Source organism: Thermobia domestica, chromosome 12 (assembly GCF_964235325.1).
Source record: "Thermobia domestica chromosome 12, izTheDome1.hap1.1, whole genome shotgun sequence".
In the NCBI taxonomy this organism is placed as follows: Eukaryota; Metazoa; Arthropoda; class Insecta; order Zygentoma; family Lepismatidae; genus Thermobia; species Thermobia domestica.
Genome location: NC_137465.1, coordinates 123,773,342 through 124,712,848, shown reverse-complemented (window position 1 = coordinate 124,712,848; position 939,507 = coordinate 123,773,342). Strand labels below are relative to the sequence as shown.

Genomic DNA, 939,507 nt, shown 5'->3' with positions numbered 1-939,507 from the left:
CAACAAGATTTCCATCTACAACATATTTTGTCAAAAGTGTTCTTAATAATGTCCATGACTGGGGTGTTTACCTTAAATATTGATGCTTTTTGCCATTTTTTTCAAACATAGGCCGTTTTCGCGAACTGAAGACCCAAAGTGTTTAGTTTTTTCGTTATTTTTGCATTGATTAGCACGCGAATTTGCTACTTTTGAGCACTATTGAGTTCAGATTCATCTTCACTTTCTGCTACAAGTAGCTCATCCGATATTTCTTCCTTTGACAAAGTACTCAGTATGGACGTAGGTATGAAATTCGACCAGTGAACAACGTGAAACTGTACATAAAAAGGCACAGTGTAACAAGCAATTTGATTTGCTTCTTCTTTCTGTTCTATAAACATTTAATTACTCATGTTCACTTCACTGCAAACCATGATAAACAATTTCCTTGATGTACCAATGAAGTTTTTTTTGTTTCCCAGAGTAAGGAAGAAGATTTCAAAACGTATAAGTGTCTATTTGACCCACAAAGTGTAAAAACGGGGTGTTTGTTAAATATCACGTAACACAGAAATATTTTACACAAAATTATTATCTCACATCAACAAGTATAAGCACAAATAATGATATGACAACTCAAGAGAGGAGTTGTAGAAAAGATGTATAAGGCACAGAAAAAATTAATTAATATACTCGCAGTGTCAACTTAACCCTGGAAGTGTATTTAAGGAATGGACTATAAATAGCCTCTGTCAGTCATTACTGCTATAGAAAACGAGTAGAATGTACTATTTGAGTAGTTGTTTTCCTATTGATTAGCACGCAAATACGCAATTTTTAGCCCTATTAATATTCGATACTCAAAGATCTGATATTTTCGTTCCACCCTACTATTCACCTACCGAATGTTTGGCCAATATATTGGTAAAATACTTTGTATAGGGTAATTTGGGGAAACAGATGTCCAGAGACATTTGCAAAAATCTCACTCTTCATTTTCTGTGTAAACGGGAATTTTGAGTCTACATTCGTTACACTAAATATTGACTCAATTTTGACACAATTCATTTGTGTGGGCTAGCGCCTATGAAAACTAGATACGCCAATATGTCACACTTTCTGTCATAAGAAACGAAACTTTTGCGTACACAAACGTTAGAAACTATGCACTAAAGATTTAGACCATTTTGCAGCCAATCGGTTTCAGCCAATTAGTTTTTGAATGACTTAAAATTATTTTGTGCAAAAACTATGCACAAATATTTAAAACTGATGTGGTGAATTTTGAAAGAGTTTCGAGGATGTCTAAACGGACATTTAATAAAACCTGGGCTTAATGGGTTTAATAAAACCTATATATAGTGTGGTCCAAAACCAAGTGCAAAAGATTCAACTTGTTCAAAATAATCATCCACAAGGCTTATGTTTTTCCTCGAGTCATAAGCTACTTACCTGCAAAATTTCAGTCCTATTGCTCAATATTTGCAGGTCGGTCGATTTTAAACCTTTTGGTTCTTGTAGTATTACCAATGATCTAATGCTAGATTTTTTTGGGGGGGTATACGCTGGACCGTTTTGAAAACATAGCATATGCCTACCTTCGTATATACTCGTTCATTCGTAAATTTAAGGTAAACATATGTTGCACTATAAAAATATTGGGTGGGCAATGGGTATTCACCCCGTTACATTCTTGTATACTACATTGTAGAAGTCAAGACTACAATGTAATTTAACACACTAGCTGTGCTAATAACCGGATAAATAACCGGAAGTTCGTAGCTTTCATTATGGTCATCAGATGGCGAGATAATCCTTTTCTTCCAAGAAGTTTGTGAATTATTAAAACAAATGGCTGTGGTGATAATGTAGCTGAAAGAGGCATAAGTCTAATCCAAACGTATAATGAAGCCCAGTGTTCGTAGTTTGAGGGAAACTTCCCATATCTAGGGAAAGTTCATAGGTAAATTTAGCAAAAAAAGAAAAAAGGGAATTTTTGGATAAAACGTGAAAAATCCAGGGAAATTGTCTAGACGACTGATTGACTAATATCAATGTTTAAATTTCTCTTTGTTCGTCATAAATAAACAAATACAATGACAATTGTTTGTGTGTGCTGAAAGTAGGATAATTTTCATTTATTGTTAACTGGATGGGGGTCACGGTGGCTCAGAGGTAAAGCGTTTACCTCTGGTGTATGGGGTCCCTAGTTAGATCCCCAGCGAAGTAAGATTGTGGTGTCCGTGGATTTTCTCGAGGTACTTCCATATCCCCCCACTTTCTCATTTTTCCATCATCATTCACTTCCTTTAATAATCGTCTCTCAACCTAAAGGCATAATCGTGGGAAGTTAAACCAAAAGTCTTCATTTCATTTCATTTTGTTGGTTTGGTGTATTTCGGTGTATACTTTTAAAAAATACATGAGAAAAAAACAAAAATATAGAAGCAACAAAGCAAATGAATAAAAAAATTGTTGTTCGTAGTTCCTTTAATATAGCTAAATTAATCTTAGTACATAACTTCTTCCATAGGTATTGGAAACTCAACAAACTAGGGAAAATTTGATAAGAAAAGGGAAAATTTTGTTTCATTGGAGGGAAATTTTCTTACAGAAACATACGAACACTGGTGAAGCCTTGAAAAAGACGAGGAACAGAAGCAGTTAGTTCTTCGATTGGTTGAAATCCTTTTTTTTTTTTTAAATGTTCCCGCTCCACTGAAGAAAGCGTTTTTGTAACTTGAGAATACAATATAGTGACATTTTATTCTGAAAGGTTTGACAAGAACTAACAAAAAAAAAAAAAAAAAAAAAAGCAAAAAGGAGCGACCTGTAAATATGAGTTAATTATACTGAAATTTCGTTAGTTATTTCTATACATCAGAAGGAATAAAATAAGCCTTGGTAAAATTTCAGACTTAAAATAATATATATAAACTCAAACTTAACAAAAAAAAATCACTTTCTTCTATCTACACAATCCAAACATAACAAAACTAGCAATATTAAGGGACTTTTTCACGTTTTGGTATGCCAAAACAATATATTAGATCATGAAAGTTAATATACTTTTTAAGTGTCTTATTTTTAGTGCTCATTATATTTAGGTGCTTAAATCGTGTTTGTGCTATGCTGTTTTTTTTTAAATTCATTTTTAAAGTAATTTCATTCTAGAAAATGCACTTTAATAGTAAACGTTAGTAAACATGAATGAAAGGAAAATCCTTATTGTGAGTTTCATGTTATGAAATACTGAAGACATATGAGACGTTCAGAGCACAAAAAAATCAACTCCAGTCACTTCAGTTGTAGGTAATGGAAACGTTAACAATGGTGTTTATATTATGGGAATTAATTACCATATCTGCACATGAATCATTTAAGCTCTGAAAGGAGCTTGAGATAGAGATCTTAAGGAAGAAATATTTCGAAAATGACCGAAGACGGACTGATTTCCATGTGCACTCAATTAAGCCATATCTTCGTTACATATATAAATGTAAATTTGGTTAATAGATACAACAAATTCTGTTAATCTTAATATCATAAATGTGAGTAGTTCTCTACTTAGCATTGAAACAAAACGTTTAATACCAATTTTTGATTAACCGAAGATTTTGTAACTGGAAATGACAATCATTTATATATATATATATATATATATATATATATATATATATATATATATATATATATATATATATACGCTAGCAGAAATGCCCGTTATTCGCAAGGAGAGAATAAGTTTGTGGTAAATATTTGAATTTTCCTTTACTTAGAATATTTATTTCTATTAAACTTTAATACAATGATACGGAAGGTATTCTACTTTGACATAAATATTAAAACATACTATCACCACAAAATTCGCCTTTAATGAAATCATTATTAAAAAAAAAAAAAAAAAGCAGTTTGAAGTGGATACTAACTGTACTCCAAAAGTCATTGAAAACGGGCCAGACGTTGTCCTGATTCCCATAACTATAAATTTGACACAAATTTCAGAAATTTTGACATTTTATTTTTCACTTCTCGTCCCCCAATTCTCTGCTGATGGAGATAAATTTGGACTTCAAATCCATTCTAAGCGTTACTATTCATTTCAGTGACCCCGGAAACTATGGATTGCACTCTAATGCCAGTCGTTTTGCAGTCTTTTGCTCCATGTCACTCCTTCCTAATGCCGCCGTTAGGATGTCTTAATCCCACAATATTTTTTCGAGAATGAAAGTCATATGTCTACCAAATTTGATTAAAATTGGGGCAGATGTTCCGGAATTACGCTGGAGTATAAGACATACCTTTAAATATATATATGTTCGAGCAACACTTTCGGCGCTTTCTTTGTAAATTCCCAATCTAGCTGACATGCTCGTTCATGCCTGGAAACATGCGATTAAATGTAATCGCGATTGTAACCGAATAGTTTGAAGAACCTAAGCTATGAATTCGACACAAATCTCGGTCATTTGAGACATTTTCTTTTTTACCTCCCTCTTAACTCCTTATGCCAATGGGACTAAATTTGTACTTTATCGGGATTGTAATTATTAATCTCATTGACATCAAGAAGTATGGATTCGACATTAATATCGGTCGTTTTCAATTATTATTAAGTGTCAACCAATTCCCCTCTTCCCAGAGGCGGTTACGGATAATGTAAAACAAATAGTATGGATTAAGAATCGTCAGGATTCTGTGCATAAATTTGTTAAAGAGAGAGAGGGAAGAAAGATAAAATCATACACATCAGCTCAGGAAATTTTACAAGACGAAACTCAAGGTTTCACAATTGCACTTGGATTCAAACCGGCCTACACATCGAGATGGTTGTTTGAGGATTTATGTTAATCGTGGTGGCAACAACTTTCTTGAAATGTCACTTCACAGACAGAAAACGATCAAGCGTGACTCTACCATTATAGCCTAATGAGGAAAGCACCTATAAGATTGGGAGTGCAATTGAAAAAGTACAAAAACATTTCTTGTAGGCAGTAATTGATTGTAGAAAATATTTCATTGGTGCTAATGGAAGTTAAATGTAGACTTAAATGGTATAGGAAGTGTCAGCATTCAATTTAGAGGCTTCAAAAACTGTGGATTCGATAATAATATTGGTCTTTTTTATTATTTGAAGACCAATCCCACCTCCTCCTTCAGAGGTACTAGTGGGAGCTGAACTTGGAATTAATGGCATCGGAAGCGTCGTTATTCCACTCAGCGACCCCAAAAACTATGGCCTTTATGTAACTATAGGTAGTTTTCTATCATTTTATGTTTAATTCTCTTTCCTCTACATAGTGTGCAAAGGGTGTTACTCTTACTGAAGGATGAATTTGAACTTAAAATCATTGAATCTGCCACTTACCAACTTAAAGACTGAAAGTAATGACACTAACATTGGACATTCTTTTTATAATTTTTATATCTGCCAATCCTAATTCCACCGTAAGAGTATTAAGGGTATCTTGTACTCACTGGGAGCTGAACTCGGGCTTTATTGGCATGAAGACTGCCATCAATAAGCTTAGCGACGCTGAAAACTATGATTCGACACTAATATTAGTCGTTGGCGACATTTTTACGTGTTACCATTTTTCCCTCCCCCTTCCGTTCTGTGATAATAAGGGATGAACTTGAACTTAAATAGGATAGGAAGTGTCACTATTTATCTAAGCGATACCGAAAACTACGTATTCAACATTAATATCGGTCGTTTTGGATCATTGTTATATTTCTTCCCCTTCCTTTCCCCTAGGAGTGCTAGGAGACTTACTCCAACTAAGAGCTTACTTTGAACTTAAAGGGCATCAAAACTTTCACCAATCAACTTAGTGAGCCCTGGAAGCTATGGATTCAATACTAATATCTATCATTTTCAATTATTTTTATACGTCACCACAGCAGTACTACTGGTGACTGAATTTGGATTTAAACAATATCGGAAGTATCACTGTTCATCTCAGTGACTCCGAAAACTCTTGATACCATTTAAATCAGATTAAAATCCAATTACCACATCAAAATCAAGATTAGCCTATATCTATATTTGGATGTATGTGTCTAAATGTATATTTCAAGGTAGCTCTAGAACTCTGCAGCAATTTTAACTAAATTTTGTAAACATACGATTTTTAATTTGAAAAATAACAAATACTGGAGCAGTAAGATAGCCCAAGAAGTGCCAGTTGGAAGGAGTGACATGTAAAAGTAAAAATGATTCAAAACGACAGATATTGGTGTGTAATCCGCAGTTTTCAGTGTCGATGAAATGAATAGAGATGTTCCACATGCCTTTAAATCCAAGCTCATCACTATTGGCAGAAGGTAGGGGCTGAAGTGAAAAATAAAATGTCAAAAATGACTGAAATTTGTGTCGAATGCATAGGTTTCGTGATCAGAAAAACGACTGGCCCGTTTGAAATAGCTTTTGGAAAATAGATAGTACACACTTTAAGCCGTTTGTAAATCATACCAATTTAATTAAAGGAGTATTCTGTGGAAGTAAGATTTTTCAATACTTATGCCAAAAGTATAGCATCTTCTGTATTTTTATTATTACAATTTCAATGAAATAAATATTCTGAGGGAGAAGGGGATACAAATATTTCTCCTGAACCTAATCTCCTTGTGCGAAGAACGGGTATTTCAGCTAGTCTATAATAAAGCAAGATTTTTAATGAAGTAATAGGTCCATTCCCCGTTGTATTATGAGATAATATTAACGTATGTAATACTTTAACCAATCTATATCTAGCATTCAACTTTTCTGTATTAAATAGAAATAATAAGAGCGGAGCCCCGGTGGCATCCAGATCCACTGTTATCTTAAAACCGTTCAATCAACGTAGTTACGTATGATAGTTCGATACATATTTTTCCTTGACACAACCTGGCATTTCGTTCACAACAATTGAAAAAGAAATTGAAGCAGCAGCTCCAAACTCATGTGGACTCGTATTGATCAGATGCTTTCCTTTCTGTATGTTTACTGCACGCCGTACAGTATATGCAAACATAGAAGAGGAAGATTTTTACCGAAAATTTAAGAGTGGTTACATATTTTTCTATTTCCAATGAAAGTTAAAATAATTCGACAAATAACCATGAATATTAGACTTTTTTTCCTTTTTCTTTTCTTTCCTTCTTTCTTTCTTTTTTATATTTTAAAAAATTGATAAACTGAGTTTTGTACTCCTTGATATGTTGAGTATTTAATTTGTGTGTCTGTTTCGTGGGGGTGTGCTACAGACAGCAGTTCAGTCTCCTTCTCCAACCTATAATTTCACTAACACAAAATGAAAAGCTTTTAGAGTGTAAAAGAATCATGACTGTGTACGTTTCAGGATCTCGAACAATAAGCACACAGGAGCATTGTTTGTAGTGATTAATGTACGACAAACTGAAGAAAGGGACAATTGTACCCCACATACACATTATATATATATTACAGTCGAAGTATTATTGCATGTGACGTTTGCTTGTATTGAGCTCTATTCAACCACAGAAAATTGCATTTAGGCCTGTACGATATGCAATTATATAGCCATTTACAGCTACAGAAGTAATAGGGGGAATAAATGATAATAGCGGAAAGCTTATAAAGAACTAACCCTGTGTTCGATTCTATTGGATGTCTTCCCCACCCCTTTTCGGAGAAATCCATTGTGTTTGCCGTTACCGTGGGCTTTGGGCCAACTGTGGACGAATGCCAAAGCACCTGTTGGCATCCTGCCATCCGACTGTTTGGGAAACATTTATTTTCAGATGATATTGGAAAACCCAATGGTCAGTCTGTCAAAAAGAAGTTCTCTTTGATATATCTCAAAAGGGAGAAATTAATGATTTTGTATCTGGTAGCTGAAATAAGTATTGAGATAAAATTTCTGTTCCAATATATATTTTAGGAATTAAATCAATCTGCTTAAATGTGTATCATAACTCGTTAATCAATGACATTTCTTGTATTGTTCTAACATCACTATTCGAAGACAATTTGGAAGAAATTACAGAGATTTTAATATTAATCCTTTGAAGTTTGTTTTAATCCTTTATTAACAGAGTCTGTAGCGATCTAAGATTTGTTTAAATAAAAAGTTTCGAATCAACACCATTCTGGCCGCTGTTAACAGACAGAACGTCTGAGATCCATTGCATTCAGCTTCTTTCAAATTATTCTTTATTAAATAGGTTGAAATTGAACTTTCTTAATTGTTTGAGGTAACTCTATTCTGTACTGAAATCTATCTGTATCATTTTTCATATAAATATATCTCCGATTCTAGGTTAAGACTAAGGTTCAATACTCTCTGTATTGTGCATCCAATGGCAACACATTTTACGTAACTTACCAACGAGTTAAACAATTTGATTCATGTTTGTTTTGAGTACGTTCAAACACTATGGTTTGGTTGATGTTCGATCGTTCATGAAGGATTTGATCATAATGATAAATTATAGCTTGTGTCAAATAAACCACGATTCATCCTAGGAATCAAACATTCTTAAACGAATTGTTTTCTTATGATTCAAATGTATTAATTGTGAATCAATAACTGGCAGAATAGGTAAGTGTTTCTTTGGCTGCTGAACAAGAAAAACACTGGCGAGTAAATGTGGTATAGTAGAATACAAACTAAACTTACTTTTCTTATTAGCATTAAAACTATGTAAAGTGGCACACGCTCAGACAGTCAGTAATTCAAATTGTGTTCCGTTACAAAGGGTTAGCCACTTATTGTTGTTATCAAAAGACAAGAAAATATTGATCAGCTCTTTCCTTGAATAATGTCTCGTTTAGATATTGACCTTCAAAAAGGAAAAAGTCGGTTTTGCTAGAGCGCAAACTATTAAAGCAATGTCAAACACTAATCTATCGCATTAGATCATAACATACTTACTAGAAATAAACACTTTTATTCATTTTGCCCGCATCCTAATTCCGGTACAGGGTAAGGTTTTCAATATTATTTAAGCGTGAGGTGAATAAGTTTGAGAGAGATGCGGGTGACAGTGAAGATGAGTAATGGTTAGTAAAAATACCTATCTTTGACACACACATACACACACTACAAATACTTAAAATGGAGGAAGAATAGGAAGAATAGGAAGTCATATAAACGCTAATATAGGCCACCTATGGTAAGTTTACCTCCGACGGTTGATCATGATTCAGAACGAGCAAATAATTATACTTACGCTCAAAATATAGATAGTATCCGAAATATTTCAAGTGATCGAAACTCTCCCGAGTAATTTATATAATCATAAGAGAAAGTAATATCATTTACACAAAGTAAAGCTCACAAGCAACGTACAGAATAAGGCAGGATCAGATCCGACTCAAATTTCGCCCAGAGGACATACAATAGAAAATAAGACAAAGTGCCAAATTAGAGCTGCCCCCGTCCAGAAACACCGGAGGTATGCTCCGCAATATAACGAATTACGCGACAATATGATATAAGGTAAACGTCGCAAAATACCCGTTTATGTCGAAAACGGAAGGGATGGGCAGCACGAGGATGACACCAAGATATTTGATATGCTATAACGCTGACTTGGCGGCCATCTTGAAAGCCACGATCTTGGATATAGCGTAAGGTATTTAAATGAGAAACGGGGTGTGTGATGTATCAATGTAAGGCATACTGCAAAAAGAAAACTAATGATGTAACCGCGAAAAACATATGTTTAATGGTATGGTCGGGACGAAGTGTAGAAAACTCGGGCAAAACAAACGTGTATTCGAAGGACAGGCCTACCTGAGATTGAAGCCCACTCCTGGACAACGTTTTGTACGTTTCTTGTTCAAATTTCTTGTTGTTTCGTGTGAACAAGTGACATTTCTGTCCACGTTTCTTTAAACAACACTATCTGAAACAAAGTGTGAACGGATGAGAAAGCCCAGCCATGTTCTATCTTACATTTTTTAAGAAATGTTTCTTTTCGTTTTAGCGGTTTGCTACACTGTTTCGCGAAGATCCCAAACAGTCACAATATCAGGGAAAGGCAACGTTCTGGATTGGCTCGATGAGTTCCATGAGTTATTGAAGTCTCCCACGCGAAGGCTAGCTTACCAAACAGTGAGACTAATCGACCATACCATTAAACATATGTTTTTCGCGGTTACATCATTAGTTTTCTTTTTGCATTATGCCTTACATTGATATATCACACATCCCGTTTCTCATTTAAATACCTTACGCTATATCCAAGATCGTGGCTTTCAAGATGGCCACAAAGTCAGTGTTATAGCATATCAAATATCTTGGTGTCATCCTCGTGCTGCCCATCCCTTCCGTTTTCGACATAAACAGGAATTTGCGACCTTTACCTTATATCATATTGTCACGTAGTGCGTTATATTGCGGAGCATATCTAGGGTGCTTCTGGATATCTAGGGCATATCTAGGGTGATCTGGACGAGAGCAGCTCTAATTTGGTATTTTGTCTTATTTTCTGCTATGTGTCCTCTGGGCGAAGTTTGACTCGGATCTGATTCTGCCTTGTTCTGTACGTTGCTTGTCAGAAGCTAGACCAATTTATATATGCGCGAATCAAAACAATGAGATATTTTCGTGAACTAAAAGTATATGAGTACTTTCATACAAATAAATAAATCAATTCGCGAAACACTCTACTATAGTTGCTGTCCTATCATCATTCAATTATATGCCGGGTGTATCAAAAGTACGGGGCCATAGACCAACCCCGGTATGAGTAAATACACGACAAATTGGAGAAAGAGGAAAGTTGTCTGAAATGTGTGGATTTCAATCTGAAACAGTGGAAGTTTTTAAAACACACCGTCTGTTTGTGCTTTATAGTGGTAAGGCGCCAGAAGTGAAAAAGTAATTTCTAGTTTGGTAGACTGCCCAAACGAAAGGTAAATCATGCAAAAATTACACGGTAAAGGCGCAAATTATTGTGTAAGGGAACCAGAACACCCCAAATTCGTTTGTCAACAATGTTGTACGATTTGCTACCACATTACACTTCTGGAGAACCCACGAAGAAATATCCTGCTGAACTGGCAAGATTGCTTTATTTTATTTAACGTAAAGCGCCACTTAACATAACATTGTAGCAGGTCGAGCCCAAACAGCTGGTACAATTGGAAAAATCCACCATTTTATTTTAAGAGACACTTATTCCCAACAACTCTCTTCTTTTTTCATTTTTCTCGTATCTATTCTCATAATGGAGTTACCCTATTGCCCGGAGTTTTGATACACCAGATACATTGTCCCACGTTTCTACTACGGGAAATAACAAATCGCTACTTGCCTTTGACGTTTTCTCTGTATATTGGCATTATTTTACAAAGATCCAAAAGCTTAAAGCATAATCTCTCTAAATCATTGAGAAAATGCTAATAGCTAAACAATTTAATGTTTAGAGGGCGCGGTGGTTCACTGCCCTCTCCGCTGGTCTAGTAGTAATAGTTGCTCGGCAGACATCGTGCTGTTCACCTCGTTGTATCGGTAGGTGTTCGAATGGAAGTAGTGACTGTGTTTACTTGTTTCAACTCAACCTTCATTGTCAAGTGGAGTATTTTCTACTACCTAGTAGTTAGTGTTCTATGTAGTCTTTTCATCATATTGTCTAGTGTGAAGTACAGGTTTACCTTCTAAGTGTATCATGTCTGTTATCCGAGCGAATACTTTAAGTTTGTCATTCCAAGATGTTGTGAACAAGCCTAATACATTAGTCTTGCATGAATGGACCTCAATACTTTTCGTCTGCTTCCTGATCAAGTTGTTAGTATTGAATTTGATTATAGTAGCCAACAGTTATATCTTAAGTTAATATCGCAAGTTCTTTGTGAACAAACTCTGTTTCGAGTGAATGGAAAGGTCAGTTATTCAGATGATCTTGGTACATATAACATTTTAATCGATTCTGTCAGTCCCAATATTATGACTGTCCGGTTGCATTTGGTACCCACCGAGTTGGAAGATCATCATATTTCCTGTGTGATATCCCAACACGGTAGAATTAAATCAATTGCAGACGAAATGTATTTACTGGACACATCTGTAAAGTAAGAACTGGGAGAAAGATAATAAGTATTTGCATTAAGCGCCCCATACCTTCTTATGTAACTATATGTGGTTTACGTTTGTGGTTAACGTATGAAGGTCAAGTTAAACCTGCGCCATTTGTCACTCAACGAATCATTTTCTGATGGAATGTACAAACCGCCGTATCTCTTCACCCATAACAGCTTCAGTATCTAGTGCCCCGCTCATGCCCGGCACTTTGAACAAAGAGGATACTCTATCGAACGTTCATTCGTTTACTAGTTTTCCCGTATTAAGTGAGAAACGTTCTCCAACTTTACAAGAGAACCTTCAGCCTCCAACTGCAACTTCTGAAACTACTTTTCCTAAGACACTCAATGAAACTAAACCTTGCTGTGTCTCCCAGTTCTACAGCTGCATCTCTCACCAGTTCCTCTGCTATCGCCTCATAGCAGACCCTTGCTTCCAATACATCGCAGAGTGATTCATCCAGTTCCACTACCATAGCGCTTATTACTTCGGATTTTCCACAACAGAGTATTACTGTTTAAGCATCTTCAGCATCGCAGATGGATACGCTACCTGAAATCGCGGTAAGTTCTCCACCGTTAGCGGGCATTGATGACTCCTACCAAGAAGTGAGAGATTTTTTCGATATAGATTCACCATCTACAGAAGCATCTCAGTTTGCATCACTACCCGAGAATAGGCGTTCCAAATGTCGATCTCAGTCTTCACCTCGTGATAAATCCAGTATAGCCAATAAACTTCAGAAAACTAAGAGTGCTTCCCTCGTAAACAACAATTGTGTGTCGGTTTCACAGGTCACGAGTACATCCACATCATAGTGAAACAAGTGCTAAGGCAAATGATAGTGCTGTCTCTCCAGACTAGTGATCATATCACCTCCCAGTATACAATGGGAATGTGTTCGAGTGTTTTCACCCGTCTTTCTCTTTTCAAGTGTATTATGTCATTTCCTTGTATCCTGCTTCTTTGGTGTCTTTTTATTTTTCTGTGGCTATTAAATATGTATGCCACGCGTATAGTCACTATTATTATCAACGGCATTTCTAGTCTTACCAAAAAAAAAGCGCTAGCCGATTACATCAACAAATCGTCTCTAGATATAATTTTTCTTCAAGAATCAATATTGACAATTTTTCCTATATTTTTAACCATTTGTAGTAAGTCAATCCTTCCAAAACTGGTTTTGAAACATCTATTATATATCACAAATATGTTTCAATAACCGTCTTCTCAAAATTTCCGTGAGGTCGTATTATCACATTCTTCTATGAAAACATACACTTTTGTAACTGGGAATAATAAACGTGTTGAGCGAAACTCCTTCTATCTCACCGATGTTCCAACGGAGTTACATTCTGGTGCCAGAGATTTGATCTGTATAGGAGACTACAACGCAGTGTTAGATCGTATAGACTCAAGTTTTGGTTACAATACTTCTTCTACATTGCGTACGTTAGTTCAAAACTTTAAATTAGTTGACGTATGGCACCATTATAAAAGTAACGCCCCAGGGCGCACTTTCTTTCGACGAAATTGATCCTAACGTTTGGATAGGATCTATGTCAGTACTATTTTAATTAATTTTGTGCGCTCCATAAACTTTCAACTTGTATGCTTCTCTGATGACTTTGCTGTGGTTTGCACCATTATTTTACCCATCCGTAAGTACTTAAAGTCATCCTTTCTTTGGTCACTCAATAACAGCATTTTAACTGACGAGGATCTTCAGATCTTCATTACCAATAGATAGAATTATTTAATGCACTTTAAATCTCACAAAGAAAGTTTGTTTTCATGGTGGTTACGTCACATTAAACCGTCTTTTCGGTCTATTTGTAAACAGCACAGCAAAGACAGTTCCTCTCTTCTTAAAGAGCAATATAATTATTACTATAACTTATTATGTGACTACTATAAAGAATTTGCTTAAGGAGCAGACGTACTCCCTCGTATTAAGGAAAATAAGACACTCCTACTCACTTTACATAGTACAAAGATCAAGGTTCTTTTCACGAGAGGCAAAACAACGATGCTTCAACATGAAATGCCCTCTTTATATACAGTTATCCGTGAAAGGCGAAGAGACAAACAAAACCTTATTTGCAATGTCACCTTTCCTAACGCTAAGGTTCACGGGCATGATCGCGTACTCTCAGCTCTGTACGATGCATACCAGAACCTATATTTCCCCGCTCCAACCCGATCCTCTGCCCCTTTCTTCAAGAGTCCGACAGCTACTTTCACCCTGGAGGCTCGTAACATCATCAATCCGCCCTTTAAAGAAAGAAAAGTCAACCAAACTATTTTTGCTTCGAAGTTAAATAAATCCGATGGTCTTACACTAGAATTTTACCTCCAATTTCACAGCATTCTTACACCTTCCCTCACAAAAATGTATAACGAACTCCAACTCACTCCCACGTGCATCTCTTTCTTTACCGTTGGTATTATGGCACTTGTATCTAAACATGCAGGTGCGCATGATTTTGATAATTTTAGACCGATTACCCACCTTCATGTTGACCAGAAAAGTTTATCTCGTTGCATTGCCTCTCGTTTAGAACCGTTACACCATGATCAGTATGACTTAAAACATACAAATCCTATGTTTCTAGCATTAAGTAATATGCGAGAAGGTATTCATTAATGTCAGAAAACTTGTTCCCCGCAGGTCGCTCTATTAGCTCTTGATTTCCATAAGGCACTTGAAAGCTTGTCAGATGGATATATGTTTAAAGTACTTGCAAAATATGGTTTTGGAGGCAGTTTTCTTAATTTGATTAGATTTCTTTATACTCAACGATATATAAGATTAAAAGTTAATGGTGCACTTACATATCCTATCAATGTACGTCGAAGTATTGAACAAAGTTTCCCCCTGTCTTCCATTCTATATAGCCTGGTTCCCGTTCCCTTTCTCTCCACATTGGAATAACACATTCAAGATATCCAGATTGGTGCAACAACCTTAAAATTCCAAGCATTTATAGACGATATACATTGTTTTATTAACAGTCCACAAGAACTGTCACGTGTTGAAATTCTCATATCGAACTATGAGTGCATTTCAGGTGCTATTCTCAATACAAAAAGGTTACGCCTGATGTGTATAAACCCGGCTGACCAATACGTATATTTGTCGGCGATTTCTTTTACTGATCGCATCGAAATCTTAGGCGTAACTTGGCAACGTCGCACAGTAGACACTATAGACTACAATTTTCATACCGCAACATGTACTTTGGTTGCACTCATTCACCAAAGTGAAGCCCGACATGTAAATCTTGTAGGCTAAGTCTACCTTTTAAATGTTTTTATTTTTAGTCGTCTTTGCTTTCTGACAATTGTTTTTCTTGCCGAAGAAATACTTCAGTATCATAAGAAAACACACAGGCAACAGCTGTAGCACAATCACTGCCTACGGGTAAGTCACGAGACTGCTTGTTTATTGAAACGTGATGGTGGCCTTGGTCTTAAAAACATTCAACCTCAGAGCTACTCGCTGCTGATACATCGCGTCTGCGAAACACTCTACTCCTCATTTTTCAGCAAGGATTTATGTTTACCATTACGTTATATTTAGTTACAAGCTCCCCTGCATATAGAACCTTGGATTTCCCTTGTGTCTCAAGGACGTATTTATTGATATCAGTTGCTCGCTTATCGCAAGGAGTCACCTTGAAGATCTTTCTGTAAGACAATTATATACTCGCTACCATGCCACCACACTTTCGGTTCCCCGTATTGTAGAATATTACCCAATGACAACCTGGAATAAAATCTGGGCAAACATTCATACTCCGGTATTGTCTCCTGCCATGCAATATCTTTAGTACAGTGTTGTTCACAATATATATCCTACTAATGGGAGACTTTATGAATTGGGTATCTGTAATATTTCTTTCTGTTCTAATTGTTACGTTCTTGATACTCTCCAACACCGACTCGAAAGTTGCTCACGAAACACAACTATATGGTTTCAGTATCAAAAAATTATTGCCCGTATCTCCAGAGCAACTCCTTCTAATATTCACTGTACGTCATTCATGCTGCTTCCGGATTAACAATTTTATGCTAGCAATAAACGTAACGCAATTTTAAGGATCACGTACCAAACTATCGATATTCTTTTGTGTAATGATTTTAATAGTAAAGCGACTTTGTACGTAAACCAACTCTTGTTCCATGCAAACTATAGCACTTTGAATTCGTAAACAAAAGTTTGCTACTTTTCTAGCAACGGTTTATTGATGTGTCTATTGTAATTTTTTTTATGCAATTGCCTGCTCACAGTACAATTTTGTTTGTTAATCCTTTCAGATGTAATTGGCTGGTAAGAGTACAATAAAGTATTTAAAAAAGAAGCTAGCACATCCGCCTTTGGTGTACGGGGTTCTGGGTTCGATTCCCGGTGGGAGAGCCTTTGGAATTTTAAGTTTACTGGATATGTATGAGTTCGTGTTCCTGTGGAATTTGATAAAGGTCGTAGGGGCCTCGTATATGAGGAAACTCGGGTTGCTCAGGAAACTGCGGTATGATCGGTTGATCTTTTTTTAAAAAATAGTGGGAGAACATTCACCTCTGATGCGTGGGGTCCCTGGGTAGAACCCAGCTTGAACCAAGTGGATTTTGTGGTCGACAAACACCGTGTTCTTGGGTTTTATCGGGGATTTCCCGTTTCATCTCACTTTATTCATTTCACCATTGCATTCATTTGTGGTTATCACAGTTTCCTTTAGTCTAGCCGGCATGACGTGGGACGTAAAACTCATAAATTTCATTTCATTGCAACTTAATGTTTGTCAATTGCGATGTTTGTTTAGTAATGACTTAATCATTGAAAATTCACGAAATCCACAGCAGAAATACAGAACAAAATTTTTAAATATGCTTATAATTCATTAAGTCATGTTTATGATGAAAGTAACTGACAATTGAGCGATAATAATTAAAGTTACTTCATCAGACAATACACAGTGGAATTATATAAGCGGCTCGAAGGAAGACAATGGTATGTCACATTTTCTAACTTTTGAGAACCTGGGGAAGAATATTTAGTATTCTCATGCCATGCAATGCAATGACACATACCAAACAAATTTCAGCTGCCATCTACAGGGAAATTTTGGAAACTAATCCACCTACATACTGTTCTGTGATCCGATCTCAACCCATTTCACCTAATAATTCAATGTTACCTGAAGTGCCGCTTATCATTGTCTTCTCCCGAGCCACTGATTTGAGTTTTATCAATCTTCAGCATAAACCTCTGAAAACACTGGTCTGGAAATTTTCAACTTTTTCTGTTGTTTTGAAATAAAATGATGTATCCGAATCGATTTTTTTCTGCAGATTGCGAAAATGACCTTCAAAGTTGTGTATCACGTCAGTTTTTTTCACAAATTACGAAAATGTCAAAATTGAAAAAAGACGAATTATTTAACCTGTAGACGCCTCCCAAGGAATTCATATCTTGACGTTGTCATCACTGGTGCCTCTTCTGATTGTTGCAGAGACATGAACGACCCCTTGTTCGAAAGCTAATAGAACAAATAATGCAACGAGCTATGTTTCGTACATCAAAGCTCCCATCGTAGAAGAAGAAGAAGAAGAAATTCGAAATATTTGTAAAAAATGTCATTTTTTTAATCTCCGGCCACGCTGGCAACATTGTTAGTTATTCCATGTTGGTAAAAAATATGATACGAGTTCCTTATATAGTCATACCAACCATATAGAAAAATGAAAGCCGTATCTACAATAGTAAGCGAGAAAAAAATCAAAGTGCAACCACCGTTTAGATTTTTTTTTTTTTTTGGTTCGTAAACATTCATGTTGTTACCCCTGGTTCCTCCTAATTGTCACAGAGACATGATCGACACCTTGTTGGAAAGGTAATAGAATAGGAAATCCAACGAGATATATTTGGTAATTCTGGATCCCATTCGTAGAAGAAAAGGAAGAAGAAAGTCAAAAGTTGTAAAATATGTATTTTTTTTTTCATTTCCGGCCACTCAGGCAACACTGTTAGCAATCTTACAGTGGTAAAAAATTCAAAAATACTTACCCAGCATGAACTTAATGATTTAGTTCGTGATCTTAATTTACCTAAAGACGCAGCACAATTGTTAGGATCACGACTTCATGAAAACAATTTATTGGGTCCGAATGCGAAATTCTCCGAGAGGCAAAATTAGTTCGCTAAATGGTTTGGTATATTGTCTAGAGATTCCTGCATGAAATTCTACATCAATTGCTATTCAGAAAAATGGAGTTTGTTCATAAATTCCAGCAAATTCAGCTTAAAAGGTGTTTTATTACACAACACTAACGTCCATCTGTCCATTCCAATAACACAGTGACTATGAAAGAGACATACGAAAGCCTTCAATTTCTGCTGGAAAAGGTGCACTACAAGCGCTATGAGTGGTGTGTGTGGGGGGATTTCAAAATTATTGGAATATTGCTAGACCAACAAGCAAGCTAAACAAAATATCCTTCCTTTTTGTGTGAGTGGGACTCTAGAGCAAGAACTGAACATTGGGTTCGAAAGCAGTGGCCATTCAGAAGTACTTTCATACCTGGCAAAAAGAACATTGTTTCACTTCCATTGGTAGATCCCTCTAAAATACTGTTGCCACCGTTATATATAAAACTAGGTTTAATGAAACAATTCGTGACAGCTTTAAGTAGAGATACTAAATGCTTTCAGTATCTTGCCAGTAAATTTCCATCTATCACGTCAGAAAAAAATCAAAGCTGGAATTTTCACAGGCCCACAAATCCGAAAATTGATGGTAGACAAAACATTTGAGGAAAGTATGAGTGAGATAGAATTACGAACATGGGCTGCGTTCAGAAATGTGGTACAAAGATTTTGGGGAACAAGAAGGCTGCAAATTACAGCGTTTTAATCGACGAGATGTTGGAATCTTTTAAACTGCTTGGCTGCGACATGAGCGTCAAAGTTAACTTTCTTCACGTTCATCTCCATTACTTTCCTGACAACTTGGTGATTTTACGGAAGAACATGGCGACGTTTAAATCAGGACATTAAAGTGATGGAAAAGAGATACCAAGGAAGGTGGGCTGTCCATATGATGGCTGACTATTGCTGCATGTTATAAAGAGACTGTACGGAAGAACACCAACGAAAACCCAAAAAGAGGAAATTTCAATGTTTTAAATTATGCATTTATGTTTATCTTCTTTTTTTCTCTTTCTTCTTACTGTTCTTCTATGACTATTAAACTATGGGTACAAAGCATACCTCGTTGTATTCCCTGTTTCATGAGCTTTCCAACCAAGATGTCATTCATATATCTGTGACAATTCGGATTGGGGGAGACGCCAGGGTGCCAATGTGAATGCATACAAACCAAATTATAAATTTTATACACGTGATTGCACTTCGTTTTGTTTCTCCCTTCCTACTGTAGCTACGGCTTTCATTTTCTATATAAATTCATTTTTTTTTTACAAATATTTCTAATTTCTTCTTCTTCTACAAATGAGAGCTCCGGGATACCAAACATACCTCGTTGGATTTCCTGCTCTATTACCTTTCCAACAAGGTGTTGATCATGTCTGTATGACAATTACGAGGCGCCAAGGGTAACAACTGAATGTTTACGAAGCAAAAAAATTTATAAACGGTGGTTGCACTTTGAATTTTTTCCTCGCTTACTATTGTACCTACGTCTTTCATTTTCCTATATGGTTGATATGACTATGTAAGGAACTCGTATGATTTTTTTTTGCCAACGTAGAATAGCTAACGATGTTGCCAGCGTGGCCGGAAATTTAAAAAAAAATGACATTTTTTTTATAAATATTTCGAAATGAAATCTTTAAGTTTTACGTCCCACGGTTATGCCGGTTAGGCTAAAGGAGACGGTGATAATGAGAGATGAGTGAAATGGTGGAATGAAGAAAGTGGGAGGAAACGGGAGAACCCCGAGAAAACCCACGAGCACGGTGTTTGTCCACCACTAAGTTCACTTGGCGGGGGCTGGGATCGAACCCGGGACCCCAAGCACCAGAGGTGAACGCTCTACCACTGAGCCACCGCGCCCCCTATATAAATATTTCGAATTTCTTCTTCTTCTTCTTCTACGAATGGGAACTCAGATGCACCAAACATAGCTCGTTGTATTACTTGTTCTATTAGAGTTCCAACAAGGGGTCGTTCATGTCTCTGCATGATTCGAAGAGGCACGAGGGATGACAACGTCAAGATATGTTTTCCCTAGCAGCCGTCTACAGGTTATTTTTCTTTAATTTTGACAATTTCATGATTTGTGAAAAGACCTGACGTGATACACAATTTTGAAGGTCATTTTCGTAATCTGCAGAAAAAATCGACTCCGATACACCTCTTCACTTGAAAACAACAAAACCTTGCATATCACTAATAGTCAAGGAAATGGCAGTACAGATTCAGCCAAACGTGACCTTTAGTTGTAAGTCCTCAAGTGTGTTATACTCCTACGAGTGACGTCCGTTACAAGTTGCGGCAAGTTACCTGCCAGCAACGGTAGAACACGTATGATGATGTCGATAGCTTTTTCCCTGTAATTAACTATTATATAGAATTGGATAACCAAAATTCTTTAAGATTTCCCACTTTCATCTCTGTACGAATCGAATATTATCTGAACAGAGTTTAACTCTAAAACTGTGTATAGACACATTTCTATTGGAAATTTCTTTGATATATTAACATCAATTCTTACTGAGATATTCATTTCTTTTTGTGACAGTTGTAGCCTTCTACCTTGTTGAATGGCCTTAGAGTCCTAAGGGTATGAGAGCAGGTGTTATTTTTCCAGTGGAAGATCATTGCATGCATAGCAGTGGTTTGAATCACACCTAAAATATTACATAGATTTCGTCCCAGTATGAATCTCAGCAGGTGACGAAACATGTAAATACAAATCCAGAAACCAATTAACATAGTTCTATGTTTTCAAACGTAACTAACATACCTAGTTGGAATGCTAAATTAATATCGTACTTATTATCAGGATGAATATATATCTATATCTACCTATATATATATATATATATATATATATATATATATATATATATATATATATATATATATGGACCTATACCGAAAAGTACATAGTTTCAGAGCTAGGGCCGTCCAAAATCGCAAAAAAGCTAAATTTCAATAGGCCCTATTTCTAATTCCAGAAACTGTGGATAGTGGTTCTTATCAGCGTTAAGGAAGCCACTCATACACAATCCAAAAGTGCATATTTTATCAATTGTCAATAGGTGTAGAGGGTATTCCCTACAGGGTGTAACTCTATATATGTTTCAATAGAGATTTCAGATATATCCTGATTTCAAGAAGGGTACAAAGTAGGCAGAAGGTAAACTTTGACAACAATGGACATCTAATGCTTCGGAAGAAGATGGAAGTGTTAGAAACAGACAGCTTAATGTTTCTTTGTATTTGAAATAACGTGTGATGACATGTATTTCCTCACGGTATATTTCCCCGAGTACAAGAGACCGTGCTGCTGAAAATCCTTAACACTTTAGACATCGCGCCAAAGGATTCCGTGTTCACTACTATCAAGGCTTATCTTTTGCCTGCTTTGGATCAATCATAAAGTGAGAGCATATCTCAAAATTCGGTTGATGGCATCTCTGGGAATTTCACCCTGAAGGGAATAATCTGTATACACATTGAACATTAATGAAATATAAATTTTTGGATTGTGTATGCGTGACTTCCTTTACACTGAGTAGGGCCACCATACACAGTCTCTCTAATGCGAAATAGGGTATCTTGAAATTTGGCTTTTCCGCGATTTTGGACGGCCCTTTCTCTGAAACTATGCACTTTTCGCCATAGGTCCATATGAAATTTTTCTCTTATTTTGATGTGAGGAATCACCTCTTACACTTTGTCGATATACAGTTCATTAACACTTTGTATATACATTTCATAGTAACAACTCTTTAAGAGACATTGAGACAAGAGAATTCAGTAATGAAATCTCTTGAAGCAATAGGTGTCTACAACTGTAAGATACAACGAGGAATTTTAGGCAGATTATTGTTTACTTTTTTTTATTGTATTTTATATTTATATTCTTAAACGAAAACAATCATTTTAAGTTCGCTTTATTCTCTCTCTCCGTCTCTCTTTATATATATAAAGTCAAACTCAATTCTTTGTGCTTTCACAAAAGAATACACAATAAGTACGTTAGCGTATATTATAAAACCTTGACTGAAAGGAAAGAGAAAATACTACGACTTGAAGCACAGAATTTTTGAGAGCCTATATGCTCTGAGAAACGTTTTGCTTTTGCCAATTTATTCGGCTGGAAATAACAAGTTTTTCTTTCCCGTTTAGAAGAATGAAAAGAAAAGCCTGAAGAAAGAAAACTGGTCGTAAAACCTACGAAAGAAAGGAAGTAACTGGAAGGCAAAGAGGAATTTTAGACAAAGGAAGAGTGGAGTGTGGTGCAATAAGAGAAGGAAAGCCGTATAGTGTAGTTCATAGAGGAAAAGAAGAAAAGATGGAATTTTAACATAATGCTACGTTTGTATAGGGAGAGAAATCAAAGAAAGCAACGTTCAGTTAAAAGGATTTTTTTGGTTTGAAATCAATAAGGAAATTTCTTACGTGTGTGGTTGTGAAAATAGAACTGCAACAAAGAAAACATCTTAGGATACAATTTTACCTCTGTAACTACAAATTAAAAACTGTGACTACATTTTAAGATTTACCACATTGAGGAAGTAGATTGAAACTAACTTCAATTCTCAGTTTGAGCGTACGAAAACATTATAGTCATAATTTCTGTATTTTCCAAATCTTTTTAAATTACGCTGAAATATTAGGAGAAACGTGATTCTTTACAATCTTCTGCTATAAGTATGGGTTATTTTGAATCAAGTGACAATGCCAGGGCTACTTTGTGATCCCCTACAGTAGGAATTAACATGACTGTTTTAGAAAACAACTGCTTAGTTATTATATTACTTACGGTAAGATTTATTTTATGTAGGTATAGGGTTTCCTTCATTGCTTACAAAATCTTATGAAAATCGACTAATTGCTTCAACTTGTCAGTCTCCAGTATTTAGTTTGCGTATCAAAAAAAAAAAAAAAAAAAAACTTTGCTAAACACAGTAAATAGAATTACACGAAAACGTATTTCTATAAATTAATGGAATATAAAGAAGGTTAAAATCACCGTTAGCCATACGATATTAACGGATTGACTCCACTAATGAAATCAGCCGAGATAAACACTCTAACTTACAACGTCAAAATTTCGTTTCCCCTCATGAATAAGCATGTGGAGTAACGGACGGAGGGACGTGCTAACATTACAATATTATAAGGCCCACTAGCGCGATATTAATAAGTGGGTATTTGCAAGCCTAAGTTCTAGATATAGTGTACAAATATGTGAGAAAGAATCAATATTTGAGCGGTTCAAGGAAAGATAATGATACACGCCATTTTCTAACTTTCGAGAAAACTGGTAAAGAAACTGTAACTTCCCATATAACCATGTAATACAATGCAATGATACATAGTGAACAGCTTTCCTTGCCTTATGCATATAATATTCTGAACTGAAATAAACTACCTATGTACTATTCTGTGGCTCGATTCCAACTAATTCCACCTACTAACTCATTTTAGCCAAAAGTGGAGCTTTCCATTGTCTTCCACCGAGCCTCTCATTTATGACATTACTACTGCACTTTTGACAACTAATAAGGTTAAGAGAGTTATTTCGATGTATATATATATATATATATATATATATATATATATATATAGAGAGAGAGAGAGAGAGAGAGTCATTCGGTAAAAAACGCACATACGGGTTAAATGCGCAGAACAAAATTTCTCAGTTTTCTTGCAACACTGATTAATATGGGATATACCGCGCGCAAGCCTTTGCAAGGCAAGAAGAGGTGCTGGAAGGAGCGCTAATTTTGGAGGTAAGTTGAACATAAAATATCACACATATCTTTTAATGTGATAATATTAAGACATTGTAGAAATGAATGTGTTTGAAAACAATGTGTAACTTTAGTGGATATATTCCCATTGAAGGAAGGTAGGTGAAGTGTTGAAAAATGAATGAAATGAAATCTTTGAGTTTTACGTCCCACGGTTATGCCGGTTAGGCTAAAGGAGACGGTGATGATGAGTAATGAATGAAATGGTGGAATGAAGAAAGTGGGAGGAAACGGGAGAATCCCTAGAAAACCCACGCACACGGTGTTTGTCCACCACAAAGTTCACTTGGCGGGGGCTGGGATCGAACCCGGGACCCCTAGCACCAGAGGTGAACGCTCTATCACTGAGCCACCGCGGCCCCTAGGTGAAGTGTTGAATACAACTCTTATGTCCCATATGGTTGAGAACAAAGCCTACTGCTCAGAGTTGCCACATGTATGAAAATTATATGTTATATGCAAAATGCTCATGTTGTTGTTGAGTTAGAAAGCACACATGTGCAAATTACCCCGAGTGAATGATCTGGCTAGTAAGGTGGGTGGTCAATGCACTAAAACCCTAGGTCCCTCAGAAAATCCATTGTTCTTCCAGCCTTGTGGACGGGACGATTGTCCTGCAAGAACAAGACACCTTGTGTCAACTTTCCCCGGCATTTTTCTTTAATAGCGTCCTTTACCTTAGCCAGCAGACTGTAGTAATACTCTGCAGTTATGGTTTGGCCCTTTGGAAGGTAGCCTGAGAGCAAAACACCATCCTTATCCCAGAATATTGAGGCAAGCATCTTCCCTGCGGACTTTTGTGCTTTGAATTTTTTGGGCCTTGGAGATCCTGAGTGGCGCCACCCGCATGACTGCTGTTTGGTTTCCGGATCAAAGTAATGCAACCACGTTTCATCCTGGGTAACAAGCCGATTCAAAAAATCGTCTTTGGAGTTCGCAAAATGTCGTAAAATCACCTGCGATGATCTCACACGTTCGCGTTTCTGATCCGCGTTCAAACATTTCGGAATCCATTTCGCAGAAAGCTTGCGCATGTCCAACTGATCATGGATTATTAACTCAACACGTTCTTTGGATATGTGCACTTTGTCAGCTATCTCCTGAAGCGAAATCCGTCTGTTGCTCAAAATCAGGTCATGAATCTGGTCCACTTTTTCCGGAGTTGATACTGACACTGGCCTGCCACACCTGTCACCATCTTCTGTTGAAAATTCACCATGCTTGAAGTTCGCACACCATTTCTTCACACTGGAGTATGAAGGCCACTGTACACCCAATGTGTCTAGCATGCAACCATAGATTTCCTTGGGCGATTTCTGTTGCAGGAAGAAAAAACTTCATTACACCTCGCAACACCTATTTGGTGAACTTGACATCTGGCTCCGCCATGGTTCATTCAATTACCTGTAAAAAAAAAACCGTCCATGGTAGAATCGCGAAATTTGGTACTTAAACATATAAAAGATCAACATTTCACATGACATCAATTACATCAGAGTAGTACATTCGGAACGGGGTCGGGCCGAGAACTTATCAGGCGACCCTCGTAGTAGTATATGTGAATTAAATAAACCTCCCTGCTAGTCTTGTGGTTACGATGTTCGCCTTTGTTGCATGTACCACAAGATAGACACCCAGTGCCTATCTTTGCTCATTGTAAATTTTAGGAAGTGGAGGGACGCCATAAATATTTTAGAAGTGGGGAAAGGCGTCTATCTGTGTTTCCCTCACTTTTAACCCTGATTAAAATTTGAAGGCATAAAGTTCTTTACAATCTACCTTACACTGTAGGTTAACATTTCATTCAGCCTCGGTGCTGAAGAAGAACGCTAAATTACATCAAACAAAGAAAATGAAAATTAAATAAAATAAGTATTCTACACTGTAAAAATTTTTATAGACAAATTTACAAAAAACGGTGGGAATCTGTTTGCCACTTCTCTTTGTAAATCATTTCACACCTATACAGTAAAATTACTAATATGAAATAGTGTAAAATTACATTTTTATCAACAAAAATATCATATTTTCTTATAAATTTACTGTAAATCTGTAAACATAACAGCAAATTTTGTAATTTAATCTAAGGAAATGTATATCATCTTACAAAATAAAGGGTAATTGATTTTACATTGATGTTTGGCAATTTAATTACAAAATTTTTTCAGTGTATGAGATGTTTAAAAAAAGTACAGTATTTACTTTTTATTTATCTATAATCCTTCTAATAAAGTAATATATTAGCAACTTTCAGATATTCACATAAATATACAGTTCAATTATTCTGCTTATAAGATTGCTCCTAAAAACATTTTAATCAATAGTAATATTCTTCACAATGCACCTGCTCAACAGACGACATAACTCTGGGTCAATCGTATCGACATACAGCATACAACCGAAATACTATTGTGCCATTTACCTTTTTATATCAAAACGGGACCGACACTATTACCTTAGCAACTACCTACGAAATGATTTTAATACTATTTATTCCCTTAATACTATATCCAGTAAAACCTACTTAAGGTTATCGGCCCCGTTATCATTAAAAGCTCTGTTAATACTTCATACACAAAACAATTGTCCCGGAAATATTGCTATAATAGTGCAAAATTGCACTTAAAACTATATGTGTCTTTTTCACTTATTTGCAACAAATTGAAGGTGAAAAATATACAAAGATGTAAAGGTGAAAAATATTTGATTATCCAAATAAAATCCTGTACTTACATAAACATTAGTCTACTTTTATTGCAACACTATTATTATGCAAATTGAATACGAAATTTTGACAAAGCGTTTTACATTAAGTTCGACAAAAAGAGAATATCAATTTCAAAGTAGTATAGATTTAAGTTAAAAGATTATGTGAAAGGATTCATACTCTACGAAAGTGAACCATTATCAAACAGAAGCACAGTGGAACGATGAATAGCTTAAAGCTCTTATGTGTCTATACTCTCACGTACAACGGTTTTTTCATCTTTACTTTAAAGCTAACACAAGTAGAAACCGTAAAATACCATTGTTGACTTACAACGCACTTTCCTTTCCAAGACGAAAGATCACTTTTTATATGTTATACCAAAATTGCCTTATAGTACTAAAGTGTTCTCTTCATATATGTTAGTATATAGTTTTCAATGTTACATTTCACAAATAAGTAATTATTTTGTATATAATGACAATTATTTATCTTCCTTCATTTGATTTTTGTTAAATCAATCACAAGTGTAGTTTATATAGCGCGCGATTAATGGAACACATCCAATTGCAACTAAACATGGTATATTGATAGATCGTCACAAGCTTAGTATGCATGTGAAATACTTATGATTTGCAGGACTTTTGCTCCCGACTTATGGATTATCAAAATTGGGGCTTAGACTTTGTCAATTTTTGCAAAAAGAAAAATCTCAATGACATTCATCTAATCTTGGCTTAAGTAAGGATACTGATAGAGCTTCACAACTTTGGTGTAAGCATTAAATATTGTGTTGTGTAGGCCTGTTGATTTCAAATTATAAACCATCAAGATTTACACTTAAGTAGATATTCGCCACAAAAAGATCCGTAATAGAGAAAGTTTACAACCTTCAATTCTTCATCAGTTATTATATAAATTTTATTATTATTGTAGTATTTTTACTGACGATAGGTGGTCTAAAAAGTATTTTAAAAATCTTTTCTGTACTTGAAGGAGTTAGTGTCCCAAATCTCAGGGTACAAAATCACAGCAGTTCAGGCCTAACATCGTTTGACAGCTAATAATTGAAACTAGATGTGCAAAAAAAAAAAAAAAAAAAAAGTGTTCGAATAATTATAATCAGACGCAAAGTATTGGCCCCTGGAGATAAGTGGACTTTCTATAAAACTGCGCAATATTTTACAAATTTATTTACATAAAGGTGGAAATGCTGTGCACGCCCGTAAAGAATTTTGCCGTGCTTGTGGGCATGATACGTCATTAAAAGCAACATCCAGAAGAATATGAAGTCGTTCACGTACTGGAAATGTCAACGCTCAAGATGTTTCTCGCAATGGGTGACCAAGCAGCAAAAATGGATGATATTCTGGAAAAAAGTGAAACAAGATCAGCGTATAGGCAGGGAATAACATTGCTAATGATCTAAATATCTATCAGCAAATACTGATAAACCATAGTCTCGATGCTGAAAGGGAATATTGAACTCAAAAACAATCACCTAAGTAAATTCTAGACTACTTTCACCACTGCATATACTTTTGTTTACAGAAAGAATTGCGTATTTTGAAATCAATATAGTGGTAACGATGGCAGGGATTAGTTTTTAAATAACTCAAATTGTATGTTTGAAGGTCTTATAGTTTTTTTACTATAAGATCTTTATATATATAAATTGAGTTCTTTGCAGATTGTTTTATTCGTTTCCTCGTTAAAAGTTTTGATTATATCCTTTGTTCCTTTTTCCAATTTGGTTCAGTCACAGGCCATTTATCTAATAAAAGAGCCATAACCAATTCTCGGATGTGCGATCTCGTGAACAACGTTGATAACTAAGTTTTTTTGAAGTTCTTATCTCTCCTCCACTTTCCAATCATCCATTCTTACATCATCAGTCACTTTTATTTATCACTCGTCTGCTTTTCCATATAGAGCAGCGTTTCCCAACCGGTGTGCCGCGGCACACTGGTGTGCCGTGAATAGGCCGCTGGTGTGCCGCGAGGAAATCGAAACAAATTATTAATTCTATAGCAGTCAAATTGCAAGACATAGGGAAAAATATCTATTTGTATTTAACATTAACATGAACCTCTTCTATGTATCTACAATTTTGAGTTTCACACTGTTACTTTTCTGTACATTTTTAATGTTGAAAATAGTATTTCTTATCATTGTTATGACCATTATTGCTTCTTTATTATTGCAGACTGTTTCCTAACTTGAAATTTTAAAATACATTCAGTCCTTCTGACAAAGCAAACATGCATAGAAATTACCTACATTTGTGTTTTAAAAGTGAAAGAGATTTGTTTGTTCATTCGTTATTTAGTGATCTTCCTTCTTAGTGAACGGTTGGATACAGTTTTCAAGAAAAAGTGTATTTTTAAAAGCCTTGGTCACATATCTCATTGCAGTTGTTTTCTATTTTTAAATTAGAATGAAAAAATAAGCATAATGATTTACCACGGGGGGAAATCAGTGATCGAGCTTTCATCTCTGTGGGAAGGAGATCAGTAATCAAAGAAAAAAAATTTCCACGGTATTTTATATTTACAAATAATAATAATAATAATATCTATATGGGTGTGCCGCGATAATTCAAGTTATACCTATAGTGTGCCGCAAGTTAAAAAAGGTTGGGAAACGCTGATATAGAGCATAACTTAATTTCATTTTGTTAACTATCTTATGGTTTTCCTGAACATTTAAACTCATCTGAAATGAACACTTTACGAAAAAAAACTAAATTATCTAGTACATCAACAAAACAACACGAAAAAACTTTGAAAAATGGCCCCTTATACAAACACTTGATATATAGAACAATATGATTACAATGCGTCATTTTAGAGTTACAAAGATGATTGAAGACAATATTGCATTTAGTAACTAGTGGATATGCAATGTGTACTAAATTGTAGTTCTTGATATGTCGTTTGTAGAAGTAGATGGATTTCTCCTAGGCTTCGAGACTAACCCTGCCGTCACGCCTGTACCTCATGCACTGGTATGTTAATAGAATATTGTTTCAAAATACATTCTTTATATATATATATATATATATATATATATATATATATATATATATATATATACACTCTGTAAAGAAAAAATAGCGACACCTCAATTCTCAAGGTACCTTACACAGAAAACCATAGTTGCAGCCGGGTAGAAGAGGAATAGAAGGAAATTATGAGTGTGATAATTCCTTTCCATTATCTGTGACACCTATGGTATACAATAGCGCTTGCTAATTATTTATGTATCAGTAATATTCCTTCCAGATGGCACCTGAGAGCGTCTCGTAAATTATTGGGGTGAAAATTCTGCATTGCATTTGTGATGTGTAAGCCCAGGTAATTAGCACTTTGTGATTATTCTATGCTTTGAAGAGACAATATTGTTGTTGTGCAGCGTTGTTTTTGTATGAAATTGTTGCTACATGTGAACTGAAAACAAGTATGATTGGTAAGAAATGTGACTTGTCGTCACGTGAACAAGACATACTTCTTGCTTTGCACAGCTAAGTTACATCTCTAAGGGAGATGGCTAGAATACTCAGAATTTACCATTCGACGGCAGAAAGAGTAATTCAGAAGCAAAAATAGTATAAGAAATCATCCCTTCGTCAACAATGTAATAGAAAACAGAAAGCATCACCCAGAGCTGATCGCCAAATAAAATCAATGGCAATGCAGAATAAAGGAATGGCTTCCCCAAAAATCGTTTTGATCTTGGAACTGCAGTCAGACGTACGACTGTATTGTCTTAACTGTATGAGGAGGATATTACGAAGAGAAAACCGCCTGGAAGTCGAAACTAACAAAAACACTGAAGACTTCAACACGTACGTTTGTGAGGCTATGTGCTACTTGGACTTATGATAACTGAAAGCATGTTGTTTTCTCCGTTGAAAAAGGTTTAGAATAGTTGGAAACGATAGTGGTGTGAAGTTGTGGATACGAATGAGCGACAAACTTGATACGGATTTTGTTTAAGAGATGCAAATATTCAGTTACTGAGTGATGGTATGGGCTTGCTTCACTGTCAAAGACGTCAGAACAATGGATATATGTAAAGAGTCATTTGATGTACAAAAATGTCTTCAAATTCTGGTACGTAAAATTCTTCAAACAGCTAAAGATAACTTTCCTGAAGAAGATATGGACTACTTCATTTTCCAGAACGTAAATGCTTCATGTCAATGAACGAAAATCGTTAATACGTGGTGCAAGAATATGACTATTCAAAGACACATGTGGCCTCCAAACTCACCTGACATTGATCCAATTCTAAAGTTTGGGTCGATATGAACAGAAGACTCAATAGACAACTATCTCGGATAGAATGGAACTCACGGAACACATAATCCGGGAGTGATTGCATGAAATCAAGGTTGCATTCTGCAATAGCCTTGTCACCAAAAGGACTCGACGATTCCCTTGCAAGTCCTAAAGCCCGTGGTCCACATGCGAAATCTAGTTTGATGTATTATACCTCTCAATGTTCGTACACAATATGTCTTACTCTTAAGAAATTACGTTTTTTGTTTTGTGCTATTATTGTTGATTTTCATACTTTTATGTATAATTCTTCCCACAGCCGGTTTTGCTGAAAACACACATAGCTACTAATATATGCATATACATTCATTATATGCATATAAAAAACCTGAAACGGCGGCGCAAGTAATAAGAATGAACTGCTCACTAAGAATATGCTTTGTGATATTATCAGTAATTCATGTAAAAACTCATATTGGTTATTGTATGTTGTGAAAACTATATCCGAGCGAGTGTCGCTATTTTTTCTTTACAGATTGTATATATATATATATATATATATATATATATATATATATATATATATATATATGGCGTGAGAAATTATTTCTTAAATTTTGTTAGTGTAGCTTCTGAATACCCTCTATATGATAAAGGGAATCAAATATTATTATGTGTGTTACATATCTTAAATGAACGAATTCCTCTGAGAAAAATCGTACATGATTCATTCTCTCCATTTTCTTCAAGGAAGATGTAGCAGAAATTTGAGACAAGACGGAGATTCTCGTGGGAAAAATCGAATATTATACGAGCACTGAATCTTCTTTGATTACTTTTTCATCCTATCTCTTGGGTAATTTCTTTTATAACAACTCGTTACATCCGGTTCGTCTAATACAGAGTGACGTAATCATAAAGTAGAAAAAATTGATATGATGGCGAGTGCAATCAAACCTTTTTTTGCTTTCACATATATAACGAGATGATTCGTTTGCGCCTAAGGGATCACTTACCTCATCATAGGATCAAAGGTGGAAAGAAATTATCTGTTGATGAACTTATAATTTAAAGAGCTTTGTTCTCAGTAATCAGTCCATCAAAATGTGTTCTAAGTTAATCTTAATTGACACTGGGTATAAAGAACAATTTCCTGTTTCCTCAATATGAATGACTGGAAGCATTAATTTATTTTGAAAACTTCAGTTGATATTATAATTCAACGATATGATCCCTAATACTCTATTAAAGAATAATAGATCCTATAAAATTCGAGAAGAGAGTGGCTAATTTTTGAAATAATTGTATATTCTTCAGCCAATATTTGTTTTGGGTGGGGAAAATAATAATAATATTTTTTCATGGTCCATAAACTGGAAACAAATAACCATACAAAACAGTCATCTTTAACTGGCCGACGAATGACGTAGAAGCACCGTTTTAAAGCCTAAGGTGAAACAAACATAATGAGGAAAGAACGGGATGAAATGGAGTATGAAAGCAAGTGTTCGCAGTATACAAGCCGTCATAGATCCACGAGTAGTGTACCAGTAAAACTATAGACTACGCTACAGTTGTTCTTATTTGCCTCTCACTACTGTCTTTTAATCAGCGTCACGTTTCTGCTAACTATTTTCCCTCTTTTTTCTAGAAAGGCCAGCAGCATATAGTGACGTCGCAGAGCGTTCACATCGAAATGTCTAATATTGACTAAAGTCACGTGATAGGCAAAGGAAGAAATATTATTGAGGTTCACCATAAGGAAGCGAAACATATGATACATTGAACACATGTTGTAACCTAGAAAATGAGCCTGATGTAGATATGTTTGTTTCAAATGATTGATGTAAATCTTAACTACGCCATTGTCTGTCCAAATGTCATATTAGATAAAATTATAGTTACCAAACGACGTTATTTTCTTACTATTATAAATCGCCTCACTTGTGTTTTAATTCTTTTTTTTTTCAAACAGTACACTGCAAGTTCCTGGTGGGCCCCTGCTGACTTACAGGGGTGCCATGAAACACTTGGAAAGATTCAGTAAAATGACAATTGTTTTGGTGAAATCCCTTAATTGTTTTCGTGCTCGACCATGATTTTACTCCTGAGAAGTAGGTATAGATAAAATGTTGATGTGGGACATAAAATAAGGGTAGTCATATTCAATTTAATTCCTCGATTTTAAAAAGATTACAGCGAGAATAACGCTTACCCATGCCACTAAATATGAAAATAAATAATCAACATAGTCTTCTCAAAATGTGTATTTACTTCTGGTTTATTTTTATAAACCGTTCCTAAATTTAAAATGTGTCTCTCGTTTGTTATGCATATGTATCTGAGGCAAGAATATGTTCTGAATTGGGGAACTACCGATGCAAAATCAGAGAACATTAAGGACGCTGTGGACTGAAAAAAGAGTACGAAGCACTGATTTAACACCAGAAAGAATGAGTCAACTCTGACGAAAAAGACAGTTATCCTTTCACATTAATCTATTATCAGTATAATATGTATGTATATAATCAATAATCAAAGGAATTTCCGTACAATCCTAGGTACCGTGTGTCATTTGCAAATATAAGAAAGAGTAATGGTTCTAACACTCATCCATGTGGTGCACCAATTATGGCATACAATTTTCTTTCTTCATTCAGACACTCTATCTAAACTTTGTAAACAATTGTTTTTAATATTTGCCCATCCTTGCTATGTAAAAAAGAAAACAGATCTGATCATCAACGTTGGACTGGTTTAAATTCTCTTGCGGATTCATTATAGAAACTATCACTTCGTTAGCAATGATAATAACAACCGGCACTTTTATTACTAGCTGATGGCGCTCTCAACAAAATAACTTAGCATTTCTGCAATATACTACTTTACAACTAGCTTAGATTTTCCCTTTCCGATTAACATATCATAGGATGAAATCATATCTAAGATCATTGGCATGAAATGCTTACTGTAGCCGTTCAGTAACAACTTTTGTCCTTACTTTCTGGGATGCCTACAAGCATTTAGTTTCAGATAGTATCTACAGCTCTGCTAGTACTATATGTAGGGGGAGGGTGTCTTCGTGCTAAGTGTTTATTTCTACTTCTGGTGCATGGGGACCTAGGTTTGATCCCCGGTCAAGTAAATGTATGATGGACAATAACATGTCTGTGGTTTTCTTAGGATGCTCCCGTTTTCTCTCACATTCTCTGTCACCAATGATTCCATCATCATTAACTACATAATCGTTGGATGTTAAACTGAAAAAAAATATGCTATTTGTGTCACTGATAGGAGCATATCCTGTTTCACTGTTAGAAAACAAATAACAATAGAACAATATTTACTTGACATTGTATTTTTTTAATGTATAATCTGTTCCACTAGAATAAAAATATAATTAATGATTATTGACAACGAACGAGATTCTTTTAACTGTCATATTTTTTTTCAGAACCTACGCTTGAGGATTTACTCTTAAGCATTTCATTATGTTCAGCTCGATCTGATCAATCAATTTATTTATGTCTTATCTTTGGACGATGTAAGACTCAAACAAACGACAAAGTTTAAGAGTTAATTATAATATTGCGTTATCCGCAGCTAGGCACAGAAGTTTAGGAAATCATAAATATGTTACAAGGGCCAATTCGTTAAGAATTCTAAGTAATTGCGCTACATCAGCAATTACTCATATCTTGTATACGTCGTAAGCATAATTCTCTTTGTATTCCTTCATTCTAGCTCCCTAGTATAATAATAATAATAATAATAATAATAATAATAATAATAATAATAATAATAATAATAATAATAATAATAATACATATTTCAGAAACATACAGGCTATTAATCTACCATACTATAAAGAATACAAGGCTAGTACTCTTATTGGATTCTTTTTAGTTTAACGTCACACGTATGTGCATTGAGGCTATCAGAAACGGTGATGATGAGATGGATGACATTGGTACGATAAATAAAGTGGGAAGAAATGGCAGAAACTCCGAGAAATCCTACGCATGCTGTATTAGTCCCCCACCAAGTTCACTCAGCACATGTTGCAACCGAATCAGGGGCCTTACAACAGAGGTAATCATTCCATTACTGAACCAATGCTGTCCCCATTATTGGATTCCTGAGATGCTGCCTATAATGAAATTCTATTATTAAAATACGTTGTAAGAGGTTAGGCGTTTTACTAGCGTAATAAAACAATCAATTTTCTTTATCAACCAGTAAGGTTTTCTTTTGTCACAATTTCTTTCGCCACATATCTTTAAAGTGTTTCTTTTGCCTTAACCTTGGCGGCTCTTAAATACTACTCTTATAAATTTTATGACTATAAATTTAAGTAATATTAAGTTAGATTAAGTGAGTACAATAGTCTTTAGTATTTAAATAATAATGTGCGAGAAATTTATTTTAATACCGTATATCATAGATGGACAAAGAACCGGATCTGACCTGCTCTTGAACCGGTTCAGGCACCAAGAACTCATGCTAAAGATAGGGACGTGTCCGCAGCGGTTTCACAGGTAGTGCTCTCAACGGGTCGGGTCGGGTCGGGTTGAAGACCGACGACTGACCCGACCCGACTCGACTGACCTGAAACGTGATCCGACCTCATTGACCTGACCCGACAACCCGACCCGAGCTGACCCGATTGACCCGACCCGACAACCCGACCCGATCCGTTTGAGAGCACTATGGTCACGACACTGGGTGAACGCCAAAATGCACTCCCATTGGGAATTAAACCCGGACCACGTGTACCGAAGTCTTACACGTTAACCACTAGCTAGATCAAGCGGTGGATTTGTATATGCATCTTAATGAATATTTGGCACTTTCGTGGTTTGGTTATTTCTTTTTATAACTGATACCAATGTCCGACGTGGGAGAAGTTTTTTTTCTTGCTTTAGTTCTATGTGACGAAATTTTTATTCAAGGTCAGTGTTCTCACCTGCTTGGACGGCAGGGGGTCTTCTCGGAAGGCAATAGCAAAAGTCTCTTGGCGGAGACAAAAGGAAATCGTTTAACTACAATGATAAGGGTTGAGGAAACAGGAGAACACCTGTGATTTTTTCCAAGCCTTCAACTTTCATTCCAAAATAGGTTCTTATGATTCCGAGACCCGTGCCACTTTGATTTTTCTTTCTTGGTAATTAAAACGTATTTTACAGTATATATAGTTGCACGTAAGAAGATACATAATATGAATTTTGTAATTTAAAATTTAAAAATACAGTATGATATTTGATTACAAAGTACTAATTTTATTTCGTCACTTTCAGCCCAACAAATGAAATTCAAACAATTCGCTCCCTGGATCTTGGCCATCAATACTGCGTCTTATTTTTTGTCTTGCAGTCAAGTCTTGGTCCTGCATTTCGTAGTTTTTGTGATCTTTCATGCTATACAAGAGCCAAGAATGCTCGCCTCATCGGTACAAATGAAGACCAAGTGTGATTTTGATTATGGTCTTTCATACTATACGGAAAGCAAGAAAATATGCTCATCGCTACTTGGTGATCACCAAAACAAGGCCAAGAGCAAGATTACTATGCAATTTGTCTTGCATATCCAATCTTTATCTTGTTCTTGTATCGATGTCCTTGGGCTTGGTGAAATAAAATGAAATATTCAGTTTAAGGTCCCTCGGTTCTTCACCGAGGCTAAGGGATACGGTAATTAACCATGAGAAATGAATGAAATGGTGGAATGAAGAAAGTGGGAGGAAACAGAGCCCCGAGAAAACCCACTACACGGCGTTTCTCCATCACAAAGCCTACTTAGCACAAGCTTGGATCGAACCATGGACACCATGCACCAGAGATGAACTCTCTACCAGTGAGCCACCGCAGCCCTGCTTGGGCTTGGTCATCCATATATAATCTTTCTTTTAGCCTTGCTTAACACGTTAGCTGCCATGTGGGTCCGATCGGACCTTCTGGAGTGATCTAAGAAAATGTTCTTGTAGGTCCGATCGGACCCACAATTTCTAATTCGTCGAATTGACGTTAGAGTACTTGTATTGTTAAATCCTGTCTCTACAGTTATTTAACTGTAGTGTTTTTATTACACATGTAGGTTTTGGTCTTTGATATTGATTATTAACGCCGCTAGGGGCGCTAAATACCAAGTAACAAGCATTGTTTCTTTTGTAGACCCGATCGGACCTATGTTTTGCTTTTTCAGTGACATGTTAAGAAGTTTAACAATGGATTCATTATTTATTCTAATTTATTTTCACAAGATGTCAGTGTCCCTGTCATTTGCTGAATTTTCAGAAAAGTCTAGATCACTACACTGCTATTAATAATGAGATCGAGTTCTGCGCATATTTCTTCGTTTTTCATTGCACAAAGATATTACTCATTAGCACTAAAAGCAAGATGAATATATCCACACTTCTCAGTTCTGGACATGTAGTAATAAACAAATAACTTTCTAACAGAGTTGCCATTCAACTGTAATTTACCCCCTTGCCCATAAACAAAATATGCACACGTAGGTCCGATCGGACCCCCAACTTTTATGCACGCGGATTCACTACCATGCCTTAGATTATGTTTCAATATTAATATTATGTTTTAAAAATATGAACAAAACAAGAATAATGTAAGTAAATACGCTTGGCACTCTTCCGGTGAACAACAAAATTCACCCTTGGCAGCTAACGTGTTAAACAACTTCTAGTTTTGTTCTAAATCCAGACTCCATATTGGCGTAGATATTAATATTACAGTCGATTGGTAAAATCAATCTTCCACATTTACAAATTAAAGTACACACAAGTACAAAAATAACCATTTACCATAAAACACTAGCTGCAAGTGTTCAAAATAGATTTATGGCTTCTATAAAATCAATTGAAAATTGCTATTTTTAATTAGGCAGCTAGTGAAAAACAGCAGCTTTCGACTCCAGCTTAGTTTAAGCTCAACCTAAACTCAGTTGACCAAAGTGAACTGACCCGACTGACCCGACCCGATAACCCGACCCGATAACCGACCCGACAACCCGACCCGAGCTGACCCGATTGACCCGACCCGACAACCCTACCCGAATAACCCGACCCGAGTTGATCCGATTGACCCGACCCGAATAACCCGACCCGACAACCCAACCCGAGCTAACCCGACTGACCCGACCCGAGCTGACCCGACTGACCAGACCCGACAACCCGACCTGAGTTGACCTGACCCGACCCGACCCGTAACCCGACCCGAGCTGACCTGACCCGACTCGGGTCGGGTCGAGTTACGGGTCGGATCGCGTCAACCCAACCCGTTTGAGAGCACTATTCACAGGGACCGGTTCATTTTCCATCCCAGAAATATACAGACTGTTCCATAATTCGTGTAATTTTCTACAGCACTGGAAGAAGATGAAGTTTTCACACTATTAATATAAAATTTGGCACTCTTATTAAAACACATCTGAATTTTTCGAATTTCTAAAAGAAATAGGGGAAAATTGCTGTGTAGCCTCCCTTTAGGGGGTGTAAACACAAAAGTACATTTTCCTTATGGGAGATTCAATGTTAAATTTTGGAAGCAGTTTTCTCCAATAATTATTCGTAAAGATTTTGGGGCAAATGAGTTGTATTTGCTACAAAATGCAAAAACACACATTCACAAAGCTAGTACCTAGGTAAAGCCGTCTCAAACACTATTTTGGGAAGGTCTCCATTTTTGGAAGGAAAGTGTAAAAAGGTAGTGGGTGGTTACCAAAATCCCAAAATTTATTTTCGGTGTGCCAGTAAGCGTAAGATTAATCACGAATGTCAGAGAATTGATGCTCCAATGTTCCTTACATGTAAGAGTGACTGATAATGGGGCTAAAGCCCCCTTTCAAAAATAAGAAAATTACCATAAATATCCTTAGTAGGGACATACGAGAAGAAGTTACTTTTTGTTAATTAATGTGAAATTTGGCGTCATTGTAGAAAGAGTATGTGTATTTGAAATCAGGAATGTTATTTTGGTAACCGCCTTAGGGAGGCACAGGGGGCGAAGCATTAGATGATGGGTCTTTATAAAAATTTAAAATTTTGTTCCGGAAATTCCAGTGAACATCCGATTTTTCACAAATGTCACAGAACTAATATTCTAATGGTCCTTGCATGGCCAGTGACTTATGCGGGTTATAGCCCCCTTTCAAAAATAAAAAACACCATAAATATCCCTAGTAGGGACATACGAGAAGAAGGTATTATTTGTCAATTAATGTGATGAAGCAAAATAGTATGTGTTTTTCATATTTGGAATGTTAGTTTTTTAACCACCGCCTGTGATATCTATAATATCTAATAAAATATATGTTAATGAAAATAAACAAACTGACCTTAGATATTTCTAAAAAAGAAAATGAATCCAAGAAAACTCAAACTCAACAATTAACTACTTCTTGCGGACTCCTTTTTGGGAAAATAATTTACAACCTATAATAAGACTGTTAGTGATTTTTCAAATGAAATATAAACAAGATGTTTCGGAAACAATCGTCCCCTATGAGTAAACTTTCTTTCTGAGTTTTTTTTTTTTGCTAGAAAAACGTCTTATACCATATTATCAGGTTGTTAATGGTATACTTATTTTTGAAGTACAAACAAAATAGACGTAGAGCCGTTTTTCAGAAAATTTCAAAATTTAATCTTCTTTCTTCAGTAAACTAATCTCATTTTGGGAGGTAAGTGGTAAACTCGAAAGACACTCTGGAGAATGTTATATCAACCGAAAATTTAAATTCGATCTAGATACGTTGTACTATACGGCCTTTAGGCATTGTATATACATTCATCGAGACAAATGGAAGGGTATATAAACAGACAGATATAAAAAGTAAATTTTTCCGCATGTAGAGTCATTAAGTATGTATTTTTTTTTAAAATCTCGAATTCGATAATCTTCATTATCACAATATTTTTTTCTTTCCGATCATCACTCGAAGGTAAAAATATACAGAAATAATATAGCTTATAAAAGAATATCGGATGGACTATGTTTTCTGCGCTTCTTTTATTTTCTTTTCTCATCTGACTTTCCATGTTACTAGAAAACGGTCGCCACCAAGTGTATGAAAAAACGTGGAAAATTTTTTTTAGATCCAAGTTCTTCGACTTCAGAAGTGTGTAACCATAAAGATTTATTTGGTCATATTGCACGGTACGATAAAATTTAAACCGTGACTCACTCTGCAAATGTATGGAATATATATATATATATATATATATATATATATATATAATAAGATTTTGATCTATAGTACTGTAATTAAACTTATCGTTACCCAGAACCAATTTGTAAACACAATGAAGAATATACATATCATAATTTGGTTGTAACACCATTATAAGGAATCTGAACATGAGATAGTCTACACATTATAGGAACATGGATCATAGATATGCACAACTGAATTTATATAAAAATTTTACGAATATGGTCTTTCACCATATTTGAAGCATCTGAAACTGGTTTGTTCCTGCTATATATAGGTTTGTTACCAACATGCTTCATGAGCTAATATACATTTTTAATTAGGGAGTGTCCATTTCATACAATTACACAATTTCAGGACAGCATATATATAGTCAACATTAAGAATGGATCAGCATTATCAAGAATCGAAACTTCAACAAAGTCAAAAACATATACTATGTAAATTCACAATACATAACATATATTAATTCAGTTCCTTGTAATGAAGGCATATATTACAACGGTACGTTGTATATTTGTACATTGTTATCACTTGTAAATTTTGGGCGTAAAATATTTTTATATATGTACTAAACTATGTTATTTGAAGAAGGAAAAGAAGTTAGTTAGATATAATATCGATAAAGAAGATACTCATATGTTGTTATAGTTTTTAAATAATAAGATTTTGGAACGTCGTTGTCAGGACAACCAGATATAAATAAATAAAATAATTACAACATAGCTTCGCTTTATTTAATGGCTCAATAACATAATTTTAAGAACCATTTTATATGGTGCCGAAACCCGGGAAGGAAGGAAAAGTTGATTTGTTTTATATGGTGCCGAAACACCGAGAGTGAGTAGTTGTATCGTTCGGTTTGAAGTAAAGTAGAAGCGAACAACATTGAGCCAATTACTAATTGTACCATTTTGAGAAGTGGCCGAATTATCTATAGAAACGTTATGAGTGATACAGATAGTGAAACGAGCGGTAACAAATGTTCATGTGAGACTGAAGTGTGATCCCAATGTAAAAAGTGATGTTAAATCCATATGTACCGGTAATGTAACCGAACCTAACTACAGAAGAAACATAAACCATAGCAGGAGAGACTACCGTGGATGTCATGTAAAGGTCAAATATAGATCGATTAGGAGGCACGATATTTCCCCTCCAGTGAAACGAAGGAGAACTGAACCTAGTGTTACCGGTAAGATAATCGAACCTAACCTTAGTAGTGACGGTAAATGTGATTGGGTGACTCAACCTAATCCTAGTGTAGTACGATTACGTTCACCTAAGAAGCATGTAAGCATTAGATCTAATTTTGTTCGATGGAGATTTCGTAGAAATCCCATAGATGACGAAAATTCTCAAAGTAAGAAACAAAGGACAGTAGATGTAAATAACGCGCAAGACTGTATTCGGGTTTATGACTTTCAATGCAACCTAAACAATTTCATTGAACATGTAACTTAACCTAATGTAGGGACGTCCGAAAGGATATATCAAATTGATTCTTAATATGGCCACATATGTCTTAATGTTATGTGTTTTCTTTGATATTTGTATTTCATAATATTCAGTCGTTTTCCTATGATAGCAGATAGTATCAAACACATTATTCGTGTTCCATGTTATTGAAATATATTTAGAAGCATCTTTGTAATGCTAGGATATATATTGAAGTTAATAATTTATGTTTTCTATAAAGAACTCGTATTTTAAACAATTCTTACTTTTTTGTTCTTGTTACGTTCGAATTATATGCTAATAATATAAATATATCCGATCATTTTACGTTCAAAAAACAACTATATGAATATCATATACATCTTTTTAAAATCTTCTTCATGATGCCTAAATAAATAATTATTAACTTGTAACAAGCATTTAATGGACCCGAAAAATGACTTAATAATCAAACAACTTGTAAATCAAATTTCGAATGTATCTTATCGTCGTTGAAACCTATAAATAAATGAAGATGATGATAAAGTTTAAAATAAATATGATAATAATATTATTATAAAGTTAAATATGAGATATAAGTATATTTATATAAATTGTAATTTTCAAGTATACGAGGTGCATTCGAAAACTCAAATGATTAATATGTAAAAGTAAACGATCCAGAGTGCTTTTTCTTTTTATTAAGTAAATGAATAAAAAGGAAAGTCGGTCGGGCGCCATAATATACAACGGTACGTTGTATATTTGTACATTGTTATCACTTGTAAATTTTGGCCGTAAAGTATTTTTATATATATACTAAACTATGTTATTTGAAGAAGAAAAAGAAGTTAGTTAGATATAATATCGATAAAGAAGATATTCATATGTTGTTATAGTTTTTAAATAATAAGATTTTGGAACTTCGTTGTCAGGACAACCAGATATAAATAAATGAAATAATTGCAACGTAGCTTCGCTTTATTTAATGGCTCAATAACATAATTTTAAGAACCGTTTTAATATATATCCTTATATATATATATATATATATATATATATATATATATATATATATATATATATATATATATATATATATATATATATTGATCCTTCACATTTCATTATTGACTGTAGTGTATCCGATTCGATACTCGGCAAAAACATCCACTAGCTAGTTCTACTCTATATGAAGTATAGACCATATTTAATGCTGGACATGGAAATATTCTTGTAGGCTATTTTATTTAAATATTTTATCATTGTCAAATTATACCAAACCAATTATCTGTTATTATCATTAAGGAAATTTCGAGACTAGAATTTTAGAATTTCTTTTATTTATTAAATTATCATTTCCATTTCGATTTGTTATTATGGTGGCATAACAGTCAAGAAAAATAAGGGGGCCAGAAGAATTTTTGTTTAGCTGGTCATTTTTATCATATATCTGCCACCGTATAAAATTATGAGTATGTTTAAAGATTTACAATTTAATCTACAATGTTACCAGTTTTAGCGTGTATCTCCTCTCCTGGTCTTCTTATTTAATTATTTCCTCTAACTTTCATCAAATCTATCAGTAATTCAAATTATATTAAAACTCATCAAATCTATCAGTAAATCAAATTATATTAAGTTTATATTCGGTTGATATCTATCTTTACTCATTTGTCCTTTTAACAAATTACAATTCAATTTAAATTATAAATTCATCTTTCTTCTTCTAATATATAATAAATATAAATTTAGCTTAAATATTAACTCTGGGTACAGACCGAAAAACATGTTAATCTATAACGAAACATAACAAATCAAATCTTCCTAACAAGCAAGCAAGAATACGAACAAGAATAATTGTGGGGCATAACAATTTCCCCCTCCTTCAAGAAAAAATATCCGCGAAATTTTTTAAAAATATTTTTTTTTAAAATTTTGGTTAAGTCGAATTTATAGTATATTTAATTCATTAATTTAATCTTCCTCTCAGGCGAACATTTGAAGAATTTTAAGTTTCGGAAATTATGAGTTCCAATCCAGTGATTGTCTGAAGTACATAACACTGCACAGTTACATAACACTTTAGTGACTAAATAAGGTTCTAAATAGCAACTCAAATATGTTGCCGACTCAGTTTTGAACGCAAGATGATTCATAGTTTGTCTTTTTCATTACTAAATCTCCAGGTTTCAGTACAATATCTTTATCACTCGTATCAGTCGTAATTGATTTCGGCAGAACAGGGTTTCATAACGTTATGACCCTGTCATGTATACCCAAGGAATGTAATTCCTCCGGTCAATTGTACGGATTCTTAAAACTATCAACGGATGAATGTCCAAGAAGGATTTCGGCAGGAATTTGTTGCGTCTTAGTATTTACAGAATTATTTAAAAGATCTTGTACCAACTTCAACACTTTACTCCAATTTCTTTGTTCTTCGGTACAATATAGTCTTATGATTCGGTTAAGATCCCGAAGTTTCCGTTTCATCATACCGTTTGCTCTAGGACTATACGGAGATGTTAGAAATGTTTAATTTTACGTTCCTGACAAAACTTTACCCACTGCGCAGAGGTAAACTGTGGTCCTTGATCGCTCACAATGGAAATTGGATAAGGGAATACATAAAAGTAGTAGTTTTCTAACGTTCGAATTATTTCCGAGGTGTTAGCTTTTCGTAGTGGATAAAAACAAACGAAGCGTGAATATTTATCGACAATGGATGTCATATATTGGAAACAACCACTGTTATTAAGTTGACCTTCTAAGTCCAAACAGATCTTATCGTGTACATAATTGGCGTTATCGTGTAAACAAGAATAATTGTGAAGCATAACAAATGGGTACATAAAAATTAGACTGCTATATATTTGACAAAAAATAAGGGAAGCACAGTATTGTACAATTTTCCCGAAGTAATGCGTTGCTAATTATGGCAACTTGCATAATTATAGTGCAGTATAACTATTTCCTTGTAAAGTAACACACTTCTTTCAAAACTTTGCAAAATTTGTGGGTACTTGTTCGACAGTAGCATAGATTGAATCTAAAACTCAATAATAACCATTTTCTTTCCTCTAGCAGCTGAAAAAGCAAAATTACTCACACAAACGTGCCTTGGGTCAACGATTCCCAAGTGGCAAAGTGCTTATCTGTTATGCTTGGGGTCATTAGTTTAACCCTTTCTCGCGCTAAATGAACTTTGTGCTGGTCAAATATCGTAAGTTTGAGTTTTCTCGGAGTTTCCCGTTTCCTCCCACTTTCTTAATTTATTATCACCATCAACCTTTCGTTTAGCCTCGGCGTATAATAATGGGATGTTCGACTAAAAGAAAAACACCATTTTGAAAACAACATATTTTCCCTGATTTCCCTGAGTTCTCAATCAAATTTTCACATGCTAGCTCCTAGACGTCTACACAGGTACACATTCACACAAAAAATAAATATAAATAAAAATAAAAATTCCCAACTACATTCTGAATTCATTCGTTTTGGCAGATATTTTACATCCTTCTTCACATGGTCTATTCTAAATCCACCAGTTTCTATCCATTACACTTACTATAATTACTGTCGCTTAATTATACTACTTACACTTTGTCTATTATGTCTTTGATGATTTACCAAGAGATTTCTGTAAACATTTCATCACTGAAAAAGTAAATATGTATTATCTGTTTTGCTTTTCCCTGCTTGTTTGCATCTCGTATTTTCTTAAAAGGATTAAAGTGAATTTAGAATAAAGCACCATTTACAAGTATCTAAATTGAATATTTTAAATTTTGTATTTCTTGTACAATTATTGTCTGGTGGAACAACGAAAATTTAGGGAGTCATGTTTCCCTAGTCCCTAATTGGCTGCGGATCTGTATTTCATCAACCATACTGTGTATTGCTATCTTGCTAGTGTCATAAGGAAATACTTGATAGGGTTATCATAATTGTAGCCTTGGTATCGAAAAAAGCTCGTCTTCCTGGGAAGCTATCTATGAAAATTGATATATTACTCAAAACACAATTTAGTTCATCTCAACTAGATGTATAGATTAGCATATGTTTCATCTTTGGATAGTTTTTACAGTAAACTTTAATAATAATATTGTACAATTTATATATCTACTCGTATATCTGTTAATTATGGACTTAAAAACTTTGTTGTTTTTCATTATGGAATTATTTGAATATTGTTCAAATCATACACTATATTCAAATAAATGCAATATGATTTCTACTTAGTTACTTTATTCATATTCAAAACAAAATACGAAACTATTTCATACCCTGCATAACCGAAGATCGAAATTTCTTGTCTTGTTTCTGCTGTACACATTTATTTTTGTGTAAACGTACAAAAGTTTTCAGTTGTATCACCATCTTAAAAAAGAAACAGAAACAGAAATTTGGCTTCGAGATACGAAGAGACCAACAGCTTACTTTAAATAGATCGTTCGTTCTTTGGCATTCATAGGAGCAGCCTCATTTTAAGAATCTGTTCTCATTTTCTAGCTTAGATGTTGTTGTCATAGATGGTCTCATTTCTATTCAAATTGTCCTGAAGGGTAGTGAGTTCACAAACTTACCAGACTTCGTTGCTGTATAATGTTCAAAAGAGGCTTTACCATGAAAGAATATCAGAAAACCCGAACATCAAACGTTCACGTTATGTGGTGACCAAGAAATGAAAACTGAGTGGGTACATACTATTCTACAGAAAATAGAAGATTAAGAATATATCCTATTTGGAACAAAAGGATGGAAGAACAATGTTATATAGAGAAACAGTAATATTTTCAAATTGTGAATAACACAAAACATTTTTTTTTTGTAACTCAATGTGTATCCCTCTATTTTCGAGAACAACTACAGTAACTTCAGAGACGTGTATTTAAATGAATAGAAAATATTCTATACCAGTCACTGGCATTAGGGGAAATGTACCCTAAATACAAAGCACACAGGAAAAGTAAACTTTCTTGAACTTTTGTAGTTGAATGGTTTCTGTCTGTGCCTTAATTTCGTAAAGTCCTGGGTATAAAAACTGATCACGAATGTACAGCTTTAACAATCAAAAATGATTGCCTTTTTAACTGGGCTTGAACTGGACAAAGGATACGTTCAGTGGGTCCAGTTAATGAATGTAGTGAGGTTCAGGCAGAATTATCACGGTTTGTTTCCCTAGAAAGTCTCTCACTAGTAGTGCTGCATGACTTGGTACATCGTTATGGTAAAATGCCCAGATGTTGCGATGTCCGAGCAAATGCTCGCTACTCTCTTCTTCAACTGTTTAAGTCTTCCACATGAAATAGAACGTTGATCATTCATCCTGCTTGTAGGAAATCCAGGATATTATGACCCTAATATGACATCATGCCTGAGTAATAGCGGGACCTTGCAATTCAGTTGTCTTGGAGGCTAGATAGTTTGAGGACAAGAACCCGTGGTTTAGTGGTCGATTTTGCATAAGAGTTTGACTGTCCACCACATTTAAGTCCCAGCTCTGCTTGGTGGCCCACCTGGATAAAAAGTTATGTCGTTCATAAACTCGGCTTGATAGTATGAGTATGTAAAATTATACTGAGAGAAATGCTTTAAAAAATTGGACAGTATGACATATTTGTCTTATCAGGACATCTTTGACTAAGCTCCCAACAAGATTAAATAACTAGTGCCAAAAGTGGATAGTCATTGGAGCTGACGCTTAAAATTAAAAGGAGAGGTTTGAACCGTTCTCATTCAGTAAAAAATAAATCTTTTTACATATTCAGTTTAGAAATTCTTCATAACTTCTGTTCACACAATCAATTTAACCTCAAATGATGTCAGCTAATTTGGTTCGACTATATGAAGAAAAACACACACTCCTAACACACACGAGAATCAGTAGTTGTCTAATTGTTAATTAACCATGAATATGCCCTACGTTGCGACAGCTTGGTGATGGTTTCCCTTCTGCGGCATCCAATCCCTTAATATAATCGATTTTTATCTCAAGAAGAACGTCGCCTTAACTTTTCCAATCAAGAAGTGCCTGGTTCAAGCACTTGAAATTGATATGGATGAATGAAATAGAAATAATTAAAGATAATATAAGTTACTACTGTTGAATTTTATGTAAGTTTAGTAATCTTTTGTTTCAATTAGTTGTATTTCAGTATAGCACCTGGCAACATTGAAAAGAAATAAGTAAGTGTGTGAAGGCGTCCATGGTGGTGTGCATTGTCACGGTTTCGGACTTGCGGGGGCACTGAATTACTTTTATGTATAATCGAAAAAGTAATTTAATCCTATTTAAAGTAATTACACTCCACGTTTTATACTAATGACTTGTGACTACCGACTTCTGCCTGAAACATAACTCATATTGTCTAAGGATGGATCAATGCAGGAAAAGAATTTGCGCTGAAATCTTTATAGAAACAGCTATTGAACAGTGTAGAGAATATTCATGTTTATTTTTACAATGGGAAAATATTTAAGTCAGCAATATACGTAAGTTCTATCTAATGCAAACATATGCATATCTTCACTTTAAATCCCCATGTCTATTTCAATGAAATATGTTTAATTGATCAATTGAACTTTAATTAATAAATAGATGATCAATTAAAGTGAATAATCGATGTTTACATTACCAACAGATATTGTATTGGATGCAATCATGAATCTTTCACGCTAGAATTCAGTATTTAGTCCTGTACTAATTAATCTCTTCATTTTGTTTTAATAATTACCATTCCTTTAATTTCAACTACCTTTTTCTCTCTTTATTCGGGGTGTTTCGTCCATCACATCTTTAACAAATACATTTCTATAATGTATTCGTCATAACTCTCTCGATAAGAAAAGTGTTCTAATAAGTTTATTTTTCACTTTCCGCAACATTGCGTTTCCCATACAAACAATATGAACACATTGACTTTAGTTTCCATTTGTTTTTACATAATCACATTTTAAGTTTAGTATTCTTTCTTATGTTTGCTATCAGATACTTAGGGAACAAAAGTAGTGATAATAGATGCAAAGAAGGTGTAAAATCTAAAATATCTCAGGCGAAGTTGTCATTCAAAAAACAAAAATCTTCTAACCTGAGACATCGACATAGATCTCAAGAAAAAGCTGATGAAAGCCTATTATGGGGTGTGGGTTTGTATTGATCTGAGGCACAGACTCTAAATAAATAGGGAAACAGAGAATGGACGTATTCAAAATGTGGTACTATTGAAGGATATTGGAAATTAAATGGATAAAAAAATCTCTCATGTGAAAGTGTTGAAATTGTAAGAGAAAAAAGTAGTTTACTAAAGACTATTCGAAAAGAAGACATAGAATGATAAGACATATTATAGAACAGAAGAATGACGCAAGTAGATGTAAATGGAATGAAAAGAGATAAAATAATTAGAGGAAGTCGAAGATTTAAATAAATAAACTAAACAATCCTAGAAGTACGGAAGAAAAAGTGAAAGTACAGGAAAATGAGAAGTCTGGTTCAGGTTAAGAAAGAATGGAAAACTGCGTCAAAGTATTCGAAAAATTCTTGACCTGAGAAGCAGCTGTCTGTCATAAAAGTATCTTTCCTTATTTATATTTCCTGTTCAATCCTTTCCAATTCACTGATATATTGATTTAAAAGAAACTACCCATTCTCCTTCATTTCCTTCCTCTTCCTTCTCTGCAAACATCATTTCTTTTATTAACCAATCTTCGCAGTTTCTTTTTTTCAAAATTGACTTCAGATTTCTTTACAGAAGATTGAGGTGAATTGTCAGTTTAAACATCTCTCGTATTACTTTCAAACAATATTTTCAAAGGTAGATCTATTTTGAAAATTAAAAAAAAATCTTTGACATGTTTACAAAACTTGATAAAGAAAAGCGTGTAGTTAAGACCATATTTAAATGAAGTAGATACGATACGCTTCAATAAAAGTACAGATTTTACAATTATTCCGCGTTATTTTGCGTTATAAGTATTCGCTTTATGCTTTTAATGACTAAGAAAGAAAATGAAATAAAATTTTTGGCATGATATCTCATGAACTTGTGTGTTGCTTATTGTGTTTCATGTATGAAGTAATAACCATTTTTGACCCAGCCATATCTCGGCTTCCCAGCCTTTTTCAGTCATTGGCCAAAGTAAGGAATATGATACTTACTTAAACCATTCTGCGTCCGTTGCTTTTAACGCGGGAATGCAGGCATCCTATGGGAACATGTGAGTAAACGAGTTTTCTGCAACTATAAGAGTGAGATCCTATTTCGTCGCCCGAATATTTGAATAAGAATGAGCCCCATTTCTGTCGTCATCATTACGACAAGAAGCCAGACGAGAATTTTCCCATCACATCATGTAGAGCCATTGCACCTCTATGGACACAACAGCTTTGTTAGATAACATTTTTTTGGTTGGCTTACGAAAGAAAATTTTTTTCTCCATCCTGTCTCCCAATATTCAAGAGGCAAGTATAGAGGAACTTTTTCTCATCTCGTTTATATGGATAAACCTTCCGCATCGTTTCATTTTACCAAATACGCTTCCTATATATTATCACCTTTAACAAGATCGTCATTTTATGCACTGCATAATCCTTTTCGTTTATCGTACACAATTTTCCAAAAGTCTTAAAAGCGAACAAGATTAGTATCATCAAGTGATCTGTCTCGTTATTTTGTAAATTTTCTTTTCAAAAAAATATAGATTGAGTTCGCATCTTCCTATTTTCCTTTTAAAATGCAAATTTTGTACTAAGCGTGTTTACTAGGTACATACAGCCTGAACCAAAAGAGAAAGAAGAAATAACTTGACAACAAAACGTTTATTGAAGAGACATTTTCGTTTGCTACGATTCTACGCTACTTGTCTGAGTGTATGCTCTGAAATCTACAATAAGACAGCATATAAGATTCCTAAAATCAGGACGTTTTATATTCACGAGATACTTTATTTAAATGGAAATACGTACATTGAACTTCCGAATTATTCTAAAGCCTTGGGAAAGCATATGCATATTAATAGTATGATAGTATGAGATACACTACATAAAATGTTTATACCTAACTTTTCTTTCTATAGATACCTTAATGTACTCTACAGTCTTATTTTCTTGGACCATGGCTAATAATTGCGTGCAGATTTATAATATGCCTTCAAATCGAATGTTTGTGTGAAAATAATGCTCCACCCTGTGTAAAATTGTTACAACAAGTAAATTTTGCGTCTATTCCGGTTCAGAATAAAGTGAAGCCGGTGTACCAGCCAAGTGATGCGTTTATAAGAAATAGGCGCGTTAGCGACGGCAGGTATATGGGTAAACGAAAATCTGCTTGTAACACTAGTATCTGCTTAAGATACCAACTGATGATGTTGTTGAATACTTCATACGTTTATACCATAGAAACGGTTTTACCAGTATTCACTTTTCGCTTTCACTAGGTACCAGACAATGATCACGAATCACACCTTTTAATGATGTACCTACACTGATTCAGTCCTTACACCTAAATTTACACATTATACTTACTATAACGGATATTGTAACTTAACTTACATTTGTTTCTTCATTCTTTTTCTAGTATAACATGTAGACTAAAAATGGAGCTACCTTTTCATTGCGTATCTACGTTGATGTATAAATTAAATGTTCGTCATGTATATAAATAAGTACACTTTAAATACGTATTACTTTTCCTTTGGGAATTAACACACTTTGCCTTAAATTTTCTTAAAAATTACCTCTATATTCTAAATATGCACCAGAAATTTAAATTTAAATCAAGAAATTATTAGGTGAAGCAAAATATTAAGGAAATAAATCGTAGGATTTCTAATTGAATGGAATTGGCTTACTGGTTCAAAATAATATCTGTGTTTGGTTTGACAATAGAAATTGTGGTAATTAATCTCGGGGCTCGTTAATCCTCAGTTAAAATTATATATTGGAATCTTCCAGGTACATGATCTTTTTCCTGTGTTTGTTGAATCAAGATGTCCTATTACTAGGTTTCCAGTTGAGGTTGTTTTCAGGTCAAAGTGTCGTGGAACAGTTTCTTTATATAATAACCCTTCAAGTTGTATATGAGAATTAAACACCATTCATAACTTAGACCTACACTGAATCAATAATAACATCAGCTATTGTATTAACGATGAGTGTCATCAGTAATAAGTATTCGTTTTCTCTTTATATCATACACAGTATTTCATTTTTCATTAGTCACTTACGTAATACATAAATTATTATCCATATTCTGATAAATATTTATTCTTATATTAGATTATTTATTCTATTATTTAACATATTAGCTATCATTTCTTCAACATTTATATAAATTGTTTAAAGGATATTCGTTTACATAAATTCATCCATTTATTTACCCAGTCTATCTGTCCGGGGGACGAAAGCTCTCAAAAATTAGTAATTACATTTCTGGACTTTCGGCATTTATGGTCGTATTAGCCTATCTCGTATGAGGAATGACGTCTTTCAGCGATCACACTATCCGAGGAAATGGAGAGGAGAAAGAATGGGGAAAGGAAGCAAGCGGTCTGGGACCTGCATGTTAGGTAGTATCCCGGTATTTGTCTGGTGTAAATGAGGAAACTCCAGGAAACCCTCACTCAGGATGGCTGCTCTGAAAAAGGTTTTATACTTTTTCGATCGAGTATCCACACCGGGACCGTTCATACGATCTCAAGATGGCTTAACAACAATGTTGGCCAGGATACAGAAAGTCAAAATTTAGGATTCGATTTCGTTGATGCAGGTGATCATTCACAGAGATTAGTAGAAATCAACCATTTCCAGGTTTAACATTGATCACTATAGAGCAATATCGGTAATTGATAGCAAGAAATGATTTCCTGTAATTGGTTAAGCATTCCAAGAAAAAATGCCTATTCTTTCATAACTCTTTAATATAAATGAAACTAATATAAATTTAGTATAAGTTTTCAATATTGATCCACATAGAGCAAACACAATAAGATGTATCGAAAAACGGCTTTCTGGGATTGGTTTTTGCGTTCTAAGTGAAAAAAATTAACCAATTTTAGTTTTGAAGTTCATTACTATAGACGATAAAACGGTAATAGATAGGGAGGAGTGTTATCATTCACTTAATTAAGTGTTCCAGGAATATATCTTATCTTCAGTCTAATCTCTGAACCTTAATTTTAAATGGTAGATACTTACAATTACTTTAGTATTATTTCTACCAGTAATTTAGGAATTTGAATGTAATAGAGGTAGAGAAAATACAGCGTGCTATTGCTACTAACTATCAATAATCCGTAATACATGCTTCAATTTCTACATTCATTTTTTTTCTGTTTTATTATACCTGAATTTAATTCTTTCCTACAACTCCATTTTCTCCCAATAACTAGTTACTTTCATCTGCGGATACTTATGTCTACCTTACCGCATATTGCTTCCTCCTAAAGTGGAATTACGTATTTTATTATAATTCCTTCCTTTCCTTCTTCTATAACACCATATTACTGTTATACATGTACTAGAGTTGTTCACAGTAGCGGAAAAGATATGAGTAAATGGATTCGATTTGACTTTGGTTCTGGAATAGAAACCGTCCCCCCCCCCCCAAGAAAAGTAATTTGGGAACAGAACCGAAAGCGATTTTGGAAAAGAAACAAATAAGTGAAGTGATAAGGAAATTATAGATAAATAAGAACTATGTTTTGTAACAAAGCTGCTGTTGGTAGTCCACTCGAGTTATCATTTCACGTTTCTAAATTTCACATTGCAGTTTATAATGACATGTAGATAATGATACTTGCAAATGTATTTTGGTTCTCTTCTCCAAACACACTAAATTATGATTGTCGATTCTGTGAACAAAATACCATCTTTCGAAACGTACTTCGGTTCTTTACCTGAAAGACATCTTATTTAATTTAATTTTGCTTCCGTTACCAATAACAAACCTAGCGTAAATCTGTTTTGTCTTCCCTGCCCAATGATTTCTGCTAATTTTTCTCTCTTCCACCTCTTACGTTTTATAATACGAAATTGTCGAAAAACTAGTAGGTATACGTCACTACAATTGTTCACCTCTGATGTTTCATTATCATAGTCATATAATGTTAAAGAGGATTGGAATGAATTAATTATTGATACACATAGAGCCAAAATCTGATTTCACCGAATTGATTCTTGGCACAAGATAGAATCAAATTCTGATTATAGTGATTTGGCTATTGGTACAGGATAAAATCAACGCTTGACCGGAGTGAGTTGACCATTGAAACATGATAGTCAAAACCTGATTGGAGTGGACATATCATTGAAACACAATAGAATCGAAACCTGACTAGAGTGGACTCATCATTGAAATAAGTTAGAATAAAGAGCTGATCGGAGTGGAATTGTCATTAACACAGGATAAAATTTAAACCTGATTGGTGTGATTTGAGCATCGAAGAAGTATAAAATCATCGTCTGAATGAAGTGGGTTAGCTTCGCCATGGGGTAGAAACCAATCCTGATTGATGTGAATTGGCCATTGACAGACGATAAAATCAAAGCCTGATTAAAGTGAATTTACCATTGATATATCATAAAATCAAAATCTCACTGGAATGGGTTGGATTAATACTTTTGCACAAGATAGAATCAAAGATTCATTGGGATGAATTGATCATTGACATGGAATAGAATCAAAATCTCACTGGAGCGTTTTGACCCTTGACACAGGACAGAGTCGAAGTCTGATTGAAGTGAATTGACTCTTGAAAAAGGATAGAATCAAAGAATGATCGGAGTGGTCATTAACACAGGATTGAATCAAAATTCTATTTGAGTGTGTTGATCATTGAAGTAGAGAAGAATCAAAAATAGAATAGTGTCTGATTTAGAGTTGATTGACAATTGACAAGGCATATTCAATTGTAGACTCTTGTTTCTGTGATGATAATATTTCGAATTCACCGAACATACTGTTAGTTAAAATTTCATGGAGACTACGTCATCGCAAGAAATCGATCTTGGTCCACGAACTAGACCAAAAGTGTCATTTATTCGTGTCTTGTTCAGTGTTGGCTATCTAATTATTTTCCTTACTTAACGTAGTGTGTATAAAATATTAACGTAATAACTATGTGTTGAAGGAAATTCTTGTAAAAGAAGATCCATGTTCTTGGAATTATGAAACCATCAATCTAATGTACAAAAAGTGTAAACTGTACGTTATTCCCCATTGTAATATAGTGTTCACGAGGCAAGAAGTTTAATGCAGTCTTTTTATCTTATCCACATTTTTTTGTGTCTGCAGAATACATTAGAACAGGGCAGAAAATGTTGAACTTTTTGTTGTTGTGTGGTAACATTTTATTTACCACAATGAACGGTGCCTGCATGTCAAGCATCTTGCTTGGTCGGCGGCTTTGTGTGTGCGTTGTCTACAAATTAGAGCTTCCAACGTTGTTAACGTTAAGAAAGGTACTGGCACACTGAGAGGTGTTTAAAGATAACGAGGAAAGCGAAAGATGGCGTTCACGTATTGAACAAAGAATTTCCTTTCAAGATTTAGTTTTCTTCATCCTCTTTCTTTTCTTTTCTCACACAGTACATCCAATTTCATTTCATTCAACCAAGGATACATTCTTGCATTCAACTAAATGCGACAAGAATTAAGAGAAGTCTTTCTTTTACAGCGAAACACCCTTCTTTTTAAAGCAGCTTTAAAGTTACCGAGAAATTCTATTGTAGTCATTGTTCTAACGGTTTACTCACAAAATTAACGTATTATTTACAAACTCCAACGTAATTGATCTTTTGCTATCTAATATAAATAAAATATAGAGTTTGTTTGTATGTCTGTCTCCCTATCTGTGTGCGGCCTCGGGATCAGACGAATAGACCAATAGTTATCTAATTTTGGTCACGGGTCCCTTGCTCCAGGCTCCAGACTAAGACGAAGCATTTTTTTTTAAAATTCAAACCAGGAAAGTCTCAGGGGGAAAGTTTACCGGGACATGTAGAAGTAGTAGAAAATAACAGATATTAGTATCAAATTCATAGTTTTCGCGGTCGCTGAGATCAATGGTGAAATTTCGATCGCATTAACTTCCAAATTAACCCTATTTGGCTCCGAGCCGGAGGTCACCGGAGGGGTACCGAGACATGTAAAAATAATCCAATATAACATATATTAGGGTCAAATCCATAGATTTCGCGATTGCTGAGATCAATGATGATATTCCCACATGCGTTGACTTCCAAATACAGCACCCATCGGCTGAAGGTCAGAGGCGTTGTTGTTGTTGTTGTTGTTGTTGTTGTTTTTTTAATCGAACCAGGGGATTTCAGAATGCGTTTACCGAGGTATGTAAAAATAGTAGAAAATGGCCGATATTTTTTTGCTTTAGTTGTTCAGTTTGTTTACATAGATATTTTATCTGACACATGCGAACAATGGGTATTTCAGCTAGTATAATAATACATGTTTAGGTCTATATATATTGTTTTGATTTACTTCCATTTCACTGCAAGAAGCATTTGCTGACACTTCGATAAGCACGAAATATGGAGAAGATGAGATCAAAGAATATATTAATCTTGTACATCTTCGAATCTAGATATGAACAACCATAAGAGGATTTAGATTGCTAGTGTCCTGTCCTTTTCTCCTGTCTCCTGTAGCTTTTCGTAATGTTCCTACCTATTCAAACCTTTGTTCATTACAAGATGTATCTGTTATATTTATATCTTTTAGCTACCGTATTATATTTTAGATTCTATTTGTTAATTTTATATGAAATAGTAATTTTATAGTATTGACATTCTTTCTGAGTATCCACCAGGTACACATGATTGTAATCACAGTAGTAAAATTTCATAATCTATATTACTTTATTATTATTATTATTATTATTATTATTATTATTATTATTATTATTATTATTATTATTATTATTATTATTATTATTATTATTTAGTATTAACACAAGAATTCAATGACATGCAGCAACTTTTAAACTGAATGTAATATTTCTTTGAGTTCAGAAAACGAATATCCCAAGTACTCAGTGTATTGACAGTACATACCTAGACACATCATACAAGCAATTGCAAATGAAAAAACGATGTGATGTGATATTTTTCTTTCGTGCGCCTCGTCTTGTTGACAAGTGGTTTTCCATGTAACAAGAGAGCAGCTTAAGATCGATGTCTTGCATCCATCTCTCAAACATGACAGAAAAATAAAGTAAAAGTATGACGTAACTTACAAGATAGGTTGGATCTCACAACTCATACATATATCAGTGACGTTATTTCAGATTTTTCCAGGGCGAAAGACGCTCCAGTGACATAAGAATTTTAAGTTTTTTGTTAGTATATTCTATAAAAAGGGGTTGCAGTTCTAAAATTCAGGGGAACAATTGTCCCTTGCCCTTCATAAATAACGCCCCAACATGTACGTGTAAACATCATAAAACGTAGATCTCTGGGACAGAGCTTTGGCTGCAAGTAATTGCATACTGTACAATACACTCATAAGCATAATTGATTTTCAAACTACTTAAATCATTTGGAGGAAGAAATGTATGTAATGGAAAAACAGACAGAATCTGTCGATTTAAATAACCTATCTAAACTAAAATTTGAACAGGTTCAACAAAAACACTTACCTAGGATAATTAGAAAGAGAGGTGAAAAGAAAACTAGTAGTCAGATAGATAAGATGAAAATTGTGTTAAAGGAACAAGTGTTAAAGTTTCTTTTGCTGAGAAAAAAAATTTACAAAAACTTTCTACCAAATCTTTGATGTATTTATTTATGTTTAACAGGTTTATTTCTTTATTTTTTCCATAATTCTACATCTAAATAGAAGTTGCATAAAACTTTTTCGATAATTTAAGTAAGCTCAAAATTCCATATTTAGTGGCTTATAACTCGGGAATCTAAATCTACATAGGAAAATATTTCACTTACATATTAACCATGGAAGATCTACCTTCATACCCAAAGGCGTAACCAGGAAGTAATTTCGGAAGAGTTCAAAGCATTTTCCGAAGTGCAAAATCAATATGAGGGTAAAGTGTATATAAAACTTTGTATAATTAACACTAAAATGTGCCAAATGTACAAAAAGGTCGTAATTTCGAGGGATCCCAACCCCTAGGATTTAACTTCTGCGTACGCCCCTGTCCAAATAAAATTTGGTCCAAATCTGATGAAATGTATATGTAGATTGTGCAAAATTAATGGATTATGATCGAACTATAGAAGAGTATGTAGGACGTTTAATTTCGGAAATATTCCTGCAGATGGTAAGGGATTCTTGCTTTGTATGGAAATGGTCAACTTTGCTTTCCAGTATACTCCAAAGTTAGAAAATGTTCGTACCATTATCCCTATTTCCAAGACGTAGTCGGATCGACCGCGAAACGCGACGGCTTGCAGTTAAAAATTTGCCAGGCCGAATCGACTAACGCGGCGGTATCGTTACGAAATTACACGAGTGCCGCAATTTTACCGCCAAGGCGGTAATAAGGCGACATCCGCCGTTTCTCCTCGTCTCAACCGCAGGTGCCGTCCTTAAACAGGCATGTTGTCTCCATTTAACCGCCAGTGCCGGCTTGAAACCTGTAGTACCGCCATTAGCGCATCACATGGGTTCTTCCTTGTCGCCCTTAATCCTCTACTCTCAATTTTGCCAACAACGTATGGCATTGGTATTTATAGTGTAAAAACTCTATACCAATACATGGTTAAAACACAAAATAACCGAAACTGCTAAGAACCGAAAGCGTAACGATGCCGGCAGTCATTTTTCCTTCACTTCGGCGGCTATCCGCCAAAATACGACAGCGTACCGATAATAGTTAGCTGCACTTTGCACACCGGGATGTTAGTCCGAGCACCGCCTATCTAGGCCTATATCTATCTACATACGTATATACCGGTACCGGTATATCTATATCTATGTCTATATCTATCTATTATATATATTCAGGTCAGTTCTTACATCAAGAGGACAATACTTTTAGATGGCTGTGAAGCATAGAAACTTTTCAATTTGCAACAATTGATATGGAAACTCCAAAGCAAATGCCGTAGGTTTAATTGGCAGAAAAGTATGATGACTTTCATTAGTTGGTCACTTAATGCCTTACTTTCTCCCAATAAAATACCTAGCTAGCTATATAAGCTTTTCGAGAAAGAGAATTAACTTCGAAACAAGTTGTATTAGTAGTTTTGAGAGACAATGCGCCATCGCTTTTCAAAGGCATCGTTAGTTACGAAATGTATAAAACTTTATGTATAAAAATGTATGTCTTGAAACTTCTTCAGAAGTTACCCCCACTTGTATTTGTATATTTACTTAATTGCGTTTCCAATCAGTTTATTTTTTATGCATGAATGATCATAGCACTGCGAGAGAAAATAGTAGAGATCTTGGTAGTTCATCGGGGATTGTTCAGAAAAATAGAAGTTTATTTTTCCAATAATTCCAGATTTCCAAAATTCCAGACTGCCGCCTTCACGTCTTCCTGTTTGTAGCTTGATGGCTGTAGCGTAAGTGAAGAAAAACATAGATTTCAAGAAAGGGCTATCTCTTTCTTTTCTTCGTTTTTGCAGTTTGATGACCATACCTAAGAGAATATAAAAGGAACTATCCTGTGTGATCTACGGAAATGAACTGCTCTTCATCCATAATTAATTGACTTGCGTTAAACCAGAATTCTGAAGTTTGGTAACATGATTGTGACTAAGAGCTGACACGAATTCTCGGTTATGGGTTAGTTAGACTCTTTAGTTCTGATTGTACAAGGTGTGAGCAAAAAGTGCGGTGAATGTAGTTGCACAACGCCATCTATCGACGTTTTATACATTTCAAATAAGTAAGCCCGGTAGTCTGAACCTTTGGAGTAGCTCAGTTTCGAATTTGAACGAGTTGTGACGGGTCATTTTTTTTTCCTAGAGGAGGAATATTGAAAACGTGTTAAGAGTTTCTGTCGAGCGTCATGATTTTGTTCTAAGCCGCAAAACACTGTCAAAGAAACTCTAAAAATGTTAAGATCAATGTATGGCGATGAATGTGTTATTCAAGACTATATACAAGTGGTATGAGGGAGTCAAAAGTGACAAGGAGTCCGTTGAAAACTGTCAACAATTGCGACGTCGTCCGACGTCAATAATAGATGAAAACTTGGAAAAAGCGGTATAAATTATTCGTTCAAACAGACGAATAACTATACGAGAGCTTTCTAAAGAACTAAGCATCTCGTACGGGTCTGTGAAAAGCATTTTAACCGCCGATTAAATGATCAATTGACTTCCTTCTTCATCACGAAAATGCACCGTGCCACGCGTTGCTTTCGATCAGCGAGCTTTTTAAGGAAAAAATATTCCTGTCTTTCAACATCCGCCTTACTCACCAGATTTGACAAAATGTGAATTCTTGCTCTTCCCAAATATAAAAACTATGCTTAAAGGAAAACGTTTTTACATCATTCCTGAAATTGAGGGTTCCACGACAGAGCAAGTGAATGCCCTTTCAAAAGAAGACTTCCAGAAATGCTTCCAGTCATGGATTCAACTTTAGGGCCACGACAGAGAAACTAAACGCCCTTTCAAAAGAAGCCTTCCAGAAATGCTTTCATTCATGGATTCAACTTTAGGGCAACGACAGAGCAAATGAACGCCCTTTCAAAAGAACCCTTCCGGAAATGCTTCCAGTCATGGATTCAACGTTGGGATAAGTGCATTAGTAACCAAGGACAGCACTTTGAAGGAGTTTAAATCAAATTCTATTTAAGCTTATTACTTTGTTTCAAATAACATTATCCACCGTATATTTTGATCACACCTCATAAGTTCCCAACGTACTATATTTATTTTACAGAAGTAATATCTGTGTTGGTTTCCTGAAATGAAGTTTAGCGTCCCGTTCAACACCAAGCCATTTCACATACAGTTTAAGTGGAATCCAAACTTCCGTAATGAGGTTCAAATTTTAAAGCATTAATAATCGAACCCAGAAACCTGTAAATGAAAGCTAACCACACTAACAATTAGACCAGTCTGGGTATCATCTGTGTATTAGAAAGATACTCCATGATTCTGATTTGTAAGAACTAGTAATATTTAACAATATTTCTATTCCACCTAATAACCTACTTGTCCAGTATATTTCTCTTAATGTAGTCGTATTCCATTAGAATTCATTATTTGCATAGCTATTGTTCAAACTTTATTAATCATGTTGAATATATTTTACAGGAGATTAATTAACTGACAAAGAAGTGCAAACTCTTGACTTGGTCACGAACGCCTTTTCCCCCACGAGATATATAACTTTAGCCTCGATTCCTGAATAAAGAGCATTCATTTTCCAACAAGTTATATTAAGTAGTTTCGCGTGAGAACGGCTCTTCGCTTCTCGAAGGCATCGTTAGTTACGAATTGTATAAATAATTCTCTTAAAACTTCTTTGAAAATTATTCCCTCTTGTATTTCTATATTTATTTAATTGCGTTTCCAACCAATTTATTGTTAACGTATGAATGATTTATTGAAGATTTATTCTCTCTCTTTATTTTTTTGCTAATTCTATAAAACAATGTTTTGAGTAGAGAGAAAAAAACAGAAGATGCTTTTGCAAGTGTGATTTATGCTCTCTCTAATTTTGGAGTAGAAATTCAAAGAAACACAATACTCTCCCTTGTAGGGATTAATTAAATGGGTCTTTATAGAAATCTAAGTACCTTTGCCTCAAAAGTGGAGATAAATAAATAAATAAAAGGTTAGAAAAGGATACTTTCCAATTATAATAGATACTATTTCTTTCGAGTATACTTATATTTAATAAGGAAACTAAAATACTTATCTAAACAACACAAGTTCACAGAAGGGGGGGGGGGGGCACGATGGCTTAATGGTAAAGTGCTTACCTCTGGTGCGTGGGTTTGTTAGTTCGATTCCCGGCCAAGTAAGTTTATGGAGGACAACATTTCCATGGATTTTCTCGGGGTACTCCTGTTTCCTTCCACTTTCTCATTCCACCAATTCTTCCATCATCATTTACTTTCCTTAATTATCGCCTCCCTTAATCCAAAACGGGAAAAATCGTGGTACGTTAAACTGAAAGATTTCATATCACAAGTTCAGAGATATTTTACGATCGGTTTGACACATGAGAACACTTACTTTAATTTTTATTTTTACAAGCAGCGGATCCTAAAACAGAAGTAGCAGAATATAAACTGCAGTTTTATATTGCAGTTTAACGTCTTTTTCAGTACGGCGGATATATCGTCAACAGCGTCACAAAGTGTCGTATCTCAAAAAAATCGAAAATTTAGATATTTTACTTAGTTGTTGTATACACTGACTTCTACAATTTCCCAAAACGACACATCTGTAATGTGCGTTGTTTTGACGGTGGTGATTACGTCACTGTGTCGTATCTTAAGATGAAGCATATAAACCATTTTCACAAACAGTCGTATCTTGAGTTACGACAGTTTGTGAGAACAGATCTTTCGCAACTGGACAGATTCACCTATATTCAAAGCAATTTGTTTATATATACAAAGTGGCCCAAAAGTAGGTATACAGTCCCGTACTGATAAACTCATTGCTTTTTATATCATTTGTTATTGTTATCCGTCAGATAGATTTAATTTCTTTATCATTTGCTCCTAATGTATTTTTACTTATATCTTAAGCTCGGAACAGCCGAAGCAAATAAACTTATAAGCTAGAATGTTATACTTGATCAATGTGGGGCTGTATACATATATATTTACACGGCATAGGGCGTCCTCAGGATGCGGATCGACGTGACATGACATTTTTGAGTTTTACGTCCGACGGTTATGCTGGTTAGGCTAAAGGAGACTGTGATTATGAGAAATGAATGAAATGATGGAATGAAGACAGTGGGAGTAAATGGGAGAACCCCGAGGAAACCCACGCACCGCTGTTTGTCCACCACAAAGTTCACTTGGCGGGAGCAGGGTTGGAACCCGCGACCCCATGGACCAGAGGTAAACGCTCTACCACTGAGCCACCGCGGCCCCAGGTTGCGGATCGAGGAGAAGGCTTTTAGATATAGAGGTTAGCTGCGAAGATACTGAATAAGCAGTCGCGGGCAGACAAGGAGTGGCCCTCCAGCTTGGGGGTTTAGGTGAGCCTAACAAACTCATACTGTAATAGAAAAAAAGGACAGTTTTTCAGAAACAATCACAGAAGCCTCGGACCAAGACTGATAACTTGGCACGCCATCAGCAAAAGAAAATGGACATGAGATTTGGAAGATGGAATATTAGAATTCTTTTTAGGGAGGCGCGTTAAAATCTGTAACGAATGAGTTAGAGAAATACAGGATGGACCTAGTAGGAGTTCAGGTTGGTTGCTATGATGGGGCATGCGGTGCAAACACGTAAGAACATCAGAGAAATTTCTCTCCGATTCTTTGAATCTAGGCATGGACAAAATGAGGGAGATTCAGTCCACAGTGCTATAAGCACATCTATTAAGCACTGTGGCAGTAATTTTGTACCATCGCAACTTAAACCGATTGTTAAACTGGCAAGGAAAAAGAACCCATATACCGTTCATTGTGTTGACAGAAGCGATGTATGAGACTAGATCACTGTCCAATGTGTGTATTCTGTCATTTAGACGTGACGAAAATGGAGATCCAATCAATTGGACGGAAATGCGTGAAGTGAAAGTGAACAAAGACTATCCAAGCTGCATTCAGTTTAAAACAAGTCATTTTGAGGATACTTACATAACAATTTCTCTGAAAAGAAAGCAGATTGAATCCACCAGATAGAAGTTCCTACTTTGCAGACTTGTCAAAAATTATCGCTCCAGAGAAGTACGAGGACTCGTTTTGACTGATTTATTGATTGATTTTTAACGTCCCTTTCAGCAGCGAGATTATATGAGACGTGGACCTACTAATTAACTTGGAATCCGAACCACATAAGCTCCCGCCGCGAATCGAACCCGAGTCTTCCACGCCTACGAGGACTCGTTATCATTGTGTCCGGGCCCAACTCCAATCATTTGAAACCCTGAACATGTTCAATTTTACAGAAACTTATCACATTAGCCATCCTTCTCAAGTGCAATATCAAAGCATGCAATTTGCAAATTACTTTGCAAGATTCTGGCAATGACAACATGATAGCATTATTTTATGTTATGGTTGGTATGCTCTTAATATTGTGTTTCTTGTGTGTTCTCAGGAATTTCGTTTTACCCTCAAGAATCTCAGAAAGCATTTGTTAAATTATTTTGTGTAATAAACACGAAGTTTTTCAATAAAAGTGCAATATATCTGGATTGTTCATCTATTAATGTAGTTCTCAGTATAAAAAATATGCGTCGTATCTTTCATACAAGAGAGGATTACCATCGTCACAAACTGTCGTATCTTTTTCCCGCCAAATTTTCCACAAGCTTTTACAGGCAAATTCCACAAAACTTTCTACACTGATTTCTTATGATTTAAGTTATAACTTGGTAAATTTTCTCTCCTTTCGGTAAAATAGATTTTGAGTTACGGCTGTTCAAAGTTGTGGGAAAACCATAAAATCGCTCTCCTGAAAAGTTTAGAAAACTGAGATACGAGAGTTTGTGACGCTGTCGACGATATAAGACGTGGACCTACAGTTTCATGAAGTCTATGTCATTGACAGGTATCCCATTTTCAGCCCTATTCTCATTTCTAATCATTTATTTTTAATATTGTGGAATTATTACAAATTTGATTTTGTTACAATTTTGATTTTTTTCACATACAAGAACGAAAGTATATTTTAGAATAGAACCTGAAGAAAAAGACAAATACTTTAGTGTTAGTATTTTCTTTTAGTTTGTGATCTCGTTATTCCCCCTATATGGATCTTAAGAGTTTAATTTTGTTTTAATACTTTTCATATTTCTTTTAGTTCATAATCTGTGGGTTGAATTTGGAGTTTTCAGCTGTGTTTTCCACCTGCAGTTTTCCTTTATTTAAAATTTCTTTAAAATTTAGGTTCTGTTTTGACTTCACATTTTACTATTCACTGGGAATAACATTAGGTTGTTCCCTGTATGTATGTATGCTTTGATTTTGTTTGGGAGAGGGATCACATACTCCCTTGCTTCATACACTCTTATAACGGAAAGACGATCTCAACTATCCAGGGCTTTTTCGAACTTCCACAGTTTTGAATGCAGTGGATGGTTTTGGTTTTTACGTGAACACACTTCACCTATTTCTCTTTGCTTAATTTTCTCCGTTATTTGGGGTTTCCAGAAATAACTTATTCTTGTCATATCCTGATATCCCAGTGGAATCCGTGTATATTTTAATACCCCAGAGGGTTTCAAAGTTGATTCTCCTTCTCAGAATTCATATTTAATATTTGAAGCTATTTGTATTTTATGTAACCAATTTTTGTATGGGCCATGTCTGGTCAGGAAGTGTATGCCTTACTATATAGGTTTCATATGGTCATTTCTAGGCGTTATTTTCAACGAACTTAAATGTTTGTTACTGAATTCTCTATCTGTGTGTGTGTGTCTGTCATTTGCGAATTTTTCAATTTTGATCCCCCCCCCCCCCATTCGATAGAGCATCAAAAACTATCTGAAAGAAATGATGGAATTTTTCGCGTCAGTTTTGTTTTTCCCGAGATATTGGCCTAAAAAGTTCCGATTTCGGGAGATTTAACTAGCTCTGTCTCGGGAACCGTAAGTCATACAGAGATAATATTGGTATTGATCAATACCTAAGAGGATGGTGAACATTTTAGTACCAAATAGTAACCGGTGGCCACTGGTTATATCTTTATTTTCAGTATATATATGGTGATAAAAAGTGACAGCACAATATAGTTAAGTCAATAGATCCCTTAATACGCAGGTTCCAAATATGTAAATTTATTATCTATTGAGCTTATCAAATAAATTTCATATAAATTTCGAAAATAAATAATCTTTTTAAGTTCGGTGTGGCAATGCTCTTCGAGCATTGTCAACTAGTTTATATCTCATACTAGCATATATTACTCGCTTCGCTGAGTTGAAATAAATAACTTAAATGCACAGTGATATTGCTCATTTTCGATCATTTTAATGTGTCACCCCTCCTCATCCCCCAAGCGTGGGGACTGAAAATGGATATAAACAGCATCAGAAGTGTCACTGTTCATCTCGGCGACCGCAAGAACTACAGATTCAACACTAACATTGGTCATTTTTAACCATTTATATATATACATATATATTTCCCCCTCCTCCATGTTGCGGGCCATGGCATCGGAAGTGTCACCGTTCATCTCAGCGACCCCAAAAAATGTGGATTCAGCACTAATATCGGTCATTTTCGGTGATTTTTAAATATCTCTTCCTCCCTCTCCCGCAAGTTGCGGGTTTGAATTTGGAACTAAACGGGATCGAAAGTATCAGGGTTCAACTAAGTGACCCAGAAAATTATAAATTCGACACTGATAGTAGCCATTTTTGATCATTTATATATATATATATATATATATATATATATATATATATATATATATATATATATATATATATATATATATATATATATATATATCCCTCTCCCAAGTGGAGAGGCTGATTTTGATTTAAACCGGAACGGAAATATCACTGTTCATCTGTTCATCTAATTGATCCCAAAAACTGTAGATTAGACACTAATATTGGTCATTTTTTATCATTATTATATATAGCTCCCCCTCCTCCGTGCTGCGGCACACGCCATCAGAATTGTCACTGTTAATATCAGCTACTCCTAAAACTATGGATTCGACACTAATATTAGTCATTTTCGATCATTTTTAAATGTTTATCCCCCTCCCCTACGTTGTACCTTCTCCCCCCCTAACTATCAGGGCTGAACTTGGATTGAAACAGCATCAGAAATGTTGCTGTTTCTCTCTTCGACCCCGAAAAATATTGATTCAACATTAATATCGGTTATTTTTGATCATTTTAAAAATTTTCTCTCCTCCCCCTTCCCTACGGTGTATTGTTAAAGTGAATAGCTTAAAGTATTTCCTGCTCCTAAACACATCTATGTTGGAAATTTGATTGAGATCGGTAGGATGGTTTAAGAGTGATGAGGTCACAAAACAGTCATTTTTATTTTATTTTTTTCTTCATATATCTCCCTCTCCCCTACGTTGACTCGTCAAAGTGAAACGATAAAAAACACCCTAGGCCCGATCCTCATATATGTTGAAAATTGGATCGAGATTGGTTAGGTGGTTCAAAAGTTATTAGGTTTTATTAGTCTTTATTTATACGTCCCCCTCTCCCCCCCTCTCCCAGGAGCTACCGTTAAAGTGAAATTACAAAAATGTTTCCAGATCCGAACCTCATGTATCTGGAAAATTTGATTGAGATCGGTCGGATAGTTCAAAAGTTATTAAGTTACAGTAATAGTCACTTTCAGTCTTATATAAATTGATTTTTATATATCTTCCCCTCCTTCTCTACCCCTTCTTTGCTCCGTCAAATTTAAATCATAAAAGCAATCCCAGGCCTGAACCTCATCTATGTTGAAAATTTGATCAAGATCGGTCTTGTGGTTCAGGGGTTATTAAGTTTTATTTATTTTTATACCCCTTCCCCTGCCGCAATCCCTCAGTTCTACCATCAAAGAGAATAACCCAGCCTCAAACCCAGGGTTGATATGTTTAAAACAAAATGTTTAAAACAAGTGTTTAAAACATGTTTAAAACGAGGGCTGTTGTTTTATTCAGTTTGTTTTAAACGTTTTAAACAAAATGTTTTAAACGTGTTTTTTTTCGATGGTGGTTGAACATGTTTAAAACAACTAAAATATCAGATTGAGTAAGTTAATTTAATTTTCTAACAAACAACCCATCCTCCGCAGGATTTGTGCATGGAGTAAATTACAAGCAGAGTTATATTCTTATTATAACAGCAATTACTGAACGAAATTCTACACATCAATGTGCGTATAACTAAACCAACAGAAATTCAAATGAAGTATTTCAAAATTTCTAATTTCCAAATTCAAAACTTGGGTATTTTTTGATCACTATCATTTCCATAATAATGAAGAGTTCTCACATCATAAGCTAGAAGAAATGCTCTGACAAATACAATACAACTCATAGAAAAGAGCAGTGACTAGCCTACAAAGAGCAAATGACATATTTTAACTAAACAGTTTTCAAGATACATCTCTATCTGCAACATGAGTAGCTAATAATGATTAATGTCTTCGGCATAACAACACAATTAACTCTAGACGCCCGCCAGGGATTTTAACAAAATGGTAGACTCTCACGTTCGGGGCTCTGGTGACCTCTCTAATTATCAGAGTCATGAGTTATACACCATTGGAAAGCTTATAGACCACAAATTCCAATGAGGTAATATTCGTGAAATTCCCGCCGTATTCGTAGAAAAAGAACGGACATAAAAAATCATTAAAAATATGAAAATATTGACTTTGCGGGGCCCTGGCAACCCTTGCAGCCACCCTACGCTGGCAAAATGATGAATATGTAGGCCACATACTTGTGACAATAATGTAAGAAATGGTAGTCATTGCTGCCATTGCGTAATGAATTCGTTTTATGTAGGAAATATTTTTAAATATATATTTTTAAATATATATATATATATATATATATATATATATATATATATATATATATATATATATATATATATATATATATATATATGGGCAGAAAACATTCATTGAATTAGACATTCTCTCCCCTCCCCCACTAGTACCACGTCCATATGCAAATCATTTTTGCTGCACACACCATGTATACGAACAAGAATTATGCTTCTAGACCACTTCAGTGAAATATATCTTGTGTTATATTGAACCATCCCGAAAATGAATGTAAATTAACCAAATTTGACCCCCTCTTCCTCTATAAACAAGTACATATACAGGTTACTATCATGTAGGGGACTATTTCATTGCTTCACATACCAATTTTTATGGATGTACCACAAAGGGGGGAGGAATACCCGCCAAAACCTGATGAAAAATTAAAAAACGAACTTCATCCTCCCTTTCTCGGCCGTACATACGTACCCCCTATATACATAAAATGCAACTGACGGAAAGCTTCATCCCTCAAAAATACTTTGGTACCAAATCATCTTTCTAGCTTAATTAAGAACTGAGCTATTGATGTTTGTTGTAAAAATAAATGTAATTTACGTCAAAAAACTCAAACTCCATACATTGGCTAACTTTGCCCCCTCCCTTCTCCCCCATATAAGCAAGAAGTACAAATACGCGTTATTACCATGTAGTGGTCTACTTCATTGCTTCACGTAACAATTTTTATGAATCTATCCCCCAATGGGGGAAATGGCCCCCAAAAAAACTGTTTAAAAAAAAAACACGATATTTACCCTCCTCCCATATACACAAAATGCACACCAGCAAAGCTGCATCTTTCAGGAATAAATTGGTACCAAAACCATCTTCCAGCCTTAATTTGAGGTTTAAGACTGAGCCATTGAGGTTTAAAGCCCTGACACAGCAGTTGCGTCAATGGGCGTTTCAAGATTAAGAATGCAGACGACCAGTAGAACGTAACACAAATAAACTAAACTACATATTCCGTGAACGGAGATCGGGAAAATCCCGATTTTTCTCCGGAATTGAACATTTGGGCGGATCGAGATTAGGAAGTTCCCGAAATTTGATCTAGGGGTTGAATATAGATGGCAAGCAATACATAAGAGTGTAAAAATGTAATATATGTGCGTATTTAGATTAATGTTTTAAACAAAATAAACATTTTAAACATGTTTTTTTTGTTTAAAACAAAGTACTTTGTTTTAAACGTTTAAAACGTTTTAAACAAAAAAACATGTTTTAAACATAAAAAACGTTCTTTTTGATTTTTTTAAAAAAAATCATGTTTTTTTTTCAACCCTGCTCAAACCTCATCCATGTTACAAATTTGATCGAGATCGGTCGGGCGGTTCAGGAGATTTAGAGTCACAAACATAGCAATTTTCAATTTTATATATATATAGATTAATTTTAAGTTATACACGTTTGTTCCTGTCTGGGTTCGTTGTTCATGCCAGAGTTTTAACGTTTGCTCTCCTATTGCTTCCTTAGTGTTTGTGTGTAATCTAATTATTTCATTTACTTTATCCAAGTCATTTTTAATCCAATAATTTACCGCCTGTTTTCTAATACTTATTGATAATGGTGGTGTCCTATTATCATCAATAGCGGGCCTAGAGACCTTGTATTATATGTTCCAGTGAACTTAATTAGGAAGCTTCATTGTGTTCTTTCCACTCTTATACGTAGAACCATACGTACGTATTTCGTATAATTCTCTGTCCACAGCTTCCATATTCCATTATAGCTTTTCAAGATTGTTCTGTAGTAAGTTTGTATTATGCTTAGTTGTAGTTGAAATTTCCTCTGCTCTACTGTTATAATGTGCATTATTTTTAGGCTTTTCCGCAGGTAGTTTTGATATGCATAATGTTCGTTTTTTCATCAAAAATTATTCCTAAATATTTTTGTTCGTGTTATTTTTTAATTGTTATTTTTTTATTTTTGTAATTGGGCATCTCTGCAAACTTCCATTGAATAATAATTATTTAATTTTTTCACCGCACATTTGTAATGTATTGTTATTGCACCAGATATTTAACCTTTTGATAATTATATTTCGTTTCTCTTCTATTATTTCCGTTGAAAATTATAGAAATGTCGTCTGCATAAGTCACTATTCCTGCTGTTTATACTAATCTATTTAATTCCTCTAGACGTAGTTGTAATATGATGTCTCTAAACAATTGGTCCAACTGACAAGGTACATTCACGAAGTGTCCCCTCGAGATTCATGTAAAACTGATTTAAATGCAAAGTTCTCCATGGCTCAATGTGTATTGTACTAATTTTAGCGGCCTATATGGGTAATTTACATATTTATGAGCCTTCATATACCCGGAATTCAATCATGCACTACTATAACGCTCGGTTACAAAATTGTTTTCATTTTCTTTAGATGTAACTGAACATGAATGTGGGCATATGCAAAACAAATTGGATCAAGTACTGCTTCTCTGGCACGTGTTATCCACACCGGCCGACATCTTGGATCCGCCATATTGGATTCACCTTCGGTTTTTCAAATGGGAATAGGTGAATGTGATCCATCAAATACATATAAAATTTTCTCGGAAATTCATTGGTGTAGTGAGCTTTACGGTAGCTTGTACCATTTGCGAGATATTACATATTAAACCCCTCTAGGGACTTCACGAATAGACATTGCAGAGTTATATCAGTTACGCTTACGTTTTTGATGTTGACAAATCAAAACAATTTCTAACTGGAAAAGTACTGTAGGTATAAACAAACTCTGTACATCATTGGTGTCATAATCTACATTTCTGTGAGTGATTGTTATTACTTCCATATTATACTATAACAAGGAAGTATTGTATTACGAACAAAATGCCTAATGTAAATCTAGATACTACCAGATTTTGGTAAAAAAAATCTACCATATCCTATTTACGTTTGTGTGTCTGTATGTATGTAAGTTCAGAAAACATTTCGTCAACCATAAATCGTAATAGATCACATATACATACGGGGCCCTGCATAATTTTTTAATCGTTGAATTCGTGAAGTGCCTCACATTTAACATGCAATATCTTGCAAATGGTAAGCTACCGTAAAACTCACTACACCAAAGAATTTCCGAGAAAATTTTGTATGAATTTGATGTATCTTATGCACCTATTCCCATTTGAAAAACCGAAAGTTGAATCCAATATGGCGGATCCAAGATGGCGGCTGGTGTGGATAACACGTGTCAAAGAAGCAGTACTTGATCCAATTTGTTTTGCATATGCCCACATTTATGTTCAGTTAAATCTAAAGAAACTAAAAGAAATTTTGTAACCAAGCGTTATAGTACTGTATGAATTCCGGATATATGAAGGGCCATAAATATGCAAATTACCCGTATGGGCCGCCGCTAAAATTAGTACAATACAGTTTGGGCTGCGGAGATCTTTGCATTTAAATGAATTTTAGATGAATCCCGAGGGGACACTTCGCGAATGTACCTTGTGAGCCTTGAGGACATTCTTTCGATGTTTGCTTCTTAATGTTTGTACCTGGTAGTAGTACAATTATATTTTTACAATATTCCCTAATTATATTATATAGACATTGAAATTGCTTCTAATCTCTTAGACTCCTAAATAATGGTGGTTACCGCAGGTTGTCGAAGGCAAGAGAAATATTCACAAACAGGACAGTGACGCACTTAAATTATCTTCTTTAAATTCTACTTCAATTATGCTCATGAATTTATTTAGTGTATCTTCCGAAAATTTACCCTTAGTAAAGCCGTATTGTAGTTCCCAGTTATCAATGTTAGGTTTCAGTTTATTTAGTCTTTTAACTATAATCTCAAAAATTTTACCTGGTGTATCTAGCAAGCATATAGGTCGGTAAGATTTTGGTTTTGTGGAACCTTTTCCTAGTCCTTCTGTATTGTTATTAATTCTGATTTTTTCCATTTTTGGGGAAGGTTTTCTAACATGAGTTTGCCATACAATTTTGTGAAATAGGTTATCCACTAACCATTTATTTTGGTAAATATTTCTGATTTAATGTGGTCAAATCCTGATGTGTTTTTGTTTCTTAGTGTTTTTAATATATTGCCGATTTCATCATTTGTGACTGACTCCAATACTATATCTGCATCAATTCGATTATATTTATTGTTGAGCTCTTCACTTATATTTTTGTTTTTATTATTATCCATCTTCATGTCATTATCTGGTAAGAGCGTGTTTACCTAGAGATTCATTGTTTCTTCAATTGCAGTCGTCATAGTCAAATCGTTTTTTTACTATTCCAACCGGCTTGTGACGCTTATGCCTTAACTGAAATATAAATGTTACAATCAACGTTCTAATATATTTGCCTTCCCGCACCCTGGATATGTTATCTACTTGACTACGCTAGAACAAATTCAAATTAATTTTAAAACACTGAACTGCTGAACAAAACTGTACTATTCATAAAAATAAATACTTTACATGTCACGTTTCGATCTTCTAACCAAGATCCTCATCAGACATACACTAAATCTGTATACAATGCAACCATACTAATATAATTGCCACAAAAACCTACCTGCTCCCTCATTGGTCGGAACAAATAGCCAATCAACGACGCCCGTTGAAGACAGCCTAAGCCGCTCATAGACGCCCAAATTTATGACATTCGACCAGTGAGAGAACATCTCAAAATAAGAAGAAAAACATCATGAAGCAGCATTAACATATAATTCCCTATGTTCGTCAATAAGCGTTTTCCATTGTTTATTAATACTCAAGCCTTTACTCCAGTTCATTATTTTTTATCATCTTTTTTTTTTCTATCCACAATGCCTCTTTCCATTTCTTAGGCAACATATTTTCTTTATATTGTATATTCTAAGACAATAACTTTCTCCCAGTCCACCTTATGTGCAGTGTGTGGCAAGTTGCGACGTATTGTTGGAACTATAAATTGTTGATGTTCGTTTGATCTAAACGGATCCAAAGGAAAGCAGTGAGCATCATACGATTACGAACTCCATTCACCGTGACAGCTCTTCCTTGTTCATCTTCAAAAAAAGTAAGGACCGATTAAGCCCTCACTTTAAACCCCACACCGAACTGTAACTCGTTGAGAATATAAAGGGTATGTATGTCTTTCTCGTGAATTACTCTTGGGTTCTCTGATCCCCATATTCGGCAATTATGCATGTTCCCAAAGCCGTTTAATTAGAAGTAAGCTTCACCTAAGAAAATGATATACTTTGTGTAACCATGGCTCTCTCGTTCCTTTTCCAGGATCAATTGAACAAATTGCAGTCGTTTTCCATGACTCGTTGGTTTAAGTTCCTGTGTTAAGTGAACTGTACGGGTGTAAGTTAATCTTTTGTTAAGAGTCTGTGCAAATCATTGTTAGTCGACACATGCTCATTTCTTGAGCACGATTTTCCCGGATTGATAGTAAGGGAATCCTACATAGCGACAACATTTGTCTCACTCCGGCCACTTCGAGGGCGTTAAGAACTTTTGATGTTTACTGTTGACCGATTTTTTCAAATACTTACGAACAAAGAATTCATTTAGGACATTGTTGTGTCCAAGAATAGTATGGAGTTCCCGAACCAAAACTTTCACCTTAACAATCACAGCGCTCGCTGTTCCGTATTGCATCTTTCCATGATGATAGTCCACAAACACTGACCTGGAAACAAACGCTTTGTATCAAAACTCTTATTTGTAGTCAAGGGCGCCCATGTTGTGGTTTCCAAGGGGGCAAGTATAAGGAATGTTTCAAATTTTGCTGTAACTAATGTAAAAATTCTATTGGGTTTTCGATATTCCCAAGTACAATTTCCTCTTAGGGGTCGGGCGCCCCCCTTGTCCTCCTGATGGGCGCCCTTGGTTGTAGTTCTTGCAAGTGCAATATGCATTTGAATTAGATTGCTAACCTCATGTTTCCATACGAGTATCGCTATGGTGAGCGAGTAAAACTTTCGATGATCAGTAGGAAGCAAAATTGCTATATAACTTCTATGTTTGTAAATCGCGATATAGTTGTTTTATTTATGTATTTGTAAATCTGATCTGGTCAAAAATGTATTTGTATTAACTGTCTGCACACATATCATGAGCAACAGGGTTCAGATTAAAATTGGTTTAGCCAATTACTAAATATACACTCATGGAAACAAATAGAACAAAGCGGAAACAAAATTGAACACCGTAGTCAATGTTCTGCATGGTAAAATTTATGCGTCCTTACAATTTGATTCACTAGGTCCCCGTAATGATTTTGCTACCCGAGGATATAATCTCTATTCAAATCACTTCAACTTCAACTATTCCAGGTACGTATAAGATACAGGGCTCACGTAAGCAGGGGATCCAACCCCTCTAAACTTTGTAACTCGACATGCATATGTATACGCTTTTTTAAAGTAAAATCATACTTGCTTAGAAGAGAAATGATTGATGTAGCAAAAAGATTTGATCTTAAACTTCATTCTTTTCTTAAATCTATGTCTACTAGATTATAAAATAAACATATTTTTTCTGACAAATAAAGGGTCCAAATGGATGAATCGAGTTACGGGATGAGACATAGTGCACCTGAAAGAGGATGTGAAAATATGTGTATGTGAAAAGTTATAGCGGCTGAGCGCCATACGAAACGGAGGGGAGGGGGTCAAAGTTGATGAGAGAAGGTCTATACTATGTTATTGAAATACATTAAATAAACTGTTGAATCGTGAAAACAGTGAAAGATGACAATGCAAACGGTGGTGGTTTCAGGCAAGATAATAATAAGCAGAGTAGATCACGAGCTTCCACCGCCATCTTGAAATCCGCCATTTCGAAATTTATGTATTTTGAAGTGGAAATGTAGTGATGTAATTTATCAATTAGGGCCAGCATGCTCTCAAAAAGCCAATTATGAACTTAAGTGATCGTTATCTGTACTTATTTGGAAGATTTAGGATCATTTTTATAATTATTTATTTATGAAAATCTAGGAGACTGATGCTCGTATGTTGAAGTTAGGATTATCACGAAAACACATGTAAGTTAAATATGTCCACAAGCCAAGAAAGCTAACAGTGACATTTGATACCCAAGGTGCATATTATTACATTATTGTTATCAAAGTCTACTGTTGGACATCCAATTCCACTGTTAGTTTTCTTGGCTTGTGTATATGTTTAACTTACATGCGTTTTCGTGATAATACGAACTTTCAACATACGGGAATCAGTCTACTAGATTTTCGTAAATAATTTTAAAGATTATCCTGAATATTCTAAATAAGTACAGATAACGATCACTAAAGTTCATAATTGACTTTTTGACAACATGTTGTCTCTGATAAATTACATGACTGCCTTTCCCTTTCAAAAAAATATCACAAATTTCAAAGTGACGGTGGAAGCTCGTGATCTACTATACTTATTTTTCTTTTTCCTGAAACTACCACCGTTTGCATTGTCATCTTTTACTATTTTCACGATTCAACAGTTTATTTAATGTATTTCAATAACGTAGCATAGCCCTTCTTCCACCAACTTTGACCCCTCCCCCTCCGTTTCTTATGGCGCTCAGACGCTATAACTTTGCACATATACATATTTGCACATAATCTATCAGGCGCACTATGTCTTATCTCGCAACTCGATTTATCCATTTGGACCCTTTACTTGTGACAATATAGTTGTGCAGTACTTAGCAATTACTTATTGCCTTTTCGGGTGGAGAATAATACTAGTTCAATGCTTCATGTCTTCCCAAAAGAAACGTTGGATCACTCCCAACAAAAATTTCTGTTTGCGTGCTGAGTAAGATAAACATAAACCACGAAGTGGGAGAAAATAGTATCCAATAATCTTAGAGATCTAATCTTACCATGAGTCTTCCAGGACACTGAGATAATTCTGAAATCAACAAAAGCAATCTTAAAGCAAAACTGGGTGGTCTATTCGTCTTTAGTCTTTTATCTTTGGTATCACAAAACACAGCCATGAAAATACGGTGGAGTGCCAATATTCTCTGTTATAATGTAGATTGAAGACATTCTGAAGCGGTGTTGAAACTAGTACAGGAAGCAGGTGTTAGAATACGCAGATATATTATTTTGTTCTTTATTGTTTATTAACAACTTGAAAGCAGAACATGTCTTTTCTCTCCCTCTTTCACACAAACACACACACACACACACACACACACACACACATATATATATATATATATATATATATATATATATATATATAGTGGCCATAAAGTCCGTTGCCACCCCTGTGTATCTGCGAATACAGTAGGGCTTACAACAGCAAAATGGACCTTCGTTTCCCAAGCTAGAGGCAACATGCACAGGAACAGTCTTCACACAATAACTCAACATTTTCTCGTTTTACAAACGTATTTACAATATTTACACACTACCTATATATATATCTTAATTCCTTAATTCCTTGGTTGAATAATATATCTGATAGGCATACTAACAGGAATATATTTTAAAAATATAGTTCGCATATATATACGCGAATTATATATATGCGAATTATATTTTTAAAATATATTGCTGTTAGTACATGCCTATCAGAATATATTATTCAACCAAGGAATTAAGGAATTAAGATATGTGTGTTCACATTTAGTTTTTGTTACATCGAACTCAGGTCTTTCGGGAGTACAATATCAAATTGATTCCAAGGAGAAACTTTTAACGTTCCAGCTGGATACCTTTTCTGTTAGCCAAGAATATGACGAAACTGTGAGAAATAAGCACAACGTTCCTTGTAGAAAATTATAAATGTTAAAGAGAGAATGCGTCTTCCCAGCTGGCAAAAGATAAAACGTGACTGGTGGAATGTTGGCTAAGGAAATGTGATTGAGTCCTAAATTCGAATCCGTGAAGGAGAAATAGCTGTCCTTTTAATATTCAAATACTCTTTCTCAACATCCATTTAATCGGACGAAGATTCATTTAACTTATTGCATTTATCCTACAACATAATACCTACATAAGTATCATAAATGAAACGAAACTCATATAAGCTTACAAACTTTTCCACTAAGTGTACACGATTATTCACAACGAGAAGTAGAAATCTGAAGAAGGAACAGTTATTATTATTAAAACCAACATCAATTTTACAGTGATTCCTAGCATCACAGCTGATTTAGGGCTCCAGAACATGACGCATCTTAAATGCTTGTTCTGTTACGCTTATATTCATTTACCAAAACTCCAATAGTTTTGTAGCAACGACATGAGTCACCCAATGCAGGTAAAAAACATCTCGTGAATTTCTTCCGCTGTTTCCTCTTCCATTGAATCACACCACGTATTTCAATTTTGTAAATTTTTCCCTTTTACTCGAACCAGTTCTATTTAAACAGTTGGGTAATTGATAAAGTGATTATACGAACACATTGAAGAGCATTCATTCATCAACAATTATAGATCCAGGGGGCGCGGTGGCTCAATGGGAGAGCGTTCACCTCCGGTGCTTGGGGTCCCTGGTTCGATCCCAGCTCGCGCCATGTGGCCTTTGTGGTGGACAAACACCGTGCTCGTGGGTTTTCTCGGGGTTCTCCCGTTTCCTCCCACTTTCTTCATTCCACCATTTCACTCATCTCTCATTATCACCGTCTCCTTTAGCCTAACCGGCATAAGCGTGGGACGTAAACTTAAAGATTTCATTTCATTTTTTTCAATTATAGATCCACAAAACATTACAAAATATACTCCAATAATAAATATGGTTTAAATGTTATATCACACCTTTCGTGGATCTCTTGTGACTCGGAAGGATTCTAATTACTTCTAGTTGAAATTAAGAAAAATGTCAGGACATAAATTTTGTATATAAATTTATAAAAGATACTAGAAAAAAATTGAGGAGACGATAAATCTTTTACGAAAATCGAGTCGAGACAAGACATCTACAAAAATTGCAAGATGAAACAAGAAAGAGAAAGATTTTCTTGTCTCTACTTCTGAGTAACATTAATTAAGATACAAAGTATTTACATATGAACCAAAGACATTTTTTTAGGACTTTATACTATCATAACGTCAGCAGTGGGAAGATTAAATATGAACCTGTGGTGGATAGCCGATATGACGTTTAAAACGGATGAATTACATTTTATAAAATTCACGTATGAGTTGGCAAATTTTAAACTTTTGGCCTCAATGTTGTATATTCACCAAAATAAAACATTGGGCATCAAAGTGATTCCACAACTGAATGTGCCGATAATCTATTATAATTATTATTTCTCATTGTTTGAAATATTTGACGAGATATCGCTATCAATGATCATAAAGTAATTTATTCATGTCGAGTGTGAAACTCACCTCATTATAAGTTCCGAAATTTAGTTTACCTCCAGGACCAGCAAATTGCAGGAATTAGAGCGGTAACACATACTTATCTGTAACTTTGCATACATACATTTAGAGTAAAATTTCAGATATAAATTAATTTAATATGTAATTGTGATACAAATATTATCTAGCAGATTAAAAAACAAATAACTGATCATGCGATATACAGTGTTCACTTCTCATAATGTAAATTGCACTTATTTATTTATTTATTTACTTATTCGAAGTTTGTTTGTAGGAAAGAGACGCAATAGCAAAAATGTTATGCATAAAGAAAGAAGAAAATATATGTCTGCTTGGTTGTCTTCAATATCCACTTGCTTCTCGCTGGTGACGTCACGCAAAACGAAGAGCGAAGCGTCTACTTGTGTAGACCAACATTTCTTTCTAGTAATCTTGTCTCAAACGACGAATGACATGAGATTACAGATTATTTATTCATACGAGGGAAACATTATGATTAAATATACCATCATTTATTACTATGCGAAACAAGTTATTTATGAAATAGTTCCTTGTATTTCAAGAAAAAAAATCAGTAAGTAAAAATCGAACAATTATCATTTCAATTTATTGCAAAGAAAATATGAGAATACTTTCCTATATAATTCAATTGGCTTAAATCAACAATAGCGCTGATATTAGTTTTAAAGTAAGTAATTGTAAGTGCAGCTTTGAACGAACAAAATATTTCAATGGCAACAGAACAACATGTTTAACAACAGTAAATAAACTATAGTACACTTTAGTATTTAATATAAATACAGTAATTCCAATAATATGTGATAGCAAATTAATATGTTTCGACATGTATTTCCAAGAACTGACCTCCTTTCCAAAGTCCAGGGGACGGGGATAACCGCTCCTCGTCTCCCCGTTACGGGTGACCATCGTTATTACTTTAATTAATAAAGAGATTTGGATAAATAATGGTTGTTTTATATTACGAATATTATGTGCACACATGCATAAAAATGTGTGTGTGTGTGTGTATGTATGTATGTGTGTGTGTGTGTATACATGTGCGACTGTACTTGTATATTGGTATTTTATCTCCTTGGAAAATAATTATGCTGCCGTCCTTGTTAGTCACTAGTAGGTAAGTTGAACTTCCAGCTATTTTGGAGAGTACAATGTACTGTACATGTTAAGTAATATTCAAGTTAAAATGATGCATTGTAACTGGGAACGGATTTCGAATAACGGAGAAGATGAACAGAAGCAGAGAATCAACAATCTCATCGTGCTCCGAGTAATGTTTTCTCTTTGCCCTATATAGTTGGCATTAATCACCGCCATTAGCCAACTACCATTTACCAATGAAACAATGATGAAGCCTCCGGTGCTTCTCACAGCATGTGTGGCTACTGATCATTTATCCTAATTGCCAGTCCAACAGAGCAGACTTGAGCATGGTGTTGATCTGAATAGACGAGCCGATTTCTAACTACTCTCTCTCATACATTATGCAAATCATTATCACTGGCGAAGTCTCAGAGTACAGACTACGTCTATCTGTCAGAATGGCTGAATTGCCTGTTTGTGAATTAGTACGAATGATCTGTAAATATGTGACTATCCATGTTAGTGATACTATATTACTAATGAATTGGTTAGAATTTTCCAAAATAAGGTCTCTTAAATGAATTAGAAATATTCTCGGTTTCTGTAACAATGTATTAAAATTATTGGTATGATAACGATTTCAATTTCATAAACCGCTAATTGAACCTTCTTCCTGGAAGAGTTAAATTTAAATTTAAGCGATATATATTTTAAAAAGTTGAGAAAATCAGAATTCTAGGAATATGTTCGATAGGTATTAATATTTTAATTAACACATACAGAAATTACGTAACGAAACAAAGAAATTAATATGTTATATACATTTTTAATCACTAGCCTGGATTATACCTAGTGTATACAATATGCTAGTTGCTCACCTCGAACTTTCGAACTGCTGTATATTCATGATTAAAATCATGTTTAATTAATAGCTTTAATTAGTTACATAAAAATAATTATTAATTTATTAGTTCGTCCGTCAACCAAAAAAAAAAGTCCATATTATTGGACGAACTTATTTTGAAAAGGGAAAATTTCTGTCTCCATTTTCCTTTTTTTTTTTTTTGGTAAAATTAATTTTTAACTTTATATATATAGGTTGTTTCAAAACAATACCGACAACGTTTGGGAGGCGATTCCTGACACCAAGATAAGACGAAAAGTATAGACCAACCTGGATGTACAACTGCTTCCTTTCGGAGTTATAGGCTGCCGAAAATATGAAAAAGTGAACTTTAAAGGTCCATAACTCCAAAACTATGAGATCTACCGTAGTCAGGTCAATACTTCACTTAGGAACTAGTATATGCCCTATCCAAATATCCATGTTTCAGAATCCTGTGGAACTTCTGCAACATTTTTTTATAAAGGTACTGGTGACTACTTCAAATTATATGACTATAACAAGACTGCTTCTATAAAAAAAAAAAAAAAATGTTGCCTGAGTACCTTAGGAATTTGAAACATGTCTTTTTGGATAGTGCACATATTAGTTCCTAAGTGAAGTCTTGACCCGACTACGGTAGGTTCCATAGTTTTGGAGCTATGGACCTTTAAATTTCATTTTTTCATGTTTTCGGCAGTCTGTAACTCCGAAAGGAAGCATTCGTCTTAGCTCTCCGAAAGGAAGCTAACCTCTTCGTCTTCATATATGATTTTTTTTTTTTTTTTGGTTTTGGTATCATCCATCAATTGTAGCTTCATTCGTCCCTCCCTCTGCTTCCTGCTACCATATCCCTTGGCACGTCTTTCATGATACAATTCCTTCTTAGCCATGTCAATACTAGATTTCTTCCTCTTCTTAACAATATCTAAAATTGTTCTTTTCTCTCCCACCATTTCTAACACTCTCATTCGTTTTCTGCTAAACCCAGCTAATTCTCTCCATTCTTCTCCACACAAACATTTCGAAATCTTAAAGTCGTTTCTCTTAATTTTTGCTAATGTCCATCTTTCTGAATCATACAGTACTATACTACATACAAAGTATTTTGTGTGTCTTTTTATCTCAACTCTTTATTCAATGTCCCACAAAATAGTATTTTCTTCCTTCTAAAGGGTTCTTTCGCCATTCCTATTCTTGCTTTTATTTGACATTCGTACCTCGTCTAGTCACCTCTTCTATTTTCTCCCCTCGTATTTCTATATTTGATAACGATTAGTTCGTTTCAATTACAATGACTTTTGTCTTTCTAACAGTTATTTTTATCCAATACTCTTCTCAGCCCTTCCTCAAGTGTTCTAACAGCTTATTGATTTTATTTTCAGATTCCACAACAAGTGCCATATCATCTGCAAACCGTATACACCTAGTCATTCTACCTCCTACTGAAATGCCGTCTTCATTTTGTAGTCTCTTTTCCCCTGTCTCTTCTAGATAGATATTTTAAAAAACGTTGGCAAAAGACAGCATTCCTGTCCAACTCCCTTTCCATTAAATCAAAAATCGATTTTTTTAAAATATGGTTAGAGCCGTGCATTTTTTGGAACTTATTAAATTGAAACAAGTCAGCTTTTAAGTTGTAATTAAAATGTCAAAATAGTTCTAAATCCGTTAATTCTCTGAACAGTTAACATCCAATGACAGAGGTAGTGACATCTATTATCGTGAATATTATATATATCTATTATCGTGTTTGTATTAGAAATTAACTTGATGCACAGATTGAAGCTTTTGTCATCTATTTTTAGGATTAGTATACAAAGTGCTGGTAAGTTCAAAATTTGAATATGCATCTATTATTTGATGCACTTAACACAGAATTGATAATGTAAGGTAGGTGCAGGTAAATACGCCATGTTAAAGATGTTGGATTGTTTATGGCCTTAATTTTCATGAAACACACATAACAAGACATGTGCGTTGCAGTGTAGCCTTTTCTGCGTGTAGAAAAATGTGGCAATGATGCTACTCAATTCTATTTTTCACCCAAGGAAAAAGAAAATAGTGTTACAAACTGGTGTATTTACCAACATGTGCAGATAATTACGCAAACTCCAGGATACTACTGGAAACATGTAATAAATTTGTAATAAATTTTGCAACTGCTTACATCGTCTGTATTATACGAACTCAAATATTACTACACAACATGGCTGAAGCAAAAAATATAATAACCAAAGTGCAAGATGAAAATAAAAAGATAAAATGCAAAAACGATAACCTCCAAAGTTGAAATGAAGTTCCAAACTGAAAAGTTTTAGTCCATTAGAAAATAAACAGTGTCACTGTACTATGACTTTAAAAGAACTACACCGATATTACATGGAACACGCGGGATAAATGAAGCATCTTTGTCTTCTGCAGTCAGTCCTGTACAAGCCCTGGCATTTTTCGCTGCACCATGCTTCGTATTGATTTAATTGCCATGAAATCACACATACTGAAATTACGACGGAAACAAAGACGGACACGACATAAGGCGTACATTGCTGTAAACAATCGGCAATGTTCAGAGTTACTACATTACTAATAACGTACTCTTACCTTTATTGAAATAACGTCCTTTCAAGAAACCATGCCGAACCAAGCAATACTACACGGCCTGATAGTCTCAGAGCTGTCTCTCGGAGTATTCCTCAAATCCGACTTGTCCAAGACCGTGGCACATATTGGAGGCGGATTCTAGCGGATTTCGTCTAAAACGTCCCAATACTGAACACGGCGTGGAGTATATACCTGCAGTTACCTTATATGCAAAAGTTATTTATTAGAATACTGTGATTCATGTGTTAGGTTTTGACTATTATGCTAATCCATTACACCGCTGAAGAATATACTTTAAGTTGAAACCAATAACGGGCAGAGGAAAATTCCTTCTTTTCTTTTGAATTTGTTTGTAGAAAGATTAATTTTCAACTACAGCAATTCAGACAATATTTACTAAAAATGTTCTAGTATTTGATGCAATGGTTAACATACTATTTCAACTGAGAGATAGGGAATGAATTTTAACGTCTATCCAGTGTTCAAAATATTAATTGTAGATCTTAATACTGGATTTTATTTTAGAAACAATAAGTAATTTTCAAATTAACGCAGACTTCACTGGCAGATTTTATTTTTGTATTTTACAACAAAATACTTTGGTTTGTGTAATATTTACCTGTACCTTGGGCAGAAAGTACTCATACATATGCACTATACTTAGTAGAATGTTCATTTCTTATTAACAAAAGAAGAATGTTTTTAATATATGTAAGTGATTATTATGGGATAGTTGTTGATATGGACATGTTTTATGGTTACCTAGTCAGTGAATTTGTGTACTTAACAGTTTTAAGAAAAGGATACTATAAATTATATCAAATAATAAACCAGTTTAACATCGTTTATAGACGTTGTCAGTTTTATTAAAAAGGTGAGATTAATGGTATTTAAAGATCGAAGTTAATACTTTTAATGTCAAAGAATTACTACCACTTCGGATTTTTATCTCAGCAAACGAACCAGGTTTACGACTATCTTTTTGATAAGTCGTTATAAAAATTTGGTTTGCCGGAACCCGGGACTTTGTAAATTCAGTTCCCGAAGAAGAGTAAGATTGAATTTACTTTTATACTACATTTAATGAATACGAACTTAACCATATTGCGAAGTGGTAAAGTAATCATAAGAAAAATGGTCAACGAAACAATGCAGCAGGAATCAAATACTAGTGACAGCGATGAGACTAGTGTAACACCAGGATTGACATCGGAAGATATCTTGTTAGCTTTACAGCGACAATTAATGCAGATGTCTACCGAGATAAACAAACAAAATGAAGAATTAAAGCAGACCATGGAACAGAAGTTCAACGAAGCTAACAAACAAAATGAAGAATTAAAGCAGACCATGGAACAGAAATTCAACGAATCTAACCAGACCATGGAACAGAAGTTCAACGAATCTAACAAGACCATGGAACAGAAGATAGAACTGAAGTTTGACGAAGCTAACAAGCAATATGAAGAATTAAGTAGACGGATAGAACGGATAGAACAGAAATCAGATGAAACGAAACAAACAATTGTCCAGGTGGTGAACGACATATCCTCACAGTTCGAGGAAAAGTTAAAAAAGATATCCGATGATTGTCAGGAAAAGCATGATCACCAAAATCAAGAAATCTGTGCTGTAAAAAAAGATTTAGAAGTAATAGAATCTTCCATTAAACAGCAAAAGATCCAGGTCAGCAACAACTCTAATAACATACGTGTAAATACACAGTTGTTAGCTACTATTCAGGAAGAGATTAGAACGTTACAGGCTAAAGACAACATTTACCGTAATAACTTGGGTAGTGACCGCTTTGAGTTGCCCCACTCACCAGAGATGAACTCGCCTTCGCCGGGGTCTGATGAAGATATTATACTAGAAGAAAGTTGTCCGAAAAGCACTGATGAGCGAAACATAGATGGTGTCACGACACAGCACGTCACGGATAGGAACTATCACTCAACAAGAACAAGGAATGAGAAAAAGAAGGTAAAATTAAGTGTTAAGATGAGTGAAATCCGAGCTATGAGCAAATTCAGTGGTAAGTGTAATGATAATGCTACTTCTTTCTTAGAGAAATTCCAAGACGAATGCAATATAATGTGTATCGAACGATCACAATATATGAAATTAATACCCCATGTATTACTCCCACCTTGTTCCTTATGGTTTAAAGCAATACGTGATCACATTAGTACATATGAGGAATTCAAAGCGGCATTGATCGCAAATTATGAAAATGACTTTTTGCTGGCAAATAGAGATGCCACCCTTAGAAATCAACACTTCAATCCTCGATTGCACAAATCTCTTGTAGAATTTGTTGTAAATGTCTACAACGAATTAAAGGTCGTTAATCCTTTGCAATCGGAATCGAGAATAATAGCATCGATTCGAAATTTGCTTCCATTTAAATTGCAACAGATCTTATTTTCCACACAGTGTATGAGTTTCAGCCATTTATTGATGCTTGTCCAATGCTACGAAACTCAATACCATGCCATGAATCCACAATCAGGAATAGGTAAAAATAAGAATAATTCAGATCATTTGGTGCCTGTTCGGAATTTAAATATCCGAAGTGTGAATACTACGGAACCTAACCTAAGCCGAGTATACTCTAGCAATCAAAATGACCCAAATAGACAAGGTTATGTAGAGAATCCGCCTAACCTAATTAATCGTAGCAATTCATATATTAGACCATATAGTCAAAATAGATTTAAAAATCGACGTAATGTATGGCGAAATTCCAGAAATGCGGCGAACTATGTGGATAGACGTAATTGGAGATCAAGAGATGGCACTTCATATCAAAATCAAAATCATGATGAAAGACATGTACAACATAATGTAGAACCTAATCATGATTGTGCGGTACAATGCACTTTATTAGATTCATATGCAAGTACGAATGTAACATGATTATCGTCAATGAAATTAGGTTAAACCCATATTAGTTATAGATTCTTGTGAATTTTCATTTTAAAGTTTATGTGTTAATATCAATAATGAAAACGATTCTTAAAAATACTTGAAATGCTTAAATAGAGTTTTAAGTAGACTGGAAAATTGATTTTCAAATGATTTTTATTCTTTCTTGTTCATGTGAAGAATCATAATTCGATTTATAATTAATTAAAAGCAAAGATTATTTATATTAGATTGATTTGTGTTGAAAACTTAATTGTCAAAGATTACGTTAAAAAGAAGCTCTATTCTATAAAACTAATTATTCAACGACTAACTTGAACGAGATTCTTCTTTATTATAACATCTTAGTGCTACTATGTATATCTTTAAATGCAACATCTAACTTGTTTGTTATTTAATGCGCCCGCAAAGATTAATATTATTTGTAACCCACGTTTGTCCTTTACATTTTTTGAAATCGCACCCTGCGACGACTAATTAAATAAGCGACGATATTTTAATAAGAAAATATATTAATAATATAATGGATAATAATGAAATAAATATAATTAATGTAATTAAAGATAAATAATGATGAAATGAAAGAATTGTTATGAATGTATTTATATATATATGTATATGTGAAATATAATGAATAGATATACAAGGTGCGATCAAAATATGATGGACATATGTGATGTAAACAACACTAATGTAAACGGACCAGTGGTTCTTGAAGATAAAAGCCAAGCCTACTCATGACTTTTATATTCAGTCCCTTTGTCGAGCGACATTTTATACAACAAAATACTTTGGTTTGTGTAATATTTACCTGTACCTTGGGCAGAAAGTACTCATACATATGCACTATACTTAGTAGAATGTTCATTTCTTATTAACAAAAGAAGAATGTTTTTAATATATGTAAGTGATTATTATGGGATAGTTGTTGATATGGACATATTTTATGGTTACCTAGTCAGTGAATTTGTGTACTTAACAGTTTTAAGAAAAGGATACTATAAATTATATCAAATAATAAACCAGTTTAACATCGTTTATAGACGTTGTCAGTTTTATTAAAAAGGTGAGATTAATGGTATTTAAAGATCGAAGTTAATACTTTTAATGTCAAAGAATTACTACCACTTCGGATTTTTATCTCAGCAAACGAACCAGGTTTACGACTATCTTTTTGATAAGTCGTTATAATTTATTTTTATTTTAATTTCTCCCTTCCAGATTTGACCAAACTCCCCCCCCCTCCGGAAATAAGATGTACTAAATTGCCATTACATGTCTCTTTTATACACGTAAAATCCATTTGAAAAATGTTCTGCTTCAGCCCCCACTTTTTGATTTTGACCTCCCAGCCCGAACAAAATTTTCTGAAAAGCCCTGGCTAAATTGTATATACTGCGGTGTTCTTGTGCAATAAATTGTTGTGTTGTTAGCAACATCAAAATTTACTATAAGTTTTAAAGTTCGTACCGCAGCATTAGATCCAAGAAAATTGTTTTCATTCAAGTGATATTTATGTGTACGTACAGTGAACTCTCGATTTCTGTGGAATTGGGTGACGCAGCAACTACGAATAATCCGTCAATGGGCAAACAAGGACACAAATCAACATGTATATGCTGTTGAATAATTCTTATTTATAATAGGGGTGTTCTCTACATACAACCGACTGAATAAACAGTAGTTTTCTACACTTACAAGTTTGTTAGTTTAATTTTACGTAAAGAATGATTAATTGTTCTTCTCTTTATTTTGACACAAAGATTTTTTTTAATATTTTCTTTTAATGCCGTAAATTTATCGTTGTAAGAAACAAGAAAAGAAAGAAAAATCGCAGCTAATCGTGATTGTATTATACATTATAAGTGCAACCTATGCAACCTTCCTGGCATCTAATGTTACGAGCTATCATGCGTATAAAACATACCCTCTCTTTCTCTTTCTCTCTCCCTATCTATCGTTCTCTATTTCATTTCCTCTCAGAGGAAGTAATATTTTCTTCAAAAACTTAACGTTTCTGGTTTCAAAACTTTTTATATCCTCTCATCTCAACCCACTTAACTGCATGCTAATGGAATTTGGTATAAATATAATCTAGGTTGTCTTCGAGTTTAAAGTCCCGTTCAGCAGCGAGGCTATATGAGACGTGGTCCTACTGATTAACGTGGAACTCGAACCACTTGAGCTCCTGCCGGGAATCGAACCCGGGTCCCCCGCGTCAAAGGTGCCTTCGCTAACTGCTTAGCCACGAAAGAGCTCCCAAATATAATCTAGGATATGCAACATTTTCTGGGTACGTTCAGCAAGGCTAAACAATGTATTTTCCTGGGAAATTTTCTGAATTTTCCAGGATTTATCCAAATTTATGATTGATAAAGCCTTGTATGTGGTATTCTTCGTAAGCCGTATTCATTCCAAAGCTAATGATGTACAGTCAGGCACAAAAGTTATCTTCGTTTGATTAAATTAGTTTCGTAAATAACTTCAAAATGGAAGGACAATTTGTGTATAGTTTTCAATAAATTAAAAAGAATGTAATTTTCTGTTTTTTCCAATCTAGGGGCTCGGTGAAAAATGTACATTCCGCCGTTATTTAAAAAATGAATTTTTACCAAACGGAAAGAACCTTTGTCCCTGACTGTAGAAACCATGAGAGTAAGTTTATTAAAGTGCGAATAGAAGCTTCCTAAAAGGTGTGCTTCTTTTACTTTTTATAACTTCCGTACTATTTCTTGGCTTAAAACATTTTTTAAAAAATTCTTTATACCCCTTACTCGTAATTCAATAATTTCGAAATATGTCTCAAGGCAAGATGTGTTATTCTCTGAGGTTCAATTCGTGAAGGTGCCTGTACTCAGCGGACCGCTAGTAGTATCTCAATAGCTCAAAAATACTTATATTTTTCCTGAATTCTGCATCTGCGAGGCATTTACATAGATTATACTATAACGATACATTATCTATAAAGATAATGATTGGAGTAGATAAATATAATGTAATAAGGTTGATTGGTTGGATTCGATCTTCAGACCTATTTTAACAGTTATATTATGTGAGATGTTGACCTATATTTTTAGATAGAAGTTTTCAAATTTTCAAGACATTCACAAAGGAGATTGAAATCTGAGCTCCGTGCACCAAGGGAATGTGTTCTACTCATAGGCACTAGACTAGCAGGACGGGCTAGGAAAACTAGGATAGCAGCGAAAACTTCTGAAATGACAGTGTAAAATTTTCTCAAATATCCATGATCTTGAAAGGATTATTATTATATTTATCATTACTATACTATTACTAGTAGTAGTACTTGTTCCTCAAGGCTTCGGCTCGCTGTACGTTCAAAAGTCAAAATCGTGATTAACCAAAAATTTTAATTGTTTACGTTTAACTTAATTTTTAAACTTTGGCATCCAGCTTGCTGTTACATAAATAATTAATACTCAAATCTAAATATGTGTTGAGTCTTTTAATGGTAGTACGTATGTTTCATTTGGATTATCGTTAAAGTTTGATAAATATTGCACTCTTCTAATGGTAAACGGAAACTACAGTCTATGGCTTATATACTATTGTAATGTTCTTACGAAATAGTTAGGGGAAGGCGTTGTACCTGTGAACACTTTTAGAGTCTTCGAAATTTTGGTGCTAATATTGAGCACTTTTCCCCAATTTTTGTCGTATATTTGAAGTGCCATCTATTTGCTATCAGATAGGATAATTTTTAAACGTGTTACATAATTATATTAGCTTTTGTAGAATATAACAAGAGCATATCCGTTTTGTTCACAGGTACCATTGAACAGATCCTCTTGTAACTTTGGACAAAGTGATAATTACAACGTTTCTGAGGCAAAATATAAAAAGAAGCCGTAAATATTAACAGTTATAAATTGCAATAAAAGGTTTAGCTACAAAAAGTTCCCCAGAATTGAAATTTTATTAATTAAATTAAAAATTAAAAAGAAGTTCTAACAAAAACTTGTGAACAATAAAGTTGAGCATATATGTACAACTCTTAACATTATGTTACTTAAAATTATAATTAATAACTTTATATACTAACCTAACCTATATAAAATATATCAATTGTTTTAACTACTTACATTGTGTAGCTTTAAACAGTATTATTGATCGTTCAAAGGTACACGATGCATTAATGTTGATAGGTACAGTACAAGAGGGTCACCATTACGAAATAAAGTTCTCCACTAGCTTAAATATTGAACAGAAGTTAAAACTAAAACTATTACTGTATTCACCAATGATTCTACCCCAAGTCTGGACAAATAAATATCACAAGTTGCGAAAACCGAAGAGCACAAAACTCAAAAGGTAACTACAAAAAATCTTCGTTTTGGGGGTGACAAAATTAAAAGGAACATTACTCGGCACAACATTCCGTAAACAACAGCCAAACGCGTTTGTAGTGCTTTTTTTTTTATTTAATCTTTCAAACGAATTTTAATCATTGCACCTAGATAGCTCTGAATTCGAGGAAAGCACAGGTGTTCAAAGGTACATTGTTTCAAAGGTACAACGCCTTCCCCAATTCAATTGTATTATGTTTCACATGGAACAAATGTGTTATTTCTGGATTTCATGTAAATGATTAAAACCGTACATTTAACACGACTCTTGTCTTAATAATAAACAGGAAAACACATGAATGTTTAGCATCATTGTCATGTACTGGAGAATTATCTACCCATCTCAACTTATTGATAATTTCATCTATAAATAAAACCTTTGCAATCTACAATTATCAAAACCTTTGAACACTTTTTTAATTAAGCTTGTATCTCTGCAAAATAAATAAGAATGGTTTGCTATTGTTGTAAGTTGGTACGTTTAAAAAGAAGAGACAACACTTATGAAATTTAATTTAAAACCTGTATTCTCTTAAAGAAAAGAATACTTCTTTTATTAGGTTCGTACGTGTATCGGAGAAAGAATACTTTTTTTGCTGTTTCCAAGAGAGAAACAGAGACAGACGAACGAAAAAAAAAAAAAGATTGCTGTACACATTCTGAAGAAACTAATATATTTCAAGTAACTTGACATTCCTACTGTATCTCTTGCCGTATCCATTTTTTCTTTCTTTTTTGGGCATATCAATTTCGTATATATTTCTTTCTCTTTACTGTGAAATGAATAATACCAAAGTTGAAAAGGATCTTTTTTTAAAAAAAAAAAAGTCAACTGTGCTCATTCTGTCTTTTTAAAAAAAGAGAAAAAGTACGTATGTTAACATTGCTGTAATCTCATTAAATAAGATGAAACAGATAAAGAAGACGACGAAGAAGAAGAAAGGGTTTTTCTTTTGTGTAGAATGAGAAATTGCGCTGCCAACATTAAAAGAAGAGAAATTTAAGTTGGCTTATAATACATTTTGTGAGATATGACTAAAAGAAGAAAGCTGCTTCATTTTCCTAACGGAGAACCCTAACTAGAAAAGCCAGGGAGGATATAAAAGCCGACAAAAGCCTTGCAATTCATTTACCGTATTTTATACTTCTTTTGTTAATATTTCTCCTCTATTTTTGATGATCCATAAAGCAATGTACACAATATTTCATCTGGAAAATGAAATACCTTACAAATGGTTGTTCATGGCTGTGAGTAATGCGTGGGGGTTTTCGTTCCTTTCTTTATAAGAAAGTTATCGTGAATACCCTATCCATGTCATATATATTCATCTTTCTATGATTTTATTATCACATTTGGTATCTTTGGGGTGTACGAGAGAAAGACATTTTGTTTTAAATACTATGTCATAACTATAAGTAATTCAAGTACAAAGTTTATACATTTCTGTGTATTTATGTGATATAAGACCATGTGATAACTCTTATTTCTTAATACTATTTCTACCATATATTTTGTTTTATCATCTTCAATAAATATCAATGCAACTTAGTGCCACAAGGAAAAGATAGTCAGATACTAGACACGTAACAGAATGAACACAAAACGATATTCTGAAGTGTTAATAAGCATTATATGTATACTAGAGTTCCTAAAACTCGGTACTCGAGAACCTGGCAATCCGGATAACGCGGCCATATCCTAGCACGGCAACAACGAAAAAACAGTATATTGTACATTTCTTTTTTTAAAAAGCTAGCTAGTTTTTCAGAAGTGGGCTACATAATTTTCATTATAGACAGGTTTGTCTCCATAAAGTATTTTCTTGAGGTCTATCTTATAAGGTAAATTACTGTACTGATAACAAACATATTTGACATAGTCATCCTAGCTATATATTATCAATAAAATAATTTTAAAAAGTGCTTTCGTTCCAGATTTATCAAATGAAATAACAGATGGACGTAAGTCAGCATATTGTTAAAATGATAACGAATTGGTTCCATTAAGGAACTGAAAACACATAAGCTCTCTAGTTATCTGTTGCAAGAAGCAGAATTCAAAAAATCGTTTTCGTCCAAGAGTTATTGCGAAGAGTAACAGATTCATGGAAGTCACCGTTACCCATTACGATCTTCATGAATTGTCTCCATTATCTAACTTATTCGTGATAATCATTCTATGAATATATATTACGAAAAAAGAATTCAAAAATTTTGCTTGTGCTCAATACTTATCATGAAGAGTAAGAGATATACGTACGTATGATGGATGTACTAACATTACAATTTTATAAATTCTGATAAAGATAGTAATGAGGATTACGTGAAACTTAAGACGTTAGTGGACTGAATCCATTAATGAACTCGGCCAGAATAATCACTCTAGCTATTTATTTATTTATTTATTGCAATTAGTGGACTGAATTCATTAATGAACTCGGCCAGAATAATCACTCTAGCTATTTATTTATTTATTTATTGCAATTAGTGGACTGAATCCATTAATGAACGCGGCCAGAATAATCGCTCTAGCTATTTATTTATTTATTTATTGCAATTAGTGGACTGAATCGATTAACGAACTCGGCCAGAATAATCGCTCTAGCTATTTATTTATTTATTTATTGCAATTAGTGGACTGAATTCATTAACGAACTCGGCCAGAATAATCGCTCTAGCTATTTATTTATTTATTTATTGCAATTAGTGGACTGAATCCATTAACGAACTCGGCCAGAATAATCGCTCTAGCTATTTATTTATTTATTTATTGCAATTAGTGGACTGAATCCATTAACGAACTCGGCCAGAATAATCGCTCTAGCTATTTATTTATTTATTTATTCCAATTAGTGGACTGAATCCATTAACGAACTCGGCCAGAATAATCGCTCTAGCTATTTATTTATTTATTTATTGCAATTAGTGGACTGAATCCATTAACGAACTCGGCCAGAATAATCGCTCTAGCTATTTATTTATTTATTTATTGCAATTAGTGGACTGAATCGATTAACGAACTCGGCCAGAATAATCGCTCTAGCTATTTATTTATTTATTTATTGCAATTAGTGGACTGAATCGATTAACGAACTCGGCCAGAATAATCGCTCTAGCTATTTATTTATTTATTTATTGCAATTAGTGGACTGAATCGATTAACGAACTCGGCCAGAATAATCACTCTAGCTATTTATTTATTTATTTATTGCAATTAGTGGACTGAATCGATTAACGAACTCGGCCAGAATAATCGCCTTAGCTATTTATTTATTTATTTATTTATTTATTTATTTATTTATTTATTTATTTATTTATTTATTTATTGCAAAAGCAGAATTCTATATTTTGCTTACATGTAGGGGATAGGGTATACAGGAAACCACTATTAAAGCTGCCCTTACTCGGTACTATGTTATCGGATTGACTTCACTAAAAGTCGATCAACATAATAGCTCTAGCTATTTATAGGAAAGAACAAAAATGGTAGTAAATAGTGACAAGCTGTTTTTTGCAATTTTGTTCAGGGTATCTAAAGAATATACGATCCCCAACTTGAACACTCTATCAAAACCAGAAGTTCTTGAAAGCTATGACTACTAGTACAGATGTCATTACTGATTTCCATAGAGACATTTCGTGCAATCAGTCAGCTTCCCAAAAGTAGATTCTATCTCCTTCCTTAACCATCCATTCAAACAGGAAGTGATTCAAATTAATGATTTCTGGTTCAAGTTTTATCACCATAGAACAAAAGTAGTAAGGTATAACGCGGGTAATGGCTTTCTGATATGGATTCAACGTCCGAGGAACAGGTTCTATCTTTGGACTTATTAACATATTGCAAACATTAGTTATACGTAGATGTACTACTTGAAGTATTGAATTGGCATAGTTTAGAAATCTCCTGTAGGATCACACTGTGATACGAATTTCGCTTGTTAAGTTTTACTCTCATTAAATTTATTAAATCTTATTGGCGTAAAGAAAATGTTTTCTTTGTGTTCTAACATAATAATAGCCATTCAGGCATTTCTTCCACTATGAGAGTGGTTTCCAACCTTTCTTGACGGACGACATACTTCACTAAACGCTCACAACATTGCAACACACTTACTTATTTTTTTTATTAATAATAGTGATGACACATATAATAATAATATAGTATCTAATTCTAAGTATAGAATAATATTTGATATCTTACTTTTGTATCAATTCTTTCTTCGTTTCTGTGAACTTTCTTCTTCTTCTTCTTCTTCTTATTATTATTATTATTATTATTATTATTATTATTATTATTATTATTATTATTATTATTATTATTATTATTATTATTATCAACGAAGACTGGATATATTAAGCAGAATAATCGCAGTAAGTTTAGTAGTTTATGGACTAACTTCGCTTATACAAATCGTAATTTAATTTATTGCGTTTACTTTCCAGTCATAATTAAGCTTATTTTTAGTAAAGTATATTGCAATTATTAATTATAAATTAATTTGATTACATGGTATTAAAACATTACTAACAGATTATAGATGGTGCGTATAGTTTATCCCTTTTTTTATTAAACATCCTAGTTTATTACAAAATTTAGCTCTATTCTTGCTTCGGAAATAAATTTCTGAAGTTCTGGCTGTACTCGTACAGGAAACGGTAACTCCGTGTTAGAAATATTTAATGATTTTAGTACTAATTGATCACTTCAAACGAATTTTTCAATATACATTACAATGACACTACAGTGCTGTAAGTTCACACAGGCACCAAAATCTTCCACTATATTCCACACAAAAGTCAAGTGGATGTCTAAGTCTGGAACATTTTTGACTACTTCAGCAAGAAAACACGTGACATGTGTGCCAGAAATTACCAAATACGTGCAAAATGATGAAGGGGAACATCCTCTAGTATGAATATAAGATCATTACTGTTGTTTTCAAGTGGAGATAGTAGGGAACACAAATTTTTGAAGTATGGTTAGGTAACGGTTGTTCCGAGTGGATATAGTAACCTGCATATGCTCTTGAAATATGGTTAAGTGACGATTGTTCCCAGTAAAAACAGTAGCTTACACATGCTCTTCAAGTATGGTTAGGTAAGGGTTGTTCCAAGTGGAGACAATGGACTACATGCGTTCTTAAAACATGATTAGATAACGGTTAGCCCAAGTGGAGATAATAGGGGGCATTTGTTCTTAAAACGTGATTAGATAACTGTTAGTCCAAGTGAAGATATTAAGCTACTCATACTTTGGAAGCAATAATCTCCATTTATTGTATCCAGAATAAGGTACTTTGGCTTTGTCATGACTTTGGAACAGTAGATTCTCATAGTTGTGGCATCAATTGAAACATTAGGTCCATAAACGCTGTATGTCTACACAACAAACATTCACAATTTGTAATGTTATGCGATTTGGACATGGTGACACAGTGTCAGACGTTGGTTTATTCAGGATCGCTGCAGAGGGATACAAATCGCTAAAAACATGAACAAAAATCATTTTACGAACTGTACGTTAAAAATTCAAATTCATTGTAGAAGTCATCTTCTATAGTCAATCTATTAGAATGAAATTACTGTTTTATACAATTATGTAATGGTTATTGTAGTTATGTGGGTGCCAAAGTAGCTCAACTTCTTGTTTAAATAAATTTGCTATTTGATAACTTCAGTTTGATTTTTTTGCCCCCGTAAACATGATGCACAAAAACGCATATATTATTTTTTATGTTTAGGTTACGGTGTGCTGTATACGACAAAATTACAATTAGTAGTCTTTATTACGTGTAATAATAATAATAATAATAATAAATATTGTAAAACTTTGTTCCATATAGGTTAAAGGTAGAGCATTAATAAAAGAGCGTCCGGAATCGACTCCCACTACCGGCATTTATTGTAAAAGTTTCACTATAAAAGTATTTTTACAAAATACTATACAAATAATCTCTAAGTTTGCAAGGTTAGTTACAGGTAGTCTTTGACCGTAAGGTCGCAGACAGGATCTCTACAGAAGCAGGCTAAGCAGAGTAGAGTAGGGATCCTATGCTCCGTGGCAAGCAGAAGGAAAGTCAACTGGCCAACAAAGCCCCGAGTTACGCTAAGCAGCTTAGGTTGGGATTCCCAGACAGAGCCCCGGAGCAGGCTAAGTCAGGAGATAGGATAGGCGTAGTCCCGAAGCAGACTAGAAGCCCTGGGGTTAGGCTACTCCTAATGTTCCGTGGCAAACAGTAGGAAGGAGGCTAGAAAAATGGTATCCAATTGCCTTTGTTCAGCCAATTTATAGAGGTCCTTGGGTGACGGTGGCGCTGCTGCTCCGTTGACATCGTCTGCTCCGTGGGAGGGGTCAGAAGCCCGTCGTCTGCAGGTGATAGTAGATCCACCGTGTGTGTGTAATTTTCTTGCTAAACCACGTGGTGGTGTTTGTAAACACTGGCGTGTAGAATTGTTTATACACAACACCATGTGGGATATTACAATATAATATTTACCGAAAGGGTTTCGCAATTGACATGACATATGTGTTGAGCAACCAACAGATGGGTGCAAAATATATAACAAATCTTCTTATTTTGAACAGTAGATTTTGGACAAAAGAAACACAAAAGGATTCATTATAATTATCCATCAGCTTTACGAAATAAAATCTGGAGAACATCTTTATGTGTTTCCACTTCAAAAGGTTCGCACGATAAACATTTTCGGACAAACAGTTGACCTGAAAACAAATAGATTACTTATGTGTGGCGTGTAAGAAACTTACCGTCGAGTACATTAACTTATTAAGAGCTGTCTTTTGTGCCGTGTTTGTGTCAATTAGATAAAAATGAATTTGGTTGTCTCACTGAAAACTTCATGACACAGTTAAAGGAAAAAGAGACTCTTGTGCAATTCTTGTGCAGAATTTGTTGAAAACTTCGAGTTCATACGAATTCTAATATGAAAGGTGCAGAAGGAAGAATCCAAAAAATTTTTCAGAGTAATACGTGGATGTATTCGCTAGTACTTTTATAATCTTAATCAAGAGTTTTCTAACAACCTTTCAGCACTTTTTTTAATGTGTTATTTTATATTCATAAATATTAACAAAATATATTATTTTTTCTTTCGAATATATGTGTCAACATTTATTAAAAATTCTTGTTATTCATTCAAATATTACTTACTGATACTTTCAACGTTTCCGTTTTGTTTAATTAAATTTTCATTTCATTGTGAAAGAACTAGACAGAAACACAATGGAACCGAGAAATATATCTATGATTACAATAATATATTATCCTGTATGTAATTCTATTAAAAATACAGGCTACAACTATACGTTTGTTTAAAAAAAAAAGAAACAAAAGAATGCATTATAATAAATCAAAAGACAAACCAACAAAAAACAGAAACCAAACAAAAAGAATATGAAATAATAAAAAAAGGACGAATAATAAAACATGCATATGGTAGATGTGTACGTTTCAGTAAAGTCATGAATATGTAAATTATTAGACTGATATATTATACAATACGGGGATATGGGCACTATACCCTTCACTAGAAACAAACAGATTCTTTAATATAAACCATGAAAAAGGAAAACAAAAATAAAATGAGTGAAGATACGCTCATAGACTAAAAAGTTTATTTTCAACTATTGTATTAACATAAAAATTTCTAATCTTTTATAGTTATGTCTCATCTCTTATTAAATCTCAAATTACATCAAGTCTAAGGGATTGTTTACTCTAACAAACCAAGAAAAAGAATGCAGGAGGTTGTTAAATTTATTTATTTATTAAAATAGAAATATCTCTTAAAGACTATAAATAATTGTACTAACGAGGATACAAACATCAACTCATTTAATTAATTATTCTTTACTTCTTTCATATTCAAATACAGCCATGTTTATTAGAGCCAAAATATAGTTAAAAAGAAACAAATTTTAATTAAACCTCCTCAGTTATACCCTGTAAGCCAAAGGAGGCGGATTTCCAGTAAAAGTGAATAACTACAAAACAATTTCTGTAATAAGAAATATGGAAGTGTACGGGAGAATTCCGAGGAAACCCACAGATATGTTTTCCACCATAAGTGCATTTGACCTGGTATCTAACTAGGGACTACTCGCACTAGAGGTGAATGCTCTACTAGCTCTTTTTTTAAAAAAATAAATTCGCCTTAACCTGGACCTTCTATGAACAAGGGAATCAGGTCCACTTATATATTTTATCTTTAATATTTCGGATATATTTTATCTTTGGATATATTTTATCTCTATTATTTCTATCTTAAGCTCGTTTTAGAGCTTAAAAACATTAATTTCCAGATACTATAGATAACTGTTGTAATGGTAGAAAACAGTATCATGTTTTTCATCTACTTAAGCACATCGTACAAACCTTGGCTTAACTTTGGTAATTGTACTTGAGTCCCTTGTACCAGGGAAATGTTTAGTCGCTGGCGAATGTCAACGACAGCATAAGGTGACAAGTCATATCAATTCCGCCAGAATCGCTGCGAAAAACTGTTGCGCACGCCGTTTTGCGGATACAATATGTCGTTGATATGATTGGTGGGCAATAGAGCATATTGTGTAAATTGGTCACTTTAACAGCAAATGTTAATAAAGTTACACCCATTGCACGTTTTGTTACCATTAAATGGAAATGAAGTTTTACCTTTTGTTACTCTCCCATTGTTCCTAAAGTTGTTCTCTTTGCACCGCTCTTCACCTTGTTTGCATTACATTTATTTCACATGTTTAACCTCTTGGACCTAAATAATCGCCTTATCCATACATTCAGGACCGTTTCCACTTTCCTATTAGGTATAGCGCCAAATTTTTCCCTGGTGGCGGAAAGTGGAACTAATATTTTCCAGTGTAACTCGCTTCTGCATGATCTCATTAGCTCATTTTCCAAATTTCAATGTAATACGTTGATTACAGTCAGCGCTGGACCGTCGTGAATAACGGCCCTTTAATTATAACCACCCTTTATTTTGCAGTTTGCAGTGAAATTATTTCTTCGGCTTATTTTTATCACATTCGTATTACTAAGTTTGAATTTTAATACTACATACCAAGCTGTTCTCTTTCGTTTTATCTATCGTTAAAAAATATATCCGCATAATGATAAAGCTAAAAAAAAGTTTTGCAATCTGAATTGTCATTTTCAAGTCTTGTATACACAGACAAACACACAAACACACAAGAAAAAAACATGTTTCTGTAAATAGTAGTGACGAAGTGGCGAAAACAATTCTGGAAAAGTGTACATATATATATCAAATATTTAAACTTTGATACCAGGTTTTCAAAAGAACAATACTAGTTATATAGTTTGCTTTCCTTCCGTACAAAGAGTGCGCTGCGAATACCACTTTTATAAATCTTTAACTTTTCGTATCAGTTATGGATCATTTTTAACTTTATGCTTCAAGTGCATTGTTGATCTCTGTTTTGAATCTAGACTTACTGTCAGATGGCAAACAGATGTACGAAAATGCAAGAAAATCACTGAACAGTAAGGGTACGAACATGTCGAAGAGAACTCGCGATCGAGGTCGAGGTTTAAGTCGCGGTCGCACCCTCGATACTGGCACAAACCCATGCATTCAAATGAGTAAGCGCATGCCGAAGATGCACGCTACATCGCGACCTAGAGGTCGACCGCGAGGGTGAGTTAGTGGTCGCGATGATAAACAACCGAGTTTGTTTTTACATTGATGTTCAGCGGAAGCATCGCTGTGGCTCGTGTTCTCGTTGGCTCTCCCTGAAGCGCTGCACGGAATAAAGTCTTCATTTGTTTAGAATTTCGTCTGCAGAGGATTGTGTGTGTCTATGCTCGAGAGTTTTTGCTGTACTATTATAGACTGGTTATGAAAGACATACTAATAGAACTGATGATGCATGTTCCAGCAATATGGAATAAGAAACATAAACAACATTATCATAGGCACGTTTTAAATAGAGAATGGAATAAAATAGCAACTTAAATGGGAATGTCAGAGAAGTTATTTATTTGAGAATTGTAGTGTAGTTTATTATTATATAACGCAGGGGCGGTCACAGGGAGGGGGCTTTCGGGCTGCAGTCCGTAAATTATAGAATTTTTAAAGAAAAAAGAAGCTACTATTAATCATATCTATGCTTAAAAACCAACCCCACCCACCCAATTCCGATATTAATGAAAAGAGTTTCCTCTAAATTCCTTATTGATATAAGATAAAGAAATACCTGTAAAGACATGCATATCCATAAGGGGAAATGTTGAATAATGGAATTGCAGTAACGAAATTGCATTTGCTTAAGTTAATACCCTCTCCACCTCGAAACCTGAAGACATACCTGATTTATTTATTTACCTAGTATTTATTTATTAAATTTTAATGGGAAACGATTTCTCGCGTGAGTGCTGAAAGAGGGCGTTTCTTCACAGAAAATTGAATAAAAGATGAAAGTCTTTGATTTAGAATATTGATAAAGATGAACAAGAGATGAGACTCAAATATTTTTGCGAAACAAGAGACGAGACTTTGGCATTTCTCATGTCTCGTCTCGCGTCAGTGCCTATTTTAAACATGAAATATGTCCAAAATGACCAAAAGTTGGCGTGATTCTTTTGTTCACTAAATGGACCAAGAAAAGGGAGTTTTGGATTTATGTCTGTTTCGATACACAATACGAGCATTGCTGAGTGCCTATTTCATTCTTTTGCTTCATTTAAGTTGTGAATTCTTAATGTTTGTGCTCGAGGTTGTATAGGCCTACTTGCTCACACAGGGATTGTCCCATAAGTTCGCGGAATTATGCTTTATGGTTGGCAATGCTGGCGGACGGGGCGAAGCTTCGGGCGGAGAAGTTTGTGGGGAATCTAAGCTTGGAAACATGACCGATATCAGTCGCCTTCGGCCAGTTGTTGAGGCAGAGTCACGCTTTGCACAGAGGTATCTAGTGCACTTTCGTCGAGCAAAAAATGGACGTTTTTGGAGCAGCGTTATGCAATCCCGATCTGGCACCAGCTGATTTCCTTTTGTTCCCAAGGATCAAAATAGTCCTGAAAGGAACTCGGCCTGGGACGCTGAAGGTGGTAAAAGCAGCCGCGACAACCTTACTGGAGGAGATTCCCTTTGACGACTTCTAGGGCACCTTCAATGATTGAGTAAAACGTTGGTAACGGTGCATCGAAGCAGGGGGCTGATACTTTGAAAAGTTCTGAAAATATAGTAACTGATGTAAAGAATTTGAAAACTGATATTGGATAAATTATTTCAAAAAGTCATTCCTTGAACTTTTGGGACAAACCCGGTAGAAAAGTGTAAAATGTTGGTGAAAATATTGTACTACTTACGAAATTTTATTGCTTATATTTGACATTCCTTATCTTCTAATTGTTTTAGAGGAAGGCATTTGTGCAAAGTTTGGTTATGCAACAGAATTTAGAGGGACGCACATATATATTTACAAGTAGGAATTAATCCGAGAGTGTTGTAGTAATGTTCAGTGTTGCCAGCCCTGTTATCCTTAAGAGTTGTACTGAAATCTGTGCATTGATTTTTGCTCATACAAGTAGTACTTGTGTGATATCGTTGACCCATTCAAACCGTTTATAATACCAAAATCCATTCTTTTTTTTTCGAATTTAACAAAATAAAATTTCCAGTTTCGGAAAATATAGTTTCTGGTATTTGGAATTCTTAGCCATCTGTAATACATGTGTTTGATAAAAAGGGGATCCCAATGGTTGGGAATTTAAAAAAGAGGATCCCAATTCCCAACCATTATTCGGGCTTTATCCAAGGTAAGCACACGCAACAAGTCGACTCCGGGACAACGATCACAGAAAGCACGTGAGCTAGCCTATTGGCCAATCACTATGGAATTCCAATAAATTTAAAAAAATGGTTAAAGAGAGAAGCAAAAAGAAAATCTGAAGCGAGAATCAAACTAGATTTTATGTGTGTGTGTATGTGTGTAATTTTCTTTTTCTTTTAATCGCATTGTTTATTCGTCTGCTAAATTCATTGGTTTCAGATTTTATTTTGAAAAGAAGATAGGCAATTTTAAGTTATCCTTGTAACGAAAATACCTGAAAGCAACGGAATTTTTTTATTACATTTTTTTAGAAGTGAAAACAAATAATCCGGCTTATGTTTGCAAAAGTGAAAGTAACAGGAAAAGTTCCCCTAATTTCAGTGGTAATTACAGAGGGAGAGGTAAAAAGCGGAAGCTTTAAGGCCAGAAGCAAAGGACACTTTGTGTATATGAAAGTTCACGCCAAGTACACACACACACACGTGTGAGTGTGTGTGTGTGTGTGTGTACTTGGCATGAACTTTCATTGTCTCTCAAACAGAGAAGCAATATTAATTAGAGCTACTGTACTTTTCATATAACTAATGACAAAATGCTTTATAGTGCTGACTTTTGTTTGTTTAGCCATTATTATCTTTCCCTCTCTCTTTTCTTAACTCCTCTGTCTTGTATCTACAAAGTACACACCGTCCTTTATCCCAATACAAAAAGACAAATTTAAAAAATAACGAACGAAGGAACACACAAAAGCAAAGAAAAGGGAGATAAGACATAAAAGTAGAACAGTAAAAGTGAAATGGGGGAAAGGTCTTAACTTCTAAGGGTAGAGACATTGCAACGTGTCCACTGAGGCAGGAACCGAGCTTAATTCCTCAGAACCTCAGACGAAAACAGGAAAAACATTTTAAAAAAAGTATAACAAAACAACGAAACAACAACGTAGAAATGGCAAAATGCGAAATGTCTAGGAACAGAAAGAAATTGAAAAGAAAGAAAAAAGTTGACATGCGGAAGAAGAAACTTTTTGTTTCGAGAAGAATAAAAGATAGAAAGATTTTTTCTTGTTTGAGTAGGATACGTGTCTGGCAACCGTTTCTACTGACTAAATAGCTTCAAAGTAAGATTTTGTTTATATAAAAAGAGCAATTGTGGAGACGTGAAGTGAAGTACATCGTACGACTTACAGGAGCGTGTTTCTTAACAGTTTGTCATAGGAGATTTATGGCTTGTCTCTAGATATTTTTTGAATGTATGTCAAAAGCAGTGTTTTTGGCAAAACTATATATATATATATACATACAAAATATTATAAAGTATCATTTATTGCTTAGAAAAGTTGTGCAACTCCGTTCACAGTATTCTTCACTTGTTCATTTATACACTCATGTTACTGAATATAAGCAAAAATCTTTAAATTTTACGTTTTACGATTATGCCAGCTAGTCTAAAAGAGACGGCGATGATGAGAAATGACTGAAATGGTGGAACGAAGAAAGTGAGAGGGAACGTGAAAATCTAGAGAAAACCCACGCACACGGTGTTTGTCCACCAGAAACTTCACTTGTACGAGCTGGGATCGATCCAAGGACTCCTTTCACCAGAGGTGAACGATCTACCACTGAGCTACCGCGACCTGTTACATAGGAAGCAGTGCTATAGTATTATAAAGGAAACAAGATTGAAACAAAAGAATGTAAGACCAAAAATGACACTTTTATACAGACAGAATAACTTACTTGAAAGTACTGTGAATAATGATGACAACTGACATTACAGGAAGATTGAAATGGTTCTTAAAAGTGTGTATAATAACAATGGACTGTGATCCATAGTCTGTAACAAAGTTGGAAATGAGTTGTTGTGATATAGAGTTTCACTGCTTCACCAGCGTTGTTGACATTTGCAGGATGGTCCTTCATGCGTTTGGATGTGCTGTAAGGTGTCTATCCATAGCAAGGGGGGCGTGGTGGCTCAGTGGTAGAGCGTTCACCTCTGGTGCTTGGGGTCACGGGTTCGATCCCAGCCCCCGCCAAGTGAAATTTGTGGTGGACAAATACCGTGCTCGTGGGTTTTTTCGGGGTTCTCCCGTTTCCTCCCACTTTATTCATTCCACCATTTCACTCATCTCTCATCATCACCGTCTCCTTTAGCCTAACCGGCATAAGCGTGGGACGTAAAACAAAGATTTCATTTCATTTCATTCTATCCATAGCAACTCAAACGTGCTTGATGGCTTTCCAGTCGGTGGAAGAGAAAGATCAGTCCATTTAATGAATATTTGCTTGTTCTAATAGATCCGCCACCTGCACCCTTCGATGTACCTCTAAAAAGCTATCTAAAGGAAAGAAGTACTATGTCGCAATAATGTTCATTGATGAGTGTACAGTGGTCCGTATTACTATACAACATCATGCCTTTATAAAAGAACACCAGGCAAACAAAATGATCACGTTTGATAATGTGCCTAGGTACATTGTGTGTTCACACCAGGCCCGTATCCAGGGGGTCTAGGGGGGCCGGCCCCCCCTAAAATTTTCACGGTAGGCATGCAAATGAACTATTATATGGTTGGGTCGGGCTCCCCTAACTTCAGCCGACCCCCCTTACATTTTTGGGCTGGCTACCGGCCTGGTTCACACCTCTCCTCAGTTAAGTGGATGTCCAGGATAACCACTGAAATTGGATCTGCCCTCATTAGGGAAGAGAACCTGACCACACACTTGCTCGGTAAAGTTCCGATGTTCTTTGGACCAATCCAAACGTTACTGTCGATGTCAGGGTGTCAACGAAATACAGCGTAATACAACGAAATACGTATAGGAAGGCGTCAGCGCTCTCAAAGTTTATATTTGTTTGGTTAATCATCTTAACATTTACAATTGTCTGTTGCGTTGTTTGTTGATATATTCTTCGAAGTTAGTATCATTGCTTATGGGTAAAGAATAAGAAATGTTAACTTTTTTAGGATTTCCACTTTTTGAGATAAAGTTTAGACTTTCTCTCAAACACCTACTACTTTATTACTTTTATCGTAGGATCATGGTTCATAAGTCGCTTTTTAAACGATAGATCATACTTTTCAACGGTACCACTCTCTTGTCCGTATTATACAGCAGAAACAAGAAAATAATAAAAAAAAATCGAGAAACTTTTCCCGAATTTTTTTGTGCCCCTATGGCTCAAGCCTCGGTTCACGTAGGGAACTGAACTTTTTTTTTATTAAAAAATAAGAATACCTAGTTATGTACATAATACGTGTGCAAAATTTCGTTCTTGTATCTTAAAAACTGAGGTCGGCAGAAATTTTTAAAAGTTGGGAAGTGACCCATTTCTCATAGATGTATATACATATAAATAAAGAAATATTTAAAAAAATGTACTGCGTCATTCCTATTTGACCTTTTGTCATGGTTCAAATACCATTTTTTTAAGTATAATAATCCGTTTTCAATGGTATTAGGCACATGTCCTTATCATACACTCGAACCGGAAAATTAGGGAAAAACCCGGAAGTATTTTTGAAAATCCAATCCAAGTATTTTGCCCCTCTGGCCTAGGACTAGGTATATGATTTTTTTATAAATGTACGTTGTTATTTATATAATGCGTGTGCAAAATTTCAATCTGGTATCTTCAAAACAAAGGGCGAAAAAATTGTTGAAAGTCTGAATTTAGGCTCTCTCTATATATACACTCCTATATATATATATATATATATATATATATATATATATATATATATATATAATAAAAGTTTGCTGCGTCATTACTATTTAGCCTCGAGTCATGGTTTAAACGTTATTTTCTTTGGTATAACAAGCCCTTTCCAACGGTACCACTCACATTTACGTATCATATACCTAAACTTGAAAAATCTGGATAAACCGGAAATTTTTCTAAAAAAACACCCCCTCGGAACACTTGCGTCCATCGTTCGCTGCCCCAATTTGATCTCGGAAAATTTTGAGAAATACCCGAAGGAAAATACAATCCGCGTGCAGAGTTCAAATCTGATATCGTAAAAGCTAAAGGCGTGAAACATTTTTGAAAATTGACTTAAGAAAAAATAAAAAAGTCACGACCCTCCGCTCCCACTTGGCGCCGCCAAGTTGACCAACCGCTTCCAAAACGCATCTTGGGTGTTCTTTAGTCCATCCGTAACTTGACTACTAAAACCTCTGGCTTGAATACCTGTTATAGAATCTAAATAAGCGGTCAAAGACGATACTTCGCCATGGTAATAAATTACCGAAACTTCTAAAAGGGTTAAACATAAAGGCTTAAAAGAAATCGAAAAAAAAATAGAAAATGACGACTGTGTTCCCAGACATGTTGAAGTTATTAAAAATTGAATGGCTTCCTGAAAATAATCACATTTAGGGAGGTTTTCTTAAAATTAACTGTAAACCATTAGAAATACATCACCATGGTGGTACATATTGGATTTTCTTATGGAGACATTTAATAAAAATAATTTCTAGAAGAAAATAAATATCTCTAAATCACTTTGAGACGATCGTACTTTCTCAAGCATTGAATACTTAAAATTATGCAGCCTTTGGCGTGGGAGACCCGACTTCGATTCCCGGCGGGGGTTCATGTGGTTCGGATTCCACGTTAATCAGTAGGTCTACGTCTCATATAGCCTCGCTGTTAAACTCAAAGTCAACGAAATACTTAAAATTATTCATTTTAGGTTGAAACACACATCTCACGACGTGTCTAGATGCTGACATCCTTACTTTTAAATAAATATCTAGATATCATTGCATCTAACAGAACCTCTGTTAATCAATATGTGATAAATTTGTCACCAATTTCTTCCAATTTAATGTCAGGAAAAATCTTGCATATCCTTGAAAATATCCTGTATAAATCAAGATATCAATCATTGAGTATCAGTTTTATGGATTTCCAGCTTACAGAGACATCAGCAAATCTTCGAGGAAAGAACATGGGAAGATAGTACTACGTACGTAATCAGTGATATTTGGTTTGCACAAAATGCTAGAATTTACACACACGGAGAGAAATGCCTAATCCAGTCGGCATGTAAATGGTGTTTTTACCAGGTTACGCGCGTCACCACATTAAGTAATGTTGTTTATCAGTAGTACGATCTACACCACCGTCTAGCGAAAATTTTGTATTGTGGGACCACCATTTCAAATCTAGAATTAACGGCATACCCATTCCGACGGTGGTAACTTACGTACATAATGTTGTTACTACCTTCCTATGAGTGTCTCCTCTTGGTTCTTTCTAAATCTGTGACTCCCTACCTTACGAGAGTAATAGTTTTTAACACGAAATCAATCATGTGAATAAAATTATCCAATCACAGCGAGTCTAGTTCGACGCCGAACTCTAGACTTGGCATGGTGTTCCCACCTGCTGTACTTTTATACATGAAATTACATTTCTTAAGGAGCGTACCCGCGTAAATACGATGTATCCACAAGGAAATCCTAGTCTTTTTTTCTCAGTGTAGGAACTTTCCAGCTACAGTGAATTCCAGTCTTAGACTCAGGATTTATCTTTAAGTGCAGACAGTTGTTGGACATTGGATTTTCTTAACTATACATATGAGTAATATCTCTAGAAAAAATATGGGGACACTGTGGTGATAAAGCGCTTATTTCTGGTGCGTGGGGTCCCTGGTTTGATTCCGGCCAAGTAAGATTGTGATGGACAACGTTGTGCTTGTGGGTTTTCTCGAGTAACCCGTTTTCTCCCACTTTCTTGTTCCACCAATTCTTCCATGTAACACACCATTTGTCCTTGGGTTGTAAATGTTATTTTCCAATAATGTGCGATGAAAGAAGACAGGAATGCGATATTTTAACTAATAAGCTTTGGTTTTGCGACTTACACGACGAAATATGTGTTTTAAATTAGCTATATGGGCTGTGTAATAGGAGGCGTCTTTGAGGTGATACTTCGGATATTTTTTCATCTCAACTGGCTACATCTTGGAACTAGGTGATTACTGTAACACACGAATGGAGCATCGAAGCAAGAATTTTGGCGAAAATAACAGGTCTTCAGGTATGTACTGTATAGTGAGGTCTATGAAATTATTTTCTTGCTATCTTTATGTATGAAAAAATTTTGTACGTTTTCATTTAGCAAGAAAGATATATTAGCTTAGTCTGTTAAAGCTTTTGAAAATCACGTTGGAAACCTAGGTCTGTTCCACAATAGGTTTACTAGTAACAAAATGTTTTTTTAACAGTGTTGCTAACCTTTCGAGTTATCTCCTTTCTATAATTGTTAATATTTCGTATGGCAGATGTTCGGTGAACTCTGGTTCTTATTTTTTCAATAGAGCATTTTCGAAAATACCTAGGTATATACAAGGTACATAATACACAAGGTACACATGCACAGGGTACAACGAAAGCGTCAGATAACAAACATCTACTTATATTCTCTATTTCAGAGATAACATCAACAAAGTTTAAGCATTCTCCTAACTCATTTTTCTGCGCTCGTGGCGACTTCATAAAATTACACAGCCATTTTACATTACAGTCATGTTCTAAGATATGTGAGGCTAGCAAGTCATATTTTGGAATATCTGTTAGTGATCTGGACAAACTATGGACCACTTATGTATTGCGTAAATACTTCAGAAGAACCTCGAATGATAACTATTAAATGTCTCTATTAAAATAATACCAAGCTTGTCTCCTATATTACTATATTCTTTGCATTCCTCAATGTGAGCTCCTTCGTGGGTAAGCGATTAGCGTATGAACCTTTGGTGTGGGAGACACGGATTCGATTCCCGGCGGGAGTTCATGTGGTTCATACATTTAACTAAGAGATATGTTTCCACAGTTGTCTAAGAGAAAGGTAAAGGCTACAGGTTTTACAGCCCCACAAGTGGACAAGGCTCTTCAGTTTAAATGTTTCCTCTGACACATACAGAAAGAGATACTTGGTAGAGCTGTGTCCCAGTAATTCAAAATTTCGTAGCACTCATAGGGCAGAGAATTATGTGATAAACAACCTTGTGAGGATCTATGGTAAAATGGGGTGGAGTATGTTCCTGAATCTTTATGTTCTTAACTCACATCTGGGAACATTTAAGGAGACATGGGGGCATACTCGAAGGAGCATGAGGAGCGAGATATTTATTTCGAACGTCGTTATCAGGTTCGATACAATGAAAATATGATGGGTAATGATGTCTAGTCTTCGATTCGTGGGAGTTATGTATGCGTCAATGTAGAAAACGAACACGCTTCTAATACTGACAGCTCAATAGGTGTCTTATTATAGATACTTCTCTTTTTCGAATCCTTGCTGAATAGACAAGAAATAAAATATTAAACAGATTTATAGGGAAAAGAAAATACCAGTATAGTTTTTAAAGATGCAATGCCGTCAGTCCAATGCCAGAACCCGAGCATTTTCACATTTTCATGCAGTTCCTATAGTTTTGCTGTTGTAGAACTTTGTATTGAACTAATTAACGTTTCCGGAATTGACTGTAACCAGAACGGCGTGCTCTTTTGCATACAAGGCTTTGGTATTTAGTTCTGTCGGTCCCATAATACTAAAGTGCACTTAGGTGAAAATATCAAATTTAGCACATTACCAGTTTTGGCATTGGACCGATGATTTATTTTTTAGTCCATTTGTACAATTGTTATCATGATGAAACTGACTGAATACGTATATATTGATTTGGGGTATAGCTACATGGGAGTTGTGTTCTTGTTCTGGTTAATATGGAAAAAATCGTAGAAGGTAGGCAGTAATATTTGGCTTAACAAGTTCAGTATGTGTTTTCCATACATTGTTCAATCATGTTCGATTTATGCCATGGTAATAACTACTAGGCTCTTCGAGGAAAGTTGCAGCATTGAAATAGTAAATTTCTTTTTAAAAAAGTGTGAAACTTAATTACTTTTATATTGATATAATAAAAAAAAAAGCATGGAATGTATTGCACAAAGAGTTATAATCGTGATATGCATATTGAAACATCTAGTAAGCAACCACACAATGAATCTATGGATGAACATTCTGTAGCAAAAGTTCGAGAAATCTTTAAGTTAAATTATAGGCTATTAGTTGAATTCTAATATTTAAGAAAACTAACTCTCATTTTTATACAATATTAGTGCTTAAATGTTTTCTGCTAAATCGTTATAACGAGGCACGGTAAGGTTTTATAGTACTTGTTTGAAACATTAAAATAGTTGTCTTCGAATACATCGATTTCCGAATATACTCCAAACATCCCTCTTGTATTCATGTATTAATTATTATATGGTGTTGATGGTATTAACTTTTGCACTAGCAGTAAGTATACAAGACGCGAATTTAGCCTGTATCAATTGATGTATAATAAGTGAAAATGTCGAATACATATTAAATATTGCAAGTCTATAAATGCATTGGCATTTATTCTAAGAGTTAATTGGATTAGTTCGTGACTAAATTCTCACTAAAACCCAGGAAAAGTATTACATCAGTTCATAGGACCAATCGGCGGTTTTCTCGTTGGAGGAGCTTCATTATGATATACTATGTGAAAGCATATATCAATAAGGTTACGGTTTCTTGTTTTACGTCCTTGTACAACACAGGAAATTGAAAGGCTTCTCCTACCATTAACGTTGCCTCGCAATTGGCATGTACGCATACCATCATGAGAGATAAATCTTCCCAACTTTGACCGTTACTCACCTTACCATCTTGCCACCAAGAGAGATAGACTAATAAGTGGTTTTGCTTAGTTATTTGGATGGTAAATTTGTATTTTAACGCCTCCACTATACACTAAGGATGTATGAAACGAAGACCTACAACTTAACGTGCGATTCAAAATCTTGAGCTCCCATCGGAAATTTAATTTTTGTCTCTCATTCTGAGTGTGCCTTTGATCACCAGATAGCGACAAGAAAGTTCTGTTCTTCCTCTGTGTTAAATTCCATATAAACACCGCGTTTTATCTAGTAACACACCGAAAAGTACTACTATAAAGCTTACATAGAATATTTTAATTATAGAGACTTTTGGCACGAAGCTTGTCAGCGAACCGGAACAAGGGAGAGGAGTGATGAGTTGCACACAGTGAAAGCGCTATGGTCAGTATTTGTGAGCTGTTGGTCAATTGTTTTCGCGCTGTTGTAGAAACGTCATGCTGTGCGACTGGATTCAGAGGTGCACGTACGAATGCTCACAGCTGTTCCAAAAATAATCTACGTACAAAACCTGAAACAGCTGTCATACTTTTAACAAGCAAAGCATGAGTTATTAGGAATAAAGTCACAAAATTAACCATTCGTTTTCAGACAACGGAATAATTACATTAAAAAATCACAACTAATTAAACTATGCTTAATAAAAAGATCTGCAATAAATACAACAGTATATTTATATTTATTATTTATTCAACTAAGGAAATAAAAACTTTTTTACATATTTTAGTATTATAAAATAGTTGTGGTTACTAAAACTAGAGCAAAAGTCATGAGCAAATATTTCTATCGTCATTCGACACAGTAAGACAGAAAAGGAAGATGTTATTTTGTTAAAAACAAGAAACAGTCTAAGAACAGACATAAATAAATCACAATGTTATTTGGTGGTTTGCAACTGGTTTACAAAGAATGTTGACACTATATTCTTAAATTGTCTAGTCTTCGAATGTACTATTATGTTTGCAATAAATTTATTAATTAATAACAATATCTGAAAATTGCGTTCCTCAAATGCTTTGAGAAAAATACTTTAATTTACGTTACACAAATAACAAACGCTTAACTGAAAGCCTTGGTTAAAAAAGTTGATAACCCACAAGAACCAAATTGTTGGATAAATGCAATTGAACAAGTATTTCAGTTAAAAATGCATTTTCTTAGTACAAGTGCGTTCTTCAATTTATTTTATATCTAAATTTTTTTTGTTTACTTTTGGGACACGATGTATAAATAAGCAAATGTAGACTAATAGTTAGAGATCTTGCATCGCAATCAGGAAGTTTGGAATTCAAATCCCACATTCTTTATGCTTATCTCCAAAATTCTATTTTGTATATGATTTCTTCGTTTCTCATTGCTGTTATTAAAGTGCATTCATAATGTAACCGAATTTCTAGAAAAACAACCAACTTCCTTAAAAATACTACCATAGTATGACAATATGAAAAAGGTCCTTCTCTAAGCTTCCTATTAGTTAAACCGGTTTTATGGAATTTGCATGTGAATAAGCCGCAACAAATGCATGTAGTGTGAAACAGTCGTACGAAACACGCGTAACGAAATAGATCAATATTCTAACATAACGTTTTGTTGCAAATTGGATAAATGTTTTAGGGAAACGTTGCAGATGGTGAGGACATTGATCTCGATGCAGCAATGTTAAGAATCCAGGTGTATCAATGGAACAGCCGTTCCAAATATGGACTGAAAATGTTGAGGATAATCCAAAGTCAAAATTCCTTGAGCGTCAAGAAATGAGGAAAATAAGGAGAAATGTTGTACTGGTGAGAACCGATAGACAAGGAATCATACAGCAACTGTCAAGTACGCGGCAGATAAACAAAAAAGGTATATGTAAATTTTAACCAAGAACCTGAAAATGAGAAAAATTTGTGCTTCTTTTGCAAAGTGCTTCGCATTTCTGACAGATCATCAAACAGCCAATAGGAAAGAGCACTGTGGGGATTTGGTAGCTAATGCACACGTTGAAGTAACTTCCTGAAGTAAATCGTGGTGGGATGAAAAATGGTGTTTAACAGTTTCTTATGACATTACGCTACATGTATTTTTTGCACGCTTACCCAGATACAAGTTGTATCAAAGAGATTAAAACACCCATTTTAATAGGAAAGTGTGGTAATGATCTTTCCAGTTTTGTTACATTATTGTAACATTTTTAAGGGAGTTAGTTATATTTGTAAATTTTGGTTAATTTAAGTGCACAGCTTATATTATACTTAATTGTTATATATGTCTATGTGAATTGGCATTGATTTCTTTTTTGAACCTTCATTAATAAACAAGTAAACAATTACTTCTAGATTATGCTTATCTCCAAAATTCTGTTTTGTATATGATTTCTGAGTTTATTGGAAATACAAATAATATACACAACTTATTTGCTTGTATTACGTAATGTTGTCCCCTAAATGTTATACAATCCTTGATTTCGGAAGACAAAATATCTTGTAAATGATATTTCGAATGTTGGTCAAGGTATTATATATAATTTTAAATTTTGTTAAGTAGATTTTTATTTTAACAAGTTTATCTTTCTCAAAATAATATGAGGATCAATTAATTTTTAAGTACATAAGACCACCCTTTAAAAAATAAACACTGCATAATCAGAAATGTAATCATAAAGTATGGCAATTATGTATAATAAAGTATTCCTAGTTATTCTTCAAATTATAATATTAAATAGTCTTATGTTAAAAATTGAATATGGTGCAGTAAGGCAGTGTATTATTTAAACAGGAATTAGTTAGTCAAAATTTGTGATATAACTGGTGTGTCAGATCAAACGTCCAGTAGTAATAAATCATTTACGATTGAGCTAAAAGAATGAAAATAACTAAGATCGGAAAATGTTAGCGAATTGTAAGTAGCATCCTACTTGTCCCTTATTATGTAGCCCCGAGAAACCATCGAATGACAAAGTAAGTAAATGGATTTTAAATGGCAAAGTAAGTAAATGGATTTACCATTGGAATTATTACGGAAAGCAAACAACTTTCGTAGGAAGAAAGTTTATATGTGAGGTACTTTTTACGAAGTCCAAATCATTTAACTATTAATTTCATGTAAACGGGCAAGAATTCGCAATTCAGTAGTGGCCCTTTTGTAAACGATGCCCAATAAAATCTGAAATTGAAATGTTCCATACTTTTATTTAGAAATAATTGTTTCAGTTAAAAGACGTATCCTTAGTAGTTTAATACAAGTGCAGTTTTAAATTCCTTTAACTGTATATCTAAAACGGATGATTAGTTTTAATACACCATGTATAATATAGACTAGTAGTTAGCGATCTTCCATCTCAATCAGGATGTCTCGAATTCAAATCTTCCTGATTACTATAATTAACTATTTTCAGCAATTTCAGTTGCACATATTCTAAACAGGCTCATCAATATAATAAATTAAAATAAATGCAGAACACAGTGTAATTTCACTTATTAGAATAAATAAAATGTTTAAGATGTATTCGTGATTTTGTTAAAAGTTCTGTATAAAATAGAAGGAGTCAAAAGAAATACGTGCATAAGTGGGACCTATCTGCGAAAGCGTACTGTATACTTGCCATGTGTCAATAGTTCTCCACAATTGTTTCATGTAAACTAAATGACTTGATAGATTATCCTGTTTCAAAGAGTGATTTCAAAATTATTGTTCAACTAAACACACGAAAGGAAGAAACTAATATAATGTTACCCATATTATGAGACATTTTTCTACAAGAGGTTCAGGGCGAAGAGTGTCCCAAACGATAAAAAGACATAAATAACATAATTAGTTTTATTATTTCTCTGCCTATGTGTGGAAAGTTGAAATGCAATATAATCTTGATAGAAAAAAGGATGGAATTTGTTCGAAAGTGTCACACTTTGTAACTCCTTTTGTTACGTGAAACGATCTGGAAAGGTTAAAAGCATAGTTTGCGATTAAAGTTTATGAAAAGGTGCAGGGTTGCTGAAAGCTGTAAGAGAATAACAAGACTGGACGTCATATTTTAAATTCTCTTTCCAATTACAGAATGTTAGTTTTAAACTTCATGAGGCAGAAACACTTCTGAGTTGTAATAGATGTTCTCTTGCTATTTTCGTTTCAGAGGTACTCTATGTCCCCTCTAGGTGAACTACAGCAGAAATTAGATTATTTCGTTATCTCGTATAGTTTACAAAATGAACCAATTACCGTGATAAACAATCTTCAATACAGGATTCACAACTTTCGAGTTTCCTACTGTGTAAATTAAATGCAAATATAGGCAGGTTGGGCTAAACTGTTAGTTTTCGGACTTTGGTACCATTTAGAAAATTCTTACTTTCTTTCAACTCCTTTGTCCTTCGTCGTATCCACAAGGTTATAGCACAATCACGAATACACCATATATAACATTTTTATCATAATTTGTTCAAAGTACTGATTCAAAAAAATAACCGTATTACAACTGAATTCGGCTCAAAGACGAGAATAAATGGAATTTTACTTTTAAAAATATGTACCATAAGAAGCATATTTGTAGTTAAATTGTAAGCATGGTAGCCTTTGGGGCGAGATTTCCAAGTTCGTTTCACAGTGGAAGTTCATAAGCTTTGGATCCCACGTTAACTGTAGGTATACGTCATGTTTAGTCTTATCACTGAAATAGAAATACTAATCGATAATCAACTACCAACCAATCGATTGATCTCTAATAAATAAATCCATAATATCTTATTTAATTTCCCAACGTTTCAAAAGCACTGGGTTAGTTTTGAACATTTATAAATTCCTGAAGGTCAAGAACTTTCTGAGTTTAGCTAATCAGCCGTCAGTCAGTAAAATGCCGTTAGCTTAATGGGTACATTCTATTTGAATTTCTATATCCAGGACTTCTAGACTGTCTTTCACTACATACTAACTCAAACATCTATGTATTTCTTTTAGTTTAACCTCCTATAGTTATTTTCTTTATGTGACAGGAGACTCATGGTAATTAAAAATGACTGAATCTGAAATTAAATGTTTGTATTCTCTATCTGGAATCGAGCCGCGAATCACGTGTATCAAACGCACGCGCGCTAATCAATATAACAGCGGCGAGGGCTCTATTTCTTCAATTGTCCCAAGATGAAAGATGAACAACGAAATAAACTTCCACCATAAGACGTACCGCTCATAAGAGATATGCGTTGAAAATTCCCATACTCGGAAGTAGTTATACGTTCCAAATATGTTCGAAACGAAATTAAATTCTTATTTTTGAATAAATATTTTAAAACCTGTTTTAACGTACATTAAACGGTTATTCATTCAAAAAGAAGATGAATAGTTTTGTTTCATTAATAAATAGTTGATTATAATTTAGATCATATTAATAAATTTGTTTTATTTTGCTTCACCGTATATGCTATATTAAAGTTAAGGACTAATTTTAGAACACAAAGAGTTGTTACATAAAAACACGTCAATAAATTGAATACTTAAATATGATATGACACAATATTCTGAGCCTTTGTTACAGAAGTATTTTTGTGAATAATAATATATTATCACATATTTAAAATTTGATAATGATTCATTTTGGTATAATTTTGTAATTCTTTTTTGCTATTAGGGATTTAAAATATCATGATTTAATCAGAATTTAAAATATCAATTTAATTTAAATTGATTCAAATGTTTAACTTGTGATTTTATACTATGAATAAGTGAGGTAATGTACAGTGTTCTAGCCGTAGTGATTTAAGATAATAACGCGTTATTAACATTGAATCAAGTCAATGTGAGAGTTAATGATAATAAATTCTACATGAAAATATGTTTCAAAAATAAAATACTGTGATTAGGGTAAAATTAAATGAGAAGGACATTATGGAGCAATTGTCTATCTTGTCACTGAATTTTAAAACGAAGATGATGGTAACGGAAGCTTTCTGAAGCTACATAATTTATTTATATATAGTTTTACATGTTATATAATTATAACAAACCTGAAGAAAGTCAAATTATAATATGAGTAATATTTAAAATGAAATATTGCATTGTTATTACACAAGTTATTTTTCCATAATATTTTATACAGAAATAGAAACGAATATTCACTTTAAAGTTATTACAAATTTTCATATAAATTAAAATCTGAATTTATATATATATATATATATATATATATATATATATATATATATATATATATATATATATATATAGCGTCATATACCAAAGTTTTCATAAATATGTCCAATACATTTTATACTTGATTACATATTAGGAATATAATCAAAATTATATATATACCTTATTACAGAAATGTTAAATAGTTGTTGTTACATTCACAGCGAGAAAGGCAGTTTAGATAACAATACACGTATAGATTAAAATTTACAGTATGGACAAACACAATAGATAAGCAAACATCTGTATAAAAGTAATCGTATTTACCTAGCTGCAACTATAGCTAAACTTTATCGTTTATGTATATACTTTTTTATACTTTAAGAATGGATAGATACAATTCATTCTAAGAAATACAGTTTTTAGCAAAAGTAACATAGTGTGTATTTTACAATTAATTCCTTGATTATCTATTGTTGTTTCAATGAAATTCTGTCTAGCTCACTGCCTGCACGGCATATTAAAAAGTATTATTGGAAAACTAGGTTTTCCACACTTGAATCCACATATAGAAAAAGCGGATAATGATGAATTTTCCAAAAGATCCCAATTATATTTTAACATTGACTGAGGTTTGTGAAAATTGTGGCAAAAGACAATCATAGAAAAGTATCAGTAAAGAATGTACACACCACACTAATTTAGTTTAACATTTTTATTAAAACGTTTTATATCTAAAGTTGTATCTGACAATAAACTACATCAGTAATCATATTACTAAGCCAATATAAATATTTCAACTGCTCACAATTAAATTCGATTATACTTAAATTTAGAAATGTACTTGTCTTCTAAAATAAATTATTCTTTGTAATTCCAGTTGCATTTAGAATGGCTGGGAAGGCCATTAGACTAGTAGATGTTGAAACGTAAAATAATAAAATTACCAATTTTAGTATCCAAATGTTAAACATCTTCTATTGGTATCGCTGGCGTAGGTAATGATAGTAGTAGACGAATAAATTATTTTAAAGAAAAATATATAGATCCAGTTGTACTTATGATTATTGCGAAGAATAATACGAATATGTTGTAATTTCAGTTGCACTTGTGGTTATCCAAAAGAATAAAAATCACATTTCTTGTAATTCCAGTTGCACTTACAGCGCTTAAAGATTGTTAATAGTTTAAGTACCATAGAAGTCCAACCGAAACAACGCTGCTGTCTTTAAGAATATTACAAGATTACTGAATTTCTTTTTATTTCTAGCATAATTAAGTAAAGTGCATTGCAATACTGTTTCTTAATATTTCAAAGTGAAATTTAGATGAACAAAATAATTACTTTGATAATTTGGCAGTGAAGCAAGAAATAAACATGAACGTTTGGACACTTCATAAAACCAACAGTGTCGTTTCGACTGAATATTCAACTTGTTATAAAAACAAACTCACTTGTTATGGTTCCAGTTGCACTTTCTAATATTGTGAAAAATGAAATGATTTGGAAATTCTGTTCCACATAGGGAAATATTTAAAAGAAACAAGTACTTTATAATTATTAAAAACAGGTAGTTCAAAATACACATTTAATTTGGATGAAACTTACATTTAAGAAGATATAATAAATTTAATACTAAAATAATAAATATGTAACTATTTAAAAATAATGTTAGCAAAGAATCGGAGAACATAATCATTAATACATTTCTACATGGAAAACACGAGGTTATATAAGTATATATCTAGTTTATTTAATAGAAAAATGACAGTGTCCGTGCTGAGTTCATATGTTAAATGTGTTAAAGAAGAAGTAAAGATTTTAAATCGTCTCTATGTTTTAAATACAAGTTGTTGGCTTTTAACAGTTACTTCATCTATGTTTAGGGTTAGTTTTTAGGTTTCAATATCAGAAAAAAACATAAAATCACAATGAAATATCATCCTTATCTTCATGAATCATCCTCTTCTTTAGTTCCAAATCACACACACACACATATATATATTTCTTCGTTTTATCAACATGTACAGAAAATTATTAATACAATATATCACTCGCAAATATATCTTTTATGTATGTACACATATTCTTATATATTTTTTAAACACTGCACTCCAAGATACAATAATGATTATCATAATAATCGTATCATAATCGTATGTCTTCACTGTTCGTTAAATATTTTTCTTTATTTTTTTACAAAATAAACACATGTACAACGTACATACATCCACTGGCACCTGTTAGATCAGTAAATGTACACATATTTGTATAATTGGTAAACTGTACACAGGACACATTCTTAACAAATAAAAACACTAGATGTTTTATCATTATCGTCCCATTTTTAGTAAAAAGTGTATCTAGGTCACCCCAGAGACTTGGTGCTATACGTATGTCTCTGTTCTAAAAGTGAAGCAGGTATTATCTTTCTTTATAAATCCAACACCTTTAGCAAATCGGTCACTTAATGAAATAAATTAGAAGGGAAGTTGTATAATAAAATTAATATTGATTAAAGGTATGAATATGCGCAAGAAGTTATTTTGTGCATTTATATATGGTTTAGGCCTATCAAAATATATTATTTTATTGTGTTGACTGTTTTAGATATTTTTCTTGCAATCTTAGATGATTTGTTAATATTATTTTATTGTAAAATTTAATTTTCTTTGCTACACTGATTTATTTTTGCGTGTATGTGTAGCTGGAAATACCACACTTCCATACATTACTATACATACGTATACAATATTGTATTACTATATCAATTTACAAATATTAATAAACAAATGTGTTTCAAATTATTATATTTAGCCTCCTCGTTCATTTTAACTACAAGGGATGTTCCCATTAAGAAGACTGATCACAGTGAAGAAAGTAGAAAATTTAGGTCAATATTCGTTGAAAATTAATTGACAATTAATACATAGAATTGAAATATTAAATATTTAAGGTATTTCTGTGTGTGTGTCAATCACTCTCCTGAACAGTTCGTGACTACATATGAAGTAAAAGTTGCATCATCTTTAAACATTCTCTGAATGTCTAACCTTGTATTATTGCAGAAACATTAATAGCAACTGATAGTAACGTTTTGCACTCATATATTATTTCATGATCATAAAATAAATTATTATGGTCTGATTTTGCTGTTCCTGAAATTAATTTTATAATTATGTTATAGAAATTTATATTTGATTCCAATTTGATTTTGAGAAGGTACTGTGGCTTAGTAGTAAAGCACTTACCTCTGGTGTGTCAGATCTTTGTGTCGATCCTCGTTCAATTAAGTTTGTGATGTAAATAATCGTGTCGGTGGTTTTTGTCGATATACCCCGTTTCCCTCATTCTAATTCCACCAAGTCTTCCATCACCATTCACTTGCCTTAATCATCCGTCTTCCTTAGCAGAAAGGGTATAATCTTGCAATGTTAAACTCAAAGATTTCATTTCATATCATTTGAACGTGATTTTGATAAATAACTAAAAATATTATAGAATAGTATAGAATGTGCTTTCAAATGCATAAATGTTTCAGCCATTGCTCATTTGACTTTGAATGTTTTACTGAAATAGTGAATTCAGCATATACTGAAACATGTTTGAAGGTCTGTCCACACGATCTGTTCAGAAGTACTTAATTACAATTTTTGTTCATTAAATAAATTATTCATTCTTCATTGTATTACTTATTACTTTTACAAATTATTGTAAAAATATTTAATTTTTTATTGGAAAACTATTGGAAAATGCCAGCGATATTCGAGTCTACAAATGCAAAACAATTTATGATATTTTTATGTTTCAAGATAGTTACATTGTAATTAAAAACATCTATGAACTTTCATGGTGTTTCTCAACGATTGGATCTTACGAATTTAACTCTGCAAGTAACTTATAAATCAACTAAAGCATTTATTTTTCTATTCCTTTTATTATGCATCGACCGAGGTAATTTTACATTTCAGTTCATAGCAGTGAATGGCATTGTGATGCTACAGAGTAACTCAACACATCATTACTTTGAAATCTTATAATACTTACGTATATGGCAAGTTTTGATGGAAACTAGTACAATACAATAATTATCTACTAACAATTTTAAGCCTAAATAATAAATGTTATTTTAATTGAGAAAATGTTGAGTCACAAGTACCCTTTACAGGAAAGTTGGAAGAACTGCATAAATTACAAGAAATGACTAGACAATCTCATGGAAACTAATAAGAATTATATTTACAGAGTGAGATTAAAGTAATGCACTTAGAAATTGACATACTGAATATAACTGCCAATAATCAGTAGTTCTTTACGAACGATTATAAGCTTCTTGTGCTCATTATTTTGTTTTCATAAAAATCTAGATGGCACTAAAATTGTTACCATTGATTTCAAATCTTGGTACAGTGTATAACAATTAGAATTTGGTAAGTAAAAGGAAATTTAAAGTAATGCAGAATTAAAAATACTGTTTGGAAAGGTAAATAAACATAAAGGAAAATAAAGTGTATAAATCCAGAACTTGTTTGTTATTTTGTGGATTTATAATAATAAAGTAATCAATATTCTCCCACCTGGACTTTAGTAGTTAAATGAACATTTAATACCAAAGAAATAAGTGAAATAGATGAAAAATAAAAACTTATATTTCTAAATTTGTAACTAATATCATAAGTTGAGTTCGGAAAACTGCAAATAACATAAAACTAAAGATGAAATCGTATTCGTTCCATTTTGCTTAGAGCAACTAAGCTGTTGAAAGTACTGTCAGTTCTCGTCCAAAAATACTGTCAGTTCTCGTCCATGAAGTTTATGAATTTCTGTTACTATTATTACTACAATCATACGTTAAGTCAGTGCGGCTCAACAGAAATTTTATTTTAAGATAACTATTTTAATATATTTAAACTTTTATAAAAAATAATTCTTGAGACACCATTAAATCGAATTCAGGCTTTTCTTTTTGTTTGGGAACGATAATCAACTATTTAGCGTCAGCAGTATCTAGACAAAATACAACAAATAACAATGATTTTCTTTTGAATGCCAGATACACTTGTCATTTTGTTTCGATCAAAGAAGGTTTTATATAAGTAGAGTATATGATTTGAATATTGAAAATATCTTCATAAAGCTGCCCTCCATTCTCAGGTTCAACAAAGTTGATTGGCTGATGAGTATTAAATATGATAAGTGGCTTTTTAAAAAAGATAAACTGAAGTAAAGAATGCATTTGTTTAGTTTAGTATTTTCATAGCTAGTATTGCTCATACGGACATTCAGTATGAATAGAGTTTTTAAATGGCCTTTATATCATTAAGTATTATATAGCATTAGTATATAGAAATCTAGACAAAATATAACGAAAATACAGTTTGAAGGTAGTTATATATTTCTAAGAGAAAGAGGAAAACATTTCATTTAGCTGGCAGATACAAAAGTAAATCGAGAAAGAATGGAATATTATCTACACGATATCTCTACTACACATATGAAATGTATGTATGTACTTCCACAACATGAAACCACATACAACGTATTCATAAGAATCATTAGGAGTACTTTGCATATACTTTGCGTAAGTCCCCTAATTGTAAAATTGAATAATGTATAACGTTTGTAATTTTATTTATGTCAAAACCTTCAAAATCGTACTTCTTTTCTTTTTTGCAAGAAAACAATGTACTTCTTCCTCAGAAGTAGTACTATCTATATATAAATATTTGAATATGTACATAAAATTAGCACCGTAGTTTCAGCTTTTTTTCTGGTATTTAGATAGAAATTATAAAGTGGTTCGACCAACACACAATCATATATGAATTTTTTCATATATGTAAATTATGAAGAGCATAGGAACAGGTGAAGTAAGCTAAGGGAATATCTTTAAAGGAGCAGGTCCGAAAATACACACTTTATTAATAAATTCACATTTGACAGGACATTATCCAGAATATTATACTGTACCTCTCAACTCACTGAGCCTCGTGATATCGATGCTGTTAATTAATTTGAAGCGTATGAGGAGTGTTCAGTATACACTTGTTAAATATAAAGATACATTTATAGGTGAATATTAAAGTGAGTATTACGGACCATACAGAAGAATTCCAGGTTATTTTCACATGACATTAGGATATCGTAATGACTGCTAAAGTTTAAAAAAAAAACGGCTGATAATTGTGAATTTTCTTTAGAGAGTAAATATTAAACATCAATTATATTTATTTTATAGCAATAGTGTGAAACACGAGTAAGTTATTTAATTGTAATATTTAGAAGAAAACGAAACTTAATTGTGTGTAGAATGTTATGATAGTTGATAAGGAACCAGCTCCTTCTATTCAAGTGACCGATGAGCTAAGAGTGATGGTTTATGTTACTTTAAAATTTTGGACGATTGCTCTGAGTTTTAAGAGTATTATGTCTCGAAAAAAGAAATGACATCTATTTTAGTTGATTTAGCGTTTGTTTATGTGTTATTTTCTTTTTATTTCCTTAATATTTTCTGGTGCCGTTTGTGTAAAATCTAATATCTTCGTTTTAGTCTAGCACTTATCAACTACGATGTTAATGTGGCGTATGTTTCAAATAAAACACGATCAATTGTCTTCTTGATGTTTCTCTTCTTAGAACAAGATGATGATAATGATTGCTAAAATTCTGTATCGGGTAGGAACTGTTGTTTCGCGACAGAAGACAGTTCCATGTCTATTGGTTTTGTATCATCATAGAGGGCAGGAGCTTCACATAAAATGGCAAATGTTCCAACGATGGACGCGATGGTAAAAATCCAAAGAAAAAGCCGATCAAGAACCATGGCTACAAAACCCCAATCTTGATCTTCCTATAAAAATGAAAAAATGAGGAAAAAGAGAAACAAGAGATTAGTTTTATACAGCAAGAAAGATATAACCCTCTTTTTAAAAAAAATACTAAATGTATCCTTTAAGAACTTACTTTTCTTTTCACCTGGCAGCCGGCATTTTGTAACCTGCAGACCAGAGCCCTTTCATTGGTCTAAAAACTTACTTAAATGGTGCACGTGATCTCAGGTCCGATTTCAGGTGAAGATGCATTCAGTAATTAATATTAAATCATCTTTTATAGTCTGCAAGGCATACCAATTGAAAACATGTGATATGACATATTGCTCTCATTTTACACCTCTTTAAGTGCGGGTCGCCATTCTGGCAATAATTTTATAATCAATATACGTTTAGTTAGTGGTGTATGTGTCAAGTAGTTTGATATAGTAGTTAAATTCCTGTGGATTCACATTCTTAAAGGTTTCAAAATAATTAGAGAAAGAAGAATCATTCAAACACACGAATTTGTCATTGGTTATTAGCTTATTAGCTCTTACCTGTCAGTGAATTACTATATAATACAATACAATTTTAGATTAAACAGTGAAAAGTCGTTTCTCAAAATCGTTATCTGTTTCTACCACAATACTTTCTAAATCCTGTGCATTTCAATTTACCCACCAGTCAATTATTGTTAAACATTATTATTTTTTAAATTACGCAGTGATAACTTAAGGTGTATCTCAAATACAACGTATTTACCTTTACACTACTTTCTAAGTTTTGTGTGCTTGGATATAACCGTCATCCAACTAATATGTCATATAATAGGCACAGTATTAAGCCATGACACTTGCTACTTTGATTCACAGCATTCTCAAATCCTATTCAACTTAATTATGCTCCACAATGCCTGTTTCGTCTAGTTTTAAAGTGTATGTTTTGTTTCTATGTCTATTTTTATTTATTTTATAAATATGTCAGGATATTCTCCAGAATGACTTATTTCATAAGCCAAAATTGAGAAGATAATATATTTTCGTTATCAAATACAAGCCACAATTGCCAAAATTCATTGTACGAAACACGATATCACAGATTGTGCCTACTTTAATATTATATTTGTTTTCACTATTTTACAAAACTATGAACAATTATTTATTAATTTTGTTTCATTACAATGTCTAAACAGGAGTAATAAATCATGAAATATCATTCATTAACAAGATTCGACCACTCCAATTACATTATTCCCTCCTTTGTAGTGTCTAACTTGGGATTCCAAAACGCCTAGAGCATGTCTCTGAATGTTACCTTTCAGAACTATACCACAAAAATTTTCTAATTATGACGACACGATTAAAAGCCAAGTAATGCGGAGAGAAGAAAGTGTAAACACTTTGTCCAGAAACTACGCAGAAAGTTTTTTCAAAGATGGGGGGGGGGGGAGCAAAATATAGACACAGAAACAATTGTCGCGAATACAAACACACATCTTGATGCAGAAAATATCAAATGTAAAACAATCATTTACAAAACTTATATATATTTATTAAATACTCTAGGAGTGAGGACGCAAATCTAATATGTTTCGATATATTTTGAAACCCCCTTTCGCCCTCCTCTGCGGGCGTCATATAAAATATTTTATATCGCCTCTCAGATATTTTTCTATATTTTCTCTTGTTATTTTAAATTCGGAAACAAATTAATTCCTATCCAAAGAGAGCTCATTCTTCAAAAATAAATCTGAACTGGTGTAAATCTATTCTGTGTGTGTGTTTAATATGTAATATTTTACATGACTTTTGCATAATTTAACGATTTGATAAATCTCATTCTGTAAAATATTTCAATAGCTATTTTAGAGAATCGTGCTTCAAGCCTTCGGTTTAAAAGTTTTTTTTTTTTTTTTTTTTTTTTTTTTTTTTTTTTTTTTTTTTTAGCGTTTGCAAAACTGTATCAATTTTGCACTGTGGAAAACAATACAGCATTTTCCAGAAATCCACATGTCTTTTTCATACTGATTGTAGAAACTTCTCCAGCAGCCCTTGTACTTACGTACTTTGGCAGTAGCGAGAGAATATAGGATAGGATTTGTAGTTTGAAGTGAGCCTTTAACTATTGCAGTATGTTTAATGCACTCTCACCAAAGATCAAACCCAGGACCTCGTGCATCAGAAACGTGCTCTCTAGCTGCTAGACTAGGATTAGAGCTCCAATTCTTAATGTTTCAGTACTAAATCACTGTAGCTATCTAACATTCTAGAAACACTCAATACTTCCATAAAACATTAAACACTATAAATTTCTAAGATTTTAATTTATAAAGTATTTTCAATTTTTCATTGGATACTGCAAAAGATGAAGGATAACATTTTAAGATTTTTTTAGCTCTTATAAAACTGTTACTTGTAAAATACCTCGGGTTTTCAAGGATATATTGTCATTGTTGACCAGTGTGCTATCAAAATTTACTACAAACTATCGAGTTGTCTAACATATATTGAGCCTTTAGAGGTTAAAATTGAGAAGCCATTTATTGTTTTTTGAAAACACCATTATGAAATCACGTATGCACCAATTTTTCGATGAGCTATTGCTATTTTACTGTCAACGTCAAAATTACGTCGCTATGTAACTTCCGTAATTTCTGAACAAAAAATTATGACATTATTTTCGCAGGCCTCTTTTGAAAGTAGTTTAATACGCTTTAGAGAGCTCTGCAGAGACAGAACCAAGCACTAATCTGACTGTGCGAGTTTCAGGTTGTACGGTGGATATATTAAAATCATTCCGCCAAGTTCTATCAATTTGTGATGGGTCGTTTGAGAGGTATGTGGTCTGGCGTTGTCAGTGTTGTATATGATACCCTTTCTGTTGATCAGTACCAACCTGTTCTTTTGAGTTGCTAGGTGTAGTCGGGCTATTTCTGGCTACAGTGCTGGCCTCAGTCTACCGTCCTGTCTGGCAGCAACAACTTGTGTTGCAGATTCCCACCACATTCAGTATATTACCTTCCTTGAATTAGTGGGGCTTTCCTCCCTCCGACTACAATTTTTTGCACATCGCTGTTATAGGTTATCGAGTTTTCGACATTCGTGATCAACAGCTTTAGAAATTGCTTGATTTCGTTACGTTTCAATAGAGATTCACAGATAAAAATTCGACCGAGCAAATCTACTTGAGTCAGATCATGCAGCACCCTAATGTCAAACTTTTTTGTAGGCAGCTGTCTCCAAATTATTTAACATTGGTGATGGATATTTAGTTCATTGACAATATAATGACATGTTACTTGGTGGTCTTGCTTGACGTTTGCGCCGAATACCATCGTTTTTCTGTAGTCAATCACCCATTACGAAAAGCATCTTAGACACCGACATTTCTAAACCGAAGGCCTTTGAACCATCTTTTGGCTTGTGATGTTGGTAACATATTTTCCCCATAAACATCACAAATTTCTTCACGCGGCTGAGTAGCATTTCAACCTCTATCAAAATGAATTTTCTTTCCTTAAATATAGTATCTGTCTATTGATTCATATGTGGGCAGTTGTCGAATTGGGCCGTTGTAAACCGGTATGGCACACAATACTAAATTAAACTGCCAAAAAGCATGCTGGGAGTAAAGAAAAAAGAACAATAAAATAAGCGCTGATCCGATCGCACAGTGAACTATACACTACTCAATCGTGAATCCTCGTAATATCTTCCACTTCTGTTAGAGTCGTATACGAGACTCATAAGTAAAAGAGATGCATTTACTGTTATGAAATAAAGTATATGATTGAATAATTGTTTACGAGATGACAAGAGAATACTTGATTTAACAATTATATGTATGTAAACATACCTGCAGTAACTCATTTCTAATTCAACGACTATGTATCGGATTCCATCGTAATATTCGTTTATCATTTAGCGTTATTTTTATTATAGTAAAATAGTAAACTCATAGTAAGATAGAGACATAGTAGACATAGTGACATAAATAGTAAAATAGTATAGTAAAATAGTGACAAGAGTACTGTTTTCTTCATTACCGTATTCTTGGATTATACCGAGATCAAGGCTTCTATTGAAAGATACGTATATTTATGCAACTTGTTTTTCAGTTTCCATAAAAAATTTAGAATGGTGCAAGAATTACAGAGCAAAAGCAGTAGTTAAATTTTAAACTCACTGCTCAATATCTGAGATAGCTTTTGGTATATTAACTAGCTTAAAACGTTTCTACATTGTTTGAGGTGACCAGGATCACCTTACTCTGAAAATTAAGGCCTACCGCTCACTGGCAACATTTTGTCGGGCAACTATCTTGTTGCTCTGGCTAAATGCATTGAGTCTTATGGGAGTCCGCTCACTGAGGCGACAGCGACAGAAAAGTTGCCGAGGTGTCGCCAAGCAGGGCGACAGCAGGGCAACAGCTCGGCGACGGAACAGTTGCGCAACATCTAAAAATGCATTGAGTCTTATGGGAGTCCGCTCACTGAGGCGACGGCGACAGAAAAGTTGCCGAGGTACCGCCAAGTAGAAAGATAAAAAATAAATGTTTTCTACAAGTATTTTCACGTAACAGTTCGTTCCGTGTGTAGCGCGTGAAAAGAAGTGTTCGCAATACAAACTAACACATTCTTTGATTAGTGACTAACATGTCTTTAATTAGTGATAAAGACTATGAAAAATTAATTGAGGAAATAGAGAAACCCCCAGCGTTAAAGAATAAATATATATAAATTAGAAATATATATAAAGAAGAAATTATTGAAGGAAGTGTGTTTTGCTGTTTTAAGAAACTAGAATGAGCTTTCCATCCAAGAAAAAACAACACAGATAGGTACACTCATGTCCAAAATTATTGTCTATAAATATGTTTTTTGTAGGAATATAATTTGATAACGAATTCGCCCGGTATTTCTTATAATGTTAGTGTGTGTATAATCAGCAAAGACATGTATGTGGAAAATTTCATGTCAAAAGAATAAGAACAATAAAACGAAAATAAATCTTTATTGTCCATTTAGCAACATTTTATTTTACTCATTCTAATTTTCTTATTTATAATTCTTTTCCTATGAAATTTACCATAAATATACATTTCCCGATTATACACATAGTATCAGTATTAAAAGTAACCTGCAAAATCATTATCAAATTATATTCTTACAAGAAGACAGTTATAGATATGCGACAATTATTTTGGACATGAGTGTACATTAATCGATAATGACATATCGCTATCATACTACACTCTACTACTTTCATTAATTTCCCACAACTAGAAAAATATAGATAAAATTATCATTATCAATTTTCCTTCCATTTCAAATATGAAAAAGAAAAAACTGTACAGTATAAAAGTAGCCGATTTTAAAACGTGAAGAATACACAGGAAGAACGAAGAAAACCAATTTTTATTTTATGGCTATACGTAGAACATCTAAGAGTACAGTGTTGTCGGATTCCCGCTTTTGTTAGTTTCGTTCTGTTAGTTATTTCCAGTCGTTTTATATTTTCATTATTCTTGTTATCTTTTGATTCGAATAATTGTTCCTGTTCGTATTAGCTTACATAATGCTGTTATTTCTGTCTCTCATTGACGCTCAGGGACGTCATTTAGGGGGGTAGGAGGGTGCAATTTCCCCCAAGAGTTTGAGAAATATATAGGCCTATATAAATACTCTAATCTATTGTCTATTAATATACTAGTACAAAACGTGAAAGTCTTATGTCGGTAGAGCTCTTGCCCCCTCAAGCGAAGTTTGAAATGACGCCCCTGTTGACGCTACCTTCCAAAATTTGATAGCATTGGCGTAATTAGGATAATTTGCTGGGGAACCATGACCCCTTACTTCTAAAAATTGCAAGAACATTTTAGAAGATCTTGTTATAATAATGTTATATATGTCGTTTGAGTCCATCCCCCGTCCTCATTGTTAATCTTTTCAAATTATTTAGTTCCGCATTGTTAGTTTCACTCATGACTTTTTTGAACTTAAAGATCTTTAACACGCTCGAAAACCTGTGCACGCTAATTCCGAGTGTGAATTGATTAAAAAAAAAAAACTCATGCAAATGGTAAAGGTGCCCACGATAGGGTACATGTCTAATAGACCTTTCGTACTAATTTGAGGACGCTCAATCCACCAAATTTTGAGATTATTTTTCTCGAGACCCCAGAGAGGGACATGCTAAGAAAATAGTTCTATTGGATTGAGCGTCTTGAAATTAGTAGAAAAGAAGCACTTTGAAATTTATCCAAGCAGGTCTTATTTCATTTATTTAAATTTATTTATTTAACCATTGGAATGGGCTATAGTTTTTTTAAATTCCCGAAACCAGCGATTATATGAACTGTTCCGGTTGCCGATTATGTAAATTGTGATATCAAATACTCGGCAACTTTTCTGTTGCCGTCGCCAGTGAGCGAGGGTATGGCAACAAAACTGTTTTGTCTCCGTGAAGTTGCTGACTGCAGGCGACAGCGACGAGATAGTTGCGCAACTGTTTTGTCGCCAGTGAGCGGTAGGCCTAAGAAAAAAATAAACTCCAATCGCATTGTTCTTTCTCCAATTCCAAAATTGGTCTTCGATCTCTTCCATTATAGGAAAACAAGCACTAAACAATTTTCTACAATGTAATAATACATATGCAGTATTCATAGATAATATTACAGTACATAGTTCACTAACCTTACCTATCATGATCTAAGATATTCTAGAGACCACCTTACCTATTAAACACATGCAGTACATATACGTGCAAAAATGTAATTACTTGGTTATTTTTTTATTATTTTCAACATAAATACATAATCAACTTAAAAGTTGCGTTTTCCTATTTAGAAATATAGTTTACTACGAAATAGTGTACATGTTCTCCTATAATGGAATCTTTCCTTTATGTTTTTATTTTTGCTACTTGTCAGGCCAATAAATTTAACATTAACTGTTAGCAATATGTGTAAATAGTAAGATATATATATGATCCTCAGCGCTATGTTCCCCACTCTCCCCATCCCATCGACTTACGTAAAGCAGTACGTTCTGTAAACATTTACGTAACTTCTATTTTACGTTGGGTTGAATTTATGAATTGCTTAAGGATATCTTCGTAAAAAAAATGCAATGTTTACAAGAAGTTTCTGTGTCATGTGTTTCACTGCTATGAAATAAGTCAACAATAAATACAATCTGCTATTAAGAGTTTATGACTTTTCATGTACCGTATATAAATAAAAGTCTATTCCAGCTGAATGGACTACCAACTGCATCAGATCGGCAAAGAAAGATATACTTCTTTATCCTCATAGAAGTAGTTTTTCTTGATTTCTGATTCTTGGATGTACATTACCTCATCTGTTTCACGCGCATTTTTACTGTTGCAGATTCTTCCCAAAAGTTGGATGTTTGTAATTTTATAGCATCCTACCTTTCAAACACTAAATAATAAATATATGATATTGTACGTTTTTGTTTAATATTTAATATATAGATTTAAAAATGTTGCTACTATGGATATATTAGATTGATGTTGCTAAAAGATATATTGGATTAGCAACACTGTGAAGCTTGTGTTACTGCGGAGTATGTCAAAGAATGTCTCTTCGTCAATACTTGGATATTATATATCATAATTTCATCGATTTTTGTCGATTAGTTTAAAAGTTACAAGGCTCTTTCAAGACAAATGGACCAATCAGTATATTATATAAACTGTATTATTTCAACTGTAGACTATAATGCAACATCATACAACAGTACTTTCTAGAATATAAACTATAGCTAAACTTGTGAGAAACATACGTATTAACATAATATTTGACACAAACTTGTAGCTCCCTCGTGTCTAAGCAGTTAGCATACACGCCTATGGCGTGAGAGACCATATTCCGCGGGATTCCCGACAGGAGCTCATGTGGTTCGAATCCCACGTTAAGTTGTATGTCCGTGTCTCATATAGCCTAGCTGCTGAAAGGAACGCTGAACTGAAAAACAACAACAAATAACATAGACCTATATCAGGGCGCAAAATATCCGGTCGCCAGGTCACCATTGGCGACTAGAAATTTAGTGCTAGCGACTAGTGTTCAGTAGAAATGGTTTTTGCCTAAACTCACAGGTCTGCGCAATTCCTGTTTTTAATTAAAATAATTAAAACTAAAATTGCTTTTTAAGTACCTGCAACCATATTTATATAGGGAAAAATGAATCTTGTCTTAGCAGAGTGGACCGAATATAAACTTTTGTTTTCCTCATTGACGTTGAATCAGACACTGAAAAAGAGTGAAAACTTCATTACAAGATTCCCAAATTTGCTTCCAATTGTCACATTTTGTGCAGTTTTACCTATGCTGCTTCATGTGAGAGAGACTTCAGCAGTCTCAACAGAGTTAAGACTGTCTACATGAATTCACTGAAGACTGACTCATTGGATGATTTGCTCACAATTTCCATCATTGAACCTTCACTTAAGGACTTTAATTCGAAAACTGCAATCGACAACTGGTACTTCAGTGCGCAGAGAGAGAGAGAGAGAGAGAGAGTTACACAAACGTGAAGTCTTCAGGTAAGATTTTTAACACGTATACGAATTGTCCAATTCAAAATTGATTATCTTGAATCTAATTGTCTGGTTTTCAAATTTTATGCCCAAATCTCTTTATTTGGCAAAACAAAGGCCAGGAGGAGGGTATCTCATAATTTGTACATGCGAGATACTGGCGACCATCATTTCTGAATTGGCGAGTGCGTCTGACTTTGAAATTTTGCGCACTGCCTATATTGTAATTTCAAGATTTATTATGTAACTACGAATTGACGTAAGTCGCGTATTACGTAAGACGGTGGGGAGATTACTGAATGCCTTTAAAAAATATATCAAATTTCGTCGATAGCTAAACAGTATGAGCTTTATTAGTATAACAAAGCTTATTATAATATATTTCAGCATGTCATGTGTGTACAAAATGAGTTTCATACTCTTACAAGTTTTCAATATTATCCTTTATCTTTTGCAGCAGTTTGAAAACGAAAATCTGAAAATACTTTATAAAGTTTCGACGTATAGCGTTTAATTAAAATTTTGCGTTGTTATCTCGCTATACTACTCATTCTATTAATTACTAGCGGGTCCGTAGCCAGAACACTAAAACAAGGGAGGTAAGCGAAATATATATTTCATCTCACATTCTTGACTGTTAATTTATTCAAAATATCTAAGCACACAACTGAAAGTTTTAAGGATGGCTAAATTTGCCACACAGGTGGGGTTCAACCACACTGAGCACCCACTAGCTACTGACATGATTTCTACATTCACTAACATATATTTATATTGTTTCTAATCTAAAATAAGCTCAAAACTCAAAGTTACTTACGGCGTCAAACTCGTCTTGCCTCCTCATATGATGCTGAATAAAGAGAACATTATGAATAGCTTTCTCTAGTTCGAAAGGATACTTCTTGCGTTCTCTGCTGAGAAAATCACTTCCGCTGTTTCCATCAAGCATCCCAGGACCTGGTAGTCCATTAAAACTAAACCCACTAAATCGATTCGCGGGGCCGCCATGAAGTCCATTGCAATCACGTATACCCTGATGAGGGTCCTGTCCACCATTACGTGAGGCTTTTAAATCTGCAATTAGCTGTTCGGGAACTCTCATCAGAAGTAACTTTGGAAGTGTTTCGATGAATATTTTTCTCACCCATGGGGCCATTTTATGAGTACTGGGTTTCCGATAATGGACGTTGAGAACTATAATTGTTATCACAACTGATAGTCCAACTAGAAGCATAGTGAATAACAGGTACTTTCCCAATAAGGGAAGTGCCAATGACGTTGAGGGTATAATTTCTGATATTAGCAAGAAAAACATAGTCTGCGATAGCAAGATGGAAATACACAATGCCACTTTCTCACCAGAGTCTGCTGGGAGGTAAAATACGAGAACGGAAAGGTAGGAGATGCCAACGCATGGAACAATGAGGTTAACGGTGTAGAATAAAGTTTTCCGTCGAAGAGTAATGTTGAAAAAGATATCTGCAAAAAGTAAACAAACAGTAAGAATATTGGAAAACATTATATTATTTATTAATGCTGCCAAGTAGAGTAAATAAATTCCACATTGAAAAATAAAACAGTAAATTTTCTCATACTAACAGTTATCTACAGACAATGCCGTAACTAATCTTTTTTGGTCCCCAGTTTAAGAGGGTATTTGTGAAGCCCCTCTATAGGCGAGATATTTTGAAGATGTAACAAGGGAAGCATTAAGCATGATAGACACTTCCTTATTATCAATATAACAACAAGCACTTTTGAATTGTTTTGTTTTATAGATATGGTACCCTGGGAGCAGTTGCACACCCAGAAAGTTTTTTGGGGGGGGAGTCCAGAATTTGGGCGGGAGTTCAATACTACAAGCCACTACGTCTTTGTATTGAACGGATATTACCCGATAAGTAATTGTAAAATACTTCCACCTATATTTTCAGGGAAAAATGATAGAACTAGATTATTTTTACACGAGAAAGAGTACAGATGAATTGTAAAATCAAGTGTAAATCTACATCAATGATTTCCTTGTTAAACACGTTTAGTTTTATTAAGGAAGTGTTTAGTATGTATGTTGAGTTAGAAAGTTTTGGAATGGATCCGGATTCGGTGGACCCCCTGTGGCTGTGCTCCTGCCAGGTTGGTTCTGTGACGCTTTTCTTCCTTGGAGCCCTTTTCTGCAGCAAAGGCTGACACTCTACCTCTAATAATGTGTAATACCATCAGAAAAAGGCAGCCTACTTGATCTTTCGTACATATTACACATGAACGTTTGATAATTCTCATGGTCGGTTTCGCCACTGTTTTTCTATTCTGCACACAAAGAACACCCTAAATTGGCAATCTGCACAATAATGTGTATTGTACAAAGCGGACTGTTTTAATGATTTTAATATGCACATAATTATTACATTTAGAACCTTACTTCTATTTTAACAACGTGGGAATGAAAATCAAAAGTTTGCTACTAATATAAAATTTTATAAAGTACAAATCTTATATATGCAAGATGAATAACAGGGTCACTTAAGTATTTATTCATAAGTAATATGAGCTTCGATTACAGGTGCGGAGACCCCTTTGTTCAGGGACCAGAGTGCTGCAGTGCTTGCACCGAGAATTGTTACGGCTCTGTCTACAGGCGTCTGTCTGTATACATACATAGATGCAATTGTAGTAAAGTTGCTAACTATGACACACATATGCAATCATGTACACTAGATTCGGCAAACTCAGCTATATGTAATCTTTCTGGTTTCCGATTAGATATTATACATGCAATTTATCATAATTTAAATAGACACCTTATAAAATATTAGAGCAACATACTTCGCTATTATTATAAGTCTGAGAAAATGGAATATTTTAACGTCCCACGATTCTGGTCTTTAGGCTAGAGGAGGCGGATTATTAATGAAAGTAAAAGTTTATGAATTCATTGGTACAATGAGATTGTGGAAGGAAACGGGAGAATCTTGAGAAAATCGAAATTGTTTATCACAAGCTAATATAACTGTAGATCAAATCAGGGTTTCTTCGCACCAGACGTGAGAGTTGTATCATATATACCGTACACTTTGCTCGTCACATTAGTTGATTTATTTAAATGAAATTGAGATAACGTTGCGGGCTGGATTGTTTTTGATTCTTTGGATTGGATTCTTTTGCTTTGAAATTTGAAAACAGTGATCGATACCTTTTTTTTAGGTAAAAGAATGGTATTTAAATTGACTTTTTACCATTGTTTAAAATTATATTTTCACTTTTGAAAATTTGTAGTAGAAAAGCATTTTATCAACAGTTATGAAATATTATATAAATTTCCTCTATAAATCTAATTATTCTTCTAGTATGATACGTAATCCTTAATTAACACTAAGATAATAAGTCTTACTGTATAACGAATTGAAACCAGTGTAATCAACGGAAAAGTTTGTACAAAATGTGCATAACAAGTGCAATCAAGTCCACTTTTGGTCATTTGGGACATATTGCATCTGTAAGATTCTATCTGAAGCTTCTCCAAGAAGTTGAAAGATTCATATCTAGATGTTGTAAATAATTGCTTTAATGTAAAAAAAGAAACCTCTTAACTTTCTATGTACTTAAGCGTGAAGTACACATTTTCTGTCCCTTTTTCTCACAAATTCTGTCCCTTTTACTTGATTACACTGTGTTCTGAATACCCCATGAGTTTTTCTTCCCGGTCAAGAAAGTTTATATCTTCGACATCGTATCCTTGAGTTCGATTGTTTCCCCTCACCTTGTCACTGCACCAATTACTTCATAATAAATAGCTTTCATTAATCATAGATAGCTTTCATTATCCTGAAGGACATACACGTGGGACATTTTTTCTCTTTATAACTCTACATTGCCAATAACGAGGTTTCCTGAGCTTTATATGCAAACTACAGTGCACAATGCCCTTACTTACCAAGGCCAAGATTTTTACTTTTAAAAACAAAAAAAATCTAATTTATAACTACAACAATTCTCACAAATACGTAAAAACATACAACATATAAGCTTCAGCACATGGCGTTACAATTGTCAGGTTCATAAATTTAAATAAGAAAGCATGGACACACTACTACTTTTATAATAAATACATCTAAACACATGTTCCTTTATGGAAATAGCGGTCCCAAATGAGTTAATATATACGTACGATATGGTGTCCTATCTACGTTTAACTAAAGTATTGAAGATACAAAGAAGCCTGACCTGGATAAAGTTCTTTGCAGCAGGGATAGGTTTTAGTATGCTGTTCTGCTGGAACACCCAAGATATCCCATTCTACGCTCGGATAATATTCCCTTAGGTCAATTCCTATTTCCACTTTGTTATTTTTCTCCTGTTGGTTGATATGCTTCAGATCGATCTGAAATGAAACAATAAAAAGATTCATTTGAAAGTCAGCCCCTCAAAAATGACCTCGACTCTCCCTAAGTGGTCTGGTTACGAGCTTGAAGTATATGTTTGTTTCAATGTGGTTTATCTGTTAAGTAAATGCCTATTTCAAGGACGTTCTTTATTTTGATAGCACAGTTTATAAATATGTTTTCGTAGTACCGATATTATGTAATATGTCGTATAGTAGCATACAAATGTTCGATGTCAGTTATGTCACATTTCTTAAGCATATTTTATATTCTCTTGTTCATGCCAGTTGTTTCTGCAGTATCAGTGCAATCAGCGATCTCACCTAGCCATGTACGCTCTCTCTTTTATCCTTGTATGAGAAATTGCGCAAAATATGGATTTTGCAGAACTGTTACTCACAATCTCGGTCAACAGTAATTTTAGGTATGATATTATGAACAAGCTACCCAACTATACACTGCGTAATTCTTAATAATACTGCTTCAATATTGGCTAGTTTATGCACTCCTGTTTAATGCTGTGCGAATTATCCTTACTGTATTTTATGATTCTTTAACCTAATTCAAAATTTACTAGATCATGCTTTGGCACTTTACATGTGATTCTAAAGCTTTCTTTATACTTATTTATTTTTATATTATGTATACGAAAATTCTTATGTGGCTGCCACCTATGCACAATGTTCTTTTTCTTATGTGTCGAGAACCCTGACTAGTTTTGTCCCGTGATTTCAGCTTCAGCTTTTCAGAGTTTATTCTTTATACTTTATTGTCTCTACAAGGAGTTGTTTACTTCCTACTAATTGGAATTTTTGGAAAATAGTGCAGCATAATTACCTAAAACTGATATTTATAAATAACAGATACAAGTACATTTTCAACATGATTTATGAATACAAATATTTTAAATCGTAATTACCTCAATTTAAAAGAAGGCAAGACACTATGAAATGTTATATGCGAATGATTTTTTATTGCACAAAACCTCTCACAAGTAAACCTTACGTTTGGGTGAATCGAGTTGCTGGCTGAGACACATATGAGAAAGTAGTACTAAATGTAGTCAGTATTTCAGTGAAGTTGTAGGTGCGAAGCTCCAGAGGTTTAGGAGATACAGCTACCAGAACATCACATGGAAGTACAGAATAGTCTTCATACAGTTGGAGGTAAAAACTCTGTAAGACCTCTTGTAACGACAAAAGGTGAATAACAAATATATGGGTACATATTAGGACTAGGGGGAAGTCATATAGTAAGGGTATACCTCACGGCGGCCATCTTGATATCCGCCATTTTGAATTAAGGTTAAGTTTTTAAAATAGGAATAGGGTCATGTGATACATGATTTAAGGCGCAAATTTAACCAGAAGAACAATAGTGACGTTAATTTTGATTTACGCTCAATTGGTAAAAGGTTACAGGGAAATTAAATATTGTTGCAGCATATGTATTAGTCCTTTACCCCATTTGTAAATTTTGTGTTAATGATAATAATTAAATAAAATGCAGTTGGATAAATATTAGGTCTATGGTAAGAGTTGCCTTGATGGCGGCCATGTTCAAATCCGCCATTTTGAATCAGACAAAAGTTTTAAACAAAACGCATAACAGTGACACCTTATTAATAGCAAATTTTACCATAAATCCAACGGTATAACCATTTTTGTTTTATCATTAACCAGCACAAAATTAAATGGGAATAGAGTAATGCAATAGATTACTTCGGGGTAGAAGTTAATCAAAAATACAATGGTGGCGTTACAATGTTAGTTGTTTGATGCTGTACTTGCACGCCATTTCGTTGTTTTTCTTATATCCTGTTCACATCTATTTCTCGCTCGCTATTTAAAACTTCTGTCTGATTCAAACTGGCGGATTTGAACATGGCCGCCATCAAGGCAACTCTTACCATAGACCTAATATTTATCCAACTGCATTTTATTTAATTATTATCATTAACACAAAATTTACAAGGTGGGGTAAAGGACTAATACATATGCTGCAACAATATTTAATTTCCCTGTAACTTTTTACCAATTGCGCGTAAATCAAAATTAACGTCACTATTGTTCTTCTGGTTAAATTTGCGCCTTAAATCATGTATCACATGACCCTATTCCTATTTTAAAAACTTAACTTTAATTCAAAATGGTGGATTTCAAGATGGCCGCCGTGAGGTATACCCTTACTATATGACTTCCCCCTAGTCCTAATATGTACCCATATATTTGTTATTCACCTATTATCGTTACAAGAGGTCTTACAGAACTTTTACTTCCAACTGTATGAAGACTATTCTGTACTTCCATGTGATGTTCTGGTAGCTGTATCTCCTAAACCCCTGGAGCTTCGCACCTACAACTTCACTGAAATACTGACCACATTTAGTACTACTTTCTCATATGTGTCTCAGTCAGCAACTCGATTCACCCAAACGTAAGGTTTACTTGTCAGTAAAATACACAAAGGAAGTTCGTTGGTTTAAACTTTCACGATGAGAGTTGAATATTTCTCTCTATGGTTTTCAGGAAACAGTGCTACGTATTTTTGGTCCTAAACAAACCATTGGCTTACGGTTTTTATTGACAGCCTCCTCGGGATCATACTGACCCTGGGTAGGCTGGCAATAAGGTCAGAGAAATGATCGTCAGTTTAAAACCAAAAGTACGTGACATATCACCTGTAAACTAAAGAGAAATATTGGTCACAAAGAAAATTCTTAGAAAGTATGAAAAATGGTTTTGCTTCCCAACTTGTACATTTTTTTTTATTTCTTAGACCGCACCTTAATATGTAATAAGAGAATATAAGATCCAGGACTTGGTTCAAAGCCGAAACAGTTTGGCGTCTTGACAAACATTGTTAGGACATTGAGATATAATACAGTATAAAAATCGGGAACTATTCTGGCAATAGCGATTTATCTTTAAACCATAAACGTAGTGTAATGACAAACGCTGCCAATTACACTTTCAGACCTATTCCAGTGATATAGTTTTGTCAGTGAACTGGAAGTAATAAAAAAAGTAAATACAGTAGTAATTTTTTTAAAAATTTAGCCAACACAACGTTTCGTGAACTGACAGGTTGTATCAACGAAGAAAATCTCTGGAGACTTGTTTCTTTCGAAGGCACCAAAGGAGTGATGAATCATTCTAACAGACATATTGATTTGAGTCTACAGAGTCAACATACATAGACACACACACACAAACACACACACACACACACACGTACAAATACTCCTTCCATTTTCCTCCAGAAATACAAACCAAAAAGATAACAATACTAAAAAAGTCAACATTTGTAGCTGCCCTTTTTTTTCAACATTTTTATTTTTTGCACTAGTACAAACAAAAGGGGGAGGGTGAAATCAGAAAGAACGAACGTAAACTTGAAGATATACTGGCATTGTGCCTTCTCGCCAATTCATATTTGGACCAATGCCAGAGGTTCTAAAAATAACTTTAACTCTCAACCCCAGGAAAGGATTAGCCAAATGAAGCTGTTGACGAGGTTTATTACATAGTACGTCACAATGAACTTTCAACAAGCAACTGCAAGAAAATGCATTGCTATTTTTGTGCCATTTGAAAGAAGTCTCGTTTGAATATTTCTCCATTTTTTATTACATAATTAGCTGAGATCGTTTGCATTGACTTCCAACTCAATCACCATGTCACGAAAAATATTTATCTGTAAACGTGAGCTGACTTCGGATAATGCTACTAAAATTTACTCATTTCAGACTTACGTGTGTTCTTAATGTGTTTGAACTCGTGCTTTTCGCGGACGCCAGAACAAGACAAAGGACCATTTCTATTCTTGCTCCCTTAATGTAATCTGTAAGTTTTTTGTCCCATGGTTATATCATCTAGGCTACGAGAGACGCATTGGTAGAATGGGAGGGGAAGATTAGTACGGGACGGGAGAACCTCAAGTAAACACATGGACACAATGTTGTCCACCACGAAGTTGCATGGCAGGAGATAAAAGTACGGACCCGTAGCATCAGAAATCAGCGCTCTGCACTGCTGTAAGCCGCGTGTTGCACGTTAAAATAATAATAATAATAATAATAATAATAATAATAATAATAATAATAATAATAATAATAATAATAATATGAAGAAGAAAAAGAAGAAGAAGAAGATTCAACTACCGTACATTTCTAGGTTCAAGACAAGATGTAAACTGCAATTTCGTGCCCAAAACTTTGAGTTCGTCTTTCTTTCCGCGACACTCACAATAAAGTTCTATACTGAACAGAATCAGAGTCACAAGCTTCCATTAAGGTCTAACTTCACTCTTTTTGTTGACTACGCTTTTTTCTTGAACGTTCAAAGATTTATTGGAACCTTCCAGTGGCTACAACTAATGGAGGTCTGTTGTAGTTTTATAGTAAGATTCGAAAATATACACAGTATGTGCTGTAGATTTATTTTTAATGTCTTGTTAAAAAAAAATGGGAGGCCATCTTGGATTCAAAGTTGTCCTCGATGTACAAATACCCGGTATATTTCATTGCAAGTGAATACTATTTTTTCTCTTGGTGTTACTTCACCTATGTATAGAACTTAAAGGATAACTCCTTTGTCTTAGCATTAGTGTTGCAAACTAATATAGTTTAAATTATGTAGTATGTTTGGTTCAGGTTTGTTTCTTGTATTGTTCTTACTACATTTTTCTTCAGAGGATATTGTACAATGAGATATGAAAAAAATGAATATCTCTTTGGCGAATTACATTTCTTATTTTAGGCATTGCAAAGGAAATAAAGCTTTGAAAGAAAACGAAAAAAAAATATAGTAGTAAACGAAGATAAGGCGCAATGTAGAGGAGTCGCTAAAATTAATTCTCTTTAACGAGGACGATTTACGAAACATCATCTACTAATTGAAGTCATGATTATTCTCCAATACAGTAAATTTCAATAAACTTTCTTGTTATCGTTAATTACTCCATATCGGACTCCCGAAGAAAACTCATCGAAACAACTTATTGACCGTGCAAATAGCGACTACTCTGTCATGACTCCGTTTTCTTTCATTCAGAAATAGGAAAGAAAGAGAAGAAAGTAGAAGGGTAAAAGAAGGAGGTAGGAAAAGAAGAAAGAAAAGAAATAGGGTATTTTAATGAGAAACAGATTACTGGATAATTCCGGAAATATAGTAAGAAGTCGAGAAAGTCCTCGAAAGATGAATCATTCTAAATGTTATTAACGACTAATCAATTTCGGAATGCTTCGGAATAGACACATGTTCCCTCATACCACCCAGACCTAGCTCCAGGCACCACGATCATGGGGTTGCCCAGACCTAGACTTGGAAATGAGAAAAGTGAAATTTAATTCTTTGTAATATTATTTCAACCGGTGATTGATAACCATCCAGCATCTGAACTTTGTCCTCTAGAATCGACCACACATATGAATTAGCCAAGAAAAAAAAATCAAACTTATAAACTCAATATAAATTTATGTGTCGTATCAATCGAAGTCTCAACTTCCTGAAAGGAAGATGTCGTATTTAGGCTCATCCTGCTATTTTTGCTTCACTCCTCGAGCCGATTTAAACCGTTAGTGACGGTCCTTCATGACCTAGGTTATTTACCTTAACACATATGTCAAAACATGACACATATATTACAGATGTTAATATGACAAATGATATCACACAAATTACTTAAATTAAATCTATCAGGCATTCACACGCTCACTCACTCAGGACAGTGTATATATGTTTAAAGGAAACCAACTAACTACAAAGATACAAATAGTTTATTACATTCATAGTGGAAAGAAGAAAAAATTAATTACAACGAAAATCTTAAAAGCACAAGTTCTTGGTTATATATTAATAGAGTACATAGTGTTATATTTTAGTAATTTTTTTTATATATCCAATCATCTTGACAAATAGAAAGAGGAAAAAAAATTATTTACATGTATCATATCTTAGGCATGCTAAAACAAATTATGATTTGCGACATACGCAAAAAAGACACTTATTTCACTTGAAAAAAAATTGACAAAGAGGAAAGAAAAGAGAAAAAAAACTTTTTGGTGTATCAGAACTTATATGAGTCTCTACCTCACATCGGGTAATAAAATATTAATGATTTTGAGCGTTCAAATCACAGATCACGCACTACTCATAGTGTCCAAAACATTTCGCTCCATTTGACTTAGTTTGTGGTCATTTATATATCTATATATATATCTAACTATCGGTTTACAAAAACCATTTATCGTCTATATTTGGTTTGTAACTCGTAACAGTTTATGTCTGCAATCGCACATTACGACGCTTTACCCATCTAGGGATTTTGAGAAAATAACTTTCACTGGAGGATGTTTCTCCTCTTAGACGATCCATTTCCAAACTTATTATTTGAATAGTTTTAAGTTATTTATTTAACACAGGGACACGTCATGAGACCTTTCTTCAGGATCACTTTCGTATATAATTCGGATATATAATTCGGATTTTTTAAAAACGATCTCCCGCAGGTGTACGGAGTATAAAGGTTCAAATTGAGGATAAAAAAAACTGGTCAAGTCACAGGATACATATGAAGGTGAGAAGGATTCAAGGTGCACTTTCCACAATGGTTTTAGGTTGGTAGTTCAGGGATAATATGCGTTATGATGTGAGTTACGTTTAGACCTGCCGTTACTTTCCAATACATGCCATTACATAATTACATAAGGTACCATTTACATTTATTCAAAAGAAAAGGAAAATTACTTAAGTGCACGGCGGTATTCTTAACAAAATCTACATTCTTACATTCGTCGGAGAACTTACTGGTAAACTATAGCAACCAACACACGTTTAGGGGGACAGACACGAGCGCTCTTACATATATTCATATAATACTTTTAATATCATACTTTTACTATAAAATCATATTCGTATACTAAGTACATATACATCTCGACGTATTCATTTCTTTCTCTATATATATATTTATTATAAATGCGCACACATTTAAATTAATCACCCCCAACAATAAAATTTTTACAAGGTTGCAAACATTGTCCAGAAACAAATGACTTCCGACATTACATATGAAAAAGAAAATTGATTTTTACTTGATACCGCGCATCTATAAATTTTTCACTTTTATATAATCAATTCGTGTTTAAATCATGAAGGGAAAAAAAACTTTGGAAGGCAGGCACGTAACACGGAGCATTTCTAAAGATATAACTAGATAACCTAAAATACAATTTCTGGGCCCAGGTTAACTACAAAGTAATCGAAAACCAACACAGAAAAGAAAGTGACCAATGGATTAAAAAAAAATTAAGAGGAACGACGGTGAAAGAACGTAATCGAAGTGTCGTCAAATACTAAGTCTTTGTTCATTTCAGCGATAGGGCAAAACGAGATGGAGGACTCAATCACTATCTACTCTATCCATGAATCGTGTCTTGCAACGTCTCAGCTGGTAATTTCAGATCAGAGTTGTATGTTAAATAAATCGTAAGCAACAAGTTCAAAATCGGGGGGGGGGGGGAAAGGTTGAAAATTTGAAAAAAAATCTCGAAGTAAGAAGGAAGAACGAGACAAGAGAGAGAAAGCGGCGCCAACGAAAGGAGAAAGATTAAAGTACTACTCACTACTCAGAAGAGTGATCGAATTTAAATATATAACAACTCATAGCCAAAAATATTCTTAACATGCCAAAAGGGGTGGTCTACTCAAATACGTAGACTCAAGGGGGCGCTCTGCTGCCAAGGATGCAAGTTCTGTGTCCATCAGATCCCAATCCCACAAGAGTTTGGTTGTAAGATTGAAATCCGAGCCCTGTATCCGGCCCAAACCAGCAGGATAAAAGGAGAGGGGGAAGGGATCAGGTAACTGCGTCCCTAATTTTGAAATCTCTAAGTAAGACAAAAAAAATATTCGACCCGTCAGAAGAACTAAGAAGGTTCTAGGACAGTAATGAAACTAGAGTAAAAGTAATAGCTAAGATATCCCTAACTAATGATTTGCCAAAATAATAATAAAAAATTAAATAAACTGAATTTTGGATCGGTGATTTCTATTGCCAAACTTCACCGATAGCTCCCCTTCGCAGAATGCGCTAAATTCTGAGGCATCGATTAATTTCCATCACTATCTAGTTTGGAAACTAAGAAAAGAAAACGAAAATATTCAAGGGGGGAGAGGTCGATGCCCGGGTACGGGATAATAAATTTCAATAATTAATTGTTTTGCTTCTGTACCCCTGTCCGAACCGTCGCCTCCATGAACATTGTAAGCTAGCCTGAGTAGGTAACGTGAAGAAAAAAAAATCTCACGGAGTGGTACATTCTATTTTTAAAACCGACCAGAAGATATGATTCACTACAGCCCTGTTGTATAACTACTATTGTCTTTTCATAATTTATTATTCAATATGTTTAGTCAACGATTATATGATGCTACCCATTCTATCAGATGGTATTACTATGGTTGATTATTATTATAACCCATAAAACTACAAAGTATTACCATAGTCCGACTATATATCGCCCTCCTGTCCGCGTGATATCATGGTGCAGGGGTCAGAACCTGAGATGTTTGTAGTTACACGTATCTATTCAATATCTATATATCAACACACGGCGAAGTATTCACTGGGCTACTATATATTTAACTATATGGGTGTCCTATATTCTATATTCATTTACTACAATATTCATATACTTTATATTCATATTCACATTAATATTCATATCATATTCATATCATCATTCTTTTCATTTGCCACGACGCTATATTCTACAAACACCCTGTTTCCTCTATCTACGCCCAGCCTATATACACATTTCATCATAACACTTTAAAATCTATAATCACTGCAAACATTTCCCATTCCGATCACCGCACGACAACCTCACTCGAACCCAAGACTCTTTCACCACACACACAATACTACGTAATACCTGGTAGCTTTATTAAGAACGAAGAAAAAAATCCTACGTATATTCACTGAAAATAGAATTATCTGCGATAATGTTTAATGTTTATAAAATTCTGCAGCAACAATGAACTTCTGCAGCCACTAAGAAAAATGAACATCTAATATAATTCCAAAGCGAAGAACTAGCATCATATCGCCCGACTTCTGTTAAAAATTTACGTATTGTTTATTTATTTAAATATTTCGATTTCTAGACTAGGCAGAATGTTGAAATTTTCAGAATATATTAATTTTGGGTCACTTGACCTAACTGTACATTCATATGGGCTGTGAATTATACCTTCTAGGTTTTATTTCGGAAAGAAAGGTCAATTTCATGAAAACTAAATCACTAAGCACCTCGACAGAAGAATGGCGGTTAGTACTGACTTTTGACACTAGGGCTAGCGACGATATAATCAACCCTTGAACAACTGAATGTGACCTTGTACACGGAATTATTATACTATATTACGTTCACTTTTGAATATTGTGTATGAGTTCACTTAATGACGGAATAATAAAAAAATTTATCACATAGTAAATACTACACTGTCCATATTTAATTATCTCACACACTCTTTCATCACTTAACTATCACAATTACTACTACTAGAACATGTTTCTACATTACGAACACATACATGCCACATTCATACTACACACTACATTAATACATGTTATACTAATAAATATACACAGAAAACATTCATATTTTACCATTTTAAATCGGCTCGAAAGGAAAAGGAAAGAAATGAACAGGGCCAACTGGCCCTTATATTTACTAAATCACATTCTTTACTCAACCTGTTTAATCAATGCCCTGAGGGGACATATCGAAGTATTAGCTAACAATAGGACCCCTGCCCTGAAGGGGCAGGAACCCGGAAACAAGCTAAATGTTCAACTCATCCCGCTGGAAGCCGTACTCCCAATTTGGGAGTCAGATAGGAGCCCTTACTGTAAATTTACACGTGCATTATTCTACCTATCTTAACTACAAAGAAATTAAATACCGCCATGTTACGAATGAATAAATACAAAAAGAAATCACATCCACTATATACACGAACACAAACGGTAGTGGGGCAGGTCTTACGTAACTAGAAAAGGAATAATTTTAAGGATAAAGTATTTTAAGGGGAAAACACCACTTTCCGAAACTATTTGTGGATCCCTAAGAATAACTCGCGAACTGATGCACTTCACAAACCTGTCCACTATTGACTATATCTGCTCAACATGGCGTTACTAAATTATGCTTCCTATTTTAGTTCTTCAGTCCGGTTTTTACTATGAAAGTCTAGCAAATTTATGGCTCCTTAGCTTCCTGCTTGGTAGTTATTCAACTATTATATTATTTTACCTTTTACTGCAGCTTTTCTAGCTCCTTTTTATCTTTCGGCGCTGGAAGATCTGAGACTGGCTGTTGTCAGTAAAATTTTCAGGCATGGAATGGAATAATTGCGCCCTAATATCATAGCGTGGGTTTATCAGCCAATCAAAACTAAGCATTTTGGCGGTGGGGCTTTGAAACGAATAAAATTTGGTAAAATCTGGATTAAACTAGATTTTAGAAGGACCTAGGTATCTAAAAGAGAGGTGAAGGGTGGTCCTGAAAATTCTGTCGAATTTTAGATTGGTTATTTGATCTGGAAAGTTCCGTCCAATAGTGGATCTATATTTTCGGATAGCACTGACACCGTAAGAATTGTAATAATCCATTTACACATCCATATACAAGACTTATAACTAATTTAAAATATAAATAAAGATATTGATTCCCAAAACTATAATCCGTAATGAATTTTTTACAGTTTTCCATGTTAATTTGAAATAGAATAACAAATAAAATTACGAATTATATGAACAGCCAGAAATTTTTTTTTGTTAAACATCAAGTACAGTCGGTGCAAAAAATTTCGGGCACCCTCCTATTAAGAACATAATCTCATTAGACTGTAATGGCACATTACAGCTTAATGTCTGTTTGCTTCTGTTTAAACCTTCTGTGCTTAATATCTATTTTTTTTAATTTATGGCGGGTTTGCACATATTGTTTAATGAAATTACATGCAAAAATGGTGGGACGTTGTGGCTTGAAAACACGTAAGCTCACTATGAATTTCAATTCATGATTCCTAAAAGAGTTATTGATTTCAAAAAATTTAAACGGACTGGTAGGTTTGTATGTATATTAAAAATAATACTCTGTTAGAATCCGAAACCATACCAGAATTTAAACTTTGAAGAGCTTAGGAAATTCAGCACTTAATTTGTAATTTTCTTTTCTACCACTTTACCACGGAAACAATGAGTCTGCTGATGAATTAAAATTACAAGTTTTAATTTCATATAAACTAAGGCTAATGATCTTGCTATTTCATAAAGCGATTTGTATGTGTAATTAATAACCATATAAATGTGACATTGTTCCTTTACGCATCTTCAAATATGCAAATCGGAAGCCAAGTATAATTGTGTTCAAATGAGCTAATGTAGGCCATTTATGATATGAGAAAATCTAAAAATTATATCCAAAGATATTCACTTACGATTAATTGTGAGCAATGGCCTTACGTTTTTTCATAATGTAATATCTGAATAGTAGCAGGTTAATATTACGACATATATTTTAGATACATGTAGTAAACATTAGCATGTAAGTTGTTCATTTTATAGAATTTTTGCAAAATAAAAGTCATCTATTTCCCAAAATTGTAAGATTGCTTGCAACCATTTTCTTTTATTCATAGCGAATAGTCTTAAAATAGTTATTATAATGGCTGTTTGAGTTGCGTTTTCTAGTTTTATTGCACATTCAAACAATTCCCAGTACATTCTCCATATTACCGTTACCAGTTCTCTGAATGAGTAACGTGCTAGTGTGTAGCATAAAGATTTTGGCAGCACACTCCCCCATTCTCTCCATGGCATTATTCTTTTATATAGCACTGGTGTGATAAAAAGAAAATATATAAGTATACATGAAAGCGTATCTTTATGTGAGGTAAGGGAATAGTAGAGACGATAACTGCAAAATGCCACCGTTGAACCTTAGGGACATCTCCATCGCGGTGAAGTCTTAATTGTTAGAGTCACCAGTTTAATCCTCGGAGTACAATTCGATATTCCAGTCAACTCTAACAGCAGCTGTAAACACCATGAAAACGACAAACCAGAGACAGGCGAAAGGATTTTCTCCACTTCCCACAGGAAACGTAACAGATATAGAGAAAAATCAATGGAAGGCACGAAATGTTAACAGGATTTCTACAGCATACACCAAATAGATAAACGATAAAATTCTCGTTCTTCATTCATTTATATATTCAGATGAATCATAATGAACAATGATAAGGGTCGTTGTCAATATCGTATTTGCTTAACATGATATTTAATTATTTGTCAAATACCGGTCAAACTAGAAATTATTGGTCAAATGTATCATTATGAATTAATGTTGATAAAGACATAGTTGAAATCATGAAGATAAAAAGAATTATCATGATAAACTTTCATAATTGAACAATAAAAAATTAAAATATAAAAAGGTTAATATATAGATATCTTTAAAAAAAACTTGAATATTTATTTCTGAAAGTTACAACCTTCTGATGTCTTCTTTTGTAATTGTTGTTCAAACCTGTAGTATTAATAATCAATTAAATATTGTCCAGTAATTTTATAAGGTTGTCATAATGGAAAGGTGAAATAGTGTTGCTATTATCCTTTGTTTATTTATTCTAAATTAGCGAATACTCATAATTATATCGTAAATACTTATCACTTCTATGACACTCCACTTTATTGTCAACATATCTCATTATACTTAGTCTAATATCAGATTACTCATTGTATCATGATAATTATATATCTCAGCATCTATTTTACACTGTCAACAGACCCATTATTCTTAACCTAATATCACATTATTAGATATATAAATATCGCATCAACTATTTTATTCTGTTAAGATCTCATTATTCGTAACCTAATATCATTGTACTCGATATATCATTATCTCATCATCTATTTTCTTCCTTCAACATTTCTCTTTGCTATTCATTCTTTGATAACCACCAATTGCAATTTGCTTACATTTCCTCTTTCATCTTGTACTATGTCGTAATGAGATAATTTCTTTTAAACTTTTGTCGGAGTATATCTATTTTCCTCTTTTTTAATTGTATACCCAGCACTTTTCTTTCTAACTTCGGCCAATCATTTATTTTTGTGGTTGCACTCAATTATTATTATTATTATTATTTTGAAATCATCATAACGTAATATTAACATATATCTTCCATATATCACAACAACTTCAGCAGCAATATTATTCGTAATTATTTGTTCAGTGACTCACAAAATATGTTTTTGTTTTGTTTTAATGCTTAATGATACATTCGTCATTTTTATTTAGGACTTTGATTTTATTTTATTTTATTAAAACAAGTGAGTTTCGATTCACAGTGTGAAACTAAAGTAAACTTCCGAATTAAGTGATTTCAATACGGAAATTGAAAGTACCATATTTATAACTTCTTGAAATAGAGGGAATAGATCAGAGGCATTATTTTGGGCGGGCAGAAGGTAGAAATTGCCTCCCCTGAGTTTGACAACTACATATTTTTAGTCAATTATAAAGTAATATATTAACAAAAACGTAAAAATTTTATTTGGATGAAGAATCGTGCTCCCATATAGCAAAATCTAAAGTAACGCTGCTGGACACGGTCAATGATAGAACCTGCTCCTCCGACGCTATATCCATGTCCAAAAGCGATTACTCGCTACTTCTTGCTATTTTTGCTTTACAGATATTAATACTGAAACCAGAAATGATAGCAGAAGTTTGTCACTTCCGGTTGCAATAAAGTAATAAAGTCAGGGATGAAACATATTCTTGTGGTACTGAATCCATATCAAAAAGCTGCTTCTTGCTGTATACTGTATATTCCTGAATCCAAGATGACTCCGAATCTGAAAGAACGCTCCACTTTTTTAAACAAAGGACTCCGAAAAAATAGATCTACAACAGTTATAGTGTATAGTTTCAAAACTTACTGTTAAATACAGCGAAAATCAAAACATTTATTGTCTCTTGGTCTTCCTCACTGGGAGAGTCTACTGAATTTGTGAACGTTCGAAGCTGTTATAGCAGTAGATGACGAAAAGAGTAAAAATTGGAGCTTAATGGAAACTTGTGGTTCTGATCACCGAAGAAAAATACCCCTATATAACACGGAAGCAAGACAACCCTACATGGTTGGGTACGCAATAATGGCAAATAAACTCATTCTGGATTCAGAAATACACTATCTTTCTTCTTCCTACTTTGGCGATCAGTGTTGAAACTGTAAATTATGATTTCCATCACTTCCGATTGGAAGAGACAAATAGAAGTAAAACTCATTCTTGGGACACTAAATCCATATTAAAAGGTTTTCTCGTTATCTCTTACTGTTCTTGCTCTGTCGAAACCAATAATAAAACTGGAAATAGTAATACATATCTTTCACTCCCGGTTTTAGTAGAAGGATAAAACTGGAAAAGGGATCTACTCTTGGGACACAGAACTGATGTTTAGAAAATAGTTTCTCGCTATCCTTTTTAAAATTTAACGTCACACGTTTATGCACCGACTAAGCGAAGGAGACTGTGATGATGAAATAGGTGATAATGATGGAATGACGAAAATAGAAGGAAAACATGAGAGACCCAAGAAAAGACCTCTCAAAGTGTTTGTTGACGGAAGGTGGGATCTAGGTTGGAACCCCAGAAGTGAACGCTTCAACATTGAGCCACTACGACCCGTTTCTTAGTATTTATGAATGTTCTATGACAGATAAAGTGGAAATTGGAAGTAGTTGATTTCTACCACTTCCTCTTTGAGTAGAGGGTTAGTGTGAGAGATGGAAACTATTGCTGAGACATTGAAGTGATCCCAAATAAGCGCTTCTCGCAAACTCTTACGTATTTTGCTCCGTGACGATCAACGTTGAATTTGAAAATAATAAATTTCTATCATTTCTCGTTAAAATAGTGGGTTAACAGAGCAGATGGACCCTATTGTTGGCACGTTGAATTGATTAAAACAGAAAACACTTGCTGCTATACCTAGTCGTTTTGCTTCTATGGAAATCAGAATTGAAACAGGATGTAGTTATAAATTTCTTCAACTTCCGGCTTCAGTAGGGATGCAGCTGAAGATGGTACCTTTCCTTTAAATGCTGATTCAACTCAACACACTAAAGAACGTTTGTCGTTATGCGTTATTGTATTTGTTCTATGGAGGTTTACATTGAAACTGTAGACATTTACTTTATACGACTTCTGGTTTGAATACATAGTTAATGAATGAGATTAAATTCATTCTTGGGGCACTGAATCGACTCCACAAAACCATTCTTCGGTATCTCTTACTGGTTTTAACATCTGTCAAAAGACAGTCAAAGAGACATAAATGGTTTATAGGACTTGTTTGTTTATGCATTGCATGTTTATGAATTCGAGTCCGAAGTCAATAACGGAGAACTCGCTGCATTTACTTCTCACATATCAAATGTTCACCAATAATGGTATCTAATACTTGTAACCTGATCTATTTTCTTCACTCCAACTTGTATATAAACTTTTCCGCTTACCATTGACTAGCAAGTGAGTCTTTAGCGCACACCATGGGACGTAAAACTCAAAGATTTCATTTCACTTTTTCTTTAGCGCACTGGTGCCGAGTTGGATTACTGGCAGGAAAGAATTGAAATTTGAACGCATTACGGTGATACGGATTCTAGTTTAAACAACAGTTTCATATCTTATATAACCTTGGAGCAAAAAAGGATCATAAACTCCAAACCACGTATCTACATCTAACTGGCATAATTACAATACGTTAATTAACCTGGTCTTTATAACATTTATTTTCAACCCATATTCTTCATATGTTATTCTATAATTTTTTCGCCGCAGCTCTAATTTTCGATTCAAATTTTTTATAGGCTATAAACGAAATACATGTAGGACTGACATTTTTATTTTCTATCAAATTACCATGCTCATTTTTTCCATATTTCTTTTAAATAAAAAAACGCATTACATTATAAAAACATTGGCATAATTTAGTGTATGTTAAATAGTAACGAAATGGGATAAATGCATGGGATTTGAACTTCATTCTAGCCTACGATACAATTTTGTACACTTCAGATTTATTAAATTAGAAGTAGTCTGTGTCAAAGTTAGCTACGCTTGAAGAGTGAGTTTATGCATGAAAACAGGGCAGAAAGACTATTTATGAAAAGTTTACAGAGTGCGTGCTTTTCGAGTTATGAGCCGTCGAAATATCGCAAAGGACACATTCTTAAGGATTTTTGTACATAAACTTTCTGGCTTATTGTCATGCACATGTTCATCCTTTAAACATTGTAAATGGTATTTTACATATAGTGTGGGTATGTTCACACATAACTTCAACAGAAATGAGCCGATTTTAATAATTCTGCTTTTGTTTGAAAGGATATACTTCCTTAACACACGGTAAAGAGTGTTATATGACCGTGACAAAATTTATATTGAACCAGCATGAAAGTAGGCTATACTCTTTGAAACCAGAAATGAATCATCAAAATCGGTACACCTATATTGAACTGTCAGCTGTTGAGAAGTTTTGTGGTCTAGCTCCGTAGACTATACTATGAAAGTTACCTAAAACCACCGCAAAAGCATACTCTTTCAAACAAAAATTAAATCAACAAAATTGATACACCTATCTTGAAATTATGCGTGATGATACACCCACTTATTGTATTAACACTATGAGTCGCTGAAGAGTTTAATGGTATAGCTCGAAAATACCATCGTTATTAGTGATGAGCAAATGCAAGACCAAGATCAAGACCCGGAGGTGTTGGTCTTCGTCTTGCACTGGAACCCTTGGTCTTGTCTTGGTCTTGGTCTTGTTTGCAAGAGTCTTCAAAATCTTGCTTTTAAAAAATCTTATGCTTTTCAAAGATAAAATTTACTCTGGATATAAGGGATAATAAATTCTATAATACGCCAATAGTAACAGAAATGCAATGTACTGTATGTTTCTAAATATAATATAGTTTACCTTCGTGAAGTATGACGATAGTGTACAATATAGACGATGACTTTTTTTTTCAATGAGTGCCCACTTATAAGACAAATAACAACGTTTCGTAATCTTTTTATATTTTTTAAGACATCCAATACCCCACTGGTTTCCAAACTGGGGAGGCTACTCCTGGAACGCATGAAAAAATCAAGACGGCTACTGAAATACCATGAATTGCAAAATTATTTTTAAACTCTAAAAGCATTAGATTTTTTTCTTTTCAACCACGATTAGCTAATCTTTGTATTGAATAAACTTCCAATTAAATATTGAGATTTTGTCTTACTGATTCCACTATGTACTCTATAGTGCAGAAACATGGGTGTTACCCAAAAGCGATGAAAAAGTTGGAGGCTTTCGAAACGTGGGCGTGGAGAGAAAAGGGAGAATTAGCTGGGTTGAACGGAAAACGAATGAGAAGGTGTTAGAAATAGTAGTAGTAGGGAAGAAAAAAATAATTTTAGATATAATTAAGTTGAAGAAGAGAAACTGGTTGGCATATTGGCTTTGGAGGAACTGTATTATGAGGGACGTGCTGGAGGGTATGATGGAAGGAAAGATAGAGGGGGTGAAGAAGACTGGTTGAAGGAAGATATTAAAACAGGTAATCGCTACGTCAAGACGAAGAAACTAGCTGAGAACCACCGTGCATCAAAGCTTCTCAGTTGCAGAAAGTGACCTGCCAATAATGACAGGATAGCTATGATGACGACGATGATGATGATATGTTTAGCAATATTGGTCAAAAAAGAGAGTCTTGGTCTCGCAGGTATGGACTTGGTCAGGGCCGTCGCGTTGGTTGTAAGCGCCCGGTGCGAGAATTTCCAGCCCCCTCCTCCCAGTGTGTTATGAAAAACCACCAGAGTTTATTCTGTACTCCTAGATTTATATATGGAATGTAAGATGAAAGAAGTTGATATTATGTCAATTTTTAAAGTGAATGGCTTTCGTAGTTAAAATATATAAGTTAATGAAAACGTGGTTTTGAATTATTGAAATCGAGTACCGTACTATTTTTGTTTATTTTGAACTTTATACACATCAACATAGTAATAGCATAGAATATACAAATAACGATATAAATATTATTATATCGTACAAAACCCAATGTGTGAGTGATAACAATAACTTTGTAATTTTCTGGCTTTTGCTAAAAAAATTTTAAAAAAATAAACTTTTCTTTCCTTGTGATTAACATATAAATTTATCATAGCGTTGTAATATTAAAGTGACTTTTTTGAGCATCGTTTGTAATTATTTGCATTTGCTTCAATTCAATCCTAAATTATAATTTATGTTCAAAATCAAAATGTACAGTTTGTTAATGTGTATTCTGCAAGACAATGCTAAGGATACGTTGTTCCAAAACATGTAATGTTAATGATAACATAAAAATACTAATAAATTATAATACAAGTTACCAAAATTAACTGCATAATGACATATACATACTTTATTCAAACGTTAAATGGCATTCTCCTGACTTTTCTATTATGGTCAATATCTCTTTGAAATATAACTTTCTAGCTTCGTCATTTTGAATAGCTACTTTGTCAAATGAATTAAGCCTTTTTCTGGGCCCTTGTTGAACGTAAATACGTCTTTATCAGCTTTGACTTACTAAAATGTCAATGGGATAGGCATTCTTACATAAATATAAAAATAGAAAATTATTTTTAAAAATAGATGTTTGTTGGACACGACAACGATTTATGTTGTTTACATTGTAAAAGTTGGCAGGGACTCAGCCAGGATTTCGATTCGGGGACACCGGGAAAGGTGTCTGGGAATACCCCTCCCCCCCCCCCCCGAGTACACAAGGTCCGGCAGTACCCTTCGAAACTTTTTGTAAAACTTAAGCCTTAAAATAGCATTGTAATGCCTTTTTAAAAACTATTTTCAGTTTAAACCAATATAGGATATCCTAAATTCGAATTTTATTAAGATTTCTTTTTCCATTTTAGTGGGGGTCCCTTCAGCTCCCTCAGTGGCTGCGTCACTGATAGTTAATGAACACAGTTGTTTATGAAGTTAGTACAGAATTAAAGGACTGAAGAGATATTTATTCTGTTATTGGAGCATTCCTTGCACTGAATAGGAATAAAGAAATGTTATTGAATTCTACTGAAGTTTCTTCAGTTTCTACCAAACAATCATACAGGTAAGAATTAAGTAGTAGCAGATCTTGGTCAGTTTTCCAAGATAAAAACTCTTCTCACATAGGGCTGGAGAGAGTTCCCGTTGAATAATCCTAAACGATATTTTACATTACCGTTAATTTTAGTTAGCCGTGGCCTGATCATTATTAAAATATCTGAATTAACATTATTTTAAAAAATAAAACATTTACTGACTTAATATGAATTCCTTGAATTTTATTGATTTGTCGTCCCGGCGCCCCCCTTGATCGCGGTGCGCGGGGCAATTGCCCCGGTCGCCCCGCCCACGTCACGTCCCTAGTCTTGGTCTTGATCTTAGTCTTGCATCGGGATTCCTGGTCTTGGTATTGGTCTTGCATGCAAGTCTCTTGCACAAACTGCAAGACCAAGTCTCTCGTTCTCATCACTAATTGTTAGATCCTCATGAAATTTACATGAAACCATCAATACCGTGCGTAGATTCACGTATTCTGTACACACTGAGAAACAATGGATGTGGCGTACATAAAATCGTACGTTACATTTGTAAATCCTGTAGTTTTTTGACCAAACGAATAACTGAAAACGCATGTTTTATAATACTTTCTGTATAAGTGTTCCATTTGTACGTACTCTTGGTATGAAACAATATAGGCGGTCAGGATCTCAATACAAATGGACGTATATAACATATAGCTGACGAAGGTAACATGTATATGTATGTAATATAAGGAAGACTGTTAGATATCAGACATCCCGCAACGGTATGATGTAACATCTAAGCGCAGTGCCTGTGTAGCATACGGATAACGTATGCTCCGTACTGATTTCTGTAGTGAGCAAGAAGATTCCGTATATTTGTACGATATACCGCTGTCCAGAGAACGGATTTTTCTCAGTGTAGTTCCGTAGACTGATTTATCTTCTTCCTCTCCTCAACCATAGGTTGGTGGACAACATGGAAATTTTAAAACTTTTCTCTTGAGAGAGCGGTTTTAAACTTTGATAAGGTATCTTCTTTGTAACTGCATCTAAATATTCTGTCCTTTGTCTTTCTCTCGCTGGTTTTATTTCTGCTTTTTCTCTATTAACGCGGTGATCCAGTCGGAGTGCCGAATAATATGGCTAAGCATGCTATTTCTTCTTTCTCTTATAATCTTCATGATCTGTCGTCCTTCATTAGCTTCATTAGTACGTCTTCATTCCTTTTCCTTTCGGTCCATGATAAGCACAGCATTTTGCGCGATCACACAATTCAAATGCCTCTAGGTTAGATCTTTCGGCTTTTCTCAATATCTACGTCTCTGAGCTATAAAGCGCTATGCTACGCTCCATATCAAAGTCTTAATAAATCGTTTTCAAGCATTCAACGACACACTTCTTGATGTTAGCAGTCCTCTTTTTCTATTGAACGCTTCTTTAGCTCGTGCTACTCTTGAACTTAGGCCTTATATTCACACATGTTTCGTAGAGCAACACATTTTAAAGGAAGTTAGTGCCCTAGCTATTGATTAGATTACAACTAAACTACTGGGTAAAGAAAAAGTGGAAAATATAACGAACTTCGAAAACTCACTTAAGAGCAGGAAAAAATTGAAAAGGAAACAATATTAAGCTATTTTAAGAAAACACTAAAATAGTAAAAATACTAAAATAGTAAAAACACGAAAGCAAAAAAAATATAGTAAAAACGCAATTAAACGCAGAAAATAATTTATTACTATTATGTATAAAAAAATTTGAAGATTGTGCCAAGCCCAATAAATTAATATCTCATACAATTACCATAAAAAATATTTTTATATAAGGTATTAATTTATTTGGCTTGACACATACTGTACTTCAAAATTGCTTATACGTAATAGTTATAAATTATTTTCTGCATTTAAGTGCTTCAATTATTTTTTAGTGCTTTGGTTATTTTCCGTTTTTTAGGGCTTTTTCTGGAGTCAGTTAACATTGCTTTTTAAATCAAGTTTTTATACTTATAATTCTGCATTTTAATCTCTTACTCACAAAGAACGAGAAAAAACGCCCACAAGTATCAATTTTTATTTTACAGTAAACTTTATGTTTGCTTGGCTCTTGACCAATATTTGAATGGGACTATTTTCAACAAACTATCTTCGATGTAGGAGCAAGAATCCTTATTATAAAGGAATGCGCTTATCTATCACTTACGCTCTTCATACTTCATAGTTAGGCTAGTATTACCTGACCAGGATATTAGTGCGGTTTTTCGTGGAGGGCGCTAGTGTAGTGTTTACATCAGTTTCTAGGTAAGCGCGGTGGGACAGGGGAACGGAGAGCGTCACTTTGCAGTGTATTCAACGATTTTCAAAAGTTGCAGTTTACATGTTATAAGTAGCCTAATCTGTTTCGCTTAATAAAGAACTCCATAAATTATATAGTTGTTATTGAATGCAGTAATGGTTATTCCTGCAGTAATGCAGATGTATTGTGGATAATGGCATATGCATGGAAATTAACAATTTAAGAACAAGATAGCATACAAGTGAGTTTCTACCGTGTATTAAGCAGATTATATAAAAAAAATTGATTACGTTTTATTTGATTTCATTATAAAACAGTAGAAACCTGTAAAACTCAGTAATAAGATGTAATGACTAAAATATTAATTATGGGTTGGTAGCTTAGATACTTGCGCAATATCTTGTAACTGTAAGTTTAAATCAAGTTAAGGCTCGCGATGCTTGTATTTGTTTTAATGTAGGTCTATCGATTGACAACTAAATTATTTTCTTGAGTTGTAGCCAAGAAAGAATTCCGATACGTTTCCACTCGAGAACTGTGGAAGTTCTCTCCGTTGGTCTATTGGCTAGCGCATGTGTCTTTGTTGTACGTGGTTCTGTAAGTACCCAACAATTAATTTTACAATGTTTCACTTTCATTAATCATCTGTCTCCTCTAGCATAAAGAGCATAATCATGGGACGTTAAACTAAAGAAATTTCATTTCATTGTTTCGATTAATGTAAACCCTTTGGGGGAAAAGGAAGTGAAGAAGAAATTTTCCTTAATTTTTTAAAGGGCTACGGGATTGGATAGCTTGTCTTTCGGGATTGCCTTGTAAAACCTGATTAAAATGTATCTTCCTTTTAGGATTATAATCGTAATCCAGTCTTTTGGTAAATGTGAAATAAAAGTATCGATAAAACATCAGCGTATGGGTAATGTAAGCATAAATATCATTGGTTCAATACACAATAAATTCACAACTTTTATTTATGAGTATAGAAATTCCCTTTGAACTCCCTCTGAATTTCTTTCAGACCCTAGGTCTCTTGTGACAAAGAATTAATTCTATTATCTGTTTTCATACACAATATAATTTTGAAACTTGGGAGCCTAGTGTTGTCTTTGTGTCTGTAATACGTAATCATTTGTCGATTGACTTCAGAAGACTGAGTTTAGCCCGTGAGCATAAGTTGCATATAGTTCAAACATATCAGATGTACGGTCTTGTTTAACAAATCCTGTGTGCACATATGAAAATCAAAGACAAAGGTAATCAATCGTCTTTAAACAGCTGTATTTTTATTTCAAGTGTAAGTACTAAAATGTGCTACGTAGATTTCCGGCCAATTGTTTCATATCCGGTATCTTTGAGCAATGAGATAGCAGTGAAAGACAAACTTCGTTCTTCTAACTTGATATTTTGAAAAACTTACGCAAGTGGTTTTGTTACTTAAATACATATCTATTCACTCTAATCAATTTCAAAAGTACCATTAACTTTATAATAACATAATGAATGTAAGAGTTATCCTGAAAATGTATTTTGTATTTCTTTCTTTAATATGAAATTCATTTTTTCTGAATTTCACGAGCTATAAGAAATCAATTGTCAGGCTCCCCACTTTAAATTTTAATCGCTCCCCTACCGCCTCAATGTAACATTGGGTTTATTTCTTTTATTTTTTTTTCAAAATATGGTAGAAATACTGAATTTTTAAATTACCAAACCATGCTAAATAATGACAGGTTAGATATCAGAGAAAGTTATCTTTATCTACCTTCTTAATTAGGGGCGGATCCAAATCTCCTTCGGAGGCGGTTAGATTATCAGTTTCTCTCTCACCAGTCTTTTGCAGCACATCCGAAAATGATCTCAATGCAAATTTGTTACTGAAGGTACAAGGTACTGTCAATCGATCGATCACATGGTCCAAATTGGTAGCAATTTCGAAGACGCCTTATCTCAAAACTGCACAATAGAATTTGCTTTAAACAATGAAAGCGCAGTTGCCAAAGTATAACTTTGATTCACAAAGATGAACTTCGAGGTTTCGTTAACAGATGAATTAGGAATTCCTTACACTCTAATGCCACTAAGTTCTCAGTGTTCCTTTGTACAACACTGAGGTTAGGTTATTCACAAGTTATTGCCAAATTAATATGGAGGGTGTATGTTTTTTTTTTTTTTTTTTTTTTTTTTTTTGCAGTCCCTTAAAATGTTCTGAAAATAACTTCCATAACTTTTGAAGTTGTGTTTGTCTTAACTTGAACATATGCGTGAAGAACAGGGCAAAAACAACTGTGATAGATTAATTACAAATGATCCGGTTAGAAACACTGTTGCTTGTATTTTAGTTCCAAAATCGGCCGCCCGCACTAGTTCGCTGGTGGACTAATAGTTGTCGTTAGTTGTGCTATTTCATACCAAAATGCCAGGAGATGCCTCTAGTGTGAGCCAACTTCCTAACGAGCCGAAGATTTGGAGGAGAACACTAGTTATCCTTCAATCGTAAGGGTGATTTCTAATTAATTTGGAGTTTCAACGCTATACGTTTGAGGATTAGATGAATCGCAATCGTATGGAGACATGTATTAATACAAAATTTTACGAAGTATTACTATGTCATTTCTGAGTACAAGTACCATATAATTCATTTATAAAACAATTCATAAATCATTCATAATTCATAAAACAATTTTTTTAACAGTGTGGTACAGGAAGGTTACAATAGAACTCCTCTAATCCATCACATTTGGTACTAGGGTATGGTCGGATTATCAGAAAATACGGATTTGCGGTAAAATAAACGAATCTCTGAACTCAAAATGATTGCGTATTGTTCTCTATAGTAAAAACAAACGAACAGTAAGCACTAAAACTGCGAAGTACAGTACAGAAAACACATACGACGAAAGAAACCGTACAACAGATGACGGTTCACTAGAAACAGCACTCACACAGAACAAATATGTGATAACAGCAAGTAAACAACAATGATGCGACACTAATAAACGACAATGGGCCGCATGAGTCACCGACGAGTCGGGCAAGTTCGCCTCGAGCATGGTCGGATCAAGCGGAGTGAAGGACCAGCCGAGGGCGGCCGAGAGGGGTTCTATTGTAGTTAAATAATTTGAATTAGGAACCTTTAAGAAGGACATTTGCAAGCAGAACAACTAACATTCCATGTAATGTTTCTCAGGTTTCATCTATTCGTTATCGTCAGGAAAATACATACTTGAATCTACTCCAACCAAATGTTCTTGTCTACCAAATTCGCATGAAACTTTTTTATGTTCATACGCTATAAATAAAGCAAAGAAGTTTAGATGTTGAACCTTATTTTTTTCTATTAAAACGTCCAAATTACCTTGATTTGCAAAGAAAACATCCAAGAAGCAATTTAACTGTATTTTGGTTTATGAAACTATTTTAAAACCAAAGTCGTAAGACTGAATAAAGTCTTACAATTAAAAAAAGAATAAGGAAAACAAAGAGTTCAGGCGATTTGTAGATTCTATGGTTCTAAATATAATTAAGTGCAAATATTCTTGATTTTTTTGCCCCCAATCTTCACATTGTTCCATTGTTATACAACAAATTTGAAGGAAATAGCTGAGAAAGTATTTTTTTTTTAAATATACAACATATTGGTATAAAGCAGCAGGCTGGTAGCTAGCCCAAAAATGTAGGAGGACCGGTATGAGTTAAGGGGGCAACTCCTTACAATATTATATCCAACAATATTATAGTTCATCGCCATGTTATAATTCATTTGCAAGCCTACCGTGAAAATTGTAGGGGGGCAGTAAAATTTAGGAGAGGCGGACGTCCCTAGACCCCCCCCCTGGATCTGTAAAGCAGTAGTAAAAAAGACTAGTCCGATAGGAATATAAATTAACAAAGAGTACTACGAATACATGGACAACATTATTCGTAGCCAGGTCAAGGAACCTTGAGACATGGATAAGATTAGGAAAATTTAAGGAAATAAATAAAAATGTCAAATGTGTTTAAAAGAAAATGGGACAGCAAAGCCCTTGCTCTTAGAATACGAAGAAACATCAGAACCAAGAAGATATAGATCTCTCAAGAAAATGCACATGCAAGAGAAAGAAAGTAGACTAAAACTATCATGGAGGTTAGGATTCAAAATAAACGGGAAAAAACTAAATGAAATAAATACTGTAGAAAGAACAAAAGACTTACTGGAATTTTGATGGAAGGTTAAAGAAAAACGAAAATAATAACTAAGATTACATATATACTACAATTTTGTGTTAAATGACATTTTCGATGAGAGATGAAGAAAAATACCTTGATAGTTGAAGTGTATAGAGCTAGCAGCCGCATAATTCGATAATAATTGAAAATTAAATTTATTCTTTACGCATTTAGCGGATTCCAATTACAGTTCATTAATAAAATTAAATTTATTAAAGACCCGGGCATTGAAAATTGCTATTTTATGTAAAACGTTTCTAAAACATTCACTTATTTTTATTTATTTATTTATTTATTTATTTATTTTTTTGAATGAAGGTATGAAAATGAGAGGTATGAAAATGAGAGGAGTGAAGAGACACACGCAAGCTGCTGTTTGTGCTGGAATATTAAAAATGAACGTAGACAAGGGTAGTAATAACATTTATGATATTGTAGAATAGAGGCTTAAGAGGTAAGAACTTAGCCGAACGAATTTAATCTTTTCCAAAGACTGACAACTTACCAGCGATTTCTCCCTATCCTATTGAAATATAAAATGCTTACAATTTGAAGGAATTTATTGGGATCATTTCTCCATCAACTATTTGTATCGCCAGGATATTTTTCTGTGCATACGTATCTACTTGTGTTGTGTATATAGAGTAGGTGCGGGTATAGTGGACCCGGGCAGCTAAAGTGGACACTGTTTTCCTCCGGAAGAAATAAGGACAGCGGGTTGGTAATACTGTCAGAAGGTGTCACTCTCTTTTCTAGTCATCTACGTAAAGTTTTAGTAAGGAGGACATTAAAGTCGAGTTAGGAGATATTATTATATGTGTGAAGAAAATTCTAACATTTGCCAAAGATATGTTTATTTACATTTTTCCTTATAATCCGAACATGCAGGATTATATAAACAACGTTGTATCACGAATGAAATATCGTTGTATGTTACATTAGCTTGGTGTAGCCTTAAAATGAATACCATGCAATTTATTCAAGAAACATGTAACATTACTGTTGGCGACTAAAGTGGATCCCAATATGGCGGCTAAACTGGAGTAGGGTCCACTTCGCCCGACCTTTTCAGTAGAGTGTTTTATTGTTTGTGTTACTTACTATTTATTGCACTAATAACGTAAAATTTATGAAGTTGTTATCAGTATATGCCTATTATACACGAAGGTGATGCATCATAGTAAAAATTTTAGCGATTATAGTGGTAAGTGGTACTAATCACTATAGTATCATAGTAAAAATTTAGCGAAGATAGTGGCGGTGAGAAGTGGGTGAGTGCGTACAGTGTTTTGAGTGGTGGCATGAAACATACACTGGATTAGATGTTGTTGAGTTTATGTTTGTGATTTGTGGAAAGACTAGATAACATATTGCTCAGCTGGGGATAGCTAAGTAGTGATCAAATAATATTGAATTGTTAATTGCTCTGATATAAAAGTAAGTAAAGAGCGCATAGTAAATTTTTATTTTATTTAATCTTATTATTCTATTTTTAATAGGCATACATATGTTTTTATGATAGCTAGTGATTTTCTGTGGTTATCATCAGGAAAGTGAAACAACATATGATCGTTTCGTAATAGTTGAAATTTCGAGGCAAAAGTGCACCCTAGAGTTCACTTTATCCGACCTTTTTGCAAAGGGGCAAAACTCGCCATTTTTATTTAACAAGGAATAACTGAAAATTTAAAACAACATAAGTGAAATTGTTCTGTGTACAAATAAAGAATTGTTTTCTTCTAATAGTATACAATACATTTGTATATTGACAAATTTCTGTTTAAAAATAAAAATGGGGGCCAAATAACCCTCACTATATGTATATGCGTGCGTGTATGGGGGTGTGTGGACGTCTGTTAGTGTACTTTTAACATGTTAATTAATAATAAGTAATCTTAAATTCAGAACTTTCATTCATTAAAATATTACGTAATTACTATAATTTCAAACATATAAGCTTAGTACAGTAGAGCGTCGATTATCCGAACGTCGGTCAACCGAACGACCGCTTAACCGAACTGTGTACTCGCTCGCACCTGTTACTCTCCCACCCTACCGTCCATCATCCCCCTCACTCCCAAACCAAGTTTCCCACTGTAGTCGCCGCACTGAGCCACCGCTGGCGGAACATTGCTTCTAATGGGGCCTTCATAAGGCGCTGCTGACCGGCCAAGCCGCCAGTCGCTGTGTTTCAACAATCAGCACACTTCTGTCGGTCTGTCAATAGTCAGCCTACTAAAGTTGCCTTTGTACGTTACTTTGTAATAGAGATGCAAAAAAGCCGGCTTTTTTGAATCAATGGTTTTTTGCACATAAAAAGCCGGCTTTTTTTGGGAAAAAACGATAATTTTTGGAAATTTTGGCTTTTTTCATTTTCATGATTTTTCTGTTTAAATAGCTTTCTTATAGTATACTCTAAAGTTAAATAAGATTCCATGACCTGAATGTCATATTTCGCTCTGGAATTCACCATCATGATGGATGGAGCACATGGTTTATGAATTAAAGTAAACATAAAGTACGTAGTATTTGAGGGCAATTTTAGAAGCTATTTAACTTTATTTTAACTTCTGAATTATCGACATTTTTAATTCCCTAGATCATTTCATTTTACTCATCCGTGTTTCACTTCTTAGAGCTTAGTACTCTAGCTTCTAGCACATAATTAAACTTATGTTTTTCAATATATCCATCAGAGCGCACGTTTTTCAATATGTCTGTCAGAGCGTACTTCCACATTTCCGTTATACTGTAACTGTGCAATGATTTAACAATAATCTTCCGGACACAACCTTGAATACCATTTGATAGAAATAATCAGTATCGGATTCAGAAAAATATTTGGGAGGGATTTTTTTCTGAATAATGTTTGTTTTTTTAAAAAAAATTCTAACTTTTATTTAAGAGGAGCTTAAGTTTATGAGTACGGGCATAACAAATATTTCATTTCGTTTGTATATTCAGCTATAATCTTCCAAATACAACCTTGAAGACCATTTTATACTGATAATCAGTGGCGGATTTAGAAAAGTATTTTGGGAGGGGCTTTTCTTATTAATGCTTAGTTTTTCTAAAAATACCTAATTTTTTATTTGAGGACAGCTTGAAGTTTATGAGTAAAGGCAAAACTAATATTTAGTTTGTTTTAGAAATTCCGTAATTTCGGGGAAGAGGCTTCAATCCGAAAGACATCCCCACCCTAAACCTCTTCGCAAACCCATCACTGCTGGTAATTAGTAATAACAAAGATTTTAAAACGATTAGAAAGTAAGTCAGCCAGGACTCACAGTACACGCACTATCTCTACATTCACAGATGAAATTAAGAAAAACTTTTGTCAAAATGGTCGAATGCGGAGTTGAATCCCGGACTACACGATAGAAGCGCGAAAGCTAACCACTCACTCATATTTGTTGTGCAGTTGTGCTTAACTTAAATGTATTATCTCTCTCTCTCTTTCTCTATGGCCACAAAAGCTCTCCATTGACTTCTGTCCTTATCCAATTCAATCCAATTTCTACTCTGTATTCCTATTTCTGCTAGATCCATCTTAATATTGTCCTCCCATCTGGGCCTACTAGGTTTTCCTAATGGACGTTTCCCGATTGGATTTCCAGTTAAAACTTTGAAAGCGTTCCTACTTTCTTTCATTCTGGCTGCATGACCTGCTCACCTGAGCTTCCTAGACTTGATGACTCTAACGATGTTTGGTAAACCGTATAAATTATTGGTAAACCGTATAAATTATGTAATTCCTCCTTATGAAGTTTCCGCCATTCCCCATTCCCGTTCCTCTTAGGTTCAAATATTCGTCTCAGAATTTTATTCTCAAATAATTTCAGTCTGCGTTCTTCCTTCAGCGTAAGCGACCATGTTTCACAACCATAAAGCATAACAGGCATGATTATCATTTTATATATTTTAAACTTTAAATTCTTTGACAGAATTCGCGGCGACAAAATATTTTGAACTCAATAATAAGAATTTCCTGATTTTAATCGACATTTAATTTCTTTGTGGGCATGATTTTGGTCTGGTAATACTGATCCAAGATATTTGAAAGTATCCACTGTGTCGAAAGTATTATTAGTAATTGATATTTTAAAGCATTCATTATTTGCCGTAACTTCCTTGTATTTAGATTTCTCTGCATTTACTCATGTCCCTGCAAGCGTTTAATAAGGCCTCTGCATTTCTTTCGATCGTTCTATCAGATTTACATCAGCATACACCATAACCTGGTGAATACCATTCAACTCTAGACCCTGGTTCCTATCTTTAATTTTTCTTATAGCGTACTCCGGAACAAAGCTGAATAATAACGACGAAAACGCATATCCTTGTTTCAGGCCAATCTCGACGTGGAAGCTCGCATTTTTCTACTCGGACTTTACTCTGGAATTAATTTAAACACTTAACAAATCTAGCTTTTTGGGTATTCCAAATTCTGTAAAAATGTTGTACAATGTTCCCCTCCTTACCGAGTTGTAAGCCTTTCTAAAATCAATAAACAGTTGATGTACTGGGTAATATATGCCCATTTCTTTTCGAGAATTTGTCGAATGGTAAATATCTGGTTCGACTAAATTCACACTGATAATCTCCAATAATTTCATCTGCGTATGGGGTCAATCTTATTAATAGAATGTTAAGAGAAATGCTTCGATAATTATTACAATCAATTTTGTCTTTCTTGTGAATTGGAACAGTGATTGATTCTTCCACTCTTTTTAAATGTATTCCATAGTTTTTCTTTTTTATATATATAAAAAAGTTTCGTAACTATATGTTGAATTTTCTTGTTAAAAATTCAGAAACCTTCAGCATTGGGTAAACCGTGATGGTGGTTATATATTCTACAGCCTAGGAAACCATACGCTCAGATGAACCGTTTATTACGTATATGATCCATGAACAGAAAATTCGATACTTTCCCGATTCTGAACAAGCTTAAGGAGCAGTCAGTGCATTACAGAATTTGGAGCTTTATCGATTTTGCAGATCCGAAGCACCTGATAGGTGGTAACATATTATTACGTATGTGATCAATCAGTGAAAAATTTGTTCGAAATATTGATACAATGTATATGAAAGTTAAAACTTAACTGAAAAATTTCAAGAATGTACAGAACCACCCGAAACGAAGCTCTTGATGTGCAGATTTCTCTCATGTTTTTCTTTATTTTGTTTCAAAAAGAGGATGTGTGATATTTTGAAGTAAACATACTATTTTGCTAGTTATTTGTGTATCATTTTTTAAAGTACTTATTGTATATAAGAGGTTAAAATATTATTACATATATTGGTTAATCCTTTCGAATTCATAATGTAAATATATTATGAATTTAAAAAAAAAATCTTTTTGAAATTCATGGTTTATTTTCGAGGTTTCATATTATCTGCATCAACCACTATTAAAATGAGTTTTGTTGTTGTTGTTGTAGAGAAGCGAAACAAAGTCTGCTTTATCAATTTAAAGCAAAATTTTCAAAAAAAGCCCAAAATTTCCCAAGCAAAAAAGCAAAGCAGAAAAATCCGAGTTTTTTCGAAAAAAGCCGGTTTTTTCCGAGCCCTTGCATCTCTACTTTGTAATACTTAAAGAGATGCCTGTTTTTATGAATAAATTTACTGTACAGTACTTCTTTTTGGCAAATAAACATGTACAGTTTGATTATCCGAACAAACCAGTTTTCCGAACACCCATGTCTCCCAATTACTTCGGATAATCGACGCTCTACTGTACCTCGTTCATAATGCCTCTACAATGACTTCTATCCTCGCCCAACGGAATCCAGTTTCTACTCTGCATTACTATTTTCGCGAGATCCATCTTAATATTGTCCTCCCATCTGGGCCTATGCCTTCCTAATGGACGTTTTCCAACCGTTTTCCTGTCAAAGCTCTAAAAGCGTTCCTACATCACCCATTCTTGCTATATGACATGTCCCTCTGAGCCTCTTAGATTTGATGACTAACAATTTTTGGTAAAGGGTATAAATTATGCAATTCTTTGTTATGAAGTTTCAACCATTGCCCATTCCCGTTCATTTTGGGTCTGAAAATTTGTCTCAGGATTTTATTCCCAAATACTTTCAGTCTGCATTCTTTCCTTAAGGTAAGTGACCATGTTTTGCAACCATAGGGAACAACAGGCATGATTATCGTTTTTATATATTTTAAGCTTCAAATTCCTCAACAGAATTCGCGATGACAGAAGATTTTAAACTGAATAATAACACGAATTCCCTGCTTTCAGTCAACATTTCATTTCTTCATAGATATGATTTTGATCCTAGATACTTAAAAGTATTCACTTTATCGAAAGTATTATTTGATACTTTGAAGCATCCATAATTTGCAGTATTACGATCCTAGCGAACTTCCACGTATTTAGTTTCTTCCTGTATTTACTTCTAAACCTGCAAGCGATTAATAAGGCCTCTGCATTTCTTTCTATTATTTTCCTATCATATCCTACCAGATTTGCATCATCAGCATACGCTTTAAACTGGTGAATACTATTTAGTTCTAGACCTTGGTTGTTATCTTTTATTTTCCTTATAGCATACTCCAGAATAAGGTTAAATAATAATGTTGACAACGCATGTCCTTGTTTCAAGCCATTCTCGATATTGAAGCTCGTGAAGAAGAAATTTCCTACTCGAACTTTACTCTGGGATTCATTTAAACATTTCGCCCTTCTACTGAATTGGAACAACGATTCATTCCTTCTACTCTTGTGGTAATTCCTCCTTATTCCAGATAAGGAAAATGAGTTTGTGTATCTTGTTCCAAACTTTTCCCCTCCAGCTAAAACTAACTCAGCCGGAGTTTCATCTATACCAGGAGATTTGTGTTTCTTTAATTTCTTTATAGCCATATCTACTTCTGTTCAGCTAGGCTTTGGAATATGTGGTTCTGCTGTGTGCATTGCGCTTTCCCCATGTACATTAGTTTATAGCTGCGTGTTAAGCAAATCGTCAAAGAAATGTTTCCATCTATTCAAGATGCCATCTGCATCAGTGAGAATTGTTCCGTCATCTCTCTTTAAATTATACGCGCGAGGTTGATATCCTTTCTTAAATTCGATGATGCTCTTCTACATGTCTCGATTTTGTTTACTATTATCTTCAAGTTCATTAATTTTAGCCTTTAAAAAATCGCGTTTCTTTGTTCTATAAATTTTGAAAATTTCTCATCTGATATCAACGAAATTTTGTGGTTATATCGCTCGAATTTTGTACCCAATGCAGTTTATACTAACTTTTTTCCTTCTTTGCTACTTTAATGCATTCCAGATCGAACCACGGTTTGTTACTACTTATTTCCGCGTGACCCATTTCTACTCTCGCTGAAATTTTACTGCTATCCCTAATTTGATCCCAAGTATCCCCAACACTAGTGCACTCCAAAACTTCTAAAACAGAATATATTCGAAATTTCAATCTGGTTTTCCCCTCTAGCATGGATCTCCTCTAATTTCTTTAAGTTAAGCCTCTTCGTTTTAGATGTTGAATATTTCCTTCATTCAAAGATAATCTCTCTCTTATTATCGCTGTTACCAGACAATGATCAGTGTCACAGTCAGGTCCTCTGAACGTTCGAACATCAATTTTGCTGGATTGTCTTTTTCCATCTACTAGAACGTGATCAATTTGATTGTGTGTTCTTCCATCTGACGAGGTCCATGTGTATTTATGAACATCGCGATGTGGGAATTTTGTACTCTTCAACTTAAGGTTTTTAGATGTTCCAAAGGTCAAGAATCTAACGCTTTTGTCATTACTTTCGTTATGCAGACTTTCTTTCCCTTTCGTATTGAAATCTAATAAAATTTTAATATGGTATCACGGGAGTTGGACAAATACCCGTTCTACTATTTATTCCTAAACACTGTCTTTTATGTCGTCATCCTTAACATTTGCTGGGTCATTCAGATTTAACCTTATGACGCCCAAGGATTCATTATCTTCATATATTTTCCCTGTTGGTTTCATATTCTTCTCCGCGACTTAGGACATCTCTTTTTAATATGTTTTCAATTCACTCATAACAATTTACTTGTTGTACGCTTTTGTACTTTGAAATTATAAGAACATTTAAGGTGCATTTCGCCAGCCCCCCCACCTTGAAGTTTCGAAAAAAAAACCTATGCCAATCGTTTGTGCTACGTTTGTGCCGGAATGTACCGCAAAAATTTTCGTTTGTACCACTTCCGGTACGAAGTTATAATAGTTTTAAAGTGGGGGGCTGGGGAAACGGCAGTCCCCCCACCTTGGAATTTCGAAACGAAACCTATGGCAATCGTTTGTGCTACGTTTGTGCCGGAATGTACCGCAAAAATTTTCGTTTGTACCACTTCCGGTACGAAGTTATAAGGGTTTCAAAGTGGGGGGCTGGGGAAAAGGGCAGCCCCCCCCACCTAGGAATTTCAAAACAAAACCTATGCCAATCGTTTGTGCTACGTTTGTGCCGGAATGTACCGCAAAAATTTTCGTTTGTACCACTTCCGGTACGAAGTTATAAGGGTTTTAAAGTGGGGGGCTGGAGAAACGGCAGCCTCCAAACTTGGAATTTCGAAACAAAACCTATGGCAATCGTTTGTGCTACGTTTGTGCTGGAATGTACCGCAAAAATTTTCGTTTGTACCACTTCCGGTACGAAGTTAAAAGGGTTTTAAAGTGGGGGAGCTGGAGAAACGGCAGCCTCCAAACTTGGAATTTCGAAACAAAACCTATGGCAATCGTTTGTGCTACGTCTGTGCCGGAATGTACCGCACAAATTTTCGTTTGTACCACTTCCGGTACGAAGTTATAAGGGTTTTAAAGTGGGGGGCTGGAGAAACGGCAGCCTCAAAACTTGGAATTTCGAAACAAAACCTATGGCAATCGTTTGTGCTACGTTTGTGCCGGAATGTACCGTAAACATTTTCGTTTGTACCACTTCCGGTACGAAGTTAAAAGGGTTTTAAAGTGGGGGGGCTGGAAAAACGGCAGCCTCAAAACTTGGAATTTCGAAACAAAAACTATGGCATTCGTTTGTGCTACGTTTGTGCCGAAATGTACCGCAAAAATGTTTGTCTGTACCACTTCCAGTACGAAGTTATAAGGGTTTCAAAGTAGGGTGGCTGGAGAAACGGAAGCCTCCAAACTTGGAATTTCGAAACAAAACCTATGCCGATTGTTTGTGCTACGTTTGTGCCGGAATGTACCGCAAAAATTTTCGTTTGTACCACTTCCGGTACGAAGTTATAAGGGTTTCAAAGTGGGAGGGCTAGAGAAACGGAAGCCTCCAACCTTGAAATTTCGATACAAAACCTATGGCAATCGTTTGTGCTACGTTTGTGCCGGAATGTACCTCAAAAATTTTCGTTTGTACCACTTCCGGTACGAAGTTATAAGGGTTTCAAAGTGGGAGGGCTAGAGAAACGGAAGCCTCCAACCTTGAAATTTCGAAACAAAACCTATGGCAATCGTTTGTGCTACGTTTGTGCCGGAATGTACCGCAAAAATTTTCGTTTGTACCACTTCCGGTACGAAGTTATAAGGGTTTCAAAGTGGGAGGGCTAGAGAAACGGAAGCCTCCAACCTTGAAATTTCGAAACAAAAACTATGCCAATCGTTTGTGCTACGTTTGTGCCGGAATGTACCGCAAACATTTTCGTTTGTACCACTTCCGGTACGAAGTTATAAGGGTTTCAAAGTGGGGGAGCTGGAGAAACGGCATCCTCCAAACTTGGAATTTCGAACCAAAAACTATGGCAATCGTTTGTGCTACGTTTGTGCCGGAATGTACCGCAAAAATGTCGTTTGTACCACTTCCGGTAGGAAGTTATAAGGGTTTTGAAGTAGGAGCTGAGGAAACGGCAGCCCCCCACCTAGGAATTTCAAAACAAAACCTATGCCAATCGTTTGTGCTACGTTTGTGTCGGAATATACCACAAAAATTTTTGTTTGTACCACTTCCGGTACGAAGTTATAAGTCATTTAAAGTGGGGGGGCTGGAGAGACGGCAGCCTCCAACCTTGGAATTTCGAAACAAAAACTATGCTAATCGTTTGTGCTACGTTTGTGCCGGAATGTACCGCAAAAATTTTCGTTTGTACCACTTCCGGTACGAAATTGTAAGGGTTTTGAAGTGGCGGGCTGGGGAAACGGCAGCCCCCCCACCTAGGAATTTCAAAGCAAAATTTATGTCAATCGTTTGTGCTAGGTATGTGCCTGAATGTACCGCAAAAATTTTCGTTTGTACTACTTCCGGTACGAAGTTATAAGGATTTAAAAGTGGGGACTAAGGAAACGGCAGCCCCCCACCTAAAAATTTCAAAACAAAACCTATGGCAGTCGTTTGTGCTACGTTTGTGCCGGAATGTACCGCAAAAATTTTCGTTTATACCACTTCCGGTACGAAGTTATGAGTTTTAAAGTGGGGGACTGGAGAAATGGCAGACTCGAACCTTGGAATTCCGAAACAAAACCTATGGCAATCGTTTGTGCTACGTTTGTGCCGGAATGTACCGCAAACATTTTCGTTTGTACCACTTCCGGCACGAAGTTTTAGGAGTTTTAATGTGGGGGCTGGGGAAACGGCTACCCCCAACCTTGGAATTTCGAAACAAAACCTATGCCAATCGTTTGTGCTACGTTTGTGCCGGAATGTACCGCAAAAATTTTCGTTTGTACCACTTCCGGCACGAAGTTATAAGGGTTTTAAATTGGGTGCCTGGAGAAACGGCAGCCTCCAAACTTGGAATTTCGAAACAAAATCTATGGCAATCGTTAGTGCTATATTTGTGCTGTAATGTACCGCAAAAATTTTCGTTTGTACAACTTCCGGTACGAAATTATAAGGGTTTTAAAGTGAGGGACTGGAGAAACGGAAACCCCCTAGCTTGGAATTTCGAAACAAAACCTATGCCAATCGTTTGTGCTACGTTTGTGCCGGAATATACCACAAAAATTTTTGTTTGTACCACTTCCGGTACGAAGTTATAAGTCATTTAAAGTGGAGGGGGGCTGGAGAGACGGCAGCCTCCAACCTTGGAATTTCGAAACAAAACCTATGCCAATCGTTTGTGCTAAGTTTGTGCCGGAATGTACCGCCAAAATTTACGTTTGTACCACTTCCGGTACGAAGTTATAATAGTTTTAAAGTGGGGGGCAAACTTCAGAAACATCAAATTTAATACTAATAGAGATAGAAACATTGAGTTAACGGGAATCGTTAGTGCACTTATAAGCACTAAGCACTAACGTTAGTGCTATGATATTTTGGGATTTATTCAAGATTTTTGGTGGGGGGGGGGCAACTTCAGAAATATCAAATTGTATACAAATAAAGGTAGAAACATAGTGTTAACAGCAATCATTAGTGCATCATTAGTGCACTTAAACGCACTAAGCACTAACGTTAGCGCTACTATATTTTGAGATTTATTCAAAAAATTTGGTGGGGTGGTCAACTTCAGAAATATCAAATTCTATACAAATAGGGATAGAAACATGGGGTTAATGGCAAACGTTAGTGCATCGTTAGTGCACTTAAACGTACTAAGCACTATCGTTGGTGCTACCATATTTTGGAATTCATTCAAGATTTTCGGTTGGATGGGCAACTTCAGTAACTTCAAATTCTATACAATTAGAGATAGGAACATAGAGTTAACGGCAATCGTTAATGCATCATTAGTGCACTTAAAATACTAAACACTGACGTTAGTGCTACAATATTTTGGGATTTATTCAAGATTTTAGATGGGGGCCAACTTCAGAAATATCAAATTCTATACAAATAGAGGTAGAAACATGCAGTTAAAGACAATCGTTATTGCATCGTTAGTGCACTTAAATGCACTAAGCATTAAGGTTAGCATTACCATATTTTGGGATTTATTCAAGATTTCTGGTGGGACCAACTTAAGAAATATCAAATTTCATACAAACATTTAGTGCTTTCTAGAAGCACTAACGATACACTAATGAATGGCATTAATTTTTTGTTAGTGCTTGAAGTTGACGCAAGTTCACCGTGCCCTCCAAAAAATATTGTACCTGTAGCACCTACACTAATGAAGTACTAACGTTAGGGGTTGGTGCACTAAGAACCACTAACAATTGCACTAGAAGATATCGTTAGTGCTTTTGAATATGGCGGAAATTTGATGCAATTAAAAATTCCCAATAAATGTCTTATTGGAGTTTAGTGACATGTAATTGTCCATAACTACACTAATATTGAAAGACAAACGAAACTGTTAGTGTTTTCTACAAGCACTAACGATGCACTAACGATGCACTAACGATTGCACTAGAATAGATCATTAGTACTCTTGAATTTGACGGAAATTTGATTTAATGAAAAATTTGCCTAAATTTTTTGTGAGTCTCGTGATATGTAATTGGCCATAACTACACTAATAGTGAAGCACTAACGAAATTGTTAGTGCTTTATAGAAGCACTAACGAATGGACTATTTTTTCCGTTAGTGCTTAAAGTGTCGGTGCGAAATTCACGCTGACTTCTCCATAGGTTTTTTACTTGTAACACCTACACTAATGAAGCACTAACGTTAGGTGTTTGTGCTCTAAGAAGCAATTACGATGCACTAACAATTGCACTAATAGAGGTAATTAGTGCTTTTGAATGAGATGGGAATTTGATACAATGAATAATTCCCCATGTGTTTCTTATGGGAGTTTTGAGACTTATAATTGGCCATTTCTACACTAATGGTGAAACACTAACGAAACTACTTGTGTCTTCTAGAAGTACTAACAATGCACTAACGTATAAAACTAATTTTTTCGTTAGTGCTTGTAGTGGGGGCTAAGTTCACGATAAATTCGAAAGTTTTCTTTCCTTGTAATATTAGTGCTTCCTAGTGCACCAACACCTAAGTTTCGTGCTTCATTAGTGTAGGTGCTACAAGTAAGAAACCTTTGCGGGCCAGCGTGAACTTAGTTCCCACTTCAAGCAGTAACGAAAAATAAGTCCATTCGTTAATGTATCGTTAGCGCTTCTGCAAAACACTCATAGTTCCGTTAATGCTTAACTATTGATGTAGATATGGCCAATTATATGCCACAAATATCCCATAAGAGATTCATGTGGAATTTTTCATTGCGTCAAATTTCCGCCAAAATCAAAAGCACTAATGACCTCTTCTACTGAAATCGTTAGTGTTTCTTAGTGCATTAACACCTAACGTTAGTTCTTCATTAATGTAGGTCCTACAAGTAAAAAAAACCTTTGGAAGCTATCATGAACTTGGCGCCCCACTTCAACCAATAACGAAAAAATTAGAGCTGTTTTCGTTAGTGCTTCACTATTAGTGTAGTTATGGCCAGTTACATCTCAGGAAACTCACATAAGAAATTTAAGGGGAGTTTTTCACTGTGTCAAATTTCTGCCAAATTAAAAAGCACTAATGATCATTTCCAGTACAATCCTTAGTGCATCGTTAGTGCTTCTTCGTGCACCAAACCCTAACGTTAGTGCTTAATTAGTGTAGGTGCTACAAGTAAAATATCTTTGGTGGTCAGCGTGAATTTGCGCCCTCTTCAAGCACTAACAAAGTAATTAGTGCATTCGTTACTGATTCCTGAAAATACTGACACTTTGTATGGAATTTGATATTTCTGAAGTTGCCCCCCACCAAAAATTTTGAATAAATTTCAAAATGTGGTAACACTAACGTTAGTGCTTAGTGCATTTAAGTGCACTAATCAAGCTCTAACGATTGCCGTTAACTCCATGTTTCTACCTCTATTTGTATAAAATTTGATATTTTTGAAGTTGGTCCCCCACCAAAGATCTTGAATAAATCCCAAAATATGGTAGCACTAATGTTAGTGCTTATTGCGTTTAAGTGCACTAACAATGCACTAACGATTACCGTCAACCCCATGTTTCTACCTCTATTTGTATAGAATTTGATATTTCTGAATTTGGCCCCCCCACTGAAAATCTTGAATAATCCCAAAATATGGTAGCACTTACGGTAGTGCTTAGTGTGTTTAAGTGCAATAACGATGCGCTAAGTTTAGTGAAAATCTGTCTGCATAAAGATAGGTGGGGGGCTAACTTCATATGAAGTAGGTCCCAAACCAAAATCTTCAATATCTCGTAAACGCTGATAGCACTAACGTTAGTTCTAAATGCACTAACGTGCACTAACGATGCATTAACGATGTGCAACGTTTGGTGTGATTTGGGAGAGGTGGGGGGCCAACTTCAGGCACGTAATTTTTTTGCGGTACATTCCGGTAAAAACGTACCACAAACGATTGACATAGTCTTATCTCGAAATTCCAAGATGGGGGGTTCTGGAAACAGCAGCCCCCTAGTTAAAACTGTCATACTTTTGTACTGGAAGTGATACATACAAAAATGTTTGCGATACATTCCGACACAAATGTTGTTAAACGATTTGCATAGGTCTCGTTTCGAAATTCCGAGGGGGCATCAAAACGGCAGCACCGTAGCTTGAAACTCTCGTATCTTCGTACCGGAAGTGGTACAGAAAAGAGTTTAGCGAAAAGTTCCTGTTCAAAAGTAGTGCAAAGAGTGGGCATAGGTTTCATTTCGAAATTACTGGGTGCGGGGCTGCCGTTACCACAGCCCCTCTTGAAAACTCATATAACTTCGTACCGGAAGTGAAACAAACGAAAATTTTTGCGGGTACATTCCGGCACAAACGTAGCACACTCGATTGGCATAGGTTTTGTTTCGAAATTCCAAGGTTGGAGGCTGCCGTTTCTCCAGCCACCCCAACTTTAAAACCCTTATAACTTCGTACCGGAAGTGGTACAAACGAAAATTTTTGCGGTACATTCCGGCACAAACGTAGCACAAACAATTGGCATAGGTTTTGTTTCGAAATTCCAAGGTAGGAGTTTCCGTTTCTCCAGCCACCCACTTTAAAACCCTTATAACTTCGTACCTAAAGTGGTACAAACGAAAATTTTTTCGGTACATTCCGGCACAAACGTAGCACAAACGATTGGCATAGGTTTTGTTTTGAAATTTTTAGGTGGGGGCTGCCGTTTCCCCAGCCCCCACTTTTAAACACTTTTAACTTCGTACCGGAAGTGGTACAAACGAAAATTTCTGCCTTACATTCAGGCACAAACCTAGCACAAACGATTGACATAAATTTTGCTTTGAAATTCCTAGGTGGGAGAGCTGCCGTTTCCCCAGCCCGCCACTTCAAAACCCTTACAAATTCGTACCGGAAGTGGTACAACCGAAAATTTTTGCGGTACATTCCGGCACAAACGTAGCACAAACAATTAGAATAGTTTTTGTTTCGAAATTCCAAGGTTGCAGGCTTCTGTTTCTGCAGACCCTCCACTTCAAAACCCTTATAACTTCGTACCGGAAGTGGTGCAAACCAAAATTTTTGCGGTACATTCCGGCACCAACGTAGCACAAACGATTGGCATAGGTTTTGTTTTGAAATTCCTAGGTGGGGGCTGCCGTTTCCCCAGCCCCCCACTTCAAAACCCTTACAACTGCGTACCGGAAGTGGTACAACCAAAAATTTTTGCGGTACATTCCGGCACAAACGTAGCACAAACGATTGCCATAGGTTTTGTTTCGAAATTCGAAGTTTGGAGGCTGCCGCTTCTCCAGCCCCCCCATTTTGAAACCTTATAACTTCATACCGGAAGTGGTTCAACCGAAAATTTTTGCGGTATATTCCGGCACAAACGTAGCACAAACAATTAGCATAGTTTTTGTTTCCAAATTCCAGGGTTGCAGGCTTCTGTTTCTGCAGCCCCTCCACTTCAAAACCCTTATAACTTCGTACCGGAAGTGGTACAAACGAAAATTTTTGCGGTACATTACGGCACGAACATAGCACAAACGATTGCCATAGGTTTTGTTTCGAAATTCCAAGGTTGGAGGCTGCCGTTTCTCCAGCCCCCCCACTTTGAAACCCTTATAACTTCGTACCGGAAGTGGTACAAACGAAAATTTTTGTCCGGCACAAACGATTGGCATAGTTTTTGTTTCGAAATTCCAAGTTTGGAGGCTACCGTTTCTCCAGCCCCCCCACTTTAAAACCTTATAACTTCATACCGGAAGTGGTACAAACGAAAATTTTTGCGGTACATTCCGGCACAAACCTAGCACAAACGATTGGCATAAATTTTGCTTTGAAATTCCTGGGTGGGGGGCTGCTGTTTCCCCAGCCCCCCACTTTAAAACCCTTATAACTTCGTACCGGAAGTGGTACAAACGAAAATGTTTACGGTACATTCCGGCACAAACGTAGCACAAACGATTGCCATAGGTTTTGTTTCGAAATTCCAAGTTTGGAGGCTGCCGTTTCTCCAGCCCCCCACTTTAAAACTCTTTTAACTTCGTACCGGAAGTGGTACAAACGAAAATTTTTGCGGTACATTCCGGCACAAACGTAGCACAAACGATTGGCATAGGTTTTGTTTCGAAATTCCAAGTTTGGAGGCTGCCGTTTCCCTAGTCCCCCACTTCAAAACCCTTATAACTTTGTACCGGAAGTGGTACAAACGAAAATTTTTGCGGTACATTCCGGCACAAACGTAGCACAAACGATTAGCATAGGTTTTGTTTTGAAATCCCTAGGTTGGAGGCTGCCGTTTCCCTAGCCCCCACTTCCTAACCCTTATAACTTCGTACCGGAAGTGGTACAAACGAAAATGTTTACGGTACATTCCGGCACAAACGTAGCACAAACGATTGCCATAGGTTTTGTTTCGAAATTCCAAGTTTGGAGGCTGCCGTTTCTCCAGCCCCCCACTTTAAAAACCTTATAACTTCGTACCGGAAGGGGTACAAACGAAAATTTTTGCGGTACAATGCGGCACAAACGTAGAACAAACGATTGGCATAGGTTTGGTTTTGAAATTTTTAGGTGGGGGGGCCTGCCGTTTCCCCAGCCTCCACTTTTGAACCCTTATAAGTTCGTACCGGAAGTGGTACAAACGAAAAGTTCTGCGGTACATTCAGGCACAAACCTATCAGAAACGATTGACATAAATTTTGCTTTGAAATTCCTAGGTGGGAGAGCTGCCGTTTCCCCATCCCGCCACTTCAAATCCTTACAAATTCGTACCGGAAGTGGTACAAACGAAAATTTTTGCGGTACATTCCGGCAAAACGTAGCACAAACAATTAAAATAGTTTTTGTTTCGAAATTCCAAGGTTGCAGGCATCTATTTCTGCAGCCTCTCCACTTCAAAACACTTATAACTTCGTATCGGAAGTGGAACAAACGAAAATTTTTGCGGTACATTCCGGCACAAACGTAGCACAAACGATTGGCATAGGTTTTGTTTTAAAATTCCTAGGTGGAGGCTGCCGTTTCCCCAGCCCCCCACTTCGAAACCCTTACAACTGCGTACCGCAAGTGGTACAAACAAATTTTTTTGCGGTACATTCCGGCACAAACGTAGCACAAACGATTGCCATAGGCTTTGTTTGGAAATTCGAAGTTTGGAGGCTGCCGCTTCTCCAGCCTCCCACTTTAAAACCCTTTTAACTTCGTACCGGAAGTGGTACAAACGAAAATTTTTGCGGTACATTCCGGCACAAACGTAGCACAAACGATTGCCATAGGTTTTGTTTCGAAATTCCAAGTTTGGAGGCTGCCGTTTCTCCAGCCTCCCACTTTAAAACCCTTTTAACTTCGTACCGGAAATGGTAAAAACGAAAATTTTTGCGGTACATTCCGGCACAAACGTAGCACAAACGATTGCCATAGGTTTTGTTTCAAATTTCCAAGTTTGGAGGCTGCCGTTTCTCCAGCCCTCCCCCCACTTTAAAACAGTTATAACTTCGTACCGGAAGTGGTACAAACGAAAATTTTTACGGTACATTCCAGCACAAACGTAGCACAAACGATTGGCATAGTTTTTGTTTCGAAATTCCAAGGTTGCAGGCTTCCATTTCTGCAGCCCTTCCACTTCAAAACCCTTATAATTTCGTACCGGAAGTGGTACAAACGAAAATTTTTGCGGTACATTCCGGCACAAACGTAGCACAAACGATTGCTATAGGTTTTGTTTTGAAATTCCTAGGTTGGAGGCTGCCGTTTCCCTAGCCTTCCACTTCAAAACCCTTATTACTTCGTACCGGAACTGGTACAGACAAAAATTTTTGCGGTACATTCCGGCACAAACGTAGCACAAACGATTGCCATAGGTTTTGTTTCGAAATTCCAAGTTTGGAGGCTGCCGTTCCTCCAGCCCCCACTTTAAAACCCTTATAACTTCGTACCGGAAGTGGTACAAACGAAAATTTTTGTCCGGCACAAACGTAGCACAAACGATTGCCATAGGTTTTGTTTCGAAATTCCAAGTTTGGAGGCTGCCGTTTCCCTAGCCCCCCACTTCAAAACCCTTATAACTTCGTACCGGAAGTGGTACAAACGAAATTTTTGCGGTACATTATGGCACAAACGTAGCACAAACGATTGGCATAGGTTTTGTTTCGAAATTCCAAGTTTGGAGGCTGCCGTTTCTCCAGCCCCCCCCACTTTAAAAACCCTTATAACTTCGTACCGGAAGTGGTACAAACGAAAATTTTTGCGGTACATTCCGACACAAACGTAGCACAAACGAATGCCATAGTTTTTGTTTCGTAATTCCAAGTTTTGAGGCTGCCGTTTCTACAGCCCCCCCACTTTAAAACCCTTATAAATTCGTACTGGAAGTGGTACAAACGAAAATGTTTACGGTACATTCCGGCACAAACGTAGCACAAACGATTGCCATAGGTTTTGTTTCGAAATTCCAAGTTTGGAGGCTGCCGTTTCTCCAGCCCCCCACTTTAAAACCCTTTTAACTTCGTACCGGAAGTGGTACAAACGATAATTTTTGCGGTACATTCCGGCACAAACGTAGCACAAACGATTGCCATAGGTTTTGTTTCGAAATTCCATGTTTGGAGGCTGCCGTTTCCCTAGCCCTCCACTTCAAAACCCTTATAAGTTCGTACCGGAAGTGGTACAAACGAAAATTTTTGCGGTACATTCCGGCACAAACGTAGCATAAACGATTGGCATAGGTTTGGTTTTGAAATTCCTAGGTTGGAGGCTGCCGTTTCCCTAGCCCCCCACTTCAAAACCCTTATAACTTCGTACCGGAAGTGTACAAACGAAAATGTTTACGGTACATTCCGGCACAAACGTAGCACAAACGATTGCCATAGGTTTTGTTTCGAAATTCCAAGTTTGGAGGCGGCCGTTTCTCCAGCTCCCCACATTAAAACCCTTTTAACTTCGTACCGGAAGTGGTACAAACGAAAATTTTTGCGGTACATTCCGGCACAAACGTAGCACAAACGATTGCCATAGGTTTTGTTTCGAAATTCCAAGTTTGGCGGCTGCCGTTGCTCCAGCCCCCCCCACTTTAAAACCCTTATAACTTCGTACCGGAAGTGGTACAAACGAAAATTTTTGCGGTACATTCCGGCACAAACGTAGCACAAACGAATGCCATAGTTTTTGTTTCGTAATTCCAAGTTTTGAGGCTGCCGTTTCCCTAGCCCCCCACTTCAAAACCCTTATAACTTCGTACCGGAAGTGGTACAAACGAAATTTTTGCGGTACATTATGGCACAAACGTAGCACAAACGATTGACATAGGTTTTGTTTCGAAATTCCAAGTTTGGAGGCTGCCGTTTCTCCAGCCCCCCCACTTTAAAAACCCTTATAACTTCGTACCGGAAGTGGTACAAACGAAAATTTTTGCGGTACATTCCGGCACAAACGTAGCACAAACGAATGCCATAGTTTTTGTTTCGTAATTCCAAGTTTTGAGGCTGCCGTTTCTACAGCCCCCCCACTTTAAAACCCTTATAAATTCGTACTGGAAGTGGTACAAACGAAAATTTTTGCGGTACATTCCGGCACAAACGTAGCACAAACGAATGCCATAGTTTTTGTTTCGTAATTCCAAGTTTGGAGGCTGCCGTTTCTCCAGCCCCCCACTTTAAAACCCTTTTAACTTCGTACCGGAAGTGGTACAAACGATAATTTTTGCGGTACATTCCGGCACAAACGTAGCACAAACGATTGCCATAGGTTTTGTTTCGAAATTCCATGTTTGGAGGCTGCCGTTTCCCTAGCCCTCCACTTCAAAACCCTTATAACTTCGTACCGGAAGTGGTACAAACGAAAATTTTTGCGGTACATTCCGGCACAAACGTAGCATAAACGATTGGCATAGGTTTGGTTTTGAAATTCCTAGGTTGGAGTCTGCCGTTCCCCAAGCCTTCCACTTCAAAACCCTTATAACTTCGTACCGGAAGTGGTACAGACAAAAATTTTTGCGGTACATTCCGGCACAAACGATTGCTATAGGTTTTGTTTCGAAATACCAAGTTTGGAGGCTGCCGTCTCTCCAGCCCCCCCACTTTAAAACCCTTATAACTTCGTACCGGAAGTGGTACAAACGAAAATTTTTGCGGTACATTCCGGCACAAACGTAGCACAAACGAATGCCATAGTTTTTGTTTCGTAATTCCAAGTTTTGAGGCTGCCGTTTCCCTAGCCCCCCACTTCAAAACCCTTATAACTTCGTACCGGAAGTGGTACAAACGAAATTTTTGCGGTACATTATGGCACAAACGTAGCACAAACGATTGGCATAGGTTTTGTTTCGAAATTCCAAGTTTGGAGGCTGCCGTTTCTCCAGCCCCCCCCACTTTAAAAACCCTTATAACTTCGTACCGGAAGTGGTACAAACGAAAATTTTTGCGGTACATTCCGGCACAAACGTAGCACAAACGAATGCCATAGTTTTTGCTTCGTAATTCCAAGTTTTGAGGCTGCCGTTTCTACAGCCCCCCCGCTTTAAAACCCTTATAAATTCGTACTGGAAGTGGTACAAACGAAAATTTTTGCGGTACATTCCGGCACAAACGTAGCACAAACGAATGCCATAGTTTTTGTTTCGAAATTCCAAGTTTGGAGGCTGCCGTTTCTCCAGCCCCCCACTTTAAAACCCTTTTAACTTCGTACCGGAAGTGGTACAAACGATAATTTTTGCGGTACATTCCGGCACAAACGTAGCACAAACGATTGCCATAGGTTTTGTTTCGATATTCCATGTTTGGAGGCTGCCGTTTCCCTAGCCTTCCACTTCAAAACCCTTATAACTTCGTACCGGAAGTGGTACAAACGAAAATTTTTGCGGTACATTCCGGCACAAACGTAGCATAAACGATTGGCATAGGTTTGGTTTTGAAATTCCTAGGTTGGAGGCTGCCGTTTCCCTAGCCCCCCACTTCAAAACCCTTATAACTTCGTACCGGAAGTGTACAAACGAAAATGTTTACGGTACATTCCGGCACAAACGTAGCACAAACGATTGCCATAGGTTTTGTTTCGAAATTCCAAGTTTGGAGGCGGCCGTTTCTACAGCTCCCCACTTTAAAACCCTTTTAACTTCGTACCGGAAGTGGTACAAACGAAAATTTTTGCGGTACATTCCGGCACAAACGTAGCACAAACGATTGCCATAGGTTTTGTTTCGAAATTCCAAGTTTGGTGGCTGCCGTTGCTCCAGCCCCCCCCCACTTTAAAACCCTTATAACTTCGTACCGGAAGTGGTACAAACGAAAATTTTTGCGGTACATTCCGGCACAAACGTAGCACAAACGATTGGCATAGTTTTTGTTTCGAAATTCCAAGGTTGCAGGCTTCCGTTTCTGCAGCCCCTCCACTTCAAAACCCTTATAACTTCGTACTGGAAGTGGTACAAACGAAAATTTTGCGATATATTACGGCACAAACGTAGCACAAACGATTGGCATAGCTTTTGTTTTGAAATTCCTAGGTTGGAGGCTGCCGTTCCCCAAGCCTTCCACTTCAAAACCCTTATAACTTCGTACCGGAAGTGTACAAACGAAAATGTTTACGGTACATTCCGGCACAAACGTAGCACAAACGATTGCCATAGGTTTTGTTTCGAAATTCCAAGTTTGGAGGCGGCCGTTTCTCCAGCTCCCCACATTAAAACCCTTTTAACTTCGTACCGGAAGTGGTACAAACGAAAATTTTTGCGGTACATTCCGGCACAAACGTAGCACAAACGATTGCCATAGGTTTTGTTTCGAAATTCCAAGTTTGGCGGCTGCCGTTGCTCCAGCCCCCCCCCCACTTTAAAACCCTTATAACTTCGTACCGGAAGTGGTACAAACGAAAATTTTTGCGGTACATTCCGGCACAAACGTAGCACAAACGAATGCCATAGTTTTTGTTTCGTAATTCCAAGTTTTGAGGCTGCCGTTTCCCTAGCCCCCCACTTCAAAACCCTTATAACTTCGTACCGGAAGTGGTACAAACGAAATTTTTGCGGTACATTATGGCACAAACGTAGCACAAACGATTGACATAGGTTTTGTTTCGAAATTCCAAGTTTGGAGGCTGCCGTTTCTCCAGCCCCCCCACTTTAAAAACCCTTATAACTTCGTACCGGAAGTGGTACAAACGAAAATTTTTGCGGTACATTCCGGCACAAACGTAGCATAAACGAATGCCATAGTTTTTGTTTCGTAATTCCAAGTTTTGAGGCTGCCGTTTCTACAGCCCCCCCACTTTAAAACCCTTATAAATTCGTACTGGAAGTGGTACAAACGAAAATATTTGCGGTACATTCCGGCACAAACGTAGCACAAACGAATGCCATAGTTTTTGTTTCGTAATTCCAAGTTTGGAGGCTGCCGTTTCTCCAGCCCCCCACTTTAAAACCCTTTTAACTTCGTACCGGAAGTGGTACAAACGATAATTTTTGCGGTACATTCCGGCACAAACGTAGCACAAACGATTGCCATAGGTTTTGTTTCGAAATTCCATGTTTCGAGGCTGCCGTTTCCCTAGCCCTCCACTTCAAAACCCTTATAACTTCGTACCGGAAGTGGTACAAACGAAAATTTTTGCGGTACATTCAGGCACAAACGTAGCATAAACGATTGGCATAGGTTTGGTTTTGAAATTCCTAGGTTGGAGTCTGCCGTTCCCCAAGCCTTCCACTTCAAAACCCTTATAACTTCGTACCGGAAGTGGTACAGACAAAAATTTTTGCGGTACATTCCGGCACAAACGATTGCTATAGGTTTTGTTTCGAAATACCAAGTTTGGAGGCTGCCGTCTCTCCAGCCCCCCCACTTTAAAACCCTTATAACTTCGTACCGGAAGTGGTACAAACGAAAATTTTTGCGGTACATTCCGGCACAAACGTAGCACAAACGAATGCCATAGTTTTTGTTTCGTAATTCCAAGTTTTGAGGCTGCCGTTTCCCTAGCCCCCCACTTCAAAACCCTTATAACTTCGTACCGGAAGTGGTACAAACGAAAATTTTGCGGTACATTATGGCACAAACGTAGCACAAACGATTGGCATAGGTTTTGTTTCGAAATTCCAAGTTTGGAGGCTGCCGTTTCTCCAGCCCCCCCCACTTTAAAAACCCTTATAACTTCGTACCGGAAGTGGTACAAACGAAAATTTTTGCGGTACATTCCGGCACAAACGTAGCACAAACGAATGCCATAGTTTTTGTTTCGTAATTCCAAGTTTTGAGGCTGCCGTTTCTACAGCCCCCCCACTTTAAAACCCTTATAAATTCATACTGGAAGTGGTACAAACGAAAATTTTTGCGGTACATTCCGGCACAAACGTAGCACAAACGAATGCCATAGTTTTTGTTTCGTAATTCCAAGTTTGGAGGCTGCCGTTTCTCCAGCCCCCCACTTTAAAACCCTTTTAACTTCGTACCGGAAGTGGTACAAACGATAATTTTTGCGGTACATTCCGGCACAAACGTAGCACAAACGATTGCCATAGGTTTTGTTTCGAAATTCCATGTTTGGAGGCTGCCGTTTCCCTAGCCTTCCACTTCAAAACCCTTATAACTTCGTACCGGAAGTGGTACAAACGAAAATTTTTGCGGTACATTCCGGCACAAACGTAGCATAAACGATTGGCATAGGTTTGGTTTTGAAATTCCTAGGTTGGAGGCTGCTGTTTCCCTAGCCCCCCACTTCAAAACCCTTATAACTTCGTACCGGAAGTGTACAAACGAAAATGTTTACGGTACATTCCGGCACAAACGTAGCACAAACGATTGCCATAGGTTTTGTTTCGAAATTCCAAGTTTGGAGGCGGCCGTTTCTACAGCTCCCCACTTTAAAACCCTTTTAACTTCGTACCGGAAGTGGTACAAACGAAAATTTTTGCGGTACATTCCGGCACAAACGTAGCACAAACGATTGCCATAGGTTTTGTTTCGAAATTCCAAGTTTGGTGGCTGCCGTTGCTCCAGCCCCCCCCACTTTAAAACCCTTATAACTTCGTACCGGAAGTGGTACAAACGAAAATTTTTGCGGTACATTCCGGCACAAACGTAGCACAAACGATTGGCATAGTTTTTGTTTCGAAATTCCAAGGTTGCAGGCTTCCGTTTCTGCAGCCCCTCCACTTCAAAACCCTTATAACTTCGTACCGGAAGTGGTACAAACGAAAATTTTGCGATATATTACGGCACAAACGTAGCACAAACGATTGGCATAGGTTTTGTTTTGAAATTCCTAGGTTGGAGGCTGCCGTTCCCCAAGCCTTCCACTTCAAAACCCTTATAACTTCGTACCGGAAGTGGTACAGACAAAAATTTTTGCGGTACATTCCGGCACAAACGATTGCTATAGGTTTTGTTTCGAAATACCAAGTTTGGAGGCTGCCGTCTCTCCAGCCCCCCCACTTTAAAACCCTTATAACTTCGTACCGGAAGTGGTACAAACGAAAATTTTTGCGGTACATTCGGCACAAACGTAGCACAAACGAATGCCATAGTTTTTGTTTCGTAATTCCAAGTTTTGAGGCTGCCGTTTCCCTAGCCCCCCACTTCAAAACCCTTATAACTTCGTACCGGAAGTGGTACAAACGAAATTTTTGCGGTACATTATGGCACAAACGTAGCACAAACGACTGGCATAGGTTTTGTTTCGAAATTCCAAGTTTGGAGGCTGCCGTTTCTCCAGCCCCCCCCCCACTTTAAAAACCCTTATAACTTCGTACCGGAAGTGGTACAAACGAAAATTTTTGCGGTACATTCCGGCACAAACGTAGCACAAACGAATGCCATAGTTTTTGTTTCGTAATTCCAAGTTTTGAGGCTGCCGTTTCTACAGCCCCCCCACTTTAAAACCCTTATAAATTCGTACTGGAAGTGGTACAAACGAAAATGTTTACGGTACATTCCGGCACAAACGTAGCACAAACGATTGCCATAGGTTTTGTTTCGAAATTCCAAGTTTGGAGGCTGCCGTTTCTCCAGCTCCCTCACTTTAAAACCCTTTTAACTTCGTACCGGAAGTGGTACAAACGATAATTTTTGCGGTACATTCCGGCACAAACGTAGCACAAACGATTGCCATAGGTTTTGTTTCGAAATTCCATGTTTGGAGGCTGCCGTTTCCCTAGCCCCCCACTTCAAAACCCTTATAACTTCGTACCGGAAGTGGTACAAACGAAAATTTTTGCGGTACATTCCGGCACAAACGTAGCATAAACGATTGGCATAGGTTTGGTTTTGAAATTCCTAGGTTGGAGGCTGCCGTTTCCCTAGCCCCCCACTTCAAAACCCTTATAACTTCGTACCGGAAGTGTACAAACGAAAATGTTTACGGTACATTCCGGCACAAACGTAGCACAAACGATTGCCATAGGTTTTGTTTCGAAATTCCAAGTTTGGAGGCGGCCGTTTCTCCAGCTCCCCACTTTAAAACCCTTTTAACTTCGTACCGGAAGTGGTACAAACGAAAATTTTTGCGGTACATTCCGGCACAAACGTAGCACAAACGATTGCCATAGGTTTTGTTTCGAAATTCCAAGTTTGGAGGTTGTCGCTTCTCCAGCCCCCCACTTTAAAACCCTTATAAGTTCGTACCGGAAGTGGTACAAACGAAAATTTTTGCGGTGCATTCCGGCACAAACTTAACACAAACGAATGCCATAGTTTTTGTTTCGAAATTCCAAGTTTTGAGGCTGCCGTTTCTTTAGCCCCCCCACTTTAAAACCCTTATAGCTTCGTACCGGAAGTGGTACAAACGAAAATGTTTACGGTACATTCCGGCACAAACGTAGCACAAACGATTGCCATAGGTTTTGTTTCGAAATTCCAAGTTTGGAGGCTGCCGTTTCTCCAGCCCCCCACTTTTAAACCCTTTTAACTTCGTACCGGAAGTGGTACAAACGAAAATTTTTGCGGTACATTCCGGCACGAACGTAGCACAAACGATTGCCATGGGTTTCGTTTCGAAATTTCAAGGTGGGGGGCTGCCGTTTCCCCAGCCCCCCCACTTTAAAACTATTTTAAGTTCGTACCGGAAGTGGTACAAACGAAAATTTTTGTGGTACATTCCGGCACAAACGTAGCACAAACGATTGGCATAGTTTTTTTTTCGAAACTCCAAGGTGGGGGGGCTGGCGAAATGCACCTGAACATTTAAGAACAGAAACGTATTAAGCTCACCTGAAATCCGTGCGGACCCCAGGGTTTCCCATCTCTCATATAGTGCAGATGGATAAATAAAGCTTGCTTATTGGTAGTTCCTAACAATGACAACCTAAATAAATGTAAATATTCATTCCTCTGAGTTGTACTGCTTTAAAAATTGTCCATGATCGCTGTCTTATTATTCTATTTCAATTGTATTACCTTCTTGTTGGATGTTATTATACAGATATTTTTGAAACAAATTATCTTTAACAAAAAGTGCACTCTATCTATGGTATTATGAGTAAATGATATTTTTTTGGCATCCTAAACTTGCCGGAGTATATTACTACGAAAATATATAGAAAGTGATGCATTTGAGGTCAAATTTACATTGCAAAAATTCTGTTGTTTAGTTGCAATGTCTCGTCGAGGACTGCCTGAAGAAAACATTCTGTGCATGTTAGAAGAAACTAATAGTGAGATAACTGAGGTTGAATCTGATACCTAATAGTCATTACAAGTACAAATTTTGAATTGTCTGGGAAAGGGAAAAGAGACCAAATTACCATTTGCTCCATTGAATGTGACGTAAACCTGCTTTTTGATTATGTACTTCCGCAGTGTCGTAGCGAAATTTCAGACTTGTCACCGCAGCACACAAGCTACACAAGCTACAGAACTTGCAGCATCAACTTGAAGAAAATGGAGTGTACAAAACAATCCCGAACACCAGACGTTGACAGAAAATGTCGTCAAGGAGTCTAGGGTCTTATAACCAGCGGAATTAACCATTCAGAATTAATGAAGTACCTTCAAAATTGTTCTAACTTCAGAGATAGCAATTCTAATTTTGCGGGAAACTGATGCTCGAATCTATGTTCAGAAAGTAAAAAAAAAAAACAAGTCAGAAAGTGATATACTAGAAGGAAGTGACAAAACTGAAATATATATATGCATTCATAGACTTCATTATTTTGGCTCTATTGCAAAAGTCAGCAGGAGCAACCTTGAGTGAACTGGGGTCAAGTGAAAATGGAAGTTCAATATTCCGAGCAACTATGTCGCTGAATCGTTTCAAATGTTTCCTTAGCTTTTCCTGATTTGATAACATTCAAACTCGTCAAGAGAAACTGAAAACAGACAAGATGTCAGCAATTCGTGAACTCTGAGAAATATTCCTTTTGAATTTCCAAGACTTGTTGAGACATGGAAATTTCTTGACTGTGGATGAGCAGCTGATACCTACACGTGCAAGATTTTTTGTTTGTTTGTTTGTTTGTTTGTTTTTACATTGCACGTATGCTCGAAAATACAGTATAAAAATTCCCTGAGTGTGTGATACTGAAGCTTAATATTCATTCAAAGAAGAAATATATGTTTGTCAGCGAGTAGGACATGAACGAGGCAACGTAAAAGACAAGATGAAGTGACTTGTAAATCCATAGTTAAATAAGAGAAGAACCATAACCATAGAGATCTATTTCACAATCACTGAGCTCACCGAAGAGTTGCTTCTTCAGAGAACAACAGTTGTTGATACAATGATAAAGTGCACAAAGGACATCCATAAGGAAATGGTTGAACGTCGCGAGCGATCAGAAAACACGTTCATATAAAAAGTGTAGTATATAGAATATTTCAGTGGAATGTATCTTAGTACACAAATGTTTCACTATATATATCAAGTGTGTTCTTTAACTGTAAATGAAATGAAATGAAATATTTAAGTTTTACGACCCACGGTTATGCCGGTTAGGCTAAAGGAGACGGTGATGATGAGAGATGAGTGAAATGGTGGAATGAAGAAAGTGGGAGGAAACGGGAGAACCCCCTTTTTCCACGAGCACGGTGTTTGTCCACCACAAAGTCCACACGGTGCAAGCTGGAATCGAACCAGGGACCCCCAAGCACCGGAGGTGAACGCTATACCACTGAGTCACCGCGCCTCCACCTGTTTCTTTAACTGTATTATAGCAAATAAAAATAAGTAACTGTATTTAACAATATAATAAAAATAAAACCTAATGAAAAAGTACATATTAACAATATTATTGATTGGGGTCCACACGAACCCCACATTGACATTAACGTAATCTATGAAAGGTTGGCCTCATAAGGTAAAAAAAATAATATCACACCACCAACCCTTAAGAGTAATAAAAGAAAGTCTATCATTAATAAATTCAACTCGTTTAGTTCCTGGTATTAAACGAATCGAAATTAAAATACTGTTTGTGTGATTAAATATGGAATTAAATTACGAAAGATTACAATTATAACTAGAAATTATGCTGTCACCTATTTCGAACATTTTAAAAGCATATAGTTTCTAATGTATTGAAATTACATTCCTTATCGATAGTATGAAACGTTGTAAATAGCTGTAAATTTTCATAACTGTTCTCCAATTGGATTTGTGTACAACTAAAAGTAGTTTGGGAAGTTTTAGTCCAAAAAAACCTCTTAAAAACAGTTCTTATTTGTAAAAGAATCGTTTTTGGATGTTGTAATGGTCTGTGCAAGCAGCTTGATAAAAATTCAGCATAGCATAACAACAAAAGATGCTCTTCTTTTATATTAAAAAAAAAAGAAGGAAGCTAAAGTTTGGTATGGTAAGTGTAGGGAACACCGAATTCTATTTCGCCCTGGGCGCCGAAATCTCTAGCTACGGCTCTGCTTACCTGCTATGTTTAGACTCTCGATGTTCCTTCCATCAATTTGTATTATCTGTCCATAACTAAGCGACTTTCCCCCCCCCCCCCAACCAATCAGTGGAACTGACTGCTTTTGTAGTATGGGACTCTGAACTTATTGCTTAACCATTTGCTGTAATTCAATTTTAAAAATCGCCATTATCATGTTGCGTGTTCTTGGTAATGATACGATGATGGATTTTTGTTGCCTTTCACCGGTTAGGAGTACTTTTTTTTTTTTTTTTTTTTTTGTTTACTGGTTTTCGCCGTTGTCCACTGCTATCGCAGAAACGTCTAAACCTTTCCTGCACCCCGGATCTTACTTGTAAGGACAGTTCTACAGGGCAAAGTATCTTTCTGTATACTTACTAATAAATAATGGAATTTACTATTCAGTTCTGTATTTGGAAGCGTACTATTAAATAACTAAACATACAAATTACTATTCGGTACGGAATCTGGAAGAATACTAATAAAATAAGTATTAAAAATATTGACTGTTTTATCTTAAATTATAACAATAAATAACTTTCAAGTAAGTACCCAGTGTTGTATCTGAAGGCATACTAATAAATAAAAAAAAATAAATTAAAAAACTTTTGTGTAAAGTTTGCATTTTGCTAAGTTAATTCCGGTGGGCAAAGCTGTCTCATATCTTTTTTCTCAAATTAGAATGTACATATTTGTGCTAAACTTTAAGTTAAGCGACAACATAAAATAATAGTTAAATGTTCAACGACTTCATAACTGCAAATTTAGGACTAAGAATGAAAGAGATTCCCCGGTGAGAAAACTCGCAGGACATCTCGTGTGTCACCTATGGGAACAGTCTTATTTAACCGCTGAGACCGCTTTTGCACCCAAGAAACTAATTAGCTTGTCCTACTCCATCTCAACAGGTATTTACCAAAACGCACAAGGAGAAAGGGTTCCCAAAATGAATAAAACTGGTCTTCATACACAAATCTGTAGTTTAAGCTTAATCTCTAAACACATAAAGAGATTTCGTGACTAGGCAGTTAATATCGTCGTCTTCCATGACAGAGTAATTCTACTCGACTAAATTGAGAGTATTATTATTATTATTATTATTATTATTATTATTATTATTATTATTATTGGACTTGTATTATGACACTGTGGCACAGTGGTAGAGTGCTCACATTTGACGCGCGGTGTCCCTGATTTGATCACAAGGCACGTGAGTTTTCGATGGACAAGACATAGCTCAAGGATGTTAAACTAAAGATTTGACTTAACCACAAGGAACTATTTTCTTAAATTTAGTTCATCCAGTTTAGATGTATAGTTCAGTTTTCCCTGGTTGGTGGTCCGTAGCTAAAAATTTGGGTGTCTCTCAATTGTGCTAAATCAGCATTTTATAAGTACCTTTGTTTCTAAACGAAAAGATGTTTAATTTTTCCATGACTTTTACATTCTGGTTTACACTGTTTGTCATACTTTTACATTGCCCCACTCTTTCTTCCCTTCGAGCATCTTCCACTCTCTCAACAATCGTGATGTTCTGACATCAGTTAGATGTTAAGTGGATTCTCATCAAATAATGTCGGGCTATATGCTTCAGGCAATCGATGGCAGATGAAAAGATGTTAATATTATAAAGGTAACTTCCAATGTTATGCATATATAATGCATTTTGTTGTTAGAGTGAGTGTTGAATCTTGATAGAAGCAAAAAAAAAAAAAAAAAAAAAAATGATGAATGTATGAGCAATATATGAGCAAATAGTAAACCACATTTTCGTTTAATGGAAATTTTATACTAATTTCAATCAATTAAAACACAAATTAACTGAATAAAGGATGATAAAATGCAGCCAATGGCTCAAAACTCTTCTGATACTATTTCTAGATCTTATTTATTACGGTGCTTTGTTACACTTTATAAGTTAGATCAACGTAAAGAAGACCCTCCCCTATGGAGGGTAGAACGGGTAGAACTGCATACTCCAATTCCTGGCAAATATTTACTTAATTTGACTATTTTTACACTACTCATTATAACATCGTACATTTCAGTTCTAATTCACTATTGTTAATCAACTGGCTATAAGTTTTCGGTGGTTAAATGGAAAAGTCCTTTGTTTCTTCCAGTGTTTAAAGAAAAATCATCATTTATGTATATCTGCATAATCTTTAGACATCTAGCTCCTTCAAAGCGTTTCATGTAATGCTTTTGTTTACAAAATTGTATTATATATGATGATGACCAATTGAAAAAATAACTAATAATAGATAGCAAAGAATTTACCCACCTGACTGCCATCGTATGTCCATGAACCGAACTTCATGAAGCAAGTCTGCTGATCGAAAGGGAAATATCGGACATCTATTTCACAGGAAGATTTAAAGATGGCTGGAGGCGTCCAAACTACTTTGCCCGTAAAATGGAGGACTGCTTTAGTCATTGTAGTTACTACGTATTCGCCGTCAGCACTGTAACAAGAAAGCAGAGGGCCAAATTAAGTACTTCTGTGACTAATGGAGACAAATGTAGTAAGAAATAAACTTATTTATAGATACAACAAGAAGACCCTCTCCTATGGAGGGTAGAACTGGTCTAAGATTCTTAGAGAAGCTGGAAACCTACTTAACATAATGATTTCCGCAGAAACAATTTTCTTATAATCCTTACAAAGTATTTCTAATCCCTAAATATCGTTGCACGGAAGAATTGCGTAGATTTCTGCAATTTACCTAAAAGAGTAATTAAAAAATGACATTATAGAACTACGGAATCCAGTATTCTACATGGTCCAATAGACTTTCTAGGAGTTTTTCAGTTATTAGTTCTGTAATCAAGGCAAGAGAGGAAATCTATTCTTCGGATAATGATTTATTATTTTTTAAAAAAAGTGATTTCTTGCTGCATTCGTACCGTTATTGCTCTATGAAAATACAATATTACAATTAGAACCGAGAGATGTATACAACATTCGGTTACAATATCGGGCTCAAAGTCATATTAAACCATTTCTTGGGACACTAAACTGTGAAGGTCATTTCCAAAACCTGCAAAATTTATTTTGAACAAAAATTGAGATAACACTTCTTTCAAGCTTTTCGCAGTTCCCGATATCTGAAACGAGATAAAATATGTGGGAGAACGTTTTCTTTCACTTTTTATTTTAAATCTCATTTCAGGTAGAGGGAAGAGTGAAGAACTTGAAACAAGTGACTATCTCAATTTTTGTTCAAACTGGATTTGGGAGAGAGAGGAAATTACCTTCACAATTCATATCGAATAAACCATTCTTTTTATTTATTACCATTTTTGCTCTGTGGGGATTAATTAATATTCCTACATTGCTACCATTTCCGGTTTCAACAGAGGCATTAGAGCCAAGATTGAGCCTATTTTTGGTATATTCTACTAAAATCATATCAGAGAAATAAAGCTTTTCATAATGTTTATTACCACTTTTGCTCTATAAGGATCAAAAACGAAACCGGTAATGATAAGTTTTAGCTACTTTTAGTTTTAGTATAGTGCCAGTATACAGTTGTTTAGCATTTTGTACTGTGAATCTTACCTCCCTTTTACCTTTTTCCTCTATTGCAATTCACATTGAAAAAAAAAAAAATAAGTGAAATACTTCAGTTTAACCTCACAATTATGCCCTTTAGGCTAAGGCAGACAGATGATTAAGGCAAGTGAAAGATGACGAAACAATTGGTGTAATGAGAATGTGGAAGGAAACGGAAGTACCCCGAGAAAATCCAATGGACCTGAAATTGTCTAACACAAACTTACTTGGCCGGGAGTTGAACCAAGGGACTCATGCAACAGAGGTAAGCGCTCTACCACTGAACCTCTGTAGCTTTGGGGACAATTTATGGTAATTAGTGGAATTGGGCATAGTGTAGTTATTTTTTTTTTTTTAATACCTTAATTTGGCCGTAATAAGCGTTTCCAACCAAAGCCGTAGATACATTTCTTTGTTGTATTAAGATCCTAAACATGTATGCGAAATTCGTAGCTTCTTTTATTCACAGTGTAGCCACTCTACAACCAATTCGACTATCTTAACTTGATTCCATCTCCGCAATTAGTCATTTACGACCAAATTCACAGATAAGCGTTAATTCTTGTATTGATGTTCTAAATATGTATTCAAAGTTTATGGGTTGCTTTATTCAATGTAGCCATCACATAACCAATTCTGGTAATTACCTTAAGTTGGTTCCATTTTTGTACTTAGGCTATGAGTTTCCGACCAAGTCACAGCTAAACTCTTTTCATGTATTGAGATCCTAACCACATACAAGGGCCCCCATTAGGGGGGAAAGGTGGGGCGCTCGCCCCCTTGAAGAAATTGCACTTCAGAATATCGAAAACTCAATTGAATTTTTAGAATAGTTACAGCAAAATTTGAAACTATAATTGAAATGTCGCTTATACTTGCTCCCCTTGAACTACAACATGGGCGCCCTTGACCACATATGTAAAGTTTATCGTTTTATTCCAAGAACAACCTGTATATTCATGAATGAACATTTCAACCAAACCACACTCACGAAAAAGGAAATTCATATCGTCAGTTTTTGGCAGTCAATTAAACAGAAGTTATGAGCCAAGAAACCGGTATAAAGAATATAATTTTACTGTTGGCAACACACAAAAGTTTAGCGATCGAATCATATCGAGATGTCGACAAGCCATATATAATAGATACATCACGGGTCAAAGTTGACAAATCTCACTAAGAGTTTTGAATATTTTATACCTAGTTAAGTGTTTTTTTTTAAGTAATTTGGTGTCCCACCATCTTCTTAGGCGTAAGAAAGGACGCTGACATTTTTGTTAAAATTCTGAGTGTCCTGTTTAATTCCGGACAGATGGCAATCCCAGCTGCTTAGTTCAATTTTCTGTTTAAGCATGTTAGCTCTCTCTAAAATAGGTATCTGTCATCGTGCTAAAATTATCAAAATAAAGATTTTTTGAGCAAATCAGTGAGATTATTTCAAGTCTCAATGAGGGTTAGAATAGACCCTATTGTCCTACAAGCCAAAGGTGGTTGTCTGTCTTAATTTAATTAACCTAACGAGGTCTTTAACGAACTTCTGGCAGTTTCTGAACAATCCAACGTACTATATTAAGAGGTTGAAGATTTCACATTTCAAGATCGAGTTTCAGGTATATTACAAATACCAAGAGAAGTTCGTTTGTCTAGTTTTTTCACAAGAATATTGAATTTGGGATATTTTGTCAGACTTTCTTGATTTTATGAACTTTGCGTAAGTTATCAGTAGAGTGAAATGTACATACCTTCTGACAAGTGTAATCTTATTATTGCGTGTACTATATGAGAAACTTCTGCGAATAGTCTTATGTAAAACTAAGTGTGTATTTGTATGTTGGAAGTCGAAAAAGTTGTCTTTAAAAAAGAAAAATCTACCTCTTTGACCTGGCTTCCTTTGTCGGTAAATTCATTTGTCTGTTTCCCATTCTCCTCGTTTCAGCGCATTTCTGCTTGCTTGCATATTCTCTTTCTCTCTCTGTTTCTCTGCGCCTGTCTTTTGCTTGGTATTCAGCCTCTCTTCTATTCCCTAGGTTCCAAGTTGAACCGCCAGTGTTATTAAATTTACACCGTGGTTGATTCACATCTTAATACGGCGGCGCCCAGACGTGTTGTTACTGACTGTCGCATCCTGGAATTCATGAGCACTTTCCTTAGCTCATATAAGAGGTTCCAGCAAAGCTACATTATATGTACCTTGTGTGCGTGAATATTCGTGTAAATATGTGTGTGCATTTGTGAGCCTGTGAATATATTATTATTACATAGCAAGGACATATATTAAGAAGTTCGTTAGTGAACAAAAAATACAGAGAGAGAGAATAGTTGCGTATTCCACTTTTTTAAATCTTTGGAGCACAGTTTAAATGCATTAAACAGGAACCACAAACAACCTCTGGTATTTTATTTGTGTATCCATGCAACTGTAACTACATTATGTAAAATATATAAATTTACATTTGCATTGTAAGGTGCGCAACACTCCAAGAAAACAAAGAAACAACTGAAAAGTGAAACTCTACGTATAATTTTGTTCTAACACCATGATTTTCAATTTATGTCATACTCATAACAGATAGAAAGGAACTGTGCAATCCATTAAAGTTATATAATTACAAAATTTTATAAATAAAGAAAGTCTTCATTTGAAATGAAAGTTTGCAATTTGCTTTGTCAACATTGGGATTAAGTACGTTCCAGTTTCAGTTATCTCCCTTACTTATATTTACAAAGGAAGTCCCGGCCTTAGAGCCCTGTGGACTACTTCACTAAATTTTTTTTTAATAAATTGTTTGAAACAATAATATGAACTAAGATAGCACGTGCCAAAATGGCCGAATTTGCCTGTTTTAAATATAATTGTTTATCACACTGTTAATGTAATGAGAAAGGATAAGAGGCGCAGGAACATGTTGAAAATGAAAAACGGTATATCGAAATTGTAACAAACAATAAAATTGTAAAAAGTAATGAATTGTAAATATTAAAAATTGAATAAAAATTGAGAGCAAGGCTCCCCAACACTTAGCGTTTACAGCGCCATCTCTTATCCCTGATTAACAGTTGTATCTAAATTCCTAAATATACTGAGGAATAAGCAATTTGATGTTCGTCGTATCTCAATTGTAGAGAATTAAAGTTCTCTCGAACTGTAGTAACTCAAGATACGACAGTTTGAAAGAAGAATTAAAGTAAGTTTCTATTGTTCACACAGAGTCGTATCTCAAACGACTTTCTATTTTGTGTGAGTGAGTGTTCACCTTAATGCGTAATTTGTTTAAATATGTTTTTTAAGCAAGCAGGAAATAATTATTTGTCTTCACAAGTGTTCCCTGTGATCAAGCTGGCTTGTAAAAAGCAGCCTTTTGAGGTAGTGGAACTACAGCATATTGATTTCGTCAACTTCAAGCAGTTCTCCGAAGAAATTATAATTCTACAAAGTCTAGAATCACAGGAAAGTAATCCTAAAGACTAAACAAGAAGAACATAATGGAAATAAGAGTTTTGAAGAGGTCAGCCACAACCAACGACACAACTAGGCTAGTTATCGCCGGGGCAAGAACTCTCCTTAGTCCCTTCCCCCTGACCAACCAAACCAAAACGCACCTCGACTACACGTGATATTGGCATCAGACAGTAATTCTGCTATTCTATTTTTTCTTTAAGTGGTAACGCGCTTAATTTCAAAATTGCAGTACATAATTTAATTTTAGTACAAAATAAAACACCAAATTAATATTTGATTGCCAAATAATCTGAGAGTAGTATGCTTGACATATTCTTATAGTCATATCGTAATAACAGAAAATCACAATGTTTTTGGAATTATATCGGGATATGCACATGTGTAGAATAAATTAACAGTCTGTTGCTTTAGAATAGAATATTTAATTATGACAAACAGTCAAGCTATTGTCTCGAGTATTATATTCGGACATTTGTACAAATCTCTTATATCGAAGTTAAATGAAACTACAAAAGCTGAAACTATAGTAAAATTTAACTTTGTGAGCTCTTTTGTCTGCAAAGGTTTTTATAATGTACTCAAAAGATAGCTTTCATGCTAACTTATGTTCTGTGGATATGATCTTAAAATTGATGGGTCGTTGTTGTCCTGTTAAGTTTTTGAGTTATTTTTTTTTTTATATTCTTCAGTTTGCTAAAACTTCTTCCCTTGCCTTATAGTGAAAATAAATATTTGCCCAGTTTTGCGCCCCTCAATGCGGCGCCTGTGGCATAAACCCTATTTGCCTCACCTCCTTAGTGACGTTACTACCGACAACTATTTTCTACAAAATTAGCCAAATACAATTCGACTACAAGGAACTCCAATTTAAGCGCCTGAAGAAGAACGTAAAATATTTTATGATCGAACTTAGTCTGCGAAAGCTGAAAGTCGCCAAAGACAAATACACAGACTTAATGTCTCTGTGCAACGGAATAACCCCTGTCATACGAATGTCTGAGCATCAGCAATTTTACTTGCACCTCGATCATTAAGACGGTTTCAAACGAAACCGTGTTTCTTTTTGTATTTTTGTTAACTTCAGCTCTGTCTTTTTTTCTCAATTAATTTATGAACACGGATCAATAAGTTTCAATATCGTATGGAGGTGCTATTGACTGTAGTCATTTAAGTTATACTCATGTTTACTTAAAAGAATACTATTATCCTCTAGTTTAATAACAATACTCTAGTTTATTAACAATAACTTATCTTTAATTTCATTATTGAGCAGCTGTCTTTAATTTTAGTTTTCTTTCATACAGCTTCACATACACTTAATAGTGTTAATTTGTAGTATTTATTCCATACTACATTGTTTCCTTTTTTGGTGAAAGGTCATAAGCCTTATGAGTTTGTTCTTTTACTATTAATTTCATAAACATGTTTAATTAATTAATGAAACAAATAAGACTTTTGATTCTATCGTTTGTGTACTATTTTGTATAACTTACTCATATCAAAGATGAATATAACAACTTAGATGTACACAAATGGACAAATTTACAGTTTTCCAACTTAAATTTGACATTATTCTTATATTCCAAGAACTATACACAGTGACGTTATCCATTCTTAAAACAAACTTTTTTTTTTTCAAACAGAAGTATCTCAAATAACATATATTTTGAACGTGTGGTATTGATGAATGTCCCTTTGGTTACAGTGTTTCAAAAATGGTTAATATTTGTTGGTAAACACGAGCGTAACAGGAAAGTAAAATAGGTGCAAAATTTCAAATCGCTCTCCTGAAAAATGAGAAAAACTGAGATACGACACTTTGCAAACAGAGGGACGATATTTTGTTTATCATTTTTAAATTAATGCTTTCAAAGTCTTATGGACCATTAGAATTAAACAATGAATATAGATTTTAATTCAGTCTCTGTGATGAATTTGCTTAATCCAAAATGTTCTATCCATTTCTACATTAAAATTGAAAGGAGTCAAACGGTATGAAGGGCACATTTTGGAAAATGTATATTGGCTTGTAAGTTTCAGTAGGAAATGAGTTGCGTTATTTTGCAAAGGAACTTTAACGTATTATACATATAAATATACAAAACATGTCAGTTCTTATCTTGCACTCTCTTCAATTGCTTTACAGACACGATCATTTAGAATTATTATTATTGGAGTGATGGTTGAAATTTATTGTCGTTTTGATATAAATCGCGCTTCAGCCTTCATTGTGTCCTGTTCAATGTTAATAGTCATGAAGAATTACCCAGATCTAGAAGGAATTGCTGAAACTACTTTCAATGGTAGTTTTATGTTGGGAGAAGTAACATGCTTGGGTTTGCCTTGTGTCATCGTTCTTAGCCCTAATAGTTGTAGTTTTGACCTGCTGAGCGTAAATTTTCTTTTTGTAGCCATTTTATATAATGTTGTTTCTAAGTCATACCGCTAACCCAGCTAATAATTCATTTATACCAGCATACTTGCTGTATGTATGGTAGCATACATATAGCAATTATGCCTACGTAAATAAGTCATGAGAGGGTGTGGCCATAGGTTCGATTCCTACGTGACAGAAGGAGGCAGTAAATGAGCTAATTCGCTATGCTCCCTTAGCTTGCTAGGTAAACATTTACTGTATGTCTTATATATTATATTTATGTACAGTTATAAACGCTTCTCCGAGAAAATAGCTTCTGTCACGGAAAAGTTAGATCACACCTGTTGTAATTATTCTCCGTAACAGTTTTAAAATTCGTTATTAAAATCTGAACTAGTAGATATTAGCAGGGTACTGGGAAGTGGTGTGAAAGCTAACATTTCAATCAGCTTTCATTACGTACTTCAATGTGATTAGAGAGACTGTTGTGAAACTTCCACAAGCTGGAATAATGGCAAATAATTTTCGAAAACAAAGCAGCTATAAAAGGAGTTAACGGTTGACAATTGATACAAAAAGCTATTAACAGATGTCTCTACCTGCGAGCTATAAAGATCTCTATCTGTTAACGTGAAAATAACGATGCTATCTACGGAAATACATACTGTTATATATCTAATGTCGTTCTAAAATCACGTAAACGCATTAAAATATGAAGTGTATAACTTCTGTATGCTGTAATATCTACAATTTCCTTGGAAAATATGGACGCAATTTTTCTTGAAATAGAAGGAGCGAACTGAATTTAATTGGCCCACCGTAAAATATAACTTTTGGTTTATACTTAATTAACGCTTCGTACCTTGTGTACCTATTTCATTTTGTTCTTGTGCTTGGGTAATCCTCCATCTTCCGGGAGCATAGCGAAACTTTCTCCTCTTCCTGAATGCAACATTTCACAGAAACCAATTAACGACTTTACTAGATATTGTCCCCAACGAATACCTTCATATCTTTAGGAAACACAACAACGAACGCCTTCTGAAATAAACCCAAGGAAAACTTGTTAGTGGAGTTTCTCAAGAGATTGTACGCTCAGGCGAAGTAAGGTAGAGAAGACCAAATAAAACAAGCTCTCAGAACAATGTAGAGTACGTAGAATGTGTTTTTGCCCCGTGCAATTTTATCAGGTAATTTAAGTGTCCCCGAGACTTTGCAAAACGCTGGTTGTTTTCTATTGTAAAAGGTTATGCGAGATTAACAAAATGAGTTATATTGCAGAGTTGCGTGAATCGGAGCTTTTTCATTCTAAATGGGAATTTGTAACTAAATCCCGCTAGGTCTTTAATTCAAGCTTTAAGTTTATGGAACTACGTAGTTTGGACAACCCATGTTCATACGAGATCACGAACTTCTACACATGTTTCCTTTTATTCTCTCTCTCTCTCTCTCTCTCTCTCTCTCTCCTTTTTTAAAAAGCAAATAATGATTGTCGAGTCTTCGCTTATTAGTGTTCTTCAGAAGTATGCCACTTAACTAAACTTACTTACTTGAATGGTAGTAGGATTGACTGTTCATTATGTAATCCCTGGCCAATGAAGTTTCTGGTGGACAACATCGTGCCCGTGGGATTTCTCGGGGTACTCTCGTCTTTCTCGTTCCACTAATTCTTCCATCATCATTCACTTGTTTAATCATCGTTTCCGTTAGCCTATAGAGCGTAATCGTGGGACGTTAAACTAAAAAATTTAATTTGATTACAGTATATATAGTTTGGTACATCAATATTATGCAGTCCCAGTCAGTGATAGGTCTCCCTATTGTTTTGACAGAGCTACTATGAGATTATTTTAGTGAAACAACTACATAATGTTATCTAAATAATTTGAATTGAAATAAGAATTGGTCTAATTTATTAATAATTAAAGGTAGTCGATAAATTCAGATAAGATCCTTCATGACTATGTAAAATTGTGGTGTAAGAGGCCCGGGTTTGATTCTATGTGAATCGGATCCCACGTTAATCCGTACGTTCACGCATCACATATTTAGTGTAGGAACTGAAAGGGACGCTAAATTCAAACCAACCTACCAATCAGTGACATTGTGAGCTCATATACAATATTATAAGACCGTTTAGAATACAAAGAACTAATGATCACGCCAGTAGTAAAAAGCGTCTATGCTTAGATAGACACTTTCTCTTTTTATATTAGTTTGAAGATGCTGAAGAAAAATAAAGCAATATTTAAATATATCCGTCCGTGGGATCACGAGAAAAATGGCTTCAAATTTGGGATATTTATTTATAATCGAAGTTTTAGATCACTTCTATAATAACCCCATGGACGTATATGTCTAAAAGAATAGTTCCGCTGGGTGCAAGCTGACACAGGGAAGTCATGTAATTGGACCTTTACCTGGAAAATGTTTCTAAATCCCAACAAATGTACTACAATCATTACTTCCTTAAACAAAAAAAAAAAATGGTTTTCGACAGAGTATCCCTACCAAACGAATTTCAACTGAAAAAAATCTCTTGTTTTTGATAAAAAAAAAAATATTCTTTGCGGATGATATCAGTTTGATCTTATCCAGAGCTATGAAACTATTTGGTCTACTCTTTAGATTTCCTGAAATACAAAGTCCTCCTGCCCTGATCTTTTATAAGGTTTTAATTTCTCCGAGCATTGAATACTGTTCACTGTATGAAACATGGCAATACTTAATAATCTATCTCGCATTGACTCTGTACTAAACTTCTTTCTAGGCATAGTTAGATTTAGAATTTCCGTGTTACGTAACTACTCGAAACATGAACTAATGACTTTAATGAAACTTATGTTCCTCTGACAAACGACGTCGCAGAGATGTTTTACTTTACCTGTATAAGACCATCAATGGCAAAATTGATTCTGAATTTTTACTATCGCAAATTAACTTTCGCGATCCTCCGCGAACCAGCGAAAATGGCATGTTTCTAGTACTTGTGGTTTTCTAGATCTCATTGTCGAAAGGATTGGTCACAAACATAGTAACTTTTCTTGACCACAAACGTACAAACCTAGCATTTTACTATATAAATAATACGTATATTTAATGTTTTTTCTGAAGGTAAGATATCCATCTGAACACAGCAGTGCGAAAGAAGCGAAGGAAAGAGTTACAATAATGATAATAAAAAATAAAGTAGATTATGCGCTTTGCAAGAAGTATGTATCTCGTAACCTCATTTCTGAAGTAATATTACTTGTTGTGATGTAGGGCCTCTTCTCAGCACCGAGGCCATATGAGGAGTGGAGCTACCATTTAAGTACAATGCGAACCATAATAATGCATTCTAACTTCAAGATAAGAATCGAACCTGATACTCCGTGCACCAAATTCGCGTGCTGGTCACTAGACGTGCGGGAGATATTGACGCAATAACGTAAGATAAAATATACGCTAGATTCTCTTTCTTTTAACATATAGAACAAATATATCTTATATGTTAAATCTTAATTTAAATGTGTTAGTGCTCTTTTGCATAAAAAAATGGTAAACACGTTGTTTCAGTTCATGTAATACCAGGTTCAATCTCCGATGGAAACACACAGCCTTAGTAAGACATATCCCCTATTCTATATTTTCGGAGTCAATTGAACCATGATAAGCAATGTTCACATTAAAAAATGAGTACTGTAGATAAAGTGTAAAGATTTTTGTGATACCTGCCATTATAACGACAACAACAGTACGGGAAATCAAAATTAACACACATACACATTACTATTTTGCAGTATCACATGGTGAATTTTGCCTACTTGTGTGAAGTAACTGTTTTCTTTGCCACCTAGAAGTTTAATGTGAATTCCACTTTCTCTAGAAATACTGTAAGTATATAGTTTACTTAGTTTTTCTTTTTTTTTTTTTTTTTTTTACATAAAATTGTAAGTTGTGACATTCAAACAATTTTGTCAGGGACATATCTCATTGTTCTGCTGTTAGTGCTATTTTTAGAGCAGCTCTAGGAGAGAACCATGCAGTTACGAAATTTCATCACTTTTCTTACATTGTTATATCTATGATACTTACTGCACTGTGAACATAATGGTGCTTACTGTTTACACGGAAAAGGAATAGAGTGACCAAATTATTACTTGGTTATACAGTTTTCAGTATTATTTAGCTAGTCATGAAATGAAAATAGCGTAATGCTATTTTTGACTGCTATATTTGACTGAACATACGGAGACCCACAAGACTCTCTTATGTCACCCCAGATATATGTTAGCTTAGACTGGAGTTCTGAATAACTCTGCAATACGGTTTAAGATACGTCTCTTTTATACACGTCCCAACTGATTTACTGTAGTTTGAAATTTATTTATGGTCACATGGGATAGAGTTAATCAACTCCAACGAAACACTAAACCCAGCATCTATATAGAAGAGCCTTGTTGTATTGAACTGTCACGGTCAATATCTCCTTTCGGCAAGTTCTTGAAGCCATTTGGGCTTTACGACAAAGAATCTCAGAAGTGAAAATAATACAGACAAAAGCTCGTATAAAGAAGAAACGTCACGCCTAGATTGACGAAACTTCCATTCAACAACGTCTGTCCCTTCCACAATTTTTTTTCATTTTCATTTGGAGGTACGGACGGTCGATAAAATCTACAGAGAAAGTTTGTTTAACAAAAGACAAACTCTGCCCTGAGAAGCCTTTCCTTCATTTTCTTCCTCAACGACCAGTAGTCTGTGTCAACACAACAATTTGACGAACGAATTGACTCGTCACTCGCAAGACCCAACAGAGCCTGTGTTTGTGTTTTGTGATTGTCACAGCAAGAATTATTTTAGCTGGTAGGACGTTTGCTCTCTAAAAGCTTAGAATTTTACAACAATGAGAGTTCAGCTGCTTCTGTAGGAAATTTCTCTCAAAGTTCCTAGACAAATATAACTCAAATACAATAATATAGATGCTTTGAACAATTTCTTCTTGTATGTGTTATAATGCTAAACTATGTACAATCTAAGGAGAGATGCACTCAGGATTTTTTTTTCTCGAGAAGGAGAGACCAATCTCAAAGACAGGCGCAAATGTACATACACTTTGATACGTCCGCGCACATAACACTTTATGTAAGTTAACAAGTATTTACGTACATTGCACAACACTATTAGAATAGTTAATATACGAGTGAGGATAGCAAACTAAGGTTACAATGCCGATATTCCTGGATTTTCCTCCGTTATAGAGGAATGAGAAGTGCCAACTTCATAATTTTAATACATAGAGTTGGCAACTGTACAGAGTTTCAGCCATCCGCTACCTACGGCGCTAGTTTTAGGTAAACACAAATGGCGACTCGTTTGGAAAACTGGTCTCGCGACGGAGTCTGCTCAGTTGTTCGATTTGTGTGGGCTGCTGAACATGTAACCGCTGCTGAAATTCACTGGTAGCTGGTAGAAGTTTACGGCCAGGACTTCTCACTGATTGCGTCATCTTCCTTCACGACAACGCGCGCCCGCATATAGCCCAGAAACAGTTTCGCTGGGACTTCATTGACCACCTTCTCCACAGTCCGAACCTCGCTCCAAGTGACTTTCACCTGTTCCCGCATTTCAAGGAGCACCTAGGAGTCCGTATCTTCGCTTCAGGCGAGAAGATGAAATACTTTGTGACGCTGTGGCTTTTTTCAAACTCATCCCTCGATGAAACAACCGAAATGCTTCAACCGATATGGGTAGGGTATGTCGAAAAAAATAACCTAATGTATGTACTATCTGTTTCGAAAATCATCGGAAAGGCTATTGCCAACTCCTTTCCCCATCCTGCAGATGGCTATGAATCTAATAATTCAAGCAACATATTCAGGACCAAATGTTCAATTCAAAATTCGTATACATAAAGTCGATACATTTTTATCATAGTTAGAAAAATATATTGCGCATTTTCCCTATTTAAAAAAGCAGTTATTAATAACACACAATGTCTAATTTCACAACTGTTGCTAGAAATAGTGATCCCTTTATCTGAACTAAATATGTTACCACCTGAACAACATATCGGGACTTTGAATTATCCGATTCCCACAATTGTTGTACTTGGATAACAATTTCCGTAATAACGTTCTCATAGATGATATTGCCTTATTAGACGTATGCATAGTTGCAACGTTTCTGATTAGACAGGATTTCAAAACATTATTAACACTACTAACAACCAACAGTAAACATTATGCATACCACAAGCATTGCTACTAAAAAACTATTCCTAGGTACTACTCACGATGTAGTTATTGTTTTTTTTTTTCTATAATCACTCCGCATTTTACTGTCCAAGCCTTAGACTCTATTAGCAGTAACCACTACGCGTTCAGGTAAATTTGCATTTTCCACCAACCAGTAAAGGATCCATATTTTTAATTACTTAATTTGTTTTCTGACTATGTAGGATGTATCGTTGGTAAACGGCGTTGTAAAAGATAATTTCGGAAATTAAATTAACTCACTAATAACATCTCACTATTTTTTTCACACAAGCCATTCAAAATAATCGAATAACACATACAAATAATAACTATAAAGTCTACAGACCGTGAGAAGAATTGACGTTAGAAGAATTTATTACATCTTCGTTGTTTTCACTTCATTCTCCCTCCCGATAGTCTAGTGATAATCTTGGTGTACGGGGTTCAGGATTCGATCTTCATTGAGAGAACCTTGAAATCTAAACGCATTACGGTGTTTCCGATTAAATCTTAAACTCCATTAGGCTCTCTGTCAAACGTCTCATTCAGCTTCGATGCTAAAAACGGCCGCTAAATTCCAAATAACCAAGAAATATTTCAATTCGAAATTATTGGCGTATATCATTTCCAGTTTCAAATGGTTATATCACCAGTCGCGGAACTAGATTTCTACAACAAAGAATTCTCATCGACGGTAGCTGTGAAACTAGCTTTTCATCCCTCTATCCGTACAAAAAAAAAAAAAAAAAAAAAAAAAAAACTTGCTTTGGATTCTCCAGCAATATTTTACTTTTAAGACATTGTTTATATTCTGTTATTAGACACAAATATTGAGGAAAAAATGGCCATTATATAATCATATTCAAATAGATGTCTCTTACATACAGAATTATTTAATTTTACACACTTTATTCAACTCAAAGAATTCAAATAATCCAAGAAGTAAAAAAAAAAGAAAAAAAAAAACATTTGATGTTGCCAAGCCTATTTCTTCAATTGAATTTTCTCAATCGACTCTGTAGATGAAATTAAATTTCTAGTTGCACGTCCCATACTAATGCTTTTTAGGTTAAAAGAGACAGATGAATTAATGGAAGTGAATTATGAAAAAATGGCAGAATGAGAATGCGGGAGGAAAAGGAAGGACATGGAAAAAACCCATAGATATCCCCCGCGTGGGTGGGGATTAAACCAAGGATTCTTCACACCAGAGATGAATCCTCTGCCACTAAACAACCGTGCTCCCTCCTCTCAATCGACTCAAATAATAATAATAATAATAATAATAATAATAATAATAATTATTATTATTATTATTATTATTATTATTATTATTATTATTATTATTATTATTATTATTATTATTATTATTATTATTATTATTATTATTATTATTATTATTCTACATAATCATTAACATACATAGTTAAAAGTATAACTTGAAACGGGCACAAAAACTAAATAATAATCAAAAACTCACCAGCTTCATTTATCGTATATTTATTTATTTACTTCTAAAATAGACTGGATAATATTTTCATGTGCTTGCGAATTTGATCAGAATATGTTAAATAAAAGAAAACGTGCTGACTTGAGCTGATTATGTCGCTAGTCTTGCAAGAGAGATTGATGAGAACAACAAGAAAATAGATTTGAGATATTATGCTAGACGTTCTTAAGAAAAATATCGTTTTACTTAAACGAACGATATTGATGAGCTATGATCAGAGGCACGAAAGAAGAAAGTCAGAGAAGAATAACATTATAGCAGAAAGTATTGTCTGCTGATTCAGACACAGATAATAAAATATTGTGCAACTAGTTACAACTATTGTGTCTAGTTATGGATTATAAGAAAGAATTACAACACCTCTAGTTTAAAACCTCTACCAAATAAATAACACGAACGCAACGTATTCGCTTTGGATTGTTTTTAAAACAATGAATAGATCATTTGATCATTAATTTTTAGCACCAAGACGTAAACCAACTGTTTAACGTATACTTTGTATCATGTGTATATCTGTCAAGAATCGAACCCTGGTATCCCATACCGAAGACGGGTTTGCAAACCATATACGCACGAGGAAGCTTCAAAGTACTCATGAAGTTCCGCAAGCCTACCGGGGATCTAATTTAATGATATCTCATGAGGGTTGTCCACCTTAAACCTACCCTAAATGACCTGAGAATTGTGTTGTCTGTTTCCAAAACCTCTGTTTTTACAAAACTTTCCTGAAATAAGTTTTTATATTAATCATCTCAATTTTTACCCCTGAAAATAAGCAAAATTAGTTTTGTAAAAATGTCAAATAATTACCTGAACACATGAAATGGGACAAATCGTCTGAGACGAAGGATTGGCCAATCAAAAAACATGAAAAAAGGCATTCCAAAGAAATGGACAACAGCCGTTTTGAAATTGGAAGACTGAATTGATTATAATTGGACTATTCAATTGATAATTATCCTCTACTTATTGGTATTTTATAATTAATTATTTCAATTATCAGGCAATACTTACATATTTATTTGTGGTTTCGTATGTTTGCTTTCAGTTACATTTCAGTGGTTAGACTTAAAATGAATTTCAAGAATTTCGTCAGGCTATGCCTTATTTTCTCTCCTCCCGCAGTTTAATCTACTGGCCGAAACAGAGTATCTTTTCCAATCACGGAAAATGTGTGATTACATCGTACGTAAGGGCAGGTGTTTAAAGGACTGTGTTTGGAAATATGCACATTGCTGGCGACTACTAAGACACATAGTTCTTTCCTCTTCCATAAAAGGTCTAATAGCGATAAAAAAAAGAGTCCAACATTCAGAAATTGTGCCCTTTCGTCTTTGATAACGAAACTATTATTTATTACAATTACAAACCTTACTGTTAATGTTCAAGTTATTCAATCAGTTTTCGAATAATATCTTTAAACAATATACTATAGACATAACTGGAAATCACTTTAAGTGCAAACTGCTCTGTATACATAATATGAGATTTACATACCTGTCTACCATGAAACATGCTATATGCAAATGCATGTCATGGTTGGCTGATATGACAGACGAATAAATAAACCATTTTGTAGTTTAAAACAAAAGATAGAAAAAGGAAGTGATATAGCTAGAGAAATTACATATTCATTAACTTAATTGAGCGACCACAAGTGGTAGCAGAATATTTTAAAATTCTATTGGGACTCTCGAAAACCAATAATCTGTTGGGATGTATGAGAATGTAATGTATATATGTATGTATGCATGCATTTATGTGGATCTTTCGCATGGAGCGTCAAATTGGATGGCATGGCGAGATTTATCATACCGTGAATAGTGGTTTTTGTGGTGGGCCAACAGTAATGGGATGATGAGAGAAGAACTGGGAGAGTTTCGGATTAGAAAGTGTCACATTCTGCACAGCAGACATCCACACAAATACTCCTTCAATACTTAATGGTCCATGGTTGACCAGAACCCATGCTCTCTGTCCGCTATGTTCATTGCTTTCGTTCGTTATAATACACAGTTAAACAGTGAAAATTGTTACGCTGTGGTTTTACATTGGGCGGAAACAATCCCTTGTGGGTTTTCAGGGTTCATTAGTATAATGATATCCACATAAGAAAACACATAATAAGCACTGCAATCCCATTTCATCGAGTGAATTAAGATTTACCTGGTATTTATTATTATTATTATTATTATTATTATTATTATTATTATTATTATTATTATTATTATTATTATTATTATTATTATTATTGTAGTTATGGACGTGAAGTATCTTGAAGAAGATGCTGAAATACGTTCCCAAGAAGAGTAGACATAGCAGGTATATATATAATATTCTGGAAATAAGTATTTATATAAAAGTAAATAGTGTGTCCTGCATTCTGGACAGATCGAGGTGGACCGACCACGGATGAAATGGCATTGAACCTGCACATTGTCTTGATTTTGATACTTAAAGCAGGTGATGTACTCTTGCAGGACACACATAAGGCTTAATAGAGGGAAACAGTAGGCTAGCCCATTGCCAATTTTGGCTTTACAATATAATTGGTCCTTTTGTCAAGCATTTGCCAACGTAACACCCACGAAAGAAGTAACATAGTGATTGGGAGAGCGAGATCAAAATTGTTGGATAAATGACAGCAACTTGTGGATTTGCAAACACAACGGTACTTTTAACTGCATTAAGAAAAGTACTTTTCAACTTTCTCTTTGTCGCTCCCAACTCCCAATGATGCGGAACATAGCCATTACCAATTAATTTGTGTAATGTTGAACGATCGTTCAGTCAATATAAAGCTCTGTTGCGTGATAACAGGAGAGATTTTGTGTTTGAAAATTTGAAACAAATTTTCGTTCCTTACTGTTACGGAGATCGACTGTTGAAATAGTGAAAAGTTTAATTGAGAATGTTTTGTTCTTCACGATATTTTTTACTAAGATGTTTTGAGTGTGTAATGTACGGGAAGGTTCTATAACGCTGGACGCCCATTAGATGTACAATGGCATAAACAAAGTTTTCGTAAAAAATCCTTCCCAAATTAGGTTAATTAAGATTAATTAGAGATTAGAGAGGTTAGGCTATGTTAGGGTAAGTTACTATCTGTTGTACAGGTAGGCAGGCCAGTGGTTTAGAATTATCCCGTAATGTACAGTTGAATGACCTTTGGATGATTTCTGAAAGTATAAATATGAAGCAAGACTTTGTGTGAAATGAAACGACCATTTAGTGCATAGAAACTCTTTTATACGCGATAACAAGATAAGTTTTCTGACTGAAAATTTGAAACTCATTCTGTTTCTTAATGTTGCGGAGATCATGCTGGAAAAGTAACAGGTAGTAAACATTGTAATTGAATAAATATTGTATTTACAACATCAAATGTAGAAAACGTAATAGAAAATGCTGGTATTTTCATTTTACATATTTTGCTCTTTTGGAAGGGTTTTATTACATATTATTGAGATTTTATGTACATATATATGTACATATTTTCATTGTTTTTAGTACATAATTATCCGGGCCCTAGTAATAACCTTCCTGAAAACACAAATCAGCGGGCAGTTTTGACAGTTATGTCAGACATGCTCGACAGAGTCTATTCTGAAGTTGGATTTCGTGTGGATATATGTCATGCTTTACCGTTTTCTTGTCACATTATAGTGTATTCTTGTAGTACTGCAATTTTTTGACAAGAATAAAGTATTTGAGTTGTAAACCAGTGTATCCTTCAACCATTCAAATGTCAATACTTTGCACACCTACCTCACGAAACCCCACCCTTCTTTCTCGGAGGTCTTTCTGTATTGAGAATTCATAACTCATTTCTATAATATAGCGTTCACCTCTGGTGCTTGGGGTCCCGGGTTCGATCCCAGCCCCCGCCAAGTGAACTTTGTGGTAGACACCCTGTGCGCAAACACCGTGTGCGTGGGTTTTCTCGGGGTTCTCCCGTTTCCTCCCACTTTCTTCATTCCACCGTTTCATTCATTACTCATCAGCACCGCCTCCTTTAGCCTAACCGGCATAATCGTGGGACGTAAAACTCAAAGATTTCATTCCATTTCTTCACAAGAAACTTAATTGATTACAATTCGCATCTGCACTATTAGAATTGCTTTAAATTCGAACATCGATTAGCGTCACATAATTAGCTGTTACTAAAGTTTTGGTAACGTAAATACTAATTTTCTTATTAAACTACTTACGGAAAAGCATTATCTCAACTACTTACGTAATATGTCCATGCCGATTATTTTAAGCGTCACTCAAATTTTGCGTTGTATTGATACAAAGCTTCTTAGAATGTGGCCCAAAATTTGAATTGAGTTATGTATTGACATTTCTTACTATGAATATTTATAATTACGAATAGGGTTCTCCATGCAAAAGACGAGATAAGAAATAAGATATTCTCGTCTCGTATATGTTGAAAATAAATATCCGAACGTATCAACCACGAAAAATTTTCAATTCGTTTTACTTTAAACATACTCCAAATTTTGACCTCTTAGTTGCACGTTTCACGTAAAAGGGTGCCATGTGAGATTGTTATATTTCTATCAAATAAGTTATATAAGTTATTGGTTTTAATTTTATAGAATATATATGGAGGTAAGAATGTCTCTAAGTATTAATCAAGGACAATTTTCAATTCGTTTTATTTCAATGATGTATCAAACTTGAGTCTGTGAATGACAACTATTCTGCTTCAAACTGAGGATCGAATCAATTAAGACCTACTAGGTAAGTAAAAAAAAAATATGAGTTATTATTTTATGGAATTTGGAAGGATGTAAGGATGACCGCAGGTATCAACTACGAAACATTTCCCATTCATTCTATTTTAAATATATTCTCAATTTTGACCTGCTATTGCGGCTAACATGTTTCGGAATTTTTATTAGCGTTGCTCTCTCTTCTAGCGGCGGTAAGTATCATTTGATCGTGTTATTTTTTATACGAGTAAATAATTTATAGGCAATAGTTTCCTCCATGCTTGAGTAGTATATGATTACCAATATATATTTCTCGCTTAACATTTTCGAACAACTTGTTTAACAATTTATTGCGAAAATGAATATCTTTTATTACACTTCTTTAATTAAAACTAGCTGAATCTGTGCTATTTACACAGCGCACATTTCTCATATGAGCGCGAACCTCTTTCCCACTTCTCACTATAGGGTAGAAGCCCCCTATGATGGTCACTATAATGTTGTTTGCTTGATAACATGCAGGATATTGCAACAATACTCACAAAAAGTTGTGTGTATAGTGACATACTTCAACTATACACAGCCACAAGAAACAAAAAAAGACACTTAGTATATAATAAGTTATTACAAAAAAACTGAAAGGATGCAAAGTATCCATCATTGAAACACACGCTCCATTGATGGCCACAGGGTGTGCTCCTAATATGGCCACATTAAGATCTCACTATTTTTCTTCTACTGATTGGACATCCTGATGTACATATTTGGATAAATGATATACAAGCTGGGCTACAAGTATTATATGTAAGGGCTAACTACTAAATAGGGTCTAACACAAGCTACTACTTAACTAAGATATTGGACATGGGCTAACTACAGAAGTAATACATCACTTATATAGGTTACCTACTCATCATTTATAATTACATCATTTATATAGGTTACCTACTCATCAAAGCAGTCACCACAAAAATATTTAGTTTTTGTTAATCGACCGTATGATTGAGCACAGGTTTCATGTACTCAAGTACTACAAAAAGTATATTGAATCCAGTTTTTACCATCTCCAGAGTCGTCATAATAATAACCGTTACACTGCCCACAAAACTCTTCTTTCCTTGCCTTAGATGATTCCCTAGTCATCACGCGAGTAGAAACTCAGCCTTAAACATGTCTGATGTATGGTTGGAAGTCTTAGTATTAGTGGGTCTATATTCCTGACGATGAAGAGATCTAGAGCACTTAGGTTTTGTAGCCGCGGCACCTGATTTTCATTCTTTTAGTTGTTGGATTTTGGACGGAGACAATGGATTGTAAATAGCATTACGATGTGGCCTCTTTCGGTTGGTAGGCTGTACTTGAGAGATTGGCGAAATATCTTCAAATGTCACTTGTCGTTGTTCATCAGGTTGTGTATGAATAGTCGTACAATTAATATCATTAGGCAAATTCACAGATCTGGGTGCCGGTGGTGAGCCAGATACAGTGGATGTACTGGATTGAGGAGAGCTGGTTTGATTGCATCGTTGACTGTCTTCACTGCATTCCTCTTGTTGTTGGTTTCCGAATGTTTTCATGTGAGTCTCCGTGTCCACAGAACCAGAATCTTCACTGAAAGCATATGCTTCTGGAGGAATCTTACCAGGATTGATTGGAAAAATCTTACATGCTTCGAAGCCTCTGACACCGTTAAATATAGTCGCTGCTTGCGACCAGGCTTCGAAGAACACAGCTGGGAAAGCTCTCTTAGTGAAAGCCTCTTAAGGATGGCGTCTTTTCCAAATGTTAGTTGCCTGGTTATAATAGTGTTTTAAAGATTTGAACACTGATCTATCGAGAGGCTGCAAATACTGGGTGGTATGAGGTGGAAGACATCGTAACTGAATGTTATTCCAGTTTCCACATTTTGAACATCCGATGTGTGACCATCCAAAATGAGTAATACGGGTCCTGGTTTACATCTTTCTCTAAAGAAGCGAAGCCAGTTTAAAAAGAGATCACTATTAGTATATCCAGACTCTGAATACAAAACCTGTGTGCCAGGAGGAAATCCGTTTTCATATTCAGGACGACGTTTTTTTTACCTTTGTAGCAATGAATTGTCCAGCTGCATTGGTACATGCTATAAGGGTTATATTCGCTCCGTGTTCAACACTTGTTACCGGCGAGATAGTCCTCTTGCCTCTTTCTGCTATTATCTTTACGAGTTTGTTATTCAGCGCTAGTCCACTTTCATCAACGTTATATATACGTTCAGGATCACAGTCAATAGTATCAGACGTAACATCAGTTTCAAGTTTTGCGAAAAAGTCTCCAACAACACTTTTCGTAAGACCTCTTGCACGAGCTAGAGACAAAGCCTCAGGTGTTCTTTTAGATAATGATGGGTTGCGCGAGAGAAACCCATCTAACTATTTTCTTCTAGCACAACGTTTGTCCTTGTTGAAATTGTGCTTCAGGTTATTTCTTTCTGCGAATTTCTTTCTGCTATAGACAAACATATAAATGTAGTTTTAATAGAATGTTGGGGTGAGTTTGTTCCAAACTTGGATAAGTAAGTGATTATACGAAATGAGAATATTTGTTCTTATAATTCCATATCCGAGTACGTCTCATTGTGGGTTCACAAGCACTCGGAGTTGCCAGGTCGCAATAAACTTTTGTCATTCAGATTAAAGCAAAGCGCCTGAAATGTCCATCAACCCGCTATAAGAAGCTCCTCTAATAGTTGCCTTTCACAAGGGTATCAACCTTAACGTCCAATGGCAACATTAAACTAATAGGATCAAAACTATGCCGGAAGTGTGGAATAGAAAAATAAAGACAAGTTTTTTGAAAAAGTAAATGAGAACCGGCAAAGCTATACAAAATTTAGAATCGACCAACCAAACGGCACGTTTCTGGCACTTGTGGGTTTTGAAATTTCACTGTCGAAAAATTGGCCACAAACATAGAAACTTTTCTTAACCACAAACACATAAACCTAGCATTTTAATATATACAGGGTGGCCCAAAAGTAGGTACACACCCCTGCATTAGTTTATGGGTTTATTTGCTTCGATAGTTCTGGCTTAAGTTATAAGTAAAAAAAAAAAGCGTTAAGAACAAATAATAAAGAAACTAGGTCTACCTGCTTGATAACAATAAAAATACAGTCAGTACGGGATTGTATACCTACTTTTGGGCCACAGATTATTAGATAGATTATTATGATATTACTGCACTACATTATACTTTTATTCTATTACTTACAAATATTGCTTGGTTTTATTTCGTTTTATCGAAGTGCTGTGTTATAATGTTATTTCTGTTAAAAAAAGTCTCACTTACCTATCGTTCTACTAACATCTTTGAAAACACGTCTACGCAAAAGTCATAATCACGTTGGAGATCGTGTGTAAAGTCACTGTGTTGTCTCTATTCGAACACGATGACAGCAGAATGAATACTTAGTTTTGAGCACTGGCAACACCCGTTTCCGGGTAGGTCCGCAACAGAACGAGACCAAGACAAAATTATCACCCGGACAAAGTGACGTTTTGGCGCTCTCCCCCTAGCCCTAGCCTATATTTTACATTTTATTACAGTGATTTTAATGGTTTAAACCGATTTTTCAAAAAAAAAAAAAAAAAAAAAAAAAAAAAAAAAAATTCTCAAATACACTATATAGGTATATTTAGTATTTGAAATTGATATGTACTAGGTATAAACAAAAACAATCGAACAGTATTCATAGAATACTACTAATGTTTACATGATTACCAGTCATTGTTATTTGTAACAACGGAAACATCTGCTGGGGGAGAAAGCATTTCAAAGGTAATCACTGATTCTTTCCGTAGTGCCGCTTCTAACCCCTTCCTATGTTGTTGCAGAGTGGTATATTCGATTTCATAAATAGTGTCGAAATGAATAATTTAGAAAGATGTGTACATAGTGAAACAATATCTTTTAGACACTACTTTCAACAAGGCCGACAGTTTGACGCGGCCGTGTTGTTTCTATGGAATCAAAATTAAGTGCTCTATATGCTGTTCCCCCTCAACTATCACTTTAAAAGAGTAACGTATATGAAATCTAATAATATTAATTGCGTGGGAGAAGTTCACAAAGAACATGACCCGCCATAAACAATACCAACTCCCATTCCACTTTTTCTTCTACATGCCATGTCTCCATTTGTCGATATAGCCCCCTAGTACTATGAAACTCGCTTCTTCCATGGTGGAATGAAAAAAAAATGATGTAATTGAGGCTACTTTACAACAATATAAACCAAAAACGTCAGTAGAAAACTTGTTATAAAATTTACTTTTTAAGGCTGTTTTGACACCCCCTGACTGTGACGCTCCGGGCAGTAGCCAGGATTGTCCTGCCCTTGATCCGCCCCTGGTCCACAACTTTCATTACTAATGTGTTGCAATATATGATAAGTCTGAAATCTCTATATTTGGATTCGCGACGCTAAAATGCAAGATTGCCGTGAAATTCTTGTGCGAGGGGAAAATTTTGCCCCCTTTGGGAAAATATAAAATGACTCTGTTGGTGATGAGTAACATAAAAGCTATAACGATGATATCTGTCAACTGTGTTTAAAATAGATTCGAATTTTCGTTGAAAATAAAAGAATAAAAATGATTTTTTTACGTGACCATTTCCAATACCTAAAAAAAAAGAAATCGCGTTTGGTTCACACGTACAAAAAAAATACAGAATATTTGATTTTCATTTACACGCCCACACTCCCTAACGACAGATGGGTAAAACCGCAATACGCACTTTCATGTGAAAACTCCAAAATGCTCATTGCATATTCATAAGACAGCTAAAGCCACAGAGCACATTTAAATAACTATTTTTTTAAATCCTGTTTAAAGAAGAGATGAACTTTCAAATTGTGTTAATGTTTTGATGCGAAGTGTGTGGAAACCCCGTAGACCATTGTAACCACGTCGTTGAGTTCACTTGTTCTAATTTGTTGATTGAAGCGATTTCTTTTGTGATTAAGTATGAGATCGAAACATTCATAATTTCTTTGAAAAAAAATTCTTATTATAAACGCACAACATCTCAGTTTTCACTCACGCTAATTCCTAATAATTCAGTCAAGCTAATAGTTGTCACTAACTGTGCTACCTCCTAATCTGACGTCAAGAGGTATCGCTGGCGTGTAAGCAATTTGTATTCACGATAAGCCAAAGTTTTAGGTGAAACAATTAGTATATTTAATATTCCAAATATCGCGCTAAGATTAGAATAAAATAATATAGTTATCTAAAGTCCACATTTTGTACGGGGGTGATTCAGAGAGTAATGTCTCCAAGTCCATTACTTGGCTACTAGTACTGCAAATATTCTGAACTGTTTCTCATCAATGCACTGATATTTAAGCTATAGAATGTCACTTGTTTCACCTTCCTTGTTTCACCTTCTCGTTCGAGAGTAATGAGCTGTCATTGAGTTTCTGACTGCTTAAGGTTGTGCGCCGAGCAACATTCATTACAGGCGACAAGTCGTCGATAAACCATTATGACCCAGAAACAAAATGTCAGTCGATGTAGTACCGCCACATGTTCTCTCTTCCGCCAAAATTAATCAAAATTGTCCCTTTTGCTGGTAAAGTGTTTTAGCTGTCAGTTGACATTTTGCCAGATCCTGCCTATAATCCAGATCTTGCGCACTGTGACTTTTGACTCTTCCCTAAACTTAAGAATTGCTTTAAGGGCCAACACTATAGTTGTGCCGGGGAGATGGAAGGAGCAGTTCGGCAATCATATTGCCAGGATTCACCACAATTCTTCGCCGACGGCATGGAAAACGTTATTTCACTTTGGCCAAGTTTGTTGCCCGTAACATGGACTATGTTGAAAAATAATGCTACCATTTATAGCTGACATTACAAGTTTTCTAGTGATACCTGTATCGGTCCAATTTGTCAAAAACAAATAATGGTATCACCTTAGAGGCATTACTTTCTGAATCACCTTCGTATTTTATTTATTTATTTATTTCATAAGGACAACACAACAGGCTTAATGCCTAGTTATAGTGTCGTATACATAATTATTAGCATACACTATTATACATACATTATATACATACACAAATATACGTCATCTAATTATACATAAGTTATTGCATGACAATTGTTTTGAACTTGTTTTCGGACATACTAAACACATCTACTACATGAAATCTAATCATTTCGTTATATGAAGCACACATTCTACACAGAGGAGACTTATGTAATATGTTAGTTCTGGCTTTTCTACGATACGTAGAATGTCCCAGTGTTTGCTGTTCTAGTTTTACCTGTTGGGACATGTAATAACACTTCTGTAACTAATTCTGGACAATCAATTTCATCTTTTAATAAGTTATGTAAGAACAACAAATCAAAAACACATCTCTTTTTCTAATGTTTGAAAATTAAAATTCGTTAGTAAGTCTTCATACGGGAAAATACTTTGTGTAGAAACCGGTTTTCTTGTATGCAAGCATTTTTAAGAATTTAAATTGTATATTTTCTATTGCATCAGTGTATTTAGTGATAGTTAGTGCCCAAACAGTACAACAGTATTCTAATTTTGACCTCACATACGAAAAATATTACCTTATAAATGTGGATTCTTTGTAGAAATTCTATAAATTAAACCTAGTTTCCTATACGCACTACTAGTTATAGCGTCAATATGTTTAACAAAGGTTAATTTGCTATCAAATATAACTCCTAGATCTTTGATAGTATTTGGGGTAGACAAGGAAATGCCACTTATTGTATACGTAAAGGTAATTGGATTTTCTTTCCTCGTGAAAGATACAGATTTACATTTGGATACATTCAGGACTAATTTATTCTTATCACACCACATTTGAACTCTCTGTAGATCCTGTTGAAGTTTCACGCAGTCATCAATTGAACTTACTTTCGAGTATAATTTGAGATAGTCGGCAAAAATGAGAACTTGAGAAGTTTTAATAAACAGAGGAATATCATTAATAACCAGAAGAAACAACAGGGGACCTAGATTAGATCATTGGGGGACTTCTGATAAAGTACAAATTTTTTCAGTAACAAATCCTTTATATGAAACATATTGTTTTCGGTTATGCAAGTATGATACAAAATACTCTATTGATTGTTTCGAAAAATTCAGAGAAACTACTTTTAGTAGTAAGACATCATGATCAACGACGTCAAATGCCTTGCTAAAATCAGTATAAACGACATCTACTTGACTGCCTTTATCTAATTCTGTTACTATAAAATTTGTTAAAATTGATACGTTTGTCGAAGTAGACCTATTACGTAAAAAGCCGTGTTGATAAGTTGAAAGAACAGGTTTTACATGATTTAAAATTCGCGCATATAATATACTTTCAAAAATTTTTGCAAAGGGCGACAGAATAGCGATTGGACTGAAATTTTCTATTTCTCTCTTGTTTCCAGATTTTGGTAATGGGCAGACTAAATTTCTCTCCACTTATCTGGGAAAGTGCTTGTTCATAATAGAAATATTAAATATAGTGCGAAGTGGGTATTTAAATATATCACTGCAACCTTTCACAACATAAGGGGGAATGTTATCATTACTACAAGATGTTTTTGGTTTCAACGCTCGTATAGCATTTTCTATTTCTTCGAGTTTTATTTCATGCGTAGTTTCATTATTGTGCGTACTTCTGGTGAAAGTAGTTCCTGGTTCCATTGTTACAGGTGACTATCAAGCAGATCTACCGTTCACCTTCAAAACTACAGTAATTCTGAAACTAAATATTAATAGTCTGTGATTTTGTGCTCTAGATCAGTAATGTTCAAACCTTTTTCCCGCGCACCCATAACAGTACTTCAGCATTCAAATAATTATCCCGGTTTATCAAATAATTATCTTTTTAATTCAAATTATTGATAATTATATCAACAAAAATTATAGAATTTCTTTCTTATTACTTAAATAATTACATTTTACAATAAAGAGAAGAATCATGTAATAAATATAATAGAAACGGATTACAGTTCGCATGGAATACATACTGTATGATGGATGGAAATTGATGGTAATACAAATTTTCACGGGCAAAAATGGTTTTCATTATCATTCATGGTATATATATATATATATATACAGGGTGACTGGTAATTCGATGCACTCCTTGCAAAGATATATTTTACTAGTACTTTGGAGCATTTTCACCTATACGAACCGGAGGTCGCAAATAAGTAGTTTCTGAGTAATTTCCACATGCGTGGTTTCTTTGAAATTTGCAGGCTAACGAGAGGTGTGCGAGAAAGCTTTACACTGAACCACTTCCTCATATCGTACAGCGCTGAAATTATGAGTGTGTAATCCTGTATACCGATATAGGTCATGTGGTAATGTACAGCTTATTACTCTGCACCGTTGCTATGTTATAGGTCCGAAAGTATAGGTGTAGTGGTCCAAAATCAATTACTGCACTTTAGAAAGCAGCGTGGCAACATCGCAGAATTACTTACCCCTCGCAAATGACTGCATGGTTGGGAAGAGGTGGAATCAGGATGGTGTGCAATCAAGGAAAAACGCGAATTATGACGGACTTCATACCCTGGGTCGTCTATTTGTGTGACCAACATTCGAGCAGTGAACGGTGCGTTCTTTTCCAGAAGGGGACATCTTTTGTCAGAATGCCGCGCTCTAGGATTACACAGAATCCTGTAGCTCAATCAGCAGCTAGGTATAGTATAGCCTTGTAATTGTGATACCATTTGCCTGGGTTGAACAAAGACTTCCTTTGGTGGTGGTAAGTCGGCACGCTGTCATTTCCTTGCAGAAGTACATAAAGAAAAAAGGAAATAGAATTGAGTACACCAAACAAAGGAAGCCAAAGTGATGATCATGCTTACTTGGGATCAACATGGGGTATTGCTGCTTGCTTTCCAAGCAAAGGATACCACAATTACCAAGATATGCTATGCCTCACTACTGATTGCGTTACAGGATTCTGTGAAATTCCTGATATGTTGACAAAAGAGGTCCGCCTCCTGGAAAACAACGCACCCGTTCACTGCTCGAATGTTGGTTAGATAGATACACGACCCTGGGTATGAAATTCATCATAGTTCGAGTTTTCTCTAGACCACACACTGTCTTAATTCCACCTCTTCACAACCATCCAGTCACTTCCGAGGGGCAAGTACTTCTGCGATGTTGCCACGCTGCTTTCTGACGTGCAGTAATGGATTTTGGACCACCAAAGGCGCCGATTTCTCTCTAAATTTAGGGGGCACATTCACATTCAGAAGGCATACACCCTCCATTCCAAAAGAAACCGAACTTTTGAAAACAAATAGTACCACTAGTGCCATCTGCTGTAATATTTTACCGGTAGATGGCGTAGTCCCTCATTGACAACTGGTATAAATGTCATGACATTTGGATCCACGGCAACAAAGTTATTGCGTTTCAACTGTCAGTGTGTTGTGTACATCGGTCGGAAAATGACTTTCAAACAACGAGCTGCAATTGAGTTTTGTGTTAAACTGGGTAAAACTTTTAGTGAAACGCACCAAATGCTACAAAATGCATATGGTGATGAGTGTCTATCCCGTACGCAAGTTTACGAGTGGTTCAGGAGATTCAAATCGGGTAGAGAGGAGACACTGGATGATGACGAAAGATCAGGCCGTCCCAGAATCGGATTATCGGAAGAAAACATCGAAAAATTGCGTGAATTCATCAAACATAACAAAAAATCGTCGGTGAAAGTTATTGAAATGCAATTAGGCATTCCTCAAACAACCGCATACCGCATTTTGACCGAAGTTTTGGGCCTTAAGAAGGTTAATTCGCGGTTTGTACCACACAAACTCACCGAAGACCAAAAAGTTGATCGAATTGCACATAGCAAAGACATCGTTAAAAGTGCTCGGCAGGATCGAAACTTCTTGAAATCGATTGTAACTGGTGACGAGACGTGGTGTTTTGAATATGAGCCCGAAACAAAGCGGCAAAGTGCTGAATGGAGAGCGCCGGATGAAGGAACACCCAAAAAAAGTCGCTTGGTGAAGTCAAAAGTTAAGGTGATGCTGATTTGTTTTTACGATTCAAAAGGAATTATCCACAAAGAATTTGTTCAGCCCGGCCAGACAGTCACTGGAGAGTTTTACTTGGGCGTCATGAAGCGTTTGCTGGCAAGAATTCGTCGTATTCGGCCCGAATATCGCGAAATCGGCAGTTGGACTCTTTTGGACGATAATGCACCATCACATCGTTCGCGACTTGTAACTGAATTTTTGGTCAAAAATTACATTATTCGGTTGCATCATTCGCCCTATTCACCAGATCTCGCTCCGTGCGATTTCTATCTGTTCCCGAAACTGCATTTGGCGATAAAAGGAAAGTGGCACGCATCGATTGATGCCATTGAGAAGGCGACGACCGCCGTCCTGAAGACCATTCCAATAAAGGACATGGAGAAGTCGTTTGACAACTTGTTGGAGCGTGCAAATATGTGTATCGATGCAGAAGGGGAATACATTGATTAATAAAAATGATTTGTTCCAAAATGTACATTGCTTTTTTTTTTAAATGTTCGGTTTCTTTTGGAATGGAGGGTGTATATGAGGATTTTAAAACAAATTGTATTCAAATTATGCCACATATTGTATATTCTTAAATACAATAATTAGACCCACATGAGATTTGGGGGGTCGGGCCCCCTCGGCCCCCTCAGGATCGGCGCCCTTGTGCACCACTACACTTTACTTCACGTTCGGACCTATAACAGCAACGATGCAGAATAATAAGCTGTACATTACCACATGACCTACATAGGTATGTAGAATTATACACGCAAAATTTCAGCGCTCTACAATATATGGAAGTAAGTCAGGGTAAAGATTACTCTCGCACCTCTAGTTAGCTATCAAATTTCAAAGAAATCACACATGTGCAAATTACTCAGAAACTTTTGATTTGCAATAGAGGTGAAAATGTTCCAAAGCACTTGTAAGATATCCCCTTGCAAGGAATACATCGAATTACCAGTCAACCTATATATATCCAGGCACAAAAGGAGTGCCCTTGACACACATATCAGAGTTTTTAAAGTGCATTTTTCATAATGTACACTTTAGAAATAATGACAAACAAAATGGCGTATTTGTCAGACTTCTGCTAACCGTTTCATTTCCGATTCAACACATCGCAATCAATACAGAAGCATTGTATGTAACCCTACTTTTCCTATGGGTTATTGCAGTGTATTGCAGATTTCGGTATTAGGTACTATTAGGACAGTCCATTAATTATGTAACGCTACAGAGCATGAGAAAGGTTTACAATTTGTTACGCTTTATGACATAAGGGATTCTTTTTAAAAATTTAACTGTCACAAACTTTCAATCATTTTCTGGCATCTCACTGAACGTAAAATTACCAAAGAAAAGGAAAAATTTCTGGTAATATTTAAGAAAAACTTGCGCTGAAGAAAAAACGGGAAAATGGACAGTGATTATAATCTGAGTATTAGAGATTCTAACATCTGAGTATAAGAGAAAAAAGAGGATGGGACGAAGATAACCAGCGACAGATTTAAAATAAATATTTTTGTAGGGTCTTTTCTTTAGGAATGCTTTGTGTTTAGAAATTTTTAATTTTAAGGGGAGGGGCTTGAAGGTTACGAGTAGGGTAACCCAAAAGCATAAAAAACATATTAGCAATTTAGACATACGGTTGGTACCTTGAACATGGTTGTGGTTGTCTAAGGGTCTAAAAGAAACTAATTTTAAAAGCATAATAAAGCATAATTTTAGAAAATAAAGCATAAAGCATAATTTAAAATATATAACACAATTCTTGGAAAATTCTGTTTAACTGGAAGTTCAACATAATGTATTAATATTTTTAAAACCTATATTTACAATGCAAAATCATTGAGAAGATAAACAATGCAACAATGAAAAGCTTATTTTTATTTCTGTAAATTTTTGTGTAATCCTTTGATGTCGAGAAAGGAAAAAAATGAATAGTACACAAGAACTCCACACTATATTGTTATGTGTACCTCTTTAACTTGAGCACTTTCTATACCTTTTGGTGACATCTTTTAGTTTTCTTTTCCTATCCTTAAATAAATCAAGATATTTAGATTATTTAATGCAGCGTTTCCCAACCGGTGTGCCGCGGCACACTGGTGTGCCGCGAATGTGCCGCTGGTGTGCCGCGAGGAAATCGAAACAAAATTATTAGACTAATTCTATTACAACCAAATTGCAAGACATTGAGTCTCACATTATATTTATGAGGAAAAATGTATATCTGTGTTTCACATTACTATGAATCTACAATTTTAAGTTTCATATTCTGTTAATATTCTGTACATTTTTATTGTTGCAGATTATTTCGTAACTTGAAATTTTGAAATATCATTCAATCCTTTCGACAAAACAAACATGGATACAAATGACCTAGATTTGTGTTTTAAAAGTACAAGAGATTTGTTTCTTTGTTCTTTAATGATCTTCCTTCTTAATGAAAGTTTGGGTACAGTTTTCGAAAAAGAAAGCGTATTTTTAAAAACCTGAGGGCTATACTTCATTGTAATTGTTTTCTATTTTTAAATTAGAATGAAAAATAAGCATAATGGTTTACCACGGAGGAAAACAAGCGATCCAGCTTTCTTCTCTGTGAAAAGAATATCAGTAATCACAGAAAAAAAATACCACGGTATTTTATATTTACAAATAATAATAATAATAGTAATAATAATAATAATAATAATAATAATAATAATAATAATAATAATAATAATAATAATAATAATATATGAGTGTGCCGCGAGAATTCAAGTTACACCTGTAGTGTGCCGCAAGTTGAGAAAGGTTGGGAAACGCTGATTTAATGTATAGTAAATGTTATACATTATATGCGAAAACAGTGATTGAAATTAACAATAAAGCATAATTTGGAAAAAAGTAAAGCATAATTAAACAAAAATAAGGCATAATGTAGGTTGCTCTATTTATGAGTAACATTTGATTCGTTTCCTATAGAAATCCTAAAATTTTGGAGGGAGTCAGTGCTTCCTCCCCGGCTTAAATCCGCCACTGAAGGTAACTGTGCAACAAATTGGGTAAAAAATGTTAAAAATAGCGCTTTGTACTTAATGGACAATTCCTTACTTTCATAGTAGTTTGTACCATCTATTAATTGCGTCAGAAAAAATGCGTGTACAAATATTAGTTACCGATATTTCCCATAACAGACACGAAATGTTTGATTGGCAGGAAATGTTAGGCCAGGATAAAACAGAAGAATTTTTAGGTGACTTGGAGTAATGTGGGAACAATTGTGCCAGCTACAAGAACTCTTGAATTTCGATTAGAGAATTTTTGTAAATTTTCACCCCTACATTTCCTTAAATAATTTTCCTTCCGTTGGCAACACTACAATGAACTTACACCAAAAATCTAACCACGTCGCGTCGGATCGTATCAATGGATCTGCTTACTTGAACTTGGAAATTTACAATTCAGATGTTTATGTTCTAATATAAATAAAATGAACAGTTTGTCTGTGTGTCTGGGTTTGTGCGACCTGGAGATCAGACGAGTGGACCGAGAGTAACTATATTTGAGTCACGGGTACCTTGGTTCAGGCCCTAGACCAAGACGAAGCATCTTTATCAAATTTCGAACCAGGGAAGACGTTTACCGAGACATGTAAAAATAGTAGAAAATGACTGATATTAGTGTCGAATTCATAGTTTTCACGGACGCTGAGGTCAATGATGAAACTCTGATGGCAATAACTTCCAAATTCACCCCATTCGGCTGCGAGCCGGCGATCGCCGGGGGAGGGGAAATGAGACATGTACACTGAGAAAAATCCGTTCTCCGGACAGCGGTATATTGTACAATTATACGGAATCCTCTTACTTACTACAGAAATCAGTATGGAGCATACAATATCCATATGATACATACCCACTGCCCTTAGATGTAACATCATGTCGTTGCAGGATGTCTGACATCTAACAGTTTTCCGTATATCACATGCATATTCTTATGTTACTTTCGTCAGCTATATGTTATATACATCCATTTGTATGTGAGACCGTCTATATTGTTTCATATGGAAAGTACGTACAGATGGAATACTTATACGGAAAGTATTATAAAACGTGTGCTGTACGTTAAATCCAAAAACTACAAGAATTACGCATATAATCTACCTTTTTAAGTACGCTACCTACAATTTTTTTCTCAGTGTAAAAATAATCCAAAATGGCCCGATGTTAATGTCAAATCCATAGTATTCGAGGTCGCTGAGATCAATGGTGACATTTCCATTAGCGACGACTTTCAAATTCATTGTATGCAGACCAGGGTTCACCTGTGGGGAGGGGAGGGGGTTACCGAGACATATAAAAATAATCCAAAATGACAAATATTAATGTGAAATACATAGTTTTCGCGGTCGCTGAGATGAATGGTGATACACCCACAGGCATTGACTTCCAAATACAGCCCCCATGCGAAGAATGGATATTTTAGCTAGTAAATAAATAAAATCAAAATCAAAATATCTCGAAGAAAATTCTACAACAGTATTAGCATTTAATAGAAAAAAATGTGAAGAACGATAAATCTTATTGACCTGAACAAAATGGTACGCATGATTCTGAAAGCTGATGCATAGTACTTGGGAAAATCGACAAAAATGAATTGTTTTGAGTCTACCCCCCCCCCCAAATAATAAATACTGTACGATAACTACAACACCAATAAAGACAAAAATGATGCTGAAGTATTAATTAATCAAGCTTTCCATCATGTTTGAAGAGATAATGCTTAAAATTGTAATTAACATTGATTTCTCTTTAACTAAAAATATTGTTCAAATATCAAGTACGTATTAAATCAAACGATAGATTACATTGACTTGAATATGACAAGATGCTTCAAAGCGAATTCTAATGTGTAGTTTCCGGGGGGAAAAATCGAAAAAGAAAATGAACTTTTATGATACTTAAAAGCTAGTTGTTTGTTGCTAAAGATTCTTTGCTGTCTTTACTAAAAGAAATTAAGTCATTACTTTGCTATAATATTTACTTTATAAGCTAAATACCCCGTTTATTAGGTGTTTATGTCTATTGTTACTTATGTTTTTGTAACGGCACGATACACACACTCTTTATGCTCACAGTGTAAAATACGATTGCCACATTTTTTTCACAGAGAGGAAAAGAAAGCCTTCATGATATTTTTAGGAACAAAAAAGGGAATACATATGATAGTCAGAATTTACATGTCTTTAACAATCAAATGTATAATTTCGCATAGTAATATATAATAATTTTAATCTCAAACCAGGCTGATTTTATTAAAAATAATTGCAATACAGGCACGGTGGCTGAGTGGTAGAGCGCTTACCACTGATACGTAGGATGCTTCGTTCGATCTCAGGCAAAGTAAGTTTGTGGTGGACAACATCATGTCCGTGAGTTTTTTTTAAAGGGTACTTCAGCTTTTTCATTCCACCAATTCTTTTATCATTATTCACTTGCTTTAATCATCGTCTCCTTTACCCTAAAAAAGATTAAAAATAATTGAAATATATACTAAAACACAAAGAAAGTATATTAAAATTCCTGGTTCGGGTCAACCGTTAAGCTCTACGTTTTCCTTTCGTATATCCTCGGTACTGGAAGGGACACTGTATATACCAACCAAGTATGTTAGACTAATTTTTGTCGTCTTTTAAGAACACTTTGCATCTTATAATAGTCCCACATTTTTTTTAACACGTTCCAAAAATCCTTGTGGATCATATCAAAAATCACTACCCACTTGGACTTCGACTTTTATAATTTCACAGTCGCTTCTGTTTCTAACATCAATGTATCACGATGGAGCGAAGCCATGATGTAATCGGGATTGTGTAAACAGACGAAGACTAAGATAATACAACCAAATTATTGTTAAACATAAAGAGGTAAAAACGCTACATGTTGCATTTTCATTCTAAATACTAAATTACATCGTTGGGTTGCGTTACCTTTGTATGAGAAATCAGTTCCTCTAACAAAGGAAAAAGAATTGTTTCGTATTAAAAACATTTTCAAACTCTCCAGGACTATAATTAATGTTATTTATTAAGTAAAGATGGAAGAATTCAGTTATGACGAAAATAGAAACATGTAACGGGCCAGGAAAACGTAAAACTCTTCGAAACGTAAAATTTGTTAACCCTAAGGTAACTATACTTTACTAAGAAATTGTATCACTTAAAGGGCAACAGTTGCCAAATCTCAGGTTGTGCTCTTCCAAGGAAGTGTTTTTTTTTTCAATAATTTGACTTTTCTTTTTCTGATAAGTAACTATTGTAAGAGCAAGATATACTGAGAGGTTTAATTTGAAGTATATTCGAACGAGCGAACGTGAAATTATATAAAAAATGAAAACTTCTTTCAATTTAGGACACATATTTCTGACATACCATCACTTTCGCTTTTACTTTGTTTGCTCTAGTTAGAATGTTTATAAAATATATTAAGAATTACTTTGACACCCATCTATCGGTTTTTGTACTGTCTACTCAGTTTTAACTATGTATTTCATATTTTCTTTTCTTGAGTGAACTAAAAGGTATTTGAACCAGTGATGTACCGTAAACTATAATTTTACGTCTATGCGATTGTCTACTGTAATCTATACGTAATCTACATTACACGTTTTCCCCTGTAGACTATGTAGACAACCACTATCAAATGTAAGGAACAATTTCGTTGCTCGTTTGTTCCTACTTCCTCATTCAGTTGTTTTGCTTCGGTGCAGCGAAAGATTAGGGAAACGACTAACATATAAAAAGTAGAGGGAATTATCTAATCTGTATGTTTACTCTGCTCTGCACAGACCACTTCCTTAGATTTTCCACTTCGAGCACTGCTTTTATAATGCAACTTACAAAACTCATTCTCACCTGTGGGCTTTCAGTCTTGAAGCTGCTGTATTTGCCAATTTTTTCTTGCATATTTTACAAAATGCATAATATTTTTCATTTTCCTTCATCAAGACGAAACTAAGTATTCGAAAGTTACTATTCGCTGGTCTAGGCATTTTATTTTGTACACAATTTCGCAAGGTAACGACAAAAGAAAGCTCCTTTATTGTGCACGACGCCATATTAAATTAGTGCTGTTGACATATTCTACATAGTCTACGTTGTTTACATTGTCTACGCATAGTTGGCACGTAAACGTAAACTATCGTTTTTTACGCGTAGACGCACATCTCTGATTTGAACAAGGAATAAAAGATATTTCATAAGAACAAAGTGTCTCTATATAACAAATAAAGGATTGCCAGACGTCCTGTATATACATGATTGTCTTTTATTTGCATTCTAGTTTTCTGTCCTATATGAATCTTGTTCAAAACGCACATTTATCCTGTACCGGCATTTCCTTGCTAATTGTTAGTACCGGTAATGTATTTGTGTACTACTGTTGGGGACAAATAGTTGCTGAGAAATGTAAAATTAGCAGGAAAAAATGCTAATTAAGACCGTTGTTAACACTGGCGCAAGTCCCGGGAAGGATAAGGGGGCAGGTCCCTTCCAATCTTTTAACTGAGGGGACTGTCCCCAAAATAATCCGATTTAAAATGTGTTTTTGGGAAGAAATGTTATGATTTGTTTCCGATTGCCAGACAATTCTGCTCTCCTAATCCTCCACAGCATTGTTTTTCAACTTCATAAATATTTTAAACACCGCTTAAAAAAAAAAAAAAGATTATGGGAAGGTCTTACCCGACCCCAATATTGAAAACAGATTTGCGCCGCTGGATGTTAAATATCAATTCGTTTTAGAAAGAGCCTTATGAACTCCATAAATATTGTAACGTCAGATGTGTAGATCAAAATTATAAGTTTTTCATAGATTTTAGAAACAAACGAGTGGTAATTTGTTTTTTTTATTTAAAGAAAACATCATATCTTACCTTTCTAACACGCAATGATTTTAGTTTTGATCTTGTACCATAATCACATAAAGTTATTATTATCTTATTTGTGATCGATCATATAAGAACTGTATTTAACCTTATAAACGACTTTATACACCTGATGAGGTTAAGTCAATCGGAAAGGTTCTGTTAGACTTAAGCATTATACTGGTAACGATGATTCATGAAGTTTTAAAAATAAGAAAATAAAACAAAAATAATCTATTCACACTGACACTGTGTTAGTTTTAAGGTCTATTCGACATTTGAAATGTCAACCTTTGGAAAAATATAGTGACCCTTCTTTATTGTCTATAAACCACTTTCCAATTCTTCCTGAACGATTTAAGTAATTTCACACAATATTCTACACGTCAGTTAATTTCAATGTGAAATCTCATTCCACGCATGTCATTATCAGTGCCTCATCATTATTGTTCAATAAACATCCATAAGCTTATGGTGGGTAAGCATTTAAATCCTTACTTTTCACCTACTCATTCCATGTTGGGTAAGGAACACCATTACAGTAAGATGATTTCCAAAGCTTTTATTTTTCAAACTCCACAATGTTCTTGAGATTCTCAATTTCATAATTCCTATTTCCAAAAGGACTTGGTTTTCTTCATGTAAATACGAGACATGATCGACTTCGCTCTACAAAGTACAAAACTGAAGTTATTACGCCATTATTCAAGAGCGATATAGAATATGGTTAATGCAATGGTTCATAAAAATAAATGATGCATCAGATTATACAAATGAAATGGTTTTGATTTCTTACAATATTTTGTAACCGTTTGCATTCTGTTTTACACAGACCTATATATATAATTTAACAAGATCTTATTTTCGTCCCAGGAACTCTCAAATATAAACATTCAGCAATGATATTCTGGACCGCAACCTAGGATAAAAGTTTAGAGAGACCATAAATATGATTGTATGGACACAGTCATTAAAAAATTTAAACCGTTCCACATCAATAATTACTAAAACGTTTATTTATGAAATATTAACAAAATTTAAATAGCAGTTTTCAAAAACCTTCGAAGAAACTTGCCACCAAGTTAAACTACTGCTTATTGATTTTTCGCTTGAAATGTATTGTATTGTAGGATTGTAGCTGTTTATTTATAAAATATAAGCAAAATTACTTGGAAACTCACTTCAAGAATGAACTACTCCTTTAAGATATTTTATGTAGAAACGATTCACACTACATTATGGGTTTTCTTTCTAAATGCAATGTAAACAAAACGACTGATATTTTGAGGAAACTGTCAGAAGAAAATTTAGATTTAGATTTTTGACTTCAGGGTTCCTTTCACCAGCAATGCTATATGAGACGTTGGCCTACAGATTAACGTGGGATCTGAACCACATGAGTTTCCGCCGGGAATCAACCACGGGTTTTCCACGTGAAAGGCCTCTAGGGAAACCCGTGTGCCTTTGGCATGGAAAACAGCCAATGAAGATCGAGACAGACTCTACTGGGCAACATCTCCAGCCGTAGCAATAATGCTGAGTGTTATTTATAGCTATTATAAAAATAAATTGTTTTACTATTATATTAAACATTATCATTATTATTATTATTATTATTATTATTATTATTATTATTAATAATAATAATAATAATAATAATAATAATAATAATAATAATAATAATTAAAATATCGAACAAATGTGTCGCAATGTCCTTAACATTTAGTAAATTGTGTTGTCAGACAAAAAAAGTTTAGAATCTCTGCTTTATCGAACAACTTTTTCATGTAAAAGTTACTTAATTTTTCCTTATTCTTTCATTGAAGTATTAAATTACACACTTTACAATATAAAAGCTTTGGCAAAACCTCCGAGACCCCATGATAAGTTGCCCTGTGGGGCAAGCAGAGCACTAACTTCAAAGGGTCGTCTGACATTGTCCTATCTACTGTAACTTTTGGTTTCAATCTTTTACCTCCAGTCTAGTGATGTATGACCATTAGACGTTTTATTTGGCTGTGCAGCAACTTACAATTAATGGTAACTATTAAGTAAACAGTGCTTTCACGAAACTTTTTGCTACAAAAGTAATTTGCTTTTCAATGTTCTCTTCAATGAAGTAAAATATTAAGTACTTTACTACTTAAAATTTTCGGAAGAACCTTCGTGGTACTCTGCGGGACAAGCAGAATATTCTACTTGATGCGCTCTTTCACATTTTCCTATCTCAATTCTTGTTTCGATCTTTTATCTGCAGCCTTTTTCAATTTATAAACACTGGACGTTTATCTGAAGTATCCAGTATTTATAAAGGATATTCTGTTTGCGTATATTGTTCTGCACATTTTTCATAAACTTAGATTAAATAGAAACTAGAAATGCGTGAAAAGGTGGTTGCAAAATTTGATACAACAGAAATTCAATGAAATCGAAAGATTAGACCTTTACAAATTATTAAAATTGCCAGCGCAAGATTTAGGCAGACAACGAAAGTGAGTTAAATGACATGGTGTAAATGCTCTTTTATTTCCAAAACAAATAGAGACAAAATGATGAATATGAATACATGTTCAACGTTTTGCAGCAAATATTAAAGAATTCTTGTAATATTCAAGAATTATATATGATTCTTCTTACAAACAGAGGGTACGATGTTAGGACTCGAGTTGCACAATAAGAGTATATATTCTTAAAGAGCATCAAGTAGTTAGTTAATTACCAAAGTATTAGCTGAAGTCCATCAATAGAGCAAAAGTGATGGGATTTCAAACGTAACTGCAAATTCCCCAACAATAAGCTCCCAAATCCGCCAAACATCAGATTCTTTGCTGCCAGGACAGTGAATATGCCGAAAGCGCAGCATGCGAAGTTTTATGACAAATGTTCAAGTTTTCTGTTACAGGATCCCAAACAACACAGAAACAACATACAATATCTCTTGCTAGACTCATGGATTCCGAAAAAAGATAAACGAGCTTTCCGACAAATTTGCTCCTGTGAATATTACATTCACGAAGAAACTAATCCCGGCTGGATGCTCAGAACTAGTGCAGCCCCTGGACGTGTACTTTTTCCGTCCTTACAAGAATTTTGTCAAGTTTGTCACTGACACAATCGTACTTTCCCAGGAAACGAACATCTGGCACCATAACAAGTTCTTGAATCTCCAATTGTTACATTGTATCAATTCTGTGTTCCGCTGTTCCGCAACATGGTTTGATTTGTTTTCTATTAAAGCGGGACACCTGGATATCGAACCGGAAGCATTCCAGACACCCGTTCAGTAATGCTTAGACTCTCTTACCACTGAATTGTGTTATCAATGGGAATCAATGGCCATTGTAAGATGTGCACTTTGCACAAACTACTTTTGTTTGGATCATTCGATCCTTTCTACTCTCCACATCAACTGTGTGGCTTGAACGTGTAATTTGAATCGCTATCTCACCTTCCCAAATACATAGGAGAAATGCTTTCCTTCTTGTGTTTGCCTAGACTCCCATATTACTTTTGAAGTTCTATCACTTTTGCCCTATGGGCGGACTTCAGCTAATAACTTGGTAATTAACTAAGTACTTGATGCAGTTTAAGTATATATAACTCTTATTGTGCAACTCGAGTCGTGATATCGTACCCTCTGTTCGTTAGTGTAGTGTTGTTTTTTGCGTTGATATTATCAAATACTGGAAAATATAGTTACAGCTTACAACGATTTTAAATCTTAAAGTCTCTAACCACAGTTTAACATTCAGAAACTTACTTCGAGTGTAGCAAGAATCCGTTTAGATTACATGCTTTTAAAGATATCAGGGTTATCTGAATCTCTGGCTTCAAAGCTTAGTAGCAAATACACTATCAGCAGCATAACAACAAACTCAAGTTTGTATAACTGTATTATATATCCAAACTGACTGATAAAAGTTTACATTTCACACCATAGTTGGATGAGTATAACTTTCACTATTTTTTCTTTCCTCCTCACGCTTCTGGATTATATAAAATGAGTTATAACTTCGTTCTTTTTGACATTTCGACAGCCTCTCTGCTAATTTAATACTCTATTCTTATCAACTGTTAGCACCAGCATCAGCACGTACTTTAACGTGGAAAAAGAAAGGAAAGGAATAATATTAGCTTGAAAGAATCCCATTAGCGATGAATAACAACGAAAAGAAACAAATAAAATAGAGAAAAATGATATACAACAACTGAAATTCAATAGCAACTTTGCATGGACATGCGCTTGAATATCGAAGTCCAATAATCGCTTGATATTAGTAGCGGAAGAATTCGGCCTTTCTTTTATTTCTGTTTCGTAAACGTTTAGCCTAATAATTTGCTCTGAGAATCTTAACTATTCAAAAATTACTATACTATAGATACTATTATTATTATTATTATTATTATTATTATTATTATTATTATTATTATTAATAATAATAATAATAATAATAATAATAATAATAACATTCCTTACCATATATACCGGGTACTCTAGAAATGGCACCCATGGACAACATAATGCTATTTACTAGGTTAAAATAAAGCGAAAATATTATATACTGGAATACCCTCCAGGGCCTCCTTCAGCCACTATAGGGAATTAAATGTTTCAGGATACGGCAACGTAGCATATTAACTTACAGTCATTAGCATTCCTCTACGAATCCATTAAAAGTTACAGTACATCGATTGTTAGACTAATAAGTGGTAATAGTGTCAACTTGTATCGACTTTAACTGCTATCTGGAAAGAATCCATGTACCTATTTGATGGATTTGTAGATCTACTCTATGGTTCTTGTTCGATTCCCGGCAGGAGCTCATGTGGTTCAGATTCCATGTTAAACTGTAGGTCCACGTCTCATATAGCCTCACTGCTGAAAAGGAAAGTTAAACTAAGCAATCAATCAAATCAATTTATGGTTCTTTATTTCCGACGTTGCCACATAGTGAAATTCATGTCTATAGACTAGAACTCGAAAGGTATAGAATAGTATTCTGTAGTTCGTGGGCGATATTTTAGAACACCCGATGTAAACAAGATAGTAAATTGTATTTCGTCAAAAATCATAATTACTTGAGATAACACAAAAATAATGTATATTATTAATGAAATTATTCGAATGAAAAATGTATGTAGCACAATTTGAGAGATTGCTGTACCATCCATTATCACACTGGTTCATCGACTTTTACTACATACAAACACCAATGCCATATTTAAAAATATCGGCTGGATAATGAAGTAGAGTTACTATTAAATATGTCGAATGCAAACGCCACTAAAATGATTTTGCTTCAATTGAGATAATAAACTCATACATTAGCTTCTTCCAGTAAAAAAATAATAATTAAATAAATAAATAAAAATCTGGGAGTGGCCGGCTTTGCTCCTTGAGGTCTTGGTTCCGTTTCTCCACACCACTAGTTACGTCTATGAGTAATAAGTTCGGAATGTTTGAGACATTATAGTGTATACAGTGGAAATAAAACGGACCGGTGTGTGTTTGAGAAATCCACACCTTAATTTACTCCTAAATTAAACTAAAAAAATCTACTTCACTTTACCGCTGAGTAATAAATATGGATGAACAGACAAAGTTTAGTTGGACTGTCTATGTCCTACTCATCGTTACCTTTTGTCATCACCTCTGGCTTTCCTAGACCGAGTTTACTGCATCTTAACGCATATAGTTACCCACTTGCCTTACAATATTAAAACTTCAATATACCACAACTGGGAATCGAATCAGAAATGATGCGAATGAAAACAGACAAGCTAGAAATTCGATTATACGTGAGCATTGTTATATGACACTTATAACGTATGTATAGTGGAATTAGTTACTAAACCAACTTTTGCATCAGCAATAAAAGGGCATTAGCAGCTCTTCCCGGACTGTTGGCGAGTCAAACGTTGCCACCAGTGCAATGAATTGGCTCCTTCTCATATACTGACCAGAAGGCTCAAGGGGAACTGATTTACTCTCCCTGTGAGTAATATCTCATATTTGTCTTGACCTTCCAGAGTAGGGATGTACGCAGGAATGTTTCCGAGGGGTCCAAAGCTTTTTGGCTGGTTCAAATGAGATTAGAATTAGGAATTAAACTTCTGGGCTTTCGGCATCTGTGGCCATATTAGTCCGTAACACATATGAGAGTTGACGTCCAACGGCGATCACACTGCTCGGGGAATTGTAGAGGAAGAAAAGAATGGGGAAGGATGCAGTCTGAACTATTATCCTAGGTATCATTCCGGCATTTTCCTGGATTGTGAATGAGCAAAATCCAGGATAAACCTCACTCAGGATGGACAGCCTGAAAAAAAAAACTGTTACACCTTTCCGATCGAGTATACCCACCGGGAATCGAACTCGAGACCGCTCGCACAAAAACCGAGAGCGTTAGCGATTACGCTACGAGGGGACCACATGGTTCAAATAGAATACGATAATAAATTATATTAAAATTTATCAAATCACCCATAAAATTAGATTAAATTTAAAGAAAAGTTGAGATTTCGGTAAAGGAGTCCAGACTCATAGGACCTACCCTTTGCATACGTTACTATTCGAGGGAAAAAAGTTATTTCTATTTGTGTGTAAACTTCTAAATTCAGTGTGTGTACGTGTATGTGATGTACTATTAAAGGTACGGTACTGATTTAATTATGGTGAAAAATGCTCTTTACTTCGCACTATTTGGTTGGACCCGAAGAAGTGTGCAACTTATCTTAAACAAGGGAAATATATTGAATATCTTTGTGCCCACTACAAGAAATATAACAGAGGCTAGTCTAACGCGTTCCTTCAGTTTCAATTGAAAAATGGTAAAATCAGTTTAACACTGATGTATGTTCAACAAAGGAATAAAAGGCGGATGAGAAATATGCATATAAACTTTCATCTCCTATGATGACACTGCGAAAGTATAGAAGGAAATGACTTTTTTTTTCTTTTTCTTTTTTTTTCTTTTTTTTTTTTTTTTACTTATTGGGTATATGCAGATATGTATATATAAATATATTTATGTGGACGTTCGTCATGTCTCAAGCAGGGTGTGGAAGAAGCCAGATAAGACGAAACGGAAGGCATTCACATGTGAAATCGTGATGTGTTGCCTGACGGTAGCAGTGACAGGGCGCCGTGATAAATTTCAGACATTTCAAGGCGGAGGAAAATTCAGCAGTTATAAGGACACACACACACACACACACACACTGAGAGGAACAAAGTCAAGTGAAGGAAAAGGGTGCCAAGACGTTCAAAAAGAGGAAATCCTTCGCTCACAACGAGACTATGTCCTGAATCCTTAAACAACGTTTCTATCGATAATTATGCAAATAATACGACTCGGGTCTTCGTAGAATTCATGAAAGGAGCACGTGATTGTAAGGCGAGCTCGTTATTTCGGAATATTTCCTGTCAAGATCTCACGCTTACTTCTTTAGTATCACTCATTATTGAAATTTCTTAAAAGTGTACCATTTCTAAGCAATTCAGAACAGATTTCTTTCATATTGTATAATGTGAAGTACATAGCTGATGCTGACTACTAAAAGGACACTTCAGTTATGTATCAAGGATTTTCAATATCACCTCCAATGTTATCGTCTTTGTCTGAATAATATTTTAAGCATTGAAATAACTTTTAGTTTCTCAGCAATCAGGTTTTAAGAAACGGTATTATTAAAATACTAAACAATAACTACGGGTCATATTTTGGTGTTTTAATGATTTATTGAGACAAATTCTTTAGTATTTCAAGAAGACGGGACAATATGAAAATGTATTTTAGGAAGAATATAGTATTTTTAATTGGACTAATATCACACATAATAGCTTCTATTTACAAGTTCTTTTTCTCTGCGTCAATTATTCTTCAGAATTTTCAGTCATAGTCAGGGCCGGATCCAGGATTTCTTGAAGGGGGTGCACCAATAACTACCACTACTTTGATTTAAATTTTTAAGTTTTTAAATACCTTTAGGCATCTGTGGTGTGAATGAGGAATTACTTTGTTCAGTGAATCCTTTCCCTTCAAACTTCAGAAAATGGACTTAAACTTAAACTTAAATTGCAAAACTAAGCTTTCTTTTAAGCCTCAAACGGATACATGTCAGCAGAAAGTTTCGGAAAATGTTGCTTTTTCACTGCTAGGTTCTCATTTTAGATAGTGTATACTTATAGTGAAGGGGGGTGCATGTGTTCCGGCGCACCTCCCTAAATCCGGCCCTGGTCATATTCTTATATCAAAGATTTTAAAAGTTTTCACTTCCTTTTCTTATTTACTCGATTATAAACACCCTTTGAACATAAACGTCCACTTAAAAAATGTGATAATTTGGGAATCCATTGATTATGAAGAACAAGTGACTTGTTCGAAATATATTTCCAGAAAGTGTCCGTTATCCATTTTGAAAAAAATACTATTTGACATTCATTCTATGGAACTGAAAATAAAACAATCAATAACAGGACTTTACTTTGTCAAAATTCCCAAATCGTTGTTAACTTTATAAAAATAGGCTAAAATGATTCGATCATCATCTCTATCACTTGTCTAAAATCGTATTATGCGATTATAAGCTCCCTTCAAATTGTTGGCTCTTCATTTTGAAAAAAAAAATTGAAGCGCTTATATTTAAATAAATATAGTATAGTCTGAAATGTTACAGTGTTGCGTGACCTGCAAGAGCATCGGTTAAAATATTGAATGCATAATCGAGGGCCTTCTCTCTTCTTCCGAATCTTACTCAATACTTAGAAAATAAGAAAATATTTTCTTCCTTATTTTCACATCTATTGATTTAAGTATACATTCTTACTTATTATTACTGTAATAATATGTTACTATTTTCTTACATAGTGAACGATTACTACCCAATACTATTTTAGAAGTTATGTCTAAACCAGTGGCGCAAATCCCGGAGGGATGAGGGGGACATGTGCCCCTCAATCTTGGAACTGGGGGGACTGTCCCCCTCCCCCTAATCCCATTTGTAAAGTGTTTTTTGGGGATAAGTGTAATGATTTGTGTCCAACTGCCACAAAAGAAAGTGAGATGAAATTGATTTCTCTTGGCTTTCCCATCTTACCTTAATCATATAATGGTTTGAAACTTCATTACATTGAATTTGTCAATAATTACTTTAGCCTATTTTCAACTATTTGTTTAATTCCTGTAATGCTATTGAGATCATAACTGATTTTCTTTCTTCATAGTTTTGGGGAAGTCATTATTTATATTATTAAAGAAAAAGAAGTTTCCTAAAATTTTAATGTGAATCATTATGGATGCTTAAGTAGAGCCATATCAATTATAAGTATGCTTGCATTCAGATTTAAGAATTTGCTCACAGCACTGATATGTACCAAATTTCACAGAAGTAAATCAACACGTTAAGCGGGTTTGCATATCAATGCTTCTAAGTATGAAAACATTTACGATCACTCCAACCCCAATCATTTCACAGATTCAACCTGTTGTATATAAGTTGTTATGATGTAAAATCTAATGTAGTTTATATGAAAAAGACTTTTATGCATTGCAAGACCGATAAAGCCCAAATATTCACCACAAACGTATAGTCGTATCGACATAAACAAACAAAAAGTTTGGAGCAGGAAACCACTTTACACAACAGTCTAAAGAAGCTCAGTGAAGACGTACGAACTGGTCGAGCGGTTTGGATCGATAGTCTATCGATCATAAGTTTATGTGTTCAAACCCTGTAGGAAGTATCCGTTTTCTTTTCTTAAAGTGTGTTCCTATTTTCATCAGAGGACTGAGAACATTTCTTTGAATACATCTTTGGAAACCACTTTTCTCTTAAATTCAATTAGAAGGGAACATTATATGAATTGCAAATGTAAAATACACAGCTGAAAACAAAACATTAAGTATGCTCAATATTTCATTATTAACCTTTGATTTGTAATGAAAAACTAATTATAAGAATTGATTATTTCAGAAGATTCTCCCCGGGTAGTGGTCAATATATGAATGAGAGAAAACTGATAGAACATTATTAGTCCACTTTGAGCACGATCGAAGATATGGCCACGAAGGGGAAATTTATATCGACAGGGTCTCAAATTCTCCCACAGGCCATGCCCTGAAATCATCACTGTTTGAAAGGTTTCCTTAACAAATACCTAGGTAGAATATTACATTTATTTCTCGCTCTACGCTTTGAAATTACAAAATCATAATTTTAAAGAGAATTATAATAGGATAAGCATAAAGATTTGTAGAACTAATGAAGTAAATATTATTGTGTAAGTTATCGATTTCTAATCGGATAGAATATTTGTTTTCATCGCACTTTAAAGTAAATCCTCTCTATATATAATTCTTACCGGAAAGCATGTTTAACTTCAAATACTTAACCCATATTTTTAATAATATATTTTATTGTAATATATTTACTATTCAATGTCATATACAGTTCATTTCCCAAAGCAAAACCTTCCAAATGTATAGTCGGCTAGTGAATATTATCAAATAAATTATTATTTAGTTTACGTAAATACTGCATCGCCTGCTTTGAAACTTCGTACTTTAACTAACAACAACAACAACAACAACAACAATAATAATAATAATAATAATAATAATAATAATAATAATAATAATAATAATAATAATAATAATAGCCATATCCTATAAGAATTTCAGGCTTACTCAGTAAATGAATTCAACGTGGTGTCTATTCGAAGTTCTATTTATTCGAATCCGATAGAAATACAAAGAGAAACTTCGAAAACAGGTAAAAGAAAAATGTTACTTTGGTGGGAGTGGAACTAACCTTCAAGAGTTTCTTACAATTTACAGACAAATGCCTTAGACACTTTGTTTCTTTTCTTTAAGTTAACTTATTCACCGAATGTATCTGAGTAACTTGTCTCTATTTTTACTCGGTTATACACGTTTTACAATCAATTCCTTTAAGCTTGAATGAGAGAAACACGAATTCAAAAACATCTAGGACAATTACAATTGCAAAGTTCACCCACTGGGAATCGAATCCGGGACCCCGTACACCAAAGGCACAAGTCCTAGCCACTATACCAGCAATAAGAGCGAATGCAATGTATTTTGGAGTGTCAGAAGTTTATACCTATTTCACCCTGATATATATGTCTACTGATTTTTTAATATTTACCATATTCGTTACTTTGTGGAATGGTGTATGTTATTGATATAGACTCTATTACTTATTTGTTCATAAATATTACATAAATTATCAGAATTATTCATGATCTTCCATAGAAATTCACTGATGCATGTGCAGTAGAAACAGAAGACTTCAGTTTACTGATATTAGTAGGAATGCAAATTTCTAACAGGCTGTCAGAATTCCTTAATGGAAGCAGTTTCCCTACCTGAGGACGCGCAGCTTCCTTCTGGTTAAGCATGAAGAGGGAGTAAGGATGCGAAAGCTACTGGCAGAAATGAATTGTGAAATAAGTAAATAAAGCACCACTTATAATGACTTTTTAAAATTTAGCTTGACAATTTTATAATGACCGCTTAAAAAAATAATACTGCACTAGCAGGGTATGCTAAACTCTTGCTGCAAATAAATATAAATACCTGAGATTATTATTATTATTATTATTATTATTATTATTATTATTATTATTATTATTATTATTGGTCTTCCACTTCTTGGTCGAGATGTGAAATATTCACCACCTTCTTTATACCACTAAATTAATTTCTTCCCTGTTTTCTTGTCACAGCCAATACCCCTCGCTATCTGAATGACATTTTGTCCCATAGTTACTCGACCTATGATTTCCACTCGCATAGTAACAGATAGTTCTCTACAGCCTTTAGAGGAAGGCATTTTGACAGCCTGTAGAAATTTGCATTGTGATTCATATAAGCAATGGCAGTAAAGTGGATCTTTCTGTTTCAACTGAGCATCATCAGCATCATTATATCAGAAGAATTCCATCATTACCAGCGGGTCACTTACCGCAGCTGAGAAGCTGTCATGCTTCACAATCTTGTTAACTTTTCCATCTTCACATAAGATTATTCTGTTTTGATATCATCAATAGCCCGATTCTGTTTATATATAGTCTAATTCGTTCCCTTCCTCTCGTTCCTGCCACCATATCCTCTAGCATCCCTCATCACACAGTTCCTTCTTAAACAATATCCCAACCAGTTTCTCTTCCTCTTCTTAATAATATTTTTCTCCTTCCATTTCTAACACCCTCTCATTCGTTTTCCTCTCGACCCAGCTATTTCTCTCCATTCTTCTCCACGCACATATTTCAAAAGTCTTCAATTGTTTCTCATCATTTTTGCGTAATGTCCATGTTTCTACCCTATAAATACAGTAAAATACAGTACACGAAGCATTTTATGAGTCTTTGTTTTTCAATTCTATTCAAGGTCAATTTTCAATTCTATTTCAATACAAAATAGTATTTTCTTCATCCTAAAGGCTTCTTTCGTCATTTCTATCCTTGATTTTATTTCACGTTCGCATGTCATATTATCACTAATAATACTACTCAGATATCGAAAACTAATAATTTGTTCTTTTCTCCCGTTCCTACTTCTATATTTCACACCGATCGCTTCGTTTCAGTCCCCATGGATTTTGTCTTTCTAACATTTATATTCATCCCATATTCTTCAGAAGCCTTTCTCAAGTTTTCTACATCTTACTAATTTTCTTTTTAGATTCTGCAACAACCATTAATCCCAAACCGTATACAACTCGTCATTTTATCTCCTACCGAAATTCCATTTTCATTAGGAAGACTCGTTTTCGCTATCTCTTCTAGATAGCTACTAAATAATGTCGGCGAAATACATAATCTCTGTTGAACTCACCTTCCAATTACACTGTCTGTCTACTGTGCATGCACCAGTCAATTTCCATTGAAGATCATGAATAATTCTGATAATTTATATAATATTTATGGACGAATACGTAATAGAATACACTTCAAAAGGCATTTCATTCACTCTTACCGCTGGTCTAGTGACTAGGACATGTGCCTTTGGTGTACGAGGTCCCGGGTTCGATTCCAGGTGGGTGAACTTTGAAATTTTAATTGTAATAGATGTTTTTGAATATGTGTTCCTGTCGTTCAAGCTTAAAGAAAATGATTGGGAAACGTGTATAACCGAGAAGAAAATAGAGACAAGTAACTCAGATACGTTCAGTGAATCAGTTAACTTAAAGTAAAAAAACAAAGTGTCTAAGGCATTTCTCTGTAAATTGTAAGAAACTCTTGAAGGTTAGTTCCACTCCCACCAAAGTAACATTTTTCTTTTACCTGTTTTCGAAGTTTCTCTTTGTATTTCTATCGGATTCGAATAAATAGAACTTCGAATAGACACCACGTTGAATTCATTTACTGAGTAAGCCTGAAATTCTTATAAGTTATGGCTATGATTTTTATTATTATTATTATTATTATTATTATTATTATTATTATTAGTAGTAGTAGTAGTAGTAGTAGTTAAAGTACGAAGTTTCAAAGCAGGCGATGCAGTATTTACGTAAACTAAATAATAACTTATTTGATAATATTCACTAGCCCACAATACATTTGCGAGGTTTTCCTTTGGGAAATAAAGTGTATACCACATTGAATAGTAAATATATTACAATAAAAATATATTATTAAAAATATTGATTAAGTAATTGGGGTTAAACATGCTTTCCGGTAAGAATTATATATACAGAGGATTTACTTTAAAGTGCGATGCAAACGAGTATTCTAGTTTTAATCCGATTAGAAGTCGATAACTTACACAATAATATTTACTTCATTAGTTCTATAAATCTTTATGCTTATCCTATTATAATTCTCTTTAAAATTATGATTTTGTAATTTCAAAACGTAGAGCGAGAAATAAATGTAATATTCTACCTAGGTATTTGTTAAGGAAACCTTTCAAACAGTGATGATTTCCCCTTCGTGGCCATATCTTCGATCGTGCTCAAAGTGGACTAATAATGTTCTATCAGTTTTCTCTCATTCATATATTGACCACTACCTGGGGAGAATCTTCTGAAATAATCAATTCTTATAATTAGTTTTTCCTTACAAATCAAAGGTTAATAATGAAATATTGAACACATTTAACGTTTTGTTTTCAGCTGTGGACTTTAGATTTGCAATTCATATAATGTTCTCTTCTAATCGAATTTGAGAGAAAAGTAGTTGCCAAAGATTTATTCAAAGAAATGTGCTCAGTCCTCTGATGAAAATAGGAACACACTTTTAAGGAAAAAACAAAACAAAACAAACAAAACAGGTGCTTCCTACAGGGTTTGAACACATAAACTTATGATTGATAGACTATTGACCCAAACCGCCCGACCAGTTTGTACATCTTCACTGAGCTTTTTTTAGACTGTTCTGTAAAGCGTTTTCCTGCTTCACACTTTTCTGTTTATCTCGATACGACTGTACGTTTGTGGTGAATATTTGGGCGTTACAGGTCTTGCAATGCATAAAAGTTTTTTTTCGTATACACTACATTCAATTTTACGTTGTAATAATTTATATACAACAGGTTGAATCTGTGAAATGATTGGGGTTGGAGTGATCGTAAATGTTTTCATAGCTAGAAAAATGATTGGGAAGCCTGGATATGCAAAACCGCTTAACGTTGGGATTTACTTCTGTGAAATTTGGTACAACTACTATAACGAAATACTTTAGTTTGTATAATATTAACCTGTACCTTGGGCAAAAAGTGTTCATAAATATGTAATATACTTAGTAGAATGTTTATTTCAAATCAACAGAAAAGAAGAATGTTTTTAAGATATGTAGGAGATTATTATGGGATAGTTGTGACTATGTACATGTTATGTGTTGACCTAGTCAAGTGAATTTATGTATTTTACAGTCTTAAAAAGAATATTAAGACATATAAAGCAATAAAGGTGAGACTAATAATCTTTGAATATCTGAGTTGATTTTTGCATAAAGAAAAGTAATTATCGCTTCGTAACTTATATTTTACAAGACGAACCAGGTTGACGACGCTTTTCTATTGAGTCGTTATAAAAATTTGGTTTACGGAACCCGGGACTTTTGAAAATTCAGTTTCCGAAGAAGGAAAGTAGGGCTGAATTTACTTGGATATTACCATTTATGAATACGAACTTAACCGTATTACGAAGCGGTAAGGTCACCAAAAGAAAAATGGATAGTGAAATAGTGCAACAGGAATCTAATACCAGTAATCCAGGTGAAATTAGTGCAACACCAAGTTTGTCATCTGGGGATCGACTTTTGTTAGCTGTGCAGCGACAAATTATGCAAATGACGACTGAGATAAAACAAACCATGGAACAGAAGCTCAATGAATCTAACACAAACATGGAACAGAAGTTCTATGAAGCTAACCAGACCATGGAACAGAAGATAGAACAGAAGTTCTATGAAGCTAACCAGACCATGGAACAGAAGATAGAATTGAAATTCAACGAAGCTAACAAGACCATGGAACAGAAGTTCTATGAAGCTAACCAGACCATGGAACAGAAGATAGAATTGAAATTCAACGAAGCTAGTAAGCAGTATGAAGAATTAAGTAAACGAATAGAACGGATAGAACTGAAATCAGACGATACGAAACAAACAATCGTCCATGTGATGAACGACATATCCTCGCAGTTTGAAGAGAAGTTAAAAAGGTTAGCCGATGAGTGTCAAGAAAAGCACGATCATCAAAATCATGAAATCTGTGCTGTAAAAAAGGATTTAACGTTAATAGAATCTTCCGTTAAACATCAAAAGATCCAGTTGGCTACTATGCAGGAAGAAATTAAAACGTTACAGGCTAGAAACACCATTTATCGCAATAATCTGGGCAGTGATCGCTTCGAGTTTCCCCAATCACCGAATATAAATACGCCTTCGCCGGAATCTGAGGAGGATATTATATTAGAAGAAAATTGTCCGAAGATCACTGATGAACGAAATATAAATGGTATCATGACACAGCACGCTACGGACCGGAACAAACACACCACAAGAACAAGGAGTGAGAAAAGAAAGGTAAAGTTAAGTGTCAAGATGAGCGAAATCAAAGCCATGAGTAAATTTAGTGGTAAGTGCAATGAAAATGCTAGTTCTTTCTTAGAGAAGTTCCAAGACGAATGCAGTATAATGTCTATCGACCGATCACAATACATGAAATTAATACCCCATGTATTACTCCCACCTTGTTCCTTATGGTTTAAGGCAATACGTGATCACATTAGTACATATGAGGAATTTAAAGCGGCATTGATCGCGAATTACGAAAATGACTTTTTGCTGGCAAACAGAGATGCCACTCTTAGAAATCAACATTTCAATCCTCGATTGCACAAATCTATTGTAGAGTTTGTTGTAAATGTCTATAATGAATTAAAGGTTGTTAATCCCTTGCAATCGGAATCAAGAATAATTGCATCGATTCGCAATTTGCTTCCATTTAAATTACAGCAGATCTTATTTTCCACACAGTGTATGAGTTTCAGTCATTTATTAATGCTTGTACAATGCTACGAAACTCAATACCATGCTATGAATCTAACACAATCAGGAATGGGTAAAAATAAGAATAATTCAGATCATTTGGTCCCTGTTCGGAATTTGAATATCCGAAGTGTGAATAATAATGAACCGAACCTAAGACGAGTATACTCTAGCAATCAAAATGAACAAAATAGACAAGGTTATGTAGGGAATCCGCCTAACCTAATCAATCGAAGTAGACACAAAAACAATAGAAATACATGTCGAAATCCTAGAGATGCTGCCAATCCTATGTATAGACAAAATCATTGTTCACGAGATGGTACTTCGTATCCAAATTCAAATCACAATGAAAGACATGTACAACCTAATGTAGAACCTAACCACGATTGTGCGGTACAATGCACTTTATTAGATTCATATGCCAGTGCGAATGTAACATGATTACCGTTAACGAAATTAGGTTAAACCCATGTTGGTTATAGATTCTTGTGAATTTTCGTTTTAAAGTTTGTGTTAATATTAATAATGAAAACGATTGTTATAAGTATTTGAAATGCTCAAATAAATAAGAATGAAAAATAACAATAATAATGAAAAATGTGTTTATTTAATAACAAAAGGGTGTCTTTTGTTTCTGTAAAATAAATTTATTTACTTCCATTTGATTATTCAAACGTAGGTTATGTTTAATTTTTATTCTTTCTTATTAATGTGAAGAATCATAATTCAATTTATAATTAGTTAAAGGCAAAGATTATTTATATCAGATTGATTTGTGTTTAATTATCAAAGATTATGTTAAGAATAAGATCCATTTTATAAAATCAATTATTCAATGACTACCTTGAGTGAAATTCTTTTTTTATTTTGGACATCTTAGTGCTACTATGTATACATTGCAATTGCAACATCTAACTTATTTGTTATACAATGCGCCCGAAAAGAACAAATATTATTTGTCACATCATCGTTTGTAATAATGATCGAAATTAATAATCTTGATAATTTGTGTTTCACCCTCATTAATTATATTTCTAAGCGACGATGTTTTTAATGATAAAGAATAAATAATAATGTAATAAAAGAGAAATATTAATGAAATCAAAGATTTATTATAAATGTATTTATGTAAATGATAATAACTAATATTTTATATATATATGAGGGTTAACCAAAAAGTAATGAAGATATATACGAGGTGTGATCAAAATATAAAAAACATATGTAATGTACGAACATTAATCTAACCAGACCAGTGGTTCTTGAATATAAAAGTCAAGCCTACTCATGACTTTTATATTCAGTCCCTTTATCGGGCGACATTTTCTATAACGAAATACTTTAGTTTGTATAATATTAACCTGTACCTTGGGCAAAAAGTGTTCATAAATATGTAATATACTTAGTAGAATGTTTATTTCAAATCAACAGAAAAGAAGAATGTTTTTAAGATATGTAGGAGATTATTATGGGATAGTTGTGACTATGTACATGTTATGTGTTGACCTAGTCAAGTGAATTTATGTATTTTACAGTCTTAAAAAGAATATTAAGACATATAAAGCAATAAAGGTGAGACTAATAATCTTTGAATATCTGAGTTGATTTTTGCATAAAGAAAAGTAATTATCGCTTCGTAACTTATATTTTACAAGACGAACCAGGTTGACGACGCTTTTCTATTGAGTCGTTATACTACTTCATTTACATCGCCTAATATACAATATACAACACTTTCTCCTCAGAAATCAGATTCATCTATCATAATATTAGTCTCACATTTCCCCCTGCGAAAATTGAGACTCAAATCTGCTCGTCTCCCAATGTTAAAGACAACTCTGCTCCTTTGATCCTCGACAGCATTGTTTTTCAACTGTATAAATGTTTTGAACATCGCTTAGATAAAAAGAAAGATTATGGGAACGGTCTCACCCGTCCCCCCAATTTTGGAGACAGATTTCCGCCGCTGGTCTAAACAAAACTTATACATCCTCTAAGCAGGTATATATTGCATTCATGAATTATCACTTAATAATTACACATATTCCGTTTCATTTACTGAATTAAAAAACAATTCACAATCATGTGAGGGGGTACGATCGTAAAAGAAATTGTGTAAAAGCTATATTTTCAAACTTTTTACCAAACAAACTTATCCCCTTCAAAATACTCTGCATTAAAACTAGTACATTTGTCCCACCGGTGCTTGCACTGATCGAAAGATTGTTTGTAGTCATCTTGAGAAATGGCTGACAGCTCCTACCTTATTTTTTTCTTGACTTCTTCAATGTTGACAAATCGATGTCCTTTCAAGCCTCTTTTCATTCGTGGAAATAAGAAAAAGTCGCTCGGACCCATGCTATTCTTAGAAAAAAGCTGGCGAGCAGAGATGGCTGTGTGTGCGGGTGCATTGTCGTGGTGGAAGAATCAGTCTCATATCTGCCATAAATCAGATCTTTTTTGACGAACACTGTAGCGCAGTCTTCTTAACACTTCTGAATAAAAGGTTTGATTGATGGTCTGACCTGGCGGAAATAATTCTGAATGCACTACGCCCTTGGCATCAAAAAAGCAAATCACCATTGTTTTGATGCTTTATTTGACTTGACGACAGTTTTTGGATGGGGTGGCGATGACGTCTTCCATTGGTTGACTGTTGCTTTGTTCCTTGGTCGTACCCATAGCACCATGTCTCATCACCAGTAATGATCTTTGACAGAAACTCTGGATCAGTTTCAAACTGTTGTTTCAATGCACTATGTGTTTCAACTCGACGTTCTTTTTGATTTATCAGCCAGAATTCGAGGAACAAACTTGACGGCAACGGTTTTCATGCCCAAATCTTCGGTTAAAATTCGCTGATCCGAGCTCCAAGATATCCCACTAATTTCTGACAGTTGATCAATTGTCTGTCGGCCGTCTGTGAGCACAAGTTCTCGAATTTTTTCAACATTTTTGTCATTCGGAAAGTTGTTGGACGTCCAGAACGAGGTATGTCCTCTATCGACATGTTGGTACGTTTAAAACAAGCAAACCACTCGTACGCTTGACTTTTAGCCACAGCGACCTCTTTGTACTTTATTTTTAACATTACAACAGTTTCAGCAGCATTTTACCAAACAGAAAACAAAATTTCACAGCTGGACGTTGTGCATTTAAACTTGCCACCAGAATAAAACGAAACAACAACACAGCAGCGCTAGCAAAACACTCACTGCAGATGAACACAACAAGCCAGGTCGACAACACAGGCGGCACTGAACTGCCAATGAGTTCGCCATACACGCCTAGCAGCATAAATGCGTACTACAAAAGTTCCGCCCACCACAATGACATTCCGATTTCTTTTGGGTACCCCCACGTATTAGCCCGGAACATTTTCAAAAAAAGTAAAACTTATGTATAGTAGTTTACTTATTACAGAAGGATTAAAAAACAGACTCAAAACATTTTAAAGAAAGCTCCATTTGACTTTGTGAAATTAATTCGAACACAGTTCTCTGTATCACAATGATTTCATATAGACCAAGTCGTTGCTGCGCTTTCAAAACTGACTATGTGTAAAATTCAGACTTTTGTGGGAGAGAGAAATGAATACATTGTTTGTTAGGGTTCAGAGAAAACAAGCAAATATGTGAAGCTGCTAATAATGCACGTGCATTATTATTACCAGTTAGGAGTAGGAATGAGTTTTCGGGGCTGTCGGCATTTCAGTTCATTTAGCCCGTCACGTATATGAGGGATGACGTCCCTCGGCGAGCACACTCTGATGAAAGGGAAGGAAGGAAGCAGCCTGAAACCATTATGTTAGTGCCAACCCGGCATTTGCCTGGTGTGAATGAGGGAAACCCAGAAAAAAACTCACTCAAGACGGCTGGCCAGAAAAAGCTGTTACACTCTTCGGACGGGTGACCCCACTGGAAATCGAACCCGGGAAAACTTGATTACTATTGCCAGTTTAACAAAATCGATTACATGTGTTAGAGAACACTTAGCGGAAAATGATAAGGACAGTTTGACCGCAGCACTACATTGCAATATCATGTAAGGTGTATGCAGTACACGAAATAGCGCCAATATCCGTTAAAATCGTATTTTGAACATAATCTGCACATAGCGACTTTTGAAAGCACAACGGCGGTATTTTCTTTTTGTGAAGTGCCACTTTCTCACCAGTCCTCATTTGCCTTCCTGGCGAGAGCTTATGTGATTCACATTCCACCATACGCTGTAATTCTACATGTCATATAATTACGTTTCTGAAAGGCACACTAAACGCTTATCCAAATCCGCCATTTGTTTACAAAAGATTAAAAAAAAAAAAAGACTCAAGTGCTGCTTAGTGCAGAAATTCGTAACTGCTATGAATTTGTCTAATGGTGGTTGTCAGGTTTTTGTAACCACTTCTGGACAATACGAAAAGATAGAAGGTGATTCAAGTATAAATGTGGTATTCTATATTATTAAGTAGGAGCTTCCTGGCATATGCTTAATGTTACTGGATGTAGTTGCAGTACTCATGCAACTATAGAAAATAAAAGAAAATTTCTGTTTATTTCAGCTTTCTTCTATGATTTTTTAAAAAATAATCATCAATTTTACCACTTCAAAACCACATTTAACACTTCAAAATCACATTTTATATTAGGTGGTCGCCCCACCAAATAGATTAATTATAGTCATTATCAATGTTTCAATATAAGAACTGAATAAAGATAAGGAAAAAATACACACACACTTATTAGTTTTAAAGGTATGTTATTACTGTAGTTTTCAAATCTCATTTGGCACGAGTTTCTAGTAGGTTTTCTCTGTTTGAGCAATCTACAATGAGAAAATTACAGCTCTGATTGCCTAACTTTATTTTCATCTTTTCACGTTCAGCAGTTTCCTTTCCTTCTGTGCTGCAGTCTGTTTATCTACTTAAGGAAAAATAAAAATAAAAAAGAAGAGAAAATGTTTTGTTGTTATTCTATTCCAAAACAGCCTTTTTTCCGCCCATTCTGTCTTCCTGAATGTTTCTTTATCTCGAGCCCAGGCTTCATTTAATGGACATCTATTGATACTGATCTTTAGGTGAGTGTAAACTATGTCTTTAGAGACTTTTTCCTCTTCCTGCCTCCGCTATATTTTACCGTCTCTTTCCTTTTTTGCTTTCTTTTTCATTTGTGTGTGTGTTATCCCGTTCTTCGTGAATTTCGCTCAATAACCGATATCCGAAAACCAATACACGCATTGAGTTAGCGGGCGGACCGACCATGGGGGTGAGATGGAGTAAAAAAGAGAAAATAGAGGCAATGTATAGGAAAGACAGCTTCTACTAGTACAAAAATACTACTGCTAGTAGTAATAGTAGAAGAAAGAAAAGAAGTAGTGATAGTAGATCGTGCTCCATTACTTAAATGAAGCTGACGCTGTGAGATAAGCCTCTGACTGGAATGATGACTTTTATAGAGCGCATTCAATCAAGTTTTAATCAGAACCCATGGCTGCATTAGCTTCGAACTAAATTTTAGGAGGATGGTCAATAAAAGAAGTGGTCGTCTACTTCAATCGAATTTCTCTGTCCTGGAAGAACAATATTTACACAATCTACAGATAAACAAGATGGATCACTTGAAAACTTAATTTTGCGCGGTTTCTGACTCTGGATCGTAAAATATATACTTATATGCATTGACAAAAGTACGATGGTACAGTAGACTACGCACTTTCCAGGCTAATGTAATAAAAGTGCAACTAAACACCAGATAAGCCGGAGTTCTATACAATTACTCGCTTGCTGCCCCATCCATATAATTAAAAATGAATTATACAAAAAAACCTGTTATTCATATTTTTGATCACATACTACAGATCGGTGCTGTTTAAATGTTTCTTACGTGCTGTACTGCATATGTTTGAAGCATATTATTATAGAAAAATTAAATTCAAGAATAAAATTATTGCACATTATTTTAAAGGTAATTTTATATAATCTAACTTAACTGTAGGAAACATACAATCATGTACACTGTATACATCCATACAATATTTTAAAAAAACATTAACGTAAAACACATTAACGTAACTCTCCACTGAACGCACCTACACATCTCCCTAGTCTTGAATCTGTTCTCAATTTCTTTATTGCAATAGTACGTCTTCGTGTCCCCGCACTTCGAATATTACCTAAGGAGGTAATTTTGCGATATCTTAATATCCAGACGGCAGGAGTACGCAGAAATAACTCTGATCTTAAGTTTCTTCATAAGATAGTTAATGGGAACCTAAAATCAGAAACCCTACTTTAACAACTACCTTTACGTGTTCCTTCCCCCCAAACCGGAATACCCACCTATTCCATCTTGCACGTCTTAGGCTGACAATTATACAGAGATCTCTTTTTCACCATAGAGTACAGAACTATTATAATAAGCACGAGCTACCCGGTGTTTGAAAGAGCAATAAAAAGGCATGCTGGCCAAATAATATTACTTGTGGACTATTTGTTAATATTATTGAAGTTACTGTTATTGTTATTTATTTTTATTGTTTTTCTCCTTTTTTTCTTTCCTGCTTTTTAACATTGTCCTGTGTAAAATGGCAAATTTATGCTGTGTCTTGGAATTTGTTCAATAAATAAATAAATAAACTTTTTAAAAGCTTTTTTAAAAAAAAGTTATTTAAACTAATTTTACTCTTGATAGATAAATTATTATAGGAATATGAAAAGCTAAGCATAATAAAAGTACAATCTTTAATATGTGTAAAATTCTTTAGTAGATGCCTGCTTTTCTAGGCAGAGTTGCGTTTTATGAGGCTATTTGTGAAGTAACTTAATTTATGAATTGTATTCTTTATAGAGTCGAGGTAGCATAGCCACTAAGCCTTCAATCAGATCGACTAGGCTCAGTTCCTGATGGATGTTGGATTATGTTCTTGTTCTACCTTCGCTTCAAATAAGGTTTAAGGAGATCACCTAGGCTTTGGCAAACGCTTACTTAAGTAAAACGTGGAGAGGAAAGGCGAACAACCGTGTCGTGTCTTACATTTACTTCGTCTATGTGCCCAGTTCATGGAAATTTGGAGCCTAGCTAATATACCGTCGGGACAGAAGGTATTTTTCTATATCTTTTTAAGATTTTGATTTACATCAGCGGTAATCCCGTTATTTCCTTTCGATCTCAATATCTCGATATCACTGTACTGAACATAAATCCATAAATTTTCTTATTACAGTTACGCAAAATAATGTAGAAAGAAACAGAGACGGAGTTAAGTTTAATGAGGCCGTAATCTTTTGAAGGTAATGGGCCCTTTGCATATCCAGTTGTGAAACCAGTCTATACAAAACGTAGGGACTCCATATACAGGAATGAGCAAACGAGTGATATTTTAGGAAACAGATTAGCAGAAGGGGGGCCATTATTTACATCATAAGAGCCTACACAGCACAAATTATTGTTGCTCTTTGTAGGTATTATTTTATTTTATTTTTAAAATTTTACAGTATATTTTGGAATCGTACATCCAGATCTCTTTTTCTTTAATTGTTTGGGGCCCTAAGCTATAGCTTGTTTAGCATGTACGTAAATCCGGTACTGGAAAGAAATATACATTATAAGTAGTACAGCTATTACGAGTAAGAACTCTGAGTACAGTATACGTTGAGCTCACTTGTAATCAGTGTTTCTTCCAGACATGTTTTGCCCCCGGAGCCCTGAGAGTGCTCCCCCTTCCCGGAGGAGGCCGAAATAATAGGTCTATAATATAATAGTAAATAGAATAGTACCAGCAGTGCCCCTCCGAATACCAAGTGTGTTTTCTGAAAGAAACATTGCTTGTAATTTGTTCAAATAAACATGTTTGATACTCTACCTAAACAGTTGGACCTATTAAAATGTAATTGGAACAAGTTTAGTATTGAAGAGTGTAGCAAGGTATAGGACTTTCTTAGATGTATCTGAATAAAGTTCATTTTATACTATTATTAAGAGGAAGATACGTCAATAACATACGGGTTAAAATGGCGGCAAAATAGAGGGGAACACAGTGACATTGCTCTCCACTGAACGACCATATGCAATGAAAATAACTTCTGCTACAGACAGAAGAAACCATAACTCATAGATGTAAACCGCTGGAGGACGTTTACAGCTATCTTATGAGTTTACTGCGACGTGTAACTTCTGACATCCTACAATCTATCTCATTTTCTTTCAATAGCAAATAATGAGATCTTGATAGTTACCGTTACCCGTCAAAGTGTTCATGATTGGTTGCTTTTTAATGGGACTGTCAAGAAGTTAACGGATGCATGACATTAACAAAACGAAAGAGATAATCGTTCTAGCTTTCTATTGCCAAGACAAGAATTCAAACATTTAACGTTTATTCAAGAATTATTGTCCGGAGTAACGGACGTACTAATATTACACTATTAAGACCCAAAAGCGTGATCCTAAAAGCTAAAACGATTTAGCACTTTGAACCCGACAGGAATTTACATGTTCTTCAATCCACAATTCGAATATTTTTCCATATATTTCCAGGAATTACTTTTACATAATAAAATGACGAATTCTATTTGGATACAATTGTTCCATTGTCTCCGCTAGACACTCAAGAACTTCTTATGCCCATAGTAATACTACCATTTCGGGGTCATGGTAAAGCCAGGTTTAAAGAGTTAAACATATATACGATTAATATTGTTATAAATCAACCTATCACAAATTTTATTCCATGATTTTTGATGTCTAGTCCGGAATTCAGTGTTCAGTTCTCGGTGAGAAAACCTTGAAATTTGAACGCATTGTGGTGGTTTCGATTACACCTTAAACTGTAGACCCGTGTCTCAGATATTCTTGGTGCTGAAAAGGTACGATAAACTATAATCCAATCAATAGTGTAACAAGTTTCATGTAGTTATACAAAAAACATAAAAATGACATTAAACTCAGACCAATGGTAGACTGTAGGAATAATATTTTTGAATTGTTAGAAGGAGAGATATAGAGAATAGCAGAAGACATAATTGAAGGACATGAAAGAAGACAAGTTAAAGAGACAGAAGATGTTAAGAGTATGTTGGAACAAATAGGATTGGGATAATAGTGTGTACCATAGACTAAAATGAAAGAAGTACTAAGCATAAGATCGAGATTAACTCTGGTATTTGCCGAAATTAAAATGAACAAGTGTGAACAAAATGCAAAAGAAAAGGAACAGAATCTTATAATGTTTTGTAGATATGCAGACGATTGTCTGGAAATATGGAAAGAGACTAGGAGGCAACATAGAAAGAAAACATATTAAGATGATTGAAGAGGAATAAAAAGGAATAGAGTTAGAAATGGAAGAAAAGAATAAGATAAATTTTATTGATATGATTATAGAGAAAGGCAGTGGAAAGTTCATGACAAGATTGTGCAGGAAAAAATGCTTTGAGAGGATATACTGTCATAATAGGGATGACAAATAGGATTTAGATTTCTGGGCTTTCGGCATCAATGGCCATTTAGCCCATCACGTATGAGAGATGATGTCCTCAGCGAGCACCCTATCTTTGGAAAGGGAAGGAAGAAAGCATTGGGGAAGGAAGGAAGCGGTCTGGAACCTATAAGTTATGTACTAGCTTGGCATTTGCCTGGTATGAATGAGGAAAGCCCAGGAAAACTTCATTCAGGATGGCTGGCCTGAAAAACCTTTTCACACTTTTTCGATCGAGTGTCTCCACCAGGAATCGAACTCAGGGTGACGTAGATATAGATACCGAAAGGTATTTCATAAGTAACATGAGAAGGATAGAAATCGTAGATGGTGAAAGTAAGAATACCTGAAATACTTGACAGATTGCTGATGGAAAATAGATACAGAAGAGAGGATTTAAGAAAAGAGAAAAGACACAGAAAAGAGGAAGAAGGAAGAAATTTGTCCGGAATTGAGAGTTTAGGTTAAAACAGAGTTTTTTACGATTTTACTGATTAAAGGAGGAGTCAAAATATATAGATAACCAGAAAAGAAGAATTTAGGCTTATTTAGAGAGAAGATCAAGAGGAACGGAAACGAGATATAGGCAGAAATGGAAGGAATATGTTGTGCAGAATGTAATTTGAAGTACAATATATAGGAAGAACAAAGAAAAGATTGGGAGAAAAATAAGGCAACACAGAGACAACAACAGATTAAGAAGAGAAAATAATGCGATACAAATGATGTCACATAAAGAGGACATTTGATAGATTGAGAAATAACAGAAGGTTTAGAGAGAGAAAAGTGAAATGTGATACGGAAGTGGAAAAAAAAATCAGTGGATTAAGAAACATGGCAAGGAGACTCATTTTTCATGAGTTGTGGAATGTAGTGGTGAACAAAATTGAACGGGGAGAGTTAAGAAGAAAGAACTAAGAAACGTTGAAAACATTGATAAATGTGCAGGTGTTCAGAATTCAAAATAAGTTTACAAATAATTGGGGAATGTATGTGACGAGCATCTAATTGAATATTTATGTTCGCTACAAAGTTGATGCAAAAGTAAAGAAAAAAAATGATTGGTTATGATTGTGTGAGCTTGATCTACTTTGACTTTCTGTTTATATTTAAGTTGTTATACTTGGATAAATCTTTCTAAGGTATGTGATAACGACTATGTTATATTTCCTAAGTTGTTACACAGGTGTTATCAATATAGATATTTGTTGCTTTGGGCAGTTTTGTTTTATTAATACGTGTTAAGAGGCTCTATCACTGCGAAATTAAAGTACCGCTAATTTTACAGTAATTACGTGATATCTTCAAATAGATAAAAGATACTTGAAAACTGGAACAAGACCTCCCTAGACAATGTTATTTTGCATGAGTTACCGTTATCCGAGTCACTTAGTAGCTATCCGTTTGCAGTTATTTAGAAACGCGAAAATAAATGCTGATTTTCTAAATGGTTGGAAATCGAAAGCAGATAAGTGAGTCGTGATAACGGTATCTCACGTAACATATTAATAATATTGTCTAGGGAGGTCTTGTTCCACTTTTCGATTATCTTTAATCTATTGGAAGATATCACACAATTACTGTAAAATTAGCGGTATTTTAACTTCGCAGTGATAGGGCCTCTTAAATATTTCCAAAGCAATAATGAACTCTAATTTTTACCTTTTTGTTACTTTCAACATTTTCTTGATATGCAACCACTTTTATTTCCTACCCATACAATGACTATTAACGAATATAAATTTAGTATTAATTAAAGAAAGAAAAATACATTTTGGAACGAAGCTCCTGTTTACTCAACTTAGGTGTTCGTTTATGAAGATACTCCTCCGAGAAACCTGAACCATTCTTAACTAAATTTGACTTGGTAGTTTGAGAGCGCACGCTGAGTGTCTTAAGGGGTTGCATGTCCCGAACGGACATACCATTGAGAAATAATAACCGAAAAACGGACTTGACCTTGGGAAAGCATTTGGCGCGCGAATTCTCATTGTAAATAATAGAAAATAGAATTTTCAGCATTAGAAATAAGGGAAAGCCCTTTCCAATTTTTTTTCTCCGAACACAATTTTTCAAAGTCATTACGCTTTCTGCTGATATGTTAAATTAAATTATTTGTATGTTGTGTTCGTTCATAGAAACATTTGATGCACTAAAAAAAATCTATGAATAAAATCAATAAAGGTCGACCACTTCGCTATAAATTTGCAATTAATGCCTACCTAGTTTATGTATAATAGAAAGTTTTTCGAGAATACGTCGCTAATTAGTCGTAAGTTAAAGCAACTTCAGGTGGCCCCCTTGTGGGACAGTCCATAAAAGCCCGAAGGAGTGTGTGGAGGTAAAGGCTCCACACTCTCCTGACTTCTGCATTTATGGTGATGATGTATTCAACACCACGCTCAAATCTAGTCCATTTACTTCCCCATGTTACACGTTGTTGAATGTGGGCTACAGAGGTGGCAGGAAGATGCCTTACCTTCAACACTACCGCGAATCTCCACACTTATGGTATAGTCAAATTATGTGTAACGCATTGTAAAGTATAATCAAGTGTCATTAATATTTTTTTAAAATCCAATGTAAATTTTGAGCTCACGGGAGCAAAAACTCTTATGGCTTTCTCTTTGGAGTTTTTTTAATATATATATATACACGTGTGTCTAGTTGAGGGAATTTGTTATTTTCCCAATGGCTGTAGTACACGCATTCAGAATGGTCTACTACTCTCCCCCAATATTGGACAAATTTATTATACTCGGGAGAAACTATATTTGCATTTAATGCCACAAAACGCGATTAATTTTGTACATTAATTTGGGTTCTGTTTTTATATTAGGCAATAAAATTTGTGTGTTAGACTAAAATATAATAACTTTAAATTTACACAATGAAAATGTAACAAATCATAACTTTTCTATATGTGTTTCGTTTCAAAAAAGTAAAGGGGGAAAATCCATCGAGAATACTTTCACAACTCTATATTTGGTAACCCTGTCTCATTTAAATAATGAACAGCCATCTTGCAAAACTTCCTGTCATTTATTCTTTATCTTGATGGTTGAATTAGCTCTAAAGCAGTTGCTTATTTCAACAGATTCCAAAGAGCGAAGCCCATTACGCGAAACACATCATAGTCGCCTCGCTTCGAACGAATTGTCTGGTCAAACAAACCATATAAAACACGCCGGTAGGGGGGAATGAGGCCTGTGATTGATCAGGCGCCATCTAAAGTAACAGCAGAGCATCAACTTGCGCACGTTGAAGATCAATCACATCTGTCACTATTCAAGCGTTAGACCAGAGCCGGAGGAAATAACTTTTGAATGGAAGATTCTGTCCGCGTTGACATTGATAAATGTAATGAACTAATATTACACAACTAGAATTGACGAACATATTGATGATATACAGACTAAGTTTCTTTTATTAATTCATTTTTATAGGCATGTTTTGGCTTCATCTCCTTTAATCACAATTTTTCTTTTCTTTTCACAACACCAGGCTTAGCACAATTTAATTACGGAGCAAAGTTATTATTTTAGAAAGTTAAGAAATAATATGAAAGTTGAAGTAATGTACTGATGGCAAGGCAGGGAGAAACAGTTGTCCACCTGAATGTGAGTAATACATTTATTTTAATCAATTGTGTACTAGTATACTATTACGAAAATGAAACTCGGACATTGTACCCCCTCCCTCATGGAAACCCTGAAATGGCGCAACTGGTAGGCCCACTGTTTAAGACAAGGAGCAAAACATAATTCCAGAAATTAGACAGAGATAAGTTTGAAATAGCATATTCAGAAGGTACTTGTATTATACAGTCATTCACGATTTCATGATATGTGGTTTTAACATTTGAGAGAAAAATATATATGTGACCGATTTCAGCATTCGCGGATGAAAATTTCATTTTTCAATGATCAGAATTAGCCCAAACCCATTCATTGTCATTCATACATAGGTACATATTTTATTTTTGTTAGGAAAATGAAAAGAAAACTGTTGCTTCTGATCTACTTACGATGTACTGTATTATTAATACATTGGGTGCACGAAGGCTAAATGGTAGAGCGCTTCCCTTTTGTGCATAGGCTCCCTTGTTCGATCACCGGTTAAGTAAGTTTGTGGTGGACAATATAGTGTCCGTGTCATGCTTCCTCCCACTTTCTCATTCCATCAATTCTTCCATCATCATTCACTTGCCTTAGTCATTATCTTCCTTAGCCGAAAAGTGCATAATCATGGGAAATTAAACTGAAATATTTCATTTGATTTTTACGTTATTAATGCGTAATTGCACTTTGACTTACCGTCTATCGATGCCGCCTTCGAGTCGCTATTAGCAAAATTCGTTGTGATTCAGCAATTGAAAAAATAGAAACTATATTAACAGTGATTTGAAGACTGCAATCAGACGATAGTGCTTTTAAGTGGGATAATAATTTGTGAGAAAGATTTGTGAAATGCGTCCCTAGGCGCATTTCAATAACTGAGTACTAGGGTGGGTCGAAAAAATCATTTTCTTTTTTTCGAAATGCTCCTATGGAAAAAAAAGTTGTGTATTGTAATAGGAAGGAAATTGACATAATGAAAATTTAGATCGGTTAACATCTTCCGTTCGCGCATCGCACTTAAAGTTTTTGAAAATTTTAAAAAATTGCCCTTTTTTGTAAATTTTAAAAATTACTTTGTGTTTGGGATTATTTGTGTGTTTAACAGTGTGTGTGCCTTTAGCTGGCAACAGTGTTCAAGTTGCTTAACGCTTTTCTATTGTTTTGTGGATAGTGTGAGTGTGGCAGCAAGAACATGCAGTTTGGTGGACCATATATCATGGTCGAAGATCATACAATATAGCACAAACAGTAAGCCATCGTATTACAAACATTTACAACTAAAGACCTTGTGAACATGTTTATTCTCGTGTATTATTTTTGTGTAATAATTAAATACAGCAAACTGAAGTTGTAATAATTAAATACAGTGAATTTATATTGGGTTGCATTCATGTGGTGTACGAATCAAGCCTTACAGTCCACTAGTATGAATATTGTTTTTAGCATTGTCATTGTACTTGAGTGAAGTTACAAATATATATATTCATATTGTACACTTTGAAATTTTAACATAAAGACGCTCTACCTTTTTTTAACCTTTTCTAAAGTATAAAGAACATAAATAAGTTAAATTCTGATCAATAATATTGCATTTTCCATTTGCTCAAGGTCTGAGAAAAACCTGAAATTTCACAATTTTCGGGAATTTTCACACTGAAACTCTAAACCAAAACTACCCAGAACTCACCACGTGAAGGTGATTGCACGTCGACTTCTACCCAACCAACCATCCAATTGTTGGGTGTGCTATTTACATTATATTTGCAACTATTTCCATTTTACAATATACTATGTAAAAATATTTTTCATACTGTAGAGTTTTTGACACTGCATATTTACTCTTTGTTTTTTTGTTTTTTTTTTATCTGCACACATTTAAAGTCTAATTTTCTTTGGAGAAATGAGGCATGACTGATTTAGACTTCAGCGTTGCTAGGATATAGCCATCTCTAGCTTCATGTCCACATACTTCATTCGAGGCCTCTGTCACATGTTTGACACACCTCTCCACAACCTGGATGTGATAAGGAAACTTCTGTATTTCTCTGATGGGTATAGTGTCCGACTTGATGAATAGTTTTGTATCATTTTCACTTAGATCGCGCAGAATTGGAGGAGGATACAACACAGAGGAATTCCAATTAATAATTTCTAAGTAATCGGAAGCCTGAAAATGTATCTTTGGTGGTACAAAATTTCGAACAGTGTTCCTTTCGAGATCAGTTTGTTTCACTTTTAAGATCCTTCTATAACCAAGCTTCCAAATATTTTCTCTGTCATCAACTAGCATTGCCAACAGAACATTCTCTGGTGTGCAAAGAACGCATTTCGTTTTATTACTGGGTCGACACTTTGAAGTAACTCGTCAGATAAATATCGTGTTGTCTGGGTTACTTCAAGGACATGTTTTGGTCTGTCAGTAAGGTGCGGTTCCTTTTATGATAAACCAGACAGGCATGCATGATTTCAAAATGAACCTAACTATTTCTTTTAAATTTCCAGATGGATCTGACGAGCTTACATGCAATCTAAGGACTAAGTTTGCTGCAGTTAGCTATCTGGAACGGGACAAAGGACCAGGATCTCATTTGTCAAATCTTCTGAACGATGTCCCGAAGTAATTGCTTTTGCAATGTCCAACAAATATTGTTGGTCTTTGCTCACCAAATTCCTGTCTATATCAGGAGCCGAACAAGCTATGGATTCAGAATCGAGTCCCGGGTTCGATCCAAGCCCCCGCCAAGTGAACTTTGTGGTGGACAAACACCGTGTGTGGGGGTTTTCTCGGGATTCTCCCATTTCCTCCCACTTTCTTCATTCCACCATTTTCATTCATTATTCATCACCGTCTCCTTTAGCCTAACCGGCATAACCGTGGGACGTAAAACTCAAAGATTTCATTTCATTTTTTTTCAGAATCGACCACAGGGAGTTTTTTCACAGCAAGACAGCTGCTGCTCTATTGGCCCAGTAAAATATTTAGGCCCTGTAGTTTAACTATCAATATGGCAAAAAGGAAGCTCATTAAAATGCAGGAGGCATATACTCTACTGTAGCGGGCGTCCTACATGATTTTCCAGTCAGTATATGACGCCGTTCTTCCATCCAGTGTTAGTTACAGTGCCATCACACCCTACTACTTCTAATTTTTCAATTGATAATGTTAGTTCAGACAAGCAAGAAAGTATGCTTTGAGTTATATCATTTGACGAACTCAAGAAAGGAGTTCATGTCCAATATAAATTTATCCAGGTTCGTGGAAAAGAGAATAGTGTTCTTCTTGCGCAATTTTATGAAATTGCTCCGCATTTAATTTTTCTTTGACAAAGTATCATCTTTTTGTCCATCAAATAAAAGACCCTAACGTTCCTCTGGAGGTCTGAATTTACTTTTCAAAGTGGTTCTAACACGACTCTGTTCTCTTCTTATTTTACACGTATCAACTATATAGGAAGAGTCTGTATCAGTTATCGTCCCAACATCTTGTAGAACACTTGACGCAATGACAGCTGTTGTCCGACCAGAGACCCCGAACCGATAATTGTATAGCACTGTTGATCTAACTTGAGTTCTCTTCTACCATCGGGGCTTTCCAGTCGATGTCCTTGGTTTGTATTCATCTTCAACAAACTCCAAGACCTCAGAGGCAGAACTATGTCTGTATTCATCAATTTCTGAGGACCCCCTTCCCCTTCAATTTAGGAACCTCTTCTCCACTCAGTGCTCGCTGAAGATTGCGAGTTTTTCGCTGGACTTTCAAATTTATCTTCTTTGTAACTGTTTTGTCAATAAATTCAATCCAGTATGATTCAATCTACGTATGATTCAATCCAGTTCAAATCAGCTTAATGAATGTCAAGTGAGTTCTGCTTCTTTTTTTCCTAGCAAAGCGAACGAAGAATTTCAGAATGAAAATAGAGAAATATTTGTAAATTTCTGTTTATCCTCAGAATGGAAAGTGTAAAGTTATTGATCAGAATTTAACTTATTTAGATTCTTTGAACCTTAAAAGACGTTAAAAAGGGCAGAGTGTCTTTATGATAAAAGTTTGAAGTAACTTCAAAATTTTACAAAAAAGAGCGATTTTTGAAATTTTCAAAAATTTATGTGCGATACGCGAACGAAAGAAGTTAACCGATTTTAATTTTCTTTATGTCGAATATCCCACCCTACTGAGTATCCGACTCGAAGATTTAAATGTCAGAAGGCTTGTTTAGCAAATTTAAAGTGCGGCAGTCACTACACAACCCACCCAGAGTAATAACACTGGTCAGCAAAATGAAACGTTTATTCGTTCCCACGAAAGAAAATGGGTGATTCCTATAGGTTTCTAGCTCTTGAGTTCGAATCCGTAACCCGTTTTTCTCCAGGACGTACCGGTTTCCAGGGAGGAGGGGGGTGTTTCAATATCTGCCCAAAGATGCTATTCTCCACCCATAATAATTTGCACGTTATAATTTAAATATCAATATAAATTATGCAGATAAAATTGCGTAAAAAGTTTAACGCGTGTCACTTAGTTTTCCTACTCCTCTTGTAATTACTATTCTACAGGGTGTCTCGCGTGTCACATTCAAACAGAAGTCTGCCAACATATTCACACTCCATTTACCACTGTAGCGTCTCTTCATAGTAGCTGTTTGCTGGTGAAACCTTTCCCCCGTGTTAGTCAGAGATCTCCACCAAGCTGTACATTTCAGGGAAGAAGTCCAGGTGGCAATGCAGGAAGTGTAACTTTAGGGACATGCCGTATTACATCCCATGTTACGAAATGAAGTAATTAACCTGCCCACAATGTCTTTGTAATCAGGTGACTTATGATTCCCCGAAAGTTACTGCACACTTCTCGAAAGGCCTCCAAGCTTCACTTTCCACTTCATTAAGCTTAGAAGAAAATGTAGTATTCTTAAAAACGTCTCTGATTTGAGGTTCCATAAAAATACATTCTTTCACCTTGGCCTCGCTGAGTCTTGGGAACAGTTTTCTGAGATGATTAAATGCTTCACCATCCCGGTTCAGGATCTTGACGAAGACCTTCATGAGCCCTAATTTGATATGAACGGGTGGTAAGAATATTTTCTCCGGATCCACAAGACGTTCATTAGCTACGCTCATCTCCCCTGGGACCAGTTGCTTCCTTGGCGGCCATTTTGTGATGGTGTACTGATCTTTGGCTCTGCTATCCCAATGACACAAAGCAGCAGTGCTTTGTGTAACCTCCTTGTAAACCAGTGAGGATGGCAATAACCTTAAGGTCAGCGCATACAGACTACTGGAACTGTTCATATTTTCTGCAATAGGTTTCGCATGTTCTCGTATGTTTCTTTCATATGTACAGCATGAGCAATAGGGATGGGTGGCTTTTCATTGCCATTGTGTAGTAACACTGTCTTGAGACTTATCCTAGAGAAATCTACGAATAGCTTCCAATCTTCAGTGTTGTAGTTCAACTTCAGTTGTCCCATAAGCGATAGAATGTCACTGCAATACACCAAATCACCATCCTTTGTAAAGTTAGGAACCAGGCTCACCTGTCGAAACTGAAATATTTGTTTCACGCGACAACGTGGTAGCGCCTTTCCTTCAACAATCTGTCTGTCGTCTAGACAAAAGGGAGCTGACGAATGATCGCAAGTTGATTACGAAACCTTTCTCCGTCAATAACGCCTAGGTTTTATTGTATGCAGGTGGAACGACAATAAATCTTTGCAACCCAAGGGGAGGGAGTACGTTTCCTGGGGATCGTGAGCTAGAGAAAAGAATGTTCCTGGGATATAGCCTAGTAACAGTTCTTGGATTAAGATAAAAATTCAGAATTATGTACTACAAACGCGGAAAACACATATTAAATACGAAAAATACGATTTTCCTGTCAATTATGAAAACAGCACCCCGCCAAAAAAAAAAAAAAAAACTTACGTCCTGGAACTTTCTCGATGCGATATTCGTAATCCACTTCTTGAAATCTATCCGGTACACCCTTTCACCCTCGTGGAAGGATTTTCATGCCGACCAGTGTAATAATACTAATATTAACCAGTATTCAAGTCAGAGTAAAAGTCCTTTAAGTCTATATTCTATTCAATCATTTTAGGTGAAGTTGAGTGGAATTTTAACGTTGTATTTGGAATAGACATTTGCCTTGAGGCAGGAGGAAATGCTGCTGTGTTGGTGTATAAATTCATTAAAATTTATAAAATAAATGTTGAAACAAAATAAGCTTATTTTTAAAAAAATATTTTCTATCGTGTTAATATGTTGTACGAGGGATTGTGAGGTGGCAAACAACTTTCTGCCTGCGGGCGGCAAAACTTTAAATCCATCCCTGTCCACAACATGAAAATTGTGGGGGAACATGCAACTGCAGACATTACAGCAGCAGCAACATATTTACGTACATTTTTGAAGTTAATTTCTGAAGATGAATACAAACCTGAACAAGTGTTAAAGTGGTTAAAACATTTTTGTTTGAGAAAAAAATGAGAAATAAAAGCATATCAAAATGTGAAATATCTGCATCGAGGTTTAAGGCGACAAATGACAGATATTATAGTTGTAGATTGTTCTAATGCATCAGAAGATTGTTCAATTAAGCCGTTTATTCTTACACGTAGTTAAGTCCTCGTGCTTTAAACTAATAGTAATAGAAACAAGAATCAAGAACGACTTACCAGTATTTCAGTTCTCGAACAACAGGGTCTGTATTACTACTGCCACTTTCAAGAATTGGTTTCGGAATTGTTTTGCTCTCGAACTTGAAATTTATTTTAAGGAAAATAATTTAGATTTCAATGCGGTTCTACCCAGAGAAAAATCCGTTCTCCGGACAGCGGTATATTGTACAAATATACGGTATCCTCTTGCTTACTATATAAATCAGTACGGAGCATACGTTGTCCGTATGCTACATACCCACTGCTCTTAGATGTTACATCATGTCGTTGCAGGATGTCTGACATCTAACACTTTTCCGTATATCACATGCATATACTTATGTGACCTTCGTCAGCTATATGTTATATACGTCCATTTGTATGTGAGATCCTGACCGCCTACATTGTTTCATACGGAAAGTACGTATAGATGGAACACTTATACAGAAAGTGTTATAAAACATGCGTTTTCAGTTATACGTCTGTTGTACGTTAAATCCAAAAACTAAAGGAATTATGCATGTAACCTATCTTTTTAAGTACGACACCTACATTTTTTTTCTCAGTGTAGTTTTGGACAATGCACCAGTTTACCTCCGTGATCTTATAGTGGATCATCCTATGATATAATTTAGTATTTTTTTTCCGCTAGCACTACGTCTTTTCTCCAACCCATGTACCAAGGAATAACTCGGGCCTTTAAACTCCATTGCACTAAAAAAAGGTTTTACAGTCATACATATCATAATGGACAGTAATTCGAACATGGACATTATGAGGTGGTGCAAAATTACATGACAAAATGTATTGTTTGCACAAAAGAGTGTCACTGTTTGTATACAATACAAACAGTGACTGAAACATTGTTAAAATTAATAATAAAATAAGACAAGACAGTTTTGAAAAGTTCCAATTAAATAACTCCAAGAGTTGTTTGAATCCAAGTGCATCCAAGTGCAACCAGCACAGCAAAGATAACATAAACTTTAATTAAGAACATATTCGATCGTTATTGTCGTGAAATTTAGTAAATATGGAACATGTCTCTTGTGATTCTACTTCCCATTCCCCGGCGTATTTACAAAACGTATTCCCGCGTATAATTTTTTGACTGTATTACAACTCGCAAACATGTCCGTACTGTGCATAGGAATAATAAGGTTCAATGAATATAAACCGGAAATTTGAATATTAAATAAATTGCTTCCTTCTAGGAGCGAAAATTTTATAAACGCTGAAACAGCCTTTCTTTCTTTTCGGTTAAGAGTTTATATACTCTATTTCTTATCTCTAACGTAAGCGAATTTGCTGTGCCGCAATTGGAACATCTGCAACCTTATGCTATATTCCAGCAGGATGAGGTACCTCCTCACAGGTCCCTAAATGGTCATCAATTTCTGGATGAAAAGTTTCCGGATAGGTGGATTGTACGAGAGAGTCCGATTCCGAGACCACCATGGTCACCTGACCTCACACCGCTAGACTTCTTCTTATGAGGTTTTGTAAAGGATCAAGTATACTGAATATAGATTGCAGACCTACAGAACTTGAAGGTACGTATTTGCAATGTATTTGAACATGTCATTGTGAAGTTCCTGGAGTGTATATGGAGAGAAATTGAATAGAAGGCATGCACACATTGAAGTGTATGAATGACGTGTATAAAAACTTTATGGGTTATTTTGTCACACATTGGAAATTGTTTGTTGTTATCTACAATATTTTAAAGTCTGAAGTTGTAAAGATAACTTATAAACCCACGGTAGATTTGGACACAGGTTCGGGGGAAGACAATAGTAAGCGCCATTTTCTAACTTTCGAGTAAACTAGAAGAGAAAGTTCAACATTCCTATGCAATGCAATGCAATGCAATAACACATACTAAACAAACATCCTCTGGTGTATACAGGTACACTTCCGAACTTTACCTACATACTATTCTGTGGTCCGATCCAAACCCATTCAACTTAACAACTTATATTTTCCGGAATGGCATTTATCATTGTGTTCCCTCGAGCCGCTCAAATAATAATGATGATCATTTTAACATATTTCATAATTATTTTCTGCTTCATGGTAGAGAAACATGTACAGGCACAATGTAAACACAATGACAAAAAGAAGTTCATATGAATAAGAATACTGAAAATTACTTGATTCAAACAGAAAACGAATGAGAAAATATCTGAAATAGTATGAAGAAACGTAAACAATTTATCACTATGTTTGTAACTCTAAATCTCCTGAACCACCCGACCGATCTCGATCAAATTTGTAACATGGATGAGGTTCGAGGCTGGGCTGGTTTTAGGCTATTCACTTTGATGGTAGAACTGAGAGGTGGAGGAAGGGGTATTAAAATAAATAAAACTTAATAACTCCTGAACCACAAGACCGATCTTAATCAAATTTTCAACATATATGAGGGTCGGGCCTTGGGTGTTTTTTATCGTTTCACTTTGACGAGTCAACCTAGGGGAGGGGGAGGGGGAGATATATGTTTCAAAAAATTAAAATTAAAATGACTGCCTTTGTGACTTCATCACTCTTGAACCACCCAACCGATCTCAATGAAATTTTCAACATACATGAGTTTAGGAACATGGATTACTTTAGTCTATTCACTTTGACGATGCAACGTAGCGGAGGGGGAGAGGAGAGAAATTTTAAAATGATCAAAAATGACTTATATTAGTGTTGAATCCGTAGTTTTTGGGGTCAATGAGAGAAACAATGACACTTCTGATGCTGTTTCAATCCAAATCCAGCTCTGATGGTTGGGGAGGGGGAGGGTACAACGTAAGGGAGGGGATAACCATTTAAAAAAGATCGGAATTGACTAATATTAATGTCAAAACCATAGTTTTAGAGGTATCTGAGATTAAAAGTGACAATTATGATGCCATGTGCCGCAGCACGGAGGAGGGGAGCTATATATAATAATAATCATCTAAAATGACTAATATTAGTGTCTAATCCATAGTTTTCGGGATCATTCAGATGAACAGTGACATTTCCGATCCGGTTTAAATCCAAAATCAGCCCCACCACTTGGGAGAGTTGATATATATATATACATATGTATATATATATAAATGATCGAAAATGGCCACTATCAGTGTCGAATTTATAGTTTTCTGGGTCGCTGAGATGAACGGTGATACTTTTGATGCCTTGGCCCTCAACATGGGGGAAGGGGAAATATATCTATATCTATATTTATATCTATATCTATATCTATATCTATATCTATCTATCTATCTATCTATCTATCTATATATATATATATATATATATATATATATATATATATATATATATATATATATATATATATATATATATATATATATATATATATATATATATACCAATCCAATCCTAGTGTCGAATCCATGGTTCTCGGGATCGCCGAGAAGATGAATGATCTTTCCGATGCTGTTTAAATCGATGGCATTAAAAACGAAAACAGCTTATCTCACGGGTGCTAAACACATGAGATACGGAGTTGTGCATTTCAATTTTCATTTCAACCCAGCGAAGCGGGTAATATATGCTAGTTTTTAGACATAATTATAGTGAAGAAGATACATTATTCGGAACAGTGGCTGAGAACAAATTGTATCAGGAGAGACTTGATAGCGAAGCTACGGTGGAAGGAAAAATGAGAGGAAAGCAAAAAAGTTTAGAATTGATGGACATTACAAGAGAAAAATTTTACGTATCAAGACAAAGAGGACAGGTCAAGACGGTGGTGTGTCGGAAGTTTTCAATTTGAGCCAAGTGGCTTATCAAGAATACCAGAAGAATATTTGCAATTATCAAGATGACTATGCATAACTATTGAGCCTCAACGCTGTAATTTAGTAACGAAAGAGTCACACCAAATATTTCAGTGATTCTCTGTAACTTTATTCAAAAATATTAGTCACAATTGTAGATTTTGGTATTATCTTATTAAAACCTTCATGATGATATGTATCTTTTTTGCACAAAATTTATTGAGTATGGAGAGAAAATCTCTTGTGCGTTAGGTACTTGTTCATGTATTAAGAGAGAGACTGAGTGAGAGAGAGAGAGAGAGAGAGAGGAAGAAAGTAAATATGGGCCTTTAATAAATATAGGTTCATTACACAGTACATCTCTTACACAAGTGCATCTATGTTCTACTGTACATATATGTAATTTACATCTGAAAGCACCGAAGTGTTTTGTGGTAAATTTCATCTGACACTGGAACGATGAGAGGGGAGTTAGGTTTCAAATGGGCAGAAAGAGAGGGCTAAGGGAAAGAGGAGAAAGGGGTAACATTACGAAGGTTGGCGCGTACGGAACAAAATTGTCTATGCCATTAACTGAACGTTTTTAGTACAGTAACAAATGGGTATCAGGTGTGGCAAAATTCATATGAGTATGTGGTTTCTAATGTAAACCACTGCGCTATCAAGTATGAAGTTACCGCAGCATTACTGAGATAGAAGAGGGGATATGAAAAGGCATGGATCGTTCATGAGGGACGGTGGGAGGGTGAAAATATTCACCCGAAAAGACGACATGGGTTAGTAGTGTGAGATAGGGAATAACTGTGTGTTCATGAAAATTTAGGAGAGAAAAAGTGAATTTTAAAAAAGAGAACCTAGCTGCCGCTCTTTGACCGCATAATTTTCAACATGTCAGAATTGCGGTTTTTAGGTGTTCACTAGGGCATGAACCGGTCACCATTTAACGTGATTTTATGTTCATGGTTTTTCTCGTCACTGCATCTTTCGATCTAATATAAAATGGATTCACGTAAGTACATATACCATTACATTCACCTCTCGCTTGCGTCCACATTTTGGCCTCAACGATATCCACAAAATATGTTCGTTTGAAATGTCTAAAAGAAAGAGAGTAATATGCTTTCGAAATACTAAATAATTGAAAGTTGTTTCTTTGGCGTAGGAAAGGTTTGAGCTAATTTGTGTGTTCCTTCATAAAAATGACATATCGACAAAATATATATATTATTTTTTAAAAAAAGCAAGGAAAGTAAGGAAGAAACACGAATTTCATATGGTGCTGAACAAGAAGTTAAAAGAAATACCCTACATGCTAATTACGATATGGTAGGGTTGTCATCTTTTCGAAGTAACAGGTAGGGACACTTCATGTAACTAATGGAGAAAGTGGGGTCAGAAATGTAAAATATTCTGCACTGGTCACTCAAACAATTGAAGAAAGAAAATTTGGAGAATTTCATTCAGAAGTATATATATATATATATATATATATATATATATATATATATATATATATATATATATATATATATATGTCTAGGGTAGGGTGGCCATACTTCAAATATGAGAATATGGAACGCTACTAATTACGAGAATCTTTGAAATTCTTAAAATGAAAAAGTGTTGTATACTAATTTACTTTTTTTTCCATTAGACAGAGTTGTTCAAGTATCACGTAATCAAATTTTTAGACATTTTAGTAGACTTCCTCCCTAATTAAGCAAACGTAAGCAGATGATATACCACTCCTCTTCGTAGGCAATTTTTTAATTTTTTTTTCAAGATCTGTTATGTTTCCTGAGAAATTAAGAAGGAAAAAGAAATCTCCGCAAATAATTCAGAAAATACGTTTTCCCTCTTCTCATAAGCTTCTATTTTTTTAAAAAAAATCCAACCATTTGCCTATTGCTGTCTGTTCAGTTTTATTAATTAAAACAATATATTTTTCTTCTTGAATGGTGAGCTACAAATTACCAAAACTATCGTTGAGGGATTACTAATTAAAATATTTCAGAATCAAGATTCAGATTTGAAAGAAAGTACTCAAGATAACAATACGATTGAGCACTAAAACCTCTTGTCCCTGGCCCGTGAAACGAATGCTGCGTTCAATGTCAGAGAAGTTAAATCGTGAACTTAATTAAATTCATATTTTATGTATTCAAGATTTTTTTTCAACTTTTGAATTGGCATACTTAGAAGTTGAAAAGAATAATTATGTACTTAATCCTGTCAAAAAAAGCAACTCTAATATTACCTTCCTTTCCTCTTGACTGAAATCCGGGACATCTAAGCGTCCTGAGTAATATTTTCGGGACGCCGGGACGCAGATCTCGATTAAGTGACAGTCACGTATTTTACCTGACGAATGACAACCCTAGTGTAGGGACGTACGCAAGAATTTTTTTCGATGGGTTTCAATTGAATATAAGGATACATTAGAGTAAAATTTGTTTCTTTGAAATGAAGTATTAGAGATACATGTCCCATGATTATTAACGATTATTAAAACAAGTGAATGATGATGGAAGAATTGGTGGAATGAGGAAGTGGAAGGAAACGGGAGTACCCCGAGGAAATCCAAGAGCACGATGTTGTTCACCACAAACTTACTTGGCCGAACCACTGACCACATGCACCAGACGTAAGCGTTTTACTACTGGGCACCCATGCCCCCAGAATAAAATTAGTAAAACTATCCAGAAAAGTATACTAAATTTAAAGGATTTTCGAAATTTCAGAGGACAGGACTACTGGACTCCCAGGACCCACCCCTTGTGTATGTGCCTGTATATGTCAGTTTCATATGGAGGCTGTAAAATCTGTAATTAAGGTTTGATTTCAATTATATTCATTCACAACTATTTGGTCTAGGAATTAATTCGTGCGGTTTTTAATAAAAATTGAAGCTTTATTTCAAAAACAAAGTAAATGAATACGTTAACAAAAATATTGTCCATCGCTAGCCACTACTTTCTCCCATCTTTCGGGCAATTTACGGATTCCGTGTCGAAAGAATTCCTCATCTTTTGACGCAATCTAATCAAAGTTCCATTTTTCGATATTTTCTGAAGAAGTGAACCGCTGTCCAATCAAATCGTTATTCATGCAATCGATCAAGTAGTAGTCAGACGGAGCAGTGTCTGGTGAATATCGCGGGTGGAGTAACACTTTCCATCCGACATTTTCCAAATAGGTTTTGACCGGTTTTGCGACATGTGGTCGAGCGTTATCATCTTGATAAATAAGTTTATTATGCCTGTTATTCCATTCTGGTCGTTTTCAGGCCAGAGCTTGCTTCAAACGCATTAATTGTTGTCGATAGCGGTGTCCATTAATAGTTTCACCAAGTTTCAGAAGTTCATAGTACACCACACGTTTCAAATCCCACCATATATACAGCATAACCTTTGCACAATGCATATCTCGTTTCGGTTGTGAAGGACCTGGTTCACCTTGCTTCACCCAGGCCTTTTTTCGTTTAGGATTCTCGTAATGAATCCACTTCTCATCACCAGTTACAATTCGATGCAAAAATCCCTTCCTTTTCTGTCTTTGAAGCAGCAATTCGCAAACGGTTTTTCTTCTTTCAACGTCTTTCTTTTCAATTCATGTGAAACCCAATAAGACATCTTTTGAATCATTCCTATGGCTTTGAGACGTTTGGAAACTGTTGTTTGCTCAACTCCAAATGCTTCTGCAAGTTCGTCCTGCGTTTGACACGAATCCTGATCAAGCAATGCTCTCAATTTTTCATCTTCAAGTTCTTTTGGCTGTCCAAATTGCTTTTGGTCTTCCAAGCTGAAATCACCACCTTTAAACCGTGCAAACCACTTCTGACACGTTCGCTCAGCTAGAGCATGGTCACCAAACACTTCCACTAAAATATGATGACTTGCGGTAGCACTTTTCTTCATGTTAAAGCAATGAAGAATAACTCCCCGCAAAAACACTTTATCAGGCACAAAATGCGCCATTTTCAGTTGAAGAAAAAATGTTGTTGTTTCCGCTTCAAGCAACTGACATATACTAAGCAAGATGCTCAATGACAGTAGTTTTCAACGCATGTTTGGATCAACGAAACTATGGGACAATAAGCTAGTTACGCCATCTTTTGTAAAACCGCACGAATTAATTCCTAGACCAAATAAAAGAGCCATAAATGTCAATAATAATAATAATAATAATAATAATAATAATAATAATAATAATAATAATAATAATAATAATAATAATAATAATAATAATAATAATAATAATAATATGAATAATATGAATAATAATAACCAACTTACCAATAAATAATCTTTTCTATTGTTCAGATGAAATAGGAAGTTCCGTTTGACATAAATGTGTTACCATGACTGAATAATGATAAATTTTATCATAAGAAATGTTTTTTTTTCTCTTTCTTTTCAATTGAACAATGGTTTCCTATCTGCGATCGAGAGAGATAGATGCTCCTTTGGTGTGCTATCCCTTCAAATTCTAGCCTATGGCATTGGAAATGCATTATGTCTAATGGAAGAATAAAATACGTAAGTCGGATATTAAAACCATAGATTACTTGTCATATTATACGACTTCATATTGCACAATGAATTTATGAGAAGATAAGAATAACTATTAGAACCTAGATAAAGTAATGGATCGTTAATTATAGTAATTTAATAAGACTAACTTAGTAATGTCCTATCTACTTTTAAATGATCATAAAACATGATTTTTGTAATCACAAAAAAATTATTCAATCTCCTAAACTCATACATTGTAACTTTTCTCTTTTCTCAAACTTGTGTATATATTCAGGTTTTGCCCATTCATAGTCAAACGCCTGAGGAGCACGCTTTCGATATACAAGATTCCGGACTTGATTCCCTGTGGGCGATGCTTGTTTTAGATTAAAAATCTAATACTGATTTTAAAAAAACTAATTTGAATTTAAGTAATAGATCTGGTCTAATTAAATGTCAGTGCTAAAAAAAATGCTAAACATTAACCAATCATTGAATAAATTCTGCTAAGGACAGTAAATAGGATCACACATCTGTGAATAAATCGAAAATGGATAGCGACCGTTACAGTCCCTGTTAACCATAAACATGTTATCGAATTTACTCAAGCAACGAACTCGGGTAATATATTTGCAATAATAATAATAATAATAATAATAATAATAATAATAATAATAATAATAATAATAATAATAATAATAATAATAATAATAATAATAATAATAATAAATCGATATCTTTCAAGAGCTACTCTGTGGAGTAACGGCCAGGCCGATTTACTAATATTACAATCTTGTCAGGTCTACTACCTACAATCTTGTCAGGTGAATAAATTGTCTTGCTTAAAATGTGCGTTAAGTCAATATATTCGGTTGATTCGACAATTATACCCAGCAAAGAAAATAAATTTTAAAAATGTATTTAAGCAATATGACAGAGAATACTTTTTAAAAGAATATGACAGAAAGAATAAGTATTATACCAATCAATATTCAGCATAAAACCAGAAGTGTAACAAGAAAATCTAAAACGGAGATGTACACTCATGTCCAAAATAATTGTCGCATGTCTATATTTATGTTGTTGTAGGAGTATAATTTGATAACGAATTCACCCGATATTTTTTATAATGTTATTATGTGTATAATCGGCAAAAATATGTATGTGGCAAATTTCAAGTGAAAATAGCAGTAAATAAGAACAATAAAACGAAAATAAAACTTTCTTGTCCACTTAGCAACATTTTGTTTTACTCGTTCTACTTTTCGTATTTATAATTCTTTTCCTATGAAATGTACCATAAATATATATTTCCCGATTATGCACACAGTATCAGCATTAAAAGTACCCTGCAAAATCATTTTCATTTTATATTTTTACAAGAAGACAGTTATAGATATGCGACAATCATTTTGGACATGAGTGTACATGACACTAATTAGCCCTTTTTGTCACATATGTCTCCGAGAAAGAAGATGTAAGTGCTGACCAAAGTGGATGCTTAGCTGAAAAAATAGCCAGGATAAAAGTACAATCCAAGAAATAAAAGACGAACAAGTGAGAAATAAGTTAATTTCCAAATTATAGATAAAAGTATTTAAATGTATAAGAAATAGACACGGGGATCGATAGTTTGTAGAAATTTAAACTTTAATTAGATCAATCTGCAGAGAGGATCGCTGGATATTGGAATTCGAATATAGCAATAAACACATGAATTGCCGAAGTATTATTGAAGAAAAGTTAAGAAAACGAGTGCTCTGCGTAAGCATAATACCACAAGGAAGGAAGAAAATATAGAAAAAGTACGGAAAGTTCAGTAAAGAATTAGAAAACAAAACGAAAATATCAGGATCAGGGTAGTTTTATAGATTTTTTATGGGCCACCAATAACATCGGAGGTCAGGTTAAAGAAAGAGAGAGAGAGAGGAAAATTGAAGTATTGATGTATATATATCTGTTATTGTTGGACAAAACGAACTTCGGGAACTTCCTAAAATGTATAGTGTTTGTGGACTGTATTATTTTTAACACAAGAGTTCGTTGCACAATATACTATTTATTATATTGTAAACACACAACTAAATACAATAATTGCTATGCATAAGCACCTACACACTATGCAGTCACACACACCACATTAACACTTATAAAGAACTATCCATTATCCAGTGTTGCCAAATACAAAACAAAAGAATAATGAAATGCGGCCGAACATACCGCCCACCTTGAAATATCATTTCAACACTACATATAATTCTACACATTCTACATATTATTCTTCATTAAATGGAAGAGGAGAAATTTTTACAATTGGTCGTTTGAAGACACCTTTGCTAGTTTTAATAGTAACAGTTCTAACAATATTATCTACACCAGGATGAACAGCAACTACTCTTGCTAAATTCCAATGTTGAGGAGATGTCTTATCTTCCTTCACTAATACTAAATCATTGACCTTGATATTAGCATGTTTACACCACCACTTTGGCCTTTGTTGCAGCCGAGACAAATATTCTGTTTGCCAACGGTTCCAAAAATGTTGGAATAATCTTTGAGTTAATTGCCAGCGTGACAAATGATTGATTTTTAATTCACACAAATTTGGTGATTCAGGTATTGCTACTAATGCATCGTGAATTAAAAAATGACCAGGGGTTAATACCTGATAGTCATTAGGATCAGAAGATAGAGCAGTTAATGGTCTAGAATTTAAACATGCTTCAATCTGACACAAAACTGTATACATTTCTTCAAATGCGTGCATGCGTGAATGCGTGCAATTTCTTGTATACAGTGTTACCAACTACACGTCTCAAGTGGTACTTGACAGACTTTACACCAGCTTCCCATATGCCTCCAAAGTGAGGTGAGGATGGTGGATTAAAATGCCAATTTATAGATTGCATACTGAGGTAATTACATACAGACTCTTTTGAATCACCATTCGTTACAAGTTTCAGTAAGGATTTTAATTCTCTGTTTGCACCTATGAACTTTGAACCACAATCACTGTAAATATCAGTAGGTTTTCCCCTTCTAGCTATAAAACGTTTCAAAGCTGCAATAAATGACTCTGTTGAAGCATCACTTACCAATTCTAAATGGATTGCTTTGACACTGAAACAAATAAAGAGTGCTACATAACCTTTGAACAATTTTGAATTTCGACTTTTCATATTTTTTAACATGAGTGGACCAGCATAATCTAAACCGCAATGCAAAAATGGACGAGTTGGTGTTACTCTACCAATAGGAAGTTGACCCATTAATTGAGAGGCTGTTACACCTGACTGTTTGTGACATGTTACACAACTTTTTACAATCTTCCTTACAAAGTCACGACCACCAATAATCCAAAACTTTTGTTGCAAAACAGATAAAAGTAAATGTGAACCTGCATGAAGATGCTTTATATGTTCAGATTTTACAAGAAGTTCTGTAATTCTAGCATGTTTTGGAAGTAAGATAGGATATTTGAAATCATATGTTACACTAGCATTTTGCAAGCGGCCTCCAACTCTCATGACATCATTTTCATCAAGAAATGGATTTAAACACAATAGTTTGCTATTATAAGGCAACGGCTTTTTCATACGTAAGTATTTTTTCTCAAGTGGATATTCAGATTCTTGAGCTTGTTTTATCCAATGCATTAATGCATTTGACAACTCTTTTGTAGTCAATGGTCCACTACATCTTAACTCCTGTTTACTTTTACTATTCCTAATAAATCTTTTACACCAAGCAGTAACACGAACTAACCTAGATAATGATGAAAATTTATCTACTATTGTACAGTCAACCTTAATGTGCATATTAACAGTTGAAGACTTTTGCTCACATTGAACAGAATCTAGATTTCTGCAATTAATATTTACAATAGGTAACTCTGATTCCATCAACCACTTTGGCCCATTCCACCATAGTGAATAAGACTCTAATTGTGACGGATTCAAACCACGAGAACTACAATCAGCTGGGTTGTCTTTGCTCGATGTGTGCGCCCATTTAATAAAAATTGATTGTTGGATCTCAGATACCCGGTTAGCCACAAATGTTTTCCATTTACTCGGACATGAAGAAAGCCATGCTAACACAATAGTAGAATCTGTGTAACAGACAACCTGTTCAAACTTGATTAACATTGCCTTAATGACCGTATTGATTAATCTACATAACAATACTGTAGCACACAATTCTAACCTAGGTATTGATATTTGCTTTATAGGGGCAACTTTGGTCTTTGCAGCAATTAGGTATACTTGCACATTTCCAGATGTATCTATACAACGTACATATGCTACTGCAGCATACGCCTTTTCACTGCAGCATACGCCTTTTCACTGAGAACCCAATTAGATTATATTTCACAATATTTTCAGAAGAAATACATCTTTTGATCTTAATCAGTCTCAAGAATGGCAATTCTTGACAATATGCTTCCCACGAGCGAGCAATATCATTTGGAAGTACGTCATCCCATTCAATTTTTAATTTCCATAATGATTGTAGCAACAATTTTGCAACAATGGATACTGGAGATAACCAACCAAGCGGATCATACAATTTTGCAATATCAGATAATAACATTCGTTTTGTCATTACTGACTTATAAGTGGGAACAACAATAGAAAATAAAAATGAATCACTTGATGGATTCCACTGTATACCTAAAGCTTTTACATTCTCATCTTCATTAAAACAAATTAACGACTGAGTTTCTCTTAAGTGAGAAGGTATACTATTTAGCACATTCATGTCGTTAGTAGACCATTTTCTTAATTCGAAACCACCTTTGTGTAATAATGCTGTTAATTCTGAGTACAATACCATTGCCTCATTACTATCAGCTGCACCTGAAACTAAATTATCAACAAAGAAATTATTCATGACTAATTCTGCAACTCTGGGATAACAATGACCTTCATCTACAGCTAACTGTTGCAAACACTTTACAGCGAGATATGGAGCCGAACTGGTTCCATAAGTAACAGTTAACAATCTAAAATCACTAATAGGTTGGTCAACTGTTTCTCTCCACACTATTCTCTGGTAATCAGAATCAGTTTGATCTACCTTAACTTGTCTGTACATTTTTGCTATATCAGCACACAATGCAATTGGATGAGTTCTGAACCTTAATATTAATGGGATAATATCATCTTGTAATTTTGAACCTACCATTAAGTTGTCATTGAGAGATATTCCATTGCTAGTTTTAGCACTACCATCAAATACAACCCGCAATTTAGTGGTAGAACTACTTTCATTTAAGACACAATGATGCGGCAGATAATAAGATTCAGATACAAGCTTATCAAGTTCTACATCAGGAATTCTTTCCATGTGACCTAAGTCTAAGTACTCCTTCATGAAATCACAATATTGTTTACATAAATCAGGATCTTTCTGTAACTTACGTTCCATCTGGCATAATCGCTTTACTGCTGTGTCCCGTGATACACCTAGAGGCTCAACATTTTCTTTAAAAGGCAATTTTACAATATATTTACCATCAACATCACGTTTGTAAGTTTCAGCAAAATACTGCTCACATTTTTGCTCTTCAACGGATAAATGTTGTACAGTTGGCAACTCCTCTACTTCCCAGAATCTTTGCAATGTTTTATTGAGATCAACAGAAACAAAATATGACTGAACACTTGATGTGTTATTCGTTAAGTTAATCTGACCACATAATACCCAACCTAACACCGTTTCATAGGCAGACGGAGCTCCATTCGTACCTACGTGTCTCCCACTGAGCAACAATAATGGGAAAACATCAGCACCTAACAACACATCAATAGGGCCGCTTTTATTAAACTGTGGATCTGCTAAGCTTACTTGTTTCACAATTTCCCAATTACCTATATTTTGAATAGTTACTCTGGGTAAGTTACTTGTGATTCTTGGGACTACTATTGCTTTAGTATGAATATTATTATTACTGTACAATGACTGAAAACACAAATCAACTATTGCATGAGAATTTCCAACGTTAGAACCAGTAACACCTGATATGCTCATGTTTATTTTCTCTTTGTTCATGCGTAATTTCTGGACGCAACGTTCAGTTACAAACGATAATTCACTGCCACAGTCGATAAGAGCACGAAACTGTATCAACTTATTTGCTTCATCTTTGATATTTATGACAGCGGTGGACAACAACACCTGAGGAATTAGTTTTTGATTTATAGAATGAGAACAATTTACTTGATCTACTTTATCCTTCTTTTCAAAATGCAATAAAGTATGATGTTTTTTGTTGCATGTGTGGCAACCCTGCTTCACACTACACTTATTCACGGAACAATTTAAGGTCAAACAATTGAAACAAAGCGAATTCTTTTTCACAAAACTATGCCTATCATTCACTGACATATTTATGAACTTTTGACACTTATATAGCTTGTGGTTATTTTTACACATGATACACGACACAATTGGACTTGAATGATGCACTAACGTGTTGCTTTTTTTTTGTTTGTTTTTAAAGCAGACGTGTCTGCCGGTGACCTTGCACTCACTGCAGCTAACGCTTTGGCACGTTGTAATATGAACTCTTTCAGCTGGTCGAAAGTTGGTTGTTCGTTTTTCTTCAATGAAAGCTCCCATTGTTTTCTGGTGTTCTTATCTAGCTTCTCACCCACATGGTAAATTAAAATCACATCCCAATGTTCCACTGGAAGGCCCAAGGATTTAAGTTCACACACACACACTGAACACTATTGTCAACCAATCTTCGTAACTCACCTGATGACTCATTCTTCACAGCTGGTTGAGTAATCAACTTGCTCAAAATATGATTTGCTAGCTCCCTCACGTCTTCATATCTTGATTTAAGTAACTCCCATGCTACTTTATAGTTATCATCAGATATGGAAATAGACTGCAACAATACAGCAGGTTCTCCTGATACAGCTGTCTTCAAATACTGCAACTTTTGAGCATTTCCTAACCGATTGTTATTATGAACAGCAGCAACAAATAAGTCACGAAACGATAGCCAATCTTGCACTCTACCACAAAATGTAGGGAGTTCTAAGTCTGGCAACTTCACATCTGTGCACTGTTTATTAGATGTATTTACCTGTTCAGTATTAGGTGACTGCATATTGTACAAAATTTCTAAGACAGAGTCCAACTTATTTTGCATTTCATTAAATTCTCCGTCATATGTTGCAAACTTACTTTCACCACCCACAGAAATGAACTTTGTAATGAGCTCTGTGCAATCGCCATGTAGTTGCGTAGCACGTTCAGTGTACAACTTAATACTGAAGTTAGGCTTGTCTTTATTCTCGTTCACTTTATGTATTAACCTTGTCACTTCACGTTTCAAGACAGTTTTCTTACCTATGAGTTCTTCCATTGTTATAATTCTGCACCACTTTGACAATGCACTACAAAATGAAGATACTGCGCCACAAGTTCGCAAACCATGCACATGCACAACTGGAACAAAATCCGGTCGGTAAGGACCACTTTAGTGTTCGTGGACTGTATTATTTTTAACACAAGAGTTCGTTGTACAATATACTATTTATTATATTGTAAACACACAACTAAATACAATAATTGCTATGCATAAGCACCTACACACTATGCAGTCACACACACCACATTAACACTTATAAAGAACTATCCATTATCCAGTGTTGCCAAATACAAAACAAAAGAATAATGAAATGCGGCCGAACATATAGCATATTGATATACATCATACGAGGGTGAATTGGAAAGTTCGTGACCTGACCTACAAAATTAGAAAGTATTTGGATAAGTTATGGTTTATTTTTTTTCACGTAATCTCCCTCTACCAATATACATTTACGCCACCGCTCCGGTAACGCTTCTATATCACTGGAAAAGATTCATCGAGCTCTGCAAAATATCCCAGTACAGCACTTTTCCCCTTTACATCTGAAGAATATCGCTGGCCCCCCAAAAACTTTTTCAAGTTTCAAAACAAGTGTAAGTCCGAGGGGGACCAGATCAGGCAAATAGGACGGGTGCGGCAACAGTTCGAACTCAGAATTTCTGTCAAGGATGGAAGGGACGTGTGAAAGCGTACATTGTCCAGAGGAAACAAAATTTCTGTTACTTCCACCGCCTTAGCGCCTTATAAACTCCTCGCCTGAAACAACAGAAAAACGAAATTTTACACAGTGATTACCAACGGATATAGCTATGCAACTAACGTAAAATAGTTGCTTTCTTCTTAGTCAGACTACGAACTTTCCAATCCACCCTCGTACGTTGTCAGTCTTGTAGAAGCCAATCACCCTTAAATTATTTATTTCATAGCCTCAGGGGTAACATTTTAAAGGAAATTTAACCGTTTACATCAGCTGTAGCTTTTAGTAAGCTACATAGTATTAGGTTTTTTGCCTCCAAAAAAATCTTTCTTTTCTTTCATTTTTAAAATATTCTTTTTGGAATTTATTTCTTTTTATTGACGGTGTACAGGACGTGGTTTGTTCATTGAAGTTAATTAGAATTCGAGAATGTGTAACAGCTGAGCAAGCATATTATTACGTTACATACGAACCTGCTTTTGGTCCTTCTCTTTTCTTTTCATCTATTTTTTGTAAAGATAATAAAAATTACAGATAATTTTTAAACAAAAGTTTAATTAAAAGTATCTTTAAATAAATCAATAATGCTCCAGCAGAAGCCACATATTACAACTAAACTAATATGTATTCAGGCTAATAAGCTACCGCAATTAGTATTGTTGCTAGTAACCGTTAATCGCATTATCACGCACGAGTTAAACCCACCACCATCAGAGATAATTGCAAAGCTCTGACGTTGTGAGGTGGTGGTTAAAAAGATCCGCCCATTTCCTCTCCTGTCATCGGAAACTTATTCAGTTAATAGAGAAATTTCCGGAATTCTTCACATGCCATTGCAATATTTAAAGGATTAATTTATTTATATTAAGCATTCTTGGCTAGAAAATTGTTTCAGTGTGACATTAAAAATGTTTTAAATTACAAGTGGTATATGCGTATAGAGCACATGAGTCACAGCTAGGAAAATACGGTAAAAGCAAAACTTGGTAACTAACAGTGTATTTTGCTTTTAAACAAATAAAAATTTCTTTCAACAAAGTAAAAACTTTAATTATGATTGACTTTGAATGGTATACTTTTTAGAGGCACAAAAGCATTTTTCTCGATTTTCTCGGAAACTATGAAAATTCACTCTAATGTATGTTATCTATTTCAGCTCCATGTGGTCTATAGACTCACTCATATTTGTTGAATATTTTAGTTAAACAGAATTACGATATTTAAGAGCTAATGAGGATTTTAAGCTATACCTTATTCGCCGTACTACGTCTTATTAGTACCACAATGAAACGTTTAATGAGGTTTGGCCATAATACGTGACATGAGTTTTGTACACCAGTAATTTTTAGGTTTACAATTTTTTAAAAGTGCAATTTTATTCCCATCTAAGATGGGCAGGCCGCAAAAGGTAAAGCCTTCTGTGGGGCCATCATCATTCATTTATTGGGAGATAGGTATCAGATCTATTGATACATTTATCTGGTTAGGCAGCAGAAGCAGAAGGTAAGCTGAGGATGGTATGCCATTTATATGGTGAAACGAAGTGCAGGTAACAGAACACAAGGGTATATTATATTAGCTGCTACGATTTTGTTAATCTTCTGCTCTGGGGTACTCAGAGCGGGCTTAGACACTTAGAAAATAAAAGAGTACATTCATGAAATTATGTGCAATGGATAAATGGATGGACACAAAATATACGACGGCAGGGGTTATAGTGAGTGGTGTCCTAATCATGTTCATAGATAGTAAGATGATGTAACGTGAATATGCATGAAGTGGAAGAGCTGGAGTCTTATCTTAGAATTCCTAGAGAATTGGATAAGCGTTTACTATGCGACGTTGAATGTAACGAGAGCGAAGACTGTATAGATGGGTAAGAGTGTTGGTACAGATATGCGATGGTAGATCTTTTGTGTTGGCGTACATGGTGGTAAGGAATAAGCAATGCGTATGACATGGCGTTCAAGGATTTATAGTTTATCCTAAAACTTCTGTGGAGAAGATAACCATGCGATATGTCCATGCGTAAGAGCAGAACGAACAAGAACTTTATATTATAAAGAATAGGTTCAGTGTTAAACCCCAGTTAGTGCCTTTCAAACTGCAGGTTTACTGCAACCTTTATTTTGATTGCTTTAATAGTTTCCAAGTTATTTACTTTAAACGTACATAATTACACGATAAGATTTTTTGAATATTCAAATTTTGATGCCCCGTAGCTCCTATATTTCCGGTCCATAGCACCTTAAATTTTGCTCATTTTCATTCCTCATGATGCTCTATCCGATGTGCTATGTGGCAATCAGATTTGAGCGACAACTTGTGGGACCTTCCCGTATGAGAATTCTGTTGAGTGTGTGTCTGTAGGTATTATACCTTGCGCGTTGTTTCCACACTAACGAAACACACAGTTTTGGTTTACGCATGTATGACTTTCTTGATATAACCGTTTGAAATAAGTTTATACATGATTTTGGACAGCTCTGAAACTACATACGTCTCCACACAAGTCCAATATGAACTTTTTTGTCTTATTTTGATGTGAGGAATCACTTCTTATAATTTATCGGTAGATTTACACAGAGTATGTTGGGAACTGATAAGAAATCAAAAGCAAGCAATGAGTGTAGGTTGCCAAAGTCCCTTAACATTGGTGTCAAAAGCAACCGCTACCCTGAAATTTGAACTGGTATCCAAGTAAAGAGGCACGTAAGGTTACAAGTAAAGCACTTCTTTCTAGCGCGAAGGGTCTCTAGTTAGATCTCAAGTCATGTAGGTTAATGGTGGACAACGCCGTGTTCTATATTCTAAATGACAAGGGAAAAAATTCTGTCACATTCTCAGTCTACCAATTTCTTCATGATCAATCATGACCATTAATTATTCGCATGTTAAATGGCATAAGTGTGAGGTATAAAATCTTAAATACGCGGCATCCAAATCGATGCTTTTCGTAAACCAATGAGTACGCAACATGTATTGTCAGACATTCGGTAAATTATTTCAGTGGATTAATATTGCAACATGTTGTCAAAGTTCTAATACAACTAAGAATATACATATATTATGCTGGACAAATCAAACTCCCACATCCAAGCATTTGCAACGTCGTTTAATCTGATTGGTCAACGTAAGAACAGTGTTCAAGGTCAAACGTCAATTGGACTTCCACCCACAAAACATTTTTATTTCATCTCAGGATGCTAGTTTCTGCAGAGCTAGAAAATACACGTAGATTTATCTAAGTGTAGTTGAAAGATTTTGTTTTCCAAAGTACTTAGGGCAACTATAAACAATTCTTGTGGTTATAGAAAGCACGAAAAAAGAAGCTTATTTTTGTTTCCTTCTTAGATAAAACACAAACCACCTAGAAAAAGTTTCTCTCTGGTGAAAAGTTGGAAGCTAGAATAGAATTCTCAAATAATACGGCTTTTCTTTCAAGTATCACTAATCAACGTAGCAAGAAAAGAAATTCTTAACTAAATTTTTACATTTGCGTTGCAAACTATGCAATTGTCATATCTATTTGTATAGGTGAGAAAATACTCAAAGGATTGGATTAACTATGGAAACAAAGAGAGTTCTGATATTACAATAAAAATGCAGTTACAAAATCTATAATGCTCTTTGTGTGATTTCACAAGAGCTTTCGCTGATGGTTCGTTGAACGTAATGTTGATAGCTACAGCAGCAGCGAGAGAATTTTTCGATTACTTTTCCTATCACTCTTCTGAAACGTTTAATGTATGTATGTGGAATATCATAGAAGTATCAACTCACTGGAAGAATGAAAAAAATAAACTGAGAGGTATTATTGCTACGAAAATGATAAGCATTGTTCACCATAATACAATGCCTAACACAACTGAAACTCGAGATGTAAGCAAAAATATTATTTTAAAATTGTTAACTTGGAAGTAGAAATTCGTAAGGCCTACAGAAGTTCCTCAGAAATATTTTCGCATATTCAAACTTTAGAGATAGAAAATAAAACTGTAAATATGTCATAAATAGAAAATAGTAATAACAGTAAATTAAAGAAAACTAACATGAATCCACAACTAAATAAAATCCTCAACTTTTAAACACATCTGTGCGTAGCAAAATACATATAACCTCCCATAAACAAGTTATCTTAATGTTCTTAAAGAAAAAAAGGAAGTTATACTACCACGTTATTCATATGTCAATCCTAAGCCTTAAAAAATTAAAAGAAAATCGCTATTATGAAAATAATTACTATCATAACAAAATTACAATATACTTCCTTATAATGTTCTGACCCAATTATTTTCGGGAAGTCCAGAAAGAAAAATGAGAAAAAAATCTTTTAGTTTAACATTCCACGATTATGCTCGTTAGGCTAAAGAAGATGGATGATTTGGCACATGAATGATGATAGAAAAATTGGTGGAATGAGAAAGTGGGAGTACCTCGAGGAAACCCATTGACAAGATGTTGTCCATCACAAACTTACTTGGCCGGGGATCGAACTAGGGATCCCACGTAGCAGAGGTAAGCGCTCTACCACTGAGCCACCGTGCCTCGGGAAGTACAGAAGGAAAAACATTTGCTCCACACTGCCAAAAGTGCACAAACTACTTTTAGACACTGTAGGACACCGACACTCTTTGAACACCTCCATATGATACATATTCAGCCCTTGTAGATACTGTGTTGTCCAAGCATGTCCCAGATGTATGTACAAAATGTGTAAAAAGTATGTCATTACTTTGTATTCGAACTGTTTGCCGAGAAGAAGCGTTTTAAATATGTCATACTAGATACTATTTTCGGAGAATTAACGCTTTTGGATATGCGAAGCACACTTTATAAACACATATTTGATATATTTTCCCCACAACATCTGCACTAAAAGTGTTTAAATGCCGTTTTACTTTTTAGAGTGCATGTGATGTCCGTATCGGCATTTTCATGCTTTAGATTCTGTGTTTTTCTATTACCTACCATTTACGAAATAGGAAAGTAGAAGTATTCCCCAACAGTTATGAAAGAAACAGTTCGAATCTGCCTAGGTAAGTACTCTACATTAATATTAAATCGCGGAATTTTCGTTTGCTTTCTAAACACCTTTCATTTGCTTCAGAAACTGTGCAAATACCGGTAAACAAAGGCTGAAAGATCCGTGTAATCTCCGAACTCTGGAACGTTTGGTAAAACTGTTGACATTATGCGGGTGTATAAGATAACATCATAATCAGAGTAACTTTCTGTATAGTGATCACACTTAAAACTCTCTGTAGTATATTCCCTGAAAGAGTCGTCTAAAACTCGAAACGATCATATTGTCTAAACAAACGACCATTTTGTGACATGCTCTTACCTGCAGAAGAAATAGTAAATAACTTCTTCAACCCAACCGCTCATACCGGCAAACAAACAGATATGTCATTAAAAAAAACATTGAACGGATACTTCTTTAAACGATCACTACCTTAAAAACGCAAAATGGTCACAACATCAAAAGAATTGGTTACTGCGTCTAGTTGCCATTCCTTTAAATGGTGAATTTGTTATTTAAAGAAATGGGGCGTCCAGAGAACAAAAGGAAATCAGGTCTAATTATCAAAGCTATCTAAAGAAGAGACATTGGAGTTTGTACGATTATGAGAGTTCTTTAGATAGTGATATTCAAGATGAAATATGTTCAAAATGATCAAAAGTGAACTTGACTTCCTTGTGCATTGAACATACCAAATAATAGCGAGGACTATCACAATGCAATAGCACTTATGGTTCACTGTACTCCTTGTCAAATATAAAAAGAATAAAGGTTAAATGTAAGTCTAAGAAATAATAGTTCAAACGGGAATTTAAATAATCTACTAAATATAACAGGATTCAATGTAATGAAAATGGAAATGGTTTGTGTAACGCTACTCATCTCATATATTACTATTTAATGAAATATTTTAAATTTGGTTAGTATTGTCATGTTATTCTTCATTCCTAAAACAAAATATTAATACGAAAAACGCTGAGATGATTAATAGCATATAATAATAAAGAAAAAGTACGTCGAAAATATTGATTACTTTACTATTCTAAAAAGCACCTTTGCACACTATAAAGTTACTCAAAGAAAATATGTACATATTAATCTTTGGGTTTTGCAATAATCTGTTTTATAATATGGTGTGCAGAACAATTAAACCACAAATCCGATGATACATTAAACAAAGGGAAGAAGCCCATGAACTTATCCAAACCACAGATCCCTAGTTCTCAGAAACCGTAATTTCTTTTATCATAAAATGTGTAATCTCATAAATTTATATAATGAGCATTTTTTTCAAAGACTAATGTTGTTCAGAAAAAACACGACTTCTCTTTTAAAGGCTTTTTAATAATATACGACGTATTAATAATGGTATTTGAAACAAACGTATGAAAAAGACATTTCTTGATATTTTTTAAAGGTGAATACACTTTTTAAAAGTAAGACTGTGATGAAGAATTCTGAACATGAAGACTTACATTCAATGTAGTATGCTGCCATGAAGCAGTCTATTACTTGTCTGCCATTAATGTTTTGATAAATATTTTCTTAATCTGAATATTTCGATAAACTTAAAGGCGAGAATTAGACCTATGATTCTAAAGAAAATCTACTATCTTTAATATACAGATTAATAGAATGCAATTAACCTGGGAACTATGGCGGTACAGGAGACGGGTTGGATTTCTGGTGGGAGCTCGTGCCGTTCGGACAACATGTTTACATGTAGGCCTAGTCTCATATGTAAGGTGTTTAACAAGGCGTTAAAATCCAAATCAACGAATCAACCAATTGCTCATTATGACATTGGATCACATTTAGGTTGATATAGTACAGCTTCTATTTGTCACAGGATTTAGACATTTTATTTATGAATCTTTTCCAGAGCGTAGTGGATCATTCTTCATACAGAGTGCAGCATTCATTTACATCAACGATGATTGAGGACGAAATCTGCACCGAGCATTCTGATCTAAAACCGATTATAGATGTTCAATAACGTCGAAGTCAAGAAATCTTGCGGGCCAGAGCAGATTCGTCAAACTATGCTTCAGCATGTCTAACTATTTGGAACGTTGAAACTGTGTTATTATTAGGAAATACTATTTATATCATAGGATGCACTTGCTCATCAAAATTGTTTGCGTAATCACTGGCAGTATTTTTTCTTTGATTATACTAATAGGTCCAATGAGGAAAGTGAAATTGGTGTTCACACTAGCGCAAAGACGTCATCATGTTTAACAGTAAGGAGCTGGGCCCCATAATATACGACTGTTGGTGTTCTTCGTACATGATCCTTGTATGCTGATGCAAACAAAAGGAAATGTAGCTTATCGGACAATTCAATACTACTTTCTTTCAACTATCAAGAGTCCGCGCTTTATATGACAAGCTCAATTTGTGTTCTGCTGCAGCTTTAGGGCATGGAGCAACAATAAATAAATGAATAAGTGCTTAGATACTTTTTCAAATGACTTTTGTTATTATTTAATATGTTCAAAATTATTCACAAGATTCTACCAGTTAAGAAAATATGTATATATTGCATCCTAACAATGTCTAATGGAAACTATTCTAAATGTTCGAAATGTACCTAACTTTTTGTGTCCAATGAGTACACAGGTACAAACAGCTTGTAAATGTGCAAGTGGTATTATGTAAAATGTGTTAACACTGTTTAAAAGTCTTAACTTTGAGCAAGGCAGTGATATTCTGTTACTGTATTATTCACAGGTTGTCACTGATTATTTGCTGTTCCTTATTCACATAGATATTTTCTCACTAATGTTGTTGCTGATCCTAATTCATATAGTATTGCCGAGCGAGAGTTAGCGAGTGAAGGAGGGTTAGAGCCCCGCAGGGCATGTTGTTTTCTGTCTTTCGTTCTTGGGAACTGTAACTGTACCTACGGGAACCGGTTCAGATGAATCGGTTATTGTCACTGCCTTGCCTAAAGTAAAGACTTGCCGTCATTTCTGCCTGTGTATTCATTGGACACATTTTGAACACTCGTAGCCCAGTTTCAATTAATCACTATTTTAGTAAATATTCTAGACATTTTTGTTCACTGACATAACACTTTAGAGTATTTTTGGACTCGTTGAACCATGACCAAACGTCGTTTCTAAATAACAGTCTCGAATAGTCCAAATCATGTTCAAACACTGATTTTTTCAGTGTGGTATTTTTTAGAGGCATCAAGAAAGTTCCAGTGCGGTTAGGTTCTGGTGTCAGTTCTACCGCTTTAACTCTGGAACAGTTTTAGCACTTTAACTGCGACAGTTGTACCACATTAGCTCCCCGACTGTTGTACCGTATTAACTGCTACAGTTATACCATCTATTGCGAGAATTTTACCACATTATCTCTGCGATTTGTGTCTCACATTAACTTTGCGATAGTTGTACCACATTATCTCCATGACAACTTCTTCAATTTTTGGCGATTCCTCTCTCCTAGGCTTTTTTTCTTTTTCACTATCCCTCTTCTGTGATGATATCTTACAATTCTGTCGTTATCTGGCACACTATTTCTCTTGATTTACGAAATACCTTTATCAGTCTCAAATAGTTTTGCTCCAACTAACATTAAATTTATAATTTCTCCGTTTGGAAACCAAAGTCTCCCATTTTGTATCACCAGCACCTGACCTATTACACTCAAGAATCCATACTTCACTACCTCGTACACTGCTCGACATCATCCAACACACCAGTAACATACACAAATGTGTGTTATGAACGTTACCATCTCACGAATGTTATACCTAATAGGGTTTCCATTGTTTTGACAATTGTCTGTATATCTTGATTATCCATGAACAAAAACGAAAACGATGGATCTAATGTTTAAAACATAAAAAGTAGATTATAATCATCTTATTTTATATGTATGTTTAAGCCATTCTAATGTGCCTACCTATTTCTCTTAAAACACTTCAACATATGGTGGCCTACGGTTGTTAGGATCTCAATCCATGGTAACAAGATCAATACTTCGTTGATTATTCTGTCACTAGTTTGTTCTTTACAGATGAACATGACTTGCCAAAATATTTATGGATGTAGTATTGGAGCCATTTATATAAACAACATACAGTATACCTGTATCTAATGTAGCTCGGCCCTATTAAAGTTTATTTACTTATCTAACACTTCATCATTAATTGAATGTTTCTCCTCTCTTCTTCGCGACTACGTATATTTAAGCACTCCCAGTCATTTTACATCAAATTTTAGGAGCCAAAAGAAACAGTGGGCTCTATGGACATTTCTAACATCTTGTTTTGTTAACACTATCGACTTTACTGTAAAAAAAAAAAAAAAAAAAAAATCCAGCTGAACCTACTGGAATTTGGGAACCGGCTTGTGTATAGCCCGCTCTCCCCAGTTCTTTGTCACCGGAACTGGAAGCGTCACTACTACTACTAGTGCTGCTGCTGCTGCTGCTGCTACTCCTCCTCCTACTACTACCACTACTACTACTTCTTCTTCTTCTTCTTATATCGAGAACAGAACCCAACCAACCCCTGCGGGGCTTCTAACCCGTTCCTACTACTACTACTATTATTGCTACTAACTACCACTACTATTGCTACTAACTACTACTACTACTACTACTGCTACTACTACTAATACTACTACTACTACTACTACTTATGCTAAAGCTTCCTTACCACAAGATTTACATCTTAAATCTTTATAACATGCGATTCCGATTTATTATGAACTAGAATGATTCGTTAAAAATCACTGGGGGGAGCGGGCTATACTCAATCCTGGGAAACTTTCTTAAAATATATGTCATAGACTTTGTGTTGTAAAGATATATTCAACTAATAAACAAACAAATAAACAAATGAAGCTTATTGTCTCCGTAGGATGACAAAGATTCTTATTCTATGGCGCACAATGGTAAAACTTCTGCCACTTTCGGTTTTAATAGACAGATTAGAGTGAAAATAGATTATGTATTTGGAACACTGAAATGATTACAGATACTCCATCCTTGCTATCTACAACGGTTTTCGTTCTATGGCGATCAATGTTAATGCTAAAAATGATTGATTTGTGCCGCTTCCAGTTTGAACAGAGTGTTAAGAGAGAACATAATACCTTTTCTTAGAACGCTAAAACGATTGCGAAAAGCCGCTTCTCATCCTTCGCCATCTATTATCGTTTCCGTTCTAACTCAAATCAAAATTGAAACCAGAAGTTGCAGTGTATTTCAATCACTTTGGGCATTTGCAGAGCGCTAAGGATGGAGAAAAAATGTACAATATTTTTGGACCCTTAATCGATTGCAGAAAACCGCATCTCTATATGTATTACCGTTTCACTCTACAGCGAACAGCATTAGAACCGGAAATGATAAATTTCTACACTTCCAATTTGAGTATCTGGTCTAAAAACAAACTCGATACATACTTTTGACCCTGTTTATTATGACCAGATTTGGTTATGATTAATTAGGCATTTCTTGAGATATTTTGTCATTCGGACGAGCGGACGGAAGGACATGGTAAATAGATGAAAGATTTTTGCTAAACCCAACTCCTTATATGTTTAATATAATAAGTGTTCAAGTTGGAAAAAGTAATTAGTAAAAGTGTTGAATTAATGACGAATTTAAAAACTTCTTGGACATATTGAGTCGCCATTTTGTTTTAAATAATATCAGTAAAAGAAATCAACATGCATTTCAACAACTAAACTTTGCGAAATAATAACTAAACTTTCTTACCATAGCACTTAGGACAAGGATGTTTATTTGTTATTTCGTTAATTGTTTTATTATCGTAACTTCCTTTTTTCTTTCCGTTTAGCTTGTAGATCACAAAAGTGAAACATAAACTCCAATCAATATAATCAACAAACTATTTAAGTATTCATCTTTGTACAAAAACTGTAGAGTGCAGACCCACTTTGAACTAACTTCGAAAGATTATTTATCTCGTACTATGCGTATGCAATTTAGTGACTATAAACTTCTGAAAAATTTCTTAAACATTCTTTTCTTATGCACGTGTTCTCGAATAAATTGCATATTGAAAGAACGCCGTTCCATTACATTCGAAGGGTTTCTCTACGTAAGCATTCCAGATCGATTTCCGCTTGAGAATTTGAAGTGCTAATATATTTATATCAGTTGCAGTCTCACGAAGGGTAAAAGATCAAACTTGATGCAGAGAATCCTTAGTAAATCATTCAGAAACTCCTGGCAACTTGCAAACAAAGTTTGTTTCGCAAAGTTTTTGCATAAATATTTAAAACGCGAAAGTGGATTAGCAGTTCGTCATCATGCTACATTTTTGAAGTTTTAAGATACGTATCGTTTTCGTTTGATTAATAATTTACTTATTAATATCAACAGATGTGCACTATTACACATATTCTATTTATCTTTTATAATATTGATTCAATATAAACTTTGAGAAATAATACTTCTAGGTATTAATCTTTTTAAAAAATGTGTAAGAATTTATTTATGCTTTACATAAAAATAGAACATCTAAATACTTTGTGTAAATATTACGGTTATAGTAACTGCAATACATTTTTCTTAATTTTGTAACACATATCCTAGTTTTATTTATGCATATAGTATTTAGGAGTTGATTAATATGGCCAACAAAATATTCATTAGCAAAGTAATCACTACCTTCGGCAATCTATACTGCATATAATAGAGGCTGAGGCTGAAACATAACACCGACGTAGAGGGTGTATAGTAGAGGGAAAGTGCAAAACCTTGCTGTACCTCTGCGCGGAGTTGAAAATAGTGAGATTGTACCATTCTGATCTGAATGAAAACCTTTCGCTAATGAAGAAAATTAGAATCTACGTAAATAAATGGAAGAAGTTGCTTCGGTATGAATGTTAAATCTTCGTGGCAAAGTGTGCAAGACTTTCAAAATGTCAAATAAGATCAATACTGAAGGCATACGTTTGGTAAAATTGTTAACGAGAAGAGTAGGAAGTCTGTAACTTATCAGCTGTACTATAGGACGGGAAGAATCCAGCTCGAGTGGTTGGTAGAGTCTTCTCTGCTTGTAGGTGGTTATGGAAACGTTTCACTAAGATGAGTCCTTGTGTCTTGCAAAGCTATAGAATGATCAGATTATGCAGCAGATCGGATCTTTGCGAGGTTTTAGAAAGAAAGTAATTATTGCAAATTTCTATTGGGTTGATAAATTGACCGTCGATAAAATTATGGTGTAAAATAAAAGAAGAAGAAACAGAAACGCTCGAGATGCACGAAGAAGCCGGTGATATGTAATATAATCCTCTTCTAGAGTAGTGTTGTATCGGTGTTAGAAAGCAGCAGTAGTAATGCCATCGGATGTGATGGAAGCAGTAACCTAGAGTGTAGTGTCAAGCTAGTAGTCGAAAGCAGACTAAAGTGATAGTTACATAAGAGAACAATCTTGAAAATATGATTATCTGAAGAGTGAGTGAACAGAATACAGAGTAAATATTTACTTCAGATCGTCAGCAAAGAAGTCGCCTTTTCTGCATTGGTTGTTGGTAGCTGGCCTTCAATTTCTACAGGGTACTATGGGGCTTGATTTTGAAAAGTGAGATGCTTAAATTGATTTCAGAATTTAGTTGGATTATTTCATGACGTAAGAGATTACAAGAGATTCACCAGTCAAGACATTTGCAGTCTATGATGGAGTCTTAATCTGACGTTGATATTGGATTTGTAGAAGAATAAAATGTTTGTCATATGTGTGTCACAATTCTGTTAAATATTCATGTCAGCGGTGAAGAAAAGCATGGGCGTGAGCTTGTAAATTAAGTCTGGATGATTGATGGACACATTTTGGCACTACATGATCTGTAGCTCGAGACAGTAAGTCAGTAGGAGTGGGTGAAAAATCCTCAAGAGATTCTACTGTGATTAGAGTAAAGACGGTATCTGGAAGATGTTCAATAATAAAATGTGCTGTTCTGGTCACAACGAGCTTTACAAAAACTATGCTTGGGCGCAGACGATTATGTAAACGTGTTGCCTTTCAAGGGTGGAGTAACATAGAGAAGTATTGGTGGATGGTCACTATCCACGAAAACCAAGAACGTCAATAGTAGTAAGAGGCAGCAGACTGTTAGGGATAATTGCAACGTCAGGACTAGTGCCACTTTCCGGACGTGTAGGATGTGGTAGCTGCAGGAACAAACTATGTGTGGTTTGAAGAAAATTTAGAAATCGGTGTTTTCGAGCTGCTGTGAGAGAATGCTAGTTGATGTCTGCTTCGGGTATATATGTTCGAAAGCTAAGGTTTAAGTAGGTCGAAAAGCGATAAGGAAATTGTTCGCTATATCATAGATGATACAGAAGGTTTGGTGGATATAGCTACACCACCTCGTATAATGTTTTGAGCTTAATTAGGATGGGTTAGATGGTAGCGTAGAAGAAAGAAATAGTCTAATCGTTGTAAAAGTTTTCACTGAGAAATATGCTACCTGCATAGAACTGCGTTGCCAATGTTTCTGAAGGAACTCCCAGTCCTTGGGTAACAAATAATATTAGAAAATAGCAGTCCTCCTCCTGTTCTTGGCTTCACATTTCAATGCAAAAGTACTTTAAAGAAAATACTGCTGGATTTTAATATATTTTCGACAGTTGGTGACGGTAAAAAGGAAGGTTGGTGGTTGCAGAAATACTGTTGAATGAATGAATGTCCTGTACTTATAAGTCTTTGAAATTGTTGACTTACTTCGTACTTCTACGTTATTTATTTCATTAGAAAGGATTGAACTTGAATATTAACAGACGCAACAGGATGAAGTGTTTGATTATGCAATACGTGAATTATGTAAGGTAGACAAGTTCTTTCTTTTTTGGTAGAATCTAAACGACTTGATAGAATTTTGTGAAGAAGGTAATACAAAGAACAGCGCTGACAATATGACTTATAAGTCAGCATTGTCAGTTTACGAGTACATGTGGGTGTGGAGTGTTTATGTCCATACAAATTCTCAAATTTCCTGATTGGAAAAGCACTTAAGAACATCCAGTAGAAATTCACATTGCTTTCTAAGCTCAGTACATGGTTTTTATTTCAATGTTACGCATTTCCTATCGGATGTTCTGTAACGTCATAGTTTGGTGCTCAAATTCGCAGTAAATCACGAGGAGAGGAGAACAAGGTAGGTAGTCTGGCGTTAAGAAGAAGCAAAGAGGATAAGCAAAAGAGCGTGGTCATGGTTTTGCAGGTAGAACACTCGTGGATTTCGTAACTATGAGTACCTTGCTAACAGGAACGTACGCAGGGTGTGGGTCCTTGAAGTCCGGACCTCCCCAAAAATTTCAACTTTTGTGTGAATTTAGACTAATTTTAGGGGCAATTTTAGGAATTTTAATTCAAAATACCCTCATATTGAGTTTGGAACCCCCCGAAAAAATCCCGCCTACATTTCTGCCTTCTAATATATGTTTATCTTATTCCCTTACCTCGTATTCTCTCCTATAAACTCCTGACTATCCTACCTAATGAGAGATAGGTCGAAGTTCTATAATTACTTATTTCCTGCCCTACTTATACCATTAAAACAAACCTTCTTATACCAAAACTCCCTGTTAGTCATATATTCTTACCTCACTGTCCTCGAAGTCAGTGGTCAGTAGAAAACAGTATTTTATTAATGTGGTAGGTACCATACTATACGTTTTAAGGACTTATTTAGGGGATTTAGGAATTAGATTTTTCCCGCATCTAAGGCCATTTAGTCCGTCACATATATGAGGGATGATGTCGCTCGACGAGCACACTATCCGATGAAAGGGAAGGAAGAAAGGATTGGGGAAAGAAGAAAGAGGCCTGGAATAATTATGGTAGGTACCATCCCGGCATTTGCCTGGTGTGAATAAGGGAAAAACAGAAAAAAACATCAATCAAGATGGCTGGCCTGAAAAAGCTGTTACACTTTTTCGACCGAGTGTTCCCACCGGAAATCGAGCCTCACGCACCAAATGCGGGAACATTTTAAGGACTTATTACAGAAAAAGTAAGTCCAAGAATAAATATATTGGACACATTTTAGGACAAATAATATAGTACAAATTAGCTGCAGAAACATAAAATGATGTATAGTCCTGTCCTGGACATTCATCTTGCTTTAAAAACCATATTCTAGCAACTATAAACCATATTCTAGCAACTATTTTGGCTCTAAATAAAGGACGCAATTGGTTAAGTAAACCTCACACTTATCTAATTTAATTCTGACTATGTGCAAGAGTACAGTGCTTCATAGAGGTGAGTAATCAGTCCTTTTTTTTACAAGTCTGTACACATTACAGTGTGGATACATACAAGTTTAAAATAATCAAATATTCTTTTTATTATTATAATCGCTGAATCCTAATTATTCTAACAAATTTAAAATAATCAAATATTCTTTTTATTATTATAATCGCTGAATCCTAATTATTCTAACTAACTGTTAATAGACAAATAAATGTGGCATCTTGCGTTGAAGATAACCTATATTTCTGTAACATCACTCGTCTAAAATTCTAAGTATGCAATTCTATTCATTTTTAAACTAATACTAATTCAGGCGGAATTAACGACAAATACGGTAATTCAGAATTGACAAAATGGCAATAAGTGAAACATTTACTAGTAGCATAGAAAATCAAAATTAATAGATCAGGTCTCGTGTAAAATCATAGAATATTATTTATAAAGTATCAACTATTACTTACTTGTTATAGAGAACAATGTCAGGCAACCATATGTGTTCGGATGGGACATACAACTCCGTCACTCCACCATATTCCGCAGGATCCCACTCGAATTTGTGATCTTGCCATTCCTATAAACATAAGAATGTGTTAGGAGAAAACTGGATACATGTTAATTTAATTGCTTATTTTATAAATGCGTACTGAAAGTATAATGTTTTATGTAAAATGTGTAAAATTTTATGAATACCAAAATATGAAGTATTTATCGAAAGGACAAAATTATAGCTTGACATCTAGACATGGAAGTTTGTTTCTAGATGTCACAGACAGCGTAAATAAACATTACAAGCATTAATTCCAAAATACCCCTTTCAATTAAAAATTTCGTTTTCGTATTTAAAGGTGAAATAACTAGTTGAGATGTGATAATATGTCTTTAACGCATATATCCATTATTGAAATATGTGAGAAACTCTAACGAAATTACTTGGTGTTTTTCAGGGAGAAAAGTATAATAATTTGACAATAGTTTGTGTATAGTATGATAGTGAAATAATTATGTTTATATCTGAATGTTCAGAAATTAGACATATTATAGACTTTAATTACACAATGCATGATACTTTTAGGTCTCCATGTATGAACCATACTTAATGTATCATAAAATTTAATTCTTGATACGTTGTTTATGGTAATAAAAAAAACTATACGAGATTTTGATAAGCTTGACAAACTCAGTCACGGGAGTCTAAGTTCCCTAGAGTTCCGAGAACATCTCACCAAAATTAGAGCCTCAATTCAGGAGCTTGAAAATATTTACCTCATCTGGATCTGTGATATTGAATTCGGAGAAATACATATTCTGATATACGTGTCTCTGAAAGCTCTTTTAATGACATTTTATTCTCTCATGCACATCATTTTGAAAGAAACAATTAATAATTGTTGAATTCGCACTTTCCTAGACTTTTCAGAGTAGAATTTCATGACTTCATACAAATAAATATGATGGCCATATTCTGTACACTAAAAAGCCCCACATAACAAATATTATGCGTTTATTCCGAAAAGTTCGGAGAAAAAGGTCCTTTTTCTTCTAATTTTCTGTCATGGTGTCCAACAATTTTCAAAAAATATTTTCATGTCCACTGCATACTGAATTCTTACTCCATCTTTTTGGAGTAAAAATTTCAGTATTTGTGCAAGTAAATGAAATAACAATATGATATGCAACACAATTCCTACATACCGGATTTAGTAGTTTTATATCCAATAGTTCAGAAGAAATATGTAGCTGTAGAATATTTTCCATCCCCATCTTTAAGAGTTAAAATTTCTAACATTCATCCAAGTGAATGTTGTCTAGGGAATTAATAAGTGGACTGAGGTCAGTCATCACAAACGCCGTAGACATTCAGAAAAAGACTGGGATGTCTAGTCAGTCAGTGTTGTGTTGCTATAAGTACACAATGCGTTGTTGAACAGGATTGGGTGAAATTGTACCATGGAGAACACACAATTGCAAGTGATTTTCCCTTATAAGTTTAAACGTTCTGCACATCTAACTACTAATAATATTAGCAGTGCATTTGGATCAAACGTGGTGAATGCCCACATCATACGAAGATAGTTTCTGATATGTTCTGCCTGTGACAACATCCGAAATAAGCTTCCGACTAGCAACATGTTCTTATAAACTTGTCGAGAACACCGTGGATAAATTGACAGCTGACAATCAGGATGGTAGTCTCGACGTGTAGAATTCTCTGAATGTACTGAATATCCAGAAAGTGCACAGGATTGTCACTTTTGATGAAAACTTATTTTTGCATGATTATAGTAAATGATCAAAATAGCGGTTGGATTGTGATCAATGTCCAGGACTGATACTTTTTCACTTCCAAAAAGTGTTGTTGCTAGTACAGTCCTCTATAGTGAAATTGATCCATTGCATTTTTCTCCATTGAGCTGAAACAGTCACTGGTAATCGTTACAGTGTTAAACTTCACGAAATGCATCTCAAACTTCTCTGCAAGAGTTCAGGGACGGTTAACAAACATGTTGTCATACGGTATAACACGAAAATGAACACCTACATTTTACTGCAAGGACGGTGCAATTTCTGCACGAGTTTCAGTGTGAAGTTCTTCCACACTCAAAATCTTCTTGGTAGAAAACATTTTTCATGACTAGGCGATGCAACTTGTGGTTGGGAACTTCTTTATATCGCAGACTATAGATTTACTTAACCCTGGAATCAAATCATTAGCTGAACATTGGAAAAATAGTGTGACTATAGCCGAAGATTAGTTTGTCCTACCAGGTATTGTCATTTTCATCTCTTTTGCCTTTAAAAGTAATACATATCCAATATTACCAATATCTTATTATAGCAAAAACTAGTGACGGAAGTCTTCTGAGAAAGAAACTGCCAGGGTACTTTGAGTATGTGTGCAATGTTCCTTCATTTTAGTCGTGTAACAGCTTAAGGATGTATTGATAGAATAATGTCATAACCTGTGGTTAGCATTAGTGTGTGAATTTTGCGACAAATCTTGTTGAAACCATAGACAAGGAAAATACAAATAATATGTAAAGTCTGCCAAAACTTGAAATGGCAGGGTGAGGGTAATGGGAGGTTATTAACACAGGAGAAAGACAACGTTCTACCGTTGGCAGCCATCCGTATAAGAATCCTCAAATACGAAAATAAGAGTTATACAATAGAAAAAGTGTTTTAGTGTTTCTTTTAAAATCATATTAAAGAAGAGTCTTACATTAACCAGTTTCAATGGTAGTGTATTAACGTAACTCAATATTTACTATTTTAAAGAATATTTTAGAATACAAAGGTTTGATTACAATTGTTCAAAAAAGTACAAATTCCAAATGTGAAAATTCATATTAAACGTACTAAAATAATTTAAATAATATATAAAAAATAAAATCCACTTGTCTGCTTGAAAGAAGACCCAGAACAATATTATTAAAGTCAGAAGACCAGAAAACTATTAAAACATAAAATTGTAATCAAGTGCGTAAGTCGGATCAAGTGTTAAAACAGGTAAGTAATTAATACTTTCCAATCAGAGTATATGCGTGTTTATTAAAATAAAAATACGGCGTAACAGTTTCAATAACTTAACGTCTGATGAAGAAAACGTTAAGTTATTGAAACTGTTACGCCTTATTTAAATTTTAATAAATAAGTCTACACTCTGGACAGGAAAGTATTATTTAAGTAGTAGTTTCAGAGTCAAGATGAATAAATAAACAGATAAGATTTAACAGTACCATGTTTTCTTTTTTCAGTGAGGCTTCATTTTTCGTCATTAAGTAAGTAATTGTATGTAGAAAAACACTCAACAATACTAATTGGTGATAGCCGTGATTGGTCAGTTTGATGTTGTCACCTTTCTTTGCTTTCTATTTTATAGTTTTTGCCTAAAGAGACTGCACTGAAGCGAAACTAACGTGAAGTCGCACGTGGTCAGTGTTTTTTGTTTAATTATTTTAAGAATAACGTGTATCAAAGAAGCCAAAAGAAGTTTAGAAAATTGCAAATATGTAATGACATTGAGAAAAAGATGTAAAAAAGGTGCTTGTATTGAAAAATCTAGCTAGGTACAAAATATAAAATTCACAGTTAAATATGTTTATTTCATGTTTTCATCGCAAAACAAGACAGTTTGGGCATCTTAATAGCAAACAAAGGACCCCGCACTTTTCTTATGGAAAGTGGCTTTCGGCTAATGTTGTTGAAACTTTGCTGGTTGATAGTTCTTAACATGTGGATCAAAAGTCTCAATGGGCACAAAGACCGAAATCCACTCCTTCCCCCCAAAAAACCGCCTCCAAGTAGCTGGGAGGGAAGAACTGATTTCAGCATGTAAAACAATTTGTTGTTTTAATCAACTCAACAAGGACCCCAAACAACCACATGTTAGACTATCAAACTACCCCACTTGATACCGCCCTTTGCCCCCCACATGTCCCCCCCGCGAATTACCTTACGGATGTTCCATATTACTGTAGTTTATAGTTGCGCGTATGTGTTGAAATACGTACAGTTTTGGTCTCACCGACGATATAATGGGTTTCACGTATCGCTGATTACGAATCTGAGGTGAGAGTTCTAGAATTCAAGATGGAGGATCAATATGGCGGATCAAAAACACGAAACTCCTGAATGTAGCCACAAATAGCGTTTTACTAGGGTATTTTGGGTCGTTGGTTACGAATCTGAGGTCAAAATTCTTGAATTCAAGATTGTAGATCCAATATGGTGGATAAAAACGTCGAAGCCACAAACCGTAGTAGACTAGAGTGTTTTTTAAATCGCTGTTTAAGTACGCAACATTCCTTGATACTTCAGCCACCACGTAGAATTATTCTGCACCCTTGCCCTTTACCAAAACCCACCACAGATATCTTAATGCTGAACGGTGTTAAAATAATTCATCAATTATCTGTTCATTATTTTCATCATTTCGGTTTGCCGCATCTAATGTGGTACTTAGCAATGACCCAAAATACCCTAGTAAAAAGCTATTTGTGGCTACATTCAGGAGTTTCGTGTTTTTGATCCGCCATATTGATCTTCCATCTTGAATTCTAGAACTCTCACCTCAGATTCGTAATCAGCGATACGTGAAACCCATTATATCGTCGGTGAGACCAAAACTGTACGTATTTCAACACATACGCGCAACTATAAACTACAGTAATATGGAACATCCGTAAGGTAATTCGCGGGGGGGATATGTGGGGGGCAAAGGGCGGTATCAAGTGGGGTAGTTTGATAGTCTAACATGTGGTTGTTTGGGGTCCTTGTTGAGTTGATTAAAACAACAAATTGTTTTACATGCTGAAATCAGTTCAATCCCCCCCCCCCCCAGCTACTTGGAGGCGGTTTTTTGGGGGGAAGGAGTGGATTTTTTTACTTTGTGCCCATTGAGACTTTTGATCCACATGTTAAGAACTATCAACCAGCGAAGTTTCAACAACATTAGCCGAAAGCCACTTTCCATAAGAAAAGTGCGGGGTCCTTTATTGCGCAGCATCTATAATTTCCAGTCTACTTATTGTGTACTTCTAGTCTTTTCCTTCGCAGCTGCTGTGACTCATAAGCAGCCGTCTTGCACTTTCCTTTGCTTGTTGCTTCAAGACACACAGAAACGACAGTGTCACTTCATCTCGACTTTACTCGAACTTGATTGTTATTTGCTCAGCGCATTCGAATTTCAATTGTGAATATGGAAAGAGGTACGTCTCTGTATTCTTTGTCTGTGGCAGAAACTCTCTGTAAAACTATGAGCGACTCGCCATTCTAAAACCTGTCAAGATGGTACTCCTCAAACAATTACAAAATAAATAATACAAAGTAGCCAGTGGCTAGGTCTTTCTCTGGAAGGGAAAATCAATTCATGGCATGATATGATATGACTTGAGGCGTTGTTAAGACGTGTAATGAGATTATTGCTATATGTGTTTGATAGCTGTATTGAACATGTATTTAGGTGTACGCAAAGCCTAATTTGGGTTTGATGTGGCCGTAAGCTAATGAAGGTAATGGAGCCTTTATATATCCAGCTGTCATCTGTTGATGACAAATTGTCTCTGTATTTTGTGTTAAATATATACTATATGACAATTTGTGGACCTAATAGATATCTAAAGTCACTTACACGTGACAGAATAACTATTTCATCAAAATAAATTGGTGATATTTTAGGGAGCAGCTAGCAGGAGGTGTCCTATTAATTACATTATAAGAGCCTACAGAAGACAAAACACTACTGCTGTTCTATTTTATTTCTTTTTATCTTATATTTTTTATATGCTCAACCAGTTTTTCCTTTAAATTTTTTGGGTCCCGTAAAAGAGTGCGGCACTAAGCTGTAGCTTGCTTAGCTTATACGTAAATCAGGCACTAGGTGTGCACTTATGGAATTTCTGTTGTGAGTGTTTCTTGGTGAGTAGACTAGGTTTTGATTGGCTAAGTATGTAGCTATTATGAAATACAAAGCAAAGTATTTAATTATGTTCTTTGTAGCTTTACAAGTTCTTGACTTACACTTACAACTATTAGTTCTATTGCTTGTTCGACTTCGCAGTGTTTCCCCTGTTAGTGGTTCTTCCGGATGAAAGATTCGTCAGCCGATTGATGGCCTCTTTGCTGAGAATAACAGCTAACATATTTGCTGAGAATGACTTGATTAATAGAAACTGTATACAGAGAAACTCCAATTACTCGGATTAATGAGTTCTGGAGGTAATCCAGGAATGCACAAATTCATATATTTGAGGAAATCATAAAAAAATATGTTCTAATATAACAAAAACAACTAAAACAGCTTTTGCTTAATAAAAGAGTAAACATAATAGATGCTTAAGATAAGGTTGCTTTTACTTAAAAAAAATAAAAGTACAGGAAATTCAAATTAAATACATTTTAAGGTTGGTTTAAATAGGAATTTGAAGTAAAATTATATATAATATATAATGAATACATATAGTTTCATTTCATGCTCATTAATATATTTTATTTTAAATGAAATTTTTATTTCCTGATGTCGATCCGGATATTCGGTGATAAGAATGACATGAGTTAGAATAATTAGTTATACTAGAGTGGATTATTCTGAATGTTCTTCTTATAAAAACTTTGGGTACTTGTGGACATTTGCTACTGTGTGTGCGATGACTATTAGTCTGTGCATGTGGCGCAGAAGAACTCATGAATTGGCTAGTAGCATTTATTGGAACATGAAATAATTCACTCTACTTCTTCTTCTTTCGTAAGCAAAGAAGATTAGGACGGTCACATTCAAAACAGTCCCAACAAGATAAGGCGCGATAGCTGTTCCTATATGTCTTTGCTCTGTCTTTTTCTTCTTCAGTATTGTGATTCGTTTCGGGACGAGTTCGTGTACCATTTCAGGATCCTTTGATAATAAGTTCACTCTGATCTGTCCCTTGGAAAACGTTTCCTTTTAACTTTCTTAATATCTTTTTTCCTTTTTTCTCTAATTTTAATCAAGTTACACCACAGTTTATGATTAAATTTTGATCTTGTCTCAATCAAAATACACAATATCGAAATTTTCACCAGTTATGTGATATAGGCTGGGTATATAACCAATTCTGGTATCAAACTTAACGTATAAAGCCTTCTTTAAGTGAATCTTTATATCCACCTCCACAGCTTCGATGTATATTTCTTCTTCTATTTGCTCATTAACGCTTCAATTTCGATTTATCTCTTCTCTATCAACTATTAATAATGACATTTTCTACATATATTTGTTAGAAGATTCGCTGAAGGACAATGATGTTACTAATTTAGATTTGCATGCTAAACGGTTACTACTTGTGCTAATAGATATGGCAACAAGAACTACTACAACCATTCTCACAGAATTTTCACACAATGTGAGTGCTATACTTTAACGATGTAAACATTTTCTTTTCTATCAGTGTGATGTACAGGTGGATGTCTCAAGTAAGCTACAATTGTCAATAAAGTGATTTTAAGAAAATGAATATCTATTACTTGCTTGATTCTATCTTCAATTCTGACAGTTTCATCACAATGAAATGCAATAGAGGGTATAAATAAATCTGAATGTAGTGGAGAGTAAACTATCTTTCAAACCTTTCAATTGCATTTTAAAGATTGCAATGCTCCTGACTTGAGAAAGGTTAGAAACTCTACAGCTTAATGATTAATGTATTCCATATCTCTAATAAATCATAAACAAATAGATCCAGCTTTTCTGCTTTATGACACCTATAAGAATGAATGATCAGTATTACGATACCTTGGCCAAAGCACAACTGTAGGGAGCTGTCTTTTCTTGTGATCATCTTCAGCTTCATGAGTCTATGACGTTTCACTGAGTTGAGTTGAGTTGATTTGAAGTTTAACGTCCCTTTCAGAAGTTAGGCTATATGAAACGGGACCTACTGATTAAGGTGGTATTCGCCGGGAATCGAACCCGGGACTCCCACGCCAAAGTTGTGTACGCTAACCGCTTAGCCACGAAAGAGCTCGACGTTCCACTGGGAATAAGCCGAGACTTATTGAATCTATGTGTGAATAGTATAAAAAAAGAAATAGAAAGAAACAAACTAACATTTAACGTATGCGAATCGTTCTAATCTATGCTAATTATGGATTACTAATCATCGTGGTGATAGTCACTCGGTGCGGAAATGCCTTGTTTACTTACTACGTACAATACATATACCAATAATAACAGGATGAGGCTGTGCCGAGTTATACCCCAAAAGCGCCGGAAAAAGGCAGAAAATGAAAAATTTATGCAGGTAACCTGATACCTACGGGAAGGGAACACGTGAGCAAGAACACGTCAGTACTGTCACACAAGCAATGTTGCCATCCCAACACAAACTTATAGTTCTTCAAACAGAACGTATACTATTTTATGGCATTAAAACAATTGGTATAAAATGTGAAAGAATATAAGCAAAAGATAGATTATTAGTGTTGCGAAATAAGGGAGATATGAGACTCTAAAGTTGAGAAATTATGGGGTCCGTACAGAGAAAAGAATAAATGTAAAAAAAACAGACAACAAGACTGCAGAAGGAACAAATGTACAATATGGAGTAAACTACAGCATACAAAGCACTCAGTGACTAACGGGCTTGATACAGAATTCACCCAAAAAAAGTCACATGCTAGAGTAACCGTAGAGAAAAGAAGAATTCGCATGCTACATAATGCGGAAATGTGAACAGCAAGTCTTCCTGTTGGGCAACAATTCCAATGTCGTTTGTGTGGAATCGATATCTCGACCTGATCCCGAGAGCTATAAATCGTTTTGGAGTTGCAACACTGCATAGAATTCTGTATGCCTTACCAACCATGTAAGCGACGTCGTAGCACCTATAAAAGAGTACAGCAAATCTATAGCACGAATCGTAAAAACTCTGACAAGAAGGCTCGTCAGAATCGATTCCTAAAGATTAATGATCTGTGATAGGTGTCAGTCGAGAGTATAGGAAACGTTAGCATGTGAGACAACTATGAAGGCAAAACACTGCATTCACGTTACCAGTAAATACAGGTACAAAATATTTTAACATAATACAACAATAAATACCGCAGAAAAGCCATAGATAGTATGGCAAAATACGTACATTTCTCGCCCTAGCCGCACACTTGAGCTGTGACAAGCCCGTTAGTCACTAGATGCTGTGTATGCTGTGGTTTACTAACTACTGTATATTTGTTCCTTCAGCAGTCTTGTTGTTGTACATTTTTTCGTTCCATTGTAAGGACTCATAACTTATCAATTTTGGAGCCTCACATCTCCCTTATTCGGCAAAAATTATAACCTGCCTTTTGTTCTTTTCTCTCACATTTATGCTAATTGTTTTAATGGCATAACATGATATACGTTCTATTTGAAAAACTAAATGTTTGTGTTGGGATGGCAACACTGCTTGCGTGACATTATTGCCGTGTTCTTGGTCACGTACCCCTCACTCGCTCACTACTTGGCATATGTATTATAGGGGAGACCAGGGCACGTTTTCTATAGGGGCACGTTTTCCAACTGGCTTTAGTTCTGAAAGGATCCAGTAGATCGCTCCTGCAGGAGAACTGGCTGAAGCAGCAGTGCTTGGCACCTCATCTACGCAAGTTTCAGTTGAGTAGCTGTGTTGACATACTCAGGAGATCTTGTGAAATCATTTTTTCGAAGGTGAGTAAAATATCAGTTCTGCAATAAAACTTAAAATAAATGTACTAGCGTTAAACGTACTGATTTAACATTGCATGAACTAAAGATGGTGTTCTTCCTTTACGTAATGGTGTGTTTGTTTTGCAAATAATATACACCATTACTCGTCAAGGTTATGTTGAAGTTCAAACATGGTGATGGGGCATGTCTACCAACAACATACTGGGCACGTATTCCCGTACTTTTCCGTTCTCAGTTAGTTTCTCTAATTATAGTAGAGCTATAACAAATGCATGTAGGGCCTACTGTGTAAACAAATCTCCGAAATAACAGTGTATGGCACAAAATATGTAGCACGCGTGTCAAGTTAGACCAACCACCAACACCAAAACGACCGGAACATATCTCAGAATTATGGGCTATTTATGGGCTAATTAGTTGCTCTAATCCCAATTTTTGGGCTCCTACTGTTTAGCGGGAAATCGGATTCAAAGTGGGCGAGTCCAGCTTGATAACAAGTTAGAACCCCCCATATGGTTAGAATGGTCCGATCGAAAAAATTCAAACGCCAGAATTATGGGCTATTTATGGGCTAATTAGTTGCTCTAATCCCAATTTTTGGGCTCCTACTGTTCAGCGGGAAATCGGATTCAAAGTGGGCGTGTCCAGCTTGATATCAAGCTAGAACCCTCCACATGGTTAGAATGGTCCGATCGAAAAAATTTAAACGCCAAAATTATGGGCTATTTATGGGCGAATTAGTTGCTCTAATCCCAATTTTTGGGCTCCTACTGTTTAGCGGGAAATCGGATTCAAATTGGGCGAGTCGAGCTTGATATCAAGCTAGAACCCCCAATATGGTTAGAATGGTCCCATCGAAAAAACTCAAACGCTGGAATAATGGGCTATTTATGGATTAATTAGTTGCTCTAATCCCAATTTTTGAGCTCCTATTGTTTAGTAGGAAATCGGATTTAAAATGGGCGAGTCTAACTTGATATCAAGCTAGAACCCCCCATATGGTTAGAATGGTCCGATCGAAAAAACTCAAACGCCAGAATTATGGGCTATTAATGGGCTAATTAGTTGTTTTAATCCCAGTTTTTGGGCTCCTACTGATTAGCGGGAAATTGGATTCAAAATGGGCGAGTCTAACTTGATATCAAGTTAGAACCTCCCATACGGTTACGGTTATAATGGTCCGATCGAAAAAATTCAAACGCCAGAATTATGAGCTATTTATCGGCTAATTAGTTGCTTTAATCCCAATTTTTGGGCTCCTACTGTTTAGCGGGAAATCGGATTCAAAATGGCGAGTCTAACTTGATATCAAGCCAGAACCCCCATGTAGTTAGGGTTAGAATGGTCCGATCGAAAAAATTCAAACGCCAGAATTATGTGCTATTTATGGGTTAAAGTGTTGCTGTTATTCTATTTCTTGGATCCTAATGTTTAGCGGGAATTCGGAAACAAAACAGGCGAGTCTAGCTTGACATCAAGCTAGAACCTCCGATTCGGTAACAATGGTCCGATCCAAAAAACTCAAACGCCGGAATTATGGGCTATTTTTGGGTTAATTGGTGCTCTAATTTCGAGTTTGGGGCTGCTACCGTTTAGCAGGAGTTCTTCATCAAATTGTAGGATTTGGCTTAACTTCTAGCTATAAAGATAGTGCTATAAATAATCAAATAATTAAAATGCCGGAATTATGGTTTATTTGTTTTCTAATTAGTTCCTCTGATGTCGATTTTAGTTCTTCTATCGTTCGCAAGAAATCTCATGCAAGATTGGTATTGATTTCTAGATAACGTGGGATGATAGTTGCAAAGTTGCAGTGAGAAAACGTCGATATCTATTAACTGAAAATTGATTTTTTTGCATTCTCCGCGAATGCAAATATATATCTCTACTAGTAAATTTATGGAATGTCTTTTCACGTTTATATTTTCAGTATGTTTGGAAGCAAGTAGTGTATATATAGAATTTATATGGTGAAATATCATATTGTTTTTTTAATATTTTTTTAGTTTATAGGAAATGCCTCTTCATCGTTGCTGGGACCCGCAATGGCACAGCGGTAGAATGCAGATAAAACCCAAGTACATGGTGTTTATCAACCACAAGGATCAATTGGCGCGAATCAGGGATCGAACCAGGAATCACACGCACAAGAGGTAAACGCTCTACCACTGTGCCACTGCGGGCCCCAGCAACGGCGAAGAGGCATTTCCTTAGAAAAAAATTGATTTAAAAAGTAATGATATTTCACTATATAAATTCTATATATACACTATTTACTTCAAAACATAATGAACATAAACACGTGAAAAAAGAATTCATGGATTTACTAGTAGAGATATAGATTTACATTTGCGGAGAGTGCAAATAAATCAATTTTCAGTTAATAAACATCGATGTTTTCTCATTGCAACTTTGAAAGTATCATCCCAAATTATCTAAAAATCAATACCAATCTTGCTTGAGATTTCTTGCTAACGATAGAAGAAAAAACTCGACATTAGAGTAACAATTTAGCAATACAAATAACCCATAATTCCGACGTTTTAATTCTTTTGATCGGAGTGTTATAGCCCTAGGTTTATAGCAAGAAGTTAAGCCAAATCTCACAATTTGATAAGGAATTCCTGCTAAAACGTAGCAGCCCCAAACTCGGAATTACAACATCAATTAGAACATGAATAGCCCATATTTCTGACATTTGATTTTCTTCGATTCGAGATGTCTAACCTTATGAAGAGTTTTTACTTGATGTCAAGCTAGACTCGCAGAATTTGATTCCGATTTCCCATTAAAAGGTAGGAGCCCAAAAATTGGGATTAGAGCAACTAATTAGCCCATACATAGCCCATAATTCTAGCGTTTGATTTTTTTGATCGGACCATTTTAACCGTATAGGGGGTTCTAGCTTGATATCAAGATGCACTGGACCATTTTGAATCCGATTTCCCACTAAAAAGTAGGAGCCCAAAAATTGGAATTAAAGCAACTAATTAGCCCATAAATAGCTCATAATTCTGGAACTTGAACGTTTCTAATCGGACCATTCTAACCGTAACCATATGAGGGATTCTAGCTTGATATCAAGTTAGACTCGCCCATTTTGAATCCGATTTCACGTTAAACAGTAGGAGCCCAAAATTGAGATTAGAGCAACTATTTAGCCCATAAATAGTTCATAATTCAGGCGTTTGAATTTTTTCGATCGGACGATTTTAACCGTATGGAGGGTTCTTGCTTGATATCAAACTGCACTCGCCCATTTTGAATCCGATTTCCCGACAAAACAGTAGGAGCCAAAAATTGTGATTAGAACAACTAATTAGCCCATAAATAGCCGATAATTCTGCCGTTTGAATTTTTTCGATTGGACCATTTTAACCGTATTGGGGATTCTAGCTTGATATCAAGTTGGACTCTCCCATTTTGAATCCGATTTCCCGATAAACAGTAGGAGCCCAAAAATTGGGATCAGAACAACTAATTAGCCCATAAACAGTCTTAATTCTGGCGTTTGAATTTTTTCGATCGGACCATTCTAACCGTAACCATATTGGGGGATCTAGCTTGATATCAATTTAGACTCGACCATTTTAAATTCGATTTCCCACTAAACAATAGGAGCTCAAAAATTGGGATTAGAGCAAATAAGTAGTCCATAAACAGACCATAATTCTGGAGTTTGAATTTTTTCGATCGGATCATTCTAACCGTAACCGAATGGGAGGTTCTAGTTTGATATCAAACTGGACTCGCCCACTTTGAATCCGATTTCCCGCTAAACAGTAGGAGCCCAAAAATTGGGATTAGAGAAACAAATTAGCCCATAAATAGCCCATAATTCTGGCGTTTGTATTTTTTCGATCGGACCATTCTAACCATATGGGGGGTTGTAGTTTGATATCAAGTTAGACTCGCCCACTTTGAATCCAATTTCCCGCTAAATATTAGGAGCCCAAAAATTGGGATTAGAGAAACTAATTAGCCCATAAATAGCCCATAATTCTGGTGTTTGATTTTTTTCGATCGGACCATTCTAACCATATGGGGGTTCTAGCTTGATATCAAGCTGGACTCGCCCACTTTGAATCCGATTTCCCGCTAAACAGTAGGAGCCCAAAAATTGGGATTAGAGCAACTAATTAGCCCATAAATAGCCCATAATTCTGAGATATGTTCTGGTCGTTTTGGTGTTGGTGGTTGGTCTGACTTGTAGCACTTGACCAGGCACGCAGCCAGGGGAGGGTTTTTTAAACATCTAAGTCTAATAAAATACTTTAATTTGAGTGATGAAGGTGATGAAGATTGTTTATGCATTTATTGCTTTGATCCTTTCTCCAACTCTCAGGCAAACGAAAAGTAGGTGAGGTGCACAAAATGCAACAACTGGGCACACAAAAACTGTACAAAGGGAGATGTATTTTTTTGCCTTCATTGTGATTCAGACAATAATGGCTTTTGTTAACTTGTTGATTAGGTCTTCCATAATCTCACTTCTGTATACTGTCCAAGGAATAAACAAAAGGTACATTTTCAGTAAAAGCAACGATTATTACTTGTGTTTTAGAATGTGAAGTAGTTGGAACACTTGCCCCTGTAAAGTTTTAGTAGGTTGGCCAACCTGCCCCGCATATAGGGTACATTTTCCAACGTCACATGATCACACTTAACCATTGATAGTGAAAATCAATATTCATTTGAAAAAAATACCTATTCCACTTCGTTGATAAAAGTATAAGGAATATAATGATAGAGTAAATCGGGGGGAAATGGACACCTTAAACAAAAAAAAAAAAGGTTATAACGCAAGTATTTATTAATTTATGAAAGGAAAAAAAGCAATAATATATAGCTTATACTTTTAACTTTCATCACTCATCGCGTGAATGAAAACATGACATTTAGCATTTAGTAATTCTGTTCTAAACGCAACTATTCTAAGACCCATATTACCCCAATTTGTAGGGGTAAAATGAGTAATTCATTGGACAATATGGGCACATTCTTTTCTGAGCATTAAATGCATCTCAAAGTACAGGATGGCGATATTTTCAATCTAAGTTATAAAACAAGAGCATGTATTGTATATGTGTTGCTTGCTCTAATGCGTATAACGAGCGAAACAAAGTAATAATAACATCTAATAAACAAGACTACTGCAAAACAATAGCTACTTGTTAGTAATATTTCTTTTTATGACAGAAAGAAAATATTTTTCAACTGGTCACTATTAAAAAAAATACCAAATATTTCCAAGTTTTATTACACACATTTGACACAAACAATTTTAACTTAATTCAGCTAAACTCCAACACATTCAGTGTGGTATCACTTGCGGCCACTCTGACAATATATCCACTTTTGACTTTCGTGGTCCTCATGAAACCAGTGGTCACAAACTTCTTTTCTGCGCTCTTTGATTTGTGGTTCTGTAGTTATAGAAATCCTTCTTTTATTCACCAAAGCAATGTGTTCTGTAGGTGTTAGTTCTTTAGCTTCTCGTCTTCGAGTTGGCATTCTTGGAGTTGAATTATTAATTGTGAGAACTGGTTCAAGTTCTCGTAGCTGTTTCCGCGGAGAATGTTTCTTTGGTGAAGCTGTCAGTTTTCACGAAGAATATTTCTTGGTGACGCTACAACATGGTTGTTTTTATTGAGCTGCTTCGCCTATGAGAGTCGGGTACAGAATAAGAACAAAAAGCTTAAGGTTCTTGTGGATTACTTCCCAAAGACGGCCGATTATCTACACTTATCAATATCACTACATGTTAGATTTGAATGATCAGATGGCAAAGAATTACGTTCAATTTCATGTTCGTAGTACGTTTTCTCTCGCATGAAAAGAGATAACCCGGAAGAGCTGATCGATTGAAAGGGAAGATCCCAGTACATCTAAAACCACTAATAGTAAGTGCAATTCTAGAGCATTCATTCCAACTTGCAGTAAATACGCACCGAATTCTAGTTTCGTTATATTTCGCCCTCTATGACGACGCACAAAGATACATTTCTAAAAAAAAAAAAAAAAAAAAAAAACCTTTAGGGGTTTGAAGAAGATACAATCAGCTGGTTGCATAGCGTGGATAGTGTGAGGAGGCAAATACATAAGTGAAAGTCCATTATTTTAACGAACATTAACATCTGTAAATTTGAATAATGAGCGTTAGTCATGTTCATCAACTATTAATAACGCTGGATTAAGAACTGGACAAAATCTTGAATAAACAGGAAAAATATATCTGCATTCACATATCCTGAGTTACACATTAAGAATCCAACTTGAAAAGGAAGATTGTCTTGAAATTCAATCCTAAGTATGCAAAATAACATTAGCCATAATAATGAGGTACTCTTAAAGCACAACTTACCTTAGAAATATCGATTACTTCTTGAAAAACAATATACAGCGGACAACATGTTAGCACTCACATAGACAACACTCCAACAATTTTGAACACTGCATGTACGGACATTTTCAGTGGCTGAGACTGGAGATAGAGGGTCAAAACCTTAAAGTTGCCCATTTTTCCCCGTGCTCATATTCCCCCGATTTACTATATCCTGTTTACCTTTGTTTCAGATAAAATACCACACATGCAATTAAAAAAAGTTGGCAAATGTGACCCGGTATCCCCTACGTAGCGGGTAAACAAGGCATTTCTGCACCGAGTGATTATCACTACGATGATTAGCAATCCAAAATTAGTCAAGGTATGAATTTCCATAAATATCTAGCTGTCACGGTTCGCATACGTCCTTTGTAAGACCAAAGTGTAAAGTGCATGTATGAAAGCACCATAAAATAGTTGTTTGAAACCACTGGCGACTCTGGCATGTAAATTTTGGGGGGGACATAAAAAAGCTATTTAAATGGTACTACCTAACCCAAGCTATGTATTTTCTTTGATTCCATTTGTTACTTTCACGGACCCCCTGAGAACTCCGAACTCTGGTATAATCGTTTCACAGCCTGAATATTATATTCCAAATACGGTCGTTAGTAAATAAATTAAATTAGAATAAAATATGGAATATTTCGTACTTCAAAATATTGGGGGGGACGCGTCCCCCTCGTCCCCCCCGCCAGAGACGCCCATGTTTGAAAAACCAACCTTTCAAAATGTTAAAACTGTATTAGCATTTTGACAATATTAACGGTTGTAAACAACCTACATACATCTTTAACAAAAATTAAAATACAAGAGTATAGAAAAAATAATAGAAAAGATAACTCATGGCTACAAGCATCTCTCCCTGTGGATCACGGAGGTCTAGGAATTCGTCGAGCCCTTGACTTGGCTACTCCATCTTTCCTTTCATCCGTGTATAGCTCTATGCCTTTGATCACTTCTCTTCTTCGTCAGGATATTCATCAGGATTCAGAAGCTGAGATAAATGATTGTATCTCCCAGTGGATATCGTGCGGCGGACAGGATCTACCTGATTTTGATAAGAGAAGTTTTCAAACTTCATGGGACGCTCCTCTTATAGACTCCAGATTATCTTCTATTCTTCAGCCCTCCACCAATCCTGAAGATAAGGCACGTCTTCTTGCTACTTCTTCCCCTGAAGCAGGTGCCTGGTTACAAGCTATCCCATCTTCATCCCTAGGGCTGCATCTTCCCGACGAAAGTTTTCGAGTCGCTTGTGCGTTACGTTCGGGAGCAGATGTCTGTGAACAACACCAGTGCCCTGCTTGCGGAAGTTTAGTGGATAAGAAAGGTATACATGGCCTATCATGTGTTCACAGTGCTGGCAGATACTCTCGACACTCCACTGTTAACGATCTCATTATGAGAGCCCTCATCTCCTCTGGAACGCCTTCCGTGAGAGAGCCAATAGGATGTAGTCGCTCTGATGGCAAGAGACCTGACGGAATGTCTTTGGTGCCTTGAAAACGAGGGAAGGCTTTAATATGGGATTTCACTTGTACTGATACCCTAGCCCCTTCTAATCTTCCTTCATCTTCCACAAAAGCTGGGACGGTTGCAACTCGCAGAGAATATGAAAAGAGACGAAAATATAACAACCTCTTCGACAAATACCACTTCGTCACCATAGCCATTGAAACTTGTGGGTCCTGGGGTCAGGAAGGTCTAAACTTCATTAAGGAAGTTGGACACCGCATAACTATTAACACAGAAGACACCCGAGCCTCATCCTATCTTATTCAAAGAATAACTATGGCTGTGCAAAGAGGGAACGTAGCCGCGATACTAGGAACTCTCCCTCCGGGAAAAGCTTTGGACGAAATTTTCCTTTTGTAATCAATCTCCTCTCACCAAACTCCTTGTGGCATTCACTTCGAAAGTTTTCAATTTTGGACAGAATATTTTATGTTACAGAAATAGCTACATTCCTCATCAAATAATAAGTATATTTGATTGTTAAATTTTAAATGTAAAATAACTAGGCAAAAATCGCTTTATTTGTGATTAACAATTTATAATATATGGAGCATGTGCAATTAAAATTGAAAGTTAATGAGATAAAAAAATTATGTATCTTGAAATAATCATTTAATTTGAAGTGATATTGTAAATCAAGCTGTTTCTAACTATATATGAATGGAGCAAAATATCAAACTATTAAAATATTATAGACGAAAAAATAAAAACATTAAATGCCCTCGCGATTTATTTCTAACAGTTTAGTTTCAGAAATATCTGAAAATAATATTTATTCTGCTCAGCAGAATAAAATCCTATGGAGATCTCGTAGTAAAGCGAAATTTCTGAATACTGAACTAGTATTAAAAGTTGTATAAAAGAGAGTGGGAACTGGGTATATTTACGTGCCATCTGTTTCTCTTAACCTAGAGAGATTCATTTAGTGAACAAATCCTTTCAGGATTAGCCAATGGCTATTTTACAGTACGTGTTTGGCGCAAAATTTAATCAAATCAAAGACTGTTAAATATTGTCTTAATTTTATATTCGGTTGTCACTTTCCAAATGTACATGTGTGCGTAATATATTTGAACAAAACCTTTATAAGTATAAACTAATTATTTGCTGAGCAAAACTATATATTTTCATTAAAATTCAACACGTGTTACAGTTTCGCCAACTAACTCTTTGGCTTCATGAGACACTATGTGATACAGGATAACTGTACAATCGTATATATATACAACAGCTAAGATATCTTTCTTCTGATTGGCTACTGGCAGCAGCAAATCCCTTTCAATTATACTTATTTGAAAATTTCTATCTTCTGTCTGATGAAGCCAAAGAGTTAGTTGGCGAAACTGTAACACGTGTTGAATTTTAATGAAAATATATAGTTTTGCGCAGCAAATAATTAGTTCATATTTAATTATAACTTTACAAGTAGTATTTTCAGCAGTGTTACGGTGAAGGTTTTATCTAAAGTTTCTGTTTAAAACAATGGTTCCCAACCTGAGGGACATGGAAAGCATACAAGATCAGCAGAAGATACTGAGATAAATAAACTACATTTCTAAATACAAATATTACGAATGTTGTCACAAAGAGGCAGTTAAATATAATGCAGTAGAAACACAAAAAAATTTTTGCAATAAGAACTATGGCTCCATTAAGAAGAATGGTGGTAAATAATACTGAACTACAATAGTATGCAGAAATTTTCCTGGAAATAAATATAAATCGGCGAGTATTATTATTACTACATCTATTATTATTATTATTATTATTGGTAGTAGTAGTAGTAATGTAAGATTTGAGCATTCAATACTGCATTTGAAATCGTAAAAGGGGCCAGACCAATATGCAACAAGGAAGGGGGCGGCGTGAAGTATGCATGGTACACGAAAGGGTTGAGTTGAGCTGATTTTAGTTTAGCGTCCCTTTCAGCAGCGAGGCTATACGAGACATGGACCTACTGATTAACATGGAATCCGAACCACATGAGTTCCCTTCGGGCGCACCTTGATTCCCATATTCAAATGTAGAATATTGTAAGTATAATTAGGCCAGTGTTCATTTAAACTGCTTGAGACTATTTGATATGGTATACTTCTTAAGAAAATGAAATGTAATAACAATTATTTTGAAAGTGATTATCAAGAATGTGCGCAAAATCATACAACATGCTCCAGTGACTCTGGCCCATTACATACAATAATGATGCAAACATAATTCAGAATCTGTTGATGTATGAACTCACATATCATTCTTTAAATCACCATCTCTAACAGCAGCATCTAAATATAAACGGGTATTTCTCTAGCCTTAGGCGAAATAAACCCAAGCCAAAACTACTCACAAGTCAAGTAAAACGGAGTAGTCAGTTGATGATCATCAAAAACTAAAGCATCCATAAAAGATAAGAAGAAGGATCCGAGATTTGAAACCTGACTTAGCATTATAGAGCACTGTTAGGTATTGGGAGATGTTAAAGATTTAATTTTTTTCGAGATTTATTTTTTTCACAAAATTGATCAGATTGCAAATAAAATTTAAACTTAAAAGAACAAGAGTACAAATAATAATATTGACGAATAGAGGAATCGAACTAAGTCACAGCACTCAGAAGGTAAAACGACGATAAAAATAAACATGATTTTTATTTTCGGTTTCAATTTCAAACAAGGATCGTTTATTTTCAGGCTATGGAACACACAATGCTTTGCTTAAAATCCATGTTTGTTATGATTTGTGAGAGCAAAGTCAAGTTTCTGCTATTAAACTTGATTAGCAATTTGTGCCTGTCCGTCACTCTGTTCCATGATAACTCTCTCAAGAAATGATCTGACTATAATAAAACTTATTTGACGATTACGAATTCCCTGACTTTTCCAGGGTTTTCAAGGTCACTATTTACAAATTTATAGACACATTTTTGCGACCAAGGTTTCCTCGTATACCAGCAAGTACAAACATGTATATGCTTATGTAAGTTCGTACTTAAAATTCCCTGAATTTTTCACTTTTTCTTTTCCTTTCCTTTCTCTGTTTCTTTTTTAAAGCTTTTTATGAAATCTCTTCGCTTATTCAGGACTTTTTTTTATGAGTAAACTGAACTCCATTAGATTGTCCAAATCGTTGGGAAACCTGACTTGGTATGTGCCTTCATCCTATTTGCAGAAATATCTATTCTTTAGGATTGAATTCTATCACGAACGAAGGCAAAAGCGGGATAATTCCCGCATATTGCAAGTTTAGAAATGCTGTGCATTACACCATTTTGAAAACGTAGTTAGACCTACGTTTATTAAGTTGTTAATTGTATAATTGTTTAATGTACATTAAATGATTATACGTTTTAATATATATATATATATATATATATATATATATATATATATATATATATATATATATATATATATGTGTGTGTGTGTGTGTGTCTGTGTGTATGACTTCGGTCAGACATTTTAATTTATTAAAAGTTTGATTTAGTGTTTAAGTTAGAACACCAGAACAAAGATTTAAAACTAGAACACCGTACCTAATTAGGTGCACTCGTGGACATCTATATTTTTTTAACTATATTAAACGAATGACACTGAAATTGGGTTCGAGGCTACGATTCAGGCACGAAAGGATTGTGTGGATTTAGTATTGAGTGATTTTAACAAATTTTGCATCTTATTTGGTCATTCAATCGTTTTATTTGCATCGTTTTATTTAATCCATCGTATTATGAACATATTAAATTCAATAATGAAGAATAATATACAGGGTGACACAATAAAAGTATCATGATTAATTTAAACGAAGATCATTTAACGCTATGATCCACAGTCAACAGTAATTGTCGGGTAAACCTTAGGACAGAAATGTTCCTTCTGTATACCATTTTTTTGGGGGGGAGGGTGGTATATACTGGCAAAGCAATTTCCTCTTTCGAAATTGGGCATAGAGGTTCCGGTATCTGCTTTCCAGACATACAAAAATTCTGAGATATGCAGCTTTACTATCTGGTGAGCTATCCAATAGAAATGTTTCTTCCTTGAAAGTTACTTTTTGGATTTCAAAATGCTTCATAGTACTAGGGTACCCTGTCACCTAGCTCTGTGGATATACATATCTAAATCAACTATTTTTCCATTCAGAAAATATTCCCAGAAAAAAAAACACCAGGAATAATCAACTTCTTATTTGGTTGTAATATTTTATTGCACGGAGGTAGTTTACTTACTTGAATTCGAAAGTACTAACAATAATTTCTTACCTTCGAAGTATGACGCATCAACTAAGTACGTAGGTTCATAGACAGAACAATAAGACAGGGGAGGATTTGTGCGAGATAATTTTTAGAGAGTTAATTTGACTTCAATACCAACAAACAACAGTCTTCGGTGCACAAGGTCTCAATGGTAGAGCCTTAATATTTGAACGCTTACGTTGATTCGGATTCCAACTTAAACTGTAGCAGCTGTAAACAGCTAATATAGCTTCGGTGCTGAAAAATGGAAGCTAAACTTCAACCAAACAACCGCAAGTTTCAAGGGTACAGCACCTCCTTGCTAAACCCCTAGCTACGGAACTGCAACTATAGCAAAATACAGGGTTAGCTTAAAAGAAACAGATACATTAATCGCTTCAGAAACCAAAATCTGTTTTTGTTGCAAAGAATCAATTAATACAGTTGTACTGCAAAAATAGATAAGCTTACGTTTGTTTTTGTTTGTTTTCGTGATATCGGAATAACCTGAGCATCCTTGGTTGCTGCAAGATAGAATTATCTTTCAATATGATTTAATTTGCAAAAAAAAAAAATATTACTACTATACAGCGACATTTTAAAACACGGTTTGATAAGCAACAACCCACCATGCAAGTAATCTATGATTAGTGCAAGACATGTTAGGAAATTGATTATCTGTGCCAGGTAAAAAATAATGAGAGACCATAGCCAAAAACAGTTACTCTGTTTTTGAGACTATGTGTCTCGTGATATTTTGAGTTCTGGGTTATAGAAGCAAGCCTAGCTGTGCAGGTAGTCGAGAAACTACTAGATATGGACCTTTTCCGGGAAAAGTATCTGAAGATCCCGACAAAATCTCGAAAATTTACTATTTAGGAAAGGAAAGATGGAAAATTTACTATTGTCACACCATGTACCAGTATCTTTCCAATCATAGTCTGATATATAAGAACTTTCTCATAAACAAGATTATCTTACTCAGTTGCAGGATATTTCTACGAAGGAATAATTTCATTTCAATTTGAGGTATTGAGGAAGTAGGGGACTTTGTGTGGCTTGCTTGGTTGAGAAACAACTTTGGGATTGGAATGGTGCCGGATTTAAAGTGAATATGAATTCCCATTAATGAATTTCTCGAAATAAAGGTCAGATTCTCTTATACGTACTACAAATATTTTTCATTAAAACATTTCCTGTAAAAAGAACAAAGAACAGACACTCTAGAAACTTAACGAAATTTGTTTCTAATATTTACTTGCCGAGAATTATTTTTAGACAATTACTAAAGGTACTAGTTTTATCTTAACAGTTCTTTAACATTTAGTTGATTTATTTTTTTTGTTTTACAGTGTGCGGCAAAACAAACAGTACTGAAATCATATCGCTGACATTTATTTATTTATTGTACAACATAATGAAACATAGGAAATGTCAAATGGATCTTAACAAATGTTACTCAACATATATATTGTAAATTTCAGAGGAATCTGTCTGCACGTCCGTTAAGTAGTACTTACGTGCTCTAACCAGACGTTCGTCGTGAGGATCTGGTCTTTCAGGTTCTGAAAATATACAAGTAAAGGAAGATCCGTTAGAATTATTTTTCTTTTCTGAACTAAACAAAGTATGTAGTACTAAATTTTCCTGTGTCCTAACCTAAAGTGCTTCTGACTAACGGTTTGGAACTATGTGTTACTTAGAAATAAAGGCTTATCAAAGCAAACACTTATTTTCATATGATATAACCAATCTATGGTACAGTTTCAGCAATTTGTTATTCCATTTATCAGACACATTCATTAGGTAATGTATCTGATGAAGGAAATGATATACTGCTAAATTAACTTCTTCGTGGATAAGCGGTTAGCGTACACGCCTTTGGCGTGGGAGACCCGAGTTCGATTCCTGGCCGGAGTTCATGTGGTTCGGATTCCACGTTAATCAGTAGGTCCCGTCTCATATAGCCTCACTGTTGGAAGGAACGTTAAACTCAGAAACAACTCAACGCAATAGAGTTTGCTTTGGTCACATTTTACTTCATTTAAGCTGAATTTATGTATAGATCTTAAAACCAACTATCACTTTATAAAACCACCTATTCACTTTTCTTAAAATATTCTTGTAATGATTCCTAAGGTCTATGGGCTAAAAGAAATCACCAGAACCAATTTAATTTCTAAATTTTCCATATTCTTTGCAGTCTTATTATTATCTGAGAGTTTAAAAAAAGAACGTGTGGAAAACGTTAATATTTTCACGGTTACGCCATTTTGACTAAGTAAAGCAACTACCAGGAACGTAACCGAATGATTGTTAAATTATAACTAAAGCGGTTAAGTAGAAGTCCCTATAGGAATTCTATTAGTCTTCATAAAACCCATAGTTTGTGATCAGAATTTCAATTCACAACCAAAATTAGTGGCATTTCATATTTAATCGCCCTACCATCGTACACATATTGCTGTTGGTTCCTTGGTTTATCCTTGTTTGCTATTTTACGTTGCGAGGTAACAATACGATAAATTACGTGACGATAAGGTTGGACCGAATATGTAAGAATTTATTATATGTATCAAATATGGTTCAAATTAAGATATAATGTCTGTCAAAACAGCTCCTCTTCTTAATAATAAAGTTTTTTCAGAGGCAACCTACGAAAATAATATCAACCATTGGTGTAGTAATTTCCAATGAAGTTTTAAGCCCAAATAAAATTGTGATAGCAATCATTAATAAAATTATAACTAAAGAAGGAAAATGCAGTGTTACATGATTTTCACCCAACTACGGTAAAACCTAAAATAGGATTTTGTCTCGAAGTGTATATAATGTTTTAATCCTTATACACGGTGTTAATGAACTATACCGACAAACTGTAAAAGGTGATTTCTCACATCAAAATAAGAGAAAAAGTTCATATGGACCTATGACGAAAAGTGCATAGTTTCAAACCTAGGGCTGCCCAAAATCGCAAAAAAGCTAAATTTCAATACGCTCTATTTCGAATTCCAGAAACTGTGGATGGTGATTCTTATCACCGTAAAGGAAGCTACTCATACACAATCTAAAAGTACATATTTCATCAATTGTCAATATTTGTAGAGGGCGTACCCTACAAGGTGTAATTCTCAGATATGCTCTCAATAAAGTTTTCAGATATACCCTATTTCAAGGAGGGTCCAAAGTAGGCAAGATGTAAGCCTTGACAACATTGGGCATCCAATGCTACGGAGGGAAGGCGGAAATGTTAGGAACTGACAGCCCCATGATTTTGCGTGTGTTACAACAAAATACTTTGGTTTGTGTAATATTTACCTGTACCTTGGGCAGAAAGTACTCATACATATGCACTATACTTAGTAGAATGTTCATTTCATATTAACAAAAGAAGAATGTTTTTAATATATGTAAGTGATTATTATGGGATAGTTGATGATATGGACATGTTTTATGGTTACCTAGTCAGTGAGTTTGTGTACTTAACAGTTTTAAGAAAAGGATATTATAAGTTATATCAAATAATAAACCAGTTTAACATCGTTTATAGACGTTGTCAGTTTTATTAAAAAGATGAGTTTAATGGTATTTAAATATCGAAGCTAATATTTTTATGCCAAAGAATTACTACCACTTCGGATTTTTATCTTAGCAAACGAACCAGGTTTACGACTATCTTTTTGATAAGTCGTTGTAAAAATTTGGTTTACCTCACCCGGGACTTTGTAAATTCAATTCCCGAAGAAGAGTAAGGCTGAATTTACTTTCATATTACAGTTAATGAATACGAACTTAACTATATTGCGAAGTGGTAAAGTAATCATAAGAAAAATGGACAACGAAACAATGCAGCAGGAATCAAATACTAGTGACAGCGATGAGACTAGTGTAACACCAGGATTGGCATCGGAAGATATCTTGTTAGCTTTACAGCGACAAATAATGCAGATGTCTACCGAGATAAAGCAGACCATGGAACAGAAGTTCAACGAAGCTCACAAACAAAATGAAGAATTAAAGCAGACCATGGAACAGAAATTCAACGAATCTAACAAGACCATGGAACATAAGATAGAACTGAAGTTTGACGAAGCTAACAAGCAATATGAAGAATTAAGTAGACGGATAGAACAGAAATCAGATGAAACGAAACAGACAATTGTCCAGGTGGTGAACGACATTTCCTCACAGTTCGAAGAAAAGTTAAAAAGGATATCCGATGATTGTCAAGAAAAGCACAATCAACAAAACCAAGAAATTAGTGCTGTAAAAAAAGATTTAGAAGTAATAGAATCTTCCATTAAACAGCAAAAGATCCAGGTCAGCAACAACTCTAATAACATACGTGTAAATACACAGTTGTTAGCTACTATTCAGGAAGAGATTAGAACGTTACAGGCTAAAGACAACATTTACCGTAATAACTTGGGTAGTGATCGCTTTGAGTTGCCCCACTCACCAGAGATGAACTCGCCTTCGCCCGGATCTGATGAGGATATTATCCTAGAAGAAAGTTGTCCGAAGAGTACTGATGAGCGAAACATAGATGGTGTGACGACACAGCACGTCACGGATAGGAACTATCACTCAACAAGAACAAGGAATGAGAGAAAGAAGGTAAAATTAAGTGTTAAAATGAGTGAAATTAGAGCTATGAGCAAATTCAGTGGTAAGTGTAATGAGAATGCTACTTCTTTCTTAGAGAAATTCCAAGACGAATGCAATATAATGTCTATCGATCGATCACAATATATGAAATTAATACCCCATGTATTACTCCCACCTTGTTCCTTATGGTTTAAAGCAATACGTGATCACATTAGTACCTATGAGGAATTCAAAGCGGCATTGATCGCAAACTATGAAAATGACTTTTTGCTGGCAAATAGAGATGCCACCCTTAGAAATCAACACTTCAATCCTCGATTGCACAAATCTCTTGTAGAGTTTGTTGTAAATGTCTACAACGAATTAAAGGTCGTTAATCCTTTGCAATCGGAATCGAGAATAATAGCATCGATTCGAAATTTGCTTCCATTTAAACTGCAACAGATCTTATTTTCCACACAGTGTATGAGTTTCAGCCAGTTATTGATGCTTGTCCAATGCTACGAAACTCAATACCATGCCATGAACCCACAATCAGGAATGGGTAAAAATAAGAATAATTCAGATCATTTGGTGCCTGTTCGGAATTTAAATATACGAAGTATGAATAATACAGAACCTAACCTAAGCCGAGTATACTCTAGCAATCAAAATGCGCACAATAGGCAAGGTTATGTAGAGAATCCGCTTAACCTAACTAATCATGGTAATTATGATGTCAAATCACTCAACAGCAGTAGATATAAAAATAATCGAAGTACTGGGCGAAATTCCAGAAATGCAGCGAACTACGTGGATAGACGTAATTGGAGATCAAGAGATGGGACTTCATACCAAAGTCAGAATCACGATGAAAGACATGTACAACACAATGTAGAACCTAATCATGATAGCGCAGTACAGTGTACTTTATTAGAACCGTATGCAAGTTCGAATGTAACCTGATTACCGTTACTGAAATTAGGTTAAATTCATGTTAGTTGTAGATTCTTGTAAATTTTCATTTTAAGTTTATGTGTTAATATCAATAATGAAAACGATTCTTAAAAATACTTGAAATGCTTAAATAGAGTTTTAGGTAGACTGGAAAATTAATTTTCAAATGATTTTTATTCTTTCTTGTTAATATGAGGAATTATAATTCGATTTATAATCAATTAAAAGCAAAGATTATTTATATTAGATTGATTTGTGTTGAAAACTTAATTGTCAAAGATTATGTTAAAAAGAAGCTCTATTCTATAAAATCAATTATCCATCGACTACCTTGAAAGAAATTCTTCTTTATTATAACATCTTAGTGCTACTATGTATACCTTTAAATGCAACATCCGACTTATTTGTTATTTAATGCGCCCGTAAAGATTAATATTATTTGTAACCCACGTTTGTCCTTTACATTTTTCGAAATCGCACCCGTCGACGATTAATTAAATAAGCGACGATATTTTAATAAGGAAATATATTAATAATATAGTGGATAATAATAAAATAAATATAATTAATGTAATTAAAGATAAATATTGATGAAATGAAAGAATTGTTACGAATGTATTTATATATATATGTATATGTGAAATATAATGAATAGATATACAAGGTGCGATCAAAATATGATGGACATATATAATATAAGAACACTAATGTAAACGGACCAGTGGTTCTTGAAGATAAAAGCCAAGCCGACTCATGACTTTTATATTCAGTCCCTTTGTCGAGCGACATTTTTATACAACAAAATACTTTGGTTTGTGTAATATTTACCTGTACCTTGGGCAGAAAGTACTCATACATATGCACTATACTTAGTAGAATGTTCATTTCATATTAACAAAAGAAGAATGTTTTTAATATATGTAAGTGATTATTATGGGATAGTTGATGATATGGACATGTTTTATGGTTACCTAGTCAGTGAGTTTGTGTACTTAACAGTTTTAAGAAAAGGATATTATAAGTTATATCAAATAATAAACCAGTTTAATATCGTTTATAGACGTTGTCAGTTTTATTAAAAAGGTGAGTTTAATGGTATTTAAATATCGAAGCTAATATTTTTATGCCAAAGAATTACTACCACTTCGGATTTTTATCTTAGCAAACGAACCAGGTTTACGACTATCTTTTTGATAAGTCGTTGTAGTGTGTGTGTTCGGAATAACGTGTAATGATATGTATTTCGTCTTGGTATATTTCACGTTTTCTTCACTTATAAGCGTGAAAGGAAACATCGTAGCATGCGTTATCCCGAGTACAAGAGACCATGCTGCTGACGATCCTTAACACTTCCGATATCTGGCCAAAGGATACTGTGTTCATTGCTATCAAGGCTTATTGTTTGCCTACATTGGACCAATCATAAAGTCAGAGCATATCTCAAAATTCGGTTCATGGCATGGCTGGAAATTTCACCCTGCACGGAATACTCTGTACATCCATTTACATTAATGAAATATGCATTTTTGTGTATGCCTTATTTCCTTTACGCTGATAAGGAACACCATCCACAGTCTCTCGAATTCAAAATAGAGCCTCTTGAAATTTGGCTTTCTTGCGATTTTGGACAGCCCTAGCTCTGAAACTATGCACTTTTCGCCATAGGTCCATATGAACTTTTTCTCTTATTTTGATGTGAGGAATCATCTCTTACAGTTTGTCGGTATTGTTCATTAACACGCTGTATAATCACAGCAGGATGGTACAATTTGACAACATACTTAATAGACTGTTTCTATTCGAGGTGCAGCATTAAATTTGTTACGAAATGGTCAATATGGTGGACGCCAATCATAATCTCAGAAAAGAAATAAGGACATCCATCTCCTCCATTATAGTCTCAGAGAAAATAATACGGCGGATGCTAAGTACAATATTTTGTACTATATATGGTGAAATTACAAACTAAACCAAATTGTTTTATTAGCATTCAAATTGTCAGGTCATAGTACCCAATCATGGCTTATCAAATGATCTAATTGTTACCTCTATTTAAAGGAGTAATTGTCATAACCACCAAAAGGCACACGGGCGACTGATCTGCTCTTCCCTTCAAAAATGTAACACACAGATCTTCATATTAGAACAAAGTGTGTTTTGTTTCCATGCAAATTATAGTACTTAAAACAGTTTATCCCTTGTGCTATTATATACAAGAATTATATAAAATGACTATGTCGTTATAGGATAGGACTGTGTTATCTATTTCCTTTTATATCCTTAGAATGATGCAGGGGCGGATCGAGGAGGGACTTCTGTGTGGGGACAGTGGGCTGTAATACTGCTACTTAGAGCTACTTTTAAGAGCTCCAAACTCTGGGGTGGGTTTTATTTATATATAAAATAAGAAAGTTTCCTCTTCTGGGGGGGGGCGATCGCTCTGATTCCGCCCCTGGAATGATGACAGTTCTGACATCATAACAAGGAAATTTTTTGTCAGAACTGCGAAGATATTGCAATGGGAAAAATCGATTGTGAAAGTACTTTACATGTATATCTTCATTGGCTCATTTCAATAAATGTAATTTGTATTAAATGTTCAATATCAAGATTCTGTTTCTAGCTTCCAAGCACCAAGATAATTGTTCATTTTCTAGTCGAAATTCGTCTGCATTATATACGGAATATTTAAAAAAAAAAAAAAAAAAGAACATGGCAAGGATTTTGGATCGCTTTACTTTGCAGGTATTTCATAATCCCTTCCCACAGCTTATATATATTTCATAATCCCTTCTCGGGTTCTCTCGTTCCCTGTCACCTTCTGCATTCAACCATTTTATTTATTTCTCATCATCACCATCTCCTTTAACCTTAATGCATAGTCGTGGGACGTTAAACTAAATGTTTAATTTCATTTTACATTTTTCTACTATTCTATAGGTCAAACCTTCTGTCTTCCGTCTTATTTTAGAATTATTTGTTTACCGAGAATCGGTTTATTATATACTATTTGTTCCCTGCAAGGTTTCAGCTTGCTGTACAGTATACGTTAAAATTGATCTTAAGGGGACATGCTACTAAATATTTTTCAAAAGCTAACAATTTTTCTTTTGCTAATTTTTCGTAAGTGAAAAGAGATAGTGAAATGTAATTTACCCCAAATAATAGATAACGTTATTCTACATCTGAAAATATGAATCGCAAGAATTTTCAGTGTTGCCATCCATAGAAATTATGTTATTATATATTACACAAGTTATTACAAAATGAATACAAAAATTATTTAAAAGTAGTTAACAAAGAACAGAGAGAACATGATAAGTCAACAATTACCGTTGAGTTCATTTTTCTAGTCGCTGCTTTAGCCTAGATTTTTGAGTAATTCAAATTCTGGTCACACTGTAATTTCTATGGATGACATCATTGAAAATGCTTTCGATTCATATTTTCGGATGTAGAACAACATTATTTATTATTGTGGTAAGTTACATTTCACTACCTCTTTTCACTTACGAAAAATGGGCAAAAGAAAAAAGTTAGGAGCTCCTTCGTGGCTAAGTGGTTAATGTACGTCCTTTGGCGTGGGAGGCAAGGGTTCGATTCCCGGCTGGAGCTCATGTGGTTCGGATTCCACTTTAATCAGTAGGTCCACGTAGTGTTGTAAATAGAAAAAAAACCGTTCGTATTTTTTCAGAAATGTACGTTTTTTTAGAAAAAAAACATTGCCTCTCGTTTTTTTCTAAATTTCGTTTTATTTTTCAAATAGTCATTTTTAATGCATCTTACGTCTATTTAAGTATTAAATATTTTTATGTAGGTATAATCACCGTAAAATGCAACATAAATTAAACGCTAGATACTGATACGCTACAAATATTTTACAATTTACATGACTGCCATACCTATTAACAATTCGGGTTTCAGCAGTTTTCATCAATATCAACTAAGAAATAAAAGTAGAAATGAAATTTTGTTTTTTCGTGAAAGCAGGCCTTTAATAAGTACGAAAATAATGTCACGAACAGTATAAAATTCAAATAACTAACTAAAGGTAAAAACTAATACTAATTTGCCTAATAGTATTTTTCTAAATGTCATATATAAATAATTTGTCGACTAGATAGATATATATGATATGCAGAGCCGGCTCGCATATTTGCGGATCCCAAACGTTTCAGCATATCCTCTGATCTGATTGGTCGATACAGATGCGATATCACAAGACATGATCTACATATAGCACACAGTAAACGCTAATTTTTGTCGGCTCTGGTAGCCGAGTGGTCTAGCGTAACATGCTCATAACGAAAATGTTTTTGGCGAGGGTTCGAATCCTGCCTACGGACAGTTTTTTTTTACTACTTTTAAAAATGTTTATAACACTTCTTTCGTTAAAATAAGATTAAAAATAATATTGAAAAAGTGATTTAACGATCATTGTTTTAAAATTTTCATTAAAATAAGTTTGCCCTTGTACTATATAGATCCATAGCAAATGTAGTAGTAGTAGTACGTTTGCCCTTGTACTATATAGATCTACAGCTAATGTAGTAGTAGTTGTAGTAGTAGTAGTAGGAACGGGTTAGAAGCCCCGCAGGGGTTGTTTGGATTATGTTCTCGACATCAAATTGGCAAGAATGGTGAAACGTTTGGGATCGGCAAAAATGCAGCCGGCTCTACCATAAATGCAACAAGTGCATTTGCGTGGAGCGGCAAGTCTGGATGATCCGGTAAAATCTGTCATAAGTATATCATTTAAATTAAATATTTCTTGTTGGAAACAGTTCATGATGATGGTAGTTACATTTACTAAGCTGACCTTCTATTTGAATACTACATTCATAAATTATGTTTAGATTGCATTAGTTTAAGGCCACATGGACAATGCTAAAGGAAATGGTCGAATAAATCCGAGCACAAATTGCTTGATTGTTGCCAAATGCAAGAATTCAATTCTCGAATAGTAGTGAATATCTGTTCCATTTAGTAAGTTATCACAGTTTTGATATGACAACTAGTCTTGTTTTTGTTAGAAACAATCATTGAAGATAGTTTTTTTTTTTTAATGTTAACAGATATTGAAGAGAAATCAAGAAATAAAGATAAAAGAACTAGTTGCACTGGAGGAATTGCAAACTGATACATTGAGATTGAAGCTCGATAGTGAATTCTATAAAAAGGATTACCATCTTTCCTCTGCAGGTGTGTTTGCTTTTTCTTTCACTAACGTAATAGATTAATATTTTTTTCTAAAAAAAGACACAACGGGATTGCATTTTTAGTAAGTATTTAAGCCTTTCTGAGTGCAACTGCACTTACCCTCATCTTTGTTGTTCATGCTGGAGTAGCATACTTAAAATCATGACTTTTAAGATTTGTTCTTTCTGGAGAAGGGGGGGGGACGGCGGCAAATTATGCCATTGCATGGGGCGACAAATTGACTAGGACCGGCCCTGATGACATGTGTATAAAAGACATGAATATAGGATGACACAATTTGAAGTAATGCAGGGTGTTTCAAAATTAATATTAGAGTTTTGAAACTTTGTAGTATCTATTACAATTAACTTACAATTATAAATATTATATCAAATGAAAGAGCAACTCAAACATTTTTGTACGCACGCATGTACATGCATTGTTTCTTCTGTCTGCCGTTAGAAAGGGCAAGCAGCAAAGACGTAGACTAGAGAGCAGAAAGTTTTTTGTTTCTTTAATAAAGACTGAATCTGTACAGTGCAACGGTCTGTGTGAAGAATACTAAGGAGACGCTTGCAACTACGTCCTTATCCTTTGCAGTTGCTACAGGTCTAAAGCCTACAGACTACGGTTTACGTGCCAATTTCGCAAGTGAAATATTGCTGCATAACAATGAAGATTTTCTGGATCGTGTCGTCTTCAGTGATAAATCGACATTTCACCTAAGAGCTAATGTGAACACTCATAATGTGTGTATCTGGCAGTCAGCAAATCCTCAGGAGATGGTACACTTGAAACGAGACTCCCCTAAATTGAATGTGTTTTGTGCCATATGGCGGAAAGTTTATGGGCCTTTCTCGCCTATCGACTAGATGTGTGCCGTGTGACAAATGAATCTCACATTGAACACTTGTAGCAAAGACTGTTTGAGGTGCTCTTTTACTTGATGTATTGCTTATAATTGTACGTAAAATGTAAAGTACTACGTACTTTAAGTACTACGAAGACTTAAAAACCCCAAAGTTCATTTTGAAACACCCTGCATTTCTCACCAACAGAGTTGGAACTAAGATGTAAAAAGGAGAGAAAATTTTCCTTATAAAGTTATTGTTTACAACAATGATATTATTATTAGTCGAGACTATAACTACAACAACAACACGAGTTAGTATTCAAATGTATACTCGGTGGCCCAGGTAGCCAAAGTGGCACACGCGAGTGTGTCATTTGTTTAATCCGCTCCTGTGTGGACACTAATTAAGATATCGGGATATTATTCTTGCAAAATATGGTTGGACTATAGTTTATCATATTAATTTCTTTTTCTTCTGGTGTCGAATTTCCTTCTCAAATTTCACCCCAGTCAAAAATTCGAGAATTTTCTAATTTCGAATTTCCTTTACTTCTTTTTTTCCTGTAGCTTCCTTCGTTGTAGAAAGACCTCCTTATACTTGCCAAGTAGATACCTCGGATGGATACCTAACTGTTCACACCAATTGGACGGGCCTGCACGCAGTGTAGCCAATAAGGGAAATTAAAATTTTCCTAAATTTGGGGAAAAATTAGAAATTTTTGTTTATAAATCCGTACCTATACGTCCGAGTGCAAGTCAACTTACGCCAATCGAACATTTGTCCTTACTTAACAAACGCAAGTACAGATCGTTACAATGGGGTAATTAGGGAACGCACGAAAAATTCGTATTTAGGTTCTAACCCTTAATTTTTCTAGTTTTTCCCTACTTTTCTGTTTACAGTAATATATTTTTGGTAATTATAAGTTTTGTTCCTTAAATATCATCATAATACTTGTAGGTGTACCAATGTTTAATTTAAGATAGTTTGCGTCTGTCTGGTAGCAGTGTTACCAGCTACAGAAAATTTTAATTCCAGATTTTAGGGGAAAATTTTGGAAAAATTATCTGTTTTGTCTCTATTATTTCCCTCTTGTTGGCTATATCGGAACAAACGTACCAGTATCTGGAAGTCTCGTCTTTGGTGTATACAACGCACTATAGAAAGTTTCAATAGGATAATTAGGGGAAGTACAGTTGAGGTTTACAGTGGACCTTGTTCTCTAATTGGAAAGATAACTGTGATTTTTTTAAGATAGAATGAGATATTTTTTATTGACATGCTTACTTTGTTAGATATCTTCACAAAACTTGTAGGATATATTAAAGGGATATCAAAGCTTATTTTAAGATAGTTTGTGTGTGTTTGATAGTAGTGTTGCTAGCTACAAAAAATTTTAATTCCAGATTTTAGGGGCAAATTTTGGATAAAATTCCCTTTTTTATTTCTATTATTTCCTTCTTGTTGGCTACATTCGAACAAACGTACCAGTCTAACAGCCTCATACTAAGCCTACACAGCGCACCATAAAAAGTTTCACTAGAATAATTAGGGAAAGTGCAGTTGAGGTTTATAATAAACCATGTTCTGTAAATGGTAAGAAAATGGTGAATTTCTGAGGTAGAATGAGATTTTTTTAAAATTTCATGCTTACTTTGTTATATATCGCCATGATACTTATAGGATATATTCTTGGAGTACTAAGGACTATTTTCAGATAGTTTTCGTTAGTCTGATGGCAGTGTTTCCAGCCAAAACAATTAATTCCCGCTTTTAGGTGAAAAATTCGGAAAATTTCCCTTTTTCCCTCTATTATTACCCTCTTACTGGCTACATTGAAACAAACGTACCACTACCTGAAAGCTTCCTCTTTGCCCTACAGAACGCAGCGTAAAAAGTTTCAATAGGATAATTAGAGAAGTGTAGCCCCGGCATATTTAATTTTTGCTTGTGAGGCGTAAAAAGTGTCAAAATTTCATGTGTATGGCAGAATTTTTTCTTTTGCTCTTTGGAAGGAAGCAAGCGACTTCAGGATTTCACTGTATCTTGTCAATACACCAAAGACTTTTTAAGGCGACTTGCACCCATATAGCAGCAGTGGTACTAGATACAAAAAATTTTGAAATTCGGTTAGGGAATTTTTAAAAAAAAATTCACCCCTACATTTCCCTGAATAATTTCTCATCCATTGGCAACACTGCAATGCAACTTACACCAAAATATAGCCACATCCATTTTCTAAAAAAAACAAGTCCTTAACCATATCAATCGAATGGATGGTTTTTGAGCAAAAAGTCACTAACTGGAAATGTAGGAAAACGCCAAAAATGACCTGGGGCCGAAATTAATAATCACACAATTTTGCTAGTATATAGGTGCAAAGAAACAAAAGATTTGTAAGTTACGAGGGCTTCGACTCAAGTTATGTTGATTAATTCAATAATCTGCGACGTAAATCAATAAATAATAGTTGCCAGAAAAGAAACAGACATTTGAAAAAAACATAAAAAAGAACGATGTTTTTTATTGAAAAAAAAACTTCACGAAAAAAAAACCGTTTTTTACACTAGGTCCACGTCTCATATAGTCTCGCTGCTCAAGGGGACATTAAACTCAAAATCAACTCAACTCAACAAATATGTATGTTCGAATCGCAAATGTGGTTATAGCCTTTGTCTTAATAATAAAAGAAAAAATACGTCCATGTTTAATATCGTTAAGTTAAAATAATGCAATTTAAGTTACACTTAAATAGTCAAGATATTGTTAGAACATAGCATCTGTTGACATCAGACAGGCAGGCAGTGTAGCTAGATAGATCTATTAGCCTGATTGCTAACTATTAAGGAATTAACGAAGAACATTTGTCTTTTATAATAAGAATTAGGGACCATTAAATTGCTCGTAAGACTGCACAAAAAAGTTATTACACATGCAAATCTGTCAAGTTATTAGCGAAATACAAAGTGGATTTCTGTAATAACATCCATTCCTCACTCTAAAATGATGCAGTTACACCGTGAAACTGCTCATATCTAAGTTATTTTAAATATGATGAATATTCAAACAAAATTTATCTATAGAATTACCACATATTTTAAAAGTTTTGCCACGCTAGGGTATCCTAGTATACATAGTCAAATGAATATTAAATATAATAAATTCTTTTATAGTACGTAAAATAAACCATCGACTGCACAAGGGCCAAATAAAATTCCTGTTATAACTGCGCGTAGTAACACAGAAAACTATTTTCCGTTATATAAATAATCAATCAATCACCCTTGTGCTGTAACGATAGAGGTTGGAATCTGGGGAACAATGCAATACTATCTTCATTTAGGTTGTTAAAACTGGATATTTGGGAGAGAAAATTAACGTCTATCAAATCCTGTTGGATGCAGTAAAATGGTGTTATTGCACGGTAAATACATACACATTGAACTGAGCTGAGACAAGAATATGAAGTTTATAACATGTGGTATTGTGTTATACAACCATATCACAACTCATAAAGTGTGATTGGTTTACAGTCTATGAGCATCGTGTATCAGCGGGAAGGGACAGGGACGACTCTGTGGTAATTGAATGTACTGTTTAATTAAAGAGGAGGAATTGATTAAGGAAACTGATATCATTTCAATGTTCTAATATATTAGTGAATAATTACGTAAATATTATGTTATTAAATATTTTTATCCGAAAAATTATGCGTTTGATGTACGTGTGTTTACCGAAACTCTGTTGATAATATAATACTGTTGTTTCTTGCTTATACGTTTCAGTGTTGGTACGGTACGTATCGTGTTTTGACCTACATATTTATCAATGATAAATTCCTCCTTCTGTCTCGATTACCCTACCAACTCAAATAGTAGGCTCAACACTTGGAAACGATATGCTATCTAACTGTCAACATTTGACTTACAAGAATTGAATAGGACTCCCAGGGGTAAAAGTGAGAGGGAACGCGGGGTTCCCGAAATTCCAAAAATCCTTGGCGTTCCTTCACTTCCTAAAAGTTACAATGGGCAAAGATAGGCATGGGGGACAACGTGACGTCATGCATTTCCCTTCCTTTTCAGATCCAATTTTACCCTAGAGAAAAGGATAAGGACAAGGGGAACAACGCTGCAAGAGCCAAGGCCATGATATATATACAGGGTGAACGGTAACTATTGGGACAAACTTCAGCAGGTGATTCCGAACACCTGTACGAGAAAAATGTCCTCGGAACATATGGGTGCTGATCAATAGTTTGGGAGATACAGGACACCGAAAGCGTGGGAATATTAATTTTAGAGCCCCATAGATCCACTATCCTGAATGACAGACCTTAGGCGGCAAGGTCACGTCAAAGAAACCGAACCTGCTCTATCCAAAAATATCTATGCTGAAATCGTGATATTCGTGTGCAAGGGATTCCCCAAAGGAAGTGGGGATTCCTTGGAAATTGTCTATCGAAATGTGAGTCAAAAGTTGCACGGTTTGGAGGTTATACGAACAGTAAGCAATGCTTTGTTGTGGGAAATGTCATATCGCCAGCATTGTCAATATGGTGCATGAGTGTACATTAGCTATGTGGGGTTGCATACCTGAAACATCAGGCAGAAGTTACGACAGGGATGAATGTTCTCTTGAGTTACCATGCATGAGAGGGAGAGTCGCTTGCAATGAATAGAAGTAGCACACTATGTAAACAACTGCAATATTATGTAAACAATTCATTATCACCGGAATCAGCTGCTGAAGTTTGTCCACATAGTGTACACACACACACACACACACACACACATATATATATATATATATATATATATATATATATATATATATATATATATATATATATATAATGAACAATTTGATATGGATCAAGAGTAGACACAATTAAATTACGAAATTCTTTGGGTATTCTACCCCCCAAAATAAACGTAAAAAGGCCAACCGCAACAGGCCATGTGATGCCCAAGTGCTGGGTAGAGTTATGTGCTTACACTTATTGGATTTTAGCTTCATACTTGCTGGAGGTAATATTGTCAACAATACGTTTCTGCAAAATTTACTTCCAGGTTTTCAAAGGTACTTAATTTTCAGAGGTTGAGTGGATCCCTGACCTGTATATCAGTAAAAGGAGTAAGTAATTTGCAATTCCACGAGGAAGCGATTTTGGATTGCCTAGTTGACAGATATCTCGGTAGGTTAATTTGTATCTATTCTATTCTATCGTTGTATATCTATTTTACCATATATAAAACGAGGAAAAATAATAATTAACTACAGAAATACAGGAAGTATAATCATAGTATACTAGAAGAAAACTCCTCTGATTCGTTAGTATGAAAATACTCTGCCAAATGAGTTTTACTTAGCAGGTTTTGCAGATAAGGTTATTGTCAGCTTTGTCCTAAGACTGGGGTTGTATTGTGTGTTTTCTTCATTTATTTTTTAACAGAGACTAAATGTTACATACTAATAATCCTACTTACGTATGATGTACAGTATTTTGAGTTCAAGTGTACAATACAATACCTACGTAGTCAACAATAATGAATTAAAGATTCTTCGATTTGTATTTGGTGAAAAGTATTTAAATTCGAGTAAAAGTTGATAAAGGATCTCACTGTAACTTTTGTAAACTTACGTACCTAAGAATATCGCGAAAGCACCAGGGAATGAAAGGTAGGACATTGTGAAGGAAACATGAACAGAGAAAAATAACTTAGGAAAACTTTAGGAGAAAAAGGGAAAATAGAAATCTAAAAAGCATGCAGTAAAGAAAATAAAAATATCTAGTGATTTTCAACGAACTTAAAAAGTTCGTTACTTAATTCTCTATAACTGTCTGTCTGTCTGTCTGTTATTTGCGATTTTTTTTCAATTTTGAGCCCTGCATTCGATAGAGCATCAAAAACTATCAGAGAAAGTTATTTCATTTTTCGCGTCACACTTACAGTTCTCGAGATATTAGCCAAAAATGGCCGATGTGCAGAGATTTAAGGAGCTATATCTCGGGAACCGTACGTCATAGAGAGATCATATTGGTGTTGATCAATATCTAAAAGGATGGTAAATATTTTGGTACCAACCAGTACTGGTGGCCACGGTGTAATTGGCCGTTGGTTTGGCCAATGGTCAGTTGGCCAGTGGCAACCAATTAATATTTCCCCCAAAATGTTTACCATTCTTTTAGATATTGATTAACACCAGTATCATCTGTCTATGACTTACCGTTCCCGTGATATTTGCCAAAAAGGTCAATTTCTAGATTTTTAAGGAACCATAGCTCGGGAACCATAAGTTGTAGAGAGATGATATTGATGTTGATAAATACGTAAGAGGATGGTAAATATTTTGGTACCAATTAGTAACCGGTGGCCACTGGTTTGGCAAATGGCCAGTGGCCGCCAATTATTATCGGTACCAAAATCTTTACCATCTTCTTAGGTATTGATTAACACAAATATCATCTCTCTTTGACTTAACGTTCTCGTGATATTTGCCAAAAAATGACCTATTTCTAGATATTTAAGGAGCCATAGCTCGGGAACCAACCCATCAGAATCATGCTGCCTACAGTCGGACAATTTCTCCATGTCGATCAGATGCCGCGGTCGGATTGCCGGCTCCGAACACCGACGTCTTTACGCTCGATTTCCGACCGCGACGAATAGTTGCCTTGTCGAGCAGTCGGCAAACCTCCAGAAATGAGCATTAAATGCGCCGGCGCCGCCGTCGGAAAGTTCCCTTGTCAAGCAGTCGGCAAACAGTCGTAAAGGCGCAGTAAATGCACTTCCTCGCCGTCGAAAAGAGGCCGGCAGAGGGTCGGAAAGAGGCCTTTCCGACTATTTTGCCGACTCTGACGGTCCGCAACAGTCGGCAAAGGGCATTTTATTTTACGAATTTCGACCGGCAAAAGATCGGCAACTTTGAACAAGTAAATCGTTTTGCCACCGAGGACGGGTGCCGGCTGCTTCCGGCGGCCCGCCATCGTCGATGGCGGCAATCCCTCTTTCCGACCACGACTTCCTGATGAGGCATAAATTGTAGTGAGATGATATTGATGTTGATCAATACCTAAGAGAATGGTAAATATTTTGGTATCCAATAGTACCCGGTGTACACTGTGCAACTGGCCACTGGTTTGGTCAATGGCCAGTGGCCGCCAATTAATATCGATACCAAGATGTTGGTGAATATTTTGATACCAAACAGTAACCAGTGGCCACTGATTAACTGTCTACTGGCCAATTGGCCACCATTCCCCAGGTATTGGCCAATAAAGTTCGAATTACTGGATATTTATGTAGCCATATTTCGAGAACTGTAAGTCATAGAGAGATAATATTTTGCTTATTTTTGCGAGAAAGAGAAGAAAGTGCGGACAGAAGATTGTAATGTACCATTAGAGTCAGGGTAATGAAATTTTTGTTTGGAGGGGCCCAATATTTTTTGAACGAACTGTATACTTTAGATTTTTTAATATATATTCTTCTGTCCATGTAGTATCTATATTCATTTGTTCCTTGCTCAAACCAAAATTAATGTTGAAGCTTTGAATAACCCAGTAGGAATTATATTTTGGGGAATAATATCTTTATTTATACATTATTTTAATGTAAACCCTGTATATGGGCATTTCAAATGGATGAGTATTGGAATTGTACACTTTAATGCTATACGAAAACATAGGCCCGCAATTGGATAGAAATTCTTGAAATTATCCACAAATCTGATATTTGGCAGAATAATTTAGCCCCCTTCGACCCTCTGAGATGCCCATATCCTCTCAAAATCCGGTTTTATCCAGTTTTAAGTATTTTCTATTCGCTTTATATTTTCCACCGCCAAAACTCTTTGTTCTGATTGGAACTATTTTAGGATTTTCGAGAAAAATGCAGTGGTATCAGGTAAAATTAGTTTCAGTTAGTAAATAAACTTTTTTGAAGCAGAAGGGAGCTCTGAACAGTAAACTTCTACAGTCAAAACAGACAGAAAATCGAAAATCAGAGATATGGAGTTCAACCCAAGCGACGCCATGTTCTTAAACGTAAATGGTGATGGACGGGAATAGCATCGAAGTGCTTTGATTTTAGTGTTGTGAATTCTCAAGATTTAAGAATCAGTAACTTAGCACTTTTAAAATATTTCCTTTCACCTTCCAAATTCAGTTAGATTACGATAGGCCCGTCCTAACATAGCTTTTGTCTGCATACGTAGTATATGTGATTTATTTTTTTGTACATTATTTCGAAAGGATTTGATGCTGTTTTTGAACGCTCTGTATATCAATTATATTTGAGGGTTACTTTTATATTCTATACTTTGACGCCAGTTTTATGTGTGCTTTCTAATGTGTAATTTCGACTTCAAGCTTCTTACAATAAACGAACTTTTTTTAAAATATAGTTTTTATCACCTTCTCCGAAAAATAGTTAAGAGGATCCTCTTTGTCTTTTCTTGTTGAGTATGTTTGCTGAGGATGTAGTAACCTTAGTCATGGCACCCGTGATCTCTTGATGATCTCTTCAAACCGTTAGTGTCTACTGTACGTATATATTAAAAACTACATAAAATACAAATAGAAACAACAACAATTTAAAATGATTTTTATAATATTACATCCTTTCTTTGTGCTAAAGAAAATGACGATTGATTAAAATGAATCTGAAATAATTGCTGGGATAAGAATACAGAAGAAAATAGAAGAATCTCCAGAAAACTTCACGGACACGATGCTTTGACGACAAACTTTCATGACCTGAGACGGAATCACTAGACTTTCACACTAATAGAAGTGAGCTTTCTTCCGTTGATCCACCGTGTTTCCACAACATTTATGAGTATGCACGATAACTTTTGTATGGCATGACTATAGTAGAAAGAAGTATTGATGTTATGGAAAATATTCTTGTTCAAACAACCATTTGTTTTTGTAATAAGTGAATATATACTATTTTTTTTTTTTTAAATCAAAGAAGTATGACCCAGATTTTATAATTACTCTTTTAGATTCCCTTCTTTTTGTTCTTTTTTCTTAAATGTTAATTTCTAAGTAAGATGTCAACTTTCTGGTTTCATTGGGTTGTTCACCAAGGTGTAGAAGGTAAAGGTGTTTTTTTTAAAAAAAAAAAAATCTTTCCAATGTCACGTGAGAAAGTGAGAGAGAGTAAAAGAGAAAATGAAAATTACGTCAGAGAGGGAGAAAGAGGCTTAATGCGGAGGGGGCGTCCAGAGAAGTCATTTGAATCCATTACAGTGTGATTAAAGAGAGAATGTGGAAGTCCGTATGGGCTGTTTCCACTCAACTAACCACCCATTGTCTGTTTCATAATGAGGACGGATGTGCCTACTAGCTCGCAGTTATATTTGAAACAAATTGTACAGTCTCCATCTATCTCGGCCTTCTTAATTAACAAGCTCGTTCACAATAGCTCAATTATATTAGGTCGTAGATAGGAGTACTGCATAAATCGTTTCCTACAGGGATTTTCTGTTTCTGTTAGCTAAATGTTAACAAAGGACCTCACAAATATATGCACTATACGTTATATACAAATATATGTGTCTGTGTATGCGTCTCTTTGGATCTTGAGTCAAAGTTCATTAGGTCATGACCTACTTTAATGAAACAAGAACTACTCAAATGTTACCTATGTTATTTGTGGCATGCTTAAAGGTAAATACTAAGTATAGAATACAGTGTATTTAGTGATTAAATTCAGGTGGTACCTGAGGTTATTGAGCACCCTCACTAATTCTCGTATAGGGTGCGCTGTGGTCCCCAAGTCACCATTAACATGTAAGTTAAAATTATAAGCATCCATTCTCAAATGTTTATATTTAAAATACCGGTACATATTTAGTACTAATATTTTTAACAGAGCCCACTACCGACGCTTGAGAGAAATTACACCTGGAAGAATTAACATTTTATCGTTATTAACCAAGGGAAGAACATCTACTAATGTACAGGCAGTGGCGTATTTACGATTTTGTTTCGGGGGGGACTTTGCTAACTTTCGGTGGGGCTTTGGCTGAAAATGTGAACATTCTGCAAGACATTTCATATACTTTACTATAGTAAGTAAGATTTTGGGGACCTCCCCTAAATACGCCACTGTGTACAAGGGTAAGTCAATAAGTATGTGTATTGTTCTAATCGTCTGTAGATTGAATGTACAGTAATCTGCCCTTGCAAGTCGATAAATTTCGCCATTGTTGTCGGTTGTAGCTGGTTTCAGCGTTATCATTTGAGTTTGCTTTGCGATGTTGAGAAGTAAACATGGCTGCATCGGTGTTTTTTGAGCTACAGGATAATTCCTGCAATCATCTTTTGTGGTCTAAAGGTATACCAAGAGTTGTAATCCATAGAATACTTTCAGCACAGTACGAGAGGAATATTTTACCAAAGCAAAGTTTTCATCAGTGGTTTCAAAAGTTCAAAAACGGTCTGCTCTTTCCTCGTCCTTCCTACGGTTGTTCGACCGCTTTTGAACTTTTCAGTACACTCCTAAACACATCGCCATGATTAAACATATTGTAATGAAAACTCTTCTTTGGATTTCAGCTCCTGGTACACCTTCAGACCAGAAAAACAGCCGGATTGCGAAACGCTGTTCTTCTGTAATACAAACAAACAGTGGTGTAGCCATGTTTATTTTGCAACAACCATGTGTGGAGTTAGGAATTGCCTGCCTGGGGGCAGACCTCTTGGTCGGTCGGTAGGTGGCCATATTATAGGTGGCATTTTCATTTTTTCAAAAAGTTGGGGACAATGTCCCCCTATGCCCCCCATAGCACCGACCATCGCTGAATCATGAAACAAAGATAATTTGCTATCTATCGGCTTGCCACAGCAGAAACTCGTACAGCAAATCTACAGATGGTTAGAAGAAGGATTCACGTGCCTACCTCGTCCTAATTTTTGTAAATAATAATTTAGGACATTAGTTAAATGTTATTCGCTTATTTGTTGCGATATATTGTTAAATTTTACCGATACGTAACTTTCGTCAAGAGCAGCCTTCTACAGCAGTAAATTCTTATGATGTTTTTATCTTGCAGGTATGACTGCTTTGTTTCGCATTTCAATTATGTATTTTGTCTACGGAGTGTGCCTAAGACTGCTGAACAATACTTCCGATGACAACGTTCATTTAAAATTTAATTCATGAAGGTTCCGGCATTTATTTGTTATTTAATATCAAGTATTAAAGTCAATTACTTAGGTTCGTCAAGGTAACATTTGATCCAGTTCTTACCACCACCACCAACCATATTAGAACTTAATCCATGAGTACTGTATAATTCGATCGTGCGCTTCACCGATTGGTCCTATAAATTGAGGGTTTTCTGCAAGAATACCTACTCTGATTTACGACTACATTACAGAATCCAGTAAATTCTTGAACTATTGTATACTGTGCTCATATTTTAGCTTAGTTTAGGATTATGGTTTATTTGTTGTTTAGTAATAAAAGTAACTGTCGTATACTACATGGAAACACTGCATTTTCTTCTATATAAATGTATGTATGTGGTTTTTGACAAACTTTCTGAAATCCGATGCAACTAGTCCAATAACTGTCGATTTCTATTTTATGAGGGGGGATTTTAAATCATCAAAATATTTTCAGTATACTTGAAAATTATACGAATATCTAATTAGATTATCTCAATTTTTATTTCGTATTGAAACTAGGATGATATCTATAAAGGTAACCAAGAAATATCTGTCGCTTTTTGTGGAGGTCTGTGTAAAATTAGCCGTCACACCGTGAGTTGAATAGGAATCTAGATAAGGCGTTGTTGGAGTGGGTATATCCAGCATACTATCTGGTTGTGGCAGTTCAGTTACATCTTGAACTTGCGTAACGACAGAGTGAACATGGGACCTTGACAGAGCGTCATAAGAGTGTATGCTGTACGAGTTCAAACTGAGGTCAAACGCCGCTGCAACCAGGCGGAAGATATGCAAGGCCTTTGGGAGGGTGTCGTGTCTACGCAAATACTGCAGCGATGCTTTAACAAGTTTAAGGACAGTAAAGAAACACTCGAAGACGCACCGCGTACCGGAAGACCAACATATGTACAAAATGAAGATCTTCAGGCAGCAATTGAGGCGAATAGTGGCCAGACATGTGAGTAACTGCGACTACAATTCAGTGTAAGTGCAGAAAGTATTCGGCAGCACCTCCATCAACTTAAGAAGCACTACAAGTTGGGTCGATGGGTTCCACATGATTTGACCAGAAGGCAACGCGAGCACACACCTGTGTTTCTTTGCTGTCTCGTCTGAGAAATGAGTTCATTTGTATTGTTGATGCAACTATACAAATGACGGCAGATTTGCCGAGTCTTTAGGCTGTAAACTGTTCAAGCTTCTATAGTAGTACTGAATTTATACTTGAAGATCTTTTCTCTGTAAAGTCATTGTTAGAGAAGTCTACATCTGTTCCCTCAATTGTTTCCATTCTAAATAAATTCCAAGCAAATTCATCTCTTTGAGTACAATTTTCCTTGATATGAAGAGAATATAATTCAGTGTAAGGTAAGATACCAAAATTATTCTACACTGAATTCATTTCAAAAAGTCATCCACACATAAACTTTGGTCACAATTGTACATTCTAGTATCCTCATACCGAGTAGATATGACCTGATAGCAGACCTCCAACCATACGATAATTTAAGCCTTAATGCTGTAATACAATAATGTCTTTGCGATGATAGATGGATATAAATAATGCATACTTTTAGCGGTTTTAGAATATGCAAATAAATTGTAGATGTGCATTAAATAATTTAGAACGAAATACTTTGGATAGATTATTAATTACCTGTACCGTGGGCAGAAAGTGCTCATACATAAGCAATATACTTAATAGAATGTTAATTTAATAATAACAAAAGAAGAATGTTTTTAATATATGTAAAAATATATATTATGGGATAGTGTTATGTAATTAGTTGCTATGTAGTTGTTGTTTATGGATACCTAATCATCATGTCTGTGTGCATGACAGTTTGAATGAAAATACATAAAAGTGTATCAACTAATAAACCATTTGATACCGTTCATTGACTTTATAATTCTTATAGAAAAGGTGAGAATAATAGTATATATAATTATTAAAGATATTTTTTACATGCAAACAATTGCTACCACTCGAGATTCATATATCAACGATCGAACCAGGTTGACGACTACCCTTGGTGAGTCGTTATAAAAATTTTGGTGCCTTCACACCGGGATTTGCTAAAAATTTTGGTTTACCTTACCCGGGACTTGCTGTAAATTCATAACCCGAAGCAAAGTAAGGGTGAATTTACTTTTGTAATAAAGTTAATGAATACAAATTTCACAAGACTGAGAAGTGGTAAAATAATTATAAGAAAAATAAACGGTGAGGCAATAGAAAATGAATCCAATGATGGTGATAACGGTGAACATAGTGTAGCACCAGGAATGACATTCGAAGAACGAATCTTGCTAACCTTACAGCGGCAAGAACAATGTCGAAAGGACGATTTTGAAGCCATGAAACAAAATTTGGTCGAATTGAAGCAGAAGATAGAACAGAAATCTGAAGACCCCAATAAGCAATACGAGGAGTTAAAGCAGACGATAGAGCATAAGTCCGAAGAATCTAACAAGCAATATGAGGAATTAAGTATACGAATGGAACAGAAGTCAGATGAAACGAAACAGTCAATTGTCCAGGCGATGAATGACATCACCTCGCAGTTCGAGGAAAAGTTAAAAAGAATATCCGAAGATTGTCAGGATAAGCACAACCACCAAATCCAAGAAATCAGTGTTGTAAAAAAGGATTTAGAGGTAATAGAATCTTCTGTTCAACAGCAAAAGATTCAGGTCATCAATAATTCTAACAACATACGTGCAAATACGCAATTGATAGCTACTCTACAGGAAGAAATTAGAACGCTACAGGTTAAGGACAACACATACCACAATAATATGGGTAGTGATCGCTTGGAGTTTCCCCACTCACCAGAGATGACTTCGCCTTCACCTGTGTCTGATGAGGATATTATTTTGGAAGAAATTCATCCGAAGAGGACAGATGGGCGGAAAAGGGATGGTGCAACGACACATCATGTCATGGATAGGAATTGTCACCCAATAAGTACACGGAATGATAAAAGGAAGGTAAAATTAAGTGTTAAGATGAGTGAAATACGGGCTATGAGTAAATTCAGTGGTAAATGTAATGAGAACGCTACTTCTTTCCTGGAAAAATTTCAGGACGAATGCAATATAATGTGTATAGATAGATCACAATATATGAAATTAATCCCTCATGTATTACTTCCACCATGTTCTTTATGGTTTAAAGCCGTACGTGATCACATCAATACTTATGAGGAATTCAAAGCAGCGCTAATTGCGAATTATGAAAATGACTTTTTGCTTGCAAATCGAGATGCCACCATTAGAAATCAACATTTCAATCCTCGTTTGCACAAATCTGTTGTTGAATTTGTTGTAAACACATACAACGAATTAAAAGTCGTTAATCCCTTGCAATCGGAATCTAGAATAATAGCATCGATTCGAAATTTGCTCCCATTTAAGTTACAACAGATCTTGTTTTCTACACAGTGTATGAGTTTCAACCATTTATTAATGCTTGTCCAATGCTATGAAACTCAATACCATGCTATGAATCAACAAGCAGGAGTAGGTAAAAATAAGAATAATTCAGATCATTTTGTACCTGTTCGAAATCTAAATATCAGAAGTGTGAATGATACGGAACACAACCTAAGCCGAGTAAATTCTAGCAATCAAAACGAGCAAAATAGGCAAAGTTATGTAGGGAATCAGCCTAACCTAATTAATCGTGGTAATCCTGATGTCAGATCACCCAACAGAAGTAGACTTAAAAATAATCGGAATATAGGGCGAAATTACAGGAATACAACAAGCTACATGGATAGACGTAATTGGAGGTCAAGAGATGGCACTTCGTATCAAAATCAGAATCACGATGAAATACATGTACAACATATTGTGGAACCTAATCATGATTGTGCAGTACAATGTACTTTATTAGAATCATATGCAAGTACGAATGTAAGCTGATTACCGTTAATGAAATTAGGTTAAACCCATATCAGTTATAGATTCTTGTGAACTTTTATTTTCAATTTTATGAGTTAATGTTGATAATGAAAACGACTCTTGGAACTGGCCACCTGGAATCTCTAACCAGGTAAAAAAAATAGGGTATCCGTAGCTGGCGGAGAAAAATAAGCAAGTCACTAGTATTTCCATCCCATTGGTTGAATCGCGAACTTCTAAATACGGTTGGATTACTTGCCTCCTTGAGGTTCAAGGAAACAACCGTCGAGTTGATTTTAAGCCTCCACGGAGGCTAACATACCTAACTGGTCTTACATATTGACGACTTTGCTATTCCTCTTGGTTTTACGGTTTTTTGGCATCATCTCATACTCGGGCTTAGCCCACCAGACGGTTTTCACTATGGCGGACAACGGCATCGATCAAGGCAAACGCACAATGAGCAAACACACTTTACCAAGTATCATCCCTGGTCCTCCTGGTTGCTCCACTAAGGTGGAAAAACGCAAGGTGCAATCTCAAACCACTTCTGGTCGTACCAGAAGCTCATCCCAAAGCTCTGTTACATCTGTGGCTTCCCGCTCTTCAATCCAGCAAAGTTATTCTAACCGCTTGCAATTTTCACCACCTGCAAAGAAAGCACACACTGCACCAGATAGAATGGAGAACACTACGGACATGGAAACAGATTCTACTGCGGCTCCAGCTTTACCTCGCTCTTCATCACCATCAATTTACTCGTTTCTGTTGACCAATTTTGATTCACGTTTCTCGACTGAGAAACAAGTTGCTATACAACTGCGCAAGTACCTTCCTCGTGCTTCACTCAAAGAAATAGTCAAGACTAGAAACGGCTTTATTTTCAAAACAGAAGATGCAAACTTGCTTAGCACTATAAAGAACAAAGTACCTATAGATACCTTCGGCAAAGATGCTAAACTTACTAACCTAAATGCATCCCAACGCAAGCAAATACCACCACCTCGCCGTCTTCCCCTCCTTTCCGTGGTGATTCGCGGTGTTGATCCTTCTTATAGCGATGACGAGATTCAGGAGGAACTTACCTACGAAGGACACACACTCCAGAAGGTTATGCGCATTAGAAACGCTGCAGGCCCCACGTACATTGTTCGCGTACTAACTCCTTCTCAAACCACCATTGATTCTCTTCTGACTAATGGGGCATACATTTATAACAGAAGACACAGAGTTGAACCTTCACGGTCACCAGCACCACTACCACTTCGATGCGAGAAATGTCAGACATATAATCAACATTCTACCGCAACATGCCCAAATACTACTGTTTGCGGCTACTGTTCTGGTGAACACTCCACTCGTACATGTCCAAATTTACAACAACCACCGAATTGTCACACTTGCCACGAACAACATCCGATATATAGTTACAAGTGCAAGGGTAAACCTGCCCCTACCGAGGCTCACCCTGAGTACGTGGCACCAATACGTACATATAACTATTCTGCAGACGTTCCACAATCACTGGACTCTCCTATAACAGTGTGCAATATGCTTGCTTTTCTAACACTCACTCTTCAAAATATCCAGCCATTTCATCGTTCGCATGTCTTAAAACAAATCACCCACGCAGCCAGAGAAATATTCCATGTTACATTTCATGCTACTTATTCTGGTCAAAATGTCTATTTTCATACAGCACCTTTGGAAACTACTGTCTAACCTAATCATCATGGATATAGTCTTTTTATTTCTCAATATTAGATCTATTTGGCAGAATAAATCTTTATTCGAAGCGCTGTTACTGGAGGAAAGAGCTACAGTGTTTATCCTTAACGAAACCTTTCTCACTCCCCCTATGACTTGTCACTTTTCTGGATATACACTAATTCGACAAGATAACACTCTTCCTAGGAGGCGTGCCAATGGAGGAACAGCCGTGGGATTTTCTCCACGTATCCCATCAAGACGACACTTTTGTAGGGTGCCAGATCTGTCTGAATATCTTATAATTACTTTATACTTCCGTAGTATAGCCATAACTGTTGCTACTGTTTATATCAGACCTGGAAAGCCGCTACCTACTGCATTCGTACAACACATTTCCGATAATTATAAGAGATTCATAATTATGGCCGATTTCAACATGCACAGCAGATCACAAAGAGACAGATCTACCTTTCAAACCTTTGTCACAACTCACACGACTGGTATCATTCATGATCTTCCAAAACCCACTAGGCCTGAATCACAAAGCACACCAGATATCGTTATTACTTCTGCTAATCTCGTTTCGCAAATCCATATTGATGTTCTCGATCCATTAGGAAGTGACCATGTTCCGATCAAACTGCTCCTCCGTACTCATCCTAGGTCTCCCTCTCCAGAATTTCAGAGAACTAGCGTCCGTTTTGACAAAGCCAACTGGGAACAATACCGAACATATCTATCGGCAGCAATAGAGCCATTAAAACCTCCTACATCAGAAGTCGAACTGTATCATGACATTCAGACCATCACAACTTCAATTCAAGAAGCAAGTTCACTTTACATACCAGTAACTACATCAACGCCTTATCGACCAACATTGCCACCAGAATATCTCACATTTGTCACTCGCTCTCGACAGTTTTATCGTGACTATCAACGTACAAAAAATCCAGAATCACTCCGTCATCACCGGCAACTTCAAGAATTACATATGTGCTTACAAGCTAAGGTGTTGGGTTAAAACCTGTAATTCACTCTCTGACGTCACTCACCCTAGCAAGTACTGGAAACGTTTTAATGCTCTTTGCGGAAAACATACTAAAACACCTTATCCATTATTAAATGGTGACTTACTATACAAACAGATTCCGCTAAAGCTGACGCTTTTGCTGATTTCCTCCAAGACATCTTCACACCACTCAGTTCCACATATTCATATAGACATCCAGCTGACACAGTCAATCCATCTTCTCCTTCATTACAACCTCATGCCCTTCATACTCTTCCGCAAAATGAACCTCTAACAGAGCAAATCACAGTTCAAGATATCAGTACAGTTGTACGCAACAAAAGGAATAGTGCACCTGGCTTCGATACAATAACCTATCGCCATATAAAAGAAAGTCCGCTTATATTGCTTACTCTGTTAGCCACGATTTTTACTTTCATTCTGCGAACTGGCTATTTTCCTGTCACCTGGAAAACTTCTAAGACGTTAATGTTTCCAAAACCAAAGAAACCTCCTGCCAACTTATCATCCTACCGCTCAATTCAATTAACGTCTACTTTTAGTAAAATCCTAGAACGTATTCTAGTAAGACGTCTGCATACATACATAGAAAAACGCCAGTTACTTCCCATACACCAAGCAGGATTTCGCCCAGGTTATTCGATCAACGATCAACTACTTCGTTTAACCACCATGGTTACACAACACTATAACTCGGTCAAACCATCATGTCTTGTATTATTTGACCTCGAGAAAGCATTTGACAGGGTATGGCACATTGCACTTATATACAAATTAACTCATCTTCGATTTCCTGTCCCTTATATCAGACTGATATACAACTTTTTAATCGGCCGTCTGTCATATGTTTCAATAAATAACTGCCTCTCACATCCTATTTTCCTTCACTGTGGAGTACCTCAAGGATCGGCTCTGTCGCCACTTCTCTATCTTCTCTATGTTGCCGATATGCCTCCACTTCCTGATAAAATTCACCTATTTCAATATGCCGACGACACTGCCTTTCTTGCCTTAGGATCTACTATTCAATCCATCAACACTGCTCTACAGTTAGCAATTAACAATTTTCTTCGCTGGTGCGATAAATGGCAGCTAACGATCAACGCCACAAAAACGCAGGCCCTTGTCTTCATTCCTCCGAAACGAACATCAAGAGTCAGAAGAAATCCTAACTGCCTTTCACTACAAGTAGACCAAACTCCCATCCAGACACGATCAATTGTAACTTACCTGGGGCTCACATTCGATAAACATCTCACTTGGAAACAACATCTTCAAACAGTCACAACTAAAGCATACAATAGACTCAACTTATTAAAAAGGCTCCCCGGAACGTCCTGGGGACTAAAAGCGAACACAATTCTGAACACATACAAGGCCTTTTTACGGCCTGTGCTGACTTACGGAAACGTTGCATGGATTGCGGCCACCCGCAAAATTTATGAAAAGTTATTAGTGTTAGAACGACATGCTTTCCGCATTGCATATCGAGTCAAACTGCCTAGTCCCACAGCAGACTTGTACGACCGAATTCAGTTTCCTACACTTCAGTTTCATCTTGAAACTTTACGTCTCACATACATATGCTCTCGTTATAACACCCAACACCCTTTACTTCTGAATACTATGCACCACTTAGCTCTCCATCCTTCTCCATCTCGATATTGCCCTACACCGCTATCGTTACTCTATACTCTCTACTGCTACACTCTACCTCCTGACGCCTTAGACCAGGAACTGCTCACAGACTATCAAGTTCATGACCATCTTCCACTCATATTTCCATCATTTTCACGCTGAATCCATCTGCTACTAACAGGACTCCCAATGTCTACTTTGAAGCCTAGAGCAGCCCTAGGCTAGAATATGACTTCATCTGTCGGACTAACACTTTTAGTGTAGTGATGTGATAGCACGCCTCGCCTCATCCTTCATGCTCATCATTCACAATCTATCTCTCTATGGTATGCCTTCTCACCAGGTACCCATTATTACTTTCATATATCTGTTCTTCCAGTTCTGTACAATTTTAAATTAACCGCAATTTCCTACCAAATGTTAAGGTTCGAAAAGATCCTTAAGACCTTAGCTATTACTATATTAAAGAACTTCTCTGAGACCACCAAAAATTCCCTTAAATCTGCCATTTAAACAACACTCTTCCCTAAGAGAGGGCGTAACCCTCTAAAAGGGTGCTAGTCACTAAGACTAGCTATAAACTAACAAACAACAACAACAACGACTCTTATGAATACTTGAAGTGCTTAAATATAGTTTTAGATAGACTGGAAAGTTAATTTTCAAATGAGTTTTTTTTTCTTGTTAATGTGAAGAATCATAATTCGATTCATAATTGATTAAAAACAAAGATTATTTATATTAGATTGACTTGTGTTGAAAACCTAACTGTCAAAGATTATGTTAAGTATAAAATTCATGCTATTAAGTTAATTATTCAACGACTATCTTGAAGGAGATTCTTCTATATTTTGGTGCCTTATTGATCCAATGTTTATTTTAAAATATCACCCAATATAATTATTATATAAAGCGCCCTGGATAATGGTAACTCATGTTCTAACTGTAATTGCTTCTTACGATTTTGACTTCGCACCCTTCAAGTATTAAATAAATAGGCGACGACGTTTTAATGATAAAATATAATAATAATGTAATGAATGATAATGAAATAAATATAATTAATGTAATAAAAAATAAGTATTAATGAAATGAAAGATTTGTTATAAATGTATATATATGTAATGAAGATACATACGAGGGGCGATCAAAATGTGATGAACATACGTAATGTAAGACCATTATTGTAAACGGACCAGTGGTTCTTGAAGATAAAAGCCAAGCTTGCTTATGACTTTTATATTCAGTCCAATTGTCGGGCGACATTTTATAGAACGAAATACTTTGGATAGATTATTAATTACCTGTACCGTGGGCAGAAAGTGCTCATACATAAGCAATATACTTAATAGAATGTTAATTTAATAATAACAAAAGAAGAATGTTTTTAATATATGTAAAAATATATATTATGAGATAGTGTTATGTAATTAGTTGCTATGTAGTTGTTGTTTATGGATACCTAATCATCATGTCTGTGTGCATGACAGTTTGAATGAAAATACATAAAAGTGTATCAACTAATAAACCATTTGATACCGTTCATTGACTTTATAATTCTTATAGAAAAGGTGAGAATAATAGTATATATAATTATTAAAGATATTTTTTACATGCAAACAATTGCTACCACTCGAGATTCATATATCAACGATCGAACCAGGTTGACGACTACCCTTGGTGAGTCGTTATAAATTATAACACAAATTCTGAGATTTTTAACAGTCATTCCCGCTAAAATAAATCAATAACGATTTGAGAATTGGCAAATGGCAATCCTGCATCCACTATTTAGATTCAATTACGTTTACGAGGAGTTGGAAATATTGTTGTTGAGAATAGTGTTAATAAGGATTTTAAAAATTGGTGAGAAGAGTTATGCCGATTTGAAGTTCGAAACTGAAAAATGAAATGAAATTTAATCTTCCAGCTTAGTGTTCCAGGATCATGCTCGTTTGGCTAAGGGAGGCGATGATTAGGGCAAGTGAATAATGATGGAATGATTGGTGGAATGGCAATGTGGCAGATTAGGGGAATACCCCGCGAAAACCCACGGACACCGATGTTAACCACCACAAACATAATTGGTAGGGGACCGAACCGCAGAATTACGCGCCAGAAGTAGTAAATACTCTACCACTGAGCTACCGTTTCGAAACTGAAGATTACTAGCTTATTATACCTATATTATAGCTATTATTAGTAGTAATGTGTTATACTTGTTTCTACAAATATCATGTGCATAACGAATCTACGTTAATTTTTTTATATTATACAGTAGTTTTAGAGACGAAAATCCATAATTTTGTTCTCTGAAATTGCCAACTATGGCTAATAGAGTTGTGTATTGATGAGCTTTAAAATCGAGAACATCTGAATTCGAATATGCTTTCTTGCCATCCTATCTGTGGTTATCTACGCATTTCCTTCGTGAACATCTCAGGAATGGTGTTTTGAAATGTAGATCACGCTCTACTTTCTCCGTCATTTTTTGTCAATTTGTCTTTGTTATTATTTCTATATATTGTTATGGGTTAAATTAGAATCGTACGCTCTACCCGGAAATTTCTTACATGAATAAAACAATTGATCTTTAAAAGTTAAAACAAAAAGGAAAAACTAAAAATAGGAAATATCTTCAAATGATTTAATATTCTTCATTTACAAATCTAATCTTCAAAGTAAAGAGCTACATAACACCATATAAAACACAAAGAAAATCCTTGGAAATGATAATTAATAGCTAAAAGCAAACAACAAACAAACCTTTATTCTCTTTTACGATTTTATAATTACATTTTCCTCATAAACATTTCGTTCTTTGTTTCAATTATTACTTTCAACCAATATCACAATAAAGTAAAAAAAAGTAAATTGGAAAAATTATGTTACTTTCAATTTTGTGTTTTGAAAAACAAAAAAAAGATTTTAATTATTATCATTCCACGTTGAATGAAGTTTTATATAACCAGACAACATTGAAAATTCCATTTGTACAACAAAATGGTCTCTAATATCAGTACCCATACTCACACACACATACACACGCATTTATATACATATACACATACATATATAGAGAGAGTTATGTATACATAGACTACGAACACTAACGGACATATGTTATTTGGAATGAATTTTAATGGAGCGGAGTGAGAAGCTGCCTTCAACAACATTTTGCACTCTTTCGTCTATAAAACGCAATTAGAGCAACAGGAAAACACAAATGAATTTTAATTAATCAACAAGGCACAGGACAGAAAGACTGTCCGTACATCCAGTTGTATAAAGTCCAGAGAAACGAGCAATTTTCACGTACAACCAAATTAAAAAGATAAAAAGAAGCTTCTTTATCAATTTTATAAAGGCTATCACTCTTCGTCTCGTCTCTCTTACTTTCTTCTGAAAGCACGTATTCATTGTTATTTTTAAAGCTCTTAAATACCACTGAATAAAGCCATGTAAACCATAATAATGGATAGAAAAGGTCTCTCGATGCAACAATGTGATAATTGATATACTTTTTTTAAAATTAAAAAACAATACGAAATTGGAGCTCATTAGTTTCTTCTCCAATTATTGGTATTTTTCAAAATATTGCTGGTCTGAAGTTGGCTATAAAAATATTATGACTAAACGAGGTTTCTATTGGGACAGATAGTATTCTATTTGTGATGGTTACACTGGCAAATTATAGCGATTGGGCTACTTTAGTTCCAGAGGTATGGGTATTAAAGCTTGTCAAAATGAATTTGATTTTTTTTAATGTTGGCATTATCTTCAGTGTTGCCTTTAATCTAGCTTAAATTCCTTTCGGTACTTAGCTAATGGGGATTTCAGGCTATTTTATCGCCACTAAACAGGCAATAAAAGTAGTGCTGCAAAAATACTTGAAACCCTTGTTCAACACGATTGGATATTTCTCCCGGGGAAATCTTCACAGCTTCAGAGGGAGGGTGAATTTCCCCCGGGCCATTCATTGAAATCATCACCAATTGTGACGTTTGGGTTAGTCTCGTAACAGAACTATAGCTATTCCAGTATTGAGAGGTAATGTGAAGTTTGATCCACTAGTGCTTCAGCTAGTCGCTCTTTCTTCGGGTCAGATAGTACTCCATTTTGGCTGGTTGCGCTAACACACAATACAGTAGGGTTTGTGCTATTATAGTTACGCATATATGGACTATCAAAGTTTGTGAAGGAGTGAATTTGGTACCTTTTGCGTTGAGAATATCTTCAGTATTTCGTTTAGTTTATCTGATATTTTTATAACAGGTAAAAATATGAATTATCCTAAAGTACCTGACTTATGAGAATAAAGTTTAGGATCATCCATTAAAACAACAATTTAAAATCCTATTGCACACATTTTAAAATTTATCGGTTTTTGCAAAGGTAATGCCAAATTTATATTATTGGCCATGAAGAAACATTGACTACGGAACTGCAACTGCCTGAATATCAACTAAGAATAGTTTTATTATATTTCGTAAAGAGATACGTGCCATTAATTAATTTCAATGTCCTACTTTTCTCCCGGCACACCATTTGAAAATAGCTAGTACAAGAATTTAGTTCGCGGTAAAAATAATAATAATAATAATAATAATAATAATAATAATAATAATAATAATAATAATAATAATAATAATAATAATAATAATAATAATAATAATAATAATAATAATGCTGTGTTAATTTAACTCAATGGTTTTCCTTTTACCCTAATTGTCTGACACGTGTTTGGTGCTACTTCAAATCCATTGTATTCCTGAGTAAACTGTTAAAATGTTAGTGGTTAAAGTGTTAAAAGGGTAGTGGTTAAAATGTTAAAATGGTAGCGGAGTGATTTAAGTGTTAAAATGATCAGGTCCTTAACTTAGGTTTTATGGGCTGAAAGATAGAAAACAATTGAATTGATGATTGAAGAATAGACCTGAGTACATTCTGTGTAGCTTTGAAACATTGAAGAAGAAATATTTAAATCCAGGACTGCAGGTCTTTCTTACGCTCAAAGTTATATTTACATCATGGTAAAATCTGCCTTCTTGTATACACAAAGTTGCGTATATCCCTAGAAAATCGAAAAAAAGTTCATAAACCAAGTTTCAAAAAAACATGATTCGCGTCCTTTCTGCAATTATCGATTGAAGTTTAAGTACATTAAACCGATGGCAGCATTTGTACTCATGTAAATTTTGTCAGAAAATTCCAACTCAAGACTATTTTCGTGAAAGATTGAAGAATATACTATAATACTTTGTTCGTTACTTATGACACTTGGTATAAATATCAAATATATCGCGTAGACGTTCCTCATACCACGTATTTGGAAAAAATCTACTACCAATATTTTAGATATTTACAGTATCCTTCAAGGCAATGTGCACGCTAGAAACTATATGCCCCATATCTGTCGGACACACAAACATTTGAAGAGGATCTGATCGCTGACGAATAATAATGTCACAAATATATAGCTTATATGTTAAAGAAGCACTGTGGCGTTATTCGCCACTCATTCACCTAGATATTTAACACCGGCTTAACACCGAGTCTGTTTTAACCAGAACTCTCGGTCTTTGTTGAAATAACACGCTAAAGAGATACTCATAATGAAATCACTGATCTGTGTTAAAACTAAGTTGTACTAAGACTTACCTTTTGCTGTGAAGTTATCAAATACTAATACTTGCTAAAATAGTTTGTATTACCTATATGTTTCACATGGTCAAAGAATGCATTTTACAAATCAATTCTGACGTCGTAAGATTACCTAACAACCAGGAGTGGAAGGAAAACCATCTTCTAAATCATTGACTGGTTTACTGAATGGTATTTTGTACTTACTACAGAAGTGCGTACAAAGAGTATAGTATAGTATAGTATAGTATTACTTTTTTCTCTGCCATTCTGAACATTAATTAAAATTTAAATGAATTCTACGTTCCATAGTTACATTTTGAAGTTTATAACCGGATTATGGAAGATTGGATGGCTGCTTGGATTAGAGTTTAGCCTGTCCTCTCTCATTTAATTCTAAGAAAAGGGATAAAACTTATTATCTTTTGTCTTCTTAAAATTTTTCGGACTAGTCTTCATAGCACAAGTAGAAAACCACCTTCAGACACAGTTACGCGTAGGTCTACCTATACCCTTGCAACGTGTGTGACGGGCATTCCTACATTCCTATTTATTCAATAATATTAAATACCAGTATGAAAACTAGGTAAACTATAAATAGCTCTGTTTTTATTATACTACTCCAAAACGTGTGCACCTTCAACAAGAGATCTAATCTGCTTCGTATACGTACTGTGGTCATATCTATAGACTCTTCCACGCTCTTCTACAGCAAGATTCCTTCCACCACACTTTTCCCTTCATTTAGCCAAGACAACACTACTTTCATTTATAATTTATTTTAGGTTTATCGCCCGTTTTAGAGACGTAAACTGTAGCTTAATGTAGGATCCAGAAGACATGAGCTCGTAGTGGGAATTGAATCTGGTTTCCTCCGCTAAGAGCGAGTACGCTAGATGAAGATTTTGCAGAATGAAGATAACGAGATACTTTCCAGAAAATTCACAGACGCATTGTCTACCTCAAACTCGTATGATCTGGTGTAAAATAGTAATTTTCACAACCAGAGATGAATGTTCTACCGCTGAGCTACATTGTTTTCATTTTCGTTGCCCACGATGAGCTGGAGAAATATTATAATCTTCCAAGAGTTAATCTGCCTGTGAACTTTCGTTTCTCAGATTCGACTGAACAATTTAAACCGGAATTGTCTTATAAGTGAATTATGACCCATTTTCATTGCATATTGTATTGATTGAGATCCGTAAACTGAAAAACCGAAACGATATCTGTCTATCAGAATGTTCTAGTATGATCTTTCAAATAACATAATGCTCTAATGTGAACCTTGAAATTGCATCCTGATACAGTTAAAATTCAAATTTTTATATTAGATGTAATGTTTTCATGTGATTAATCAAGTCTCTTGAAATAACGTTCTAATATATTGAATGAAATAACGTTATGATGTAGCCCTTGAAATGAAACAACATCCTGCCGCAATTCCTGATAAATACGTCATGAAGACCTGATATAATTACTGAAATAACATTGCCTCCTTACTCCGAAACGAGTTGATCAAATGGAACTTACAAGTACCCATATGACCATATAAATAGCCTATGCAGATCATGTGCAGAATTGTATTGAGTTCGCTCAAGTCAAAAAGACGAAACTAAAAAAAAAATGCCTCAAAAGTGTCTGATACGATTCTAGAAATAGTAATAGCTTAAATTTAGGAGAGAAGAGCAGGAGCTACAGGCGAAAGTAGTGCTGGTATAAAGATCATGTATCAAGTAACCATGCTTAGAGTTAAAGGCAAGACACAAAGAAACAGACATACAGTGACCCTAACCCAAATTCATAGTCAAGTCGGACAAAGTCCAACCAAACTAGGTCAATGTCACTAATCTGTTGATTTCAATTAATATACTTGTAATTATCCATTTTCTATCAATTTAGTGTCGAAATGTACCGTTATAATATTCAAGCCAATTTTTTTTTTAAAATAAGCTTTTTGTAAACAACAAAACTGTAAATTTCAAAATGCTTGAGCTATTGACCAACACCAGGCTGGGGTAGAAGGTTTGAAGTATACATCTTGCATCCCGTTCAGAGTACTCATGTTATCATGTAAGTAATCAAAAGTGATTATATTTTTTGCGACTCGAAACACAAAGAGAGAAGATACGTTTCCAGTTCATTACAATTATAATTAAACGACACAATGATACAATTTAGACATGTGTTCATTTTTTCATTCATTTTATTCAATTGAATTCAATTCCAACTAAAATGTTATTTACCGTAACAGCACTAGCGAGATGTTTGTCACTGTGTACGTAGTACAACAACATATTTATGTGAATTATAACATCATAAGTTTAGTTGCCAAGCTGACCAATAACGAATAATACTGGCGTAAATACACTCTGTAAAGAAAAAATAGCGACACCTCAATTCTCAAGGTAACTTACACAGAAAACCATAGTTGCAGCCGGCTAGAAGAGGAATAGAAGGAAATTATGAGTGTGATAATTCATTTCCATTATCTGAGACACATATAGTGTACAATGGCGCTTACTAATTATTTATGTATCAGTAATATTCTCTCCAGATGGCACCTGAGAGCGTCTCGAAAATTATTGGGGTGAGAATTCTCCATTGCATTTGTGATGTGTAAGCCCAGGTAATTAGCATTTTGTGATTGTTCTATGCTTTGTAATCGTTTGAACAGTGTCATGTGGCAATATTGTTGTTGTGCAGTGTTGTTTTTGTATGAAATTGTTGCTACATGTGAACTGTAAACAAGTATGATTGATAAGAAATGTGACTTGTCGTCACGTGAACAAGACATACTTCTTGCTTTGCACAGCTAAGTTACATCTCTAAGGGAGATGGCTGGAATACCCAGAATTTACCATTCGACGGCAGAAAGAGTAATTCACAAGCAAAAATAGTATAAGAAATCATCCCTTCGTCAACAATGTAATATAAAAAAGAAAGCATCACTCAGAGCTGATCGCCAAATAAATTCATTGACACTGCAGAATTAAGGAATGACTTCCCCAAAAATCGTTTTGATCTTGGATCTGCAGTCAGTCGTACGACTGTATTGTCTTAACTGTATGAGGAGGATATTACGAAGAAAAACTGCCTGGAAAGTCGAAACTAACAAAAACACTGAAGACTTCAACACGTACATTTGTGAGGCGATATGCTACTTGGACTTATGACAACTGGAAGCATGTTGTTTTCTCCGTTGGAAAAGGTTTAGAATAGTTGGAAACGATAGTAGTGTGAAGTTGTGGATACGAATGAGCGAGAAACTTGATACGGATTTTGTTTAAGAGATGCAAATATTCAGTTACTGAGTGATGGTATGGGCTTGCTTCACTGTCAAAGATGTCAGAACAATGGATATATGTGAAGAGTCATTTGATGTACAAAAATGTCTTCAAATTCTGGTACGTAAAATTCTTCAAACAGCTAAAGATAACTTTCCTGAAGAAGATATGGACTACTTCATTTTCCAGGACGTAAATGCTTCATGTCAATGAACGAAAATCGTTAATACGTGGTGCAAGAATATGACTATTCAAAGACTCATGTGGCCTCCAAACTCACCTGACATGAATCCAATTGTAAAGATTGGGTCGATATGAGCAGAAGACTCAATAGACAACTATCTCGGATAGAATGAAACTTACGGAACAGATAATCCGGGAGTGATTCCATGAAATCAAGATTGCATTTTGCAATAGCCTTGTCACCAAAAGGCCTCGACGATTCCCCTGCAAGTCCTAAAGCCCATGGTCCACATACGAAATCTAGTTTGATGTATTGTACATCTCAATGTTCGTACACAATATGTCTTACTCTTAAGAAGTTACATTTTTTTGTTTTGTGCTATAATTGTTGATTTTTCATACTTTTATGTATAATTCTTCCCACAGACGTTTTTGCTGAAACCACACATAGCTACTAATTTATGCACATAAATTCATTATATGCATATAAAAAACCAGAAACTGCGGCGCAACTATTAAGAATGAACTACTCATTAAGAATATGCATTGTGATATTATCAGTAATTCATGTAAAAACTCATATTGGTTAATGTATGTTGTGAAAACTATATCCGAGCGAGTGTCGCTATTTTTTCTTTATAGAGTGTATAGTCGGCATTGTGAAATGATACAATTGCAAGGGAGGACAGAGTTGAGAATCGGATAATTGCTTACTATACGCATACAATGATTTCATATTAATATACAATCCAAGAGGGAATGAATCTATATGAGAAAAGTACATGATAATGCCGGAACTTGAAATCATAAGAAAAACATGTGCCTCGTTTGGCCGCCTTATAAACACGTGTTCTTACATTTAAAACCAGGAAATTAAAGAAGAAAAATTGTTACAGAATTTGTTTGATTCACAACTTGTCTAGAATATTAAATGAAAGTATGATGAAAATTAACTTTCTAACGAATGAGTTCTTACTTCTAGAAATTAAGTTTATAAAATACGACTAAAGCGAAGCCTTCAGTACATAAATAGAGTAGAACCACTCTAATCCGTCACCTTTGGGACTGAGGGAATGTTCGGAACGCAAAATGTCGGATTATCAAAAAAATACAGAAAATATGGATTTACAGTAAAATAAACAATCTATGAGCTCAAAAACTACTGTATTATTTCCTACAGTAAAAACAAACGAACAGTAAGCACTAAAAATTGCACAGTACAGTACATAAAACACGCACAACGAAAGAAACGATACAAGAGATAACGGAGCACTAAATCAGATATGCGGTAACAGCAAGTAAACAACAATGCTGCGACGGCAGTAAACGACAATGGGCGTAGTGAGTCACCGACGAGTCGGGACAAATTCAGCTCGAGCACAGTCGGATCAATTGGAATGACGGACCAGCCGAGAGCGGACGAAGAGGTTCTACTGTAATAGTAATCAATACATTTTTAATGAAAAATTAAAATTGTGGGTAGCAGGGTTTGATAGTGACTAAAAGGAAAACCAATGCCTTCTCAATATCAAGTGTAAACGAATTGGGGTAAAAATGTAGATTTAAGACGAGCCACTATTAATCTTGTTCGTGGTGGACTAGCTCCATGAATACTAGGAACTCCATGAATGGACTAGCTCCTTGGGAATACGATCAAGAACTAGTGCTTCATTCGTGCTGTAAAATTTAAAATTTGTGCTTCATTAAGAACAAAAAAAATTCAACAACAATCGTGAGGGGTATCTTCTCACCAGCCCTCCACGAACTTAGATTGGATTCAAGCCTATGCCAATATTTAGTGCTCTATTTATGCTGATTTGTGCTGCATGTTTCAGAATTTGTGCTAAACTCAAAGCGAACAAAATAAGTAACGATGATTTGGAGGAAGAACGTTTTTTTTGTTTCATGCTAGGACTCATGATAGGACAGTCAGCAACAGACGCAATTTTTGCACTTAGAATGCTATTGGAAAAATACAGAGAATATCACAATGTCCTTCATATGTTTTTCAGCGACAAAGAGATAAGGTATGATAGAGTGCCACGGGATCTTGTTTGGTGGACACTTAAGAAAAAAAGTGTTCCGAACACAATTATCTGTATTATTGAAGATACGTATGATGAATGTATAATGTTAAATTAACAGTTACAGTTAAAGTGGCACTTCATAAATGGTCTGATCTAGTCGTACCCACTTTGTAAAATGTATTTTCGGGATATGTTTTTGTGGTTGGCAACATCATAACCGTAAGTTTCTTGGAAATCTTCCCACTTCTCCCACATCCACAAATTCTTTTATACTCATTCAATTTAATTAATCATTTTTCTTCTTTAGTCTAAAGAATATAACTAAAAATTATTTTTCTTTACGCATTACTTTGATTTACTGTTCGACATTGCTTCGTTCCTTAAGCAGTATTCAAACTGATTACCAGTGTGATAACTGAGTAATTAAATTACCTTGTATTAAAGTTAAATCTTAATCACTGGATACCTATATAGAAAATGTAACATAGCGTTATATTCTATTTCTGAACAGTTTAAGAAAACATTAGGTAGTGTTTGATGAAAAGTAATTAATCTTTGTATGCATTCATCCTATGAAAATGTTTTAAAATACTTTCCTTTCATAAATTTAATAGATGACTTTTAAAACCTTAGATAATAATCTAACTTTCGCCATAAAAAGCCTTATCATCTTTGTTTCATATTTATAGTTGCTGTTAGTGAAAATTGGTGTGGTATTGGATAAAACTGTGATCGATAAAAACATTTATCATCTATATTGTTTTAGTGTCAAGATAAAACAAAACATCTTTTGTTAACTAAGATTAATTAGACACAAAGATATGCTTATTACAACCTTGACTTACAATATATATATATATATATATATATATATATATATATATATATATATATATATATATATATGTAAACTTTTGACCAATAAATCAACAGCTAGTCAACATGGTATAAAAAAGCAGTTTATTTGAATGTGAAACTATCTCAATAATAGTATTTTTGGATGACATTATATTAATTCAGATTGGGCCTATTAACAGTTTAATTCAAGAAGCTTTCTCATACTTTGCTTTTTAATTGTACGAATGTTTAATGTAAGTATGATTTGCAGACTTTTAAGAGTTAATAAAACAATCCTATTTGGAGCAGGAAGTAGGCATAGAGCATCTATCACTGTCGTTAGTGAATATTTTTTTAAAAAGTGATGAACATGCTTAAAGTAGATGCATATACAATATACATAAATTTGGATGACGTTTTGATTTACCGTGTTACAAGGTATACTATTTATAAACAACGTGTTACAACACTACACTTCGTCTAAGTTCATATTTAATGTTCATCTGTACGTTTATTTTTTAATTTGCCTCGATGATGCTAACAAGTGACATTAACAACAAAAGCAATCGAAAATGAAGAGATCGAGATGTAGAGTTTGTTTCCGATTTATGATAACGAAAGTAAACACACTTTATTGAAATAAAAGGCTACCATCAATTGTAATGTTCTAAGTAATGACTGTGAATTTGGGCTGTCGCTTAGCAGCGGAATTTCTATTGCAGCAAGTTATAATATGTCAGGATTACTCCACTAGGCTAGCAGGCTTCATAGAGATTGTCCACGGCGGGAAGTCGTCTGGGTTCAAGGGTTCTTTACAACAAACAAAAGGACAATATTAAGAATGTTAACTTCACTCTTCATGATCACCAACAAAGGTTCTTAAAGACCAGCCTTCCACTTATGACCGGTGGTCCATGGTTCCAAACACCAACTGGAATGTTAATAAGAAACTTCATGAGTAATACCGTACAGTTATCCCTCGTAACATTGCGCAATTCTTGTGGCCATTAGCCTTTTGGTAAGTACAGACTCAATACAAAATGCAGTGATAGCAACCGAACGTTTTAAGGCAAGATCATCTTCTCCTTGTAGAACTTTGGCACAAATTACTGAATTACACAAAATGATCGCAGCCCAACAGACTACGATCTTATCCAAGATCCTCAGGCAAACCCACGGAGTGATCTAGAATTCTGGTCCTGTCTATTTCCATGTCGTTCACTGGCTTCAAAGAATACATTCATTGTCAAAGTGGGAAGTGACTTAACAGAAATGATGTTGTGAGGGGTGCATGAATTCCCGTTGCGCTCTCATATCCGCCAAAATTTGACGAGTGAATGCAAATGTATGCATTGACACTTTATTTTGATGCAGCTATACCTTATGGAAATCTACACCATTGAGATCTGGGACTTCTGTGCAAAATAGTGAGACCAAGACAATCGTCTGATAAAAGGCCGAGTTGTTGACTTTGACATTTTAGCTATGCGATAAATGTTAACTTCTCATTGAAACTGATGCTTCAATCGTCGTGAAACACTGGGCAAACTTTCCTAATACCATGGTTTGAATCTTTTCCTCACAAGAGTTTTATTATATCCTTTAGACTTGGTTGCAGTCACTCAGATAAACTTCATGCCTAATCTAAAATGATCACAAACAATAACTTTTTACCTACGAGATAGATTTATAATATCAGCAATACGCTGAAGCAATAAATTATCAACTCGATTTTTACGCCGGTAATTTAGATTTACATCTCGTTTAATAACTGAGCAGCTTGGGGAAATATAATGGTATATCACATTTTCTAGCTTTCGAGGTAACTGGGAAAGTAAGATTAACATTCCCACACAATTCAATGCAATGACACATAACAAACAAGTTTACTCTGCCATATGCAGGTACATTTCTGAAATTAAACTACCCACATACTATTCTATGGTTCAATCCCAACTCATTTCACCTAATAACTCAATTTCACCAGAAGTTGAGCTTACCATTAAGTTGTGTTCACCCTTTCCACTAAGGACTTCAGTTTTACTGCAATGGCTCGATGATTGGCTTTGGAACAGCGACAAAAGGTCTTCACTTGCTGAATCATCTTCGGCCGTTGGCTTCCCTCGTTTTTGCTCTCTAGAAGGAGTCCTAGATACAGTTTACCTTTACCTTTTTGGATGAACACCAATGACGTGCATATCTTGGCCTCTTGCATTGCTCCATTATCAGTGAATAGGAGTACTTTGAGTCGAAAAGTGCTATAATGCACCCTTATCAGTATGGTGGTATTTGCGGCTCCATTTTATGCACTAGGCACTTTGAGCACTTTTCAAAAGAATTTCCGAAGAATCTCAGTCACTGTTTCGGTTCGGTTCACTTCCGTCTATTTTTCATATACAAGTCAAATTCGCTAGTATAGATCGGAAGCTATCTCTTTACAGCTTCTAAATCCCCTATTCATCGAATTTAGCAAAAATGTGTATCATAAGTACACAATGAATTTAATTAACGCTTAGCCTCAACTTGACGTTCAATAATTTTTCTCCCTTCTATTGTCATCTAATTCGTGTTCTAAATATAAATTACTATTTCTTTTCGAAAATTTGACCCGAAATCCACACTTGACACGGGATATAGTTCCAAACTCGCAAACAAAAGTCTGTATAAGATAAAAACATTTTAAAAATATAGGAAAACAATATTAACCTACTCAATATTAACGACAACACTAAAAAGCAGATCAAGCTAGCTAGACACAGATTTGAAACTTTTTGTAGCTAATAGTAATGAATTATTTTTTTCTTTCAAGCGCTATATAATAATAATAATAATAATAATAATAATAATAATAATAATAATAATAATAATAATAATAATTATTATTATTATTATTATTATTATTATTATTATTATTATTATTATTATTATTATTATTATTATTATTATTATTATTATTTAAGATTCGACAATTCAACCTGTATCTGAAGTCACAGAAGTGGTTAGCCGAAATCCACGTATGACCCATGAGCATAAAGGATGTGGGAGCCGTGGAAGGACATTAAGTATTCAAGATTTATGAAAGGGATGCCAGGTAAAGAAGATTGGGAACCACTGCTGTAAAACTTATAGGTCTACAATACATGCGTGAATAATGATAAGCATCACTGTCGGTGAAATTTAGTTATTAGATGGACAAGTTTTGGAATGAAGCATAGAACAGTATGCAGGTAGTTTAAGTTTGACAGGTGGCAGGGAAAGTTATTTGGGATGTGCTGCTGCATTGAGTTGCATGAGAATGTTATTAAAGCTTTTCTCCTAGTTTACTCAAGAGTTAGAAAATAAGACATTCCGTTATGTTTCCCCGAGCCGCTCAAATATACTTAATTTTTTTACGTGTTTCGGAATTATACATGAGTTACACATATTGTTAACATTATCGACTGTTAAGGAATTTAATTGTCTACGTCCGATTGTAATCAGATCCCGATAAAATTTATATGAATTCTACCTGAAAGCATACTCACTGAAACTAAGAAAGACTAATTAAAATCGGTACATTTATGGTGAAGTTATGTATGAACATGCACACACCGAAGTCAGTCGTGATATTAAGTGTCTACCGTTGAGAAGTTTAAGAACTAGCTCAAAAGATTATCATACGATTCTAAAAAATGAATTTATATGAAACCATCGCAAAGGCATACTCGTTCATAGTGAAAGTATATCAACTAATTATAGTATTAAGTTTCATAGTCTAGCTGCAAAGATTCTCGTTAAATCCTCATGAACTTTCTATGGGACTACCGAGAAAACAGAATTTTTCAAAGAAAGAAAGGAATATTAAAATAAATATACATGGGTTGAAAGTTTGCTTATATTGAAATGTGTTAATTATGGTTTCTACGCTGCTCCCATTAACTTGTTTCATGGTCTAGCTCTAAAGATTCATTACATCCTGATAAAATTTACACAGAACTACCAGAAAGGAATGTAATTTCAAACCGAAATGGAATATTCAAAATTGATACATTTTTGTTGATGTTATAGGCGAACATATTCACAATATGTATATACGAGGAGCAGTCAGAAAATGCTCCCAGAATGTATTCATAGTTCTGGTATTTGTGATGCAAGCACAGAGAATCTTGTTCAATACAATCCTTAGGTTGCCTAATTCTGCATTTAATAAGTACGAACGCGCCTTAACAGACAGTGTACGAATAGCGTAGCTAAAAGAAGGGGTATGAAGTGCTCTGTGGATGCAATTTTACAGATCGAGCAACGTGCAAACATCAAATTCATGGGCCAATTATGAATATCTAATTTAGATACTTTGATAGCCTTAAAAACAGTCTAGCATCATCGGATGGTTGGCTCTTCCCAAAACTAAAAATGGGCTTTTGCTAACATAGAAGAGATCAAAACCAATGCGACTGTTGAACTTCGAAAGTTATCAAAAGTGGCCTTTCGTTGGTGTTTCTACCAATTTCAAGTGCAGTGGAACAAGTATACAAGTGTGTCTGTGTGTGTGTTCCGAAGATGGTAGGTAGATTGTGGAAATAAAGAGCTACAACAGAATTCAGGGAAATTTTTGACTACTTCTCATATAAATGGGGTTGGACAAAAAAATCTGAAACGTTTGCAAAAGTGTGAAAATCATACCTAGTATGGTGTGGGGCCTCCTTTTGCGTCCAAAATAGCTTGGATCCGACGTAGAACAAACGTATACAGCTCCTAAATCGTGGTGGGTGGAATTTTGTGTCATTGTTCCTCCAAAACATGCTCCAGTTACTTAAGGGATGCAGGTGGAGGGTAATGAGATCGAACACGTCTTTCTAACTCAAACCACAATGGCTCAATGATGTTCAGATCTGGTGATTGAGGAACCCAGGGGAGGTGTGATAGCTCCTGGTCATACTCCTCAAACCATGATTTCACCCCTTTTGCTGCGTACAGGGTGCCAAATCATCTTGGTAGATGCCATCACCATCAGGGAACAATATTTGTGCCATGGGTAGAACCTGGTTCCCCAAAATGCCCTCATACGCCTTAGCATTCATCATTCCATGCAGGGCTATGATGGAACCTTCAGAAAACCCGATATCACTGCCCATACTGTAACATAACCACCCCCATGCTTTACACTTGGGAGCAGACAGTCTGTACCATAGGCCTGCGACGGTGTTCTTCATACGTAAACACGACCGGTTGTTGGAAACAAGGTGAAGGTGGATTCATCGGACCACATTACGTGTTTCCACTGCTCATGAGTCCACGCCTTGTGGTCCTTGCACCACTGGATACGCCTCTTCGCATTTACTGCTGTGATCAGGGGTTTGGCTATAGCGGCCCTGCCATTAATTTTTATTTTATGAAGCTCCCGTCGCACTGTTTTCAATGAAACCGGGTTCTGTAGGCCGGAATTAAGTTCGGACGTAAATTTCATTGCAGTGGTCTTCTTTTTAGCTACTACAATCCGTTTAAATGCCCTCCTGTCCCTATCTGACAGGATTGTCTTTCGACCACTGTTGTGCTTTGTAGACGTCGTTTGCCCACGAATTGTGTATGCCCTCGTAACATTGGACATAGTGCCTTTCGATACCCCCACAATGTTCGCCACTGTTACCACTGAAGGTCCAACCAGACGGGCACCAACGATCATGCCTGTTTGGAAGTCTATCAAGTCGCCTATTTTACGGCACCACTTTCACACCACGACACTCACAGGTAAACTGGTTACTGCTGATGGAAAAGGAAGGTCCACATGTCCACATGACACATTAAAAAAAAAAACGATCGGCAACAGCAACATGTGTTGTACAGTGGAGGGGCCAAAATTACGTGTCCTGCATGAAATGTTTTTAGATTTTTTGTATATATATATATATATATATATATATATATATATATATATATATATATATATATATATATATATATATATATATATATTTGTGTGTGTGTGTGTGTGCCCATGCCATTTTTTGACAACTCGACCGTCATTGATTTACAACTTCTGTCCTTTATACAAACATGCATATCAAATAACATTGTATTGTAGTTTACTTAATTCAGTGTTCTAGTTTTCCCTTACAAATAGGAACAAACTGTATTTTTACGTACTATTCGAGTAATGAATGCAACATGACCACATTATCTTTAAAATAGCTAGAAATGAGGTATACATAGATTACTTTTGTTTATCTCGATGGTACTTTCTCCAAGATATAAGCGAATAAAATAAAAACGAATATTGTTGATTGGGAATTTTTAAATTTCTCTCTGATATTTCCCTGTTTTCAAGAGCATTCAAACTAAATTTATAGCGAAAGAAAAGGCCAATTAATTATAATTTAAATTGGATATAACTTGTATTTCTACTTTAATTAGGGTTTGAATTATGCGCGTCTCAGTAAAAGTTTACATTTTTTTTTCAGAATAAAAAACTCTCATAAAGGGTTTTAAATACTCTTTTTTTTTTTTTTTTGCCAAACTAATGGTGCTCAATTTGCGAATAAATTGCATCAGCACTTATTTGGACATGCTAAATACAATCTAACACGAACACTTATTTTTTCTGCCTCCACTCAAACGTATGCAATCAAAACCCAATTCCGAGAACCAATAATTCGGAAATCAAAACTCAGAATGAAAATGTTTTACATGCATACATTAAGCAAGTGAGGATTTGTTTCTATTCCAAAATTCGTCTTCTATACTCTGGAGTAATTATATAAGATCGCGTGCAATATAATTTATTCTTACGATATTTTAGAAGAAATATCAAATGTAGAATGGAAAGCTATTTAGGTATAATAATTACAGAACGACTGCAAGTGTAAGCGTATTATTTAAAATTTAAAGCTCCGAAGATCAAAGTTTAGAGAGGATTTTCTTAAAGTAAAGTGAATTGCATACGTTTCTATTTCTCGTCGTATCTGACGGGAAAGCTCAAATTCTTTTACTGTTTTCATTTTACCAAAAAGATGGGGATGATGATTATAATGGTGATGTCAATGCCAATGCTTCTGCTGTTCACGTTGTTGTTTCTTTCCTTCAGAGTTCTTTTCCGCAATATATATTCTTGTGTGTGAATTATTAATATGTCAAAAATGAAAAATAGTTAAATAATTGGGAAGGATTTTCTCGCTCAGTTTTCCATAGGCCGTTGTGAAGTAAACTCGGAAACTTATTTCTTTCTTCAACATTTTCTTAAGTTTCCGACAAAAGGAAGCTTCAGAAACCTAAACGTTATCGCAAAATATTTAGTTATTCTGTTTGTATTGTAGTATGATTGAATGCATTGCAGCCCACACAACGAACACAAGAACCGAGAAGGAATATAAACATCAAAGAAAGATTTAAATTGATTTGAGAATCATCTATTGGCCTTCACTTTATCTTATTGCTTCATTTTTATTTCCTTGTCAGAGCATCTACTTTGAATGCTTACGTTACACAATCAAAAAAAGAAAAGAAAACAACACATAAGGAAGGGAAACAAAGAGCGGAATGAAATTAGAAATTTCTGTTTTCTCTTGTTCGTAAACAGAAGAAACAGCAAAGCACATAGACAAGAGATAGCATAGATATGTATGTACGCATATATACAAGAATTTAAGAAAGAAACAAGTCAAAAGAAAAAACTAAATATACAAAAGTATTTGTTGTGGAGCACAAGTGAAGGAAAGAAAATATGAGAAACGTGAGAATGAAAACATCAATGGAAGCACAGAGTTTTAGTGTAAAGAAAATAGTAGAGAGTTCCAAAGATTAAAGTTTTCAGAGAAGTCTCTTAAAGTAACGAGAGTTTCATGTATTTCTCGTTGTGTCTGACGGAAAGCTCAAAATCCTTTACTGTTTTCCTTCTACCAAAAAGGATGATGATGATGTCGATGACGATCCTTCCTATGTTTGTGTGCTTTCCTTCAGTGCAGTATATATATATATATATATATATATATATATATATATATATATATATATATATATATATATATATATATATATATATATATATATATATGTGTGTGTGTGTGTGTGTGAATTCATGAAAACAGCAGAAGAGAAAGATGAAAGATTAAGACTTGTCGCTGAGTTTGAGCAAAGAGGAAGAAGAGGGTTCGTGTTGGGTGATCAACTTTTTCTGTATACAACGACGAAAAAGGAATAGATGAAAAAAAAAGAAGAATCAGAGAATCTAAAATGAGATTTCCTCTATATCAGCTTTCTCTCTTCCTAAGAAGAAAGAAAAAGAAGGAAAAGAGACAATCCTTTTCTTCTATTCTATTCTGTATCTCTCGTCTTCCTTTCTTTTCATTATTCTCTTTCGTCTCAGTCAGATTTTTCTTTTCTTTCCCGTGTGTCATTTTGCACTTCCTGCGTATTCATTTTCACTTTCATCTTCGTTCACCTTCATCTAAGTTTGTCATTTAAATTTTAAACTTTAGCGTCTGTATAGTTTGTTAGAACGACTTTAAACAAGGACCAGGTTACAATCTAGTGAAATTAAGATGAAACGTTTTAATTTTCTTTAATTCTTTCTTTCAATTAATGGTTTATCCCAATCTCAACACACAATAAATTTAATCAACACACAATATAATTAATTAATCTTAAAGTGTATCCATGTAGAAACGAAGTTTTGTTGAATATGTAGCATTCAAGCTTAGAAATAACAGAGTGCTGAAGACAAATTTCATAGAATTTCCTACTTTTTAAATAACTGATTCTCAACATATTTCTTAATCATGACTAACTATGTTCTGTGAACTCCTGACTTCTATTGACGTTTCACTGCGACTTCTGTGTGTATATATAACGGTAATTAAGTATCAACTGAGTAAATTACACCATTGTTACTATATAAGTACGGATGCATTAAAGAATGATTCATGAATTGAGACAGAATTCTATTTATGATTTTATACCCCAATACAACAAAAACTGAATAAAATTTTATCCAGCTTTTCTCAAAGTTGAGACCAAAGCTGCTCTTTCATATCCTAACCCAGCAAAATGGTTTTACACTTATTTCACAAATGATTTACTCAAATTTCTCAAAATTTGAATATTAATTTTTTAAAGCTGACTTGTTGGCACGCTTACCTTTGATCCATATTATTCCGAATTCGATTCCCACTGGGAACACATCATTGCTTTTGATGAATAAGCTACTTTCCGAGAAATTTAAAAACTATTCGAATCAAAAGACAACAAACTTCGGTCCACAAGTACGGAAATAACTGTTATGGGAGTTGATCTCCGACCCAGCGTAATGCTGGTCTGCATATGCATTTACAAGGTATAATGGCAGGGATTTTCCTCCCAAGGTTGAAACAATGAAACCGATTTCTGGCGTTTGAAACCTAGAACAGCAGATATGCTCATTTCATAAGAATAATCTCTCTGCTCTTTCTTATAAAGGGGTTTTACTGAAGTCTTCCCTAAGTGATTTTTTCCGAAGTATAAATCTGGGTTACTCATTTTGTCATACTAATAGTAGAATCACTGTGTGTATGGTTAGTTCTATTATGCTGATAGATGAATAGCAGGCTAAAATCGTGTCATGGAAGTAGTTAGGTTTGTATTCAAAATAAAGTTTTCAAAGGATTTGATAATGCTATAAAGGACTATTGATATGCTTCAATTCATTTTCTTTCCATGACAACAAATCCAGAAGGAGATAAATGCCAATTTTTTAGGGTTTTTACTAATAGAAAAAAAGTGAAAATGTTAAACCAATGAATTTCGTTTGTTCTGCAATGTCGTTCGAGCAAAGTAAGGTGACATTGCTTGTGCTTCTTCGTTACCAAACAACTTAAACGTGTTTTCTTAATGTGTGGATGCTCTTTATAGACTTTTATTTGAAACCACAAAAAGTTAAGGAGAAAATGATTCCATCTGTTGACAATTAAATATCCATCCCTTTTAGCGAACCCGCATCATACTGGATATCGCATTTACTACTTTTCCCAGCATTTGATTAATAACTTGGGAAAAATGGATTCAATATATTTTAACGAAATATTAGTTCGAGTTACTTTACTGGCTAAGATAGCATTGTAAGATATGTTGTTGGAAATCGTCACTAGTTGTGTTCAAACGACGCAATGTTCTGGAAGGTTCTAGTCAATATGTCCGAAACGAATTGCTTGAAAATATTCAATAATGTTTAATGAACAATATTTGACAATGCAAAGATGATTCGTTGCTTCTTTAAGTAAACTCAACTTTTTCAGTTCCCGACTAATAAATAATAATAGTGCATCAAAACTTATCGATACAACACCACCCCTTGCTTCATATGCAACCCAAATTACAGCAGTGTTGTGTGGGTTGCCACGGCAGTTAGTGCTGTTCTTAGATTGTTTAAGAGCTGATGAACACAACGGAACTGACCTAGAAACTAAACCGTGCTCATTATTAGACTAATCCCAATCAAAGTCACGTAGTCGGTTGGTATTTGTTTGACCACGTAACTGAAATGTATCTGCCCACAGAAAATAGATTCAATTTTAAAATCCATAGTAAACCACTTAATACACTTCCCAGTTTTTTCCTGAATATCAAGATCCAAACATCACAAAAAAAAAAAAAAAAAAAAAGGAAAGTGGTCTCACCATAATTAGGAGGAGGTAAAGTAGCAATAAATATCAACAGTTGTGTATTATGGCATTTTGAAGTATCGTCACCAATAAATGACCTTTCACTTCAGTTTTAGGGTTGACAGCTCTACAGATTTATGGTGCAAATGAAAAGCGAAGTAAATACAAATAACTATTGCATATATTCACCCAGATATTTTATTAAAAGACTAGCTTTTGAACATATTTTACTGTATATTTTTAGATATTTTGGCTTTCCGACCTGGTAACATTGCTCAAGTTGTTGGAATAGCCGAAGATAAGCAAATGCACTTTGTTTACATTAGGATCACTCTTTACAGTGAATTTTGTTCAATGTTAACGGTCCAGTTGGTTTGTCCATATCTTGGACTTATCGAGAGCAGCCACTAAAGGTGTTCAGTGCGATTCTTTGCATTCTATTGTTTTAAATATTTTTAGTGGGGTAAAATGGAACAAATTAACTTTGCGTTAGGCGCGTACGTTTGTGTTGCACAATTAGGATGTGGGTGACAGGTGTCACCCACCTATTAAAATGTAACTAGAATAAGTAAAATCATCTTTAAATATGACGAATCTTTTATTTATTTGATAAAATGTTAATTACTTGTTATAGTTTTGGTTATACATAGTGTTGCACTGAATATAGCGGATTTTTCTTCATGACTACTAGAGTGATTGCAAGCATGTTACACAAATGCCTTTCAGAAGTTCTCCACAAATCCATCCCTCAAATTTCAAGCACCACTTCCATGTAGTTTTCTCCCTTCCTTTTCCATAGGCATGGCAACATCCTCTGGAGCCTGAAGTCTTCAAGATCGAATATTCCCTTTTCCTCAACACCAAGTAATAGTCGGAGTTGTCCCATTTTTCTACTTTCAACTGGAACTTCGGGAGTAGAGTATCGGCATTGTATCTGAGGTTTAATCATTTCATAGGCGATGTTCTTCAAACAAACCTCCTTCGTAACAACTGAGGTGAATTGGTATTCAATTTCAGAATGAAAAGTGCATTAATTGCGCACATATTTAGATGTTTAAAAAACTATTACCATGGGACATCTTGTTCCGATTCAATATTGGGGTCACTTGCACTCACGTGATAAATTTCGTAATCACTTTCACCAGAACACATCTCCGACTCCTCATCCTCCTGAAGCCACTGCAAAACAATATTATTATCTTTTGTTTTCTCTGTCTTCCGGCGTTTTGATATTTTACTTGTTACGTATATAGGCGCGCGGTTGACAATTGCCACCTTAACACGCTGCTGCAGTGAGAATTTATTTCTTTCAAATTGTAGACGGGAAATAGAAGTCAAACATCAATAATTAACGTTCAGCTACTGAAAGGCGCGACTCCGAACTCCAACACACAGTGTTACGAATTTGAGGCAAAAATCAATGGTGGACACCTGTCACCTACGCACCTAATGTAGGAAAACTTAAAGCAATGGGATCTTTTCTTGAAGTTGAGGGTTAACGATTTTATGGAAGTTGTAATGATTTGTAATAATTGTGGATAATAATATAAACGTCAGTTAACCATTAAATAGCACCTAGTGATTTTAGTAGTAGACACCTTCATTTTACAATACCAAAAAGAAATCATATTTTTGTTTTTTGTTGTTCTTTCTTTTAACATTACATGTCATCAATAAACAAAGGGCATCGTCTCTTTTTTACCGTTTTTGAACTATGAGAATAAACAGTGAAACGGGAAATAGTACTAAATTTTGATCAGTTCCGGTTTTAGCAGATAAAGAAGAATGGAGGTAGACTATATTCTTTAGATACTGAATCCACACAAAAATGTTTTTCCTGTCTATTATCGTGTCTACTCTACGGTAATCAATGTTGAGACCGGAAATGATTAAATATAGGATTAATAGTTGTAAAAAACATATTCCCAGGATACTGAATCAGGTGCGCTGACATCAATAGTATTCCATTGCTCTATCATCCAGGGAATTTATGTGAGAGTACTCAAAACACACCCAAAACATAGAAAGCAGAAAAATAAAGAAAGAGAAAAGAAAAGAAGGAACAAGAAGAAAAGAAAAAGAAGGAAAATTCTAATATTTCACAACGTTTTCTTGAAACAATAGTATTGCTGGATATTTTCATACAGCGGTGAAAAGGGACATCGTGTATGGACATACTTTACCAGGGATGAAAACACGTTAACTTCAAGAATTGTGGGACTGAGGATTTTTTAAGTGAAGCCTTGAACGAGAGTTCCTTCGTACTATTTTTAGCTAAAAACTTTTTATGTTTCTAATATCACAAGTATTCCACGTCCAAAACGGCGTTTTAAGAACTTAAATTAGCAGTTAGATTTTTAAGAAGTCATACTATTATTCAAGAGTACATATGTTCTATTGTGTGAAAGGGAAGAAGTTCAATTTCCCTGAAAAAGTTCCATTTTCATTAAAAATACGTAGAACATGCATTTCCATTAGAGCCAATTTTGAAAGTTTTCCGAGAGAGGACTCTCGGACCTTGCCAAGGAGTGGTATTCCATACCCAAAGATCGTCCGGTCCTTAACCACCTTCATTGATTGCCAAAACCCGGTGCTCACTGAATTCATATCTTAGAAACGTTTTTTCTATGTTTTATTAATTTTGCTCTGATACCTGTAGAGTAGACATCAGAATGCTTCTTAGAAATGGTGAAAAAAGAACAATTTTAAATAATACTAAGATGAGGAAGAGATACTGGTTGGGACATTGGCTAAGAAGGAACTGTATCATGAGGGACGTGCTAGAGGGAGGGGGAGAAGGAGACTACAATTAATGGACGATATGAAAACAGAGAAATCGTACGTGAAAATGGGGAAGTTGGCGGGAAACAGTGGAGAATGAATTTTCTCGGTGCAACGAGTGACCTGTCAATAATGACAGAATACCTATAATGATGATGATGACCTGTAGACAGATATACAGACGGACGGACGTGGAGATACACAGACGGATGTACAGATAGAGTGGAGATAACCGTTCTATACGATTTCCATTACTCATGCATAGCATAGTTTAAAGGTCATTAAAAGAGTAAAGTTCTCGAATATGGTTTGAACATTAACTATATTTTCACGATATACTGAATAATTTCGGTTGCCTCATTTCCGAGAAATATTCATTTCTTTGATGTAATAAATATTTTCCCCGTTTTTCTACTGATGGAAAAGTTTTACAGAATATTGCCCATTTTTGTGTGAGATAGAAGAATCAATAACAGCATGTGGTAACCGTTAAAACTGCGAAATGCCAAATATTTTTGTGAGGGAAATATATATATATATATATAGAGAGAGAGAGAAATGTTGCATCGCTATAAAGAGAAATTCAAAGGAAAAAACTGTAATTTAACTAACATTTTATTAACAAGTGAAGATCTACGCACAGTACAATATAGAAAGTTACGACCGGAATGCAGTTAAGACGCATGCCTGCATAGATATATTTATACGTAAGTACATGTATGTGCAGGAGGAGAACTGTAAGTGCATATTAAATCACAAGTTATAGGAAGATGAAAATTTCATTATGCAGCGCCTAAATATACTGTTACGAGCCAGATTATTGTTATTTATGTAATATTAAGGTTTCCGGTATAAACTGTGCGAGTTTCTCGCCTTTTGCGATCTTATTTCCGTTCTGAAAGATTATAATAAAGGAAACCAAGATGAGTACATTTTACTGGTAAATAACTTAATCCCGTTGCATAAGAAGAGCGAGGCAGAGGTGAGGGTGAGGGAAGTTTGAAGAGAGAATGAGAAAGGCGTGTTCCGGATATAAAGTCTTAACAACAGCGTAGCTTACAACAGTAACAGAACGAACAGCATAAAAGAATAACTGCGTCAATCCTAGTAATCTGATTATGCTTTTGACGAAGGCTAAAATCCTCTGTGGAGCCATTGCTAGTAATTCATACTTATACCTTTCAAGAGAAGGAGAGAGAGAGAGAAAAGATTTTACAGCATACTGTCTGGTGATACGTACACATCTATATTTATATGATGGCGAAATGCGAGATTTATGGGCTATGTTACGACAGTGATTATCCTATAGAAGATACGAACTAGTTATAAATGAGATTTTCCCAACACTCCAAGAATTAGAACCACCATATTTTTTCTGCTTTTAAAATTAGATACAATACTAGTTTTATTAATTTTAGAATATTTATGATGGGTTAGATCGAGAGTTCTAGCTAAATTAGCCTATGTGTCGAGATAATATCCGATTACTATGAATATAGAAATAAGCGGAGAGAGTTTCTTCTTATCATAATAACATGTATCTGTTTCAAACTATGTCGTACTTAATGTGATAACATAAAACACTTTTATTCTCGATTTTATTTCTTCATCAATAACAATAAAAATCAATATATAGTACAGTTCAACCAATTTGGATCAATCTTGGTATAGTAGTGGACTTTGATCCGCTATGCAAGTTTGTGAAATAGTGCAGACCTTTTATTTCTAAGTTATACCTAAATTAAACATAGAATAAGTATATATCTATATCTACATCTATGTGTGTGTCTCTGAGTGTATGTGTATAAACATTTTATTAGTCTAAATATAATTCACGAAATAAAATTTCTAAAACCTCAGGGAAAGAAACAACTAGAAATTTTTTTCACTTCTTACTGATGTGTCTTACCGCTAATGGGGCGTTTACACTTAGTCGATTTGCGTTCGATTCAGTTGAATTGACGTCACTTTCAACTTAATCGACCGTGTAAACGGGACTTCAATTTAATCGCTTGTTGATCGAAGGCGACTAATCGACTGGCAACTGAATTGAAAGACGTTCTATTTTCTTCTGCTATAACACCGCAAATTGTACCAATTACTGCTTGCTTGGACATCTTTAAAATTGCCAGTCGATTTCGAATCGATCAGAGGAGAGCGAGTCGACAAGCAGCATTCAATTTCGGTTGAAACAATTGAACACATCCATCGATCTGATTCGGCCTAGTTGCTTCGATTTAGTCGCAAATGCAACGAGTCGATTTAGCCGTGCGACTAAATCGACCAAGTGTAAACGCCCCATAACAAGTGCTAAAATTAAAATATATTACGGATGTCATTTAAGCATCTTGTTAATGATGTGTTAGCTAGTAATATGTTTCTCGATCACAGAAAATATATTCCTATATCTTCATTATAGGTACATGCTAGAATTATTTAATGTTTAACATATTTTCCATGTACAATTCACCAATTTTGTTTTAAATGGTTATTGGTGTATTTTTCTGTGAAAAGTCAACTTAGCCTAACTTTCATGACATACAACTGATAAACCAAAGGTCCGTACTTCGTCTTACTAGTGTTAAACTGGCGAAGTATAATTTTGTGAGATCTAAGGTGGATTCTGAGGGAAGAACGCATTGAAGTTTTTCAAATATTTTTGAAGAAATGAAGAATCGTTAGATTTTCACTTCATGAAATTTTAAAGACAATATTTATTACCAATAAATTTTAAGGCTAAACAACAATGTAGGAATAAGTGGAGTATGTATTTTTGAATCGGAAAATATTCATCACTTTTAATAAACTTAAATTTTAAATAATACAATGGGATATTTGTACTCTACGAACTCTATATATGTTCTCTGCGCTTTACACACCCACACACACACACAGAAAGAGAGTTGAATTGAGTTGAATTTGAGTTTAATGTCCCTTTCAACACCGAGGCTATATGAGACGGGACCAACTGATTAACGTGGAATCCGAACTACATGAGCTCCCGTCGGGAATCGAAGCCAGTTCTCCCATGTCAAAGGCACGTATGCTAACCGCTTAGCAACGAAGGAGCTCGCAGAGGGTGAGAGAGAGAGAAACACTATGTAACTTTTTACTTCCCAACTTGAAATATTAGGAAATTTTCTGGTTCCGGAAAGCTAATTGGAAAATTATAATTTGTTGCTGACTAACTTTCCTCTACAGAAATTGAATTTTGTAGCTCAATGTGCAGTTAAATATAGTGGAAAATTTGCCATCTAACATCACTATACATAATATCCAAATCTGTCCGGCTTATGAAAAGTTTTTTTTTTTTTCAGTTGTTTCTACATCGTAATACAAATTCCGATCCGATCTATGAAAATTCCTTTCACTTGTTTTTACAGATCAATGAAACTTTCCGTTTCACAAAAAGTTATTTTACTTTTTGCTTCAAAATGATGAAAATATTCCGACTCATAAAGAAATTTTGAATTTTTACATAGAAGTCAGAAAATATGTCGATTCATGAAAAATTCTTTAACTTGTTTCTACATAGTACTGCAAATTGTCTGAGCCATGAAAATGTTCAGATTCTTTAAGCGATCTTTCACTTTTTGCCATTTCTATACATGAATTCAATCAATTTTATGATTACTGAAGAATTGTTACTTGATTACTGATATTTTTAGAACAGAATTTTTTCCGGAAAAATACAACGGAAAAATTTCCACCTCATATCACTATTCATCACTAAGGTTATATGAGACGTGGATCTACAATTTTAACTAAGAATACGAACGTGTAAAAGTGGATCTACAATTTTTCTTGCTTAAGTCATAGTGTCGAATATCTCAACGCTGATCACTGCTAGGATCAATCCTTCAATAACACCATTATGTTAAATATACTTGACAAACAATAATTGTGTCAGTACTAACTTCTGTCCGTTCGTCGCTGTCATCAATTCGAAAAATTATTAGCGTTTGGCGGAACATTTTTTTAAACTAAAGGAAAAGACATTTACCAATTAATAGATAACATCGAATTAAACAATATGCCATGGGTAAGTACATCCTCACGTATAGCTTTCAAGAAAAGAGATTAAAAAAATAGTTTCTTTTGTAAATCTATAAATGGATATGTAACGATAACCACGGCACTTATTAGAGAAATTGATATTGCGGTACACAATCATAAAGAATTTTCTTACGCCACTAGTAACACGACATTACATGGTATGGTTATTGAGATACTATTAACTCTCAAACTTTACTTTTTTAATAGTAATATTATCCAAAGAATATATCCAAGCTCTCCATTGACTTCTTCCCTTAGTCAACTGGATCCAGTTTCTTATTTGTAGAACTACTTCTGTGAGATTCATCTTTATATTGTTCTCCCATCTACACGTAAGTTTTTCTATTGGCCTTTTTCCCACTGAATTTCCAGTTAAACTTTTAAAAGCGTTCCTACTTTCTACCATTCTGCTAACAGGACCTGACCACCTGAGCCTCCTAGACTAAATGATCCTAACAATGTTTGGTAAACAGTATAAATTATGCATTTCTTCGTTATGAAGTTTCCGCCATCCCTCATTCCCGTTCCTCTTGGGTCCGCATATTTGTCTCAGGATCTTATTCTCGAACACTTTCAGACTACTTTCTTCCCTCAGAGTAAGTGGTCATATTTTGCAACCACACAGAACAATAGCCATGGTTACCGTTATATATATATATATATATATATATATAAGCTTCAAATTCCTCGACATAATTCGCGTGGACAAAAGATTTTGAACTGAATAATAACAAGCATTCCCCGACATTTATTTATCACGGAAGTTTTCAATTGAAGAACTGAATTACAGAGTAGCCCAAGACCACCAGAGTACTTTTTTTGTTTTTAGGAGAAAGAAAAGATTATATTTAGCATGCTATTCTGTTTGGCTAAAATTATTTTGTTTGTTTTTAGAAAACGTTTTGATTTGGACTTACGTATTATGCAAATGAATAGCCCTTAAAAGAAAGATTCTAACATAAAAAACAAAACAGAAACGCATAATACGAAGAAAAAGCGTTCACTTGGGATGTTTTGCAATTCATGTCTTCAATTTCATTTTCCAATTTTTTGGATTTCAATAGAAGTTAGGATCGTTTTAGAATACTTACAGAAAAGCTTTCAAATTGGGTGAAGATAATACACAGAAAGATTTGAACTACTATTGGCGCGATGTATTCGAATTAACACTTGCACATATTCTCGTCATTTGCCTGGAAATTTAATACTATTATACGTATTTATGTATTATGAATAATAATAATAAATCATTTATGTATGCATGATTTATAAATTACAAAATAAGATAAATTAGAGAAAATGCAAATTTCTTGATTGACTTTCTGAAGTCGCCTCCGGAGATGAAATCTCGAGATAACGAATAGACTATCCTCTTTTTTATCATCCGAATAAATCTCCGTCGAATGGCTTGTTTTAGTGAGTGTAAGAGAGAGAGAGAGTGAAATCTCTGTTGCTTGCAGTTCTTTTACCCCGAAATCTCAGAGATGCATAATGAAAGGAAATTTTGAAGGGCTCATTTTACGTATATAGCACCCCAAAGCTTAAATTTCCATACATTTAAATTAGAAAATTAGGAACGAAGATTTCCCTTTCTCTCTAGGCATTCACTGACAGGTCTTCCTCGGAAAAGAAAGAAAAAAAGGCTTCTCAGAGATTTTCCTCATATAACAAGGTGTTCTCTTCAGTCTACATATTTTATACACGCGTTCGTCATTTTGTGTTCTTATGAGCTTTATAGTATTTTTTTTTTGGTTATTTTGTAGTTACAATAACTAGCGTGTTACGTTTAAGTCTCTATGTTTATTATGCTAGGCTTTTATGCATTATGTACATTCACATTTGATTAAAGCAAATATGTTTTCATTTTTTAATGTTCAGATTATATTTTGTAATAGATCGTGAGCTGAATAGAGATGATGTCACTTTTTTCTTTTCTAAAGTAACGAATAAATAATTATGTCACTTGTAAACAAATGGTGGCGCAAGTTGCCGCAAGTTCGAACCCTGGTCACACTACAACACAAAATTGTCGAAAAATTATATTGCAAATTGGAATGAATTAAACCAATTCTACTTGAGAAATGGCATTATAAACACAAAAAGAAAAGATTCAGTTTACTGTCGTGTTAAATATAAAATTAAAATACCATACCATCTTAAATTTCACAAAATTTCTAACTTAGATGTTAATGAATTGAATATACTAGAGCTTTACAGACTATTGATAATATTGAATTTATTACAGTGAATACAATTGAATCGTTGAGTTCGAAAACCGGTCATCTCCATCGAAGCTAATTTGAGAGGGAAAACAAACAAAACTAAACTAGTCAATATGCATCTAACAGATAGGACTACTTTCATTTTTGGACTTTAGAAAAATGTAAGTTCTTCGGTCCGAGAATGAAAACAGCCTTATATATCAGATGCATATTGACTGATTTGGTTATAATTATTAGTAGTACACAAATATCATTACTCGATGGAAACTTAATTAGATTGGTGCGAATGAAATTTCCGCACACGTTGTTTCATTTCCAAAGGTTATAAAATGAAAACTACAGTACCTCCTAATTAATTAAAATAGTCATTATCTGCAAGAACATGCCTTTACTGTTGTTCAGCCAACTAGTGGATTCCGAGGGAAAATAGTTTGACGTCTGCTGTCAATCGCATGTAGCACCGCCCGGTAATCAGGGATGGTATTCTTTCTCAGAAAGTGCTAGAAATGCTGGGAGAGATGGTAGTCAGTGGGAGAAATATGGCAGGAATACGGTGGGTAAGAATGGGTTTCATATTCCAGCTCATTGAGAGCTTGAGCGACAGCATTTTCATGCAACATGAGGATATCATATCTGTTGACCATTGCTGGATACTTGCGAACAAATTTGTGTTCCATTTAATGGATTTCGGCACTCAAACGTTTTGTATTGATGGCTTTGCCTTGCCATAGAAACACATAGTGGATCACTCCCACCATAGATGACCATACCAGCTACAATAAAGTGAAGAGGAGGTTTAGGAAACCGTCCTGAGGACTGGTCACGACCCCTCCATTTTTCTGTCCGTTTACAAACGACACTGCAGATTCACTTTTTATTTGAGGTGGCAACCCGATGTAGAAACATTCTACTGTTATTCTTTATATTCAGACACCTTCACACATCCAGACGGCAATTATTATTGCCGTGTGTCAACTTATGTGGAACTCTTAAGTCCAAATTTTTCACCTTACCCGTTGACACCGAACAACATTCGTATGGTATATTCCTTATTCATGTGCAATGGCATGAACATTTTCTTGAGGATTTGCGTACATAATGCTTCTGAGAAGCTCATCCGAACATGATGTTGGTTAGTGTCCATGGGTTCATTTTGCAATGCTGTATCAGTGGATTGAAATTTGACAAAGCAACGGCATGTGCTACGTTCATTTAACATTCATGATCCAGATGCATGGTTAAAATAATTTTGCAGCTTGCATAAAGATAAATCATTCGTAATTGTACGTTGTTCACAGCGACTTAACTCAGATTTTTTCTAGGGGGGCAAACATTAATACGCGTATTTGGGCCCCCTAGAATAATTTTCCCTAATTCTTGGGCCCCCTCTTTCCATCTTTCTCTTACTCTTTATAAGCCCCCGGAGCCTTTGAGCACTTCCGCACGGCAAGGTATTTGAGGTCGTTAGTTACGTCCCTGGGACCGTTGCATACATGACAAATTAATTAGGGAAAAATATTGACAAATCTCAAAGCAATACGAATATTATTTCTAGGGCTCCTAATATATATCGAAATGGGCCCACGATTCATTTTTGTGTTATTTACCTTTTGTGTGCTGTCTTCTTTATGTAATGTAGTGAACCTGTTTGATGCTTCATTTATGATTTCGTGTTCGTATCGTATATGGAGTAAGAAAATTTTGTCTTGAAATGAGCCCCCCCTCGAACAGCGGAAGCTTCCCTGGGGGAGAGTAGTTGCCCCCTGCTCCCCACAAGTTACGGCCCTGGTTGTACATGGTGCACTTTTGTACAACCCTATTCAATAGCTACCACTTAACTGAATGGGTAGTCAAGCCTGTTTGCTAAAATGTATTTTGTTTGTGAACTTGGACACGTGGTCTTAGCCCATTCCTGTGTTGCGTTGGTGATGAGTTTTCCACCAAACGTCAAAGTTGATATTTCATTCGCACCAGTGTAATGCACCTGTCCTTAGGGGAAAAGATCACTCCCTCATTAAGTTAAGAACATGATATGTATCTACGTATAGAGGTTAAGAGAAACTTCTTGAAGTTTGTAAAATATTTGGGTATAAAAGACGAATGGCTGCTTTGAAAAATGTGTTCGCGAAGTTTCTCCTTTATTGTTAGTCAAATCGAAACCCATCTTCTACGAAAGTACTAATGCCTTCAATTTCGTGTAGGAGACAAAGCTAAAGTTCCACTTTTGGAGTACTTGCATGATTCTCTTGACAACTTTCCAAGACAGTCTACAATCTCTTGAAACCATGAGTGTCAATGTTGTCTATTTTACTCCGATTCTTTAACGGATAAAGGAATCTTCTTTTACCTGTTTTCGTGATTTTCTATTGTACAATATTTCCTGGAAAATATTTATCACTAAATCAAGTATTAGTTTACGTGAGGTTTATCTTTCACACAATCTTATTTACCTGAAATCAGACTTTAAACTACCCAATACTGCCATAAATTCTATCTCATATACAAGATCGTATCTACAAAAGCAATAAAGCTAAAGAAATGAACGTTTTAACCAAACTAAAATAATATAAAAGAAACAACTAATGGTATTCAAGTTGACCTCCCTTATTCTTAATACAAAATCACAAACGGTCAGCCATATGTTCAGGTATTACGCAGTATTTGAGGAGGAAATTGGTTCACAGTTTAGATATGGTATCATTTATTAGATTGTATATTGAGGTGACGTTTAATATAGATTATCCTCTCCAATTCATGTCACAGGGAGTTGCACCCGGATAATGTGCACAATTGATGAACTTGTGTACATTATCCGTGAGCAATTCTTGTATGTGTGCGTTTATTAAATCTTGTGTCCGGAAGCAGAGCAGAGTTGGAAACCAAATGTGTATTTTTTATATAGAATATTCTTAAGGAGTTTCAATGCCTAACACATCTTACTTACACATCTTTGCCAACCTTTATGCCTTGTTCACAAAAATGACGACATTTAATACCACCATAATTTACATCTCACCATACCATAAATGAAGCCTCGTGATGGCATCTTTGAATTTTAACAGTTAAATTTTAACTTTAAATTTTAATTTTTAACAGTTTAACAGTAAACTTTAAATTTTAACAGTTTAACAGTCTAATATTTCTCTTGTCGAAGCATCAAAACTCAAGTTGACTTTGAGTAATATTTTTCTCTGTATACCATGATTTTTCTTTTGCACACGAGTTCCAGAGATTCTGGTATTGTTCCCTTTATAGCCTGTGGAAATACTCCTTGCGTTGTATACCAGATTGCCTTATTGTTAGTTCTTTAAGAGCTTAAATATCGTTGGTATACCAAGCCCAATCTAATTTACGTAAATAATTGTTGTTTTATTTTCTTATCGAACTCAGTCTATTTTATTTATTTGCTATTGAATCTTTGGCACCTGTAAAGTGAACTTGAATACGTGTGCCTATGCACAGAATAATATGCATTACAACATCTAAAGTTATTTGGAGTAATTACTTTGTATACATATGGTATTTGATTCAGAATCTATGTAGCACTAGGTATGACTGTCCATAATAGAAGTATTACGCAAAGATTAAAGCATGCTCATTGCCTTTAAATTTAGTTCTATTTTTTCATTTTATTCCACTAGAATTTATTTTAGTATAATCCTATTTTGTAAAACCACTGTTCTCGAAACTTTTCTTAAGTCCTTATCCAAATCCTGTAATCAACTCTTCTCCTAACATCATAAGCCTCAAAATACTAGGTCTACATGTTTTCTAAGAACATTTTATAAAACTTTACATTTCAATAGAAAACGTTTGCAAAAGGCTACGCACGAACGTTGGCTTCAAATAAGTAAAAAAATATTATTTGTGAAAGACAATATTTCGTAATGTTTCCATGAAAGATGAAACATAAAGATCTCGTATCATCACTAAACTAGTTTGTCATGTATTGAAAATTTCAGAGCTTTTAATTACTATGAGAGTGCATAAAATTAAATCGTTGAGTTCGAAAACCGGTAATCTCCATCGAACCTAAGTTGCGAGGAGTGACAAGCAAAACTAAATTAGACAATATGCATCTGACATATAAGGATGTTTTCATTTTTGAACCGTAGAACTGACATTTGTCTACTTTCTAAAAATGAAAATAACCCTATATGTCAGATACATATTGATTAATTTAGTTTTGTTTGTCACTTCTCTCAAATTAGCTTCGATGGAGATTGCCGGTTTTCGTACTCAATGATTCAATTTAAGTTGCAAAATCAGACTCTAACAGGTAGAAAAGTAATGTAATAAAAATAGTTTTGGCATATTGATTTTCCCCAATGTCAACTATGGCAATTAGTTATTTTTTGAATTTATGTCACAGGTGCCCACAGATTGGTCTGAAGCCCAGGTTGCTCCCAAAGAGAATTTTTGGAAGATATAAATTTTCGTTCAAAATTGCAGAATCGAACTTTACCCATTTAATGTGCTCTTAATAACGCTAACTGTAAAGACGAAAGTAGCATGTGCAACATTTAAAAATTATGAATTGCCATGGTTGAATTGGGTTTAACTGAGACCCTAAGCTATTGAACGTAATGGGGTCCTTTACATGTCAATTTATGTATGAAAAATAGACCGCGCTCCTGTCCTCAACTGTATGATATGTACACGTTGCCATTCAACCAATCCATGCAGACATGCTATATAAGAAATGTACAAACTAATGATATTTTGGGCCAGCAGGAAGGGCCCAATTACGTACATCATAGGAGCTTACAAAACACAAAACACTGTTGTTGTAAGACAAGATAGGTTTTATTTTAATAGCCATTATCTTATATTTTCAAATTGTACATCCAGTTTTCTTTCCTTTTAATTTTTTGGGGCTTAGAGAGAGAGGGAGGAACCCTACTTATAGCTTGTTTACTTTATACACAAACCTGTCACTGGTCATAGCCACGACGTTATTCATGCACAGATCACAGGGATCTGGGTCCACGGCGGTATATTTCCAAGGGCTGCATATTAAAAAATCGAGATTGAAGTATCGAATACCATGCAAAAAAAGTAAAGCTTCTGGAAATTTGCGGTCCTACAGACACGTTATAATATTTTGTCTTTTGTCAATTTGTTTATGTTGTTTTTATTTACACAAAAGTGAACATGATCAGATAAGAAAGAGAGGAGAGAATTATCTTAAGCCCAATGGCGCATAATACCAACATATAGACCTGGACATACAAAGAATGAATTCTTTTTTAATTGAAAGGGTAAAATTGTGGCTGGAGGTTAAGAATAATTTTGTTTTAAAAGAGGTAGTACAGGTTGCCACTAGGTTGAATTTGCTTAATAAAAACGTGCCACTTTTGGGAGGCAGAATGTTAAAAGTTTGAGAAAAATACGTCCAAGACATAGAATTTTTTTTTTTACTAAACTTATTGTACTAATTTCTTTGCAATACAAAGTTCCTTACAATACATCGTCTTTTGCCAACAACTTAGCTTTAAAACAGAAATATTGCTTCAGGATATTTTTCTTTGGAAACCAGTAATAATTTGCTCCAAGCTACAACGAACATCAAAATTAGAATAACATTTTTTTTTAATATTTCTAGATGAATAACCACTTTGCTGATGATTTTCACCATTTCATTCTTACGAAAATGGTTTTCAAATATCATGTTTTATCAATATTTACTTCGGAATATATATACATCACATAAATTTGTATTTATGTTCAATATTTCTAGCTTCTTTCCAAAGCTCTGTGTGTATTTGTTCGCTTCTGTGTGTTTTCTTTCCTTATTTTTCGTTCCCATTTCAACCATTTGCTTGCAACACACTTTGTGAACGTGGACAAAAACAAACCGATACAAGCAAGTTCAAATATGGCATTGGAGTGTAACAATGTCACCTGAACCCCTCATGCCTGGCCTCGACGTCAGTTGTGCTTGACTGTTCGCAAGCGAGAGACACGGGCAGTGACAAACATCGCCCTTCCAACTGTGCGGTTTCGCATACCTTGTTGACGAAACGATTTTTTTAACGAAAAAAAGAGAAAGATAAAAAAAAGTAACACAAAAAGCTGTCTACCGAGGACATGAGATATTTTGGTTACCATCAGTGAGAAATACGCGGTATGCTTTTAGTCTAACATTTCATTTTAAACTCTAGTTCACGTAGTTCTGTTATTTTTGACGCTAGATGTCTCATAGTTGCTTCCTTTATAAATTATCCCTGTCATTCAAATTTCCCAAAACGTCAATGAAAAACTGCAATGAATGTATATAGTTGTTTTCCAGAATACGATAGTAATATTGATTTATGGAGAGCAAAAGCGTTGCTACGTGCGGAACTACCGAGAATACAAAAAAGGCTGCAGCAGACACAACAGTACATGCGCCATAATTGACAAAGTCTGGAGTTGGAAAATGAATTCTAAATATAGAAGTGAAATGTTAAATTTTTTATGTACTTTTTCACAATACGAGTATTGCTGCAGATGTGTTTTGTTTCTCTGTCTCTGCTTTTCTTAGAAACAAACATAAGGTATTGTTTTAACTTCCCATTAATAAATTATTGACTTCCTAACTATGCTATGTATAAGTACGGTATCGAAAATTTTATAGAGAGGCTGTATCCATCTGTCATTCGATAAGTATCAGAGCAGACTCTGAAATATAGTCACAAAGTCACGCGACTTATTAATGAATTCGAAGTATCTTTTAAAAGAAGCTAATAGTTATGGACAGTTATTCCTGTTTACATTCCCCCATCACTTATAAAATGGGATAGCACCAAATATATGCCCCATTTCAATACATTCAGTTCAAGTGCAACCTTGCTCTTAGTTTCTCCTCTACATTTTTGTATTCCCCTCCATCACAGCAGAATATACATCTTAGGTTAGTTAATAAGACATAGGATTGAAACACTCTCATATTGTGCTCTATTGCTTGTCTACTTAATCCGCGAACTCATATAGCCCAGAATTTAACTTTGTTTTTCTCCGTGATTAATCACCTTACACTGATGACCATTATTGCCTTTTTTCTTACTCTTTTTCTTACACATTTCGTCTGATTCTGTTCATTTCTCCGTAAATTTTGTATTTCGGGGTCGCCATTTGTGGCAGTTAACCCCATTCGTACGTCCCATCTGCTCTCTAATCTCTCTACTAAAGGAAGGAGGGGAGAAATCTTCCAATTGGATTTCAATAATAATTCCCATAGAAAAAAAGAGCGGTAGGAAATAGCGGAAAATTTCTCTTTATTATAAGTTCAGCAGCCCAAGAGTAAGTTACTTCTATTACAACCAGTGTTTCTTTCAGAAACAATGTTCCGGGGCGGGAGGCACACTTAGAATTCGAAGACACTGCTGGTGCTATTCTATTTTTATTATTGTTATATTAAATAAGTATTTTTGGGTCTCCTCCGGGGGGCACTCTCAGAGCTCCGGGGGGACAGTGCTCCCCCAAAAGAACGGTCTTGAAGAAACACTGATTACAACTTCCATTACTTATCCCTCTATTACAACTGGAAGTCATAGATTTGCCAGTTCTAGTTTTAATATCGAATATGCATTGTTTGAATGTCTACCATAATGCAGTGGTTCTCAATCTAACCCCTATCACGATCCCCATTTTATCACATCCGCTTGCCAGCGATGACCCCCTTATAATTTTTTGTTTTGTAATAAGCTTCTGTGGGAGTTTTAATACACTTATTGCAGAGATCTCAAGATATTCATCTAGTTCTATAATAATACAATCCATTTCTTGTATATAGTGTATATAGTAACTTCCCTACAAGCGAATGGATTAAAACCAATTTTGGTCAGTTTATTCATATTACAAATATCGAATTCGATCCGTCATTCTGTTTTAAAATGTAGGCCGTTTGAAAATTTAGAAACTTCATAACTGTCTTAATTTTGGGTCATATGATAAAAAATAAAGTGATTTCTAATTTTGATTAAGAAAACTTGGGCAGTTGTTAAAAAAGTTATTGAGTATTTTAAATGATCTGATATTATACGTCACAAAGATTGAAGAGGACATCGCCGCACTAGTGAAATCACACAATGCTCAAATATCTTAGTAGCTTTCAGTTTTAATTGTACTTTAATACTGAGGTTTTGTCGCATTTGCATTTTTCTGGTATTTCAATATGCAATTCTCGTTAGTTTTATATCATACCTCTTTCATTCAAATTGATTTCAAAATAGCTCTACATTTGTTAAAAATGTTTAGTAGACCTATTTTTGTTGTTCTTAACAGTGTGTATAAAAATAAAAATATACCTATCAAAATAAAATTGAAAATAATATTTAAAAATATTTTCCGGTATTACATTCAAATTATATTTATCTTTTCGGCTTACCATCGCGACCACTAGAGGGGTCGCGAACCCTAGGTTGAGAAACCTTGCGTAGTGAAGTGTTGAAACTAGGTTACTCACTGAAATGAAACTGACTTGTTACACATTATATACATGCTTTTACTGGAAGTTTTTTTTTAACGTTACTAATAGAGTGACCGTTATTTCAACATATGCTGTTCTAGAAAACAGATTCAATAAGTTTGTTAGAATGTCGTAAATCGATTTTCTATTGCTTGCCCTGTGAGGATTGAATTCAAATCAGTGGCAAAATTATGATTCCAAGTCATCTACATCAATACAGTACTGTATTTTCTTTCAGATCCTGTTTCTATAATATTTTTATATACCTCAAATAGTATCTAATAATAATTTTTGTGAAATAAAATATCTTTATATATGGGTAAGTGGGACCTAATAACAATTTGTATGAAATAAAATATTTTTTTGGAAACAGGTTAGATTCCCATTAATCTCCAATGAAGATCATAAATTGACTTGGAATGATTTACTTAGATTTATTTACTTAGTTTACTGAATAAATTGTAGCAGATATTTTGGACTTGCTATTACAAGTAGTGTCTGCATAGACTGTATCTAAGAAAACTGTGCGTGACAATATACTCTAGATTCAAATCATTTTAAAAATATACATGTAGACTATAGTTTCATGAATAAATAATTTCTTCCTGCAAAATGAAATCTCTCACTTATTACTGGCAACAAAGGTAAAAAATTTCGTGGGTGAAGAAGAGAAGTAGCTTGAAAATGTAATTCTGAGTTATGGCCACCACCCAACCTTATCAAGTTAAAAACTACATGGCTACATTTCTTATATTAACGGAGACATCAACTTTCTGAAACTTGTGTACCTTGAATAGGGTGATATAAAGTTAAACGATACATTTTAAGTCGATCTCCAGTATAATTAACAAAAATCAACATACAACACTTAATCACTTTATCGACGATTTTAGCACTATAAAACTTCATTTTATCACATAATAATTCACTCCCAAGCATATTATCTTGTCCAGCTAGATGTGATATATACGAGGGTCGTTCAGAAATTAACCTTCGTTGGCTTAAAAAAAGAAATACCAAAGTAAATAATAAGAACTTATATATATATATATATATATATATATATATATATATATATATATATATATATATATATATATATATATATGTTCTCAATTTTTCAACGTGGTTTCCATAAACATTCCAGCACTTATCATATCTCTGTACTAGCTTTGGAATTCCATCAGCATAAAAATCTCTCACCTGTGCCTTGAACGAGCCTGTGATTGCATCTTTCAACTCCTCATCATTACCAAAGCGCTAAGACACCAGCCACTTATTTGTATGCATGGACATGTGTGGAAATTCGTCGGAAAAATCCGAGATTGTGAAACATCCATTTTCACGAACTTTTCCATCAATTTTCTGAACTAGTTCATCAGTGACCACTCATGGCCTGTCACTTCTCCCTTCGTCATGAATGCTGGCTCGTCCACTTTTAAATGAACGATCCCATTCACGAACACCTCCTTCACTCATCACACTTGGTCCATAAACGGCACTAACTTTCCGATGAATAGCTGCTGCCGAATATTGTTTTGCCGTAAAAAAGAAAGTAGTACAACAGCTTGCACTTTGCGGAGTTTTCTATTGCAGCACACATTTTGAAACGCTTCAAAAACGCAACTAGTGATCAGACAACCTTCACTCTATCACGGCTGGATGCAGACTGATCTACTGCGCACGTCTGTGCAGTGCCCCCGCAATGACCGCACAATGACCAATCGGAGATTACTTTCCGAACGCGCCTTATATATTTAGACATTATTTTAATTGGTCGGAAATTAAAATTCAAGAGTTAGTGACCATTTTAGGCTCTATCTCATTAACCGTACTGTGTACTGTCTGCCGTCTTGTTAATATCACTGAGTTTTCATTTCTTTCTTTAGCCCTTGCCTTTCACACTTGTCTTGGCATAAGAATTTTAGATTCATCATATTGACGTAAACAACACAAAAGCTAGCTTGGAATATTAGAAACTAAGATTTTCTGTAAATGATGCTCAGTCAATCTTCAAAAATCCGTTTACTTCAAACAGACCAATTGCGTTATAAATGAATACGGAAATGTTCTTATACATATTAGCTATACGTACACAAAACATTTATTAAATTGTTGCAGAGTACAGAGGTTCTAGTTTAAAGTCGTATTTATTTTTACCTTAAACTGTACAGTGAGAAAAGTACTTTATACTGGTTAGTGTTAACAGGTTTAATTTAGTATGATCACTAGTATTAGAATCGACAGTGCAAGAACAGGTAGGTCACCGCGGGCAACCTCTCGCGATTTGGTGATCTACCGGTTGCCCACCCTGCAATAATAGATCTCACTCATTTCTTTGCTAGTCACTGCAGCTCTCTCCAATAAAAAAAGAAAACAATTATATATTTTAAAGATACAGTTAATATTATTATGATGTAGATAATTTGTGTCCAGATGATAGTCCAGTTTGTTTCTTGGTTTGAAAAACAAAACTGTGAGATATTCTTGCTGCAATTTCAGCTGAATAACATCTCGTTGAATATATATATATATATATATATATATATATATATATATATATATATATATATATATATATATATATATATATATACACAACTTTAAATCTTCCAAGGATTTCGTTGCTGCGAAGAATTCTTGTCAGATTCGGAACCTGTATAAGGGGATTTTTTCCCTTCCAGAATGAAAGAAAAAGACCGGTTCGTGTTTCGTCTTTTGTCGAAAAAGTTTTAGAAAAAAATCTAGAGAGCCAAAATTGGATTTCTCCCACTGGTGGTATCAGTATTCTCCTATCTTCTTGCTTTCACTTACGTCCAAATTCTTGTCACATATCACATTCCTAACTCACACACCATGTCTACAATACGCTACGGATTCAAATGTTGCTGCTGGAGATTGGCCATTATACAAACCGGTTTCCAGTTTCCGTCGTAGATGAATTTTCAAAGCAAGGGGAAAAAAATACTTGTTCCCAAAAGATCAATCATTCCCTTCAATGCAATTTTGTTTTGAATTTGTGAAACGATTGAAGATATTGTACTTACTGAAATTTAAAGTATTTTTGTGTGTCAGATAGCTTATCATGGTTGTTCTTGATCTCAGAATGCATTCACTTAGCACAAGAAATGAATAATTAAAAGTCGTAAGTTGCCTCTTTGAAGCCTAAAAAAAAGATAGTACACATGCAATGGACACTGAAATTTTCTCTTGATGTTTTATCATGCATTAAAATATTTCAGAGTAGTTGATTACAGAAAGAATCTCGCTTTTGCTTGTGCGTTGCTTCTAACTAGTCGAAATTTGCTATTGAATATTGGTCTGTTATTTTTGAGTTTAAAACAATGAGAAACATTCATGACGACGTTATTAATAAAAGAAAGAATAAAAAAAGTATCAGAACCTAAGATTTCTCTGAAAAGCAAACTCTTTGTCTATAAAAAATATTCTAATATACTCGAATATCTTAGGAAGGCAGCAGTGGATCTGTGCTATAGCGTTCATCTTTGATTTATGGGGTCCTCGATTCGATCCCAGCTCGCGCCAAGTGAGCTTTGTGGTGGACAAACAACGAGTGCGTGAGTCTTCTCGGGGTTCGCACGTTTCCTCCCACTTTTTCTTTCTTTATTCCACCATTTCATTCATTTCTCATCAGCACCGTCTGCTTTAGCCTAACTGGCACAGCGTGGAACGTAAAACTTAAAAGAGTTCATTTCATTAATTTTTTTCTAATATCTAAGGACAAAGTTATACTATACTAATTCGCAATATTATAGAACCAAGTATCTGAGTATCTAACATATTATTACTGAGTAATAAAATCAATGCGTTGAATTTACTAAACCACTTAAATATGTAACTAGTGTTACTTTCTTAGCTGCACAGTACAATCAGTGCCTATGAACATATATACTTAATTTTTGCTGCTCTTTTAAAAGCTATAATGTAAGCTACAAGTATTAAATAAAAGGACACGAAACGAAGGCTGTTGAGATAGTAAATTTATTTAGTACCTTAACATAAAGGGGCATTGTTTGAAGCTTGATTTAATAAATTAATGAACGTCTCGATATTTGTCACCAGCTGACCGTATGTAGCGAAATTTTATTCATATTTAAGAAAATAAAATCGGAGATTTGATAGTAGAGTGCTAATTTCTTGTATGCAAGTTCGTAATATTAATAGATTAGATAAAAATGCATTCAGGGAGGAGCTCGAGGAAATTTACTCCGGAGAAAACATTTTCCGAAACTAAATTAATATAAATTCTCTACTGAATTCAATACCAGCACACAAACTTTAGATGATAATAGAAAACCATGTAAGTGCTATTAACAATAATTACTATAACAGTAGAAACATTGTGCCCAAGCGTCACAAAATAGAAAATACTATTGCTTAGAAATACAACCTAACATATAACGAAGTGAAGCTATGTATGAAAATCTAACTAAGGCATAAACTATTTTTTTAAAAATGAAATAAATGAAACAACTTCAAGGTGACATTTACATTGTTTTCTGTAGCGAGTCTTCAATTAACTTTATGAGCTTTCTGGGAATTCTGCAGTATTTTTATCGAATTATTTTACATATTTAAAATATTATTTTACTGTCATTTTTTAGTCAATAGTATATACTCCTAAGTCCAAGAAACGTATACAACGGGTATAATTGATAGAGTGTGGTACTTAATGGTCGTAAAATGAACACTATTCATTATTTAGACATTAATATCGAGTACTTGCTGCTTATACAACCCAAATATTTATGGAATTGTGGTTGGATAGGTCGTTCTCTTGACTTTTTAGCAGACAAGTTTGAGAATTGGGACTAACAAGAAAAGCATTCTAGTTACAGGGCGAACTACTTTCCTAACATTAATCTTTAGAAAAAATTAAAAAACCTTAATCATAGGAAAATGTCCCTATGGTTTTAGACATATTTCCGTTTTATTTTTCATTTTCTCCTTTTCCCCTACCGAATATTTTTCTCTGTTTCAGTGCTTTTAAATGTTAGTTTTTAAATGTTAGTCAATAACGTAGTAAACTGAATAACTTCACAAAAATCTCCTTTTTTTAGTTGTGCTTTATAAAAGAACTGCTTTTAAAAGTTTTCTTCTGTAAATTTAGTTTTTATTTTTATTTTTACGATTATTAGACATTCTTGTCTTATATCATCGGTCGAAATTAAAAATCGAGTTCCGTGAAACGTACATTCCAAACGTTTTTCCGTAATGAGCTAAAGCGAATAGTTTCATGTGAATATAATGTGAAGAAATTAGTGTAACAGTTAATATAATCGTATATATAAAGCAGAGTACCTTGTATATTGATATTAACTTAAAACTACAGCTATAGATCCCAGACCTCCAACTAACAACCTGTTTTACCGGCCGCAATTAAAATTCTGATATTCTAATAATTCAGAATTGTAGTATATACGTTTTTCTATTAATAATTTTCAGAATTTTGCCAATTTCAATTTAAAAAGAAAAACCTTCAGACGTATTTCACATCCAGAGGATTTGTTTATTGCTTTAAATGTAAAATATTTTACTTCAAATTATTAACGTTTTAATTAAATTCAGCTTAAGAAGTAGTCGTTTAAACAACGCGCATTTTATTTTGGTCATATATCAATTAACCACACAAGTAAATTAAATTTCCAACGTTTTTGTAAAAGAATGTATGAAGTCTCTCCAGGAACTCGGTGAGTTGTTTGATTAATAAAACTAGTATTGGAATCTTTACTCTCTCCCTTATTAGCAAGGAATTTTAAGTACAAAATTTGGCTTCCATTGGCTGGAAGAACACTGATGGAAGGCAACAGTAAATATCTGTCTGCACTAGAGGTACTACATAAAAGTCTAGGTGGTACGGTGTCTCAGTGGTGTGTAGGGTCACTGCTTCGATCATCCGTCAAGTAATTTTGTGATGGACAACATTGTATCAGTTTGTTTTCTCAAGGTGTTTCCGTTTCCTCCGACTTCCTCATTGACCATTTGTTCCATCATCACAATGAGAAAAATAACATATGTGGCATATCTAAAACGTAGGTTACGAGTGTACGTCTTGCAGTTTTTGGACTTAACGTGCCGCAAACGTATAACTAAAAAGCATATTGTATACGTATTTCCCGTATAAGTGTTCGCAATAAACGTGCTTTCTGCACGAACGAAGGAACTGTATATACGTAGTCAGTAAATCACATACAGATAGACGCATGTAACATATAGCTGACGTATATAATATATGTATACGTATATAATATACAGAAGATGTCCTGCAACGTCATGATGTAGCATCTGAGGGCATTGCGTATTTAGCATATGGATAATGTATGCTGAGTACTTATTTCTGTAGTAAACATAAAGATTTCATGTATATGTACAATATACGGATTTTTCTCATTGCATTCACTTGTCTTAATCATCATGTCCCTAAGCACCCAGGATATTAACGTGAGGCGTTAAACTGAAATATTTTATTTCAGTTCAAATAAAACTCTGGAAACACTTCTTAAACCTCCGCATCTTACAAATAATGTAAATACTGTTGCCTACGCATATACGACATAATAATAATGCATTTGAAATATCTTAATTATTTTTATAGTATAAAACGGTAAGCTAGAGCATAAAGTATAAGAAATTTTGCACTGCTACCAGATTTACTTGTCTGTACAAATTTTCAGAGCACTAATTTGTATGAAATTTCGTAAAATATAAGTTGCAAGATTTGACATTAAGAATCAAACAGATAAGTAACCTAACAAAAACATTTTCGAAATTACAAACAAGAGATGGTTGACAATCACAATTCATGACTCAAATTCATTTACTTGCGTTAGCTTTATCTCTGTACATTGTACCAAATTCATAAAGTACGGAAGCTACAATTTACATGGAATCGTTACAAGACTTAAGTTAGCGAATGCATCAAAGACCGTGAAATATCAATTCACACAGGACAATGCCTTTCTCACCCGGGGTACAATCTAAATTCGGTATTATGATATAAACAAAGCACATACTCTTTATTTTTCACTTCATGGATCGATATTTCTTTGGGATTATTGGTCAAATATTTCTATTATTATTATTTACATTTTGTTGATTGAAGCCTACGAAGATGACCGCTTTATTGAAATTCTATTTCTAAATGAGTAAGATTCCTGGTGAAACAGACATTTGTATGAAGTTAATATAACATAATAGATATAAAGAATTCAGATGCCATCTATAATTTAACTAGTTTTCTAATTCAAGATGAATTGAAGAATCTTCAAAGATAAACCAAGATTTTAACACTGCTCAGCTATTAAAAATGCAACAATTCTCGTTGCTATTAAACAAGAAATTTCAATTTGCCGCTCACTATTCTCGAAGATTTTTCTCCATTCAATCACGGAATACGTTTCGGTTCAATGTAAGCCCTAAGCATGGCAAGTGAATGGCAGAGTATGGCGTAGTAAGGACAATCTTAGACTTACTTCCTCTATATCCCCTTCAAATGTTCCGGTTTTCCTCTAAAACACAAGTTAATACCATTCGTCTGATGTTTTAAAAGTTTTCATTTTAATAGTTATCGATACTCAGATCATAAGAATAATTAGTATACCCTCTGTCAATCACTTTGATGAGTATTGACTTATTAATTAGCCTCATTCCACGTCACTTTTTTTGAAATCATTCATTTCTGTTACTTTTCGACACACTTCTTTGCTCAGAAAAATAAACACACTGCTGAACAAGACTGCACTTATTTAATATAAAAACAAATTTACACGTGACGTTTCGATCTTCTAGCCAAGATCCTCATCAGACGTACGTGAGTGTACGTCTGATGAGGATCTTGGCTAGAAGATCGAAACGTCACGTGTAAATTTGTTTTTATATTAAATAAGTGCAGTCTTGTTCAGCAGTGTGTTTATTTTTCTGATTTCATTCGCAAGACGTTGACTATGTTTGTGTGTCACTTCTTTGCTCTTTCCAAATTTTAAGTATCTCGCAGTAAGTCTCCTTTTCGACTTTTTCTCGCAACAAATTTCTCTTTTACCTTTAGCAGGAATATTTTACATCACATATCTGATAAATGCAATATATTGACAAAACTGTCACACAAATTTTTGTTACATAAAAGGAAATACCTGTACTTAAAGGAACTTTTTGCGCTAAATTCGAATATGCACTCGGTTTTTCTCCATCACGTACGATTTTCCCGTAACAGAGGGATTTTCGGGAAAATCCCTAAAAAATTTCCCTTTTCGTTTATTTTACACCCCAAGATCTTGTCCCCTTGCATATACTAACATAGAAATTATACCTAAGTATACTTTGATTCATATTTAACAAACCCTCCAAGTTTCGTAATAATCGCTTTATTCTTTCTAGAGAAATAAATATGTTTGTATGTATACTGTGTGTACTGTTTATTGCACCTTATAGTAATGCTTTCAGATCTCTTAAGTTGAGGTAAAACGTTTTGCTTTATTACCACAAACACATATATAAAATATAATACAATATAATTTACAAGTGTGACAATTTACAATAAACAATAAATACAAATGTACCAAAAGGTCATGAAAAGACAATCAAAACTATCACAATATATGAAACTTCCATTGGGTTACAAAAACGTACACTACTTCCTTCTTTTGTAAGAAATGTTGCATTCTCTAACAAGACCCCAACAATAGTCCCTCATCATTGAAGGATCCCATCGTCCCTGGTACCTTTTCTCCATTGCCATTATATCTTGGTGGAATCTTTTCCCCTATTCGTCGCTGAGAGCACCTAGGTTAGAAGAAAGAAGCTGAGGTGGGAGTGCAAAAAGTGGATTTTTAAAGACATCCTACAACCCAACTCTTTGTATTTCTGTATCATGTCCTGTACGATTTCTGTGTAATTCTCAGCTTTGTTATTGCCCAGAAAGTTGCGCACAACACACTTAAATGCTGTCCAGGCAGCTAGCTCAGCACTGTTTAACTTGCTGTCAAAGCTATCATCAAGCATTAATTTCCTAATTTGGGGACCAATAAACACTCCCGCTGAAATCTTAGCATCACTCAGGTTAGGGAACTTATCTCGCAAATACTTGAAACCTTCACCAGATGTGTCCATGGCTTTGACAAAGTTTTTCATAAGTCCTAACTTGATATGAAGTGGCGGTAGTAATATCTTATTAGGATCTACCAAAGGAGCGTATTTGACGTTGCATTCTCCAGGTACGTAATTCACTGTAGGTTCCCATTCCTTCACTTCATAATGTTTGTCATCAGCTCGGCTATCCCATAAACATAAAAAACATTGGTACTTCGTGTAACCACACTGCAGTCCTAATAAAATACCAACTACCTTGAGATCACAACATATTTGCCAACAATGGTCCTTGTAATTTATAAGATTTAGCAAAGTTGACATGTTGTCATAGGGTTCCTTAATCTTCACTGAGTGCGCAAGTGGTATAGAAGGTTTTTTATTTCCATTATGTAAAAGGACAGCTTTAAGGCTGACCTTTGACGCGTCGATAAATAACCTCCATTCTTCTGGAACGTAAGGAATTCCTAGCTCCGCCATCAACCCATTTATATCCGTACATACGCACACATTATCTTGCATTGAGAAATAGCTTGAAAATTGAACATGCCTTTTCCTGTACACTGATATGTTCGTTTCTGCATCCAATAAGTTCCACTGCTGGAGCCTTGATCCCAGAAGTTCCGCCTCTTGTTTTGTCAGGTGCAAATCACGGACTAGGTCATTAAGTTCACATTGCCGGATGAAATGTGGCTCGCGAACACAGTCAGGGATGAACGTTGGATCCTTGGATGTACATGTTGATGTCGATGGTTCATCAAGGTCACGATCATCATCAGAGTCTTTTGGCCATATCTCTTCCCAGTTGGTAGGGGGCTCGGGAAGTGGAAGTTCTTTTGCATTCTGTTACATTTGATAACAAATATTGATAACCATTTCATGAACAAAACGAAAAAACTTGGAGAATTGTATATATATATATATTAAGATATACATATACTGTACGTTTTAAAAAAATATACGTTGGAAGTACATTCTATTTTTATACACGTTTCTAATTTACAGAGAGCAATGCAAGTGTGTTGTTGACTATTGTAAATATTCATTTTTATGTCTGTGTTTGTAGTAATAAAGCAAATCGTTTTTACCCCAACTCAGGAGATCTGAAAGCATTACTATCAGGTGCAATAAACAGCGCACACAGTATACATACAAATATATTTATTTCTCTAGAAAGAACAAAGCGATTTTACGAAACTTTTAGGGTTTATTAAATATAAATCAACGTATACTTAGGTATAATTTCTATGTTACTATATGTAAGGGGACAGGAGCTAGGGGAATAAAATATCTGAAAAAGGGAAATTTTTGAGGGAATTTCCCGAAAATCCCTCTGTTACGGGAAAACTGTACGTGATGGAGAGAAACCGAGTGCATATTCGAATTCAGCGCAAAAAGTTCCTTTAAGATCAGGTGATTTTTCTCATGTAACAAACAAAAAGTTTAAATTTGTTAACTAGTGTTATTAACGTAGTAAGTTGTTACGTTGTGTTTTCATCTAAAAAAAATGTAAGCTGCTACGTACTGTTTTGTTTCAAAATAGAAATGAAAGAAATGAAGGTTGTCGATTATTCAAACAGGTTGATTGACTTCTGTGTAGGTTCTTTCTTTTCAGCGAGGCTGTGTAGAATAATTTCTACAGTCGAAAGTGGATTCTGAATCATTATGATAGTGTATCTGATGCTCTCCAATGACACTTTTAAATGTTTTGGAAAAATAGCAGAGAGAGAGCGGGGCGCGTCGTCCTCCCACTTCCAAAAAAGTGTTTATGGCGTCTCTCCAGTTCCTAAAAGATTACAATGGGCAAAGATAGGCACTGGGGACGGCGTGGCGCCATGCGTCTCCTTACCTTTTCGAACCCACTTTTACCCATGGAGAATAGTAGGCCTATACAATTGCAACTTTTAGATAATTCCATTCTCTGACATTCTCATACGTTTAAGTTCAATTCTGTAAAGTTCTTCAGTCTTATATGGTATCTTAAATCTTCCTTTTTTTTTGTGCTTTTTTTCTCTTCAAAGTGCTTGATATTATAGAACTCTCATATTTCTATAATCGTCTCATATTTCCCCTTAAAATTAGAATTATAGTGTAAATCTAATAATAATAGTAGTAGTGTTGTTTTAAGTGTCAGATATCGAGAAATTTTGATTGAAAATTTGCTTCTGATATGCGTTTTTTCTAAAATTCGTTCCTTCTGAATGTCTTACTTAAGTCTCAGTAATACATTTATCATCATATTGTTCGACTTTACAAGATGTCTCACTATAAATAATACTAATACTACTACTACTACTACTACTACTACTACTACTACTACTAATAATAATAATAATAATAATAATAATAATAATAATAATAAACTAGTTGATCATGTTTCCGTTTTCTTTGTCTTAATATAGAAATTGGAGAAGAGAAATTTGTTTAGAAACCCATAACTGTAGGTATGCGTAAGTTAAGATCCGAAAAGTTTAAGCAAAACGAGAAGTTTAAGGAAAATCAGAAATATGTAAAAGATTTATTAATTATTATTAGTAGTAGTAGCTTGCCTTTTACAGGTTCATGAAAATAGTTATGGAAAAACTTTATCCCTTGTGTTTTGTCTGAAATACTTGTATTAGGGCTACTATAAAGACTCATTTGTTTTCAAAGTATTACACGTACAACCATAAGAGATATATGAAAATAACTCATCAAGGTTGTATTGTGTATTCCAGGTGGCACCAGGATTTATGTAAACTGGTGGCAACACGAGTTTAATGCCTGTCCAAAATGGAGGTAAAGCAAGCGAAGAGTGTTTGTGTGTTAGAATATGCTAACATATGTCGTCTGACAAATGGGTGCATGCAGAACATTTGTAGAGATACGTAAAAAACTGAAGAACGCTACAATATAGTGAAACTGGACGAAAAAGAACTAGAAACTGTGAAACTGGTTATGGAGAAATCTCGGTTGGACGAATAAGTGTGTAAACATTAGCAATGCATGAACAATAAGAATGAAATTTTAAAGAAGAAACGAAACGGAATAGAATATTATATAATAAGATGTTACTATATTATTTATGTAACTCAACAAATGGTAGCCAGTAAAGCAAGATAGGAGAAAGAGAAGTTTGTAACTGTTTTGTTTAAAGCATGTGCAATACTGTACAAAAGCGAATAGAAGTGTTATCATTACGAACTAGCACAGTAAAATGGTTAGAGTAGTCCTTGCACACTCTCAGGTCTCGACACCTTTAATGTTCTACGCAGTTTCAACGGCAAACCAAGACCGGTGTAGACCTACCTAAGACACACACACACACAATGAAACACATATTTGAAATTCACGAATAGTTGATCAGAAAAGCGTGAAGTAAATATATATCTTGAGAGGACAAACACAAATAAGATTCATTATATACTTTAACAAACAGTGGTCAAAATGTCGAACCAAAAGTCGGTTCTACGTTGAGTTTAGACTAATACTTAACCTACTTTTTATCAGCAAGAGTATGGTAGAAGTCTAAACCGACGTACTCTAAGTATCACTTCGCAGTGTTAATCTACGTCAGGCAGCGCCGCACAGTTTAGGAAATCCTGTGCTAGAGGATATTGACATGTGAGTATGGGGAAGAATAAAGAAACTTAGCTGTGTCAAATGGAAAACCAGAGAGTAAATACAGGACGAATACAAGGTAAGGGAAGGGCAAAATTGTATGTGATTGTTTGAGCAGTAATTGTAATGTGATGTGGTAGGAAGTGCAGAGGAATGAATGAGAAAGTATGGAAATGATTGCAGTTAATCGACAGTATTCGGACGCATGACTTCTACATCAGGATGAAAAGTTTAAGATTACCGTTGTACATAAAAGCTTCTTAAATAGCAGTAATTGAGTAGCCAGATAATTGTGAGGATTATGATGACAAAAAACAGAAAATCTGACCTCAGAACGAAGAGATTAATGACAGATCTCATGAATTACAGATGGGGAGTTTTCCTCAAATTTCAATCCAACGCAACTTCCTTTGTATTCAAACTAATTTTCCTCCACCCTCAAGCAAGATTGACACTCTCGGCCTCAATCGACTTCCTGACATTCACGCTCACTTGTCGTCACTCTAAACTAATATTGATACCTTCAAGCTCACTCACCCTTATCCCAATACAAAGGCTGTACTAAAACAACTGTTTGTGGCTCGTATTTCTAAACAACAATACGAGGTGACCAAACAGCGATGTAGACATGTGGTTCAACTCGCTGTGCCGATAATAATGCACCGAACGTGTTTTGTTCAATAGTCCACACTCAGTAGCCGTGTAAAAATAAGATGTGTTGATTTTTTCACTCCAGATTTTTTTTGGGTTGTAATCATGGATGCAAAAACGAAGCAACAATGAGTTAGATATTGTGTTCATGTCTAGGCCTCGGCGACTATGGAGGAGATGGATGTCACCTATAATTAAAATATTAAAGTAAAAGGACAATATATTGTTGGAGCAAAGAGTTTGTTGAAGGTCACGCTAATCTGTTACTGTTTTCTTTCCCTTTCTTTTCTTTTTTTCTTTCTTTTTTCTTTTCTTTTTTTGTAGCGGAAAAAAATCACAGTTCTTCCCCAACTGTCGTACAGCCCAGACGTCGCCCCATGCGACTTCTGGCTCTTGCTGACGTTAAAAAAAGAAGAAGAAGAATTGTGTGGTCGCCAATTTGCTACGAATGCTGAGGTCAAGGTGCCTGTGCATTGTTTCTTGAAAAGCGTATCTGAGAAAGAATTTAAGAAAATCGTGCTTACCAAAGGACAAACAAGGATACCAGTTAACACTGCAGCTTTTACTTCAAGAAGAAGCTGAAGTATCATAATATTTAAAACGATGGCGGAAAAGCGAATAATCGTTGTAAAACTGCTCGTCAAATAAGTATGTGTGATAATACTGATAAAATTTAAGTAATACCGAGAATTCTTGATTTATCCTAACATAAACAATCTCATAGATACGGTATCTCTATTGTTAGGGAATGAACCAAACTACACTCCTACATCATTGTCAGGTCGCCTTGTTGTAATGTTTCGTAAATACGAGCCTCACTGGCAGTCTTTGTATCATTCATACCTTCACCACCAAATTATGCATTCATTCTCATTACCATGTGCCGAAATGAGGGTGAGTGAGGACAAGATCGGTCCTCATGAGGGCGAAGCCAGTGAATGAGCCCATCTCTGCTATGAATGGAAACTTCTGAAATCAAGGCCAGTGACTTACTAGTAACTATAAAATGTTCGCTGGTAATGATTCTTTGATATTTTTTTCATGTTTGTTCCCCCTTTCTTTTATTTTTACCGCTATTTTTCCCTTGACCATAACTTTTGTGTGTATGTATAGGCACGTATATAGATAACTATAGATTCTTCCCTATTGAGATGCAAATAGTTTTATATATGTATATAGCTCCCCTGAGTGTCATATGAACAGGTCCTGTGTTTTATGGTCCCGTTTGGTCAACTCGCCAAATGCCATGATACACACATGGATGCTTTTCCTTGTCTCCCCCAGGCTCCAGAAAAATAAACATACAAAGCAAACAACAAAGAAGAAAAGCCTGATTCTAGTGGGAAAAATTGACATTTTCCTCTGTACTGGCTAGGTTATTGTGCGTTTCAGAGCAAGTTCTTTTTTCCATTCCTCGCACGTGCTGTTAAAACTATGTAAAACATACGGTCCCAATGAATCTGGCCATAGAAAACAAAATTGCTTTCCAAGATTTCACCGAGCGTTTTCAATTTTCTATTTTTCTAGATTAGCTGCGGTGGATTAGATTTCTGGGCTTTCGCATTTATGGCCATATTAGCCTGTCACATATATGAGGGATGAAGTCCTGCGGCGATCACATTGACCGGAAAATTGGAGAGGAAGAAACGAAAAATGAAAAAAAAAATCTTTAGTTTTACGTCCCACGATTATGCCGGTTAGGCTAAAGGTGATGATGAGTGATGAATGAAATGATGGAATGAAGAAAGTGGGAGGAAACGGGAGAACCCTGAGAAAACCGACGCACACGGTATTTGTCCACCACAAAGTTCACTTGGCGGGGGCTGGGATCGAACCCGGGACCCCAAGCACCAGAGGTGAACGCTCTACCACTGAGCCACCGAGGAATTTTTAGTCCGGGCCCGGCCAGTGAATTCATAATGTGAATCCCAACCCGAGTCTGAAATATATTTTAGCCTTTAGGCCCGAAACCGGCCGAGCTCATGTCATAGTCAAATAAGTTTGAAATAAGCCCGAATTACAAAAGCTTATTAACGCAAATTGTATTTTTATTTACAACAATTAGAGGTTTAATTTTAGAGTTTAAAAGCTTACATGATTCATTAGAGAATAACGAAATAAAAATTATCGCTTACACTTACTAACTACGCACATATATGAATCTGTAAAGAAAATAGATATTTATATAAATTCCGTCTTCCTTAGCCTCTGTTCATAATCGTAGGACATTAAACTAAATATTTCATTTCAATTCATTTATATGAACTCTCATGAATGGAAACATGAATACTCCAGATATTTAAAACAAAATAATGTGTACAAATTCTTATGCAAATGGATGTGTACTGAACTCACTCAGATAGTCCTGAAAGCAGTCATTGTCGACTGCAGTGAAAAAAAAAAATGGAATCCATTCTCTGGCTCATCAAACTTTCACTCACAAATAAGCTAAGCAGTGACGACGCCAGAGGAAGGCAAGGGGGGCAAGCCATCCCTGGTGGGTACTCCTGACCCCCTGACTGCCCCCAGACTGCCACAATCTTTAAACATTTAAGATATGGTATTTTATACGTCAGTATCATAGCCAATCTCATTGTCAGATTGTATTATTCATGCATTTACTATGCGGGATTACTGCTCAAAATTTCTTTGAGCGCCTGGGTATGCAGGTATATGCATATTTCTGTTTTCTAATTTAGCGCTTTTTCCGGTAAATTTTAGTTATAGTTCTTCCTCATGAATTATAATTTCCAACGGTGAGAAACGGGCAACATTCTTTTTGGAGAATTGATATTAGATTCGATTCAACAAAAAACAGCCGATTCCCGGCGGGAGCTCATGTGGTTCGGATTCCAAGTTAATCAGTAGGTCAATGTCTCATATAGTCTCGCAGTGCTTTCTTTGAGCTAGCGAATGGCAATGATAGAGGTGGTAGATTTGTTTTCTTCGCATAGACTGAACCTCCATTAGAAATTAAAGAAAGTTAAAATTATTAATTATATTATATACATTAAATAACTTGGGCGTATTTATCAAGATTTGGAGATTTCCGTTACACATTTTGTTTTATTTAAAGGTTCTGTTTTTTCCCTCCTGAAACATTATTCATTCAGTGTTAATACAATGGGCTTTTATAACAGCTTAATTTGTGTGTACCAGAGGTTAACTTTCGGAGATGAAAAGTGTTGTGATTTCCTTACTGCAAATAATAATAACAATAACAATAATAATAATAATAATAATAATAATAATAATAATAATAATAATAATAATAATAATAATAATAATAATAATAATAATAATAATAATAATAATAATACATGTATAAGATATAAGGTTAAACTGATTAGCTCCCAATGAAATGTATTGTCAGAGTGCCGGTTTTTAGTTAGTAATTGGTATGTACTAGTGATCCGTTTTGCTTCAAAGCATTGACGTGACGTTTACCATATTGAGCAAAAATGTACGAGGAGCTCCTGAATGCCAACACTATCTGGTGAGTACGGATGACCATCCACCTTTCCTCTGACCAAATCGGATAGTATTGACTTTACTGATTACACGAGAAATGTAATTCCAGAGTGTGTTTAATTATTTTAAATGAAAAGTAAAATTACCAAATTGCATGTCCCTAATCTTAAGACACTTTTTAGACACTAAGAACACTTTTAGATATTGTTAAGAAGAGGAAGAGAAACTGGTTGGTTGCCTAAGAAGAAATTGTATCATGAAGGACGTCATAGAGTTTATGGTGGCGGGAAAGAGAGGCAGAGGGCGAAGGAGACTACAATTAAGGGATGATATAAAAACAGAAAGATCATACGTGAAGACGAAGAGGTTAGCGGAGGACCGTGGAGCCTGGAAGCTTCTCAGCTGCTGCAAGTGACCTACCAGTAAGGGCAGAATAATGCCTATGATGATAATGAATCTTAAGACGTTACGAGATATGGATGTTCAAATGTAAAGATTCTATCTTAAGCAGTTTAACCTAGGCGTTAATCAGTTAACCAGTAGTTCTTGTTTCATGTATAGAAATTAACCGCGCTCATACCACAGTGATTATTCCCAACTTTGTTCACATATGCTTTCCACTGTGATCTCACGTCAGTTCAACATTACTTAGGACTTGGTACTGAAAACTCTTACACCTCTATCTTATTATATTCATTCCATTTTATGTTCAATTGTAAAATTGTATTCTTGCATCACATATTTTCAATAAGTAATTTCGTAATTTATCCTTTGTTGTGTCGTTTCAAGGTAAGGAAAAACATCCAAATTTGCCATTTAATTTTAAACTTAAGAAACAACCCTTTAGGAAGAAAAAATGAATTCTTTATACTAATAGTACAAACCTCGAGATTCTAAAACAGAAAAAAGACATTCAGAAAAACAATAGAAAGTAGTTATTATTTTCAATATAAGAACAGCTAGTTTCTCCCCTCTCTTCTGCGTCATGTTTTAAGCAATTGCACAGTGATAGGCTGTCCACCCCATTACTTCAAAACTGGGATGTTTTAAAGGAGGGATATCATTTCGTATAATGATTTTGTCTCTCGAGGGATATCAAATTCAGTCTTTGACAAGAAAAGATTTGCTCCTGAAATAATGATTAGGAGGAAGAAATGTGAATACTTTCTTGTGGTAAAACACTGAAAACTCTGTATGTGTGGGTATTCTCGGGGTACTCCCGTTTCCCTCGCTTTCCTCATTCCACAGTTATCATCTTTACATATGACCCTTGTTTAGCGTCAGTGCATAATTGTGGAACGTTAAACAAATATAAAAAAGTGAATACTTTTAATGTCTATTAATGAAGTTTATTCAATAAGAAATATTGCACTTGATAAATCGACGGCAACGCAACAATGTAAGGGAAATTAAATCATGAATAGGATTGTGAAGGTGTATAAAACTTTCTTATATCGACTTATAAGGATTAAATTTACTTTTTTTTTACCAATTTTATCTCCCTCAAGAGTCGCCACTCGCAGACAGTAACAAAGAAGATATATATATATATATATATATATATATATATATATATATATATATATATATATATATATATATATATATATTTGGTCTAGGAATTAATTCGTGCGGTTGGTACGCACACATTGAAGCTGTAGTACAAACACAAAATACATAAATACCTTAAGAAAAATATTGTCCATCGCTAGCCACCACTTTCGCCCATCTGTCAGGCAATGTACGGATTCCGTGGCGAAAGAAGTCCTCATCCTTGGAAGCGATCCAGTCAGAGACCCATGTTTCGATATCTTCTGAAGAAGTAAACCGCTGTCCAATCAAATCGTTGTTCATGCAATCGGACAAGTAGTAGTCCGAAGGAGCAACGTCTGGTGAATACGGCGGGTGGGGTAAAACTTCCCATCCGACATTTTCTAAATAGGTTTTGACCGGTTTTGCGACATGTGGGCGAGCGTTATCATGTTGAACAATAAGTTTATCATGTCTGTTCTCCCATTCTGGTCGTGTTCTGGCCAGAGCTTGCTTCAAACGCATTAATTGTCGTCGATAACGTTCTCCATTCATAGTTTCACCCGGTTGCAGCAGCTCATAGTACACCACACCTTTCATATCCCACCATATGCACAGCATAACCTTTGCACAGTGAATATCTCGTTTTGGTTGTGATGGACCTGGTTCACCTGGTTTCACCCAGGCCTTTTTTCGTTTAGGGTTCTCGTAATGGATCCACTTCTCATCACCCGTAATAATTCGATGCAGAAACCCCTTTCTGCTCTGTCGTTGAAGCAGCAATTCGCAAATGGTTTTTCGTCTTTCAACGTTTCTGTCTTTCAATTCATGTGGAACCCAATGTGACATCTTTTGAATCATTCCCATGGCTTTCAAGCGTTTGGAGACTGTTGTTTGATCAACGCCTAATGCTGCTGCAAGTTGTTCCTGCGTTTGACACGAATCCTGCTCGAGCAATGCTGTCAATTCTTCGTCTTGAAATTTTTTTGGCTGTCCAGCTCGCTCTTGGTCTGCCAAGCCGAAATCACCACTTCTAAACCGTGCAAACCACTTCTGACACGTTCGCTCAGCTAGAGCATGGTCACCATACACTTCCACCAAAATACGATGACTTTCAGTAGCACTTTTCTGCATGTTAAAGTAATGCAGCAGGACACCCCGCAAAAACACTTTATCAGGCACAAATTGCGCCATGTTCACTTAACTACAAACTGGTGTTGTTGTCGCTTTAATCCACTGCCCTATACTACGAACGATACGCGATGACAAGGGTTTGCAACACATGTGTGGATACACGGAACTGTGGGACGCTCCGTTCGTTGCGCCATCTCTTGTCCACCCGCACGAATTAATTCCTAGACCAAATATATATATATATATATATACATATATATACACCCTCTATTCCAAAAGAAACCGAACGTAAAAAAAAAAAAAAAGCAATGTACATTTTGAAACAAATCATTTTTATTAATCAATGTATTCCCCTTCTGCATCGATACACATATTTGCACGCTCCAACAAGTTGTCAAACGACTTCTCCATGTCCTTTATTGGAATGGTCTTTAGGACGGCGGTCGTCGCCTTCTCAATGGCATCAATCGATGCGTGCCACTTTCCTTTCATCGCCAAATGCAGTTTCGGGAACAGATAGAAATCGCACGGAGCGAGATCTGGTGAATAGGGCGGATGATGCAACCGAATAATGTGATTTTTGACCAAAAATTCAGTTACAAGTCGCGAACGATGTGATGGTGCATTATCGTCCAAAAGAGTCCAACTGCCGATTTCGCGATATTCGGGCCGAATACGACAAATTCTTGCCAGCAAACGCTTCATGACGCCCAAGTAAAACTCTCCAGTGACTGTCTGGCCGGGCTGAACAAATTCTTTGTGGATAATTCCTTTTGAATCTTAAAAACAAATCAGCATCACCTTAACTTTTGACTTCACCAAGCGACTTTTTTTGGGTGTTCCTTCATCCGGCGCTCGCCATTCAGCACTTTGCCGCTTTGTTTCGGGCTCATATTCAAAACACCACGTCTCGTCACCAGTTACAATCGATTTCAAGAAGTTTCGATCCTGCCGAGCACTTTTAACGATGTCTTTGCAATGCGCAATTCGATCAACTTTTTGGTCTTCGGTGAGTTTGTGTGGTACAAACCGCGAAATAACCTTCGTAAGGCCCAAAACTTCGGTCAAAATGCGGTATGCGGTTGTTTGAGGAATGCCTAATTCCATTTCAATAACTTTCACCGACGATTTTTTGTTATGTTTGATGAATTCACGCACTTTTTCGATGTTTTCTTCCGATAATCCGGTTCTGGGACGGCCTGATCTTTCGTCATCATCCAGCGTCTCTCTACCCGATTTGAATCGCCTGAACCACTCGTAAACTTGCGTACGGGATAGACACTCATCACCATATGCATTTTGTAGCATTTGGTGCGTTTCACTAAAAGTTTTACCCAGTTTAACACAAAACTCAATTGCAGCTCGTTGTTTGAAACTCATTTTCCGACCGATGTACACAACACACTGACAGTTGAAACGCAATAACTTTGTTGCCGTGCATCCAAATGTCATGACATTTATACCAGTTGTCAATGAGGGACTACGCCATCTACCGGTAAAATATTACAACAGATGGCACTAGTGGTACTATTTGTTTTCAAAAGTTCGGTTTCTTTTAGAATGGAGGGTGTATATATATATATATATATATATATATATATATATATATATATATGTGTGTGTGTGTGTGTGTGTGATTATACAGAGCTTTTAATTGTAAAGACATTGAAAAACGATTAAGTCCAGAAGAACACAGTAAGATGAACATATATGTACAAATATTTCGTATATATATATATATATATATATATATATATATATATATATATATATATATATATATATATATATATATATATATATATATATATAAATGAAAATCAGTATCTGACTTAACTCCTAAAGCATCCGATAGATCTCATAGATATAGGCTCGGGCAGGACACAATTTTATTTTTATCATTTCACTTTGATGCTGCTACTTAGAGAAGGGATATATATATATATATATATATATATATATATAGGGTTGGCCATAAGTCCCTTACCACCCCTTGTAAAATCCGTGTTCATGCAAAATAGTGAACAACAACCATGTAGTAACATAGTAGGCCGAGAGGGAAGTCGGATTGTGGTGGTGACCAAGATGGCGGCCATCTTGAATTCATGTCAAGATTTTAAAATGGAAACATGGACATGCGGCACATCATTTTAGGCTAGAATTTAAAGACAAACACAATGGTGAAATCGGTTTGTTGATATGTTAAGGTGTTCAAAAGTTACAGGCATTTCAAATTGCTAATTTTACCGTACTGTCTCTGTTGTTGCAGGTGAATAATTATGCCGCTAAAGAGCAGAGAGGAAGGAGTTGATCAGAGCATGGGGAGGAAGGAGTGCAAGAGCTGTAGCAGCTGAACTAAATGCCGGGCACCCAGATCAAAATCCTGTGTCCCATGTTAGTGTCGCCCAACGCGGTAGAACTTATGGACCGTGAAGCGAAGAAGCTAACAAGTGCATTTCCACCTCTGCTAGAGATTTGAACTGGCGCCCTCTAAGGTAATTGCCTAAGGAATGGAACAGCTGATAATCGGATGATGCAATGTCCGGGTGATATGGTGGATGCAATACTGTCTCGCATCCAAGGCGTAGAATGGTGTCCCAGGTTATCCTAGACACGTGGGGCTTAAAGTTGTTCTGTAACAGGAGGACACATTTGCGATTCTGAAGTACTGTCTCCAGAGTTTTGAGTTTTTCTTGTACATGGCTGAACTGCTGACAGTACACGGTTTCATTGATGCTCTAACCTGCTGGTAGCAGTTCCCGATGCACAATGCCGTGAGCAGTAAACCAAACACACAGGAGGACCTTCTTCTGGTGCAGTGCTGGTTTCGGCTGTTTTGAAACCGGCTCATGGAATGCTAACCAATGAGGACGGCGCCGTGGAGTTTCGTACAGCACATACTTCTCATTGTATGTTAACACTATGTTAAGAAAGGATTCCTTCCTCAGACGAGACAGTAAAGCAACACAAGTGACTGCTCACGTTGCCTTCTGGACCGGTGTCAAATCATGTTGGACCCATCGATCAAACTTGTAGTGCTTCCGAACTTGATGGAGCTGTTGCCGAATGGTTTCTCCACTCACACTGAATTGTAATCCCAGTTCCTCATATGTCTGGTCACTACTCGCCTCAATTGCTGCCTGAAGATGTTCATTTTTACATGTGTTGGTCTTCCGCAACGCGGTACGTCTTGGAGTGTTTCGTCACAGTTCTTAAACTTGTTAGACCACCCCTGCACTGTCTGCGTAGTCACGAGACCCTCAACAAAGTCTTGACATATCTTTCGCTCCGCTGCAGCGGCGTTTAACCCCAGTTTCAACTCGTATAGTATACACGCCCTTACGACGCTCTGTGGAGGTCCCATGTTCACTCTGTTAACGCAAGTTCGCAGTGTAACTGAACAGGCACAACCAGGTAGTATGTTGGATATACCCACACCAACAACTGGCCTTCACCTTATCTCCATTCGCATTGAACTCACGGTGTGAAGGCCAATTGAACACAGACCTCCACAAAAATCAGCAGAATTTTCTTGATTACCTTTATAAATAACAAAGAATTGGTCATTAAACCTTTCCCACTGGTTCATTGGTTACTGCGTGCGGGTTTAATGTACGTGGTCGTGAGTTTGATTTCCAGTGGGAGAGCATTAAATAATTTGAACATATTACAATAGTATGAATTTCCACCTTAAATTGTAGGTACATATGTTACATGACCTTGGTACTGAAAAGACGCGCTAAGCTTAAATAAACAAACCAGTGGGTTCTTAAACATGAAAAAAATATATACGGCTAGGACACATTGACGATAGGAGACTCAAAGATAATGGAATGTAGTGGACCGTTTTCCACTTTCAGTATAGGCATGGTATGATGAACAAAATTATTTCAATTCATAGTCAAAGTGCGCAAAAATTGCTCATTACGTACTTTTCCTTTAAAAGAACTGACAACTCTTCCACTTAACAATAAAAAGTTTCAATTTCTCATCAAAACGCAAATCTAATTCATTTATTTAGGAATCTCAATTGAATGAAATTAGAGCATGAATAATATAGTTGAAATGAGATCAATTCTCTCCTCTGAATCCAAGCCAAAAATGTATTTACTTTTAGAAAACAAAATATGCAGTTATAGATCTGTTAAATGATGAATTGCAAATGGTTATCGCCCTGGGACACATTCTGAGATAATTGCATTACGTTCTGATTCACATTGAGGGAACCTGCGCTCCAGGCACTTATAATAATATTGGGAACTATTTCAGAAATATATATATATATTCTCTTTTTTTCTCTGAATGAATTTCTTGTACAAATTTAAGCAGAAATGTGGATGAAGTATCCTATTTAAACTCTATTATTTTGAATAGAAATAATCGTGTTTGTGATATGGAGAATTTACTGTACTAATCCATCATTTTATGGTTACAAAATTCTTCCTTCTTTAGCACATGAAATATTGATGGAAAAGTAAATGAAATGGAATATCTAATTTAACGTCTCAGAATTACGCTCTTTATGCCAGAAGGAAAGGGAGACAATGATTAAGGTAATTGAATTATGATGAAAGATTTGGTGGAATGAGTATGTGGGAGGAAACGAGAGTACCCTGAGAAAGCCCATGTTTTTCACCACAAACTTACTTGGCTGGGGATCGAACAAGAGGCCCCCATGTACCAGAGGTAAGCGCTCTATACAACTGAGCCACTGTGTCCCCATTATGCCAAAAGAAGACGGATGATTATGAAAGTGAACTACTATAAAGAAGACATAAAATGGGAATGTGGGAGAAGAAAACAGAAGAAACCCAATAAAACTCACGGACCGATGTTCAAATTAATTTAAATTTCTAATTTTAAGTCCCACGCATATGCTTTGTAAGTTAAATGACACGGACGATTAATTAAAGTGAATGATTATGAAATGGTTTGTAAAATGGGAAAGTGGGAGGAAACGGTGGAACTCTGAGAAAACAAATGAACGTGATGTTGTTTAGCACATGGCATGGGATCGAACTAGGGATCTCTTGCAGTTGAACTGAGTGCTCTAACACTGAGAAACATGATTATTAAACAATGTTACTAACCACTTGTGAAAACTATTAAGTCATGTGCTTTGTCCGTAGTGCACAATACGTTAGAATTTGAAATACCAACCTTAGTGTTATTATAATTTTAAATTACGCTTTGGTTCTGGAAGTCTTTTAGAACGGCCGTCCTTTTGTCTATCCATAGGTATCAGATCAAATACCGGTAAGAGATATTGATAAACAGTTTTTTAGAGTCGATTAATCATTCCGAAGATATTTTTCATCTTCTCCATTAACCTTCTGTTCAAACTTACAATGATAGAAGTCAATCAATCGTTTTCGGTCAAACATTGATCGCGATTGAACAAACAGTGTAATAGGTAGCGACAAGTGCTTTTTTCTTTAAACTGATTCAGAATATTAAAGAAAATATATCTTCTTCATTTGTATCTGTCTACTGAAACCAGAAGTAGTAGTAATTTACTATTTGCTGCTAATGTTGATCTCCACAGAGCAAAAATTGTACGGTATTTTCGGAAAAGATGCAGCTTACACTTACATTTTTTTCTAATTTTATTGGTTTTCATTCGTCTTTAAGTCAATAAATAGTGACGTTCAGTGGGTATAGAACCAAGATAAGAGGTTAGAACCTATAACCTCTCTGGTTGCGCCGTCATACTCTCATTCAACAATATTTTCTACTAAGAAAAAAAAGATTCTAAAATATCTAAAACTGTGTTCTGAGAAGGGTTAATTTTCAAATTTTCTTTAAAATCGCAGCTAACCTGAGACTTTACGCATCCCAAACCCCACTGTTTTGGACTGTAAATTAGAGCACAACCACTAATCTTCAATCTGAGTACTCCTGCGGATACCCTATGAAAATTTACAATATATTGATAGTTATGTACTCCTTTGGCTGAAATTTCAGGATTCATTAAATAATAGAACAACGCTCACGAAGTGTAAATGACAAAGAGTAGATTATTCCTATTAGTCGAGTGAAGACGAGTATTAAAAACGAATTTTTCTACAACAGAAAAAAAATCATATTACGGTACCTTATGTTTTGGAGAGAAATCGGGACTTTTAAGTCTCGGATAATTTCTGGGAGGTGCAAATTATGTAAATCCTGGGAGTTTAGACGCTCTTATCATGAATCATTTGACTCAAATGGTGTACAATTAACTAGTGGAGCAAGTTACCTTATTCCCAATAAGAGAAAATGTTATTCTCTTCGAAAAAAATAATTTATTACTGTTAATACCAACTGAGATGTATTTTAAATTCGGAAATCAAGAATGGGCTGTGCTGCCAATTATTTCCCGAATAACCCACTAAATCATACTACAAAAAAAGTAGAAATTGGCTTGATTCACCACTTGTAAAATTAAATTATTATGTAAGGTAAACCTTATTGGTATATATTCCTTCATCATATGCAACTATAACAGCATACTTAACATTACGAAATGAGTGTAATATTGTCACAATAGCATAAAAACTATTATTGTGCTGTCTATTCGTCACTACCAGAATGGTAGTGCAAATTTATTACTAGAATGAGAAAAAATGAAGAAAATTCACTACCATTAGTAAATGAAAGTTAACGAATTAACCAGTGGCGCATCCACGGCGGTCCACCGGGTCCAGACCCCTCCCCCCAAAAAACTTCCAAACTCAACATACATTTGTACACTTTTTCAATAAAACCATACTTATTTAACAGATGAATGGTTGAAGTAGTATGAAAATTTGGTCTTACACTTCATCTGTACTATTTCACTTATAAAAACAATTTAGTTTTATCATTAATTTTCAACAATATATACGGAAGTATTTTACAATAATTTATGTCTTTCGGATGCGGAATAATACCCGTTTAATACTACATTTACGTAGTGGGTTGTACTACTGGACCCACCCTCTCAAAGCTTGGACTACGTCCAACAAAAATTTCGGTGTGCGCGCCTGAAAACAACTATACAAAAAATTATGAACATTTGTTTGTTTGAAATCGTCTGGCTAAAAATTTGATACAAGAAAAGTTTGATAAAAGAACTACTAAATTAAAAGTCCATATGAAACGAGGAACAAACTGTTAGGTAAAGTAATACACAACTTTTTATCGATTTTTAGCAATAATACATCAAGAATCCTGTCAATGATATTATCGGAAACAAACTTTGTTCCTCAAATCTTATGAGAGAGAAACTAACCTGAAGCGAAACAGAATATACAAGGTGTGACTGAAAGTATTATTATTATTGATGATGATGATGATGCAAATAATTTCGTCACTTCCACTCTCAAACCAAAGAACAAGTTTAGAAGTCAATTTTCGGTTGTAAACAATACTTCTGCTGGTAAGTATCGGCCTATATGTGTTTCATCTTAATCGAATTCCACACTAAGCTGCGTATAACTATCGGAAATCTTGTAGAACGGCTATAACAATTGACAGGTATCACAGCAAAAACGGTGAAATATATCTAAAGGTGATCACTTGTAATCGGTTCAGCACACCAAGTATAGGTTCCAGCTTCCCCCTTTATCCTAATTTCAAACCAGGTATTATTCAAATTAGTTATTTCCGGATTCAACATTTATCGCCATAAGACAAAGTAACAGGTGGCGACAAGCCGTTTTCTATCGCAGAACATGCTCTATGACAAAATATGTATTTTTGTCTTAAGATTCTTACTTTCAGAATTGTGCTTATGCTAACACTGAAAATCTTAAGTGATATAAATCTACAAATTTCTCAGAATTTCTTCTCCTTAATAAAATATGTAATTCATTCATGCTAAGAGAGAGGGATGCAAAACCTGCTATTTTGAACTAAGCACAGAGAATAAGAGTATTATATATCTTTCTATTATCTTTACTTTTTTTAAAACAAAAAAGCAGGGAAAAGAAATTCTAATATCTGCTTATCCTTATCTTAAGGTTTTCTAGAACCGCGATCCTTTTATATCTCTTCCCGCATGAAAAATCCTATTATATTAGTCTTCCTTTCTTGGAATCTTAGAAGAACCGTGTTGATTATCTCGTATCTCTCTTGAAATCTTGATGAAGTTTCATGCAACTTAATTTTTGAAGAACAGAAATTCATTGTTTCGTTTGTTATTCTTTATGTACTTTGATTTAATTCTTTTTCTTTTAAACCAACAACAATTTCCGATATATTTACTTTACCAGAAAGTATGCTCCTACAGAATGATATTATGAAATTCCTAATAATTCATTAAAAACATATCGATTTGGCAATTAAAATGCGTAGACGCTCATCCAGAGATTTTTGTTGGGAAGAAGCCCAATACTACAAAGCACTACATCTATGTAGCATTGAGCGGGTATTATTCTGCACTCGGAAAGACAATAAGTAACTGTAAAATATATATACAGGAGAAAGCGTACAGATGAAGTGTAAGATCAGATTTTAATGCTACATCAATCATTTCCCTGTTCAAAAAAATATAGTTTTATTGAGAAAGTGTTCAAATTTATGTTGAGGTAGGAAGTGTTTTTTTTGGGGGGTAGGACCATTGGGTGAGCATGTATGTATAAAAAATCATATAGAACGACTATATTCGTTCGTACGTTCATTAGCCCGTCTGTATATATATATATATATATATATATATATATATATATATATATATATATATATTTTTGAACGGATTCCTACAGTTTCAAGATGATGAGTAGGCATCATTTTCTTCCATGATCCATATTGAAATCTGAACTGGTAGAAATCAGCAATTTCCAATTTCAACGTTGATCTTAATAACAGCAGAGACGGTACGCTAATATATACCTATATACAGGGTATCTCAAAAGTCCCCTGATATAGGAAAACTATTATCAGAATTAGAGCAAAATGTAAGAGCAGAAACCATCTCCAAATATGATGTTTTAATCTAAAGTGAAGGAATTGTTTCAAATTGGACGAGCCGTTCAGGCTGTACACTCCTTATGCACCTAATGATAAATGGAAGTGCAATGTTGCCATTTACCTGGATCCACAACATAAGTGAATGAGGTTATTGTCTTTTACTCTAACGTGTCGATGGCCAGCCTCCATTTCAAATATGCCCCGATTCACCATACTCTTACTTAGCCTTAAAAGACAGTAACTTCATTCAGTTACGTTGTGGGTCAGGTAAATGATAACGTTATATTTTCATTTAACATTGGGCACATAAAGAATGTACAGCCCAAATGGCTCATCCGATTAAAAAAAAATCCTTCACTTTAGATTGAAAACATCTTATTTGGAGACAGTTTTCCCTCTTACATTTTGTTGTAACTCTGATAAGTACAGAGTTATCCTATGTCAAGGGACTTTTGAGACACCCTGTATACAGATTGTTTCAAAACAACACCAACAACGTTTGGGAGATGATTCCTGACACCAAGATAACACAAAAGTAAAGTCCAACCTGGGTGCACAAATGCTTTCTTACGGAGTTATAGATCGACGAAAACATGAGCAAATGAACTTTAAAGGTCTATATAGCTCCAATACCATGGGACCTACTGTAGTCGGGCCGAGACTTCACTTAGGAACTAATAAGTGCACAATTCAAAAATACATGTTTCAGAATTCTAAGGAACCCACGCAACAATTTTTATGGGGGAAATTTGGCTACGGGCATATAATCCGTACTACCCACTAACTACTTCTATAAATATTGTTGCGGAAGTATCACAGGATTCTGAAACTTGGATATTTGGATAGTACACATACTATTTCTAAGTAAAGTCTTGATTCTTGATTCTTGGTGTTGTTTTGACACCTTCTGTCTTATCTTGGTGTCAGGTATCACCTCCCAAACGTTGTCAGTGTTGCTTCGAAACACTCTGTGTATATATACGTAGAGAGCAATGGAGTTTCTCGGATTACATTCAAATCAATAGTTTCCATCATCACACTAATCTGTATACTAAATGCAGAAATTATGATAAAAATTCACTACCACTTCCGGCTAGGCAGTATCTCCATAAGTCGAAAAATATAGCAGATACTGAGAAATGATTTTCTGGCATGGTTTGCGCGCCCCCAGAAAAAAGAATAGTTTCGATCCTTATCTGCCTACTCATACCGAAAATCAAGAAATGATAGGATTTCTGGTTTCGATTATAATCACCGAGCTGGAAAAGCAGTACGTAATAGATAGAGAAAGGCAAAGTATATATCAAAAAAATTTCACTATGTGGCAAGTCGTAGATTAATTTGGAATAATCAGCATTGTTGAATGAATCCATCGAGCAGTTGCATCTATTGTTACTCTAATAAGTTGTGCTACTGTTAATCCCTGTCACCAACCCCAGGCTCATTTTATTAAATTAAAAAAAAAAATAATTGAAAAACATTAATCTAAACTTTATTAACCGAACTTCGTATATATATATAAAAAAAACAATTTCAAAGCTTCTTTCACCAGTTTAGTATGTTAGGCATTTGCATTAGTAAGCCTAGCTTCGATTCTACGGCCATATTATTGTTCAAAAAACAAAAACGCTGATCGCGTACCAGCAATATGCTTGGTAACTGTCTCTTTATATCTAACTTTCAAAACAATCACCCTTCACCTACGCACTGTTATAACTAAGAGCTAATTAAACAATAATTCTGGTTCCGATGCTAGGAGTAAAAATCGAAATTTTCCCAGCTAACCATATACAAAATATAATCAACTAAAAAAATTCCTCAGTTGTGTGCACAAATGTTTAAACGCAAAACCCATAACGGCCGTCGCTCGAAAAAGCACCCACGAAGACGCGTGGGGTGCCTTGTTCTAAACTAAACATACATTATTCTTTTATAAGTGCTCCGCTCTACGGATTGAGCTTTCACAAGTTCAATTGTCATTTTGTATAACTAAAAGCAAACTTTTCAGTTCAGTGTCAATGATTGTACAATACTCGTATGCGCTTCGGTGTTATTTGTATTAGCATATTTTTAAATAACAGTGCAAACAAAAGTTTTTCGAAGTCAAACAAAAGTACAGCAACATTTCAGTACAAAAAAAAAAAATCAAAATCGTTGGTTACAAAGCCTAATAATATACTCTTAATACTATCCAGGCTGCAATACAAAAACCTTTCTGTAAACCCTTACATTCAATTGAAATTTAACACAAAAACCACGACGTTCCTAAAGAAATTAACCGGTCAAAAAATTATCATAAGTAAATAAAAATTTATTGACCGCGTTGCCACCTCAATGACATAAAAACCACCGTAAATATATAAAATAAACATTTATTTGTCTTTTTCTAATCCATCAATGTTATTTAATATAATATAAATTATGCTAAGCGTCATTACATTCTTTACACACGTTAGCTAAGCTTTGCAATTTGCTCCTCAAGTTGATTTTAATTTATTATTATACGTGCCTGTCTGTCCTCCCAGTTTCGAATATGACAAAAATGTAGAAATTTAAAAAAATCGTTCTTCGCCTGACAGAGCTGGAATAAATACGCAAAAAAGGCGTAAACTCTGTGGCAAAAAAAAAAAAAAAAATGTTATGGTCATATTAGCAAAATTCAAATCACGACGGAAACCACGGTTTTATATCTATGGGCTTTAGTTGCTATCTGAAAAGAATTTATATGACTATTCTGATATATTGGTAGAGATACTGTATGATTGTTTATTTGCGACGTTGCCACATAGTGCAGTTTTGCGTCTTCAGACGAGGACTCGAAACGTATACAATTATATATATATATATATATTCCGCCATATTTTGGCTTGTAGAATTGTGCTCTGTCGTCCGTGGGCACTATTTATAGAACATCCGATATAAATGTGTATTCAATGCCTCAACAATAGGTTCACTCTACGACTTAATTCATGTGTTGGAACTGAAAGTATAGCAGTTCCAGTTCAGCTATCAGTTCAGCAGTTCCAGTACAGATACAGCATATCAGTTACCACTCCCAATTCTAATATTGATCTTCATAAAGCAGAAGCGGTTAGATATAGCAGGAAATATAGGTATAGGTTGAATGGAGTTTCGCACCATGAAACATAATTCCCTTTTGTTTTTAGAATAAAATCCTCTTCTAAGCATAATCCTTGTACTGAGAATTGAGTTCATGTTTATAGCAGATATTTACTCAGAACAATCAATACCACCATCTGCTAAAATATGTACTATTCCTCCACGAAAACCTTTGTAAATCAGGGAGGAGGAGCGAGAATAAATTGAACAACAATAGCTTAGTCTCTGTTGACAAGCGCGATTCTGTGTGGTAATATATTAGGTACGATGTCAAGTCAATTATACACGAGTTCTTGGTTTAACTGTTGTTTAATGACACGTATCCTTGCCTAGCACTGCATAAGAGTCTGCTTATGTGCAAATATAATTGTCAATACTAATAAGTACAATAACATATTTAATTTGAATTCTGCAGCTTTACAGCTTACAAGATTTATGGGACACCAAACGACTTTAGATAGGTGCTGTGTGGTCAGCACATCAACTCGTATCGCTGATTTTTTCGACTTTCTGGACAGCAGTTTTTTTTACCTCTATATTGAGAATAATATACTGCAAAAAATGATGGTCTTAAAGCGACTCAATTTATCTACCACTGTTAAGGTATTATTTTAACACCAATACCATCGTTTCCCTAGGTTATTACAAATAACTAATAACTGACAATGAGAGTGTGTATTAGTTCTTCCTGAATCTAACAGGTGATAGATATATCCTTTTAGCTACAGCAAATAGCAGGCACATCAGATTCATCATAACGAAAAAAGGGCATTTTCAGATAAAACACGACTTAATGGGATTTAGTATAACAGTAGTGTAAAAATGATCGATCTGGCTCTTATTAGGCCATATTAGGCCAATCCAGGTCCAGCCTGATCCGAAGTATTCGATAGTCCAGTGTCGGACGATAAGTCATGACCCACGTACCATCCGACTATGGAAAATCGAACGCCCCGAAAACTCGTTCTCTTTTATGATCCCGTTTTAGGGGTGTATTCATTCCCTTTTATGGCCACTTTCTTGAAACCCTATTTTAACATATCAGAAATTACACAGAGACTACAAACGCATATTTTAGCAGCACTCCTATGTAACCCAGCAAAGACTACTATAATAATGAGGGTTATTTCCTTCTCTTTTATGGTCACTTTTTCCAACCATATTTTCACATAGCAGAAATTACCTAATACAATGAACACATAATCCAATCAGAAATCAAACAGAGACTACGAACGTAGCAGAGCTAATAAAGACTATGATCACATTTTCCAACCCCTATGTAAGATAGCAGAAATTACATAAGTGTAATAGTACGGAAATAACGGGTTCATGCCAGCAATAGCAGATTTGGTTTTGCAATGAAGTACGGGATGAAAGCCGTACTTGTACCTTACTCATGCTCACTGTGAGCATCTAACACACCAATGTGTTCTCCACCAATAAGGTTGACTGGAATAAATCAAACACAATTTAAATTTAAGAGACATGAGCGACTAATAAAGCATGGGGATGAAAGTAGAGCTGGGGATGAAAGTATAAGTTTAAGATGTGTAAGATATAAAACGTTAAGTTGTCCTGTTTGTGAGTAATAAGACAAGGCTTATCCTCACTACAGAATGAGGTTCGACATGAGCTGCGACTCTCTCTCCTCCTCTGTCTGACTGGATCTGACCAAGATTTTTCAAAATGACAAGTTTGTATTGCTTTCGAGTGCAAGTAGTTGTTGCCCTCACTTCGTGGTATTTTCCTAATGAAAATCCAAATTCAGCTCGATGACGGCACAAAGTGGGTTTAGTGCAAGTGCACTAACGACGGCTTCTTACAAGTTGGTCATCGACTGGCAGGACGCTGTCCTCGACGCTGGGACAATGTCGCAGAGAACCAAGAGTATTGAACCTGATGACATAAAGTAAATACAGGACCACTTAACTTAGCAGAAATAAATAGCAAGAAATCAAGACGGAATGTAAACAGAAAAGTAATGAGAAAGTACAAGAAACTAAAGGCAAAGGAAGAAGTTGCTGACGCTCTAAGTTTATTGTTTTCTAAAGAATTTTACAATCATGCATCAACTGATGCTTGAGACTACAATTTTTATGAAGAATAATGTCTTTCTGATGATGACGAGATTCTGCACAATGTCCTATGGGGAGACGATGTCCTCGGTAAGGGTAATAACCGTAGGTGTCCCAGGAAGCTGGTCTTGAGATCGATCCTCTCTCTCTGGCAATCAAAGGTATCCAAGTAACCCAGCTTATCTGGATATGCAACATTCCAGAGCTCCACAAAAATGTGTCCTGAGGCGAGCATCCGTCAGGAAGTTCCCGATGACACATTTGACTAATTTGAAAAAAATCTTGATGGGAAAAAATATCTTGGTGGTCCATTGGCATCCAACCCAGGATCTCAATTCAAAAGTAACAAATAGTCCTTCAAGTCGTGCAACAGATGGCAGACACTGCTTACTGGATCAAAGAGACAGATCATCCGGCAACAGGAGACAACAAAGCCATCAGCTGTCAGTCATCTTTTACTTGTGTGATTAGTGGAAGTATGGATAAATCTTAACTTGGAAAGAAATGAAAAACCGTAAGTACGTATAAAAATTACTAAAATTAATAATGTAATGATAATGATGAGTATTTTCATATACTTTTATCTTAATCAAAGAAACTAAATATTTGACTATCAAAAAATTGAACTACGCATACTACACTTGGTAAAAAGAGACAAACAAACAAAAATTTAAGAATTACAACTAAAGGGGAATATTGGAGAATCTTTGAAGCATTTATAAAGATGCAGTCATTTGCCCTCTGCATCTCTTCTGGATGGGTTGTTAAGCTGCTTGGATTGTGCGGGAACAGGTCACAACTCCCATAGCCAAAACCCCCACACTCAAGAAATGTCAAAACGCCCACACAAATTGTCATAACCCACACACAAATGGACAAATCTCCCAAATACACGAACGGTCATAACCCCCACAGCCAAAACTCCCACACTCAAGGAATGTCAAAACGCCCACACAATCGATAACTCCCACACAAACGGACAAATCTCCCAAATGCACGAACTGTCATAACTCCCACAGCCAAAACTCCCACACTGGTAATCAGTCATTACCTCCAACGGTCATAGCTCCCACACAAATGGACAAAACCCCTACACATAGCAACGGTCACAATCTCCACATAAATGAACAAAACCCCCACACAAATGGACAAAACTCCCACATGCAGAAATTGTCACAACTGCCACAAAAATGGACAAAACCCCCACACAATCGGACAAATCTCTCACACTCTGAAATGATCCTGGTTGCATGTCTTGCCCTTGTACTTTTTAATAACATTTTTTATTCCACTTAAAATGATGTTGCAACTATTTTTCTTGCACTGTTTTCTAATGACAGAAACACTAAAGTGGGCGTCATAAAGAGCCGCAACAAAGACGTGCAATCACAATCATTTCAGAGTGTGGGGGATTTTTCCGATTGTGTGGGTTTTTTTGTCCATTTGTGTGGCAGTTGTGACAATTTCTGCATGTGGGGATTTTGACCATTTGTGTGGGAGTTTTGTCCATTTATGTGGGGATTATGACCGTTGTTATGTGTGGCTGTTTTGTCCATTTGTGTGGGAGTTATGACCGATTGTGTGGGCGTTTTGACATTTCTTGAGTGGGAGTTTTGGCTGTGGGGGTTTTGACCGTTCATGTGTTTGAGAGATTTGTCCATTTGTGTGGGAGTTATGACCGATCGTATGGGCGTTTTGACATTTCTTGAGTGTGGGGGTTTTCGCTGTGGGGGTTTTGTCCTAGACCCATCCGCGCAACCTACGCGCGGATATGGCCATTCCTACTCATTATAAGTACTTCAAACTAAAGGGATTCGGGGAGTAATAAAACTGAATTAGAAAAAAAATTGAATGAAAACCTAGTAACTTCCTCTAAAACTGAAATTTAATAGCATGTACTTAATCCTCCCTAACACGAAACAATAGGTACCGAGTTACCTAAGAACTCAAAAGTGGCATACAGGTTTCTAATCCTACCTGGAAATCGCCAAAACAACAATAACAACAATAAAACCAAGTAGTAACATGCTAAACAATTCGATAACTATATTTTTTACTTCTTTCAAAAGTTACCACACAAATGTATGCATATATAAAAGGTTGTACTCGTAGAGAATCATTCAAAAATATCTAACTCAAAATTAAGAAAAAACTACTCCTTTGCTTCAAAATCTAGTGAAGGAAATTAACTTTATGTAGGTGTCTTAAAAAAATAACAATAAGTAATGATAATATAGAAAATTTTGACAATATCAGAACAATCGAGGTCACAAGAGATTACTACTACACATGACCTTTTCTTTTTAAATAATCAACTGACTAAATAATAAATTTAAAGAAAACAGTTAATATGAGGACTTTCCTTGGACAAATTGACACAATTAAAAGCTCCCAGAGCTGTATACGTTTATACTTACTTCAAAATATCACTTCACTTACAAGTATTCATATATATCGTCTGTCTTGGTACCTTAAAATATCTTCAATTATCTTATGCTTTCCTCTAAAGCAAAACAAAACAAGGAGCGGCAAACTTAACGGGCCCAAAAGCTTAAACAGTACTCCTACTGGCATTAGCTACCCTACTGCTATAACTATCTCCCGAGACAAAGGCATCTCTCTAGCCTGTCCCTACAAAAAATAATAAACACAAATGCACATCCACTATGATAAAACATACTGAAGGAGTTATCCTTAGAAAAAACTTAATAAGATCAAAAATAAAAAGGCTTACTTAATTCAAAAAAAAAGTTAGGTCATGCTTATACAATTTAGATAAATATTAAAATATAGCGACTATTGTTTGAATCATGCTTCATAGATTTAAAAATAAAAGTAAGGCAATTTCGCTTCCTTACGGCCCATAAGAAACAATCTGGAAAATCAAAAACATACAAAGACATCTTTGATTTTCCTTATAGCGTATTCCAGGACATAGTTGAATAATAATGGCGACAACGCATCTCCTTGTTTTCAGGCCATTCTCGATGTGAAATCTCGTGGATAAGTATTTCAATACCCAAGCTTTACTTTGGGATTCATTTAAACATACCTTAATTAATCTAATTAGATTTTTCGGTATTCCAAATTCTGTAAAAACGTTGTAAAATGTTTCTCTCCTAACCGAGTCGTAAGCCTTTCTAAAGTCAATCAATAGTTGATGTACAGGGGTATTGCATTCCCACTTCTTTTCGAGTATTTGGCGAATGACAAATATTTGGTCGATAGTTGATCGTTTTCGCACTGATAATTCCCCAACAATTTCATCTGCGTATGCTGTCAATCTTGCTAATAGAATGTTTGAAAGGATTTTATAGGATGTTGACAGAAGAGAAATTCCTTGATAATTATTACAGTCCGTTTTGTCGCCTTTCTTGTGAATTGGAACAACGGTTGATTCTTTCCACTCTTGTGGCAATTCTTCCTTGTTCCAGATAAGAAGCATGAGTTTGTGTATCTTGTTCCACAATTTTTCGCCTCCAGCTAAAATTAATTCAGCCGGAATTTCGGCTACACCCGGAGGTTTGTGTTTCATTAATTCCTATATAGCGATTTCTACTTCTATTTGGTTGGGTTCTGTAATATACGGTTTGCGGTGAGTATCTCCTTTTCTCCACGCACATTAGTTTTTGCTGCGTGTTAAGCAAATCGCAATTTCCATCTATTTAAAATGTTATCTGTATCAGTTAGAACTGTTCCGTCAGCTTTCTTTAATATAAGCACCAGGTTGATAGCCTTTCTTAAATTCGTTGACTCCTTTATACATGTCCCGAATTTTTTTATTTTTACTATTGTCTTCAATTTTCCTTAATTTTAGCTTTCAAAAAATCGCGTTTCTTTGTTCTAAGTGTTTTGGAAGTTTCCCGCCTGATGTCTACGAAAGTTTGTGTAGTTATTTCATTTGGATTTTGTAGCCAACGTTATTTTTCTTGTTTTCTCTTCACTACTAGTTTAATGCATTCCTGGTCGAATCATAGTTTGTTCCTGCGTATTTCCGCGTGACCCAATTTTTCTTTTGAGAGAGGGTGCTTCGTAAGCAAAGAAAAACATTCAATTGCTGGAATTTTTTTCACTATAATCTTAACGTTACATCTGTTAACTAAAGAGTATATGACATGCGTCAGATTTCTATAACGATTCCTGTAACGCTGTTTAGATTATCATCATTTTGCTCAAATAAGAGTATTGTTGCGTCATACATAATTGATGTTCTTTCTTCTTAGTTTTGGGGAAGTCATTATTTATATTATAAAACAATTTTAACGTGGATCTTTGTGGATGTTTAATTAGAAACATACCAATTATAAATATGCATATATCCATATTTCTGAAATGTGTTCACGGCAGTGGTTTGTTATACTGATATGTACTACTACTTCGTCTACATCGCCTAACATATAATATACTCTACAACAGGGTCATCTCAGAAATCAGATTATTCTACCGTAATATGCGTTTCATCTACCCTCCCTAGAATAAGCCTCAAATCTGCCCACCACCCAATGTTGAAGACAACCAATGACGTATTTAGGATTTTGTTTCGAGGGGCTATGCCCAATACAGGGAAGGAAATGGGAAATTGCCCACCTGAGTTTGAGAATTAATTATATTTTAATTTATGCATAAATTGGTTATAATGACAAGAATTGCAAACCGATAAATGCTATATGATATGATACAAAACTTTAGGAGTGAATCTAACCCTTTATTCTATTCATACAAGAAAAAGGAAGCATCCTCTTGGCCTAACTAATTTTCCGGACTAATTATTCCTCCATTTTGATTTTCTTTAATTCAAATATTTCCTTTTCTAAAAAAAAAAAAACTAAACGATATAATTTTTCCTTTGTTATAATAACTAAAGTCCCGTCATGTTGATATTCGCGCAAGTTGGTGTGGAACACCAGTATCGCTTATCAACTCCTCTTAGTTTTGGTGTTACTGATGACGGCCGACTTGAATCAGAACTGACAACGGTCGGTAAAGTATGATCAGCGAAACGAAAGAAAGTAACATGAAGAAAAAGAAACAGAAAAGTAGAAAGGACGAAAGAAAGAACAAAAGGACGTAGTTCTTACATGGAATGAAATTTGACAAATACAGGGTTATTTCTGAACAAAGAACATAAGAAAATGGAAAGTCAATGACATTCTTAGAAATGGTAGAAGGATTATTGTTGTACAGTACCTGGAATGCGAAAAACTAACATTTTGGGGGGGGAGTTTGAGCCCGATACCCTCCTAAATACGCCACTGAAGACAATTCTGCTCCCCTGATCCTCCACAGCATTGTTTTTCAACTTCATCGCTTGTATTTTGAGCATCGCTTTTATATATATCGTATTAGCAGAACATTCGATTTTCAGGGAGGGATATGTCATGGACCTTGGAGAGAATGAACACTTCTTTGGCATGAAAACATTATTTCATAAGTTGCTTCAAGAGTGAGGTCATGTCTAGAAAAAAATACATAGTATAGATATTGTTGTTATTGCTTATAAGATTTTGCAGAATATCAGTATCAGATGTATTTTAATAAAGATGACACCGAAGAAAGGAAGTTAGCAGAAATGATCGACGGCGATTGTAAGCACTTTAGATATGTAACATGTATTTGCGGCATGTCATTTGGAGTAAAATTGACGGTACAATCTTTCTTGATGATCTACGGAAAAATCATGGTACCGCACATTGTACTCGGTAGATTGTGAAGTTCTAGAGAATTCTGAATAGTAAATTGCTGATACCGCTTACATGATGAAATCTAGATACTAAGTGCTACCACTATTTCCAAGGTACACTGTTAGACAGAAAACGGTTAATATTGAAACACATAGCCTGTTGTTGGGATTTGTGCGAACAGAGTATATGCAAATTAATAGTTAGATTCGATTTTTGGGGAGAATTTTGAAATTTTTAGTGTATTAGGATGTTTCATCAGTAATGTTTTTTTTTAAAGTTTCAGCTACATAACGAGACACACTGTGCCTTACTTCCATTTGATATTGAGAACCTCTGTGCGAAGTATGAACTGGATTAAGTATGATTTAGAACACTCCAAAAAGTTTGCTTTAGTTGATCTTTGAGATTATTGCATATATTTCATGGAATATATGGCGTGAGAGAGAGAGAGTGAGAAGATTTGTAACGTTCTGGAGCCTAGAAAGGTTGACCTTTCTTCTTCGTCCTCATCGGATATAGAAGACGCTACTGATCCTCAATATGTGGCTCCGAGTCAAGCAAAGAGGAGAAAATAGACATGAAAATTCTAAACATAAACATTTGACCTCACAAATAACTTAGTACTAGTCCGCTTTAATATATCGGACCGAAAGGGGATGGCAACTATTAGAACTGTGGATAAATCGACAGGTCTAAGCGTTGAAGGAAAGACTCTCTCTACGAATTTAATTCGACTCCACCGAAGGAAAAACAGGGAAGAAGTAGGAAAGAGGGCCTTGTCTGTAATAGTTGATGCTGCCAGACCTCAGCTGTTCTACTTCCACTTCAATGGGATATAAAGAGGCTGCCACACATTAATCCTCACCATTTCAGCAATCTTCAGAGGATTGCTTTGGTAGTAACTGCAAACGGTATAGAGTTCTGGTTGGTGTGCCGTAAATCTCTAACGGCACAGCTATAGTTCAAGATAAAGCCTGCTGTTCGGCAATCCTAGAATGTGGCTTGCAGGATCAGATTAAGGGACATGCGGGTTCTCCGACCAAACAGCATTGAATACCAGTCTTTAGCAGGGACCTTGGATCAAGATTTAGCAAATGTTGGGTAAGGTGCTCCTCTGAATGACCTGCCTGCATTACATTTTGGAAGCCATTCTGTCTGTCTTCAAGTACGAATATGGTCCCTCGGCAGGACCGAAGATCTCCCTGTTTGCTCGGTTCAAGCAGGAATGGCATTGACCACGACTATTGGACCTCTTGCACTCAATGATTCTGATCTGGGGGAAAGATTATCGGAATCAGGGTACCTACCTGACCTGAAATACAAACATTGAGTTTCCTGAAAAATGCAATTGAATTTCCTGCACATCCGCGTGGCAATTACAAAGAATTTCTGGTTCTTTTTTATACCTTTTTGAGTGAACATCCTGAAGGAGGATTTTGCACTAAAACTCCTGGTGTTTTCCATTATACCAGTTTTATGGCAAAGGCTAAGATATTCCTAATCGTGAAACATCTGAATCTAACTGCAAATGAACTTAAGGCAGATACAAACGTCAGATTCTTTGTCAGTCTTTTGTACTGTTTATACTGGCATGAAGCACCAATCGCTGTTCACGCTCCTAAAAAAGATTTGGACTTCATATATTCTTTAAAACATCTGTGGTATCTCTCGGATGAGTTAGTGGAACATGTCTTTCTTGATGAACGAATCTCTTACCAGGACAAAAGAAAGATGGTGGGTAAATTGGAAACGCCAAAAGGGAAAGGATCAGAAGATTGGTGAGGAAGAACTTATCTCTGACAGCCTTCCACGACTGCATCACCAATAAAACGAGAAGGATTTTCGATGCGATACTTCCAAATGGCCAAGAGAAGTCTCTTACCGTTTTCTCGATAGACCCGTCTCCATAGGATTATGATGCTACATATCAGGAATTAAACAAAGCTCTCAAGGTCATGGCAATTTTCAATGACACTGCTGAGCATGTGATCGCTCTTGCTACTAATTTTAACGATTGCCTAACGAAGGATGAGTCTGAGAAACAGGATCTTGTAAAGTTGGTTCTAAAACATCGTAGCGATATGTCATCTGTTCAGAAGTCTTTGTTTGTTTAAGGCAAAATGTTACAAGTGCGGCATATTCAATCTTAGACGCTACTTGCATTGCAGATTCATTTAATATAGGTTTTTGCATTTCTACTTTTTTACTGACAAACATTTCTCTTAAAAGTGGGAAAAACGAATGGGTGCACCCAGACCACGTATGAAATTGTACTCACGTGGTGATTCGTTCCGTATCAAAGTGTTGTATATCTGCATATAAGCTGTTTCAAAAGTACTTTGAAGATATGAAAATGTTTTAGGGGGGACCCCTAAATTTTGGACTAGGAAGACAACATTTCGTAAGTGAACACTTTACAGTAAGTTGTACAAATTGAAGATGTACCTTAATTAGAATAAACCATTTTGGAAAATTGAACCACTCTAGTGTGTATCTCTATAATAACCAAAGTGGAGTTAGGTGCATTACTTTATTGTATTGAGTGATAGTTGCTTTTTCTGTGCAACTTTGTACAACTTTTTCCCTATAATTTTCTACAGTACAGATGTTAATTCAGTTACATTGAACAAAATCAATAATGCAACTGTACTGTGTATGAATAACACATCGCCGTGAGGCAGCCACGAGGTAAGCAACAATATATAATTAATCACGTAGTAGATTAGTATGTGGAAAGGTGGGGCGAAATTGTCAAAATCAATCCTATATTCTACCAGATCAGAATGAAATTCCAGTATTGTAGGACAGGACTTGAGCTACGTTGAACTGTACCAAGACAAGGCACTCAGCTACGCTGTGCAAACATCAGTAGAATTCTATCGCCGTATAGAACAGGAAACTAGAATTTCCACAACTTCCTTCTCGAACATCTGTGTCAAGATTCCAGATGCCAGGGCAATGGACTATCGTGCTTCGGAACTCCTCAAGCCGTACTTGTCCCATCGTCGAGTCCGCACCGACTAAGGCCTGTATAAAGCTTGTAAAGAGAAGTGGTATGCAATACAAATGATGCAGCTGCAACGCAATCTCCAACAATGGAAACTTTGATGCCTGTCAACAGTCATAGAAATTGCCTGCAATCGGAAACAAGTGGTAGTAGAAACGTTGCGTTTATTAGGTAAAAACTACATTTAAGTTCGGCTGAATATAACTGAATCAACCTCTGTACTTTTCGAGAGCCATGGCTTCTTAGATTTGGTAATCTTTCTTGTAATTTTCTAGCGAATTTACTTTTCTTCTCTCCGATCTGTCAGCTTTTTCAATTCCAATGTTTTGTCTCCCTACTCTCCCTCTAGATACATGCTTTAGTAGATATCCAATTTAACTAACACAATATTATAATATATCATAATATCAGCTCCAGGGACTAATTTTACATCGTAAATGCTATTTTGAAATATATATCGTTCACGAGTAATATGTAATTTATGTGGTACCATGTTCATCGATTCGAAATTTCTATGTATTAGTTAAATCAATGTTACCTATCATCGGTTCTTTTATTTACAAAAGTTGATTAAAGATTCATATTCGCGTGTTTTTCTAAACCATAATGATCTTCTATATTGTCTTCCTGTTACCTCCAGTCCTACCCTACTAAAGGATTAAAATATTTCAGTATAACTACTCATTTTCCTCTACCTATGATTTATTCTATTTTCTCTTAGTTTTGATCTATTTTTTCTATAAGATATAAAGTACTTGTGTTAATTTTCTATCAACACTATATCCTTCTTCTCTCCATTTAGTTTTTCCACTATTACCTTCCTCTATACAAATTAAGCTTTCATATTTTTCCCTTTCAATCTTTTACACAGAATTAGTCATACACCATTACAACCACTTTTCTCATCATCTGAGTAAAGTATCCTATATACATCTCTTCACAATGCTACATTCGTTTAATTTTGCTACTATTATTGTTCTTAAGTGGAGTTTGTGGTGGGCAAACACTGTGTGCGTGGGTTTTCTCGGGGTTGTCCCGTTTCCTGCCACTTGATTCATTCCATCATTGCATTAATTTCTTATCATTACCGTCTCCTTTAGAGTAGCCAGTATAATCGTGGGACGTAGACATGAAAGATATCATTTCATTTCTAACACTTCTTGCTAGTGTTTTATCCTTTAACAGTCTTATTGTTTAATAATTCTTTTATCTATTAGTCTCGTTTAGAGCATACCTTTCCCGACAAACAGAATGGAGGAATTTAACAAAATCTTTAAAATATATTGCTATACATTGCTTTTGATGTTGATGGGACACATTTTAAATAAAACATTCTAGACTGTAATAACCAATCTACTACAAACTGTGTTTTATACAGAGTTCGGATAAAAATGTTTTAGCACTATATTACATTTTAAACATCATGGCTTTTTGGTAATTATATTCCTGAGATCTGTATCTCATCGAAACCACAATGCAGTGCTACACATCAGCCGGAATGGTAGATATTTCCTTGTCTATCTCATCTTTGAGTTTATCAACTGTTTGAAATTTTTCAGAATATACTCTTTCCTTCCAGTTAGTTTGCAGTTATTAGATCCCGTTATCTTAATGGCCAATGGATGTCACTGAATCTCGAAAATAAAATTCCTATGTATTGTTTGCGAAGAGTTGTGATATGCAGTTGTGCGGTATAACAGGAGGCGCAAGTCTGTTGCATCAACACGCGTGACAGAAAAAGGTTGTTATTACTCAGCAATAAAAAGTGTGTTGAGTATGTAGCTGTAGCGGTTAGCGATAATTGTAATCTCAGAACCATATTCATTTTCAAACAAATATCGACGGTTATACACGCATGATTCATGACACATCATACGATTATTTAAAAAAAGACTATTTACTTACGTGCAGACTGAGAGGGATTTTCTACCAAAAAAAAAAAAACTATATTCCTGCTTGTTAACGAATCCAGACAAGGTAAAATGAGCCTTACTTGATGTGATCAGGTGGTGAATAAATATCCTCGTTGTACTTCTCAAAGAGTGTATCACAAAACTCTTTCTACTAAATCTACCTGCCTGGAGGAATTACCGAGGTACGGTCTTATCGGATACGGTTGCAGGTCTTGTGCCGGAATCCTGAGAATACTGCTACGAGAAGTATTAACTTCTTGGGAAAATCGACTTGTGAACTTGTAGTTTGACTATATTCCACGACGATTGCAACACGTTAAGGAATAGTTTAGCGTGTTTCCAAAATGCTCTCTGAATCACTTTTTTTTTTTTTTTTTTTTTTTTTTTTTTTTGCTGTGATGATCAAGCGAATTATGTGTACTGGTTAAGTATCTGGGACCACAGATTTGTAAAATTTACAGGAGATGTGTGCAATATTGTTTTAATAGATCAATGTACAAGTATAAAAATATATGGGTACCTTACCACTAACATGTGTTATCATGTACAGGAAAAGTAGTAAGAATCTGTTCTTTACCATCTTATACGCTATGGAATCTATGATGCAGTATTGTAGTCTCTATAAGTGGTGTGTTAGGTCAATGGGGGACCATATAAGTATCCAAAGGCAGTTCTACACGTAAGGCATGTGGTTCAATACCATACGTAGTTTTTACCCTCTGGTTGACATGCATTCTCTCTACGGACCCAATCTCGCGTTACAGAAAGGGCCACCTGCTTCATCCCTGCACTGATTCAGTTCACTTCTACCTACTGGTTTCTGAACAGTAGGTTTTATGATAAGTGTTACCACGCTGTATTAGTAACCATAACGGTTAAGCTCTCCCAAAATAGTCTAAGTCTACAACGAGTTAGGTAACTTTCTCTAGGAAACCGTGTTTCTATATCTTAAGAGTACATTTTCCCAAGAAAGATCTAAATATAACATAACATAACGTAGTATGCTACTAGATTCTTAATCTGTACCGAAGTATGTTTCTAGAACGTACGCAATTTCACTTTTGAGCTCCAAGATATCATGAAGGACTACATATCTGCAACAAATTACATCCCACGTAGTGAATTTCAGGTGGGAAAGATTTTTCATATTCATGTAAATTAGGGTTGCCATATTTCAAAAATTAAAATCCGGAACGCTACTAAATTAAGATAGACTTGTTCAAGTATTACGTAATCATATTTTTAGTCACTTTAGTATAGACCTTCTCCTCCCTAATTAAGCAAACGTAAACAGATGATTTACCCTCCCCTGGTAAGCGATTTTTTTAAAAATATCTCAGAATCCGTTATGTTTCATAACTTTCAGAGTATGTTTTAGGTCATTCAAGGTATGATGTTTCCTTTTACACCTTTTGTCTTTTCGTGTTGTACTTTTTTTTTTTTTTTTTAGAAAACGGCTAATTCATTGGCAATATATTCTAGCTGCGTATGTTTTTTTTTAAAAAAAAAACTTCTTTAGTTGAATTTTTACTTTAGTTCTGTTATTTTTTTTCTTGAATGGTCAGCGGAAAATTACGAAAAACATCAGTCAGGGATTATTGATTAAAATATTTCAGAGCAAGATGCAGATTGAAACAGAGTACTGAAGATTGAGCCGTAAAACATTTTGTCCTCAATGTCAAAGTAGTTAAATCGTGAACTTAATTAAATCCATGTTTTATATATTTTTTTTCAACTTTTGAATTGCCATACTATAAGTTGAAGAGAATAATTATATACCTAATCCTATGAAGAAAGCAAACTATAATATTTTCTTACTTTCTTCTTCTCTGAAATCCGAGACATTTAAGCATTCCGAGAAATATTTTCGGGACCCCGGGACGCAGATCTCGATTCCGTGACGGTTCCAGATTTCCCGGAACGAATAGCAACTCTAATGCCCTAATGTAAATTAAAAATGAAATGTGTCTCATCAATTTAGATCACGCTGTGTATATATATAGTCTGCTTCTGAAATACCAGCAAATATGCCAACATTTGGATCGCAATATTTTATGACAAAAAACACTGTAATAATTTTGAAACCCAGGTAATTTGATGCTTTAAAATATTATTAAATTAATTAATTTTTGTTTGTAAATATACTTCATAAAATGTAGATATTTCGAACCCAACCATAAATATAATATTTCTAGAATTGCTCTAGAATATTTCTGAGCTAGGCGGAAAAGTCTCCGATTACCTCGTTATGTAATTAATAGCACATTGTGAATTGGAGATGGCCTACATTATAATTATTTTTATCTTTGTAATAATTTACAAACAGTCATATAATTTGCTCATACGGCTATATGGTAAAATCTAAATATAGATTATTTCCTTAGAAAATTTCCTTAGTATTGAACATAAATGAAGTGTTGTATTTCAATACAGCACAAACTATTATCTCTGCAATGTTTACATAAGATTATTACTCATATTTACTTAGCGTGAACTACCTGGGATGGAAATATTGCAATGCACAAACTATATTTAATTTCTTGTTGAATAATGTTCCCGTTAACCGTACACTTGCGTATGTTGAATTAAATTATCATACAAAGTGCCATGTAGAGGGTGTACCTCGTTAAGTTCTAGTAATGTGTACACAATGTCGATGTCCCACCCAGCATATAGTCTTGATCTTTCCCCTTTGGATTACTACCTGTTTCGGTCCATAGTGCAGTTTCTAAAAACACGATGTTAACAATACATATACAACTTCGCAATTGTAAGCATTGAGTAGGAATTAATAAAAAGCTTATAACAAACCGGAAATTACTTCAGGGTCGCAGGTGATGTGATAAAAGTAGATCGCGGTATGAAATATGTTGACAGAGCCTATTACAATCAATACTAAAATAATACACAAAATGAGAAACATGAAACTCTACCTATATTACCCATTTTCTACATCACAATTAAGAAATTTATCATTTCTAGACGGCAGGTAAACTACATCGTCTTGGTTTAAGATTACTTATACAATTTTATTCCTTTAGTATATTCACACTACTTGACTCTATTTTTATCTAATCTGTTGTTTTAAATATATAAATGTTGAAGCTATGTGGTTGAATTTGAGCAAAATATAGAAAACAATACTCTAATATATTCCAACCAACCATGATCTCACGGTAATAACCATTAATTCATGTCTTGTAAATAGTAGAAGTTTTAATTCAATTTCCTTTCCCTTTCTGGTTCCTCATTCACCAATTTTCAAACTAGTTCTTACGGCCGTATTTGCTTGTTGTGCTCTTACAAGGGAGGGTAAAGAAGTTGCTCCTATGAGATCCGAACAAGACAATTGTATTTGCATTTGATATGTTATAACTAGACAAATCCCAAAGTTATATGTGCCACCGGGCAGGATATCGTGACTTACAACATATTTTGTAATGTAAAAGCTACAAAAAAAAAAAAAAATACCTGGAAGAACAGTTTGAACCTAGTCATTTGTTTGGAAACGGTTGGGTAAATGGAAAACCCGGCGAACACATATCCCATCATTTTCAAGGATAAACGTTTTGGGGTAAAGAAGTTTGCTTCAGGTCCCAGACGGGCTCCAACTCAAAATTTTCAAATGGCATAGGTGGTTAAGTAGCATGTCGTTTGAAAGCTGTTGTAAAATGAAAGACAATGGAGCAAGTCTCGACTCTCTACGACAATCTTGTGCAAAACGGCGGCGGGTTAAAATGTAAAGAAAAACTTAATTGAAAAGTCCTTGGCCACCCCTATAAATCGGAAACAGTGAGACAAATGTGAAAACAGGAAAGGAAGTGTGGCATTATTTTCAAAGTACAATGATGTAAGTAAAAACATCTTGCCACATGGCCACCACAGAGTCCCAGGTGGGGTCAAACTAAAAAGTTTCAAGTGTAAAGGAGGGTTAAGTAGCACATCGTTTGAAAGTTGTAGTTAAGTGGCCGCTTAAAACCTATATCGAAATAATATGCATACCAAACTGCTGAAGCTAGGAAAACCAAATTTGGCATGAATCTTGATCAGTAGGTGACGAACAAATGTTAGAAAATGTGTCATCTTGAGTTCAAGAGGTCGAAGTATGTATCGAACGCATGTCCAGCTCAAAACACTGGTGTTGAAACAGCGAAATGTGGTATTAACATTTATGGTTAATAGCAAATATCCACAAAATATCAAAGAGTATCATCTGTAATCCAATATGGCTGCCAGCGTGAAAAATGAATTTGTATATAAATACGCTATTTTTGGAATATTGTGACAAACCAACAAAATTTCCGCAGCTTGATAAACTGAAATGATTTACACGTGGTTTGGTACTGCTCGCCAATCTTGTAAATAAATGTTTTTGTATATTTGGTATTGCTTGAATTATTGCGATCAAACAAACGAATGACATACAAATGTAACCATTACGAATACGTTACAATAGAGCCCCCAACTTGACGTGTGCAGCAAGTCCTTTAAGTATGAACTACGTATGAAAAAATTAAAAAATACCCAAAGATATTCATCTTTTGTTTAGCACTGTGAACAGGAAGTCAGAGATGTGTGTTCATCGCATATTCGTTATATTCACGTAAATGATATCGAGAGAACCGTGACGAGCGTGCATTAGGAACAAAACACATATATGTTGTTACGGAATGAAATAATAGTCGAAGTGAAGCGAAATTCAATTGTTCTTTAATCCTCCTATTTTTTTCTAAATACATAATAGAGAAAAGTAGAGATTTAGATTTGTACTCTTATGAATGACATAGGCTTAAAGCGGCCATCTTGGATTCAAAGTGGCCATAGATTATCAATTAAGTGGCGATAATACGATAAGTGTTGAAACAGAAAATGGTTAATTTGAACGAATTCCGGTTTGAATAGAAGATTAATGGAGGGAATAGAACCTTATTCTTGGAACAGTAAATCGATTGCAGAAAACAGCAACTAGATGCTTTTTACTGTTTTTGGTTTCTGAAAAATCAGCATTTAAACCAAACGTAGTAGTAAAATTTAACCACTTCTTACTTTTGATAGAATGTTTCGGCTTTAACATTCTTTTGAGGCACTAAATCGATTGCAGAAAACCGCTTGTCCTTATCGTTTACCATTCCCGCTCTATTGCTATAAGTACTGAAACCGGCAATGGCTAAATTGAACCACTTCCGGTTTGAATAGAGTCTTTATGGGTATGATAGAACCTATTCATGGAACGCTGAATCGATTGCAAACGATCGTATTGCAATATATCCAACTGTTGTCGCTCTAATACTTGTCGACAGATAAGTGGACACTCATCTATAGAATAGTTTGCAAGTTTAAAAACATGTATTCTTCAAGGCTGATTTTATGAATGAAACCTTTTTCTGGCTTTTGAATTGCTTCCCCAATCCTTACGTTCAGGCTATTGTATTGCTATATTGAAATTAATATAATGGGGAGCGCTCAGGACAATTGCATTCACACAAGAGGGCGTTAGACTGGAAAAGGTTGAAAACCATTGGTGTAAAGTAGCAGACGGACATTAAAGAAACCATTACACATGAAGATAATTTTTTACGGATTTTCTCCATTAACAAACTTGGTAGATATAATGGGACAATGTTTAGCAGAAGGGGTTCAGTAATTTTTTTCTAAAAAGTGTTTTAATTCGGTAGTTTCTGTTCATATTTGGTTAGTTTAGGTTAGTTCAGGTTAGATTAGGTTAGTTTCGGTTAGGTTAAGTTAGTTTATGTTAGATTTTATTAGTGTAGAAGTTCAGCATAATTTTCGAAAAAAAATTAAGGAATTTCTCTTATTTCTATTAATAAGAGGTTAGTTTAGGTTAGCTCAGGGTAATTTAAGTTAGTTTAGTTTAGGTTAGTGATGAGCGCAAGAGTCTTTGTTTTGCAGTTTTTGCAAGAGTCTTGCATGCAAGACCAAGACCAAGTTCAAGACCAAGACCACGAATCCCAATGTAAGACCAAGACCAAGACTCTTGCGCAAGAGTCTTGCACAAGTACCGGTCAGTGGTAGAGCGTTCGCCCCTGGTGCTGGAGTCCCTGGTTCTATCCCAGTTTGAACCATTTGAGCTTTTTTGGTGGATAGATACCATGTGCGTAGGTTTTCTCGGGATTTTCACGTTTCCTCCACTTTCTTCATTCCACCATTTCATTCGTTTCTCATCCATAACCATCTCCCTTAGCCTCGACGTATAATTGTGGCATGTAAAACTAGATATTACAACATTTCAAAACATATTGGTGGTTTCCTTCTCACAAAACTAAAGAGAAATGAAGTATGGAACATCGGTAATTCCGTACACCATAGGTGCCGGCTACATGGATATGGCCTTGGCTCCTTGGCCTTCTAGCATCCGTTAGAAATTTTTAATGTGAGCTCAAAAATTAATATCGAAATAACAATTTCATGATATTGACAAAAACTTAGTGTATGTGACCGCAAGTTTGATTTCATGGGCGGGTGCTTGTCCGTTGAATAATTGTGTATCAATATAAGTTTTAGCCTTTTCAGGTATATGGCACCCGAGGATTGAGCGATATAACATTATACAACAATAAATAATCCATATTCAGAAGTAAGAGTGATTTTGTAGCGATATTTCAAATAACTTCGAGTTTGATATTGTATTTTTGTATTTCTAATATAGGTAAAAACTATTTGTATAAATTGAGTTTCCACAAAAGGCATGGGCAGTTGAGTCGTTTTCAATTTTCACTCATTCTAAAATATTAAGAGGTTTGATTATAATCGTTATTATTTTGATTTTTCTCTCTCTTTTTTGGCCAATATTGCTAACATATCATCATCATCATAGCTGGTCTGTCATTATTGGCAGATGACTTGTTGCAACTCAGAAGCTTCAATATACGGTGGTCCTCGCGGTAATAGCAATTTTCTGTTTTAATATTTTCCTTCAACTACAATCTCCTTTGCCCCTCCTTCTCTTTCCTTCCACCATACCCTATAGGACGTCCCACATAATAAAGTTTCTCCTTAGCCAATGTCCCAACCAGTTTCTTTACATCCTCTTAATTACATCTAATTTTTTTCTTTTTCCCCTACTGCTACTAACACCTTGTCATTCGTTTTCCGTTCAACACAGCTAATTCTCTCTTTTTTCCGAAAGCGTCCAATATATTTTTCATTGCTTTTGCGTAATGTCCATGTTTGTGTTCCATAGAGTGCTTACTGCAATCAGTAAAACAAAATCACAATATTTAAATGGAAGATCGTTCAATATAAAGATTAACTAATTTCGGTTGGAAATAAAAAAAAAAAAATAACTGACACCTTTAGTGTGTAAAAATAATTTAGCAATTCATGATATTTCAGTAATCTGTACCGTCTTGATTTTCTTCATGCGTCTCAGGGGTAGTCTCCCCAATGTTTGGGAACCAGGGGAGTAACGGATCTGTTAAAAGATATAAAAATATATTTCGAAACGTTGTAATTTATCTTATTAGTGAAGCGCGGGCATCCATTGAAAAAGATTATCGCCTATGTTGTACACTTTCATCATACTTAAACGAAGGTAAACCATCAGTGGTCGAAGTGATACGGTATGCGATGGTATGCCATACCACCTCCGGTTTTTCAGTAATGAACACATACCGTCTCTGGTTTTTCAGTGATCAAGACAATATTTAAATAGCAAGTATGTTGAGTCAAAATCATAATAAAATATACTGCCTCTGCTTTTTTCCACTTCGAACACTGTATACTATATTACATTTAGAAACATACATTCTATTTCCGTTACTATTGGAGTATTGTAGAATTTATCCAGAGTAAAATTTACCCAAGAAAAGCATAAGATTTTGCTAAAAGCAAGACTTGCAAGACTCTTGCAGCAAGATCAAGACCAAGACAAAGACTGAGTGTGCAAGACCAAGACCAAGACCAAGGGTTCCAGTGCAAGACCAAGACCAAGACTGGATGTGCAAGACCAAGACCGCCCGAGTTTTGGTCTTGGTCTTGCGTTTGCTCATCACTAGTTTAGGTTAGGTTAAATTTGGTTAGGTTTGTTAAGCCTAAGTACTTGCATTTTCAATTTCTTCCGTAAATTTTTCATTTTTACGTACTTCTGAACCCCGTCTGCTAAACATTTATCATTTTATGGATAAAAGCCTTTTTTCTGGCTTTTGAATTGCTTCTCCGAATCCTTACATTCAGGCTTTTGTATTGAAATTATTGTGATGGGAAACGTTCAGGACAATTGCATTAACAAAAGAGGTCGTTAGAGAGAAAAAAAAGATGAGAACTACTGGTGTAGAGTAGCAGACGGACATTGAAGAAACCGTTACAAATGAAGATAAATGCTAACGGATTTTCCCCATTAACGAACTTAGTAGATATAGTTGATCTAGCTATTTATTACAGAAGACAGAACTGATAAATTTTCTTTCGTTCAAGAGGTATCGTGTGAAGTAACGGGCATATTCTATATGGGGGCAGTAGCGTGACTCTCATGAATCAATGAGAAAGCAATTTTTACAACACAAATCAATGATTTCTTTTATATCAGTCATATGAAAAGCTGAGAATTCTTATCTCAATGTAAAAGTTTAAAAATATTAATTTAAATAATATCTCATATAATTAGAATACTATACTGATTTTATATTTAAAGTGAAGCCTTGAAAAGCAGACAATAAAGACAGTTTGCGTTAGGAAATGTTCAGACTCATAGCGCCTGCAACAGGGGCAAGATCAGAACATCAAAATTTCCCTTTTTCAGTCCAAATGTTCCACAATGCAAATAATTATTTTTATCAGTAATGTGAATGCTCTCCTCGCTTGCTTACAATGACTATGCCCCATACATCAGTATAGACCGTCTTTTAACAGTAGGGTCTAAATGAAAACCTGGTATTACTGCACCACATAGGAAAATGACACCTGAAACGCAAAGGGTTAATTTTAAATGAAGTTCAATTCTTGGAAATAAATATAAAAAATATACTATTTTCCTCTCATTTATTATAGTACCTTACATATTTCTATTACATACTATAATACGATAATTTAGTTACTGTAGTTAATAAATATGTGCATATGTACAATATTACGTGCACGCATGCACGAAGTATGTGCTTATTCACGATTGTGCTGACGTGCCGATCTCTTGCCCCTGCTTTGAACCGATTTTCTGCCCCTACTTCAAAAAAATCTTCCAGGCATCCATGTTCATAACTTATTATCTTTATCTCATTTTTTTTTTGCAAGAAAATAAAAGCAAAAGCTTTAATTAAAACAACAGTTTTTGTTCGCTAATTATAAGCAGTAATTATTTCTGTCCTATATTACATCTCTATATACCTACTACAATGAAGGAAGCCAAAAATGCAAATAATTCCAGGGGATTAGAATTTATAGCAGCATCCTGAAATCGCTCCAGTGGAAATACAGTATTAACTATAATAATAATAATAATAATAATAATAATGTGTTTTTCTCCTTTCTTTCTTTTCTGCGGTATGTATTTCCTTTTTCATTTCTGCTCAATAAAATTGCGCGGCTTTATGCAGAAACAGACAACCAACCACAAATATTGGAAGATCGGAATTGAAACACATTCGAGAGAAAAATTCAATTTTATTGGTACAGAATTGGACAAATCAATTTATATTATACATATTATTCAGAAGTTAAATAGGAGCGTAAAATCAAAAAAAAAAAAAAATGATATAATTTTAATTGAATCCAGATTGCAGTTCCATGTTTTGTGCAAAATTAGTTTTCTTTTCTTTTTTTTTTTAAAGAAATAGTGATAGATGAATTTCCATGTAATAGCGAAGACAAAATGGTGTTATTGTGATATTTTCCCTACTTTCAGGATTGAACATATAGGATTTGAAAGTTTCACTTTTTTTCCATTTCACTATGGATAATGTAAAACCCCTAACTGCGCACTTAATCCACTTTGGTTGAGAATTGTATGGTAAACCAGACGATAGGACTGAAGAATCTGAAGAAAAAGTAGATTAATTATCATAGTAGTTTTTTTAGTGATGATGTAAGTATGTCGAAATTAAAATCTGGGAATAGTAATGCCATGACGACTAATACCGTATCAATATTTATAAGACAAGTGACCAAGTAACCAAGTAACATAGCAGAAAAGTGTATAGCGACAGTCACTCTTATTTGAAACCTTCCGTTATCTAATCCATCGAGATCATCCTTTCCATTCCCCTGTTCCACCAAGTCAACATAAAAGAGATAGTAGATAAATGGAACGAAAGGAAGCATATGCAGGAGGTCATTCTTCTCGTCATGTGAAATCGCTTTCGGGGTTGTATACTATACAGCGAGGAGGAAATGATTTTAGCAAAGTTAGGAGGCCGACAGTGAGACACTTACTGATCATTAGAGCAACCCAAAAGCATAAAAAGCATAACAGAAATTTACACATATGGTTCCTACCTTCAACATGGTTGTGGTTGTCTAAGAATCCGGAAGAAACTAATTTTAAAAGCATAATTTTAGAAAATAAAGCAGAAAGCATAATTTAAAATATATAGCACAATTCTTGGGAAATTCTGTTTAACTGCAAATTTAACGTACTGTTTTAATAGCTTTTAAAACCAATATTGCAAAATCATTGAGAACATAACAATGCAACAATGAAAAGCTTATTTTTATTTCTGTAAACTTTCCGGTGGAATTCTTTGATGTGCAGAAAAGGAAAAAAAGGGAAAAGAAAAGAAAACTTTCCGCCAACTATGAATAGTACAGAAGAACACACTGTATTATGTGTACCTCTTGAACTTGAACACTTTCTGTACTTCTTGATGGCATATTTTACTTTCCCTTTCTGTATATATGCACCACTAAGACGCATACAAGTGATAAAAAACTGACTCAAGTAAAGCATATCTCTTTACAGTGCATTAAGTAGAAAGTTTATTAAAGATGAAAGAAAATATTAATAGATCAAGATATTAGAATATGTAATGTATAGTAAATATTATACGTTATACAGGATTAATGTAAAACAACGATTGAAATTAACAATAAAGCATAATAAAGCATAATTTGGAAAAAATAAAGCATATTTAAGCAAAACATAAAGCATAATGTGGTTTGCTCTACTCTTCATCAACTCTACATACCAGTATGGGACCTGGTGTTCTGTGTGTAGCAGTGATTTTTGATGACTTCAGGTTTGGATCTTTCTCATTTTAATTTACTAATCTTCAGCCATTTCACTTTGTCGTTGATTGCATTCACCTTTTTGCTGCTTCTAATATTTTTTCCAATTCGTTGTAGAAATAAAGTATTGTGATTTCGTTTTTGTTACTTCGAAGGGATTTATCCTTGGTCTCGATTTTGTGATTATGTTTACCCATTCTGAAGAATGAAAGACCATCAACATGAAGCTTGCCCGTCTCTCGAAGTATTCGAAGTAGAGATGCAAAAAAGCCGGCTTTTTTGAATCGATGGTGTTTTTCACATAAAAAGCCGGCTTTTTTGAAAAAAAAAAACCGAGAATTTTGGAAATTTTGGCTTTTTTCATTTTCATGATTTTTCTATCCAAATAGCTTTCTTATAGTATATTCTATAGTTAGATAAGATTTCCACGACCTGAATGCCATATTTAGCTCTGTAATTCACCATCAAGATGGATGGAGCACATATTTTACGAATTAAAGCTAACATGAAGAATGTAGTATTTGAGGGCAATTTTACAGGTTATTTAACTTTATTTTAACTTTTGAGTTATCGACATTTTTTTCCTTCTCTAGATCATTTTAGGTTGTCATCCGTGTTTCATTTCTAAGAGCTTAGTACTCCAGCTTCTAGCACGAAAGTTAAACTTACGTTTTTCTATATATCCGTCAAAGCATACGTTTTTCAATATGTCCGTCAAACCGTATTTCCACATTTCTGTTATACTGTAGTTGTGCAATGATTTAGCAATAATTTTCCAGATACAACCTTGAATACCAATTTATACAAATAATCAATAGCGGATTTAGAAAAGTACTTTGGGAGGAGTTTCTCTGATTGTTTCGTTTTCTAAAAAGTCCTAATTTTATTTGGGAGGTGCTTGAAGTTTATGAGTACAGGCATAACTAATATTTCGTTTCGTTTATATGTTTAGCAATAATCTTCCGGATACAACCTTGAAGATCATTTTATACTCAGAATCAGTGGCGAATTTAAAAAAAGTGTTTTGGGAGGGGTTTTCTTACTACTAATGTTTAGTTTTTCTAAATATTCGTAATTTTTATTTGACGGGAGCTTAAAGTTTATGAGTAAAGGCATAACTAATAGATATTTCGTTCGTTTTAGACATTCCACAACTTTGGAGAACAGGCTTCAGTCCGAAAGACCGATCCTCTAACCTTCGCAAAACCGTCACTGCTGGTAATTAGTAATAATAACGATTTAAAAACAATAAGAAAGGAAGTCGGCCAACTCCTACACTCCTAGTCGGCCAGTACACGCACTATTTCTACATTCTCAGATGGAATGAAGGAAGGCTTTGTCAGAATGGTCGAATGCTGGGTTGAATCCAGGACTTCCCGATAGAAGCGCAAAAGCCAACCACTCAGTCACGTTTGTTGTGCAGTTGTATTTAGCTTAACTTAAATATATTCCGTAGCCTTTTTTTTTTGTTCCGTAATGATATGTTGAATCCCTCTTGTTAAAAATTCAGAAAACTTGAGGACTGGGTAAACCGTGATGGTGGTCAAGGGCGCCCATGTTGTGGTTTCCAAGGAGGGGAAGTATAAGCGACGTTTCAAAAATAGTTTCAAATTTTGCTGTAACTAATGTAAAAATCCTATTGAATTTTCAATATTCTGAAGTACATTTTCCTCTAGGGGGGGCAAGCGCCCCCTTAACCCCCCTGATTGGTGCCCTTGATGGTGGTTATAAAAAACTTGACTGTAGAATTTCAAGAATATACAGAACCATGTGCAGACTTTAATTGTATCATACAAATCTAAGTATTTCTCTTATGTTTTATTTTAATTTTATTTTGTTTCAAAAAGAGGTTATGGAATATTTTGAAGTAAAAATACTACATACAATTTTGCTAGTTATTTGTGTATTTTTTGAAAGAAGTTTTTACTCTTAGGGTTGGCTCGTTTACACCAGCTGTTTTTTTTTTAAAAAAAATAACTGGTTTAAACTAAAAAAAATAAAAGAACAAAAATGCGAATCGTGTGAACTTCATAGTGACGTTTCACATGTCAAACCATCTGCATTAGTCTTATTTCCTTTTCACCTTTTAATCAAGGTGTCCCATGTTCAATTCTCGGTCGAACCACAACACTTCTTTCATGTGTAAACTAAGTACTCTTTCGGATGTCACTTTAAGCGAAAGTCTTCTCCTTGATAATCTCGGTATTACGTAAGGATGTTAAGCCTAAACATACAAAACGAAACCAAATTATATATTTCTGCATGCCTGTTGTTTTATAAAGAAGCGAAGGTTGCTTAAATATATTGATTAAAATTGGTAAAATTTATCGATTGCCTACTTAGCTTCCAACATTAGCTTGGATTGGACTTTCAATGATACCTACATACTAAATTTGTAATTTAATACCTCAGTTTTAGAAAAATAAACACACTGCTGAACAAGACTGCACTTATTTAATATAAAAACACATTTACACGTGACGTTTCGATCTTCTATCCAAGATCCTCATCAGACGTACACTCACGTCTGATGAGGATCTTGGATAGAAGATCGAAACGTCAGGTGTAAATGTGTTTTTATATTAAATAAGTGCAGTCTTGTTCAGCAGTGTGTTTATTTTTCTGATTTTATTCGCAAGACGTTGACTATGATTGTGTGTCACTCAGTTTTAGCGTACTGATTATAATACGTTGACCTTTAAATTTTACATGCAAATTAAATTTTACAGGATTTTCCCGTTATTGTTTTACATTTAAAAGAATGACGGGATTTTCCCGATGGCTAGGGCGGGAGTTTTTCAATTTAAGAAATTTACTGACCGGACTTCTTTAAGCTTATGGGACCTCTTCCAGCATAACTCCGTTGTTGAATAATAACACCAAGGCGAAACAAACTTATTTCTGTGAATATGTAATACAAATACATAAAGCAAAATATCTAAATCAAAAAACCTGGTTTAAACCCCAAAAAAAGCCTGGTTTAAACTGCCCCCCCAAAACGGGTTTTTGGCATTTTCAGAAACAACCATGGTTCTTGCCAACTCTGCTTACTTTTGTATATAGGAGGTTAAAATGTGTTTATTATATACATTGGTTAATCCTTTGGAATTCATAATGTAAAAATGTTGAAGTAAAATTGTTTAAAATATCTTTTCGAAATTCATGGTTTACTTTCAAGGTTTTATATTATTATCGGCATCAACCACTAATTAAATGACTTTCTGTGTTATAGAGAAGCGAAACAAAGTCTGCTTTATCGATTTAAAGCAGAATTTTGAAAAAAGCCCAAAATTTCCCAAGCAAAAAAGCAAAGCAGAAAAAACCGAGTTTTTTTCCAAAAAAGCCGTTTTTTTCGAGCCCTTGCATCTCTAATTCGAAGTCTTTACCATTTTAGAAGTAGCTGTGGCCACTGATAAAAGACTTGTTTTGAATAATGTCCATTTCCGAATCTGTTTTACGCATCAGGTAATTCCAAATCGGAATGAGTTTGGAGGACTTGTTTTGAATAATGTCCATTTCCAAATCTGTTTTTTTCGCGTCAGGTAACTCCAAATCGGAATGAGTTTGAATATTTAATTTCGGCCACTACAGGTATCAGACTAGGTGATGACTTTTCACATTATTCTGAAAAATTTTTAAGACGCAGTAGTAGTATTTGTGCAGTTAATACCAAGCACTGATGCTACGCTTTTACGATGAAAAATACCTCCTACCCCAACTACAATGAATTAAACCTTACTCACAATCAACCAAAGTGAACTAAATGACAACATTGTTAAAAATACTTTTATTTTAGAACTAAGTATGTTCTGTTTATATTTCACAACGTAAGAGTTATTATGACAACCTTTCAAAAGGATATATCTCACACAACACATACACTGCCTATTTCTTAAGTCATCATATAGTTACTTTATGGTGGATAAAAAAGATAAATTATTTTATGTACAATAGTACAAAGCTGAATCAATACTAATATAGTCCTATGAAAGTTAGAAATTGTCGAAAGCATACCGGATTCTCTACTTGGCCGATATTCCTCATCACTTGTCATAGTCTATGATTCTGATTATACATCTAACTCAGGCTCATGGACAGAACACTAAAACAGGGAGAGGTGAGTTCATTTTAGAGAGTTCTAACCGGAGTAATGTATTCATCGTTGCAATTCGTAAATCGTTCTTCTATATAGCCTACTGAATTATATGATTATTAAGTATTGTTTGCACGTACGTCCAGTCCTGCATGTATATATCTATTATAGGACTTCTGGCTAGTATACTACAAAATGTGTGCATTTTTCTAATATATATGATATACTAAAATATACTAAGATAAATAAGATATACTCAATAAGTTCGTATACTGTGATATGTTGTGAAATTTTGTAACCGCAGACACATTTTCCTGTTCGAGACAGGATCAAAGAATTCTGACATTAACGTAGCCGAAACTGTCTCATTACGTATAAGTTAATTGTAAAAAAATAGCTTTTTCTGCTTTAAAAGAATGAAATAAGTACTTTGATAAAAATGCAACATATTATTCACATCGATGTTCATGTAGCCTTGTATAAAAATAAATCACAGATTTGGATTGAATTGACTCTAGATGTGGTACAAATTTTATGCACTAAGGTAAGATCTCACATACTATAATACGTAATATATCTGTATTAAAAACTTTAGAATGTAGTTTATAGTGCTATATGTGTGCTTGTCGCAAAGAAAAAATATGCTTTAATAATTGTAGTTTATTTGTTGCATTGTGTGTACATGTGTATCAAAGTGTATGTAATATTCGCGACTGTGCTTGTGTGTCGGCCTTTCTCCCCGTTGAAATCGCTCTTTTGCCCCATTTGCAACCAATTTTGTGCCCCTCTTTGGAGAAAAATCCTGTGGGCGAACTTTGCGTCACTTTATATGTTTAGTTTGGCATACAATTAATACGCGTAACTCAACTGCTACCACGCTTAAACTCTGAAATCGGTGAACATATAATTAGTTCATCCACGTTTCTGACATCTGAATTAGTATTAAACTTTTCAAATTTTTCAAATAAGCTCCGTACTTTCACAATTCCGTTCAAATATGATTTACAACTGACTGTACATAACCTTTTGTGGCATATAACGTCAATTAGATAAGAATTCGTTTAGTTTTATACAAGCAATACGAAAATAAATTAGGAAAATTCAGACATTAATTTACTTAAATTTTATCATCAATTACGGAAAATATAAAACCTCAAAAAGTTTGTTTTTGTGGTGAAAGATGACGTTGTTTTTCCCTTATCTCTCAGTATAACTTAACCCTTTTAAATTGTGATTTTTTTGAGGTATTTTGTAGACTTTCACTCAATCATCTATTGCGTCAAGACTATTTATCGTAGTATTATGGTTCATATGAGGTTTTGTTTCTAGTAAAACAGTGTTCCCAACTGCGTCCGTAAAATTTCCCTAAAGTGTACCAAATGCGGGAAATTTCTGCTCAAAGTGGGAAAAAGGGATTTTCTTTATCGCTGATATCTTCCCTTTGGTATAGGATGCGATCATGCGAATGCTATTAAAAAACCTTTGCTTTATGGTGAAGAGAATGAGATCCAAAGAGTGGCCCTGGAATGAATAGTTTTGATGCTACAGCCGATTTAAATATTTCCCCTTAATAATACCTTTTTAGTGAATTTCTATACTATCATCATCATCATCAAGACTGTTCATTGTGGGAACATGAATTATACCTCGTTTTCTTTGCCATGGACCAGTATTTCAAACGGTACTACTCGCATGTCTCTAGCATGTACTATAGTGGAGAAAATTCGGGAAAAGAGGAAATTTTGTCAAAAAATCCCTTTTCCCCTGATTTTGAGCCCCTCTGGCCAGACCCTGTGTCAACCCACAGAGCCCCAAAAATTCAAACATACTACATACTATGCGTAATAACTGTACTAAGTTTCAATGTTATATCTTGAAAAATAAGAGAGGAAAAATATTGTTCCATGTGCAAACAGTATCAGCTTTTCCCTATGTGAGCAATGGATAACCCATTTTTATATAAAAATTTCCTGACTCATGCCTAATTTTTGTAGAGACATGATTAATACACCGTTTTGTTTGGCCAATACCAGTCTTTTAAACGGTATCACTCGCATGTCTCTAGCATGTACCATAGTGGAGAAAATTTGCGAAACTAGGAACAAGGGATTTTTAAACAAAAATTTCCCTTTTTTGGAAATTTTCTCCATTATGGTACATGCTGGAGACATGCAAGTGATTCCGTTTGAAAGACTGGTTCATGCCAAAGAAAACGAGGTACGTATCATGACTTTAGAATAAATAGTGATAATGCTGTAGATACTTTACTAAAGTAATTGACTAAAATGTGTAAAAAATGAAAAAATAAAGAAATCGAGATTTTTTTGACACACGTCTGTTGACTCTAGCAACATGAGTCATACTTTCTTTTCTTTAGCGTAAGATATCCTTTCAAATGGTACCACTTAAATTTCGCTATCTGTACTGTGGAGAGAAAAATGGGGAAAAGGGAATGTTTTTCTTATAAAATCCCCTTTTTTCCATTTTGGACGAGATGTTCCCGCTTTTGGTACACGATGGGGAAATTTGAGTGGTACATTTCGAACGCCTGTCTTATAATGAAATCAACGAGGTACAAACCATGATTCTAGGGTAAATAGTAATGTGTCAGGGCTTTTTTGAAAAAAAACTTTTCAAATATAGCCTTTTTAAAACCCATCGTCCATTTTTGTGACGTCACAGCCCCCAGACAGAGCACGTGAGGCTGCAAAGTGCCCATAAAATATATTCTATGATGCTTCCGTATTTGAATGAATGCAAAGGACCCGGTCAAAAAGCTTTACTAGAGACTTATAAAGCAAATTCCGAAGGTTGACGCCATCATAATTTAAAAGGGTTAATTTGTACAAAGAATTGGTACTGAATTAAAATGTTCGGTTAGTGTCTGACTGGAGGCAATGTTGTAAGCAAAAATTGATTTTCTGATTTTCTTGACGTATTGCTTCGTTTATTGTTCAGTTAAATTAATTTTTGTAGTGGAAATCAATGGTTCCTTTGAGCCTAGGTCGCTGAAATTTTGATGTTTATCACACCACCAAATAGGGAAGTACGCAATAATTTATTTTTTTGAGGTCCGAAAGACTGTTAAAGGACCAAATTCAATATGAGTATACGTTATTTTAAAATTTATTCCTTCTCCAAAACTTTTCGTAAGAACTTTATTTTTATGTTCCAATCTCTCGTTTCATAACTATTTCCCTTTGTACCCTCATTTCAAATACTTTCAATCACTTCCATCACACTTTTGATATAGAAAAGTGTTTGATACTAACAGTAAAATACTTGAACTTTAAAACAACATATGATAAGCTAATTGGAAATCAAAATGGGGTCACTGTTGCTCCTATTTGCTTCATAGTAAAAATCAAATGAACTCTTTCAGTTTAACGTCCCACATTTATGTTTTTTAGGCCCAGAAGACGATGACTAAGGCAAGTGGATGATGATGGAAGAATTGGTGAAATGAGACTACTGGAGGAAACAGGAGCACCCCGAGAAAACTCGCGGACACAATGTTGTTCACCAGAGACTTTCATGACCGGGAATCGAACCAGGGACCCAACACCCCAAAGGTAAGCTCTCTACCACTTAGCTACTGTGCCTCCTTGCTACTCTGTGTTCTTAACTAAGTGTAAAGTGGGATACCATTTGCATGCTTGGTATATTATCGGGTATTCTTAGAGTTATTTTAATACAAGAAGCAGGAACATACGCAGGGAGTAGGTACTGGGGATCCAGACTCCCCGAAATTTCGATTTTTCTGCAACTTTAGTCTAATTTAGGTGTGATTTTAAAAATTTTAATGACTCGTCCTCATATTGAAACTGCCCCCCTAAAAGTCATTGAACCTATTCGAAATAAATTCCTATTACTTCCTTGATAGGGAGTTTCGAATAGAAAAACTCAATTTAATTACAGTACATCTTTTACATAAATGACGATAGAACCTTAAGGTATGTTTTAAACTACACAGTAAAACTCAAGTTCCCCTTAGCCCCAGTTGGAAGATGCTTTACCACATGGTTATGGGTAGGTGTCTCCGGATGCAGGTAGCTAACTGGTTTGCTCGCTTGTACAGTACCTACTATGATGTTTTTATTTTCTGGGCGTTATGAAAGACGCCACCTATGGACTTCCCCTTCCAGAAGTAGAGTACTCCTGTCTTAATTTCTACTTCCCATTTCGTATCCGATAACTCAAATTCAATATCATAATAATTGTATCAGCTATCATAAATGTTTCTCTTGTATGTAAACTGTAACGCAAAAACAGACATTTATGAGCTATTTGCACATATTCATATAACACAGGCAAGAACCGCAACAGGTAACTGGGGAAAAGTTATCTCATGTGATGGGTTCAAGAAAATGGAAATTAGACTTATTTTCCGTTACCAACTACACATCCAAGAATTTAAAAGTAATGTAATAAACCGAGTTTGCAATGGTGACGATCACATATGAAGGTGGTTTCAGCTGTTTAGATGACGACATACTAGATATCACAAACTGATAGACGTGTGTGTTTTATGTGTTTGTGTCCATATGTATATGGAAAGTGTTAGATGACAAATATACTGCAGGAATGTGATATAACCTTTAAGCAGGAAAAAGGAAAACCTTAAAGGTTTATGTAGCATATGTACAATGTATGCTATATGTGTATTTACGTAGTATACATAGTATTTTACTGTTATACGAGGAAGAATAAAATTAAAACCGTAAAGTGCCATTTTTTCTTCTAGGCGTTTGGAAATTTGTAGACACACTTATTGACGTCTTTCCGAGCTGGTAGTCAGAAGCAGTGCCGGTATATAAGGTTGGAGCTAAGTAACAACTAATTCAATATGGCAGTACTACTACACATTTGCACCAAGGAGGAACACTGTGAAGTTATTCGATTTTTATGGACTGAAGGTGTAAAATCAGTTGATATTCGTAGGAGAATAAAGAGAAAGTATGGAGACTTTTGTCTGACACAGCAGCACGTCTACGAGTGGTGTAAGAAATTCATAGAAGGTACGAATTTGTTGACTGATTCTCCGTGTTCGGATCAGGTTCATCGGATTGCGACAGAGGAGTCCATAGCCGCAGCAGATAGGCATATCCAAGAAAAGCTGCGTGTCACCCTAGCTGAAATATCTTCCTTACTGAATATGACCTTCGGTTCAATACAACACATAATGGATTACAAACTCTTCTTCAGAGAAGTGTCCATCAGGTGGGTTCCTTGAGAGCTAATGCAGGAACTGAAAGATCATTGGATTGGCACACATTAAGAGCTGCTGAGGCATTATGAAGAGGAGAGTGTGGATTTTCTAGCTCACATGCTTACCGCGGTTGAAAGTTGGGAGGAGACGAAACGTGTAACTAAAGAATGGCGACGTTCGTCTTCGCTGAGACCGAAAGAAATTTCGCAGGAATGTCACGTTGACTTCATTCTGGGATAAAAGTGATCCTTTTTTTCGAACACCACATACCTCTTTGTCCCACAGTGACAAGTCCCACTTTCTCAAGAACCGTTTGAAGTCAGTAATAGCCACAATGCAAAGGGGATTGCTACGTGCAGATGTTTCACTTCAATGTCATTACACCCTTTTTCATTCTACGCTTCGAATGCCTCCCACATAATACATATTCGACAGATTTGGTACTATCAAATATCCACATCTTTGTTCTTTTAAAGGAACAGCATGGCGGGCAGAAGTTCACGTATGATGAAGACGTCCAATCAGTGGTACACGAGTGGCTACAACCAAAAGATTTTTTTCTTACGTTGTATAAAAGCACGTAAATACATTGAACTAGGAGGGGACTTGTGCAAGCAAGCAGTCTCCCTGTAATAAAATAGAGAGAAGAAAAATTAATTGCTGTTTTCATTTGATCCATCCTCATAATTTCTTTTCAATATGCCCGTGTGTTTCCTCGGGCTTCTCTAGTATACTTCCACATTCTAATTTACCAATTATTCTTTAAAAATTCATTTTAATTAATCTTCCGTTCCTTTTAGCATAAAGAGCGTAAACCAGGATCGTTAAAAGAAAGATTTCTTTTCATTTTTCAATATTGATTTACGCCGCAGAGTCAACTCCCAATATTTTCTTTTACCAATCACAATCAAATATAGGAGCATGGATTCTATTAGCAACACGCATTAATCGCAGGCTACACAAAAGAACACATGGTAATCAACAATCAGTTAACATTAATACGTCTGCAAATGTAGTATGGACGTTCAGTTTAATACAAGATCATTTTTTCTAATATTGTTAAGGCAATAGGTATGACACAAGATAAATTTGCCAAAATACTAAAACATCTTTCGTTTGACCATTTCTATTCTTGCTTATTACACATAATAATAGCTTCTTCTCTACAGGATATCACGTCTTGTCTTTAGTATCGGATTTACTAATCCCAGCATTTAGCTCTTTAATGAAGCGAACTCTCTCCCCCATTGAACTGGATTCTATTTCCCCTCACTCAAACACACACAGATAGATCTACCTCACATAACGCTTTCCGACTGGGTGATGCCTGCTGTTCCTGGCTCTTCTATTAAAACACAGGGAACGAGATAGAGAGAAAGGGCAGAAATTCAGATTTCCTGAATCTCAATTACAACCGTTAATAGTCTTTCTAGTTAAAACGGGGAACTCCAATCAAATTTCGCTACAGGAATGGAAGATCCCATCATTGTATGTGTGTGGGATGTTGGAGAAGCGGTGGTTTGATATTAGGAAAAGTTTTTTTTTTCTTTTTAAAGTGTCATGATTGACCTGATAGATAGTTCCCCAGTAGTGCCTCTTTCTCTCCTATTAACTTCAAGTAATTTTCATCATTTTGAAATCTTCTTTTGATTTAGATTTCGTTGTAATAATATAAATTTAATACTTCTGAAACGGTTGTAGAAGGGTAAAACATTTCTACTTATATCAGATGTATAACCATCCATCTTTGCTTTTGCCTGAGTAACTATTCAGTTCATATTAAAGTCGAAGCACAAAGAAAAAAGGTGGCTACTCTATCTATCCTATGTATTCTAAATGGCAAAATCGTATTTCTGCCCCAAAATAAAAATAAGTGTGATTATGACTCAGGGGTGGATTCAGGGGAGGGGGGCGATCGCCCCCAAAGAAGAAACTTTTTTATTTTATATATAAATAAAACCCATCTCCGAGTTTGGAGCTCTTAAAAGTACATCTAAGTAGCAGTATTACAAATCACTACCACTGTTATGACTCGAACATTGTTGCTCAGTGTCAGGTCGTACAGTAAGAATAAGATTAAAAATAAAAATAATATGAACAGTTAGAAAACCGTCAGTATTTATAGGTCTCATTGTAACTATGATAACACTTAGGTCACGTAGATCTTTCTATTTAAGTTCTGTGAAAGTAGAATATCCCTTTCGGGTAGTTATCTATCTCTAAATGTGGTTTTCTTATAAACATCTTGGTAAAGTATAAATTCTTATGACTATAAGAGATTACAATATTGGAAATTATTTTTTTTTTTATAAGTTTACCTACATTTTTCAATAAAAATAAAATAACATTACAATAATACGGTATTCCAGAACTTACCACTGCTCACCAAATTGACTGTTATCTAAATGTCTGTTCAGTACTCACCTAAAAGGAAAAAAGACAAAGATAGTAGGCATTAGAGAACAAAATTGTTTTTCATGATATCAAAAGTACTTTCAATTTAATATTCTTAATACAATTAGTATACTAATAGTAAAACAATAAATAAGGATGTTGGTTTCATTTGCCTTAATTTCATGAGAAAACAGTTAAATGTTGTATTTTCTGGCCTGATTAGAGGATCTGTAAGTGAAATTTATACACACTTTCAGATTCTGCTTCAGAAAACTTGTAGTCACAATTTTACATTCGCTGGATTTTGAGATCTTTTTCGAGGCTGCCCCAAATTGGTTTTCTTAAAGTCGAGGTCGATGGGGAAAGGCGTTAGCATGGTGGAAAGACTACAAGGTGGTTGCATGCGCGTGTCACCTAGAGCGCTGTCGTGGCTGTGACGTCATCTGGTTTGCAAGAGACAACGGGAAAAGGCGCTGCTTTTAGTGACAAGTGGAAATTCTTTGTTATTTTGTTCAGTTAAATGATATCGAGAATGCCTAACTGTGCAGTGTACGGCTGTAGTAATTATTACAGAAAAATTAAGGGAACTAATATAAAATACTTTAGATTTCCTCAAGAAGAGAGGGAATGTCTCCAGAAATGGATTTTAGCTTGCAGGTGACAGGGCAAAATAAACCTAAAATATGGTAGAAATAAGTTTTACATAAAAGTAATAAATAAATAAATACAATGTTAAATAAAATTATAAAAAAGCGATTTCATTATGTAGTTTCTTTTTAGTATTAATAGTATATAGGGCTACAGTAACTTGTGTTGATTCTGCATACAAAAATCCAATAGTACGATTTAAAAAGACGAACTTTGAGGCAAGACCCGGATTCGAAATCATGAGGGAGGGGAACCGACAGAGGTGATCATTTCTATCATCATTTCCTTCTACATAAGATATTGAGACAAAATTTTCCTCACAGAGGCAGGCATGTAACTCGAGAAAAGAGGCACGATGATCTAGGAGGCTTACCTCTCTCGAGTTACGCAAGTGGAGAGCATTGAACGCGTTAAAGTAGTTCAGGTCCCATTTCATTCTGGAGGTCTGCATTCCCTGCAGCCTCAGTGCTAAAATGGGACGTTGCACTTCAAATTAACTAATGAATGGAAGGTTCGTAATAACGATTAACGGTTACAAAGATATATAACAATGTATTAGATCAAGAGAATAAGTATCCACCTACCATGTCAGGGCGACATTGTCGAGACATTTTTACACTCAGATTTTGAAATTTTTGTTCATTTTAATCTTAACTTTGGATAATTACATATACATATTTAGGGGGCCCCTCCAGAATTACAAAATTAAGAATGACTGCAGTAAATTTTAAAATATGGTAGATTCTCAACCAATCAACGAAGCACGGTGGCTCAGTGGCAGAAGGCTCACCTCTGGTGCAAAGGATACTGGTCCGCTTCTGGGTCAAGTGAGTTTGTGGTGGACAACATCGTGTCCGTGAGTTTCTCGGGGTACTCCCGCATTCTCATTCCACCAAATTCCACATAATCATTCATTTACATTTATCTTGTGTCTTCTTTAGTTCACTGGACAGAAAAGAGAAAACTTATCAAGAAAATTAAGAAAATTATGTAAGTTTATGGTTTATATGTATTCTAGTATAGCTGTAACACCCCTACGTCGTCTTCACCTACGCCTAGTACTTTGTTTCTTGCTTGAAATAGTGAAGTTGCAATTTTTTTGTTTGAGGTGCTTTGTATATACATATTTATTTCTATATATTTTTAGAACACAATAGTATATGTAACGTTTTATTTCGTAGGCGTTAGGATATTAAAACGTACATTTTAGGAAAGTTGATGTTCCAAAGCGTAGAACTATTGAGATCAGAACGTCCTTCATTCAAAAAGTTTCTAAGTGACTGTTCCTAAACCCTTTATTTATTCAATCCTTTTCTTCTGATAGATTCATTTAATTGCAACAGTCTCGCTGGGGAATTCAGGGAATAAAGTAGAAAGAAACAGCTGTTCAGTATTCCGTATGCCGTGTTTAACCTTTTACCGAGCTTGGTGTGACAATGTATAGCTAGTAACAAAAGTGTTATAAAAACAGGTGGAGAAAATCTTCGGTGATTAACCAAACATGTTACTCAGAAACCAACACATCATATGGAAGGTTAGTATTTTAAATTAACTTTTTGTCATGTCAGAAGCGTTAGGAATAATTATTTTGTTGAGAACTGCAACAGAAAAAACTGAATTGTTGACATGGGATTCTGTTATTTCCCATTGATTAGAGACTAACATACTTATGGGACTACACCGTAATTAATAGTTTGATACACAATTATTTTTCTATAAATTTAAAAAAAAATCCAAGAACTTTCAAGACACGTCCTCTGTTTCTAGAAGTGAAAATTCGTTAAATGAAGTAAAAAAAATGGTTAGTGATACGGCTTCGTTTATTAGTGTTGAAGGTTCTTTTATTAAAGACAGATAAATCGGCAGAGCAACTCTTTAATACTGAATGCAAGAAAAAATTAATAATTACATTTATTTAATCAGAATACACATATAGGTCTGTAGGTGATGCCTAACACACGTGGTCGAACATTCGTTTTCCAGAAGAGAACAATATTTCTAGACTCTACAGTGCATCTCTGAGGTAATTGTGAAGATGCTTGGATTTAAAGGTACTGAATTTGGATCTAGAATTGTGGAATAAGTAACGATGAAGATCGTATGCAGACTACACATCACCGAACTCAAACTTGTCTCCAAGACCACGCCACTTCATGTATTGTAACGCCAAGCAGCAGCAGAATTTTAGATTCCAGAACGTCCAGTATAAGTAAAGTCTCACGTTTTTTATTGCTATGTTATTATCTTGTTGATTGTATTAATCTCAATTTAGGGGGGACAGAATTGACCCCCCCCCCCTTTGAGCCGAAAGTGACAAACCTGACACAAACAACGTCCAGCTGTCAAAATGAGAAATAATAACTTTTAAAATTCTATTAAAAATCAACCAATCAACTTCATGTGACGCCACCAATAGCATACCTACGTAACTCATTAATTATACCACTAATCTATATTCAACATTCATTCCGAAATTTAGTAATGCATTGTTTCCTCTCTAGTTGGCAAACCAATTGATCTCTTTCCCTTACTCTATCTCTTTCTGTGTGTATGAGGGTATTTATATACGTACGTCCTTGAACCTTGAAAAGGGCTCGCTGCATGATTAAAAGAGTAGCGCGGCGTGTCTAGAAAAGGCGAAAGGCTGAGCCTCGCTAGACGCAGATAGACGAACGAATAACGGCGATATGGCCCCGAGCCAATTTCACTCTTCTCGATTAGGCGTGGCGAGTCAGAAAGGGCTGTAATTCACTCTCAAAACAGCTCAGCTTCCTATAACGTTCCTGACGTAGTTAATCGATAAACCAAGTCGTTAATTAAGCTAACATATTGCCTGCAAACGCTTCAACAAGAGAGCGTCTATTCACGGCAGGTGTCATGTTGGGCGATTTACACAAGATTTCTATGCTTTTTTAATCTTTTGTTCATTCTCAGCAGAATGAAAGGAAAAACGAGCTCATGGTTTTTTAAAATAAAGGGAATAAAATATCTACTTTAAACTCTGTTTTTAAACTGCGAACTAACTCCATTTCTTTACCATTTTTTTTTAAATAAAAGTTGTAGATTTCATATAAGATTAAAAAGTAAAACACATGTGGGTGGTTTTCAAGACAGCCGGAAACTTTGTGATGTTAAAGTGTATGTAAACTTTTGTATTCAGCACGTTACTAACTCAATATTTTAAAACTGCTACCATGTTTAGGTTATGTTTAGAGAAGCTACATTTTGACTTTCAACCATTATTTCCTTTTCGGACTATATCATTATTTCTCATATCATTTATCTAGTATTTATTTTTAATACACTGGTGCGCAAAATTGAAGAACGAAAGATAACATTTTAGATTTTGTTACAAGCAGCAGTTGAGATCTTACAAAAACATATTGAGAAAATCGATTACAGTATGATCAATAGTCCATGCTGAAGAACATGTGATGAACATGACAGGGCTCTAATGGAAAAGTGACACAACTTGCGGATAAATGACATATTTTTTTCTCGAAGGAGTGAGGGCTACGTTGTTTTTACACAGAACTCTCCTATTTTTAAGGACTATTTTCAACATCATTTGTCAATAATGTTCGTTTTTGAGTTGTGCCTCTTTGTTAAAGCAAAGATGTGTAAACATCCAATTTTCATCAGGAGTGCCAATCCTGAGCAAAAGCGTGAGTGAAATCCCGCAAATATACCAGTATCATCATGACCATCATAGGTATTCTGCCCTGACAGGTCACTTCTGTCAGGCCGCACTGAGAAGTACCCATGCTTTATAGTCTTCCGTTGACCCCTTCGTCTTCACGTACAATTTTTCTGTTTTGATATCGTCCATAATTATAGTAGCGTTTGTCCTCTCCCTCTCTTTCCTGCCACCATACCCTCTTACAAGTCCCTCATGATAAGTTCCTTATAACCAATGTTCCAACCAGTTTCTGTTCCTCTTCTCAACAATATCTAATGTTCTTCTTTTCTCCCAATCATTTCTAACACTGTCTCATTGGTTTTCTGCTCAACCCAGCTAATTCTCTCCATTCTTCTCTACACTCACATCTCGAAAGCTCTCAGTCATTTTCTAAAATCAATTTTGCGTAATGTTCATGCGTCTGTCCCATACAGTGCAATAGTCTACATGAATAATTTTAGCAATCTTTTTCTCAACTCTTTATTCAAGGTCCCACAAAAGAGCATTCTCTTCCTCCTAAAGGCTTCTTTCGCCATTCCTATCGTTGCTTGTTTTCATGTTCACACTTCATACCATTGTCATAGGTATTCTACCACACCGTAGTCCATCCAAATTTACAATACTCCCAAATTTACCATTCTTCGTTTAAAATCATCATTTTCAACCGAAGTTACCATTTTGTTCCCAATACCACCATTCTGTTCCCCAAATGTACCTTTATACTCAGTTAATGGTAAAAATTCAATTAAAAATTATGTCTCCCAATTATTCTCATCGGTGCAACTTACTCTGTAAAACTCACCAGTATGCACCTCTGAAGTTTACGTATACTCTCAAAGTAGTAGTTGATGAAAGTTACCGAAGAAAAAAACAATATCACTGCAGCTGTTCAGTTGCTTTACTAGTATGTCTCATAGAGTAATGGCGCGTAGACGATGTCGAGATGATTTCACGAAAGGATGATTGGAATGTGTCGAACAAATCTGTAGTATAACAAGTGTAGCACAAGAGATTGGTGTCAATCATAAAATAGTATAGATTGCATAGGAAAGCTTCGGAAAGATAGGTATAACCATTCAATAGACCCACGAGGGTTGTTCATACGTACGCGCAAACACTTATGTGTAGACATACGAAACTTCACGTCAAATGGTAACTGCCACACATTCTTATAAACCAAAAAAGACTTGTACTATGCAGCAAGTAACATTGTGCACCAGATGGATAGGAACAAAGAATCTTCAATAATGCAGAGTGCACATTGAGAAATTGTCCTCTCAAAGGTATTTTCGATGTATTCATTATCATCAATTATTGATTGCACAGTTTACATGATGTATATGATATAAACGGCTGTAGATATTATGTGTGTTTTCTTCGCCCTTTTTTCATAATCCCCAGTACTTGGGATTAAAATCAGTCAAGACCAAGCGATGAAATTCGCTCCGAATGTCGTATTGATACTCCAATAACATTCCAGATATCTTTCGTAAAAGTATTAGATTTTCATGGAATATTGCCTATAACTTTTGAAGGTTCACACATATTCGCACTACTTGAATTTGAAATCAATGAGAACGAGAGAACAAAACTCTACTACCCCATTCAAAGCTTGGAAAAATAATCCTATGAATACTTTCGAAAATATTATTTGATTTTAACACAATATCATGAATGTGTTTATTTAAGTATTTACATAACCCACATTCCTGCAATTGAAATTCATCAAATATGAGACTCACTTAACCCTCTCACCACCCGCAGTCTTAAATGTAAGTTAATATTAGTTATAACTTTATAACGTAACCTTAAGTTATAACTTTCATTTAAAAAAATACAATATCATCGAATGTGATCTATTTTTCCCTAATAATTGCCAATAGTCTCAATTACTTCCAGTTGAAACTGGCTAATAATGAGAGAGGGTGTTTCCTTCAATTTTATGGAACCTATTTTCCTCAATACTTACTAAATACAGTCAGATGTTTATACAAACCTATGTGTATGTTATTAGAGATTAGAGACTAACTTCTATATTTTGGGGTTGAAATTAGTGAGAGGGAGGATCGCTCGCTTCCACAACGTTACTAGTTTAGTGACGCTATAAATAGCTTCAGCGATATTGAAACTTTAATATAACTTTATTTTCAACAGCTTGTAACTTATGCAACTACAATACATATACATTACATGGAATGCATGATAGGCGCACAGCTATGTATAGATTAACGTTCCTACATGTAAGAATTATACGTATATTGCATGTTTCTTACTTTCCAAAACAAACATAATTCTATTTTATTTGGAGTCTGTGGAACATTCTGGTACCACAAAGTACTTTATAGGCTGTGGTTGGATAGCAAACACAATTTCATTGCATCGATTTCTACTTAAATTGACGTAAAGCCAAATGATAAAAAGAAGGTACAGAAACTATGACCCAATAACAGAAGCAATAGAAAGATCATTATGTTGTGTGCTTACGTATGGACATTTTTGTATAATTCAGTTGTCTATTGAACGTAAATCACATTTAATCAACTATTTGGAGAATTTAACTACCACAACCGACGAGGAAAGAGACATGATTTATTATTTTATACTTTATTGATAGAATTAAATACGTATTAGCAATGGAAAAAAGGAAAAAATATATATATCTGATTCAGTTTCATATTACGTTTCGTTATGACGAAATAATTTCATGTAAAAAATGAATTTAAAATTAATGTACGTGCAAACATGTTTTCTGCTAGGAATTGGAGAATGTGTGTGTGTCTTGGCTACAGTGTGTGAGAGAAATTCATGACCTAGCACCCTAAGAAAACCCTTACCAGAAAATACAACGTGTTTCCCCCATGATTTTTTTTACATGTAAATAGGAAATACGGTGAGGCTACAATTATCCGGACTAATGAAATTTGAGGAGGTATGCAGAAATATGTATAATTGAGGCACTCATAAAAGAGGTAATGTTGTGAAATAAGAAGTTCTCTAAAATCAATTTCATGTAGTAAAAATGTAGGTCTAATTTTTATACAAGCGAATTATTTGGATTTTCTTTAATTAATAGAGATTGGATTGAGAAATGTGGTTCTGAAATCAGTGAAATATCTTTTTATTTAATTAATTATTAGCTCTTATTTTGATTGTCAAAGTTACGGCACTATGCTTTCTCTTACACTTAACCACTTAATACAATCATTAGAGGGTAGCAATAAGGCAACATACATGTATGCACAATACACAAGAAAATCTAAAGAAAAAATACAACGAGATAAATCTTCAAAATAGAAAAGAAAATACATAGGGACGTACTGATTACTGGTAATCTGCCTTAAGAAAATAGTTTAGTTTATTTTTAAATAGAGAAATATTTGATGAGATTTTTGATTATATCATGTATAGAATTCCAAAGATGTATAGTGCTTACCGTAAAAGATTCCATGTAAAAAATGCTTTATGCTAGAATTTCTAAAGTTAAACGCTTAGTGGAGCGCATCTGTATGGAATGAGAGGTTTCTAAGAATTTCAATTGGTGAAACAAATAATCAGGTTGACCAACCTTCAGAACAACGCAATTATGAACGAAACGTTTCCAGATTAAGCCACTGTAATTGTTTTCAATAAAGAGTCACATACATGATCATATACCTTCGAGTAAAATATGAATCATATACATTCTTTCTAACAGAGAAGAAAATTCTTCCATTAAATCCTGGTATACAGTACCGTAATAGTACAAATAAGATAATACTAGTGAGTGAACTAGTATAATATTTATGTATTGAAGACTCAGTTCTTTTAAATCTCTGTAAATTGTAAGACTGAATAAGCCTTTCTGCATATTTTTCTTATATGCTTTGATCAGATAAGGTTTATGTTAACAAATATTCCCAAATTGTAAACCGTCTAACAGAATGGAGTTATATACTATCTAAAGCTAAAGTTGGTGCTAACGCTTCGTCAGTGTTACTTAGTACCAGGTATTGATCTCGATCTTATAGTAATTGATTTCCTCTTGTTTGGACTTATTTTCCAGCTAATTTCTCTGCATCATTGTAGGATGTTATTTAGATTGTCGTTTAATATTTTTATTCATTCGTACAATTTCGCCGGAGAAGAAGCATTGTACATCGTCATCACATAATTTTAAGTGGTACTTTGCAAGTTTTATTTGATTTGTGACGTCATTAATATATATGGGCAAGAAGGAGTCCCAAAACGCTTTCTTGTGATACACCACTTGTTATTCTTAACCAATGAAATTGCTCGTTTGGACTGACAATGTACTGTATCCTTCTTAATAAGTATGACTTCATGCACCGCACTGAAAAATGATAGTAGTACGATATATTAATGTTCGTAACACTATATCATGATCAGTTGATTGCAATGCTTTAATGAAACCTAGGAATAAAAAAATAGTAACATTTTGCTTATCCATCTCCTCCCTTATTTCATCCGTTACTTTTTACTAATAATGCCGTTGTGTTATATTGAGCGAAATCTGCTTTGAAGACTGTTTAGGAAAAAGTGAGAAATGTATAATTTCAGTTATTAACATTTAATATGTACGGAAGAATTCTTTTAGTCATATTTATTGGAATATCATCTACTCCAGTAGCATTCGACTTTATTTTATTAATTACTGCGGCTACTTCTGTTGTTCTTATTTATTTATTTATTTATTTATTTATTTATTTATGCCTTCAACAGAGTAAAGAACTCTAATTAAAGAAGGCTCACAAATACTGCTTATACAAATTACGGCAGAGCAATTGAAAAAAAGCAATCGCATACTCCTTGCTTTGAGAAATATAGTATATATTAAATTGTGCACAGTGGCGGATCTAATGTAAAAACTGGGGTGCAGCCGGATATCGAACGATGGTAGGTGTATTAGGACTTTACTATGAACTTTAAAGAATATATAAATAAGAGCTGAAATTAGTTTTGTCACTCAAAAGCTAGAGAAGGCTAGGCCCGCCGGCCCCGAGCTAGATCCGCCGCTGATGGGCAATTTGTTTCTTGTTTACTAATCATTAGCACAATTAAATGACTCGTTAAGCTCATTGAGAGAAATATTGAAGTGTACGATAGGTCTGTTTACTAAATGATCAATTTCAGACGATTTCAAATTCCACCGTAATTTATTACATTGTGATTTACCCCAACAGGTCTTTAGCAAACCCAAATTTGCTTTTCTAATAGCCTGAGTAAGGCGATGTTATAATTTCTTATGTATGATATCTCAAATACCCCATTCATGTTGTTAATACCTTTCTTTTTCTCGTGTTTGTAATGTCCAAAAGCTTGATGTCTTTTAGCTATTAAATTTATAATGTTTGTGTTGGAGTAATCCATGGACTTGGCGATCTAGTTACACGCGTTCAAGGGAGCAGGTTTCGTGTACGAAACAATCACGAATTCATTGAGTTTCGTAAGCACGTGTATTAAGATTAAGAGTACATTACCACGGTATTAAAGCTACATCCGAGAACAGTGCATCATTAGCCACATTTTTTGTTTCTCCTCAATATCATTTTTGGACTATATTTGGGTACTTTTATAGAATATATTAAGTGAATTAAATCGTGTCGACACAAACTGGAGCCGCAAGCTAATCGAAATTTACAAATTCTATTGAGTTTTATGTTACTATCAAATCTAATAAAGTTGAAGATGCATATCTCTGAGTGAACAAAGATTTTAAATTCATTGATATCACAGTTCCTTTGAATTTTGGAGAGTCAACTTTTAATGACAGTAAATCTTTGACTAAATTATCCAAAAAAATTGTTTGTTCATAATTTTAGGATTAAACTTAAAATCACTCTTTTAAAATTCTCTACAAGTGTTCTGTGTGTGCGATAAGCTGGTGTTTTGGGTGAGTGATATTAGTATTGGTTGATTATTTGTACTATCAGAATAATATGTTCGGTGGGCACTGAATATTTAGTTCGTGTTTGATCTAATATTCTGCCCCGAATATGCCAGTTGCGTCCCATCTCTACAATTTCTACAATTTATAACCTTTCATATCAACAATAGAAACCGCAAACGATGGTTTCAATCACGTTTTAGAAACAAGAATCGACTGGAGATTCAGGGAAAGGAAAATAGCTTGAAACTCAAAAGCATTGGTAACAAGGGACTGTGCATACAGACGAGCATAGAAATCCTTCTTATTCCACTTCAATGTTGACAAGTCATCAGAATTATGCATAAGAATATAAGTATCTTAAGTATATTATTTGCCTATAAATAGCACACCATTATTTTCTTCTCAATACATGTATATGTATAACTATACTTAGCACAATATAACAAATATGTACATACACACACTAGCTTACATACATGTTTTCTGTTATTATGAAAATGCTTATATGCATTCTTACTAGCACATATTTTAAAGGAATCAAACGCACTTACATGCAAATTAAGAGATAAATAGAAAGAAAAAAAAAACTAAATAATATGAGAAGCAATACGTTTACACAAAAAGCTAGAGGGTAATTATTTCACTTCCATTTTGCATTAAGTCACAATCAGAGGCAGAGAGAATTCTGCTTGTTAGTTGTTACAGGCCGTCTTCGCTGTTGCTGTCTCTTAGATGTAAAATATTCTGTAATAATTATCTTAGTTCTTTTTAGCTTCTTCTTTGTAGGCAAATTTGATGCTGCTGATAATAAGAACTAAATTTTATGATGATCGGCTGATATCCCTGCTGTACTATCTTTGACATGGAATTACAAGGCAAATGTGTTCTGTCGAGACTATTGAGTGGGATCAACACTTAAAGTAAGCTTTTGATTGGAAACATTCAGAACCTTGATTGTGGCATTCATACCCAATTCATACAGCAATAGGCAGTTTCGCCTATTGAATTGGTGCAAATCATCAATGTTCTTTTCTTACGCAGTCATCAACTCTTGTAATAAACCTACATCATTTTGAAGATCTTAAATTTGTCTCTTTAATTGTGGAAGTTTACTCTTCACATCACTTGAAACTTTACCTGATATCGACTTCCACGTTTCCATAGCATCTTGCACCGTTTTAACTTCTAGGATATCTGAAAGTCTGGCTTCCATTCGCTTCACGGAAGCCTTCAAAGAGTCACGTTATTCTTCAAGTTTATTGCAGCTGACATATTGCTTTTCAGCGTTGGAATAAGTTACACGAAGGCGATGTTCTTTGAAACATAGTTAATTTCGTTGTTAACGAAATTACAAGCTCTTGAAATTATGCAAGTAGCAAACTGTCTTTAATGGATACTCACGGAGAGAATGAAAACAGCACGAGAGTGTGTTTTTACCAGATTACTTAAGTATTATTTGCCAGCCTTCTATCGTACTACTACTGCACAGCCACCATCTTGACTTCAGAATTAGTGGCCCTGCGTAGCGTAGTCGCTAACGCTCTAGCCTTCGGTGTGAGCGGTCCCGGGTTCGATTCCTGGTGAGGGCACTTGATCGAACAAGTTTGAAAGGCTTTTTCAGGCCAGCCATCCAGAATGTGGTTTTCCTGGATTTTCCACATTAACACCAGGCAAATTACGTTGTTATACTTAACATGTAGGTCCCAGGCCGCTTTCTTCCTTCCTCAATCCTTTCTTCCTTAGCTTTCCAGTATAGTGTGCTCGCCGAGTGACCTCATAGATGCCGAAAGCCCAGACATCTAAATTCTAAATCCTAATTCCTTTACTTCTGAATTACCCAAATACAGACTTTAAAAATTGCAATAATTTCACGCAGATGTAAATTGGATTATATCTATATCTATATCTATCTATCTATCTATCTATCTATCTATCTATCTATCTATCTATCTATCTATCTATCTATATATCTATCTATCTATATATATATATATATATATATATATATATATATATATATATATATATATATAACGATGGAATGCAGAGTTCACATTTCAATATTTTTCTTTTCTTTTTCTCTTTTTGGAAAATGCATTTTTTTATTTCCTGATATCAATTCCGATGAATTAATGTTTGGATAGTTGGAGTTGAAGTTATATTTTTTTAAATATTTCAGAACTAACCTAAAAATTAAATAAGTATTATTTATGTTTAAAATAAGATACGCTCATTGCCTAATGGTCTCTCTATTGCTCTGTTGCTTACTAGAAATTGCAGAATATATAAATAAAAGTAATTCAATATTTCTGAAAGAACAAAACAGCTGATTTAAAGATAGAACTATATTATGAAAGTCAATGATACAGCACTTACTTCTGGTGTATGAGGTCCCGGATTCGATTTCCAGTTAAGTCCGTGAGTTTTCTCGCAGTATTCCCATTTCATACTATATTCTTGTTCTACTTCTTCCATTATCATTCACATAAATTAATGATCTGTCTCAATTACCATAAAAGGTATAATCGTGGGAACTTTTAAACCGAAAAATTCCACTTCATTTCATTTCAACAATGCTACCTTGAACCAAATAACTAGGAGATACTGATAGTTTTATTTGCATTGTAAGACATTACAATGGTAAACGTTTTATTTACTTTGCTTTCAATATATTGTTGTTACAACGAGTTATAACATAACTTTAAAGTTTTATTATAGAAAAATATTTTCAATTAAGTTATTAGCAAAATGTCAATAATAAGTTATATTTTACGGTATATCACTTATTGAATTTGAGCGTCCATTGAAAAAGGTAGTTCAATAACTTAAGTATAGACCTTTTATACTTGTAAATAGTAAAAAAAGATACTAATATTTACCTATTAAAAATGTAATTTTAATGTATTATTTCACTTAATTTTTAAATTCAAAGTGCTCTGAAATGCCAAATTCAAGTGTTGATTAAAAATGAATCTGGAGGGGTCCTTGATCTCCGTTGTGAGTTGTGCTATCACTCTGTCTTACATACACACTATTTGCTTCTTAAGTTGGTACTGTTCATATCCATATCCTTTAATTTGTGCACTTTTTTGCACAATGATCAGTCGCACAAATTAAGAGTTCTTGCATATTTCCTTTCATCACTTGAATTTGTATCCTTTCGAGTAATCCTAACAGATGGCAACTTTACACGTCTTGTTCAAATCATCCTTTGTCAGTAACACATCAATTGCTGAATAACTATTCTATCATTTGTCAATAACAAATTAGAAAGATAAAAATAAGTTTTTGTAACTACATAATTAAAAATTCAAAGTAGACAATAGTTTAAAGACATAAAACAAGAACATTCGATTAATTCTCAATTCTGTAATCAATATAACTGCAACTCACGGAGCAAAGCCAAATTAATTTTTTAACTCTTTGCTCTTACCACATGTTGTCGGAAAGTTTAACTTCAATTCATTTTAAAGTTCTATAACATAATCCTTCAAGGGAAGAGGCCGCAACAAAGTAACTATAGGCTAGGGGTAATACAAATATGTCGACCTCCAATATAAAACAAATTAAGAACCACAAAATTTAGGCAAAGTAACGGATAAAATTTCATGTTTTAAATGTCTCCTAAAATTACAAAATAGCAAGAAGCCAATAGAAAGCTTTCAAGGGTCCCATTCGTTGAGAGTCCCCTTCCTTTTCTTCTATTCCTGTGTACCCAATTGTTAGATTATGGGCCAGTGCCGTGCTGTGGGGGAAGGCAGCGGGTGACGGCTCGGGAAGCAAGAGAGGCGCAAAATTCGGAAGGAAAAAAGAAAAGAAGGAGAGAAAAAGGAAAATTAATTGTAATACTTTAAATCAACAGTAGTATTTTTCAGTCTAATATTTAATTTGATCAGGATCAGATTAATACTTTTTGCGTCCCTACACACTTGCTAAAAGTGCCCCACTCGTATATAAAATGGAAAGGAAATGTAATAAAATGTGTTCAAAATTAAGGAAAAGAAGGATTTATTTTTGAAAATTTTATTAAGCTTCTCGGCAACCACGGTGGCGCTTCGCGGCCTGTCTGTCCACCTCACTCATATGTACGGGGGCGCCGTCGTACACTCTCGCCCCGGGCGCTGATTTTCCATGGCACGGCACTGTTATGGGCATTAAAACATCGAAGAGATCTGAGTAGATTAGTAAACGATCAACGATCGGCACATAGGCCATATTTTTATATTAAACCGATTTGTTTCCATTTTTGGCACTTAGCACGGATTTTACATTAAGTCTTTATATATATGGTGGTGGACCGTTTATCTTGGTACTCTGTTGTAAGAGTTCTTGAGATTGGCAAAGTAAGATGATGACATGCCTGTATTGGCCACGTTATTGTTTGGGTAACCTTCACATGGTCATCCATTGTCCCGGTAGTGGTCTGTAGAGCATCATGAATGCTCTTCGCTGTCGGCAGCTCATTGCAGATCTCAGACACCCGTTCATATCGGCTATATTTCCAGGCTGTAATAGTATCTCTCAGCAGGATAACGTTTTTTTGTCATAACATTATCGTTTCGCTGGGGTGGTTCGAAGGAAGACAGTGGCGAACTTCAATTGCTGCAATGGACCTCAAACTCACACAATCTTTACTTAATTTAAAACCTTTGAGATATCATTGAACGTCAGATCGGAGCTCACCTACCCCCTCGACAGAATTTACAGGAATCAAGTGACTTGTGTGTACAGATGCGGTGCGTCATGGCCCGGCCAACCAAGGTCTTAATACTTCTATATCAAACTATATTGCTACTGTGAGCCAAAGATCGGTATACCAGATATTAGATAGGTGATCACAATGTTCAGGCTAGATAGTGCATATTGTGCGCGATCTGACATTCACCATGGCAAGGCGGTATACCTTGACAAGATTAATACATGCATGAAATACTATGCCATGGTGCTTTCTGTTTCCTGAGTTTTGATTCATCAAATATAGCTGAAATGAATGGGTTGATAGATTTAATCAAATTTCTTTTTTTTTAAAAAAAAAAAAACCTTAATTACATTTTCTAACAAAAATACCGATAAGAAACACCCTAAAAGTTAATGTAAGCCATATAGGAAAGCAAATGTTTAGACACTTGATAGCGATGCTGTAAATGCTACTGTCACTATAATAAAGATTTCCTTCACAAATCTACGAAGGATGATTTTTCCGCCATAAGGAAACTACAAATAACCAGAATTTTTCATTTCCAGAGTGAAATCTTTCTGTAGATTTTTTCCTCAGATCTTGTATCAAGACTTGTTTCTTTTCTACTATCCATATCTTGTCGTCTACAAGTTTGTAATAAATAACGCGTTTCTTTTAATGGCTTCTTCATATACACAAGTTTCAATATAAGTTGCAGATAAAATTATATATTTAAATAGAATATTCTCGCTGATAGTAAACTATTAACGTTAAAGTCAGATTTAATTCAAGTTTATAATGATATTTAAGGAGGCAAAATATCCAAAGGTAAGACACACACCAATCGATATCTCACTGAGTAGGGTAAAATGATATGCATCAATGTCAAAGTACATGCACAGTTTTTAAGGAAATTGAGAATTAAAAAAAAATTGTAAACCTAGAATTTGATGCTGAGTAAAAACCACGCCACCTTTTAACGTGAAAATGGTACTAAAAGTATACATTTATTAAGCCCTTTGTAATTACATTAGCAAGATGACAGTATACGACATGGTTCAAAAGAATGATTAGCACTAAAAACTTTAATTTGTAATTAACAAAAATATTATCCAAAGATAAAGCATACATCACTAAATAGACTACATTGAACTTAAAAAAAGACATGATTAATGGTCCAGTCTGATGCGTAGTTTCCGAGAAAATTGCCAAAAAAGCACTTTTATTTCACAAAAAAAGTATGTCCTTTGTCCCCAAAAATAATTGGTAATTCTGCTAGAACAGATCGTTTATATATTTATGACATTAACGTCCCACGCTTGTGCCATTTATGCTAAGGAAGAAGGATGTTTAAGGCAAATTAATGATGATGCAAGGATTGGGGGAATGAGTTTGTGAGAGAAAACGAAAGTACCCGGAGAAAACCCACGAACACGATGTTGTCCACCACAAACTTATGTGGGCGGGGATTGAACCAGAGACTCCAAGCACCAGAAATAAGCGTTCTACCATTGAGCCACAGTGCCCCCTTTATATATTTATGGACTATACGGAATTTGTTCAAAATGCGAAGTCAATTTTGAACATTCTATCCTATCATCTGCTACCAACGGCACACGTTTCTGGGAGTAACGCAAATACTTCTTACTAACAAACTTACTACATGTAAAAGTTACTTCGTCAATATGTTTAACTTAAGTACCTAGATGATGCTGATAATAATAATAATAATAATAATAATAATAATAATAATAATAATAATAATAATAATAATAATAATAATAATAATAATAATAATAAACACTTGGTGTAACAGCCATTTTGTGTCCTGAGTCACTCCATCTATTAGAGATCGGCTGAACTATTTCCAGTGTAGCGACAACGCTGCATCACCCTGTCTTTAATTGGCGTATCAGCTCTCTACACCGAGTGGCTGTCATGTCTTCTATTCATGTGAGTCCCCAGTTTGGTACATGCCGCTAGGTAGACGCCTAAAATTGGGAAGCACCGGTCAGGAATTGAACGCGAGACCACAAAGACGTGAGTACAACGCTCTAACTACTAGACTCACAATAATAATAATAATAATAATAATAATAATAATAATAATAATAATAATAAGGGTGTAAAAGTTTGCAATTTCATTAAAGAGGCGTTTTACTGTACTTTTATCATTAGTACCACGTTACTGTATTTTATTCTTATTATGGTAACAAAGCAAACAAAATATTGGCTTAAATCCCACAAAATGTTTCCTTATAGACTTTACCAGAAACGCACGTGGCGTTTTTTTTTTTTTTAGCGGGAAACGACAAAAATGTGTAATACTTTCAGCTAATTTTAAGGAAAATATTAATAGAACAAGAACTATTTGAAACATTTGCTATTTAGTATTTCCAGGAGTTATTTTTAAAATTCCTCTCGTGCTGTATTGTTTATAAGGTTTCGTATTATTATATACCTACCCTGCATATCTACAAAAAAGTTTCAAACTATTTTCATTTTGCATTTTAGTAACACAGACTTGAGTTATACATATTTTACAGCTTTTTATTTTCGCCCCGTTTCCATACCAGGAAATTGAATAATATAGCTCTTGTTGATTTACACAAACAAACACGTACATGCACGTCACGAATATACATATATACATACATATATACATACATACATATATACTATGTGATCAAAAGTTTCCGGACACCTGGCTGAAAATGACTTACAAGTTCGTGGCGCCCTCCATTGGTACTGCTGGAATTCAATATGGTGTTGGCCCACCCTCAGTCTTGATGACAGCTTCCACTCTCGCAGGCATACTTTCAATCAACGTATGGGAAAAAAGCCCCCCCCCCACTTTAGAAAATTGAAATAATGACTAGGTCATTCGTTTGTACTACGTTTGTACCGTTTGTACCGAAGATATTTTCGTTTGTACCATTTTCCTTATAGGGTTACTTGAGAGGTCAACTGGGGGCTATCTTCGCGCCAAGATAGCCCCCCGCCCAAAATATCATCCCCTGTTCTTCGAAAACTATCAGAGTACAAACAAAACTTTTTTCGGTACAAACGGTACAAACGATTTGCTTTCGAATGATGTATTCCAATTTTTTGTGCTGTGATACGGGGGGGCTATCTTGGCGCCAAGATAGCCCCCCAAATGTCATCCCCTGTTTCTCGAAAACTATCAGGGTACAAACAAAACTTTTTTTTGGTACAAACGGTACAAACGATTTCCTTTCGAATGGTGTATTATAACTTTTTCTGCTGTGATAGGGGGGTCTATCTTGGCGTCAAGATAGCCCCCCAGTCGACCTCTCAAGTAACCCTATAAGGAAAATGGTACAAACGAAAATATTTTCGGTACAAACGGTACAAACGGTACAAACGTAGTACAAACGAATGACCTAGTCATTGTTTCAATTTTCTAAAGTGGGGGGGCTATCTTGCCATACGTTTTCAATCAGGTGCTGGAAGGTTCCTTGGGGAATAGCAGCCCATTCTTCATGGAGTGTTGACTGAGGAGAGGTATCGATGTAGGTCGGTGAGGCCTGGCACGAAGTTGACGTTCCAAAACATCCCAAAGGTGTTCTATGGGATGCAAGTCAGGCAAGGACTCTGTGCAGGCCAGCCCATTACAGGGATGTTATGGTCGTGTAACCACTCCGCCACAAGCCGTGCAGTATGCACAGGTGCTCGATCGTGTTGAAATATGCAATCGCCATCCCGAATTGCTCTTCAACAGTAGAAAGCAAGAAGGTGCTTAAAACCTCAATGTAGGCCTGCGCTGTGAGCGTGCCACGCAAAACAACAAGGGATGCAAGCCCCCTCCAAGAAAAACACAACCACACCATAACACCACCACCTCCAAATTTGACTGTTGGCACTACAACACGCTGACAGATGACGTTCACCGGGCATTCGCCATACCCACACCCTGCCATCGGATCGCCATATTGTGTATCGTGATTCGTCACTCCTAACAACGTTTTTCCATTGTTCAATCGTCTAATGTTTACGCTCCTTATACCAAGCGAGGCGTCGTTTGGCATTTACCTCCGTGATGTGTGGCTTATGAGCAGCCACTCGACCATGAAATTCAAGTTTTCTCACGACACGCCTAACTGTTATAGTACTTGGAGTGGATCCTGATGCAGTTTGGAATTTCTGTGTAATGGTCTGGATAGATGTCTGCCTATTACACTTTACGACCCTCTTCAACTGTCGGCGGTTTCTGTCAGTCAACAGACGACGTCGGCCTATACGGTTTTGTGCTGTACGTGTCCCTTCACGTTTCCACTTCACTATCACATCAGACACATTGAACCTAGTTATGTTTAGGAGTGCGGAAATCTCGCGCACAGACTTCTGACACAAGTGACACCCAATCACCTGACCACGTTCGAAGTCCGTGAGTTCCGCGGAGCGCCCCATTCTGCTTTCTCACGATGTCTAATGACTACTGAGGTCGCTGATAATGAGTACCTGGCAATAGGTAGCAGCACATGCAACTAATATGAAAAACCTATGTTTTTGGGGGTGTCCGGATACTTTTGATCACATAGTATATATATCTATATCTATATCTATATCTATATCTATATATATATATATATATATATATATATATATATATATATATATATATATATATATATATATATATAGTGTCACACCTACCTTTGCGAACTCAAATATTTCGAAATGGCAAAAAATGTGACAAATCTAGTTACGCAAGAATGTATCTAGGTCTAGGGCCCATAGAATTCTGTAAACAACAAGTGCCCCCAGGGATCCTACCATAGGGCCCCAGAGGCCAACTTGAAAATTTCAAGTGGAAACCTCCTATTTTTGTTGTAGATTCTGATTCTGCGATAAAAACTAAGCAACTTTTCCTTGAAACATTTTTTTCGTTATCCTACTAGATGGCGTTGTAATCTCAAAAAAATTGATATTATCGTACGTACGTCTCCAAAATTTTGGACCTAAAATATTTCCGAAATGACAAAAATGTGACAAATCAATTTACGCATTTATATAATACTAGCAGCGTTCACCCCGCTTCGCTGTGGTCACCCCGGAACGCAATAAACTTTGTTACTTAGATAATTTTTACTTTTTCGCTTTCAAGTGATATGATAAAAACCATAGAAGATTGCAGTAAATCTTAACATTATATCGCCTGTCATTTATGTTAACCCGCCCCGCTTCGCTGCGGTCATCCCGGTGCTGGCATATTGTAAAAGTGTCTGTAAAAATAAGCAAATCAATTAAAAAATTTTAAACAGAAGATTCAAGCTATTTTCCGCTGTATATCGCCTGTCATTTATGTTAACCCGCCGAGTGACACGGTCATGCGGGTTGCATATAAATACGTTTATTTTTACCTATGATGAACTAATAACAAAGGATTTGTACGTTATGGACACTTGAATGGTCAATTATCTCAAGACACTGGTAATTAAAAATTAAAGTGATATGATAAAAACCATCTAGGGTCCAAATCCTAATAACCCCCCAAAAATGAAAGAAATTGGTTCAGCCGTATTAGCGTGATGAGCGGACAAAGGATTTTGTACGTTCTCTTTTATATATATAGATTCGTGTTTTTGCGATTATAGCGCCTTCTATTATAATATTGAAAAAGTACTTCACGTAAAAGTTGCTTAGTTTTTGTCGCAGAATTAGAATCAGCAATAAAAATAGGGGATTTCCACTTGAAATTTACAAGTTAGCTCCTGGGGCCCTATGATGGGACCCCTGAGGGGCACTTGTTGTTTACAGAATTGTATAGGCCCCTGGCATGGGTACATTTTTGTGTAACTAGATTTGTCACATTTTCTGTCATTTCGGAAATATTTCAGGTCCCAAAGTTAGGTGTGACACCTTATGCGTATATATATATATATATGTTTGTGTGTGTGTAAATTCTTGATCATGGACCTTTCTCTCCCGCGACTAAAGTAGGAGATTCAATGATCTCTAGAGCTCATTCGTGGCTAAGCGGTTAGCGTATGCGCCTTAGGCGTGGAAGACCCGGGTTCGATTCCCGGCGGGAGCTCATGTGGTTCGGATTCCACGTTAATAAGTAGGTCCACTTCTCATATAGCCTCCCTGCTGAACGGGACGTTATACTCAAAATCAACTCAACTCAATGATCTCTATTTCAAGACAGAAACAAAAGATTAAAATACGACTCATTATTCTTCGACTCAAGAAACACTTTAAAAAAAGTAATGAAATCTTAATTTGTTTTGAACAAGGATGTATATGGCATAGTAGAAATTGGAAAAAAGATTATAAAAAATCACATCAGTTATTTAGTTTTGTAACTTCCTAGATATACTTTATGCCCTTTAGATCAAAGGAAACGGATGATTAATGAAAATGAGCGATTCTGAACGAATTGGTGGAATTAGAATTCAATAGGAAACGGGAGAACCTCGTGAAAATCCATAGAAAGGCCCACATACAATACAGTCTTGCGTAACCTGAGATCAAACCAGAGGTTCCTTGCTCCGTAGGTTAGGTAATTTTAAAAAATTATTTCTTCTGTCATATTTTAAGCGCACTTGTACTACAGCGTCAGACAGCTTTGCAAATTTTAAAAGCTAACATTCCAAATGTTTACACACTTTAATTTACGTAACGTATTAAATTAATACAATACAAAACTACGGAAAAGCCGCTCACTATTGCCTGTGACTTTCGGATAAATATACGCTTGACCCCAATATTTCACATTGAAGAATAATAGAGAATCTTCTGTATTTTTTTTATGTGATAACCATGATCTACAGAGATTTAATGTTTATTTTGAGTAACACTTATTATTTATTATAGTTTCATAGTGCTGAATAACGAAGAAAGTAATTTACATTTGGGCATAGAAAAAATCTTAGATAAGATTAAATTAACTTCTTACTTATGATAAAATTTGAAAGATTGTCGCTATCTCTTGTTTTCTTTCTTAATCTAACCAATCAAGCAGCTTTTCGCAAAGATTTAAAATATATATTTCAATGATTATTTTTCAGAAAGAAGTAATTTAACTTCTTGTCTATATATTTCTATTGCCAATATTGCTCAAAACTAACCTACGAAAGATGTGATCGAATCTTCTTAAGTTTTCATCCTTATTTTTCTTATAATAACTGATTGGTAAGTTAAAATAGATTTTATCCTCCTTTTCATCGCCGAGGCTATATGGGTCATAGTTGTACAATTTAAAGTAGAATCCGAACTACCGTAATACGTTCATATTTCAAAGTTTCGCCCATCAGGATTCGAAGCTGAAACTCCATGCACCAAAGGAGGCATGCTAACTACAGGTCGGCAGGTAAAAGAGGGGCTGATAATGATCATCCTACTCAACTATTTTTCCTTGCACTTTGAATTTACTTTTCTAACCTAATTTCATGACTAAATACTAATCCTATATTAATTGCATTTTGAGAATTAGTCGATGTTGTGTGTTTTCACATTTACTGTGTTACCTTTTGTTGGGCAATGTTTTAAATCTTATTTATCAAAATCCATAAGCTAGGCAATCTTCTTATTTCTCCGCAATAAATATTGTAAATTACTGTCTACATAACTATTTATGGTCCTTCCGTCGCTTATTGAAATTCGAGTTGCGTTGAGGGGGGTGCGGTGGCTCAGTGGTAGAGCGTTCACCTCCGGTGCTTGGGGTCCCTGGTTCGATCCCAGCTCGCGCCGTGTGGACTTTGTGGTGGACAAACACCGTGCTCGTGGGTTTTCTCGGGGTTCTCCCGTTTCCTCCCACTTTCTTCATTCCACCATTTCACTCATCTCTCATAATCACCGTCTCCTTTAGCCTAACTGGCATAACCGTGGGACGTAAAACTTAAAGATTTCATTTAATTTTTTCGAGTTGAGTTGAGTTGATTTTGAGTTTAACGTCCCTTTTCAGCAACGAGGCTATATGAGACGTGGACCTACTGATTAACGTGGACTCCGAACCACATCAGCTCCCTCCGGGAATCGAACTCGGGTCTCCCACAACAAAGGCGCGTACGCTAACCGCTTAGCTACGAAGGAGCTCTTATTAAAATTCGAATATACTTTACAAAATGCTAGAAAAGTTTATGTGGTAGAGAAAATTCTACAATATTATTGACTTTTATGTAAAATAAAGAAAAATAGTGTCCAAAAATGAGACATATACATATGCTTGGGCTAAATGGGTAAGTTTAAGTCTTCATGCGCAGTTTTCGAGAAAATCTTAGGAAATTATTTTCTCCTACACCTAAAAGTTGAAACTGTACGATAACCAGGCTACCTCTTGACAAGAAACTAATACCAAAGTACCTACTATTTTTTTTTTCATTATGAGACAATCAGGCTGACGGTCGGCCTATACAGTACGGTTAATAAGACGAAGCTAAAAATAATAATCAACTTTAATTTTGACACGGTGGCTGAGTGGTAATGTGCTTACTTCTGAGTGCATGGAGTCCAAGTAAGTGCTTACCTTTGATGGCGAAGTAAGTTTGTGTTGGACAATATTGTATTCGTGGATTTTCTCGAGGGGATACTTTCGTTTCATTCCATCAATACTCCTCATCATTCAGTTGCTTTAATTATCCGTTTTCCTTATCCTAACACACTTTAATTTTTCTTTAACTGTACTATTCTTCGAAGATGAGACATGCATCTGTAGATAGATTATATACAAAATAACATGCTTCAGAGTAAATTTTCATGCTTACGTTTCGAGAAAAAACTAATTCTTATGTTGTTGAAAACTTTGTATCGTTTAATATCTGATAGAGTTAATAATTTTTATTCTGCAGCAAGAAGTTATGTATTTGTTCATCTTCTGTATATGAAAAATATATTCTGCTAAATAGTTAATTGCATCTAATGTTGTTTGGTGTCTGCTTACAGTGACACACACAGTCCTCACAGTGGCCACTTAATAATAATAGTAACGGAAATATTACTTGTCATAATCATTTTCTTGCTTATAGTTTGTTCATTAAACCCTTTTTAACGTACTAAAGGTACTGCCTCCACGAATTTCTATCTATCATGTAAGTTCTACTGTTAATTCTAGTTTTATTACTCTATTCGGGAAGACATACCTGTCACGCAATGTGTACGAAGTTACTTCAGCTTAATTTCCAGAGGATTCACTTTAAATATTATTTATGTGTTGACATAGGCAACTGGATAGTTTCGTACTTTAGGGACAAATAAATCATCATACTGATCATATATAGCGGTGGTTCTAAAAAATACTCGTTAACGCAAATAGTTAAAAAAGGGACAATTAGGGAACAATGGACTATTAGAGGACGTTTGAGATTTCATGACTTCTTAAAAATTTTCTTATTATTAAAGGAAAGCAAGTATCCATTTTACAAATTATCAAAAGTTACAAATATTATTATTATTATTAATAATAATAATAATAATAATAATAATAATAATAATAATAATAATAATAATAATAATAATTATAAGTGTTATATTAATAGGTATTTAGATTCCGTTAAAAGAACCAATCAAAAAATGCTCGGTGGTTCCTTTCTTTTGGTAAGTAAGGTTGGGAAATCTATTTTTAAAAGAATGGGGAAAATGTAATTGGGGGAGAGAGGATGTAAGAAAATAAATGGTTAATATAAGACAAATGAGAGAAACAAAACTTCCTTTCACCTATCTGTTATATATATATATATATATATAAAAGGCTGATTTTAAAAATTAAAGCCTTTTTCTGGTTCTTAGACTCCTTCATCCAAGTTTTACGTTTGACCGTGTGGAGTGGATTAAGACGATGGGGGCGCTCACGATAGTCATATTCACCCAAGCGAGCACTAGGCTCGAAAAGGTTGAAAACCACTTGTATATAGCTCGAATAAGGCTAATTCTACATTCATAGTACACATTTCTTTCTTGTTCGGTCGTTTATTTCCTTAATACAAATTGGACCAGACCCACTATAATTGAACTTGTTTAATCTGACATTTGCATAAAATAGTATGGAAGACCTCGGCACGAGAAAGAACTAATGTGCATTGTACTTTAAATTTTAAAAAATAAACTCAAAGGAAAATTATTCAAGTCAATTGTGACCACTAGCATCAGCTTGTAATCTAGCAGCCTTGGAGTTGAAATAATGTGGTGAGAAACGGCTGCACTGTAATGATTGATCTTTCATGATAGACTGTGTATCCGTCAACTGTACTGTGTTCAAGACCTGGTCTTGGCTTGAAGGCCACGTTAATAGTAAATAATATCCATCATAACTTTGATGCTGCATATTTAGGAGAAACTGAAACTAATCAGCTCAATGGTATTTCAATCGCACTAAATACTTTATTTTACAACCCTCGTTGCTAGATTTTACCAAAATATTAATGTTCCTCTATAACGAAAACTATACTATAGACGGAAAATTCTTGGAAATCATGTTTAAATGTTTCAAATTCATACTTGTCAATAACTCTGCTGGAAAAAATATAGAAGAATGATGAGTTCTATGACAGGTCAATGTATCTTTAATCCCCATACCTGTGTATATAGCATGCACATGCTTCATTAAGGTTTTGTGGCTGAGGAGTGAGCTTTTCATCCTGCTTCGGTTCTCGGTGGAAGAGCACCCAAAATCTTCTTCTGTAAATATAAATGGGTTCAGTGGCTGTGTACTACATGCCTTGAAACCTGACACAACTTTCCCAACAGCGACAGTAGAATAACCATTATTGAACAAAACTGCAAAATCATCGGGGCTGATGACTTGCAAACCTTTCGATGTGATGAAAGAAACACAAACAGATATTTCTCCTGTACTCTTATTTAATGATGCAATGTACGTCACATCCAGTGGTTGTAGCTTTGTGAACATTGAGGAGGAATTGAAAGGGGTCAATGGAAAAAGGACCTATTCCACAATTTTGTGATTTGGAGAGAAATGCAGTTTTAATGTAGAAAAAATATATGTAACATACGTATTGTAGTTTGTAGGAATGGATACAGAACACTATTGCATATACCACAATGCATTTAGTCCACGGAGTAACAGTAGGTGACACTAGCTTACACTTCAGCCACAAAACTTGTTTCATGAAGGAGTGGGATTGATCCTTCTTCCACTAACCCCTTCAATTGAAACCATTATTATCCCCTTTCTTTTACAAAAGTTGTCCAATTCAAGAATGATATGACTGTAGTGATCATCTTAGGAACTTCCGGACTAAGTTTGGCATGGTTCTTGAAGTGTTCCAATCAAATGATGAAGAGTTGTCCCATCCATTTTTCGAACAGTGGTATATTGCACCAGTGGGTCCGTCGTTTTCCTCAAATACGCTGGCGGGAGGAAATTAAGATTGGAGAACGCTAATACAACACACAACAGTGATATCCTTATTTCGTTCTCAGCTTGTTACTGACCCTATACATTCTTGTGTTTTATGTCCAATAACACAAGCAGGTTCGTGCACTATTCTCATGCCAGTCTCATTCAATTATAAATTTTTCTCAGGGAAACTCCGCACTTGGTAATTACTTTCCTTAAGTTGTCGAAAAAGCAGATCACTTTTACTTTTTAAAATTCTTTATTTAATCTTATTAACACTTAGTGCTTCAGGTTTTCTTACAGGAAGGAAACTTTATAACCAACCTCTTCCAGCCATTCGGTTCAAGTTTTGCTTAATGTGGCTTATTTCAGCGAACTCAAATGCTGATCGGTGAAGACCATTTGGAGTTACACCGTAAAACATTTGCCAATAATTTTAGTTCATCTACAATTGACTTTTCCTCGTCCTTTCTGAATAATGAATGTTGACCCAAAGAAGCCAGTCATTTCCGTTTGTTTGTTTGTTTGTTTTTACATCTCTTATACAATATCCTGTAAGAAATTCTTGTAGTTTCAGGAATAATAAAAACTGATGTTCCCTCCATTATGTTTTATAGTGCACATTCCAGGTCCTTTTGCATCCATCACGCTTTCATAGTAATCTTTCTGTAGTGCATTTTTCTTTTGAAAAATACCCCTTCTATATCAAAAGAAAAAAGAAAATGATAAAAATTGCAACTTGACGAATCCCGATTACGAGTAGGAAAGTCCGATCAATTGACCGCCATTGTCCCAAACATTAAGTAGAAGATGTTACCCTTTTTATAAATCTAGAAACAAATAAGAAGCAGTTTTATAATCTAGTCTAATCTACTTTAATCTAGTTTAACCTAACAGTGATATAATATAAACATAAAATTAATCTGAGATTATAATACAGAATATGGTAAACGGTATTAAGGCGACTATTCTGTGCGAACTTCTCTCCACAAAACGATTCGGTAAAATATGATCCGTGCATTGCGTAAAAGATTCTTTTACCTCGTTTTTCGTGCGTTGTGTTCGACTCGGAGATAAATAAAATAAAACAGCGAAGAGTAAGAAGGAAGCGACACAAGTGTCATCTGGCGGTGACGTCGAGTGGCAGAGAGCCTGCCTCAATGCGGACTCTTGAGAAGCACCAACCACTCTTCGCTTCTCTTTTCAGCTCGACCAATGCAATTCAATTCACGTCCACTAGGGGATTCGAAATTGGCCCTTTTGTTAACAAAGGATCAATCCGGCCTTCGACGGAACTCGTTTATATATATATATATATATATATATATATATATATATATATATATATATATATATATATTCTCCTTTTGTTATTCCTAGCTTAAATTTTTCAATTAAGATTTCCTCTGAGATTTCACAATTGGATTTCGTTTCTAATTTAATTTTTTAAAAAATTCCAGAATGTTTTTCTTATATATGATTGTAAGCTACTAATCCTAGAGCACACGTTCCTTTGCTAATTCGAAAAGATGGACTAATGTAAGTAGTACTTTTTGATGTAAAAAAAAAAACTGCAATTTTTAGTAAGACAATGCATTCTATAGTCTATGAAGAGATTCTGTGAAATGACAAATACAATAAATATTTATTTGTGCTTTGTTCCGAGAATTCTTGCTCGGGAGAGTCTTTTCAGATTTTGCTTCCAGGGATTGGCAAGATTCTCTCCTTTCGCCCTTAAAGACATATTTGGTTGTGTTGTAAGATTTATAAACTACGAAGGGAAAGGGAGACTAATGATTTATCGAATCAAGTTCTGGTACAGCTTGTCTTTTAAAACAAAAATTTCTTTTTGAAACTTAGATGTGAAATTCATTAAACACAAATGATCATGAAAAATAAAAAATGATCATAAAAGGATAATTCTCTTTAATCTGTCTATAGCCGGTTGGTTGCAAATAGAGAGATGCCAAAGGTTATGAAATCAACACTTTTTAAGTAAGGGGCGGGATGATAGAAGATACAATAAAAAAATCCACGCTATTTGATACAGAAACGTGGCTATTTCACCTGATGCTTTGTATTTTGTTTACGAACTTGTCAAATAATAATGAATTTTAGTTGTTTTCTGTGTATTTCCACACTACTAGTTCACCGTTAATTGCAAAGAAAACACTTGTTAATTGTACGTGAATTGTAGTAATTAATTTTCAAAATTGCAAGATCCATTCAATAAATAACTGGAAAAGTTGCGTAAAAATAGAAAGTTTGTGCTTCTTTGTTATTTTTTGCCGGTGTCCTAGAACTATTATCAGATGGGCCTATCATATCTGCCTCCCTAATAGGATGCTGGCAATCAGTAAAACAAGATGGCGGCATCCTTTCAGGTTTACATCAACGTGGAACAGCTGAGTGTCATTAGAGTTCTGTTAGCTGAATGGTTGATTTGATCAATATGGTCAATATGGTGGGCTGATCCAACACTAATGATCATCTTTGCTGCAATATCATTCACCGCAATACGTCTGTTCTCCCATATCAACTAATCGACTCTCGTAATGTTGTTTTCCGAGACTGAACAGACAGAGCGTCCTAGGCGTGGCGAATCTTCAACACTTGTTACACACTTAATTTGAATTTATCTGTCCACTCGTACATTTGGGTTCGACTAAAATAACTTTCAGCAGATTGCACTGCCATCAAACGATAAATTTCCATTGGTTTCAACCCTTCAGCTGACAGAGACCTAGTGACACTCCGCTGCTCCACGTTGGTGAAAACCTGCAAGGGTACAGCTATTTTATTTCACTGATTCCCAGCATCCTGCTTGCGAGGCAGAAGTACCAGGCCCATATGATAGTAGTTCTAGGACTCCACTAAAATGCAACAAGAAACCATAAACTTTATCGAAGTTCTGTATTTTTTATACAATTTTCACAGGCACTTATTGATGGGCCTTGTATAATAATAGTTTCACTTAATTCATCTCCGAGTAACTTATTAGTGGGAAGGTGATTTTATTCTAAAAATACTTAGTAGGAAGGAATTCCTTCCCAATTCCTCAGTAATTCTCACTCTGATAAATATTTGCTATATCCAAAATTCCAAATAATCGATTTTTAGGACTTCCTAGCGCAGCAGTATTCTATTTCTTAACATAGTGTTGTTCTCAAACTCTTACTCTGTTGTCTCTTAAATGAAGCTTCCTTAATTTATTTCATATCATATGACCATTTTTATAACTTTCTCTTGCCAGCGACCTCCATTAAGTAATTTCTGGTTTCTAAGAAGCTTTTTGATTTGTTACGTACTGCTTTCAGTTGTACGTGTTATAGCCTTCATTTTGAATCGTATGATATTTTAGCAAGCAGCGTTAGTTTTACTTGTATTCTTGTTGGGTTTCAATATGTAGTTTTTCATCAGTTTCGTTTCTTTTTTATTCCAGAATTTTTCTAAACGATTCTTTATAGCTTAAATTTTGTTTAATATGTTTTGCTGTCTTTGACGATAAGTGTGAACAATAAATGCTATCGAAATGAGAAATTAAAATAAATTTATTCTTTTAAAATATAATTCTTTTCTTAATAGACAGACCCTAATTACGTTTATCTTTTTAACCTTCGTTGGCGACCTACAAGACTTCCTCTGACTGTAGTTCAGGAGTCGCGGCCCCTAGATTGAAAAACCCAGTTTATAGATGGATCAACTAATACATTTGAATGACACATTGGAGATTTACATCAGATGTCCACATTTGTGGACACAAAAGAGTGTATGTCTGATGAGGATCTTGACTAGAAGATCGAAACGTCACGTGTAATAAATGTGTTTTTATTAAGTAAGTGCAGTCTTGTTCAGCTGTGTTTTTATTTTACAAAAGGTTTTAATTTTTAGCGAAGATATTTACCTATATGAGTTCTCTGCGCATGCATTCGAAAAGTAACAGATGAACTCGACAAGACGTGATTTAAAAAATAAATCCAAGTAGTTGCGAGAAAACTACCGAATTAGATCATGAACATTGCAAGCTTCCCTCCATATTCAGCTGAAGCTAGCCACAATAATGTTCAAATACACGGAAAATAATATAATTTTGTAAAATGCAGTTTTTTTCCATTACTAAAGGGAGATACTTTTAAAACCACTTTGATGTTTCCGTATTAAAATTTGCGATAAAATAGTGTGGATCCTCCTGATCCACAAGGACAGGATCGAGATTTCGTATATGCGTTAAAGGAGGGAGGGATTTTGACTTTTAGTCTAAAAAATTCGGAGGTGTAGAATTGACCAGAACTCTGTGTATCACACACAAGTTCTTCTATACCAGGCTACATACAGGTTTGTTGCTTAGCCAGAATCAGTCTGCACAGCCGTAAATAGATGGGAACCATGTGTGTTATACATTGGCACGAGCATAATCCAGAAAATGTATTTGATAAATAATATGTGCCTGTATACCGGCGTTACAGAGTTCAGAAACTGTGCACATCAGTGTTGAATTCAGACATATTCACCCGGGGGTGAATGTGAACTCCTCGGGGGGAGGATTGTTTTTCTGTATTTTTGCAAGATAGCAGCATATTTAACAATTCCATTCACATGCACATCTTACCTAATATTGAGACTAATTGTTGATAAATATTCAATGTGAGATTATAGTTTTTAAAAAATGTTTAATTTTATCTAAAACATTGAAAAAAAGACCGGCAAAAATATTTTAGACTAAACTTTAACTGCTATTTACAGTAGCTATTTTTGTTATTATTTCCTATATTCAGTAGTCACTGTTTGTTACTAATGTAGAAGTTTTTAAAAAGATTTAAGTTAACTCAAATATTTTTTGACTTAAAACAAATATACATAGGAATATCTTTACAAAAAATGATCATTCTTTCTCACACTTCTGATTCTAAATCAAGCATATTAGCCTTGGTTTCTTCACTGCATACACATCAATAGTTCAGTTTACGAACTCTTCAGTAGGATTAGTGCCGTGTGTTGTGGAAAATAAGCGCTTGGGGCGAGAGTATACGACTGCACTCCCGTACATATGAGTGAGGTCGACAGATAAGCCGCGAAAGGTAAGAAAATTTTAAAAAGTAAACCCTGCTTTTCCTTGATTTTGAGCACTTTTTTTACTTTTTATCTTTCATTTTATATATGTGCACATGCCCACTTGTGCAAATGTTTCACGCCTCTCTTTTTCTTTCCTTCTTTTTTATTTCTCTTCCGAATTTTGCGTCCCTTACTTCGGCGCCCAGTGTCGTCACCCCGCTTGTCCCTCCCCTATGGCACGGCACTGAGCAGGATCTTCATCACCTTCAATAGCAATCTTTCACTTATATACTTATATTGATAAATTCTATATAAATCCCTAACCCAGGAGGAATAACTCTTCCTCCCTGATTCATCTAAATAACGCCCTCTGAATCTCACCCTTTAACTGACTTATTTTTAAATAAAGAAAGGAGTCTTGACTTTAAGAATCGTAAAACACATTTACATCTGTTACTTCCGATGCAAGAAATGGGATTTAGGTGCTCTATTTCAAATAATGCAAGAACTGTACATTTTCAAGAACTGAAGTCGGCTGACATCAGAGATTATATGGAATGATCGAAAGATCTTCCCTATCTTTCCTTTCCTATCTCAATCTATGCTAGTGCTACCTACTAATATATAATATAGAGTGAGAGTATAGTACCTACTAAAATACAAACCTTTCTTCAACAGTGAACAATTTCATGTTCTGCCAAACTCGGTCATAACGTTAAGAAATACAGGTTTCATTGACTATTTTGATATTCTATCTTAGATGTTACATGTTTAATATTTATATAGAATGGGTCTGCGTCATTTATATGTATATTGAGAGATCGGATTTCGTCTGCACGTGCACGGAAAGAAAAGCAAATAATTGGGTGAAGAAATTTCTACATTTTGTGACTGAAATTTTGGGAGTTTCTCCGGGGGGAAATGAATTTTCTTCTGGGGGGAGATTCCCCCCGGGCTACCCCCTGAATTCATCCCTGGTGCACATCAACACGGATTTTATAGGATTGCAGTACCCTTGCAGCAGCAGGACAGCGCCAGATAAGACGACTGTAGCCGATATACGGCTTTTCCTTCTAAAGTGCGCTCAAATTTTCCCTTCGTGTGATTACTATTCTTTCTAAATTTAAAAGAGATAGAAGGTTACAAAAATACATTAAACATTATTATATTTTCCCAAATTTAAGGATTGTTAGAAAAGTTCAATTCTACTATAGAAGGTTCAATTCAGTGTTATTGCGTATCTCCTACTCAGGCCTGTGCTGGCCCACCGGGATGTTTCCCAGTGCGTCCTGCTAAACATTACATTATAAATAAAGGTACAAGATTTTTTTATAATAAATTCTTACAGTTGTTATTGGTAAAGAACCCGTGATAAGTATCTACAGTGCGCCTTTACATAAGGCGCCCTTGCGAAACCACATCAAAGATAAACGGTTTTATTCATTCTTCTGTATAACACAGTACTGTACTATAAATACATATTGTTACTGTTGATAAAGAACCTGTGAAAGGTACAGTGCGCCGTGCGAAACATTACATTATAGATAAGTAGTTTTACTTGTTCTTCTGTATTCAGTTCTGTATCATCATCATCATAGGTACTCTGCCCTTCCTGGCAGGTCACATGCAGCAGCTGAGAAGCTTCCATGCTCCACGGTCCTCCGCTAACTTCTTCATCTTCGCGTATGATCTTATTGTTTTTATATCATCCATTAAATGTAGTCTCCTTCGCCCCCTCCCTCTCTTTCTCGCCACCATATCCTCTAGGAAGTCCCTCATGATACAATTTCTTCTTAGGCAATGTCCAAACCAGTTTCTCTTCCTCTTCTTAACAATATCTAAAAGCGTTCTTTTCCCTTACCATTTCTAACACCGACTCATTCGTTTTCCATATCATCCATTAAATGTAGTCTCCTTCGCCCCCTCCCTCTCTTTCTCGCCACCATACCCTCTAGGAAGTCCCTCATGATACAATTTCTTCTTAGGCAATGTCCAAACCAATTTCTCTTCCTCTTCTTAACAATATCTAAAAGCGTTCTTTTCCCTTACCATTTCTAACACTGACTCATTCGTTTTCCGCTTGATCCAACTAATTTTTTCCATTCTTCTCCACACCCACATTTCAAATGCTTTCAGTCATTTTTCACCACTTTTACGTAATGTCCACGTTTCCGCCCCATACAGTACAACACTCCAAACGAAGCATTTTATGAGTCTTTTTCTCAACCCTCTATTCAAGGTCCCGCAAAACATTTTTCTTCCTCCTAAAGGCTTCTTTCGCCATTCCTATCCTTGCTTTTATTTCACGTTAGCACTTCATGTCATTACTAAGAATACTATCTAGATACCGAAAACTATTCACTTGTTCTATTTGCTCCCTTCCCGCTTTTATTTTTTGACACAAACCTCTTCATTCCAATCACCAGTTTTGTATAGTAAATTCATACAGTGGCTGTTAGTAAAGAACTTGTAAAGGGCGTCCTTATAAAAGGCGGCCTGCGAAATATCACATTATACATTTTTTTAAAATTCTCTTCTGTACACCAGTTTTGTATTATACATTCATACAGTTGCTATTGACAGAGAACAGGTGAAGAGTTCAATCACTTTTTTTTTTTTTTAAAAAATATATGTATAAAGCCAGTAAAGCAAATAACATATAGGTCTATTTGATAAGATAATATAGTTTTTCGTGCTACTACTCATTTATTGCCTAAAACACCTTTCATAAGCTAATCGCAGTCGATATAGCGCAGTTTAAACAGTTCAAGTTTATTTTAAAGCTCTTTATTGACAAATTTGATTGTTCCTGTGTGTTTTAGAGCAGCGTTCGAATAAGCAGTACCTGTTGTATTTCTACAATATAGTTATATTGATTTGTATATATTTAGCTTCATTTTGTTTGACAAAAAATACAAGAACTAAAATGTGTTTCTCTAGCAAAGCCGTTTTCACAGTTTAGCTATTTACGTTACTAAACAAATTTGGTGGTTTAATACATAAAATGCCGTCCATATATACAGGGTGTAACTTAATTAATATAACAAACGTCGGGAGGTGATTCCTGTCTCCGAGATAAATCGAAAACTATAGACCAACCTGGGTGTAAAACTGGCTCCTTTAAGCGCCTTGATTACCCGATAATTTGTCGGAAAAAAGTAAAAACAGTCATAACTCAAGAACAAAACGTCTGATCGAAGTTGGTAAAAGAGAATGTCCATTATTTTTAGTCGTAGATTCCATTAGTGTACAACCAGATATAGTGCAGTAGCGGCACAAGGGTGACTTCCAAAGAAACTGGAGTATTCCTTCGAGTGTTTTATCGAACATTGAATGAGGGAAATGAACAACACTCAAGTATAAGATTTCAACAATCGAAAATAATATTACATCATTCAAGTTTGAAGAACTCTTAGAATCAGAAAGAAAGAGAGATACACATGTGTGATTGATCTTTTAGGCTAGCGGTGATAAATGAACGGCTTCCTTTCCAAATTACGAGTCTGTGAGAATGTAAAAACTAACTTTGATCCAGATTAGGTTTAAAACGACTGTGCACAGGACAGTCAGGCGGCATGTAAGGATACATAACATGTAGTATCCAAAAATGCAAAGATCATATGTGATGAACGAGTGTACAAGGGACTCTCCACATGACAACATAAATTCCCAAATATTACGTGAATACATATTCAGCAAAAGTAAGTCACATTAAAGGGTTTCCTCCTCGTAATGTGTAATTCCGTGGAATATGATACTTCTGTGCACACAAGCAACGAAAATGGACGAAACACGAAATGTTATACGCGTCACATACCGATATAAAGAAATGCGCTCGGACAGCATACTTGATTCATCCGTTAGTTGAATCTTCTTCCAGGGATACTTTCGGAGGGCTTTTCTCCTCCCTTGGAGATGGCAAACTGCCCTTTACCTCTGAGCTACGAAACATTACATTGCTATTGTGAATATACAAAACTAGCGTCCTAGTGTAGCCCACTTACATTTTGATTTTGTCACTGCTGGAGACATTTTCTATACGAAAGCTTGTTGGAATTACATCCCAAAAAATGGGGGAGAATCTTTTTTCGACGTTCTAATGTACCTTGGACCTGGATCGAATACCTACACGGAGAAAGAGAATGTGGTACTTTTGCGTACATGTAGCAGCACGTACATAGCTCTTTTACTAAGGGTATGATGCTTTAATCTCACGCTACGGAACTATCGTTCCTTGTTTGCCAATTGCGAGTGGCTCGCAGAAGGCTGTCTTGCAGTTTTGTTGTGGAATGGTGTCAATTAGCATGGCTGTGCTGAAGTAGGCATCTACGTAACATGAGAGTGGTATAATAGGACAGGAAGTGTTGCGTTTAACGGTAGAGGGTTGTGTCCAAGTATTCACGGTTATGTAGGTCGTGTAAAAGTGTAGACGTTGGTGTTTAAGTGAAATTGATTGTGTTAATCTGCACATGCCTGCGCAATGGCAGAATACCCTGTTCAGATATGGCTGTATGCCCTGGCAAATATGCACCTCATTTATGGAGTGGTAAGGGATAATGGCCCAGAAGCGAGGCGTTTATATCGTGTCCATCGACCTCAAAGGAGAGTGGATTTCCCTGGATTTTTTCCACGCCTCCATATTCGCCTTCGAGAAATAGGGTCTCTTCAATTTTCCCTATGTGAAATCCGAGGAAATTGCCCCATCTGGACAGTTGAATTTGAAGATAAGCCTACAGGGAATGATCAGAGACCGTCCTGAAACTAGCAGTACACATGTGTAGGGCGTAAAAATCCATATGCAACTCTAGTGAACGATCAGCAGCAGAGATTTAGTGTGAGCGTGCGGTAAGGTGTGGTGGATAATTTTATGGTAGGACCTTATTTATTACCAGTGCACCTGTGTCGCAGTACGTATCTTTTATTTTTACGTAATGTTCTCGCAAAATTGTTAGAACATGTGCCCATGAACATAAGATAGCAGATGTGATCCTAGCATGACAGTGCACCTGCACCTTTTGAAAGGAATATGAAGAACTAACTAAATGATACATTAGGTACATTCTACATCCCAATGCTCGACATTGATCAATGAGTGTCTTAACTTGGTGATCAAATGCTTCACTTCGGTTATGCACAAGAAATCCCATTACCATCTTATGAAAAGTCTCCCAAGCGTTTCTTTCAAACTCCGTCATTTTTTGTTTAAGTGTAGCACTATTAAGCATGACACGAATCTGAGCCCCTGTGAAAATCCAGCCAGAACTTTTGCCTCTGATAAAGCTGGAAACATTTGTTTCATACATTGTAGGGTAGGGGAGTTGCGATCCAGAGCTTTCACAATTTTTTTTTACCAATCCCAGCTTAATATATAATGTTGGCATGAGAATCCTCTCCCTAGGCACTAATGCTTTATTTATCACATTATGTGTTCCTGGAATATGCTCTGTTGGTTTGATCATAATGCTGGTTAGTTGCCCGACTGTCCCAGGACACAGAAAGCAGGAATATTTAGTATAACCACTTTGCAACCCAAGAAGAAAACCAATAATTTTGAAATCCAAACACACGTCCCATTCATGTTCCTCATATTTAATTTCCTCCAACATCAGCTTCACACTTGAATAACTTTCCTTCATGTGGATATAATATGCAACATGGATTGAAGGATAGGCCTACTGTTTTCCGTTGTGCAAAATAACAGCCTTCAGACTAGTACTCGAACTGTCCACGAATAGTTGCCATTGCTTTGATTCATATTGAAAGCCAATTGCCCTAAAAGACCACCGTTATCTGTACAGCAGCACAATGAATCCCCAATAGCAAAATAAACGGAGAAACGTTGCTGTCTGCTTCTGTACTCAGATAGTTTGCAGGAAGGAAGTAGAAAGTTCCACTCTTTGAGTCATAATGCTAGCAATTTGGACTTATTTTTCGGTAATTGTAGATCTCTAATAAGATCACCTATTTAGGTAGTTCTTTTTGGTTCAGTAAATGAGGATTCTCACTATCTTCCAAAACGAACAAACTATCTAAACTGTCGGAATGAGCTGCTTCTTCACTGAAAACCGTTTGGGGCGGAGGTTAGGGAATAGGGAGTTCTTCGCTACGCGGAACAGGTACTCGGGAGGATGGTATGTTTGAGTATTGTACCTGACGTCTGTTCTTGTCTTTCTTGTAGTGCGTCAAGTCGATCATGCAAAAATAACCATCATCATGATGGTTGGTAGGTTCTCTCCACACTTGCAGAATGGCAAACGGCATGCTTATCCTATTCCTACGCAACCAATGTTCCAACGTCGACCTGCAATCACCACAAGACGCATGTGGAGCCCATAGTTTGTCAAGATCCCCAACCGCCATTCCGAAAAATTTTGTTCCAGGCACAATCTTATGCTTCACCTGTTTCGGACCAATATAGTATCCACACACATAACAAAAAGAATCCGCACGTAACTAGCACTTCCGTCCCGACGACATGTTACTCAAATACATTAAATACACACTGACATTTAACTACACGCACGTACACTGAGATATAAAATAAATGTGGAAAATGAAAGCAGCACTTTGCGATCAGTTCATTACTACCAGAATTGGCTACAGCTTAATTATTTCTTAGACTATTTAATCAGTTTACAATTCTGCTATGAATCTTTCGAATCTATATTCTCTATTTGCTACTCAAACAATTATCTTTAATAACTAATGCGCTACTACCTAGCGAGTATCGAAATCTCTGCATAAACCAGTATAGGTAGAAAAATAAAACATGCTTATATCACTGAAAATATTGACACTACATGAAAATAAGTGCCGGATTCGTGTTCAGGGGGTCAAAATACATAAAAATTCATCAAGAAATAATAATAATAAGACTAGTGTATACCAATATAAATTTTATAGTCTGCTACTCAAAGTGGACGTTATACTTTAATAATGATAATTTTAGATGATCTTCTGAGAGAATTTCAATACATCTGGGATGAAAAGTAGTACACCGGGAATCTACATTGAGAGCATGATATATGGCCTAGGAGGAGGGATTGCTGGCTTCGATAAGAAATTCCTCGAGACCACCGTTTGAAATCATCTTTGCGCTTAAGTCAATTTAATTCAATTGAAGGTCCTACTATCTAGGGGCCTTTAAAACAAGCAAGCAAAATTCCTTTCAAAAGTGTAGGAATCATTAAAAATATCTTTGCCCTTCTTTAGCTATAAGACTTCGAAGACTTAAGAAACAAACAAAACTATTGCAAAAATGATCTGTCATTAAACCCAAATAAAATTCGATTTCATCCTAAATGTTAAAGGAACAATAAAAGAACTAAACATCCATTACTCAGTATTGCCTCCGGAATCCGAATGCCTCAGAGCTGGAATAACTTTGAACCGGAACGAAATATTCAAGTCTATTTTGTTCTGGAATCGGAACGCTTTTGAATGCTGACACTATAACCACTAAAAAAGGGTTTACTTCATGGAATGTTATTCGTAAGGTAAGTGTTGGTTTTTAATTTATTATTTCATTAATGTAAAATTTATTCAATTATTAATATTTCGTTAAAACTTTACCTTAAAATTCTATGTTTACTGGTAAAATTGTTGTGTAAATTGTATTCGTATGACTTAATCCAGTTTGAATTATTATGAATGACTCATAAGAAACTTGTATATGAACCCTCTAGTAAGTGTCAAAATAGGGTATGAAATGATAGAGAAGAGTGCTACTGGAAGGAAGTTCGATAGGGATGCTATATTTTTTAATATCTATCTTGAAGACATAGTGAAAAAGAACCTATATAATGAAGATGGCATTTCGGTAGGAGGTATAATGATTATGTTTATACGGTTTGTAGATATGGCGCTTGTTACGGAATCTGAAAAGAAAACTAATAAGATGGTAGTTAACTTGAGGAGGCGCTGTGAAGGATATGGGTTTAAAATGCCATGCTGATTGAAACGAAGCAGTCGGAGTCAAATAGAGAAGTAGGAGGGGAGAAAATAAAACAGGTGACTAGTTTTCTATATCTTTATAGTAGGTCTATTATTAGCGATGATACTAAGTGCGAACGTGAAATAAAAACAAGGATAGGAATGGCGAATGAAGCCCTTAGGAAGAAGAGTCTATTTTGTGAGACCTTTAATAAAGAGTTGAGAAAGAGACTGATAAAGATACTTCGTGTAGAGTGTTGTATTGAATGGGTCAGAAATATTGACATTACGCAAAAGAAATTAAAAACGACTGCAAGCTTTTGAAATGTGGCTGAGGAAAAGAATGGAAAGAATTAGCTGGGTCGAGCGGAAGACGAATGAGGGGGGTGTTGAAACTGGTGGGGAAGAAACGATATAGAGTAAGCGGGGGTGAAATGTCCAGTGGGGGAAAATGCCCATCCCCCAAAAAACAAGGAAGGGGATATGAAGTGGCAACAGTGATACGATTGTGTGAAGGCGCAATACTATAGAAGATGAAGGTGACACCAAACTACATCATGTAAAGAAATTGAAGGCGTACAGGCTTATTTAAATGTGGTAAATACATAATTTTTACATGGAATGTTTTTTGAACGTTTCAGATTTATGGAGAAAGAATGATTATATTGGAGCATTGGAAATCCAATGTATGTGCGTTGCACAAAGTTGGTGTTCTGATGCAATAACGGTCTGCCGCCATGCCATGCAATGTTGGGAGTTTAATGAACTGAAGCTATTGTGTTTGACATCGGGGTGATCTGCCCACTTTGTGTCGGGGTGAATGGCCCGTGGGCGTTTCACCCCACGGACACACTTGCCATTCCAGTAATACTGAAATGCTTGATTATGCTGCAGCCAATGACATAATTTTTTTATGTCTTCCAAGTCAGACAACCCATTATCTGCAACCAACGGACCGTTCATTTTCTTAACTTCTCAAAATGTATTTTTATGCAGCATGTTGATATTGAATCAAAGCAAATTCTGATCACAAACCCATACGCTTGCATTTTGGAGAACTAAGTAATCAAGCATGGTCGAAAGCATCGACAGTAGGAAACCGAGCTGCTGGATTCCGTGCCTGTACAATATTCCCTTTCAATACTGATATAATTCCAGAACACGTTTCGGGAAGAGTGTCGCTTTAATTCCAGTAGTTCTAGTTCCAACATGTCAGGTCCAGGCTTACCTTCCCCCTTAACGTCTTATGTTAATTCCACTTTCACCAACTGGTCACGTTCAGGCCTACCTTCTCCCATAACGTCAAATGTGCCATCCACTCCCAGTGTGGAGCGTGATGCCGTAGTAGACCTAGAATCCCCAGAAGCAAATGGAGCTCAACATGTCAATAGAAACAATACAGTGATTTGAAGACATTACATCGGTACTTTTGTACCAACTTCTACTTCCAAGCGAAGGCTACGAGCGACGATTTTGACTGGACATGAGTTTCGCTCTCGACAGAGATCAGCAACATCTAGTACAGCAGCTCCCATTCCTCCTAAGAAGAGGAAGAACGTAGGCGATTGAAATAAGTTGGAAAAGTCAAAACAAACTATGCATTCTACTAAATTATTCGGAAAAAGTGTAAGTGTTTCACGCGAAAATCAGTACAACCGTACAGACTCATCTGATACAGATGAAGATAACTATTGCGGAATCTGTGATAGACATTATTATAAACGTACTGGACCTATGTCTACATGTGTATGGATCAAGTGAATTCGTTGTCAAATGTGGCTCCATTAAATATGTACACGGTTTCCAAATGTGTATCCTAATGACACTCACTGTCTCAGAAAAGTAGAAACATGTAAATTCTGTTCATTTCCTTTACTGAATGTCATTTTCTTGTTTTATCATATTTTTCTTTAGAGTTAGCGTAGTACTCCTGTAAGACTGCTTTATGTTATTAATATTGTGTTGTGCAAAACTTATATTTTACTTAGATATATCTCGACACTTATATTTCACAATTAGAATAGAGCTAAACAAGCTTTTCCATATCGAATTTTCAATTAATATGTATTTTTCTATTCTGCACTTTCAAAGCTCAGGAAGTATATCCGTAACTATATGCTTTAAAGATAGATTTTTGTAACTTGTACCGTAATACACGGTAATATAATTTCTTGTAGTAGCTGCGAATATACTGAATAAGCAGTCGCGGACAGCCGACTAGGAGTGGTCCTCCAGCTTGGTGGTTTGGGTAACACTAACGACCTAATCCTGTAAAAAAAAAATCACTTGTTCAGTAATGTTCACAAAGCCTCGGATAACTTGGCACGACCTCAGCAAAAGAAAATGAACATGAGATTTGGAACATGGAATATTAGAAGTCTTTATAGGGCAGGCGCGTTAAAATCCGTAATGAGTGAGTCAGAGAAATACAGGATGGACCTAGTAGGAGTTCAGGAAGTTAGGCGAGAAGGAAATATTATCTGTGAATTCCGGAAATTTTATGTTCTTTTACGGGGAAGGAAATAACAATTACCAGTTAGGAACAGGGTTTTTCGTTCACAAACGAATATTACCAGCAATTAAACGGGTTGAATTTGTTACTGACAGGCTTTCTTTTATTACTCTTAAGGGACGGTAGTGTGATATTATTGTTTTAAATGTACATGCCCCAACTGAAGATAAGGGTGACGATATAAAAGACAGTTTTTACGAAGAAGTGGAACGGATATTTGACCAACTCCCGTGATACCATATGAAAGTTCTATTAGGGGATTTCAATGCGAAGATAGGACGAGAGGATATTTTCAAACCGATTATAGGGAACGAAAGTCCGCATAAGGCAAGTAATGACAACGGTGTTAGACTCGTGAACTTTGCAACATCCAAAAACCTAATCGTGAAGAGTACAAAATTCCCACATCGCGACGTTCATAAGTACACTTAGACATCACCAGACGGAAAAACACATAATCAAATTGATCACGTTTTATTAAATAGAAGAAGGCAATCTAGCATAATTGATGTCCGGTCGTTTAGAGGGGTTGATTGTTACACTGATCATTACCTGGTAGCAGCGATAATACGAGAGAGATTATCGTTAAATAAAGGTAATATTTATTGCCCGATAACGGAGAGATTCAATTTAAAGAAATTAGAAGAGAGCCAGGTAAGAGAGGAATACCAGATTGAAGTTTCGAATATATTCTAGGCTTGAGAAGATTCGGAGTGCACTAGTGTTGAGGATACCTGGATTGAAATTAGAGATAGCATTAAAGGTTTAGCAAAAGAAAAATTGGGACACGCGGAAATACGTAGGAACAAACCATGGTTCGACCAGGAATGCATAAAACCAGCAGAGAAGAGAAAACAGGCAAAATTAAGCTGGCTACAAAATCCGAATGAAATAACTACACAAAATTTTGCAGATATCAGGCGGGAAACTTCCAAAACTTTTAAAACAAAAAACGCGATACTTTGAAAGCCAAAATTAAGGAAATTGAAAATAATAGTAAAAATAAAACATCCGGGACATGTATAAGGGGATCAGCGAATTTAAGAAAGGCTATCAACCTCTTGCTTATATATTAAAGAAATCTGACGGTACAGTTCTTACTGATACGGATAGCATCTTAAATAGATGGAAAGATTTCTTTGACGATTTGCTTAACACGCAACCAAAAACTAGTGTGCGTGGAGAAAAGGAGATACACACCGTAGAACTGTATATTCCAGAACCCAACCGAATAGAAACAGAAACCGCTATAAAGAAATTAAAGAAACACAAATCTCCGGGTGTAGATGAAATTTCGGCTGAGTTAATTTTAGCTGGTGGCGAACAATTGTGGAACGAGATAAACAAACTCATTCTCCTTATCTGGAACACGGAAGAATTGCTACAAGAGTGGAAAGAATCAATCATTGTTCTAATTCACAAGAAAGGCGACAAAACTGACTGTAATAATTATCGAGGCATTTCTCTTCTGTCAACATCCTATAAAATCCTTTCAAATATTCTATTAACAAGATTGACTCCATACGCGGATGAAATTATTGGAGATTATCAGTGCGGATTTAGACGAAATCGATCAACTGTCGACCAAATATTTACCATTCGCCAAATACTCGAAAAAAAGTGGGAATACAATACCCCGCTACTTCAACTATTTATTAATTCTAGAAAGGCGTACTACTCGGTTAAGAGAGAAACATTATACAACGTTCTTTCAGAACTTGGGATACCGAAAAAGCTAATTAGATTAACTAAGATAGGCTATGTTTAAATGAATCCCAAAGTAAAGTCCGGGTAAGAAACTCTTTGTCCACGAACTTTCACGTCGAAAATGGCCTGAAACAAGGAGATGCTTTGTCGCCATTATTATTTAACTTTGTTCTGTAAAATCAATGATAGCAACCAGGGCCCAGAGTTGAACGGCATTAACCAGGTTATGGCATATGCTGATGTAAATTTAATAGGGGATGATAGGAGAACAATAGAAAGAAATGCAGATATATTCTTAAAAGCTTGCAGGGACATGGGTTTAGAAGTAAATGCAGAGAAAACTAAATACATGGAAGTACGTCGGAACCGTAATACAGCAAATTCTGGATGCGTTAAAATATTAAATAATACTTTTGATAAAGTGGATAGATTCTAATATCTAGGATCAATATTAACAGACGAAAATCATATTCAAGAAGAAATTAAATGTCGACTAAAAGCAGGGAATTCGTGTTACTATTCGGTTCAAAATCTCTTGTCGTCGCGAATTCTGTCGAGGAATTTGAAGCTTAAAATATACAAAACGAATATCATACCTGTTGTTCTGTATGGTTGCGAAACATGGTCGCTTACTCTGAGGGAAGAATATAGACTGAAAGTATTTGAGAACAAGATCCTGAGACGAATATTCGGACCCAAGAGGAACGGGAATGGGGAATGGCGGAAACTTCATAACGAGGAACTACGTAAGTTATATGGTTTACTCAATATTGTTAGGGTCGTCAAGTCTAGGAGGCTTAGGTGGGCGGGTCATGTAGCTAGAATGGAAGAAAGTAGAAACGCTTTCAAAGTCTTGACTGGAAGACCAATCGGAAAACGACCATTAGGAAGACCTAGGCGCAGATGGGAGGACAGTATTAAGATGGATCTCACAGAGATTGGAATACAAAGTAGAAACTGGATGCATTTAGGTAAGGATAGAAGTCAGTGGAGAGCTTTTGTGAACGCGACATTGAAGCTCCGGGTTCCATAGGCAATGGAGTTAGTTAGTTAGTTAGTGAGAACACCTATGTAAGTGATTTTCAAATGCTATGAATTTTCGCCTTATATAGTTTGGTGTTAGGTGGGTGGGCATATTACCCCGCGTATGTGGGCGTTTTACCCGGACGGGGTACGATGCCCATTTTGGTCTTACTTTTCAAACATCAGTTTATCTTCTTCAGCATCAAACATTACATAATGTCGCCTCCAGGTAGAAATACCGAAGGATGTGTCTTCCATTTCGTATAGTTTGTTTTCCTGTGCATTTCGATCCATAGTCGCAAATAAATAAAATATTTAAAAAATGGGCGTTTTACCCCCGCTTACTCTATTTTAAATACTATTTAAGGTAGGAAGAGAAACTGATTGGGATGTTGGCTAAAAAGAAACTATATAATGAGGGACTTGCTAGAGTGCACGTTCGCAGCAAAGTGACGGAGAGGAGAAGAAAGCTACATTGATGGAGGATATCAAAACAGAAAATTGTAGGTGAAGACGAAGAGTTTAAAGGAAGGCCCTGGAACATGGAAGCTTCTCAGTTGTGCGAATTAATATGTTAATAATATCAGAATACCTATAATGATGATGATAAAGATATTATTTTCAAGTGAAGAAATTGTCTCGGAACTAGAATGAGGTCCTTGAATTCTTGCTTGAAGTTAAGGGGAAAAATTAGTTTGAAGCGTTAACAGTTTATCTTTATCTACTGTTGAGAATTCCCTCAAGAACTACTACTGTGATATCTTTGTCTTCATTTCTTTGAGCAGTGCAGTTATTAATAATAGCAGGATATGTCTAATTTTTCTTTCAGTTTTTGAACCAGTGACAATCTAAGAGAACGCAAAGAAGACGAGCACCCCGTCCCCGGATGCATATGCGTCCCCCAGACATGTATTGTAATGTGGTTCAGAGGTAGAGCTCTTACAGCGTAGCTCAAAGTTCTACCTGTGAATGAATGGTAGAGCGCTTACCTCTGGTGCGTGGGCTCCCTGGTTCGACCCGCGGCTAAGCAAGTTTGTGGTGGACAATATCGTGTCCGTGAGTTTTCTCGGGGTACACCCGTTTCCTTCCACTTTCTCATTCCACCAATTCTCTCATAATCATTCACATTCTTAATCCTTGTCTTCCTTAGCGTAAAGGACATAATTGTGACACAATATATTTCATTTCATTTTTATTTTCATTTCAACATATTGTCTCAGTTTTCACAAACGGACAAATATCCCATTTCTCATGTATCACAAACTGACGAATGTGAAGGTATTTTTATTTCGATAAGAAAGCCGAATTTGCATTACTTACGACTTGCTGAAAATAATATTCGAGGAAAACTTAACGAAAGCTTCATACGTTATCAGAACAAATTACAAGTTTTCACAATATAAACATGACACGAAACTCAACATGATAAATTTTGAAAGTTCTCCTGTTCTTGAAAACATTGACGAAATGTAATATTTTATATTGGCCTTGGTGAGCGGCGATTTCTTTCATACAATATGGAAAAAGAACTTTTATTTATTGATCAGCCTTGCATTTTAATGTTCTCGATAATAAAATGTTTTGTTAATATATTGGAAATATATAATAATGTAGGTTCATTTAATACAGTAGAGATGGCAGAGAAGTTAATGGCACTATTGGCGACACATACCTACATAAACAATGTATTAAGGTAGAATAAAATTTGAGTACCGGATACAATGCATAAAATTGATTCACATTGCAGCATGCGTTTTCCCGAGTTCGAGAGACCGTGCTGCTGACAGTCATTAACACTTCCGACATCCCGTCAAAGGATTCCGTGTTCACTGCTGTCAAAGTTTATCGTTTGTCTACTTTGGACCAATCATAAAGTCAGAGCATATCTCAAAATTCGGTTGATGACATGTCTAGGAATTTCACCCTGCAGGGAATACTCTGTACGCCCATTGAACATTCATGCGATAAGAATTTTTGTATTGCGTATATGTGACTTCCTTTACGCTGATAAGTACCACCATCCACAGTTTCTCGAATTCGAAACAGGGCATCTTGACATTTGTTTTTTTTTCGTGATTTTGGACACCCCTAGCTCTGATACTATGCACTTTTCGCCATAGGTCCATAGGAACTTTTTCTCTTATTTTGATGTGAGGAATCACCTCTTACAGTTTGTCGGTATAGTTCATTAAAACCCTGTGTATTTGGTACAGATATAGTTTAGTTATTATCTACAATCATTCTAATTTTGTTCATAGATGCAGGACAAAAATAATGTTTAATGAATTATGTGTGCTTGTACCTATTTTGATTAGTCGCTCTGGGGAAGAACAACTGGTTACTACAAACTTTGAACGTATAGTAAGAAGTACAGAAGATACGGAGTTAGGAACTAATTGTAAAGGATAAGGAAAGAAGAAGATACTTTCGGAGACGGGAAAAATATTTTTAAATAATAGATCAGTGACTAAAGACTAAACTGATTTGAGATCTGATGCAAGAAGGGCATATCCATAGCAGCTGCTCCTGTTGTAGGTTTTATTGTATAATTCAAACTATATTATCTCAAAAAAAGTTTTTGAAATGTTTGAGCAGTATTCGAGTAAAAGTAACGCTTTTCAGCGCAAGACAATATTGATGCATTTCTCAAAAATTCAAATAATAAACTTAGAATAAGAATACAGTTGAGATTTATGGTTGATAGAGCGCTGCAAGTATAGGGGTTGATTAAATGAAATCTGTTTATAACGACCACTAAATGTGTATTACTATGAAAAACACCAGTTTGTAATGAGCTTAATGCATGTCTTGCATATTTTATATGTCGTTATAGCCCACAGTCCATATTTTTATATAATCTAGATTACTGTTTTATCAAAATCCATCTGAACACTTCATTTCGATATTACCCTTTTTTATTGTAGTACGTAATAAGCTAAACATTTACACGCTTTTAAATATTGTACATGTAGTTTTCACAAGATGGATTCTCTATATATAATATATGTTTTCCGTTGCTATGACGATTTACAAAACATGTCATATCACAACAGAACATCAATCATAATAATAGAAAAGAAATTACATCTCTTTATATTTTCTTCTTCTTCCTTTTGAACAGCTTATCCATATTTTAAAAGTGCATTTTGCCCGTAAATACAAGTTATTATATTAAAATTACACAATACCGTTTCATGTTGCAAGAATAAGATTTCAACAATGGCATTTACTATCCCAAACCCGTTCTAGTTGGATCAACGAGCAGCCATCCAGTTTCTAAGTGCGGAGGAATGTAAACCGGCTAAGGTGTTCCGTGAAGGATGAATAGGAGATGCTTGCGTATCGGAGATGACTGTAGTGGATTAGGCGCAATTCGAACGGCAAACAGGCGATCTTCCTCATCCTAGTCGGGCTCATTTTGCTGTCACAATTCTCAAACAACCGTGTTGCGGTGAATAAGTGTGTTCACAATAATAGACGTGTGAGTATTGAAGAGATAGCGAAGGAACTGAATATCAGTTATAGAACAGCACAAGCAATAGTCCAGGACCTGAGATGCTGCATAGTATGTGCACAGTAGATTAAACAAGAACTTACCTAGATATAAAAGCAAGAGCATATCCTGTAGACGCGTCTCTCCAATATTTGATGCGTTACCATACAATAAGAAGATAACTTTCATTTCCGCATTGAAGTAGCATTTTGAATCGAGTATGCAGTGGAAGTACCCATTGTCACCATGTCAAAAGAAGTTCAAGTCCCAGGTGGTCAGCTGGAAAATCAATGGTGTCCGTGTTGTTTACTGCAGAGCAAAATTACTGCTCAGTTTGAAGCCTCCAAGAAAGACTCTCAATGCCACACGCTACTGTGTTATATTGATTCATCTTTGGGAGGCTATCAAACACAAACGATTTGGAATACTAACATCATGTGTTATTATGTTACACGACAACGATCATTCTCGTAATACCAAATAAAGCAGGACTTGTTTCGCAGTTCAGTAAGAAAGTCGTCACCCGCCGTACATCCTAAATTTACCACATACCATATTATTATGTTCAATACACTGAACAAAGTGCTAAAGGATCGTCGGTTCCACACTGATGCTGCAATTCAAGATGCACTCATTGAGTGGGTCACCCAACAACCAACTGATTTCTAACTAGACAGAATCCGTCGGTTAGGAGTTCAGTGGGATAAATGGACTTCTCAACTATGAATACCATAACACAGTCATCATGTATGCATGTTTCTTCTGTAGACGTTTTGTAACAGTACACCTTCTAATAGTGGATATATAGGCTACGAATGGGTTTCTTTGATCCCCCCTATAGAGGCAATTACCTATGGCAGGAGCTTCTATATTTTATTGACATGAAAAAGATTTTCGGTTTTAGTTGTTCCAGTCACTAGATAACCCCAGTATTTTTCTATAATATAGATAGGTTAAAGTTTTAGTAGTGTATCTTCAATTAGCAACACTTGACTCAAGTTTATTTTATCCCTTGTTGAGAAGTGTCAGAAAGGTGGTGAAAAAAATCATAATGAGTAGTTGAGAAATTTCAAAACCTGCAAAGTGTAACTTGGTGCACTCAATGAATTCAAGTAATTTTCACCAACGCAGAAGAAGTGTAGGTATAAAATGTTAGGAATTTGATTTTATTCATTCAATGAAAATCAAATTACCATGCATTGTTGTCTTTATTTTATTACAAGTATTGCCTTAAGAATGTGATAATTTTGCTTTTAAGTTCATAAATGGAAAGAAATATACGTGACTATTAAAATGTACTTTATGTGTTACAGTATATCTTACGCTGGGTTAAGTTTAAAACTTGGTGGTTCGTTTCTAGCAAAATTTTGGAAATTTCTTAGGAAGAAATGAATAATTTGGTTGTTTCTGTGCTTGATAATGTACAAGGAGAGCGAAAGTTATGTTTATTTTCTTTTATAAACGGTTCCAAACATGAAACTGTTTGGCAAGCGGAAGGAACTACTTGACGCAAGGTTACTTCATAGTAGGATTATGGAAACGTACCATTTATTTGTGAACATGGTTCGCGATAATCAGAAAAATCTATTAAAAGTAAGTAAAAGTCATGGCTTAATAAATCTAAAAATAGATTATAGAAAATGCGTTAAGCAAATAACTGTAAAGAAACGTGGACAAAGTTATACTTGTCAATTTAACGATAACATAACCAATATGGTGGCAAGGTTCTAGAACACAGGTTCCCCTTCCCATTTAGTTGTAATAAAAACAGAAAACAACGTGCCCTGCGTTGCTCTAACCCGCTTTTACTCCCTGACGCTCTTTATTTGAATTGAATATTAAACTTTAGTACACAAAGGAACAATTAAACCTTCGTTGATCAGTAATTGGTCCTTTTTTTTGCAAGTGACTAGTAACTTAACATCACATCAATTTTAACGAATCTGAACTTAAACCAATGAATATAAATATAGAAAAAGAAGTATTTTCCTGACTATTAATACTGAAGTAATACTCGAAAATAGAGAACGCTCGCGAATGTGAACATGCTTCTGACATCGAAACTTCTTTTCCAGAGACATCCTATTGCCACTTAACACATTACACTGAATTCAACAAAAACACACGTGTCATCTCGTGAGAATTTTTGGAAGTTTGCAGCCATTAGAAAATAATTCTGATTCATCCAGTATTCTAAATAAGGAAAAAGATAAGATCAATTAAGGTAACAATATATACTTTTCTAATCTATCTAATATAAATAAAATAAAGAGTTTGTGTGTTTGTCTGTCTGTCTGTCTGACTGTGTGCGGCCTTGGGACCAGACCAGTGGACCGAGAGTTACCAAATTTTGGACGGGGGTACCTTGGCCCAGGCCCCAGATCAAGATGAAACCCTTTTTCCAAATTTCGAATCAGGGGTCTCAGGGAGGGGTTCGTTTACCGAAACCGGCTTGGGAACCAGACAAATTGACCGAGAGTTACCAAATTTTAGTGACGAATACCTTGGTCCAGGCTCCAGACCAGAGTTAAACGTTTTTGTCGAAATTCGTGCCAGGGGGGTATCAGGTGGGCTTTTACCGGGACATGTAAAAGTAGTAAAAAATGAACGATATTAGTGTCAAATTCGTAGTTTTCGATGTCGCTAAATCAATGGTGACACTTCCATTAGCAATGACTTGCAAATTCAGCTACAATTGTATGCGGGTCGGGGGTCGACGGGAGGGGGGTACCAAGACACTAACAAATAGCCCAAAATGACCAATGTTAGTATCAAATCCATAGTTTTCGCGGTCCCTGAGATTAATGGTGATACTCCCACAGGTGTTGACTTCCAAATTCAGCCCCTCCCCCTTGCGAAGCATGGGCATATTCAACTAGTGCATAATAAAAAGTACTCATTCATAACAAATCCTTCATTTCGTTTGTATACAAAATCAAACTCGGAGCTGCTAATTAGTCAATAACTGTCATTAAAAGCATAGTGTTAATGTGGTTCTTACAGTTCTTATGCTTCTTTATTTTTACAAGCACATGCCCCAAGTATAATATACCTTTCAGCTTCATTGCTAATTCCTTTAAGTAATAGACAAGAAAAGTAAGACAACAGCAATTTTATTTTACAATCTATTAGCCATTTATTGCTTTAAATCACCTTTGAAATTTCGACAGAGTTTAGTTTTCATCTCCTGATGATAGTTAACTTCGGTCAAATATGTTTGTCCTAATTTGTTTCAAACTTTCACAATCCTTCAATGCACTAAATGAAATACAGTAGTTTGCAATCGCGCAACACAATTCTCTACACAGTAGGGTAATGATAGGACTTATGCTACAAGACATCTTCCGAGAAATGCTTCCGTATCGAACACAGCTCAGATTCACTAGTATTCACAGAATATTTTAGGAAACACTACAAACTTATCAAGGATGTAATGAAAGGTATACGGGAGTATAAGGCGTACTCACTGAACATTTTTATAGTTCAGCGTATCTTTAATTTAATTCAGAGATATAATGGAGGTATAAGAATGGGTATGCGTTTTATTATTGAAAACGGTCGAATGTATATTTATCAAACATTCTAGCAGTATGGAACTGAAATTTATGAAAAATGATATAATAAATACTAGCAAATACGTTTATAAGTCAATCTGTGTACCACCGCACAATACATTTTACTTTTCCCATTTTGATATACATTGAGAAAATTCTCAGCCTATCAAGTACTATATCTGAACTAAAGTAACTACGCAAAAAGTGTGTTCAGAAGTTATAAGTGAACGCACGTTACTGCAAATAACAATAGTCGTCTTTCTCTATTGCACATATGTTAAAGAAAAATGTTGAAATTGGAAAATCATTTCCAAAATTTCCTTCAAGTTTTCACAAGATCCTACCATTGTAGTAATGTTACAAAGTACAGTATGATTTCATGAACTAGTCGCTTTTCTTATAAATATTCATTTATGTAAGCAGGAAAGGCGTACCCAAAGAAAAATTGGAGATTATACATATGAAATAGAGATTTGAAAATAAGTTGAAACGCAATTTTATTTTTGAGACTGTGGAGAATAGTTCTACACCTCCCATACCTTTCAGTATGACCTCAGAAAGCCTAATAAACATTAGTTTATTTCTGTTGTAAGAAATTGAAACAAAAAGAAATGCAGATAACGTATTAAGAGAATGAAGTGTATGCTAGTTTATTCTTTTATTTTCAATTGCAAAAGATTATTCTTGTAAGCATCACATTATTGGAAGTTAATCAACAACAGCTATCAACACTGCAAGTCCAAATTTTCTTTTTAGCGTTAGGAGATGCGCAGTTATTCCACTTCGCTGCTCTCGCTTAGCCTTCTGTACTCAACACAGAGAAGACAACCACGCTCGCAAGACTGTGACCGTGATGTAATGATGGAATGCATATACGCAAGGGGAAAGTCTAAAGAAACGACATGATAGTATAATACCATGAATATTGTTAAATATCTTAAGGAACAATAAACCATATTTGGTAATTCACGTGCTCTTGTAAATTGCATAAGGCGACACCACTGCATCTACACAAAGATTCACATAAAAAGAAGAATGGAAAACAATGGCTGTGTTTCCCACACAACAAGGTTGAAAGAATGCGCAAAATAGATTTGCTGTAATAGTGAAATAATGTGAAATAATGTGAATAGTGAAATAATGTAAATAATGTAAAAATTACGATTTTGAAGTGTTTCGATAAAATCCGCGATCAAAGGATCAAAGGAAACTGAATTAAAGGAAGATGTAGCCATCATAATTATGTGATTTTCAAACATGATAGCATAATATGAGAAGAGAAAGCTTTTGAAAATTGTGAGGAGTAAAGTTTCCATACTGAATTTAGTAATACAGATAAAAACACTTGTTCAAAAATTAATTCTCTATCCTTTCTTTAAATCAAACATTGACATTCATTTCTCATTTCATCTTTCGGGCGATATTTGTGTGAAGATGACTGAACTCCTTTTCCAATCCTTCACTTTTCCCAAAAGTTATCTTTCCAAAATACGTATATTTAATCCTTTTGCAGTAATCGATCACTTCATATAAAATATATTATCTAAGTTTATATTGGATTCCCTATTTTATTATTTAGTATTTATATCTGCCTGCCAGAAATTATTCACTGTAAATACGTTGTCTCTTTTGCGGTACTAACGAGAGAAGATAGGATAAAATGTCTTGAATAAAATTAGACTCGAAACGAGAATACTCTTTAGAGCTTCAAATTCTGACTTGGTCTGTAAATCACGGGGTAACATAATTATATACGTAGGTCAAAAATAGAGCTATATTTATTGTGCTATTGTACAATTACATTAAGTAAACCAAAAGGCACATCCTGAAAGCATCCTATAGGATAGTAATTGAGATTTCCTTCTGACTAGAGGTCATTGAACCATCGTGTAGAACTAGTCTTGAATATAATACATACCAAAAGTTTGAGAAAAACATTTCTTAGTTACGGAGATACAAAGCTTCAAATAATGCATAAATGCGTTGCTTACGTCATCGCAAGAGAAACAAACTATGTGGTGTGACGTTATATATCGGTTACCCTCTCTGAGCTTCAGGAAATGCTTTTATATTGCAATTTCTTACTGTAAACTACAAATAAATTTGGTGGAGTAGTGAAAGAAAAATGACAAAATAAGTCAAATACTTCCTGTATATAAAAATAGTATGTTAATAAGACATATTTTCCTAGTTTGAAATACACTAAAAATAATCTGTGATGTTTCATCATTATAAACATTATTTATACAGTAAATATTTATCACGAGTAATATTTTATTAAATCTCAAACATTAGAACTTGTGTTTCTTACACCAATTCAAATTTTAAATATCATGCGCAGATTGGGATTATATAAGGTATCATATAGCTACAAATATAGCTTTTCTGTATTTTGGGTGACTCCGCGTAGCATAGTCGCTAACGCTCTTGCCTTCGGTGCGAGCGGTCCCGGGTTCGATTCTCGGTGGGGGCATTGGTTGAAAAAGTGTAAAAACGCTTTTTCAGGCCAGTCACCCTGAATGAGGTTTTCCTGGGTTTTCCTCATTCACACCTAACTTATAGGTCCCAGGCCGCTTCCTTCCTTCTCCATTCCTTTCTTCCTTCCCTTTCCCCGCTCGCCGAGGGATGTCATCCTTCAAACGTGACGGGCTAAATGGCCATAGATGCAGAAAGCTCACAAATCTAAATCCCTTCCTGTATTTTGGAAACTTGTCTCCCAGTGCTTTGGAAGTTTCTATTCTATTGGCGCCTACACATATCTACCACTCTTAATTCTAGACTGCGCGGGAGTCCGTACCGAGACGCGATTATTCTACTCATGTTTAGAATTGACTTATATCAAATTAACCAGATATGGAGCATGACACATAGATCTCCAATTTTGACTTATCTCATTTTGGCTAATTTCTGACTTATACTGTGTCTCTCACGCAGTCTAGAATTGTGCACATTGAAAATTTCTCGCCATACATATTATAAATGTAGTGAATTTCCATGCTATTATACAGCGGCTCTAAATATAATAATTGCTTTCTGCATCAGAAAACTCTTAATGCCTTCTTAAAAAAATCATATCCCACTACATCTTTTACATGGTTTCTAACATTTACTGACATATTAACAATTGGTCACCATATATCATCACTATAACTATTCTTATCTGAATGCTATCAGACTTGCATTACGTAGCGTCTTTAGTGTTTAACTACATTTCCACAAGGAAAATGTTTTCGTGGTCCCGAAGAAAGCTATATAACAAACAAAGACAGAAAGATAGTTAAACTGCAGAAAGAGTATCATGAACAAGAACAGTGCCCGACATTTTTTCTTCTGACCTATGGACCAGTTCTGAACATTGGGCACCATAATAATATAAATCCTATGTGATATATGCATCTACACAGTTGTTAAGATATTAAGAATCGATTGTGGGGAAAATACTGTACACTCCTAACCATGTTTAAGGTGACTCTAAACTTCACACACGACTAGTAAAACTGGAAAACTGTTAATATACTATAAAATATAATTATGACATTAGAAAAATGTTAGGAAACACTCAGGGCCGTCGCGTGAGTTACAAGCGCCCGGGGCGACATTTCGCAGGCGCCCCTCAGTGTGTTATGAATGGAAAACAACTAGAATTTATTCTGTACTCCTTGATTTAAATATGGAATGTAAAGTGAATGGAAGACGATTATTTAAAAAAAGTAGGTGTTTGTTGGACACGACAACGATTTGTGCTGTTGACATTGTAATGATTGACAAGGATGTATCCAGGATTTCGATTCGGGGATACCAGGAAAGGGGGTCTGGGATACCCCCCGAGTACACGAGGTCCGGTAGTTTACTTCTAAACTTTTTGTAAAAAATTGAGCCTCAAAATTGCATTGTAATGCCTTTTTAAAAACTGTTTTCAATTTAAACCAATATAGGATAGCTTAAATTTGAATGTTATTAAGATTTTTTTTCTATTTTAGTGTGGAGGAACCGTTGAGTCCCCTCCATGGCTACGTCCCTGATAGTTAATAAACACAGTTATTGTATCAGGTTAGTACAGAATTGAAGGACTGGAAAGATATTTATTCTGTTATTGATTGGAAATTACGTGCGAAGTTGAATTTGTGATCATGAACAGATTATTATCAAGTGGTGTCAAAATAAACAGATAATTATAGTATTCTAGTTATTGTGGCATTACTTGAGCATTTCTTGGACGGAATATTAATATAGAAATGTTATTGAATTGTACTGAAGTTTCTTCAGTTTGTACGGTAAGTAGTAGCAGATCTCGGTTAGATTCCCAAAATAAAAAACTCTTCTCACAGAGGGCTGGAGAGAGTTCCTGTTGAGTAATCCTAGATAGACAATGTTGTACATTATCAGTAACTTTATTTAGCCATGAATTTTCTTGATTTGTCATCACGCCGCCCTCCCAGTCGCGGCGCCCGGGGCAATCGTCCCGGTCGCCCCGCCCACGCGACGGCCCTGGAAACACTAATGGTTTCATGAGTCCCTTTAACTTCAGCTGTAGAAAATATATCGTAGTGCAATATTACAAACTGTAAATTATTGCAAGAGAGTGCAGAAAAGTTTGTGAAAAAAAAAAAATAGTCTTCGAATAATTGAGTAGGCTAGAATCAAAGTTCAACGTTTCAAAGAAATAGCGAATTGAGATATCAGTGGATTCTGATAGTATTAAATGCGTATTTTTATATATGAAATCAGTTTGTCCCCAAGTACACAAATTCCGCTTCAAAATCGAGCGCAACTTTGGTGGTGAGTGTCAAAAGTCACATGTTTCACGGAATCATGAGAACTTTTGTTTTGAATTCATGTCAGCTAATAAGACGGCTTCATTGTCGGCGCGCAGTTCCTATGTTTCTTGTTTGTACGTAACAGTGGGTGTTGTTGAATTTAGTTTATGTTATTTTGTTGCTATTGTGAAAACGGGAGAGTGACTAAATGACACCTATGTACGTGTAAGTTATTTATGACGTGATAGTCTGTGAGTGATAAAGATGTGGGTGTATCATGGGAGTAGCTGTTTTAGCTATTAGTCCTGGTTGATGTGTAAGAAAGCGGAAAATATTTTTTTCTTTCTGGATGTGGAAGAAAAGCGAACACAGTGTTAAGGTATATTAGGTCAAATTCTTATTAAACGTGAGGTAAGTGCTATCTTTCATTTGTATTGAAATGATTTTATAGGTAGAGAAAAAATAACGGTCCGGGCGAGTCTTTTCCCCTTCACCAATTTATTATAAAATTTTCTAAATACATTGTCTTTCATTTACAAAGATAAACAGTGTCTTTTCGGTGTTTTGCACGGTGCCCCTTCTCTCAAAGCAGTCTCCAAGGCACCTGAAAAGTTTTTGTAAGTCTTGAAGAAAAACCCCCTGAGCCCAAGGCAGCTTCGTGAAGTTTTGTTGTAGTGAGGATTCCTAGTACAATGCAACCTCGGGTTAAGGAAAGGTGTATTCCTAGTCCAATGAGATCTCGGAGCAGGTGTTGGTTAGTTGATCAGTGGTCCTCCTCACGTTGTGCTTTTATAGAAGGCTTCTTGGTGGTTCGTTCCTCCTCAGGCTCCGTCGTCTGGTTTCGTGTCTTCCGTGTTAACTTCTCGTCTGCTTCATTGTTTGTAATCAATAACACGTGTTGTATTGACATGTGCTTCTGTTACGATGTGAGGATCCATACAGTATGGATTTCTACCTCACGTATCAGTTGACTAGGATTGGGTAGTCTCTGTCAAAAATGAAGCAGAAGAAAATCATGCTTTTTGACTATGATTCATTGTCTACAAGAATATTTTCTCTGTTTCATAGGTACCAACCCACATCTCTGTCCCAATACCGGAAGTGCAACAACAAGGAAGGGACTTTCGAATGTAGAACACTAACTGTGAGCGACATCAGAAACTTTCATGCTCTATTGCATAAGAAGCCTGAGAAAATGTACCAGGATTACTTTATTCTGAAACATGTTGAAATATGCAATGTCCGTCAGTACCGAACTAGGAAGGAGAAACTTGATGTGACTGCGAATGATGCATTGCTGAGAGTGACAAAGTACTGCGTGAAGAACATGCATAAAGAGAGAATATCTGTATGTATAGAATCTTTCATAGTATTCTGGGAGCTTTCCATTTAGAGATAAAAGAATCACCAAAGAATTTTATGTTACATCTTTTATTGCCGAAAATACAGGAAGGTTCAAACAAATGGCTATCTACTACCCCTAAAGAGAGTGTGTCTTGAACTTCGTAAAGAAGTTACCATGTGTATAATATTATTGTTGTGGAAAAGTAAAATGGTTTTACATCCCAAGCCATAGTGTTGTTCTTGTCAATCAGAAAACTGATCTGTTAATCTGGCTTTTTTTCAGTGACACATTCAACTCGCGGTACAACATTAGCATCACGTCGCTGTCCAGAGATGTTTATTCTACGTTTTTCTATTTGGAAGAACGATTGAAACACGAGAAAGACGCCTGTTTTACTGTTTCCAAAGGAGCATGCATTTATTGTAAACATGATACAGCCACAGATATACGTATATATAGCTATTTGAACCAGGTGCACGATTTGGGGAAGGGTAGAGACAATAGCCTCCCCAATGAGTTCTTTTTCGGGGAATATAGGTCTATCGTATTTATCGGACTATAAGAAGAGTTTTTTTTTTTAAAAAAAAAAAATCCTTATTCCGAACGTTAAAATATGCCATGATAGTCAATGTTGTTTTGATTGTTTGTTAAATTTAAATAGTTGGTTTTGCTGTCATTGTCACTGTAAAAATGCATATACCGTGAACTACTGTATCTGCTTTTATTTATTTTAAAGTATGTTACTGATATTTAATCTATTATTATCATAACGTAGCCAACCGATAATCTGCATACGTTTACACTAGGGAATGTGAACTACACTGCAAAAAGTACAGAAACTATGTTTGAGACACAGTAGGAAACTGTACACATTACCAACACTCTTTGAAACCTCCAGATGAGACATATTTATCCCTTGTAGATACTGTCTTGTCCAAGTATGTTCCAGATGTATGTACAAAATGTTCAAAATGTATGTCATCACTTTGTATTTGAACTGTTTGCCTAGAAGAAATGTTTTAAATAAGTTATACTAGATACTGTTTTCGGAGAATGAACGCTTTTGTACACACTTTATAAACACACATTTAATATATTTCCTCCCTCAACATCTATACTAAAAGTGTTTAAATGTTGTTTCATTTTTTTACAGTGTATTGTGGTGAAAATTAAGCAGTGGTGGATTTAGCCCAAGGCCAAATGGCTTAGGACCCCCAGTTTTTTGAGTGACAAAAGTAATTTACGTCATTATTGATATATTTTTGAAAGTTTACAGTAAACTCATGACATACCTATGATAGTGTGGGTTATGTTTTCCCTCAGTGTTTACCCTCTAGATCCACCTCTGATATTAAGATCAGTTTTATCGCAAAATAAAATAATTTTGATTATTCCTAATTTGTTAGAAGTTAGAAGTTTACAAGAATCCTCTTCAGAACAGGAGGTTGCCTTGTAAATACGATATCATTTAGAACTAGAGTGAAATACTAGTGAAAATCGTAAAACTCTTCTTATAAGGGGGAAATATTTTTGTCCCTCCTCCTCAAGCAAACTCTGAAATGTTGCAGCTGATCTTTTAAAGACTGTAGTGGAAACATGCTTCTTAATTTGCAGTAAAAGTCCTGCTAGTAATGTACTGTATAAACAAGTTAGTATTGTGTCACATTACAAAATAAGGGTAGAGTTTCTAGCTATGAAAATTCAATATAGAAATCGAATTGTACTTCTGTAACTTTCGATTGTGATAGAAGGATAATCCGCGAGTCTGAATCTTTGCATCGGATGCTGAATCCACCTGAAAATCAGTTTCTCCCGATCTCTTATAATTATTACTATGTAGGAATTAATATTTAAACCGGAAGTTATAACTAGATCTTACTACGTTTGGCTTTAATAGAAGAATAAAACTTATTTGTATGAGCTGAACTTAATTCTTGGGATTCAGATTCGTTAACATAAGCTCTTTGCAGCTTCATATTACCATTTTCACGTTGTTGGAATCAACCTTAGAACCGGAAGCATTATTTAATATCTACCACTTATGAGTACAATAAGGGAATGAAGTTGGAAAAGGAACGCCGTTTTACGGTGCTGTATTCCTTACAAAAACTGCTTTCTGTTATTGTCTTCCACTACAGCGGTCAAACCATAGAAACCTGAAACCATAGAATTCAAGTCAAGTACCCCTTTATTTTATGCCCGTTCATAGGGTAAAGAAATACCGAAGATACCTCGCGATCGAAGTCGAGGTTTCAGCCGCGGTCACCACCCCGATAATGGCACAAACATATGGATTCAAATTTGTAAGAGCATGCCGGAGATGTACGCTACATCGCGACCTAGAGGTCGACAGCAATGGTGAATTAGTAGTCGGGATGATAAATGCCTAACAATGTCACTTTCCAATAATAATAATAATAATAATAATAATAATAATAATAATAATAATAATAATAATAATAATAATAATAATAATAATAATAATAATAATAAAATAGCATAATTACAATACCAAGTAGTAAAAATATATTCAAATGCAGAAAAATAATTCCCACGTTGGAATTCGAACCCGGGATTAGTTCCATGCTTTACCAAGCTTTTCTTTTTAATTTGCCCTAATCCTGTTATTGTTCGCCAGTAGCACTTCATGTCCTTTCGACTTATTCCAAACACGACAGGGACACAAATACAGAGTATTTCGAGGACACTTAAAATACCGACCTTGCTCTTCAGAGTGATTCGAACCCCTAACGGGTTTTACCTTAGAATCATCATTAATTTGCCATGAATTTCTCGTACAAAGATAAGAAAATAAACTAGTAGTTACGGAAGATACAAACAGAACTTTCTATTTCTACACGTGTTGATACAATTCAAAGAATACGAAAATAATATCTACTGTCTTTTCTTCTTTTGAAATTGGAAGTTTGTGTAAGGTAGAATAGTTATGTAAATCAAAACCATCGTTAAAAACGATGAGGTAGTCTCAACTTGAAGAACGGTTCCTGATATTTTCCTCATTGACGAAGGTCTATATAACTTGTTTTTGAGTTACAAAAGGAAATATAAAGTAAGTTATTGTGACACTTACATAAGGAACTTTTCCTTATACGAACATTAGTATTTTGTGTATTGTCTTACATGTAACGATTTTAACTAGTTACAAGATTGAGTAGAAGCTGAAGTGACGCGATAGATAAGTTGTTAGAGCATTGAACTCTTATTCGGCGGATTCGAGTTCAAATCATGGCCAGATTCTAATTTTTCAAATGTTTTAATTTCAATTTTAATATACTCAACTCAGTGTGACAAGCAAGATCGCCTCCCCCCAAAAAAAAGATGTTGGAATGAGGAGAATTGGCGAAGTTCCGTCAATGGAAACATAGATTTAGAAACTTATTTCTAGCAGTTGTTCTAGATTTGATATTTTCAGCTACTTTGCAGCATCTTCTGATTCATGCATGATCAGTGTTTTTTATTTCTTTGAATATGCAGTATATAATGAAATAATACATTACATACACAACAATATTGAAATTAATATATGTTTTTCTTTGGAAATCAAACTCTGAACCATAAGGATTCATCTCAGAATGGAGAAATGTTTCGTGCGTCATCTACTCACAATTTTACTTGCATAAAGACCTGATCAGTGCTACCTATTGGAGTAAGTGCCGAGAATAGCTACTTGTAGTTTGAGTTGTAGTACAGTAGGACCCCAAGTAATGGAATTAAGGGGGAAAATACTTTTACTGGTGACTGTACACGAGATATCGCTTATGTTAAGCAGCTCTCTGTAATATTACCTTTTTTAAACCAACACACTTCTAAAATCTGTCTTGGTTTAATATTCTATATTTTATTGACAATATTTGGACAAGCGATTTTCTGTCGTCGACACTTTTATTATTGTACCATGCAACTGGTGAAAATCCCTCGACCTAAGTCCTGCAAGGACTAAAACCGCATATACTCAGAGCCCGTGAAGCTGGCAAAAAGAAACTCGAAATCTAAACTCCTCATTGAAATTATGCTGACACGGTTTCCTACATTGTTCAAATTTTCCGTTTTGATGAATAAGCGGAGCTTTTTCTACTCCTTTTTACTAAAATTAAAACACTATTGTCAATTGTGATTGCATGAAAACGAGTAATAGTGTAAAATGAATTTTGAAACATAGTTGGTACCTACCTTAAGCTGAGTACTTTACCATATCACTTTGATTAAAGAACGAATTCTAAGTGGGTGAGGATTCAAAGTTCATGAGAAGAATAGAGTACCTTATAAGGGAACATCTTATATTGAGAGTAGCATTGTCCAATCAAACAATGCGTAATCGATAGAGGAATGAAGAAAAGTGAGAAATCCAAAGTTTTACGGGCCGACACCCAGAAACACAGGAGATACAGAGGAAAGAAGGATCTAGAATTATATGAAGATAGCAATGCAAAAGATAAACTGGCACAGGAAGAACTTCAAAATGGTTAAAATAATCGAAAAGACATTTAAACAACATTATAGTAAGGAAACACTGTACCCACAAACATGTTCAATAATATATGTAATGCAGTGTTGCCAACTGAGCACAAAATGAAGTTTCGTTAAATGGCACGGAACACAAATTATAACATGTAAAAAATCTAATTATAAGTAGAACCATACCTGTTAAGTATTGATGTAGAGTGTTGCCAACGTTTGAGGATAGGCGTATATGAATTCCTATATGAATCTTGGATATAGAGGAGTACATTTAGTACACAATTCGAACTAGTTAAAACCTAAATATGAAACCAGAAACCAGAATATAATCAGTGAAGTACGAAAATAAGGGACGAAACTCAGTGTCGAAGCAGCTTTGAGCGGAAAATCAAAATAGTATCAAACACAACACACAAAACTTCATATAGGAATGTATATAAGCCTATGTTCAACCGTTGGCAACACTGTACATCACGATACTGTACATCCCGACTTCAGTTGAAAAGCAGTCCGGACTAGGACCATAAGGATAGTACTCTCTGGATTAAACCTGGACGTCTAGTAGCCTTAAGCATTATGGAAAGGGATTCAACATATTTGCCAACGTTGAGTACCTCAGGAGCTCCTAAAGTCAGAAAGAAGGAAATCCGTATAGAAGCTCCTCATTAAAAATTAAAAGGCACGTACGATAGCTGTTTGCGAAAATTACGCTTTTGTTTGGTGAAAGGTGGGCAAGGAGGTAATTACTATATTTTTGTCTATATTTTCAAGAAATAAGTATGATCTTGTTTGTGATCTTATTAGAAGGGAAAAAATGGTAATGAAATTGACGTTGTTTGCTACATCAAACGGGAAAATGGCTATTAACCGTTTGGAATGAGAAAAGATAGTATCTGCCACGAACTGGGATTATGTATATATACTATGTCCGTTGAATTAAAATTAATATCTTGTTTAAAGCCAGGTGCTAAACATTTATGCCAATATTACTGTCTTACTACTACGCCTAAATAAACTCTTCGTTATAAGTAATAAGACGAAGTGATTTCGAAAATTCAAGTTTTAAGGGAAATAGTGTCAAATTCTTTGATATCACAAAATGGCGAAAGTGATTGGATCGTTTATTTTATTTTAAGTTTAACGTCCTCTGATTATGCACCTATGCTAAGGAAGACGGTGATGAGATGAGTGATAATGGAGGAATTACAAACCTGAGAGAAAACAAGAGAACCCGGAGAAAGCTCACGCATGCGTTGTTAGATTAAACGTTTTGAAATGAATCTTTGAAGATAGTAAACATTTGAGTTGGACTCAGATTTTATCATGAAAGTATTATTGAAATATACATTTAAAGGGGGAAAGAGATTTATTGATACTTTCAGCAAAGAATGGCAATGTTAGCAGTTAAAAATTACTCTTTGAGCACAGTTAGTATTTACTTCGAGCAGAATTTCTACAATTTCATTTCGATTCAAGTTCTTATCCTAAGGGGACGAAAGAGGTTTGTAATATACCCAATAAATATTTTGCATAAATTTATTCTTGTCGTGGGGAAAATTGTAATATTAGTCAGTAAATATTTATGATGGGGAACTTTCCAGTGTTTTGGCAAAAGAAAAAAAAAATGGCTTAACATTCTACTTCGATGCCCTTTTAATCTAAAGGAAACGGGCAATCAACTGAAGTGAATAATTAAATTTTTAAAATTTTATACTCTCCCATCGGAATTGATACTACGCCCACAAAAGCTACTTTTATGTTGTTTTTAATGAAGTAGACTTTATTAGCTATTAGATCAACAAGTAAAACTTGTCGAAAAAAACTTGAACGTACAGGATTTATAAAACGTTCTGTACTGCCCATATTGAGATAGTTTGTAAATCTAAAAACCAAACATGATTTCTTAGCGTGCCATTAGTTTTAATCTACGTAATATAACCATTTTGTATATCTGGAGTCATGTTTGCTATCGCTGCTAATTGTTTAGAATTTTTCATTCTACTAAACATTTTAAGAATCGTTTCAATGTATTTTAATGGCCAGTCTTGTTCATGTCTTATTCTTACTGTAATGGTTAAGTAATTTACAAAAATTGCAACTACAAAGCCGAATTGTAGCTAAAGGTGCCCATCAGGGAGTCAAGGTGGGGCGCTAACACCCTAAGAGGAAATTGTACTTGGGAATATTGAAAACCCAATAGAATTTTTACATTAGTTACAGCAAAATTTGAAACTATATTTGAAACGTCGCTTATACTTGCCCCCCTTGGAAACCACAACTTGGGCGCCCTTGATTGTAGATGGGCTGAAAAGATTGAAGGTTCACGGAATCACGCGAACAACCGAATGATTTTAAGTTTAGACAAATATTCTTATATTTACAGCTTAACAATTGCTTGACAGGTGGCAGTCCGACTTATTATAGTATTAAGAAACAAGTTTCTGTGGAAATCTAGCCTTTGTGTAATTCTTTGGTAACAAGCTTTGCTCATTTAATACTGTTCTCTAAGTACTAATTAATCCATTTTTCAAAATTGGCATACGAATCTTTATTGCTGAGTTATTAACAGTAACTTGTAAAACGTGATGAATAGTCATATTTTCTTATGCTACAGTAAGCGCTTGATGCGTTGGTTCGGAGAGTAGTTAGTTGTTCCTACGAAAATTATGTCTTTAAATTATGCAGAACGTGGCATAACTTGAGAATTGCTCCTTGTTTCAAAAATGAAATGGAATGAAATCTTAGAATTTTACGTCCCACGATTATGCTGGCTAGGCTAAAAGGAGACGGTGATGACGAGAAATGAATAAAATGGTGGAATGAAGAAAATGGGAGGAAACGGGAGAACCCCGAGGAAACCCACGCACACGGTGTTTGTCCACCACAAAGTTCTACAAAAAAACAGTAAAAACATTAAACGTACACTTTTACTATACGTATCCATAGTATAAGTTGTAGTAGAGATAGGAGTGGTAGTAGTAGTAGGAACGGGTTAGAAGCCCCGCAGCGGTTGGTTGAGTTCTGTTCTCGACATAAAATAGGCATGCTGCTGAATCATCGAAACCTCCGCGTTTTGGAAATATTACCCACTTCCACATATCTTTTCTTGTATTAAACATAACTTTACTGCCAAACTTACACACCTAAACATCACATAAGAACTCCAAATCATTTCTTACCTCATTCCTCCTATAAATCTTCCTAATTTTTATACAAAACGGAGAGACAATTCTAAACTTAACCCCAGAATGTATATGATAATGATGGTTTCAGGAGGATATCTGGGGTAAAATCCTTCAGAGGAATTACAAAGTTATCTCTATCTGGGGCGTTCCTTTTATCAGGCTCAACCTGTGTTACCAGGAATTTTCTATTACTACTTTCACTCCCAATTCAATGTCCTCTCCGGGGAAATGTGAAAACACCCGTGATATATTTACACATTGGGTCTACTACATAACACAACATCAGGAAAATTCACATAACGTCACGCTGATATAACTTCGTGAATGTGCTTTTTTCTCCTTATCTTTAGTTGAGAAAATTTATGAATTAACACCAATGTCAATTTAGGTACGAAAATGTCTCTTAGTTTATAGTATTTCTAACTATAATAGATTTTCTCTTTTTTCGGTAAGAAAATAATAAATATTTGTGGATATTAAAACTGTAGTTTATTGTCATCGTATTGTCAAACTGTGCATGAACCAATAAGATAACAAAGAGTGGGTGGAGAAGGTTTGCGAAAAAAGGTCAAAAGGTTCCTCTCCCCCATCTCCTACAGACCATCGAAATCGAAACAAGAAAAGCCAGAATTTTCAAAACGAAATGAAATATTGATGTGATAACTCAAGGCTCCATAAATAACGCGTGACGTTCTCCGATTTGACCATGATTAATGGAGTCTGAGGTCGGGAGTTGAAGCGGATTCCACCTCGCCTGTCGAGGTTTCACTGTGACACTTATCGCTGTTTGCTTTGGGTTTGTTCTCTTGTGAAATTATACGATGTCCGAGAGGGGGTATTTAACCTCACTTGTCTCCAGCGTTTAATATCGGGAATTGTCGTTGAAATTCATTTCACCTCACCTGCAAGGAGCCATAAGAGCGAGATTTCTTCTCCGATTTTCATGTTCATAATTGATTCATAAAATAAATACATTGCGAAAAGCTTATACTTAACCGGTGAGGTTAACAAACAACTAATAATAAATCTTAAGATTTACTCTATGAATTTAACACTTTAATTTTACGTTTTCAAATTGCTATAAAAATACAAGAGATTTTCTACAATACATTTTTCAGTATTCACAGGTACCTGTAATATAAAATAACCAGTATATAATAACCTTCCGAAAACTGTAGTATCTCAATGGTAGAGCGCTCACCACTGGTATGTGAGGTCGTTGATTCGATCCCAGCTCCACCAAGTGGGCTTTACGATTGACAAACACCGTGTGCCTGGCTTTTCTTGGGTTTCTTCCGTTTCCTTCTACCTTCGTTATTCCACCATTATGAACCATCTTATAATCCACGTCTCCCTTAGGCACGGAGCATAAACGTAAGTGTTACACTAAAAAATATTAACCTTCCGACTTACGTAAGAAACACTTTCTATAATAATAAATATAATATTTAAGTTGAATTAGTAAATTTCTTACGCGTATAAAAATATTATTATATCAGTTATGATATAATTGCCCTAGAATATTGTTAGTAATTTCCAGTAATCGGAATTGCTATAATCTGTTAATTGGCTGTAATCGAAACAATCAAAACAATTAAACCAAACTACCCTAGGTCCAGACAACATTCCGTTAGGTATAGAATGAAAGCATGCCGGAATGAACTAGCTACTAGTTTGGCAAATAAATTTAATACTTCACTTCGTGCTGGTATATTCTCTTCAATATGGAAGTAAATGTACGCTGTTTCGGTACATAAATCAGTCGAAAAAGAAAATATCAGTAATAAGAGGTTATATTTATTTCAGGATTTTATTCTCAAATGTTTTCAGTCTGATTCCTTCCCTCAGAGTTAGACCATATTGTGCAACCATACAGCATAACAGGCATGATTATCATTGTAGCAATGTCTAGTCTGATATAAACTGTAATTTCATGAAAAATATATAATTAATTATATGAATGAAATATTTGACATTCAGCTATACTGCAATTTTCCACATGTATTACGTAACTGTGAACTGACGTAACTGTAAATTGAGTATTATGAGTGTTGCGGGCTTATTGTATTCAACAATCTGCCCACTGTTGAGCAAATTGTTAACGAAACGTATGACGTCAGAATAAACGTAGCAATAAGATGTTTAACAACCAGAGCCGTAGCTAGAGATTTTGGGACCCATGGCGAAGTAGAATTCGGCGCCCCTACACTCACCTTACTAAGCTTATTTTATCTTTTTTCTTTTTTTACAAAAAAGAGAAGCGGCTTCTGTTGTTATAGTAGTAGTAATGGGACCAGTTGACTTCATTTTTCCGCCCCCTGGAGCGTGGCACACGCAGCCCGCCAACATACAAAGTTTGGATTAAGAATCGTAGTGAAGCTTGAAAATGATGGGAATATTATTTTACCAGCAAGATCGCGAAACAAAAATTTTCAAACTAAACATTTCGAAAAAAAATTCAAATAAAATTTTTCAAATAAACTTTTGAAAGAAAATAATTCAAGGTCCACCTCTTAGGTCATTCACCTGTGCGCCCTGGCGCCAGAATCCGGGGGCGACAAAAAACGATCAGGAGGAACCCTTACTACTGTTATTCTACCCTGAATGTTTATCAAGCTGCTTCAGCAGACTATTGCAGCAGCTAAAAGCGATAATCATGTATTCTTTTACAAATAAGAGCTGGTTTCAAGAGACTTACTTTGGACGTTTTTTAAACTTAACAAAACTAACTGTGGATGTGTACAAATCCACTTAGATAACGGTTATTAAAATTTACAACTATTTACAACGTTTCATACTATCGATAGGAAATTAAATTTATATATATTAGATTGTCTATGTGTTAAAATGTTCAAAATGGGTGACAGTATTAATTCCCAGTAATAATTGTATACTTGTGTAATTTTATCCTGTATTTGACACACAAATAGCATTTTAATTTCGATTATTTTACTGTAAAAATATTTTGTGAAATGTGAGGAAATTCAGAATTAGCCTTGTTTGCGAATATCTGAAATCCTTCATTCTCACCGTCGTGATTAATCTGATTGTGTAGAAAAGCGTGATTATCTAAACAAAGTCATCACCATCAAAACGCCAAACGCGTATTCAGATTTTGATCATTTCTGATTTTGAAAATGTTCCAGCATACAATATAAGTCGTTACTCGACCATTTGTATATCATATTGTCCTTAAGAAATCATACATAATAACTTTTTAAGGTAATAAGTGAAAACTTGTTGTGACTCTTATAGAAACGTTTGGGTTGCGAGCAAGAAAATTTAAAAAAAAAATCTATTTCTTTACACACCGACAACAATACTGATTTAATAGGATGCCAATACGTTTTTGGGGCGATACGTCGTTTACTTGTTTCCAATACTTTTTCTTTCTTCTTGCTTGTTTGGAGCCCTCTAGCTATCAGCAGCCGACACGACCGCCCTGCTCGACCCCTACCTACGGCTCTGTTAAAAACGAGTCACTTCTTAAAATACTGGTTATTTTACATTATGATAATTTATTGTTGCTAAAAATTAACCAAAATTTTTGCGGACATTTTGAAATGAGCGTAATTAGGCAAATTACAAATTTCTACGAATTACACTTAATAATGTTTTAACTATTGATTTGTAAAATGACATCTTTGAGTTTTACGTCCTACGGTTATGCCGCTTAGGCTAAAGGAGTAGATGATAATGAGTAATGAATGAAAATGGTGGAATGAAGAAAGTGGGAGGAAACGGGAGAACCCCGAGGAAACCCACGCATACGGTGTTTGTCCACCACAAAGTTCACTTGGCGAGGGCTGGGATCGAACCCGGGACCCGAAGCACTAGAAGTGAACGCTCTACCACTGAGCCACCGCGGCCCCCTATTAATTTGTACTTTGTAAGAATAATTAAAAGATAAATCCAGTATCATAGTCAGTAAGTCACTATTAAGCGGCCCGGGCTTGAACTAGAGATTATTTTTTTGTTCCAATGTTGCAGAAGTTTACATACCATAAGGTATGTGGGAAAACCAGGAGAACAATGACCTTATCGCATCCCAGCCCTTGGTCTTCTTATAGCATGTCTCAACTTCCGCGATCAATTTTTAAGGTAAATAAATACCAGAGCATGTATCTTTAGGGAAGTACCTGTAGTATAAGTTCGTGGTACGGATAACATTGCAAACGGGAATTGCCAGATGAGGGCAGTAATCACTTTCGTCATCTATTCCTTCCTGTATAAATAAACTTCCACAGCTCATACTTTACAAAAGAAAGTACTCCTTTTATAATATAAGAGCAATATTTGTTCAAATATTCGAAGAGTTTAATTTTATTGAATATTTAAATTATAAAATTCATATAGAATTCTGGGAATGATACGGAAATGAATGACACTAAGTGGTTCCTTCATAATTGAGATTAAATTATAATTTTAGACGCTTACATATTGAATATGGTAGATGGAAAAGCAGTATTTCCCAATCCCTGCGACCGAACGAATCAGCCACTCTGTTCGCAAGATTATGCATGCAATAGACTACTTCGAAGAATCATCAAAGGAATATCGCGGCTGCAGAGATACTATAACTTTCACATTGCTTGAAACGAATGGCTGGGAACACTAATGACTTCACTAAGAGAATATGGAAGTTCCACGCTATCTCTTTCGTATTAGTAGTGATTTAATTTTCAACCCACGTATTTTCGGTATTTTATTTTTCGAATCTGTGTCTTGACAGTGCTTGACGTTAGAACTCACAGGTTGTAGGAAATATAGGAATAAGGAATGAATAAGAAAAAGTTAAGAGTATTGGTGAAATTCATATTTGACGAGATTTTTATATACAGAGTGGCCCATAATTATGTATATTATGTTACAAAGACTGCTGTAAAGGAACTATCAATATAACTTTAACATGAAATTGTAAATATACATATTAGTCTTATACATTTTCTTACAAGAACTTTAATCTCTGTTCTCCATTCCATGTTCCATCAATGCACCATCTAAATTGATACATATTTGGAGTCGAAGATAAATGTTATCACAAGTAGCATAACTGAACTCATACTTGTATCCTGTGGAACTCTTCTGTGATAGCTTTCCATAATTCGGTCAATTTGCTTATGTGATATTGATACACTTTTCTCTTAAAAATACCTCATAAGGAAGAACCAGGTGGCATTCGATCGATCTGGTCACTCCACAAATCCACGTTGATTGATTCTGCGGTTCAGAAATGTTTCGTTCAACTCCACAATCCTACCTGGCATACACTAACGGTTATAAGTTCAGTGACCGTTATCCTCATTCTCAGGCTACGCAGTTTTGCCATATCGAAACTTTTCGTTCAGAATTACAAATGCTACAGTCAGCCAAACATAATTGTGGACCACCCTGTATATAAGTGATTTAAAACAAATTTAAGAAAAACATAAGATAAAACTTAGACACTGTTATTCAATAGTAAGTAATATATTCGCAATATGCACATTCAGCTGGACAAATGAGAGTCAAAAGTGTTAGTGAGAATTGATTTCAGATGTATTACTTATTTTAATGTATTGACTTGATTTATATGCTAAAACATTTTCCTTCCACAATGTATTTTGAACACTATTTACTTGCTGTATGCACTAATCAACTTAATATAAAAGGTGAACTTCATTTGCAGAACCTAGGAGCTTGTTTGGAAATCCAGAACATCATTTTCCTCATGGCTACACTCCTGTATGTGATGTTGTATTATGTTTTTAACGAAATGTTAGTCCACAATCCTACTTGCTTTCACTATTACCTAGATATTTACTAGTCGTACTAGTCGTACTATGATATAAAGAGTATATCCTTTACTATTATGATCATATTTGACATGTGTCAGTATGTGTCACGGTTCAATAATTATATACTTACAATTTATGTGTTATTATAAAACGTAAATGCTTCCTTAATATTTGAAGTTTAAAACGTGAGTTAGTATTAACTTCATTCGCAGCGTCTATGGCCTGTAGCAACAATCTTAGTGGCTCGGCAACTTTCCTAAAAGTTTGTTTTGATGTGGAACAGAATAAAGGAACTTTAGCTTAATATTGTAAAGCACACAAAAGTTCTCAAGAAATGTGCGTATTTGTGTGTGACATGAAGTAAAAAAGAAAAGAAGACGTCAGAAGCTTCTGTTGTTGGCATATTTATTTTTATTATTTCCGTTCTCTTCGAAGAAGTTGAAAAGAAATCTCGTGGAAGGTAGCGGCGAGTGGCGCAAACAGTAACGTAAGTTTTTAGTGTGGGATACAGGATTCCACCGACTGCTTGACATGTTAAAATATTTTTATCTATTGTACAAAGTACTGCATCCTGATACCTAAAACGGAACCCTTTTTAAATAATGGCAAAAGGATATATACATTGTAAGATTTCGCCCTATTATTAGTTGCAACAGTGGATTCATTGAAGTTTGGGACTTTCCAGCAAGACAGGGGAGTCTAATTTCAAACATGTGGAAGTATCACTTGTACACCACGTGAAGAAATTTGGTTTGTATGCGTGAAATTGTTCAACTATGTTGATACTAGAAATTGTAGTCGATTTACCACTTCCGGTTTTACACAGAGAGAAAACTATCTGACGTACATAAAAAACGTAGGTTACATGGTTAAATCTTGTAGTATTTGGATTTAAAGTAAGATTATAGGTAACAAAATGCAGCAAATGTATAACTGGAAACGTATGATTTATAACAATATCCGTATAAGTGTTTCATCCATAGGTCCTTTCCGTATGAAACAAAGATTAGCGGTCAGGATCTCACATACAGATGGACTATACAACATATAGCTGACGTAAGTAACATATGTATACGTATGTAATATATGGAAGACAGTTAGATGTTGGACATCATGCAGCGGCATAAAGTAACATCTAAGAGGGGAAAAATGTAGTACGTATGTACCATATGGAGAACATATGCTCCGTACCGATTTGCGTAGCAAACTTACGGATTCTGTACATTTGTAGAACATATCGCTGTCCGGAGAACGGATTTTTCTCAGTGTAGTAAAGAGATTAGAGTGGAAATAGAATACTTTCCTTGCAAGCTGATTTGATTGCAGGAAACCATTTCTCGCTCTCTTTTACTATTTTTATTCCATTACGATCAACGTTGAAACAGAAAGTGGTTGATTGCTGACACTTTCGAGTTGAATAAAGGGTTAAAAGAGAGATGGTATCTATTCTTAGAATGTTAAATCAATTCTCTAAAGACCACTTCTCGCTGTCATCGTTTTTGAACTATGAACTTTGAACTATGTAAAGCAGTATTGAAACCTAAAACGGTTCTGCATTTCTATCACTACACATCTTCAAAGAGAATTTGAAACAGACAAATCATCAAACGTAAAAGACTTTCAAACGATCAATTGGCAACTTAAAAAATGTCCAAACATGAAAACATTTCTTAAAATACTTAAAAGCGTTGAAGTGTTGCAGTACTAAAGTATTGTACTTGTAAAGTGATATTGAAATTGTAAACTGTGATTTTCCGTAAATAGATACATACATATTTTTTATAGATATTGTTGCAGTAAGACGAAACTGGATAAAGAAGTTCAGGGAGTGGTGCACGGAAGGGAATTTTACCCGGAACATTTCTGCAATCATGGTCAACCTGAGTTACTAGTATTTTCACCTCTATTTATGTAAAACCTCAGGAGAAAATGTTCTGAAATTACCTTTAACTATAATACCACAGCTGTAATACTTGTACGACTTGCCATATATATATATATATATATATATATATATATATATATATATATATATATATATATATATATATATCGTTGTTTCTGTTAATACTGAAAATTGTAGTATTCGAAACATGTCGAAAATATTCAACATTGTTCATAATAAGTCTTCATAATAATAAGTTTTTCACAATAAGTCAATATGCTTCAGAATATGGTTAAAATAAATCAATGATACACTGACAGCAATCAACAAAAATAGTCTTACTCTGGTGTTTACAAGTGCTCTGAATCAACTCTATCTTTAGAAGTTTATTCAGACTTTCCCAGAGATTATAATGATCTTCTTTTAATAACACAATGTAACAAATTGCAAGGTCACAAACACTTTTTTCAAAAATGTGAACGTTCTTTTTGTATTTCGAAAATGATACTCAAAATATCATATCATTAACAGTTTTAGCACAAATCGCTTAAATTTGCAATTGATGACAATGCAATGTAATGATATTATAATATATACGAAAACACCACATGAAGCTCAGAAGCGGCGCATCGCTTTCAACTGTTCAACAGTTGCGCCCCTAGCGGTACATTGGAAATGGCACTTCCTGTTCATCACTGTGTTATTGAAGGAATTAAGCACGTGTTAGTGTTAGTGTACAATGTCTATCAGAGGTTGTGTAAACTCTCCTAACAGTTTTTGTTATGTTTGTGGTGAACTTGTTTTAAAAAAAAAACAAAGAAACAATGCTGATTTCGTTAAAAAGGTCTACCATGCCTATTTCGGAGTGAAACTAGGCAACATAAACAAACCATGTTCTCCACAGGTCATGTGTGTAGAAGACTTACGACGGTGGGCGTTAGGAAAGAAGTTATTATGACTTGGCATCCCTATGGCGGGAGCAACAGAATCATACCGACGACTGCTACTTTTGCTCTTGTAAGGTTACTGGTTTCAACAAGAACAAAAAGACTATTGAGTATCCGAACAACATTCGCTCAGCGATTCGTCCTGTTCCACATGGCGCGGATGTACTCATACCATACCCTCCGCAGACATTAGATACGGAAGACAGTGGTGACATGGATACCGTGCAGGAAAGGGATGATACTGTGTTTGAAGTAGGCATAGATGAGGGCCTTATTATGTTCACTCAGTCAGACCTAAATTATTTAGTCCGTGATCTGGGACTGACAAATGACAAAGTAGAGCTCCTAGGGTCAAAACTGCTTGAAAAACATTTGTTAGCACCTGGTAAGCCCGTTACATTTTACAAACAAAGGGACTTGATTATCCCACAATATTTTGTTCAAAAGGACTTGTTAGTATGCTGCAGTGGTCTACAGGGTTTGATGGGTCAATTGAACATTCCGTACGCGCCAGGTGACTAAAGACTGTTAATTAATGCATGCAAAAGAAGCCTGAAGTCAGTTTTGCTGCACAATGGGAATATGTATGCCTCAATACCTGTCGGCCATTCTGTGCACCTGAAGGAAATGCGAAGATAACAACATCAATGTGCTTCTTACTACCATACATTATGAAGATCGCAATTGGATGATGTGTGGTGATTTGAAAGTGTTTGGTATGTTTCTAGGACAACAATCAGGTTATACCAACTTCTCTTGTTTCATCTGTGAATGGGACAGTCGGGTTCGTGACAAGCATTGGAAGCAAAAACAGCGGCCCGGAAGATTGAAATTGGTTCTTCCAGAGGACAGAAATAGCAAGTGTGACCCTCTAGTGAAAAGAGACAGAATACTCTTGTCACCTCTGCACATCAAATTAGGCATAATGAAGCAGGTTGTCAAGGCATTACCTAAGTGAGACAATTGTTTCAAATATCTATATAACAAGTTCCCCAATCTGTCAGATGCTAAGTTGACAAAAGTTGTGTTTACTGGACCTGATATTCGCAAACTAATGCTAGATGTGCTAGATGAAGGTTTCCTTCATTCAATTAATGCCGTGGAGCGAAAAGCCTGAACTGCCTTTAAGTGTGTGATTCAAAACTTCCTGGGAAACAATTGTAGCCCAATTATATCGACAGAGTTGAGAACATGCTGACTAAATTCAAAATGATGGGATGCTCAATAAATTTGAAATTACATTTGTTACATTCTCATCTTGAATTTTCTTTCCAAATCTGGGTGCTGTAAGTGAGAAACAGGGTGAAAGATTCCATCAAGATATCAAGGAATGAAACGATGATACTAGGACACTTGAAATGTTCAGATGATGGGCGACTAGCTCTGGATGCTTCCCGTGAGCACCTACAAATGCCGCATAAGAGGAAAAGCAAGGGATACGCCATAACCACTAAGAAAGCATGGAATTAATGAGCTTAATGTATGTTTTGTATACCTATATGCATCTGTTCAGTGTGTGCATATTTCATTATTTTGTTATTTTAAACTTATATTCTACTTTAGTATGATTCGTGTTCCATATATATATATATATATATATGCAATACTTCAATATGTGTTATCAATATTCGCAAAGTGTATGATTTGTGCAAAAACAGTGGATGATAGGATGTTTCGAGTGTCACTTCCGAATTCAGGAGGTCGAAATGCATAAAAAACATCTAATTTTGCGAAAAAAGTTTTTCCACTGCTGCACTGTGTAATTCTTTAACTTAACTTTTATCATCGCAACAAGTAATAAATAATGGAGTTGTCAACTTTTGTCAAAAAATAATGTCGAATGTCCAAATCATATTATGTGCATATAAACAAATTATGAAAATCCTGTTCATGAAACATGTTTACAATAGCAATGTAACGCAAGATAGAGCAATATCCTGTAATGCATGGGATGGGTATATTGAGATAGACACTATTACCCACATTAAGTGTTTTCGCAACAATTGAAATTGGTAATTCTTATTTAAAATGGATTCAGACCTGCTTCGTAGGTTGAATAAACTACCTGATTTGGCGTAACCGATTTGTTGTTTTCACCATCGTAAGGTTAAGTTATGAAAAAAATTTGAAGAGTTCATACAAAACAATTTTGTTTTCGCTACATTACTTAGTATACGCATAGGCTCTTTCATGCACAGGCGCAGACTACGTGGGTGCTTTCGTACTGAAGGACTCATTGGATTTTTCCATTGGTATTAATTTCGAAATTACACATTCACGTCACGCAGTAATCTAATGTCTGCTTAATTACATAATACAATTTTAAAACTACGATAGCAACCAATCAAGTAATCTTTTTTTCAATTCTTTGCATTTTGTGATAATAATAATAATAATAATAATAATAATAATAATAATAATAATAATAATAATAATAATAATAATAATAATAATAATAATAAAATTATGTGAAGAGGGACAACAATATAACAAAAACCATTTAGCAGCTCCTGGCACACACCGATATCAAGTCAAGCTACAAACACCAGCGAACTCCAGTACTTGAAAACGATAAATACAACCGCCACTGGAATCGAGAAAACAGAACGGATGTAACGACACATGCAAACAGATCAGTCAACACTATCATCAACAAAACGGATCAAAAAGTAACTCTCATACATATAGCAGTGCCATTGTTTCACATGTGTACAACAGGGCCGCGGTGGCTCAGTGGTAGAGCGTTCACCTCTGGTTTCTGGGGCCCTTGGTCCAATCCCGACACCAGGGAACTTTATGGTCAAGTGAACTTTATGGTGAACAAACACCTTCTGCGTGGGTTTTCTTGAGGTTCTTCCGTTTCCTCCCAGTTTCTTCATTACACCATTTCATTCATTATTTCATCATCACCGTCTCCTGTAGCCTAACTCAAAGATTTCATTTTCATTTTCACATGTGTACAACATTTAGCAAGAAAATTAGTAAATATAAAGATCTGGTAGAGGAAGCCAAAAAGGTATAGGAAAGTCTAAAAATTACAGTAAGACCCATTATTATCTTATCTACGTCTTTTCTTCCCTAAAAGTACAGTAAAGCAACTAGAACAGATAAACGCAAAATATGTCTCTAACAAATCTTCAAAAATGTGTAATTCTAGACACCTGTCATATGGTGAGGAAGTTCTTTCGTGAAGAGTTCTTACAATAATCTACACTTGCTAGATATGGTCCTCACATTATTAAGTTGAAACTGATTTAAACCAAGATACAGAAGTGATAATAGTAAACAACATTCAGAAACTATTATAATCTTGAAGACTTATTTCCTTAAATAAGTTAAAAGTTTGGTGCCGTTATTTTATGTTTTGGAAATGTAAACACATTAACATAAATTGAATTTATATAAAGTACAAGAAAGTTGAATTATTTTCAATTTTCGTTCATATTATTCTCAAGTATTTTAGATAGTTGATTGTAATCATTATTATTTGATATATTGCTCTTTTCCCTTTGGACAATATTGCTAAATAATTCCCCCACCTCTCCGTCCCGTTTGAAATAGAGAAATAAAATCTTAAGCTTTGTTCAACACAAAGTTTAGGTAACGTTTAGATAATAATAATAATAATAATAATAATAATAATAATAATAATAATAATAATAATAATAATAATAATAATAATAATAATAATAATAATATTCTGACAGTTTTGCAGTTTAAACAAAGAATTATAGTTCACTTTATTTTTTCGCATCCTCTGCTTCTTTGATGGTTTACCACACCTCTGAGCGGGGAGAACTCCAGTTGGGGAACTACATCTTTACCGAGTGAAGTATTGCAAGCATTTTTGATAGACATACGCTTGACTATTTTTACAATTATAGGATATATGTATTCCCAACTACACTCAATCATTTATAAATTTAAGACGAATATACGATAGACTATGAAAAACAATATGTGGGTACACCGTATACTCCCGTATATACCAATTACGTCGTTTTAGAAAAAAAATTGAACATGGGACCTTGTGATTTATGTTATAAGTACCGAAGTGTATGTATCCACTGAAAAAGAAGATAAAAGTCGGTATATGCTTTGAAAAGCGTATTTGTTGTATTACATGTATGAACAATACAGATATTGTGATTGTATAGTATTAGTAACAACTTTTAAGTAATTTTCAGTCTTGAAATACAAACTTTGTAAATGTGTGATTAGATAACTTGTATGTTGAGTTGACCGTTTATATCTTACTAGCAGCTGAAATATCTAGCGTTGCTCGGGTAAAATATAAGAAGTTGTAGCACTTTAATGCAGCAGTTCACATACCTAGTTTAATAAGTTAGGGCAATTTTCGAGAAAAATCACAAAAAAACTTATAGAAAGTATCCCTTCCGAAAATGCTGAGACACATTTCGTATTGATATAATAAAGACTTCATATACTGAGATTCCCTTCATTAGCGTGAGTAGCTCCTAAGATACTTTATTTTGGCATAATTTAGGACCATTTTCTTCAGCCTTCTGATACTTGTGAACAATTATAAGTAGCCTAAAGTTTTTTTCTTTACAGTTACCTAGAAAGATGTCAAGTTAATTGTGTGGATCTAAATAAAGGGCAAATAAATATTCAGATTTATATTGTATGTCTAAAGAGAAGATTACGAAATTCTTATTAAGGATGACTCTATAGCACTTCACATGTAGAAACAGAAATCATTTCTTTCCCATTCTCTCCTTTGTCTGCTTAAGCGCGCGCGCCCGTGTGTGTGCATGTTTCTTTATTTGTATCTCCAATTCATAATTATCTCCGTGAAACAAAATTTCGGAATTTTTCTAACCAGAGCTTGTTTTCTTTTAAGATTACCAATAATCAGCTCTCCTTTAGGTTAAAATCGGTCAAAGATTTAGAGACAAACTGATTTCTAATTTTCTTAAAAAATGTTTCAGATAAACTTCTATCGTTCCGATTGCTCATAAAATATAGCATGTATTTTGTTGAAGGTTAACAACCTTTCAATTGTTTCACCTTAAAACATAAACACAATACTAGTTGTTCATCACATTTCAATACACTATATCAAAAACGATGAATTTAGGAAGGTTTAAAAACAAAAAGAAGCTTGGCATTTTTCTTTTGTAGTCTCTTTTCTTTCTTATAATTTTTGATTATCGATCAAGATTGTTTTACTTCCGTTCCGCTGACTAACCTTTTCCTTCCCCAGTCTTTTCTGTTACTTTTCGTTTCTTCTTTCAACCAGCTCCGGTTTCGCTATCAATTGGTCCCGGTTTTTCTTTTTCCAAAAAAAAAAAAAAAAAACTTTTTCTTCCTCATTTCCTTTCTGTCGGAAATATCCGGAATATTTCGGTTATCTTCGGCGGCACGCTTTCTCTCTCTCTTTTTATGTTAACGCTAAGAAGTAGAGAGAAGAGGAGCACAAAGAAAGTAAAAAAAGAACAGGGATAGAGTTGGGAAAGGGTGTGGCTCAGCAGAGTATGAGGAGAGAATAGAGGGCGCACCCTTCCTTAGTGAAGCGGTACGGCGCGACGGTCGATATTTCCAGCACACGACGTCGAGGTATTTTGTTGTGTTCTTACTGCGAGCTTGCATTCGGCGTTCCTATCTCTCTCTTTCTCCTTCCCTTTACTTTTTCATTCTTTGGGGGCCCTCATTTTTATTTTCTTTTATTTTTAAACATTTATACTCCACGGATATGTGTGTTGTTATAGAGAAAAGGATACGAGAGGATATTTTCTCTACTACAAGAAAGGAAAAGTTAAGGAGACAGAAAAAATGTTAAAAGGAAAGCTCTAGCACACACACACAAAGTATATATATATACACGAATTTCTATAAATATAAATTGTGAAGAGAAAATAGGGTTTTCTTCGTGCTGAAGGTACTTCAGGAAAGACCAATCATTTAAAAAAATAATCAAAAATCAAAATAAACGAATGTTCAGAAGGCATGTATGTTATATGGCCGAAAGACCCGGCGTACCCGTGAATATAGAGAAGTGATGCAGTAAAAACTTTTTTTCTGAAAAATTTTAAACACTATATTTCCCTCTTAGAATTCACATTTAAATCAGTGTATGATGATAAACAAACGAAGGTCGAGCCAAGTGCAAACTATTTGCAAAAGTTGGTTTCAAACAGTGTAAGGATTCGTGAAACATTCTAATTTGGACATAAATTTTACACACCATCCCCTCTGGAAATTACTCCTTTCCCATGTTTAGAAGTGGAATTTTTGGAAACGCAGATTCAAGTGTCACCTTTAGCTTGAAGAGTTCCTGACATACTGGTTCTTCGAAGAAAAAGTCTTTAGGATACATTCTGGACTTTAATGAAAGTGACATGATAAAATCTCGACCCGAGCCACCGTTAGTTACGTTGGCTCAACAAACAAGCAACTTTAAAATGTAAACATGTTATTCTTATCCTATATAAGAATAATAAAAATATCTCGATAGTTATAATCAGTGGTTCTCAGTCTTCTTTATTTGATGTCCACTTCGTAGACCCTGCATACTTCACATCCCCCTCCTTCTCACGATAAAGACAAAATGTCAAATATGTAACCAGTGGTGTATTTAGAATTTTGTTTTGGGGGTATGTACACAACAAGGGAAAGCAGGAGGGTAAGTGTCTACCTGAGTTTGAGAATTAAATATATTTTAATCGATTGTATATTAATATACTAGGGAAAAAACGTGAAACTCATATGTCGGTGGAGGATCTTACCTCTCACTCCATCAGGAAATTCTGAAATGACGCTCCTGCGAACACACATTGAATATTTGTAATCACATTTGAACTTAACTGATTTCAAATTAGAAAAGAAATGGAAATATTCGTTTTTAAGCTAGGTGCGTTTTTACCTGAAAGAAAACGTTGAGACAAGTTGAAGCAAACATATACTGATTGCCGTTTTAATTGCGAGAATTGCAGACTGGTGAATCTTATGTAATACGATACACACAAAAACTTAGCAGTAAATCTAACCTTTTATTCTATTTATAGAAGGAAAAGAAGCATCATTTTGGCCTACTTAATTTTCCGGGCTACTTGATTTTCTTTCATTCAAACATTTACCTTTCTTTATAACTAAACAATATAAATATTTGTTTGCTATAATAACTGAAGTCCCGTTATCTTGATATCCGTGCAAATTGGTGTTGAACACAAATATCGCTTATTAGCTCTCCTTAGGTCAGTTTTAGTAATGACGGCCGACTTAAATCACAACTAACAATGGTCGAAAGTATGATAGGAGAAACGAAAGTAAGTAAGTTACAAAGAAATAGAAATAGAAGAGTAGAATGGACGAAAGAAAGGAAAAAAGGAATATAGTTCTTACATGGAATATAATTTGACAAATACAGTACCGGTATTTTTTCTGACCAAAGAGCTCAAGAAAATGGAAAGTCAATGAAATTCTTAGAAATTGTAACAAGGGTTATTGTTGTATGTGGAATGCGAAAAACTAACAAATCTATTTCGGTAGTAGTGGGCTTGAGCCTAATAGACCCCTAAATACGCCACTGTGTGTAGCATCTGTAAACTTTACCTAAAGTTAAATTATAAATGTTCATTATTCGTAAGTTGTGCTTTGTTTACAATATCATACCTAGTAGTTTGTACTTGTATCTATCGGTAGCTTAAACCACCATATTTCCTCGTCACCTTCCTCCTTTCTCGGCTGGAAACCACTGATGTACTACGATCGACTGAAGATAAACAGAGTAGGAGGTATAGCTTTTTCGGTATGATAAAGGAAAGTTTGTCACTATTATATATTGTATTAATGGAATAAAGACACTTCCACATTGGAGGATCTAGTAGAATGGAAACTTTTACAATAGGGGAAAATAATAAAACAATCATGCAAGAGGTAATATAAGTAGTAATGAAAATCTTATTTATTAGTCATTTGTATCTACCACTGGCACACAATTCGTGTATTTGGGGCGTTCAGAGCACGAGGGACTCAAGTCCAGTTACGAAAAAAATGAAAATGAAATCTTTGAGATCTAGGAGTAATCCCGCTTGATTAATAAGGGAGACGATGATTAATAAAGTAAGTGAATGATGATGAAACAATTTATGGAATAAGAATGTGGGAAGAAACGGGAGTACCCCAAGAAGACACAATGTTGTCCACCACAAATATACTTGGCCGGAGATCGCACCAGAGTCCAGTTACTAGAGTTATGAACAGTGTTTCTTTCAGAATAATATGTTCCGGGGGACACATATAGTATTCGGAGAAGCATATATTATATTCACACGTTACTATTATATTAAAGACTTATTATTTTGGTCTTCTCCTTGAGGCACTCTTATAGCTCCGTGGAACAGTGGCTCCCAAAATAATGTCTGGAAGAAACACTGGTGCTTTCCAGAAATGCTTTCAGTCATGGATACAATGTTGGGATAAGAGCATTGCTAGCCAAGAACAGTACTTTGAAGGAGATTAAATCAAATTCCATGTAAACTTATTACTTTGTTTCTATTAAAATTATTCACCATATTATTTTTGATCATAGTTATTGTTATGCACTTGCTTATTGCTGAAATATAGCATCAATTAAATAGTATGTCAAAACTCACCAAACGTGAGTGACAAACGCAATAATATTTCTATCAGTTGTGTACCAGTAACTAATAAAAGCGTATTTTTCAATATCGCACGAATGTCATTATCTTATGTTTTGTAGAAACTCCCGGTTAATCTTAGTTTTGAACAATTTTGTGGGAGAATAGATCATGTAAATCCAGGATGTCCGGAAACTCTAGATTTGATTCACATTGCCTAGATGTAAGAATTGAATTTTGCAATATAGACCTACAGTATTATAATTAGATTTTTTTGTGTCCTCTCTTTGATCGACATCTTACAAATTCATCATAATTCAACTTTCTCTCAACTAGTGTCGTAACCAGAGAACACGGAAATAGATTGTTAAATCTACAAAAAGAATTATCATATTATTTACAATATACTACACATAATTGCCTATTTTTCGTAACTCCATAAATTCAAATCACCTTTCAACTAAATTGTAGCTTCGTGTATTGTTTATTTCTTCTTATTACTTGTCTTAGGTATCCGAGAGCAGATTCCATTTACCATGTTGTCGTTTCATACAGTGTAAATTCGAGAAATTTTATTGCGTTCGTTTTGCAATGTTCTCCCTAAATAAATTTTGGTTAATATAAAATCTTCCTCAATGTTCCCAATATTACGATAACGTTAAACTTTGAAGAAGGGACCTTGGGGCAGAAATTCTCGGATTCAGCATTGAAACCAGGCATACTACTTAAAAGGAACACTACTATCATAATGCGTATTCGAGATAGGCAAAAGCTTATAATTACAAACTCTACTGTAGTTTATTTCTTTTTAATCCTATTGTTATTCTAGTAACCCCTTGGTTCTTGGGGTCAGGGATCTAACGCACAGTATTTGTCAAATTTCACTTTAAACTGTAAGCAGACACGTAGCCATGCTTTCGTGAAGGGGGAGGGGTCCGTGACATGAAATACTGTGGTCATCACATCAGGGGTTCGATCATTCTAAACTATTCTACTGGAACATATATTGGTTCTTTTAGCCAGGATTTCGTAACGAGGGGGGAGGGAGGCATGACATGAAATTCCGAAGGCCAAGGAGCTCGATCAATCTAAACTACTTTACTATCAACACATATTTATTTGTTAGGACAATAAAATGAGGATATGTTGGTAAGTATTTTAATGAAGAAATCTAAATTAGAAGAAATTTCGAGAAAGATACAGTAATAAAAAAAAAACATATTGAAAAAGATTTTAAAATACAATGTTTACGTCCTTCTTCTGTTTATTCAAATGTAATAATTTTCCTTTCATTATGACCTCAACTATTATAAAAACTACTGTCGGCTGCAAATGATAGGTTAAAGGAGCAGTACAAAATTATTCTTGAAATAACGTGTTTGATACTGGAAGGATGCGATGACGAAAAATTATGATAAAAAATGCCCACGCTGTAACACAACAGCACTATGCTTTCGGAAGCTTAAAATCTCCCTGACTAGTAGCAGAAATTCTGAGAATTCCGTAACTTTTCTAAAAATTTCAAATTCCCTGACTCTTCCAGGATATCTCGCTCACCTTGCCACTAATACAGATCTCCTCATAAGAAAGAGTAACCAAAAGCTTCGTGTAGTTTTTTTTTTTAATTTTTAAGACTGATCGTTCTTCTTATATCATTTTGTTTCATCCTTCCTTATTTTTTTCATTTCTGGTCTCGACGGGGGGATCCAGACCCCTCGGACTCCCCCTTTGCTACGTGCCTGCTGTAGGTATCGTCTTATATATATTCGTTGCTGATATATGATGTAAATACAAATAAATCATTTGTTTTATTTCTTCCAATGTACTTCATCTGTTCTGACTTGAAGGGTAATTTCCAAAAAGGGACGAAAATAGTATCATAACATCATAGTGAAAAATATTGCAATTTAAGTATTATATTCTTTCTTTTACATTGTTGAAAACGTTTACTGGAGGAAAGTAACGGCAAGATTTTACTTTGACTCAGACCGTGACTTCAATCGGTTCTTTTAGGTTTAGTCATTGCCTGGAATAGTTTGTGCCTCAATCACTTATTGGAACTGTTTATGCCTTTGGTGGTGTCACATGGTACATAGTCCACTTTTCACTCACAATTTTATTGATTTAAAAATGTGATTTAATTACGTTACGAAACATAGCTGAGCGAATGTCAGCGAGCGAAGGGGGTTATAAGCCGTGCAGGGCTCGTTTTATTCCACTTTTACCCCATGATAATACTACGTGACATTAAGTCATGATCGAGTGAAGCAATTTCAATATGATTCATAAACTGCGCCGGGAATCGGGCCAGATGAATCGCTTAGTCACTGTCCGAGTCAAAGTAAAAACTTTCCGAAATAACTAGTCAATATGATAAAATATACTAGAAACAATTTATTTTGTGTTGACCGAAGGAACAGATTTTACGTCATCTTCTTACAGTTTTAACTGTTTCCCAGGAGATGACTACAACTGCTTCACCATTTGCAGGAAAGGTAGCTTCATCATCTGTATGATTCAGCAGAAATCTTGGAGGTTCTCGCAACGAAGAACAATCAACTTGCCTGCTATTAAGGATCTGTTGCTTCGCTATGCTTTTTCACGAATCCCATTGCGTTTAATATAAATAAGTTGCTCCCATTGCTGTTAATATATATTAGAGTGAATGTGTTATCCGCTAGAAAGTGTTTTACTTCTGTCTTGGGCTGAACCGCAGGCGATATCATACAAAGCAAGGATGTTAATCTTCAGTTATACTTTGAACAAATTTCCATAATAAATTATGCTTTAATAATTATTTGTATACTGGCGGTAAACGTGATAAAATAAAGAAATCGCCACTGATTTAAACCTTGAATATTCACAACAATTCAACTATTTTGGGTACATATTTTCAAACTCAACAAATATTTTGGTCAGATTTGAAAACATTAAGAATGTCGTGAACAGAAATATTTGAATACTACTAACTTTTACAACCGTCATAACACTAAAATTGAATGAATTCTAGCTTCATTTGTATTTAAACTCCTTTCTGTTAGAAGAAATGTATTAGCATATGTAATGCTATACGACAATACAAGGTAAAAGTTTTGAAACCAAATTATTTTGATGTCGTTGTTAAAATAAGATATTACGGAACATAAAGAATATGGAATACAGTAGTTATTAAAATAGAAAAAGATAAGGTAGTCGTTTTTCCCACCTTAGGCGGGACATCTCAGCTACTCAGACTGCTGTCCCACTGTTAAATAAATTATTCGCGGGACGCACTAATGTTCCACTTCGAACCTATAGATGTTTAACATATCTGAAATCTGTATGCATTTATGCTGAGTTAAATTGATATGATTCAATCGCAACAGTTATAAACCTAATGAGAGGGACCTATATTTGGTAGATTTGCCTTTCATTTCTCCTATATAATACTGGTGTTCTGCGGAGAAGTATTAGATTTTTTTGTACATTTGTAAACAATGACTTGAGCATAATGATTTGATCACAAAAAGCCTACTATTCTGTGCTTACAATGTATTCATAAGCTGTGATAGTGATATAAGAAGAGAAAAGAATATATATATATATATATATATATATATATATATATATATATATATATTGTAAAATCGAAATCTTCGATTGACGAAGCACTTCTAGAGTTTGGTTGTGAAGCCCAAATTTTCTATAACGTAATGCGAACGGCCGCCGGCTGTATTCATTTTAATGTTGAAACAGTTACGGTGTAAATATTTTTCCACGTTCACATGTGCATTATTCGTATTGAAGAATTGAAGGAAGTTTGCAACTTGGCAATGGTTGAGTGTGATTGGGAGAAAATTGCTATCACTTACTCAACTGTAGTAAGAGTCCTGAAAATCTTTCTTGCATCGAAATCCTACTTTTGTCACAACAGAAACGTGTACAGTAATACAAGGTTTCCTCACAAATCCATACTCTGAGCTTTGGCTACCCTTGTGCACAATCTTCTGTCAATGTTTATGCTACTGCAAATTGAGGAAAGAAGTATTTCAGAATTTGAAGTGTCGTCTGCAATTCATGACCAGCTATAGAAGTGAATGGGAAGGAGAAATATCTCTGTTCTTAGCCAAGCAATCCGGATTCGTCAGCCAGTGCATTAGCAAGTCTCGTCAAAAAGATAGATGTGATTAATATTATCACCAACTTGTACGAAAACTGTGTTAAATATTTTATTGGAAAGAGGGAGAAAGTTTCAATATTTGAGCACTTTCAGATTAGTGACATTAAAAGAACATAACCTTGGAAAATTGTTTAAGTCATCAGTCTATCGGATCAAAGCTTCTAAACCTAGAAATCAACTCCAACGTCTGTTTGAAGTAAACAGTATGTAGGTTTCCACTTGTTGACAAAGTCTCAGATTGGATTCCGAGAGAATAAAGATTCACATACGATTGATTCAACGATTAAGTGTTTTTTCCATTTACAAATGAACTTTATTTCATGTACTGAAATACATGAAGTAGTTGAATTTATTCTCTGTCTTCCCGAGATCAATGCATTTACTGAGAGAATCTTCTCACCCATGAATATTATATGGGCAAGCAAGAAAACACAGCTCAGCATTCAAACATTGAAAGCAATGATTATTTTGATATGTAATTTCAAGAATCAAACACAGAGAACCAATTTCGACACCCATGCAGCATTTAGATTTACTGAGAGAAATACATTAGGATTAGGAGTATTCGTGGTCAATTGTGGGTCCAGTTACTGTTCTGTAGTTGTAAGATAAGACAATATTGAATACAGAGCAGATTTTGCAAGAGTAGAAAAAAATATAAAAATGTTTCAATAATTCATAGTAGTCCACATAAGCAATTGCATTTATTATTTAATAATTTAGATTTTAATATGTAAAGATTAAGATTTGCTAGAGATACTGATACTGATTTGAACACGCAAACCTGACGTTAAGGGAACCGTTCAGCTGTGGTTTGCGAAAAACATAGTCATGTTAAGTAATATACTTATCAACCCTTTTTTCCTAGAGATCAACTTTATATTAATTGTCTTTGTAGTCTCAAGTTTGGTTATATAAAATACAAGAATGTTGTTGAACATATTTGCGTAATTGTTATTGTACGTTGTACATATGACAATAATTACTCAAATGAACTGATTCAGAAAGTTCATGTCACGTGGGGCCTTTATGACACCTTAGCGTTGAAATGAGATATCAGTATTTATGGTCCCTGGATTAACGCATCTCCCGCCAAGTGGAGATTGTGGTGGACAAACACCATGTAGGTCCGTTTTCTCGGAGTTCTCTCGTTTTCTCGCCACATGTGCATTTGTAAGGAACAACTTCCCAACTGCAAGAAAACACAAATATATATTTAATGGATAATTGCATCCTCACTCGGTAGGCAACCAAATCCACACTGTATATAAGTGGTTTGCATAACAAACAGTTAATTTAAGAAATTCACAAATTCAATTTGTGTTCTGGTGCAGATTTTCAGTACTGCCTTCGAGAGCGAAGTACATTTCTTTTAGTTTAATTTTTCGCGGTTATGCTCTTTAGGTTAACAGAGGAGGACGATTAATGAAAGTCAATCTTATGAAATTATTTTTTGTGATCTTCTACTAAAGATCGAACGTGGGACAACGAACACCAAAGGAACACGTGCTAACCACTAGATCATCAGGGTAGTAATACAGCTCGGAGTCAGATTAGCCGAAATGTTGCATGCGTACTACTAACGTTGTATGTGTATTCCGTACTAAATTATCTTCCCCGTATATTTATTTCCAGTCAGAAAGAAAATTTAGATGGTAAAGGAAAATGTAATATCCACACAGAACTAGATTTGTCACTATACAAATTGGTTCTGGCTAAGCTACTAACCTGTATGTAATTTGGTGCAGAAACGCTTGTGTGTGATACAGAATCCTGCTAAATTTCGTCTCTCAGGAATTTCTAGACTGAAAATAAGTTTTTCTTCTGTTAGTGTATGTATCGTTGGAATTTCATATAACTTAAGCCGAATATTTAGATGTGGTGTGAATATATTAATTACAATAGAAAAATTTGATGATGGTGGCTCAATGGTAAAACTCTTACATGTGGTTATAAAGGGGTCCGTGGTTCGAACCAAGTCCGTGTTGAGTAAGTAGTGTGTTTTTCGGAGTTCTTGTGTACATACTCATGCCACCAACTCTTTTCATAATACTCACTTTCATTATTCATCTGTTTTCTTCAGGATACAGAGATTCAAAATTGGAAATATAATTTAAATATTTCATTTTTTATTTACAATTAAGCATTTTGTACAACTTGCAAATGTTTAAAATAATTTTCTATATTACTAAGTTTATAAAAAGATGTTTTAACTTTCTTATCCTACATTTCTGTAACAAACAAATTGAATTTATTCTAGTGAAAATTGACCTTAAAAACACGGTTTTCATACGCGGAATTCTTATAGAGCCAATTAATCACCTGATGCAAGGTATTTCTGAGCATATTTGCACTCCTCACTCGTTAGCGTTTTGTTGTATTATAATAGATTTTGACTTTTTACACATTTTAAGGTGACACTAGAATTACATGTTCTATGAATTAGGGATGAAATGGTAATACATCTATGACATTTGCTGAAATTTATATACGTGCCAGTTAACGAGTATGTTAATTTAGCTGCTAGTACGATCAAGTTAAAATTACTCTCTCATATCGTACTACGGCATAATAAAACAAAACAAAAAAAAATACAACATTTATGCAATCTTTGGACAGCGCATGTCTGGAAATGCTCTCTGCACGACCTTCATTCTAGAAGAAACGGAACAGCAGTCAAAAAAAAAAAAAAAGAGAGAAATGGCAATGTGCCATGGAAAACTAGGTTATGAAATTCGTATAGAGGATAAAAGTAAACCAGAAATAATAGAACAATATTCGCTTTTTGTCATGCATAATGTGATTTTGTGCAGAATTAATTCCACATACTGAAGAACACATTCAAATATTGTAAGTATATATATATATATGTATGCGTGTTTCCGTGAGCATGGTAAAATATTGAGAGGGCGATAGCTTTTATCAAAAGAAGCAAAAAAAAAAAAAAAAAAGACTTAAGTCAAATATCTCTTCCGTTATGAGCTGGACGGTTTCAGAAATGCAGAAAAACGAACATCGGAGGGAATATCATTGCCGTAAATTTGAAGTTGTAGCCTATTCAACCAAAAATGCACCCTTCAGAAACATTTAATTGTATCGCAATGGATTTCCTCTGACGTTCTTAGGAATTGTTGGATATTTTATCAAGAGAAATGAGTGCAAATGAGCATATATGGATCGAGTAGCTACAAGAAGAAATAATGTGGTTGTAGTGTGGTGTGATACAACACTATTTCAAATACTTTTAAAACAGGGTGTTTCATAATTCCTATTACGGCGCTTGGGAGTTGAAAGTAGACAGGAAAGCAAGCCAAAAAGTTTATTACACCAAACTGGAAAGCTGCGTCTTTTCCGAGTTTGAGCGCGGAAAAACGCAGAAAATTGAACCTTGAACCTTAATAGCGCAAAGAATAATAGTGTTAGACGAAGTGGTATAGTGAATTTGAGAGGAAACCACACTTGTGTTGTCAGGAAATATCAAGTTCAAGAGAATGAAGAAAGTAAATATAGAATTTTAAAAATTAAGTCAAGATCTCATAGATAATTGTGGTGCAAATTTTAATAAAATCTTGCGTAAGTTCCCGAGCATCTTTCGAAACTACAAGTATGGTTTCCTCTGAAGTTCACCATATCGCTTCTCCTAACACTATTAGTCTTTGCGCTGTTAATGCTCAAAGTTAAATTTTCTGCACTTTCCCACGCACATATCTCGGAAAGGACTCTGCTTTCGACTTCGACCTAATAAACATTTTTGCTTGTTTCGTGTCTACTTTCAACCACCAATCATTGAAATAGAAATTATGAAACACCCTATATAGTTGAGGACTTACATAAGGTCATGTATGATTGCATACCTTCAAGAATAATAGTGTAAAAATTTCAACAAATATGTAGGTACAAATCTGCGAGAAATAAGAATGCATTCGCCTACTCCCGTGAAAGCAAACGGCAAAATACACCTTGAATCAAGAAAAGGGTGAAAATGTACGACATGGTATCGCTACGGTCAGTAGTAAACGTAAATGATCGAGAATTACAATTATACATATATCACCGTGTATCTATATTTATTTATACATATTTCTGGAGACCATCGGCATATATGACCTTAAACTTTAATGCGGGAGATAACGTCCCTCAGCGATCACACTATTCGTGGAAGAGGGAAGGAAGCAGCGTGAAACTTGTATGTTAGGCACCATTCCAGCGTTTTCCTGACGTGATTGAGGAAAATCAAGAAGAAAACTTACTCAGGATAGCTGACCTGAAAAAAAACTGTTAAATCTTTACGGCCAAATGCTCTTATCGAGAATCGAACCTGGGACCGCTCGCACCAAAGATTAGACCGTTAGCGACTACGTTACGCAGAGCTAGGCCTCTTTCGTTTAAATAAAGGTTCAACTATATTCTAACAACAATAAACAGTTATGTACGTAGTACAGTATTTTGAACATATTTCATTAAAAAGTTTCTTCTTAGAATTGAGTACACAGTACATATTTGAAGCATAACATTTGAAGGGTTGGATTTTGTAATGAATCTGAAATTTACTGGTTGTATCTAATTGTTTTAATCGATTAAAGAAAAATGTTATACAAGCAAATGATGATAGTGTACTGTGTTACTCAACCAGTTTAGGTTGAAAATTAAGCAAATGACAGCTGAAACACACTTTTTGGAAGGAGAGAGGACAGCATAATGGCTTAGTACCAGGGTCCGATATGTGGTGTGTGTGGAACGATTGTTCGATCCTAACCACGTAAGTATTTATGGTGAAGAAATACCATTTTTCTAGAAGTTCCGTTTTCATCGCTTTGTTCATTCAAAACACATTACAATGTTTTTCAGAACCTAAAAATCACTACGCCCCGACGATATATGCCAGGTTATCTATCATAAAGTAAGTATCGCTGTTCAGTGAACTCTGGAGACCTAACCACTTAACAGGATGCAACCAAACTTCATAGGAGTATATTTGGAAACATACAGAAGATATTGGAGTAGAAAAGATAGTTCCAATTTCCGCCACCAGAGGTAATTGTGGCACTGTACAATGCCAAGTAAGTGCAGCGTGGGAGCAAAATGACACTGGTAATGCTATGAAAGACTGTAATGACCTCTTCTATGGGTCTCGTGGCAGTGATTACTAATGCTATTAATACCCCGAGGTCAATGGCGGATTTCTGGAGGCTTTTGGGCTGAAGTGTCCTTTAAATTCCTGGATAGCTTACAACAATTAAGTTAAATGTTAGTCTGTCCTATGCTCACAAACTGCAAGCATCCCTCACAATCTCAGGAAAGGATTAGCTTCAAATCTCGCCTCCAGAGGATATTGTAGAGCATTGCAAGACCAATTTACGAATGGGGTACGAAGAGAGTAAAAACCATGGTGGTGACGTTGCCAGCAAGAGCCATGTTAGTGAAACTTTACTATGTGTTGAACAATAGTGCTGGTGTGCGATTTGGGAATATCGCCGACGAAATGGATTAGGTCGTGGTTCCATTACACCGGAATTCCAGTAGTGGAAAATGCTATGTATCAAATGTCACATCATAACAGCAGATTCACAATATTAGAGCAAACATTAACTATATTTGGGCTACCTATTGAGGCCAGCTAGCAGCGGCGCAAATTTCTTTATAGCTTTACGGGGACAAGTTCACGTACGTGTGTACTACTGGAATATATCCAAGCAAATATATCAAGAGTCTAGGTGCTTGGGTCTCGTAATCTCCTCAGGATAACTGTCTTTGGCGGCAATATTTCATTGACAGGCCAGTCGTTCAGTTGACTTACAGAAGATTTTTGAATGTTTTCGCCATTAGTTGAAAAATAACTTAAGAAATTAGCAAATTATATGTACAAGCTTACACATAGTATATATATATATATATATATATATATATATATATATATATATATATATATATATATATATATATATATATATCACAGACTTAACCCAAATCATTGTCACAAAGCTTACTTAGAATGAGACTCTGGGTATAGAATGTAGAGTTTGTAATGAATTTTTGACGTTGAGGACAGTACATTCTAAATAGAAAACAGCCAGGTTCAAATGGGTCCGCATTTTGATATTTTAGACACACACAAGAAGCATAAAGCAATTTAGACGACTGCGATATCTCAAGCAATTCCGAAGACAAAAACATTAACATGTTATACGGACTTCAAGTTGATGTCTTATGTATGGTAATTTGTAAAGAGTACTATGTATGGATAAAATAAAATGTGTTTTTGTAGTGATCCTTAAAACGAAATACACCTTGGTGTAATAGAACCACTTGACCTACTTTCGTGTTATAGTACTTTTATTCCTTTAGTATATACCTAACATTACAATAAAGAACACATACGGTATATACATCTCTGAAAACGATTCCTGAGGGACAACTTTTCAACAGCCATTATGCCGTGTCTTCTTCAAAGTTGCTTCTTGTGAAACATTATGTGTGTGTGTGTGTGGGGGGGGATGAGAAACAAAGTCTGGAACTAAAGGAATGAAATGGCACACACTTGCTTACATTTTCCCTTGTCGTTCTAACGTGATGTTCAGAAACTGCATTTTAAAATTATTTCCGCACTGTTCACATGCAATGTATTGTACCACATGTTACTTTCTTTCCTTTTGTTGCGGGATATGTTATATTTATGCCGTTCACGGTTGAAACACCTTCAATACATACATATTTTACGCTTCAGCAAACATTTTCGCCATATCAACTCTTTTGTTTCTACCCTATTTTTTGTGCTTTATTGGAATTCATTTGTATATGACAAATGCAACATAGTCAATTTCAACATGTACCTAATAAATATATCTGTTCGATTCCAAATTAATATTTCTATAAATAGTGTCTAGAATACAAAGTAGGTAAAACTAAAACGGAAATTATATATACGGTTTTGTTGTTATTTTGAATTGACAAAATACTCGAAATAGTTTTAAAATTTCGGTTCAGGCAGGGGTGCACACAAAATTTCGTCAAGGGGTTCAAGAACTCAATTTAATTTCCTTTTAGGACAAATGCGATTTTTCTATATACATATCTTAATATTTAAAGTGCTTATTTACCAATAATATCTTGTCGAAGAGGGGTTTATAACCCGGCATGCAATTTGGTTGAGGGAAAATAGGTTCTGAGTTGAAGAGGTCAAGAATTGTAAAGCGCTCACTTCTTATGTAAGCGGTCCTTGGTTCAAACTCAGTTATTGTAAGTTTGTGGTGGACAACATCATTTATGTGGGGCATTCTAGCGGTTCTCCTGTTTCCTCATCCTTAAGTATTGAAGAGAAGAAACGATCCCATTGAGCCTCGATGCAAAGGAATGACATTAAATTCCAATAGATTAAGGGGCATCGGTGGTCCAATGGTAGAACGTTTACCTCTGGTGCATTGGATATTGAGTTCGATCCCAGCTCGCGCCAAGTAAACTTTGTGGTGGACAAACCCGGGTGCACGGATTTTCTCGGGGTCCTCCAGTTTCATTCTACTTTCTTTATTCCACCATTTCGATCATTTCCCATCATCACCGTTTCCTTTAGCCTAGCCGGCATAACAGTGGGACGTAAAATTTAGAAGTTTTTTTCCAATAGATTAAGTATCGTCTGAAAAGTGGATCTCATAAAGAAAGCTAAAACCAAAATATGAAGTATATGATAACAATAACACTAAGAATATGAAGTAAAGAGGAACAAAGAAAACCTAAGAAAAAATTAGCTTTTTGTAGTTGACCACTAAACTTCTCTGGAATATCATATAATTGAAGAAAAAGAGGGAAAGTGAAGACAATAACTTGGCAAACAGAAAGATGATTATATTTTTAATTAAGAGAATTCTTAATCTTTGTCTAAGATGCGATGCGATTATCGTCTCCTTTTTGTGTTTTCTTTTCTCATTTATTTCATCTTAAAGAAAAAGAAGAAACAAATTAAATTCTAAATAATTGAATGTTCCTTTCTTCCGTAGCTCATGAGCTCTGGAAACTTTAGAGAAAACAATTAAATTGAAATATATAACCTCATTTCTTCTGCTATAGGGAAAAAATAAAATAGAACAGCAGCAAGGAAAGAAGAGGAGCTGTATTTACACAACCGAGTGTTCCATTGTTTCAAGAATTTTGTAATAGCTGCAGACATACATAATAAATGGTTATCGTTCTCATGGAAAGACCATTGCATTATTTTCTATTCAAGTGAACTAAATACTCTGCAGTAGTTTACATTTTGTTCTACGGTTTAAAACAAAAGTTAAAAGAAAAAGCAAACATAAAAGAAAACACAATAAGTTTGTTACGATGAATATAATAGCATTATAAATAGCATATTACTCATATTTACTCATATGAATAGCATATTAAGGAAAGAAAGCAATACGTAAAACTTAATAAAAGAAATAAAATTTCATTTTACAAAGTAATGAATAGTAAGTACCCACAATGTGTGTTAATCAACATATCTAGTTAGTTCAAGGTTTACATTCTTTTAAGCACCAAGGGTATATTAAACATAAACCTACAGTTTAAGCTAGGAATTCGAACCATTGTAATGCGTTCAAAAGTTAAGGTTCTCGAATCCGGGACCGCTGCACTTAAAGCACACTCGCTAGCCAGTAGGCTAGCGCTTAGGGAATGGGCTTAATACTATTTGTACCTTAGAGGTTTAAGGTCGGTTATCACATTTATAAAATTTAAGTTTCCACGAGACTGATATAAGAACATCCAACTTTCTATCCCCCGCTATCTACTTAACTATGAGGTCTTGTCTTCTCCACAAATATTAAAAATGCTTTAGAGAAAAGTGTTATGTTCGTTGTAGTTTCAGTGTTCATTTTTTTAGGACACCAGTGAAAGAATGAATGTTTGGTCAGGAACTAACTACACGCGCCTCGCACGTTCACTGCGCCGTAGGTTGTGAACCGCTTAGTCCCTCATCTCCGGAATCTTTCCAAATTTCTGCCTCACTGTCGCTTGATAACGATTTATCGATGTTAATTTCCACTTCTTCATCATCAGTGAGAACAGCATCAAACCATCATCATCCACAACAAACTTAATATCAGACCCGTCAAAGACCCAGAAGTTAAAGGAAAAAATGTTGCAGGAGTTTTTCGAACCGACCTATGCTTAAAAAACAAGAAATCACTTACAAGCAACCCTAAAATATGCTACAAAACGTCTGTCCTTTGTATCCCTTGCTTTAAACTTTTTTATGCGGAATTGACTTGAAGGACAAAAGATAAAATCTCGATCAACTAACGATGTACTCTTTGCAGATGTGCATATTTTATATTATGCTCAAACTGCATGTAATTTATAATTTTTGAGTAAAAAAGTGCTTTTCTGCCACAACTTTGACTATAAACGTTTTTAAAGAATGAATTACCATTTCTGAAGTTTAGGAAAACTAATTTAGTCCTTTTACGATAAAATATAGTACATGTGATAGATTTTGGCATATTTAGTATCGGCTAAATCATGAAGATACAAGTAAAGGAGATCCCAAAATGGTACATTTGAATCAATTATAAAAATTTTTTGTAACGAATACGTTACTTCAACTATACAGACATTATGCCACACATTTCGTTGCTTTGCAAATTTCGCAGCTTTGCTTGTAAGAATGCCATGATTCCTAAATTAACCCTGCGCTAATCGTGTACATTTGTGTTACACAATTAGGCGCGTGGTTGACAGGTGTCACCCACCTATTAAAATATATCTAGAATAAGTAAAATCATATTTAAATGACGATTCCTTCATATGTTTGACAAAAAGTTAATTACATGTTATAGTTTTGGTTGCACACAGTCTTCTACGGAATACAACTGACTTTTCTTTTTTTCATGACTACTAGGCTGATTACAAGCATGTTATAGAAATGTCTTTGAGATGTTATCCACACATCCATCTCTTACATTTCAAGCACTACTTCTTTGCAGTTTATTCTCTTCCTCTTCCACATGCATACAAACTTCATCTGGGGCCTGATGGCTTTTCAAGATCGACTGTTGACTCTTCCTCAACACCAAGTAAGAATCGAAGTCGGCCTCTTTTTAATTTCAACTGGAACTTGGGGAACAGAGAATCGGCGTTCTATCTGAGATTTGGTCATTTTCTAGTCGATATACAGTATTTTAAAAAAATCCTTCGTGACAATTAACGTGAAATGGTATCAAATTACAGGATTTAAAAGTGCATTAATTGCACATATAGTTAGAAGATTAAAAATTATCACCATGGGCCATCTTGTTCCGTTTCAGTACTTGAACTCATGTGATCAATTTCATAATCAATGCCGTCAGAACACACCTCTGACTCCTTCTCTTCCTCCTCAGGCCATTGCAGAACAACATTTTTATCTTTTGTCGTCTCTGTCTCCCGGCGTTTTGACATTTTACTTGTTACGTACATAGGCGCGCGGTTGACAATTGTCACCCAAACACGGTGCTGCAGAGAGAATTTATTTCTTACAAACTGTATACGGGGAAGAGAAGTGTATTACTGCCGCCACATCAAACACTAACAATTAACGTTCAGCTACTGAAAGGCTCATGTCTGAAAACCAACACACAGTGTTGCCAGTGGGTGACACTTGTCACCCACGCGCCTAATCTAGGGTTAAACATTTAAATGTAATTCATTTTATGATATTGGTAACATCTTTAACTTAAGCATCTTTAAAATATTGTCTGATTTATTAATTATGTGGTAGTAGCTTAAAGTTGTAATCTAATTTGCGTTATTTAACTTGGAAGTTACCAAGTACTGAGCATTTTACTGTGAAGATTTCAAAACTAGAATTATTGATGGGTTGATGCAGTATATATACAGTTTCTCTCTCTCTCTCTCTCTCCATATATATATATATATATATATATATATATATATATATATGAGAAAACAAAAATTATTCTTGTACTTACATGTAGGTGGTATTTAGATTTTGTGTCAACTGTCTTGTACATTTAAACCTTTATGTAATATGTTTCATCTCCTCTTACATAAGTACTCACCTGAAATAGAAAAATGAACATTAGACATCACTATATAACAAAGTACTAGTAACAAATAGAAACTTTAATTTCACAGTACAGTAATCAAGGGAAATTAGTAGCACACTATTTTTGCTCTACTAGCATATGTGCTAGAATGCGCTGCAATTGGAAAGATCACTCAACACACACACACCCACACATACACACATATATACATGGCTTGTTCGAAAAATGTATAATCTTATTTATTTATTTTTTTGTGTAAATAAATGAAGTTAGGGAGGCATGGATTGATGCACTATGTTGTTGATCCTAATGCACCTTCTTCTTTTTTTCAGCCTGCAGAAGCAGCAAATTGTTGGTACAGCGCAAATAAATGGAGTCCGTTAAAAGGGCACTCCAACATTTGATGCCTTTCCCTACCACTTACTTGTGTGAGCAGACCTTTTCTGCTTATTGTAGTGTTAGAACCTTAAAGCGAAATCGTCTTAATGTGGAATCGGACCTAAGATTGGTGGTGACAAAACTTATTCCAGATTAAAAAGCAATTGTAAAAAACACAAAGTATTTCATCCCTCACATTAGTGACCCCACATTCGAAAACACTGTTTATCAACTGGATTTCTTTAAAAAAATGGTTTTCAGTCTTGGAGGTTACTGTACTTTTAATTCAAATTTCGTCCACTAGGAAACAATCATGTATCTTTAGAATAAATTATTTATTGCATTATTTTTCTCGATCTTTTCCTTGTCAATGTTAATTCTAATTAGTATATTTTTAATACCATGAGAAATTTCAGATGGCATTGCAAGGGAATCCGCAGATCACTTTCCGAATGATCAGGGGGTCGGCGTTATTAGAAAGTTTGAGAACCAGTGATCTAAAATATTGAAATCATGAGAAAGAAAGACATCATAAGGTGGTGTAGGGTGGGCAGCTGGGAACCCTTAACTGCTTATTCGTACTTTAAAAACAAATATAATATAATATTTGGACAGATAATGACTGAAATGAATTATATATACGAGATGAAGAGAAAAGAAGGATTAGTTATTTCTGCAATCAAATAAACGAATTTTATATCTTAGTTTGTTTTCTAAACTCAGAGAAGGTTATAAATAAACGCACAGCTTACGTATAGTTATCAACAAGAACTTTACTTTGAATTACTTTTACGATATGTATTATATTAAAAGTGTCTTCCTCTTCTATCTGTATCAGTTACAAATTTCACGAAAACAGATTCTGAAATACAAAAGCATTTCAGTAATTATAAGTATTGAATTACAATAATTATAATCAATGATTTTATTTTTGAAATAATTGATTTTATTTTGAAATATTTTCGAAATAATAAATAATAGCAATTCACTGAACTACTGTGATAAACGAAGTATATCATAAAATCATTGAAACCTAATCTGAGACAATATTAAATTATGTCTTTTCTTGCATTACACTATATAATCTTTGGCAAACCAAGTAGTAAACATTACAAATCTACGCATTTTTAACTTCCTTGCTAATAAAGGAGTTATCAAAGTTTAATTTAGCTAAACAGATTTTCTGTAACTGGATAAGACCAAAATTAGTCCGTTACATGCTCATTAAGTTACATAATTCGTTTAAGATTTTTTCGAACAATACGCAGAACAAATTCCTACACTACACTTCAAGGACATTTTAAAGATGTCAAACTTCGTTTATTCTGTTAAAATAAGTTACTGACCGGAAATCACTTTATAGCATCAGCTGATGTGAATGAACAATTATATATACAGGGTGTTTCAAAACAACATGGACAACGTTTGGGAGCTGATACTTCACACCAAGATAAGACAAAAAGTATAGACCAACCTGGGTGCACAAATTCTTCCCTTCGGAGTTACAGCCTGCCAAAAATATGAGAAAAAGGTCCATGGTAAAACATGGATATTTAGGTAGAGCGCATACTAGTTCCTGTGTAATTCGTTAAACCGCTTGGGATAGGTCCTATAGTTTCTAAAGCAGGGTGTTTTGAAACATGATTTTTCGAATTTTCGGCGTTTCATATATATAACTATTTAAATCTTGTCATTTGGAATCTTTTCTCACTCACTATACAGGGTAAACGGTAACTACGTGGACAAACTTAGACGGGTGATAGTACATCTAAAAAGAAGCAAAAAGGTCCTAGTGAACATGCGGGAAATTCCGTCCCGTTTAGAAGTGACAGAGTGTCAAAAGTGTGGGAACATGAATTTCAGAGGCTAATAACTTAAGAACAATACATCGTAGAGAGTGCGGTTAAAAACGTCACTTAGAAAATCATACCTACTCTATTGACAAATGAATGTTTGAAAACGCAGCTACATGTGCGCACGGGATTAACAACTTGTGACACTTTTTTCCTTTACAGCATGTCTGGGAATCCCTCCGTTCCTTTGGGAATCCTGTGCGCATGCATAGCTGCGTTTTCAAATATGCATTTGTCAATAGAGTAGGTACGATTTTTTAAGTGACATTTTTAACCGCACTTTCCACGATATATTGTTTTTAAGTTGTTGGCCTCTGAAGTTCATGTTCCCTCGGTTTCGACACTCTGCCACTCCTAAACGGGATGGAATTTCCCCCATATTCACTAGGACTTTTTTGCTCCTTTTTAGATGTACTATTCTCCATTCAATTTTGTCCACGTAATTACCGTTCAACCTGTATAATTCAAGGTTGTTTTACAATGTTGTTAAACTTCCAACTCCGATCTTTTTATACAAAAAGTATTGTCTGCCACTAGGTAATCAGTAAATGTTCATAAACCAATTTAATTTTAAAAAATGAATTTAAGTCCTTTCTGCAGTAACCGATACATTTTTACAATGACACAAAATTCGGAATATTCATTTGAGGAAATTTATTAATTCCACACGTTGGTTGACCCTATCTCTGCAGTCCTGGATTTGAACTAGGCACCTTATCCAACTTTTATTCAACATGTTTTTCCAGTTTTATCTGGGATAGAACTTAAAGAATGTTCCATAAAAGTTTAAAAGAGTGATTCGTGTAGGGATGCAACTTGAGTATCCGGATGCTTAATTGTTTCAACAATTATCGAAAAATCTATAGAAATGGAACTAACATCTTGATGCTTGAAAAGAGTATTCCGGTTTCTTAAAGGATAGGAAAAATACTGTATACGTTGTAATGGATGTTCAACACACTGAAACCTACCAATTCAGGGTGTTAAGACCATTAAAATGATTCTAAACTTCAAATATATGTATATATATATATATATATATATATATATATATATATATATATATATATATATATATATATATATATATATATATATATGCGAATATCCTTAGAATATGTTCCAACTTTTATGGATTTTGATATGCACATTCGAATCTTTAACATGAAATAGTGTCACGTGTGCAACATATAAGGGAGTTTATTTCTATAGAGTAATATATCCGCAACTAATATTGAAACTGGAAGTAGTTCTAGATTTCTATCATTTCTGATTATAGTAGATACAATATTAAATTTTAGATCTAATATATACTTTGGACGCTTAATTGATCGTGGGAAACTGCTTTTCTCTATCTATTATCGTTCTCACCCTATACGAGCAATATTGAGAGTAAAAGTGGTCGATTTCTTGCACTTTCGATTCGAATATTAGGTTGAAAGAGAAATGGTATATATTCTTAGAATGCTAAGTCGATTTTTTTTAAAAAAAACGACTTCTTTTTATCTTTTTTTTTCGTTTTTGCTTTAGATAGATCAACCTTGAAAGCAGAAGTTAAAACAAATTTCTACCACTTCCGTTTTTAGTATAGAATTAAAGATAGAAATGAAATGTAATTTTGGGGATGTTTATAGGATTGCAAGAAACCCCTTCTGGGTATCTATTGCCGCTTTTACTCTATGGTGGTTAGCTTAAAAACTAGAAATGGTTGGTTTAAGCTATTTTCAGTTTGAATATCTTCTCCGTCAGCAAACTAATTTCCTAACTTTTGACTTAGTTCTTCTACTTCCTGACCAAAATTAATGGTGATTCATCAAGTGGTTCTTGAGATAATCTCCTGGAAGGATGTTTACACCAACAGACACGGAAAGTACGGGTATATAAAGAGATTGTGTAAACCAAGTTCCTTAACTAGCAGGCCCGCAGCTATGACTATCATTTTGGAAGCAACTAAATGAATAGTACTCACAAGAAATGTAGTATGTTATTCGAATACCGTCATAAATCAATTGAACAAAGTATACTCTATACTTCGGCAGGGGCGGATCCAGGACGGATTCTGGGGGAGCGGTGGGTAGTAATACTGCTACTTAGAGCTACTTTTAAGAGCTCCAAACTATGGGATGGGTTTTATTTTTATATAAAATAAGAAAGTTCCCTCTTCTGGAGAGCAATCGCCCTGATCTTCTCCCTGGATCCGCTCGTGATTTTCCAGATGTTGACATAAGTTTGGTCACTGGCAATAATTGTTTTAAAAAGCAGTGACGTTTTATTAGAAGAAGAAATAGTACATTAGACTCCGTGCAGCCATGTTTATATTGTGTTTCAAGCATACAACAAATACCTTTTATTTCATCTCTCTTGATGATGTCTGATGTTGACATATTGCTTTCAGGAGCAAATTTACAGTCTGTCTGCTGCCAGAAGGATCAGTTTATATTATTTTCTTTGCTTTCTGGCACAGCAAAGAAGAAAAGAAAACCATGAAATAATAGAAGAACAAGCAAGTAATACAGAAATGAAAGAAATAACGAACTACCAATGCTGTAAAGCAGATAAAAAGTGGTAAGGAGTTATTGCGTTTTAAAGAAATGCTAATTAGAAAGACAAAGAATGATAACAAGGAAAGAAGCTGACAGTGGTAAAAACAGGGTATGTTCCTGTCATACTACTCACTGGTTAAATTAACCGTCCATTCTTTTCTTGCTATTCCCCGCTTAACCAGTCTTTCAAAATTTAAACTACAGGCTACTTTTTATAAAATGCATTATAGGTACAAGCAGAGTATTTTAAAAGAACTATGTACAAAGTAACACATCACACCAAAGACATCTAATGCTGCCAGAAAACGTTAATTGTGTTCTTACATTCTAATATTGTTCAATGAAGTGTAATTAAACGCTGAGCCATTTTTCCATTGTCTGAAGAGAGCCTTCACTACTCTCTCGGCGAACAGTGTCTATTAGATTACATATGAGAAGCTCAATTCGATTAAACAAACTTTGCCTTCCGCACGGTATTGCCACAAAAGAAAGAGAAAAAGACGAGTTTTCAAATGCCTCAGCACTTCGGAAACTAGAGAGAATGTTCAAGGGTCAATGTGATAGGTACGTGTGAGTGAGAGGGTTGCTTGAAAGGGAAAAGGCAGAGAGAAGAATCCTAGAATTTGTAGAGGCTGCCTGGTGTTCTGGGTCGATATCGGATACTTCTCTCTAGCCCTGCTGGGGGGTAACGACACAGCAGTTTGGCAAGAGGAAAATCTCCCGCGCTTTTTAACCAATCAATGAATGAGCGCATTGATGGGTGGATATTCGCCAAGGACGCAGAAATTCAACAAACAAAAAATTTAAATTCAAATTGGTTTCATTTTATGGTTTTGAGAGAGATAGGGAAACAGATCATCATTTAAGTGCAACATTCTACAGAGAATTAGAGATCAATCATTTTTTTATTTAAATATTTACAACAGTGCTTTTTCAGCATTTTTTTCTCTTACTGCTTTTCTTCCTGTGTTCAAACAGAAAAATGTTTTTGTGCACGAAAGAACAGGAAGTTTACGTATTTCAAGAGCATAACAGAGTATTGAACTTCAAAGCAAATTAGTACGCTAATAGTTAGCGCAAATACTTAATTTAGAGGGATTTCAAAAGATTTAGAAGTTCAGAAAAGTGAAAAAGCTCTCACTTCTGTGCTTTAATCTGCTGTACAACGCTCGTTATATCTACATCTTACAATTTCTAAAGAAAGAAAATAAGAAAATAAGGCATGAACACCAACTTTAGATATGTTTAATTATGTTCTAGAAAACTCGATGTTTTCTTATATTATTAATAGTTTTATCCTGGTCAATAATAATTTACAAACATTCTGAAACGTAACTAACCTTCAACGGTGCATAAATCTGTAATTAGACTAGAAATATTGTCTTTGTTCTCTAAACTTTCTATGAAAAATAAATGTCTTTAATGCTACGTTTTCTTTGACAGTACTCTGAGCGAAAAATATTACTCATTTAGAAAGAAAATCCTTTTGGACAATGAAATGTAGTACAAAAATAAACATTTTTTCCCACTCATTTATTCATACCTAACTACCAAGATAATGTGGCATGCTATACACGTAATATGAAAGTCTTAAGCGACAGAAACATGGGTACACGTAACTTTCTTTGTTACATTTCTTTTTTTTTAATCATTCTCCCGCTACAGCAGACAGACAAGGAACAAGGTACAGACTCCACGTAACGAGAATATTTCCGCTGTCTCTAGCGTGTCATCACGAATGAACGTAGTAGGCTGCCCTAATATTGACAAAGCAAACAGGAGAAGGCTAACCGTGGGCAAAGTGGTTGAGTGGTTAGGAAATAAGAAAAATATATAGATAAAGAAGTCACAGCACACAAAGAAAGATTAAACCAAGTAAGAAACGAGTGAAGGGAAGAAACAATTTCTTATCGGAATCATATTTCAAACTTTCAATTTGCTTCTTGTGTTGGCCATTTTCTTCTCTCAATAAAATTATTATTGATTACATATTCCTTATTATTTTGTCACTTCACATGGGTTTACCAAAACTCAATTAGAAACAAAAGTAGTTTTAGTTTTTTATATACTCTGTTATACAACTAGTATATAATACAGGTAGAATAACAACTTATCGATCACTCTATTTAGCTAATTTAGTTCATACTCGGACAAAGCCTTCCACTTCGTGTCACTAAGAGAATGTTGAAACTGAACTATTAGGAAGTGATTTCTCTGATACTGGAACCAAATTAATATGATATGTTCTCTGTAACATCGTATGTTGTTTCTTAGAGATGATTATTCCTGCTGAAAAATCCAGATTTGTGAAGGCATATGTGTAATTATCAATTTGTTGTAAGTAGCTATGGCGTCATACATCTAGAGAGGTCGAATCATCCATAAGAAAGTATACATACCAATGTGTTACCACCGTCGTCCTACACTTTGGACGTATAACATTGTGGATATATGGGACCGTGTGCTTTTTGATACCACCGAAATTTATATTGCTGGACATAAAAAGTTCAATTGCAAGAACAAAATGTAGAAGATTAAAAGGTGGCAAAGAAATAGTGTAAGCTACAAGAGTGAAATAATTATAGTCACTGTTCTTGCGGTGTGTGACAACGCTTCGAGAGGTAACAGCAATCACAGACTTAGCAGTATAGGTTTACCGTTGACGTCCAGAACAGTTCCGACTGACAAGCTATTGAGAAGATGAAGCCTAGGATATTCTTCTGGGATGAGCCAACGCATGTATCTGCGACATGTTGTCGAAATGCATTAATTGTAGCTGAGCAATACCCCTGATGTTCGAAGCATTGTGAAATTGTAGACGAGACATTCTTAATCGTAAGAAGATCAGTTTGATGTCCAGCAAACCAAGGAGTACAATATCCTGTCTATCCAGGAAGTGTAAGACTAATCATGGTACATAAGACTATGATTTACCATGTTGATATTTGGTGCAGGATCTGAAGTAAATAGATCTCATCAAGGTTTAACATTTCATCGATGAACCTTTGCCATTTCTATGGTAAAGTCTGGCATATAATGGATACAGCGATTTAGAATGGAACCATCGAATAGCTCGTTGTCACGATAAGACCAACATGGATGTGATAATCATGACCCTGTAGGTGGAAAAAGATTCCTCGAGGAAAGGATATCATACCATTTCTTTCTGCATGTATGACGTTCGCGGCGCCAATCCTGATGAATTGAATTTTGCAGTCAAAGTTAGCCGGTACAACGCACACTATGTGAATATGCTCCGACGCTACAGGCGAAGTGGAACTGTTCGTGGTGACACTATTGCTGGTGAACAGTCCTGAATTCGTGTGAACTAGTGATGGGAATATGATTAATTAATTGGTCTTAGCCTTCAGTATAAGAAATATATTATCCTTCTTCTCGATATGACATGTCATTGGAATCTGGCAAGTCCCTTTCTATTACCTTCCTGGAACCATTCATTTGAATTAATGTGTCTGCGTTCCATCCAACAGGGCAACCACGTTGAGGATCGATAACCTGCATGAGCGTTATCACAGTTCTTTTTCAATCAAAGAAGAAAACTTACTGGAATTGTTGCTGTATTCAACAATAGAAATGGATATGTTATCAAGGTACACACTAATGCCATACCGACACCACGACCGTATCTGCCATCAGTTGCTCTTTTCAGTACACGTATCTGGCACAGTTGGTGTGTCACTAAGCTGCACTGTCAGTATTGTCATTTCATTCTGTAAATAGAATAAATTTGACTATTCGTTTTTGGTGTTTCATATTTTACGCTCCGTAGAGCTGTGTATCCATAGTACGATATAAATCTGAATTCACCAGGACATAGACCTTCTTATATTGATCATTATAAGTAGAATGCTCTTAGGCAATCTTAGATTATGTTTCTTGTATCTGGCAGTTAACAAAGGAGCTCTGGTAAACCACTTTATCCGTGTCGAAACTCAACGAATAGTTTGCTTGTTTGCATATTACTCAAGAGTGCCTACTATATAATAAGTTGTCTGTTACACGATCACTTTATCTGCACAAATAACTTACATATTCTCTTTACCCTTACTGTAGATATATTCATTGACGCGCCGACAATTGACATTGTCGAAACTACATTACATTTTCTCAAATTTCATTACATACAGACCACTGTCGTTGTAATTAATATACATTACGAAAATGTTCGCGTTTGCTGATTAAATCCGTCAAGAGTATATCACATTCTGCTCTAAAGACTTATCCAATATTTTGGACTTTCATGGCAGTACCATCTGAGAAGTTGCAATAAATTGTACGGTTTTTAGTAAACATGATAAATTCATTACAGAATAAAATCTTTATAATGTTTTAACGAGTTCATAGGTGGATTTTAATGGTAAAGATAGCTGGAAAAGCAATTCTGGAAATATAATCTCATGTAAAGAGGTCGATCTTTCTAGAAAAAAGAAAACTTTATGTTTTCAATAAGAAAAATCTGCACGATCGTACATCGATAGCTGCAATATGCACATATACACTACACCAATGTCTAAGTGATTTACAAGACGTTACGCAGTTCAGATTCTATCTTAAAAGTTTACGTTGCACATAGCTACTTATTATAAAAGAGATAGTAATATTCCTAAATTTCTTACAAGAAACGGAAACAATAATTTTTACATAAGAAATACATGACGATGAGTAAAACTACTCATTTGACTTAGAATATGCACTCCCTTTGTTTTTAAATGTTTAGCATTCTTGCCTTTGGTTTTGAAACCCATAGTTCGATTTTTGGTAGAAACTCATATTGAAGTTTATAACCACGTGTATTGGGTAGAAAGACATGAATAATTTTCTGTTTGCTTCGAAGGATTGGGGAATATAAGAGCAGTAAATGACAGTTTATATACTGTCCATTATGTACATAGTCAGTATTCGTATATACATAGTCCATAGCGTTGATTGTATTATTATATATGATTTTTGAACGGGTTATCGTGGTTTAAAGTCACAATGGAAACGACAGAAACATTGTCACTGAAAGTAATTCGATCCAGAATCAGAAGAACTAGTGCTGAAATTACGTACAAAAAACGACACTATAGTTGTATAATTTTAACATTCTTTTTAACATTCTTCAACGTTTATTTTTGCATATGACAATTAAAGTAATATCTATTTGAGTAGTTTAATGTTTGATCGCATGTTAAATACCGATTTTTACACATTGAAGCTGAAACGACTTATAGGACCTAACATGTACCAAATTTCATTACATTCAACTATTCGTGTTTTGTTTTCTTTAAACACTTACGGAAATGTAGGAATTTATACGTAAAAGCAGTACATCTGACAACATTGGCATGCATCTGATGTCAGTTGTAAACAACGAAATTTGTTCGCAATCTTGGTATCTACACAAATATTTTAGACGCATAACAGCAACATATGTGCGATATCTTCAATCTGGTTAAGAGTTAAGGTGATATCAGTAATTCCCTGTATTATAAAAAAAATGGCGAAATCTTCTTTGGTGGCCAGTTTTTAAACACCCAGTAACTTTTGTTAACTCTCAAAGGAATCTTGGAAAAGTGTCGCTTGAGGAAGCATTGAGGGCCACATAATCGTCGTTCTGAGCCTGCAATAATGATACGCAATGATCCATTGAAGGCACCAAATTGCATGAGTAACACGAAGAGGCAACGAGAGTTTCCCCAGGGATGAAGAGAGAGAGAGAGAGAGAGGAAATACTAGAAGCTGTAAGTGATGGGAAGGAACGAGAAGGGTTGTAGATGCGTGGAAGGGATGTATATAGGGGTCGTAAATCAACTAGTCGATACCAAATGATCCGGCTCTTGCAAACCATACTGGCAAACCACGTTGAATGCTTTTCTTCCTGTACAACTGACAAAGGCAAAAGGGAATAGAAGAAATGGAATCTGCTGGATAGTTTATTACCGCTAAAACTGACGTGAATGAAAGCAGATGCTTCAGCTGAATAACTTTTATCTTTCCTTTCTTTTATATTTCTCCTGTGAATCCTTGAACCAAACCTATATCCAGAAACTTCTCTTGTTATTATGCTTTATGTTAAAGAGAATGCGTTTCCATGTTGCTGTTCATCATTTAGAAAAGGAATTATTATTCGAAACGCCTTAAGGTTAGAAATTTAGTGCTTGGATTTATACTTTAAAATAATTAAAGACGCACTTCAGCATTTTGTGTTATTTTCCCCATAACGGGAAAAGAAAGATGTAAATAAAATGGATTTATTATAATAAGATACCTATATTTCGAAGTCCCTTAAGTTCCACAAAATTCGTTTAAAAAACTTAATATGCCTAGATTTATTGTTCAAAGCATTTCTGTAATAGTGTAAAGGGAGGCGAATGATTAATGTAAAGAATAATGCCGTAAACGTATTCTTGCGTGTGAAGAAGGAAGTAATGACTGAAATATGAAATGTGAGGCCGTATTCTGAGCAAATTCGGGGGTCTGAGGGAGAAGTTTCCAGCCAGCCGAAGATTAGTATCTATGTATTAAATAAGTCCTGACTGAGAGATTGAAATGCCAAGGCCAACCGCTTAAGCTAGAAACTTAAACTTTTATTAAGACATGGGATTTGTGACCCGAGGTACCACTAACAGATTTTTTGGGGGAGAAATTCGACGAGGAAGGTAAAAATCGGGATGGCAATTATTATAGTAAAATATCCATATCTCCGAATTTCTGAAGGGTAGAAACATGAAACTTAGTATATGGACTTACCGTTTAAAATAATTAGATGCGTGTTCCAGAGTTTTATTGGTATTTCATTGGCATTTAGACGTTTTTATTTAAAATAATTAAAGATCTGTTTAAGCGTTTTCCGATATTTCCCCTCCAAGAAACGAAAAAAAAAAAGGCGAGAAGATGAAGGAATGGGAGTTACAATTGTTGGAATCAGACGGTCATATCTGCAAATCTGTAAGTACATGGAAATTGGTATTTATGTTTTTAATTTAAAATAATTAAAGACATGTCTCAGTTTTATGACGTGTCTCTTAGAAGGGAAGAGAAGAAAGTGGGTATTGCAGTTGCTAAAATAAGATGGTCATATCTCGAAATGTCCTAAGATTAGATACATTTTAGGAATATGCCATTTGGTACATAAACACATTGTTCAAAACAAGTGGCATATGATACAGTGTTTCTGAAAATTCAGCTTTCAACAAAGGAAGAAGATCAATTTATATTTGTTTCTCAATACATAAAAATGATTTCAAGGTTATTACTCTTACCACCACGGGAAAACGGGTGAACCACTTCAAATGAACTTTTGAACACAGCATTAGGGCTAACATGGATATTTATAATTTCATTTTGACTGTAATGTGTATTCTGAGGGGAAAGGGTTTAACATTTTCTCAAATAATAATGGCATAAACGTATTCTTGCTGTGAGAAGAACGGAAGCAAGGCGTTTGGCCGCAGGCTGAACAAACCTGAGATCTGGGGCAAAGTTCCCAATTACTAGGCTAACTATTTTGGTCTAGGAATTAATTCGTGCGGGTGGACAAGAGATGGCGCAACGAACGGAGCGTCCCACAGTTCCGTGTATTCACACATGTGTTGCAAACCCCTGTCATGGCGTATCGTTCGTAGTATAGGGCAGTGGATTAAAGCGTCAACAACACCAGTTTGTAGTTAAGTGAACATGGCGCAATTTGTGCCTGATAAAGTGTTTTTGCGGGGTGTCCTGCTGCATTACTTTAACATGCAGAAAAGTGCGACTGAAAGTCATCGTATTTTGGTGGAAGTGTATGGTGACCATGCTCTAGCTGAGCGAACGTGTCAGAAGTGGTTTGCACGGTTTAGAAGTGGTGATTTCGGCTTGGCAGACCAAGAGCGAGCTGGACAGCCAAAAAAATTTCAAGACGAAGAATTGACAGCATTGCTCGAGCAGGATTCGTGTCAAACGCAGGAACAACTTGCAGCAGCATTAGGCGTTGATCAAACAACAGTCTCCAAACGCTTGAAAGCCATGGGAATGATTCAAAAGATGTCACATTGGGTTCCACATGAATTGAAAGACAGAGACGTTGAAAGACGAAAAAACCATTTGCGAATTGCTGCTTCAACGACAGAGCAGAAAGGGGTTTCTGCATCGAATTATTACGGGTGATGAGAAATGGATCCATTACGAGAACCCTAAACGAAAAAAGGCCTGGGTGAAACCAGGTGAACCAGGTCCATCACAACCAAAACTAGATATTCACTGTGCAAAGGTTATGCTGTGCATATGGTGGGATATGAAAGGTGTGGTGTACTATGAGCTGCTGCAACCGGGTGAAACTATGAATGGAGAACGTTATCGACGACAATTAATGCGTTTGAAGCAAGCTCTGGCCAGAACACGATCAGAATGGGAGAACAGACATGATAAACTTATTGTTCAACATGATAACGCTCGCCCACATGTCGCAAAACCGGTCAAAACCTATTTAGAAAATGTCAGATGGGAAGTTTTACCCCACCCGCCGTATTCACCAGACGTTGCTCCTTCGGACTACTACTTGTTCGATTGCGTGAACAACGATTTGATTGGACAGCGGTTTACTTCTTCAGAAGATATCGAAACATGGGTCTCTGACTGGATCGCTTCCAAGGATGAGGACTTCTTTCGCCACGGAATCCGTACATTGCCTGACAGATGGGCGAAAGTGGTGGCTAGCGATGGACAATATTTTTCTTAAGGTATTTATGTATTTTGTGTTTGTACTACAGCTTCAATGTGTGCGTACCAACCGCACGAATTAATTCCTAGACCAAATATAAAGAGAACATTTGTACAGGATATCATCTTTCTAGTCGAAAGGTTTAAGAAACTTTGTGACCCCTCCAAAAAAAACTTTAATTTCTCTTTGTATCCTTTTAGTTGTCGAATTTAATAAAATTTCGTCTTTTCCATAGTCTACATTCTAAGGAGGACATTTGTACAAAATTTCATAGATGTTTGAGTTTCAGACATATAATAAAAAGAGAGACTTTCACTTTCCATTCCCAATTCAGAAGTCACAGATTTTCAAAAATTCCTCTCTCTTGCACTGCCTACGGTTAAATAATTTTAAGTTACTTTCAAATTTCAAGTTTCCAAATGTTTCTGTGATCTGTCACTGGTAGGAGTATATTGAACGTCTTTTATCCCTACTCAGGTATCACACTTCTCAAAATTTCATCTTATTTAGAGTCTTGGGTTCATGAAGGATTATACTTGTTTGGTTGAAAAGCTTACTCAAAGTTCTTAGTCACAAAACTAAAGTTCTAAAAGTCAATACTAAATATGTTTTTCCTGTTGTCTTCTCTCATGATACGTAAACTCTGTATACAGATACAGATGCAAAAATCTGATGAAAAGTGATTAAACATGTTTAACCTTAATCTCCATTCTCTTAGGGAACGAATTTCAAATGCTCAAAATGATCTTAAAAATTGTGAATTGCGAGGGAAATGTCAAGTCTGTCGTTTCCCCTCTTAGGGGTTTAATAACACAAAACTATTTTCCCATACTCAGGCTAGGGATTAAGGGAAATATTTGTAGAAGACTTTAATTTCTACGTGCAACAGTTTTGAAGCCCTGATAAACGGACACAAAAGATTAATCTTTCCTTTACCTATGTAGGGATCTAGTTTCACAGAATGATTTTTTTTTATCTACGGCCCAGTGGTCATGAAAACTATTCGTATATAACTAGAATTTCCTACACAAGTTTCGGAAATGCGATTAAAGGCAGGAAACTATTAAAGCTACCCTTTAAGGTCGAATTTCGCCAAATCCTATTTAAAATACAGTATAGTGTACATGAAAAGTAGTAGCTCAAAATTGTAAGGTGACACGCTCAATAGTTTCTGAGTTCTTGTAAACAATGAGAAAAATCAAAGATTTTCCATATTTTCTCTTTATAAACAGAACTTCTTAAATTTCCGTATTATCCACAGCTTAGTATTCAAGTAAAAATTCAAGTGCAAAATTTCCGAAACTTTTGGAAATCTGGTGAACGCCGAACAGCAATTCAAGCTATCTTTATCATCTTTAGCATCGAATTTCACAAGACACAAAACATTACTCGTGATAATTTTAAGTCAATGTTTTGGAACATCGAAAACTAACATTTTAATTTTGAAACATCATAATTCAAGAAAAACTGGCTACTACGGCAAACCATAAGGGAGTGTGAGGCTTAGATGCTAGGGACCAAGAGTAACATTATTCAAGAGAAGAACAAGTCTATGAGAAAATATTACTAGATTAGTCGAATCGTAAACTGTGTCTTAGTCTCGCCGACCTGAGTATCTTATCTTTGGTCTTTATATGGCTTCTAAAGGCAAATTAGAGCATTATCGAAATTAAAAGGAAGCCGATTCTCCGTCATGAAACCCGAAAAAAAAAAATGGAATTGGGAATCGAAATTCTGATTATTCGTCCATCACCTATTGAAGGTCAGAATTGGTTACCTAGAACTTACCACATGTTCTAATGAGAAAAAAATCACCCAATCCAATGTCGATCCAGCCCTGGATCAGGGTGCTTAGGCCCCCAGTTTTTTGAGCGATATATACGGGGAGAGACTATTAAATATTTTTGAAAAACTAATAATTCTTCTTTTGCCCGTTTTTCGTAAGTGGAAAGAGATAATAAAATACAACTTACCACAATAATAGATAATGTTATTCTACACCCGAAAATACGAATCGGAAGAATTTTCAGTGTTGCCATGCATAGAAATTACAGTGTGACCAGAATTTGAATTACTCAAAAATCTAGGTAAAGGTAGCGACTAGAAAAATGAACTCAACGGTAATTGATGACTTATCATGCTGTTTATCTTCCTTCCTTACTACTTTTTAAATAATATTTTTTACTTATTTTATAAATCTTACATAAATTATTACAACATAATTAAGTTGTTACAAAATAAATAGAAGCACAGTACTTAAAAAGTAATAAACAACAAAGATAGATATCATGATAAGTCATCAATTACCGTTGAGTTCGTTTTCTAGTCGTTGCCTTTGCCTAGATTTTTGAGTAATTCAAATTCTGGTCACTCTGTAATTTCTATGGATGGCAACACTGAAAATTCTTCCGATTCGTATTTTCGGGTGTAGAATAACATTATCTATCATTGTGGCAAGTTACATTTTATTATCTCTTTCCACTTACGAAAAACGGGCAAAAGAAAAAATATTAGTTTTTCAAAAATATTTAGTAGTCTGCAGCCTTAAGATATTATTTACATATTTTTGAAAGTTTATAGTAAGCGTTGCCTTTTATTCTTTATTGGAATTTTTTTGAAAAATTAGACATAGTTTCAGTTACAGTTTTTCTATTAAGCAATGTGTAAAACAATACTTTGGGTCCACAATGTCAAAGTCCAACCTAGTCATAATATCCATCAAGAGACAGGTAAATTGGAAACTTCGGCAGGAGTCACGAAAAATTGTAAACTCTGGGTCATAGTCTGGGTTCAGGCTGCGCCCCCTCCCCAGTTGTTACATTGTAGATCCGCCACTCACCCAAGCTTCGGTCTGCTGTAACCCCATAGTTTGGAACGTGCTTAATTTAAAGTTCGGATTGTTCACATTTAACTTTGATTTATTTATTTTGAGTTTGCCTACTATGCTTTTTATTAATACAATTAATCAAGAACTTCCATATACACAATAATCCCGCAGGTAGTGATATCTATTAGCATCAATCAGTCACGTGAAGGCGTCATGGCATCTATTAGTGACATGTATTAGCATGACTGTTTACTGTTAGGAATTCGTAATTGTGAGACGTGAGGCAACTTACATAAGAAATTCCCATTCGCCCCTTGTCTTTCTGCAACCAACATCACATGTTTCTTGAGCAGTGATGTATAACATTTTAGGATAGTGCGACATACAAATTGACACGTTTCCCTTTTATAATTATGGTTGTTACGTCTACTAGTTTTCTTTTAATTACTTTTCATTATTTTAGCTAAATTTACATGAATATTATTCTTTCAGAATTTTACATCAAATTGCAAAATAGTGACCTTCAAAATCACTCAATTAACAGTTACAAATTATACACAAACTAGCCAAGTAGTCAAAGAATTAAGCTTATATAAAGAAATTTAAATAAGTCATAAAGCTTGGATAGAACTCTCTCTCTCTCTTATATATATATATATATATATATATATATATATATATATATATATATATATATATATATATATATATATATATGTGTGTGTGTGTGTGTGTAAGTACAATTTCATTCACTTCTGTCTACATTACTGTTTCTGAATATTATTTCTTTCCCGCTTGGAGAAGATCTTAGAGTTTCTTTCTCAGGAGAGAAAATTCGGTCTCTCTCGACTGCTTCTTCCTCCGAGGAGCTCAGATAATAATTAAGGAGTCGTAGCACGTATTCTTGCCCCAAGAAACATAGGCACCCTTTTCTTTTGCCCTGAAGCCACGAGGGAAAGGAAGAAGCATGGGGGAGAAGAAGTCTCAGGGCCGCAAAAGATGTGAATGCCAAAAGCGAGATCAAGGCAAAGGAGAAATAACAGAAGCCCCGGAAGTTTCCAAGAAGGAAGGATGCCATTCCTCTAAGGAATTTCCCTAAAAAGAAATGACCGGGTAAGGAAGAAAAGAAGCACGGGGAACCTTACAATGGACGAAAGATCATGCTTGATAATGGAATGAAATCACAAAAGAACATATCTTTTAAAGGTACATGTATGGCTATTAAAAATGAAAGAAAAAAATGAAATCTTACTGATACTACGAAACATAGATTAAGATGTTGGACCAAAAACAATTGAAAAACGGTAGAATAGAATATTCTAAGTAGTATTATAAGAAATTAAAAATTGATATCGTTAAGAATTCCTCAAGGCATAGCAAGCAGTGATATTAAAAAAACGAATATCCAAAATTATATTTCACTGTACAAAGCCTTTCTGGTAGTTTAGTGGCGAGCGCGTCTTCCTTTGGGACATGAGGTTCTGATCGGACATCATTATTCGAACGCATTTCATTCGTTTGGATTTCTTCTTAAATTGTAGGTTGAAGTCTCATATAGCCTCAGCGCTGAGATGGAGCGCTAAATCAATCAAGCAGCCAATCAGAATGAAATAAAGTTGCTACGAAAGAGATTAGGGTGTAACATTTAAAGAAATAGAGATGTTATAGCATATATAATTCAAATCGTCTTATAATAAAGAAAAAATGAGAAATTATAAAAACCAGTTGAGAATGCTCCAAGAGCTTGCCCGAACGAACTTAAAAAGAGTGGAGAGGTGGAGCGGGAAGGATAGGGACTGTCATTGTTCCTAGATGTAAAAGTAAATCTTTTTATCCGCAACTTCTTGACTTTCTCGCAAAAATTAGCAAAAAATACATTTCTCTATGACTTACAGTTCTCGAAATATGGCTACATAAATATCTAGAAATTCGAATTGTTTTTGGCCAATATCTGGGGAACGTGGCCAGTTGGCCAGTACACAGTTAATCAGTAGCCACCGGTTGCTGTTTGGTACCAAAATGTTCACCATCTTCTTAGGCATTGATCAACACCAATATAATCTCTCTACAACTTATGATTCCCGAGCCATGGCTCCTTTAATATCTAGAAATTGGCCATTTTTTGGCCAATATCTCGGAAACGGTAAAAAGTGATGGGAAAAATTTAATCACTTTCTCTGATAGTTTTTCATGCTCTATCGAATGCAGGGTTCAAAATTAAAAAAGTCGCAAACAACAGACAGACACACAAAATAGATACTTCACAAACGAACGTTTTAAGTTCGTTGAAAAACGTCTATAAAACAATCTGTCTAAATACTAGGTATATAAAACTGAAAGTGACTATGTTTGTGACTTAAGACCTCTTTAATCATCCGGTGGATCTCTATCAAATTTTCAACATGGATGAGGTTCGAGCCTAGGATGGTTTTCTATCTTTCACTTTGATGGTGTAACTTAGGGCAGCGGGGAGATATATAAAAGTGATCGAAAATGACCGATATTTGTATCGAAACCATAAGTTTCGAGGTCGCTGGGATGAACATTGACACTCCCGATGTCTTTTAAATTCAAATTCAGGTCTGCAGCTTGGGGGTTGGGGAGATATGGAAAGATGACCGATATCAGAGAGCACTTCAGTAGTGCACTTCAGTAATAGTAAAAAGTGACTGACTAACGAAACATGTTACTAATTTTTCTGATTTAACCCATCGACGCAGCTAATTGACACTAGTTAGTAATAGCAAAGGATACATTCTGAAACTTAGAGAGTACTACGAAATATAGTGGTAAGTATACATATTATTTTTTTTTTTTGTACAGATGGAAAGTACGTTACGACATTCGTATTATAGATGTTTCCACAGGAATTCAGTCTCACGCCGAACATTTTGATAACTTACTTTGCCATCATTTTGAATATTTCAACAAATGGCAGATAGGTTTTGAACACACTCAAATTCCCGTGAAAACTTTTATATCGTGACATTATGCATGCACTGACTAATATCAATAGAATCTCTTTTTAAAAAGTTAAAAAAAAAACATATTTCATATAAAGACCCCAATTTTTATCATACTCTCTTGCCAGGGACCCTCATAAGTCCTTTTCGATGTGAAAGAACCTTTTAAATTATTGCTGCGTATCGTTTATGAACCTTTGTGAAATCACGCCAGGCTTAGGTTTTGCTCCAGCCTTCATATGGAATTGTATTTAAATATGCAACTTTTGTTTTTATTTATGATTGTCGTTCCGATATGTTAGACACCGATAAGTTAGACACCTCATAAACTAAACTGAAAGACGTATCGTCCTATCACGTTTAGAAAAAGAGTGACCACGGAAGGGTTAAATCTTAAAATTAAACAAACATATGAAGATTATGGCAAAAGTGCTACCAATAACTTCAGTAAATTATTTAATCACGTTCGAGGTGCAAAAAATATGCAAAATGAGTAAGTTAAATCATAAATAAATGATCTTTCGCTTAAGGGCACAATGTTTTACAAATAGGACAACCTACATACTGCCCAATTATAAACAAAGTTTCAAGTGACTGACATGGTAGTATATGAAAACATCAAAACATTTTATACCAACCTCACATCATTATTTCGGCTACATGACTTTGAAGTCAGTGGGTAGATAACAATCACTTCTGTTCTTACACACTTGGGAATTAACTTTTGTAATTTCATCAGTATCTGCTAGTGGGGCTGCTGTTGTTCCTATTTAAATGATTCATGTAATAATCCGCGACAGATTTGGTTTGGAAATGAGTTTTTGTCTCATTGTGATTCCGACTGAAAACGAGGATTGGATTACCAAATATCACTGTTTATACAAAAGCTTTCCCCTCTCTAATAACAATCGTTGAAACCGTATATGAGCCAAAAACTAAGAGACAGAGAGAGAGAGAAAGAGATGAGATAATTTTCTTCCCTTTTTTAAATATGAAAAATGAATGAGTGAATTTCTGGAAAGAAATATCTTTATTCTATTTTAGGGGTGAAGAATAGAGAAATAATCTAACAATCTTCTGTTCAACAAGAGATAAATTTCAATATGATGTAACGCTTTATTTACGTGTATTTACGATGTACGGCTTTATTTACGAGTATGCGTCTTAATTTTACAATATACTCAGTCTACAATGGCCATATTTGAGTTACAGAATTATATCTCTCCAAACTTTGACATAAGGCACGGAATAAATGAACGATGCTATAGTCAAGGTCATGTCGAAAACCATGGCTGAATTTATAAGGGATAAAGTTGCGAAGTGCGTCATTAGGATATTGAGATTCAGAAAACTAGCATTTCGTACAAGAAGGTATAAGTTATGTAAGAATATCAGATTTTAGTAAATGAAATGTCCAACTAGAGTGTATTAAAGTTCTGAGAAGTTCAGTAAATTTAAACGAAGTTATTTCTTTTTCTTGCTAGAACTGAAAAATAAAAAAGTATAGGCCATTTTTGCTCTTCAATTCCTTAAGCTTAATCAATTTTTACCAAAATTATCAATGAAATGTTTTCATGTAAAATGCAATACAAAATACGGCTTTTTCCTCAACATAAACCCGAAGAAAAACTCACCGACGAAAGTAAATGGCCTCTTGTGTATTTTTCAATAAGAAATAATGTATGTCATATATTAGGGATTTTAATGAAATGCTTGTTTTGAAATACCAAGAAAACAATAATTTTGTGAAAACTATTAGAAAAATACCTTCACATTCAAAACAAACTTCAATTTGTGGATATTTTTGCAACAAGTGATTTACCCAATAATACAGAATTGTGAATGAAATGGTTATTTAAAAAATATGTTTTTAAAACATCACCTGAATCGTTTATTTAAGAAAATAGTAGTCACCCTGAGGAGCAAACTATCTCTCTAGATTCTTCCGCCCAAAATGGCACAACACCCTATAGGGTTATTTATGAAGTATTAATGTGTATAAAATAAATACTAAGTCATTAGAGCCGTTTTTGAGAAAAACCTATAAAGAATAAACTTTCCTAGAGAATCATACAAAGAAAATTTAAATTTAAACTTTAGAGTGGCTTCGATTAAACAGTATGGCATTTAGGCGAGTGTACCTAACTTGGACGAAACGATGATCAGATATTCAAAAATAACTTTTGCTGTACGTCCGGACCATGAAACGTGTAAATCTGTTGAAATGTTGAATTCGATTATTTTTTTAACGATTACCATACTTTCTTCTCTGTTATCACCGCTCGAAAGCAAAAAGACTGATGAAAACATGCGTTTCGAGTGTGGCATTGTATGAATTTAAGTCATGTGCTCTAGAGAAGAGGGAAAAAGGGGGAACGTAAATCTATAGAACGGAAATGTGACACTAGAGAAAAAATGCTGAAAATTAAATGAATCGATAAATCATCAAATGAAAGAATGTTTCTGGAGATGGTAGAACAAAGGAGTATTCTGAAGACTATTTCGTAAGGATGATTGGGCACACTATGGGAGATGGAATCACAGTATGGAGGATGAGTGGTCACATTATGAGAGATGGAGTCGCAGGGTGGAGGATGATTCGGCACACTATGAGAGATGATTTTGAGTTTGACGTCCCGTTCAGCAGTGAGGCTATATGAGACGTGGACCTACTGATTAACGTGGAATCCGAATCACATAAGCTCACGCTGGGAATCGAACCCTGGACTCCCACTGCAAAGGCGCGAACTCTAACCGCTTAGCCACAAAGGAACTCACTATGAGAGATAGAGTCTCAGCATCGAGGATGATTGAGCACACTATGATAGATGGAGTCACAGTGCAGAGGGAACGGTAGAATGACAAATACTTAGAGAAATACAAAGCTTAAATATCTCGAAGAAATAATGCAAGACGGAGGGAAGAAAAAGTACAATGAAATGAATAGTCTTGCTAAGTATAGGCAGGAGTGAAAAGCTGCATCAAATCAATTGAAATATTGCGAAATATCGAAAAGTATACGAGCTTTCGGAGGGCGGGGAGAAGTAGGAGAATATAGATTGGCTCATCAGGATGAGAGCAAACATCTCTGACATGGCTTGTATTAATGCATTTCCTTATTGAATAATACTCGTACTCATACGTTGATAAGGCAACTCTTTTCTCTCCAATTCCTCCCATGAAAGATAATTCAAATATCAATGTTTCAAACTTAATATAGAAAGGTACCGAAAGCGTGATTACGTTTCTTCTGGGAAGATACAATAACTCGAAGCGTGGTCAGTTGAAAAATGCAAAATGTTCATGGTCCTTCCTCAAAGTATCTCACATTGTCACGACACGCTTATGCTCTCTAATAAAGGCGAGAATTTTGTGCAAACTTTTTGCATATTTTATGCAGATTTTCAATATGCAACTTACATTTACTGAGAAAGTTTTATGACATGCTTGTTAACCCAATGCAAGATTATAGATCTCCCCTATCATAAATATGTGGCAATTTTCCACTTTACTTCACTCCACAGTTTGTCACAACATCTTGTACATGAACCTCTCTCTCTTTCTCTTGGCAGTACTTTGGAAGTGATAATAAGAGGGATTCTATCTAGGCCAAAAAAGTCCATATAAAATCTTATTCTCAACGGTTCGAAAGCTACTTGTTGTGAACTCGTATATTTGACCTTGTGTTGTTTATTACTCACCATGTAGCAGTGTTTCTTCCAGACCTGATTTTCGGGGGCCACTGGCCTCCCGGAGTTCTGAGAGTGCCCCCGGAGAAGACCAAAATATTACGTCTGTAATATAATAATAAATAGAATAGTCCTAGCAGTGCCCTCCGGAACGCTAAGTTTGCCCCCGGAACATTATTTCTGAAAGAAACACTGTCATGTAGTTATTCTACAGAGATAAAACAAAGCGCATTTGAGAGGGAAGTTTTAGAATTAATGTAGCCATCCAATTCCCTTGCATAAGCTTAACTTTACCAAATTTCCCTTAATAACTTCCCTTTCAAAGAAAACGCTGCCACATGTTGCATACCTTTAGAAAGGTTATTCCGTTACGTTTCAAGTGTGCTGTGTCTAAACTCTGTAGATGTTTTCAATATCTACTTTGGTCAGATTTATTTTCGTTTAATTTTTCATAGTGTCGTATATATTCTGTATTTTTGTTTAGTTTAATTGTTAGTACCATTACTTCGTTCCCATGATTTCGAATTAGGTTATCGGTAAATGTTCACAATTTTCTCTTTCAAGTAAGCATCGTAAGGCGTATTGGGAGCAACTTGACTTAAGATGCACTGAACTCTTGTAGAATGCCAGAAATAAGAAAATGGTAACCAATTCGCTCAAGAAACATCAACCGAATGAAAGCTGAATAAGAGGCCGTTGCTCTTCCTAGGCGGTAATGACAAAAGTAGGCTACTCTGTATAGGAGAGTATTCCATCATAACATTTTGAAGTAAAATTAGCGTTAAACTGTGAACGTACATAACGATCATACATATGTTTTTCTCTGACTTACAGAACTGGATCACTTACAGATAAATGGAACATACGTTTTCATCATGCGGCATATGGACATGAAATTCCTTTTGATCTATAATGCAAAAACTCATTGAATTTGACAGGAAAGAAGGTTTACGAAATAAAACATTCATTTCACTCTCTCTCTCTCTTTAGCTGTTAGAAAAAAAGTTTTATTTTTTCAAAAAATATCATTCTTTCGTTCAAATAGACGCGTCCCGTTTTTGTCTACACATACACTATGTATAAGAGCAAAAACAACTGACGTACTACTTTCGAAGTAGTGGCGGATGGGTCTACCAACTATCCCAATGGGATAGTCTTTCAGTTTCTTTTCTTTTCTTTCGTTTTTATTCACAGGAGGAAAACAATATCTAGGGAGTTCTTTTTTTTCTCTCTCCTCTTTTGAAAGCTACGACCCATCGATCAAGTTTGAGTTGAGCTGCATCCAAAAACACTTAAACTATTGACTTTCGCATTCTTTCTTTCACGCCATCACTCCGCTTCCCCTCTATCTTCCCGTTTTCCCTCCCCCTATCCTTGTTCTCTGACAAAGCAGCCTAGTTTATCCTTTACCGCTCCCCCAGAACCTAAGAACCCTTTGCTTTCCCATAGCCGCAACAATAAAAAACTTAAGAAAGTATGAGATGATATCCTTCCCTTCCTTTTACAATAACTGCATTATCAACTTTTCATTGGAGGGCCATTTACTAAGATGGATAATGGGGTTTGTAATATTCAGGATGTAGAAGATTCATTAAACACATTTATATAGCTTCGTCGTCATAACAACACGATGGGGAAATATTGATGGGGAAATATTGAACATAAATTAATGCATTTATTTGGTTTGATGAAAAGAGTAATTTAAATTTAACTTCGTTATTGAACCAAATTTAATTACGTGATGAATGTGTTAATAAAGTAATTAAAAATGCATTACTAAACTACAGTAGCAGTGAATTTATTCATTTTCTTATTACTGTAAAACCTATAAATATTTGACCATTTCACTAAATTGGAAGAATTGTACAAATTTGTTATTTACAGTGGTGACACACGAATTGGCTATGGCAGGCATGCACGCAGAAATTTATTTCGGGGGATTGTTCAAAGCATTTCGGACGGGCCCAAATTCAATATGAGAATAAATTATATTGAAATTTGTAAAATATCCCCTAAATTGGGTTAAATGTACAGAAAAATAGGAATGTCGGGGGTTTCGGATGCCAAGAACCCACCTGTTGCGAATTTCCCTTGGCTCGGATGATGGAAATTTCATTGGAGGTATTGCACAAAATCCCACATCTCCAGGAGCGATATCTCAGTTCATGATACTGCGTATTACCTCCCTACTGGTCAAGTGGCTAGGGCGTGTGCCTTATTGTGCACAGGTTCCGGGTTCGATTCCCAGTGTGTATCAGCTATGAAATTTGAATTCGTTATCGTCGTTTGGATTCTACCTTAAACTATAGGTCCATGACGACCATCGCTACTTATAAGGGACACTATAAACACCAACTAATGAACCAATCTATTCAAGATCAATTTGGTCTACAAGCATTTTCACAATACTAATTTTCACCCCTGTGTATTGAAAGTCCCCTCCCTGTGGAAAAAATCTGTCAACTGCTATGTAACTGTGCAACTTTACAGTTCTTTTTGCATCTCAACTCATGGAACTTCCAATATCTCAACCCCATGTTCCTTATGACTTTGTCCTTAATAAAGAATAATTCCGGAAGCTGATTACAAAATTAAGTAAAGGTGACGTTAAGGGGACAGATTACTAAATATTTCTCAAAATGAAACAATTTTTCTTTTCTCCGTTTTTCTTAAGTGAAAAGAGATAATTAAATGTAACTTACACAATTATAGATAATATTATTCTACACCCGACAATACGAATCGGAAGAGTTTTCAGTTTTGCCATGCATAGAAATTACAGTGTGACCAGAATTTGAATTACCCAAAAATCTAGGGTAAGGCAGCGACTAGAAAAATGAACTCAACAATAATGGATTACTTATCATACTGTTTTTGTTCCTTGTTAACTTCTTTTTAAATAATAATTTTATTTATTTTGTAATAACTTACATAATGTAATAAATTACATTTAATAAGTTATGCCGACTTGCAACTTACAGCAATAAGTTGACAACATCCTTGTCAATCATTTATTACAATTTTTTTTTTACAGTGTTTTGTATGTCACAATATGTAGGAATACTACTTTCATACGTAATCTAAGTTAAAAGGGCTGAACTAATATATACCATTGCCTTACTTATATTTTTTCTTATAGGCGTGGGAGAACCGGGCTCGATTCCCAGCGCGAGCTCATGTGGTTCTTATCCCACATTGAGGTGTAGGCCTACGCGTCATATAGCTTCTCTGTATGAAAGGAACGTTAAAATCAGATCAATCACTCAACCTTTCTTTGTTATACTATGCCTTCCCACTTATTGTGTGGCTAGCGCACGCGTTTCGGTGCACATGGTCCCGAGTTCGATTCTCAATGGGAGAATCTTGAACTTTAAACGTACTACTGTAGCTTTGATTTTACCTTTAACTATAAGTCTATGTCTCATACAACTCCGGTGCTGAAAAAGGGTGATAGGAGTAAACTACGTATTTATTTATCTATCTAATAAACTAACTTGCAAATTTGGTAATAAATTTGCATACTAATTAGCTAACTTATTTAACTACCTTGCCAGTACCTAATAAACAAACTTAGCACATAATGGAGATAAACTTAGCAAATAGCAGACTTCTAAATGCAAGGGAAGTTCAATTAGTTTTGCAGAGATTGTTATAGTATTGTTATTAGTTGCAATATGATGATGAAATTTTAGATGAACATACTTTGATCCCTTGGCTACAATACAATGTCACTGAGTGAGTCTCCATCTGCTGTAATGCTTCTCGTCCAACGTTCTTTTCTTTCCTTGAATGCACTTTGGTAAAATGCAGGTGGCTGACTTTTACAAGAAATGAAGGCCTTCTCATTGTTTAATGCTTTTCCTCGCAGGTTTACCTTCAAACGACGAAACTGAAAGAAAGCCGCAGGAAGCAAGTCCGAACTATAGGGAGATTGAGAGACGACTTTCCATCTAATTTTCATGATTTTCTGCTGTGTCATTATGCCTGTATGAGGATAGGCATAGCCACGACGACCTTACCTTGCAGCTACACTTTCTTGGTCTCCAGAGCATATGATACCTTATCCAGTGACAAACAAAAACACTCCTTGTTTATTGTGGAGCTATGTTCTAAAACGTCTATGAAAATGACACCTCACTCATCCCAGGAAAAGGAGGTCATAATTTTCTGCCTGATTTGCAAAGTCTAGGTCTTTTAAATAGCTGTAAAGAAAAAACGTTGGAAACTAGCGAAGTCCAATATGTGATTCCCATAAATCGAAACTAGCTTCCTCTGGATCGATGTGGCTGATTCGTCACCAGTTTTGAACAGGACTTCCATTACCGACCGTTGTCGGGTAATAATGTTTACTTCAATGTCCATTGTGTTTACCTATGAACAATAGGAAACAACAATCATTACCATTTTGAAGCCAAAGCAACAAACCATTTTCGCTAAAGTTCGTCATCATATTGCAACTAATAAAAATATTTTAGCCATCTGTGCAAAATTTATTGAACGTTTTGTATTATTTAAAAAAAAAAAACTAAAAACGCGATTCAATATATGCTTTTCAAGGACATTGGAGTACAACCAGACGAGTCTAGCGCAGTCAAAAGGAAGAACTTGGAGTTTTGTGGATGAAATCCATAAGAAACTTCTCTCCGCCAACGTGTGGCCTCTGGCTATTTTCCCATTTCGTATCTATTCCTCTTCTCTACTTCCTACTCACTACACACAAGAGAAGTTGTGCGACTAAGAGTACACGCCGTCTCCTTCGAATTCCCTCCTCCACATTTTTTTTTTATAAACTCCGCGGTGAAGAATCAATAGCATCTCTCATCTTATCCCAGGATACGCAAGATCATCTCCAACATCCACATCTTCTTATGCTGCAAAGGAAAATATTCACAGCCCCGGCTGGCTTGCAAGATCATTTCGGTTGCTTTCAAGAGAGATAGTGAAAGACATAGAGGAAGGAAGAATAATAAAAAAAGAAGCAAAAAGAACAAAATGATAGAGTGCAAGAATTTAAGAGACTTTCTATTATAGTTCCCTTCTTTTCTTCCAGTGAGAGATAGTGTATGTGTATGGTGCATGATACCACGTTCTATACTAGATGCAGAGGAAGCGGGATAGGAACTCGAGCCATAAAACGATCCTTCATACTTCCCGCCGGGCAGACGTTACATTTTTTATAGTTTTTTTCCTCTTGCTCTTTTCCCCCTTATTCTTAATTCCTAACTATTCTACTACTTTCGTTTTCTGCATCGTGCAATATATATATACCCTGTATGTCCAATGTTCACATCTCTATCATTTCTAGAGTTATTCGGTTACTTACTTTTACTATTACGTTCTTTTACAATTTTGAAATATAGCCTACGCCAAAATTGTAAAAGAAGTAATCAAGTTATAAAAGTGAGTATTGCATAATTTATATTTCCTTTAATTGTCTAGTACAGTGCTTCCAACCCTTTCCTTATGGCAACATTCTATTAATACTCACAGTTTTACACGACATTCTTTCGCTGTTTTTCTCCATATATTACACACTCCGGTGCAGTACATCGCTTACGCAGTCTCACTTTTGTCTTTTTACAGCATTAAGAACATGCACATCTACTGTTTGGCTCAAATCTTCCGACATTCAGGCATGCCTTCTCTTTTGCTAGTGTTGTGTCGATCATGAACGATTCTATCATTATGAACGAATCATGGAGTGAATCAAATGAATTATGATTCTTTCCACAAATGAATCGATTCTTCTAATGAATCATTTGTACTTTTCGCTGAATTGCTTGCAGTGATCGAAATGAATTGTGAATCACAAACTGCCAGCTTGTGTGAGAGAGTTGGTAGGGATGATTCTGCAAATGCGTTTGCAGTTGATGGACAGTGAAAAAAGAAAGAAAACCATACGCGCGCGTTTTTCTACCTGAGTAATAGGGTTGCTTCCTGCAAAGAAAGGACGCCGCATTCTTAGAAACAGATTACTTCCCAAATAAACTTTCTTGTTGCTTGCTTCTCGACGTGACGTACTGGCAGTGTTGCCCAATTAGACGTAATAAGTTTTGTAGTTAATATCAGCATACTCTTGATGAGCATTTATCCATTTTATTATGAAACTGTACGTACATTGGATTAGACTATTATCATCATTTTTAACTGCACTAGCCAAAAAGGTCATTTTTAATGCTTCATAATCAACTCCAAGTACTATATTATGTTCAATCTAAATGCAGTATTTACACAGAAAAGTGCACTGTAAAATATTTGTACTGTACATAATGGCTTTTATTAATGTATATATAGAAAGACGAATGTAGATTCTTTCTGGGAAGATAATATATTGCATCTTTTAGTAGAAACACTTATCCACATGAAACAATGCTTAGTGGAAAGAGCGTCGATCTGCCCCAACCCCCCCTAAAAAATGCTCATGTGGGGACCCATGTATTTTTATGAACATACAATATTTGGAATAATTTGAAATCGTCTTAAAATCCTTTAGACCCTTGTATGCAACCAAACACAATTGAATGCCCCCCCCCAAAGTTTCAGTGAAATCGGCGCCCTTGCTTAGTGGTCCCTAATTTTTGCTTTACTACTATCGAAATAGTCGTAAATATACAAGTGGTTTTCTGAGCTTCCATGTAAACAAGAGGATGTGGGAGACCCGGGATCGATTCCCGGCAAAAGCTCATGCGGTTCGGATTCCTTGTTAATCAGTAGGTCCAGGTCTCATATAGCCTCGCTGCTGAATGGGACATTAAATTCAAAATCAACTAAACTTAAATTTAACTAACTTATGGTTTTCTCTTCGGAATATAGACGAACATTGATGATTTCAGAGGTAGCTGGGGAGAAATTTCCCCAGAGTTAAGAAGTTCCCCTAGGGGCATTTTTCATATTGGGTTCAATTGGGGTTACCAGTATTTTCGCAAATATATGTCTATTTCTTGCTTATTAAAGTAGTTGTGGTTCAATTGTAAAGCGTTCACCGGTGGCGGATGGGATTCCTGGTTTTCTCCTATTTGAACCAAATGGGCTTAATGGTAGACAAACACCATATGTGTGAGTTTTCCTGGGTTCTCCCGTTTTCGCACACTTCATTCATTTCACTATTTCATTCATTTTCATAATCATCGGTTCCTTTAGTCTACACGATGATAATAAGCATGGAACGTTAAGCTTTTAATATTTGCATTTCATTCCGCGTTTATTCAGAGTCTCCCCGAGAGAAACCTTTTAAAATGATCACAATAATATTAAGTATATGTTAATGCGTCAACTCCCTTTCTTCTCTTGTTCAGAGGAATTCAGAAAGATCATTATTTTCTGCCAGTCAAGAATAGAATAGAACATATTTTAGAATATAATAGAATAAAATAGAAATCTCGTAGTTTAACATCCCATGATTGTGTCTTAATAGGCAAAGGGATACGAATGATTAGGATACGAATGATGATGGAAGAATGGGTGGAATGAGAGTGTGGGAGGAAACGGGAGTACCCGACAAAACACATGGACATCATGATGTACACTACAAACTTAGTTAATAGTAGATCAAACCAGGGACTCCACGCACCCCTAGAATAGAATAGAAATTATTGCGATATAACAGTTTACTTTAATTAATCATCCAGCTCTTCTTTCCCCTGCAGGGTATTATTCTAAGACTTACAACACAAAAGAAATCAATTAACACGATGTGTACTTTACAAAGTGTATATGACTTGGAAAAATAATACTCACAAGAAATGATCTTAACACTACAGGCCCATTGTATAATGCTTTCTGTATTTAAAACGAAAAGCATGGATGTCGCCTATACATTACACTTAACAAGGAGCGGACCAAGGGCCGGACAACCCGGGCAACTGCTCGGGGCACCAAAACGAGCCTCAACAAGTAAATTTTATAACGTGTTTTCCACTGATTTTTTGGTTTATATTCTTATAAAGTAGCGTCAATTACATGATCTTCCATTTCACCATGGAAGAAGACAGTTTCATAGTACTAGAGGGGCTGTGTCGACAAATGGAGATTTGAGCATTTGGCATGTAGAAGAAAGAGTGGACTTATATCATGTATTTGAGTATTCATTTTTCTTTTAGAAAATGGGTTTAAAATATTAAAATCACTGTAATAAAATGTATAATATAGGCTAGAACTAGGGAAGGGGACCCCAAAAAGTTCCTTTGCCCAGGTGAAGAATTTGCCTTGGTCCGCCCCTCCATTTAGAGCTCTATATTTTTCTCCATATTAATATGTACGACGATAAGAAGTTGAAAATGAATCGTTATAACTGCTCGTATCTCGTGAAAATCTTATGGAGTATATTTCAACAAAGTACATCCTCGAAAACTGAAATTGACAGAAAAAACGTGGAGATTGCAACAGTTTTGGTCTTTGCCTCAAGCCCTAAATATGGAAACAGGGTGTAAAAATCACAACAATGGGAGTAGAGCAACCGGATATTATTGAAACTTCATAATAGTACTGAAGCTTACGAGTTCCCGAGCCACTCCACTCCAACGCAAAGCTGGCCGTGTCATATGGCAAAGATGATATACGAGGTTGTACTTCCTCGCAAGGAATTTATTAAGTTGCGCAGAAAAGAAGTGCAGTAGTCCAAGCGATTCATATGATCGAGTAATTCCCACTCAATTCATATGATCGAATAGTTCATTTGCGCAAAATAGATGCGCGGAAACCTAACGGATTCAATGAGTGAATCATTCCCAACCCAACCAATTCACTTGCGCGAAGGGAATGCGCAGACGACAAATTCATATGAACGAATTAAATGATCGAGTCATTTTAGTGAATCAGAGTAAATGAATCATTTTGCCCATCACTATCTTTGGCTATATCAATGAAACATACCCGAGTTTCTACACACTGTTAATACTCGACACTTGATAGAAATATTATTTTCACTCAAAAATATCCTTGTTAGTAGAATGTTTATGTATGTGTGTAGGATAAAAGAAAATCGTTTCTAAAAACTTAGAAGAGAGAAATATAATTCTACGTACAGTGGTTCATTATTTTATTATAAAATTACTTCTTTATACGCAAGTCAACCTAAAGCAGCGTTTATTCTTTTATCTTCTCAGTTTGAAGCAAATACTTTGCTCTCCCATCTGTGCTTTACAGAAGAAACACTATAGTTATACTTGTACTGTATACGAAAGGAAATGAAATTCGATAACGTCATTGGTTTTCGCCAATCGTCAAGAGGTTTGAGCTGGACAGTAGTGGTATTATTGAATGTTACTCGCACAATATTGCAGAAATGCATATGTGCAATCATGCAATCAATGAGATGAACGAAAATAAGGAGGTTTACTATTATTTTATCACAAGTTCTTCATTCATTTTATATTCTGAATTTACAACGAACCTTTTCTTGATACCCAAGTTGGAAAGGTCTGATCTAGTAGATGATTGATGAATTAGAATTACCGTGTGCCACCTATAGTACAAAGTAAGGGAGCACCCATGCGGGATATTCACCGGGACCGGACCCTTTCCCCGCAAGAAAACTTTGTAACTCAAATAACATGTGCATAGCACAACATAATAGACAATTATACTTATTTAACAGAGATATGATTTATGTACCGTATATATATTTGATTTTACACCTCATCTGTACTCTTTCTATTCTTATAAAAAATTCTAGTTCTATATTTTTTTCTGAGACTATAGATGGCAGAAATTAGAAATTACCGTACTTATGGTCTTTTCGCCTGCATAATAATACATAAAGTTCCATTTTACATATAACTATTAGAGCATCCTAAAAGAAAATTAAAAGATCTAGAAAAAACTAGAAAAAGAAACACTTAGACCTCTCCCAACAAAACAGAAATCTGGGTGCTCGCCAAGGGCGCCTATTTCTCTGTAAATTTGGGGGGGGGGCATTCAGATGTAGAAGATATATATATGAGGATTTTAAGACAAATTGCGTTAAAATTATGCCAAATATTGTATATTCATAAATACAATAGGCGGGCCCACATGAGCTTTGGGGAGGGGCCGGGATCCCCCCAGGATCAGCCCCCTTGTGCTCGACCGTACAGCACTAGCTGAAATTATGTATGTCACGCTTAGTTCTGCAATATGTATAAACTGTTCAGGTTCAAGTTACATTTCGAATATTTTATGAATTATAAAATATACTTATATTTTAATTGTATTAATCAATAATTCAGTTCTTACTTGTAGTTTATCTACTTTAATATACATATTAGAATAAAATTGAACGTTATATTTTTTAAAAAATATATTTATTTATTTATTTATTGTCGAAGTAACGTAATGCATTTTTAAGCAATTACTTATCTCTTGCGTACCGCTAGATTGATGATCGCAATGGTTATTTTCGAAGTTTCTGATAATTTTCATTTTTCTAATTTACTAGCTTTTATCAGAGGAGTAATTTAGGGAGAACAGGGCGCAATAACCCTGTCTGAAGTTTAGAAACACATGCTTTTTAATAAATTGTATAGATATACTAACAAAAAAGTAAAGCACTTATGTCAGTGGACAATCTTTGTCCACTCCTGGCAAAATTTGAAGTGACGCAATAGCTTTTCATCTATATTACATTGTGATGTTTCAACATCATCTCCGGTTTAATTGTATATACCCGTCCCAGCGTGAAACTACCTTCTTAAAGCAAATCTGAAAGAAAATTTCTGGGTGACTTCTATCCCCCTATTTACAGTACGTACGTTTTACATCATTCAAGTTCTAATAAAAAGTTACATACATAATGAGATTTTTTTTTTCAATTTGGGAAACCGGTAATAATCACAGAGATATTTTTTTCAGTGAATCGACAGCATTGAAAATCCTAGATTATCTTTTCCTTAATCAAGTTCAAAAGTTGAACGAATTATTTTTACCCAACTGAAACTTGTGAAAGTGAAACACGAGGAACGGGACAATGACAATTGGTAAAGTCAATTTTTAACCCTTTACGCTGAATTTTATAGGGAAAATAAGGTTGTTATATCTATGATCATTCGATCTACTTTTCACCTGATTTGTAAGTAATTTTACTCAACACCACTTACAATTATATTTACACTAGTTACAAACATGTATTAATAATCCCATGCAAGCAATTTATCATCATTCCTTTACAATGTACGTGTGTGCTGGAATTTCGAGTGATTTTAAATGCTTTTTAGTGCTTTTTAATCCCCTTTAGTAGTTTTAAAACCGTTTTAGTGGTACTTTGTCAGAATTATCTTCTTGATCTGGTGGGAAATTTGCAAATTTATTAGGAACGCTAGTAATTCCTGTACTATTGGGTTGATACGATTAAAATGTCCAACTGATGTGTGTTGCTTTGAAAGGCCAAAATAAGTGTCTTTTGCTGTGCTGCAGCCCAAGACTCTCTCCACGACGATAGAAGTCTAAACTCGGTGATGGGAAGAAGCTGGCAAACTGTACCTGGTCCTTCAGAAAAGTTCTGTCCTGCCAGGGAAAGATAAGAGGTATCGGAAGAGAGTAGTCTGTGAAAGATATGTCAGCAGTGTATGGTGAATAAGAAAGAGGTTGCATGGAAATGCGACAACGTCCTTTGATCAACACATGTGTGCATACAACATGAGAGATGGATGTTTACTGACCATTGCTGGATGATTTGAGGACAACTTAGGGGCTTATTTCATAATGTTCACTACAATAACAATCTACAGTGAGATTTTCGTCTTCAGGGAGAAAGGCATGACGTATCATCTTCCCATACCTACAAATAACGATAATGAGGTGTATACGGGAATATACGGCGTAAGTCCAAGTAATGATGTTCTATTCTTACGTATACTTATCTTTTATGGAAGAACAAGAGTATACGAGGATAGATACACTATATTTTTGAAAGCAGTTTAGTGTATACCAACCAAAACTCTTAGCACTACCATACAGCTAACAACACATTTAGCGGGTAAAGGGCTGGTTTTAGATACAATTCCGAACAATCACATATTTCCTGGTGTTTATGATTGTCGATAATTTTCATCAAAAGTGACAATTCGATTCAGAAAACCTTCATGATTATTCTTGTATAATCAGCGAACTGAGAAAATTTTCTTTAAAAAAGATCCACAAGAATTGCAATAGGAGAGTTATACTATTCTATACAGGGTGTTTTAAAACAACACAGACAACTTTTGGGAGTTGAGCTCTTACAAGATAAAACAAAAGATATGGCCAACCTAGGTGCACAAATGCTTCCCTTCGGAGTTACAGGCTGCCCAAAACATGAAAAATGAACTATTAAAGGTCCATAGCTCCATAGTGGGATCAATTCTTCACTTAGGAACTATTGATAACACGTGTGCTATCCAAAAATACATATTTCAGAATTCTAAGGTACTCACACAACAATTTTGAAACAGGGAGTTTGGCTACGGGCATATAATTTGAAGTACTCACCAACTACCTCTATAAAAATAGTTGCGGAAGTACTATAGGATTCTGATACTTCGATATTTTGATAGGGCACATACTAGTTCGTAAGTGAAGTCCTGACCCGACTATGGTGGATCCTATAATTTTGTACCTATGGATCTATCATTTTTTCATGTTTTCGGCAGCCTATAACACCGAAAGGACGCATTTGTACACCCAGGTTGGCCTATACTTTTATCTTATCTTGGTGTCAAGAATTAGCTCCCAAACGTCTGTGTTGTTTTGAAACATCCTGTATAAGAGTGTGTACTAGGGAAAGTGAAAAATATGTCTGATAGGCTTAGTTTTTTTTTATATTTGCAAAACATTTCTTTATTTAATTATCCTGATCGTATTTTAATTGTAATGCAGTCACCAAGGAACCTAGAATGTTCTATTTTAATGTCTGACATAAGGCACAGTGTTTCTCGACAGTCGATGGAGGACAGGCTTACTTGTCTCCATACACCATGACATTCAATTTTGAGATATACGCTATAAAACATCTAAATTTAGTAATAAGTTGAGTGGGTTATACTTGATAAAGAGACACAACAAATAGTGAATTCAAATAGCCTACATAATTCATTGTGTCCTTTTTCCATTTCCCTCTATTCAGAATTTCTATTTCTGTGGATCCAACAGCGCGGAATGATACCCACGGAACGTGAAAAGATAAAGAAGGTGAGCAATTTAATAGACAGCAGAGGTCGCTACTGAAGTCGAACAACAATGCGACTGTTGACCAGGACTCTCGACGCCAGACATCTCCGACGAACCATGAATGACGTATTGTGTTTCGGCAGCTGGCAAAAGCGGATTCCCATTCCAACGCTGAAGTCGTATTTCACTCGTTTTTTTCTCTATCTTTATTATGTTTTTTTCTCTGTGGTAGAATAATAGAAAACACGTTCTCATCTAAAGACAAAGCATGAGGGAGAGAGAGAGAATCCATGTACCATACATGATACCAATCGATTAATTTCCACAGCGAATAAACACGTAAACCATTTTGCTGACAGAACTCCCAACAATAATTCATTTAATTTCTTTCAATAATAATTCATAACAGGTGGCGCTGCATTTGTAGATAAAGACAAGAGTTATAACAGAAGAACAAAGGAACATGCTAAAAATGTATACAGAAAAGCAATTAGTTTTATTTATGAAAACTTTAGGAAATTAATTTATATCTGAATTAATTATGTGGTTTCTCCAGTTGTACATTAACAAATAAATTTGAAATACAAAGTAAATCGTTGTCCTTAGTAGAAAGTAAGTTTCCCAGATGGTCGAAAAAGGTATTGAACTCTGGAGACCGAAAAGTGGGAATACATTCATTACAGTTTGACAATAATATTCTGTTCGATGACTTGCCAATTTAGTTTGGGAACACCATAGTCATGTTGGTATAGAACTTTGTGGTTTCTAAACAAAAAAAAATATAACACGTTGTCAGGAGCGTCATTTCAGATTTTGCTTGGGGGAGGCAAGACCCCTTGATATAAGTAAAATTTCGCGTTTTTCACTGATTTACTACTATTCTATTGATAAAATCTATATACACCTCAAACTCAGGGGGGCAACTGCCCCTCCCTGCCCCCCTAAATGACGCCCCTGCACGTTGTTTGTACAGGTCTATTTTGAAAATATAATCATATTTCTAGACATTTTTTGTATAAGTTTTAAAAACATTTATGTATATTGATTTGAATATTAGTAAATATTAGCGGAATGTTCTAATTGGAATGCTGCTTAATATTTCAGCCATGATAATTGAGAGTTGTAGACTATATACAGCCAAAATGACTATTAGATATTGCGTAAAATAGATATTTAGGGAACACTGTTTCTGAGGATACGGAGTATTCTTAAGTTTAGTGAGTTACTCACGCCGTTTGAATACTGAGAAAAGAAGAGTGAAAAAATAAACTTCTATACAGTATCCATAAACCTAGTAAAATTTCCAAAATTTCCCTAAAAATCCGAAAGCTTCCTTGTTCGGCAACGTTTTACATTTTGTCCTATCTTCCGATTTCATTAATTGTGTCTCATGTCTCTCGTATTAATATAAATGGTAGTAAAATGTTATATACACTGACCAGTCTAACATTATGACCTCCCGCTACTTTCTGAACGAAATTGTCAGCAGACGTTACAGCGATAACGTTTTATGTAGCATTAGCAATCCGTGCCTATTTACCGAAAGGGATCAGAGGCGAATCATGTGAGCAGTATAATGTATAAAGAAAAGAAAGATATATAGAGAGTTTCTGAGATATTATTTGTGTAATCGGTAACTAAAATAAGAGTTGTTGTTACTATAGCAACAACGTAAATAAATGTACATGTACGTAGATATAGATATTTTAAGCAGTATAGATATTTTGTTGGGTGTGCAGAAAAAGTTAATTATGTACATTTCTCATGGTCAGATATTAAAAACCAGTTAAGAAAGTGTTAAACGCGTTGAATCGTTTTGAAGATTAACTTAAGTACGAACCAGGCCCTTACAAAAATTGGTGCCGAAACCCGGGATTTATATAAGTGTCGTTTCGAGGGTTAGTAAAAACGGCAAGCTTTCAACGCGACCTTAATATTACTATATTGCGAAGTGGAAAAGTAATTCAGCGAAATATGGCCACGAGTATGGAAAGTAATAATATGATTGGTGAACAGAGTGTATATCCTGAATTGACTCAGAGTAACAATTTGGCTGACATCCTAAAAGACTTGGCCCAACAGATAAGAAATCAGTCCGAGCAAATTCAAGAAAAATTGGACCAGAAATTAACTCAGTTAAACAATGACTTTGACGAAAAATAGGGAAATTGAACCAATGCAATGAAGACAGATGGGAGCATGTGCAGCATCAGTTAAATCAGATGAACCTACATGTGGTGGAAAAACTTGAGAAGTATGAAGAGAAAATAGAAAAAGTTGTACAAAAGAGCACCGAAATGCAAGAATCCATGGATGTTTTAGAATCAAGAATTAACGCCCATGAAAACCATATTAAAGTACTGCGAGATGAAGTTAATTTCATCAAGGAAAGGTGTATTCCCGGTACTTCATTCCAGGATACCGAAGGCACGAATCATCCTATAGCCACAAGTTGGGTACCTGATCATCCTCCAAGAACAACATTGGAATTTGATGGATCATCGAGTGGTGCAGAGAGTAGTGACCGAGAAGAACGAATGAGGCAAACATCCAAGCGCAAACACATCTCCAGTAGAGGTATGAAGACATCCACAGGTAAACAGTTGCGGTTTAGCGAAGTAAAGTCGCTCACAAAGTTTAGTGGCGTGCCAGAAGATATACCCGCTAGGGCATTTCTTGAAAAATTTCAGGATGAATGTGAGCTAATGGGTGTAAATGAGTCTCAATTCTTAAAAATATTACCTCATATCTTGTTGCCACCTTGCTTAACATGGTTTAAGGCTATTAGAGGTAGTCTTCATTCGTATTCAGATTTTAAGAATGCTCTTTTATCAAATTATGAAAACGATTTTATGGTAGCGAATAGAGATGCTGTTTTGAGAACGAACCATTACAATCCGAAGTTACACCGGAGTATTATTGAATTTATAGTACCGACATATCATGAGCTAAGATCATTAAATCCGAACCATCCGGAATCCCGAATTATAGCTTCAATTAGGATTTTATTGCCATTTAGACTACAACAGTTGTTAATGTCGGCACAGTGCATAAAGTTCAACCATTTAATTATGCTCATTCAGAGTTATGAGAGCCAGTTTGCAATTCAGAATAACAATAAGATGCAGGATAGAGATCAGGGTAATTATGTACGTAATCAGACGCAATATGCTTCTGTTCGTAATGTAGATATACAACCTGAAAATGATTCTAATGTTCGTAGTTTCAATAATAGAATGAGTAGTTATAATGGTACCGGAAATCAAACGCAACCTAACTATAGAAATGGAGCTAGGAATTTTAGAAGTAACAACAGGAATTACAGTAGGAGTAATAGTTATCGCCGATCTGCAATCAATTTGCAGATGGCAGGAATTTTGTAAACAGGAATCAAAATATGGTATCATCCTATGAAAGACAAGCACGTACACAAGATTGTGCTATACAATGTTCCTTAAATGAACCCTTCGAACGTATAACTTGAACCGACAAAAAGGCGTCCGATGGATTTGTATTAATTTGACCTTTGCTTACGTCTATGGTTAATATGTTCTTCAGTTGATTTATTATTAAAATGTACGTTGAAAACATATGTAATTATGAAATATTTTGATTATGGGTAAAACTCGTTATTTACGGAATATTAACGAAGTTAATTTATGGCAGTTAACTGAAAATATTATTAATTTGTTCCTTATAGTTTTGTTGCAATTTCCTTTTATAGCACTAACTGAAGAAATGATAATTTGTGTTTCATGTCTTTTACGAAGTTATCTCATAATTACTTATATGAATATTATAAATATCTAAAAATAAAAGATCATAATTTTAATGTAAACTTATGGAGGTAATGACAGACTTATATAAGATAGATTGCACCTTATTATATGGAAAGAGTAAGAATAATGAATATCGAATCTCTTAATTTTTCAAAGTTTATTAATGTATTAAATGATGACCATCAATGCGTTTATATGTTCCAACTTTGTTGACTTCTGATCTTATCAATATTTAATATTATGAAGATATTTGTTTGTAAATAGTGTTGTTTGTATACGAAGGAATAGTTAATTTTGTACCCTAGAAGGAAACTACTAGTTAGGTTTAATTCTTGAATAGTCTTATTTATGATAATTGTAATTCGTCGTTATTAATACTGAGATATATTGACAAATATAAGAATGTGTAATGTTATAATATATTATATATAAATGGAAAAGTAGAATATGTCTTGTGATATTATATATATGAGGGCTATTCAAAAGGTAAATGTTTCATGGTATTTAACCCAGGGTTCTTTCCTTCATAGTAAAACTATTCTGGATGTCCCGTTCGAGGCGACATCTACAACGATAACGTTGTATGTAGCATTAGCAATCTGTGCCTATTTACAGAAAGGGATCAGAGGCGAATCATGTGAGTAGTATAATGTATAAAGAAAAGAAAGATATATAGAGAGATTCTGAGATATTATTTGTGTAATCGGTAACTAAAATAAGAGTTGTTGTTACTATAGCAACAATGTAAATAAATGTACATGTACGTAGACATCTTGACGAGAAAATAAGTGTGTGTATAAAGGTCTAGATATTTTGTTGGGTGTGCAGAAAAAGTTAATTATGTACATTTCTCATGGTCAAATATTAAAAACCAGTTAAGAAAGTGTTAAACGCGTTGAATCATTTTGAAGATTAACTTAAGTACGAACCAGGCCCTTACAACGTAAGAGGTACAACGCACAGCAGAATCGCTTGCCGGATGCTGAAAGAGGCCTCCCTAGATCAGAGCATGTTGCTTGTGCGCATCGGCGCAAATCTGTGTTCAACATTGGGGGACGGGTAAGACCGTTCACATATTTTTTTTTATTTTAAGCGATTTTCAAAATATTTATATAGTTGAAAAACAATACTGTGGAAGTTCAGGGTAGAAGAGTTGTTTTCAACATTGGGAGGTAAGCAGATTTGACGCTTATTCTGGGGGGGGGGGAGGAATGTGACTCATATTACTTTAGATGAATCTGATTTCTGAGGTAAAGCTGTTGTATATTATTACTTCAGGCGATGTAGATGTTATAGTGGTACTGTAAAGTATTGTTCTCCCCCAAAAGCACATTTCAAATCGGATTATTGGGGGAGAACAATATTTTCAAGATTCTGGCATGTCCACCTCATCCCCCCCGGGATTTGCGCCACTGCTTGTACGTATAGAATGGAGAAGGTCGGCGATATATCAAAGTTTGATAGGGACCAAGTTCTGATAGTAAGTTGGCTGGGAACAAGCATCTTGGAAAGAGCCCAACTTCCCAAGTGTTCTCAACATACATTTGTACACTTTCTCAATAAAACTGTAGTTGCTTAACAAGGAAATGATTGATGTAGCATGAAAATTTGATCTAACATTTCATCCGTAGTCTTTCTCTTATTTTTTAAAAAAAAAACTATCTAGTTTTATCATTTCTGTCTGAAAATATAAATGGAATTATTTTACAATTACTTATCGTTTATTCGTTTGCAGAATAAAATTCGTTCAATACTACATAGACATAGTGGCTGGTAGTAAAGGAAACCTTAAGCTTGGACCCTTTCTATCAAAAATTTCTGGGTACGCACCTGAGTTATGGATAACTTTAAGTTTTCTTTTAACTATAATATTGTCGAGAGATAAGAAACGAGCCAATTGTTAGATCACATTGACCTGAACAAAATTACTTGCTCATGGTAAACTCTCGTGTGCAGTTTCTGTTTAAGTCAAGAAAAATAAATTTTTGTGGTGTTAAAAAGAAAGTTGTTCGTTGCCAGCACTTGATGCACTAGAAAGTTTTTATTCTATTGCAATACTTTATTTATTTAATTATTAGTGTACTGTATATCAGACACATACACTAGGAAGTGGCAGTTTATGTCTGTTGTTATTTCATTTCTGCCAATAGTTTCACATATAGTGCCAGGAACATATTCACGGTATGGATCCTATTGGTACAGTCCCTCCGAAATCACTACTTTTCAGTAACTTTAGTCTAATTTTAGGAATAATGTTTACATTTTTTTGTACAATTTATCCCTATATCAAATTTGGACTCCCTAGAAAAGTTTTGTACTTTGGCATGTAATTTTCTTTACTTTTTTTTCTTAACTTTGAAACTTTGTAACCAGATAATTTTGGATAAGGATATGTTTGTTAATTAACCTTTTTATCAATTTAAATGCTTCATGTTATTTACCGAGCGGGGTGGAAATTAACCCTCACACATAAATAGCCGTTTTTGATAAAAATGCTTAATTATTATAATATATAAATGTTATAATGGAACTTTTTTTAATTTTTTATTTATTTTTTTCTTTTAAGACTTTTATTTCTTAAAAATAAACTCAAAAAGCAAATATGGAACTTTTATTGTTGCATAGTTAGTGTTCCTACATGTAAAATAATGTAATATATTCGTATATTTTCTCACAAATACCGTATAGTTTGAATTTTGTGTAAAATGAAGCATGTTAACATTTCTCTGCAAACAAACATGATTCCAATATTGTTACAAAATTACTTCCCTACAGTGTGCGAATTAGATAATCTATATTGGGGGAGGGGATAAAATTAGGCTAACAGGACGTAAAGTATGAAGGTAGAATAATTCAAATGAGACAATAATGCCTTATTCCCCCACACAAATATGACATCTGTAGCAAATAAGAGATTTATTAATTCAATAAGTCTAGACAATAACTATGTACGTCAAGGTGACCAGACGTCCCGTTTTATCCGGGACAGTCCCTTTTTTTCCAACCGTTGTCCCGTTTTTTTTCGGATTCTCGAACGGGATGCCTAAATGTTCCGTTTTTAAGTAAAAATGACCTAGGTGTCCCGTAATTATTATTCAAAATATAAGTTGTCAATGCAAATTCTACCCTCTTCCGTACCAACACTCGTTGCCAAGGTTCAGCCGTGTCTAGAACTTCTGAATTTTCAAATGAGAATTGAGTGTTCGTGGTTCAAGTGGGAATTGAGTGGGAATTCTGAGTATTCAACTAGTTAAAAGAATTGTTGGGTACAACTTGCATCGGAAACCATTATTTGTTGTGTGGTACACGTAAAGTTAGAAACTGTGTGTTATCACTCTTACTTGTGTATTTTGTAAATTGAGAACATTGCTGAGTCCCAAAATGCAATCTGAAAGTCAGATACCCTCTCCCAAATAGCCGATTCGTATGCGTCCCGTTTTTGCAAGTGAAAATTCTGGTCACCTTGATGTACGTATATATTGTTTGACATACACACACCACACCTGACTTTTCTGAACCGTTTAGATGTTGTACTCACTCTTGTGTCCACTCTTGTAGCTCTCTATGGTTTATTTACTTAATAATTCGGCCCGAGCGATAACCATGATACGAGAAATTAATTGTTGCTGGTCCCAATTCCTGGCATCAAGGTCAAATCCAAGGCTAAATATTAAAAAAAATCTCTATTCAAATTTCGAGCTTGCGCTTCTACTCCCTGCAAAACTGCTCTCTTAAGTTTTTTTTTAAATATATCGATTCCTTGATGGAGCTCAGGAAGTCAACACTTACAATTACTTTATGTTAGGTTACAGATGAGTTGATTCACTATGTGCTACGTTATTCAAATAAATGATAAAAATTACATTGAAGGTTTCCAGACAACATTATTGACGTTGAAAGCAAACACCACAGCGAAAAGAAAGATGGAAAAATGAAAGGTTAACTTTAAAAAGCCCGCTCCAGTTGAAGTACTTATACAGAGACGGACAATGACACGGAGAACCAGTCGTACTAGCAAATGCTGAAACAAATCTTCAATTATGCGCTTACGCACCTTCACTAACATGTATGCTCACTAGGGGCGCATCCCCAGCGAGTACGTTAACATATAGCCACGAGAGAACATATATCTCAGATTTTGAGTTTCAAAAGTTCATTTCCGTAAACTGTAAAAGGCAGTGACTACTATGCTAATTACCATAAATTAAACACAACTTTTGAGTTGCATACACGCAAACTACTATGGAATGAGAACCATGCGCAAACAAAAAACATACTGGAAAATAAAATACGACAAAAATAAAAACGGGATGATAATCGATACAAATGTAGAGGATGAATATGACTTGTCCGACCTTCGCCAACTATGGTGGAATAAGTTATTTGTTTACTTCTTCTTGGCTAACCGCTAAGAGCATTCATAAATCCATATGTGACCTTGTTTTGCGCAATTAGTATATTCAAATTCACGAACAACAACGAACTGAAGGGTATGAGGATACGGTTGCAAGTAAACAACCGTAGTCATCATAATATAGTTCAACTAAACAAAATGGTGGGGAAATTAGAAATAACCAAAAGTGAATAGTTTACATGCTCATTTCGAAATACAGCTAGAACATTAAACTTACAAGAAGCGACAATAATAGGTAAAGTTTGGCGTTATACTAAGCATAATTGGGGAGTGGTGGTGGAACGAGCATCCCCGGTGGGGATACTTCAGCTGACCTCTTTGCGGGGGAACAAAATGTTATTGAGGGGGAAAATCCCCTTCATCCCCACGGTAATTCGCACTCTGCTTGCCTATTATATACTCAACTACAGAAATATGTAATATTATTCTTATAATTACAAAATAAGTCTTTTGCGTACACTCCCTGCATCGAGGACACTTTGCATTTTCCTTGGTTCAGTTCAACAGTAATATTTCCTTTATGACTTCGTTTTTGCTTTTCATCCTTTCCTCTTGCTCCAACAATATATTTTTTTTTTGCTAGCCCCGCCCAAAGAGTCATGCCCTTTATGAGGAGATGAAGAATAAGGAAATCTCTGGAGAGGAGTATGACAGATGGGATAAGTTAGGTTTAATTTATTTATTATATCTTTATTGTATTTCAAAATCATAACAACATTAACGGGGAAGCATCAATTTTCAGCTCTGGTATTGACTGGAAGAGCTGCAGGACATCATGGCCTTTAACCATAATCATACTATTAATTAATGATGAGATGAGGATGAAGTGCAGAAGACGTCACAACACAAGGTATTCGGTTAGTTCGACTAATGCTGATTATCTTCTAATCTAGGGCTATTCTGGATCGTGATGAAGACAATGAGAGGCCTGTTGAGACAGTAGGACTACTATGCATTAGATGGGAAAATGTAAGGTGAATCGAGATGAGTGATGAAATCGGCAACGAGAGGAAGATCGATGCTGTCAGATGGCAGTGAGTAATGATACTGTGAGAAAAGCAAAGACAACTGTGTATGGCGAAGGAGTTCTGGTTTCGGGAAGGTGGCGTCGGCGTGCATGATGTCAAAAAGTAAGGGGTGGTGGTTCTGGAAGCGTTGCGAAATAGAGCGTAAGAGGAAAGTTTCAAGGTGGTATAGAATATGTGGAAACGGAGTACGGTCATACAGATCTCGAGAAGGGCTGGGAAGACGGATATGAAAGGCAAGTTGGAGTGCGTAGCGTTCTAGAATTTGGAGACGTTTATAGAAAGAAGAGGGAGTATTGATCCAAGCTTTAAAGCCGTAGGTAATGACTGATCGGAGGAAAGATTTCTACAAATTAAAAGAGTGACAGCAGAAAGACCCCAGGTAGTGCCTGTAAGGCGGCGAAGAAGATTAAGGCGTGAGTAAGCCTTGGCACAGATGTACTTGAGGTATGGAGTCCATTTAAGATGTTGGTCGAAAGTAATGCCTAAATAAGTGACTGTTTTGCTGATGGTGACAGGAGTATGGGATATACGGAGATGGAGATTGGTAAGATTGCGATGAACACGGGAGCGCTTTCCAGGCAGTAAGAAGACAATGGCTTGCGTTTTCGTGGCATTGATGGTAAGACGCCATTTTTGACACCAATAAAGAAAGGAATCTATGGCAGGTTGGAGAGAATAATTAATGCTTTGAATCGTATTTCCTGTGGCTAAAAAGGCAGTGTCGTCGGCATATTGAAAGAGGGTAACAATTGGGGGAAGTATGGGAAAGTTGCGACATATAGAAGGTAGAGTAGAGGAGATAGGGCTGACCCTTGGGAGACTCCGGAATGAAGGAAGATAGGGTAGGAAAGTTGATTATTAATTGATATATAGCTAAGTCTACAGGAGAGAAATTGATAGATGAGGCGAATATAACAGTGGAGCAGGTGAAAGGAGAAAAGTTTATAGAGGAGGCCAAGATGCTAGAGTTAATCGAAAGTTTTCTCGAGGTCAAATAAGATGAGGCAGGAAGGTTTGCATGTGTTAAACTGATTAGTGATGGAAGTAGTAAGGCGGAGGAGTTGATTGGAGACGCTAAAGGAAGGACGAAAACCTGCTTGATGGAGGTAGTAAATTATACGCTGAAAGGTGTGTGTGAAGGCGAGTGACGAGGATACGTTCGAGAATCTTGCTAAACACAAGGGTGAGTTGGATAGGGCGGTATGAAGAGACAGATTGTTGGGGTTTGCCAGGTTTGAGAAACATTAAGGTAGTAAAAGTTTTCCAAGGTTGAGGATAGAAGTCAGTGCGAAGAATGAAAGTAAAAATGGTGGAGAGAAGGTAAAGCAATACATAGGGACCTTCCTTGATGTGGCGGTAGGTGATTTTGTCTATGCCAGGAGCAGTGTTCTTCTTTAGGGAGATGGTATGCTGGATATCAGAAACAGTGATAGGAGCTGTAAGTGGATTGTGGAGAGGTAATGGATGATCGGTTTGAGGTTGAAGGTCGGGTGACGAAAGATCGAAAGTATCAGTGGGATGTCGACGAAATACTGGATCTGGTGCAGGACTGAATATATCCTGGAAGTATGTGGCAAAACGGTTGGCTTTAGCAGTATCATCGGGAAGAGGAAGTGCACTATCTAAAAGTGGATAGGTAGTACGTGGGGATTTGCCGGTAAGTTGATGGAATCGCTTCCAGTATTTGGTGGGGTAGGAGTTGTCAGAGAGAAAATTGCAAGTTTTGATCCAATTTTAGCGTTTGTAAGCTACTAGATAATTATGGACAGTACGTTGGTATTGACGATGGAGCCTAAGGGATTCGGGATTGCCAGTACGGGTGAAATCACGATAGAGTTGTCTAGAACGATTGCTTAAAGGAATGTATTGAGGCGGAAGGGGAGGTTTGTGTGGATGAAAGGTAGACTGACGTATGTATTTCGTAGATGCAAGATGAATGGTGTCGGTGATAGTGTCAAGAGTTTTATAAAGTTCACTTTTGGTAGTCGTGGACGGAACAGTTTCAAGAGCTGTATCAATGTGAGAGCGGTAACTAATCCAATCGGGCTTGTCGAAACGAGGGGTGGTGCGAGCGGGAAGAGATCGATAATTGACAGGAGAGCGTTGCAGGAGCAGCGACAGTTTAATGGGAACATCATCGCTTCCCAGCGGATCTAGGACCGGGTTCGTGCAACGGTGAGAGAGATTGGATGATGTTATCACCACGTCAGGTGTGGTATTACTGACGGGGCGAGTTGGTTTCGAAAGAGTATGAATAAACCCAGTAATATGAGTGGTAAATAAGTTCTAAAATCCTGCTGTTGTTGGGCTGAGCGGCTATGAAGTTGATATCGGCCATAATGATGAAAGTGCGGAAATTTACAGAGATGAAGTGAAAAAGTTGTGCGGAATGGGATGGGAAGGGCGAACATAGAGAGTAGCGACAGTGACAGATATATGTCTAAAATATAGAGTGAGAATTAGATGCTCCGGGAGATTGGGAGCAGCAGAAATATGTTGTCGGAAAAGAATGCTGGGAGGAAAGCCATTGGCAACCCCGCCATTTGCACGGCGTGCTGGGAGTGTATCATCATGGCGAACTATCTGATAGCCAGAGATGCGGGGATGGAGACTTGGAGTCAGATAAGCTTCGTTGAGGAGAAACGTACTAACATGTTCTTCTCTGAGCAGTTGCTCAAAAAGAGGTTAGTGTTGGCACAAGAAACGAATATTCAAAAATAGGAAGTTCAATTCCATGATGAACGCAATGATAAAATTGAGTTTCTGACGGGGACACGTAAAATGGTTACACTGCTGTCTGGAGCACATCCGAGTGAAAATATACAGTTGGACCAGAATAGGTTGCTTGAAGATCAACGTTAAGGATGGCTTTGTCTGTTTGTTGAACCTGTTGTAAGATGTGATGTCGAAGGAAAGGGTGAATATTGTGAAGAGTAACAGTAATAAAGGTTGGAATTGACTAATAGTGATTGGTTGATACACAGATGATGGCGGAGGAACAGTAGTATCTTGAGGACGCAGAGGAACAACGAGTTCTGGCTTGAACGGTTCGGCTCTGGGTCTGACTTTGCATTTGTAGCTGTATGTTGGATGTTCATGAGAACCACAGGTACTACAAAGTGGAGGTTGCTGAAGATTCGTGCAGGTTTTGGTTTTATGAGGTCCGGAGCAGAAACCACACTTGGGTGTGTTCGGGCAATGAGAAGTATGGTGCGAGTTATATGTTTGACAGGTTTCGCATCTGACAGGGAGGGGTGCCGGAGATTTAGAAGGTTCAACCCTGTGTCGTTTTCGATAAATACAGGCTCCGTGCGAGAGAAGATTGCCAATAGTTGTTGAGGAGTTTGTAAGCACCCGGACCATGTAAGTGTTTCCAGAAGCGTTTTTGATGCGGATGCACTTAAGAATAGAGTGCCCGTCGAGTTTCAGTTTCTCTGCAATCTCGTCATCTGTGTAGTCAGGTGGAACTCTTCTAATGACAACAGAGAGTGCTGGTGAACGTCGAGGTGGTGGTTGTTTGGTGCGAGAAGGAGCCAGCTTAGAAAAATTTCCGTTTCTGCCAAAGACCTTATAGGAATGGGTGTTAAGAAGTGAAGAAGCCAGATTCGAATCAGGAGATTTAATGATGATACCCTTACGGGTCGAGACGATTTGGGTGATATGTGAACGAGGAACGTATTTGGTGAGACGAAGGTAAAGCTGCTTAAGATCTTGATATTTTGAGTCGTAATTTGTAAGTAAGAATGAAGTAGTTGCTGAAGCATGTAGATTACTGGCTGAAGGTCGATTTTGCGAACTAGGTAGAGCTGGAATGTCTGTATCCATGTTGAAACGACCAGAAGTAGTTAAAGAAGATGATTCACTGATTGTGTGATGACGTTTAGCTCGTGGTGAATGCGACTGGGGGTCCTCCTTAGAATGAGGTGATCGTGAACGTTCAGGTCTTTGTTTAGTAAGACGTTCCTTTCTTTTATCCACCTTAGTGGATACAACAGAAGTGCCGGGATGAGCAGAGGTTCGTCCTGTAGAAGACATAACGAGTGACAGTGCAAACACAAAGACGATACAACGAATATGGGTATCAAGTAGTAGGTTGAAGACCACCTATTTGGATAGTGGTCTAGGTGAGGAAATGCTCCAGTCTAAACGTGTCGCAACGAGCTACCCTTGGCTGAGATAAGTCTCAGAGCTGTTGCTCAGCGAATATCTGACGAGCAAGTCCCAGGATCGAGGACAGAAGTACAAAAAACAGCCGTGCTGTCGTTGAGTGAAGTAACGTTCGTGTAATACCTAACACTCATTTACCTTATAAATAGAGCACAAGACAAGGAAAAAAGTTATAAGCGCTATACCATCATTTATCACCGCACTTCTATATTTCTGCATGATAATTGCACAATAGGAACAATAAACTTTGAAAAGCGATCTGAAATGAGCTACCACCTAGTGGTCGTTGAGGAAAACAATGCATATGTAAAAAGTAACATGATTTACCAAGCAAGGTGAACTTGCCTAATAACGTAAATATTTAGAAGACAATTCATTTAGTACAATATTTTTACAGTTAAAATATTTCATACAAATAAATAATTAAAATCGCTGAATCTCATCCTTGTAGAAATGTTTTTCACAACAGTAACAACAAAATAATTAGCACTGAGCTGTTTTTGCAGGCTACTTGGCAAAAAGAAGATTAAATATGTTCCAATTTGTAAAATGAGCCCAATGCATGTTCATTTGCGGGAGGTCTCTTGCAGATTGATTTGACTAATAGGTCTTCAATCAATACTTGTTTAGATTTTCTTTAATAGACCCCCCCCTATTAATTTTTGTACAATAAAATAGTTCTTATATTTTAGTTGGAAATTAACTTTTTTTGACAAAAATACCCAATAGTTACATCATTAAATTACTATCCATTACTATCCAATATATGTATCAGTAGCGTCATTTCAGATTTGGCTTGGCGGGCCAAGATCCCTTGATATATGTAAAATTTCGCGTTTTTCACTGACTTACTACTATTCTATTGATACAATCTATGTAAATTTCAAACTCATGGGGAAGCAAATGCCCCTCCCTGCTCCCCTAAATGACGCCCCCGATATGTATATACAGTATATCATTTCTTAAAAGACGTAACAACGTTGTTACTGTTAATGTACACGTGAAAGTCACGAAATGATAAAATCGTAAATGTTCCAAGATTAGATTATATTTGAAGGTGTTAGCTTTCTCTCTCTTTCTTATTTTGTTTATTTATTTATTTATTGTTAAATAAAAGACCATACAAAAAATGTTCCGGCACATTGCTTTTAATCAAAAACTGTAGCAATTTAATGGACATTAGAAAAGAAAACCTTTATTACTAGTATTTCTTTATACTAAATATATGTGTTCTATATGATTGCTGATTTCTAATGTCACCTACGTCAAAGGCTTCTAATAGTACACGCGTAAATGTAACAGCACTAGAACTTCTTATTACGTGTACTGTAACTAAAAAGTCAATGTACCTAGCTACAATTAAATCATTCTACCGAGTAACGCTCTGTTATACATCTCAGTGAATTCGAGGAAAGTTCCTGGACTATCTACCACTGTTTCGCTCGGAGATCATTCTCCTAGCTCACTAGAATCATCACGTAGGCAATGCAGAAACGAGCCTTTCAGTATATATCAATTATGTTCCGTAAAATACCTGATTCCATTGGTAACTGAGAACATCCCAGAGTGTGCCATACAATGTTATTCGGTAGAATGCTCCAATTGAGAGTTAAATATGCATTCAGTCTCAAAGTATTCCTTTTTTATTTGTATTTTGTAAGAATGAACAATTTACTTGGAAATGGTATAAATTTTCTATTTTCTCTTTAAAAATATGATTCTTAGTTCATTTAGATTTCCATTTCATTTATAAGTAGTGTGAGGTTGGTAACACTTTATGTGTAGTAAATACGAATAACCCTTTTTCAATCTGTTCTTTTCAAGTAATGGAACTCAGATTTGTTAAATCATAGTAGGCTTATTTAAAACATATATAAACAGCTAGTTGTTTTTTTTTAAAAAAGAGTTGAGTTCATCTTAGTTTAGTGGCCCTTTCAGTAGCTTGACTATATGAGACATGGATCTACTGATTAAAGTGGAATAATACCAGGACAGTCAAAAAGCTCCGGAACCCGGAATGTTTTTGTAGTTATGGCATTTGTGATGCAATCACAATGACTCTTGTACAGTCTACAACGAGATTGTATATCTAATCTATAAATTGCTTCCATTTTCTTGTAGTTAATTTGGGCAACGGTGCTTAAAAGTGCACGATTTGTTGATAAGAAGAAGAAGAAGAAGAAATGTAGAATATGTTGTTGATTTTCAGATAATGTGAGTTTTTAAAAAGAAGATAGCTATTTTGCTTGGTTGCTATGACAGAAGAATAATAATTTTCATGAAAGTTTTTAGAATAAAAAGTTAATGGTGTTCTGCATTTGATGTGTCTAATTCTCAATGTATGTAATCAGTAGTTTTTACAAGTACAGGTAAAGTTAAGGTGTTTAGCCGTGTTGACTTATATTGCAATTCGGACTGTGGGCATATATAACGAAATATAAAAGAAAAACGTCATATATTTATCCTTATAATTTAGATGGTGGTTTACCGACCAGGAGTACCTTGAGATTAGTTTGAAGTTTAGTAAAGCAGTCTCATCATAACGTTCAACACGGAATATACTTTACTCAAAAGCAAGAAAAGAATTTATAGAAACATTAAAATGAATGTTTCTGGGAGTGAAAATATGAATGAGGAAGGTGGTGATGTAGAGTTACCAGGTACCAACTCATCGACAAATGTAGCTGACCTTATAAAACAGTTAGGCCAATCGTGGTCGCAGCAAATGCAACAAATGGACACTAAATTTGAACAAAAGTTTCAGCAAATAGATAATAAATTTGAACAAGTTACACAGGGCATGACTCAGCTAATGGATAACAAATTAGAGCAGTTAACAAATCGTGCACTTTTAAGCACCGTTGTCCAAAATAGCTACAAAAAAATGGAAGTAATTTATAGATTAGATATACAATCTCGTTGTAAGTCTTTAGGTTGTCTACTTATACATTTGACAAGTGTAAACAGGTCATAACAAGCAGTACGAGTAGTGTAGGTGAACGGAGGAGTGTGTAGTGATCATTCGCTGCAAATTGACAAATCGAACAAAGCACAAACATCAAGTTCATGTCCGAATTGGGAAAATCTAACTTAAAGACTTCGATAGCCTTAAAATAGTTTACGCTGATAATGCTTTAAAGAAAAATTGGCCTCACAAAGGTACCCATTTTGCCGCCGTAGAAGACGATCAAAACCATCGTAGTCGGCTGAACTTTGGAAGGCACCAAAAGGTAGGGTTGACCATAATTTTTTGATCCAAAGTACGGACAAGCCTTAAAAATGACCCATCAAAGATACGGTGTCCAAACTCAGAACGAATATTTTGAAATTTCTTACCTAAATATCACCTTTTTAGGTTATCACATAATTGTTTACATTACCTAAATATCACCTTTTTAGGTTATCACATAATTGTTTACATGGTAATAGTATACATGAGAACGTCGTGATCTGCGTTTCTTCTGTGTTCTATTACCACTTCTACATGAAATACCATAAATTTTCTACGTAGTGCAACAGTAAGAAGTATTCATGTGCACAAGACATGCGATATGCGTTAAATTCCCCCCCCCCCCTTATACACACAGTCATAGATAAAGTACAAGGGTACTACACATGCAGATATGAAGTACAGGTACGTTCTGTTTTATTTTCGTATCAGTCGATAAGTAAATCAAAGTCGCTTTGTTACCCCCTTGGTAAGTTCGTAGATACTCAATGAATAATCCCTGAAAGTATGAGCGTCCAGCTCCTTCGGGAACTGACGCGGCTTTACGTATACTATATCCCTGTACTACTTAAAATACGATTGGAAACTAACATGTTTTATATATTTTTTTCTTTAACACAAATATAATAAATCATGTCATTAAATTACTTATATTAAGTGTAATGAAAAGAACCCTGGAATGAAATAATGACATTTTTTATAAACATAACCTAGTTTATTAATGGTAACTAAAATATGTTATATGATGGAAACACAATTCTTTTCATCCAAGATTTTAGCGATTCCCGACTCGGAAATGTTCATGCAGCTCCAAAAAATGTCAAATACGGACATTTTCTTATTTAATGCTTTGTACGATACGGACATGAACACGGATCCAAAAATACAAACAGTCCGTGCAAAATAGGTATATATATATATATATATATATATATATATATATATATATATATATATATATATATATATATATATATGTGTGTGTGTGTGTGTGTATATATATATATATATATAAGGTATGTTGCAAAATGATACGAACGATCCAAATATGTGACATAACTTTAGTAAACGCATGTTAAGGATGGAATACATGATATGTGAAGATGCACAAGGAGGATATGTATACAGACCATGGATAGTTCACTCACTTCCACGGCTAACCAAATTGAAAACAAAAAATAACCAAAACAATACGATAATAAATGTTGCAAAATGATACGAACGGAATACAAAAGCCAGTTCTAATAGCCAATAAATGAGCCGTTTCGTAACACCAACTTGAACACTCGATCAAACACTCTGTCTACGAGCGTTTTCAGCAGAGTCACATCAATTTGATTCCATGCAGCGATGATGGCATCCTGCAACTCACGAACATTCTTGTACTGTGTACCGTTGGCGTACACTGAGCGACACAATATTCCCCATAGATTTTCCATCGGGTTTATATCTGGGGAATTGGAAGGACAATCACACCTTTGTCCCGAAACCATATCCCTTGTAGTTCTAGCAACGTGGATAGTGGCATTGTCCTGTTGGAAAATCCATTCGGGATCGGCAATTCGCGCCGCAAATGGCGACAAATTGTCTGCAAGTGTTGTTTGGTACGTGGTTGATGTCATACGAGATGTAGGAAATGCGAGGTTTGTTGTACCATAATAACCAAAGCCTCCCCACAACATTACCGACTGCCCTCCTTGCTGTCGCTTAGAGAACATCTGTTCCTCCTTCCGCAAATCGTGCCAATAGTATCGCCAGCCATCGGGACAATCCAAATTAAATTTCTTTTCATCACTGAAGATGACACGACGCCAGTGCTGCTTCCAGGTCACATGTGTCTTGGCCCAATTCACCCGTCGCTCCTTGTGCTGCGCGGTGAGTCGTGGCTGTCGCTTGCACTTCTTATATCGGAGATAATTACAGCGTTTCACAGCTCTTGATAAGGTAGATTTATGTACACGAATATTAGGGTCTCGTGCCAACTGTGTAAGGGATATTCCACCACAACTTAGCTTTCGAACAACCTGTCGTTCCTGTTGTGGCGTTAGTTTACGCGGCCTACCTGATGATTTCTTTACTCCATACCGCATCCCAAGTTTAAGAAAATTGTTCACAACACAAGCACTCCGCCCAATTCGACGTGCAATTTCAATAACAGATACACCTTCTTCTTTATACGCCACTATTTGCCCCTTTTCGCACTCAGATAATACTTTGCCACGGTCCATTATGCTTCTCTTACTCGCCACCTCACCCAGACGTCCTCGCTGTAGTACACTACCTTACACTTCTATCACTAGTCTGTTATACATCTCGCCTTCTCGTCCAGACCCCTCTATGATCGTAACAGCGACCTAGCTATGTGTTGTTACGCTGAACATGTCTGCGTTCGTATCATTTTGCAACACTTCTCTTGGGCTGTTTTTTAATTTTCGTTTCGCCATGTCGTCTATATGCATCTATTTCTACAATACCTGTTATCGCGTAACGTAAATACGACACTGTGTCATTCACCCTCACTTCCATTTTCCCTTTCCTTTCCGATCACATAATATGACGATATCTTGTATCGTTCGTATCATTTTGCAACGCACCTTATATGTATGTATATGGCAACCCTACTAAAGGGGACTTTCATCTGTATTACTCGCAATGCCAGGAGCAGTTGTGCAAGTGTATGTGACCCAAATCTCCAATTCCCTCAAAACCACACCTGAATATGTTTTACAAAGCTATTTATTTTTCTTTTCTTTTCCTTGCCTTCTTCTTTTTTTTAACAAATGTTTAAAAGACATAGCATCACTTTTCGGGAAAAGGGAAAAGTGATTTCAAATTGCCCACAAAGCCGAATTTAAGTGTGTTTTGTCTCTTAAAAGGTTCTCTAATACAAGAATGGGAACATCATACACAGTATGAATGGAGTGTAGTAAAAATGTGCTTCTTTTAAAAAATCCTCAGCTAAAACGTAAACTTTCTCATTTCCTTCAATGCTTCTAAAGAACTATGTAAACTTGCATATTTAGCCGTGTTAGTAACAAAGTAAGGTTAGATTCTTCAAAATATTCAATCGTGGACCTCTTAAACTTACTCTGCACCTTTACTTTTAATATAATTGCAGAATCGCTTTCCAAATGACTGTATGCTAATATTGTTAGGCAAACGGATACATGCTCCCAACAATAAATACAATAATCTCCATTTCACTAATTTTATGCAATCCGAACTTCGCTGGAGCATTCTAAGGATATATCATAGGCGTAACTAGAGAGGGGAGACAGGGGTGTCAGAGGAGGGAGACAGGCGCACCTAGAACACTGTTGACCTGTCCTAGAATATCCTTGGACTGTTGGTAAAGTGTTTTACAATTCTCATAAATAAGACACCACGTTCCACTGCCCGTTGTTGCATAGAAGTAAATATGCCTATTTCAACGTTAAAATCCTTTCTGACCTGAATTTTGTTCTGGAAATAAAGATTTTGTTTTTATTTCAATGGATTTATGTTAAGTGCGCGCGAACTAGCGATCGTGGCGAAACCGTATACAGCTCCCATCCGTTGGCAAAAGCTAAAATTACGACGAACGAGACAATTTGGAATCATTCGGCACGATATATATGCTATGTAAACAAAATTTGTGATTCCAATTGGAATCATACGGTCACAAAGGATAAATCAAATGAAGTAAATTTATGAACCATATTCGTCAGATCAGATACAAGTTCATTCATCAGCATTGTTATTAATTTTTTTTTAAAAATAGTGTAGCCTACATTTGAAATTTATCTACGTACTTTTATATTTTTAGCTTGAGAGGTCTGGGACGAAATACGAAATGAGCGAAAAGTTCAAAAATTATACAATTTGCATACTAGATGGTAATTCGATAGTGTCCATTATTTGGTACAATTGAAGCATGCTTATGAAAGATGTATGTCATATTTTCATTAAATTAAAGTAGAATAAACATATGGTTCTGTTTCTTCATAAGGAACATAAAATACTGGTTAATACTGCAACACAATGCTGTTTGTTATGTAAAACCTAGGTTTGGGATTGAAAGCATTACAGAGATATAGTCCACACACCATACAGTTTTATAAATTATTCACGTCATTTGGTGATTCAATCATTACCTATATATAATGAGCAGTTACCTTCTCAATTTTTACTATTTGACTAGGTGATTCCATCTCATAGAGTATAGGATTATGTGCCAGACAGGTTCGCAGGAATTTATTTCGGGCGGTGTAAATTCAATACAAGGAAAAATTATACTGACATTTGTAAAATCTCCCCTAAAATTAGATTATATTTACAGAAAAGTTAGGATTTCGAAGGAATCTGGATCCACCCCTTGCGTACATTTCAATTACTGGCTATTTTATTTTTTATTTTACACTTTTACCAGTAGCCTAAATTCGCCTCATACACCATTTTCTTTAGAATGAAATCTATATAAGCCTAATAGTGAAAATGAAAGTGATCTTATGGATAAAAAAAATACGGGAAAACGGCCGAACCTTTTCAAGTGAATTTTTAGATATTGTCAATAACCTCGAATTGAGTTTTATGGTGTCACTTTGATTAAAATCCATATTCTAAGGAGTGGGTGACCATAATTGTGTCTTACGTGCCCGTAAAATTAGAAAATGAAACTTTGTTTATAAATTCTATACGAAAAATAAACGAACTCAGGTTTTAGAGCTTTTGAAAATTTCCTTTTTAAGGAGAGAGGAGGGAATTATTTTATAATTTCTTTCTTCATTGCATGTTGCATGTTCATTGCGTTCTTCCTTCTTCATTGCAATCTACATTGCATTTTGTTTGTGATCGTATATCAGGAAAACAGTTGAACAATTAGAAATCCATTTTGGAATGTAGTTAATACTAGCGGAGCAAATTTGTCTTCAACAGTGCAGGGAGGAGGACGGGGAAGACCGTTCCCATAATTTTTTTTAAGCGATGTTCAAAATATTTATAAAGTTGAAAAACAATGCTATGGAGGCTCAGTGGGAGCAGTTGTCTTCAACATTGGGAGGCAGGCAGGTTTGAGGCTTATTGTGGGGGAACATCAATTTCATCAGTATACTTTCCTTTGCGGCAATCGGTCACAAATCATAACATTTCTTACTCCCCCCCAAATACATTTCAAATAGGATTATTAGGATACAGTCCCCACCCCCATTAATTTGCGTCAGTGGTTAGTACCTACCTCGACCCAGGTTTATATCATATTACTTTAATTAAAGGTCGTATCCTAAGGGAAGATATGTTCAAATTTTATCCCTAAAATAGAATTTTTTATGAGCATCAAAATTGATCAGAGGGTTCAAATATTTTCCACAAAGCCATTTCCACGTGCAATAAACGGGCATTTCTGCTTAGTATGTCCATAAATAACAATTACGCTACCCAGGCGCGCACCCAGAATTTTTTTGTTGGGAGGGGTATAAAGTTTGGCGGGGTTCAAAATAATACAAGACACTAAGCTTAAATAGTATCGAACAGGTGTTATTCTACAGCCGAAAAAATAAGTAATTTTTAAGTACTGATACTTATATTCTCACGAAAAATAATAAAATTAGATTGCTTTTTACCATAAGAGAAATAGTACAGATGATAAGAACCTCAAATCTTCTGTCTACGTGAGTCATTTTACCTCTACTGTTGTACACAGTATTTTTTAGTAACACACTAACAATGATAACAGACAGCTACTCTTTTACATTAACTAATGATATTGTTCTACTGATATGCGGAATGTCAACATAGTACAGTAAATCAAGAATAACCTACAGTGCAAAACACATTTATTCTCTACCGGGTGTAATCATTGAAATATTATAGTACCAACATACACGTCCTAATCTCCCAACCACTGAAGACATAAATTGCAAACTCATGAACGGTCTATATAGAGCTACGTCAGAACTCTAGAATAAAATTTTTAGGAGTAATATTTGCTTCGAAGCTTGACTACAAACTACAGTTCAAACCATTAAATAACAAGTGACAGTGTCATAGTGTATATCACATGAAGAAGCTTTGTTTGGATTTTGTTGAATCAAACTCTTTAACAAGCTAAATTTGACGAAGTCTAAGCTTAAATAAAGCATTTTACTTTATATTAAATGTAGTATACTTTAAATTGAATGCATATTTGAAAATAGAGATATTAAAGTATTTAGATTTGTCGAATAGAAGATAATTTAGTATAATTTTACCATTGGACTCCACGGACATCTTACAAGGGAGGATCACCTCCACTTTTTGGGGTAAAAAAACAAAAACAAAAAAACTTTGCACTAGAGTCCCCAGCAGGGTCCCACACGGGGTCCAACTCAAAAGTTTCAAATGGCAAGGGGGGGTTAAGTAGCACATCTTTTGGAAGCTGTTGTGAAATGGAAGAAAATGGAGCAAGTCTCGACTCTCTACAACAACCTTGTGCAAAATGACGGCTTGTCAAAGTGTAAACACAAACTTAATTGAAATGTATATGGCCACCTTGAATTCAAGAAGGCCGCTTAAATCCTATGTCAATCATAACAGTACAAATCTAAATCTATTTTTCTCTATTGTGTATTTAGAAACAATGGGAAGAATAAAGAACAATTGAATTTCGATTCATTTCAACTAATACTTCATTCCGTAATAACCCAATATATTTCGTTCCTAATGCACATTCTTCACGGGTCTCTCGATATCATTTACTTGAATATAACGAATATGTGATCAAAACACAACTCTGACTTCCTATTCATACTGCTAAACAAAAGTTGAATACCTTCGGGACATTTCTAATTTTATCAAACGTAGTTCATACACAAAGGACTTCCTACATTAATCAGGTTTGGGGCTCTATTGTAACGTATTCGTGATGATTACATTTGTATGCCATTCCTTGGTTTAATCACAATAAATAAAGCAAAATCAAATATATAGAAACGTTCATTTACAAGATTGGCGAGCAGTACCAAACCGCGTGTAAATCATTTCACTACATCGAGCTGCGTCAAACTTTGTTGGTTTGGTCACAATATTCCAAGAAATATACAAACTAATTTTTCACGCTGGCAGCCATATTGGATTACAGATGATACGTCTGTGATATTTTGTGGATATCTACCCTTGGCCATAAGTGTAAATACTACATTTCGCTTCTCCAACTCCAGTGGTTTGAGCTGGACATGCGTTTGATACATAGTGCGGCATTTTGATCTCAAGATGTCGCGTTTTTTGAACATTTCGTATCTTTTCGTCACCTACTGATCAACATTCATGCCAAATTTGGTTTTCCTAGCTTCAACAGTTTGGTATGCCTATCTTTGCGACATAGGTTTTAAGCGGCCATCTTGGATTCAAGGTGGCCATAGACTTCTCAACTAAGCTTTTGTTCACATTTTTCCCAGCCGCTATTTTACGCAGGGTTGTCGTAGAGAATGGAGACTTGCTCTAATTTCTTTCATTTAACAACAGCTTTTAAAGGATGTGCTACGTAACCCTCTTGCCATTTGAAACTTTTGGGTTGAGTTGAGTTGATTTTAACTTTAACGTCCCTTTCAGCAGGGAGGCTATATGAGACGGGACCCACTTATTAACGTGGCATCCGTACTACATTTGCTAACCCGGGTTTTCCACGCCAAAGGCGCGTACGCTAACCGCTTAGCTACAATGCAGCCCTTGAATCTTTTGAGTTGGACCCCAGCTGGATCCTTATTGGGACCCTGGGATAAGACATTTTAACTTAAATCTTTGTACTGTGAAAAATAATTCCACACTTCCTTTCCTGTTTTCATGTTTGTCCCACCATTTCCGATTTATAGGATGATCTCGGACTTTTCAATTAAGTTTTCCTTTATATTTTGACCCGCTGCCAGTTTGCATAGGATTGTCGTAGGGAGTTGAGATTTACTGCATTTTCTTTCATTTCACAACAGCTTTCAAAAGATGTGCAATTTAACCCCATTTGAAACTTTGAGTTGGATCTCGTCTGTGACCCTGGGGCAAACCTTTTTACCACAAAAAGTATGCCCTTGATAATGATTGGATACGCGTTCGTCGAGATTTCGATCTAGCCAACCGTTTCCGAACAAACGAATCGGTTCCAATTATTCTGCCAGCAAATAGCTTTCACAGTACAAAATATGTTCTAACTCACGATATCCCGTCCGGTGGTACGTATAATTTTGGGATTCGTCTAGTTATAACATATCAAATGCAAACACGATTGTCATTCGCATCACAGCGGAGCCACTTCGTGACCCTCCCTTATCAGTATTTTCATCCTGAGCATTATACTAACCCTTTAATTTAAACATGACTGAGGGTAATCTATCACGCAAGGATGATATACGTAATTACTCCTATGTGAACCGATTTTTGATTAACCATATTTTGAGATCAACTGAATGGATGATCTCTATCAATAAAGTCAAATCCTATAGTCGAATGCATGTAATCATTTTCCATACGTATTACTCAACATTTTGAAAGATTGTGAGCTCCACATAAGATATAGTGACGAAAAGAAGCCGTAAAAACATTCATTCTTTTGTGTACAATGGATGTGGTCTAAATCAAAGAAATATTAGGAACATGTATCACGAATATTAGGTAACTTTATAACGAACGTAATCGAATATGACGGTCACACCGATCACTATTATCTTTCAATTTTGTTTTTCCAGTGCCCTTTATTTATGAATTTGTAATTCGATGAAAGCATAAAAACCTAAGCTATTTCGATTCTCAATACTTTGTAGCAATTCATACCATCACATATTGTAGTTTTATTCCATATTTGTTTCCATTTCAAGTAAAGTTATGGAAGAAAAATAAAATACATATATAAAACACAACACAAAGATTTAATAAAATATATGAATAATAAAATAAATACAAAAAAATTACCTAGAATTATAACTAACTCTATGGCCTATGGAATCCGGGGGTTCAATGACACTCAGAAAAGCTCTCCATTGACCTCTATCCTTAACCAACTGAATCCAGTTTCTACTTTATATTTCTATTTCTTTGAGATCAGCCGTGCTAAGGTCTTCCTAATGACCGTTTTCCGATTGGTCTTCCAGTTAAGACTTTCAAAGCGTTTCTACTTTCTTCCATCCTAGCTACATGAAATGCCTAGCTAAGCCTCCTAGATTTTATGATCCTAACAATGTTTGGTAAATTTTATAAATTATGTAGTTCCTCGTTATGAAGTTTCCACCATTTCCCATTCCTGTTTCCCTTGGGTCCGAATATTCTTCTCAGGATCATGTTCTCAAATACTTTCAGTCTATGTTCTTCCTTCAGAGTAAGCGACTATGTTTCGAAACCATACAAACCAACAGGCATGATTATCGTTTTATATATATTAAGCTTCAAATTCCTCGACAGAATCCGCGACGACAAGTTATCCAGATGTTGAACCGAATAATAACAAGAAATCTCTGCTTTCAGTCGATGTTTAATTTATACGTGAATATGATTTTCGTCTGTTAATATTGATCCTAGATATTTGAAAGTATCCACTTTATGAAAAGTATTATTTAATATTTTAAAGCATAAATAACACTAGTTAACAAAGGTTTTGTTACATAAAAGGAAATACCTGTTCTTAAAGGAACTTTTTGCGCTGAATTCGAATATGCACTCGGTTTTTCTCCATCACGTACGATTTTCCCGTAACAGAGGGATTTTCGGGAAAATTCCTAAAAATTTCCCTTTTCGTTTATTTTACACCCCAAGATCTTGTCCCCTTTCATATACTAACATAGAAATTATACCTAAGTATACTTTGATTCATATTTAACAAACCCTCCAAGTTTCGTAATAATCGCTTTATTCTTTCTAGAGAAATAAATATGTTTGTATGTATACTGTGTGTACTGTTTATTGCACCTTATAGTAATGCTTTCAGATCTCTTAAGTTGAGGTAAAACGTTTTGCTTTATTACCACAAACACATATATAAAATATAATACAATATAATTTTCAAGTGTGACAATTTACAATAAACAATAATACAAATGTACCAAAAGGTCATGAAAATACAATCAAAACTATCACAATATATGAAACTTCCATTGGGTTACAAAAACGTACACTACTTCCTTCTTTTGTAAGAAATGTTGCATTCTCTAACAAGACCCCAACAATAGTCCCCCATCATTGAAGGATCCCATCGTCCCTGGTACCTTTTCTCCATTGCCATTATATCTTGGTGGAATCTTTCCCCCTGTTCGTCGCTGAGACCACCTAGGTTAGCAGGAAAGAAGCTGAGGTGGGAGTGCAAAACGTAGATTTTTAAAGACATCCTACAACCCAACTCTTTGTATTTCTGTATCATGTCCTGTACGATTTCTGTGTAACTCTCAGCTTTGTTATTGCCCAGAAAGTTGCGCACAACACACTTAAATGCTGTCCAGACAGCTAGCTCAGCACTGTTTAACTTGCTGTCAAAGCTATCATCAAGCATTAATTTCCTAATTTGGGGACCAATAAACACTCCCGCTGAAATCTTAGCATCACTCAGGTTAGGGAACTTATCTCGCAAATACTTGAAACCTTCACCAGATGTGTCCATGGCTTTGACAAAGTTTTTCATAAGTCCTAACTTGATATGAAGTGGCGGTAGTAATATCTTATTAGGACCTACCAAAGGAGCGTATTTGACGTTGCATTCTCCAGGTACGTAATTCACTCTAGGTTCCCATTTCTTCACTTCATAATGTTTGTCATCAGCTCGGCTATCCCATAAACATAAAAAACATTGGTACTTCGTATAACCGCACTGCAGTCCTAATAAAATACCAACTACCTTGAGATCACAACATATTTGCCAACAATGGTCCTTGTAATTTATAAGATTTAGCAAAGTTGACATGGTGTCATAGGATTCCTTAATCTTCACTGAGTGCGCAAGTGGTATAGAAGGTTTTTTATTTCCATTATGTAAAAGGACAGCTTTAAGGCTGACCTTTGACGCGTCGATAAATAACCTCCATTCTTCTGGAACGTAAGGAATTCCTAGCTCCGCCATCAACCCATTTATATCCGTACATGCGCACACATTATCTTGCATTGAGAAATAGCTTGAAAATTGAACATGCCTTTTCCTGTACACTGATATGTTCTTTTCTGCATCCAATAAGTTCCACTGCTGGAGCCTTGATCCCAGAAGTTCCGCCACTTGTTTTGTCAGGTGCAAATCACGGACTAGGTCATTAAGTTCACATTGCCGGATGAAATGTGGCTCGCGAACACAGTCAGGGATGAACGTTGGATCCTTGGATGTACATGTTGATGTCGATAGTTCATCAAGGTCATGATCATCATCAGAGTCTTTTGGCCATATCTCTTCCCAGTTGGTAGGGGGCTCGGGAAGTGGAAGTTCTTTTGCATTCTGTTACATTTGATAACAAATATTGATAACCATTTCATGAACAAAACGAAAAAACTTGGAGAATTGTATATATATGTATTAAGATATACATATACTGTACGTTTAAAAAAAATATACGTTGGAAGTACATTCTATTTTTATACACGTTTCTAATTTACAGAGAGCAATACAAGTGTGTTGTTGACTATTGTAAATATTCATTTTTATGTCTGTGTTTGTAGTAATAAAGCAAATCGTTTTTACCCCAACTCAGGAGATCTGAAAGCATTACTATCAGGTGCAATAAACAGTGCACACAGTATACATACAAATATATTTATTTCTCTAGAAAGAACAAAGCGATTTTTACGAAACTTGGAGGGTTTATTAAATATAGGGTGTTTAATAAGTAATGGTCATAAATTAAACTGTAGATAGTACACGCCAAAACTAGCAAAAAAGTCTTAGTAAACATGTGTCCGCAAACGCTTCGTAACGGAGATAGGGGCTGTCGAAAGTGTGGGAAAATGAAGTTTAGAAACGAATATCTCAAAAAGTATGAATCGGACAGAGCGCGGTCCAATGAATGACTATCGAAGTCAGACCTGCACTATACAGAAATGCATGGTTGATAACTCTGCAATTCGCGCGCAAGGGATTCCCCAAAGAAACGGAGGAATTCCCGGAAAATTGTCCAAGGAAAGGGGGATCGAGATGAACATCGAGGGCGATTCTATCCACCAGTAATTCATAAGTCGTGGTACCAGGTCGAAAGCTTGAAAAGATACAAAATGGCGGCCAATGTTTACGTGCCGTGTGTGGTTGCATAACCAGCAGGAAATGATAGAGGCAATCGAAGTGTGATTGCTGATCTGGTTGCTGTCTCGTAGGGAAAGTATCGCGATATAACCTAGCGGCCTCTACCGCATTCCCGTATGCTTTCCCATACATAAAGTGCATATCAGCATACTCAATATTACTGTACATTGTATCAATGGCAAGGTAAGCAATAATTTAGCAACATACTAATAGCACTAATTAACACTGCACAATAGTATCCCCGTGGCTTTGCAACACTACTTAAACTATTGCACTGTTCCCCGCAATACGGTGAAGTAAGTACATCCACAACACTGTAAAGGCACGCGCATTTGACACATCTTCAACACACAGAACTACTACATTCACTGTAGGCGAGAAAGACAAGTGAAGACAACGAACCTCTACACTCTGAATCATTCTCCCAAGCGACTACTCCGGTACGACGAAAGCATATAGACCTGTAGCAGAACCCTTCTGGCAACATAATAAACAAATGTGGAAAGTCAAGCGTGTTTCTAATTCACGTCTGTAATCGAATCAATGTAGTGTTCTTCCATTCCATATTTTCTGGCTTACCAGCTGATTGACAAGAACTGCGTGCAGTTTTTTTCTTTACGTATGCGTACAGGGGATGAACCAAATAATGAGCAACCTACCGGCGCTCGATTGATTGAGTTATTGTTGTTTTAAACGAGCTTAGGAGCTTTGAAGGACGGGACCTACGATTTGGAAAATCTGGGATCAGAACCACTGCATTCAGTGGGCACTTCAGCGGATTTAGACCCTCAACATCATGCACCCAAGGTGAGCTCAACGTCTGTTGCAACCCCGATTCAGTATTTCCAGCTGGCTTCCATGTTCTACCAGTGTTCCTTTCGGCCATTCCATTCATTTTCGCGCATCGCTTGTTTTGCCTTGGTATTGGTACAGTAAAGGACTACTCTGTATATGTGCATTCGTCTTAGGAATGTGCTCTGAAGTAGTTCACAACATGCACCACCACCTTTCTTCGATTGCCTCTCTCATTTCCTGCTGGCTATGCAACCACACACGGCACGTAAACATTGGCCGCCATTTTGTATCTTTTCGAGCTTTCGACCTAGTACCACGACTTATGAATTACTGGTGGATAGAATCGCCCTCGATGTTCATCTCGAGCCCCCTTTCCTTGGACAATTTTCCGGGAATCCCTCCGTTTCTTTGGGGAATCCCTTGCGCGCGCATTGCAGAGTTATCAACCATGCATTTCTGTATAGCGCAGGTCTGACTTCGATAGTCATTCACTGGACCGCCCTCTGTCCAATTCATACTTTTTGAGATATTCGTCTCTAAACTTCATTTTTCCACACTTCCGACAGCCCCTATCTCCGTTACGAAGCGTTTGCGGACACATGTTTACTAAGACTTTTATGTTAGTTTTGGCGTGTACTATCTACAGTTTAATTTATGACCATTACTTATTAAACACCCTGTATAAATCAAGGTATACTTAGGTATAATTTCTATGTTACTATATGTAAGGGGACAGGAGCTAGTGGAATAAAATATCTGAAAAAGGGAAATTTTCGAGGGAATTTCCCGAAAATCCCTCTGTTACGGGAAAACTGTACGTGATGGAGAGAAACCGAGTACATATTCGAATTCAGCGCAAAAAATTCCCTTAAGATCAGGTGATTTTTCTCATGTAACAAACAAAAAGTTTAAATTTGTTAACTAGTGTCCTGGCGCACTTACATGTATTTAGTTTTCTCTGCATTTACTTCTAAAAACCCATGTCCCTGCATGCGTTTAATAAGACCACCGCATTTCTTTCTATTGTTCCCCTATCATCCCCTATTAAATATACATCATCAGCATACGCCATAACCTGATGAACACCATCCAGAGCATGTAACTCTAGAGCCTAGTTGCTATCTTTGATTTTCCTTATGGCGTATTCCAAGATAAAGTTGAATAATAATGGCAACAATGCATCTCCTTGTTTCAGGCCATTCTCGACGTGGAAGCTCTGGATAAAAATGTTCCTACCTGGATTTTACTTTGGGATTCACTTAAACATATCTTAATTAATCTAATTAGCTTTCTCGCTATTCTGAATTCTGTAAGAATGTTGTACAATGTTTCTCTCCTAATCGAGTCGTAAGCTTTTCTAAAATCAACAAATAGTTGATGTACTGGGATATTGTATTCCCGCTTCTTTTCAAGCATTTGGCAAATAGTAAATATTTGGTCGATAGTTGATCGATTTTGTGTAAAACGCAGTGATAATCTCCAATAATTTCATCCGTGTCAAATATTGCTACAAGAATGTTTGAAAAGATTTTATAGGATGTTAGAAGAAAAATGCCTTGATAATTATTACAGCCAGTTTTGTCGCCTTTCTTGTGAATTGGAACAATGATAGTTTATTTCCACTCTTATGGCAATTTTTCCTTGTTCCAGGTAAGGAGAATAAGTTTGTGTATCTTGTTGCATAGTTTTTCGCCTCCAGCTAAAATTACGTGACCAGCCTCCAGCTAAAATTACGAGCTCAGCCTTCAGCTAAAATTACGAGCACGTAACTCAGCTGGAGTTTCGTCTACACCCGGAGATTTGTGTTTCTTTAATTTCTTTATAGCGACTTCTACTTCTATTCTTTTAAGTACTAGAATATACAGTTCTGCGGTGTATAGACCTATCTCCTTTTCTCCACGCACATTAGTTTTTGACGTGTTACGCAAATCGTCAAAGAAATCTTTCCACCTATTTAAGATGCTATCTGTATCAGTGAGAACTGTTCCTTCAGCTTTCTTTAATATATTAGTACGAGATTGATAGCCTTTCTTAAATCCGTTGATCCCTTTATATATTTTTTACTTTTACTATTATCTTCACGTTCCTTACTTTTGACTTTCAAAGTATCGCGTTTTTTGTTCTAAAAGTTTTGGAAGTTTCCAGCCTGATGTCTACGAAATTTTGTGTAGTTATTTCATTCGGATTTTGTTAGTCAACTTAATTTTGCCTGTTTTCTCTTCTCTGTTAGTTTAATGTATTCCTGCCCGAACCCATGGTTTGCTCCTACGTATTTCCGCGTGTCTCTAGTTTTCTTTTGCTGAAATTTTAATGCTGTCTCTAATTTCAATCAAAGCATCCTCAACACTAGTGCACTCCAAATCTTCTAAAGCCGAGAATCTATTCGAAACTTCAATCTGGTATTCCTCTCTTACCTGTTCTCGTCTAATTTCTTTAAATTAAATCTCTCTGTTTTCAGACATTGAGACGTTTACCTAGAAATATACATTCATTAAATATTTTAAATATATTGGTGAGGGGTCCCTGTTTTGATTCCAGGCTGTATGAGTTTGTAGAGAATAACGTCTCCTTCGTAGGTTTTTTAATGCACAATTTTCCCCCACTATTATAATTCTACTAATTCTTTAATAATCATGTACTTTGCCCACAGGACATAGCCTTCATCCATCCGTTTGTTTTAGGTTACAGGGCACAATCATGAGTCGTAAGAGTATATTTTATTGTTATACGTTGAAAACTCATATTACATATACAGTAGAGCGTCGATTATCCGAACGTCGGTCAACCAAACGACCGCTTAACCGAACTATGTACTCGCTCGCACCTGTTACTCTTCCACCCTACCGTCCATCATCCACCTCACTCCCAAACCAAGTTTCCCACAGTAGTCGCCGCACTGAACCACCTCTGGCGGAACATTGCTTCTAATGGGGCCTTCATAAGGCGCTGCTGACCGGCCAAGCCGCCAGTCGCTGTGTTTCAACAATCAGCACACTTCTGTCGTTTTGGCACTGGCTGTAGAAGTACAGTACAGTACAGTTTGATTATCCGAACAAACCAGTTTTCCGAACACCCATGTCCCCCAATTACTTCGGATAATCGACGCTCTTACTGTATACCTAATAAAAATTCTGAATTGCATTGCATCTAAGTTCAATTGGCATTGTAAATTTGTCGACCGTATGCTGTGTTCATTGCATTATCTAACGTTTTTTGTCTTTAAATTTATCGTTTGTTCTTTTCGCAGTGAGCGCACTATAATTACGCACAGAGACTAACTGTAAGAGAGACAGTGAGGATGAAATAGAGGATAATGTGGAATGAGAAATGTAGAAGAAAACGAAAGAACTTCAAGACAACCTATGTACAGGGATCGAACCAGAGATTCCTTGAGACAGAGGGTCTGATAACCACAGAGCCACCTAGTCATATCCCCTATAATTTTATCTGTTTCTTATTCATTATGTAAATGACATTGTTTCTGATGCTATCTAGCAGATAAATTAATCTCTCAATTACGGAAGAGACTGTGTAACCGTATGTGGAAACTGAAGGTAAATATTAGGAATGGTTCATACAAATCTTTTTATTATTTATTTATTTTTGTTAAAAAGCGAAGTATTAGCAGTTGCGTCGCCTTGTGCAGTTCGCAAGAGCATGTGAACCACCAAATATTGTATGCTGTTTGTTGCTCCCTAAGATGTTTAATAATATTTAGAATTGTCGTTTAGTTCATACTTTTCGCTTGCTTTACCCCTTGCGTAAATGCATTCCATCACCACATCACGTTCACAACATAGCTGCGAGCGTGATAGACTGCTCTGTGTGTAGTAGAGAAGGGAAACGCGGGCAGCTGAGGGGAGGAACTGCGGTCTCCTGACGTTCAAATGAAGATTTGCACGAGCAGTGTTGACAGCTATTGTTGACTAATTTATAGTAATGTGACGCTTTAAACAGAATCAAAATATGAACTATAATCAGTTATCAACATTCATTTTTATCTCAATGTCCTGTAATGAAAATACCCTAATGGAAAAAATATAATTACTGCTTTCCGAGGTCGTACCAAGAGGAATGGGAGATTTAGAACCCTTCACCAGAGATTCTTAAGTTAACGCAGAACAAAATTAAATTTTAATTTATTTTCAAGACTTTTTTTTAAATACGCATAATCTCAGATTTTTCTTTAGGCTATGGTTTTCCAGCCCAAATAAACTAAATGTTTGTAAGAAAAGCAAATAGCTTATCAAAACATACTGTACTTGGTAACATTGCTACAATGGTAAAATCTTACCTTCTGTATTGTGAGAACCTGAAGGAAATTTTGGAACAGATTTTTTTTGCAACATTCATCTTAAACACATGCAACATAGTATCACAGATAACGTGATAATTAATGACGGATACAGACGGAAAAAGTGATAATTAATGTTGTTAAAAGATAGCTAAAATATTTCATCCATATCTGTTGATTACCTCAGTAGCACAGTGGAAAAAAGTATGATATTTACCAATTCTCTCTTAACCTATACGCAAAGAGATCGGGGTTAAGGAGTTACTTATAAGTAGACACAATAACTACACAGTAATTGCCCTAGGCCATCTCATTTTATTATGATAATTACAATACCTTGTGGATGAATCCCTCACAGGGCTATTCCAATCCAAATACATCTGTTAATAAGTACATGGGTCAAATCCACAGTGATCTAATAATATTCGTGAGTTAGAGAACCCAAATATATTGTGAGATCTGCTTGAACAATAATTGACACATTGAAATACCTATACGAATAATTGAAGGAATAATTGAAAAGGTAATCGATCCGGGTTTATCATAACCTACGGTTATGAGAATTCAATTGATATGTGCTGTGTTGCCATAATCATATGTAAGAGTGTGATAGAAAATCATGTAATATGCAACTTACATTTTCAGATCCATCGATGTCACTCAGGAACGACTACAATGTACTCGCGTTTCTGCAGTGGTCAATACAATTGTACAGCGGTGGACACTTCTAAATGGTACACCTTAGCCGTAAATCTCCATATGGCTGTACCATTTAGAAGTGTCCACCGCTGTACCACTTGCCCGCTGCTGTCCGACTTAATAAAGCGAGTCGAGACGAGACGAGATCCGATCGAGCGAACACTGCTTTCACATTTTCCACAAACATAAATTTTTTGTTATATAATTGTTTTTGTTTTCTGGTGTCTTTCTTCAAGTATGTAACTATACTTATTTATGTTACTTGGTTTTTCCAAGGTGACATTATTATACACTAAAATAATATTGCAGTCTGATTTTCGAAATTATAAAAATTTCGATCAAGTCCGTAATAACAGAATAGACAAGTATTGGTACGTACGTTCATCTGTAACATTATTAAGAAAACTTGGAAAGGTATTTTCTTTAGAGGGGGGCGGAACTTACTTAGGAAATCGTACTTTATGCGCAGAAACATTATTCTCTCATTGTACCATATTTCAAAGTGGCAAAAGTAAAAACGTGTTATGTGTTGGTATACTGATTGATTTATAAATGTGTTTGCTAGAATTTATTATTTCTTTTCCATAATTTTCAACAACTATGTACTGCTAGAATTTTTGGTAGATACTTTCTCAATACTAGTGAATCTAAGGCCTGTTTGATGCGGAAGCATTTTTTTTTTTTTTTTAAGATTTCTGGTAACAAAAAGCTTATCATTATCCTATTTTGTAGAGGATTCTGTTGAGTGATTCTGTTGCAAACTACTGTATATCTTTTAGTGCACTGACGGATTATGAAAATTTAGAGAGAAATTAGAACATAATCGATCAAAGGTAACTATCATCTAACTGCCGAAATGTCAAATTGATTGAAAGCAATAAATGGCTGATAAATTATGAAATGAAAATATGGTTGTTTTGCTTTTCTCGTGTCTCATATAAAGGGAATTAGCAGTGGATTTGAATTGTGTAATATATTTGGGACATCTGATTGAAAAAGTAAAGAATTATGAGAACTGTAATAAACACAAAAAAATTATACTGAATTTAAATCCATTTAATCCCACTGTTCCCAAATGGGAATAATTTATTTTTATCAATTTTTGTCTGTGGATTGTTTGTTGGGGATTTATTTCGTTTTTTACAATAAGGACCTGCTACCAGTCCATCTGCTACTACCAAAATCCTCATAATATATTAAATGAAGTCAGAATCAATAAGTTTGGAAGGAATTACGAAATTATGAAACAAAAATAATTTGGGATTAAATGGGTAACTGGTGTGAGTACTTGGGGTCGCACCTACAGGACAATCTACTGGGTTCGGATTCTCCTTCAAAACTTCTTAGCTCGACATTCGCTTGTACACTTTCATAATAAAACTAATGATTGCTTAGTAGAGAAATGACTGATAGAGCCTAAAGATTTGATGTTATATTTCATCTGTACTCTTTCTTTACTTTAAAAAATCTAATTCTATATTTTTCTTAGAACATAGATGGCAGAAATTAACAATTAGATATCATTTCTCAGCCGTAGAATTACATCGGAGCTCCTCCGTGGCTAAGCGGTTAGCGTACGCGCCTTTGGCGTGGGAGTCCCGGGTTCGATTCCCGGCGGGAGCTCATGTGGTTCGGATTCCACGTTAATCAGTAGGTCCATGTCTCATATAGCCTCGCTGCTGAACGGGACGTTAAACTCAAAATCAACTCAACTCAAGAATTACATCGGATCCATCGTACATAGATGTAATGTCTTACAGTATTGGAGCCCCCAAACCTTGGACTCATGCAACAATATTTTCTGAGTGCTCACCTGGTAAATGCATCAAATATTCTATAACGATTCGTTCGCATGATCATTTCTATTAAGACTCATAATGATTTTGTAGGAAAAGAAGTCACATTCGCTCACTTCTCATTGATTGCATAAGATTTTGGGGTATTTGAATATGCTGAATGTCTCCGTTAGGAGTCCGAAGATTCTAGTAGCTTTAGTCTTTCCCGTGGTTCGGTTGACATCATGAAGTGTCGTGTCATCCTCATTTGTATAGTGACTAGTGTATGTCTTTGATGGATTGGCTCCGAGTTCAATTCTAGGTGGTAGAGCATCAAACATATTACAGTAATCTCGTTTTAAAACTGTAAATTTCGTCTTATATAGACTAACTTATAGCAGGGGACGTCATGATAAACAGTCATGAAGTATCTTGATACAACAATACAAAAGTACATGGACAAAGCGTTCGTAATTAAAGTTGACTCTGGAACTATCATAATAATTTGATACATTCCATGTTTCGTGTATATTGTTAACATTTCACAGAAGAGCATACATAGCAATTGAAATATACGAGATAGCAGACGTTTGCAGTCTGATGGAGATTCCATTTAGTACGTTGTGAAATTGATGGTGAGTGTGTAGAAAGAGAATGTCATACAACAAAATTCGTGAAAATCATAGTAAATAATCCTACGCTGACTTCAGAAACTGAAAGTTGTTTTTAACCATATTAAAGAATATAAAAGCATTTAAAGGAGTATCATAGCTGAAAATAGTCTCAGCGCAGTAGTTATAGTACCAACAGAGAAAATATTGATAAAAATAAACTTCAGAAGAATTATTGACAAATTGATTGCCCAGAAAAACATCAGAAATGATATATATCCTTACTTTCATTGATTTTTGTAGTTTTTTATTTAGAATACTGGAATTACTCTAGAATACATTTTTCTAACGACTGTGAACTACCTAAAAATTATGTCACGAGACGCCACTAAGTATTGGTCTATTCATATAATAAAAATATTGAAAAAATTCGATGAACAATGTACGCAATAGATCATAATACACTAGTGTTGAGACAAACTAAGTTCTCTTAGTAGATAAACCACGAACAATTGGTTGTCGTGGTTTCTCGCTATAAGATAGTAGTTAGAAATATAACTTGAGGAATCGTTTTGTGTTTTGGAACACACAAGAACCTCATCCTTTATGATCATTCAACAACGATTTGGAGCAGAATGTCAGAACACAAGTTTTGTTTTCGACAGTATACCCTATGAAGCAGTAGTATGTGAAATTCAGTAGTAAGGTTTTCGTGCACAGTTCTTTGGCAGGAACACCCAGGACCAAGAGACGAAAGTATGGAATTATGTTGTAGAAACTTACCAGTACAGTTTTCTCAAGCCCACTACACATCTAGAGCCTTAACTACTCGCAATCAGTGTGGCGAATTCTCGGTAGAAAGACCAAATAAAAATGCATACTCTATAGAATTCAGCAGCATCAAGATCCCTGCAAAGGATGAGCCAGTTTAATATCACAAACCACACACTGACTATTCACAGCATCGAGAGACATATTTATTAGTATCGTTTCATAGTTGTAACTGGGTATGGTATTGGGAGTCATATAAAAGCTATATATGGAGTGTTGAAATCCGGATAATTCAAACTTCTGGACTATTTATGCACAAAACCGTGATTCCCAATATGTCTGTCGCAACACTGGTGTATCACGAAAAAGAATGAAGTATTAGATAATTAGTTAAAATCACTTTTTGGACAGACAGTACCAGCAGCAATCATACTCGGTATTACAAATAGTAACTATTTCATAGAAGCTTACAAGCCTTATGTAATTTATAGAATCATTAGTGAAAATCTAGTAAGTGTATGTGGTGGGCGTTGAGTAGAGCATATCATCAATTGGAAAAGATTGAGTTCCACTGACAAAGTATACAATTAAAAAAATATTGTTGCTACTAATATTGAAATTGCCGTGAAATGCAAAAGAAACTCTGCCTTATGTTTTGATATTATTACATACAACCTTGGAGATCCTTAGAATGGGGCAAGCATGGACATTACTCCTTCCTGCATTTTCAAAGGGAGTACAGTTACATACTATAGGCTTAGTATTTAATATACTTATATTAAATACTAGGCACAGTTAATGAAGGTATACGATGTATGTAAATAATTGTTTTTCATGAAGTTTACGCGCGTGTGTATCCGCGTCCGTGCTGTGTATCTGTCTTCCCATTCCAACGCTTAAGAAATGGTGTGTGCTTTTCTGCATACATCAGTATCAAAGAAGCAACATACTATCCTCTTAGACTCTGGTGTATACAACGTTATGTACACTCATATCCAAAATGATTGTCGCTTATCTATAACTGTCTTGTTGTAAGAATATAATTTGATAGTGATTTTGCAAGGTACTTTTAATACTGATACTATGCTTATAATCGGGAAATGTATATTTGTGCTAAATGTCATAGGAAAGGAATTATAAATATGAAAATTAGAATGACTAAAGCAAAGTGTTACTACATGGTCAAGAAAGTTTATTGTTCTTATTTACTGCTCCTTTGACATGGAATTTTCCACATACATGTCTTTGCCGATTATACACATAATAACATTATAAGAAAAAACAGGCGAATTCGTTATTGAATTATATTCCTAGAACAACATATTTATAGACATGAGACAAACATTTTGGACATGAGTGTACAAAAGGGATATTAGTTCCGAATGAAAAACGAGTCCCGAATAAAGATACAGTATATCAAAGTGAATTGATATTGACCAAAAACTCAGTGTTGAGCGTTCGAAACTTAAACACGGGAGACTCGGGTAGGATTTTCCATGGGAGCTCATTTGGTTCAGATCCGATGCTAATCTTTGAGACCATGTCGTGACTTGTGGCTTACGCAACATAGTCTTCCTAAAACAAGATCCCAGCTCGTGAGTTCTAGTCGCAAACATTGAAATAACTAGAACTTTTTGCTAAGAGGAGATGGGTAATTCTAAACTTGCAAGAATTTTTCAAATTAAATGTTTATTCTTTGTTCCATTAGATTCTAAGCCCTATAATTGCCTTTGGACTATGCTTGGAGACTTATTAGTAGTCGTGTCTTCCACTATTCATCTCTTGAAATTCTTTTTTAAAGAACTTATGTTTACCAAAAATTTCCTTTAGTATATATTTACTCTGTTTATTGGTACGTCCGTTCTTCCGGGAGACAAGGTTTCAAGAACTACTTGATAGATCTACATTAATTTTTGGCCAGGGTGTACAAGGTCAGTAGTTAGGAATCGAGCTCTTTCATGGAGGTGATCCATAAAGTTGATTACAAGATAGGGACTATGAAAAATTAATTCCTCATGCATCTCTATGGGAGTAATTATGGATTTCATCCTTGATTGATAGGCCACTCGCAGTCCAATTGAGATTAATTGGATAAAATGAAACTCTCGACAGATATACAGATTTAAATATTTTTAAAATTATTTTCGCATGTTTATTCATCTTACGAAAATTTTTGAATGTAGAATGGAGGATGAGTAAAATGCATAAATCCAAACTTCAAGTTTCAAGTTGAGTACACTGTGACAAACCAAACTCATTTACGTGGTGCACATTGTGAGAAACCAAACTCCCTTTCGTGGTGTACATTCTTACACTTTTACTTGTTTCTTTCCTTTAGTTAATTGTTTCTCATATGCAGAGTGGGTTACCCTTTAGGATTGACCCCGTTAATTAATTGATTCTATTATTTTCATTCAGTTTTCATTTATTTTCAACTATGTCATGTAACAGATAACACTGAATATTTATAAAATCAGGAAATTTGCTTAAAATTATGCACATTTCCTATGTTCTACTAGTACAAAGTAATTACTTCAAAGTAATTACTTCTATTGTACCTCAATTTCAAAAAACAAATTTTACTATCACAGTGTTAGGGACAATTTACTCTTACATTTCGGAACAACACTGCGTGCATAGCACGTTGTAAATTTAAGTTCAAATATTAAAATTCGATTAGTTAAGTCACATACCGTTCAATATTTTCATACTATCTCTTTTCACAGGACTGACTACGAAATATTTGGTAAAACAAGGAAGTACAATTCGTATAAAAATCTTAGAAATCTGTCAGTTTAACGTCCTACATGATTGTGCTCTTTAAGCTAAGAGAAACGATGTTTAAAGCAAGTGAATGATAATGGAAGAATTGATGGAAGGATAAGGTGGGAGGAAACATGACTTCCCTCAGAAAGCCATGAACACGATGTTGAACACCATAAACTTACTTGCCCTGGGATCGAAACAGCGACCCCACTAACCAGAGATAAGCACTTTATTACAAAGCCACCGTGCCTCCTTATGAAAATCTTACTGTTAGATAATCTTATTATACACTCTGGATATATGTCAGATTAAGCTTCCCACTGTCTACTGAAAATATATCGAGTATCAGTTTCGCTGTAACAAAGTGCTCCTCAACTTTAAGCACAGACACATATGAAAATGTTCGTTTTATGTTTGTTGTTCCCAGCCACATTTTATGTGTCGCATAGCGGAAGAAGTTCTGTCTAACAGCTGAGTTTACAGGCAGTCCTATAACAACTTCAACTCTTCAAGTACCTTATATATGTGGTATTCCTTCTTGTTCTTTCTTAGGTTCCCTAACTGTTCTCCATACTCTCATTTAAAAAATATTCTTAACTAGTAGTACTATTGTAATTTTAATCCAAAAAGATGTAAATATCCCCCCCACAATTTACCATTCTTTCCCTCTCCCAAAGAAAATAGTAAAAGGGACAGGAGAGGCAGGGGTTACTTGTAAACTAAACAAAATTACTTGCTTTGTTGTCTATTATCATCATCATAGGTATTCTGTCAGTATTGCAAGTCACTTGCAGCAGCTAAGAAGCTTCCGTGCTCCACGGTCTTGTGTTAACGACTTCGTTTTCACGTACCATTTTTGTGTTTTAATATCGTCCATTAATTGTAGTCACCTTCGCCCCTCTGTCTTTTTCCTGCCACCATACCCTCTAGCACTTCCGTTATGATACAGATCCTTCTTATCCAACATCCCAACCGGTTTATCTTGCTCTTCTAAATAGTATCGAAAAATGTTCTTTTCTCCTCCACCGTTTCTAAGACCTCATTCTTTTTCCTCTCGACCCAGCTAATTCTCTCTATTCTTCTCCACACCTAAATTTCCAAAACTTCCAGTCGTTTTTCATCCTTGTTTCGTAACATCCATGTTTCTGACCGATACAGAACAATACTCCACACGAAGCATTTTATGAACCTTTTTCTCAACTCTTTATTCAAGGTCCCCCAACTTAGTATTTCCTTTCTTTTAAAGGCTACTTTCGCAATTCCTATCCTTGCATTGATTGAACGTTCGCACTTCACATCATCACTAATAATACTACCCAAGTATCGAAAAGTAGTCACCTGTTCTATTTTCTCCTCTCCTGCTTTTATATTTGATACCTATACCGCTTCCTTCCAATCATCATGGCTTTTACCTTTCTAACATTTATTTTCATCGTATATTCTTCACATCTATTCCTCAAGATGTCTAGCATCTTATTGATTTTCTCTTCAGATTCTGCCACAAGAATCATATCTTTGTAGACTGGATATTATTCAATTTCGAAACTTTTTTCCATTCTTGAAAGTATCATTATGTTTGTGCCATTCTCAATGAAAAAATGTGTCCCCCCAAAGTATTTTATGGGCGCAAACTGCGCCACAAAACCCAATGTGGGCATCTCTGGTTCTCACTGTATTCTAGACGCTAGGGGGTTAACTACCTGATCCCAACTATTACGACTATGGGTGCACATATGGCATAAGTGTTTCTAATAGTTTAGTTATTCATTTCAGCAAGATACTCATTTGATGTAATCTCCTGTAACATATACTAATATTCAGACATACAGAGCTTTAGTAACAAAAGGCTCTGTCTTGTCGTCAGGATAGATGTTTCACTTTAATCGGAGAATAATTTTCCATTATTTGTGTTTTCGTTATCTTCATTGTAAATTCAAGTTTTAAATATCTCACCAACTTCAACCTCTTATAATCCGTTACTGACCACTTCGTTCATTATAATTTTTTAAAAAATATTATACAGCATATTCTAATGTGAACAAAACATACTGAAAAACTATATTGAACAAGGTATTTGTTAATACTGAACATGCTTTCCGTGTTTATGTTACACTTTTTTTCTTTAACAGGAAGTTGATGACCCGCAGCACATTTAATGTGCCATGTATATGGCGCAAGAAGATTAACATTCTGCAGCTGGAAGTAAGCACATGTGACCTGCGCTGCAGTTCAGGAATTTTATAAGGTACCCAAAGTTATGATTTTGAACTGCATGGTGTCGGGTTATACATTTTGAGTGTATTCTCTATTTTCTCGCGGCTTAATGTCTTCATTTATTCAAGCAACGTGAGCCTCGTAACTGCAGGTAGACGAGCTTTTATATCGTGCTATATTCTCACAGAATAAGCAAGAAAATTAACATGACTAGTGGAAACCACATTTTTTCCTCTTTGCCTTGGAGATGTCACTCTTAATAATTTTTCAAATCTGTTAGAAATATTCTCAAAAACCTAATCGTGAAGAGTACAAAATTCCCACATCGCGACGTTCATAAATACACTTGGACATCACCAGACGGAAAAACACATAATCAAATAGATCACGTTTTAGTAGATAGAAGAAGACAATCTAGCATAATTGACGTCCGGTCTTTTAGAGGGGCTGATTGTGACACTGATCACTACCTGGTAGCAGCGATAATACGGGAGAGATTATCGTTGAATAAAGGTAATACTCAATGTCCGAAAACGGAGAGATTTAATTTAAAGAAATTAGAAGAGAGCCAGGTAAGAGAGGAATACCAGATTGAAGTTTCGAATAGATTCGCGGTTTTAGAAGACTCGGAGTGCACTAGTGTTGAGGATACTTGGATTGAAATTAGAGATAGCATTAAAAGTTCAGCAATAGAAAAACTGGGACACGCGGAAATACGTAGGAACAAACCATGGTTCGACCAAGAATGCATTAAACTAGTAGAGAAGAGAAAACAGGCAAAATTACGGTGGCTACAAAATCCGAATGAAATAACTACACAAAATTTCGCAGATATCAGGCGGGAAACTTCCAAAACTTTTAGAACAAAGAAACGGGATTTTTTGAAAGCTAAAATTAAGGAACTTGAAGATAATAGTAAAAATAAAAATATTCGGGACATGTATAAGGGGATCAGCGAATTTAAGAAAGGCTATCAACCTCGTGCTTATATATTAAAGAAATCTGACGGAACAGTTCTCACTGATACGGATAGCCTCTTAAATAGATGGAAAGATTTCTTTGACGATTTGCTGAACACGCAGCCAAAAACTAATGTGCGTGGAGAAAAGGAGATACACACCGCAGAACCCTATATTCCAGAACCCAATCGAATAGAAGTGGAAGCCGCTATAAAGAAATTAAAGAAACACAAATCTCCGGGTGTAGATGAAATTCCGGCTGAGTTAATTTTAGCTGGAGGCGAAAAATTGTGGAACAAGATACACAAACTCATTCTCCTTATCTGGAACAAGGAAGAATTGCCACAAGAGTGGAAAGAGTCAATCATTGTTCCAATTCACAAGAAAGGCGACAAAACTGACTGTAATAATTATCGAGGCATTTCTCTTCTGTCAACATCCTATAAAATCCTTTCAAATATTCTGTTAGCAAGATTGACCCCATACGCAGATGAAATTATTGGAGATTATCAGTGCGGATTTAGACGAAATCGATCAACTATCGACCAAATATTTACCATTCGCCAAATACTCGAAAAGAAGTGGGAATACAATACCCCGGTACATCAACTATTTATTGATTTTAGAAAGGCTTACGACTCGGTTAGGAGGGAAACATTATACAACGTTCTTACAGAGCTTGGAATACCGAGAAAGCTAATTAGATTAATTAAGATATGTTTAAGTGAATCCCAAAGTAAAGTCCGGGTAGGAAAATTTTTGTCCACGAGCTTCCACGTCGAAAATGGCCTGAAACAAGGAGATGCGTTGTCTCCATTATTATTTAACTTTGTGCTGGAATACGCGATAAGGAAAATCAAAGATAGCAACCAGGGCCTAGAGTTGAACGGCATTCACCAGGTTATGGCATATGCTGATGATGTAAATTTAATAGGGGATGATAGGAGAACAGTAGAAATAAATGCAGAGATATTATTAAACGCTTGCAGGGACATGGGTTTAGCAGTAAATGCAGAGAAAACTAAATACATGGAAGTGCGCCGGGACCGTAATTCGGCAAATTGTGGAGGCGTTAAAATATTAAATAATACTTTTGATAAAGTGGATACTTTCAAATATTTAGGATCAATATTAACAGACGAAAATCATATTCACGAAGAAATTAAATGTCGACTAAAAGCAGGGAATTCGTGTTATTATTCGGTTCAAAATCTCTTGTCGTCGCGAATTCTGTCGAGGAATTTGAAGCTTAAAATATATAAAACGATAATCATGCCTGTTGTTCTGTATGGTTGCGAAACATGGTCGCTTACTCTGAGGGAAGAACATAGACTGAAAGTATTTGAGAACAGGATCCTGAGAAGAATATTCGGACCCAAGAGGAACGAGAATGGGGAATGGCGGAAGCTTCATAACGAGGAACTACATAGTTTATACGGTTTACCCAACATTGTTAGGGTCGTCAAGTCTAGGAGGCTTAGGTGGGCAGGTCATGTAGCTAGAATGGAAGAAAGTAGAAACGCTTTCAAAGTCTTGACTGGTAGACCCATAGGAAAACGACCATTAGGAAGACCTAGGCGCAGATGGGAGGATAATATTAAGATGGATCTCGCAGAGATAGGAATACAAAGTAGAAACTGGATCCAATTAGCTAAGGATAGAAGTCAGTGGAGAGCTTTTGTGAACGCGGCACTGAACCTCCGGGTTCCATAGGCCATAGAGTTAGTTAGTTAGTTAGTTAGAAATATTCTACATAGCGCGCTACTATAATCACTACTGGATAGGAATATTTTATAAATAAATATGTGTTTTAAATATAATTTAAAATTAGCTATGGTAGGAGTGCAGATGTTGTGATTCAATATGAAAACGTTATTGGATGCGCATAATATATGGTTGCATTCATCTTGAAAACTTGAATTCTTTGCAGTCAGCTCAGGGAATATTGATTTATCATAAAGACTGTTTCGTTTAGGTTCGGATTTTTGACACTAATATATCAAAAAAAAAAAAAAAAAAAAAAAACATAAAGGGAAATTTTGTAAAAATTGGCAGCATGTAAGAGATTGTTCATACATTTATTTCATCGATGCCAATAAATTCCTCTATCGGCGGGCAGTAAAGCAATGAGTCTTTTACAAACGTGAAATCAGTGCTGTCAAATTTTGTTGTTATAAAATGCATGCTAATATGCAAATGGTTTTTATACAGTGACTAATAATCACCATGGAACTTATTAACAACCCTAGTATAAAACAAATACATATACTAAACAAGAAGCAACCATCTTCAAAACGTTCCAAACGAAATTATTGGAGAATAAAGTTTGTGTTATTTAGTTTCGTTACGTCCGTCCCATCGAAGATTACGACACAAATGCATGATGCAAATACTAGTTTCTACCAAGAAAAGGTACTTGTTTTCGACATTTTCAATTCTCTCTCTCTCTCTTAATTACCTATTCATAAACAGTTCGATTAAGATACATCTGAATTCACTCATGTATTGAAGAAAGTGAGTGGCATACAGTAGCTTCACTTTTCATATTTTATAAATTTCTAAACCTTTGTGCAGCGTGGGAAATTCAAGAGCAAAATGGGAATTTCTGCCTCTCGAAATGGAATTTTCTAACATTTCAGGTTGGCATCACTGGTTTAGGTTCATAATATATACGAGGCGCCTAGTATCAAAATCCGCCAAATCTGTTTTTTTTCTAACCAATATTGAGTTATATGTTTGATCTAAAGGAATTCCGTAGAGACAGTATTTTGTTTCTTAAAAGCTTAGTATACCATACTGAAAAGTTAGTTCAAATATGGAACTTTGTACGTATATATATGGAGATTCATTGCATGTTTTGCAAAATTACTGGAAACTAAGCTAAATGGATGTGGCTGATTTTGATACTAGGAGCCTTATATATATATATATATATATATATATATATATATATATATATATATATATATATATATATATATATATATATATATATATATATATAATTGCCTCGTACATATCATTAGACTTGAAGTGTAGTCACTTCGAACATGTCAGGATTACAAACACTCTTGGGCTTATGTATGAAATCGCTGTGAGACATACATGATAGAAGTTATTCAATTTGTCTTTAGGAATTGAATCAATTGCAGTCGCTTCCCGATTACCGGATCTGGATTGCAGACACACTTAGGTTTAGGGATGAAAACGCTATCAAACATACATATTGCATTCGACTTGAAAATTTGAGTGCATTAAAATCATTTCTGGATTACAATGTCCGTATTACAGGCACACTTGGTATAACTTAGATTATTGCTTTTAAATTTTATCTTTTTATCTTTATTTTGCAATTTGATTATTCTATTTTTTGCTTCAGCCATTATTCTATTTTTGTGTAGTAATATTTGAGTTCGTATAATACAGACAATGTAAGAAGTTGCTAGATTTATTACAGGTTTCTAGTAGTATCCTAGAGTTGGCGTAATTACCTGCACGTGTTGGTAAATACGCCACTTTGTAACACTTTTCTCTTTTACCTTAGGTACAAAATGAAAGTGAGTTTCATCATTGTCACATTTTTTCTACACGCGAAAAAGGCTACTCTGCAATGCACATGTCTTGTTCTTTGTGTTTCATGAAAATTAAGGCCTTAGAAAATTCAACACCCTTAATATGGCGTATTTACCTACACCTAATTTGTAAATAGATATATTCATAAATCGTGGTTGTATTGAGTGTTTGATCGTATATGAGATTGAGTGTTTGAAGTTTACCTTGATGATATCATGCGTATTTAATTGTTCTACTGAAGAAGACAAAGTTCGGAGAATGATTCTGCCTGTTCATTATATTGTAATACAATCGAACGTGTTATTTCCCCTTGGAAAAAAAATGTTGATCAATTTTCTTATTAACAAACAAAAGTAATGATATTAAGTATGAACGTGAAATATAGCAACGATAGAAATGGCGAAAGAAACATCTACAAGGAAGAAAATACTATTTTGTGGGACCTTGATTAAAGAGTTGAGAAAAAGACTGATAAAATGCTTCGTGTGAGGTATTGTAGTGTCACGGACATTTGCAAAAATGATGAAAGACGACTGGAAGGGTTTTTCAAAATGTGGGTGTGGAGAAGAATGGAGATAATTTGCTTGGTCGAGCGGAAAATAAATGAGAGGATGTTAGAAATGATGGGAGACAAAAGAACAATTTTAGGTATTATTAAGAAGAGGAAGGAAATCTGGTTGAAACACTGGCTAAGCAGGTACTACATCATGAGGAACGTAATAGAAGTTATGATGGCAGGAAAGAGGGAGAGTGGCGAAGGAGACTACAATCAATGGACGATATCTCCAACAGAAAAATCGTAAGTGAAAACGAACAGGTTAGCGGAATACCGTGGAGCATAGAAGATTCTCAGTTGCAGCAAGTGACCTGTCAATACTGGCAGAATAACCTCTGATGATGATAATAATGCTCAAGAAACAAATAGATGATAACTTCGTGGCCTGTCCTCCAAGTTTTAATGAATTTCCTAAGCTACAGTGTTTGGTAAACATTGTATGTACGAGTAAAGTTTTATCCGAATTTAGCAAGCTTTTACAACCATAATTTTAAATGGGAATTAAAATGATTTGTTTCTTTATGTGTCTCTATATATTTAGTTATATCACGATTGAGCCTAGAGATGATATCATTATTTTCAGACTTGATAAAATGAGTTTGTGAAAACAAAACAATTAAATTCGTTTGACATTAAGCTCCAAATATCATTTTCAGAAGACCACGAATAAATTTTCTCTTCCTTTTGGTAACTACATTATCACTGAGTTGATTCAAAAAGAAAGCAGTGCTGAAACATGTGTATTTATACAAATATGTTTAGGTTTTAGAAACAACAAGTTCGTTTGCGAAGAGCAAAACAGGCTCACTCAAGAAGCATGGTACTGACACTGAGTTAGCTTGGCAACGCCAACATAGTACTGGTTTGTTCTCGCCTTAATGTAAAGGAACAATCAGAATTAGCACGATGTTTTGAGGATTCTCTTCAAACATCTACCTACAAGCTCCCACCGAGAATTTAATTCGTGTCTCCTACTCAGAAAGCGGATACTTCCAGTTTAGAAGATCAACTATAGTTTTCTAAGGTCATTTACATCATTTATTGCCTTCATTGAATGAACCGATTTAAATTGTCTATGAACAGAAGGGTATAGTAACATGAGACATCAATTCATATATAAAACTAGAGAAGAAAATGTAGAAGAGATAAAACACTGACTTACGGAACACGAGGGAATAGAAATAGAAAATTTTAAAGATTCCAAATTAAAAGTAAGCATTGTTTCTTACAATCTGTAAACTAGTTTTATATTCTTGACTTGTCTGAGTGTTCTGCCCAAAGGCAAGTGCTATCTTCTTTCCTGGGACTACAAAGTTAGTACAGTAAGAATAGTGTAAGCATTTTTATTCTGTGATCCGACAGGACATAAGTAATGAAAAAGTTAATAGCAACTCCACGTAATTTTATGCGTTTACAAGGTTTAACAAGAAGTTTCTACATAAATAAGCATAAACATACAATGCAATATACATAAATTTAAATGACGTTTTGCGCAGAATGCAATTTAAGTTACAGAAATTCCCTATGTGTGCAACAATGGGTGATGCTTTACGAAATGAAACACAATTCAGCTCCGAATGTTCATTTCATTTCTATCCAGTTTAGCTTCCTTTGAGGTTCGAGGTTGAATATTTAATCAACCCCCTAATTGTGCAGTACCTTTCTCTGTCCATTCTCTTTATGCAGGTGTTCAGGATTACGTAGATAGAGCTTCGAAGGTTTCAAACGTGTAATGAAACTTGTTGTCAATTTCTGAAATTCAAATTCATGTCTTAAAATTTCTGTTTTTCTTTCATAAATCTTTGTACTGAGTACATTTTAGAAAAAAAGTCGTGCAATTTATTTACATCGGATATAGAATGAGAAAAAGGTGTGACATAACACCGACAAAAGCCAGTAAGTGACTGTGGCTAAACCAATGCTGAAATTGCGCGGATTATGAAAGTGCATAAAAACACAACAGGTAAGCAGTTGGGTAAGATATGGGAAGCGGAGCGCATGAAAAATAGAAGAATTAGCAGATGTGGTTGAAAAGTGAAATCTTCTCCTATGCAGACAAGTGCATTGTGGTTGTTTAGTCTTGTAGACAGATTCCTATCATCACAAGAACTTGCAACCAGTTGGCGGGAAATATCCGGTGTGAATGTTGGTTCACATACAGTGAGAACCAAGTTGAAATTCATGGGTTTGCATTCACACAGGGCTGAAAAGAAGCCATTTCTTACAAAAAGCAACGTTCAATTCGTGTGGAATGGACCAAGGCTCACAGCAATTGGATTAGTGAACAATGGCGCAAAGGAATGTTCAGTGATTATACAAAAGTCAACATTTCTGTAAATGATCCACGTGCCAGGGTGTTTCGCATGTCTGATGAAGCACTTAATCCTGCTTGTACCTTTGAATCTCGAAGTACTCTACAAGTGTAATGGTTTGGGGATGTTTATCTTCTAGTTGGGTCGATAGGACCCATATTTGTGAAGGTGTTGTTAATACACGAATATACAAAATGATTATTCAGACAAAAGTGATACCTTCGGAAAGAAAATTATCCAACAGTGACCTTTATTGTTCAAGGCGAATCTGTCCCTTGCCACCGTGCCAAACTAATAAAGGATAATATTCTGTCCCTACTTCATTTTACGTCACTTCCCTAGCCCGGTAATTTACCGGACGTAAAACCTATTTCAAAATTATGGCGTGATTTGAAGGTTATAGTTCGTGCAATGACATCTACAACAAGAAATCAGTTAATTGATATAATAACCATTGCATTAAAGTTGAGACACTGCAAAACATAGTGAACTCCATGTACAAAAGGGTGAAATCTAGTTAGCAAGTATCCAATTAAGTGTTAGCTCCAGTCAAAGTCATTTTTGTACATACCTAAATTTAAGTTCACTTAACAGTGGCTGTGACATTTAGTTATGTATCATCCATTGGTGCAGATATAGGTAAATTCTATAACTTAATTTGCATTCAGCATTATATTTTTTCTTTAAATTAATGTATATTTCATTGTATTATTATGCTTATTTATGTTGAAACTTCTTATTAAACCTTGTAATACATGAAATTACATGGAAACTCTGGTAATTCCATTATTTATATAAAACCGGGAATTAAAAAGTAGATTCAAAGTAAATTCGCATACATTGCTCATAAATGAAAGAGTTGAAAATAAAGACCATTCAAACATGATGGAATTCAGACATTTACTTTCTTGTAATCAACTTTTCAAGGAAAGCATAATTTAAATAAAACGACTGAAAAATGATTCGCAATTAACATCAATAATGTTACGTTTCTTAAGCGGGTACTTTGAACTTTTGAAAACTTAAACAGGCTTTATAAATGTATGCCTTCTCTCTAGAAAGCCACACACAGACATCTGAAGTTTTTGTAAGACCATTAGTAGATAAACCTACAAAGATCGAAGAGAAATTAAATAAAACTGATTCAACTTTTAACTAAAATGTTCTAGGAGTGAGGCCAGTTGATTAACGGATGCTGTCAAATGTGGGATGAACGTCAGGGAATATTTCTTTTAATAATACTAAATCTAGATTTAGATAGTAATACTTGAAATTACTGTTGTACAACATTCAATTTCACGAATTTTGAACATAACAAGTTGAAACATATAAATAAGCTTCAAGTATTCTTTCTCTATCATATGTATAGAAAATAAGATTTTTAATGATATTAAATGCTATACAAGGGACATATTTTTATTCTGATTTCAACAATTTCAATTGAATTTTATATGGTACACCAACATGAACATTCTTGACTTAAAAAAAGATTATAGTAAAGCATAGACGGCTTGTGATTGAATGTGTGCGGAACTACAGGATGCACATTTACAACAAGAATAGGATTGGAGAATTTATATTTAATTGTGGTTATGGTTTAAACTGACTGCTGTTGTAATGTAATGTTGTTAATCACATAATTTCGTTTAACACTGTACTGTAAGTGTTTGATAAGCATCACTTGACTCATAACATTGGTGACAAATTATTATGTAACAAAAAAGAACACTGTATATAAAACATGTTTCAGAAAATTCGTGGATGTTCACTTAAAAGAAACTATTTCTGCACTGACATGCACAAACGGGGGATGGATGTGTTTTGTTTAATACCGGTACCCTCCACGTTGAACAAGTCATTATGAAAAAATGGCAATTAATATATTAAGACATATATACAAAAATTCTGAAACGATACAAACTTGAGAGCTTCAAACCCTCTATTCTTGTGCAATTCTGTGTACGCCATTGCATGTCTGTACTTTTTGTTTTTACTTTAAGTATATTTACGCGTTTCAATAGTAAATATTGTTTTCTCAGTTGTAAATCAAAATAAGAATACCTCTTTTAATATCTTCATCAATGCATTCACCTTGATAAGGGACCTACGCTCAAAGAGCAATTGAATACGAAATACATGACTAGAAGTGTGTAGGACTTCTTTTTCTTGACAGTTGCATAGCATAGAGTCTACAAGATACCGGGAGCGTTGGGAAGACATACTGATCCTTGATCGTTGCACAATCTCCTATAATCCACGAAGATTGAATGAAGCGGAGTCCAAACACTCACAATCTCTTTGATAGCATACTAGATGTGTTCCATGGGATTGATAGCGAGGCTGTCGAGGTACCAACCAATCACCTTTATGTGTGTGAAGTTCGCATCTAAGCAATCACCCACAAACCGGAAGCGATTGTCCAAAGGATTGTCTTGCTATAGGTACAGGATAATAGAGGTAAACAAGGGATTGAATGTGATTCTGACAGCCATGATTCTCATTCGTTCTCCGATGAGGAACATAGTCAAATGGCCCAAAGGTCCCTTTTTGCCCCACGTGAGCAGTGTGCATAGGAGGATATCACTACCAACGGCCTGAACTGTACTTGCTGGCAAAGAGAAATTCATTGCCCCATGTGGTGACCTTACCTGAACATCGGTGTGTAACAGCTTGCACCTCGACTCATCTGTTCCTTTTTCGAGCATTTCTAAGGGTTTGAGCATAAAATGGCAATGTTCTTTTGTCCATGTCAGTGGTTGTGCTTTGTAACGGATGTCGAGCAGAGGTATTGTTATGGGACGCTTGCTTCTTCATCCTATGGCGAGGATATGCTTATGGATAATATAGATGTTCAGAAGTCGTTGTTGTCCTGCATGGAATGGACGAGTGATTTGCTGTACTGTGGCTGGTCTATCCCCTCTCACCATTTGAGTTAGCAGGCTATAATCCGTCGATCAACGCATCGCACACCACGGCAGTTCACTCTGGTGACGGTATTTTTTGTAGCATCCACGTTTAAACGTCACATGTTGGTTAAGATGGTCTTTGGAAAGCTAATCCCTGCACGACTTCAGATACGAAGTGACCCATACTTCTGGCCCCGACAATCTGCACGGAACCAAATATGCTGAAGTTCAATGTCTTCCTCATCTTGTAGTCCTGTAGCCAACTCTCTTACAAGGTCTGAGATCCTTGCTGTTACATTTAACATTCTTTTATTACATTCGCTGGGCGGAGCATAAAGTCTTCTTTTATGAAAACGACAGCTATCTCTAATTTAATTGCTCATGAGTGTATACATTATTACTGTAGTTAGGATTTTATTTCACTATAAATCTGCAGAAAATGAAGAATGAAAAATAATCTCGTACGCGATCAATGAAATCCTGATCTTGATGAATTTCGGTATGGTTGTAGAATTGTACATGATTACTATGTTTATTAAATATTGTGATCTGCATTCCTTTGACCCCGAGTTATTGATCATGAAAGTTGGGTGATCAGTGAAATATAGAAATTGAAAGAAAACGCGGAATTTCGTTAATCAAAATATAATTTACGGTGGAAAGTAATGAATTGGCATATTTCTTCTATTTTAAACTTGGATACTTTGATAGTATGTAAATCTTGTAAACCTGAAGGCTTTGGTGGGAAGTAGTTTCATTATTAGGTTCAAAGAGGCATTGCAAATATGTATATATGAAGTGACGTGGCGCGCACTAACAAAATTTAAGTGTAATATAATGTAAGATTACCTATGTAACTGTTAACGAAAAGCAATGTACAGTAATCCAGAAAAGTAATTTAAAATACTGTAGGCCCTAATTAGTGTAGGACACAAAAAAGGCTGAAAAGAGTGCCACAACTGGAAACCGGAACAAGATGTAAATTGGCGGCATACTAGCACAAGAAGCTTGAAACGGAGAATGTTTCAGCAGCTGGGACTTTAATTTCAGGATTTACTTTTGGGTGGGGAAGCAAGATTCTCCAATATAGAAGTATGTAAAATTTCAAGGCTTTTATTGTATATTATTAAAATATTTATTAAAATGTACCTATATATTATAATTTCGGAGAAAGAGGAAGACGAGATGACGCCACTGGACTATCCCAGTCAAATCGGAACGTATAATGACCCCACAAATGTCATTTTACATGTATGAAAATTACTTACATTGTTTAGAACTTCGTTGAATTGTATACTCAAAACAATGCTTTAGTATAATAAATGTTTTCTCGTTTGTGTTATAACAACTTGCTATTCTAATAGAATTTAGTATAAATAATTAATAAAATGGCGCTAGTGGGCCTTATAAAATTGTAATGTTAGTACTACGTATGTCTGTTTCTCTTTACGATACTCTTGAACGAAAGCTTCTTCTTCTTCTAAACTTTTTTACAGTTAGAAGAGGCCGACTCTTCCGACAGTTGTCCTACATCTGCTTTTATCTTTTGTCATATCCACTGTGACACAACACCGCACGATATCGTTAATCACACAATCTCTACCTCTTCTTTGGTTGGCCTCGCGCTCGTTTCCCATTCAGTTCTGTAGCAGGGACTTGGTGAGATATGTATTTCGAAGGTCTTTTTCTTACATACTTAGTTCATCGAAATCTACTTTCTTTCAGTCTCTCCAATGCTGATCTGGCCTTTTTATTCTTCGGGTAATTTTTTTCTAATGTTGTCTTTTCTCGCCACGCTTCATTTCCACTGCAGTATCTTCATTTCGGCAACATGCAACTTCTGTTCCTCATTCTTCTTCATCGTACAATATCCCACTCCATGTAATATGAAACTTTTCACTCCTGTTTTATAAGAAGGCGTATTGATACCCTACGGTCACAAAATACTCCTGCCGATTCTCTCCATATTGTTCAACCGCTACTAATTCTGTAATTTATATCTTCTTCAAATCCTCTGTTTTCCTATAATATTAATCTCAATACATCCACTACAACCTCTTTCTCGTTCAGTCGTATTCTTGTATTTTTATTACAGTTTCACTGAATGGGGAATGTAAATATTATGTCTTGGTTGTATTCATTCTAAGCCTTTTGCTCTCTAATCCTCTTCTCCAAGCATCTACTTTCTTTTGCAGTATTACTTTGGTCTCACTGACCAAAACAATGTTGTCCGCAAATAGCATATCCAAGTTGCTAACTCTTGGATATATTTGGTAAACTTCCCCATCACAACTGCAAATAGGTATGAGCTAAGACTAGATCCCTGATGAAACCCTACTTTAACTGTGAACTCTTCTGTTATTCCACATGTTCCTTACTCATGTCCTACATCCATCATACATATCTTGAATTATACAGATGTGTGTTCTGAACAAACTTCTTCAGTGCTTGCGAAATAAGATCTCGCGGACATTACATCATACTCTTTCTGTAGATCGATGAAAACTATGTGGAGATCCTTCTGGTGTTCTTGGCACTAATCCATTAGCATAGTAAGCGTAAGTATTGTATTTGTTGTTAACCGTCTTGGCATGAAACTCAATTGATCCTCTGTTATTTCATTCTTTTCCTTTAATTTTGCTTCAATCACTCTCTCGCAGGCCTACATGGTTCATAAGATTTATTCCCGTGTAGTTCCACATTATTGCATATCTTCTTTGTTCTTAGAGACTCTGATAGGGTAAAAGCTTCTCCATTTTGATTCCATAATCCAATTAAAATGTTGAGCAAAGCACTCCCTCCCTTTAGCTAAACTTTTCTATGTTTCGATTGGGATATTGTCTGGTCCTGGGACTTCACCATTTTTCAACCTTTTAATGACATTTTCTATCTCTAACATCACACGGAGTGAACAAGTCCCTGACTCATGAGTAGACTCTCACAACTTTCTCTCTGGTTTTCCTCATTGAGAAGATTTTGGAAATACTCCTTTCGCCGTTTCTTATCTTCTTCTCACTAGTCAGGACTATGTTATTTTCTTCCTTGTTGCAACGCACATACGAAATATTTTTCTTTTACCTGTCTTTTACTTTCGATAATTTGTAAAATAACTTTCCCTTCTTACTTCCAGGTTGTTGTACAACTCATCGTAAGCCTTGTGTTTTGCCTGTATTTTGTAAACTGCCTTCTTGGCTCTTTCTTTGTTTTCTTGTATTTCTTGAGGTCTTATTGATTACCTGAGTTTTGTAATTTTCTGTATCGTTCCTTTTTCTCCTTTAGAGTTGCTTGAACTACTTTTCTTTGCCATCTAGTTTTTCCTCAATGAGATCTCGTTCCATTGATTTTTCTACAACTTTTGTTGCTGTTTCTCTGAGTCCTATTGATATTCTGGTCCACTTCTCCGAACTAGTTTCCACCACTTCGTTCGAACCGAGACATCTTCCTCAAACCTTTCCCTCGATCTGGATATCGGCTACTACGAGGCGATATTGATCGTTTGACTCTCACCTGGTATATCAATATCAGTACACAGTCCTTTGTATCACATAGATTCTTCTCCCCCATAAGATGAAGTTGATCTGAGATCTTGAAGTACCACTCTTATAGGTAATATGGTATTCTTCTTTCTTCTTACTTTCTTATTTTTGTTTTACAAACCATATCCTCCATGTATAGTTTCATATTCTGATCTTGATCGTCCTACCTGCTCATTTTGATTTTTTGCTAAGATTCTCATGTAACGAACAATTTTGCAAAGTATTATCAAGCTCCATCCAAAATTCTTGCCTTGTCTCTTCATCAGGTACAGCTTTAGGGCGTGGGCACTGATTGTGTTCAATTTTTTTTTCGATTTCCTAGCACGAGCTTGACTATCATAATCCTATTGATTACTTTCTTCATGTAAAACAAGGCGAATTCTTAAATTCTGTTTCTTTAATAGAAAGCTAGAGTTATACAGAACTCTATAATTCAGTTTTCATTATTTCTTTAGATCTTTTTAATAAATTATTGTGTTGGCTAACTCTTAACTGTGAAAATCTGGATGCTCTGTTTCCCTGTGTGCATGATCTCTATAATGCATTGGACTGCTTTCGGTATAAGGCAGGAATGTATTTTTTATCTAGTGATTACAACTACCTCTATCTTCTTGTTCTTGCAATATTACATATGCTGAACTAATACTGTCGCCCTTTAGTCTAAATATTTAAGTTTCCTTGTTAAAAGTATAGATAATAGTATTTACTTCAAGTACTCCATAAGTCTGAGAAATTTAGTAAAAACGTCAGTAGATTTCTCCTATTACCTTTCTTGTAATAAAATCAAAATCAAACATAGTAGTAGAGAGCAAAACTACTATATTAAAAAATGAAATGAAATCTTTGAGTTTTACGTCCCACGCTTATGCCGGTTAGGCTAAAGGAGACGGTGATGATGAGTAATGAATGAAATGGTGGAATGAAGAAAGTGGGAGGAAACGGGAGAACCCCGAGAAAACGCACGCACAAGGTGTTTTGTCCACCACAAAGTTCAATTGGCGGGAGCAGGGCTTGAACCCGGGACCCGAAGCACCAGAGGTGAACGCTCTACCACTGAGCCACCGCGGCCCCAACTACTATATTACATACAATGAAATATGACAGTATGAGTATTTATGACAGTACTGAATGTTGTTTCTATTTGTAGTTGCTGGTATTAATATCTATTGTATGCGTTGATTAAAAGTTTTGTTAAACATTTTGTTGTTGATTATGAAATCACATGTGGGAATACTTTATAAGAAGATAGTATTGGAAAATCTCACTTGGCGTATTACATTAATTAGTGTAATAAAATAAGCAATATGTTCTGAATGCAGTACATTTCATTTTAGCTCGCAAAAGAAAGCACTGAGTACCATATGTTATAACACGTGAAGAAGCTGACAAACACTAATATAACACAATATATTCACTGGTTGCGTGAAACTAACAAACTACCGTACTAAGTTTCATACAGTGCAACTAAGAGGTAAATTTTTCTATGAAACAGCAGTGAATTGTTCTTGATTAGTTGTCTGCGTAAGAAAATTCACCTACTAAGCGGATGTTAAACCGCGGCTGTGGATCAAGTTAGATCTCGCAAGTCATAAGAACGTTTAGTTCTTTCCAAAATTAGTGCTTGGGTGAGATGTAAGTTTCTTTGCAAAAATTATACTTACGTAAAATCATTCAAAATCTTTACATTCAATTTTCATATTGTAATATTGACTTTCTGAAAGCCACAAATAATAAAATAAACGTTTGACAATGCCATACATGAATACGAAAGTATTGTTCTTAAATGCTTAAGTTTATTATGTTACTAAATAGTAATTTACAGAAATTACAAGAGAAGAATTGCATGATAGAATTTTTTGTATAGAAAATCTTCATAATGCAGAAAATACACAGAGGTATGAATGAGCTAAAACTGTGCTTAGTTGAAAACGACACACAACTTCAACTAAGCGGTATGGGATAAAATGATAAATGATGAATCTTGTGGTGTAGTAAGATAGAAGATAACACCATTACGAAGTTTCAAATGAAAGTAGTTCTTTAGACGAGAACCTGAGGAACCGAAATATGAAAAAAGGAAAGAAACACATGAATATAACTTCACGACAAAGAGAAGATTATGAGTAAAGTCGTATGAATTCTAATATAAATTTCACAAAATCTAAACTCTTACACATATTAATATATACAGGTTGCATTTTTTTTTATCTTCGGTCATATTTGGAGATTCTAGATTATTAGTGCATTTAAGAAATTAAGATATTCAGTTAAAATTATTAAGCTTGTAGTCACGAATTTTTTTTGCCTTAATAAAGCTTAATAAATGTAAGCCTAAGTTTAAAATAGAAAAGGGCTGTGACAATATATTCATACCAAAATATTTATAAAGTAGAAGTAGTACTTTTAAGTACTATACCTAACCTAAGACTAAAGTACTGGTAGTGATGTGAGGTGGAAAATTTTCCGCGATTCAGCTATATTTTTCAAAATTTTCCGTTCTAAAAAAATCAGTAATCAAGTAACAGTTCCTCAGTAATCATAAAATTGATCGTTGTATAGAAATGTTAAAAAATGAAAAATCGTGTAAAGAATTTGAAAATTTTCATGACAATTTTCAGTACTATGTAGGAACAAGTGAAACAATTTTTCATGAATCGAAATATTTTCTGTTTTCTATGGAGAAAATGAAGAACTTTATATGAGTCTGTAAATTTTCATAATTTTGAAGGAAAAAGTAAAACAATTTTGTGTAAATCGGAAAGTTTTATTGCTCTGTAGAAACAAGTGAAAGGAATTTTCATAGATCGGAAAATTTTCATTACGATGTAGAAACAAGTGATAAAAATTTTCGTAAGTCGGACAATTTTGGATATTATGTATAGTGATGTTAGGTGGAAAATTTTGCAGTATATTTAACTGCACATTGAGTTACAAAATTGAATTTCTGCAGAGGAAAGTTAGACAGCAACAAATTATAATTTTCCAATTAGCTTTCGGAAACCGGAAAACTTTCTAATATTTCAAGTTGGAAAGTGAAAATTTACTTAGTGTTTCTCTCTCTCTCTCTCTCTCTCTCTCTCTCTCTCTATCTATCTATCTATCTATCTATCTATCTATCTATCTATCTATCTATCTATCTATCTATCTCCCCATCTCTCTCTCTCTCTCTCTCTCTGTGTGTGTGTGTGTGTGAATGTATGTGAAAAGTGCAGAGAACGTTCGTTAAGTACAAATATCCCATTCTATTATTTAAAATTTAAATTTATTAAAAGTGATTAATATTTTCCGATTCATAAATATTAATCTCCTACATCTTTGTTTAGCCTTAAATTTATTGGTAATAAATATTGTCTTAAAAAGTTTCATGAAATGAAAATCTAACGATTCTTCATTTCTTCAAAAGTGTTTCAAAAGCTTTAATGAGTTCTTCCCTCAGAATCCACTTGATCTCACAAAATTATATTTTGTCAGTTTAATACTCGTAAGATGAAGTTTTCTCATAGCTTTACTACTTTTCTAGATTTACATACTGGAAGATTTATAAATAAGTAGAGATAATATAAAGTGCCTACTGTAAATGTTTGACTACCCAAAATTCGAGTTTAAGTAACTCATGAAAACAAATACTGAACATTTTTTTTAAGGAAATAAACATTTATTTACTCATATATTCATTCAGAAGAGAAAGTGAAATATAACTAATAAGGGAACTGATTTGTGTAGTTGTTCTTCCAACAAAATAATAAAAGAAACGTAGAAAGCTGCCCTAGTAGTGCTGCGTTTTAAAAGCAACAAGTGATTTCATTTTAGTTTACAAATTAAAAAAAAAAACATAATTTTTTCTTATATATATGTACTTGTTCTATCGAATTGTTATTATTTCTAATACAATTTTATACATAATAATGGTGGTTTCAAAATACAAATATCTGCTTTTAGCTCTTGATTATACAAAAATCCAATATTCAAATTATGATTTACGAGTGTTAAATGCAATAAAACCAAATCATTTCTTCTTATTTTCTGTTACCAAAATAATCTTTATAAGGAACTTTTATGTAGTTAATTCATTACAAAGGCAGGTCTATATGTGAAGAAATAGTGGAAGTTTTGGAAATAATGGGTAAATTCCTAAAGGTTTCTTTTCGATTTCTTGTTCTATTCTAAATATTGGATGGGATATTTGTTCTCTATGAACTCGATGTATGCTTTATGCATTTTACAACAACCACACACATGCATACACACAGAAAGAAAGAAAGAAAGAAAGAAAGAGAGAGAGAGAGAGAGAGAGAAAGAAACACTATGTAAATTTTTACTTCAACTTGAAATATTAGAAAATTTTCTGGTTCCTGAATGCTAATTGGAAAATTACAATTTGTTGCTGTCTAACTGTCCTCTACAGGAATTGAATTTTGTAGCTCAATATGCAGCTAAACATAGTGGAAAATTTTGTACCTAACATCACTATACATAATATCCAAAATTGTCCGACTTACGAAAAGTTTTTCTACTTGTTCCTACATCGTAATGAAAATTTTCCGATCTATGAAAATTCCTTTCACTTGTTTCTACAGAGCAATAAAACTTTCCGATTCACACAAGGTTGTTTTATTTTTTCCTTCAAAATGATAAAAAGTTCTTAATTTTTTTCATAGAAGAGAGAAAATATTTCGATTCATGAAAAATTGTTTCACTTGTCCCTACATAATACTGAAAATTGTTTGAGCCATGAAAATTTTCAGATTCTTTAAACGTTCTTTCACTTTCTAACATTTATATACATGAATTCAATCAATTTTATGATTACTAAGGAATTGTTACTTGATCATTGATATTATTTAGAACAAAAATTTTCCGGAAAAATATAGAAGAAACTTTTCCACCTCACATCACGGCTAAACAACGATATAGGAATAAGTGGAGTATGTACTTATGAATCGGAAAATTTTCCGTTTCAAAATTTTCCGGAAAATTTTCATCACTGGTCACAGGCCCTGCAGGCAACAAATGACTATAATTAACCATATAGTTAGCTGTATGTTAGATCTACTAGGTAAGGTACTGTACGTACTAAAGGTGTTAAATACGACTTCACTACGACCTTTCCTGCAAATTTTATTCTAATTTGCTTTAAACCAAATTATCTTGAATGTTTTGCTTAAAATGTACAATCTTTATCACGTGACATAATCTGGTTACTAGTTGTTTGATTTCTGATGTAATCAGTTATTGACAAGAGTCGGATTTGTTTTCCTCAAAATTGAAGGAAAGAAAAATATTTATTTAAACTAAAATTCTTTAATAGTTACCTTTAATTAAAACTAGCAATGTGTCTCCTGATAGCGATAAAAATGACTTTCATTGATTTTAGCAATACTAGTACATGTAAGAGAAGGTAAGCGTCATGAAAAAAGGGGACAGAGGAACGATATTGAGAACGTGACATGCCAATAGGTTGTAAAGGGGGATATATGATGTAATTTTTAGATATCTGTTGTTGTAGATAAGAGAATTATTTTGAATATTATTCAACAAAAATAATGTAAATATTTTATTGAAGTGTATTTATTTGAATTTCGTTAATTGAATAGATCGTTGAGGACAGTCCACCCTATAGTACACACTGGACTTATTTAAGCTTAAGGGGTTAACTTTTGACCTCAAGGTATTGTTTAAAATGTTTCTTATATGTATTTTCCAATAATTTTGTTCCAGAAAAAACTTATTTCCGAAAATTTGACAAACTTCAAATCTCAAGTTTGACTGAGGCAATAACTTAGGAATCAAATCTCTGTTGTAGTTACGGGTCTGTGTCACAAGTGTATGACATTTTAGCGATCTATGGGGCGAAGGTGATAGAGAAACTTTAGAAAGGACAGACATTTATGTGACATAATTGATACATTTCTCACTTGACATATCAAAATTAATTCAAAAGTAGGTAAACATGAAAAGGGTGAAAGAGAAGATATCATTCTTTTTAGCTGAGTATCGATGACTAATAAGAAAGGTACTTTTTAAATAATATGACAAATAATATGACTTTGTGTGCTGTAGAAAACTGAGATATTTGGAGTTTTGTACAATATTGGGGCAGACAGAATGTACGAAATCAGGACTGTCCCAACAGAACCGGGGCATCTGGGAACCGTATGCAGGTAATAAATTGATTACTAATTGTATCTGATACGCAAAACAAAATATGTCTCATGTAAAATCTGGAGCAAAAATATAATATGAAATTAGGCAAGTCTAGCGCAATATAAGGAAAAATCTATTGGGAAATAAAGACCTATTTCTGTCTGAACTTCAAAACAAAATTAGTCAATTACTAAAAGCAATAAAATAACAACACATATTTGTCTGTTCGTGTGAGAATGGACCTATAGAATTATCTGGTCTCTTGTTATTTGATAATTTCCTACTTTACATATATAAACATAAAATATACTGAGAAATTGTGCATAATTGCTATATAGAAAAGGGATGACAAAATCAGTACTTTAGAACAGGCATTTTATGACATGAATCTATTGCACTCGTTAGGAAATAACCATCTCTTCCTTTTAGGTGCACGCTCAGAAATGTTATTGGGAGGGGTCCAACACTACAAGACACTATATCCATATAGTATTGAACCATGTTATTTTGCATCCAAAAAAAAGATAGTTAATTGTTAAGTTCTGCCACCTACATTATCAGAAAAATGGTAGAACTAGATTGTTTTATAAGAAAAGAAAGAGTACGAAATAAGTGTAAAATCAGATCTTTATGCTACACCGATCATTTCTCTGCTTAACAAGACTAATTTTGCAAACGAAGTGAACAAACATGTAGCTTCTTAAGGAATTTAGGGGAGGGGGTCTCCGGACTCGGTAGCCCCCAGAGTGGGTACACACCTGCTTCCTACTTCATTTTTATGTCCCTTGTTTGCATTTAACTAACAAGTGCAAAAAATGAGAAGGAAATGAAATTTACTGAGCATTTCTCGAAACATGGTAATCCACTCTTGAATACGACTACTTATTACCCTTCCTTTCCAAGATTAACTTTGGAGGTGATGGGTTAGAGCAGTTTCGTTTAGAGGAGAAATACTATATGGGAACGTATTCAAATCATTGGAACCAAGGATTCGATCCAGAGGAAAGAATCCTTGATTGGAATTAGTTGAAAGGAATTGATTCCAGAAAAGGAACCAAACTGCCCATCACTATCACTTTCACTTTCATTGGTTGCGTGCACTTCGAAAATATTTTTGTTGGCCACAAATAACGTGTATATTAGCACATAAAAGCTTGTTTCTTGTCAATTTTTCTCGACAAATATGCATAATATACCATTAAGCATGACATTTGGTTCAGTTCACTTTAATTTATCGATTGGTATGTGTATCATATGATCTTTGGGCATTTTGCAGCATTTTCACTAATACTGCACACCATACTTAAAGTTATTATAGGAAGCTTACTTTATAATTTCTCGTAAACTAAGGTACAGGAACACAAGACAATCTCCGTTATTTGTTTCTGTCTTACAATCTGTACGCGTAATTTAAATTGTATTCATCCTTTATAAATGTTGTACCGTTAGCGACGTCAACAAATCACAAAGAAAATGTCATAAAAATAGCTTGTGTCCTATTTTTGCAATGCTGAGAATGACGATAAGCGTAACCAATGTGTTATTTTTAAAGGGTTTTTGTTAACCAAAACTTCCTTATATATAAAAATATATACCCTGTCGTATGTTCGTCCGTCCGGGAGAAAAATCTCAAGATCTAATTGATGGATCACTACCAAATTTAATCAGAATCTAAAAGGTCAAATGTTAGAAATTGAGTTTGTTGGTAGAAGAGACATTAAACTGGAAGCAGTATATAAATCAACCATTTCATTTTATTGTCGATCACTATAGAGCAAAAACGGAAATACAGTCTCTAACCAGCTGAGAATGCTCCAAGAGCATTGCTAGAACGAACTTATAAAGAATGGAGAGATGGAGAGTGGAAAGAATAACTGCCATTGTTCCTACATGTAAAAGTACGACGGTCATTCGGAAAGTAAAGAACGTTTTTGTATAAACACTTTAATAACTGATATAAAAAGGCGAAATTTGTGTTACATACTATGTGATACTTAAGTTACTTTTCGACATAGTCGCCGTGTAAATTTAAACACTTGTCATAGCGTGGTACAAGTTTTTCTATGCCTTCGGCATACACAGTTGCCGCCAAACTGTTGAACCAATCACTAACAGCTTCCTTAAGTTCATCATCACTGCCGTAGTGGCTTCCACCCAAAAAGTCTTTCAACTTTGGGAATTCGTGCAGCCCATCAATAGTGAATCGCCTATCCTCTTGAATTTTCCGCTCAATTCTTCCTTTGAGTTCGTCAGTCACAACAGAAGGCCGGCCCGAGCGTTCCTCATCGTGCACATTCGTTAGTCCGTCATTAAACATAATGCACCACTTACGAACTGATGCTTCATTCATTACATTTCCATACACCTCAGTGATTTGTCTATAAATTTCTATCGGACGCACTATTCTTGCATTCAAAAATCTTACCACACTACGAACCTCACACTTGGCGGAATCAGTAATTGTATCGCACATTTTACAGTCGCACAGCGAAGCAATAACGGACCGTAGTGGATCGCAGCTGTGCCAGACTGAGGCTAAAGCATGCCCAGGTCAATAACCCAGCGGCAGCGGGGGTGGGGGAACACGCGCACGCGCTAGCGCAAAACGTTCTTTACTTTCCGAATGACCCTCGTAAATCTTTATATTCGCACCAGGTTCTGTTTCTCGCAAAAATTCGCAAAATATCATCTCTCTATGACTTATAGTTCCTGAGACATGGCTCCTTAAATCTTCCAAAATTCAAAATTTTTGACCAATATCTGGGAGCGGTGGTCAGTTGGTCAGTAGCAAGTTGATCAGTGGCTACCTGTTACTACTTGGTACTAAAATGTTTACCATCCTCTTTGGTACTGCTCATCAACAATATGATCTCTCTATGACTTACGGTTCCCGAAACATGGCTCCTTAAATCTATCGAAAATGGAACTATTTTTTGGCCAATATCACGGAAACGGTAAGTCATAGAGAGATAATATTGGTATTAATCAATACCTAAGAGGATTGTAAACATTTTGGTATCAATATTAATTGGTGACCACTGGCAAACTGGCAACTGGCCAAACCAGTGGCCTGTTGAACAGTGGCCACCGGTTACTATTTGGTATCAAAACATTTACAATCCTCTTAGGTATTGATCAATACTAATATCATCTTTCTATAACTTATGGCTCCCGAGATATTGTTCCTTAAATTTCTGGAAATTGGCCAATATTTCAGGAACGGCAACAGTGACGCGAAAAACTCCATCACTTTCTCAGATAGCTTTTGATGCTCTATCAAATGGACGGCTCAAAATTAAAAACAAAATCGCATATAACAGACAGATGGACAGACAGACACACACACAGACATATAGAATTCAGTAACAAACTTTTTAAGTTCGTTGAAAGTAGAAATAATCGCATCAGTATTCTCTCTAAGAGTATTTTACTTCCATTCGATCTGTATATATTCCTACTAGCGACATATACTAGTGTTCCATTTATTGTTTAATGTTTTCCAAGTAACTAGAGATAGTATTGGATTGTTTGTTAAGTTTTTGTGAGCTTCTAAGCAAAAGTAACGGATGTGTTTACATTGAATTACTGTAAAGAAGAAAGGTATAAAAATTTTCTAGAAGAAAATATTGACCAGTGATGATTGTCAACATATACAGGTCATTTCATTTAAGATGGCCAAATTTTATGCGCTCATCCGCTCACGACAATCCCTTCCACACAAAGGGTTGTGCTCAATGTGGTGGGCTATCGCTCTGCAACCCAATTTCCACATGGCAAACTTTCCAGAGCCTCGCTATGGTGGTAGAACGCCTTCTCGCGAGGCCTTGTTTCAGAAAGCCAAAAACGCAGAAATCCATCGGCGACGCATCTGGTGACTTCATAGATATGGACGAGAAGGTTAGAACAGACACACCAATCTCCGTGGCCGTACGCCGAAAATACGCGACAGAACTGTGAGCAGCGTGACTGGATGCTTTGTCCATGTGGATTCACAGCTTCCGGGTATCCCTGCCATACAACTGTGGGATGTACGTTGTGTATAAGGGTTCCGTGATATTCGTTTGAAAGTAGGCTGCATTCACCTTGGCCTTCGAATCCACACGAGGCATTGGCAACTTTCCTCGGGAGCAGAAAACTGCCATCACCATGAAACCTTTCGAAAACTTCTCGCTACATTCATGGACAAACTCGCCGCGGGCCTTCTTATCATATGGTGAATAAAAATTGGCCCTGGGCTTATTGGTGTCATTAAAGTAGATCCAGATTCATTCAGAGTGACAACGCACTGCCAGTTGTCCCCTGAGAGGTACTGTTCATACAACTTTCTTGCGTTCATGAACCTCTCTTCAAAGTGCCTTGATGATAACTTATGCCTCATCGTCTTATGACGTTTTTCTGTCCCAGATTTTCCTTTAAGATACGACACACTGTGCTCTATGATATCCTGCATGAGGTGGTAAGGTTGATTTGGGTGGGTGGGTTCTCCTTCACAACTGATGCTCTGTTGTTTCTCACAAAGCGTGTGCCCTTTCTGGACGTGTCCGTTTCCTTTTCACTCACGACTTGATCATGCTATTTAGGGCCGGTGCTTTTACAGCGCTGGCTTAGCCTTGCTACTGTACGACTATTGATATTGATGCGCCTTGCCGCACACATTTTCACAATTATTGATGCACTGAATAGTGCATCGGGAAGTGCATATATGCACCCTTCCCAATAAGGTGTCACTTTAACAGACATAATAGCTGTTCACCGCAACAACTTCCATACAGCGTTGTACGTGACTCACTGCTGAATTCACGGGCCCACCCTTCTGGTTTCTTCTCCTACACTGTGCTCGTCACCAGCTCTGTAAAATTTGTCAACTTAAGTGAATTGACCTTCTGTATTTAATAATGTTCGCGGATACTTTTATACCATTTTTGTGTACTTAATATTTTATGCTACCCATTCTGCAACTACTGCAATTCATCTTGGCATCCTGCGAACATGTACTTGACATAAGTGGTTGTCAATGCCAAGGTACCAAGTGTTCACAATCCATTATATCAACTATGGTCTGATATCGGAATTCCTTTCCCTAATTTACTGTTCAATATATACCACTCAATCTCTACAAGGTTGAGATCTAGTGAATTAGGACCCTACCTCACTCTCTCAGTATTTCTTCTGTGAACAAGCTATTAACACTAAATATGCATTTAAGATAAACACTAAACTAGCATCATATCTTTAATATTTTCCCTTTAACTCTTGCATTATACTTGAAAATGAAAGTTTAGTGTGTGGTGTGTACATCGTAAAACGTAAGCAAGAGACTTGCAAATGTTCTTTATAGAATAGTTACATAAACATATGATTACATTCAACATATCACTAGTTTAGTTTGAACAATAATCATTTGCATCTAAGCATAACAAAATTATCCATGGCTTTGGATTGATTATTTTAACAAAAGAAACACTGACCAAAGCTTAAAACCCACTTTATTTTAAATTATAATTTGTAACGGTTTCGGATATCTAACATATCCTTCTTAAGGCACTATCGACAATAAATGAAAATACAGACATACGTATATGACTATATATATATGTCTGTATTTTCATTTATTGTCAATAGTGTCTGAAGAAGGATATGTTAGATATCCGAAACCGTTACAAATTATAATTTAAAATAAAGTGGGTTTTAAGCTTTGGTCAGTGTTTCTTTTGTTAAACTAAGCATAACAGTAAAACTTGCAATTTAACATGAATTAGCATTTTCACAGCTATTGTGAGAGAAACACTATATAAGTTCTTTTAATGGCATTAGTTTCTAACAAATGAAGGGACGATTCTGAAAGCAAAGACACTATAAACACTGAAAAGTCTTTCTTTACCAACTTTTAATGTCACTCCGAACAATCTACAGAAATTATTCCAAGTACGCATCACAGGTTGGCCTCCTGCATGAACTACAAAACTTACTTCATTTTTCTGTGTTTACTTCTGCGGTGAAAGGCACACGGTTGTTTTCTTTCAACGCTAAGGGTTCTTTTAGTAAAGTAAACTGTGATACCAAGGAAGTTGCAGGCTGAGAAGCGAAAGTTTTGTGGATATTGTGCGATTTCAAATCGTCTCCTAAATAGAAGTTTGATCATGGATAGTGTGATAGTCTTCAGTAATTCCTTTCTTTTCATGTTTGGATATTCAGCTTAAATAAAATATTGGACCATGACATTAATATCACTCTGGTGTAGTATTCCAAGCAAAAGACGTATCGCTAGTTTTTGGACTCGCATTGCATGTATGGCAATTTGGTCAAACCCATCAGCACCATTTTGATCTGATTATATGTAGGACAAAATGACTTGTGGTTTTCCTGTTTCTCTATCAATATCTGCGATCTAATACATTGTAGTTAGCAAGAGGAAGGTCTTTCTATACTTCGGTGAATAAGAAACCAACATTTTTGTGGTATCGTACACAGGCATGCTCTTTGCTTCTTTCGAGGCCGAAATGATGGCGAAATATCAGATTTGTTGGGTCAAAGTGTGCCAACTATAGTTTGTCTATATCTTTCCAATAAATAAGGCATAAGAAGAAAATCAGTTGTCAACACTAAGGGTTTTGATTAGTATTGTGTATTGGCTTACTTAGAATTCATACATAATATGAAGGCGCTGGTTTCATATTCTCTAGGGTGAAGCTTCTCACGTATAGAATGGCATTGAACATATAAAATGTTTTTGCATTATTCAACAAATCGATCTTTAAACCATATTTGTCTGTGTTTGATTTCATGTACACTTTGAAACTACAACAATCTTTGAAGCCTAATAGCTGTTTATCAATTGTATATACAATGTTCAAAGGGAGTAACAACATATCGCAGTTTGCTATAAATTTGTTTCAACTGTCCAAAATCTTTCTCTAGGTCCTAGTTGTTGAAGTTCCCAACAAACTAACTTCCACTAACGAACTTACATTGTATTCATAAGAAACGTGTCTGATTTCGTACTCATTCATGATTACAAGTGTAAGTTTTTATCAAAATAAACACCTACAATGAACAAGCTATATACTGTTCAAGTTGTTGTAGAAAACAAAAATCATTCACTAAAGGCAGAATGGAATCTCACGGACCTCAAACCAACTTTCAATGATTACACAACAAATATAAACAAATTAGTGCCACAGTACGTGCTAAGAAATTACTAGTGCTGCCAGCTGAATACACAAGGAACTAAAACTTACTTATTGAAAAATTGTATAAACAAAAACCTTTTCATGTGGATATGTGTCAGACTCCAAGGTACAGGTGCAGGGTTAAATTGACGAGACCAATGACATGACGCATTGTCATTTAAAAGAAAAGAATGCCCTGTGAAGTAGTTCTAAGTAGCAGGAATAAACTCTCTGCTCGTATCTATATAGGGCCTATGTTTTAGTATTCATTGAACCATTACAAGTTATATTTCTGTCTACACCCTGCGAAGTAAAACATTCTTGTCACATATCATTTTCTGATAACTTTTAAATATCGCGAACACATTGATCGTTCAGTTTCTCACAATTTCTCATCCACTATTTCACATCTCTCATTTTCGAAAAGAACATTTTTTCTCGTCCGAGAAAATCACATGATTCTAATCTTCCTCTCTCTAGGAGCCATAGAATTGTGCAAATTCACGTCTTGATGTCTTATACTGTATTTTTATCCTGAGTATGGGGTTCTTAACAGGGGTTTCCTCTTAATTTAAATAGATTTCAATCTTGAGAACACTGGTTGCATAATTTAATGCAACACCTAACTCATTCTATACATTCATCATAGCCAATTGATGTAATTTAACAGCCTATGCTGGGAAGCTAAGGTTTCAATAATTCGATTACTGCTTGGTGATGTCTTCTTTTTCTCCCACAGGCGATCTCGTAATGAACCTTCTTCCATACGTACATTTCTTGTTTTCTGATTATTCTGGACAGTGAACATTGGTTCAAATGTTCTCACTTAACGATTTCTGTTTGAGAAATACCTTCTTTATGAAAGGTAATAATGAGTTCCTTTTTCCGGGGAGATGAATGGCCCATATCATTTATGTCCTGTACGAGAAAATATAAAGATTAAGCACTCAGAGAATGACTGAAAATATAAGTTAGCAAGGTTCTTTTATTCTTGAGTGATTGCTAATATACAAAGGCTGAAGAAATACAAAATACTTCACAAGAAAAGTACCCAATGTCTTGTTACAATAACAATTCTCACGTTAGGAGAGCCATTTGTCGGCACAAAGAAGTATAGAAAAACTAGCAGAACTACTGATATGTGAAGAGTCACGAGTAACTGTTTATGATAACCAATATGCAATTTTATTAAAGAATGCGATTATTAGTTTACAGGCTGTATATAGTGAAAAGTACTTCCCAGCAATCTATTACAAGTCCCAAAAATACATTTCATTTAAATGCCAAACTCTTTATTAAACCGGAAGTAGTAGAAATCCACTAAACTTTTGGTTTCAATATTCTTCTATGTAGAACCAGTAAAGAGATAGCCAGAAGCTCTTTACTGGAATGAATTTAGTAATAATTCTAAGAATAGGTATCTTGTTTCTTAACCCTCTTCAAAGAGAAAGTGGTATAAATCAATCACTCCCGGTTTTAACGTTGATCGCCATAGAATAAAATCAGTAATAGATTGCGATAAGCGGTTTTCTGTAATCAATGAAGCTCCCCAAGAGTATATGTCCAGTCTAATCAATCTATTGAAGTCGGAAGGGGGAGAATTTCAACTATTTCCTATTTTAACGTAGGCCGTTATAGAATAGAATGGTGACACATACTTAAAGGCGACGTTTTGCAATCAATTACGACTCCAAATAATATATTGCATCCCTACTCTAATCTCTGTATTGAAACCGGAAGTGGTAAAAATCATCAGCCACTTCAGGTTTTAACAGGGGTTACTGTACAATACAAACCGTAATAGATAACAAGAAATGGGATCTGCACTATATTTAGAGTCCATCACTACTCCAATCTCTCTACTAAAACCGCAAGTTGTAGAAATCTATTATCACTTCTGGTTTCAATATTAATTGATTAAAAATAGCATCATAGAAACCAAACTTCTTCACTTGGTGTAAACGTGGCACTGCTACATTTTTTTATTTTGAAAGTGAAAATGTCAGCTGTACATTTATATATTTATACAGGGGTGTGAATAAAAAATCTAAAACGTTTGCAAAAGTGTAAAAATCATACATAGTATGGTGTGGGGCCTCCTTTTGCGTCCAAAATAGCTTGGATCCGACGTGGAATGGACGTATACAGCTCCTGAATCGTGGTGTGTGGAATTTTGTACCAATTTTTGTTCCTCCAAAACATGCATCAGTTCCTGAAGGGATGCTGGTGGAGGGTAATGAGACACGCCTTTCTAACTCAGACCACAATTGCTCAATGATGTTCAGATCTGGTGATTGTGGGACCCAGGAGAGGTGTGATAGCTCCTGGTCATGCTCCTCAAAACATGATTTCACCGTTTTGCAGCGTGAGAGGTTGCCAAATCATCTTGGTAGACGCCATCACCATCAGGGAACAATATTTGGGCCATGGGTAGAATCTAGTCCCCCAAAATGGCCTCATACGCCTTAGCATTCATCATTCCATGCAGAGCTATGATGCGACCTGCAGAAAACCACGATATCACTGCCCATACTGTAACAGACCCAGCCCCATGCTTTACAGTTGGGAGCAGACAGTCTGTATCATAGGCCTGCGACGGTGTTCTCCATACGTAAACACGAGCGGTTGTTGGAAACAAGGTGAAGGTCAATTCATCGGACCACTTTTCGTGTTTCCACTGGTCATGAGTTCACGCCTTGTGGTCCTTGCACCACTGGATATGCCTCTTCGCATTTACTGCTGTGACCAGGGGTTTGGCGATAGCGCCCCTGCCATGAATTTTCATTTTATGGAGTTTTCGTTCCACTGTTTTCGATGAAACCGGGTTCTGTAGACCGGAATTGAGTTCAGACGTAATTTTCCTTCCAATGGTCTTATTTTTAGCTGCTACAATCGGTTTCAATGCCCTCCGATCTCTATCTGACAGGATTGTCTTTCGACCATTGTTGTGCTTTGCAGACGTCGTTTGTCCATGAATTGTGTTTGCCCTCGGGACATTGGACAGTGTCCCCCACAATGTTCTCCACTGTTGCCACTGAAGCTCCAACCAGACGGGCACCAACAATCATTCCTCTTTGGAAGTCTGTCAGGTCACCCATTTTACTGCACCACTTTCACACCACGACACTCACAGGTGAACTGGTTACTGCTCACAGAAGAGGAAGGTCCACATGACACATTGGAAACAAGAAACGATCGGCAACCACAACACGTGTTGTACAGTGGAGGGCCAAACTTACGTGTCCTGTATAAAGTGTTTTTAGATTTTTTGTCTACCTCCCTGTATTTTAAAATCTTCAACTTGAACAGAAAAAAAGATTAGAGTATAATTACTTGTAATACGTAAATAAACAATGTTCTTGAAATACTGAAGTACTGAACACTCGATATTCTAATCCATTTACAATGATGTACTTTTGGTTTTTGTAATACCATATAAGAATGATAAAAGTGACCTTTGATGTTTATGGTTAGGAAGTTAAAATATGATATATATACGAGCATACCTATGTTGCTTTCGTATCTGAAAACTTGATACATCTACAAAATAACAATTTTATTAATTGTGTTGTATTTCACGTTTTATTTATAAAGTAAATATGAGTATAAAAAATTTTTGAGACACCCGTAACATCTCACTATAGTGACTACTGTAATAAAAATTGTAAACCACATCTCTAACTTCGTCGCTTGACAACCATCGAATTTACTTACAACTTAGACAGAGTTATGGTTGAGGAATATAGACCGATTCGACTATAACGATAAGCCAGAAAGTTTGAAAGAAATGCTGTATTTTCTATTGAATAATAGATCATGTCATACACTAGACTTACTGTACGTATTGGCTATAATATGCACATTACGGTTAGAAGTATATATGGCTACCCACAAGGTGAGTCAAGAGGAAAGAAATTTGCTCTCTTATGGATTTTGGAAGGGGGTTTTTGTACCTCGAAATATATGTAAAAACAAATTATCTAGCTTACTCACACGCTATATTTATATGAAATATTACAGTAGAAATATAGAAGTACAAGGGAAGAAAATAGAACCGATGACTATCATCCGATATCTGGGTAGTATCATTAGTACTGATATGACTAATAATGAAATGTTAACATAAAACAAAATGAAGGATAGGAATGGAGGAAGAAGAATTTAGAAGAAAGGGAAGTTTCTTTTGTGGGGCCTTGAATAAAGAGTTTAGAAGACTCATAAAATGCTTCGTGTGAAGTATTGTGCTTTATGGGGAAGAACCATGGACATTCCGCAAAAGTGATGGAAACAGAGTTGAGGCCTTCAAAATATGGGTATGGAGGCGAATGAAAAGAAATAGCTGAATGGAAAGGAAAACGAATTAGAAGATGTTAATAATAGGGGGAGAGAATAGAGCAACTTTAGATATAAGTTTAATTAGGAAACGAAATTGGTTGGGAGTAGCCTCAGAAGAAACTGTATTGTAAAGGATTCCAGATGGTGTGGTGGCAGTAAATAAAGGGAAGGAGCAAAGCATTGATGGACGGTGTTGAAACAGAAAAATCGTATGTGAAGATGTAGAGGTTAGCTGTACACCGTGGTACATGGGAGCTTCTCAGTTATGACAAGTGATTTGCCAGTAATGACAGATCAGCCATGTTAATGACGTTGATGATCCTATATTACATGAATATATTTACTGTAGTTAACAAAATTGTGCTATGTGCAAGCTGAGGTATTATATGCGCATTAGGGCGGTCCTTTTACAACATTGTAATTTTTTTCGTGACACCCCTTCATTTGGTGCCACTTATCAAAATACTATCCTGTGCAAAATTTCATTCCAATCGAATGAGGATAAATGGTGCCGCAAAGGGCCTAAAGTTTTTGTTCATTTATTGGGAGCTTTTGAATTATCCAATAGATGGCAGCACCTATGACGATAAAATAACAAGCACTTATAAGCTACATTTTGAAACTCTTTCTTGTGATTTTCAAGAAACAGTAGTAAGTGAAAATGAATCACAAGTAGTACTACAACTAGTAAGTGAAAGTGAATCAGGCTCTTATTCCAGTGAAAATGAATCACAGAGGAGTAAATTCTTCAAGGAATATATGGCTTTCGCCATCCATCTGGCATGATGATAAGCTTCTGGGAAACGTAATAATATTCTTTTGACCGGAACTCCCGCGAGAAAAATACCATGTTCAATAAGTTCAAGGCAGACTTCTCTGGGTGTTATTCTAGATCTTCTGTATAGCAATCTGAAGAACGTTATTGGCAGTGTCGTGTAGTTTTTTCTTGAATGCGTTCATCTTGTATACCGGGCTTGAATTTACTATTGTCAATATCACTCTAATCTTGTTGAAAATGATTGAAAATAGAAATATTTCCGGAACGATCGTTGATCTTTGACTCGAAAACAACTTTTAAAACGAGTTCATAAATGTGATGCCTGCATAACAAATGTAAAATATTTATCCCAAATATTGTTCCAACAAGATGGAGACGCGTTTTATTCGTCGTTTTTGCGGAGGTTGTGTCATAGCAAAGAGCTTGAACTTGATCAATAAGACCACATTTTTCCAGAGTATAATGCACAGCAATCACTTGATGTTCTCCTGTGGCAGATGGTAATTTCGGAAGTGTTAGTAATCGTTCATTCTCATTGAAATTAACAATAACCGGTAGTCTGTCAACGGAGCACTGTCTTTGTTAATGCAGGAAGCATCTTTTCATCTCAGTGCACGGTAACAGCATTTATTTTTTCAATTTAACCCCAAAAGAACTTCTTGCAAGTTGCAGATTCTAACTGACACAAATGTTGACGACAAAGGCGTATAGATGATCTGTTTGTAACCAATGCATCTATATCCTGATTCAATACTTCGGCAACAGTAGTTAAAACATTTACCACATTTCTGTCACTAACTTTGCATTTATCCAAAACTGCAAGTTTCGATCTCTCTTTCTCCAGTAGGACAATGTCAGCTCCAACCATGCATCCAGTTCGTTCTTTTTTTCCTCTAACTAAGAAGTCCCATTTTATCTTCCTCGCACCACGGCGTAATTTTTTTTACTTTCCTAAGGTCGTAAAATTTATGCATTTGATGGTAACTTGGAACCCACAATTTGGCAATTCTCATTTTTGAAAAGTTAAATCTTATCGGTGCGTCTAGTTTCCATTGGTGTAAGATATTCGCTTTTATTTCATTGACCCTTGTGGTTGAATAAGCTTTATACCAAAAAAACATATTAAATGTGTCATTTATTCAATCAAAATAATTTATTTTTGTAGCACATTTTAAGTTACTAGTTTTACTTGAAAATCACAAGAAAGAGTTTCACAATGCCGCTTAAAAGTGCATATTATTATATCCTTATAGGCTCTGTCATCTATTGGATAATTCAAAAGCTCCCAATAAATGAACAAAAACTTTAGGCTCTAAGCGGCACCATTTATCCTCATTTGATTGAAATGAAATTTTGCACAGGATAGTATTTCGACAAGTGGAACCAAATGAAGGGGTGTCCCGAAAAAAAAATTACAATTTTGTAAAATAAGGACCACCCTAATGCACATGTGCAATAAAAACGAGACTGCATTTACATAAAATATCCTACAGGCATCCTACATGTGTCTTATTTAGAAATATTTGTATGTGTTCTGACATTTTGAGAAGACAAAACACAAAATGACACAATCTGCTGTTTAATATTGTATCCTTTCGCATATGCAATACGTAAGAAAGTAAACAATACGTTGATGCAAAAACTATCAATGTAATTATTAACAACGAAAGAAGTGCGTTTTAGTGCCATTACATTCGCATTAGAGGCATAAGGAATTTTAAATGAATACTACCCCTGACAATTTATCCTCAAGCTTAATTGTTTTTCAATTTCATGTATTCAGTGTATATCAATTGGTATAAATATTTTCTTTGCACAATATTACAGTTACAATTGAAAATTAAGAGATATATATACTTTTGTTATATGTTAATAGTAGTTGTGTTCTGTCTTTAGCTCGGATCATAATGGAATGCTTCATGAAAGTCCGTTTCAGTATCGGTTTTACCTTTGTAAGTATTGTGATTATTGTAAAGCATTTTTTTTTAAGTTTACAAAAAAAAAAGTTTTATGCGGTGAATTTTCGTTTAAACTACGTATGAATATTTACACCCACTCATATCACATTTTATTTTAGCTCAATGAAATATATCTTTTGGTATGTCTCAGCTTTCAACATATTATTCGTTAAACACTAATCAATAGAGTAAGGATTTTATTGAACTATAAATTTGTAGAAAATGGATAATAAGAAATGCATTTATGCACTACCTAAAATGTCTTAAAAATATATTTAAAATTCTCTAAAAAGATTAAGTTGGGAGTGTAAATAAGAGCGGCTATTACATTCTTCATAATACTGTGTTTTTGTTTTCAGGAATATAAAGAAATGTAATTCGGTAATTTTCTCCTACAGCATGAGTCAAGTAGGGAATTAGAAGTGTATTTTTACTACTGGCTAGTTTATTCAAAAGAATGATAGTGCAGATAAACATTTCACACAAATCTTCGAAGAGCACAGATGAATTTGCTGGAGCCGACAATGTGTTTAACTTGCTTATCCGCTTGCTTAACTTGGACTCCCTATTACATTCAGGTGCAGCCAGTCTGACTGTTTCAACGGAAACATGGATCATTTTTTTTGCAAATTCATCACACGTTAGACTACTGTTCTCCTCGATGGCTGTTCCAGAGCCTCGTCATCCAATACATGTGGTCGTCCTCTGCGAACTTCATCTGAAAGGCTCACATCTCCAGAACGGAATTTTTGGAACCAATGCCTGGCTGTGTGTACGTTTACGGGATTCTCCCCAAATACCTTGCATATGCGGTAGCTGACAGGCTCACTTTGAAGTCATACAGCAAAATACAAACAAACATGCTGCTTCGATACCTTCAACTCTTTTCGACACTAGAAGAGTCATGACTACTGCATGTCTGCAACATGCCATTATTACTGAAACTCGATAGTCAGACTAACTCCCAATCGCTTCGCAAGCATATGATTAATAAGGACTTTTCTTAATACTTTGTAAAAGAACAAATTCCTTGGGCTTGTATCAGAAAAAGAAAAATCGTTTAAATAAAAACACCGAAACACACATCTACAGCAGCACCGTTATTTAAGATTTTATTTGTGGAAGAGGTGGAGGGAAAGATCCTGAGATGAAAGTAATTTTAATGTTTTTTATTGGTTTATTATCATCCTATTGAATAAAATTGTATTTTAATCTTAAACTGAAGGGAAGCAATCACCCTTCCCCCAATGAACTAAAGTACTAGACCCACACAAAAAACGTTTTCTTCATTAATAATGGTTTATGTCATATTATGGATTTGAATGAAACAATTTAATCACGTTACACTTTGCGAAACTACGGTAGACATCTAAACTAAATAAATCAATATTACAAACACTAATGGTAGAGATATCACTTCCGGTTGCAACAGAGAGATACGAGCATAGACGAAACCTAATAATAAGTTATAAATTTTTCTAAAAACTAAATTTTAAAATCTTTTATAAATTAAATCTATATATTGAACAAAAGTCTCGCTTCTAATAACGTTTTTACTTTCAGGGGATTAGAAATGAAACCGGAAGTTTTAGTAGGCGTCTGTAGCTTTCGGTTTTCCTACAACGAGAAGGGTAGAGATAAAACCTACTCTTGAGACACAGTAAAGAACTATGTGGGCCAGCTGTGGCCGCGAGCCATATATGGAACATTATCTTTTTCATCTATAAATTAGAGTATGGATAGACAGTCTACGAACAGAACACTTTACTATCTTAATAGATAGAAAATAAAGTGACTCTGTTCTATGTGATTGTTTGTTTTCTAACAGAATTCAGCAAGCTTAGTTGCCATTTACTATCTTCTTTCCCTTCTTTTAAAGGAAAGAAAATCATAGCTAAGGCATTATAAAGTGAAAGGTGATAATCGACTACAATTAAATGAAATAACGTGTAATTTACTTTTGGCTGACCATTCGCCATCTATCATCTTCATTAAGTAGCTCAACCATTGATCTTAAACAGCATACAACACTCTTACATTTTAAATGGTTCTCACTCTGAAATGTGTATCAAGGTCAGTGGGAAGACTGTTCACTCTTAACTAATTAACGCGATCGAATTAAGAGAGAGGTAAAGAGTAAAACCTTGGTACGTTTCTGATTAAATTTGGAGGGAACCTAAATGGAGTTAAACCATTTATTTTCTATTTTTAGCAACAAACACTCATTTCATTAAGAAGGCAAGAACATTAATCAGTAAGACGTTTCGTGGAATTGAAGTCCACTCTAAAATATTTAAGACGAAAGCAACTCTTGTCTAGGATAGCATTCCGTACGTAATTGTTCTCTGAAAGAAGATTAGGTGTTTAGTAGTAATCAAACAATAGCAGACTAAAAACAAAAGTCGCTGATAAAGTTATAATTCATGAAGATAACAATAAAACACTCCTGCAAACTATAAACGTTAATCAAGAATCTTCATTTTACTCTATAATTTTTCCACGTCATTCCACATATCAATTACAACATTTTTATCTCGGCAACAAGCAATTCTTTTCCTTTCTCTTCTTCGAAGTCCAATAGTCTCCTCAGTATAATATGGCAAGTCTTACAGAGTTTTGAAAACTTTTCCTTTAAGGTGTATTGGTACAATACAGTCACACGAAATTCTGCCATTTCTCTCCAATTTCACTATCCGCTGCTTATTTTACAATTTACACCTTCTTTTCCTGCATTATCCTGATATTGATTCCAAATATATAAATTTCTTCAACATTACCACATTTTCTTTGTTTAGTCGTATGTTTTATGTTGTATTATAATTTCGCGGAATGGGCAATGCAAATATTCTTTTTTGGTTAAACTAGTTCTAAGCTCTTTATGCTCTAATCCTCCTCTCCAAGTACCTAATTTATCTTATCTTGATCTTCCTCACCAGCACGAGGTCACCCGCAAATATCATATTCTAAGATGCTAAGTCTTTGATATCCTTTGTAAGCTTGTTCATTATAACTACAAAGAGGTATGGGCTAAGACTACATGCCTGATCAAGTCCCACATTAACTGTAAACCCTTCTGTTATTCAATATACGATACTCACTCCTGTCCTACATCCATTATACATACCTTGAATTATATAGATGTATGTGATCAGAAGACACTTCGTCTTCTGTGCACACCAAATAAGATCCCGGGGCACTCTACGCTTTCTCTAATTTGATGAACACAGTATGAAGATATTTCGGTATTCTCTGTACTTTTCTATTAGTAGCCTCAGTTCAAATATTGCATCCGTTGTCGAACTATCTGTCATAAAACGAAAATAGATTTTCTGTTATTTCCGTCTCTTCTCTCAATCTTAGTTTCATCACTCTTACAGAGCTTCATTGCAAAGATCATAAGTTTCCCCCCCTACAATTGCCACAATCTTGTACGCTTCCTTTGTTTTTAAAAACAGGAACAACATAACTGCCTCTTCATTCTTTTGAAATATTATCTCTTTCCAAAATCATACTAAAACGTATAGCAAATCACTACACTCCTTCTTCGCCTAAACTTTCCCATGCTTCTACAGGGACATTATCCAGTACTGGGTCATTACCACTTTTAATTTTCTCACGGCATTTTCTTCCTCTTGGTCAATATCCCATGTATGGAATATGAACAACAGTGGCGTATTTAGGGGGGGCTTCCGGGCTTAAGCCCCCCCGAAATCTTACTTACTATAGTAAAGTATATGAAATATCTTGCAGAATTTTCCCATTTTCAGGCAAAGCCCCTCCCGAAAGTTAGCAAAGCCCTCCCCGAAACAAAATCGTAAATACGCCGCTGATGAACAACTTCCGTTAAATAACCGCTACTTATGATGATGTTAGCGGATTGTCTCGGTTAACCATCTTGATGAAGATAATCGCTCTAGTTGTCTATTACAAAACACAGAAATCAATTGTTCGCTTTCGTTCAAGATATGTCATGTGAAGTAACAGACGAATATGTTAGCATTTTAATCTCATAAGGTCCACCAACGATATCCAAATGAAAAATGAAATGAAATCTAAGCTTTATGTCCCACGCTCTTTACGTGTCTGTTAGCCTAAAGGAGACGGTGATGATGAGAGATGAATGAAACGGTGGAATGAAGAAAGTGGGAGGAAACGGGAGAACCCCAGGAAAACCCACGAGCACTGTGTTTGTCCACCACAAAGTCCATACGGCGCGAGCTGGGATCTAAACAGGGACTCCAAGCACCGGAGGTGAACGCTCTACCACTGAGCCACCGCCCCCTCCAGCGTTATCCAAATAAGCGAAATCAATCATTGGTTAATTGATCTGATTTCTGATTCGTTTTAGATAGTACAAGACGAAACATACTACTTAAATTGGCATCAGAGCCAATAATATGGTTCCGAGGGAAATACTCCCACCGGGAATCTAATCTGGTATTACACGTACAGAAAACAGGCGCGTTTGTCACATGGTCATAAAGATGTGGAAAATCAATAGTTGATGAACTCTTAAAATATAAATAATGTACTTTCAAAGCATATTAACAGCCTTTTGTTGAATTTCGCAGGTCAGTAATACATAATGGATCCAACCTGGAAATCAGGGGCAGAAAGTGAATCAAAGTGGTTTCTTAGTAGTAGTACTGATTTCTTAGTTTCAAATTAGCTATTTGAAGCATCCCACTTTTTAACACTGTATCACACATTCCAGTGAATTCAGGAAAACGGAGGAAACTTGTAATATGTTCCTAGACTACAGTATTGTTCCACACTGAAAAAACAGTTTGCTAACGTATAGTAGTGTTATCACTTGAGCAATGGAGAAATAAGATTTTCAGTATTTGTCAGTCGTGTTCCGTACAGCATTTGATTACACTGGCAACTTATATTCAAAAATGTGCCATAGAGTATTATTCGGAGGAATGCTTCAATTTTATAGAATCTTCTCTTCACCCACGCTAAGAAGTTACTTGAATTCTTTCCGTCGTTTTATGGTTCTGCCATATACAGATACAGCAATGTCAAATAAAAGCTGTTGGTTGTTATTGGAACAGCTAGAAACTAAGCCTTCTTTGTACCCTAAAAGTATCTGGAAGGCATTCGTATACTTGCTTCCATTTCATTGTTTCATTAGTAATTCTGCCTAAGTATCAAGGACTGGTCAATTTGTAATATCTTTTCTTCTACGTTTTAAGTTTATGTAGTTTTCGTTCTTTTCGTTGTTTTGCTTTTCCATTCAGTGTTCTTGACAGTTATTATCTTATACCTTTCGTTTCAGATTCCACAATATATGTTACAACAACTGAAAAGAGTATATACATGTACAAGGAAAATGGCGGCGGAACGTTAGACTTGTGTGGATCGTGCTCCCAGGAAAATCACCGTATTTTATAGAAAGCAGAACGAGATTTTCATGTAAACTTACAACTCTTTGTGTGATAGTGTGTGGGTGCTGTGCTTCCGAATTCTTGAGTTCTAAATATTCTAAGTGAGGACATTTGTCTTGATAAATATATATCGAAAGCATGGCTCCACAGAAGAAAGTCAGCAGCCCATCTTGTCTCCCGGAGAAGCCCTCTCACGGCGAACTGGCAAAACAAATTTGTGCGGAGGTAAAATCAGTGATACAATCCCCCGAAGTGATGAAAATCATGGTGGACAATATCATTGAAACTGTGACAAGTCTTGTAGTGCAACGTATTGAAGACCTTTTGAAATTCAATACAGAAGTGGTGCATGACTTTGAAGAGAAACTGAAGAAAAAGGAAGATACTATCAACGATCTTTCTGCAGAAATTTCCAATCTTCACGAGAGAGTAGTTCATCTAGAACAATATTCACGAAGGAATAGTGTACGCATTTTTGGTGTACCACACAAGGCAGATGAAGATACTACAGAATCAGTGATCTCACTGTTCAAAGAAAAAATGGGTGTGGAAGTTACACCAAATGAAGTATGTCGCAGCCATCGTGTTGGTCCCCATGCCTCAGGCAAACTTAGACCTATCATAGTTAAATTCACCAATTATCAGACCAGGGCCAAGGTGTTTGCAAATAAGAACAAACTTAAAGGAACGAAAATAACAATTCGTGAAGACCTGTGTTCTCAGCGCTTGCAGCTCTACAAAGCAGCATCAGCTCGGTTTGGCTTCAAGAACACTTGGACTTACGATGTCAAATTGTAGTGAAACATGGAAATATTAAGCATTATATTAGTAGCTTTGCTCAGATGGACAACATATAAGTGCAACCTTGGTAGCACGTTTCTGTGAATAATTATGAACACTTTCTTGCAATATGTTTCTATTCAACTTATTTTTTTATTTGTTGCTAGTTTCGTGAATTATTTTTATAGTTCAGTGTATTTAACGTATCTATCAATAACTATTTCAATTTGTATTTGTACTCCACTTTATATTGCAAAGCTAGGGTTTTCTAAGTTACATATATTTTTCTTGTGCAGTGCCTACAACATTCTCCTAATGAGTCGGATATCTTGTGTGTGTAGTTGTGTTGTTTATGTATCCAGTGTCGGCAGGAGACGTGTTGTTCTCTGTGTGTGTGTTCATGCTATTATTGTGCTGTTATATCGGTGTTTCGTCTTGTTTTTGTTTTTGATGAATATTCTGGTAAATAGAACTACCGATTATCTTGTACGTATGTATAGAGAAGGGATTCTTGTAAACATTTCAAGTATATTACTTTACATTGCATCTGATTATCTTCTCAGGATAGGACAATGAATGACACATTCGCAGACTTAAATATGGCAACCTTGATTTCTAACTGTTTCAGTGGGCTTGACACTTCCACCCTCATAGAAAGTGACAATGACCTTCCTCCCTCCCCTTTGGAAACTACCTCCCATGACCAGAAACCAGATTTTGCCGAAGGGAACTTCAACGCTATTCATTTCAACGCGCAAAGCCTTCTTTCAAATTTCGCGGAAATTGAAAGCATTGTATCCTCTTTTAAACATGTGCATGCAGTACTCATTTCTGAGTCTTGGCTACAGGATTCCCTCTCAAACAACCTCGTTCATTTATCAGGTTTCCATCTTTTTACAAACAATAGAAAGGGTAAACGCGGCGGGGGTGTGGCAATATACTTACGAGACAACTTCCAGGTCAAACTTCTGTCTCAGTCAGCTGGTGTATATAACAGTAGTTCAGAATATATTATACTCGAAGTCACTGTAGGTCACCAGACATTGCTTTTGAGTGTTGTGTATCGTCCCCCCCGTACATCCTTCATAAACTTTGTGGACGATATTGCAAAACATTTACCCAATTATCAGCATTCCATAATAATGGTTGATACAAATTGGGATCTTTTAACAACGAAAGACGAAGTCTTGCAATATCGGGATACGATCTCGGGCCTTAACCTTGCTATCTGTCCTCTTGGTCCAACCCATCACATAAGGAACTCAGAATCATGGATAGATGTGATACTGGTATCCAAGGAAGAACATGTAATTAGCCACGGTCAAATCCACACACCGGGCATCTCGTACCATGATATGCTATATATATCCTACAAACTTCGAGTTCCGCAATATAAAACTAAATTCACATCATACAGAGACTTTAGGCACATGAATGAAGTAGACCTGAACATCGACGCTGCCTGCTTGCCGTGGCACTCAATAAACTGCCTCCCCACAGTTGACGAGCAGGTAAATACTCTAAATTCTTTAATAATAAATTTGTATGATAGACACGCCCCTATAGTTAAGAAACGTGTTTCGCGACCACCATCACCATGGTTAACCGATGAATTACGTTCGTTAATGGCGCGGAGAGATAAAGCTTATAGAGCATACAGGAAACATGTTAAAAATAGTGATCCTTCCAGTGATAGCACAATAAATTCCAATACAAAATTCGAAAACTATAGGATATTAAGAAACCGTTGCACTCAAGAAGTAAGGAAGGCAAAACGGCGCTTTGCGTATGAAATACTTGAATTCGAAAATAATGGAGCAGTTCTTTGGAAACGACTAAAAGTATTAGGTATTGGGAGAAACATAGCCAAGAACGCAGTTAACTATACGCCAGATGAATTGAACACTTTTTTCTGTCAAAGCCATATGATACCAGCCTCCATGAAACTGCAAACAATGAATAATATTGTAGCTTCGGAAATTAACTCTCTGTTCTCGTTTTCTCACGTACAGCCTGCACATGTATTAAAAGCGATCCAAAGAATTAAATCTAAAGCCACTGGTACAGATGATATTTCAATAACCATGATCAGGAAAATCCTACCGCATGTACTTAATCCTATCACTGACATTTTTAATTACTCTCTTGCCACAGGTACTTTTCCCACAGTATGGAAACTCGTTAAGGTCCGCCCACTTCCAAAAAAGAACAACGCTGATAATATTGCAGACTATCGTCCTATCAGTGTCCTTCCCGTGCTCTCAAAAGTTTTTGAATATATTGTAAATGAGCAAATTCGGGAATATTTAACAACAAATAATTTACTGGATACATTTCAATCTGGTTTTCGAAGTAATCATAGCAATGCACTGCACTAGTAAACGTAACGGAGGATATAAGATGGGCTATTGATAACAGAAAACTGACGCTCCTTACTCTACTTGACTATAGTAAGGCATTTCAAACGATTGATTTTGACATATTACTTCAGAAATTATCATTATTGTTTAATTTTTCTGAACCAGTGGTTAAATGGTTACATTCTTACCTTCACGAACGTAAACAAAGAGTAGTGATCAATCAGGATCACATATCGACATGGCATTGTATCAACAGTGGAGTGCCGCAGGGTAGCGTACTAGGTCCCCTTCTCTTTGCCCTTTACATTAATGATCTCCCTAAAATTCTCACATATTGTAAATACCATATTTATGCTGATGATTTTCAGTTATATGCTTCTTTTCCCCAACAAGATATTAATAATGCGATTGAGAAAATAAATACCGAGTTAAACAAAATCAGTGACTGGTCTACGGCTCATGGGTTAAAATTAAATGCAACAAAATCGCAGTGCATCTTAATTGGCTCCCCAAGAATTCTTTCTGCTATTAATATCTATCAGCTCCCAAATATAAAATTGTCCAATACTGCTATTCCATTCTCTACAACTGTCAAAAATTTGGGAGTCATACTAAATCAACATCTCTCCTGGTCAGATCAAATAAATGGAGTTTGTAAGAGAGCATTTGGTGCCCTGCATACGTTAAATCGACTAAGAAATTTCTTACCAATATCTCTGAAGATCAAACTTGTCAAGGTACTGGTGTTCCCACATCTTGACTATTGCGACTCAGTCTATTCTGATCTAACAGAAAATCAATCAAAGCGCTTGCAAAGAGTCCAAAATGCCTGCATTAGATTTATTTTCAATATAACTTACAGGGAACATCTCACATCTTTTCATAAAAAACTGTCATGGCTGACGTTAGCTGGAAGAATAAATTTAGATAATCTTACACTATTGTACAAAATACTGACTACGTCAGAACCATCGTATCTAGCCCATAGATTTTTATATTTATCTGACTTTCATACCAGAAGCACAAGATCACAAGATAATTTCTTGCTCTCCATTCCCAGTCACAATTCTGATTCATACTCAAAATCCTTCACAGTAAGTACTACACGCCTCTGGAACAGTTTACCTCAATTAATACACAACGTTTCCACAGTTGCCAAATTTAAAAAATCTGTAAATTCCCTTCTCTTAAGTAAAGATAAGGATACTGGTAGCACATGAGGCATCTTCGTTTTACCAGATTATTAATAACCCACATATGAACACACAACCAATAGGTAACCTATGTTAATTTGTACAGCTTATATATTCATACTTCTTTTACCGCAATAGGCAATATGCAATTTAGGTTTTCTCCATGTTATTTTTGTTTCCTCTATTGTATATTATTTTCAATTTTTGTTTTTGAAGTGTTTAACCATTTTTTTACTTTAAGTAGTATATTCTTTTTTATGTGGTTCAGTACTTTCCTTATTGTAATTATTAATATTTTCTATATACTGATGCTTTTTTTAAAAAAAAAATACATAATGTATGCACGTGGTTAAGTGCTCGGAGAAGGCTGCAGAGCCTTAACTTCGCCACGTAAAAGAAGTCATAAATAAATAAATAAATAAATAAATAAACTCATCACATAAACACGAGATTTATCAGTGAATACGAGTTCGATATGGGATAGATAGTCAACACGTTGCTTACGTACATTTTGTTGCTCTCTAACTTAATCTGAGCTCATGACTTTGTGTCTCAAATGGCTCCCAAAGTACTTCACGATTCTGTTATAAAAATTAAACGGCTACAAGTCACCGAGAATCAAAAATGGTACTACGCGTTACTCCATCTGCTATGAATAAGTGGGTTAACACTCTATAGATTTGTTTGATTACTGATATTAAATTCTATTTGGGTTAACGGCTGTATTGCAGGACCAATTTTAGAAAATTTAACTGGTCAATTTTAGAATTTATTTAAGATTGTGAGGACGAATGAGTAAAAGTCAAATAAGGAGAATAGTAAAAGTTAAGAAAGTGCTTGTATTTCTTGGTTGTTTTTGATGTCGTAAGCGGTATTGTATCTGGAGGCGAATGAATTATTTCGCGAAGAGGTACATTTGTTTTACTATAGATTCATAGATTATAAAATGTACAGAAAAATTAGGGCAAGTCTTTAATTTGCCCATTTCATGTCGAGAACAGAACCCAACCAACCCCTGCGGGGCTTCTAACCCGTTCCTACTACTACTATTACTACTAGTACTCCTACTATTACTTATACTATATAGTATGGGAGTTCTAGTACTCGAGGTAGAAATAATTGGTATAAAGATGACTTTGATCTCATTTGATGCAGAATGCATCCAAGAGTAACACATTAAAAGCCCACCGCTACCCAAGTTGGGATAATGTATACAGGGTGGTCCAAAGTTGCTAAAATTACCATGTAAAGTACATAAAAGAATATGGTATCGAATATCTTTATGTAGTAAAAATATAACTCACATGAGGACCTTAATTCTTTCAAAGTGGAAGGCTGTACAGTTTTACACAAGTACATAATCTTTTCGTTTCTTTGAAGTTTAATTCATACAGGGTGACACAAAAAAGCATGACATTGTTCTTTGAATGAAAAGAAACATGTCTATTGAAACGGACAACGCGAAAACATTTTATTATCTCAAAGTGAAAAAATAACGATGGTTTCTGTTAACAGTTATTAAAACATCGAACGCTGCTACTTCGACGTTATCATGTCCAATTAATGACTGCTTTCAAAGAGGATTTTGCAATATGTATCTGCTTTAAATATTGAAGCCCAACCTTCACAAAAGTTGCAAATATATTTCTGTCTTTTTATGCTATACTGTGAATTAACGTGTCGTATGAAAAGGCTACCTGGTGGAAGATACAGAGTCTAGTTCACAGGAGGACCTACATCTGATATGTTGCAGTCCGGATACTAACAAAAATGGTGGGGTTCAGAATGTGGAATCAAAAAGACTTCAGACATTGTTAACATTTAGCAAACTACGAAAATGTTATGGTACTCGGGAAGAAATACGTACCACGGCATGGATATAGTAGAAATGGCAACTCCTGTAATACCTAACACACTCTATTAAGTGACTATCTAAGAGACTTAATCCAGGCATTCAAAATTTTCAAGTACCCCTTACCGCTTATGAATAAGATAATATCCATGCTTTATCTTCAGACGGCTGAAACCAATTCTTAAAGAAGTCGGTAATTATGTTGTCACCTGACTTAAACTGTGATATGGTATGGGATATAAGTTGGAATTTTCACGCCTATCACAACCTAAGACACAGTTGGTATTGTTACATGCCTAGTCTGTGCATTGGGTCATTAGTTGAAACATCTGAAATGCATTTCTTGCTTGACCTCATTCCAGCCATGAAACTTGTATATACTCCACTCTTGAATATATCTGAAACTTAGCTACTGAGCTCAGTGTTGAAATTCCATGTATTAGTTTCGATTAACCATTGCGGAAATAGTCTTGAAAAAATTAACATTGCCTTTTGTTTAGGTGGATTCACATACTTTATGACCTTCATCGGTACCATTGGTACAAATATGGATGATTCTGGACTTCAAGAAGCATTTCATGAGAACTACACCCAGCATCGGTGATTCATGTGTTAAGCCGTAAAGCATATAAAAGGGCATTTTCAGTTCATTTCCTAACTGAAGCTGCTTTTATGAACTTATTGTTAAAAAGAATAATTTCTCACAAAAACTCATGAGTTCAAAAAGGATTCGGCGCTTTTAATACCAAATATAAAGTTAATACTAACAGTACCAAAATGTGACTGGAACAGTTATGACTGAAAGTGGTAGGAATGAGCACGCTGAGATTCTGCCCTTGAACAGTAAACAGACCCATCTATCTCAGATGAAGACCTGAACAATCTAAAAGATTTGTGCAAGCAACTAGAATCTTATGAATGTACTCCAAACGCTGCCAGTGAATGTGCCGCACTCCTCAAACAACAAAATGAACTACATAGAGAGATGGAACACCTATCTTCAATATCGCGAACAGCAAAACTGTGGATTCAGTACCTTGGGTATATAAAAATAGTGAAGATATTCATTCAGAACTGAAAATTGGAGTCATCACCTCGCATCTGTCGAAAATATGTTGAACCTCTTTGCAGCTGCTGCCCACAATCAATACACTAAATGTGCATGTCTGTATATGCAAATAATGAGAGAGCTACATGAAATGCATCCATGGCTTCACGAAGAATTTGAAAAAAAACATCCTTCACACAGTTCGATGCTCGAATCGAATGCGGGGTGACCTCTGAACAGGTGTAGTCATTGAACAATGCATAATGGATGTTCTCAAAGAGCAGGACGGATTTACCAAGGGTCGTGAATGACAGAAAATATTCGTCTTTTATGGATTTACAGTTTGCATAAGTGTGCATCTGTACACGATGCAATGTACTTATTTTCTGGGCTAAGCTCCAAAATATCGGAACAGCATATTGAAATGGAGCATAATTACCGGTATTAGTGCTACAGATGACTCAGAGGTAAATTGTGAAGACGCTGAACTAATAGAATTTCGCACTCATCAGCAACTGGATAGCATTGACAGATGTGACTTTCAAGAATAAGAATCAAGCGAAGAGATTGACACAGAACGTAAACCGAATTAAAGTATTTATGCGGAAACCAGACAAAGGAAAACTTGTCAGAGTGATTACAAAGGATGTCACACGGTGTCTCATCCGCAGGTAAGATTACGCTCGTTCTGGAGGGTAGAGCAGTACATTATCAAATTCATTGGACTAAGGAAAGTTCAGAGACACGAGTAGATGATATTGTCAATCAACACCACTCACTCGTAGTGTCGAGGTCAAGACATATATATTTTCCATTATATTTGATGGATATGATACTCCAAGTACGAAGACGAAACGTACTTAAAGAATCATGAGGAAAGACGTAAATTCTATATTTATGCATCAGATATGTTTTTTGACTACTCCAGACATCGGCATCAGTCAGGAAACATTTTTATGCAATACTACAAAGAAAAACTTATCGCTCGTCTTTCTCAGACACTTATATTATACGATTATGATTTTGCCCAGTCCATTGGAGATGAATTGCCTAATTGTCAAAACGGCTCTGAAATATGTCGCCTCAGGTAACTTTGATATTGTCATTGTGGTTGTTGGTGATACATATATCTAGATTATGCTAGTATGCTAGTATGCTGTGATATCTTCGTTCAGAAAAAGATGAAACCAAGAGCAGTGATCTTACAGATGTAAGTGTCCGTGAAATATGTAGTAATTTAACATCGGATACGTCATCACATCTATTAATATTTCATGGCATCATTTATTTGTGCCTTTTCGTGTTGGAAAACCATATAACAAATTCCGAAGTTCACAGAAGGCAAGATATCAAAGTAACTCACTCCTAACTTCTCCAGAAAACATTGCAGGTGTTGCTGGAATCGGCACGTCATCACTGTCGATTCTTTACAGTGGAAACCCCGACACATTTTCAAACTTCGGTCCTTGAGTTACAGCGGGTTATAGCTGGAACAAATAACCTAAGTATTCAGGAAAGTCTGCTTCATGCAGAGAATGCTGTATATTTCCATATTTTACGAACATATCTGCAAATAGTGCGTTGAAAACCATTTACCTACAAAGCCCTCAATCCATCTAAGTGTGGTTGGATGCTTGCCAACAGCACGTATACCCCGATTCAAATCGATCTGACAACTGAGAAACAGATTCTCCTGAAAGTGATAAACTGTAAATGGAAATCTTCATCTAGGAACCTGTACAGCAGAAACATCTGCTCATGTCGGAAGCATGGACTGAAGTGTGTATCATCATGTGCTCACTGTCAAAGTGGATTATGTTGCAATGCTGATATTCTCGATTTGTGTGACAGTGACGATGAAGATTCGAAATGTAAATGTGCACATTACTTTCAGTATGTTATTAGATTTATTTGAAATAAACGTTGTGCCCAATTTCAGTTGCAATTCACACAGCCTACTTACTTACGAAGGATAAAATATTAGTTTCTTGTTATTATTTTAGTTGTACCTTATTTAATTCGTATGGTAGTAGCTCTCACGTATAATTGTACATTGAGAAGCGTCCATTTCCTTCACACTGCAAAATATTCAAACATGATACTTCATTTTCAGAAATTATGATGTTCAGAATCGTTTTAAATCTTCAGCAGAATGTGTTTTGCTACTTCTCTGCTTGTATTACGTGAATAAACAATGACGTTTCGCAACACCCTGTATATGCGCATAGACATCTGACTTAAAATTATCCAGTCTTCTACTTTGAATGGATTAAAGTCCTTATGTGAGTCATATTTTTGGTACATAAAGTTGTTCTATACAATATTATTTTATGCACTTTACATGGTAATTTCAGCACGTTTGAACCACCCTGTATACATTATCCCAACTTCGATTGCGATGGGCTTTTAATGTGTTAATCTTGGATGCATTCTGCATAAAATGGGACCAAAATGAGCTTTATACCAATTACTTCTAGGTCGACCCTATTTTTCAAATGGTGCGCCTACACTAATGGATCCATATAGTAAAACTGCACGCCTAACAACGTAATTTAACGGAACGTAATGTAATCCAACCAAATATAACCGAATGCAGTATATTTTGGTACTTTTTTCGGTTTTCTAATTTTGTCCGGTGATATGGCAATAATGCCATCTGTTTTAATATAACTATCTTGCATTACAGTGATACGCTATAATAATGCACAATAACGTTCTTAGTGAGTAGCCTCAAAAGTTTGAGCTTGTGTACTTTGAGTTCTTATATAGGTACAACATCAAAGATATGGAGAACGGAACTTACTACTTTGCCGAGATTATGAAGGACGGGCTTACTAGGCTATTTACGTAGTTTTTGTACTTTACCTTCTTATGCAGTATCAAGGTTATGAAGGACAGAACTTATTATTAACGTAAGTTCTGAACTAATACCGGCCATTGACGAGTGCACAGATCATCGTACAAAAAATGAAATGAAATCTTTGAGTTTTACGTCCCACGGTTATGTCGGTTAGGCTAAAGGAGACGGTGATGATGAGTAATGAATGAAATGGTGGAATGAAGAAAGTGGGAGGAAACGGGAGAACCCCGAGGAAACCTACGCACATGGTGTTTGTCCACCACAAAGTTCACTTAGCTGGGACTGGGATCGAAGCCAGAACCCCAAACACCTGAGTTGAACGCTCTACCACTGAGTCACCGCGGCCCGGATCATCATACAGTATCATGTCCCACATTATAAGTTGTCCCCCATCATACTGTCTTGCCGCCATGATAATAATGAAATCATAAAGTTTATGTACGTGTCACGATTATGAGGTGTGGGCTAAAGGAGACAGATGGGTAATGAAAGTGTGAATGATCTGAAATAATGGTGGAATGAGAATGTGGAATAAAACAAAAAGGACCTCTATAAAACACGTCATGATATTGTAAACCACAAATTACATAACTGAGATGATTCCTTGAACCAAAGGTAAGCTCTCTATCGTTAGGTTGCCGCGCTCCTTCGTTCAAGAGACTACTGGATTACAGGAACATATCTATCTCGACCGCCACAAATTTGGTATAGTACATTGCTATAAGCTGTAAGATGATGAATGTCTGTAATTTTACGCGGTACACATCAAAAGTACGTACCGTTTGGTTCTAATGTAATTTTTTGTCATTTCAGGAAAGCAAATACAGCGTTGTAGGCCTCCATTCTTTGCCCCTAAGCAGCGCAGGTTTTGTTTACTAGGAAGCAGCAGTTATCACAGTGCCTGAACGAGTAAGACGTCTGATACTTCCTGGAGACATGGAATTTTTGGTTGAAAGCAACGACCAATTGTGAAATTTTTCACTACTGCTCGACATTGTGCAGCTAATATTCATCGCCAATTGGAAGGTGTGTGTGGTGATAGTGCCTTTGCATAAAACACTGTTAGGAAGTGGGTGCGTATCTGCGGCCCGCCCATCGTCTGATGGGAATGAAAGACTTGTGAAAAAAAAAACGAATGTGAAAGATTAGCAGAAGTCTGGACGTCCCAAAACAGCATCAACTAACGCTAACATTCCCGCTATTGAAAATTGAATCATCGAAGATAGGTATATCAGTATACAGGATATTAGTGATACACCGAGGATAACAATGAAAACAGTAGGACAAATAACTACAAAAAAATTGGTTCTAAGAAAAGTTCTTTCTCGCTGCGTGCGACGAATGCTTAATGAGGATCAGAAAGAGGCAAGCATTCGATTGAGTGTTGAAAATTTGACACGCCTCAGAAGAGAAGGAAACATTTTTTTAAATTGTTGTGACAATGGATAAATCACAGATTCTATTATTCAACCCACAAACAAAAGGGTAGTTGATGTAGGGGAAACACATAAAGTATCACCCCAAAAATTTCGTCAAGTGACATCCGATGAGAAGGTCCTTCTCCTTTCCCCTATCTTCTAAGATTTCCAGGGAGTGATATTGTCCTACCCTGTTCCGAAGATCATACAATTATGGACGAGTATTTTCTTACACTCTTGAATACAAAATTTTTGCCAAAATTGACTTTGCAAATGGTTATTTCATCCTGCACATAGACAATGCACGGCCATACAGTGCTAATATTATGACCTCAATCTTGGCTGACCATTGTATTGATCTTCTATCATGCCCATCCCATCCTGCCAATTTATCACCAAGTGACTTTTGGTTGTTCCAAAAAATCAATGATTCTCTTCAGGTAGATCTTCTCAGGGAAGACATATTTTCAGCATCTGAAACGTATTCCCCACATGCTACACAAAATACACGGAGAGATGGCAGCTGTTTATCAATAAAAAGGGAAAGTTTGTTGAGAAATTGACTCAGGTTAGTTCCTTGTATTCCCTTGTTCTTGGGAATTAGAACGAAACGGCACATACTTTCGGTATGCACCTCGTACCATCTTGGATACAGAATTCAAAATTTTAGTACATACGCACGAGCTCATATATGTTTTTTTTTTGTAAAGAATTGGCTGATGTATATTGTTTTGATACACACGAAATACAATACAGGCCTAATGGAAAATATAGCAAAATTTACCAGAAAGTTTCAAGATAATTGATAGAGTGTGCTTCATCTTAGACGACACCCTCCTGAACTGGCTTAACTCTGTATTTATTAAATCATACTCATACTATTCATATTCTTATTCTTATTCTTATTCTTATTCTTATTCTTATTCTTATTCTTATTATTATTAACCAGTTTTGTTCTTAACAGAATAACAGTTCTTACATAATAGTTATTTAGTGTCTGTATAGTACCCTATTTAATGCAATGTCTTTTTATTTCAACATTTAAAATATTAAATAATTACGAATGTAATTTACTTTTGTCAGTAGTTTGCGCCCCCTTTCGCACACCAAGAATGGGAGTCACTATATTAAATGTATCTTGTTTTTCTTCTTACATTGTTATGAATACAGTAACAACTCTATCCTTTTGTGTAACGGTCATGGTTAAAACATGTTGACATCCTAAATAAAACGTAGATATTAATTTCGTTTTATTCCTATATTAGGGCTATATATATATCAAGACAATATACAAACAAGCAGATCTTATATAATAATAATAATAATAATAATAATAATAATAATAATAATAATAATAATAATAATAATAAAACAATAATAAATGCGCTAAAAGGAGTGCGAAAGTTTCGCTGGAAATACATTATTATTATTATTATTATTATTGAACATTTCCGAATTGATTGATGTATTTAAAATCGCAAAAATGGTCAGGCAAACGAGCAGCAAGGACGAGGAAGGAAGGGTGTGAAGTATCCACAGTTCACCGTTCAGTTGATTAGCTTTGTTGTAAACACAGAAAGTTACTGTATTGTAAACATTAATCAGTTCGTTTAGAATTTAACGTTCCAAGATTATACACCGGCTTTAAGGGAGACGGTGAAAATTATATTGAATAAAATGACATCAAGGAAATGAGGGGAAATGAGGGGGAGATTGAGTGATCCCGCATATACAGAGATTTTCCCTACAAAACCCAGTTGGTACGAGCTAGGACTGAACCAGGGACCATAATTCAGCAGGTGCTTTATTGAATGCTTTCGTTGTGTCTAAATAACTAAAACTTTTCAGATGTTTACATAATATGTACGTATATCTTCAGTAGTTAATATTATGTAGTAAAGGTGTATTTTTCTAAATTACACTGTGAATAAGCTAATAACTTGCATTGAGTTTTTATTACAATTTAAAATATGAAGATGTAATAATTTTGCCTGTTTAAAACAGTATACTAGATAAATATAAATAAAATATGTGTAGTTATTATAATATAACACTAGATGTAAATAAACATAATAAAATCTAGTACACACCAAGTTACGTCTTGAAAGTTAAATAGCATAAAAAATTATTACACATATATTTTAAAATTAGTTAGACGTGTTACCAAGTGAACAATTGTGAAAGGCATTTTATGAAATAACTACTAAGAAATTCATTTGAATATAAAACTTCCAAAACTAGTTGTTTCTTATGTTAATTTAAAAATGCATATACTGCTAACGTATTGAATACTGTGTGATTCTTTATGCCGGATTTGCTCATTTGGAAGTTTATCTAATGATGTTTAGTAGACGTCTTGTGATACCTAAATTTCAACAGATTAGAAAATACGTAAATAATAATAAATTCTTCTTCCCAAATTTTTCTGTAAGTGACATCTTTAATCATCTTTTATAAACTAAGCCACTGTTTATCAATCTCCAAAATACATTATGTTAATTATACCACTTAAATATCCAACATTACAGGAACACTGAAAACAAAATGAAATAAAAAAAATCTATTGAGTTACGTATTATATTAGTCTTGATCATAAGGATATATTAAATTATGAATGCAAATATTTGAGCAAAGTTAATACAACATATCTGGTAAAATACGAAATATCCAATATTTGGCAACTGAAAACACTCCACATTCTTACGGGGAAAAGTGAAAGAGAAAATGAGAACAAAAATAATAGATATTTTACTTCACAAATCGAACGTATGTATTACTTGTATTATTCTATTGAAGAAAATAGGTAATTAAGTTATCGTGTTAAATCGTATTACTAAAAAAATTGTGATTACTTTAAAAGATCTGATTTCTTCCAAGAATTACATCTCAATAAGTCAAGATAATTTAGGTGTAGTTACGTACGTAAGATTAACGTTATTACGATATTCTGCCCATATAGGTTTTAACTAGAGAACAAAATTGTTTAATACCACATTTTTTACTTAAAATAACATGTGATCATTAAATTTATTATTATTATTATTTTGATTTAAAATAATTCAAAAGTCAATTCAAATATTAAAATAATAATAATAATAATAATAATAATAATAATAATAATAATAATAATAATAATAATAATAATAATAATCTATCAAATAAATATGTGCATTTCTTTTTAATTATATCCTTAGGTTTATTAAAATAATGAATAAATCTAAACAACAGTACTCACCAAATCGATCAGCTGGGAAAGGCGAAGTCCTAACTTTACCAGCACTGTATCATTATTTTGAAACACTGGCCTAATAAGTCTGTTATAGTTACTGAGCAAGTCGTCATACAGTCTTTTGGCGTCAGGATTACCTTCACAGGCACCCAAAAGAGAGGCCAAGAGTAGCGTAAGGATCCATAGGGATATCCTTTGAGGGAAAAGTGAAGGGAACGTGGACTGGTGTGAAGAGGAGGCTGCCGCTGATGCACAACAATTTTGGGACGAAAATATATGCGGCAAATACCGTGAAATGGGTTCGAACCAGCGACTTCTCCTTCTCCTATCTAAATCGCATCGACGACACGTTTCCGTCACTGCAACCGATCTGTCGAAGGAATGCATGATTGTCTTTTTCTTGTCGTCCAGCAGAGGGTCTGGTTTGAGCCCCGATTGCCTGTCGCTATTATATTTTGTTTCTTGCTCCATAGAGTATGCTTTATGTCAGCCGTGGCACTCGTGAGTAGATGGTATACTGATGCACGGAAACACACATTCACTAGATAACACACTACTAGCAGCACAGGCCAGGATCATCGGTTGATCTTGCGATTCCGATTCATCTAATGACGATCCTTCGTCCATGGCAGGAGAAATAACTGTTACTACTACGAGTTAAAACTAAAAATTATTTTTCGTTCGTGTTTTGTTTTCTCTTTTCCTTTCTCTCCTTCTGTTCTATGTTCAGCGCCCCCACGCGTCAATACTTTCGTCCTCGTTTCCTGAGCAAAGAAGAGACTAGTTCTATCTCGCGCCGAACCGAATGAAAACAGGGGCTTTGTCCTGTCCGTTGCAGCATGCAGGAACACACACACATAGCACAGAGGCCGCTCGGGGGCCCTGCCCAGCTCCGGACTCCTGCCTCAATGTACCACGTGATACAGCCCGGGATATCCGACCGTCATCTGTTGCCAGATCGGAGGGGGAAGTGATTCCAGTGCGCATCCTTATGCACAAGCTTTCGCCGACATCTATGAATTTATCTCCCCGTGTGTTTTACTCTTAAGCTTACCATCACGCGAGAGAGGGAAATTAAGAGAACAGAAGGGATAATATGAAAGTAATAAGGCATCTTTTAGTTACTGAATGAACAAGCAAAGTAGCTTATTTCATATTTATGGTCAGGAAATAATTCCTATCTTAAGTAAATTTCAAAATCTTCACTTAAATATGAATCTAAGATCTTGAGATGATACGAAAAAAGCGTTATCCCAACACAGGGTCTGTTTGATACTGAATTCTAAATCGAATTTTATATTATCGTTTAAAAATTTATTTCAACAAAACTATTGGTAAGAAAATACCAAATAGAGATATATGAGAATCATGAGATTATTGTGTTGTAATTACTTAAATGGTTCATTAGGCCCTATATTTGTTATATTTAATTGTATTCTTATATTCATTAGAGAGTTTGGCTTATCAATCAAAAGTTATTTACACATTTTCTCTCTTTGCCAGTATGTCCCGGAGAAGAAATTCCCAAGATCTGTTTTATAGCACACTATTAATTTTGAGAAGGGTTAGAAGGTCCAATGTTATTAATTAAGATCGTTGATGAAGGCGATCCATTCACGGGATATAGTAGAAATGAAATACTGTATTTTCGTTTTTAAGGTTGATTACTAGAGAGAAAACACCGTAATGGCTAGCGTCAAGTGGTTTCTACCAATCGCTAAGCCGTCTTAAAAAAAAAAAAAAACATTCCATTTATATACCTGCGTATTTAATTCTGTACTGAAACCAAAAGTAATAGAAACCCAGCACAATTTTCGGTTTCAGTATTGGTATACAGAGCTAAAATGATGAGAGACAACGAGGAGCTTATGTATTTATATTTTTGGAAGGTTCTAAGAATATGTAACATCTTTTCTCTCTCTCAACTCTCTACGCAAATCGGAAGTAGCAGAAATCAAACACTTCAATTTCTAACGTTGATCGCTACAGAGCAGGTATTTTCACGCTTGTCTAATTGGCATACCATCGTAATTAATATCACCGTAAGCATCACCCAAAAAGACCAGTGGAACGCGTGGAGAACCCTTACTGTAGCGTGAAACCGGTAATAGATAGCGAGAAGCTGTTTCCTTTAATTAATTAAGCATGCAAAGAATATTTTCGATTCGCACCCTAGTATATATGACTAAAATTGGAAATGGTAGAAACGTCACGTACGCGTCCAGTTCCAATATAATTGAGAAAATATCACGTCATTCAAACCAAACCTCTTCACGTGGTGTACACGAGATACCACTACGTATTTTAATTTATGGATAAACTTCAATCTCTCGAATACTTTAAATGTAGGCTCTTCGTCAATGAACGATAAACGTTTAACTTTGCTGTTGGAACCGAAGCTCAAACTGATAGCATTATTAATATGCAGCATTCGGAATTCACAATAAAATCTAGTACGACATGGTGTACTTTGGGCTTAGTATTCAAAGATCTTTGAAATACAAAAATATTTTTAATGTATTTATTCTCTGTATTATATTTGTTTACACGCTTTCAGTGTAAGAGACCCGGGTTCGATTTCTGCTGGGAGCTTACGGGATTCGGATCTCACATTAAGCTATAGGTGTACGTCTCATATAGACTTAAAGGGACGCTAAATTCCAAACTAACCAAGCAAATCTGTAATATATTAAGATTTACTAATATATTTAGATTTATTTAGATTGTTCTTCCTACAGGAAGATTAGATATATGGAATATTTGAAAGTATACTTTGATCTCCTCTTCCTCCTTAAGATGTTTATTTGAATCTAAATGATGTCATTAAAATTCAGCTCTAACCTAGTGGTATAGATGTGCGATAGGGGTGTTCGATAAGGCTTAGGACCTATCGAATTTCGGGTGTGAAAATGTATCAAGTTGTCACCGGTTACTCGAAAGCATTCGAATATTTGACATGGAAATTTCGGGTATTATCAAAATTTCGAGTATTATCGAAATTTCGGGTATTATCAAAATTTCGAGTGTTATCGAATTTTCGGGATTATCGAAATTTCGAATAGTATCGAAGTTTCGTGTATTATCGATAATTCAGATATTATCGAAAGTTCAAATATTATCGAACTTTATGATATTCAAAAGTTCGAATATTATTGAAGTTTCGGGTATTTGATAGTTTTAATGTTATCAAAATTTTAGGTAATTTTGAAAATTTGATTATTACAGAAATTTCGTGTATATTTGAAACCTCAAATATTAACAAACTTTCTGGTATTCTCGAAACTTTAGCGTGTTATCGAAATTTCGAGCATTATCAAAACTTTCAATATTAATGAGATTTCGGTTATTGTAGAACCATTACGAAATAACATTAATCGAGTATTCAAATTTTTCGAACGTCACCAAATTTTGTTAATCATTATTTGTTTCTTGAAGTAGTTTTAGACCCGCCCGTTATGCGCGAAGCTAGTGGGCTCCCCCAAAATCTACATTCGAGTCAAGCATCCCTAGCTTTGGAGTGCAGCAAGCTAACCCGCTTTGCTAGCAAGATCGACATGAAATGTTAAGTGCCGGCAACAATGCTGAAATTAATAATATGTCAGACAATTTGACAGAGTTAGAATTTATCAATGTTGCCCCCAGTAGAGAGAGTGGATGCTAAATGTTAACATGGCTTTCGAAAAAATTGGGTAATTCATATACAAATCTTATAGCCGTCGAACCGTTCACTTTGACTCATTTTTTTATATTCTTTTTAGATCGCCCTATAAGAAGGGAGGGGGTATGTGTGTATATGTTTGTGTGTGTGTGCCATGTAAGAGGCACCAGATAGAGAGATGCGCTTTTACACACTCTAACATTGCAAGTTAGTGCCACAGAAAACAAAACCGGTACGGTAAAACTTCAGTTGCACCATTTCATTTCAAAATGGTGACCAAAAGAAAATGGAGGCAACGGGAAAATGATTAAATATAATCGCGCTAATATTCTGAGCTGGTGAACCGAATAGAGTGATTATTTTCACGATTACTGATCTTACTCACCTACAGGTTACAGGCTTATAACTTCATGGGACGCAGGCTTCGGCGAGTGCCAAAAGGAATGTTCGAAAACGGCAAAAGTGAGGGTTCTTCTGCGACCTTCTTATCAGGGGGGACAATGAGCCTGATTACTGCGGTACGTGGTCATAGGCATTTGAAGAAGGAGGCAAACAAGAAAATTTTGGCTATAGAAAGGCGCGCTAAAAACAGAAAGGCAGCCTCAAGTCCCGATTTCTAATCGTTACGTATTACTGTAGTACGCATCATAGGCATTTGAAAATGGCAGCAAAGAAGAAACTGAAAGGCAAGATGATAGTGGCAAAAAACGAAAATGCGAATACTGACGGAAGGGCTGGTCTAACTTGTTTTTCACTCACATGTAGCAAGCATTTGATAGAAAGAGATCTTTAGTAATGAAATGAAATTTAGTTTTCTGTTACCATCGCAATATTCACATTTTTTGATTGTAGTTAATGTTTGATTCGGTTGTATAACTTTAAACTATTCTATAACATAGCTATCAATAATTTGGTGTAAAATCTACCTGCTTCACATAACCTACATAATAAGGTTGTCCACATGAGTTCACCAAGAAGAAAGAAACAAAGCTGAAATATACTAATGAAAGGTATTAAACATCAGATGCAAAAATGCTAGTAAAGGGTTATAGTAGTATATATAGTATTAATAATAAGGAAACAATAATATTTATAATAGCCTTAATATCACGAATACCCTTAAAATAGGAACAAATACTCGGATTCAAGAGAGTTCCCCTCACCATAAGACAACCAAAAACAATAGGTGTATGATGAAAGGAAAGAGAAACATTTTAAAGTAAGTTCCATGAAAATCGTACAGTCTGTTCGAAAATTATCGCCGGACGTCACATACAAACAGGCAAACAGCGCGATCTATAGGGAGCTTCTAATCCAAAATTCTCAATGTTTGTTTCAATGATACTCGCAGTTTAGATATTATACGAAATTTCGACAATATCAAATACTTCAAGGGCTTCTAGTACGGGATAATACATTTTCAAAACCGAAGTTAGATAAGTCTTCAGTCTTATTAAACTTCCTTACCTCTAACTATATCAGAAGCTGTCTCTATCCAGAACTTTAAATTCTCGAAACCAGATGCTAAATTTTTCTTTTTTTGCCTGCCCACTTGTTGGCACAGCCGGTAAAGTGACAGTTTGTAAACTAATGGTTTCTTGGATTTCAATCATTTTGGGGTGATGCATGTTTTCTCTCCCTTTCTCTCTTTTTCCTTTCCTGACCTACTTAAGCCTGGTACATAAACATTGGTCTTAAAGACATGTGGGAAGAAACTCTTCTTTCATTTCATTTCAAGAGAGGCAAACACCCTGCATATTCAGGGATGCAAATAACCACTCCCCCAGTTCATCGGTGCGGGCGAGTATTTAATATCATACCGAAGGTAAGTAAATGATTTCTGTTGTGAGATGTGGACTAGTAGCTTACGGTATTTCTTGGGCGAGTAAAATTTCGTTGCTTATTTTCCTGATGTAGTACATATTATGAACACTTATAATAACCTCGGTTGCATTGTTTCTTCCGAACACTCCGATAATCTCGAACTTTTCAAAATATTCAAACGACTCTATACATTGCGATCATATTGAGGTCTTTCAGTATTTGTTGCTTTCAAACAATTCGATTCTTACGAACAGTTCGAGTGTCTCAAACTTGTCGAATGTTTCTAACATTTCGAATGTGTAGAATACTTCGAGTGCTTCGAACTTTTCAAGAGTCTCGAACATTTCGAAATTCTCAAACAATTCGAGAATCTCGAATATCTCGAGTGTCTCGCACATTTCAAGTTTCGAACAATTCGAGTTCTCGAAAGTTCGATAATTCGATAAAAAATAAAATTCTTTATCGACGAAATTTTATCGAATTTTTATTGATTACTCGATTATTGGAACAGCCCTAATGAGTGCTAATATATTCGAAAAATCATTTCAAACCGTGAACATGTATGCTATTCTTTATGAAAAGATTGAAACTCTTTGTCTCTCCTAGGATACGCATTTTAACCAAAGTCAAATAATAAAAAGAAAACAGTTCAACGTAATACTTTGTTCGAAAATTCATTTTTAACAGATCAACCTTCTTCTTATCTTTATCTTTTTATGAGTTCAAAACGGAAAACTAAGATATCTTTATTATTGCAAATGTCTTTACTTCTTCTTTCGAAAAGTAATATTTTAAAAACGATGGGATAATTAGTTTCAAAGAGGTGATTATACTTTTTCTTGTGCCTAGCTTAAAGGGCTCGTAAGATATTCTATTTTTCACATAAAAATTGAACCTTCTTTATCCATAAGACACACATTTTAATGCAAATGATATAATAAAAGCCTTACTCAAGCCAAATGCTATGTTAAAATTAACAGTTCATCACAACAGTTCAAAACGTTTTAGCATAATGGTATAATAGACAATCCCCGATTTCATTTATTTATTAACGTATTTATATACAGAATGAACTAAAAGTAGGTCGACAATAAATGGGATGGGTTTTATGTTAGTATTATACTATAGCAATAATGTTCATTATAACTAGGGCGTTTCTGTTATATTGGATTAAATTTTATAACTAAAATTATTTAATTTAAATATTTTTTTCTTTTCAGATAGTTTAGAGAATGAATAACTGGAAATAACGTAAATACTGATAGAAGACAAAGGATTGAAAAAATGTTGGCACCTTTAAAATGCTGAAACCATTAGGCTGGCCGCACATTGGGAGAGTAAATGGATAGAAGCGTGTGTTTCGCTTCTTTTTTAGCTCCATTGAGATTTGTCGGAAACTAGATCTCCATGCATTGAAATAAGTCGGCTACATACTGAGCGAGCTCATGGTCCAGTTCACTTGTCAACGCCGCGCCGCGACGTCGATGCATGAACAGTCCAAGACATCATATTTAAAACATAAACTCACTATGAAATTTAAAGTGATGTAGTAATATTGTACTTCAGTTGGGACCAAAAATGCCAAGGATTTGAAACTATCGCGCACACTGAGGAAGAAAAGGAATAAATTGATCAATCCTAACCAGATTTACTCGTCCTTGCTCCTCCTCGCTTGGTTCCTCAGTGTGCGGGTTGTAGTAGAAGACAATGGGTTGAAACATTTTGCTCTCTAGTCCCAAAGAGACAAACCGTTTACTGCATTGGTGACAAATTTGATACCACTGGTTTAATCCTCAATGCCCTCAAAAATGGTCGGTCCAAAACAGTTTGCAGAGAGGAGCATTTCTAATAAGCAAATTGTTGAAGGAGCATTTCTACTCGTCTCTCTCCTTCTTCCTGAAAATAAGTTCACAGGAAGAGCATCGACAGAATTGAGCATTTCACAGGCGTCTCTTTTGCGAAGCCTAAAATATTTTGGATTGAAGCCCTCCCCGCTGGTCTAGAAGCTAGAGCGTGTATGCTTTAGATGGACGTGGTTCCGGGTTCAATCCCCTCTTGGAGAGCACACCTAATCATTCGTTCATTGAGCCTCAAAAGGCATAACCGTGAGACGTTGAACTAAAAAATAAATTTCATTTCTTGTTGAGTTAAAAGTTTATCGTCTACAGCAAATTTGTGGTTCATTGGTGAATGGAACAGGCAGGCCAACTTAATTTAATAAGGTAATGCTGAACACAATTTCACAGAATCCATTAATTATAGATTATATTATGTGAATAAATGAAGCTTCTGTTAAATGATCCGATAATATATAGTAGAAACATGCATTTAACTTTAGAGCAACAAGGAAACTAGCCTGGTGTCACTGCTTGGAGTGGTATTTGAAGTTTTGGTGTTTATGAACCATTTTTCTTTCTTTTTTTTCTTTTTTTTTATGGAATAGTTACAAGTGATAAATATATCGAAATTATAATGAGAAAAGGTGTTTCACCATTACAAAAACTGCTGATTCACACGATCTTTATTTCCAACGGGATTGGATACTTTCACATTATTTGAGAGCCTTCCAGTTGTCCAATCGTGAAAGACATATTTCTAAGATGTGTAAATTGTGATGAATAGGATTTTGAGCACCTGCGTTTATCAATTTTTATTGCCTTTGTACTGCATTGGTGTATCTAACAAAATTTAATTCAATTTAATTCAAAATTTAATTCAATAACAAAATTCAATAATAATAATAATAATAATAATAATAATAATAATAATAATAATAATAATAATAATAATAATAATAATAATAAATTGAATTGTATTAGTAAATATAGCCCAATTATATATATATTTCAAAATATATGTTATAATTTACTGTTCAACTAAATTTGGTTCACCCTGTATATTAACATTATTTCAGAGAGACCAACTGTCGAGTGTTAAGTGAGACTTCTATTATGTTGGTGGAGAACCTTGCACTTTCAAGGAAAATAAAGCATTATTTCAAAAAAAAAAAAAAGAAGAAAAGGAAACTAATTATATTTAGCGATAGATCGTTTAAATACCAAGAATCATACTCAGTAGAAACCCCACTTTGTACGATGCATACTTAATAGTATCATACAGACTAAAAACTCCTGGATTTATAATTAGCTAAGAGCTATGGCCAATCGGATAGCTCTGTAGTCAGGACTACATGAGCAGCACATAAGTTCATATTGTTATTACTTTTGATTTTCTATTCCCGAGCTTGCTGTCTCTCAGTTCGTAATGAATTGAAATGGAATTACTATTTTAGTGTCCCATGATTATGACCTTCATATTAAAGGAGACGAAATGATGAATGAATATGAATGACTTTGAAAGAATTGGTGGAAGAAAGCGGGAGAAAATCCACTAGCAAAATGTTGTTCGCTAAATTCCTATGCTTTTGGATTGAGTCATAGACCCTTACAAGAGAGGTGGATTCCCTACCAGTGAGCTACGGTGCCACTTCTCTCAGTCAGACTAGGTCTCTAATTATCTCATAACACTTGGTCATTAAAATTTTTAGACCCTTAGTAATCTAATCCGGAGAGAGGAATAGATGCAAATAAGTCGATTACTTGCCGGAAGGACAGTTCTGAGAAACACTTGTTAACATATATACACTTTCAATATAATCAAGTGAGACTTTTGTGTTAATCAAAGAGTTTTAAACTTACTTCATCTTCCTGCTTGCAATATGCTTGGCGAGTCTTATCACGAACTCAAATCGATTTGTTCTCGTTCTTTCTGCTTTTAGGATATTAGATTTGATTCGTTCTTGTCTCTCTTGGGCGTAGAACCGAGGGAGATAACAGATTGGAATCTTGGAGATTTAAGAAAATCATTTCTTCAGTCACTCTCGAGAATTGATAAAGACTAAGTAAATTGAACAACCTTTGAGATACAAACCTTTGACTTTTACATTTGTATTATTAACACTAGACCAATGGCCTTCAACGTGGGAGCACATGAAGAGAGATTAAAGGGGCACAAGCTACAGACAGAAATACACAGGAAAAGTATAACAGTACTTCTAATGACAATGTACCGTTCAGCTTTAGCAAAATTCACAGACACTATATGTTTACTACGCTTAAACACTGATCTCTTTCTACATTATCCGTAACTCCTAGCTTTAAGCTTTGTTAGCAACAGTATTTCCTTTTCTACTGTGGAATGGTTGTCAGTGTTGTTGGAAGTCTTGATATATATATATAAAACCGGCATTTAAATAATTGAAACGTTCCACCGAATAAAGCTGCATGACACATTTTGTAATGTTAAGTCACAATAAATCAAACTATAGTTGACATATACTGAAGGATTCATTTCTCTATTCCCCACATGATATCTCTAATGTGCTAATTTACTGGTCACTGAGCAGAACAATGCTGTAGGCCACAAATATACCACAGGCATTCTCCGTTTCCCTAATTTATTGAAGTATGCAATACGACTTGAAACACTTCAATTTATAACTGATATACAAGAGGATAATTGTTCAATTACTCTGTATTTTATAGTTAATTATCTTACAATATAAGTACTGTATTAGGAACTTTGTTGCAAAGATGTGTTAAGCCCAACCGGCCATCGCCTCAAAGCACGCCTGATATAATTACTTCTACAAACATACAGGCAGTGATTATTTACCAATTAAACTTACCATCAACCGTTCACATCCTAAAGCCTCAAACCAAGAACAATTAACATGAAAATCTCTCAACTATAACAAAGCAAACTGGACCCGATATCGCAATTTTTTTTAACTTCAAAACTTTCTAATATTCCCGAAGCTGTATCAGAAGGCATCATGTATAACTCTCTTAATCTCCGAACCAGTACGATCAACCAGGTCTCCAATACATGCGTACATCCAGTTCGAACCCTTATAGTCCGAAATTACCGCCGCACTACCTTTCGCTCATATGTAGATCTTGTCAGTTCTACCGGGACTACGAGCGTGCGGGAAATTGAGAGTCATTAGTTCACCACCGATACATGTAACGCATCGTCACCAATTATATCACCACATATAAACATCGGCAGTGGGTTAAAACTTGCGATACATTAACTGATACTTCTCATCCGACGCAGTACTGGAAGAGATTCATTCAACTCAGTGGCAAAGGTAATATCACAACATATCAATTTCTTCCTTATAATCAACCGCTTCCAACACATACTGACAAGGCAAATGCTTTCGCCAATTACCTGTATCATACTTTCACACTGCCTCTAGCACATCCTTATCCCCATCGACATCCTGTCGATCGAATTGATTTCCATTCTTCACACCTCCAGCCTGGACTCTACCACACCTTGAGTAACAATCAAGAACTCACATCGCCGATTACAGTTGATAACATTATAAATGTAACAAAACGAAAACGAAATAGTGCACCTGGCATGTAAAATGTCTCTAACAGGCATATTAAAGAGGGCCCTTATTGTGTTCTTCATTTTCTGGCTCTACTCTTCACATTCATACTTCGCAGAGGTTTCTTCCCTCTCACGTGGAAAATGTCCAAAACTTTAATGTTTCCGAAACCGAACAAACCTACCAAACTTGTATCTTCCTACCGCCCTATTCAGTTAACCAGTACACTCTGCAAAATCTTCGAACGAATCTTAATTCATTGCCTCCATCCTTACTGCTTACTGCACCTTTTACCTCTCTATCAAGCCAGCTTTCGCCCTCATTTCAGTATAAATGCCCATCTACTTCGCCTTGTCCACCATATTTACAACCAATTTCATTCCACGAAACCTTCTTGTCTGGTTCTCTTCGACTTAGGGAAAGCCTTTGACACTGTATGGCACCACGATCTGGTTTACAAACTTATGAAATATAATCTGCCTCTTATCTAAATACGACTCATATTCAATTTTATCACCGGACGCATAGTCTACATCTCCAATAACGGCGCATTATCTCATCCAGTCTTTCTTTATTCAGGCGTACCACAAGGATCTGCTTTATCTCCGTTCCTTTACCTTCTGTATGTGCAGATATTCCACCTCTTCCAGCAACTGTCTATCCTTTTCAACACTGCATTTCTGGCACTAGGCAAAAACATACAACATATCAACAAACATCTTCAGTAAGCTATTGATTTATTCACATCCTGGTGTTCCAAATGGCGACTTAAGATCAACGCTGATAAAACTCAAGCAATTATTTTTGTGTCTCCTTGTAAACGTATTAGGCTTCACCGCAATCCCAGGCTGCTAAATGTTCATGTTCAAGCTTCTAACACAGCCAAATATCTAGGGCTTCTCTTGGACAAGCATCTCACCTGGAGATCTTATTTAAAATCTATTTTATCCAAAGTCTATAATCGAATTAACTTGCTCCTTCGCTTGACTGGCACCAATGGAGTCTTAAGCCTCTGCAGTTCTCACCACATATAAGGTCTTTCTCCGACCAGTACTGACTTACGGATTCACATCTGGATACCTGCAGCACCCTGCTTTTATATATATAAAAATCTATAAATCTTAGAACGTCATGCCTTCAAAATTGCTTACCGTATCCTTACTTAGTCCCACTGCCAATCATAATAGTCGTATTACTTTTCCCACACTTCTTTCACATATAGAACATCTTCGCCTGGAATATATCATTCACCGCCTGACAATGAACCACCCCCTACTCATGGACGCAGTATATACTGCAGTCGACTTCGTCACCCTCCCACCATTACACCCTGTCTCTGCTTTTTACTCTCTATCGCTACACTGTTGCTCCGGATCATCCTGACATTCCTCTTCTCTGCATGTTATCTCGATAGTCATTCACATTTCGTCTTTCCATCACACCATCTACAGTAATCCTACTTTACTAACAGGCACCAACTGTCTTACATCAATGTCCCTTGTTGCCCCGGGCCGAGAAGATTACTTCACTTGTTATTCTAACATTACTCATGTGTTGTGATGTATATTGCACTTATTCATTCCTTCATACCTCATATTCATTTCATCATTACCTTGTGCTTATGTTAATGATCACAAGGGCATAAAATCCAGTGAATTAATATGCTCCTAAATAAATAAATAACGAATAAATATCACTTATCCCAACAACAGTACCAGATATTCCATCTTCCTCATCACCTCTTCCAGAGTCGAGGGCGTAACTCTTGGGTGGGGCAGCATAAAAGCGGTTAGCAAAAAAAAAAAAAAAAAAAAAAAAAAAAGATGTGTTAAAAAGTTGAGTGCACCCCACTCTCATCTCCTTCTCATCACCCATTCTAATGATTTTGGCTAAAGTCCATAATGTCTGCTATGGTACTTCTATGCTATTGTATGATTTATGGTCAATAAAGTTTATATGAGTTATCATATCACTTTAGATAATCCGTGTTGCCTTCTTCCTACATTACTATTCCTCCACCTCCCGAGAAAACGGCGTAATCCTTGTAAGGGGCTAGCATACCTTCAGTATGCTACCATTCTAAGAAAAAAATCGTGAAATTAAGTATAATTGACGACAAAATAAGTATTGAATTTGGTTCCATAACAAAAAAAGAAAATATTGCAATACAGCGATATGAAGAGATCTTACTAGAAATTAGTGGGAATTGTGAGAAAATGGTTATTATTACTACATTCAGTAACAAAAAAATTTTAAAATCTCGAAGGTATGGTCCGATGCAAAGACGGATTTAGGATTGATGGGTCCTTAAGCTATTGAAGATAATGGGGCCCTTTATGTGTCGAGATCAACATAGGTATCCTATATACACAAATGAAGAAACTAGTATTGTTTTAGGAAGCACACTAGCAGAAGGGGCAGCCTACAGAATGAAACACTGTTGCTATATGTAATTTTTTTATTGTATTCATTGTTTCTCTTATACTTTAGAAATGTATACTAGTTTTCCCTTTAGTTTTTCGGGGCCCCAAGAGAGTGGGCCCTAAGCTATAGCTTGTTTAGCTTATACGTAAATCCGGCACTTGTCCGATGTAGATGTAAATTCGTACACTTACATACCATCGGCGAATGTATAAATGAGTTGCAATGATCTGTAATGGATAGTACGACCACCAGAGTGCACAGCTGATACATGGTTTATATAAATAGCTGATCGACACATGGAAATCGGAAATTCCTTGTTTCGTTATGTTGTCATATAAGCTTCGATTTTGTCTAATTAGCTGTTGTGTTTACTTTTGGAAGTATCATAAAGGAGACTTAATAAGTACTACTATTCTAAGAATAACTCTCAAGAAATTATTTTAAATAGTTGCTTTAGAAATGTAGCATATTCACTACCTATAAAACTTTCAGTTCATGGATATTTGCAACGACAATATACTTTGAGTTTAAGAGAAAATAATATTAATTGCTAGACGGAATTAAAGATTATCATTCCACTGTCAAATGAAGATTATGAATATTACTTAATAACGTCTACATCACAATGTGAGGAATTTGCAAACGAACAGAGCGCTTCAATGGCTCAATGCATGGATGTTTCTTTCTGATGTATAAAAACACTCATTCGGTGCACGATTGCGCGTGAATACTTAGTGTGTAAACACCTTAGAGAAGGTTTTCCTTGTGGGTCTCCAGTTTTTACCTTATTATTTTTCATTTCGAAATATGTACTATCACTCAAATTCTTTTATTTCTCATTGTCTTAAAGGTACAAAAATGGGAAGTTTAAACTTATATACTTATTTTCATTTCATTTCGCAAAAGACTCAAAGAAATAGTCAAATTATCCTGTGTTCATGCTTTCACAAAGAATAGAATTTTTTATACAATTTTCATTATTTTTGTCTGCTCAAATATTCAAGCAATGACGTTATCATTACGTGTTTTCCCTATCTTTGGTACTTGTGTCGAATTTGAGTAAAAGTGTTATCGAAGACAAGGAATCTTAGTGAATGTCAGTATTCAGAAACAAGTTTAATAACACGATTAGAAGACAATATGTAGGAAAAAAGAGTTAGATCGTTATGAAGAATTAGTTTATAATATACACTCGTCATCTTTTAAATTATATATATATATATATATATATATATATATATATATATATATATATATATATATATATATATATATATATATAAGTTTAAATTCCTAATTTTATTACTATTGAGCAGTGAAATCACACGATGAAACAATTGGAAAGAAGATGACTACAGGAAAGCTCTCATATATAGGGTGGTTGTTCACTACAGTACTCATTTAGCATAGAATGAATATTTTTACATCCCACACAAACATTGAGACAGAGTAGTGCCTTGTTCCGTATTATTGCTTGTTCGTTGGAATTTATTTCAATTCATATTTACTTTAGGCAACGTTTAATAGCTGCTTAAACTTTTGGAATAATTCCCTTACTCAGCCATTGGATGACATAGAAACATGGATTTCTAGATAAAACAGATTAGATGTCTATGATGGAATATTTTGGGTCAGAGTTACGTCTTATATTTTTGGATATGTTTAGCTAGGAAAGTTCAGTTCTAAATGTTTCTCAGCTTATTAAAGTAAGTGATATTCGAATTAAGTATTATTACTAACACCTTTGGTTCTTTCGTTCAGAAATTTCACCGCTTCAGTTTTTCTTTATATATGAAATTGAAAGTGATTATGCTTGTAACGTAATATCTCTTGAATCACCCAACTGATCTCGACCAAATTTTCAACCTAGATGAGGTTTGGGTCTGGGATGCTTTTTATCATTTCAATTTTACGGCGCAACTTAGGGGAGATATTTATAAATGATCAACATGACTGATATCAGTGTCGAATTCATAGTTTTTGGGGTCGCTGAGATGAACAGAGACACATTCGATGCCTTTTAAATCCAAATTCAGCCCCGAAACTTTGAGGAGGGGGAATATATACAAATGATCGAAAACGACCGATATTCGTGACGAATCCATAGTTTTTGGAGTCGCTGAGATGAACAGTGACAGTTCCGATGTCATTTAAATAAAAATCCAGCCCTTTATGTTCAAAATGAAACGTATTCTCTCTGTACGAAGAACGGGCACCCTGCTAGTTACATATGTATAACGATTATAGTCGTTATAGTCAGTGGAGGAATCATCCTGAGAACTGTAATGTAGACAACCAACATTACATTGTTGGATACGGGTTGCATACCATGCAGGTTTCAAATGATAGTTTTGTAAGATTGTATAAAAATGATTTGTTTAAATGTATCTCTCAAGTGGCAACATTTATTTCAGAAATAAAAATAAATGCGTTCAATCTTGTAATGCTTAGTCACTATAGAACACGTTTTACTAAAAATAAAATCACGCATTATAACAATCTCGTTTGAAAAGAAAAATAATGATCGAACTAATTCACGGCCTTTCTTGATGTGGCTCAAACAGTTTTGGACAAATTTTAAAAGAGCGTTCTCAATATGGTAAGTTGAATTTTTTGCCACTAATAACATGAATATGAGTAACTGTAACAAATTTTCAAGTAAAATATCTAAATTATTTTGACTATCGATGTGAGAAGTCGGGCAATTCTACCTAAAATAATTTTCGAAAAGTCATGATAAATAGTTGTAGTCGATGTTTCTTAATATATAACCAAGTATAGTTAGTTTATTGTAAATCTCTGTACTTTATAACTATTGTCAAAGCGAAAATTTACTCATTCAACGTGAGATAAATTTTGAGAATATGTTCTAATACGTATAAAATATTTTATTAGCTATTTTACAGGGACAATCATAACAACCTCGAGCCTAAACCATCTACACTATACCAATACACATTAGTTTTATTAACCGAAAGAATATTCTAAATATAACTAGTAATGTGTAAACAGCTGTTTTTCAGTCATTGTACTCAATGACATAATTCATGATAAACATTTGCTTAGAAACCGCAATACGAGAACCATTTTAGCACTCAAAATTTGAACAGTATATCTCACTTAGTTTTCAAGTGAAATTTACTTACCAATAAATGTCAAAGTTTATACATATAACCTTCACTTGTGTAGCTCAAAAGTAGTAAATAAAAGGTACGGGCCACCATACCAAAGTCTATTTCTCTAAATTCTTAAACTAAATTATGTTAAGCTGCAGTTATTACTGAAACATTTCTTTATGAAATACGGACAAAATTATGTTTTTGGAAAACGTCAATCGAAGTAAATTTTGATCCACAATAACCTATCGCTTCCGAACTATTTCATGATAAATGACGATATATATAGTGGGATTATTAATGACATTTGTTTGTGATGTATTCAAAAGCGCATGAGTATACACTGTTTGAGAAAATGCTGTTAAAAAGCCAGTTACACCTTGTGGATATTTTTGCAAGAAGTCATTTACTCAAATTATAGGATTACTAATACGTGTAAAATACAAACAAAAATTTTCCTGAGACTTGTTTTGAGAAAATCATTAAAAATACACTAGACCACCGCTAATCCGGTCTTCAGTAGTCCGGCCTCTCAGTAATCCGACGCACATCCAACCAAAAACACGTCACAATGAATTACCATGCACATGCGCAACAATGATGTTAAACAATGCTTTATATACTGTACATATTCGAAATTGCAGTATTCTTTACAGTTCGAAATCATGTCTTCTAAAAGAAAACACGTTACGCTAGACCTCAAGCAGAAACTCGAAATTTTAGATAAGTTAAATCGAGGTACTTCGCAGAAAGCCATTGCTGCTGAGTTCAATGTTGGACGAGCAACTATTTATGATATCAAAAAGAAAGATGTTATTCGACAGTACTCAACACAATTGGATAGTGAGGTGGGAAAACGGAAGGTTATATGAAAGAATAAGAATGAAGAACTGGATGTAGCTGTTTATAGATGGTTCATACAACAATGCAGTAAAGGAATTTCAGTTAGTGGCCCAATTGTAAAGGAAGAAGCAGCTGCACTTAACAAACAACTTGGAGGTATTAACTTGTTTGCAGCAAGCGAGGGTTGGGTATCAAACTCGAAGAAAGAACATGGCCTTCGGCAGGTTACAGTCACCAGGGAATGTTGCTCAGCTAACGATACGGATGCTGATGAGTTTGTAAGAAAGATACGGAATATAATAGAGGAAGACGATTTAACTGCTGATGGCTTGTGTAATGCTGATGAAACAGGGCTCTTTTACAAGATGTTTCCTTCAAAAACATTAGCTGCCAACAACGAGAAGGAAGCCTGTGGTTACAAGCAACAGAAATAGTGCGTAACATTAATGGCGTGTTGTAATGCAAATGAGCGTCATAAACTACGGCTTATGGTGGTTGGAGAAACCCAACATCCACGTTGTTTACAACACACTGACATAAATCCTCTACCAGTGCAGTATTGCGCTCAGAAGATAGCTTGGATGGACAGACAAATGTTCTCTCGGTGGTTTCACGAAACATTTGTACCAGCAGTGAGAAAAGAGCTAAAGAAGAAAAAGCTGCCACTGAAAGCTATCCTTGTTATTGACAATGCTCCCAGTTATCCTTCAGATGTTTCTCTAACGTCCGATGGTATACAAACACTCTTTCTCCCATCCAATGTGACAGCTCTGACCCAGCCAATGGACCAGGGAATTTTAGAAACAATTAAACGTCATTATCAACATTCACTTCTCGTCTAATTGCTGAACGAAAGTGAAAACGACTCTATCGAGACTATGCTGAAGGCGTGGAAAGTAATTAACATACGTGATGTTGTTTTCCAAGCAGACCAAGCATGGAATAAAGTGGAGAGCGCTACCAAAATGAAGAGCTGGAGATAATTGTGGCCATCCATTGATGCAGAGTTGGATCCAGCAGTGAGTGACAACGATGAGCCAGTCAATTCGGAATTATCAATTACTTTGTACACTGTCATGTTCCACAGTCTTCCAGGAGGAGAAATTGATAACCAAGATGTTACTCAGTGGCTGAGTGAGGAAAACTGTGAGACGGGCCAATCTTTAAGAGATGAAGAAATAATCAAAAGCGTACAAGAAAGATGTAATGATGAAAGTGATAAAGAAGAGAACACAGGAGGAGAGAGCATGAAGATTTCTTACACTGATGGTGCTGAAGCTGCAGAGGTCTTTCTGGAGTACATTATGCAACAACCAGATATATGCATTACCGATGTAATGCTTGTAAAGCGGTTGCGTGATAAAGCATGACACCGTCGCGTATCATCATTGCGACAGTAAAAATTAGGGACATATTTCATAGTAAGTGATACTGCTCAAGGACTAAGTTTTCTTTGAAAGTTAATGTATATTTGGATTTAATAAAGTATATCCTCTATGTTTTAAAATTATATCCTTCGATTTAATACACTACAGTACACTATATACCCTATGTTTTCCAAATAAATAAAAAAACAAGATAAATAAATGTAAATCAAATAAATGTCAGACACTCAATAATCCAGCACTCATATGTGCCAGGAATTTCCGGATTAGCGAGAGTCTAGTGTATATCCATCTTAACAGTAAGCCCTCTCTTGTGGATTTATTCATGAAGAGTTAACTCGTATTGTAAAATTGCTAAAGTAACACTAATGTTAAGAAATATGAACAAAATGACCTTAGTTATTTTTGAGAAAATCGCTAAGTAACCTATCCCATGTCATACCCGCAACCAGAAGGGGTCTAGGCGGGTATGGCCCCTCCTAAACTTTTCGTGGCCCCTCCAGACCTCAATACAACATGCTATTATTAAGACAAGAAACAATTTGTAGGAGAATTTTTAATGACTTGCCCCCCCAAACCTCTGAGGCTGGTTGAGGGCCTGTCCCTTGTGGCTTTTTGAGTTATCCTATGTTATCAAGTTATTATTGAAATATTTATTTATAAACTATGAAGGAAGTCTCGTGTGAAGGTTTTCAGAAATATTCAAAATACTAACTTTGAACAACAAGCAACACCTTGTGGAGCTTTAAGCCAAAAACTAGTTACTCCATAGCGTAGTGTTATATATAGTTAATAAAATATATATATTAATGAAATAAGAACAAAATTTGTCGAGTCATTTTAAAAAAAATATCAAATTTTGATTTTCAACCTTCAGTAAACTACTCTTATTTTAGAGGATAGGAAGCAAACTTATATAAACACCCATACAAAATTTTATAAGAATCATAAGTTTAAAATTTGGTTTCTATACGTTGAATAATATGGCTTCTATTCCAGTGAACATGAATGAGTCATTACGAAAGGAGAAACAGATATTCAAAAATCCATTTTTCGGCATGCGCACAAACATGAGACGTTCAAATCCATTGAAATGAAATCAAATCAAATCTTTGAGTTTTACGTCCCACGCTTATGGCGGTTAGGCTAAAGGAGACGGTGATGATGAGAGATGAGTGAAATGGTGGAATGAAGAAAGTGGGAGCAAACGGGAGAACCCCGAAAACACCCACGAGCACGGTGTTTGTCCGCCACAAAGTCCACACGGCGCGAGCTGGGATCGAACCAGGGACCCCAAGCACCGGGAGTGAACGCTCTGCCACTGATATATGTATATAAAATCCGAATTTTGGAAGGTTCACGTGCCGTTTTTTGTAAATATACACTATCTAAAATAAGAAGCTAACAGTGAAAATATCAACACTTTCCGTAACTTTCTGCCGTCATGTTTCCGTTTGGGGCTTAAAAGAAAGAGTAGTTTTGCAAAAGCAATAGTTTGTCGATTTTCTGAAGGTTGAAGGAAAAGTATTCACCAAGCAAAGCAATATAACATTTGTCAAGTAAGAAAGAAAACAGAAGCCGGAAGGAGAGAAGAACAATTTTTCCTGCATAACACTTGCGACCCTCTTTAAAATACTCCCTCCCCTCCGTTCTATGTATCAGCGTTGTCAAGTGTAAAGAATATGTCACTTTGAAGAGTTTCAATGAGACTGGTTATTTTGTTAGTTATGGTGCACCTCCCTCAGAAAATCTTGGATCCGACCCTACATGTACAGGGTGTTAATGAACTATTACGACAAACTGTAAGAGGTGATTCCTTACGTCAAAATAAGAGAAAAAGTTCATAGGGACCTATGAAGAAAAGTGCATAGTTTAAGAGCTAGGGCTGTCCAAAATCGCGAAAAAGCCAAATTTCAAGATGTCCTATTTCGAATTCGAGAAACTGTGGATGGTGGTCCCTATCAGCAGGAAGTCATGCATACGCAATTGAAAAATACATATTTCATTAATGTTCAATGGGTGTGCAGAGTATTACCTACAGGATGAAATTCCCAGACATGCCATCAACCGAATTTTGAGATATGCTCTGACTTTATGATTGATCTAAAATAGGCAAACGATAAGCCCTGATAGTAGTGAACACGGAATACTTTGATGCGATGTCGGAAGTGTTAAGGATAGTCTCCTGGTCTCCCGTACTTGGGAAAACGCATGCTGCAATGTTTTCTTTCACGCTTATAAATGAAGAAAACGTGAAATATACAGTGACGAAATACATCGTATCACACGCTATTCCGAACACGAAACAAACATGAAGCTGCCGGTTCCTAGCACATGCGACTTCCCTCCAGAGCGTTAGATATCCATTGTTGTCAAGGCTTACCTTCTGCCACTTTGGACCCTCCTTGAAATTAGAGTATATCTGAAGACTCTGTTGAGAGTATATCTGAGAATTACACCCTGTAGGGAATACCCTGTATACCTATTGAAAATTGACGAAATATGCAATTTTGGATTGTGTATGCGTGGTTTCCTTTACGCTGATAAGAACCATCATCCACAGTTTCTAGAATTCAAAATAGGGCCTGTCGAAATTTGGCTTTTTCTCGATTTTGGACAGCTCTAGCTCTGAAACTATTCACTTTTCTCCATAGGTTTACATAAACATTTTCTCTTATTTTGATGTGAGGAACCAGGTCTTACAGTTTATCAGTATAGTTCATTAACACCCTATATATATATATATATATATATATATATATATATATATATATCAGAATCGAACGTGTTAGTACTGTTACAATTTTACAATAAATGGTAATGAATATTGAAGAAATTCGTCATATTTACATCAAATATTTATACATCTTTTTTGTTTGCGGTTTAACCTCACTTTTGATCTGAAGCCCATATGGTAAATATGACCTACAGAATTGTAGGATTTTAACTTCATGCAACTTCACCTAGAACGGAGCCCGCGTCTCCTGCATATAAGTCACAATTATATTAATGATATTAATTTCTTGAAATTTACAGCAATGTTACATAATGACATTTAGTAAGTATGGGTTTGGAAGTCATAACGTAGAATTTTTGATTAATTTCACAGTCTGTACAATTTAAGAGAATATGTTCTATCTTCTCTGAAATACTTTGAATGTACTTTGTACTTCACTTTGTAAGTTTAAACAAAAACTCTTATAAACACCAATATATACGAAATATGTTTGTCTTTAGGATTAGAAGTTAAGTTTCTGGGCTTTCGGCATCTATGATCACGTCATCCCGTCACATCTTGAGGGATGACATTCGTCGGCGAACACACTATCCGGGAAAAAGGAGGAAAGAAAGGATTGGGAAAGGAAGGAAGCGACCTGCATGTTAGGTACCATCCCGGCATTTGCCTCGTGTGAATGAGAAAAACCCAGGAAAACCTCATTCAAGGTGGCTGGCCTCAGAATGCTTTTTTAATACTTTTCGACCGAGTGCCCTCACAAGGAATCGAACCCGTGGCCGTTCGCACCAAAAGCAAGAGCGTTAGCGACTACCCTGCTTGGCGTTATGAGTTAAGCTGGAGATGGTATACTTTACATTTTTTTAATTTTCACAGTAAGTTGAAACGCATACACTTGATATAGCACATATTTTTAAAGTATTGTAAATAAACAAAACGATAAACTACAGGATTCGGTATAGTGGATATGAAGCTGAAGGACTAGGCCAAGGTAAAGCCACACTATTTCTATAATTATAGACAAGGGAAAAGAGTTTCATACAATCAATTCAAAGACATGATAAAAAATATGTTTAAATAGAATACAGAAAATACTTTAACTGAGGGATGAAAATCTTTTAGAAACAAGCGAACATAGTAGAATTTAACAGGGAAACATAGTAGAATTTAACTTAATAGTATTTGAGTGTATGAAAGTAAGAATAGTCTAACTTAGAATATTGAGATAGAATGATGATTGTGAACTTCAGTATACACTTTGATCCATCTTCTATGAATATAGAATGTACACACGGAAAAGAAAGTATTTGACAGTTGATAAATTTTCTTTTGCCAATAACTCGGGAACAAATTTATTAATTTGAATCTTTTCGTTGTTATTCATAGGATAGTCATAATTTGATAACTTGCCAAAATCGTTACTGTAATAGGTTAATTTATTGTTGACTTATTAAGAAAAGGATTTTGTCAACTGAAGAATAGTTTCTTTCGAGACTAGACCACAAGTTCAAAAAAGTCACAGAAGGCGGCTTTTTGTTGGCAATTAACTTTAGTATCTTAACTCATGTAAGAAGTGATGCAACGGGATTAGCATCAGTTGAAGACGGTGAGTGTTGTTGTCGTGGTTGTGGCTGATAATTTTGTCAGTAAACCTCTATTGTGTGGTCTTAAGAAGCATATCAAATTTGTATCAAATTGAGATTAATATATAAAGTCAGTGTATGCTTTATTGCAAGTTGATTAAAACTTTGAAACACGTGTTTCACGCAACTTCATTATCATCTTAAACACCATCACTACCAACAGCGCTGATTATGTTAGCGTTTTGTCCAAAATTAGAATGTAAGATCGTCTTCCGATTTCCTTTAAGTCATACTGCTTCTTACATTATTTAGTACTTCTTCACGCTCCATTTACTTAAGATCTAGAAGCGTGTAGTAAAGAATCGGTAATACAATGTATCGTCTACATATAAATGTTCTATTTTAATCTGACAAGTTAAAACTGTTCTCTTCCCTATGTCAAAACGAAGTGCTTAGAGTACTGAACTAAATGTGCACTAATCTATCCGGGGTCAACATAGAAAGCTTGGACTTGCATTATTTCACTATACTACATTATTGACGTAGCATAATGTTGTTATACGTGCCGAAAAAGTGCACACTTTTATGACACGTATAATTTGGTATTTTTTCATTATGTATGTGTTTTGGTCTGCAACTACTGGATATAAGACATACATGTTTACATTTTTTAAAAAATAGTTGAAAGCAAACCATAAGAATCTTAAGAAGTAAGAATAAGGAATCAATATAATACATTTACAGCATTAACATCATAACGATGTGATGAAATGATCTTAGGGTTACTTACCTATACTATATAAAAAAGTTTTAATATAAATATGTGTTAAAGATTTACTAAGTTTTTCAGAATTAGTTATTCCAAGGAATACGAAAGCCGATATTGATTATAGTTGAATCCTATAAGATTACGATAAACATCCTATAAGATTATAAGTCAAGAGTAGGATAAATGGGTAAAGATAGCTACATTTTAACTTCTTAATGTAGCATTTCGCGATTGAATGATATCACAAGCAGTATTGGCTGCCTCTAAAACTAAAAACAATTAACGGAATATTATAATTTAATGGTAATAACATGATAAATAAGGTAAATAAGTGTTAACTTCAGGACAAATACTATAGAAACTCTAAAAGTAATGTTTATTTAAAAAAAAAATACAAAGAAATAATTATTTTCAATAACATATGCAACGTGTTAAATCGTGCATATTTAACTATTTTTCGACATAATTGTCATTTTGGTCGAATTTGTTTTGTAGGCTCTATGGCTGTTTTGGTATACCTATCTCACATAAGTTCGCCACCATTTCTTTGAGGAAGCGTTGAACTTTATCATTCATCTCATTGTCATTGCTGAAGAGCGTTTCTGCCAAATGTTTGTGCAATTTAGGAAACAGGTATTAGTCTCTAGTTTGCTGAGCCCTTGTGACTGTCTCTTCAAAAATTGACAGTCTCCTGCTCGTTTCTACGAACAGCTACAAACTCGCTATACCATTTGCAACCTTTGTTTTGACATTGATCCACTTTACGTCAATTGGCGATGGATTTCTATTGATTTAACATCTTTTGTGCTCAGAAACTGAACAACTGAAAGAACTTTGCACTTTGCAGCAGTACCAAGTATAAGTTCCAATACAAACGGCAATCAATCCAAGACTGTGCCCACACTTGTTTGGAAGTGTGGAGAACAACCAACACAACAGTGTTGCCAACAGTCGTTGAACAGTTTCCCTGCTTCTTCAGCACTTTAGAAACCTTACTTTTGAAATTATCCTAAAGCACCTAACAAAAGCAGAGCAGAAAATCTAAGCGACTAAGGTTAACCAGAAACTCATAAAGCCTGATATCGGAACAGAGATGATCAAAGCTAAGTATCCTACCATTAAGGTACTATGAATCCTTTAAACCTGGATCTACTTAATTTTATTCAAAGAATTTCTCCTAAAACAGAATAACAAGGAAAAGATACAGAATTTACAAGTATATCTTATTAAAGATCAAAACCAACAATTATTTACAATCATTATTATAGTAAATTTACAAAACATCTCAGAGTTTATACAATACGCTCCTAGACTTATTTTTCATTTTATCTAACAAGAATAATATATTAAGCGTTATTTATCATTCATTTGTGTAGAAAATTGCTTAATGAATTTAAATTTGCATAGCAATTTATAATAAATTTTGCATCACACTTTCTGCAGGAAAGAAAATAATAGTGATAATAAAGTAATTATTAAGTTATGACTATTTATTATTATTATTATTATTATTATTATTATTATTATTATTATTATTATTATTATTATTATTATTATTATTATTATTGTTGTTGTTATTATTATTATTATTATTATTATTATTAGAGTATAAAATTGGGAAACTTTGATAACATATTTTCTAAGATTAAGATGAAATAAATAATAATAGCAAAAACAAAGAACTAACAATAATATTAGAAACTCTTTAATAAGGCAATTTGTTTTATGTATGATACTAAAATACGCACATTTGAAATATCTATTGGCAGGCAGAAAATAGTTTTTGATTGTAGATCAAAGAATCTGAGTATGATCGTTTCCCTACCAATGATGTTTCATACTATTTCTCTGAGTAAGTGAAGATAGAGTAACATTTATATTGGGCTTGGACTATTTCTACTACTGCAGATATAATCATTTCCTAATGGAAATATTGCAACTGTATGCAACACTTAAATAAAACTAACAATAAGTTTATTTTCGTTATAGAGATCATTCTCAATAGGGGAAATATACCTGGAAACTTTTCACTGATGAGGTTTGGAAATATTTATTTCATTTCCTTCATTTTCTTTTCCATTGTTTTTTTTTCGAAATGAAATGTAAAATGTCAAAATATGTTCAATTCGTAGTATGAATTAGTGAAACACCTGAAGGAAACCGAGCAAAAAACTAATATTTGTTTTTTCCATAGGTTTTTGATCCTCCATTAACGATATTTTTATCTTAAGCAGTGCTTCTCAATCTAATTCCTATCACGACCCCCATTTTCTCACATCCTCTTGCCAGCAACTTCCCTTATAATTTCTGGTTTGTAATAAGCTTCTGTGAGATTTTTGAAATACCTATTGCGGAGATCTCACAATATTCATCTATTTCTATAATAGAGTCCATTTCTTGTATACAATAGATACAGTAACTTCCCCAAAAGCGAATGGATTAATCATAAATTCTATCAGTTCATTTATATTACACAAATCGAATCTGATCTGCCATACTGTTTCAAAATGGAAGCCGTTTAAAAATTTTAAAACTTCATAACTCCCTTAATTTTCAGTCCTATGATAAAAAAAAAAGTGATTTCTAATTTTATATAAAAGAACTTGGACAGTTGTTAATAAGTTATTGAGTATTTTAAATGACATGATAATGTGCGTCAGGAAGATTGAAACGGATATTGCCACACTAATAAAAGCACTATCATACTTAGATATCACATTAGCTTTCAATTTTAATTGTATTTCAATATGCAGGTTTTGTTGCATTTCTATTTTTCTGGTATTTCAATATGCAATTCTAATTAGTTCCATATCGTTCCTCTTTTATTTAAATTTATTTTTAAGCAACTTTGCATCTGCATTTTAGTAGACTTAATTTTTGTTTTTTGTTCTTAAAAATAAAAATATGACTATCAGAACAAAATTCAAAGTCATATTTAAAAATATTTTCCGGTATTAGATTCTAATTAGATGTATCTCTTCCGCTTATTTTCTCGCCACCATGATACCCTCTCGCGATCCCCAGGTTGAGAAACCCTTATCTAAATCATATACGTGAAACCAATATTTTTGCAGTTTTCAAGAGCGAGAGCAGAAATGGCAGTTTCTTAAAGTGCCAATTAAGAGTATTGCAAGTTTTATATGTGCTCTCAACACTATGTGCTGGCTGTAAACAACTTTAAACAACAACCATAAAAGAAACTTTATTAACTATCGTCAACGATTGCTAAGAAACGAAACTTAGTAAAGTTAGCAACATTTTTAAACAAGAGGAGTCACAACATTACAAAAAATGTGTTTATTAAAGTATTAATTATTACTGATTGACTGTTGCCTCTACCTTTTACGACGCTCGGCTTTTGAAAGGTTTCTCGCTTGGAAGCATGCTTTTGCTATATTTTTTACCACTCTCTAAAACGTCTGGGTTTTAAGAGTCTCTTTGCTTGGTTGCCTATTTCTTGAAAATACTTTACTAATTTTTAAAGTGTTTGGTATTTGAGTTTTATCTTCCTCTCTAGAATGCTCGGTTTTTAAGAGGTGCTTGTATACACTCTTTGACCACAAAGAGCCTTAAACCCTCTTATCCTAGGACGCTTGGGTCTTAGGTTTCTACAAATTTGCCAACAAATCATTAAATGTCTAAGAAGAACTTAATATTTGAACTGTAATTATTTATTAGTGTACATAAAAATACATAATAAAAGGTGATTGACAAAGTTTTTTTTAAAAAAATCCGTAAATCATTTTCTGCTTTACTCTAAAGACAAACTTCTACATCGTAAAAACTTATGCGTCCATACAACAAATATTTCATTATGATTTTCTACGGAACGCTATTTAACTCAACACAACCTTGCATGAAGTAAAATACTATTTTAATTGTTCTATATATTGTCCAAATCTTCATTACTGGTGCCGCGGTGGCTCAGTGGTACAGCGTTCACCTCTGGTGTTTGGGATCCCGGGTTCAAACCCTACTTACGCCAAGTGAACTTTCTGGTAGATAACACAGTGTGCGTGGTTTTTCTCGGAGTTCTCCCGTTTCCTCCCACTTTATCCGTTCCACCATTTCATTCATCTCTCATCATCACCGTCTCCTTTAGCCTAACCGGCATACCCGTGAGACGTAAAACTCAAAAATTTCATTTTCATTTCGTCGACACCTGAATTCCGGACTGCATATTTGAAATAAATTTTATAATTCAGTCACAAATGAAAACAATCGTTGAATTACCTCTGATTACTACCTATTAAGATTTGTTTTCTTTAATTAGTTGGAGTGTAACATTTTTTCTCAACGGCGAGGATATGGGAAATGGGTCCACCTGTTTCAAAATAGGATTCGAGTAAACTATTCCAGTTTTCGTTTTCAGGCAAGTTCCCTTGCCACGAATAGAATCCGTTATATTACTGGAAAAGATTCTTCAAATTGAAACTTGAGAAGTATGTCTATTTTCTTACTCATATTGTATAGTCAACAGCAAAAGTAACTTCCTCCTGATTGCTATAGCTCCATTAGGTTGGGTCAAGTACTTTTGCTGCCTGGACATATGCAATCCAATTTACACCTAACATTTCAACCAGCAGATGATAGTTGAATTGTAACAATAAACAAACGTTTACACAAAGTTCCCGAGCTTTCAGTTACCATTTTACGTTATACCATAAGTCACTGGTTCTTATAACTATAATTGAGCCACATAAGATTACACAACTATTCTTTTTATTCCACTATTTAGATCTTTAATGGTGAGACACTTCAAACATTCTAACTTACATTATTATCAGATGGCTTCCAGTATCACTTAGTTTGTTTATATTTTGTTGCTACGATGACGATCAACCCGTCGTACTTAGTTACGCAAAAACATTCAATTATATACATTAGAGATATGTATAATATTAATTCAAAAATGATTATATTATATGCGTCTTCTTCTTTTTCTACTAAAATTGTCTGGCTTGTGCATATTTAGAAATCTAATATTGCCCAAAATTACAATAGAAAAAATTACAAGAAAAGAGAATTATCGTTTATAATTTGGCTCGCGAATTGACGGACTTTTCTTTTATTTGATTAACAATTTAAAAAAAAAAAGAATCATGGACCATTATTTTACACAACTATTATTTGCAATTTTTAGATGCCCGTCCTATATACAAATTGCATTTCATATCACAATTCATACACATTATATTTATTTTTACATCAATACTAATATTATATTTATATCAACTTCATAATTAACTATATTCTTATATATTATATCGTCGATTATAGGGCACGTCAGAAGTACGGTCTCCATATCTTACTCTAAGTCCGTTTTAGCCATAAAGACGTTTAGTAACTAAATCAAAATTATTCGATCAAAATTGAGAAGAAGGTTAACAAAGGTGTATGTTATGAGACTGGAATAACTCGTAAGATATTACATTTGTTTTATTCTTTTAACTTCCAATGTACTGTTCATTTGCTACAGCTTCAATATTATGCACAAAATCTCATTGTTTTAAACAAGAAATAACCATAACATAAATAAATTAAAGAAATACAAAAGGAAAGTGTAAACATTGATAATATTAAGAACAAAATACAACACTAAATCATACATTTACACGAATAGAGAAATTATCGCATTAAGTATGAATTTATAGATTAAAGTGTTACAAATTAAAATTCAACATGACAAGCTCAATAAACCATTCGTTATACGTCATCTACATTAATTTTAGTTAGAATCTCAGATGGAACGAAAGTCTTAATTAATTCCATCCACCGATTTCTAGTATATTTTGAAGGACGCCATAGTTTAATTTCATCAATATTACGTAGTCCTAGAATTTCTCCTGTTTTTACATCCATTAACTCAAAAACTTTAGGATTAATTTGCTTTACCCACAAATAAGGTCCAGCAAATAGATCACAAAATTTATAAATTCTTTTCAAAGAAGTGTTACTTTGTGGGTGGTTTTCTGAAAACTAAATCGTTAGGGCTAACTTTGGTTTTACGCACTTGTCGCTCTTCTATTTTCTGATTTCGAGTCTTGAATTTATGCATCCTACGAAAATGCACCTTACTCACTAGATGTGAATAATTTACTTCATTATTTTCACTAAGTTGAACGTCAAAATGATGTTCAATCGGTTTTATAAAATCATTTCCATTATGTATGCTAGCTGGGGCTACACCCAATGTATCAGATACAGAATAATTTAAAAAGTACGTGATTTCTGTAACGAACCTAACCCAATCCGATTAGCAACTTTTCATTTAGTTCATTAATAACTAAAATAGGAAGGATTTCATAATCCTGTATAGTAACTATAATCTGTGTTTTACCCATCACTTTTTTCCTTGTGTTTTCCGGTATAATCAACTAATATCAAATTATCCACGTTTAGCAATCGAGGGTTCGAATAATCTTTCGTAAGTTCACGCCAAAATGAATAAGATAGGAGGGACACTGTATCCCCTGTATCTATTAAAGCTTGAAGAGGTACTCCATTAATTTTAATAAGCATTCGCGCAGTACTAAATGTTTTCAGGAAAACAAAATCATCTTCAGAAATATCTACCTCCTCATTTCATCGTCCAACATCCAAACACAGTTAGCAATAGGAATATATTGATAAATAACATTCGTATCTAGAGTTTTAAGATTAGTTTCATAATCAACAGAAGATTCTACTACATTCGTCGCTGACGTGGTTTTGATCCCCTCCACGTCAACCGGATCTAGTTTAAATTACGATCGTCCACGCATTCTATTATATCACACTGTATTTCGTAATCTTGTGTTCTTTCTTGTCTACCGTATGATGGTACCATATTTTGATTTGTGTTTATGAAATTCCTTCCATCTATGAATCGACTTCGTGCAAAAGCCCCACAATTATAATTTCTGTTGTTATTTCTAAAGCTCCTGTAATTATTTCTACTATTAGATTCGGTTTGGTTACCGGTAGAATTTTGCCCATTCGTTCTACTATTAAAACAATGGTTACTATTTCCTCGTGGATTTGAAATATCTTCATGTTGGATATATAAGTTACGAATAGAAGCATAATTGACATGATTACGAGTATAATTACTCTGCCCTCTGTTATTGTTTTGCATTAAGGACTGACTTTCAAAGTTCTGAACTATCATTATAAGATGATTGAAATTTATACACTGAGCTGACATCGACATTTGCTGTAACTTGAATGGCAAGAGTATACGAATTGAAGCTATTATTCGAGCCTCAGGATGAAAAAACGGATTAATTGATTTCAGTTCATTGTAGGTAGATACTACAAAATCAGTGATACTTTTATGAACCTTAGTACTATAATACCTAGTACGGATTAGAGCGTCTCTATTAGCTAAAATGAAATCATTCTCATAATTAGATAAAAGTGCATCCTTAAAATCAGAACATTTACGTAATTTATTTCGAATGGCTTTGAACCAGGTTAGACAAGGAGGCAGCAATGCATGCGGCAGGATTTTTAAAAACTATGATTCATCAACCCCCATTAACCCACACTCGTCTTCGAATTTTTCTAAAAATGTACTTGCAGGTATATCCTCAGATATCCTACTAAATTTTGTAAGGGATCTGATTTCACTAAACCGCAGAGGTTTACCTGGGCCAGTAGATTTCAAATTCCGGCATCCCATACGTACAGCCTTTCGATACCGAGATGTACGGTGAGCTCTTCCTTCCTTATCGGCGCTGCCTTCGCTGTAGCCAGAGGATTCGGTATCTTTCACTGCCGATCTTGCCGTAAACTGCAACTGTTCCACACTATTAGATGGAAGACCATTCCTGTGATCGGTGTTCCATTCTGCAATAATGGGGAAACACTTTTCCTTAAGGGTGTTAACTTCCTCCTGCAACATCCTAATTTGGTTCGAATGTTCATTAACAACATCTGCCATGACTTCCACTGAATCCTGCACTTCTGTGAATCTATAGAGTATCTGTTCTACTTTTCGATACCTCAGTTCAAATTTCGCGCTGATTTGCTGGTTCATTGATTCCAACTTATTGTCAATTTGCTGAGATAACTGTAGTTTCATTAGCTCCCATTTTTTGTCACTTTGTCGCGATAATTGCTCTAACTTGTCGTTTTGCTGGTCCAATTGTTCCAATTTGCTGTCGATTCGCTGTGACATTTCATGGTTACTCTGGTGCATTAGCTATAATTGTTGTTGCATTTGATTTAAAACATCAGCTATATTCTCAGGAGTTTTCGTCACAGTTTCCCTCTCTTTGTTCCCAATAATTTCATTCATTAGAGCACTCATTTTAATGTTTCTATATATTTTAGTTCCACTTCGTAATAAAGTTTAATATGCGTCGGGCTCAATTGTGAGATTGATTTACTGTACTTCTAATCAATATCATACTTCCTGGCGTTCCGGCACCATTTATGATATAACAATAAACAAACGTTTACACAAAGTTCCCGAGCTTTCAGTTACCATTTTACGTTATACCATAAGTCACTGGTTCTTATAACTATAAATGAGTCACATAAGATTACACAATTTTTATTCCACTATTTGGATCTTTAATGGTGAGATACTTCAAACATTCAAACTTACATTATTATAAGATGGCTTTCAGTACCACTTAGTTCGTTTATATTTTGTTGCTACGACGAAGATGAACCCGTCGTCCTTAGTTACACAAAAACATTCAATTATATACATTAAATATATATAATATTATTTCAAAGATGATTATATTATTTACGTCTTCTTCTTCTACTACTAAAATTGTCTGGCTTGTGCATATTTAAAAATCTAATATTGCCCAAAATTACAAAGAAAAAATTACAAGATAAGAGAATTATCGTTGTAGTTGGTAAGCCGAAAGAGCATTGACATGCTTATGCTGGGAATTTGATACACGAAAAAAATTCCACTTTAAAATGAAACACTAATGTATGGAGTATGTTATCCAATGAGTGCTACATAATTTGCTATGTGCATAATGTTAAACTGAACATAGCATACTGAGGAAGGCTATATATATATATATATATATAACACATAATTACTAACAGTTTCAACATAATAACTGTACCTTCATCAGACTTCCACTCCTCTCAAAGTCTGATGAAGGAACAGTTATTATGTTGAAACTGTTACTTGGTTGTGTTTTATATATTTTATCATATAGCCTTTCTCAATGTATTGATGTGTTTAGTTTGACAACATGAAAACAAAGCTTAATAGAATAGTTGTTGTGCAGAATGTTATTTTACTACATTCTGTATGTGAGAAGAAATAAAAATACTGATCATATATGAGTTAAAAATGGTTGAAATTTACTTAAAATGTCAAATCTGGAATGATTGAAAAAAGTCTGTAAATCTTTGTCTTCATTCATGGGCTTGCATCAATTCCCGGTCAATCGAACATCTATTTCAGTCTTTATAGAAGAAGATCTTGCATATCCCACAGAGTATGGATTGAAATTTAACCATATTAAGAAATTGGGATCTACTGAGATTCGAGTCCAGGTTGTCTACGGAGATTCGAGTCCAGGTTGCCTTGGCGAGCTCATGTGGTTCGGATCCCACGTTAAGCTGTAAGTCCATGTCTCATATAGCCTCACTCCTGAAAGGAACGCTAAGCTAAAAATCTAATCATCTTAACAGGTAACGGTTACATATGTTTGACCATTAATTCATACGATAACTCTTGAACAAACGCGCATTTTTTAATTCTGTTTCTTTTCTTTTTACGCAGTGGCTGTAGAACTTACAGATCTCCCTGTTATTTGGCAGCATTTGATATCTACATATCTACTGAACGAAATTGAAACATCTAGTGGCTGATCCTTTTCGCTGTTTAAGAGAGTTTATGTATTTATTTAATTATTGTCCATGTAAACTAATATGCTTTTAAGTAATAGATTGTGTCTATTGTTGTCTGTGCTCTTGTAACAGAAACATATACTATAACAGTAAAAACGGTGACATCTAACTGGGACAAATCTTTAAACAACACTAAGTTTAATGGCAAAACATTTGATTAGTTAGGGGTCTCTTTTCAGCACCGAGAAACATACAGCTATTTTACCAAGTCTTGTTTTGATATTGTCAACCAAAACCCAACAACACACTGAGCAATGTTATGTGATAAAAATGTATACAAATACAAGCACGTAACAGTTTCAACACACTAACTGTGTCTTCATCAGACTTCCATTCCTTCTGGCTTCTGGGATTTGGTCAACCTTTGGCGAAAAAGATTAAGAGGATGACTGAAACAGTGTTAAAACGACAAGAAATTAGGAGAGTAAAGTGTTTAAGATAATAGAAGAAATGGGAAAATAAAATGGAAGATTAGGACAGTAAGAAGATAAAAAGAGGATTAGAGGCATTGTGGGAGAATGGACATTGTATAATCAGAGACAGGATTGTAAAAATGAAGAAGGACTCGATATAGGATCTTATTTGAGTCCAGCACTTTCGAATATAGTAATGAATCGACGGAACATGAATGCAATTGAAAGAGGAGTAGAAAGACTTGCGGTAAATGACTGTTTAGAAATATGGGAAGGAACGAAAAGGCAGCTGGATAAATTCTTAGGAAGACGAAGACAAATACATTAGACTAGAGAATTAGACAGAGATAGACCAGTAGATGAACTATCTATATATCAAAATAAAGAAGTCGGTAGGAGAATTCATTACATTTTGGTACCAGAAAGAGTATGCAGCGGGAGAGTATTGCCACAAAATAAGTGATATGGTGAAGGTACGAAGAGTAAATTCATAAAATGCATGGATGAAATATAGGAAGCCTAACACAGATGAAGAACATAGGAAACAAAATGTAGAGAAGTTGTATTCTCAACTAAGGCGAAATGAATACAATGAAGAGAATAGGATAAGAAAAAACAAATCAAGAGAGGAAGAGAAAAACAAAAATTGTTTAGTATAGAGAGCTTAGGCAGAGAAACAGAGAGGATAAAGAAGACACTCCGGAAAGAAGGAATTAGAACATTCAGTAAAATAGGAAACGAATAATTGAAGTATTCAGAAAAGCCAAGAAAAAAGCAGTAGTGGAAAGAGGTCAAAGCGGGGTTATATACAGTATGGGATGCGCGGAGTGCAAAAAATGTACACAGTAGAAACAAAAAGAATATGGAAGAAAGAATAAAGAACCACAAGAGTGATATAATATTAAAAAAATACAACGCAATATATAAGAATCAGAAATAGAGAAACCACAGGATAGTGTGGGAAGGAGCAGAGGTCATAGAAGCAGAGACCAGGGCTTGGGTAATAAAATGAAAAGAAGCCAGGGAAATCATGAAGCAAGAGACAAGGTGATGAACAGAAATGGAGGATTTGCGATAAATAAAGAATAAGAAAGGATTTTACTCAAAGTAGAAGAAAGGAAAAGGGAAAAATAAAGAGAAGAGTAAATGAATATGGGAACATAAACAAGGATAATTAAAGGGTAAAAATGTATCCAGGGAAAAGGTATATTTTTAATTGGACAAGTATACAGCTAAACAGGAGAAAGTGGAAAAACATGTTACATTTAAAGAAGTGGCGGAGCTTAACTAAAAGTTAACCTCCTTAAGCTAAATATGGGTGACCAACTCTCAAGCAGCCAGAAGGAGTTGAAGTCTGATGAAGATATGTTTGGTGTGTTGAAACTGTTAAGTGTTTGGGTTTTTTATATATTGTTATTACATAGCCTGGCTTAGTGTGTTGTTGTTTTCATGAGAACATACAGTTTAATGAAGAATCCGAACTACTGTAATATGCTCCATTTTTTATGACTCTCATACCGAAAATGAATCCCGAGACCGTACGCAAAACACACAAGATCAACGAGGGTGATCATTTGACAATATTGCTTATCAGATACAATTTCTTTAAATTTCATTTTATTCTAGAGCTGCAGATGACGCACATCGTGAAATATAAAATAAAAAACCTAGTATTGATTTAAATGAGCCAAGCATATTTAAAAATAAGAGTAAAAGCAAACAAGGGACATAAAATCCAAATTCTATCGTTCCATAATCGTCATTGTTTGATTCCTCCACACATGTTCTTTTTTCTTTGTTTATTGCTCTCTGCGATAAGAGTTAAAACAGAACATCATTCATTATTTTTTCTTATCGAATGCAATTGGAGAACGGTTTATTGTACCATCGAAAGTGAAATTTTGAACAATCCCGCAGAGACATCACTGAAAATATAGCTTCAATGTAATCACCTGTTAGAATCGTTGAACATAATATATATTGCTCATAACGGTTTGTTTGTCCCTTTTGTAACAACTCCTTCGGTGTCTATCTCTGCTAAATGTTCAGCAATATATTTTAACTGTTTTTGTGCCAGTCAATATGTAAAAAAAATGATTTTGTAGGTGGAAGGGTTAACGAGGGGGTATCTGAGTTGATGGTGTCCAGCTGTGTTGCTTATAAATCAATCAAATCATGAAGAGAGGATTCGTTGGGGTGGGTAATTGCTCGCACGAAAGAAGAAAGTTCCAATCAAACAACACACAAATATAAAATCTCGGTTTCACAGTTCATTTGTTTGTTGTATACATTATGAAACTTCTGTTAAGAAAAGAATTCACTTAATTTGTGTTTTCCCAAGCTACTCTGAACCAAGCGTTTGATTGTTAAATAACAGTACATACGCTATAATAATTAAAATTATATAAACGATTGCAATTTGCATATTCTTGTAAGTTTTTATTATCCAGGCAATCTCTTTAAAAGGGTTATATTGATTGATTGATTTTAGTGCTGTACAATAAACAGTCATAGAGGGTGTCCGGAATGGGACTGACGGTTTTTAAAAGTGTATATTTTAATATGATCTGAGATACAGAAGAAAAAAGCATTCGTATAGAAGGAAAACTCAAAAAGTTTTGTTCAGCAAATTTTCATACTTGAACAACTACCGGTGACATCGCTAGTATCGCCGATAATGGGATCAGCAGTCTAAAAGGCGCAATATGTATGGTGGTTTGCAGAGACAAAAAGTATTGTTCAAGTTCAACGAAACTTTCGACGTGTTTACCACAAAGATCCTCCATCACGCAAGAGGATCCAAGCGTGTAAGGATAAATTTTTATCAAGAGGGAGTGTAGTGAAACAACATAGCGGTGGTAAATCGCGTATAAGAAGAAAATGTAGAAGCAATAAGCGAGTGTTTCTCACGTAGCTCGAGAAAGTCAATTCGCACAGAGAGCAGGCAATTGCCAATTCCAAAGTCAACAGTGCACAATGTGGTACACAAACGCTTACGTTTGCGCGCGTATAAGGTGCAATTGTTTCAAGAAATTAAGCCCGATGATAAACCACAGAGAGCAGCATTTGCTACTGAAATTCTGGACAGGATTGATTATGACTATAATTTCCTATTGAACATTGTTTTCTCTGATGAGGGAACTTTTCACTTCTCTGGCTGTGTTAACAGACATAATGTTAGGATATGGGGATTTGAGAACCCGCATGCGTACATAGAACATTCTAGAGACAGTCCCAAATTGAATGTTTGGTGTGCTTTTACACATAATGCTTGTTATAGGAAACTTCTCTTTCATAGAGGAAACCATAACAGGAAATGTGTTCTTAGACATGCTTCAACACTTTGCTGTTCCCCACGTTACAATATCTGCAACCTCAAGTGGTATTCCAACTGGATGGTGCCCCACCACTTTGGAGCCTAAAAGTGAGGGGGTACCTTGATACATAATTTCGTGCCCCTTTGGATAGGCTGTGATGGGACAATTAGAGCTTTGATGGGCCAATGTTACCCACTGGAGTTCTTCCTGTGGGGGTATGTGAAAGACCTTGTGTATTCTGGTGAAAAGGTGTGTAACCTTGATGAACTGAAGAACCGTATTAGGAATGCGATTGCTTCAGTAACACCTTAGATGTTACAGAATACGTGGAGAGTGATTGAGTTCAGGCTAGATATTGTAAGAGTTACAAATGTAGCTCATGTGGATACACTGAGTTAGAATGACTTGTAAGACCAAATACACTTTCTGAGTTCTCCTTTAAAATAAACGTTTTTTTTTTCTTTCGTATCTCTGACCATATTAAAACTATGCATTTCAAAAAACCGTCAGTCCCATTCCGGACACCCTGTAGTATATGTATCATACAAGGTACCACATTATAAGAAACTTTCATCTATGTGAATGACACCTTGAAATTCATGTGCAATCATGTCAGTAAAATGTAAAATGACTATGTAATACTAACACATATGCTGATAACAATTTTCTTGCCAATCTAAGTCATTCCCTGTGTAGTGCAGAGGCAATTGTAAGTATAGCAAACTCCGTGGGATTTTGAATGAAGCAATTATATGATTGGTGGTGATGAATAGGTAAGGAGATGTAAAATCGTGTACTACCGGGTGTTTTGTCTCAAAGTGTAGTCGAGCCGGTTTATGACATCATACTTTTAAGATGGCCGCTGGCGCTGATATCGATGTCTTTTTAGCGCTATACAGGCTAAAGTTCTCAACCGATTTCCATGGAAGGTATCTCAATTTATTTCTTATGGCTGCCGCATGTGCCTTTTGCATATATATATATCATATTTAAACTAAGTAGTTTCACTACTTCAAACATTCAGAAAACTATCAAACCTGGAGTAAAATTAGATCGTTTTTTGAACTACAATGGACATACTGACTAAATTAGCGAATGGGTTTTGATAAGTGTCTCATTTTCCTACATGGCCGTTATTTATACATACTGCATAGATATTTACCAAATAGATAATTTTATTTACTGACAAAGTTATAAAAATTCGGCAAAATTGATATAAAATTGAGTTGTTTTTGAAGTCAAATGTAGAAAATAAAAATGGTGTGAGGTATGAAATGTTAACAAATCATTATGCCGATAAATACGTTAAATTAAACAAACGTTTCCGATTATAGGGTATTAATTTTTGTATTGTAGTGGACTAATTTCTTATAACTGTTAAAAAAAAAGATATGCATCCTAATTAAACAAAAATGAAAATTAGTAAATATGATGGATTGTAAAAGCAAAACAAATAGTAAAATATTTCAAATAAACAAACAAACCCTTTTTATTATTATATAATTGTTTAGAAGAAATCCAGTTTTAGAAATTTGACTTATGAGTCTTCAACTGAGTCCGACAGTTTCAGTTGCATTTGATCGTCATTTTCACCGTTGTCACAATGCTTGTCCTCTGCTCCACATTTGCATAGTTCTGTTAAGTGATTGAGCACAATTTTGCAATTAACACAATTGACAGTATTACGTCCTTTAAAACAACTGCAATGTACAAATTTTAAAATAATTTCTGGAGGGCATGTTATATGACAAGTGATCGGAAAATCCTGATTTCCAAACTTTTCCTATGAAAACGTGAATGATCAGGAAGATCGTAGTGTGGAAGATTAGCTCGTTACGACTCCATGACTTGGTAGTGAGTTGTTATGATGTGTTGGTATAAAACTGGCTTTGTTGACGGCAAATTTTCACTTTGAACGTCTTTATTGGTAAAAAGCCACCACCGAAGCTTACCAATGTCTGAAAATGGTTTTCCTCAAATCCACGCTACAAATGAACCTATCCATTTTTCATCTTCAGATGTAAAACTTTCTGGGCAGCATAATCTATCAAATACTTATAGATATTTTCTTCAGAAGATTCAAAAACGTTCTAGAAATATTATTTTTGTCTGTTCTTGAGGCAACCTACTGTGTCACAACCAGGAAAAGCATTAAGTCTTAATAATGTCTTAATTTTCTTATAAGACATTATTATAAACTTATAAGACTTGCTTATAACTTGAAAAATACAAGTAAGTTTTCTTGATCTGTATTAGCTCCAGTTCCGATCGCAAACACATTGTCTGGTGGAAGCAACTGAAACCACCACAATAACAGAATAAACACATATCTATTGAATAGTTGTGGAGGGTAGAAGCACGGGCCGATACATGTAAACCGAGTATAATAATTTTTGTATCAGCTTCCTCGTGACATTTCTAACCGGAGACTTTACCTCGTTCCTACAAGTAACAACTAAAGTTGGGTTTTCAACAAGACGAGATGCCCTTTCATTCTTTAGGAATAGGTTCAGCTCTAAGACAAGAAACCAGAGCAATAAAAGTACTTAGAGATGTGATAAACAGCACTTGACGAAAACTAACTTTAACAGTGTTTTCTCCTATACTATCTTGAACATCGACAGAAGTTAAAGAAATGTTGGGTATCACGGATGAAAACAGATCAAAAGACCATCATCTTGTAGCATGCAAAGCGTGTCGGCAATAGAAAGAATCCTCAGACAATTTACCACTCTTCTTTGAGAATGGCAAATCCCGTACTTTTGAAGAGAAGAACAAAGCTAGAGTTTCCATAATTTATCCAGAACGACTCAATAAGAATGTCTGAAAAAATACTTTAAATGTACGTTTGCAAACAAAAAGGGATTGAATCAGATAAATGTAGTCCATGGGCATCAATAAAAAAAACAAAACTGCATTATGTAGTAAAGTCCACAAAGTTTTATTGACGAAATTGTCGGATAGAGTATTGCAGTCAAAGGCAGACTGTTAGTAATTGTTTCGAGCAGTCAATCCTACACCGATCTGTAGCAATGTCTCAGTGATTACGAGTTTTTAGCTGTTCCCCGATCAATCTTTAATTTAGACGAATCAGTGATTTTATCGTCCAACAAGAGTAATTGATGAAAATTCTTGAACACCTTATATTACCAATCTCTGACAATACAAATCAACAAGCTTCATCTACATACAATGAACCTGCAATTCACTGAAAACAAACCACTCCCATAAAACACTCTGTAAGTCATTGATAGCATACCAGAGGTACGTCGAATATTCATTGAAGAACCTAATGAGAAAAAAGGGTTAGTTAAACAATGAGTGTTCAATATAAAACCTTGAGATCTTTACTCTATCATCACAGGGCTAAGGATGAGTTGACAGCTTAGTTCGACCATAAAGTATTATTGCATGCACAAAAACTAAAGCAACATTTAGTTGTTAGTTGGAGGAACGAGGTAAAGTCTTCGAATAAAAATGATATTACACAAGTTGGAAGTAGTCACGAGGAAGCTGATGCAAAAATTATTTAACATCGTTTACATGTATCAGCCCCGACGTGTTTTTGTCTGTTATTGTAGTGGTTGCAATTGCTCCCACAAGACATTGTGTTTCTGACTGAAACTGGAGCTAATAGGAGGTCAAAAGAACTTAACCGTATTTTCTCTTGCATAAATCCCAATAAGTTAAGACATTATTAGGACTTAATTCTCTGTCTGAGTGTGACACAGCAGATTCCTTCAAGAACAGAGAAAAATAATCTCTCTGGAAAGTTTTTGAAAATTCTGAAGAAAATGTACCATAAGCATGTGATAAAATAGGCTGTCCAGAAAGTTTTACATCTGAAGATGAAACGTTGATAGAAAGGTTCATTTGTCGCGTGTGTTTATAAGGTAAACAATTTCCAATTTTCAAAAAGTAATATCCAGTGGTGGCTGTTTACAAAAAAAAAAAAAAAAAAAAAAAAAAAAAAAAAAAAAAAAAAAAAAGTTCAAAGTTAAAATTTGCCATCAACACAGCCAGGTTTACACCAATACATCTTAAGAACTCACTAGAAAGTCACGGAACGGCAACGGACTAATCTTTCACATTAGGATCTCGCTGATTATCCACGTTTTCATAGGAAAAGATTGGAAATCAGTATTTTCCGATCATGAGTCATGTAACATGCCCTCCAGAAATTATTTTAAAATTTGTATATTGCAGTTGTTTTAAAGGACGTAATACTGTCAATTGTGTTAATTGCAAAATTGTGCTCAATCACTTAACAGAACTATGCAAATGTGGAGCAGAGGAAGAACATTGTGACAACGGTGAAAATGACGATCAAATGCAACTGAAACTGTCGGACTCAGTTGAAAACTCATAAGTCAAATTTCTAATACTAGATTCCTTTCTAAACAATTATATATAATAATAAAAAGGGTTTGTTTGTTTATTTGAAGTATTTTACTATTTGTTTAGCTTTTACAATCCATCATATTTACTAATTTTCATTTTTGTTTAATTAGGAATGCATATCTTCATTGTAGTCCACTACAATACGAAAATTAATACCCTATAATCGGAAACTTTTGTTTAATGTAACGTATTTATCGGCATAATGATTTGTTAACATTTCATATCTCACACCGTTTTTATTTTCAATATTTGACTGCAAAAACGACTCAATTTTAAATCAATTTTGCCGAATGTTTATAACTTTGTCAGTCAATAAAATTATCTACTGGGCAAATATCAATGCAATATGTTTAAATAACAGCCATGGAGGAAAATGAGATACTTATTAAAGCCATTCGTTAGTTTAGTCTGTATACCCATTGAAGTTGGAAACGGTGATCTAATTTTACCCGTTTTGATAGTTTTCTGAATTTTTGAAGTAGTGAAACTATTTATTTTTAAAATATATATGCAAAAGGTACATGCGGGAGAGAGAGGAAATAGATTGTGAGATCTCACATGAAAATCGGTTGAGAACTTTAGCCTGTATAGCGCTAAAAGAACATCGATGTCAGCGTTAACGTCCATCTTATAAGTATGACGCCATAAATCGTCTCGGCCGCACTTTGAGACAAAACACCCGGTAGTACACGATTCTATACCTCATTACCTATCCATCGCCATCAATCATGTAATTGCTTCATTCAAAATCTCACGGAGTTACATATGCCCCCCAACTATGTGCACGGTTTAGCATATTCTAGTACACACACTATAATTCAGACACTTCGAAAGCATTACTTATTATTGTTGTCTTTGAGGTGATTCAATGTTTCTTAATTGTTTGCATATACATTACCATTTAAAGTGGTCCAGAGATTTAAAAAAGGTAACAAAATGATACGTATGTTGAACACGGAGCCCATAAACCGTTGCTTAATGTTTTTTGATTGATTAATTCCTAAAAGAGTCTCGTAACAGACACTTTCAGTATACTGCATATTTACCAATTCTGTTTAAAAAATGCATACGTCCTCTTCCAAGGAAAGAATTGTGTACATTTTGTACAAAGATTTCAAAGTAGACTTTAGAAATGATAATTTATACCAAAACATATTGGATTCACAATACATGTATTTGAGAGTGCAAACTAAACTCGAACTATTTGGTATGTGGAGTGGGATTTTGTAAATTACGAAGATTCTTTGTGGATCTCCTGTTCTGAGTGTTATGTGCTAGCTAAAAAAAAGCAAGATTCTCTAGTCATGTAGTAATATATGAATGGGTCTGTTAGTGCTGACTTCGTATACATTTTCTTGAATGACTATTACTACTGCACATGTAAAATGGATTTTGTACTGATTATTATCATATTGGCTTAGTGCAATTTTTCCATCAACTTCTGTGTAGCACATTTTGCTGCAACATATTTACAGGAAATATGTCTGCAATCACGTTCCATGTTCGTTTAATGGAACTGATATGGAAGCACACCTTCACAAAGGTAATCCTTTTTTGATGGGCTTCCAAACTGAACACCAAGCAAAAAGAAGACAATAACAGAGTGGCTAGATAAAAGGAAACGGGGTCTATCTTCTAATACAAAGAACATTCCTCAATAAACAGATGATTCAAAGAGAACTACTAACTAACTAACGGATTCTATGGCCTATCGAACCCTGAGGTTCAATGCCGCGTGCACGAAAGCTCACCATTGACTTATATCTTAAACAACTAATTAGATCCAGTTTCTACTTTGTATTCCTATTGTATATCTGTGAGTTGTCCTCCCATCTGCTCCTAGGTCTTTCTAATGGTAGTGTTCTGATTGGATTCCCAGTTAAAACTTTGAAAGCGTTCCTGCTTCCTTCCATTCTCGCTACATGAGTACCCACCTGAGCCTAATAGACTTTATGAACCTAACAATGTTTGGTAAACGATATAAATTATGTAGTTCCTCGTTATGAAGTTTTCCATTCACCATTCACAAATATTCGTCTTTGGACCTTCTTCTCAAAAAATGTCATTCTACGTTCTTCCCTCAGAATAAGGGACTATATTTCGCAACCATACAGCACAACAGGCATGATTATCATTTTATATATTTTAAGCTTCAAATTTCTCGACAGAATTCGCGACAACAAAAGGTTTTGAACTGAATAATAACACGAATTCTGGCTTTCAAGATCACAGATCACAAGTTCTTTCTTTCAACTAGCTCCCCAATTGTCCTCAGAATGCTGAATGGATACCGTAATACCATCTGGCGAGTACGAACGATCAAACATCTTTCCTCTGAGCAGAGCCGGAAATTCTTGACTTCGCTGACCTCACGAGAAACGATATTTCAGTGGAGTTGTGACGTTCGCGTTTTTAGGTCTACCTACTGGAAGGAAGTATTGTATTAAAAATCAAAATAGGAAACAGATTTAAAAATTATTTTAAAATGATAAACTGTGAGGCAATACAGTGTTTTTCCTCTCATGTCTTCTATGTATTCTGATCCTCATGAAGAATATTCTGAAGTTTCCACAAAAATACTTTAGATTTTCGAAAACTGTTCAATAGAGCCTCCTGTCAGAAAATATAATTTTTTGACAACCGTTCAATATAACAATAGCAATGAAATGAAATGAAATGAAATGAAATATTCGTGTTTACGTCCCACTATTATGCCTCTTAAGCTAAGGGAGACGATGATTAAAACAAGTGAGTGATGTGTGAAGAATTGGTGGAATGAGATAGTGGGAGGAAACGGGAGTATTCCGAGAAAACTCACGGACGCGATGTTGTCCATCACAAATTTACTTCGCCTGAGATCGAACCAGAAACCGAGGTAAGCGAAGAGAAGCCCCAACAATAGCAACGATTAACATTTATATCTTGCTAGCAGCTTGAGTTGAGCCAGGAATGTTAATTCTTCTAATTTTAGTGTTCTATTTGACATTCAAATTCACCAAGATACGCTTATTTACTTTTATTTTTAATATTTTGTTCTGTAGTGCTATTGTTTTACATTACTAAATTATTACATTACGCGTCTCCCACTGATTTGATTTTTCTAGTACAATATCATATTGTTACTTTAAAAAAAGCTATTTTTAAGTATGTAAACATCTGCATAATCTACTGTAAAGCCTGGGGCACAGTGGCTCAGTTGTACAGCTCTTACTCTGCTGTGTGGGGTCCAGGCCTGTATCCAGGGGGTCTAGGGGGACGCCCCCTAAATTTTACTGGCCGCCTCTAAACTTTTGACAGTAAGCTTTTAAATAAACTATAATATGGTAATGAAGTATAATATTTTTTGATCGGGGCCCCGTAAATTTCACCGGGCACCTCCTCCATTTTTCGGGCTGGCTACGGGCCTGGTCGGGTCCCTGATTTGATCCCCAGCTAAGTAAGTTCGTGGTGGACAACATCGTGTCCCTTAGATTTTTCGGGGACCTCCTTCCTCTCATATTCTCATTCCACCAAACTCTTCCAACATAATTCACTTGCCTTACTCATCCGTCTCTCTCACTCTAAAGGACATAAGCATGGGACGTTAAACACAGGCGTGGATTCAGGGGATTCGATCGCGGGCGATCGACCCCCCTCCCAGAAGATTAAACTTTCTTATTTTATATATAAATAAAACCCATCCCAGAGTTTGGAGCTGTTAAAAGTAGCTCTAAGTAGCAGTATTACAACGATACTTGTATTTTAACATCTTTATTATATCTTTATTTGTATTTCTGGGCAAATTGTACTTTTAGATAATGCACAAGCTGTTCAAAAAAGGAAGAAGAAGAATATGAAAAAAGATATAGATGTAATTTCTTTTTGTTTTGTTATGCGATTATATTTTGTTATAATAGTGATTCAACGATGTGAGTTTAGTTGTTATAGCAACGGAATATAAATAATGCATTAAAAAAGGATCCATCTCGTGAAACTTACATGTACAAATTTTTAAAGAGTGTACTTGTTTTGTACTACAATAAAAGGTAATATCTTGATGCAATGTGTAAAATGGATTTTGATATATCAGTAGCCTTAGTTATATCTAAATGTACAAACTGAGGATCTTTGAGTTTACGTTATAGTATTACAACCCACTGTCCCCCTCAGATGTCCGTCCTGGATCCACCCCTGGTTAAACAGAATGATTTCATTTCATTTGTGCTGCAGAACCACCTTAATCTTGCATAAGAAAGTGTGTAGCTAATACGAAATGATGTATTTATCCGGATAAAACTGTTCTCAATGTGTGATTTCCTACTACATTATTGTCACCGGTTACTCAGCAATAACATATATTCAGTATACTATTTCACAATGATTCACAATTATTTTGTGTAAATACTAGCTCTCAATGCTTTAAATGTTGAAATTTTTCATTTTCCTTGATGTCTAAGAAATTGTCGAAGTCAAATGGTAACCAGTTAGAAAATTTCCAAACAGACTTCTGCTGAAGAAGAAGAAGCACAAAATAAATCATGAAATTCATATTTTAAAAACAAAATGCAGAAGTTGTAAGACAAAGATAGATTATAAATTGATTTTAAAAAAAATCACCGATTGAAATTTCAAACAGTTGAAAGAGCATTGAAAAGATAACATGGCTATCGTAACAACTGATGAGTTCTTCTTCCGTTTATCTGTAGTTAACGAACTCCTTAGCAACATGATTATTTTGAACTTTTCCTTTCTTTCTTTACTTTGTTCTAACAGTTGGGTTTGGTTTGGACTAAAGTGATTTTTAGAGGTATACAAAAGTTTTCGGCATCAGCCAAAGGCCCTTTTTGTTTTCTAAAACGAACAATGCATTAAATTATAGTATAGAAACTGACTGTTTGAAAGAGCAAACTGCGAGCTGTGTTCAGTATGCATTGTAACTACTACTCAGCGTTGGTAGGGGAAAAGCTAAAGATGTCTGTACATATTCCGTAAACTTTTGTGTGAAAAGTCGGTGTTTTTATTTAAGTTTCTCAAGAAGTATCTGTAATAATTCTTCTACCTACTTCAGCTTTCTGCTAATTCTTCAATATGATGTCCAAACGAAGCAAATGAAGTAATTCATTTTTTGCAGTAGTAGAAGGCATCACATCAAAAAATCGAATTGTCTTTCCTCCAAGGAAGAAAATTATTTCATTATCCACAACAAGGAACCTTAGAAAGTATTGAGAATGACTCACTAGTAACAAAACAATCGAGAAGATGGAATAGGAAAGCAAGAAGTGAATACTGTCTTGAAAGTTTTGCATGTACCAACCGATCCTTCAAACAAAAATATATTGAAATGAAAAAAAAAAGAGAGGAAAAGATTTTCCGTTGTTTCTTTTCAATCCGTTTTTTATTTAAGCAACGAGCCAATTGAAACATTAGTATGTGTATTAAATTATGTACTTATGAATAATAATAATAAATCTGTAGATGATTCCAGAAATTCTTATTTTTCGTATGGCTATGAAAAATCTGTAAATGTACAGTTAAATTTGTATGCCTGACAACGCTGCTCCTATCCGGCGATGCGATGTTGCCAAAGTGCAGCTTTCAAGGAAGTGGCGCGTTAAAAATTCACGTGCGAGATTACGATTTCGAAATGTGTACTAATTGTAGTGTCTAAAACAGAATTCTGCCAAATATTTCTAATATAAAAGATTAATTTATACTTCCTCAACCTGGAAATACAGTCTGAATGTTTATTCACATTGGTGGAAGAAATAACAAGAACAGAGGAGATCCATAAGCATGATTTATTCAGCTAAGCACAGTGCTGACCTCTAACGGAAGTACAAGCAACAAGCCACCACGCTCTATCGTGGGTACTGCCTCAGTTGCCTTCGAACGCTGTGTCTGGCAAATCAACTGAGTGAGTCTTCCATATCACAAAAATGGATGCTTGAAATATTTATTCCTTTTTTCACATCAACTGTGGGTAAGTGTTTTATTTAAACATTATGTGACTAATAACAAGAATAACAGAAATTTTGGAAAATGTTTTCTCTAAGAAGGACAGAGAGCTTGAAAATATTTTTGCCGTTCTTTAGGTCTCTGAAACTGTTAATCATACAACCTAGTGTTGTTACCAGTTCCGAAGTAGACCAAATATCCTAAATAAGAAACAAATCAGCGTCCCGAAGAGCGATGCCTTATATGGGTGGGCTGCCAAATTACTCAAAACACCAAATAAGCTTCTGACATTAGTAAATTTAGGTCCAAGACGTGTATCTATGCCCATTGAAATGTCAATCAGGTTCTATCACTGAATTTTTTCGTGTTAGCAGCAGCGAAATTTCCGCTAATGATGAAATTCTTCGGGGTTGTATCCGCTTACTGGTTCATAACTTTTGTTCACATAACCCAAAACAAAATAACGCTGCGTGTTTTCTGTTTCGTATGTTTTTTGTTTGAATTTTCATTCCACTTGTCATACATAAATATATGTATTCCTATTATTTTCAATAAGTTGTTCTCCATGTACAAATTGCTGTATGAGAAACGGTTATCTGCACATGTTCGACGAGAATGTCCCATTTTAGGCTTAGCTAAAGGTGACAGGAGGTGAGGCTAATATAATCTTGAAATTTTGTATAATTTCTTTGTGCACTAGGTTCCATGTAAGAAGAGTGTTCTCTCGTAGTCTAAGGGGGCTATTGTTAGTGTAATTAGCTTCGCGGCGGGAGCCTCAGGTTTGATTTCCGGTAGGGGGATCATGCAGTTCCACTTCCACGTTAAGCAGCAAGTTCCTGTCTCATATATTCTCAATGCTGAAAAGGATGTTAAACTTCAAATCCATACAAGAAGAGATGTTGCAATTCAACACCTACTGAGGAAAAGAAGGGTTTAAAAGAACTGTAATTTGTTCATTAGTTCTCCGAAACGATTAGACATACAAATTTGAAATGTTGTACAATAATTTTCTTGTACCGTAGGCCTCATATAGAACTGGGCTTTCTAAATGAGGTACTTAAGGAGGGAAAAGGTTTGAGAATCTTTTACTGTTCTTCAGGTCTCAAAACTTATTAAGCGTAATACATTAAAGGTTTGTATAAATATTTCCTAAGTATAGTATTATACAAATAATAATAACTGTCTACTCATTTTGTGAGATACAACTCCTAAAGCAGGAAGAGGGAGTGAGAATTTATGTAACACCAGTGACATTGAACTTGCATCTACAACTATTGTAAAGCCATAGCCCTCTATATATATATCTTGCAAACATTTTCAATAACACTCTTCCCACGAGAAGATCAAGCATATATCACAACCTAATAACAGAACCAAATATCTGATTTGATGTTAAAACAATTATTGGTGATACATAAAAAATGATACCTGAATATGAAACTAGAATTAGGCAAACAAAAAAGTACTTGTGGGAACACTACGTGACAGGAAGGAAAGAAAAGGCCACATGAAATCAAAAGTATATTTAATCGTTACGTTAATGTGAAATGCTGTAAATAAATTGTTACTTTTTTTCAATATTTGTATTAAAATGTTCGCGGAAAAGTTGCATATTTCGTAAATAAATTGTTACTTTTTTTCAATATTTGTATTAAAATGTTCGCGGAAAAGTTGCATATTTCGTTTGCAGGCAGCAAAATGCAATTTATCTATGTCATTACTTCATGGAAGCTTATTTAAATAAAGATAAGGCTACTTATAAATAATGGATAAAATGCTGTTATGTCTAAACAGAATCTTACAGAGACCTGAAAGTATAAATAATGAATAAAAATGCTGTTTCGCTTCAACAGGATCTTACAGATGTTTAATTGAAACTGTCAACAATTGACATTATGAGACATTAATGAAATGTGAAAACGTAAAAAAAGTAAGAATGATTCTACTCAAACTATTCCAACATTAACCGTTATAATATTTCTCAACATTTCAATCGTTATAACTTGTAACGTACTCTGTACCGATTTTCAAGGAAAAGCCCTTAGGACTGAAAGTCTGAAATAAATTCAGGATAAAAAAGTGTTGAAAGATATAAGGTTTACACTTCTATGTTTTACTAACAAGTAACACTTCCGAAGTTAACACTCCGATTTTGATAAAATTTGGGAGGTAGATATTACAAAAATAATCGAATACGCGTTTCTTTTAATTTCTGCGGTTTTAGGGGGCGAAAATTTCAAAAGTTGACACCCGAAAGGCAAGAACAACTAAACCAAAGTGAATGAAATTGTGCACAGATATTGCAGACGTAAAATGAGGGAATACGGGTTTCGTATTTACACAACTTTTTAATATCTATGCCTAACTCACTCAATAAAACTATTTATTTTTGGTTGTCCTGACAACGACATTCCAAAATCCTATTATTTAAAAACATTTGAATATCTTTTTTATAGACATTATATCTAACTTATTTCTTTTTCTTTCTCGGGGGGGCGCGGTGGTTCACTGGTAGAGCGTTCGCCTCCGGTGCTTGGGGTCCCTAGTTCGATCCCGTGGACTTTGTGGACTTTGTGGTGGACAAACACCGTGCTCGTGGGTTTTCTCGGGGTTCTCCCGTTTCCTCCCACTTTCTTCCTTTCACCATTTCACTCATTTCTCATTATCACCGTCTCCTTTAGCCTAACCGGCATAAGCATGGGACGTTAAACTTAAAGATTTCATTTCATTTTTTTCTTTTTCTTTCTCTTTTTCTAATAGTATAATCAGCCTAGTACATATTTAAAATATCTTACGGCCCAAAATTACAAATTAATAATCGTTACAAGTAAAAAAAATATACAACATACCGTTGTACAGGTAAATGCCGGGATGGTACCTAGCTTACAGGTCCTCTGCTACTTCCTTTCCCAATCCTTTCTGCCTTCCTTTTCCTCGAATAATGGGATCGCCGACGGAGCTCATCCTTCATACATGACGGGCTAATACGGCCACAGACGCTGAAAGCCTAGAAATATAAATCCAGATTATAATCCTAATCAAATCGCTTAAGTAAAGGTTACGACAATCAACATTAGAGTAACACAGAGATTGACATATTTTCTTTTATAATTAGGACTAATACAATCTTTCTTTTGCTAAGCTTTGCTGAAGTATTGCCATACCCGTACCCAGAACTTTTCATAGAGTTGTGCTGAAAGCTAAAATGAAATGAAATCTTTCAGATTAACTTCTCACGATTATATCCCTTACGCTAAGGAAGACGGTGCTTAAAGCAAGTGAATAATATGGAAAAATTTGCGGAATGACAATGTGGGAGGTATCAGAAGTACCCCGAGAAAATCCACGGACACGGTGTTTGTCTACCAGAAACCTACTTAACCGCGGATAGAACCACAAACCTCAATGACCAGAGGTAAGCGCTCTGCCATGAGGCACCGTACCCTCTTGCCTCCAAAGGTAAATAAAGTGCATCTATCTATAAGATTCTCACATACTCATTTAATTAGGTGTATCAAAAATAAGACAAAATGTTCTTTCGATTAATTGAAGAAATACAGATAACAAAGCGTTCAAACGCATGAAAAAATGAAGAAAAAGTAATTGAATCGTTTTGTTAGAGTGTTCAGGGACACACTCCGTAGTCACATTTATAACCCAGAACGTTTTAATAGAATCACCGTAATGGCTCTTATAAAATCGTAATGTAACTACGCAAGTACGTATGTACACTCATATCCAAAATTATTGTTGCATGACTTCAAATATGTTGTTCTAGGAATATAATTTAATAACGAATTCGCCCGGTATTTCCTATAAGGTTAGTATGTGTATAATCGGCAAATTAGTATGTGGCAAATTTCATGTCAAAAGAGCAGTAAATAAGAACAATAAAACGAAAATAAAACTTTATTTTCATTTAGCAACATTTTGTTTTACTCGTTCTGACTTTCGTATTTATAATTCTTTTGCTATAATATTTACCATAAATATACATTTTCCGATAATACATATAGTATTAAAAGTGCCCTGCAAAATCATTATCAAATTATATTCTTACAAGAAGACTGTTATAGATATGCGACAATCATTTCGGACATGAGTGTACATTATTCCACACAATAGCTCTTGAACGGAGGGGAGTTTTTTTTTAATTCTGATTTTCGCAATGGATAACTGGAGCAGTTATCTCGGACGACTTCCTTAGTGGAGCCAATCCGTTATCATTTTCACTAGTAACGGTGACTTCAACGGTGGATATCCATATCCCAATCATTCATAAATGTGGGGTAACGAAAGCTTACTGGTAGAGTGCACTCCTCTAACGCTAGGAACTCCAGATTTGATTCCAAGCCAAGTGAGTTTGAGGTGAACAACATCATGCTCCTAGGTTTTCACGGAGTACTTTCGTTTTCTCTCATAATATTGTTCCCTAATTATTTCATCGTCATTCCTCTTCATTACTTATCCGTCTCCTTTATCCCTCAGGGTATGAACGAGGGTCGTAATTCTAGAAATTTCATTCCATTTCTTGGTAATTCCCTTCATAAATTTACGTTTTCTCATGATGCTAATATGCAATCCTCTAAACCTTTAAGAGTTATAGGTTGTATAAATATCTAGGCAAAAATATTAAGATATTTCTAATCTTTATTGTAAATGTAAGTGAATTCCTTCATAAATGTATGTTTCATGTGATCTCCTTTAGTTTCCTTAGCAGATTTTATTCTTTTCTTCTGATTTTAACATAATGTAGACAACTAATAAATTAGTATTCCCTGTTTCTGTCTACCACCCATTTAGCCGGGTTAGAGTGCTTCAAAACCAACAAGTAATAACAGTAAAAAAAAAAAAAGTCTCTCCTTTTCTCCTCTTGTTAATGCTGATTAGTACTTGTGCCATCATTGCGTTCAATTACACAAAAATAATGAAAAGGTAATGAACGCTTTCAAAATGTGGGTGTGGAGAAGAATCGAGATAGTTAGCTGGGTCGAACGGAAAACGAATGAGCAGATGTTAGAAATTGTGAGGAAGAAAGGTGCACTTTTAGACACTGTTAAAAGTGGAAAAGAAACAGGTTGGGACATTGGAGAAAAAGGACCTGTATCATGAGAAATGTGCTAGAGGTATGGTGGCAGGAAAGAGAGGGGCGAAGGAGATTATAATTGACGGACAGTATCAAAAACAGAAATATCGTTCGTGAAGAAGAAGAGGTTAGCGGATGATTGTGAATCATGGAAGCTTCTCAATAGCGTGAAGTGACCTGCCAAAAATGGCAGAATACATATAATGATGATGATGAAGAAGATGAAACACATACCAAGCGATAAAACTTTTTTAGATAAAAAGGATATGAGTAAGTTTAAATTTTGATGAGTAGTTTTCAAGCAAAATGAGAAAAACTATTTTTTTCAACTTAAAGAAGATACTGCTCGATATCCACGTGATCTACTGATATTGACTGAAACTGATCCTCAAATATACGCTAAGGGATGGATCACATATTACGTAATGTGGCAAAGTAGGCAGACGGTTCGGCCTTGCTTTACAAAATGTGACAAGTGAAGAGGAGGGGTTTACGTCTTAGTTAGAAAACACATATTTTTTGGCTGTAATTTTCATTTTCATTCACAGGTTTATATGTAATCTTTTCAACAAATAATTCTATTAACTTTCTTTCTTTTTTTATAAATGAATAAATAAAGATTTCTATTGTTTTGGGAAAATTGCGAACATAGTATATAATCCATATAAATCGAATCATGTTGAAGGGATTTGAAGAAGTTCTAGACACCAGCATGAATAGTTACGAACCGTGCGTGTATTACAATACAATAAAATTCCGTTTTGTGGCTATCGCAGCAATGCATTTACGGCACACGCTTTTTGTGTTAGTAACCCTGCCATAAATACGTTCCATAAATAATACGATAGTACTGATTTTGGGCCCGAGTGTCCAATGTCCCCGTAAACTTAGTTCGGACAGGCAAATGTCACGTATTTTAATTCTGTCCCATTTTTTCTATCAATTTATCAATATCAGCTTATTCGAACAGTGAAAAATTAAAAAATCTAACGCTGGCTGGGAATCCTGAAATTAATGAATAAACAATAAGCTCTAACATGTGACATCTTCGAGCAAGTTACCACACCACCCTCTCCGATTTGATAGCGAGCAAGACAATAGGCTCGCAGTGCTGAGTTGCAGTTGCCCCTTAGTAGTCAAGGGGATCTCTAATCTTTGATAAAGTGCACGAGCTGAGCTATTGTTGATAATACAAGCGACATTCTAATTTTCTATCAACAAGAATGCCGGAACTGAAAGCACGGTTTCTTCCAATATGAAGAAGTACCCAATTCTGAAGGCAACTAAGTTGAACTATGAAGTTGCTACAAAATCTATAATGCTACTTTTCCCATTGTAGCTGGTGGAAACTCGGACTCTCGGGAATACTAAGAAAAACAAGTAAACATAAGTTGGCTTCGAGTGCTTCTATATCTACAAGCACACAGAAGATGAGTGACTTTTACTCCAGCCAGACATTAAATAAGATGAAAAGATTATAAATAATCATTTCGAGAGCCTAGGGGCATAGAATTGCGTTTCGGTCTAGGGCTTATAAATATAAATCCGGCCCTGACAATTACACACGACGCAAAGAGAAACATCAGCTATTTTCATCAGATTAAACTGACGAAAATAATTTTGGCAAAAATAGCTATATAAATAAATATTGCGCGAAGAATAGTGAACGCGAAAAGAACATTGAAAGTAAGTTGTATACCTGATTTAAATAAAACGAGATTATTTGCATATTGTTTTCACATAAGCATTTTTATAAGACGTCATCCTGAGATTTTAAGGTGATTCTTTTGTAGTTGGATTGCAAATATCTTCGCTAATTAATTAGGGAACGAAGAGAGAAAAAGAAACTTTCGCTTATTATACTATTGTTCAAAACCAGAGCTACAGTCCATTGCATTGTGTTGCAAAGTTGGAAGAAGGAGATCCAAAGTGTCCCATATTCTCATGAAAACAAAATTATGGCAGGCTTAGTGTTAGTTGTTAGTGATACTAACCACCGCTTGAAAATGCCCTCGCGTTCCCACTCGTGTTGCTTTTTCTAAGAATATTATTTAAAACTTCTGATTTGAATCATTACCCACTCTATTCTTCTGAGAAATTTCGCATACGAAACAGAAGAGATTTTTTTTTTTTTTTTGAGAAATAATATTTTTCACGACCTAAGGATACACGATTCGCAGAATGAAATAGGATGCTAAAAACTTATTTTTAAAATTTTTAATTTGGAATATATCTAAAAAAAATCCAGTTTATTTCAATCTGGCACTGCTTTGGGATAAGAAGAAGTTGAAATGGATTAAACGAAAGTCCAAAGTCCAAAGAAAATACTCGAAAGCTTGTTCACAAACGAGATGTCTGTGCTCTTTCACGTGTACAGCCACTTCGAATCTGTGGTCAACGAGGAAGAGAACTTCTTTACATCGTCGACACTTCCGAACTTCAAATGTAGGAAGCATCTTGGATCCTGGAAAAAGTGTTGATATCAGTTCTTTAGATCCTGTTCCACCTCCATCTTCTGGCAGTATATTCTCCTTGCCAATCATCAGTGACCTAAAATGATGGGTGAGATCTCCTTATGGAAACGACAGTATGCAATTTCGAAGAACTAAGACTGTTTAATTAAAACAACCTTACGGGGTTAAAGTATTATTACATTACTACCACTTTCTAATACTTTGATTTGTTGGTGAGAAAACGCTACGAATATATTCAAATATATTCAGAATGCAAGTATTTTGTAGTAAGTTCTACAATTAGAGATAGGTTTTTTAAATAGCCCCCGAAATAACGTTTCCAAGCTCTACATAAATCCAAAAATTGGGAAATGAAACTTATAACGTTCTTGTTGGGACATATTTCCATAGCGAATTAGCCCGAGTTACAAATTTTACTTTCCAATTTTCAGATTTCAATAGAATTTGACATTATTTCAGATTTCTGTTCTTTTTCTGGTTGAATGAAGTAATAAATTATCATAATTTGGCTCCAGTTTTCTGCATTTGTGTTTCTAGAAATGCTAAGTGTCTGTTCTCGGTGAGCCCTTTTCTTTCAACTTTTTGAAAATTGATTTAAACTATCGATTTGGCGAAACTTCCCTTTGCTTTAAGCCCATTGTCGGAATTTGTTGCTATTTTCACTGGGAGCTTCTCACTTTAGGTAGTGTATATTTACAACGAAAGTGGGTCTGATGCACGTGCACCTTTGAACCCCTTAATTACGGCCCTGCTTATAAGTATTCATTAGTTTTCAATGACAGTAACTCAACAACCCAATTTTAATGTCCCTGCGCCACTAGTATTCTCTATGACCTGCTAAAGTTGAAATTTTTGTAAGTTTTATCTTTACTTAAATGAAGTACGTATATTTCTGTGAAATTTCATTTTTTGTTTAGAAAAAATATCACACTGCATGTGTTTAAATTACTGTTTCTGACTCAAATATGATGTTTACATGAAGAATATTATAACCTTGTAATCGTCTTCACAAGTTAATGGCAATATGTGGTTCTATCCTTGTCCCTTACTCCCCAACCTTGAAGAGGTCAATTTGCAGTTTTTGGATTACTTCACTTTAATTGCAGCTTATGTTTTTTCATTTTTCTAAACTTCAAGTTTGAATGTATTCAAGACATTTCGTGTAAGTTTTTTTAATCATTTTAAGAAGCGACGTAACAATACGTAATTTTTCACTTTCGCCCTTAAATTTTCTCCATGGATGACGAAATTTCGAGTCTTCGGACTCTATCTACACCACAAAACCTACATTTGTATCTAATTTAAAATTTGCGTGTGTATAGGACGTACTAGATTTTCAGTCGCTATCTCAAGTGATGACAAATTGTAGATTTGCCTTTAGTCCCTAAGTTACCTTCATGGTGAGGGAATTCGAGTTCTTGGATTTCTATTTATTCATTTATACGTACTTTAAAGCCTACACTTGTGCCAAATTTCAACGTTCAATGTTTACAAGGAAATACTCTATAGCAATGGTTCTTAAACTTTCCAATAACGCGGATCCTCTGTTCAGTCGGAAAGTGATCTGCAGACCCCCTATGCAACACTATTTGAAATTTCACATATTATTAAAAATATGTACAAGATGGCGTCAGGCTCGAAGTCGATGCAAAGTGGTGCTCTTATTGTTTACCTGTTTTTCGTGGTTGTGTGTAGTGTTTATGTGCGTGCTCTACTGTCTTCATGTAGTATAGGTGCTGTGACTTTCCCAAGTGAAGCATTGCCAATGAAACATGGACTGAAGTGTAGTGGAAGATCATTTCATTTTATTGCTGCTGCCTTCATACCAAGAGGACCGCCATGCGCTCTCTCTGGTACTGCTAACAGTGACGGAGGAACTACAAGTGATTTTGTGCCAAGGTATGAGTCGAAAGCAAAAAAACAGTGCCTCATTCTTGTTTGCTTTCTCCTCCTTTGTGGTGATATTCACGTAAACCCTGGCCCACCCTGTCCATATTACACCAGTGCTTTCAATATATATTATCAAAATGTTCGTAGCATTAAAAACAAATTACTTGAGTGCTCATTGAACCTAGGTGAGATAAGGGAACTGGATTGTTTCGCAGTGACCGAATCGTGGCTGAATGAATCAGTGAACGACAGTGAAATTAGCTTTTCTAATAATTTCACCATTTATCGTAAAGACCGCATAACTCGTGGAGGTGGAGTGATGATTTGTGTAAATAATAAGTGGAAGAGCAAGAGAAGACTGGATCTCGAACGGGATTGTGAACTTATTTGGGTGGAAGTATTTATTCCAAAGCGTCGTTCTGTGTTTATTGGATGCTTCTATAGACCGCACAAGAACACCCCCAAGCACATCTTAGAAGCTTGCCATGACTCACTGTTGCATGCGTTGTCACACGGTGACGTCATCCTATTGGGTGATTTCAACCTTTCCATCACGTGGCAGGACAGCAAGCATGGCGTCGCTAAAGATGGAAACGACAGTTATTTCATGGACAATTTTATTCATGGACTTGGTCTAGGTCAACATAATATGCATAATACCCGCAATAATAGCAATCTTGACTATATTCTCTCTAACTTAGAACCTCGTTGTGTTGTCCCATGCAGAAATCTTTTTCCCTCGGATCACGATTCCTTGGATGTTTCTTTCGATTTCCTCCCCTCCCCTACTACAAACCAGCCCCTCAAAAGTAGGTCACAACTTGTTTGGAAGAAAGCCCCCTGGGGTGACATCTGCCGGGCTATTGAACTGTTTCCTTGGTGTTTGTTAGAGGTAGGAAGTGTTGACGACGCTGTGGACTTATTTACATCTGTTGTCCACTCAGCCATAAAGGACTTTGTGCCGGTGAAAGCATCAAAATCGAACAGGTTTCCGGTCTGGTACGACAATGAACTTCGTGAACTTCTTAAAAACAAAAAGCTTGCCTGGACTCTATGGAAATCACATCCGAGTGACTGCACATACAAAAACTTTGCTAGAATTAGAAGTCTTGCCAAGAAGGTACAGCGGCGTAAATATTTTGAATACATGGACTCAATTGGTGATTTTACTGTTAGTAACCCTAAAGTCTTTTGGTCTGTAATTAAATCTAGAACAAAATCTCCGGGCATACCGGCAACAGTTCAAGATGAAAATACTGAAGCGAGTGATGATCAAAGACCAGACCTCTTCAATAACTACTTCTGCAAAACATTTACTTCCCTTCCCTCTACGACCCATCTCCCCCCTCTCCACCCCATCTGTTCGGACACCTTATCCATTCTCTCTACCACCCCGGGCGAAGTTCTGGCTCTCTTGCTATCGTTATCTCCACATAGATCACTTGGACCTGATAAAATTAGTCCTCTCTTTCTCAACAAAACTGCTTTAGTTATTGCGGTTCCTCTATCTATCTTATTCAATAGATGCTTCAAGGAAGGGTATTATCCCACCAGTTGGAAACTAGCTCACGTGACCCCAATATATAAATCAGAACTTAAAGATCATGTATCCTCCTATAGGCCAATATCTCTTCTTTCTGTAATATCAATTATCTGTGAAAAAATAATCAAAGACAGGCTACTTAAATTCACCTCACCTTACATCCATAGTTCTCAGCACGGCTTTCTACCGAAAAGCTCAAGTCTCTCAAACTTAAGTACTCTTCTTTCCTGTGCAGTCAAATGTATGAATAACAATACTCAATTAGATGTTATCTACTTTGATCTCTCGAAGGCCTTTGATTCTGTCAGTCACATTCATCTTCTTCATAAACTCTCCAATAGATTTAATGTACATGGCAAATTTCTCTCTCTAATCACAAGCTACTTGAAGGACCGTAAACAGAGAGTTGTTCTTTCAGGGGCGACTTCTACCCCCCAACCCGTGATCTCAGGGGTGCCTCAGGGGAGTGTACTTGGGCCTCTGCTGTTTGTCCTGTATATGGATGATCTCTACACGCACTTATCAGCTCAACCTAGTGGCCTTCTCCTTTTTGCTGACGATTGTAAGTTATACAGAGAAATATCGTGTCTCCATGACACAATTGCTCTACAGGAAGACATAAATTACCTTACAGGCTGGTGTGAAATGTGGCACTTGAAACTCAACAGTAAGAAATGTGACAGTATTACTATTACTTTGAAAAAGTCTCCTGTTCCCTCCACATACCACATCAACGATTCCCCTATCACACATTCTGCTAGTCATAACGATCTTGGTGTCATCTTTGATTCAAAACTCACCTTCTCTGACCACATCTCCTCAATACTAAAGAATTCAATGCGCATGTTGGGACTTCTTTATCGATTCACCGAACTACGCACTGTTTCTTCATTAGCAACTTTTTATAAGACTTTAATAGCGCCCAAGATTGAATACTGCTCTCCCATATGGGCCATGGCAGCACCTACACATCTCTCCAGACTTGATTCTGTTCTCAATTTCTTCATCGCTATAGTCCGTTTTCGTGTTCCTGCACTTCGAATATTATCTAAGAAGGAGCTCTTGCGACATCTTAATATTCAGACTCCTGAAGTACGCAGAATTATCTCTGACCTGAAATATCTACAGAAAATAGTTAATGGAAGCTTAAGATCGGAAATATTACTTCAGGAACTATCCTTACGTGTCCCTTCCCGCATCACCCGGAATACCCACCTATTCCATCTTTCCCGTCCTAGGTTGGCTGTTATACAGAGGTCTCTTTTTTATAGAATACCAAACTGTTATAATCAAGTAACAACTGATGTGGACATTTTTTCGAGCTACCCAGTGTTTGAAAGAGCAATTAAACGAGCTTTGACGGAATAGTTTTACTTTTACACTCTTTTTTTTCTATGTTGTTGTTATTGTTGTCTTGTTTTTTTTCTTTCTTTTGTTAGCATGTCCCTGTGTAAAATGGCAAAGTTATGCTGTATCTGGGAATTTGTTCAATAAATAAATAAAATAAATAAATATACTAATTAGAATTACCATTGACAAGAAAAAGATCAAGAAAAATAATGCAATAAGTAATTTATTCTAAACATACATGATTGTTTCCTGATGAACGAAATTTCAATTGAAAATGCAGTAACTTTCAAGATAGAAAATCAATGTCTTTTTTTTTCTAAGGTAATCAACTTGATAAACAGTGTTCTCAAATATGGGGTCACTAATATGAGGAATGAAATTCTTTGTGTTTTTACATAATTGTATGGAAATATGGAATAAGTTTTGTTACCATCAACCGTCAGTGCGATTCCAAATTAAGGTGATTTCGCTTTAAGGTTTTAATACTGCACCGAGCAGAAAAGGTCTGCTCACATAAGTGGTAGAGAAAGGCATCAAATGTGGCAATTTCTTTTTAGATAACTCAGACACTCAAAATGCACACACAACCAAAAACTACAAAGTTCATTTTCTTTGAAAACATTTTTCCATGAAGTATCACAGGGTAGTTCCAATAGCTGATCTTGTTTTGTGTTAGAGAGATTGATGCCTTGTATGTCATATATTTCTACATTAGTGAAAGGATTATCTATCCAACCATTACCAGGTCGTGAACAGGGAAATATTCTCCAAAACTTGCAGCTAATGCTTTCAAGTGTCCTACAAGTGTTTTGTACATTTCAGCAGAGAGTTTTCCACCTCAACAATCAATGAAATCTTTGAGCACTGGAAATGATGAATAGTTATTGTTTCGTACTCGTACTGCCCACAACTTGAGTGTCTTAATCTTAAAAATACTTCTTCCATAACAGCTATGTTTTAAATTTTATTACAACACTTACCAATTTTTAGGTGTCGCAGACTCCCTGGCTAGGTCCCACGAGCCCCACTTTGAGAACCACCGCTCTATAGGATTCAAACCAACTTGTCATAAGTGACGAAAACACAATAAATTTTGCTCTCTCCCCGAAATTTTTATCCTTGAAAGGGGAAATTTCCAATTTTAGGATTTTTGTCTTTGTTTGTGTCACATTCGCATAATAATCAGGCACATATGCTTAACAGTGTTTCCAGATACTATTTGTAATTTCCCATAGGAATAAATGAGCTAGAAAAAAGAAAGAAAAACAAAGATAGTAGGTACTCAACGCTGTTGAAAGGGTGTTTCTGGAAACCAGTTTTTACACAGAATTGAAGGGTTAAAGGAACCGTTTGTACGAAGTTGCGAAAACTTTGTAACTGAAAATACTTTCACAGACTTGGTGAAACGTAGAGAAAACTTATTTCGTAAAACACTATCTTATTTACCATTTAAGATTTAAGCTAAACTCTTTTTTTATCATTTTCTACAAAAAAATTTAAAGCTGGTAAACGTAAGAGTTTCGGAGATCTGCTGATAAGTAAAATCAACGAGTGAGAACATTTATTCTTTTATGAAGCTCTCAAGTATAGCACTTACAGAATTACTATGGATAGTTAGAATGTATGTTACGATTATAGCTCTTCAGTTTGGTTAACTGTTACATAGTTGTAACGTGATAATGGTTATCTTCTACTTGCACATTGCTACATGTATGTGCTCAACCAGTAATAAACATGTTTTTACGAAAGAAAGCCTGTAAATGAAAAGTTACATTAAATAGACATAAACAATCACATATTCTAGCGTTTAACGTGAAAACAATGCTCAACGATGAGACACGAATTGATAGATCTCACTGAACAAAACAAAATGATATCCATCAGTGTTAAACTTCATGCGTAGTTTTCGAGAAACTTCAGAAAAATAAATTATTTTATAACGCTACAAATTGATGTTGAAGGATAATCACACCACATATTAACCTGAAACTGATAGTGAAGTATATAAGTATAATTCAGTACTAGCTGAACCTGCGCTATCTACTCAGCGCATCGTTCTGTTATGACCAAGAATATACTTCCCACTGTGCATGTCTCCTTACTCACACAAGTAAAGGATAGGAGACTTACAAAATGAAAATGAATTGCTAGGTATAGGTGTTAGAGTGAGTTTCTAGCAAATTTGTAGAAGTAACAAGATATCAAGTGGAAACGTATTTTTTAAAATAAATCCATATTCGTCTGAGTACGCCTCACTGCGTCTCTTGAGGCCTTTGAAGTTGTCAGCATACAATAGGTTTTGCCATTCAGATTTAACCAAAGCATCTGCAATGTCCGTCAACCCTCCATACGTAACTTCTCTACTGGTTGCCTAACAACGCAGTTTCAGCCTGCAACAATGTTAATCTTATGGGCTCAAAATGGCCCCCAAAATGTTCAATAGAACAATAACGACACGGTTTCTGAAACTTTTTGGATGAGAACTGGACAACTACACAAAATTTGGAATCGACCAGTGAAAACGGGACGTTTCTAGCATTTTAATACATTGGTCATTAGTACACTAGCGAGCACAGTACACAAAATTGTGGTTAATTCTTGAACTTTAAATTTTGGTTTATCTGTAATATGACCCAAAGATGAAAAGTATATGTCTCGATAGATCAAATCAAGTTCAACAAAATGACATCTTTGGTTCACCTCAACCATAGGTTGGTGGGCAACATGGAAATTTTAAAACTTTTCTCTCGCTTGGGAGAGCTGTTTTATACTTTGATAAGGCCTCTTCTTCGTAACTGCACCTAGATATTCTATCCTTGGTCTTCCTCTTCCTGGTTTTCCTTCTGCCTTTCCCTCTATTAGCACAGTGATCCAACCGGAGTGTCGAATAAGATGGCCAAGCATGCTGTTTCTTTTTTTCCTATTATCTTCATGATCTGTGGTTCTTCAGTAGCTTTCTTTAGTACGTCTTCATCCTTTTCCTTTCGGTCCATGATATGCGCAGCACATTTCAAATGCTTCCAGCTTGGATATTTCAGCTTTTCTCAATGTCCACGTCTCTGATCCGTAAAGCGCCACACTCCACACTAGTGTCTTAATAAATCGTTTACGAACGTCCAGCTACACATTTCTTGATATTAGTAGTCATCTTTTTCTATTGAATGCTTGTTTAGCCTGTGCTATTTTGGAAATTACGTCTTTTTCACTTCTTCCGTCCGAGGATAATAGACTTCCTAAATAGGGAAACGTCTTAACGTCTTCGATTTTCTCTCCATCTAGAGATACGTTTGCCCCTTCCTGCCCTGCTCTTGTGCACTTTATCTCTTTCGTTTTCTCCTTATTTATCTTCATTTTGCATGTTTTTTCCAGTTGCTCGTACAACTTTGAAAATGTTTTTGCATGTCCTCATCGTTCTCAGCTATCAATGCTATGTCATCAGCAAACCTTATTTTGCTGAAAACCTGACCATTTACTTTTACGCCTCTTCTATATAGATGTTGAACAAGAGAGGTGAAAGTTCACATCCTTGCCTCACTCCTTTACTTATTCTTGCTTCCTTCTGATCTCTTCCTATAACAGCTGTCTGGTTCCTATAAAGTTGGTATATTATTCTTCTGTCTTTGTAATCTACTCTCAGCTTCTTCAGCGCTCTGAACATGACATTCCAATATACGTTGTCAAAAGTTTCTCTATATCTACAAATGCTATCACAATTCTGATTTGCTGTTCCATGATCAACCGTAGACTCAGTATTGCTTCCCTTGTTCCTCTTTTTCTCTTGAATCCAAACTGGTCCTCCGATAACCATTCTTCGATCTTCCCCTCTATTCGTTGTGCGATAATTTTACACAGTATTTTGATGCATGGGAAAGCAAACTTAACGTTCTGTGTTCTTCGCATTTCCGTGCGCCTTTCCTCTTCGGGATAGGTACCAACATGCATTTCTCGAAGTTTCTTGGTATTTTTCCCGAGACGTACATTTCATTAATAAGATTAAATAGTTTCTTCTTTGTTTCTATTCCAAGATTCTTAATCACTTCCGTTGGTATTTGATCTATTCCTGGGGCTTTACTATTTTGAATTTTCTCCAAAGCATTATCAAATTCGCATTGTAAAATTGATGATCCTAATTCAGTTTCATCGACGCCTTCTTCCTTCTCTATCTCTTCTTTGTTCACTCTGTCTCCTTTGTAGAGTTCTTCAATGTATTCCTTCCATCTTCTTGTTATCTGCTCCTCTTTTATTTGCGTTGTTCCGTTCTTGTCTATGATCATGTCTGTGCATTTCTTTTTCTCACCGAACTGTTTTCTAACCTTTCTATATGCCGTTTCGGTGTTGCCTTTGAGTACATTTTCCTCAATTTCTTTGCATAAATTATTTATTCAGTTTTCTCTGGCCTTCTTTACTTCTCTGTTGATGTGATTTCTGCATCTTATGTATTCCTCTTCTTTGTTTGTTATCTTGAACTGTCTTCTTTCCTCCATCATTTTCAATATTTCTGCTGTTATCCAGGGTTTATATTGGGTTCTCGTTTCTCTTCCCATTTGCTCCTCGGCAGCTTTTGTAATCCCTCCTTTCATGGCTTCCCATTTCGAGTCGATGTCATAACCTGCTGGAGCTACCGTAGACGTCTCTTTATCTGTCGCATTTGCAAATTCCTTTTCATGTTTTCATCTCTTCTTAGCTTGATTGTGTTCCATCTTTTGTTTGGTGCTACCACTCGTTTCTTTTTAGTCGGAGTTCGCTCTTCATCAAAACTAAATTGTGGTCTGAGTCAAAGTCTGCTCCTGGGTAACTCTTACTGTTCATCACTTGATTTCTAAATGTTTGTCGGACCAGTATATAGTGTATTTGATATATTTCTTTGTCTACTGGTCTTGTCCATGTGTATCTTCTTCTTAGTGGTTGTTCGAAGAGAGTGTTTGTTACAGTCATATTATGGCTTTTCAAGAACTCGATTAATCGTGTACCTCTCGCATTCCTTTCTCCTAGGCCGAAATTTCCAGGTAAAGCTCACAGATGACGAGAAGAACCCTAGCAGAAGTAGTGTGACGTAGGTATGGGCTCGCCCACTTTTTGCGCGGGGGTTTCAAATGTTACCACGGAAAAACACACAGATAACTACCCGGAGTAGCAGACGACATCTAAGTATAGACCACACCTTAAAAACCGAAAATGGACTTGACCGTGTCGTTGACCTTTCCCCGCTATCCCTGTTTTAGGGTTATTCTCGTCATCTGTGAGCTGTACAGTCTCATCTTTGCCTTCGCCTATTACTGACATACCTGGGAATAAATTCTTATGCGAACTTCTTGAGAAGATCATCAAACATGAATTTCTATGGCTCTACAAACTATGCCAATTGTGCACAATAATAATTGAAGACTATAGGGAGAAAAGGCGTAAGTCAGTTTTTTATGATTTTACACAATTGCCCTGTTTTTCACTGACATACCTACTTCTTCCCATGTAGACAAAGTCTTTAGCGTTAAATTTCCTAGTGACTAACCCTCTTCTTACTATGGGATTTAGTCCATGCAAACTACACATTTCAGGCTACGTTATTCTGCTGTTAACTCATTTTCGACCATTTCTTGACATACCTCCTTTTTTCCTCTGTAGTATTCAATTGGTAGTTTTATTTTGCTGAAACAGATTTGTCTATTTATTTATTTATATAGCGTATAAGTAACAATATATAGTCTCCTATTAACAGCAGACTCTGTGTATATATTATAGTTCCTCTTTACCTAGCAGTGACGCGAATACTCATAAAGTGACCATCCATAAAAAAAAAAAATCACAGGAAAGGTATTTCAGTTCATTTTAAATATTAACAATTATTACGCAGAACAAGTAAACGTAATGTCTTCGATTAAAAGAAACTAAGTTATGACTTTTCTTTAAGTATAGGAAATCCACTGCAATTGATTTTTCAACAACCAAAGGTTTAATATGTTTCGTGTAAGTCGTGAATAGCTCACCTGAAAAACAAAGTATTAAGCTAAAGGCTGAGACCTATAGTCAGAAACAATTAAACTTTCTGATGGTTTAACACTATGCTTTAAACTATTTAAAGTTGAGCCCTATATATGAATTTTCTACTTTATGTGTTTATTTTATTTTAACTTTTCTAAATCATATTGAAAGATGTTGATCAACATTTTAATTTAATTACAGGTTTCACTTCGAAATTAAAAAGTATTTTCCAGAGTTTGGTACAAGTTACCATCATACCTTAATCGAGAAAAGAAAAGAAAGGTAATGTATGTTCTGTTATTTTTTTCTACAAATAATTATTTCTAGTTTAATTGAATTAGTAGTTTAGAAAAGGTCATAAGTCAGAAAATGACGATTTTGCTTTAGTCCAACATTTTATTTATATATTCATTTATTTTTTGTAGCACCAATTGCTCACAAGTTGGTAATTTCGTACAACGACAAGAACACTTTATCAAACAGAAATCAATCACTTCATATCTATCAGAATTTGCAAAAATTAAACAGTTCTATTCGATGTTCTGGTAACTTTACTTCTCTGACTCATGACCTTTTGAAAATTAATGATTCAATTCGAAAGACATTATTTTCTTCATGAAATAAATTCTAAATTGTTACTATCGTTTAACGAAAAAGGAGTCAAAAAGATGAGTCGTATACCATTAGTTAGACCTCACTGATTAGAAACAAAATGAATTTTTTAAGTTTTACGTCCCACGGGTATGCCGGCTAGACTAAAATGACGATGATGAGAAATGAATGAAATGGTGGAATGAAGAAAGTGAGAGGATAACCCTTGAAAACCCACACCCACGGTGTTTGTCCACCATAAAATTCACTTGGCAAGAGTTGGGATCGAACCAAGGAACCAATGCACCAAAGGTAAATGCTCTACCACTGAGCCACACCACCCCTCGCACTTATTAGAATAGGGTGACATGCACCAGTGTGAAAACAGTTTTCCAGGGATTTTTTTAAACAATTATCTTAGAAACTAAAAATAGATGCTGAACTAGATCCACACCACCTGTTAACGTAAGACTATACTGACAATACCTTTATGAAGCTTTTCATTGTTACCCTAGCAAGACTACATTGTGTTGTATGGTTAATGAGAAATAATCCACATTTGTGATCAATACATTAGCATCTTTTCAAATTATTATATCGAACATTAGCATATATCAATGGATTACATTTATGAAAGTGGTGTGCTTAATTGTTAATTCTGATGGATTTTTTCCAAGAAAGTAGACAATAACGAATTTTTTGTGGCGCTACAAATTAAATCGTACATTGCCAATAATAATCGATGGTTCTACTCGAACAGATCGTGTATACATTTATATATTGCATACTAGACTATACTCTTTCTCTCTTTCCATATATGTATACAATTGTGTATTTTAAATTTATAATGTAAAAACTACATGAGGAATCGTGATAATATTGCTACGTATAAACACACATCATTACTGGTTCAAGTTTTTAGGCAGATTGATAAGAAATTGAAGATTTTGGGGCAAAAACTCGTCAAGTCCAAAAAGTTAAAGTGTAAAAGAGATTGTTTCACAAGGGTTTCTCGACATCAGATTTTCTTCAAACTTGGCACATTACACCAAAAATAAATCAACACGTATTTTTTTGTTTCTTTCGGAAAATAGATTAAGGGGGCAAGATTAAAGAAACAAAACTCTGCCGAAGAAAAAAATGACTTTAAACTAAGAAATACGGGGTTTGTCGTTTTTGAAATATAAGGTTCTAGGGGGCAATGGCTCCCTTCGAAATAACAAAGTACTCCGCACAATCCTTACGGAAATTGGATTTCGGTGGAATTGCTTGAACCGTGATATGTTGTAGATATGGTGTTCTTAAGAAAAAGTTTCAATAGGCACAACCACAAATCACTGGCCGTTTGGTCACTACAGGGTTACTTTTTTTGAGAACAGCCGAAGATAACGACATTCTGGATGTAGGTAAAATTGACTAGAACCGTGATATGTTGTAGGTATTTTGATACTGAGAAAAAGTCTCAATGGACGCAAGTACCAATCAGTGATCATTTGCCAACTACGGGGCCATATTTTTAAATACACCAGAAGGTAAGGATACTCTGGAATTTTGGTAGAATAGTATGAAACCCTGAAATGTAGTATCCCATAATCCGGAAAAGGGATGGGAAGAGTAGCGGCCAACATCATTTAAGTATAGACAACATTCAGATGTTCATCTTGCGAGACAAGGGGAAATCCTGGAAAGCTCTAGATGATTTTTCTCAGGATCACGGCATCTAAAACATATCACGGTTTTAAGCAATTCCATCGAAATCCAGAATAACATTACCTCCTGTTTCCAAAAAAGTGACTCTATAGTAGCCAAACAGTCAGTGATTGGTGGTTCTGCCTATTGAGACTTTTTCTCAGGATCACAACATCTATATCATATAACAGTTTCATTCATTTCCATCTGAATCCAGAATATCACTATCTTCGGTTGCTTTCAAAAAAGTAGCCCTGTAGCTGCCAAACGATTAGTGATTGGTGGTTATGCCCATTAAGACGTTTTCTCAGTATCACAATATCTATAACATATCACGGTTCTAGATATTTTTACCGAAATCCAGAATGCCGTTATCATCGGCTGTTTTTTCTTTTTAAAAAGTAACCCTGTAGTGGCCAAACGGTCAGTGATTTGTGATTGTGCCTCTTGAAACTTTTTCTTAAGAACATAATATCTACAACATATCACTGTTCAAGCAATTCCACCAAAATCCAATTTCCGTAAGGATTGTGCGGAGTCCTTTGTTATTTCGAAGGTAACCATTGCCCCCTAGAACCCTTTTTCGCAGAAACGACAAACCCCGTATTTCCTAGTTTGAAGTCATCTTTGCATCGGCAGAGTTTCGTTTCTTTAATGTTGCTCTTTTAATCAATCGGACCCTTTTATGAAAATGGGTCCCTTGCCCCTTAACCTATTTTCCGAAAGAAAAAAAATATAAAAAATACATTTCGATTTATTTTCGGTCTAGTATAGAATATATGTGCCAAGTTTGAACAAAATTGGATGACGAGAAACCTTTGTGAAGCTATCTCCTTTACACTTTCACTTTTTGGACTTGACGGGTTTCTACCCCAAAGTTTTCAATTGTACTATTGTGGCTTAATTAGGTTACTTAGAATTGTTGAACGTTATATAAGATTCTGACAAGTCACTCTCGTATTTTAAATAATTGTAATGTTTTTACGTATGAGAGGATTTTATGAAACAAGTGCATATGCACAGTTTTTGTAAAATTTTCAGAAAATTTAACATCCCACAATTATGCACCGAGGCTAAGGGGGCAGTAATGATGATAATGAATAAAATGGTGGAATGAGTAAAGTGAGAGGTTAATGAAATTTACGCATACAGTGTTTGTCCACCACAAAGCCCACTTGAATTTGAGATTTAGTTTGATGTCATGTTACAGCTCCATATGAGCTCCAGTATTTCTTTCAACAAATTAACACTTCCGCCACTGGCGTTTGCAGATTTTTTTTTTTCTGAACGTAGTTGATAATGTAGACTATCGTTGCTTCCACTTCGACCAAATTGCGTGGTTTTGTCTTGTAGACATCCTCCTTAGTAGAACTTGACACAAACAAAATCACAAGGCATTGACTCTGGGTCGCGAGCCATTATTTACGTGCACCACATCTCTCAAACTAACGACCTTAGAACTTAACATGCAGCCATTCCCGAACCTCGATATCGTAAATTGTAAGTGCACCATCGTGCATAAGAAAAGCTATGAATGTTCCAGTGTGAAATAATGGTCCACATACGAGTTCTGAGCATACACAGATTTATATTAATTATGTTTTACATAAAGTAAGAACCATCAACTGTTGATGACATCAAATCACTTTACCTTCGGATATTCCTGTGTTTCTTCAACGCTCATGTTCGAATTATTACGAGACAACAAATGATTGTCAGGTATATTCACAAACCCATCTCTTTTGTACTCGAACAGAAGATCTCTAGAACTCTTATCGAGCTATTATTCTGGTCCGCTCTTTGATGTTTAACATAGGCAGATTTTCCATTCAAATTCCAAGGAAACAGTACTTAACTATAACTCAAATACGGTTCTTTTTTAAATAAACTACTGTAATAAGAATCCCTTTATAAAGAAAGAAGTTACAGCAATCAAAAAATAGATAGTGATTTACCAGGTACGCTATATCGTTCCTACTATTATATAAATCACAATGTGCATTTATTGTTACCATTAAGTGTTTCTGAATTTCGTATACGGTCGTCCGCTTAAAAAGCCTTTAGTACAAACTGGGTATTTAACTTACACACAGAGCTATTTAGGAACAACCCAGGAAGGAGGGTTCACTGGGTTCGAAATCCCACAAAGTCCCTAACTCAACATACATTTGAGCACTTTTTCAATAAAACTATAGGGGGCCGCGGTGGCTCAGTGGTAGAGCGTTCACCTCTGGTGCTTGGGGTCCCGGGTTCGATCCCAGCCCCCGCCAAGTGAACTTTGTGGTGGACAAACACCGTGTGCGTGGGTTTTCTCGGGGTTCTCCCGTTTCCTCCCACTTTCTTCATTCCACCATTTCATTCATTTCTCATTATCACCGTCTCCTTTAGCCTAACCGGCATAACCGTGGGACGTAAAACTCAAAGATTTCATTTCATTTTTTTCAATAAAACTATACTTGTTTAGCACAGAAATAATTGATATAACTTCATAAATATTCCATTTTACACTTAATCTGTATGCTTTCTCTTACAAAATCAATCTAGTTCTATATTTGTTTCTGAATATATACTGTAGGTGGAAGTATTTTACAATTACTTATTTTTTCGGGTTCAGAATAATACCCGTTCAACACTACATGTATAGCTCGCGACAAAACATAGCCATTTTTTTTTCCTCGAAGGTCAAGATTTAAGGGTTTACTTGTCCCTACCATAAATCCTTCATTGTAACTAGATTCCGGCGTTGCCGCTCTAACTCAGGTAGAACTGTATAAAGCTCTCAGTATGGCTAACCCCATTACGGTTATCATAGTAGCCCGAGCCCGTGCAGGCCTCTAAATACATTACCCCACAGAAATGAGTGCCATAAGTCCAGACCTTCTAAAGGCTGTTGCGCCAGGAATTTAGTTATCATTATTATTATTGCTAATAATAATATGTAATATTAGTAATAGGCTTAATAAAGATTCTGCCTGTTTATCTGCTCTGCTTGTAAGTATATTATTTCTAACTTTAAGATATAGTTATACAGGTCAATATATAATTGATCAGTTTCTTTCTAATGTGATTCGTCACGTATATAAAAACTGAACAAACTACAAATTAGGATACTATACACAGGAAATTAATAATGATAGCTTTATTACTTAGATATTAACCTGCATACATTAATACATATGAGGATTTAGGTACTTAATAGAATGCTTTTTAATCATTTCTTTTTTTAAAAAAGAAAGTTTTAAATTGTCATTATAGAGAGATGGCCTGTCGAATAATAATAATAATAATAATAATAATAATAATAATAATAATAATAATAATAATAATAATAATAATAATAATAATAATAATAATAATAATAATAATAATAATAATGTTTTCCCACGACATTGAACAAAGTTATCATGTCTTGCAAAATATTTTTGATGAAGACAAAGATCATGTTGTCATCGAGATAGACCAAAAGTCCTCAGAAACTGAGGAAAACGAAAACAAGGACATGTTTTGAACTCTTGAAGTGTTAAGTTCCAATTGTTTATTTTATCTATTTATGTGAGAATTTTCAAAATAATGTTTAATCACGTCTGATATAGTGCTTTATGTGAGATTGATTCTAAGTTGCATGAAGGGCATAAACAAATAATAATAATAATAATAATAATAATAATAATAATAATAATAATAATAATAATAATAATAATAATAATAATAATAATAATAATAATAATAATAAAAGACTAACATTAGTGCATCACGCTAACTCCTAATAGTAAATCACGTTAATGCTCATTGCAGTAATATAATGCAATAATTTAGATTTGAGCATTTATATTTATGTATCCACAAGTTCGTCGGTCGGCTACCTAAAAAAAAAGTAAGAAAAAAGAAAAAAGTGAATGCAAACAATTAGAGCTCTTAAGTATTGACTTTAACCTATAATTAGTGCTTGAACTTTTCGGGTAAACTGTACCCGCCCGATACCCATTGCATTTGGTTTACTCGATCCTTAGACCTGATAAACCCGTTTGACCCGTGTTTGGCCTGTTTGGACTGTTTGAACCAATAGACTCGTTATGAGTTCGTACATGATAATTAGAACAATTTGTGTTATGATAATAAAGGGAAACAACACATCATTTACAATAATGACAGACTAAGCTTGTTTTCATAAAAACGGGATTATCAGGCCAACCCTATTCATACGGTTCAATCGGGCAAACCCGATTCATACGGGTAAAAATACAATATCGGTCCAACATGCGGTCCAGTTTCTATTCTATTTTCTGAGCATTACCACAAATACACAGTAGCCCGAAATGGCTCGGACGTAAAAACTATCATATTATTATTATTATTATTATTATTATTATTATTATTATTATTATTATTATTATTATTATATTAATAGAAGAGAAAATTACTTGTTGAATGACCTGTACGTATTTTATCCCTATTTTAAATGGTTATTCTGGTTTTATGTATCTGCTTATTGGTTTGCAACACACAGAAAGAATAGTTCGAGACTTCATTGTTTACCCTGGCGACAGGGAGAGCGGCTAAGCTTTTGTAATACCGACAACATCCAACTGGTTGACAAACCGCACGTGGCCGTTAACAACCATATGACAGTTTTACTGCTGATAAGAAAACTTGGTTTAGCTTTGAAAACCACTATACGTAGTGACTTGTAGTATTGGACTTCCCCTCCCCCAAAGCATAGACCCCTTCCAACAAAATTTTCCGGGTGCGCGCCTGAAAGAATCATAACGAACTAGGCTTCAATCACTGAAGTCAATATGTTTGATTTGTATGCTCCGCAAAGCTCACATGACTAATCACGGAGTTGGTCGCTACAATGATATTACTATAGCATAGAATTGTATATCTGTAATGTATAGTAATTCCCTAGAGAAGTGGAGTTGAAAACATGTAGTACACGCTTTTTGTGCCGAGATTCGGATTCAATTCCCGCTGAGAGCTCATGTGGTTTGGATTCCACATAACTCTGCTGACCCACGTCTCATACAGCCTCACTGCTGAACGGAGCCACTAATCAAACAATTAATGTTACATCGGAGCAAGGAAGCCCATAAAATTTCTGTCACGAATACTCACAACTTAATGGATACTACGTGTAAAACTTCAATTATTTACGCACCTTTCATAACTACACTTTCTTATGACTATATGGCTAAATTACGCACCCACAGTGAGAGAAACCTGAGCTAAATTCACGATTTGAGCTCCTTTTGTTCATTAGGCTGTAAGTCCACGTCTCACATAGCATCGCTGCTGAATAGCAAGCTAACTATTCATCATCAACTAACTAATGTTGGACGGGAACAGGGCACTTAGAAGATTTTTCCAAGAAGACAGAGGCAGAGGTGCACAAAAGACCGGCAGAGTCACGAATACACTCACACTTTAATACAGCTATTCCCAACCGGTGTATCGCGAAATTTTAAAATTTAAAAGCCATAAATCATTTAATAATAGTTAGTTAAAATCAATTTATAACAGACTATATAAGTCAACGTCTCCAGTGTCAACACCAATGTTCAGTACTATAATACTTAGAGTCACTACTTTATATAAACTTACAGGATTACAATATTATAATTTATATGATTATTAATACAAAAGCAAACAAATATATCGCGACATTGTAAGCTTTCAGTAAACTGTGTCGTCACTCATAAAAAGTTGGGAACTACTGCTTTAATGGATTCCTGCATATAATATCTCATATAAAACGTCAATTATTTACGCAGATCGCATAACTACACTTATTCCTGGCTAGATGATAAATGTAGACACCCTCGGTGCGGGAAACCCGGTTCAATTCCAGGTAGGAGTTCATATGTTTCAGATTTTCAGTTAAGCTCATATACCCTGGGTCCTGAAAAAATATAATCCTATTCAACTATCAACTATTTTTTAACTACAGTAAACACAGTAATTATGCTAAGCCTAAAATGCTATATTACATGCTAATTGTGGTAATAAGAAAAATCTAATTTGTACCTCGATGAACGGAACCCCCTTTAAAATTCCAGAGGGATGCTGATGTTCTCCCTTGCCCTAAACTCTACGAACGGCTATGAAGCGTAGTAAAGAATGAAAAGGAGAATGTAGGGAATTTCATTGCTTCTTGGAAAATTCCCTCTGTCAACCCCTGAAATCATCACTTCCGTCTAGCCTCCTCCTTCAACATAACCTCTTCACTTCCTATTTGTTCTTGAAAAAGACAGAAAGAGAGAAAGAAATTACTATATAAAACTTTCATCGATTGGTAGCAATGCTGCACCTCATATATGGAATTCTTCCATAATGATGGTTCGTGGAAATTATATCTGGATGAAGTAGTAAAATAAAATGTCTTCATTTTGATTGCTGAATTGATATCGTTTGTTATCTTAGAAATTTCCGAAAATCAAAGACGACAGGCACATTAACCGTAGCGTATAATATCAATATAAAAATTTAAAAACTAATATAGTTAACGTTTTTGGTCTTTGTGAAAGCATATAACTTATGTCAGTCATAATAGCGTTAACTGTATATATCTATATTACTATGTGAGACTGTAAGAATGCATAATGTTCAAATGTTTGATCGTATGAATCTTTATTTTGCAAATATTTACATGTACTATTTACAAAGTAATCAAAAATATCACTTTATTAATCACTATATCACTATATCATAATTCACTTTATTAATTACTTTTTCTTTTCTTCAAATCGATTCTCGCCGAGAGCTCATGTGGATCTTGTCCGAAGTTAAGCTGTAGATACACGTATCATATAGCCTCTGTACTGAACGAGACGCTAAACTTCTATCTAATCATAATCTAATTTTGAATTTTTCGATCTTCCATATAGAGCCTCTGATTTTAATAAGTATCTTTTTCAATTAGCTCTCTATTCACTCACTGCACGTTCTTCTCTTTTCTCTCATCGTTGATCACTCCTCTTCACTTCTTACATCTTTCTCTTGTTTGTTTTATCTTGGTTTTTGTTATCACTTATTTTTCTTTATACCTATGTTTTGTTCCTTCTTATAGCAAATCATCTCCGTCGTGTTTCTTCTGTTTCTCCCAGATTTGCTACTTTATTGTGCTTCTTGTTGTAGGCAATATAATTGCTGGTATGACCACAGTGTTCCACACTTTTTTCTTTAGCGAAACTGGGGTTCTCTTATCGTAAAGAATTCCTGTTATATACTTTCAGTTTTCCCATCCAGTTTGTATACTACTATTGACTCCCCAAACTATGTACTTTCAGCTTCGTCTAATATTTGGGATGATCAGTATTCTTAATAGTTAACTTTCAGAAACAGACTACTTGCATTAGTTTCTTTTAGATCATAGTAGAAACGCACCTTTCTCTGCTTTCTCTTAATATTGTTTCCTCCAGGGTTCTAGACTACTGTTTCAATTTTATGTTCTAATTCATGCTGCAGTAGTTAGTAACGCATGGAGCTCATCCCAGGGGTTTTCTCCTCTTGGCCTTGTGATATTACACTAAAATCATTACATTAAATAAAAATGAAATTAAAGACATGCAACCCCATTTTTAAGTTTACTGTTCAGTAAGTCCAATACTGTTTACAACGGTTGTTCAAATACCTCTATAAAATTCTTGTATTAATCACTTGTATTTTCGCAGAACATTCCTCGTAAGTTTCGGCGTCTTGGAACTTGATTTTGTTGAAGTGTATGAACAACATTAACACAATTCTCTGCCCTACCGGGTGTTTGCCGAAGGTGGAGCCCGTTGTTGTTTTACTTAAAAATTACATAAAAACTACACCGCAATAAACAGTCAAACTTCTTTACCTCATTATATACTCTGGATTTGGATAAAACTAAAATGAGGCGCCTAATACCAAAGCCGCCAAATCAATTTTTTTACCGAATTTGATTTATATATATATATATATATATATATATATATATATCGCTTCTTATACGTTTGATCTAAAGGAAGTCCATGGAAACATAATTTTGTTTAAAAGCTTGATATTAACTATCTAACTCTATGGCCTATGGAACCCGAAGGTTCAATGCCGCGTTTACAAAAGCTCTCCACTGACTTCTATGCTTAGCCAACTGGATCCAGTTTCTACTTTGAATTCCTATTTCTGCGAGATTCATCTTAATATTGTCGTCCCATCTGCGTCTAGGTCTTCCTAATGGTCATTTTCCGATTGGTCTTCGAGTGAAGAATTTGAAACTGTTTGTGCTTTCTTCAAAGCTAGCTACATAACCGGCCCATCTAAGCCTCCTAGACTTGATGACCCTAACGATGTTTGGTAAACCATATAAATTATGTAATTTCTCGTTATGAAGTTTCCACCATTCCCGATTCCCATGTCTCTTGTTTCCGAATATTTGTCTCAGGATCTTGTTCTCAAATACTTTAGTTTCAGTTCTACCCTCAGAGGAAGCGACTATGTTTCGCAACCATACAGAACAACAGCCAACGCAATTTTGCCTGATTTCCCTTCTCTGCTATTTTTATGCATTTCTGGTCGAATCATGGTTTGTTCCTACGCATTTCCGCGTGTCCCAGTTTTTCTTTTGCTGAAATATTAGTGCTATCTATAATTTCAATCCAAGCATCCTCAGCACTAATGCACTCCGAATCTTCTAAAGCCGAGATAATCTATTCGGAACTTCAATTTGATATTCCTCTCTTACGTGTCTCTCTTCTAATTTCTTTAAATTAAATCTCTCCATTTTCAGACGTTGAATATATCCTTTATTCAACGATAATCTCTCTCTTATTATCGCTGCTATTAGGTAGTGATAAATGGGACAATCACTCTATTTAAACGACCAGACATTATTATGCTAGATTGTCTTCTTTTATGTACTAAAACTGGATCAATTTAATTATGTGTTTTTCGTCTGGTGAGTTCCAAGTGTATTTATGAACGTCGCGATGTGGAAATTTTGTACTCTTCATGATAAGGTTTTTGGATGTTGCAAAGTTTACGAGACTAACACCGTTGTCATTACTTTCCTTATGCAGACTTTCTTTCCCTATAATCTATTTGAAAATATCCTCTCGCCCTACCTTCGGATTAAAATCCCCTAATAGAATTTTCATATCGTATCGCGGGAGTTGGTCAAATATCCGTTTCACTTCTTAAAAACTCTCTTTTATATCGTCTTCCTTATCTTCTGTTAGTGCATGTACATTTAAAACAATAATATCACACAACCGACCCGTAAGAGTAATAAAAGAAAGTCTATCAGTATCAAATTCAACCAACTTAATTGCTGATATTATTCGTTTGTGAAGGAAAATCCCTGTTTCTAATCGGTGAATTTTATTTTTTTCCCCGTAAAAGAACGTAAAATTTCCAGAATTCACAGAAATTTCCAAATTCCGAAAAGCTTAATATTTCATACTAAAAAAAACTAGTTCAAATATGGGACTTTGTACGCGTGGGTGTGGAGCTTCATTGCACGTTTTGTGAGACTACTCAAAACTAAGCGTAATGGAAGTGGTGGTTTTTGATACTAGGTACCTCAATTCTTCTATATTTCGATTGAATCATGATCACAAATAAACGATCAAATTGTTTTGTTGCCATAATGAAGCCAGTAGTATGACATCTACAGTTTAAAGTACGATCTAAATCACTGAGATGGATTCCATGTTGATGCACTTGGAATCGAACATAAAACCTCTTTTCCAAAAGAGAGTGTGCCAACCACTAGACCAGTGAGGAAGATATTTTAAAGGCTCTGAGGAGAGAAGTAGGCAATGCACACTTAGAAACTAAGCAATTAAATATTTTGTATTACATATTGGTTCTACTATTGAAATCAACGGTTAGATACAGGGATTCGCACGGGACAAGATTTATGGCTGTCTCGACTCGAAAATGTGCTGTAAAAGTGATGTCTCTACTCGAAAAATATATATTTTTCTATTGGAAAAGCCGTGCCTAGACTCGAATTTTGTCAGGAAAATCCTGTCTCGAAATCGTCTCGTGCGTATCCCTAGTTAGATATTGACTATTTCATCTCATTGTGCGTATTTTTAGAATGAGTTGAAGTTATCATACAGTAATATTTATATTTTTCAAAATTCTCCTCGTGAGAGAGTTCTTCGTAGTCTTTTTTGTGTCAATGAAAATTGATTCAGAAAATTTCTTTTACATGCTGCTTTAAGAATATACTGTATTATTTTGACTTGTGCAAGATTATAGTTAGTTACGCCTAAATGCTTGAAATGATCTCATATTTTGATCCGTTCATAATATGTTCATTGAATCTGGTTTAAATATTCCATTTTGACGCAATCATATGAATATTGTTCGTGTAATATCGCACGGAAACTAGCCCTTACGTTTCAGAGTAGAACAACGAGAACTTAAAGAAGTCCATAATTTCAAGTATCTGGGAAGTATTTAGACGAGAAACGCTGACTGTACCAAAGAGATCATTTCAAGCTGCAGCCAAAAAAGCATTCTACAAGAAAAGATCACTCTTAACTAGCAGACTTAATAGTGGATTTAAGAAGAAGTTGGTAAAATGCTACATATGGAGTATTGGATTGTATGGTTTAGAGGCTTGAACATTATGGAAGTTAGAGAAGAAATATTTAGAGAGCTTTGAAATGTGGTGTTGAGGGGAAATGGAGAAGATAAAATGGACAGGGAGAGCAACAAACGAAGTTGTATTAAAACGTATAGGAGAGAAGAAGACATTTCTAGCCAACACTCTTCGTAGGAGAGCCAATTGGATTGGACACATCTTGAGAAGAAATTATTTTCTTCATATCACCATAGAAGGAAAGATGGGAAGAAAGTGAGGAGTAGGAAGAAGAAGAACACAGCTGATCGATGATTTGAAAAATAGAACAAAATATTGGGACTTAAAAAAGAAGGTGAGGATCGAAACACGTAGATGAAACAGTTCCAAGCCTGAATTTCGTTATTTTAAAAAAGAGAAACTCATTGGTCCCAGGACCCACCGAAAGGCAGAATACTTAAAATAATAATTATTATAATAATATCTCTGGGGACCTTTGACAAGAATTTTTGATGTATAAAATAATCCTCATTAGTGAGTATGCTGATGTATCTTTTACTAAATCTTAGTATTTTCTACGTATATGAATGATAAAGGCACTTCCCTATTTTCGTTACAAAGCTTTCCCGTAAGAGGTGTGGTAACACATTCTTTTCACTGCATTAATTCGAACACGTAATATTTTATTTATTTGTGACTTGTTTTACGTGGCGAAGTTAAGGTTCTGCAGCCTTCTCACGATCTCTGTCAGAGGTTATTGAGTACACTGCTTCGAGATGGAAGTATTGAAATTGTTTACGATGTTATTTCCTGTTTTGCACTCTTCGTACTCTCTATGAAATGTGTTCTTACTCACAGTGTTCAGAAGTTCAAAGGTGGTTTCCATTTCCGAAGAGCAAATGCGTCTACTTATCTAAAGTCGTCCTTACAGTAGTTTAATAGAAAAAAATTTTGAAAGAAAATAGAGGGAAAGAAATTGTGCACAACGAATAAAAGATAACTCTTAGTACTGTTTATTAATAATTTTCACAAGTAATACTGTATGTGTGTAAAGAGTGTATGTTTTGCTGTTAATGATACAATATGCTATAGAATATAGTGTATTTTGCTACATACATAATATATCAGTATTGAAAAATTTGTTCCAGTAAACTAAAAATTGTGAACAATTATTGACAACGAAGATACATTTTTAGTACTATATTCATTTTTGGGAGGAGATACACAAATCAAAAGTGGTATCCATAATTCATTTCTGGTTTTAATCTCCATCATTATAGATAGGGCAAAATCGGTAATAGATTGAAGAGATTGTTTGTAATCGATTAAACGCCCAAAGAATATATTTTATCTCAATCCCAACTCTCTTCTAAAACTCAAGTGTTAGAAATACACTATAGTTTAGGGTTTCAATATTTACCTACATAGTGAAAAAGAATAAGAGAGCAAAAACAGTTCTTTTCCAAATCAGAAGTGATTGCGTAGGAGACCCTGGTTCAATCTCCGGTAAACAATAAACTCCAAAAGTAAAATTCTCACTGACAATTACTAGTTACTTCTGATATACTTGGAAGGCGATGTCTTTGGTATTAAATTAACATACAGGTACCACATTTTATTTATGTATTGGTACCAAGGTTTCAGGACGTAAGTACCAATACGTTGTTGCCAAAATTAAGAATAAAGGATTAGAGGCGGCAGTGAAGATCCCGTGTGACGGATTAATGGCGGCACTAATGTTTCAAAGGAGGTGAAACGGTGGATGCCGTCTTATTACCGCCAAGGCGCTAAAATTGCGGCATTCATGAACTTTCGTAACGGTACCGCCACGTCGGACCGCCAAATTTTTGGCGGCAATCCACCGCGGTTGGCGGTCGATCCGACTACATTTTAGGTACATTTCGCCAGCCCCTCCACCTTGGAATTACGAAACAAAACCTATGCCAATACTTTTACTACGTTTGTACTGGAATGTACCGCAAAAAGTTTAGTTTTACCACGTCCTGTACAAAGGTAAAATAATTGCGTTTCCGCAGCTCCCTACCTTGGAATTTCGAGATAAAACGTATGTCAACCGTTTGTACTAAATTTGTACCGGAATGTACAGAACAATTTTTGTTTGTGCCACTTCCTATACAAAAATAAAAAGAGTTTTGAAATAGGGGACTGCCGTTTCCATAGCCCCCATACCATTGGATTTCGAGATAAAAGGTATCTCAATCGTTTGTTCTACGTTTGTACCGGCATGTACGGCAAAATATTTCGTTTATATCACTTCCAGTACAAAGATATAAGTTTTAAAGCGGGAGCTGCCGTTTCCACAGCCCCGACCTTGGAATGTCAAGATAAAACGTATGCCAATCGTTTGTTCTACATTTGTACCGGGTGGGGTGCAGTCTTCTCACCTTGGAATTTCGAAACAAAACCTATGCCAATCGTTTGTACTACGTTTGTATCCGAAGTTTCCGCAAAAATTTTCGTTTGTACCAATTTCGGTACAAAGATATAAGAGCTTTAAAGTGGGTGGCTGTCGAAACGGCACCCCCCTTGGAGTTTCGAAATAAAACGTATGCCAATCGTTTTACCATGTCTGTACCGGAATATACCGAAACAATTTTGTTTATACCACTTCAGGTACAAAGATAAAAGAGTTTTAAATTTGGGATCTGCCGTTTCCACAACCCACTACTTTAAAACTTTTATATCTTTGTACCGGAATTGGTACAAGCGAACATTATTGCAGTATATTCCGGTACAAACGTAGTAAAAACGATTTATTTACATTTTATTTCAAAATTCAAAGGTGAGGGCTGCCATTTCCACAACCTCCACTTTATAACCTTTTTATATTTGTACCGGAAGTTCTATAAACGAAAACTTTTGGGGTACATTCCCGTACAAACGTAGTACAAACGATTGGCCTAGGTTTTGTTTCGAAATTCGAAGGTGAGGGGCTGCCCCCATTTTAGATCTCATATCTTTGTACCGGAAGTTGAACAAACCAAAAAATTTTGCGGTGCATTCCGATCCAAACGTAGAGCAAACGATTTACAAACTTCTTTATTTCGAAATTCAATGGTGGGGATGCTGTGGAAACGACAGCCTCCCAGTTTAAAGACTCTTATATATTTGTACATTTTTTTCGAAACTCCAAGGTTGAGGCTGCCGTTTCCACAGCCCTCCACTTTAAAACTTCTATATCTTTTTAACGGAAGTGATAGAAATGAAACTTTTTGTGGTACGTTTCGGTACAAACGATTGAGATACTTTTCATTTCGAAATTGCAAGGTTGGGGGGGGGGGGGGTGCGCGTATTGTATCTCTACATTTTGCACATGAGGGTGCGACATTTTGGCGGCAGCAGACATGTTACCAATAAGCGGGCCGCCGGCGAAAAGGTGTAAAGTTGTTGGCGGGCCGGTCTCGATACTGGCCCGAGGCCCACTGTTTGGCCGCTCTTGGCCACTGGTGGTCCGCCAGTGAATTGTCAATGGGAAAATAGTGACAAATATTATATAAATAATATATATATAAAGTTAGTGGGTGAACAATAAGAGAGTGATAAAGTAAATTAGAATAATTTCAGATATCGTTCACACTTGTGGTCATGGTTATTCCAAATTATACTTTATCGGATTCAGAGTTAATCAGTAGGTCCTGTCTCATATAGCCTTGCTGCTGAAATGGGCGTTAAACTCAAAATCAACTCAATTCAATCCAAAAGTAGAATAACTCAAGCACTGTTTTAATGATGATCACCATAGAACAAAAATTATAACAGATGAAGAGAATCGGTTTCCTGTAATTAAGTAATCATTTCAAGAATATATTCCATAATCACACTAATCTTTCTATTAAAACCGGAAGTGGCAGAAAACCAATCACTACCGGTGTTAACAGTGATAATTATAGAGTGAAAACAGTAATAGACAGCATGATAAACAGTTCTATGCGATCGATGAAGCGGCTCAAGAATACGTTCACTCTCAGTCTTTAACTGTGTTTTAAAACCAAAAGTGATAAAAAAATCCACTTTAATTGCTTGTTTCAATATGTTTCTGCATAGAGCAAGAACTATAAGAAATGGCGAGAAGCGGCGTTTTGGAATCAATTTAAGATTCTAATTCCTTGTTAACTCCCTATTCAATTAGAAGTGGAATAAATAAACCATATCCGGTTTAAGGTTGATCGGTATAGAAGAAAAATCGTAATAGATAGCAATAAGCAGTTTTCTGTAACCAATTAAACGCCCAAAGAATATATATCATCTCGATTTTTAGCTCTGTACTGACAACGGAAGTGGAATAAATATATGTACTACCATATCCAGTTTCAATATTAGTTGAGAAAATATCACGCTATTCGAAAGAAACTCCAGAAGGGCACAGGGGCTCAGTGTTAGAGCGCCTAGCTCTGGTGCGTGGGGTTCTTGATTGGACCACGACCAAGGACGTTTGTAGTAGACAACATCCTTCTCGTGGGTTTTCTTGCGGCACTTCCTATTTCTACTACTTTCTCATTTTACCAATTCTTCCATCATCATTCACTTCCTTTAGTCATCGTCTTCCTTAGCCTAAGAAGCATACTTGTCACACGTTAAACTCAAAGATTCCAATTTCATTACATTATCGAAAAAAAAAAAAAAAAAAACTTCTTCATGTGCTGTGAATTGACACTGTTACTTGTTTTAATATTCTCTTATTATTTTGGTTCATATTTTGCATTAAACATATTTCTTCCTGCCTTTCTTTACTTTTACTTTTACTAGGGATGATACCATGCCGGGACCAGTACCTGGAGAAAACCTACGTATCGTTTGAAAGCTCTTGCCATGAGAAGTACGAAACAGTTTTCAAATCACTGGTGGTTTCTGCAGAATTGCTTTCTATACGGTGCATTACAATGAAGCTCTCATGACCAGATGTATGCATGACTCATCCAACTCTTTCTTTCTATATGAGTTTTTAACCTACGCCGTTCGTTGTTGCGTGGTCAACAGTCATGTTTCATGACATATATTTATCCGCAAGTTCATATTATTAGACAATAGAAAAAACAACCAAGCTAATATACTGCTATATGAAAAACTTCCATTTTGAAAATGTTAGCAATATTGACAGACTAGGGTGCTTAGGGAATGGTACCAACCACAGTATATTTGCTGATGTGTCGAATGATCTTTATGCCAAGTTATGTCTCTATGTATGCAATGGTCAGGCAACCTTTCGAGAAAATATATTTTAGAATGGTTGGAAACATTGACAATATGGGTGATTGTGGGTTCACATTAACATACTACAAACTTAGTATGGGTCACAGTCTAATTATGTCCGCCAATGCTGTAGATTTCACGCGAAAATCTTGAATGTTCGCATTGGTTGGCAACACTGCCAAACTGGGATGCTTGGGAGACAGGGACACTCACGCTATGTTTGCATTGTCCAATGCTACTTCTGTCGTATTTGTTCTATATTTTGTTCAATGGCACGTACGTCATTTGCAACATTATGATGTTTACGCTTGGTTGGCAACAATGACAACCTAGAATGGTTGTAAGACGGTATCACTCAACATCTTTCTGCTATAATGTCGTGTGATGTTTCTGCCAAACTTGGTGTATAAATGCTTCATCGTACGGAATTTGTTTTAGAATTTCTCATTTTTATAATTGGTTGGTAACAGTGACAAACTGGGGTACTTGGGAGAGGAATACGTCCATAGTATATTTTCTTCAATGACGAATGATGTTTATGCCACGTTTCATGGATATACTGATCAAATGGGTACATCTGGTGCAAAGTGATATTATCAAACCCTTGCTCGAGTGACGTTCTAGCCAGGGGCTGCTAAATATGCGATTCGAACTGGCATTGGTCGCTGGAAGTGTGACGTCACGCGGAAGAAAGGAAATCGCGTCTTCTGCTTTTAGCATAATACTTTTTGTATACTCCGAGCATATTCTAATTTCATTTGATTGTTGAAACTACATAAAGACAAAAATATTACTAATTCTAACACTACAAATACGCAGGGTAAATTGCTATATAAATTTATATTAATGTTATCATCCACTCGTTGTTTTATGAATATTGATAGGAAATGTTAGTGATAATTATAATTGCAGCCCTCAGAAGTCACAGAATCCGGAACGCATTGATTGTTTTCCTTGCACTGTGTTTCTTCATTCTTTGGGCTTTATTTTTTTAGGTTGAGATTGCTCAAATAAATGTTCTTGTTTTTACGTGTTTCTTCTATATTTTGGGTTTAGTTCGCGGAAAATGTGCCGAACAAAATTCGTAAGCTCGAGTGCAAGGAGGCTAATAACTGCAAGTCTCAATAAAGGATCTGAGCCAGAACCTGACTAAGCACGAGCCTGAATGAAGGATGTGAGCCCAAGCAAAAATAAGTACAAGCCTTACTAACGCCAATGAGCTCGAGTCCCACTGAGTGTTGAAGTCTGAGCCCAGAAAGCGCTTGCCCGAAAGAGATCAGACAGCACGAGCTCCAGGGAAACTAGTTCGTGCAAACCTCATTGAAAGATATGAGCCCGGGGCCAAATAAGCACGAGCTTCAACGAGAAAAATGAACACGAGCACACTAAAGGTAATGAACCCAAGCCCACATTCAGTAGCGTACCCAGGAATTTATTTCGGGGGGTCCAAACTAAATATGAAGGTATTTTATATTACAATTCCTAAAATTGCCCCTAAAATTAGGCTAAATTTTAAAAAAGTCGAAATTTCGGACCGGACCCCCAGGACCCCCTGCGTACGTCCCTGCCCACATTAGTGAAAACTGCGCTGGTATCAGAGAGCTCGAGTTATATTGATGGTACTGAGATCGAGCCCAGCTGACGGAAGTGAGCCAACACAAGTGAGCACGAGTCCAATCCAGATTAGTGTGCCCGAATCCAAGCAAGTGCGTGTCCGAAGGAGACTAGAGAACGCGAGTTCCAAGGAGCCGATTGAGTTCGAACCTCAATAAAGAATGTGAGTCCTAGCCCAAGAAAGCTCAAGCCTCAACGAAAATAAATAGCGCGAGCCCCACTGAAAATATTGAACCCGAGCCCGCATTAATACACACTTCTGTCAGTGAGTTTGAGCCCTATTGATGAGTGAGCTCGAGCCCAGTTGACGGAAGATAACACGCGCGAGTGAGCAAGAGTCTAAGTAAGGTTAGTGACCCCGAACCTAACTAATCGTGCGCTCGCTCGAAATAGATTAGGGTGCGCGATCTTCAAGGAGCCTAGTGATAGTGAGCCTCACTCGTAGATGTGAGACCGAGATCGAGTAAACGCGAGCCTCATTATAGGATATGAGAACAAGCTTGAGTAAGAGCGAGCCTTAATGAGAATAGTGAACGCTTTCCCCACTGAAAGTAATAAACTCATTGCAAGCCCCACTGACGTCATTGAGCACGAGGTCATTAATGGTAGTGACCCTTATTCTAGTTCAGATTAGTAAGTCCGAGCTTTATTGAGTGTAGTGAGCCCAAACCCAATAAACGTGTACCCCAATGAAGTCGGTTAGGCTAAATGAGACGGTAATTATGAGAAATGAATGAAATGGTGGAATGAAGAAAGTGGGAATAATTAGGAGAACCCCGAGAAACCCACGAGCACAGTGTTTGTCTACCACAAAGTCCATACGACGCGAGCTGGGATCGAACCAGAGACCCCAAGCACCGGAGGTGAACGCTCTACCACTGAGCCACGGCGCCTCCACCAAGAATGAAATTAGTGAGCACGACTCCCAGCAGTCTAGTAAGTGTGATCAGGGCCGGATTTAGGGGGTGCACCGGTGCACGTGCACCACTTCGTTGTAAATATACGTGAAAATAGCAACAGTTTCTGAAACTTTCTGCCACTATTTTTCAGTTTGGGGCTTAAGAGAAAGCAGAGCTTTGCAAAAGCAATACATTAAGGCGATTTTCTGAAGGTTGAAGGAAAAGGATTCACCAAGTAAAAACAATATAACATTTGTCAAGTAGGACAAAAAACATGCGACCTTCTTTAAAATACCCCCCCCCCACCGTTCTATGTATAGCATTGTCAAGGGTAAAGAATATTGTCACATGTCACTTTGAAGAGTTTCAGTGTGATTGGTTAGTTTGGTAATTATTGGTGCGCCCCCGCTCAGAAAATCCTGAATCCCACCCTGAGTGTGATCCTTATTGGAGGATGAGTCCTAGCCCAAGTGAGCACGAGCCTCAACGGAAATAAGAACGCCCCATTGAAGGTAACGAACACGAATCCATAAGCTGCACATGTAACCATTTTAAACGTTAAAGTGAATATTTAAATAAGAATAGACGCAATAAACACTACATGTTGGCATACGGAAAACCTACTTTTGAGCGAGCATTACTGGAAGAAAAGAGAGTAGCCAACTAGGTTTGTCTCGATTATGTTTTTGGCTTCACCGAGTTATGGGGAAAAAATGGGCAAATCCTCTTTTCTAACATTTTTAATCGTCCTACAGGATCTGCATCCATGGCTCTAGTTATTTAAATTTCTACAAGTTCTTCAACTTTATATGTTTGAAAAATAAATTATTTTCTCTTAACCTTTTGCTTCTGTTTGTTCTTAACAATTCCATGTCAATTCGATATATGCAGAGAAGAAATTGCATGAGGGCGGAACTTTTTTTTTTTTACAGGTAGCTTATGAAGTTCGTGTTGTAAGTCTGCCTCATAATCTTTCGGTAAAAAATAAATAGAATAAATATTAGCATTGTTACATCGATGCTGTCTGCGCGTTTACACCGAGAAACTCACTGTCGTTGTACCAACAACATTTTAGGAAAGGTGCGCTATGTTATACATGGAGTCTTCCTTTCTCAATTCGGACATTGAGCAACAACAAAGTTATTTTTATTCATTTTTGTCTCAATAATTACCCATTCTTTATAAATTTCACGCATCGACACCGTTTACTGTATTCCCTACAATATGTTTGTTTCGTGCTCTCTTCCACGTGACGTCAGGTCGCGCAAGAATTCTGGGTAATTTTTTCTCTCGATAGCAGAAAATGTGCTACCTGTAATACTCTATATACATTGCGTTCTAGCAATGTGTCAGAAAGGAACATGATGGGCTCAGGTGCTTACTCGTGATGTCTAGTAACATTCATTTTCATTCTATTGAATATGCCATACATAGGGTCACAAACACCAAGAAACCAGCCCCTTATAGGGTAAAGTTGCTGGTTTGCCTGTGATTTGAAAACTGTTTCGTACTTCTCATGGCAAGAGCTTTCAGACAATATACCGGTATAGGTTTTCCTCAGGTACTTGGTCCCGGTATGGTATCATCCCTAGTTAGACATATACAAGGGCCCCCATCAGTGGGGGCAAGGTGGGGCAATCGCCCTCACTCCTAGAGAAAATTGTATTTCGGAATACCGAAAACCCAATAGAATTTTTAGAATAGTTACAGCAAAATTTGAAACTATATTTGAAATGTCGCTTTTTCTTGCCCCCTTGGAAACCACAACGTGGGCGTCCTTGGACATATACTAAATAATATTGACGAGAATTAACAATTCCGCCAGACGCGTTGTACTTACCGTTTTCTGCATCATTTCCTCATGTTCTATAATGCTACCAAGGTAAGAATCTATTTTTAAAAAGTAGAATTATTTATGTATAGGTTGTTATTTTACGTTGTAGAATATTCATAGAACTAAATATAAGCTTGACTGTTTGTTACCTTAGTACTTCTACAATATTATCAGCGTTTAACAGAAAACAATTTGTCAAAAGATGAGACTATTATGCTACTTGATAAATATGATTGATCTGAAAAATTATAAGCTTTTCTGTGAAACCTCATGTGTAGTTTCCGAGAAAATCGAAAGAAACATTTATTTTTATGAAAAAAAAAGAATAACCTTGCTACATCTATAGGTGAAACTGATACTGAAGTATACCATCAACGGAATTTTTCATGATAAGTCACAAGACAGCAGTACTGCATACTATGTTGAATGAGACATAGCTCAAAATTATTATTTAGTTTTAACTTTATTTATTTATTTTTGGATTTGATGTTGAGTTTAGCTTGTCGTTCAGCAGCGAGGCTATATGAGGCGTAGACCTACTGATTAACATTGTTCTCGCCGAGAATAGAACGTGGGTCTCTCACGAAAAAGGCGTGTACGCTAACCGCTTAGCGATGAGGAGCTCTTTATTTATTTCCTTTAACCAATAACATTGTGTAAAGATATTACATTTATAACGACTCACTAAGAGTAGTCGTCAACCTGGTTCGATAAAGTAAGATGTATAAATCTTGAGTGGTAGTACTCATTGACAAGTAAAAATATCTTTAATAATTATATACCATTATTCTCACCTTTTCTATTAGAATGATAACGTCGATGAACGTTGCTAAAATGGTTTATTAGTTGATATACTTTATAATATATTTTCCTTCAAACTGTCAAGCACACAAACTTGCTGACTAGGTATCCATAAACATTTACATAGCAACAACTATCCCATAATAATAATTTTACATATCTTAAAAAACATTCTTCTTTTGTTATTATTAAATTAACATTCTATAAAGTATAGTGCACATGTATGAGCACTTTCTGCCCAAGGTACAGGTAATTATTAATCTATCCAAAGTATTTTGTTATATAAAAATGTCGCCCGACAAATGGACTGAATATAAAAGTCATGAGTGAGCTTGGCTTTTATGTTCAAGAACCACTGGTCCGTTTACAATACTGTTCTTACATTGCATATGTCCATCACATTTTGATCGCACCTCATATATATCTTCATTACATTTCATATATATATATATATATATATATATATATATATATATATATATATATATATATATATTATAACAAATATTACACTTCATCAATACTTATTTTTAATTACATTCATTATATTATTATTATATTTTCTTATTAAAAATATCGTCGCTCATTTATTTAATCGTTGAAGGGTGCGAATTCAAAAATCGTAAGGGACAAACATGAGTTACAAATAGTCAGGGCGCATTATATGATAATCATTTTAGGTGATATTTTAAAATAATCATTAGATTAATAAGGCATCACAACATAGAAGAATCTCATTCAAGATAGTTGTCGAATATTTAGTTTTATAGAATAGATCTTCTTCTTAACATAATCTTTGACAGTTAAGTTTTTTTTACACAAATCAATCTAATATAAATAACCTTTGCTTTTAATCATTTATGAATCGAATTATAATTCTTACATATATTAAAAACATTTGAGAATTATCATTGATTAATGAGAATTAAAGAGAATTAAATTGAATAAAAATAAAATAAATGTTCATGAAAATCTATAACTGATATGAATTTAACTTAATTTCATTAACGGTAATCAGGTTACATTCATACTTGCATATGAATTTAATAAAGTACATTGTACTGCACAATCATTATTATGTCCCGTATTATTGTTCTGTACAGGAATTACTTCAATACCTGGATCCGGATGTGAAGTGCCATCTCTTGATCTCCAATTATGTCTATCCGCGTAGTTTCCTGTATTCCTAGAATTTCGCCATACCTTCGGTCTATTTTTAAACCTATTTTGATTATATGGTCTAACATATGAATTGCTACGATTAATTAGGTTAGGCGGATTCCCTACATAACTTTGTCTATTTTGCTCGTTTTGACTGCTAGAATTTACTCGGCTTAGGTTATGTTCCGTATTGTTCACACTTCGGATATTCAAATTCCGAACAGGCACAAAATGATCTGAATTATTCTTATTTTTACCCATTCCTGCTTGTTGATTCATAGCATGGTATTGAGTTTCATAGCATTGGACAAGCATTAATAAATGATTGAAACTCATACACTGTGTGGAAAATAAGATCTGTTGTAACTTAAATGGAAGCAAATTTCGAATTGATGCTATTATTCTCGATTCCGATTGCAATGGATTAACGACCTTTAATTCGTTGTATGTATTTACAACAAACTCTACAACAGATTTATGCAATCGAAGATTGAAGTGTTGATTTCTAATAGTGGCATCTCTATTTGCCAGCAAAAAGTCATTTTCATAATTCGCGATCAATGCCGCTTTGAATTCATCATATGTGCTGATGTGATCACGTACTGCTTTAAACCATAATGAACAAGGTGGGAGTAATACATGAGGGATTAATTTCATATATTGTGATCTATCTATACACATTATATTGCATTCGTCCTGGAATTTCTCTAAGAAAGAAGTAGCATTCTCGTTACACTTACCACTGAATTTGCTCATAGCTCGAATTTCACTCATCTTAACACTTAATTTTACCTTCCTTTTATCATTCCGTGTATTTATTGGGTGATAGTTCCTATCCATGACGTGATGCGTCGCTACACCATCTATGTTTCGCCCATCTGTACTCTTCGGATGTATTTCTTCCAATATAATATCCTCATCAGACACCGGCGAAGGCGAGTTCATCTCATCTCTTTCTCCATTGTTTCAGTGTCCATTCTTCTTATAATTATTCTACCACTTCTCAATATGGTGAAATTTGTATTCATTAACTTTATGACGATAGTAAATTCAACCTTACTCTGCTTCGGGATATGAATTTACAGCAAATCCCGGGTGAGGTAAACCAAAATTTTTATAACGACTTACCAAGGGTAGTCGTCAACCTGGTTCGATAAATAAGATGTATAAATCTTGAGTGGTAGTAGTCATTGACAAGTAAAAATATCTTTAATAATTATATACCATTATTCTCACCTTTTCTATTAGAATGATAACGTCGATGAACGTTGCTAAAATGGTTTATTAGTTGATATACTTTATAATATATTTTCCTTCAAACTGTCAAGCACACAAACTTGCTGACTAGGTATCCATAAACATTTACATAGCAACAACTATCCCATAATAATAATTTTACATATCTTAAAAACATTCTTCTTTTGTTATTATTAAATTAACATTCTATTAAGTATAGTGCACATGTATGAGCACTTTCTGCCCAAGGTACAGGTAATTATTAATCTATCCAAAGTATTTTGTTATACATTTCAACTGATTGATGGAGTGAAGTTGAACAAAAATTACATGGTTGAGAGTAAATTATCATATTTAGCTTTCGAGAAAATAATAAAAGTGATTTATTGTGGCTTAAACAGTATGCCGGTACTTGCCAATCTGAAGGGATGACTCAGTGTTAAAGGGCTTACCTCTGGTGTGTGGGGTCGCTGGTTCAACCCCGGGACCAAGCAAGTTTGTAGACTTTATGTTTTATGCGGATACTCCTACATCCTCATTCCACAGATTCCTCCATCATTACTTGTCTTAATTAATCATTCGTCTCCCTTAACCTCAAGATGATAATCATCGGGGAACTAAAACAGAAATTTTTCATTTTCATTTCATTTTTGCCGATCTTATTCAGTTGTAAGTTTTTATTCTGCTGGAAAAGTTCTTTGATGTATGTATTTATTTATGTACTGTTTACGAAATATGTTCAATGTTAAACTTTTTTCACAAAGTCACCTCATACTTTTTTTAAAAAAAAAAGTTTTGTAACTTGAAAATTGTGAAGTAAATAAAAAATGTAGAAAGTAAACAACATAGTGTATACAAACCTTTTTATATGAAGTAATTATTGTTTTCAAGACATTTCGTAAAGTGTATAAATTTGGTAGCAAAGCAATTATGACGCCAAAGCTGCACCGTCGAATTTCTGGTTTGTAAGAAGAGGTTTGGAAACGATTACCGGTATTAGCTTACTCAATGGAGTTTTTTTTTTTTTTGTAGATATTATCTGGCTAACATTTTACCGTGTTTACTCGCGTAATAGTCGAACTTTTTGTACCATTTTTCTAATGCGAAAATCCAACGCTGACTATTACACGAGGAATGCTGCATTTCAATTATCGTTACGATCAAAACAGCCAGGATGCAATTTTTCAAATCAAAACCAGATATTTGAACCCTCGTGGCAGTGTGATGGAATGCCAGAGCAGACGAGGTGATTGTAAACAGGTGCCATACTGGAATAGTCATACTTGTGGGGGGGGGGAGGCACAAAATGTAGGGTAGTGGTAGGTTGCCTGATGTCTGTTTGACAGATGGGTCACGATGTTACGTGTCAGTAAACAGGAAACGTTCTTTTGCTAGGACTTGGGCAAGATAAGCAATTTCAAAGAAAGTCTTGTTCACAAAAATCCCGTTGACTGCGACTTTTATGCGGAGAATTCTTTGGTGAATGTTTTTTCTTCTACTTAAGGTGCGACTATTATGCGAGAAGCAACTATTACTCGAGTAAACACGGTACATGTTTTAATGTTTATCGTTATCTTTAAATTATCCACCCATATTCTAAAAAAAAAAATTAAAAAATAGAAGTGAACTTTGCCAACACCTTTAAAGTACCAACTTTTATTGATTGTTGCTTGGTTTCTCTTAACAGCGACATCCATAATCCTAACAGTGACACATAATTCTACTAGTGGTGCAAAGTACTATCTGTATTTTTAGTTTTGAAAAATAAGTGTGAAATCCGGATATAAATGATTGTTAGAATCTTACAGTAAATGTCTTATATTGTAGAACCGGAGTGTAGATAACAAGGCCCTTGCTATTGACTTGTGGCTGGTGGTTGCACTAATGTCCTAGAGGGACAACAGAAGAGATAAGTTGTTTCTTTTCTCACTATATTCTCACTGATGAGAGCTTTCTTCATATTATAATCAAGTAGGCTATCAAATATTCTTCAACTTGGCATAAATGATCATCTAATTATGAATCAAAAATGGAAAATACATACTCTCTCTCATATTTATTTTGTTATTTCTATGTGTTTATGTACAGAGGAAAGATATGGAAAAGTTAATACTTTGAATCCTACCCTCATTTATGACAAACATCACCTAGTCCACAACACTTTTTCAGAAAACGGTCCAGAAAACGTCACTTAGTCCATTTTCTTTAAAACATAAGTCCTAATCTTTTACTTACTAAAGGTACATAATAATATTTTTCTTCAACTTAATAAAACATTTCAAAAAATAGTTTTTGAATTTCAAAGTTTTGTTGGAAGTAATTTCTTTGTTTTTTTAAAAAATTAATATCTGTCAAACTAATAATATAAAAAGATAAAAAATTTCCAAAATCATACCCTTACATTTTATTATTTATTTGCGAGGTTAAAAATAAACGTATAAATAATATAAAGCTCAAATACATATTTAAACTGTTATCCATTCAACATTCTACAAAGAAAAATTGATAATAAATTTGAATATATGAACAACCTACTCACTAACAATTTGTATGCGCTACATATCATTTGGATATTTGATATGTGTTGCAGGGAAAAATTGAAAATAAGTAACCAAAGTCATAAAACAAGTTGCTGGCAATATCATATTTTTATTTAGAGTTTTAAAGTCAGGGACGTAACCATGCATTTTTAGACACTTAAGCTTCGAAGGGATCGAAGTATATTTACATCATAGGAGTGCAATGTGTATGCTGAGAAAAAAAAAACAGGGAAGGGAGTGAGATAAATGGAATGAAGTAAAAACAAGTGTTAACAGATTTCGATTAGTCATGAATCGATTAGAGTTCAGTATCTGCAAAATGATCGATTATGTCTTGATTATTTGTAGCCACAATCAACACAGGTTTCTGCCCTCTCACTGTTGTCTCTGAATGGATAACTAAGAATCCGAGCATCAACCTGTGACGTGACTGAGCAATCAGTTGAAAATAACTGTATCTAGATGTTGGTAACGGGGACTGTTCAAAAGAAGAAAACAATATCCAAAGAAGTGGAAGAACAGGGGAAAATATTTAACGTATATGTATACATTAATTTTAACATTCACACATATACAGTAAGCCTACATTACATCTTCAGAATTTGTACAACCCTCTATTATCCACTTTTCGCTAGAAGCAAACGCTATATGTATACTCTTATCAGAATTTCCGTATGCTTTGAAAGGCGGGATATTATTGGCTATTTATTGGTAATTTAAGATGCATTACCATTCTGGTAATGATGTTTACATGTATAACTTAATATCTATCCTAATAATGTGTCTGTTTATTGCTAGAATTAGATGACGCAAAGACTGGTTCACTATTAGGATATACATCAATTCAGCACTTCTAATAACAGTTATACTATACATTCTTCGACTACTGCAAACATATGTATCTTCCATTGAACAACCAACTCATATCAGTATCATTCTTTTGATATTATACCCAGGGGTAAAAGTGTGGGGCAACGCGGGGGGACGTCGTTCGCTCACTTCCAGAAAATATCTGTGGCGTCCCCCAACTTTCTAAAACAAAATACAATGGGCAAAAATAGGCACGAGGGACGGCGTGACGTCATGCGTCCCCCTACCTTTTCAGATCAACTTTTACCCCTGATTATACCTATTCATGAAACCTTTACTCCCAAACCTTAATTATCCCAACAAATGAAATGAACTATCAGGTCTTGAACTTGATGAGAACGATCGAATCTGCGCAGTTTGTTCTTCGGTCTCAACAAATGAGGTACCGAATGAGCTGAAAACGTGATGATTTCCATGTTCTAATAAACTTGTGTGCCAATACTTAAAACTTGCAGTAACCTTCAGAATCTAAGACGGATAAAGTATGAAAAATCTACGAAAAATTAGAAGAAATCATAGACAAATAGAAAAGGGGCACATATAATTGCATTAAAAGGTTTCAACCTGTTGCAGAAGGAAAATAAGGTAGCACAGTAAGTATATATAGTTTAGAGAGAGAAGAATGTTAGAAGGGTTGAATTAATACGTTTTCTGTAAAGGAAATGTACTAGTGAGGGGACGGGTAGGCTATCTAGAAATCTATAAAAAATGGACAATCATGGCTCTAAACGGAAGTCTTAGAAGTATTTTAAAGACACTAAAATTTCTTCCTCGGCAGAGATGTTTTTTATTGACACATGTTATTTAATAATTTCTAAACCGGGAGGAAATTAGTATTAGGAATTCGGATATTTAAAAGCACGTAGAAAGAAGATAAAATAAAAAAATAACTTGCTCTAGAGATAGAAAACACGTAAGTAAATTTGAAATTAATATAACAAGGATCATCTAATGAGTAGTGAAAGCACCTCATCGCGTGCAACAATCATCACGAAAAAAATAAAAAAAAAAAACATAGCATATTGGTGTCGGAGCAAGGTCGAGAAGCTGTTACTTGCTGAAGAAACTTTGAAGGAACTCGGAGAAAGGAGAATGTGAAAACAGGAAAATACCGAGGAAGGACACACGATAAGAAGGAAGCTCAACTCTGAATTATCAAACAGAACCAGCAAAGCTAGGAAAAAAATATTTTATAAGTAAAAACTGAAGAGGGAGACTATGGTAGTAGTAGTGAACTAAATGAAGGAAATGTAAAAAGTAGCGATTTTTTTTTAAAAAAAGCACATTACAAAGTTGCTGAGTTTTCTAACACCAATGGAAATGTTAAAAAAGGAAGATAAATAGGTCTATGGCAGTATTAGTTAATGTTAGTATTAATTTAATTAATACTATAAGTAGTAGGATGTAACATTAGGAGGTAATAATTGTAACAATACATAGCAATAGCTGCATTGTATTTCACGGCTGTATAGATATTTTTTTCAGGAACAAATTTGCAATCTATTTTTACGAATTGCATCCCCTTTATCTCTGGCTGTCCCTGCGCCCCTTATTGCCAGTAATTAGAACCGAGATTTGTAGTAGTCTTGTTTCTCCCTACCACATAATAGTTGCCTACATGCCGTTCAATTATTAAATGAAGTAATTCTTCTTTGGCAACACTATGATTGACAACGTTGCCTTTTCAATTACCAATGGGCTGACTACCAGGGTAGAGCCAAAACTACTAGTCCGATTTGAAAAAATAAAAACTTTAGATTGAAAAACATATTATTTCCAGCAACTTTTCTCTCTTTACATTTTCTCGTCTCTGCCCTCATAACAGTTTGCCTATGGCAAAAAAAAAAAAAAAAAAAAAAACACTTTTCATCCTGTGTATACTGTTCATTGATTTGATAAAGGTCTTTGACTGAGTGAACGAGGGCATTTAGGTGAAAGTGCTAAAGAAGGTTCGATGAGGTACTTGATAGAGAAGTTCGACTTTGACCAACTATTCAGTATCTATTTCGAGGAAGTATCAGGAACAGTGCGTTAGGAAGAAAGTATTTTAGTGGACAATACAAAGGGATTAAATGTATTCTCAACGATTATTAATAGAATGTTAGGGAATTTGATGGAATGTTGTTCAGAGTGTGGAATGAAACAAATGTTACAAAGAGGAAAGCCATAATGATTGACCATGGGACAAAAGTGTGAAAAGTTAGGTGGGTAAAGTACGACAGGTGAGTAATTCTAACTACCTAAGTTGGACTCCTAGTGAAAATCTTAAATGTGAATAAGAAATAAAAGAACAGAGAGAAATGCAGAAGAAAGCTTCAGAAAGAAAAAAATATAGTTTATGAACAAAAATCAACAAGAAGGTACTAAGGAGACTTTTCAAGTGCTTCATATAGAGTATTGTTCTGTGTAAACGACAGAGCAGATATGATTTACGATAAAAGCATTTGAAATGTGGGTTTAGATAAGACAGAGAAAATTAACTAGGCGGATAGTGCTAAAAGTCAATGAGGACAAATTAGTGCAACTTGAGAAGGGAGAAGAATTATTGAATATCGTTACAGAAAAAGACAAAAGACTGGTAACGATATTTGTATTATTTGAGAACAAATTGTATTACTTGAGAAAAAATGTATTATTTGAGATGTATTAAAGGGCATTGTAAAAAATTGACGATGGAGAGGGAGCAGAGGATTGCACATGATACAGGGTCTAGAATTTACGGATACAGGGTTTAGAATTTTAAAAACAGACGGACTTCATTTGGGTCTAGAATTTCTAACTGAAGTCCGATTTTCATGCGGTTTGTGGCAAATGATCAAGGAAGAATGGGAGATTTATGAGACTATGTTTACTTGTTTAAATTCATCTGGAGTAATACCGATCACGCCTCAAGGGAAACTACAAATATTCGCCAGTGTACCCTACAATTGGAGTGAGGCTTTGGATTTTTGAAGCCAAATTGCATAATACAAATTAAATGCTAGTGAAAATACAAATTAAGTGTTAGTGGTAACACCCATAAATCACATGTTGAATAACCATAGCCGGTTTCTTGCGACAAACAACGGAGATTTCTTTTGGGCGACCTAAGGAGTTGATAACTGACATCTTCCACAACATCAGCCTGCGGGGTAGGATGCTTCCCTGTTTCACTCAGAAGTGATCCTGTTTCTTCCAATTTATTCACTAGTGGCCATATTATGTTCCTGTCTGACGCCGAACGTGACGCAAATTTGTTTCTAAAGCCCTCTTTTAACGATAATATCATATTGCTCCAAAGAATACACTATTCTCACTGTGTCCTGATCATACTCACAGTAGCACAGAACTGTACAGCACAATTCCCAATACAACGACCCAGTTTCCTGTTTCTTATTGACCTTGGCGAGGTTGCCATCTAACGAAGAAAACTCAAATCTCCACACCGTATTATTAAACAAAACAGTTCTTACTGAAAGCGGAGAGGTTAGCGCAGAGGTTGGAAACTCTTAAATTTTGACAAGTGACAAGTACTTAAGATTAAATGATTACGACTTATAAGAAAATAATAGTACAGTGCCGGCTCTTGAAAGAAATTATATCAGTAAATAGTAGGTTTTATCACTAACAAGCTAAGAAAAAAACATCTTATGTACTCCTTGTATAAAGCTTTCTGACGGAGTATGAAATTAAATTCCCCTGGCTTTTAGCGACAGGTTTTAAACTTTAACTGACATGATTCTCCTGAAGAGCTGCAACTATGATTGTGAATCCCTCTATAAGAGAAATTTGGGTAAATGCTACTAAATAAATGTCGATATTATACTTTATATAAATGAGTTTCTAGCAGACAATTCTGTAACAAGAAAAATCATTAACCTAGGTATATATATATATATATATATATATATATATATATATATATATATATATATATATATATATTTATATCTATATCTATATCTATATCTATCTATCTATCTATCTATGCATCTATATAGATAGATAGATAGATAGATATAGAGATAGATATAGATATCTGTGTGTGTGTGTGTAGGGTCGGATCCAGGATTTTCTGAGGGGGTGGGCCAATAACTACCAGTACATTTGAATTGAATTTGATTTTTAAATGCCTTTCTGCATCTGTGGTGTGAATGAGGAAATGGCCTGAATCCTTTTCTTTCAAATTTTAGAAAATTGACTTAAACTATAGATTTTGCAAAACTTCCTTTTGTTTTAATTCCAAACGGAAACATGACAGCAGAAATGTTCGGAAAGTGTTGATATTTTCACTTTTACCTTTTCACTTTAGATAGTGTATATTTACAACTTAGGGGGTTGCACGTGCACCTTTGCACCACCTAAATCCGGCCCTATATATATATATATATATATATATATATATATTGATGAGAGAAATTCAAATATTTTGAGTTGAAAGCCGATGCAATAAACGTGTGTCACTGGCTGAAATGTGGGCCATATGATCAACTAGAATCTTTCATTGTTTCTTATCACATTAACGTTAAGTGCAGAAAGAGAGACAGATAATATTAAAAATAGCATTCTTCTCTGTTTTCTTTAGTTACACTGTACTATGAAACACAGATGAAATTAGCTAAGAGATGCCAAAAAGTACTAAACTAAATTCTTTGGTGCTACAGCCCATGAAGGGCACTGTTCAGCTAAGCGAGGCGTGGTATCTTTCTTGTTTCTTTTTCTCTGGACCGAAGTGTTTTACCTCTTAATTCACCAATTGGCTCATGACGCTGGACCAAAACCAGAGAATTTTAGGGCTCTTCACTAGAAACAGTATCAGCGAAAATGCACACTGATACTGCTTGCGCTAAAATTCGGCTAAGCAGGAATTCAGTATTTCATTTTTATATGCAATATTCAATTTCGTTTTCATGATCTCTATTCGCATCCAAAGATGATGCATATTAACGTATATGTCAACGAGAAAGAGTTCAGAAAGATGAAAAATATACTATTATTAATTTGCTAAAATCTTATGTAGAGTTAATAGAGCTCATGAAAAGTGTTTTATTTATTTATATATTTATTTATTTTTATTTATTTACTTTTTATATACGACGTAACATCACAGTCTGAAATAGATCATACTACATTAAACAGAATCCAGTTTCAATGTTGCTATACTAAGAAACTGGGGCTTGAGTCGAGTCAGTCTCCCTTGCTTACACTACTGATAATAGATCAAATAAGAAATGTTAAAGTGCATCAAAAATGTCAATTTGCTACGTTAAAAAAAATCTTAGTTCCACATGTAGGAAAATTAATTTAATATTTGTTTTCCTTCAAGCGCTACACACTTTCCTCTCAGAATACTGTTATTATAACAAATTATAAAATTGACCTACTTTGATACTTATTGCCTGAATATGAACAATATATTGTACCGAGCTTTCTTCTATTAAATACTTAAAGACAGTCCGTTCAATAATTTCTTGGACTTACTCGAAATAATATACTTAACAGTGTCAGAATTGTAATTGTTATCGCTTCAACTTTTTTCACATACAGTATATCCATTTCCTCGTCACACTTTCGGAACTGGTCGTAAAGGCTAACAAACTCCCTACGGAAGTCGTTAATTGGAATGCTGCTCAACATCGCCGTCATATTCGCTTGAATCGATGTAGCATCCTCAAAACGCTCCCAGTTGAGGACGGCTTTAAGCTTAAGGGACCAAATAAGGTGAATATTGGATATGTTGAAGGAGTGTAAGCTTTCTTTTACCAAACATTGACACACGACATAATGCGTCGGCTCACACCAGTTTTCTTATAGCTCAGCTTTTGTCTAAATGAAGGGACACAGTCCATGGACACACGCAATATTCGCCTAATTGGCCCCATTGGTCTTCATGCTCTTCCCTTAAACTTGAATATATCCTCAAAGAGGAACGTTTTGAGAATGCTGCTTCGGATTCAAGCGAATATAACGGTTGCATTGAACAGTATTCCAGTGAACGACTTTCCTAGGGCGTTCTATAGTCTCTACGAAGGGCCTCGAGGACGAAATAGTCCGGAAACTTATTGAACAGACTGTGTAGTTTATATTTCCATGATTACAACATTATATTACTCTTATTATACCTATATGTGTCATTGTTAGAAGTACATATATCACTATTACAATAATGTAAAGAAGCAAAAGTTACAAACTTCTAGTCAACAGTATAATTTTTACATATGAAATATATATTGGGTAAATGAATAATCTACTGCTGCAGAATAAAAGCTATCATTTTTATTGGTAGGAAAAAATAGTCTTTAGCATCATAAAAGTAAAACTTCATTTTTCGAAAACTAAGCATGAGAATTTACCCTCAAATAGCTATCTAGTTTACTTCTGGTTGTTGAGGTCTATCGATTGACTATTTTATAGCTTAATTAAAAGCAAAAGTTTAATAGTTATCCGTAAGTTTGAACTATATCTTATTAACCATACAATTGTTCTAGCATTATAATATTGTTAGTGCTAGTACAGCGAGAAGCTTAATAAGTGCATACTTCAGTATCAGTTTCATTTTAATAAGTGCATACTTCCAAATCAGTTTCATCTCAATAAGTGCATACTTCAGCATCAGTTTCATTTTAATTAGCACATAATTCAATATCAGTTTCACCGTAATAAGTGCATACTTCTGTATCAGTTTCATCTCAATGAGTGCATACTTCAGTATTAGTTTCATTTTATTAAGTACATACTTCAGTATTAGTTTCATCTTAATAAGTGCATACTCCAGGATCAGTTTTATCTTAATAAGGCACACTTCAGTATCAGTTTCATCTTAATAAATGCATACTCCAGGATCAGTTTTATCTTAGTAAAGCACACTTCAGTATCAGTTTCATCTTAATAAGTACATACTTCAGTATCAGTTTCATCTTAATGCGTGCATACTTCAGTATCAGTTTCATCTTAATACGTGCATACTTCAGTATCAGTTTCATCTTAATACATGCATACTTCAGTATCAGTTTATTCTTAATAAGTATATACTTCAGTATCAGTTTTATCTTAATAAGTGCATACTTCAGGATCAGTTTTATCTTAATAAGTGCATACTTCAGTATCAGTTTTATCTCAATAAGTGCATACTTCAGCATCAGTTTCGTTTTAATTAGCACATAATTCAATATCAGTTTCACCGTAATAAGTGCATACTTCTGTATCAGTTTCATCTCAATGAGTACATACTCCAGTATCAGTTTCATCTTAATGCGTGCATACTTCAGTATCAGTTTCATCTTAATGCGTGCATACTTCAGTATCAGTTTTATCTTAATAAGTGCATACTTCAGGATCAGTTTTATCTTAATAAGGCACACTTCAGTATCAGTTTCATCTTAATAAATGCATACTCCAGGATCAGTTTTATCTTAATAAGGCACACTTCAGTATCAGTTTCATCTTAATAAGTACATACTTCAGTATCAGTTTCATCTTAATGCGTGCATACTTCAGTATCAGTTTCATCTTAATGCGTGCATACTTCAGTATCAGTTTTATCTTAATAAGTACATACTCCAGGATCAGTTTTATCTTAATAAGGCACACTTCAGTATCTGTTTCATCTTAATAAATGCATACTCCAGGATCAGTTTTATCTTAATAAGGCACACTTCAGTAACTGTTTCATCTTAATAAATGCATACTCCAGGATCAGTTTTATCTTAATAAGGCACACTTCAGTATCAGTTTCATCTTAATAAGTACATACTTCAGTATCAGTTTCATCTTAATGCGTGCATACTTCAGTATCAGTTTCATCTTAATAAGTACATACTTCAGTATCAGTTTCATCTTAATAAATGCATACTCCAGGATCAGTTTTATCTTAATAAGCCACACTTCAGTATCAGTTTCATCTTAATAAGTACATACTTCAGTATCAGTTTCATCTTAATGCGTGCATACTTCAGTATCAGTTTCATCTTAATAAGTACATACTTCAGTATCAGTTTTATCTTAATAAGTACATACTCCAGGATCAGTTTTATCTTAATAAGGCACACTTCAGTATCAGTTTCATCTTAATAAATGCATACTCCAGGATCAGTTTTATCTTAATAAGGCACACTTCAGTATCAGTTTCATCTTAATAAATGCATACTCCAGGATCAGTTTTATCTTAATAAGGCACACTTTAGTATCAGTTTCATCTTAATAGTGCATATTTCAGTATCAGTTTCATTTCAATAAGTACATACTTCAGTATCTGTTAGATTTAATAAGTGCATATTCCAGCATCAGTTTCATCTTAATAAGTGCCATGGTTATCATGAAGTAATAATTTTTTATGTTCACAAAATAAATTTACTCAATTTTCTTCAAAATTACGCATGAGGATTTGCACTAGCTCATAACATTTTGTACTGCTCAACGAGCTTAATTAATTGATGCATGTATGATGTATGATTTATGTTTACACATCTTTTATCATTAGGATCTAATAATTTGTAGAATTCACTCAGAATTTATATTTATTTCATTTTTAGGATACCAGTTACAGAAAAGACGCCTGAAGCCGAACTACATTAGCTAGTGCTTCACAATGGAAGATCTTCCAGATCTAGTACTTGAGAAGATATTCTCCCATTTGGAATGCAAAGATCTTGTTAGCGCACGTAATGTGAGCCAACGTTGGCAAAATCTTGTTGACCAGCCAAAATTCTGGAGAGATTCCATATTCGTTTGTGATGATACCATCACAAAGAAAAGAGCAATTGAAATCGTAAGTCAGACACCACTCCTGGAAGGATTAGTCCTTGATATTGAACGAGGAGTAGATGATATATTAAATGTTGTTGTTAAAAATTGCACAAATCTTCGATCACTTGTACTGAAAAGGGCCAATTACATGTCAATTAACATTTTTGAAAAGCTAGGTCAAAATTGTGAAAACATTGAATACCTCGAGCTTCCTAAATTAATATGCTTTCTTGCTTCTTTTTCACTTCACGACGGGAGCCTAGTATTTGAGCTTAACGATCCATGCGCTGTAATATGTAAGTTCAAAAACTTACGAAAACTAGATATCTCTCAAATGACAGATTATCATGGAATGATTTCGATCAAGAGAATCATAGATAGCTGCATCCATCTTGAAGAGCTATTAATAGAAAATCTTCAGTTAGTTTCAAATCTTGATTTGAAATATCTGATTGAAGCAAAGAGAGATTCATTATTGAGCTTGTCTCTATGCGGGCGAAATCTAAATGATCAGACTCTAATGCGTTTGGCAGAGTTAGAGAAGTTACAGCATTTTAAACTTCGCTTGTGTCCAGAATTATGTGCTGAAAGTTTACAAGGCATTAAGCAAATGAATTTACTGTCATTGTCACTAACAGAACCTTTTGATGTGGATATTGAAGAAATGGTTGACATTTTCAATCAGCCTACTATGGCTAACTTGAGGTCTTTAGATCTTTCACGTTGCTACGGTGTAAATGACAATGTTGCCCTTTCCATTTCTTTCACTTGCCATCAATTGGAAAGATTGAACATAACTGAATGTGAAGTTACACAATACGGTTTGGCATACCTCATAAAGGGATGCAGAAAATTGAAGTATCTAAATATTGTTGGAATTGAGTTGAGAAATCTTTATTGCTTGGATCTCATGCTGGCTTACTTGAAAGATCTCGAACTTTTGGAGATCGAGGACACATTAGAACTTCGTTATATGGCTCAAGAAATTAATAAGCTTATGCCTCAGCTGAAGATAAAGTTGGTTACACTACCAACACCACAGTTTCATCATTTTGGCCTACCAACACCACAGTTTCATAATTGTTTGTATAATGTTAGTATCTAACTGATAGAGTGACTTAACTCCCAATTAAGATGGAGTGTATATATAAAAAAAATTCAATCAATGCTATTTCCCTACAAACTTCTAAGTATAGGGTTTAATAATATTTAATCTGGTATTATTCATATCTAATAATTGCAGGATAATTTATAGTTTATTCTGAAGTGCAGTTACGAGGGAAAAGTATAAACCTAGTGATACTGCTTTCATTTGCGATTGAGTCAGTTTGATCACAATCACACTGGTTATTGAATTGAAATGTACTGCTGAATAATGGTGTCTCGTGTCACACTATGATGGGCAAATATAAAGCTATACCACATACATATAAAACGTGGTTCTTATTTTTCAAGTGCGAGTAAAAAATGTGTTGTTATAATATATGTGCTTAGTTTACAATACTAATTTGGGCAAATTAGATATTGTAAAATATATATAAGAATATATGTAATTATTTGTATCTCCGTAGTATATCAACATATATGAATTGTCTGTTTCGTTTACACTGTAGAGGTTATCTAATGTATTACGTATTCAATCATCTTTTTGAAATTTTGATCCAAATAAAAAATATCAAGTATAGTTATAGTTTTAAAAGATCTTATCAACTTGATATTTTCAAAAGTTTCCTTCTCACAACCGTGAAGTGCTACTTTAATACTTAAATTTATGTTATAGATCTGATGCCATTTTCATTATAAAAAAAACAACCTAATATAAAGTACAGAGCTTTCGTACAAAGCAGATTTGTAGGAAATCTTTGTTAATATACGGGTAAATAATTAATCATGAATCTTGTATTAACACTTGAACTGTAGTGATATTGTATTTTATTCAGCAGTTTTGTATTGAAATCTACTGATTTGTATTGATTAGGCTTTGTATTGAAATTTTCTTGAAGAATTTTTGTAAGTTTTAAGTTTGAAAATTATCGTATATTTATTTTTTGAATATATTCTAGGTTAAAATAAAAGAACATTCTAAGCAAGATTCAATCTAGTTTCTCTTTGTCAACCAAAGAATATTGAAAACTGTACTGAGTAATATATTTAAAAAATAGCTTTACGATAATCAACGCTTGTTTTTTTTCTCAAATATGTACCATTGCTGTTTATTCAACTATTATGTTTAATTACTTTATTCTTATATGTACAGAGTTCAATGCAATATACTGATATTTTGAGTGGAAATGTATTAGCTTATTTTTTTTTAATTATAAAAATACCAGGAATGTTTTGTAAGTAGTATGCGCTATACTATTACGGCTTATGAAAGAACAATATATGCCATCTGTTACTTTACAGTGTTAATTTTCGATATTTTGTAATAGCTAGATAAATAAATATTGTATTCCAGTATCATTAAAGTGTTTCGTTTGACATGAACTATAGTAAAATATCAAACTATGCGTCCTGAACACTTATACGGATCGTAGTAAATGTATGACTTCAAGTTGTAATATAAGAATATGAATTGATGCGAAGCTTATTCTTCCAACACTTATGGCATCTCAAAAAGCCATTTTGTTGCTATCCCTTTACCGTTTTTGCTGCATCATTATTAATATTCAAAGTAGAATTGGTAGTAGGTGACCATTACTTCTGGTTGCATCTATAGGAATGAAGTCAAGGTGTAACAATTTTTTCATAGGTTGAACAGGTTGCAGAGAACTACTTCTGAGTATCTGTTTTCGTTTTGTCTTCTGGAAATTCAGAGTAAAGTCGAAAATAGTGGTAAAATATTAGCATTTCAGGTCTTGGTAGGGAGATAGGGAAGATTATATCTTTTGTGGAGAAGCTGAATAAATAATAATAAAAAAAAAACTTGTTGCTAGTTACCGTTTTTGCTCTATGAAAATCAATATTGGAACCGAAAGTAGTAGTAAATGTATACCATTTCCAACTTCAGTAGAGAAATGCTGCTCTTCAGATGCGAAATCAACTTTAAAAAAAATAAAGGATATAGTATACAACAGTTCCTCATCATTTCCCGAGGACTCACGAAGTTCAGTCTTTTACGGATTATTCATTGAGGATCTAGGAACTTGAAAATGTGGTAACAAAGCGACTTTCATTTACTTATCGACTGAAACTTGTACATGACATACCACCATTTATGTACGTGGTGCAAGAGTTAGAACTATCCTCGAGTTCGGTGCACTTTATGTGCGCCTCTGTAGTGCCCTTGTACTTTATATTTCACTATGTGTGTGTGTGTGGGGGGGGGGACTTGAACGCATGTCTCGTGCTCGTGGATAGTTCTTACTGTTGCATTACGTACAAACGTGATGGTATTTCATGTAGAAGTTGTAATAGCACACATAAGAAACGCAGATCACGGTGTACTCATACTGCATATTCCAGTGTGAGTACATCCTGATCTGGGTTTCTTATGTGTTCTATTACCACTTGTACATGACATATCACCATTTCTGTACGTGGTGCAAGAGGAAGAACTATCCTCGAGTACGGAACACGATGAGGAACTGTTCTATACTATTACCAAAATAAATTAAAAAATAACGCTTTTTGCTCAATATTATCGTATTTTTTTTCTATAAGAACCAACGTTGAAACTGGAAATTGTTAATTTCTGCCACTTCTAATTTGAATGGGTTCACGAAGAAACGCCAACATATACTTCGGGAGCTAAACCGATTCCAGAAGACCAATTCTCGTTTCCTGGTATCGTTTGTTTCTATATGGCGATCAACGTTGAAACAGGAAATGGTTAATTTCTACTACATCCGGTTAGACTAGAAGGTTAACTGTATAGATGGAATCTACTTCCGGAATTGATTAAGAAAAAACGATTTTCGCTATCTCTTACCACTTCACCTCTAACGGAGATACGAGTAAATATTTAATCCAGAAACATGAATAAGTTTTCTACAACTTCAAGTTCTTGCGCAAAGACGTAAGTGAAGATATTATGTTGTATTGAGACTTTGAATGAATTCAGAAAAGGGGGAAAAAAACTACTTGCTATGGTCTAACGTTTTCATTTTCTGGTAATCAATGTTGAAACCGGAAATGGTTAATTTATACTATTTCCGGTTTGAATAGAGGGTTAAGTTATGTAATGAAACTTATTCTTGAGACTCTTAATATATTCTATGAACCCAATTCTTGACACTTCTCACTCTTTCCATTTAGATAGTTGTTAAGAGACAAACAGACAGACACAACTGTTCTATAGTACTTACGATATATATGCGTAGTATAGTTTGGAAATCGAAAAAATTAACTGCATATGATTCTCAAAGACATACCTTATAGCGCCATAAAAATTTGTATTTCTGAATTTTCTCGAAAACTGCTATTGATAATTTTCCCTGAAAAATGTTATTTTGTTAAAGTTGATGTAATCTATCGATTGATATCTGTCTTGTATTTGGATATCATTATAAATAAGCAAAAATTAAGACTTCAATGTTAATTTGTTATGCTAAATACTATCATCTTGCTAATTTCAAAATTATACCGTACTAGCACATATTACCCGCTTCGCTGAGTTGAAATAAATAATTTAAATTCACATCTTTGTATGCTGTATGGCTGCATTTGGATCTATGCTGCATCGTAAGTATAAATGTTCATCTTACTGACCCCCAAAATTATGGATTCAACATAGATATTGCTCATTTTCAATCATTATAATATATGTCACCCCTCCTCATTCCCCAAGAGTCGCTGGATGGATTTAAACAGCATCAGAAGTGTCTCTGTTCATCTCGGCGATCGCAAGAACTATAGATTCAACACAAATATCGGTCATTTTTGACCATTTATATATATATATATATATATATATATATATATATATATATATATATATATATATATATATATATATATATATATATATAATTCTCCTTCCCCATGTTGCGGGCCATGACATCGGAAGTGTCATCATTCATCTCAGCGATCCCCAAAAATGTGGATTCAGCACTAATATCAGTCATTTTCGATCATTTTAAAATATTTCTTCCTCCCACTCCCCCAAGTTGAGGGTTTGAATTTGGATTTAAACGTGATCGAAAGTATCACTGTTCATCTAAGGGACCCAGAAAACTATAAATTCGACACTGATAGTGGCCATTTTCGATCTTTTTATATATATATATCTTTCTCCCCCTCCCCCAAGTGATTTTGGATCTAAACCGGATCTGAAATGTCACTGTTCATCTGAATGATCCCGTAAACTATGGATTATACACTAATATTGGTCGTTTTCGATCATTATTATATATAGCTCCCCCTCCCCCTCCTTCGGGCTGCAGCACACACCATCAGAAGTTTCACTGTTAATCTCAGTTACTCTCAAAACTATGGATTCGACACCAATATTGGTTATTTTCGATCATTTTTAAATGTTTATCCCCCTCCCCTACGTTGTACCATCCACTATCAGGGCTGAATTTGGATTGAAACAGCATCAGAAGTGTCACTGTTTTTCTCATCAACCACGAAAACTATGGATTCAACACTACTATCGGTCTTTTTTGATCTTTTTTAAATTTCTCTCCCCTTCCCCCTGCCCTTTGCATCGTCAAAGTGAATAGCCTAAAGTAATCCCTGCCCCTAATCTCATGTATGTTGAAAATTTCATTGAGATCGGTCGGGTGGTTCAAGAGTGATGAAGTCACAAAGACAGTCATTTTTATTTTTTTTTACATACATCTCCCCCTCCCCCTCCCCTACGTTGGATCGTCAAAGTGAAACGATAAAAAAACGCCCAAGACCCGATACTCATATATGTTGAAAATTTGATCAAGATCGGTCTAGTGGTTCAGGAGTTATTAAGTTTTATTTATTTTATTTTAACCCCATCCCGCCCCTCAGTTCTCCCATCAAAATGAATAACCTAAAACCAGCCCAGCCTCGAACTTCAAGCATGTTACAAATTTGATCGAGATCAGTCGGGCGGTTCAGGAGATTTAGAGACAAAAACATGCTGATTTTCAATTTTATATATATATATATATATATATATATATATATATATATATATATATATATATATATATATATATATATATATATTGACTTCAGAATTCTTTTTTTTTTTCATGACGGATTTGAGATACTTACGCATCCCGTGTATATTAGTTGAGTAGCGCTATATCTGGTATTTGAACTAGCAATTATAAACTGATTACCTCTGGATGACGGCTACATCATGCAGAATGGAATAGCGAAGCGGAATTCGGAATCTTTGTGAACTGTAAATTACGAATCGCTATATGAAATCATGTGGGCAATGTTAAAAAAAAATCATTGTGTTATAATTTCTTCAAAATCGCCTTGAGTATATTATCGAAAGTGACTAGAAGCTTTTGCATCTATGATATGGAGATACGTAATATTTCTATACAGTTAGTGAAATTATATTCTGAAAGAGTGTATGAGGATTCTATTAAGATTGTCTGGTCTTATGTCGATCCGAGTATACATACACTATCTGATCAAAAGTATCCGGACACCTGGCTGAAAATGACTTACAAGTTCGTAGCGCCCTCCATCGGTACTGCTGGCATTCAATATGGTGTTGGCCCACCCTTAGGCTTGATAACAGCTTCCACTCTCGCAGGCAAACTTTCAATCAGGTGCTGGAAAGTTTCTTTTGGAATGGCAGTCCATACTTCACAGAGTGCTGAACTGAGGAGAGGTATCGATGTAGCTAGGTGAGGCCTGGCACGAAATCGGCGTTCCAAAACATCCCAAAGGTGTTCTATAGTATTCATGTCAGGACTCTGTGCAGGCCAGTCCATTACACGGATGTTATGGTCGTGTAACCACTCCGCCACAGGCCGTGCAGTATGAACAGGTGCTCGATCGTCTTGAAAGATGCAATCGCCATTCCCGAATTGCTCTTCAACAGTGGGAAGCAAGAAGGTGCTTAAAACATAATCTTAGGCCTGCGCTGTGAGAGTGCCACGCAAAACAACAAGGTGTACAAGCCCCCTCCAATAAAAACACGACCACACCATAACACCACCACCTCCGAATTTTACTGTTGGCACTACACACGCTGACAGATGACGTTGACCGGGCATTTTCCATACCCACACCCCGCCATCGGATCGCCACATTGTGTACCGTGATTTGTCACTCCACACAACGTTTCCCCACTGTTCAATCGTCCAATGTTTACGCTCCGTACACCAAGCGAGGCATCGTTTGGCATTTACCTGCGTGATGTGTAGCTTATGAGCAGCCCTCGACCATGGAACCCAAGTTTTCTCATATCACGCCTAACTGTCATAGTACTTGGAGGGGATCCTGATGCAGTTTGGAATTCCTGTGTGATGGTCTGGATAGATGTCTGCCTATTACACTTTACGACCCTCTTCAACTGTCGGTGATTTCTGTCAGTCAACAGACGACGTCGGCCTGTACGCTTTAGTGCTGTACGTGTCCCTTCACTTTTCCACTTCACTATCACATCAGACACATTGGACCTAGTTATGTTTAGGAGTGCGGAAATCTCGCGCACAGACTTCTGACACAAGTGACACCCAATCACCTGACCACGTTCGAAGTCCGTGAGCTCCGCGGGGCGCCCGATTCTGCTTTCTCACGATGAGGTCGCTGATAATGAGTAGCTGGCAGTAGGTGGCAGCACAATGCACCTAATATAAAAAACGTATGTTTTTGGAGATGTCCGGATACTTTTGATCACATAGAATAGTGCATCTTGATCCATTTCAATTGCCAGAAGGTGAGTTATGATTTTGATTATTTGTAATGTATTTAAGCTGAAAGAATTAAATCAAAGGTTCAAATATAGGTAAAAGTGGAAGAGGTAAAGATAAAATATACGGGCCGCATGATCGGCTGACCGTTGATCTTGTTAGCTGTTAAAGGGATTCTTATGAAATCCGAGTTCAATGTTTGTATTTGGAGACTAAATTCGTTTGTTATATTTCACAATATTATTCTCTGCGCAAATTTAGAATATTACTCTATACTATTGAAAGGATTTCCCCATTTATGAGTATTAATATTATTATAATATTTAATATTAAAATGTTCGTCTGTAAATTCCCCTTATTTGGGGTAAAATCTGTCCTAACATATTTAAATTAGCTAGCGGTCCGCGACGGAGCTCGAGTTTTTACGGCAATAGCACGTTACAAAATTTAAACAAAACATAATTAATGTTTATTTCAGTATGAATTTCATCTTAATAAAATGGGGTTGTTATTGTACAGTCCCAATTTGTAGGTTTTTACTAAAATTATTTTCTTTATTTCAATGTTCTCTTAAACTACTCATGAGTATTTATAGTTACCTACGTCAGTTCGTTCAGCTCTACTAATGACACAGTAAAATTAAATAGAAATAAGGATTCTAAACTATATAAAGGAAATATAAAAAATCGCATAGCGCACCTACTTTCACGAAAGAAGAGATGGTTTTCTTAAAGTTTAAAACGTTAATTCGTATATATATATAATGATGCCATTGAAAATGTAAATTCGAAATTGTTAGTGATTCAATTCAGAATCAACCAGGAATTTTAACAATCGAATTCAGAATGAATATGGAAGAATAGGATGCAAAGTATACCTCTGACTATACTGTGAAGAACTATGTACAGTACCTAAGTAAACTGATCAAAATATCTTTTTTGGAGACATTAACCATATCGCTGTCGAGGAAATTGAACCCAGAGGGAAGCAAGGATTATAGAACTAGTAAATAGATAAGTCGCATATATCATACAGTAAAAATAACCAACTTTGAACATATTTACATAGGATATGTAATAAAATGAAATCTCAGTTTAACGTCCCACGATTATGCTCTTTAGCTAAAGGGAGACGAATGGTTAAGGCAAATGAACGATGACAGAACAATTGGTGAAATGACAATAAGGAAGGAAACGAAAGTGTCCTGAGAAAAACCCACGGACACGATGTTATCCACCACGAACTTACTTGAGCGGGGATCGAACCAGAAACCCAACACACTAGAGATACGTACACTAACACTGAGCCACCTTGTTAACCTATTATTAAAGACTTTTTCGATAACAAAATGTGTGACATGTAGTATTGACGCTTAAGAACTTCTGGATGACATAACATTTATTTTTAAATCCTAAAGCACACGACAATCTATAACAAGCCGACGATGCCGAGAGGTTACTCAGAATATGTGGTAAGCTACTATTTTTTTAAAATTCCAACCTTATTTAAGTCCAAGATTAATACGGCATACAAAACTGAGAAAGAATTCGTAATGTAAAGGAAACTGTCTCAAGCCCTATTTCACAATGCAATCACCCGACCTACAGAACAATCAAATGCCAGAAGGAATCCATGTGAAATGAGAAACTTCAATTTAATCAAATATATTCTGACATAACAATATTCAAAATGAAATGCATTATTCAAAAATTAAAAGACGAAAGCAAAAACTAATAATATTTTTAATTGACATTAGCCAATTATAATTTTGAGTATTCTTTTTATTGCAATAAATTACAAACTTTAATTTTCTAAGAAAATACTTTTAAAGGGAGATGTGTACGCTACAAAGGTGGATACACGTGAAGAACTTGCCGCTCGCACCACTGACGCTGTTGCCGGCATTAAAGACCGCCGAGATGATGTTCGATGTGCAACACAACACACCCTCCAAAGCGTTGACAAGTGCATTGAGATGAGTGGAAGACTTTTTGAACCCTCTTAGAGGATGGATTAGTCATCTGTCCATCTCCATTATAATTTCTGTCCACCACAGCGCTTACACATTTTGGTAGTAATATTCACATTTATCTTCATAATCATTCATTAATGTGTGCAGTCTTCAACCCGTTCCAGTTCCGTAATGATAGAAATTCGGACACATGTTCATAGGACTTAGAATCATCTCACAAATTATGTGACATTCTTTTTGAATCACCCTGTATATGAAAATAAAGACTCTCAATAGTAGTTGAATAGAAACTACAACAAAAATATCTGCTTCACTGAAAAGCAAATCCAATGATATATGATCATGCGAAATCGAATAATCAACCGCACATCCGTTGTTTTTCACACATTAATTGTGAGTCCATTTGATATAGGTTGCAGTAGCCTATACCAAATCTGGCGTCACTATCATTAATTACTTAAAAGTGCCTTTATCTCCGAAAGTAGGCTCTTCGTAGAAAAGTGCAAAATAAACTCTTATTTCTTGTCGATATAAGGAACACGTTGACTGAGTTTGATTGTTAATGATCCTACTGTAGCCAATCTGGCGTTATTATCACTTAATTACCTAAAAGTATCTGTATATTCAAAAGTAAATATTTCTGTCAAGTGCAAAATAAACTTTTATATCTCGATGTAAGGAACACGTTAACTGAAATTGTTTGCTTGTTGTTAGTTGCATTGTAGTCAATCTGGCTTCATTATCACTAAATTGTCAAAAAGTGCCTTAATCTTCGAAACTAGACACTTCTCAGCACAGAACAAATTAAATTTTTGTCTTATTTTGATGTGAGCAAATATTTGCTTTCTTTGTCAGTTTCCTCGAGGAACATGTTGTATATAGGTTGTAGTTTTTCTGAAAATATGTGAAAAATTTGACCGCCCTTAACTAAATAATCATAAGTCCGTACAACATACTATTCCACACGCTTTTATATTAGGTGAAGTTATACTACTATCACAAGTTTCATCCCGATCGCATGAGCTCGCTGTATGGATTTTACTTTTTGAACATATAACCCAAACTTTGAGTGCCTATAACTCGAGAAGTGTAAGCCTCCACAATACAATATTCCTACCATCATGTAAGAGGTCAAGATCTAACATAATGACAAATTTCTTCCCGATTAGATCACTTATCTATATATGGGTTTCTGATTTCGAAAATATGATACAAAATTCGACTGTCCGTAATCTAGAATCGTAAGCCTACACAGCATAGTACTTCACGCGACTTTATGAAGTTAAACCACTATGCCAAGATTGATTCAGATCAGGTAAGTTCGGCGTATGAATTTTTGTTTTGGAAAATATGACACAATATTCGACCGCCCATAACTGAAGAACAGCAAGCCAGAAAAACATAATTTTTCACAAGAGTTAAGTTCTACTACTATATATCAACTTTTGTCGAAATTGGGTGAGTTCTACTGAACTCACACAACATATAGTGACCTTGATTTTTCAGGGAAGAGTCAAATGAAGGACAAAAAAGAATGGTTCTCTTGAAAATTCAAGAATTTCTCCGGGAAATCAACTTCTTGCGTGCTGCAATTCAGCACAAACAATTGATGTGGCACAACTGTTGTAACACGCAAATGACATTAACTATCCGATACCTGATAAAATGAATAGGTTAAACGCCGTAATCAAGTTACTTATAAAGAGTAATTTAAAGAGAAGATAGAACTCTTCACGATGGCGAAGAGCTGAAGCAACAATCTGAAATTATTTAAAACAAACTGAAATTAAATTGCTAATTAATGAAAAACTTAATAATTATCGCTATTAAATCAGAGTATTTTTTTCGGATGATTTAGTCAAATTATATGTTACTCCTGTTACTTTCCTTCTATGTATACAAAATTTTATCCACTATTAATAATTTTAATGTATTATTCGTCATTTCTAAAGAAATGCATTAAATTTTAATAAGTTATAAAATTCAGAAAGTTATACCGAAATCTTGAATTTCACCATATCCATTTCAATAAGGTGATCCACAGTTTCTTCAGACTGAAGGGCCATTAACGAAATTATAATGGAGATACTTCTATCACGAGGCTAGTTAGTCATATTCAAATTCTGAGAGTTCACCCAGCCTCCTTAGGCAAACGAAAACAAACGAATTAGACTGTATGACGAAACAAATATTTCAAGTATGTTTCAAAACTACTACCCAACGTTGACAGAACTATGAATAAAAGGAAAAACATTGATTAGTAGGAGTACAGCGTCCTTTTCCACCACCGAGGCTATATGTACCGTGTCCTGCGAAAGCGAACTAAACGCCACTTTCATATTTTTAAGAAAATTACGTGTCCAGCATTAATGTAGCCGTAATCAAAAATGAAACTATGTTTCTTTTTTTGGAAAGGTGTTGGTTTTCCTCTCTTTTCGATTGTGCAAAACGTTCTAATCAGGGGCATATTCATGGACCGACTTCTGGGGGGCGGTGGGTTGTCATACTGCTAGTCTACTTTTAAGGGCTCCAAACTTTGGGATGGGCTTTATTTATATATATAAAATAAGAAAGTTTCCTCTTCTGGGGAGGAGATCGCCCCGATCGCCCCCTGGATCCGCCCCTGGTTCTAATGCTTATCAGGAACCAATCGTCGCATTTACGTGGATTTTCAAAGTTTGGAGCTTAGTTCATTTTTGCATAACACGGTACATATGAGACGTGAACATATAGTTTAAAGTAAAATCCGAACCACCAAACTGCGTTCCAATTTCAAGATTCTCGCAAGGGAAGTCAAACTTAGTGTCCCTAATACAGTCAGCGACAAAAGTTCTTTCTGTTTGATGAAATTAGTTTCGTAAATAACTTCAGAAAGGAAGGATAACTTGAGGGCAGTTTTTAATAATTAAAAAAATGTAATTGTCTATACGTTTCAGCCCTACCACTATTGTACGTTCCAGCTATATCACCGTTATTCCCAAAATGAATTTTACCAAACGGAAAAAACTCCTGTCGCTGACTGTACCATACGCACATGCGCTAGCTAATACACTAGCGCAAAAAGCAACGAAAAGATAAACATAACACGCATTTAATTACTCGCTGAATAATTTTTCTTATATGTTATGACTAAATGTTAACTAATAAATTAATAGCAATCAAAACCTACATATAATAATAATAATAATAATAATAATAATAATAATAATAATAATAATAATAATAATAATAATAATAACAATAATAATATAAGAATGAATAAAATAACACTTTGAATTTTAAATTGCATAATAATCAGTTTTTCATATACGAATAGGCGCACAGTCAGGGGCGGATCCAGGGGAGCGATCGGGCGATGGCCCCCCCTAGAAGAGGAAACTTTATTTTATATATAAAATAAAATTCATCCTAGAGTTGAAGCTCTTAAAAGTAGCTCTAAGTACCAGCATTTACAACCCCTCCTACCAGAATTCCATCCTGAATTAGCCCCTGCACATAATTACAACAGTTCGTAGCAGTTATCATTCTCATATAAGGCACTATTGTAAAAGTTACTATTCCCACTCGACGAAATAATTTTCTGTGACAACTATCGTGAAAATAACTCTAGTACAGCCACTGCAAATAGAAGATAGTAAATGCTTAAAAAAAGAGAGCAGAGGAGGGAGACAAAGTGTTTATTGGATTTCCAAGTCAGCAGATAAATATGTATATCTTCGTTAGCTCTCTCTATATCGTCGATGTTTTTTAGCGATTGTACGTTTAATTAATTACTTGTCGTGATCGTTATGTAGATATCATGCAAAAGAAAAAATAAGAGGTTAAAAAAACTTGTTGCGAACGAACACTGCTGATTATAATTTTGAACGTTTACTTCTTACAAGGACGTGAGCTAATTTAGAGCAGTTGCAGAAATTCAATTAAGTTGGGTTTTTGTTCGCCTACTGAAGAACATTACTGGAATGGCTTCCATCGTCAGTGCAGGGCTGGGATTACGAACTCTCCGAAAGAGAGATTGACATTCGAATCAAATAAGTTACAATAAGGCATTGTTGTTTTCTTCTTTTTCTAAAAGAAATAAATAGAAAATTGAAAGCTTAAGGAGAGCAGGGTTGCCACTAAAACTTTACAGTGGTATCCTAATCTACAGAGGAAATCAAACAAATGAGACAATGCTATTGAGAATTCAGTTCGTATACAGCTTGTTCTATCAGAACATCTTTTAAGATACAGTGGTTTCCGTTACAAATCTTACTACAATCTCCTGTTGCTCTCTAAATTCTTATCTCGTAACCTATTTGGCGGATTTTGAAATGAAATAAAATTAACTCTGTTCTTTTACGTCAGACTTTTATGTCCTATAGAACAAAGGGAGAAGAGTGATTAAAATAAATGAATAGTTCTGGGGAAAAAATAGTGGATAAGAATGTGGTAAGAAACGCTCCTTGCTATAAATGACAGCTGAATCACATAAACATTTTCGGGGAAAATAAAGCGTAAAGAGAAGTCTTCTAATTGTAAATAACAATTTCTCAGGAGAGAAAGAACATGCATTATCCATAAGAAATAAAAAGGCAACCAATTCCGTGCTTAAACACAATGCGAAATAAGAAAATATTGCCAAAATAACACTTCAATAGCAGAGCAGTAAAATATTGCAAAAATTACTCACACGCATGTAAAGAACAATTAGTAATGAATAGATGAGGTAATAACAAACCAGATTTATGATAATAACGAGTTCTACCATAGAGACGCCATTGTCCAGTACCACCATAGAGACGCCATTGTGTACTAACAATGTCAATTATCTTAAGAATCTTGTATACTCATCAAATTGGACGATCAACGCGATTTTTTTTCCGTTATCAGATTTCCTAAACAGCAGTGTCATAATACCTTTCACAAAATTCAACAAGTAATAAAATTTTATTTCATTAAGAGTCTTCATCCCGGCGAAATTAAAATACCGCTAATTTTACAGTAATTATGTAATATCTTCAAATAGATAAAAGATAATCGAAATGTGGAACAAGAGCGCCCTAGACAATATTATTTTACATGAGAAACCGTTATCACGACTCACTTATCTGCTTTCGATTTCGAGCCATTTTGAAAATCGGCATTTATTTTCGCGTTCCTAAACAGCTGAAAACGGAAAGCCACTAGGTGACTTGTGATAACGGTACCTCACGCAAAATAATATTGTCTAGAGCGCTCTTGTCTTATATTTCAATTATCTTTTATCTATTTTGAAGATATCACATAATTACTGTAAAATTAGAGATATTTTAATTTCGCCGGGATGAAGACTCTTAAGTACTTTTCTGTCAGTAATATTCTGAAATTGTCAACATCTGCAACGAAACTATTATGAAGACAGTATAGGTGTAGCTATTTGGGACGTTAGCTCCTACCAGATTTTTCTTAAATTTGCCCAAAAAATATTAATAAGCTAGATAACGAACGTACCAAAGAAATGTCTCCTCCATCCAAATCATCGCACTGATTGAGTTCAAGAGAATTACCATAAATCTGGTATTATGGATGGAATTTATTGAGGAGGTAAATGATAATAAATGCATAAGTTTCAGATTAGTGGCAATGAATTCGATCGCTATTTAGCAGCATGCAGTGAATATCTCCGAGAAGTTGATGTAGAGTAATTCGAAAGGGCTGTGTGTTGTAGTGGCATATACTGGTTTGATGGCTCAGGCTACCGCTATCATTTATAATACCTGTACATTATTATTATTATTATTATTATTATTATTATTATTATTATTATTATTATTATTATTATTATTATTATTATTATTATTATTATTATTGCGTTGGCATTTAGTTTTCATATTATTATACAATCATTAAGACAAGAGATATTCCTTACAACATATGTTCCTTTTATCAAGTAAATAAACATTATTAGCTTTTCACTCGAAAGACTTTTATTATCTTATTAGCTATTACAGAAAAATGGTCGTATATTTCTATCTTCATTTGCTGCATGAAGTGTCAATGCATTTTGCATTGGATAGGTTGTAACCCTACTAACTAGAGTAAGTAGATGTTGTGTTAGTAATAAAGAACACTGAAATAGGTGATTAGCCAATGAAGGAGCCTCAGTCTGTGGAGCCTTCGCAACATAACGCAAATAATGAAAAAAAATATGTATAACAGCTATGCCGACTATCGTAAAATACTGTAAAATACAAAATTTCCGTTGCGTTGACGCAAACTAGGCTCTAGGTGTCAGTGAACTCCCCGAGTTCTCCAAAATGCACTGTCATCCCTCGTATAACTTCCATTTAACCGTCCGCTCACGCCCAAGAAACCGATTTCTCTAGAGGAAACTGGTGTTACCTGACAGCCCGTTCGTACGCTTTGGGAGAAATTGGAGGCGTGGAGCGAGAGAAATGCGATTCTAATAACTACGATTCTTGCTGGAGTAATTAGAAAAGAGGTTTCATGTCATGTTGATCTCTTAAGAAGTGAAACAGACTGCGTGCAAAGAAACTAATTGATATTTTTAAATTCTTAAAGTTCTCAAACTTGTATCATTCAAAGAAGATTGTAATGCCCCGCTATTTCATACCTGCGCCGCATTACATTACAGTATATTTTGGAAGGTGGCGATTTGTATTACGATCTGTATCCGGTGATTTACATCTAAACAAAGATACATTTTTTGAGTCGAAATTAAAAAAAAAAGTTTATGAATTTAAAAATTTAAAAATTATGAATTAATCCAGCGAATTGTTTTTAGAAATTTAATGTGAAGGAGTTTGGAAAGTGCTAAGCTTTTGTGATAAATGTTAATTAACCTTCTAAATAAGTGTTCAGGGTTTGTTTACGGAAAGGCATAAACAAAAATATGATGGATTACTGAAGCTATTAATTAGCTCAAGGGATTTCATCCCTTCTCGAAATTTCTAAACACCATCAAGTCTAAACATCCAATATGAAATATAAATATTTGTAAAATAACATGTCTCATCAAAATTGTCTGTGGTGCATGCTGCATGAATATAATAAGTAGACTTGATAACATGTGTTTGTAGCTGCTATTAACGGTATTAAAGTTTCTACTATTAACGGTAAGCTCAGTAAATGTATCAATTGTATTAAAACAAGAAAAAGAATTAAAGTTAAAACTGGAGGTACTGCGGTATAAATAGATATATATAAGTGAAAGTATAGAAAAAGATAATTATTATGAAACTTGCTTATAAATGCACATACATATTTATAGAAGATGATAAAGTTAAACTTCAATATTTTATGTACGTGAGCGTAAGAATGTTGGGTTATACCAATCAATATTTGAAATAGAAATAAAAAATTAATGAATTTTATTGCAAGATATACTCAAGCAAGAAACGAGCTTCATATACTTAGTAAATAAAGATTAAACGAGCTACAAATGTAACTAGATGTAATCGAAAGAGAGCTAACTTAACCTATATAATAATTCAGTACATGTAAGCACACGCACAACCACAAAATTACTTGACAAATTTTAGTTGTATGGAATTATTATTCATAATGTGATTATTACTGCATTTACTTTCGTTTCCACAATATACATTTCAACGATATAATGTGTACAAAATCATTATAAAGCTCTTAGAATTTAAATTTGGTTAACGTTGTATGATTTTGGTGTCAACTAGTTCATTTTGGTTACGTTCTGGAACATTTAGTAAATCCATTTGCCACAGAGTTGTTAATTTTAGATTCCCTGTACGTACCATTCATCTCTACCACGGACCTATTTTCTTTTCTCGAATAAAGGAAGGGAACATCGGCGACTCCGTTACTGGGCCACAGGCACAGATATTCGAATGAGAGAATGGGACATTTTCTAGCAAAGGATTCTGCGCCTATATTTTCTTATGCTAGCACCTGACTCATTGCATGTCAAACACTGTTTTGTGTTGTCTGTCATGCTGAGGCATTAAAGGATCTTGAAAGAACATCATTAAAGTCGTCAACAGCAAAATAAAACTGAAACAGCTAATGGCGTCTGGGCATGGAGGGCGTCAGTGAGAGCAAGTGTATAACATTTTTGGCGTCCCAAATCCAGGATATGGTTGTTATGGAGACCAGATTTTGTTAACCTTAATTGGTGTAATATGACAGTTACAATCTAGGTATTGATGTTATGAAGCGTACGGGATAATTTTTAATATTTTCATATGTTTATTTCTAGAAACGTGTCTGTAAAGAATCAAATAGTTAGTTATTTTCAAATTACTCAAGGTTCTTATTTGAAATTCTGGGTATAATATATTTGAAGTTGTTATACGATGGTGTTAGAAGACGAGAAAAGGAAGCCCTCTGAGCTAACAAGTAATAAATAAATAAAAATAGGCACTGAACAGTGTACAGGATAAGTTATTAAGCGAATATTGCAGAGACAGTGTTCGTGAGGTGGACACTATGCAAAGGTTATTATTTAAGTATGGCAGAAAGAATGTTGGTGAAATAAAAGGTGATAATTCGGTGAAAATAAATAACGATAGTAAATGTAGCCATACAATTAAGGAAAATGAAGAAGGAAAAATGAAAGATGTCAGTGAAAGGGAGAGAAGATAAAGGAAAGAAAAGTAAAAAAATAATACAAAAGATATAGAGAAAAAAGAGAAGAAAATAGTGAAAGATAGTACTAAAGATGTAAAGAGAAAAGAAAAGAACATAATACAAGATAAAACAAGATATAAAGGAAAAGAATAAATCAAACAATATTCAAAGTAATATAAAAGATAAGGAGAAGAGAAAACATAAAAGCTAGGACAAAGAAGAAGAAATTAAAATAGTTGAAAGTGAACACAAAGATAACGGTGAGAATGAATCAAAGGAGAAAGAAAAGCGGAAGCATAAAGAAAAAGACCATAGGCAATTATCAGAAATGATTCCGCAAAATGGAAGAGAGAATCAAAGAAAATTGACAAGAGTGATAGTGAGAAGAAAATTAAGAGAAAAGAAGGAGTTCGAATTATCCCTGAAAAAGAAAATACTAAGGCAAAAAAGAAAAGACACTCACATGACGACTCGAAAGAAAAACCTAAAAGCAATTAAAAAGAGAATTCGAGAAAAGAAACAAAGAAAACTAGAAGCGATACAGAAGATATAAAGGCTAAAAAGGAAAGGAAGAAAACGGTAAGCGATGCTGAAAATCAGAAGAAAGAAAGAAAGAAATCGAAATGTGATATTGAGGATGAAAAGAATAGAGAGAAGAAAGAAAATTGAAATATAGATACCAACAGTAAGAGAATAAAACCCAAACTTAAAGATAAAATTGAAGAGGAGGAAAGGTAAATAAAGAAGTCGAAAAGCTATATTGAGGGTGAAAAGAAGAAGAGCGAGAAGAAAGAAGGTAGCAATGTAGAAGCTAAAAACAAAAAAAAACTAATTCTGATATTGAATATGAGAAAAGGAAGAAAGTAGCGGTAGAAAAGTACAACGAAGACAGAGACGAAATATGAAACGTAAGATGGGGAAAAGCGAGAAGATAAAAAAATTAAACCGCAGAGATTTTGAGGACAAACAGAAATAAAGAGAAAAGAAAAGTTTAGAGATTAATAAGAAAAGAGAGTATCAATTGGAAGAAAATGCAGAACAGATGAAAAAATCTAGAAAAGAGAAACAAATGAAAGTCCACAATAGAAAACATGATGAAGAAATCCAAATCGTTGTTATTCGGGAAGAAAAAATTGAAGGTTATGAGGCAATAGAGAAAGGTGTCGAAGAGATTGATTTTGATGAGATGATCCTGAATGAGATTTTACGGCTGGCGTTTAAATATAATATTCAATTTCAGAAAGGATTGAAAAAGGACATGTGCTTTATTTTTTCTGAATTTTCATCCAACTTGTATAACAAGATGGACAAAGTGAAAGGCTCGAAGAACAGTGAAGTTAACATCAGAAAAATAGATGAAAAAGAGAAACACCAAGATAATTTTACAGACAATGAATACACTGAAAAGCCAAATATTTTAAATGAAGAACAAATCGAAAATGAAACGATGATCGTAAATGAGGATAGAAGTAATACCCCCTGTCAGGAAGATAGAGTAAATAAACATGAAAGAGAAGATGAATTACGAGAATGAAGTACTCTTACAGGAGAAATGTGAATTTCAGAAAAAGATTGAATATTATACTGAAGAAAAAGGAAAATATAAAATTGGAAAGGATGACGATGTTAATTACAACGAATCGGAGGAAGAAAGAGAAGCACGGTATCGATCTAAGAAAGAAAATGTGCTGAAGAAAAGTAATTATTGGCAACTTAAAGGGAAGGAAAATAAAATATCTGTAAAAGTCAATCAAGGAAGGGGAAATGAAATATGTACAAGAATAAAAACTCAAATTAGGAAGAAAGAAAAAAAGCAGCCTTCAGTGTTGACAGCTGGAAAAGAAAAAAATAGGAAAACTCTCCAACGGCAGAAGTGGAAAGAAAAAGATCTAAACCGAGAAGTGAAAGACATAATGAAAGAAGAAAGAAAGAAAATATTAAATTAGGGCGAAAGGAAAAAGTAGAACTCCAAAAAAGGAAATGGAGGAGAAAAAAGATGGAATCAAGAATTGAAAGACAAATGAAAATAAAGAAGAAAAGGATTTACTTAGGTAGAAGAAAAGTAAGAAGGAAGAAATCAAGAGCAGCTTGGAAACATGAAAGACATAAAAGGAAGAAAGATTTTGAAGGCAAAAGAGTACATAGAAAGAGGAAAAAACAGAATAGGTAGTAATGAATCATGGCGTTCGATGGGACAACAAGCATTTGTATTTGACCTAGGTGGATGAATAAACAAGAAACATCAGGTGATATAAGTTAATTTTGTGCGTTCGTTAACTTTCATTCGAGTTAGTTGTCGTTTGTTACGATTTTCTGTTACTTTATAAATTTATTATTTCTATGAAGTTATTGCTGAAGAGTGAATAATCCAACTGATAGAATAATTAAATTTCAAATGGTATTAGTCAAAGGATGGATAATTTATTTAATGGTTAAATATGAAACAAAAATGATAAAACGGTGTGAAGGAAGTCACATTAAAATTTTTATCAAGTGATTAAATTTTTGTTCAGACCAAGGAGAGACTGTAATGCCTCGTTACTTCATACCTTCAGTTTCTGCTATTAACGGTAAGCTCAGTAAATGCATCAATTGTATTAAAACAAGAAAAAGAATTAAAGTTGAAAATGGAGGTACTGCGGTATAAATAGATATATATAAATAAAAGTATAAAAAGAGATAATTATTATGAAAGTTGCTTATAAATGCACATATATATTTATAGAAGATGATAAAATTAAACTTCAGTATTTGATGTACGTGACCGGAAGAACGTTGGGTTATACCAATCAATATTTGAAATAGAAATAAAAATAAATGAATTATTGCAAGATATACTCTAGCAAGAAACGAGCTTCATATACTTAGTAAATAAAGATAAAACGAGCTACAAATGTAACTAGATGTAATCGAAAGAAAGCTAACTTAACCTATATAATAATCCTAGTACATGTAAGCACACACACAACCACAAAATTACTTGACAAATTTTAATTGTATGGAATTATTATTCATAATGTGATTATTACTGCATTTACTTTCGTTTCCACAATATACATTTCAACGATATAATGTGTACAAAATCATTATAAAGCTCTTAGAATTTAAATTTGGTTAACGTTGTATGATTTTGGTGTCAACTAGTTCATTTTGGTTACGTTCTGGAACATTTAGTAAAACCATTTGCCACAGCGTTGTGAATTTTAGGTTCCCTGTACGTACCATTCATCTCTACCACGGACCTATTTTGTTTTCTCGGATAAAGAAAGGGAACATCGGCGACTCCGTAACTGGGCCACAGACTCAGATCTTCGAGTGAGAGAATGGAACATTTTCTCGCAAAGGATTCTGCGCCTATATTTTCTTATGCTAGCACCTGACTCATTGCATGTCAAACACTGTTTTCTGTTGTGTCATGCTGAGGCAATAAAGGATCCTGAAACAACATCTTTAAAGTCGTCAACAGCAAAATAAAACTGATACAGCTAATGGCGTCTTGGCATGGAGGGCTTTAGTGAGAGCAAGTGCATAACAAGATACTAAAGTATAAAATTGTCAATATAAATTAGTTTATATTATAAGTTTATGTTGTAATATTCTAGGGCTACGATAGGTAGGCCCGTTAACCCACACAATACGCCACTGGTATGTTGAAATTTTAGAAAGGAAGATATTTTGGAGGAGGAAGTATGTAGTGGTTCTGGACGAACCATAGACGTATCTTTCAGAATGTGATAAAAGAGAACAATCTTCTATCGTCAGTGTGATCCCAGAGGTCGCTCAAATTTGTTATGTTAATGTGTGGAAAGTGTTCTTCACGACTTTGTGATTGTTTAGTTCTTGCTGAGCGAAAACCGTAGCAAACTTAGGATGCACAAAAGGACAAAAAGGCTATTCAGCTAATACAGCTAATTATCAGACAAAAGTTTTGGAGCCACTATATTGCCATGATATTCCATACTTATATGGAGTGACATAAATTGCGTTTTCATTCATCCAGACGAGTTAACCACTCATATAGTGAAGTCAACGGTGATGTACATTATGTCCAAAATTATTGTCGCATGTCTATAAATATATTGTTCTGTTAATATAATTTGAACACGAATTCACCCGGTATTTCTTATAATGTTATTGCGTGTATAGTCGACAAAGATATGTATGCGGCAAATTTCATGTCAAAAGAGCAATAAATAAGAACAATAAAACAAAAATAAAATTTTCTTGTCCATTTAGCAACATTTTATTTTACTCATTATAATTTTCGTATTTATAATTCTTTACCTATGAAATTTACCACAAATATACATTTTCCGTTTATACACATAGCATCATTATTAAAAGTACCCTACAAAATCATTATCAAATTATATTCTTACAAGAAGACAGTTATAGATATGCGACAATAATTTTGAACATGAGTGTACACGGAGCGGAGGCATGAGAAGCGGAACTTATAGCTATCACTTTCATTACCATTTCTATGAAATCCTTCTATGCATTCCAATGTTTTTGTGTGATTAGGTATATAAATTTATGTATTTATAATCGGTATGGCCGAACCTAATCGACGGTGACCTGTAATAACCTGTAATAATCTACGATAACATTTGTTCCTAATACTTCTTCAGACAAGCTGAGACAATAGTAGCCCATATTTTAATATGCGAGTATCTAAGCTGTTTAGTTTTTGGGCAATTCATATAAAATTGCATTGAGGGGGCGCGGTGGCTCAGTGGTAGAGCGTTCACCTCCGGTGCTTGGGGTCCCTGGTTCGATCCCAGCTCGCGCCGTGTGGACTTTGTGGTGGACAAACACCGTGCTCGTGGGTTTTCTCGGTGTTCTCCCGTTTCCTCCCACTTTCTTCATTCCACCATTTCACTCATCTCTCATTATCACCGTTTCCTTTAGTCTAACCGACATAAGCGTGGGACGTTAAACTTATAGATTTCATTTCAAAATGGCATTGTTCGATCGTGTAGTGACCTTTGTAAAAAAAATTGCTTTCACTGATCCTATGATCAAAGGTTATGAGAACATGTCACTATCATCATTATTTCGCCATTAGCGGCAATTCATTAAGAGCAAATTGAAAATACTTAGTGGGTTTGGATTTTCGACTAATATCTTGAATGAACGTATTAATGTCTTTTAAATTATATCAATTATAATGTTTTCCTCTCCTCTAATTTATGTTAGATCTTCCTCTTATTACATTCCTCGTACATTTTCTTCTGGAAACAATTCCTATCCAGTTTCTTACCCCACCCCTTAAAACACAGTCAAGTATTGTAGTTCTTTGTACTTGTAAATATATACTGTAACAAATGAAATACATGATTATGCAAATGAACCAAACACAAACTTTGATTTGGATGAAACTTTAAATCACGTTTCATACAGTACGTCCATTATTTCGAATTGATATATTTGGTAAGAAACTTATTGAAAGGACGAAAAGCTATAATACTACTGTGCTCCTTTCTCTCTACACTTCTACGACACTATATACAAGAAAATTAGATTACACTTTTTGTTAATAATAAACAAATTTATAAGGTTTCCATCATCAGCAATTCTTTCCTTCTTTTCATTTTTCCTTGCTTTTGTGTCCCTTTCATTGCAGGAAATGGCGATGTCAGCGAGAAGAGTGATGGGAAGTTGCAAGTCACGGAAATGAAACATCCTACAGTTCCAATCCTTTACCATAAGATTAAGTATCAAAACGTTTCCCTCACACACCATGCAGAAAGCACTTAGCATTGTTTTAAGTATCAAAAACGAACTATAACGCTAAACTACTGATGCTAGCATCTGGAACTTCCTCCTTTTCTTCTTCTTTTCTTCAATGGAAAATTTCATCATCTTATACTTTATTAATATGACTATATTTCAAATGGGTTCAATGTTCGACATCATCTAGCTGGCAAGCGTAAAGGGTCGTTACAGGAAATTATGGTGTCTCTTTAAAACAAAATGTGCGAATGATAACTAATATAGCAAGCTTGCTCAAATAATATGACAAATTCTGTATAGGCTACCACATGTTCCGTATTGAACGTGACAATCTAGATCTGAAACCTCTTGGCCTCGTTACCGCCAGGTTACAATTTCTTCCTGTTTCCAGTTAAGCCAATTTTTCTAGCTTTTTCTTATATGCCCAATACTTACTGCACTTTTGATATTATTACATATTTTTACACTAACAGCTACATATTCGATCTTAATTTATAGTACACTTGAATATTGGTAGAGCACGCCATGTCGCGGCATACAGTTTATAACCATTGTGTAACCATTGGATTCAATATGTGTGTTGCCTTAGAACGGTTTTGTAAATCTGTCCTTCCGGCTGTCGATAGAAATCAGAGTGAAAACGGTAAGGAATATCGAGATGCGTTTTCTCGTTTATGCAATCGATTCATCGTTCCAACGATAGGTTCTATCTCTTCTATGAATTCTCTACTCAAACCGAAAGTGATTCAGATTAGTCATTTCCGATTTCAACGTTTATCGCCATAATAGAAAAATGGTAAAAGATAGTGAGCAGTATTTTTTGCAAAGAATTTAGTAACAGCAATGATTATTCCTCACACTCTACTGAAACCGGAAATGGTTCAAATTTAATATTACTTCCGGTTCCAATGCTGATTTGCACAGAGCAGAAATGGCACGAGAAATCGAAATGCGATTTTGTGCAATCAATTCAAAGTTCCAAGAATAGATTCCATCTTCTCATTAAACTTCTGTCGAAACAATAAGTGGTTTGAATTAACCATTTCCACTGTCAACTTTTATCGGTGTAAAATGGAATCGGTAACAGATAACAAGAAACGATCTTTTGCAAATGATCCAGAGTGTATCGTGACTATGGCGAACATTCTATTAAAACCGGAAGTGGTGGTTATTTACTACTACTGCTACTTCCGGTTACAATACTGATTTCCATAGAACAAAAACTGATTTCCAGAGATACCGATATACATTTTTTTGTAATTGGCCCAACATCTCAAGAATAGGTTTGCATTCTCCTCTTTTTCTCTATTCAAATCGGTAGTGTTTCAATTTAGCCATTTCCGTTTCCAACATTTATCGCCACAGAACAAATGTACCACCACTTCTAGCTTCAATATTGATTTCCGTAGAGCAAACACGATAAGTAATATAGAGATGAAGTCTTTAGCAATTAATTCAGCTTCCCAAAGATACTGTATTCAATCCCCTCCATTAACCATAGTTTCACACCAGAAGAAGTTTAAATTAATGATTTCCGGTTTCAATCTTTATCGCAATAAAGTCGAAAATAGTAAATCTTAAAGAGTAAGGGCTTTGTTATAGGGATTCAGAGTTCGAGAAATAGGTTCTATCTTTGATCTTATTAATATATTGCAACAAATACGTAGTTACAGGTGTATTACATCAAATTTGAGTATTGAAGTCCTTTGATTTGGAAATCTAGCGTAATTTCACACTATGAAACAAAAACCACTTGTTTTTTTAGTATCATACCTGACAATAGTTTGTTATAATACCTGTGTAGTAGTTTAATGCATTAAGTGGAGAGGAAAGAAGGAGGCTAGGTTAAATTTTTTAACATTTTTCTTAGATTAGCGATTAAATTGGCTAGCAAATGTTAGCTGGGAATTCACCAGTATCTTTTAATAGGTATCATTCCTGAATTTTTATTCAATCGAAATGAACAAATGGAATATCTTTTAAAACTGAATATATATGCCTACTATATTTGGAAGGCAGTTGCTACGTGAAGACTCATGGTTAGTGAGAGCTATTAGCCTAATTATTTTATCAATATCAACGAAGTATAAACAAAGTATTAACTAAATATACTAACAAATTATAAAAGGACATTCTTCATATAAATTTGTTTTTCAAAAAAAAAAATCTGGTGCATGCCGGAAAATTGCCGTTTCGGAGATAGGGACATCCAACATTTCATAACCTGAAATCACATCATATATACACCGGGATGCTGGCAGTCCCTAATATTTCAGATTTTCTACCGTAAGATTATGTGTTCACTGCTGTCAAAGTTTACTTTTTGCCTACGTTGAGCACACCTTTTTGTTCGAGCATATCTGTGAATTCTTGTGGAGAATAACTTGCGTACCTAATGCACATTGCTTAAATATACAATTCTGGATGACGTACATGTGAATTCCTTTGCGCCGATATGGATACCAACTCCGTGGATCCTCGTGTTCGAAATAATGCGCGTTTCAGTGGATGTTTTGTATGTTTCCGTTTGGCCCTAGCCCTAAAATTATAAACTTTTTCTCACAGGTCCATACGAAATTTTTTTCTTAATTTGACAGGATGAATTACAGTTCGTCGGTAGAGTTCATTAACACCCTGTATAATCAGCAACTATCGTAAGAGGGATTACTAAGTTACATTATATATTACAAAAATATTGGCAACATACTTTTCTTTGAATTTAAAATAGTAATATTCCCGCTACTGTTAGAAACTCGAGACATAGATGAAACGAATGGTAAAAAAATCATACAATAGGCATTAGCGTGGAAAGGAAGAAAAAGCTTAGCTCTTTTCAGAAACAAAATTGCGGAACATTTTACGATTTTGATGAGGACAATGCATTACTGTGGAGTCTCTTCAGTGGGAATATATTGCTTTCGAGACAGCACAAACCTTTCTAGCTACAAACAATCAAAATCACCAACTTCAGGCGGCAGGGGAGGATTGTTGATAACATCGCTGTGTCAGATGCCGGTTGCAAAATACTCTAGAGACACAGGACGATGTTCTCTGCACTCAAAATGAGAGTTCAGGAGTTTACTAAAGGAAGGGGAAGAGGAGAAAAAAGGAAATGCAGAACGAGATTCCAGGTCGGTGAGAGAATATGCGTCAATCGCCGTTGAAAACTTCCAACGACCAAGGGAAAACGAACGAAGTTTAAAAGTCTTTCTTTCGTGATGTTTCTAATCTCAGTGCTTCCAACTTACATGTTGGACTTAATACTACTCATGATTTATTTTCAAATTAATTAAAATTTCTTCCGGCATTATTAACTTTACTTCGTTCATTTGGTTTTACTATTAAACTATTAACAGTGTCACGTGTACATGAAAGAGTTTGGTCAGTAAGGCATGGCATTATCTCAATTAATACAAAAACTGGAAGTGGTAATAGATTTCTACCACATTCAGTTTTAGTAGAGAGCAATATTTTTCCAGGCATGTTTTTGTTGAGGCACTGCCTCCTTGAGCTCTGAGAGTGCACTCCCGGAGGAGACCAAAATAGTACGTCTGTAATATAATAATAAATAGAACAGTACCAGCAGTGCCAGCCTGGAATACTAACAAGGGAACCTTCCGAAAATGATAGTTGCAGTGAAAGATATGGCCAATGCCAATTGAAAGACCTGTAACAGAGATGAGCATTCCCAAAAAATTAGCTGCCCATAGCAATAGGTTCAAGAAATATAAGGGGTGGAAGTTCGGGAAACAGCAAGGTTGGACAAAGGGGAAAAGTGCAAATTCCGCAAAAAAAGGGGGGCACGGCAAAATACAATGCTGACAAGTGATGTATAGAAAGGGACTTGCCACAATAGGGAACAAATGGAGGCCACCAGTAGGGTTAACAGTGTTGCCAAATGCAATGAAAAGTACATGTTTTGCAAAGAGCACTATATGTAGTGAGTGTCATGTAGAACATAAGATATGACGTGTATAATCAGTGGTACAATCTAACAAAAGAGAATAGAAAAAACAGAAGTACGAAAAATACGGAAAAGACGAAGTTGGCTATAATGCGCCACATTTGATCACGAGCTGTGCATATTAGAATGAACAAAACAAGAAGCACCAACTATGCAGGAAACCGACGTACCTAGAGTCGAAAAGAAAAACGAGTTCCAAAGTTGTCAGCACTGGCCATGGAAATCCAGACAAGTCTAATATAGTTAGGCCACTCGCTTCACAAAAAGAAAATTCCGGCAAGAGGCATAAGCCTTCGCATCATTTGTACATGCTCGTCCACATTGCAGGTGCAATTGTTCGATGTGACAATGGTCCAAACATAAGATACATGCGGGGAGATTTGCTGTGGGGAAAATAACCTCTGGTTTTTAGTAAAACACTAGGTATTTGCCCCCGAGGTATTTTTGCGAAAACCCGGGGGTTTTCAGTGAAGAGATTTGCTCATTATCAACCGTGGGGTAAAATACCCAGGGTTTTTCTTGAAATCCACCGACTTGCCTTACATGTGACTGAAAAGTATTATTTTCCCTGTCTGTCTAATCGAATAAAACCCAGCGAATGTTTCTTGCTTTCCTATGAGCACGGTCATATCTTTCTTCTGCAGCGTTTTTTAGGATTTGGAATAGGCGTTAACATGTAGCTTGTACAAGCATAACCACTGTCAGCTATTAATAATCCAGGAAGGTTTCTTTCTTCGGCTTTTCGGTTTCTTTCTTCGGATTTTCATATTAGAATCACAAATTAGTTGTGTATTGATACTATGTACCCCTTTCCTGTTTCTGTACAACTCTGCAGTTGGACCAGAGGGTGACAGAATTGGAATATGCGTACAATCAATTGTTCCAAATGCACCAGGGAATTGTGAGTCCTCATAGAACTTCAGTTTCACTGCAGGCACTTCTGTTCCTGCAGGCATTTTTATGAACTGATGCCTTCTTCTAGCTATAATTCCAACTACACTGTGAAATATTTTTCCTGCAGTTGTGCGTTGCACATTTACCAAATCACCACCCACTCGTTGAAAAGTGCTGTGCGGAGAATGCGTAATGTAATCAATACCTGTAAATCTGCAGAGCAGTCATGCTTACGTACTGGTTTGTGTAGATCTTCTTCAATCAAATTTATGAATGCTCGGAAAGTTTCTTTGGTATAGCTAAACCGATCTCCAAATTCTTCATTACTGTAGACTGCCAAAGGATCTACTCTGCCACGTATTGTATAATTTCTTTGGTGTGGCTGGTTTAGTGATGGGTAAATTCCCTGGAAGATTCCCCAAAATGGGAATTTTCCGGGAATTTATGTACAATCAAAGAAAATTGCATTCTATTATTATATTATGATTTCAAAGATAAATTCGTTTTTATATCATAGTATGTTATTACTGTTGTCCCCAGAGGAGTCTTTAAAATGTATATTCAGAACGATGTTATGTTATTTTATTAATATTCTATTATACTTAGAGAGTACGCATAAATGGACATTTATTTACAATAGCATCCTATGAATGTAAATATGTTTCAAAAATGGTATAGTAAGTCCACATATTTTTAAACCGCTAAACAGTTTAAATTTACATGTAACTGGCTTTTCTAAACTTGACTCTACTACTGATATTATAAACATATTAAATTTTTAAATGTTATAAACAATTTTGGCATTTGCGCAATAATATGTATGTTCACAACCCCATTTGCGAGATACTTTCTTATCTTTGTAATTTTGCATGTAACATTGTCACACACGACCTTTTATACCTGCCCATTTCTCGAAATTTCATTCGTTAAATCACATGTAAGAGATGTCCAAGTAACTCTTAAGAAATTCGAATCAGAGAGTGGAGACAGATCGACGTCTATTACTAGCGGTGGTTCAGGGTTTATTAATAGTAGTTCATCTCTATTTCTACATAATTCTAAATTACTTTAAAAAATGGTTCCTTTTCATCATTTCTAAATTAGTACTTTGCTAATTTTGGCTGTTGTTTAGCATCGGGGGCCAGCTTTTGCACCTACTTTTTTGCGATATTCTATTCTGATGCGGTTGTTTTATGGTTTCATACGTTAAATTACGTTACCAACATTAAATTCAGACAGCATTGCAGAGCGAGCGTTAGCGAGTGAAGGCGGGTTAGAGTCCCGCATGGCACATTGTTTTCTATCTTCGTAACCAACAATTTACTTTCTTTTCTCACATAAATCACTTCCACTTACCTTTACGGTTTGTACAAACCTTCTACTGCATTAAAAAAATGTGTTCGATACTTTCTTGACTACTTGAACACGACTATCAACTCATTTCTTCCGTAAATCAACCTACTTTTTGCTAGTTTTGGCCCCCCAATTCTAAACAATTACCATACCTTTTAGTGCAAATGGAAATGGAACTTTAAAAAAACATATTATTAGTTATATAAAGTACAGTCAAAGAATTTTAAATTTTTTAACCTCCAAATTCTTTAAAACCTAGTATAAATCATAATATATTAAAATAAAGTAATTAAAAATATGGTTATTATAATTTGGAAGAGAAAGTAAACAATTGGAAATAAATTCCTTCCCGGGAATTTATAGGTCAGGGAAAAAACCCGGGAATATTCCCATTTTTTAAATTCCTTCCCACCGGGAATATTCCCACTGCCCATCACTAGGCTGGTTCTCAATAACATCACCCACGTAATCGATGTGGTCTATTTCGTCCATGTTGATTACAGGAAATTATTCCGTCTGAAAAAACACTCCTACCAGTAGGATAAATTTCCCCCAGTAAAGTGCTAGGTTTTAAACCTTGGTTTTTTTCACTGTAGACCAAATATCTTCATTTTTAAAAACCCAGAGATATTTAACTCTTCAGACAAAAAACCACTGGTGTTTTGCTGGTGTTTTTACCAAAACCAAGGGGGCAAAAACCTCGGGTTTTCTTGACACACACAAGCCAAATCTCTCCAACTTTAAAAACCTAAATGAGAAAACCCAGGGGATTTGAAAACCACTAAGCAAATCTCCCCGCCCTTAGAGTGAGCACAGCGGAATACTGCCAATCCGTCATACATGGTACAATGATCGCCTGTGAATGTCTCGAAAAAGTACTCTAGAGGTGTCGGAACCTTTGGTGGTTTTTCTATCACATATCCACACCAGTAGAAAGAAAACATAATCAAAGGCTTGATCTGCTGTGTGTTGCTGTCTGCAGTACTATCACCGCCTATATGATGTATCCAGAGTGTCCCACCTAACTCTGCGACTGAAATAGTTTCAAAGCGAAAAACGTGTGACACATCCAGTTGTGCAGGAATGTACCCATGTCAGCGGGCGAGAAACTTCTGTGAGACGCAAGTGCCCCCAAGTCCCCCATCATAGGGTCCCAGGGGCCAACTTCAAACTTTCAAATAGCACCATCGGTCGAGTTATATTTCTTTCGATAAATCATGGAATATGCAACAACGCATATCAGAAATATTTACTATATGGGATTTCAAAATGGCCGCCAAAAGTATCTGCTCGGTGACAAGAACAACGTGCATTTTTGGCGACCATTTTGAAGCCCGTGCTTCATATGTCAAATGTTTCTTATAGGCGGTGTTGTATCTATCCAGAGAAATATCATCCTGGTCCCTGTTCTCATTTGAAATGTTACGGTTGTCCCCTCGAGCCTTTTGATGGGGACCCTGGGGACTTGCTTCTTACAAAGTTTTCTTGGCCTTCGACATGAGTACATTCCTGTGCAATTGGATTTGCAAAATCTCTTTTCGCTTCGCAGCAATTTGAGATCACAATGTTCGATGCCATGTTAAAACACAACATATATTTGTGGCGGCTATTTTGAAAAACATGCTTCATATAGCAATTGTTTCCTATATGTGTTGTTGCACATTCCATGATCTATCGAGAGAGGTACCACTTGGTCCCTGTTGCCAATTGAAAGTTTGAAGTTGGCTCCTGGTTCCCTATGATGGGGATCCTGGGGGCACTTGCTTTTCAGACTTTTATCATCCCCTGACATTGGTACATTCCTGCACAACTGGATCCGTCACATTTTTGTTCGTTTCTCAAATCTTTCAGGTTACAAAGTTTGGTGGGACACCCTGTATATTCCCACATTCGACCCAACCATGTCATAATGTTTATTCTGTTATAGGTTGTTGGCTCAACCCAACCATTTCATGTTCCCCGACCTGGCATTGCCTCAATCACTCTAGCATTGATGCATTCCGAGTGATGCCTGTTACCGGAATTTTATTTTTGTGAAGCGAGTGGCCTAACTATATTAGACTTGTCTGGATTTTCATGGCCAGTGCTGACAACTTTGGAACTCGTTTTTCTTTTCGACTCTAGGTACGTCGGTTTTCTGCATAGTCGGTGCTTCTTGTTTTGTTCATTCTAATATGCACAGCTCGTGATTAAATGTGGCGCATTATGGCAAACTTCGTCTTTTCCGTATTTTTCGTACTTCTGTTTTTTTCTATTTTCTTTTGTTAGATTGTACCACTGATTATACACGCCATATCTTATGTTCTACATGACACTGAATATTGCATTCAATTCATATAGTGCTCTTTGCAAAACAAGTACTTTTATTGCAGTTGGCAACACTGTTAACCCTACTGGTGGCCTCCATTTGTTCCCTATTGTGGCAAGTCTCTTTCTATACATCACTTGCCAGCATTGTATTTTGCCGTGCCTCCCCTTTTTTGCGGAATTTGCACTTTTGCCCCTTGTCCAACCTCGCTGTTGCCCGAACTTCCACCCCTTATATTTCTTGAACCTATTGCTATGGGCAGCTAATTTTTTGGGAATGCTTATCTCTGTTACAGCTCTTTCAATTGGCATTGGACATATCTTTCACTGCAACTATCATTTTCGGAAGGTTCCCTTGTAAGTGTGCCGTCCAGGGATATTTTTTCTGATAGAACGACTGGTAGAGAGATTAGAGTAGAAGTGGAGTATATTCTTAGAATGTTTAATTGATTGCAAAAATCGTCTCTCATTACATCTTACTGTTTCATTATATAGCAATTTACGCTATCGCCCTCGCCTTCACTGTAAAAGTTCCCGGGTTCGATTCCCGGTGGGGGCACTCAGTCGAAAAAGTGCGAAAAGCTTTTTCAGCTCAGCCATCGTGAATGAGGCTTTCCTGGGTTTTCCTCATTCACTCCAGGCAAATGCCGGGGTGGTACCTAACATGTAGTTCGCTTCCGTCCTTTCCCCATTGTTTCTTCCTTCCGTTTCCCCTGATAGTGTGCTTGCAGATTGATGTCATCCCTCAAAACTTGACGGGCTAACATGGCCATATATGCCGAAAGCCCAGAAATCTAAATCCCTATATAGCAATTAACGTTAAAACTGAAGATGGTTTATGTCTTCACTTGCGGTTTGAATACAGGGTTAAGAGCAGTGGTACATCAATCTATTCTTAGAACGATAAATCCATTAAAAATCTCACAATTTCTTATCTGCCGGTAAGTTTAAATTTTGTGTTGTGTTCTGGCTTACAAATGGTGAGGAACTCAATGTTTCTAACAACGACAACAAATATGAGTTTACGTGTAGGTAAAGAAGGACGTTTGGTAAAGAGCTACTTTGCTCATGACTGAGTAATTATAATGGAGTCGGATTATGATAAGTCTGAAGTAAGTGTAGGATTCTATGATAAGTATCGCTGCCCAACGTGTAACATAAAGAAGAAGAGATGGTAATTTTGATTGGAGACTAACGGAGGTAGGTGGATACATTGTATATGGTACGATAATTAAAATTTGGACTATTTTGTGCGTTTAACTCTTTGTGTTCCAGGTGTCATTTTGCTATGTGCGTGCTGTAATACTAGGTTTCCATTTACTGTTGAAAGACTGTCTAGTAGAGACTTGTACTGGCCGAATTTTTCGGCCCGAGCCCAATTCAACCCGAACGTACCTAGGCCCGGCCCAGCCCGGGTCCGAAAAGTTTTGGAGATTTTCGGCCCGATCCCGGCCCGGCCCGATAAGTTTTTTTTAAAATTCTTGGCCCAAGCCCGGCCCGGGCCCGATAAATTTTAAAAGTTTTTGGCCCGACCCCGGTCCAAAATATTTTTTTAAAAAAATTAGCTCTAGCCCCAATCTTTCTCAAACTTTAGTACTAAATTTGACCTGACCTCAAAAACATATTCTAAACTCTGGTTCACAACCTGACGCTTGCCTTCCGAATGGTACCATTGCCTCCTAGAACTTTGCCTATCATCGAGAGAACAAAAACTCCATTCCCTGTAACAATCTAACTTAATTGATTTTTAGCATAAAGTAAAGATGGCAATATTGTTTAGCGACAGGCAAAACATTCCCACCCCTTCCTTTTATATTTTGAGTTTAGTGAAGGTCAAGGTCAGACTCAATTATCGCATAATGCCTGCAATCCTCTATAGTGAAAGTGGAGCCGCTAAGCAACACAAACTGTAAATAGCTATTGCATTCTTTGTAACATTTTTCACGGGCACATTTCTTCAACGTTTGGCTTTATTTCAATTATCGTTTAACGAAAGTCAGTAATTATTAAAGAATTGCAATTGATCGGCCCCAGCCCGGCCCGACCTGAAGAGAAATCAGTGTCGGCCAGCCCAAGCCCGGCCCGGCCCAAAGAGATAACAGAGTCGGCCGGCCCGTGCAGATCTCTACTGTCTAGATCGTTATATAAGACATAGTTATTGTATACGCGCGAGGAGAGTATTCACACTACTGACTTAAAGAAAATATTTGCATTGTGGAATTTGGACTGAAAAATGGAAATTTTGATGTTCTGAAGGGTGTTTATGCTGCTTCAGGTTGGTAATATTGACCTGAGATCAAAGACAGTTTTTTATTCTTTTTTTCCGATTTCGAAATACGATCTCGAAGTTAGCACCTGTTTATCGTCGAAACAAACACATGTATGTCGTAATTGAATTCTCCCTTAAGCCTATCATCTACTGAGAAAATAAAACATTTTTTCTCTCAGGAAGGTGCTGTAACCTGAGGAAAAATAGTAGAACTAACTCGTCCCTTTTATCCACTAAAAAATCATTTCAAGGAGTAATACGACTTTTAATAAAGTATGCGTTTTCATAACATCCCCATGGATGCCACTAGAATGCAAGAAGTTAATCCATGGATAAAAGAACTTGAAGGATGGTTTAATGAGGGAAATACTGTTTATTAAATTTTTCAATGAACTAAAGCATTATGACATCTTTAATTGGCCTCACCATAAGAAAAATGTACAACTAGTTAATGGTCTCCAAATATATATCTAGGTATTTAAAGTTCTGCAAAACCAGGCTTGTAAAAAGGTTCTGTCCTTATAGTAGTAGGAGTCTAATTGATATATATATATATACGTGTACAGGAGGTGGACAAAAACAGGCGCTCCACTGTACAACACGTGTTGGAGTTGCTGATCGTTCTTTGGTTTCAATGTGTCATGTGAACCTTCCTCTTCCGTCAGTAGTAACCAGTTCACCTCTGACATGAGTATCATGGTGTGGAAGTGGTGCGGTAAAATGGGTGACCTGACAGACTTCCAAAGAGACATGATCGTTGGTGCCCGACTGGTTGGAGCTTCAGTGGCAACAGTAGCGAACATTGTGGGGTATAGAAAGGCACTCTTTCCAATGTCACAAGGACATACACAATTCGGGGTAAACGACGTGTGCAAAGCACAACAGTGGTCGAAAGTCAATCCTGTCAGATAGGGACCGGAGGGCATTAAAACGGATTGTAGCAGCTTAAAAGAAGACCACTGCAATGCAAATTACATATGAATTTAATTCCGGCCTACAGAACCCGGTTTCACGCTACACTGACAGATTTTATTTTATTTATTTATTGTCCTTCAACAGAGAATAGAATCTCCAATTACAGAAGGTACAGAATATAGATAGTTCATATAATATAATATTATACATAATAGTGAATATAATGATACGGACAAAATTTCTGTAGATATCTGACAAAGACAATAATAACTATCGTAAGAGTATAAACCGTTAAACGTGAAGAGTATTACAAGAAACCATTAACAGTCAGATAATTAGTATACACATGTATATGGAAATACATGTATTCACATTCTAATACAATATATTTTTCAACTTCTTTGTATACAGAGACAGAGGTAATGCTATATCTAGATCTTTGTTTAATACTGATATGCTATTAAACCTACTGCACATTCTATATAATGGTGAGCCTTTATACATTTCAGTTCTTGGAACATCTACAGTCAACAGATGTCGCTTACGTAGATAGCCTGGTCTAGCATTGAGTCCAATTTTTTGTAAGAAATTACTATTGTCAACATAAGAATTTATAATTTTATAGAGAAACAATTGTTGAAAAAACTCACGTCTGTTACTCAAACTGACATAGTTAAACTTATCTAGAAGGGTTTTATACGATATTTTGTTTCTTATAGCGGAAGCTCCCATTGTTTTAAAATAGAGATACCTTAGGAATTTCTTTTGAATACTTTCTATTTTATCCTGAAGAGATTTATAATATGGAGCCCAAACAACGCATGTATATTCTAGTTTGGTCCGAACCAAGCTATTATACACCATAGAAATAGCTACAACATCATTTAAATTTCTGGTGTTCCGTATAATGAAACCAAGCTGTCTATAGGCATAAAGAACCACTTCAGTGATATGGTTATCAAATGATAAATTGCGTGTAATTTTTACCCCTAAATCTTTACATGTGGTAATTTCTTCCATGTTTTCACCATTAAGAGTATATGAATAACAATTAAAACGCTCTTTCGCTCTTGACATTATCATAAATGCACATTTTTTAATATTAAGGTTAAGTTTATTTTCTACACTCCATTTATATATTAAATCAAGATCTTCTTGCAGTTCTATTGTATCTGTAATACACCTTACTTCTTTATATAATTTTACATCGTCTGCATACATAAGGTATTTGGAATGTTTTATTGAGAACTGTAAGTCATTAATATACAATAGAAAAAATAATGGACCCAGATTTGATCCTTGAGGTACTCCCGAGGTAGCTACGTATTCTAATGATTTCGATTGTTTGTATTGAACAAAATATTTCCTTCTAGATAAGTATGATTTAATTAAATTTAAAAAAGGTTGAGTTAATCCATATGATGATAATTTATTTAAAAGTATGCTATGATTTATTTTGTCAAAGGCTTTACTAAAATCCAAGTAAATCGTGTGTGTACTAGATTTATTTGAGAATGAACTGTGTATATCTTGAACGAAATTAATTAAATTTGTAGTTGTTGATCGACCAGGGTAAAATCCATGTTGATTGACATCTATAAAGCATTTTACATGATTAAAAATTCTGCTATATAGGATATGTTCCAAAACCTTCGCCGGAGCGCAAATTACAGCAACTGGCCTGTAATTTTCAATATTGCACGTATCACCCGACTTGAATATTGGACAAATTCGTGTTATTTTCCAGTCTTCAGGAAATACTTGAGTCCTTATTATAAGATTAAAGATTGCACATAGCGGTCGCATTAAGATATTTGAACATGCTTTTAGTAAATATGGAGGTATTCCATCTGGACCACATGAGCGTTTTGGTTTCAGTTTTCTTACAGCACTTTTATACTCGACATCAGTAATTAAGCCTAATGATAACGAGTTCGGTGACAAAGGTAGAATATTTTCGTGATGTGTATCTTGTACAGAGCTATCTGTGTATACAGACTGAAAATATCTAGCAAATCCTTCCGCTATATCACTTGTAGTTTCAAGAGGAACATCTTGAAACTTCATTGAATAGTTCATTACATTACGATTTACTTTTTTATTATTTAAGAAGTTCCAAAAAGATTTTGGATCAGATTTTATATTATTTTCTATTTCTCGTAAATAATTTGAGTATGCTTTACTAATCATAGTTTTTACTTTTTTCCTTGTTTGCCTAAATAATTCCTTATATTCTTCCGCTATCGCAATATGTTTCCGATAGTAATCTTTTAATTTTAGCATCTTAATGATTTCTTTAGTAAACCAACATGGGTATCTTCTACTTGTTCTTTTTCGTATTTTCGGAACCGTACTAGAGAAAACCTCATTAATTTTATTATAAAATATGCTAATAGCTAGTTCTACACAATCTGCATTGTACAAGGCAGACCAATTCGTATCAAGCAACATTCTATACAATTGAAGAAAGTCTGCTCTCCGAAAATTGTTATAATAAATAGTTTCGTTCTGAACCCTACTAACATTACTTTTTGTACTTATTAATATTCTTAGAGCAGGATGTTGCTTGTCCTCAGGTACCATCGGCATTAATTCTCTAGTTACTACAGTATTCAAAATATTAGTTAAAACTAAATCAAGCGTTTTGTTATTGCTATTCTTAATGTCATTCAAGGTGAATAGATTGTATAGGTTCATAAAATTTAACAAATTTTTGTAGGGGCTACCTCCGGTTTGTAAGTCATATTTGGAATCACTAATTAAAGGTAAATTAAAATCACCAATAACTAGTATATTATGATATTGAAAATCCAGATGTGACTCAAACATGTTATAAAAAGACATATACTTATCAATAGAAGAAGCAGGTGTAAAGTATACAGTCACAATATAAAATGATACACTATGTACAACTACTTTTACAACTAAAGATTCTGTTTCGCTTTTTAAGTCAATCAGTTTGGAATCGTACTTATCCCTTATTGCAATCAACACCCCACCACCACGTTTATTTCCATTTCTATCACATCGATATACCTTGTAATTATCATCAAATAATTCATTATTATAAAGGTTACTATGCAACCAACTTTCGGTAATAACAATTACATCAAAATTATTACTTAATGTATTTAAATAAAATTCCTGACACTTTGTATTTAAACCCCTAACATTTTGATAGTAAATGGTTAAATTACCAATCCTTACAGTATCCATTAGGTTGTAACTAGGTTGTTAACATCCTCGAGTGTTCTTAAAGCATACACGAACGTATCTTCCTTTTTCTTTCTCAGTTTTATATTCCCTGAATAATCAACCCATAAGTAAGCATAGTTATTTTCGCGTTGCTTCTTTCTAGCTTGACCAAAGATACGTCTTCTGTATGATGTGAGAGAGTGATTAACATAAATCATCTGATTGTAAGTATAACCCAAATGTACTGTGTTTAAATTTCTTTTTACTTTCCTTTGTTTTATGAACATTTCTTTATCAGTACGCCTTACAAATTTTACAATAATACCACCACCAGTGCCAGAGGATGAATCAGGTAATCTGTGGCAAGCATCGATCATTTCATCTGTAACAGTCATATCTAATGCTCGCCCCACAGACTTTACAATATCTAATACATTTTCATTAATTTGTTTGTTAATACCATAAATTTCTAATGTATTTCGTCTGTTATATTGATCTACCTCATCAATTCGCAGTTCAATGTCCGTGATTTTTTTCTTTAATGTCACATTTTCCTGTTTTAATTGTTCTACCGTCGCTAAACAAGTTTGTATTGTTTCCGCCTGTTTCCTGATTAAATCGGCGTTTTCATCTAACTTTTTGTGTGCCAGTTCTAACGAGTTTCCAAGTTCCCGTTCAGTTTCAATGTTCGATCTCTTTAGATCTGACACTTCCTGTTTTAGCTCTTGTAACAACTTAAACACATCAGAAAGAGTTGGCAATTCTGTCTCTGGTAAAGAAGCTGATTCTAAATGCAAGCTACGTCTTCTTGTCTTATCACACGACTTGCAGCGCCAGGGTTGTTTCACTGATTTCATGAATTCTAAATCCGTCTCTTCTAATTTAGCACATTTGAGATGACATAACTTCAAACAGTCCGAGCACTGTAACTTAGAAGCTGTTTCTTGTCTCACAATAGTCTTATTACATTCGATGCAGGAACTCATCGTGATTCGATGTATCGAAACCAACAGAACGCAATAGTCTGTGCCCAACTTGCAGATTAATGTGGGTTGGCAATACTGTTTGTTTACATTACAGCCTAACACACAGCAAGGAAAATTGACGAATAAGGCCTTTTATATATGATTTATCGCAGTTATACATATAGAACAATTATCTACAGTACTTACTGTGTTTAATACATTCACCAAAACCCACTTAGATGATTATATTTTCACATTACACGGTAACTTGTCGGAGGCACAAAAACAGCGTTCACTAGTCACACATCACTGTTGCCATATATCATCTATCACAGTGCGACAGGAACTTCATAAAATAAAAATTCATGACAGGGCCGATATCGCCAAACCCCTGGTCACAACAGTAAATACGAAGAGGCGTATCCAGTGGTGCAAGGACCACAAGGCACTCATGAGCAGTGGAAACACGTAATGTGGTCCGATAAATCGACCTTCACCTATTTCCAACAGCCGACCGTGTTTACGTATGGAGAAGATCGTCGAAGGCCTATGATACAGACTGTCTTCTTCCAACTGTAAAGCATGGGGGTGGTTCTGTTACAGTATGGGCAGTGATATCGTGGTCTTCCGTAGGTCCCACCATAGCCCTGCATGAAATGCTAAGGCGTATGAGGCCATTTGGGGGACCAGGTTCTACCCATGACCTATATATTGTTCCCTGATGGTGATGGCATCTAGCAAGATGATTTGGCATCCTATCACGCTGCAAAAACAGTGAGGTCATGGTTTGAGGAGCATGAACAGGAGCTATCACACCTCCGCTGGGTCCCACAATCACCAGATCGGAACATCATTGAGCCATTGTGGTCTGAGTGATAAAGGCGTGTTCGGTCTCATTACCCTTCACCAGCATCCCTTAAGGATCTGGAGCATGTTTTGGAGGAACAACGATACAAAAGCCCATGCACCACGATTCAGGAGCTGTATACGTCCATTCCACGTCGGATCCAAGTTGTTTTGGATGCAAAAGGAGACCCCACACCATTTTCACATTTTTGCAAACGTTTTAGATTTTTTTTTGTCCTGCCCCTGTATTTCAAATAGCCCTTCCTCTTGATGTTTGAATATGTTTTCGAGATGTGAGAGTTTTATCTAGTAGTGCATTAGCAATAGTTTTGCTGTAACTACTTTCTTTTGAACTGTATATGTTTTTCCTATATGTTTTACCGATAAACGTCTTCGATTGTAAAGAGAAATGAATATGATTAAATGCGTTTTATAGGAATTTACTTGTATTTTGCACTTCGTGCACCATGAAAGAATTACTGTGAATTGTTTCTTAGTCTTGCCAGACTGGGGCTCAGTGGAGGCACAGTGGCTCAGTGGTAGAGCTCTTACCCAAGCCCTTAGCTAGCCCAAAATTGTAGGGAGATGACCAGTAGGGTGGGCCGAAAAATTTTTTTTCAGATATTCAGGATTGAGTAGTTATCAAAAGTTGTGCATTGGTACGAAATGAAGCCATGTCAAATATGTTGATTTTAAAACAATATTTAACTGGGCCCCCGTGGCTCTAAAGTTCCCAATTTTTTGTTCAAATAAAATGGTTTTAGGTAATAAGAACATTTTACCAGACAATACTATTAATACATAAAATATGAAATACATGGTTTCAATATACGCAAATAGCTATTAAGAGCTTAACTAACTTTCATAAATACCATATTAACACACGAAAAACCTTTGTGTTGAGCCTTCTCAGAACTCTCAAACTTTAAGAGAATATCATTTTTTCGCATCTGGATGCAAAATACATAACACTGGCTTTCCGAAGACAGCGCTTACATTGCTGAATTCAAATAAACTAGAAACAATATGGCTGCAAGCCTCTCTTCCTGTATTGTCTTGACTTCGAATTAAGCATATGATTTTGAATTACAACTCAAAATGCAAAACGATCATTAACCCCATTAAGAAATGAGATATACCCCATTAAGAGCCAAATTAAAGAAATTTAAGAACGGTGCTCAGAAGTTATGTGATATTTTCTCTTGCAAATGCTGCGATAGATTAACCTGTAAGTGTGGTAAATCAAATTATATACCGCTTTTGGAGTGGGAGCTCATATTAGATCAGAGAAATTCGAGACAGATGACGAGTTGCAATGTAGATGAAGCAGAACCCCATAGGCTCAAAAGAAAGCATGACACATAGATCGATTATGATGCTACGGTACCAATTACAAGAGGGTTACAATCGTTAGCCTCAGTCCCGTACTTGGAACATACATTAAGCGCTTCCACCCCGAATTCAGACGATGAAGAGTTCGCATGGAGCAATCGTTTAGAGAATAAAATCTAAAGTAAACCTAAATAAACAATAGTGAGCCCTAAACAAATGAGTACCGCAAAAGATTTAACAGGTATATCGAATAGGTCGGCTGCTAAAATTGTATCCGCTGTTTTAGAAGATATGAATTTACTGAACAAAACTAAGACAAGGTAGTAGATAAAAACAAAATCCGTACGAAACTAGCAAAAAGAAAAAGAAAAAGAAAAAAGAAACCGTTTACAGTGTAGTAAAGCTACTAATTTTAAGGGTCTCTATTTTGATGGCCGAAAATACCAAACTATAGTTCTAATTGACAATTGCAATAGGCAAAGCACTGAAGAATATATCTAAAGGTAGTAACAGAAACTTCTTCAGGAGTATGCGGTAGTGCTGCACGAGACGGTTATATTCGACGGAAACATAGCATTATACAACTTTTGCACGGTACTCAAACTTAATTTTCTGAAAACAAATATTTCAATAATATTTTCACTACTCACAACCATATTTTTTCAGCATTTACGTTCTTTTGGGCTCCCGGGGCCCGGGTAAATATCTTTTTATCCGGCTCTGTTTTGGTAAGGAAACATGACATTATAAATTTTGCACGGTACTCAAACTTTCTAAAAAATATATATATTTCAATAATATTTTCACTATTCAGAACTATTTTTTTCAAAATTAACGTTCTTTGGGGCCCCCGGGGCCCGGTTAAATATCTTTTAATCCGGCTCTGTTTTGCTGAGGAAACATAATATAACATTATACAACTTTTGCACGGTACTGAAACTTAATTTGCACGGTCTAAAAATATATTTTAATAATATTTTCTTTGCTGGCTTTTTTTTTAAATTACCGCTCTTTCGGGCCCCCGGGGCCCGGTTAAATATCTTTTAATTCGGCTCTATTTTAGTGAAGAAACATAATATTATACATTTTTTGCATGGTACTCAAACGTAACTTTCTAAAAAATATTTCAATATTTTCACTACTCGCAACTATTTTTTTTTCAAAATTAACGTTCTTTGGGGCCCACGGGGCCCGGTTAAATATCTTTTAATCCGGCTCTGTTTTGCTGAGGAAACATAATATAACATTATACAACTTTTGCACGGTACTGAAACTTAACTTTCTAAAAATATTTTTTAATAATATTTTCATTGCTGGCTACTTTTTTTCAAAATTAGCGTTCTTTCGGGCCCCCGGGGCCCTAGTCCAGGCAATTTACAGTTGGACCTGGGCAAAACTGCAATAGAAGCTTTTTAAACAGTTTTTGATTCAGGAATCATTACTGAATAACATATTCAAAATCCGACAAAATCGGACCACGGGAACACCTCTAAAAACGGTTTTCAAAATGGCGGACTATGGTTAAAGAATCTTGCGTCTATCTTGCAATTAACTTCTGTATCTCGGGTTCATCTCATCCAATTTTCACGGTTTTGTTGATGATGACGTCTGAAGAGTATTCCTACAGTTTAACGTGGGATTTGAACCACATGACCCCACCGGGAATCGAACCCGGGACCTCTTCACCACAAGGTGACGAGCGTAACCGCTCATCCATCGGGGACATTATATAACTACATAAGGTTTTCTAAATCATAAGGGGAAAAATTATAACCCTCCCCAAAATAGTATAAATTTATTCCAAATGTTCTAATATACAGGGTGGCCCAAAAGTAGGTATACAGTTCCGTACTTATTTCCTCCTGTATTTCATACCATTTCTTATTGTTATCACCTAGCTTCTTTATTATTTGTTCTTAATGTATTTTTACTTACACCTTAAGCCCGGAACAGCCGAAGCAAATAAACCCATAAGCTAGAATGTTATACTTGATCAATGCAGGGGTGTATACCTACGTTTGGGCCACCCTGTATTTCTAAATAATGTTTAATTTGTGTATGTTAGTTGCCTGTTTTCTTAATTTGTTTTTATTATTAATTTTTGTTTTTACGGCTTTAATATTTTAAAAAGCAACTATTTATAATTTGCTTTTTTTCTGTTTTGTTTTTAGATTAAATTACACATTTAAAAATGGAGATGTCTGAATATTGTGTGATATGTAAGGAAAAATTAGACAGTAAGTAAGAGGTAGTTAAAATTAAACAGAAAGGAGCAGATGGCATAAATGAAGCAAGCCACAGGCGTGGAAGTGATGTTGTTGCTGTTCCTGGTATTAGTGTCCGTTTCATGTCGGAGACGATTTACAGATTCAAAGGATATTGGTGTCAAGAAACGGCAGACTAGTGATGAAACAAAACCAAGAAAAAGTGCACGTTTAAATGAATACCCAATTCGTAGTGCAACTCATTGTTTGTTTTGCGATACATTTGTGGACTTTTCTTCGAAGCATAAACCGTCATCAGAGCATGTAAAAGTACGTACGTCAGAATTTGTTGAAAGTGTTTAAAAAAATGCTGTGAAAATCGTTGTGATGAATGGTCATTTAAGGTACGAGAACGTTTAGAGTACTATCTTGGCAACCTTCATGCAGCGGACTGCGTCTATCACAACACTTGTAGTGTCAATTTTCGAACTGGTAGGAACATTCCCCATGAATACTCTTCCCCCAATAAGTACATAAAGAAAGGTCGGCCAAGTAATGAAGAACAGTACCTTGCATTCCTTCAGACCTGTTCGTACTTGGAAAATAATGATGAAGAACAACTGCTGATGGGAGACCTGATTTCAAAAATGGAAGAATATCTTGAAGGGAGTCGAAGCTGTGCCTATGATCGGAGACATATGAAGTGGAAACTTTTGGAGTATTATGGAGAAAAAATTATTATTTCTGGGTGAAGTGGAAAGGCAGATGTAGTCACTTTACTTGATACAGCCACTGAAATTCTTCAAAATTATCACCAAAAGTCAAAAGAATGTGATATTGAATTACAGAAGATATACTTAATAGAAGCAGCAGCCAAACTAATCAGAAGTGAGGTGAAATCACTCAACGTTTGTAATGTGGATGTGTACCCATCTCCAAGTGACCTTACTGAAGAAAGTACTTTGCAATACGTTCCTAAGAGTTTGAAATTACTGTTGTCAAAACTATTTGTGGGAAAGGATCCCTCTATAAAAATTTGTTCAATTGGTAAGAGCATTATGCAAGGTATACGTCCTAGAATATTACTATGTCCATTGCAGATTGGTTTAGCTATCCAGCTGCATCACAACTTTAGATCAAGGTACCTTGTTGATTTGCTTCACAGTCTTGGTTATTGTTCATCATATTCCGAAGTAATTAGATTTGAAAGAAATGCTGCAGTATCAGGTAGCCATATCTCGTTAAATACTGCTAACAACACTGCAGTTCCTCTAGCAGCTGATAATGTTGACCACAATGTTTGTACTTTGGATGGAAAGAAAACCTTTCATGGGATGGGTATGATTGCAGATACAACCCCAAAGAACAAGATCCATCCAATTATTCAACGCTCTAAGATTGCTGAAAGTGACATTAAGAATGTTGCAGCAGTTGATATTGTGGAATACAGACATTCAAGAAGCATGCTGAGGGAGATTTCATTCAGCAAACTCCCAATATTGCCCATTGCCTCTATAAGTAGGTTGCCGAAAGATCAGGTCCAAGTTGGTCAGGAGCTATGCAAACAATTCATTCTGGAACAAAGGTTTCACATCCTGGTGTGGCATCAATCACATTTCTTCCTATCATTGATATGGCAGCTAGTGACATGACATGTATACTCTCAACATTGCAATACCTGAACAAGTTAGCACATGATCAACATATCCCGTGTATCATTACTTTTGATCAGCCTTTATTTTGGAAAGCTTCCCAAATTATCCACGACCAACAAGATCTCCAAGATATTGTTTTAATGATGGGAACATTTCATACTCTGATCAACCTTTTGGGTTCAATTGGCACTTTGATGAATGGTTCAGGATTATCTGAAGTACTTCAAGAAATCTATGGATCAAACGCTGTGCTGCATATGATGTCTGGAAAAGCTGTTTCTCGAGCAATGCGAGCGCATATGATAGTAGATGTAGCTCTTTGTACCTTATTGGTTTCAGATGTTTTCCCTCGCAATGAAGATGGATCTCCTCATCATCTAGTTAAAGAAGCTTGTATCTTACTTGATAACGTCATAAATGGCAAACAACATGTTGAGGACGTGGAGCTATCTGGGACATTATCTCAAATCAGTACTGCTTTGAAGGAGAAGAAAACTCACCTTCAATCTTTTTCAAGAACAAGTAAACTTTGGCTAAAGTATATGCAAATGATCAACGTTGCACGTAACTTAATAATAGCAGATAGGACTGGCTCATGGGACTTACATTTGCAATCTGAGATGGAGATTCTCCCAATAGTTGCAGCAGCTGGACATCACAATTACCTCAAGTCATTATATTTATATTTACAGAAAATGTTCAGTTTGGAATCTGAAAATCCAGTTGTTCACAAAATGTTCCAGGAAGGCAAGTTTGTGATAAGAAGAAGTGATAGGGTATGGGCCGGATTAGGTTCAGATTAGGTGATAGAGCAAGTATTAATGCGTTCTCTGAAAAGTAGAGGAGGTCTGACAAGAGGAAGTGGATTTACAGAGATTCAAAGAGCTACATGGCTACTTTCTATGCCTGTGTCTTCTACTTATAACTTAAGCAATGCAGGAATACACTAAAAGTTTGTTGGAAAGCAGTGAACAACACAAAGAAATGAGGGAAAGTAGACAAACTAGGGACAGTAATGATATTAAACAAGTTGTTCACCGACTAGAATCAATATCCCCATTCAATTCTGGCCCAGATCTTCCTAACATTGTCAGAAATGTAATAGCTGATCCTGGAGTAAATGTTGATGAACTGCATTCCATTGGTATAGACATCGTTCAAAAAATGATGGGCAATGATGTATTCAAATATTCTGGGAAAAGATCCGACAAAGCGAAAACTCTAGGATCTGATGCTGCTGTTGTGAGTCGAATTAATGATGATATACAAATAGATGCAGCACTTCTCTTTCAGAGAATGATGACTGTTGCTGCTGGTGGGGATATGAATCTTGAAGATGTGATGTGTTATGAACTTTGTTCTTATCCTCCTGCGTTATTTGAATCTCAGAGTGTGATGAGGAAAGCTGACAAGTCTCAGTTAGGTCATGCGATACTAAAATACACAAAAAAAGTACACATGGAAGAACCTGAAGACATTCAGTTTACAAACCAGTATGTATTGGACGGCGGATCTCTCCTACATCGGCTTTCATGGCCTAGCAATGAAACATATGACAACATTGCAGCTTCTTATGCAGATTTCACCCTGAAGACATATGGGAAAGCTATAATTGTTTTCGATGGTTATAGTGATTCTCCAACTATCAAGGATATGACTCACAGAAGACGCTGCACCAAGACCAGTAAGGATATTAATTTCAATCCTTATATGAAGTTTGTTGGCAAGAAAGAACTATTCTTAGGTAATGCAAAGAACAAACAGGCAATAATTTACCTAATAACTAAAAAGTTACAGGATCGCGGATGTACTGTGCACAATGCAATTGGAGATGCTGATGTAGATATAGTTCGTGCTGCAGTCTCATCATTTGAAAAAGCAAATACAACAGTCATCGGGGAAGATACTGACTTGCTTATTCTGCTTCTGTATCATGTAAATAACACAGATTTCAAGTTATACTATCGCAGTGATATAAGACGGGGACAATATCCCAATCCTGTGTATGATATTCTCCTCATTAAATCATTATTGGGTCGTGATATATGCGAATTCCTGGTATTTCTGCATGCTTTCACAGGCTGTGACACAACGTCCCGAATTTTTTCAATTGGAAAGTCCTCAGCATTTAACAAGCTGCTCAAGAATAGTGACCTCCGTTCAGTTGCAAATGTATTTTGTTCTGACTCTTGTCAACAGTCTGAAATTGAGGCTGCTGGTAGAAAAGCAATGCTTCTGTTATATGACTGCAATTCACTGGAATACACAAATGTATTACGCCATCGAATGTTACTTGAAAAGGTAATTGCAGCTACATCATTTGTTACACCCTAAGGTTTACCACCTACTGATTAGTCTACAAAGTACCATAGCTTTCGTACATACTTTCAAATAAGAATCTGGAAATCTACAGAAGGGGAAATGATGGCTGAAGAGTGGGGTTGGTATATAAAGGATAATTCCTACCATCCCATACTTTGTGATATGCCACCAGCTCCAGAGCATCTACTTAACATGATACGGTGTTCTTGTACGAGTAGATGCGCAACTTTTCCATGTGGATGCAGACGTAAAGGATTGCCATGTTCAGCTGCTTGTGGAGACTGCCAAGTCACTGGTTGTGATAATATTCAAACTCGTGCTGATAATGAATATTTCAGTGATGAGTATGATTCACATTAAAGTGTTTGTATTTTACGAACTTCAATTTTTTAACGCAAACATACATAATTTGAAGTAATTTTATTTAATTTAAAAGTTGATATGTGAACTCTGTTAATCATTGTTACCTGAAACAGTTGCTGTAGAATACTGTTGATATATGTAGTTTTATTTTAAATACTATTGGGTACAAACGAAAGCTGGATTAAGTTTAAAAGTTTTACTTTATGCATACAAAAGGATAAGCACAAACGAGCTATGCTATTTTTAAATGAATTACATTATTAGCATTCTCACACATATAAAACACAGTGAAGTGGCAATAATATTTTAATTTATTGAGCTTTATCAAATGATTAAATAAATAAATAAAAAATACGTTGATTGTAAAATAATAGTTTTTTACACGAAACGGTGTAAGATAGGAGAAAAGTGTTGTTATTAAAAACTTTATATGTAGCTCTTATTTAAAAAATGTTTCATGTAAATTCGATTGCAGATACCCGAGATACAGACAATTGTTTAAGGTGTAAATGTAAGAAATTATGATTTTTAAAATTAAATGTCGTTTTTCACAAGAAACTATACGAGATAGGACATCAGTGCTCCTAATAAAAAATATAGTACGTAAAATGATCTTTGATTTAAAAAAACAATCGTCAAAATCGGATGACAGGAAACCGAGATACAGAAAAAAATTGCAAGATAGACGCAAGATTTTTAAATCATGGTCCGCCATTTTGAAAACTGTTTTTGGGAGTGTTCCCGTGGTCCGATTTTGTCGGATTTTGAATATGTTATTCAGTAATGATTCCTGAATAAAAAAACTGTTTTAAAAGCTTCTATTTGCAATTTTGCCCAGGTTAAGGGTATAATTGCTCTAGATTTCCTGGACTACCCATTTAAATATCTTTTTATCCGGCTCTATTTTGGTGAAGAAACATAACGTAATATTATGCAACTTTTGCATGGTACTCAAACTTAACTTTCTAAAAAATATATTTTAATAATATTTTACATTGCTGGCTATTTTTTTTCAAAATTAACGTTCTTTGGGGCCCCCGGGGCCCGGTTAAATATCTTTTAATCCGGCTCTGTTTTGGTAAGGAAACATAATATAACATTATACAACTTTTGCACGGTACTCAATCTTAATTTTCTAAAAAAAAAAATTTGCTCCCACAAAGTGAATTTTGTGATGGTCAAACACAGTGTGCGTGAGTTTTCTCGGGGTTCTCCCGTTTCCTCCCACTTTCTTCATTTCACCATTTCATTCATTTCTCATCATCACCGTCTACTTTAGGCTAGTTAGCATAATCGTGGGACGTAAAACTCACTAATTTCATTGAATTTCATTTTCAGATGCCCTACAGTTGGTGATGAGATTGGTTTGCAAGGGACGAATAGGATCTTAGGTCACTCATTTCTATTGAGGTTAGAGAGACAATTTAGTTGTCATGAGATTGTTTTCAAGTCATGAATGCTTAGGTAAATCACACACTTAGAAGAACACACTTTATCACGCTTTAAAACTGTTATCATGATTATATATTAATGTTAACATATGAGCTAATTATCATTTTAGTTCTTTTGTTTTGTTTTATTTTTATAATTTAACATTCTGTTTTTATTTATTTTATTATTTTTTTGTATTTTAGAATTTTTATGAAGTATATTTATTGATTATAAATATGAGGTGAAGATGAATGATTATGATGGATGATGGTGAGTTGGTGAGAATGTTCACGGTTTTATTAATTGCGATTCCTTTGAATTATAATTTTAGGCGGTATCTACTTCCGGGAAGACTCTCGACTCTATTTGCTACGAATTGCTACCGACCCCATTTACGTTCTGCTGCCATCACCTTGAAGTATGCACAGAAGTCGTTTATGTTTTTTACATGAGTTAATGGTGTATAGTCCGAGATGGTACACTTGCGGGTTAATTACTTGCTTTGTCAAAGCATATAATCTTTGAGGTTATTTTCAGGATTTGTGTTTCTACTGGGTCTATTTTATTCTGATTTCGGTAATGTCTCATAAATTACTGAAAGGGTAAATTGCAACTTATTCTCAACACCAGCTTTGTAATATACCATTACAGTCTAATGTGATGATGTTTTTAATAGGAGGGTGACCGAAATTTTTTGCACCGACTGTATTTGACGTTTAACAAAAAATTTCTGGCTGTTCATATAATTCGTAATTTTGTTTGTTATTTTATTTCAAATTAACATGGAAAACTGTAAAATTTCATTAGGAATTATAGTTGTGGGAATCGATATCTTTATTTATATATTAAATTAGTTATAAGTCTTGTATATGGATATGTAAATGGATTATTACAAGTCTTACGGTGTCAGTGCTATCTGAAAATATAGGTCCACCATTGGACGGAAATTTTCGAATAAATAACCAATCTAAAATTCGGTAGAATTTTCTGGACCACCCTTCACCTCCTTTTTAGATATCTATGTCCTTCTGATATCTAGTTCAATCTAGATTTTACCAAAATCTATTCGTTTCAAAGCCCCACCGCCAAAAATGCTTTGTTTTGATTGGAGGATTCACCCACGCTATGATGTTAGAGCGCGATTATTCCCGTTCCCTGCCGAGAATTTTGCCGAAGACAGCAGACCCAGATCTTCCCAGCTCCGAAAAAGGTAGAAATTAGCGAGAAAAGCTGCATTAACAAGGTAAATCTAGTTTGATAATTGAATAAAGACCATCCAGGAAGCTACGGAGCCATAATTTACTAAATTTCATAGTAAAAACCCGGACTGAAGAACTGAAATAGGAAGTGTAATTCAGTGACGCCATGTTTTGCAGATATAATTAGTGATGGACAGGTTCTACCATGTGAAGTGCATCAGTTTGTTAGTTGTTTTTAAAAATCCATAAACAGTTTCGGAAGAGTAGTGTTTTCTCCCTTAAAATATTTCTATCCTGAAAATTATTCCTTTTAGAGTTACGTAAGGCCTGAACCACTGCCGTTTGTGTTCGTGTATGTAGTGAATGTGATTTCTTTTTGTACTTATCTAGTAGTAACATGGCGGTATTTAATTTCGTTGTAGTTAGGATAGTGATCATAATGCACGTGTAAAGTTTCAAGAGGGCTCCTAAATACGACATCTTTCTTCCAGGAAGTTGAAACCCTTATTGATGCGATACATAAATTTATATTGAGTTTATAACTTTGATTTTTTTTTTTTTTTTTTTTGGCTAATTCATATGTGTGGTCGATCCTAGAGATATTGGATGGTTATCAATCATCGTTTGGAGTAACTTTACAAAGAATAATTTCGATTTTCTCCTTTCCTGGTCTAGGTCTGGGCAACCCCATAAACGTGGTACCTGGAGCTAGGTCAGGGTGGTATGGAGGAACATGTGTCTATTCCGAAGCATCCTAAAATTGATTAGTCGTTAATAACGCTTAAAATGATTCATCTTTCAACGACTTTCCCGACTTCTTACTATATTCCCGGAATTATCCAGTAATCTATTTCTTATTAAAATACTCTATTTGTTTTCTTTCTTTTTCCTCCCTTCTCCTACCTCCTTCTTTTACCCTTCTACTTCTTTCTTTTCTTTTCTATTTCTGAATGAAAGAAAACGGAGTCATGACTGAGAGTAGTCGCTATTGGCACGGTCAATAAGTTGTTTCGATGAGTTTCTTCGGAAGTCCGATATGGGATAATTAACCATGAGATGAGTATGCATGAAGGGACGAACAATAACAAGAAAGTTTATTGAATTTTACTTTATTGGAAAATAATCATGATTTCAATTAGTAGGTGATGTTTCGTAATCGCCCTCGTTACAAGTTAATTTTAGCGACTCCTCTACACTACATGCAGTTCTTCTTCGTTAACTACTAACAGTAGTTTTTTTTTGTTTTAGTAATTGTTTTGTTTGGTTTTTTTTCTTTCTCGTTTCCTTTCAGCTTTGTATTCTATACAGTTTCTGGAGATATTTATTTTTGCAACATACCCATAAACAGGCGCGGAATATGCATTCTGTGCTCTTGTATATAAGTAACTAGCAGCGTTCACCCCGCTTCGCTGCGGTCACCCCGGAACGCAATAAACTTTGTTACTTAGATAATTTTTACTTTTTCGCTTTCAAGTGATATGATAAAAACCATAGAAGATTGCAGTAAATGTTAACATTATATCGCCTGTCATTTATGTTAACCCGCCCCGCTTCGCTGCGGTCACCCCGGAACGCAATAAACTTTGTTACTTAGATAATTTTTACTTTTTCGCTTTCAAGTGATTGCAGTAAATGTTAACATTATAGCGCCTGTCATTTATGTTAACCCGCCGAGTGACACGGTCATGCGGGTTGCATATAAATACGTTTATTTTTACCTATGATGAATAACTAACAAAGGATTTGTACGTTATGGACACTTGAATGGTCAATTATCTCAAGACACTGGTAATTAAAAATTAAAGTGATATGATAAAAACCATCTAGGGTCCAAATCCTAATAACCCCCCAAAAATAAAAGAAATTGGTTCAGCCGTATTAGCGTGATGAGGGAACAAAGGATTTTGTATGTTCTCTTTTATATATAAGATTTTCATTTGAGTGTTTTATAAAATTAAAGATCCGATTAGAGATATAAAATAATTTAGGATTAAATATAAATAATATTATTTTAAATAAAAAGATCATCATTATTCCAAATATAAAAATTAATTATAGAGAAAAGAATGAAGGCAACAGTAAGAATATAAGGAAATTCTATTTAATTGTGTCTTCATAAATAGAAAATGTACCCCCTTATCCCAATTACAATTAATATTCTAACCGTCTCGATTTCTGCTTACACACACGCATGCATATATGCACAAGACTCGAAAAATTCCGGGCGCGAAGTCACCATGGTAACTGGAAATACGGGTCTGGCACCTAGCAAGAAATTCTGAGCCTGTATATGAAGTTGAATTTATATATATACGTACGTACTGTGTGTATAAAGTGGTATGTCATTCTTCATCTGGTACACATATTGGCCAGTGAAAAAATGAAATCTTTAAGTTTTACGTCCCACGATTATGCCAGCTAGGCTAAAGGAGATGGTGATGATGAGAAAAGAGCGAAATGGTGGAATGAAGAAAGTAGGAGGAAACGGGACAATAGTGGTGAAAGCTAATGCACGCGTCCCCTATGTTCAGTTTCCTTTAGTTGTACGATATTGAAATATCGATAAAATTACCTAACAGATAGAAAGGACAACTAAATTAAAATTGGTTTCTCTACAGCCCATAAATAGTTACTGCCAAACATATGGCGCTTGTTTAATTGGATGATGCATTGTCAGCGTGTTGTGACTTAAACTTTTATTTGTGCTTTATAAAACGGAATTAGGTATATACACCGTGTATTTATTCAAGCTGCTCCACAATTGTCTCATGATGCTGTTTTAACCCTGCAATACGCGCGCGGATTTTTGCGACGTGGATAGTCGCGCGGGCTACCACTGTAGCCCATTTGTTTTTATTTTATTATGTTGCCTAGGTTTGTTAACATTTCTGTCTTTCTTGTAGATAATTATTTTTATAAACTGTTTTAAGGGTTTTATACACAATTTGAGAAATATGTTTATTTTGAAAGCTATGTATATAGAAAAAAGACCAACACCATTCATTTTTTCAAAAGTGATACAGTAAGACTGTAAAAGTTATTTGTATTTATCAATAAATGGACCAATCTGGCGCATTTTAAACTTTCCTTCATCTTAAAGATGTGTGTTAGAATTCTTTAAAAATTAAGTATAATTTTTCAAAAAATTTACAAATATTACAAATAAATGTATTATCCATAAAACATATACCTTTTCAGCATAACGAGTTTCTGGTATCAAAGTTTGATTACGATTTTGCATAATTTTACATGTGCTATTTACACTCATATATTTTTCTTTCTATGTTTCCATATTCATGTCTTTCTAAGCATGTTCTGAACACAAGTGGTGAGTGGTCAATGCACACTTTCCTTCAAGCATTGACCACTCATCAAAAGCATCAAAATGTCAATAAGGGCACGTACAATCTCGTCTGTAAGTTTTGCATCACGGTTAAGTACAAATCTCAATTTAACTGTCAATGTAAATATTGGTAAAATCAACCTTAAGTCTCAAAATGTTTACATCCAAAAGCACTTCTAGATATTCAAGCTCCGACAAGGCAGACCTACCCCCACCTTTATGTCCTGGAAAACGAAACACAATATTATGAGCACGAGCGCAAATATTACGAGTAGGAGTGACTTTTTTCCATTTGAGATTGTCTTTTACTACATAATAATTTACTACAGGACTGTCTTTACTACTATTATCAACAGATATCAGTGATTCCTGCCCCCCGGAATTATCAGTCACATTTTCTGAATTTTCACAATTTCTGTGTCCGAAAAGTGCATTTTTGCGGTCTCAAAATGTTAACTATCACCATCTAGAAACAATTCCTCATCAGAATTGGTATTTTGCAAACTCATTGACCATATGATCAACACTCAAACTATAATAAAACATTTCGACGTTTTGGAACATCCGTGACATCAATAGGCGCGCGGGCTACAGATGTAGCCCATGAAACTTTCAAGCAGAATAACAATGAGCTCCTTTCGATTTTACGTTTGTCCACACACTAAACACGCAGAATGATAGTAGATAGAAAGGTACACAGACACCCTTTGAGTTATCATCTCGAATTACTTTGCGGCAAGGAAAATAAAAACGCTGGGCTACAATAGTAGCCCGCGCGCGTGTTGGAGGGTTAATAGCTCAATATTTTAATGTCCCCACCGGGCAGTAAGGAACCATATACACTAAAAGTGTGCGCGGTGATAATTAGGGTAAGAAAATATTTGTATTAACAAATCTTAATTTCAGTTTTACTTAGAATTGTTTTGGATTTTCATTCGAACTAAAATAGAAGAATTTTAAATCGAACGAGCACGATCTGAAAACATTGGGGAGTATAGCGGTCAAGTTGAATTTCAAAATTGTTCTTGACCAATTTTTTTTTTCGAAAATGTATATATCAGTAGCATTGTAGCCAAATGTTTCTGTTTTTCATTGATTTCTTGTCATAATATATAAAAGCCGTTAAGAAAGCAGTTTGAAAAGTCAGTTTCGGTTTATAAGGAATCTTGTCTACAACAGTATGGAGCACAACAAAGAAAAGGAATTTGTGATGCAAAACGCCTCTTGTACATTAACATTTACTGTAGTTATTATTGTTCATTTAGTTTACAAAACATTTCTTGTCTGAATGATGCGCAATTGACCAAAATGCCTGCAAACGGTTTACTTATAATCTAAAACGGTCTAATCATCCAACAACCTTCTGAAACTTGCCGATAGACGTCATCTGCATCGACTCTCACTTCTCGTTAAGACTTTGCACTTTCAACAACCCTCCTACTTATTTCAACGATTGCAAAGATTAAATGCTCATTACGATCACGATACAAGATCAGGTGTAAATAAACTCCTTTCACTTCCCCTAAACTCCTAGAAATATTACTCAAAATCGTTCTTCGCATCCACTATCCGTGCATGGAATGATCTTCCACCCAGCAATCTCAATCAGTCTATTCAAGAAGATGGTTGAGGAGACCATCCATAAATGTCTCGAGATTTACTGATATCAAACAAAAATGCTGCTTACATAGCATTATATATACAGTATATACACGCGTCATCCAATTAAGATGGACCACTTGGTGTTCCTAGTGCTTAAATAGTGTGGCGTTACCAGGTAGTGTCGACTGTTTACTGATGCCAGGTTATAAGGGAACTATTCATGGAATTCTGCTTGGATACTTACTAGAGAAATTAGTTTTCGATCCTTACCGCAATTCCGCTTCTCGAACTAGAATCTAGGAATTTTCTTATTATGACTACTACAGTAAAGTACAAATTTGGCAACAACGCATTATGACGTTCTGCGCAAGTTTCGTCTCAAAATACATTTCCTTACATGTAAATTAATATTTAAACAAAATATGAAACATAACACGAAAAACGGTAAAAAAATATATCTATTTTGTAATAAGATCGTTACTTTAAAATACTTTACACATACAAATAAACATTTCGCAAAACTGAGCACTTCTAGTAAGATCTTACAGCAAGTGTCATCTTGTGTGCTCATTGTAAAACGAATCAAATATTTTCTTTTATTTGTAACATTTTTCGATATCAGAAGACATAACCAAATAAATCAATGTCTTGTGCTGTAGCAGAAACATGACTCTATCTTATAGTACCATACTTATAGTGCCCTGGAAAAAAAGGGAAAGCTCTAGTTTGGCACAGATACTTATGCTCCCTCCAATCTTGCACATTCATCATCACGCGCAGGTCTCGTAGCTGCTCGTAAGGAGACCGACAAGAGGAATAAATATATTAATCTCATTGATAAATATTGGTTTGTTTCAATTGCCATCGTGTCAAGTGGTACTTGGGGTCAAGAAGGAGCTAATTTTATTAAGGAAATCGGCCATCGTATTTCACTTATATCGGGAGATAAATGATTTAAATCTTTCCTTATCCCCCTTGCTATCAGCACCCGGGCAGCCGCCCCGCTCCCCCTTCCCCCTGGCTACGGCTCTGTTCATCATATATCTGAGGCGAGAAAATCACCAAGGAAAGTTATTTTTAATCCACTTTTCTTCCTACCGCTCTGGACCCTTTGTCTTAACGCAGAGATCTGAAAAAAATCTGAAGAATACTAAGGCGTACGCTGAATGTGTGTGCAAAATTTCAGTCTTCTATGTACAAAATTAAGCCCGCCAAAAATAATAAAAATAGGCCTAGCGAAAATTAAAGATGTGAAGTCATAACTTTTGTGTGCGGACGCGAAGAGGCGTGAAACCATACATTACATGATCTACAGTGCCTCCATGCGTGCAAAAATACAAGAAACCTAAAAAGCTTTGTTAGCACTTTTTATATCGAACAATGATGATACTATCCTGTCGTAGTTAAAAATACGAAATATCTTTTTAAAAAGCTAAGCGTATAACAGTTATATACTTAAATCAGGGCACAAAATTTCAAACTCTGATGCACTCGCCAATCCGAAAATGATGGTCGCCATTGTCTCTCACGTACAAATTATGAGAGCCCCCCCTCCTCAAGGCCTTTGGTTTCACAAAAAAAGATATTACATCACGGCATAAAATTTCCAAACCAAACAATCAGATTCAGGATAATCAATTTTGAATTGGACAGTTCATATACATGTTAAAAAATATCTTACCTTAAGACTTCACGTTTGTGTAACGCTCTGTCTCTGCGCTGAAGTACCAGCTGACTATTGCAGTTTGAGGATCAAAGTCCTTAAGTGAAGGACCATTGACGGAAATTGTTAGCGAATCATTCAGTGTGTTAGACTTCAATGAATTCCTGTAGCCAGTGATATCTCTGTTGGGACTGCTGAAGCAGTAAGTACTCACAGATAAAACTGCACAAAATGTGACGATTGGAAGGAAATGAGGGAATCTAGTGATGAAGTTTTCGATTGAGGGTGTGAAAGAAGAGGCGAATTTCCTTATAAGGTTACTTGAGAGGTCAACTGGGGTGCTATCCCCCTGTATCACAGCACAAAAAATTGAAATACACCATTCGAAAGCAAATCGTTTGTACCATTTGTACAGAAAAAAGTTTTGTTTGTACCCTGATAGTTTTCGAGATGACATTTGAAGGGGCTAGCTTGGCGACAAGATATCCCCCGTATCACAGCACAAAATACACTTTTCTCTAATTTCCTACCTTACCCACCCCAACGCTATCACTAGTGGGGGGAAAGAATTAGTGAAAAACTGTAAATTAAACGTTTATTTAGAAACAAGACACGATAATGTTATATCAAATTAATAAGAACTAAAAAGAATAAAGTGTGTACAAATTCAGAAAGAAACTGAATTGACAGAAATAATCTTAAACAAAGAAAAATAAAAAATGAAATGTTTACTCTCCTAAACTGCGTCCTTCCAGGTTTCAGTTTTACATAAACTGAAGAAATCAACTGTTTGTATCTGTCACATTAGAAGCTCGCCGCTTTCATAGACAAAAGCCAAAAGCAAGTAGGAAATTATTGAGTAATACAATATTTACTTACGGAAAAGGGCAGAAATAGAGAAAATTTAATTGAATCGGTGAGTGGAAAAATACTAGTAGTGCACAAAACACATTTTGAGATATTTGAAGAAAGAACTTTCGTTTGTTAATGCTACAAATGTATAGTCGACATTATAGTATATTCGTTTGTACGATTCTGCTATAACGTGCGAGGTCTTGATATTGTATTGCTCTTCATCACAACTTGTAGTTCTGCATCTATAGTGTTATTTTTGGCTTTACCTCAAAATGGCATATTTTGGACTCTCAGTTTTCCCACTCGCCGATTGAATTTTATTTGGATACACACAACCAGAGTTCTAAATACACATGAATTCACATGAACAAACACATAATACTTATTAGCGGGTATGGAAAAAGTACACATTACAGGGCCTATCTTGCGTACTAGATAGTCTCCCAAATGTCATCCCCTCTTTCTCGAAAACTATCAGGGTACAAACAAAACTTTTTTCGGTACAAACGTTTCAAACGATTTGCTTTCGAATGGTGTATTTCAATTTTTTGTGCTGTGTATGTCCAAGATAAAACCCTCTCAGTTGACCTCTGAAGTAACTCTATAAGAAAAATGAAAACAAACGAAAATATTTTCGGTACCAACGGTACAGACGTAGTACAAACGAATGATAAAGTCATTGTTTCAATTTTCTAAAGTCGGGGGCTATTTTGCCAGACTTAACCCTGCACGTACACCCTTATTTTCTTACTCACAAAGTACATACTGGGGTTCGTAGGACCCCAATCATATTTCTCTAAATTATGGAGTTTCTTTTTATTTAATGAACTCATACATTTTTACACAATATCTATCACATTCTCCAACATTTTACCGAAAATAGAATTTCTTAATGCCATTCTTCTAATTACTGTATTATTTTGAAGAAAATGAGGCAAATTTATAAAATAATTCTTCCTTTAAAATACATACTGGGGTCTGTGGGACCCCAACAGCAGTAAATGTTATCACCTTTCTGACAATTTTGAAACTAAACTTTGTGATACTTTGTTGTAAGTAGTATATGTAAACAGAACATTTTAGACACTACTAGAGTTTCGAAACTGTTTCCAAATCAATTTTATCAAAATGTTTTTTTAAAAAAATTCACTCAAAATACACACTGGGGTATGCTGGACCCCAATCAACGCAAGAGCGAATATAACTTCTATTTCCAATAATGAGTCTCAGTAAACTGGCTAGACTGCTATTACTCCGCATAAACAGTGTTGCAACCTTAATTTACATTGATAGCCTGAACTGCAAAAATAAATAAATTTTTTATAGTATTAAAATGAATATGCCTTGGGGTCTCAGGGACCCCAGTGTGTACGTGCAGGATTAATTTTTCCATTTCTTTTCAATATTGAATTTATATGAGACGCAGAACTACACTTCAACGGAGAATCCGAATCACCGTATCGTGTTACAATTTTAATGGTCATCTATTGGGACTCGAATCAAGGACCCTTTGTATCATCGTTGAGTGCGCTAGCCATAAGACCAGCGAGAAATGCTTTTGGTTTTTGCTTTCGTTTCCAGAAAAAGATGAAAAATAGGATCATATGCACATGGAAACATAGTTTATTTATTTTTGTTATCCTATTAAATATATTTGGATATTAATGAACTATTTTTTTTTTTTTTTTTTTTTTTACAAAACCGAAGGCTGACTGCCTGAGGAGTACAAGATGTCTACTGGCACGGTCGGTCCCAGGGGAAGCGATCGGGGCAATCGCCCCACCCCCCAAAAGAGGAAACTTTCTTATTTTATATATATAAATAAAACTGATCACAAAGTTTAGAGCCCTTAAAAGTAGCAGTATGACAACCCACCGCCCCCCTAGAAGTCGGTCCTGGATTCGTCCCTGTCCACTGGCATCTATTCTGTGCCAAACAAACCTGGTCTGAATTTGGAAACCATGTTTTCTGTAGACCTTATTTCAAATATTTTTTTCACATAGAACTACCTAGAGATATGTTATCCAAAAACTTTCCAACCACAACTCTATAAACAAGAAGTGAGAATTCTATACAAGCGATTTGTCCACTCCAACTTACGATTTTGAATCTAGTAAATACGTAGTTTAATATTCGGTGGCATGTATGGAATTCCGTGATATTTTCAATTTGCCCATTCCGTGGACGTTTTTGGCTTTAAAGATTCCTCGCTAAAAATAGGTACTGCACTTGAGATTCTTACCTAAAATAATTTCCCTCTCTCTCTATAAAATAGCTCTCCCCTCACCAGTCAGACTACTTCTTATTGTCTGATTGCTGTATTTTTTAAAGATTGTTTCATTTTGCAAAGTATACTATAAATCCTAGTCATGATTCTACTCAGGGTGTAAGCTCAATTTCCCAAACATTCCTATTACTTTGAGTTGATTGCTTTGAACAGTGACGTATTTAGGGGGAGTGGCTATCGGGCTCAAGCCCCCCTCGAAATAAATTTGTTATATGCACAATTTCATTAAAATTTGTCGGTACCCAAAAGGAAAAATATAAGTCCGTATTCACAATTGTGCATAGCTCCCCGCCACTGGTCTTGAGGATTGACAATCTCAAGTTGAAATTGGTTAAGACTGTAAGACTCTTCATAATTATTCTTTTGATTCGTATCTTTAATTTTTCTGAATCTCTTCTACTCTAAAGCAAATTCAACGAGTTATAGTAATTGACTTTCGTAAGTAATGCACGAAGTGAAATTTAATGGAACTTGAACTTTAGAAAAGTTCAATTTATAAATTACTCAAAGTGTAACTTCGTAAGAAACTGCAATATTTATAAATATAAGGAAAATGAGGTGTGATACTTATTTTTCCTACACACTGTATTTACATAGTATTATTTTTATAAATGAAACATTATTCTGTTCTTCTTGGAATTTCAAATTCCTTCAAAATCATCTATGACCTTTTCCTTTCACTTCAGTTTTCCCATGCATTTAAGCTTTACTTTCATGAACATAACAGAAATTTTCTGGGCTGCCTGGCATTTGCGACCATACATTCTTAATGTTTTCTTTTTTATATAATTTGCTTCTTGTAAACCGTTAGTACTCAATTTACTATGTATGATATGTTCTCCTTGCTAAGGACCTCTAGTCAAAATGGTGGTTTTCGGATAAACACAATTGAAAGTTGGTAGCACTTCTATTTAATGGAAGTTTGGACTCACGTCAATTCCGAAAAAAAAAAAATTATATTGTAAAGACCTTGAAAAAGTATCTATTATCTAATTCTTGAGATACGTATTATTTCAACATAGATCGTATTGTGTAATAGTACAGCAAGTGTCCATTTATCTTTGAAATTAAATAAACCGAAAATTAATATTGCAAGCAATACATGATGTTTATGAAACGAAATGAATATAAAGAAAGGAAATCTGTGAGAGCAAATTTGCTAGAACTTCCTACATACCACATTAAATCCAGTACCTGGCTGTGAATTACATGAAAAAGGAAAATTTTGAACATTTTCTACTTTTCCTGAATTCATGGGAGAACCAGATTCAATGATATATTTCGCTTTCTGCTTTACCATATTTGGAACCGTATATAAATATCATGAAAGGACTTGGGAAAAAACAATGTTCTGACCTTTGCGTACCCAATTTAGACATTCTTCAGGATTTAAAACATGTCGTCTTGTTTTATTTCGTTTTTTTAAATAGAGACTTCAAAACTTTCGTCCAATTGTTAATAACATCCCGGTCCATTAGAACAGTAGTTTTCAAGCTTTTTGAGCCTAGCACTCCGTTTGGTATATGCGATTATCCTTAGCGCCTCTTTGTCATTGTAACCAAATACTTCCATGCACAAGGCTGAACGTACAAATTAGATGAAACAATCTAAGAATTTAAAAAAGTCTTCAATTCTTAAAGTCGTAAGGCTTCAATATTAATGCTCGTCTTTATGAATCTCCCCTAAGTTCTTCCCCTTGATATTAACCAACTAGGGGACACTAGGAGACACCAGAAACGAATTAATAAACCAGGCGCATCATTCCCCTACTTCACAAGCACCTGGGGAATTGCCGAACTGAGATGTGACAAGGCGGTTTACACATGTAACCTGGCATGGTAAACGCATCCAGGCATTTTATTTTTGTTAATATTCCATAATTAATAAACAGTTTTGAAATTTTATAAGATCTTTCCTAATTCACGTAAACTATCATAATAATGCCAAAATTTACTTTATACACCATCAAGTATTGTATTCGAAAGTTTGAGTTAAAACTTTCAAGTGTTTAGCATTAAACAATTGAAATCCGTAAGCCGACTTTGAAGTTTATGAACTGAAAGCAAAATAATTCATTTGATGCTAGGTTATTAGAAAAAAATATTTTTTTTTTCAAGTTAATAAAAGACCCAAAAATATAAGGAGTCTAGCAATCTTATGCTTCCACAACTACTATTTATACATTTTGAAAAGGTTATAATAAACACATAATATACCTATCATAGTCTGGGCATTCACCAGGTTATGGCATATGCTGATGATGTAAATTTAATAGGGGATGATAGGAGAACAGTAGAAATAAATGCAGAGATTTTATTAAACGCTTGCAGGGACATGGGTTTAGAAGTAAATGCAGAGAAAACTAAATACATGGAAGTGCGTCGGGACCGTAATACGGCAAATTGTGGAGACGTTAAAATATTAAATAATGCTTTTGATAAAGTGGATACTTTCAAATATTTAGGATCAATATTAACAGACGAAAATCATATTCACGAAGAAATTAAATGTCGACTAAAAGCAGGGAATTCGTGTTACTATTCGGTTCAAAATCTCTTGTCGTCGCGAATTCTGTCGAGGAATTTGAAACTTAAAATATATAAAACGATAATCATGCCTGTTGTTCTGTATGGTTGCGAAACATGGTCGCTTACTCTGAGGGAAGAACATAGACTGAAAGTATTTGAGAACAGGATCCTGAGAATAATATTCGGACCCAAGAGGAACGAGAATGGGGAATGGCGGAAGCTTCATAAGGAGGAACCACATAGTTTATACGGTTTACCCAACATTGTTAGGGTCGTCAAGTGTAGGAGGCTTAGGTGGGCAGGTCATGTAGCTAGAATGGAAGAAAGTAGAAACGCTTTCAAAGTCTTGACTGGTAGACCCATAGGAAAACGACCATTAGGAAGACCTAGGCGCAGATGGGAGGATAATATTAAGATGGATCTCGCAGAGATAGGAATACAAAGTAGAAACTGGATCCAATTCTCTAAGGATAGAAGTCAGTGGAGAGCTTTTGCGAACGCGGTACTGAACCTGCGGGTTCCATAGGCCATAGAGTTAGTTAGTTAGTTAGTCTGGGTTATGACTGCACCCCAGGTTTTACCTAATCTATATCCGCCACTCGTACCGTTTTTGCGATATATCAATTTTCGGCATATCATAAATCTCTATGCAATTAGTATTATGAATCATTGTCGAAATAAAGCAAAAGATGGATAACAATTTCAATGGCGGTATTATCATAATGAAACTGTGTGATTATGCCTTCCTAAAGTTAAGCTGCAGGGGCATAGTGGCTCAGTGGTAGAGCGCTTACCTCTTGTACGTGGGGTCCTTGGTTCGATTCACGACCAAGTAATTTTGTGGTGGATAACATCCTGTCCGTGGGTTTTTTGGGTACTCTTGTTTGTTTTCACATCCTCATCTCACAAATTCTTCCATCGTGAGTCACTTGCCTTAATCATAACCTCCCTTAGCCTAAACGGTATAATCGCGGAACGTTAAACTGAAAGTTAGGCTGGGTTATGGGATATGATGTCGCAGAAGTTACAAAACAACTGTTGAATATTATTTCACATAGTATATTTAAACTATATTTGTTTACGCACATACACACCTTTGCTAACGCGCCTGCTCCCCACAGACACCAAGCGTGGTTCCACTAGTTTCCCCTGTCTGACTCGGTTAGATACTCTTCTTCCTTTTAGTGGCCATCTAGGACAGGTTTGATCGTGTTTTTGTACATTATATTTGATTACGCGCCTGATCACTACGGATGTACCCCTGCATATTCCCATCAGGTTCTCTCTACCTTGACTAAATCAAATACATTTCTTACTTTTAGTGGCTACCTAACACAGATGATTTGGTGTTTTGTTCGATTGTAGCTTTTATGGCATATATCTCCATGCTGTATTTATACCCATAAGGCTTAAGCCCTTATGAGGGAATCTCCACCTATGATTTCATGAATGGAACTCGACTCAAAAAAAAGTCAGTTTGAGTTAATTTTGTATAGAATGAAATGCAAACTAAAGTTGTACATGGAATATTAAAATATGACAGTACATGTACATATTGAGTGATCTGAGCAATTTTGCCACCATTGGATAGGACTTTTAATTTCCAATTATTATTTCACAAGTAATTTTATTTACATTTTTATTGCCTTCTCTAACTTATAATTAAGAGAAAAGAATTAAATTTAGAAAAAAATGTAAAGTAAAGAGATATATGTTTATAATGATCAAGAAGCAATTATTCATAGGACACATTACAAAATTCGTGAAATCCATCTGCATTTAGTTTCATATACCGTACTGTTAGATACGCCGGGCCATGAGTATGTACAACCCTGGACAGGTTACTGGATTTATAAGCCATAGGCTAGTCCATGAAAATTTGCCGCCCCCCCAGGACATAACCCATGTTGGCCCATGAGTAAATTCGGCCCTGAACAGGGTACTGAAGCCATTGAGTATAAGCCATTGATTTATTACTGTATAATTGAGCACTGACAGATGCTATTAATTGTGTCATAACCAATTTTGTGGAAAAAAATATTTGTTAAATGTATTTTCCTATATTACTTCAAGCAAACTTTTGTTACTTTAATTTGCATTTATTGAATACATTCCTTTCCTCCCTTTCTTCCTCTTTTCTCTCTCTCATATACACTTCGTTTCTCTCTCTCTCTCTTTCTGTTTCTATCTTTATTTTGCTTGTATAAGTGTCTTTTTCTAAATTCTAACTTTGCTATTTACTTTTTCCTTCTTGGTGAAAGAGACGCTAAATGAAATGAACAAGCAATGAAAGAAGAGATGAATTCTTTTTCTAACAAAATACCATTTTCATTTTCTGATTCCGCTAGCCAGCGGCCATGGAAAAGGGAAAAAATATGACATAATTGGGGATGACATTCAATTTCTCCTCTGGCTCAGGATGTATTTAATAACGAAAGAAAATAGAAGATAACAATAGCACTTTGTGTGATGTGAGATTCTTTGCCGTTTGAGACAGAAAAAGGAAAAACTTTTTAAAAATGTATATATATATATATATTTATTACTGTATAGCACTATACACAGTTCATTATATACATTTAATGAAGCTGTTTTATTTGGCTCTATTTCCTTCTACTGGGCTGTTTATGAAACTAATGATGATATTGTTTAAATTTCATGTTGAAATCAACCTGATACTCAATATAAAGAAGTGCCTAGGGAACATAAATTAGGAAAGAATGGCCAATTAAATTTCCAGCTAGCTAACATGTGGATTGGTCGGATTCCTAATTATAATTTTTTATACTTAGACGAAAACTATATTCATGAAAAAATTAAATGTTGACTAAAAGCAGGGAATTCGTGTTATTCAGTTCAAAATCTCTTGTCGTCGCGAATTCTGTCAAGGACTTTGAAGCTTAAAGTATATGAAACGATAATCATGCCTGTTCTGTATGGTTGCGAAATATGGTCACTTACTCTGAGGGAAGAAGGTAGACAAAGTATTTGAGAACAAGATCCTGAGACGAATATTCGGACCCAAGTAGAAAGGGAATGGGGAAACTTTATAAACAAGGAACTGCATAATATATATGGCTTACCAAACATTGATAGGATCATTAAATCTAGAAGGCTGAGGTGGACAGGCCATGATAGCCAGGATGGAAGAAAGTAGGAACGTTTCCAAAGTCTTAACTGGAAGACCAGTCGGGAAATGACCATTAGGAAGGCCTAGGCGCAGGTGGGAAGACAATATTAAGATGGATCTTTCAGAAATATGAACACAAAGCAGAAACTCGATCCAGTTGGCTAAGGATAGAACTCATTGGAGAGCTTTTGTGAACGTGACATTGAACTTTAGGGTTCATAAACAATAGATTAGTTAGTTAGTTATGTGGTAGTAAGGAATGACAAATCATATATAATGATTCTATTCCTTTATCCATCTGGCTGTCTGTCGATAGGTAACAGAAGGAAATTGGTACAAAAACATAGAGAAAATGAATTTCTGGTATAAGTCAAAATTATCTTTGTTATAAATCCTTCTTCGATCTTATTCTTCTATTGGTATCGGAAGTAGTAGTCCTGCAATTTTCGACTACAATATTGGATTCCATAAAGTTGAAGAGCCAAGGAATACGAGAACTGTTTCATTGGTATGTACTCAACGACTTGAAAGTCTTGTATGTTCCATTTCCCAACTTATTTCTCTGTTAACACAGTAAGTAGTAGATTTGACTACTCTTCATTACAATATTGGATCCTCATTACCTATGCACATAGAACCAGTGTCCCAAAAATATGTTAAATTTTCTACTTAACTCGTAGACCTAATTTTATTTTAATAGTGGATGTTTATGTTTTTGGAGTATACTGTAGTTTTACATTGTGAACCGAAACTCACATATTTTGACAAACAGCACAAAATACATGGTTTTCCAAGAAAGAAATCAGACTGAGTACAGGAAATATTTTTTTAAAATCCAATTGGTACAACTTTTTGAAACTCTGATGTACTCTTCTTGGCTATCGTCACACAGCTGCCAGCGCGATTTTCAAGCAGCGTGTGACCCACAGAACCCCGTCATTGCTGCTTGGATGTCAAAAAAACATCGTCAAAATGGTAACGTATGAAGCTTCTTTTGAGTTTAGGGAATAGAGAAGAAGTCCGCTGGTGTCATATAGAAGCTGTATTATGACATCTTAGTTTGAAACGAAAGTAGCATATTAGGCCTATAATGTTATTTACCTGCAGGCCCGAAATCAGCCACAGAGGTTTTGGGAGGCATGAATATGTTAGGGGAAGGCACGTCATTAAAAATTCCCTTACAAATATCTAAGTTTTGTTACTTGTATTAATAATAGCAGTTTCTATTGAGGTTTGGAGGGGCCAGGCCCCCTAGCCCCCTTTGGTTGCGGCCCTGTTTCCCTACATCCAAAATGTTCAGTTATTTAATATAAGATAATAATAATAATTAAAACACAATAGCCGTGGCACAGCCACGAGGAAAACAAAATGTGACTCGGACTCTCTAAAGATGGGGTAGGTTTATTATATGTTCATTAAATGTGTTTAATACCTAGATATGAAGAATGTTTAGAGCAGAGTATAAAAGAAAACATTTTTAAAAAATATTTTCAAAGGCGTAAAAACGTTAAAATAATTAAAGTAAGTGAAGACGTTAATGATCCATTTGGTACTCTCACTTGCCTAACTGGATATATACAATTGCAAACATATTACTATACTCTTCAGTGACGCTTTCAAAGTTTAATGTTACTGCTTATTCGAGATCATTTGTAGAAACCATATAAATGCAAAGTCAAATAAGTCGACTAGTTACTAATGCTTTCATATTCTGAAACAATATTGTTGCTTTGTTTTCAGTATGGAAAATGCTTGTTCCATATGAATAGGTTACGGACTACCCTTAAGCAACTTACAAGTTATAACGCTGCATAACGTCGTAGAATTGAATTGAATAAAGGTATCATAAATAGATTCATATGTGTACAAATAGAATGTTCATTAATAAATAATAATAAGTAAAAGAATGTGTGTTGGATGTATTTTTAATTAAATTAGTCACGAAACCAGTGATGCTAACCTGAAACGTTATAAAAATCCCATCTCGAGAGGCAGAAATTCCCAATTTGCTCTTGGATTTCCTACGCTATACTAATAACATTTTTTTTAAAACTTACAAAAACATGAACAGTGAAATTAGTGTATATTAGTTATTTTACTTAATATATGAGTCAATGATTCGAAAATTCTGAACGTCTACGTATATCAAACAGCTTACGAACACGCACTGTCCTTAATTGAAAGAGGCAATTCAAAGTACTGATGAAAATAAATATATTTTGTGTAGAGTTTAGTATTTCCATCATGTTCTTGAGCCACGATTTTCTACTGAACGTAAGAAAACAAGATAAACTTTATTCTTCAGTTATTTCGTATGGAACATTTTAGAAGTTGACGTATCTCATTTTACCTTCTTCCGTTAATTCTGTTCTTTGTTTCATTTTTTTAAATTTAGTACCAGAGTAAAATAAACTTAGAACTTGTTTTTTTTTATTTTAAGATTCTCAAGTCATTGCATAGATTACTATAGTAACAAAATTTGACAACTAATTTCAAGTTTATTAAAGACTTATTTGTCTATTCGCTTATAGATAATTTTGTTAGCGTCAAGGGAATAGATATATGAAAAATCCCATAAATCCTGCCAAAATTTCCTTTACCAAATGTCAAGAAATTATCCTCAAAAAATCCCACAATATGGAATTTTCCCACGGGTTGGCATCACTGCACAGAACAGAACATATGAATGTTAGTCAACCACTAATAAACGTGGAGAATGTAATAGTGGTCTTACCATGATAGATCCACTACATACATAATAGCCAAACTGCAAAACAAATCTCAACTTCTAACACAAATCTACAGAGCAACATTTTTAATGTATGAGAGTGTAGCTGTACTAACTGTTAAATAAAAGCTCTGTAAAATAATTTGCAGAAGAGAATGGGAAACTTTAATTCTGTGTTTCTTATTTTTAATTATTGTTCGTTAGACCACTATTATACTTAAGTCCACAGTTTTTCATCAATATTCATACACACACACACACACAAAAAAAATTAATACATATCTAGTGGCTCTTATATAAATCATTCTACTTGTGCAGGTTGTCGCATTAAGTCATCATCTAAAACTTTAAAATTTATTGTCGAAGGTATACCTCTAACGTTTCTTATGTTATAAATTAATATGACAATCATATTTTTGTTAAATGTCCTTTCGCGATCAACGTCTTATATAATATACCTGCATTGTTTTCATGATATTCCGGATTCAATTTCCAATCGGATTACATATCTATATATATAAAAGAGAACGTACAAAATTTTGTCCGCTCATCACGCTAATACGGCTGAACCAATTTCTTTCATTTTTGGGGGGTTATTAGGATTTGGACCCTAGATGGTTTTTATCATATCACTTTAATTTTTAATTACCAGTGTCTTGAGATAATTGACCATTCAAGTGTCCATAACGTACAAATCCTTTGTTATTAGTTCATCATAGGTAAAAATAAACGTATTTATATGCAACCCGCATGACCGTGTCACTCGGCGGGTTAACATAAATGACAGGCGATATACAGCGGAAAATAGCTTGAATCTTCTGTTTAAAATTTTTAAATTGATTTGCTTATTTTTACAGACACTTTTACAATATGCCAGCACCGGGATGACCGCAGCGAAGCGGGGCGGGTTAACATAAATGACAGGCGATATAATGTTAAGATTTACTGCAATCTTCTATGGTTTTTATCATATCACTTGAAAGCGAAAAAGTAAAAATTATCTAAGTAACAAAGTTTATTGCGTTCCGGGGTGACCGCAGCGAAGCGGGGTGAACGCTGCTAGTCCACTATATTAACACGTGTAAAAGTCGGATCCCACTTAATGAAGTCTGAACAAAATAATGAAAGAAATCAATGGAAGAAAATATCTGTCAAACTTACTCCATATTGTTTTTTTTTTATATACGTATGGGGTGTCTCAAAAGTCCCCTCACATAGGGTAACTCTGTTATTATCAGAATTGTAACAAAATGTAAGAGAAAAAACTGTCTCCAAATATAACGTTTTCAATCTAAAGTGGAAGAATGTTCTAATCGGATGAACCGTTTGGGCTGTACACTCTTTATGCGCCCAATGTTCAATGAAAATGCAACATTACCATTTACCTGGAACCACAACATAAGTGAATAAAGTTACTGTCTTTCATGCTAACGTGTCAATGGCCAGTCTCCATATCAAACACTTATACCGTGCGAAAAAGGAATGAGAAAAGAGAGGTGCTAGGACGTGCCAGAGAGTGATAGACAGAAGGGCCCAAATATGTCAAGTCCCTGAATACAATTAACAGACTTTAAAAAGGAACAAAGAGTCGCAACTCTTTCTCAAGAAACAAAAAAAAAAAAAAGAAAAAAGAAAAAAGAAAAAGAAAGAAAGAAAGAAAGAAAGAAAGAAAAGGATAACAATAACAACTTTTTTTCAATAAAGCTATATGTTTACCATTTGGTATTCTCGAAGTTTTTAGTAAACCTCCTTTTAAGACAAAAGGGGATTATTCCGTTAAGGTTAAAAGCTGCTGGTATATATATATATATATATATATATATATATATATATATATATATATATATATATATATCTACACTCTGTAAAGAAAAAATAGCGACACTTGCTCGGAAATGGTTTTCAATATACTTTAATCAATATGATTTTTTACATAAATTCATGATAATATTACAATGCATATTCCTAATGAGCAGTTCACTCTTAATACTTGCGCCAAACTTTCAGGCTTTTGACATAAATTTAATGAATTTATATGCATATATAAGTAGCTATGTGTGTTTTGAGCAAAATCGTTTATAGGAAGAGTTATACATGAAACTGAAAAAGATCAACAACAATAGCAGAAAATAAGAAATGAAGTTTCTTAAGGGTAAGACATATTTTGTGCAAACATTGGGGAGTACCGTACACCAAACTAATATTTTGTATGTGCACCATGGGCTTTCTGGAGTGCAGCGAATCATCGGAGTACTTTGGTAACAAGGCTATTGCAAAATTCAACCTCGATTTCACGGAATAACACCCGGATTATCTGTTCCTTGAATTCCATTCTATTTGAGATAGTTGTCTATTGAATCTTCTGTTCATATTGATCCACAAATTTTCAACTGAATTCATGTCAGGTGAGTTTGTAGGCCACATCAGTCTCTAAATAGTCATATTCTTGAATAACGTATTAACGATTTTCGCTCGGTGACATGAAGCATTATCATCCTGGAACAGGAAGTAGTCCAAATTTTCTTCAGAAAAGTCATCTTTAGCTGTTGTAAGTACTTTACGTACCAGAATTTGAAGACATTTTCGTGCGTCAAACGATCCTTCACATATATCCGTCGTTCTGACGTCTTTAACGATGAACCAAGCTCATACCATCACTCAGTAACTGAATATTTCAATCCGTTAAACAAAACCCTTATCAGGTTCCTTGCTTGTTCGTATCCACAACTTCACACCACCATCGTTTCCCACTATTCTAAACTTCTTTTCAACGAAGAAAACGACGTGCTTCCAGTTGCCATAAGTCCAAGTTGCATATCGACTCACAAAACTACATGTTGAAGTCCTCTGGGTTTTGTCAGTTTCGACTTTCTACGCGGGTTCTTCTTTGTAATATCCTCTTCATACATTCAAGACAATACAGTTGTACGGGTAACTGCAGTTCCAAGATCATGTTAAACTACAGAAGCGATTTTTGGGGAAATCACTCCTTAAATCTGCAGTGCTATTGATTTCATTAAGAAATCTGCTCTGGGTGATATTTTCTTTCTTTTTTCACATTGTTGACGAAGAGACGATTTGTTATGCTGTTTGCACTTGTGAATTACTCTTCCTGCCGTAGAATGATGGATTTTCAGTATTCCATCTATTCCCTTAAAGATTTGCCTTAGCTGCGCAAAGCAAGAATTATGTCTTGTTCACATGGCACCAAGTCACATTTCTTACCCATCTTATTTGTTTACAGTCCACATGTAGCAACAATATCACACACAAACAACGCTGCACAGCAACACTTTTGCCACTTGACACTATACAAACAATGAGAGAGCAAAGAATAATCATAAAATGCTATTACCTAGGACTACACATCATAAATACAATGCGGAATTCTCACTACAATAACTTATAAGATGCTCTCAGTGCCATCTGGAGAGAATATCACTGATACACAAACAATTAGCAAGCGATATTCTACACCATAAGTGTCACAGATAACGCAAATGGACTATCCCACTCTTCATTATCTTCTATTCCTTTTCTAACAGGCTGCAATTATGGTTTTCTGTGTAAGTTAGCTTGAGAATTGAGGCGTCGCTATTTTTTCTTTACAGAGTGTATATATAAAATCATAGGTATTCTGCCATTATTGGCAGTTCACTTGCTTAAACTGAGAAGCTTCCATGCTCCACGGTCTTCCACTAACTGTTTGTTCTTCACGTATGATTTTTCTGTTTTCACATCCTCCATTAATCTTACTCTCCTTCGCCCCCCTCGTTCTGTCTAAATATAATTTAAAGCAAAGCATATGGTTTGAGACACTGAACAGATTTCAATAACTGATCGTTATCTGTTACGTTTATCTTCTATGAAGATCAAATTTAAATCCGGGGATGGTTAATTTCTGACACTTTTGATCTTAATTTGTTGATTGGTTCATTAGAGTTTAGCGTCCGTTTGAGCAACGAGGCTATATGAGACGTGAACGTATAGCTTAATGTGAAATAAAGCCACATAAATACTCACCGGGAATCGAACCTTGGTCTCCAGTGCTAAAGACGCATACATTCACCATGTAACCACGAGTGAGCTGCAGTTTTGTTTTCAACAGATGGTTAACGAATGAACCGGAAACTTTTCAATCGTTTTTGTTCTATACAGACCAACATTGAATCCGAAAATGGTTAATTTCTACTACTGTCAGTTTGAATAGAGTGTTAATGTAGAAGATGGAACCTATTTTGGGGACTCTAATTAGATCGCAAAAAAACGTTTCTCGCTATCTGTAATCGTTTTTGCTCTGATACCTGTATACATTGTCGTTCTATAGAACTTCCCATCTTTGTGCAGCATAGTTTGGGAAGTCAGAGCTCTCCTATAAGACATCCCGTACTCACACATACCATAGTTTGGAAAGACAGATTCGCTCTATAAAGTCTCCTCATAATCATATTGAACAGTTCCAAATGACAGAATCGTTCTATAAGACTTCTCATACTTATACATAGCATAAGCATAAAAAGTTACAATTGATGTAAAAGATATTCCATACTTAGACATAGGATAGTTTGGAAGGACAAAGTTGTTCTATAAGATTTCTTATACCTAGCATAAAAGGATAGAATAACTTCCCATTCTTAGACATTATACTGTTTGGGAGGACAGAGTTGTTCTATAAGATTTCTTATAATTATGCATCATAGCATAGAAGGATAGAATTGTTCTATGACTTCCCATAATTATACATAGCATAGTTTGGATGCACAAGCTCATTCTATAAGACTACCATGGTTATAAATGGGATAGTTTTGGAAGGACAGAGTCTTTCTATAAAGACTGCTCATAAGTATTCATAGTTATTCTAAAAAAGTTTCCAAAGGCGTTCTAAAAGACTTCGCATTCTAAGGCATAGCATAGTTTGAAAGTCTAAAACTTTAGAGTCTTAACCTAACAGAACCTATTAAATACACGTTCTAACAGAGGCTAGTTGTGTGGTCCTGCAATAAAGTTGGAGGCGAGATAGAATGGTGAGGAACTGAGTTTATACTTAAGGTTGTTTTTGGATGATTGTCTGTATATCCTCCAACTTATGTACGTTCAAGCTCCGGGTGTTGTTTGAAAAGCACATCAGAGTGTTAGTAGTGTGTCATGTCCCTCATTATCCCAGTGTTATACAAAGATGCAAAACAATATATATATATATATATATATATATATATATATATATATATATATATATATATATATATATATATGAGAAAGAGAAACTAATCTTCGAACTAGAGACATGTTTGATAAACGTACGTGTAGGATATTATAAATAATAAATTGCTTTTGCTTATTTTCAACATAATATAATGGACACAAGTTATTCTTCCTTTTGAAAAAAAAAATATATGTTGCCCTGTAACGGAAAATATCCCTCAATTTTCACATAAGCTTTATAAACAACATTTTATTCTCATAAGTCACTTTCTCCATCAAGTCATACACTCAGTCTCTGTTTATGTTTTGCACAATATTTAGTGCATATTCAGTAAAGAGTAATTATTGCAGATTTCTGCGATGCAGAAAATTATGCACCAGTTTGGAAAATTATACTGTGAATGTGAGGATTGTTTAAATGTCCTCGACAGTTCTGTCACACAATTTACTCATGTTGTCATCTTCTTCTTCTCTCCATAACACAATCAAGGACTTCTGCTATGTAAGTTAATTTTCCTAAGTACTAAGCAGAATACTTAAGCTACTACAGAAGAAATTAAATAGCAGACAGTGAGTAAAATAATTCACTCTCTCTCCTCTTTCAGTGTTTATTTTCTATTATCAAAATTGCAGATGCAACTGGAAGAAACTGTCAATAATAATAATAATGAGAAACAAACAATACGGAACACTGAAAGAAAAAAGACAGGTATGGACTTTAAACGTCGTTTTTGTGCTCTTTACTTATCTTACTTTTGTGTATCGTTTTCGTATCTATATTATAAACAATGTTATACGATGAGAGGCTGGGCCACTCTATTTAAGAAAGTTGTTTATAGTGAGTGTATCTGTGAAAGTTTTACAGTAGTCAATTAATGGTCATGTTGAGTGTATTGGGAATCATTAACTAACTAACTCTATGGTCTATGGAACCCGAAGGTTTAATGCTCCGTTAACAAAATCAATCCATCGACTTTTGTACTTAGCCAACTGGTTCCAGTTTCTACTTTGTACTCCTAGTTCTGCGAGATCCATCTAAATATTATCCTCCCATATCCACCTAGGTCTTCCTAATGGACATTTTCCAATTGGATTTTCAGTAAAACCTTTCAAAGCGTTCCTACTTTCTTCCATTGTGGCTACATGACCTGCCAACCAGAGACAATACAAAACTCTGTTGTCGTGGGAAGGTCAAATTGGAACCTAGGTCAGGTTGAAAAACAATATTATACTTTATGAAATTATCGGTTTATAAAACACGACGAAACAAGTGGAACTTCGAACTTTAATGAAACAAATCATAAGAGAATGGTAACTATTTAGTGAATATAATGTGTTTTATAACTTAATATCGCGGGCATGTCCAACAAGTTTTTCTCTCACTTTCAACTTTACTTTTACTATACAACTAGAATTAAATCATGTACGAGAATCAACAACGTTTTGAATAAGGATATCTACCATCATTATTCATAACAACTTTATCTTATAATAGTTGCATCATTGCAAAACAACTTATATATGTTTTGTTATTGTTGTTTTCTCAAATTACTCACAGTGGATTCTTACACTCTATCCATCAGTCTGTCTTAATTTTAAAATTTGTACGAAGTCACGCAAAAAGAACTATAAACAGATGTTATAAATATCTAGTAACAACTGAGCTACGTCGTGAAGTTTACACATGTCAGACTAACTTGGTTTTCCGTATCGCATGATGTGTCAACGCATCATAACTTCTTGAGTGGCTAAGATAGAATCCAAACCACCGTGATCCGTTCAAGAATGACCTTCAACTGGAGATCGAAAATCTTCATATGAGCATTTCATCCTATTAGCAATGGCCAACCAAAATGTTATGTCATAAAGCTAGTGCATTAAATAAAAGGCAGCACTTTCTGCTTTGACATACTACATTAATATGCGATATATATCAGACGTAATAAACTAACAATTTTCAGACACGACTGTACGTCGAGAGGACTTGCTCTAGGCAGATTTGATGGACAGGGAAGTGAGCTTCAAAACGCATTTAGCGTCAGACGCCTATAATCTTCCACATGGTTCCTATCGTAGTTTAAGTATACCACTGTATATAGCTTGTGGAAGGTTAAAAATGCAACGTTCTATCGAACAGCGCTACGTCATTAAATTCTGCATGGAATTTCAATAAATCGGCTATGGAGACACCGAAAATTTTGGCAGTGAAAGCCTATAAAAACCTGCAGTCTTGAGGTGCCATTAGTGTTTCAATGAACTTCGAGAAAGTGTAGAAGACAAACCTCGCGCAGGATGCTCATCAATGAGCAAAACTGAGAACAATGTGGAACGTGTGCGTGCAGACTAATGGTTGAGTATTCGAATGATCACAGATCGCGTAGAATTCATAAAGTGACTGGGCACATCATTACCGAGAATTTACAGATGAGAAAAATCCGTGTTAAGCTCATCGCGAATATTTTGACAGACGACCAAAGACAAAAGCGTGTACTTGTTTGCGAAGATCTTTTGCAGAATATTCAAAAAGCCCCTAAATGTTTGAACGAAGTAGTAATTGGCGACGAAACGCTTGTGTTTGAGTACGAACCAGAGACAAAATGCCAAAATGCCGATTGACACACAGAAACATTCCCTCACCAATAAAGGTTCAAATGAGGACGGCGAAGGTCAAGACCTTGTTCACTGTCTTCTTTGAAGCTAATTGTATGGTCCATCACGAATTTGTATCCGAGGGAGAGATCCGCACGGGTGCTTTCTGCGTGGAAGTGCTGAAAAGATTTAAGGGAAGAGCCAACCGAGTGAGGTCAGACGTTAGTATCAATTGGAAACTGCAACATAACACTCCAGCAAACTACACCAGCTTTGTGGTCAACGAGAATCTGGCACGGAAGGGCATCACAGAGCCTCGCGAGCCCCTTATAATCCTGATCTGGCCCAGGCGGACTTTTTCCTATTCCCTCGAATGGAGAAAGCCCTCAAAGAAAAGCGACATGGTGCCGTAGAGAGATCATAATTTTTAGCGATATCTTCAATATACGTATTTTCTCTGAATTTAGTCCCATTATCTTTCATACAAAACCTGTACATCTTCCACCCTAATAGTATTTTAAACGTAATTTTGCAAGAAATATTACCCATTAAAAGAGTATTCAAACCAGAAGATTGAAAACCACGATGTCGTTAAATGTTTTCTGTTGCCATTAAAGAAACTAAAAGAAGACGTATATTCTGGTAATACGTTTCTTTAAAACTCTTCTAGACTACGATGAGACTTAGCTTAGCATTCACGTGGTGTATTGCCTAAGCTATTAGGCAAGTCCTCTGATGAACTAGAGAAGTTGAACAGATCATACTGTGAGGACGTAATGCTGTTCTTTTGACCTTCGACTGGACCCCACTAGAATACAAGGTCGTTACACAAGCTTTCGCTTTCTTTCTCTCTCAAGTGTATCGCACATTCATCTCACGCGATCCTGTAGGAAGAACACGAGAAGTAAAAAATGAAAAAAAAAAGTTTGAAAAAAATATATAGGAGAGCGAGCAAGGCTTTATCTTGGAAGCTTCTACTAGCTTGATGTAGAAGAGAAAGGGAGAGCTGCTTCTTCTTTCTTATCTTATGGGCAAAATCCCCGCACAGTAGTTCCCACTGTCTTCCAGACCACTTATCCAAGCGTGAGTGATGTATGAGACAAGATCTCAACGAAGAATTAGTAATCCTTTTCACGAAACACTGCGGTTCTCGTTTGCGAAGAGAAAGAAAAGAGAGTATAAAAGTGCATTCTGCAGGATTTCCTTCTTTATTTTCTTCCTTTCTTTTTTTCTTTCATTATTTTTTTTATTTCGGAAATCCACGTTTTACCGTAGCATTCACGGGAATCTTTGTTTTTTTTAGTTGACTTTAAATTGTTCTTTAATTATGTTTATTAATTTATTAACTTGTTGATAGACGAACATTTATGTAAACTTACTACATTTCACAAGTAGTGTGTGCGTCATTTATACGGTTATGAGTAGAGCCCCCCAAACCCAAGATATGCATGCAGATATGCACGAAAAATATCAAAAATATGCATTAAAAATTTTAACATATGCACCGAAACACACACTAAGAAAATAAAATTTCAATTTCTTACAAAAATATTTTATCTTAATGACCTCTGCTGCAAATAATTATGAACATCCTTCTTAGGGTCTGCAAACCCTCTGTAATATACCTAGGATTGTGAGCGACAAACTCAGCGGTTTTTTTTTCAAAAAAATAATTTTATTCTACTTCGCGTTTACAAAGTGATTCAGTTCACATTAAATATAACCTACTTTCTTATGATATACTCTGAAATATGCTCTTATGGAGCAATAAAATTCGGAAATATGCAGTATACCGTAAAGTTTACGAAAAATGCATGAACATAGAAACTCACAAAAAATTTGCACTTACATGCGGTATCTTATGCATCTCAAATGAATCCTTACAAGTCCGTCCGAAAGAAAAATACTTTCCATACATTTCTGCATTTTACTATGAACACGCATTTTGCATATAAATGCAGGCTCTAGTTATGAGTGTTACCGTTAAAAGAACGTAAACCATAATGCATTAATCTGGTACTAAACAGTGAATGGTTTTTGCATATTAAGAACATGAATGATAAACAATACGAGCATTTTCCATGAAAATAAAAAAAATCTGTTATTAATAATGAACGATGTAACCTACAAAAAATAATTTTTATTGATGTTTTAATCAAGAACTACGCTTTGGAATTTACCTTCAAGTATCTCCTTTTGCCCAGCTCCATGTAATTTATCAATTCATGTATGACTTATTTTTAAACAAATTTATATTGAAATAAATATTAAAGATTAAGAATTAATAAACTGTTTTGACCTATATCACATTAAGCATTGTGATTACTGCCATCTTCTCAGTGAAGTAATGGAAAGCGTGCTCAAGGTATACTTCAATAACAGTTTCATTTTATATTAATAGTCTCCATAATTATCGTACAGCAAACATACAATTCTCAGGTATACAATGTAAATATATATATATATATATATATATATATATATATATATATATATATATATATATATATACATTCCTCAATTATTCATATACTAAGTGATATCCATATATTTTTATATATCTCATCTATGTAAATTCGATTTTCGTTAGGTGTTAATATTGTTGGAATTTAAACATTAATGTCCTAGTGACCCTCAGTATTACAAAGTCTCTCAAAAAGGACTATAACTTTGAAAACTCCTATTGATATATTCATTTAGCTTTCAGACATGGGTTTGGAGTTATTTTACAAAATACATCAAGATTTTTACTACATGCCTAAAGTGGTTCAGCGTTGCTTCCATTGGTGATGCGGTACACATCCCATCTGAAGTCTCATTTGTTCTACGTCTTCAGACTTACGAGGACAACCTGCAGATTTTTTTTTTTTTTACCGAACATGCAGTTTCAATAAAAACACTTATGCCACTGATAAATAGTAGGCCTACTGCGAGCATTTTCATCACATTTTGTACGAAAATTACGCTGCACAGTTGTCGCAGACTTGGATTCCTCAAACCAAAACACAGAGTTAGAATGCTTGGGAGCATTAAAGGCAACCATCTTTGCTGCAATTACTGCTAGCGCTTACGGTGGCTTGTTTCCGAACTAGTGTACTACGTGAGTCAAAACTTTATGTATTTTGCTACAAAATGACACCAAAACTATATCTGTAAGATAAATGAATAAATCAATATGAGTTTTCAAAGTTGTAAAGTAAGTTTTCATACACCCTGTATGATATTTCAAGAGACGTTGCAAGGGTTCTCAACTGCTTCGACTTGTGCATTACATATCTAATATAGAGAATATTTATGTACCATTAGAGTAGAAACGTAGCTGGTTCTCGTCAACAATAGAACCGCATGGTGTGTAATTAAACCGGTACTCTATGTGTTTTCTTGTCAGTAGGCCCGGTATCCCTGAGCAGATCTCTCGGAGGGGGAGGATTTATTGCCAGACCGTTAGGTGGTCTGACTGATTCTTGGATGGTTGACCGTTAGGAGTAGTTTCTAGAAAAGTTGAATGACCTGTATCACATGATTTCTTTATAGGGATCGTTTTTATAGGAAACTCAAAGGAATTATATTCCGAAATATTAAAAACTCGTTGTTAATTATTTATTCTTGTGATTTGATATCAAGCTGATTAGAACACCTATGCTGAAATCAAATTAATTATTTTTAATTGGATAGTATGCTAAAGCATACTCCGTACAACAGCTATGTAGTGATCAAATTAATTATTCATTTTCTCGTAATTACTCGTCGAACAATCGCAGATTGTGATCATATCAACTATTTGTTTTTCATATTATTTATAATAATGCTCATTGTTATAAATGGAAGGGAAAAAACTTTATTCATAAAGATCATAGTTTTATTTTTTATTTGAGGGATCGTATGCATAGCATACTCGTTGTTAAGAACTTGTGGAAGCTCTTGATACTGGTACAATTACAGAGCATAGTTTTCGAACGTCTTTTGTTGTTAAACTCAAGAGGGAACCTTTTCTTCTCGCTCGCGTTTTGGAAACCGGTTGGGTGGGACTGAAAGATGGAGTTGTCGGTTAATGATATTGCAGATACGTTTTGAAACATGAATACAAATACAAAAGAAGACCGACGCCGCGTCGGGTAAACATCAAAGAATGCCGCCAGAGTAATAAAACAAGCTTGCTGCTGCGGTGGGTGGACATAAGAAAATATCGGCAGAGAATATAAAGAAGATTGAGGTTGCGGCAGGTAAACATGTTGAAGCTTGCTCCTATGCTAATTGGCAATAGAAAAGAAGTTTGGTGCCACGAGCGGTGAACACGTGATTACCTTTCGGGTATGAAAATACTTAAAATACAGCTTATACCGGGAAATATATATAGAGACATCATGCATTCCTTTGAGAAAGAGAAAGCCTTCAAAGTTAACACTGAAGCATTATCTGATGCTGAAACAGAAATATAGGAATCATCATCAGAATGAAAAATATGATATTGATGCAATAGAATCATCAGTGCTGTTTCAGCAACCCCAGCGCCACATCCAGTTTTATTATCAAGAACATCACGATTTTGTGGTTTAGACTGCTGTTATAATAGTCAAAAAGTGGATCGTGAATGTAAAAGAAGCTATCGAAAAATTGGATTTCAACGATACATTAATATGCGATGGATGTGGGGCAGAGAAGGATCATATCATGATTTTGTTCATGATTGTATGAATGTGATCCCAAAGTCATTGGAAACCCATTCTTAGTGAACCGCAAGTCCTACTGTTGAAGAAGATGTGTTTTATGTCTATGCAAACACACATGTTATTGGAATATTAAGAAGAGAAAAATTCTATGAAGCATACGCGGAATTATTAAGTGATACAGAATTCTTTCGGAATTACTGGACATTTTCATAAGAGAAAACAGAAGGATAGCGTACGTTCCAGATTAAAGAATGTATTCGGATAATGCTAGGGTTTCATGTGTGTTATGTAGTGGTGAAACCAATGATGTGAACTGTGTATTAAAAACTAATACTTACATAATAATAAAAGTATACTTACGTAATAATAATCCAATTTAATGCATGGAATCCAAGTTAAATCTTCATCATGATTGTACTCGTCTTCACAACACTGGAACATTTGCAGCGAAGTACCTGTATGTTGACAGAACTCTTATTGAACTCTTTGAAGTGTTTGAACAAGAACATAGTGAAATCTCATGTATATGGTGTATGCGTAAAACTTGTCATCTATTAAAAATACAGAATTCGTTGGACAGTTTATTCCGTTTTTCATTCATGACACAAAACAAATTTCACCACGCGTAAATCATTATTTTTATTGATATTCAAGGTTTTAAAATGTATGGTAACGAATTTATCATTTGCGAGTTTTGTTTAACTGCATGCGATGATATAGTAAATTTCCATCGCTTGGTAAAATCACCAACACATTATAACTTATTATCACTAGGTTGTCAATAACAAATTGATTGGTTAACATTAAATTTACACGGTTTGAAGTGGAATAGCAGAACTGGATACACTGTATCGTGCATACGGAAACATGTATATCAATTATGTGCAAAGAATTCAACGTTTTATTGTAAAGGTTTAGAGAAATGGCTTTGGAAATGAAATGTAATGAAATCTTTAAGTTTTACGTCCTACGTTTATGCCGGTTAGGCTAAAGGAGACAGTGATTATGAGAGATAAGTGAAATGGTGGAATGAAGAAAGTGGGAGAAAACGGGAGAACCCTGAGAAAACGCACGGTGTTTGTCCACCACAAAGTCCACTCGCCGCGAGCTGGGATCGACCCAGGGACCCCAAGCACCGGAGGTAAACGCTCTATCACTGAGCCACCGCGCCCCTAAAGAAATCTCTTTGGATTAAAGGAATATTTGCATTAGATAATGTTATTGATATACAAACAAAACATTGTCCTTCGTTAAATGAATTATGTGGAAACACATTTAATGAATATTGTTCTTTTCACACAAATATTGTAAAAAATCAGTTGTGCATATCCTAATGGACAATAGTTGAATTATTAGTGGAAAGATCAACAACATTAACTAAAGCATTATCAATATTGTAATGTTTTTAGGAATTGTAAATAAAATGCCGAAATGTCAGTTTTAAAAAATATTGAAAAATTTTAAAAAATGTATTTATGATATAAAAATTGGAAAATCTATAATAAAAATACAAAAAATAAAAAAAATCTTTTCTTTTTTAAAAGCTTGTTTACATATTTATAAACGATATTATCATTCTTTTTCAAATTTTTCTTGTTTAACATTTTTATACACTTTTGAAATGAACAACTGAATAATATGATGCAAAAAGAATAAAACAAAATATCCCCACAACACCGAACTATCGTGTTAATATTGATGATTATTCGTAAAATATATTTTGTATTTTTCAAAAAAAAAAAAAGGCTTTTTATTTCCTTGGGAATGCCCATAGCAAGACTATCAAAGTAATATCCACGTTGTTTCCCGTAGATGTACATTGCAACCCAATGTGATCCACTAGAATCAGATGTATCGAGATTAACCACAATTGCAGCAGGAGGTTCTACCGTTGCAGGAAGTCTGTCAATAGGGGAAATCCCAGTAACACTTGCAGTAGTCACTTTATGAGCTAGTAATACTTTTAACAACTCGTCACTATACATGAAGATTATTATTATTTTTATTCGTAGTAAGTATGTAACTGTGACTGTTATTCACATGTAACACACAGTCATACACTTTCACATTTTCACTATACAGTAATGCTTCATGAGCACTGCACCTATATTGTCCGAAACGATATTTATTACGTGCACAACTATGAACGTGAAAACTTAAAGCAGTATACTTTGGACAGGGGTGTAGCCAGCAGGTTTGTGTAGGGGGGACCAGTCGATTTTGAGGGGGGGCCAGCTACAATGTACAAAGCAAAAAAATGTGTTGCTGCTAGTGTTTTTGAGGCCTGAAAGAAAGGAAAATTTTGGTTTCCTTCTGAAAAACTAAAAACACTATTTTAGCTTATTATTATTATTATTATTATTATTATTATTATTATTATTATTATTATTATTATTGTCCATAAATTATATTCAAGATAGTTTTTATTATGCTTAATCAAGAACTACTGACCGGGACCAAACGCTTTACTTTTGTGCATAACTATAAAGGTAACCAAGAAAGTTCTATCCCTTTTCGTGGAGGTCTATGTTCAATTGGACCTCACACCGTGAGTTGAATGCGAGTGGAGATAAGGCGAACGTCAGTTGTTGGTGTGGGTATATCCAACATACTACCTGGTTGTGGCAATTCAGGCACACCGTGAACTTGCATAAAGACAGAGGGAACATGGGACATCCACAGAGCGTCATAAGAGCATGTATGCTGAACGAGTTCAAATGGAGGTCAAACGCCGCTGTAGCGGGACAGAAGATATGCCAGGCCTTTGGTGACCACGCGGACAGTGCAGCGATGGTTTAACAAGTTTAAGGACGATGACGAAACACCCGAAAACACCACGTGCCAGAAGACCAACACACGTACAAAGAGGAACTGGGACTACAATTCAGTGTGGGGAGAAACCATTCGGCAGCACATCCATCAACTTGTGAAGCACTACAAGTTGGGTCGATGGGTCTCTCATATTTTGACTCCGGGCCAGAAGGCAACACGGCAGTCGCCTGTGGTTATTTACTGTTTCGGAGCCATTTCTGGACAGGGCGTTAACATGTGATAAAAAGTGTGTCCTATACGAAGCTCCACGGCGCCGTCATCATTGGTTAACATCCCATGAACCGATTTCAAAACAGCCGAAGCCAGCACTGTACCAGAAGGTGGTCCTTCTGTGTGTTTGGTGCATCGTGCATCGGGAACTGCTACCAGCTGGTCAGAGTATCAACGCAACTGTGTAGTGTCAGCAGTTGAGCTGTGCTCAACAAAAACTCAAAACTCTGGAGCCATCACTTCTGAATTGCAAATGGGTCCTCGTTTATGGGACAACGCTAAGTCCCAGGTGGCTAGGATGACTCAGGACACCATTTTTCGCCTTGGATGGGAAACAATATTGCAACCACTATATTCCCCGGGTATTGCACCGTCTGATTATCACCTGTTCCATTCTTTGGACAATCACCTTAGAGGACGCCAGTTCAAATCCCTAGTAAAAGTCCAAAATACACCTGATACTTTCTTTGTTTCACAGCCCATCAAGTTCTACCGCGATGGATTCCATGGCCTTCCAGAACGTTTTCAGAAGGTCGTTGATGCTGATGGGGACTATTTTTGATCTTCCAGGTTAGGTGACATATCGATGTTCGAAGGTGGTGGGTGAAAAAGCAACAAAACTTTTCTTGGTTACCTTTAAATTTAAGACCTTGTATACAGAACCTATCTGCACAAGATTGATTTTCTTTGAAATTTCACTTAATTTCTTTGCGGTTTCCTGACAAAAACATTTATTTATTACTCGTGACTAAAAACATAATTATTTTATTACACTGAGTAGAAATAAAAGAGAGAGCGAATGAAATCCAAATTCAATAAAAGCATTGTTTCTCACCAAATTTTCCATCCTCTATGTCTTTTAAAACATTTGTTAAAACATATAAAAATAAACTGTACTTACAAATCAGTTTAGTACCTTTGTTTTATGGCAGTATTTGTAGTACCTTGTTAAAACGTTTGTCTTCAAACTGTCAAATATAAATCGCAGTAAATTGTGTAATCTACTGTCACAAAAAAGTATCCTATTTTTCGATCGGTATAAGGAAGAAATACTATATTTTTTTCGATCGGTATGGAAAAACAATATTTCTCCATACTATTTTACCATAAATTATTAATTGTCAACAAACTTCGTTACTTTTAAATGAATGAAGCGAGATAATTTTACTATGATGTTTTAAAATCTGGTCGTTTGGGGGGCCAGGAAACCATTTGGGGGGGCCTGGCCCCGATGGGCCCCCCTTGGCTACACCCCTGACTTTGGACTGTTTATTTCTTCTAAACTTGTAACATTTCTTTGAAGAATTTCTTGAAGAAAACACTTTCTAGTTATTCCATATGTGTATATATTTGTAGTACTTGAAGAATATGTTTGAAGTATTTCCTTAAAATGTGAGGGTTCTACATCGCCTTCGTGCCAGGTAGTGACATATAAATTTTCACCTAGGTACTTGTTGGTAGTTATGATCAGCCCAGCTAAATTACTTCAAGGAAATGACGGTTTGAAAACCCAGTTTTGCAGAGAGGGAACGTCAGGACTTACAATGGCTAGCTCCTTTACAATAAGCTCATCGTCATCATTATCGTGATAAGCAGAGAAGTGTACAACCCTCATCGTACTCAACTGAATAAATAAGAAGGTGTTATCGTTATAAATATTTCTATCTTTGTCTACTTGTGCTAAGGAATCAAATTGTGCATACCCAATGCATGTAACAGGCTCAGTTCCCTATCAGGATCCTGCAGCCTACAGTCGAACAATTTGTCAATGCCGACCAGATGCTGCGGTCGGATTGCCGGCGCCGGACACTGACGTCTTTCAGCGCGATTTTCGACCGCGACGAATAATTGCCTTGCCGAGCAGACGGAAAACAGCCGGAAAAGAGCACTAAATGCGCCGGCGCCGCCGTCAAAAAGAGTCCGACATAAGGAGTCGGCAGAGGGTTGGAAAGAGGCGTTTCCGACTGTTTTGCTGACTCTGATGGTCAGCTACAGTCGGCAAAGGGTCGGCAAAGGGCATTTTATTTTACGATTTTCGACCCCTTGCCGCCTCGTCAAAAAGTCGGCAACTTGGAACAAGTAGACCGTCGTGCCACCGCAATCCTTCTTTCCGACCCCGACTTCCTGATGGGGTTAAAGTTTCTGAAAATTGTATTTTTAAATTTACAGTTGAATCACGTACTACATCCCATGTGTTGTCATCTAAAGTTTCTATTGGAAATAGAATAAAAGCATACAGAGAATACCCATTTGGATATTCATCAAAAGTAACAGTATGTGAAGAATTTTGATATACCAGTACCTGAAATACAGTAACTTAGTAACTTAGAAGGTATAAATCGTTATTAAAATCATGAGTGAGGGAATTGGGAGGAAATGATTTTGAGCCGACTTGTAAGTGCAGTTTGTTAACGTTAAAGTTTCGAAATTCATAGGTATTAAGATTTGATTTCCCATTGAAGGCTGTGTTGGCGATGAAACCACTAACCAGTCCTTTAGTAACATTATCCAAGAAGAGGTTATCAATATTGTAAGACTACACTTGTGCAGGTATAGGATAAGATCTTGTCTCCACTCTTGTCAGAGGTATCTTGGCCGTTTTTGAAACCATTCCGTATTTAATTGCATAGCTAAATGCGACATACATGAAAAATAACTTCCTCAAGTTCAACTTTATAACTTATATTTTCAGAAAATATTAAGTAAAAATTATCTTTACTATGGTGTAATTTTACACGTTAACTTACTTTGCTGAGAAGCATACGATCAAAACTTACAATATCAGCATGAAGACGTCCATACATTTCAAAAAGTTTACTATTTTTCACCTTATTAGCACGTTTTTGAAAACCAGGGTTTTTATTATCTAATTTATTAAAATGTTTTGCAGTATTTTTATGCCACATGGCACATGCTAAATGCGTTTCAGAAGAACAATATAGTAATGTTTCAATATATGCACAATAGGGATCCTGATGAAGATCTAATTAGTGTAATATTTAACGAAATATAAATTTCACTACATAATGAAAGCAGGAAATTATTTAATGGTGCAACAGTATCATCTTGAGTTAAAGCTGTACCATCAGCTTTTGTAATTTTAGAACGTACATAAAGATATAGATATGCAGGGTGAATGAATTCCCCTGTTTCTCCAGGAATAACAACTTCAATAGGTCCTTCTGAGGTTAATGTAGAAATAGGACGATATTCAGCACTTTTAGTTGCTTCATAAGCTGTTTGTGTCATTGCTATAGGAAAGAAATCAAATTCATTGGTACAACATTCAGACCTATTTGAATTTAGGAGCGCCACTATGAAAAGATATCACTTTTACGTTTTGTTGGTGGTCCAAACTCTTCAATTGCAAACGTCATTCTCTTGAGTGACCGTGTCTTGCCGCTACCACTTAGACACTGCCCGACTTCATTAATGGCTTTTGTCTTTAAACAATCACCAACTTGTTTTACACGAGCACGAACAGATTCTTTAAAAGGTCGATTTTCTAATACACCACCCACAACTTCTATACCAGTTTGTAATGCCTGATGTCCTGCAGTTTTTGCACCTTGTTTAAAAAATGGTAAATCCAAACGAAATTATCCTGTCAAGGAACTACCTATCCCATGTCCCCTTTTATATACAGATCCTGAAAAATATGGTAATCCACGTCCACGACGATAAGTAACAAGTCTTGTTCTCATCTTTATTATTATTTAGCAAATGCAAGAGAGCGTTTAAAATGTGGTGTTACGGTTAGTGTCCCAGAACGAAATGGCAAAGTTTGCCCTGCATGATCTTTTAATAGTATTTCGATGTATTAAAACAAAACTCTGCAAGTGGCATATAATGAATATCTTCAAAGGTAATTTTTTTGAACCTTGCCGTATTTAATATCGGAGATTGCTGCTATACGCAATAATGGTGCTTTTGTATCACCTAAAAATGATATTGTTTAATATCTGTATAAATAAAAATTGGATGTGGATATCCAATATCTATGTATTGTTGACTGAATACACGAGATAGCAAGATCTAATATTTCAGAAAAACTTAATTGTAAAGCTAATAGAGGTGACAATGTAACTGATTCTACACCTTCATCACATTCAAGATGTACAACGTTTGAAAAATTAAATCCTATAAAACTTGATATTGCGTTTCATTCTTCTTGTGAATGATGCATGGATGGATAATATCAAACAATAATTTTACCTTTCATAGGAACTGCATTTTTAAATGTGTATCATATAACATTATCACCTTCAATAACATTATAATATATTCATGGAATATGTACTTCTCTTAATCCCACATGCCAATTGGATTCTGATAAACGATTATTATTTTTTTAATTGATTAATAAAATATGTTGGACTATTTATAGGATTTATATATGCACTAGCATTTGAAACTAATTTAATGCAAAAACTATCATCATTACTTTCAGAAATTGTTTTCGTTTAAAGTGAAGTGTCAGGTTTGAAGTTCCAAACCAAAATGGTAATTTTAACCCGTGTTCACCTTTTAAGTTTACTTCTATCGTCTCAAAATATTTCTTTACAACTTTAACATAATGCGGTGTCTGAAACAAAAAGATTTTACATGACCGTGTTGTACATTCTATACACTAAGTTTTAGAACTAATAGTCCTGTATTTTGTTATTGTTTTGATATATCAACTCACATTAATTGTATTGGGAATATTATAATCTAAATCACATGGAAATTTTCCACGTGTTAGTATTAAATCAACATTTCTAACTTTGCGTATACATTTTAATATCAAGTGAAATTTCATTAATAAATCCAAAAATATGTAATCCTGGTGTAATACCAATTATATAGTGATCTTCTAATTATAAGAATGTTTAATAACAATTTGATTTTTATTTTGTAAATAATGTAACATACGAACATTTTTAGGAATCAACTGTAGAACAGATTCATTCGACGAATAATATCCCGGTGTTATTTGAACATGATGACGTTCTACTTTATCATCGTTAACCGTGGAAATTATAATTTCTTCATTTTCACCAACATTATAAAACTCCAAGGAATATTAATTTGTGTTAGTGCAACACCCCATTCCCCATCACTTAAATCAATATTTTGTGCAAATATAACACGAAATGATGCTGTAGTAGTGTTATTAAAAAGTTTGCTACTTGCACTTGAAGGAAGGGTAACGCAAAAATCATGTGTAAATTTCGAATTCATTTTGCAGACTGAATGAATCTGATCTAAGCCACGAATTCATACTTGGTGGATATCCCAACAATTTTACACACATCCACCCATTTCTACGTTTCAAAACTTTTTCAATTAGAAACATTTTCTTTGTATTTATAATTACTTTTTTCAATTCTTCTGCATAAAATATTCCTTTAATTTCTTCACCATTCGAATCTTTAAATTATAAGTGACAGGATCCGGTTTAATACATTTATCAACAATAAATATTTCTTGTGACCATTTAGGTAAACATCCTTTTTCTAATATATGTTTATATATAATAACACGAACATAATCATCCCGACTAAATTTACAAGTTATATTCTTTTTATTCATTTTATTTCCGTATAATATTTCCCACACTTAATTCACGTTGGAATAATTTACTCGTGCAGGTTCCATTTTAATACCTGAATGATATGAATTACTATAATTATTTACAATTTTATCTAATACTTCAATATAACGATATATAATCTTTGCACTAAAATAACGATACAATCTTTTTTTACATGTAAACAGTTCTTCTAAAACATTTAATTTCGTAATGAACATTATAAAGATTAAATTCAAATTCTTTAAACAATTGTTTTACATGATTATAAAGCACACCGCTTAAATATGTTTGTACTTTAAACTCGGGCAACTTGAATTTTTTAAAATTGTTGTTATTGCTTTTACCATTTCAAGACCTTTTTTGTTTTTAACGGAATACAATTTGCAAAATGCGAAAAATATCAATACAACATGATATATATTCATAATTACTATTATACCTTGTAATATTTTGCATATCTGCTAAATCCATTTGTAATGATTCATTTTGTTCACTAACATAATACCTTTTACGTGCAAAAACTTTACGAGCTGGTGCATGTAATGTATAAGCATCTTGAGAAGCTAACCATTCCTTAATTTTCTTTTAGATAACTTTGTTTTACGATTAACGTTTTTATAATCGATAAAGAATGAGTATTTGCACAATAATAATACGTTTTTGATAAGTTTGTCATTTTTACATACTATATTCTTTACAATGTTTAAATAAATTAGATACTACTGTAGAATTAGGTGATTTTCTTTCCTTACGAGTACGTTGTCTACTAGTACTACTACTACTACTCAGTTTTGATGCAGTTGTGCTAATAGGTGTACCAATAAATTCTTTTGGAACATTAAAATCTCTCTTAAAATTAGTTTTCAGAGAGGTCTTATCATTTAGTGTTATCCCCCTAATTTTGAATATATGTCGAACATCCCCTTGGGCATTTGTTAGCCTCATAGCATATCTTTTAACGCCTGAACCGATAAAGGTTGTAAATTACCAACCTTCTGGAAATTCATTTGTCAGATCACCCAAATAGTTTCCAAGCGGTAACAAAGGTTCCTCATCCTTTTTCTGTAGGCACATGATGCTGTTAGTGTCACAGTAGGTTTCTCTGTCTGGTCCTACAGTCGTCAATAGTTCGTACAGTTTGAGTCAGTCCCACGAAGTAATAAATGCGGATTATATTGCAAAACTCTAACTGAACATTTTAGTTTCAATGTCTTTGTCGCTGATAATCAAATGGTCATCATCAATTGGGACGACACTTTGAATTTCATATCTTGCCGTGGTTAAATACCTATTAAATGTTACCTATCACTAACGATTACACTTTGTGACATGTCTGTGCGTTGCCCCCAATTTTCATACAATGAATTGAGGTATTGTTTCGAACATGGCCTCTATCCCGAGTTCATATTAATGTTGTAATAATTCAACCGAATGCATTCATGGGCATAATATTCTTCGATATATTTATGTTTGTCTCCTTCCATTTTACAATAAGCGGAAAATACATAAGCTTCTTGCTTCATCTGAAGGAAGGAATTCACACAAGGCCCGAACAGACCACCTGAATTCCCCTCTTCAGAATCCAAGAGTTCAAATTTCCATACCTCGTGTATATCGAGTATTTTGTAACCTTTTTCAAAGGCAAGGTGTAGCTCTAGAGTAAAAAATGTCCCCGTGAGTACACACTCAGCATCACAATGACTACAATTGTTAGCGTTTCCTTCTTCCATGCATGTGCAGCAAAGACCGAAGAGCATTCGATCTCCCTCAACGGATGGCAAGATCGGAAAATAGAGGTATTTTCGAGGCAGTATGATGCATTTCACTACACCATGAATACTTCCCACATCCGGAAAGTCCGGCCTCGTACGTATCTTAGGAGATTTGACCGACATAGGTTTACGTAACATCACCCATAGGTACAAACTTCTTACATCGTCATAAGCGATTCGCTCATTACTCGTACAATTGACATAGAAACGAAAGACCTCCGTTCGGCCACTGTTGTAACAATTCTTGGGAATGGGAAAATCAGGCAAACTAGTACAACGTAATTCAATAAACCTTTGCATTTTCTTATCCACCTTTATTATCCCAAGAACATTCCCATCTTTCATATAGGTTTACAACTATACTTTTCAGCTATCTACGGCGGAGCATGGTTTGCTCATATCGTTTCTCCATTTTATTGTATGAGTTTGGAGCATTGTGCAGAATGGCATCACGGTTAAAAGGAAAATAAAGCCTTCAGGGATGGAAATAACATTCATAAAAGTCGGAGCCAACGTTGATTCCATCGTGCCATCCATCGACCTCTTACCAATATACACTTCACCACCTCTCCTAGCATGCTGGACTTCTACCCCTAATTTGTCTTTCATATACATAAGCCTTTGCATAGCTTTAGTACTATACTTGGTATTATGGTGGAAAACTCAAGGCGGGAATTATATGAATAGTATTATGTGGTAATTGCAATATACGATATGTCCGCATCGAAACACTTGCAATGGTGGATGAAGTAATGAAACATTGCAAACTCTCCGTATTCTCTTCGATTATATCGCTAAATTTGATGACCGCTTCTGTTAGAATTCTAACGTCATTTTCACAATAAGACAGCATTTCCATCTGAAGATTAAACTGCTCGTCACTTATCGCACATTCCTGGTGCCAGGCTTCTTTCTTCCGTGCTTTCGATTATCAGGGTCATGTTACTTAAGTGGAGGATAAGGATCAACCTAATTTGAACCTCTTCTGTATTAAACAAATGTAGGAAATCTCCTTTAAATTTGGCTAAGGTCTAAAGTTTTTGGTAATTTGTATAATTAAACAGCAATCAAAGTAAAAGATTAACAAGAGAATATACGATTAACTATACTGATATTATAAATCTTTTGACCCTGGATAAGAACACTAGGAATAATATGCTGATCTTCTATTCGAGTTCTAAGGCAGAGGAGGTCATCGTAGCGACTACTATTATGGGCAACCGCTACTATATCTGAAAGACAGGGCACTCTACCAACACATAGTTAATAAAGGCCGTCACTGTCTTAAAAGAAAACGAATGATTTGCAAGATTATCACGGCACGTTTTACAAGGGTCATGGATACCTTTCCTTATACAAGCGTGACAAACATGACAACAAACCAGCACAAATTCGTGTTCCCTTTCACCGCGTTCATTTAATGCACTCAACATTCTTTCTACATCATAGGTTATGTACAACCTATTTGCATGCAAGGGCTGCTGTCTCTGTACAAAACATGTGTGGCTTGTATCAACAAGTGCACGGCATATGTGTAACCTTCCAAATAATAATAACAGTACCTCCGTGCATTGAGGAAATTTCTATTGTTACGAATGGGTTCGAAATTGAAAACAGTGTTACCTCTTTGAAAGTGGATAAAGATCTTATTTTCTGCTGGTTTTCCCAGGTAACTTACTATATATTCCCGATTATTCTTTTCGTGCTCCTCATAAATTACGATTTGACACTCAACTTTCAAATATGATTTGAAAGCATCAACATCTCTAAAGTCAAGGTCTTCTTTAGTTTGAACGACAACTCCTGCTATCTCGCTGAGAACTTCTGCATTAAGAAGTCATGTTTCGTGGTGTTTTTTTCCTTAAAAGATCCAAACTTTTAATACTTGACGTTTGTTTGGTTAACCAGTAAACACTGGCAAGGGGCAGACACTAAATATTCTTATTTTCAATGTGTATTAAACGCTCTTCCAAATTGTCGTGCCTCTTTGAATATTTGGCAACTGCACTCGTTGTACTATTTCTTCCCTGGCCACACATGTTGTCGTCTATGTGAAATCGAAGTAGTTATTCATGCCCCAAAAGGAACACCTCATTCGAATTTAGTACACGTTCGATTGAAGTTAGAACTATCCTAGCAGAGAAATTGCCTTTTCTTCTCAATGGGAAATAAACTGGTTGATTTTTGGTACTGTTGCTACTGTGAATGTATAGCCCAATGTAGTCCGAGTGGCATATAGCAATGTAGTCCACCGCTAATACATCTGACACCTAGTGGCAGAATTCTCAATTACAGTTTAGTTGGGCTGTTGATGTTCTTCAGTTCACACGCATGTGAGACAGTGTTCCGTATAATTCTATATTTTAAAGTAGATTTAGTACTGTTTATTTCAATAAGTAGTGTGAGGCACTACTTATTGAGGCACTACTTACCTTAATGTGAGGCACTAGTTATTACTAACGTATGCAAACATGTCATTCGATCTCAGTCGAATTGCCGGGTCACCACGGGTTCGAATCCTTGAGCCAGTGGAGGTTTATAATCTAACGAGCATCATCCGACTGACACGATGATCCGTTTGAGCTCTATCGTGTTCATTCTCTCTGTGCAAATTACGTTATATCCGCAAAAGAGGAAATCGATGCTGGTTGTTCGGAACAGATAAATCTTGGTAAAAGACTAGAAAATTTTAACCTCTATGGTTATTTGAAAATAAAGTTTTATTTATACTAGTTTGACACATTTTTCTCGTCCTATAGTTCGTTTATTCACGTTGAAATTTGAAACATGAAGAACATAAATTTTCCTTTTGAACATATGTAACTTTTCATTACGATACAGTTTCGACTTTTAATATAGGGTATTTCTGATAGAAATTTACCAGTAAAATAACACTTATTCTATTTTCTTTCTTTTCTTTTTTTCTTTCTTTTCTTTTCGTTTTTCTTCATTTTCCTTTAGTAGTCTGAAATGGATATTATGACCAATGCTACTTACCGTGTTTATTAGAATGTATTTTGGATAAATACGTCCAATGAAAGCTGTCGAATTTGCAATTGAACCACGCGGAAACAAATGTGTTAAACTTTTAACATTATCCTATATGTGTCTCGGAGATCTGTAGTTCTTCTGGAAATTCAGTATGCTATCCTTTATGAAAGTGATTTAGTGAATGTTTAAAGCATCCTCTATATATTCGAATAGTTCTGAAAAATATGTAAAAGAAAATTTTATTTCTACATTACTGTTGGATTTCTGGAAACGAAACTTTATAATGTTAGGTTCTTACCACGTTTAAGTTCGACATTTTTATCTGTTCTCCATCTTCTTTTCCGTCATATCTCCTCTTCTCTCTCTCTCTCTTTTTCTCTCTCTCTCTCTGCCTCATTTCTGAATCTCTGTGTAATAGACATACATTGGTTATAATTTTCCTTTGTGTGTGTTTCAGTTTCTCCCTACATCAACTTATGAATCTTGTTTCGTTTAGGTTTTGTTATTTCATTTTATCGAAACTAATACATGTGTAGTTTGAAAATAGAATTGCGGTCATGTTGTTAGCTAATTTTAGTATGGTAGAGAAGAAAGAAGGAGAGAGAGGGGGTCTCTGTACCTGACACGATTATGGGATAGGAAGGTGTATATTGGATGGCCAACTGCACAGCGTTAGCTGTCGAATTTTTTATGTGGAGTGTACAAATCTATTTCGGGAAACTACCCGTCGCAAACTGAAACCTCTTTCTTTATTTGTTTCTTTTACTTCATATCTGTTTGCCTCATTATATCAACATTTTTCATTATAGGAACACTTTTTTGATCCCATTTATAGTACTTTTAAACATTTATTATTGATTGGTTTTTCATATGGTATTGACAATATCTCCCTTATATTTTTTTCTATTCATTCTCGTCATGCAAAGCAAGACAAAAGTCAATATTTCTGTTAAACGTAATTATTTTACACTACAGTAAATGAAACAATATTTACTACAAATGTCGTTGGGAAATATTGGCTGAATCTGTTCTTTATGTGTTAAGTGTTCAGTTCTCCGGAAACACTTCCCAATATAGTCACAGATTCATGGCAAATAGTTCAAATAATGTATTTACATATATCTATATAAAAATAAATAAATGCCATCTACAATCAACAATGTTGGTCACTTTCCTATTCTCTTTAATCTCGCTTTAAGCATTACGTAAAAGCATAAAGTTATAAAAATTTTAGCGAATTCCACACTTGGTTCTGGACTAATCTATGAACTATGAACTCCACTTAAACATTTTTTCCTTCAGTGGGTGCTCTAAGGGAAGACATTAAGCATTTCTAAAAGCCTGACTTTTTTCGCAACTAGTCGGATATTTCCGTGTTAATAAAAGGGCAAGTTGTTCAAGAAAGTGTCATATATAATTTGAATTGTCTATCTATCCTTAGTTATAATAACACAGTTAACTGTTCCACCAATGTTCAGATGTCTAGAATTAGACACAAAACTGTGTATTACACCCGTAATAATAATAATAATAGTTCGTCCTTCGATCTTTAAATTTATGCTTGTCTATGAAATACTCTTGAAACAACAGTGTGCTGCTTAAGTTGTCCACGAAAAGAAGCAAGTACATAGACTTCAAACAACAGATCCAGGCTAAGTTGCCCACGAGACGAGACAAACCCATACTTTTCAAACAACAATTTGTGTTGGCCAAAACAATTCAAATTTACTTTACTTTAGTTAATTACTCAGAAACTTATTGTATCTCAATATATTATTTCAATTCATAAGCAAATGAAATATTCACAAAATTCGGCGGAAGTGCGGGCCCGCTTGCAGCCTCAAACAATCATTTCAAAAACATATATCTTCGGTTGCACGGGAAACGCTGGATCAGTGCTAGTCTTTTCCGGTTTGGAAAACATGTTGGCTCAGTGCTAAAATGGTTTTCTATGGTGTGAGGGGTTACTGTTTTATTCAAGTTCCCCCTCAAATATTTTCATGACGAACCATGTTTTGGATTTCCTAGGTGTTCCCCCCTTCGCTCTCATTACAAATATATCAAGGCAATAATAATAATAATAATAATATTAAAAATAATAATAAAATTAATAATAATGTAAAAACTTACTTCGATTTGATGTCGTCACTTGAAGAACAATACAAGATTGACAATGTCAAAAAACACAACTTCTTACACTAGGAGAAATTACCACCGCGCGACAGTAAAGTAAATTATCCAATATGCAGGTGCATCATTTTATATGGTTTATTTACTTAACGATATACGGGTGGCATAAAAGAGAGATAAGGTAGATGGATTTTGGTTTGTATTGATGCTTAGGTAGTAATCAAAGTCATTGTACAATGAGAAAAAAGGCCGGGATATTCCGTTTCCAGACAAAAAATGCGCGACATCATCAACAATTCACATTTTATTTTTTCTTCTTTCAATAATATGACAGAATACATTCAAAGATAACCAACGTGAAAAAACAATTTATCAATTTTCTTTATTTTGGATAGTTTCACAGGGACTTCTTCAGAATACGTATGAAGGTAAATCGTTTTCAGAGTCCTTTGCACCCTTCAAAAACAAACCGCGTAGCTGGATGTTCTATCACTGCGCGCACGACTATTTACTGTTTCACGCAATATTTCTGCTGGAGCACGTGCATGTATTTCTGCCACTGCAATGTGCATTACTTGTCTCACTCTCACACCATCGCCGTGATATAGAGCAAAATACCCAATACTATATGATTCCCCGTTCTTTAAGGGCAACTGAACCTTGTTATTTTTCTCAAAATTGTAATTACATATAAAACTAGAATGAGTTATATCTAATTATCAACTTAACGAAAAAGAGATGGCTGTGGTGTATGTCAGCAAGCATATTTATCATTATGGGAGATTATTTCTTTTTAACCCATTACCTAAATCATTATCCATGAAAACAGATGGTACTTTTCCTCCTTAAGTTCAATTTCTTGATGTCCTTTCTTACATTGTATAGCATACGAACACACAAATAGTAACTTCAGTAATACAAAGTAAATAAATAAATAATGTATAAATACTATGAGAAAATGAAAATTAGCTACTTAAAGTCTTAATTTTCTTCAAGTGAATTGAACAACGTTTATATCCTTTGATAAATTATTTGGTTTTTTGCTCTTGCGGGTTTGCCTTCTTTATGTTTAACAGAATAACTCTGAGCAGCAGGTAATCTGCTGGCTTCCTTGGGCGACATCTTTAAATTGTGACATGTTTTGTCGTTATGTTATAAGTTTTCTTTTACAAATTCGATTTTGGTTCAAGATCCCATATAGTTACACACTTTGAGTCGAATCCTGAATGTTCTTACTATGCCTTAACAATACATTAATTACCATAGTATATTGCATTTGTTGTGAACTATTTGCTTATGGAAGAATCAACTGTTATTAGTCTCATTTTCATTGTTGCTAACTTATAATTATTTTTGAGTTTTTCACAATGAATCTTTGTCAAACAGTTGTGTCATTTCATGAAAATGGGCTAAGAAAAAGAAAAAGAGACACCAAGTTCACTCGCTGTCCTTATTGAAGATATTAAGTTTCTTATAGTATTTCAGGTCATAGTTTGACTTTTCATAATAGATGAGGAAATAGTCAATTAAACAAGAAAAAGAGAGAGTGAGGGAGGATAGAAAGCAGTTGAAGAGGATAAGAAATGTTTTACTGATTCATGGCGAAGTAATGTGGGGATAATATTTTCAGGTATATTTCCTATATCGCCTTTTTAAAATGTTATCAGATTAAATGATCAATTAAGAGATTCAAAAACTGAATATTTGGTGCCAGAATTGACAAAATGTACAAAGAAACTTAAAAAACCGGAGGAAACTGAAGCAAACGGTGTTTGTTCAACACAAAATTCACTTGGCGTGAGCTGGGTTCGAACCTGGAGCCTATACACCAGAGGTGAACGCTCTACCACTGGGCCACCGCGGCCCATCAACAGCTCACTTTGATTAGAAGTGGTGAGTACAACTGCAATTTTTTCTAGATCCGATAATTAACTTCTTTCTGGCTATGTGATCCGCGTGCGCATTATCGTTCGGCAGACCTGCGTTCAATTTCCGGAGGGAGTTCATGTAGTTCAGATCACTCGTTAAGCTGTAGGTCCACATCTCATAGAGCCTTGTTGTTGAAGAGGACGATAAAATTTAATCCATCCATCCAACCATAGATCTGCTAGTAGGGCCACTAAGTCATCATGTAATAGTTGCTCTATATCCTACCATTTTAGATAGATTTTCACCTAGAGGAAACTTTAGGAGTTGGGATAGTAAGTTTTAAATGTAATTTACACTGGTAGAAGAAATTTAAGGTTCTGCCCTTCTTCCTCCTGGTGCGTGTCTGCGTTTACATAGTACTTTGAAGATTCATGAGAGCAGTGCTTACGCCACTGAAAACAGAGAAAATGGTTCCTGTTTCTCCTATCACAAGCCCATGCCATTTCATTTTAATGAAATTGTTAACACCCCTTCAGTCTATTTATTCATTTCTTAGCACAAAATTGCATATAGCATTTTTGTTTAATTAGTTGGCAACATTTCTGCACTGCAGTCTGCATTGTTTAGAAAGGGTAAAAAGCTTCGTGAAAATCAGAGTAGATGGTCATTAAATGTAAATTTCTTTAAAATAATAATCAGTTATCGGACAGCTTCATATTGTGTAAAAAACTCTAGCCGCCAGGTTTTATTGCTAATGTCTAAAATCGAGACGATGAATGCTATCAATACAACACATGTTGGCACTCTTAATCGGACACAGCGCGCCACGAGACATTCAAACTGAAATCTACAAAGGGTACCAAAATTCATTTACGAGTTGTATTCTCAAAAGAAACATTGTTGAGGAGAGTTTTAGTTGCAATTATCACTGAAAACAAGAAATGAAAAGCATTGTACCCGATCTTCTGATACCCATCAAAGATTTTATTGCTAGTAAATTTTAATAATCCATGCATTTCAATGAAAAATGGAAGCCGTTGTCAGTTTTTTACTGGTTTAAATGTATTGCCTTCATTTCTACATATATCTCAATAAATGTTGTATTTCTGCCGAAAGAGAAAGTCAGATATCTAAATATAGAAAACAGCAATAACCTGGGAGAGGTAGACCCATTCAACATGGGATAAAGCTGTCCCACATACTGTTTAATGACCGCCAATTGGTCGCCCGAGAGGTGGGTGCTGAGAGACCAAGCATCCATCATGTCATTGGCATTGGGGACACAAAAACTTCAACTCAAACAAAGACTTGTTGCTAGACAGCTTACAAGGAAAAAAGCAGGAGGAAACCCATTCCGCCCTCTTCAAAGCAGAGGTAGGAGGAAGGCGTGTCCCTAACCAGATGCCAGGATAATTACAAGAAAGAGAGAGCGATGTAGCTGGTCACTCATCGTGGGGAAAGGAGAGAAGGTAGCGTTTAGCTGTTCACAATATAGAAGATGTGGCTATTGCGGGGCAAAAGGGAAGAGAAATGGAATCTTCCGTTCACTAACAACAAAAGGAAGAGATTGGCAAGTGCGTACGTGAGCATGTCCATGGTTCAAGCAGAACACTCAAGTATCAGCGATGGTGGGTCATGGCTAAACTGCTCATGCGTTAACAATCAAATAAGATACTTGGTTTCTACGATCAGAAAACTTGTTAACCCAACGTCTCTCAGTTCAGAAGTAGCAGGACTAGAAAATAGAGGAGCCCGCATCGCAACGAAAAATAAATAAGAAATAAATAGATAATTAAATAAATATTCATTCCTGACTCCCTTTCCTAATAAGATTCTGAAATTTCACATAGGGGAATATTTTATTCGTGTACATATATTTTCAAATATTTTGAGAACAATTTTAACATATTTCCATTCAACTTTCATAGAAATTTTTCAAAGTTCACAATCTACAATTGTTCAGAACTTTCCACGGCAAATCAGTTAATAATACAAGTCAAATAAGAGTGTTCCGGTAATCATTACGAGCTTTTTAGTAGGATCACAATTAAAATTGTTCATCGATTAAATTACAATAAAAGAAACTTGTTGGAACCAGGAAGGCTTCTTGTGGACTAAGGTAGATTTTAATTTTATTATATCATAATTAGAAATTGTTCATCGATTAAATTACAACAAAAGAAGCTTATGGGAGCTAGGGATCGAGACTTTTAGCGGTGTTCTGATGGTCTAAGACACAATTTAATTTTATTATATTATAATTTTTAGTACGCTCATACAAACTGTTCGAGTAATTTATTACGAGAAAAATTTTTTTTTTTAATTTCGATTAAAGAAGCGTGTAGGATCATGTTTCAAACAGCAAAGAGGTCATTCAACCTTCCATAGTCGACCTCATCCCCTTCTAACGGTCGGATAATAAATCATCCTCCTCCCAGGGACCTGCCCAGGGATACCAGGCCTACTGACAAGAAAATATACAGAGTACCAGTTTAATCAGACCCTGTGCAATTCTATTATTGTATATAATCTCGTCCGTCCCTACTCATTATTCAAAGTTACTATTCTGGACAAGTGTGATCTCTTTGTCCGAGGAACAAACTTAGATCTCTACTGACATGTTTTGTGACTAATTAATATTTTTCTTTTTAAATTAAGAAGTAATTCTACATTAAAATCATCTTCTCAATAAATTTTTCTAATCAAAATATACCAGTCTTTTTAAAAATTGAAACAACGTTAAATGAATACACATATTTCTGATTATGATATCTTAGTTCTGAAATAAACTTGCAGTGAGAGTAAAGAATGAATATAAGAAAAGAATATTGCAGAATTCACATTTCTTGTTCAGTTTGAGGGTTCTGTTTGTTAGCTAAATATAGCTTCTTAATGTTCGATTTGGTTTGACTTAACTTCAATCTTGTGTTCAACATTGAATTTATTCCTGTAGTATTGGTTTTGATATACAAGAGAGAAGAAATTCAGATTCACAAAGATAAGTATTAGCAAACATTAATAGATATTTTATATACAACTTCCCCTGAGATCAATGGATATTCGTTTCTCTTTGCCAATAAGAAGCATCTATCCTCTTGCATGTTGTCTTAAGACTTCCCTCCCTTGAAATTTCAATTAACTTCTTCGGAAGAATTAGCATTGCTGTTACAGTGTCTTGAGTGGAAAATGTCCTTAATTCAAAATTTTAAGCAAGATTTTTAGACCCATTGTCTTGAGCGGAAAAATGTCCTTAATTGAAAATTTTAAGCGACTTCCAGGCAACCATTTTTTGAAATCTATGATCAGAGACATTCATTGACAGTTAAACAGAAGAAAAAAATTTAATTCTCAGTTAAGGAAGCGTTCAACAACGGAATAGATCTTGCATTGCCAGTGTTGATTTCTTGAATCGTGAAGCCAAGTTTGTTTTCTCCTAAAAGCCTCCTTTTTCTCTTTACCAATAAACGAGTACCACCACTCTTTTAAAGTTTTATTCAGCTACTGAAGTGGCGAAATAAATCTGCCAGATAAGTCAACTGAATTACCCAGAGCTTATTGATAATTCAAATCTGAGAATCTAACTAACATTTTAAAAAAATCTGCACTTCTGAATGAAGTTCAAACAGGCGAGTCAACATATTCTTCCTCAAACAACCATGTGACTTCGGTTTAGAGTAAAAGTGAATCATGTTCTGCATTTATTTCATTGCACAAAACGGAAAACACTTTTGAATTCAAAGTTCTATCTTTAATGAAGTTAACAATTTTAAAACACTTTCATTTAAAACCCGAGGCTCAGGCTCGAGGCGGCGAATAAGTAAGGGTTACGGTGAAAGAATTGGCTATGATAAGGACGATATTTCTTTCTTGTTAACCATAAGTTGGTGTATTCCTGAATTCCGTTTTCGCAGGGTTCTCTTCAATATGAGGCTTAAGCCAGCGTAGCGTGATTTAAACTAGTATAGTGGAATATGAACTAATATAGTGGGTTCAATGGTGAAATGAATCAGAGACCTCATGCACCAAAGATACACGGGCTAGGCACAAGAATAGAGAGAAGAGTCGTACTTGTTCGGAAGCAAATGCTAATAGTGGTTCGTATACCATTTTAAACAGGAAGTTTAATCTCACACAGCCTCGGTACTGAAGAGACGTTATACTTCAACAAATCGTATATAAATGAAACCACAGAATACCACATACGTTGATTACGAAAACGGCAAACTCTCACGACGGAAATAATAATATGACAGCCATTTTCTGATCTATTGTCACGGAATTTTATTTCGCCGACTCATTATGTACATTAATATAATTTGATTCTTCACCAGTTAATTACTAACTATGACATAAGTTAGATGAGGAAATTTAGGCAAAGAATTTTATTGTCTAAAATTTCGTTTAAAGCCACAATAAAAAAGCACCTCTCAATTTCAGAATAATTACTAGATTCCCAGGAATTCCAAGAGGAAAATATTTATATAATCCTTTACATACGTTACTTACCTTTGATGTTATCATAACTAATTGAAAAACCTTTATATTGCATACAAAGCTCCAATCATGTAGTTGGTAAAGAAAGACGACTCTGTTTAGATGTAATTGGATACGGGAAAGCTTGATCGTCTTTCTACAGACGTTAGATGAGAAGGGGAGACAAGTGTAATTATTTGGCTTCTTTCGCTATGTTGTGTGAAAGACTGTGGCCTTTGCTTATCGCACTTCTTTTGTTAGAAAGTTTAAATGAGAATCCAAACGATAACGTGTGTCTCAGACTTTCTACAGAGTTTGCTAAGAGAACTCTTAAAACTGTAACTGGAAGACGAGGAAATTGTTCAGTAATGTAGAAGTGGATTTTATACGTGTTAAGGAAGAAATATCTAACAAATTCTTTTTTCTAAAGTTAACAAGAGCTTGGCTAAATTATTATTTCCTTCTTATTTCCTTTAGTTTCTTTTTTACCTAATTCTTTATCTTCATTGACTTTTTTGTTTACTTTCTTTGCATTTACAGATCGTTTGAAGAAAAGTCCACACAGAAAAGGAAACCACCACAGAAAGGTCTTACTATAATAACTTGATACATTTATAAGAAATTTAAGTTGAAAGAACGTTCTTTCAAAGGAAGTAACAATAGACAATAGCTTAGAAATGTACTAACTTGAAAATTGTGGAGACCACCTACAACATTTGGATTTACTGGCTGATTGGAATTTTGACTTTTCTTTTGAACACCTAGGTTAAATAAAACCGAATGAAGTATTTAATGGTGTCTAATACTTCTTCCTTCTTTATCTCTTAGCCCATTGACATACGAGATGTTAGTGAACTACATGTCTTCCTTATATGAAAATAGAGAAAACATATCTAACAAACATCACTGGGAAATTGGCTCCTTTTACATGTATAAGACGCCGAAAATGCAAAAGTTCTCTTTTCGGAACACTATGAGGTATATTGCAAGCGGTCCGAAGAATTATGCCAGAACCATTGTACTCTTTACTAAAATAACCATGTTAACAATCCTCTGGAATCTAGTGTACGGTATTTAGAAGTAAATCTTAGGACCCCAACTAACTTTATACAATTTGTTTCCTCGGTACTGAGGGATTGTGAAACAGGTATTTAAATAGAGCGCATACTAGGTAGTTCCTGTGAATTCCTTGAAATTTTTGCGAGAAGTTCCATAAATTTCAAGACAGAGCGATTTATAACGCGATGTTTTCGGATTTACGGCGGTTTATAACTTTGGAAACAGACGTTTTCCGATTCATATATATTAGATTCTTTTGGTTTTATTTGATAGGCTATGAGGAATCAGTTCTAAATTATGGACACGGAGTTCATTAATATCATGTGTATGGGGAATTATTTTTATTGTCTTTTAAATTAGTTAGAATCAGGGGTAAAAGTGGATCTGAAACGGTAGGGGACGCATGATGTCAAGTTGTCTCCTGTGGCTATCTTTGCCCATTGTAATTTTTTAGAAAGCGGGGGAGGGGGCGTTACAGATATTTTCTGGAAGTGGGGGGACGACATACCCCGCGTTAACCCTAACTTTTATCCTCTGGTTAGAATTTTAACATCTTTCACTGTTTTCTTCTACAAATACATTTAAATGTCTTTTAGTTGGTAAAGATTAAACTTTGGTATTTATAATTTTAATATTGAGTAATCTAATATTGAATAATATTGAATTATCATATATAACTAATATGATAATCAATATAATAAAATTTTATTTACAACGCAAATTCCTTTAGAAGAAGTTAGGGACATTTAATTAGACATGAAGAACAAATCGATACAAAAATATGACATTATTAAAATTCTAGTTCATTCAAGAAAAAGAAAAAAGTAACGCCCTAATAATTGAGGTAAAAAGTAACCTCAATGGGTTAAAACATAAGTATCGCGTAGGAATTCAACTCCGTTAAAATGGGTTTCAAGGCGCTATTTCATTTCATATAAAAATGCAACTATCTCCGCCGGCAGTCAAACCCGGAATCATGAGCTCAAGAAGAACTTTCAAGTACTTCGAGAAAAAAAAACAATTATTACAAATATAAAGAAATAGTATAATATAAACTTTATCTGAATAGCAATGTTTTATAATACTGTGACATAACAGCAAATAACCTGAATTGTGGAAGGATTTTTACCACGCAGCTTCTTTTATGCAATTCCTTTAAAAGGTTTTGCTAGATTATAATCTATAAGTGTAATATATAGTTTACAGAAATTTCTTGCTTACTAGTTTAGATCTATCATTTTGTTTGGAGAATAGTATATCAGAATATTATCTTTAGTATTTACTGCATCAGATAACTATCAAATGTCCTTTAGTTTTATGTATTGTACGTATTTTCGTAGCTTTTTTCTCCCTTGATTGCAGTTTGATTTTTCATAGACTAAACTGAAACTACTTTATACCGTTGTACCCCACGTAGTGCTATAACCAGCCAAACAGTGTTTTTCGTGTTGATATGTGGTCAACTCGTAGAGGTTCATTGAAGATAGATCTCAGATTCTCTATAAAACATTTGTTATTTCGTAACCGAAGTAGGTACCCAATGACTCATGATACTTTATCAACATCAATCTTGTTCTGCACCAGTTATCTACTGAACCTACTGAACCTACAGCCAGTTAAACAAAACGCACAAGCGCTATTCATTCAGATACACAAAATGCTTTCAGCAGGTATATACACCTTAACAGACACTCATCAACAGAGGACACTGTCAAATATGGATTGATTGATTGATTGGGTGGGGATATTGGGGATGTCAGCAATGAGGACTCTTAAATATGGATACGGGCAATCTTTCTTCTCCAGAAAGTTATAGTTACCTTTTTGGTAATGGACAGGATTTTTTTTTTTTGAACGTATGTAGCACAGTTAAAAATTTCACCATAAGCTAATATGATGATGAAACCCTGTAATTGATTCAAAGTTAGGAACATTTCCAGCATAAATCAGTACAAGTAGAATGTATACAACACCATACAACTATTGCCGACTTTCTTCCAAGAAATTCTTAACACTACACTGCTCGCGCGGATTACTATTGTAGTACAGTAGGTTTCAGTTTTCTTGTATCTGAGGGTTGGCAACACTTGTGACCTTGAGCGGTCGTCTACCTTCCTCCTCCATTTGTAGAACACCATTAGTCGAGCGATAGCACCCAAAGTCAACGCATTGATGTTATACGGATTATTATTTTCGCATGGACTACTATTGTAATCCGTGCGAGTACTAACGTGATAGTTTGTTTTCTGGCTAACGTTTTAACTGTTCTCGTTTTGAATGTATTATTTCACATTATTCGCTCAAATATATGTGATATATGTTAGTTTAAAACGTCAGAGCAAGAACAGATACGATAGTGGCTAACAGAAACTGAAAGTGGTGACGAAAGTGTTTTGAGCATAGAAGACTAACATGAAATAGAGAAAGATGTCGAGTAGTGACTCTGAAGAAAGCGGTAGGGACGATTTGGAAGAAATAGAAGATGAAGAAAGGAACAGTGTTATCCAGAAAGACAGGTTTCACGGAGAATTTTACATTGAAAAGGACAGAATTACCAGATGGTATATTGATCTAGTGCACCCAAGAAATACGCGAACACAGCGTCATAACACCATACCTACACTGCATAGTTATTAAGATAGAACAACACTAAATTTGGAGTTGACATATTGGACAAATTGTGTCGCCAGTGTGATACAGCCAGGAATTCGCAAAGATAGCAACTCACTCTCTTCTTCCACGTGTTAAACGTTGCTGGAGTAAACGCTCTCATTGTTTTCAAAGCAAACAAAAATGATGCTATAATCCACCGTAGAGACTTCATGCAATCTGTGGCTATGGAACTTACCAAACCCTTTTGTGGAAGATGAAGCAACAAGGTACCCGAAAATGATGTTTCAGGTGCAGTAAGTGGATCTGCTCTGACCACAAGCACACTCTTTGTACTGACTCTTATAGCTGAAACCGAAAATTTTCCCTACCTTTGACCTTGTTTTCAAGTGTAAAAGTTAAACTTGCAAACAATTTAACTTCTTTTTATTTTTATAACAGTTTTTAACACTTTAAATGCAAATTTCCTCTTTTATTTCAATTTTTGATCAAATAGTAGGAAAATAAACGAACATTTACAAAAATATAGTAAATTGCATGCGCATTTAAAGTTTTGCCCTCTAATTCTTTTTGTGCATTAAAAAATAAAATATTTGCACTGAAATGTGTTCCTTATTGCATGTGTAAACCCACAAAAATAATGTATAAAATACCGATTGGATAACCACTAAGATATATGTATTTATCAAATGGACTACAATCGTAATCCGCGCGAGCACTCATGTTTCAACAATTTCATGCGAGTACTGTAGTGTTAAACAATTATGATTAGTGACTTCTACTCACATCTTAAACCTTTAAAATTAATAATGTTACATCTTCTTCTTGCGTTACTTCTAATGTTTGTACAGTCATTAAGTGCATGAATGGATCCGATGGCTGCTACAGAACACGTAGGATCATGTGCTTCTACAATCTGTTCCTTAGCGATATTTCTCCATCTTTACAAAGAAGAATTATTTTCCTCGTTTTCGTAGTAACATTGTATATGTTATTTCGATATTAGTGTATAAAAGTTTTACATCTATAACGGATGTATTTACTGTAGGAGGATGCTAATATGTAAAGTGTAAGTTTTTAAATTTGTGTATTCTCTTTGCAATTTACACCTCTCACGTACGGACAAATTACATAGGTTTACAAAATTAATTTTTGTTTGTCACACGAAGGAAAGTACGTGATCTGATCTTTATAGAACTTTTTACAATAAATTCAATTGTGTATGTAGATTTTCCCATTAGCCTTAGTTTACACATGAAAATCCCACATTATCCAATTTATATAAATTGTTAGTAAAACAAAACGTTCACTACATCCGTCCTATTTATAATTACCGTAGAACAATCAATCAAAAATCAATGTATTAGCAATAAAACGACCTAAAAATGCTGGTATAGTCGTTCCACCATGCCTCCGTCTCGTGGCCTGATAGATAAATAAATAATTGTTTGTAATAAAATTGAAGTTACAATAATAACTTTGTTGTAAATGTAGCGTTGTTGCAAATGTAGTTTTTGCGACTCCTCGGAGTTCTGCGAACCTAGTCAGCTTGCTTTGCTCATCTACTCGGAAATCTGAAGCTATATTACCGCTTATTTGGGATATATTTCTGTTGACAGATTCTTCGTTAACAGCGGAAAGGTTACTTGGGAAGAAGTCCAAATGATCGTTCAATAAATGCAATTTCAGGGACAGGTTACATCCCAAATGTTGATATGATCTCAGGAATTCGTGTACAATATCGCGATAGTTCTTAGCCCAAAGTGTTCTGCAGAAAACCTAAACAAAGAGTCATTCAACTTTTAAATATTTCGTAACAGTTCAATGAAACTGTCAACATCCATTAATTATCTGTTTGTCGTCCTATAAATAATCTCTTCTTAATTTTGGGACTGGTGATCTGAAAGTTCTGTCGCAAGTATGAATCCATGCGATATTTGGTCCACGACGTTCGGAAAGTTTTTCATTAGATCCAACCTTATACGCATTAGAGATAGATATATACTTTTCAGGTCAAAAGGGAAAATGTACATCGTATTCTACTACCCAGACAGTAGTGTATTGTGAGTGAGCCAATTTTTTCCTATAGTAGTGTTATTTTTCTGTCTCCCTTGTCCCATTCACATACAATGCAGAAATTCTTTGTGTATCTTAACTGCATCCCAAGGAGAATTGAAAGTACTTTGAGGTCTCTACATGCACTCCATTTGTATTTCGCATTTTGGATACGTGTCAGAAGCAGGTTCAAATATGTGTGCCTTAGCTTAACTGCATGACCATTCGGTACCAATTTGTTTCCATTGTGCAGAAGTACTGCTTTTAGACTAACTATACTTGAATAGACAGACGTTATTTATGTATATACAATGTGTTCATGGCTAAAAGTCTCCATAACAGATGTAATATCGTTATAATGCCTTGTGGGAAAAGTGACCTGAAATTGCAGTATGATGATCATGAAAAACTCCTACTTTCGTATCGCAATCTAGATAATTGTATCCTTTTAATGAAGCTAAAAGCTCAGACTATTATTTAGACAACTTCAATTCATGCACAAGATCGTTGAGATCCCTTATGAAAAACGGTGTGGTTCTTTTGATGAACAAGGCTGTTGAAATATTGGGTCTGCACGAAGGGTTCTTTCATCTCCTTCTGCATGGTCTCTGTTTTAAGGGATCTTTCATGTCCTTTTGTATGTTCGCTGTTTTCTTCCCTCAACGTCATATTTTCAGGTGGCTTTGGTACCGGTAATTCTGCATTGTAATACAAATATAATAGCCTGGTGTGTGATTTTTCTGTTCACCCCCAAGACATAAAAATAAGAAACAGGATATGACGTGATCGTTTTAAGCAGGCTGTCAGGAATCACATAACAAATGTGAGGGGTCCACGCTTTACCTTAATTACCAACTTCGTATCTGAAATAAAGTTCGTAGCACTTCTTTACAAGATGAATAAGTCACCATTTGTAAGATTTCACAGTAAACTGTCCATATACATAAGACGAATTGGAGCTATTTGCACAATAGTATTAAACTAATTATAGGCCTAATTGGCTCCACTGTCTATGCAATTCCAACAACTAGCTCGTTGCCAATTGAACAGTCATTTCTATTTCCAGTTGTATTGCTAAAAGCAGTTACCCGCTATTATTGCAGTCTGTAATTGATATTGTCAAGTGAATATCCAAACACAATTTCTGACTAGAATTCACTTAAAACATATCAAATATTTAAAAACTCAATATTACAATGGATTGAAAGAGCATAATATTTTCAGGACGTGAAATAATGTAGTGCTTTTATTGATTTTATACATTCGCTAGGACAGCTATCTAAAAGTAAAGTAAGAAGACCTATACACAAAAGCAGAGTACAAAAGGTATAACAACATACTAAATATTTCAGACATCTGTACATCTCAATGATACACGCTACCTGCATACAAAAATAAGATTTTCAGATTTAATTTCAGTTACGCGGTTTATCTTGATAGAACGAATAACTTGTAGTATGTTTACCTGAGCTTAAGCGAAATATGTTAATACGTCTTGTCTACGCAAAATACGTTAATCTAGAAATTAAATATAATACGCTTCTACTAAAAAAAGAATCAATTAAAAAAGCATCATTTAACAAATGTTTTAACTCTTCCGAATATTCTAAGCTTAATGTGCAAATAACCTGGACACTGAGGAATAATCTTCCTTTGTAAAATTGAAATTAAATCTTTAAGTTTTACGTCCCACGGTTATGCCGGTTAGGCTAAAGGAGATGGTGATGATGAGAAACGAATGAAATGAAGAAAGTGGGAGTAAACGGGAGAAACTCGAGAAAACAAAGAAGCACGGTGTTTGTCCACCACAAAGTTCACGCGGCGCGAGCTAGGATGAAACCAGGGACTCCAAGCAGCGGAGACGAACGCTCTATCACTGAGCCACCGCGCCACCGTCTTCGTTTGTAATTAATAATAATGATTTCCATTATAGAGTATAATTCCCAAATGAGTTCTACGAATCAATAATAAACGTTCCTCTCCTAAATAGTAATTATATATAGTGTAGATAATGAATTACTTCATTGGAAAAGCGCAACTAACACATAAAAAGTTTATTGTACGTACTTTAATTTAATTATTACGAATACCGAGGAAGAAAACATCTTGATCCATGTTAACAAAACCATTCAATATTTCTGCGTCTTGGCTGTAATCAGAAAATTAAGTTAGAATAGGACTTTACGAAGGAAGGAGTCTTCTTATATGATTAATTAATGCATATATATGAATGACCCTTAACTACAAGATTGATTATTGAATATTCATGGTTTCCAGGAAGATCATTATCAAGTGCGTGATCATTAAGAGTACTAAAAGGGAATACTGATTCCCCTTAAAATATTAATTTCAATTTTCGTGTTCAAATTGTTGATCGGAAGAGGATTATTTCATAATTTGTTTTTTCTTTCTTTAGCACTTAAACTCAATGATGAGTTCAGGTTTCCCACAAAGGGAAACTAGCGATAAATACTGCGAAAATACTTGTGACCCTAATTGAGCCAGAATTGAGAAATACTCCGGGAAACTTCTTTGCTTAGGGACAAAGTTTTCTCCTAGGGCTCCGTCTGAAAACATCATTCTTTAGAATTATTCCTCTACAGAATATTGTTTGAATATATGACTCGTAATTGTACATTAGATTTCAAGGCAACATTTTCATTAGAAAGAAATTAATATCGAGATCATTTTGTTTATAAACACCAAATCAATCTATAAATTTTGACCCCAGTGACTGTTGCATTAGGAAAATCAAGAATTAATACACTAAAAACGGTTCATAAGATAAAAATAACGCATTCAGGTACTCATGGAACTTGAATATTCTCATCTTTGGGGTCAAGTGGTAAAGGCTTTCGGTTGCTATTGGATTTGAATTTAGCGTCCTTGTCAGTAGCAAACTTATATGAGACACGGATCTACAGATTAATATTCGATCCAAATCAATTTAGCTTCTATCAGAAATCGAATGCAAGTCTACCGCGCCAAAGACGCATATGCTAACCATACAGCCATGACGGAACTCAGTGGTTGATTACGACTTTGACTCATGGCGGAGTGCTTTCCTCCAATACAAATCAAGTAGTGGATTGAATTCCACTATAGTAAGTTGTCCCGTCTCATAATATATCATCAGAGCTTAAAAAAAGTTACAGTTCAATCAATGAATTAATTCATCAATTTAAGTAGATGCATCAAAGATGCTGTTTGACTCATATTTCTTAGTGCGTATCAATTTATGTAATATGAATAATGAATAAACATATTTTCATAAAAAGTTATGTTACTTCTGGGTTTTATATAGATGAACTGGAGTAAAATAGAAAATGATAAAGTATAGCATATCGAACATCATATTATGATTTTAATCACATTGTCATATCGTGCAAGTATTAAAACATGCGCTAAATGCTTAGAATACAAACAATGATTACTGTATTAAATATATGTATTCCTTTCTGCAGCCATACATTCAACTTATGCCCTTCTCCACACTTGATGCAATTTGTCAGCTTAATGTGCCTACTGTCAGTATCTTCTGTAGGTAAGTTACTCATTGCTTTGAAATTTTCTATAGAATTATGAACCTCTCCTACATATGATTAAAATCATACGAATATTAACTTATGAGAGAATTGAGCAAGGTTAGCTGACGAGCAAGTAAGTAGATCACGACAATAGACTTGATTTTACACGTTCAAATACTTTTGCAGATAAATAATTTTCCAATACGGTAAACCCACAAACGCCCCTTGTGCCACCAGTGACCCACTTTATTTTTCACTACGTTACATGGGCTTTATCATTCATTTAGCCAAACCCCCGTTGTTCCACTTCAGGCACACTACCCGTTCTCTTGTTGTACGAATTTCGTTTAGTTTTCTTCTCAGGTTTTCGATGTAACGCGGTATTGTTCAATGCAGTTGCTAACGAATAAAACTGGTCTTGGGCGTTTGTGGGTTAAGATAGATACATCATAAGGGTTAAACAGTATGTCATTTTCTCTTTTAACCCTGAATACACATCGGTGTGCTGGAGCACCTCAATAATTATACTAATCGTCATTGTAGCCCATTCTCAATCCCATTGTTTGATACTTAAATGTATTCTCGTTTTAAGGAGTGACATTCTCAATGGTAATTGTAAAGCCATTTCTTTCGTTTCAGAATAGGAGATAAATAAAGGGATGGGGTTCTGCAGCACCCGGTATGTATGTTTATGTTTGTGAAGCCCAGTGTTGCCGAAAATCGTTTTAGCTACTTTATGTATTTATGTGATATTTTCATGATGGTGAAAGTAAGTGCACGTTTAAACAAGTTTACTGACTTTATGCTGAACACACTAGAGGAAGATGATTATGATTTTGCAGGTAATATTAGGAAGTTTGATGATAATATTGAAAAGCAATCGGAAGATGATGATGAAATTAGTGTAAGTGACACAAGTGACAATGAGGAAAAGATCGAAAGTGAGAGAGCTTATAAGAGTGCGTCTATTTTAGAAAAAAGTGGAAGGAAATTGTATATCAGGAGTTTCTTTAAAAAACTAATTATACAGTTAGCTAGAATCAGATAAAGGAGAGCCTAAATAAGAATGTTTCCAGACAGGGCCGGCCTTAAGCCGATTGGACCGATTGCTCCCAATCGGGCCCCGCGCCTGAGGGGACCACGCGCTAGTGCCTTCTACTCTACTGTCCAGTCTAATCTAGTCTCCAGTACCGTTTTAACAGCATATTAGATTCCAGAGCAAACAAGTGTGTTGTGGTCCCTATGACTAAATTTTGCTCTTAATACATGTAATTAATACATACCAGTCTGCTCGCGGGGCCCACAGCCAAGTGGCTATGGTACCATTAAAATGGCTCTGCTACTTTCGGTTATCAAGTACACACAACATATTCCAATACAGGTACATCAATGGACTCTCAAGGGAGGGCAATGGCCTCTTCCTAACAAGCAAATGAGTAGTTTGTATTAAGTTTGCGGGCATAAGCAAATATTTTCTGAATTTAATGCTGTAGTAGTTTTTTTTCTTTCTTTTTTTTACGTGTACAACTTCTGTTGTAAAAACAGATATTATGCCCAGAGAGTATTCTGCACACCCCGAACATCTGTAAAACTCCTCCAAATTTCCTTACACATTTACCCCTGGACGTAAAAAAAAAAAAAAAAAAGAAATGTTTTCTTTGAGTTTGTGTAAAAATGTATATCATTATTCTGGGTGCACACCATGTGTTATTTTGAACACCCAATAAGTAAAAGTTCTTGGCGTTCTTACTGATTATGCCATCAAATAAAGCAGCCTCAGTGCGACTTCTTTGCGTATCCTTTCCCTTATTATAGCTATATTAAAAATACAAAACCAGAGGACAAACTTTGCCCACTTCCGCCAAAAATCCCGTGATTATATTTTTAAAAAATCAAGTCAGGAAAACCGAATATATACTATAGTGCATGCTGAATAGATGGCTGCTTATGAATGTTATCTCCTAACTCGAGTAATCCAATGGAAAATATTTCTTCCATCTTTCATCAGTTCCTTAAGGTTTGTGATCGTCTCATCACCATTTCATTTTGCCTGCAGTCAATAATGATTTCAAGCTGATTATACCTTTCGTAAGTAGCTACGTACGATGTTCTCACTAATGTACAGTACATTAGGTTTTTCTGACTTGAATTCTTTTAACCAGATACAGCTGTTAAGAAATTTTTGAACCAACTAATTCATATCAATATGCATTTCATTATGTCTTACAAATATAAACTTATGGAAATATAGACTTGACCATTGTATTTCTCGTAAAATTCTAGCCCAATTTTGTATATTATATGACTCCCTTCCTATTTAAAAAAGTCGAGCGAGAGACAAGATGGACGACTTCAAAATGGCGGCCACGATAAGCATATACTCAAATAGATGTCTACTTCCTCCCGGTGTCGCTTAACATGTTTTTGTTTTTCATCCGTTTAGCCGTTTTACAAACAAAATGAAATTTTCAAATTTGAAACACACTGTTATGGGTTATTCTGATCAGGTTTTTGGCCACTGAGGACGTCATTATGGACGGAAGCACTTTAAATTTTGCTTACTCTCGTTTCTTGATATTCCACACTTCTCTGGCCAAGTTCGGTCAAGAAACGAGATTTCAACATCGATAGCTTTACTTGTTAGAGAAGACAACTATGAAGCACTGGTACCAAGCTTTCTTGAAAAATTGCGAGGCACAAGGGTGAAATATGTAGGGATATTTTAAAATTCATCCACTGTCTGCATTTCCATTTGAGTCATTTCTCTGAAAAGTTAGCTGCTGGAAGCAATGAAAAGGGCGCACGTTTTCACCACAACATTTTGCAGATGGAAAACGTTATAATGGGAAATGGGTATAACCACTAGACCAGCAGAGCTCCTTCGTGGCTAAGCGATTAGGTACGCGCCTTTGGCGTGAGAGTCCCGGGTTCGATACTCGGCGTGAGCTCATGTGGTTCGGATCATGAGAGCCCGAAGAAAATTTTCTAGGGGCTCAAATCCTTGATTGCTATATTAGGTTTGGCACGTTTTATTTGTATTAAGAAAATCTTAAGAAATTGAATACGTTTTCGTGAGCCACGGAGGAGCTCGAGCCCCATCCTGCCCTTCCCTTCGGGCGCCCATGGTTCGGGTCTCATGTTAATCAGTGGGTCCCGTTTGATATAAACCTCGCTGCTTAAAGCGACCTTAAGCTCAAAATCAACTCAAGTCACTAGACCAGCAGGAAGAACGCAATATATATATACGTTCTACAGATCTTGGTGCAAGTTACTTGTAAACCTAGGACCCGCCAAATGTTCCCGATAGGGCCCCGCACCACCTAAGGTCGGCCCTGCGTACCAGCAAGAAGAGCAGATTATGTGTCCGTTCCCAAAGAAATTTTGTGTCATTCCTTAAGAACTTAATTAGGTATGTTGAAGTAGCTAAGAGAGAGAAAAAAAGAACCAAAATCTTCAAGTTACGACACTATGAAAAAGATTTTAGAAAATAAAATGATTGGTCCAAAATTAGAGTTTTTTTTTTAATTGCTTGCTTCTGAAGTTGAACCACTTTTTAAAGGCATTTCAGACCGAACAACCTTCTAGAATTATCAAACATAATTGCAGCTGTAATGAATAGATTCGCTAAGCACGATGTGCTGGTTAAAACTACAAATATCGCTAAGATTAATGTGACAGATTCGGGGAACTTGGTTAGTATAAAAAATATGGTTAACTTGGGATATGGTATTCGTGATGCTATTAAACACTCGAAAGATACACTTCTTTTCAAACAGATTTATCGGAAATGTTGCAGGCATTTTGCACAAACCTACCTGAAAGACTGCTTTGAAATTTCAGTTCACCAGAAATCTATGCTTTGTGATCCCAACGTAATATGTAGAAACCCAGAAATTGCTATGAAACGACTTTATTCTTGCCTTGAGATGTTTGTCGAAATCAAGTGGACTTCTGGAATCTGTGCTGATCGAGTAAAGAGAAAATTTAAAATTCTATGTTCAGATCCAGTATTTCTTGGAGAGGCGAATAATTACTTGAGAGCAATCCGACTTGACACATTCTAGAAAAGTGTGATTGCATCTTCTGAATCAGAACACATATCGTTCCTTAAAAAGATTTTCGTACTTTTGCATGGTAATGCTGCCGTAAAGAAAGGTTTTTCAGTAAATAAAGAATGCTTAATGAAAATTTATCTCAAGAATTACTTGTGGCACAGAGATTGGTATGGGAAGGAATACAGAATGCTGGTGGTGTTGAGGAGGTAGAAATTATAAAGGATATGATTCATTATGTGAGAAATGCCCGAGCAAGATACCGCGAAAGGCTTGAGCAGAAGAAAACAGGAGAGACAGGAACATAAGGAAACTAGATTGACGGAGAAACGAAGTGAGCTAATGAAGACCTTGGAAGGAAAGAAGAGGAAAGTGCTTGGTGAAGCTGAAAAAGAAGCACTGTTACTTGAAGATCAGGTTCACATATTACAAAAATCTTAAATGTTAATATCTAGTTTTTATCTGTGTGTGTGTGTGTGCGAGTGTTATTGGTGTTATACAGTTTCGTGAGTGCTGGAGAGAAGGGCTTGTAGAGATGAAGAGGTGCAGTTCCTTAATGACAAACACAGTGCAGTACAAAATCAATGTTTTAAGTGTGATAGTAAAATCATCAAACTAAAACTTTTAAAAAAATATTGTATGTTAGATAATTATATGGGTCTCCAAGAGAACCGTTGGAAGAAGGGAAAAGGTAACTTGCTTATTTTATTTCATTAACATTTTCACATCTAAAAGTGTTCACTTAGAATATCATTTTAGGCACTTGGTGTAAAATTATGCCCTTTCCGTATAATTAGACTGCTGGAGAATCATAAAAAACATTTTTCTCACTTAACAGCACTAACTGGAAAATTTACGTGCATTGGACCTGGAAACATGGAAAATTCAGGGAATTTCGTATCTCGAGATGCGCACTAACCCTGTAAATGTAAGTGCTTTGCGTTGTATTTTTGTTCTTGTTATTTGTGGACGATCGTAAAAACAAACCTACATTGGATGAGAGAAAAAGTGATCAAAAAATGTTTAAAATTTTTGTTTAGTATAAATATAGTGCTAAATTATAATATTTCCTCAATATTTGTATGTTAATGACAAACTTCCGTAATCTTGGATTTGTAAAAAGAAGTGTGACGACTACATATTCCATAAATAATAAATAAGTGAACAGTTTTGTGGTATTTCTTGATGTATTTGTCATTGCCCACTCAGTATTCATGTATGCCCTCTGTAAGAAGTCGGGCTGGCTACTGCACTAATCAAATATCAAACCTTAGGAGTTGGTGCTAATCTCCTTCCCAGATATTTGGTCCTCTTTAATTGTATATCCACGTAACTAACTAGATACGTTGTGAAAGTATATTTAATCAGATCTAACGACCTCCATTGGCTATTTAGATCAATCGATCAAATCACACCAGATTACTTCTGCGGAGTTATTTGAAGGATATCATAAGGTACATTTATTCTCATGATAGAAAACTGAATCATACATTATTTTTCTACATAATCTCCCTGCACTTCAACGTACTTTTCGCTACGTTTCACAAATTTTTTGATTCCGTCGGAAAAAAGTTTTTCGGTTGCACCTGTAACCAATTTTGCACCGCATCAACGAGTTGAGTTGAGTTGATTTTAGTGTAGCGTCCCTTTAAGCAGCGATGCTATATGAGACGTGGACCTACTGATTAACGTGGAATCCAAACCACATGAGCTCCCGCCGGACCGCATGAATGACTTTTGCATTGGTTGCAAATCTTCTTCTCCTGAGTACTGGCGATTACATCCACTGTGATTCGTCTGTTTCCCATCACCATATCCTCAACGACTTTCAAATTGCCCTCAGACGTTGACATCGGTGGCCTGCCCGATCTTTCCTGGTCACATAAAGAAGTTCTTCCCTGTTTGAAACGCTCTATCCATTCGTAGATCTTGCTTCGCGATAAATAGCTGTCGCCACATTGAGCTTGCATTCGACGAATAACTTCCTCAGGTTTAACACTTCCCGCAAATAGAAAGCAAATCACTGCCCTCATTTCCTCCTTGTTACAGATCGACAATGGAGCTGCCATGTTTAACGATCTGCTATACTCCAATGACTAATGTAAGAATTAGAGTGACACGTTGCAAAGAAATGTTGCAGACGACACTAATTCAGCGCTGGATACTAGCAGTGTTACAAAACCCTAGTGTGAAAAATTGAAGGTCCCTTTACTTCTTGACTTCTCCTCGTATATTAAGAAATCTCATCCCTGGAAAGAAGATTGGTCATCTTATCTAATAAGCTGCACCACAGTAAGGTAGGAGTGATTTGAATAGACCGAGAGTACCTCGTTCGGCATGGTGGCTAGCTAAGAAATATGAATTTTTAGCACTGCGATGAACTTCTGTCCATTGCTTATGCATTATATGCTCGTACTGTTCTAAATGATTTTGTCTCTTTCAGTCTTATATACTTGCATTTATAATGTGTTTTTCACCTGTATGGGACACCTGTATTGTATTGTGGACTGATTTTATCATCTTATTCAGTATGTTTGAAGCATGGTATACCCTCGATAGGCTAATAGTCTGGAAAGGAAAAAAATTAAAAATGGAAATAAAAGACAAATTTAACTATGTACATATTTACATATTTACAAAATACTATGTACATTTATACATATTTTACACATTTACATTCTATTTACAATAGACTATGCTACATTTATATACAGTCTATACAGCATATTTACAACAACAGTAAGATATCTTACAAATATTTACATTATATACAGTATATCTGGCATATTTACAATACAACACTAAGATACGTTACAATTATTTACATTATATACATCACGTAGGAGTGTTTACAATTATTATTTTTTTGTATTTTCTATTTTTTGTATTTTTTTTTAAATTTTTGTTATTTTTTAAAAAGAGTTAACATTTATGTACAGTTGTATATACACATTAACAAATTATAAATTACATACAATATATACAGTAACACAGACATATAAAATCCTACAGTCCAAGAAGATGAGAATTGGCATCATGTTCCTCTGCAAAAGATGAACCTTTTCCAAATCGTGGTTCGACTGTCTAAACTTGACTTCAACTTCTCCAAACGTTGGTTCTCAAATTGAAATAATTTTGAAATGAAACTTGGAATTTCTAATAAATTTCTTTTTAAAACACGTATTTTCACTTCTTCTTGTACGTGTTTCGACGAAAGGCACGGAAGAAGCTCCATAACCATTAAGCTCACCCTATCTTCAATCCATTTATTTACTATTCGACCGTATTCTTCTAGTTTTATTGCTTCTTCAACTATGTCCGGTGCCTGGATCTTTAGAAGTTTCCTCTGAAGCTTGATGACCTGCTTCAGAAAATTGCTCCTGGTTTTGGTCTCAATTCTCACAATGAGCTTTATCAGCACAACGGAGAGATTATGTTATTCATAGCCACGAAGCTCTGTCACTTCTTCAGACATCGGGCTTCCACCCTCGAATGTTCTATCATTCTCTGCTGTATTTGTCATAGATGTTACAGCGGCGCCATTGCTAACAGCAGGAATAATAATAACAGGCAAGTCAGAATTACTATCGGAAATAGCTCCATTGACTGCTGGTGTTCCTGTGGACATCGTGTGAACTGTTGTTGTTACCAACATTAGTTGCACTGCTCGTAATGTTGGAAGGCCTTGGCTACTTTCAGCCAAACATTTGTTCCCAGTTGCAAAGCTGACAGTGTCAGTTAAATGCATTTCAACAAGTAACGTAACACACATCAACGCAGAACTTACCAATATCGGTTGATTATGTATTCTTAAAAAGGGCTGATCGTTTATAATGAGCTCCATGTACTCTGAATCCATTAATCTCAAAAAGTAATGCTGGCAGTTGGTAGACCTGCATAGCTCTTCTGGGAGTTCATGATCTTACACATAGTTCGTCGTCCATGGATACCAAGATAAGCCTATTTCACCAGTTGTTGTGACCTCGGAGAGGGCACAACCTCCTGGTTCTACTAGCTGTCTTGTATTTTGATGGTGGTATTGGAGGTATAATTTGGTGCATATGATGGTAAATGCATTGAATTGTCTCATGGCTGAATGCTTTAGATCATTTTCTCTAACAGAGTCCAGGGATCTCATCATTTCAAAGGTGTTAGTACGAAAGACAGAATATCCTTAGAGAACTCAACAAATCAAGTGGAGCGGAGGTTCCCAGATTAATAAGACATCCCTCAGTTCTTCCGATGGTTCCTGATGAAGCTGACTCCTGTACATAACTTTTCCGAGGCATGGCAACTGTGACTGATTTGCATTTGGAAGTTGGAGAAGAAAATAACCGATAGGACATTAACGGCCTTCTAAGATGAACATAAGAAATCTCCTTTAGAATGTGTCCTTTCAAGGTCTTCTGGTTTTTAGAGACATCTTTGGCTGTGTCGTTAGATGTGTCAGTACGGTCAGAGACATTATCAGTAATTAATGAAATAGTAGAAGCGGCTTTGGCACTTACAACGCTTGGACATACAGATAACAGCGATGTTCCTTTTGGAGGTAGTATCGTTGCATCTCTAGCTGCTGATCTTTCACTAGGGCATTTATTTTTTCTACCTCGGTTCAGCGGGCCATAGTAACCTCTTCCGTACCCTTTTCTGAAGGAATTTATCATGTCTTCTTACAAATAATAAATATACAGGTCTTAATTAATGCACTCCTACATATAGTCTCATAAACAGAGAAATTAGTATTCATAGTAACGTGAGTAGCTCAATTGTTGACAAATTACCTAGAAAGTTTAGAAAATTGTTAAACTTTTCCTGAGCCATTGTTTTTAAAGAAAATAAATAAAGCTTTAGTAAGAAATGAAATACATATAATTCTCATTTCAAAAAATGTTTTCTAACACATAAGAAAATTAAAACATTTCCTAAACAAATTAAATTTTATTTTCCGAAATAACCTCGTCTTAATTAACTATAACACTTAACAATTAGTATAACTGGATCTCAGTGGAGGCAAATTCACCTAAAACATAATGCTGGTAAAAAAAATCAAAGATATCTCTAGGTAAACAAGTTTCAAGCTGAGAATAGTATAACGTTCGGTGAAACGCTTTGAGGACTAAGGAGAAGTCAAAATGCCCCGCCCAAGACCAAAGTTTTATAGACCTAGGAAACTGTCTCAAAGAACGCTAAAGATCATGAAAAGGCAGCCGAAGAAGCAACCTTCTTTAACAGCTAGTGAATTAAATGAAAACAATCCTGCAGTGCTTGGGAATGTGTCCCTTCGGACAACGCAGTAGAAAATTCATGACGACTTAGGGTGACGAAGTTACAGAGCTGGCCGAAAACCCCTTCTCGCAGAGAATCATCGCAAGAAAATACTGGCTTTCTATAATAAATATGGTACCTGGACTGTTAATGACTGAAAAAAAAGTGCTGTGGATTCATGAAGCCACGTTTTTTGTTAGTGGCACTGGCTGCCAAGGAATGTACTGTCCTCATAGTGCTGATCACACCTTTCTTCAGTGCATTTGTTCATCTGTAAAAACCATGCCAGTATCATGGTCTGTTGTTCCGTTAGTTATGGTGGTGTAGGAGAGTTAGTTATCCTCCCTAGAAAGCAGACTATGAATCAGATTGTCTATTTTGAGCTATTAAACGATGCGTTGGAATCGTCCTTTGCAAAAAGTGAAGTGTCATTTTTATGCAAGATGAAGCTCCTTGTCATACAAACAAAAGTGTGGTATCTTGGCTTAAAGATACTTGTGACACGTTTTTTCAAGATTTCCGAGGGCAAAGTTCAGACTTAAACCCCATAGAAAAGCTATGGCATATCAAAAAGAGACGTTTACAAGGTATGGACATCTCTAAATTGTCTCTGCTGGAAGCTGCCATCAGGGAGGTTTGGGAAAATTTACCACTTGTTACCCGCCAAAATGTCGCCTTGAGTCTTCCAGAATGACTGGAAGCATGCAAGAGGAAAGAAGGTTAACAAAATACTGACTAAATTTTATTTTGTGTTGTGTTCGGCGTCTTTATATTTGTGGTTCTAGTTTTCACTTGTGTCGCGTCAACACTTTCCGCGCGCACTGTATAAAAGAGGAAGGGATCTTGTGTGTGATCGAGTCACGGGAAATCTACTAAACAGTTTGGAATGATTTTATTTTTGGATTTAGTTATCAAATAGGAGGCACGGTGGCTGTGGTAGAGTGCTTTGCTTTGGTGCGTGGGGTCTTAGGTTCGATCCCCAGTCAAATAAGTTTGTAGTGGACATCATCTCCGTCGGTTTTCTCGAGGTACTCCCGTTTCTTCCACTTCCTCATTCCACCAACTCTTCGATCATTCACTTTTCCTTAATCATCGTCTCCCTTAGTCTAAAAGGGCATAATTGTGGGACGTTAAACTAAAGTATTACATTTCACTTATAGTTATCAAATACTTCGAACTGGGTTATCATCATGTTACTGTTATTAAAATGTATATTCTATAAAATCTACTTTAAAAATAATATTAACTGACTTCGGAAAACCACTAGAAAAGCAGAAAATAACACTTAATAATAAAGCACTTAAAAGTAGAAAGTACTATTATTTTACTAGTTTGATAACTAAATCCAAACTAGTTTGATAACTATATTTTGAACTCTGTGTCAAGCTAGTAAATTAATCTACGAGTAATGTATAAATTTGAAAAGCACTATGTTTATGACTTCGTACCTCTTGAATCAGCCGACCAATCTCGATCAAATTTTTAACATAGATGAGGTTCGGGCATCGGATGGGTTTTATCATTTTACTTTGATGGTGCACCTTAGGGAAGGGGGAGCAGTAGAGATATTTCAAAATTATCGAAAATGACCAATATTAGTATCTAATTCATAGTTCTTGGTGTCACTAAGATGAACAGTGACACTTCCGATGATCTTTAAATCCAAATTCAGCCCTGCAACTTGGAGGAGGGGGACGAGGAGATATATATAAAAATGAACGAAAATGACCGATATTAGTGCCGATTCCAGTTAATGGGGTCACTGAGATGAACAGTGACACCTCGGATCCCGTTTAAATCCAAATTCAGCCCCGCAAATTGGGGGGATATATCTATATCTATATCTATCTATCTATCTATCTATCTATCTATCTATCTATATATATATATATATATATATATATATATATATATATATATATATATATATATATATATATATATATATATATGGGTAGACAAAACAATCTAAAAACACTTCATACAGGACACGTAAGTTTGGTCCACCACTGTACAACGCGTGTTGCGGTTGCCAATCGTTTTCTTTTTGTTTTGTTTTTAATGTGTCATGTGGACCTTCCTCTTCCGTCAGCAGTAACCCGTTCACCTGTGAGTGTTGTGGTGTGACAGTGGTGCGGCAAAATGGGCGACCTAACAGACTTCCAAATCGGCATGATCCTTGGTGCCCGTCTAGTTGGAGCTTCAGTGGCAACAGTGGCGAACATTGTCGGGTTATCGAAAGGCACTGGGTGCAATGTCACAAGGGCACACACAATTCATGGGCAAACGACGTCTGCAAAGCACAACAGTGGTCGAAAGACAATCCTGTCAGATAAGGACCGGAGGGCATTAAAGCGGATTGTAGCAGCTAAAAAGAAGACCATTGCAATGCGAAATTACGTCTGAACTCAATTCCGGCCTACAGAACCCGGTTTCATCGACAACAGTGCGACGGGAACTTCATGAAATGAAAATTCATGGCAGGGCCGCTATCGCCAAATCCCTGGTCACAGTAGTAAATGCGAAGAGGCGTATCCAGTGGAGCAAGGAACACAAGAGCAGTGGAAACACGTAATGTGGTCGACCTTCACCTTGTTTCCAACAACCGGTCGTGTTTACGTATGGAGAACACCGTCACATGCCTATGATACAGATTGTCTGTCCCCAATTGTAAAGCATGGGGGTGGTTCTGTTACAGTATGAGCAGTGATATCGTGGTTTTCCTCAAGTCCCATTATAGCTCTGCATGGAATGATGAATGCTAAGGCGTATGAGAAAATTTTGGGGGACAAGGTTCTACCCATGGCCCAAATATTGTTCCCTGATGGTGATGGCATCTACCAAGATGATTTGGCACCCTGTCAAAAGCCGTCAAATGGCTATCTGTCCGAAACTAAACACACTGTTTTTTAAAGCTTTTTCTTTCCATAAATATTATGTACCAGGTAGTTTTTATTATGCTTAACCAAGAACTACTGTCCAGGACCAAATGTTATACGTTTAGCAAAGCTATTTCAATTTAAGCCTTGTACAGAGAACCTATTACATAAGATTGATTTTCCTTGAAATTTCACATAATTTCTTTAAGCTTTCCTGACAAAAATATTTATTTATTATTCGTGACTAAATAACACCATAATTATATTACTAACAGCTATATCTCACTTCCTGTTTTACACCAGGTGACAAAAAAGCGAATGAAATCCAAACTGAATAACTGAATAGAAACGTTGTTTATCACCATATTTTCCATCTGTTAAAAGTATGTTTTTTTTAAAAAACACTTTACCGCATATAAAAATATAATGTATACTTACAAATCAGTTTAGCGCCATTGTTTTGTATCAGTATTTATAGTACCTTCTTGAAACATTTGTTTTCAAACTGTCAAATACAAATCAGAGTAAATTGTATAATCTACTGTTACAAAAAAAAAAGAAAAAAGAAAAAAGAACATCGAATTCCATTTGTTTGTTATTTAGTTTATATTGACCCAAATCTAAAGAAGAATTACACACACAAAATATTATAAATGGTTTGGAATAATATAGCTCCATTATCTTCACTTTCTCCATCCAATTTGGACATGGTCCGCACAGGAGGACTAGATAAATCGATTGTAGATGATGTGGTAGCAAGCTGTGCGTTTGGTCATTTATTACAAGGAAGAGATACTATACTATTTTTCGATCGGTAAATAATTTACCGTAAATTATTAATCACATGTACATTTTCTTATTTTTAAGATGACTCAAGCGAGATAATCTTACGATAATGTTTTAAAAGCTGGTCATTTGGGGGTCCAGGAAATCATTTGGTGAGGAATGGCTCCGATGGCTCCCCCATGGCTTCACCCCTGTGATACTACGAAGAACTCATTTTTATCGCATCAGGAAGAAACATGCGTAAGCGGACAACCTACATCAACATATCAGTGATGAAGACCCTGATGAGTTATCTCCACAGGTAACTAACTAACTAACTCTATGGCATATGGAATCCGGAAGTTGAATGCCGCGTTCACGAACGCTCTCCACTGACTTCTATTCTTAGCTAATTGGATCCAGTTTCTACTTTGTATTCCTATCTCTGCGAGATCCATCTTAATATTGTCTTCCCATCTGCGCCTAGTTCTTCCTAATGGTCGTTTTCCGATTGGTCTTCCAGTAAAGACTTTGAAATCGTTTCTACTTTCTTCCATTCTAGCTACATGACCCGCCCACCTAAGCCTCCTAGACTTGACGATCCTAACAATGTTGGGTAAACCTTATAAATTGCAGTATTTAGTTCCTCGTTATGAAGTTTCCGCCATTCCCCATTCCCGTTCCTCTTGGGTCCGAATATTCTTCTCACGATCTTGTTCTCAAATACTTTCAGTCGATGTTCTTCCCTCAGAGTAAGCGACCATGTTTCGTAACCATACAGAACAACAGACATGATTATCGTTTTATATATTTTAAGCTTCAAATTCTTCGACTGAATTCGTGACGACAAGAGATTTTGAACCGAATATTAACACGAATTCCCTGCTTTTAGAAGACATTTAATTTCTCCGTGAATATGATTTTCGTCTGTTAATATTGATCCTAAATATTTGAATGTATCCACTTTATCAAAAGTATTATTTAATGTTTCAACGCATCCACAATTTGCCGTATTACTGTCCCGACGCACTTCCATGTATTTAGTTTTCTCTGCATTTACTTCTAAACCCATGTCCCTGCAAGCGTTTGATAAGATCTCTGAATTTCTTTCTATTGTTCTCCTACCATCCCCTATTAAATTTACATCATCAGCATATGTCATAACCTGGTGAATACCGTTCAACTCTAGGCCCTGGTTGCTATCTTTGAATTTCATGGCGTATTCCAGTACAAAGTTAAATAATAATGGCGACAACGCATCTCCTTGTTTCAGGCCATTTTTGACTTGAAAGCTCGTGACCAAAAATTTTCCTACCCGGACTTTACTTTGCGATTCATTTAAACACATCTTAATTAATCTAATTAGCTTTCTCGGTATTCCAAGTTATGTAAGAACGTTGTATAGTGTTTCTCTTCTAACCGAGTCGTACGCCTTTCTAAAATCAATAAATAGTTGATGTACCGGGGTATTGTATTCCCATTTTTTTCGAGTATTTGGCGAATGGTAAATATTTGGTCGATAGTTGATCGATTTCCGCACTGATAATCTCCAATAATTTCATCTGCGTATGGGGTCAGTCTTGCTAATAGAATATTTGAAAGGATTTTATAGGATGTTAATAGAAGAGAGATGCCTCGATAATTATTACAGTCGGTTTTGTCGCCTTTCTTGTGAATTGGAATAATCATTGATTCTATCCACCTTTGTGGCAATTCTTCCTTTTTCCATATAAGGAGAATGAGTTTGTGTATCTTGTTCTACAATTTGTCGTCTCCAGCTAAAATTAACTCAGCCGGAATTTCTTCTACACCCGGAGATTTGTGTTTCTTTAATTTCTTTATAGTGGTTTCTACTTCCATTCGGTAGGGTTCTGGAATATACGGTTCTGCAGTGTGTCTCCTTTTCTCCACGCACATTAATTTTTGGCTGCGTGTTCAGCGAATCGTCAAAAAAATCTTTCCATCTATTTAAGATACTATTCGTATCAGTGAGAACTGTTCCATCAGCTTTCTTTAATATATAAGCACGAGGTTGATAGCCTTTCTTAAATTCACTGATCCCCTTATACATGTCCCGAATATTTTAATTTTTATTATTATCTTTGAGTTCCTTAATTTTAGCTCTAAATAAATCGCGTTACTTTGTTCTAAAAGTTTTGAAAGTTTCCCTCCTGATATCTGCTTTGTATAGTTATTTCATTCGGATTTTGTAGCCAGCGTAATTTTAACTGTTTTCTCTTCTCTGCTAGTTTAATGCATTCCTGGTCGAACCATGGTTTGTTCCTAAGTATTTCCACGTGTCCCAATTTTTCTTTTGCTGAACTTTTAATGCTATCTCTAATTTCAATCCAAGTATCCTCAACACTACTGCACTCCGAGTCTTCTAAAACCGAGAATCTATTCGAAACTTCAATCTGGTATTCCTCTTTTACCTGGCTCTCTTCTAATTTCTTTAAATTAGATCTCTCCGTTTTCGAACATTGAATATTACTTTTACTGAACGATAATCTCTCTCGTAATATTGTTACTATCAGGTAGTGATCAGTGTCACAATCAGCCTCTCTAAACGACCGGACATCAGTTATGCTAGATTGTCTTGTTCTATCTACTAAAACTTGATCAATTTGATGATGTTTTTGCGTCTGGTGATGTCCAAGTGTATTTATGAACGTCGCGATGTGGGAATTTTGTACTCTTCACGATTAGATTTTTGGAAGTTGCAAATTTCACGAGTCTAACACCGTTGTCATTACTTTCCTTATGCAGACTTTAGTTCTCTATAATCGGTTTGAAAATCTCCTCTCGTCCTACCTTCACATTGAAATCCCCTAATAGAATTATTGTATGGTATCGCGGGAGTTGATCAAATATCCGTTCCACTTCTTCATAAAAACAATCTTCTGTATCGTCACCCTTATCTTCAGTTGGGGCATGTACATTTAAAACAATAATATTACACCACCGTCCCTTAAGAGTAATAAAAGAAAGTCTGTCAGTAACAAATTCAACCCGTTTAGTTGCTGGTAAAATACGTTTATAAACGAAAAACCCTGTTCCTAACTGGTGATTTTTATTTCCTTCCCCGTAAAAGAACGTAAAATTTCCGGAATTCACAGATCCATTTCCATCGCACCTAACTTCCTGAACTCCTACTACGTCCATCCTGTATTTCTCTAACCCATTCGTTATGGATTTATCGCGCCTGCCCTATAAAGACTCCTAACATTCCATGTTCCAAATCTCATGTCCATTTTCTTTTGCTGAGGTCGTGCCAAGTTATCAGTCCTTGTCCGAGGCTTTTGTGAATATTTCTGAACAAGTGCTTTTTTTTTTTTTTTTTTTTTTTTACAGAATGAGGTTGTTAGCCCTGTCCAAACCCCTAAGCTGGAGGACCACTCCTAGTCGGCTGTCCGCGACTGCTTATTCAGTATATTCGCAGCTTACCTCTATATCTAGAGGCCTTCTCCTCGATCCGCAACCTGAGGATGCGCCATGCCGAGGTGTATATATATATATATATGGTTCTACAGACCTTAGTGCAAGTTAGTTGTAAACCTCGGCCCCCGCAATTTGTTCCCAATCGGGCCCCGCACCACCTAAGGCTGGCCCTGTTCCCAGAATTCGTCTACTGGCATCAATAATATTATTGATATTGAAGACAAAATATCATATATACGTGGCTTAACTCCTGGTCTTCCGAAACAAGCACAATATCTAATGTACCCCAGGAAGAAGGACAGAAAAACAAAATCTTTTTATACCAGTGCAAGATAGTAGTTTGTGCTGATCACAAAAAGGAAATTTGCATTTCATGAAAGAAAGTGTCACTGTGCTGGTTCAAAATGCAAAGAAATAACTATTATGTATGCTTGTATGTGATGGAGTAATGAAAGAAAGGTGATAAATGGATTTTTTTAAAAAAAAATGTTTATATAAGGAAATTCCCTTATGTATTAATTAAAAATTCTTAAACCTGTTGTTTAGTTGAAATAACGATGTGGTCTTGTAAGTAGTTTTCATGTGTAAAGAGAAAATAAATTTCTGCGTCATAAGTCACTGACGTCGGCGTTGATCCAACATGGTTAGGCAATAGGAAGGCTCCTTGATTTAAGGCGCAACTTAGCACAATTCCAGAAAGTGAGATATAACGGAAATGGAAGCTAACGTACTAAACATTTATGTACAGAAAACTATGTAAATTATCTTGCACTATTGGGGCACGGTGGCTCACTGATAGAACGCTAACCTATAGTGAAGGTGCTTCTGATTAGATCCCGGGCCATATGATTTTGTGAGGGACAATATCATGTCCGTGAGACAATATCCTAGAGATTCTTCCGTTTCCTTTCACATTCATATTCTTGTAATTTCTTCGTAATCTTGAATTTTTATCAATAATCTCCTTTACTGTAAAGATCAATCCGTTTGACGCTAAATTAAATATTTTATTTAACTTATTTTTGCAATTTTTTCTGGCCCACAGCTCATAAATGATATACCAGGTAATCCCCTCTCAAATTATTGATATTAGGTGTTCCAAGAAATAACCTCGAACTTAACAAATGTTTCTTTCCTAAAACTATACTTTGAACAGTCAAAATAATAAATAGTCAATTTATTTTGAAAGCTATTTATTTATTTTCTAAGGAAAAGAGAAATGGCTTTTAAAAGTATGCATATGACCACAAGAACTATATCAAAAGTGATCAATTTGGACAACTCCAACACCTCAATTTTTTTTTCCGAGCTTTCAGATTGCACGCAACTTCTGTTGATTTTGACTTCACTACCAGAACGTGTCATACTGAGAGCGCATTGACTGTGGTAAGCTACAAGTTAACTCAGCAACGTTTCCAATCGTTTTTTGGGGTTGAGTTAGAAGTACGCATAATACAGGTACATAGGTCTAACCACTTGGTTACACTCGAGCTGAAACTAGTGCTCTTCCTGCAGATCTAGTGGTTTGTGCTTGCGCTTCTGGTGCTAGTGGTCTCCGGGTTCGATTCGAAATAAAAAGAACATAATAAATTTGAACTTAATACGGTGATTCGGATTGCACCTTAAACTATGGGTCCAAGTTTCATAACCTTACTTTTGGAAACGACTTCTGAACGCCATCAAACAAAAAAAGTAATAAACCTTATCAATTCGCATAACAAAACCTTTTTGGCTCTTTTTATTCTATTTAGTTGCACGATTTTAAAGTTACTTTTTAACGTTAAAGATTGTTAGAATTTATATATAATCTCTGTTTTTTATTATTTCTTTTCTTTTTTGTACAAATGGAAATTATTCCACTATTTTCTTTGTTGTTTGTAAATGCGAAAGTAAAATATGGAAAATGCGGAATAGACTCATAGTTTACATTAATGTTATTCTTGTTGTTGAATCGCAACGCGATAACTTCTGCTTTGTAGTGTAGTAATCTAAAATGGATTCATGAATTTACTAGTTCGAAGTGATAATGTAACTACTTAATTCATTTCAATTCCATTATGAAGATATTTTTTTTTTTTAAATCTTCTCTCATGCAATCTTTGGAAGCACGCAACTAATCAATCATCCAGAAGCAGCTATCAGCACTATTACTTCAGTATGCCCTTGTTCCAGCAATCAGCATTTAATTTTAGATTACTGCTGCAGTTTTCCTGCAGATGTGCTAAATACTTCTAATACTACTAATGTAATTGCGTCATATTTTGAATTGTCTGCTATATTGGTAGTGCTAATCTTGCTCTCAGAGGGATTTGGAAAACTTGGTTTTGTGCCAGTTCTATTTAGATCATATAAGCAATATTCAGTATCTGTGTAATGCAAATAAAAAGAAATTCATTCCTAAAGGATGCCAACATGTTGATACAGGGTGCAGGAATACATTAATTTATTATTTTCGATACTGTTTAATTATAGTTGTGTTATGAATCATTTGTCTCTAGAAAGTTAAAAAATACATTAATTTAAATTGCTTTTGGACTTCAAAAAATATTTTAATATTTACATTGGAAAATCTGACCATTCATGATGTTGAATTTTTATTGTAAAATTTTAAAATATTTCCTATACATAAAAGCATACAAGGAAAGTTCAATAAGTTATCTACCTAGACTGGAATGAGGGGCCGCGTAACGAATGTTTGTGTTACGCCACGAACAATGGAGGAGAACCAGGACTTGTGACCCTGGAGGACCCTGCCTTGACTTGTGACAGGGAACGAAACTTAATCCACCATTGGGATTCTGAGAGCAGATAGAAGTCCATGCAGTAGAAACACCAACAGGCTGTTTCCAACACCAAAAACGAGATCCAACAGGCTGTTTCCCAGTGGTTTGCAGACCATGACAAAAATTACTCTTTCTCTGGGATTTCTTTCTCTCTGATTACTCTTTCTCTGCCTACAAAGTGACGATGGTACATAGACCTCTATGGGAACTACACTGAAAAACAGTGATGACTAGGTCAGCCTATTTGCATTTCTTCCTGTCTAGATATATAACTTATTGGAGCCCCTCGTGCTTTTTAACGCCAATGGATTTTTCACGGTAGAAGATAGGGCAATTGCCTGTGTTACTTGCTCAAGGTAAATTCCGGTCTAAATGAAGTTCGTTCTTCAATTATAAGATTGGTAAGGAATTCAGTTTCAGATTTTTTTTTTTCAAATTACATATCCAGAATCATTTCCTTTTAAATTGAAAACATCGTTTTGGAAAAGAAGAAATTACTTAAATTTCCATACTTTTTATAAACAAATACAGAGTAAAATATAATTTTACTCAAACGCTGGCAGTTCCCAACAGTTTTTTGTTTCCAATTCATCCCTACTTTCAAAGTGGCTAATTGCAAATGTAAAACTTTATCATATCCAAAATGGTCTCTCTACTTCTGTAATCTTAGTGATAACAACTTTCTCTGTATTAGTGATATACGAGAAATCACTACGAGAAATCACTCGTATGCGTTATGTTGTTATTATTTATTTTATAGTTAATATATGTCGCTGATAACCCAATCTAGACTTTGCAACCGGTCGTAATTACAGATGGTCGTAAAGCGCGTTGCATTAAATCAGTGATTAATATTTTATTCCTCTAATACAACGTGCTACACTTTCCCCCCAATTTTTCAAAAATTCTTTATTATATTAAAGTAAGTAAAGAATAGAAAGTACACCTAATATTAAATACAAAATGATATTTAAATGAAAGTACAATTGATTTGAAGTCTTCTAGTACAAGAAAGATATTCGTGTACAATTTTAATTATCGCTATCAAAATTTCTGTTCTATATTGAAGGTCTTAAATCAAGTATTACTTTATTTGATAGCAATTTCTAGACACTAAATGTCCCCATTTTTAAAAGTGTGATGTTGCTTGTTAATATTGAGATATTAACATGAAATAGTGGTAGAGAGAATAAAATTACAAACTCTATACCAAACTACATGCTCTTTTCTTCCAACTGTAGCTCACCTCTTTCCTCTGCTGTTTTGTGTCGTCACTCATGTCCACTATCACTTCTCTGTTCATTGCTTTTATTTCTCAAATTATTATTTAGCTTCTAAGTTACTTCTGCAATTTAGAGAGTTTTTACTAACAAGGTACATTCCCGAAGTGTTTCTTCGGGATTTGTATAAAATTGATTCAAATGCAAAGTTCTCAGCTACCCAATGTGTACTGTACTAATTTTAGTGGTAAATACAGATAATTTACATATTTTGGGGCCTTCATACATCCGGAATTCAATCATACACTACTGTATAACGCTCGAACACAAAATCGCGTTTAGTTTCCTTAGATGTAACTCGACATGAATGGGGGGCATATGCAAGACAAATTGAATCAAGTACTGTTTCTGTGACACATGTTACCCACCAAGGCCGCCCTTTTGGATTCAACTTTCGGTTTTTCAAATAGGGATAGGTGCAGGTGATTAGTGATGAGCAAATGCAAGATCAAGACCAAGACCGGGGTGGTCTTGGTCTTGGTCCTGCACATCCAGTCTTGGTCTTGGTCTTGCATTGGAACACTTGGTCTTGGTCTTGGTCATGCACATCCAGTCTTGGTCTTGGTCTTGGTCTTGCTTGCAACAGTCTTGCAAGTCTTGCTTTTAAAAGATCTTATACTTTTCATTGGTAAATTTTACTCTGGACATAAGGGATAATAAATTCTAAAATGTGCTAATAATAACAGAAATGTAATGTATGTTTCTAAATGTAACATAGTTTACCTTCGTGTAAGTATGATGATAGTGTACAACATAGACAATGATTTTTATTTTTTAATGGGTGTCCACGCTTCACTACTTATAAGATAAGTCACAACATTTCGTAATCTTTTTACATTTTTTAACAGCTCCAACACTCCACTGGTTCCTAAACTGGGGATGCTACCCCTGAGACACATGAAAGAAAATCAAGACTGCATAGATTATTGAGGTACCATGAACTGCAAAATTATTTTTACACTTTAAAGGCGTCGGATTTTTCTTTTCAACTACGGTTAGCTAATTCTTGCATTAAACAAACTTCCAATATTGAGATTTTGTTTTACTGATTCCAATATGTACTCTATGGGGCAGAAATATGGAATTTACTCAAAAGCAATGAAAAAATTGCAACTTTCGAAACGTGAGCATGGAGAAGAAAGGAGATAATTAGCTGTGTTGAACAGAAAACGAATGAGAAGGTATTAGAAATATTAGCAATACGGAAAAAAAGAAGAATTGTAGATATTGGTAAGAGGAGAAAGGTGAACTGGTTGGGATATTGGCTGAGGACGTGCTAGAAGGTATGGTGGAAGGAAAGAAAGGAAAGGAGCGAAGGAGACTGTAGTTGAAGGAAGGTACAGTATTAAAACAGAAAATTGCTACGTTAAGACGAAGAAACTAGCTGAGGATCACCGTACATCGAAATTTCTCAGTTGTAGCAAGTAACCTACCAATAATGGCAGAATAGCTATGGTGATGATAGACTCTATGTTCAGCAATATTCATTAAAAAGAGAGAAAAAATTGAAATCATAATTATTATAATCAAAACTCTTATTATTTGAGCATAATTTGAGTGGAAACTGAAAACGACTTAACTGCCTATAACCTTTCTGTAAACTCAATTTATATAAATAATTTTGTCCTATATTAGAAATACAAGATAACGGCATCAAACTCCAAGTTATTTGAAATAACTGTACAAAATTAATCTCATTTGTGAATAATGATTACTGGTATCAATTACCCACTTCGTTGCGTTAATTTTTTTAAATAATAATAATAATATTTTATGTTTCGTTAGTCAGTCACTTTTACCTATTACTAAAACGCTCTCTGATATCCGTCATTTTCGATGATTTTATATTTCTCTCTCCTCCTCCTTCCCAAGTTGCAGGGCTGAATTTGGATTTAAACGGGATCGGAACTATCACTGTTCACCTTAGCGACTCCGAAAAGTATGGATTCGACACTAATATTTGGTCATTTTTTGATCATTTTTGTGTATCTCTCCCCTTCCAAGTTACGGTATGAATTTGGTCGTAAACGGCATTTAAAGTGTCAGTATTCACTGAGCGACCTCGAAGACTACGAATTCGACACTAATATTCGTCATTTTCGATCATTTTTATATATCTCCCCTCCCCTCCGCCAAGCTACGGGACAGAATTTGGATTTAAACAGCATCGGAAGTGTCACTGTTTATCTCAGCGACTCCCAGAACTATAGATTCCACTCTAATATCGGTCATTTTTAAATATCTCTCCCCTTCCCCTTACCTAAGCTGTACCGTCAAAGTGATATAACAGAAACCAATCTCAGGTCCGAACCTCATCAATGTTGAAAATGTGATCAAGACCGGTTGGGTGGTTCAAGAGTTATTAAGTTTTATTTATTTTTATTCACTTCTCCTCCCCTTCCTGCTCCTCTAAGTTCTACCGTCAAAGTAATATGACAAAAGACACCCAAAGTCCGAACCTCACCTATGTTTAAAATTTGATTGAGATCGATCGGCTGGTTCAAGAGTGATAAAGTCACAAAGACAGTCACTTATATATATATATATATATATATATATATATATATATATATATATATATATATATATATATATATATATATATATTCTTCCCCTCCCCTACGTTGTTTCACCGTCAAAGTAAAATGAAAAAAAAAAATCGTTCCAGGAATGAACTTCATCTATGTTTGAAAGTTTGATCGAGATCGGTCGGGTGTTATAAGAGTTATTAAATTTTATTTATTTTCATATATACGTCTCCTTCCTTAGGTTCTACAATTAAAGTGAAACTATATAAAAAAAACTTTCCAGTTTCGAACCACATACACGTTAAAAATTTGATTAAAATCGGTTGAGTGGTTCAACGGCTATTAAGTCAAAAAAACTAGTCACTTTTTTATTTTTATTTATATTGATTTTTGTATATCTCCCCTCCTCCTCTTCCCATACGTTGCTCCATCAAACTGAACTGACAAATAACATTCCAGGCTTTAACCTCATCTATGTTAAAACTTTGATCGAGATTGGTCGTTTAGTTCAATAGTTATTAAGGTTTATTTATTATTTTATAACTCCCCTCCTCCCCCTCCCCTATGTTTTATCGTCAAAGTGAAATGACGAAAACACTTCCTGACTCAAACCTCATACCTAAGGAGACTAAAAGTTTTATTTATAAACAATTATTCAATGTATAAGCATCCACCTATGAAATCAAACTTGCGGTAACATGCATAAATTTTTTTGTCAATGTCATGAGAATGTTATTTCGACATTAATTTTATGAGCACACATTAAAAATTTCCAACGGATTCTTGAGTCCGGGAGCCAAGGCCATACCTATGTAATCGGCACCTATGGTGTACGGGATTATCTATGTTCAATACTACATTTCTCTTTACTTTTGAAAAAAACACCATTAATATGATATGAAATGAAATGAAGTGTCTAGTTTAACGTCCTACGTTTATAAACCAAGGCTAAGGGAGACAGTAATGATGAGAAATGACTAAAATGGTGGAATGAAGGAAGTCTGAAAAAACGGGAAAACCCTGAGAAAACTCACGCACAACGTGTTTGTTCACCAAAATAGCTCACATGTAGCAAGATGACACCTGTGTCTCTTGAAAACGAGTAATATCTACAGAAAACGCGAACAACCAACTCAGAAAACGACATACTGTAGCTATATGCGACAGGGGCAGATTGACTCACACGGATTGCATACACTACTGGGAACACATTCACTGCACTGGCATTTTTACTGTTCAAGAAATTCAAGTGAAAGATGGAATAATTTTTTCCTTCTCTTTTACATTTTATAAAATTTCGTGTAGTACCTGTACTTGTGCAAGACTCTTGCGCAAGAGTCTTGGTCTTGGAGGTATGGTGTTGGTGTTGGTGTTGGTCTTGGTCTTGCAACGGGATTCTTGGCCTTGGGTTTGGTCTTGCATGCAAAACTCTTGCAAAAACTGCAAGACCAAGACTCTTGCGCTCATCACTACAGATGATACATAAAATTCATGTACAATTTTTCGGAAATTCAATGGTTTAGTGAATTTTACCATAGTCTGTACCATTTGGAAGATATTGCATATTAAATCCCTCCAGGCACTTCACGAACAGACATTGCAGAGTAATATCAGTTACGCTTACGCTTTTGATGCTGACAAATCTAAACAATTTCTAACTGAAAAAATACTTTAGTTATAAACAAACTCTTTATAACATTGGTGTCATAATCTTACATTTCTTTGAGTAATTGTTATTACTTATATGTTATATTATAACAAGGAAGTATTGTATTAAGTTCAAAATACCTAATGTAAATCCATAGATTTGCGTGAAGACCTACTATTTCCTTATTGGAGTCTGTATGTCTGTATGTATGTACGTTCAGAGAATATTTCGTCAAAGATAAATCACGTAAATATTACATATACATACGGAGTCCTGCACAACTTTCTACTTGGTTCAATCTCCGTGTAGTGTCTGACATTTAAAATGCAAATCCTTGCAAACGTACAACCTACGATAAAATTCAATGAATTACCGAGAAAATTGTAAATGAATTTGTTGTATCATTTGCACCTATTCCCATTTGAAAAACCGCTGTTGAATCCAATATGGCGGATCCAAGATGGAGGCCGGGATGGGTAACATGTTTCAGGGAAGCAGCACTTGATCCATTTTGTTTTGTATATGCCCACATTCATGTCGAGTTACATCTAAAGAAATTAAAAGCAACGTTGTATCCGAACGCTATGTTAGTGTATAATAGAATTTCCGATATATGATGGCCCATATAGATGAAAATTAGCACTATAGGCAGCTAAAATTTGTATAACACACATTGGGTCGCTGAGAACCTTACATCTGAATCAGTTTAACACAAATCATGAGGGGACACTTCACGAATGTACCTTGTAAGAAGACAATAACTCATCTCAGGTAATAGACAAGTTCGCTGAGATTATCATTATGAATAATATTCTTATATTAAAATGACAGGCTGTGGTAAACTATAGCAATAGCTTTGTAATTGAAACCGTAAATCGTTTCAAAAGGCAGTAGTAAATTAACGGGATATTTCCGTATTTCAAGTTCTTACCATCCTTCTTACAGTATGGTTTGTGTTGTTCAATATGTTTAACGTATGTGAGTGGATAAAATACTTTTACATTCAAGTAAATTAATTAGTGTATATTTGTTCAAAGACATTACACAATCATAATAATTAATTCAAAATTTATTTAGTCCAACCAAAAAATACATTATTTATTCTTACCTCAAAAATCATTCTCGGTTTAATATCGATTAAACTTCCTTCTACTACAGTGTAACACATTACTTCATAAATGTCTTAATTTGAGTATACTACTTTAACACCAGTAATTGTGTTTTTTAAAGTAATTAAATGATTTATATATATGAGGGTGACCAGATGACCAGATTCAGGAGGGTGCAAAGGTGCATGTGCACCTCCCTTCGTTGTAAATAATAAATTACCTAAACTGAGAAGCTAGCATCGAAAATAACAACATTTTCCGAAAATTTGTGCTGTCATGTTCCCGTTTGAGCTTAAAGGAAAGCGAAGTTTTGCAAAAATCAAATCAATTTTCTGAAGATTGAAGGGAAAATATTCAACGAGAGCAGACATTTAGCATTCCCAGGACAATTCCTCATACACATGACAGATGCCTAGAGGCATTTAGAAAATTGAAATTCAATTGAAATGTACTGGTAGTTATTGGTGCACTCCCGTCACAAAAATCCTGAATCCTACCCAATACATACATATGCATATATATATATATATATATATATATATATATATATATATATATATATATATATATATATATATGTGTGTGTGTGTGTGTGTGTGTGTAATATTAATTTTGTGTTCATTTAATTATTTTAGCATTTAACAGTTGTACAGTAATTACAATATTATAATTTCTAGATCAGAACAAATAAAGTCCTTTCTACCTTCTGTGAAGTACGTCCAATGTCTAGAAAATTCATTGTGCTATCCGGTAACAAGAAATATTATTTGAAATTAACTGGAATTGAACTTCAATATCTTCCTAATTTTGCACTCATAAGAATGTGCTAATTCGTTAATATCATACTAATTGCAATTTTTCACTGACTTAATTACATTGAAGTTAGAGAAATGCATTATAAGTACCTATCAACATACACAAATACGAATGAATAATATCACATAACATACATGGCGCTTAGTAAAATATCTACACAGTGTTAAATAAAACACTTTTAGCAAATTTGAACAAAGAACATTGACTTATTATCATTAAATTCTGATTTTGTTTGAGATGTATAGATTCCCACAAATTAACGAAGGTGCTCCAAATTAATAGTTTTGTTCCGAGCTGATTATAAGTTTCAAGTGGAACAAACTTTATTCATAGAGATTTTAGTTCTTCCTCCTGTACAAATTATCAGATTTGCATAAACGTAGATCGAAATCATTAATTAAAATCGAAGTGTAAATATATAAAAGAAATGTTAAACTAGGATATATTCATACTTCGTTCAATACGATATCGAAAATTACATTCCTTGAAGAGATTGCTTTTAATATATAATTTTGGAAGAACAAATGTACCAAATGATTGTGTTGTATCTACAGTTAATCCTTCAAATCAGTTTCTGAAACAGTCAGAAAATAACATGGATCGATATTTACCATATAATTTCAGAAAAAGAGACCTTGATTGTTCAAACAATAAATGACTAACTATACTCTTTCTTAATTGTATTTTAACATTTTATGCACACGTATTAACAGATAGTTCTTCGATACATTGTTGTCCTTTAATCTCTTTTGATCTTTATATAATTGTAGATTATAACAAAGGAGAAAGGAGATTATAACTGGAGAACTCAGTGTAGCGTCATATTGTGCGCAAACAGTAATTGTACACATATGCTATCCGCATGAACCTTTGGACAGTAGGAATTCAGGATAGAGACGCAAGCAGAGATAGCACTTCATGTAATTTAGTTCTGCTGGATAAATTATGTAACCCTAAACTAGTATGTAAATATAATGTGAAGAATAATCACACAATATGCGCTACTTTTACGTGTTTTACTGGAACTGTGACAACGAATTACTTGTGCTACTATTAAAATAAAAACAGGTGTGCAAAACTGTATATTGGAAATACTAATCTAATTTATAATTGCCGTGTGTCAAGGAGTACTCACATTGAGGGCGTGTAACCACAAAAAGACACAATGAATGTCCGTCTTTTATCATTGATTTATTTTAAGTTTCTCTAACCAAGTTCATTAAACAAAGTGGCATTTGAAAGTATAATGAAAGTATTGAATCGGTGTGCTTAACGGAACTTACATTCTGCAAATGGAAAATAAAGTATCTATATTTTTGTAGGTATTTTTTTAAACCAACATAGGTGATTGCGGTCTTAAAACATAGGAAGTATAAAGGTATATTTTTATAAAATACATTAACAAATACAAACCATATGTCAATAGATACTATCAAAATTTAACTGAGTAACTTGTGTATATATATATATATATTTAATCTAAGTAATGTATAACATGTATATATGGATAATTATAAATAACACTTTCTTAAGTTATTAAATAACAATATTTTCAAACTGTCTTTTGCACAAACAATAATTGTACATTTAAATATTGATAAACATTTTTGAAACGTCTGTAACAGTATTAAAGACAGCATAATATATAGTGTTTCTTTATATTACCATAAAGTTAATAACAATGATTGTAAAAAAATGTTTCTTTTCACAGATACTAGTCAATATTTGTTACATGAAGAATATACATTTAAATTAGTTTATAGTTCAAAAGATACAAGAACTGACGTATAAGTTTCATATTGTACATACAATGATATAAAAGCAACTTTACAAAATTTTATACGTGATTCTCTGCAAAAACGAACTACAAACCAAACTGTAAACAGAATATTTTTTAGCTAAGGTTACGCTAATCATTTAGAAATCAGTTTTTGGAAAGACTTCAATCTATAAATTAATGCAAAAAATAATAAAACATTAAAATAAAACACTTTAATATTACGAATTTAACAAACAATTTAAAAAGATAATATAATTATGTGTCAATATTTTGTGATTCTCCAGAATTCATTGTGTAACGCAAACATACAGGATTTCAGCCATAACATCACTTTACGACTGTGTTAGTACTTCACTTCTGTCCTATGCAACTGACTGCGATCTGAACATTGCCCAATGTTGGTTGAGATAAACTCATCCACAGAGTCAGTAAAAATGTAGAATATAGTTTACACAGTTGCAGTTTCCTCATCATACCTTGCCGTTACAACCTAACCTTTATTACTAAAGATATCATGAAATCATCAATGTCTATCAATACTTTGTTTTATAAAATTAAAATGAAAAGTAAGTTAGAAACACTCTGTTGATTATACAAATTGTATTGTGTTACCTTGTATTTCAAAATTGTCATAGCTTTGGTCACCAATAAGATAACAGTTGCTAGTCATCTATCGAATGATCAATTTTAAGAAAACAATAATTTTTATTTTCTTAAAGTGTAAGTTCTCCCATCAGTTTTCAGAACGAATGTTACACATTTGTTTTCTTACAAACTGTGTTAAAATTTGGTTGTATGCTTAATTAACTATACAATTTCCTATTTAGTTAAGATAACAAATTTGAATAAACGAGAGACATATCTTTTCTGAAAATGGAAGAAATTATTGTTGAATGGCAAAAAAAAAAAAAAAAATACTCTTTTTAAGAGAATAGTAAATGTGTTTGCAACCAAACTAAAGTTCATTTCTACATCGTATCACATAGAAAATATTTAATATTATCACCACTTGGGAAGGAATTTCTAAAGAAAAATCAATATGAACTTTAAAATTATCTTTCATGGCAATTATAAAAATGCACCTATTTATTTATTATTCAAACCAGTAACACGAATGATTTCTTATAACAGTGTTTCTATCCCATTGATTTATAAAGATGGTGATAAATCTGCTTTCTTTGACTGTCTTAATTTCTTCGTCAAATCTATTTGAATGTGCCTTACTTTGTAGAAATTAAATGTTATTAGCATTATTTTTCTATTAGTTCTGTAACCTGTGATTATACTTCGAGACTACAGGAAAAAAAATTATAATAATGGACGAAATGTTGTAATACAGAAAGTGAGAAATAACAGGACAACACAAGCATATGATTTTTAACACTACAAATTCCACCTAAATAAAGACTATACACGCCAGAAATGAGCACTCTGTCCCTGAGCCACTGCAGTGCCAATTTTAATATTTAACAAGTGAGTTTAACTTATTGTAATATAGTATTGCATCCAGCATCCTAACACCCCAAAAGCGAATAATTTGGACCCAGAACGAAATACTCGAGCAAATTTCCCTTCAAAATTCAAATGCTCAGCACATTGTTCATGTACGTTTCAGTACGAGTTGTGAGAAATGGCATCCAAATAAAGCCCTTGTTAACGGGTGTGTTAATATGTTCAATGGTAACATCATTCAACATTTGCGAAGTGAGGTTTGTGGTAGGTAGACTTTTAGTGTGTGGATTTTCTCAGAGTTGTTCTGTTTCCTCCCACTTTCTTCATTCAATTCTTTTAATTTTTATCGTGATCAATGTCTTTTTTAGACTACACGGCATAATTAGGGGGAGTAAAATTAAAAAATCTAATTTTATAATACAGTATTATAGTAAAGCTCAAAAATTCTATCCATTAGATACTTTTGGAACAGTTGTTCTGAAGACACTACAACTAGTAGTTCCAAGCTCTTTACAAGTGGTAGTATACTAAAAGACACGAAAAGATAAAGAATGCAAATAGTAAAATCACTAGAAATTTAATTACTTGCTGTTAAGTAGAGTGAGTAGCTTCCAGGCAATAATTCCTCTCTTTCAGTTTCCATATACAAATAATTATTCTTTTTTAAGGTAAATAAAGGTTTTTGTCTTTAAAGTTTACAAATTTAAATCTTTATTATTATCTGTTAATATTTTACCTTAAAATGTAGGTTCCAGTATTAAAAATTATTTTGAAAATTCGGATTTGAAACGAATGAATCCACTTTCCATTATTTTAAAAGGGAAATATTGTCTTGAAATTCGAAATGGATTCTGGAATAGATTAAGTTTGGAACCCAAGGTGCTCTGGTCTTCAAACGTTTTATAAAGTAAATTAATTTTGAATACTAAAAAGAAATTTTTGTAGATTCATAATTCAAATTTAAGTTTATTTCAAAACAAACAGAAAATTAATATCATATAGCCTAGGTATAAGTCAATGGCCTAAAAGATAATCCTGCAAATTAAATAACACGTTACGAAAATATTGATAAGTTTCATGCTCTGTTTTTACTAAACGTGTTATAGAATTGTTTTTTCTCATGCTTGTATTCTGTAAATAAGAAGAGGACACGGTGACTCAATGGTAGAGCGTTTACCTCTGGTGCGTAGGATCCCTTTTTCGATCCCAAGTAAGTGTGTGGTGGACAACATAACGCTCGTGGGTTTTCTCGGGGTACACCTATTTCCTCCCACTTTCTCATTCTACCAATTCTTCCATCATGATTCACTTGCATTGACCATCATCTTCCTTAGCCTAATAAGCATAATCGTCGTACGTTAAACTCCAAAGATTTCTTTACATAAGAAAGCAAAATGTAACTTTCACCTTCGTGTTTGGAAAGAAGTATTAAAAGAATTTTTACGGACCGGTAAAACAGACATAAACGTAAATTGATAATATGTCTTTTTTATTGCATTAAGTACAAACTTAATGCCGATGAAGTGCTGTAAACTGAAATTTTTTTCAATTACATTTTAAAGTCAAATCACGTTATTTAGCATACTGTTCTCAACGTTTTCGTTGTTTTATTTCCAAAATAACAACAATAGCTTTATTTTCACGCCTTCTTCACTTCTTATTTGCTTCTAAGATTTCCCTATTTTTTTCTCGGGTAACGCCCATGAATTACCAAGTTTTATGGTCTTACTAACAGCACGTACATATGTAAAAGTAGGACTAGGAACTTCAATGTGTTCTCGAAAGTGATTTAGGCAAATTTGATAAATAGTTTTTAAGAAAAATTTAAATTTGAAGGAAAGGAAAAATTACATATCATTTTTTTTAAATTTTTGTTTAATAGAACCTTTTCTCATTTAGAGTTAAAAATGACCATTTTAATTTGAAATAAATACTATGTGACCTTAAGGATAATTAGCTTGCAGGTCTTCAAAATTATATATTATGAGTTACATTTATGGATTCGAAAATAGTAATAAACACTATTTTTA

At 35.1% G+C, this 939,507-nt stretch overlaps 3 protein-coding genes across 3 annotated transcripts; 1 reads left to right on the top strand and 2 right to left on the bottom strand.

The window, feature by feature from the left end:
• Window positions 1-117,249: 117,249 nt before the first annotated feature.
• On the bottom strand, window positions 117,250-691,854 carry LOC145666618 (acetylcholine receptor subunit alpha-L1-like). Its single transcript, XM_081734056.1, has 7 exons — window positions 690,966-691,854; window positions 323,414-323,458; window positions 300,050-300,159; window positions 194,106-194,286; window positions 136,783-136,939; window positions 133,379-134,040; window positions 117,250-124,035 (listed from the first exon to the last, which is right to left on the bottom strand). Exons 1-7 carry the CDS (start codon window positions 691,428-691,430, stop codon window positions 123,844-123,846), a joined length of 1,812 nt encoding a protein of 603 aa, XP_081590182.1. The 5' UTR covers window positions 691,431-691,854; the 3' UTR covers window positions 117,250-123,843.
• Window positions 691,855-794,520: 102,666 nt separating this feature from the next.
• LOC145666098 (uncharacterized) lies at window positions 794,521-795,783 on the top strand. Its single transcript, XM_081733190.1, has one exon. It carries the CDS (start codon window positions 794,521-794,523, stop codon window positions 795,781-795,783), a length of 1,263 nt encoding a protein of 420 aa, XP_081589316.1.
• Window positions 795,784-833,685: 37,902 nt separating this feature from the next.
• Window positions 833,686-834,651, bottom strand: LOC145666097 (uncharacterized). The gene has a single exon (XM_081733189.1). It carries the CDS (start codon window positions 834,649-834,651, stop codon window positions 833,686-833,688), a length of 966 nt encoding a protein of 321 aa, XP_081589315.1.
• Between the last annotated feature and the right edge of the window lie 104,856 nt (window positions 834,652-939,507).

Bases quoted from the DNA above. Each gene is read 5' to 3' on its own strand.
- LOC145666618 (XM_081734056.1), bottom strand. From the start codon at position 691,430: ATGGAGCAAGAAACAAAATATAATAGCGACAGGCAATCGGGGCTCAAA. The intron at 300,160-323,413 runs GTAAGTACTACT...TTATGTTTATAG, and splicing joins CGAACGTCTGGTTAGAGCAC to GAATGGCAAGATCACAAATT. The intron at 194,287-300,049 runs GTAAGTAATAGT...TTCTTGTTACAG, and splicing joins GACATTGTTCTCTATAACAA to TGCTGACGGCGAATACGTAG.
- LOC145666098 (XM_081733190.1), top strand. From the start codon at position 794,521: ATGGAAGATCTTCCAGATCTAGTACTTGAGAAGATATTCTCCCATTTG.
- LOC145666097 (XM_081733189.1), bottom strand. From the start codon at position 834,651: ATGAGTTCCTGCATCGAATGTAATAAGACTATTGTGAGACAAGAAACA.